Source organism: Dermochelys coriacea, chromosome 22 (assembly GCF_009764565.3).
Source record: "Dermochelys coriacea isolate rDerCor1 chromosome 22, rDerCor1.pri.v4, whole genome shotgun sequence".
NCBI classification, from domain to species: Eukaryota; Metazoa; Chordata; order Testudines; family Dermochelyidae; genus Dermochelys; species Dermochelys coriacea.
Window position 1 is genome coordinate 3430462 of NC_050089.1, and position 1153433 is coordinate 4583894.

Here is a 1153433-nt window from a genome sequence, read left to right on the forward strand (position 1 = left end):
TCGGCTCAAAGAGTTTGAAACCAGGTCAGGGTGCAGGGAGGGGGGGAGCTCCGTGCAGGCAGGAGGGAGCTGAGGGAACAGGGGGGCTAGGGACTGTGTGAAGGCAGGGGGGGAGCTCAAGGTGCAGGTGGGGGGTAGTTAGGGGCTGTGTGCAGGCGGGGGGGTAGCTCAGAGTGCATGGAGGGGGTAGCAAGGGCCTGTGTGCGGGCAGGGGGGTAGCTCAGAGTGCATGGAGGGGGTAGTTAGGGGCTGTGTGCGGGCAGGCGGGGTAGCTCAAGGTGCAGGCAGGGGGTAGCTAGGGGCTGTGTGTGGGCAGGGGGGTAGCTCAGTGCATGGAGGGGGTAGTTAGGGGCTGTGTGCGGGCAGGCAGGGTAGCTCAAGGTGCAAGCGGGGGTAGTTAGGGGCTGTGTGCAGGCAGGGGGGTAGCTCAGAGTGCATGGAGGGGGTAGCTAGGGGCTGTGTGCGGGCAGGGGGGTAGCTCAGAGTGCATGGAGGGGGTAGTTAGGGGCTGTGTGTGGGCAGGCGGGGTAGCTCAAGGTGCAGGCAGGGGGTAGCTAGGGCCTGTGTGCGGGCAGGGGGGTAGCTCAGTGCATGGAGGGGGTAGTTAGGGGCTGTGTGTGGGCAGGGGGGATAGCTCAAGGTGCAGGCAGGGGGTAGCTAGGGGCTGTGTGTGGGCAGGGGGGATAGCTCAAGGTGCATGGAGGGGGTAGTTAGGGGCTGTGTGCAGGCAGGGGAGGTAGCTCAGAGTGCATGGAGGGGGTAGCTAGGGCCTGTGTGCGGGCAGGGGGGTAGCTCAGTGCATGGAGGGGGTAGCTAGGGGCTGTGTGCCAGGAGGGCTCCCCCTGCGATGGCTGCTCCCCAAGGGCTATGCTGGCACTAGAGCTGGGTCTCTCGCTTGGGCGGCTCTTACTGGTTGCATGAGCAAAGGGGGCTGGGGGCTGAGGAGCAGCCGCAACCCTGGGTACCAGCGGCAGATGGAGGAATGCTATGGCTGCCCGCTCCATGGCACCACAAACCAGAGGAGCAGCTGCCCCACGCTGCCTGGCTCTGGCTTCCCACCTACCACCTGGCCAGAGGGCTGAGTCTGGGGGAGAGGAGAAGGCAGGAGTGGAGCTGACCCTGGACTGCCCCACTCTGGGGAAGGCACTGCAGTTTCGGGAGCTACAGCCTCGTGCCCCCCGCAACTCTACCCATGGGTTCACAGCTTCTCCCTGTGGGGAGCGCCGAGGCTGGGGGGTCCAGGTTTCATCCGTGGGGCTCCACAGTCCCCCGGCAAGGGCTCATGGACCCCCCCAGGGGGCTGCAGACCCCTGGTTGAGAATTGCTGCACTGGATGGGGACAGTTGGGAGTGTGGGATAATGTGGGAGATCCGGCTGCGCCCACCCTGACAGACTCAGAGAGGTTGATCTTTGCCCAGGTGCCAATACTTTCCTTCCAAAACTGCTCTTTGGAATCTTCCTCTGGTAAACTGAGTCACCCACCCTTTCTAGCCAGACGGCTGGCCATTGTTGTGCATATAGCATAGCTCCTAGGAGCCCCAGGCTTGGGTCCCTGCTGTGCTTGGCATTGTACAGAAATACAAAGAAAAGACGCACCCTGCCCAGAAGAGTTTGCAATCTAAGCCGAAGGTGGGGGAAGCACAAGGTAATTGAATATGATCTGTGTAAGGAAACCCTCTATTCTCATGACTCCTAGACTGGGGGCAGGGTATAGTTCTGCAGGTGTCTGTGGGACTGTGAAATTCTAGAATAGGCGCCCGTAAGGTCTCTGTGGTATATGGGGAGCAGGGGCTGGTCTACACACAGTTTAGCTGCAGTTGGTTGGGAATCAATCCACTTCACTTTAATTGATGTAACACACGGTCTGTTGCAAATCAACTTTTAGCTACACTTATTTCAGACCAAAAGCCTGATACAAACTGCAAGGAGTGGTGCTGCTTTGAGCAGGGGGTTGGACTAGATGACTTCCTGAGGTCCCTTCCAAACCTGATGTTTTATGGTATGACTTCAACTAAACCAATGTAATCTACTCTTCACCCAGTATGACTGTCCATTTGTGGTTGAACCCAATTAACTAAATCAATGTGTGCCTTTAGTTAAACTGATGCAATGTTATGCAGAGGGGGAAATTTGAACATACAGGAGAGCAGAGACATCTATTCTTTACCAAACTGCACAGAGAAACCCGATTCTTTCTCTTTTTGATGTGTGTATTTCCTGACACCTTGTGATGTGAAAATCCATTCTCTGCTTGGGGAAATTCCAGCTAGGGGCACACTTCTCCGTCTGTGCAGACATCTTTCGGCTGTAACCACAGCATCTATTTCACTGATCTGGATGTAGGCAGCCTGCTGACCAGATTGCAAGGCTTGTCTAGACCTCCTGCAGTGGAAAATATTTGCGGATATAACTATTATCTAGAAAACTACCTTTGGTTCAGAAATTAGGGTCATTTTTTCCGTAGTGCGTTCCTCTGTAAGGGCCTGTTGAACTCAGGAACCAAGTTCCCATTGATCGAAATGTTGGAGCCCTAATGAGGCTTGTCCCTTGGCTTGTAAATTTTATGTGATGAATTGGCCAAGACTAATTAGCCTGCCTTTCTCATGATGAGCAACTTACTCGCTTGTCAAACAAACTCTGGCTCTTTGAGGGAGTAGACTTTTGCAAGGCTGCTTTCGAAGGCCAGCTGTGGGGGACAGGCCCAGAGCTTGCTGTGAAAGGGCATAATAAACAGAAGCCACGTGTTGCCCTGCCGCCTGCAAATCCTTTCTCATTCCCATGTATTTTAAAATTGTTGCCTATTCCAGGAAAGTGCTGCCCTGGAATTATGGCTCTTTAGCTCTTCACAGGGTCTATTCTCTTCCAGCCACTCTAGTCCACTAAAAATACATTCAACCCCAAGGGAAGGGTTGGGGCAGCAGGCCCATTTCCTCCCGCCCCCCCCCCCCGAGTTCAGCTCTCCCATAGAAGCACAGAGCTGCCAATCTGTGATCCCAAAAGGGAAGAGCCCGTGTTCTCACTCCTTCCACCCGGCATTAGATCAGTACACACAGCATGTGCCAGTTTTCCAATGGTTGGGTAGGTTTTTGGTTTTTTACTCTTTCACTTCTCTGCTTTCAAAATAAATCAATGGGAAGTGACAGATCTGTGGCTGCTTTTCTCTAGGAGGGAGCAAAGCTTAGCCCCATTGGCACTGGGATTGGAGTTGCCTGCCTTCTGCTCCAACTCGGCTGTCTGTCTGTGTGTGAGAGAGGGTGCGCCTTTCCCCCTCCCTCAATGCTGCAAAGTACCTCCCCCCAGGGAATAAAAAGTTTAACTAGAGAAAGCCCTGAGACAGCTGGTTGGGATTTTTTTCCACCAAAACTGCCTGCCCCTCGCCAACAGAAAACACAGATTCATCTAAACCAAAACCTTTCAAAGGAAAATGTGTTGGGAATTCGGGGAGGGGAGAGACAGACAGACAGACACACCCTCAAACAGCCCAGTGGTTAGGGCCCAGATTGCAAATGTAGGAGATGTGGCGTTAGTCCAGCCTCTGCTTGATCTCAAGCAGCATCTTGTGTCCCAGTGTGTGGAGTTGTGCAACTTGTTTCTCAGTGTCAGGGCGGCAACTTGAAGAAAAAATTCGTTTTGGGTTGCCCTGAAATGACAACTTTTTCAACTGTAACCCCTCTCCCCTTATTTTGTAAACAAACGAAGGTAAAATTCAAACCAAGGCGGCCTTTCCGATTGACAAAACGTTTTAAAAAAATCAACGTGAACCATTTTGACTTTTATGCAACTTTTTTTCCGACTGAAACGATTCAGCAAAATCAGCACAAATTTGCAGAACGTTTTGGTCGGCCCAAAGCGGCATTCTTTCGATTAAAATAAGGGTTAGTCCAAAAAACATTCGCCCTACTCCACCAGTGAGGGCCCTGAGCAGCAGGCGATTGGCCTCCAAATTGCCCTGTCCCGTTCATTCCCTCTGAAGCATCTGGCACCGGCTGCTGTCAGTAGACAGGATACTGAGCTAGATGGACCCTTGGTCTGACCCAGTGAGGCCGTTCTTATGGCTACTCTGGGCTCACTCTGTGTGTGATGTTTAGTGATGCACGGTCGTAAAGGGCTCAGGTTCATCCTGGTGAGACCAAACCTGACCCTAACATCTGCCCTTTGTGTGATTGAAGCTCCTCCTCCTAGAGCCTTGACTCCTCCCCCCTGTTCTGGGCAGAGCGGCTCCCTTGAGAGCTTCCTCCTCAGCAATCCCAGCCCTAGGAGCTGCTCAGCACCAGCCCTGCCCGCCGGGCTGCCACCATCTGTCTTCCTTTGTCAAATGCACGGCAGGGGGATGACTGGCACAGGGGCAATGGGTCTATGGTGCCCTCCTCTCTAGGTCCCAGGTTCAAAGCCACGAGCTGCTGGTTGTCTAGTAGCTTTGGCCTTTGTCTGGGCACAGGTGTCCACGACTGACCAGGAGCAACATGATCAGAGCGGGGCTGCGAGGAAAGACCTGGGGCCAGCACGGTCGCCTTGAAGCTCTGACAAAGGGCCCAACTCCTTTCCCTCCCCACAGCTCTTCCTCCTGGGTTCTCATGGGCAGCTCTGACGGGGACCCCGTCTGCAGCAGAGGTGGCCCTGACACACAGACCCGAGTGTCTGTGGAGAGCTGGAGCAGAACTGAGCAGTGGGAGGCTATTTCTAACATTCTCCATGACCAGAGACTGATGCCGGGGGGTGGGAGGGGGGAATCTGTCTTGTGGCCTCTGACTCGGGAGACTCTGGGTTCAAGGCTTGGCGCTGTCGCACTTAAATCTCCCTGCCTCAGTTCCCCAGCTGGGTCAGAGGGGTAATGAGTCTCCCTCTGTCTGTTCAGGGCACTGGCTCTTCAGGGTGGGGGCTGTCTCTGTACTGCACCTAGCACACCCCTTCAGTTAGAGCCACTAGGTGCTACCACCCTGCTGTTGTACCAACAGTGTAAGGTATTCATCTGGCCCCCATCACCACAACAGTCTTTAATGCATTTAACCACCAGCACCCTTGGGAAGCAGGGCAGGGCTACTCTCCCCCATAGTACAGTGGGGAAACCGAGGCACAGAGAGGCCAAGTGACTTGCCCATGAACACCTGGGTGAGCTGTGGCAGAGCAGGGTCTCCCAGATTTGAGGCTAGTGCCCTAATCTCTCTAAGCAACAGGGTTAAGGAGAACCCATGAGGGACTGACAGTCTTATTCACAGTACATGAAACAAGAACAAACCCAACACTGCTCCCGTCCGCCGCTGTATACACACTTGTTCTGCTTCCCAGCACAGACGTCCTTGGCTTGGAGGGAGGTGAAATTTTGACTGTCCATGAAGCGTGATGATTGCATTGGATTAAGTGGACACAATCATTTCCTCACTGTTGTTTTGTGCATGGGATGATTTAGTTGGTGTTGGTCCTGCTTTGAGCAGGGGGTGGGACTAGATGACCTCCTGAGGTCCCTTCCAGCCCTGATATTCTATGTGTGCGTGAATTCCAGCCAGTTTGTTTTAAACTGTGTGCTTTTGTGACAAGCACAGGTGTCAAACACCCAGTTCTTTCGGCTGATTCTCCCTGGAGGGACCCATTAGTTGTGTTTTGTCAGGAGTATCACACTGCCCGGTACTCTATCGTTTCCTTGTGCTACGATGTCTCTATCCACTTATAGTCCCTTATCTTACGCTTAGACTGTAAGTTCTTTGGGGACAGGGACTGCTTCATTGTACAACATCTAGAGTAGTGAAGTGGTCATGACAGGGTTAACTGGGTTAGCCAGAGTGTTGTACTGTTTTTTCCGGGTGAGATGCCACCTCTAGCCAGGCTGTGAGCTGCCAGGGCAGGGCCCAGCTTCTGAGTGCCACGCCCGGAGTCACGTTTCTTCGGGGTCCTGAAGAATTTAAGGTTTAATGAAACAAACAAGCACTCAAAAGGCAGCTCCCCAAGCAAATTGGTTAATTTGCAGCCAGTTTAATTGCTCATCACTGTTGCTTGTTGCATATTAATGAACAGATGGTTGGAAAAGCTCCTGCCATAGATGGAGGCCTCTGAAATATCTGGCAGGCAGCTGGGCCTCTGAACAAATCATTAACTGCTCGCGAGGGGCAATCGGCTGCCAAGTATTAGCATATTAATCAAACTTCATGAATTATGTGTGGGGGCTGAGGTGGGTCCTCCCCAGGCAGCAGCTGTGCGGGCGTGAAATGGAAAGGGGTGTAACTGCAGTTACAGAACAGGGCCAGCAGGTGGCAGCAACAGCATTTCCTTGGAAAAGCGAGCGGCATTTAATGGCTTTTTTTTTTTTTTTTTGTTTGCCTCTGTGCCAGTGTGAAAAAGAAAATCTCCTGCTCTGCATGTTAAATCCCTTGGGCTGCTGCAGGAGAATGGCCTAAGCCCCTGCAAAGCTGTGCCAGGGAGGCGCCTGCGTTTCCTGCCGGCGGCTTCTAATTTTGCAAAGGTGGCATTGCAAATGCTCCTGGAAGGTGGGGCCCTATGCAGAGTTTATTGACGCCCACACCCTCCTGATTCTTGGCTGGCCCAGGGACTAGGCTCTTCTGTTTCCCAGAGCTGGATATGAGACTTGGACTCCTGTCAAGTCTATGTAACCCCTCCTGTGCCATCGGGCCAGGGGCCCACCCAGGCTGTCCCCTTTCCCACAAGCCTGGTTAATTTTCACCCAGCCGGTTGGAAAGAGCAGACCGGGGGAGCAGGGGGATGTGACCAGAGCCTGAGAGTGTCTGAGGGAGGGGGAGACAGTGACACGTCGAGGGTGTGAACTTGACGGGAGGGGTGAAATTAAGAAAGCGGGGGGAGGAGGGGCGTGTTATTGTGGATCTCAGGAACAGTATCCTGGGAGGCCAGTGTACTGGGGAGTCCATGGGATGGAAATGGGGAAGCCCCACTGCTGGGGGATCTGATTAGACAAAGCGCTGGCAATGATCTCGTGCTGACCCGGGGGCCGGGCTTGGGTTCCTGCCCCAGCTGCTTGTTCGGGGCAGTAGAGATTTCGAGTGCTAGAGAAACGCTCAGGAGCATTGTTTTTCCCTGGCCTGTGAGTGGGCAGCCCCCGGCCAGCGTTGGAAGGGCTAGTGTCTCTGGTAGGGTATATCTGGGTCAGCTCAATGGCCCAGGTAAATGGGGGCTGGGGGGGATATAGGGGTAAGAGGGGCACAGGTTGTTTCGACCTTCTGGTGGGTCCCTGGGGCTCAGAGGAGGTTGGGTTGGCCCATTGCTCTGTGAGGTCTGATACTGGGCAGTGTCTGAAAACCCGTCCTCTATCCCCGCACACTCCCCGTGTACTGCACCAGGGGAGGGGGCATGATTCCTCCAGCACCTTGGTGATGTTTAGCTTATGCCCCATAGCATGAGAACATAAGCCCGGCCATACTGGGTCAGACCAAAGGTCCATGTAGGCCAGGATCCTGTCTTCCAACAGTGGCCAGTGCCAGGTGCCCCAGAGGGAATGAACAGAACAAGGCGATTATCGAGCGATCCCTCCCCTGTAGTCCAGTCTCCGCATCTGCCAGTCAGAGGCTTAGGGACTGGGGTTGTGTCCTTGCCCATCCTAGCTAATAACCATTGGTGGACCTATCCTCTATGCATTTCTCTAGTTCTTCTTTGAACCCTGTTATAGTCTTGGCCTTCTCAACATCCTCTGGCTAGGAGTTCCACAGATTGGTTGTGTGAAGAAATACTTCCATTTGTTTGTTTTAAACCTGTTGCCTATTAGTTTCTTTGGGTGACCCCTAGTTCTTGTGTTATGGGAAGGAGTAAATAACACTTCCCTCTTTACTTTCTCCACACATCGTGATTTTATAGACCTCAATCTTATCCCCCCCACTTAGTCATCTCTTTTCCAAGATGAGCACTTCCAGACTTTTTAATCTCTCCTCATATGGAAGCTGTTCCCTCTCCCTGATCGCTTTTCTTACCCTTCTCTGTACTTTTCAAATTCTAATATGTCTTTCCTGAGATGGGGCGACCAGAACTGTGCACAGTATTCAAGGTGTGGGCGTACCATGGATTTATATTGTGGCATTATTTTTACTGTCTCATTATCTATTCCTTTCCTAATGGTTCCTAACATTGTTAGCTTGTATTATGACTGTTGCTGTTCATGAGCAGATGTTTTCAGAGAACTAGGAATGCCAAAAATCTTTCTTGAGTGGTAACAGCTAATTTAGACCCCCATCATTTTGTATGTGCAGTTGGGATTATGTTTTCCAATGTGCATTATTTTGCATTTATCAACATTCAATTTCATCTGCCATTTTGTTGTCCAGTCACCCAGTTTTGTGACATCTCTTTGTAACTCTTCCCAGTCAGCTTTGGACTTAAAAAAATCATTCAAGATAGTTATCATTTACAAACTTCAACACCTCACTGTTTACCCCCTTTTCCAGATCATTTATGACTATGTTGAACAGCACTGGTCCCAATACAGACTCTTGGTGGACCCTGCTATTTACCATTCTCCATTGTGAAAACAGACCATTTATTCCTACCCTTTGTCTCCTATCTTTTAACTAGTTATTGATCCATGAAAAAAGCTTTCCCTCTTATCCCATGACAGCTTACTTGGCTTAAGAGCCTTGGGTGAGGGTCCTTGGCAATGGCTTTCTGAAAGTCCAAGTACACTATATCCACTGGATCACCCTTGTCCACATGCTTGTTGATCCCCTCAAAGAATTCCAATAGATTGGGGAGGCATGATTTCCCTTTACAAAAGCCATGTTGACTCTTCCCTAGCACGTTATCATCTATGTGTCTGATAATTCTGTTCTTTACTATAGTTTCAACCAATTTGCCTGGTACTGAAGTTAGGCTTACCAGCCTGTAATTGCCGGGATCACCTTAGGAGCCTTTTTAAAAAAAATCAGCGGTATGTTAGCTACTCTCCAGTCATCTGATACAGAGGCTCATTTAAGTGATAGGTTACATACCACAGTTACTAGTTCTGCAATTTCATATTTGATTTCCTTCAGGAAATTTTGGGTGAATATCATCTGGTCCTGCTGATGTATTACTGTTTAATTTATCAGTTTGTTGCAAAATCTCCGCCATTGACACCTCAGTCTGGGACATTTCCTCAGATTTGTCACCTAAAAAGAATGACTCAGGTGTGGGCATCTCCCTTTCAGCCTCTGCAGTGAAGACTGACACAAATAATTCATTTAGTTTCTCAGCAACAGCCTTGTCTTCCTTGAGTGCTCCTTTAACACCTCGATTGTCCAGGAGCCCCGTTGATTGTTTGGCAGGCTTCCTGCTTCTGATGTACTTTTTTTTTTTTTTTTTTTTTTTTTTTTTTTACTAGTTGCTCTGCAAATTCTTTTTTGGTCTGCTTAATTACACTTTTAGCCTTGACTTGCCAGAGTTTATGCTCCTTTCTATTTTCTCAGTTGGATTTGACTTCCAATTTTTAAAAGATGTCTTTTTGTCTCTCACTATCTATTTTACTCTTGTTTATCCATGGTAGCATTTTTTTTTTGGTCTTCTTACTGTTTGTTGGTTTGGTTTTTTTGGGGTGTGGAGGAATATACATTTAATTTGAAGCTCTATTATGGTGTTTTTAAATAGTTTCCATGCAGTTTGCAGGCATTTCATTCTGGTGACTGTTCCTTTTAATTTCTATTTAACTAGCCTTCTCATATTTGTGGTGTTCCCCTTTTTATTATCCAAGCATTGAATTTCTATCCATGGAGATTCTATGGTACAGTTTGATTCATTTAAGATTTTTACTATATTTGTCTCTATGGGTTCTTTCACATCTAGTGCCATTCCCGCACCAGCATGACCTACTTTGTCATTCTGTATATTTTATACCCTGGTATTACTGTGTTCCTTTGATTATCATCATTCTGCCAAGTTTCTATGATGCCTATTATATCAATATCCTCATTTAATACCAGGCACTCAGGTTTGCCCATATTAATATTTAGACTTCTTGTGTTTGTACACAAACACTTACTGAAGTGTGTCAATATTTAGCTATTTGCATTTGTGTGACGAATGGGACTCTTTTTCACCTTTCTTTTCACTTCCAACCTGTACTTCATCAACTTCTGTCCTCTCCTCTTTATCAGCATATAGAGAATCCCTGGGTAATAGATCCTCCCCTAAGGGAGCAAATGGCTTGATTTTTCCCTTGTCATGTTTGGCTCCACTTCTCCTTTGCAGGGAGGCCTGCAAGGTTGTCACCTGGGCCTTTTCCTCCACAGCTGGCTTCCATCCATCCCCAGAGCTCTGCCCTGGAGCTGCACTGATGGCTTTTGGTCTGTGCGGTGTTGGGTGTGAGTGGAGGTGGTGTGATCTCAGGAGCAGCAGGATGCAGCAGCCGTGGGCTCCTGCCGGTGATGGATTTCACCCCTCCCTTCCAGTGTCTGAGGCAGAGCTGGCAAACACACCAAGGCCCTAGTTCCACAGTCAGGCTCCGAACCTCAGCAGAAATAATGTGGTTTCTGATTCCTAGAGGCAGGGAGGTTTGCAGGGTCCTTGGGCCGTGAGCATCCTCTGGCACCCCTCGAGCGTACGTGTCTGTTACAACATGAGGTACGCGCTAAAGAAACAATATTAATGCTGAGCTCTTGTCAGCTGTAGACCTCAGAGCGCTTTACAGAGGAAGTCACTCAGTCTCATTAGCCCCATTGTACAGACAGGGATACTGAAGCCTGGAGCATGGGAAGTGATTTACCCAACGTCACCCAGCAGCAGGTCGTTGCTCTATCCGCTAGCTCATACTGCCTAGTGGATAGTAAGAGACTGATGGTTATTTCCTTGTCCCAACCACAGAGTTCCCTTGCTGGCCCTGCGGTGTTAGAAGCAGCTGCACATTGATGCCCTCAGCAGCCAGCGCTGACATATCACTGCAAACCCAGGGCCCTCCCCAAGGGCTGGTAGTGTGGAGGGGGGCAGTGCGGCAGGGAAGGGGAGGTCTTCAGCGTTCTGCATCAGTTTTCCCCTGCTAAGGTGTGGGATCCTAGCACAGGAATGTAGGGATGGCCAGGCAGGAGCAGGCCCCTGCTCTGTCTAGCCTGGTATCCTGACAGTGGCCAGCACTGCCCTTCCTGTCGGTGCCTGGCTCGCAAAGCCTCTGGGGAAGGAAGCTGCTGCTGTGGTAGGGTGTGATTATTTTAGTGAGGAGCCTGAAGCAGAGCACCTGCTTTGAACCCCCCAAGTCTGCTGGATTTGGGGCCATTTTGCAAATAGCCTCTCACTCCGTAACCAGTTGATGCAAAGCCCTGGGTCCAAGAAGCCCTCCTGGGCCAGATTTAGGCTTTCAGTGTGAGTTAGGCACCTACATCCTTTAATGACAGGTTTCAGAGTAGCAGCCCTGTTAGTCTGTATCTGTAAAAGAAAAGGAGGACTTGTGGCATCTTAGAGACAGTCTCTTAAGGTGCCACAAGTCCTCCTTTTCTTTTTACATCCTTTAAAAAGATCTTGGGCCCAGAGCCTTTTGGGGTTTGCAGTCTGGATCCTGAGCCCCATGCTGCAACTTGAGCTTATCCCAGGTAATAAATAACAGCCCCCTCAGGCTAATGAATGTGGGGGGCAGGCTGCTGAGAAGTTGATGCACCATGGGTCCTGTCTGTCCCCTTGTGGCCAAATATTAGAGTACAGCTACCTCCTTGGAATCCCCCATCGGTCGGTGTATAGCCCAGCCGAGACCCCTGCAGTTCAGGGCAGGTGGGTCTGGCTGTAGGAGTCCAGCAGGGTTGGGACCTGGAGGTCAGCGGCCAGGAACTTCCAATAGCTGGAGCTGCCCTTCTTTGTCATTCAGACACCTTCTCCATGGGCCTGTGGTGTATGTGTCACCCACACCCACCCATGTGGTGTCCCGTCTCCTCTAGTGGTGGCTGGATCACATACTGCATTTGGGGAGCCTGGCTAACAGAGGCACCCAGGTCCCCTCGCTCAGGTAGCTGGAACACCTATTTTAAGAGCTGGAGGTGCCTGGTTCAGTCCCTGCTGCCTATGACGCATGCCTTTAATGCTGTGAGAGTGCCTGTCCCCTCATCCCGCCATCGGCCCCCCCATGGTCCTGCTTCTGCCCCCTTTCGCTCCCATGCACTTCCTGCAATTTGGGGCCTCTCTGCAGCATGTTTAACCAAGAGGATTTAGGGCCTGACCCTGCAGTCGCTGGAAACACAAGTGCTGTTGATTTCAGAGCAGAACCTGCTTTGCTACGTCCTGGGGAGACAACCCAGAGCAGGCACGGCACAGACATCGGGAGATAGCGTGGCCCAGTGGATAGTGCGCCCGTCGAGGATTCCAGAGAACAGGGCTCTGTTCCTGGAAGTGTCGGTGACCGGCTGTGTGGTCTCTGGGAAGTCATTGCCCCTCTGGGAAGTCATTGAGGCTGGTGTACGTCCATGGCCCAGATCTCAGTTGGGTTCCTGGTGTTGCTGTGATACTAGAACATGGCCCTACCTCAGGCCCCATTTCATGTGCCGCCCCCTGCTCTGGAGGGATCAGCTCCAGGCAGGAGGTCAGTTGCTGTGGCCCATTCGATCTTTGCCTCTCTGCTGAGATGGCCAGGGATAGTGCTGCCCTATGTGATGTGGCCACTGGCCCACTGGGAACGGGCCTGAAACTCCACAGGCTTTGGGCAGTGAAGTCTCTAGGGGGTGGAAGACCCACGATCCATTGCCAAGCCCCTGAGATATCCAGGACCTGGAGTGCGCTGTGCGGTCGGAGCTTGCTGGGTCTGACTCGCAAGGGGTCTCGCTCAGCAGCGCCTGCCTTGGCTGGTGATAAGGAGCTGAGGGATGAAGAGGAAGCAGCAGGATTGATCTGTTTCAGTGGAGATTGGTACATAATCATCTCTCCCACTGAGTCGTGATTGCTGGGGGAAGAGACTCTCCCATCACCTCTCGCTGCGCTGTTTAATTACTCTCCAGCTAATGACCCAGGCGTTGCTGTTGTGGACCGAAGACCCCATCCTGGAGGTAGCTGGAGGGCCTCTGTGCGCCGCAATGCGGACAGCTGCCTCATTCTCCAGTCTCAGTGTCATCGTCGCCTGCTAGCTCTCCTGTCACCCACCCTGGACCTCAGGGCTTGGCTCTGGATCCACACAGGAGCTGCTGGGAGCTAAACCTGGGTCTAAGTGACCCATGCTGGAGGACTGGGGGACTTGGCTACTAGAGAAACCGGTCAAGAGACCCCAAGGGCTAGAGCCAGGGACACCGGACTGCTCTCTCACTCCTAGTGGTGGTTTCCTGAGCGGGGGCGAGACACCTGGTTAGGGTCACTGTGGAGGACATCTGCTCTGCCCAGTGCAGAGTATACAGGGCGCTTTCAGATTCTCCCCTGCCTTCTGGCCGGTGAGCTATTTTTAAACATTTTCCCTTTAGCTTCTGATTAGCTCTCCCTCTGCAGACTGTGTGATCGTGTCTTTGTCTGTCTATAGCATCCATTGTATGCCTGCATGCATTTAAAAGCCTTGCATGAGCAGCAGCTTTACAGAGAGAACGCAGGAGAGAGGACAGATTTTATATTTGGTTTGTTTGTTTTTAACTTTGTCCCCCTCTGCCTGCTCTGGGTGTGGAAGTGGTACCATGCTGCTGAAATTCTCCCATGCACACCGTATTGCCAACATCAGGCATTCGAAAAATCAGGAGATCAGTTTAAATACCATGAGGCTTTTAAAAAAAATATCTTTTGGGCTCATTTTCTGGTTTCTGAGTCTTTTGGGTTGTGTTTTCCAGCGTTTCCCTTTAACCACCAGGGCTTGCAATGTACGTTTTTAACAAAAGGAAAGCTGAGATTTTCAGTCAATCACTCCAGCCGTTGGAGCTTTGGGAGAAATCTCAGACAAAATCATGAGAATTAGCCACCCCATGTACCCAGGAAACCAGCAGGAATGAGCCCAAGGACTCTTATTCAAGGAACCGGGGAACAAGGATATTGCCCATGCGCTTCCCATGAATGAAATATCTGAATAGAAGAATTGCCCAGCTCTCCCATGTGGAAGCCCTCTGAGGATATTCCTTGACACATGGGTTCTCCAGGGAAGTGGGACCGATATGTACGCTCGGGGGTGGGCTGCACCTGTGCATTGCTTTGGGTGGTATCCGTATTGGAGCCATCACTGTCCTCTGGGCAAACTTCCTGCAGCTACTCTTGATGCACGATTCCCATCAGGCCCAAAGCCAGAACCCCCAGGCACCCAGCCTTGCCCCAGGCCCAGTACCGCCTGCTAGCTGTCTCCGTAACAGAACTTTTATCAATGGAGTTTTGGCCTGCAGCTCCCAAATTCACAAGCCAGGCTGGATTCCGGAGCGGTTTCCAGGGCTGCTCAAATGGCTGGGATTGGGCCAGCTCTAGCGGAAGTCGGGACAGAACATGCCTGTTTGAGGGGGGGAAACCGGGACAAACATTTGACCGACCAAGGCCACAAAGACCCAGGTTTTCAAGCAGTTAGCCTCCTATCAGCTTTAAAATTGCCAGCATCCACCAGAGCCCTGACTCTCCTGGGGCCTAGCCAGGTTCTTCCCATCCAGGCTACTGGCATTCTCTTCTCTAGACATGGCCTGTTCTCACCTGCCTTTGCCTCCTGTCACTTGGGATGCGGCCAAGTTTCAGCTGTGGAACCCAGAAAGACTTTTTTAGAACATAGCCATGGGGAGGTCATGGAAGTTCCTTCACTGGAGGTTGTCGAAAGGAGGCTAGATAGCCGTCTGCCTTGGACGGGTTAGACAAAACAAATCCTGCATCTTGGCTGAGGGTTAGATTAGATGACCCTTGTGGTCCCTAACCCTAATGATGCACTGTCTGTGAATTCTTCTCTCGGTGGGCTGACTAACTCTAGAGCTTGACGCCAAGCTGAGCAGGTGGCTGGGGTGACTCTGCGGTGTGGGGTGGTGGAAGGGAGACTTGGAAAAGTGGAGGCCATCTCAGTACTCTTAGAAAGGGCCAGGGGTGTAAGGTCCCTGCCTCTGCATGTGAGAAGAAAGTGAGTTTCCCCAGTGTTCCCAGAGCTTCTCTGCTGGCTGACCGGAGAGATGCTGGGAGCCTGGTGACAAAACTAAGGCTACCAGAAGAGTCTGTCGCGGTGACTGAGTGCTTTTCTGGTCTGGCAGGGGTGTGGAGACACTAGGTCCTCTCCAGCTGCCTTGCCCCAGTGCTGTCCAGGCTTGGTTTGTAGCCTAAGGGTTAGGTCTGGGACTGAACTGTGCATACTTGGGGATAATACTGACTTACCTCCTTAGGGGCCTGGTATAGCTGAACTCACTAGTAGCTGTTTGTAAAGCTGCAAACATACCAGGGCCATGTGAAGTGTTTCAAACTCCACAGTCGATTGGGCCAGCGGTTCCTGGACGCTCCAGCCCAGAGTGTGGTCTACTAGCTGATCACCGCGGGCCCTTCTCCACTGCAGGTGGGAGCTACACTTCCCAGCTCGAGGAGGCGTGCCCGCAGGAGCTGTGATCGAGCGAGCATGCTAGATGCAGAGCGCAGCCATGGCAGCAGGAGGGGTTAGCTGAGCCCATCCAAGGTGCTAGGGACTGTCAGTGCACTAGCTTGATCACAGCTAGCATGGGCATTTCCACCTCCCGCTCGACGTGTAAATGGACCCGTCTGGCAGGCCTCTCCCCACAGCTACAGGGGAAAGTGTGCGTGTGGGGGGGGAGGGGGTTAATCCTTCTAATAGGGTGTAGTAGTGGGATATATGGGATGGTATCTCCACAGACCACCAGCAAATGCTCCACAGGTGGCAGTTTAGGAACCATTACTCTATTCCCTCTGCTTCTCAGGCCTGTATTTTCATGTTAATCCTTTAAATCTTCACCCATTGCATGCCTCAATCCTCACAGCTGTGACTGGGACAGGAGCGAGTCCTGAGCAGAGACTGTCCCAAAGACGTTTACACTTAGTACAAGAAACCGGAGGTGGCCAGACGACTCCTTCGGCCCCACGCTGCCGACCTGGCTCAGCTCTGGGCTGGGGAGCTAGAGGCAACGGACTCAGTCTGATCGCCCAGTGGCCAGCCACCCAAAAGTCACATGTGTCGTGTCTTATAGCAGGGGGCAGCTGTGTAGTGGGGTGCGGTAATCCCTAGCTATTGAGAGCTGGTGTCCACTCCAGAGCCCTGGGAATGCTCCCTGGTTTCTTTATGCCTGAGAGTATTTGCACATAAAGCCAAACTCTCTCCTCGACACTTGAGTAAATCAGGACTAACTCCTCTGAAGCCAAGGGAGTTATTTTGGAGTTACACGCGGGGAATGGAGATCAGAATCTGGCCCTTTTTACAAATAAAGGGAAACTCTCCTGGAATGGTTTAATCCCAAATATAAATTTCCTTGTTTTTTACAAATCCTTTAACACTCCCTAGGGTCAACTGAACTGTTCCTATGACTTGTATTTATTTATTTCCCAATTCCAGCTAACACAGGCTTGTGAGGGTTTGGTTTTTAATGGTGGTTTAGATTTAAAGAGTGGCATTTGCAACCCAGCAATGAGAGGCAGAAAGGACCAAGGGTAAATTTTTTTTTAAAGATGCCTAAGTGACTTAGGTTCTTAAATGGCATTTACAGAAGTAACTTAGGCACTTAGAGGCAGATTTGTGAAGGTAGTAAGGTGCCTAAAGATGCAGATTGGACTTTCAATAACATTGACTTTCAATAACATTTAGGTTCTAAAGTGACTTAGGGGCTTTTGAAAAATTTACCCTTAGACTGTTCAGTTTGACTTGAGTGATGAAGTACAGGAACCAAAAGCAAACAAATGGTGAAAAGTAAAGTTGATTTTTTTCCCACACGCTGCCTCAGTTTTAATAAACGGAGCTATTTTACTGAGAGCAAGGGAGGACTTTTCATCTAGAATTCATTTTTAATTTTGATTGCAAGATTTTAGGGGCAGGGCTGGTCTCCTTCCGTTTGGGCGGTGCCCTGTCCAATGGGGGCCCTAGATCCTACCATAATAAACATGGCTCAATAGGATAAATGGAACAAGTTCTGCCCTGTTACATCTCATGAGAAGCAGGGCAGCGCCCCTAGATGTGTCTGCTGTAGCAATAAACCTCTGACCCTTCTGAAGTGTCCCATGGCCTCTGATGTGTTTAATGGGAGTCCAGAGCTAGGGTAGGCCTGAATTCCCCTCCCTCCCGCTCCCAAATTCTGCCCAGGAGCCTCTGTGTTCATATAGTGCCTAGCACAATGGGCCCAAAGCCCTGTAATATGAAAGTTAAATGAGAACAATGGGCCAGGCCAGATCCCCACAGCTAAATCAACCTCACACTCTGGCCTATTGGCATGAGATTGTCAAACTGATTCCCATCTTTGCCAAGGGAATGACTGGTTTCATAGTAGCAGCCGTGTTAGTCTGTATTCGCAAAAAGAAAAGGAGTACTTGTGGCACCTTAGAGACTAACAAATTTATTAGAGCATAAGCTTTCGTGAGCTACAGCATCCGATGAAGTGAGCTGTAGCTCACGAAAGCTTATGCTCTAATAAATTTGTTAGTCTCTAAGGTGCCACAAGTACTCCTTTTCTTTTTAAGGGAATGACTGTATCAAATCTGATCCAGCTGGGATCAGCAAGGCCTGCCCTAAGGAAACTCCATTTTGAAAGCACAGAAGCAGAGTGAAATTGGGTGTACGTGCCCTCCCGGAATGGACATGTTTATTTCATAGCTTCCAAATAACCTGAAAGGGACCAGGCGCAGAGGAGCTTGTTACATCTCTTGTATTAATCTTCCAGTTGTGCTACTGTGGTAACACACAAGAAGCAGTAAGAGATTGCTCTCTGCTGGCATGCCCCCTGCTTTGGGAGGGTCCTCTCTGTGACTTTCATACCTAACTCAGATAGAGACAGTCCTCCGTTGTGCTGTGTCCAACAACAATTCCTGGCTCGTGGCAGAGTCCCCTGGTGCTTGAGATCCGCTGTGGAGCAGCGGGGCGGTCGCCCTCGCACTATGTCAGTCCCAAGACGCGCTGTAATATGATGGACACTGAACACCAAACGAAATAAGAAAACCCGATTTAGCAGCGTCAGTGCGCCTATGTTACACCACCGCCCGTTACGCTTCTGTTGCACTGTCTTAAATGAAGCCACACCCTCTCGTGATCAGAAAACCCGGCTCAGAGTCATGGGATCGCGAGCGGCGGGATGGGCATGTCGGTGGGTCTGAGATGCAAGCTCCCTGGAGCGTCCCGCTGTGGGAATACAGCGGAAGTCAGAGGAAGGGCGCTGGGAGAAGGCCTCTGAGCCGACTCCCTCATCGGCTTTGCAGAGGAGAGGAAAGGCGAGGTGTTGGAGTGGGGCGGGGACCAATAGGGTGTAGCAGGTGTGGTCCTGTCAGCGAGTGTGGGGAGGCCACTGTGCTGCTAGCCCCTGGGCCAGTGGGAAGCTTCCCCTGTGGCCTGACAGGTGCGGAGACTTCTTGGTAAGTGAAGTAAGTGCTGAAAGGCCGGAAGGCTCATGTGAGGGGGGGCCACGGGCACAGGGTGGTTCTCGGCCCAAACAAAAAACTCTAGAGGGGCGCCCGGAGTGCCGCAGGGCTCCCGGCACTCTTCGGGGCAGGCGTCTCTCTCCCCAAAGGGGGCAACGAGGAAAATGCCCTGGAAGAGGCTTCCGGTTCTGGGGGGCTGGGGACGCTGGGGACGCCCCTTCCCCTCCCCACAGCCCCAGCCTCCAGGTCCAACCTTCCTTTGTGCTTGAATCTGTTTGGTCTCGGCTGTTGTCGTCTCCCTACCCTGCAACGGCCCCAGGTTTGACATTGCCCCACGGGGCTAGGAAGGAGACTGCAAGTCTTCGGGGATGGGGGGGGGAACAGAGCTGCCCAAGACACCCCTTCCTCCCCCAGGCAGCCCACAGGAGCCAAGGGGTGTCATTTTACTGTGGACAAAAGTGCTTTGGAAAATAAACTCATTAGAACCAGAATAAAGCTTGGGCCAAGATCACTTCTGCAGCTCCCAGCTGCTGGGGGCTCCCCAGCACCCAAGGCCTCGGCTCCTGGCCATCCGCCCCCCGCTGCTGGCCACGTCCCAGCCGCTCACACGTGCGTCTGCATTCTCCTCTGCAGGGGCCGGCTGGGGTCCGAGTTCTGGGACGAGGACTGTGAGTGGTGGGAGGAGGAGGCCGAGGCCTTGCTGGCCTTGTCGAACTGGACGTAGCCGTCCTGCTTGCCGCTGCTGCTCACGCTGCTGTCACACTGCGTGTCGAGGAAGGAGCTGCTGTCGCTCATGGAGCCCCGCTGGAACTCCCGCTCGCACAGCTCGATGGAGCTGCTGCCCATGCCCAGCACGAAGCGCTGGCTGTAGTCGTAGAGCCGGTTCTGCCCGCTCAGGGTGGTGTAGATGTTGGTGAAGGACATGCCCGTGGGCACCCGCTGCTTGTTGGCGGGCCTCAGGTCGGGCTGGCAGCCCGAGAGAGAGATGGTGGGGGTGGAGTGGTGGTCCTTGAAGGTGTTCACGCTGTAGTAGCCATTGGTGGGGTCCTTAAGGGAGAGACAAGTTACTGTGACACAGCAGCCCTTTGGGGGTCTGTCAGCAACGCGTGTCAGGCCTGACTTGCTCACCACACCTAACGCCTAAATATAAACCCAGAAGGTGGCATTCAACGTAGCACTGGGAAACTAATAACTCACTGCTCATTAATATTCTTGTGTGCTGTGTGTACAGAGGTATGGATATGTGCTAGAATTATGTCCTTAAAATGTGTTTGGCAAACAAGGCATAAGCCCAGTCTGCCTTAGACAAAGGAGTGGATATTTGCTTCTCTGACCAGGTTGGTTGTTGGGCAGGGACAACGAAGGTACATTTACATAAAAGGTAAACAAAGCCACCACCCCAGTGAGTGGGGCAGATACCCTCTTACCTATAAAGACAGGGGGTTTGCGCCTCAAGTGATAAGCAACTGAATCAGCTGATTGAATGCAATATTACTGTGCCATACAAGTGTATCAAGTAAGGCCTTTTATGAAAACCTGTAACGCAACCGTGATTCAGATCAGTGGCTCTCAACCTTTCCAGACTTCTGTACCCCTTTCAGGAGTCTGATTTGTCTTGTGTACCCCAAGTTTCACCTCACTTAAAATTACTTGCTTAAAACTCAGACATAAAAATACAAAATTGTCACAGCTCACTTCTACTGAAAAATTGCTGACTTTCTCATTTTTACCATATAATTCAGTTGGAATATAAATATTGTACTGACATTTCAGTGTATAGTATACAGAACAGTATAAACACATCATTGTATGACATTTTAGTCTGTACTGACTTCGCTAGTGCTTTTCATGTAGCCTGTTGTAAAACTAGGCAAATATCTAGGTGAGTTGTACCCCGCTGGAAGATCTCTACGTAACCCTGGTTGAGACCCATTGATTCAGATCATTGTGAATTGTCCATATTAACACCATGTGAGGAATTATGGATGATCACTGCTATTCTTTAAAGTCTGTGACTCAACACAAGGAGAAGCAGGTTTTCTCCAGGCAGGAGGGAAGGCAGCTATCTACCTGTCTGCAATGAAATTAAGCAGTGTGGAATCAAAACAATGGAAGCCCCATTTACATAGGAATCAATGAGGGGATGGAAAGTCAACAGGAAGGGAAGAACAGCTGAGTCAATGAACTTTGGGAAGACAGCCTGGTGTCTATACCTGGTGTCTAGGTTTATTTTTCAAAGGTTACTGGACTATAAAGAGAAAGGGGAGTGAACCCCATAGTTGTCCATCACATGGGGGATTAAAGGGACTGGAGCTCTTGAAATCACAGAATGTTGGGTCCTTCAGCCAGGAAGGTTGATATCCCTAGGAAATGAATATAGGTGAGAGTGCTGCTCAGGCATAGATTGTCACTTGCTGAAGTGAAGTTTTAGAAGTGTATTTTTACTTTTGTTTGTGTGTAAGCCTCTCTTTATTCTTTCTACTTGATAGCACTTACGCTGATGGCTTCTTGTTTGTTTTACTTTTACTATATAGCACTTCAGGGCTGTGATTGAAATAAGAGTGTCTGTCAACCCCCTGGGAACTTAATGAGCTGTCGTGTAGTCTCTTTACAGGAGCAATGAACTTAAAAAGGTTCTGTGAGTGCTATAGTCAGGTGGCCTGGATGCTACAGGGCAGATGGTTTGGGGGAAATTTGGGACCAAGTGGATGTTAAGCTGCAAAAAGTAACAGGCTGGTGGAAGCCAGGGTGTGACCTCCATGCTTGTAGGCTGGCTGTTGGTGTCAGCGCTGTGCATAACATTGAAGGCACCCAGAATTGTAGGACAGGCGTGACACAATCCCTTACTGGTCTCGGTTGACTAGTGCCCAAGTTACACATTGGGAACGGAGCACTGGAGAACCTCATGATCACTGACTCCCGCTGTCCTAGGCCCCTTCCATCCAATGACCTTTTGGCTTGAGATTTCCTCTGGAATCAAGTATCCGCTCCATTTCCTCTCCTGCGTATTTCGGTATCTAACTCCTATTGAAACCAAAGGGAGTGAGGCACCTAAATACCTTTGAGGATCTGGCCCTACTTTACTTGATTTATACTGTTTCAAAATGAAGCGTTTCTAGGGCTGCGTCTGATAGGTTTATGGAAAGATCAATCACAGAGGACATGGGCTGTGAGCTGGAATCTTGTGACCAGCTACTGCTCTTGGTGCTTTGGGGGAACATGGCAAAGGTCCTGTCTGCACTACACCATAGCCCCAGATCAGGGACAACTGTTCTGTAACTGGGCCCCCAGGCAGGTTTTGACTTGTGGGCCCTTGACAGACTCATCCTGCTGCCCTAGGACCTGCAGTCTGTTTTCCACCGAGACCTGCCAAACTCACAGCACGCCAGCCAGGGAACGGCTGGCAGACACTGCTGACCTGGATCAGCTGTAGCTGGGGAACTGGAGGCAATAGGGTTCCATGTCCCATTCCCTGTTCCTTGAGCCATCCAGAAGACCCAAAGGAATCCAGTGCTTGTGAGGATGGGGGTGGGAGAGAGCGTTTGGTGGCTCTGCTGCTCATATCCTTCAGAGGATTGTTCCCTGCAAGAAGCTGCAGCTGGCCTGGCCCCAAGCTCATGCAGGTGCAGTTTCTGCTCCCGCTGCCTTGTGACGCAAGAGTCTCTGCTGCAAGTCCCCACTGGCTTTTGACGCTTCCTCTGTCCTTATGGAGCCATGTTCCCCTTCGGCAGCCAGATAGAGAGGGCTCGGGGAACCAACAAGGGCTGAGACAGCTGCGTACTGGAGAGATGAAGACTACTTCTCTGTTGCTATGGAAACAGCTCGGCTAAATATGATACCTTACTTAGTTATTTCCCCACTCCCAGAAGACGAGGGCAATGATCCCCTTCCCTGGGCGGGCCGAGCCGAGAGACTCGGGGGTGCTGTCACGCCAAGAGGGTGGCATGTGGGTATCAGGCCAAGGGCCTGGGAGTTGAAAGGCCCAAGCTGGTTTTCATGCCCCTGTGGCTCTCGCGTGCGGCACCAGGCTGTGGGAGCCTCTTCGTGTCTGGGAGAGACCAGTGCATTGTGACCAGCATGGGCCAGGGAGGCTGGGGAAGGGGCGACTAGGGGACACGTTACCCATTCTCGCCCTCAAATAAACAGTGGGACCAGCATGTGGGAGAGCTTCTCACCCACTTTGCAGACCCCGGGCCTGTTCCTGGGTTACAATGAGTTTTGGAGACATTGGAATACCCACTTCCCGCCCCCCCATCCCCACACCTCCAAAGGTCACTGCAAATAGTGTTTCTAACTAAACTGCCTCTGGTTGCTCCCCTTTCACTGGGCCTCTCTCTCCTTTGCCCTGAGGCTGCATTAGACTGTTCTGACAGTGGGGCCTGATCACCCACTTTAAGTCCGCTTCATGCTGCCAGAGCGGTGCAAAGGGATCTTAGTATAAATGAGACTCAGGCCCTAATTCTCCAGCCTCAACTCCCATGCCTCCTGGCTTGGGTCTCTGACTGTATTTACACCCCCTGCGCTGAAGACATGGGGGACGAGAGGAGGGAGAAGTTTCTTGGAGGCCATGCCACGATCAAGTATGAATCAAGGAGGGGAATGGGACTAACCCATCTTCCCAGCCCGGCGGTAGGGTGGGGTTGGCTGCAGCCTGACGCTGCTGCAGAATCGAGTCATGGCCTCTGCTTTGGGAGACCGAGTCGGCGGGCAGGTGTGCTAAGGCAAAAGCTCTTCCACAGCCGGCCTTCCAAAGAGAACGGCTGGGGCACCTCCCGCAGAACACCCTCTGGGAGGCTGGGGTTTGTCCATGCTGATGTGCAGCAGCCCGATCTGCTGCAGGCTGGCGTGGCTGCATGTGGAGGGGAAGGTGGCAGCACTCTCCTACCTACCTTGTACACATGACCACTGATGTCAGTGTAACTGATGTCACCCAGGGGTGTGGGTAAGCCTCCTCCCTGAGCGCCATCAGTTACACCAACCTAAGCGCCGGTGTGGACAGCACTGTGTCAGCAGGAGAGCTGCTTCTGCCACCGTAGCTACTAGACTGGGTGAAGGCGGTCTTATTATGCCGATGGGAGAACTCTCTCCCGCCGTCGGTACAGAGCGTCTTCACCAGACATGCTACAGCGGTGTCACTTCTAGTGTAGCCTACCCCTGTAGTGCGTCTAGTGGAGATTGCTGCCTCCAGACCATGGGGCCAGATTTGCAAGTGTTCTGCACTCCCAACTGGGGCCAGATTTCCAAAGGAGAGCTCCTCCCAGTGTGCCAAGCTCTTTGGACAATCTGGCGGTGCGTGCATGGGAGGTGTGCAGTGCACAACCCTCTGTGCATGCGGTGAGTGCTGAGAGGTTTGTGCGACGTGTGGGTGAGTCCAGAGGAACGAGCGGATGCTATTACACCTGCCTATTGTATCTCGTATTGCAGCTGCTCCCTGGGAGCTGGGCTCTGAAATGTCGCTTCTCGTGGCTGTTGCCTGAGGCAGTAAGGTCCAGTGGGCAGGGTACTGGGTTGGCAGTCAGCAAACGTCCGTTCTATTTCTCGCTGTGCCTGGGAGGTTGGAGAAGTCCCTGCCTGTCCTTGTTCCCCTTCTGTCTTGTCTGTTCACGCTGTAAGCTCTTCGGGTCAGGGACTGCCTCCGCCTCTGTGTTTGTGCAGCACCTAGCACACCGGGGCCCTGATATCAGTTGGCCTGTCTAGGGGCTACTGCAAGTCACGCATGATACTAAGGGGTTTAGGTGCCTGAGGCTGGAGCCAGGCCGCTGCTCACCTTCAGGTTCTGGAACTCCTTCTCCTCCTCCTTGAGCACCTCCAGCTGCTTGAGGACAGAATCCTGCTGGAACTCACCTCTGTCCATCTGCAAAACAAGACCAAGTCCCAGTGAGTTTGATGGTGAGGCCTCAGTGGATCTAGCCCTGTCAGTGCAGTGACCAGAGGGCTGAGTTACACCACAAACCTTCCCAGCTCTCAGCAACCTGCTCCCTGCACCCTGGGCTGTTCCCTCTCTCACCCCCCAGGAAGTCCTTAATCACCCCACTTCAGTTAGGGAGCTTCCCCAAATGTCCACCAACCTCCTAGACAAGGCATCACTGGCTGCAAGATATAACAGCATACTCACCTGTGCAACACTCCTTCCTGTGCTAGCAGCAGGGGAGGTTTTGCTGCTTATCCCATCCAGGTTCTGCTCCCCTCAGGGGAAGGGCGCAAGTATCTGCTGTGCCACCACCCAGCGTTTCTTCCCACTCTTTGGGCAAGGCCTTAGAATGACCAGATGTCCCAATTTTATAGGGACAGTCCCGATTTTTGGTTCTTTTCCTTATATAGGCTCCTATTACCCCTCACCCCCGTCCTGATTTTTTGCATTTGCTGTCTGGTCACCCTACAAGGTCTCCAAGCAGGCTGCTGGCAGAACCAGGACTAGGACCCAGATCCTCACAGTTCTAATGCAGTGCTCCAGCCAGGAGGCCCCACTGGCTTCCATACATGTGTGCGAGGGAGGGAGGTGTCACCCCCAGTTTGCGAGCAGGGAGCTGAGGCACAGGCTAGATTATGGGACTTGCACAGCGCCACACAGTGTCTGAACCAGGAACTGAATCTAGGTGGCTTGAGCCAATCCAACCTCTCTCCACTAGCGCACCCCTGTTACCCGCTCTGGGCTGCAGCGACACAGACGGGCAGCTGGGGAGTGGCTGAGTGTGTCCACCTTGCAGTGTCAAATGCAGCGGGATCTGGTAACTGAGCTGGGAGAGCAGTTCCAGTTGCTGAGTGAGCTGGTGGGACGCTTATAGGTCTTTAGCAAGACCATCTCAAACACAGGAACAAGTATAATTCCAGCCAGAGGGGGCTGGTGCACATTTATGCATACACAAGTGCGTGCTGATTACTACTGACACCAGCAAGAGCGCCGTTCCCAGTACCATAACTGGTTCATTATCCATCTTGAATGACTCATGAGAGAGGATCTGTTTCGGTCATGGATTCTGTGACTTTAATGGGCCTCTGTGACTTCTTTGGCTTCAGCCCAAGGCAGCGGCAGAGCTGGAGCAGCAGTCAGGCCCTGCTCAGGAGCAGCTCCTGGGGTCGGGTCAGTCCCCAGGGCCGCCGGAGCAGTGGCCACGGGGGCTGGTGGCCAGCCCCCGCTGCAGGAGCCATGGTGGAGCTGGAGCAGTAGCCAGCAGTCAGCCCTTGTCAGGGCTCCAACTGTTAGCCCCATCCCCGGGGTATTTTTAGTAAAAGTCAAGGACAGGTCACGGTCTTCCGTGGATTTTTGTTTGTTGCCCACAACCTGTCCCTGACTTTTACTAAAAATACCTGTGACAAAATGAGTCTTACTCTTACTCATGAGTCTTCATGACTCAGTCTATGCATTGCTCCAGGCACAGAGGAGTGAGGAATTCTCCTGACTTTGAACCTCATTAATAACAGATAGTGGGGTAAGTAGCAAATGCCTTTGGCACAGAGCCTGGTGGGGCTGAGCTCGGGAAGAGAGAGAGGTTGATTTATCTGAATGCACCAAGTTATCAGACAGCTGATAATTTCCCCCCCCCCCGGTGTTTCTGTGCTCTTGAGAAAGGCCACGGAGGAGGCCTCTAAATGGCACAGGCAGGGCAGGAGATTTCTAATGGCCGGACATGGCTCCTTGCATGGCTTAGTCCAAAACAATGATGGTCAGGGATTGCAGGTGGCTGGCGGCACTGTCCCAATCTGACCCAGCAAGGCAGCCCCAAGACTGAGTGGTCTTTGGTTGAGTAGCTAAGGGGACCCTGCCCAGGCTGATGGGCCTGGAATTTGATCTGCTCCTGTTGATCCCATCGCTCAGCTCAAGATCTAACTTCAAAACATAGGCTTCAACACAAATCTTTTAAAAGGAGAGAAAACTCAGGTTGCCCCGGCGCTAACAAAGCGGCATATACAACCTGGCAGTCAAAACAGACCCTACAATAACAAACTGCTGTGTGCAGCCCTGATGAAGGCCCAGAGAGGGGAAGTGATGTCCCCAAAGTCACCCAGCAGGTCAGTGGCTGAGCTGGGGACTCAAACCCAGCTCCTCTGGTCGTAAGTCAGCGCCCCTGCAAGCAGGCCATGCTGCTTGCCCTGAGTGACAGGGAAACGACTCTTTGCTTCCCGGTCTTTTCCCACCCAGAGGCTAAGGGTTAAGCTAATGACAGCGGCCTGTGACTGGCTTGGCTTTTGCAAAGATTGGAAGGCAGTGTACCTCCTCGCTAATCTGAATTTGGCTGCCAACAACATTTCAAAATCCCAGGTCGGTTTTGGTCTTTTCTTAGTGCTGTAATTAACTCCAAAGCCTGTGATTTTTCTGACTCCGGCTCCTCTTGAAGGTTGGAATCCCAGAGGTTTTACTGATCCCGTCTTTGACAGCTTACGTCTGACTTTCCAAAGTACCCCGGGGAGGGAAGGTTGATGGGACTGATTTTTTTTTTTTTTTTTTTAAACATCCCCCTTGCTTGCTCCAAGATCTCCTGACCCTCCCCAACCCCTCCCAAGACAGGCACCCCTGTCTGAGACAGACACAAGGAATCTGAGTCTATTCTCCCAGCCTCAATTGGTTTTCTTTGAAGAATGGCTGGGGCAAGGTACGCATTAATTAGAATATGGCTTTAATTACCCTTCCCTCAGAAAGGTGGGTCTGAATAATTATCCGCCACTTTCCCGGCTGCCTTTTATCTTCCGAGAAATTGATTTAGTCTCTACAGTCTTCATATTTTCTCTGTGTGGCTGTAGCCCAGACCTTCTGTTGGACTTACTGCCACTCAATGCCTAATCTAATCACAATTGGAAATCTACACTAAAGTGCTGATTATTACCTGACTTCTGCTGCTGCTTTTGCTGGTAAGTGGTAGTGGAAATTTACCCTACAGCACTTTCTGATGATCTCTGAAAAGCCTTTGATATGGCCATTTAATGCAATAAATTAAGGTACCTGAGTTTTGCTGGAAAAAAGCCTGTAACCTCCATTGATTTACCAGGGTAAATACATGTGTGTCAAAGGATTAAATTCAGGGCAGATAAAATACCAAAAGGAGGAATGCTCGCTCTATTGGCTGCATGGCGGTTTTAGTGCCATCTTAAATTCTTATGTTAAATTGAAGGGACTCTGTTAGGACCGTTAGATTCCACATTCAGAGCGTGTTTGTGTGTACCGCTTTATAAACCTACTCGAAATGTTTCAAGTTTTTCTGCTACTTCAGAAAGCGCAGGGTTTATTTTTCTTTCATTTGTGAGGCTTAGCCATTCTCCTGCAGTGTTTGTAACCAAAGACTGCTAGTGTAGGAGAGACATAGAAGTGCAACTAACTATACGATGGAACCTCCTAGTCAAGCTATACTGGCCTAGCTGTAAACAAACCGCATAGGTGGTGAATTGTAAACCAGATTTAAAACAGCAACAACAAACTTTTCCATATTAAGAAGCAGAGGCACCATTAGTAACTCGTTTGGGGGTTCTTTTAAATAAATGGCAGTAGTTCTCAAACTGGTTTCTGGACTGTTGCAATGCACTTTGTGTATGATTTTACCCTCTCTTTGAACAGCCACTACAGGGTAAGGGACCTTCTAGTGCTACCAGTTATGAAAGCGTTTCTTTAGCTCATGTGGTAGGGGAACAGAAGGACCAGTGAGCTGCTCTTATGCGTGGGTAAGTAATGTAATAACGGCGCTGCCCGCATGCCTGCAGTGTATTGACTCTTCACCCTCCAAGGAGCCCTTTCATTCTGAGACTCAGTGGCTGCGAGAGGAACAAGGGTGTTGTCTGATGATCTCTCCCCTGTGAAGTGGCTGGCAAAATGAACAGGCTGGAGACCTCCTGATATAGAAGAGCTACCTAGAAGAGAGGACTGGGTGGGACCTCTGGGTCAATGAGTCCCATCCCCTGCTATCACAGGCAGCCCAGTCATGGGATCCTGTTCAGATACTCATTAAGAATCATCTTAAAACTAGTAGGGTGTTTGACCCTCACTGCCCCCATTGGGAGGTTGTTCTAGAACCAAAGTCCTCTGAGGGTTAGTGACGGTCTAATTTCCAGCTTGCATTGGCGTTTGCTTGCACATGATGGTGTTAAGGTGCCATGTGGAATGTGGACTCCAGTATCTTGCCCAGTGGCTTCGAGGCCATTGTGGATGGTGCTGGGCAGGAATTCATGCCTGGCCTGGAGGAGCTTGGTGACAAAGGCATCAGCTCAGGGCAAGGAGGAAGGCGATGGGTGTTGCATTGCTATGTGAGTACTTCCTGCTGGCTGATTGGAGAGGGAATGCAGCCATCGGACACGGCTCTCCCGAGCTGTAGCACTGTTCTGAGCCAGGGAGGAGGTGTCCCAGGGTTGCGAATATAAAGAATACAGTCACTTGGCCGCGGAGTGATGCCGGGGTGGGAATCAGCATTATTTCCCACAGATCCATACGCACAGCTGGCTCGGCCCCAGGTGGAGATGGTGGTCTGCAATGTGCAGGAGTTGTACTAGGTGATCATGACGGTCCCTTCTGGCCTTAACTTCTAGGAGACTCTTGGCTTCACTGACGTGAAACCTGCTTACGCCAATGGTTCGGCTGAGGCAGTGTTTTGTCTGCCCCCTTGCTGCTCCCTGTTGACACGCTGTGGAGGGAATCGTAGCTGAGCTGGCTAACCAGGGAAGGGAAAGTGATGAGACAAACTAATATTCATTGCAGGCTCCTCAGAGAGGACTTCAAGCAACAGACCGTGAAATCCCCAACCCCCGCCCAAATGATGATAACGCTTTGTCATTCCCTGCTGCTTTCCATCTGACCCGCTTCTTCTCATGGATTCCCCGTCCTTCCCTGGGGGCTGTGCCACGGCGGGAGGGCGTGTGAGTTCCACTGACCCTCAGAGCTGTGCTGTGGGGAGCTTGAACTCCTTGTAGGGCTATCTGCGTTGGACGGGCCAAAGGGCAGGGGCCAGACAGAGTACCGTCCATTGGTCTTCCAGGGTGGGGGTTGAGCGCTAGAACAACAACCTATCTTGGTGAAACAGTGACCTTTATTGAAACACAACAAGGGAGCCATTCTGGCAAAGAGCACAATTGTCCGGGAGGGTGGAACCTTGTTCATACGCTGAGTGATGTCTAACCATAAGGGAAGGGTTTAGAAACAGATTTAATACCTGTACCGAGGTAGCATCTCGGAGCCCACATCACGGACTAGGACCCCTTGGGCAAGGCGCTGTACAAAGAGAGCAAAAAGACATGCCCTGCCCCAAGGTTGTGCTTTACTGATTGGGTAAGCCATACCACCCTGGGAGGGAGTGGGTAAATATTATCACCCAGAGGGGTAAACTGAGGTACCGAGTTGAGTGACTTCCTAAGGTCACTGTGATTTCATGACAGGACTGGGGGTACACCTAGGCATCCTAGTGCCCAGTTCCCCTCACTTCCTTCTTATGAAACAGTCCCCTTTACTCTTCTTCCAAGGGTTGATGTGGTCATGGGGCCAGACTCCTAACAGTGAGGCTTAGCCAGCTGACAAAATGCTCAAAGTCCGATTCTGTGCCACGTCCACCACATTAATTACAGAGAGGTGGCTCTTCACTCTAGTCTGGTAATATTATCTGTTAGCTGCTGTGACTTCCTAGTGCTGCTAGGGGGCAGTGCATCCCCATTAGCTGAGAGCTGCTTGGGGGTGGGTGTGTGTGAGACCGAGTGAGAGCCCTCTGACCGAGATGAGGGTTAGCACCATTAAGGAGCAGTTCATAAAGCAAATTCACATCAGCTAATTTATAATTCCTGAATTAAGCCAGTCATTAACATGACCTTTATTAACGTTTACGCTGTGGCTCAGTTCAGTACAATCTCACTTCATCATTAGCTGGCGGGGGAAATTCATTTGCTTTCCTTTCTCTCTCTTTCATCCGACAGCAAATAGGTGGTTCAGCGATTCCTGCCTGGGCCCTGGTGCAAAGTGATGCCCTGCCCTTGCCCCGGACCAGAAGCACAGCCGGGCTAGCTCCGAACTGAGAAAATGCATGTTGCGTGCTGCTGAAAGGTGCTAAATTGACAGCTCTGGAGCAAGGAGTCCTCCATTTAGCCACCGAGCAAACCCGGGGTGGGCAGTGAATGCATGGATGGAATGGGCCAAGGAGACAGAACTCAGGCCCCTACATCCCTCTCCCCTCCCTGGGCAGGGCTGGCATGTGTTGGGGGATGCAGGAAGGAAGCTTGCCAGGCTATGCTTTGATGGCAGAAATCAATGATGCCCGTCCCCATCTTTTAACTGAACTGTTCTGATTTCTTTTCCGTCTGCTACCACACAGACTGGAGAAGGACAGAGCCAGCATGAACAGCCCCCAGACTGCTGCATGCATATCAAACTCCATCCAGAGTGACGGTATATAAATAGCATGTTAATGTGGAGGCGCATAGTTTAAATAGGTGGGTACATGTATCAATACATGGAGTGGGGCTAGACTTTGATTTCATTCCTACGATTCATGAGAATTATTCATGCACGTATGAGGGGTGGGGTGGGGGATGGAGGTGTGGTGAAGGGGAATGAGAGAGAGAGATGGTCTGAGCACAGGCTTGGGAGCCAGGAACTCCTCAATTCCAGTTTTAGCTTCGGCACTGAGTACTGGCTGTTCAGATTTGGGCTTTACCGTCTCTTCCTTGGTTTCCCCACCTGTAAAATGGCAACCACACTGCTCATCTACCTACTTGGCCCAAAGATGCTGGAAGCAGTAAGGCTTGTAAAGCACTTGGAGGGAATGTGGTGTAGTGGTGAAAGCACAGGCCTGGCAGTGAGTCACGTGTCCTCTCTGACAGGTTTCAGAGTAGCAGCTGTGTTAGTCTGTATTCGCAAAAAGAAAAGGAGTACTTGTGGCACCTTAGAGACTAACAAATTTATTTGAGCATAAGCTTTCGTGAGCTACAGCTCACTTCATCGGATGCATCCAAATTCCACCAAATGCATCCGATGAAGTGAGCTGTAGCTCACGAAAGCTTATGCTCAAATAAATTTGTTAGTCTCTAAGGTGCCACAAGTATTCCTTTTCTTTTTACGTGTCCTCTTTGTGTCCCTGTTTGCCCATCTGTCAATGAGGGACTAATATTTCCTATCCCAGGGGTGGAGGGGTGGTGGTTAATGGGCTGATATTTGGAAAGCCCCTGGGATCCTCAGATGAAAGGAGCTATCTGAGTGCAGAGTGGTATGTTAGTCTTATGAGGCTGGAAAGTGCTAGCTTACTTGACGTACTGCGTTGTCAAGGAGAGACGAGACATGGGGCCAAGGACAGAAATATCTGCATTAAGTGCTGGCAAAAACATTGATGTTACATTTATATTGAAGAAATGTCATGAAAAGCATAGAAAGGAATAAAGCTGGAGCCGTGCCCATGGGCAGAGGCTTTCTACTGGCACATTAAGGCGCCAGCCTCATCCCTGGCATGACTCCACTGAGTCTGGTGGCATTACCTCTTGGGGGCACTTGGGCAGAGAGATTTTGTGCTGAACGCCAGGTGCGTCAAATGGAGAGGTGACCTAGGTAGTCCATCGTCCGCATCCATGAGCGGGTGGAACGCAGGCCTGGCTTATGCTCAGAGATAGCCCTGAGATATATTTGGTAGGGTTCACTCCCCCTCCCCCGCAAAGAAATTATTTGACAAATGTGGATTTTAATTATTTGCTCAGCTCTTTTAGAGATCCCACAGTCCTTTTCATTGTGAAGAGATGGGAATCAAGTGTACCAGGTTCTGCACCAACCACCCTGGATTGTGCAGGATGTTGAGGTAGTGGGGACAGGTCGTGGGTATGTGGATTCCTTGGGAATTATAGGAACCCCAAAGGCTGCTCTAGCTTACGCTGGGGTTGAGAATGGTATAGATTAGGCCACAGAATTGGGGAGCCAGAACTGGTTCTCTGACAGCCCTCTGACCTCCTGCACCAAGTGGATCTCAGTGCAGGGCAAAATCTGGGCCAGAATATTATGGCCTCTGAATGCCTCTCTTTCTTCAGTGGGAGACACTAGCCAAGCCAGTGGGACTCCGCAGGGTCCATGCTGTGGTATTGAGGACTATGTCTTTAAGGGCTGAGCTCCCAGACAGAGCGTCTGGGCTGAGTGCTGTGAAGCTCTTGTCATGCACAGCTAGTTGGAAGCAGATACAGATAATACTTAGCCGTGCCTTGAGTGCGGGAGACTGGCCTAGAAGACCTCTTGAGGTCCCTTCCAGTCCTACACTTCTATGATACTCACCCCCAAGCGTAGACTGGGGCAAGCCAGGATTTGCAGTGTCACTACCTCCTACTTCCAGGCATGCATTGTCCCAATGGGCTGACTCAACCAAGGACAGTGTAGGCTGTGGAGACTGAGCCCCCTTCCAAACCCTAATGATGCCCCCTGCAAGTCGAGGGTAGAGGCACAGCTCTGGCTGCAGCGCTAGCACTGGGAGGTGGGTAAATACAGGGCTTCAGCTTGCAGGGCTGGCAGGCTGGAAATCACACTCAGGACAGATCCTTTGTAGCTGTCTCACTCCTGCACTGACCATGTGCTGGGACCCGAGAGAGCTCATGATCTAAGCAAGCCCAGCCCAGCCTAGATAGGTCCATGGGACAGAAGGAGCAAGGAGCTAGGATGTGCTTTTGAATAGCTAATATTTTATTCTTGGTGCTCTCCTTGGTGGCAGCGAGGGAGAGCTTTGACAGAGCAGCGCTGCGGGGCGCTAATGCCCCAGCTGGACTCGCAGCCCTCTGTTGCTCCCATGACCAGGAGAAGGGCTTTCTCTACAAGCCGATGAGGGGGAGTTTTGCTCTGTCAGTTAAATACACACTTTCTGTGTTCCAGCTCTCTGCCAGTGTCTGGCCCTGGGTTCCTGGCCACCATATGGACTAAGACACCAATATGCTTTTGTCCTTTGGTCATGCTGTTGTCACACAGATGGCTGGTGATAAAGCTACCCACAGACCTGTTAAAGCTGAGTGGCTGCCATGAACTTATTGCCTGGACTACTGAATGCAAGGACGTATCCGGATCTTGGGAACACTAAGACAGTCCCTAATTCTGCCTGGCAGCGCTGTCTGCCAGCAGCCATTGTCTGTCGTTCTCGGGCTTAGTCATGGCTGCGCAGGGAGCCATCCAGAGACCCATCCCACGGCCAAGGGAACAGTTGCAGTTTGAGGTGGCTGTTGTTGCTTTTCCCCTTCCAGCTTGGCTGCCTCTGCTGTTGGTTGGCTCTGTTTTGCTAGAGAAATTTACAGCTCTTGGCTGAACCAAGCCTAGTCCTTCAGGGTGCCAGCTCAGAGAGGGAGGACTCGGCCAGGTGCATTGTGGGAGAGGTTTTGGACTGGCTGCTGCTGGAAGCAGAATACCCCATGAAATGGCTGGTGCTCCTCTGAGAGGGAGGCAGGTGTCATTGCTACTAAGGCAACCACTGAGAGGAGCCAGTGTAGGACCCAACTGAGCCGGGGCATGTGCCGGAGTAGGAGGAGAAGGGGCAAAGAGCCATCTTCTCCGATTGGGTCCCTGTGCTGATGCCAGGTGGGTGGCACGGACACTGTTCCGGGGTGGGGAGGGACAAGGTATGGGTGGTGACACTCTCTGGTTGAGTTAGCACCTGATGAGCACTCACTTAAGGAGCTGTACGTCGGAAGCCATTTGCAGAGCACCATCATTCACAGGCTCCTCCTACCAAAGCCAGATACCAGGTTCCATGTTTTCCATGTGTTAACCGTTTACACACATTGCACACAAACTACCTTAAAAGAACGTTTTTAAGGCTGCAAAGCCAAGCGCTCAGAAGTTAGAAAATGCTAGAATTAAGGTGGCCTGGGTGACTTTCATTTGGCCCCCCTGCGCCTATGCACCATCATGATAGGACACTGCCCCATACTATTTCCCACAGTCCCAGTCTCCTTGCCCAGACTCTCCCAGTCTCCCTCTCACTCACAGGCTTCCACTCCCCCTCATTTCCCATGCCTGCTTCCAGTTCCAGTCTCTCCTCAGCCCAACTCTCTGGCTCCCCCTCCAGTCCCATTCTTCCCTCTCCAGGCTCTTTCTCTCAACCTGTTCTTACCCCAGGTCCAGCTCTTGTCTCTCTGCATTCAAATCCGGCAGCTTTCTTGGCTCAGTTGGGGGGATCATTGAGTACACAGGTTCCCCGGTCTCAGTTCTGGTGTCTGGACCCAGCCTGTAGCATCCCAGAGCTACAATTGTATGGAACATCCTGCTCAGCAGCAGGATGGAGCATTTTCAGTGCAAAGGGAAACATCAGCGATTTTAACTCTGAAGCTCGAGCAAGTATCTATAGAGCATGTGTGAACTGCCCTATTTCAAAGGCTTATAATTTGGGTGGATTTTCACAGTGATGGCAAAAGGCCCATCCCTGGCACCAAGACCACCCCCTTCTGCCAAATATCCAGTCCCTGCTCCAAAGCATGAGGGCAATAGCACCGCCCAAAGGAAAGGTTGCCAGAATTTTTTTTTAAACGTGGGCCTAACAACATATGGCTTGAGAAACATCAGGCCAAATGGTAAAGTTTAGCAAAGTTATGCGCCACTGAAAATAGCATCTTATAATGGGAAGTGTCAGTAACTTTAATAAGCACTTGTGCTGGGGGTGTTCACTGCACACCACCCCTGAAGGGGTTAAAGTTGCTCAGAAGGGGCCAATTAACTTTACAGGCTGCACCTGGGGGAGAGCCAGGGCCTGATGAAGATTAATTGATGATGAGCTGGGCAGGAAGCCAGGAAGATGAGAGCAGAAGGGGGCTGCAGGGAGAGACTGTGAAGTTCGTGTCTAGGCACAGAGAAGTGGGAAGCGAAAGCCCTGAGATCCTGTCTTTGATGGAAAAAGGTTTACCCAGAGGAGTTTCAGGAAAGGAAGCCCCAGGAGAGATCAGCGAGGGTTGAGACAGTGTAGACTTTGGCTACTGATTATAGGGTCCTTGGGCTGGAACCCGGAGTGGGCAGAGTGCCCGGGTTCCCCTAGCAGCCACTGGGAAGTGGCTCGGGACTGTTGAAGGCGACATCTGGACAGTTGGTCTGGCAAGATGTTGATGCCCTGGAAGGGGAAAACTGTATAGTGACCTGGCCAGAGGGCTGAGTCATGAAGTCCTGGAGAGCGAGATGGGCCACAACGAGAGTGAGTGATGGAAGGGGGCACTAGAAGGCAGGAGAGCTGATCCCCGAACCTGGCCATAAGGGGGCCCAACAGTGGTAAGTGAGACCCCGTTACAGCCCTGTATGTAATAGAGGCACAGAGCATTCTCATCTCAGGAACTTTTCAAGGGAGGCAGAGCTCCCATTCTAGTGGGGCTGCCCCAGGATAAACTCTTGCTGAGTCAGCTAGAGTCCCTCTGGGGTCTTTGTCTGGAGGCAGGCAGCCCCTGAGACTTGAAAGCCACAGCCCTGCTTCCTGTCTATTAATCTGACATCATTACTATTGTATCAGCTCACCTCGCAATACCTCTGTGGGGCAGGGCCGTGCTGCTATTCCCCCTTTCACAGGTGATGCTGTGTGACTTGCCCAAGGTCACACATGCAGCGTGGGTTGGAACAGGAAGTTGAATCCAGGCTTCCATGGTAGTGCCTTAACCACTGGGCCTTCCTGCCTCTTTTCTAGCCTGCCTGACTTGTGCAATCTAATCCTTTGCATGCTGAAGGATTCACTCATTTAATGCTGCAAAATGAAGCAGCTTTCATCTGGGGTGTTAAATTCAACCGAGCGGATATTAAATTCTTTGGCTTCATTATTGAAGACAATATGTTTTTAAAAGAGTTCTCCCTGCAGATTGCCATGTCAGGTCCCTAGCCGGTAGGAAGTGATGAATTCGTCCACATTCAAAGTTACACACCTGCCGAGACCTGAGATGTATTTTTTCCCCTGGAATTTAATTATAATGTTTCCTGCTTGTAGTATAATTGGATGACACTTCTTGGTGGCTTTAAACTTGTGCAGGTCAAAACCTAACAGAGCGGCTGGATGTTGGTTAATAGATTCCAAAGGCTGCAGCTTTGTCTGATTCCCTGATGAGGGCTCACTTTGGGACTGGCAGCGGTAAAAACAAACCAACAAAAACCCCAGTGGAGATTTTCAAAGCCAGCTAGAGATTTATCTGGACAGTTGGGTGGATGACAAGGATATTCAAAGTTAGAGTAGTAAACAATAAAACCAAGCCTTAGACGGGATATAAAAAACCCTATTTCCGCGTTGAACCAGTCCCTAACTCTTGAGGTTTAGGGGCGGTTATGCCACATTTTTTTACTAGATGGATCGTGGGGCTGATCCTGGCATTTCTGATGTTGAATTCAGGAACACGAGAGCAACATCCAGACATGACAAATTAAATCCTGCAATAAGCTGATTTTTTTTTTTTTTTTTTTTTTTTTTTTAAGGTGAGCACTTTTCTTCCATTGTGGAACCAGGGAACAAAATTCTTGCTATAAGCAATTAAATATGCCTTTGTCCAGAGAGAGAGCGAGCCAGAATGGCACTATAGCCCAGGGGATAGGACACTCAGCTTGGGCCACCCACGTGCCAGGTGAGTTCCCTCTATCAGTGGCTATTTAATTTATACAAGGTGGAATTTCTTCAACAGGGAGGCTAATCTCAGAATTCCCAAGACCTGTGGTTAGGGTGCATTCTTTAGAGACAATAAATGAGAGTTCAAATCCCTCCTCTAGAGGGGCTGTGAAGCTGGGTCTCCTACAGTTTGGGTTAGTGCTCTGATCACTTGGCCAAAGGGGTTTTCCAACTCCTCATTTTTTTGGGAGAAATGGCTTAGGCCCGTAACCCCAGGAGAAAGTCCATGGCTGAAAATCCCAAGTGGAGATAGATGAGGAATATGGCCTAAGCCCCTTTGAGGCTACTGGCAGCTCCTCACTCAGTGTGTTGGCTTTTGTGGATCCCGTTCTTAGATGCTTAAGTGTCCCCAGGCAGTGTACAGGGAGTCTGACTTGTGGCTGAGGATTTGGCTGGGCACCTAACCCTAACTGGGTGCCACTCTGAGCCTAAGTCATCTTGTGGATCTATCCCTATGTATTAGTTTCCACAGAACCATAGGGTTAAAAGGGATCGCCAGGCCATCTAGTCTAAGCCCCTGTCAAGCTGCAAGATTTGTTGTGTCTAAACTTCCAAGGCAGATGGCTATCCAGCCTCCTTTTGAAAACCTCCAGTGAAGGAGTTTCCATGACCTCCCTAGGCGTCTGTTCCAGTGGCCGACTGTTCTTGCAGTTAGCAAGTTTCTCCTGAGATTTAATCTAAATCTGCTCTGCTGTAGTTTGAACCCATTGCCGCTTGTCCTGCCCTATGTGGTAAGAGAGAACACTTTTCCTCCATCTTTTTATGGTAGCCTTTCAAGTATCTGAAGACCACCCTCATATCCCCCCTTAATCTCCACTTTTCCAAACTTTGCTCAGATAGCTTGTATTCCATCCCTTTGTTCATCTTTGTTGCTCACCTCTGGATCCTTTCCAGTTTCTCTACATCCTTTCTATACATTGGTGACCAAAATTGGACATGGTACTTCAGCTGAGGCCTAACCAGTGCCAAACAGAGTGATACTATTGCCTCCTGTGACTTGCACGCTATGCCTCTGTTAATGCAATCTAAAACTGGATTTGCTTTTTTTGCAACAGCATCGCATTGCTGACTCCTGTTGAGGTTGTGATCCACCACAACTCCCAGATCCTTCTCAGTCAGTTATCCCCCATGCTGTATTTCTGCATTTGTTTTTTCTTCCCTAAGTGTAGCACCTTACATTTGTCTTTGCTGAATTTCATTTTGGTGTCTCTAGCCCAGTTCTCCCTTTGAATTTTAGTTCTATCCTCTGAAGTATTGGCAAACCCCTCCCGCTTCCCGCCCCCAGCTTTGTGTCATCTGCAAATCTGATTAGCCTCAGCAGCTTTCTTGGTAACAAAAGAGACAATCTTTAACAGGGCAGAATGGCCAGTATCCTAGGTGTGCCAAAAATTGAGGCCCCTGCGAGACTGAGGCATCAAGTGAACGGCTCTTGCACTGAAAAGCAAAGCTGGTGAGGCTGAGTCACAAAGGCCTGGGGAGGACACCACCTCAGTGCCAGAGGTGGGAACAGAACTAAGGTCTCGTGCCTCTACCCACTAGATTATGCTGCTCCCTGTATTAGAGCTGGAAGAGATCTAGTAGATAACCCAGTCTATGCCCCTAACCCAATGCATGATGACTGACTACAGTACACATTCCAGTGCCTTGTCCAGTCTGGATTTAAAATGTTGATGAGGCTTCACCTCTTCCCTTGGGAGACAGTTCCACAGCCTGATACATTTCACCATCTGGAAATGTTTCCTGATACTTCAGAAAGGGAAAATTGACACTGATTTCATCCCTTTGCCCCTAGTTCTACCCCTGTAGCCACCCTAACAAATCCCTCTGGTCTCGGTGATCTGCCAGCCTCCCTGCTGTGATGTCCCAATGTATGATGACTCTTTTATTCTCTCCTTTTAAGTCTGTGCTCCCCCATGCTGTGTGGCCCTTCTCTAAACACCCTCTGAGTATTCCCACTTCTCACTGCTCTCTGGTCGTGGACATCCTATCCCCCATGAGCTTTCCCCAGAGCCGAGTACGAGGTGACCATCATCTCCGTGACTTATGACCCAAAGCCTCTGGAGTTCTGCTCAGGATGGCACTGACCTTTTCCCCTACGATCTCTCACTGCAAACTCCTTTCCCCAAGGTCTTGCTTGTTCTTCCTGCTTCCAAAATTTCACCCTCCCATGGAGGTCCTAGAGCCCAAATTATTCCCCCAGTTCCCCCAGCTGAATCTGATGGTATTTCCCACCCACATGCCTAACCTCTGTGTGTCCCTTTCTGCCCTCCCTGATGTTCACACCTCACAAGCTAATATCAGCTGTGAATTTCTTCAACCTCGTGAGTACTCTACATAGAGCTCATTAATGCAGATGTTAAATAAAACCACTTTCACTGCATCATCAACAACAGAGCACCCCACATCTCCCCCCCCCATCCCAAACTCGATATAGTGCTGTTTATCATTAGCCTTCTTACTGGCCTTCAATCCACATGCCAGCTAGGGTGCATGTCCACACCTGTCTGAATTACTTCTATGAGACTTCATGAGATTTTGTTTCAAATGCTCTCCTCAAATCCAATGCAAATCGGAATCCTCAAATCGGAAATGCATCCGATGAAGTGAGCTGTAGCTCACGAAAGCTTATGCTCTAATAAATTTGTTAGTCTCTAAGGTGCCACAAGTACTCCTTTTCTTTTTGCGAATACAGACTAACATGGCTGCTACTCTGAAACCTCAAATCCAACGTATTCCAGCCAGCGTAGCCCCTCTATCTGCTCAGTTGTAATTCTGTCTGCAAAGCAATCACGTTTGCCTGGTACGAGCCGCTCCTTATAGTGCCAGGCTAAGGAGTTTGCCCTCTCTGAGTTTCCTCTTGCTATGGATTCCCTGACTGTCTAGCAATTGCCAGGATTATGCTTTTTCCTTTGCCTGAAAGTTGGTATCATTTGTAATTCTCCAGCTGTCTATGACCTCCACATCTCTCCCTTGGTGTTTCACAAACAATTACTCATGTGTCTATAAGTTCATTACCATCTTAGGCTATACATCATGCTGTCTGGCCATCTGAGTTGCATCCGTGCATCTTGTCTAAGCCCTGCCTCTCCTGCATTGTTACATTATCCATTTTCCAGCAGCACCTACGATGGGTCAGGCCCATGTAGGCAGAGAGCCCCCTTAAAGAAGACAGGCACCATATGAAGGATGGGGGAGAAGGACGTCTGAGCCAGAAAAACACTGTTAGTATCAGTAATGTTCCACATGCTCAAGTGATACGGGCGTAGGATGAGTACAATTTGTGTAAACGTGTAATACGTGCACACACACTTTTCCTATCCCTATTGACATACCTGCACTAAGAGGCTGCATTACTTCTCCGTTACCCCCTTACTTTCTTTCATTGTTCTTGTCAAAGACAGATTTATTTTATTTTTCTGGAGTTCAGGACCTCACTGATTTTTAGAGGCATAATTGATTTCATCCTTTGCCTCATTTACCAACGTGCCTCCTCTGATATGCCTTTTGCGTTGATAGACTGTAAAAGCAGTTTTAGTGCCCTTGCCCTGTTTGACTTGCTCTTACTGGTTTGGATGGGGGCACAGTCTCTCTTTTCCCTTCACAGCCTCTCTTTTCCCTTCACAGCGTTATGGGCTGGATTTTTCAAAGGTGCTCTGCACAGTATGTGGGTGCTGACTCAGCCAGTTGCAGGCGCCAAACACCTGAAAAGTCAGACCCCACGTGAGCCCTTTACCACACCTGGGAGGTTCTTTTACCCTTAGATTTTGAGCCAGTGATTCCCTCCCAAAACTGATCTCGGCAACTTTTGTCTAAGCATGCTCTAAATAGAATGGAGGCTTATGGGAAGCATTCCGGGTGAGAAATCAGAGTAGATATCTCCTGTCCTACATTGTCTCTCGGTTTCCCCTTGAGGGCTCCATAGCACATCCACACAACTTTTTTATTTTTTCATGACCGTCCCTTTCTCCCCTCTGCCACCCACAACGACCTCACTAGGTGTGAGCACAGTGGTTGGTTAGTTTCCCGCTTATTTCCCACCTCATTGCAACTTGCATCCCTGCCAGTGGGCTGTCATGGCTGCTCCTTAGCAAGGATGAATTTTATCTGTCATTCCACTGACAAACTTGGAGTCTCTTGCTAGGAACCTCTTTAGCAGCTGGAGACTGGCCATGCAATAGCCTGAGCATGGAGCTGTTGCCTGCTGTTGGAAAGCACAGGGCATCAGGGGAATCCGCGAGGGTGAACCAGGGGCTCTAACTCTGCTGCAGTAGGAGGAGAGCGAGCAAAGGAAACATTTTGCTAACAGCAAGAGGCAGTTAGCTGGGGAATAGTCTCCCCAAGGGCCAAAGCATCAGAAAATGGCCTGCTATAAACAATGCTGACAAACAGTGAGGAACATACAGCAGGGAAGTGACTGTACTTTGCACGGTCCAGAGGTGAAGAGTGTTACCTTAACTCTTTATCTGCTCCCTCTGTCTGAGTCATGGGGCTGCAGCATGATCTAGTGCAGGGAGTGGCAACCTTTGGCCCACGGCCCGCCTGGCAGGCCGGTTTGTTTACCTGCTGCGTCCGCCGGTTCGGCCGATCGCGGCAGGCCAATGAGGTCTGCAGGAAGCGGCGGCCAGCGCGTCTCTCGGCCCGCGCCGCTTCCCGCATCTCCCCCATTGGCCTGGAACGGCGAACCACAGCCAGTGGGAGCCGCGATTGGCCGAACCGGCGGACACGGCAGGTAAATAAACCAGCCTGGCCTGCCCGAGGGCTTACCCTGGTGAGCCATGTGCCAAAGGTTGCTGATCCCTGGTGTAGTGGGCTAGCAACTGGACAGGGACTTGGGAAACCTTGATTCAACTCCTGGCTCTCTCTGACCTGGAGTAAATCACACCTTGTCTAGTTAGCTTGAGGTCTTTGGAGCAGGGACTGTCCCTTACGATATACAGTGCCCAAGGCACCGTGAGCCCGAGCTCAGCTGAGGCCTCCGTAATGCTACTAGCAATAATAGCTACTGAAACAGTTAGCTCTGGGCAGCTGTGGGAGAGTCAGCAAGACTTGTTATGCTTTATGCAGTCTTCACTGATGCCGATGCTGATTTAACAGGCAGGATGTACCCACCTAGGGTTTCAGAGCCCACAATGGATTTGAGACTCCGATAGTTAAGAAAAATGACCAATCTAGCACTGTGTTCCATACACAGGCCTTAACATTTTTTATATAAAGGAGGGTCTCTATCATACAGAGTTCTAGATTTTTATTTATTTATTTATTTAAGGCCAGAAGGGACTTAAATCCTCTAGCCTGGCCTCCTGTGTAGCGTACGCCCTTACATTTCACCCCGTTACTCAAACCCAATAACGTATCTTTGACTAAAGCACCTCCCAGAAAGGCCTCCGGTGTTGATTTGAAAACTTCAAGAGCTGGAGAAACTGCCACTTCTCCTTCTCCTTTGTTCCAAATGGTTAATCAACCTCATGTAAAAGGGTGCCTTCTTTCTCGTTTAAATTTGTCTGACTTTAACTTCGAGCCATTAGTTCTGTTTCTGCCTTTCTCCACTAGATTAAAGAACATTTTCGTACTTGGCACGTTCTCCTAAAGAAGGTGCAGAAACCCAGTAATAAGAACGGCCATATTGGGCCACACGAATGGTCCATCTAGCCCACTATATGTCTTCCGACAGTGGCTGGCGCCAGATACTTTGGAAGAAATGAACAGAACAGGGTAATTTATTGTGATCTGTCCCCTGTCTGCCAGTCAGAGGTTTAGGAACACCCAGAACATGGGGTCCCATCCCTGACCATCTTGGCTAATAGCCATTGATGGATCTATTCTCCCTGAACATATCCTTTTTTTTTAATCCAGGTATAGTTGTGGCCTTCAACATTCACAGGCAGTGAGTTCCACAGTTGGTGTTGGTCTTGCTTTGAGCAGGAAATTGGACTAGATGACGTCCTGAGGTCTCTTCCAACCCTAATATTCTATGACTGCTGTATGAAGATGGCAAACTAACAAATTGAGCTCTTTAACTCTTTCCTGTAAGGCATTTTTTTTCCAGGTCTCAATTTTTGTGGCTCTATTCTGCACCCTCTCCAATTTTTCAACATCATTTTAGAAATGTGGACACCAGACCTGGTCACAGTATTCCAGCATGGGAGCAGGATTTTATAATTGTACTATAAGAATAGATGTACTAATGTATGTCTTAATTTCATTTGAAGAATGATCTTCTGGGACATTGTTAGGAATGCATCTGAGAGACTGCCAGTGTCTGTACTGATGTTAAGGCAGGGACAGACCAGAACAATCCTTATGACTGATTATGGTCACCCTTTTGTTTCAGAGTAGCATCCATGTTAGTCTGTATTTGCAAAAAGAAAAGGAGTACTTGTGGCACCTTAGAGACTAACAAATTTATTTGAGCATAAGCTTTCGTGAGCTACAGCTCACTTCATTGGATTCTCACGAAAGCTTATGCTCAAATAAATTTGTTAGTCTCTAAGGTGCCACAAGTACTCCTTTTTCTTTTGTTTTAGGATAAATTATAATGTCTACTATGGTTTCCTCTCTGGATTACAAATTAGTTAAATATACATCTCTTTGTTTTAAGGTTTAGTGAGTAAAAGACAGGATCTTGTATTGTCTGTTAATTAGATTAAAGGAATGTTAAAGGCCTGAGCTACAGTGTAGACTGTTTTGACCACAAGATTTAGTGAAGTTTAATGTATTCTGCTGAATATAAAATACTGCTGTCTTCTCTTTGGGAGATTGATTGTGTAAATGAGGAATGCATGCATCAGGAAAAGATATGGTGTGAAAGCCATCACAAATGTCCAGATGGTCAAGAAAAAGTGAGAGACTTGGAAACACCAGGAGACCATCAGAAAACATCCTTTGTATCCGATGCTAAACATGTTAGCAGCATTGATGACCTCAGAAGTGAGGCAGGCACCCCCGAAGGCAAGACAACAAATAGGAGATAACTATGGGAAGCCTGACAATAACCATCAAATGATAATAGCGGAAAACCTCAAGATTACCACCACTTAAGGATGATGTTGCAAAATGCATGGACTCAAATGGGAATTTACAAGTATAAAGCTGGGGTGTTTATGAAACTCTGGGTTCAGTCCTGCAAAACCTCGGAGCATCGGATTGTGACCAACAGAACCTAGCTCCTCACTCGCATTCAATCTAACTGGCCATTAGATTGACTCGAGATAGTTATAAAACATCAACTGGCAGGACTGTGTGTGTGTGACTGAAAAGCATATGCTAACTGTTGTATTTTCAATAAATATGGCGTATTTGCCTTCATTCCTATAAAAGATCCCATGTGCTTTGTATAGCATAACATGGGTCTCATCAAAGCCATAACCAGGGCAGGGATTTTCCCTCTCTATACATGCCCAAGGACTGCATGAGCCCTTGGAGCTCATGTTCAGTTAGGTGACCCCTAAAACCTTTTTTTAGAATCACTTTTTCCAGGATATAGTCTCCAATTCCTTGTATTTGGAGGTATGAAAACATTTTGTAGGAATGGGCCTAGCTTACAAAGCAATCTTTGACTGCTCCCCTCATTCTTTACCACACGGCAATTCCCTATGTGATCCGTAATCTTATTAGCAGTGATTTTATATTTACCTCCAGAGAGTGGATAAAAATATTGAAAAGCATTTGAGCCCAGCACCAATTCCTAGAATTCCACTAGAAACACCCTTTGTGATTCCTCAGTAACAGCTACTTTTTGACATCTGTTTAGTTATTTAAAGTGGGCTTTATTGTTCATTAGTTCCACTTCACAGGCAGGGGTAACAGAATCATTCAGCAGGGACATGCCTTTCCCCACATCACATCAAGAGAGCCCAACACAGACCCCTGACCTCCCTGTCCCATGGTTGTGCCCTCAGAGGAAGCTGTTTCTCTTAGAATCCTCCTCTTTTGACTTGTAAAGTCCTTGGGGGTAGTGCATCTGCATCATTCGCTGTTTGCATAGCTCCTGGCATTCCCAGGGCACTGCTAGAATTAAGAATAATCTAATCGGAGATCAGATAGGAGAGCCCTGCAATCACATCTCGCGTTCCTAGGTGCCCCCTTTAAGATCTGGATCAGCTGCTCCGTATCTTCCAAAATAGCTTGTATTTTCTATTTTTGATCTTAGCACTTTGGAGATTTAAGGCCTAAACATAAAATTCCCCATTCAGTTAGTGGCCATTCTAGCACAACAGTGTAGAATAATGAGGAATAGCTGAGCTCTGCACTCTTCCAGCTTTCAGACTGATTTTAAGGCTTCCTAAACGTACACATGTATAGGCTAAAATCAATTCTGCCCATCCCACAAAGCTCTGTCTCAATCTAGTGCTTCCACTGATAATTCAGAGAGAAACCTTCTGCACAGGGAGAGTGAATGCACGGTGACAAGCCCTGGCTGGTAATTTAAAGCAGTAGGAGGGTTTCGGGGGGGGGTGAGTGTGTGTGTGGGGAAATACCCCACCAAACAACTGTGAAAACATGCAACAAACTGTTTGCATTTCCCTTTAACTTCTGCTTTTATGGCTGGATGGCTTGTTATGCTTCAGTTTTCTTTCCCCATACATTTTGCTTGTTAGTCATTTACAACATGATGCTAGCAAGTGACCGCAATGGCAGAGCTGCTCTTGGACATGGAGAATGGAGAGGCATGAGCTCATCCTGCCCTTGCATGGCAAGAGATGGGTTGAGCCCAGAAAGCTCCTCTGGGTTCTTCTATGGACAGTGGGGGGACCCATCCTGCAGGAGAAATCCTGGATCTGGCCCACGAATGCCCAGAGTCTCCTGTGTTCATAAGGTGCCCCCCACATCCTATTCAGCTCCCTGCCTGTGGCTGCCTCTCTTCAACTTTTTCACAGGGTGGATGGGTTCCCCATTGTGAATGATGCACCTGAAGAAAATGTAGCACAGACTCAAGCTAGGGTAACTTCCCCAGCTTGCTTCCTCAATCACATGGATCTCTAACCCTGGACAAATGGAGGGGAGGTGGCTGCAGCCCCAAACCGTACTATCCCCCATTTCTGTACAAGCAGGCGAAGATCTGTGGATGAAGGTTTCTCCTCCACATACTGGCCATTGGCCTCCAGTTATAAAGACCTGTAATAGCAATAATTCTCCCTAAGCAGGTGCCAATTGCTGTGCAGGCACCTTGGCTTATGGAATCTTGATTTGAGGAGGTTGAACTAGCAGACCCAGCAAGTCCATGGGATACAGATTGCACAGACCACGCCAGTCAGTGCAAGTTTATGCCAGTCAATACACTCCAGCCATGAGCCACATGGGGGAGGAAACGGAGAGTCATGTCTCCGTAACCAACCCAACACGGGGCCTGTGCTGAAATGGGCAAGTGGGGGGCAGACCCCTTTTCTTCCTCAGCTGGACTAAGATGCTCACTCCCAACAGCCTTTTGGGGGTAAGGACATTTCATCACAAATGACTCAGGCTAGTTTTGAACCAATGACTACACACAAAAAAAAACCAACCTCCCATGGCAGGGAGACTCAGAGCCCAGGTCTACTGCCTCAGGCTTGTGCTAGGGTGCTTAAAAATAGCCATTCCTCCTTGGAGTGAAGCTCAGGCTCTGAAACCCAACTCCCCTCACCGGCTCTTTGTTGCAGGTTAGACATGAGGTCAGAGCCCGCCCCTCGTTTGAGCCACTCCGTCCACTGGACAAAGATGCAGGCTGTATTAACCCTCATTGGTAACAGGCCAGGGTCTCCTGGAGGTCTTTATTGACCCAGAGGACCCAAATTCTCATGTCCCCAGAAAGACAGCACCTCCAGGTGCCTAGGGCTGCCTAGCATCATGGTGGGGCATTGGCTCACTCCTGTCTGAGAGGAGTGCGCCCCCTCCTGGCTCACCCATGCCACTTCCTGCAGTTCTCCCACCTCCCTCGGGAACTCTGACGGCTCAGCTAATGCCCGGTGAGAGCCAGAGGCTACTGCAGCTGCAAGTCATGACATTGGCATGGTGGGAGGGCAGGACACTAGCAAAATTAACCACCTCTACCTGCAAATGACTACATGCAAATACACTTCTTGTGCACATAGAAATCTCCAAGGCTTTTTTTCAGCCTAGCACAGTTGTTCCCCACTAATGAGTTTATTATTATATATCGTTCAACCTACTGTGCCTCCACAGTTGCAGTTTGCAGCAATTTCCTTATTGCGGTGGCAAACTTTCCTTGCAATTAGCCCTGGGGGCTGCTGAGCTACGCTAATGAACCTCTCCTGGCTCTTCCTCTTCCTCTTCCTCTTCATTAGCAAAGTTGCATAGGAGGAGTTTTTATGGCAGTGAAACTTACAAGTCGGTGTGATGGGTGTGAGATCTTGGCAGAGCAGCCTTTGCCTTCGGCAGGCGTTAGTGCACCGACCTGCACGTGCCTGCCCTCATTATTGTCAAAGGTTACATGGAGTAACACATGAAAGGCAATAAATCCTTACCATGAGCTGCTTGATAGTCGGGTGTTCCTCTGTCTCCCTGCCTGAGGCAGGCTCCTTATGTACAATCTCTACGCGGATATCGTTCTTGGCTGAAACCACGCCTTTCAGATCTGAGCAAAGAGAGCGCGAAGCTGTTACTTGCAGGCAGTCATGACAGCAGAGCAAACCCCCTCCCAACATATGTGACTGCCGATAACGACTGTCAACATAAATAGATCCTACAGTAAAGAAATTGACTCTCTCTCAATGACATGTTTGCCTTTTGCAACTGATGAACCGCAATGTATTTTGCAAACATTAATTGAGCTTTGCAACACTCGACAAGGTACTTAAGTAATATGTATAGGTTGATTAGTACACCACTGAAATGCAGCCACCTCTGAGGTGGAGCATAGCAGCTATTTAACAGCGCACAGCAACACTGCACGGCTTCTTGATCACAGGAAGTGAGTAATTATAGCGTGTCCAGTTGAATATAATCCTTTACATCAGTGTTTCCCAAACTTTTTTGGCCATGGAACACATGGTATATATTTACGGAACACTTCTAATATTATTTTGTAGTTGTTTGGTTTTCAAATAAAAAATTGCACTATTTTTGCTCAAATATATTTTATTTTATAAAAACAAAGCAAAAATACAAATTTAAAATAACTTGAACTAACAATTTCTAACTGGAAAGGGTGTAAAAAGTAGTACAAAAATCAAGTGCAAGACCCTTTTTTTTAATTACGATTCTTTCACGGGACACCTATTCACATTGGGCGGAACATCAGTGTGCCGCGGAACACAGTTTGGGAAATGCTGCTTTAGATCAAGTGTTAGAGGCCGGTAGCCTAGAATTAGTAGTTCAGTCTCTGTTCATGAGCAAGGGGGAGGGGTTATCATGGTACCAGCTTTGAAATGCTGGAAGGTTCGTAATGATGATTCTAAAAAGGTTAGAGCATTTGGGAGCTAGGCAGTCTGTGTGCGCTTCCATGTTGACCTAAAGGATCAAAATGTGACCTCTCTAATACCAGCAGGAAGCAGAATGCAGATAGGCCACTGAAACCTTCCAGTGTGTGAGCACGCTGGAGGAATGTGGGCAGGGAGATAAAGTAATCTCTAGGGGTTGCAAAAGGACAAGCCTCAGTTTTTACTTTCTCTAGTAGCATATTTTCATTTACTGTCTGTCTAATACATCTTCAGTATTATCAACTGGGAGGGCTGCTGTTCTCAATCATTAAGCCCAAGGTTTTGTACAGTACAGTGACTGGGTACAGCAGGCTAAGAAGTTTGGTTCAGTTAAGTACCCAAATGACAGCGGGATTGTCTGGCTATGTAGACTTCCTCCTCAGGCCCTTCATTACCAGCACTCCCAGCTATCTTCGAGACACCACCGATTTCCTGAGGAAACTACAGTCCATTGGTGATCTTCCTAAAAACACCATCCTAGCCACTATGGATGTAGAAGCCTCTACACCAACATTCCACACAAAGATGGACTACAAGCCGTCAGGAACAGTATCCCCGATACTGTCACGGCTAACCTGGTGGCTGAACTTTGTGACTTTGTCCTGACCCATAACTATTTCACATTTAGTGACAATGTATACCTTCAAATCAGCGGCACTGCGATGGGTACCCGCATGGCCCCACAGTATGCCAACATTTTTATGGCTGACTTAGAACAACGCTTCCTCAGCTCTCGTCCTCTAATGCCCCTACTCTACTTGCGCTACATTGATGACATCTTCATCATCTGGACCCATGAAAAAGAAGCTCTTGAGGAATTCCACCATGATTTCAACAATTTCCATCCCACCATCAACCTCAGCCTGGACCAGTCCACACAAGAGATCCACTTCCTGGACACTACGGTGCTAATAAGCGATGGTCACATAAACACCACCCTATATCGGAAACCTACTGACCGCTATTCCTACCTACATGCCTCTAGCTTTCATCCAGATCATACCACTCGATCCATTGTCTACAGCCAAGCGCTACGATATAACCGCATTTGCTCCAACCCCTCAGACAGAAACAAACACCTACAAGATCTCTATCATGCATTCCTACAACTACAATACCTACCTGCTGAAGTGAAGAAACAGATTGACAGAGCCGGAATAGTACCCAGAAGTCACCTACTACAGGACAGGCCCAACAAAGAAAACAACAGAACGCCACTAGCCATCACCTTCAGCCCCCAACTAAAACCTCTCCAACGCATCATCAAGGATCTACAACCTATCCTGAAGGAAGACCCATCACTCTCACAGATCTTGGGAGACAGACCAGTCCTTGCTTACAGACAGCCCCCCAATCTGAAGCAAATACTCACCAGCAACCACACACCACACAACAGAACCACTAACCCAGGAACCTATCCTTGCAACAAAGCCCGTTGCCAACTCTGTCCACATATCTATTCAGGGGATACCATCATAGGGCCTAATCACATCAGCCACACTATCAGAGGCTCGTTCACCTGCGCATCTACCAATGTGATATATGCCATCATGTGCCAGCAATGCCCCTCTGCCATGTACATTGGCCAAACTGGACAGTCTCTACGTAAAAGAATGAATGGACACAAATCAGACGTCAAGAATTATAACATTCAAAAACCAGTTGGAGAACACTTCAATCTCTCTGGTCACTCGATTACAGACCTGAGAGTGGCTATACTTCAACAAAAAAGCTTCAAAAACAGACTCCAACGAGAGACTGCTGAATTGGAATTAATTTGCAAACTGGATACAATTAACTTAGGCTTGAATAGAGACTGGGAATGGATGAGTCATTACACAATGTAAAACTATTTCCCCATGGCATTTCTCCCTCCCACCCCACCCCCCACTGTTCCTCTGATATTCTTAAAAAGAAAAGGAGTACTTGTGGCACCTTAGAGACTAACAAATTTATTAGAGCATAAGCTTTCGTGAGCTACAGCTCACTTCATCGGATGGAGCTGTAGCTCACGAAAGCTTATGCTCTAATAAATTTGTTAGTCTCTAAGGTGCCACAAGTACTCCTTTTCTTTTTGCGAATACAGACTAACATGGCTGCTACTCTGAAACCTCTGATATTCTTGTTAACTGCTGGAATTAGCCTACCTTGCTTGTCACCATGAAAGGTTTTCCTCCTTCCTCCCCCCTGCTGCTGGTGATGGCTTATCTTAAGTGATCACTCTCCTTACAGTGTGTATGATAAACCCATTGTTTCATGTTCTCTGTGTGTGTGTATATAAATCTCTCCTCTGTTTTTTCCACCAAATGCATCCGATGAAGTGAGCTGTAGCTCACGAAAGCTTATGCTCTAATAAATTTGTTAGTCTCTAAGGTGCCACAAGTACTCCTTTTTCTTTTTGCGAATACAGACTAACACGGCTGCTACTCTGAAACATCCAAACCTCTGACATCTATAACACTGGACTGGGAGTATATAACTGGGTAAGAATTTTTCAATGGAAAATGCTCATTTGTCAAAATCAAAACATGTTGATGTGAAGGAATTTCTGGTCAAAGCCAGTGAAAGCAAAGCAATATCTGAATGGTTACACACCCCGCTCCCCCATCCAGCCACACTCCATTCCCCCAATTTCAGAAGATCGTTATGTTCTGATGCAGAACAAAATCAAATTTCAAACCCCCCAGTGTTCCGCAAAACATAATTCTTGCTTCCCAGCCAGCCTGAACTGAGAGTTAAAAGAAACATTTTCATGCTACTTCTGGCACATCCTCCTTTTGCTTGGGTTGAGAAGCCCATGAGAAAAGCCTTTCCAATGTGCTTCAGGGCCTGGATGAAACTAGAGCATACAGAGGCCTTTGCAACAAGGGGCTAAGTAATGAACAAAGCATTAGCCATTGTTTTGGGAACCCCAACTGAGGTTTGTGCAATTGCCTTGCAGCCCCACATGCATTAGTACAGCATGCGGAAGGGAAATGGGATTTAGAGGCAGGGTTGTTTCGGGACCAACTACTTTCTTTTGGTTTCCCAAAGGATGGCAGTAGCTCTTTGAAGAAGCTGTTTTGAAAAATAAAACCAAAGCCCAAACAGCAGGCCTTAAAGGAGAAGAAAGCTGAGGCTGAGATGACAAGCAGAGATAGACGTGAATCTAAACATCCCTAAACTTTGAAGTTTGGCTCCACACTGAGAGCTGGATCTGCATAACAGGACTGGCTCTTGTCTCTTCAGTGGGTTGAACCAAACACCTAGATTCAAACACCACCTAGCCTTTGGCCCCTTCAGATCTGCACCCAAATGGGCTCAGGCCTCCTCTAACAATGATACACTTAAAACCAACTAGATTTTACAGGTGTTCCAAACAGATGGGTTTAGTTAAATGTCTTTTGCCACTGGCTCTCAAACTGTTAGCCAGTGGGCTGTGAAACACTTGCCAGGGGGCTGAATCCCATTTGAAAGCTAAAAATACATCCTCTGCTTTCCCATGAGAGCAGCTACTGTAACTGGCCACAGGCAGGGTGTGCAGCTGGGAGGGCAGGTGTGTGCACATGATCAGAAAGTGGTGGGGAAGTGACCCTAGGGCACACTTGTTCTCCCTTGGAGTGGACCAGATGATAAAGTCTCATGGTCCCATAATACTACACTTCTTGGTTCCTCACTGACCCCCTCAGGAGCTCAGAGAGACAAGTGCTGGGGGGCCTGATGCTGTGCAGCAGTGACAAAGCTGAGCGCCCTCAGTGGCTCACAGGATTGGGCCCTGTTCAGTCAGAAAAGCCAGAAGGAAAACTGCAGCTAATTATCATAATTAGAGCTGGGTGAAATTGTTTGGACAAACCTTTTTTCAGGTGACAAAGGCAGATTCGGGCCAACTGAAACATTTTGCAAATTCGTGTTGAATTTGTTTGGTTTTTTATTTTTTAACAGAAAGAACCTTACCCCCAATTGAAATGCTTCATTTTGACATTTTTAAAATGGAAGTTTTCAGGTTTTCGATTCACACAGACTTTTTGTTTGAATTTTACTTTGATTTGAGCGAGGAGTCCGGTGGCACCTTAAAGACTAACAGATTTATTTGGGCATAAGCTTTCGTGGGTAAAAAACCCACTTCTTCAGATGCATGGAGTGAAAATTACAGATGCAGGCATAAATATACTGACACATGAAGAGAAGGGGAGTTACCTCACAAGTGGAGAACCAGTGTTGGCAAGGCCAATTCAGTCAGGCTGGATGTGGGCCACTCCCAATAACTGATGAGGAGGTGTCAATACCAAGAGAGGTAAAGTTGCTTTTGTAGTGAGCCAGCCACTCCCAGTCCCTATTCAAGCCCAAATTAATGGTGTTAAATTTGCAAATGAATTGTAGCTCTGCAGTTTCTCTTTGAAGTCTGTTTTTGAAGTTATTTTGTTGAAGGATGGCTACTTTTAAATCTGTTATAGAGTGTCCAGGGAGATTGAAGTGTTCTCCTACTGGCTTTTGTATGTTATCATTCCCAATGTCTGATTTGTGTCCATTTATTCTTTTCATAGAGACTATCCAGTTTGGCCAATGTACATGGCAGAGGGGCATTGCTGGCACATATCACATTAGCAGATGTGCAGGTGAATGAGCCCCTGATGATGTGGCTCATGTGGTTGTGTCCTCTGATGGTGTCGCTAGAGTAGATATGGGGACAGAGTAGGCAACAGGGTTTATTACAGGGATTGGTTCCTGGGTTAGTGTTTCTGTGGTGTGGTGTGTAGTTGCTGGTGAGTATTTGCTTCAGGTTGGGGGGCTGTCTGTAAGCGAGGACTGGCCTGCCTCCCAAGGTCTGTGAGAATTGTGCCACACACTCTGAAAGAAACTGAGGAACCACCTGATCAGCATCCTCTACAGCAGACAGGAGAAGATTAAGAAGGAGCTCTCAAAACTGGAGACTCTCATACAAAACCAACCTTCCACACAAACTTCCACATGGCTGGACTTTACAAAAACGAGACAAGCCATTTACAATGCACACTTTACTTCTCTTCAGAGGAAAAAGGACAGTAAACTATCTAAACTCCTACATTCCACAGGGGGCTACAACCGTGGTACCCTTAACTCACCCAACAATATTGTTAATCTATCAAAACACACCCTTAGCCTATCTTGGGGACTCTCGTTCTGCCGCCTCACCCCCATGAACATGATACAATTTTGCAGTGATCTGGAAGCTTACTTTCACCATCTCTGACTCAAGGAATATTTTCAACACACCACTGAACAGCGCACTGACCCACAGGAACCCTCCTACCAACACTACAAGAAGAATTCTGGGTGGACTCCTCCTGATGGTCGAAATGACAGACTGGACTTCTACATAGAGTGCTTCCACAGATGTGCACAGGCTGAAATTGTGAACAAACAGCATCGCTTGCCCCATACCCTCAGCTGTACAGAACGCAACGCCATTCACAGCCTTAGAAACAACTCTGACATTATACTCAAAGGGGCTGACAAAGGAGGTGCTGTCGTCATAATGAACAGGACGAATTATGAACAGGAGGCTGCCAGGCAACTCTCCAACACCACTTTCTACAGGCCACTATCCTCTGACCCCACTGGGGAGAACCAAAAGAATCTACGCCATAGCTCAAGAAACTCCCTGCTATAGCCCAGGAACAAATCTACAGAGACACACCCCTAGAGCCCCGACCGGGGGTATTCTATCTGCTACCCAAAATCCATAAATCTGGAAACCCTGGATGCCCCATCATCTCAGGCATTGGCACTCTTACAACAGGATTATCTGGCTATTTGGACTCTCTCCTCAGACCCTATGCTACCAGCGCTCCTAGCTATCTTCGAGACACCATGACTTCCTGAGGAAACTGCAATGCATTGGTGATCTTCCTGAAAACACAATCCTGGCCACCATGGATGTAAAAGCTCTTTACACCAATACTCCACATGAGGATGGACTACAAGATGTCAGGAACAGTATCCCTGATGAGGCTACAGCACACCTGGTGGAGTGAGTGTGTCCTCACACCCAACCACTTCAGATTTGGGGACAACTTATACCTTCAAGTCAGCAGCACTGCTATGGGTACCCACATGGCCCCACAGTATGCCAACATTTTTATGGCTGACTTAGAACAACACTAACACTTCCAGCTCTATATTTCTAGGATTAATCCCGAAACAGGGCAGGTCCCATCACTGCACAGGCCAGTCCCTCCATGTTTCTTCACTGCTCATTTAATTTCCGCAATGGCAAAATGTGCTGGATTGATAGGTGTGGGGTCAGAAATCTTCAGACCACACAACAAAGGCAGCACAGTGCAGCCATCCTCCATATGGCCCTGGAGGGGTCTTCACTAGGCAACAGAGGGCATTTACACCTGCTTGGCCCATCCCCCCTTTGGCTGTCCTTCTGAGGCTGCCAAAGGGCAGCTTGTTATGGGCACTGACGTGTCCATCAGCAGCCGAGATCCACTTGATGCAGGGCACTCAGCAGTTCTCAAAATTTTTTGGCACCTACTGAACTGGGCTGGATTTGAACCTATTATAGCTGAAAGATTCCTTAGCTCGTTATCTCCTCCTTTGTGTCACTCCATCACTCTAGTTATATACTTTCCTTTAACCCTCTCCTGATAATGTATTCCTCTAAATCCAAACCTCACCCTCTACCCCCCAACCCCAGTCAGGCTGGCACCCAGGTAAACCCCTGAAAGCAGCAGCATGAATGTTCCAAGTCTTGGGATGCCAGAAGAATGATTTTGCTCTGTTTTTTTCTGTTGCTGTTTCGTATAGTTCCTTTTTGCTGTCCTAGAGTAAGAAAAATGTTTGTTAGGCCGAGGCCACAGAACTTAATCACAAGGAAAAGCCAATTATTACCTAGTAGAGCCTCTCAGGGGGTTACCCTTAAATAACTTGTGGCCTGATCTTGTCATAAAAGAAACAATAACAGAGGTGTATTAAACTAGTTCAAAAGAATCGCCTCCCCACCTCTGGTAACTCTGCTTCCTGTATCTGTAATTTGTTTGTGATGTGCTTCTGCGTAAAGCAGTAATAGGCATTGCCTGCCCCAATCCCTGCTGTACAGGCCATAGCTGCATCAGGCTTTTCCTGCTCTCTTGAGAAGAAATGGGGTCCGACTAGGAGATTGCCAGAGCATCTCAGCTCCGCGATGGAGAAACTGTGACTTTATTATTGGGTCACCTAGTGCCTTCTGTAAGGAGCAGTGCAGGATTGTTTGCTGCAGCAATTCTACTGTTGTTTTAAATGATTCAACCACTGATCCCTTCTTTAGCCTCCTGGAGAGGCTAATCAACCATTTTAGTCCTGGTCTACACTAAAAAGTGAGGTTGGTGCAGCTACATCGCTCGGGTCTGAGAAATCAATGGGAGAATTCTTCTGTCAACCACCGCTACCACCTCTTTGGGCGGTGAGGTACCTATGCTAACAGGAGATCTCCTCCTGTCGCTGTAGTGAAGGTCTACACCGAAGTGCTATGGGGTGCCACTGTATCATTTCAACCATAGACAAGCCCTTACTGTTAGGGAACTACTGCTGCTATTCACCCCAGATCAGTCTGTCTAGCCCATGATATCTTTACTAATTTCATCCCGTTATCCAAAGTTATAACTAAGGCTCCATGTTTGTCACAGAGGTCACGGATTCAGTCCTCCAGATGCAAATGCCCTCAACTGGGCATCGGCAAAGTACACGCAAGATTTGTTGAAATGACTATCACTATCTGTAGTGTATCTGCTCTGTAAAAATGACATGCTAAAACGAGGGAGATTCCACGTTTAATATCTCTCATTGACTCCAGTATAACAATATCCAGTTTACAAGATTAATTGTTGCCATTCCTATAAATTACCCCGGGGATCTGAGAGTCAAGCTGGATTGTTGTTTTTTTGTTTCATCACCAGTACTAAAGGTTCTACAGGCCAACTCCTTCCCTCAGTGACACCCATAAAACACCAGAGCCTTCAAATTATGTCACCTGTGGGACCCTACACTGTCTGCAGGTGTAACTGATTGGAACTTGCTAAACCATTCTGTTGCTAATGCCAATTGTGGCTCTAAACCACCCCTCTGTGCCATTTTGTCAATGAGGTAAACCAGCCTAGTCAACCATCAGCCACATCATTGCTACCCCAAGCATGGCCGCAAAGCACAAAGGTTACACACAGCTTTTCTCTGGCATTCTGAGCGGCGCGTTTCATTAGCACAACTGCCTCCCGCACATGTTGTTTATCAAGCACCAGCTCAACTGAGTGGCTGCACAGCTGTGTCCCTGCGACAGCATCTGCTGCCCAAGCAGGCTTAGCCCCACAAAGCTGTTTAAACAAACTGGGGAGCTCCCTTCTGTCTGAGCGGGAAACAGAACTGTTGGAGCAGGTTCCCAGATGGAAGGCAGGCTGTGTGACAGATGGATGCACAGGAACAAATGCCCTGCACTGAGCTTGGGAGTTTGATCTGTTTTTCTCATTTATTTATTGATATTGGACCATGATCTGAACATCTTTTGACTTCGGCCTGTTAAAACTGAAGTTATTCAAAGGAAATCTCGCTTTTTGGCTAAGGTCAATTATATCTCTGATGTGGCCTCCACCAGGGGACTCTCTCCTAGCTTTGTAGGGGGACAGGCTCTGTGATCTAATTGGCATGCACCAATCCTAAAACCAAGGCGTACCAGAGCCCCAGTTAAGCATATGGGAGGTCCAGGTTGGGCGCCAATCCTACCTAGATGTTTGCTTGGAGTTGAGCAAAGTATCTATTGACACATGGCCCCATTCATTGTAGTACCTGCATGCCTCTAACATCAATGGCTTTATCCTCCACACCCCTATGAGATGGAGAAATATTATCACCTTCATTTACAGATCAGGAAACTGAGGCATGGCAAGGTGAAGTGACTTGCCCCAGGTCACACACAGAGTTCAGTGGCAGAGCCAGGAGCTGAACCCAGCTCTCCTGAGTGTAGCGCTTTAATCGCAACGGCCTATTCTTCTTGGTTTCATTGGGCAGTGCATTTGATGGCAGGAATCAGGTCCTGCATACAGACCCTACAACTCAGCACTTGGTCTACTGGGCTAAGAACAAGATCTGCCCTGCTGTGGAGGGCTCCCATCTGTTAATAAGTGAGGTGGATATTTATTCATCTGCTTTTCCCTTGCTGTATATTTCCTAGGCCCTACACCCCTGCATTCACACACTACTGCAGTGCTGTTTGGACAAAATATGTCTTGTGAGGTCTCATTTAAAACTGATAGCACACTGGTCATTAATATCATCGTAAAATGCATTAGCTTTGTATGTGAATTTATGAATTCCCGCCGTATAACGTATCTAGACCAAGTTTAAGAAGACAGCCTAGCCTCGGTAAAGGTGATAAGAAGGGCTGTCCTAGACAAAGGACCATTTACATATTAGCCATAAACAAAGCTAGCAAGCAACTAGTGGGGTTTGCTTTGAGCCGGAACTCAAACGCCAGAAAATTAACATGGCTCCTGCACCCCAGAGAGGCCCAGGAGACTGAGCTCCCAGGAGGCCTCCCTGTCTTTGAGAACAAAGGCAATTCTTTGCGAGTATGTGGGACAGAGAGATGCCAGCTTTAATCTTCTTATGAAGACAAGGGAAACCAGCACCTCATACTTCTGTGGAAGTCCTGACAGAGAGACAGTCAGCCATGCTGGGCCAAAAGTAATTGGTGAGCGAAATCATTTTAAACTAAGACTGTAGCTTTCTCCATTAGCAAAAAGAACAGGAGTACTTGTGGCACCTTAGAGACTAACAAAAGTATTCCTGTTCTTTTTGCGAATACAGACTAACACGGCTGCTACTCTGAAACCTTCCTCCATTAGATATATTTTCACTTCTATTTGCTGATAACCATCTCTGCCGTTATTTATTGTACTTGGCATCACTTAACCTATGTCCTGTTGTGAATAAACTTTAATCTAAACCAACCCAAGACTGTGTTTGAAATGAAGGAATTGTTAAATCCCGTTAAGGTGGCAAACTGCTAGGTATGGTCTCTTAAAGGTGCAAGCAAACCTTATTTCTTCGCACGCTCCAGGAGGGGGGCTGGCCACTTCCACACAGGTGATTTTGGGGACATTCAGAACTGGAGGTGTGTTGAGGTCATCCTGCCAGGTGTGACCAAAGCTGGTGGACTGCAGGGTGCGGCTGTTGTTTGGTAGGCAGGCTGCTGAGGCCCGAAGCACTGCCCCATGGCTGCACAGCACACAGACATGCAGGATTCAGCATGCTTGTCTGCTGGCTGGCTGTGACCAGAGCAGCAGAGCATTTAAGGCACTCAGGGTTACAGGCAGGCAGTGACACAGCCCCTCACTGCTCTGGACTGCACCCCAAAAGGCGACAGCCATATATTTCATGTGTAGCTTGCTTCATGCTCACTCGGTGGGAACAAGATCTGTTCTCGGTTACAGCCATGCAACACCACTGAAATCCTTGGAAGCTCTGTATGTTCAGACTGGGTCATTTCTTGAGGTGCCTACCCTGAAGCACCTAAGTTTAAAATCGCTCATGCACAGCAGCAGTGCAACCCTCCCCACTTTTCCATACCCCACCGGGGTATCTCCATTATACAGACGGGGTGCTGAGGCACAAAGAGACGAAAGCCCAGATCCTCAGAGGTGCCATTGAAACCAATGGGCGGAAGGTGACTAAACACCTTTGAGGATGTGGGAAAAAGTGGAGATGTTCCTTTGCTAAAGGGCATGAGGAATCTTTGAGAGCTAAGGCTGACGAGGCCAAGCAGACCTACCAATGCACAGAGAGCCAGACAGCAGGCACCCACTGAATTCTACTCCAAAGGTTTGAGAGAGCAGGAAGCGGCATGCCAGTTGCTATTCCAACTGTTGTAGTCTTTGAATAACTGACACGTTAAGTCTCTAGCGTTGCTTTCCGCTCTAAGCCTTGGCACCTCCATTGCATATCTGATCTATCATCATCGCATTAATGTAAGAGTGTATGTCCCGTAAAGAACCCAGCACCATCTGGTTCCATCAAAGAAGAAGCCTATAATGAGCCACATGCACTCCCTCCTTGGAATGATACAGTGTGTGGCTATCTAAAAGCGATGGGGAAAAGCATGGCTGATTATGTCTGACCATTGACATGGTAACAGCAATTTGGCCCATTTTCTGTCAGGCTGCTTGAATCACACATTGTCGCTGAATGAGTCCAGCGAAACTGAACTGGCTCGTCTCTGGTCCATCAGAAATACTTACAAAAATGCAAGATGAAGACTGCCCAAGATTTAATTTGCTAATATCTGCAAGAGCTGCTAATGGAGTTTGGGAGAGTTCAAAACCAGATGTCATTATTGCTCTTAAAAGTGCACACGTTTCTGCTGTATGAGGCCAGCCATTTGTTACCCAAGTCCAGGAGGAATTGGGGCTCTTTGATTTCTTTGCAAACAATCAAAAAGGAAAATCAACTGTGTTTCACTGGCAACTAAACAAACAGCTTATGAACAGCTCTGGCGGGGCTGTTTTTATTGCAGAGTCCCTATAGTGGGAAGCACTGTCAAGGATTGCTTGTTCTCTACTGCTGTCTTAGATGCTCAAAACAATCGCACTCCTTTCCCTGATGGTTTGATCCTTTTTCATTTAGCCAACAATCATGCTTTAATTTCTCTTTTTTTTTTAATGAAGCAACATGATCCTGAGCTGTTTACCCCTTCATTCCTTTACCTATGCCTTTCATGTCATTTTAATTTATATTCCCATTGCAGCAAAGCACATAACAACCTAGGCTCAACAAACACTAGAGACTGGAATTTCTTATTATGAACATGCATATTTTATAATGATAAACTGAACTAAAAAAATAGAATCTGGAACACGTTTTGCACTCGCTCCAAGTTCAGAGGCCGAAACTACTTCAGTATTTGTATCCTGCCTATATGACATAAACTTTACATGAGGGAGTATCATCCAGTGGTTAGAGTAGGGTGCTGGGGCTCCTAGATTCCATTCCCAGCTCTGTCACTGATTCTTTGTATGATGTTGAAAGGCACTCAGCTGTCCCATGCCTCAGTTTCCCCTCACTAAAGCAGAGGTGTTTTGTTGCTTAACAAATGACAGCCAGAGTGACTCTATAATTTAAATCAGCACAACGAAGATCAGAATTTGGCCCATCTGGTTTTTAAAGTGCATTCAAATCCTCTCCTGGAAGGTGCCTTGGGAGTGCAAAGTAGTGTTGAATGTTATGTAATCACATGTGATAGACAGATTGCCTCGGTGTCAGGCTGGTGAATTCAATATGGAATTCCTTTGTGAATTACCCTGTTCGCCTCCTACACACCCACTTGCCCAGCATCGCCCTCTCTCCTCTGCCGGTGCTTTAATCCCTTGTGCCGGTAAGGCTACCACAGCACAAGTGGGTATTGCAGTCTGCATTCCCTGCAGAGTAGACAAGCCTCAGGCCCCCAAGATTGCACCAGCCAGTGGCCTGCAGCCCCTCCACTGCATGAAGCCACCCTCAGTGTTGCTCTATGAACAGATTAGCCAGCCGTTAGGCTGCTGATGCATTGTAGGTCAGGTTGCCACCACCTCTGCATGACATCTCTCCGAGAGAAGAGTTTAGCACAGTCTGTTAGCTCAGGGGGCTGGCCCTGGGATAGGTGACCTGTTGCTGCTACAGACTCAATCCAGAGCTGAGGGACCCAAAGAATTTGTTACCATTGATTGATTGTTTGGCTTGGTTGATCTCAGACAAGTTCTTAGCAAGCAGATGTCCCCATCAGCCTACAGAAATTCCCCATGGCAGGGCCATGGATTTGCACTCCCCTTTCATCCTGAGATCAAGTGAGGGATAGCACTTGGGAAGCTGTGTATACACAGGTGAGCTTGGTTTCCAGGACTCTCAGTCCAACCAAATTGTATTTAAAATGAAAGAAAGGGAAGGCACTTACTTCTCTGCGAGCGTGCACAGCAGAAGGCTACGATGGTGGCCATCAGCACCAGGAATGCCACGCCGGCCCCCACAGCGACGCCTATGATCACCGCCATCGGCACTGACTCTGCAAGAGGAACGAGGGAGCCAGTGAAGTTCAGAAGTGTCTGAGTACCACCTTCCCCTGCCCTACTGCCTAACCGCCCGGGCTGCCATAACTCCGCTCCTGGCGAGTGTTGGTCTGTGCACTGGCTTCTTAGCTCTCCTGCCCAATAACTATGTTGGTTTTGAACCAGGTGGATGACGCATAGTGCACACAAATGAGCTTGACCGTCCTCAGGAGGACACAAGGTGTCCGAGAGGAGACATGTACAAGTATGACTCGCTTCGCTGGCCCCTGGATAGCTCCGTTGCTCTGCTCTAAATGGGGAAGGGGGTGGGATTCCAAAGACTCCTCCAAAACGTACAGGTCAGCTGCATTGGCTGAGCTGTGTTGGGAGGCTAAGACTAGTAGAGCAGGGTGCTGTAACCCGAGATGAAGGTGCCTCGGCTGGGCTCCAGATTGGAACAGCGGAGCTGGTGGAGTGATCAGGGAGAGGGTGCTCCATGCTCATGTATTTATGCCCATGATGAATTTGTTTTTTTAGCTTCCTGTTGGGATTTTCAGCCTGCAAAGCTGATTTTTGGAAGTCGTGCCAGACCACATTTTGCAACAGAAAAAAAAAATCATTTTTAGGGAAGTTTGTAAGTCGGTCCCAACAATCTTGTGATCCCCTGACAAACATCACCCAAGCACTTCTACTGACTAGCCCGTGTTAATATTGCCATTATTTAACACAATTATTTCTAGTTGTCTACATTTAATGCTGCCCAGGTCTGACCCAAACCTCACTGAAGGCAGAGGAAAGACTCCCACTGACATCAATGGGTTTTGGGTAAGGGCTCCTCTAAATAGTGGGTAAATGGCAGAGTCCACAGCCTTGCAGTGAGATCCATTTCCTTGGGAGTTGCATCATGCCACACCATCAAAGCTCCTTTCTAAATGATGACTGCTCCATCTCATTCTGGGGACCACACCGCCAGAGATCTCTCTGCCCCATGGCAAAAGATGCTCTGCGTGCTGCTAACTTAATTGGGCTTGTTCCATTTTGGATACTAGCTACCCATTACTGCCAAAGGGCAGTAGAAGGCAAGCAGAGAGGACTAAGACAAGGAAGGCAGCTCAGGAATTATTGCAAGAAAGAAACAACAAAGCCGGAATCAGATTTATGTCACTTTCTTCTTGTTATTTTTAGAGATGGGATCCACCAAACTATGGCTTCGGCACATCCTTCCCTACATTTATTAGGAACTTGGGGAACTTTTGGGAAAGAGGGACCTATACAGGAAGGATGGGCTCCACCTAAACCAAAATTGAACCAGATTGCTGGTACTTAAAATTAAAAAGGTCGTAGAGCAGTTTTTAAACTAAGGGCTGGGGGAAAGCCGACAGGTGCGGAGGAGCACATGGTTCAGACAGAGACATCCCTTAGGCGAGGATCTATTAATGGAGATTCTCTATGTCCTAGTAAGGAGGAGAGGATGGAAGATGATAAAATACAGGTAGGATCTGATGAGAAGCAGTCAAATGAAGAAGAGTCTCTTTCAATTACATCATGTAATGGCAGACAGCTAAAAAGTGACAAGTTTTTAAAGTGCTTATATACAAATGCTAGAAGTCTAAATAATAAGATGGGTGAACTAAAGTGCCTCGTGTTAAATGAGGATATTGATAAAATAGGCATCATGGAAACTTGCTAGAATGAGGAAAATCAATGAGACACAGTAATACCAGAGTACAAAATATATCGGAAGGACAGTAAAGGTCATGCTGGTGGGGGAGTGGCACTATATGTGAAAGAAAGAGTAGAATTACATGAAGTAGAAATCTTAAATGAACCAAATTATACCATAGACTCTCTATGACAGTAATTCCATGCTTGAATAATAAGAATATAGCAGTAGGGATATATTACTGACCACTTGAACAGGATGGATATAGTGATTGTGAAATGCTTAGGGAGATTAGAGAGGTTATAAAAATAAAAAACTCAATAATAATGCGGGATTTCAACTATCCCCATATTGACTGGGTACCTGTCACTTCAGGATGGGATGCAGAGATAAAGTTTCTTGACACCTTAAATGACTGCTTCCTGGATCAGCTAGTCCTGGAACCCACAAGAGGAGAGGCAATTCTTGATTTGAACCTAAGTGGAGCATAGAATCTAGTCCAAGAGGTGAATATAGCTGGACTGCTTGGTAAAAGTGACCGTAATATAATTAAATTTAACATCCCTGTGGTGGTGAAAGCATCACAGCAGCCCAACACTGTAGCATTTAATTTCAGAAAGGGAACTACACAAAAATGAGGATGTTAGCTAAACAGAAATTAAAAGATACAGCACCAAAAGTGAAATCCCTGCAAGCTGCATAGAAACTTTTTAAAGACACCATAATAGAGGCTCAACTTAAATGTATACCCCAAATTAAAAAACAGTAATAGAATCAAAAATGTGCCACCGTGGCTAATCAACAAAATAAAAGAAGCAGTGAGAGGCAAAAAGGCATCTTTTAAAAAGTGGAAGTTAAATCCCAATGAGATAAATAGAAAGGAGCATAAACTCTGGCAAATGAAGTGTAAAAATATAATTAGGAAGGCCAAAAAAGAATGTGAAGAACAGCTAGCCAAAGACTCAAAAAGTAATAGCAAATTTGCTTTTAAGTACATCAGAAATAGGAAGCCTGCTAAAGAACCAGTGGGGCCACTGGACGATCGAGACGCTAATGAAGCACTCAAGGATGATAAGGCCATTGCGGAGAAACTAAATGAATTCTTTGCATTGGTCTTCATGGCTGAGGATGTGAGGGGGATTCCCAAACCTGAGCCATTCTTTTTAGATGATAAATCTGAGGAACTGTCCCAGATTGAGGTGTAATTAGAGGAGGTTTTGGAACAAATTAATAAACTAAACAGTTATAAGTTACCAGTACCAGATGGTATTCACCCAAGAGTTCTGAAGTAATTCAAATGTGAAATTGCAGAACGACTAACTGTAGTCTGTAACCTATCATTTAAATCAGCTTCTGTACCAAATGACTGGAGAATAGCTAATGTGATGCCAATTTTTAAAAAGGGCTCCAGAAGTGATCCCAGCAATTACAGGCCAGTAAGCCTGACTTCAGTACCGGGCAAATTGGTTGAAACTATTGTAAAGAACAGAATTTTCAGACACATAGATGAACATAATTTGTTGGGGAAGAGTCAATATGGTTTTTGTAAAAGTAAATCATGCATCACCAATCTACTAGAATTCTTTGAGAGGGTCAACAAGCATGTGGACAAGGGGGATCCAGTGGATACAGTGTACTTAGATTTTCAGAAAGCCTTTGCCAAGGTCCCTCACCAAAGGCTCTTAAATAAAGTAAGCTGTCCTGGGATAAGAGGGAAGGTCCTCTCAGGGATTGGTAATTGGTTAAAAGATAGGAAACAAAGGGCAGGAATAAATGGTCAGTTTTCAGACTGGAGAGAGGTAAATAGTGGGTCCTGCCAGAGGTATGTATTGGGCCAGTCCTAATCAACATATTCATAAATGATCTGGAAAAAGAGGTAAACAGTGAGGTGGCAAAATTTTCAGATGATACAAAATTACTCAAGATAGTTAAGTCCAAAGCAGACTGCGAAGAGCTACAAAAGGATCTCATAAAACGGCAGATTAAATTCAATGTTGATAAATGAAAAGTAATGCCCATTGGAAAACATAATCCCAACTATACATATAAAATGATGGAGTCTAAATTAGCTGTTACCACTCAAGAAAGAGATCTTGGAGTCACAGTGGATAGTTCCCTGAAAACATCCACTCAATGTGCAACGGCAGTCAAAAAAGCGAACAGAATGTTGGGAATCATTAAGAAAGGGACAGAAAATATCATTGCCTCTCTGTAAATCCATGGTACGTCCACATCTTGAATACTGCGTGTAGATGTGGTCACCCCGTCTCAAAAAAGATGTATTGGATTTGGAAAAGGTTCAGGAAAGGGCAATAAAAATGATTAGGGGTTTGGAACAGCTTCCATATGAGGCAAGATTAATAAGATTGGGACTTTTCAGCTTGGACAAGAGACAACTAAATGGGGAATATGAGAGAGATCTAAAAATTATGACTGGTGAGGAGAAAGTAAAGAAAGAAGTGTTATTTTCTCCTTCTCATAACACAAGAACTAGGGGGCACCAAATGAAATCAATAGGCAGCAGGTTTAAAACAAACAAAAGGAAGTATTTCTTCACACAACGCGCAGTCAGTCTGTGGAACTCTTGGTCTTCACAACATCCTCTGGCAAAGACTATAACAGAGCTCAAAAAAGAACTAGATAATTCAGAGAGGACAGGTCCATCAATGGCTATAAGCCAGGATGGGCAGGGATGGCGTCCCTCGCCTCTGTTTGCTGGAAGCTGGGAATGGGCGACAGGGGATAGATCACTTGATGATGACCTGTTTGTTCATTCCCTCTAGGGCACCTGGCATTGGTCACTGTTGGAAGACAGGATACTAGGCTAGATGGATCTTTAGTCTGACACAGTATGGCCATTCTTATGTATGCCCCTCGCAAACCTAGGGGGGATCTGGGTCCAACATTTGCAAATGAACCCCAGATCCAACCGGTGCCCTCCCCAAATGCTGAGGATTTGAGACAGGCATTCAAAACCCCAGCTGGAGCCCTGAGGGTCTCAATGTTGTGCAATAGCCAACAGCAGGCACCACAGCTTGGTGACAGAGGGCAAAGCAGGGCCACGTTTACAGGGTGTTGTGAATGCCACATATGCATCCACTGTAAGAAGCTTGTGAAAGCCAGAGGGCTGGTTCCCAGGATTCCCTGTTCTACTAGAGACTTACAGAGCCCCCCACTTCTGTGGTAGCTGAGCTACTGTACTTCACCCCATTGTACAGATGGGGTGCTGATGCTGAGAGAAACTTCGGAACTTGCCCAAGGAGATAATAAGCCTGTGGCCGAGCAGGGTCTTAAAGCCAGGTCTACTTGTCCTAGCTTAGCTGCTGGGCCCTCCTTCCTCCCTATTGGCTGGCCTGGGAGAATCGACGGGGCCACTTGGGATCCAGGTGACTTTAAGACTGTCCCTTTCTATTCTGTAGCTGCTCCCAGCATGTGCCCAAGTTGCCTTTACTAGCACAGAGATGGTTACATTTGTTAACTACACAGCAGCCGATTCAGCTACGGGGCAGTGAGCTGGATTCTCTTCTGCCTCAGGCATCACCAGCTCCGCTCCAGCTATGGGATTAGTTTTCCTTGCTGCTGATGTGAGGAGTGGTTAGGGAAACAAGGCCCTCCGACTTGGCAAATGAGCCAATTTGATCTGGAATCACGGAGAGAGAATGAATATATGAAATGCCACAGTGCCCCTGGGAACACTTCCTTCTCGCTGCACCTTGACTCTTTTGTGTGTGCCCTCCTGGGGGCTTTCCCTAGTCACCGCTGTCTGCCGTTATTACAGGAGCACAGTGACGATCACCCACTGGAAATTCTTAGTGCTCCCTGCATAAATCAGCTGCTGCGTCGAGGTTGAGGGTTTGTGACACTCGCAGGTGACGTTTGGGTTTGGAGAACGTGGCCTGGGCTCACAAAACACCTTTTCCTCTAATCTAAACCTAGTGCTTTCATTGCTTCCAGAAGTGAGTCAAGCTGAAGCTAAGGGGAGGGCTGTGCTCTGTGTGAGGACTGGTCAAATCTCCCCTGGCTTATGGTGGCGACATGAGAGAGTTGCATGGGATAAACAGTAACATGGTAAATTTGACCCAGGGTAGCCCCATCTGTAAATGCACCACCACACTGTTCTACTGTCTCAAACACAGGAGATGGGGTGAACCTGGAGAAACTGCAAGCACGAAGCTTAGCAGGGCCAGATTGATAGTCCACTTCCAACCAGGGGTTTATGGGATGGGAGTGGTGGACCATCATGTCTCAATTTTTAGGGCTCGTCATGGTTGCGTCTCCACCGCAATACATGTTATCAGCAACCCTGGGCTCTGCTCTGCAGCTCAGCGCAGCTACATCAGGGGCAATGATAGAGGTGTGGGGCTGTATGAATGGGGAGCATGGCAAGGAGAAAAAACTGTAGTTCAGACCAAGTTGAATTTGCAGTGAAGACAATCTAAACTGTGCACACCTCCTCCCCTCTGAGTTCGGTTTAGGAATAATTTATTCTGGTTTGGATAAAACCGATTTGCAATAGACAATCTAAATCAATACATGCCACTTTTAAACCCAAATCAGTGTCCATCTAGTAGTTTGCATGACATCGGTTTAAATAACTGCAAGTTAAATCGGTTTCAATACACACCTGAAGTCCAGTTAGTGCCACTTTCTCATGCAGACACATTCTATTGGCCTATTTATTCTGTCCTGGGCTATGGTGCCATCACAATGTGTGTGCAATCCATTGATATCATTAGGATTCCCTCTCTACTCCTTTGGTCAGGCCAGATCTACACTACAGTATGATTTTGTTATAATTATGTTGCTCAGGGTTGTGAAAAATCCACACCCCTTAGTGACAGTTATCCTGACCTTAACACCCCAGGTAGACAGCCCCTCTCATGCAGGTGGATTAGCTAAGTCAATGGGAGACACTCTCCCCTCAGCATAGTGCCTTCACTGAAGCACTACAGCTGTGCCAATGCAGCATTTTAAGGGTAGACCTGCCCTCAGTCTCATCCAAATGGATCAATACCCAATACCATGGCCCCAGTGCCACTAACCCAAGTTCAGTCTGAACTTTCAAACCCACGGCATTCGAGTGGGCTCAGAGTTAGGCAAAAAGATCTTTGCCCATCCCTAGTTCATCTTGAACTTCTGGTGCCGGCATAGAGTGGAAGCTAATCCTCACATCCCTCCCTTCTCAAGAAGCGGAGGGATTAGTCAGTGAAAATAAGTTACTTTCTAGATGCAAATTGGTTCTGCTCATGCGGGTCTGCCTTGTAAATGAACACTTTTCTAGGAAGTCTAGAGAAAAAAAAATGTCCCCATGCTTCACTTGTCTGTGCAAATGGAGATTGTTAATACTGATGGACACAGAATGTATAAAACCAGAATGAACCACTGTGATCACCTAGTCTGACCTCCTGCATAACAGAGTTCAGAGACCTTCCCTGAATTAATTCCTGTTTGAACTAGAGCAGATCTTTTAGGAAAACATCCAATCTTGATGTAAAAATCGATATACACAGTGAGGACATGAGATTGAACAACAGTCCTTCCTGGAAACCCAAGGGAAGTGACTTAGGGCAAGAGCAAGCTTCTACTAAGAGTGTCGGAGGGGTTCTCCTCTGACTGATCTGGGTCAAAGATCAAAGCCGAGACCTTATTGCAAGTTTAGCAGGGAAATGATCTTCCAGTGGCCCACGCAGTTACTACTAGTCTAGGAGTGGATCAAGGTCAAGCCTCCATCTGTTCCGAATCCTTAGACACCTTTGTATATTTCACTCTCCTCCCTGTAGAAGTAAAGAGGGCAGAAGGAAATGTCCAGGCGGGGTTGTTCTGTCTCACTGATACTTGTGTTTACTAGCTGCCACAGGCATTTGTTGTAGTTCTCAGACCACATGAGGGCAGTTAGTTCCCTCCAACTTCCAGTCTAGGCAGGGCCATGGGGGTGCATAATACAAGAGGCCATCCAGGGCAGCCAAGCAATTAGGGAAGACACACGCACTATTCACCATGGACACTGCTTTCTATAGATTGCTCTTGCGTGTCTTTGAGTGATAAGATGGTAGGGCAATAACTGTTATAGAAATGCCCATGAGAAAAAACCTAGCAGTTACTGATCCCATCTACACTTTTAAGGTCAACTAGTTGTGGCTACTTCAAGGGTCCTTAGCTCATTCACTGTTTTACAGCATATACCAGCTATCACAGGCGTATTCCCCTGTTTTCTTTTGCCCTCAGTAGGGATGGGCAAGCAATTTATTGGGTGGATTTAGCCTGTTTCTTCTGTTTGTGGATTATCCGCAGACAGATTTAATCTTCGTTATTTAGGTGGTTGTTTGAAATGAGTCAGTGCATGGTTTATGATAATGCATTTCAGCCCCTGGCTTGCTCGCAAGGTGTTTGCTGAGTGTTGATTCGTGTATATGTAATTTGCTATTCATGCCATGTGACTGGCCACTTCATTCACATGGTACTGTTTCTGCTCCCTGCCTGGATGACTGCCAAACCTGCAAAGAGCTTCCCCAATAACTGTGTGAACATTGCCAGCAACACTCCTTGTGCAGATGCATATTCACATGAGCCCCCGGGACACGTCTGGCAAATATTTTTGCCTATAAAACCTTTCTCAAACTCATGGAAAGGATTACAAAGGGTGAGGCCCATCCATAGGTGCATGTTTACAGTCACTATTTGAATGGATGTTTGCAAACATTTTCAGCCAGCTCTACACCACAAAATTGTGTCTGAGATCATCTCTGAGGGCTTTGAATGAAGACAGTGTTAAGGTCAAGGACTAGCAACTTTACTGAATGGTTCCAGCTGGGCTTAATGCTTGCAGCTGAAGTCATTGAATGTAACCATCCTGTTGCATGTGTCAGCGTTACAGGTTGAACCAGGGCCCTTCAGCATCAAAGCACAGTCCTCTACCACTTGAGCTAAAGCAGTAAAGCTTCATTTGTCAGTTGCAGTGGTAGGCTGTCATCCTTTTGTGGATCAGCCACAAGACAAGGCCATGACACTCTTTGCCAGGAGAGAACACTCCCTAATATCGTGTCCCAGCATGCATCAAAATTTGGTGTACATCTTCCCTGCTGGTTGTTCTAACATCCTGTCCAAGAATGCTGAGAGGGACCTGCCCCAGAGAACATTACACCCAGCTTGTCCCCATCTACAGCAGATCCCTACCTTGACTTGGATTAGTCAGATTTACTCCCGGACTCCTAGCCTTCCAAACTGTATTGCAAGCATATTGGAGATGAGCGCTCCTCTTAACCCTAATTTACCTTTGGCATAGCTAACATGCCCCTTGCTGGACAATCACAGTGTCTGCAAATCTCACCACTTTGCTAGACACTGTTCCTTCTGGGTAACTTGCTGTGTCAAGGGCTCCAGATGGCTCCCAACACAGCTGCCGGTGGCGCTCTATACCCTCCGTGCCTCCTGCGTAGAATCTGAGATGGCTACTTTAAGTTGCTGAAGCCAGCTTAATGGGCAGGTAGCACCTGTGAGCCTTCCTCATATGCCCTACGCTCAATTGCCCAAGCCTGCTTCCTTGTTTACAGTGAGTCCCTAAATATGGCTGCTGGAGCCTTCACCTTCTCTTTTGCCACTTCTCTAGCATTCTGCTTCCAGACAACTCTGCCTGCTGGTGGCCAGTGCAGAGATATCTATTAGCCCAGCCTCATCACATCTGATGTGCATGCAGCCTGCATTTCGCTATCCCCAATATCCAACTGACACCCTTGCATTCTGCATGCAGCAGTTTTACCAAATGAGGTTTCTCATTTGAGCAAACTTTTAAGAGTTATTACAAACTTGTCTCCCTAAAGCCAGTCTTTGGAACATTGCACCAAGCCACCTTTGAATGGATCCTGCTAATACCACAGACACATCTCGCCATGTTCTATTGCATACACCGTGTCCTTCTTTGTACCTTCACTAAGAAGGCTCGTGCCTTTGCTTAGATGGACGGCGTCCATTAGAGCTTGTGAGTGGGTTGATATAAACCACAATGCATGGGAAGGTCAACTGATTAGAAACATGAGAGGGTAAGGGGTGAGCCATGGACATCCAGGGAGAATTAGAAGAGAGGTTTGGTCACCCACTTCTTTGAGCAACCTGAATGGGAACATCTTGTGCTAGGCAAAGCTCATGCAGTAGATGAAAACTCATTGTGAAGAGCAGACATCACAGAGCTTCTGCAATTACTTGTTCCTCTTAGAGAAACAAGGAATGCCAGGTGAGTGGAGAGATGGGAGCCTGAAGACACTGTCAATGCCTGCTAGTTCATCATCAAGGGAGCAGGGAGTGAGATCCAGAGGCAAGTGAGGGACTCTTAATGATGGGGTTTGGTCCTGGACGAGTGATGTAGCCAGCAGTGGATGGAGCAGGACACAGGTAATGGGAAAAGCTGGCTCCTGGCAGAGAGAATGCCAAGGGCTCTCCTGGGATGGAAGACACAGTCACTTACAATGGAAAGGCACAATGAGATGGTCAGGTGGCCAGGGATGGTAATGGGTGGGCCAGAGTAACAGGGAACAGAGCTGACAAAGAGCCCAGTGCTGCAATTTGCTGACTCATCAGCTCCAGTACCCTGGGAAGCCTAATCCAGGCTTCATGGAGGCTGCTGCGGCTCAGGGAGATGATAAATACAGCTAACAACAGTTTGTGACAAAGGCAATGCATCCTGCAACTGTCTGTCCCGTTTCAGGTCCATTCCTGTCCCATCTAATGCTGATAGTGGCTAACTCCCTCCCACTAAGATGGGGAAAGATGGCTGGAAGTTCATTGCCCCTCTTGAAATTCACTGGTTTGTCTGTGTGTTTCCCCATAATAATACTTAGCATTTATACAGAGCATCTAGTCTGTAAACTCCACAGCACTTTACAAAAGGGTCTAAGTATTAACAGATGGGGAAACTGAGGCACCAAGAGGTCACATGCAGAGCTGGGATTAGAATCCAGGGCTCCTGTCCACTGGTGCATGCCATCTCTCAACGCCTTTGAGAGATCTCTTCCTGCCCTCCCGCTGTCTGTCTCAGGAAAGGTAAAGCTAGAAGGAGGCTGCTGAATGCTAAGGTGTGAAAATGCAGCTGGGGGCAAGTCACATATTCACCTTCAGCTCATGATTCCATACCTGCTTCCATACCAGCTCCTGATTTCATTTCCGTACCTGTTTGAAAATAAAGCAAGCGTCTACAGCCTTGCCAAGCCCAAGTGCACACGTCAGTATCACTGAGCAGGCAAGCTCTTTGCTGCTGGAGGATGCAATGGTGCATGGAAGTTCCCCTGAAATAGATATTCTCTACCACCCTAGTCTGAGGTTCCACTGCACGGGGACCGGGAGCTACCGTCTGGCACTACGCTGCAGATTGCTGCTGGGATATGACTTCAGAGTAGTGTAGAGACCCCACCTCATAGATTCAGCACCGTTGTACAGCAGGGACAACCACTAGGATTCAGCTCCGCTTTCCTATAGGTTCAACCACTGGGAATCACTCCCCCAGGCAGGGATCTAACTCCACTGCCATGTTACATGCTAGGCCCCTTCTCCATCCCCAGCAGAGTCATCAGTACCCTTGCAGGACCCAACTAAAGCGTCCTGCATGGTCGCCCATACCCACTGGTGTCCAGCTCCACTCCGTGCAGTGGCACGGGCTGGGACCCAGACCCATTGCCCTGCAGAGTTGCCCACTGGGACCCAGTTTGTTGGTTCTGTCCACTGGGAACTCACCTCATTGCCATGCACAGGCTCTGATTGGCAGACGATCGGAAAAAACACGGTCTGTTTGTATTGGAAGAAGTGTGAGGCCAATTTTGAAGGGTTCATTTAGCTCTGATTTAATCTTGATGGCAGCCTTGCCCATATAAATCAGAGTTTAATGAGAACAATCCACCTGCCTGCCTAGGCATTTAATAACATAGACTAAAACTGGAGTCCCTCCAGGATCAAAACATTCTCTACAAAGGCAGAGCCCCCAGCATGGAAGCCCCCAAACTCCCCCAGAATTATTCAGAGAGCTGCTTAACCCTTTCTAGGAGCTGCACTTCCTTCCCACTCTGGCTGCCATGGGTTCCATCTGTCCAGCCCTCCCAAAACTTGCATTTCCAATGGGCACTCTGCTTGAAGCTTCGAACACCAGGCTGGCCCACTTGAGTCTGTGTCCTGCTTCACAGAGCAACGAGTTGCTGTCAGCTTGCATCGCATGGACTCAGTGAGAATTGCTGACCAAGTTTCATTAGCAGGCTCTGCCACGCAACAAATTTGTGCTTTGGGCCCTCTTTTATGTCACTTGAGCATGTAGCCTCCTCCAGTGCTCAGCAACAGCACTGAAGTGTGTGGTGGAACAGGGGCTTCTGAGCAGCGCACATGTCAATTAACTCCCAATGGCCTTTACCTTTCCACTTCTGCTTCACTTGAGAGGGCTCAGCGCTGAGCCAGCACCCCTGCACTTCAATGAGTGGCAAGGGTGTTTACAGACTACTTAGACCCAGAGTGAGCCACACAGAATGCTACCGACACCTCCCAGCCATCACACTGTGCAGCGGGCATCGGCTCTGCAGAGCGTTTCCCGTCTCCCAGAGACATAAAGCTTTGGGAGCTAGGGCCATCCAACAAGCCTTCCCAGTGTCTTCCTAAAAAACATCCCAGTTGCCCTTTGACATGTCTCCTGGATATCATAGCACCTCCCTGGTCTTCTGGAGCAGCCAGCTGCTAATTCCCAATGCCCAGGAGCCGCTGCTGGTTTCTAAGCACCGTGTCTGTGGCTCCCACCTTGTTCTTTCAGCCGGATGATCTCAGTGTCTGAGCCGAAGCTGTTCCAGGCAGTACAGTTGTAAATGGTCTGGAAATCAGCTCGGACAATGTTGCTGATGGTCAGTGTCGAGATGACGCCTTCCTCTGTGCTGACCGTCTCCACTGTGTAGCGCCCTGAGGTCCCAGACTCCAGCACGTTCTCCTTCCAGGACCAGGCCTGCAAATCAACAAGAGGGGTTAGTTTTGTTCATTTAGGGCCTGATTCTTTTAGAAGGGCCTCAACTTGGCCTGGGATGTGCACCCCTACATAACGGTGGGCACAGACTGTAGCCTGAGGATGTCTAACGTGTGAGGGGAGTCAGTTAGGGGTGGGACTTTCAAAAGCATTCATGAAACTTAGGAGCATGAGTCCCACTGAAAGACACAGGAACCTGTGCTCCTAAGTCACTTAGGTGCTTTGGAAAATTCCACTCTGGATGTTGACGTGCCAGTGGCTGAACTGCAGCCACTACATTTCAAATGCAGTTGTTTCTACGTGCAAACTGAGGCACAAATTCAGAAGCCAATCTGCAAGATACCCAGATCGGGCACTTCTTGTCCAGTTCTAAGGGTAAGGGTAAGTGGTGTAGAGTATTACAGCAGGCCCTGTGTTTGCTATACTGGGGAAACTGAACAGACAGCTTGTCTTGAGACTGAAATGATTAAAATGCTGTAAAAATGCATTCGTGTTCAATGGGAGGGACACAGCTGGATTCTATTCTACTCCATGCATCATCAACCCAGCTGCCAGCTCACTCCAGCCTTCAGACTCTTTCCTGGGCCAGGGGCAGAAGGTTCCCCGGGAGCAGGATTTTCTGATCCCAGGTGCAGTTTGTAGCACTGGTCCTGAATATTAGCAAATATTCCTGACTTGTAACTTGTGTCTCTCTGTCTGGGCTCAACGAATGGGGACGAATATGGAGCCCCACAGCCAAGATCTTTACAATTGCTGCAGTGGCAGCTGAATTCTGGTGCTTTAGGAGCTGTGGAGGCATTCTGTGCTGGGGTGGGTGTGCATGCGATCAAAGACCTGGTCAAACTGTTCACTGCAAGTAAGTTAGCTACACTCGGTGCGTCGATGGCCCCCAGAACTACAGCTTCGGAGCATGCATAGCACCCCTGTGCAGCAGGGCTGTACTATTATCCCCACTGTGTGGATGGTGAACTGAGACCCAGAGAGACTAAGAGCTAGATTCACAAAGGGATTTAGGTACCCTGCTGCCCAGTGGAACTCTCAGCTCTGAGTCAGAAGGCCAGGCTCCCCATGCATTGTGAGGTGTGTGTGTCGGGGGGCAAGTTAGGTGTCTAAGAAAAGGATTCTCAGAAGCCAGCACGCTGAGCGGGGAGCTGCCGGAGCCAACCAGGAGTGAAATGCAGAGGAAAAGGGTGGGGCTTAGGGTCCAGATTCACAATGACATTTAGGTGCCTAACTCCATGGTCTGGGCCTTAGGTGCCTGAATGAGAGGCTGGAGGCAAGCACCTGTCTCCGCTTGGCATTCTCAGCCAGGAGCCCTGTCCTGGAGCTGGGCAAAGTCCCTTTGTGACTCTAGCTGTCTCACCACTGCACCAGCCTTTCTTCTCTGGCTAGTTTACACTGTTTGGTCACAAGTAGTATGTGACGCCATCCTGATTTCTGCCAACCAGTTTATGTGAGCAAGTGTCAGCCGCTGGGGGGTTTCAGGAATGAGGTCTGGCACCACCCTCCAGCCTATGAGCGAAGCTGGACCACCTGATTGTCTGAGGAAGTCAGACAGTCTGCTCTTAAACCCAACAGCAACCACTGATCACTGGCTGCTCAATGGACATGCCTGCATCTGCAATCTCTCCTGTGCTTGCCCTTTTTCTAGCCTTGCTCCCGCCCTGATCCTGCCTTGCTCCGAGCCTTGCTCCTCCTATCTTGCCCAGTCCTGCTCCCCTGCTTGTTCCCGCCTTCACCTCTGAGCCTTGGCTCTGACTCCTGGTCCCTGCCTCTGGCTCTGACCCTTGGCTCTGATTGGTCTCTGCCTCCGGCTCTGATCTTCAGCACTCTTCCTGACCTCTGACTCCAACTCCAGCCACTAGGCCTGACTGCCTCTGCTCTGCCCAGAGGCCAGTCTGCCCACATCCCAGTTTGTGACAGGGTGACTGCAAACTTCACTTTGATTATTTGCAATGTGCGATTGCTCACATAAGTCAGGTGGTAGGATTATGGCTCCCTGATTGTTCCCCTGAGTCACATGGTATTGCTCCCTGTTAAATAACTGGAAGTTTTAAAACCAGGAGAATCAGAATGGTGAATAACCAGCATTGACTCGTGAACAATGTTCATGCATCAAGCCCTTTGAGCACATGTGACCATGGGTGTTTATGTGAAGAACAGCCTTCATCCCAACAACCACCCACGGCCACAAATGCCCTGCACAGAAAACTGCAAGGATGTGGTTGAACCGAACAGCCATTTGAGGTTCAAACTGTGTTGCTCGCCTTTGACCAGCTCTGGGGAATAGCCTGAAAGCATGCAGCTAGGTTGTTCCATGCTTGGGTGCAGGTGTGCAAGTTATTCCATGTCTGAAGGCGTGTACATGTGAGGGAGGCTGGGCTGTTCCATGCCCACATGCTGTGATTTAAAGGCTGGAGGAAGGTGTTTTCCTTGGCAACATAACATTGGGTTTAGTATTAGAGAGACAAAATGAGCTGTAGCCCATGAAAGCTTATGCTCTAATAAATTTGCTAGTCTCTAGGGTGCCACAAGTCCTCCTGTTCTTTTTAAGGTGGGGGAGGGAATCTCTTTTACTGGACCAGCTCCTGTTGGGGAGAGAGACAAGCTCTGGAGCTATACGGAGCTCTTCCTCAGGTCTTGAACCTGGGTACTGTATACTCAAAGAAGGAGCAGCCCAGTTTCCCAGTGTATGGGATGCAGGGCTCTGCCAGAACCTTTTTCCATAAGCAGCCAAGGACTTTTTCATCCTCTGGTTACAGAACATGCTCCATTTCTGGCTTTGCAAAACCTTGTGAATTTCCCAGCCAGTCAAATGTGCAGAACCACTGCCTGGGGCTCCGAAGCGGTTTGCTTATTACCAAGGTGATTAAATGCCACCAGGACTTCTCCTTTAATGAATTCACACAGGATTAGAGTGTGGCCCACCAGCCGAACCTCATTATCTAGCACAGGGCTGGCCAGGCGCTACGATGGGAGGGGCAGCAGCCTCTCTCCTGCTGTACGAGCCCATTCAGTATGGAGATAGGGGACGGGCCTACTCACGATTCTGTCTGGCGGAGGGGTGCTGCGGATGAAACACTTGATCTGTCCCTTTTCCCCATGCAAGGCGTGCTGCGTCTGAGTGCTCGAAATTATGGGAGGGCCTGAAAGAGAGAAGAAGGGGTGAAACCTGGCTGACTTCCCCCCACCTTCTTCCACATGCAGGGGGACTCCACAGCAGGAAATACTGTGTGACGCTAATGAAGAGCGAGCAGCACAGTATCCCCTCCAGGGAAGGTTTTTTTGTGGGGGGGAGGACGACTATCAGAGATGCTGTTGCAGATGCACTCTTCTCCAGAGAGAGAGAGATCTCAGATCAAACCTTCAGGGCAGCAGAGATCCGCATCACGGACACAGTGCAGACCAAAGATCCTGTATGGGGATCAAAAGCTCTGCTTTCAGGCCAGACTGTTCCCTTTCAGTGGGGCTTGTAGGGATACGCATCAGGGCTGTGCTGCTTCTGCGGACACAAATTCTGGGGATCTGCATTGTGGACGCAGTGCTCCCCAGCTCTCTACAAGCCCACAGAGGAATCACTGACACAAACGGTAAGAGACCCTCACTTTCCCTCTCTAAGGCAGTTCCCACACGGTGCTAAGCTGTCCTCCCCGTTCCGTTCCGAATTCTCTCCCATCTCGGGTGCCCTGTGGGTGGCCAGCAGAAGGAGCTCTTGCACAATGCAAGAGGCGCCCTGTCTCTTGCTCGCCCTAAACGCGAAAGCCCCACAGGCTGTTCGGAGCCTTCGTTATTTCCCGCTCTCAGACAGGTGTCCCCTTTGCACGTGCCCGCCTGTAATAAGGCCCTGTGATGGGGTCGCTCAGGGAGTGCAGTGGCAGCCTCGCTTGAGCAGCTATTCCCATTCCTCATCGCCTGCATTCATTAGGGGACGATTATACTAATTCTTCCCCATTGGCTTGTGGGGTGGAGACTGAACCAGCCAGATGCAGAGAAAGCTGGCAAGGTCTGCTAGCGCCAATGGCGAGGGGTGTCAGTGTCCCGCAGACCGTACGATCCACCCCAGGCTCGGCGACTGCCCGCACGTGGCTTTCCATGCCTCCCTCACAAGCCTGGATGCATCAGTTCCAGTCACACAGAGCGAATATGCCATGCAGGCAGCCTAGGAGCAGAACATGTCCCCGGGACGTGCCTCCTGCATCACTTGGGAACAGAGGGCCAGATTTACAAAGGGCTTTAGGTGCCTAAAAATGCAGCGAGGCGCCTAGTGGAGCTTTCAAAATGTCTAAAACAGGTTTCGTGCCTAACTCCCATTGTTAGAATGGTCAATGGGAGTTAGGCTTGTACCCTGCTTAGGTGTCTTTGAAAATCCCATGAGGGCTTATAGTGGCGTCACTACGATGTAGTAGGTCTGCCGGCATAACCCCAGAGCCTACAGCCAAGTTTTTTCACTGAGGAAGGAAAACCACCTGCCTTCAGCACTGGTTGTTAGGTCATAAGGACATAAGAATGGCCATACTGGGTCAGACCAAAGATCCATCTCGCCCAGGATCCTGTCTTCCGATGGTGGCCAATGCCAGGTGCCCCAGAGGGAATGAACACAACAGGGAATCATCAAGTGATCCATCCTCTGTCACCCGTTCCCAGCTTCTCATCGATGGAACAATGCTTCTGCCCCTGGGGCTAGATTGGCATAGCTATGTGCCAGAGGGTGTGGATTTTTCACACCCCTGAGCACCATCACTATGCCAACCTAAAGCTTTAAGTGTAGGCCTGTCCCTAGTCTAAGCCTTGGGAGACCAGGGTTCAAGTCGCTAAGGTGCCACAAGCACTCCTTTTCTTTATACTGGCACAGACTTCCTGTGTGACCTGGGGCAAATCACTTTGCCTCTGTGCCTCAGTTCCTCATCTCTACAATGGGGAATAGCACTGCCCTGCCTCTCAGCAGCGTTGAGGATAAATACAGTAATTTTGTGGAGATGCTCATATACTACAGTAACAGGGGCCATGTAAGTACCATAGATGGCTGTTATCACTGCACTCAGTCACTATGATTTCCAGGGTTCTTAAAAGGGCTTATAAACTCATCAGATTGGAAATAAAACTGACACTTTCTGACCCAGTCCTTAGCTGCAGAGTGAGGTCCCCTGTTGCCCCTGAGCCGCATTCTACCATTTGCAAGTAGTGGCTTCAATTTGATTTTAGCCACTTGGAGATAGATGGAAGATCTTGTAACTAAAACACAGGTCTGGGTGTGAGGATCTGGGTTCTGATTCTGACTCTAAACCACTTCCCTTCCGTGCCTCGTTTGCCCATATGGAAAATGGGCATGGTAATACAATAAGAATTGTTGGCACCGTGTTTTGAGATCCTCCAGCAGAAGGGGTTACAGAAGCACAGTGTATTATTTAATGGCGCCACATGATTATTATACAAACAGAGCTGAGGTTATCTAGTCCATCCCCAGCCAGTGCAGGATTGCTCTCCAGAGCACATTTTTCTAGCGCACTCATATGTGTAGCGTATTGTCTCTTGCGTGCAACAGAGCTTGTTGGATACAGCCAGGTTCTTCTCGGCCCATTTGTTCGATAGAGCTCAGAGTCAGCAGCAAAGGGAGCCCAAGGGGCAAACACCAGCCCTGACATCTTTCACAGGAAGCGGGTTGTTTTTGTGCTTTTGATCAGAACAAGGGGAGATTTCAACCTCGGGACTGAAAAACATTTTATTTAATTCTTTGCATTAAAAATATACAGGGCTTGTGGGGTGAGCGAGCCATTCCTTGGGGACGCTGGGGGCCAGGCTGCTTACTCAGTGGCTTGTTTTTCATTTGCTGCCCAATGAGGGGGTGGATCAGGGCCCTTCATGTGTGCAGCCACCTCTGGAAGGGCGTGGGAGGTGGGGATGGAGCTGAGCTACAAAACGGTTGCAGGGCAGGTGGTAGGGGCTGGTGGGCTCAGTATCATCTCGGTGGGGTGTGTCAGAGCGGCGTGCTCCCTGGCTCTCCAAGCACGGAATGGTTAGAACTTCACCCTCTCCCCACTCCACTGCTCCCCGTGTCTGTGCCATGTAAGAACTGCTGCCGTCTGGCAGGCCAAGAACACGGGAATCCAGCAACGTTTGGTCTGCTGGGTGGCATGGGGAGGAGGGGAAGGTTAGGCTTCTTGCCACTCTCACGGTGCTCCCATGCCAGTGCGGGGGAAGCAAATGCAAATGAGGGAATGGCTACCAGCTATGGTCCGGAGCTGCCACCGCATAATTAACTTTCTGTGGTGCGGATTAGAAAGAAAGAGGCTCACACTTTGATGGTGCATGGTTTGCCTTTGGAGCATTTAACTTTCAGGGTGGGAGAGGTCAGGTCCCTAGGTCTTCCAGTGAGGACCTGGGAATGACAGGGATCGAGAGAGAATGATTCCAGGGGAACAGAAAAAGTGCTGGCATCATAATTACTGTTTATTAGCCCCTTAATTAAAATAGATTTACATTTCTGTGAGCTGCTGCTGTGGCTGCTGGCAGACGGGAAAACAGCAACAAGCCAGGATCCAGGCATGGTCTGTGCATCAGGATGAAGGCAATTAGCTCCTCTGACGGGGGCTGCAGTTGGCAGGATGCAGGTTGTCCCTGAACTAAACATTCTGCACGCTCGCTTCTTGCTCAGCGGAGCTGGAACGTGCTCTGAACGCCTATGGCATGGCGGGGCCTCTCTGCCAAGCACAGCAAGCCGGGCAAAGTGGACGGGCAGAGGCAAGAGCGGTGAGTCATACTTTGCTCCTAATGACCAACCGGGCTGCTGAGCCTTGTTTCGAATTCACATCTGTGAATTATGTTGGAAGACTTCTCCTTTCCCCAACACAAACACACCCCCGCGTGCACCCCCCCCCCTTTTCATGTGTAGACACACACAAACAAATATTCATGCACATTCTCACTTTTTTCATAAATAAACACATATGTATGCATATATATACACATATTCTTACACACAAATTCACAGATTTGTGCATACACACACACACACGCTGGCGTAATGCATGCAGAAAACACATCTACACTCTCACTCAAACATATATTGCACACATACACACACACACATACTTATTCTCCATCTGTCTCTCTCACACACTCACAACACAGAAATCCTCACTCCCACAACATGCTTTTGAACAGAGCTAGTTGCAGTCTGTAAAGAAAAGTCGATATGTGCATTTGGATTTTCAGAAGACTGCACTTTGGCTGACTTAGCACCATTTTAGGATTCCCTTTCCTCACACATTCTAAGGAAGGAATGGTTGTTTAAAAGGAGACTTTTAAGCAAAAACTGCAGAATATTTGCAACAAGTACACTTTGAATTTGCAAACATGAACATGTCTCGTATGGAAAAGTCCTGCAGAATTTAATAAAAAAATGCTAAATTCTATAGAACCTGTAAAACCGAAGAGCGAAATTTACCCCTCTATTGAATTCTCAACAAGAGAACAGGAATACATGATGTGACTACACTGTCCAATCAAAACAGCTCGCCTATTCAAGACTCAGGAGAAAATGCATGCAAACAAGCCCCAGCCTAAGAATTATTCACAGAAATTATTTGATGAATAATTCTGAATACAGAATACACTGGAGAAAGTCAAGATTTGTTGATGGCTAATTCCCAAGCAGAGGTGAAAGTCACGGAATGACTCATAAGAGAAAATGGAAAACATTATTTTGCAACACTTTCCAAAGAAGTAATTTTCACTGACATCTTCTGCCCAGGTCTGGTTCCAAATTAGTCTCCCAGCTCTGCTCTTACTTAAGCAGTCCTTTGCATTCACCTATATACCTATGCCGTTGCGCCTCCATACACATTCACACCCACTCTAGCACATATGCTTTCACAGATATATACTGGTTCCTTACAAGCAGGCAAAGGATAGTCTTTTCACAGCACTGACCTGCACCTCTGCCACAGGTTTAGGCCAAGATTTTCAAAAATAATGACTAGTCAGTTGGGATACCTCCATTTTTGGATGCATGACTTGATTTTCAGGCAGCGATGAACATGCAGCTTCTGGGATTCAGGCCCCCGAAAGGTGCCTGGAGTTGGGCACCTGAACATCACTGGTCAATTTTGAAGAACCTTGACCTTAAATCTCTCTGTGCTTCAGTTTCCCTATCAGTAAAAGGGGGACAAAGATAATCCATCTTCGGGGACTGAGAGGATAAATTCCTCAATGTCTGTTAGGTGCTCACACTCTACAGTGCTGGAAGCCCTAGAAAGGCATGTTAATAAATAAGCTTGATGTGATTAGAACACAAGGAAGCATTCCTTTGCTTATTCAGAGACTATGAGCGTGAGGGACTCAATGATGAGAGGGGTTTGTTACTCCTAAACAGAACACAGCTTTATCCAAACGGAGTAGCCATCTCTAACGGAGGCTTTGGCTACAGTAGAAAGGGTTTGGCGGTACATCTCTTTGGAGATTCTGTTGGGAACTCTATAATGTTGTTTTGCTCGTACAGATTATAGTGCTTCTCTAGCTTTTTGAAACCAGGAACCAGCTTGCTGCCTTCCTAAACTGTCTCGGGGAGATCTCCGGGACCGGCGCTGGTCCACGCTGGAACCGGTCATAGAGAAACACCGGCTTATACCAGTCCCATGAACAAAATATACCAGCAAAAGCACTTTCCCCCCAGTACAACAACACCTAAGTCAGGGCTTTTGCCAACATAACTATCTTGGTTGGGTTGGGGAAAAAAAATCACACCCCTGACCGACCGCACGTTTTCAGTTAGGGGTGGGTGAACTCCAGTGGCTCATGCAGCTTCATGAGCTTTGAGAAATAGCCCTATTTGGGATCATTATCCAAACTGTGAGGCCTGGAAGCTGGGCAGGAAAATCTCACCAGAGCAAGTCCCTCTCCTAAGGCTTCCCTTCCTGTCGGAGGTGAAATCAGGATGGATTGAACTCATTGTGACCATCTGTGTTGGTTTTTATCAGAGAGTTCACCCAGCTCAGCCAACATTCACTTATGCTTCATGCCCCCATCTCTCTCTCTCTCCCTCTCCTTTCCCTTCCTGTGTGTGGGCAAACTGCTACATGTTGGTTTTATTTTTTAACCCTCCCAGTTAAAAATTCTGTTATCCTGAGTGTGTTCTACTTTCTATATGCTACCTTTTGGCACCCTGAGGAGAATTAGGACCTGAGGGTGAAGCAGAAGAAGAACAGAGAACCCTGGATTCCCTACACGGGTCTGCATTCTGCTTGACTGCTTTCCTGTGCAACATTCATTTTTAAATTGGCGATGTATGAGTGTGCGTGTGTTTGTGTGAATTTAGTGCTGGAGAAGAAGGCCACTAGATTGAGCCCAACGAAAGGAGGGATGAGCCTACTGGACCTCTGGCAAAAGGTGTGCGGGTCTTCAGAAGGTCTTTCCTACAGAAACGACAATGGCTGCCCTCTCAGAAGAGGAGAGGGCCCAAAAAGAAATCAAGAGTCACCTGTGTGGGAGCAATGGAAAGAGCAGGGATGGGGCCACAAGTGTAATTGAAAAAAGAAAACTCCGGACACCCACTTCTAGGTGCTGGATGGAGAGCCCTAGAGACTGAAGCTTTCTGGTTTGACTTATAACTGGTACAGCTTAGCTTCCGCCTTCCCAGAGACCCATCTAGTGGGGAGCCCAGGAACTCAGTTCTTGACCTCTTTGCTGAGATTACCAACCTGTAGTCATCTAACTGATCGGCATATTTGGGCTCAGGAAGGAATTTCCCTCTGGGTCAGCTTGGCAGAGACCCGAGGTGGGGTGGGGTGGTGGTGTTCACTTTCCTCTGTAGTATGGGGCCTGGCTCACTTGCAGGTTTAAACTAGTGTAAACAGTGGATTCTCTGTAACTTGAAGTCGTTAAACTATGATTTGAGGACTTCAGTGACTCAGCCAGAGGTTACAGGCTTATCCAGCCAGCATCTTTCACCCGGGCTACCATCCACGCATGTGCATTTATAAAAAAAACAAATCCAAGTTTAAAAAGGCAGGAGGGGAAAGAAGGAGGGAGAGATTTTCAGTGGGAGTGAAAAAATGTTAGGTGCTTTTCAAAATGTCTCCTGCCCTAGCTATGGAAACAGCTCCTGAGGCTTCCCTCCGCACACATTGGAGACAGAGAGAACGCAGCACCCCTAAAAATCAGGTCCTAGGCATCTCCGGTTTGGATCCGGACAATGGAGACATCCAACTCAGTGGCCACTTTTGCAAACATTGCTGTAAATGACTTGCCCAGCACAGTGCAATGACTGGAACCGGAGAAAGAAGCTCAACTCCGAGGGACGTAGCTGGGTGTGATTTCCGAAATGCAAGGGCTAGGCTGCTTTGCACATTGTCACGCTGGCCTCCTGGCATGATCGCTTTCCTGCAGCTCCGCTTGCCTGCCTGCATCACTTGTTGCTCATGAAACGCCCAAGGTCAACCAGCAGAATCAAGAACAGAGCTCAGCTTTTCAGGCTGGGCTTCCGTTACAGGACTTAGCCTGCCCATATATGTCAGCAGTTGAATGCTAGTTCCAAGTTCTGGGAACACTGCAAGGCTGGGTGACATCAAAGAAAGAAAAAAGCCTAAGTTGAGAAAAGTGGCTTAAATGATAATAAAATAATAAATAATAATAATAATAATAAAAGGGTCATTTTCCCCATGGATAATGGCTTTTAAATGGCACAAACGCCAGCAGCTTTGGGTCTGATTATTGCTTCAGGAGTTCGGAGTCAGAGCATACGAGCTAACAGCATACGATTAAAGACCATTTTGTGAAATAATAGTGTAAAGTTGAAGCCTGTTTGCATCTGGGACTGGAGTTTGAGTCTCCAACAGGAGGTGACTGCTCATGAAGACTGCCAATCTCCTGGCTTGGATTCAGTGTTAAGTATCAGACAGCCCACAGGCAGTAAAAGGCATTAAACAGGGTTGCTATGGATATAAATGGTGGTGCTCTTGGTTGTGGTTATTTTTAGCATCGCAGTGCCAATTTATTTGTGCAGCCCCAGAGGTTCACACAAAAGAGAAGGCAGATTGCTGACTCTGGAGCCTTTAAGGAATCAAAGGAAGGTCCGAACTTCCCTGGGGCACCTGAGTCAATATCCGCCTTTCCTTTGAGGTCTTTGCAGCATTAAAATCTCTTGGTGGGGGAGGTTTCATTTTAACTCCTTCCGTTCAGCAGAAGTTCTAGACAATGAGCAAATAGCAGGTCCTGTTCCAGTGGGTTGCATTGGTCACTGGTATGCCCAGCAATAAGCACTGGCAATGCAAGGTTCATTTTGATGCAGTAAGGCAGGTAGATAGACCACTTAGTTCATCTGTGCTACTGATATAGCCCCTGTTGCCAGAATACTGAGAGCCTCACAGTTGTTAATGTACTAATCTTCACCACACACCTGCAAGAAGGGGGCAGTGCTATTGATTCCTTGAGGACCTGCTCCATGATTTTTCCAGGGACTGAGGTGAGGCTGACTGGCCTGTTGTTCCCCGGAACCTTCTCCTTCCCTTTTTTAAAGATGGGCCCTACATTAGCCTTTTTCCAGTCATCTGGGACTTCCCCCGATCGCCATGAGTTTTCAAAGATAATGGCCAATGGCTCTGCAATCACATCCGCCAACTCCTTTAGCACTCTTGGATGCAGCGCATCCGGCCCCATGGACTTGTGCTCGTTCAGCTTTTCTAAATAGTCCCGAACCACTTCTTGCGCCACAGAGGGCTGGTCACCTCCTCCCCATGCTGTGCTGCCCAGTGCAGTAGTCTGGGAGCTGACCTTGTTCGTGAAGAGAGAGGCAAAAAAAGCACTGAGTACATTAGCTTTTTCCACAGCCTCTGTCACTAGGTTGCCTCCCTCATTCAGTAGGGGGCCCACACTTTCCTTGACTTTCTTCTTGTTGCCAACATACCTGAAGAAACCCTTCTTGTTACTCTTAACATCTCTTGCTAGCTGCAACTCCAAGTGTGATTTGGCCTTCCTGATTTCACTCCTGCATGCCTGAGCAATATTTTTATACACCTCCCTGGTCATTTGTCCAATCTTCCACTTCTTGTAAGCTTCTTTTTTGTGTTGAAGATCAGCAAGGATTTCACTGTTAAGCTAAGCTGGTTGCCTGCCATATTTGCTATTCTTTCTACACATCGGGATGGTTTGTCCCTGTAACCTCAATAAGGATTCTTTAAAATACAGCCAGCTCTCCTGGACTCCTTTCCCCCTCATGTTATTCTCCCAGGGGATCCTGCCCATCAGTTCCCTGAGGGAGTCAAAGTCTGCTTTTCTGAAGTCCAGGGTCCGTATTCTGCTGCTCTCCTTTCTTTCTTGTGTCAGGATCCTGAACTCAACCATCTCATGGTCACTGCCTCCCAGGTTCCCATCCACTTAGAATCATAGAATCATAGAATCATAGAATATCAGGGTTGGAAGGGACCCCAGAAGGTCATCTAGTCCAACCCCCTGCTCAAAGCAGGACCAAGTCCCAGTTAAATCATCCCAGCCATGGCTTTGTCAAGCCTGACCTTAAAAACCTCTAAGGAAGGAGATTCTACCACCTCCCTAGGTAACGCATTCCAGTGTTTCACCACCCTCTTAGTGAAAAAGTTTTTCCTAATATCCAATCTAAACCTCCCCCATTGCAACTTGAGACCATTACTCCTCGTTCGTTCTGCTTCCCTTACTAATTCTTCCCGGTTTGTGAGCAGCAGGTCAAGAAGAGCTCTACCCCTAGTTGGTTCCTCCAGCACTTGCACCAGGAAATTGTCCCCTACACTTTCCAAAAACTTCCTGGATTGTCTGTGCACCGCCGTATTGCTCTCCCAGCAGATATCTGTCTGCAGTGATTGAAGTCTCCCATGAGAACCAGGGCCTGCGATCTAGTAACTTCCGTGAGTTGCCGGAAGAAAGCCTCGTCCACCTCATCCCCCTGGTCCGGTGGTCTATAGCAGACCCCCACCACGACATCACCCTTGTTGCTCACGCTTCTAAACTTAATCCAGAGACTCTCAGGTTTTTCTGGAGTTTCATCCCGGAGCTCTGAGCAGTCATACCGCTCTCTTACAGACAATGCAATGCCCCCATCTTTTCTGCCCTGCCTGTCCTTCCTGAATAGTTTATATCCATCCATGACAGCACTCCAGTCATGTGAGTTATTCCACCAAGTCTCTGTTATTCCAATCACACCATAATTCCTTGACTGTGCCAGAACTTCCAGTTCTCCCTGCTTGTTTCTCAGCTTCTTGCATTTGTGTATAGGTACTTGAGATAACTCGCTGATCATCCCTCTTTCTCAGTATGAGGCAGGAGCCCTCCCCTCTTGCGCTCTCCTGCTCGACTTCCTCCCAGTATCCCACTTACCTCAGGGCTTTGGTCTCCTTCAAGGAATCAATTCTGAGCACTTAGAGGAGAGGAAAGTGATCAGGAACAGTCAGCATGGATTCACCAAGGGCAAGTCATGCCTGACTAATCTAATTGCCTTCTATCACTAGATAGCTGGCTCTGTGGATGAGGGGAAAGCAGTGGAAGTGTTATTCCTTGACTTTAGCAAAGCTTTTGACACGGTCTCCCACAGTATTCTTGCCAGCAAGTTAAAGAAATATGGGCTGGATGAATGGACTATAAGGTGGATAGAAAGATGGCTAGATTGTCGGGCTCAACGGGTAGTGATCAATGGCTCCATGTCTAGTTGGAAGCCGGTATCAAGTGGAGTGCCCCAAGGGTCAGTCCTCGGGCCGGTTTTGTTCAATATCTTCATTAATGATCTGGAGGATGGCGTGGATTGCACCCTCAGCAAGTTTGCAGATGACAATAAACTGGGAAGAGAGGTAGATATGCTGGAGGGTAGGGAGAGGATACAGAGGGACCTAGAAAAATTAGAGGATTGGGCCAAAAGAAATCTGATGAGGTTCAACAAGGACAAGTGCAGAGTCCTGCATTTAGGATGGAAGAATCCCATGCACCACTACAGACTAGGGACTGAATGGCTTGGCAGCAGTTCTGCAGAAAAGGACCTGGACGAGAAGCTGGATATGAGTTAACAGTGTGCCCTTGTTGCCAAGAAGGCCAATGGCATTTTGGGCTGTATAAGTAGGGGCATTGCCAGCAGGTCGAGGGACGTGATCGTTCCCCTCTATTCGACATTGTGAGGCCTCATCTGGAGTACTATGTCCAGTTTGGGGCCCCACACTACAGGAAGGATGTGGAAAAATTGGAAAGCGTCCAGCGGAGGGCAACAAAAATGATTAGGGGACTGGAACACATGACTTATGAGGAGAGGCTGAGGGAACTGGGATTGTTTAGTCTACAGAAGAGAAGAATGAGGGGGGATTTGATAGCTGCTTTCAACTACCTGAAAGGGGGTTCCAAAGAGGATGGATCTAGACTGTTCTCAGTGGTAGCAGATGACAGAACGAGGAGTAATGGTCTCAAGTTGCAGTGGGGGAGGTTTAGGTTGGATATTAGGAAAAACTTTTTCACTAGGAGGGTGGTAAAGCCCTGGAATGCGTTACTTAGGGAGGTGGTGGAATCTCCTTCCTTAGAAGTTTTCAAGATCGGGCTTGACAAAGCCCTGGCTGGGATGATTTAGTTGGGGATTGGTCCTGCTTTGAGGAGGGGGTTGGACTAGATGATCTCCTGAGGTCCCTTCCAACCCTGATATTCTATGATTCTATTACTATTGCTTTACAGCTGAAAAACTCAGGAGAAAAGGACCTGATTCTACAACCACTGAGGTCAATAGCAACCCACTCCCCCCTTGACTTGAATGGGGCTGGATCACAAGGGGGCTTTGCCACAGTCACATAGGAAGTCTGTGGTGGTGAAGGGAATTGAGCCGGCATTTCCCAAATCCCAAAGCATTGGATCCACCAGCCTTCGTCAGCTGCTCAGTTATCAATAAAGTTGTGTTGACTGAGGTCGAACTGGGCATTACAGCCAACAAAGGGGACCCACCAGGTCCCTCTTCCAAGTACACCATCCCAAATGTACATCTCGGGAAACTGAGGCACAGAGAGGTGACATGACTGCCCCAAGGCAACACAGCAGATCAGTACAGCAGGACCTGGGGCATTTCTGGCTCCTATTCCCACCATCAGTCTCTCACAGCACACTGCCTCACCTTGAACGCAGGCTCTGGGATGAAAAGGCAGCGAGGTTACAAAGTGAGCTATCAAGTTATAATACAGCAGCCTCTTCCATTAACTTGCTCTCTGTTGTCGATCCATCCGCACTAGGCTGATAGGGTTCCTTGGGTCTCTGACCCAGTGAGTCCAGGGTAATGAGAGGGAACCCTCATTGCAGGTGCTGTGGTCTGTCGTTCCCCACGCTGAGCTCAGGTAATACAGGCTCCCAGTTCTGCCGCACTGCCACAAATGGCCGACGTTCGCTCCAGGGGCTCAGCCAGCTTGGACTAGCTAATGAATCAATAGCTGCCCTGCTGCTCCACAAGGAGATTTTGTCTCCTGCTCCTACGCCGTGAAGGTGGAAGGGAGCTCCAGATGCCTGCGCTCATGCCACGGGGGCAGTCACAGAACCTTGTGTTAACGTTACTATCTGGCACCCTCAATGTAACGAAGAGAAGAAGGGATCTAGATAGACGGGGATGCCTGTCATGGTCGCCAGCTGGTCGCCCCTGCTGCAGATTGGTTTGCGTCGTGTCTCGCCGTCCAGCCGATCGCTCATTTATCCTTATTATTGCAAGGGTCCGTTCCCTGATAAGACTGCCCCATCAGAAGGCAGGAGACACGCTCTATCAGGGGCCGGCAGCAGCCGAAGCACAAATTGTTGTCTGAGCTGTGAATTGTTTTTCAGAGAGAGAGGATTTATTGCATGTGCTTCCTCCCTGTGAGGAACGGGTTTGTGCTGAGCAGCTAGGTCAATGCCCCCGTTCCTGGCCTTTAATACCCTCAGCTCCTGCCCTTCCAGGCACAGAATAGTATCATTATTTATTCCCTGTGGTCACGATAGTGCCTAGAAGTCCCAGTCATGGACCAGACCCCACTGCGCTAGGTGCTGTACGAACACGGAGCAAAAAGTCATTCCCTGCCCCAAAGAGCACTTGTCCATCTGTAGCACCTCTCAGAGTCTGTCCTGACTAGGCTGAAAGGTGTGGTGAATATGTCAGTTAGCCCGTTTCAGCTCTCTGGTGTAGATGAGGCAGTGTTGGTTTTACCATGTGTGAACTGGCTGAACTGGAGCTTGGCGGGGCTTCAGGGTCACTTTAGCACATGTTTAAAATGAAACACATGGTTAATTTCTCTCCTGAAGAGCGACGGTTTCCTGGGTCAGGGCCACCATGCTTATAAATAGATGTTATGCTTTGTAACACTGCCGGGAGCTAGGAGGGCTTTCCATTTTACAGATGGGGAAACTGAGGCATGGAGTGGTTCGGAGACGTACCCTAAGCTGCCCAACAAGCCCTGAATTTGGCCCCATGACTAGAGTCTTTCCATGTCACTGTACTGTCTTCCTAGCTTGTTTTTGATACAGAAGGGTCACAGCCCATTGGGCACCTATTTCTTAAATGGTGGGTGCAGGCAAAGGCAACCCAAAAAGAGCTGGGGGAGGAAGAACTAGGAGAGTCTGTTGTGGTGGTGGCACAGCCATTAAGGGTGGTCAGAAAGCTCAAGAGGCGTTTGGCTGGGTCTGGTTGCTGCCGATTCCTGGCACCCTTTTTGTCTCTGCTGAATGCCGCTAATCTGCATAATCCTCCCTTCTGTTAGCAGAGGCTCTGAATCCTACCTGTCTTTGGTCTGAGACTCCAGTTTCTGGAGGATTCCATGCTGGCCTCCAAACTCAGTGAACTGCTGACCAGGCCACGGTCACAGGAAAGTGACATGGAATGGGAGCAAGGGGAGGAAAGGCGAGATGGAACGGCAAGGTGCAAAGCAGGGCTCCATCACTGTTCCTCAAAGGTCTCGTAGACAGGGCACCTGGACTGGGAGTCAGGCCATTGGATTGCTGTGTGATCTTTGACAAGTCACGTCCCCTTCCTAAGCCTTTCCCCATCTGTAAAATGGAGAAAATGAACCTGACGTCCTTTGTAAAGCGCTTTGAGATCTATATGAAAAGTGCTAGATAAGAGTTAGGTGTTTATTAGTAGTAGTATAGCTCCTAGAAGCCCCAACCCCACCGTGAAAGGTGCAGTCCAAACACACAACAAAGAGACAGGGCTAGATCCACAAAGGGATTTATGCATCTAGCTGCCACTTTGGGCAGCTAAGTCCGTAAGTCAGAGCCTCAAAACACCCCCTCCTCAGCTGATAACATTCCATAACATTCCCTGAATGTCTGCTGGTGCACAAAGCTGCCTAGCTCATGCTTAGGCCCCCGCAAGATTCCCTAGAATTCAGGCTGCATTGTCATTCACAAAACCCCTGCTCAGCGGTGAGAGCATGCAGCCCTGCCCAGTGATGAGAGCACTCGGCCAGATCCAGCCTCAACCCTCTGCTCTGCTGGATTTGGAGCAGGGACTTGTACTCCTATCTCCCCAGCGAGTGCCCGGACTGCGCTCTCTGCCCCAGTGCGTACAAAGGGGACAGCTTCAACGTGGTAGCTGCTAGCCTGGGGGTTGGGTGCTGCAGTAGGGGATTTGGGTTCAAGTGCTTGTTTTGAATCAGGCAGAGAAGGGATTTGACCACATGCCGCTCATGTAGCAGGTGAATGCACTAACCACTAGCCACCTCTTCCTTGGCTTGTTGTGAGACAGGGCTGGCCAGGGGTATGTGCCTCTCTCCAGGAGAGCGTTCACGGCTCAGAACCCCAAGCAAAGGGAGGTACTTCCCACCAGTTCGGACTTAGGTGATCTCACTACATTTGAATGGCAGGGCTTAGGCCCCGCCCCTTCCATGGCATTTTCTGTTCCAATAGCCCAGGTAGCTCCTGGCTCAGCACGCTGCCTTCAGTGAATCCCTTTCTCAGGTGCCTAACTCTGCCCTGGCATTATCTAGGGAGCCTGGGTAATTAACTTGGGGCTGTGGATTCTGCTGGGCAGCAGGGCACCTAAAAGTTAGGCATTGCAGTGCTGAGCTGAAGTCCCCATTGTGGATCTAGCCCACAGTCTCTGCCCCAAGGAGTTTACAATCTAAGGATAAAACAACAGGTGGGAAGAGCAGGAGAGCCCAAGGTAACAATGAGACGATTGTATTATAATCCCGATTTGGATCCAATTAAAAATATGAGATGCCAATTTTCTGTCTGAAATAACAGTGGGCCAGATTTTCTGAAGAGCTCAGAAGACTGCGAGATTATATGAATGTAGAGAGACAGAGAAAGAAGGGATGTATGGCGACTGATAGATAGATAGGCAGGCTCAAGCTGCCAAATTCATATCTGGACACAGATTTCAAATAGCCCAACACTCGTGGGTTCTTGGGTCTGGGATTTTGATTTGGGACATCATCTGTTTAGTTTCTTTCGTGGCTCTTACTGTGGCATCTGGGTACCTTGTACAGAGAGGGGCCACTTGCAGATGTCAGAGCCAGGTTCAGGTCTGGAACATCTGTAAAGTTCAGGGGCATTCTGATCAGAAGTTTTACTTCAGGACCATCTTTCCCTGCGATACAACCGCATTTGCTCCAATCCCTCAGACAGAGACAAACACCTACAAGATCTCTATAAAGCATTCTTACAACTACAATACCCATCTGCTGAAGTGAAGAAACAGATTGACAGAGCCAGAAGAGCACCAAGAAGTCACCTACTACAGGACAGGCCCAACAAAGAAAATAACAGAACGCCACTAGCCATCACCTTCAGCCCCCAACTAAAACCTCTCCAACGCATCATCAAGGATCTACAACTTATCCTGAAGGATGACCCATCACTCTCACAGATCTTGGGAGACAGGCCAGTCCTTGCTTACAGATTGCCCTCCAATCTGAAGCAAATACCCACCAGCATCCGCACACCACACAACCAAAACACTAACCCACGAACCTATCCTTGCAACAAAGCCCGTTGCCAACTCTGTCCACATATCTATTCAGGAGACACCATCACAGGGCCTAATCACATCAGCCACGCTATCAGAGGCTTGTTCACCTGCACATCTACCAATGTGATATATGCCATCATGTGCCAGCTATGCCCCTCTGCCATGTACATTGGTCAAACTGGACAGTCTCTATGTAAAAGAATAAATGGACACAAATCAGACGTCAAGAATTATAACATTCAAAAACCAGTTGGAGAACACTTCAATCTCTCTGGTCACTCAATTACAGACCTAAAAGTGGCAATTCTTCAACAAAAAAACTTCAAAAACAGACTCCAACGAGAGACTGCTGAATTGGAATTAATTTGCAAACTGGATACAATTAATTTAGGCTTGAATAAAGACTGGGAGTGTATGGGTCATTACACAAAGTAAAACTATTTCCCCTTGTTTATTTCCCCTCCTACTGTTCTTGTAAAGTGCTGGAAATGGCCCACCTTCATTATCACTACAAAAGGTCCCTCCCCTCCTGCTGGTAATAGCTCACCTTTCCTGATCACTCTTGTTACAGTCTGTATGGTAACACCCGTTGTTTCATGTTCTCTGTGTATATAAAATCTCTCCACTATATTTTCCACTGAATGCATCCGATGAAGTGAGCTATAGCTCATGAAAGCTTATGCTCTAATAAATTTGTTAGTCTCTAAGGTGCCACAAGTACTCCTTATCTTTCCCTGTGACACACATGTGCCTCCAGTGGCATCTTCTCCTTATTCAGTCAAACCCAGTTATTCTCAAAGACCAGCTGTCATAAATATAAAGGGAAGGGTAACCACCTTTCTGTTTTCAGAACTATAAAATCCCTCCTGGCCAGAGGCAAAACCCTTTCACCTGTAAAGGGTTAAGAAGCTAAGATAACCTCGCTGGCACCTGACCAAAATGACCAATGAGTAGACAAGATACTTTCAAAGCTGGGGGGGGGGGTTAGTAAGTAATCTAGCTAGAAATGCATTAGATTTCCTTTTGTTTAATGGCTGGTAAAATAGCTGTGCTGAATGGAATGTATATTCCTGTTTTTGTGCCTTTTTGTAACTTAAGGTTTTGCCTAGAGGGATTCTCTATGTTTTGAATCTGATTACCCTGTAAGGTATTTACCATCCTGATTTTACAGAGGGGATTCTTTTACTTTTTCTTTCATTTAAATTTTTCTTTTAAGAACCTGATTGCTTTTTCATTGTTCTTAAGATCCAAGAGTTTGGGTCTGTGTTCACCTATGCAAATTAGTGAGGATTTTTATCAAGCCTTCCCCAGGAAAGGGGGTGTAGAGCTTGGGGGGATATTTTGGGGGGTAGATGTCTCCAAGTGGGCTTTTTCCCTGTTCTTTGTTTAACACACTTGGTGGTGGCAGCATAGGGTTCAAGGACAAGGCAAAGTTTGTACCTTGGGGAAGTTTTTAACCTAAGCTGGTAAGAATAAGTTTAGGGGGTCTTTCATACAGGTCCCCACATCTATACCCTAGAGTTCAGAGTGGGGAAGGAACCTTGACACCAGCTCACAAAGAGGTACAACACAGCAGATTTGCTGCTACGTACACCCCTAATTTTGTGTGCGTGTACTAAGGAGTGCGTAGGGAATCGAGTCCCAGCAGGTCTGCAAAGTCAAGAAGCTGAGGTGGGATAATTCCTGAGTGGCACCAACTTTATTTGCTCCCCTGACAGCACTGCAATGTAAAAATCAATGCTTGTTTCAGCTCCAGAGGACATAGGGGAAGCATTTCCCATCCTGCTCCCCACACACATGGCTTTGGTACGTTACTCACTTGATCTGAATTCTGGGGGCGTATGTGGCTGGTGGCAGGAGGTGAGCAGGTTCTTTGCCGTTTTTTAATTTGCTGCTTTGTGTCCTTCAAGCGATTTTAATTGTAATTAAAATCCAGCCACCAAATGGGATGGAGCGTGCGAGAGCTTGTGGGCAGGGCGGAAGTCAAGGGAATTGTTGGCTTTCCGCAGCCCTGCAGTTTTCTTCTTAGCATTATCTGCATTGCAAATTAAACTCTGCTGCTACCAGTGCTGCTTCCCCTCTGGCTCTCTTTTCTTCATGAGAGTGAATTGGGCCTGAAGCCTGTTGTTTCGCCAGACAGGTGACAGACTGTGCAAATTTCACACTCTCTTTACGTAGTTCCCAGTTAACCCAGCACTGATCCTCCATGCAGCATAGTTCAGTGGATGGGGCACGAAGCTGGGAGTCAGGAGACCCAGCTTGTCATGGATCTGTGGGATGACCTTGGCCAAGTCACATCCTCTCCATGTGCCTCAGTTTCTCCATCTATGAAATGGTGCTGAGACTTACCTTTCCTTTGTAAAGCACTTTGAGACACATGAGTTACAAAGGGCTGTATAAGAGCTAGGGATTATTACGTTCTCTTCGGGACTGTCGTCAGTTACATCAAGGGCTAGATTCACAAGGGGGGTGTAGGTGCCTAACTGCCATTTTAGGTACCACTGGCATTCACAAAACTCCTGCTCAGCTGACTCCTAACCCTGGAGGCACCCGTGGTGCTGCAGTTTCCACTGGTAAAGTCCCAGAGGTGACTCGGTTTGAGCAGAGCCAGCGAAGTCCTGGCACCGTCCAACAGCTCAGTCCCTATGGCACACCTAAGCCCTGGAGGGATTCACAAAGTAGGCGTTCTTCTGTCTATTTCACTTTCAGGGGCTGATTTGGTAGTAACCCGAGTTCCCCTTGCGACTCTAGCTATCCCCCAAGTACTTCGGAGTGAGGAAAAGTGAAGAAGAGCCAGAGAATGGTCTAGACTGGGATCCAGGTTTGATTCCCTGCTCTGCAGGCCATGACTCCGCCATTTTTTCCTATTTGATCATGGGCAAGCCATTTCGGCCCAGAATCCTCACTGACTACTATGGCACCTAAATACCTTTGAGGATCTGAGTCTCAGTATTTAAGTTTCCCACTTACAATACAGATTACAATAGAGATTGCAATGCCCTACCTCCCAGGATAACAGTTATCCTCACAGAGAGGATAAATACATTAAAGATTGCGAGGGGCTCAGATATCCTGGTGATGGGGACCAAATAAGTAACGTAGATAGAAAAAAAATAACCTCCCACAGCTAATAGATACATAAACCTCTTTTAGCTAAAAGTATATTTTGCAATTCGGAAGAGACTTTTACCCAAGGATCTCCAGTTATTTTACAGAGGCTAAATTAATTCAATCTCACCCCATTATCATCATCAGTATTATTGCCAATGGGATAGGTGCCTTTCACTCCCAGGCCACTGGCTGAAGCCATTCCTAGATGGTAGCGACAGAAAGCTGTTGCCATCTGATAGCAGTTGATGCCTATGGGAAATGCATTTAAAGAATCCAGCTTAGATGCTAGTGTCCACACTGTAAGAACCCTTGCTGGAAGGCTCAGAAAGGCGATGGAGTCTGAGTTCTTCCACTCCTTGAGTGAGGGCAGGTTGAGGTGCCTTGACAGTATAATGGGGTGGGGGAATCCTGTATTCCTTCAGTCTGAAGGATAAATACGGACTGGGATTCTCAAAAAAGCCTAAGTGGGTTAGATGCCCAAATACCATTTGATTTCAGGTCTCCGCATCTCAAGTCAGCACCTTTCATCAGCACTGAATTCCCAGGATAGCTGTTGCTGTGTTTTGAAAGTTCAGTGATTGGCTAAGCATCATTGGCTGATCCCAACTTCTCTGGGCTGGAAACAGAACTAGGTTTCTTGTGTGATATTCTCTACGCTCCTGCACGGATTTGTGCCAGGAACACCCCACAAACAACTAAATTAGCTGTTACCACTCTAGAAAGAGATCTTGGAGTAACCATGGATAGTTCTCTGAAAACTTCAGCTCAATGCACAGCAGCTGTCAAAAAGGCTAGCAGAATGTTTAGGAACTATTACAAAAGGAATAGGAAATAAGACAGAAAATATCACAATGCCACTATATAAATCCATGGTGCACCCACACCTTGAATAGTGTGTCCAGTTCCAGTTGCTCCATCTCAAAAAGGATAGAGTGGAACTGAAGACCATTCAGAGAAGGGTAACAAAGCTGATGAAGAGTATGGAACGATTTCCGCATGAGGAGAGACTGAAAAGATTAGGGCGATTCAGGCTAGAAAAGAGATGATGAAGGTGAAAGATGAGAACAGTCTATAAAATCATGACTGGTGTGGAAATAGTGAATAGGGAAGTGTTATCTACCCTGCCCCACAAAACCAAACGCAGGGGTCACGTGATGAAATTAATAGGCAGCAAACAAGAGGAAGCATTTTTTTCACACAACACACAATTAACTGGTGGAACTCGTTGCCATGGGATGTGATGGCCAAAGTAGAACTCGGTTCAAAAAGAACTAGATACATTCATAGAGGATAGGCCCATCAATGGCTATTCGCCAAGATGGTCAGGGATACAACCCCTCGCTCAGGTAATCCTAAATCTCTGAATGCCAGAAGAGGAAGACAGGGGTGGATCACTCCAACTGGCCTGTTCTGTAAACTCCCCCTGAAGCTCTGGTACTGGCCACTAGTTGAGAAAGAATATTGGGCTAGATGGAGCATTGGTCTGACCCAGTATGGCCGTTTTTATGTGCTTAAACAGGCTGCATTTCCTTGGGTATCCCAAACTAGGTAGCATGAGGGGGTGAAGATTCACAGAAAAAAAGTGAATCATATTGTTTCAATCTTCAGGAAAAATATAGTTTGACCTCGGGGCAAACTTCCAGCCTGGACGTTTATCTTACCTGCACTGGGTCAGCCCATCCCTAGACAAGAACTCAATAATGTTTCCACAATGCCATGAATCGATTTGTCCCACTGAGGTACAACCAACACAGTGTCCATAGGAAGTGGAGCAATTGCAATATGACTGGTTAGGAACCTTGCAGGTCTATCTGAGGGTGGCATTTGCCCTCAGAGTGACTGTCCAAGTGGACAGACCAAACCTGCCCACCATGAGCTATTAATTTAACAGGGACAAAACAGCGAGGCTATCATCACTTTCCAACAGAATAATGATAAAGAGATGACAGGTACCGTTGACAGTCAGAGACACCTCCCGTTCGCCAGCGCCCACCCGCGGAACCACTGCTCGGCAAACGTATTTCCCCGCATCCTCCTGGCGGACACTTTTTAATGTTAAAGTGTTCTCGTTGCTCAGGACCTGAAAGAGAGGAAAGGCATGTTTTAAAGAAGGGCAATGCAAATTTGTCCAGAAACGTTAATGTGTTCTGAAAAACCAGAGAAACATTTACAGTCCCGTGCTCAGGGTTTCAGCCCCAATGCTACAGGTTTGTTATAAATGTAATCCTGTTCATTAGAGCTGGGTGGGAAATGGCTTTCCCATCTTATGTATATTTTTGAGAGTTCAAAATTTGTTCTTATCCCAAATCAGAACAAAAAGTTGAAGTCTCAAAACTTTTCATGAACCAAAGAACTGAATTTTTCTTCAGATCAAGTCAATCAAAATGTTTTGTTTAGATCATTTCAAAATATTTTCTTTCGATTTATACCTTTTCCCCCCAACTTTTTTCAGTCTAATTAGCTTAAATTTTGAAATAAAAAGTCATTTCCAGACTTGAATTTTTTCTTTAGAAAATGTCAAAACAAAATGTTTTGACAATTTTGAAACTCTTTTTCCAGAAATGTTTTGTCAGGAGATTCATTGAAATTGACCCCGTTTCACAAACAGTTTTGGTTTCAAAGTGTGGGTATTTTTCAATGAACAAATGTTTTGTTGAAACATTTTGGATCAGCACTAATGCTAATATAGTGTAACTCTCTGTTCCCCTCTAGCGACTGGACCATATACAGCATATATACATATACAGACTCTGTTACTGCCTCCCAGCAAAGAGGCTAGTCATTGGTTCATTCAAAGAATAATTCTAAAAAGAATGTTATTTTTTAAAAGTTTTCAAGCCCAAAGGCTTGGGTGCTGCACAGAAATGATAACTAGAACCAGTTGCCAGAAAAAGAGAAAAATAATACCAAGCACACACAATTTCTTAATGGTGTGGGAAATGTCTTCCCATTTTTTAAAATTAGATTTTTTTTTTAAGTTTGAACTTTCAAAATTTGAAACTTTCCATTAGCTCTAGAGTTGGTGAAGACACGGGTGCGGGGGGGGGGGGGAGGGAATGTTATGCACATATTTTGTTTAATTTGTTCCCCATTTTATCCTAAAATTTAATAATTCAAAATGGTCATCATTTCAAAATCTGAAACATGTCCACTAATTTTAAGAATGACTAAATCTAGGAAAATTTGCAAAGAGCTAATCACTCAATAATTAGTGCAAGACTCAGAAAGTCTTTGCAACCCACCCACCCACACTATGTGATCCCTACAAAACACAAATTGACAAAGTTTCAGAGTAGTAGCCGTGTTAGTCTGTATTCACAAAAAGAAAAGGAGTACTTGTGGCACCTTAGAGACTAACAAATTTATTTGAGCATAAGCATAAGAGACTCCCCACTGTATTTTCCACTGAATGCATCTGATGAAGTGAGCTGTAGCTCACGAAAGCTTATGCTCAAATAAATTTGTTAGTCTCTGAGGTGCCACAAGTACTCCTTTTCTTTTTGTAAATTAACAAAGCAATCAGGTCTGCAATGTCGACTAGAAAGATGCCACACGTGAACTTTGGGGAGCATTAGAGCGGAGTGCATTCCTGAATGGCAGGCCCTTGGCTGTGAACAGCCAACCTCCCATCCCTTTGAGAGTAAAGTCAGCCCTGATGCCTTGAAGCAGTTGGCCTTACAGGTATTTTGCCACAATACTATTCAAAGCTTGATATAAATGTAACCCAAGATAACAGTGTGTGGCTCCGTGTCCCCCTCTAGTGGCTGGGCCATGGATAGCAGACCACTAGTCTGCTACTGTCTCTCAACTCAGACACTAGTGTTTCAGCTCATGCTTTTAGATCTTGAACTCCTGTGTTCCATCCCACAAATGACCTGAGCATGGGTGTCATCTCATAAGGATGACTTCACTAGTCTAGCAGAGGCTTGTTGTTCATCCATTGCTATCCTAGCGTTTTGTCATTGGCTGACCAACAAGCACAGGTGACAGCTGGCCGGTACAGCCTCAGTGAGCTCCAACAAACCAAGGGCCAGGCCCTCTAACAGTAGGCTCACTGACTGCAATATAGTGCCAACGAGAACCACCAGACATAACAGATGGCTTAGCTGCGTCAAAGGCATGCCAGCCGGAGGACTTCATGCAACCAGTGTGTGCTTGGCTTGTGGCAAGGCACGTGTACAAAGCATGCAGTGCCACACCTCTGTGCCTGCCCAAACTCGGAGCCGGTAGGAGCAGCATGTATGAGCACAGTAGGTATTAGCTGTTCAGACAATCTGCACTCTCAGTACTTGACTAGAAACATTTGCTGCTTGACGTGGAAATGTTACTGCATGAACTGCACTCTTGGGAAGTGGAGGTCCCACATGTGTGGAGAAGCATCTATTCCCCTGATGATGTGAGAGCAAACAAGTAGATGTAATTATGTTTTATATTCTCTGTATGATCTGTAACTCCTATTAGTACTAATGCAAGGTGAGGCCAGTGTGCCGAGGAGAGAGCAGACCCCAGCGTGCGTTGTGCTTGCTTTGCTGGCCAAGCTAATGACCTTAGAATGTGCCCCTTTCCGTCACATCATAGGGACACTTTAATACTCTGGAAGCTAGGAAGGAGGGAAATCAAATGAGGTCATTGATGCATTTGCCGAGATGCAGTCACAGAACTTTTCACCCAAGGATCTCAAAACACTTTCCAAACACTGACTCAGCCTGATGGCATGCTATAGTGAGGGATTATTACCTATATTTTGCAAATCTTGAAACTGGGACACCACGAGATAACGTCAATGGCAGAGCTTGGAAAAGAACCCAGGAGCCTTGATTCCCAGGCCCTGTTCTAATCACTAGCTTGCACTGTCTCCCTAATTAAACAGGGCCACACTCTCAGATCTTGGGGGCAAAGTGGGGCTGCCAATGAGCCCCCTATTCCAAACCCCAGGGTCAGAGGAAGAGCAGCATCGCATGCTATCAGTTACGTGCAAGCTGTTGTTTTGAGATCCTCTTTCCTGGCAACTTGGGGTTTGCATCAGCCTGCTGTCTTTGACTCTTCCCCAGAAACATGCTGAAAGCTGGAACGTTCGACGCACTGCCCTACTGCCCCATCGGTGCAATTAGCAGGTTTATTAAAACTTGAAAAGTGCTGAAGCAAAGCGGGCTGATGCAGGCAGTCAGCAAAATCCCAGCACTTGCAGCATTTAGAAATGTGATGAGTCTAAACCAAATAGTGGCTTTTGGAGTCAAGTATTTCTAATTACCTGTGGAGGCAGCTCATGCCAATGGCTAATTTCCCACCTATACAACCGAATCTGTCATGGTGGGCAGGTTGCCAAAGGGGACTGGAGACAATTTTCCTCAGTAGCTGGGCGGGACCTCCCCAAATGGGCCAGAGAGATGCGGTGCCTGTTCTGTTCTCCCTGCCGACAGTCAGCTCTTACAGTTGCCAACTCTGTCCACATATCTATTCAGGGGACACGATCATAGGGCCTAATCACATCAGCCACACTATCAGAGGCTCGTTCACCTGCGCATCTACCAATGTGATATATGCCATCATGTGCCAGCAATGCCCCTCTGCCATGTACATTGGCCAAACTGGACAGTCTCTACGTAAAAGAATGAATGGACACAAATCAGACGTCAAGAATTATAACATTCAAAAACCAGTCGGAGAACACTTCAATCTCTCTGGTCAGTTGATTACAGACCTAAAAGTGGCAATTCTTCAACAAAAAAACTTCAAAAACAGACTCCAACAAGAGACTGCTGAATTGGAATTAATTTGCAAACTGGACACCATTAATGTAGGCTGGGAATAAAGACTGGGAATGGATGTGTCATTACACAAAGTAAAACTATTTCCCCACCCCCTTACTGTTCCTCACATGTTCTTGTCAACTGCTGGAAATGGCCCACCTTGATCATCACTACAAAAGGTTTTTTTCCTCTCCTGCTGGTAATAGCTCACCTTACCTGATAACTCTCAGTGTGTATGGTAACACCCATTGTTTATGTTCTCTGTGTACATAAAATCTCCCCTCTGTATTTTCCACTGAATGCATCCCATGAAGTGAGCTGTAGCTCACGAAAGCTTATGCTCAAATAAATTTGTTAGTCTCTAAGGTGCCACAAGTACTCCTGTTCTTTTTGCGGATACAGACGAACACGGCTGCTACTTTGAAACCTCTTAGAGTTTGTTTCTTTTTGCCATTTTGGTGCGTTTGCTTTGTGGGCACATCCAGCACATCAGTTATTGCCACTGCTATGGGTCTGATCTTGCAGCCAGTTCCTCCAGTCGTTCTGGGAATTTAGGCAGATGCTTAGCAAAACACTTCACGCCCCTAGCAGCGGTTATACATTCAGTGAAGGGATGCCATTTTAAACTGCCGTGTTTCAGGAACGGCCCAGATCAGACTAGTCTTCTTTAAAATCCCTGTCTGGGTGTGAGGTTTCTATGAGATTCAGCAGCATGTGTGAAAGCTGTGAAAGGTCTCTATCCCTCATCAGCGTGTCCATTGGTTGCACATACCCAGATCGGTCTAGGTGCTTGGGTAGGGCAGAAGTTGACCACTTCACACCTGATTCTGAAAGTCTTACGAATAGCCTACCTTGCTTGTCACCATGAAAGGTTTTCCTCCTTCCCCCCCCCCCCTCCCCCGCTGCTGGTGATGGCTTATCTTAAGTGATCACTCTCCTTACAGTGTGTATGATAAACCCATTGTTTCATGTTCTCTGTGTGTGTGTATATAAATCTCCCCTCTGTTTTTTCCACCAAATGCATCCGATGAAGTGAGCTGTAGCTCACGAAAGCTTATGCTCTAATAAATTTGTTAGTCTCTAAGGTGCCACAAGTACTCCTTTTCTTTTTGAGGCTGAGAGTACTCACTATGACCCCAGTGAGCCGTGGGGAAATTCTGATCCCAAAGTTTGGGTGGGACATGAACACAGAAATTGCTCAGCTGCATCAGGCCAAAGGTTCATCTAGCCCTGTGTCCTGTCTCTGACAGTGACCAGACCCAGCTGCTTCAAAGGAAAGAGTAAAAGCCTTGCAGCAGATGATGTGGGATAACCTGCCCTCTGTAAATGTCACATCCTGGCCCCTAACAGTTAGAGGCCTGAAGCATGAGATTTAGTATCTCTTCCCAAACTCTGCTTTAATTGTTCTAAAGCTGGATGGTCTTCCTCGAATGTGTATGTCCAATCCCGCTTTGAACCTTGCTGAATTCCTGGCTTCAGTGATAACAACTGATTTCTCAGTTTGGGGGAGGAACTGAAACTTTTTTAAAAAAAATCAGTTTGATTTGAACTGAAACTGAATTTTTTTGTTCGACTTGAAATGGTCTTTTTTTTGGCTTTTCGTTGAAAAACACCAGAAAATAACCCAAAATTCAACCTCCCCTTTTTATTAAATAAAGCTCAATTTTGAAATGAAATTTTGAAATGGCTGAATCAAATCATTTAAACTTTTTCCAGTCTTATTTTTTGGCCCAAATGATTTGCCAGTATCGACCCACATTCACTAACCGTTGTGGTGACACAAAAATGCCGTTTTCGGCCAATTTACTGTTCACTGAAAAAAAATTGCCTGGCTCTAACCCTGTGGCAGAGTGTTCCACAGTCCAATCACACATTGTGTGAAAAAGTGTTTCCTTTCATCAGCTGGCTGGCTCCGCATGAGGGCCCTGTCAACACTTCAAATCCCTTCACATGCAGCTCCATACACCAGCCAGCAATCCCCTCTGTCAAACCCATCAATGCTTCACTCCTCTGTCCCCTCCAAATTCCATCAATTCCTCCAGGTCAAATCCCTCAGCTCCCTCTGCTCTCCGTCCCACAAATCCATCCATCCCCTTTGACAAATCCATCAAACCCCCCGTCCCTGCTGCAAATCCCTCAGCTCCCCCCCGAGCTCGCCCTGTACTGGCCTCTTTCTGACTTCCCCCTTTTCCCTTCATCTCTCTGCCAGGCTCCAATCTCCTCTCCTGGATTTCCTGCCCCCTTTCTCCGGTACCTCTCCCCCTGAGCTTCGGGAGAGACTGTGGATCTCCTTCCTTCTGCTCCCAAGGTACCGCAAGCCACGGGGCAGATTCCCTCCTGAAGCTCAGCCTTGCTGGAGGGAAGCATCCATTTCCCTGCTTTGCCTGCTGTTGGCCAGCTGCTAGCTTGTGCTGTGTGGCTGTAGTGCAGGTAGGGTGGGGTGGGGTAGAGGAGATGGCACTGGGAACTGCTGCTCTCCTCGCCTTGCTCTCCTCACCTGCCCCCTACAGGGCTGAGAGTTTGTGTGTGTGGCGGGGGGGGGGGGGACACTGTCGTCCCCCTGACTGCAAGCTGGGGGGGGGGGGGGGAAATGCTCCCCCATCCCAGCTCTCCCATAGTCAGCCCCACGCTCATGAGTCAGGGTTGCAAGGAAAGGTGCTTGACCGGCAGCTCTGGAGTCCGGAGTCCTCCAGCCACACAAGGGATAGAGCACGGGCAGCAGCAGCGAAAGCTTCTCTGCCCCACAGGTGTGCTGGACCGCCCAGCTCCTGATCTCGCTGCTGTTCACCACGCCCCAGCCCCCCACAACCCTGCTAAAATTCACCAGAGGGATCCTGGTCTGGTGGGCCCAGTTAGTGCCATCAGCGTGGGCTCTGCTCTGGTGAACCCTAGGAACTCTGCTGAAATCTCCGCTCCTAAGGCAGCTTGGCCTGCCAGCCTCCTCCTCTATGCCCCTCCATCACCAGCTGACAAAGGGAGGATTCAGGTGTCGCTGCTTGGGAAACAGAGGCACGGCGTCTGGCTGAGAGGCTTCCTAAACTTCACTGGAGCGGAACCCCAGTTTGACGGTCCATTGGACTCACTCTGCTGAATCTTATGGTCCTGGGGAAGCTGGGATCAACAGGGATTTGTGTGTGAACATGAGGGTCTGGCTGGTGGTCGTAGCCAAGGAGGCAGGTGGGTCAGTGTGGCAGGGGATCCAGGGGTGTGGGGAACTGGGCCAACTAGGCACCGGAGGGGCTCGATACAGAGCAAGCCATGAGGCTTTGGTTCCATATTTCAGTGCAGGTGCTGGGAGCCGGCTGCCCGTCCGAAGAAGCATCACATGTCAGCTCCCCTTGCAGTAAAGGGAAGCAGTTCTGACAAATAACGCTAGTGTCTGTATTAGTTTAAACCAGCCTGAGGTGATGTCTAGAGCTGTGTGGGCCTTGGAATGCTCCACACCTGCCATTCGTTATCAAGGGGGAACCAAAGAAAAGGGGAGACTGCACGTATGTGCTGCCGGACCAAGCCGTCTGTAACTCCTCCTGCCTCCTAATACACGGAACAGATTTACTGCTGTCTTCCTCAGCCTGGCAGCTAAGGGTTGCAAATTGATAGCAAAAGGATTTAAACCCCTCTCTAACTGCAAATCTCAGTCCACTCTCAGCTACAGAGTTTCTACCTAGGTGCTGTGTAATCCAGAACAGAAAGACCCCCCGTGCCCTAAACAGGCTCAGACAGACCTGTACAGATCTCGGGCAGAATTACATGCTGATGCATGTTGGATTCTAAGCAGTTTTGAAAATCTGCCCATCATGTAGGTGTCTAGGTGGGAGTGGAGATCTTTTGAAAATCTGGCCTTTTGTTTATAGCAGGAGTGGTGGTGCCTGCTCTAATTAAGGCCGTATAATGGTCTATAACTTTTCCATTGCGTATAACTTCCTGAAACTATTATCTTACAGGGTTATATCCGCCACGCATGGTCATGCACAGATAGATAGTGCATCTACATAGATGCTTCTTCCATAAAGTTTGTTCTCTAAATGACCTGTTTACCCCTTACATTACCCATTTAGAAGATAAAGAAAAAAAATCAAGCATATTAAGGTTTTTTCCTATGTTCTAATAATGATAAATAATAATAATATCCGCTTCAGATAAGAATACTGCCTAGTGATTATTGACTGACTGAGGTTTTTCAGCTGTGACTCAAGCCATCAAGTCTTGCAAGCTTGTCATGGCTTTCCAGAAAATGGCTTTGTTGTGGTCCTTATTGGCTGAATAAACACCCCAATGTATGCTGAGTGTGGACCTCCACCTGGTGACCAAAGCACTGCAGATACACATGCCATTTTCCCTCTGGTGCACTGGTAGCTTGCTGGCAATGGAGTGGAGGAGAAGTGTCCCATGATGGGTCTTTAATAGCCCAGGACAGCCTACCTCGCAGTCTTTATGCACACCTTGGGCTGGTGTAAATCAGTGTTACTCCATTGACATCCATGAAGCTGGTTTACACCCACTCTATACCTGGCCCATGGCTTTTTTGTGTGCTCTCAGAACTGTTTTACCAGCAGATGCAGTGTTCCATCTGCAGTGGTAAGGGGTCATAGGGACACAGGCATTGCCAGCATAGATCAGACCCAAAGCCCATCTAGTCAAGCGTCCTGTCTCTGAAAGTGGCCAAGAGGAGAAGCTTCAGAGGAAGGCGTAAGAACCCCACAGTAGCAGATGTGGGATAATCTTCCCCTGCCCAGAGCCCCATCCTGATCTCTATTAGCCAGAGATCTGCTGACGCCCAGAAGGATGAGGTTTAATATCCCTCTCTGAATTTGCTGTCGTCAATTGCTCTGGATATTCTTGACAGCCGTACCAGAGAGTGGGACTCCGCACTCTTGTTTCTATCCCCACCTGTGCCGATGGCTCTGTTTGACCTTAGCCACATTGCATGCAGCCACATTTCCAGAAGAGGCACTTCTGCTTTTGGGAGTCTCTCTTTCCAGGTGCCCAGATCGAGCCTCTCTGGGACTAATTTTCAGAGACATGAGCACAAATCCACAAAGCCAGCTGAAGTCAACAGAAGATGCAAGTGCTCAGCACCTTGGGGGAGGTGGGGGGGAAACTGTGGCACTAGCATGCGTTTGCTGCCATCTCATTGCTCACTCTGCTGCTGTGTGCTACCCCCTCCTCCACCCTGTCTTGTTTATTTAGATTGTAAGCTCTGTGGGGGCGGGGGCCATCTACTGCTCTCTGTGTGCGCAGCACCCAAAATAATGGGCCCTTGGTTGGCCCTTAGGCACAGCCATAATAAACATGATTAACAGCAATAATAATTTGAGCTGGGCACCCCAAACCAACGATCACCTTTGAAAAAGTAAAAAGAAAAGGAGTACTTGTGGCACCTTAGAGACTAACAAATTTATTAGAGCATAAGCTTTTGTGAGCTACAGCTCACTTCATCGGATGCTGTAGCTCACGAAAGCTTATGCTCTAATAAATTTGTTAGTCTCTAAGGTGCCACAAGTACTCCTTTTCTTTTTGCGAATATAGATTAACACGGCTGCTACTCTGAAACCTTTGAAAAAGTGGCTTTCATATCTTTCTGCTTCTTCTTTAGCTTCACTGCATCAGTCTTCCCAGCTGCGAAGCAAGGATAACAATCCCTACAACCTCCACAGTCTGGATCAGCCGTGATTAGAGTTCATGCAGCATGTTTAACTTTTTACACTTGGACAGATCCTAACTTTCAGACCTCCAGCTGACAAAGCAAGATTTTGGCTGGAGTCAGGACTTCAGTGTTTGACCCTTAATCTGAAAGCTTCTTATCCTTGATTATGAGAAATTCAGAGATCCCAAGGTCAGAAGGGACCATTGTGATCATCTAGTCTGACCTCCTCCACAACACAGGCCAGAGAACGGCACCAGAATATTTCTTGTTTGAACAAGAGCAGATCTTTTAGAAAAAAACATCCAATCCTATTGTGAAAATTGCCAGGCCCTTGGTGAGTTGTTCCCAAGATACAAAGGGGTAAATGAATTCAACTCAAGATTCCCTTGTGCATCTGGTAATCATCTAGAAATCCTCAAATGAGCAGTTTTAAACAACACTCAAGCAGCTGAACATCTTTTCTCCCTTAAATGCCAGGGGTGAAAATCCTGCAGTCAATGGCCAATCCTCCATTGACTTCAATGGGGCCTGGATTTCACTGTAGAACGGGAGGGTCTCTGAGTTGATGGGTCCGGAGAGTCTGTAGCATGATTAGCAGTGGGAGAACCCAGCACTCCTTCACAGACTTGTCCTCCCAGAGGAGAAGCTATCCTTGCTGGCTTCTGCAAACACTCGGGCTGACCACACTGGAGGCTATTCGGGCTGAGCCTGTAGTCCTTCAGTCCTCCAGCATAGAGCGTTGGGCAGTGCTGGGCAAACAGTGGGCGCTCAGGTTTTACTGGCATGCCCACAGAGCAAGAGGAAGCACAGACCTCCGACGACACTGGGGTGTGAATGGTTCCTCTGGAAGCCAAAATGTGGGAAAGCCTGTGTGGAACATAGTTAACTTGCGGGCTGAGCTGCCAATGGAGGTTGGCAAATTCCCAGGCTGCTACCAGGTCTTTTCTGTGTGGAGTTTCCCAGCATTTCTCCAGCCAGGTTGGCAGGTCCCTGCTCGCTGACTGGTGTGTGTGGGGGTGATTCCAGCAACTTGGTTAATGGCTTAGAAAATGGAGTAGGCAAAGCTGGGCTGTGCAGAGCTGGGATGACCTGGGAGCACCTTGTAGCAGGTGTTCAGATGAGTGCTGTGAGGTGAATGAGGTTCATAGGGCTTGAAGCCAGACGGGGCCATTCTGACCATCCAGCCTGATCACCACCGAATTTCACTCAGCTGCTCATGCCTGCAGTCCATAGGCCTGGCTGAGCTAGAGCATCCCATTGAAAGAGCTGTTCCTCAAATGCCACCACACCAGCTTGTGAAATCTCAGCACCGCCCTCAGGGGTCTGTTACCTAGAGCAGACAGAGGGATTTTCTTTGTTCATGTGGTTCACTCCACTTCCCTGTGTCCCTGGCTGGAAGATGCCCCCTGTATGGAACCACACAGCTGGAAGGTGATGGTTACTGCCCATTGACACGCTATATGAGGTTTCAGGGCTTGAAAGCCGGACACAGCAGGGGAGTAATAGAATTATAGGACCGGAAGGGACCTCCAGAGGTCATCTAGCCCAGTCCCCTGCACTCATGGCAGGACTAAGTATTATAGCCAGCAATCACTGGACAAGAGGTGGAGGAGGGAGAAAGGTATTTCTTAGTCTTAAATTACATCTGCTCTGAGGCTCCTTCTGAAATCCAGAGAGAGAGAGAGAGACAGCCACTGTGCTAGCTACCTGAGTGTGGAGGTGGCCATATGGCCAAATGACTCCCCACTATTAAAGGCCTAGAGATTTCACTCTTACCTAGGACAGAACAATCAAGAAAAACAGCCAGGGCTTCAATCCCCTTCCATAAGTTTGGGGAGCTACATCACATCACGATGGGCTCCATCATTGCCTCCATCATCTGGTCTGGATTTACTGCATTGTCCAGAGTCCAGGGTTAAGCATCAGTTCATAGCTTTGAAGCATCAGCCCCCTAGAGGCTTAGCCATGGCTTTCCAGGCGTTGGAAGGAGTGATCGCAATGTTAAATACAAAAAGAAAAGAAGTACTTGTGGCACCTTAGAGACTAACAAATTTATTAGAGCATAAGCTTTCGTGAGCTACAGCTCACTTCACGAAAGCTTATGCTCTAATAAATTTGTTAGTCTCTAAGGTGCCACAAGTACTCCTTTTCTTTTTGTGAATACAGACTAACACGGCTGCTACTCTGAAACCAATGTTAAATACGTAGATGATTTATAAAGTGCTACCTGCCAGCAAGAGGTTAACTGCAGTTTTGGCCTCTGTTTAACCCAGAGGCTGCTCATAATGTGACTCAATTCTGCTTCTATTAGGGCTACTATATGAAGATCTCCTGTGAGCAAGAAAACGTGCAAGTGCTGAGTGCACCATGGAAATCAGTGCTTGCAGCTTCTTGCCCTGGTCACTCAGACTTGATAGGGCCAGTTATATAAACCAACCACCTTGTCTTCTGCTAATGCTGTGGAGTTCTCCCCGTCTTTTCTTTTAAGTGGATTGATTTTCCTGCAGTCTGGTTGCTATGGGATCAGATGGGCACATGAGCCAATGGAGCTATGAGGTCTGGATGCTGGAGTGGTGTGGACTCTCTGGCATGACTTCATAGGCCTATGCTCACAGCTCTTCCTTGTAATCTAGTGACTCCAGTCTGGGAACCATATAATCCCCCAACCAGTTAGACCATCTGGTTAGGGGAGCGCAGAATGCACTGTGTATACAAGCAAGAGAGCAGCATCCCTTGTGGACTCTGCACCTGGGAAAGGTGTCATGGTCCAGCAGCGACCTGAGTTACTGCAAAGGGACATCCCAATCCATCTGCCCTCATCCTAAAATGGCACTAGCTACTCCCCCACAAGAAGGAGGATTCATAGACTTATAGAAGGGTGGGGACAGGAGAATGGAGGGCAGAAGGGAAATGGGGATTTCCCTGAAGGGACTGAGCAGAGGAATCCTCAGGACCACTTGGAGCACAGTGAGGGAGAACCCATGCTTCACAGGTTGCACCATGCTTTGCCTATGTTTTGCCGTGCATGCATCCCACTCTTCAGACTGCTCCAGAAGAACTTGTTGGAAAGCAGCCAGAGGTGACTCTCAGCATGGTGAGATGTCAGTGGCCCAGGGAGCATTGAAGCAGGGCCAAGAGGAGCAGAAGAGCATTGGAGATAGCTGGGAATTTAGCCAGGTGGGCTAGAGGAATACGTATGTACCCCACATACGCACTCTCACATGGAAAGGGCTGGAAGAGCAGCCAGAAGGTTTGGTGAAGCACAAGAGCAGGATCAGGAGGTCCAATATTGAATCAAGTTCAGGGTCTTGGTCCTTAATCTTTAAGGTGCTCAATGGCCTGGGTCCAGTGTGTATTTCAGATTGTCTACAGCTCCAGCATGAAGTCTGTAGTCAACAATTCTAATCGCATATCACAGTGGAACTTTTTACAATAAAGGTAAAACTCGTCTGTGCAGGAGACAGAACTTTTTGAGGGGTGGTCTGAGACTGGCATGATGTCCCATAGGAACTAAGGACCATCACAAACCTCACCACCCTTCATTGCAAGGGCAAGGTGCACTTTTCTGACCTGCCTTATTCTCACAGGTCCAGAGAGCAGCATGAACATTTATTCAAAAAATACGTAAATAAACCAGATAAACAGTCCATCCCCCAGAGAGGTTGTGATGGAAATAGACTCTCAGAAGGCATGTGATTTGCCCAAGATCACACACTAGGTCAGTGGCAGAGACAGGCACAGAACCCAATTCTCCCGAATCCCAGGCCAAGGACATGTCCATTCGCCTAGCATGACCCTCCAGGGCTCACCCCTGATTCAGAACATAGTGCAGCAAGACCTGGGTGACTGAGATTCTTACCACGCCCGAGCCCCGCTTCATCCAGACGATGGTCAGTGATGGGTTCCCAGTCCAAGCGCAGCTGAACACTGCATCTGACCCCAGGTCGACAAGGAGGGACTGCGGTTCTGTTGCCATCCTGGGACCAACTGTGCATAGGAGACAAGCAGAGAAGGTGACTGTGTGGAGAAACAGAGTCAGATCCACTGACCAGGACTATCCCCAGCCTGATGAATGACAGACCAAAGGTTCAACCAATCAGAAGCTCCTGGGCCAAAGGGGCTATCAGGATGATGCAGACCCCTGAGCTTCCACCATCTCCCCACTCCTTGAAGCATGCTCTGTTTTCAGACTCATAGTAATGTAGGGCTTTAAAGAATCTCAAGAGGTCCGCAGGTCCAGCCCCCTGTGCAGAAACAGGACCAAGTAAACCTAGACTGTCCTGTGCAACCTGTTCTTAAACACCTCCAATGATGGGGATTCCACAACCTTCCTTGGAAGCCTGTTCCAAAACTTAACTATAGTTATAATTAGAAAGTTTTCCCTTGTTTCTAACCTAAATCTCCCTTGCTGCACATTACGCCCCTTACTTCTTTTCCTACCTTCAGCAGACCCGAAGAACAATTGATCGCCGTCCTCTTTATAGCAGCCCTTCACATAGTTGAAGACTTATCCAGTCCCCTCCCCCCCAGTCATCTTTTCTTCTGATGAAACATGCCCCGTTTTTTAACCTTTCCGAGGTCAGGTTTTCAAAACCTTTGATCAGTTTTCTTGCTCTCCTCTGAACTCTCCAGTTTATTCACATCTTACTTAAAAGTGTGGGGCCCAGAGCTGGACCCAATACTCCAGCTGAGGCCTCGCCAGTGCCGAGCAGAGGACGACAATTACTTCCTGTGTCTTACATACGACACTCCTGCTAATACACCCTATTAGCCTTTTTTGCAACTGTACCACAGCTTCCCTTCACTAGGCCAATAACCCTGTCAAAGAATGAAGTTAGGTTAGTTTGGCAGGATTTGATCTTGACAAATCCATGCTGGCTATTCCTTACAAACACCTCAAGGTGATTACAAATGGATGGTTAATAGTTTTTCTTAGGCTACATCTACACGAGAGACCTTAAGCGGCACAGCTTTACTGATGCAGCTGCACTGCTGCCAGATCTCTTGTGTAACTGCTCCGTGCCAACGGGAGAAAGCTCTCCCGTCATCATGATTAAACCATCCCCAAAGAGACGCTCTCCCACCGACATAGCAGTGTGTACACTACCACTTATGCCAGCAAAAGCTATGTTGCTCAGGGGTGTGTTTTGTTCAGGGTGTGTTTTTTCACACCTCCTGAGCAACATAAGTTTTGTCAACATGAGTGGTAGTGCAGGCATGGCCTAAGTAGATTTCCAGGTATCAAAGTTAAGCTGATTGGGCTAGAATTCTCTGAGCATGATCAATAAATACATCTCTCTGACAAGCCAAGAGAGCCAGGACTAGAAACCTGGTTCTACAGCCCCAGGAAAGAGGGCTCTGCCTGTAGCCCATGGAACAGGATCCACTGGGTCCATTAATTTAGAGGTAAGAAAATAATCTGCACGGTCAACAATTCAGTGCAGTATTAACAAAACCCTTAATAGCTAAATCACCAAGGAAGCCCTGTTGTCTCTGACTCCAGGCTGCGATTGCCAAGGCTGTCTAGCAGATTGGGATTTCCAATTCCCATTATTTTTAGGCAACTTTGAAAGTCCCAGAACTGGTTGCAAAATTAACCAATGCAGGGGTGCGCTTTGGAGCCAATTTTAAGCTGTTCCTTTGGGGCTGGTCTGTGTTCCTGAGGATGCAGAAGCAGAGAAGAACTTACAGTAGACATCCACCGTCCTGCTGATGTTGGTACTGCCCAAAGCATTGGTCACCTCACAGGATACTGGCTCCAAGAAGAAGGTGTGGTCCACAATGGTCTCATAGGAGTCGCCCGATGCTTCCTTTATAACTTGACCTTTTTTTGCCCATCTGTAGAATAAAAAAATAGCAGGGCTGTCTTATTCTGGCAGATCTCATAGAGAGACAAGGTGGGTGAGGTGAGATCTTTCATTGGACCAACTTCTGTTGGGGAGAGAAAGAGACAAGCATTGGAACTGCACGGAACTCTTCTTCAGGTCTCCTGAGTTATGTGTAGCTAGTAAGCTTGTCTCTTTCACCAACAGAAACTGGTCCAATAAAAGATTTTACCTCATCCACTTGTCTCTCATATTAGAGACCAACATGGCTACAACAACACTGCAAACAACAATGGGAAATCTCATAGAGAAAGTTTCAGTTCCTCTACCCCCAGTCATGGCTTCTGATCAATAAGAAGAGCTGACCTTTATAGGACATTTTTCATGTCACAAGATCCCAAAAGCCGGTACAACAGAATGCTTCTCTCAGCACTTAAATGCAACTGTCCCAAAGACTGTAGCAGCTGTTGCATTATGTAACAATTTAAGAGAGGAAGGTGTGAAGAATTTGGTATCCAGTTTAAATGGCTGAAGGAATTTTAGGTAGCAGAATAGGCCATGCTTTCTGTGGTGAAAGCCAGAGGAACGACACCAGCGATGGAACTGGGATTCTAATTTCCTGAGTCAGGATATCAGGGTTAACACACATAAAGGTCCACAGAATCTTGAATGCTCACAAGTGGTCAGGACATTGGTTGTATTTAGACTTGAAAGATTCAAACTTTTATCAGTAAATGTTGGTGAACATATCGTTCACTGCACGCACCCAGACCGACGGAGAAATATTTCCATTGATAATACTCAAAATGTACAGACAGGCAAAGAAGGAAACATGCTGCATGAAAACCTATTTGAGTTGGATTTAAGGATATTTACTTTGCATGTTTTCATGTGACGTTGCCAGTTGTGTTTTAATAGTCTTAGAGCTTTAACTTTTTGAATCTCAACGTCTACTGTCATTAAATAACTAGCCTTACCCTTCTATCGTCTGACTTCTCATAATTCTCCTCAGCTACGAACATTTAAAATAGACAGAAATGAAGAAAGATGCTTAAAGTTAAACACTGACATTATCCATCGAAATGATAAACATCAATCGAAAATGGAATTCTGCCAAGCCTGATTGTATTTTACATCTGGGAGGAGGCACCCCCGAGATCCCACTGTCCCCTAGCACCAGGCTGGGGTATTGAATCTGGACGGACAGAGAGGGGTAAGGGATCCCAACCTCCGCTCCCTGCTGAGACACCAACTCATGTCCTGGGATTTCCTTAGAAGTGTCTCATGCTGTACCGCTCTGGATAAATCTGTATAGCATGTGAAAGCCAATAGCAATGACAGACACAATCTGCATCTGACTATCCAAAGGGCTGCTCATTCAGGGCATAGGCCAAAACCCACTGAAATGAGTGGAAAGACTCCGACTGATTGCAACGGTCTTGGGATCGCTCTGCTATTGACAAAGCCAGCCTGGATTTTGTACCATACATGTAATACAGGTGGGGCCCACGAGGACGTGCACTAGGTCTTATTGTTTAACCGTCTGGCTACCGTTAAGCCTTCGCGCTCCAGCGACGCCGCTGAGTATCACAGCCCCTACGTTTCTGCTAATGACAATGGGCTGCCAACAGGTGCAATGGAAAACCCGGCAGCAATGGATACGATTGATGGAGAACCCCTCCTCCCAAGCACAGAACTGTCCGAGTCCAACAAAGATGTTAAGGAGTTTGCATCCTCAGCTGAGTCTGTGTCTGTTACCAGGGCTGCAGGTTGCAGCAGGGGACAACAGCCCTGGCTGCTGCCTATTCTCAAAGCAATTCCCGCAGGCAAGAGTGGGCAGCCCACACCTCCCTCCCCTCTCTGGATTCACGGGGCTCCCCTGCATTTTCAGCTATGGAGCTGAGGGCCTGTCTGCAGTAGGGATTTTTGCACCAACATGGTTACAACCCCCCTCACCTCCCCAACATAAATATGCTGTACTGGTACAGAGCAGGACTTGCACTACTGTGATTTGCCCTGGTTTCAAACCAGCGCTGTGCACCGAGTCCTAAGGTGGACATGTCTAAGCAGGATGTAGACTGGTGTGTCGGGAGAAAAATCCAGATCAGTGGCTAGTGACTGAAGACCTTAGCTGTTGGTTGCTTGCTGCTTGTGTCTCACTATTGCAATACAGAACGCCCTTTTGCAGAAGAACATCCTGTGTTCGGACATGATCATACTCAGCATGTAAGACACCCTAAGGGCTGAGTAGTGCAGATGTTAAAATATCAGCCTTGCTTTGGGGACCTGGGCTGAAGCCCTGATGAGGTCATGACTGGGATCATGAATTTGAGGATTTCATCCTAGTCCTTAACAAGACATTTTTCTGTACCACAAAACTGCAACACAAGTGAACACCTCTGCTTAAAGGGATTGACTGTAACAAGGAGGCTGCAGATCAGGCCTGAGGGGGTGCACAACAGGAATGGCAGGGGAGATCCAGGCCAGGATTGAGGTATCTTGGCAGATCTGGGGGACAGGGAGGAAACTTGTTCAGAGCTGCACCTGCTTCCAGGAAGAGCCATTAGTCTCTAGCTTTCAACAGCACCACACTGACCCTTCATTCCTTGCCAAAAGGAATGCATCCCAGTCCATCGTCTGCTGTCCCATACTCACTGTGCAGTTCACTCATTACTGCCTGCCACAGGTGCTGATTTAAACCATTCGTGAGTTGCTCTGCGTCCCAGCAAACATCTCGGCGCTCCTTTATTGGGGCAGACTCCTCTGGGGAAGGTTTGCAGTGAGAAACACCTTTCACTTGGATGCAAACGGCTTCAAATTTGCAAACACTGAAGAGTCAGCTGCTAACCAATCTCTGGGGGATTGGACCATCTGTACTATGGGCTCCTGCAAAGTCAGCCTGTAAGGTTCATGCCTCTGTTAACTGAATCCAGCCTGCGTTAGCTGAACCTTTCTGTCTCCAAAATTAATTTAAGATAGCAAAGGTTTTCAAGGCACCCAGCACTATGGCATAGAAGCACCTATTAGAATTCATAGATTCACAGATACTAAGGTCAGAAGGGACAATTCTGATCACCTAGTCTGACCTCCTGCACAGCGCAGGCCACAGAATCTCACCCACCCACTCCTACGAAAAACCTCACCTATGTCTGAGCTATTGAAGTCCTCAAATCATGGTTTAAAGACTTCAAGGAGCAGAGAAGCCTCCCTCAAGTCACCCATGCCCCATGCTACAGAGGAAGGCGAAAAACCTCCAGGGCCTCTCCAATCTGCCCTGGAGGAAAATTCCTTCCCGACCCCAAATATGGCGATCAGCTAAACCCTGAGCATATGGGCAAGATTCACCAGCCAGATACTACAGAAAATTCTTTCCTGGGTAACTCAGATCCCATCCAATATCCCATCTCAGGGGATTAGGCCTATTTACCCTGAATATTTAAAGATCAATTAATTACCAAAATCACATTATCCCATCATACCATCTCCTCCATAAACTTATCGAGTAGAATCTTAAAGCCAGATAGATCTTTTGCCCCCACTGCTTCCCTTGGAAGGCTATTCCAAAACTTCACTCCTCTGATGGTTAGAAACCTTCATTTAATTTCAAGTCTAAACTTCCTGGTGGCCAGCTTATACCCATTTGTTCTTGTGTCCACATTGATGCTGAGCTTAAATAATTCCTCTCCCTCTCCTGTATTTATCCCTCTGATATATTTATAGAGAGCAATCATATCTCCCCTCAACCTTCTTTTAGTTAGGCTAAACAAGCCAAGCTCCTTAAGTCTCCTTTCATAAGACAAGTTTCAGAGTAGCAGCCGTGTTAGTCTGTATTCGCAAAAAGAAAAGGAGTACTTGTGGCACCTTAGAGACTAACAAATTTATTAGAGCATAAGCTTTCGTGAGCTTTGAAGTGAGCTGTAGCTCACGAAAGCTTATGCTCTAATAAATTTGTTAGTCTCTAAGGTGCCACAAGTACTCCTTTTCTTTTTTCATAAGACAAGTTTTCCATTCCTCGGATCATCCTAGTAGCCCTTCTCTGTTCCTGCTCCAGTTTGAATTCATCCTTTTTAAACATGGGAGACCAGAACTGCACACAGTATTCTAGGTGAAGTCTCACCAGTGCCTTGTATAATGGTACTAAAACCTCCTTATCCCTACTGGAAATGCCTCTCCTGATGCATCCCAAAACCGCATTAGCTTTCTTCACAGCCATATCACATTGGCAGCTCATAGTCATCCTATGATCAACCAATACTCCAAGGTCCTTCTCCTCTTCCGTTACTTCTAATTGATGCATCCCCAACTTATAACTAAAATTCTTGTTATTAATCCCTAAATGCATAACCTTACACTTCTCACTATTAAATGTCATCCTATTACTATTACTCCAGTTTACAAGGTCATCCAGATCCTCCTGTATAATATCCCGATCCTTCTCCGAATTGGCAATACCTCCCAGCTTTGTATCATCTGCAAACTTTATTAGCACACTCCCACTTTTTGTGCCAAGGTCAGTAATAAAAAGATTAAATAAGATTGGTCCCAAAACCGATCCCTGAGGAACTCCACTGGTAACCTCCCTCCAACCTGACAGTTCGCCTTTCAGTAGGACCCGTTGCAGTCTCCCCTTTAACCAATTCCTTATCCACCTTTTGATGTTCATATTGATCCCCATCTTCTCCAATTTAACTAATAATTCCCCATGTGGCACAGTATCAAATGCCTTACTGAAATCTAGGTAAATTAAATCCATTGCGTTTCCTTTATCTAAAAAATCTGTTACTTTTTCAAAAAAGGAGATTAGGTTGGTTTGGCACGATCTACCTTTTGTAAAACCATGTTGTATTTTGTCCCATTTACCATTGACTTCAATGTCCTTAACTAATTTCTCCTTCAAAAATTTTTCCAGGACCTTGCATACTACAGATGTCAAACTAACTTTGTTAGACAAGTGGGTGTGTGTGCAGCAGTATGTGTGCTTTTGGCATACTGTAATGCACAAACCATCAGGGCCACAGGTGAACTGAGTTTGGTGGTCTCAGTTTTGTAATCTCGAGTAAATATTTGCCCATAGTGCATTACCAGAGCAGACCTGGCAGTCTGCAGGCATGAGATGCACCAGCATGTTACAGAGAAGGACTGGGGGGCACTGGAAGAGGTTTTTGCCAGAGCTGGAGCAGCAGAGGTTGGTATGCAAGTCAAGGAATGCAGTGCATTGGCAGAGCTGGACTGGAATAGGGAGGGACGTGACACATCAGGAATGCGGTGCATTGGCAGAGCTCGGGGAGTCGGGGGGATGTTTGTGCAATGCCTGCCAATCAATGCGATCAGTCTTTCAATATCAAAAACACTAACCCTCCCCAGCTCATCCCTCCCTTTTTTTTTTTGATTAAAGGGAACTTTATCCCTTTAAGGCAGCTGAAATAACATTACACTGAAAAGCCAAGCTGGCATTTGCTACACTGCAACATGCAAATTTTCTTTGCGGACAAGCTGTCAACTCAGCACTTGAATTAAGCTGCTGTTTGCCAAACAATGAGCAAGTGTGACCTAATAGGGCACCATCTGGCAACCTGCCATTCTGGGGCTGTTGGGAAAGTGAGTGGAGGAAGGGGGCGGGGGAGCCTGTCAGGGTGTCTGAAACTCCAGCTGCTCTTCAGTGGCAGGGAAAGTAATAAACACTCCAAAACAAAAAGTTAAATCAAAGGCAGTGACAATCCTCTGATGAGTCTCAATTCTCATCATCTCTGGGGGACCCATCTCATCCACTCAGACAGGGGAGGGAGGGTCAGGTCCTGCTGCCCCCTGGATGAAGTAAAGATGCCTTCTCCCTGTGTCCCAACCCAGGTGCCGGTAAATAGCAGTACCATGACCAGCCCCACTCTCCTCGAACAGCTGAGTGTGCGATCACCTGAAATTCTGCAACAGCTTCTGTACTAGGAGCCTGTGCTTGTGGCGGGGCAGTTGATCTTCCCTCCCAAGTCCTCTCCCCTTCCACCTCTCTGCTGTCCCCCCACCACTCCATTCGAGTCCTTCTCTTGGGGGTTGTCGTCTTTGCCTCCTCTCTTTCTTTCTGTCCTCCCAACCAGGCTGGCCAAAGCTTGTCCCTTCTTCCTCGCTGGCATTTCTAGCATCTGCAGCTCCCTGTCCCCACAGCTCAGACCCAGACAGTGACATTATAACAGCAACAATGGATCATACAGCAAGTCGAGGGCAGACATAGAACCGGACTCTGCTCTGAGCACTAGGAGCATCCCCGATATTTCAGACCACATCGCTGCCATGGCCAGGCAGCTCAGAAAGACAGCTGCGCCCTCCCCCACGGTGCTCTCTGGGAGCTGCAGTGGAGTGCCCACAGCTCCAGTGGAAGTCAGTGGGAGCCGCAGGGTCTCAGCACCTTGGAGGGCCCGGCCTGAGTGGGAATGAAACGAGAACCTGAGATGAATTTCTGAGTGTTACAGCCCTGGAGGAGCTCCCCTCCAGGACGCTCACCAGGATGCTGAACTGGACTCAAGTGTTGGGTCCCAGGTGGTCTTGGCTTGTGGGGGCTGGGCAGGCTTTAGGTCCTGTCTGTGAGCCTCCAGGTGCAGACCCTTTGTCTGACACCCCTCCTGGCAGTGGAGACCCCCTAGTGCTGACTCCCCAGCTGCTCTGGCATGCTCCAGAGTTCCAATGAAGTTGGGGACCCTCTGGTTTGCTGTTTCCCTCTTTGGGGGCTTTGTGACAGTGTAAGCGAGTAAGACACACTTTGCAAGAAACACACACACTTTACACACAGATAAAGCACATGAGAGATACAGCTCTCTGGAAAAATAAACACCTGCACGTGAGACTCTGCCTCAGTTTCCTCCCTCCTCCTGAAAGCCCTGTGGAGCTTAGTGTCTTCCAGAGTTCTGGCCTCTTGTGCGCACCACTCTCCTCTTTCCCAGTCTTGTTTCTGGTTCTGCTCAAGCACACACAGATGCCCTCTTGCTTATAAGCAGAGTTTTGGTCATGAGTCCCAGTGGGGGGGCAGACCTCATCCCCCAGCCGTCAGTCATTTACACAACCTGATTAGTTTGGGGGGTAGGGGTGGAGCCAAAAAGAGACATTACCAGTTAATATCCTTCCAGGGGGTCCCCATTGTCCTGAAGAGGCAAGATTCTTCAATTGTTAATGTCTGTCCCATCCAGGGCCACACATCCTGGGGCCTGACCCTGTCCCCTTAACACAAGCTGTATGATGCAAGGAGACAGTGGAAGACAACCACAAGAGCATGAATGTACAGAATTCATACAATCCAGGTAGAATTCACAAGCTCATATGGACGAATCCCGGAACATCAACCTGGGATTGGGTGTATCTTGCACTGGCAGCCCGCTCAGCAGAGAGGGGGTCACATGGCCTTCACTCCTGTGGGGTCTTTTACTGGGTAGGGACGGGAGATGTTTTGGCAGAATTGCTGTAGGAGAGTCCACGGACCACCTGTGCATTGTTAAGTGAACCTCACTGAACCAGGATGGATGACCTAGGAGGTTTCACACACCATCTGATGACACAAGCATTTTGAAAGAGTTATTAGCGGTACAAATGTGAGCCTATTTGTATGCACTTACTTGTTCTTCTACCTCATTTATCTTCGTGCCTCTAACAGATGCTGACTGGACACTTGAGTTTCTCTGCCCTGCTGGGTTAGGGGTTTTTCAAATCAACTTCCCCCCTCCCTCCTTCACTAATTAATCAAGTGACTTTGCTTTTATTTCTGCGGCTGTGTTTAGGGTATTAATGAGCAAAGCCCCTCATCTCTTTAGGATGAAATCAGTTCCTCGCTAGATAAGGAAGAAGAATACCAGCCCTTCACTCTACTAGAGACTCACCATCTTCCTCAACATCTCAACATGCTGGAGAATCATTAATTAATTAACACAAGTCACTATTATCTGCAATGCTCTACCGCGGGGGAAACTGCAGCTGGAGAAGACAAGTGGCTTACCAAAGGTCATACAGCAAGTCACTGCCAGCACTGGGAATAGAGCCCACAAGGCCTGACTCTCATTCCCCTGTGCTAACCATTATACTACACCCCCACTTGATACCACCAAGGGGTTCAGAAGAGTCACAGATCAGGCCTCCCTGCCTCCCACCTCTCCAGTTGTTGCCCACCTCTCTCTTTTTAAAGCTCCTGGAGCACCCCATCCATTCTTGTTGCCCTGACTCCCTTTCCCCTCTCTGGATTCTCTGTAACCACAGCTTCTGCTTTATCCACTCCACTGAGCCTGCTCTTACCAAGGTCACTAAAGTCATCCCCAAGGGTCTCTTTTCCCTTCTCATCCTCCTTGGCCTCTACAACATGTTCAGAACAGCCAGTTACTCCACCCTTCCTGAGTCTCTCCCCCCGGGTATCTACATCTCTATGCTGGACTACCTCTCCAGCTGCTCCTCAGGGGTTGCTGTTCCACGTTCCATTGGACACTGGCTATTTTCTGTGTGTTTAGGGGTGCGGGATGGAGAAGACAGGGGAGGAAGGGGAAGTTGAATGACCTCGTATCCACTGAAGCGCATTTTGATGGCTAAACCTGGGGGCAAGTCCTTGAAACCCACCCAACAGGCTCAGCTCTTTTAGAAAATTTGCCACTTATTTTGGTGCCAGATGGGGGCTGAGCTCCTCTGCAAATCTCCCCTACAGTCTCCTTCTATCCTGCTATTCTCTTATACTTTCATGCCGCTTTCCTTCCATTATATACTCCTTCTCCCCACCTTCCCTTCAACCTGGGGAAGGGGATAACAGGTGAAGAGCTGGAAGCCATACAATGAAAAACCTAGCTTAATTAATTCCTCTCCGTGCAATTAAAAACCTGTGGGGGCCGAATGCCTAATTGTTCAGGAAGTCCCATGTTTGATTATTAAGTTAGATGAAAGCATTTCATGAGGACTAAGTAACTGGCAGGCATCGAATTTCACTGCTAGGCTGCATCCCCCCTACAATGCATCTCTGCAAGCCTAGGAAGAAAGGACCCTTGAATCCACCCAACTATTACATTGTAATTACACTGTAAAGAAAGTGCCAATAGACTGAGAGGAGGTGTACTGAGAGATCTAGCTCTGACCAAGAAGGGATTAATGGTGACTTGAAAGTTCAAGCAGTTTTCACAGACGATATCAGATGACATAAGTTAGTGCACTTGTGGCAAAATCCTGGCCTCACTGAAGTCAATGGAAGGTCTGATATCTAGGTCTCCCCATGAATACTATGAACAGCTCTGCATGGGAAGGGAGAGCTCAAAGTCCATTTTGCACAAGACTGTGCACTCAGCCCCTCACCTGCTTCTGTCCCCAACCACTCCTTCAGATGCCAACCAGTGACACCCCTCCTCCCCACATAGCATTATCCAAGTACCGAGCCTTAAAATCAGATTGCATTGGTAGAGTAGAAAAACAGACATAAAGCCACAAGATGCATGGCATTTAAAGATGGACACACCTTAGACTCCCCTGCTATAAATACAACAAGGAGGGCAAAAAGCTTGAGTTACAGAATGCTGACACTACTGGGGTATGGCTGAAGAAGTCCTTTCAGTGAGCCTCAGCTCAAGGACCACCTAACAGCTCAGGGTCCCAGAAAGAGATGCCACACGGTCCAAACTGGTTTTCCTCTTAGCCAAAGTTCCTCCACCCCCCACTGATCTGTGTGTGGGGACGCTTACCCATGCAGAGCCTCAGCTGTAGCTGAGGAATCGAATCTTTCTATCAGTTTTATACTGCTGCCCACCACTGTAGTGTCTGAGCACCTTTCATGTAAAACCAATCGCAACAGTCCCTAGTGAGCTGCCTATCTGGATTGGCTTGCGGGACTGAGGCGTTAGTCACCACCCATACCCCAGCTCTCACTGACTCACATTCTTTTCCTTCCCCCAAAAGACGTACAACCCTAAGGCTATTGTCTCTTTAAGTGCCCTCTTCCTTGGAATAAATGTTCTTGGACTCCTCTGAGGATGGCCTTTGTCGGCACATCCTCCCCAACTCTGTTACACCAGATCTGTGCATACATTTCACATTGCTTACTCATTTCCTGGTGTGGTCCTGAAGCTACAGGAGAGCTTATTCTGCGAGAGCATTTCTGACCCAGACATAGATTCATAGATTCATAGATACTAAGGTCAGAAGGGACCATTCTGATCATCTAGTCCGACCTCCTGCACAGCGCAGGCCAAAGAATCTCACCCACCCACTCCTATGAAAAACCTCACCCATGTCTGAGCTATTGAAGTCCTTAAATCATGGTTCAAAGACTTCAAGGAGCAGAGAAGCCTCCCTCAAGTCAACCATGCCCCATGCTACAGAGAAAGGCGAAAAACCTCCAGGGCCTCTCCAATCTGCCCTGGAGGAAAATTCCTTCCCGACCCCAAATATGGCAATCAGCTAAACCCTGAGCATATGGGCAAGATTCACCAGCCAGATACCCAGGAAAGAATTTTCTATAGTAACTCAGATCCCATCCATCTAATATCCCATCTCAGGGGATTTGGCCTATTTACCCTGAATATTTAAAGATCAATTACTTACCAAAATCCCATTATCCCATCATACCATCTCCTCCATAAACTTATCGAGTAGAATCTTAAAACCAGATAGATCTTTTGCCCCCACTGCTTCCCTTGGAAGGTTATTCCAAAACTTCACTCCTCTGATGGTTAAAAACCTTCATCTGATTTCAAGTCTAAACTTCCTGGTGGCCAGTTTATACCCATTTGTTCTTGTGTCCACGTTGGTGCTGAGCTTAAATAATTCCTCTCCCTCTCCTGTATTTATCCCTCTGATATATTTATAGAGAGCAATCATATCTCCCCTCAACCTTCTTTTAGTTAGGCTAAACAAGCCAAGCTCCTTAAGTCTCCTTTCATAAGACAAGTTTTCCATTCCTCGGATAATCCTAGTAGCCCTTCTCTGTTCCTGCTCCAGTTTGAATTCATCCTTTTTAAACATGGGAGACCAGAACTGCACACAGTATTCTAGGTGAGGTCTCACCAGTGCCTTGTATAATGGTACTAAAACCTCCTTATCCCTACTGGAAAAGCCTCTCCTGATGCATCCCAAAACTGCATTAGCTTTTTTCACAGCCATATCACATTGGCAGCTCATAGTCATCCTATGATCAACCAATACTCCAAGGTCCTTCTCCTCTTCCGTTACTTCTAATTGATGCGTCCCCAACTTATAACTAAAATTCTTGTTATTAATCCCTAAATGCATAACCTTACACTTCTCACTATTAAATGTCATCCTATTACTATTACTCCAGTTTACAAGGTCATCCAGATCCTCCTGTATAATATCCCGATCCTTCTCCGAATTGGCAATACCTCCCAGCTTTGTATCATCTGCAAACTTTATTAGCATACTCCCACTTTTTGTGCCAAGGTCAGTAATAAAAAGATTAAATAAGATTGGTCCCAAAACCGATCCCTGAGGAACTCCACTGGTAACCTCCCTCCAACCTGACAGTTCGCCTTTCAGTAGGACCCGTTGCAGTCTCCCCTTTAACCAATTCCTTATCCACCTTTTGATGTTCATATTGATCCCCATCTTCTCCAATTTAACTAATAATTCCCCATGTGGCATAGTATCAAATGCCTTACTGAAATCTAGGTAAATTAGATCCACTGCATTTCCTTTATCTAAAAAATCTGTTACTTTTTCAAAAAAGGAGATTAGGTTGGTTTGGCACGATCTACCTTTTGTAAAACCATGTTGTATTTTGTCCCATTTACCATTGACTTCAATGTCCTTAACTAATTTCTCCTTCAAAAATTTTTCCAGGACCTTGCATACTACAGATGTCAAACTAACTGGCCTGTAGTTACCCGGATCACTTTTTTTTCCTTTCTTAAAAATAGGAACTATATTAGCAATTTTCCAATCATTTGGTACTACTCCTGAGTTTACAGATTCATTAAAAATTCTTGCTAATGGGCTTGCAATTTCAGGTGCCAATTCCTTTAATATTCTTGGATGAAGATTATCTGGGCCCCCCGATTTAGTCCCATTAAGCTGTTTCAGTTTTGCTTCTACCTCAGATATGGTTATATCTACCTCTATGTCCTCCTTCCCATTTGTCATGCTACCATTATCCCCAAGATCCTCTTTAGCTTTATTAAAGACTGAGGCAAAGTATTTGTTTAGGTATTGGGCCATGCCTAGATTATCTTTAACCTCCACTCCATCCTCAGTGTTAAGCGGCCCCACTTCTTCTTTCTTAGTTTTCTTCTTATTTATATGGCTATAGAACCTTTTACTATTGGTTTTAATTCCCTTTGCAAGGTCCAACTCTACTCGACTTTTAGCCTGTCTCACTTTATCCCTCCATGTTCTGACCTCAATTAGGTAGCTTTCCTTGCTGATCCCTCCCATCTTCCACTCCCTGTATGCTTTCTGCTTTTTCTTAATCACCTCTCTAAGATGCTTGCTCATCCAGCTTGGTCTACAACTCCTTCCTTTGAATTTTTTCCCCTTTCTTGGGATACAGGCTTCCGATAGCTTCTGCAGTTTTGATTTAAAGTAATCCCAGGCCTCCTCTACCTTTAGATCCATAAGTTCTTCAGTCCAATCCACTTCCCTAACTAATTTCCTTAATTTTTGAAAGTCAGCCCTTTTGAAATCAAAAACCCTAGTTGCAGATTTATTTTTGTTAATCCTTCCATTTAGTTTGAACTGAATTAGCTCATGATCACTTGAGCCAAGATTGTCCCCTACAACCATTTCTTCTATGAGGTCCTCGCTACTCACCAAAATTAAATCTAAAATGGCATCCCCTCTAGTCGGTTCAGCAACTACTTGATGAAGGAATCCATCAGCTATCGCATCTAGAAAAATCTGAGCCCTATTATTATTACTAGCACTGGTCCTCCAGTCTATATCTGGGAAGTTAAAGTCTCCCATGATCATGCAGTTTCCATTAGTATTTACTTTATTAAAGACATTAAAAAGGGCTCTATCCATATCCAAATTAGATCCCGGAGGTCTATAGCACACCCCAAGCACTATCGTAGGAGAGGCTTTACTAGTTTTCTTCCCCAATGTAATTTTTGCCCAGACGGACTCTGTCTTATCCATTGCATCGCTTCTTATTTCTTTACATTCTACCTCATCATTGATATACAATGCTACTCCACCCCCTTTACCTTTGCTTCTGTCTTTCCTAAAAAGCACATACCCTTCAATACCTGTAGTCCAGTCATGACTACTATTCCACCATGTTTCTGTTATCCCTATAATATCTGGTTTCACTTCCTGCACCAGTAGCTCTAGTTCCTCCATTTTGTTACCTAGGCTCCTCGCATTGGTGTACGAACATCTTAATTTTTGCTGTTTGGCCTCGCTCACATTTTGTACCCTATTAGGTTATACTGGCTGTAGAATGACTGTACCTATTAGACTAGTATCCACACCGCCCTCGCTCCTTATATACATTCTCCTACCCACGGCTGTATCCTTTCTTACTTCATCTTCTTCCCTCTCAATGCTAAAATCTGGCGTGGAGATTTTCTGGACATCTCCCATCCATCTCCCCTAATTCCTAGTTTAAAGCTCTCTTTATCAGTTGTGCCAGCCTCGATCCTAGAAATCTATTTCCTTCCCTACTCAGAAGAAGTCCATCCCGAGAGATCTGTCCTCTGTCCGTGAATGCCTCCCAGTGGCCATACATCCCAAAGCCCTCCTTATAGCACCACTGCCTAAACCATCTGTTGACAGTCATAATCTTGTCACACCTTTGTTGCCCTTCTCTAGGAACAGGAAGGATCCCGCTAAAGATCACCTGAGCCTCAATTTCCTTAAGCGTCTTCCCCAGCCTAGCATAGTCTCCCTTAATACTTTCCAGCGAGAATCTAGCCGTATCATTTGTTCCCACATGAAGGATAATTAGGGGATTCTTTCCCGCTCCCGTTAGGATCCTTTTCAACCTCAGGTCTACATCCCGTATCTTAGCACCCGGAAGACAGCACACCCTTCTATTCTCAGGATCAGCTCTAGTTACAGGCCTGTCTATTCTTCTCAATAAAGAGTCCCTGATCACATAGACCTGCCTTTTCCTGGTGACGGTGCTATTCTCCAGTCTCTCCCCTGTACCCTCTGGCTGCAAGTTCTTTCCATTCCTATTTTCCCTTATAATCTTCTTCAACCCATCCTGTATCCTCCTGGGGCTCATATTTGGTGTAGTCTCCCTTGATTCTTCCGCTTTTCCTATAGGACTAGCCTCTCTTCTCTTCTTCCTTACCCTCCCACCTTCAACAAGTACCTGCTGAGCCCCTTCTTCATTCTCCAACTCTGCAAACCTGTTCCTAAGCTCTATTTCTCCTTCACTAGCCCGTCTTTTCCTCTGCCTGGTTCTTTGAGTCAATAAACATAAACAAGAGACATTGGAATTCTCACAAGCATGGTGGTTCTTCAGGCCAAGCAAGTTCAGATAAGAATCTGATCTATAGGACACTTGCCTGAACAAAAGTGAGGTTTTCCCAACTCTGATCTGCTCCCGCATTCATTTTGGGCTCCTCATGTCACCAATACTGCTCTATTCCTTGTAACTCTTCTGTATGCTTAGCAGTGTCCCTTGCAGAGCTGTCAGAATAACTCTTCAGTTGTCTGCTGGATGCTGTCTCTTTCTTGCTATAATTACTGGTTCATCATTGTCCATAAAGGAGAACATCTGCTGGCACTCCCACTGCAGCTGTCTTCTGAAGGCTTTTCTTCCTCCAACGACTGCTCCAGGAGAGGCTGGTATATATTTGTGATGTCCTCTCTGATTGCAATTCACCAAGGTTTGTGTAGCTCTCTGTATTCAGTTGAGATAAGTCCTCATTTCCCCCGCATTTATCCTGTTGTTCAAAAACCCCAAAACCTTACCACAGCAGAAATCACCCACATCCATACACACACAATACCAGTGTTGGCAAACTGGAAATATTTTGTAGTTTTGCCTTAAATATTTCTGTTCTATTCAGGTACCTTTAGTGCCCTCATCATGGGACCATCTCACAACCATTAATGGATTTTTAACCAGATGAAATTCAATGTTGATAAATGCAAACTAATGCCTATTGGAAAACATCCCAACTATACATATAAAATGATTGGATCTAAATTAGCTGTTACCACTCAAGAAATAGATCTTGAATAGATCATTCAATAGATCAAAAGAGATCCTTGTGGATAGTTCTCTGAAAACATCCACTCAATGTGTAGTGGCAGCCAAAAAAGCAAACAGAATGTTGGGAATCATTAGTAAAGGGACAGATAATACGACAAAAAATATCATGTTGCCTCTATATAAATCCATGGCATGCCCACATCTTGAATACTGCATGCAGATGTGGTCGCCCCATTTCAGAAAAGATATATTGGAATTAGAAAAAGTAGAGAAAAGGGCAAAAAATGATGAGGGGTCTGGAACGGCTTCCATATGAGGAGAGATGAATAAGACTGGGACTTTTCAGTTTGGAAAAGAGACAACCAAAGAGGGATATGATAAAGGTCTATAAAATTATGACTGGTGTGGAGAATGTAAATAAAGAAGTGTTATTTACTCCTTCTCATAACACAAGAATTAGGGGTCATCAAATGAAATTAATAGGCAGCAGGTTTAAAGCAAACAAAAGGAAGTATTTCTTCACACAACGTACAGTCAACCTGTGGAACTCTTTGCCAGAGGATATTGTGAAGGCCAAGACTCTAACAGGGTTCAAAAAAGAACTAGAGAAGTTCCTTGAGAATAGGTCCATCAATGGTTATTAGCATGGATGGGAAGGGATGCAAAACCATGGTCTGAAGTATCCCCTAGTCTTTGTTTGCCAGAAGCTGGGAATGGGCAACAGGAGATTGATCACGCAATTACCTGTTCTGTTCATTCTCTCTGAAACATCTGGTGTTGGCCTCTGTCAGAAGACAGGATACCAGACTAGATGGACCATTGGTCTGACCCAGTATGGCCGTTCTTATGTTCTGTGACCTCTGTGAGGGAGTGAAGTATCATCTTGATTTAATAGGTGCAGACTGAGGCCTCACTTCCATACTTGCCAATGAACAGCAACAGAAACACAGGATGAGAGGCATATCTAATAGAACCTGCAGAGATTGGCAGAAAATGATAGTTCAAGATGGAATTTGTCCAGGACACCAGAGTTCATACCCCATCTCCTGGGAAAAATAAAATGGGTCTCTAGTGCACACAGTAGTCTTCATCTTGGTTTGATGAGCAGGAAAAACCACAAGAGATGGCCCCTCCAATAACCCATGCTATCCTGCTAGGGCCCCCAAACACCCACTACTGAATCACCAGTCTGTTACTTTATACTGACTTCCCCCATCCAGCTACTGGAGCCTTTCTGTCCCTGCTAACCTTGGCTGTCTAACTGGCTCACAGCACAAGGGGGTTCAGCAGGAGGCTATGCACACAGTTATTTTACATTTTTTTGAATAATGGCTTATTTATATCTAGTTTTGAGGCTACAAGACAGAGTCAAAACCCCAATCCTGAGAACTCAAGAGACACAAAGACTGTGAACAATCTATTTCCATTATGAAAAGCAAGAAGCTGGGTTGTGATATAATGCAGGTCCTCTCTGTTGAGTGATCTTCCAGGGGTCGTATGGCTGACAGTCTGGACTAGACTCTGGACAGTGCTACAGCAGGGCAGAAATTGTTACAAAAACATGTCCACCATTCCATTCAAGATGGGAAACTTCAGCAGGGTATTCAAGAAGCCCTATCTCCTAGCCTCATCTTGTGTTGGGGTTTCGTGTGGGTGGTAAGGGCCAGAATGCACTGATGGAGGTGAGAGAGATTGCACGAGTCTGATCCACACATAAAACTAGAGAGACAAAAGCGCCTCTGAAGAGCACAGAGCCCTGTTGCTACTGCACATGGAATATTGCTCAGTTTCAGAAGGATGTAGAAAAGTGAGCTGCAGAAATGACACATGGATTAAAGGATAAATCATATGAGGAGAGACTAAGGAGAGGTAAATTTATATAGTTTAGAAAAGACCCTGGGCAACATGATCGCAATCTATAAATACCTTCAACAAAACACTAGAAATGAAAGGAGGGAATGGTCTATAATCTCAGAAGATGGTAGGACGAGTAGTATTGGCCTGAAGCCAACGGAGGAAATAATGAGACTTGCTAGATATTAGGTAGAAGTTCTTAACCGCAAGAGCAATTGTGACAGTGGAATAGACTCCCCAGGGAGATGGCTGAGGTACCATCACTGCAGATTTCACTAGCGGGTTAGAGGAGATGCTGGCATGAATGATGGAAGGAGATAGTCTTGCAGAAAAGCAGGGAGTTGGGTTGGAGGGCTCAGACAACTTTTTCTGACCCAGATTAGGTAGGTAGCTAGGTAGGGGAAAGGAAAAGAAAGACCTGACGTTACAGATTGGTTCTCTCTTCTGCTCTGGAGGATGTAACCAAAAACAGCACTTGAGGGATAAGGGAGAAAGAATTTGCCCTCGGTCAAAATGTTTCTGAAGAGGGAACAAGTGATCAAAAATCAGGTGAGGTGCTTACAGGTATAGTTGCATATAAGGCTTCAAGACTGGAGGCCTTTCTGGAAGATGCTTTAGTCAAACACAAGTTATTGGGCTCGATACAGGCATAAATGGGTGAAATGCTCTGGTCTGTGGTACGCAGGAGGACAGACGAGATGATCTAATGACATTTTTAAATCTAAAAGACAAAAGGAGTACTTGTGGCACCTTAGAGACTAACAAATTTGAGCATAAGCTTTCGTGAGCTACAGAAACCTATTTTTGAATCTGTTGGTAACCACTGATGTGAGGGAGGATAAGGGCTTTGCAAAGAACTAAATCACATCCCAAGAGGTAGCTGATTCACCTGCGAAATATCCTCATCCCAGGAAATCTGTTCATGCAAAGCAGACTGAATAAAGGTGAGGAAGGGAGCAGTCTGGTAACCTCTGAGCAAAACTTGAACTAAACCCAATCATCATCTCAGCCACACTTTGTTACATTTTATCACTTATAATAGTTAATAAAAGGTTAATAAACCACTGATAGGTGTTATAAGCATGTTACCGGCATGATAGTCTGTGTCATAGATGACTATGAGCACATCAGTGGAAGATGTTATAGGTGGTTACGAGCCATGGGTATAAACGACCTGTTGGACCTTTTAATAATCTCTGGCAGCTGACTAACCATTTATTAACATATACTAATCATCTATAAACTATTTATAAATGGAACCTTAATGGAAAGTGTGACTGTAATTTTTCTGGAAGTTCAAAACAATTTGACCAACTTTTTCATGCACTTTTACACACGGGATTCTGGGTTTGTAGACCCAGAAGTTTTGAACAAGCCTCTAAAGTAGATCTTTCATAGATCATCTGTTACTAATAATATGCCATTCAGGAGCAGGACTGGGGCACTGAAAGATTATGGAAAAGCAGGCTGTATCTGAAAGGTGGAAACATGAGCAGAGCTAAATGAACAGAATGTATTTCTGTGTCATGATGCAAAACATGATACCAGCTAATGTTCACACATTTTGGGAACAGTGATTAATTTTGCATTAGTTTTCACATTTCCCCCAAATTCACAGTCATTTCCATGATGTATTCCAAGTTCCCAAGAAATTTAATAAAACCACACACAAATTTTGCCTTTTTGTTAAGAGACAATGAGGCTGATTGAGAATCCAACAAACAGAAATTGATTTCAGTGGGCTTTGGGTTAGGCCCTGTGTAAATGTATGCCAATGAAAACAGCTTTTTGCTGTTGCAGAAAAGGGGGTCATTAGGTAAAATGACAGTATGGTTTTAATCTGAGTGAAAGAAACCCAGCTCTCATCTCTGGTGAAAATGGCCAGAGCAAGGGTGGGAAGAATAGTCTGGGTCAATTAAATCATTTGCTCAGGTCCCGCAGAAAGTCTGCAATTGAACCCAATCCATTAGATGTGCATTTCCCTATCCTCCAGGTTGAATTTCATTTTGTTATTTTCCTGCCCATATTTCTAACCTCTCTCAGTCCCTCCACAGTTATTTTCTCTGTCCGCCCTGGGGCATGCGGCATCTCCCAATTCAGATTATCTTCTGCAAATTTAATTGGCGCGCATGATGGAGGAAAACAAGTTCCAACCAAGAAACAGATTTTCAGATCCAAGCTTCAAAGGGGTTATTACAGACAGCAAGGAGGAAACAATGATTAAAAAAATATGAAAAATACCTTTGCTGGGTCCTTTTAAGTATTAAACACTTATAAATAAGGAGCAAAAAGAACTCCTACACGCAGATATTCTCTGGAGAAGCAGTGTTTTTCTGGGTGAACTGATTACTTTCCAGCTAAAAGTGCAAGCAAACAATGCCCCCACTCCCTCCACTCTGGGAGATGTTTGCTTGTGAATAAAGGGTTTTAAAAACATATCACTTCTGTTTCTGCAGCCTGGCCTGATATTTAAAGGGAATGTAACACGGAGCATGACATCCCAAAGGACTGAACTCCGGGCTCACAGGAAGAGCACATTCCAAATCCAGCATTAGGAGTTTTTGCTTTGTTCCGTGTGTTTTAATGCTAAGATCCTTGGAGACTCAAGAGGTCTGCATGCACAGAACCGGCATAGCCCAGGTAGAAGCAATGCACGGTCACCTGCCAGTATGCCTCAAGCCTAGGGTGACCAGATGCCCCTATTTTATAGAGACACTCCTGATATTTGGGGTTTTGTCTCATTACCCCCTACCCAATTTTTCACATTTGCTTTCTGCTCATCCTACTCAAGCCTGACCTGAAAGGTCTACTGGTAAGGGCAGAAGAGGCATGCGAGCTCCATGACCCAACGAGTCCTCGGCCTCTCTGGCAACAAGGGAGAAATCAACATGATTATGGTGGTGGTTTTCTTTACCGTGGCCCTGGCCCTGGACTGAGAGTCAACAAGCAACTTCACAGTAGCCCCCAAACAGGTTCCAGTGTTTGGCTAGGACTAACCCGGGCAGGAATCAAACTGGTGTGCTAATTGCAAGGGTGTGCCATAAACAATTGCCCTGAGCACAGCCACAAGAAATCCCAGAGCAGTTGCTTAGCACAGACATCTGTGCAGCACAGTTACAAATGCACATGGTGAAAGGGTAGGGTGAAATCCAGGATCTTCTCCTCCCAAAACACATGTGTAATCAGCATGCCAGACCTTGCCCTCTACTAGTAGAGAACAGTGAGACAAACACAAGAGATTTCACTGCGTTGTGTGCTATGTTGTCTGTCTTGCCAGCACTGAGCTCAAGGCTGAATTCTGAGTTACATACGGAAGGCTAAGAAGTACTTGTGGCACCTTAGAGACTAACAAATTTATTTGAGCGTAAGCTTACAGAAGGCTGTCAGACCTTGCATCTGTCACAAGGTGGCAGCACTTTGACCGTCCCTGGTGATTACTACACCACCACATCACGCATTGCCGGGGAACCTGCTAACAGCGGGTAGGGGAGCAATGAGGTTTTTGGACTGGTGAGTCTTGGGGGCAGGGCCAGCTCCGACCCTCTCATTCCTCATTGGAAGGGCCAGGGGAGAGGGTGGAGCTGGGGAATGTCTCCTGAACACGGCCGTCTTTGCCTGCTCCAGTGGCTGGGCTTGGAGCACACTGGCTGCGGGGGTTCTCCTGAGCTGGGGAGTGGACTGGTGCCTTCCCCTCTGACCTCCCCGAACCCAGTGACCTCTTTGCTTCTGGGCACCCACAGCCCTGCCCATCCCAAAGATCAGGAGCCCACCCCCACCATGATGAGGCTTGTTCTAGGACTTCAACGAGTGCTGGCAATGGGGCCATTGCAAGGCAGGGGCCACAGAGTGCTCCACAGATCCAGGCACCCTATGCATGCAGAAAACAGCGGGCTGCTGCCATCTCTTAGCAGGGGGCCAAGAGCTGCTTCGGTGGAGTTTACACCCCATCCAGTGGCTTCTTCCCTTTGCTACCCAAACTTTTTCTCTTTTCCTTTCATACATAGAGAAAAACCTGTAGGGCCGGACCCTCAACAGGGATAAATGGGCACAGATCTACTGATTTCAATGGAACAACATAGATTTACCCCAGCCGGCCCTAACGTTTTTTGGTTTAAGAGACTTTAATTTCAGACTCAGGAAAATAACAAGGAAAAAAGAGCAAATACAATGTCTATCACCCCCACCCCTCACAGCCCCCAATTCATTCTGCCCCTGAGACACAAACTGGTAGCCCTCCCGTGTAGCAGGGAGGGAGACAGCGCACAGAAACAGAACGGTGTCTCTCCTTCCCATTACATAGCTACATACACCACAGATCTTGGGCCAGGCTCTTCTCTCACCTACACCAGTTTGGCACCCATGTAAACCTACTGAGTTAAATGGAGTCACTCTGGATTTACACCAGTGCCAGTGAGAAAAGAATCAGGCCCCTTAAGCTTCACATGAATCAGCATCCTACCAGCAAAAACTGCATCAGTCTTTACTAACCCTGGAGCGGGGCAGGCCCTTAATATTGGAAAAGTCTAAACAAATGTTTCTAGTAAAAAAATGAAGCATTCACTCTGATATGTGGAAGATAGAGTGATTGATCTGCATCATCACAGACAGACAGATAGATAGCACCTCATTCATGCTCCAGATGCCTTTGGCATAAGCTATACATACAATCACATTACAAAAAAGTTAAACAAGACCATTTTGTTCCTCCTAGCTACTGCAGCATTAACATCTACTCCCCCCTGGTGAGCCTTCAGGGCTGGAAGAGCCTAGAACTGCTTCCAAAGAGGGGGTTATGCAGCAATTTGTGTCCACCATTTCAAGTCAGCAATGCAATGTCCATTTAAAGCGCTGCCATTCAGAACCCGTGACCCCAATCCCTCAGGAAAGCTGTTTACAATGACCTAAGTCTGTCCGGCCTAAACTTATTTGTGTGTATCAACAATCTTTAAATTTTTCATTGTTGCATCCATTATTCAGCACCACAGATTTTAGTCAGATGATTGTTTTTAGCTTGGGAAGCCACAATCAATACGCCTGCTAGACTGAGCGGCTGAGATCACACGGCATGGGCATATTACCACGTCAGTAGAACCGGGTGCTTTCCTAACTCGAATCAGGACCAAAAGTCAAAATGTCAAAAATTGGCATGAACTGAAAATCCAAAACCAATTTCAGTTGGGTCAAACAAACATTTCCTTTGGATTACTTCAAAGCATTTCTTTACAATTTTGGCCTTATTTATCTATTTATTTCAGTGCAGGTGGAAGGTGCAGGGCTCCATGGGTGGCTCTTACCATGGCCAGCTCTTACCATGGCCCAGCTCCAGCTTCTGGCCTGGCCAGGGGGTGGGGCTTAGGGGAAAGAGGAGGAGCAGGGGGCGGGCCCCCAGGAAAGACGAAGGGCAGGACCACAGAGGAGGGCGGGGCTCCTGCATGTGTCCTGCCTTCGCCTTTTGAAAAGGTGATCACCCTCATGTGCATCACAGCCATTCCCTGAATATTTCTGAGAACAAAAACCTGCATAAATGTTCACAGGCGAGTGAACAAAAAGGGCCATAACCAGGTTTGCAAGTCAAATTTACTGAACATGTTCGTAAATCTATCTATCTCCTACAGAATACAAAAGCAGGCCAGATACCTGAAGATGCTAAGTATTATTATTATTACTACTATTAGGTTATTCTATATATTACAAGGATACTGTGGGGTTTTTAGTAATTCTCTGTGCCTGGAAACTTCTCACTGATCCAACTCTCATTATTTCCAAGTATCTGAAGTCATGTTAAGCCATTCCCTTTCCCCCTGCTTTAAACCTACAAGCTTCTGCGTCACCTCTTAATTCAGCATTTGGGAGCTCATCCTGGATAACTCGAAACCAGATGCTTTAATACAATGGCTTTATTTTAAAAAAATCTAGGAAAGATTTGTTTTCAAGGACAGTTCTTCAGCAGGCTTGGTTTTTTGTTCCCTATCTGTACCACCAAAGCTCGGCTTCTGCCCAACTTCATCCCAGCTCCCCCCTCCAGTCACCGATCCCTTAACGAAAATGAGTTCTAATTGGTACAGTTTTGTAATTGCTCTTTCCAGAGGCGCCCGCTCCATCAACTACTAGCTGGCAATTGCATCAATTATATTGATTTCAGTTTGTTGTCATCAGTACTGCACCACAGATAAATGCAAAACTAGTCCAGGCCTGTCTCTCTGATCGGCTGACATTACTTAAGCAGGAGCTAAAGTCACTTTAAAGCTGTCTCCTTGTTCAGGCCCCAAAGGTTACTTTTGGAGTTTGAGGCTGGGCAGACTAGACAATAATTGATCAATGTACAATTTCTGAAACCAAAATAAAGAGCACTACGCACTCATGCAAGCATATAAAGACTAAAATTACCTAGGGCCTGACCTGAAGCTCATAGATTTTAAGGCCACAGAACCTCGCCCACCCACTCCTGTAATAGATCCTTAACCTCTGGCTGAGTTACTGAAAGACTCAAATCATGGTTTAAAGACTTCAAGCTACAGAGAATCCATTTACTCTACTTCAAACCAACAAGTGACCCGTGTCCCACACTGAAATGGAAGGTAAAAACGGTCCTGGGTCTCTGCCAGTCGGACCTGGGGGAAAATTCCTTCCTGACCCCAAATATGGTGATCAGTTAGACCCTGAGCACATGGGCAAGACCCACCAGCCGGACACCTGGGAAAGAATTCTGTGTAATAACTCGGAGCCCTCCCCATCTAGTGTCCCATCTCTGGCCATTGGAGATATTGGCTAATATGCCATTGTAGGCAACCTCATCATATCATCCCCTCCATGAATTTATCAAGCTCAGTCTTAAAGCAAATGGAAGTCAGTGGAAAATCTGCTAATCTGGAGACAGTGAGCACTTATCATCCTATGAAGTGACTTGCCTGAGTAAGGAGCACAGCAGGCAACTGGGTGTCAGGATTCTGGGTTCTAGTCCCAGTTCTGTCCTGTCTCACTGTGGGTAAAATTCACCCCTGTGCAAACGTAGGGCTACCTGGGACTCCGCATGGGGGTGAATTCACCCCAATGGCTCAGCTGGGGCAGTTCACTGAATATCTCCCTGCCTGAGTGTAGTCCTCTGTAAAATGGGGCAACAGCATTTCCCAGCTTGAACAACTAATGCGTGTGAGGCACTGAAGTCATTGGGTGAGAGGGAACATTAGTAGAGTTAATTATTTTTGCTGGGGCAGTGCCTGTGGCTTGCATTGTGCAGCAAGCTGTAAACACACACTTGCTGCCCTGCACCACCCAGCCCACGTACTCCATAGGTACAATTGCTATAGGGAAGGGTGGGCATGACAGTCTAACTCCTCACTTTTCTGCTGTGGGACTGATTCCTCCACAAGTTACTGCCAGCCTTTTACCATAGTAGCAGCCATGTTAGTCTGTATTTGCAAAAAGAAAAGGAGTACTTGTGGCACCTTAGAGACTAACAAAATTATTAGAGCAGCTGCATAAGCTTTCGTGATGAAGTGAGCTGTAGCTCACAAAAGCTTATGCAGCTGCTCTAATAATTTTGTTAGTCTCTAAGGTGCCACAAGTACTCCTTTTCCTTTTGCTATGTGGCTGCTAGATTGGACAACCCAGCAAAGATTGAACCAGGGACCTCTCGGGCTAAACGCATACACTGCTACAGCTTGAGCTAGACCTCCGAGGCTAGGGAGATGTAACAACTCACGCTGTCTGTGGATTGGGGGCAGAATGGCACCTACCTATACCACACACACAGTAGTCTGCATACTTCCTCCGGAGAAAGGAAGCTCATCCTGAACCTTTGAAGCCTCTAGACGTTCCCGTCCTGGATGAGCCCCCACATACGTCACAGCTTCTTTTTTGGCCAACACACCCAAGACAGACATCCTACTAGAATGGCCATTCTGATTAATCATTTTCCAGCTAAATGGAATGCGCTGTGATTTGTAATTAACAATACAAAATAAAACAGAGGCTTGCTGTATAAATTGTGTTTGCTCAGAAGGGCAGAAAATGAATAAGTATTTTGTTTGGCCACATTTTAATGGCTTAATGAAAGTACAGAGAACACCCCAAATACTTTAAATAAATGCCTGACTCAGGAAATGAATTAATTAGCATTTAATTCCTAGGAATGGCTGTTGATTGCTACAAATTGAGTGTAGAATGGATTTGTTGATTTATGACCAACAATATGACCAGCACTTCATCTAAATGTAATAACTCCCGGCACCTGCCAACACCAGCAGGACTTGAGCGTGGGACATTCTGTTCCACAGTATAGCCCTCTGCTAGTACAGCTGAAGGACGACTACACCTATAAAGGGATGTCAGCACTGTGCTGTCTAATGCATAGGCACCTTGCCACCTAGTGGAATTCACAGCCCCGAGGTAGGCGTCCTTGCTCCCAGAGCATTGCATGGGGAGAGTTAGGTACCTAAGCAAGGGATCTCCAGACACCAAGTGAGCAGGGAGCTGCCTATGCTAACCAGGAATGAAATGCAAAGGAAAGGGGTGGGACTTAGCATTTAGTTCCACAAGGTTCTTGGGCTCCTAACTCCCACTGGTCTAGGCCTTTGGCCAAAGGGAGAAATACTTTTGTGGATCTAGCCCTAACTCTTTACACTGACAGTAACAGTAAACAATTATCCTCTATGTCGACTAGTTACTAGAGGGAAACACGACATACCCACACACACTCACTTTACAAGCACTGCTTCCAAAACACCTAAGCTTGCTAGAGTGACTGGTTCTAATCCACATGGAAGAGTTCAACCCTGGAGCCTTCCCAGGGTACCGCCAGGATCATGCAGTTTACATCACTGTAGTCTTTCATTTTTGGCCTTAGAAACCTCACAGTGCAAGAAATGGTGACAGGCTGGGTTTGAACCAGCCCCCCAGTCTCACCGCAGCAGTTCAGCTCTTTGAACTAAAGGCATATTATTATTAGTCAGTCACAGCAGAGATGCTGATAACTCTCTAGGGGTAACAACCTGAACCACAGAGTATCAGCAAGGTTTGGAACCCAGCACCAAAAGCATTGACCTCTCTCATATGAGCCAAAGGAGCAACTCCATTAGAAAGGTAGCAGTATTAGGCAGTTATCCTCTGTGTGGACTAGACACTTGAGGGGAACCGAACACACACATTACAAGAGTGTTACACTGGGCACTGCAGGGCAAGGCCTTGGTCTGCTAATGGCTGTCGTGAGAGGTGATCAGTTACTGGGAACTGAGCATTGAATCTATAATAACAATAGTAATCACCCAAATACCCTGAGAGAACCTGCTTCAATACAGAAATAAATACACCTCTGACTGCACAACGCCAGCAGTCACCTACCACCCCACACTGGAACCCATACAGGGTATCCTCAAACAACTACAACCCATACTTATTGGGACCCCATCTTGAAAGAAATTATTCCTGAACCCCCTATTCCAGCCTTCAAACAACCCTCTTCAAGCTCATCATCAGAAGCAGCTCCCCACAGACCAGGACACACCAATTCAAAATGGCACCAGAGCCTTCCAGACCAACAGCTGAAAAACCTGCAGATACAACACCCCCCCCCACAACCCATCTTTCGAGATCTCTGGGTCCTATACATGCCTATCACAACATGTGGTGTACCTTGTCCAGTGCACTAAATGCACCAATAGTAACGATGTGAGTGAAACCAATCAATCACTGCACTCTCAGATGAACTCACGCAGGAAAATGATAAAATACAAAAACACCATGTCACCTCTGGGCGAACACTTTTCACAGAGTGATCGCTTTATATCTGACCTCTCAGTCCTCATCCTCAAAGGAAACCTGCACAACTCTTTCAAAAGACAAGCCTGGGGGCTTAAATTCATTACTCTGCTAGACACTAAAAATCACAGACTGAACAAGACACTGGATTGATGGCTTATTTTGCAACAATCTGTAACCCAGTGGGTCTCAATCAGGGATATATGTACCTCTGGGGGCATGCAGAGGTCTTCCATGGGGTACGCCAACTCAACTAGATATTTGTTTAGTTTTACAACAGGCTACATAATAAGCACTATTGAAGTCAGTACAAATTAAAATGTCATACAGACAAAGACTTGTTTGTACTGCTCTATATACTATACACTGAAAGGTAAGTAAGTAAGGTAAGTAGTTATATTCCAATTGATTTATTTTATAATTATATGGTAAAATGAGAAAAAGCAATTTTTTCAGTACTAGTGTGTTGTGATACTTTTCTATTTTGATGTCTGATTTTGTAAGTGAGTAGTTTATAAGTGAGGTGAAATTTGAGGTATGCAAGACAAATCAGCCTCCTGAAAAGGGTACAGTTGTCTGGGAAAATTGAGAGCCACTGCTGTAACCCATTAACAACCCTCCCCCATCTGCTTTCCCCACCACCCTTCCTTTCCTCCCTATGACTGGAGGGGTAGTAAGGGGCCACTTTGCCTTGAATGGTCTCCTAAAATATGTGTTTGCTACTCGTGTTAAACAACCTGTTCCACCTTGTATTTAGCTGTAACACTCTGAGTTAGGCTACGTTTACGCTAGAGACCTTACATCAGAACACCTGTATTGATGCAGCTGCAAGACCTCTTGTGTAGCCGCTCTCTGCCGACGGGAGAGGACTCTCTCATAGACATAGTTAAACCACCCCCAAGGAGCAGCAGGAGAAACTCTCCTGCCAACATAGCACTGTGCACGCTACCACTTACGCCAGTGAAATTTATGCCGCTCCAGGGTGTGTTTTTTTCACACCGAGAGACAAATTCTGCCGACGTAAGTGGTAGTGTAGACATGACCTTAGTTTCCCAGACCTGAAGAAGAGCTCTGTGTAGCTCAAACGCTTGTCCCACTTACCAACAGAAGCTGGTCCAATAAAAGCTATTACCTCACCCATCTCATCTCTCTAATAGTAATCATTGACATTTCTATTGTATCTTTAGGATCCCAAAGCCTTTCGTAACTATAACATAATAGAGACAGTGCAGCCATTTCTGGGGTGGAGGACAGCAGTCAAATCAGACACGGCAAATTGCCAACAGTGGGGCAGGGGGAATTTCAGTGAAGAGGACCTGTACAAACCCCAATGCTCATAAGATGTGCAACTCAACTGTGTTTAATATCCCCACAGAGCACCAGTGCAGGAATGTCTCCCTAGAAAGGCCTTGCACATCATGTAAACAGCTGATCTCCATCAGGAGGATCAAGGGCTGAGGTGAGCCAGCTATGATTCAAACCCTGCTCCTCATGTGACCCTTACACCATTACTCAGTGCACAGCAGGTGCAAAACGCTTCCTGAGGAGACTTTTTCATTCCCGTACTCCCGTGATAGCATTCACTCTGTCCTTGGGCAAACGGCGACCCCAGGTGCCGGCAGCGGTGGGGATCAGCTCAAGGTTGGAAGAGGGCAGCAGGCTATTCTGGGGGTCAGCATAGATAAGGGATAAAGCTTGCCTACTTGTGGGTCTGCTTCCCTGGCAGAGGACATCACTGACTGCAAACAAAGCGGTGTGCAGCACCAGGACATCAGCCAGGTCTGCGCAGCCACACTACAGTGTCAGCTTTCAGACCATCCACTGCAGCATGCCGAGGGGCTGTCTAGCGTGGAAGTCACAAAACTGCTGTTCCACTGGAGCTAAAATTGTCAATTCATTGTCCCCTTCCTCCTAGAGCCATTTGCCTTGTGACGTTCTTCCTTTCTTCCCTTCACCAGAGACCCCTGTGCTCTGAGCTTCACTGGTACAACCCCCATGTCGGCTGGTGACAGGCCCCGGCATGCTAAGCCAGTTGGATATGTTCTTGTCGAGCACCTCCTGTGAGTGACAGGCTATCGGGAGATGATTGACGAGGCATCTGGGGCCAAGTGTGCGTCACACTTCCCCCTGAATGGATCCGGGGTGATGCATTGCCCAAATTATTTCTTTATTAAGAGTAAATTTCCATAATGGTGATATATTGTGTCACTCCTCTTCTCCTGCCTGCCTCCCTCCCTCCCTCCTAATGAAGACATGTGGTCCCTGCAAAGCCCTCTATTGTTCCTTAGCCATATGTTAGACTCGTTCCCTCAATGCTGGTGCAGCCGGGCTCATTTATCAGCTGGTACAGGCTTTAAGTAATCTCCATGCCATCTAAATTACACAGCTGGGCCTTCTAGATTAGATCATTGGAGCGTTAATCAAGTTCAGGAGGGCGAGGCCCTGAGTAAAGCACTTATGTTCCCAGCCACTGACTTGCTTCCCCAGGGAATGTGGGTATGGAAGTAGGATTCAATGGGGGGAAGAGGGTTTAAGAGCTTAGTTTCCATGCACAGAGCAGACCAGCATTGCTGCTACATACACCCCTGTCCTCAGCTGGCCCGGATGTTATAGCTCAGAAGAGACACTCTTGAGCCTCTAATAGAAGGATCCAGCTGGGTGGCAGCGGCTCTTGTCCTTCCTGTCCTCAGCATGGGCTGGAGATTCAGAAGGTGCTCAGCACTGGCCCACCTCTACTCCCACTGAAGTCAGTGGAGCATTGGCCCAACTCTGCTCCCATTTGAGTCAAGGCTAAAATCTCTGTTGACATCACTGGGAGCAGACAGGCCAATGTTAAGCACTTTTCTGCACAATTCAAGGGTGGAAAAAACAGTTTCATAGATTCATAGATATTAAGGTCAGAAGGGACCATTATGATCATCTAGTCTGACCTGCACAACGCAGGCCACAGAATCTCACCCACCCACTCCTGCGAAAAACCTCACCTATGTCTGAGCTATTGAAGTCCTCAAATCGTGGTTTAAAGACTTCAAGGAGCAGAGAATCCTCCAGCAAGTGACACATGCCCCATGCTACAGAGGAAGGCGAAAAACCTCCAGGACCTCCTCCAATCTGTCCTGGAGGAAAATTCCTTCCTGACCTCAAATATGGTGATCAGCTAAACCCTGAGCATATGGGCAAGATTCACCAGCCAGATACTACAGAAAATTCTTTCCTGGGTAACTCAGATCCCACCCCATCTAACATCCCATCACAGGCCACTGGGCCTATTAACCATGAATATTTACCTTCTCATAACTGCTGTTCTTCAAGATGTGTTGTTCATGTCCATTCCAACCAGGTATGTGTGCGCTGCGTCCACAGTTGTTGGAAAGTTTTCCCTTAGCAGCTCCCATCCGTGGAGCCCCCTGGAGTGGCGCCTTCATGGAGCTCAATATATGACCCTGCCAACCTGGCTCCTCCTCAGTTCCTTCTTGCCGGCTACTTCGACAGAGGGGTCAGGGCGGGGGTATTGGAATGGACATGAACACCACATCTCAAAGAACAACAGTTACGAGAAGGTGAGTAACCGTTTTTTTTTCCATCAAGTGCTTGTTCATGTCAATTCCAATCAGGTGACTCCCAAGCTCCACCCCGAAGGTGGGGTCAGAGTTAAGGAAATGCCGATTGGAGCACCACTCTGCTGAATGCTGCATCATCTCTGGTGCTGGGTAATAGCATGAGCGGTGAATGTGTGCACCGAGGACCACATTGCTGCCCTGCAAATTTCTTGAACTGGGACCTGGGCCAGGAACGCCACTGACAAGGCCTGTGCCCTAGTGGAATGTGCCGTAAGTGCCGGGGCTGGGACCTTGACCAGCTCATAGCACATGCAGATGCAGGACGTGATCCAGGAAGATATTCTTTGAGATGAGACCAGGAATCCTTTCACCTGGTCTGCTACCGCTACAAACATCTGGTTTAACTTACTGAACAGCTTAGTGCGCTCAATGTAGAAGGCTAGCGCCCGCCAAACATCCAATGAGTGTAGCTCTGCTCATGGCTACTGGCATGAGGCTATAGAAGACAGGTAGAAAAAATGTCTTGGCTAGTATGAAAGTGTGACACTACCTTGGGAAGAAAGGCTAGGTGAGGCCTGAGTTGCACCATATCCTTGTGGAAGTCTGTGTAGGATGGATTGGAAATAAGGGCCTTTAGCTCCGACACCCTCCTGGCTGATGTGATGGCGACTAGGAAGGCTACCTTCCATGATACATAGAGATGGGAGCTAGTTGCTAATGGTTCAAAAGGGGGACCCATTAATTTGAAGAGGACCAGATTGAGGTCCCATGATGGGACAGACTGTCTAGTCTGAGGATGTAGGCATTCCAGACCCTTGAGAAAGCAGCCTACCATGGGGTTAGCAAATACGGATCTGCCAGATGCTCCCAGATGGAATGCCGAGATAACAGCAAGATGTACCTTGATGGATGCTGCTGCGAGCCCTTGATCTTTCAAGTACAGAAGTTACTCTAGAATGAGTGGTATAGATGCCTGTAGTGGAGGTGTATGCTGCTGGGCACACTAACATGTGAATCTTTTCCACTTAGCTAGATATGTGGCCCCAGTGGATGATTTCTTACTGCAAAGTAGGACCACGCTTACTGGTTCTGACCACAGAAGCTCCATGGGGTTTAACCATGAAGCTTCCAAGCCATGAGATTATAGAATCATAGAATCTCAGGGTTGGAAGGGACCTCAGGAGGTCATCTAGTCCAACCCCCTGCTCAAAGCAGGACCAATCCTGTTGTGGGTGCTCGGCAGCTCTGAAATTCAGGCCACTAGTCTCCCAGTAGGCTCCTCTTGCACACTGCTGGGGAATCTCACTGTGGTTTTCAAGCCAGCTGAGGTTCTTCTGTGTTTTGCCAAGGTCTAGTGAGCCAGCTGCATCCCAGGGGTGATTAGCAGTTCATCCTTTTGCAACAACAGGGCTGGGGCGAGGGAACGGGGATGTTGCAAATCATGATGCAGGCGCATAGGGATTTTGCATGTCGGGCTTGAGGCCCACTAGCAGAATTGTGACGGGGAGCCCAGAGGTGTTGCATCCCCTGACTGCTTTCACACTGGCAGAGCTGCGTGCGAGGAAGTTTGCCTAGCAACTGGCTGGAGCCAGCCCTGTCAATCTTTCCCTTTCCAAGTTCCCTGCCATGAAAACAAAGAAAAACGGCAATTTCCCCCAAATTTCAGGAGATGCGAGAACTGCAGGCACGTTTGGGGTTTGATGGGCTGCTGCGCAACATGTCGGTTCCCTTCAGTGCTCGATTGTTTTTAAACATGCTCAGGCTTTGATGATGATGATAATAATAACTCCTTGCTGTACAGAAGAGCCCTCCGTCTTGATTTTCCATGCAATCTAAACTTGATCATCCCTCCTCCTATGAGTCCAGGGAGCTCGCATGGCTTGATTGCTCATCAGCCGGCAGGTCTTACAGGGGCAAATGCATTAAATATACAGGCCCTGACTCATTTCCACAACACCCTCTCAGCACTTGAGGGGAGTGGGAGGCAGTGGGGGGACTCCGGATTCTCAAGTAGAACGGGTTGGGAATTTTCTGATGAAATATGGTTTCGTTCGAAGATGCTGACTGGTTGAACCCAAAGCATTTTGTGGAAACGTATCAGGTTGGATGAACTTTCAATGAACCACAGGCTGGTTCTAATGGAAACCTGCCGAGTTTCTTGCCAGCTCACCAGGCCGCTGCTAAGGACCATGGGCTTTGACGGTCCGTGGCACTGGGGCATCCCCACTACTTTCAGGGAAGCGTATTTAATGAGTCAGTGTTCCCAAGTCAAACATTTGACAGAATTTCCAGTTCATGGGAAATTTAGAGAATTCCTGCAAACTGGAAATTCCAAGTTTTGGCAAGCTCTATTCTCCAACTGTCGCAGCGTAATTCGGAGCAGTGTAGGGGCAGCTCTAATTTACTTCTGCTGGCTCAAGTCCCCAAGAGCCTGTATGCTAGTTGAATACTGATGGAGAACAATTGCACTCTGCTCTGCCATCAGCACATGTGCGGGGTAGAAGGCAGCTGGTGTAGGAGTCTTTTACTAGGTGTGGTTGGGAAATTATTTTTCCCCTGTGAAAATTGTCAATGACAATGAAAAAGACCATTGTTGACAAAATTATATCTGATTTTTTTTTAATGAAACTCATTTTTTTTGGTAGAAATGTCATTTATTAAAAAAAAAAGTTTTGATAGGAATTTTCAATCACTTTGCTACTTTGTGCCAGTTGAGAGCCACGAGGCCAGGAGAAGTCTCAGAGGGCCAGCCAGGACCGAATTCTGCCACTTTGCATCAGCCATGTGGCTGGAACAGAGAGAAAGAAGCTGGTCTGTTGGGTGCATATACATTTCTATATACACAACCTCCCATTAGCCCACTACAAAACTGTGCCAGCTGCATCCCTGCCACAGTGAACTGCGGGCTGGACCCATCTCACAAGCTGAGCAAGGTCTTCAGTTAGATGGATAGTTCCCAGGACAACTCCACGACAGCAACTGGTGCTGGTTGCTGCCCCAGATGCCAACACTCCAACATGTTCCAAGGTGGTCAGTGATCCTGGTTTTACCAACAAGGTGTAAGGTCCTAATCACTGCTAGGAATTAGAGATTTCACGCTGTTTTTTCACAGGAGTTGGGGTGTTAGCTCTGGTGTTCTAGGCAGAATCCATTGTGGGTGTTTAATTTCAAAGCATATGTCCTCCATCTGAGGATCTATTAGATAGATATGTGTCACAGCACTCTTGTGAGTTGCACCAGTATTACCCCCATTATACAGATGGGGAAATTGAGGCAGAGAGTGGGGAAGTGACTTGCCCAATGCAGAGCTTTGAATAGAACCGAAAACACCTGGCATTAGACATAAGGACACTCTTCCTCCTTTCCTTACCGAATTGATGAGAAACACAATGGATGAGGTTCATGACCTCTAAGTTTCAGGTTCCATTTGGCCACAAATTCAGTATGAAACAGTCCAACCACCTGTGGTTTGGTTTCACAGCAAAAAGCTAAGTGTAATTCTCACCTGGTTTCAGAGACACACCATGAGCCATGGTGGGTTTGCTCCAAACTGTGCACCTAACACAAAATGCAAAGGGTCCATGAGATCCCTGGTCTGTCTCTGAGCACCGGGCTGCCTTCAGATCATCTCTGTGCTTGACATTCCCCGAGTCCACAGGCTGCACCTCTTACAACCAGCTTTGTGCTGTTACCCTGCCCGGGGTGAATTTCAACCAGACACAACTATGTTGCAGGCCTTTTCACTGCACAGTACACGGAAGTAGGCCCTGAGATGCGATTTCATTCTTCCTGCCTACATCCTATCGCCTTAACACACCATACAATAGACTTCTCTAATAGGTTTATCCAATTTAATCACATGATGCATGTGTTTTAAAATTCATATAACAGGATTACTCCTTAGTTAGGTTCCCCACCCCACCCTTAACTGAATTTGTTTAGTCAACTTTATTGTGACTGGCATGTAAGTCCACTAATTTGTCTTACGTGTTTATTCTTGTGCTTAGGGTGTAGTTAAGTGAACTTCCCTGTGCTGAGTATCTGATCCAAGACTCGTAAGGGGAATGAAAGCAGATGGGATGTTCTCACGTTCCTTCTGATAGCAGAATTAGCCTTAGCAGTTTCAGCTGCTTCTCTCCTCCATTTCCAGGAAGATAAGAATTGACTTAGTGGATCAGTCCCATGATTCAGGTTGCCCAATATCCTGTCTCCAACAGTGTTAATACCAGCTCCACAGATGCATAGATTCCAAGGCCAGAAGGGAACATTGTGATCATCTAGTCTTACCTCCTGTGTAACACAGGCCAGAGACCTGCCCCATAATAATTCCTAGAGCACAGCTTTTAGAAAAACAGCTAATCTTGACTTGAAAATTGTCAGAGATGGAGAATCCACCGTGACTCTCAGTAAATTATGCACGAGCTGAAATTGTGGAAAAGCAGCATCGCTTACCCCATAACCTCAGCCATGCAGAACACAGTGCCATCCACAGCCTCAGAAACAACTCTGACATCATAATCAAAAAGGCTGACAAAGGAGGTGCTGTCGTCATCATGAATAGGTCAGAGTATGAACAAGAGGCTACTAGGCAGCTCTCCAACACCACTTTCTACAAGCCATTACCCTCTGATCCCACTGAGAGTTACCAAAAGAAACTACAGCATTTGCTCAAGAAACTCCCTGAAAAAGCACAAGAACAAATCCGCACAGACACACCCCTGGAGCCAGGACCTGGGGTATTCTATCTGCTACCCAAGATCCATAAACCTGGAAATCCTGGACGCCCCATCATCTCAGGCATTGGCACCCTGACAGCAGGATTGTCTGGCTATGTAGACTCCCTCCTCAGGCCCTTCGTTACCAGCACTCCCAGCTATCTTCGAGACACCACCGATTTCCTGAGGAAACTACAGTCCATTGGTGATCTTCCTAAAAACACCATCCTAGCCACTATGGATGTAGAAGCCCTCTACACCAACATTCCACACAAAGATGGGCTACAAGCCGTCAGGAACAGTATCCCCGATACTGTCACGGCTAACCTGGTGGCAGAACTTTGTGACTTTGTCCTGACCCATAACTATTTCACATTTGGTGACAATGTATACCTTCAAATCAGCGGCACTGCGATGGGTACCCGCATGGCCCCACAGTATGCCAACATTTTTATGGCTGACTTAGAACAACGCTTCCTCAGCTCTCGTTCCCTAATGCCCCTACTCTACTTGCGCTACATTGATGACATCTTCATCATCTGGACCCATGGAAAAGAAGCTCTTGAGGAATTCCACCATGATTTCAACAATTTCCATCCCACCATCAACCTCAGCCTGGACCAGTCCACACAAGAGATCCACTTCCTGGACACTACGGTGCTAATAAGCGATGGTCACATAAACACCACCCTATATCGGAAACCTACTGACCGCTATTCCTACCTACATGCCTCTAGCTTTCATCCAGATCATACCACTCGATCCATTGTCTACAGCCAAGCGCTACGATATAACCACATTTGCTCCAACCCCTCAGACAGAGACAAACACCTACAAGATCTCGATCATGCATTCCTACAACTACAATACCCACCTGCTGAAGTGAAGAAACAGATTGACAGAGCCAGAAGAGTACCCAGAAGTCACCTACTACAGGACAGGCCCAACAAAGAAAACAACAGAACGCCACTAGCCATCACCTTCAGCCCCCAACTAAAACCCCTCCAACGCATCATCAAGGATCTACAACCTATCCTGAAGGACGAGCCATCGCTCTCTCAGATCTTGGGAGACAGACCAGTCCTTGCTTACAGACAGCCCCCCAATCTGAAGCAAATACTCACCAGCAACCACACACCACACAACAGAACCACTAACCCAGGAACCTATCCTTGCAACAAAGCCCGTTGCCAACTCTGTCCACATATCTATTCAGGGGATACCATCATAGGGCCTAATCACATCAGCCACACTATCAGAGGCTCGTTCACCTGCACATCTACCAATGTGATATATGCCATCATGTGCCAGCAATGCCCCTCTGCCATGTACATTGGCCAAACTGGACAGTCTCTACGTAAAAGAATGAATGGACACAAATCAGACGTCAAGAATTATAACATTCAAAAACCAGTTGGAGAACACTTCAATCTCTCTGGTCACTCGATCACAGACCTAAGAGTGGCTATACTTCAACAAAAAAGCTTCAAAAACAGACTCCAACGAGAGACTGCTGAATTGGAATTAATTTGCAAACTGGATACAATTAACTTAGGCTTGAATAGAGACTGGGAATGGATGAGTCATTACACAAAGTAAAACTATTTCCCCATGGTATTTCTCCCTCCCACCCCACCCCCCACTGTTCCTCTGATATTCTTGTTAACTGCTGGAATTAGCCTACCTGCTTGTCACCATGAAAGGTTTTCCTCCTTCCCCCCCCTGCTGTTGGTGATGGCTTATCTTAAGTGATCACTCTCCTTACAGTGTGTATGATAAACCCATTGTTTCATGTTCTCTGTGTGTGTGTATATAAATCTCTCCTCTGTTTTTTCCACCAAATGCATCCGATGAAGTGAGCTGTAGCTCACGAAAGCTTATGCTCTAATAAATTTGTTAGTCTCTAAGGTGCCACAAGTACTCCTTTTCTTTTTGCGAATACAGACTAACACGGCTGCTACTCTGAAACCAATGGTTAATTACTCTCACAGTTAAAAATGTATGTCTTATTTCCAGTCTAAATTTGTCTAGCTTCAACTTCCAGCCATTGAATCATGTTAGACCTTCCTCTGCTACATTGAAGAGCCCATTATTAAATATTTGTTCCCCATGTAGATACTTATAGACTGTAATCAAGTTACCCCTTAGTCTTCTCTTTGTTGAGCTAAATAGACAGAGCTTTTTCAGTCCATCTCTATAAGGCAGATTCTCTAATCCTTAATTATTCTGTGGCTCTTCTCTGAACCCTCTGCAACTGATCAACATCCGTCTTGAATTGTGGACACCAGAACTGGACACAGGATTCCAGCACTGGTCATACCAGTGCCAAATACAGAAGCAAAATAACCTCTCTGTTCATACTCCCCGTTTATGCATCCCATGATCGCATTAGCTCTTTTTGCCACTGTGTCACATTGGGAGCTCATGTTCAGCTGATTATCCACCGTGACCCTCAATTATTTTTCAGAGTCACTGCTTTCCAGGATAGGGTTCCCATTCTGTATGTATGGCCTATGTTTTTTGTTCCCAGATGTATACATTTAGCCGTATTAAAACACATATTGTTTGCTTGCACCCAGTTTACCAAGCGATCTAAATCACTCTGAATCAGTGACCTGTCTCCTTCATTATTTACTACTACACCAATTTCTGTGTTATCTGCAAACTTTATCAGTGATGATTTTATGTTAAATAGCATAAGGCCAAAAACCAATCCCTTTGGGACCCCACTTGAAACACACCCACACAATGACAATTCCCTGCTTACAATTACCTTTTGAGAACTATCAGCTATAAAATTGATTAAAAAATTGGCTGTGCGCCACATTCATTTTACATCGTTCTAGGTTTTTTTTTTTTACTCAGAATGGCATGTAGTGCCAAGAACAATGCCTTACAGACATCTAACTATATTATGTCAACACCATTACCTTTAACCACCAACCTTGTAATCTCATCAAAACTATATCTAGTTAGTTTGACAGGATCTATTTTCCATAAACCATGTCAATTTGCATTAATTACATTACCCTCCTTTAATTCTTAATTAATCAAATCCCGTATCAGCAGCACCATTATCTTGCCCAGGATTGATGTCAGGCTGACAGACTTACAATTATTCAGGTCATCCGGTTTACCTTTTTAAAAATTGGCACAGCATTTGCTTTCTTCCAGTTTTCTGGAACTTCCACAGTACTCCAAGACTTATTGAAAATTAACACTAACAGTCCAGTGGGCTCCTCAGCCAGCTCTTTAAAAACTCTTGGAGGCAAGTTATTTGGACCTGGCCAATTTAAAAAAATGTCTGACTTTATTAGCTTCTGTTTAACATCCTTCAGAGATACTAGTGGAATGGAAAGAGTCTTATCATCACCATATAAGACTATATCATCTGTTTTTTCCCCAAATACAGAACAGAAATATTTATTGAACACTTTCACCTTTTCTGCATTATTATTGATAATTCTACCATTTCCATCTAGTAATGGACCAATACCAATGTCAAGATTATTTTTGTTACTAATATATTTTTAAAACTCTTTATTGCCCTGAACTCTGCTGGCCATAAATTTCTCCTTTTGTCCTTTGCTTTCCATATCAATTTTCTACAATTCCTAGCTTCTGATTTATATTCCTTACTATCAACTTCACTTTTTTCCATCTGTTATATATTAATTTCTATAGCAATTTTTATACAGTTTTCCCATCTAAACAGGTTTTTCAACCAGGACGGTCTTCTTCCTTTATTGTACCATTTTGAGCACCTAATAAGGTGTCCCAATGATCACACACATTTTTCTGTTAAATTCTTCCTCTCAGCTGATTTGGCTCATAATCGTTTTCAGCTTTGTAAAATTGGCCCTACTGAAGCACCAAACATTAGATATAGATATATATTTTACTGGTCTGCACTTTATTCTGCTTGCACAGTGTAATCATGATCACTTGTGAGCTAAGCTACCATAAATGTGATCTTGTTCCCCTGTATCTGTTAAGACAAGGTCAAATAATGTATTTTCCCATGTTGGCTGCAACACTTTTTGAGCTAGGAAATTGACATTTATATGGTAGAGAAGACAGAACTTGGGGGTTACATTTAATATTAATGGTGCATACATAAATTCTTTATAAAGGGTTAATAAATGAGTAATAGGTATTACAACCCATAAACAATCTGTTACAGACAATCATAAGGACATCATTAGAAAGTGTCAGAGATAGTTACAAGCCAAGCAAACTAAATAAGAGACCTGTTGGACTCTCCAACAATCTATAACAACAGATTAACAATTTATTACAGCATCTATTAATCATTTATTGACACTTTATAAAATATTTATCAATTAATCCTTACAGTGAAGTATGAGCAGACTTGGAAATGTAGAATACCAAGGTTTTATTTTACTTATCTTATTGAGGTTGCCTGACTAACACAGACCCTGTGGTTCTCTCTGGCTCTCTAGTTCCCAGCTATAGAAGGGGCTGCTGTCTACACTGAATAGTAGAGTTGCTGGCCCCTTAAACCCCCATTTTGGCTTCTATCTGTTTTGCCTGGACTTTGGCTAGTCCCTACTTAGGTGAGACATAGCTTCATCTTTGGCAGATCATCAGTTAAGCCCTTCAAGAACAGTAATTATTATTTGTATAATCACGCCTACATCAAGTTATTCAAGTTATGAATCTCAGCATATGCAACTGTATTACAGAGCCTTCTGCCCAGTGGTGAATACTGGTCACTACTAATTATTTGGGAATCTTCTTTTAAGATAATGCCAAGAACAGAGATTTATGGGTAATCCAAGAGGTCATCCTGTTTGTTGAGTAGGTAGCAGCTTGTGGGAGGAGGGGTTCACAACTCATGGGCTGTAGTTATGACCTTATATCCACACAATAGCTTCCCCAGCATTCTTCAGGCAAAATAAGGCGAGATAAATATGAGTTCACTGAAGGCTGTCTTCACTGAAAAATTCTCAGGAATTTTTAAACTTAAAATATTGACATCTCCCTTTTTGCAGACACACTTTTGATATTTATCAGGTGTTTACTATTGATCTGTCTTACACTCCAAAGCCAAGGGCTGTTTTCAAACTGGAGTTTGATTACATTAAGAATCCAACTCCCCCAAACACAGCTTGCACAAGCATCAGTGCAGGAGCATCTTCCAGAGCACACCAAACCCTACTGGGACCACAGACTGCTTGCCAGAGCTGTATCCTCTTTCATCTCTTCAGCACAGCTCAAATCTTGAAAGAGATGGGATGCAAGAGAACAACCCTGGCATTCCAGCCTGTACTTAACCATAAAATTCACATTCACATGAAAATGCTCCAGCTTCCACACATATTCACTTCTGAGTTTGACACTGTCACCTATACATAGGCTTCAAGAGAACTGAAAAGGACCAACATTTCCAAAAATAGGAGCCTAAAGAAAGGCTCCTAAATCTTTAGACCCTAAATAAATAACCAGATTTTAAAAGTGTTGAGCACACAACAGCTCCTATCAAAGTCAAGGGGAGCCAAATTAGGCCACTTATTTAGGAGCCTAAATATGGACTTAGGGGCCTAACTTTAATCTTCTAGCTTTGAAAATTTTGGTCAAATTTTCTGCAAAGGATTTTTTGAACTGGCCTATGGAGAATCTCTGTAGAATGCGCTTTAATGTCTACAGAAGCCTGTTGGCTTCTTCCTGTTAAATTCCACAGGACATTGCCATCGGGATCCTGCATAAAGTCGAGGCCCCTTTGCTGATGTGCAAACACCCAGCGTGCATGGGAACGCCTCTGTGGGACATGAGGCAGTGGAGGGGCTGGGGAGAGGCTTCCTGAGGCAAGGTTTCCGGGTAGAATACTAACCACCAAGTAACAGTGTGAACGAAACAGAAACTAACCCATCCCGATTGCACACACGCCTAGCGCATGTGAGCTGTAAGGGACTGACAGCCCTGGACACTGCGGCTCTCTGTCTAGCCACAGAATGGGCACAACACATGTAGTGGCAACATGAGATTTCCCTACGTACCACCCTGTAGATGTGCCTCAATTCCAACCCATTGGGGATCCTCAGGGTGAGGAGCTCCACATCCTTGGACCCATTCATCTCATGTCCTCTCTACTGGAACTGCCAACGAGGGACTATTTGTGCCAGTCACTGAGGTATTTTTTAAATTATGGGGACTCTTTTACACTAGACACAGGACCAGGGCCACCCATCTCATTTCACATAGGCTGCCAAGCAGCCATCCCACAATCACTAATTTCCATCGCTACTGATCCAATCAAGATGTAGCTCCAACAACCACGGAAAGGGCATGGCAAGAGCTTCCTTGCTGTCTTGGCCCAGCTTCTCCAGAGCCTTCTACTACTGACTGAGGCTTAGATCCCCCAGGAGCAGCACGCTGAAAGCATGTACCTTTTAAACGTTCCCCATGGCAGTGGGTTTGGTGACGTTCTTGGCTGTAGATTCCTCATGTCTCCCCTGGCTCCTCAGAACACATGTGGATCTCTCACTTGTCACTTTCATTTGTCGTCTCCTTGGTTTGTGGATCTCCAGGGCTCATCCCATGGAATCTAGTTGAAACTAGTCTCTCTCCGTTGTCACAGGCTCTAAGCAAGTACTTTTCCTAGGAGACTGTTGTGAGCTCTGAGACCTTTCGGCTGGGGCTTTCTATGCTGAACATGCTCAGTCTGACACCACAAGCCTGAAATGCCATAGATTGCTGCAGAACAACCTCCTCCCACCTCCGGGGATGGAGGGCTTTACTTCTGTGTTGTGTCAGGCCCCCACCAGCCTAAGGAGGCCTTACAATCAAACATGGATCTGGTGAATTAATTAATTTGGATCCAGTTGGAGATGCTGCTTCTCAGATGTCATGCTTAGCCTTCGTCCTTAATAGGGACAAGTGAAGCCATTTGGATAAAATAATCAGACCTGGGACGTTTAACTATGACAGTAGGTTCTGCTTCTTAGCAACCCCTCGGGCTGCCAGCAAAAATTTGCCCTTCTCCGGCAGTTGCCAGTAAGCGGAAGGCTGGTTTGTGAGGCTGCTGCTGCGGAAGGAAGTGCTGGGACATGCCTTCCAAGGCTGCAGCCATGCAAACCTGTCTGTGGGCAGGGACGCAGAGGGGATGGGAGCTACAGGCCAGAGCCTGGGGCTTTCTCTAGGGAGTTGGGGGTGCTGGGGGCCCACCATACTTCTCCCTACACTCTTGGGGGTCAGGCCTCAGCATGTCTCAGCACTTCCATCCCTGGGTTCAGCAAGGCACTGCATGAAGGGAGCACAGAGAGGTTCTGTGCAGCTCCAGCATCTGGGCTCCAGCCCTTTCCCTGCTACTGCCTTGCCCAAAGCCTCTCCTCAGAGCCTATAACCCCTTTCCTCCTGTTTGGTCCCTGTGTGCAGGCAGGTTTGCTGGGCTGCAGCTCCACGAGGATGTACTAAGCACCGGCCACTGGCAGAGTTGAGGGGCTGCAGCCAGGGAAGTCACATCACAGTGCTTCCTTCTGGAGCTGCAGCCTTGCAAAACTGCCTGCAGCTGGGGCCTGACTTCCAAAAGACATTGCTAATAAGCCGCATGCCATGGCCCATCTCTGAAACCCATTAAAGTCAATGGGAAGGGATTGGTTCCCGGCTAAATGTTGCTATTATGCAGAAGTTGTCAATATCTGGAGTGCTAGACTGTATTTCTCATTCCTGTAGGGGTGCCTGGTGCTTCCTGGGGTGCGTGAAGACGAATGTGGGGCCCATGTCCAGATGCCCTTGTCATCCAAGGTCAAAATCTTGCGTTTGTGGCTTGTTTTTCTGGTTGCCCAGGAGTTCTCTAGGAGTTTGCCTAACGAGGGTGGAAGGCAATCGAGTTCCTATGAGCTCAGAATCTGGCTCACTGACTTTTCAAGCATCACGCAAGTGGGACCAAAGCCTCATCTGGTATAAAGTGATGTAGTGGAGTTAAGCTGTTTACGCTAGCTGAGCATCTGGCCCAGCACGTTCTTCCTTCTTTGTCAAACATCCCCAAGGGAAGCTACCGCCCTGACCCCACTCCTTCCCCCCTTTAAAGCCCAGCTGGTGCAGCGATGCCCTGGCTGTTTGCAAACTGCGGGGCCCTCTGCTGCTCAAGCCTTTTTCCTGCCCTCCCACCCCTGGATTCATTATTTATAAAGCGTTTCCAGGCTGACCCCAACAGACAAACCAGTTACAGTGTGCCTGTGTGATATTTGCCCAAGCAGAGAGCGACAGACACAAGTCAACAGCGTTCATATGGCAAACTGAACTTGGCCTTCTGCCTCTGGCCAACACAAAGTCACATGCAGAGAGAAAATGGTCAATGCCCATGTGTTCCACCTAGCAACAGGGGCACGCAAACCCAATGGAGTTACTCCAGACTGCCTCTTGTCCCTGAGATCCAAATCCAGCTCAGAGCACTTGCTCACCCCTGCTCTGTGCAGCTTTGCAGCAGTCCACAGGAATTCATTCAGCTTATATTACATCCCACCCGGAGGGTGCATTTTAAAGGGTGGGCTGGGGCAATGGTTCTGCAGAAGGGACAATATTGATGTTTATTTTTAAGCTTTTTTTTTTGCTTTATCAATTTAAATGTTCACAGTTGCAGGAAATTGTGTGTGTGAGAGAGGGCTGGTCTACACTAGAAAATTAGATCGGTCCAGCTACACTGCTCAGGGGTGTGAAAAATCCACCCCCCTGAGCGAGTAGTTGAGCCGTTCTAAGTCCCTGTGTAGGTTAATGGAAGAATTCTTCTGTCGAACTAGCTACCGCCTCTCAGGGAGGTGGATCTACTACAGTGACAGCAGAGCCCCTCCCTACACTCACGTGTAGACACAGCCTCAGACAATGCGGGGTTAAGACAATAATTATTAAACGATGGTAGATGATGAGATTCAAAGTTAAAGCTTTCTAACTGCTAAAACACAAATCGTCAAACACACTTCAATCAGACTCTAAGAAGTTCTCAAGCAGCTATTTCTTACTTTGCTCTCTGTGCATTTCCATCTTCACTGATGGAAATACTTTGCATGTCCGCTAATGCTGACATTTACCAATAAAAACTGAACCCCCCCCCATGCCAACTCACAGCTCTTCTGTACCTTCTCCAGTGCTGGGGAGGGTGTTTTGCAACTAGCTGGGTTCTGGGAGAGCCTCTCCAATAATAACCCCTCCTGGATCACACCCATCCTCAGCCACCTCTATGTCCCCCTCCTTCCTCCAAGCACCCCAGGAAGCACCCCCATCCCTTTTGCACAAAAAAGACTGGCGCTGAAGCCATGCCAAATCAATGTCTAATTTTAACTCAGCAGCTGTAAGGGGATGAATTATTTATATTGCAGTAACAAAAAGCTTAGCATATTTTAAGTTGTCTGAAACAATTTCAATGCAACCTTGTTCGCTCTTCTTTACGAAACATGCTGAGATGTCTCAGAAGTGAGCTAAGGAGGAAACCATTCAGAAATGGCAAACAAAATGGAATGAATGAGTGAGCAAGAATTCTGTTTATTGTAGGATTTTACATAGCTGCCCATCATGGTAGTATCTGGGCACCTTCCATGTAAAATCAGTGGTGACTTGATTTCTTCCCACTTTGCTCGGCATATCAGTCCCTACTTCTTTCCTTCCCTGGTACTTCCTCGCTGACCTAGAGCATCAGAGCACACGGGTCACCGCTATGCCACTACTTTCTAGGTTTCGGAGACTTCACCCTGGCATGTCTACGTTGGCAGTAGATACACCTGGGCTATGCAGTGGAAATACAATGGATGTGGACAGGAGGAGGTATGCAAGTAGCCATGGTGTCAGTGATGGCTGGAGGTCATGGACTTTACCACCTATTTTGAGGATTTACAGCATGGACCTGATTTTGAGAGGCTGTTCCTGCATGTAGGTTTGCTAGGCATGGCTGTGCCTTCCAAATGCCTTCGGGACGCTGCGGGGCAACGTTCCATGGCAACCTCGTGATCTCTGTGTCACAATGTGGTGGCGTTGCATGGCATGATGACCGTGCAGTGTTTGGTCGTCTTGGTGCAAATGTCGTGATGTTATGGCTTTGTCTTACAGTAGGAACTTTCACAGATACCGGAGCAGCTCATGGAGAAGACCCTCCAAGGCAAATGATGTTTGACCGCATTCTGAAACTTACTCAGGCTGAGCAATACCTACTCATGGGAGTAATTCCACTGAGCTTAATGGGACTGATCACCGCTCATCCTGAGCAACAGTTACATGGGCCCCATATGGAGTCTGCTATTTCAAATGGTCTTGGCCTGCACATCTCCACAAATTCATAGCAAGCAGGGTTGGAAAGAATGGGCTATTAAAAATGCAGATATTGTACCCTTCTGTTGAGCACATTCTTGTTCCAGTGGCATAGACAGCCTTGGCCTTATTTTTGAAGGTGCTCTTTATTATTACTATAATGGTAGTGCCTAGAGACCCCAACCATTAAGTTAGGTGCTGGAGAAGCACAAGGGAAGTGACAGACCCTGCCCTGAAGAACAAGAATGTAAATAGATAAGATGGGTGAAGGGTGGATTTGTCCAAAGTGATGCAGCAGGTCAGTGGCCAAGCTAAGAATAGAACCCAGGTGCCTTGGGTGCCCATCTAGAGTGCTAGCCACTGCATCTCACTGCTTATCCTATTGCATCAATGGAAGCGTGTGCAGAACGCTGGAACTCAGACTGCTCTGGAATTCGGGGACAGCTCCTGGCCCTGCATCCCTGGCTTGGATGTTCCAGCAGGAGAGCTGAAGGAGCTAAACGTGATCCTCCACAAGTACAAAGGTACAGGGCTGCGTCATGCAGAGACAGGCAGGCGAGAGGAGCAGAGGGACTCAACGGTGGGTGCTTTTGCTCTCACATTTTCAATTTAGCCGCAGCAGGTCTAATTCTGTAGATCTAAGGACGCCTCGTGAGACTGTGAGGGAACGAGATATAAGAAAGATGAGGAAAAAAACCCCAGTAAGCTTGTAAAAGTCAGTTTTGAAAAATCAATTTTCTTGTGTGACAAGATTTGCTTAAGGCTTTTCCTTCTGTAAAATCAGTCCACCATCCTTCGGGAGCACATGAAGGAAGTGCCAAGTGCAGTCTGGAATACTTTAGATTAAAGGCTGCTAAATTAGGCTTTAGGACCCCAGTTGTCCCCTTCCTACAGAAAGAAAAACCACAAAGACAGTCAAGAACTCTCCCCTTCAACCACCTACTGAGCATAGTTGAGGGTAGCCCTGACCATGTAATGTGTCCCTTGCCCAAAAGAGACGGTGACTGAAGGGCCTGAGAAGAGGAAGGAAAGTGCCACCCCATTACCCTTTATAAAAGTAAAATTGGCCACATCACATCTTTTCAGATCTCTCCTATTTCTAAGGGAGCTTCAAAGGAAAGTTAGAAGTTTTCTGTTCAGTGGTCACAAAGGCATCATTTACAGCCATTGTTTGGATGGAGTACAAAGCATTGATGGACGTGCTCTGGAAAGCTTTGGAAGTGGGGTTCTCTTAAGCCTAGGAAAATTCAGCTACTGAATCTGAACTCCTTTGTTTCAGAAAGGTGGGTGGAAATCTTGTGAGGTTCCTGATTTCAGTCCGTTCGGAGGTCCAACCTGTCAGGATTTGCCACCTGTCATGGAGCAAGCAGCTCTTTAAGGGGAATAGGAGCCTGGCATGCTCATGATAACCTGCTGAACCCCACCTGGGAGCAACTGGGGTGGAGTGCCTGATCCCTGCAAGGAGGCTATCTGAGCAGTCTAAAGGGGGCTTCACCAGCCTGCAAGGAAGGAAGGACCAACCACAAGAGTAGGTAGAGGCCTGTAATGAAAAGGTAGCTCCACAAGCTGGAGCAGGGGATTGAGGACACTCAGAGACAGTATCCTTCCAGGGTGGGAGTAGTCACTTGAGAGACAACTCTAAAGAAGAGATTGGTAACACTCTGCTTGGACAGAGGAGAACAAGTGGGGCTGGCAGGCAAGGGACTTGGGACTGCTTCTGAGGAGAGAAGAGCAAGATGTGCACACTAGGGACTATTTCCAAAAGTAAGATTTACTTGTGTTGATTTCCGTTGCCAATGAAGGAAGTCCTCAGGTTGAGGTGTTTCTTTAAGGAAAGTTTGTTTGGACTAGTTTATAGTGGGTGAAAGGGAAACTGAGGCACAACCCAAGGAGAGGCTCTTGGACAAACCGGGAAATCTATCTGGACATGCCATACAGCACCCGAAACCTGTGTCTTATCAGCCTACCAGTGAAACTCCATTGCCACCAGTGGAGTGACTCCTGGTTTGAAGCCGTGCAACCGAGATGAGTGTCAGGCCAAAGCTGTGTAGCTGCTATAAGTGAATTTGTTTCTTTGGGTTGATCAGCTGTGGCCCAGTTGACCTGATTATGTGGATTCTTTACAGGAAAGGCCCTTGGATTCCTTCATACTCTCCTCAGCACCAGTATCCTTAGCAAAGCCACAGATGGAAGAGCAGGGGTGTGGGAAGGTGTTGTTTAGCACATGGAGTTTCCTGTCGATTCCTACTCGTTCCTTCTTTTGGTGGAAACAAATGGGATTGGATTTCCCCCCAGCTGCGCTGTTGTTTCGTTTGTCTGCCTGTATGCCTGGTGTGTCACAGTCCTGCGTCGTTCCTCTGACCGCTGCATCAAGGACCATCCGCTGCTGGTTTCATTGGCCTGACGGGAGGCAAAGGAAACCCATGCAAGTACTCCACAAGCATGGCTTAGCATGCCGAGCCACCCCAAACAGCCCACATTTCAGTGAGATGGGCACTCAGCTAGTGTTACAATAAGGAAACGCAGGGGGAAGTGGAGTAGGATCCATAGGTTTAAGCCCAGAAGGGACCATTATAATCCTTCAGGCTGATATTCTGCAGAACACAGATCAGAGATCCTCCCCCAGCAATTCCTGCATCCAGCCCGTAACCTGTGATGAGTGAGGGCTGGTCTTTCAGGAAGACAAGAGACCTTAGAGGCCGGAGGCGATGGGATCACTGAGAACTGGTAGAGGGACTGCACCACTTTGTTGCAGGAGCCACATAAGAGGTGGGGGCTGAGGTGCACAGCAGAGGGGCATGTCGCAGACAACGAGGAAGTGGGGATCACAGAGACACAAGTGTTCACAGATGTGATGGGGCATGGCCAGATTGGCATAGTAGCTCCTTGAAAGCCCCCTTTGCACCTGGCACTCTGAACACTCTCCATGCACTGACACATACTGGCTTTAGCAAGGACTCAGGCTGTAGCTTGGCTCTCTGGCTGTGTCCAATGTGCTCTGTTATTTCCCATCTGGGGGAGGGACTCCATGTTGCTGGCTCGTTTGACAGCAGGTTCATTTTGTACCGTTAATCATTTTTGCAGTAGGAAACGGTGATCACAAGAAGAAAGCACTTTCCCTTTTTCAGTCTCTTCCCTGGAACCAGATTCGTTCTCCTGTACACTCTCTCCTAATTAGTTTGAACCACATCTGAATGTCTCCTACATGCTTGTTCCCATTACCCTGACAAGCTGGGTAAGGAGGAGACAAATCCCTAACACCTCTCTCCTGCAAGCACAGAGAGCAGCACTGCTCTTCAAACGCCATCCTCCTGGACTGCAGCTGGAGCCAGCAGTGCCGGCAGATACCCTGCAGCAGCCTGGCCTCATTTCCCAGTGGTGAAGAGACTCGCTTCTTTTGGTTTTTTTTATAGCTCGTCTCAACCTCGCTTCTGCCACCCACTCACCCACGCTCTGCTCCCCGTCCTAGGGAACTGGCAGGCGGGGCTGACGCATCACAAAGGAGATCTGATGAATTCAGTTCCGCTTATTTTTTTATTTCCCTGGCTCTTATTTTCACTTCAGAGCATAGGTCCAGTTGCCTGGGATGAAGCTACAAAGACAAACCTGGGCTGGGAAATAGCAAGACAGCCATGGAAATGTTGCCATGCCTGTAACTGGAGACCTCAGAGTGTTTTGCATTTATTTCAACTCCTACTTTAGCTGCATTGGCCAGTGTCAATAAATTTGATTTCTTCTGTGGCTGCCGTGAAATGCCTGAGGGCCCCTTCTGTGCTAGTTGCTGGCTGTGGCTGGCCAGAGATGTAGCAGGAAAGGTGACACAGCCAGGCAGGCGGAGTGCCAACGTAGCTTTCTGGCACCATACGAAGATACGCTCAGCCTTCAGAGGAGGCAGAACCAGACGGGACCGTTGCTATTCTGTGGGAACTGGGGAGGCAGCAAGGATGCGGTTCATAGGGGCCGGGTCTGAGCTCTGGAAAGCCAGGGGAGCTGTTCCAGGTTTACACTGGGATCTGGGTCTGGGGGCTTGCTGCCTCTCAGGAAGGGCACAACAAGACGGGCTGAATACCACCCTGCTGACTGAGAGTTCCCCTTACAGATTGCTGGGGAGAAGGAGGGACTTGAGCTTTTGTCATGTGTTGTTCCAGGAAAACCTAGTGGACGATGTGCTTCTGGGTGCTGCTGGGCCACAGCACTGGGGGTCCCATTGTGCCGCCATGCACCCGGCACCAATCCCCTCCCTACACAGCCACTTACAGAAATACATTGTTCTACCCACCACCCAGGAAGCGCAAAGCAAATGTCTGCAGCCTCCAGTGCCCAGCGCAGACACTAGCAAACATCTATAAAAGAGGACAAGAGGCAGACATACAGAGCTCATCTGCCAGGATACCCCAAAGCTACTGCTTCCCTGCCCAGGCCTTACTTCTAGATATAATAGGCTTGATTCTCATTTACCCGAGTGCCCCAATCACTGCTCTGGCAATGTAAAGGGCTCTCTAAGTGAGGTAATTCACCAGTGCAATAGGGAGGCAGTGTGGCCTAGTGGATGAAACACTGGCCTGTCACTTGGGAGACCTTGGCTGTATCCTGCTCTGCTGCTGTGTGATCTTGGGCAAGTCTCCGTGCCTCAGTTTCCCCATCTGTCAAATGGGGCTAGTGATGACCTCCCTTTCTAAAGTGCTTTATGAGAGCAGTGGAAAGAGGCTGTAAATAAAATAAACCCCTCCGACAGCTGCTCTGTCCTCTGAGCAATGCCCATACCATGGCATTTCCTAACCCACAATTGGGTTCTGGAGCAGTGGCTAAGGAATTTCTTGTCTGGGCCTCCCTAACCAGCTGGCCGGGGGCGGGGCACACCCTGCTGGCCAAGTTGGGAACAGTAGGGAAAACTCCATGTTTTCATGAGCTGTAGAGGAAGGCAAAACTGCAGCCTCTCTCGAGAAGTCTGTCACTCGCAGGGTGGGTTTTAGGCACCTCCACTGGCCGTGAGCACCCCCTCTGCCTTGCTGGTGCCGGGGTCTCAGTTGGCACACTGTATTTGGGTGTCCCGGCATGATGGCCTCCAGCTCTATGTCTCTGGGCATTTCTACAGTGCAATCGGAGGTATGACCGTAGTGCGGGCAGGGAGACCTGAGCTAGCTTTAAAAACAGCAGCAAAAAGTCAGCTGCACAGAGGCCGACTCGGGCTAGCAATGCACGTATGTACGCAGGGGGCGTGGAGCCGTCAGAGTACAGAGATATCTGTCTCGCCCTCTTCAAAACAGACAAAGAAACCCACACCCAGAGGGTCCAGTTTTCCTCTTACGCTGGCGTGAATCAGGAATAACTCCTGCAAAGCCACTGGCAGAAACACAGGTGTGGAAATGGCATAATCAGGTCCAGCCACTCCCAGAGCTCTTCCTTTAGGACTGCGCAGATCAGGATCAGAAGCCATGTCCATCTAAGGTTTCAGAGTAGCAGCCATGTTAGTCTGTATTCGCAAAAAGAAAAGGAGGACTTGTGGCACCTTAGAGACTAACAAATTTATTTGAGCGTAAGCTTTTGTGAGCTACAGCATCCGATGAAGTGAGCTATAGCTCACGAAAGCTTATGCTCAAATAAATTTGTTAGGTCCATCTAACTAAGAGATGACATCACTTAGACAGGGCAGTCCCCCAGTGGCAGCCCTGGGATTGGAATCTGCAGCACTGGCAGCCACAGCAGGGTGCTGCCTTCCCCTGCATTTCCATGCGGCCTGGGCTAGGTTTGCGTATTTTCTCTTTGTGGTTCATGCAGATGCCTTGATCTGCAAACCAGCTGTTCTGGTGATTACATTTTAACGTCTCAAGCTGGGAGGTTGCATTTCGGCTCCATGCTCAAACGCGTTAGCAGATAAACAGATACAACCGGCTTTGAAGTTAACATACTACTAATGCAAATGGGGGTGCATGTGTAGTTCACACCTCCCCAGTGCTGTTGTCTCAGTCTGCTTTGCTCCATGTTCCAAACCCTGGACAGTCCCTTTTAAACATTAATATAGATGTGATGATTATTTAATAAGAGCCTAATATAGCAGGTCCCTCTTAATTAGCTCAGTTTGCTGGGGAAAACAAAAAAAAATGGTGCCCATTAAGTAATGGTCCCAGCAATTAGGGGATCTGGAGCAACACAAATGTTTGCTTTTATTTTGTGAATTGCTTGAGAGGGAAGGGGAGGGGGAAAGGGTAAGCAACATACAGAAGAGTCAACCCCTTTGGCTGAGGTGTTCTTTCCCACCAGACTCCAAAAAGAACTCTGCAAAAAGTTTCAGAGCGGAAAAAAGGCAAAGCTTTGGAGTTTGAGCTTTTCTGTGGAGCCGCAAAAACAAAATGTAGAAGCAGAACCCAGCAGCAGGAGCATGTTTTATATGGTACACAGTGCAATCACTTGTGTCAAAACCCAACCAATGTTTGTTTTTACTTTATATTTTTGTGCAAAGCTCCTAAATTCTTTGTGCGATTTTTCTCCCAATCTAGTTCCCACCCACCCCAACGCCACAGTTCAGGAATTAGCTATGATTCGACAATAAAGATTCAGTGCTCATGAATGACACTGCAATAACTACAATAACCATAACCTGAAGAAGAGCTCTGTGTAAGCTCAAAAGTGGTCTCTCTCACCAACAGAAGTTGGTTCAATAAAAGATATTGCTTCCCCCACCTTGTCTCTCTAGTACCATAACAAAGCAGTACACCCAGTCCAGAACTCATAAGCAATCCGACAATAAGAAAATAGACACAGTTCCAAAGTTGGCCTCTAATATTGGGTGCCTGACTTGACATCCCTTGGATCTGGCTTTCAGAGGTGCTGAGCACCTGCATTTCCACTGAAGTCAATGGGAGAGCTGAATATTCTGCACTTCTGAAAATCAGGCTCCGGGCATCTTGACATGGGCATCTAAAATTTGAGATACCCCAAATCAGAGTCCACTTTTGAAAACTTGGATCCAAAGGCCAGATTTCCAGAGTGCCCAGAGCTGCCACTGACTTCATCTGAGATTGCTTGGTCTTAGCAATGGTGAAAATCAGGCAAAACTCACCCAGGAATGGAGGTACCCAAAATTAGAGTCAATTTTTTTGAAAATTTGGGTTCTAATGTGTCCAGCCCATCTCACATGAACAACTGTACGACACCAAGACAAATGGACTAATGGATACAGGAAAGGAGAAGAAATTCTGATAAGGAACCATAGTCCAGATCCAAGCAACTTTTTAAAATAAACAACAGTGCAAGGGAAGCATTAAATCAATAATTCTCCAGTGGTTTAGCAATGCCCCGAGCTGGGCAGTCTACAAGGATTGAATCCAGGATCTCTGGCTTCAGATGAAGGAACAGTGACTTAGAGACTCTGATAGACTCATAAACCTCCATACGTATCCTGACCACTAGCCTTGTGGTGCTTCTCCCTAGCAGGTTCTCTAGAGGCTCCCATCCCAACCCACCGTAGTGAGAACTTCCCCGAGACAGAGATGTCGAATGTGCCAGCCCTTTGCTTTTGGGTTGTTTGTCCCAGACATGTTCCTTCAGAGGCAGCTGGGGAATGACGGCCAGTCCTGCATCCTAGCCTGGGTGATGTGCATAGGAAAAAGGTGGAACCACGCCTGTTCCTTTTGCTAACAGCCGCCAATTGTGGGTTTTTTTTCCTCTAAGCAAATTGGAAGAGGAGGGGGGCAGGGAAATCATCTCCTGTCAGAGGCATATTCAAGCCCCACTGACTTTAAAGGAAACCTCTTAAGAAGCAGTTGAGTTTTTATTAATATTCAATGAGCCAACCATTCTGTTGGTTCAGAGATAAAACAGTGTTTTCTAGACAGTGTCTTGGAAGAAGGCCCTGTGCAGAATGTAGCTCCCTAAGCAAACAAACAAATGGAGCCCCTTGCCCCCATCCCCTCCTGCTGCCAGCTGTGAAGTGCAATGAATCATGGACATACAGTGTGTTGGGCATTTTGTGGATGAAAGTGAGGGCTGAGGGGAGCTATCACAGGAGGGCTATGAGCCTTTGGTTCACTCCTCTACAGCTCTAGCATTTAGTCTGGTCAACCAGTCAGGTGCCATCTGGGGTCTGGTGAGACCCATCAGTGAGGTTTTCTTGCCGGAGATGAACCCCAGCTGCTGCATTTTGCGGGAGCAGCCCTAGTGTCTCCCCTGATGCGACTATGCAAAAGGGAAGTCCCTTCTTTGCCAGCTTGGGAAGCTGGATTCCAACCCCGTGAGGATCCCCTCTGACCTCACCCCACCGACGTCCTGTGGAGTTGCATTCTGCAGGAGCTCGAGGCCCTAGTAGTCATGCATGGCCTGTAGCCACATGGCTTGGGCTTTGATAGGACAAACTAAGCCAGGCTGGAGGAGACCATCAAAGTCTCTAGGTGCTGTGGGGAGTGGCTGTCACTGGGAACATCCATCCCTGTGAGTCAATAATGAACCAATACCTCATAGGTTGCTGCAGGTGGAAGAGGGAGAATTTTCGTACTATTACTGGGATCATGTCCTATCCCCATGTGGCCATTAAAGAACCCATCACACTTTCTGGGTGCTTCCAGTTTTGGTTATGTCATTCCGCTGACCTAAACCCCTGCTGCGGTTTCCACTGGAACTGCTTCTCACTTCCTGTCCTAAACTGTTACCTAGCGTTGCGATGTGCTGTTGGGCAACTGCTGTACTCCACTGCAGAGACAGCTGCCTTTCAGCAATAGGTGAAATCTCTCTCCATTCAGTGCCTTATTTTCAGAGATACCATTCACTCAGAACTCCGACTGATGGGAGCAGTGGGTGCTGCTGGTCCCCAATGTATAATGAGCGAATGTTGTTTTTAAAGGTCTCGGGTAGCCTTGGGGATGGGAAGCATTATATCAGTGTGAGAGAGCGAGACATTTATTATTGCCCTGTCAGTACCAACTCCCCATCCCTTCACAAAAATAATAAAAATCCTAACAAGCCAAAAGGCTTTGCCTCTTGCAATATTAAACCTGCTCATTTTATTCTGCCACTTTAAAGCTTCTCCTTCTCACTGTGAGTGATAAATAATAACAGCAAAAAACACCCCACAGACACACAACTGACATCAAAAGCCAAGAGAAGACTGGTAAACAGAAAGATCTGAAGAGAGCAAAGAGGAGGCTCAGTTGAGAGTCAGTTCACGTAGCTCTGACTTCTGTTGTTTCCCATTAATTTTACCCACTATCACAGGTGGTGGAACTATGACCGCAGCTAATTACTCTCTCTCTCTCTCTCGTTTGCTTGGAGCAAAATAAACTAGCTAATTCCAAATCCTCCTCCAGCCCCCAATCCCAGAATTGTCCGTTGAGGGAATGGAGCACGTGGGGGAGTGTATTGGAGGATGATTGGTTTTCTAATTTATGCACTCATATGCTTCCTGCCTGGACTCGCTGGAGTAGCCATTTCCCATTGCTTCTCCACGCCGCTCCTCCCACGGCTTCTCAATATTCGATCCCAAGCCCAGAAGCTGATCTCTCAAAATCCACCCTTCCACACTGCTTCCTCCTGGGACTTTATCCTCAAACACATCAGCTTATAAGGGAGCCAACACTAGAGACAAAGGGAAGGGGATGACGAGACCCTACGCCACCAAAGCAACGCAACCCATATGGGAATAAGGGCCTGATTCAACTTCCTCTGAGGTCAGTGGAAAGACTCCTATGGATTTCAATGGGAGCTGGAGTCTACCCTAAATGGCTAAAGCCAGACGAGAGGTTTTGCATTGGCTGGCACCAGCATGGTATTCACTGGCACCCAAAAGAGTCCTGTCTCGTCCTCAGTCTGAAAGAAGGGTGCTCCACTAGCAATGCAGGACATTGAAGGGTCACCAGAGGGGTGGGGAAGACAGTGAAATGGGGGGCAATGTGTATGTGCGGGGGAGTTGAGAGGTATGTCACAATTTCTTGGGACCACGAGACTCAATTAGAACCCCCTCCCCCCACCTCAATGAGAATTAATTACAATAGAAGAACTATTCAGAACAAAGCATCTGAAGCAGCACCCACAGGCACTGTCCAACTCCCACGGACAAGGAGCTGGGATTCGAACGCTGCTCCAAGAGCACAAGACTCGTTGAGGGGAGCAAAAGGGCAGCCTGCAGAGATCTGACTAGCCATAGTGCCCATGGCCCCTGTGTGAGCCTAGCCCCGGGGAACAAGCCAGACCCACCTCTCTGGAAGGGGGATTGCAGCCAGCTTTGATTTCAACTAGCCTCCTGAGTGCAGCCCACCCAGACCCCTGGCTACCTGCCCGAGCAGCTTTGTGACTCCAGCTAGCTTTGACTTAGCTAGATCAACACTAACTCGGGGGTGTCTACATGTGCAGCAATCACACCTTCCAAATGCAATGGTCGGGTACATCCACATGGCAGCTGGGAGCGTGCAGCCCAGCCCAAGCAGACACACAGTGCTAGCGCTGCTCAAGCTGGCACACTGAAAATAGCGGTATGGCTCTGGTGGCCACCCAGCTATATCCCCGGGGGTCTGGGCAGATTTGTCCTGGGGGGGGCTAGCCCAAGCTGCCATCTCTGAGACTCCCAGCTCCACTGCTATTTTATCTGCTCTCTCCAGGAACCCCACTCCCAGCTGCAGTGTAGACATGCCCTGTGCATGACGGCTAACACCAGGGATGGACCTGGGGACCTCTAGCAGTAAAGAGCAAGCTGGACACCTTCAGTACCAGGCATTGGCTTCCTGTTCTCCCTGCATCTGGCCCAGAGGGGGATACACAACACATGCTGACCAGCAGGTTATCCAGAGACCAGGTAACCTAGGCCACTTCCATTCCCCATTCTCTGTCATCCTGCTCTCATGTGAGTAAAGGAGAAGAGGCCAATGGGGCTGGTGGCTTAACACCTGTGGCTTCCACTCCCACTGGTGCTGACGTGCAGCAGCCTCACCCTGCCTACTGCACCCAGCCAAGCTTTGCAGAATCTGACCCCTTGAGTTAAGAGTTGATCTCATTTCTTCGGGAACCTGGCTTCTCTCCCTGGACTGCAAGGTTGGGGTGCGGGGTGAAGAGCTTTTGTTCCACTTCTCCAGCTTTAGGAACAGAGAGCCAACCTTTCCTGCTTGTCAGCTCCTTCCCCTTTGCAGAGGGCATTTGTCTCTGTTAGCCGAGCAGGGCTTTCCATAATGGCCATTCTGCAAGCCAGGGCAGAGTTAGCACCTTCCAGAGAGTCCCTCCTCATCGGTGCAAGATGACACCAAGTAAGATGCATGAAGCTATTAAACACTCGGGCCCGTTTGCTTTGCTCAAACTAAATGGGTTGAAAGGCCCAGATTGGTTCAATTTGGCCTCGTTTTCTGGGCTCATAACGCTGCACTACATCACTGTGTTGGAGTACAAGCACAGGACGTGCTCTGGGGGCTGCCGGCCGCAGGAGCTCTGGCCCTCGGCAGGCCCCAGGTAATGTTCAGGAACGAGCCCAGCAATCCCACCCACGCAGTATAGTTCCTCTTTAATCTTTCCGGCAGGCTAGCAGTGTCAGGAGAGTGACAGCCTTTACTTGTGCACAGAACAGCTTCCCTATGCAGCCCCGACCTAGGGTCCAGACCTCACCTCCAGAGGTACCAAAGCTCCAGGTTAAGGCGCTGGGCCTTGGTTCAAGGCCCAGCTCTGCTACAAACTTCTCGGGAGACCTTGGCCAAGTCACGTTGTCAATCCCTCTGTAAATGTGGCCAATAAGGCTTCTGGTCCCATTAGCGTACAAGATCTCCAGGCTAGAGACTGCCTTGTGCTACGTAAATTGTGCTGCACCTAGCACAACATGGCCCTGATCTCAAGTCGAACGTATCCAGCATCAGTACTTACCTGCTCCCTGTTACCGTAGTGCCCGAGCACCTACAACCTTTAAACATATTCATCCTCACACACCTGGTGTGCAGTCAGGCAGTGCTGTCAGCCCAGGACGCTGACTTGGGGAACTTAGGCAAATACAGGCTAAGACCCCAAGCCTCGGAGGTATTTAGGCACCTAACGCCCATTGAAATCACTGGGAGGATCTGGGCCTAAGTGTCTGGCTCAAGGTCATACAGGGAATCAGTAGCAGGCCAGGGAACTGAAGCCAAGTCTCAGGGTAGCATCCCAACCACTGAGCCGTCTTTCTGTCACGCGCTATGCTGCCCTCCAGGAACTGCCGCGATACCCAGGAGGGTATAAAGTGGAGAAAACCAGGCCACTGTCAGGGATGCTTTGGCCCCTCCCTCCAGACCAAACCAAAATGACCCCTCAGCCTCCACCCCAATCACAGGAATTGCAATAGTCACTAAAGCCATCATTGCTTTCAGCCCATCTTCCAGCTCCGTGCCTGACCTGGTATAAACTGAGACTGGGGAGAGCAGCATCAGCACGGAGGCGGCCTTCGGCGAACGACTTTCTCTGAAGTGGGTGGATCCTTGGGATTTGAGCTCAGGTAGGACCGTCAGCTGATTGGGATCCCCAAGTGGGAAAACAAGTGGAGTAGTAGCATCTTTGGAGAGAACCAGCCCCACTCTCACCCCACCACCCCAGTAGAGAAAACGCACTCACCGGGAAAGCCAGTTGGAAAGTTTCTGATGGAAAGTTTTTCCTTCGGAAAAGGAGGTTTTTGTCAGAATCGAAACATTTTGTGGCAATGTTGATTGAGATAACGTTTTAGTTGAATAAGAAATCAGAACGTAACGCTCTGATGACCTCTTCAGGATAGCATGTTTTGATTGCCCAATCTGAAACAACTTTTCCTTTCCATTTTTAAAAATTGCATATCGCAGAAAATAATGTAAAAGATTTAAAAATTGAAATAGGAAAAAAGTTCTCTTTTTATCCAAACAAAATATTTCCATCAACCTGAAATGGCTTTTTCCCCTCGAATTTTGTTTCATGGGAAACATCAGAATGTTTCATTTTGGAACATAATTTTTTTGCAATCATGAAGTTTCCGATGAAATGGAAACTCCAGGTCCTGCACAGCTCTACTCACCAGCCTTCAGAATAACTGAATAGTGCTGCTGCCTTGTACAAGGCAGGGGGCAAGTTTACTGGCTTATTATTTACAATATACCCACTTCATGGATGCCTTCCATCTGAGGACCTCAAAGCACTTAACGAAGAAGGCAAGCATGCCAGCTGGGATAGCAGGGCTGAAAATGCAGTAGTGGGCATACAACAGCCTCCCTGTGGCCCAGTGGGAAGAGTCTATCTCACACCAGTCCACATGGGGAGAAAATGACAGAACTTGGCAATGCCCCGTTTCCCATCATCCTCATCACTAAAGGACACTCACTCCAGCTTGTCCGCACTTGAAGCTGAGCTTTGCCCTGCCAATGCATGTGTCTGAGCAGATTTCAGAGCACTTTCTGTAACCCACGGGATGTAGATGTGTGTTAATCCTCCATGTGGATCCAAACCTACACCTCTCAACACTGTGACACAGACCTCCATAACTTGAGCTAAAGCAGCAACTCTGTCAACAGGCAGCATTAGTAGGCTGTTATCTTCTATTAGGACTAGATTCTGGAGAGAGAAACAACACCTTCTTTACAAACATGTTACATGTGTATGTGCCCATGTATCCCCATGAGGGTGCATACAACAGCCAATGCGTGTATGCAGAATAGGGTTGCCAATCCTCCAGGATTGTCCTGGAGTCTCCCAGAATTAAAGGTTAGTCTTTAATTAAAGATTATGTCATGTGTTGAAACTTCCAGGAACACGTCCAACCAAAATTGGCAACTCCAATGCAGAAAGTACTGTAGAATGCCTGTGATTGGAAGGATGTGTGTGTATGCAACAAAAGGAGCATATATGAGGATGCATGTGTGTCCTTTTCTGTACAAGGGTGTGTGTGTGTGCGCGCATGTGTGTGCAAGTAAAGGGGTACATGAGTAGGCATGTGGCAGGGGCTTGCTCACAAAAGCGTGCCGATGCTTGTTAGTGCAGGTATGTGTGCAGGGTGAGGCTCCATGTCACATGCACAGCGCATTGCAAGGCTTGTGCACGTGACGCGGCATGGCATGCACTCAGGTGCAAATGCGTTTTTGTGACCTCGTCATGCTTAGAGAATGCAGACACTGGCTTTGCAATACAGAGTCCCAGTGCAGAGCCAAGAGAGGTGACAGCTTGCACAGGTTATTCATGGCAAAGATGACAGTCCGAGTTTCATGTTCTCTGTGTGTGTGTGTGTGTATATAAATCTCTCCTCTGCTTTTTCCACCAAATGCATCCGATGAAGTGAGCTGTAGCTCACGAAAGCTTATGCTCTAATAAATTTGTTAGTCTCTAAGGTGCCACGGGTACTCCTTTTCTTTTTGCGAATACAGACTAACACGGCTGCTACTCTGAAACGAGTCTGCAGTGGATCCCTGCCCAGAAAAAGGCATTTGTATTGTTTAGACATTTCCCTCTGTGTTCAAAGTTGTTTACCAACAAATATATTGGAAGGTATAAAAAAAGAAATGTTGGCCAGAGACCAAGACCTGATATTTCTATCAGAGGATGAGAGAAGCCCCACAACATAAATCAGAGCAGCTCAGTCCCCTGGAGAAAAAAATAGCTCTTCTTCCTTCTGATCCTAGTTTGATTTTATTAATTTATTTATTTCAAAGATCAGGATGCTCGTTGTCTCTGGTCTCGCATGACACCGAAGGAGTCTTGCACCTCCTCTGCAGGCCAGGTCTATTCTTTCTCAGGGGGATTGAATTACACAGACCACATGGCCCTGGGGACTTTGGGATTTCACCCAAGCTCTGATTTCATATTCATCTGTTTTCTGATGCCTCCGTGGGCTCGGTCTGCATCTAAGACTTTACACATGTTCCACTTCTTAATATGGTTTCCCTTCAAAAGCAGAGGCAAGGTTCAGAAAGTTGGTTTGTTTGTACTTTCCAGGCTCACAGCTCTGAGTGCATGAACTGCTCGGATAAAGTCTGCTGATTTTTGTAATAAGAAAATGTGACTCTCTCTCTCCTCTTATTCAGAGCCCTGGAGAGCCACCACATCTTTTATCCCTGCACTTGGCTGATGGTCATGTGACTCGTCCCCATTTGAATGCCTGCAGTTGACATCTAGAACTGTGCAAAGGAATGTTTTCACCACTGCTGTGAACTGGAGCCAAGGCCAGATGTTACCATGGTGTTGGGGCCGCGGTGTGGGAAGTGCCACGTGACTAGGGATTTTGGTTGTACAACCCGAGGCACCTTAAAGTGACCCAGTGCTAGGCACTTTCTGAAAATTTAGGCCCCTTTAAGGAGTCTCAGGTTGGACACCCAAAATACGCAAGCGCTTTGAAAATCTTGGCTACTGAGGTTTGGATGAGATATAAAGTCAAAGTCCTGACTGCTTACCATCATTAACGATCCCCATAATGCCATCAACTCCAAGGTCCCGGTCATATTCCAGTTTTGGAACGTACTTCTTGCCTGTCCACTTCTCCGTACAGTTTCAAATGGATATATTATTGGGGTTCTTTTTCTTCTTCTTCTTCATCATATCCTCTCCTAAACAGCTGTATCCTGTCCTGACAGCTGCTGTGTTCCACTACCGAGACAGCTGCATTTCAGCGGTGAGAGAACTGACTCTTTTGCATAGTTTGTCAAGTGCTTTGGGATTCTTTGGCATGAAACCGAAACGCCCTAAATCAATTATAGCTGTTAGATGAAAGAAAACCCTAGAATGGTGGCAAAATCGCCTTAGCTTGTAATTGTGGTGAGAAAAAAGCTTCGAGTGTTGTTAATCCATTAAGGGAGCTTAAGAAACCCAAACAAATGAAGTGCTCACATTTTTCAGGCTCCTTTTCTTTGAAAAACAAACCAACAACAAAACAATTTTCTATGCAAAAAATACAACCCATCAAATGACCAATTAATTTGTATAGAAAGTCCATCACACAATGGATCATAAAATGCTTTGGAGTGAGTGAGAGAAAGAGAGCTTTATAGAGCTGCAGACGCTGACACCAAGGCAACTAGGGAGGGTGAGAAGATGAATGGCGCTGAGGTGGGGGGGAAGGGAAAGCAGTGGAGCTAGGAAACCAGTGCTACAGCTGCAAGGAGGATGACTGGAAGGAGGCAGGAATGGGGCAGAGGAGTGTGATGTTTAGACCCAACATGGTGATTAAAGAACAGAGGGACAGCTCTCTGTGCTGTTACAAGGGAGTAAAGCTGTCCCAAAACCTGTTTGAGCCCCTGCCCTGGGAGAGTCCTTCATGGAATGAAGCTCCTATGCCACACACCCCATGCTGTGGCCAGTGCAGTGGGCCTGGCCAGAGGAAAGGGGGCATGGCTGAGCATCCCTTGCACCATGGTGATACCACAGGCTGGGCCATTGGGAGACAATGCAAATTAGAGCAGCCCTCATTCTGCTCTAGCATGCACCAGTGGTGAGTGGAATCTAGCCCAGCACTGAGTGCCCCAGGGCCACTGAGATGCAAAGGTGTCATAAAGCCATTTCAGCAACCCCTCCTTAGATGCACTAAGCTGAAGCTGAGGAAAAGGCTAGTTCAAGCAGTCTTGAGCTCTGGGGTTGTGTGAGGCTGCGGCCAATGTCTTGTCACTCAGCCAAGGTGGGTTGTTCTCCCTTTGACTGTGCGAGTGAATCCATCATGGTGTAATGTCTCCTGGGAAAGTTCACCAAAGCTATTTTCCCAGCTTGGCATGTGCTTCTTCATCTTTTTTTTTTCCCCATACATATGAAAACTGAGCTATTTGTATCTTTGACATTAATTGACTTCTTAAATTAATAATTCTTCTTTGTAACTAGGAATGCAATTATTGCTTTATTGCGCTGATGGCAAGATTTCCAGCCAGCAGGAATAGCTGCTACCAGCACACTCGATTATGCTAATTAAGCTGTAAAAGTCTAAGAGGAGGTAAAAAGAAAAGGCATACTCGTGGCACCTTAGAGACTAAGAAATTTATTTGAGCATAAGCTTTCGTGAGCTACAGCTCACTTCATCGGATGCATTTTTGTTTTGGTTTTTTTTTGTTTTTTTCCCCACCGAATGCATCCGATGAAGTGAGCTGTAGTTCACGAAAGCTTATGCTCAAATAAATTTCTTAGTCTCTAAGGTGCCACAAGTCCTCCTTTTCTTTTTGTGGATACAGACTAAACGACTGCTACTCTGAAACCTAACAGGACGTAGGTCATGATAACCTGTCCCCGGAGGTGCTGCTCAGTTAATATGAACTGGTTTTGTTGTAAAAGTATAAATGATTGTGCGTGTGTGTGCGTAACACCAAGTGAGGAGTGATGAGCAGCTGATTACAGCTGTGAATATGAAAGCCACTGCAATGCTGAAGGAGGGCCAACAAGAGAAGTGATGTTGTCTGGTGCAGTGGTTCTCAACCTTTTTTCATTTGCGGACCCCTTTGGAAATCTATTGTCTGTATATATAGTTGAATTCTGTACAGTCAGTTTTCAATCTAAATCATTCATGGACCCCTTAGGCATAATCCCCAGATTATGTCCATAGAGCACAGGTTGAGACCCACTAATCTATAGGTAGAGCACTGGCGTGGTGGTCAGGAGACCTGGATTTTGTTCCTGGTCCTGCTGTGTGACTTTGTCGCTTCCTCTCTGTGTGCCTGTGCTTCCATTCTCACCCTTTGTCTACTGAGTCTGTTAACTCTTTGTGGCAGAGATGTGTCACTATGTATCTTTCCTTCCAGAGTCTGGTGGTGCCACTGGGCCATACTCAGTAGCCCCTTCCATGACTTGAGGCTGTGTCCAGCAGCCTCAATAAAGAAATCCTTTGGATTCACTACAGCTGAGTCCTAGCTATTCTATACCACTGTCATTCCCTGCATCTGCCAGAGGGGACACTAGGTGTTTCTGGTCCTCTTCCACTGTTAGCCTAGTGTTATCTCAAGAGCAAGAGCTCCAAAGTCTTTCCCAGTGTTGAGAGACATTGCTAGGCTTGGCTGATTACCTTTGGTTCGTTTGGGAAGCCCTGATGTTTGGTTGTTGCAGACTTTGTTGGGGCGGGGTTTGGGGGTTAAAACAGAGGCTCCCCAACTTCCCTCCTCTGAACCCGCACGTGGCCTATCAGAGCACCCCTCAGAACTGACTGCCCTGTATTTTCCGTGGCAAAGCTAGATCCGCCAGCAGCTCAGGATAGCGGGTGTGTATACAACAGCTTTGCACTGAGGGTAAACTGCCTGCGTCAGCGCTGGGGGAAGCAGTTCAAAGCATGTGCAATCAGATTGCACTGTCTTCATTTTCCTCGCCCTTGTCTATCCCGTCACAGTCCCTATTGCCGGAGCACAGAGCACCAAGTGCCAGGGATGGGGCCATCACAGGATTTCCAGGCACGTGTGGTGAGTTCTGGTCACTGTCTAGTCAGCTCTTCCTACTCTCTCCTCACATGTTGGCTTGTGGCAACTAGAACAGACGCATGCAACCCAATAGTGGAGTTCTCAGATTCCAGGACTGTGAGTTTTATTGACCAGGTCTACACTAATGGGTACGCACACCACCCTGACTACACTCCCAAAGTCCTGTCCCAGCCGGCACTGGGCTCAATATAAAACCTGGGAAGGATTTTCTGGGTGGGCAGCCATGCTCTGGTTGTTCCAACGTCTTGCTCAGGAACCTAGAAGAGAGATCCTGCTGGACATTATGTGTCTTGCAAGATACTGGAGTCAAGACTCCAACTGAGAGACCTCTGTTGTCTATAAGCATCAGCTCTTCTAGGGGACCAAAAAGGATTCAAATGCATGACACATGTAATGTCCAGGGGAATCTCTGAGATTAAATTTGACTCAACTGGAAGTTTATCTTTATAGTTCTTATATGTCTGATCAGCTTGAGGATATATAAGAGTCGAACCACAAGGTCCAGCATGTAGACTGATCCAAAATGCAGCATCCCTAGGGAGGAGCCAGTCCAGCCTTGGTATTCTGGGTTGGTTTGGAGAAGCACATAGAATCATAGAATATCAGGGTTGGAAGGGACCTCAGGAGGTCATCTAGTCCTACTCCTGCTCAAAGCAGGACCAATCCCCAACTAGATTATCCATTCTCACATGTAGAGAATGGATGATGAGGTAATTAATAGGCAGGTCTACAGTACCTTTTGATGATCTCAAAATGTTTGACACAGGGACCAGATTGGGGGAAAAAATTGATAGTACTGTTCCAGGCTCCACCCGTAACCCTTGCTTAAGTCACAATGCCAAAATGAGTTACCAATGGGAGCAGATTGTGCAGATCTTGATAATATGATTGGCCCTCTCCTTTTTCATATGCTTTGATCATCAATGAAGTGCTTAATGACACCACTAATACGTAACATTTATATACTAACACCTCAGAGTTATAAACACCAGAATTACAAACTGACCAGTCAACCGCAATTGTCAAAATGTTTTGTTTTGACATCTTTTGGTTGTTTGAGTTGAAATGACTTTCCAATTCTAAATTTTAGTACATTTAAATTTTAAAAAGGTTTTTAAAAGTAAAAATAAAAATGAAACATGTTGAAACTGACTTGATCAAAATGAAAGGTTTTGATTGACCCGATGCAATTTTTTTTTCCAGTTTGTTGGTTTGCAAAAATATTTGAGATTTTTGAATTTTTGGAATGCGAAGAAATGTTGAAATCTCAAAAATTCTTTCAGGAGAGGAAAAACATTGCCTGCCCACCCCCAGTCTTGAGTGAACCCCTGGCCCCATTCTTGACCCCCAGTTTGACCACCCCTACTCTATGCCAGTGGCTCTCAACCTTTCCAGATGACTGTATCGCTTTCAGGAGGCTGATTTGCCTTGCGTTCCCCCAAGTTTCACCAAACTTAAAAACTACTTGCCTACAAAATCAGACATAAAAATACAAAAGTGTCACAGCACACTAGTACTGAAAAATTGCTTTCTTTCACATTTTTACCATATAATTATAAAATAAATCGATTGGAATATAAATATTGTACTTACATTTCAGTGTATAGTACATACAGCAGTATAAACAAGTCATTTTCTGTATGAAATTTTAGTTTGTATGATCTTTGCTAGTGCTTTTTATGTAGCCTGTTGTAAAACTAGGCAAATATCTAGATAAGCTGATGTACCCCCTAGAAGACCTCTCTGTGTACCCTAAGGGGACACTATCCTTGGTTGAGAACCACCGCTCTAACTATGCAGCCGACAATGATCCTGCATTTTGTCTTATACTGTTCTGATTAAACAGTCTCTGCCCATGGGTACCAAGAGAGCAATAGAAGCCCAGAGATGCTAATGAAGTTATATCTTTCGAAAAGACTATGTAAAAACCAAACAAGCCCCAAATTCTCCCATAATAAACTGTTCATTCAGTGTGTGTTTTGATAGTTATGTCCCCAAACATATGGTTATGCCCTGTGCTGCCAGGGCTCTAATCTCCTCTAAAGTGCCAGTGAATCTTTGACCAAGGAGTTTGGTGTGTGCAGCAAAATGCACCCGCAGAGATGGAGTCCATTAACATACAACATCACTATCAATGGGAGAGATTGTGGCTGGAGCACCAGACAGCCTCTCTAGCTGCAGCAGCCCTGCTCAGTCAGGAGAGGGAATGGATATACAGGAGCAGGTCCATTCCATTCCAGGAGGGAGCAGTGGTAGCTCTATACCCCAGCTAATACATGCATGGTCAGTGCAGCTGGGGAAAAGCCCAGCTTATCCAATCCACAAAAGCAGCTGCCAGTGTGTAGCCACCCATGGTAATAAACACAGCAATACATAACAGCTCCAAAACCACTGGCTGCACTCAGGCAAGCTACGGGAAGCAGCTCCATATGGCTAGCCAGTACAGCACACCAACATGAGCTTGACTCTAGTAGGGGACAGTGTTAAACATACTCCATAATGAACAGAGGCCAGCTCCTTGCGGGCAATCTTACCTGTACTGGGTTGCCGCTGGGTTGGCCTTGGCAGAGCAGTGAAACTTCACTGTGTTGTCCTCAAGCACTGGCTGGGGCTCTACGGACAAGTTGACAAGAGGCGGGTCTGCAAGGAGACATCGACAATCCATCAGCTGTCACATGGATAAGTGTATTTCACTGCCACAGAACGTGAATCACTCAGCTCTGACCATGCCTTCTGCTGCAGTGGGTGAACGCTAACTGGCAGGTATGTGACCCAAGTAATTGATTTACCCCTTTCATGCCAGAAGTCCAGAGTCCCAAAGCGCTTAGCGAAGCCATGTGCTCTTTGGGACACAGCAGAAATTGGGGAGCTGGGGCTTATGGGCTCTGTTCCCAACTCTGCCACTTATTTGCTGCATGAGTCTCAGGGTCTCTCTCCCAAATCTGTGCAGGGCCTTTCCACCCCCAGTGCGGCTCATGGGGCGTCTTTCTTTGCTCCAAGAGAGAAGGACTAAGAGGCCTTTACCAGGTTCAGAGCTTGCTGTTCCGGTGATCAGCTCAGCAATGGGCTGAAGAGGATGCTTTGGATGGAGCAAGTGCCAGCAAACACTGGGGCATCTGCTGATTTCAGCAAGGATGTTGTGAAAGGCAGCACAGGGGGCATTTGCAGCATTGGGGTTAGTTCACAAGTACACTCTGCTCTCCTCAGGGCTTCATGTGTTATTTATATTGCAGGATTATTTGTATAGCAGCAGGAGCTCAGGCCCCATTGTGGAAGGGGCTGTACAAATACATTGTTCAAGACAGTTCTTACCCTAAACTGCTTAGTCTAAATAGACGAGGCAGAGAAAGGAAACAGAACAGAGCAGGGACTAACTTATCCAAGGTCACACAGCAGAATGGCAAAGAGAACCCAGGTCTCGGCAGTCCCCAGCTTAGCCACTGGATCACACTGCAGCCCTGGCTTTGGGCACCCATCAGCAGCTGCTTGTCTATGGCTGGACTTCTCCTAATTCTGGCTGCAGAGGATGTACCTCAGAGATCCTAACAAAACAGGTCAGCTCTTAGCATATCACCCCCAAGTGTTTCCTACATTTCTCTCTCCTCTGTAAGAAGGCTATTAGCAAAAGAACCCCAGACAGTTAGGCCTCTTACATACAGGTACTCAGACTACATCACCAATCTATCTATCTGCGGCACTCACGGATCACTCAGTAGCTCATCACCATTTGCACTCTCCCTGGGAGGTGAGGCATGATGCTCACTGGATCCTCCAGCCAGTCAAAGTCCAGTTCAGGCCTGACATTTTTCTCTTTCCCCCGTCTCTTCTCCCAGTCTCCCTTTCTCTTTTCTCCTCGCTGGTTTTTGGCCCTGTCTGTTATCTGGGCAAACACTGAGGCAGAGGCATTGGCTGACCCCTGGCTTCGGAGGCTAATAATTCAGGGATCATCCCAGCTGGAGACAACTCAAGATAAAGAGCTGAAAGACAGAGAAGAAACTAGACCCATCCAGTGCTAAATGACACAGCACAGCAATTATCCTCATGCATACACACATCACGCACAGCCACACACACACAGATATGCACACACTGCACACATCACGGCTCACACAGACACACAAAAATTAGCATACACACCTCTCTCTCATACACAGACGCACAACCTGTGCATGTATACGCAGGGGCCCACACAAAGACATGTGCCGCACCCTAACATACAACCACACAATATTCACTCCTAGGCACACTGTGCATAGACAAACACACCCACCACCCACAAGACAGCAAGCCAGACTTGTGCAATATGTGCTGAGAATGTGTTTCTCTTCTAGAGCCGCTGAGCCCTCTTGCAATAACAGAACCAAGGCAACAAGCAGCCAGGATGCATTCCTGTCGGCCCAGAGTCCACATGCTGATCTGATGCTTACATGTTTGCCCACTACCACACCACACGGACCATCCACTCCTGTTCTACGGCACCCTGCTCTATCCAAGGCCTCGGAGGTGGATGGCTGATTTACAGAGGTGTTGAGCAACTGCTGCCCCCATCAGTTTTACTTGGAGTTCTGCACCTCTGCACACCAGGCCCTGGGGTTTCAGTGGCTTCCATCTAAGCCATGTGGGATGGGGACTTTTCCAAGGGAGATTTTCAGTGGTCTGTTTAATGGCCTGGGGTGAGATCCAATATTGTTCATGTTAATAACTTATGCACTGAACCAAAAATCAGCTAAAGGTCCAGCAGGGGGACTCGCTAGCTTGCTTTCATTTCTAAAGTGAATGGCTCAGGACTTTTATAGCCCATAAACTCGGAGCACTTCAGGATCCTGCTGGGAGGCAGGCGTCATCCCCATTTTACACACAGGGAAACTCGGCCAGAATATTGGAAACGTGACTTGTGCAAGTACCCACAGAGGTGGGCACAGAACCCAGGAGGCCTGGGGCTCACTGGGATCATCCTGCTGCCACCATCGTTCCCAGGATTAGAGCCCTCAAGACTGAAGGCCTCCATTTATCACCCACATGTGCCCTGCACACTTCAGCAGCTGGCCAGTTCTCCCTTCATTCTTTCATTAATGGGTCCCACCCTTGACCTGAGAGAATTCTGTTTTCAAGGCCCATTCAGATCTCAGCCTCTGTGTCAAGGCCAGCAGAAGTACCAGTGATTGCCAGGAGGATGGTGATCTTATAATCTAGACACTTGTTCACCGGCAATGGGATGGAGGCAACCAAACCACCCAACAGCGGACAGAAAGTAACAACAGAAAGTGACCACTACTGACCTGAGCCCCTCCATCTTGAGGGCCTTCACTGTTGGACAAGAGGGAATTTCAAGCCTTTGTTGGCAGAAGAAAAGTAAAGCTCTGAGACAGAGTGTGCTTGGGGGTTGGCCCATGACTTTTGGAATGAACTCACTCAGGAACTAAGGTCCATCACAAATCTTCCCACCTTCCATGCCAAAGGCAAAGCACATTTCTTTGATCTGCAATTCTCTAACATCAGCTTAGAGTAACAGCTATATATCCGTCCCCTCCAAAACAAAGCACTCCCCTGCACACGCTTCTCCCCCTGGGGAGAGGATAAGACGACAAACACGTGACACACATGTGGACATGTCACTTATTTCACTACTGGAAGGCACTCAGGCCCAGATAGGCACCTAAATACTTTTGCCTAACTCCCACTGATTTCTATGGGAGTTGGGAACCTAAATATCTTTGAGGATCTGGGCCTCAGATTCTGCAGAGATGAGCATGGCATAAGAACCTATTTAATTTAGAATAGAAGAACCATCCTATTAGTTAGATGGGGCTCCTCTAACAGTGACATCACTTTGCATTTCTTTAATGCCTTTCCTCCCAAAGGATCCAGAAGCACTTTCCAAGCCAGCCATGCCCATCACATTCCTAAACTGCATGGTACTTGATAATATTCCCATGCTGGCTAGGAGTTCTTAAATCTACCATGATGTAATCCACATACAAGCTCAGACATGACATTTCACATCAAAAAATAAACGGAGGCTTGTGACTCCCATTTAAGGGAATAAACTGTCCTGCTTTGAAATGTTCCTGTCTCACACTGCACTCTGTAATGATGATTTTTTGTGCATCTATTACCTTGAAGATGGCATTTACTTTCTTTTATCAGCCTAATCATCCCTGCCAAGTCCTAACTGGTGTCACAGACCTTTCTTTAGACTGATACTCTCTGTATTTTGCCTTTTATATGGTAAGCATCTAAAATACTTACTGCCCAACAACATTTAGAAGAGAGGTGAAGAAAAGAAAAAGAAAAAGAAAAGAAAAGAAAATAAAGCTTCAACAAAGGGTGGACATGTATATGGCTATGAAGACTATCCAGACTTATCATCATTAATGACAGGGTTATTAAACCCCAAGCTTCAGGGTTTAAGCCAATCTCTAACGAACTGAGACCAGGATTGGGGAAGATGATCCCACATCTACTACTGTGGGGTTCTTACATCTTCTGCTGAAGCATCTGGCCACTGTACAAGACAGGATATTGGACTACAGGGACCTTGGGTCTGATCCACTTTAACATGTCTTATGTTGCTTAGCAAAAGCTCTATAGAGCTTGGCTTTATCAACAAGTCATCTAGGAAGCCAAGGCATTTCCCAATGTGATGTCCTATCTTTCTCTGTGTCTGTGATGTTGCCTGCTAGTGTCTGGACCACAGAGAAGATAAGGGATCTACTTCTAGTTCCAATGAAAGGCTTTTGTTTAGTTCACATGACGCCGCAAGGATCCAGGCCGTGGTCCAAGGTTGGTGTAGTGACTTTGTTTATAGAACATGGATTCCTTACACTGTGATCTAAGTACAAAAGCTTCACCCAGAAATACAAAAGGAGCTCATGACTCAGAGCTCAGTAAAGGTGAGGTTCAATTGGGCCTAGGAGGGTACAGCCTCCTTTGTGAAGAGGCAGGTCCTCAGGGGGGCATCCATCCAGGATAGATCTGGATGCTGGGATAGGCATGGCCAGAAAGTCAGTTCTTGTGTATGCTTTAGAGCCTTCACTGGGGTTAGAAATCAGCCCTCTGCAAGCCAACTTCATGTGTTGCTATCATAGAGGGGAAGTCAGCTGACCACTACCACCACCTGCACAGATTCCTCATCCTCTACTAGCAGCTTGTTTTCCTATAGGACCTACTGCTAAAAGCAGGGGATTCTCCCACTGCCCTATTGGAGACCAGTGCAAGTGCTCTAGTATTGCACCTGTGCTTGTGTGGGAAATATCAGTGATACTGCCCAAGGGGAGGCCACCTTTGGTCTGAAGGCACAGCTGAGAGAGACCTCAGCTGGGATTCTCAAAGCTGCCTATGGGATTTGGATGCCAAGAGCCTATTAAAATGAATGGGAACTGGGTGTTGAAATCCCCTAGGCAGCTTTGAGAATCCCAGCTGCGGTCTCTCTCAGCCATGGCTCAGCCTTCAGACCAATCTCATTCAGTGTGACGGCTGCCCTCCTGGCCGACATACTGGGGGTTGAATAGGGGACTTCCAGAGCTATAAGCATGAGCTGCTGCAGCTTGAGCTAACGAGCCAAGGCTCCACAGCTGGGGCTATAACAGACTGGTATTGGCACAGAGAACGACCTGTAACACACACTCACCAGTGTTTTACACCAGCATTCGTGGCTCCATTATTCACCATGGTGGCACCTAAAAGTGGGATGAGTTTCAGAGCTCCCACAGCTCCTGTTGACTTGAGTGGGGACATGGGATTGCTCAGCACCCTGGGTAATGATTATTTATTTTTTATTTTAGGTGCCTTTTATTTTAGGTGCCTAAATGTGGGGATTTAGGAGCCTAGCTTTAGTCACCCAGAGGGCAAGGTGTATTTGTGTATCACACTGGAACCAGGCAGCAGGGCAAGAAAAATACCAAAGGGAGGAGCACTCAACTAAATTCTTCTGAACCTAGGAAACTGGCTTCCTTTGAATGCTGATTGGAACACATTGCAATGATGCTTCTTCCATCCAAGGAGCTTCTTAACTGTACCCGCCTAGGGGCCCACTGATGTAGGTGAGCATAGCTAGCCTGTTGTATGGAGGGAGGCACTGCTATTAACCTCACATTTCACTCCAGCCATGGAGAGAGTAAAGCCTGGATTGCTCCTTGCCCTGTAGGGATATGCAGGGCATAAGGAGCTTCCCCCTTGTAGAGGGGGATAGACACCATCGCCATCCTTGTGCTCCCACACACAAGGGCCAGGAGTCTAGAGTCCCCAAAGGTCCTCCCATATGGCTCAAGCCATGACCCTGCTGCTTCTTGCATGATCATCAGTGGAAGAGCCAGGAACAGAATGCCAGTCTCCTGGCTGCAGACCCGTTGGCTTAGCCAAACTGGACATTAGGCACAAATCTGTGATGGTGATTTAACCATTTGAACAATCCACCAAGGGAAACGGGGGATTCCCCATCTCTTATTCTTTTCAAATCACGCCTGGAGGCCTTCCTGGAAGAAGCTTTAACCAAACACAAGATATGGGGCTCGGTATAGGAGTAAGTGCATGAAATTCTATTGCCGGTGATAGGAGGATCTAATGGTCCCTTTTGGCTTTAAACTCTACACATCCTTGTATCTATGAACCGAAATGTCCATCCTCCCTCCCAAGGGTGACCAATGGTCCTGACTGTATCACAAAGGTATTATGATCTAGGTGGCTAGCACATCCACTGTGTTTGCTTCCCCTTAGCTCATGTTTCACTAGCTCTCTCTAGCCCCCTTCTGTCATACTTCTTCCAAACAGGGCTCAGAGAACAGTTCAGCACTCCACTGGATATATAAAGACAGAGTCTTTTTGGTGATAACCTTGACAGCTGCCTCTCATTAATGGTAAGCAGCAGAGTGGGCAGAGCTAGTGGTGGTCAGGGGCATCAGTCCCCAAAGAAGTGGCAGGTCTCCAGGAGGTGGGAGCAGAGTCTCATTGCTCGGAGCTCCCCAGCTGGTCATCCAACGGGGTGTCATTTGTTCATGAGATATCTGCCTCGCTTGCAAAGAGGAAAAACCCCTTTAGAGTGTCACAGAATGGGGCTGGTTTGCATGGTGTGTTCTGCATCAGGTGTCCGTGCTGAGATTGGTTTGTGCTGCCATTTGGAATGGTACCTGCTGCACAGATACGGGGCCTCTTGCACCCTTTTCTGAGCAAATCAGAAGATGACAGCAACTCTCACAGGAAATTAATGAGAACACCTGGGACTTTTATCCTGGAAACAAATCAGGCTGAATTTGAGCCACCAAAAAAGGCGGTACCTGAAAAGCACGGGTCGGTGTGAATCAGAACAGTGCCACTGAAATCAAGGATTTACACCAGCTGAGGATCTGTCCACAGGTAATTTTCATGTGTAAGAATACAGTGATGGTGAAAGGACCTGCTAGATAGCACTGGAGGCTACAGCACGTTTTTTATTATTCACAACACACCAGGGTGAAATCCTGGCCCTATTGCAAGCAATAAGAGGAAGTTTAATGAGGCCAAGAGTTCACCTGTAGTCTTCCCCTGCACTGCTCAGATCTGGACAGAGCATGTGAGAGGGCGTGATTAAGCAGAGAGACCTGAATGTGCATGGAACTTCAGCTCACCCTTTCCCTGCTAGATATCTGTGGGACTTCCATAAGGAACATTGGCAGGGGGAACCTGTCATTGACACTGTACCAGCTCTGCATTCCCAAGGATGCCAGTCTGACACCTTTTCCGGGCAGAAGTACATTGGAGGGTGCGCTGGTCCTGTAGGCTGAGTGGAGCAGCCTTAAAGTGGTTTGTTGAAAAACTCCCAGACCAGACAGTTCCCCTCCGCTTTGTGAATGAACAGGCTCCTGCGTCTACAGAGATGCTGGGATATGGGCGTTTCTCACATGTGCAATAACCCAAGTGCTCATCTCATGTGATAGAGACAGGCTAGCTGAACCACACAGCACAGAACAGATGGCGGCGAGATGGATATCCAGGCAAGACAACACAAGAAAGATGCTCCCCAGCTTGGCATTCCCATCAGAAATTTGGAGATGAAGAATGAGACATCTTTAAGATCCAACAAGCTGCCTTCCCTAGCCTCTCTCTTTAAATTTAGCTTTTTCAGTTAACTTCATGGTGGTGGAAATGTTAACAGCCTTGAAGAATGATATCCTCCTGTGATCGACTATTCCCCTGTGTTAACACCCTAAAAGACACTATTGTAATGATGTTTGTCCAAGGTATGCCTTCTGAGGTATCATTTAAAAACTCATAATTTGCTGATCAGTAATGTCATGGCAAAATGCACATAGCAGTGTTGTGTGTGAAATTATAAACATAAACTGAGATCATGACTAAAAGTATGTTTTCCAGAGTAGTCTAAGGAGTGGCTAAACCAGATCCTTGGAGACAGAGGGCAAGCTGATGCCTCAGCCAGGTGTAAACAAGGCTAATAGCTCATTACTTGCTAGTGGCTATTCTTTGGCAGGAAAGGGATTGGGGCAAAACATCTTAGCAAAGAAACATCATGGAGTTCCTGTCCACACAGACTGCTTGTTGCCTTGCTCCCAGCTGGAAATGCTTCTCAGCAGGGGAACTGGCACCCCAAGACACCCCTTTCTCTCTGCCCATCGCATTCACTGCACCTAAAGAGAAAAAGGTACCAAGCATTGGACTATGCGGGAGGGGTTCGGCCAGGAAGACTGCTGAAAGCATGTGGTGAGAAGCTTTGCTTGAATCTGATACAGTTTGTTAAGCTAGGTATTAGTAAATGCCTTATCTTTATTTTTCTTGTAACCATTTCTGACTGTTATGCCTCATTACTTGTATTCATTGAAAATCTCTCTCTTTATAGTTAATAAACTTGTTTTACTGTTTTATCTAATCCAGTGTGTGTAAATTGAAGGGTCTGAATAACTATTTGAATTAATGAGCTGGCTTATTGTTCCCGTAAAGGAATAATGAACTTAAAATATTTTGTACTGTCCAGGAGAGGGCTGGGCAGCACAGGACATACAATTCTGGGGGGAAATCTGGGACTGGGGGCATTGGGGTCACCCTGCAGTATAACCCAGGCTGGTGCCAGCCAGAGCGTAACCCAAGTGTGGCTGATAGGCTGCAGTTATACCCAGACACTCAGGATAGGGCTTGTATGCTGAGAGGCTGTTTGTGAGTGGTCCAGGTGGGAGCTACTTCAGCCAGGCATTGAAAGGCACCCAAGGTTGCAGGGCAGGGGTGATATGTTAGTCTAGATTGTACCTTGGTATGTCACACCTCCATCTACCCACACACAGGTACAGAATGAGTATGTTTCACCCCCACCCCACTGTACTGTCTTGCCTTGGCCCTGAGCTGGGAGGACCCTCCCCCCCCCAGGGGGATTCATAGATTATGAGGCTAGAAGGGACCATTCGGCTCATCTTAATGTGAGCTCCTGTGCGACGCCAGGCTATAGATCATCAAAGATTCCTGGCTAACACACACTCTGCGTGCTGCTCGTGGGGTGGTGCTCTGTCTCCTACTGGTGGCTGGGTCACAGCTAGCAGGCAATGAGCTACTAGTTCAGACAACAGAGGTTTATACTCTTAGAAACATAGATCCCAGGTCCAATTCCTGCTGCTGCTGACCCAGCCAGGAGGGCGGTATTACAAGCACAATCCTTTTCACCTAAGCCACTGAGCCCCCATCCAAAGGCACTTTCCGGTGATAAGAGCTGCAGTGGAGGCTAGTGCACCCACAATGGGCTGAAGGCCAGAGAAGAGGCTGGGGAGGAAGAAAGCTCTCCTGCAAAAACAGGCATTGCTGGTCCTTGGTGCCTTCAGGATTGGGTCCAAAGTAAGCCAGATGCTGCTCCAGGCTCTCCCTGGTGGTTCCTTAGGGCACACCAAGCGAGTCAAGAGCTGTGCAGAGCTCACCTCAGAAGGCAGACATCCTTTCTGCAGGACCTCACTGGGCTGAGCTGGCTGAGAAGCAAAACAAGGGAGCGGCAGAGTTAGCCCCTGTGAGTGAGCTTGGCAGGATTCATAGCAGTGGGGAGGTCACGCAGAGAGGTGGCTGTCTCAGAGGGACAGAAGAGAGTAAGACCGAAGAATAAATATCTGGACAGCAAAGCAGGATGCTGAGCTACCTTCTCCTTCACCGGGCTCCCACCACATTAGGTGGGCAGAATTTACACTGCCAGCTCCCCACTTTGTTGTGAGCACAGCCACCTGCCTCCTTTATGGGAAATTATGGTGAGAAATTACAAGTATTTTCAATTTACCCTAATCTCATTTAAAAATGTGCAATTCAAATGACAATAAAGGCAGTGCAATTGGGAATATAAATGAGATATGCTAACCCAACAGCTCAGAGATATATAGCGCGCTCCTAATTCATTTGCAGGTGTCCTGACACTTCCCCATTGTTATACAACAACAGCTAATCACCTTCCTTTGTTAAGTATGAATCACACTTCTCTTTAGTAGCTTCCCCATTGTTTGATGGTTTAGTAGCTGTGTTTAGGATTTATAGAGGAGCCTTTTTGTATTAAAAGGAGCAAGGCTCCCTTCTGCACTTAAAAATGTAGATAAAAAGAAGGAGGAGAAAATGAATTAAAAAGTTTTTGATCTTTCCTGTCACAAATGGGATTGTGCTTTCTAATGCTCCGGTAATGTTCCAGAGATTCCCCGTAACAAAGGGAGACACCTGCAAATATTTTTTAAAAGACATTTACATAAATGATAACTCACCATAATATAATGCTACTCAGTTACAATTATAATTCTTTCCTGGCTGATTGCAATTAATTTGAATGATTGAATTGATTTGCCCCAGCCGGTAGCCAATTTGGAGGAGTGTATACATGCATGTCCACATATACACATATATTGCATAATCTCATTCACCAAACATTATTTGGTATGAACAGGATCAAGATTACTGGCTTGGGCCCCGATTCAGCAAGGCAAATGCCTATCTTTGAGTCCCTGAGTACCTCATTGGCTTCAGTGACTTGGAGGTATGTTTCACTGCGGAGTTAGCAAGGGCTCTCGGATGTTGTCCCTAATCCCCCTCCTGTCCACAGACAGAACCCTCTCACCCGAGTTCAGTGCTGCTAAACCCAGGCCAGCTGGCCGGGTGAAGAGTAAAGGCTAAAGCCCAGGTGCTGCATCCTCTAGGGCTAGTAGCGAGGACACAGCTACATGCCTTGCATGCCAGTAGTCCTCCAGTTGCCCCTTTGTGCCCAGATGGACAGACACATTCTCTCACAATTCTTTAGGAAAGAAGCTGAGCTGCTCAGCTTCTTAGAAAGTTAGAGACTAACACATTTATTTGAGCATAAGCTTTTGTCAGCTACAGCTCACTTCATTGGATGCATGCAATGGAAAATACAGTGGGGAGATTTTATATACACAGAAAACATGAAACAATGGGTGTTACCATACACAGCGTTACCAGAGTGATCAGGTAAGGTGAGCTATTACCAGCAGGAGAGCAGGGGTTGGGGTGGGGGGGACCTTTTATAGTGATAATCAAGGTGGGCCATTTCCAGCGGTTGACAAGAACCTGTGAGAAACAGGGGGGAGAGGGGAAGGGGAGGGGAAATAATTTTACTTTGTGTAATGACACATCCACTCCCAGTCTTTATTCAAGCCTAAGTTAATTGTATCCAGTTTGCAAATTAATTCCAATTCAGCAGTCTCTCCTTGGAGTCTGTTTTTGAAGTTTTTTTTGTTAAAGAATTGCCACTTTTAGGTCTGTAATTGAGTGACCAAAGAGATTAAAGTGTTCTCCAACTGGTTTTTGAATGTTATAATTCTTGACGTCTGATTTGTGTCCATTTATTCTTTTACGTAGACTGGAAATGGCCCACCTTGATTATCACTACAAAAGGTTTCACCCCCACCCCGCTCTCCTGCTGGTAATAGCTCACCTTACCTGATCACTCTTGTTACAGTCTGTATGGTAACACCCATTGTTTCATGTTCTCTGTGTATATGAAATCTCCCCACTGTATATTCCACTGCATGGGTCCGATGAAGTGAGCTGTAGCTCGCAAAAGCTTATGCTCAAATAAATTTGTTAGTCTCTAAGGTGCCACAAGTCCTCCTGTTCTTTTTGTGGATACAGACTAACACGACTGCTACTCTGAAACCTGTCAGCTTCTTGGGCAGCTTTAAGATCCATGCGATATGCCCGCAGAAGTCCTAGCACCCCAATGGGGGAAGAGCAGCACCAATGAAGATGCAGCCATGCGGGGTAGGGTGGTGCAGTGTGGCTGCTAATATTCGGGCTAGGCTAGTCTAGGTGCTGATCACCTGAGTTAACACTGCAGTGAAGGCAGACCCTTAGATACGTGCTTAAGCAGCTTGCTGGATCTCCATTGACTCCACTACTCTGCTTGTGGGGAGAATCAAAGCTTCCACATGTGTGGAGCTGGAAGCAGGGGAAAAACATATATGCTGCCTCCAGGGACCCAAGGAGCAGGGCAAGTACAAGCAGAGGGGCAGACTCTCATGCCCTTGCTCATATTGACCAGTACCTTGTAAGGTGCTGTGAAACAAAAGGATATCAGAGTCTGACCAAAGCTGGAATCCTCTGCAGTGCCATGCAACTAGCCCACCAGCCACCTGCAGCAGAAGTGCGTGACCTCCTTGCTCTAAACAGCCATGCCAGTGGGTGGGAAGTGTGTGCGCGCACGTGGAAGCTGTTAGTGACGTGTATGTTTGTGGAGCATGGATGGAGGTTCCCTGTTAATCAGGAGGAGGAAGGAATCTGTGCTGTTCCCCGGTGTAGGCTGAGGAGCAAAGGAAGACGTCACGATTCGCTATGGGATGGATGGTTTCACCAGAGAGCATGGTGCAGCTCTTATTGCACCCTACTGCACCATTGACATCTTGAGCTGTCTTGCTGAGGGTGAGGCCCCCTTCAAGAGGGCCCCATGGCTGCAGGATTAGCAACATCATTTGAAAGAGCACCGATTCTAACACTTGCACTGAGTGGAGGGGGGGGGAAGAGCAGCAAGGCAGCACCTTCTGCCCATCTAGGGGAGAAACTGCCATGACGAATGGGAGACGTACAGTGCCTTCAGTACCCGCTTACTGTTACAATGTCCTGCGATGCTATGGCTTTCAGGTGGAAAGCAGCAATCTGGTTAGAGAGGCAGTGAACTAGGAACAGTTACGAGGCAAAGGCGCTGGGAGGGCTCTCGCATGAACATCCATGAAATGCTTACAGATCCCTGCATGAAAGGTGACTCGTAGCTACCTTAATCCCCTTCGCCCTCACTACCACCTTGAGCCTCCGCTCATGCCAGGACCAGTTCTCATCTCCACCCACTCTTGCCTAGAGAGGAAGGATGGTCTGGCAGCCTAGGTGCTAGCGTGGGACTCAGGAGATCCAAGTTAAATTCTTTGCTTTAACGTCTGTGATCTTGGCCAAGTCACAGTCTCTTTGTGTGTCAGTTCCCCCACGGTACGGTGGAGAAAATAGCCCAGCCCTGCCCTGCCTCCCAGGCATGTTGTGAGTATAAATATGATCTGAAGTCCTCAGATACTTTGATACCAGGAACTGTCGTTACATCGGTTAGAATCCCACATCCCTGACCTTGCTGTCACCGACTTCCCCTGAATTCTCATTCCTTTACCTCCATCTCACTTAAAGAAAAGCACAATCCTCTAGGCCCTTTAAAAAAGGCATTGAAATGAGCAACCACATGGTGTGCAGAGGTGCTGAGCATCCACGAACGGGTCTGGTGAAGCAGCGAGCCAGAGCGTCTCCATCCTGGCACACAGGATGTGAATTTCAATACAGCCACTAGGCTCCAGCAGTATAAATAGTTTATTGTATATCAATCTATTCAACATGATTTTAATCCCACTTGTGATGTTCAGCACATAACTCACAGGAGTCTGGCTTTGATGTGGCTGGTGGAACAGAAATCACATTGAACAGATGTTCCAACTGGAGTCACTTAGTGTTTCCATTACAAACCCTGGTGGGGTTTTGGGTTGTTTTTTTTGGAAGTGGGAGGTGGGCTTATGACTCAGCTATTTTATTTGGAAGGCAGATCCTGAATCCAGATGTGTTGTATTTAAAGCAAACTTTTGCTACCATCAGATAGACTAGGGGGTTCCCCCCCCCATCACTGGATGGGGTGAGCAGTCTTGTTATGGTGTAAGAACATTTTTTGATGCTCTTTTAAGTGAAAAATAAAAGAAGAAGTTGATTTGCTATCAGGTGATTTATTAGGCTGTTGGTTCATGGGATAGACTCATTCCTTGGAGTGCTTATTGTTAAAGAAAATGTCTTTCAACCCGGGACAATAACTACTGTGCAGCTATATCAAAGCTAACATTCGGCATAGCATGTACAGTGGAAACTGGACTACTCAGACTCCAGGCCAAATGCTCTGGGAGACATAGGGGCCATGCAAGGGGCCATGCAAGGTCTAGGTTTCAGTGGAATTGGTACGACTGTCTCTGAGGAGGGAGGCCAGGAGTTTCAAAGTGCTGCGTGCTATGGAGATGTACTCTCCCCCAGCCATAGCATGCATTGAGCAGGTAGGAGTAGGGCTGGGCCAGGGGACTGTAGGGCTGGGGCTCTGCAGCTCGGTGGATGTATTGGCCAAATCAGCTGTGCAGGGGCCATACAGCAGGGAAGGGTGCTTGCCAGGCCTGGGCCGTCAGCAAGGAGGCTCTGAGCCCTGACACTGACTTCCGCTATCTCTAGCTCCACCATGAGAGCACAGCTCTTCCTGAAGCTGTGATGCCAGGGAATTGCTCCCTGCACACCAGTAGTGCCATGAAACAAAAAATTTCAGGGGAAAAAAATCATTTCATGGCAATCAAAAGGTGTTCAAATTCTGTCTTTTTAAAAAACAATTTTATATTGTTGTCTGTGTGGATGGTGGTGGCAGGAGGGCTTTGGCTTTCTCATCCATGGGATGCTGTTACGAGAAGGACTGATGAGCAGAGATGGGGACCACCTAACAAGGAACTGGAAGAGTATCTTTGGATACAGACTAGCTAACTTAGGGAGGCCGGCTTTTAACTAGGTTCAACAGGGGCAGGAGACACAAGCTCACAGGTAAGTCCAAAACATGGAGACCTGGGTGAAGGGTCGGAAGCAGGGGGAACATGGACAATCACAGCAGGGACAAAGGAGCAAGGAGGAACTATAGAGGGGAAATCTAATGCACATCGTAGATGTCGATACACAAATGCAAGAAGCTTGGGGAATAAACAGGAAGAACTACAAATTCTAGTGAATACCACAATTATGACATAATTGGCATCATGGAGACTTGGTGGGATAATTCACATGACTGGAATATTGCTATAGAAGGATACACCTTTTTCAGGAAGGACAGGCAGGGGAAAAGGGAGGAGTTGTTTTGGGTAGCAAAGATGTATACACTTTGGTTGAGATAGAAGTGGAAGGCATACCTCGAGAGAATCTTAGGGTAAAGATAAAAGGGGCAAAAAAATAAGGGTGATGTCACGGTAGGGTCTACTTAGACCACCTAACTAGAAAGAAGTCATGGATGAGGCCGTTTTTAAACAACTAACAAAATCATCCAAAGAACAGTATTCGATGGTGATGGAGGATTTCAACTACCCAGACAGCTGTAGGGAAAATAATATAGTGGGGCTCAGATTATCCAACTAGTTTTTGCAATGCATTGGAGATAAATTTTTATTACAGAAGGTGGAGAAAGTGACTAGGGGAGAGGCTGTTCTAGATTTGATTCTGACAAACATGGAGGAACTGGTTGAGAATTTGAAGGTGGAAGGCAGCATGGGTAAAAGTGATCATCAAGTGATGAGTTCATTATTCAAAAGGAATGGCAGGAGGGAAAACAGCTGATTATAGACAATAGACTTCAAGGCAGCAGACTTTAGAAAACTTTAGAAAACTCAGAATTGGTAGGTAAGATCCCGTGGGAAGCTTTTGTTTTTACAGAGACATTATTAAGGGCACAACAGCAAACTATCCCAATGCATAGGAAAGAGATTAAGTGTGGTAAGAGACCATCCTGGCTTAAATCAGGAGATTTTCAATTACCTGAAACTCAAAGAGAGTCATACAAAACGTGGAAACTAGGTCAAATTATGAAGGATGAATATATATTAAAAAAAAATGAACACAAGCAGGTAAGGACAACATTAGAAATGCGAAGGTAAATAACATTAAACTAGCTAGGGACATAAAGAACAACAAGAAAACATTTTAAAAATACATGACAAGCAAGAGGAAGACCAAGGTACAGGGTAGGCCCATTTCTCAATGAGGAGGGAAAGACAATAATAGAAAACACAGCAATGGTCAAAGTGTTAAATGTCTTTTTTGTTTCAGTTTTCACACACAAAAAAGTTAGTGAATGGATGACTAACACAGTGAACATCACTGTAAATGGGGTAGGATCTGAGGCTAAAATAGGAAAAGAACAAGTTACGAATTTCTTAGACAAGTTAGAAGTCTTCAAGGTCAGTAGATCCCGATGAAATAATCCTAGAATACTTAAAGAATGGGCTGAAGAGTTTTGAGAGCCATGCGTGATTATCTTTGAGAACTCATGGAGGACAGGATAGATCCCAGAGAACTGATAAAAGGGCAAATATAGTCCCTATCCATAAAAAAGGGGAATCCAGGGAATTATAGACCAGTCAGCTTAACTTTGGTATCTGGAAAGATAATGGAGCAAATAATCAAACAATTTGTAAGCAAGCACCTAAAAGAAAATAAGGTAACAGTCAATAATGGATCTGTCAAGAACAAACCATGTCAAACCAACCTAATATCCTTCTTTGACAGGGTAACAAGCCTGGTGGATAGAGGGAAGCAGTACATGTGATCTATCTTGACTTGAATAAGGCTTTTGATTCTGTTAACATGACCTTCTCATAAAACAAACTAGAGAAATATAGCCTAATGAACCTACTATAAGGTGGGTGCACAATTGGTTGGAAAAGTGTACTCAGAGTGTAGTTATCAGTGGCTCACAATCAAGCTGGAAGGGCATACTGAGTGTGGCCCTGCAGGGATCTATCCCAGTTTCAGTGCTATTCAATATCTTCATAAATGATTTGGATAATGCCATAGAGCATACTTAGAGAGTAAAGTTTGCAGAGGATACCTAGATGGGATGGGTTGCAAGTGCTTAGGAAGACAGGATTAGAATTTGAAATGATCTTGACAAACTGGAGATATGGTTTGAAGCAAACAGGATGAAATTCAATAAGAACAAATGCAAAGTACTAAACTTAGGAAGGAACAATCAATTACACAAATACAAAATGGGAAATGACTTTGTAGGAAGGAGTACTGTAGAAAGGGATCTGGGGGTCATAGTGGATCACAAACTAAATAGGAGTCAATGTAATACTGTTGCAAAAAAAGCAAATATTCTGGGATATATTAGAAGTGGTGTTGTAAGCAAGACACAAGAATTCATTCTTCTATTCTACTTAGCACTGATAAGGCCTCAACTGGAGTATTATGTCCAGTTCTGGGCACCACACTTTGGGAAATATATGGACCAATTCAAGGAAGTCCTGAGGAGAGCAACAGAAATGATTAAAGGTCTAGAAAACATGACCTACAAGGAAAGAAAATTGGATTTGTTTAGTCTGGTGAAGAGAAGACGGGGGAGGGGAACTTCGTAATTGTCTTCAAGTACCTAAAAGACTGTTATAAAGAGGAGGGTGATAAATTGTTCTCCTTAACCACTGAGAAGTAGTAATGGGCTTAAATTGCACCAAGGCAGATTTAGGTTGGACATTAGGAAAAACTTCCTACATGTCAGGGTAGCTAAGCACTAGAATAAATTGCCTAGGGAGGTTGTGGAATCTCCATCTTTGCTTTTTAAGAGCAGGTTAGACAAACCCCTGTCAGAGATGGTCTGGATAATACTTAGTTCTGCCTCACACTTGTTGAGGTCCCTTCCAGTCCTACATTTCTATGATTAAAAAAAGTTGAAATGAAGAGTCATTTTTAAATGGGAAATCAAAATGCTCCATTCCGCCCCGCCCCCACAAACAAAATGTTGTCAAAATTGACATTACCGCAAAATGTTTCCCTTTTGACAAATCCAAAGGAAAAGCATTGCATCTGGAAATCTCCAGCCAGCTCCACTGCTATTACATGGTACTATCTGAGAAGCCGATGCGGCCATGCAGACAGATAGTAACATAATGGCATACACACAAGGCAGCAGAGTGGAGGGAGGGTGCAAGCAATAGGTGCTTAGCCCTGATATTCTGCAACCGCGATATTCTTTAAATGTAGTTTCTTAACGGAATTGTCTAGGTTAAAACAGTTCTATAAACTGGGTTTATTTCTCAAGACACCCTAGGATAGTGCGCGGAGATCCTCCCCTCTGAGACCCTTTACATCTTGTAAAAAAAGAGCTGGAGTAGCCCATAACTGGCCAGGGGAGGATTCCTCCAGTGTTGGCGCTGTGGAAGACCACCATCAGATTGCCCTTCGACTGGAGGAACCCCTTGAAAGCCTACGTGGAGGGGACATGCTGGGGGTAGGACTAGGGATGGGAGAATGTGTTGTAGGTGGGTCTGCAGCACATGGTGCAGATTCTAGGCAGTACTGCCAGGGCTGTGTGGACAGGTTGTTGCATTGCAGCTAGGCTCCCAGAGCGGTTTTAGGTTATGCCAGGGGGCCCTCCAGCCCTCAGAGCAGCCCAGGATGGGGAGGGTGCGTCAAGCCATCTTAGCCCTCCCTTGCCCCATGGAAAACAGGCACAGCACAGAATCTCACGCAAGATGCACAGTGAACCAAGGACTTCTGCTTGCAAGGATGCTGAAAACTTTCTGCAGCGGGTGCACTACATTTTCAAAGGCACAGGTCAACACCCATTACATTAGACAGCAAAGGCTCAGTTCTTCCAGGGGTAGAGCGCACAGACCCCGAAATCATCAAAATCCCTGGAATTACTCAGGTGCTTCAGGGAAGAGCACTCAGCACCTTGCAGGATGGAGCTCAGAGAGGGCAGGAGATGCTGCCTAGCTCATTGGGCCATGCATGCATGGTCTGGGCTACAAACTACAGACTGCTTCTCAGTCACACCAAGACCCCTTGACACTGCTGTGGCTGTCCAAAGGCTCAGTAAGGAAGGTGTACATTTCACCCACTTTAAGGCTTCTTTACACTGGTGGGGGGGGGGGGGGGTTGTGTGTGTAAAAGAGCCTTGCTGTAATTGAGAATCCACCACCTGTATGTGAAATTGGATTTCCAAACCCTCGTAAACTCACTCAAATCAAACCCAAATTTTCCCAGCAACACTTTTCTTCAATGTGGGCTATTTCCAAGCCAAAATTCAATGCTCAGATCCCTGACATTTTGATGCTGTAGGTGTTCAAATAAAGTGATCCAAGCATTTTATTTTTTTGTTTCTACAATGGGGACTGGGAATGTTTCCCTCTGTCCTCACATTCAAAAAGCGTCATACATTTTTTGCTCAAACTGCTGGGGGAGATGATTCAGGCAGAGAAGGGACCTGGTAAGCTTCAGCCTGGGAGATGAAAGGTTTGGAACATTGTGGATGATTGAAAACAAGGAGTTAAAATGGAACCATTCGTGCTACTTTAGCTATAGCTGTCACTAGCACACACCTCCATGCACATTGGACAAAACTGACCAGGGAACACAAGGCCCATGCACCATCCAAGTCCTAGCTCTGCACAAGGGGATTTGACACCACCTCCCCATTGCAGGAGGTCCCTTCCAGAGCCTTACGCACTATGTATCTGCCCACTTTAACTCCTAGGGCTTGCTTCTGCACTGCCATGCACCATGCAAAGCCATTGACACCAGTGCCGAGCAGCGGTATACAATACTCTCCTTCTAACTGGGCAGCATTTCACATCTGCCTTGCACAGGTATCACAATGATGAGGGCCATATAAAGTACCTGGGTGCACAGCTAGCTAGGTAGACAGAATGAAAAGGAAGAGCTAGTGAGAGTGCACGTGTGCAAGTAGCTTGATAGCTAGATGAACTTAAATGATGGCACAGGCCCCGCTACATCTGAGTGGCCAGTGGTGGCTGCAAGTAGTCAGCTGTGGTTCCTTGGTCCCTGGCCACTTGGTCCTGGCAGACATTATAGCAGCAGGATGACTACTTTAAATTCCACTGCTGATGTTAGCTCCAGAAGGGAGCTAGTCAAGGCCCAAGCATAGTAGAGTTTGGCTCCCTCACATCCCAACCCATCTTGCCCCCACTTTGTCTACTGGCATGTCCCATCCTCCTGCTTACTCCAGTAAAGGAGCTGGTATAGGAGGTAGTTATGCTGCCTCCAGCAGCTTAACACCTACATAGGGACAATTCCCCAGCGGGATCTCCAGCCAATTTAAGTTCAGTGGAAAGTGAATGTAGCCAAGTGGAAAATCCCTCTCTCAGGGTGTAAGGCAGTGGGGAACCAGGCTGTGTATGCTGAAGGGATGCAGAGGCTGGAGTATATTCCGTCTTCAGGGTGAAATTCACCCCAGCGCAGGCTGATAATCCGTCTTGCTGTTATTGTACCCCTCCATCTTCCATCCAGTGCTGTTAAATTGATATCCTCATTAGAGCCCATTAAAAGCAACATTCTTTTAATGGCTGGATGGGATTATTATTATTACTACTTTCACAGCATGGTGTATTTAATGGTTTGGAGTAGAAATTGGTCTTCTTTATTGGGTCTCTCACTCTTGAAATGGATTCCACCATGCTCAGATTCAGATCACGTTGCCTGCCCCGTTCTATACAGTGCAGTCTAATGATGTCTCTGGCTTTCTGTTATTATTTTGTGTGCGCGCGCGTGGGGAACTGTTGTAGCCAATTGCTATCTGTGAAATAACCTATGCCATTATCTCATCTGATCTCACCAATTCTGTCAGGACATACTACAGAGCCACCCAAGAACCTGTTAATCTTCCAGCAGAAAAGCTGGGAGTCTTAAATGGAGACTTTTCTGCTGCACTCAACTTTGCTCAGCTAGTTTTAATTGGACTCTGGAAAGGAGCTGGCAGCCTAATATTTAACATCCTGCAGTTGCAAATTGTTGGCAAATGCAGCTGCAAGAATTGTATGTGCAGATGAAGCGGGGCTGGGGGAAGGGCCAGCCTGAGACTGACAGCAGCAGATATTGAAAGGGAGTTAGAGTGGGTGCATCTCAGATAGAGGCAGTGTCTCAGACCGAAATCTATACAAAGTTTGGCCTGTCTTGTACTCTGCATGTGCCTGACTGCATCAGCTGGAGTTTTAAACTGGCCACATTAGACTGGGACTGAATGAGACAGAGATATTTATGCAAGCCTTTAAAAAGCTGTAGGTGAGGGAAATCACAGACATGGCTCCAGAAATTCTGTGCTGTGGGCTAGGCCACTCCATCATGGGGATGGGTATTAAATGTATTTAAAAAAGCTGTCCCAGCCTTGAAATTTTCTAACAAACTAATGAAATTCCCTCTAAGATTAATAGATTCCAAGGCCAGAAGGTACCACTGTGAGCATCTAATCTGACCACCTATCTAACATAGGCCAGAGAACTGCCCCTAAATAATTCCTAGAGCAGAGCTTTTACAAAACCCTTTAATCTGGATTTAAGATTGGTCAGTGATGAAGAATCTACTGTGACTCTTAGTAAATTGTACCAATGGTTGATCACTCTCACACTTGAATATTTACCTTATTTCCAGTCTGAATTTGTCTAGCTTCAACTTCCAGCCATTGGATCATGTTAGACCTTCCTCTGCTAGATTGAAGAGCCCATTATTAAATATTTGTTCCCCACGTAGGTACTTACAGACTGTGATCAAGTCACCCCTTAACCTTCTCTTTGTTAAGCTAAATAAGCTGAGCTCCTAGAGTCTGTCATTATAAGGCAGGTTTTCTAACCTTTTAAACTATGAACAATGATGTACCTGATGCTTCTTTGAGGCCTCTTTAAATCCAGGTACAGAGCCCGCAGCCTCTAAGTCATGGGTTCAAATCCAGATCATGTTGTATCACTAGTGAATGAACCTGCTCGTATCATCTGTGCCTTATATGGAATAGTTTGGTGGCCTCAGACAGGTGCCCGGTCAACAAAACCACCATCATAATTGCCATGGTTGCTGGTGACACTATGAACATAGACTATGGAGGGCATAAGCATGGAGACCCTAGGTACTCCCACAGCTAAGGACAGGCTGAGCAGTTTGTACAGAATCAGAATCTTTGCTCCCAAGCTGAATCTCAGCAAGTCAAGGTACTCTCCCATCCCCATGTTATTTGGTTCATTTTCTCACGGCTTCTGTGGAAATCCCAGGATACCCTGAGAATGGCCCTTCTGGTGGGATCTGGCCTGGGATCCCTACTCTCAGGGGATAGCCTGTCTACATGGAACATTCAGATCAGTTTTGCAGCTCCAAGAATGTTCAAGAGATTGGAGAAGTTCTGGGGAGATATCCAGACTTCTGAATGCTGTGTCAGATCGGCGCCCTGAACCGATCACCACTGGCTACTCGTAAGACTGCAAATACGGAGATACACTGGAGCCAAACCCCAAACTCAGAGCCTGATCTGGTTCAGAACTTTGCACTTAGGGCCCCACTCTAGCCAAACTCAGTCATTCAGGAACCAGGGAATCCCCAGGGCAGGGCGGCATTACAAACACACATAGCTGGTCTGGCCGGTCACACACTCACGCTGTATGTCGATGGTCACAGACGTCTCCTTCCCGCTGGGAATGGCTTTGTTGGTGGCCCGGCAGACAATGTTCTGCCCGTTCTCGATGTTGGAGGGGCCGATAAAAAGGGTGCTCACGATGCTCTCCCTCTTGCCATCTCGGAGAAGAGTCTGCAGGGGGAGAAGCAGGGATGAAAGTCGGTTACTCTTGAAAGGGGCAATACGTTCTTTACTCTTAGCTGTGTTTATTATGTTACAGCTTAAGAACCAACAAGCATGAAGCCAGGTTATGGTAGTGGTAGGCACCGTACAGACAGAGCGGTAGACAGTCCTTGCACGAAAATCTTACAATCTAAATGACTGCAATTCCTATGGGGTTTGCAAAGGAGTTGATGGGGGTTAGGTGCACAAATTCCGATGAGTTTCAGGGGGCGTTGGGTGCTTAACTCCAATAGGCTCCTTTAAAACCGCGCAGTGCCTTGCACCCGAGGATGACAGTTCTGGTGAAATTCATCCCACTCGCCATCCCAGGCAGGGAGATGTTTGTATTGTCAACTGAACAGACCTTGCAGCCATCAGGGGTTTCACAGCCGGTGGCCTGCTTCTTGCATCACCTCACACACCTGTGCCAAGCAAGTGTGAAACACTGCCATGCCAATCCAGTAGCATTTCACGCCCACTTTGCACAACAGGAAACGAACAAGTATGCTGCCAGGCAGCGCGGGAATCAGACCCTGAAGACTACAAGGAACCATAAGATTCCTAGAGAAGCAGCATAAAGTCACCAATTGCTGCAATGCATTGCACTGTGCAAACTGCAATTTTGCCTCCAGTGAAGTTTGCTTAGAGTGAAGGAAAGAAGCAAGCAGTGTGATCTAGGGCTTGGAGCAGAGAGTGAAGTGCCAGCAGCCAAACCCATCCCAGGCAAAACACATCACTCAAGTCAGAATCAGGCACGAGGACTCCTGGGTTCTATTTTTGGGTCTTCTTGGGGCTCACTCTGTAGTCTTTGGAGAATCAGTCCTTTGTGAATCCACCTCTGAATTTCCACCGGGGGGGAGGGGCGGGAAATCACACCACCTCACTAGCCATCAAGAGAATGAATGCTTGCATTAATTATTATTACTGAGGTTTCTTTCATTCTGAACCTCTAGTGTAGGCTAATCAGACAGGTAATGCATGCCATGAGAGAGAATATTAAAAAGCCATTAACGAGCTACCTTGCAAGCTCTGCAGTGAATGATGTGTTCAGAAAGAGCTGACGCCACCAGCAGCGGTGGCGCTCCTGTGCACGCCCGGGGGTGTAAATTGTAACCACTCTGATTTGCTAGTGTTACACACCCACTTTGCAGCGGTGCAAATGGTGACCCAAGGTGGAGGGCAATGGAGCATCATGCCCTGCATCTAGCTCTACACCCCACCATGGCACAAGGCAAACCTGCAGTTTTCTTTTCTCCTTGCCCTCCTATGGCACAGTATAAAGGAGTGATAATGTATAACCCTCATCTTGATCATCCCCAAGAAACAGGGGAGGCCATCAGAGGCGCTAGCGAGGCAGCTGATGATGCTCCACTCCAATGCTGCAGTTATCCCACATCGCACACAGGCTCAACCTTCGGATCTGCCTGTTCATGGGCAGGGAGGAAGGTCTTTGTGAAAGGAACCTGGCGTAGCGAGTAGAAATCTGCTGGGAGGATCTGATTTGTGGCCCTCCAGCAGCATTGCCAACCAAAACGTTCAAAAAAATCATCCGTCAGACCTCCAGAAAACCATGCGATGGATGTAAAAATCAGGAGGTTTTTAAAACAAAACAAAACAAAACAAAAACATTCAGTTCTTTTATTTGCCTTTAGGATTCTGAATATTTAGGATACACTTACATCACGGTTTCAAGCCTCTGAGACCAGGAATGCTAGAAACCTGACTCCAGGAGCTGGGGCTTTAAGAAAAACACCAAATATTGTGAGACTGGTAATAAAATCATGAGAACTGATGACATTGCCACAGGGCTGTAGGCACCACCCGGCCCCATCTGGCATGGAAAGTCCCTTGCGTGATGCATCCCCAGTATGATAGCCCTCTTCCTCCAAGCCCTTCCATGCCAGCTGCTTAAGATGCACTGGGAGTCTCGGCTTCTCATTTGAGATGGGGCCACACTTCGTATGCAGCGAGTGCTCTTAGGCTTTCGAATTAATGCAAACACAAAACACAGATATATTTGAAAAAGGGCTGATATTCCTTCACTGCCACAGCAATTGACAGGTCTGAAATGAAGAGGGCTTAACTCTCTCTTCCCCAGCACCGGGACTGACCCAGCCCACAGCGGAGAAGAAGATTTGGAGAGATTGCAATTAGTTACAAACGATTACATGTTAATGGCCTAGATTTTAATTAATTTCACCCAAATTGGTGCAGAGAGGGGTCAGTTCTTTCAGGTTTTAATTAGCGCCGGCTGCCACGTGGCATCCCGGGAAGAGGGGGCAGGAAGGGGCAGCTGTGGGTTTGATTTTGTTTTTTGCTCGGTCCCCATGTCAGGTTGCAAGAAGGAGAGTGAGGCAATGCTAATCAGGGGAGTCATATTATCATGGGGGCTGGACGAGCAGGGTTTGTAGAGGGCTATGGGGATTGTTGATTTGTCTTTGTTCAGATGCACATGCTGCAGGCAGGTTACCCTTTCACAGCTGTGGTGCTCAACAACCTGCTTGTTCCTTGCTGGAGGCTGCTGCTGGTAGGGGAAATGAAATGTCTCAGGATTTGGGTGCAATAAAGCAGGAATCCTTCTGTGACACTGCAGGCAAATCAGATAGCAGCTAGGGACAGAAAGGTCATAATCCCTATGCAAATCAAATGCGGCCTTCTCCAGTAGCCGCCAGATGGCCTGTGGGGCCAGGCTGGCTCATCTGGTGGGAGCTACAGGCAGGCATGGAGGCAGCTGGGCATAGGGGAGATGGATCTCCCCAGGGGCTGCAATCGGATGATGGTTTGCGGGTCTCACAAATTTGTTTTCCATCCAGCCAACACTTCCTGGGAGTTGCCCAAGAGCTTCCAAACAGCCCCTGTCTGTCACACAGCTGTAAACCCCGCCCTCCCAGGCAGGTACATCTCTCCCCTCCCACTCCAGGGCTAGTCGGTTTAGGCTGTGGTTGGTTTCTTAAGGAAATACCCCCCCCCCCACTTCTCTTCATCTCTCTCAGGTTCACCTGGGGCACCTCCTTGTGGTATCTAAACTCTGCTTTCACCACCAGCATTAGACACCTCTCCCCACCTCATCTAGATCTCTGTAGCATCCCTGCTACCTCAGCTTGCATGGCAGGCTGTGAACACTGACAGCATCGCCTGACATTGCTGCCTTCCTGCTCGTCTGAGACTCTCTGCTTGTGTCAGGGTGAGGTCCACCGCTACCATCTTGACAGGCCAGGCCCCAGCGCTCACTCCAGAACTGGGTCTCTGGTGCCTGTCCTCACTATCCCTGTTGAGATCTCAAGAGTCATTCCCCTCATCTGGTTTCTCCTGGCCTCTGTTGGTAACTTTGCAGGACAGTTGGGCTCCAGGACCCAAGGGAGTTCATCCCCCCATGGCCCAGGCAATTCCTTGCTATTGACACCACCCTCTGTGATGGAATTTAATGGGTCACGGATCCCTCTGCCTTTGGCTCCTCGTTACCTGTTGCAAGAGCCAGTGTCTTGTATTGGTCTGGGAGCCATCGCTTTAGGCAAGATGGTGATGGAGAGAAGGAAGCAGCAGAGCCAGCCTCTCGGGGGACCCCAGACACTGTGGCATGTGCTACATCCCGGCTGTTTCCCAGGAAGAACAACAGTGACAGCTCTCTTCCCGGGCTCTAAGATCCATTCTGGAACGGCTCCCTGCTCTAGGCCGCCCAGTCAGTTGATGTCGCAGTAGCACTGACTCTGCAGCAGAGCTGGGTGAAATGTTTTCAGCAAATAGTAAATTCACTGAAAAATGCATTTTTTGAGGTACTGAAACAATCTGCAAATTCAGGTTGAATTTGGCAACTCGCTTTGACCAAAAACAAAATTATTTTTTCCCCTGAGGAAAAGTCATAACAGTTCATTTCTACCATTTTGAAACAAAACATTTTGACTTTTCATTTAGAAATGTAGCAATACTTATTTTTTCACCTTGGACTTGCCCCAACCAACCAAAAAGGCGTATGGGTCTACCTACTCCCCTCATCAAGATGGAGGAAGGCTATAGGAGGGGCATCGACAATCAACCTGCAGCTTCTGTATGTCCAAAGCATCAGTGCCATCTACCAAGCTTCCTGCCTTAAAGCTCTGGCCGCTGCAAAAAAACCGACAACTATTCCTCAGGGATTTCATCAACAATTTGTTCCTGGATGGTCATCTGATGCAACCAGACTATACCAGGAATTTAAATCCACCAACAATGAGCAGGTTATTGAAAAAACTAGAGCTCTTCTAGATCAAACCAGGCAAGAGTGATGGAAAGAAACTGTTTCCAAATTGTATTTCACAAAGCCCAGTCTCAAAGCCCAACAAACTATTACGAGATTGAGGGGAGAGTCTCATTGGGACAAGAGTTATACCCAATTATTGCATCCCAGCTGGTGGTCAATGGCAGAGCTCATAATCAAGACAAAGCCTTCAGACATGCAGTTGAAATGGTGGCTGCTGTGAGATGGCAGGTTCTGAGCATGGATGTGAACCTGATGGCTCCTTTTACTGATCAAGAGCATCACAACTTCAGGCCAGATCCCACTGAAATCTATGGACAGAGCCCCAAACCCCAGCCTTGTCCTTCCACACAATCACACCAATTGGATGCAAGAGCCTTCTCCTAGAAAACATGCATGAGAAAATTCAGCTGGAAATCAGCTTTGTACAGTGAGCTAGGATTTAAAAAACAGGCTTATAATGGAAAAATAATGGTTTTGTAGGCTTAACTGTGGAGTCATTCCTGGAGCTCCACAATGAAGTGAAATAGTAAAAATAAATAAATAGTAAACTAATTTGGTCTTGGGAGAAGAGATACCTATACGTATCTGTGATCCCCGAGGTGACTCCTGAATTGCACCAGGAATGAGTTTGGCTCTGTACCTTTCCAATGCAGAGGAAATATAAGAGCCACAGGAGGCCAATGCAGCTGCTCAAGGAGCTTTTTGGCTATCTAAAAACCAAAGGGGATACATACAGGAAATGGGAGGGGCATGTCACCAAGGAAGCGTACGTGGGAACGGCGCAAGAATGTGGGGACAAAAACCAGGAAAGCAAAGGCAAAGAACTGCCAAGGAATGTTAGAGACAACAGGAAGGGGCTGTACAAATATGTCAGACAAAAAGAGAAAGGGCAAGGACGGTGTGGGTCCACTGCTCAATGGAGAAGGTGAACTGGGGACAGAAGGCAGAGCTGCTCAATGCCTACCTTGCTTCAGTTTTCTCTCAAAAAATAATGCGACTGGATGACGAGCAAAGTTACCACACACACCACAGCCTTGGATGGGTCAGACACAACAAATCCTGCATCCTGGCAGGGGGTTAGACTAGATGATCCTTGCAGTCCCTTCTGACCCCATGATTCTATATTAGCGCAGCAAAAGCTGTTCAAACACGAGCCATGTTACAGAACCAAGTTTCACTTCACACTTATAACACTGAGCACTTTCCTACATCTTCAAGTCATTTTAATAAATACAACCCATCTGCCCACGGCACTGTAGGTATTTACGGTCACCCCATTTTAGAGATCAGGAACCTGGGGTTAGGTGCCACAAACTACCCAGTGGCACAAAGATCAGAAGTAAAACTAGAACCCCACACCTCTTGGTCCTAAAACTGCATTCAGCCCCCTGGAACCAGCCTCTCTCTGTTTTACTTCTTAATGAAATCTTGTCACTCCAAGCCTACAATAATTGCAAGCCAGCAGTTCAGCCCCTGGCTCACAGTGTCACCAGCATAATTGGGATGGAAACTGCTAAAACAGGAACCCTTTTTTCCTCTGCTTGCCAAAGGTTGCTGCTGAACTCATTCAATGTGATGTGCTATTCAGGCCACGAGAGAGACAATCCCCGTCCCTCCCGGGAGACTCATTTCCTCCAAATTGCCCAGCCAACCAGCTTCTTAGCATCACAGAGAGCAACCTGTTCTAGCCAGTTTGGACCCAGAGCCTGCCACTGCTGTGGCCAGTTCTGGCCTCAGGGCTGCACCGGAGAGCTGTTGTGTTCTGTTAGGTGGCAACTGTCCACTGGTGCATTTGCACTTCCCTGAGGACAACTCAGGCTGAAATCAATGGGAGTTAGGCACCTGTATACCTTTGAGCATTGGGCCACTGTGCTTTTAGATACGTGGTGAGGAGCACATCAAATAGATGACCTGCTCAGCACTGTTGAGAGGCAGAGCACTGGGCTCTCTGGGCTGGAGGTAGCTAATGAGTCAAATTCACAGCTGAGTCTGCCCTTGACTGCAACTCACTGCTCCTTACACCCTTCTGGCAGCTGCTTTTCTTGACCCACTCCTCCCCTTGGCAGGGCAGTTGTGTTCACTCCAGTAGGCCATGTTCAGAGATGACATGTAAGGTCGCACGTTAACAAATAGGTTAAGTCTAAGTCAGCCTAAGTTGGTGTAAATCATTTACTGTAGGGCTAGGAGAAGCTTTGAGTCCCCTCTGAATATGCCCTTCCGGCTCCCCACTGATCTCTGCTCTCCCAGCAGCCAGGGGTATAGAAGCTGAAGGAGCAGCACCGAGAAACTTGGGGACATATCATCCGCTAGTGTAAGTCAACACAGCACCACTGAGTCAATGGGGTTATGCCAATTGACAGCAGCTGAGGACATGGCTCCTGATGCATAAGAAGAGCCATAGTTTTACTCTGGCCAGTACTGAGTGAAGGACACCTCTGCGAGGCGAGAGAAAGAGCAGTTCCACATCCCCATCCCAAACTCCAGCCCATCTGACCTTGGAATAGGTGGCTCCATTTATCACTTCTCCATTTCGCATCCAGATGATGGAGGCTGCTGGTTTGGCATTGTCAGCATGGCAGGTCAGGTTCAAGGGATCCCCAGCTCTCAGGCTAATGACTGGGCCCCCAGTAATTACTGGGTCGTCTGGAGGAACTGCAAAGAAATCAGACAAGAGAAAGAATGTAGTTTATAAGCTTCAGCCAAGCTACCCTTTGCTTGCAAAGTCTGTGCCTGCAGTGGTACTTAGCAGGGCATACGTGGTGAAAATGGCAACCATGGGCTAAACTATGCTCTGGTACAGTCATGGAACCCCAAGGCAGTCAGCTTCAATCAGGCTGTGGCTGACGGCAGAATATAGTCCAATCTTAGTACCATACAACTTGATTTTCTTTTGTTGCCTGCATATTAGCTGCGTCCCAGAGTCAAAAATATGGCAGCGCTGGCACACTGATATTTAAGAGGCATAGACAAAGGAGACAAGGGATAAGTTTTCAGCGGAGATTTGAAATGAGATGAAGAATTGATTGCATGGTGAGATGTAGGAAAGCGTGAGCCGGTAGAGGAGAAGGCTCTCATACAAAACAGGGGCCAGAAGGAAAGAGGCTGGGATGAAGGCAACACAGGAAGGAGGGAGACAGAGATTAAACAAGAAAGAATGACAAAGGTCTATGAGGTTGGTTGGATAAGTCCATGACCTTATGCTACAAAACAAAAGAGCAGCACATGCACTTTCAGCCTAACAAGAAAGGAGAGAGCACAGTGTGTGCATCCCCTCTGTAACAGTCTGCAACAACTCTGAGAACAAAATGGCTGCATGCAGAAAGAGTTCTTAGAAATTGAAAGGGCAGCACCCAGAAAACAAAGACATACCACTTCCAGAACTAGACATACCACACTCAGGTGACTTCTAAACACATGAAGGGCAGTTTAGAAGCGCGACCTAGAAAGAACAAGATGTGAAACCCGAAGGACTGGCCACTGAAAACCCAGCGCTGTGCTGGCAAATGTAGAGTCTCTTCCCCCTTAACTTATCTTTAAAAGCCTGATTAATGCCCAGCCTGCAGGAAGGTGGGGGGGGGGGGGGAAGGAGGGGTTTGCAGAGCACCTGATGCTGTGAAGATCTGGGGTTTGGTGAGTGTATGCGGTAACAGTGTCTTTTTTATATAAAAAAAATATTTAAACTTCTCAGAGAGAGTTCGATCCTGGAAGCTTGAGGTCTCCATAGCCAGATAGAGAGGGATGCGTGTGCTTGTAAATGGTTAATATGTTAACTGTTAAAGGTTTACAGAAGTTCATCCACTTGAAATTTGGAACAACAGCTGTGTGATCTCAAGGAAGAGATGGCTATTTGCAACTGAGATTGGTATGCTAGATCACAGTGGGTCTGGGGTACTTGCAGGAGTTTAAGCAGTCGCGAGGGGATTTGGCAGAGAAGAGAGGCTCCGTGTTGAAACCTTTATTAACAACTGTGCCTGAAATGGCTTGAAATGCTGGAACCAACACCAACATGTTTCCCCCATTTATAATGTTGCTGACTGCACTCACCTAGTGAAACATACACTGCTCGTTTTATGAGGGCCCCAGGGAGAAAACTGTCATGCAATCTAGTGTACTCCATTCAAGAGCGAAGCAATGCAAGGTGCTCGGTCTATCAGAACAGACAAGAGCAGCGAGCAGACAATTTCAGTCCATTTTACACACCGACAGGGAGAAATGACTTCTTATAAATCAGACTATGGGCCAAATTCATCCCTAGCTGCAAATTCACTGCAGTCAGCGGAGACATCTGGCCCAACATTTCTGTCTGTGACCAGGGACAAGATCCTCAGTTGATATGATAAGATATGAAATGAATCAATGTTACTTTGTTGAAGTCAATGGAACTACACCAATTTACACCCATTGAGGATCAAGTCCACAGGAGTTTATACCAGCTGTCTAAGCCTGCGCCCCCCTACTCCCCAATGCCAGGTACCTAGAATAACTTTTCTCATGGCATAAAACCAAGATCTCTTCACACTTATGGGCGTTTATACTTCACCCAGCACCATGGTATCTAGCAGCCAGGGGTTGATCTAGATTTTAAGCACTGCAAAGTGTGTGGTGAGTGTTCAGAACTGGTGTTTTGGTTCAGCTCATTAGAGTGATGGACAGGTGTCTGGAAAAGTCATCTCTACATACAGATTTCGAACGCCCCAAAGATTGAGAGGGCTGAAATATGGGGGTTTGGATATAGACTGGTTACAGCAAGTATGTTCTATCTAAAGCACCCAAAGGTCTCCATTAACCTAGTACCTAAGTACCTCACAGTCTTCTATGTATGTCTCCTCACATGCCCCTGTCAGACAGGGAAGTGCTGTTATCCCTGTTTTACAGGTGGGAAACTGAGGCACAGAGTGACTAAGAATCATAGAATATCAGGGTTGGAAGGGACCTCAGGAGGTCATCTAGTCCAACCCCCCTGCTCAAAGCAGGACCAATCCCCAACTAAATCATCCCAGCCAGGGCTTTGTCAAGCCTGATCTTAAAAACTTCTAAGGAAGGAGATTCCACCACCTCCCTAGGTAACGCATTCCAGTGCTTCACCACCCTCCTAGTGAAAAAGTTTTTCCTAATATCCAACCTAAACCTCCCCCACTGCAACTTGAGACCATTACTCCTCGTTCTGTCATCTGCTACCACTGAGAACAGTCTAGATCCATCCTCTTTGGAACCCCCTTTCAGGTAGTTGAAAGCAGCTATCAAATCCCCCCTCATTCTTCTCTTCCGTAGACTAAACAATCCCAGTTTCCTCAGCCTCTCCTCATAAGTCATGTGTTCCAGTCCCCTAATCATTTTTGTTGCCCTCCGCTGGACGCTTCCCAATTTTTTAGATGAGGCCTCACCAATGTCGAATAGAGGAGAACGATCACATCCCTCGATCTGCTGGCAATGCCCCTACTTACACACACCAAAATGCCATTGGCCTTCTTGGCAACAAGGGCACATTGTTGACTCATAGCCAGCTTCTCATCCACTGTAACCTCCAGGTCCTTTTTTGCAGAACTGCTGCCGAGCCATTCGATCCCTAGTCTGTAGCGGTGCATGGGATTCTTCCTTCCTAAGTGCAGGACTCTGCACTTGTCCTTGTTGAACCTCATCAGATTTCTTTTGGCCCAATCCTCTAATTTGTCTAGGTCCCTCTGTATCCTATCCCTACCCTCCAGCGTATCTACCTCTCCCAGTTTAGTGTCATCTGCAAACTTGCTGAGGGTGCAATCCACACCATCCTCCAGATCATTTATGAAGATATTGAACAAAACCGGCCCAAGGACCAACCCTTGGGGCACTCCACTTGATACCGGCTGCCAACTAGACATGGAGCCATTGATCACTACCCGTTGAGCCCGACAATCTAGCCAACTTTCTGTCCACCTTACAGTCCATTCATCCAGCCCATACTTCTTTAACTTGCTGGCAAGAATAGTGTGGGAGACAGTGTCAAAAGCTTTGCTAAAGTCAAGGAACAACACGTCCACTGCTTTCCCCTCATGCACAGAGCCAGTTATCTCATCATAGAAGGCAATTAGATTAGTCAGGCATGACTTGCCCTTGGTGAATCCATGCTGACTGTTCCTAATCATTTTCCTCTCCTCTAAGTGCTTCAGAATTGATTCCTTGAGGACCTGCTCCATGATTTTTTCCAGGGACTGAGGCGAGGCTGACTGGCCTATAGTTTCCAGGATCCTCCCCCTCCCCTTTTTTAAAAGATGGGCCCTACATTAGCCTTTTTCCAGTCATCTGGGACTTCCCCCGATCGCCATGAGTTTTCAAAGATAATGGCCAATGGCTCTGCAATCACATCCGCCAACTCCTTTAGCACTCTTGGATGCAGCGCATCCGGCCCCATGGACTTGTGCTCGTTCAGCTTTTCTAAATAGTCCCGAACCACTTCTTGCTCCACAGAGGGCTGGTCACCTCCTCCCCATGCTGTGCTGCCCAGTGCAGTAGTCTGGGAGCTGACCTTGTTCATGAAGAGAGAGGCAAAAAAAAGCATTGAGTACATTAGCTTTTTCCACAGCCTCTGTCACTAGGTTGCCTCCCTCATTCAGTAGGGGGCCCACACTTTCCTTGACTTTCTTCTTGTTGCCAACATACCTGAAGAAACCCTTCTTGTTACTCTTAACATCTCTTGCTAGCTGCAACTCCAAGTGTGATTTGGCCTTCCTGATTTCACTCCTGCATGCCTGAGCAATATTTTTATACACCTCCCTGGATATCTGTCCAATCTTCCACTTCTTGTAAGCTTCTTTTTTGTGTTGAAGATCAGCAAGGATTTCACTGTTAAGCTAAGCTGGTTGCCTGCCATATTTGCTATTCTTTCTACACATCGGGATGGTTTGTCCCTGTAACCTCAATAAGGATTCTTTAAAATACAGCCAGCTCTCCTGGACTCCTTTCCCCCTCATGTAATTCTCCCAGGGGATCCTGCCCATTAGTTCCCTGAGGGAGTCAAAGTCTGCTTTTCTGAAGTCCAGGGTCCGTATTCTGCTGCTCTCCTTTCTTCCTTGTGTCAGGATCCTGAACTCAACCATCTCATGGTCACTGCCTCCCAGGTTCCCATCCACTTTTGCTTCCCCTATTAATTCTTCCTGGTTTGTGAGCAGCAGGTCAAGAAGAGCTCTGCCCCAGTTGGTTCCTCCAGCACTTGCACCAGGAAATTGTCCCCTACACTTTCCAAAAACTTCCTGGATTGTCTGTGCACCGCCGTATTGCTCTCCAGCAGATATCAGGGTGATTGAAGTCTCCTATGACAACTAGGACCTGCGATCTAGTAACTTCCGTGCGTTGCCGGAAGAAAGCCTTGTCCATGTCATCCCCCTGGTCCGGTGGTCTATAGCAGACTCCCACCACGACATCACCCTTGTTGCTCACACTTCTAAACTTAATCCAGAGACTCTCAGGTTTTTCTGCAGTTTCATACTTGAGCTCTGAGCAGTCATACTGCTCCCTTACATACAATGCAACTCCCCCACCTTTTCTGCCCTGCCTGTCCTTCCTGAACAGTTTATATCCACCCATGACAGTACTCCAGTCATGTGAGCTATTCCACCAAGTCTGTTATTCCAATCACATCATAATTCCTTGGACTGTGCCAGGACTTACAGTTCTCCCTGCTTGTTTCTCAGGCTCCTTGCATTTGTGTACAGGCACTTGAGATAACTCGCTGTCGTCCCTCTTTCTCAGTATGAGGCAGGGGCCCTGCCCTCTCGCGCGCTCCTGCTTGTGCTTCCTCCCAGTATCCCACTTCCCCACTTACCTCAGGGCTTTGGTCTCCTTCCTCCGGTGAACCTTGTTTAAAGCCCCCCTCACTAGGTTAGCCAGCCTGCTTGTGAAGATGCTCTTCCCTCTCTTCATTAGGTGGAGCCCGTCTCTGCCTAGCACTCCTCCTTCTTGGAGCACCATCCCATGGTCAAAGAATCCAAAGCCTTCTCTCCGACACCACCTGCGTAGCCATTCATTGACTTCCACGATTTGATGGTCTCTACCCAGGCCTTTTCCTTCCACAGGGAGGATGGACGAGAAGATCATTTGCACCTCAAACTCATTTATCCTTCTTCCCAGAGCCACGTAGTCTGCAGTGATCCGCTCAGGGTCATTCTTGACAGTATCATTGGTGCCCACGTGGAGAAGCAGGAAGGGGTAGCGATCCGAGAGCTTGATGAATCTCTGCAATCTCTCCATCACATCGTGAATCCTAGCTCCTGGCAAGCAGCAGACTTCTCTGTTTTCCCAGTCAGGGCGGCATATAGATGACTCAGTCCCCCTGAGGAGAGAGTCCCCGACCACCACCACCCACCTCCTTCTCTTGGGAGCGGTGGTTGTGGAACCCCCAACCCTAGGACAGTGCATCTCATGCCTTCCAATCGGCGGAGTCTCCTTCTGTTCTCTTCCCTCAGATGTGTCATCTAGTCCACTCTCCACATTAGTACCTGTGGAAAGAACATTAAAACGGTTACTTACCTGTATCTGCGTTGCTGGTACATGGACGCTCCCCTTTCTTCTTCTGTAGGTCACATGCTGCCAAATTTCTTCACCGTCCTCCTGTCCCCGCAGTGCGGCCTGCTCTGAATCTTCAGAACGTCGTGTCTGTAGAAGCATATCCTGAAGTCTGTCCAGGAAATCTTCAGACTAAGGTCAAACAGGAAGTTTGCACCAGAGCAGGAATTTGAATGCAGCTTGCCAAGTTCTAGCCTGCTGCCTTAACTCCTAAAGCATCCTTCCTCTCTGCAAATTAACATGCTGCACTGGGGTGGCAGGGGTGTATAAAGTGATTTGCACTCGCTCCTCCTCAGCCAGAAGCTTGCCAGATAATCTCCATGCAGATTGCCAGACATCATAGTCCCAATCTGACAGCAGTGTGAGAGGGCACAATTCCCATAGACATCAACAAGGGGCACACCCATTTTTGCCAGGGCTGAGGTGGGTCCTGCGCCATCCTAAAGACATTTCCCTACATGCAGAGAGTTGCTAGGAGAGTGGTGTTTAGTGTAAGCAGCTGTAGGTCACACAGCTCGGCTGGACTAGTCAAAACGTTTACATCATGCTGGCAAATGAATTTGAAGTGGGGAATTGGATGCAGGCAGCCCTGAGCAGAGTCCAGTCACGGGGAAGGGGAGTGGCACTGTATTTATGGTTTCTCTGTTGCTTTAACGTGACAAAGTTACTGTCGCCTCTTCTCTGCCTCGTTACGCGTAGGGTTGCCAGGTCCCACGCAGACGGATGGAGACGCCCTCATTTGGCATTCATTTGAAGGGAGGTTTTCAAGCATCTCCCTCTGAAGAAAGATTTTGCTGTGAGTGATGAGGAGATGTTTCAGATCTCAGCCTTCCTTTGAAATTCCCATCAATCAAGCTATCATAGCCTGACAGCCTGCTATGAGGGGTGCCTCTCATTAGGGGCCCCAACCTAGCTCTATCAAATACAGCAGGGATTCATCCATTTCTGGAGCTGTGAATCCTTTCTGAGCAGAGATGCGGAGCGATGGGAACTGGGCAGAGGCAGCCAGAGGTTGTTCCCATCTGCTGGCCACAGTGACACGAGCGTCATGGGGCTCAGCCCAGCTCTGCATCTCCGAACACCAGCACATTGGCACTAATTGGAGATTTCACCCCAGAGGCCAAGAGCTGAATAAGTCATCAACCCTGAACTGCCCTCTCTCTCTCTCTCACACACACACACACACACACACACACACCCATGTGTGTGTGGGGGGGTGGCGGCGTCTCACGGCTCTCAGCTCAGGTATTGGGTGTTCCGTGCCCTAGACCTGCTCTGGAGCGATAACCAGAGGGCTTTGTTCTCCATGACTGCTAATCCAGCACCTTTGTCCAGCTCCAAACCGACATCTAGCAGAGCTTATCGGAAAGGTGGCTTATGCCACAAAGAGCACTGAATGCCCTCTCATTGCAAACAGACCTCAACATATTTCAGATGGTGCTTGGATTGGTCTTGAAGTCCCTTACAACAGGCAGAGCTTGAGCTGAGGATGAGAGCGAGTGCGTGGTGGGGGTGGGAAGGGTTGTGCCCAATAGAAAATTTATTTAGAACAAGACAGAAAGGTGCTCAGATGGCTGATCCGTCAACAGACGGACAGGAAAGGGAGTCATTGCCTCGCCCAGGCAGATGACTGGAGGGAAGGTGGGACATAAGATTCCTTCTCCACTGGACAGGCAGAGTGGACAGCCGCCCACCTCCATGCCTTGGGGAGCAGATGCTGCTGCAGAGAAGCTACTCAGTTACACAGGGAGCTCACTGTGCTGGGATGGGGCCAAGCTTTGCCCACTCTGGGAGCTCGTGGGCACCAGCTGAACAATGTGACCGCGAATGTTTGAAACGGACTGAGCCCTGTCTGGCACCCACATGTGCGTCTCTGTTTCAGCACCTGGGGTTCCTGTATTTTGGGCTGAGAAGAAGGTACTCAGCAGTCTTTGCTGGCTTCTCTACCATTGAGCTATGCTCAGGAGATGGGGGGGAGCATGCTCCCTAACACCTCAGAATTGGTTACTGTGGCCAAGTTGCTCCCCCCGCCCCCAACACGCCCCTCCTGTCTGGCTGTGGCACTGCAGCAACTTTTCCCTCAGTCCCCCCCCCCCCCCACACACACAATGTTCTTCAGCCAATTCCTGGTGTAGGGTTGTCCTGGCCCTCCAGATGGATAACTTTTAGAGAGTCCTGTCCCTTCCGGGACCACAAAGTCCTTTAACAAAGGACAACAGAATACTCAGAACAACTGAACCTTCAGCCCAGCCGAGCTCAGCTAGCCACCCCTTCCTCACTGGCACACCTCAGCTGCTATGGTTTGTCCTCATGCCTAGTTCCAGGCTCCTGTGCCTCCCACAACCCACTGTCTAGGTTGGCACTCTCCTCTCCCCACCCAGGGATTCAGACTGGCTGCTGCTCAGCAGGGTGCCTGCCTCTGGTCAGACTCTCATTCCAGCTCACTCTGGTAGTAGCCTGTCTGCTCCTCTCCCCTTTCTCCTTCTCAGCCTTCTTCCAGGCTGCTTCTCAGACAGGCCTCTCCCCTGCACTCTCCTCCAGGTCTCCCCTTTCCAGCTGGGCTGGAAACCCTAAGCTCTTTATGGAAATACTCAGCTGGGTCTAAAGCTAAGTTAACCCTTAAGGGCTAGCCAGACCCAGATAGTTACTTACACACACACACACACACACAATTCTGCATACAGACAGCGAATACGCACCACATTACACACACGCCTTATGTCTGTAGATTGAACTGGGCCGTCAGAGCCACATACGTGAACTATCTCAAATTTCAACCAGCTCCTCCTGAGGTTCAGGGCAGCTCATTGGCAAAGTTCAAAACTGGCTCCCTATTCAAATGGATGCCAAGTTTAGGGGCTCTGGGGTTTAAGGTTTCAACGAGCTCTCCTTACTATTCGTGCCTCTCATTCTACAGGGATCCACATTCTCCAGCTATTCGTAGGACAGGTTCCAGAAGTGTGCAGAGACATATAGTACCATAGGAACAGGACAGCATGGGAATGAGATTGTACATGAACAAGGTTCATGGAATTTTCAGCGTATGGGTTGTACCAGGACTTTCACCTGGACTGTTTGCTTTTCCATGCTCCTGGTGCATGGTGGGCACCTAATTCACAAGGTTCTGCTCCCAGACTACGTGTAAACAGGAGACTTGTCTGAGGTTCATGGAACACACAAGCAGCCTAAAGACAAATTTTCTTTCAGGGGGAGAAAACAACGACTTAGAAATCACCAGCAATTTAAATTACAGCAACAATCCTCTTCCCTAACTGGAACAATAGTAATAATCATCATCATCATTTAGCTCTTCTGTAGTATCTTTCAGGTGAGGATTTCAAAGGGTCTGACATGCTGTAATGAATTTAAGCTTACAAAAGTTACAAAATGTTTATAAGAGTATTATTCCTCCTTTTACAGATGGGAAAGGAGACGCCTGGCCTAGAGTGGGCAGCAGGGTTCATTGCTTATATTTTAGTCCTCAGCCGTGAGGAAACTTCTGCACTGGAACGGCAGACACCAAGTGAATTTAGGCACCTACAAGGTTGGTGAAGCCAGCCAGGAGTTTTGTGGATCACGGTGGTGCCATGTACAGGGACTTAGATGCTTATATCTGGAGTTTAGGCACCCAAATTGCTTTGTGGATCACATCCTTAATTCCTCACCTGTACAGGTCAGGGGCTGCTTTTACCTAGCTGTCTATCTGAATAGCTTTTCTGTGGCTCCCATCATCCTAAAAAGCTGTGCAGTGAAGGAGACATCTAAGGCATTTTTAGGCAAGGAGGTTTGCTCTAGTCTGTTCTTCTGGAACAGAAAAAAATCCCTCTTTCGTACAGGAAACTTGCAGGGCGAAATGGGGGACCTGTCACATGCAGACACTTAATATTCCCCATTGATGTCTGTACAAGGCCAATCCTGGGAAATGAAATTGAAAACTTTTTAGCAGCTGTGTGTTCTAATCATATTCTCTGTACGTGACCCATCCAATCTCTGAGCTGCCTGACAAAAGGACCTAGGTCACTGGCAGGGAGAAAAACTCACCTAAGCACAGAACTGTTTTTCTCCCACATCCAGTAAGTAACTTGTTTTCTAACCTATTGTTCTACTCCTGTTTCAGTCTATTGGATTAGCAGTGAGTCATAGGGAGCTGATAAGGAGATAAGAAGCACAGTGAAAGAGAGAGAGAGAATGGGTCCTGATTACATCTTCCCAAATAAGTGGTTATCATCCCCCGGTTATTCATGTAGCCATGAATTATTGATTGGCTCCCGGCTCATTAACCAGAAGATCTGGTTGGGGAGGGGCAGACCTGATGAATAAAAATCAGCAGTGGCTCTCAACATCTGTAACTTTTATGAAATGAGGAAGGACTCGTTACTTTGCCATTCAAACTCCGGCACAGAAAAGAGAGTGAGAAGCCTTTAAGACAGAGCTGTGATCCATTATTCATCCATTGAACTGCCAAGGTTTGGTTAGTATTATCAGACACCACTATAGAATTTGGTCTCCTAGTTTTTAATCACGGAGAGGGTGGAAGCAGGAGCCTTTTGTGATGAACTCAAAGATACAAATAGAAAGGGGTTGGTTTTATTGGCAGCAAGGGGAATGGAACTATTAAGGGTCTGAAAAAATTAAAGAACAAAAATGGAATGGACTTATCACAGGATGACTTTGTGACCTACTGCCGGCTGAGCTGGAATACTCTGCGTCTACACAAATGCGAGTGTTTACATTTACACATGCACCTACTGACATACATATACACAAATACATAAGCCTGGATACATATGTGCACATGCAGACATACACCTGCACACACACACACACACACATATATATATATGCTCCTGCATACACAGAAGTACATGCACAACATACACGCAAACCCATATGCACAGGTGCACACATAATACCCTCACAGAAATGCACAATCATGGAGTGAGTGTGGCATTCCATTGAGCTCCTGTAAAGAGACATGCCCTTTGTGCAGGACACATGGCCTTTTAGGGCTTCAGGAGTGTAAAGGGTCCAGCCCTGGGTGGCACTGTACGGTACTCCTGAGCTTAGCCTGCATCACTGCCTCAATGCTGCAGCTACACTATACTGATTCTCAAGCTAGCACTGATCTAGCCGTAGCAATGCTAATTCAAGTATATCTACACATGCTGCAATCACATATCCTGAATAGAATGTCCTAAGAGCACTTAGCTCTTGCTCAGTATCCTCCCCCCTCTTTGGTATATTTGAGGTAACTGTGCAGAGAGACACGGCTATTGTTACTCAAATTAGCTTTGTGGCTAGCTCAGGTATGTCTATCATAGCTGCAATCACACTCCTTGCTTGTAGTGTAGACAGACTGTCAGTGTGAATCACCACCAAGAGGAACAATATGCCCTTGACCGAAAGGGACAGGGGCAACTTGTGAAAACAGCCAAAGATATCCATGGTCTGCAGAGCCAGGGAGAAGAAAGAAAGAGCTTTTGGAAAGGCACATTTTAAGACACATCTGAAGAAATGACTAAAAAAAGAAATGCATATTGTACATGTACCATGCTTTTGGCACCATCATAAATTAACTGATTAGTTAGAGGTCTTCCTGCTTGGACCCCAGCCCTGCAAACTCTTATACATGTGAGTTGGCAATGGGGCTACATGCATGTGTACAGTTACTCAGACCCATAAATGTTTGCCAGATCAGGACTGAATTAGTATCCCATGCGTAACAGGGCTGGCCACTACCCAAGCATCTGCTAGTGGCCAGGGGCATTTCTGCTGGGCCTGTTTTCCCCTTCACCAAATTCCACCATCCCTTTTTCAAACACAGTCCTTCTTTGGGGCTGGCTTTTTATTAAATTAATAAACTTCTCAAGCAAACACAAACATAACCTTCCACCCCAGCTTCAGTTAGACAGAATCCCTCCTACCTGAAAGACTAGTCCTTCCTCAGAGACCAGTGCAGGAGACTCCATTCTCCTACAGCTTCACTGCCCCAGCTTCTGCCTGGGAGCACCTGATTCAACCCAGGTGCAGCTCATCCTGTACTCAGGGCTGACTCAGCTCCCCCTACCCCTCCCTGTTACACCCAGCCCAGTGCTAGGACACAGGGCTGCTAGAAAAGCCATCCTTTGAACAAGACATAAAAAGGATGTCCCTGAACATTCTTGGCCACTAACTAGCAAGTCGCTGCTGCAATCAGAGATGTCCTTAATTATTATCAATATTTCTCTGAATAGCAGAGTTCCCTGGGGAGAAGCCAGCTCCTGAAAGTGGAGAGAGAAAAACAACCACCTCCCTCTAATTAATTCTGATTGCTTTTTTCCCCCCTGCATCGCATTATTTATCAATTTGTGCAACATGCCTTTTCTTTTGAAAAAAGTATTAACAGAATCATCCCAGATGCTCACTAATGGGAAGAGGCCGCATGGCTGCTGGAGTGGAAATGTATAAATATATCAGCCTCTGTGGATTTCAAGGAGTAAATATATATATTTAAACAGATGAAGTGAGACTTTGAACAAGCATCTCTGGAGGCCCTATTGGCATGGAAAGGGCTGAAAATATGCTCCCACGGCACAGATTCATTGGTAGGTGGAGGTGGTTCTGAAGAGGAGTGGGATGTTCAGTGCTCTGAGACTTATGAGGTCAGAGTATTTGAAATTTGTGGGAATTATTATTGTTAGCACAATGACAACGGCATCTAGAGACCTCAACTGAGATCAGAGCCCCCGACACCGAGTAAAAGACAGCTCCTGTCGCATAGAGCTTGCTATCTAAGTAGATGAGACAGGTAAAAAGTAGGAGGGGAAACAGAGGCACAAAGGTCCAGCTAGACAACACACAGTCTCCCTGAGAACACAGTTGGTCTCTGGCTACACATGGAAACATCCACAAATCCTGATGGCTCTCTGGTCTTTAGCACAGACAATTCTCTGGCCAAAAACGTGCCCGGGGAAGCGAGCTGGCTGCAAGTCTCCTGTTTACATGTAGTCTGGGAGCAGAACCTTGTGAATTAGGTGCCCACCGTGCACCAGGAGCATGGAAAAGCAAACAGTCCAGGTCAAAGTCCTGGTACAACCCATACGCTGAAAATTACCCAACTAAACTCTTCCTTATGAGCAACACATGCATCAGGATGGGTTTATGTGCTAACCTAGGGCCAGGTTTGATACCTTGCTTCAATTTTCAGCTCTTTGGGGGCAGGGACCATCTTTGTGTTGTGTGTTTTTACAGCGCCTAGCATCGTGAGGTCCTGGGCCACAACTGGGCTCCTATGTGCTATCACAATACAGATAATCAATAACAACATTGCCCCTGTGGTACAGCTCCTTTCTGATTGATTTCTTGCTTGTGCAGTGGGGTGCTACTGAGCGTAAGTACAAGTATCACCACCTGCTCCTTGGGAACTGCCAGGCTGGATCCGACCCAAGGTCCATCTCATCCAGTATCTTGTCTCCAAAGGGGGGACAGTTCCAGATTCTTCAGAGAAAGTGCAAGAAACCCCATACTGCTAACTAAAAATGGGCTAATTTTGAATAAATCTTGCCAGCTCCACCCTCTCTCCCCGAGTATCTCAAGTATTGCTAGGCAGAATTATGATTTGGGAGCTTTTCTCTGGCCCCGGCAATGTGCTTGTGTATTCATGTAGCACACTGTGGGCTTGTCAACGAGGCATGTTTGTCTTCTGAAGACAAGGCAAGTTTATGAAGGCATCCTACTACACTTGCTCAGGGTGATTGTTTTCACATGCCCCCCTGATCTGCATACAATCGCTTGCTGTGTTAAAGTCTTTGCAATACCGTGTCTCCGCAAGGAGCATTCTCCAGTATGAACCAATCTAATCTACTGCATGTGAATCCCGGTGCATTTTGGGACCAGACTTGCCTGATGTCAAATTACTTTTGTAAAGTTGGGATTTTAAACTGCAGGCTATACTGTTTCCTCCTCCTCTCCCTCGGAAGGTGCTGCATAGCTCAGAAGGAAGCAGCCACTTGTTCTCTGCTTGGGATCAAGTGTAAACATGACTGTTGGGGTGAATTCAACAATAAGCTCAGTGTTAATGACAACTTTAACGGAACAAAGAATTAATTAGCTACTGTACCTTTTTTCTGTGATCCACGCACACATAACACAGCATGGGGCTGGCACATCCTATTCACTGCCTAGCAATTGTACAGGTCTGACTTCGCTTTGAAGCTAACAGCTGTTACTGCCATTAGCATAAAGAGGGGCTAAGCAAGTGCATTAAAAGAGGAGGAGGGGATGCTCATGTTGATCCATCTCTGGAAACTACAACCACAGCAAAAAGAAAAGGAGTACTTGTGGCACCTTAGAGACTAACAAATTTATTAGAGCATAAGCTTTCGTGAGCTACAGCTCACTTCATCGGATGCTGTAGCTCACGAAAGCTTATGCTCTAATAAATTTGTTAGTCTCTAAGGTGCCACAAGTACTCCTTTTCTTTTTGCGAATACAGACTAACACGGCTGCTACTCTGAAACCAATACAACCACAGCATACAGGTTATGGTTATGTGTGACCTAAAGAAATTTTAGCTCCTGAGCTGAAGTCTGAGGTCAGGTGACTCATCCAAATAGCACAAAATAGGGAAAGGGGAATGCAAGCAGGTACCGACCAGGAACAGGATCAACATGTCTGCTGTCAGCTCGGACAGGAGACAGCTCCCTTTTGACTCCATCCTGAAGAGCTGCCCTCTATCGACTATGAGGGTCTGGTTTGAAACTCGCAGCGCTGGTCAACGCCCAGTGTTCAAAACTCAAGAGTCAGGACACCCAAAAAGACAAGAATGCATTGGGAATTCTTTTCGACATCTAGGTTCTTCACCTTTAGGATTTGTGGTTTCCAGCATTTCTCCAGAACCCCGAGGGATAGAAGAAGCTGGCTTTTCTGTGTAACAGAAGCTGAGATTCTGATGTACCCGAACGATGCCAGGATCAAGAGCTTTATGAACAGCACAAAATATTGCAAGACTCACAGTAAAACTGTGAGAGTTGGCAACCCTGAATTCTCAGCTGAGGCTAACAATAGGTTTCACTTCTACAGAACCTTCTATCTGAGTGTCTCAATAAACAGACAGTCCCCCCACAACACCCCCCTAACCCCCCAGCAGCAGGAATCCAGGACAACAATGAGAGTAGGTGGGTCAGGCAGGCCGCACAGGGAGTCAGTTGCCCCAGGAGTCCTTATTTCCAGACCCCTGCTAAAGCCAATAACATTCCCCACGGTCACATGGTAGGTTCAGTGCTGTTTGGGGAATTTTGCTCATTGGTCAGGTCCACTCCAGTGTCCGGCTCTGCGTCCGCACACACAGTAAGAAGCAGCAAATCTTCTGCAGGTGCTTACAAGACAGTTCCTTTAAGGTCAAGTGATCCCATGCATATATTGAAGTTAACCCTTCTGAGCTCAGATTGAAGAGACCCACTGCACTGACATATCAGAATGGCTCACAGAAAACAGAGAGGCAGACCTCTCCCTTTCCAGACCTCCTAACAATCCTGGGTTTCATGGGACTGTCCCCCTTTGACCCACATAACGCCCTGTCCTGCTTGAAGCGGCTCCTGTCCCATGGGGCTGGCTAGGCTCGGATCCCCACTCCAGGCTTTGTAACCTGGCCCTCTGGTTGCAGCATAACTCACTCAAATTTGACCTGACTGCCTGCTCATTAGGGAGCATAGAGTGGAGCCCAGCCAGCCCCGTGGGTCAGTGAGTGAGGGGTGGGCTCGCTCTGCATCATCCCAGGCCTCCTAACCTATGGGTGCAGGACCCAGCCTGCTTAAGCCACTTGAAATGTCGGGAGGTGTGCCCTCCTCACAAGCACAGGCTCCTACTGCTTCAGATAGAGGAGAAAGGCAGTTAGCAGTGTAAGGCCTAAGACCCACAGCTGTGTAGTTTCTATTCCCTCCAGCAGAGGCCAGCAGCACAAAGTACTCACATCATTGCAATACCTGGTTCCAGTAGAACCGAAGGCCAGCAAGAAGCAGTTCATGAACTAACAGGCTGATTTTCATCTGCCTCCCATCTTGGTGAACCATTGCTCTGCAGCAGTCACTGAGCGGAGCTTGTCAGAAATCAAAAGACAAATGTAAATAGCCTCCTGTGCCCCTCCCTCTCACGTAGTACAGATGGTAACAAATGCCAGCCAACCTGGGCACTGAACATCTCCATTGGCCGCTGTGGTTTCAAAGCAAATATTGGCACCACTTAACTCTGTGCAGTCCCCATCTTTGCACTGCTAATCCCTCCCAGCCCTTCCCAAATGGATTTCAGCCTCACTACTGCATGGTGGGAGCTTGCTGTGACAGCTGCCTTGCAGGTCGTTCATTTGGAGGATGATTATAAAACGTAGCACACGAAGACTAAAACAATATATTATTCCTCTCCAAGCTCCCCCATGCAGCAAACCAGTCCTGGTCTTTGTATCAGATCCCATTGCAATGCCACATTATGTAAATGAAACCTGAACTACCCAATGAATTAGACCAGCTGTACCTCCTTTGCCATGTTTCTTAATGCTAAGGACTGGGCGAGTTTGAACTATGCAGTGTTGGTTGTTGGGAGCTCTGAGTTTTACACGCTTAGCAATGTGGTAAAGAACTAAAAGGACAATAGGTTATTTTGTAGGACAAAAGTAGTATGGAAGCACTTCCTATTTACATAGGAAGTGCATGGGGTTCACTTAACTGATGTGTAATTGCACAGGAACTGCATGATCCTTGCAACCTACACAATAACAACAGGTGAACAAGTTGGACTGCCACTCAGGTCTCTTGTTGATAAGTAGCACGGTCCATGGGCCTCGTCAGTCAATGTCAATGTGCGTTTTGATTGAATAAGGGCAGCAGGATTGGACCTACCACCAGCCCTCTGCCATCGCAAGGCATTCCCCTTGCCAGACCCATTTGATTCTCCTCTGCATGAAGACTTGTTGTAGCTGGATACTCCACAGCTGCATCTGCTAAGTTCTGCAACCTCCCCCGAAGGAACAGGGATTGATGCTGGCCACAGCCTGAGAAGTGCAGGGCGGCTGTTGATGCCCTCAGAAAGCCGTGTGGCTGCTGTCGACTGGAGAAGGGAGAAGAAACAGATGCGAGCAAACAGCACAGCCTGGGGGAAACATGCTAAAAAATAAACCAAAAGGAACGAGGAGAGAGCAGAGAAAAATAGTGCTGACAGATTACATAGTGCATCTCTTTCTTGGCCCTATTTCCAGTTTTTCTGCGAGGGCGAGTGTGTGTAGGTGGGTCAGTAAGAAGGATGCCTCACTTCCACCACTAGAGGGAGTAAGGAAACGTCTCTCAGCACTGAGAATGGGGCTTGCGGAGATGGTGTTGGAGAGAGAATTCTTTCCTGCCTGCAAAAAGAACAGGAGGACTTGTGGCACCTTAGAGACTAAAAAATTTATTTGAGCATAAGCTTTCGTGAGCTACAGCTCACTTCATCCGATGCATTTGGTGGAAAAAACAGAGGGGAGATTGATATACACACACAGAGAACATGAAACAATGGGTTTTATCATACACACTGTAAGGAGAGTGATCACTTAAGATAAGCCATCACCAGCAGCGGGGGGGGGGGGGAGGAAACCCTTTCATGGTGACAAGCAAGGTAGGCTATTTCCAGCAGTTAACAAGAATATCTGAGGAACAGTGAAAAAAGAAAAGGAGTACTTGTGGCACCTTAGAGACTAACAAATTTATTAGAGCATAAGCTTTCGTGAGCTACAGCTCACTTCATCGGATGCATTTCCACGAAAGCTTATGCTCTAATAAATTTGTTAGTCTCTAAGGTGCCACAAGTACTCCTTTTCTTTTTGCGAATACAGACTAACACGGCTGCTACTCTGAAACCTGAGGAACAGTGCTGTCGGAAAAGGGACAGCACTGGATCAATTCAGAACCCAATATGAAAATCTCGATAGAGCCTTCTATCTAGCCAGTGAGAGAGATAGAGAGAGGAGCTGGTTGGGAAGTGATTTTTTTCCCCACATAACATTTTTAACAAAAACTACATTTTTCATCTTTCTCAAAAATGTCTTCATGTTTTTTTGTCGGTTTTAACCAAAAAACTGGAATAAAGCCACCAAATTTTTTTTTGACAAGGAGGGAGGGGACTTTTTGTTTTTTTGAACATTTCCATTTCATTGAAAAGCCAGTTATTGTTGAAAAAAGGTTTTGGGGGAAAATGTCTAGTATTCCCAATAGATAGATGGATGGTACATATGCCGATAGCTAGCTAATGATTTCTTATTTGGAATATTATCTCTGCTAACAGAAGAGCAAGAACTTTAACCCAGAAAATTTCTGGAGCTGCCAGATACTAGCTCAGTCAAGCCCTGAGCTGATCTCTGTCAGATGGATCAGAAAAAAGTTACCCCAACCCCTGTCTTAGGTCTTGTGAGAACCTTCTGAAGAAGTCCTTAGCCTGTTAAACCCTCCCTGCAGCATGAGGCTTTGTGCCTGGTCGCATTCTGTTTTGTTTGTGTCTGGGATGCCCTCGGAGTGGGTCTCTTTAAACTTCAGGGTACTGGCAGCTATTAATGAGAGAGGTCAGCATCTGACTCTTGGTGACTGCAACTGATGGCTCCAGTTCTGGCTGTCAAGAAGGTCAGGAGAGAACTAACCAGATCTGGCAGGGATGGGGAGAGAGTAAACAAGAAAAAGCTGTGGGCTCTGTCCATCTATGTACGTATATAGCCCCATCCCCATAGCCACTGAGCACCCCACAAGCGTTAATGAATATAGTCGCATTAATAGCCCCATTTTACAGAGGAGAAACTGAGGCACAGAGCAACTAAGTGATAGCCCAGGGTCACACAGGGAGTATGTGGTAGAGCTGGGAATTGAACAGAAATCCCCCAAAGCCCTGTCCAGTGCCTTGACTGCAAGACCACGTGTGCCCCGAAGCTGCACTGCTCCGATTACTGAGATACTACCTCCAAAAACTGTGCTCCTGAGCCGGGGAAGTGGGACTCCCTTAGAACTGATGGGTAGGGATGACTTATAGCTTGGCTCCATCTAGGTTGCATATGGTTGGACTTGAACCAATGACCAAGTAGGGAAAAAGGCCCCCTGTAGCCACCATCAACACCAGGAGCCACCCACTCTCAGCCTTATCCTTGAGCAGGGGGGAGCAATTTGTGATAACTGTAATATGTATATAAAATAGAGTGACAGCCCCTCCTGGTAAGCAGGGCTCCTGGTTGCAGACTGACAGATCAGAGAATGCAAAAGGAAAGAAAAATGGAATTTGTTATTTTTTCCATATGTCAAACATTTTCAAACTGTTCTAAAAATAAAAAGAAGAAAGAAAAAGGTTTATTATTTTTCACCGGAACAAAAAGAAAGATCTCAAATGAATCCTGCTTTCCAGCCCTCGCACCAACAGGCTGCTGCTCCTGGGAGTCACTTTTAGATCTCCTCTCTTGCTGGTAGGTTGGGAGAGCTTCTGCATATTCTAATGAGACTGGAAGGACAAAGAGCCCCATCAGTGCCACTTAGCCCATCCCTCCCTGCTCACATATTGTTGCTTCAAGGTCTCATTTGCTGCTTGCTGGGATGCAACTAATTAGCTTGCACATCCACGGAACTAAATAAAATTGAAAATACATGCACACATGCAATAATTTTTCAACGCACTTTTGGTGGAGCTGATGTCATCACTGTGGGGCTTGGCATTATAGACCAATGGTCATTCTCCAGTTTGCACTGAAGGGACACCTCAGTCTGTGGTAGGCTGCAGCCTGTCTCAGGCTCTTGTTGCTTTAATGCAAAGCACATCACATATTTCTGTCCACAGGAATGGGGCAGAGGTGGTAGTGTGTTTGAGTGGATAGGGAGGGCTTAGCAGTCAGCTAGAATTAAGTTCCAGTACTGATTCTTGTATTGTTGCGCTGAGTGACCATGTCCAAGTCATTCAAGATGAGAAGGAGGAGAGCCCCGGTGTGCACTGATGGATATTGGGTACTCTGTCACTTTCGGAGATTGAGAAATCACAGGCACACTTTGTCAAGCCTAGACTTCAGTTCAAAGATAAGTTTCTCCTATTCTGAGTCAGGAAGGATTGATTTTTTTTAAAGGTGAAAGGATACTATTCTTTTTCTCTCCTCTCTCTTTCTTAAAGGCCAAACCTTTATCTGAAAAACAAGCATTGGCACTGCATGCTCTCCTCTAATCACCCTCACCCCACTGGAGTGGCTAGTTATTATTGCTCTTCTCCCTCAGCTGGACCCTGGAAAAAAGTCAGAAAGTCTGGCTCTGGCTGTAGAGACATCGGAAGAGGTGGAGGGCCATGGGAACAGGCTAGGCAGTGTTAAAACCAGACCAGTGCTCATTCCAAGAATGTGGGCTCTTGGTCCATAAAGAAAACCTGGTTTTCTCACATTTATTCCTTATAAAAGATTATGTGCTCAATAATCTCTCCTTGACCCATACCCTGAGTTTCTCCTGCCTTCCCCAGTTCCTCCTGCTCAAGGGCAACTAGAGTGAAAGGAAGTGACAAGCTTTGGTGATCAAGTCTTTTCCTACTGTGGTTCCGGCAGTGCCCCACATGGACTCACAGGGGCACAAGCCCGGCAGAGGCTAGATAGATTCCCATCCCTCAAGGAGGTTGTTTTCTGTGTGGTGGTAAAGCATGAAGGTTCTTTATTCAGGGATGGGCCTGAACTGGAACCCTAGCATCCCTTGCTAATTTTTGATCTATACAATGGGCCAACCAAAAGACTCACTGAACTTTGGGAAAGTTCCAATCTGAACTTTACAGCTTGGCCTCTTCTCTATGGCCAGAGCAATCACAATAGTATTGGCCTGAAGTCCCATTGATTTATGCAGCTGCCTTCAGTAGGGTGGTTTGGGGTCACTTAGCAGTAGTTGGGAAAGTTCACCACCTGGCATCAGTGAGCCCCAGATGCCTGCAGAAGAGATGGGTTTGTGCCACAATATTTGGATTCAGTTCAAGACAGCTGTGCAGTTCTGGGGTGTTTGGACCTGGGGGTTTGGTTGAGGTTCACTGTTAGTTTACAGCTGCTGGAAACTGGATATAGACTCTTCAGATCTGTCATCCTACAGCTTCTGTCTACCTAGCCATCTGTTCATCCATCTAGACATGGCCGATGCTCCTGTTTGCAGCTCATTGGTTATAAGCCTTTGGAGAATCTCAGCTAGGGGCATATGGACTGAATGTCAATGGTTATTTTTCCCGTCTTTCTCATGATGCAAGTGACATTTTTACACATCTAACATAGATTTAAATCGCTGATGAACCAACCATAAATCACCTTCCTTCTTCCCATCCCATCTGAAAATTTTCCTTTTCGCTTTAGTGTTTGATTGAGTCGGAAAAACCCTGTATATGAAGGAAGCTTTAAAAAAATCAATTGCATTGTGTTGCACTGGATTCAGGTGCCCATGTGTTGGTTTGGGTAGGGAGATATATGTCTTTATCACTGCTCACGAATCCAAGGCAACAAATGCTATATGGATTGGTTAAATTGAAAATGTTTTTCACAATGGAGTTATAGCTATGTTGTCCCAGGATATGAGAGAGACAAGGTGGGTGAGGTAATATCTTTTGTTGGACCAACTTCTGTTGGTGAAAGAGACAAGCTTTTGAGCTACACAGAGCTGTTCTTCTGGTCTGAGAGTAGCAGCTGTGTTAGTCTGTATTTGCAAAAATAAAAGGAGTACTTGTGGCGCCTTAAATTTGTTAGTCTCTAAGGTGCCACAAGTACTCCTTTTCTTCTGGTCTGGAAAAGGTATTAGGGTATCACAGCTAAATGCAAGGTGGAACAGATTGTTTAACATGAGTAGTTTCAGAGTAGCAGCCGTGTAAATTTGTTAGTCTCTAAGGTGCCACGGGTACTCCTTTTCTTTTTAACATGAGTAGTTACCACATATTCTAAGGGACCATTCAAGATGAAGTGGCCCATTAACAACACTGCAGTCATAGGACAAAAAGGGGGTCAGTGGCTTACAGATTGTTGTAATAAACCATAAGTCCAGTGTCTTTATTAAGACCATAATTTTTAGTGTTTAGCAAAGTTATGAATTTAAGCTCCCAGGCTCATCTTAGGAAGGTGTTGTGCAGGTTTCCTTTGAGGATGAGGACTGAGAGGTCAGATATTGAGTGATCGTTTTGTGAAAAGTGTTAGCCTATGGGTTTTTGTCTTTATGAGTTTTCTGTGTGAGTTCATTTGTGAGTGTAGTGATTGTCTGGTTTCACCCATATAGTTGTTACTGGGCATTTAATGCACTGGATGAGGTACACCACGTGTTGTGATAGGCATGTGTAGGACCAATGGAACTTGAAAGGTGTGTTGTGGGGGGTACTGATCATCATAGCAGTGGATATATGTCTGCAGGCTTTGCGTCAGTTGTATATCTCATACTTTCTCTTTGGAGTATATTCTGTGGTATCTGAGTGCCTGGCTGTTGACAGCAGATTTCTTGGTGTGTTTGGGCTGGCACTGGACAAAGGGTCAGCTTCCTCCAGGACACAAGCAACTTCCTCCAGAAACTCTGCAACTTTAACAGCCTCCCTCAGAACATCATCCTTGCCATCATGTTTGTCACCTTCCTAGACACCAACATGCCTCACAATGACGGCATCGATACTTGAGATACATGGATGATATTTTTATTCTCTGGCCAGATGACTTAAACTTCCCCATAAATTTCCACCACAGCTTCAACAACCACCACCCATCAATCAAAGTTTAGAACACTCTAGAACACTCCCACACTAGCATCAACTTCCTGGACACCACGATCAGCTTCAGCAATGAAACCCTACAAAGAGAAACCCACGGATCATCACACTGACCATCACAGATCTAGTAACCAACCCAAGCACACCAAGAAATCTGTTATCTACAGCCAAGCACTCAGATACCACAAAATATGCTCCAAGAAGAAACTCCAGGCTACACACTTTAACACATTTAAAACTTCCTTTCCCAAACAAGGATACTACACCAGAGAATGAGATCACACCATAGATTGGGCTACCCGAATACCCATGAAAACGTGCTTCAATACAGAAAAATAACCCTCCAGCTGCACACCCCTAATTGTCACCTACCACCCTACACTGGAACCCATATAGGGTATCATTAAACAATTATAACCCATACTTGATGAGACCATATCCTGAAAGAAATCTTTCCCAAACCCCCTCTTCTGGCCTTCAGATAAACCCCCTAACTCACCAAGCTCAGCAGAAGAAGCTCCCCACAGACCAGAACCCCGCATCTCAAAACGGCATCAGCCCTGCCATAACAACAGATGCAAAACCTGCAGACATATCTCCACTGTTACAATGACCAACACCCCCCCACAACAGACGTTTCAATATCCGTGGGTCCTACACATGCCTATCACAACATGCGGTGCAGCTCATGCAATGTGCTAAATGCTGCAAGAACAACTATGTGGGTGAAACCAGACAATCACTAAGCTCACAAACGAACTCAGAAAAATTATAAAAGATAAAATTTCCGTATCACCCCAGGGTGAACACTTTTCACAAAACAGTCACTTGATATCTGGCCTCTCAGGCCGTATCCTCAACGGAAACCTGCACACCTTTCAAAGATGAGCCTGGGAGCTTAAATGCATAACTTTGCTAGATACTAAAAATCATGATTTTAATAAAGACACTGGGGGCATGGCTACACTTGCGAGTTAGAGTGCAATAAAGCAGCCCCGTGCGCTCTAACTCACGACGCGTCCACATTGGCAGAGCGCACTGACTCTGCGGCTGGAGCGCTCCTGGTACTCCACCTCAGCGAAAGGCGTAACGCTTGGTGCGCCCTGGCTGGAGCGCCGCAGCGCCGGTGTGGATGTCCTGGCTTGTTAGTGCGCTCTGATCAGCCTCCAGAAGTGTCCCACAATGCCTGTGCTAGCCACTCTGATCATCTCTTTGAACTCTTCTGCCCTGCCCTCAGGTGACCAACCGTCAGACCCACCCTTTAAATTCTCTGGGAAGTTTGAAAATCCCCTTCCTGTTTGCTCAGCCAGGTGTGGAGTGCTCTCAGCGAATCTTTCCAGGTGACCATGCCTCCACGTGCCAGGCGAGCCCCAGTATGGAGCAATGGCGAGGTGCTGGACCTCATCAGTGTTTGTGGGGAGGAAGCTGTCCAGTCCCAACTGCGCTCCAGCCGTAGGAATTACAATACATTTGGGCAGATATCAAGGGACATGATGGAAGGGGGCCGTGACCGGGACGCACTGCAGTGCAGGATTAAAGTGAAGGAGCTGCAGAATGCCTACCGCAAAGCCCACGAGGCAAACCGCCGCTCCGGTGCTGCCCCCGCAACCTGCCGTTTCTACAAAGAGCTGGATGCAATACTTGGGGGCAACCCCACCTCCACTCCGGGGACCACCATGGATACTTCAGAGATCAGTGCAACAAGGCAGGAGGAGGAGCAAAGCGGGAGCAAGGGTGCTGAGAAGGAGGAAGACACCCCGGCATCCCTAGATGCATGCAGCCAGGAGCTGTTCTCAAGCCAGGAGGAAGGTAGCCAGTTGCAGCGGCTGGTGCTTGGGGAAGGACAAACACCAGAGGAGGTTCCCAGTAAGCAGCTTTTATTTTGGGAAGGAAGTTATTTGGCGTGGGCTCATGGGGAGAGGAGGGTTAGGGCTGCATGCATGCCTAGATGCGGAACAGGGCGATGATGTGCTCTCTCACACTATGGTAATCGGCCTCAGTGATCTCTTCAAAGGTCTCATCCAGAACATGGGCAATGCGCTTGCGCAGGTTTCTCGAGAGAGCCACTGTGGTCCTTGTCCCAGTCAGGCTAACTTGTCCGCACCACTGTGCCGTGTGGGGCGGGGGGACCATTGCTGCACACAGGCAAGCTGCATATGGGCCAGGGCGGAAGCTGCATTGTATTAGAAGACTATCCCTTGCTTCCCAGGTCACCCTTAGCAGTAAGATATCTTCCAGGACGAACTCCTGTGGAAAATGTGGGGACAGTGTTAAGTATAGGGGCCCTCTGCCACTGTTGGCTCTCCCCAAGGCACAGAACCACGGAGGACTATACGGCCATGAAACAATCAGTCCCCCTGACCCTGTGCTTACTCACCATTTTGAGGCTCCTGTGAGTTATGTGTGCTCGCTTTGGGATGGGCAAATTCTGCTATCGTTAGACTGTGCTTGTCTTTAAGTACGGGCGAATCACTGCTCTGTCTGGTATGAACAATGCTGCCTCTGTTAAGTGTTGCATTTTGTCTTTACAGGTGCAACTTTGAGATCTCAGCAGTCCACGTTATCACGGCCGAAAGACTCCAAAGAATTAGGAAGAGGCCACGTAAAAGCAAAGAAGACATGTTGCATGAAGTCATGCAGCAGTCCCTTAATGTAAATCAAAAAGTGCAGGCGTGGAGGGAGAGTGAAAGGAGGATCCGCCAACAGAATGCAGAGCGCTGGCACCAAAGCGCGGAGCGCGGCAACAAAGCACGGAGCGGCTGATAAGCATTATGAAGCACCAAGCGAACTCGATCCAGGAGCTCGTAGCCATGCAGGTGGAGCACTACCACGCCCGTCGCCCCCTACAGCCCTTGTCCCAAAACTCTTTCCCTTGTGCCCCCATGTCACCTCCAACCCACTTTTCCCAACATCCGGGTTCTTATTGCCACCAGCTGCCTCCAACACCTGTAACTTCACCACCCAGCCCTTCAAACTATGACCCTTACCCAGTGCACTCAACCCCCATCACCATGCAGTGTAGCCATCCTGAAGTGCAGCATTCATTGCACAGCACTCCAGACAGGAAGGCTGAGTATGAGAACAGGACATATGCAAATCTGTCATTGAACCGTTCCCCGCCTCCTTGCCCTTTCTGTTTCCGAAGCAGTTGTGTTTCTTTTCAATACGTGAATTTTATTTTAAATAAATGGCTTTTTTGGCTTTGAAAACATTCTTTATTATTGCATTAAGTAAAAGATACCTTAGCCCATGAAAGCAACAGGCACTGCAAGTCAGTGTAGCAAGCACAGATTCCTACTAACACTGGAACCACTGCACTTCACTCCTGTGCAGGACACCAAACATTACTGGTGGCTTTCAGCCTCAGATTGCTCCCTCAAGGCATCCCTAGTCCTTGCATCCCTGCGCTGGGCCCTTCTAATAGCCCTGCTCCCTGGCTGTTCAAATTCATCCTCCAGGTGTTGAAGCTCCGAGTTCTATACCTGAGTGAATCTTTCACCCTTCCTTTCACAAATGTTATGGAGGGTACAGCACGCGGATATAACCGTGGGGATATTGTCATCGGCCAGGTCCAGCTTCCCATATAGAGAGTGCCAGCGGCCCTTTGAACAGCCAAAAGCACACTCCACAGTCATTCTGCACCAACTCAGCCTGTCGTTGAACCGCTCCTTGCTGCTGTCAAGGCTCCTGGTGTATGAGCCACGACATTAAAGGGTAAGCAGGGTCTCCAAGGATCACAATGGGCATTTCGACTTCCCCTATGGTGATCTTCTGGTCTGGGCTTGCAGCTTCCTGAACAGGCCAGTGTTCCGAAAGATGCATGTGTCATGTACCTTTCCGGGCTAGCCTGCCTTAATGTCAATGAAATGTCTACGGTGATCCACAAAGCGTCTGGAGAACCATAGAAAAATACCCCTTCCGATTAATGTACTCGGAGGCTAGGTGGGCTGGTGCCAAAATTGGAATATGCGTCCCATCTATCGCCCCTCCGCAGTTAGGGAAACCCATTTGTGCAAAGCCAGCCACAATGTCATGCACATTACCCAGAGTCACAGTTCTTCTGAGCAGGATGAGATTAATGGCCCCACAAACTTGCATCAACACGATTCCAATGGTCGACTTTCCCACTCCAAACTGGTTAGCGACCGATCAGTAGCTGTCTAGAGTTGCCAGCTTCCAGATTGCAATAGCCACCCGCTTCTCCACTGTCAGGGCAGCTCTCAATCTTGAGTCCTTGAGCTGCAGGATGGGGGCGAGCTCCTCACACAGTCCCATGAAAGTGGCTTTTCTCATCCAAAAGTTCTGCAGCCACTGCTTGTCATCCCAGACTTGCAGGATGATGTGATCCCACCACTCAGTGCTTGTTTCCCGAGCCCAAAAGCAGCATTACTCAGTGGTGAGCATATCCACGAATGCCACAAGCAATCTCGTGTCATATGCGTTACACGAGTTGATATCATCGTCGGACTCCTCACTGTCAGTTTGTATCTCAAGGAGTAGCTCGACTGCCAAACGTGACATGCTGGCGACACCCATCAGCATATTCCTCAGCACTTCGGGATCCATTCCCACAGATCAAAAGGGAAGACAGAGTGCACAGTACAAAAAATGGTGAAAGATGGCGCCAAATGTGGATGGAAGCAGAGGGATTGCTGGGTTGCGAAGCGATGCATCATGGGGCATTGGGACAGGACCCAGAATGCCCCGCCCCCTTCCCACAAGCCACAGCGCCAGAATGGGAAGAGGTGCTTTGTGGGATAGCTGCCCATAATGCACTGCTTCCAATGCCGCTGCAAGTGCCGCAAATGTGGCCACCCCAGTGTGCTTACAGCTGACAGTGTGGACGCACTGCAGCACTTTCCCTACTGCGCTCTCTGAGGGCTGGTTTAACTCACAGCACTCTACATCTGCAAGTGTAGCCATGCCCTGGGTTTATGGTTTATTACAGCAACCTGTAACCCTCTAACCCCCATTTTTTGTCCTATCGCTCCAGAGGTGTTAATGGACCACTTCATCGTGAACGGTCCCTTAGAATATGTGTTAACTACTTATGCTAAATAATCTGTCCCACCGACACTCTGAGTACCTTTCCCAGACCTGAAGAAGAGCTCTATGTAGCTCAAAAGCTTGTCTCTTTCATCAACAGAAGTTGGTCGAACAAACGATATTACCTCACCCACCTTGGCTCTCTAAAATGAAAATGTGTCACTTTGTGCTTATCTGTTGGCTGCACTGAGAAAATGCATACGGCTGGTTGGACGTGAAATTCATTGATCTTGACTCCAGCTGCACCCTCACAGGTTAATATGTCATCACAATAACATGCAGGTTCTCCCTCTGGGGTTAGCTAAGATCTGGGCACAGTGCAAGTACTCAGAAGTACAATAATCCTCCCACACCCATAACTACTAGCCATCCCAGCAAATCTGATGGAACTGTAGATAATTGGCCAAACCGGACAGTCTCTACGCAAAAAGAATAAATAGGCACAAATCCGACATTCAAAAACCAGTAGGAGAACACTTCAATCTCCCTGGACACTCAATAACAGACTCCAACGTGAAACTGCAGAACTGGAATTAATTTGCAAACTGGACACCATCACATTAGGCCTGAATAAAGACTGGGAGTGGTTGGGTCATTACAAAACCTAAACCTAATTTTCCCCATACTCATTTCCCTCTACTGTTACTCACACCTTCTTATCAACTGTTTGAAATGGGCCACACTCATTACCACTACAAAATGTTATTTTTCCTCCCTTGGTATCCTACTGTTAATTGAATTGTCTCGTTAGACCGACCTCACACTTGGTAAGGCAATTCCCATCTTTTCATGAATTTATAGCTGCTCCTGTATTTTCCACTCCATGCATCTGATTAAGTGGGTTCTAGCCCATGAAAGCTTATGCCCAAATAAATGCGTTAGTCTCTAAGGTGCCACAAGGACGCCTCGTTATTATGGCTGAAGTTGATAATTTGATTGACTGTATCCTTAACCAGCATCACTCTTTTACTGTGGCCACGCAAACCATCTGGGCTCAGGTTCCCAGCTGCATCCAATACCCACCGGGCACAGCCAAGGGAAGCAGTGTGTTGCAGAGGAGCTGGTGGCAGCTCCCTGATCCTAGAGCTGGTTCTATGCTGGCTCTGGTGTATTACAGAGTATTTTCAAAGCAACTCTAAATGACGCCCGCTGGCTATTGCCCCCAAAAACTGATACAGCAGCTGGGAATAGTCAGTGGACAGTTGTGCTCCAGCCATGTCTTCTTCCCATACACACCACCAAGATGACTTCTGTACTGGAAGCTAGGGGTAGGGCTCTCCTGGCTGGTTGCCTGTCTAGGGACTCCTTTACATTGGATTCAGAGTAGCAGCCGTGTTAGTCTGTATTCGCAAAAAGAAAAGGAGTACTTGTTGCACCTTAGAGACTAACAAATTTATTAGAGCATAAGCTTTCGTGAGCTACAGCTCACTTCATCGGATGCAGAATCCTTAGCTGGGGAGATCTGCTGAGCTTATGGCAGATTAGATTCTAGCCCTTCGGCTATTCTCATTATAATTTACTTGGCTACTCAGATGTATTGCACCTGAATATCTGCAGCATAGCAGCAATTCTCAAGTCGTCCATGTTAAGATGCTGCTATGTCAACCCAGTTGGGATTTTATTTGGCACAAGGGTGACGGCAACCTGACAAAATGCTACAAAAAAGAAGAAAAAAATGCAACATTTTAAGTGCCATGGATAGATTTCCGTTTTAAGACAAAACAAGAGAAACATGATTTTATTCTAATGATGGGCCCCAACTGGAACCTCAGATTCAAATCCTCCTAGATTTCAGGGACTGGAATCCTGGAGTCACAGACTTCCCAGAGTTACAAACCTTTCCAAAGTCTTACTCAACTCTCCAGAACCAAACCTACCTCTTTGGTTTTGGCCTAGGTTGGATAGAAAAATGGAAAGAACTGTTTTATGGATCTGGTTCATATACTTCCCAAGATGGTGGAAATCCCATGGGACCAGCTGATCTTGTGAAATTTCCACCATGTTCAATCAAAATCTCACAGCATGGGAACAGCTCAGCATTATTTAACAGCAGTTGTACCTGAACCCACCCCTTAGCCATGACTTAGCCTGAAACCCAAACTCATTCCCCAGCCTAAACTTTGAGATCCAACTCAATCTCCAGGCTCCAGCTTCACAGAGTTTAAGGCCAGATGGGACCATTATGATAGGAAGTTAGGCATTGCCAGGGTACAGCAGTGGTACATCCAGTCCAATATCCTGTCTCTGACATGGCCAACACCAGGAATAAGACCCCCTTCCCCCACAGTAATAGTTGTGGAGTAATCTACCTCCAAATTAGAGCTCATCCTAATCCCTAATAGTTAGAGATTGGCTTTAAGACCTTAAGCAAGAGATTTAATATGCCTTCCAAAAATTATTGTCATTAATTATAACTCTCAATGTTCTTGTTATTCACAGCAATGTCCAATGCCTTTTTGAATTTTGCCCTCAATGATTTCCTGTGGCAGTGAGTTCCACAATCTAATCACACGCTGAGTGAAAAAAGTGTTTCCTTTTACTGATTTTGAATTTCCTAAATTTTAATTTCAGTGAATATCCTGTTGCTTTTGTGTTATAAGACAGGGAGAACAGAAGGTCCCGATCTCCCTTCCTTGTACCATTAATTATTTATAGATTTTTATCATGTCCCCTCTTATTCGTTTCCTTTCTAAGGTAAACAATCCCAATCTTTTCAATCTGGTTTCATGGGGAGGTTTTCCCAGCCTTTGCTCACAGTGGTCTCTAAATCCCGCTAGGACACACCTCTGCTGCCAGGCCCACCTCATTCTAAGCTCGTGATGAGTCTTATTACAAAACTGCATGACGTGAAAAGGGTCACAATGGCAGGATTTCTTTCCAAATTCTGAGAGAAGAAGAAAAAGAAAGCTGCGAAGTTGCTGGAAGCAAGGCCTGTTTGTACAGGGCCTAGCACAATGAAGCCATGGTCTATGACAAGGGCTCCCAGGAGCTATGATGATAACATTACATAATAACTAAATAAGAAGAGGAAAGGGCAGGGGAGAAGACAGAGAGAGAGAGAGTGAGAGAGAGATGGGAAGAAGGGCAGAGTGTGAGTGATAAAGCGAACAAGTGAGATAAAGCAACCCAAGGAGAGGGAATGGTTGCGCTAATTGCAGATGCTCAGCAGCACACAATCTCCTCTCAGCAGATCGCTGCCAGACAGACCCTGACACTCACAGGAGAAAATAGCATGTTGTGGTTTCCTATCAACTTCGGATAAATAGATTCTGAAAGGTGCTTTCTTTACAAGTGGTTTACAGCTCAACGACTGTTAACAGTAAAATATCAAGATGCTAAAGGTGCTCCAAGTCTTGCTGCAGCAAGACCTATAATTCATTAACCACGGGAGTCCTCTGCCAGCCTAAGGAGATGACATTTCTATTGGTTGCAATTACACTTTGAGTGGTTAGAATATACATGGATGTTCCACAGGCTTTGCCCATCTGGCCACACACAGAAGGTTAGGTGCCAACCAACTGTGGTTAGCATCTTCTCTCCTAAACTTTTGCTCACCAAAGTACTGCCTAGGGCTGGTCAAAAATTTTCAGTTGAACCTGATTTTTGACAGAAAATTGAGGTTTTGACCAAATTCCATTTTTAGCTAAACTAAACTTGTTTGTTTTCTGTGGAAAATTTGGATTTTTCATCAAAAAACAGACACCCGAGAACCAAAATATTTGGATTTGGAAATAGCAAGGCTAAGGACTCGCATGAAGCAGTACCTCTCCTCTGCAAGAAGGGAGACTATGATGCATCATGAGAGATGTAGTCTGACCAGGAAGCTTGGCCAGTTGAGAAGAACAGACGCTCGAACTAAATTCCCATGAGGCACTGCAAGGCATTTCAGAATTAAAATGATTCTATCACCTGAAATTTTTCAGTATTCAAATTTCTGCTGAAAATTGAAATTTTTTATAAAAAAATCCTTTTTTTTACTGGCTCCAGTACTGTATCTCTGAATCCTTTCTGTGCCCCAAAGCAACACCTCCGAAAATGCCATCACCCTGCTAGAACATAGGGATTGGCTGATCCTGTGATATCACTGCTCATTCTATGGTACCAGCTTTCACAAACATTGCCCCCCAAAACAACTGCAAAACAAAATACCCTCCCTACCACAGCACCTGCAGATTGGGGTATTCCACCAATCTGCAGGTGGAATATTCCGAAGTGCTAGGGATTTGATCTCCAGCTCCTCTCCAGCTCAGGGCCACATAGGAGTGACCCAGCTAGGCCTGGGCATTCAGATCTCACGGGAACCAGAACAAGCTTGAATATGATGCTATTGGTGTTTATGGTTTATTGGCTTTTCGTTCCCTTGGGAAGTCATTTGGAGGGCCAAAATAAGGCTAGAGCTGATCTTTTCACACTATTCCCACCATTCAGAAACAGAAAGTGCCGGAGGAAAGCAGCTCTCAATTAATTTCGCCCATCACTGGCTCCCTGAGGCATTAAAACATGAATGGAGAAATAAAGAAAAATACTCGATCCCCAGCCCTTGCCTGAGTCCTTACAGCCTGGAGGTGACACACCCAGAATGCTGAGATGCTCAGGGAGCTTGTGACGGCAGCATTTGCTTTGAACGCTCCCTCTTCATCTCCAAGCCTATTTGGCACATTTCCCACTATGGCAGAACACGGCAATGAAACGCTGCGAGTGTTGCCTGGGAAATCTCCAGAGGGTCCATTTGTTCTGCTAGGAAAGTGGTGAATGAGGCACAGTTTGTTCTTGGTGACAGATGCCAGCCAGGGCCTCAGGATTCCTTTGAATTTCCCACCAAGGCCTCTGTTTTTGGAAGCCCAATTTGAAGCACCTCAAGCCTGGTGTTCAGAGGTGCCTGCCATCCAGTTGGGCTCGTGGAAGCGGCAGGTGCTGAGTGCCTTTGAAATCCAGGCCCGTGTGCCTCACGATGGGCACCCAAAACTGAAGACACTGACAATCAGGGGCCACTCCTGGAGAGTTTGGCTGATGGCACTTGTGGGACTCTGAGAGGAGTTATGGGAGGGAGGCCTCAGAACAGTACAGGGAGGGAAGAGCATGTTGTGGGTTTGGAACGTGAAACATCAGGGGTGCTTAGCATGGCACATGGCTCCGTGAAAGCCTGCCGGGGGCTCAGAGCACGTGTTTGTTTGAAACTCTATCTCTGAAATCTTTGCCAGGCATTTGCCTCTCCCTTTACTTCCTCCGCACATCTGGGGTCCCTGTGTCCTTTTAACCGCAGTTTTGCTCTGACGAGCCCTGGGAAGACCTGGCAGAAGCCCCCTCAGCATTCCCTTTGCTGTATAAAGAGGCTTCTCACTCAGCAGAGGTGTGGTTCCCCTCCTAGCCCTGCCCCACCTCCCCTTCCACAGACAGAAGCAGAAATTATCCATGTGTCCCAGGAGATACACGGCAGGCGCTATCCTTTTACTGGCTCATGCTGAGGGTGGCCAGGGCCCCAGATTACACTGCAATAGCTCTCGCACGATGAGAAGAGGGATTTCCCAGACAGGATGAGACCGTACAGACAATGCTACTGGCATTACCAACAGTATTGATCAAAGTTTCCATCCTGCCTCCGGAGGTTTTAATCGCTCCACTTGGTCGTGCCCAGCCTGAGTCAAGCCTCAGAAATAAAGGAGAAGCGAAAGGGAGGAAGAACACTGAAGTGAATGAAGTGGGCATTGGCCTGTGGCATCTCAGACTGCAGAGCTGGGGACATGGGGGTTGGGGTAAAGGGTGTGTGTGGGGTGGGGTTGTCTTTGCAAGCCCAGCTGGTCATGGGCTTAATGACTCTCTCTGCAGCCTTGCTGAAAAGTGCCTTGTCTGCTGAAAAACTTCGTTTCTTAATGAGGAGAGAGATGGGGAGAATGGGGAGAGGTAGAGGGGGAGGGGCGTGTCAGCAAGATCCTGCAAGCCAGTGCTGCATCGAACCATGAACAAAGGGCCTAGAGGGCCAGCGTGGCAGAGGGCCCGGAGAAGAAAAGAGCAGACAGGAGAAAGGCCCAGGAGGAGGAGAGGGAGATGCATCAGGACATAATGGGTCTTCTCAGGGAGCAGACCCAAATCCTGCAGACTCTGGTTGACCTTCAGGTATAAAAATCCCAGACTCCCCGCCCATTGCAGTTCTTAAAGAACTCGTGGTAGCAGTTCCCTATGCCACCCTACATGCCACATGGTATCATGGTATCCTTACTCCTACCAGTCCATGCCAGGAGACAGTAAGGAAAACCACAACTTCACATACACTGACCTGTGAGTGCCACAGCCGGCATATGTGTAGTCACAAGCATCTACAGTTGTGCATGGAAATGGGCAGAAATGTTTGCTGCCTTTCCAATTTTAAAGTTCCGTTCCATTAATCGATTTTAAAAGTTTGTATTGTGTTGCCTGATGTTTTTGCACATTGTTTCTCTGCACTGTTTTTCCTACTCTGTAAATTTCTATATTTTGAAAATAAAATGACCTTTATTACCTCACTACACATATTGCAGAATGTACAGCGGCACTCAAAGCGAACAGTACTTATAAATATACAGCACTCCAGAACTCGTAGGGTCAGAAAAACACCTGTTCATCTTTATAAATATACAGCAAGTACCGTACAATTCATATCTTCATCAGAACAGAGTTATATTTATAAATGTACAAAAAGCACCCCATAGAATCATAGAAACGTACAGCAGTACTAACCGCCTAGCCAGCTAGTTGCCCTTTTATTAGTTATAAAAAAGAAAAGGAGTACTTGTGGCACCTTAGAGACTAACAAATTTATTTGAGCTGTAGCTCATGAAAGCTTATGCTCAAATAAATTTGTTAGTCTCTAAGGTGCCACAAGTGCTCCTTTTCTTTTTTGCAAATACTGACTAACACGGCTGCTACTCTGAAACCTTTTATTAGTTATGTATTTGATTTTTTTCCTTCCTAAATAATGTACTTTGGGGTTGGGGTTGCACCCCTGACCAGCGAACAGCCACTGATGGACCTATCCTCCATGAAATTATCTAATTCTTTTTTGAACCTACTTATACTTTTGGCCTTCACAACATCCCCTAGCAAGGAGTTCCCCAGGTTGACTGTGCCTTGTGTGAAGAGATACTTCCTTTTGTTTGTTTTAAACCTATTGCCTATGAATTTCATCTGGTGACCCCTGGTTCTTGCATTATGTGAAGGAGTAAATAACACTTCTCTATTCACTTTCTCCACAACATTCACGGTTTTATAGACGTCTAACAGATCTCTCCTTAGTCGTCTCTTTACTAAGCTCAACAGTCCCAGTCTTTCCTCAGATGCAAGTTGTTCCATACCCATAATCATTTCTGTTGCCTTTCTCTGTACTTTTTCCAATTCTAATATAGCTTTTTTGAAAGGGGACGATCAGAACTGCACGTAGTATTCAAGGGGTGGGTGTACCATGGCTTTATGTAGTGGCATTATGATACTTTCTGTCTCATTATCTATCCTTTCCTAATGGTTACTAACATTCTGTTTGCTTTTTTGACTGCCGCTGCATGTTGAGCAGATGTTTTCAGAAAACTATCCACAATGATTTCAAGATCTCTTTCTTTAGTGGTAACAGCTAATATAGACACCATCATTTTGTATATATTTTTGGGATTATGTTTTCCAAAGTGCATTACTTTGCATTCATCAACATTGAACTTCATCTGCTGTTTTGTTACCCAGTCACCCAGCTTTGTGAGATCCCTTTGTAACTCTTCACAGTCACTTTGGATTTAACTCTCTTGGGTAACTTTTATTATCTGCAAGCTTTGCCACCTCGCTGTTTATCCCTTTTTCCAGATCATTTATGAATATGTTAAACAGCACTGGTACCAGTGCAGATCCCTGGGGGACCCTGCTATTTACTTTTCTCCACTGTGAGAACTGACCATTTATTCCTACTCTTTGTTTCCTATCTTTTAACCAGTTACCAGTCCATGAAAGGACCTGCCTTCTTATCCCTGTCTAATTATACCTTTACACTTGACTTGCCAGAGTTTATGCTCCTTTCTATTTTCCTCAGTAGGATCTGACTTCCAATTTTTAAAGGATGATCTTTTTGCCTCTAACCACTTCTTTTACTCTGTTGATTAGTCATGGGATCATTTTTGGTCCTCTTACTGTTTTTTTTTTATTTTGGCATACATATGATTTGAACCTTAATTATGGTGTTTTTAAAAAGTTTCCATGCAATTGCAGGCATTTCACTTTCATGGCTCTTCCTTTTAATTTCTATTTAACTTGCCTCCTCATTTTTGTGTAGTTCCCCTTTTTGAAGTTAAATGCTACTGTGATAGTTTACTGAGCAGTTCAGCTATATTCACTTTTTGGACTAGACCCTGTGTTCCACTTATTACTCAGTCAAGAATTGCCTCTCCCCTTGTGGGTTCCAGGACCAGCTGCTCCTAGAAGTAGTCATTAGTGGCATCTAGAAATTTTATCTCTGCATCCCATCCTGAAGTGATGTGATCCCAGTCAATATGGGGATAGTTGAATTCCCCCCCCCCCCCCGTTATTACTGAGTTTTCTATTTTTGCAGTCTCTCTCATCTCCCTGAGCATTTCACAACCACTGTCACCATGCTGGTCAGGTGGCAAACAGTATATTCCTACTGCTGTACTCTTATTATTTAAGCATGGGATTTCTATCCATAGAGATTCTATGGCACTGTTTGATTCATTTAAGATTTTTACTATATTTGATTCTATGCTTTTTTCACATCTAGTGCCATTCCCCTACTAGTGCAACCTGCTCCGTCAGCCCTATATGTTTTGTACCCTGGTATTACTGGTTCCCATTGAGTATCACTGTTCCAGAAAGTTTCTGTGATGCCTATTATATCAATATCCTCATTTAATACCAGGCACTAGATTCATCCATCTTAGTATTTAGACTTCTTGTATTTGTACACAAGCACTTATAAAATGTGTTAATATTTAGTTGTCTGCCTTCATGTGATATAACTGAATAGGATTCTTTTTCATTTGACTATTTTTCTTCAGTTCCTACCTGTACTATATCAACTTCTGTCCTCTCCTCTTTACTAGGATATAGAGTATTCCCCTTAATAAATCCTCCCCTAAGGGATGTGTTTTTCTGAACTGTGTGCTCCTCTGAACCTGTTGGCTTTCCCTCACATCTTAGTTTAAAAACTCCTCTACTACTTCTTTAATTTTACATGCAGCAATCTGGTTCTGGTTTGGTGTAGGTGAAGCCCATCCTTCCTGTATATACTCCTCCTTTCCCAAAAGGCTCCCCACTTCCTAATAATCCTAACCCCTCCTCCCTACACCATCATCTCATCCACACATTGAGACCCCACAATTCTGCCTGTCTAGTTCCAAACTGCCCAGAGTGTGGAATTAGAAGCATTTCAGAGAATGCTACCATGGAGGTCCTGGACTTTAATCTTTTACTTAGTAGCCTAAATTTAGCCTCCAGGATCTCTCTTCTACCTTTCCCTATGTCATTTGTTCCTACATGTACCACAACCATTGGCTTCTTCCCAGCACTGCACATACATCTGTCTAGATGTCTCAAGCTATCTGCAACCTTTGCTCCTTCCTGGTAATTCACCATGAGGGTCTCCCGGTCATAACAAACCCAACTATCTATATTTCTAATAGTCGAATCCCCTGTCACTATTGCCTGACTTTTCCTAATAGATAGGGTCCCTTCCCCTGTCAGGGAATCCTCAGTGCGAGAGGAAACCATGACATCATATGGAAGGAGGGTCCCAACGTTAGGACTGTTTCTCTCTGCTCCCGCTATGCACTTATCTTTATTGAATTTCATCTTGTTGAATTCAGACTAATTCTTCAATTTGTCAAGATAATTTTGAATTCTAATCCTGTCCTCCAAAGTGTTAAAACCCATCCCAACTTTGGTTCGTCTGTAAATTTTATAAGTATACTCTCCACTCTATTAGCCAAGCCATTAATGAAAATATTGACCCAGGACTGACCCCGTGGGACCCAACTTAATACACCATCCCACTTTGACAGGAAACCACTGATAATTACTCGCTGAGTATGGTCTTTCAATAAGATGTGCACCCACCTTATAGTAATTTCATCTAGACCACATTTCCCTGGTTTGCTTATAAGAAGGTCACATGGGACTGTGTCAAAAGCCTTACTAAAATCAAGATATACAAGTCTACTGTTCCCCCTCACCCACCAGTCCAGAAACCTTGTCAAAGAAGGAAGTTCGGTTGGTTTAGCATGATTTATTCTTGACCAAATCCATGTGGCTACTCCTTATAACCATATTATCCTCTGGGTGTTTACAAATGATCGTGTAATAATTTGTTCCAGTATCTTTCCAGGTATTGAAGTTGGGCTGACTGGGCTATAATTCCCTGGGTCGTCTTTGTTCCTCTTTTTAAAGATAGGTGCTATGTTTGCCGTTCTCTAGTCTTTTAGCGCCTCCCCTGTTGTCCATGAGTTCTCAAAGGTAATTGCTAACGATTCCGAGATTGCTTCAGCTAGTTCCTTACGTACCTGGGATGAGTTTCATCAGGCCCCACTGACCTGAATGCACCTAACTTATCTAAATATTCTTTAACCTGTTCTTTCCATATTTTGATTGGAGATCCTTCCCCCTTGTTGTTAACATTAATTGTGTTGAGTATCTGGTCACCATTAAGCTTTTTTAGTGAAGACTGAAGCAAAATGGGCATTTAATTCCTCAGCCTTCTTGATGTCATCAGTTATTAGCACTCCTTCCCTGCTCAGTAGAGGAACTACACTTTCCTTCATCTTTCTCTTGTCCTAATGTATTCAAAGAACCCCTTATTGCCTTTTATGTCCCTTGCCGTGAGTAACTCATTTTGTGCCTTAGCCTTTCAGATTTTGTCTCTATAGGCTTGTGCTATTCTTTTGTATTCCTCCTTAGCAATTCATTCATGTTTCCACTTTTTGTAGGATTTCTTTTTGATTTTTAGGTCATTATTCTTCCTATATTTCCTTTGCATCAGGATAGTTTGCAGTTGTGTCTTTAATATTGTCTCCTTGAGAAACTGCCAGCTGTCCTGTACTCCTTTACCCCTTAGATTTTGTTCCCATGGACCGTTACCTACCAGTTCTCTATGTTTATTGAAGTTTGCTTTTTCAAGTCCACTGTCCTTATTCTGCTGCTCTCACTCCTTCCTTTCCTTAGAATTATGAAAACTATCATTTCATGATGACTTTCACCCAACTTGCCATCTACCTTCAGATTCACTTGCGGTTAAAATGAAGTCTAAAATGGCTTCCTCCCTGCTTATTTCCTCCATTTTCTGAAACAAAAAGTTGTCCCTAATACTTTCCAAGAACTTATTGGAAATTTTGTGTTTTGCTGTAATAATTCATAGGTGCACTAAAACACACAGTCATAGTAATACATATACAGTAAGCTCTACACAATTCCTAATGGCACCAAAGCTTCAGGCCCAAAGAACAGTCCAGTAGAGAACACTACTGTGGCTGACCATTAAAATGCTCTTTCAAAACCTCCCTCAAGCGCATAGTTCCACGTTGAGCTCTTGTAATGGCCCTTGTGTCTGACTATTTCAAGTCAGCAGAGAGCCGCTCCACCTCCACCCTGGCAGCAGACTTTGCCTCACCAATATTATTATGCAGACCACAACATGCTGGTATAACCACTGGGATATTTTTCTCATTGAGATCCAATCAAGTGTGTAAACACCATCAGCATCCCTTCAGTATACCAAAAGCACATTCAACTGTCATTTTGCACCTGCTGAGCTGGTAGTTGAATCTTTCCTTGGTGACCAGTGTCCAGCTTCATGAGCCATGGGAACAAGAGGAAGGCTGGGTCCCCTAAATTCACTATTGGCATTTCAATATTGCCAGTGGTAACCCACTTGCAAGGAAAGAAAGTCCCTGCTTGCAGCTTTATGAACATGCCTGTCTTCTTAAAGATGTGAGTGTCATGCACCTTCTCTGACCAGGTCACACTGATATTGGTGAAGCATCCCTAGTAATCCACCAACACTTGCATAGCCATAGAAGAATAGCCCTTTCGGTTGATGGACTCTGTGGCAAGGTGAACTGGTGCCAAAATAGGAATATGCCTGCTGTCTATCGCTCCACCACAGTTCAGGAACCTTATTGCTCTATCTCCATCCATTATGACCTGCACATTAGCAAGAATCACAGTCATGCATAGCATGAGATGATTAATGGCCCTACACACTTACATGGCAATGTCCCCCACTGTGGATTTTCCAAATCCAAAATGATTTCCTATTGACTTGTAGCAATCTGGCTTTGCAAGCTTCCAGAGTGTGATCACCGCTCGCTTCTCCACTGTCAATGCAGCTCTCATTCTGGGGTCCCTGTGCTGGAGGGCTGGGGTGAGCTCGGCACACAGATGCAGGCATGTGGCCTTTTGCATCCAAAAGTTCTGCAGCCACTGCTCATCACCCAAATCTGCATTAGGATGTGATCCCACCGGTTGATGCTCATTTCTTGGGCCCAGAACCAGCATGCTATCATACGCAGCTGCTCCATGAACACCGTCACCAACCTTGAATTGTTTTTTGCTATGTCTTTCAGCAATCTGTCCTTAAAGAAATCATCATGATTCCCATTGGTGTGATACTTCCTGCAGGTCTTCAAATACAGATGAACTAGGCTCCTGTATTTGCAACGTTCATGAGAACAGTGCAGAACTCTGTGGGCTCCATGCTTCTGTTGGAGATGGAGGACAGCAACAAGTGCTGCATGGGTTTGTGAGATTTTTTTTTTTAAAAAAGGTGCAAAAATTATGGGCTATGGATGGCATTTTGGGATGTAGAACATTGCATTCTGGGAACTTGACCCCTAAATCTCTGAGTGAATCCTTTCTATCTCACAACACATCATGAAAAATTTCCCAAAAAGCATTGTGCTGGTTCATGGCACACTGGGATACGTACCCATGGTGCACTGCACTTTGTATGGACCCAAGCACTCCTGGTGAGCATGCATAGCATTGACACAAGCAACCAAGTATGCACATGCCCAAATGACACACTAACTAGGGCAGCTGTATGCTGACATAACTTAGGTCAAAAGTTTGTAGCGCAGATGTGGTCTCAGAGCCACACTAGTTCTCAGCCTGCCTCTCCAGAAAGTTTTTTTCTCTCTCTTTCTCTCTCAAAGACATGGGGGAATAAGATAGCATTTCAACGTGAAGCTCATAGTCTGCCAGTCATTGCTGAGATGATCTGGCTAATTATTTTTATTCTTAGTGAGCCGTACGGCACGCAGGAGACACAGAAAATGGAACATTCTCTCTCTGCCTCCATCTCCAGCGTGGGCTAATGATGCCTGTACATTACAGCAGTGTGTCAGGGGATCAGCATTACTAATGAGGCTGTGATTTCTGATGGGATGTACAACTTTTATGATTCTTCCTGCTACTCCCTACCCCGCTGGGAATTTTGGGATATTTTTCCAGAAAATTATGATTTCCTTCACCACCCCCCTATTATTTTCATGGTAAGGAAGATAAAGTGACAGCTGCAGAATATGAGTGGCAAGTGTGACATGAGAAAGGAACAGTGCTCTTGAATGCATGTTGGAGGCATGGCCTCACTGGAGAAATTGCATTCCTAAGAGCAGTCTCTTTCCATAGTGTATTAATTGCAGCAAAGGTGGGGCAAGAAGATTAGGGGGTGGTCTAGATGGTTTGGAGGAGAAGTTCTCAACCAGTGCAAGAGCCTGACCCTATGTGACAGAACAAAGGTTTTGGACCCCTCTCATATCTATCCATACAAAAGGGACGATGGTCAGAACCCAGTGAGACCTATTTGGGACCTTATACCCCATGTCCCCCCGTTTGAGAATCCGTGGTTCAGAGGTCTGGTGATGGACTATAGAATGTGCCACCTCTGGGCTGCCAACAGAAACCTGACCCAAGCTGGTGGGCAGTCATTTACTTTTGATGACCATTCAGTGGCCTGTGTGAAATGAGATCCTTTCTGATGTAAGGTTTCAGAGTAGCAGCCATGTTAGTTTGTATTGACAAAAAGAAAAGGAGTACTTATGGCACCTTAGAGACTAACCAATTTATCTGAGCATAAGCTTTCGTGAGCTACAGCTCACTTCATCACTTTTTCTGATCTAAGTGTCCATTACGTAACCGAGGCTAAGACAGAGTACATCTTTATCCCGCCTTAGAGGCTAGATCTTATGTAGACGTTGATGACTTGGCTACCTTCTCTGAACTAACAGATGTGCTCCTTTAGCCCAAACAATAGAAATACCAAATCCGTAAACCTCTATGCTCAGTCTAACCACTAGAGGGGGATGAGACACAGTGGTAGTATGGGTGGCACTTGCAATGCTGGGCTCATTTCCTTCAGATCTGAGCACCTTCTCAAACAATATTAATCCAATTGGTACACTTGGGCATTCAAGCCTTTGTGGGAATGGAAGGATTCCTGGCAAAAATGCTGGAGCCAATCCAGTGATACAATGAGAAAAACACCGTTGTCTTGTCTGACTAGTCATAAATGAAACAGCATAGCTCCACTTCTGAATATTTGCAACCCCACTCATAGAATAAAGAATGCCAAAAATGGGTTTTTTTGATCCATTCAAATAAGAAATAAGGTCAAGACTCACCGCTATGCTACAGACAAAACATGAAGCTAAATCTGCCAGATGAATTATTTATTTCTAATTCTTCACTTTTTCAATAATTATTCCTTTCTGCTGAAATTGCAAAATTTTAAAAATTTCAGGCTGCTCTAAAAATTATGTTGTAGAAACAGATCAAGGGCCTTAGAGATGAAACAAACTGCTTCTTCTCCATCACTTTCCCACCTCCCAGACTAGGGCAGGACTGTTTGCAGTAGTATATACTCACCATTACTTGGTCTGATCTAGTTTTAAATGAGTCAAGTAATGGGGCCTCCACTGCTTCCCTTAGGAGACTATCCCACAGCCTGACAGCAATGCTTGCTAGAACAATTTCCACCTGGGAACTTCCAAGTGGTTTATAATGGTGGTCATAGCATTATCCCTATTTTACCAGAGGGGAAAGTGTAATCACAGAGAAGTGGAGTGACTCACCCAAGGTCACCCAGTGAATGTCAGTAGCAGAGCTGAGAACAGAATCTAGGAGTCCTGACTTTCAATCCCACAGCCTTGACGTTGTACCCGTGAAATGTTTCCCAATACTCATCTTCCATTTCCCTTTGCTCAGTCTCCCACTATATTACTCCTAGCCATCTCCCCTACACAATTCCTCTTCCCTCTGACTGTTTACACCCTTCAGATATTTGTAGATGGTGCTCAAATCCCGGATACTTTGATCCTTTTATTTTTAAACAAGGAGGAGCTCAGGATTAGGACAATTAGAATGTACATACGTGAGCCATGCCTAGGACTTCAGAGTAGCAGTAGTCTGATTTCATCTAAACTCAGCTGTTCATTGCTGAAACTTTTTTAGTGTCCTGGAGAAGCTAGAGGGACTTGGGCAATATTCCACCCCAGGGCTGTTTCCTAACCCCTAATGCAGCTGTGCATGTATTCGATAGCATTTGTCTCAGAACAGCTGGATGTAAAATGCCATTTGCATTAGATTAAAGTCTCGAGTAAATTGAAACCAAAGGAACAGCTGCTGCTTTTTCATTAAGCTCCTGCCGACTGGAAGGTGGGTAGGTGGGGAAGGGTGATGGTAGAGAAGTGGCTGGGGAGGGGAGGGCTGGATTACAGCTGCATGAGAGCTCAACACAACAATGCTGGCTCTCAGTCTGTGTGCTAGCACAAGGCATTGTGCTAGCCCTTGTGACTGGTGCCCAGGAACTCACAGAGGTTGGCATTCTGGCTCTATAGCAGCAGCTGAATGCCTGATGTTGGCCTGTTGTCAAACAGCAGCAATCTGTCTGATCAGACCCTCCGAGCTGGGTTCTGCTTTCCAAAGCCACAGGGGTGGGTTAGTGCCAGGGATACTTGTGCCTTTTCCTTAGCTCTTAAGGGCACTGGGGTATCCAGCCTTTTTCTTTCCGAGGAGTGGATTGTATCAGGCCTGGCCAGGAAAGCCCAAGTCTCACTTCTGCTTGTCAGGCTACCAGCCGTCTATCTAGTGTGACAGGGCAAGGCCAGATGGCTATAAAAAAGTAGTGGGAGATAGATATATTAGCTCCAGGCTAAACAAATCCTTGGTACCAGGATAAGTGAAGTGGCAGCTGCTCCAGGTCAATTAAGACACCTGGGGCCAATTAAGAACTTTCCAGAAGGCAGGGAGAAGGCTAGGTTGATTGGGACACCTGAAGCCAATCAGGGGCTGGCAGAAACTAGTTAAAAGCCTCCCAGTCAGTCAGGTGGGGGTGCATGTCAGGAGCTGTGGGAGGAAGTTGCGCTGTTGGAGAGGTTGAGTAGTACACACCATATCAGGCACAAGGAAGGAGGCCCTGAAGTGAGGGTGAAGTGAAGCTTGAGGAAGTGAGGGCTGCTGGGGGAGGGGGGGGGAAGTAGCCCAGGGAATTGTACATGTCATGTTTCTAAAAGGTCAGCTACCATAGCTGATACTATTAGGGTCACTGGGCTGGAGCCTGGAGTAGAGGGTGGGCCTGGGCTCCCCCCCACCTTTGCCCCCTGATTAATCACAGACTGGGAGACAACGGAGACTGTGCAAGGAAGGATAACTTCTCCTCACCTCCCTCACTGGCTTATGATGAAAATGGCTCAGTAGACTGTGACCCTTGTCTCAAGAGAGAGAAGGGTTATGTGGAGGGTCACAGTGAGCTTCTGAGGCTAGCGAAATCCGCCAGGAAACATGGGACCCACGGAGGCAAGGACAGAGCTTTGTCACACTAAGTTATTACATGGCCCTCATCACTCCAGTGTCGGAGCAATTCATTCTAGACACAGCAGGACCACCCTGATCAGCAGCATGAGTCTGCCCCTAGGGCCCAGAGACTACAGCAGACTGGAGCACCTCGGCTCCCATCCAGGGCCCCATCACTCTTCAGTGCACATCCTGCAGCTGGGGGTCTCCTGGTCTTCAGGAAGCAGCATTACTGGGGAAGCCAAAATGCTGCATCTCCCTGCTGGAGCTGTGCTGAAGTTACTTTTCACTGGCTGAGCTAGCAGGAGCTACAATGAGCTTGTCTCGACTCCCGTTGCTGAGCCAGTAGAAGCTGCATTACAGTGGCTTTAGACTGGCTTAGGAAGAGGAAACATCCAGCTCAGACCAAGTTAGCTCAGCTTCCAGTGGGTCATGCAGGTGGACAGGCTGAGATACTACACAGAGGAGTGTGGTATAAATGCTCAGACACGCAGGCGGACAGATCAAATGGAGGCAGCTTTTAGCAATAACTGTTGCTTTTCTTAAAGCCCCAGAGCCTGAATTTAGCGGCTACGTGACCATCTCAGCTTCCATTGAAAATACAAAGGAAGTTTATGGCTCATGGCTGGGGAAAAAAGCTTGAGAAAGTGGCCCCATAAAGCTCCAACACTGGTAGAAAACTTAAAACTGTTATTTGGCCTGTGTTCTACAGGAGGCCAGATTAGATGATCACATGATATTTGATCACTTGGGGTTGTCATTCCACCGTTTATATGCCTCTCCACTGTGCTCATTATTGCTATATATCAGAAGCTGCTGCTCTAAACTGCTCTGTGCTAGAAGTGTGTTTGCAGAAAGGTTCGCACTGGATATGCATAGATGACCATCTTGGAATCCCTTGTATTTCCCTCCTCTTGTTTATACAAGTCTCAATCACACAATCAGGAACCAGGAACAACAACAGGTGACTTGGGTCTGCGTTAGGGTGACCAGACAGCAAGTGTGAAAAATCGGGACAAGGGATGGGGGGTAATAGAAGCCTATATAAGAAAAAGATCCCAAAATCGGGACTGTCCCTATAAAATCAGGACATCTGGTCACCCTAGTCTGCGTTCACCCCGTGAACAGAGCCTATGAGCAATTTAAGTCTTAAGAAACATAAGTGTTGTGTCAGCCTCGCACAGAGGTGAATTTCACTCTAGGCAGATAGTTCGTGAATGAACCCTAGGCTGAAATATGTGCACAGATTGTGTGGGAGAATTCCATAAATGCGCACTTTCGTGTCAAACACCAGAGTCTGTTCCTGGATTGTCTGCACATAGAAAAACACAGGAGAGTTATTCACCACGGAGAGTTGTCCCCTGGAGCTCTCTCACTACTTATATATGGAATGTCCATGCAGTCACACTGCAGAACAGCGGAGGGCTGTACTGTATGCATGCAGCCATGGATTCATTATACTAGCTCACCTTTGTCCCCTCACCAGCGTCTCTGACACTAGATGATTCACAATAAACACGTTATTCTGAGCCTAGTGCCTGAGTCACAGCTCTAGGTCTCATGAGGAGAGAAGCACAACACAGTGAGTCAAATCTAACTGTGAAAAATCATGCCTCCACCAATTTATTCCAGGGATGAAAATTCCTAGAAAAAAAGTCTTCTAGCCTTTTACTTTTTTTCCCCACTGCCTTTCACACACACACTTCCTTTAAAAGACCCCCTCAACCTGCAAAAGCCCCAAACCACGGTGCATGACAAAGAGGCCAAGTTAACAAAATTATTCACACAGGAAACTGAAAAAGGCCTGGGATTCATTCCTTTAGCGTAAATGGCTCTTTCGGTAGCTTCAGTGTCATGATTCGTTGTTGCTAATGCAGCACTCAGGGCCATATCAGCATCTCTCTGTAAGGCCTCAGAGACATCTCTCTGCTCAGAATGGAGCAGAACCCCCTTGAGCCGCCACCTCCATTCAAGTCAATACTTGGCTCGAAACTATTCCTCTTCTCCGTCAGCTCAGCCTTAACCATCAGTTCAGCTCCTGAATGTGCAGACAACCATCGGGTACTCAGCATTTCCTCCATTCTGGCTGCCAAGTCAATCCGTAAGGAAGCAGACAAACGTCAGTGAACTCTGTTGGAGTGATGGGCACTGTGTGTATTGTAAAGAGACCAGGATTAATACACTGATTTCTCTGCCCTTCTGTTCTCTACTCACCCTGCTTTGCTGAATGATACACTTTATACAGCAATGCAGAAAGCAATTAAGACTGACAATGTGCCATGAAGACCTGCTGGGGACCCTAACTGGGAGCAGGATGTTGAGCAATTCTGAGGGGTCAGGGCAGTGGCAGAAGGAACAGGACTGCATGATGAAAACATGTGACTTGTTACAATGGCAAAAGGATCATGCTGCTTCCCACTTGTGCTTATTTACTCTAGCTCAGGTAACTCTTTAATGCCTGCCAATTGCAACGTGCTCATGCAGGAGCTGGCTGAAACATGGGAAACTGGTTTCATGAAAATATTCCACATTGTTTCTGTATCACAGGCTTTGAAACAGCTCCATTTCCCACCAATTTTCTGTTTGTTTTCAAAATGATCAGAATTGTTTTAGCAATTCAGATTGAAAGAGTTTTCATTCACCAAAAATTCACATTTACAGATTGAAAATTGTGTTTTTGATAAACGAAAAATTCGGAGAATGATTTCTATAGAAAACATCAATGAAAAAGGTCGCCAAAACAGAAAATAGTGACAATTTGCCACTGATTTCAATGTGACTACTTGAGGGGTAAGGTACTACTCAAAGTGAGTAAAGATGGCACAACTTGGCTCTATGTAAGTGCAACGTATTTCTGCTATTACTCGATATCAAATTCAACATGTTCCTTTTCCAGATCTGATCCATTCTTCTCCTAGGGCCGGCTCTGCATATGCCAGGAGCTGGTTCTGGAATTACCAACTGCCTTCAACAACTACTACACAGGATAAGCCATTCCTTTGAAAGATGGTTAACTTCCTTTTGGCTTTGGGATTTTGGACCCTGGTCTTTTAAGTTATTTCACATTATTCAGGCAAAACTCCTTGCATAAGGGAGCAGGGATAGATAGATAGATAGATAGATAGATGAGCTCCTAAGGCATCAGACAGAGGGGTATGTGTGGCAACAGACAGACAGGTAGATGCAGCTGGGGAAAAGAGAAGAGGAAAAAAACCCTCTAAAGTTAAAGGGGAAAAAAGCAGAGAAGAACAAATCAGGAAAGAAAATATCTGTGAGGAAAAGTGGGGTATAAAAAATGCAAAAGGCAAGAAGGATTGAAAACAAGACAGACAGCTGGAGGTTTCTCTGCTTCAGACAGCGTGGCTGTCCTGGGGATTTGGCTATTTCTGGCAACAAAAATGGGTAAATTACTACAACTTGAAGGGTAGGGAGACACCTTCCCTCTGGAAGTAATGGGGTACTCTGGTCTGATTATGAAAGGCTGACAGATTTGTTTTTTTGAGAAAGAGAAAGCTGGTAACCATGATTTGCAGTCTTCTTGGAGATCTGCCTCTTTAATTGGTCTCGTCAGGGGTCTGCCAGCTAAGAAAGAAACTGGGATGTGGGGCACAGCAAATGGTACATTGGGATAAATAAGTGACCAGGTCACTTCACTGCTGCATTAACCCTTTTGATGCCACTTTAAATGTAGCAGGGATTCATTTCAAAGGGCATTTCAGTTTGGTGCTTAGTATGTGTCATTATTTAACCACGTAGCTGTTCCTTTGCATAGGCTCCTCTCTGATTCGCCCATATTTAGAATGGATGAAATCCTGGCCCCACTGAAGTCAATATGGAGTTTTGCCATCGACTTCAAAGGAGCCAGGATTTCACCCACTGAGTCCAGATGAGAGATCTGTGGTATTCAGTGATCACTCAGTGCTTAAGTGCTTGCAAGTGATCTGCTTTGTTCTGGGTCCAATTCCAACTCATGTGAAACAACAAGAGCTTCACAGAGCCCTGTCCAGACTCTCCCTCTGGTATGCTCAGCCCTTAAAGGCACAGTCCCCAATACCAATTTTAGCTTGGCGAGAAGATGTGGTACTGGGGTCTGTGCCTTTAAGGATTCTCTAAGGATTCCAGAGAGAGAGAGAGAGAGTGTGAATGAGGTGTGGTGAATCTCTGCCCTTAAAGGCACCGTCCCAATAACTCAAGGTCTGCTAAGATTAGTCTCATTTAAGTTTTACCTGTCTATTGTGGAATCACTTAAAGCACCAGTTCAGAAGAGCTAGTCAAAAGAATGCTACGTGTTTTTCACAGGAAAAATTTAAAGTAAACAAAACAAAATCATTTTGTTCAAACATTTTTATGGAATTTTTCTGTTTTTTGATTAAACAAAAACTTCAAATTTGGAGGGTTTTATTTATTCCTCCTGCCTCATCCATTTCTATACCCCGCTCTTTTTTTCTCCACTGGAAAAGGGGAAGGAAAGGGAAAAAAAAGAAGAGAAAGAAGGTAAAAAAAATCAAAACCTTACAACTGAAAAGTTTTCAAAAGTTTTCAGTTGTTCATCAAAAAGAAAAAAAACACATAAAATTTTGACCAAAACAAACATTTTCTGCAAAAAATTTTAATTTTAGTCAAAAAGCTTTTTCCTCACTGGACCCAAAAATGTCTTGGCAAAAATAATGTGTGAGACAGCCAGATAAATGCCATTATCTGTGCCACAAGTACTCCTTTTCTTTTTGCATTATCTGTTCCGTCTGCCTAAAGCATTGGTGACACCTTGTGGCCAATTAGTCTAATCCTACGGGACTAGTACTACCAACCCTGGACACCATAAGGACTTGATCAGTTATTTGGTAGTGAAATCTGTTTTGTTAGTTTGTTGTCCATGCACTCTAGGTACTAAAATACAGTAGTTCAGAAAGGTTAGGCTGCACATACAGGTTTGTTATTATAGGGTTGCTTATTAATGAACTGCTAGAAAGGGTTGTGTGGGTTTCAGCAAAACAAACCTTAAAAGACTGTACATCAAATTACTGTACATGATTCTCTAGTTGACACATCATACAGTGATCTGCTTGTAGAGCCACCAATAAACCCCAGATCTCACTGCCTACATGCTCTAACCACTAGACAGTGCCTCCTTCCCTTAAATCTCTTTGCAAACCATTGTGTGAGAGTAACTAAACTCCCTTTCTCTCCTTGGGAGTTGATTTTCTTTGGGCACCAAGGAATGGAAGTTGATTTGGGTGTGAAAACTAGTGTAAAACCTCCACATTACACCTCATTATGTTAATTCTAGCTCCAGAGTGGGGAATTTCTTCCTAGCCCTGCACTGGTAATCAGTTTATACCCTGATGCATTAGGATTGATTGCCCTTCTAACTTATCCTAAACTGCTGTGATTGTAGTTGTTATTGGGAGAAATTCACTCCTGTGCAGAGTGCAAACACGAGTCCTATGCACTAAGTATTAAATAGGAATTAAGTGGTGTATAAACCTTGAGCTTGCCCTTTGCACAGGGATGAATTGCAGCCAGAGTCTTTGAGAGGCTAATTAAAGCTGCGGCTCACCAGAAAGGGGGGGTTTATGAAAGCTCCGGACAGAATAAGGGTGTTCATGGTGGATATTGTCTTATAGCTTTGTGGCTCTGGACCTTAACAGCTAGTGAGTTAGCTGAGGAAAGCCAATCAGGGAGCTGACTGGGAGTGAAAGATGAATGTTGATTAGGCTAGCTAAACAGAAGTGAATCAAAGCTGAGAAACCATTTGCCATTGCTTCCGTAGGTCTGGTCCAGTAAACCCAGGCAACCAGCAGAAAGTATTCGGAATAAACCCAGAGGCAAGAAAAGAAGAGAAATAGATGGGGGGGGGGGATGCTATTCTTAATTTACTCTAGTTAATTTTTGCTTAATTTGATCACAACTTTCTTCTGTAAATATCAGCCCTTCTTTAATAAGTCAGAATTTTCCACAGAGGCTGTAACTGCAATCTAATCACCCAGTGTATCATAAAAGACTTTTGCTGTTAATTGTTAGGAGGAACAAGAGCTATTGTGTGTGTCAGGTATGGGATTGCAAAGAGAGATCATTATAATCAGATGTAATTAGTTATTATAACCAATCTCGTCTAGAAATTGTTTTTAGTTAAATATTCCCATAGTTCTTCTAACAGTCTTTTACTGCCATTGTCATGAGGGGGCTAGATTGTGTACTGGGGCTGTGATGTGTCTCATTAAGGGGATTCAGAGTAGCAGCCATGTTAGTCTGTATTCGCAAAAAGAAAAGGAGGACTTGTGGCACCTTAGAGACTAACAAATTTATTAGAGCATAAGCTTTCGTGAGCTACAGCTCACTTCATCGGATGCATTTGGTGGATTGTGTCTGCAGGGTTACAGCTCAGGTCTGCCAATGCCACTCGTGCAAGTCTGAGTTACTATTACTGTGTTTTCACATTTCACTTGTGCTCAAGGCCTGATCCGAAGGACCTGGAGACAATGGAAAGACTCCCCCTGACTTCAGTGGGCTTTGGCTCATAGAATTATAGAATATCAGGGTTGGAAGAGACCTCAGGAGGTCATCTAGTCCAACCCCCTGCTCAAAGCAGGACCAACCCCAACTAAATGATCCCAGCCAGGGCTTTGTCAAGCTGGGCCTTAAAAACCTCTAAGGATGGAGATTCCACCACTTCCCTCGGTAACCCATTCCAGGGCTTCACCACCCTCAGGTTTATACCAAGCCGTAGGCAGCAGGGAACAAGGGAGTCCCTCCCCATGCAAGCAGAATAAGGGCTGTGTGGAGGAGAGTAGGAAGTCAGACCATGCCCAGGGGGCTGGGTGGAGGAGGATATGGTGGGCTTTTTGAGAGAAGCTGGAGAATCACTGAACATCCTCTCTAAGGGACCTTCTGCTGTGCATGAAGCTTCCGGGGATGGCAGTGGGAGCTAAGTCAGGGAACTGAGGCCAGAATATGGCCTGAAGTGTTAAGAAGGACGAAGAGTTTGGACCTACGGGTCAATTTTCACAGCTCACGCAAACCTGACATCTCAGTTGGACAGGGCAGGTCAGCCGGCCTATTGCTCTACACAGATTTTTTTTTTAGCACTGTCTCTGAAACTAACCAGCAAGATATTGACAAACGCAGGAGAGTTCAGACAAGAGCAAGAAAATATTATCAGGGGGCTGGCTGCAGGAATTGACTGATGAGGAAAAATGAAAAAGAGCTAAATACAGCTAGCCTGGCTAAGGGGAGGTTTGGGAGCACAGGAGAACAGCCTGCAGACAGCTGAAGGGTTGCAGCACCAAAGCAAAGGGATTCTTTAGTGTGAAACAGGGGGTCAGACTAGGTGAGGAATGGGTTGAAATTGAAAAAAAGGGAGAATTTAAAATAAGCATCTGGGAAAACTGGCTGACTTTGAGATGGATCAAGCTGAGGAGTTGTCTCTCCAGGGAAGTGGTGGAGTCCCTATCCCTTAGAATATTTAAAACGGGGCAAAAGACCAGGATATGGACATGATGGAATAATCACATACCAGCTGGAGGATGGACTAAATGACCTAAAAGCTCTTTTCCCTCTCTGATTTCTAGGGGTCCCTCTACCAGGTCCACAGAACACCCTACTTTCAGCTGGATACGCCCACATTCTTATTTCATCTAAACTTCCACTGTCTCTTGCTGTGCTCGCATTACTTCCCTGCAGACATTGCCCATGATGTTCACATGAGTGTCACAGACACGTCTTATCTGGTCACTGTCTAGACAGGCAAATCTAGTTAGCGGAGGTTAAGGTCTAGTCCTGCACAGGGAGCATCTGTAGAGGATGGTTCAGGAGAGGCGTGGAGAGGGTACAAAGCAGAGTAAAATGAATGAGTGCAGGGAAAGTGGACATATAAGGGAGCAGGGTTTGAATGCTCTATTAGAGAGAAGGCAAGGAGTCATGCCGCCAGAGCTGCTGCAAACCTTAGCTGTCTTCACTGTGGTCCACTGTGCGGTTTGGTGTGGCCTCGGTTTCGGTGATGGCTAAAGCATGCACAAGTGCAAGGGTGGTCAGGAGTGGAAGTGCCCATGGAGTTCACTGGGGGAAAGGGGCTGTATGGTAAAGCACAGAGGGGTGGGGGGGGGGGTGACCAGCAGCAAAATAATACAATAACTGCTTTGAAAACTGTACAACAGGATCATTTCACCTACCAACGCAGTCATCTCTGGGGAGAAACAAAGCAGCAGTTCATCAGCACAGGGCAATATCAGACAACACTGTAGGAACAGGAAGTGAAGATGCTACGTGGGGCAGTTTTACCTGATGAAGGTAATTACTTGTCCTGTCCCAGGGCATGGGTTTAACACCAGGACTGTTTCGAGAAGTTCCATGTGGTCTTTGGAGACCACAATGGGTCAGGGACTCAACTTTATTACTGATTTGAAAGATAGCAGCATAGCGCCCATTCATACATGGCTACTGCCAACTCAGGGAAGAGCATCCTCTACTGACAGAACCCCATTGCTCTCTGCAGCACCATGGAGGTTTCCTATCCAACTACCGACCTAGCCTTGAGTGACAATGTGTCTGTCCTGTGATGGGGACTAATTCAGTCCTGATTCCCTTTGCAGTGGCTGGGAAGCCCTGCCTTGGATGATCCTGCTGGGAAGGGTCTTCCTAAAGTACACTTGTCTTTCCTCTTGTTGTGGCATAAACGTTTCTCGTGCAATGGAGAGGTTCAGTTACTATGGCGATGAGCTCCAATATAAGAACATATATAGACAGACATATACCACGCTCACAGAATACAACTATTTGTCCCCCCTTGGTGGTGAGACCATGTATAGAGGCTTAGAAGTCTGCTGCTGCCTCCAAGCTAGAGGGCCAGAGTCTTTCAGCTCAAGCACTGAAGACATGGCTTTTTTACTCAGCAGTCCAGGGAGCAGTCTGCACAGAGAAGAGTGTGTCATTGCAATTGGATCGATAGGTTTAACTTCACACTGCTACAGAGCAATCAGTAAGATAGGGTCTGCACACAAACAAGCAAGCTGAGGTCCGCCAAATTCATTTCAGTTGTGGCCTGGGTTTAAATGCACTTTCTCAAGGTGAAGCAACTCCCAGTGCATCATCACTGCAGCTCCCCCTGCTCTGATAAGAGCCTCTATCACTTAGATGGTGCCATCTTTAACACCTTCCAGTTCAAGGCCCCTCCAAGGTAAAGTGATTCAATTAAACCCTGGTTCATACAGAGTGCTAAAAACCAGGGGAGAAAAATAAAATCCTCTTGAGGATAATTTTCTTCTATGGATTTTTACGACCAGCGGCTGGAGAATCACTTTCTCGTTTTTGTGCTGTCTCTCCAGTCAATAAATAAAAGGGAAATAAAGGATTTTAGAGAAAAAAGAATGCAGTCAAAAGGTAAATTGTGGTCTTAAAAGCCCCTAAGAGACTGTCACTGACTTTGAAATGTTTCCTAGTTTGAGACTATTTCTTCCTGACTACATGGTTTCCGTTTCCCAATTTGCATCTCTGGGAGGTAATCTTTAAAACTGATTTCCCCCCGGTTGCATTTCATCGGAAGAGAAACTAAACAGGCTGTTGCATTACAGTAATAACATCAACATTTCAACCATCTTTACCTTAATTATTTCTCTGTCTTGCCAATGGAACCAGTTAAACAAGATTTATTTTGGTGAGATGAAAAGACTCAGGGTTGGGTGCATGTTGAAGATAATCTGGGAAAACTGATTTCCCTCTTGTTATGTGTCACCAGCATTAAAAAAATATACAGAATGTTCAGGACATTTAAGTAATAATAATTTCAGCATTTCACCTGTCTCTTCCTTAATTAATTCTCTCTTACAGCCTTGCCACCTGAACCTGTGTAGATAAGATTTCAGCGTGGATAAGGAGCAGTGGCCTCTATTCTCGTAAGCAGCTTTTTCCAATGTAACAGAAAAGAATTTGGCACTTAAGCTGTTCTCATATCTACTCTGGATTTGCCCACAGCCTCTCAGCAGCGGACTTGGGACTTCAGAACTTGTAAAGTTTTGCAAAATACTAATGAACACGAAAACAAAACAATTTTAAAAATAGGCAGCAAAATTTGTGCCCAAAGCAATTAGAGGAATGCTGAGTGCTGTAGCGCTTGGCCCAAGTATCCTTATTTCAGTGCCAACAAGTATTGCAAGTGGAAAATGGGGACTTTGCCTTATTTTTTCAGATTTATACTAAAGCAGCACCTCCAGGCCCCAAATGAGATCTGGGCTCCGCTGTGCTGGGCAGTCGATTCCTTTGTGACTTATGCTATGTGGATATAAGAGAGACAAAGTGGGTGCTATAATATCTGATTTTGGACCAACTTCTGTTGGGGAGAGAGAAGCTTTAGAGTCACACAAAGTTCTTCTTCAGGTTGGGGAAAGGTCCTCCGAGCATCCCAGCTAAATGCAAGGTAGAACAGATTGTTTAGCATAAAGTAGTTAGCACATTTTCTAAGGGACCATTGTCTCCAATAAGAGCTGTTACCTCCCACTTGCTCTCTCTAACATCCTGGGATTGACACAGCTACAACTACACTGCATACATTGATAAGGCGATTTACTTGTGTCCATACAGGAGGGTTCAACTGATTTAATTAATTGGGTTTCTAAAAGTGATGCAACTTTTCTGTGCAGAAAAGCCTAAGGCAGGGCTGTCCCTGCTAACTTGAGATGTCCAAGCTCTTTCTTGAATTGCTGTTAGAGGGACCTGAGAATGGGAGTCACAAAAGCCAGCATGGTGAGCTGGAAGCCACCTAAGCTAGTGAGTAGGAAATGCCACAGAGAGGATTATGTCCTAAGCCCCCCATTTCCCTTCAAATCTAACCATCTAACCTTCAACACCTAACTCCAGGCTGCTTCCACTCAGGAATCAGAGCTATGAACCTTCTCCTAGACTTAGGTGCCTAAGCCAAGACAGCACTTTCTCAAGACAAAGCAAGCAGTGGTTCCCAATGGTTAAAGCACTCACCCAGGATGTGGGAAGACCAAGTTTAAATCCACATTCTGTCTGCTGTGCAGCATGCATTTGTAGGTGGGTCTCCCGCCTCCCAGGCGAATTCCCCAATTGCTGGGTTATCCCAGAGCCAGCTCCAGAATGCCCCAGCTGTTCCACTCAGTATGAATAATTACCTGCAAGAGTGGGTCTCCACCTCCCAGGTGAGTTTTGTGGCCACTGGGCTATAGAGGCCCTCTCTGTCCCCCGGTTATTTAATTATTTGCACACAGGGGAACAGCTTCAACAGGAGAAATTCAGAGAGTTCTGACCCAGAATACCCTATAGGAAAGTGCCCTAGCTAGGAGGTGGGAGACCCAAAATCAAATTTCTTCACCATATACGTCAAAGAGGATTTGCACCTGTATTTCCCACAGCCTGCATCAGTGCACTAGCCACTGGGCTGGAGGTCACAAGGCGGCAGAATCTTCTTTTCCTCAGGTGCTAGTTTAGGCATGCTCAGAGCACACCTACTAGATCAGGCCCCAAAGGCAAGACAGGCAGGGGAATGCCTAGTAGGGGGAATCCCTCCAGGGCTTAAGTGTAATTCAATGCTAAGCTGCTGGGCAGCCAGTGTCAGGACTTAGGCAGCTGAGTGCATGCCCAGGTGCTAAAATGTAGGTACCTTGGGGGCTTTACCAGTGGAAGGTGTTAAAATGTAGGTGCCTAGGGATTTCAGCCATCCACAGGGTTAGGTGGCAGTGAGCAAGGGCTTTGTGAATGCCTGTGGCACCTAAAGATTGGACTTAAGCCTCTGCAGTGGCAGCTAGATGAGACCCATCTGTTCTGGTTACCAGGTAGAGTCAGCAGAAGAGCTCTGCAGCTCTACATAGTGCCCTTGGGTTTGATGCCTTATCACAGACCATTTACAAAGACAGGGGCTGCATGTTAAATTCAGGTCCAGCTTTCCTCAAAGGTGGAGGTGGGAGTTTGTATTTTGGGGTGTGTTTTGTGGCCTGTTAAAGATAAATGGGGCATTTGTAGCATTGATTACCAGATGCAAATGCCAACAGAGGCCAAGAGCACTTTGATCTGGGGCCCTGGTTGCTGCAACAGTGCCTGCAGAATCCCTGCCAAGCAGCGTGTTCTCAGCTGCCCACTCTCGCCCCACGTGCCCACATATGGGAAGCCTGCTTGTGTACAAACATTTGCAAACACCTTGATCGACTTGTGAATGCACAACAGGTTTTTGGAAGCTGGCTGCGGTGGGGGCTCACTTCCTTATTTGTTCTTTTTTTGCTTCTAAGAGTTTTCCCATTAAAAAATAAAACCATAAACAGATTCAGTCAGAATAATGCACCAACCCCAAAGCGGACGAGAGTAAAACAAAGGGTCAATCCCCAGGATAATGAGACTTCATGTGATGGAAAATGGATCTTTTTGGGCTGGGGATGCTCGTGTGAGGGCAGAAGAGAGGCACAGCTGCTACTGGATTGGCTGGTGCCTTGCAATCCTGCCCTGTGCAATGCAACATAGTCTATGTAAATATTTCAAAAACAAATTAGAAAGCTCTTTGGATTAGATGCTCGGATGTTTCTCTCTCTCTAGATGCATGTGTTGCACAGAGTCTATTTGTATGATAAGATTTCCCTTCTTCTGTAGCTCAGGCAGTTTGCAAGAATAAAAACTATGAAGGTACTTAGGCACCTAAATCCTGGTTTTGGGTACCACTGCGATCCACAAAACTCCCTCTCGGCTGCTGACAAACCCTGTAGAGGCCCCTAAACTTACTCTGTGGCTAAGTTTTTGCAGTAATGGATCCCTAGGTGCCTATGTTTCTGCCTCTGGGCATGCACACTGCTGCCTCCCTCTAGGCACCTGGACACCCATCTCCCGCCTAAGCCCCAGCGTGAGTCACAAGCCAGGAAAGACAGGCATTCAGCTACCTAAGTGGCGTGCGGGGATCGATCCGGCAGGCATGCTCAGAGGCTACCTACTGGATCGGTCCCTCAGGAGAGTCTACACAAAACAGCTGGTGGGGATAAGGCGAACCTCACTCAAAACCTTTAGTGGTTAGGGTGCTCGCCTGGGCTGTGGGAGACCCCAAGTTCAATTCCCCCCTCCTCCTGAGAGGGAAAAGGGGAATTAAACAAGCTTCTGCTGCCTCTCAGCTGAGTGCTCTAACCACTGTGCTATGCAACAGTCTGCCCTTAACCTTCTCCACTGAAGCTGTTCCACTTTAATTAAACAATGGAATACTCAGATATTATTTGACCAGAGCACTAATTAGTGGTTAGGGTGATCCCTTGAGCGGTGGTAGATTTCTGCTCACATCCCTTCTGCTCTCAGGCAGAGAGGGGACTTGAACTGGGATTCCCCTATACCCTAGCTGAATACACTAAGTTGGAAGCTATGAGGGAGGGCCTGCTAGCTGTTTTGCTTCAGCTCTCACACACAATTTGGGTGGCTGAATGCCCATCTTTCCCCCGAGCGAGGTGCCTCCCTGCAGCCCGCACTTGGGTGCCTATCTCTGTGAGACGTTCAGGGGTTAGCACATCTGCCTCTGATTGACATCTGCCATTAGCTAGCTTAGGCAGCTCCCTGCCTAGCTCACTGGCTGGGTGGATCACAGTCTAAGATGTCTGTGTCTCCCCATTTATCGCTTAGGAGCCTGGATGCAACATTTGAGTTGTGCTGGGATGCCAAGGGAGCGGGAACGGCGTCTCATGGTATGTCCAGTTCTGGTATTCTGGCACTTCTTGAGCTCTGCACTCACCCACTGCCATGGGGCTTAGCGCAAGCTTTGTGGATCAGAGTTGTTCTTGGGCTCTTTCTAGGGGCCTACAATTTAGGCACTGTGACACACAGCATTGCAACACCTAAATCCCCCAGTGGATCCCACCCCAAATGTCTCACTGCTAACTCCTAGGCCAGCACTTTGAAAAACATTTCCTCATTTGCTCTTGCTTTTTACAAATTCAGGAAGAATCTTGCCTGCCTTTCTTTCTTTCTGACATGATGGGTGTGTGGACATATAATACTCCATGGACTGCATGATGATAATGGTAATGTGTTTCAGTGCATAGTTCTGGCCCGTGTGTGATGGAGTGAGGGGTACATGCGTGTGTGTGTGTGTAGGAAGATGAGGTTGTGTGTGTTAGAGGAGATAAGTGGATTTGTGTGAAGGGAGACGAGTGTGTGTGTTGGTTTGTGTGTCCATGGCATGAATGCACAGATTCCTCTAAGATCCTCCTACATGTGAGGAGATTTTGGGGGCTGAGCGCACCTGAGAGTATGAAAAGGAGAAACAAAGCCTTCCCAGAGAACGCTTCTCCTCCATATGGTACTGAACTACATCACCCCTTCTGCTGTCTGTGCCCTTCCACCCAGGCCTGTCAGCCTTACAGCTGGAGGGGAGTTAATAGAAGAAATCCAGCTGTGTCTGCAAAAATGGTGTTGGACTCAATCCCTTTGCCTCTTCAGTCAGAGCTGTCCTGCCAAGTGGTTTCACTTACTGTTGCTTCTCCAGCTCTCTCTTTTCAGGGCCTCACCTCCCTGTTTCAGAATGAGTCTGGTTATATTGGGGCTGCATGTGTAAGTACAGCCTCCCGCAAACCTAATAATCTAAAGTGGCTCTTTGAATAACAGTTCTCGGTGACTGTAGTTTCCAGTAATTTCCGAAAGGAAACAAATCCATGCAGACTGCAATTTTGTGCCTATGAATTTTGAATGAATATTGATAAGTGCCTTTTGTGAGGACTCAGTTTCCTTCTCTCTTACTTCCTTGCTTTTCTTCTCCAGCCTAGCAGATCCCGGTGGAAAAAAAGACACCAACCCATTCAGGGCCCAGCAGGAAACATCATTCTGTCAGGCTAGTTAGACACTGGATTTAGAATAAAATCTGGGGCCTTGTGTGAGACCACAGAATTTATCTCATGGCTCCTTCAATGCAGGTGGAGGGACCCTCTGTGAACTGCAGAAGAGTGGACACTTAAAGAGTCCTCAGGACCTTTCCATGGCAAGGCTTTGTAGCAGACAGGGGTGTGGAGGAAGTAGACACATTTTAACCTACTATAGGGAATGATCCTGCATTGCTAGAGGATGGAGGACTTGAGCAGAGGTCCTTTAGCATGTGCAGGGTGCTGGGGCTGCCCTCCTCATATGTACCACATTGTGGTACTTCCTCAAACACCAGTGCTGGCTCCCAATTCAGTCAAGCTGCAGCTCAGACTGGAGCCTCTATGGAGTCCATACAGCTGGACCCCCCTTCCCACCTTCATCACTGGAGTCTCTCCACAGCATCTGCCCACTGAATCACAGGCATGAGAACCTTCTCTTCTGCAGCTTTTGCTATCCTGCACTTCATCCACTCTCCAGCTCAATTCAATTCAATTCTCCCTGGTGAGTGAGGGAAAGAAACCAGTTTCTGACTCCCAGGCTAACTAGCAAGACCTGAAGACCTCCTTCATGGGCTTCATTCCAAGGGGGCACTTGGGCTCTGACCCTACCATTGAGCCCTGAGGTTGGCTTGTTATAGTGGGCCCTAGGCTGCGGAGCTGTCTTCTCTGCTACCAGCTCATTCCCTTCCTATTCCTAAACGACACAAGCTAAAGGACTTCCATCCTCCAATGTTGTTTTTCTGTAATTACAATCCCCCTTATATTTAATACCTTCCCCTTTCAATTCCCTCCCCCAACTCCGCATTGTGTGTCGTTTTTTACCACTGTGCAGTTATCTTTATGACATTGTTGTTTTTAAAGTGTTTTTACCATCTGATTGATGACAAAATTACTGTACAGCACCCAAAGTGCCCCGGCGGTGAGGAGGAAAGGGTACTTTATAAATGCAGTTATGATGTACTCTGGAACATCTTGCTGTCTGGCATGAGAGGTGGCTGCTGTGGGTGTATTTGTACACAAGCACTTTGTGATCCTGGTGGATAAAGGCGCTATATAAATGTAAACATTATCAGTAAATACCTTCTGCATCTTTAAAATCTACCAGTTGGAATAAAATGCAAGCAGGGCAGCTGGTATCCAGTATTTAGTCACTGGAACCAAATTAAGGAGGTGGGATTTGGTCTCTTCTTTTTTTTCTAAGCAATAAATGTGATAGCATAAAATACTTTATTTTCCCTCTGCAATTTCTCCGCTGCTTGCAGATTTGAATGCTACTCTTTGCTTACCTCCAGAACTCCAGGCAGAGATCCCTGAAGGCAAACTGAGCTGATAGGTGCAGGCAATATCAATATACTGTACCAGAGTGTCCTCACAATACTCTGTGAGGTAGGAAGTTCTGTTATTCCACACACAAACCCAATGACTTGTCTAAGGTCACCCAGGAAGCCTGGGGAAGAGCAGGGAATGAAATCCCAGCTCTTCCAAGCCTCAGCTGGAGTGCTAACCACTAGAACCGTCCTTCCTTTCCTGCAATCAAATTGGCAGGGGGATGCTGACAGCTTCAGAGTACATGGCTACATTTCCTGGTTTTCCCCTTTCAGTTGAATCAGTAAGGTCTGATTTTCCTTTTTACCACACCAAACAGTGGCTTTTGCCAGCAAAGGCTTTGCAGGCAGCTGCCTCGACACTGCTGCATCATCTCAGCAGGGAGGCTTTTCTACCATTGCGGCCCAAACTGCAGGCCACAACATGCCAAGCATGAGGGTTTCGCTTGGGGCAACCGCTTCCCCTTACAGCTTACAGTTCAATAGCAGCCTTAGAAATATCGACAGGTTCTCCAGTCACCACTGGGGAGCCAGCTGCATTGACTAGCTGCGAAAAGAATTAACCTCATTGAAGGCTGCACCTTCCCAACCACCAAACCGGAATGTGGGCAGCACAAGCAGCGGAAGGACAAGCACGCAGCAGCAGGTGAGTGGAGGAGTCAGGGGACTGGCACCTTTTACCTGAGTCACTCCACCAAACCCAGGGTTGGCTGGTAGCCATTAGAAGGCGCTGTGCAGTGTGAAATGAGTTAGATGGGTGGAGAGCGTCTCAATCCAATGCCTACTGAACAGGTGACTGCATCACAAAGCGACATCTGAAAATGAAATCAATTGGCATTGCCTCATGGAGGAAGGCTGAGCTTATGGTTGCGGAACAGGCCCTATGCAGCTGGATTCAACTCCCAGCCCCACCACACATTTCTAGGTGATTCCGGGCAAGTCGCCCCAGTTCCCCATCTGTGAAATGGGGATAACAGCTCAGGCTAGATGATCACAATGGTCCCTTCTGACCTTCCAACATCTGAGTCTGTGACACTCTCCCCATTTGGGTCAAAGAATGAATGGGCCCGGAAGCACAAACAACCCCCTCACCCGAAAGCATGAAGGCTGATAAGGCCCAACGGCAAAGCAGCACAAAAAGGCTTGTCAGTGGCACTGTGTTACCTTGCCCTTGCAACTCACGGGCAGTACATGGTCCAGGAGCATATCACACAAGCATATGGGCTATTGCACAAATGCATCTGCTTAAACGTCCTACAGTCATTGCCAGCGGTGATGCTGCACTGAGCTGAAGAGCAGTCAGAGATGAGGGAGATGAGTAGGGTGGGACTCAGGACACCTGGGTTCTGTGTGTGGCTTTTGGTAAGTCACTTCCTGCCTCTGTTCTCCTTCTCCCCCCTTAGACTGCAGGGAGTGCCTCTTATGGGTCTGTACCGTACCTAGCACAATGGGCCCTCAATCTCAACTGGGATCTCTAAGTGCTGCTCTAATACAAATGCCACTGCTGCTAAGTGGTGTGAGGATGGGAAGGGTTTGGAGATCCCACTCCTTATTCCATGGTAGCGGGCAGACTAAACAAGGCCCAAACACCCACTTCAGAACCACCCCCCTGAGCCTAGTAAAACTGGTAGAAAGGTTTGTGAACTAAACCTGATGAATGCCATGCAGCTCCAGGCATGGCCCCACCTATCAGCAAGCCCATACTATGCCAGCTAATGCTTCTGATCCCAGGTAACAACCATGGTGCATTACCACGCGACCTGCATTGAAGGCAAGCCCCAGACAAACAGCTCAGGATACCTCAACCTCAGAGCTCCAGCTGTCGGGGATGGGCAGCCCCTGGTACATGGCCCAGGAAGATCACAGCAGTTCAAAAACATCTAATTAATCATGTTCTATTTCCCTTCGCTCATGTGAGGGGGGCGTTGGCAATCTAAGAGCTCTGGCAGAGCGGTGGGGCTTGCTACAGGCCCCCCGTGGTATGCCCCACCTGATGGCAATGGAACCTGCCCCGTTAATCTGCGTTGCTGTTAAAACGAGCAGCATACCCTGCCTGCGCCTGCTACACTGCGGCAATATTTAGTTAAACAAAAGAACCCTTTTCCGTTTTTTCTCCCCCAGACTCTGGTAAGTTGCAGCCTCCTGTTGCCCAGGGGAGGTCTTACATTCAGCTGCGTTTGCCTTTCTCATTTCATGCTGTAATGGAGATTCATCACAGCTTTTAAATCCATAATTTGCCATGAATCACTTTTCTCTCTCTCTCTCTCTGCGGAGGTCAGAGTTGAGTGTGTTAAGGAAGTCTGATTTTCTAAATGAAACATTCTGGCTTTCCAGTTCAAAACAACTTTTCATTTTGAAATTCAAGCTAATTAGACCGATTTTTTTTTTATTTTAAGCGGAGAAAAAGGTCTATTGCAGGAGTGGGTAGGGGAGGTCCTGTGGCCTGAAAATGTGCAGGAGGTCAGATTGAATGATCCCTTCTGACCTTCCCATCTGGAGGTTGAGATCAAAATGAAACCATTCAAAATAATTGAAACGAAACATTTGGGTTTCTCAGTTCACAAATATTTTTGAGATTTCAACTTTTCGTCCCAAGTCAAGAAGAGAAAATAATTTCAAGCTCTCAAAAATATCCCTGGGATAGGCCAAATGTTTCCTGCTCAGCTCTACCCCCCTCACCTTTTGCAGACTGGAGGGCCAAGTTAGACTCTAAACCTGCTTACAGGGAGGCAGCGTATCCCAGGGGAGACAGCACTGGCTTGGGAGACCGTGATTCTATTCCTTGCTCTGCTGGTGACCTGCTAGGTGAATCACTCCCCCCTTGTTTCCTCTCCCACCCTTGGTTTGTCTTGCCTATGTAGACTGTAAGCTCTTCATGGCAGGGGCCCTGGCTTATTATGTGTCTATACAGCACCTAGCACAAAGTGGTCTTAATCTCACTAGGGTACATCTACACTGCTCACGGTTGTGAGCCTCCCAACCTGGGTCGATAGACTTTGGTTTGTGGGGCTCACACAAGCACTCTGAAAACAGCTGTGCTTTGAAGCTGAGGCTGGAGTTTAGGTTCTGAAGGGGGCCCCCTCTAGGGAGGGTTGGGCTTCAGAGCCCACGCTCCAGCCCAAGCTGCAACTTCAAACCACTACACAGCTATTTTCAGTCGATCAATCCAGGCTGGGAGGCTCAATGCCACAGGCTGTGTACATGGATTTCTAGGTGCTACAGTAATAGAAATCATTATTAATAACTAGGGTCAGGCCTACACTAGAAAAGATTGGTCAGTACAGCTATACCAACAAACTCTTCCAGTGTAGATGCCGCTTGTATGGGCAAGAGTGCTTTTGCTGGTATAGCTTATATTGTTTCCCTAAGTGAAATAATTTCTATCAGTGTAACTGGATCTACAGTAAGGTTTTGACGGGTATAAAAATATTCAAAAAAAAATCACATTCCTAAGTGACATTACTATACGGGTGGAAGTTTCTAATGTAGGCTTGGCTTTAGGCATTAGAAAGCAAGTTTTAACACACACACACACATACACACCCACCCCCTGATCCTGCTCTGCAACTGCAAGATGCTCCCAGATCAGAATGGTCATATTTCACATGCACTCTGCACTCCCTTTGCACATGGGGCAGGGCAGTAGGGAGTTAGGAGCAGTAGATCTTGTCCCTTCAGGCCTATTGTCCAAACCATAAGCTCTTGGAGGCTGGGACTGCCTTGAGATTTGTGCTTTGTATAATGCAGACTTGAGTGAATGGTTTGACACAGATGCTGGCCTCAAACAAGGATGCATTCTCTCGCCTCTCCTGCTTGGCATTACCATTGACTTCATGATGATTAAAAGCACGGATGGATACAACACAGGCATTGCATGGCTCAGCAGCAGCACACTAGAAGATCTAGCTTTTGCTGACTCCAGAGCTCTTCTAAGTGACAACTGAACCATCATGCAAAGACTGGAAGACTGTCCAGCATCACAAAAAAGGCGGGTATAATCAGGTATGAAAAAACAAACTTAATGAGAGCCCCAGCAACTCCCAACTCAGGTATTATGTGAGAAGGCAAAGGAATACAAGAGGTGATTTAATTCACATAACCCTGGCAGCAGTGTGCAAGCCAACGGGGATACCCAGAAGGAAATAATGCCCTAATCTGGCAAGACAGCAACTTCATTCACCAGCTTAAACAAGATTTGGTTGTTGAAACTCTACAACTTAAAGACCAAACTATGAATCTTCATTGCAAATATTATTTCCACCTTAACTTATGGATGTGAAAGCTGGAAACCCACCCTAGATGCAGACAGACAACTGAGTGCCTTCAAAAGCAAACACTCTAAAGTTCTCCAGAAAAGAGGAAGGAAGTATCTGGCATGTGTGTTCAGAATGAAGTCAGGTTGGCATGTCATGGCAGGGGTGCCATGGGGCAGCTGGAGAAACATGCAAAAGGAATGACTGAAAGAACACAGCTCAGAGACGAGAAAGGTAAGGGACTTAACAACATAGAGCATGTATGAAGAATGGTCCATGATACACAGTGGTTGCGAAGCCTTGTTTGTACCCTAAGCAATGTTAGAGGGCAAAGGAAGGATTCAGATAAAATACAGACCCTGCAAAAACACTGGCGTATGTGTCCTTTGCTTCAGGGAGTTAGTCCTAGTGATATCAAGGAGATGGCGGCAATGACCGTAGAATACTGTAGTAGCTTTATTACTGGGTTAGAATAGCAAGGGGGACCAGGGCTGAGGTGCACTGGCAGAGCTGTGGCAGAGGGACCAGATTAGCAGGAGATGACTGAGGTGCATTGGTGGAGCTGTGTGTGTATATCGAGCCCCGGACTAGACCAGCAAGCAGGTTACAGGTCAGGGTAGCACGGAATGGGAGGCCCCAGGCTATGGAGCTTGACTGAGCGGCACTGCCCAAAGCCAGTCCTCACTGCGTCTGACTGAAACGAGTTTGCTGCTAGTTTGTTAGTTTCACAGACACTAGATTCAATCCCACGAAAGGCCAAGAGCTGAGATCAGGAGCAGGAGGCCTCTGCAAAGAGGCTTCCAGGGAGAAAAGCCCGAGCAACGGCCCCTCCTAATCCCCTCCCTTCCCATTTACTTTTCTTTTTTCATGGCTGCTCCTGCCCCTTTTGAGCCTTCGTTTCATTTTTCATTAGGCAGGGTCAATAGGAAAGCGGGGGCTGTCACTCAGGTGATGTCACACTTCAAGGGCTTCATTCTTCTCTGTCACCTGACAAGGGTAGAGGGAGTCAATACTTCTGTCAGGTCACTAACAACCCACCAAGTTCTTAACAGTGACTGATCCCTGACTACGGCCTCCGCAGATCTCAGGGATGCACAGATACGTTATGCTGTAGTCCAGAGCGAAAAGGGGAGGCTCGCCCTGTGTGCGCATGTGTGAGTGCAGGCGGTTATTGAGCGAGCAATACAGAAGGGATTTGGGGATTTCCACAGACAGCTAGAAGCCCCTGCTTCCTTCCTTCTTTGCTTTTCTGTGGAAGATGGTAAATGATTCTCTCTTCTAAAGCTGTATGAATTTGGAAGTGCTGGAGCCCTTATTTATGTTTGCAAATGCTCCCCCATCTGAGCCTTCCATCACCCTCCCCTCGAGCTATGCAGTGTAGCTGGGCCCAGGCTTTCCAAAATGTCAGCATTGGTCATGGGCATTTAAAAAAAAACAACCTCATTAAAGACTTTCCAGCCCCTCCAGAGCAAAGTGGGTAAGAGGTGAGTGGGTCCCCCACCGCCACTTGCAGATAGCTCAGGATCTGTGCACCAGCGGCAGCCACACTGATTGCTCTCCCCTCTCAACCATGCTCAACTCCTCCCAACTTGGTGAAACAGTGCACTTTTTAAGGGCCGACATGGACGTATCTAGATTCACACTTGGCGCACAGGGTGACGTGTTAATTGCAGAGCTACCACATCCATCACCACTAGGAAGAATTGCCCTGCAGCTCCTCTTCAAGTGATGCCAGGGTGTGCGCAGGAGCTAGATGCCTGCCACCTGGGTGGATGGATGAATAGTAGGCACTGAAGAGGTTAATGAGATATGAGCTGCTGCTCCCACTGTGTCCTAAGGTACTATTTAAATAAGAATCAGAAAGGCTTTTTATTTTGCTTATAACTGAGCTGAGAGTCTCATGTCATCACATGACTCCAGGGGCTGGGGCTTAAAGAAAAGCACCAAATATCACAAGACTCGCAATTAAATCACAAGAGTCGGCAATAATGAATCTGAGTTCAAGGACTCCAGCAGCTTGGCATCTATAAACTTTCCAGCATCACTGCTTTCAAGATATCCTCCATCTCTGGTGGTGCAGCCATTTGAACATCCTGCTGAAGGATCAGCTGGCTTGGTGCATGTTAGATACTACCCTGACATCCTTGCAGGGAATTTATTATTTTTTTAATATGCTCAATAAAGATCTTGGGAGCCGTTTTTTAGTTTTGAGTCACAACATGGCAGATTAACTGTGCCTGTTTCACTCTCTGTCAGACTAGGACAATCTTTATCTCTCATCACAGTGCGGTAGGAAGCAACCCGGAGGCTGGTCTGTATCTGCAAAGACTCCAGATGTCCCTATCTCATGCTGGAAAAGCCCCTCTGGGGTTCTCCAAGTAAGTGCTTTTTGGATTCTCATGGCAATTGGACACGCTATGCTAGTCGCTGTCGCCTCAGCTCTGGAACTGCATGTGCAATAAGTAAAATGGTGCACGGAGCAGCCCTGAGAATGAAGGGTGGATTTTTATGTTAAACAAAAAGGGATCTAAGCAGGAGCAGAGCTGGGAAATGGCCCGTCTTTGTCATTTACTCCTTTACATTCCTTCTTTCCAGTTTATTTACTACACACTCGTTGTGTAAAGTGTTATTGCACAGTAATGAATTTGGCAGGGAACAGGGCCGCCAGATAAATGAAATACGGCACTTCATGCTTGTACTGTGTGGCCGGCTAAGATGCACTTAATAGGGATATTAGTAAATCAATTTCATCTCTCTTCTCTGAAAGAAGAAAAGCAGAGCACGTGCATGTACTGGCTTCACTTCTCATCCTCTTCTCAGGGAACAGGCCTTTGAAGCACAGAAATGAAGGCATTGGCTGCGAGATGCCCTTCTTCAGAGTGAACTGTGCAGCACAGAAAGCAAAGCTACCATCCATAGATGTAAGGAATGCAGAACACCCACCGCCACAGGTAATCCCCTGCCAATGGAGAGTTATTCCCTACAGTGTATTTGAACATGCTGACCAGTATTGTCTCACGGCTACTTCACTGTTGACGGGGCATCAAATATTGAAGTTATGTGGGTTTGGTCTTTATGTTGCTTGATATTTTAGTTTCATTCTGAGTAAACCTGCTTGACATTTTTCCACTGAAGAATTGTCCCACTGGAAAATGTGGTTTGTCAAAACTGAATTTTTTTGGTGGGAAAAATGTCAATTTCAATGCAAAGTTTTGATTTTCCAGCTGGAAAATCAAAATGAAAATGTTTGCTTTGAATTACTCTTTCCAAGTACGCTGGCATTTTTCAGTCACAATTTTCATTCAAAATATTTCATTTCAGTCAAAAATGTTCATTTGGACATCTCCAAATAGAAATTTTTCTAACTTTTTCATTCTGTGAAAATATTTGATAGGTTGACTTTTTGTCCTAATTCGGGACAAAAACAAATGTTGAAACTATGCCATGGGACGGGAAATTCCATTTTCCGATCCACTCTAGTTTTACATTCAGTTGAATAGATAGGAAGCGGATGTATTAAAATGTAAAAAGGCAGAAGTCTAACGTCACCATATATGGTTATGATCAATATAATAATGCTTAGTAACAGCATACTTCGTGCATGGTACACTGTTAAGGCTTCAATAAAAAGCTACGTTCAAATGACACAGTTTAACTTGAAACCACTTGACCACCCATGCAGCCCTTGCTTTCTTCGCCTGCTTCTGGTTAGATGTCATATTAAAAGACAGCAGCTCTGTGTTTGAATTGACTTAATCTGTCACATTAAATAATTCATGTTGATTTAGGAAAGCTTTATTTCTAGTGGGACTTGCAAGAACGCAGAGTTAATATTAGAAGAGACCTTGGAGTGGGAGGCAGGGGAATGGATGAGAAAAGGTGAATGTAAAAATTAATTGTATATCAATTATTAAGACTATATTTCTGAAACAGACTCTTTCCCCTCCTTATCAGACCTCTTCAGCCCCTGCAGCATCCCCTGCCTTGGTCTTAGCCAAGTCCCTTAGCAACATCTCACCCAGAGGAAACCTCTCCCTGTTCCAAGCTGCAGAAATAACATTGCAAACAGGGCTGTGTCTTCTGCTGAGCATTAGTTACAAGGCAGAGCTGGAGGCACCACGTCCCAGCACTGGGATCCCTGAAAGTGGTCCTTCCGTCCCTGACAGTGCAGATCCTTTGGTGCTCATGTGGATCTCACATGTGCTATCCGAGTTACTGAGGAGACTGTGATTTTACTCCTTGCCTCCTAGTCGCTGTCGGATCACTGATCAAGGGGAATTGGTAGCTGGGGACCAAGGGGATGTGTGCCTTAGACCTTACTCAATACACATGGCTCTCATTAGTTATAGTACTGCAGCTGAACATGGGCTGATGGGCACCAGATGCTGATATCCTGCACTACTGGCTGGCAAAGGGATCCAGCTCTGGCTTGTCTCCTCCTTAACCCTCTTGCAAAATGTGCATCACACCCACCTAGTTCCAGTGTTCTCCCCTATTGCCTTCTGCAAATACAGACTTCCCATGGCTCCCTAGTCCTCACAACCTGCTGCCCCCCCAGCCCATTGGGACAGGATGTAAACAAGACAGTAATAGAATCTAGGGCAGATATCCCATATTCAGCTACTTCTACAGGCCAACCTGCCACCTTTTTTCTCTAGCTTGGAGTGGGCAGGATTTGGCACAGCTTACATGGTGGCTAGAGCAGAGGGAGAGACAAGGCTGGAGTGTGCTCCTTACAGTCCCACTTCCCAGTGGCCAGAGGTCATTCATGGGGCCCACAAACACACGTCCTTCAGCAGCCAGACTCCAGCTGACCTCTACCTGGGGGTCAGCTAGCTAGCAAAGCTTTTGTTCCTGTGAATGCCTAGACCAAGGCAGCATTCTCCCTGCTTGATGCTCTCCTGAGGTACCCACGCTGGCAATGGAGGGCCAGGGAATGAAGCAGGGATCTAACCAAACAAGGGCTACAACATAGTTAAGATCCCTGCTTGTCCACTAGGCCAGTAGCCAATGGCAGAGGCAGGGCATGGGTCAGTTTGGAATGCAGGGTACCAGCACCGCCTGGCTGTTTCTCCTTCCTCAGGGAACAGCTGAGATGCCTGCCCTTTCCCTTTGGCATCAGGGCTCTTTGTAGGGTGCCACCCACAGGGCAGAGAGGGTTCCTAAGAAATTATTGAGTGATCCATCCAAGAAAGAGGACACTTCCCACCCTGTAGCAGCAGAAAGCCCCGTGAAACACATGGCTTGTTTGCATGCCCCTATATGTACGTGTGTGTGATGGCACCTTCCAGAGGGTAAGGGACCTACTACTATCATTCACTAGGGGAGTTTCCATTCAGCGAAATAGCCAAGGCTGGTGTAATGGGACCTGAAGGGACAGGGTTCATTTCTAGTGTCAGCTCTGTGTGTGGTTTATACACTGGTGTCTATAGTTTGTAGGACATAGATTCATTACAGGGACCAGGTTTAAATTAAGCTGGAGCTGTCCAGAGCAGAGCTACAGTAAATATTTTCAAACATGCAGGGCAGAAGCCCCGAGGTCCGGCACCTCCCGCGGGGCGGAAGCCCCGAGCCCCAGCACCTTCCGCAGGGCAGAAGCCTCGAGCTCTGGCACCTCCCGCAGGGCAGAAGCCCTGAGCCCGGCATCTCCCGCAGGGCAGAAGCCCCAAGCTCCGGGGCTCCAGGAACTGCTCTATGGGAATTTAAGCCATGACAGGGACTCACTGCCATGGGGAAGGGCAGTTGTGTGATGGCTGGCTGGGTGATGGTGGCCTCAATGCAGGCCTTAATTGAACTTTCTGAACTTCAAAAGGGTTGGGCAAAACTTCTTTTTGGGAAGGGGCCAGATCGCTGGCCCACTACTAGTTTTTTGTCAATTAAAAGAGCCCACTGGCTCGCAAAAGAGACCCAGGGAGGGCAGTAGAGTGGCAGAGTACGGGGGCTCCCATGCCCAGGAACAAAGCCAGTAGATCTACTTTCAGGCCTACCAGTGTCAGCAGGAGTCTTTTACGAGAGTTTCTCCTAATGCCCAGGCTGATGCAGTGAAGCTGAGCCATGCTCCCTGCAGCAGTCACACTGGGGCAATGTTCCAGTTCAATGAGATCTGGCTCTCACAGTCTGAGGCTGTCAAATATCATCTGCTGTCAGAAGGGAAAGAAAGCTGTTGTCTGGGGCAGTGTGATTCTCCTCAGACTTTGGTCAGAGTCTGGGTTCTACTCCTGGATTGTCACTGAGTTGTGATATGACCCAGAACAAGTCACTTCGTCTCACTCTATGCCTCAGTTTACCTCTCTGTAAAACAGGGATGATAATACTCATTATGAGGCCTGATTAAGAGACGGGAGCTCCTGAAAGGACTGGGCACTGGGAGATTATTGCTACTACCATCCATTCTGTGCTCCCTTTTCTAATGGCCTCGTCCTTGCTTCTCCCATGCCATAAGGGACTTGGAGGTGATGATTGGATGTATCATGGGTAGAGCCTCAAATTCATGTAAGGCAGGGATAATAAAATCCCCTCCCAGCCTGCCGTGTCCCTTTGATGAGGCCTGCCAAGAAAGTCAGCAGCGCTAACACCAGGGCTTCCCGCAGTCTAGTCACTCGTTTGGAAACATGGCTTGCCTGACTTGGATTCCTCCACCCTCTTGCCACAGGCTCTGGGTACGCCCTTGGCCAGCATGGGCGAACGCTTCACAACTCCTTTGCCAGATCAGTGGAGCAAACTGAGGTTTGCCTCTTCCACCCCCATTCCTCTCCCTCCTGGGGCAGCAACTGCTCTGTTCAAAGTTTCTCCTCACTTGGCTGCATTCGAGATCTGGAAACTCAACACTAATTAATGTGTCTGCAACTCCCAGTTGGGCTGGCAGGAACTGGAATTCATTCATGGTCCCCTGAGTGCAGCAGGATCTACAAGCTAGCCCTCTGGCTCCTTAAATCGCACAGCTGGCAGATGCATATTTTAACAACACACATCTGTTGGCTATATAATCTCTTGTATTTGCCCTCCCTGCTTTGCGCTTTGATGGAAGACCGGAGGGAACTCTCCAGCGGTTACAGCCAAAGTGTTTGCTTTGCAATTTTGCCCGATTGCCGTCTGATTTTATTTTTAAATTTCTCCGAGTCCTAATCAGGCTCTTACTTTATTTAATTAATACCCTATCTTAGTTAAATTAGGAAGATCTTACATTAAAGATGTGCCAGGTAGCAAATAGCCCTCCAGTGGCTTGCAGGAGTCTGCTTTGCTCAGTTCTCTTACCAAATGTACAGATTTGTACATGCAGCCTACAGGGATGTTTTATGAGCAGTAAATCAAGCTGCCTTTTACCCTCATTTTGTGTAACCTGCCCCCTTCCCTCCTCGCCTGTGCCTGTTCCAGTCTGTGTCAGATGTAGGGCACGGGTCACTGAGGCTTAAAGAGAGGTGCGGGGGAAAGGAGAGCACCCCAGCAGTCGTGTGCGTGAGCAGAGGGGCAGGCTAAGATTCTGAGGAAGCACAGGGCAGGAGGAGGGGGAACTAAAATGATTTTATACCACCTATGCACTGCTGCAGGGTGGGGTGTGGCCACGAGCATAAATTACAGCAGCTCTCATATAGGACAGGGTCCAGAAGCCTGCCTATAGGCCATGGTTCAGCTCAGAACTGCCTGTAGTGCCATGCCTATGGGTCCACCCTGTCCCAGCATGCCCCCTAGGTCAGGGCTCACACCATCTACAACTGCCCTGTGTTGTTCCTGCACCACCCCTTATACATGCTTCAGCTGCACACAGGACCCACCACAAGGCCCAGAATCAGCACCACGTGCTCTCAATGCAATCTTCTGGGCTGGATCCGGTTTTTGGCCCATTAGGTCAGCTGGCCTGACCTCTTGAATAGAACAGGCCGTTAAATTGCACCCAGGTACCTCTATCTTGACCCCAAAGACTCTAGGTAGACTGAAGCATTTCAGGCCTCAGAGAACTAAAGGGTAAGCCACAGCCAGCGACCAGGAGAGACCAAGATGCCATGACAGCCTGAGCCCCTGCAATGATCCAGCAGGGTTCTAGGAGGACTGGTCAGGTGGAAGTGGCTACCTTCATATGAGAGCTAGAACCAAATTGATTAGGTGAGATGTGCTGAAATGATACCAGCAGGCTGCAGGGGAAAGTAAAAAAAAATATATATATATCCATGGTGCTTTTGAAATAATGCAAAACAGAGAATTTCCCTCCAACATTCACTCCCCTAAGAACTTATAGGCATTGGCTTCCACCATGCAAGTGTAACCCACATTAACTGAGTGGAGGGCTCTGGCCCTGTCTAATGGGTGGATAACATACTGGCATGAATAAGTTTGCTGCTTCCAAATTTCTGTTAAGAGCTGATCCTTTGGTTCAGCCTGTAACTGGCTTGTGCTTTCAGATCCATGGGTTCCAAATTCAAACCCATAAGATGATCCAAGTGGGGATACTTTCCCTGAATGTCTGCAGGATCACATTTTACTGGCACAAATGTTTAAATCACATGTGCACATATCTGTGGGCTCATCCATTCAGGGAAGAGAAAAATACCATGTGATTTATCTGACCTATTGCAAATTCCTGACACAGCTCAAGCAGCACAGAACTGGCCATGAGCAATCTATAGAATTAATAAAGGAAAGTACCAAAATGTTTGAGTGGCTATGATTTTCAAATCAAGCTGCAGAAATAACAACCCACTCATGGATATTCCAAAAGCAAAAAGAAAATAATAGAGACTGCCGGATCCCTGTTTGAATAAATGTCTCACGTTCTCAAAAGTGCCAGAGCCCTGCGCATGGATTTGTGACTCGGCTGGAGGCACTCTTCTAGGCCATTAATATGGACCTAATAATCCAGCACAAGTCAAGGAAGACTGATCAGCGGGCATTGGCTAGCTTCAGATGAGAGTTAAAATCAAAGTCCTGACCATTAGTACTCAGGAAGGATCTTGAGGCATCTCTTGCTAGATTATTGTCCTGGCCAGGGTCCTATTAGAGTTGTTATGTCCTACTCTCATACATTCCACTATGTGGCTTCTGCTGGATATGAGAGACTTGACTTCCTGTCCTAAACTCTGTGTTGTGTAATGTGCACTGTTAAACAGCGGCTGTGTCCCCGTCCCCACCCCCCGCAGAGGTGGCTGCTTCTCAGCGTGATAGGATGTATAAAGCCCACACTGGAACTGAAGGGGTTAAGAAGCAGTTCTGGGCCCAGGTGACTACACCTGCAGAGTCTGCTTCAGGCAGAGCTTAAAAGGGAGCCAGACCATTCAGAAGGGGGCAGACAGGGGAAGACAGATTTACTCTGAAAACTCCTGAACCAGGATGCTGCAGAAATCTTCGCTGCCAGGAAGGGGCTAGCAGCTAAGCCCAGCCAGGATGGAGGTTCAGTTGTTTTTCTTTTCTATCTTATGTTGGCCTTGGAGATTTTGGGGGAGGTAGATGATAGCAAGTGGCTCAGGCAGGCAGCTTTGAAGAACTCCAAGCTGCTTAACATCGTTGCCTCTCATGGGTTACTGGGATGGAGCCTGGTGGAATGCAAGGGCCCTGGTTCCCCTACCAACCACTGTTGTTACAGAGGGAGCATAAATCTCTATAAGAAGATGGCAGAGATGCTGGAAGCCCCAGAGCTAGGGTGAGCACCTAGAGGGACCAGGAAGTGTACTAAAAGCCCTTCCTGTTGTGAGGACATGAGATCTTATATAAGAACATAAGAATGGCCATACTGGATCAGACTAAAGGTCCACCTAGCCCAGTATCCTGTCTTCTGACAGTGGCCAATGCCAGGTGCCCCAGAGGCAATGAACAGCACAGGTAATCATCAAGTGATCCATCCCCTATCACTCATTCCTAGCTTCTTGCAAATAGATACTAAGGCCACCATCCCTGCCCATCCTGGCTAATAGCCATTGATGGACCTATGCTCCATGAATTTATCTTGTTTGTTTTTAACCCGTTATAGTCTTGACCTTCACAACATCCTCTGGCAAGGAGTTCCACAGGTTGACTGTGCGTTGGGTGAAAAAACACTTCCTTTTGTTGGTTTTAAACCTGCTGCCTGTATTTCCTTGGACTCTGTTACTCTTGAAGGGGACAAACTAAACTGGTGACCCAGCCAGAGGGCCAAGTAACTGCCTATCACGAGCCGGGCCCTCACAGTGCCGGAGTGCTTGCTGGCAAGACCTAACAGAGATGGGGGGGGGGGGGGGGAAGTGGAGGCCCAGAGACCTAACCACAAGGTGATGCCCCCAGTAAGCCCAGCATCCCCCTATCATTATCAGCAACATGACTCCCGTTTGTGTAAAGCAGGGGTGGCCAACCTGGGGCTCCGGAGCCACATGCAGCTCTTCAGAAGTTAATATGTGGCTCCGTGTATAGGCACTGACTCCGGGGCTGGGGCTGCAGGTGCCAACTTTCCAATTTGCCTCACTGCTAACACCTGGCTCTGCCAAAGGCCCTGCTCCACTCCACCCCTTCCTGTCCCCTCCCCTGAGCCTGCCATGCCCTCGGTCCTCACCCCCAGAGCCTCCTGCATGCCACGAAACAGCTGATTGGGAGGTGTGGGGAGGGAGCAGGAGGCACTGATTGGCAGGGCTGCCAGGGGGCGGGAGGTCCTGGGAGCAGGGGATGGGGAGCTGATGGGTGGCTGTTGACATATTACTGTGGCTCTTTGGCAATGTACATTGGTTAATTCTGGCTCCTTCTCAGGCTCATGGTTGGCCACCCCGGTGTAAAGTTTAGAAAAAGCCACTGGGAGCCAATGGGGTGAAATGTGCTATAAAAGTGTTTCCTATTGTTCCAGGTAAGGCTGCAGAAACTCTGTGCTAGGCATCCATCATTAACACATGTACATGGTGCATATGGGGCTGAGAGATATTTGAATGGAGGCATCTGTGGGAATAGTAGGGAAAATTTTCCTTTTCGTTCTCTGGGAGCGAAACTCTTATCCCAGAAGCAAGCGGCGGTAAGTTATACTAACAGGCTCATCTGTTTGAGTGTTTGGACTTCCAAGGTTTATGGAATGATCTGTTCCACTACATTTAACAGTGTAGATTTGAAAACAATGTGACAATCTTAAATATTTAATTAAAATATGGTGTAAGCTCATCAGCAGAGCTGGGAAAGTAGGAGGCACCAGACCCGTAAAGCTGTTGTCAGACATGAGTGACAGGAGATAAAAAATGAGTTAGACAGCATTTGGGAATTTCCTGGTAGCAACTGTGCATAAAGTTAAAGCCTCCAAGTGTGGAATTAGACAACACAGACTCATGCGAGCAGGAAATACAAGGCTGAGCTATGGGAGGGGGGTGAGCAGGAGTACTTTCCGAGGGCAGAATGGCTCAGAAAGCAGAAGATGGAGGGAGACTGGAGTTTAGAAAAGCCAAGCGAAGGTAGAGGCAATAAACAGATGACAATTATTGCAAATCCCATCCCCAACCGACTGGCACGTAGAGGCAAACGTAAGGGTTTGCAAGGAAACCCAGCCCTATGTGATACATGCCCGAGTCAGTACAGACTCAAAGCCCAGATGGGGCTCTGGCAAACAAACATGTTCCCCATCTCCTACACAAGTCTGGGAGGATTTAGGGTTCTGCCTCCTGGCTGTGTCGAACTGAAGTCTCAGCCTAAGATCAGGTGAAACTGGAAGGCTTGGGCGGAGCATCACACTGGGCTTTGGGCTTTGTCGGAACCTCAGAACTCAGCCCAGGGTTAATGGCAGCCAAAGAAAACTTTAGAACAGACCAGCCCCCTGACACGAAGCCAGAGAGATCCTAGGAATGTGGGCACAAACCATCTTGGAAAAATCTATTCCCTTCCAAGGATTTTATTGTTTCCATTGACTTGTGTAGGGTAATCCAGTCTATAAGCAAGGGGCACACAGTACCTCACACACCACAGAACAGGGCCACACAGCTTTAGGAAAAATCCTCACCTTATTTGCACGGGCTAATCAAAGGGGGACTGGGGATACATGGTGGAGTCTGACTGGCTTAAGGGGCCTTCAGTGAAAGAGTAATCTCTATTAGCTGTCACCAGTATAGGGTCTATGACACACAGTTTGAGCAGCTTGCATTCTATCCCATGGAGGGCACTGCTACACACATGCAGTAGCCAGTCGACTACAACTGGTGTATATTACCTTAATGGAGCTATGTTTTGTAGCAGGTGAGGATCTGGCCTGCTACCCTGCATTTGGAACAACTGCAGATCTATCAAGTGCACTTCCAGGTGGGATGCAGCAACACACTCCCAGTTAGGAAGCAACTTGAAGCACCTTTCCTTTCAGTACTGCACGTTGTAAAACATGCTGGCAGTGTGTGGAAATCTACCTCCCCTGGCATAATGGAACAGTTCTCTAGAAGGAGATACAGCTGTATAAAACCCAGGGGTGATGAGGATTCAGAGGCAAGCTCGCTGCAAGGAAGGGTCACCATAGTACAGGGAAATTATTTAGAAGAGTGTTAGAGCCAGTCCTTTGTCTTTGTACAGAGCTGTATATAGTTTGTGGACACAGAGCTGCCAGTTATTTGTACAGCAGTATAGTTTTATAGTGGCTGTGTACACAGTTTTATTAGATTGTAAGCCTAAAAAATAGCTGCAATAGCATTGCCTCCCTCTATAAATGCAGCAAGTGCCCCTGTAAATAAAGAGAAATCACTGCCACTGAAGGGAATGGCTTGGTCTCATTACCAGTCCCCACATGGTGCCTGGGTCCATATCACCACCACCAGCAGAGAGCAAGACAACTAGTTCTCTGGCATTGCCGTCCTCACTCTCAATGCTCCACCTGCGGAGCTCCACCCGGACCCTGTTGCTTTAATATGACTGTGTTAATGGGTCTTTCCTTGGGCAAGCCCAAGCAATAAATCTCTTGGAGTGCATCATGGACTCCGATAAACAGTAATAAAACTTCCAAGACAACCACCTCCTATAAGCCTCAGGGTAACTTTCTTCCAACTTTTAGAGATTGCCTGCTTGCTATTAATACACTTGAAAGGCTACAGCTTCTGTGTTTTATAAACTCATTACACTTGTGTACCTCTTGGATCAATGAGAAAGAAGTCTGGAGGGAAACACAGGCCTGGAAGCTGTTGGAGTGGATCCGCTGGGTCAGCAGTGGGGAAAGAGAGGCTCGGCAGAATTCAAGTTTTGTTTTGTTTTATAATTTTGACAGATATTGATGTTTGTTTTTTTTTTCAGCATTTTTTTCTACTTTTATCAATTTCAACTCTCAAAACTGGGTGAAAATGTGGGGAAGGGTGAAGGTCAGTCAATGGGGAGGGTCAGACAATTTTTGATGACTGTAGTAGATGTCGCAATTAAAAAAATTAAAACTTGACGATTAAAACAAATTGCAACATCACATGCCAAAATAGACAAAGTAAATATCCTTAAATCCAACTCCAATAGGGTCTCAAGTTGCATTTTTCGTACTGTGCTTGTCTGTACATTTCTATGATCATCGATGGAAATAATTTTGTGGTTGGTTTGTGTGTGTACAGTGAAATCAATGTCAGTAAATGTTGATTTCACGGTATACACACAAACCAGCCACAAAAGATTTCCATCGATGATAATAGGAATATAGAGGGAGGTAGGCACAGTAAGAAAAATGCACCTTGCGACCTTATTGGAGTTGGATTTAAGGATATTTACCTTGTCTATTTTGGCATGTGCTGTTGCAATTTGGGAGGTACAAAGGAGGCACAACCAATCCCAAATGCGGATCTACCTGCGCTGAAATATATCAAGGGTTTGGGAATGTAGGAAGGAGCTACTAAAGAAGCAGCACCAAAATTTGCTTCTCTGGTCTCATGTACTGTAGGAACTGTAACCTCTGTATTACAGTATATGGAATCACAGATCTTCTTAAATCAAAGGCATTTATTAAACAAAACAACTGAAAATAATAGACACCAACAAACAGGCTTCCACACAGCTCAAGTCTCAGCTGTGCTTCCTTTGTTTACCAGAGACTATACCCTGTCTGGAATGCTATATAGCACACACGGACATCTAGTGTCTGAATAATATACTGCAAGTAAACATACTGTAACACTAGGATGTCAGTGGTATTCCCATCCCCGCTACATGTCTGGTAGGGTGTTTTGTGTACCATAGGCTGGGAGTCATATGCTGTAGATGCTCCAAGCACTGGGGACTTGTGGCTCTTGTCCTTGGTGGGCCCCCAGCCACACTCCCAGACTTTGAGTATAAGAGAGGATTCCTTTATAAACAACAGCCAGAAACTAAACGGTGCAAATACCACAAGCCACAATCTCTCTCAGTTACAAATAACTAGAGCTCATCAAAAAAATTTTCATCTGAATATTTTTCAACCAAAAAATGGCTTTTCAATTTTCATGGAAAACATTCATTTGGGTAGAAATTTTCCAGTTCTTTGATGGGGGGTGGGTGGGGGGAAAGTGAACAAAAAAGTAAATGTAAAAAAAAAAATGGGGAAGGGGGGGGGAATGGACAAAAATGGTTTCCATTTAACTGAAAAAAAAAACAAAGCAAAAAATTCAACGCTTTTTTCCCCTTTTCACTGGTATTTTTCTGTGGAAAAATAAACATCTTCCAACTAACTCTACCAAAAATGATCAGATCAGCAGTTCCCAACACTTAGGGGCAGCGCAGTACAAGGAATATGGTAACAGCACCCCATGAGTTCCTGCAGCTGCTGACCTTTAAATTCCTGCTGCTGATACTGTTGGTCTCCTGCTAGAAAGCACAATAGACAGCTATAGGACTGAAAACCAGGCAGGGAAGCAGTCAAGGGCCCAGCCTTCTCTCTGCAGCCAGTGCCCAAGTTGCTGCCTCCAGTCTACTGCTCCTGTTCCCATGCAGCCTCTGGCTCTGCCCACAACCCAGTATCCTCCAAGCTCAGGATGCTACTTTCGTTTGGTCTCCTTTGGCCCTTATGGGGCCCTCTACAAGCAGGATGTTAAGCTGGGTAATACAGTGACCAGGAAAGAGCTAGCGGAAGTGATTCACTCTACATCCTGCCTCCACTTAGCCAATCAAATCAGCAGTCTTCACTGCCAGCTGTGATACTTGGCATTTCCATATGTCTGCCACGTAAGGATCCCAAAGCACACACAAACATGGGCAGCTATTATTACACGTATTTTACAGAGGGGTATATTCGGACTCCTCAGATTTTGCCCTGACTTACAGCCATTGTGCAAACCCACTGAATTTGTCTCAGAGAAGTTATGGCCAACATTCTCAAATTAAAATTAGGTGCATTAGTCCATATTCAGACACTTAAGTAAGGGATCTGATTGTCAGAGATGACGCTCGCCTACCTGGTAACGGCACCCAATTTGAAATCTCCATCCTTTGTGACTTAGCCAAGATCATGCTATTTGTCAGAGCAAGACTCGACTCCCTGATCTACACTCAAAGCAGCAATGCCAGTGACTCAGGACAAGTCTCAGAGCGCTCTCCCGTTAGCATAATTACTCCACCTCTGTGAGAGATGGAAACTATGTTGGTGGAAGAGGGTCTCCCGCGGACGTAGTGGCCAGTGTGGACAGCGCTTATGTCGATGTAACTTACATCACTTGGGGGGGGGGTGTCTTTTTCACATCCCTGAACAATTTAAATTACATTGACTTAAGTGGTAACTAGACCAGCCGCTCAATGTGCAGTGGCAGTCAAAAAATCTAACAGAACATTTGGAATCATTAAGAAAAGGATAGATAAGATAGAAAATATCATATTGCTTCTATATAAATCCATGGTACGCCCACATCTTGAATACTGTGTGTAGATTGGTTGCCCCATCTCAAAAAAGATCTGTTGGAATTGGAAAAGGTTCAGAAAAAGGGAACAAAAAAGATTAGAGGTATGGAACAGCTTTCACATGAGGAGAGATGAATAAGACTGGGACTTTTCATCTTGGAAAAGAGACGACTAAGGGGGGATATGATAGAGGTCTATAAAATCATGTCTGGTGAGGAGAAAGTAAAGAAGGAAGTGTTATTTACTCCTTCCCATAACATAAGAACTAGGGGTCACCAAATGAAATTAATAGGCAGCAGGTTTAAAACAAACAAAAGGAAGTATTTCTTCACACAACACACAGTCAGCCTGTGGAACTCTTTGCCAGAAGAAGTTGTGAAGGCCAAGACTATAACAGGGTTCAAAAAAGAACTAGATAATTCATGGAGCGTAGGTCCATCAATGGCTATTAGCCAAGATGGTCAGGGATGATGTCCCTAGCCTCTGTTGGCCAGAAGCTGGGAATGGGCAAGAGCGGATGGATCACATAATGATTACCTGGTCTGTTCATTCCCTCTGGGGCACCTGGCATTGGCCACTGTCAGAAGACAGGATACTGGGCTAGATGGACCTTTGGTCTGACCCAGTATGGCTGTTCTTATGTAGCCTGTCACATTCTCCTCGCCCAGTGCACTGTAACTGAGGGATACTCTACCCATCTCATCATGGAGATGTTTGTGGAGCTCACTTAACTCAGAAATAAAGCAGGCCAGTTGAGTCTGCATGAACAAGATTTGAATTAAACAGAAATATCTGCACAGCTGGTGGCATTATACTCTGGTAACTACCTGAAATTTCTCTCCATTTTCCTGTATAAATATGCCCTTTGCTTCCCTAATGTACAGTAAATTGTACCAGTAGCTCAATGCACCAAATGTTATCAACTGATTGTTAGGCAGCAGACCTCTCTCTCAATACACAGGGCTCCTGCTCATTACATACCCACTGAGTTTCCTATACTGAGGGCTGGCCAGAGTCATTAAATGTAGTCTGTGGCTAGCTTCATCTTCATTCCTGATGACAGATAGATGGACAAGGTGTCCTAATACAAAGGTACTCAAACTTTTGTCAATGGACTGCTAATGATTCATCAGATTTACCACAGACACCTCCCTAGTCAATCTTAAATTTCCACTGACCACCTGCATAAATACATGTAAAGTTAAGAGGAATACATTGCCAGGAGTTTAGAAATCTCATATTCCAATGTGCTATAACTTTAATATACTTAAAAGAAAAAAGATACTACAAATGTGAATGGCTGAACAGCCTAGGTAAATTTACCAATTAGCAAGTACCAGGTATATTCACATGAACATCTATCCAACACATTCCATAACCCCACAGATAATAATGATTTCCCTTTGATCCATAAAAACATCTTACTGCTCAAATCAACATGTTGCAATAGCTCTCAGTTCTGACGTATGCTTATGCACCCTGGGACTAAATTCATTTTGGAATCTTTAGTTCTAATTAAATAACATATTATTTCTTTTGTATGTCTTCTGTAACATTATTACACAACACAAGGAGACACAGCTTAGGGAAGATGCAGAGAAGTAGCTAGCATGGGGTGATTTAAGTGTTGAAGGAGTATAGGGCATGAATAATACGACTGTGTTACTTTCCTGTTCATTTCCAGATTTCTTTCATGCTTTAGAGGCTTTTTGAGTTCAAAGAATTATTCTTTGGAAATTATATCTATAAATTAGAAGTAATTTTCTCTGGTAGATATATTCCATTGATGCACAATTTAAATGTTATTAATGAAGTGGGTTTTTTTGCTCACTAATAATTAGAACTGATCAAAACATTTCCATCAAAGTGGTTTTTTAAAAAAAAAGAAATTATCTTTTTTTCCACAAAAATAAAGGAAAATTTCCACAGGAATTCCACCCAAATCCCAAAAGCATTTGCTTTTTGAAAACTGAAAATTTTAACCAAAAAATTGGGAACGTTTTGGTTTTTCATTGGGAAAAAAAATCAGAAAAATACTGGGTTTTTTTGGTAAAGCAAAACATTTCTTTTGAAATTTCAAGCAAAATACTTACATTTCCTCAGCAGCTTCACTAAGGCCTGGTCTGCACTAGAACGTTTTACTAGCAAACCTCCCCCCCGACACATATCCACACTTAATTTTGTGTCCTTATAATAACACCCTCCACTTTTATCAGCATAGTTATTCCCCTTCTCAGAGCAACACAAGCCCCTCACTGTACAGCATATTGGCACAGTGCCAGTAAACCAGTACAGAAAGTCCTTCCATTACAATCCCACAATGCACATTCCCTTCAGCAGTGGGCTGTGCATTAGGAGAGAGGAGAGATCGATTCTTGTGAATGGCTGAGGGTAAAGAACCTACTACTATCACCAGCCTTGAGAAATCTCTCTCCTGAAATGGTAGAGTCTTATGGCCCAATCCAGCCAAGCAGGTAAGCATGATGTATGTAACTTTAAGCAGGTAATTGATCCCTGTGACAGAGTGCAGGGAACCAGCAGCTGAGCCAGCACTCTGATCACTTAAACAGCAATTAATTCCTCTGGGAGTGGACCTAATTAGCAGATTAGAATGGGCTGCGGAGGACTAAAAAGCTAATTAGCACATTAACGCAGAGGGTAGGAGGTAGTACAAGAAGGATGTGCTGGGGAGAGAGGCAAGCTAGTGAAGCCAGAACCAAGAAGGATCTCTGGGTGGGGAGATCTCTTCCCTTTCCTCTCCTGGACAGCAGACTGAGGAGGGGCAGATGTGGTGTATGGATCAGTAAAGGTGGTGGGAAGAACAATGTAAATAGACAACTGAATAGTCTGTATAGACAGAGCAGAAGATAGGATGGGACCTCGTGCTGTCACAGTCCCACTGAAGTCACGAATTACTTATGTGCTTAACGTTATGTGTGTGCTTAGTGCTTTGTTGAATTGGCACCTATACTTGCAGAGCTGAAGTACCAGGGTTCCAGCTCTGTATGTGTGATTTATCCTAAGATTACTTCTGTTGTGTATGGCTCATGGGCTCCTTATACATTCCCCCTTCAGATCAATATGCTGCATAGATAGCTCGGACCATGAGTTCCTTTCTGAACCAGCTGGTTTACCAAAGACATACATTTTGAAAAAGCCACTCAGCGCAATCCCAAGGAAGAAAACAAAATAACCTCCCCAGTGTGCCCATGCCAGTGGGGAGACAGGACTTACCAAGAACAGTCAGCCGGGCTGGTCTGGATCGGATGGCCGCCTGAATGGCCTGGCACTCGTAAATGGCATCATCTTGGAGATCTGCCCTCAGGATTTTCAGGTGATGTTCTCCCGACAAATGGTCCCCCACAACCAAATAGCGTGGATAGCCTGCAAAATACAAGTAAGGCTGTAGCCAGGCAGTAATAGTTAGATAATTAAGAGTTTGTAATGTAAATCAAGATTCCCAGACTTCCCCCAGCAAAGGGCCTGTGACTAGCTATCAGGTTCTAGGCACCTTAAGAGAGGTGCAGAGCCATTCTGCTGACTCATCATGGTAGCCAGATCGCGTGGGTCTCATTGTAGGAAAGTGAGAATTCCTTTAAGATGAAGGAGAGCTAGATGTGGGGATAGCAGGTGCTGCTGGGACACCCCTAGGAGTTGAAGAAGGGATTCAAGCTAAGGAATAAAAAAGAACACCCCAGAAAGGGGGTGAGATTTAAGCAACAACTGAGCTATGTTGCTAGTGTGACTATTTACAGGGCCACACTGACAGTTTATCAGGAGTTCAAGGGTAACACTTTATGTGTATCTGAGAAGGAAGGTCTCAGCAGAAAAGTGAAGCGAATTTGTGCTTATCAGCTCTTTGAAACCCGAAAGGAAACCAAACATGGGAATGAATCAAACCTGGGGCCTGCCGCGTCTGTAAAGGCAGTCCTTTCCCATGATCTCTGCCTCTTGCTGTCGTTGCCCTGATATTTGCATTGGTTAGAAATATCATGCTGCAAAAGGCTTCCAAGGTGAGCAACTCCATGAATCCCACTATTCTTGGTTCTGCCACTGCCCTGCAGTGTGATCTAGTTCATTAACGTCTCCAGAGCGCTCAGACTGAAGGTGCTAAAAGCAGCAAGTGTGAGGGCCCTGATCCAATACACATGATGCACCTGTTGAACTTGAAGCAGGAATAGTTCCATATGCGCTTAAAGAGCAGCATGTGCTTAACGAGCTTGCTGGAGCAAGGCCTAATAAGGAATTGAGAGTAATAACCATCACCAACTTCATTTTGTTGGTAGCCTGAACTATGTTGGAATGAAGGATTCTATTGCCCAGGTCTTCCCTAGCTGATGATGATTAATGTACCATGTAGTGCAGGCATCTTGGCACTCTCTTGTGTTTTTGTTGTTTTGCAAGCTCTCAAAAGCTGGATTTGCTCTCCTGAACTGTAAGAAATACAAATGATGGGTTTGTTTGTAGTTAGCTAATTAGGTGACTAGCTGAGCTGGTATCATGTGAGCTGGCAATTTCTCTTGCTAAAGCAGACCCAGATCTGCTAATTGTCCAAGTTGTTAGCATGAGCCAGGAGCTTCAGTGGAGTTGTTACCAGTTCATCATGCAATGTCTGGCAGGGAAAGTTCAGATCTCTAATATACATGGAAATGTACTACATCAAGCTTTGAAATGTCTTTAAAGAAGGGATTCCACACGCATGCAAGTCTGAGACAAGAGCAGCTACTAAGGAAAGAAGGGAGCATGCATTAGACCTTAGTCTAAAGTCACCAAAAATGATAATGTGGGTTCGCTTCCCACCTCTTCCACTAACTTGCTCTCTGAAATGATTGTCCACTATCAGAAGCGGCCACTGCTTTTGTGCACTCTGGGGCCCCATTTTCACAGGTGCTGAGCACCCACAGCTTCAATGAAACTCAATGGGAACTGTTGGTGCTCAGCCCTTCTGCTCAGCCCTACGGGTTTCAGATTTGGCATGCAAAAATGGAGATGTGAAATCACTGGCTGCTTTTGTTTATGGTGTTCTCTGGTGTGAAAAAAGAAAAGGAGTACTTGTGGCACCGTAGAGACTAACAAATTTATTTGAGCATAAGCTTTCTTGAGCTACAGCTCACTTCATCGGATGCATTTGGTGGTCCTTTCCACCAAATGCATCCGATGAAGTGAGCTGTAGCTCACGAAAGCTTATGCTCAAATAAATTTGTTAGTCTCTAAGGTGCCACAAGTACTCCTTTTCTTTTTGCGAATACAGACTAACATGGCTGCTACTCTGAAATCTGGTGTGAAAAGTTTTCAGTATTATCACATGGGTCAGTGTTTGCAATACACACAGATGGAAAAACACAAGACATTTAAATAGGCAGCATCTGAAATTGCCATGTGGATATCATGAATGACAGCCAGTTTTGCAACATTTGCATATATATTTCCCAAACACTATGTGCCACAGGCAACACCTGGATAAACATTCATTTTTCTTCCAGAGCAGCTTGTAAAGATGCAGTGGTTCGCACCTGCACTTCAGACATATTGTTTCCTTTCTATACCTCAGCCAGATGAGTTTACTTGGGGGGCAGGAGGGATGGGGAAAAGTTGTCAGCACTATCTACTGTAGTAGATCCATAATTAACAAAGCATTTGAGCACATGCTTAAATTTAAGCTCATGCATAATTTCTATCTGTCACTGGGATTTAAGCCCATGCTTAAAGTTAAGCACTTGGGCTCAGATCTTCAAAGGTACCTAAGTCTTGAGTTTAGGTGCCAAAATCTCAGTTTTGGCTCCACTGCAATCAACAAAATTCTGCTGAACCTGGTAGGCACCTAAATTCAGTGCCTGCGTTTTCAGGGTAAAAGTTATCTTGGCACTTCTAGTAGGAAGAGAACCTGAGACATAAGCCCTTGTATCAGAGGGCTGCTATGAGGCAGGACCTACTCACAGAATCTGGCAAAAACAGGGCTGATAGTGCAGAAATACACATTCCTAAGAAGTGCGAAGTACAGAGAACTCACCCAAACATCCCGATATCAAGGATTGTACAAAAACATTCGCCAGGGATAACAGAAACACATTGACCCCTCCTAAAAGATAAGGTCAGGATAACAATATGTAACTTGTTTATACCAGGGTACAAATATGTCTCTAAGAAGGAGTATCTTTGGCCAATCTAGGGGACTGTGGAAAGTCCCGCCACTGACTGAGCTGCGTCCATTGTCACGGGCATACATGTCTTAGTGTCCTCGTAGAGTCTTCCAGATGCTATTACTGTGCTTCGTCGACAATAAAACTGGCTGGGAGCCTTCATACCTTAATGGAGCTTTGTGTCATTGGACAGTTTGCTCAAGGTCTCCTGTGCCAAATGTCTGCACAGAGCTGGGACAGCACACAGGGAGAGCACACCCATGCAACCCAATATCTAACCATGTTTCTTTCTCTAGGCTTGCACACTGCTGCCTCCTGCTAGGCCTCCAGACACTTATCTCCTTCCTATGCCACAGAGCGATTCACAAAGTGGAGGAAGGCAGGTGTTCGGCAGCCTGAATTCCATGCAGGATCTGGTCCAGTAGGTGTGCTCATAGACTACCTACCAGACTGGGGTCAGACTCAAAATCTGGGCGGGGGGGGGGGGGGAAGAGGGCGTGGTGGCCACTTTACCTTTAGCAGCACCGGCTCCTTCTCTGGAGATTGTGTGTGGGACAAGGCAGTTTCATTCCCTCAAGAAACAGCGTAAGCGCCCTGACTTCAGGCATTTGTGGATCACAAGCAGAGCTAGACGCCTCCCAGCAGCTGGATTTAGGCAAGGAACTCCAACGGGGGGGAGGGGGGGACAGGGCTTAGCACACGCCTCTCTAGTCAGCATCTCCCACTGGCCAGTTTAGGTGGCTCCCTGTTGTCTTTTGTGGATACTGGCACCTATCTCTTCCCATTCATTGTACAGGTGCCTAAGTTGGCTTTGTGGATTGCAGTGTTGTTCCTGTGATATTCTAAGGCACTTAAAAGTTCCTTGGTGGCTCCCACCCTTGGTTCAGTGCTTGAGTCTTATTTACCAGGTGACAGATGGAGTAGAACTCAGGAATAGAACTGGTGGAAAAAATTTGTCCCAAAACTATAAACGATTTTCATCTGAAAAGTAGCATTTGCGTTGAAATTTTGGGTGGGGGTTGTTGACCTTTTTTTTTTTTTTTCAGTTTGAGAATGTTAGATGCACCCCCCCCACCCAAATTCCATGAAATGGTTCACCAGAAATGAATATTGTTCATTTTCAGCAAAATTGTTCATGGGAAATAAAATAGATTTCTTGACCAGCTTTATTTAGGAGTCTTGTCCATCTGCAATAACCTTTCAACTGCCATGTGCCTTGTGTGTGATTAAATAATTCCAGCCTGTGGGTAACCAAGGGGCAAAGTAAAGGTCTTGGGTAACATTTTCAAAGGGACCTAAGTGACTTAGGAGCCAAAGTCCAATTTTCAAAAGGGATTTAGGCACAGAGGAGCCGAAGTTCCATCGATTTTCAATGAGGCTTAGGATATATCTACAATGCAATTAGACACCCGCAGCTGGCCTGTTTAATTGTAGTATAGATGTTCGGGCTCAGGCTGGAGTTCAGGCTCTAGGACCCTGCAAGGTGGGAGGGTCCCAGAGCTCAGGCTGCAGCCCAGGTATCTACACCACAATTAAACATCCCCTTAGCCCAAGTCAGCTGGCATGGGCCTTCTGCGGGTGTCTAACTGCAATGCAGCCATGCCTTAGGCTCTTAGGTCCAGTTCCTCAAAAGGATTCTTAATGGGAGTTAGGTGGCTAATACCTCTGGGCATCGGGGCTTTAAGTGCCTAACTCTCTTTTGAAAATACCACTTAGGAGTCTTTGAAATTTTTACCCCTTCTTTAAATAGTGCACATTTCGCCCTTGCATCAGTCTCAGTCTTTCTGCCTTGCAGATCTGCCCACTGCTGACAGCTCATCTGTTGAGTGGAAGAGGACAGAGGAATCTTGCAAGGCTTACTTGAGAGATCCCGGCCTACTCCTAGGGCGAGTCCATCTTTAATCCACAGCACAATGCCATTGTACTCGGGGATTGCACACAGCAGAGTCACGGGCTGTCCGGCTATCACCACCTGATCTTGAGGCTGCTGCGTAAAGGAAGATGCTTGGCCTGGAGAAAGACAAAAAACAGCAAGAAGGTCACATGCTGCACCCAAAAGCCTGCAAAGATGCATTGTGTTTAAAATGCAGTTCAGAAGCTTGGGGTGCAACATCATGTATCCCCTTCATTAGCAACCCAGGACTAAATTCTGGGACCCTTATTGCTGTGATTATGAACAAACCACTTACAATCCCAGGCAGAGTTCAGCATGGATTGGCTCCAGACTGGGAGAGAAATTCATGACATGGTGTTTTCTCCTGGTCTGTTTTATTCAGTATTTGCACACATTCTGTTCACTTTCAACAGAGCTGGCAAACCCAGCAGCAAAGAGTTCCCCATGTAATTCCATCCACTGAACCCCAGCTATGATGCCCATTCTCTAGCCTCTTCACCAGCTGCTTCCAGCTCACCCTGTTCTCTGCTTGTAGAACCTCTGACCCCTAAATCCCTAGCCCAAAGACACACTACCTCCCACATGGCCTATGCCCACTGAATCTCATTTAGCTTCCATTGAGGATTTAATGGCACCAGGCACAGAGAAGATTTCATCCAGTGCCGAAAACAGTTTGGCCCATGTGGAGTGTGTCTGGATTTGATACCCAGGAAAAAAGATGTTCAGACCTACTGAAGCACTCAGAGCTCCTTCTGAAAGTGCCACTGACTGCCAGCTCAGGGTAGATACTCTGAATGGTGTATTGGGCAGGGGAGAGGGGGTTGACCACAGCTCAATGCATTTAGCTCTATGTTTTAAGAAGTGCCTTTTAATTCTGAGTTTCTACCTTGAGACACCTTGGGTCTGATGTTCTGAGCTGCTGGGCACCTAAGCTTCAATGGGATCTGAGACTGAGTGCTGCCCAAGATGACTCAACTAGGCACCTGAAATGGAGGACCCGAAATTAATGGGCAGTTTAAAAAAAATTAAAAATCTGGGGCCCACTGCTTTTTACTGTGCTCTTCTCCCATTGATTCAGCACCTGGCATTTCATTATTCATACAATCATTTGGGGACAGATCTCCGGCCTGCGCTATGCAGGAGATCAGACTAGATTGTCACAATGGTCCCTTCTGGCTTTGGAATCTATGAATTAGCACCATCGCCATAACAATCCAAGGGCTTTCACAACAGTGAAAACTGTCCTTATTCTGTTGCTACATCCATTAGAATAACCCCTCTTTCCACTTGCTTGAATTCATCGCCAAAACTGCTTCCAATGGGCGTGAACATTTAGGTGCAGCCTCAGCATACAATGGAGGGTATTTTTTAATTGCCCAAAGTTGGAGGAAAATCCCTGTAGCTCTTTTTGCGTTAAAGGAAAGAAAAAAATTGAGTGGGGGGGGGGGGACCAACCAGACGAACACATTTTTTTCAGCTTCAGAAATAAGTCCAACTTTATTTTTGCTCAAATGGCTGAACGAAAATAAGCCACCCGGCACTGCGCACGTCACTAGCCTTCCAGGAGGCACAACCCCATAGGTAAAGTGTGTGTGTGTGGGGGAGAGGCGGGGAAACGGAGAGAGACAGAGAGAATCATTACAAATCCCAACGTTAAAAGCAATTGAAATGTTTCCTCTGAACATGTTCTGTTGGGGTCTGCTAAGATTTCAGCAGCCTAATGAGGCCTCACCCCACTCTATGGCATCACCAGGGGGCAGAGAAAATGGCACACATTCTCCCTGCTCAGCCTGACAGGCACTGGGACTGCCGGGATAACATGCATGAGGGAGATTATAAGTGTCTCATTAACAACTAGACAGCATCCCTTTGTATCCAGAGATAAATGCAAAAACTGCTCAATTATCAGAGGCAGCTACCTTGATACCTAATATTAGAGGACCCTGGTCATCTTTGTTTCGGATATTGGCTCCCACTTCTCTCTTGTTCTCTAATTCAGGATGCATAATTGAGAACCTATTATGGAATAAAGCTATCGAGAGCCCTAATTTACCACCACTGTTTAAGCAATGATCCTCTCTTTTCCACTGGCTTCGGATTGGAACCTATCAGTATCTGCTGGAATCTTTGCATACACCGGAAATCAGACAGAAATAATGGTCCCCATTCAACAAAGCAGTTAAGCAAGTGCTTAAATTTAAATTTGTGAACAATCCTCTTCCTATTTAGCAGAGCACTTTAGCGCATGTGACAGCCACCATGTTGAATGGAGCAGCTCTAGAGCTAACAGCACAAGCTGCTATAGTTTGAGTTAAGAGCTATAACTGGGGCTGTAGCAGACTCGTATCCTCTGTGGAATGGGCACAGAAGAGACAGTAACTGACACACTCACCATTGGGTCACACACGTGTTTAGCTTCAGGTGCTTTGATTGCAATGGAACTTAAGCATGTGCTAATAGCTGAGCACACACTTAAGTGCTTTGCTGAATCAGGGCCATCAATATAACATTGAGCCCTATTAGCAATTAGACATTTAGTATTAGTATTTAGTATTAGACATTTCCAGAAGATTATTATGGTAACAACGTTGCATGGCTTGGTTCTACAGATAGTCCTTTGGTGATAAACTCAGATCCAGATTAGAACACCCACTTGGTGTTTTGGATCAGACCACATCTCGCTTCCAGATAGGAGCTAGAAAAAGCATATATTAGAAAAGTGAAAATAAAAACACATTCTGACAAAGTAGACCTGAATGGAATCTATATTTGGGACCCCATACTGACAGGGTTTGTGGTGTGGTGTTAGTGTGTTTATGTATCGTTCTGCACTGGTGGAGGGAAAGTTTACAAAGAAGATAAAAGCTTTCGGCATGCTTGTCAAACGTTCTGGACACTTGCACCTCACACTGACTTTAACAGGAGATGCAAGTGCATCTCTGGTTTCAGAGTAGCAGCCGTGTTAGTCTGTATTCGCAAAAAGAAAAGGAGTACTTGTGGCACCTTAGAGACTAACAAATTTATTAGAGCATAAGCTTTCGTGAGCTACAGCTCACTTCATCGGATGCATTTGGTGGAAAAAACAGAGGAGAGATTTATATACACACACACAGAGAACATGAAACAATGGGTTTATCATACCCACTGTAAGGAGAGTGATCACTTAAGATAAGCCATCACCAACAGCAGGGGGGGGGAAGGAGGAAAACCTTTCATGGTGACAAGCAGGTAGGCTAATTCCAGCAGTTACAAGAATATCAGAGGAACAGTGGGGGGTGGGGTGGGAGGGAGAAATACCATGGGGAATAGTTTTACTTTGTGTAATGACTCATCCATTCCCAGTCTCTATTCAAGCCTAAGTTAATTGTATCCAGTTTGCAAATTAATTCCAATTCAGCAGTCTCTCGTTGGAGTCTGTTTTTGAAGCTTTTTTGTTGAAGTATAGCCACTCTTAGGTCTGTGATCGAGTGACCAGAGAGATTGAAGTGTTCTCCAACTGGTTTTTGAATGTTATAATTCTTGACGTCTGATTTGTGTCCATTCATTCTTTACGTAGAGACTGTCCAGTTTGGCCAATGTACATGGCAGAGGGGCATTGCTGGCACATGATGGCATATATCACATTGGTAGATGTGCAGGTGAACGAGCCTCTGATAGTGTGGCTGATGTGATTAGGCCCTATGATGGTATCCCCTGAATAGATATGTGGACAGAGTTGGCAACGGGCTTTGTTGCAAGGATAGGTTCCTGGTTAGTGGTTCTGTTGTGTGGTGTGTGGTTGCTGGTGAGTATTTGCTTCAGATTGGGGGGCTGTCTGTAAGCAAGGACTGGCCTGTCTCCCAAGATCTGAGAGAGCGATGGCTCGTCCTTCAGGATAGGTTGTAGATCCTTGATGATGCGTTGGAGGGGTTTTAGTTGGGGGCTGAAGGTGATGGCTAGTGGCGTTCTGTTGTTTTCTTTGTTGGGCCTGTCCTGTAGTAGGTGACTTCTGGGTACTCTTCTGGCTCTGTCAATCTGTTTCTTCACTTCAGCAGGTGGGTACTGTAGTTGTAGGAATGCATGATAGAGATCTTGTAGGTGTTTGTCTCTGTCTGAGGGGTTGGAGCAAATGCGGTTATATCGTAGCGCTTGGCTGTAGACAATGGATCGAGTGGTATGATCTGGATGAAAGCTAGAGGCATGTAGGTAGGAATAGCGGTCAGTAGGTTTCCGATATAGGGTGGTGTTTATGTGACCATCGCTTATTAGCACCGTAGTGTCCAGGAAGTGGATCTCTTGTGTGGACTGGTCTAGGCTGAGGTTGATGGTGGGATGGACGTCTCAGACTCAAGGAATATTTCCAACACACCTCTGACCAACATATTAACCCACAGAGACCTTCCTGCCAACACTACAAAAAGAAGGATTCTAGGTGGACTCCTCCTGAAGGTCGAAACAGCAGCCTGGATTTCTACATAGAGTGCTTCCGCCGACGTGCACGAGCTGAAATTGTGGAAAAGCAGCATCGCTTACCCCATAACCTCAGCCATGCAGAACACAGTGCCATCCACAGCCTCAGAAACAACTCTGACATCATAATCAAAAAGGCTGACAAAGGAGGTGCTGTCGTCATCATGAATAGGTCAGAGTATGAACAAGAGGCTACTAGGCAGCTCTCCACACCACTTTCTACAAGCCATTACCCTCTGATCCCACTGAGAGTTACCAAAAGAAACTACAGCATTTGCTCAAGAAACTCCCTGAAAAAGCACAAGAACAAATCCGCACAGACACACCCCTGGAGCCAGGACCTGGGGTATTCTATCTGCTACCCAAGATCCATAAACCTGGAAATCCTGGACGCCCCATCATCTCAGGCATTGGCACCCTGACAGCAGGATTGTCTGGCTATGTAGACTCCCTCCTCAGGCCCTTCGTTACCAGCACTCCCAGCTATCTTTGAGACACCACCGATTTCCTGAGGAAACTACAGTCCATTGGTGATCTTCCTAAAAACACCATCCTAGCCACTATGGATGTAGAAGCCTCTACACCAACATTCCACACAAAGATGGACTACAAGCCGTCAGGAACAGTATCCCCGATACTGTCACGGCTAACCTGGTGGCTGAACTTTGTGACTTTGTCCTGACCCATAACTATTTCACATTTAGTGACAATGTATACCTTCAAATCAGCGGCACTGCGATGGGTACCCTCATGGCCCCACAGTATGCCAACATTTTTATGGCTGACTTAGAACAACGCTTCCTCAGCTCTCGTTCCCTAATGCCCCTACTCTACTTGCGCTACATTGATGACATCTTCATCATCTGGACCCATGGAAAGAAGCTCTTGAGGAATTCCACCATGATTTCAACAATTTCCATCCCACCATCAACCTCAGCCTGGACCAGTCCACACAAGAGATCCACTTCCTGGACACTACGGTGCTAATAAGCGATGGTCACATAAACACCACCCTATATCGGAAACCTACTGACCGCTATTCCTACCTACATGCCTCTAGCTTTCATCCAGATCATACCACTCGATCCATTGTCTACAGCCAAGCGCTACGATATAACCGCATTGCTCCAACCCCTCAGACAGAGACAAACACCTACAAGATCTCTATCATGCATTCCTACAACTACAGTACCCACCTGCTGAAGTGAAGAAACAGATTGACAGAGCCAGAAGAGTACCCAGAAGTCACCTACTACAGGACAGGCCCAACAAAGAAAACAACAGAACGCCACTAGCCATCACCTTCAGCCCCCAACTAAAACCTCTCCAACGCATCATCAAGGATCTACAACCTATCCTGAAGGACGAGCCATCGCTCTCTCAGATCTTGGGAGACAGACCAGTCCTTGCTTACAGACAGCCCCCCAATCTGAAGCAAATACTCACCAGCAACCACACACCACACAACAGAACCACTAACCCAGGAACCTATCCTTGCAACAAAGCCCGTTGCCAACTCTGTCCACATATCTATTCAGGGGATACCATCATAGGGCCTAATCACATCAGCCACACTATCAGAGGCTCGTTCACCTGCACATCTACCAATGTGATATATGCCATCATGTGCCAGCAATGCCCCTCTGCCATGTACATTGGCCAAACTGGACAGTCTCTACGTAAAAGAATGAATGGACACAAATCAGACGTCAAGAATTATAACATTCAAAAAACCAGTTGGAGAACACTTCAATCTCTCTGGTCACTCGATCACAGACCTAAGAGTGGCTATACTTCAACAAAAAAGCTTCAAAAACAGACTCCAACGAGAGACTGCTAAATTGGAATTAATTTGCAAACTGGATACAATTAACTTAGGCTTGAATAGAGACTGGGAATGGATGAGTCATTACACAAAGTAAAACTATTTCCCCATGGTATTTCTCCCTCCCACCCCACCCCCCACTGTTCCTCTGATATTCTTGTTAACTGCTGGAATTAGCCTACCTGCTTGTCACCATGAAAGGTTTTCCTCCTTCCCCCCCCCCTGCTGTTGGTGATGGCTTATCTTAAGTGATCACTCTCCTTACAGTGTGTATGATAAACCCATTGTTTCATGTTCTCTGTGTGTGTGTATATAAATCTCTCCTCTGTTTTTTCCACCAAATGCATCCGATGAAGTGAGCTGTAGCTCACGAAAGCTTATGCTCTAATAAATTTGTTAGTCTCTAAGGTGCCACAAGTACTCCTTTTCTAAGTGCATCTCTGAAACTCAGGCCAGCAAATTCCAGTGAAATCAATGATGATCGAACAAACCACACGTGACACATGTTGGCTACTGCACTTCTGGAAGGTCTCCAGGTAGTACAATGAAGAGGACAAAATAAAACACAGCTAAAACTCCTATCCAGGCTCTCATCTCACATCTTGATCACTGCAACATCCTGCTCTCTGGCTTTGGTAGATGCAATCTTATCCCACTCAGACTGCTGCTGCAAAGATAATTCACCTGGACTGCCGCTTTGACTGCCTCATCCCTCTCTTTGCATACGTCCACTGTCTCCCTCCTCCCTATCACATTAAACAAACTGCTCGGGTTCACTTTCAAGGCCCTTCATGGGCAATCCCCCCAAACCCATCAGTTCTCGTTTGCTTCAAAGCTATCGATGCTCACCGCGAATTGGCTCATGATGCCAGCCTTCACCACCCATATTACATTTTCAAACAGACCCTCAGAGCTTCCTCCCATGCTACCCTTCACACCTGGGTGGAGCCCCACCACCCCTGTAAACATTTGCAAATTTACCTCATTATCCTCTTCCAAATTCCTCCTCCCAACTCTCCTTTGCTGTGATGCCTCCAAAAAACCTGACACCGGTTAGGCTGCTGCTTTGCCAGTCCACTGCCTGTCATGGTGACCAATATTGTCTCTTTGTTTACTTGTGTTCCTCCATCATCTCTATCCATCTCCAGTCTTCTATTTAGATTGTTAGCTCTTTGGTTTGCGCCAGTGCAAAATGTGTTCAGTATGGGTATAAATTGCTACCAGATCAGAAAACAGCCTGTAAATGACAGTACAAGGTAGAAGACCAGGGAGAATCAGGCCCCTCTATGTATGTAGCAGCACAATTAGGAACTATCATCTGATGGCTGGACCATATTCTTGTGAAATCTATATGCTTGAGGATCAACTTGGCCTACCATTATGATTCTTTCTATAGTGAAGAAGGTTAGCCAGGTGCTTTACAGACATGTAAATGCAAGGTCTGTGCTCTGAGCAGTTTACAACTCTCAGCAGGCAATAGATTAGGGGTGATATACTGAGTCAATGTATTTTAAAATATTTGTCAGAGGTGCCAAGTGGACAGACAAGTGCCACTTGTCATGTCAGAAATCTTAATAGATAGGAAGCAGCAGCGAGTGGTGATGTCCAGCACACAACTCCTTAGTGTCACAGTTTTAGTTTAAAGAAAAGGAGTACTTGTGGCACCTTAGAGACTAACAAATTTATTAGAGCATAAGCTTTCGTGAGCTACAGCTCACTTCATCGGAAAGCTTATGCTCTAATAAATTTGTTAGTCTCTAAGGTGCCACAAGTACTCCTTTTCTTTTTGCGAATACAGTCTAACACGGCTGCTACTCTGAAACCAGTTTTAGTTTAGAGCACTTTCCCCCCTCATTTACTTGTAAATCCCTGCAGCAGACCTAGCTTTGCCACAAAACCTACAAATTGCTACTAGCTGGCATTCACTGATTAGTAACTGCCAGTTTATTCCAATGCACCTGTCTCTGCTGTTACCTTGTCCTGCCATTCCCCACTCCTCTCGGTTGTGTTTATTCACCTGGGACCTGAACCTGCATTATGGGAATCAATGGGAGATTCTGGTCTGTTTCCTCTATTGTGAAATTTGTCTTTTGTGTTATTTGTACAGCAATAAGGGCCCTAGCCCCCATGTGGGGTCCTTCAGCACTACCACATTAAAAACAATCAGGAATAATAATTATACTTATATAATAATAATTTATAATAATGTACTTTTTCAAGTATGTAAAAGGTTGTTACAAGGAGGTAGGAGAAAAATTGTTTTTCTTAACTTCTGAGGATAGGACAAGCAGCAATGGGCTTAAATTGCAGCAAGGGAGGTTTAGATTGGACATTAGGAAAAACTTCCTGTCAGAGCGGTTAAGCGCTTGAATAAATTGCCTAGGGAGGTTGTGGAATCTCCATCACTGGGGATTTTTAAGAGCAGGTTAGACAAACACCTGTCAGGGATGGTCTAGATAATACTTAGTCCTGCCTTGAGTGCAGGGGACTGGACTAGATGACCTCTCGAGGTCCCTTTCAGTCCTATGATTTTTTGCTAATGCTGATGTGCAGGGTGGATTGAAGTTGCCTGGATAACCTGAAGGAAGTTTGATTGGAAGCAAGGGGGACCAGGTTATGGAGTGGATTGCATTCTACTTGGAGGTTATATGGAGCAGGACTAGAGGAAATATACAACACTACCCTCTATGGACTGGAAGCCATAGGGCAAAGCACACACAAATCCTAATTGGAGGCTTTGTGTGCACCAGGGTAACAAAAGATTTTTTTAAAAAATTGATTTAGTTAAACTAAGGTAAACCTCTTTGTGGACACTTATAAATCAGGTTTTAATTGATTTAAATCAATTTAGCTTAATTCAATAAGGATTTAAAGTAAATATATATAAACCGGATTTAAGTGGGATGACACAAGGGTTTTGCATCTAAGCTGGTTTTCAACCTGCTTTTAGGCCTTGTTTACAGGGGAAAGTTGCATCAGTTAATTAAAATCAGTTTTTAAAACAGATATAGTTAAGCCAGTGACAGCCACAGTGTGGCTGCTCATATTTCAATTTAAGAACAGCTTACTTTAATTTAACTTAAACATGTTTTCAATGAGAAAAGGTGTACTTGTGGCACCTTAGAGATTAACAAATTTCCATTGTTTCCAATGGACTCAGGAAAAAATAAAAGCCACCAAGATGAAAATCAGACCATCCACACAGGAGTTTGTCACTCAATTGATTTATTTTCACACCTTAGGTTATAATGGTGCAACTTTTCCATGTAGACAAGGCTTCAGCTACACCAGTGCAACTTTGTGTGTAGACAAGATCCTGGTAACATCTTTTCCAAGGTATTTCTGGGGCATGTAGCACCTTGGTACCTGCATGCCTAATAGAGACTCTTATTCTGCTCATGCTGCAGAAGCCTGAGTTTTTAAAGGCAAAGGTCTTGGGTTCTAATCTTGATGCTGCACTGCATGTGTTTGGGCTGCTGACCATGATGTCTGTACAGGTAGGCAGAGGCACCTTACAGTCTCACTTTCTAATGAGGCTGCTGCAGACCAATCAGCTGAGGTTTTTCCCTAGGAGTTCATGAGGTGGTTAGTCTCCTTTACAAGAAAAAGTCAGAGTCTCTAAGGGACAGAGAGACTTGGCTGATCTGTAGTGCTGGCAGCATGGGGACAAGGGAATTCTTTAATCCAAGCATACCTTAGAGCACAGGGATGAGATTTGGGGCCTTGGAAACAAACCTCTTTGACTACTTCTGAGCCTCCCATCATAGGAAGCAAAAGATTTGTTGCACAACAGTATCACATTTCCCTGTCCTGATGAGATTCCAGTTCAGTCTCCGAGGAGTCTCATTAACAATCAGATTGGCCTTGAATCCTGCTAGTAACACTTTTTATTCTGATTTAAGCTTTACAAATTTGATTTCATAGGAAATTGTAATCAGCTCTGGGTTTTGTTCCCCCCTTATTCCCTGGATTTTTGAGTCAGAATGGAAAAAGCGCTGTTGGCACCAAAGGAAAAAAAAGGGGGAAGGGGGTAAACGAGGAAGCAAGTGATAGTTTTGCAATTTTTTCTTCTTTCTCCACTGCTAACTGAGATTTCATGGCTTGCTCCTTAATCTCAACAATTCTCCAGGCAACTCAGTCAACCGGGGATAGGCTGGAGCATGGCAATAACCAAAAAAGATTGTTTTATCAGCAAGAATGATCAGGTTGTCAGCTGGAAGCTGCCAGAGTTGTAATGAGAAGGCAGATACACAAAGTGGTGTTCATGCCCTCTGAAAATGTCCATTAAGCAGAGACTTCATTTGGTAATTGCTATCAAAAATGAAGCCTTTTTTTCCTCTTTGTTTCTTGATTTGTTTCAGAGGACAGCTGACGTCCATGGAAAATTAGAGAGAAAATTCAGCATATGGCTCCTGTCTTTTCCCTCCTTCTGTTTTGTTTGATGCAGATAACTGTTACATGAAACCAATTTTCACCCAAAGTCCCATCAACACTACAAATATCACCAACTCAGGGATTCAGTTACAACATGGATGAAGGGTGGAGGGTAGATGGGACTTAACTGTATCTCTCTAAGCAGGCTAAAGTGTAGGGGTCAATCCAAGGTTATCTCTGCGTTATGGGGCCAGTCTATAGAACCTCTTTTAACTGTCTTGTGATAAGGTCAAGGTGACAAGTGTGCTGTAAATGAATTTCCTGATTCCGAGTCCTTCAGTGGATGGAGCCTAAGTCAAGGTTGCCTCCAGTAAAGCCACTGAAGGAGTGTGGCCAGCAGAGTCCTCACATGAGATGTGCTTTCCCATTTAGTGCAACTTGGGGATAAAACTGATTATTTTTATTGCTAGTGAACTCAAGAATCACACAAAGACAGGGTGTGATATGTATGCAAGGAAGAGACGTGCTCCTAATGTCCCCAATCTCCAGGACCTCAGTTTAGCAGAATGTTTCTGTTCAAGCCATCAGCAGTGGAAGAAGTTTTAACGGTGTTGCCATCTATACTGCCAACACTAGGCTCCAGAGTTATCGCCCCCGAAACAAATGGGGCAGCTCACATCTCTGGGCTGTTGCTTCAGGCTGGCTGTGTGCAGACTCATAGGCCTCAGCTACACTCTGCACCAGTGGAAGCTACAGTGTAGACAGTGTCCTGGGAGCAAACAGAGAACAGACCGAGGCCAGGGGCTTCTGAAGACAGCTAGAAAGTGGCTCATGTTTGGAAGTCCCTCTTTTTGTTAAGTCCCTCATACAACACACTAATCCTCTCTCGGAAATGGAGGACCAAACACTCTATAGGCCCAGTTCAGTGCAAAGTCCCTGTACTTTGGATTTGGACCATTTACAATGGTGCAAAGTGGATATAAAATGCTATGCCTGTGGTCCTAATGTGATGTAGGGACCTTTAGCATGTGCCAGCAGGATCTACACAGGGCAGTTAGACCACAACATGTAGACAAGCCTTAAAAACCGGACACTTTTTCCAGCTCAGTGCTATAGAGGGAGATTGTCAAAAGGCACAAAGGGCAGTTGGAAAATCAGTGGAATGTTCAACAGTAGTTCAATGTAAAATTCCAATTTCAACTTGAACTAATTCTTTCAAAACTACTTACATTGCCACAGATTCTTAAACGGACAGAGTCCCCTCTGTTTGCGGGCCAGGATCTCAACTGGTGTGAATCAGGGTAGCTCTTCTGCACTCAAGACACTTATGCCCTTTCTATATGGGCTAACTCTATTGTAGACAAGGGAGCTACCCTGATTTACATCTGCCGAGGATCCAGTCCCAGGTCTTTCAGGAATGCCAATCAGTCTTGCAGACCACATTGTCACGGTTAAAGCATTCTGCTTCCTTATGTAGGGGTTCCAAGAGTGTTTCTCCACACCCAGGGAAGCAACCTCGGAAGACATATTGCATTTACCATTATAGCCTGGAAAGGCAGTTTCATAATGTCCTAGAGTTTGTTACAAGAAAGCATTAGATCAGCTAGTTTGACCTCTTGTATATCACTGGCCATTTAAATTTCACTCAGATACCCCTACACTGAGCCCCAAGACTTTAGTTAGACTACAGTATTTCAGTCCCCAAGAGATTAAACAGTTGTGTGTCACAGACAGAGGACAGGAGAGATTAAACTACCAAAGCCCCTGCAATGGTAGGAAACTGATAAGCAGTTCTGCTCCAGTTCCACATTCAGAAGTTTTTCCTTCACAACCCAAAGGGCTGGGAAACTTTTAACTAAACAAACAAAAGCTTAAATTTGGTCGGCACAGTGGGAAGTCAACCTGACCCCAGAGACAATTTGAACCACCATCCATTTCTATTCATCTAGCAGGAACGACGCAAGCAGAAACCAATAGTACGATTTTGTGCATTTGTTTATGATTAAAAATCATGCAAATCAATATGCAAATGCAATGCTAACTATGCTGCTTGGCAAGTTTCCAACATGGTACCCATGTGGAATCTGCACTCAGAAGCTGCCCTTTTGATGAGTGCAGTTGTCAGGAATGGGTCAATTTGCTATTGCAGGAAACGTTTTGGTGACCGAGTTGGAGAGGCTCTTGATCCAAGAGTTTCATCTTATTCAGTTTGTAGGCTTTACACATTACTCAGCAGAGCTATTTATACAGCCATGTCATTCTAAAAACTGCTTCCTCTGTTGGTATTCTTCCACCTTCTTAAAGAAAGTAGTCCTTCTAAAACCAAAATCAGCAGAAATTTCTACTACTGTTGAAATCCCAAATGCCTGTCCTACCCTAAAGCTTTTGACGCCCTGACATTAAAACGGAGCCGCAGAATGGCTGGGAAGCTCCAGCTGCAGAGATCAGCAGCAATGCTGTGAAGGATGGCCCTTCTCCCAAGCCCTGATCAAGAGATGAAAGGAAAAACTGGCCCTCCAGGAGGGCGGGCAGTAAATCAAATCCCTACCTCTGCTGCCAGCTGTACCTCAGCTAGAAGATGGGGATGCCATCAGGGACTGCATGGGTTCCAGAAGGCAGCACGTGCTACTGCAAGGACACAGGCCCTGAAGAGTCTGAGCTCCAGGCTCGGGGACAGGCCTAGGGAGCCGATGGTGTGTGTGGCCCCTGTGAAACCATACAACACTTGAGGATTGGCCTGAGCCCAGAGGGAAGGAGGCATCTGATCAGAGATGGAGGGGCTGATACTGGGAGCACGGTGTTTGCACCACAAGGGGACTGCTGCTGACGAAGCAGATTGTGTGTGATGAGAGCACTGTTGGGGTGATTTCTGGGTGAACGTCTGCCTCCCCAAAGGCTGTCATCCAAATCGAGGGGTTGGAGTTTGGAACTAGCAAGGGGGCCCCCCTCCCCATGTGGGACCTCTTCTTTCTGGAGAGCAGGAAGAGTGGCATTACTGGGGAGCAGTATGAGCTGTTGGCTTCTGCTGTGCGGCTCTTTACATTAGCAGTGCACTACCAGCAAGGACTATTGGCCCTACAAAACCGAGGAACTAAGCTGAGCACCACCTATTGGTAACTTATCAACTCTTTTCAAAGGGTACATCTACACTGCACACTCCTTTGGGGGGCATGGGGAGCACATACACTGCATGCCCCCCAGCACAGGGATAACTAGCAGTGTAGATCGTGAGGCACTGTGATGAATAAGGACATGCCTAAACCCTGTGCCTGCTGCATGGGAGCAGAATCTGGCCCTACATGGGGGAATGAGATGGTAGAAATGCCCCAACTGAAGTAAACGGGTGGGAGCAGCCCAGTGATGCTTTGTCTGTGGGCCACTCTGGCTGGTGCAAGGATGGACTGCACTGTGTGCTCAGAGCAAACTGCATGGCAGGCAAAAGCAGGGCTGATGTCCCCCAGCTGCTATCTGAGTGAGTCGACTGAAAGGTGGGGAGAGGGATCCTAGATGCAAGACCCAGAAGAAACACAAGCAGCTTTCATGAGGCTGTGCATGCTACGCAAACTCTCTCTCCTTTCTCCTCCGGCAGAGGCTAAGCACCCTTGACTCCCACTGAGTTTCAGCTGCTCTACACCTTTCAGGATCAGAACCCATTAGATGGACCAGGGGAGGAAAGAGTTCCCTACTGGACTCATCTCTCCTCCAGCAATAGGACTGGGGAGAGAAGGAACTCATGGCTGGGTTTCCAGGTGTGCCTTTTTTTATGGACCCGATAAACAAATGGGCTCATTCTCTAGAGACAATCAAATCAGCCCTTTCCTTAGAGCCAAGGATAATGAGCTCCCCAAATAAGGTCTGTTGCACTTTAAAACATATGCCTGGATCAATTTTTCAGATGGCTCAAAGACAAGCAGACAAAAATGCTACGTTATTTACAACACTTCATGGAATCGTCAGTCAGAGAAAAGTATGGTGCAAACAGGGAGAAAGCAGAGCAGAGCAGGTAATAGCCGGGTGTATGGCAATAGCACACTCCCTCTCTCATTATCCTCCTGCCTGCCTCTTTGTCTTTCAATTACCTCGCACAGTAACCAGGTACCATCAAATGCAACTTTGATTGTGCATTACATTATAAGCTGCAGCAGCAGCCACCACTATGCATCGTTATCTCAGATACCCAAGGCATGGTGCACCGTAGGAACAGAGGGCTGGGGGAGGTCAGTAGGCTAGGAAAACCTTCTTATAAAAGCAAGGATTAACACTACAAGTACTGGGAAGAAAAGGTTTTTAGCACCTTATGACAAGAGAAGCAAGAATGCTAACTTTCCAGCAAGAGCAGGCGAGTCACACAGGTGAGAGGGGGAGAGCTGGTAGCTGAAGAGCCAGGAGCTTGAATGGGGCTATTGAGTGGCCCAGCTGATGAAGAGAATGAACCGAGTAACAGTTGAGAAGTCAAGCTGGTTGAAAAATTTTGCTTCCTTTTTGCTAAAAATTTAGAATGAAAGGATCTTGTTCACCCCCAGATCCCTTTCTGCAGTACTCCTTCCTTGGCAGTCATTTCTCATTTTGTATGTGTGCAACTGATTGTTCCTTCCTAAGTGGAGTACTTTGCATTGTCATTATTGAATTTCATCCTATATTTTAGACAATTTTTCCAATTTGTCCAGATCATTTTGAACTCTAATCCTGTCCTCCAAAGTGCTTGCAACCCCTCTCTGCTTGGTAGCATCCGCAAACTTTATGAGTGTATTCTCTATGCCATTATCTACATCACTGATGAAGATACTTAATAGCATTGGACCCAGCACAGCTCCAAGCAGGACCACACTGCATCTGCCCTTCTAGCTTGATCGACAACTACTCTAAGTACACTTTTCCAACCAGTTGTGCACCCACCTTACAGTAGGTTCATCTCTCGGCTACATTTCCCTAATTTGTTTGTGAGAAGGTCAAGTTAGACAATATCAAAAGCCTTATTAAATCAAGATATATCATGTCTACTGCTTCCCCCATCTACCAGGCTTGTTACCCTGTCAAAGAAGGATACTAGGTTGGTTTGACATGGTTTGTTCTTGACAGACCCATGCTGACTGTTACTTATCACCTTATTTTCTTCTAGGTGCTTGTTTGCTCCATTATCTTTCTGGGTACAAAAATTAAGATGATATTTAATTCTTCAGACAGCACCCCTTAGCTTTGGTACGGACTCAGAAAAGAGCCCCACTTTACACAACTCCTCGGTCTCTCATCCAAGTATTGACCCAGCCAAGCCTTACTTAGCTTGAAAGAGCTGTTATGATTACACCACAAAGATGGTAGCTATTTGCATAACAGTGCTTACAGAAGAAACATCAGTATCCCACGGTGTCTGTTAAGTTGCTTCAAAGGTTAGAAAGGGAAATTTTGAATAAGGTATTAGACCTTTTAGAAATATTTTTGTCTATTAGTCACAGAGGCAAGAGATCTGAACTATTGAGTCTTCCACTTGCTTTGATACCTGCATGGAATCCCAGCACTGCTTTCAAAGTCACTGTGAGTAGTTGGATCAGCCATGCAGAAAGGGCTGAAATGTCATCATCCACTCTGGTATTAGCTGCCAGTTGGGAAAGGTGTAGGAGTACACTTACCATGGGATATTTATTGCCAGCATCTTTTCAGCACAGGCCTGGGGAATTACCTCTTGTAAAATTAAATGCCTGTTCCCCTTGTTTTCTAGCAGAGCAGATACAAGCTAATGTACTGCAAAGGAAGAGGGAAAATAAAACAGTCCCCCAAAAGCAATGTTAAAGTGACCTTAGGGACTGGACTAACAGAAAAAAACCCATTGGAAATTCATGGGGGTTGGGGGGTGAAAAACCATTGTGCCTTGCTGTCTAAGCCTATACTTCTTTTATATGCATTTGGTGACAGTCTGCTCTCAGAGTCAGCACTGAGCCAATACCCCAGCCCTACAGTTAGGGCCTGCTGGTCATGGTCTTTCCATAGCTTTGCTGTCCTACAGCTATGCTGTCTGTATGATGCCCTGAATGTGCTACAGTTTTAATTGGAGGAAAAGGCTGTCTGTTGTTGTAAAGTCAGGAGTAAGGCCAAAGGACAGGAAGGGTAGTTTTGTGGTGGACTGGGACTCTGAAGAAATGATTCATGGTTCCCTTGTGAAAATTGCTTAACCTCTGTGTGTCTCAGTGTCCGATTTCTAAAATGGGGATGGGGATAATACTTCTTCTTTTGCTCTGTCTTGGCTATTTAGACTTCAAGCTCTTTGGGACACTATCTGTGTATGTGCAATGGGCCTTGCTCTCACCTGGTGGTCCTCTAGGTGCTCCTATAATACAGATGTTGTAGGAGTGGGAGATACACAGTGAGCGGACATGGGGAGCAGGGAAGGGGCTGCATTTGCAGTGAACAGCTTTCATGGCCAGTTTCACTTTGACTCTTCCCTAAGCTAGGGATCATGGCTAATGCGGGCTTTCAAGGATGAAGCACCACCAGGAGGAGCTCACAAACTGTAGCAATCCCATCAAGGCTCCCTGGTCATTGCAAGAAGGCAGTGAGAAGATATTTTTCCAGGGAGAGGCAAGCATCTTTGAGCTCTGCACGCCTAGCAGGCTATGATCCTTCTTCCAAGGTTGCCTGGAGAACCTGGGTCATATCTGTTGTGCCGATAATGAAAAGCAATGGTGCTGTAGGTACCCAGGGTGACTTCAAAGGCACTATAATCCTGTGCATCATGCTTACCTGAAAGAGGAGATGCTTCTGTCTCATTAGCACAAGGAAAGAGATTTTCTCACATCGATTCAGTCAACAGCCCTATCTCCAGTTGGAAATTGACAATGACTGGAAAAAATATTTTGCCATCAGCACTCATAAGGAACCTCTCCCAAACTAATACATTACCATTTGCTATTCTGTTAAAGTGCAGGCATTCTGGCAGGATGCCACAATGCCTAGGATGTAGGGCTCACTTGGGAGCTTGGGGTTAGAACAGAAGCTGTTTCCATAATTTCAGTTAAGTTGGTCTTCTGCATTTCTGCTACAGACACTTTCCTGATCTTAAGGGTTTCTGGCTTATGGGTCAGTATCTGGAAGCTCTGGGTAAGGTCTTCTCAGCTCAAGGACATTCATAGACATCTGGGAGTGGAAATATCCATATGCCAACCCCTATTCTCCCCCACAAGAGAATAGTCAGAGGCTTTTTTTTAAAAAAAAAAACCCTGGTGAAATGGGCATGCTCGACATTCACAAGATAAAAACAGCTGTGATGCAAGCTTCCCAGAGAACAGTATCCTAGGACTTCCCAGCCAATATGCCTCCATCCTGACCCAGAGTGCCCACCTCTTTGGGTGACTTTTCTGAGTACCTCTTTCTTCAGACGCCATTCAATGCCTCTGTTGAGCCTGAAACAAAGGCTCAACTAAGGATCATGTAGATCAGTCTGCTAGAAATTGGGCTGAGACCCCTTCCTAACTCATTGCATGCAGGTGTCCAACAACTGGGACTGCATTTGAAAGGATGCTCTCTGGAATCATTAGCCCATTCCTAGTCCTTTGAGAAGCAGTGCTCATCTAAGAGACGTTAGTCCTATAACTCTCAGAGACCTTGGCTTTAAGCTGGAAGGTTTGTCAGTAGTATAGGCTGCCCCAAATCCATCTGGCTATGTCATATGAACGGCCATACTGGGTCAGATCAATGGTCCATCTAGCCCAATATCCTGTCTCCCAACAGTGGCCAAAGCCAGGTTCTTCAGAGGGAATGAACAGAACAGGCAATCACTGAGTGATCAATCCCCCATCAGCCATTCCCAGCTTCTGGAATTCAGAGACTAGGGACACCCAGAGCATGGGGTTATATCCCTGAACATCTTGGCTAACAGCCAGTTCTGAGGGCCTGCGCCTGGATGAGATGTGGCACTCAAACTGCTAGCAAAGGATGTGGTCCCTGGAAGTCAGGCTAGTGTAGTCATTCTGGCATGGCATCATACCTGAAGGACTCCATCTAGGGAAGAGTAGGAAGTGCTAGGTAAAAGACAAGGCTGAAGATGACAAGTTCCAGATTTGGGACATTTTTATGCCCCCATCACCACCATAGCATCTGAGCCTCCCCTGAATGTATCCTCCCAGTGTTCCTGAGCAGAGGGCAGGGCTCTTATCACCATTGTACAGGGGAGGAACTGAGGCACAGAGAGACTAAGTGGCTTGATGGAAGTCTGTGGCAGAGCTGAAAGAGAACCCAGCTCTCTCTCTTGATTCATGCTCCAGTGTCTTAACTCACTGTAAGGGCACAAGACCGTGATTGCACCAGTGCCCTCTGCAAGATGGAATCAGAAGTTACTGAAATGTAGAGCATAAGTCCTATCCCACTAACAGCTAACGGTGATTCTCTCTTAGCTCAAGAGGTAGGCACCTAGGTGTCTGACACAGGAGGATCCAACATCTAACTTGGCTGATATATTTATATTTTGAGAGGCCATAGTTCGCAAAAGTGTCAGCCATGTTTCTGGTGGAACCTAAAAGGGATTAGTCATATCACAGCATAAAGGCAATGGAATTTTACCATCATAGAAGTCATTGCAGTATGCTGCTGCTTAACCATGCTGAGGAGTAGGGTGAGATTGCTACAAATTCTGTGTGTGTGTGACAGACAGACACAATTATCAGGTTTGAGGGTTTAGCGACATGAAAATCAGGAAATTGCTATTTATTATTTTGCTTTTTCCAAGTGGAAATGATAGTAAATAGGTGTTTTTTGTTTTTTTTAATGTAGGGCTTCATGCTTAGGCTGTTCTTTAGAATAATGCATTTTTAACTCTAAAATTAAGTCACCACTAGGGGTGTGCACGGGGGGGGGGGGGCAAGCAGGGGTAATCAGCAGGGGACGCAGAATTCCTCCAGCCCCTGGGCCCCAGTGAGGGGTGCAGAACTCCTCCTGCCCCAGCGCTGCAGTGGGGAGAGCGAACTTCTTCAGCCCCAGAGCTGCGAGCTCCGCCCTCCCTGCCACAGCCCCAGGGCTGAAGGAGCGCTCTCGCTCTCTCCACCACAGCCCAGGTGCAGGAGAAGTTCTGCACCCTCTACTGGCGCCGCCCCAAAAAAGTGGTAAAATTTAAATTCCTGTGCACACTCCTTGTCATCACAACGCATCAAGCACTTGGAAAAACAGACATGTATAAGAGAAGTTTGGGTGAATAGCGACCTAAGGTGAATCAACAAGATAGCATTATCCAAAGCCCGATTAGTGGTAAAGAATGGGAATGGCCTAAAACATTAGAGTAGGACTCAGAAGATTGGAGGTTAGTTCCCATGTCTCCTGTATCTCCATGGGGAAGTGAGTTCACCTGTTTCTCGTCTGTATTTAGTGATAGCAATGTTTGTTTTGGCCACTTGGCACACAAGTTCTTTGGAGCAGAGATTGTCTCTTACTCACTGCGTATGCAGCACCCAGCATAATGGAGCCCTGATCTCAGTTGGGGCCTCTAGGGGCAACTAAAATACAAATAAGTAGCAGGCAAGCACAGTGCAAAGTCCATCAATAGAGTTACACAGGTGGAGAGTATGGCCCCAAATCCTTGAGAGAAGCAGCACCCCTACCCTTATATCCCAGCTTGTAAGCAAGAAAAGCTCAACTCTGTTTCTTTTCCCCCTTTATGCTGTGGTTCCAAACCCTGTTATCAGCTCTGGGAGACAAGCTCCTGCAATGAGAAACAGACTGAGTCTGCTAGGTCTGAGCGAGATAAGTGGATTTTGCTCCCCCCCCACTTTATACGGTGAACGCTTTGCAGCTACAAATGCCCCTGGAACCTCTCTCCAGAGGCTGAGCCATGTCTCACCTTGGTCTCACTTTCCAGCTTTCCTTCCTGAACCTTTGCAAATGCACAAAACCACTGAAGCCATCCCTGAGTAGTAGACGGGATGGGGATGATGATATGATGTGCGGCTTTTCTTCGGTTGAGCAGATACTCACGGCAACTCTACAGGGAGAGATGTGTGCAGCAGAACTGTCCCTTCTGCCTGCTGGGTCTGTTCCTCCAGGACAGCTGTCTGTGCTCACTTACTGTTCAAGCAAGAGACCAACAATTTCCCTGACAAGAGTTACAGATGGCTGCACTAGAGAAAGATTGCTGAGCATCCACGCTTAATGTACCAATCTTGGGTAATGCTAGAAGTTGCAAGGTGAGGAGGGAGCCTGGCTCTCCTCTTTCTCTACCATACCAGTGTCACTCAAGAGTGAGCTCTCTCAAGTCAGCAGGCCTGATTCTGCCTTCACTTGCACTTAACATCAAAGCAGGTTTTGCCTGGGGAAAAGCAGCAGGGTCTGGCTTGTCTAAGGATGCTAAAATCACAGCACATGTCAACTCCAGCTCTGAATTGCCCAGAGTGAAGTCCAGAGACCCTCTCTGAGGATCACTATAGTTTATGGTTCAAACAAGATGTCCCTATGTTGCTCTCATCCCGCGCACACCTCTCAGTCATTAATGGGTATTACCCTTACACCCGGAATCAGAGATATAGAGATATCAACTCCATTTGGACCCAAAGGACAGGGCACTTTTTCTAAAAGCTCTGCTCTAGGAATTATTATGGGGCAGGTCTCTGGCCTGTGTTTTATGGGAGGTCAGACTAGATGATCACAGTGGTCCCTTCGAACCATGGAACCTACGACACATGAAAGGACTTACTTAAGGTCACACCAGGAGTCTGGCCCAGGTCTCCGGAGTTCCAGTCCAGTGTGCCTCCCTCTTCTCAGAGGAGTAAAATGGGGCATTCGGCCAGTGGCCTGAATAGTAGGAAAGGGATTGCACTTCCAGGAGAGAGGATCCCTTCCTGAGGCTACCTCTACACTGCAGGCACTACTGCAGCTATTCTGCAACAGCGCTGTAGTGCAGAAGTTTCCGAGAGCACATGCCAACTACTCTGTAAAAGAAAAGTCCATCCCAGATTGGGATTTAAATCTGTTTAACCACAGAATTTTTGCTGGTTTCTTTTCAGTGATCTGGTTCTGTGAAACCCCAACTCAGGGGGATATTAGTGGATTCGAGTCTGCTGGGTTAAAGGGCAGGTAAAGAGAGACATGTATAAATAAACCTAATTGCTACTGAACCCCTACTGGGCCTGGATACATGCCTGCACAGGGTGCCAAGCCTTCCTTCCCATGAGGAATGGGGTATTGTTAGGTAGATGGGGTCTCCCCCAGAAACCTGATGGACAGGTTTCCTCTTTGATCCCCAGAGCTTAGGGGGGAAATTCATGACAATTTACAGAACAGAGAAAATTATACAAAATAAATCTATTCATAGGAAACCATTGTACTTCATCTTTTCCCACTTGTTTCCTATTCCAATTCCCCCTGGGAATCTTCTCTTGGGCCGAGGACCCAGGGGTTCCGATCAGAGTTTGGGTTGGAGGCTAGGTCAGGACTAGGTTGCAGAAGCAAATGAATCAAATTCTTGTGAGATTTCAGTCTCAAATGGCAGAAATCCCCCAGGATCATTTCCAGCATCCTGAAACCTTCCCAAGGCCTAATGGTCTCTGACAGCTGGGAACAAAAAATCTCCAAAAAAACACTGGGTGTCTGTGGGACATTTCAGCCATGGCTGAATCTGAATATAGCCCCTTTTTGGGACGAGAACTACTGGGAAAGGCTCAGATGTTAGCAACAAGAAGGTGGTCAGGGAAAGTGTGGGACCCTTACTGAATGGGGGAGGCAATAGAGTGACAGATGATGTGGAAAAAAGCTGAAGTACTCAATGCTTTTTTTGCCCTCGGTCTTCACAGACAAGGTCACCTCCCAGACTGCTACACTGGGCAACACAGTATGGGGAGGAGGTGAGCAGCCCTCAGTGGCAAAAGAACAGGTTAAGGACTATTTAGAAAAGCTGGACATGCACAAGTCCATGGGTCCAGATCTAATGCATCCAAGGGTGCTGAGGGAGTTCGCTGATGTGATTGCAGAGCCATTGGCCATTATCTCTGAAAATCTGTGGCGATTCGGGGAGGTCCCGGATGACTGGAAAAAGGCAAATATAGTGCCCATATTTTAAAAAGAGAAGAAAGAACCTGGGGAACTACAGCCTCACTTCAGTTCCCAGCAAAATCATGGAGCAGGTCCTCAAGGAATCCATTTTGAAGGACTTGGAGGAGAGGAAGGTGATCAGGAACAGTCAACATGGATTTACCAAGGGCAAGTCATGCCTGACCAACCTGATTGCCTTCTATGATGAGATAACTGGCTCTGTCGATATGGAGAAAGCGGTGGATGTGATATATCTTGACTTTAGCAAAGCTTTTGATAAGGTCTCCCACAGTATTCTTGCCAGCAAGTTAAAAAAGTATTGACTGGAAGAATGGACTATAAGGTGAATAGAAAGCTGGCTAGATTGTCAGGCTCAACAGGTAGTGATCAACGGCTCTATGTCCAGCTGGCAGCCGGTATCAAGCAGAGTCCCCCAGGGGTCGGTCCTGGGGCCGGTTTTGTTCAACATCTTCATTAATGATCTGGATGATGGGATGAATTGCACCCTCAGCAAGTTTGCACATGACACTAAGCTGGAGAGAGAGGTAGATACGCTGGAGGATAGGGATAGGGCCCAGACTGACCTAGACAAATTGGAGGATTGGGCCAAAAGAAATCTGATGAGGTTCAACAAGGACAAGTGCAGAGTCCTGCACTTAGGAAGGAAGAATCCCATGCACCGCTACAGGCTGGGGACGGACTGGCTAAGCAGCAGTTCTGCAGAAAAGGATCTGGGGATTACAGTGGACAAGAAGCTGGATACGAGTCAACTGTGTGCCCTTGTTGCCAAGAAGACAAAAGGCATATTGGGCTATATTAGTAGGAGCATTGTTAGCAGATCGAGGGAAGTGATTATTCCTCTCTATTCGGCACTGGTGAAGCCACACCTGGAGTATTGCGTCCAGTTTTGGTCTCCCCACTACAGAAGGGATGTGGACAAAAATTGCAGAGACTCCAGCGGAGGGCAACGAAAATTATTAGGGGGCGGGGCACATGATTTACGAGGAGAGGCTGAGGGAACTGGGATTATTTAGTCTGCAGAAGAGAAGAGTGAGGGGGGATTTGATAGCAGCCTTCAACTGCCTGAAGGGGGAGTTCCAAAGAGGATGGAGCTCGGCTGTTTTCAGTGGTGGCAGATGACAGAACAAGAAGTAATGGTCTCAAGTTGCAGTGGGGGAGTCTAGGTTGGATATTAGGAAACACTATTTCACTAGGAGATGGTGAAGCACTGGAATGGGTTATCTAGGGAGGTTGTGGAAACTCCATCTTTAGAGGTTTTTAAGGCCTGGCTTGACAAAGCCCTGGCTGGGATGATTTAGTTGGTGTTGGTCCTGCTTTGAGCAGGGAATTGGACTAGATACCTCCTGTGGTCTCTTTCAACCCTAATATTCTATGATTCTATGATGCAAGAAACCAAATCCTCCTTGGAAAGCAGAAGAGAGTGGGGCTATGAATTCCCAGTTTTAGCCCCATCACTGGTTATTAGTAATATTTTCAATGGCACTGCCACTGCTTTTGGCTTCAGCAAAGGTTTTCTGCCTTCAGCAAGGTACTAACCTAACCTATTTTGGCCTCAGAGGAAAGACACAATCATCATAATAATTTTTAAAAAGCAATGTGCACTACTTTTGCCTTATGCAATCCTATAAATTACTCGGCACCCAGCTGCCAGCTCAGACTAAGCTCAATATTGCCTGCAGTAATTATTTTGATCAAATGCACTTTATCTGCTTCATATTTGTGTTTCTGGGCTCTTCGGTAACTTATAAATGTCATTGCAGTGTTTATTTGTTATAATGAAACTTAATGGCATTTGAAACCAATGACTATGCTTGGGGGCTGCAGGTTTGAAATGATCTCTTCATCTCAGGAGCAGGATGCCCAAAGATAACATTAAATTACCCGGTAGGAATGGAAGATGTATGCACAGAGATATTCCTGTCTCTGTATTATTCATTGGAGAGAGGACTAGCAATAAGCTCCAGAGCCTAAGGCTATGAGCTCAAAGCATTGTCACCCACTGAAAGCGAATATTTCCATCCAAGGGGAACTAGTTGTCAAACTGTAAGCCCAAATTCCACCTCATCTGTTTTATTAAGCCTTCTGAGGAATTCTAGGTTTGTTTCATATGAAAGGCATGCCGGGACCAGCTGGGAGGGACAGAACCAGACAATGAAATCAAGTCTTGATGCTACCTGTGTGGAGGAAAGAGTGGATTTGGTGTGGTTCAGAGAAGGGGCCAGTTGAAGGGCTTTATTGTAATTTATATTACATTCGCACAAACGAGGACAAGACCCCATTGTGCTAGGGGCTGTATATACACAAATAAGAGACTGTCCCTGCCCCAAAGAATTTACAGTCTAAACAGACCAGGCAGAGGAGTGACACTTACTCAAGGTTACATAGCAAGTCAATAGCACAACCAGGAATTTAACCCAAGTGCAATGCATTATCCACTGGGCCACACTCCTCTCTGTGTATGTACCATACAAACATTATATAAAACAGCTGGACAGGAAAGCGATTTTGCAATCTGTGAAAAATTTCAAGATTCTAAATTTTTGCCCCCATCCTGAATCAGGATGAAAAAAAATCTCAAACGTTTTTCACTAAATGAAAAATCCAGAAAAAAAAAGTTTCAGGCTGATCGAAACATTTTGTTTTGATAAATTCGAGATGTTTCATTTAGATTTTGACCTTTATTTTCATTTTTGTAAATAAATTTCTAAATGAAAAGTCAAAACATTTCATTCCAAAGATGTTGAAATGGGACATTTTTGAAATTCTCTTTTCCCCAGTTGTTTTTTTTTTCTAAACAAAAAATTCATCAAAACTAACACTTCCCACGGTCCATGTGACAAACTCAGTATCACGCTTCACACTAATTGGCATACTCGGAACAGAGGCCAAAATCTGCACAGGCCATAGACTCTAACCTACAGCACTTGCCCCTAGAGGAAATTCCCCCGGTATGGGTGTGAGCAACACTTGCAGGGCAGTGTGCGTGGGAAGGCTGCCCTTCTAGAGAGGCTTGGAAAAAAGGTTTTTTTTCTGCTGAAAATTTTGACAAAAAAAGCAAAACAAATTAAAAAAATTGGGCATGAAAAATTTCCAGTGAAAGTGTTAAGTAAAAACTGAAAACTTCTGGCCAAAAGCTGAAACATTCATTTCAGAAATGCTGCTGCAATATCTTGTGGGCGCTGGCGTTGGGTGTTCATATCCCCATTCTCCTCTCTCTGGATCTGGTGCCATAGCCAGCTTACATCTCCCAGTGTCCATCATGGCCTTCCCTCTAGCTGAGTCAGCATGGTGCATCATAGCAGTCCCTGGCTGAGGTACATTATGGGTGATGTATTCTGGCTGGAGAACACAGCCCATAAAAGAGATTGGGTCCAAAAGACACCCAAACTACAATTCCCATCAGGCATTGTAGTGGCATTTTCAAATTGAAATTTTTAGGTTATGCACTGAAAATCAAAATCATTTCACTTTTTGGGAATCCTGTGTTTTGACAAAGAGTCAAAGTTATACAAGGAAAACAAATACATTTTTTTAAATACACAAAAAAGGCCATTTTTCATTGAAAAACAATGTAGATGGAAAGTTTTGGACCAGCCCTATGCCCTATCAATAATCAGTCAACTTAATTTACCGTAGCTGTGTGGCCTATTGCCTTTCACCACTCAGCCCACACAAGCTGAGGTTTATGATCACATGCAAATTATTCACAAACATGCAAATTATCTCATTAAATAATTTGCATACCCAATCCCACAAAAAGTTGTACAAAATCTGATAGCACTACACTACAAGTTCTCTAGGGCAGGGACTGACTTCTTTAATCACACACTTCCACAGCATTGTGTAGAACAAATTAGTGTTTATTACACACAAAAGCCCCCACAACAGCTGAGCCACCAGATGTATTATGCTTACAGGTGCAATTCACCCTATGTGGAGGTTCAACACTAGGTTTAGGAACCCCTAAGTGCAACATCCACTCTGGCTCTCGGTGCTGGGGTGCATTTCACCCCTGCTGCCAACCTGCCCCATTTAGCCTTGACTGCAGCCAGTCTGACAATGACTGAGAAGCTCCAGCCCTAATTTTTTGTTTCCATCCCTGCCCAGAGGAAAATCTCCTCTGATCGGCTGATTTCCTCACCTCCGGGGAAGAGCAGCCAGTCAGAGCTGCTGTAGGAGGAAGGTAGAGCTCTCACCACTCACCTACCCAAAAGCTTTTTGGAGGGAGTGGGGGTAAGAAAGGGAGCAGTCAACACCATTCTCACTGGAGGAGAGGTGGGCAGAGGGGCAGAAAAAGCCCAGCATCTTAGGGCATCTTCTCTCCTTTCTCATCTGCTTCCCTCTTGTTAGCAACAGGCCAGGCTACATATGGCCTGGGAAGGGGAAGTGAGGTGTGAAAAACTCCTGGAGCTGCAGGAGCAGAGATGGCATAACTGATTCATTGAGGCTTGTGGGGGAGTTAATGTGAGCATTGGGGGTGCATAATGAATTGCTGGGTTGGGGAATGGTCATATGTGGGTGGGTTGGAAGGCAGAATTAATTAGAAATTTGGGGTTTAGGGAGAAGCTGGGCACTCTGGGCCATCAGGAAGCATGTTTACATAAACCTATGTAATCTGTCTTTGTAGCGAGAGCTGCAGCAATGAGGGCTACAATCGGAGAGCTGGCGACACTAACTGCCACACACATGCTGTGCAAGGAAACAGGAGGTAAAAAAAAATAATTAAAGGCTGTCCTATAATTCTTAAGGAAAAAACTCATGGTTTTTGGGCCAATCTCAGGATTTTGGGGGACCGACTTTTGATTTCTGGGGTTGGCAATGCTGTCTCTCTCCAAACGAATTACTGGGTAATTACATTTCTGAAAGCCATGTCCTTCTCGACGGATTTAATAGGATGCCACTGCAGATAGACAGGACCAGTGCAGACCAACTGAGTCACTTAGCCTGACCCACTGCACCCTGCATGGTTGTTCATGAACATCAGATCCGGAGTCTCCGCACCTCCAGCACTATCGTGTCATGGGGCAGGGGGTCTGAGCTCCAGGGCCTCAGTAGCTTTGGCTCTTCCAAACTCTCCCCACCCCACTACACTCCACCTAAACTTCTCCCTCCTTCACTTCAGGCCATGGTTCCTTGCCCTCCCTTCTTCTGAGCCCGTGAATAATTCCCTTCATTTCTATTGCTGCAGGTATTTATAGACTTGGAGAGTGTCTCCCCTTGAACCTTCTCCAGATTGTATGCATTCACCTCCCTCAGCCTCTCCTCGTACGACTTACCCTCTAATCCTCAAAAAGAAAAGGAGTACTTGTGGCACCTTAGAGACTAACAAATTTATTAGAGCATAAGCTTTCGTGAGCTACGATGAAGTGAGCTGTAGCTCATGAAAGCTTATGCTCTAATAAATTTGTTAGTCTCTAAGGTGCCACAAGTACTCCTTTTCTTTTTGCGAATACAGACTAACACGGCTGCTACTCTGAAACCTCTAATCCTCGTGTCACTGCTGTTGCCATTGTTAGTATTCTCTCTGGATTTGCTACATCTTCCCTACACTGTGGGGACCTGCGCTGTGCACACCACTCCAGGAGCGGCTGCACCAGAGCTCATGTAGAGTAGCAAAATTTCTGATGCCTTATTGCCTCAGAATCCGTTGAAGCGAAACGCTCACAGCAACAAAATAGGAACATCTTTCCCTGGGCATCGCCTTTGCCACCAGAAACACTGTGTCACCTGGGATGTTCAGAACCCCAACACAGAAGCTTTAACACATAGGAGCTCATTTGTCTTGACTATCTCAGGCTATTGAGCTACCTCTCACTCTTCAGCCTGCGTACATACATACCTAGCTGCCGTGGCCATACTGCCTGGGCACCTCACAGACATGAGTGACATTATTCTCCTCTCACCCTGAGTGTTAGGGAAGTGTCACTATCCCCATTTTACAGATGGGGAACAGAGGCACAGGCAGACTATGGGCTTGATTTTTAAGAGGTCAGGAAATCTGCAGGCGCTGACATCTCTCTGAAATCTGGACCTTCCTCTCACCATGTTTCTCCTGCCCAAGGTCAGACAGAACCTCTGTGGGAGAACTCAATCTCCTGTACCCCAATCTAACACCAACCACACAATCATCTCCTTTTAGAGCCACATCCTTGCTCCTTCCATACTCCCCACTCCCCTCAGCTCCCTAGCCACACTTAGCACCAGTATGTCTTTGATCCTCCCCACCTTAGCTCAGAGCAGGCACAGAGCCTCACACAATCACCAGTCCTGCGTGCCCATCCTTCTCCCACCCATTGCTTCCATATCCTATTCACCCAGCCTGGCCTTGTGACGTGCCCTGGCTGTGAGGCAGGTTGAGAACCCAAAGGGAGAAGAATTTGGTCACGTCTAGACAGTAGGCAAAGGAGAGGGAGGGGGCTTGAGGCAGGGTGGGGTATGTTTCTCCCACCTAGCCCTGTACTGCCCGGCCTTCTATGGCCACCAACCCTCCCCATCTGGTACAGCACTCCTGCACAGTGGGCCACCTCTATTCCAAGCTATCAGATTGCATTTGGGGATCAGCTAGTTTCCTAGGGTTTAAATTGCTTCACCCAACTTCAGAAGGCAGGTGATATTTCTACAATCCAGTGACAATGTGCAGGGCATCTGCAAGCAACAGACTCTCCTGCATCACAATACAAACTACGGTCCCAACCCTGCCAGAATAGCATCTCTAGGGACATTGTACTGGGAGTTTACACAGGTGGAAGGTGACTGCTAAAGCAGGTCAAAAAATGGAACCAAATGTTTGTCGATAATATATTCACTGACCAAAGGGGGAAAGGAATTGGAGGTAGCTTATTTGATTCATGCTATTGGACTATCTGAACAAAAAGTGGAAACAGTTATTGGCAGATAAATTATCTGCTAACTGACAGGATTTGATTAGTCTTTCATTATTTGGGATTCTTATTTGACCAGCTCTAAGACATGTATCATACTGGGGCATTAGTTCAGTGCTGAATCTGATGGCCAAGCATCTCATGTTAAAATACCAGGATCTGGGCTTGCCTCGGAGATCTCCCAGCCAACAACTGACAGGCTCTAGGCTTGCCTAACCAGCTGTGACACTGATTAACGACATGGAAAGGGGACCAGAGGGGGCCACCTGCATGACCTTGCCTGAAAAGCCACATGGGGATCCAGCAATGTGCATGGCATTTTACAGACCTACAGCTTTTGAATCACCCTTGGTGAAATCACCACAGGAATTAGCACCACACCAATGTGGTTTTCCCTCCTCAGGCCCAGTCTGTCTCAATCAATTCCTCCTCCAGCTGCCCAGCAGCAGCCCTTCATAGGCCCAGGTGTGGCCCTGCCTCTTTAATTGGCTGGACCGGACCCACCTGTATTGGTTCAGGGGCACTAAATATAGTCTAGCCACAGGAACCAGCTACCCTGTGACTGCAAGAAGCTCAACGGGGAATTATGCTATCCCAGTTCTAATCCTGGCTCTGCTGGTGACCTGGGACAAATCACTTTGCCTCTGGTTTGCATTTCCTGTCTTGGCTGTTCAGATGGTAAATTCTTTGGTGGCAGGGGAGCTATGTGTTTGGACAGTGTCCAGCAGTACAATGGGGGTTGGGGAAAGTAGGCACAACTGTAATACAATTATAAACAACAATGGTCTGCCCAACCCCTCCAGCAAAGCAGTCCCAGCTCTCCCACGACACCCTGTCCCTAACTAAAATCCCCTCTCTGCTTCCAGGTAGAATTTCGGACCCTGCTGTGGCTGTTTCAAAGTTCCTCTTCACATTCTGGTCTGAACTGAAGGTGAGGAAGTCCGGGGATGTTTCTTTCCAGTTCACCCTAAATATTTCATTTAGCACTTGCTTCTAAAAATATCAATTTCTTCCTTTTCTTTTTTTTTTAAGCTAGAGGCTCATGCGCCACACAGCTCATCCTTTATGAATATTGATGAGAATTATTAGTCATGGAATATTTCATTTTCCTCCTCCTCCCCCAATCTATATAAAACCCAGGTCTTTGCAAAGGGAAAAAGTCATCAAAAGTTATGAATCTCAATATGCTTCAGGATTAGATTCATTAATATATTTATAGAATTATTATATACCTACATGATCAAATACTGTACACAGAAGCACCCACACATATGGGGCATTAGAGGCAGGATTGCTACACTATAGTTAAATGTTACTGTCTGTGGGTTAAATTCACCTGTATGAACAGGACTTAACTACTGCACAAGCCATGTGTTGATCCTCTGAACAGGGGTGAAGTTCACTCTGTCTAGCCCCATACGTACCAGCTCCCTATCATTTATATTTCTTACACATCTGCCCCCTTGCCAGCTAAGTGCTCATGTGGCCTTCTCCAACCTAATCTTGGAGCACCTCCAGATATATGGATTTTATCCTCATTATCAGAGCTGGGCAGTTTTTGGACAAACATTTTATTTGATGAAAAATGTAGTTTAGGTCAATCCAAAGCTCTTCTTGAATTTGACATGAATAGTTTTGGCCAGAAGAGGAGGAGGAAGAGGTGTGGCTGCTGCTGTTCCTCCAGCTTTGGCTGACCCCTACTCTATTAGTGTATATGTGTGAATTCTGCAGTGAGTTTCTGGCCACAACTGCAAGGTAGATTTGCTTAAGTTGGCCCATGATCCACCTGCTGTTTATCACAAGAAAGGGGGTGTCTCTGAACACAACTCTCAAGCTGGTATTGCTCCAGTGACTTCAATCCCATCTGCTCTGTATGTCTCTACTTGTGAGTGTGAGAGAACATACATATACCCATTGACTTCAATGACACCAATTTACACCAGAGGAGGATATGGGTCATAATGAATATACATAAGATGTAGGCAGACATAAGCTAGAAGTTCGTTTGCTGTGGTGGGAAGGTTAGCAGGTGCTGTTGTACCCTGTGGAAATCTCCATTGCAATGCAATTGCTGGGCCTCACTGGGGCCTGCAAAACTCTGGAGAAATCGGCGTGTCCTTTCCCAGTGTCTCACAGGGTCCATGCACCCACTCGCACATGGATATATAAGCTTTATGAACCAGAGTCCGGAGTTCCCTTCTTGGGAGCAATGTCTTCAAGGTAAATTAAGAAGCTGAAGTGGGAGCTTGAGCAAGGAATGTCCTATCACTGATGCTTGGAGGACTTGCTAGAGGATTTATGGCATCATTTGAAGCTGGCTTAATGGTATAAACAGACCGGCATATCCTGGTTCTGGTCTAGCAGAGACTGTGTCAGTGAAGTGACCTGCATTGCTTATGATATATTAGCCACTGGCAAATATTTTGTCCTGGTACCCATAAAAACACAGGAGGGAAAGTAAAATCCCCCCACTTGTCAAAAGGTTGCTAAGGGCCATCGCAACAGCTCTCTTCAGGGAGAGGAGAAATCCATAAACATGTGCTCTTGGGGATAATTCTGAAGGTAGGTTGGGAGCAGGGTATTGGTGATAAACCTACAGTGCGAGGAGTAGCTATTTTGACAAAGGGCTCACACTTTTCTTTTCCCTTTCCCATACATTTTTTTAAACTAGGAAATTAAATGCCCAAAACTACAAGAATACAATATCAAGGATGGTTAAACACTCGAAAGTCAGGAAGTATTAATGTTAAGGTGAAACACCTAACCTTAACTCTGCCTCCATTTTGTATGCATTATGATACAGGGTAAAGTTTTCAAAATAACCTAAGTGACTCAGGACCCTAACTCCCATTTTCCGAAGTGACTAGGGGCTAGATTTAAAAAGATATTTAGGCACCTCAAGATGCAGATAGGCATGAAGGAAGTTTCATTCTTAAACACTTTGGAAAATCCCACTTTAAAAATCTGGCCCTAAATGACTTAGAAGCCTAAGTCCCATTACAGTACATAGCTTCCTAAATCACTTTTAAAAATTTTACCTGCAACCTTTAACTACATGATCACAGGTTATCTTATACTTGTGGATCTAAGATTATGGGGAAATGATAAAATTCTATTACATTATTTGAGAGATAGTTCCCTATCTTTTTTCTGTATTTTCGGAGGACCCTAAACTCAAATCAGTGTATACAATTCATAAATATTGTAACAATTCTGTAGCCTCCGTACGACTTCACAGGTGTCACTATACTGCACACCATGTCCACTCTTCAGGAGCATCAGGGATAAAATTCAGATGCTTCTGCTCCAAAAAGCACAGGTCCCTACAGCTTTACCTACCTTGCTAATAACATTATGGGCACAATGAAACAAAATGGAGCAGTTCCAATTCTATCCAGTAGATGGCAGTTGTGCCCACATACATTCCCTCCCACATCCCCACATTTATTGCAAGTGCACATGCGTAAGTTGTGTGTGTAATTGGTTTAAGCTCAGCTCAGAAGCAGCATCTGTTTTTCCAGTGAGGTGCCTGCTTTTTACACAGCTTTCCAGCTGGCCTGACAGAGGCAAAATGTCTGCCTGACACGTGACAAAACACAGGCTTGTTTGTGCTCAGATTTAACTTCCATCATTGCCTTGTTTGCCTAACATGCAAGAGACGCATCGGAGATGTTTCAATGAGGCCCCCACTGATGAGGATGCATCTTAAGCAACTTCTCTGGCGCTTACTGCTTCTTCTCCTCTTGCAAATGCCTTTGTTAGATAAACCACAAAAGCCTCAGCACCGTTTATACAGGAGATGCCTTTCCTAATCACTTGCAATTGCGTCTTCTCGGCAAGATGAAAGTGACAATGCTTGGGGTAAAGTGAGCTCTCCCATCACGCTGCTGCCAAGCTGCAGAGAATGCAGACCTTTTATGGCTGATGAGGTTTATAGTCAAAGCTCGCACTGTGCCCTGCTGCTGGCTTTGGAGATCAGCTAATGAAGGGATCATGAACAATATGGCTCCAAGCAGGTTGCGCGCTCGGGTTCCCATTGCTTTTGTGGGGAATCCCATCCCCCAGCAGCAGACGGAGTGCCACGGGTCCTGCTCCTTCACAAATGGATGAAGAATGTTCTGAGTGACTAACCTGCTTAGGTATGAGACCAGACCAACTCCTGTGGGGCCCCTTCTTTGTCAGGCATGGTAGGTTCCATTAGATCTAAAAGCAGGTCAAGCACAGTGGATCCTGGTAGCTCTTAATGCGGAGAATACACAAAAGTTCTGGTTCCTTCAACAGGCAGGTTACTAGTGAAGAATGGCAACTCTTCCCTGTTGTGCCCAAAGGCTGGACTGAACTGAGGTTCCTGCCGCTGTGAGGCACGTGCCTAGGGGCCAGCAGCCCAACCGTTAGAGCTGGGAGGGTTCGCATTGCAGAGGCTGTGGGTTTGATTGTCTGGGGGATGCCCCCCCACAAGGTTTGGGCTGGGACTCCCGCCCAGACTACCTCTCGTCAGGATGGAATTCTGCTCAGAAGGCTCCAGTTCAGGCCAATGCTCCCTATGAAGCCCTGTAATTCCCTGAGGTGAGTAGCTGCCTTCCAGCGCCGGTGCTGGTGGCCTGTATAAATTGTGGCACATTGGGTGGAGGGGAGGGTCTCAGAGCAGTTATCAGAGCAGGATGTTTCCCTGTGAGAGGCTCATCTGCTGAACACTGAAGGGTTTGTGTCCCCCTGCCCAACCCGGGCTGTGGTGAGCTAGTGTAGGCCCCTTCCCCTGGGGTGGATCCAGTTGCTTTGTGACCTAATCAGAGGAGTGTGTGGGTTGGTGTGTAACAGCAGCCAGCTCCTTCTGGATGAACCAGCTACTTTCTCCAATAGTGGAAGTTATTTTCCTGACTCCTCAGAATCCCAGTGTCATGGGGCAGCCGGACAGGACATGGCTGAGACATGTGAGACCAGAGACTGACTGGCCAAGCCACTGAAGGGACCTTCTAGCCCTCACAAAGGAACACTGTGATTGTACCATGCTGAGAATTCCCCAACATCATCCGCCTCCCCCAACTGCTCACTTCCCCTTGGGGTGACTTATGACTTACCTTACAGAACACAACTTGATTGTCCTTCTAGCTGCAGAGCTCCCGGCCGAGAGTCGGGGGTACATGGCAGCATCAAGGGAAGCAGAATGGGATGGAATCAAACACAGGGAAACACTTATTGTAATTATTGTATAGTGCAAGTCCGAGCGGTAACAATCAATCCAGCCACTGATGGGCTGAGCCACATCCTGGATCAGAGTGCCTTCAGAACCCAAACGTAGATCCAAGTTATCCAGGTTCCTTTTTCACAATGGGCCAAACCAAATATCTTTGGAGCCAACTCCCTTTGTACTCTGTTGGATTCTGGATCAGAATCTTGTCACTTGATCTCACTTCTCCTTCCTGTCCTTGACAGTGGAGCATCCCAGCTTCAACTGGCACAAACATCCCTCTCCCTGCACAGAGTGGAGCTGCAAAGTTATCTGCAACCTTCATTCCTGCAAGAGCTGCAGATTTCGTTTGAGAAGCTATTAAGCACCAGTCCAATAGAGCAACCTTTCATTGACAAGCCACTTGGCCCTTTAAATGATCTCTGAATAGCGTTTTCCTTTTATTGCTTTGTGCAGTTGAGGAGCCTTGGCTTCAGGTTATTTTGGCTTATGATAAACTCTGGATTTATAAAGCTCCCATTCACTTTGGTCTCTCTTTTGTTCTCTCTTGTCCATTTGCTTCCTTTACAAGTTTTAAATTTTAAAAAAAAAGCACACAGAGAAAAAGATACCAAATTAACAGGGAAACAAATGAAAATGAGTATGTTATATCTCTGTTTGATGACAGCCACTGTATTAGCTACCCTTACACAGGACAGAAAGTCTGCTCAGCAGCACAAGTGGGCTTTTATATTTATTCTAAATTAGAAACAAAATGATGAAAGCCTCAAATGGAAGCATCAACTAATTGCACTAATATCTCACTAATTCCAGCATCAGGGAGGGGGAATAATGACTTTTTACTATTTTACCAATTGTTCAGTTTAGACCAAGTTGCATTATGAGCTTTCTTTCCATTCCGTGATCTATGGTGCAGGCGGAGATTCCAGTTCAATTATTAATATGCAGGAGTTATAATTATTCTGATGATTGGTATGAGATAATTATAAACCATAAAAACAGCTTTCATCTGCGTGCACAATTCGGGTTTTTTCCTTCTTTTTCTTTGCGCTGTGGATCTGACTCTTATCTGTAAACTGGAGACATGCAGGAGTTCAGAATGATGCACTTAAAAAAAAAGGCAAACCTAAACCCATTGTGTGGATTTGGTGCTCATGAAAGTGTGGAGCAGATAACACCAGCCAGAAACAGGAGCAGCGGGGCAGCTGCACAGTTCTGCCAGGCAATCTCTGTTCTCATCTGTAACAGCTCTGCTATTCCCAGGAGCTTGCACATCTGTGTCTATGCATGTCCATCTTGAACTGAAGCAGTCTTGTTATTCCTATCCTGAGCAGCTTGGCCAATGTTCCTTTCATTCTGAGCAGTACTATCCCCTGCTATTCCAGTCCTGAGAAATGTCAGTGCACCTCAGTCCTGACCTACAATCCCCACTGCTATCTAAGTCCTGGACGCTCACTCAGCTCTGCCCAACGTACCTCATTCCTGATCTGCCATCCCCTCTGCTATTCCAATTTTGAACCAGCATGCAATGGTGCGAATGCATCTCAGTCCTGATCTGCAGCCCCTTTGCTATTCCCGTCCCAGGCCCTCCCTCAGTTCTGCCACTGTACCTCAACCCTGCTCTGTAGTCACATCTGCTATTTGAGCCCTGCACTCACCCTGACTAGAGAAAGCCAAAATTACAATAATCAAATCGTAGGACTGGAAGGGACCTCAGGAGGTCTTCTAGTCCAGTCCCTTGCACTCTTGGCAGGACTAAGTATTATCATAAATTCTATGATGTTTTCCCATTGTAGGTAGATATTTAATGAAGATGAATATGTGAGACCACAAAATGAATTTGTATGTGGGGTCCCGATTTCTAGCTATTCTCCTGGGTTAGCAGGGGTGGAAATATACCTCATGTATAGCACTACAGTGCACCTCCCCAGGAACCCAAATGTCTAAGGATTTGTCTCTTTTTTTTTCTTTCACAGGCCTTCTTTTGCCATGGTTGGGAGCTTCCAGGGGGAAAGTTTGAAACAATAAAGTGTGGTCTTCTCACGGCATATCATCCAGGCACTGAAATGCCACGAAGTGAGGTTATCTCAAGAAAGGGCTCGAGGAGGCATTTAATTTGTCTGTTTCCATGGCACTCCGTATCCTAGTTATCTGAACCCCTTATACAAGCTCCCAGAAAACATCAGAGACAGACTGAAAAGACATGTGCCAACATCAGATTGCTCCCCACCACTCTCTTCATTGTCCTCAGCGAACAGAGGGCAAGAGATTGTTTTTAAAGAAATGTCATTCACCTCTCAAAGCGTTACACTAGAACATCAGTGTACATTCAGCTGGTGGGAGAGCGGGACTCACTGGGGACCCTCCCTCACTGAAGCTTCACCCAAAACTCTAGCTGAGCCTGAAGTTGCCCCTCTTTCCATGTCGAAAATCACATACTCTGCATTCTGCTAACTGCTTTTCCCAATCGGTTTTCATTTTCATTCTGGTAGAAATGCCAGTAGATGCCATTACAAACCTTTAACAGGTTTCTGCCAGTTTCTCATTTGGTTTCTCATGGGGGACCAATAACACCAGAAATCTGTACCCCCGTAAATCAGTTGCTCCATTCCTAAACTTAGGTGGCCAACTGGAACCAACTGCAAATGCTAATGTGGGATTTCCAGCTCTGTGCTTCACGGGACCTGCTGAAAGAACTCCAGATCTCATGAGCCAGGTGATATGGGTTGGGTATGTACCCCATCTTGGCAAACTGAGAATTGTATTGACTTCAGATAATGAGCTAAACCTTTTGGATGCTTGACATCCCACAATCTTTGGAGATTTTCCCATCACTGCTTACCCACTTGTAGATCTGACCGGTAGCCCCATGATATCTGAGTGGTCTTTAGTGATAATCCCTTCTGGTAGGCTATGACACCTCAGTATGAGAGCCTGCTTTACATGTTTGCCTGTGGGTAATATCTGACAGACCTCATTCTCTCAGTAAAACAGGGTGCAGTGTACATTGCTACATGGGAACTATTGGTCAGCACATAGTGGCTGCCTCTGGCTGCAATGCTACCGTTTAACTCAGTGCTCTGTATAGCGCATTCAGATACCTTAAGTCAGTGGTTCTCAAACTTTTATACTAGTGATCCCTTTCACATAGCAAGCCCCTGAGTACCACCCCCCTTATAAATTAAAAACACTTTTAAAGTATATTTAACCCCATTATAAATTCTGGAGGCAAAGTGGGGTTGGGGTGGAGGTTGACAGCTCGCGACCCCCCATGTAATAACCTCGCAACCCCCTGAAGCAGGGCTTTGGAGCCATGCTCCGGCTCTGCTTCAGCTCTAGGCAAAAACCTGCAGCTCCACTGCTCTGGAGCTGTTCCGCACTCCAGCTCCGGGCTCCGCTCCAAAGCCCTGTCCTGAAGGGTCCCAATCCCCAGTTTGAGAACCCCTGCCTTAAGTGTAGAAGATGCTATTTAAACCAAGTTCTATATAGCTATCATGTAGGGGGAAGAAAGCTGCCAGAGACCTGTGCACCAAACATAAATGTCTCTGCTGTGGGATCACCAGTGACGTGCTAGTGGATATTCTAACTAGAAGTCACTGATTCATAGGGAACTGTACAGCAACATGGCAAAGCCTTGGCATGGGGTCCAGAGACCTGGATTCTAGTCTGGTTCTGCCCCTGACTTGCTGTGTGACCCTTGGCAAAACAGTTAGGTTTTGCCTTGACTAGAGATGGGGCTAGCAAGGCATGGAGGAGGAGTTCACGCTTCTCTGAGCAGCAGTATTTCATCCTACTGTGTGCACCTTTGTTTCATGGAAATCAATCTGCACAGGCAGGAGAACATGCTGCACTGACCAGCTCTTCCTTGACTTACCACCAGCCTCTCTCCCCGGCCACATCCCTTTTTACCACCAGGCCTGTCAGCTGCACAGAGTGTTCTGCCGAGTGGGTGCCGGCAGCTTCAAAGCATGGGGAGGGTTCCACACAGCTGCCATTGCCCTCCGCAGGGGCCTGGCCTGCCTTTCTGCAGCTGTGTTCCCCTCCCCACCACGGAAGGGAGCATACAAGCCTCCCTCTGCAGAAGGCTTGAGCAGAGCATGAGAAAGGAAAGCCGGGAGAGCGAGCATGGCATATGCATTCTCCTGCAAATGGGAAGCAGTCACGGGCACTGTCTAGCAGCCGGCGGCTTGCCGGAACAGGTGGTGGAGGAGTAGGCTGACACCTCCTAGCTTAATAGTTCCCGCTAGTCACTTTATGAATGGCAGCCAAAAAATGCCATAATTGCTGCAGCGACGGCCACTAATGACTCGGTACAGATCTGGCAAGCCAACAAAGGCAGGAGAAGAAAGAGTGGGAGTGGAAAAGGCTCCTGAATTTCTGCTTTTGGCTGGTGAGAAGTAAATGGAAGGAAAGTACAGGGAGGGGGCAGGTGGGAGCCAGTTGGGAATAATGCCAGCCTGATGTGGGGATGAGTTGCTGGCATAACCAAGGAGGGGGTTTCATGTACCAGCCATTGGGTTGAAGGGAGCCCTCATTGCTAGAACTGGGGATTTACTGTAGACCTTTGGCTTTGGAGGAGGGTTGGACTGAATAGAGGGAGAGGATTCAGTTTTTCTAATTATAGGGCAGATCTGGAGATTATTACCTAAGCCAAAATTTTGAAAATTGGGGACGTAACATCAGCCATCTATGCCCATATCATGGCTCCTAAGTAAGTGCCCTGAAGTCAATACAAGCTGCAAGAGCACAGAACCTCTGAGCTGCAGGGCATTCAGTTGGACGCCATACAATGGCTTAGGTGCCTGGCTTTATGTGCTCAAGATTGGAAATGCTGCTTCTAGTCCATGCTCGGGCAGAACCTCTGCTGAAGCCAACAGGGAGTTCTGCCGGAGAAAGGATCCGGCCCTTAATGACTAAATGGCACATTCCTCTTGATTATGTATCTGTTTCTGAATGTTAACAAACAGTCTGCAGTGTTTGACTGAGTGGGTTATTAACAGAATGAAGACAGATGGTAGAGGATTAACTCTAACGCTTCTTTATTGCAAGGCTGTCACTACAGAGAGCTCAGCGCTCTCCCTCTGACTACAACCGTCACCAGCTTAATTCCCCACTACAACTCAGAGCCACGCGCCGCCTAGTGATCCAGGCACAAAGAACACCCGATCATTAATCAGAGTGTGGGGACAATCAGAAAGTGACTGCGTCAGAATGGCACCTTCTCGTGCTCCCCACGCACTTTTGAGTTGTATCCAACTCAACCAGGCTTTTACTGCCATAAGCTTTGCAGAGCTGATATAGCCAGAGGCAGAGAGCTGGATTCTCTTCTGCCCTGTGCATCAGAGCCCATATAGCTGGATTTGATTCTTCCTTGTGCATCATCACCAGTCTTAGGAGCACTGAAACTTGATTCTGTAATGCCAGATGATGGGTTGCAGCTCCCAGCTTTTCCTGTGGGACACCAAGACTTTGTCTAGACTTAAGCTTTTGTAACATGTGTTAACTGATTGCCAGTTAACACATGCTAACTAACACAATTGGAAATGCTAATGTAGACACTCCGCAAATATGTGTTCATGGATACTCTAGAGTGTCAGATGGGAACAAATATCTCAGAAGCATCTACATTCATATTTACAATCATGTTAATTAATATGTGTTAACTGACAATCAATTAACATGTGCTATAACACTATTAATACTCTAGTCTAGACAAGTTCATTCTAGAGCTGACGTGGGGGATAAAGAGTAAGACCCGATCTACCTGTAGATTTCATACTGGTATAACTATGTCAGTTAGAGTTGTAATTTTTGACTGATTTAGTTATATCGGTATAACCCCTAGTGTAGACGCAGTTGTTCCAGTATAAAAGTATCTATACCAGTAGCACTTACACTCATCCTGCACAGGACTAGCTACACTAATATAAGCACTTTTATAACTGTGAGCACACTAGGGGGCATTGTATCCCTCTGAGCATAGTTAAAGTAATACAACTCTTGTGTGTAGGCAAGGCTACATTTTTCTGACTACAGCTGCACTTTAAAAGCGTTACCGTTAGGCACCAGCATGCTTCTAGTGATGGATGTAATTACCCATTTCCACGATGATGGAGACCCCATGATGCATAATTAGCAGATTGCTCCATTGTCTGTGTCTGTTTTTAATACCTTTGGACACCCCATAATTATTGATAGGGCTATTCATTAGCGTTCTAATGCAATAAAGAGGAAGATCTTTTATTTGGCAAAATTCAAAAGACAAATCATCTCTCTATGTATGCTTGTGGTGTATTTGGTCCAAAGAGTCTGGCTCAAGTTATCAGAAAGCTGCAAGAGCACAGAACCTCTGAGCCGCAGGGCATTCAGTTGGACCAGTGAAGTAAGTACCAAGGGTTCTTAGCTGCTCTAGTAAGGATGACCAGATCTCAGAAGTCCACACTGGTTCAGATTAGCTGCAAAGTTTGGATCTGGAACTCAACAAAGTTTAGGGGTGTTTGGGTCTGGAATTTTCATCCAGGACCATTTTCAGTACAAATAGATCAATGGTGGAGTATGTAGCTATGGAAAGCCTATGACTTTGTTTTTATTTTACTGCATCTTTAAATCTAAGGAGCCTATTGTCTGCAAACATTGGTAGCTATTTGCTTGTGCAGAATGAGACAAATACACTGTGTTCATTCTCTCCCCCTTACAAAGACTTTATTTTTGTTCTTTCACATTTCTCTTTTCTTAGTCTAACATAAAACCACATTGATGCTGAAATTAGCTAGCTGATTAGGGAGAAACATAACTGGAATTCTCTAGAGGTTGGATGCTTATCCAGAGGAACGTTGATCCTGCAAGATTAGGTACTCCCAGGAGATTCCCGAGTGCTGCCACAATCCCGCTGTACCTCAAATACCTCTCAGAATGTTTCTACACTGCTTATTCTGGTTCCAGACACTAGTAGAAAGGCCAAGTGGCATGAAAATATTGCAGAAATCAGGCAAACTAAGCTCTGGATTCTGCCACCCTTACTCCGATAGAGTATGCCCTTAGTGTGAGTCTTCACTATGGAAAAAGGTGTTAGCTAACACACGTAACTAACACGAGGTAAAATCCTAGTGAAGACAAGGCAATTTGTCTTTTTCACACGAGTTAGCAGGTTGAGGATTTGAGTCAGTTCTTGTTCAACCCAACCCGTTCCATCCCTTCCCTAGCAGTAATCCTACTATGGCCAAACTCTCCTCACTGTGCACTTGACATGAATCTCCTGTTTAGTGCTGTTTTAGGAACCTTAATCCCTCTCTGTTGATTCACTGACCTGGCATAAAACACAGAGGTGCTGCAGTGCAGCTGCCCCTGTCCTGGGGTTTGCTTCACAAACAACTCAAGCGCGGAAGCTGCCAGAAATTGGGATGTTCACTCTTCTGAGTGTAAATACTTTTTACTATTTAATTATTTTGACTCATAATTATTCATCATTTTTGGATGGATTAACCATTGATAGGACAGCACTTTGGAGATGGATGGAATATGTAACAACACTTTACATGTCTCTCTGGGTTCTTGCAGTGTGCAAACACCTCACATGCATTACAGAAGCCATCCTCACTGGGAGGCAATATTAGCCCCAATTTAAGATGGGGAACTGAGGCACAGAGGATCAGATTTTCAAAGGTATTTAGATACCTACATATGTGGATGGATGGGGTTTTCTAAAGCACCAGAGCAGGTTTGGTGCCTAACTCCCCTATGATCTCCATGGGAGTTATGCATTTATATACCTTTGAGGATCTAGGCCTTAGGATCCTAAATTTCATTGACTTTCAATGAAACTTAGCCTGTTGCTTTTGAAAATGGGACTTAGGCACTTTTGAAAATTGCATCCTAACTGATTTGCCCATTTGAACCCAGCTCTTCTGAGTCAGAAGTCTTTATGCTACACCAAAGAGCAACCATCTTATGGACAGGCTTTCACATGTATGAATAAAATAAAAATACTAAGCACATTTACTGTCTTTTCCACAAGGAAAGTACTTTCTACACACACTGATTAATCACTACAGCATCTCTTGGCAAGGAAAAGTGTCCCATTTTATAGATAGGAAACTGAGGCATAGAGAGGTAAAGTGACATGTCCAAGGTTACAGTGAGTAAGTGATCAAGTTGGGACTAGAATTCATATCGCCCCCTCTCACGCTTTTCTAGTCTCACTCCTAGACTGGATTGCCACATCAGAAAACAAATCTTGATCCACTGAAATCAGTAGAAGCTTTGTCATTGTCAGCACTGGATCAGGCCCTTGATGGACTCAAAACACATGTAAGCCTCGGTAAGGGCTAAAGATTGTCACAGTTTGGGTTCCAGGAGACACAATGTAATGAATCCTTATGCCAGTGTGCAGCCAGATCTCTGGGATCTGGCCAAAGCAAGCGTCCATGAGTAATTCCCCACATTTGGCAGTGCAACTAGAACTGGGAAAAAAAAATTTCAATGAAGAATGCAGATTCGGCAACACCAAAACATTTCACGAATTCATGTTGGTTTGCCAAATTGTTTCAATAGGGAAAAACCCTAAAAAAATTCAAATTCCAAAAAAGTCAAAACATTTTGTTTCAACATATTTAAAATAAAACGTTTTAATTCTTCTGTTCCAAGTGACTTTCTTTAATTTTATTTTTAAAAGGAATGAAAAACGGTCAAAATTGAAATGAAATGTTTCATTTGACCTGAAAAAAAAATTTTGTTTGATTTTTATTTTGCTACAAAAAATAAAAAAAAAATTCGGTTCCATCTGAAATGATTTCCCCCTCCCCTGATTATTTGGAATTGCCAGGGAACTGAAAAATCCATTATTCAAAAGCTCTATGTGGAACAGCAGCAAACCATCTGATCATTCCCCTCTATTTGACATTGGTGAGGCCTCATCTGGAGTACTGTGTCCAGTTTGGGGCCCCACACTACAAGAAGGATGTGGAAAAATTGGGAAGAGTCCAGCGAAGGGCAACAAAAATGATTAGGGGACTGGAATACATGACTTATGAGGAGAGGCTGAAGGAACTGGGATTCTTTAGTCTGCAGAAGAGAAGAGTGAGGGGGGATTTGATAGCTGCTTTCAACTACCTGAAAGGGGGTTCCAAAGAGGATGAATCTAGACTGTTCTCAGTGGTGGCAGATGACAGAACAAGGAGTAATGGTGTCAAGTTGCAGTGGGGGAGGTTTAGGTTGGATATTAGGAAAAACTTTTTCACTAGGAGGGTGCTGAAACACTGGAATACGCTACCTAGGGAGGTGGTGGAATCTCCGTCCTTAGAAATTTTTAAGATCAGGCTTGACAAAGCCCTGGCTGGGATGATTTAGTTGGTCCTGCTTTGAGCAGGGGGTGGGACTAGATGACCTCCTGAGGTCCCTTCCAACCCTGATATTCTATGATTCTATGATCTGGTGGCTGCTTCTGCAGTCTCAGAACTCCACCAGCCCATGTGGCACCTGCATGTCCTCTCCATGGGGCGGAGAGCACAACTGGTGGATCTGTGGAGTGCTTCTCTACTGGTCCTCCCTCTGCCCTCCTGTACTGGGTCATGCAAGGGCTCTGGTTCTGCTGCTGTCAGGAATCTTTGCTGTCACTGAGGAGGGGACAAGGATTTTCCCCTTATTCATAGCAACACACATGGTAGAAAGCATTTGTATCCTTCATCTAGAGACTTGCTCTGGGAAGGGTTGATAGAAGAGGTTGCGGGAGAGAAGATGTGTGGAGGAAAGAGGAATAAAGAGAGAGGAGGGGATAATAATGAGGGGCCAGGGGGAAGAGATGGGGAGAAGTAGAAGCTGTCAAAGAAAGTTGGCAGAAGTGGGAGGTACAAGAAGTGAGGGGTTGTGGGGAGAGCCCTGGTGGCATGTGGGGCAGTCGCTTACCTTCAGTCATTCTCCGATACTTCTCCTTGTACATGAACCCCAGCACGAGGCAACATCCTCTTCTCGGGAGACCCAGTTCTAAAAGTGAAAGAGCGACAACCACATTAGTTGGCAGGCCAGCCAGGAGAGAGCCAAAGGTACCCACGGTGGGTGGGATGGGATAAAGGGGGTGTCGCCTGCCGACCCCGCCGTCAGTGCAATACAAAGGAGTTGTCAAGGTGGAGATCTCCTGTGCAAGAAGGGAGTGGCCAGGGAAAGCAGATTGAACAGTTTCTCCAGAAAAGGGTCTGAGGTCCCATCCCCAATGGGAAAGCCATTCCCTCCGCATCCCATCTCTCAGGTGTTTGCTTCTCCTGCTGCTTCTATGCTGGGTGCAATGTACTGTGTGTCTCTGCCCATCCATAACATGCAGCAGTGATAAGGACTTGGCCTCTTAATCCCTTTCGCTCAGCAGACCATGTGATAAAATGTAAAGTAGGGCCGCAAAGGAGAGATAAACCTGACTTGAGGCTTCTTGCCCTTTCAAAACAAACAGCTGGCCCTCACAATGGCACAATGCCAAGGTCCCAGGCAGCCTGTTGCTTTGATCCCTCAATTTCTTACAGGGGGTGACTGACTATCGGTAAAAGGCAGATCTCAGCATGGATTTTCCAGAAGTGTGGGGTGTGTGTGTGTGTGTGCACGCGCATTTCTCCCCACGTGTCTATCTCGTCACACAGGAAAAAGCCCTCGTTCTTCAAGGAAATTCTCCTGCGCCAAGGTGGAGAAAATTAAGGTACCATGTCCCAGCTGCGGCTTGCCTTTGGGGGCCTCCTCCATTCTACAGAACATGCAGATCAAAGCTCCTTTGATGTTTACTTAGTGCCTCTGTGGTCCCTTAATACAGCTCCCATTTGTCACCAGAAGAGCACTTCTGATGTCACAAAGCAGTGTAGGTATGAGAAAGGGGAAGACAGCAAAGCGCAATGGCTTAAGATGCTGGGAGCTTTACAGCAGAGAGCACTATACACAGCAATCTATCGACGGTACTCACAAGACCCCCACTTCTGTAGTATTGGAGCATCTCACAATCTTTAATGCACTATGCTCACATCGCCCCTCTGAGGTTGGGAAGTGATATTATCCCCCTTTTGCAGTGAACCTTTGCTCTTGCTGAGCAGCACTTACTTATGTGCTTAAACCTATTGGACTTGTGCAAGCTGGGTAAGGATCACAGAGTCAGCCGATGAGGGGCACAGTGGGATTGCCCTTCTCATTTATGTGTGGTACATAGTGATACAGAGCACTTATGCAGCACCATCCACCCAAGTATCCAAAGGCCTTCCCAGGCACTAACTGATTGGCCTTCACAGTGCCCTGGGTAGGCAGGTATTAGTGTCCTCAGATGATAATGGGGAACCCAAGTCACAGATTCTTAGAGGTATTGAGATGCCTAATTGCAAGTGATTTGATAGGGAGTTTGCCATCTAAATACGTTGACGATCTGGACCCGAGCACAATGAAACCAATAGAAAGACTCTCATTGACGTCAGTGGACTTCGTTTCAGGCCCAGAAGCAATTTGTCCAATGTCACATAGAACCTCATCCTGAGGCTGAGAATCTTCACTTCTCGCTAACTTCAGCCCCACTTCAGGAAGGTACTTAACCAACTGCCCATCTTTAAGCATGTAAATAGTCCCCTTGAAATCAATGCTTAGAGTTAGGCACACGCTTGGATGGTTCCCTGAATTGGGGTCTTTCCTGGCAGTTGAGAGCAGGATCAGCTCCACAGTAAATCAGCAGCCCAGCGAGGCCTAGACGCTGGCACTGCCAGTCCCAGGCTCAAACCACAAGACCAAGGCCATGCTGGTCATTGCTATCTTCGTATTCAGCAAATATAAACATTTGGGCTATTCCAGTTAAATAAAAAATGGATGGGGTGGTTATTACTGGAATAATAGATGCCTTCTGCTAACTTCTATTGGTCACCACTAGTGCCTGGTGACTTCAAATGGAGGATAGCCCCAGGAGCTGTTAACTCAATAGCTCAGTGCTCCTTTCCAAATACAAGGTGCCAACTAGAATAGGTAGCACCTAGCTGAAAACACACACACACTCTCTCTCTCTCTTTCCCCCCCAAAATAAGACAGAGCTATTTATCTGTTGGAATTATCTAAAAGCTCTACTACTGTTTAAATATATAAAACCCATAGAAGTAAGCAAGATGCATTTAAGCCTTTATTGATAGGAAAGCAAAATACTATTGATCCCTATCGAGCCTGCAATGAACATCATGCTATCAAATTGAAATTAAAGTAACAGAATTAGGTTAATCACAAAAGCAGTCAGTTCCACTGTGGAGTCAAACAAATCAGTGTTTTTCTGTTACTGGGTCTGAAGTGCCTTGCATAATGTCAGGTTTCAGAGTAGCAGCCGTGTTAGTCTGTATTCGCAAAAAGAAAAGGAGTACTTGTGGCACCTTAGAGACTAACAAATTTATTTGAGCATAAGTTTTCGTGAGCTACAGCTCACTTCATCGGATGCATTTGGTGGAAAATGCATTTCCACCAAGTACATCTGATGAAGTGAGCTGTAGCTCACAAAAGCTTATGCTCAAATAAATTTGTTAGTCTCTAAGGTGCCACAAGTACTCCTTTTCTTTTTGAGTCTGAAGTGCAATTGCATATTTCTTTTCTGCAAACACCTCCTCCCCCCCACACACATTTGCTGTTGTTGAATGTGTTTTCACTAGTACAAGGTGAACTTCAGAAGAGGTCAGAAAGGTGGATGCTTCCAACCTGTGAGGTTTAGGTCTGGACCAGAACTTGTCCAGAGTTTGGATCAGCTTGTTCCAGTCTGGGCTCCATCTCCAGCTTGCCTCATAGTGGGGTTGTGATAATGAATGCTTATTAAGCCATTTGAGATCCTAAAATGAAAGGAGCACAGCATTCTAATAATTTATGCTGCAAATTTGTGAAACCTTGATAAAGCTTTTATAGCTAACGGCACCTTTAAATACTTAAGAGCACCTTTAAAGATAAAGTGCTTTGAGGTGGCTCTGTGTGACCTCTAAGCTCTCAGTTGCCTAAAAATTGCTTGCCACTTCATGCCCTTCAGGGTATGTCTACACTGCACACTAAGCCTGGGCTCTGACTCAGGTTTGAGCCCAAGCCCCACTTCTGTCCACACACAAATCTGTCTGACTCAGGTCAGCAAGCATTCAGAACCTGGATCCTGGTACCTTGCTGGGGGTAGGTCAGCGCCGAGTCCCACTGTGACTCGGGTCCAAGCCCTGTCATTTTGCAGTGTGGACACAGGTCAAGCCCCAAACCTGAGTTAGAAGGTCTGTGTAGTGCAGTATGGGAGCATTAGCATGGCTGTGAGACCCGAGTCTGGCAACTGCAGTAGGTGCTCAAGTTCAGGCTTGGAAGCATTGTGTCCACAGCCAGTTTACAATGCAGCATAGACACACTTCTAGAGGCTAAGGGCAACGGATGGCTAAACAGTTAAGTACACATACAACATTTGAAATCCTCTGGCATCAGGGCGCTGCAACAATCCCACCGGAAAAAAGGTTGTAACGCATCTGTGTCCATATCCCATAACTTTGAAACTATCCAACGATCCACATTTTCTTCCCCTGTGGCTTAATTTCTCTCCCTCCATGAGAACTATAAAACAAGTCACATCTGACATTTCCCACCTCGGTCATTTGTGTTGCGTGAAACAAAATAGTTCATCTGGAATATATCATGAGGCATGTCGATTTTTTCCACATTTTGATTAACTCAAAAGCAACTACACCGATTCATCACAGACCTTCTTATAAAAATGGAGACAAAGGACAGAAAAGGTCAGATCAAAGACTGGCATGGAGGGGGTTGCTAGAATGGAAATTAGAATGCGACCACAACTCTAGCACTTACTCCTCACTTATGCAATAATGAAGATCATTTGAATGAGCACCAAAATGCAACTGCCTCTGGGGTGGGGATGGCCATCTTTGTAATGGCCCCAACATTGCCACGCAGCAGCTTTAGGATAGGAAATGAAGAATAAGTTACTAACTGAAAGCCAGAAGGGGAGTTCAGGTGGGAAAAATATATGGTGTTGACTGAAGTTGGAATCTACAGGGAATAACGCGAGAGGCAGGAGATGACACATGTGATTTAGAAGAGGAGCTGTCGCTTTGCTATGCCAAATTACAGAAGCCTCCTGCTTTTCCTCATCAGATTTTTTTCTCACTTTCATTTGCAATTTAATTACCTGCTTTCAAGGCAATTACAATACCCATAAATCATGCAGGGAGCAAGGTTTATGATCAACTAGCATACTAAAGGCCAGAGCAAAGGAGTAGTAAAGGGTTATTAGCACAATCATCCTATGTACTATTGTGTAGCTGTATCCCACCAGGAATGATAATAAATGTTTAATAGCCCAATAATACCTGTTTAATAATTTTTCCAGCTCATCCTGACTAATTGCAAGTTTATTAAAGAACAATAAACTTTATAATCAGTGTAAAGGCATAATTGCAATTCCATTTCTTATTTAATACTGAGTTAATTATATTACAACTAAGTTATTTTTTCCCATACGTATTACATATCAATTAGTTGTTTTAAACTATTGATTTGTATTTAATTAACTATGCTATTATATACCAATTAAGGTCTTATAAGAGAAGCTGCAACAGCTGGTCTCTTAAATTAAATTTTAAAATACATGGTATTAAAATAAATATCACGTTTTCATTTTCTCACGTTTTCGCTCTGCAGAGATGGTAATTTATTCTCTGTCAATGGTTTTACATTACCGTGTTGTATGCATGAGTTTCATTCAAGGGCTTCATCTTCCATTCATTGGGAGAGCGGGACAGCGATCTCTGTGGTAGTGAGGTCCTACTGCCAGTACCTGTGACACTGTAATATGATGGCTGGGTCCAATCACAAGACCAGAGTAGGCCTCCATACAATCTTGCTTTGTGTTCTCAGATGCAAAGCAGGGTTAGACCCAGTCAGTACTTGTTTGGGAGAATGCCAAAGGACATGAAGGTCTTAGAGGAAGTGGTGGTGATGAGTCACTGGATCATGTTCTTCCTTTCTTCTGGGGGCACAACATTACTGAAAAGCCATGCTTTGACTGCAGTTAATGATTTTGTGTTTTTTTCCAGGTAATTGATAAAGATGTTAAATAGCATAGGGCCAAGAAGTCATCCCTGCAGGATGCCACTAGAAATATATCCACTCAATGATAATTCCCCATTTACAATTACATTTAGACTGTCAGTAAGCCAGTCTTTAATACATGTAATATGTGCCACCCTGAATTTGTATCATTCTCATTTTTTAATCAAAAGGGCATGTGGTGCCAAGTCAAACACCTTGCAGAAGTTTAAGTATAGTACAGCAACCCTATTACTTTTATTAACGAAACTTGTAATCTCATAAAGAATATATGAAGCTAGGTTGACAGGATTTATTTTCCATAAAACCATGTTCATTGGCATTAATTATATTGCCCTCATTTAATTCTTTATTAATCCTTATTATTTATTTCCTTATATCAGTATTAAATTGGCTGCATTTCAGTTTCACTGAACTTTGCTTTTTGCTTGTATGGAGTTAAATAAATATCCCACTGCACTTTTTTCTGAGGCATTAGCCCGCCTGGCGGACCTGGCCGAATTCCAAAGTAGTTAATTACATTCTTCCTCACCACGTCCTCCCTGTAATTTCTGTGAACCCGCTACAGAATTCTTCATGTCCTGCCCTTAACACTCGGCAAAGTTGCCATGTAGCTTTTAAACAGTGACTCCATTTGAACAGCAGGTGAATGGATCCTTCCACGTATAATTTGTATGTTGCTTTGCTAAGTCTGCAAAGCGATTGGAGATCTTTGGAGATGAAAAGAAGCTACGTTCATGTTATTATTATTAAATCTGTTCCTGCTTAATTTATAAAAACGTATTAAAAAAAGAAAGCCTCCCACGTGAGAAAATGGGCACGTTACAATTTGAAATAAGAATGAGGCGGCGACAGGCATAAAATGCTTTAGCGATACTGTATTTTACTTTATAGTGCACTGCAGAAAAGTTGCATTTATAAATGTATTTATTGTATTGTGCACTTGCAAACCACCTTGACATCCATTTATTGCACAAATAAAATCTTAAAAGCAGAGGATTAGTTGAGTGTGTCCCTATGGGACCACAATCTGACTTTAAAGAATCCATAGCTGGAGATAAACAGGCAGTGCAAAGGTTCTTGCCAGCTGATTGCCCTTTCCTAAAGTGCTGCTGGGGGGAGGGATTATTCTTCAGCTGTCCATGGATGTGGAAGTCCTGTTCATGTTAATAAGCATTGATGTACACAGCGGATCTTCAGGGGAGAAATCTACCCCTGGGCAGAGGCCTATGTGCCCATTAAAAGTCCTACTAAAGCAAAGTCCTTGGAGTAGCCTTCTGCACAGGGGTGAGTTTTACCCTTGAGTGGCACAGCTGAACTTCATATTCTGAAGGGGCATTTCTAAGGAAGGGACACCTCAGAGCGGCCTTGATCAAGATCCAAACTTCCCTTATCTTCAGGAGTGTGTGGACCTGGCATTTCGATTTGGTCCCATCTCAGATTTTAGTGCCTGTGCAATTCCCTGAATCCCCAGGCTGGTCCAGTCCCAATACTATTGACAATAAAGGATGGAAGCTTTGGGACCAGTCCATGGATAGATTTCTTTAAGGTGTACCCTTTGTGCCTCCCAATCCTGGGCCACTTTGGGGCTGAAGAGGCCTGTAGAAGAATGACTCACTGACCGGCATGCCCCCTCATGGCTGGGTGTGGCAGACGGACTCCTCTGGCACTCCCTGCTGACAACTGCTCCGGTTCTGTGATGGTCAATGTCTTCTCGTGACTTGGCCCTCCAGCCAGGCTACATTCCATCCTGGGGCAACGAGTCCCATGAAACAGTATCCATTGCCCTTACACCTGATCTTCAGCCCCGACTCTGGATTCAGTAGTCCTTACATCCCTGATATCTGGGGGCTTTCACTCCACCTTCCTCAGTGGCTGCTGTTATGGACTGGGATGTAGGCAGTCTGGCCTAACAGACCAGGTGTCAGGTCAGGGAATGAAGCCGAGGGTCAGCATCAGAGTCAACTGCCAGGTACCAGAGCCAGGGGTCAAGCCAGAGTCAGAGCCAGGGATCGAAGCTGCCCCTGCTACCCCTGCTAGCTTTAATTTAGCTAGTGTGGGTAATAGCCATTCCCGTACAAGTCCATGGGAGACTTTTGTATGTGCTCTCGTTTCTGGCCCATGCCAGGATCCGTGCTGCTGCATCTTCACTGCTATTTTAGCCATGCTACCTCAATTAAGCTCATGTGGGCCTGTCCACCCATGCTACACCTTAATTTGAGGTGTAGACATACGCTTTGATGGCCTTGGGGGGTCTGTCTAAACCATGGCAGCCTCCCTGGGCTCTGCAGACTGTGGCTCTGCCCCAGACTTGCCCCTCCCACCTCTGGCATATGAGAGAGTCCTCGAAGGACAGCCTTATGGCTGTCTCTCGGCAATGCCTTCACTGGGGGAATCCTGCCTGGCCAGAACTGGTGCTTTTAGGGCTCCTTTGTGCCATTCAGGCCCTTCTACCCAGTGTAAAGGGAAGAGAGGACCTCTCCCCCACCCTTCTGCAATCTCTCTGCATGTGGCAGTCTCTCCACTTCTCGAATCATTTTCATCACCTCTCCCTGGACCCCTTCTATTTCTGCTGTATCTTTTCCCAGATGCTTTCTTAGAACTGAAAATCAGTACTCAAGTTGATGGCATGCCACTGATTTCCATAATGGCATGATATCACAATGGTATTATTTTCTATCCTATTTATTCATCCTAACATTTTTATTTGTTTGCTTTTAGACTACACTGATTGGAGTTTTTCACTGAATTGTGCCCAGTGATGCTTCTGTCTTTTTCCTGAGTGGTTAAAATTCAGTTACAACCTAGCAATGTGGAGGAATAGTCCAAATTATTCCTCTTGAACGGCATTATTTTCACAGCATTTTTCAATGCTGAATCTCATCTGCCAGTGGAAGATTGGACAAATGACCAGGGAGGAGTATAAAAATATTGCTCAGGCATGCAGGAGTGAAATCAGGAAGGCCAAATCACACTTGGAGTTGCAGCTAGCAAGAGATGTTAAGACAACAAGAAGGGTTTCTTCAGGAATGTTAGCGACAAGAAGAAAGCCAAGGAAGTGTGGGCCCCTTACTGAATGAGGGAGGCAATCTAGTGACAGAGGATGTGGAAAAAGCTAATATACTAAATGCTTTTTTTGCCTCTGTCTTCACGAACAAGGTCACTTCCCAGACTACTGCACTGGCAATCAGGGGAGGTCCCGGATGACTGGAAAAAGGCTAATGTAGTGCCCATCTTTAAAAAAGGGAAGAAAGATGATCCGGGGAACTTCAGGCCAGTCAGCCTCACCTCAGTCCCTGGAAAAATCATGGAGCAAGCCCTCAAGGAATCAATTCTGAAGCACTTAGAGGAGAGGAAAGTGATCAGGAACTGTCAGCATGGATTCATTAAGGGAAGTCATGCCTGACTAATCTAATTGCCTTCTATCAACAGATAACTGGCTCTGTGGATGAGGGGAAAGCAGTGGACGTGTTATTCTTTGACTTTAGCAAAGCTTCTGATACCGTCTCCCATAGTATTCTTGCCAGCAAGTTAAAGAAGTATGGGCTGGATGAATGGACTATAAGGTGGATAGAAAGTTGGCTAGACCATCAGGCTCAATGGGTAGTGATCAATGGCTCCATGTCTAGTTGGCAGCCGGTTATCAAGTGGAGTGCCCCAAGGGTCGGTCCTGGGGCCGGTTTTGTTCAACATCTTCATTAATGATCTGGATGATGGGATGAATTGCACCCTCAGCAAATTTGCACATGACAGTAAACTGGAGAGAGAGGTAGATAAGCTGGAGAGTAGGGATAGGGTCCAGACTGACCTAGACAAAATTAGAGGATTGGGCCAAAAGAAATCTGATGAGGTTCAACAAGGACAAGTGCAGAGTCCTGCACTTAGAATGGAAGACTTCCATGCACCGCTACAGGCTGGGGACTGACTGGCTAAGCGGCAGTTCTACAGAAAAGGACCTGGGGTTACAGTGGATGAGAAGCTGGATATGAGTCAACAGTGTGCCCTTGTTGCCAAGAAGGCTAACAGCATTTTGGGCTGTATAAGTAGGGGCATTGCCAGCAGATCAAGGGATGTGATCGTAACCCCTCTATTCAACATTGGTGAGGCCTCATTTGGAGCACTGTCTCCAGTTTTGGGCCCCACACTACTGGAAGGATGTGGAAAAATTGGAAAATGTCCAGCAGATGGCAACAAAAATGATTAGCAAAAAGAAACAAATCTTCATCTTCATCATCTGGACCCATGGAAAAGAAGCTCTTGAGGAATTCCACCATGATTTCAACAATTTCCATCCCACCATCAACCTCAGCCTGGACCAGTCCACACAAGAGATCCACTTCCTCTGTGTGTGTGTATATAAATCTCTCCTCTGTTTTTTCCACCAAATGCATCCGATGAAGTGAGCTGTAGCTCACGAAAGCTTATGCTCTAATAAATTTGTTAGTCTCTAAGGTGCCACCGGTACTCCTTTTCTTTTTGCGAATACAGACTAACACGGCTGCTACTCTGAAAAAAAAAATGATTAGGGGACTGGAACACATGACTTATGAGGAGAGGCTGAGGGAACTGGGATTGTTTAGTCTGCAGAAGAAAAGAATGAGGGAGGATTTGATAGCTGCTTTCAACTACCTGAAAGGGGGTTCCAAAGAGGATGGATCTAGACTGTTCTCAGTGGTAGCAAATGACAGAACAAGGAGCAATGGTCTCAAGTTGCAGTGGGGGAGGTTTAGGTTGGATATTAGGAAAAACTTTTTCACTAGGAGGGCAGTGAAGCACTGGCATGCATTACCTAGGGAGGTGGTGGAATCTCCTTCCTTTGAGGTTTTTAATGTCAGGCTTGACAAAGCCCTGGCTGGGATGATTTAGTTGGGGACTAGACAGCCTCCTGACGTTCCTTCCAACCCTGGTATTCTATGATTCTATGATTGTGTTGTCCATTCATATAGCTTAGCTAGGGCCCTCTAAAGTTCCTCATGGTCTTCCTGCTTCAAATTCAGGCCCAGATCTTCATCAAGAGCCAAGTGTGGTAGTTCCATTGACTTCTATAAAACTACATGAACAGATGATTTGGCCTGCATTTAAAGAATTTCCTGTGGATTTGTTGCATCTGTTTCTACAATCAGCCCCCAAATCAAGCCTTGTGCTTCAAGGCATTGGCTCACTGCATGGAGGACAGGAGAAGGCCTCTGATTCCCTAGCCCAGGATAAAATGCTGAAGCGTTAAGCACTGGCCACTGTGGTTAGATGGACTGGCGGCCCCTTTCCTTCTTCTCTTGACTCTTCCAGTCCATGACTAAGAGAAATTCAAGGCGATATGAGACCTTTCCTTCCACCCCACCTACCCCTCCCTGGCACTTTGCAGGGACCACCTCAGACACCTTGCAGTCCCCCTCCCTCTAGGTGCCATCCACACCCTGCTGCAGGTTGCTGAGGGTTCACTGTCTCTTTAAAGAGGAGCCTGTGTCAGTGCAGACAGGGTCAGCAGAGGGAGGCCAGGTGATAGTTACATCTGTTTCATTCACACTCCAGTGGCGGTGCTTTGCCAGCCAACAGGGCTGTGTCCACCCCAAGAACCTTTTCGACTCCTCCAAGGCAGAAAGAGCAAGGATAGGACAGGCTGCACAGACAGCTCGCTCAGCATCTGTTTGTTCCATCCATCTGCTCTGCCTCCCGCAGGCATTCTTCTCGCGCGTCCAGAGTCTCACATGCCCCGAGCTGTCTATCTCCTGCCTTCTCATCTGCTTGGCAGCTCAATCCCGAACTCCTGGTTGCTTGGGGAGTAGCCTGACAAGGACTGCAGCAGCACAGATGTCTCCCTAGCTGCTCCCCTCCCTGCCTCAGCTTCTGATATAGAGGACCAAGAGTTTCCACTCAATATGTCACCAAAGAAAGGGGTGTGTGTGTGTGTGCCAGGAAATTGGTGTCATCCTACTGGAGAGGGCTACAAAACAGGGTGTGTGTCAAACACACTGGACCTATTAGAACAGCAGTATGCATTTCTCTAGTGCCCTCCAACCTGAAGGATCCGCAAAGCACTTCATGAACAGTGTTCCTATCGCAGTCAATGGACAAATCCCTATGATCAGGTTCTGTGCACTGGGAAAACCTCAGCTGCCACTTGAAATGCAGCCACCTCTGGCGCGGAACACAGCAGCTGTTTAACAACAGGCAGCAACTCTCTGCATCATCTTAGGATGACGCAACATGAAAAAGCAAACCTGTATCCAACTGGGGCTGCAGGGGGAAAGTTACGGGGGATAAAATGGAATGGCCCAAACTGGGAATTGGCCAGGATGTCAAGGGTAACCTTCCTATTCTTGTGAAAAGTGTGCTGGCTCTTTAATGGCCACAACGGAAGCAGCACGGGCTCCCAACTCTGGGGAGGAATTTCTAGGGGTCTGCTCTGATAATGTTTGAATAGGTCCCTTTTACTCCCAGGGATGGAAGAAAGAAATTTAAAGCCAACCTTCCTCTCTTTTCTTTTGTGGAACAGATGAAAACTGGCTCAGGAAAACCCAGTGCAAAAATCAGAAAGGAAAGAAAACTATTTTGGAAACAAAAAAAGATTTGGTTTGAATCCAGGTGTAAAATCAGGCAGTGGCATGGGGTTCTCATTTCCTCCAAAGTTTCAGGTGCCCTGAATATTGTATTCTCACTGAATTTGTGACATCAGTTATGCAAACAGCACTGTATTATCTAGACCCCCAGTGAGATTGTCTAGTATCCAGGGATTGCAGAGTAATTTATTTATTTATTTCAGTGGATATGAAAATGTGCCCAAATGCAGCTCTAGGCACCTGCACAAAGATAGGAAACATGTTCCCATTACGCTCCTCCCAGAGCACTAGCCTAAAACTCTGCCCACCCAGGCCACCACCTCCCCACTAGGAAAAAGCCTGGGTGACAGAGAGACTTTGCAGCATGCCTGAAAGTCAGCAGATTCAGACCAAAGTGGGAAAAGTCCAGATCCAGAGTCCCCTTACTGAAAACCTGGGAAAGGACTGTGAAATATGCCCTTTACTTGACTGGCTTGGAGAACTGCCCTGGTTACTGGTCTCTTCAAGCCCAGCTGTTCTGAAGCCTTCAAACCCAGCTGTTCTGAGTCCTTAAAACCCATCTGTCCTGAGACCCTCAAACCGAATTGCCACGGGCCCTTTAAGCCCATCCCAAAACAGAGTAAGCATCAAAATGCATTCAGTCTATCATTTGAAGATGACATGGCACAGCAGTCTGAGGCAGGGAACCCTGTGGTCCTTCTATTACAGAGAAATCATGCTCCAGCCTCGCAAATGACATTACTACTCTATATCTTATAATTAAATTGTATTTGCCGGTTACCTCACAGCATGTCTGCAATTCTTGTTCATCCGAGGTCTTTTTTTTCAATCTTCATCTTCTATTTTGTTTTTTTTCTAAGAACTTTTTCCCCCTTCCCAACTCTCAGCAATTTCACAAAACTCCCTAAGTCGGGTTTCTCTCAGAGAGATAAAAGAGACACACAGAGATTGCGTGTGCTATGAAAAATCAGAGGAAGGCACTGGAATATCTCTTGTTTTTCTCTCAGATTTCATGAGATTTGGAGTCTGGAGGTTTTTAGACAGGACTTTGGTTGTTGGATGTCCTGATGAAAGGACAGCTGGGGTGATGGTCTGATGGTGTAAATGAAGTTACTCATGACCCCTTGAAAGTATCACAGAATCATGGCACAGTTTAGCAAGAGTGGATATCTTTGATCGGGAGAGACCAATGACTGGAGTAGCAGTGGGTGGGATGGATCAGGATCTAAGCGAATCTGCCGAGCTGTGTTGTGGGACATTGGACTGAAGAGCAGGTGGTGCTGAAGAACAGAGGTGCACCCAGAGCTGTGTTGGTGGGGCACCGCTTTTGAGAAGCATGGCTGCTTACAGGTCAGGATTGGCAGAGTGGCTCAGCAGTGTTGAGGGCATAGATCTGGGGGTGGGGAGAAGGATGCAGTCCATGTTCCTGTTCTATGGCTTCCAATAAAATTCACTCAAACTGTAGAAATAAATTGGAAAGGGCAGCTGGAAAGCACAGCCTCATCCACTGGGAATGAAAAAGGCACTGATTACACGTAAGGGGCGAAAGCTGCACGAATGAAGGGATTTTCTGCTCATTCCAGCTCCATCCCTTTCCTGCAGAAATGCTGCTTTGATTGGGGTACTGAAGCATTACAGCGTGCCAGCAGGGAGGGTCATTCCGACGTTGGGCAGTGATAGAAAAGGAAAGTGAATGGTCGGTGAACATTTAAGGTCCACACTGCTGGATGCTGATTGTTAAGATGCATAGCATGGATTCCCCAAACACCAAACAGTGGAAGACCCCATCCAGCCAAAGGAAATGACACTATCATTATGGTGATCAGGCCATAGTTATTCTGCTACAGTACAGGAAGAGAGACTCACTGTTGGTGATAGACTTTGCTACTTCAGTTCAGATAAGTGCTCAGAAAACCCCATGCTTGGTTTGCAAAGGTACTGAGCATCCACAATGCCAGATGAAGTTGATGGGAGCTGCTCTGGGAATCAGGTTCAGTGTGCTTAAGTGAACTTCTCTGCAAAATTGGGCCCATAAGTATTCCAGCATTTCCCCTGGGAGCCCTGGATTGTCAGCTTCCAGGTGGACCTAAAATTTCCGAAGAGCAGCCATTCTGCAGGAGCTTTGGCCCAGATTCTCAACAGTATTTAGGTGCCTAACTCCCACTGCTTTCAATTGACGTTCGGTGCCTAAAAACCTTTTAGTATTTGCCTCTTTGTCACTCGTGCTTTCAGACCGCACAAGCATAAAATCTTTTCCAGACATCAGAAGGGTTTAGGGTTCAGTGCAAGGGATGGACGGAGGTTTGGGTTAGTTCACATTCTTTCAAAACTTGTTTGGCCCGCCCTAGCTAAGACATGACCAAGCACAATGTTATCCCAACTGTGCATTGTTCACTCTGTTATGGTCGAATAGCAGGCCTGCTTCTGCTCCCATCAAAGTCAATAGCATAGTGCCAGATCAAAGCTCAGCTGTAGGGTTCTCCAGTGGGAACTAGGGTACAACACTGGGGCTTAGACCTCTGTTCTAGGCCTCGCTTGGCTTGCTGCATAATTTTGGACAAGTTGCTGTGCTTCATTTTCTCCCTCTCTACAATGTTCTTAATGACTCTGGCCACCTTTGGCCTCAAAAGCCTGTCTCATTAGTCAGATCTTATACATCAGCCTCCTGCTGTTCACTAACAGTACGTCTGGCTGGGGAGTGGAGGTGAGCAATGGACAAACTGCTAGTGGTACAGAGGTTCCGTTTCGCAAAGTAACTTAGCAGAGAAACTCTTCCCGCTGGCTGGGGAAGTGAGGCAGGGCAGCTGGACGGGGGCGTCTCACACTCCATTTGAGAATGCTGTGATTTCACAGGTTCATGCTGCCTTAGGTGGAGGGTGTCAGCACTCACATGCTAAGCAGTGGGTGGTTGAGTCCAGACTTGGCGAGGAGACTTCCAAGAAAAATTCACGTGCTGCAGGGAGAGGTGCGGAACTAGGAAGTCTCTCTGGGCTACCAGTCCCAGAGGGGTGCCCAAATGCTTTCCACTGGCTGAGACACAAAACTGGGGTCTTGAGCTGGCTATCAGCCCATGGTGCTTTTCACAAAGACTGGGGTGTTAGTTCCATTGTCTTAAGTAAACTTCTGTTGAGGTAATTACATCAAGCCTTCCTGCAATGTCCCTGCAATTTCAGCTGGAGACTGGACTCCTCTTCACTTCCTCTCCTAAGCAGCAGTGCAGCAACGCTGATAAGTAGCTGTCACATCGCACCCCAGAGGTGGCTGCATTTCAGTAGCAGGGCAAAGAGATTCCCGTAGACACAAAGAGCCCAATCCCATTGGAGCTATGTAGATTTACACCAGCTAAGGGTCTGGCATGATGTTCGCCAAACATTTTGGGCTGAAAGGAAGCTAATACCACAGCATCAGTCTATCACACAGCACTGCAGCAACCAGAGTGGGGGAGACAGGTACAAAAGCAACCAGGGAAACTCAAAATCAGCATAAGGGCTGGGAGCTCAGATGCTGAAGCGTTGATCATCACTCTCCTTGATGGCTGCAGTGCAGACTGAGGCATGCAACACACAGCGGGAGCGGGGAGCAGTGGATGTCTCTTTTATAGACTACACTGTCTCAGCACGTTACGGGCCTTGACTAAGTTAAACTCCTGGCTTGGAGCTGGTGCCTTTATGTACCTTTTACTTGCAGCCACTCCTCACATCTGCTGCCAGCCCATGTAACTTATTGCAGGTACTTTGGCTTCCATTGCCAGGGGGCCATTTTCCCAGTGTTGGCTGTAATGTGAATGATATGTGACAATAGCTCCCCTGCTTCTCCCGGTGTCAGTGTGCTGCTACTGAGCACACACAGTCTCAATCCCATTAAAAGTAATGGAGTGAGATTGTCCAGGCCATTACTTTCAATGGCTCCGTTTCAGACAGACAGCCTAAAGCGCTGGTATCCTCAAAATAGCAAGCTGGGTGGCTCCAACCTTCTCTGCTTCATTATCACAGTCACGCACTCCAAATCACCAGAGCTTAATTGGAAAGACCGCCAGGTTTGTGTCTGATTGACCTAAATGCTCTAGGAAAAGCATAAATATACTTCGCGCCTTTGACAAACATTTCTTTGCTCAGCAATTTTTTTTTTTTTGCACAAAAAGAAATTTCAGGGTAATGGGTTCTTCAAAAACAAGCTTAAGTCCTTTAAAGAGAGAGAGGCAGAAAACACACACATACACTACCTGACGGAAACACATTGTGAGCCCATTGTATGTTCCAGAGGTGATGGCCCTATTTGGAGAGTAAGAACATAAAAACAGCCAGACTGAGTCAGACCAATGGTCCATCTAGCCCAGGATCCTGTCTTCCAACAGTGGCTGTTGCTAGATGCTTCAGAGGGAATGAACAGAACAGGGCAATTATGGAGTGATCCATCTCTTCATCAACTCCCAGCATCTGGCAGTCAGAGATTCAGGGTTAACCAGAGCATGGGGTTGCATACCTGACCATCTTGACTAATAGCCATTGATGGACTTATCCTCTGTGAACTTATCTAATTATTTTTTTAACTCAGTGATACTTTTGGCCTTTACAACATCCCCTGGCAATGAGTTCCACAGGTTGACTGTGCACAGGGGAGGCAAGTTTGTATAATTTTTGGTGGTGCCCAGAACAGGTCCAAGTCCTGCCCCCACCCCCACACACCTGCCTAAGGCTCTGGAAGGGAGTTTGGGTGCGGGAGGGGAGGGGGCTCTGGGAGGGAGTTTCGATGCAGGAGGGGTGAGGGCTCTGGGAGGGAGTTGGGGTGCAGGGTGCAGACTCTCGGTTGAGGCAGGGGTTGCAGGAAAGGGTGCGGGGGCCAGGCTCTGGGAGGGAGTTTGGGTGTGGGAGGGGTACGGGCTCTGGGATGAGGCAGAGGGTTGGAGTGCAGGAGGCGGTGTGGGGGGTGGGCTCTGGCAGGGAGTTTGCATGCAGGGTGCAGGCTCTGGGCTGGGGCAGGGGGTTGGGGTGCGGGAGAGGGTGAGGGGAGTGGCGCTTACCTAGGGTGGCTCCCAAAAGTGACCCACACACTCCTCTGGCAGCAGCTTCTAGGCGGGGGGACCGGGGCTCTCCACGTGCTGCTGCCCACAGGCACTGCCCCTGCATCTCCCATTGGCTGCCGTTCCCAGCCAATGGGAGCTGCGGCGTCGGCACTCAGGGCAGGGGCAGCATGCAGAGACACCCCCCCAGGACGCAGGGATATTGCAGCCACTTCCGGGCGTGGAACAGAGCAAGGGCGGGCAGGAAGCCGCCTTAGCCGCACTGCGCTGCTGGTGGTGGTGGCGGCGGCTTGGGGCACCTTTTAAATCGCCATGGGGTGGCAGGTGGGATCAGGGGACACTCCGGGGGAGGTAAGTGGGGGTGGTAGGTGGGGGACAGACTCGACCCCAAACACTGGGGGAACCGGGCCCCCGGGCCCTGAATATTCCTGGAGCATGGGCACCACAGGCCCATATAACTCACTGCCCCGACTGTGCGTCCTGTGAAGAAGTACTTCCTTATGATTGTTTTAAAATTGCTGCCTATTAATTTCATTGGGCGACCCCTGGTTCTTGTGTGATGGGAAGGGGTAACTAACATGTTCCTATTCAGTTTCGCCACCCGGGTCATGATTTTATAGACCCCTGTCATATCCCCCCTCAGACGCTTGTCTAAGCTGAACGATCCCAGTCTTTTTAATCTCTCCTCAGATGGAAGCTGTTCCGTACCCCTCATCATTTGTGTTGCCCTTCTCTGTACTTTTTCCTAATGTATCTTTTCAGCTGGCCTTGATACTACTTAGCTGCAAATACAGTTCTCGGTAGAGCTGGTCAGGAATTTTTTCATCAAAAATTCATTTAGACGGAAACTGCAATTTCCACAAAATCAAAATTTCTGACCAAGCTGCAGGGTGTGTCTGCTTTGGTGTATCATGGGAAATGTAATCCACAGGCACCCAAACTGCAACTCCCAGCAGGGACCATAGCATCTCAGGCAGATGCAATTTAACTGACTGGAAACAAAACATTTTAACATTTTTCAGAACGTTTCGTTCCACCAAAACTTGATATTTCAATGGTTTTTCTACATTTTTCGAAAACTGTTAACCTGTCGATATTTCCTGCAGGACGCACATTCTGAGTTCTGGTGATTTCCAGCTCTGGAGTCGCCGTTTGCATCAGGGGGTCAGAAATGTACGGCATAGTTAGGTCTTTGCTTGAACCGTGTGTCCACATGCAGTCTCAGTGGCCCTGTGGCATGGTGTGGTGGTTGGTTGCGGGTGGTCTGTGATGTGCCAATAGGGTGGCCAGGTGGCCAGTTTTCAGCCAGAAAGTCCGGTTGAAAAGGGGATCTGATAGTCAGATATACTGACTGGACACCCAAAGTCGTGTAACTGAAGGGGGGGGAGGCGGGGAGGTGCCAGGTTATCACCCACACCAGCCCCTACTTGGTTGGCGCCGCCTCCTACCTGTGTCAGGTAGCTGCAGCTCCCAGCCCCGGCTCTGCAGGTGAGTCCCTCCCAAGCTGGATGGATGGCGGGAGGGGGAGGGAAAAGCAATGAGTGATGGGGGAAGGGAGGAAGAGGAGCGAATGGGGGGTGGGGCACTGGGGGAAAAGGCAGGGCAGGGGCGGGGTCTCAGGGCAAGGGGCGGGGCAGGTGAGCTTCTGGCACTGCTGCTGGAGTGTTCAATTTTTAAATATTACCAAGTTGGCAACCCTCTGCGTTAATGCACTAGCCTTTCGCCTATGGGACCTACATTGAAATCCTGGCTTATGTCACACAGGTGAAAATGAGTCTGGGGGAATCTCATCCCAAACTCATATTTGAATGACAGGCAAATCCCCAGACAATTGGGCAAGAGTGATAGTGTCAGCCAAGGTGGAGGCCAAGAAGTGAAGCAGCAGCAGGGGGTGCTATGGGATAGGATTGAGGGGCATTGGCAAAGCTGTGTGGTGATCCTAAGACTGGACTAGCAGGGGGAGCTGCAGGGCAGAACTGAGGGGCACTGGGAAAATTCAGAGTCAGTAGGAAGCCCCGGAATGGAAGAGCAGAAAATGCTGCAGGCCCTGGTTGTACTGGCAGTGGTGTGGGAACCCCGGACTGGAGTAGCAGTGGTGGGGGAAACCAGCAATGGGGATGATTTAGTAGGGGTGGTTATGAATTCTAGGCTCTGTTCTTGTGGGCACAGTGGGTGGCATGGTTTTTAGGGACTCACATGAAGACCAGGAGATGGGCTGGTTGCCTGGGATGGTGGGTGGAGAGCCTGGAAAAGGGTGTGAAAATAGGCGTGGGAAGGAAGAAGCCAACAGGGGCACTGAGACTGGCATTGCAGGTGGGGCACAGGGGAACTCAGTGATTGTGCTGTGTGGGCAGAGGTCCCCAAGGGCGACCCCAACCAGATGGCCATGGCTCGGAGATAAAAAGCAAAGTGGCCATTTGTAGGAAGTGCCAGTCCCTGCCCTTGCTGCGGAAATGAACATGTCTGTGTGGTTCTGCTAGCTCCTTAGCAAGCAGTGAAATCCCACCTGGCAGGCAGTGCTGCTCAGTGACAGGCTGAATTACATTATATCTGGGCAGTTTCACACATCTGGCTATTGTACTGTGGAGCACTGCTGCGGCTAAGGACACTGATGCAGAAGAAGCAAAGAGGCCTGAGTGGGGTGTTGTTTTCCCCCCCGAGGACTTAACACTTTGCCGGTCAGTGAGTGGGTTGTCAGTGCGTGGCAGCATGTATCCTGGATCCAGATGTTAGCCAGGATACAGGGTCTGATGGATGGATGAGCAGATGCAGAATGGCAGATCTGTATTTCCGTTGCAAAGGGAAGGCGATGCAGGACCCGATCCAGAGGCCACTGAAGCTGGGGATGTCTTTGTGCTGACTTTAATGGGCTCTGGATCAAGCCCCTCGTCAACAGGTATTTGGGGTGAGGGACGAAAGAGGGGAAACCCTGCTAATTTGTTGGGCCTGTTCCCCACCTCTGTGGACTGGCCCCTGTCTTCACTGGAGGGAAAGAGGACAATTCTGCTCAAGCAAACTGTCCTGTTGTATAGGCACTAACTAGAGCAGTCACTGTCTTTATATGAGTGTGAGTGCATGCACGTCTGAGTGAGTGTGCACATGTGTGTGTGAGTATGCACAGAGCAAGTGTGTGTTTGTGTACATCTGCATGTTAGAGGGTCGGTGTGTGCCTGTGTGTGAGGGTGGTCCGCACCTGTATGTGTCTGTGAGTGTGTGTATGTGTGCATGGCTGTGTATCTCTGGGTGTGCACTGAGTGTGGCGCACACACAAGTGTGTGTGTGTGAGAGAGAAAGTTAGTGTATGTGTGTGTGCATGGGATGCATTGGTGCAGCTCAGTGGAGGTCCACGCAGTGACGCTTCCATCCCCTTTCCACTGAGCTCAAAGGCCTGCTGAAGGGAACAGTGGTCCCCAGAGGACACAGCCATTACTCACCCTGATATTCACATATGCACATGGCATCAAAGCAAACAGCCACTACCTCAGCACAGAGCCCCCAACAGGTGTGTGCAGGGACAGTGGGGGTGCCTGCGGCCCCGGCCCACTAAGAGACTCAGGCAGAAAGAGAACAGCTGCCCCCGCCACTCACACACAGGACAAAAGTGAGATGACTCTGCTCCAATTGTAATTCAATATCACGGAAGGTACTTTTCCGAAGCTGAACGGCTGCAGCTGACTTCTCTCAGCCTGAGGCTTAGCTATAAAGCAGCACCTCCCTGCTGTAGCAGACCAGGGAGGCTGCCTGCACAACCCTGGTTGGACCTGTCACGCAGGCAAGTCCCTCCATGGCTTGCCCCCATCACGATGCCCAGTTTACTCCAAGATGCCGAGGTCCTGAAGCTCTCACCTCTGTCCAGTCCAGGACAGGAGGTAATACATTTTTCAGCTGCTGGAGCAGAGTGCAGTAACTGTGGGATTAGCATCTTTTTCTCCACTGCACATTTCGTCTGTAAACTAAGATTAAATACCTAGAGGAGAAAGTCACCGGAAGAGGGAACTTTAATATTTTTCACTGCCGAGTTCACACGAATGAACAAACAGCTCAGATCTGAAGTCGGAGGTCGGAGATGGCTTGTGGAAAGAGCTTTCCGCGTGTGCCAGTTTAAGGGACCTGACTTGGAAAAGCTTCCCTCCTGCTTTGACAGGCAAGACACCTTCAATCTCTTGCACACCAGATGGTTGGTGTCTCTGCCCTGGAAGGAAACACCGACTATCCCTGCCAAAGGGAGACAAGGAGGGAGGGTGCGGAAACACCATATGGTGAAATACAAGGTGAAATAAATCAGGGGAAGAAGCAGAGTTGGACTGATGAATCAGACCATTGGTCTGTCTGCTCTTGAATGCTGCCTCCAGTAGTTGCCAACAACTTCAGAGGAAGTTGGGCTGCTCCATAAAGTGCCTTTAGTACACAATTGTTGGTACTCATGAAAGGGTCAGGGCATTCTGACTGCTGTGGGACAGCCACTTATGCCCTGAAGCCTGTGAGTTGATTGATCTTATCCTGGCATGAAAATCTATTAATATTCATGGAATTATCCAGCCTATTTAAAAATCCAAATACCCCACCTGGACCGCTATGTATCATGCAAGAAAATGCTCAGACATGCACAGAGCCCTTGTTCAGGTCTCCTGGACTCGTGCACATTGTGCCTGAGGTGTGAACTCTACTCCATTTTTCGGGATGTTTGAGACATGGTGGTCACCTTATGGTTCTAGGCGTCTCCCATGAAGTAGCTGAGAGCCATCAGTTGTAGAGCTTGTCTAAAGGACTGCATTGACTAAGCTAGTTATTATGGTGCCTCACAATCCATCCATCCTCCCCTACTATACCACCCACCACAGTCCCTATTTATTTTGATTTCATCATGTAAACATAGATGGTGCTAGAGCTCCTGGAGGCTCAGCCCCCGCCCCTCGCAATCTACCAGCTCACCATCTTTTCTCCCGTTTTGGCTGTGCCACCCCACTTGCATGCCCAGCTTGGCGGGCGAAGTTCCACGTCCGGTGGCACAAGGGCCAGAAAGGGAGCAGGGCGGTCAACACAGGGGGCAGGATCCTGCCTGCACACAAAGGTGTGCATCAAGTGATGCTGTGGCGGGCTCCTCCAAAGTCTGCAAGGAGCAAGAGCTGATGGGCCAGAGTGAGGAGCCGGGCCCAGGCCAGTAGGAAAGCAGCTGCCACAATTGGGTGAGTGTGAGGCGGGTCACTCTCCAAGCACACCCTGCCTGGGGATTAATAGCACAGTAGCTATTCAGTTTCACTCAGCTTCCCCAAGGAACATTGTCACCCACTGCCTACACACATAAATATCAAAGGATGTCAACCCCCAGTCATGGCTCCCGGACACATTATAAAAATACTACTCAGGGGAGGATAAACCAGTGGTAGGAAACCAAATAGTCCTTTCCCTGCACAAAAGCAACTGGTCAGCATGAATGTCCCTTGGCTGACTTCCTGCAAAACCCACCACCACCACCACCAAAAGGTGCCAAGTCGGTCAATGCTGTAGGGCCACCAGCCACTCCTCATTTGTGGAAAGAGTCACCCCGCCCCCACAAGCATAATGGAATTTGCAGATGAGTCACCGCAGCAGAAGTCAGTGCTGAGTAGCTGGTGCCTCAGTGTCTTATTCAGTCATAAGCGTCTCCTGTCTCGTCACTGGTCTTGCACATAGGCTGGACATGCATGTTCTATCTGCATGGAAAATCTGGCGTGTTTTTACCACCATTGCAGGAGGGAGAATAATTTATGCCCCAGCTACACTGGCAATGAAAGGGTGTGAGCTGAAACCACTTCAGAGATCTGGGTCTCCATCTAATTTTTTAAAAAATAACAGTTTCTCAGAATTCACGGGTCTGTGGAAACCCCGAGCACTCTTGTCTGCAAATCTCCTAGCTGCAATAACCTTCAAACAAAAGAAAAGGAGCATATTGTACCAGCAAAAAACACTCTCTTAAAGGTTCGGTTCAAGAGTGTGTTTTAGCGGCCGTCACGCTGACCCAGTGCAGAGTGCTTGGATTAAGAACATAGTCAGGTGGCACTGAAGGGATAATGATGTTATCTATAAGACATCTCTTATCTATGAGACACAGGAAGCCTGATTTAGGACCTTTCCCTGAGCTATCTTCAAAAGAACACCAACAAAAATAAACTCCTGTGTGAGAGCTGTGATTATTCCCAAACAGATTCTGCTGGAACGACCCAACTTTCCAAGCAGGCAAGATGATCTGGGGCAAATCAGGGGTACTTCAGAACTAGCAGAGAGTGTATCTCAGCAGGGTTTGGGGTTCAGCCTTCGGGAGTTCCTCTAGGCCATCTGGAACTCGTGAATCAGCAACAAGCAGCCCGGGATGAGTTTCCCTAGCTGCATTTCAGCATGTCTAGTCCTGCCTGGAGCCCCAGAATAGGCTAAGCAGTGTAAACTCTCCAAAAAGGAACTGATCTGGGCATTTCTGTGTGTCTTCACTTCTAAAAATAAGCAAAACTTGGGACACGGGATGATGTGTATTGTTTAGAACTGTTTTGTCCATTACTCCTCTGCACACAATGGGGAAGCCGGGGGCTGGGGTGGGGTGTGGGGTGGGAGGGAGGCCAAATGAATGCCCTGCATATACATAGGCTTGGCAGAATTTAATTTGATTTTTTTGCCATTTTGATGATTGATATTTATTTTTATTTTAAATTCCCTCCTCATTTTTAACCGTTTTAATTCTTCCAGTTGCAGGAAATTAACAGGGGAGGAGTTAGGGTTGGGGTGAGGGCCGAGCTAACAGTGGGGTTAAAGGGGGCTCCCCCATGTCCGAGGGGCCCAGGACACCTGGGCACAAGATGCAGGGAAGGCTTTGGTTCTGACTGAGCAGAGCAAAGACTCCTGGCCAGGGATGAAAGAAGGAGTATGAGTCCCTGGCTGTGGGGCTGCAAAGGGCTCCACACCCAAACCCTGCAAGCACAAGTTCTAGGGGGGTGGGCGGGGAGGAACGAGGCTGCACTATGCCCCAACTGTTATAGATGGATATTTCTTTTGTCGATTTCAGTAGGTCAGCAGAAATTGACATTTGCCGACATCTATCAATTGAAATCAAATCCTGCCAAGCCTACACATAAATATTTTGCTACCTCCAGCCTCTTCCAAGCACAGGAAAAGCTAGGATTTTTGTCACCATTCAACAACAGGACCCGGACATGGGTGCTTCCAGGAATAAGGATATAGGACCTTCCATGGGAGAGAGGAGAGATCTCCCAGAGAGAGTTCCCTTCCCCGTGCGATCCCAGCGGGCAAGCCCATTGTTAACTCTTCTACACATCATCAGGGGGAGGGGAGGATGTTGTTGCCCATGTAAAGACTGAGAAAGAACTGAATAAGGTGCGAAGGACTGAGACCATAGTTACTGAAAAGTGCTGCTAACTATTCCACTGAAACAAGGCAGTCAATATTACTTAGTTCTGAAGTAGACCACAAAACACACTGTAGAGATGGATCAGTATCATTATCATCATTTTATAGATGGAGGAACTGAGAAGAATTGAGTTGTCTAAGATCACACAGCAGGGAATAGATCCCAAGTTTTGTAGCATTCTATTCTATTCCAAAGTTCTTAAACTGCACTTACTGCTAACCATTGAACTTCACTGCTTCCACTATATAACATTTCAGGAAACTAGCATATACTTTCTATAACTTTATGACTCATTTTAAAATAAATCTCTCCTCCCCGTATCAGTCTGAACCTGAGTGCAGACCTCACCTTTCTGTGTTTTCTCAGACCATCACTCACCTCTCAAATGGCACAATGGACTGAATCTCACATGCTGCATTGGGAGTTGGGGATGCTGAAAGGGAAAACCAGAGTTTCTGAGCTGTGGTCCCAGAGGGTTAATGCAAGCCTCTCTGTACACTTTTAGAATATATTTATTTGTCATTTTTGGGTCGACATTTGTATTGTGCTGAGCTGGTACCTCAAATGCTCTAGTTTAAAATTACCAAGTCAATCCTTGGTTTAAAAATAAACATCAGATCACCTTTAACAAAATAAACACAGGATTTTTCATTCTGGATTATATACTGTATTTACCCATGTACCTGGTATGGCTTTATTTTTTGTGTGCTACACCTTTAAATCACTAAGGACTCTGTCTGCAGAGACAGACAGCTATTTGTGTTCAGTTCAGTGCAGAATGCTGTAGAGGGGACACACACACTGTGCTCTCTCTTACTGACCATTTACTTTTGTTCTTTTTGAGGCATCTGAACTAGAGGTCAGAGAGGCAGGTTGCTGGGTGAGTGTTGAGACAACAAAAAGAGTTAGATATCCAAAAACACAAAGGACTGTTAGGGGCCTGATCCACACTGAAAGTCAATGGGAATTGAGTGCCTCATTCCCATTTGTGGGAAATATTTTCCCCAAAGTCTTTGGTTGCTGAATGGAAAAAAAACGAAACAAACAACACATTGGACCACTGTTCCCTCCATTGGCACGGTAGCTAATAGAGACGCTTTAGGAGATGGAGTAATGCCACCACATAACCCATCCTGCATCAGGTAACTATAGCCCTCCTTTCTTCTTTCTCATGTTGGCCTCTAAATCTCCTATAGAAAGCGAGGGGTTTCCATTGCATTTCCAAGGAGCAAAGGAAGATGCACTGGGAATGCTGATCGACCGGCAGGCACTATCTGCCTTTCATAGGACGTTGCATGTCATTCTTTTAATCAATAATGTATTATTTCCTCCATGTTTTATATCCTCCTGTTTATGATGTGTACATAGGGATTTCCTGTGATCTGACTCTGTTCATTAAATGTAGCTGACTGCCTGGCCTGCAGTCCCTTCGGGAAAAGGAACTGCTGCTTCCATCATAAAGACATTTTCACGAGCAAATGTGGAAAGAGAAAGGAAAGGGGAAGCACACAATGGCGCAGAGGTCAAAGCGGGACTCTATGCACAGAAACCAGGGGGTGCCCTAATGCTAGGATCTCGTGGATATCATTGTGAAGGGAATGTTAAACATTGTTATAACCTTACATGGAGATGCTGCTCACACTGAATAGAGGAAAAAGCTCTCGCCTCTTCTTTGAAAGGCATTCATGGACCTCTCTGAGGCTCTCTCTGCTTTATCCCTGGGACAGGGCAGTGTAATGAGAACTCCCATCCTTTGCAGTAAAAAGACTTTTGTCCCATTCCTGTCTATTTGAGGAGATGGAAATCGAGGTCCTGACCCACTGTGGCCATCAAATATCTCATGGCACTGTTCACAGGAGGAATAATAATGATGCTACTTTGCCCTTCTATGGCAGCCTTTCATCCATAGATCTCAAAACACTTATAAGGACAGGGAAGTATCCTCATCCCCACTCGGGGTTATTGAGGTATAGAGCAGTGACATGCCCTGGTTAAGACAGTGGAAGATCTAAGAACAGAACACAGAGCTCTCAGTCCGTGTAAACTTAGGGTCTGTCTACATTGCTGTCACAGGGTGTGAATGCAGCTTGTGTAGACACACCTGAGCTTGCTTTAATCTAGCTATCTTGGGTCTATGGCAGGGAAGCCCCGGTAGCACAGGCTTCAGTGTGGGCTGTTCAAGCCTGCCCAGAGCCCTCAGTTATTACTTGGGCAGCTAGCCCATGCCGAAGTCTGTGCTGCTGTGACTTCACTACTCTGGTATCTAAGCGAGCTAGATTGAAGCTAGCTGGGATACATCCACACAAACTGCAGTCATGCCTTGTGATTGCAGCACAACCATTCCCTACACTGCCACCTATCACTAGAGTATCTAAGGCTATGTCTACCCTTGGAGCTGGGGGTGTGATTGCCAGCTTGAGGAGACATATCTGTGTTAGTGCTCCTCGAGCTAGCATACTAGAAATAATAGCGTAGCTGCAGTAGCTAGATGTCCTGAGTACAAATCCGCCTAGGTGCCCTGGATGGGTGTGTGGGGTGGCTAGCCCATAATGCCGCTCATTGCTGCTGGTGCTACCCTGGCACTACTATGATTTTTACCATGCTACCTCTGAGACGTGAGCTTTTCTCCTCTATCTGCCATTGACTCTTTCTACATCAGTGGGCAAGTAACCTCACTTCTCCATGCCTCTCTGGAAAATAGGTGCAACACTCTTCATCTCCTCTCAAAGAGGCTTAGACATTCCATTCTAAGTGCTTGTAAAACACTTTGAAATGATATCAACACCCAAGGGATTGTTATTCCTCGCCTCCCCTTAGCTGTTGCATTCCAGCTCGGAGCTGCCTGCTCCTCGGCCATGAATTGAGCCCTCAAACAGAAATGGATAAATATCTCAATAAATAAAGTAGATAGACAGCTGCATCAGCCTAATCAGTCGCATAATGTCTGGGAAATGCGAGGAAGTCCTTCTGTAGTAAAGGCACCATATTAATGTAAATGGTGATGAAAATCAATAAATGCCTTCTGCATCTTTGAAACCTACTGATGGAACATTATGCAAGTTGGGCATCTGGTTTTCAGCCTTTATAGGCTGAAAAAAAAATCAGGAAGATGTATTTTTGGCAAATAAATGTGATCCCATAAAGCCTGGCCTGATTCCAACTTGCCTAATAGCATTTCTCCTCTCTAAACTCTCTCTGTCACTTCAAGTGCACACAGGATTCTTCAATCCCTCTCCTCAGCGCTCTGTGGCACAGTGGGCTTCTCTTTGTTATTGCCCTTATGGGTGCTTGGATAAGTCAGGGAGGCAGCATGGCCTAGAAGGCAGGATGCTGAACTGGGAGTCAGAAGAGCTTGGTTCCATCAGCCACTTTGCACAGAGGAGGAAAAACGAGCCAGGGAGATATGACTTGTTCAGGGTCACCAAGTGCATCAGGCCTGGTCTCCAGATAGGTGAGCATAGCTACGGTGTGAAAAATTCACACCCCTGGGCGCCACACCGTAGCTAGGCTGACCTCACCCCAATGTAGATGCGGGTAGGTAAATGGAAGAATTCTTCTGCCATCAACCGCTACAGCCACTCGGGAAGGTGGATTAACTACGTCACTGGAAAACCCTCCTTCCTCACGGTGGGAAGTGTCTACCCTACGGCCCTATGGCGGCAGAGCTGCAGCACTGTAGCTGTAGTGCCTGGAGCATAGTCATGGCCTCAGTGGCAGAAGACTAGAACCCTGGTGTCCTGATTCCCAGAGCCCTGTTCTAAGCACCAGAGCTTAGGATGTATTGTGCCTCACAGGAATTGCAGCTCATGTTGGGGGAGGGCAGGTTCTGAATTCTGCTCCTTGTCCCTGGAGCAACTTACACCAATCCCTGGGACTGCTCCAGGTTACATGCTCTGTGCATGCCCCTCGGGGACTGCTCTAGGGCCCAGCATAGCTGCAGTGTGCTGTGCTCTGGCCACACCAGAACTGCCCAACAGCCCAGGTCAGCCCTGTGCTAGGGCCTGCACGCATGGGTGGAATGGGCTGCTCCAGCAGCCCTCCATTAATGAGAGAGATCCCTTGATGAAAAGGATATTACCCTGGGTGCAGGGAATGTTCTGCTGCATTTACAGCCCCTTTATGCTGCCTGTAGTGGGGTCAGAATCAGACCTCAATGCTACTCCTTTACAGTCACAAACCTGTTAGTTATTCATCTGTAGCCATCCCTCCATCGCTGACTTCACAGCATGCAGGGCTGGGGAACATAGCACCAACAGGAGCAGCAGGCAAAAGCCACTGAATCAAAAATATTGGTGCTGCTTTATCTATCTGAAGGGAGCATGGTTTAGGAGATGTTAATTTAACATATTTCTGCCTTCTGAATGGCTTTTTCTTTTCACTAAATTGAAAGCACAGTACAATATATGTGACTGATTAGGCTGTGTAATACAGTCCCTGCAAATTTAGATTAGGCATGATTATAACTTAAATAAAATAGTTTGAACGTAGTTCTTATAGCCATCTATCTTTCCTCCCCTTCGTACTGCAAGATGGAAAGAGAATGGGAGGAACAGAGGGCTTTGTCAGCAGAACTAGTCTGGAGGAAGACCATAGGCATGAGGCTCTCACTTGCCCACTGCAGGACACAGACCCATTGAAATTCAGGGTGGGAAGGGACTTGAGAGGTCATCTAATCCAGCCCCCTGCACTGAGGCAAGACCAAGTAAATTTAGACCAGCCATGACAGGTGTTTGCCCAACGTGTTCTTAAAATCTCCAGTGACAGGGATTCCACAACCTCCCTAAAAAGAAAAGGAGTACTTGTGGCACCTTAGAGACTAACAAATTTATTAGAGCATAAGCTTTCGTGAGCTACAGCTCACTTCATCGGCTGTAGCTCACGAAAGCTTATGCTCTAATAAATTTGTTAGTCTCTAAGGTGCCACAAGTACTCCTTTTCTTTTTGCGAATACAGACTAACACGGCTGCTACTCTGAAACCTCCCTAAGTAACCTATTCCAGTGCTTAACTATCCTTATAGTTAGAAAATTCTTCCTAATATCTAATATCTTCCGAAATCTCCCTTGTTGCAGACTAAGCCGGATATGTCTTGTCCTACCTTCAGTGGACATGAAGAACAACTGATCATCGGTCTCTTTCGGACAGCCCTTAACATATTTGAAGTTTGTTAACAGGTTCGCCCCTCAGACTCTCTCCAATTTACCCACATCTTTCCTATCGTGTGGCACCCAGAACTGGACCCAGTGCTCCAGCTGAGGCCTCGCCAGTGCCGAGTAGAGTGGGACAATCATCTCCCGTGTCTTATATACGACACTCATCTCAATACACATCAGAATTACATTTGCCTTTTTTTGCCTCTGCACCACACCTTAGGCTCATATTCAATTTGTGATGCACTGTAGCCCTGAAATACTTTCTCGCAGTATTACCACCTCCCCAGTTATTCCCCAATTTGTAGTTGTACATTTGATTTTTCCTTCCTAAGTGTAGTACTTTGCACTTGTCTGTATTGAATTTCATCTTGTTAATTTCATAACAATTCTCCAATTTTTCAAGGTCATTCTAATCCTGTCCTCTAAAGTTCTTGCAATCCCTCCCAGCTTGGTGTCATCTGAAAATTTTATAAGCATACTCTCTACTCCATTAGCCAAGTCATTAATGAAAATATCGAATGGACTGGGACTCAGGACTGACCCTTGTGGTATCCCACTACATGTGACCACCCAGTTTGACAGTGAGCCATTAGTAATTACTCTTTGAGTATGGGTTTTCAACCATTTTGGGACCCCATCTTACAGTTCATCATGAACAACTTCCATTAGGAGAACAGTGCCCCTGTAATGCTGGGATGGAATTGTATATGGAATAGGAATGCTCCTTCCGCCTCTCCTGCCTTTGGAAATGGATGGTGCCAGCACGGTCACTTGATGCAGCCATGGCTCATGGGGCTAAAATCTTACCAGCTCTTACAAGCTAAGCAAGGTTGATTCTAGTCAGCACCTGGACAGGAGACCTTCAGTAAAAGCCCAAAGTTCTGCAAGAAGTACAGATTTGCAGTAAACTTTTCGCAACCTGGACTGAGCTTTGATTAGATAACAAACAGTGAACCCAGGTGAGCCGGCTAGCAAACAATCCCCAAATCAGCCCCCTGAGCACCACATGTGGGCCACTTTATGTGCCCCAGTGACTGTTCCATCAGCCATAAGCATGCACAAAAACCAGCTGGTGTCTTTGCTAAGCTCGTAAGCCTCGAGATCTTGGAGGAGATTATTTAAAACCCAAGCAATGTTGGGCACCTGAGGAACAATGAGTTTGCCCAACCCAAAGTCCCAGCCATTTATCAGAACTACATGTTGCGTTAATTTTTCCTGTTGCTAGTGATACATTTTACATTTTTGGATGCCTCGGTCATTACCTTCATGGAACCATACAAATTAGAGATAGAGAAGGCCTATGAGGCTATGAATGTCTACCCAGGGGCCCCAGGCCAGTGAAGATGGATGCTTATAGCATATATTTTTGAGTGCCTTTCTCAGTCTCGTTTTAAAAGATTCAAATGATGGGGTGAGGAATCAATTACTCAGTTAGGGGACAAGGTGGGTTGTGTTACAGGAACACTCGATAGCTGTATATAGAGAATATGTAACATAACTCTTGGGTTTTTTAGAACCACTGAAACTTGTTGCTGAGCCCTGCCAAGGGCTTCCTTTGTGCTGTTCTTTACATCATCTCTTAAGAGTTTAGATGTGTTAGTGGCAAGAAGCTGAATAGATCTTCCATCTTTTCCCATGCACAGATTATTCACACCACTGTAGCTCTCATCATTTGGAAATTTCACTCATTAGGGTTTTTTTCCTTTCCACGGTTCCATGTAAGCACACCTCCCTTTAAAGCACAGCCGAGCGCGGCACCTTAGGGAACATCTTACAAAGAGATGTAGAACCACATAGGGCAAAGATAACATTTCAAGGGAAAACGGGCAATGAGAGAGCTTCACTAGGCTGCAAAAAGAGAACACACAAACTTAATGAACTGTAAATGGCTGACCTCCGGGGGACCCCAATAATTTACCACTTACTAAACCATTAACATCTCCTAAGCAGGAGAGCAGATCAAACGGAAAGTGATTACAGCTCTTGCAATCAAGGGGCATTAGACAATGGGCTACAGATGGGCCCACAGTGCGTTAGTTAGAAATGCACTAAGCTGATCAGCAGAAAGGTGCATGGAGCCAGCAGCAGCCCCCTGGAAGGGCTGAAGGGGCTCCCCCATGTGGGCCCTGAATACTGAAGACAAAGGCAAAAGCAAGGTGGGCATGGCTCCAGTGCTGGCTGTCACAGGCTAGTGCAGACGGAGAGGATTTGCATTACTTTTCCAGAGGATCGGGTTAGCCAAATACATCTTGCTGCTTAGAAACCAGCATTGGGTGTTATTACCTCTGATGTGCAACCCTCTCTCTGGGAATGTGCAGAGAGGATCTTTGACTCAGCTTGTGTTACACGCACCATTGTACATCCTATCTGTCATGTTGGCAGCGAGAATTTGTTTCCCCACAATACACCTCCCCACCACATACACACCCAGCACAGACCTCCTCTCCCCCCTCCACAGAGTACCCTTCCATATACACACACACAACCACACAGACTACCCTCTCACACACAAAGTACCACACACATACACAACTTCGTACACAGAGTACTAGTCACATACAAACACACCAGCTACGTCCTGCCCCCAATGCGACTCTCCACAGCCCCAAATACACACATACACATGCACATACACCCAGGACTCTCCACAAACCTAGCGATCAACTCACTCACACACACAGCTCTCCACAAACCTAGTGTACCACTCACACATACACACAGCTTTGTATACACCCACACAAAGTAACACACCCACACATCATACACACACAGGGTACTACACAAACACACACACGACTCTCCACAAAATCAGAGTACCATACACACAGATATGGATATACCCACATCCACACAAAGTACCGCACATATGTGTACATGAACGCATACACACACACACAGAGTACTATAGTCCCTCAGCATACACACACAGTACCATGTGCATACACAATACCAGACACACACTCTTTTTACGGTCTTGCCTTAATTGCCTGTAATTGTCCCTCATTAGATGCACATAATAAACTTTGCAGGACAAGGGAATGATACAATCTTGGGTAAATGTAGGGCTGGATTAAGGCTAAACTGACTGTGACTGTAACCTTTGGAAATGAAGGTCAGCACTGGTGCTTTGGGATGTGATTTGCAGCCATTTCTGCCTTGATGGGAAAGTACTGGAGGGGATAATTACTCACAAGTCACCAGTGTCCTGGCTCCAAGCAGCTGAAGCCTGAGATTTAGGCATGGCAGGGGGAGGCGTCTCCAATGGATGGTCTCTGCCCAGTCCTGCTCTAGTGGTGGTGGGGAGGACAGAGAAAGCAGCTACTTGGCTTCAGTCCTCAGTGCACTTTCAGCAGACATCCGAGGAGTTACATGACAGCCTGAGCATAGCACATCCGGCTGGCTAAAGACACTAGGATATGTGAGTGTGGGACCGATGGACCTGATCATGCAACTCCCCTGACTCTGACAGGAAGAACAGCTGTGTTACTCAGAGCAGAACTCAGACAAGCATTTTATGTTCTGGGATGGACAGCATCACCAAGGAAGGAATATTAGTATTGGCTAGCGTTAGGCATCATGGTAATCCCTGTGCAAGCCCCACAGCTCCACCAAAGCACCTCACAGACCTAACCTGCAACATCCCTGCTAGGACCCGTGCCCCTCAATTCCGACTCGCTGGACCCCTTGCTATTGCAGTCCTGAATTCACTCCACCACAGCTCAGCCAATGCACCTAACTCAGAGCCTGTGACATGCCCTGCTATCCCAGCCCTGGCTTCCTGCACAGAGCTCGGCCAAAGCACCTCACTCCCCGGCCCCCAGTTCAGCCCAGCCAAAGCACCTCAGTTCATGATCAGCAGAGACCTCTGCTATTGCACTTCTGGGTGCCCATGCTAAAGGGAGCAAATGCTGTGACAATTTACCATCACAGAGACTCCTGTGTCCATTCCCAGGGAGACAGCAATGAAAAGGGGCTACTTGGAAAGGAAAGAAGTTTAGTTAGAGAGAGCTCACTCCAGCTTAAGATAGGAATGTGCTCTCACACTCTCCTTCCATTGACAATAGTGCTGCGGTCGTGTATCTGTGGCTGGATAATTGAGACCCCTGGAGCAAGAAAAGCTGAACCTGACCTCATTGAGTGCCCCTGACATCCCAACATGTGGGCTGCACATATGGCTTCCCATTGTGCAGTGTTAGAAATGAACATAAGCATGGCCACACTGGGTCAGATCAACGGTCCATCTAGCCCAGGATCCTGTCTTCTGACATTGGCTGGTGCCAGATACTTCACGGGGAATGAACAGAACAGTGCAATTATTGAATGATCCATCCCCTGTCATCCAGTCCCAGCTACTGGCAGTCAGAGGCTTAAGGACCCCCAGAGAATGACCCAAAAGGCACCTCTCTGCTATTACATGGTGTGTCTAATCCATGTGTAGCAAACAAAGGATACAAATTCCAGGCAAAATCATACACACACAGGTAAAATGAACACATAGACACACCATCTAACAATAGCACTTAGGGATTTACAACATCTTTTCTTTGGTTTCCCATTTGCAAGGATAAATTCTCTGCTGGTGTAAATGGAAAAAATCCATAGAAGTCAATGGAGCTGGGCCCATTTTACCCCCAAAGAGAATTTGGTCCATGATTTCCGGCCACACAATAGTGCCAGGTGAGCTGTGCATGAAGGACTCAAAAATGCAAGGGACTAATTTGAAAAAGATCTTTTTTGCAGGGACAAAGGCTGAGGAGTTTGTGCAGTCCGGGCTTGGAGTCATCATATTTACAGGTTCCCCATTGTGTACAGGGATTCTCATCACAGCGTCTCCCCACCAGTTCACTAGGTAATTTCCTGACTCATCAGTCACCACCTGCCTTATTCAGCCATAGTGAACTAGTGACTCGAAAATTGTCTTTATTTAGTTCTGTTATCAGGAGCTCGCAGAGCCTTTCTGCTTTCCACTCCAGTTGCTTTCAGTCGAGCCGTGGGATGCAGGAACATCACAACAGCCTGCGAGGCTGACAAACCCCTGCATGCCTCCCGAGAAAAACCAGGGATGTCACGAGAATGTGCCAACACTGAAGTGCAGCACACACAGCCAGCCAAGCGTGCAAACACTTACTCCAGGAATGTGCTTCTTTATTATAGTTTTTCACCAACAGCAAGAGCTCTCCTCAGTCTAGTCTGGCAGTAATGTGACCAGGGTTTTCCTGAATATGTTCAGGCCCAGATCCTCAGTGGGTGCAAACAGATGTAGCTCCTTTGACTTCAGAGGAGCTATACAGATTTACACCCACTGAGCATCTGGCTCTTAGATTAGTGGAACTAAACAGATTACATGGCTTGTATGTTGCAGTCTTTGACTGTCCCACTATAGAGACTAATTCTGTTCCCCAAGCACAATTAATGACTAATTCAGCCTCAGGACCTGTAGGATCAGTCACAAGAGTAACGCAGTGCAACTAGCTTACAATGCACCAAATTCACCAGTAACATAATGCAACTAATTTATAATGCACCAAATTACAATGCACCAAATTCACAAGTCACACGGTGTGTTCCCAGTGCAATACGTGTGCAGTGTAATGCAAGTTGATCGCAACACAAATCAAGGTGCTTACTCCCATGGACTCATTGCATCCCATTTTCAACACAACGCAACACAACAGGATTTGCAATGGAAGGCATAATGTACACGGTGCAACATGTTTGCCACTCCTCTATGTCAGAGGAGAATGAGAATGGGCTGAGTCCCTAAATCCTCAGCAGACCCTGCATCAATGCCCAGACACATTCTCACCCCCGTCACAAGCTGGCTGGCACTAAATGGACCCACCTATCAATAAAACACAGTAGTTATTAGCTGGAATTTTAGAGCAGGGCTTTCACAGCAGAGACTGCATTGACTCAGCAGATAGGTGATAGCAAGCTGTACATAGCAGCAAAGATCCCACTGGTGCCTGAGTTTAGATGAGTCATTGGAGTTCAAGGTCCACTCTCCCTCAGCCCAAGAGTGAGTCTGAAACATCCCATCAGGAGGTGTCAGAGCAGAGGACTCCCTTCTCTCCCCAACACATCTGCTAGCTTTCCTGACCCCCATCCAGCATTGGGCCCTCCCTCAGGCACCTTCCTGCAGGCAAGGAAAGCTGGATGGGACTCTGCCTCATGCTAAGCAAACATGGCTTCTCCGGGAAGCAGCACTGTTAAGAGGATGGGGAGGGACTTGGAATGAGGAGACCTGGATTCTCTTTCCATTTCTGCTGCTCACTCTGGATAAGTCACAATCCCTCACTGAAGGTCAGTTTCCTCATCTATGCAATGGAGACAATGACTCCCACCTGCCTACATCAAGTGCTTCTTTGAGATCGATGGATGAGAAGTGCACTTGGAGTGTTAAATATTATTTCTAACCTAACTTAGATTGGTGCCCAGATGCCACAGAGATGGGCACAGTATAAAAACCTACCCACACTTAACACCACGGTATCAGAGCCGCAAAGCAACACAATGCCAATCCCTCCCCAATGCTCTGGAGTCAGGGGCACAGCTTCCCTAGCCCACCCAGTCCTGGGGCCCCCGGTAGGTCTACACTGCCCAGATCAATTGATTCAGGCTCACGGAGCTTGGGCTGCAGGGCTAAAATAGCAGTGTAGACTGTCCCATTTGGGCTGTAGCCAGACTCCAAGACCTTCCCTCCCTCGCTGGGTTTCAGAGCCAGGGCTGCAGCTCGAGTGGGAACATCTACACTGCTATTTTTAGCCCTGCAGCCCAAGCCCTGTGAGCCCAAGTCAGTTGACCACAGCTCTGAGACTCCATGCTGTGGGGTTGATTTTTTCATTTGGTTTTCTTTTTGCAGTGTAGCCCTACCCTGAGAGGCCAGCAAACAACCTTGGGTCTCCTGCATGGCAGAACAGGCAGCACTAGGCTACTCATGCCTGAACAACAGAATTTATGGATGTGCAAATAAACGACTATGTAATGCAATTAATTTACACCCCCTCCTTGTCCATGTAATGTTTCCCAAAGTACAGGGCATGGGCAACTTCCACTAATCTCCCCTGCCTCAGCTAGTAACATTGTGCAAACCCCTGGTAACGTCAGGCTCATGTTAACATTTGCATTAAGAAGCCCGCTGACAGATGAGCTTGGATGTAACTGGCTTTACTGTCTTGATTTACAGCACATGTTTGCAAAGTGCTTACTGATTAAGAAACAAGACACTTGCAAACAAGGGGAAAACCGCTAGATTAAATGCACAGTGCAGAATTTCTAATGTCCACTGAGCCTGTGTATCAATCAGGTTTCCTCCATTATGGTAATACTCGAAAGGGCCCAACAACTTATATAGAAATGAAACTTCCATTAACCCCTCACCCCACAACACAGATACAACTTTCTTAATATTTGTTAGCTCTTATGTTTATGACAAAACCCTTCTGAATGCCAGTTGTCTTTCCGAGTCTGCAGGGCAGGTACATCATGGCTGTGAATTAGTCCACTCCTCCCAGTGTCGTGTTTACTTGGAAGCCTAACCAGGACAAAAAATCAAAATCTTAAAAACTTTCAAAAACAGGAAAGTCTGAAAAAAAATTGGTTCAGGTCAATGAAAACATTTTACTGCCTAATTTTAAAATGTGTACTTTCCATTTCTACCATTTGTAAATTTGCAATTCTTTATTTTTAATATCATATATTAAATTATTTTCAAGTCGAAAAGTATATGACTTTTTCCCATCAAAAGTTTGTGTTTTGATGAACTGGCATTTTCCTACCAAAAAAAAGCATTGTCAAAAATTTTCCAACCAGGTCTAGTTGTGTGAATAAATCAATTGAAGATTGTGAGGTGCTCAGATGCCATGGTGATGCATGTGGGCTGTGTAAGTCCCTTAGATAGTGTTATGCTGCTAAAAGCCTTGGTCATGCAGAAAGGTTTAGCACAGCCTGGGGATTTGGTTAAAACCCAGGTAGTCCTCATCTTCAGTGTGGGTTGTAACTAGGGTGACCAGACAGCAAGTGTGAAAAATCGGGACGGGGGTGGGGGTAATAGGAGCCTATATAAGAAAAAGACCCAAAAATTGGGACTGTCCCTATAAAATCAGGACATCTGGTCACCCTAGTTGTAATAGAGATGGAAGAGAGCTGTCTGGTAACCTGATCCCCTGGCACAGTTGAATATGTATGGCAAACAGGACTGATCTGAGATGGGCATTTCTCTGTAGGCGGCTTTCTGCAGGTCATGAGGTGGTGTGAAGCACTGAAGGGAGAAGGGGGGCATTTTATTCTAAATACATATTTAAAAAGCAGCTTTTGGGATCCAGACATGGCTATCAATCACCCAGCATTTTACAGCCCGGGGCTGAAAACATCAGACTGGAAAAGGGACATAAGGGGATCTAGGGAAAGCAAATTGCTAAGCAGTAGCAGCAGGAAGGCGCCTTGCTCATGCAGGGACTGTGTGAATTGTGAAGACGGCCCACTGGGCTAGGCCACAGAGGCAAAACACATGAATAATGCAGCAGGCAAGTAAAGGCCTTTCCCAGGAGAGGTAGGAATGAGGGGAACTCATAGGGCTCTCGCTCCTTCACACACTTGGCATGTCAGGACCTGCGCATGCCCGTATCCCCTCAGCACCAGGCGGGTAGACAGAGCTCTAGAGAAAAGCAGAAAATGGACCCTGCACTGGTATATGCTACGTGTCCCCCATCCATGGCACATGTAAGTTTGGTACAGTCGCACGCTGTAGAACCGGAGGCTTTGTGCTCTGGAGTACCCTGGTTCAATCCTCAGCCCCCATGACCACCGGATCTGCTCCTCAGGTCTAATAACAGCCATGCAGGGCCTGAGCCAAATCCCACCTAAGTCCATGGGAGTCATTTCAACGGGCTCTGGATCAGACCTGCAGCAAGCTGATCTCAGAGGCGCTCGTAGCTGGGTAGCAGCATTCTCTGTGTCTTCACCCCTTTCTGATTCCCTCAACGCTCTCTGCACTGACATCTGCCCCTCTAAAGCACTCCCTCAGATTTGGCCTGGCTGTCGCCCCATCATGATGACGCAACCACGACTGTGGGTGAGTGCATGGCTGTTATTAGACCTGAGGAGCAGATCTGGTGGTCATGGGGGCTGAGGATTGATCCAGAGTACTCCAGAGCAGAAAGCCTCCAGTTCTACAGCGTGCGACTGTACCAAACTTACATGCGCCATGGATGGGGGACATGTAACGTATGCCAGTGCCAGGGTCCATTTCCTGCTTTTCTCTAGAGCTCTGTCTACCCGCCTGGTGCTGAGGGGATACGGGCATACGCAGGGCCTCCTATCCCTCAGGGACAGGATGGAAGTGGATAAAATGAAATGATGCAAAAATTCCCCCCAAATAAAATGAAAAATTATAGAACTTAAAAAGACATTCACAGGGCTCTACCTATCAGCACCTCTCCATCTGTTGGCTTGAGAGCCTGACAAGGTTGCCCTCTTCCTACAGCTGCCTACCTGTGTCTTCATATCTTGTCCAGCTCTGTGGTACCTGAGAACATATCCCCAGTGCTGAATGTGTGCCCATACTCACTGAGGGGGAATTTAATGCCAGCCATAGAGTGGCAATGAAACTTCCCCCATCCTGGGCCTTGCCACTAGCCTGAACGTGTGCCCTCTAGAGGTCCATCAATTGATGGCCCCTTCCATCCACGGCATCTCTATTGAGACTGTCCACCAGAAAGAAAAGGAGTACTTGTGGCACCTTAGAGACTAACAAATTTATTAGAGCATAAGCTTTCGTGAGCTACAGCTCACTTCATCGGATGCATTTGGTGGAAAAAACAGAGGAGAGATTTATATACACACACACAGAGAACATGAAACAATGGGTTTATCATACACACTGTAAGGAGAGTGATCACTTAAGATAAGCCATCACCAACAGCAGGGGGGGGGGAGGAGGAAAACCTTTCATGGTGACAAGCAGGTAGGCTAATTCCAGCAATTAACAAGAATATCAGAGGAACAGTGGGGGGTGGGGTGGGAGGGAGAAATACCATGGGGAAATAGTTTTACTTTGTGTAATGACTCATCCATTCCCAGTCTCTATTCAAGCCTAAGTTAATTGTATCCAGTTTGCAAATTAATTCCAATTCAGCAGTCTCTCGTTGGAGTCTGTTTTTGAAGCTTTTTTGTTGAAGTATAGCCACTCTTAGGTCTGTGATCGAGTGACCAGAGAGATTGAAGTGTTCTCCAACTGGTTTTTGAATGTTATAATTCTTGACGTCTGATTTGTGTCCATTCATTCTTTTACGTAGAGACTGTCCAGTTTGGCCAATGTACATGGCAGAGGGGCATTGCTGGCACATGATGGCATATATCACATTGGTAGATGCGCAGGTGAACGAGCCTCTGATAGTGTGGCTGATGTGATTAGGCCCTATGATGGTATCCCCTGAATAGATATGTGGACAGAGTTGGCAACGGGCTTTGTTGCAAGGATAGGTTCCTGGGTTAGTGGTTCTGTTGTGTGGTGTGTGGTTGCTGGTGAGTATTTGCTTCAGATTGGGGGGCTGTCTGTAAGCAAGGACTGGTCTGTCTCCCAAGATCTGTGAGAGCGATGGGTCGTCCTTCAGGATAGGTTGTAGATCCTTGATGATGCGTTGGAGAGGTTTTAGTTGGGGGCTGAAGGTGCATGCATTCCTACAACTACAATACCCACCTGCTGAAGTGAAGAAACAGATTGACAGAGCCAGAAGAGTACCCAGAAGTCACCTACTACAGGACAGGCCCAACAAAGAAAACAACAGAACGCCACTAGCCATCACCTTCAGCCCCCAACTAAAACCTCTCCAACGCATCATCAAGGATCTACAACCTATCCTGAAGGACGACCCATCGCTCTCACAGATCTTGGGAGACAGACCAGTCCTTGCTTACAGACAGCCCCCCAATCTGAAGCAAATACTCACCAGCAACCACACACCACACAACAGAACCACTAACCCAGGAACCTATCCTTGCAACAAAGCCCGTTGCCAACTCTGTCCACATATCTATTCAGGGGACACCATCATAGGGCCTAATCACATCAGCCACACTATCAGAGGCTCGTTCACCTGCGCATCTACCAATGTGATATATGCCATCATGTGCCAGCAATGCCCCTCTGCCATGTACATTGGCCAAACTGGACAGTCTCTACGTAAAAGAATGAATGGACACAAATCAAACGTCAAGAATTATAACATTCAAAAACCAGTTGGAGAACACTTCAATCTCTCTGGTCACTCGATCACAGACCTAAGAGTGGCTATACTTCAACAAAAAAGCTTCAGAAACAGACTCCAACGAGAGACTGCTGAATTGGAATTAATTTGCAAACTGGATACAATTAACTTAGGCTTGAATAGAGACTGGGAATGGATGAGTCATTACACAAAGTAAAACTATTTCCCCATCGTATTTCTCCCTCCCACCCCACCCCCCACTGTTCCTCTGATATTCTTGTTAATTGCTGGAATTAGCCTACCTGCTTGTCACCATGAAAGGTTTTCCTCCTCCCCCCCCCCCTGCTGTTGGTGATGGCTTATCTTAAGTGATCACTCTCCTTACAGTGTGTATGATAAACCCATTGTTTCATGTTCTCTGTGTGTATGTATATAAATCTCTCCTCTGTTTTTTCCACCAAATGCATCCGATGAAGTGAGCTGTAGCTCACGAAAGCTTATGCTCTAATAAATTTGTTAGTCTCTAAGGTGCCACAAGTACTCCTTTTCTTTTTGCGAATACAGACTAACACGGCTGCTACTCTGAAACCTGTCCACCAGAGTGATCTGTCTGTTGATGTGGCCAAGAAAAACCTGGGCTGAAGCCTCCATCACTGGCCACCAAACAACCATCAGATGCTTTCCGTTACTTCCCTGGGCCAGATCTGAATGGGTGACCTAGACTCTGAAGGCCCAATCCTCTGAGCCACCATGCTCCCTAGCACACAGTGCTCCCAGACTCAGAGACTTTAAGGCCAGAAAGGACCATCATTATCATCTAGTCTGACCTCCTGCACATTGCAGGCCACAGAACCTGACCCACCCACTCCCGAAATAGACCCCTAACCTGAATGGAAGCTGACAGGCTCTTAACTACTATGATGCCCGTAGGCCCCACTGAAATGAATGCTGGAGTGGCTGCCACTTTACTGCCACTTCAGTTAGCTGGAATATGGCTTTAATGTGGCAGAAGAGAAGTCTGCGATACTTGTGCCAGGGAACAAGGATGCATCTTCCCACCAAAGTTTTTGTTTTGATTTCACTGCTGCGGAGATTGTCAGGAGGTTTCTAGTCATGCTTGTTTCCGGGTGGCTGCTGAATATGAATGAGTTTGCAGACGCTTTGTGCATTGCTATGCTGTAACTGGAAGAGTTGGTGCCAAGTTCTCTGGGATGTGGAGAGAGAGGAGGGGTATCAGGGTTAGCGCACACTTCAAAAACACTTGAAGCGTGATCTCCTCAGATGGTGTGGGAGGCATCCCTTTGGACACGACCAGAAGATCTGGCTTTTGATTTGCAGATGACTTGTCTTCCTGTTCAAAGGGTGAGATTCCTGTGTCCACCCCCAGAGCAGCAGACATTTCTACCTCAACCTGTCCCCCGCTACACAACCGCTCTGGCATTCTACAGCAACATCACAATGAGAGCACAATATTCAGATGGGGTTTGCTACTCAGCTCTGGACTGCCTCTTCCCTTTAGCCAGGCCACCCCACATGTCCCTTGTAACCCAGGCCATCCTCTCCTTGCTCTCCCCTCTGAAACGCTGCTGGTGACTTTGCCCCTTCTCCTTACTTTTCATCCCCATGATCAGCTGCTCCAGCCCCTACCCTCAACCCCCACACCAGTGTCGCTACACTGGGTCCATGGCACAAATGCTCAAAGCATGGAGAAGGCAGCAGAGTTTGCCTTTCTCCATGGGGCTGGCTGACTGGGGTAGGTCTGGTGGTTTCTACAGGCTTGTTGAGGAAATGTTTGGAGGGGATTTGCTTAAGAGACAAAAGTTGTTTTCTGCAGCACGTGAGACCAGACTGTTTAACGTAGCTTGTTCTTGATGCTGGTCTCATTCAGTAGGAGGCTGCTGTTGGCTCTTTAAGAAGGAAGCAGGACCTGTTTGCTTTCAGCAGGGAGCCTGTCAGAGGCACAATGTTATTTCATGATGATCATTTGCAGGACGCTAGCCTCTAGCGGCCCCACTGCACTAGACATTGCATGCACTTAGGGAGAGGCAGTCCCTGCTCCAAAGGACTCACTGCCTAACAGAAAAGAAGTAATTTACTGATGGGGAAATGATACAGAGATGAAGCAGCTTCTCTACGGACAGGCAGGGAGTCTGTGACAAACCCAGAAATTGAATGCGGCTCTCCTGAGACCTTGGCCAGTGCTCACTCAGGCACAACACGACCCTAGTCAACACAATGACACTGGACATCAGGGTTCCTGTCCCCGCATCCTCTAGAGCAATGGGATTTTCCCCATGCCATTTCTGAATGCTGCCAGATACCTCATCAAAGGAGCCTGTTGATGGAGACACAAGTAAAAGGGAAATTGGAAAAAGCCTGCCCCACACCTCCAGTCACAATTACAGCCAAGACGGGAAGCAGGGCTTGGGGTCATTTTTCTAAGTCTCCTTGAACAATGCAGCAGGGCTAACCTGCTGCGTTCAGCAGAGACCAGGCCTCATTTGCTTCCAAGGAGGATTTTCCGTCCATCTCGCTTGTATAAAAAGAAAGGGATGAATAAATTGAGATTTATGGGATGCCAGGACAGCTGACTTTTTTTGCACCAGAACTCAATATTTTTTCACAGCAACTGTTTGAAGGCTGCAGATGGAGTGTTAAGAGCAGCTGGGATCTCTTCAGAGAGAGGAGTAATAAACGGCAGGCTGAAGTGGGGGGCAGAGGTTCATCACTCCAAGACGGCAGCAGACTGTGATGGGACCATGTTCATAGCCTTGGACTCCAGTCAGCTGTTATCACTGTGGTGCTCACATCCTCAAAAGGATCAGATTGGTTTTTCGGCTTGGAGAGACCTACCGGGACATGTCCCTTTGGGGAGAATTCCAGTCTGGATACATCTCCTACAGCTCGAGCAGAAGAATCAGTCTGCTTCTTTTGGTAATCCCTGGAAGTGGGTCAGACCTTTTCTTGCAATTATAAAGCAGGAGGAAGGCAACACATATTTCCTGGCAGGCAGCTTCCAGGGGCTTCCCTAGAGGATGAGCAGCGGATGTGACAAATGTCCTCATATAGGGGTCACCATTAAAGATGCAGGGACAAATCCTCAGCCGGCGTAAATGAGCATAGCCACATTGAGTTCTATAGAGCTAGGCTGATTTTCAGTCACTTAGGATATGGCCTATAACATTTGCCATGGCACGAAGTTGGACTTCACCACTGCATCACACTTTTTGGAACAGGAAATAACTGCTCCCTGAAGTCAAATAATTCCATGCCACAGGGAAGGCTGCAATGAGCTCTGTAGATCTCTCCCACATCTGGTTCCTGAGAGCCAAATGCTCTCACCTAGCCATTCTCAGCCTGTGCTCTGTGCACCACTGCTGGTCCATGGAAAGCTGGCTGTCAGATGATGCTGGCTCCTCCCACTTGTTTCTAGCTAACAAACCACAAAACAAGAAGCTAAGAACACACAAAACACTTCCCCAGTGCTACTTCTTCATGCCAATGGTCGCAGTGATCAATTGCCACAAAAACCATATGTGATGGGAAATGGGGCCGAGTCCCAGCAACTGCAATGGGCGCTGTCCCTGGTACTGATGGCCTGACCAGACCAGTGGGAGAACAGCTCTCACGGCATCTGCTGCCCAACCCGGCAGGCTCCAGATGGGCCATTCAAGAGTGTGTGTCTCTCTATCCTGACCCCCGACTACAAAACTCCTGTGAATTGTCCCTCCCCCCACTGCTTTCCCTGCCCGAGGGAAATGGTATAAGCCTCTCATTGTATGGAGCCGCCATTCCCCCTCTCCCAGCTTTAGCAGGGATTAACACATTGCCTTGCTATTGACAAGGCAATGCTCCCCGAGCTGCTGCTTCGTCAGCACTTCCAGCCCTGATTAATTCTAGATCAAGTTTGCCAACTCTGGGTCCCCTCATGTCTGAGGACATTTCTCACAAGCCCTTCCCAATTTCCTCCCTTCCTGACATCCTTGTCAGCGACAGATGGTTCCAGTCCAGCTGGCTTGTGCCATCAGTTCCCCTCCTCATGGTGCTGCCCGGGTGCCTCAATACAGCAAGGGGCTCTGGGGACCCAGGGCTGCAGTGGCTCTGTGTCACAGGGCACAAACTAATAAAGGAAGGGCCAAATTGGGCTCGGGTTACAGGCTGGCCTCTTCACCCACTGGCTGGGAGAAGACAGAGATTGTCTGTCTCAGAAATGCTGAGAGAGAGAACAAAGAGAGAACAGAGAACAAAGCCAGCTCTGAGCAGGGAGCTTTGCTGCACAAAAGCCTCAGCCTTTTCACAGACAAAATGAAATTGTCTCTCACTCACTTCTTCTCTGCCTTGCTATTCTCTTCCCCTCTCTTCTTGTCTTTCTTGTTCTCACTCTCTTGCATCCTCTGCCTCTAGCCCCCCCTTTCTATCTCTGTCTTGTGCCCAGCTCTCCTACCTCAACCTACTTCTACACTCTCTCTCTCTCTCTAAGGATGAGGATTCTTTCACTAGGATTTTTTTAGCACCCCTCCTCCCCTTCCCTGACAGACTAAATTTAGCTGCTTCTTGGCACTTGGTGCAGTGACTTTTGCTCGCTCCCCTCTAGCTTTGGTGTTTGCAAACAAAAGCCCCACGACACAAGGAGCCCCACCTCCTCTCTAGAGCAAGGATCAGGCTCTGCAAAGCACGGCTCTGGTGCAGGCAGTGCTCAGAGAGGCCAACACCCGTTCCCCACCACCATCGCTGGACAGGGAGCATGGAGACATCTCCCTCTACATGCTCTCAATGTGACCAGCCAATCTGGATAGGAGGAGCGATTTGAATATTGATCTGTCTCTTCTGTACCAGGCTAAAGAGCGAGAGCAATTCCTCGGCCTCTGGCTTGGACTGCAGGCATGACAAATGGACATAAATGCTAGAATTCGATACCAAGGTCAGGGAAGATGAGTCCAAAGTGCTGACAAAGCACTTACCTGCTGGAAGGCTACTGCCATAGCTAGATGGCCCTGGTGCAAACAGGGACTGATCTGTGGCAATGCCTGGGAAGACACTGCTCAGGAACGAGAGCAGAGATCTCTTTCCCTCTAACTCAACAGCCGGCCTGAAGGGAAGCATCACCACTGCAAACTGATGGCTGAATTTAAAAGCTAATGGGCATGATCCACTCCTGTGCAGAAGGTCAGTACAAGGCCTAGAGTGGGACTTAATTGGCACCTAGGCCTTGTTCTGGGTATTTGCACAGGGGTGAATTTCTCCCTTGGGTGCCTGGGATGTGGGAGATAAACAGGGACATTTGCTAGTGGGCTATTCTGCAGCTGAGGTTTGTGGATGGATGGACATCACAGGATCATGGGGCGAGGCTGCTGGGAATGGCTCACCCTCTTTCAGAAGGCAGAAGCATCTCCCTGCTAGTCACAGTGATTCCTCCAGGCTCTAGATGTACAAATGCCCACACCATACAGGTATGCACACATAGGCATAAACACAACCAATAAATGCCAAGTGTTTGCACACACACAATAAACATATGCACATATACAAGCCCAGCATGTAAGCAGTACACACATGTGTACAAACTGTGTGCCTACACACACACAGAGATACTTAAAAATACAATAAAACCTCATGCATGAGCCATAGGTTCATCCTCCCAATGCATGCCCTTCATACACACCATGCAGATACAGATGGATGTGCATCAACATAGAGAACACACAAATGCATAAACACACATCGGCTTGATTTTCAATTCCCAGCTTGCATCTTAGCTGGGACTCACAAGTTATTACTAAGTTAACATCCTGCATTCTCTGTGTCACCTTTGAACAACCCCCTCCCATGTCCCCTTTCAACTCCAGGGTCCTTCAGATTTGCATGATCATCTCCTCTGCCCACCAATTGCAATAGATGCATCCCTGCTGTGTGTGTAGGGGGGGATAGGGGGAGGCAGGAGTCCTTGTTTATATCTCCACTAAATCTCAAGTGGTGGAAGGCAGTGATAACTATTTAATTGTCTGCTTCAGAACTCATGAATGTCCACACTGACTTGGCAGCAGGCGACTTCTGACTAAAGCAGCTTGATTAGCAAATGCAGATTTCTCTCTCCCTGAGGTATTAGCTGTTGAAGTCAGGTCCCTGTCACCTCCATAGACCTGCTCCGTCAAGCAGCTGTCTTCAATGCTTGTTTTAATGAAGTCCCATTGATTGATTGCTCTCTGTCCTTACAGCAGTGTAGCTGTCACCCTATCTGGCTCTCCCCTGCCTGTAACATTATCACACGGGTCTCAGCTTGCACTGGCCCAAGGCCTATGTCTCATCTGCAGATACCTTCACAGCAGCATGGAACTGCAGAAGCACCAGTGAGCTGACAAGCCTGAGCTCCCGTCAATGCAGGGGAGCTGACTGTCTCATCTGAATTAAGTGCCCATGTTTAGTTTTTAATTAAGCCCCCACAGTCTTTTTGAAAGGTCGCAGATGACACAATCCCCTTGAACGCTCATTTGCCGAGTTATTCCAAGTCAAGAGTTCCAAGGTGAGAGGCTTGTCACTCAAACTGTCATGGGAATGGAGCCTTCAAAAGTGATGGAGCCAAAAGAACAGTGAGGATGGACTTTTGAGAGTCCAAATTCAATTGGTGTAGAAGTGAGGGCCCCACTCAACTTTAACAAATGCATTCTTGGCACCAGGGAAGGGCCAGGTGGTGGGTGGAGTTTGCCCTTTGTTTGTTCCCCAGTAAGATGATATAATATTCTTTTCCTCACACTGGGCTATATTATCCCTTCAGGGCTAGCTACCAGAGTGATGGGCATTACGCTTAACTCTGAGACTCGTACTTAGTTGCACATATATTGGTGTGGGGCTATATTCTTATGCACTTACAATTGGCAGTATAGGAGCCCTGCTTAAAGTGGGTGGAATTGTGAGGGGGAGGTCACAGACCCAGCAAAATTTTAAGCTCTGTTTTACCAAGTGCATGAAAATTTATTTCGGCTGGGATTATGATACACCCCCCGCCACCATATGCTTTTTACTGACCACTTTAAGGACTGTATAAGACCCAATCACAGGTAGGTCTCCTGAATAGTAATATCACTGCCATTTAATATTTATATAACTGCTACAACGGGTGAGATACTGACAGAAACACAGCCCCTGCCTCGAAGAATTTACATTTAGAGCTGGGTGGAAAAATTTTCATCAAAACGTTTTTTGCAAAAAAATTGGCCTTTTAAACTAGATTTTCATGGAAAAAATGTCTGTTTTGGTCTAAATGTTCTGATGAGATGATTCACGAGGAAAATTTTTCATTTTAGTTCAAATCAAATGGAATTCTTCATTTTGTTAGAAATTTTTTCTGGAAAAGAATTTCCATTTTTCAACCTGTCCAATTTACATTCTAATGAGACGATCGATCTGTGAGGGATGGCGGGTGGAAAGAAATAAAAGTTGCTGCTTTATTTATCTCAGGCACACCCTGGTACAAAGAGACTTTCCCAAGATCACTGATGGAGCAGTGACAGAACAGGAAATTGAAATTGAGATGTGCACTCCCTAACCAGTAGACCATCCTTCCCTGCCCCAGCTCCTAGCCTGCCTGCCTGCCTGCCTCCCTCCCTCATCCACCCAACCATACCACTACCCACTAGTGAGTTAACAACTCATGGAGAGGAAGAGTAGGATATGAAGGCTTCACAGGAGAGGACTTGGAGGAAGTAGGGTGCAGGGAGAAGAAAGGGGGAGAGCAGTGCTTAATTTGTAAAGAAAGAAGAGCTGGGGCTCAAGCAATAATGATAATATCATTCCTAGAACAAAACAGTGTCCTCTGTGCAGCGTGACCTCTCATGAATCGTACATATGAGATCACGCTTTTCACACCACTGACAGAAGACGTGCCCAAGTTGAGTCATGTTGTGTTAATTCAGATGGAGTATATGGGCTAAAGGTGTTAACATACCTAAGTCACTGTCCAACATTAAACAGTGTTCAACAAGGGTCAGGCTTTGGTATACAGAGATCTCTGCGTGCCTCGTACCCTGCTTAGCAAACCCACCATTACAAATTCTCTTAACCTTTTATAAGAGATACAGAAAAGAAGGAAAACCAGTTAAAACCTTTGAAATGTGAAGTATTAAGTACGGCTTTTATTTTAATGGCACTTTTTGTTCCTTTTCCCTAAAGAGAGATTTAGAGGGAAAACTCCCTTGTTTGACAGTCTTTTAGAGGGCATTGAAGATGGTATTAGCTATCTATTGGGGTAAAAGAGGAGAAGCAAGTTGAGATGAGCTGGAACTGTTGTTGTTAAAGTCTGATCCTGTTTTATCTCAGCTGGAGCTGATGGGATGATGCCATCTGGGTCTCTCTCTCTGGCCCATTCTGGTCAGGACATCTCTCAGGATTAAGATGATGAAGTTCTGGGGTCCCAGGAGACGATGGGGGTGGCAGCCATGAAGGTGAAGCTCCCTCCAGTAGCCTCCATCTGTTCTTCCATATTTTCAATCCAAAGTCTCTTGTTTAAGTTCCCAAAAGGGAGTGGTGAGTGGAATGGCCCTTTCCCTCATTATTTTGTCCACCAACTAGGCCTTATATTTGATATGCCAATTCTGGTTTATTAATTTTCTATTCCACATCTTCCGTTTTTGCCAATCATGATTTTAACACAGTCTGAGTTATATCAGCAGGCCTTTTTGTTTAGACTAATTCTGTTCCTCTGGCTCCTTTTTGTATCTTTTCCCACTAACATTTGCTATTTCATGTTACTGTGACATCTTATGAACCTTCACATCCTTTTTACTGTTGCGCTCATAATTAGACTAAATCTGGAGGCCCTATTTGCACAACAAGGCAAGCCCTGGCACAAATTGAGCTCTGGGGCAGAGGCATGGCAGAGCAGGACTGGGAGGCAATTCCTGGCACAAGGGCACCATTGAGGAAAGCTTGGAGACAGGACATGGAGAGAGAGGTTAGTTATGCAGTTTGCATGTGCAAAGGGTACGGAAGAGGGAGTGAAAGCAGAGGCAGATAGGAGTAGGGAGGAGGGGTAAAGCTGGGGAGGAGGTGCTTACATTGTATTGAGAAGGAGAAGCATTCCCCCCTGGGCAGAGGGCCAGCCTGAGCCCTAGACACTGCTCAAATCCCACTTCAGCCCTTGAGGTAGCCCATAGTCACTTGGGGATTGCTGGGTTTTCAGTTGTAACGGCATTGGGGGGAGGGATAGCTCAATGGTTTGAGCATTGGCCTGTTAAACCCAGGGTTGTAAGTTCAATCCTCAAGGGGGCCATTTAGGGATCTGAGCAAAAATTGGGGATTGGTCCTGCTTTGAGCAGGGGGTTGGACTAGATGATCTCCTGAGGTCCCTTCCAACCCTGATATTCTATGATTCTCTCTCTATGATCCCGTACCCTCTCCAGGGTGACACATTACACCAGTCAGGCTCTACCTTGTCCAGGAGGTGAGACTGCTACTCAGGTAGGCATGCTCGCACTGGCTTTAATCTAGCTAGCTCCGGTACCAACAGCAGTAAAGATGCAGCAGTGCAGGCTCCCATGCAGGCTCTACAAGTCTGCCTGGGATCCTGAGTACTTATGCGCATTCCTGGCAAACGCCGAAGTTCATGCCACCACGTCTCTGCTGCTATTTTTAGCTGCGCTGGCTAGAAAGAAAGTGGGGCTGCCTATGCCAGCTGCAATCACACCTCCAACTGCACCATAGATGTACTCCCAGCGGCTGGCTCACAAAGCTGCTCTGAAAAACCTTGACAATCTGATAGGGCCCCCATGGAGAGGGAATTAACGCTTCACAATATTTCTAGAGCCTCCAAACTGCTTCAGCTGTCTCTCTAGTATCCCTCCACTCTTGTGCTATTTCCTGCCCCTGAAGAGAGCTCTTCTTCTGCTACAAAGATTCAGTTCAAACATTCTCAGTTTGCTTCTATCCCCTTCATTTCTAGGAGAGACCTGGTGCTCATCTTTTTCTCTCAGACTTTCCTTCAGATCCCCGGGCATCCTATTTCAGCCTTGTCTTGGAGTGGCTTTGAGACCATCACAAAAGTCTGGGGGCCTGACTCACCCTGTGCTTTGTACAGTCATTACCAACCCCAAACATTCAAAAATCATGATTCAGGCCCCCTGAAATCATGAGATTGGTTAAAAAGTCCACAAGAACTTTTAAAAAAATCACGTTGTTTGTCTTCCGGTCTTGCAAAATTTAAGGCTTATGTTTTCTGGATTTTCTCCACAACCATGGGGGCTAGAAACCTTTTTTTTAATGAAAGCTGAGATTCTTGCCTGATCACATGATTCCAGGAGCTGGGACTTGGAGAAAAACACCAAATATTGAGAGATTTGTGATAAAATCTCAAGAGGAGACACCAGTAAAGCAAATATTAAAGTATACAAACCTTAATCTCATTTACATTGTGGCCCTTTGATAGAAAGATAAATAGGTAGATTTGCCCTTATATTAAAATAAGAAGCTAGAACCTCATCTGATATAAATTGGCATAGCTTCACTGAAGCGAACAGATCTACGCCAATTTATGGTAGTTGAGGCTACGGCCCAAGATTTTCAGTATTCTACAGTGGAGACTCCAAACACAGAAGTATCACTATGATAATGCTATGGTGTTTGGAACAATTATCGTAGAACCCTGTATTGCTTTTTTATATGGGTCTCCCAATTTTGCATATCCCGGAGAGTTCAGATAAACTCCCAACAGGTGTCCAAAGAGATCACAGACCCCAATGACCATGTCTACAACCACATCGACCTCTTACTAACCACAACGCCATTTTTTTTGTCCACCGTTCTGTCTCCTTTCCATTGCATAAGATCATCAGAATGGCCAGACTGGGTCAGACCAAAGGTCCATCTAGCCCAGTGTCCTGTCTTCTGACAGTGGCCAATGCCAGGTGCCACAGAGGGAATGAACAGAGCAGGTAATCATCAAGTGATCAGTCCCCTGTCGCCCATTCACAGCTTCTGGCAACAGAGGCTAGGGACACCATTCCTTCCCTTCACAAGGGAGAGATTTAGTTTCTGTTCCCTTGTTTAGTAACATCCATTTATGACACTGGATTCACAGGGGAGCATTCAATAAGCACTTCTACGCTGGACCCTCCCTTGTAGCATTGTAGCTGTTAGCACAGAATCTGAGATATACATGGCTGCCTTCACCTAATCTAAAACTGTATCAAATGGCTTTTAACCTTGCCCAAGTGAATTAAATTTGGCCACTGGATGAGGATCCAATTCCCGGGGCTAGAACAGAAAAACCACTTACTAAAGCGATGCTCTCAGGGGACTAGCTTCTGAAAGAAAACTCAGAGAAGATTTCCAGACCACTAATCTTGTGATAGCTCATGCAAGACAAATCTGGAATGATGAGGTCATTTCGTAAAACATAAGCACACCCAAGGAAACACGGGAGTAGCATCACAAGTACTTTTGAAGGGGTTTCATTAGCAAGGCTCAGGAGATAGGTAATTCTGGGGGGAAAATAGTCTCAGGAGGGAGCTGTAAGCTTTGAGGATCTTTGTATATTTCATAAGGTTTGACAAATAAAGTAGGTATATAAAAAGAGAATGATAAGTACTTACAACGGAGATGGACAACATGATCAGAGCCTAAGCGTGCAAGATGACTGGGGAGTTCAGTAATGAGAGACGGAGAATTTTCACTAACTTGCATATTCAAATCAAGCCCAGCTTAGTAGTTCTGATTGTTTATCTATCTATCTATCATCTACCTATCTATTACTCCTAGGGGAATTTTGTGCCACTGCGTGTGCACAGAATTCATGTCCCCTGCAGATTTATTTGCTTTCCCGCAGAAAAATGACTTTCTGACAGGGAAGCAAAAGGAAGCTGCAAGAGCAGTCATGCACCACTCCTTAGCAAAGCAGATACATCATTTCAGGCACCCAGAGCAGCTGGTGGAGAGGTAAATCACTGGAGGGCTGGGGACACCTGAGCCAGGATCAGCTGCTAGTCCCAGCTGAGCAGGATGCAGGAGAGGACAGGACTTCCTCTTCCCCTGCAAGCAGAGTCTGGGGCTGTGTCAGACCCATCCCCAGAATCCTCCCCTGCTTGCCCCCATCACTTCTCAACTGTGGGGGACACCCCCATGCATCTGGACCTCCCATACCCAGACATCCCTGCCAAGCCTCACCGGGTACATCCAGAACCCCTCTAGCCCTTCATACCTGAACCTCACTCCACTGAACCTCAACCCCTGCATCTGGAGACCCCTACCTCTGGACCCTCTGCCTCCAGACCCATCCAGACCCCCAACCCTGCACCAGACCAGCTCCCACTGAGCTCTCTACACTCAAACCCCCACCCTGCACTATCCAGATCCCCACACCACTGACCCCCAAATAACTGCACCCAGACCCCACCCCACCAACTCCCACTTCCCCAACACCCAGACCCCCCCACTGAGACCCCCACACCTCTCCGCTGAGCCCCAACCACCCTCACGTGGAAGTCCCTGCAGAGTCCCATTGCCTCTGCACCTGGAACCCCCAACGAGCCTCTGTGCATCCACACAATCCTCCATGTAGATCCCCCACTGAGCTGCCTGCACTCAGATTGTCCCACACAGAATCATCTCACCCCACACCTGAATCCCCCACACTGAGCCCCTCCACACTTGGATCCTGCCTGCCCCATACCTGGTGCACAGAGGGGCAGAGCTCCAAGGTATTTCTGGGGCAGGCCCAGGCCTTGTTCTGTGTCACTGTTGGATGCAACCTCACCTCTGAGTCCATGTCCCAGGGGTGGGGGGACTGCAGGTTCTTCTCCCTCCCCTCATGGAGCCCTAGTCTCCTGACAGGGCAGGCCTGACTTGCCAGGTTAATCTCCCATCTTCAGCAAGCCAGCAGCCTGTGCTCCCCACTGCCATGCTGGAGCCTCTGCATTTACATATTGACAAATAAAACTTGCAGAATTTTAAAATACTGTGCACAGAATGTTAATTTTTTTGGTGCAGAATGCCCTCAGGAGTAATCTATCCACCCTCCATGATATATTCCTTCCTTCCTATCTATCCACCATGCATACTGTCTCTCTATCTACGTTTTGGGAATGTATGACCGTTCTGAGGTTTAGATCAATAATATCCACAAAGATATTATCATAGCATATAGCATCCCCCTGCCCTGCACAAGCACCACTGACAGGAAGGCCCCGCCTCTCATGAAAACTCTACTCCTCCCCTTCATCTCACCATCCCTACCTTGGCTGGCCTCCTCTTTGCACCTTTAGTCAGACACAAAGGTGTCTCTCTTGTAGGCTACAGGGAAATCGCCAATAGCTGTCACTTGGATTAGGCTTTGACACGCTTTCCAGCCCTCCCACTAACAGAGGTGGAAGTGGTCACTAACTAATTACACAGCTTGGTGTAGTCAGTAGAGTCACAGAGCTGAAGGCCAGAAAGGACCAGCAGATCACCTGCACCACCCAGCATCTGCATGCTCAACCCAACAACCAAAATGAGACCAAAGTATTACAGCCCATAGGAGACTAGACAACAGGCAGAGCCCCTCTTCCATCAGAGGCAGGGGTAACCCAGGTTGCGTGAGTCAGTCTGGCAGATAGAAAGCTGGAGGGAACCACAGCAGACTTAATGAAGAAGCCCCTTTACATTTATTATAGCCATGTCCGGTGTCTTCTCTACCACGAGGGAGACTACAGGGACCAGGGCAATGGAATGGACACACACAGCAGATAAGACCTCTCCGTGTTTTCTTCCTCTGAACTGGGCTTTGACACTGCTCTTGGCAGACAGCCTCGTCTGGGTATGCTGATGGGTTAACAGAACAGAGTCTTCCCTGACAGGCAGGTGCCAGTGCAGTGGCTGGACTCCTCTGGCTCCACCATGGCAGGGAAAGCAGCATGCGGACCCAGCTGCACTACTGACTCCCACCTGCAGTTAATTGAATCGCCCGCTATTAGACTTTGTTTAAGCCGATAAGTGATGGCTGCCATGCAAGTATCTAGTACGGTGACAGCTAACACGCTTCCTGCTGAGCAGTTTTGCCCTGGAGGCTGCGGTGCAGCCCTGCTCCCTGCGCAGTATCACAGACTCCCTCTGGAGCGGTTTTTGGGGCGGGCCCTAGCGGTGTCTAATTTCCCGACTGCTCAGGGCACATCAGTTTGCACACATGGGGTGTGCGGGAAGGGATGCTACTTTCATCTGCCTGCCAACATGTCTCCTTTCCACTATGAGACTAGATGCTACCCTTTGACCCTACAATCCCATCTTCCCTCAGCTCCCATCCACCCCTTCCCGAGTCTGGCTCCCCGCTTTCTCACCACCTCCCGCCCCATCCAACCTCCTGCCCCTCTGTCCCATACAGAGCTCCCCATAGGAGTATTTCCATGCAGCCCCTTCTTTCCCCTAGGCTGGCCACGCTCTCCTCACAGTCATAGCACCCCTTGCCTGTGCGTAAATCATGTGCCCTTGTGGAGCTGCCACTACAGCAGCGTGGGGCAGACCCTCCCTTCATGAGGAGGCTGAGGATGGTTCTACCTTGTGATGGGGGCGGGGAAGGCACTTTTTCACTATAAAGTTGATTGCATTGAAACAAAATGGGCCTTGCCACTGCAGTTCCCCCCACACAGCTCTCTGCCTGCCCCATGCAGAGTCAGGGCTAGAGTGAGCGCAAAGCTTGGGCTCTGCACTGTGCCCGTATAACAGAGCCACATCCACCTCCCAGAGAGAGACATGGCTTCTCTTTGTATGGCAGGATCATTATTAGTGGCAGTTAAGGGACAGATGCTGACAGAAATGTAGGAAAAGGCTGGCTTGCCTCACTCAGGATGGGTTGGTTGTGAGAGGGCCTGATGTCTGGATTGCATTGCAAATGTTACACCGGGATTGTCAGTGTTCATAGAATCATAGAGGATTAGGGTTGGAAGAGACCTCAGGAGGTATCTAGTCCCACCCCCTGCTCAAAGCAGGACCAACCCCAACTAAATCATCCCAGCCAGGGCTTTGTCAAACTGGGCCTTAAAAACCTCAAAGGAAGGAGATTCCACCCCCTCCCTAGGTAACCCATTCCAGGGCTTCACCGCCCTCCTAGTGAAATAGTGTTTCCTAATATCCTACCTAGACCTCCCCCACTGCAACTTGAGACCATTGCTTCTTGTTCTGTCATCTGCCACCACTGAGAACAGCCGAGCTCCATCCTCTTTGGAACCCCCCTTCAGGGAGTTGAAGGCTGCTATCAAATCCCCCCTCACTCTTCTCTTCAGCAGACTAAATAACCCCAGTTCCCTCAGCCTCTCCTCGTAAATCATATGCCCCAGCCCCCTAAAAAGTTTTGTTGTGTGAGCTGGGTGCAGAGAGACAAACAGAGAGGGAAAGAAAGTTAAGTGAGACAGAGGGAAAGAAAATCAGACAGCTAGACAAAGAAAGAAAGAAAGAAAGAAAGAAAGAAAGAAAGAAAGAAAGAAAGAAAGAAAGAAAGACTGGGGCGGGGGGGGGGAGGAGAAAGACAGACAGACTAGAAAGAGTGAGACAGGCCAGCTGACAGAGGAAAATAAAAAGCAAAGCTGACAGAGAGAGACAAAGAAAGCGAGCCTGAGCGCTCAACAACTTCATTTTGCAAATGAGTCTAAACTGGGGCTGCAGGCCGCTCCCCTCCCCTGAGCTGTGTTGTTGCTGTGCGGCAGCGTGGCTAATGAGGCATCTGCTCTGTTTGACAGCCCGCATCTGCTGCCACTTGCCTGCTTCTGCCAACCTCCCAGCAGCCCCCGCTGCACCAGGTCCAGCCGCTTGCACAGAAGCGGCTCTCCCTCCAGCCAGGTGTTTGCCCTGTGCAGCCACCTGCCGCCTCCCAGGGATCCCTCCGGTGGTCTCGTGCCAGGTGAGGGACCAATGCTGATGCCCTGGTGGGGGTGGGGGCAATGAAGGGTTGCGGAGGGGGGAGGCTGGTGGAGAATGTGGCTAAATGAGGGAGCTCCCTCCTGAGACACCCTGAAAATGATGCAGCCCCTTTAAAAAGAGAAAGACACAGAACGTGTTGCAGTGATTCAAGGGCCTTTGCTCCAAAACGAGCCTGAGTCTGTCTCTAATTATCAGTATCAGAGCATAAAATTTTATGTTTTCCCATCTTCTCCCTGCTCTCTTTTTGTATTTAATGTAATCCTCCCTATTTTACAATGAGATGCCAGGCCCAGCATTAAAATATAATATTCAATTAATGCCGAACCACATGAAAGGGCAGGGTGGGGATGAGGGAGGGGAGCCAAACTGCTCTTTCTCAGCAGGGAGATAGGAAATAGACTGATTGGGAGAGGCTTTAAAGGAGGTAAAACTGCACAGTAAAATCAGAGATGGAGCTGAAGCAAAATCCCAGATTGGAGCAACCTGGATGTTAGGGGAAAATCTGGCTCCACGTATGGCCAATCTCTAGCCAAGATGGGAATGAAGAAGGGGATGCTCTGCCTGGTGAGAAGCAGAGGCTTCCTTCTGCTTTGCTTAACAGGCATGTGTTTGGGCTTGGTCAGATTTCAGCAGCCAAGCCGAGTCCAGTGGTGTTCCATTCTGGATTGCTGGAAATGCCATTAGATTCACTAACTGCTGCTCTTTCCTCTGAGGGAGGGATGAGTGCTGTGTTTCTGAAGGGACTCGTTTTCGGAGGAGGCTTTAAAGCAAGGTCCTGACCAATATTGGTCATTGGAGATCTCAGGATACTTTTGTAAAAATAGGCATCTTAACTGTAGTGTCTTTGCAAAACTGTAGTTAATTTAATTCTCTAAAGGTTTTAACTAAATATGTTAATCTGACCTACATGGGTGTGTAGAACTGCAGTACGCCATTATGCAATTGACATGTTCCGTCCCAGAAATGGCTGCATTTCAGCAGTGGAAAAGTATATAAAAAAAGACTGTTGTAAAATCAGTTCATGATGCTTATGAAGCACTGAGCGATTCATCAAAAATGACTAATGAAACGTGCTAAATAAACAGCACAAAATCTGACAGCAATTTGTACATTTCATCCAAACTGAAATGCTCTTGGTTCATTTTTGCCATCTTTAATATTAGACAATGAAAAAAAAAGTGGTATGGGAGATATTGACATGCTATCATTACTGATAAACTGCATAACATTGAAGTAACTGGGTCAGACAAGCAATGGCTACAAATCCAAGAAAAACTGATCCTAGTTTTGTGTCTAACTTCAAGGTAGGGACTCAGGACACCTCAGTTCTATTCCTAGCTCTACTATTGACTCATGTGGCCTTGGGCAAGTCACTTTCTTGCCTGGTGCCTCAGTTTCCCCAGTGGTAAAATGGGAATAATACTGCATCCCTACATCACAGTTTGCTTCATTCATTGTCGTAAAGCATTCTCAGAGGGGAGGAGCTACATAATAATACTTAGGGTTCCCATAGAGTTTTTCATTCACAGATCTCAATAGGTGTTTAAAAAAAGAAAACCTTTATCATTATCCCCATTCTCTAGATGGGGAGAATGAGGTACAGAGAGGGAAGTGACATATCCAAGGTCACCCCAAGCATAAGTGGCAGAAAAAGTCTCATGAAAGACAGTCCTGTCCCCTAGGTCTACTAGCATGGTAGTGTCTCAGGACCAACCAAGATTTGGGCCCGATTGTGCTGGGAACTTTTACAGACAATCCTCTTCTAGCAATGGCTGATGTCACCACACATACCTACTGTGATCATTACCAATGTACAGCTGGATATGGCATGAGCTCTGATTTGTATTTTGTTAGATCCAGTCTTGCTCTTCTGCTTTTCATAGCCCCATACAGCTTTCCCTCTAACCCTGGCCCCATGTGACTCTCTTCAGTTCACTCTCATCCCAGCCATCTCTCCCTGGCCCTAACCCAATACTACTTATATCTATTAGACTAATCCAGTACGGTCTGAAAGAGTCTGAAATCCTCCCTAGATATTTCCATATTTCTGAGGTTTGATGCATCACATTTAATGTGGTCCATTTGGAAGCCAGCAGGAAAAGTCATTTCTAAGTACAGGGAAAGTGAGCAATGAAGCTCCCTCGTCCCCCATATCTCAATCCACCTGAGTCCCTGGAACCATACTGAACATGGAAGAGACAAGCACTGTCCAAATGAAACTCACCAGCTGGGGGATTATGGGCAGGAAAAAATGAGCTTTCACGAGTCCAGGGCTGATGGATGAAATCTGGGAGTCTCAGTCCAAGCTAAGGGAGAATGTACTGTGCTAAACACGCATTCTACACTGGGCACTTCATCTTCGGGAGACAACTCAGGGGCTTTAATAATGTTAACTGCTGTTAATGAAAATGGTCTGTTTCACTTAATAAATACAATGCATTCTCAAGCCATCAATCTCAGTTTTCTTCTTCAGGTAATGCCGGAGGCTTAGTCAAGAGTGTCAGAGACAAGAACACTTGTTAATGTGAAGGTAGCCAAGGTTGCAGGTGGAATGAAGTAACAGCTCCTCCTACCTTTACTGGGGTGTCCTGGGGCTAGCTCATTGGGCATCACTTTGATAAGGAACCCCAGGATCTAAAAAGTATTTATCAAAGTCAGCCTATGCAATTATTGTTATTATTTATGAGTATGCCAATTGCTTTTTTTTCATGTCAGTTGTTCATATATGTACAGAAGACACCCAGAGAGTGAAATAATGGTGCCTGCCTTTTGCAAGTAGATGTCTTGCTCATGGGGGAGAGCAAAGAGGAAGTGAAAGAAAATTTAGAGAGATGGAGGTGTGTACTTGAAAGAAATGGCATGAAAATCAGCAGAAATAAAACAGAGTAGATGGGCTGAAGATTCAATGAGACCTTGCAGAAAGACAATGAGACTGTAAGTCTGCAGGGGCCAGCCACTACCAAAGGTACAGAAGTTCAAGTACCTAGGTTTCGACAGTACAGGATAATAGTAAACTCAGCAATGAACTTATAAGCCAAACAGGAAAGGCCTGGACTAAATGGAGAGAAGTGAGCAGAGTGACCTGCGCCAGGACAATGCCTATCAAATTGAAAAGTCAGATCTACAAGAATTTCCAGTTTCCTTTGCCTCTTCAATCCTTAGCGCGACAAAGGGGCTAGTTTTAGGCAGATATCAAATGGGCCAGGACCGCTAACTCCATTGTAACTCAATGGAACAATTCAGTGCAGTCACCAGCAGGTAACTGAAAGCAACTGTGGCCCATTATCAGGGTAGGAGTCTCAGACACCCCACACCCTGGTCGGAGAAAAAAGGCAAGAGGTCTTGCCTAGCACATGATTGTGCTAAAATGAATTGTAAACAGTCATACTGCAGAGATATGCAGTCTGAGAGGAGGAGATGGGGCATGAGAGAAGTGTGGGAGGACAGAAGTTTGAGACAGGGACCATCTTTTTGTCTGGGTTTAATAAAGCACCTGGCACATGGGGTTCTGTTTTTTTGTCTGGATTTTATACAGCATCTGGCAGACTGGGCCTTCTATACCCCAATAATAATAAGAATATACGTAATAAACAGGGCAATTCACTATTCTAAATGTCTGCTTAGACCAGGACCTTACAGAGCAGGTCCATCCGGAGCAAGATATGGGCTAGCAAAGTAAATTACTTTGTGAGACCTGGGTAGCTTCAATCCTAAACCTGCTCTCCTTTTGTGCCACATCCTCAGCTCCTCCCATGCACCCATGGCTATCAACACGCAAGTGAGCTCATTAAAGCCAGCAATGCCTGATGCATTGGTCTCAGAATAGCCATTTGCACCTCTGTCTGATAACAAGAAGGAGCCAGCACATTCGCTGGATGTGTCATTGCAAGCAGGTGCAAGTACCATTCCACCAGCTCAACAGCTTTGTTAATTACTGCATCCCTTCATGATGCCAGTAATTACAGCACTATGTTGGTGTTATGATGGCACGCAGCTACAGATAAAGGCCTGTTGGTATTTTCTACTATAAAGCCTCTTTCTTCAAGGGATTCATTATAATTCAGCTATTTCAAGATGCTGAGAGACAAACAAACAAGTTCTGTCTGCCCAGATGGGATTTTGTTGCTGTTTTGTTTTAATTTGGAATGGCTACAAATGGGGGATTGGATCACTTAGGAACAGGATACACAGCTTCTCCCCGTAAATCACGGGTTCAAACATGGGGTCAGGAGGCACCGACTGACCGTATCTGCTTAGAGCAAAATGGCTTATGTGAAAGGAGTTTGAGGGCTTTATAGGGGAAAAGTCTAGATTGTATATACTGAAATTCTATCTGCAGTTATGTCTCTGGTCGGCAGACAGGCCGAGGTCTGTCCAGCTCAGGGCTGGTGCACAACGAGGGAGGGGTGTAATGGAGGGAGGAGAGAACTTTAACTTGCCACTGCCCAGATGGTATCGGACCATGTCTGAGATAGAGTGAAGAAGTTCAGACAACATTAAGCATTTCAGGCTGCTGTGAGAATGCCTAGCTATAGAGAGACAGAATGGTCTAGTGGATAGGGCACATGCCAGGGATTTAAGAGACATGGGTTCGATCACCTGCTTTTCAATAGACTCCTATGTGATAGTAGGTCGGTCACTTAGTCTCTCTGTAACACAGATAAAAGCCTTTTCCTACCTCTCAGGAGTGTTGTAAGGATAAACACACCATATGTTTTGAGGCACTAAGATATCACAGTGATGAGCATAGAGGTAGAGGTATGGACTGAATGCTTATCTATCTATTACTGTTTTCTCTAAGGTGCCAATCACTTCAGGGGCATCCAATAATTAAAGACTGTGCCTAAAAGATCTAAAATGATTCAATTCTCAGAGCTAGATCTTTACAGAAGCTCAGACTCTGGCCTTCCGTGTCTAACTCTTTTAGTGTGTACAGTCCTATTCGTTTTAGTACATTCATTTTTCTTTCTTTGGTCACTCCCGAAGAACAAGGTCACAGGAAATGTAAAATTGGCACTTTCAGAACTATTTACGAGTGTTAGGCTCATGTAGGGACCCCAGCTCATCCCCTATTCACACGCCTTTGGAAAACAGATGAAAAGCTATCTGAATAATTAATTTCTTTTTTATTTCTTACCAAAGTTGTTCAGACCATTCATAGCACATAACATTAATTATGAATTTTCAGTTTGCAGCCTGCACCTGATTTTCGATCGTGTTTTTTATCCCTAGTATTTGCCAAATAGTTCAGATGAAGAATTTTCAAACTATAAGCTGTTCATGGCTGTGGTCAGCTAAGTCACATGGTATCATTGTTGCTCCCTGACTGGATAACTGAAACATTTCAAACAGGAGATAACGAAGAGCAAATAACTGAGTTCCTGGGATTTTTTGGCTGGCTCATTGGGAATCATGGGCAATGCAATGGATATCCTTTGGTTATCCAAATACTCCTGAACAAGGAATAAAGTGATGCCATGATTCACGGCGAACCCAGCTTGCTGCTTTTGATCACGACACTACTCATGAATTAGCTTGTTTATTCGTCAGCTCTGTTTCTTACTGTCTGCTTTGGTCATGCTTACTCACCCTGAGTAACACTGATTTTAATGGAGCTTTACCGTATTCAATGAAACTACTCGCAGAGCAGTATACTACTCAGTGCGGTGGCAGAACCCAGCCTTGGATCTCCCGGCTTTCCTAAGGTATGTCTACAGCGTAATTTCTAGCTCCGCTAGACATACCTGCATTAGCTTTGATTGAGCAGCCCTGAATACATACCTAGGGCTTCAGGGACAGCTAGTCCCTCCTGCCGCTGCAGCTACATTGCTATTGTGAGCGGCCTAGTGCGATCAGAGCTAGCGCAGGTATGTCTACTCAAACAAAAAATTACCCCTTCCAGCTCCACTGCCTATTGTCTACACTAGCAGTGCTGAATTGATGGCAGCACTGGTGGGGATTATTTTACATGGACAAAGGCCCTCAAAATCTTTCCTCAGTGCTCATTCCAGGAAGCCCTATTGAGTCCAGTGGGTGTTGTATGACAGAAGGAAGTCTGCTCCATTTGGCTGAGTGCTTTGATCATCCAAACATGAGGACAGAGCACTCATCAGACAATCAGCCCTCTTAAGTTTTTTCTACACACTTCACAATCATCCAATTGATGTGCAATTATCTCCAAAATACTTTGCTGTCCATTACTCCCCTCTTGTTATTTTAGATTTTCTTTTGCTGTTCTGTGCCAGATAATCTCAATTTCCCCCCAATTTATTTCAGCGGATAGTTGTTTGCAATCATCTCTCATTAAATGGAAGAACTCTGCAAAGAAACAAGCAAAACAAACAAACAAACAAACATCTCTCCACCCTCAGAATGTGCTCTTGACAAGTTGCCATACATTATCTGGTCAAATAAGCTCCTCCACAACACAGGAGTTATATTATTCCCTTCAAAAATATGCACTTGTTAAAATGTAAAACAGTCTGATCATATTGAGGAAATACATATTACATATATAGGTTTTCTTTCATTATCCTGGCCTGTAAAATATACCACTTATTTATTTCAGATTACTTTTTAAAGGAATGTGTTCAGGGCTTTAATTTCATTTTAGGAATTGCTTTTCGGCTCTTGATTTACGACAGTGTTCCGTTTTGCAGAATAATTTCCAGGTAGTAAACAGAGCTCATCTTTCCATTGGAGACAGAGCCCTGACACTTGGGGGGGGGGTTGGGGCATTTCCCAGGGGAGAGGCAGAAAATGATGAGTACATCAGCCCTACATGTGACACTTGTAAATGGAGTGTTTCAGATTAATTGGCCTAGGCCGGGAAGTAAATTTTAAGGTGGTTTAGAAGATTTGCAGCACACAATTCTTTTCAGCTATGAGGAGAAAGATGAAGCATTGCCAAGCCCAAGTGTTAAAAAACCATGAGCTTGCCCTGCCCCTAAAAATCATGAGACTGGCTTAAAAATCACGAGGAGGTTTTTAATAGTAAATGCAGGGGCTCTTTTTATTTGGGGGTTCTGAGTTTTGAGCTTTTAGGGATCATGTTTTCAAGCTTTTCTCTTGAATCACAAGGGCTCGAAACTTACTTTTTAAAAGAAATGAAAGCTCAGTTAATCACATAGCTTCAGGACCTGGGGCTTTAAGAAAACCACCAACTATTGCAAAGCTCAAACTAAAATCACATGAGCTGTCAACACTATAGAAGAGAGGTAATAAGTGTGGATAAAGGTCATACTAGCTATCTTAGGTACCTATATGGCTATATATATATTGCTATGGTGTCTGAACACCTTACAACTAGGTCTGGGCAGAAAATGGTTCTCCTGTCCCATGAGAATTTTCGAGATTTCAAAAATTTTTCCCTTCCAGAATAGAGATGAAAAGTTGGAATCTCAAAAATTCAGGAACAGGATAAAGAAAGAACCGACAAACTGAATAAAACTTCGGTTTTGATCAACCATAATTTTAATTTTAGGAACAGGGAGACACTGGGGCTAGGATACTGCTGGGAGGATGTAGGGGTCTCTGCCCAGGTCCCCCTCCAAGACATCACTCTTGGTCCTCTCTGGTACCCGCATGGCAGTGGCCAGGGCCCCAGCATTCTCCAAGGTGCCCCTTGACCTGGAGGCAGTGGTGCAGGGCTGCCAGGCAGTGCTGGAGGGCCAGATGTGGAGCCAGTCCTGGAGGCCCAGCAGATGGAGTGGAACATCTGGCAGCAGCTGGCTGGGCTGGTGAAGTACATGGGGGGCAGGTGACCTCTGCTGGCATCCCACCAGTCCTGGACACCGACCTCTAACAGCTGGCAGCCAGTGCCAGTGCCTGGCTCTGGACTATGTGCAGGGGGAGCTGGTGACTGGGATGCCAGGGACAGCAGCAGCAGCTGCTCTAGCTGCAGTTACAGGTGGGGAGACTGACACGGAGAGCCCAGAGCAGACAGTGAAGAGGAGCTGGAGTATAAGTGCCCCGCACTGGCCTCTGCAGCTTGAATAATGAGGCCTGCATTGAATGACTTGCCAGACATGAAGCAAAACGCGTGAAGCAAAAGGAAGGAGAGGGTGTGACAACTGCAGTGAGGCGAATGCCGCCACCGCTTGAACCGCAAACGGCAGAGCCGAGCTCCACACCTCCTCCGAAACCTACATTACCAACTTCTTTTCTGTCATCTCCCTGCCACTCAAATGTGGAACAATGAGGTTGTAGACACCTCCATTAAACTCTTTTGGTGTCAAACCTACACATTCCTACAACTCGTAACTTCCTTATCGATACCACGTTCAGAGCACGGATCCTGACCACATTTGCTCCCATGGATGGAAAAATAAATGCTCTGAGTTTGTGAGATTTTCCCCTAACTATAGGTTTCAGAGTAGCAGCCGTGTTAGTCTGTCTTCGCAAAAAGAAAAGCAGTACTTGTGGCACCTTAGAGACTAACAAATTTATTAGAGCATAAGCTTTCGTGAGCTACAGCTCACTTCATGTGAGCTGTAGCTCACGAAAGCTTATGCTCTAATAAATTTGTTAGTCTCTAAGGTGCCACAAGTACTGCTTTTCTTTCCCCTAACTATGTGATCCATATTTTGAGTTTTAAGTATAAATTCCCTACCACATGATTATTTTTATACAATTATTTCAGTATCATAACTAACGTAAGTCTTGACTGGGTTCTCTGAGCGTCTAGGGTATATAGGTTAGTTAACATCTTCTTATCTGCTTAATACATTTTTCAGAATCCCCTGGTTTTCCATGGTAAATTAGAACTCCTGATGTTCCAGGTTGCAGCCAGTCTGGAGTCTTCTACCTGATTAATTGTTCTCTTGAAGGCTGAAAATGGCCTGTGCGCAATTACATAGGGAAAATCTTCTAATCCTGACTTCCATTTTCTGAAACACTGGCCCCATAATTTCCCACAACTGAGAAAATTTAAATAGATAAAAATGCTTAAAAATAAACATCGACATTATTCCCTGAAATGATAAACAAAAAAAAATATCAAATTCTGCCAAGACTACCCTCATGCATTTCAAAACTGTCTTTCTCTCTCCCTCCAGTGTCCTCTTCTCCCTTCCTTCAGCAGTGACATTAAATTTTGTTTGCATATTGCAATGAACAGGTTTGTGTGAATGTGATTGCTACTGCCCTCTGTTGGGTGGAATCAAAACTGCTCACTGTGTGTCATCTACCCTATACAGCTATATTGCAGCTAACTGAGGTGAAATGAAAGGGGCCTGGGAGCAGGAGGAGCTGAGCTCTTTCCCCACTGTTGCCAGGGTGCTCTGAGTGACCATAATATGCAGCAGGATCAGAGGGAGTTGGCAGGGATTGGTTACAACACACTGAATACAGGCTATGTCTATGAGCTCGGGGTATGATTTCCCTGTTTGTGTGCGCACAAGTTAGCTCTCACTGAGCTAGTGCAAGTGAATATAAACACCAGTGTAGCCGTGGTAGCATGGGTAGTGGTAGCAGAGGCACGGTTCAGCTGTGCCAGGTACATACCCACCGGTTTCAAGCACGCTCAATGAGAGCTAGCACGAGCGTGTGCACACGAGCAGGGGAACTGCCCCCCTCGCTCATAGCGTAGACAGAGTTATATTTACCATGAGTCAAAGCCAGATCTTTCACTCAGCTCCACCTCCCCTTAGATTCCATGGGTGAGTGTGTCTGGACAGAAATCTCTCATTGGGGGATTCCAGATCAGAACAAAACACAAACAAGGCCTATTTTCCACTTCTGCTTCAGAGGCAGCCCAAACCTCATGCAAACAGTCCGGCTCACAAGATTTCCACCAGGAGGGCTCACAGCCAAGCCTGAATGGCTAGTGAGATTTCTGAGCCATCAAACCTGGAGCCTAGCCCTGAGTCTGCCTCCAAACCAAACTCCAGCCTACATCCAGTGTAAACACAGCCTCTTTCAGCCCTTCTCTGGTACACATACCAATACCTAGCTCTCACATAGTGTTTTTCATCCAGTGATCTTGAAGCACTTTACAGAGAAGGGCAGTATCATTACCCTCATTTTGCAGATGCATAAACTGAAGTATCAGGAGAGTAACAACTTGCTCAAGGTCACACCGTTTGGCAAAGGCAGGAATTTAACCGATATCGCCCGAGAGCAAATTCTGTGCGCAGTCTACTAGACTACACTGTTTCCCCTAGCCCTACGCTCTCAAAGCACTGTGACAGGATACCAGATGGGTACAGGAACAAAATATTCCCTAATCATCAAGAAGAACTATAAAGAAGTCAAACAACCGAAGGGCCCAAGGGAGAGTGAAATATTGGATTTGCAAGACGCGGAAGAGAAGAGGCATAAAAGTGAAGAGTATTGAGAAGAGGAAAAGGATCCCCCCCCCACTTGCCAGCTCTGTCTTGTAATATCTGGGTTCTGAATGAATTGTGTCAGGACCACAGTCTCTGTGGTTATGTATACATCTCCAAAGGCATTCACCCTATTAGTGCAGCACCACTTCACTATTTTGGATCTCACTTGCTCTCCTATAATATTTCTGCAGCCCATTTATATGGCAGTGTAGGGAAAGCATCCTATGCAAAATTTGTACTGTAGCACTTTACTCACCACTAAAACACAACCACCTTTGGGGCAGAACGCAAGAGCTGTTTAACAGCACTCAGGAACGCTACACTGAACATATGGGATGTGAGAAAGCTTCCTGTATCCAAACTGAAAATGCTGAAGGAATTTAGCAAAGCAGCATGTAATTAGGTCAGGATTTCGGGGACTCCACCACTAGTCTTGTGGAAAATTCCATAGGATCCCTAGCGAGCACAAGTACTCAGGTCTGCGGCATCCCAAAGAGACACTTCATCCAAATGGCAGCACCTCCAGCAGCACTGCATCCACACAACTACTACAGCTATTGTAGTGCTCACTCCGGTCCTAGCTCAGCAAAGTATTTAAGCACCTGCTTAATGATAAACACAGTGTTAGTCCCCTCCTTGGGCCTTAAAGTTCGGTGGGGGCTTAAGTACATGGCCTTAGTGGGAACAGTGTCACTGACTGAACCAACCCCACTTCCTACACTACCAGGGCTTTCCTCGGCTGTCTCCCCTCCCAGTGTGAATAATCCTCAACTCGATTTAGCTTCTGAGCTCTTACAAAGTCACGCAGCCTGGGACGACATGGGGGCAGGCAAATGAGTCACTGATTAACACTAAATAATAATTCTTCATACAGTACAAGAGGAATTTGAGGGGGCGGGGGCTGACTTTCTAGTTGATTTATTGACATCTGTTCTCCCTTCCAAGAGCTCTCCTACTGGATTCCCCACGATTGCTAATGGAAGCTGTGTGCAAGAGTTGAAAGGATATTTTCATTGACTGGCGGAGGGAATTAAAAACACAACAAAGGAGCCTACTCACATGAGATGTTAAATGAGTAAGCGGGAGTAAAATGCATGGTTGGTTTTCTGGAGGAACATGGCTTTATGATTTCCTCTCACTATGCTCCATCACATACTTACTGCATTAACAGTGCTGTTTAGCGAACGTAGCACAGGGTGGGGGGAAGGGGTGTGTGATCAGAACTTTCATTCCTGTGACGAAATATTGCAGGGACTATGAAATGGATGATGTCAAGTAATCTAGGCCAAGATGTCGATCTTGGAGGAGGGAAGGGACACCATCCATTGCATAGTCCCCTCTGGAGCTGGAGATCCAAGCAAAAGAGTATAACCCACCCCAGTGCAGGCTGTGGCTGCACGTGCCATGGTGCACCCACCCTCGCCAGATGATAGGGTGCTCTGTGCACCACAAGCTGGGAGATCATGCTCTGTAGCTGCTCCAGGTGCTCGGCTCTGCTGGCTCCAGCCTTGGTGGGCCTCAGAAACATTCCCAGATTTGGGGGATAAATGAGGCTTCATTTACGATGGCTGCCAGAAACTAAAAGGTGCAAATACCCCAGGCAAAATTATTGTCATGGTTATAGATCAACTGAACAGTTCCTAAACCAGCCCCTGGGGGCAGCCCATTCCAAAGCATAAGGGTAACTGTGTCTCATTGTAACCTCTCCACACTATCCTGCTCCCTGCAGCGTGCTTCTCCGCATCTTTCTGCTGCAGCTACTGTCGTCTCCTGTCAATAACCAGATGTGTCTCTGCCCAGTTCTCAACCTTTCCATCCCAGCTGTCTGGCTACACAGCTTCCCCTCTGCAGCCAGCTCCCAGGCTGCTGCCTCCTGCTGGCTGTACTAGCTCAGATGTCTGCGTCCAGCAGTGGGGGGAAGATACCCATGAGCGAGCCAGCTGACTCTTTACAGGAGCATTGGAGGAGTGCACGAGAACCAGGAAGTGAAAGTGATCATGCCTGTTTAACTTGCCCCCCAGAGTGGAAGTGGGAAAGGTCAAGCAGCAGCACCAGGGATGGAACGTAAATTAGAGGCCAGATCAGAGCGAAAAGTCTCTACGTAAAGCAGAGAGGAACTCCCCCTTTCTCCCAGCATCCCTATAGCTCCACCTTCTCCTTGGCTGGTGCAGTGATCCTGTTGCAATCTACTGTAACAACTGACCCAGAACATGTCTTCTGTGGATTGTCCCCACAAAGGTGATAGGAAATCCCACAACTTTGCACTGAAAATAATTATTCAGTAGGGGCGAAGGGAGGAGCTGAACTAGAAGGAGGTTCAGTCTATGAAAGCCAGGACTCTCAGGAGATGTGCCTGAGAACCAACATGCAGATTCCCCATGTCCCTGATTTTCCTCCTGGCCCTGTGACAAGATGGCTCCAGCAGGCCACTGACTCTACAGCTATGCCTCTCCCCATGGGGAAGGGCTTTCAGCGCACAGAGGGTGAGTGTATGTGGTTCAGTATTAATTTGTCTGCTTCCTTGTGGATTATGGAGTCATCACCCCATGACCTACCCATGCCACACCTGCAGCACATGGCCCCCAGGAAGCATCCTGCAGGGTTAGGAGAAGATTGCTGCTACTTACTACATGTTAGCAAAGACTGGTAGAGGGGAACCTTGTGTGAGGATCCATCTGCATAGGTCATCAGCAGTGTTTGAACTCAGGACCTTAGCATAAACCTCTGTCACTGGAGCTTAGCTGGCAGCAGTAGTAGGCTACTATCTTCTACTGACACAGCCACAAGAGCAGGACAGGACACACTCTACATTAGGCTACACCATACTTGGAGTGAGGATAAACATATGAATTCAGTCTCGAGAGTTCTCTATTTGGTCCCTCCCACAAACTCTTACACCACCTCCTTAAAAATTAAATCCAGATCTGTGCTGCATTCAGTTGCACAAGATCAATTCATATTAAATTAAGACACTTTATCTTAACATGAACGTTACTGGACCATCCTCTAGTTTTAAAGACAACAGCCACTCTTTTGATTTGAGCTATTAAATAGGTGATGAGATGGTCACATAAAATGTGTTTTTTTTTCCAAACCATCTTTCTAAACTCTCACTTTAGGATTCAAGCTTATGAAAAATCATTATTAAAATCGAGACCCCCCAGGAGTTTCGCTAAGTGTTTGCTTTTTGATGCAGTGGGGCAAAGATTGCCCAGAATATCATTTTGTGTGTTCAAAGACTCAAGAATGTGCTAAGTGGGAAAAGTGTGTATGGGGGGGAACAGCTAATGGTAAGCGATATCTTAAAAGCACAGGAGAGGTTGAAAATGTGAATCCATGTAGAAAATAATATACTATTATTTAAAAGAGTAAATTGCCAAAATGACACTATTTTGTGATTCTGTCTCTAAAAGACTCATCCCAGCTGAACCCCTGATGTGCAAGGTGGGTTGTTTTTTAAAATTTTTTATAGAGATACTATTAAACCTACAGAAATATTCTAGTTATTTACCAAGTGATTAAACCACAGTCATTTATTATCGTTTTACTAGAACATTGTTTTCTTGGGTCTTCAGGGTTTTATAGCTTCCAGTATAACACTCACCCCTCCTTCAATAATAATCCCCTTTGCTTTGACTATATTGCCTTATATTTTTAGATTTCTTTTAACGTTTTGCATAAAATTCAAACTCTAATGGGCTTTATGAGATGCACTGTCATGGATCCAAACCCTTATGAAGATAATTATCTTGTTCATTTGTGTTTTCATTACACTGAGAAATACTTCCCTTCCACCACCTCCACATTTTCCTCCCAAAACAAATGGCAGGGGTCTAATTTATTTTTTTCCCTTTTCCAATGAAAGAATGATGTACAGACTAGCACTATCCTCCTCTTTTGTTTAATAGAAGACAGTCGATTAATCTCTTGGGGTGGGGGGCAGACGAGCAGAGAAGACAGTACATTTTCAGCATGGTGTGCAATACAGTTGGCATGAAAACATCTGGGCCTGGTGGAGAGTGGGGTAAACCAGGAGTTTCTTTGCCCATGGAGTTACACGGGAGCTGAACTCACTGGGAGAGAGAGAAGAAGAAGCCTCTGTGTCACCGGCAGCAAAACCTGGGCAAATGTTTCAAAACAACATTTTCATAAGTCTGCATAAAAGCAAAACATGGCATGTTCCAAAATGAGTTCAGTGCTGCAAAAAGGGACCGGCCTATCTAAATCCTGGATTGGTAGGTGGAGCTCAGTAGAACAACAAAAGGACCCGCCCCTTCAGAGAATGTTTGGGTGCAGATCAGTGGATTCAAATGAGGGCTTTAGAAGGGGGACACTGAGCAAAGAGCCCCAAAGAACACCCAGTGCCCCAAGGAGTCTAAGGTGCCACAAATGGATCCACCCAGAGGAGCTCTGCCCAGATGTGTGAACGGACGAAGGCCCAGCAAAAGTTCCCACAGCCACAGAGACCTCCCCCCGCCAATCCTGCTTCCTCCTCTTGGCCCAGATTAGAGAATTTGGGGGCTCCTTCACCTTCCATAAACTAGATAGCAAAGCACCTTGCCTCACTCACAGATCCCCAAATGCCCCTCTCACCTCACTCCACACATACCCCAACAGATCCCTGGATGTCCCTCCCACCCCATATATACCCCAAAAGCCCTCCACCCTCCATTTATGCTGACAGCCCCTCTACACCTCCCAGCAGCCCTGACTTCCACCTCATCCCACTCACTGCAGCCCCCAACACCTTAGAGCGAGTGGCGTTGCAACCAGGGCAGTGCAAATTGGTTGGGTTTTTTGTTTGTTGTTTTTCCCAGTCATGGAGGTCCCCAGAGATGGGCGCTCAGTGCAAGTGCACCTAGTGCACATTGGTTAACCTGGGCCTGTGGTGGCCATCTTGACTAGTGCCAAGAGGGGGCTAACAGGGAGGTCTCCAGACTTTTGGGGGGCAAGGACAGGGAGCCCTGGAGACTGTTGATCCATGAAATAATGGCAGGATGAGCAACAGCAGGGCATATATTACCCACACTGCCCCCACAAGGTGCCTCGACCCTGACACAGAGGGATCCCCTCTCAAGGCGAGAGGTGAGTTGAGTCTCAATGAGCTATTCAGTCTTTGGTCTTTCTCCTGTGACTGCCAAGAAAGAAGCCACTGGTTGCAGGGCTGGGGAGGAAGTTGCATTGTGGATATAATGTACTGATTTATGTGCACTGTCACCCTCTAGTGGCTGGTCCAAAGAAAGGCTAAGGGACTTTAGTACGTCCATATATAATGGCCCTTCATTAGCATAAACGGTAGTGACCCCCCAGTTGGAACTGCATGTGCAGGACTCTAGTCCTACCTCCCCATGTGCATGTTATTTATATAACCATGGCAATAGCTGCTCTTTGCACAGATAGATTCATGCCATACACGACTTTCTTCTGGTCCCAGGGCTGATACCAGCAAAACTCTTTGACACCAGAGAGCTGTGAGATGGGAACTGTTCATTCCCAAACTGAGCTGAAACTGAACCAGCTCCCATCACACAGCCATGAGATGATTTTGCCCTCCCTTGAGCTAAATTCACTATTGTCACCACCACAAGGCCATATTGGCTGATGGAAATGGTGATATTTGACTGCATATTGAATTTTTTTGATACTTATGAGAGACGAGCTAGCACTAGCACAGCAGAAATAAGTAGTTTGTGCATGGAGTGGTGTTGCCTGCCTAACTCTGCACATTGCAGTGAAAGTCTAACTGTTAGCAATGAAGGTGCAGACTCAACCTGTCTTTTATTGCTGGGTCTCCAGTGGAAAAGAAGAGAAAGCCAGAGGAGGAACAGCAGGGAAGTCAGATAGACTTGTGCTACAGCCTGAGGGCAGCCATGCATGATTAGGGTGAAGGGAAGTGAGTATAACAAGCAGGGTATGGAATCAGCATCCAAGCTTTTACTTTCCTTTGTTCTTGTTATGGATAGCAGAAAGGAGAAGCCAGTTTGGGCAGCATTAGGGACTGGGTGCTGAATACGTCTGACTAGCCATGGACTTGGACCCAATCCAGGATCTCTAAGGAGGATGCAAACCCAGACCTACTTCTGAATTTCACAGCTGCACCCTCTGATGTCCCTGGCTACTCTTTAAATCAAGTCACTGAGATTTGAAAGCATGTTGCACTAACTATGATCTTCACTGATCATGTCTGCACTACATGGGTATCCACATAGCACTGACTCGATTCCTGAACTCCTATGCTTCCATGTATTGGGTTCAGTGCAAAACCTGGGATGGGTTTTCTAGGGGGAAATCTCTGGTCTGGGATCTGGGGAGATGGGTGCCTGCTCCCTGCGGCAAGGCGCAGGGGGGCCAAGCGACACCGGGTTAATCCGCCCCAGGCGCCTCCTGCAACTTTGGGGGCTGCGGGTCCTCCGTGGAGGAGGCTGCACACCGGACATCCAGTGTGGAATCTGAAGCACATTACAGATCCCAAACATAATTTCCCCCCTCTTAAACCCAGGAAATCCTAACAAAGTCAATGGAGTTGTATGGGGTTAACTGAGAGGAGAATTTGCTTGCTTACACATATAAAGGGCTGAATCCAAAACAGCACGTCTCTGATCACGTGGACTCCAGGTCTGGATCAGGATCTAAATTTTCCACTCTGGACCCAGAGGAAGATTGTTCTTGTGGTTAAGGTATGAGACAAAACTCACAATAGCTGGCTTCATTTCCTGCCTCTACCGCTACCTTCCTGTGCAATCTTGGACAAATCACTTAGGCTCTCTCTGTGCATCAGTTTCCTATCTGTAAGATGGGGCAGTGGCATTGTTTTTTCCTCCCACTGTCTGTCTTGTCTATTTAAATGATTAACTCTTTAGAGCTGGGATTATCTTTTATAATGTGTATGTACAGCTCCTAGCACACTGCAATATTAAACCTCAGCTGGAGCCTCCAGATATTTCTGTAACACAAATAATAAATAGAGCACAGAACCAGTTGCCCAGCCCTGGTATCTCTGGCCAAACTTTTTCCAAGTGACTAGTGGTCTGGAGGGCCTAATTTGAAACACCTTAAAGAGGCCTGATTTTCACCTGGTGAAAACCAGGGCTCTTTAAAGGGTCTCAGGTCAGGCACCCAGAATCAGAGGGCTATCCCCTCCTACGTTTTACTGGCCATAAGAGCGAGTGACATGGGGGAGGGGGCAGAGAGGAATGAATGGGGGCTCAGGGTCTTGGGGGAAAGAGGCAGCGTGGGGGCAGGGCTCGGGGGAAGGGGTGGCACAGGGGATGGGGTCACGGTTCGGGCACTGGTGGCCCTCCCACTTTCTAGGTGCTTCCACCACTCCTGTGCCTCCTGAATATCTTGCCCCTTCCTTCTCGCTTTCTTTCCCTTTCAAGAGAAAAAATCCCCAAAAATCCCTTTCAAGAGAAATGTAAATATGTATCATTTGCTTGGGAAACACACCCTCAGAATATGAAGGAGTAATTGTGTAACCGGTAGATGGAGCAGGCTATTCTTCCATGGGAAAAAAATTCATATGTATACATTTATAAAAGCCATAAAGGAGGGGTATTATTTCCACTTGCTGTACACACAAAACTCCTTGTAGAACAATGGCAGTTACAGGCACAGATCAACAACCTGCATCCTATTACACTCATGTCTCTAGCTGAGCCCCTGTAGTCTAGTATATTGGGTATCGGTAAATAAATCTCCTATTGATTCATAGTAGTATTGCAGCACGAAGTCATGGTGACAAACACTGTGTCTGGATTATAAAATGGGTTGGGGGAAATTATGACCATTAATCATATTTCAGAACTCTACAGACGAAGGGCCAAATTCTTCCCCTGAGTTCCACGACTGCAATTCTGTTCAAGTCAGTGGCGTAGCACTGATGTAGCTGAGATCAGAATTTAGTCAGAAGACTATAAGGGTAATTGAACCTCACGCTTCAGGGTACCAGCTGATTGCCTGAAAAGGTTAGAGGCTCTCTATCACACGCACATACACGGTACTGCACAACAGGGTGTGTGTGAGAGAGAGAGAGAGAGAGAAAGAGAGATGGATAGATTCACTAACCCTCCCACTGTTTGAGATCATCCCACCTTTACCAGAGCAGGTCTCCATACCACAAAAATTGCTTGCAAGATGTCCACAGCTCCCTAAATCTGTTCCGGGCTCTTCCAAATGCCTTACCTTGCAATGCAATATTATATGACACAGCACTGTTTCAATGCAGTGTAATGCTATTGGCATGCAACTTGAAGACATTTTGATACAGCAGTATTGGCCTGCCACAGAGAAGGGTGACCATTTTGATACAAGGCAACAAAGTTGCGTTGAAAGATGATCACACTGTCTCTCATCGCACCAATGCAGGAAAAGAGTTTGCCCTGCTGGACAAACTAACAAAAGGGCTACTCTAATAGAGAGCTTCCACATTGCCTTGAAACATCAGACACTGGCTACACCTGATGGCAGGCTTCCAAGCTATATGGACCAATGGTCTGAGACAGCATGGGTATCATGGATCATTAGGATGAACACTTACTACAGCACATTCCAGCACTAGCTGATGATCAGCTGCTTTACTTGGAAATATACAGTGAAAGGGCTGAAACCAGTCTATGAACTCAAGAAGATCTAACTAAGCCACCAGAGTACCCTGGGAATGATCCTCAGCACCCCGAAATTTGGAAATGCCAGGCAATGTGACAGTGAGCTTCCCTCATTTGCACAGCATAGAGTTTGTCATGTAAAGGGGTGTGGAAGGAAAGGGAGGGATTCTTTCCTCTGAAATCAGGGATCATGCACGGAAAAGGAGGCAGTGCACCTCATCCGTAGATGGGATGGGAGAAAGTCCAAGGCTCTCAGAGCACAGACACAGCCTTAATGTTCAGGTCTGGCCTCAGCCTGTCAGAAGAACAGCTCTGCGTTTTGGAGGTGAACATCTGTCGTCAGCAAACCCCACAGGATTCTGTGCCATGCAAAGTGAGGGCTGTGTTTTAGAATATCTTTGTTCCAGGTACAGGCCATTTCTTATAACATCAATACTGAAAAATATGGGCTTGATAGAACACAGAGGCGTGTCATTGCCTTCCTGTTCCTCATTAATAAGCTGCTAGGCAGCTGGCTCAGGAAATGGGAACAGAGCCCTTGATATCTAGCTTGCTGGGTTAAACCCAGCTCACGCTGGCAGTGGTTGAAAGTCATTGGCAGCAACCTAGTGGTCTGTCTTAAATGAGTTGGTGAGTCTCAGCCCAATTCCCAGGGGACAGGTGCCAATGGCACAAAACCAAGGCCATACAACTGGCAGTCTCAGAGTCGGACAGAGCGGTCACAGCACAAAGTCCCATTTTGCACCTCTGTCTGGGCACAGCTGAGCCATGTGATGGAGGAAGAGGGGGAAGAGATGGGAAGACTGCACTGAGGAGAAAGGGCAGGGTAGCCCAACAGAGAGGAAGGGTGGTCCAGTGGTTAGGGCACAAATCTAGCATTTGGCAAACCCACGTTCAGTTCCCTCCCCTGCCACAGATTTCCTGTGTTACCTTGACACTTAGCGTCTCTATGCTTCCATTCCACATGGGAATGATGGCACTGCCCTAAGTCCTGGGGTGCTCTGAGAATAAAACCCACTTAATGGTGAAAAGTGCTATACTCTTCAGCTCTCAATTCATCAGCATCTGCGATCACTGCATTCATTCCAGAAAGATCTACCTTGCTGGCAGGTTGCTATGAACTTTTCATGCACCGCAAGGGGACATCCTTTAGTTCAAGCCAATGTCTCTTTCCTTCCATAGTGGATGTCTCTTATCCCAGACTAAAATTAATAATAGTGGTCTGTGAATTTCAGATTCTCATTCCAGGCTGCAATGCCTCTCTGCTGTTGCTCTCTGAAACAGCAGCCTGCCTTCTGATCAACTCACTCATAATATGCTCATGCCCCCAGCATACAGCACCACAACTATTCTCACCACTGTGTGCAAGTTGATGCAATGGGACTTTATTGCCAGAGGTGACTAGATCCCCCTGAAGAGGTTCCAGTCCTAGGACCCAATTCTATGATGTGCAGAGCACCTCTTTGCCAAGGTCCCTCAACTCACACTAACTTTGGAGAGAGTCATGGGTGCTTGGCATGTTGTAGGATCAGGTCCATACTTTCTAGAAGACCACACATTTAATGTAGCCTGTGCTACAGCAGACATTAGCTGGCAGAGAACTTAATGCAAGTCTGCCTCAATGAATCATGGGTTTTCCAGATTGCAGGGAGCCCACAGGCAGTGTTAGCAAACAGGAAAACTGCAAAGAATGGAACAAATAAACAAACAGGTGTCACAACTTAAACAGGTTTCAGAGTAGCAGCCGTGTTAGTCTGTATTCACAAAAAGAAAAGGAGTACTTGTGGCACCTTAGAAGTGAAGTGAAGTGAGCTGTAGCTCACGAAAGCTTATGCTCAAATAAATTTGTTAGTCTCTAAGGTGCCACAAGTACTCCTTTTCTTTTTACAACTTAAACAGATTCTCTATACTCATTGAGCAAGCATCCAGATTCCAGCTTGCATTTCAGTGAAGGTGCCCTGTTCTGATGCAGCATCTTTCATCTAGGGATCACAAAGCACCTTACAAACAATAATTGCTTCACTCTGGAGGTGGGTCTGTATCATTATCCCCATTTTATAGATGGGGAAACTGAGGTACAGGGGAGTGGAATGACTTGCCCAAGGTCATAGGGTGCATCAGTGACAGAGCTGATAACAGAACCGAGCAATCCTGATTACAACATCACCTAGTCTACCCACTAGACTGTACTTCCTGTTTCAATGCAGTATTAACATTTGGGCTTGGGCTGGATGTATATGGGGGCTAGATCTTCAGTTGGTGCAAACTGGTGCAGCTCCATTGAAGTCCATGGAGCTATAGTTATTTACACCAGTTGAGGATCTGGCCCCCCCACTGATCTCCATCCCATCCACGCAAGTCAGCCAATCAGTGCATGATTAAGCGTGTCTGGTACGTAATACACTACTCAAGGTCCTTGCGTGCATGGAGTATCCCTAGCCTAGGAGCCATCCCTAACTGTATCAGTAATGAGGAAGGGGATAAAGAAAGAATCCTGACCAGCAGTGAATGACTTTGGGTCAGGCATCCTGAGCCTGCAACGTCTTTCAATGCCAAAGGCACTTGACCTTGACAGTGAAATGCTGAAGGCCAGAAGGTGAAGATAGGTTTCTCCCAGAAGGCAGCGTCCTGTCTTTGTCCTTTCTTCAGGGGAGACAGAAGGCAGAACCTCATGTCTGGATTTTCTCCCAGGCAACAAAAGCCCATTTAGACCAGCTTGGGGACATCAGAAATAGACCTTGAACCATTCAAGAGAGTGTAGCAGAGATGTTGGCACCAACACCTCACTGTCAAAATACGTTTTTCTTTAATTAAAAATGTCATGTGTGCCCCTCTCCCTGCGCTGTGACTGATGTTGCCAATTCTGCTGTGCTTTAGATGTGTCATATCGTGGTACATCACATCCTAATTAACACATCTTGTCAGGTCCAGCAGTTGGCTTCACTAACATGTTTATAGCAGCTGTCACTGGGACCCAGCACAGGAGCTGAGGCCGCCTTGCTCAGCGATGAGGAGCTATGGTGGTGAGTTTATTTAAGGGAACAGGGATGGAGCACTGTCATAATAAGGGAAACTAAGGCAGCAGCTGTGCTCACCCCAGCGGTCATGCTCGCATCTAGAGTGAGGACACAGTGACAGAACAAAGCCGGCTTTGCTCTCTTCTATAATAATGAGCTAAAGGAGGCACACTCCATTCTGTGCTCAGCGGGGTTTCATAATAACACTTTGCACTTTTACAGCACCACCGTCTGCAAAACACTTCACAAGAGAAGAATGAATTTACTTACCCATCATCCCTGAGAGATGGGGATTACAGACAGAGGAAGGGAAGTACAGAGGGTGAGCAGGGTGGGTGCCAGAGCCCGGGCTCCAGCCCGAGCAGGAAAGTCTACAATTCTAGTTGTAGTCCTGTAGTGCGAGCTCCATAAGCCCGAGTCAGTTGACCTGGGCCCTGAGACTCGCTGCTGTGGCGTTTTTTTGCAGTGTGGAAATACCCAGAGAGGTTAAGTAAGTAGCCCAAGGTCACACAAACACTAGGTGTCTTTCAATTTTCACTATTAGGCAGAACTACCTGACAAATTCAGGAATAGAACACGGCTGTCCTGACTCATAGCCCTCTGCTAATTATCAGACAATACAGCCTGCCATATTTAGGAATAGAACCCAGACATCCTCGCTCCTTATCCCCTATTTTAATTATTAAACAACACTGCTTGCCTGGGACTCTGGAATAGAAGTCAGGCATCCTTATTGCTGGCCCTTTGCTCTAACTATTAGATAACACTGCTTCTCCCAGCCAGGCTCACAACTCAGGATTGAGACTTCCAAGTCTCTGTTCTAGTGATCAGACAATGCTTCAGCTAGAGCTGTGTAAAATATTCACAACCACAAGAGATACACATGGCTCACTCCATCAATTGTGGAAATACAGACACCTCTGGGGTGGAACACAGAGGCTTTATAACAGTGCACAGTAACACTGGACAACAGTTTAAGTTTATGTTTAGGTACTACAGTGATGATAATTATAGAATAGATAGGTAGTGGAAGAGTGGTAGTGAAGAGTATCATAAGGGTAGCCATATTAGTCTGTAGCCACAAAAACAACAAGGAGTCTGGTGGCACCTTAAAGACTAACAGATTTATTTGGCATAAGCTTTCATGGGGAGACTCCATGCATCTGAAGAAGTGGGTTTTTTACCACAAAAGCTTATGCCCAAATAAATCTGTTAGTCTTTAAGGTGCCACCAGACTCCACATTGTTTTTAGGTAGAGAAGAATGCCATATCCAACTGAAAATCCATGAGGAATCAATGGAGGCAGAATGTAATAATCAGAGCTGCTCAGAAAATGGCCCACAACAGAAGTCGATTTTTTGGCGAAAAATTGAAATCCAAAATATTTCAACTAAAAATGAAAATATTTTAATTTTGAAATGCTGCCGTAATGCCTCATGGGAGTTGTAGTTCAGGTGCCTCATGCCCTCCTATAGGCCAGGCTGGACTGAATCTCCTGTGATACACCCCGGTCCCCCTCTTGGTGAGAAGATGCCTTACATTATGGCAGATGCATGGCCATAATGCATCATGGGAGATAAAGTCTGGCTCAGGAGCCTGACCCAAAAAAGAGAATGAGAGCATAAGACATTTGACTACAACTCCCAGGAGGCACTGTGGGAGTGTTACCAAGTCAAAATATTTCAGTTTTCAAAATATATAAGCATTTTGCTGAGAAATTGAATTTTTCCACAGAAAGCCAACACTTTTTGTGAAAAAATTGCCAAAATCCCAATTTTCCATCACAAAAACAATACAGATGGAAATTTTTCAACCAGCCCTAGTAATAACCTGGAGTTGTAATTTGCCTAGAATGACTGAGTTTACCCCCTCTCTCCTACAAAGGATGCAGTGGGGTACTTAGTGACCATCTGCCATCAAGATCTTTGTTTTGTGTTTCCTTGGAAAGAGCACACCTCCAGCAGTACGTGACCCTTCTGAGCACCATGTTGGGGGCATAGGTGCAGTAGCAACTCTGAGTACAGCGTGCCTCACCAGACTTTGCACAGTCCAAGTACAGTTTGTAAAGCCCAATGGGATTAGTTATTTGGATGAAAAGCCCCATGTAAATGTAAGGTGAATAAGACAAATTCACCACTGAAGTTAATGGACGGAAGGGTGGACTTGTGGGTGAATTCTTAGCTTGGCACGCTAGCGAGCCGAGTGTGCTTCCTGTGGGACCATGGGCAAATCACTTAGTCTCTCTCGGCATTATCTCCTCATCTGTGAAATCAGAAGGATGAGAACGCTCCAGTTCTTCCACCCTGGGTCTGTCTTGTCTATGTACATTGTAAGCAATTCGGGGTGTAGATTTTCTGTCACTATGCACATAAAGTCGCTAGAACAAGGGGGCCTCAAACTGAAATAGATCTACCAGAAATGGATTTGGTCCATCCTCATACAGCACTATCCACATTGTAAGCTCGGAAACCAATTACTGTTACCACTCCACCACTTTCCCTTTCCATTTCTCTCTTGCTCAAATGGGGGTTGCTTGGCATGCTGGAAAATAATCAAACAAACAGCTGCTGAAGTGGAGACTGTGACGTTGCACACCATATGTTTTATGGAAATATGCTAATGAGTGTGAATATAACGTTACTGGAATATGCTTCATGCAAAAGTTCTCTTGTAAGGTATCATTACAAAGCTTATAATCTACTCAGTGTGTTCATCCTATTTGTATGAATGTATCATTCTTGTATCTAAAACTAGAAATATGAAGTATAACTTTGAGGTCCTATTGTAATTATGCAAAGCGTAGGCCATTAATGGTGGTTTAGAATCTTGATGGCTCCCATTGACTAGGACAATTGCCTGTAAATGGCTCTGTTTACCTGCAAGCCTCCACTGCATATGTGTGGGCTAGTCCTGAAAGAATGGAGGGGGGCTCACAGGACATGTGAACATGTCATATGACACTGAAAACCATCTTTAACCTGGTGCTTTTCCATTTAGAAGGTGGGCTGGAAACCCAAAGAGAGACAAAGGATTTCCGCCTTGTGCCAAAACTATAAAAGGGTGTGGAAGAGAACAAAGGGGGGCCAGTCATGAGAAATACCACCTGAGCTGGAACCAACGAGAACTGTACCAGGGAAAGGATTGGGCCCAGACTAAGAAGGAGTCTAGTCTCTGAAAGAAGCTTACTGGGACATCTCGAAGGGTGAGATTTACCTGTATTCAGTTTACTAATGTATTAGGCTTAGACTTGCATGTTTTGTTTTATTTTGCTTGGTAACTTATTTTGTTCTGTCTGTTATTACTTGAAACCACTTAAATCCTACTTTTTATACTTACTAAAATCACTTGTATTTATTAATTAACCCAGAGTAAATGATTAATACCTCGGGAAGCAAACAGCTGTGCATATCTCTCTATCAGTATTATAGAGGGCAGACAATTTATGAGTTTACCCTGTATAAGCTTTATAGAGAGTAAAACAGATTTATTTGGGGTTTGGATCCCATTGGGAGCTGGAGATAGGTGACCTGCTGAGCACTTTTGGTTTAAGTCTGCAGTTTTGAGGGCATGTGGGTCTGTGTTGCAGCAGGCTTGCATATCTGGCTCAACAAGGCAGGGTTCTGGAGGCCCAAACTGGCAGAGAAAATGGGCTCAGAGGTAAATTCAGTATGTCAAGTGACAGTCCCAAGGGGGTTTCTGTGACCGAACCCATCACAAAGACTTTTCAAGTGATTCCATGTGCCAAATCAGTGGAATTTGTAAATCTCTGATAATAAACATTTAAGGGTGAAGTCTAATGAAGGATTCTAGGAGCTGCAAATGGAGGCAAGATGTGCTTTTTAACTAAAACTCGAATGTATTTTTTTCTCTCTCTGTCTGTCTGTCTCCCCTCACAAAGTGGGGATTTCACACTCTGAGGTCCGCACTGTCCAGCTATAATGTTCCCTTTGATTGAAGTTTTAATTCTTCTTCCTTTGTGTGCTGCCATTGTAACCTTTGTTTAGGATCTAAAGTAGGGGACCCCTGCCCATCGTCCAGCATGTGTGTGAATAGGGAGATGGATGGATTGTGTAGCTTCAAGAGTGATGGCTGGAAAACCAAAAGACCAAGACAATGCCACATGCTACAGAGTCCTGAGCTCCACGTTCCAACACTGGGCTTTCCTTGAATTGGTGCAGATGGGGAGTCAATCAGGAGAGGAGAGGGAAGAGTCAAGTTTTGGTCATGGTAACCATTTCCTTCTCTGTGTGCCTCTCTCATTGCTATCAGGATCCCAAACTCTTAACTCAAAGGGTTACATGGAAGGAACAAGGTGCAGTCAGATTAATTCAAGGGGACAGCGAGAAGATATAATTTGATTGATTTTTAATAAATTAATGGCATTTCCCATTTGCTGTTTCTGTACTCTCAATTAGCCAATGCTTGTAGCAATCATATTGGATTCCTGTTAATTATTTTTTACCTACCACTTTCAGAGCAGAAGAGGGCAAGGAAGGCTTTGGTTTAGGAGACTGGTCAAGGGGAGACTTCCACCTCTCACTTCAAACCTAGAGCTGGTTAGAAAACAGATTTTTCCATTCCTGTGAAAAATATTGAGATTTACAGAAAAAAATCACCCCAAATTGGAATGATAAGCCAAAATTTTGCAAAACAAAGATTGGGTTTTGAGTTTTTTTCATTTCTGGTCAATTGAAACATTTTGTTGTGATAAATTTGAAATATTTCATATACATTTTGACTATTATAATTTTTAAACTTTTTCCATAAAGTACACTTTGAAACGAAAAGTCATCTTGAAATGAAAAAAATCAAAGCTTTCCATTCCAAAAGGCCAAAACCCTACGTTTGGCCAATTTTTTTATGAGTTTTTTTTTTAAAAAAGGGTTTTGTCGAAATTGCATTATGTGATGGAAAACCAGTTAGACATCAATATTTTGACTAACTCTAGTTAAACCTGGGCCAGGTCAGTAGTGACCAAATGTCACTCTCCTCCCACAGCTTCGGGGTAGTTCCTGTGAAACGAGTAGAGCTCACAGCTTCCTCTGCAATAGGCAACAGTCCAAAAGACCCAATCCACCGCTGTTACCTGGCACCCTAGTTGGCATTCTGAGCAGAGAGAGCAAAGACTGAAAGGAAATGGAGACTGAGCTGCCCTTTCACCCACGGTTCCTCATGCTCGGGGAGAGACAAATCCATACACACCAGTGGACAGAACTTGCCCTGCCCAGGTATCTCCCTAACTCTTCTGCTCCCCACTGGCCTTCTGCCACACATGCACATTCCAGCCCAGGCCCCCTCCCACAGTGGGGTACAGAGTTGGGTATCTAGATTCAGGATGGGCTGTGGCTGCATGCAGACTGCTGCATTCTGTTCTCTCTGCCCCTCTTGGAGATTTTTGTCATATTAAGACCTGATCCAAAGCCTACTGAAATCAATGGTAGACTTTCCACTGACTTCATGCCTTGAACTTCATGGGGAAAAAATGACTTTACTGTCACATGGGTCAACAATCAAACCACCCATCCTCACAGGTAGAGACATGCACAGTGATTCCATATTCAGAGGTCTCCAACCATGCTAACTCCTGATCTACAGCAACTCGTGGCTACAACTACAGCAAAAGGATGAGGGTAAAATGTCTTTTTAAATTAAAAAAAAAACAACAACCCAAAACTGTATGAAACAGATTATTAATTCATTGTGCAATTAAATTAAATTCTCTAGAACAATCACAATATTTGGCACGGAGTGACTCGTAACAAGCAAGGCATTAACAATGTGGTGTTATCTTTCCCGTGTAAGGAATTACTGAGACAGATATGCTGGCGATTGTACAAATTGTATTTCTCTCTCTTCCTTTTCCCTGTTGTTGCTGAATGTTCTGTGTGCTTGTCTTTGGTGTGTTTACCCATGTTTTGACCTTTTGCTGAAGTGTTTCTAAAGATCAGCAGAAATGGGCCACCTTTAGTTGGGGGAACCTCAAACATTTCAGAAGTTTGATTCAGAGAAATACAGATTCAAAGCTCCACTGAAGCCATAAGGAAGACCCCCATTGACTTCAATGGTCTTTGACTCAAGCTCCATACACCATCCTAATTTTGTGGGCTGGAAATCAGGAAAGTCACTCCTATTCTCTGCCTGGGACACACAATAGTTCAATCTCCTGAGGACTGAAATGCCTCAGTTTATCCAAAGTCATTAGGCCCAATATAGGGCAATTTGGGTGAAACTGACAGGAGGTCAGAGGATGATTTAAAGGTCCCTTTGCCCTTAAACTCTATGAAACTATGAAAGAGTTTCCCAAGGGGTTTCCCGTGCTTCTTGTTCTGACAGAGCCTGAAACATTGTGAACTCGGCGTTTCCTGTGAATTTCATTGCAAGTGGTCGTCAACTGGTTAATGACACCCCTATTCTAGTCTATTCCAGTTCTTACACTACACCTCTCACAGTATTGGCTGCACCTCAATTACTGACTATTGGATTTAGAGGGAACTGCAAGTGGGAACTCAGCACCTCTAAAGATCAGGCCATACACATTTTGTGTCCTTCCCCTCCCCACAACACCACTGGGAACTGGATTCAGAATGGAATCAGAGGGAAGGGCATTCCCCTTCCTGAATCTCCCCTCCCCAATTCCTGCAGCCTCCTGGGTCTCCCATCCAAATGCTGACCACTCCCCACCCCACTTAGCGAGGAGCGCTGCCAAGATCAGAGCACTCTCCAGGATGAAAGGAGAGCCACTGCTGTTTGCCTGCAGCAAGCAGTGATCTCCTTTGGCGCACCAATGCAGCTTAAACGAGGTGTAAATGCAAGGAGTGCTTGGCGCCCTCATCCACAGACACACAGTAAATATGGAGCAAGCTGCCTCCACATCGTAGGTGCCTTCTGATACATTTCCGCCAGCTGCCTGGCACGTGGGTGGGTAATGCTGACAACCCAAATATGTGCAGCATTCAGGCTCTTGCATGATGTATCAGTAGCTACCAGATAGCTGGCTATCTCTTCTCGAGTATAAAATAGCAGCCATCTCTCTCTCTCTCACCCACGCCAAGAGCAGTCCCCTTGTATTAGACTACTGGAAGGCCATCAGAAGGATCTTGCTTGAAAGTGATGGGAGTTGGAACATCCCGAGACAATGTTATGATTGTTCTATAAGGTCAGGAGGATGCCTAATACTGCAGACTTGGAACGGCAAGTATCTAGCAGATGATTTATCACCTCGGGAGTCCATTTGTTATGGACTGCTGGAATGGGAAACAAGGCAGGGATACTTAGGGTGTGGAAGCACCCCTGGCTTGAAGTGGTTTCCATCATATACAGAGTTTACTGTTTTGATCAATGGCTCTCAGCACCCCCATTATACAAATTGTTCCAATGCCACAGAAACAAGGTGGAAATTGCAAGAGGATGAAAGCCAACAGAACTGGCTTCTAATCCCAGTTCTGCCAAGGACCCACCATGTGACCTCAGGCATGTCAATTAACATTACTGTGCCTCAGTTTACCCTTCTGTATAGTGGGTATAGAGGACAGTAACCTGTCATCCATGTGACAACCCCAACAGGCTTGCTGCTTATTTGTAGCACTACGAAAGGAACAAGCATTTGTAAAGGGGCACCCTCCAGATGCATGATAGGATGAACCAATCAGAGAGTGCATAGATGGGGCTAAGGCACAGGCTAGGCAGTCAGGGCCCAGGGGTTCTACTCTCTGTTGTTGTATTATGCCTACTCTATACCATGGTAGATGAGTGGATATTGGTGGATCAGCAGCTCACTTCCAGTGAAACCTCACCCCTGTGCAGAAAGGCCATGCACCATCCATGTGCCACCTCAGCCCTACTTTGAGTCTTAGGTGGGACTCAAGTGGTGCCAAGACCTTGTGCTAGTGAATTTCCCCTTCCTGAGTGACTTTGTGTGAGTCAATTTATTCCTCTGACTCAGGCTATTCAAGGAAAGTGGCATGGTTTGGTGTTAGAACAGCTGCCTAGGAACCTTGGTTCTCTTCTTGGGTCTGCTACTCATTCACCCTGTGAGTGTGTTGGGGAGTCGCTTCTCGGCTGATTGTCATCTCCTTTTGAAAAACAAGCCAGGAGTGTCTCTAGACTCTCTTGCCCCTCTGGGGAGTTTGTCTTCACTGTGGTGTTAACCTGAACTATTCCTCTTGAGTTAGTCCAGCTTGAGTAAGCACAGCTGTGCTGCACGACACTGGAGTGGTTGTGTCCCCACTGGTGCTGTAGTCGCTTGCGCAGGGCGCTGAGATGCCTGCGGGCACACCCCCAGACTTTAGTGCTACAGGAAGCTGAGCTGCTTTAAAAATTCTTTGCCAGTGAATTGTGGGAGAACTTGCCTGTCTTCCCTGGGCCCATGGGGGTGGGGAATTGTGGGAAGGCACAGGAGGACTAGCAGCCCTCGAGTGCCACTAGCCTGTGTCCACATTACAGAATGAGCATGTTAGCAGCTGATGAATTGTGCACATTCGAGATTTAGTCCATCCCCCTGGATGGGTCAGCTGACTTGAGTTAAAGCACCAGCTTGCTTGAGTGAAGGGGCTGTGTGTGTGGATGGGAATTGAGTTGGGGCAACACTCGTTATAACTGGTGTTCCCCTTGCAGTGAAGAAAGCCCTCTGTTAAATGGGGATCAGAGGGATCTTTGTGATTCTCACTTAATTGTCTGGAAAGCTCTTTCAGATCTGGAGATGAAACAGGCTATGGAGATGCACCGGGTCACTATTATTATGGCTTTCCATTAGAATCACCAAGATTCCCTGTGGGAGCGTAATGTATTCTGTCAATTATAAGAAAGTGGGACCCTGATAATGAGGGCTCCTTTCATTTCCATGTGCCCATGCACAGGCCAGTTCAGAGGCAGATAAATGAAGGTCTCCCACTCCACAGATGACATCTGAGAATTCTTTAAGCAGAATAATTTTATGGTTCTTGACTCAGGAAGTCGGTTTAAACTTTGGTTTCAGAGATAAAAGGGCTGACAAAGCATCCCCACAGGACACCCAGCCTCATTTGCATTCATAAATGTGCAGCAACCCACTTCTTCACACTAGGAATTACCTTCGCTCAAAGGTTTTTCTATTGTCACTTATCATCTAATGAGTAGTGTAAGAAACTTCATTTCAAGGGAAGGGGGAAAAATCCCCTCTCAGTGGCTGCCTCTGAATGGGATTCAATTTCTGTGGCTTTTTCATATCATGGTGCTGAATAGGAAAAGACATAAGAGCAAAGAGCTGAAGGCAGCGCCTGGCCCTTTAGGTGGAGATGGGCGTGGACTGTCTGCAAACTATGTGGCACATCTGAGAGGGCAGAGGGGGTGGCACAGGCAGCACCCACACTGAGCTGAGAGGCGGCAGGAGACTGGAAATGCCATCTGTATCCATAACGGTAATTATCCCCTGGGAAGGTTAGCTTCCATTCTTGCCAACCTGTACAGCCCATTTCAGATGGAAAGGACATGTCTGAGATAGCTGGGCAATCATCATAATAATCGTTTACATTTGGCGCCTCTCATTCCAAAGTACTTTGCAAGACATGTGCAAGGGATTTCTTCCCCTGCTCTCTGCTAAAACATAGGCATCTCTTGAAGGGTGGTACGCAGTGGCTATTTAACAGGGATCAGAAACGCTACGCAGCTGCCTGAATCTGATAGGCGGCGGTGTCCAATCCAAGCTGCATTATTATTATTTATTTGTATTGTAATGGTCAAACAAGTCAGCCAGGCATGGCTCCACGTTGTGCTCAGCACTGAACAAACCTGCCCCAAAAAGCTTAGAATCTCAGACTGAAACAAGAGGCAATAAATAACCAGGAAAAAAAAACAGGCAGGAAGGAAAGGGGCAAGAGAGGGCAAGGCCAGTGGAAGTGAGACCACATGCTTACGGAAGCTAGCGACATGCACAACACTGAGGCTCCAAAGCACCTGGAGGTTTAACAACAAACAAACTGAATCAGCCACCCGGACAGCACTACCACTAAGCTATCCCTCACTTCCTGGATGGGGCGGTCCAGTGACTAGGGCATGGGACCAGGAGTCAGCAGACCTGGGATCCATTCTCCGACTGAGCACTGACCTGCTGGGTGTCCTGGTCTGTCTCTTTTGTGTACTTAGGGCAATAATTTCGAAATGCACCTGCATGCCATTGACTTTCAACGAGACCATGCTCCTGAATGACTAGCCACTTGGGAAAAAAATCTCCCCTTTTGAGGGCAGGGAATGTCTCTCACACTGCCTTTGCTCAGAGCAGGAAAAGTGGTGGGGCTCAGCCAGCCTGTGGTAGCAAAGCCCGACATTAACGCAGCCTCGCTCCTAGCCTAGACTGAGCCCCAGGTGTTTCTATAGCACCTGGGACAACAGGGCCCAGATCTTGGCTGAGCATGCTAGGTGCTACCGTAATACAAACAATAGAGATTTCAGAGTAGCAGCCGTGTTAGTCTGTATTCGCAAAAAGAAAAGGAGTACTTGTGGCACCTTAAAGACTAACAAATTTATTAGAGCATAAGCGATGAAGTGAGCTGTAGCTCACGAAAGCTTATGCTCTAATAAATTTGTTAGTCTTTAAGGTGCCACAAGTACTCCTTTTCTTTAAACAATAGAGAGTAACAATAACTCATGCAGCCGCTGCTGCAGAGGTGGATCTTGAGGAGGGATCTGAAGGAAGAGAGGAGCTCGGCTTTACAGATCAGCTCAGGAAGGAGGCACCAGCCGGGAGGGCCATCATGAAGGAAAGACGCCACCTTCTTTGCTTTAGACCCTGGATACCATTTTCTGCCTGCTGACAGTCTGCTTACTGCCCTCTCTCCTTCCACCCCTCTGCCACTCCATTGCTAGCTTCACAGCTCCTGCCCTCCATGAAGTTCACCCGCCCATCAACACTCTTCTCCCACTTTCTTCTCCTATTACCTTTCCATCTTTCTGCCCCCTCCCTATGTTTCCAGTTTGTTTCCACAACGTTAAGGGAATTAATTCTTGTTTTCTGGCCAAATGCCCACCATTTTCTGGCAATTACACCTAGATCTACAGGTTTCAGAGTAGCAGCCGTGTTAGTCTGTATTCGCAAAAAGAAAAGGAGTACTTGTGGCACCGTAGAGACTAACAAATTTATTAGAGCATAAGCTTTCGTGAGCTACAGCTCACTTCATCGGATGCATTTGGTGGAAAAAAAACACCAAACCACCAAATGCATCCGATGAAGTGAGCTGTAGCTCACGAAAGCTTATGCTCTAATAAATTTGTTAGTCTCTAAGGTGCCACAAGTACTCCTTTTCTTTTTACCTAGATCTACGTAAATTGCACTAGCAATTTCATCTTGAACCCAGATCATGTGTATTCATACTGTACAGCAAGCAACATAAGACTGCAAGTTCAACCCATCTGAAATTTTGTGGGAGTACCCCGTTTTCAACAGGCCACACCTACCCCTTTCACTGAAGTGTCACGAAGAAATATAATGTGCCAATGCAACATCATGGCGCTGGGATATTGCATTTTGATTTGATGGCACTACAGCAAGATGATGGTGTCTCTTTGGAACATTATTGCAACCTAATGATGTTTTGCCACAACCTCATTTGTACTGCCCCATGAGACTTTGGTCACCAAGCTGCAGCTCAACCAAGTTTTGTTCTGTAGGTGAACACCTGTAGGAGACACTCCTAGAAACTCTGCATCTTTTAGCCAGAACTTTAGTGATTTTAGCCACTACAACCAGAACTGGACAGAAACTATATAACTGCATAGTTCACCCTCCCCTCCCCCCCCCATACACACACACATCTCTGAGGACATTATCTGCTAAAGCAATGAATTACAGTGAACTAAAATGGCCTTAATACGTTAAAGCGCACCCAGAGTATATCATTAATCTAATTATTGAGAAAATGTACGGGGAGAAGACTCCTTTGGAGCGCTCCTCAAGGTGAAGAGCCACCAGCACTTAATTTTGGTCTTGCAGCAAAGCAACAAAAACACAATTTTGTCTGAAGTACAATCAAGGTCGTGGAAAGTGCAGGAGCAGTGAGACATGGAGTTTCCCATTTATCCATTCGATGGATCTAAGTCACCTCCCTCCCAGACTCAGAGCAGTTCAAGGAGATGGTTTCATTGACCTAGTTTGATTTATTTTGACACTTTTCAAGCCTGGAGTGGATGCTACAACCCAATAGCGCATCAACAGTGACACTTCACTGATAATTGAATGGGAGGCTTAGGACCTGCAGTTTAGATGCTGCAGAAAGAGCTCCAGGAGGATGTTACTTCAGTACCAATTGGTTACTACTCAGAATCTCATTTTATAAGGTGCATTGACAACCTGTCTTCTGCTGTTGATAATGACTTAGGTGATAATCCTTAGGTTTGTCTCTCCATCATTGAAATGTATAGCTTTAAAAAAGACTTTTGCTTGACAAAACACACTGAAAGCTGTTTACTTTTTAAAATGCATCTAAATATGTTAATAATCTAGGCCCCAATTCAGCAAAGGCCTTAAGCACGTGCTTAACTTTCAGAGCATAAATCCACCACTATTCAGCAAAGCACTTACACACATGCTTAATGTTACACATTTTATTAGTATTAACATCAAAAAAACCACTCATGTGCTTAAAGTTAAACACATATTTAAGTATTTTGGTGAATTAGGGATTTAAAAACAGATCTCAGCTCATCTCTAATGTCCAACTCCGCAACTTCTGATCCTGCAGTGCTACAGAGGGCACTAAGAAGTATAAATCCAGGGCAATATTTTGAATATATCAGGGTCTTAGAAACTGGAGATTTGATCTTCTAATCCAAAGTGTATTTTGGATACACAATAGATGTGTCAACTGAAGTGGTCTGTGTAATTAGTATTCTCGCCAGCATTGATTCTGTTCAAATATATTGCACACATCAATCACCCACTTCCTTGACTCATCTGTCTAGATCAGTCAATTACAAACTTACTTTCCAGTCATGAGTATTCTTGCGAAACAGACACAAGGAAGAAGCTAAACTCATTTTGGGGTTTGACCTCTCTGGCTAGCTATTTAATAGAATAGTTTACTTATTTTTCATAGCCATCCATTCAAATCTGACCCATAGAATTGAAAGACCACTTCTTTAATTGTAAATGGTTTAATACAGATGTCCATTAATTTATGTTAAATTACAGTAAAACATCTATGGCAGGAACATGATGTGACATTCACATGAATACTAAATAAATTAATTGTGATCAGCGCTACAACAATGAATATGAAATGAATTCATAATGATAAGACAATTAATCCTCTACCTTTCTAGGCCTTTAGATGATACACTACATGGTCTTATTTCTTTCACAATGCCATGTAAAATAAATGAAGGAATTTTTCAGTCAGCCAGTTTGTTCAAATGACCTTTTTTTCATGCAGTCAGACTGTTCCAATTCTTCTTTTAAAGAAGTTGATTAATGCAACCAGTGGTGTGGTTTCGGTTCATGTGCTGCTTCCCACCAATCAACCAATCAATCAATAATAGTAAGCACTTATCAAATATTCATGAATTTATCTTATTATAGGAGACGAGTGGAACACTTTTAGATTTGGGTCTTTGATAGAACTTTTTGTTAAAGGGCCATGATAAAAATCTTTTAAAAACATTATTTCTTACCGATGTTACTAATGTTAATGTCATAAATTCAAAGATTTTAAGGTTTGAAAGGAATATTATAATCTTGTCTGACACATAACATAGACTTTTACTCAGTGAAGTTAACTTCATACAACTGAAAAGATTTTTAACATAGAAACTGACTTTGCACAAACTTCCTTTTGCTGTACAATTCATCAAAGGCCTCATCTATACTGAGGAAAAGCATCATGTTAAAAGACATATTAGCCAACATGACATTAATTGTGAGTTTGCCCTTTGTATGGACAAGGAGAAGCTGGGTTTACAATTGTGTTATCTCATCATGGTTAACCCTGGAGAGGACCTTAGGTTCAACGCTCACCAGCTAGCATGTTTGGAAACTCAACTTGTCCTTGTCAACACTAGATGCTAAAGGTGAAATCCTGGCCCCATTGAAGTCAATGAGAGTTTTCTCACTCTTTCATTGAAATTAAGAGAAATACCAAAATGGAAATATTTCTGTTCATACGGCCATGTGTCCCTGAACACTGGGAATGACTGTGAATAGTCAGGTTTCAGAGTAGTAGCTGTGTTAGTCTGTATTCGCAAAAAGAAAAGGAGTACTTGTGGCACCTTAGAGACTAACAAATTTATTGGTCCTCTCCACTCCACTCGTCTCCTATAATAAGATCAATTCATTAATATTTGATAAGTGCTTACTATTATCTCCCCTCTGTTTTTTCCACCAAATGCATCTGATGAAGTGAGCTGTAGCTCACGAAAGCTTATGCTCTAATAAATTTGTTAGTCTCTAAGGTGCCACAAGTACTCCTTTTCTTTTTGTGAATAATCAGAGCACCATGTTTATACTGTTTGAAAGACAACACCAGCCCACATGAACTTCTAATCAACATGGTGTGCAAAACAGGTGCTGTAGCAAGACTTGTCCACACCAGTGCTTCCAATGTTGTCAGCACTGGTGTAGCTGAACCAGAGTTAGCCACAATGAGAAAATGAAAAATAGAGAAGACATCCCAATCAGCCAGCAATAATGACTCTGTTTGGCACAGGGGCCTAGCAGAAAGGGGTCCTGCTCTTAGTTGGGGACTTTAGGCCTCACGTCAGGTCAAATAAAACTAATCGTCACTAAAGCTACTTCTGCCCTTGGAGTTGGGGGTGTGATTCCCAGCTGAAGCAGACATACTTGTGCTAGCGCTCATTAAGCTAGCACAGTAAAAATAGTAGTGTAGCTGGGGTAGCATAAGCAGTGGTGAGCGGTGGCATGGACTAGTCGCCCCAAGTACAAACTCACCTGGACCCTGTGGGTGCTCATTTGGGGCAGCCAGCCTGTGCTGCCACCCATCCCTGCCCATGCTGCCATAGCTACACTACTATTTTAGCAGGCCAACCCAATCACAACTAGCCTGAGTATGTCTATGAGAGCTGGGAATCACACCCTTAGCTCCAAGTGCAAACATATCCTAAAAGCCATCAACCAGCTTGGGAGCTGGGCTTTTGGTGATGTTTTTCAAATTGATGAAGTCTTGACCCTACCTGATCATGAAAGACTATGATCCTTTTTGCAGTAGGAGGGGTGTTGACCTCAGTGTCCTAGCTAGTTGCTAGCTGATGGCCACCATTTGTCAATTTAAAAAAATCCATCAAAATGTTATATTTTTTTTAATTTCAAAAGTTCAGAAAAAACAGTCAAATTAAATTATTACTGTGTGTGTTGGGGAGAGGAATGGAGGAGGAGTTAAACCCGCTCTTGTGAGATTTGGTTGAGATGCTTTAGATTTAGAAGAAAAATTTATGACATTTCAAATTTTCAATTTTTAAAAAAAATCAGGCTTAAAAAAACAAAACAATTTTTTTAAAAATACATTTTCCCCCAACCAGCTTTACTCATTTCTATTCTGCCTTCATGAATTCCACCTACAGATTGAACTGGACACAGGCTCCTTCTCTCCCTCCCCTCAAACTGCTGTGCAGAGTTGCTGGGCAGGGTTAAGCAGCAGCTGGTGGAAGAAGTGATGATCCCTATATGTTGTTTGTAAAGAACTCTGGGATTATTTGAGGTGAAAAGGCCTGTTTGAAATGCAAACTATTGTTATCATTACAGCCCTGGTCCTTTAAAATTCTACCTATCTCTTGCTGAAATAATAGCAACTCAACAGTGCCCACTGTTGACTATAGCGTGGGGTTGTGGCAGGCAACCCATCACAGACTTTGATTCACTGAATAATGGTCAAGTCCTAAACTAGTACACAATATTGGCAACACTGTATTAGGGACCTGATCCAGAACCTACTGAAGTTAATGGAAGGCTTTCCATTGACTGGAATGAGCATTTGATCAAATCCTTGATAACCACTACTACTGAAGGCTCTACTTGCTTGAGTGAAGTGTTTTCTCCAGAAGCCATTATACAAGTTACAAGATGTCCTCTTGAACTGGGCTTACGGAGGTGCTGAGAACCAGCCACTCCCGTCAGCGCCTGGCCTAAAGAGTCAGAGTCCTGTCTCTTGACATTTATCTCCATGATTAAGTTTCTTGGCCAAGCAACTAACCCAACTGTCATTCATATTTAATTACAGAAAAAACTTGAAATTGGGTGTTCAGTAATCAGGGTTTTCTCAATTACAGGTGAACAGCCAAATTCTCCAAGGCTGGTTGGCTGAGCAGGACTCATGTGCATATTAGTAAGTGCTCTTATTAGCCCTGCTGAGTTGTCAGGTGAGACCTCTTTTCCTCCCTACAGCTCTGCTCTGTTGGAGCTACTAAAAGGTTCAGCCTTTCAGAGCACAGGGACTCTACAGAGTTGAGTTCCTGCTCCTGCATGGCTATGGAGCTGAAGCAGCACCAGTGCTACTCAGGGTACATAGCTAATGAGTTTAACAGGGACTTTGGGGTTAATTGATACTTGGTGCATCGAGGCTGTACTGCTGGTGGTCTGTGGAACTCAGAACCACATGATATCACTGAATAAAATAATTTAGGACCCAATGCTGCAAGCTGCTGTGCACCTTTAGCTCCCATTGATTTCAGGGGACTGGCAAACTATTGTTTAAGTAAATTAGACCAGCACTATACTCCCTAAGGGAAAAAAAATGCTGTGGTTGATGAATCCTAATGCATTAGAGGTCAGGTCTAAGGGTTATGCATGGGGATCAAGTTGAAATATCCTTCTCTGTAGTAGTAGTATTGCAGAGTAAAATAGACAATGCAAGGCAGGGAATGGAGTCTGGCCTTTTCTGGTATGGGAGTTCTAATGCATGTGTATGTGTATACAATAATTAGGGCATTCTGAACATATGAAGGGTGAAGTGTGAATTCCTTCTAGTCTAGCAGGAATTGAAGGTCATGCCATATGTTACTGAAGAGGCAATTTGCCCTAGATTTGTAATAAGGTTTCACATTTGCCCTATTAGCTAAGTGTTACATGGCATTAATAATCTCTCTACAGATAATATAGAGACAAACAAAAGTAGAGTATGGAGGCTGATCTTCTAGAAGTGAATTAATTTGCAAGGATCTAGTCTATTGGAAAAGTTCTAATTTTTAAAGTAAAACTGACTATATTTAAACTAAAAGAAAAGGAGTACTTGTGGCACCTTAGAGACTAACAAATTTATTAGAGCATAAGCTTTCGTGAGCTACAGCTCACTTCATCGGATGCATTTGGTGGAAAAAACAGAGGAGAGATTTATATACACACACACAGAGAACATGAAACAATGGGTTTATCATACACACTGTAAGGAGAGGTTTCAGAGTAGCAGCCGTGTTAGTCTGTATTCCCAAAAAGAAAAGGAGTACTTGTGGCACCTTAGAGACTAACAAATTTATTAGAGCATAAGCTTTCGTGAGCTACAGCTCACTTCATCCGATGCATGTTATAATTCTTGACGTCTGATTTGTGTCCATTCATTCTTTTACGTAGAGACTGTCCAGTTTGGCCAATGTACATGGCAGAGGGGCATTGCTGGCACATGACGTCAAGAATTATAACATTCAAAAACCAGTTGGAGAACACTTCAATCTCTCTGGTCACTCGATCACAGACCTAAGAGTGGCTATACTTCAACAAAAAAGCTTCAAAAACAGACTCCAACGAGAGACTGCTGAATTGGAATTAATTTGCAAACTGGATACAATTAGCTTAGGCTTGAATAGAGACTGGGAATGGATGAGTCATTACACAAAGTAAAACTATTTCCCCATGGTATTTCTCCCCCCCACCCCACCCCCCACTGTTCCTCTGATATTCTTGTTAACTGCTGGAATTAGCCTACCTGCTTGTCACCATGGAAGGTTTTCCTCTTTTCCCCCCCCTGCTGTGGGTGATGGCTTATCTTAAGTGATCACTCTCCTTACAGTGTGTATGATAAACCCATTGTTCTCTGTGTGTGTGTATATAAATCTCTCCTCTGTTTTTTCCACCAAATGCATCCGATGAAGTGAGCTGTAGCTCACGAAAGCTTATGCTCTAATAAATTTGTTAGTCTCTAAGGTGCCACAAGTACTCCTTTTCTTTTTGCGAATACAGACTAACACGGCTGCTACTCTGAAACCTATATTTAAACTGAATGCCCATCCCTTGGATGGATGGCTGAAAGTGGGTGGGTATACATAGGGATTCACATGTAACAAGGATTAATTAAATTATTCATTTCACATGTAATTTGTGATTAATTTAGCCCTTTCTTCTATTAAAGAACCAAGCCAAAGTTCCATAAAAGTGTTAACTATTCATAAGTATTCGCTGAGCAGTTTAGATGAATAATTTCTAGTGGTTGGTTTGTTTCCCAATTTGTTTCAGAGGTCATTCACATGCCATATCTGTGGTGTGCAGTTGGTCCTAAGTCTCATGGTATTGTTTATGATTCCTCATTGGATGAGTGGAACTTTTTTAAACAGAAGAACAACCAATACCCAACAATTAATCATGTACTTCCTGGTGTGAATTACGAAACAAATAATTATGTTAGAATTCGTAAAACTTATGGGATTCATGGATATTTTCATGAGAACATAGTGCTGGCCTGTAGACTTACAAATAATGAATTATTTGACTTCAAAGACAGGGGCTCAGCAAAATCAGCCCATTTCTTCACATATATATTAATGGTTATGTGTATTCACTATTTGGCTAGCTGCTGGGGCAAGGTTTTCAAAGGCACAAATGGCAGTGCCTGAGGGTATGTCTACAATTGGAGCGGAAGCTAAATACCAGCTCCAGGAGACATACCTTCATTAGCTCTGATCGACTTAGCATGCTAAAAATAGAAGTGTAGCCAGGAAAGTGAGAACCCCTGTCAGGGCTACGCACTGATTTTAGCACACTAATTCAATCAGAGATAGTGCAGGTATGTCTCCTTGAGCTGGAATTTACACCTGTAGCTCAAAGTGTAGGCATACCCTGACACTCTTTGGCTTTCAATGGAAGCTAGATGCTTAACTTCTATCTGCAACTCTAAAAACTTGAATGTGTAATATAGACGCACATGCCTGTTCCATTGTAATCCTCTCATGTTAAGCATTAGGTCAGGTCTTTTTTTGTTGGCATAGCTATATGGTTAGGAGGGTGATTTTTTTGTGACACAGACATGCTGGCAAAACTCACATAGCGTAGACTCATTATACTGGCAATAAAGTGCTTTTTGCATGTATAGCTTATTTCCCCAGCCAAACCAGAATAAACTGTACCGGCAAAAGCACTGGTATATTGATAAAACTGCATCTAGGAAGGTTTTGCTGATATAACTATACTGTCAGTAATTTTAAGTGTGGACTGGCTTTAGAGAATGGACATTTCAAACACTCTGCCATGCTTTACCACCACATTGTGCTGTAAATTGTGTTGAAAAGTTCTGATACAGCAGCTTTTCTGTCAAAAATGCTGAGTCAGTGAAATCAAAATATTTCACTCAAATGTATCAATTTTGTCAATACTGTCAAAAAGCATTGTCAGAATGTTTGGTTTCGATAAGATCAAAATGCTTCATTTCTATTTTAATAATGCAATATGGGCATTCATTGAAATGAAACATATTGATAAGGTCATTTTAATATTCCCCAAATGAAATTTTTTAGAAGTTTTATTTTGCAGAAAACTTTGACTTTTTGTTCCAGTTTGGGACACCAAGAAATTTCCAGCAGAATGGAAATTCTCAGTTTCGACCAGCTCTAGCTGTAAACCAAGACCCCTGTGCTAAGCTAAACACTGAAGAGGTAAATCTTTGAAGCAATGGGTGGGAGGAATGCACAAGTAAAGAAATCTTCTTAGCATGCAAAGTAACAGCACTTTATGGGAGCTTTGCCTCACCCTGTGCAATGCTCACGCTAACTAACCCAGGGATTATCCATTATCAACTCCCACTACCCCATCACATACTAGGCCCAGAGGTAGACAGGTCAGCAGGGACTCAACTTGTGACTGCTGCTACACCTACAAGATCTCTATCAAGCATTCTTACAACTACAATACCCACCTGCTGAAGTGAAGAAACAGATTGACAGAGCCAGAAGAGTACCCAGAGGTCACTTACTACAGGACAGGCCCAATAAAGAAAATAACAGAACGCCACTAGCCATCACCTTCAGCCCCCAACTAAAACCTCTCCAACGCATCATCAAGGATCTACAACCTATCCTGAAGGACGACCCATCACTCTCACAGATCTTGGGAGACAGGCCAGTCCTTGTTTACAGACAGCTCCACAACCTGAAGCAAATACTCACCAGCAACCACACACCACACAACAGAACCACTAACTCAGGAACCTATCCTTGCAACAAAGCCCGTTGCCAACTCTGTCCACATATCTATTCAGGGGACACCATCATAGGGCCAAATCACATCAGCAACACTATCAGAGGCTCGTTCACCTGCGCATCTACCAATGTGATATATGCCATCATGTGCCAGCAATGCCTCTCTGCCATGTACATTGATTGGTCAAACTGGACAGTCTCTACGTAAAAGAATAAATGAACAAAAATCAGACGTCAAGAATTATAACATTAAAAAACCAGTCGGAGAACACTTCAATCTCTTTGGTCACTTGATTACAGACCTAAAAGTGGCAATACTTCAACAAAAAAACTTCAAAAACAGACTCCAACAAGAGACTGCTGAATTGGAATTAATTTGCAAACTGGATACAATTAACTTAGGCTTGAATAGAGACTGGGAGTGGATGGGTCATTACACAAAGTAAAACTATTTCCCCATATTTATCCCCCCCCCCACTGTTTCTCAGACGTTCTTGTCAACTGCTAGAAATGGCCCACCTTGATTATCACTACAAAAGGTTCCACCCCCCCACACCTTGCTGGTAATAGCTCACCTTAAGTGATCACTCTGGTTACAGTGTGTATGGTAACACCCATTGTTTCATGTTCTCTATGTATATAAATCTCCCCACTGTATTTTCCACTAAATGCATCCAATTAAGTGAGTTGTAGCTCACGAAAGCTTATGCTCTAATAAATCTGTTAGTCTCTAAGGTGCCACAAGTCCTCCTTTTCTTTTTGCGAATACAGACTAACACGGCTGCTACTCTGAAACCTGCTTGAGCTAGGAGTCTGTCTTCCCTTTGACAAGGATATGGCAAGCTCACGAACCTCTATATGTGTGCAATCCACCAGGAGGAGAGTGCCACAGTCCATGAGTGTGGATTACACAGTTCTCACTGGAGCAGACTGGTACACAGTGGTGAAACTCTCTTCTGCATGGTCAGATCTATAGTCTTTATTAATGGTATGTTTTTAACTTGCTTAACTATTGTTCTTGCAGTGGGTGAGGAGTACAAATCTATGGCAGAGGTTGTTCCAATAAGCCTGGGAATTCAGTTTGGAAAGACCGTGCTTTCATGTAATCTGACCCCTTGTCACTAAAGGCTCTGGGGTGTTCAGATCTGGCACAGTCCTACTTGCATCTTCTATTAAGCTATCTCATGTTACTGAAACACAGTCTGATAAGAGAGAACATGTTCCCATCTTCCTAGTGCATTTTATTTCATTCCTCACTGGAAAATGTCACTTTTGCTTTGAAAGGACATTTCCAGTTGAAACATGGAAGAAAAATTCTGACCACAACAAAAAAACACTCTGCACTTTCCTGTGCTATTTTTCCAGGAGTAACAAATCAAAGCAATAATTTGTATGCGATGGATGACAAAGGCCTCTTCTGCTAATGCAGGCTTTCTGTATTAAGGAGAGTGCTTGCTGGCTTGCCTTCATCTTCTATGACAAAGTTGAAGATTGGATGGCAACAGGCTATGCCTCTTCTAAGGCATTTGCTTAGGAGGAGCGATGGCCTTGATGGTGACTGCATAGGAGTTGTATTAGTGGGGAGACTATTCTTGGCCTTGCATGGGATTTATGGGTGAACTTGGGCAATTCACTTCACCTCCCCAGGCCAAATTCATCCTTGGCATGAAGTCACTAGAGTTACATCAGGGACAACTCCGTTTAGGGGCTATGAGCACCTCCCAATTGTCTGTCATTTTACTCTCACAACCGTCTGTCAGCTAGGGAAGTCCTTACCCCCATTTTACAGATGGGAGCAGAAGCAGAGAGATTAGCAACCCGGCCAAGGTCCCCAGTTAGTGTGTAAGTTCTTTAGGGAAGTGACTAGCCTTGTTACAGGTGTGTACGTTGTTCAGCACAGTGGGGGCCTGAGTCTGGACTAGAGCCTCAAGGGGTTACCACAATACACATAACAAGTCCCTGAGCCTGTCTGTGGAAATGCCAGGAACTGGACTTGACTATCCTAAGTCATGAGACAATCCTGAGCATGTGGCTCATTTCATCACGTAAGCAACTACCCCCTTCTATAGCTGGGATAACAACTCCTACCAGCTCCATAGGAGCGCTGGGTGGTGGCTCAATTCCTCACACTTTGAGATCCTCAGAAGAAAAAGTGTGACAATGACTCTGAGCCGTTCACTGAATAAAGAATTCCGTGCTAGTATTACACAGAATAACACTGCTTAGAAAACAAACCAACCTTTTTGAACGCAAGCTCAAAGGAGGAGGAGGATCTTGCTATCACCCCTGCTGGAAAATTATGGCCCCTAAGGGGCACAATCAGCTAGCTGGGGTTCCAGCCATGCTAATGCCTATGTGGCAATCAGAAGTGAGTTCTAGTCGGAATGTACTTTACTCTTTAGCAATAAGTGCTCCCGATCACCGCTAGCCATCATGCCATGTATTGTCATGAATGTTTCTCATGCCCTACCATGGCTGACAGTGTCTGTGCCCATCCCCAGCTCAGAGACAGGATTTTGCTCTTCTAGAGAGCAGTCAGCCCCAAATCCCAAAACAAAAGTCATCTTCTTCTCTCTACGCACTTTGCCTAGATCTAGTTAATTGTGCTTGAAGAAAACCTAACGGACTATAAAGTGGATAATGTTTTCAGTTCAGTATAATAAAGCTAAGCAGGCAAGATGGGGTCAGGCCAGGGGCCTTTCTTTCTATTTGTAACTATGCTCTGTGTTCTCAGCCGGTGCAGAATAACCATTGAGCTCCCAAGAAAGCACCTCTGACATGCCTGTGAATACAAATGCAATTCATCCCTATCATTCCCATTTTAGTTCACAGCAGATTTAATTCACAGTGATAGGACATGTCATTGTCACCGAGACAGGTCTCACTCCAGATCAGCAATAATGGAAGCGGAAAATGCTAGGGAGGTAAGTAAATCTTGACATTCGTGGCTCGGGCTAGGGATTCAGTGGGTTTTAGCCTCTTGGGGCCCACCCACCTTTTCCCTTTTCAAATAACCCCTTGGCTCCCCAACACTAGCTACCCCTACATTCACCATGAGAGGGAAGCGAATAGATAGTCCAAGGAACATTCAACCCCCAAGTCAAAGGCAATCTACCATGACTAACCAGGAATGCTCAGGGGAACAGCAGGTGGTTTCTGCCCATACGTACCTGGGATGGTTGGCAGAACTGGAGGCACCTGGCATGTGTCATGCAGCAATAAAGTGGTGAATGCATCATGGATCACTGCGCAATCAATGTTTTCGATGTCTATACGTTCCCTGATCATTCTAACAGGAGACACAACAAAAGGGCAGGCATTTGGTGCTAAAGAGCAGAAGTAATTTTCTTTAAAATGAGATTTGAAAACCTAGAATTGCTTAGAGCAATTCTTCCACAACCATCCCCTCTCGGTCACTACCACATCTAGGAGCGCAATAAACTCACCAGTTGTGACTCATCATAAGAAAGGAAGCCACGAATTAGAAAGAAACAAACCCTGATTCCATCCTTTAAGAATACAACAGAACCACAAGAAACATGTGCCCTCTTTCTCTGAGCTCTGCCAAGGGCAGGAGAGCTTGTTTCCAAAGCAAAGAGAGCTCAGAGAGAATCTGCTGAAAATCCACAGGGCAGCCCCAGAAAAGTGCATCAGATGGTTGGGGCTGTGAGGACTTCCAAAGAGCTTCTATGAGTCACCTAGCAAAGGATATTTACATGAAAATGAGAACTTTAATAAAATAAGGACATTGCTAATTGTTCCCCAGCTCAAATCATAATCGTCTCCCTGGGACGCCATTAAAATTGTTTCACAGAAATTAGAGATGGGAAAATCCTATCTCAGTCATCTGCTTCTGCCCAAGGTCGCTGCAGGATTCTTCCAGACAGTAGGCCTCATTCTCCTCTGGCACTGGTGTAAGTCAGGGGCAACTCCGCTGAAGCCTTGGAGCATAGCTAGTAAAACGAGAGGAAAACCAGGCTCAATATACTGCCTAGCACTTCATTCTGTTTGGGTTTAGATGCCTTGTCTCCCTGACATTGAGACTTCCATTCCCTTTGGAGACCATCCCATAACTTAACAGATCTCACCCGAGGGAAGCATTTCCACCCAGCCACCAGCTTTTAACTTTATCCCATCAGTCCTTATTAACGACCCTAGGAAATGTACAAGGACAGTCCTGCATTGGCTGGGAGGTGGCTGGGATAATCTGTGACTCCTATGATCCCTGCTGCACCACGCTTGTGGGCGTTTAGCCTATGGCCTTGAATGCAGGAACTCTGGGAGCAGCCATAGTATAAACTGCCACAGCCTGTGCCTTCTCACAAGGTGCTGACAGTAGGGACTCTACACACACTGACTCATTAGCAGTGAGTGATGCAGCAGACAGGCAGAGTTGTAGGAATGAGATATTTATTAAGCATGCTGAGATGCCAGTGTTGCATGCAGAGGCGTTAGAGGTAGAGGAGCCAGCAGCCTGAGCTCCGCTTGCATTTCAGAGTCCCCAGTGACACAGCGAACTAGGTCCTTCCTGAACCCTGACTCTTTTTCCTCCAGTTCCACTCATCATACTACATGCCTGATTCTCCAATGCATGCTGTGGCATCAAGATGCTCTGCTGGCACTGAATAGCCTTAACGCCAGCAGCTCCAGCCACAGAGGGACTCCTCCTTTGTAGCAGAATCCTCAGGTAGCTTAGAGTTGGGGTGGCAGCTGCTCTGCTGTTTCTGGGGAAAGAGGGCTGGGCTCCCTTACTGCCAGGCTGATCCCCAGCTCCAGGAGTGACAGACCAGCACTCAGACAGCCCATAGCCATAGCAGTGAAAACCAGCCTTTACAACCCACCTTCAGCTGGGCTGAGCGCTCCTTGGCTGTATCCCAGGGTCTGGTCCCCTGCCTTCTAGAAGAGGGGATCTCCCCAAGTCCCATAGAACTTGGGGGTTTATATGAAAAAAAAATTAAAAATATAAAAATCTACCCCCAGACGCACAGTCACCTGGACACATGTACACAAAGAATCTGAGTACTTGTGGCACCTTAGAGACTAACAAATTTATTAGAGCATAAACTTTCGTGAGCTACAGCTCACTTCATCGGATGCATTTCGTGGAAAAAACAGAGGGGAGATTGATATACACACACAGAGAACATGAAACAATGGGTTTATCATACACACTGTAAGGAGAGTGATCACTTAAGATAAGCCATCACCAGCAGCGGGGGGGGGGGGAAAGGAGGAAAACCTTTCATGGTGACAAGCAAGGTAGGCTAATTCCAGCAGTTAACAAGAATATCTGAGGAACAGTGGGGGGTGGGGTGGGGGGGAGAAATAACATGGGGAAATAGTTTTACTTTGTGTAATGACTCATCCATTCCCAGTCTTTATTCAAGCCTAAGTTAATTGTATCCAGTTTGCAAATTAATTCCAATTCAGCAGTCTCTCGTTGGAGTCTGTTTTTGAAGCTTTTTTGTTGAAGGATAGCCACTCTTAGGTCTGTAATCGAGTGACAGAGAGATTGAAGTGTTCTCCAACTGGTTTTTGAATGTTATAATTCTTGACGTCTGATTTGTGTCCATTCATTCTTTTACGTAGAGACTGTCCAGTTTGGCCAATGTACATGGCAGAGGGGCATTGCTGGCACATGATGGCATATATCACATTGGTAGATGCGCAGGTGAACGAGCCTCTGATAGTGTGGCTGATGTGATTAGGCCCTATGATGGTGTCCCCTGAATAGATATTTGGACAGAGTTGGCAACGGGCTTTGTTGCAAGGATAGGTTCCTGGGTTGGTGGTTCTGTTGTGTGGTGTGTGGTTGCTGGTGAGTATTTGCTTCAGATTGGGGGGCTGTCTGTAAGCAAGGACTGGTCTGTCTCCCAAGATCTGTGAGAGTGATGGGTCGTCCTTCAGGATAGGTTGTAGATCCTTGATGATGCGTTGGAGAGGTTTTAGTTGGGGGCTGAAGGTGATGGCTAGTGGCGTTCTGTTATTTTCTTTGTTGGGCCTGTCCTGTAGTAGGTGACTTCTGGGTACGCTTCTGGCTCTGTCAATCTGTTTCTTCACTTCAGCAGGTGGGTATTGTAGTTGTAGGAATGCATGATAGAGATCTTGTAGGTGTTTGTCTCTGTCTGAGGGGTTGGAGCAAATGCGGTTATATCATAGAGCTTGGCTGTAGACAATGGATCGTGTGGTATTATCTGGATGAAAGCTAGAGGCATGTAGGTAGGAATAGCGGTCAGTAGGTTTCCGATATAGGGTGGTGTTTATGTGACCATCGCTTATTAGCACCGTAGTGTCCAGGAAGTGGATCTCTTGTGTGGACTGGTCCAGGCTGAGGTTGATGGTGGGATGGAAATTGTTGAAATCATGGTGGAATTCCTCAAGAGCTTCTTTTCCATGGGTCCAGATGATGAAGATGTCATCAATGTAGCGCAAGTAGAGTAGGGGCATTAGGAGACGAGAGCTGAGGAAGCGTTGTTCTAAGTCAGCCATAAAAATGTTGGCATACTGTGGGGCCATGCGGGTACCCATCGCAGTGCCGCTGACTTGAAGGTATACATTGTCCCCAAATGTGAAATAGTTATGGGTGAGGACAAAGTCACAAAGTTCAGCCACCAGGTTAGCCGTGACAGTATCGGGGATACTGTTCCTGACGGCTTGTAGTCCATCTTTGTGTGGAATGTTGGTGTAGAGGCTTCTACATCCATAGTGGCCAGGATGGTGTTTTTAGGAAGATCACCAATGGACTGTAGTTTCCTCCGGAAGTCAGTGGTGTCTTGAAGATAGCTGGGAGGGCTGGTAACGTAGTGCCTGAGGAGGGAGTCTACATAGCCAGACAATCCTGCTGTCAGGTTGCCAATGCCTGAGATGATGGGGCGTCCAGGATTTCCAGGTTTATGGATCTTGGGTAGCAGATAGAATACCCCAGGTCGGGGTTCTAGGGGTGTGTCTGTGCGGATTTGTTCTTGTGCTTTTTCAGGGAGTTTCTTGAGCAAATGCTGTAGTTTCTTTTGGTAACTCTCAGTGGGATCAGAGGGTAATGGCTTGTAGAAAGTGGTGTTGGAGAGCTGCCTAGTAGCCTCTTGGTCATACTCCGACCTATTCATGATGACGACAGCACCTCCTTTGTCAGCCTTTTTGATTATGATGTCAGAGTTGTTTCTGAGGCTGTGGATGGCATTGTGTTCTGCATGGCTGAGGTTATGGGGCAAGCGATGCTGCTTTTCCACAATTTCAGCTCGTGCACGTCGGCAGAAGCACTCTATGTAGAAGTCCAGGCTGCTGTTTCGACCTTCTGGAGGAGTCCACCCAGAATCCTTCTTTTTGTAGTGTTGGTAGGAAGGTCTCTGTGGGTTAATATATTGGTCAGAGGTGTGTTGGAAATATTCCTTGAGTCGGAGATGTCAAAAATAGGATTCTAGGTCACCACAGAACTGTATCATGTTCGTAGGGGTGGAGGGGCAAAAGGAGAGGCCCCGAGATAGGACTTCTTCTGCTGGGCTAAGAGTATAGTTGGATAGATTAACAATATTGCTGGGTGGGTTACGGGAACCACTGTTGTGGCCCCTTGTGGCATGTAGTAGTTTAGATAGCTTAGTGTCCTTTTTCTTTAGTAGAGAAGCAAAGTGTGTGTTGTAAATGGCTTGTCTAGTTTTTGTAAAGTCCAGCCACGAGGAAGTTTGTGTGGAAGGTTGGTTGTTTTTTCCACCAAATGCATCTGATGAAGTGAGCTGTAGCTCACGAAAGCTTATGCTCTAATAAATTTGTTAGTCTCTAAGGTGCCACAAGTACTCCTTTTCTTTTTAATACAGACTAACACGGCTGCTACTCTGAAACAAAGAATCTGCTTTCCCCGAAAACTAGATTTTGATTTCTTTTCAAATGACAAATACATGTCTTAATAACATTAAAGAAAACATAGCTCTTCCTTCAATGTGAACAGATAATGCGATTTGACATACCGAATGGAATTACATCAGCGGACTACACTGGTGTGCAAAGAAGATCTGTTTTCCCTTAGAAGATTGGCATTGGTGTAGAACCAAAAGAGGGCATTTCCTACTGGGACACAGCAGCTTATCACTTGTCACAAATCTCAGTTAGCTATGCAGGGCCAGATCCTCAAGTGATATAACTTGATGTAGACTTGAAATCAACAGAGCTATGCCGATTTCCACCAGCTGAGGATCTGGTCTATGCAGTGCTGGCTGAGCAAGAACTTCCAAAAGAGATGAGATACCATCTTACAGATGGAAGAAGCCATTCTGATGTAAAACAGAGTTCACTGGAGCCGTGACACCTTACTCTGGCAGAGAATGTGGCCCTACATTTTTAAGCATGTAAAATGCTTAAATGCTTAAATCCTCCCAGGAAGCAGCTAAGTATTTTCCTAAGGATTCGGGGGTTGAAATTTTGGGGTCCTGTGGGCAAGGGAGCAGGTGGCGATATGATATTGAAAAATGTGGATTCCCCTGTCATAAATATAAAGGGAAGGGTAAACACCATTAAATCCCTCCTGGCCAGAGGAAAAACCCTTTCACCTGTAAAGGGTTAAGAAGCTAAGACAACCTTGCTGGCACCCGACCAAAATGACCAAGGAGGAGACAAGATACTTTCAAAGCTGGAGGGAGTGGGGAAAACAAAGGGCTCTCTCTGTCTGTGTGATGCTTTTGCCGGGACCAGAGCAGAAATGCAGGTCAGAACTCCTGTAAAGGGTTAATAAGCAATCTAGTTAGAGATGCGTTAGATTCTGTTTTGTTTAAATGGCTGGTAAAATAAGTTGTGCTGAATGGAATGTATATTCCTGTTTTTGTATCATTTTGTAATTTAAGATTTTGCCTAGAGTGATTCTCTATGTTTTGAATCTGATTACCCTGTAAGGTATTTACCATCCTGATTTTACAGAGGGGATTCTTTTACTTTTTCTTTCATTTAATTTTTTCTTTTAAGAACCTGATTGCTTTTTCATTGTTCTTAAGATCCAAGGGTTTGGGTCTGTGTTCACCTATGCAAATTGGTGAGAATTTTTATCAAACCTTCCCCAGAAAAGGGGGTGTAGGGTTTTGGGGGGAGACATTTCCAAATGGGCTCTTTCCCTGTTATTTTTGTTAGACGCTTGGTGGTGGCAGCAATAAGGTCCAGGGACAAAAGGTAAAATAGTTTGTACCTTGGGGAAGTTTTAACCTAAGCTGGTAAAAATAATCTTAGGGTTTTTTCATGCAGGTCCCCACATCTGTACCCTAGAGTTCAGAGTGGGGAAGGAACCTTGACATCCCCCATCTGTCTTTGGAAAATACCAGGGGCGGTAAGGCCTGTCAACAAAAAGAGAACAGCAAATAGAAGGCTATTTGGTTGTCAGCATAGAAGACCACATGGGAATGGAATGGAACTCCAGAGCTTCAGATAATCTGGAAAAGCTCCTGAAATTTTGAAAGTTTTTCTGAACCAACGTGTTTGGAGATCCCCCCCACACTAGTTTTTATACACATTTTTGCTAGTTTGGGGCGGGTTTGCTGCGTGCTCTCATGTTGTTTTGCTCTGCTGGGTTGGGTATGAATTGCTGCAGGCACATTTCCAATACTGAATGCATCCGATGAAGTGAGCTCACGAAAGCTTATGCTCAAATAAATTTGTTAGTCTCTAAGGAGCCACAAGTACTCCTTTCCTTTTGCGAATACAGACTAACATGGCTGCTACTCTGAAACATTTCCAATACAGAGTCTGTCTGGCTGTATGTTTTTATATGGATATTGGTAAGTGGCAGCTTCCTCCGTGATGTTATTTCCATTTGCACTACTAAGGCAGGGGTTTACCAATTTGCCTTATTTTATTCCTCTCGTATCAGCACAATTTAAAGGGCAAAATCAAAGAGTGATTTCAGTTTGAAAGTCAAAAATGAGCAAAGGAAAGTAAAATGTAAAAAGTTCCCTGTTCTTACAGGCCTTGAATTCAAAGCCACTGAGGCTTGACTCATCTCTACTGCAATAAATACAATTTAACTGTTAATAATACCCTTCCAGAGAGATCTGCCTAAATGTCCTACTCAGCAACTCACTTTGTTTGCTTAAACTACTTGTTTCCCCACAACCTTACAGATGTGTTGCATTGTTGTATTTTGTAACAGTATATCGATTAGGCAGTTATTCCAAATTTTAGAACCGTGCCTACAAGATAATTTAATTGTCTGCCTTTCTTTAAACTGTAATTTCATTTACCTTGCATTCTGCTACATAAAATTCTACAGGCATGCAGCATGCTGTATTTCCTATTAGTGCTTTAACTCATGTGCTAATTTTCAATACTCCATCACCCCCAAGTATTAAGTAATTGCTACTGTTTTGTCTTTGTTGGTGAGTGGACTGCAGAGGCAGTACTGTCTGTTAGATACACACAGTACTTTAGATGTATACACAGCATTTCAAGAGCCTAGAGATGTGTACCCTGATCCTGCAGCTGAATGAATCCATGCAGGCAAAGGTGTCAGGTTGAGGCCTAAGATTGAAGAGCACGTACTTTGCACTTTTGTTCTATTTCCTATCCCATCATTTGCCCTGACATAAGGGAGGATCAGATTGGTACACACACCATACAGACTCTTGTGTTCCTCAGGCCTCAAATTTATCTGTGTATTAACATGACACCTAATTGTCTGGCTAATCCCACTGACTTCAACAGGAGCTGTGAATTATCAGCAGCCCTGAAAATCAGACCCTTGAGCCCTCTCCATTCCATAATCCATTTACAGGGGCAAAAATCTGTCCCTCCTGCTTCGTGGGCCCTGATGCAAAGTCAGGTGAAGCTGATGGAGAGACTCGCAATGGGCTTTGGATCAGACTTTATGGGAACTCCATCCACAGCATGTGGCACAAAGGAGGGAGCATAGATGGGCTGGACGCTTTGCTACCACACATATCCTCATGTCCTTTCCCTGCTGTGTATGCATGGTGAGGGTGGTGGGAGAGCACATAAAAGCTCTACCCCTTCAGCTGTTCTCCACTGACTTGTACATCTTCCCAGTGCCCAGCAATTTGAGACCTGTTCCTGGGTTTAGATTTGGCTCATAGTGAAGCAGAATGAAAGCCCCAAATGGAATCATTGCCTGGCAACACCAGAATCGCAATCATGTCTAGAATGAGCTTCTACTGCGACCTGTGTTAGTCATTGAAATCCAGTAATGTCTCTATAAGAGGATTTCTATGCGCATACAATGTCGGGCATGGAAATAAATCCAAAATATTGCATCCTCTGGGGCCCAGTTGTGCAACCTTGATTCACAGAGGTGAGCACTTGCATGATTCCAGTGAGTTACATGCACTTATTACTATTTAACTATGGGTGAAATATATCCATGGGACTTAATTGGTGCATAGGCTGTGTACTGGCTCCCTGCACTAGGGGGGACATAAGAACTGGACAACTGAACCCTGAATGTTTGAATTTTGTGACTTTTCTTCTTTAAATCTTTGTTACATTAAGTTTATTGTAATTAATAAGGCTATCAATGCCAGAGGGACATTTAATTCCTGACTGTCAAAAGGGTAGAGACCAGAAAAGCAGTCCACTAACTGCTCAGGCTGAGGGTTCAGCAATAGGCCAATAACCTATCCTCATAAAGCAGTGAAATGACAGAAACACAACAGGAGAGCCATTCTGGCAAACAGCACAATATTCAGGGATGGCAAAGCCATGTTTGTGCCCGAAGTGACGTCTGACAGAGCAGGAAGGATTCAGTTTCAGATCGATTTTGCATGGAAGGCATTCAGATATTACAGTGATGAGCAGCCGTATCAAACCCAAAGATAATTGTAATGCTATTGATTGATCTATGTCTATTCAAAAAGGGATGACTAAGCTAAAGGAACACTTACGAGGGTGAGCACTTATGTGAGTATCTCCACAGGAGCCTCACATGAGCAGTTCATGGGTGTGAGTAGGTATCCACAACCAACCGTTCTATTATGCCATCGCCCAACATAGCAATGGTCAGCCATGCTGGAGCATGTTTGGAGACTGGAAATGGAATTCATTTCTGATCTAATAAAAGTCACAAATCACAGGGGCTCTTATTAAAGTCATCCAGAGCTTGGTTTCACAGTGGCCAATTTCACAAGACATACAATAGTGCTTCCTAGAGCCTTGGAGACCATAATTGAGTCTTCAGGATAAATCCTACTGCTTTGGTCACACTTTAAAAATGAGTGTCGGTAGTTCATGCCTAATTACTCCTGAATTAGCTAGGTAATTCATCAGGTCTGATTGTGGGTGCATAATGAATTTACCAAATCCATGTGTATTAGAGAGATATTAATTCCATACAAAATCCCACAATTCATTCACGTGCCATTTGTTTTCATTCCCCCTTTCCTTTTTTAAAAAATAAGCTAATTAGTTCAAATTATTTGTACTTGACTAAGGGCTTGAAACACACATACAGAATGATTAGCTTATAACTCAGTAGACGGGAAAGCGCGGAGCCGACATTAATTGTGACGGAAGGTTCATAAAGAATTAATATCTCTCAACCATCTCTGTTTTCAGTAATAATAATAAGTCTAATCGTGATGAGTGGATAGAACAATGTGAAGCCCCTAACTAATGCAGCTGTATGTGAATTACTAAAACGAATATCTTAAAGGCTCAGGACTTGGCTTTGAAGTTGAATGCAGCAGAAAGTTCTGTCTCCTTCCTATGGGACATCAGGCCCCTTCCTTCAGGAGATTTCACCAACTTTTATTTCTTACATGGTCTTCCCTCCATCACCAGAAAGGGAGGTAATGGAGAGAAGTGGATTTTATAGGAAACAGTAGTAGAAAAATAAATGTGTGCTTTATTCTTGAAGACAGGACTATAAGGTGGTCCACTGTAGACCTGTTGTCTATAACATTTGATTGGGATACATCTGGCCACAGGACGTACTAGACCAATGGTCCATCAAGACCTCTATCATTCCCCAGTGCCTGATGCTTCAGAGAGAGATGAACCCTTTCCCTTTATAGTGCCCCCAGCCAACTGGGCAATACTGCAACTTGGGGATAAAATCCTTCCCACAATAAGCTGATGACCTAAATCACAAGCTCTGCCTCCCCTGATCATAGATTATTATTCACTGGGGGTGAAAGTCACCCTTGCCCAGAGGCACAACACAAGGACTAGGCACTACTTTAAATTTGAGTGCCAGCACGCTGCATAGGAAGGAATTTCACGCTGAGGTGTAATTGAGTAGGAAAAGTTTCAGAGTAGCAGCCGTGTTAGTCTGTATTCGCCAAACTGGACATGGCAGAGGGGCATTGCTGGCACATGATGGCATATATCACAGTGGTAGATGCGCAGGTGAACGAGCCTCTGATAGTGTGGCTGATGTGATTAGGCTCTATGATGGTGTCCCCTGAATAGATATGTGGACAGAGTTAGCAACGGGCTTTGTTGCAAGGATAGGTTCCTGGGTTAGTGATTCTGTTGTGTGGTGTGTGGTTGCTGGTGAGTATTTGCTTCAGGTTGTGGGGCTGTCTGTAAGCAAGGACTGGCCTGTCTCCCAAGATCTGTGAGAGTGATGGGTCGTCCTTCAAGATAGGTTGTAGATCCTTGATGATGCGTTGGAGAGGTTTTAGTTGGGGGCTGAAGGTGATGGCTAGTGAGCCCGTTGCCAACTCTGTCCACATATCTATTCAGGGGACACCATCATAGGGCCTAATCACATCAGCCACACTATCAGAGGCTCGTTCACCTGCACATCTACCAATGTGATATATGCCATCATGTGCCAGCAATGCCCCTCTGCCATGTACATTGGCCAAACTGGACAGTCTCTACATAAAAGAATAAATGGACACAAATCAGACGTCAAGAATTATAACATTCAAAAACCAGTCGGAGAACACTTCAGTCTCTCCGGTCACTCAATTACAGACCTGAGAGTGACTATCCTTCAACAAAAAAACTTCAAAAACAGACTCCAACAAGAGACTGCTGAATTGGAATTCATTTGCAAACTGGATACAATTAACTTAGGCTTGAATAGAGACTGGAAGTGGATGGGTCATTACACAAAGTAAAACTATTTCCCCATGTTATTTCTCCCCCCCACTCCACCCCCCACTGTTCCTCAGACGTTCTTGTTAACTGCTGGAAATGGCCCACCTTGATTATCACCATAAAAGGTTTTCCTCCTTCCCCCCACTTCCTGCTGGTGATGGCTCATCTTAAGTGATCACTCTCCTTACAGTGTGTATGATAAAACCCATTGTTTCATGTTCTCTGTGTGTGTATATAAATCTCCCCACTGTATTTTCCACCGAATGCATCCGATGAAGTGAGCTGTAGCTCACGAAAGCTTATGCTCAAATAAATTTGTTAGTCTCTAAGGTGCCACAAGTCCTCCTTTTCTTTTTGAGTAGGAAAAGGTTTGTTTATTTGTTTTCTCATTACCCATCCCCTGAACTCAGCTAGCAATTACTTTCTTCCAACACTCCCACCTTCAACATGTATTTTCACATCCTTAGGCTTTGTCACAACCGGACATGGGCATGACTCAGGCTGGGTCAGGAGACCAGAGTCTGAGACAGGCCAGAGGACAACCAAGAGTCTGGGGGTCAGGAGCCAGGCACGGTCAGATTATCAGGAGATCAGTCAGGCAGTAGGAACAGGTAACACAGAGAAAGCAGTCCTAAGCAGAGGAAACCCAGCTATATGGATATCTTCCTGTTTCTGTGCTTGATTTAAGTACAAGCAGGGAACCAATCAGGACCCACAGAGTGTTGCCAATCAGATCCCAGGACTGGCGTCCTCTGTTGTACTTCAGTTTCTAGTTCTGGCGTTACATATGTATGTAAGTGTGTGAGGGAACACATAACTTGTGCAACACAAAACTGGTTTCAGGTTCAAATCAAGCTATGGCCAACATCCTTTTGTGTGGGAACATGAGTGACCCATGTAGTGTCATCTACCCAAAGATATATCTGCTGTTCCAAGCTGTCACTTATCACTCTGGCTGCCCTAGCAGACACGTTCTCCCTTCTGTTTGTATGGGCACACTGCGTCCCCTATAGTTGTCTCAGTAAGACCACATTTTGGGCTGGTACTTGCTGTCAGCCTTGGTGGTGTTCCCAGGTCAGGGTTTTTCACCTTCCTCTGCAGCGGGGGCACGGGTCACTTGCTGGAGGATTCTCTGCACCTTGAAGTCTTTAAACCACGATTTGAGGACTTCAGTAGCTCAGATATAAGTTAGGGGTTTGTTATAGGAATTGGTGGGTGAGATTCCGTGGCCTGCGTTGTGCAGGAGGTCAGACTAGATGATCATAATGGTCCCTTCTGACCTTAGTCTATGATTCTATGATCCTCTATGGAGAGAAGGCCAGATTTTTCCCCAGTGGTTCATGCCTTCCATGTGCTGGTCTGGTGTATCCTACCTTACCCACAGAGAATGCACGTCCATTGGGGAGAAAGTGGTGTTTCCTTGCAGGGCACACAACCCCAGCCTAGTCCCTTGCTCAGTATGTATTCCATACTCAATCATCACACTTTATTAAACAAACCCTTGGCATAATTTGATGACTGAGTTGCATAATTTAGCAAGCATGGGGTACAACTAACTGGTCAATCGGCCTGTATATTTCAGGGCATGGGTCTCCCAGTGCTTGTCTAATTGGAGCCAGAGTTAACCATGTCCTTCCTTGTTCCCCCAGTCTGGCACCCCAACCTGGCAACCTACCTCCCTTCCTCCGCCTCTTCTTTCACTCACACATACACACACACCCTACCTCTTCCTGGCAGATTTGCCTTCTTCTCTGATCAGGGTGGATGTGGAACACTTGATTTTGTGCTTTTTAGCCACAAAAGCTTATGCCCAAATAAATCTGTTGGTCTTTAAGGTGCCACCGGACTCCTTGTTGTTTTTGTGGATATAGACTAACACAGCTACCCCCTGATACTTGATTCTGTGCTGAGTATCTGATTGAGTGATGTCCAGTACTTAACCTATTGATCACTCACACTTTACCAGGCTCTTTCTCCCCCTCCTCCCAGTTGACTTTAATTACCACACAGTGCACCTTCCTAACAGGCATTTACATTTTGTTTGGTTTGCTGATCCTTGAGGCTTTCACATTGACAGAAAATGGAGCTCACTTCACAGCCTCTCCCATCCTCTGCTCAGGGTGTGGGTGTGGGTGCGAATGAGAGAGAGAGAGAGAGAATTTTGCACTAATACACACTGCGTTAAGCATAGCAATCTGAATAGTGTGTCCTTACACTGGATACTAGTGTCTGCTCCAAAGCCCATTGAAGCCAATGGAAAAACTCTGATTGACCTCAGTGGGGTCTGGATCAGACCCATATTGTCTGCCTGTGTAGATATATAAAGGCATATACAGTGTACTTCTCTGCTCAATTCTTCAACTTACTCCACGAGTGTAGGTGGAATTTGGCATGATGCTCTTTTTTAAACAAAACAGCACCCCCAGCCATGTAATTCCATCCCTCAAAAGGCCAAACCTCCATTTCCGCTCAGCTATCTGTAGCTGGTGCCTTTTGTTATCAAACACACCCCAGAACTCTTGACATCAGCTGCATCAGTGCTTCCAAAGAGGTGCTGCTGCAGCAGCTGGTGCAAAAAGATGACAGGGTGCACCAAAGATCCAAAAGGGCCAGCTGAACAGGAAAATGGGGTGGGGGTGGGACACTGTTTTGCAGGTTTCAGAGTAGCAGCCGTGTTAGTCTGTATTCGCAAAAAGAAAAGGAGTACTTGTGGCACCTTAGAGACTAACAAATTTATTAGAGCATAAACTTTCGTGAGCTACAGCTCACTTCATCGGATGCATTTGGTGGAAAAAACAGAAGAGAGATTTATACACACACAGAGAACATGAAACAATGGGTTTATCATACACACTGTAAGGAGAGTGATCACTTAAGATAAGCCATCACCAGCAGCAGGGGGGGGGAAGGAGGAAAACCTTTCATGGTGACAAGCAAGGTAGGCTAATTCCAGCAGTTAACAAGAATATCAGAGGAACAGTGGGGGGTGGGGTGGGGGGGAGTCTCTATTCAAGCCTAAGTTAATTGTATCCAGTTTGCAAATTAATTCCAATTCAGCAGTCTCTCGTTGGAGTCTGTTTTTGAAGCTTTTTTGTTGAAGGATAGCCACTCTTAGGTCTGTAATCGAGTGACCAGAGAGATTGAAGTGTTCTCCAACTGGTTTTAGAACTGTTTTGCAGGAAAGGCAGAATTTCTGCCTCCAGAGAAGAGGCATGTTGAAAGCAGTGTGTTGTCTGAGTGACCCCAATGGTCTATCCTGTTAAGGACCCCTTAGGTGGAGAGCCCTAGGCAACGTAGATGTAAAGCGTTAGATGTGTGGATGATTTAGTTGGGGATTGGTCCTGCTTTGAGCAGGGGGTGGGACTAGATGACCTCCTGAGGTCCCTTCCATCCCTGATATTCTATGATTCTATGAATTCTATGATTCTACCTGCTTTGCCTAAGGCTGCCCCCCATAGACAGGATGTTGCGAATACGTCTGGCTCCGCCCAAAGAGAAGGGAAGTGTTTGGCTGTGCTGGTATATGGAAGACAACTAAATCCAAAGCTCCATGTTGCCAGTTCTGTAACTCTGCAAAGGGTAAGTGACAAAATGAGATTTTTAACCCAGTTCCGAGAGGAAAGGTGCCTCTCTCTGTCACGTCTCTGTGGCATTCAGTAATATACTCTATGTGGCACAGACATCTATACAGGTGGGCCTGCAGAATGTGTAAAATCCCAGCAACCTACTCACACAGCCCAAGGGGGGAGCTGATGTGCCATGAATTGTTAAGGGCATAAAAGGCTCGGAGCATGAAATTGCTTACCTATGCTATGCATATAAATAAAGAATACCAGGTGTGATGAAAGATGTACATCATAAAATGATCAAAAAGAACATGTCTGTTTATGACAGAGAAAAAACATTAACTCAATGGAGAGGGGTAAGTGATGAGTGTTTCACAGGGGAAATCTCACTATTCAGCATGAAAGAGACATTAAACAAGGATAGAACCCCATCCCAAAAAGAGACGGCTGGAGACACGTGTGTGTCTGCATGATAAGAAGGAAAACAAAGATGGGATCTGAGAGATCATTCAAGACTGGACTAACCAGTTCTGACAAGAAGAAGAATAGACCCCAAACTCAGACCAAATCCTGAAATAAACTTTTGCACTTTTGTGGAACTAGAATTTGCAAAATATCATTTCAAGCTCTGCTGGAAGAAGGAACCCTCATCTCTTCCCAACCCAGTTTTGCGGGCTCAAGAAGTTGGAATTAGCATCTGAACATTTAGGTGCTTATACAAACAAATGCTTGTTGAACTTTGAAGGTCATGTATCATGGGCCATAATGGGATCCTTACACCCAAGAATTGGTGGATAACGCCACAGGTAAATCCTAACATGAGATACAATATACAGTGTACCAGTATATAGCATGTAAATATAGATGAAAAGCATTAGAAATTTAGGATTAAAAAAAGCTATTCATTTCTGGAATAGGTTGCAAGGCATACCTAGGGCTTAATAAATAATCATCGTAATAAACACTTTCCAGTTACATAGCGGCATTCACTTTCACCTCAGATCTTAACTAAGCACAGAGAGATGTGAGGAACAATTTTCAGGAGTTTAGTACCCACAGTTGGGACCTAGTTTTCAAGATAATTCAGCCTCTGGATTTTTGACAGTGCTCAGCACCCACTTGCTCCCATTACAGTGCTTATAGCCAGATTCTTCTGAAGAATTCAGCACCCAATGTGCCTTGTAAGCAGTCAGTGGCAGAATTGAGACTAGAGTTCAGATCTTCTGCCCCTCAAACTTGCTCAAAACTTCTCAAACACAAGAAGGACTGTCCTGCAACACGACGTTTTACAATGACTAACCTGTGACTATAATGTCTAAGTATTTAAGAGAGACAAGGTAGGGGAAGTAATATCTTTTATTGGACCAACTTCTGTGGGTGAGAGAGACAAGTTTTCGAGCTACACAGAGCTCTTCTTCAGGGCTGGGAAAGGTACACCCAGCATCCCAGTAAAATACAAGGTGGAACTGATTGTTTAGCATAAGTAGTTAGCACGTTATATTTGGCTCAAAAGCTTGTCTCTCTCACAAACAGAAGTGGGTCCAATAAAAGACATTACCTTACCCACCTAGTCTCTCTAATATCCTGTGACCAGCATGGCCACAACTACACTGCATACATAAGTATCAAAGAGACACTACTGTGGAAGGGGTCAGGATTAAATGGAAGACCATGTGTGGTAATGGGTAACACAAAGGGATGGAACGCATATGTCTTTAACAACTCCTCTCGGCACTGAGCCCTACACGAAAAGTGCCTTGTGATGACAAGTGGGGCAGGGAATCAGGGATTTCGGCTCATAGCCTCTATGCAAATGCCATTTTATATATATGTGTGCACGAGAAGGTGACTGGGGAATACCCTGGGAATTCCAAAGCCAGCCTGCAGTGAAATCAAATCACAGCTTAGTTTCTTTGTTACATTTCCCATTAATATCCAAGTTGTTAGCTCAGCACATCACACAATCTTTGCTGGAGAGCCACCATTTCGCTGCTCTTCTTTCAGAACTGGCTATAATTTCAGTTTTCAGAGTAGCAGCCGTGTTAGTCTGTATTCACAAAAAGAAAAGGAGTATTTGTGGCATCTTAGAGACTAACAAATTTATTTGAGCGTAAGCTTTCGTGAGCTACAGCTCACTTCATCAGATGATGAAGTGAACTGTAGCTCACGAAAGCTTATTGTCAAATAAATTTGTTAGTCTCTAAGGTGCCACAAGTACTCCTTTTCTTTTTGTAATTTCACTGTTGATTTGCACCCCAGCAATGGCTGACACAACTTTGTCCTAATTAATTCCTTTGGAACCCGTTCTTAGGCCTTTCAATGGCAGCGATAAAGAGACTGAGTGCCTGTGTGAGACTAAAGTGTCTCTCAGTGCTCAATGAGACAAGCTTTAGAGCCACAAAGCTTTGCCAATATCACTGTGTGACGCACAAACAACGGTGTGACATGCTCCATTCACTGTGCACCTATCAACCATGGAAATCCGTCCATATTGGCTGGGAGCCACATCCATGATGTCATGCAGGTCTGGCTCACAGGCAACACAAGGCCTGGTGTTTGATTCACCACCCTGATTCACTCAGGTGCAGAGGGAACATTAGATATGAGGTGATGGGGGACATACAGGTATAGAGGTGAACATGGGACACCACAGATTTCACCCCCATGTTATGGACTACTTAGGCCCAGATTCATAGCATGGAGTTGCCTCATCCTCCTTCATCCTGTATTCCAAGGCCAGCTCTGTGGACTGGGGGGCCCTGACTCCTTTGGGGCTATAAGAGGAAGCAGTCCTTCTACATAGCTCTTCTGTGGGAGGCACAAATGGGGAAGGTTATTGGTACCCCCAACAGTCGTAGCTACTTATATGGTCTCCATCACCTATTATCTGAGCCCGTCACAGTATTCACAGCTATCTCCATGAGGTAGAGACGGGTTGGTGTCCCCATTTTATAGATGGAGAACTAGGGCACAGACTAATTAAGTGACTTACCCAAGATCACACAAGGGGTCTGCAGTACAGCTGTGACTTGAACCTATATTTCCTGAGTTCTAGACTAGCCCCTTAGCCATTGGACCATCCTTCCTTACACCCAGCCATTCCACAGCTGGGCATGTTATTACCCTACAGAGAAGAACAACTGCACACAGCCTGGAGGATACACTTTGGCCATCCCGAAAAATAACTTTTCAAAGTCCAAATTTTCTGGCAACTAAGGAGTGAAGTACATACTTCATGCTGCCTAGTGTTACACCCTCCACTGGCTTTGTTATGCCTCAATGGACAGCATTAACACTCGAGGTAGGCAACAGTCTGCACCAGTATCACATTTCATTGTATTTTACAGCACAGACTTTCAATGGGTGAATAAAGGGGGGATAGATGGCATTTCATGTGAGAGACATGCCAAGAAAAGCTGTTTTCAGGGAGGTTTTTTTCTGCATCTGTTAAATAGCAGCCGAGTGACTCCTTGAAGGTCTGGTTCTCTCAACAAAAGGCATGATTGACAGCCCTTGGGTACCACGTTTCAAAGCAAACATGACTCACAACCTTTAGGTGGATACCGGGAGTGCATAGACAAGCAGAGGATAATGGTTTTTCTATGAACATTTGGAGCAGACTCAGAGGAGATAAACAAGATAATTTAATTTGTCAATATCGTCTCCTTTTACCTCCCCTCCTCCCCCCCGCATTCCAATTCAAACAAAAACAGTACATGGGGTATAAAAAGGCAGCAACAGGGCTGGGTTCTTGATTTCATGCACACTGATGTAATTCTGCTTGCTTCCAATGGAACAGTGCCTGATTTACACAAATGTAACTGAGAGCAGAATCAACCCAACACATGACACCGGCAGCCAAGCAAATGAAACAGAAAACAGAAAGTTGAAGGGAATAAAAGCAATCAGGTAGTTTGCTGCTAATGAATTCAATGGCAGTAAAGCCCATTTCCTTCTGCTGGTTTTTCTATAAACAATTTACAGTGTAAATGTGTTGTCAGGGTATACAAATTGTCCTGTATTAAGATACTTGACAAACAGTTTCTAGATAAAGATGGGCTTTGAAGCCTTCACATAGTCTCGTTGTTTGTGTTTTATTTCAAGGAAATGAACTGTGTGTGTTGTGAGTGGGTCAAAATCCTAAGTGAGGTTTGCAGGAGGGAATTATTATGTAGTTAGAACAAATATGAAAAGACTGTACATAATTAAAGGCACACCTGTCAACAGAAAGTACTACCTGGTTGAATGGTACCTTATACTTGCCGCATATAAATATACAGTATTGTTGAGCAATAAGGTATTCATACAAAGAGTGAGATCTTTGGGTGAGATGTTCAACTGATGTAAACTGGCTATGCTCCACCAGTTTCACTGGAGCTACGCCAATTTTCATCAGTTGAGTATCTGATGCAGCATTTTAAAAATGCTTTGTACTACATGCTCAATCATGGACTTGATGTATGCTTATGAGGGGTGATCGTGGAGTGGAAGGAGCACCCACCTCCTTACTCCCCTACGTAGGTTACTCACATCACTGGAACTTGTGTGGGGAGGATGATTGCTCCCACACCAGGTAGATGGGGAGTGGGCAGCCTGGACTTTATCCCTTCCCCACAGCCCAGAGCCAATGCAAAGAGGGAAGCAATTTGGGACTGCAAAAGGGCTGGGGTGGAACCCACCCCATGGAACAGGAACTGAGTGTGATTTTCAGCCACCCTCTGGTTTCTGTCCCATTACTGGGACAGCACAGCTACATGCTACCCCTTATTCAGGTGGGACTCTAGGGCTGAGCTGGTAGTGAACTTTTCAAAAACACATTTTATTGCTGTAAAAAAAAAGCAATTTGTCACAACTGACACTAGTGGCAAAACAGGGTCAGTTTCGATGAATCACTCAAAAAATGTACCAACGATGACATTTTTGAACTGGCACGTTTCAGTTTTTTGAGTCAAAATGAATTTTTATTTTGAAATTTAAGTAAATTTAGACTAAAAAAAGGTTAAAAAATAAAAAAATGGTTGAAAACTAAATAAAACATTTAGAAATGATCGAAACAAAACTTTTCCATTGACCTGATACGAATATTTTTTCAAACTTTTGGATCAGAAAAATTTCAGAGATTTTGACTTTTCCACCTAATTTGGGTTGGGACATTGTTTTAATATGTCAAAAAATTTTATGGGCTGGGAAAACTCTTTTGGGCTGTTTCCCCATGCAATGCCATTGTGGGATTACAATCCAGCCCATAACATAAAAGATACTCCTAGCTGAAATAAAATGTATTTTTTATGGCAATCTTATGATTATTAAACACAGAGGCTGCCAATACTGGATCTGGCTCGCGTCCGATCAGCTAAAGGCGGATCTGGGGCATGAGGGTTTATATGAAGGTTTTGTTCACACGAAGAGCAGCCATATACTCATGAGAGTTTTTTTAATCTTATCTTAAGGGAAAGCAAGCAAACAAGAAAGAAGGAAATTGAAGTCTCCATGACTTTAAGGCAGAGAGGCCCTGGCAATGGTGAGAATGGCTGGTTTGACAAAGCATAATTCACTTGTAGGGGTAATTAAAATTTTTCCAAGGAAACGATTTTTCAGCAGAAAACGGCCATTTCATCAAAATCAGCAGAAAATGTTCATTTCCAGGTTCGGGGGGGGGGGGGGGGTTTGTCATTGAAAATAAATGAAAAATTTCAGCTGATTCAGCAAAACATTTTGATGCCAAAATGATCAGCTGACTGGCCAGACATTTTTCTGGTTTTGGATACTAAAAACTCAATTGTGTGTCTGTGTTTTCAATGAAAAGTCCAACCATTATGTAGAAAAACTTCAAGGGAAAAAGACAATTTTCTACTTTCTTCAAAAGTTTCCATGGGGAAGCCCCTCTTCCCCACATCCCAACCAGCCACACTCACATGTATAGTCAGCAAAGGGGAATCAGGAGGGCAGGGGGAAAGTGTGATGTTCCATGGTGTGGGAACTCTCAAAGAAAGATTACAGGACGGGCCTTTTGTTCAGGCCTTGATTCAGGAAAGCACTGAAGTTAAGCATTTGCTTAAGTGCTATCCTGAATTGGGCCCTTAAACAGCACTGGCTAGAAGAGATGACTGGGGACGCTGGACTGTTAGTGCACCTTGTGCATGTAGCACAGGGGTTATGATCACCCTGCCCCTGGCCTGGCCTAATGACTATTCCCCTGTGGATAAATACTTAAACAGACATTGGAACTGAGCAAGAGAGTCGGAATGACTCTGCAGCCCAGCAGTTAGGACACCCTCTCCCTCCAGGAGGTGGGAGACCCTGGGTCCAGTCACCCTGCTCCAACCACTCTTCCATTATGGGTCTAAAGTGAAACAGCTTCAACAGGAGAGATGAGGGAGCAGAGAAGGGGGAAACTGAACCTGAGTCTCCCATATCCCATGTGAGTGCTCTACCCACTGGGCTAAATGTTATAAGGTGGGTGGCACAACCACTACCATCTCCTCTAGCTAGATGTTGAATGGAACCTGATCCGCTAGGTGGCCTCTGAACACTCCTATTGGATCGAGCCCCATATGCAACGAAGGCAGCTGAAGAGCTGTCTTTCCTTGGTTTGTGAATTGCCCTGGGGCTTTGGCAGGAGACAGGCATTTGGATGCTTCGTGAGGGGCAGCAGTGCACACACTCAAAAGCAGAAATATAGATGCCTGGGGAACTTGGGCATTTAAACCCAAGCCTGGGGTTTAGGCACCGAAGTACCCTCATAGATCCCCCCAAAATGATCCACTGGGTCTTTTCCAACTTGAATTCATATGATCCCTTCATGGTGGTGGTGATGCTATCAGAAACCACTACACATATGTTAACACATGCAGAGCCTATAAGGAAGCCTACTTGTCAGGCTAAGTTTACAATTACACAGATATGCTCTGTGCCAATCTCTCTCACACACTAACAGAATATTGTGGCTACTATCTCCTGTGTTACTAATCTAAGGAAAAAACAAACATCTGGCCAAACCCTAATGACATGTGCCCAGCAGCTGGCTCCTACAGAAACCAATCATAATTGAACAAGTAGGGGCAGGGAGAGATATCAGACATTAAGGGCCAAATTCAGTGTTCAGTCATATTCTTTTTCTTGACTTCAGTAGACACTGTAACAGGCTCTAAGGCAAAGAAAAATTCAGAATCACATACGAAATTGCTCTTTCTCTCTCTCCGAGTTCTCTTCCTTTCCACTAAGAAGTTTATAGCAGTCTATAAACCAGAATATGATAATTAAAATAGTCCACACACATAATCAAATTCTAATAAAGCATATGCAGTGGGAAGAGCAAAGGAAGTGGCTCAATGAAAGAAACCCATGCTGCATCAGTATCTTTTGGGCTGCCACCATCGATTGCGTGGCTTATGACAGAGTGATTTTAGTTGAAAAGCATAATTGACGATACAGACAAGTTGCATGGAAGGTGGGGGGAAAAGTCACAAGGACCTTTGGCATTTTGTAACTTACAAATTTGTCAGCTCTGAAAGTTAGATACAGACTGATCATGTTTTGATAACTCCCCAAGAGCCTGTAGATATTATGCTAATTCGGAAGGTGAGCTGTGAAGAATGAGGCTAGGACAATAAAGGCAAGGAGTTTACAATTGCTTTTTAATATATTTCCAGAATTCATTCTGAATGTGCTGTCTATCCCATAGGCTGAGCTGGCAGAGGGGACAATGCTGGATGGAATAAATAGGACCTCATAACTTTAGCCCTCCTGTATTAAATTGTATTGAGCAGCACAATAAACACCAAGCAGGAGAAGCACATGCAATAAGGTAATAATTCAGGCTCTTGCCTGCAAATCTTCCTCTCTCCAAGCATGCTCATTAATCACCGCCGTGCTTATTTATACACTTAAAGAAGCTATAAACAAAGGGAGAAATGATTTCTCTCGTTACTATGTTTTTTTATTGAGTTAACTTCCAGAATACTTTATAATAATAGTCTTGGCTGGTGATGGAGCCTCCTGCTCTAACTTGATCATAAGATCAAGATTTTTTCTTTTCTTGTCCTTCTGGAAAAAGGAAGTCATTACGATGAGGATGTGAAACTTGTTGGGTAGAACAGGGAGGAGGAGGATGACAGGCCTACAGCTGTGTAAAAACTGAGTGAGTGGGGAGTAACTTTGTAATGAGATTCAGGCAAACATTTAGTGTGCTTTCAATCTGTGTCCTTTGCACCTTTCAACATATGGGGGATTAGTTTTGCATTAGCGACAAACCGTGAAAGCAAACAAGTTTTCATATGGGTCTCTTCGGAATTCCTGGGTCCTATTCCTGTCTTAGCCACTGTCTTGATCTATGAACTTGGCTAAGTCACTTCACTTGTCTTTGTTTCTGATTGAGCCTCTGGAAAATGTTATGGTCCAAATTTTCCATTAAATAACCAAGAAGGGAAGAAATGGTCCTTGAAGAAAGAACATTTTCCAGTCTTCAGAAAAAGTTGGTTTCCTTTTTGTCAGGAACTTGACAAATGTGGAGAGAAAAAAATGACAACTTTTTTGTTTTGATTTTTTTTCTGAAAATGTGCAGCATTTTTCCAACAACTGTACCCTGATCTGAGTGCTTGGGCCAGGTGAGATGCTGGCAGACCAGATACCAGCTCATGCCAAATTCCCCATGCCTCAACTGAACTCTGACAAAATATATAACTAAAGTCAGTCTGGCTCGCCTGTGTGTTAGTATTATTAAAATAGGTTTAAGAATGTGCATAGACTTTATTGAATGCTTGTGAACTGTTCCATGCCTTAATCTCACTTATAACATCTGTATCCAATATTGTAAGACAAACATTACCTAGTGTAAAGTATGGCCAACAAGGAAGGTCCACTGACACCAGATGGATTATTGTGGAACATTAAACAGGACAAAAGATATTGGTGCTCTGCTCTTTCTCCCTCCCCATGAAGATGAGCCATGCAAGTGGATTCCTCCCATCAGTTGAGTTTGCAGCTCAGAGCACATGCAGGAGAAGGGAATAAAAATCTCTACAAGAAGGAACTGGATCTTTGTGCTGCTTGGACTCTGAGGCAATGTTTCTAAGCATAAGAAAGGGATTCCCAGCTGCTTAGTCTGGGATAACTCTAAAGGACATACAGAGTTTCTTATCATAGAAGCTTCTATTACTTTGGAAATTTAAAATTGAAACTTACATGTATGTACTATTTACCTGCTTTAACCTTTAACCTAAAAACTCTCTTATTTCCTTTTCCTAATAATAAATCTGTAGATAGTTTATTATAGGACTGACTGTAAGTATTGTCTTTGGTATCAGATTTAAGATGCAATTGTCCTGGGCTAAGTGACTAGTCCTTTGGGACAGCAATGTTGCTCTGATTCTTGGTATAAGGGACCATCTATCACAAAGGTAGGCTAACCTGGGTACCAAGACAGATTGGTGTACCCAAGGGGACTGTCTGTGACTCCATGTTTAGGCTGTCATAGTGCCTGAGGAGTTTACACTTGATAACTGGTGGGTGCAATCTAAGTATAGATCTTACAACCAATTTAGGGTTTGTGCTCTGGTTCTTAATCTGCCCTGAGGTTGGTACTCATGCTCTTGAGTCACTGCAGGCCAGCTTGACACCAGGACAGAACATGCCACATTTGATGGCCACAATTCAGACTAGCTTCAGCGGGGAGATAATGTTAGGATGGTTGTGTGATCTATCAGGCTCTGGGTCTTGGAGTTCATCAGAGGAAAGTATTTCTTGCCTTCCGTGACATTCTGCCTGTGTTGAATAATGTTCTGGGTTCTCCTCTCGCTCTGAAGAGGTCATGGTTGTTTTTTTAATTATTAATTGCTGCTGTTATCTGTATTAAGCAAGGCAATCCCAGACTGTAGCTGTAGTAAAAACACATTCATCAGTGAGAACACCCAGACTGCACTCCTGTCAACAGAGTTAGGAAGAACCAGTTCTCTCTCTTCTGTCACTCGTTTCCTCTTCTCTCTCTCATAGCAGAATCTTGTCCCGCTCAATGGCTTGCATATGTTTGCTCTACAAATACCACTTCAACACTCAATGCTACCCACCTGAGCAATTTGGTCCCTTTGATCTAGGAGAATTTCTCTTTCTTTCCCATCTCTAATTTCTCTGATCCTGTGCTGGGTTTAGGAACCCATGGTAAAGAGTGATGATGATATGGGAGATAGGGACAGAGTCGGGAGGGGCTAGAGAACCTCCAGACAAAATTCTGGACCCTTGTGAAGTTAGTAGTAGTAGTGAGACAATGTGGCCTGGTAGGCAGAGCACAGGACAGTGGCCTAAGAGACCTGAATTCTCTACCCAACTGTACCATGGAATCTTAGGCAAACTGTTACATCCCTCTTGGTTTGTTTCCCCTCAGACCCTTTGCCTGTCTTGTCTATTTAGACTGGGGTATGGAATATTTCCTTCTATGCATCTGTTCCCAGTTCCCAGCATAACAGAGCCCTGATCTCGGTTGCTGCTGCAATGCCAATAACAACAGCACACAATCACTCATCAGACTGTACCTCTGGAAGCAAGATCCCACCTAAGCACCGTGGCATGGCTCACTCTCCTTATAGTTCCTAAATTCAGGACATACATACCCCTGCCAAGTAAGATGATCAAATGATGTTAACTTAGCCTAATATGAAGCTCTGCAATAAATTTCATCAGAAGCTACTGGAGAGTGGAGCTGCTCAGCCGCTGAGGAGTGTCAGGCGCCTGGCAGTGCTAACATATATCTTAGAGAACTTATCATCTAATTATAAAGGATAAAGCATATTTTTTCCAGTATGGTTACATGTGGTAATGAAGCATGCAGAAAGCCACACAAGATAGATGGGCGCTTTCACAGCTGATGCTGAAAACTAGCTTAACTTAATAGTCTATTTATTACATTTATTCCCTGAGCATCCAGGGCCCGATTAATATCTTCTAGCTCATTTCATGCTGTACAATTAAAACTAGGGAATGTACTTGTGTAAGCAGGCCTAGGCATGAAAGGGAGCAGGACTTAATATGAGGAAAGGAGGTAGAGGCTACATGGCCTGGTTCAAGACAGAAGAGAAGCTGCAAATGATGTAGATAATCAATGGCCCAACCATGTTCTTGGATCCCACTTAGCACAGCAAATCAGAGGAGGGAGTGGGGAGAATTTAGGTCCTATAGAGAGAATTCAGTGAGACTTCAGGCCCTGCAGAAATAGAGGTGTTAGTAAAACAGATAGACAAAGCACTGGAATCAGATACCGGAGGCCTAGTTCTAGTCAGTGCTCTGACTCTAAACTGCTGTGCATTCTCCTCTCTGTAGCTCAGTTTCCCCATCTGTGAAATGGGGGTCACAATATTTATTCTTCTTGGTAAAGTGCTTTATGATTTATGGATGAAAGGTTTCAGGTAATAGCTGAGTATTGTCATCATTTTCCATTGTGCTACCTGCTACAGAGAGGATGGATGATCCAGGGGTTACAGTGCTACCTGAAGACCAACATTCAATTTTCTGCCTGCCCAAGACTTCCCTCTGTGATCTTGAGCTTCTGTGTGCTAGTTCCCTCTCTGTACAATGGGGATACCAGGACTCAAAGGCTGTCAAGGTGTTGTGAGGCCAAATACCTTAGAGATGGAGGTGCTCAGATACTATGGTAACCAGGACCATATGGGTACCACAGATAGTGATCTATCAAGGTGGTAGTAAATTGCTGTAATTGATGGGACTTTGCTGTATGATATAAGGACTGAGAGATTTTCCACTATTAATGGAAGAAATTATAGATAAGGGAAGGAGGTTACAGTATTGTGAGTAGTTTGGCAGCTGATGTGAACTTGAAAAAGCAGAAGGGTTTTGCTGCAAAAATCAAGTTTTAGAGCCAGAGATGCACCTCTAAAGAGAGAGTTTGTGCCTTCCACTTGCGGGAACAGGCTGCAGCAGTGACTCAGTAACTGAGCCATATCAGACTCATTCTGTATTTGGTATTGCAAAAGACTCTCGCCCCAGACACAGGGAAAGCCAGGCTAGCTTGGGCGAGAGCCTACAGACCCTGACGGGTGCCCAGCTTTGTCACTGACATGCACAGCAGAACACAACACATTATTAGGCTTGCACCAGGGGAGGTGTTGTGGTCCAGTGGACATAGCAATTGCACGTGAGCCAGCTGCCCTAGGATCCAGTCCTGACTGGCTGTGTGACCTTGGGGAAGCACAGCACCAAGATCAGAGTCAATGACACTTGGTGCTGTATAAACGCACAGTAAGATGGCTGTCCCTGCCCCAAAGAGCTTGCAGTTAAATAGACAAATAGTGAGAGAATGGAAGGGCTATTCTGCCTATTTTACAGATGGGGAGCTGAGGCACAGTGACCTGGCTGAAGGCACACAGGAAATATGAAGTAAACAGGTATGCTGAATGGGTTAGATCCTCCCAAGTAAACACTGGAACTGAACTAAGATCTCTTGAGGGCTAGATCAAGGCCTTTATCACAGAACCAGTCATCCTACCATTTCTCTGACTGTGCTCCTTCTGCTGTAAACTGGGAATACTGGTACTCACCCATATTTACAATGGGTTTTGGGATCCATGAATGAAAGGCACCAGCTGAGTGCTAAATATTAAGCTTATAATATGAAGATAATAATAAATTACAGTATGCTTGTATGATCACATCATTCACCTTTCCCCATTAGTGCTAGCTGGAATTTTTTTTTCCCCTACAGAAAATTCAGTTTTCATTAAAAAGCAAAAAGTAAAGTATTTTGATTTTCAAAGGCTGTCAAGGTAGCTCCTGGGAATTGCAATACAGGTGTCTAGAGGCCAGGTTCCGTAGTCAGACTACATCTTCCAAGATGCATAATGACCTCCCTTCTCGGGGATGGAAGGCCAAGCATCATAGTGGCTGCTGGGGCATTGACATGATGGGAGATGTAGTCCAGCTGGGGACTCCAGCCGGTACAGGAGAATGGGTCCATGAGGCACTCAAACTATGATTCCCATGAGGCACCGTGGCCGCATTTCAGAATTGAAACATTTTGATTTTCTCAGGCATTCAATTTTTTGACCCCCCCCCCAAAGAAATTCCAATAGAAAGCAGACCTTGTTCTATGAAAAAAAATTGCTTTAGTCAACCCCCCAATTTTCCATTGAAAAACAATTCTGATGGAAAATTTTCAACCTGGCACACTTCCCATCTATTCTTTACCCTTCTGCATAATGAATTCCAGGAGAAGTTGTCTCTCCTGCCCATCTGGAGCTGAAGCCAGTTTGACAATTTGAGAGAGAGAGAGAGAGAGAGGAGAAAAATGTAAACATACGCAAGGATAGGGGTTTAAACATCCAATTAAGATTAATGTATCTCAGTAATTGACTTAAACTAGGGGATTTTTAATGTTTTTCAAAGTTTCCCGGAAGAAGGTTTTGCAGTAGCTAGCATTAAAGATTTTCTCCAAAAAATACGTATTTAGCAAGAACAGCCCATAGCTAAGACTTTTTAAGGCACTGATTCCAGAGGATTTAATAAGAATGTAATTTGTATAATTAAACATTCATCAATGTCATTTTTATTAAATGAATGCCAGAAATATTACCTCCACCAGTACCACCTAACAGGATTGGAATACATTATATGAAAAATGAACACTTGGTAGTTTCTCTCTCTCTCTCTGGCTTTGTCTATCATAAGGAGATTTGCAATGCTGCAAAATAATTTAGAAGAGTAGTAAATGAAAATGACTAAGGAAAATGTGTGGATTTTGGTAACTAACTCATATTATGTATGAAAGTTCATGTCAAAATGTTTTCACTTGGAAAAAAGTGACTAAAGGAGTTTTCTGTCTCCCAGATGCTGATGTTGGTGAGCCATCTGCCAGGATCTGTAAGAAATCTCCTGTAACAGGGAGAAACCTGACAAAATTCTGTGAGCAGCCAGGAAAGGGGATGGAGGTCTGGTTGGGGGAGGAGGGGGGCAATGATGATATGATATAGGGAAAAATAAGAGGGGAATTAGATACACAGTGTGTGATAGTCATGTACTACAGATACAACAGATAAGTCACTCACACCTATATGGAACAAGGGCTGGGAACCTAATTCTTTAGCTCCCAAACCCCAGGCCTCTGCCACATGTAGTAAGAGAGGATTCCCTTACCAATAATGGTAGCTATGTTTCATATATATTCTGTGGGTCAGCCACTACAGAACATCATCACATATCCATTCAAAACAATGATCAAAGTCAGACAAGCAGAGCTGGTCATTTTTTAGAAAAAGTGAAAATGTTATTTCCATGTGTTTTTTGGGGGTGGGAGATGGGGAAGCTGAAATTTTGAAATTTGAAAAAAAATTAATAATCTCTAAATTTTGTTTTAAAATGGTCCAGGTTCCTAGCAGGACTACATCTTCCATCATGCACCACAACCTCCCCCCAACTTCAGCCTCCATATGCATCATGGGACTCCCACATGCAATGAACAATTTTTATTTCATTGCAGTTCAAAATGATATTTTGTTGCTGTTTTCCAGTTTAAAAAAAACACCCAAACAAAATTTTTGAGGTCAAAATGTCAATTTGAAACAAAATTTTGTTTCATTTCTACTTACAATGTTGTTGAGGCTTTTTGAGACTGAAAAACTGAAGAGGAACATTTTAAATTGAGCCAAAATGAAAAAAGAAATGCTTAATTTTGAAAGAAAGAATCTATTTCAATGCAAAATGTTCAGTCTGGATCAGTTCAAAACTTCCAAACTTTTACTAAAAAATCTGAACCAAGATTTTTCATTAGAAATTTTGAGAGAAAATTTTTGTTTTTTCAGCCAGTTCTAATTCAGTCCATTAAGCATCAGGAAGCAGCTATAGAGTGTGACTCTGGGTTCCCCCAAAGTTTGGGGGAGTTCCAAAGGGACATTTCAGTTCAGGGCCCCTCTATAGTCACTTCATGCATCTTTCATCTCAGCTGCTGTCAGAGCTCAGAGCACAGCACTTCTGAATTCCACATGGAAATGTTTTGAATGGCAGCACAGTCAATGTCTGGGATCAGCTGGGGGAGGCACTGTGCTCCAGACCGGTGGGGCTGGGTTTTACATCTACAAGGAATGATATTATTAGCCTTAATTAGCTAGGCCTCCTCAGACTATTGGGGCCAAACAGGGAAGGATCTAAACTCTGGCGGCACTTCAACCTGTTTACACACAGCAAAGAGTTTGCCATTTATTCCATTCCTTATGCATAAAAACACACACAATCTTAATGACTCTAGAAAGGTTTTGCCCAGGAGAGATCAATAAAGCAGACACAGTTCGAGACCTAGGGGTTGTGGATAGCTCTGGGTGAATAACTAATATTTTGGTTTGCTGGCAGTTCTGGAGGGGAAATGGTTCTGGTTGGAATAAAAAGTTTTTTTTTTTATTTTAGACAAAATGGAAAAAATTTGTTTTGTTTCAGTTTGTTTGTTTTTTTAAATAAAAGCAAAGGAAATGAAGGGCTGGATTCGCAAAACCATGGGGTAGGAGGGGAAAGATGCAGTCCAGTGGTTAGAGCACTTACATGGGATGTGGGAGACTGAAACTGTTCCACTTCGCATAAAAGTGGGGTCCCTGCAAGGGGAATGAGTGGGGAGAGGGAGGACCATGCACCAGAATTTGGACCCCTAAGACATATATTAATTGGCACCTCTGAAATCTGCCCCCCTCCCATCAAAACTTTTTAATTTTTTTACTTTTGAATGTTTTAAATTTTTTTTTCATGTTGACCAAAATAATTTGCTGAAATTGATACAAATTCACTACGTTTCAGTAAACCGGAATTGGTGATTTTTGGAAGAGAAGAGTTTCGCCTGAAAAATTTCACCCAGCCCCTGCTGAGGCACTTAAAAGTCATAGAGAGAGGGAGAAGCAAAACTGCCTAACAAAGAGGCCTATGCACATACTGTAAACAACACAGCATCCAGCGATGTGGTCACTCTGAGCCTGCTGCCCGCTGAGGCCAAAGGCAAAACTCCAGTTGGCTCTTCCTGGGAACAAGGCAGCAGCCACAATTCTGTGATAAGGCCCCGACGCACCTAGTCTATTAAGCACATAAGCAGTCCAGTGGGATTGCACCAATGCTTGAAATTAAGAGTCTGTTTATGTAATTTGCTGAATCAGAGCCCCTAAGTGATTGTTATGGTGATGATCACAGTAATAATAATGCAGTTTTTAAGAAAAGACCCTCCAGTGAACACAGAACATTTGTGGGTGAGATTTTCAAAGTGGATTAAGGGAATTAGACACCCAACTCCCATTGACTTCCAATGGGGCCCAAATCCCCTTGGCACTGTGGTACTTTTCTGGCTCCCATTACCATCTCATCTGTTCACCTCTCACTCTTTAAAGGACTTGCTCTCACTCACAGCCTGTCAGGTACAGCAGTGCCATTATTCCTGTTTCACCGATGGGGAACTGAGGCACAGAGAGACTTGTCCAAGGTCACACAAGGAGACTGTGGCAGATCAGAGAACTGAAAATGTTGCCTGAGTAGCAGGCTGGCACTCTAACCTCTAGACCATGCTCCCCTATTATGTGCCTGCACAGCATCTTGCACACTGATGGCTTCTAGACCCTGCTCTGCTCACACAGTAGGAATTCGGTTTCACAGAATTTTTTTGAACCTGTGTTTCCCCAAGTCCCAACCTAGTGACTAGATCAGCTACCCTCTTGCAACAGAAAGGATGTTAATAATAGTCACACTAATTCACAGTCCTACACTAAAGAGGGGGTGATTGCAACCCCTCCTAGGCAATGGTCACCATTAAAATCCTTATGATTGTGCCTAGGCAGGGAAATAAATTGACTGGGAGGATTTTTTTAAATCCAGGAGAGAACTGAAAGGGGGAAAGCTGATAATATCTGAAAACCAAGAATCGCCAAGGAGAGAGAAAGGCAGATTGGTTGCAATGTTTGTGAGGCCTTTTTTTGGTCCCTGTGTTCTATTCCTGTCCTCTGTCAGCCCAAGTGATACAACGATCCTTTTGATTGCAGACATCAAGGAAGAGAAAAGTGCTGACGGCAGACCAGACCCATCCATTGCCGGCACATCAACATGAGGGCTTCCCCGATCGGGCAGCACGCGCCATCAGCTGCCATCTCGAGCAGCAATTAATACACAAATGATAAAATGTCACGGATCATCTGGAGCATTGGGAAGTCACCAATCCTGTCACTCCACATTTCAGAGAGACTGGGACACCACAAGAGGGAGTGAGCGGTTGAACTAGGCCTCTCCTTTTGGAAAGTGGGAGAGAAAGGAAAGAGATGTGTTGTTTGGGGTCAAGGATCTTTGACAATGCAATTCTACGACTGATCAGTCTGGCAAAGGGTGGGAGACGCGAATGTTGTCAAAAAGCCATTGCTGGCCTGTAACATCTTTCATCCCAGGATTGCAAAGCACTTTGAAACCGTTAATTAGGCCCTGCAATACCCTAGTGAAATAGTGGCATTAGAAAGCGCAGATTCACCGGCTATTACTGCACAGTTTACCAGATACCAAGATGACAGGCTCCATTGAAATGCCTTAGGTCTTAAATGGACAGAAGAATAATCCCCAGTGTAGGGATAGGGGAAAATAGTGATCATCTCTGATGCCAATGTGTAGTAATTGTTGGAATATGCCAACCTTTTACTGGTGGCCATTGTATGTATTATTTTGGCCTCAATTTTATAGTGTGGTTTGTTTGGGAGTCACGTGTTGATCCTAGCAGCCTGCTAGGCAAAGCTGAGAGCTTCCTAATGAGGCTCCAGCCTGTCATTCTTTGATTCCTAACCCCTTTAGCATCCCTTGACAAGGGGCCAGGTCTAACTCAGGTAGAACAGGGGGTTAAAAAGCCTGCTCATATGTGACCAGAGGAGCTATTGAACAGGAGCAGCAAACAGGGGAGTTTAGAGATGAAGCATGAGAGCCAGATACACCTAACAAACATTCTCTAAACTTGCCCCATTAGGGAAACACCACACTTGAGACAGGGAGAGAGAGAGGTGAAGTCACTTGTGCATGGTCATACAGAGAGGAGACAAAAAATGGTCCAGGCCCAATTCAAGTTCCAGGCAAAGATCTGGTTATTACTTCATCCAAACTGGAAATTGTGCCCTAATGATTTGCGTCAAATGTTCATCCTCTTAAGCCCAGACAGGAAATCACTGGTGTCTTTGCGTGTCTATGGTTGTGTTAAACAGAGTTCCAGATGCATTGTAATTACATGGTCAAATCAAGGGATGTTCACAGGAGACCCACTGGGCAAGTGGCCAGTCCCACTCCAAAGAAAGTACTTTAGTTTGGAATCATGTCAAACCAGAGAGGAAACCGTGATGGAGAACGGAGGATAAAACCTTCCCCCTTCAAAGCTGCTTAGATAATATTTTTCAGACAAACATTTGGACAGCTAAGCCACGATCACATCAAGGTGTGCTGGAGTCTGTGTGCACTATAGGACACTTCACTTCGATGTGTGCTGCTAGCCCTTGAAATACTCCATTCAGCAAGCAAAGATTTTGCTCTCATTCTTCGCTATCTATCCCTAACCGCCTAGGCTGGGAGCAGAGCAAGTCCAGCAAATACTGTTTATTTTAGAACACACCTAGAGACCCCCAACTGAGATCAAGATCCCATTGCACTGGGTGCTGCATGTATTCATTGTAAGAGACGGCCCCTGTCCCAAAGAGCTTACAAACAAGACAGACAAATCAAGGCAAAGCATGGGATGAGAAACATATTTGCTCAAGGTCACACAGCAGATCAGTAGGTGAGCCAGGATGAGAACCCAGCTTCCCGACACCCAGTACACTACCCCACTCTGTCTCTCAAGCGGGTTGCTCAGCAACAGAAATTTGCTAACAGCAGAAGAAAGGCATACAGGAGCAGACACCCTGCCAATGCCCAAATCCCAGCCTTTGAAAAAGCCTTTACTGGAGAGTGTAATGGGGGGGCACTCACCTCTTGAGCACCTCCTAGCAGCTGGACGCAGTACCGCAGTCCCATTCTCACCCTTGGAGCCCCCTGTAGGTTGCCAACTTCACTTGGTGGGTCTTCAGTGGCTCTGCCATCCAGCCGGGTCACAGAGTCACAATAAACCACTTTGGGGGTGGCAGAGTCCAACAAAACTGTCTGTCCTCCCTCACCAGGGTTTTCTGCCCAGCTCTGGGCTCTTTAAATGTAGCTCTTTGCTCAGGCCTCCAAACGAGCCTTGTCCCTTTCTCAGTGGCTTGTGGCAGAACCTGGGCCTGCCTCCTACTCCGGTTCCAATGCAGGAAGCCCATAAACAGCAGCCACATACTGCTCACTATGATTCTTTCCTGCTGCTTCCCTGGGCCTCTTCCCACCTGGCCCTTTTGTCTTCACCCCTTAGCTCAGGATTAAAGTTCTCAGATCCCCTCTCTCCTAGTTTAAGCAAATGCAGACAGAACCAAACTCTCGTTATCCCTCCAGTTCCTGTAGCCAGAGAAAAACACCGCATTGCATTGGACTGGACTGGACTGGACTGGACTGGGCTGCACCCCTCTGGTCACAGCCAGGAACTGAGCTGCTAAGGCCCTGCAGCTCTTTTTATCTGAACCTACTGGGCTCTGATTGACTGCTTTTGGGATGCCCAGACCTGGAGGAACCACCTTCACAGCTCTTTTCCTGGGGCGGGGTGTAGTAGGACCGCAGGGCCTCCAGCAGGTAGCCACAAAGGCTAGGTACAACCCCTCAGATAGAGCATTGTGGTCCTTTATGAAACGTGCGTTTTCTTTGCTTCACATATAGCCTATGGATTGGACAGGCCTATCCTGTTTATTAGAGGCAGGTTCCCAGATGTTTTCCTACAAGAAACAGTTTGTTTATCTTTAAGCAGAGTCTTTGTAACTAGCGCCCAATTTGGTGCAATGAGAAGTCAGACCCAAATCAAAGAATCCCAAATACTTTGGGAAACATTTGTATCCAAACCTGAAATTCTATAGTTGAGCTCCCTGAATTCTAAACTTGGTAAAGAACCAGCTACCTTTTGCAGTTCAGCCCTCTTGTCCCAACATGACTTTAGTTGAAATTAACAAACTCATCCTATTCAAGCTGATCACAGCAGTGCTTTTGGGCCTTATAATCTATCAATCCTACTGCTTCTGAGTTTTGTGCATGGGGAGAGGGGAAGGGGAAGGGGCTGGATTTTGTCACTTTTATACAGACCAAGCTATTCATTTTCGGCCACGCACACAACAGTATATAAATAAATACAGGAAAGGAAGAGAAGGATTTACTGTGTACTAAAGGTACAGTGCATTTAAATTGGAGAGATAAATAATTGTATTTATGGTGATGCCAAGGTAAAGAAGATACATTACTTTCTTAAGAATAACTCTTGTCTCCCCGGGCTGGTCAATGCTGAAAGGCTCATAATGATTTTTTTAAAAACTTTAAGATGGATGTGCCCTAAAGGCATCATATTGTCAGTGTTGTAAATTAGGTGTGCAAGAAGGGATAATTTTATATCTTTCTCTGCCCCCCATTCCCGTGCCCTGAGGCTGTCTTGTCAAACTTCTCCCACACTCATGTTGCAATCACACACTGTTTGTCCCCCTTTCCTTTTCACTTGGCCTCTTTCATTAAATCCTCCCTTTTCCCATTTCTAACATGATCATGCATACATCATAACATAAAGGGTATTGATTGCTAATATGTATCTGACTGGCCGACAAGCCTCTGTGGTAATGTAAGGAAAAGCTTGGTGGGGGAAAGAGAAAATATAAATAAAGAAATACAGCCTCATGGATTGAACTAACTGGCACTAGAAATGTTGTGGGGATTTTCTTACCCCTTGGGGTGCTAAATGTCAATATCACATTTACTGCCAAGCAAAGGAAAATAACAACAAACAAAATAGAAACAGGAAATAAAATTCTGACTTTCCTAGCAGGAGTGATTGGTGCTGGGAGCATGCCCTTGACTGGTTATAAACTGTCATGCAGTAGCCAGTAGCACTTCTCTTGCATTTGACCCTAATTAAATTGCAGCGATATAGTGTTCTCTGCCCCTGAAATAAACAAACAAAAACTAAAAAAGAGGTGGGATGGGGTGAGCGGGGAGGGGGGAGAAGAAGACCGTCTCCCACAATGGGGACATAAATAACAGGATCATTTATTGGAGCTGCAGTTGGCTTTTCCATCTGGAGCAAACGTCTTGGAAATGTCATAGATGATAGCAGGAGGAAATTTCTGTTGAAGAAATTGAATACAGTACTACCTAAAATGCCCCTAGCCCCAAGAAAGAAAGAACGAACGAACAAACGAAAGAAAGCAAAAGCATGAAACAAAGAACGGAAGAGTAAGGGCTAGCAAAGTTATTTGTTTCCATTTGTCAGCTTCTGTGTCAAGGAGTACCGGGGGAGTTGGGGGGGGTGTCTGAGAGTGAGAGAGAGAAAGAGACGTGCATGCAAGACATTCTTTCTTTCTTGGAAAATGGCAGTGGTCTCCAGACATCCATTTATAACATAATGTATAAATAAATAAATAATGCCGCCTACATTCCCTCTATACATCTTGGATTTGAAAGAAAACTGAATGTTGCCAGACCAAATCATACCAAAATGAGCCTGTCCTGAAATAACATTCAGGTCTCAGCTCTCCTTCTATTTAAGCTCCCTCTCTTTCAGGAAAGGGGGACATGTATTTCTTGGCAGGCTCTGAAAGCCGGCGGAGCCCATGCTAGCACTGCGATTCCAGAAATGTCATCCCCACTGTCAGATCTATCAGTGTATGTTTGTCACGGGCTCAAAGCGATGTAAATACGTCTAATCATCCTATCAAGACTCAGCATCAAGACTGGAAGAAATGGCTTGCGAGGCAGTGACTCTGTTGGAAGCGTCCATTGCTTCTAGCTAGCTGAGCTATGAATCAGTGCAACTATCTACCTATCTGTCTGTCATTTTTGCAATCACCCAGGCCTGTGCACAGGATATCTTGGGACTGACAGTTAAGCACCAAAGGCATAATCTGGTAGTCAGATTTCACACCACTGCGCTTGGAATACATCCCCCCATGACAGGTAAAATGAATAAATACAGAAAGACATCTGCTGTTAACTGAAAATGGCAAGTAGCACCTCAGAAAGCTAGTTAGAGAGACAGAAGAGACGGGGAGGCAGGAGATGGGCTTGCTAAATCCTTCTCTGCATTTTTCTGGCTTCTGTCCACCTGTAAGGAAGGGAAGGCCATGACCCAGTCACCGTGCCACATTCAGGGTATCTCCCAGCTGCGGTGGATAGAGCCAGAACAGTTTTGCATTGGCAGGGTGACTTGGAACGCAAGGGGAATGTCCTGTACATCAGAGGTGCTCCCAGGACTCCGTGAGGGGCTGCCCAGGCTGGCCTTGTGCAAAAGCAACCCAAGCAGCTGCCCATCTCTGCAGTTTATAACCAGCATCCCATGCAGGTTCAGTAGCTCCCAGGCCAGCTTCTGACGCAGAGAGTGGGGAAAGAAAGGATTGGCATACAGACCCCCAGCAGAGGCGCCCACAGGTGGCTGAGTCCCAGGGCCATGCAGTCAGGCCCAGTGTCAAAGCGTTGAGTCACAAGAGCAAAGTTCCGAGCTGATGAGACTTAAGTCAGGGCTAACTAGCCATGTTTGCTGACACAGCAACATTGGTTAGGGGTGTGCTTTTACTGGTGTCATTTCTATACCAGCAAAAGCCCTAGTGCAGATGTAGTTAAATCAGTATAAAAATGTTTTTGCCGACGTAGCTCATTTTGCTTGGGTTACCAGTATAATCTGTACTAGGAGGGGACGCTGGTATAGCTACCCCAGCAAAACTTATCTAGTGTAGACAAGGCCTTACTGGTCCCATCTGCCCTGTCTGTGCATCCACAGGGCAGTGACTAAACTCTTCAAGGCCTGTCTCAGCAGCAGTGTACACTGGGCTCAGTGCAACTCCTGGGATGGACCCAGCAGTCTCTTCTCTGGCTACTCCAAAGCCCTGGTTAGGAATCAGAATGGGGGGGAGGTTATCCTCTCAGGGTATTATAGACGTCTGTGCCCCCCACAGCTACACAACTGGACAGAACTACTGGAGTCTTCTGGCAGTTCAGGGCCCTGTAAATTGTACGGGCTGCCCCCAGGGCTGCCTTTTTGTTCTCTGTCATTCCTGGAACAGCATAAATGAGGAAAGGCACATATAGGAACAGCCTGGCGATGTAAAAAAAGCAAAGGGGCATGCAATTATCAGTGCATGTTCATTCTCGTATGGAGAGAGAGGAAAGCTCCCCGCTCCTGATACAGGATGTGGGTTGGAGCCCTTAATCCCAGCTCAAATCTTAAAAGTTTAGCTAATGTGTGAGTAAATTTCATTGCCAGGGTAAAACCTGCCCTAAGCAACATGCCTGAAACCACACTGTCTTCAGTGGGGTCACCTAATAGTGTCACAAGGGCAGGAGCTGAGGGCAATAGGGAGGCTCAGGTGCCATCTAGGGAAGATTCTAGCCTGCAGTATCTTTATAAGTGATGATGGCACACAAACCAGGGAGGACCCAGCTTCACTGTTAGATCCCATGCTGAGTTGGCAGAGCCAGTGGTTAGAAAGAAAACAACAGTGTTTCTTAAACTGATACTATTATCTGTGGAGATGCTGAGACGCTCATAGGAAGCCCTAGGATGTCATTTTTATAGTGCCACTTTTCAGAGTAGAGCCGCAATTTAAACATCCTATTTGGGGCTTTTTTCCCCATGAAATATTCAGGAGAGTTGCTGGCTCTGACTTTCAGACGAGGAATCTGCTGATAAACAGATCATCGGAGCTGATAAAAACATACATGCTCCGCGAAGCCTGTGGTGAAAGGTAAAAGGTCACCCTTACCCTGTAAACAGACTGTACCTAAAGGCGACTTCATCAAAAGATCTTCATAAATTCCCCCCCACCCACTTCCTAGATTTTTTATTGCTCCTGCATTCCAGAACTTTGCTGCCAGCATATTTTGATGTCAACTTAAACCATGCAATTTACTGAATTTATATTTTATACATCCCCCCATGTATATATTTGTATGGACAGAAACGAGCCCTTGGAGTTTGGATTGCCTCTTAGGCTTGGGTGGCTGTGAGGCAAAGGAACTTGACAGAGTTGTGAAGAAGAAGAAGAAGAAGAAGAAGAAGAAGAAGAAGAATGGGTTCATATATCAAAAGACCTTTTTATGTAGGGTATGAATGAGTGTGAGAGTTTTCCTGAAAGCCAGAGACAGATACAAGAGAAAGGGGCAAAGGATGTCTTAGATTAACAGATTCAGAGATTATCAAATCAGAAGAGACCACTGATCATTTTAAAAGATGACTAAGCAGTCTTTCATTGGTCAGTGGTTCCAATTCAGCAGCCCATACTTATCTAAGTGCATATAATATGTGACATATATGAATGTATCAATCATTGTAATACTGCTGTGCGGTAGGAATGTATTACTACCTCTGTTTTACGGATGGTGAAACTGAGGCTTAAAGAAATCAAGTGACTTGCCCAAAGTAATAGAAGAATTTTCTGTGGCTAAGACAAAAATCCTTATAGATTCCAAGGCCAGATGGGACCATGGTGATCATCTGGTCTGACCTCCTGCATAGCATAGGCTATAGAATTAACTTCCCTGTTAATTCTTCTGAATCACAAGGCAGTGCCTTCACCATAGGGCTGCCCTTCCTCCTCCTAAATGCCCCTCAACTCATGGCTGGTCAGCAGCATATGTGAAATGCACCAGGTGGGATCTCTGACCAGTTCCTAGTGGAGTGTCGTCCATGCCACAGAAACTGCCCTCACAACTGGTAAAAGTCAGAGTCATCCCTCATCAGATGTACATGAGAGACTAATGATCAACAGGGGGATGGGAGATGACTTCTGCTCTCCACCTAAAGATGGCGTTTGTAGGGCAAGCCGAAAGCCTGTGCGGGAGCCTTGCACCACCCCTGACCATGCTTCATTGGCTACACAGAAGACTTCCTGGATGTCACTCCTGCACTGGGGATTACCCGAGACTCTCTGCTTGGTGTTCCCTTCTCTCTCCTTGTGTTTGGACCTGATCACCCCCCACTCCTAACTGTTCATTTTTTCTCCCCTCTTCTCAGCTGCAGTCTGGTTTCTCAAAAAGAAAAGGAGTACTTGTGGCACCTTAGAGACTAACAAATTTATTAGAGCATAAGCTTTCGTGAGCTACAGCTCACTTCATCCGATGAAGTGAGCTGTAGCTCACGAAAGCTTATGCTCTAATAAATTTGTTAGTCTCTAAGGTGCCACAAGTACTCCTTTTCTTTTTGCGAATACAGACTAACACGGCTGCTACTCTGAAGTCTGGTTTCTGTGACCCTGCCCTCACCTGAAGAGGCAGGCCTTTCCTTCGTGGTAAGCTCCGCTCTCCATTTCCAGATAGGCTGTCACTTACATACATTTCTGAAGCACCCTCAGGATACCAGACAGTCCTAGCAATCTCCAGGCCAAAGCCAGGATCAGTCCAGGGAGGGTACATTTCCCCAGACAGGTGCTGACAGCGTCCACCTACTCCTTTATTTTTAGCCCACGTGTGGTAGCCAGGCAGGTTTCTGTAACAAACATGGAACAAAGCAGTCAGGGATGGTGTCAGCTGTGGTGGAAAGCAGGGGCACAGAAATCCATATCAGATGGCGGAGGCTTGTCTAAGGTGAAAAAAAGTCTCAGCTGCACAGCGATCTTTCCTGGGTTCATGTCAGGCAAACAAAGTCTTCAAAACAGAACCTGTGCGGCCTCCCTCGGCTGCTTAACTGTTTATACGGGAGGGTTTTCCGAGAGGATTGCTCCTTTCCAGTGTGCCTATCCTGTTCAGGTCATCTGGCTGGGGGACTGGGCATTGTGTTAATATGAAAATATATGATGCGGGGGAACGGAAAAGGCTGTGCTGCCGAGGGGAAAAAAGCAGAAGGTTTAAGAGAACCCAGGAATTACTTCAATTTGTGAATGCATGCTCAGTGTTAATAGAAATACCTAGTGTTTTACAAAGGAGGTCAGTATCATTGCCCATTCTACAGATGGGGAAACTGAGGCACGGAGCAGGGAAGTGACTTTCCATGGTTGCCCAGCGGAATAGTGGCACCTCAGGCCCATGCAAGGCTCTCCCCACTAGGCAACACTGCTGCCCACTTGGCTCTATAAGCATTTGTGTATGTGCCTAATGTGCATGTAAATGTGCATCTAAGCCTTTGTGTGAGAGCATTCATGGCTGTATGTGAGAGGCTGCTCTGTGGGTGTGCAAGCGGATGAAACTCTGCCTGTGAGAGACCGTGCATAACATCAGTGTGTGCGACTGGGTGTGCATGAAGATGTGACGAGCTGCATGAGTGAGCAAGCATCCCTGCGTGGGAGCACACATCATGTAAAGGTGCATCTATGTGACCACAAGAAGGCAAGCGTGGCTGTTTGTGACAGGCTGGCAACTCCGTGGGTATGCTGGGGGAGCACTGTGCCCAATGCAGCTGTCTTTCCAAAGGTGTGACTGCAGCCCTACTACCGTTGAGACTTGTATGTGCGCCAGTGTGGGTGTGACAGTCTGTCCGAGGGATTGATGGTGAGGAGAGGACACCATTCCACTCAGCATGAGTGCGGGACAGACTGTGCTTGCAAACACGCATGCCTTTGGCTCGCCGAGGCACTGGTGGACCCTGGAGCTGAAGAACAGCCCCCTCCATCCCCATCAAACCCTTCACCAAGGGCTCCAGTCCAGAAGAGTAAATAACAGCTCCTCTCTTGCCAGGAGAAAATCACTCGTTATTCCAAACACAGGCTCAGTATAGGCAGGTCCCTTCCTCTAGCCTTTCCAGCCCTGGGTAACTGGCAGAGCTTCTGCTCTCACATTGTCTGGATTCAGGTAAAGTCTGCAACCTCATTTGTCTCACTCTCTCTGGTGTGAAAAATGAAACCCAGAAAAAGCTTGGCCAAGCTGGCTTCCCTGAGAACATTGCCTCAGACTCCGTCTTCCCTGCCGCTCCCACAGGCAGAGAGCAGAGCTACCAATTAAATTTATCTCCTTCCACTTGCTTCGTATTAGATTATGTCCAGCCCAGGCAGAGAAAGGACAGGGATGGGGGCAGGGGCAAGGGGTGTAAAAAAACCCACCAGGCAGATGTAAAACCTGACAGACATGTTAGAGGGTTTGTTGGAAAGAAAGGGGTGGGGGACACATGGGGGTGGGGATGCAGGTGAAGTTTGAACAAACGCAGAGTCAAACACAATAATAATTTGGGCAAAATGGCAAATGGCCCAGCTGAGAAAGGAAATAGCATCGCGAGCGTAAAAACTCCTAAATGGAGCGCAGATGGGAGGGAGAAGGGTAATCTTCTGGAAAAGCCTCTAATTGTCTGCCCACAGTAATAATTTCAGAGAATGCTCCCCTCTCCCCCTCCTGCGTATAATTATACCATTCCATCTGTCTATCAGCAGGTTTTTTACAGTTCCTTACGGCTGCCGCACTCTCCTTCTCGCAGCAAGATGAGGTTTTTTGAAGATTTAAGAATCCTTCTGACACTATCCCAAAGACAAGGCTCTCAGGAGAGGCAAATCCCTCTTCTCGGCCTGCTAAGACTCTATTAAAAAAAGTCATATAATCTCTCTGAGCTCCATTATGGTGTCAAAACAGGAGATAGGTGGAAGAGGAAGGGGCTATTTTTTCCCACCCTTTCTTTTCTCCCCGTTCTTTTCCTTTCTTACCATTACTGTGGCTCTTCCTCCCCAGCCTGGCAAAACTGGCTGATCAATAGTAGCTTGAAGTGCCATGTGCCTTTTGCTGTCTCCCATGCAGATATATATATATATATATATACATACACACATACACAATGGAAGCCACTGGCAGGACAAGTGTTTTCAAACAGCCCAGGAGCTGGGAGCGTTCTTTCTTTAGATACAAGTTCAGTTCACCGAACAGGCACACGTCTTGCAAATGATGTCTCACCGATATGCAAACCAGGTCACATATGATTGGCTGAATAGAGCAGAGGTGGGCATGTCAACAGTTGGCATAGCAGTGCTATGAGTTGTGTGTGCAAGAAGTGGTCCTGGTCTAGAGGGTGCCTTTCACTGATGGCAGCCTGCTCCTTTTCCTAGGCCAGGCTGAAATTGCTCCAGTTTGTGCTTCTCTTGCCCTGACTACTCTGGGTCACAGCCAGGCTGCCTTGGAGAAAGCACAATCCGCTAACAGTACCTAGGCTTGGCTGGTGTTTACCCCATACAACAGGGAAGAGAAGGGATAATGGTGAGGGCAGGATTCAGAAGAGTGGTGGGGCAATCCTGCATTGGGTGTTTCCATGCACAGGGGGGCTGGAGCTGTTCAGGGGAAGGAGTGAGACCTGAATATGAGAAATCAAGGAAAAGAGGAACAGAAAGAGAATGAACGTACAGTCAGTGTACTTCACTTGCCTGCCCTTCTGACTAGATGTGGGAGAAATGTTTCAGCCAGAACTTTTTTCCCCCCTTGAAACATGCAGATTCAGCGACACCAAAACTTTTGGTGAATTTGTGTTGGTTTTGCCACATTGTTCATTTTGGGGGAAAAAAACTGCAAGTTTTCAAAACATTTCATTCCGACATTGTTTCAAAATTTCCTTTATCTTTAAAAACATTCAAAACTGTTTTCAAATGCTCAGAACTGAAACTAAACATTTTGATTTTGCAGAAACAAACCATTTCCTTTGACCCACAATCATTTTTCCCAACATTTCAATTGGCTGAAAATTTCCAATATTTTCATTTTGGGTCCGACCTAAAACAAGCTTTCCTCCCAACTTTTTAAAATTTCCAATGAACTGAAAAATCCACTTTTCTCGCAGCTCTGCTTGTGCCAAAACCCTGGGGTCTTACAGGGTTAAAGTGCAGTGTAGAGAGGGTGAGTGGAATTTATTAGCCCTTCCTAAAATACAAGTAAACAAATAAAAGGCTGGTGAGCATGAATTTGGGGGATAACTGCCCAGCAGGAGAACTAATTGATTGGCTGGAGTCCTGAAATCAGAAGATTTAGGCTAGGATTTGCAAAGCAGCCTAAGGGAGTAAGCTTCCCAAATCCTACCATCCCACCATCAACCTCAGCCTGGACCAGTCCACAAAAGAGATCCACTTCCTGGACACTACCATGCTAATAAGCGATGGTCACATAAACACCACCCTATACTGGAAACCTACTGACCACTATTCCTACCTACATGCCTCCAGCTTTCATCCAGACCACACCACAAGATCCATTGTCTACAGCCAAGCTCTACAATACAACCACATTTGCTCCAAACCTTCAGACAGACACAAACACCTACAAGATCTCTATCAAGCGTTCTTACAACTACAATACCCACCTGATGAAGTGAAGAAACAGACTGACAGAGCCAGAAGAGTACCCAGAAGTTACCTACTACAGGACAGGCCCAACAAAGAAAACAACAGAACGCCACTAGCCATCACCTTCAGTCCCCAACTAAAACCTCTCCAACCGCATCATCAAGGATCTACAACCTATCCTGAAGGACGACCCATCACTCTCACAGATCTTGGGAGACAGGCCAGTCCTTGCTTAAGACAGCCCCCCAATCTGAAGCAAATACTCACCAGCAACCACACACCACACTACAGAATCACTAACCCAGGAACCTATCCTTGCAACAAAGCCCGTTGCCAACTCTGTCCACATATCTATTCAGGGGACACCATCATAGGGCCTAATCACATCAGCCACACCATCAGAGGCTCGTTCACCTGCACATCTACCAATGTGATATATGCCATCATGTGCCAGCAATGCCTCTCTGCCATGTACATTGGCCAAACTGGACAGTCTCTACGTAAAAGAATAAATGGACACAAATCAGACGTCAAGAATTATAACATTCAAAAACCAGTTGGAGAACACTTCAATCTCATTGGTCACTCGATTACAGACCTAAAAGTGGCAATTCTTCAACAAAAAAACATCAAAAACAGACTCCAACGAGAGACTGCTGAATTGGAATTAATTTGCAAACTGGATACAATTAACTTAGGCTTGAATAAAGACTGGGAGTGGATGGGTCATTACACAAAGTAAAACTTTGTTTATTCCCCCCCCACCCCCGCTGTTCCTCAGACGTTCTTGTCAACTGCTGGAAATGGCCCACCTTGATTATCACTACAAAAGGTTTTTCCCCCTCCCCTGCTATCCTGCTGGTAATAGCTCTCCTTTCCTGATCACTCTCATTACAGTGTGTATGGTAACAACCATTGTTTCATGTTCCCTGTGTATATAAATCTCCCCACTGTATTTTCCACTGAATGCATCCAATGAAGTGAGCTATAACTCATGAAAGCTTATGCTCAAATAAATTTGTTAGTCTCTAAGGTGCCACAAGTCCTCCTTTTCTTTTTGCGGATACAGACTAACACGGCTGCTACTCTGAAACCAAATCCTACTGGAATTCACGGAAGTTCAGTGCCTAATTTGATGAGGGTGCTTTGAAAATCTATGCCTTAATTAGCATACTCCACATTTAAATTTGTAATGTTTGGCATTTCCAAAGGTCTTTACCAATAATAACTTATCCTTCTGCCCTGCGCGGCATGGGGAAACAGAAGTATGGCAAGGTGGCACGATTGCCAAGGACCATGGCAAGTATATTGGCAGAGCGGAGAATTCATGATTCCCAACTCCCAGGTCCCTGGGCTAACCAGCTGTGAGTCTCCCCTCACATCTCTTTTGTCCAGTGGAAGCCAGTTTGGGCCAGACCCTCAGCTGGTGTAAATCAAAGTAACTCCACTGACTTTGCTGGAACTGTATGGGTTTACACCAAGGATCTGTCCCAGCTACTCTGTGACACTTACACATGAGTTATATGGGGGTGAGTGGGAAATGAATCATGCCTTTTCCCATCCCTACAAAGTGCCAGGCCACAACTGAGCAAGGAGTGCAAGAGCCTGTCAGTATCTCCTCTACCGCTGTGAAACGTGAGGACTTCTCTGTTTGGTCCCTTTAAGCTTTGCTCTACAACCCTCATCACAAACTTCAGATGAAACACAGAGGAGAGGACTCCAGGTTCACTTCATTTTAAAGATAACCCACAAAAGCCACATTCATCCCGAAATAGCCTTTGAAAATGTCGCCATGTGTGACAGTGTCTCTTTGCAAAAAAAAAAAAAAAAAAAAAAAGTCACATTGCATTGGGCATAAAAGAACTGTTTGAACAAGGTAGCTATAGTTAAATTATCTCAATGCATTTCAATCATTTCTCAACATCAAGGCTAATTTTTCAATATCATGGTCCTTTTGACAATAAATGAATTGCATGATTTGGTTTTTTAAAAAACTCCCTTTCATGATGAATTTCTTGGTGAGGCATGTCAAAAGCGATCCATCCATCTATCTGCATAAACTAAAAATATCAAGATGTCATGTCAAAAAACACTGATCTCCTGATTTTCTTGCGTACTGCAGGAGAAGCCACGTGGGGAGGAGACGAGGGACTTTTTTCATGCTGGGAAGGACACATATTGATGGAAGTCAATATCTGCCTGAAGGCTGCCATCATTCTTAGACAATGTGCCAAACTCAGACGTGGCGTGTTAGACGAGGTTAGACTCCCTAGTAGGCTTAGATCTATTTTAACCCGGGGCTACTGATGTGTACAGGAATTTAGAGCTTTGTCTATACTGCAGTCATGGGGTGTGATTGCAGCTCCAGTAGATATACTCAAGCTAGCTTTAATCTAGCTAGCTCGGGCCCCAGAGCAATGAAGCTATGGCAACATGTGCTTCAGAGCAGACTGCACAAGGCCACAAAACTATATCAATATAACTGGCAAAACTTTCCCATATACACAAGGCCCTAGATGCATTTTTTACTAAAGCCTTTCCTTCTGGCCCATTGGTGTGTGACTTCTACTGTCTTGGATCCTGTTACATGTCAATTCCTTGGGCCAAATTCAAAAGTCATGTGTAAGCAAGGAGTGTAAGGATTTGTCTACACACAGCAAGAATACCATGGCACACTAAACCTATATTAACACTTTGAAATCAACACAGGTGTCACACCTGTCGGGGTGGGGGAGAAGAGATTGCCTGATGGAATTAAGTCAGTGTTTAGACTGATTTAGTTAAAAGGATGGAAAAACTGGGGGTCAACAAGTCCCCATTTACACAGTAGTGCGTGTGAGTGCCAGTCCATCAAAGGGAGTCCAGATGGTGTCAAGTTGGGGCAAATTTGGGGACACATTGTGGGGAACTGGAAGAAAGTGTAATTTTCTTCAACTTCTGGTCCCTAGAGCCTATCCTAGACTCCTAGGCTGTGGTCCATTGGCTTTTCAGCATAAGAATTGTTTTATGCAGGCCACGCTTAACAGCCCGACACAACCACAGTCTCTCTCTCTGAGTTTTTGTTTGTTCAAGTCAATGTGTTCAAGCCTTTTCCTAGTATAACAGAAACTGGAACTGACTGTCCTCCTTATACCACTTATAGGTCAGTGTGACGCCCGTTGGGCCTGAATCTCCTCACCTCCCAGCTCATGTTTTCATTTACACAGGCCCAGAGAGGTGTACACAACTGGGCAGGGCACTGTTCACTCCCTCCTGACTGACAGCAGTGGGGGAGCAGAATCAGGACCAAGGAAAAACCAGAAACATGGATAGTGCTAGATTCATTGCACATCCTACTAGATTTGTCACCTTGCCTCCCCTGCTCCCCACCCCAGCCTGCTTTATTTGTCTCATCCACCTGTTGTCTTGTCTTTCAGGGCCCAATCCAAAGTTTGATGAAGTCAATGGAAGTTCTTCCATGGATTTCAATGCCCTTTGGATCAAGTCCATAGACTATAAGCTCTCTGGGGCAAGGAGGGTCATTTATCATGTATCTGTACAGCATCTAGCACAGTGGGGCCCAACCGAGTTTTGATGTTTAGATATGACGTCAATCTGTATGTAATAAAAACAATACTATGAGGAGAAGCGGAAGAACAAACCACATGTGATTAGATGTTAATGCCATTAATTACATCACTTAACGCATTACTGGGAGGTGCTCAGACTCCCTGGTGATGAGGTTACCATAGGAACCGATACAGAACTCAATAGAAATATGATGAAGAAGATGATGATGCTAAAGATAGGGCACATTCAGCAGTGACCTAAAGGGTGGAGCAAGTTGGTCAGAATTTAAATACCAATTGGTGCTAAGGCAACTGGATGTTCTCATTGTCCATATAGATGGCTGTCACAGGGGTCACTCACCGCTAGGGCACCTCCTCTTGATTGCTCTGGAGATTAGCTCCTTCCAGGTGCTATGCTCTCCTCTGGCGGTCTCTCCGCCTCTCATCCTCTCTCACCCTCTCTCACTCTAGAAGCAGCAGCTTCCTCTTTGTGATTCTTCCCGGCCAGGTCACTATGCATGTTACCCCCTTTTGGGCTATCGAAGTCTCTCTCCACACCAGCTGTCTCATGCAGTCTCCCCATTCACTGCCCCAAGGTGCCACTTCCTTAGTGGCTGGCAAGGGAACCCAGGCCTGCCTTTTACTTCAGGTTCTGGCTCAAGGACTCTCTAAGCCAGCAGCCAAGGTCTGCTCCCTCCTGGTCATTACTGCCTTTCCCTGAGCCCTCTCCTATCTTTCTGGCTCCCCACAACTCTCTGGGTTTGCCAGACTAAACTCCCTCCTTCCAGGGAGTAACTGTAGACCACTTGCCTTCAGACACATCTCCCCTCTCCCAGGAATGACGGCAGCCTACTTCCCTGCATCCCCACAGCTGCTCTCAGCTACATGCCTTTATAACCCTGTCCAGCTTGTTCCTCCTCACCTGGCTTCCCTCATTCCATCAGGGGTTTACTTAAGCCACCCTATACCCCTCAGCTGTGGCCTGCCTGGTTAATTGGCCCCCTTGAGGGCCTACGTTAACCCCTTTGGAGTGAGTGTGGGGTGAACGCCCCATCAGAATGTCTCATCACTTTTAAGATCCTGACTGCCGGTGAATTTCATGCGCCGTCAGGCCAGACAACTCTGCTCCCAGAGACTAGCGCGGAGACTCTATAGAGTTCACCTCAGTCCTTTTGTTCTCACACTCTCAGAGTAGAATTCAGCAGCTAGTGGCTGCAAAGCTTCAGGGAAGGCACCTTGCTGTGTGTGGACATTGCAAAGCATCCTGTCATCAGATTACAGGTGTTTCATAAAGCGACAAGGTTCCCATGACATGCCACAAAAAGCGTCACGCTAGCTGTGTGGAGACACGGGACCTGAGCTTGCACTGAGGAGGGCTTGGGACACAAGCCATCTCTCTGTTTCTCATTTGGCAGCTTTTCACTTTGTGTTTCAGAAGGTTAAGAAAGGCAAAGAAATCTCACTATTCACATTTGTATAGAAAGAGGCAAGGGAAGGGGGCTGATGGCAAGAAAGCAGCAGAACTGCATGCAAGCATTGGAAAGCAGGAATGGATCAATAGGATGAATTTCCTCCCACCTCACCCAGCAAGTCCAGCACACTTAAATCCCATTTACAGCCTATTCTGAGACCAGAAGTGGTGTGTACGTAACTCATGCTAACACAGTGAGGCTCTCTGTCTCCCTCTCGTGGCTAGACCATGTACAGAGGTGGATGAGCCTGCTATTGCTGCTGAGGGATTAGCGACTGTGTCTTTAGCTCAAGCAATAGCAGCTTGTGCTTTTTTTAGATCCAGAGACCCAGGGTTCAAGCCCCACTGATGACAACCCCTGCTCGGATGTGGTTTCACACAGACCTTGTGATGGCCCTCTGCAGAGGGGAAAGTTTCACCCTTGCAGAAAATCTAGGCTCTCATCATCATCTCTTGCCTTGACTATTGCATCACCCTTATCTCCAACCTTCCTGCCACCCACCTCACTCCTGTGGGTCCATTAAAAGGTTGCTCCCTGGTCTGTTGTCCTCATTGTATCATCCACTTTTTGAGCCACTCACCCCCATCACAGCAAAGGAGGATATTTCTCACCTATGCTATGGTACCCTGACACTACTGTGGCCTCTAAGTGGGTGTGAATTATATTGGGTACAGTTAAGGCTCCGTTTCATCACCAGAGTGGTCTCCAGTAGCCTTGCTGAACAAAAGAATCAGACCCCACTAGTTTTTCCTCTCTGTGCTGATTCCCCACTGTCTTGCACCTTGCATAGTCATTTACAGCAGTGCAACCTGAAAATTAAATGCCACCATTCTTTGTACAGTTTCACACCCACTTTGCACAGGTGTAAATGACCTCACAGAGTACGAAGCCAAGGGATTCAGGCACTCTCGCTGCATACCCACGCACTGAAAAACAGTCAGTCGGAAGATAGAAAAGTCTGACTCACTCTCTGAAATCCAAACACACATTCCAGATTTGAATTTTGCAGCATCTCTGTTACACCCCATCTTTTCCGAAATAATTCCTGTGTGAACTACAGCATAATTTCTATAAAATACACACATTATGGTCTGAGGCCTGATCTACACTAAAAAGTTAGATTGAAGGAAGCCACCTTAAATCGACCTGTTAATGTACATGTCTACATTACCAGGTCATTTACACCAACCTAAGTCGCCTCTAATGTCAATTTCTGTAATCCAACTCTGCGAGAGGCATAGCACTTAATTCAATTTTCAAGGGTCAACTGTGAGATAGTGTAGATGCAGCATTGTGTAATTAGACTTAATTGGCCTCCAGGTGGTGTGGATGCTCATCTGTGACCCCTCTGGAGATCATTCTCAACTCTGCTGCACTGCAACGAGGTACACAGGAAACAGCCCCTCCCCTGCTAAAGCCCCAGGATAATTTGATTTCTCATTTCCTGATTGATCAGCATTGGGAGCATGCCAGCTTGAGCACAGCTAATCATGGAGACTACACACCCCAAACGTGCTCCAGCCTGATCTGCACAGGAGGTGGTGGATCTCAATGGTGTTTGGGGAGAAGAGTCTGTGCAGGCAGAACTCCAATCCAGAAGAAGAAATGCTGACATCTGTGCAAAGATATCTTGTGGAATGGGGGAGAAGGGCTACACAAGGGACATACAGCAGAAAAGAAATTCGCCAAGTGTACCAGAAGGCAAGGGAGGCGAACAGTCATTCTGGTGCTGAACCCCACACTTGCCTGTTCTACAATGGGCTGCATGCGATTCTGGGGGGTGACCCTACCAGCACCCTCACAAGCAATGTGGACACCTCACAATTATGTGAGTCTAGGGACAACAAGGAGGACAATACGGTGGATGAGGAAAAGGAGGAGGAGGAGGAGAATGGGAGACAGGCAGGCAGTGGATCCATTCTCCCTGAGAGCTAGGAAATATTCTTAATCTTGGAGTCTTGTGGGTTGCAGGACATCACAGTGTCAAACCATGATGCCAGGGAAGGCACCTCTGGTGAGTATACAGTTACAATCAAAGTCCAGTTAAACTTTAGCGGGCACACACATTCGGTGGTATTGCATGTTTCCTGTGAAGAAAAAGTGAGGTGCTGTGGTTCTCTGCTTACAAGGGGTCGCTCCAGCTACACAGAGGGTGGCCCCCGGAAAAGACTGTTTATGTGGACTGGGATAGCCTGGGAGTCCTCCATGGATATCTCTAGGAAACCTTCATGGAGCTACTCTGCAATCCTTTGCAGAAAGTTTCTGGGCATGGCAGTCTTATTTCTTCCACCATGGAAGGACACTTTCCCATGCAACTCCTGAATTAATTCTGCTGGCATCTTTGCAGTACACAGCATAGCAGCATAAGGACTGGGTCTATACCCAGATGCTTGCAGCATCTCCTTCCTTTCTGCCTCTGTTACCCTCAGAAGACTGATATCACGTAGGGTTGCCAAGGAGAAACAGGGGAAGTTCTCATTAAAAGTGCTCTTACAAGAAAAAACAAGGGCACCCCACTCTCCCACATTCAAGATCACCAAACCATGTGGCCGTTAATGTGCCTTTACTGTGCTCGGCATGGGTCGGCAAGTAGTTTAAAGTGGCTGATAGGGGACTGGGGCCCCACATGAGAGATTCCACAGTTTGGGAGTGAAAACGTTACCCCCCACCGCCCTGTGCATAAACAGCTTCCCATGGTGCTATGGTGAAGGGCCATTGTTCGAATAGCTACCTCTGCTCCCGACAGGAGCCTGCCATAAAGTTCATTAAAAACGCGGTCACCCATGACTCGGGAGGGCCTACTCACCATGGCTGGAGTAGCAAAACGGCACAGTGAACAGTTATGGATTCTGATTATGTTATGGCTTGCACCTAGTGTAATAGGGTTTTTTTTTTAATGAAAATGGCCTTGCTATGGAAACATTTTATTCATGTACAACGGCTCCTTTATTGTTTCCCATGACTGACAGCTGGAAATGTGTCCTTCAGCATGTCATCAACACCTGAAAGCAGACTTTCACTGATTAGAAGGAGGAGAAAGAGAACACAGGAGGACATGTTCACCAAGATAATGAACGCCTCCAGGACAGCTGACACAGAGCTGAGAGCGCGGAGGATTTCACTGTCCAAGAAGTTAGACATGGACATGGAGAGCAGGAAAGCTTTCAATAAGCAAGAGCATGCAGTGCAGGATGAGATGCTTCGGATTATAAGGGACCAAGTAGACATGTTGAGGTGTCTTGTTGAACTGCAGGAACAGAAGCAGTAGGGTAGAGTCCCTCTGCAGACCCTGGTGAACAGCCAGACAGCATCGTCTGGTGCAGAATCACCCTCCCACAAGTGTTCCCTGAGGCGTGGGCAAAAAGTCCATTATCCCTTTCACTTAACTCAGTGGGAGGGTACAAGGAACAGAAGGGGCCCATTCACAGACCTTTCATGGTCTGGAATGCGGCATCATGTTACACATCTGAAAATGTTTCTCCTGTTCAAACTTTACAACCCCTTTTCTGCAAGGCTTCCTTTTTCCCCCACCCCCGTTCTCCCTCTTACTTATGTTTGTTAAATAAAGTAAATGGATTTGAGAAATAAATGTTCTTTATTGAGAAGAAGCAGTGGGCTTGAGTGGGAGGTTGGCTTTACAGGGATAGTGATACAAGGCAGGTGAAGATTTGGGAAAGCACAATGAAGACAAGCAACTCACATTACTATGACTCATTATTGAAACATCTTTTCAAAGCCTTGCAGATACGCAGGGCCCCTTGCTGTGCTCTTCTTTTTGCCCTGGTGTCTGACTGCTCAAAAATGGCTGCCATGCAATCTGCCTCAACTGCCCAACCCTTCGAAAAATTTTCCCCCTTTTTTTCCACACATATTATAGAGCACACAGCAGGCAGCTATAACCATGGGGATGGTCTCTTCACTCAGGTCCAACCTTGTTAGTAAACTTCTCCAGCGCCCTTTCAAACAACCAAAGGCACATTCAACCACCATTCTGCACTTACTGAGCCTATAGTTGAACCATTCCTTACTGCAGTCCAGACAGCCAGTGTATGGCTTCATGAGCCATGGGAGCAAAGGGTAGGCTGGGTCCCCCAGGATAAATGAAGGCACTCAAAGTCTTCAATGTTCATGTTGTGGTCTGGAAAGTCCAGGATTGCAGCTTTTTGAACAGACCCGAGTTCCTAAAGATGCGCGCATCGTGAAACTTTCCTGGCCATCCTACGTTGATATCAGTGAAACTTCCCCTGTGATCCACTGGCACCTGCAACACCTCTTTTGGTTTATGTATTCTTTGGCAAGGTGGTCTGGTGCCAAGATGAGGATATGCGTGCCACCTATCACCCCACCGCAATTAGGAAACCCCATCGCGGTAAAACCATCCACCATGTCCTGCACATTTCCCAGACTCATTACCCTTCATAGCAGAAGTCGACTAATGGCCCTGCACACTTGGAGCACAGCAGCTCCCATGGTTAATATACCTACTCCAAATTGATTCCCGACTGACCAGTAACTGTCTGGCATTGCAAGCTTCCAAATAGCGATCACCACGCGCTTCTCCACTGTCAGAGCAGATCTCATTTTTGTGCTGCTGAACTGCAGGGCAGGGAAAAGCTCTGCACAAAGTTCCCGGAAGGTGGCCTTCTGCATTTGAAAGTTCTGCAGGCACTGCTCGTCATCCTATACCTGCAAAACGATGCGGTCCCACCAGTCAGTGCTTGTTTCACGGGACCAGAAACGGCACTCAGAGTGCAGCTGTTCTGTGACTGCCAGCAGCAATTGACAATTGTTTTTTCAATGGCTTGCAGCAGGGCTGCTTGCAGGACATCGCTATGTTCCGCGCGGCAGACCCTACTTCGGCTCTGGAAACACTGCAGAAGGTGCGAGGTGTTTGAGATGCTCACAGAAAGAGTGACAACTGAGCAGGCTCCAGGCTTCTGGGGTTATGGCATACGTGTGGTGGTTTTAAGGCACAAAACCCACTGGATTGTTTGCCTTTGAGCACAGTGCATCATGGGATGCCAACACAATGTTCCCATTCTCCCCTGCTACAATGTTTTGGTCCCATGAGGCATTGCACAAACTTCCCAAAATACGCTGCGGCAAGCAGCACTTTGGGATAGCTACTCACAATGCACTGCTTTATGCATTGATGCAGACACTGCTAGTGAGGACACACTCCATCGAGACAATGAGCATAGTGTGGCCACACACAATCGACTTAATTAATTCTGCGGCTCGAGGTCGAATTAAATAAAGTCAACTTAATTTTGTAGTGTAGACAAGCCCTCATTCTTTCCTCCAATCATACACCAGTGTACCTCCCTGAGGATTCCCTGCACTGTGTGTTGGCATTTACAACCCTGCACAGTGAATGTAAAATGCTACCAAATCAGACCTGTCCACTCGCTTATCTGGTGGTACCAGTTTACATTTCCTTTGCACCAGGGTTTGGAGTAACGGGGAGCGAGAGAGAGTGTGGAGAGTTCCCCTTTCCTCAGGGGCTGGTGCAGAGACAACTCTCCCATTCTTCAATCTACTTTTCTCCCTGCTTGGTACAAGTATGAACAATGACAGAAGAAGCAGGATGGAGGAGAATCAAGCTCAATGACTCCAGTGGAGTCACTCAAGATTCACATCGGTGCAGGAGAGAATTGGGACCACAGCTTGCTCCCTGGGAATGATGTTTGGTTGCACTAAGCGATCCAAGATGCAGTTTGAAGACTAACTACAACATGTTTGACAAGCTTTCCTGAAATGAGAGACCTGGGGACCTCTGTGTCTCCGGAGTCCCCAGACAAGTGATGCTAAAGGATATAATTGGGCATGTGGTTTAAGAGCTTTCATCTCAGGATTCTTGTCATCAATCCAGGCTGATAATGGGTTGTTTTGTTTGTAAAAAATAGCTACTAATGTTTTTGGCCTTTGTCTCCAGAATTGTCACTTTAACCTCCTGATCCATTGCCCCAGATTGCATGGCAGTAGCCTGCAGCTATGAAACCATAAAACAGACGCTAGACACTCAGCCAGAAAAAAAAAAAAATATATATATATATATATATTTTTCTCCTCAGTAATGTTTATCACATTTTCTCCCTGGCAAATTGCAGTGCTGCGTCGCGTCTGAAAGGAACTAAATGAGCATGTGAAGTCAAGCATTGGAGAATATCGCAAAGTCTGAAATAAATAATATCAGAATAATGATTTGCTAATAGTGGAGATCATTTGTTGTCGTTGATTTTGTGTGTGTGCACGCACTAAAAAGAGTGCCCTGTGGGATTCTTATTTCCCTTTTTAAAAAATGTATAAACAGGGAAGTGATTAAATCTATCACTCTGCAATATATTTTAAAAAATCAGCATTTTAAAGGACAAAGATGACCCTGGAGGAATTGAACAGCCCGGAGGCCTTGGTAACAGGATATGGAGCCCTTTATCTCTCGGTTTCTGGAATAAACCCAGCCCATATCAGTCACTATGGCAATTTAGAAAAGGAGTACTTGTGGCACCTTAGAGACTAACAAATTTATTTGAGCATAAGTTTTCGTGAGCTACAGCTCACTTCGTCGGATGCGAATACAGACTAACACGGCTGCTACTCTGAAACCTATGGCAATTTAATTACTCATCTGAACGGAAGTAGTAGACTTGAATCCAGGTGTGAGCATCTCCACAGTACATCCTCATCATCACAGACACTAATCGGCCCCCAGACCGGCAGGGACAGCAGAGCAGACACTGATCGCAAGGGCCATCGATACTGAAGAGGCCTTGGTTCTTTACAGACATTCCTGTCAGGTGAAAGGGGACAGCCACATTGGCACTGGTAGCACAGTTGTTTAGTGCATATCTGCTCCATGAATCTTGGGGACTGCAGAGCAACTAAATCTGGGTTTTAAAAGTTTCTAAGGAATACTTCCAACAGAGGGAAAGCTGGTGATTCTTCCCCTAACTCAGAGAAGCAGACACCTAAGTGACAGTACCTGCTTCTGAACAAAAAGGACTGAGATGGAGGTCTCAGGGATAGTTCACTATCAATAAAGTTACTCGCCATAGAATGCCAACTCTCTCAATGAAATGAGAATGAGTCCTTAAAGCTCCAGTAAACATGAGTGCATATGAGAGCTTGGGGAAATAGCTCTGTAAGTGGCACTCCCCATGAATAACCATCACCTTGCAGATGTATTAAGGAGGAGATCCCCCTTCTGTGTCCTGGGCCATGAAATGCTTCACTCCTGGCATGAGCCCTGAACTCCCAATGCACCAAGAGAGGGAGGGGGGAAACTAACCCTCTTATAATTAAGTGTCTCGAGTAAAGATTTGATTCAGATTTAATAAGAAATTTATTCTAAGTCAAACAAATACCAGTTGATTATTAAGAACCTAATTACTGATGTTCAACCCCTGTCATGGCCAGGTTTTTCTTCAATAGCAGAGTTGTTAAAGCTCAATAAATACCTTTTTAATAATTGATTAGCATGGAATTAATAGTGAATAACTGCTGCACCTTGATGTATCTCCACACACTGAAGATGACTGACACTATGTGACTGCTACATGGAACAGAGCGCAGCTCACATGCTGCCTCTGAGTCAGAGACGTTCCATTAAGGGGCCTGAGCCTGCCAACTACTGAGCACCCTCCACTTCCATTGAAGGCAACAGGGAATGATGATGCTCAGCACCTGTTGGATCAGACCCCCGTAGCAACAAATCAGGATGCCTCAGTACTATTCCTGGCTCTGCTACAGAGCAACCAGGTGCCCTTGGGTGAGTCACTTAACCATCCCGTGTCTCAGTTTCCCAAAGTCAAATTCCTTTTTGGTGCAACTCCACACAAGTCACTGCGGTTACATCAGGAATATGCCCCCCACCCCTATCTGTAACATTAGCATATTACTACTCACCTCCCTAAGAGGTGCTAGAGCTGATGAAGTTTTCTGAGATAGCAGATGAAAGGGCTCATTATTAAATAGCATTTCTGTATTATTTGTATTGTAACTAGAGGCCTCAGTGACAGGTGCTCAGTATCTCTGGGAATCAGACCCTAGGTCACACGGGGAGTTTCTGGAAAAGGCATAAAGAAAACTCACATCAGCTGAGCCCCAATCTAGTACCTTAATCAAAACGCCTTCCACTGGCTGCTTCTGCAGCAACATATCTCAAAATATTGTAGGTCCTACCTAAAGAGACTACATTAAAAAAACAGTGGAGACAATTGGTGGGTTTTCAGTTTGGAACCTGGGTGGTGTTCCCCAGCAGATGCCAACGAGCTTAGGGCAGGCAAGGTTTGGAGCTTAGTCTATTTGAGACAGAATCCCTGTGGCTCCATCCCAGCTTTGAAGCTAGCCCAGGGACTGAGCGCCATTGCTGTCTCAGGGCTGGCCCATGTTCTCTGGGAGTTGATTCAGTCAATCCGTTTACAGTTCCTAGTGGTCAGGTGTCTGGATCGCATCCCATATGCCAATCTTGTATCTCCACAGAAGCCCAGGATTGACTGGCACAGGTTCCACCCTTCTGGGTTAGGTGTTGGTTTGCCAGCTCTTATCCCAGAGTGAAGCTTTGGGGTCCTCAGCTGGAAAACTCAGATACAGATTTTGAACCTGCTGCAGAATTCAGAGTTCCTGGGTTTTGGTTCCAACTATTCTGAGCTATATTCTGCCTGCCGTACGCCCAAGGAGGGGCACCTTCCTCTGAAAGCAGCCCCCATTAATTCTTGGCAGAGTAAGACACTGCCCAATGGAAGAGCTGTTCAGGAATTTTTTTATGAAACATTTTTTCATCAGAAGATGCCGATTCATCAAAACCAAACCTGTTTGCGGGCAAGGCTTGGTTTGCGCAAAACTCTTGTTTCAAAATGTTTTTGGAAAAGAACAGTTAACCACATCTTGAAATGCCCTGTTTCACGATTTTTGAAATGGCAAGTTTTGGATTTTTTTTTTTAGTTTGAAACAGCTTTGCCTTTCAAAACGTAATTTATAATAAAAAAATTAAAAAACACTGCTCTTAAAAGGTTGAAATAAAAAGAAAATATTTTGAAATGATCAAAACAAAACCCTTTGATTGACCCAACCTGAAACATTCTCCAGGTTTTTGGTTCATGGACATTTCTGAGATTTTCACTTTTTGTTCTACTTTGGAACGGGACTTTTTGTTTTTTAAATCTCGAAAATTCTTGCGGGATGGAAAATCCATTTTCTACCCTGCTCTCTTCGATGGGTGCATGCACAACAGAAACCTGGCGCTGCAGCCCTGAAAACTGGATCCACACCAGAGGCAAATTCCGAACCACACTGAGTTTGGAGGGAGAGGAGGGTCAGCTCTGGGCTGAGGAAGGCTCGAGGCAGATCGCTAAACTGCTGATCACAGGAGCCTGACCATGTGTACACTTTAGATCCCAGTGTGAAGGGAAGACAAGAAAAAAAAAGAAAATCCCAACCTGAATGTGTCAGATACTGGTGCTACCACGCCGCCAGGCATCCTGGAGATGAGTGTGCTAATGGCATGGGAAATGCTGTGCTTTCCTCATCCCAGTCCCTTAATGTGGCCACATCACAAACCTTCAACTGCAATTGGGGCCGCCTAATCTGATTAGCCACTGAGCTTCCTCCTATACCGAACGGATAGTAGAGAAGGGCCGTGGTTGGTGGGAATGCAGCGTACGCATAAAGAGTGCCAAGGAAGCCATGTCCAGGATGGAAGCAATCTATCACTTTCCATGTGACGACATCGGGGGGAGCAGGAGGTGGGACAAGGGACAGCACTTGGGCTGATCAACCTTGTCTGTCATCAGCATGAGACTGAGCTTCCCACAACAGTTCCTAGGTAGAGAGAGAGAGAGAGAGTGCTACGCTTTGCTGGGACACGTAAGATAGATCAAGAGTGACGGTGGCACTTGGAGAGTTGAAATGGCTGACAATATTCAGGGAGAAGAAGCTTCTACCCTGTCATTCTCTGCTGTGTGCATGCCTCACGCTCCCACTGAGAGGGGAGGGGGCCACTGTCAGCCGTCACTCGGGCAGTTTTTGATGTTGGGAGCTGGTGCCTGGATCTGGCAGATGGTAATGCAAGTGGAACTCCTGAATCAAGGAACAAATTGCAAGGCATTTGTTTTAAGTGGAGAGCTGTAACGAGTCTGTTAATTAGTAATTAAGCCAAGCTGAAGGCGCAGTGCGGATGTGGGTGCAAGGACTGGAAGCTGGGTGAAGGCGGGAGCATGGGTGTGAACTGGCTAGCAATTTTGGCTGCGGGTTCAGGATAGGCTATGGGGTCTCACTGCAGCAGGGTGGCACTGGGGTGCTGGCACATATTTGGTGTGAAAGGTGATGTGAGTGCAAGTGTATGTGGCTGGCTGCACATGGTGCAGAAGGAGAGTCAGAGCCCCATGCAGCACAAGGTGGGGGATCATGCAATGCAGGTGCAGTTCCATGTGCAGGTGCTTGGCAGCTGCATGTTCAGTGAGGGTGTAGCTACAGGTGGGGGGAGCAGTGGCGTGTGCAGTACATAATGTGGATGCAGTTATAGGTGTGGGTGCAGCACTAGGGCAGAGAAACATGGGCAGCCCAAGTAGCAGAGTAGCTGTGCATGCAGTACAGCTGTGGAGGCTGGTGCATGTGCAGTGTGGGCGCTGTGTTGGGTGCAGTGCAGGTGTTGGCCTGGGGTGGATGCAGTGTAGTGTGTGGTGGGAGAGATGAGGTGCATTGAGGGGGCAGGTTCGGGGTTGGGGTGGGCGCAGTGCAGTGTGGGTTCGGAGCTGAGGTGGTTGCAGAACAGTGTAGATGTAGGGCTGGGATAGGAGCAGTGCAGTGTGGGCATAGGACTGGGATAGGAGCAGTGCAGTGTAGATCCAGAGCGGGGATAGGAGCAGTGCAGAGTGGATTCGGAGCCAGGGTGGGTGCAGAACAGTGTAGGTATAGGGCTGGGCTATGAGCAGTGCAGTGTGGGTGTAGGGCTGGGACAGGAGCAGTGCAGTGTGGGTGTAGGGCAGGGATGGGTGCAGTGCAGTGTGGGTATAAGGCTAAGATGGGCACAGCACAGGGTAGGTGTAGGGCTGGGAGGCGGTCAGTACCATGTGCGGCTAGGACAGGCACCGTGTGGGTGTAGGGCTGTAGTAGGCGCAACGCAGTGTGGGCTCAGAGCTGGGGTGCATGCAGAGCCATGTGGATGTGGGTGCAGGTGTAGGGTTGGGAAGGGCACAGTGCAGGGGATGCAGTGCAGATTTGAGGTGTGTTGTGAGTGTGTTTATTGCTGCAGCTATTCAGTTGTTTCCTCTCCATTCAGACCACAGAAGCTCATAGCCATTTGAACTTTGGCCCCTCTCAACTTCTTTCCATCTCTGGTGAAGGGCCAACCAGAGACAATTCACTGCAGCTCCATGGTTTTGTCTGGGGCCTAGGGCTGCTAACCTCTCACCCAGTTGCTGGATGGCTGGGAGAAGCACAAGGTGAGTTTCTGGAGCAAACCTTGGTCCTGTTGGAGCTACTGAGCCAGATCCTGAAGCTGCTGTTCAAACCTCCAGTGATGGCAAAGGACCAGCACTGGACTCTGGATGTGACTAATAGTCTTTGTCTCTAACCTAGGCACATGAAGGCCGAAGAAATAGCTACAAATCTATTTAGTGCCGAACAAGCCAGCCCTTTCACCAACTTGCGAGGAGATGACAGAGGGGAGAAGGCCATCTGTGGGTTCCCAGTGGAATCAGAACATAAGAATGGCGATATGGTGTCAGACCAATGGTCCATCTAGCCCAGTGTCTTGTCTTCTGACAGTGGCCAATGCCATGTGCCCCAGAGGGAATGAACAGACCAGGTCATCATCAAGTGATCCATCCCCTGTCGCCCATTCCCAGCTTCTGGGTATGGGTGACAGGTTCCAATATGGCAGCACTTGGAGGCCCCTGGGGCTCAGCCAGGCCTGTGCAGCTGGCCTCTGGCCCATGGCTGACATTTCCAGCAGCAAAGTGGATTCCTGCCAGTGGCTCAGGGGGGCCGGCTGACAGAGAACGACCAGACAGAGTCACCTGGAAGGGACAAATGGCTCTGAACGGAGATGGAAAGGCTCTTAATGGTGACAGGGAAGAGGAATTGCAGCTGCACAGGAAGGAAATGCAGGGAAAGGCCAGCTGCTCTGCCAGTCAGTAAGGGGGAGAGAGAGACACCGTCAATCAAGGAGACAGACAGGGATCTCACAGCTGGCACAGAGAGAGGGCAGAGAAAGAGCTTTCCAGCCCATCAGGATCAATCCCATAGGACAACACTGAGCTCCTGTTCCTCCCTGCACGAGGCAGGATTTCCAGCCCCCTGCCCCATGCCAGTCAGAGACTGATGACAGATACCGTGTGAAGGAGAGAGAGACACTGCACATGCCAGACAGAGAGAGCCATCTCCTGCGGCTGTCCCAGAGGAGACCCGGCAAGGGCTCACTGCTCAGAGTGGGCAGGGAAAGTCCCTTCCTATAACTGTATTTTGCAATGAGGAGTAAAACCTGCAGTCCTTCCACTCCCTGCTCTTTTAAGAGGGTGCAGCATCCTTAATACCCAGCATCACAGAGCCCTTCCCCAAGAGAGCCAGCTGGAAGGCGAAGGGCAATGGAGCAGTTTAAAGGAGACGTGGCGAGTGACTCAGTGGGACAGTTCCTGGGAGCTGTGGGAGCTCCTGTGGCAATGATTCTCTAGCCACATCTCAAGTGGAGGGCGCAGGGAAATCATGGCATGCTGTTCACACACCAGGCTTCAGAGCAGGCTCTGGTGGAGCCAAGGCCTCAAAGCTTTGGGGGTGTGGCGATCAGACAGAGGAAGGATGATCAGAGTGCTCCTGAGGCCTGGGTTCAATTCCTACCTCTACCACTGATTCCCTATCTGACTTTGGCCAAGTCACTTGGTTTCTCTGTGTCTCAGGACCCAGTCGGGGGGAGGGGGGGTAATAACCAAGGGTCTTTGGAGCTGCTCAGATACTATGATAATGGCATGTGTACTTTCGGTGTCATCACAGACCTCATTGGTCAGGCTTTGCAAAACCAAAGCCAGGGCTGCTTTGGAGCAAAGTCCCAGTTTATCCAAACCCTGGACCAAAGGCCCCTCTCCTAACCCATCTCTGCATCCCAAGGCTTCGAGGGTGTGCTGGGACCTCCGCTTGAACCCTTGCTCATCACCACGCGACACTCATCCATTGTCAGAGACACCAAGGGAAGCCGGCGAGCCAAGGGTTACGTTCTGATTTCCTTTCTGATTTATGTAAACTCCTGAACGGCATCCCAATAAGAAATCAGTTCCTGTCATCAGCTTTATTTCTTATTCTGAGCCACAACACTAAAACACTTCACGGTGATTACAAATAGCAAAGTTATTTTTTGCCAAGCCTCCGCATCAGAACATAATAGCATGGTGTAATGCCACCCCACGCTGATGTGTGGCATATTTAATATCCATCTTTCTTAGAAATAACAGTGTTCTGAAATTAGAAGGGACTTTAGCAGCGGAATAATTAATGTGGATAACCATCATAAATGGAACAAATACAGATGGCAGTGAACCATGATTGCTAATATTCTAACCTGTTGTGACAGAACTTTAAAAATTGAAACCCTTTTCCCGAGAGGCTAGTGAGTGGAAATAAATAAATAAAGAAATCCCAGAACTCTTCTCTAATTGCATCATCCCCTCTCATTACCAGTCTCCCAGTTGGTTACGCACATGTTCTACCGGAGCTTCCAAACTTGTTCTCCTTATCAGTATTGTGTTCTCATTATAGCAAGGCTTACCAGAGGGAGAACGTGTTTGTGCTAAAGGCACAGGCATGGATACAGCAGATGTGGGTTCAAATTACAGCATTTACTGTGGGATATTGGATAAATCACCCAATCTCTCTGTGCTTCACTTCACCACCAACTAAACAGGTAAAACAGGCTTTTCTTTGTCTGTCTTGTCCATTTAAGGTATGTCTACACTGGAGCTGGAGGTGTAATGTCCAGCTCAGTTAGACATACATGTGCTAACTTTGACCAAGCCAGTGCATTAAAAATCCAAGTGTAACTGTGGGTGTGCTGGCAGTGGGAGGAGTAAGTGCCAGAGTAAGTACTTTGGGTGCAAGGCAGGACTGTACTCAGGACAGCTAGCCCCTCCCTCCACCTGCGCTGCCAGGGTTCGCATGCACATGTCTCCTCAAGCTGAAAATTACACCCCCACAGCTTCAATGTAGATGTCCCCTTGGAGTGTGAGCTCTCTGGGGCAGGGACAGTTTCTCATGATGTGTTTGTACAGCTCCTTGCACAACAGGGCCTGCTCTCACTTCAGCACCACTGACATACCAATGATATGAACACAGCACACAGCCTTGCTGGCAGCTGTTCGCAATGTGGTAGGCTCTGTCAGGAGCGGGAGCTGGCGCAACTGATTTGTCAGTGGAAAGGTCCAGGTCTGGCAGGTGGGTGGCATGCGCTGAATCCTTGCCCTAGTTACAACAGCTCAGCCCCATCCGACTTCACCAGGGGCTGCCCTGGTGTAGCTAAGAAGAGAATTTGGCTTACTGTGGGCACATCTCTCTCTCCTATGAAGTGATGATGTCCTAGGAGGAAAAGGAGGAGGATGTGCACTCTCCCAGAAGGGGTGCCTGGAAACACTAGGTCTAGTAAGACCTAAAGACTTCTGGGATCTAAGCCCTGGTCTACATGGGGGGGGGAGGAATGATCTAAGATACGCAACTTCAGCTACGGGAATAGTGTAGCTGAAGTTGACGCATCTTAGATCGAAATAGAATCACTTACTTCACGTCCTCGCAGCGCGGGATCGACGGCCGCCGCTCCCCTGTCGACTCCGCTTCCACCTCTCGTCCTGGTGGAGTTCCGGAGTCGACAGCGGAGTGATCGGGGATCGATTTATCGCGTCTACACTTGACACGATAAATCGATTCCTGATAGATCAATCACTACCCGCCGATCCGGCGGGTAATGTAGACGTGGCCTACGAGAGCAACAAATGGGCTGTGAAGCATCTCAGAAGAGAAGCCAGTGCTTCTCTCAGTTGCATATACAGACCTGCCAAAAAAAATTTGAAGCCCTGGTACATCATGTTCACTGGGACCCCATCCCCTCCCATGTCACCCCCCTTTTCACCCAGTTACAGACCTCTCATCTGCAGGGCCATGGTCCCATAGCCTAGATGTTCCTCCTATCCCAGCTGACAGCACTACTACCTGCTCCCCCAACACAACAATCCCCTGAACAACCAGCTGAAAGTCCACCTGCCAAAGCAGGCTTGTTCTCCACAGAACAATGCCTAGACACTAGCCTAGGTTAATTTGAAAAGGCCCAAGTACTGGGATTTTCATTCCTTCCTCTTTCAATTATCACAGTGAAATAAGTAGCGAAAGAGTTCGGGGATTCTCTCCCCAGTTCCTCCATGTCCGGCAGAAATGATAAACTTTCCACTCCCAGGATGAATATCTGTCTAAACCCATCAGGCTGGAAAACAAGGACATTCCGCAGTTCAGTCCCTCCATGCGTTGTGTTATGCAGGGTGACACATTGGATGTGGTGTAATGCTGCATCACACAAGCTACACTCCAAGGCAAATCCATTAACATAATACTGTGATAGGGTCATTTCCCCCTCACCAGACACACTGGGCACTTGTGTGGGTGTGAGTTAATGGGGGAGATTTCTCCCACAGTGCTATTCCCTTTGCATTTGTAGAGCACCTTACATCTAGAAGAACCAGACCCTACGATGCTTTGCAGACTATGCATGGGTCACTTCCCCACCATTGAAACAGTCACCTCTCGAGTGACACATAGCATTTTTTTTTTTGTTGTGGCACCAATACCACCACATCAGAGTTTAGGCCAGGGATTCACCCAAATTAGAGTTGAAAAAGAATAATGAACCTGAATGCCATCACCTCCACCCTGACACAGACCATACTGGAATGTTTCCTGTGCTATATTTTCTAGAGCTTAGTTTCAAATATCTCAAATAGAAGGCCTTCCACTGCTCCTCCTGGGAAACTCTCCCCCATTCTAAAAGATGTTGCCATTGATAAGTTTCTCTGTTGTTCTGTCTAAACAATCACTTAAATTCCATCATGTTTGACTATGTCTCTTCTCCCCTCTGTAACTAATCCTTCTTGGCACATACATTTACAGCTGGGCATTGTTTTTCAGATGAATTGTTTATTCGCTAAATAATGCAGTTTAGGGTTGACCAAAACTATTGGCAAATTCAGTTAATAGTTTCAGCTTCCAAAGATGGGAACTTTTTTCAAAGTTGAAACATTTTGTTTCGACATTTTGTTTTGAAACAACCTTTTGTTTCGATATTCAAAGTGACCTTTTGTTTCCATATTCAAAATGACCTTTTGTTTCGACATTTTGCTTCAAAACTGTCGTTGGTTTCTAACATTAGCTGGATTTAATGTGTTTTAAAGGGTAAAAAACAGTCAACAATTAAATAATGTTTGACCCAACACAATTTTTTTTGTTGATTTCATTTTGACGCAAAATGATTTGTTTGGTTTGGCCACTGGACCGAAAAATCGGTTATTCACCCAATTCTATTTACATCCTTCAAATATCTGAAATTAAAAGAGGAAAATCAGGCAGCACTGAATTTATGTGATTTGGAATTTGCCTAGGATTTCAACGGCACCATCCAATACTACACTGGGTTAATATAAACACAGAAGGCTCCAAAGCAGCACTGATCTTGGGCTGGATCTGAAGTTTATTGAAATCCACGGAGAGGCTCCCACTGATTCCAATGGGACTTTGGCTCAAGCCTTCAGTTTCCATTTCACTTCCTGCAACACTCTGTCTTGTTTTTTTTCTTTTCTTGGAGGTCCCCCATCCAAGTCACAAACCTCATTAGTTTAGGAAATCCAACTAGATCACTCTGTGAGTTTGGCATGGTTGGAGATACAACTGCAGGAAGTTAAAGAGATCTGGCACTGCACCTTTAATTTTTCCAGAGACTGAATTGAAGGTTTACCTCTATTTTATCCCAGTGTTCTATCCTCCAGCCAGATAGCTGGGAGGGAAGAGAGAGATGTGCATCTGTGCACCATGGCAGCCAGAATTCCTTTTAAGGAGATGCTCACTGTGCGGTTATTTACTCTTTTTACATGGATGCAGCACAGTGGTTTGACAGAGACTCCAACCTGCCGAAACAAGGTCTGCCTAACCCACCCTTCTAAATAACAAGGAAGATGTTTCTAAGCCCAGCCAATCTTGCAAAGGAAACAGCTGATTGGCAGCCCTTTGGAAAATAAACAAAGAAAGGCGAGCCAAACTAAAAGCCAAAGTGGAAAGTGATTTTCATAACTCATTCACCTAATGGATGAGATATGAAATGAGTTAGTTGGCAGATGGGCACCCTAGAGGTACATCGGTTTGTCACTCCCTATAAGGCATCTCGGATAAACCACTGCATGACTTCACCTCTCCTGCCTGAGAAGGGGAAAAAAATAAAGCTTTGCAAATTTCCGTTAGCAGTTAAATATTCTCTGTGCTTAAAGACAGAAGCAAGCCTGGGAATGCAAGATGGTTCTAACCGTCGCTTTCCACATCAGTCTGTTCATTGTTGCACCACTGAAGAAACTTCCCTTTCTCTTTTCTTATGGGGAGTTTCTGTGTTCCTTGTTAAACTATTTGTACACAACAAACAAGGAAGAAGGGAGCCGGCCGAGGGTTATTTATTGCGCCAGCATGAAGTCATTGAGGCAGGAGGCTAGCGCTAGACATGGCATCTTGTGATGTATGGCTTAGGACAGCTTGGTGCTGAGAATGCCATGAAGTATTAATCTCAAGGAGATGCTATTGAACTCAAGAGAGACTTAACATCAGTGCTGAGAGATCAAAGATATGATATCTCTGGCAGAGTGCGCTATCAGAAATGATCATAAGAAAAACAAAGGGGTCATTTTAGTGCCTTGTGCATTAATGGAGTGACTCGTTGCCTCAGGGCAGAAGCAAACAGCAATTTTTCCTGAACCGTACCAACATACACATGGGATTTTTTGACATTTCTTTACATCTTATTGTGGGCTGCCAATAAATGAAGGCATAATAATGTCAAATCAGTTTTCCTGTCTAAGTTATGAGCTGCCATCTATTGTTTTTTCCCCTTTCAGTGCTTTTCAGTCAGCCAAAGATAGAAACTCTTTGAGTTCTAAATGCAAAACTGCAGCAGTAAATGAACACTTAAGTGGCTGGCTCAAACCAACACACATGCTGGGAATGCCAATGGAAGATTTTCTGATCAACATGGTGCAAGGAAGAAATAGGATAATCCTGTCCTTCCTTAACATGTGATCATTTCTAGAACACATGCTTTGCATGGTGTTGCATTTATTCTAGCCACAGAAGGGCTGGCTAGGGCTACAGTTTTTGTTTTCCACCATTTTTTTTGATTTTTCATCAAAAAACAAAACCTGAACATTTTGGGGTTCACACAGAAATTTTTTTGGTTTTTGCTCAAAATAAAACCTAGAATTATTTTTTTTAAATGAAAAGTAGAAATTGTCCACAGAAAGCAGACACTTAACACAAAAAAATGGTGGTTTTGTCAAAAATCCAACTTTCCATTGAAAAATAGTTTTGATGGAAAATTTTCAACCAACCCTAGATAGTTGTCATGGAACATGATTGTTCTAAACTGCAGTTCATGTGAACTCCTATGGTCTATATGCAAGAGATGCCTGGAGTCATTAGAAGAGGAAAGTTGTTTGGTTACTGTGCACCTGGGGAACGTAGTCTAAGCTAGAGTTGTATCATCCTATACCAAAGTGTAACAAACTCATGGCCAATTAACATTTATATCATTATTCTGCATACCACAGACACTCAAAATTTCACAGTAGCAGTGGGGATAGAACCCAAGTCCTCCAGCTTCTGCCAATTGAGTAAAAGACAAAGAGCAGCAGACGGAATAAGAGTGAACAGCGGTGTGGCTTCCCAACCATGTGATGTATCTTTCAGGGCATATATAAAAAAATACTTCAAAATATCATGCAAACTGGCCCCAGCCAATTACTGTCAAACACAGTGATATTTGGAGTCATGGCACGGACAGAAATAAAATAATACCATGCACTATTTTACTGCATAGCTTGCTGGGAAATATTTGATCTTCCTATGCTAATTGTAATTTTAACACTTGTACTTTGGTAAAAGGACTAACATCCCCAGAAGGCCACGCATCCTACCACGTTCCTGATGAATGGCTAATTGTATGCTTGCAAGTGATGGTCTGGAGGGACTCAATCAATCAATGACTTAATCAATCAATTATCCACCTTTGCATGGGGGAGTAATTAATGCTCATTTGCAGAAGGGACTGTTTATGTAAATAACAAATTCATGGCTGTCGCATTTGACAGATAGTTGAGGGTGCAGGCAGGTGGAATGTGTGACAGTCCGTGGTGCCTGCATGGGAAGGACAAAGAGATGTGGAGAATGGAGAGTGCCTGTGCGACTCTGTTTGCCACCCGTAAAGCTGTGTTGTTTGTGCTGCTTGGTGATGCAACCGATCTGAAGGAGCAGCCCGGGCCCTGCCTTGCTGGCTCTGGATTTGAGTGCTGGCATTAAACCTCTGACAGAGACAAACCCCTGTTCTGCTGCCCGGTCTGCAACTTGTCCAGAAGTGACAAGAATATTTTGTACTTGGAAATGGTGAGGATGTCCATCCAGTGTGAGAGAGTGGCTTGGGACTGCAGGAGGCTGCGTTACTGCTCCAGCCTATGAACATGCTCCTTTGGAAGGAGGAGCTGATAAGGATAGTCATTCAGTGCAGCCTTAATAAGAACAGCCCTTTCTCTCAGGGCTGCAGATAAAGGTCTTCTTCATTACCCCCAAAAGAACCTGACCAGCTCTCTGGTGAATCTAACATGGGGCCTAGTGGGTCCTGAGCTGGCGAGGGAGTGAGCATGTGTGGCTCAAAGGTGCAACCACCTGAAGATGGCATGGCATGAAAATGCATGAGCTAAAGGGTACCGCAGATGAACAGCACAGAGTCAGGGAAGGTGGGTACCTTCCTTCCTGGAGCTTGTGTATGTGGTTGCTGGGAAATGGAGCTGAGATGGGACTTCTGCCATTCCTAGAGGAATCCCAGCCTTAGTTTCAAAAGAGAGGAGAGCCAGAGACTCCATGTAGTCCACTAGGGACTTTGCTATTGCTATTGAGTTTACATGGAAAGCACTCAGATACTGTGGTGATGGGCAGCCTTATAAACCCAAAGGATATGTCTACACTGCAATAAAAAACCCCATGGCATGGCTGTGGCTAACCCAGGTCAGCTGTTTGGGCTCATGGGGCTTGGGATGCAGGGCTATAAAATTGCAGTGTGGATGTTCAGTTTCAGGCTGGAGCCTGGGCTCTGAAGCCCCATAAGAGGGGAGGGTCCCAGAGTCTGGGCTCCATCCCAAGCCAGAGTGTTTACACTGCTATTTTTAGCCCTATAAGCCCCAGTCAGTTGACCCATGCTCTGAGACTCAGTGCCACAGGTTTTTATTGCAGTGTAGACATACAATCAGAGTTCTGGTGTCTCACTTTGTAGATGCCTAACTCAAGGTAGTATGTCCTATGGGACTGGCCTGGATGCAGTTGGGTTCCATTCCTGGCTCTGCCATGAGCCTGCTGGGTGACCTTGGGCAAGTTTTTGCCTCAGTTTCCCCATACATAAAATAATGAAAACACTACTGCAGAATAGACCTCCTTTATAAAGAGCTTTGAGATCTCTAGATAAAATGTGCTATGCAAGAGCTAGATCTTGTTATTAATAATAATAGAAGGGGCCTGCTGTACAGAAAGTGCACACCTTTTGAAAATCAGGCCCTATTTAAGAAAGCCCAAGAGGAACACACCAAAAACAAGGTACTCTGAATCATTAGTCCTGTTTGAAAATATACATCCCAGGAGGGGCAGTGGGTGCTTGTATTTCATTTAGATATTCCCATTCTCAGTCCCTCACACTATACCCTATCCCCACTGCCCCACAGCAAGCACTCCCAGACTGATGATATGTGTGTGTGTATATATATATGATGCTATGTTATATCTTGCATACATATCAGAGTGCAAAAGGGGATTAGTAACATGCACAGAGCTCTTTCAGTCTTTCATTTCTAATCCCTTATTTCCCTTCTATGCATCTACATGTTGAGGGTTGTTTTTAAGTGTTTTTATTAGGTTGTGCTTGCTTGGGGAAGTCCAATATAAATTAGAGTACTATTAGGATCAAGGATAATTTGTCCTCCTCCCTGTGAGGAAAATATTGTTACTCCCAATATTTAGGGGAAACTGAGGCAGATAGTGGCTAAGAGATTTGTTCCACATTCCAAAGGGATCAGTGTCAGACTCAAGATAAACCTTGAGCGTTGCTGGAGCCTGGTGCTTTGCTCAGACCATGCTGTTCTCCTAGCAGCATGCAGCAGAAGGTGATACAGAGATGTAAAGGATGCTGTGTTGCTCCCTGAGCTGGAAAAGGTGCAGGACAAAAGGGAGGCCACCAGTCTGACACACACATTAGCATCCCATGACTCTAGTTCCCAGAATAACTTCCAGTTTCCACTACATTTCCTGCCTACATCCTGCCTGGATGAACCAGTCCTGGAAAGGACTGCCCACTACACTCCAGGTACTAGTGAGCAGATAAACATGTGTCACATGGGAGATATTCAGGGACAAGTGGGTATAAATACCAGCAACAGGATAATATAAAATAATACGCTAACAGAAAAGCCATCCTGGTGGTGAAATGCCTTCGACTGTTGAACCAGTTGAAACTCCAACACTTGAATCATTTGAAATTCAGTTGGGCAAAACCCTTGAAAATGGCCTGCAGAAGACAATCTGGTACTGGTTGTGGAAAATAGACTAAATCACCTGTTTCATCTCTGATTTGTATGACTAATTCTCAAACAACAGGCACATGTTATCGGGAAGACTTTTCAAATAACTAAAGCTATCTAAGAGTTGAGACACTATTGTAGGAAGGTCAAAAGCAGCTGTGTATGAACCTGAGATGAAGTCTGGGTTCGGTGATGAGAAGCACTCACAATTTCAGATGCTTCCCAGGAACTGGGAAGAGCTTCTCATGCAGTCGCGTCCATCTCCAACCCTAGCTGGGACCACAGTCATGCAGAACTGAGACATGACACAGGGCAGAAAAGCTAAGAGGGAATTTCAGAGCCACTGGGAAAGTTTGCTGTGAGGTTTGGTCCATAGTTTCTGGGATGAAAACCTAGTGTTCCTAAAGTCCCTTGTTCAAAACCCAACGAGAGCCCACCCAAATGGTGAAGAGAACTACACAGGGCCAGAACCTGCAATGAGTTCTATGTGCCCAGAGTCCTACTGATCAATTCTCATATGGGCTAACCTGAACCCATGCAGACCCCTGGCAGGAGAACAGACTTGTTCATCTATCCTTGCTCACTCCAAGATCCCAGCCTCTTTAATTCTCCTCCAAAGAAGGCTTTATCCTCTGGCAAGATCCATTCTACCTGTCAGCTTCTGCATGCCAACAGCCGAGTGAGGGTTCAGTCCCCTCCCAAACTGTCACACTCCATAAAGACTAAATCATTACTATTCAGCCATTTTGCTTCCATCATCATTAATATTCTTAAAAGGATCTTGGAAATACTTTTATACAAGGCTACATGAGCAGCTTCTACATTTACTTTCAATTTAAATAATGGTTTTAGCCAAGCTTTTGATGTGCTGTTTACTTTAATTACTGTTTTACCCCTATCTGTGTCTTGACACGGTGTCACTGAATATTTTATGATTTTCCCTGACTCCTCTTTCTCTTCCCAATGTGCATGAGTCCACATCTCCCCCCACCTGCCCTCCATCCTGCAAATTGCATTTCTAACTTTTTCCAGGGCTTGCTGTAAATGAGATGTGGCATGTCACTGAGATTATCCTCCCCAGTGATTGCAAAGGGGATAAATAAACTAGTAAACAGCTGTTTACCAAGCTGGCATGGAGAGCTGGTACTGACTAATGCAGGGGCTCACTGGCATGTAGGCAACACCTTACACTGAGGCTCTCTGGGCCACCTGCCTACCCATGATGGCCAAATGAATTGCAGACTAAGCCTAAAAAGAGGACAACTGAAAAATGGGCAGCTTCAAAGTATCCTCAAAGAAAGTGCTATGGGAAAACTTACTCTTATATCTTTATTACTTGTACGACACTAGAGCCTAAGTATTACAGGAGGGCTCTTTAGTTAAATAGTTCATAGATAAAGTGCCAGTGGATGATGCTCAAAAATATATAGTGTAATTCCTGGATTCATTCATTTCATTCAGAAAGCAATATCCAGGAGATCTCATGCGCTCTTCGCATGTCTAGGTGTTCCCTGACACAGGCAGTGCTTCACTGAAACCATGAAACGCTGCACGGCAGAGAGAACAATAATTAGTTTATGGTGTTTTTATTCCCCTGCTCCCAAACCCCTTGAAAACAATCTATGCGCCAGATCCTCAGCTGGTATAGCTCTACGGAAGTCACAGGACCTACACTGGTATTGCGCCACCTGAAAATCTGGCCCTTATTCTCCTGGATTTCTATTTCTGGGCTGGGTAGGAAGCTTTTTATTCTCAACATTTCACTAAGATGTTACACTCCATGTCTCACCTTTCTGAGTGGTGTACCATCCTATCTTGGCTATATCTAGAGCTAACATGGGGTTATGGGTTGTTAAATGCTCCAAAGGCCCTTGAGAACTTTTCACGAGTGCTCAAGGGAGAAGAGAAATTGTTCCCAGGAAAACCCTGGGTTTTGATGGGTCTATAACTAGATAACAACAGTTTTTTTTCTTTTAAAGTAGCCTGTTTATTTTCTATGATGTTTAACTACATAGAAACTTGTGGCAAAAGCCATTAGCTATAGCTAGAAGAAGCCACAGAAAAAAGGGAGCTAGTTTGGTCAAAATTTCAAATCAAAGTGCATTTTCCAAACTTTCCTCTAACTTTAATTTCAGTAATTTCCTCTCTAACATGGCAGACACTATTCTCTGGACAAAGGAAAAAAGATACCCTCTTTTACATGATGTTTTGGACAATATTTCAGGGCATCTTACAACACCCGGCTTATATCGGAACTGAGATTGCCATCTGAACTATGGAATGGCTCCTAATATGGACAGCAAAACAGTTTTAGTACCAGAGCCTCAGTTGGTTTCACTAGGTCGCTCAAAACCTTGGTCCGGGTTTTGTATATGTCTAGTATTAAGCTCATTTTTATTGTTCTTCTTTGGTTCTTTAATGGTCAATCTAGAGGTCTATTGTTCTTGGACCAATGCAGATTATTATTATTCAAATCCCAGGAGCACCTAGAAGTCCCAACCAAGTTCAGGGGCCTATTGTTCTATGCAAACACATGGGAAGAGACAGACCCTACCTCAAAGAGGCTATATCTAATTAGACAAGACAGACAAAGGAGGGATGGAAACAAAAAGAGAGAGAGATGGAGTGAGTTGAACACCATCAGATGTCAGGGGCAGCACCAGCAACAGATTACAGGTCTCCTCACTCCCTGCCCAGGGCTCTATCCACTGGCTGAACTGGTACTGGGGTAAAACACTGGTAAGTATGCCCTTTGTAACAGGGGCACAGCATCTGACTGCCAGCATGGTTCCTGACCACTTCTCTGCGTTGGATGACTTAGCAATGTAAATTCACCAGACCCAAGCACAAAGAACATTTGATCTTGTGGGGAAAATGCCAAGCCAACGTGCAGCAAAGAATGGCCAAAACAATACCGTAAAAGTAAATTTCACTAGCACAATAAAGGCCAGAGGAGGCAGAAAAATGACAGTGCAGAGAAGAGATAAAGAGAAAGATGACAAGAGCACTTCAATGAGTCACTAAATGTACCTGCCCTAATATCTCAGGCCTGTCATGGTTGACTCTTTGTTTACACTTAATATAGGCACTGGTCCCATAGCTTGGTAAGAGATCAATAATTCTGCAAAGAAACTGAAGGCTAAAAAGTCTCATGGGACTGACAAAATCAAGCTGAACTCCAGGTAATACGTACTAAAGGGAATTGCAGAGACTCCACTCAGGGAGATTAAAAGTGCTGTCAGATGCCAGAAGAGAGGGGATGTGTAACTCTAAAGTTATTCAGAGAAACTGAACCCTTAGAACTAAGAGCTGTGGGCAGATAACCCTTCCCCGCCTCTGCTTCCTGGGGAAATTGCTTCCAAGGCAGAATGAAAGCTGACACAGAGGAGGTGGTCCATTTGCTGACAGAACCCACTTCCATGCAAATGGAAAAGCTTGAGAACTGCAACAGCATCCACATCAATTGAGAGACAGCATCTGCTCCTTCATATGAAGGCGTTTTTTATGATACCAAGGCAATCCCCTGCTGCAATTCCTAGGGGGCTTCCAATCACAGTAGCTCCATTCTGGGAGATTTCACTCCCAGATTTCCAAACCAGACCCACCCCACCATCCCAAGCTCACAGCCCTTTAGATTCATTTATTTAAATGTCTTTGTTACTGGTGAAAGGTGCTGGGCAATTTAAATCCTGAGGCAGTGGGTGAACCAACAAGAACAACAGACCCTGACTGCTGAGAAGGGAAGGGCTATTGAAACCAGAATTTAGGTGATTATGGGAGACAAAGAATGAAAAACAAGGCGAGCTGTGCAAGGAAACTGAGAGGCATTTGGACCTGTGCCTTCATATGGAGACCAGCACATGTAGGATAGCAGGAGAGAACGCCATGGATCTGAGATGACTTGGCCATCCTGACACTGGTGTAAGACTGACAGCTTGGGAGAATGGAACCTCCTTTCTTCCTGCACAACAGAGACATCATGGGCAGTGGATTCTCCCATGGGCAACCTTCCCCCACCCTGCTGCCTCCTCTCTGTTCTTTAAGGCTCCCGCCCGGAAGGCTGTGAGAAGATTTCAGTCTCCAGGCCCCCTGACTCTCTGTGCCGAGATGATCAACAAGGGGGCTGCCATTCCAGTAAGAGCCACTGGCACTCAGGAAATCTGCTGTGGATCCCTGTCCCCATCTGTCACATGGCAGGGGGTGGGTGAGATTTCCTTTTCAAAGGCCAGTAAGACTTACAGATGCAAAGTGCTACGGGGGCCTGAATCCAAAACCCACTGAAGTCAATGGAAAGCCTCCTGTAGACTTCAGTAGGCTTTGGATCAGGCCCTGGAAGAGCTAAGGGCTCTTGTTATAAAGGTAGTAGGTACCTAAGAATTGGCAGATCACATCAGAGGTCCATCTAGACTAGTATGCTGTCTATCACAATGGCCAAGCACCACACGCTTCAGGGGAAGGTGTCAGAACCTCTCAGTAGCACATGGGGGATAATCTGCCCCCCACATATTTTCATAGCGGTTAAGGTCAGAAGAGATGATCAGACCATCTAGTCGGACCTTGATAGCACAAGCCAATACGTCTCACCCAGTTAACCCGGTACTGAGCTTTTGTTAGACTAAAGCACTTCAGTCCTCAGCAGACTGAACTCTTGTGTGTGCCCCCAATGCCTGAGGCCTCTGCAATGGCAGGGAACGGGTTAGCTGACGTGCCGAGAAGATCCCAGCAGGTGATTTGTGCCCCATGCTGCAGGGGAAGATGAACAAGCCTCACATCTCTGTAACCTTCCAGCTCAGGCAGAGAAGCTTCTAGCATCTTTCCTCCTATACTTTACAGGCTCCTCTGAAATAAACCCAACTGCTTTATTTTATTATTTTTAAAAAATAAAGATCTGCTCCCTCCTCACCCATCCTCCTGGGCGCATTGTTCACACAACATCTGGCGCCCATGTGGCCCGCCCAGCAAAGTGGCTTTCTGTCGTCGAGACATTTGCCCAACATTCCATTCAGTAATTCTTTGCACGTCAGGCAAATTAATTTATCACTCAATGGAATTGCACCGAGCATTAATGAAGCCATTTAGTATTCAGGCAGAAGTCCTCTCTATTTTCCACAAGTGCTCCATTGTAGTTCAGCATTTGTTGGGCAGTAATTAATGGTACTTAATCCTTAAATCCTTAAATTGTTTCTAATTTGGTAAGCAGTAAAGTTGTAGTAATCCGTTTCTTTGCTGATTTCCTTCCCTCTGTCCTCAGTACAGCCTATTTTTGATATACTTTTGTAGACCTTCCTCCAGTTTAACCACAGAGGGGCCAAATGGGCTATTGGGTAAGGCACAAGCCAGGGAACCAGAATTCCTGGGTTCTCTTGGTGATTCTGTCATTGACTTGCTGAGAAGTCACTCATCTCTCTCCACCTGCTTCCCCATTCTGTAATTAAGAGAATGTTTACCTCTCTCACACAGGTCTTGTGAGTGTTAGTTAATTAATGTAAATCATTTAGAGCTCTTAAGAAAGGATCGTCCACAGACAAAATCTCTACAATGGCAGATTTTACAAAAGGGAAAACTGAGGCATGAAATGATTCAGTAAGAGAATACGGGTTTCTCAACTCTTAACCCTGTGCCTACAAAGCACTGTGTTCAGGAGAGAAATGAGACCAAACTAACCTTCCTCCTTAAACTTTGGGAAAGTTCAGATCCCGAGCTGAACTCTGCAGCTAGTATATTTTTATTGTTAATTTGCTCTAGCACTTCGTTATTAATAATAAACAATTAATAAACACTACATACATAGAGTCATGCAAATGCAGGGCTGGATGGGGCCTCGAGAAATCAAGTCCAGCTCCCTGCACTGAGGCAGAACAAGTAAACTTAGACCACCCTGACAGGAGTTTGTTTAACCTGTTCTTAAAAACTTCCAATGACGGGGATTCCACAACCTCCCTTGGAAGTCTATTCTATAGCTTAAATACTGTATAATTAGAAAGTTTTCCCTAATATCTAACCTAAATTTCCCTTGCAGCAGACTAAACCCATTATTTCTTGTCCTACCTTCAGTGCACATGGAGAACAATTGATCTCAGTCTTCTTTGTAACAGCACTTAACGTATTTGTCGACTGTTATCAAGTCCCTCCTCAGTCTTCTTTTTTCAAGACTAAACATGCCCAATTTTTTACCCTTTCCTCATAGGTCAGCTTTTCTAAATCTTTTATCAGTTTTGTTGCTCTCTTCTGGACTCTCTCCAATTTAGTCACATCTTTCCAAAAGTGTGGCTCCCAGAACTGGGCACAGTACTGCAGGTAAGGCCTCACCAGTGCTAAGCAGAGCAAAACAATTACCTCCTGTATCTTACATATGACACTCCTGTTAATACACCTCAGAATTATGTTGGCCTTTTTAAAAACTCCATCACATTGTTGACTCATAGACTTTAAGGTCAACCATTATGATCATCTAGTCTGACCTCCTGCACATTGCAGGCCACAGAACCGCACCACCCATGTAATAGACCCATAACCTCTAGCTGAGTTACTGAAGTCCTCAAATCTTGATGTAAAGTCTTCAAGGTACAGAGAATCCACCATTTACACTAGTTCCAATCAGCAAGTGACCAGTGTCCCACTCAGGATCTCTGCTGATATGACCTGGAGGAAAATTCCTTCCAGATCTCAAATATTTAATTTGTGATCTGCTATAGCCCCCAGCTCCTTTTCAGCAATACTATCACCTAGCCAGTTATTCCTCATTTTGCAGTTGTGCATCTGATTTTTCCTTCCTAAGTATAGTATTTTGCACTTCTCTTTATTCAATTTCAACTTGCTGATTTCAGACCCATTCTCCAATTTGACAAGGTAGCTTTGAATTCTAATCCTGTCCCCGAAAGTGCTTGCAATCCCTCCCAACTTGGTGTCACTTGCAAATGTTATAAGCATACGCTGCACTCCATTATCCAAGTCATTAAAAAAATAATACCACCAGACCCAGGACTGACCCCTGCAGGACTCCACTAGATACACCTTCCCAGTTGGACAGCGAATCATTGATAACTGCTTTTTAATACAGTCTTTCAAACAGTTGTGCACCCACCTTATAATAATTTTAGCTAGACCACATTTTCCTAGTTTGCTTATGAGGATACCATGTGGGACTGTGTCAAAAGCCTTACTAAAATCAAGATATATTATGTCTACAGCTTCCCCCTATCCCGTACGCCTGTAACCCTGTCAAGAAGGAAATCACGTTGATCTGACATTATTTGTTTTTGACAAATCCATGCTGGATATTTCTAATTATTCTATTAATTTCTAGCTGCTTACAGATAGATAGTTTATTAATTTGTTCTAGTATCTTTCCAGGCATTGAAGTTAGGCTGAGTGGTCTGTTATTCCCTGGGCCCTCTTTTTAAATATAGCTACTATTGTTGCCCTTCTCCAGTCCTTTGGGATCTCAACCATACTCCATGAGTTCTTGAAGATAATTGCTAACAGTTCTGAGATTGCTTCAGGTAGTTCCTTAAGTACTCTAAGGTGAATTTCATGTGGTCCTGCTGGCTTAATTACATCTAACTTATTTAAATATTCTTTAACCTGTTATTTCCTTATTTTGGCTTGCATTCCTTCTGCCTTGTTTTTAATTTTATTGTGTTTAGTGTCTGGTTACGATTAACCTTTTTAGTAAGACTAAAGCAAAACAGGCATTAAACACTTCAGCCTTCTTGATGTCACTAGTTTTTAGATCTCCTTCCTCACTAAGTAGAGGACCTACACTTTCCTTCATCTTTCTCTTGCTCCTAATATATTTAAAGAACTGCTTCTTATTGCCTTTCATGTCCATTGCTAGGTGTAATTCATTTTGTGTCTTAGCTTTTCTGATTCTGTCCCTCCATGCTTGCACTATTCTTTTGCACTCCTCCTTAGCAATTTGTCCATGTTTCCTCTTTTTGTAGGAGTCCTTTTTGATTTTCAGATCATTAGAGATCTCCTGATGGAGCCATATTGGCTTCTTACTATTCTTCCTATCTTTCCTTTGCATCATGATAGTTTGCAGTTGTACCTTTAGTATTGTCTCCTTGAGAACAAGCCAGCTTTCCTGAATTCCTTTATCCCTTAGATTTTCTTCCCACGGGACCTCACCAGTTCTCTGAGTTGGTTGAAATCTGCTCTTTTTGAAGTCATATTGTCCTTAATTTGTTGGGTTTCAGAGTAGCAGCCGTGTTAGTCTGTATTCGCAAAAAGAAAAGGAGTACCCGTGGCACCTTAGAGACTAACAAATTTATTAGAGCATAAGCTTTCGTGAGCTACAGCTCACTTCATCGGATGCATTTGGTGGAAAAAGCAGAGGAGAGATTTATATACACACACACAGAGAACATGAAACAATGGGTTTATCATACACACTGTAAGGAGAGTGATCACTTAAGATAAGCCATCACCAGCAGCAGGGGGGGGGGAAAGGAGGAAAACCTTTCATGGTGACAAGCAAGGTAGGCTAATTCCAGCAGTTAACAAGAAACCAGTTGGAGAACACTTCAATCTCTCTGGTCACTCGATCACAGACCTAAGAGTGGCTATACTTCAACAAAAAAGCTTCAAAAACAGACTCCAAGGAGAGACTGCTGAATTGGAATTAATTTGCAAACTGGATACAATTAACTTAGGCTTGAATAGAGACTGGGAATGGATGAGTCATTACACAAAGTAAAACTATTTCCCCATGGTATTTCTCCCCCCCCCCCACTGTTCTTCTTGTTAACTGCTGGAATTAGCCTACCTTGCTTGTCACCATGAAAGGTTTTCCTCCTTTTCCCCCCCTGCTGCTGGTGATGGCTTATCTTAAGTGATCACTCTCCTTACAGTGTGTATGATAAACCCATTGTTTCATGTTCTCTGTGTGTGTGTATATAAATCTCTCGTCTGCTTTTTCCACCAAATGCATCCGATGAAGTGAGCTGTAGCTCACGAAAGCTTATGCTCTAATAAATTTGTTAGTCTCTAAGGTGCCACGGGTACTCCTTTTCTTTTCTTAATTTGTTGCATATCCATACCCAAATAGACACAAGCTTAAAGCACATATGTCCTTTCAGACAGAAGACTCTCCTCTCAAAGGGTGTGTCTACACTGCATCCTTCTTTCGGTGATGTATAGTGTACCTACACATGTAGTCCCCCCCGCCATGGGTATAAAAAGCAGTGGAGATAGTGAGGCAAGGCTTAGACAAGTAAAGACATACCTGAAGATTGTATGTATTCACGTTGATAACCTACATGGCTCTCTGCTTGCCCAAGCCATGCCGCCCTATCTACATCACTATTTCTAGCAATATAGTGTCCCACTGCTGCAGCCTTTCCCCACCTCCTCCCCCCTGCCAGGACACATGTACACATGGAGCTACACACTGCAGAAGTATAGCTTTTCACTGCATTATGTAGCAACACATACATTACACGCTGCCCCTAGTGGTTTGTAGTGTAGATGTAGCCAAAAAGTGTGCTTCCTTAAACCTATTCCTTTGAATACTTTTGCCCTCATTTGAAGGCAAAAGGAGTTCGATGCATGTAGAAAGAGCAGAAGTTGAGAGTTATGATCCAGATCTGAGAGGAGAATTTGTCCCAAAATATGGTGGCCATTTAGGGATATATAATACCTTTTTATAAAAAAAAAGTTGGTTTTGTAAGAAATCTGAATGATGAAACAGGCTTTGTGGGATTAATTTAGAACATATGAAAGAATGGCCAATGCACAGTGAGTAGGACAAACCTGCTGCTGACTCTCAGCCCCATATGGAATTTTCCCCTTATCAAGCCATTCTTGTACAGAAGTTTCAAATGTAACCGATGAGCATGGTCATGTTATTTGCTTGAATAAAACCTGGGACTGTTGATTCTGAAGTTCTGTGAGTCTCCTGCCTGAGCTATAGCAGCAAACCCAGGAGTGCACATGCAGTAGCAGGCTCATCAATCTCTATATTTGAGCTAGTTGGTTTTTTTCCCCATCCAAACATTTTTTTTAAAAGAAAAATGGCTTTTTGACCAAAATGAATATTTTTGTGGCAAATTTACATTTTAGGAGAATTTTCTGGTTTTTCAGGAAAAAACATACAAGCCAAAGAAGTGTTGGGTTTTTTATTTTTTTGTGGCTTTCCCCACCTTTTTTTATCTCCTCTCTCCACTTCTAGTGAAAGAAAATCAGGTCAGGGTTAGGAAGGAAAGTGAGAAGGACAAAAAAAGGAGAGGAAAAAATGAAAGCCAAAACCGATTTTATTTCAGTTTTCATTTAGTACAAATCCCACAACATATACCAAATAAATTTCAAGCTAAATGTACATTTTTCGTTTCATGAATTTTTTTCCATGGAAAATGTATAGATTTTTTTTGACCAAATCTACTCTATATATGATATAGTCACTGGGGGAGACGAAGAGATGCTCTGTGCTAGTGTTGGTTACACAAACATATTCAGACCCACATTTCTAACACTAAGTTCCATCTTTCTCCTAAGCAAAGGTTACCTATTCAACCAGATTGCAACACGCTTTGGGACACTAGTTGGGGAATTAGGCTGAGAATGTGAGACTCATTTCACATGCAGCTTCACTTAGCAGACAAAATCTCCAGCCATTTCTGGAGAGGGGCATAGAGAGGTCTCCGATTTGCAAGCACCAAGGGGATTGGATGAGAAGAAGCACTTACAATGTTTTTTGACACTGCACTTTGATCAATTTGACGGATTTAATGTTATAGAAATATTTCATTTTTCAGTGTGGATGGAAAAGAATCTAATCATCCATCCAGCTGAACTCTAGATTTCTCATGATTCACTGGAAAGGGGATGGGGGGGGGAGCAACAACAACAAAAAAAAGAACCAACAACAACCCATACTCTTGATTTAAAATCCAACTTGACCTGAGGTAATTTGTTCATTAGTTCAAACTGTGCGGTTTTCGTTCTCCCCCTATATTTTAAGTCATTGCTCTGTTTTTCAAGGTATTATTTAACCAAAGTGGAATCTAATTATGTTTTCTCTCCACATTCACTTTTAAGCTGGGAATGAAGGCGACAGAGGGAAGTTGTACAATTGATTAATGCAGGGCAATGCAGATGGGGCGGAATCGGAGCAACAGTGTAAAATATGGTTTTATAAATATGAATGAAAAAGAAGCAGCAGCCACCTAGTGAGCTCCATGCTGAGCGCCTCAGCTGCCATCTAGCCAGGGGTGACCTTGAGCCATTCCTGAAGGAGGCACCTTCTCAATAACGCCAGACAATTAAGAAATTAATGGGATGATACTCGATTCTTCAGGAAGTGAACTAGGTCATGTAGACTCGAACACAGTTGGCACTAATGAACTCAACGCATTCTCCAAGCAGTGGGAGTTATACTGTGATAGACTGACTGAGCTTTATATCATTAATAGCACAAGTCACCTTCTCTTTTTGAAGGGGAATTGGCAACAACAGGTTTCTTTCAGTATCCAAACTTTGATACAGCAAAACGTCTTCAGGATGGTAGGCTTCATAATGTATTCTGGGACAGATCCCCTACTGGTGCCAATGAGTTTAACTGCACTGAAGTCAACTGAGTTACACCAATTTACAGATCAAGGCCTATGTCTGCACAGAGCAGACAGAAGAAGGCGAGTCATAAAACCAAGGTTTTGTCCATTTCTGGTTATTAAAGACCCTAAGGCGGTTTTTCTATGGATTAGAATGCTAACACTGGTCTCCTAGCTACATGGCAACTTTTCTACCCTTTTTAAGTTCCTCGCTGCTGTTTTAACTGGATGTATTCACTTCCCATCCTGAGATACAGTAGAGGTTGTGTCTGCTGTCTCGTCCCATCCCAGGGGTGGCTGCATTTCATCTGTGCATGGAGTGGTCTCCACGAACTACACCATTCATTGTAATGTAGCCATGGCGGCCTGATGGCTATTTGGTGGGAGGAGCTCGTGGCCGCCAGCTTGTTTTAGTAGAATAGAGACACCACATCACAAAGAAGAGCCACTGCCATTGTCCTGCTTGTTGGCAGCCTCAGAAAAAGAAGGGAGGACTGACCATAGCATGGCCTCAGCTCTCAATCCTAGAGTTGATCACATATTTCCAGGGCAGCGTTGAGTGGTGCTGGGTTCTGATCCCACCAGTGCTGTACTTGCCCTGTGACCAAAACAGGGGCTGCATTCTGTAGTGCTGTCAATCCAGTGCCTCTTAAAAAACACTACCCTCAGTCCCTGACATTGCTCTTCCCATCTGCAAGTGATTATTGCCCTGATGACACACCTGTACCATGCCACACCCAGGATTAAAACATTTCACAACTTGCTTAAAGTCCACCAGGCCATCCCCATCAGACTCCACAGGAGCCTTACTAAATGCTTCATCCAAGCAGACTATTACTGTACATAATTTATTGCAACAGAGCCTAGCCACTGCTGGGGTGTGAGTGTTCTTCTCTGCGGGTTTGTCCCCAACACATCCTGCCCTCATCATTCTATATCTCCTCTTTCACCCTTTTCCATCCCTCAATTTTTCTCTCCCTCTGCAATTGTCCTCGTGAACCAGGCATTATCATCACATACTTCCATTTAGTCAGTTACAACATTTTCTGTAACTAAACTGATTACTATCTTGCATTATTAAGCCCCCTACAATATGCATGACAATTGCTATAATTGTACCAAAGGGGCTATAATAAATCCAGGGTTGGGTTGCACCAAACTTGATCACCAAGATATTTGACCCTGCAATCCCTACTAAAACTCCAAAGGTATCAAAGTTTTACCCAGTGCCAGGGTTACATTCCTGACCATTACGGGTATGAATCTAATTCTGCAAAAGTTTTGAGAATCTCTTGAAAAGGGCTGGAAACTGTCAATGGCTACTGACTTCTGAACAAGTTGAGAACATTCAGGGCCTTGCAAGAGTCAGTCTTAAATGCACATATTGTTTTGCATCTTAGATTTGTTTTTTCAATTGGTTATTACAACAACACCGGAGGGCCCAAACTGAGATTAGGGGCCCACTTTGCAAGGCCCTGGACATATATACATGAGAGGAATCAGTGCCTACCCTTAGAACAAACAGTCTGAACATTTGCAGATGGGAACCTGCGGCAGAGAAAGAGTAAGTGATTTGCCCAATGTCACACAGGACTTTGTGGCAGAGCTAAGAATCAAACCACAGTCTAATGGAGCCCAGGCAAGGGCCTTAACCATAAAACCAGTCTTAATCCCTTAACAAGCAGCTTCTTGGTGGGTCTTATTCTGGCTATTAATGGCACCTCCTGGTGAAGATCAGCAGGATCAGCCTGTGAAATGAGATCAGCTGTTGGAACAGAAGTATGAGTGGTGTCCTACGCCTTGGTGCCAGGTGCCAGCTGGAGTTTCAGCAATGTCTGCTGTGACTGCGCTTTAAAGACAGAAGAAGAGTTGAAAATAACGGCACCTTGCACTCAGCTAGCATTTTACATTTTCACGGTGCTGCATGAAACTTAATTAATTAGTGAATCAAAGCACTGCAGGCAGGAGTCGATATTCACGCAACATGATTGGTGCCAAGGGCTGAACCACGAGCAAATCTTGGTTCTTACAAGTTTATAAAACTGGATGCCTCCGATTTCACAAAACCGCAGAGCAGAACTCAGCCTTCTGGTTACATACTCAGGGCTGTATTCATCACCTCCATTGCCTCATCTCACTGGGCTGACAGGCAGCATGGCTCCCTTTTGCAGAGGAGATTTGGAAAAAGAAGAAACTTGCATTAAGCAGAACTAGATAACCTGCCACTTTCGGGTCAAACACTCAGTGGAAAACTTCTGGCACAGAGACAGATCTGCTGTAAAAGCTTTCGAATGGCCAGTCTTCAATTCAGCTCAGTGGCTAAACCCCTAGTTAGCTTTGCTAGCTTGAGATCAGGTCACAGAACAGGGCCTGAAAGGTCCACCCACTGGGGGGAGAGTAAAAACAAACACATAGGGCTTTATTAATGCCCTCAATGGGGATAAATCTGAGTGGGAATTCTCTCCGTTGCCCAGAGAATATCGATGCTCAGATTGCAGCTAGAATTACACCCTTTGAGCTCCCGCCATGTCAGCCTGACTGCTCAGACGTATAGCAACATGTCAGGAATGGTGTTTCACGGCAACGTTTAAGCATGACCTCGAATCTGTATGAGGCCTGTGAAGAAAAGAAAAGAACTGCCACAAAACAAAAAGTGAGAGGTCCAGTGCTGTTTACTGCGGGCCAGAGTAAGACGCTGTCTAAGGTCCAGGCTGCTAAAACCCTGGGTACATTAAAATTTTGCCATTATGTGCTTATTTGCTTGCTTCTCCAATAACTGCCCAGCTTTTCTTTACAGGAGACAGGTTTAGCCTCAGGAAGTTATGAAAAGCAATAAAAAATAAACGGTTTCTGGGTCACCAGCAGAGCCAGTCCCCATGGGTTCTTTAAACAATAATTGCTCCCTCACCTTGGAGACAGGCAGAACTCAGTCCCGAAAGGTTAGTCCATCAACAATTCCTAAACTGTATGAAGGGCAGTAGCCTCACTCTTAAAGGGCTATTGAGGCAATTTTTAAACAGCTTCCATAGCTCACAGGGCTTTTGTTCCAGTGACATAACTAAGCAAGAATAGCTACTGCTGTCAGGGTCAGGGGACTCAGCTCCTTTCAATTCTATTTAGGTTCTTATACTGCCCTCATCACCGTATATCTGAGTGTCTTCACCATTGGCTTTACTCTCACTTAAAAATATTCAAGGGCAAATGCTCTCTCTGAATCTTCAGGGGTCATTAACCTCAGAGGCAAACAGCTTATTCTGAAGCAAGGCAGGTAGTCTTGTAAAACTTGTGGGAGGGGGGGTAAGAGGAGGGATGGAACTGGACCACCTCACAATGAGCAAAAGGAGTTCACAGCTGCTTTGGCCATGACAGAAATGCTCGCTAATATTCAATGGACGGCAGGGCTGGGGGAATTGGGTTGGAGAAAACAGAAAGCAGCTTGAATCGTGACCCAAACTTGAACTTCTTACGAAATTAGGAAAAGTTGGTCTGTTGTTCCTTGGTTTAGTGAAATTGGCCTTGAAAGATTTCGGCAGCCAGGTAGGCTAGAAACAATGATTGGGGCTTCCAAAGCAGGGGAATCACTTAAATGGAGGATGTGCAGCTGAATCTCCTATCCTGCTTCAAATATGTCAACCGACATGTCCCAAGGTGTCTGTCACAGGGTCAGCTGGCCCTTCAGAGGGCTGGGGCTCAGCAGACTCTTCTCACCAGACTCTTCCCACCTCCGCAGGTGGAGATGAGTGCTGAAGTCAGCTTACAAGGATCATCTGACTAAAGTAGGTCTGCTTGGGGAGGGGATAAGAGCAGCCTGGAAGGAGCCGTATAGGGGAGGAATTCTGGAGTATGGACAGTCTAACAGAGGAGGACTCCAGGGGAGCAGTCCTAGGAGTCAATGCTCTATAGAAGAGTGGGAGGACATCCCAGAGGGCTGGAGTAGGAGAGATGGGAACTTGACTACAGTTGTTTAGCACAGCCCTGGGAACTCAAAGAAGAGGAAGATGTGGGTTCCACCTATATTGCCTCCTGGTGAGGTGATGCAATGACCCCTGTGAATGAGGGGAGAATGCAGAGACTGAGCTGAATCCAGAGGACAGATTGAAGAGCCCTGAAAGAGAAGACAGAGCCTTGTCAAAGAAGGGCCAAGCCCATTTAAGGCTGAGGTGGAAGACTCTTCCTTTTGTCTGAACTCTGATACCCTCAAAGGGATGGACTTTTGCAACTTTGTCGGAGGGTCAAGTTGCCTTAGTAACCAAACCATGCTGGAAGGTTGAGAAAACCAACCTGCATGAGGGGAAACTGAGGAAGAGGATGGGCCTGGAGGCAGACTGAGCAGGTCCCTGTTAGTATGCCCTTCTGAGCAGGAATAAGGGGATTAAAAGTGTGTGCTGGGAGAATGGACAGTGATTGGGCGCAAAGATTCATCTGGGTGGCTTTGCCTCTCCCTAGCATGATAGAAATCTGTGTTTTTGGGTTCTGCAGTAACAACTCTAAATTCAAGGGGCACTAAGAGAATGAAAGACTGGGTTTTGGGGTTTTTTTGCACTTCAAAGGTAACTGTGGAACATGGCAGTTGTCATATGTCATTGGGGAGTTCGAACATAAGCATCATTTCCACACAGAGCAAATATAGCACACACTTATCTCTGCCCTCTGGACCACATGGCAGGATACATGGCATTTACTTGGGGATTTACTAGGAGTATTTACCAAGACCTGCGCAAAGAAGCAATAATTACTGCTGATCCCAGAATGAGTAGGCCGTAACCTGCAGGACTCGTGTCCCAAAGAACTTCTAGTGTGTGACTACTGCACCCTAAAGGAGTAACCACTCCCCCATGTCTCACTGACATCTCCTCTAACCCCAGTTTCAGCAATGCTGCTTCCTCTTGGGAGCCCATGTCACTCTCCCATTTCCACTGGCTCCAAGAAGCCACTCTCCCCACCTCCTGCACTCTGCCCCCGTCCCCCCGCAGTGCCTAATCTAACTCTTTCCTTTCTTCATGTCAGACCATTGCTCCTTGTCTCCCTATTGTCTTAGATCAGGAATAATTGGGGCCAGTTGAAAAAACATGATAGTTTGGTTTTCTGCCAGAAAATGCTGCTTTGTGGAAATTGAAATGTTTTGTGGGAACAAGTCAGTCTGGATGGAAAAGTTTTGAAACCATTTGAAATTGAAATGGAATATTTTGTTTTTAATCCATTGTTGCATTTTCTCTTTCATTTGAGGTGTCATAACTTAATATTATGTAAATAGAAAATATTGAATGTGTTTAATATTATAATGTTGCAACATTATTGAAACGTTCAATGTTTATGAACTGAAATAATTTCGAATACTTTGTTCTATGAAATATTTTCACTTTTTGTCCCAATTTGGGACAAGCTTTTTCCCAAAATGTTGGACTTTCCAGAAGGATGGAAATTCCATTTTCTGACCAGCTCTAGTAGTTACTAACGAGTGCAAGGACGGTCCTGTGTTTCACACCTGAAGTGAGTCTCAAGGACAACTGGGTTTAAATCCTGGCTCTGCCACAGATTCCCTGTGTGACTTTGGGAAAGTCACTGAATCTCTCTGTGTTTTGGCTCCCTCTCTGTGAAATGGGGATAACAGTATTTCTCCCATTGGAAAGGGCTGTCTATGCTGCAGCTGGAGGTGTGACTGCTAGTGAAGCCAAAAATATCAGTGATGCTGCAGCACCATGGACATTAGCCGAGGCCGCACAAGCCTGCCTGGGACCCTGGGCACGTACTTGGATTCCTGTCCGACACTGAACCCATGCCACCATGGCTATTTTTCAGCTGTGCTAGGTAAATTAAAGCTAGCACAGGTATTACGAGTCCCCAAGCTGCAACCATACCTCTGATTCCAGTATAAACAGACTCCTTTCTCTTGTCCATTTCGAATGACAGCTCTTTAGAGCAAGATCTGTCTCATGCTAAGTGTAAGTACAGCACCTACCACAACAGGGCTACAATTTCAGCTGGAGCTCCTAGATGCTACTGGAATGCAGACAATTAAATAAAGAAAACAGTCAAGTTCAGTCAATCTCTGTTTGAGAGATTTTTTTTGCTAATAGGCAAAAAGCTCCTTTAGCAAATGTGCGCCATAGAGCATTAAATGCTATAAAGGACCAGGGCCACTACTGTAGAAGAGGCTATAGGGGACAGTGTGAACAAATCGGTACCAGGAACAAAGCTAGCTCAGAGAGGCCCATCACTATGGGCTTGTGAATTTTTTTTAAATTTCAAGTGAATTTTTCTGGTGGCTGGCAGGAGATGGACACATCTGTTCACAGAGTCAGTGGGACATTACAGGGACCCCTTAAAGCAATTACTTTTCAGAGGCCTGACCCTGAAAATGCTGCCAGTGCTGAGTTGGTGAGGAGCCTCAGCGTGGCCTAACTGCATGAGAAAGGGTTTGCAGGAAAAAACCACTAAGCGAGAGCTCTTTCCCAAAATGCCTCCCCCTTTCTCTCAGCACATGCCAGTGTGCTGGCGGGGCTGTGCCTTGACTTCTAGCCATGCTGTCATGCCCATCACTAGCAAGGGAGAAGCTTCAATGGGAAAGAGGGTGTAATTCCCGGTAAATCACTACGGACAATTAAAGAGAAAGTGACTGCGTTGGAAGGCAGTTTTGGTAGCTGGGTCTGAAACATCAGTGATGAGAGGTGTCAAAGCATCAGAAGCTTGGGGAGATTCCAGACTCCATTAAATTGACACTAATTCACAGGCCCAAGCTGGTTTCCTTGATAATGTCCAGAGAGCCACTTTAGCCTTACCAAGGTTTCTGCATTGGAACCACTGGGAGTACACAATCAAAACCACAGCACTGAAGCTTAAGATTAAGATTTTCTGGCTGCTTTCTTTGCATCTTGTGAAGGGCTGAAGGGGAAATTGCTATCACGAAAAAGCAGACAAACAAACCAAACCCCACCTCCTGACCGCCTAAGGCTTGGCACCCACGGTCAGACATGACAGTGGCCAAGGAAACAAGGAACCTGAGACTCAACCCTGTTTCCAGGAGCTTGGACAGAATTTGGAGAGATTTCCCTACTATCTAGTGAGTGAGATTCTGGATGGCTAGAAGCGAAGTCTGCCTGGGCAGAACGAAATGCAGTGGAAAATAATCAGAGGACCCTTTGGTCCTGCTTAGTGTGTGAGGTGTATGCACTGATTGAATTGCATTGAGAGGCATCATCATCTAGTGGATAGAGCCCTGGCCTGGGAGCATGGCCGCTGACTAGGTGGATGACTTTTGGGCAAGTTATTTCGGGCGGGATTCACAATGGGAACGTAGGCACATAAGTCAGCACTGGCATTCACAGAACCCCCACTCAGCTGCCACAAAACCCTCTAGGCAGTTGCCTAAAGTCACCAGGCACCTACATTTCAGTGTCTGGGTGTTGTGCACAGCCACCTTGGTTCTGATATTGCCCAGCACCTAAAGAACGCCTAAGCTCCTATGTGCTTCACAAACTAGGTGCTCGCCCACCTTTCTTGGCTTTGGGGATCTGATAAGCCTGCTTAGAGAACACCTTGACAGGATGATTCTATTGCGTGGCTGGGGCAGTCACCATGGAGGTGGAAGACCCAGGCAGAAGTCCCTGCTCCAAATCAGATAGAGCAGGGATTTGAACCTCGGTCTCGCATATCCTAAGTGAGTCACCTACCCACAGGGTTATTGACTATTCCAGCCAAGGGGAGGATTTTTGGTTTTGACCAGAAATTCCATCCTGCCTCTGAGAAACTTTCCCAACACCATTTTCATTGAAACAGACACATTTTGGGTTTGATGAACAGGCTTTTTCCAATGAAAAAGTGTTTCTTTGAATGATCTTCAGCCAACTATAGACACACATCTGTACAACGCCTGGCATGCTGGGGCCCTGATCCCTGACGAGCTTTGTAGGTGCTCCAGCTACACAAATAATAAATAATACCAGTAGCTGGCAAGATGATGACACTTTCTTTGTACCAGGATTGAGCCTGCTTGTCCATCATATTCATCCCTGTCTGAATCTGTATGCCTTAGTGAAGCCCCAACTCCATTCTCTTTAGATTCTATTTATATTTCTCTCATCTATTGTCTGAGAGGTATGTGAGGGAGAATTCATCCCCCAAAGTCCTTCACAATTGAAAGAAAACAGAAGTCAAATATCAATGTATTTATTTATTTTGCTTCATACAAATATCTAAACCTCTTGCCTAGCAAATAATCGATCTCAGCGGACTGGAAAATGAAACCAGTTTTATGTACTCTTCCAAAGCCTCTGTGATATTACTAATATATCTTTTCCCTGTCCAGAGTAATGACTTTTCTACAGGCCAGCAGATAAGGAAGTGCTTACATATATTTTCGGATACAAACACTCCCCTGAATTATCCTGTCTTAATGTACTTCAGAGTTTGGTGTAAGTTACCTGATGACTATGGATAGCAAGAGCTGGTGGAGAAGAACCATGTTAACAGATAGCGAACTTCACTCGGAATTCAAAAGGGTTTTTAGAAGCATTTGTTTTATGACCTTCTATGCTTGGTCTGTTAGAAAACCACTGGCTCACTAAAGGTGAGGCATGCTACAATAGGCAGTCCCGAAAAGGGGAAGGAAGAGAGGAAGAATAGGCTAATGGCTAGAGATGTGGCCTAGGACTCAAAAGACCTGGGAACTTGTCAATTCCATGGGTGTGACTTTAGGCAAGTTGCTTGCTCTGTGCCTCAGTTCTGTTGAATGGCAGTTCCCTATGCCGTAGCACTATCATGAACTTTTTCACACCTAAGAGAATTGTCAAAATCCTGAGGGTTTGCTTTAAAAAAAGTGATTCTTTTTTGTTCTCTCTTTTCACCCTTAATTTTTCAATTTTCCAAAATGAAAGGGCTGTTTTCCCAGATGGGGGAGTACTCTTTTAATTTGGGAATATTGGGTTTTGTCAGGGAAGGCTATGACATGCCATGAAACTTCCAGCTGGCCCAAATTCATAATGATTCAGTAACTGTCTGGAGGCAGGCAGGGGCCTGAATTCAACCATCTTTGCTGTACATATATAGGGTGAAATCCTGGCTCTGCTGAAATCAACCGTTAAGCTCCCAGTGTCCTCAATAAAACCAGGATTTAACCCATCACCGCCATCAGAAATGGTCACCAGCCTGAACATTCATGAGGATGTGTCTTTCCAGAGGTGAGTTCAACAGCACTGGCCCCATACACATAGGAAACAAAGGGGAGTCACTCTAAATCTAGGACAGCCATCTAAATTCCAGATGTGCACAGACTTAGAGCTGGATGGCGAATGTGTCTGCCACCAGGGAAAATTTTGAGTTTTTCTTGAAAAACAGAAAACTCCAAAATTGAAAATTTTCACTATTCCAACCTATCAAAATCTGAAAATCCCTCCTGCCAAAACCTCCACATTTTTCATTCATAAACTGAATTTTTTGTTTTTTAGGAAAAAAATTAAAATATTTCAAGGAAAGCAGACACTTTCCACAAATAATTTTGTTTTGTCATATACCCAATTTTCCACTGGAAAAAAGTTTTAATGGAATATTTTTGACCAGCCCTACACAGAAGTCTCAGCACAAGGAATTTTACGTGTCCTATGTAGGGCAGAAGCTGTAAAACAAGAGACATAAACAGCCCTACTCTGTCACTATTAATCATTCCTGCTTAACAATATAAGATATATGATAGGAGCAAAACAATTTGGTGGCAGAACATCATAAATTAAGTCTGTTTTCCCTGGAAACTGCATAACCATTTGAATTAATTTAATTCGAAATATCAAATTAAATTAAACTGTAGAATAATCCCCAAGGGAAAGCATATTTCATTTGCAATGTCTTCTCATAGAGTATTCTCTGCCAAAAGTTTTGCTATTCATCTGGCTTTGGATCTAAATTTATTGCATTAGCTCTGGGAAGACTTTTAATAGAAAGTGAAATTAAAAGAAGGAAAAAACTTATGTTGGGAAAAAAAAATCTATACAGACAGAATACAGTTTTGAAATGGGTGAAGCTGTACCCTTACCTCTCTCTGCCAGTAGTGAATCCAATCTCAGATCAAATGAGAATGAGAGCCGTCATTACAGAAGGCCAGCACATATACTAGGTAAGTGTGTGCACCACAGACAAAAGAGCATGCTACCTACCTGGCTAACTAGGACATCTTCAGGTGGCCTAATAGCAATTAGTGATGGAAAAAAGAGATCAGCAGGTGATGAATGGAGAATGATGATGTGCTTTCTAAATCAGCTTTGGAGGAAAGAGATACCAGGGAAGATTCTTTCTTGTTCAGGTGGAGCTAGAGGCTATGGTTTCATTTCCAAAGAAGGAGGGGAGAAAGTACTGCCTTCTTATTACTAATATCAACCATGTCTTTTAAATAATCTCCCAAATAAATACAAGTCAATGCAGATCTCAGATGCTCTACGGTTCAATAGGTTGGGAACAGGGAGGTGCTGACCCCATCCGTTTTCAAAATATAGGTCACACACAAAAGCACCACTTACAAAATGAACAGGCTTGCTCTTCACGGCAAGAAATTGAAGAAAATTGAAGCCAGCGGCAGCCTGTAGGTTGATGCAGTGGGAATAATCTATTTCTTCCCCACCCCGTGAGCAAATACAGAATAGCAGATGTTGACATGGGAGACGGGATTTCTCTAAACAATCTGCTCCCTTTAAGAGAACTTTTGCACTGAAATAAAAATCTCTTTCCCACCCCCCAGAATCCAACAAAAAAACACCTAAACCAAAAGGTAAGAAGTATCTTAATCAAATCAAAATGCATTAGGACTTTAATCTCCAGCACTTTAGTAACCTCCCAGTTTGTTTTAAATCTTGATTGGAAGAATTATCCTGACAAGAAAATTAGTGGTAAATCAATAAACCTGTAGCCTGCGGATAGAGCCATGAGTAATCAGTGAGAGAATTCATTTGATCACTCACACAAACAAGCTCAAGATGATGGACTGACTTGGCTGGCAAAGTTCATTATGATTTTAACCATGAAACCATGAAGAGCAGGTAATCATATTTAAAGAGATAAGAAATACAACTAGCACAGGCCTTGGCTTCGACAGAGAAATTCTCATTTACAGCAGTCACGGGTGGAAAATCAATACCCACTTTTGGATGCAAAGGGAGTCTGAGTCTTGATGAAGCTGCTAGGTTTGGGAGGGGTTTTTTTTGCTTCCAACTGAAAAACCCAGGAGAATTTGCATTCTAGCTGCATTCAGGGCTCCCCTCAACCTGGCACAACAACGTCATTCCATCTATCCTTGTCAAAGTGCATCTTTCTCCTGATTTCAAACAACCTGTCTTTATGTCACTTACTTGCAATTCTTCTCTGAGTCCCTTCCTCTCTCTCTCGCTCTACACACACACACACACACACACACACACACACACACACATGCACACACACATGCATCCCAAGAAGAGAGCTCATATCTGCCCTGGAAATGGGGAAGTCTGCTCCTGAAATGTATCTCGCAAAGAGAACAATAGATTATTTTCAGGTTTTTCAGAATTGATTGGGAAGGTAATAGGAAAGTTCTTCCACATTCTCCTTGAACTCTGGGAATTTTCACTGTTTAAAAGAAGTAATTCATAAAAGGAAACAACTACAACAACAGACACAAACAAACAAGCTTTCGCACAGCTTGAGTTCCGGTTTTGTCTGCTATGTTTACCAAGGCCAGTACTCTGCCTGGAACTCTGTATAGCAAACAGAGACACCTAATGTCTGACTAATATACTGCAGGTGAACATATCCTTACAAGTCTCAAGAACTGTTTCTGCTCCCCAAGTGGATGACTTCCCATCCCAAGAAAGATCCTTCCAAATAGCCAGGCAAACACTGCTGATGTGCAATATGTAAATGTGAACACTGAGAGGAAGCAAATGAAAGGGGGCTCCAATCAATTCAAAACCGACCCACGGATTCTGTTCACAGTTAGCGAATGCTGTCATGTGATATTTGCCCTTACATATCCTTGTCCTTCCAATCTTCCTGACAGAGGTGGTTCAGGAGGTTAAAATAAATGGGCATGAAGGAGATACTTGCTTTCCTGGTTTCTGGATTGACTCCAGCCAAGATTAGTCTTGACCAAAATGTGTGATGTCTTTTCAGTGGCCTCCATTTAGTCCCTCGAGGGAAGGAAGTCACATTGCACTTGCTCCATCACCTGCAGGCAGTTCTGCTCCTGAGAGGTCCATAGCAGGGCTGGCCAGAAAACAAGAATTACATTTCATGAACTTTCAAAATTTTCACAGAAAAACGAACAGCAAGACCTATTCCAGAGTAGGCCAGTGGTTAAGGCACTCACCCAGGATGCGGAAAACCCAGGTTTGTGTCCCTCGGCAGACTGAACCAAAGCAGAGAGAACTTGTGTGCTCAGTGGATTAGGGGACTTTAATTTCGAGGCCTCTCTGTTGAGTGCCTTACGTGAACACTACATGCACTGAAAATTGAGAAAAATGTAAACTGTAGGAAGCCTCTGGCAGCCCAACAGGACAGCTCGGAACCCGAGTTATTCCCAGGTGCCCCTCACCCAGAGGACGCACACAGCGCTTCATTAATGCTCCCAGCCCAAGGAAATGGCTACGTATAAAATTGACAAGGATTTAGTGGTGATGAATGTGGATTAGGTATTTAAGTAAAGCATAGCTGTAATGCAAGGCCTACAGGCTGAGGCCTGTAAGAGTTTAGCTCAGCCAAGCTAGATCGCAGGCTTTAGAACATGTGATATGGGTGGGTGACCTAGGAATAACCCCATGCCAGTAAGATTACAAAAGAGAGATCCAATCAAGGCCAAGCAATACTCACAAGCCATTCAGGGCCCGATTCCCCACCACCTTGCCTGCCTTCTACAATGGTACAAAGGGCACGAAAAAGGCTACCAGGCTGGTTTGGTAATACTCTGCCATGGTGTGAATGATAACTCTGGAGAAAAAACTACGGAGAGGGGAAGTAACTTATCAATGGACACATGGGAAAGCAAAGACAAGAACCCACATTGCCTGACTCCTCATCCTTTGCCTTCCCCACAGAAGCAGCCTGCAGCATGTGCCAGGTTTCATGTTTTTTTTTTTTAATTGATTAAATGGGTTTCACTGCTACTGCTCCTCTCTGGCACCTACTGTATCTTGACAAAACATCCAATCTGGTTAAAACCATCCGTGCTGCTCATCCTCTTCCCAATCATTTGCTACTGCCATTCATCCAAGCTCATGATGGCTCCAGCTTGGCGAAGGTCACTGAGTCAGAGGCATGTGATGTCACTTGATTGGATTCAGCCAGGAGCTGAAGGTGCTTTGGCTTATTCCAGTTCAGGACGAAGTAGCAGGGTAGAAACAGAATCTCGAAGTGCAGCGGAAGGGGCAGAATTAAATCAAGACCTGTAGCCCAGAATAAAGGCCAACAAACTCATTCACCCCTTGACTTTCCTGCTAATGGAAAAATGAGCCAGGCAAGCTCAGGTGATGACCTGGAGCTGAACTACAGGTTCCCAAAGGTGAGCAAGTTGCCAAAGCACAAAACATAAGCTATTTCCAATGCTTGGCAGAGAACATCTAACCAAGACACAGGGGTCCATCTTCTAACTGGTTCAGCTAGGAATCTCGCATTTTTATATGCCAAGTTACACAGATCATTTCTGAACCTTTCAGAGCCCCTTGCATTTCTGAGCATCAGCAATCAAGCAGAAAATTCTGGGGCAAGCTGTGAAATGAAAATCAATTCCATCTCCATTTCACGGCGACTAATGTGGCATTTACAACATAAACAATCGCTTCTGTTAGGGAGGAAAATTAAAAGCTGCATTACATAAAAAGGAACAACGTTTAAAGTTCTGATGGAAATGAGCACTTGGACTGGAGATGATTGCAAAAGGCGGATGGGTGGGGGGAACTTGCTGCTCAGAAGGGCAGAGATTTCAGAACAGCATGGCTTTGCTGCCATTTGAGTGGTTGATTGTGAGTTCAAAGGAAACCTTCTCTTGACAACAAAAGAAGGGATGAGGGAAATCAGGAGGCAGAGGGATGGGAAGGAATTTCATGGCTTGGCAAAGTTGCAAAAATAGTAGGTCCTTTAAGAGATTGTCCAAATCCTTCATTTTGTAATAATGAGACCAGGCCATTCACTGCTGGAGTTAATCTAACTCAAAATCTGGGCATGTTTGGATCCAGCCCAACGATGGGGCCACATCCCTGCAGTTGGGAGCATATTCAGTTGCAAGTTCAGGATCATAGTCATTCCTGTGCTCCAGTCAGCACTGAGGCACCAAATGTCTGTTTTTACATTCCTGTGTCTGACGGTGATCATCCAGCTAAGGGATCCAAATGTCCTAATACAAAGCACCCATATTTAACAATCGGACCCACCACTTTTTCCCAAACATTGCAGAATCCAGTAACTGTAGTTATAATCCTACCCTCAGAAGCCCTAAGCTGTTGTATGACTCAGTTTTCTATGTACTGCACCTTTAAATGCCTGCTGGGAAGGGAATTCAGGATAGAGGATGATTGATTTCTCATTGATTTCAATGAGAGTTAGGTGCCTAAATACCTTTAAGCATCTGGGCTGGCATTACAATGCGAGAGACACTCTACGCTCTCTTGCTCATGGTGACTTTATATTTGTTCTTTCTGCATTTGTTCCTTTCCTTAATATGAAGTAAGAGCCACCTAGAGGGGATGTGCATGAATTACTCTGTGTGTAGAAAACTCAACATGAGCCAACGCGCTGTAGTTAGGCAATATGGTCTAGAGATTAAAGCAAAGGCCTATGCACCAGGACTCCTAAATGCTATGCCCCCGCTCTGCCACTGATTTTATTGTGCAAAGCTGGGGAAAGTCACTTCTCTTCTGTACCTTCATTTGATCAATGCACAGCATGGGTATAATTATGCTTCTGTGCCAGGAGTGTTGCGGGGCTTAATTAACCTAACATGATTTGAGATCTCCTGATGAAAGGACCTAAGCATTGTTTTTCTTGGGTTAGGATGGTACACGTTGGGGAAGAGAGGCATTTCCATGGAAGAAGAAAAAGAAAACACCATTTTCCTATGAACACAGAATAGCTCCAGGCATGACTGGCTCGCAGATGACACCAGATCATTATACCTGATGGCTTGATTTACCTTGATCAGAACGGCAATTTGCTAGACACTTTTTTCCCCAAAGAGCGCTAATCACTTTTTTCCCCCTCTGTGTGCATAAAATAAGATTGAAATGCACCGTACAAATCACTTGCCACAGTCCAAAAAAACAATAATCAGCTGCAAACATCTAAATCTGGCTCGATACTTAGCATGATAAGGTAAAAAAACAGTGTTGGTGCATACAGAACTATTATTTACCAATGTCAGAAATAACTATCACATTTACATAACTGGGAGGCTGCGTGACACCTTTTTTTCCAGAAAACTGCTTTAGCTGCAAAAAAATCTGTGACTTGAATGAACTGGATATTTTTTAAACTGTGTATGTGCGTATACATATATATATGAACCGGGATGCAAGCTTTTAACCTTTCAAGGTTAAAATCCATGTGCAAGATGGTTATTAATCCATGTGAAAGTGGTGAAAAATGGGATATTTAAAAAACAAACAAAAGTACATTGCAATGCCCTGCCTGCTGCCTGTACTAATTTCCACTATATTATTAACTCAAAATACATACAGTGTCACTAGCTAATTGAGCTGGTCTTGCCCATTGTAGCTTTTATGATAGCAGCAAGGCACTGGATATACCAACCATGGACAGGTCAGGGTCCTTTCCCTCTCCTAGTTTAGAGAAAGAACTTTTTGGCTTCATTTATGGCACAGCACTTACCTTTGGAGGAAAGTTACATTACACAGCAAAGATTGATTTTGTTTGTTATGTAGACCTCAGGAGGTGAGATTCACCCCTGCACAAAGGGGGCTGGCCCAAGGTCTATGCAGCACAGACACTGCAAGGACTGTGTAAGATTTACACGCTCTACTGCACAGAATTAAATCCCCAAGCCCTGTCTTCCTTTTTTACAATGGATTTGGTGACTGGGGAAAGGCATCGTGGAGACTGGAGGACTCCACAGAACAGCCAGTGTAGAGAGAGAGAGAGAGCAGGACTGCAGGCTTCCCTTGTGTTTCAACCCCCTTCGACAAGGGACAACCTGCCCCTGTGACCCACTGGGGAACGTGTGTGTTACAGGTCCCTGCTCCACAAAGAATGTGACTCTATTACAGCCCCAGCAAAGAAAGGCAGGTTCTTTAGCTCAAGCTGTAGCAGCTCATGACTTTTAGCTCTGGAGGTCCCCACTTCAAGCCCTGGTGGGCTGGCCAAGATGGTGGCCACTGCACCAGCATGAGGCCTAGCTACCATTAAAGCCCTTTTTAAAAAATTAAGCAGGATAATACGAGTGCCTTGGCCTTGTGCTATCTGTGCACATGGGACGGTATTTTATCTGGAGGGGATAGCAAATTTAACACATTGTTCAGTTTGTGTTATGCATACCCCCTCTGGAGTATTAATCTGTTACAGCTCCCTAGCTACATAACTCTTGAACTCATAGGTTCCAAGGCCAAAAGGGATCATTGAGATCATCTCGTCTGGCCTCCTGTATAACACAGGCCAGACAGTGTTTCCCAAGTAATTCCTAGAGCAGAGCTTTTCTAAAAACATCCAATCTGGATTTGAAAATGGTCAGTGAGGGAGAATCCACCATGACCGTTGGTAAATTGTTCCAACGGTTATTTACTCTCGCCATTAAAAATGTGTGCCCTATTTCGAGTCTGAATTTATCTAGCTTCAACTTCCAGCCATTGGATCATGTTAGCCCTTCCTCTGCTAAATCACAGAGCCCATTATTAAGTATTCGTGCCCAATGTAGATACTATGGACTGTGATCAAGTCAGCCCTTCACCTTCTCTTTGTTAAGCCAAACAGAGTGAGCTCCCTGAGTCTATCACCATAAGACATGTTTTCCAGTCCTTTAATTGTTCTTAAACCCTTGCTAATTTATCAACTTCCTTCTGGAATCGTGGGCACCAGAACTGGACACAGGATTCTAGCAGCAGTCGCACCAGTGCCAAAACAGGTAAAATAACCTCTCTACTTCTTTTGAAGATCCCGTTGTTTACACCTCCCAGCATCATGTTAGCTCTTTTGGCCACAGTGTCCCTCTGGGAGCTCACGTTCAGTGTATTATCCACCACAACCCCCAAATCTTTTACCGAGTCACTGCTTCCCAGGATAGAGTCCCCCAGCCTGTATGCATGGACTATGTGCTTTGTTCCTAGATGTAGATGCTTATATTTTTTCTAGTTCTTGAGGTCCCAAAGGCATCAGCCAAGATGGCGCCTGTCTCTCACACACTGCATGTCTCTTTTGATGGCCTGGCTGGGCATCTCAGTGGGCCAGGCTGGGGATGGCTGCCTCTCCTCCCTACCCCACTGTGGGGAGACATGCAATCCCTGCGGGTACTAAGAAGGAATAGAGGGACTCTGTTGTGTCTTTCCTGTGTGGGCTGCTCCTGGAAACCCCTTCTCCTTGTGCTCCCATACTAGGAATAGAAACACACTGGCTCTCGCTCTCTCTCTCCCGTCTCTGAACCCACATAGCCTGAGCAATGCTCCAATGCCCTTTGCTGGTTCTTCTGTCTCCAAACCAGCACAGATGGGGTTGTCCCTCCCTCTGCCTCCAGTAAGTAGGGGCTGTAAATCTCCCTGATAATAAATAGCATCCTAGTGATGTTCACCCGACAGCATGAGACCAGTGAGTTCTAGGACACAGTGTCCTCTTAGCTCCAATGATACCAATGAGGGGTTAGGGGGAAAGCAGGAATTTCCCAATGCCCTATGGCACATCTGGCTTTATGTTGCCCCCACGAGAATCTGTGATGACCCTCCCCATGCCCCAGCCAGCTGGATGGCTGAGAAGCTGGAATCCATACACAGCCAGTGTAAATCATTGCAGAGACTTAAAAGTAACAAAAGCCTGGTGGGCTCCCCACAGTGCCCAGCATTCAGGCCACATCACTCAGCCTCTCTCCCCACTGGCCCAGAGTTTAGCAGCTTTTTGTTTGGAGAGGCTCCTGAAGGCAGAGTGGATTGCAGCTTGCCATGGTAACCGCTCTCGGCTGGAGGCGAGGAAGAGTAAGAGGTGCCAGAAGGTGTCAGCATCACCAGCCTCCCAGGTGTACCTGCTTTTAGCAGCGTGAGATAGGCGGGAAGGCTGTTTGGGGACTGAGTTGCAAAGAGGGATTGGCTATGTCAACAGAGGAATGGTCTGGAGGGGCAGTGTGGCCTGGATAGGCTCTGGAAAGTTACATGCTCACTTTAGCCGAGGCTTTCAAGTAGAGCGTGGGCATGATGTAGCAGCTTGGGGCCAAAGGAGCTTGTCAGGACCTTTATGATGTTATTGTGTATAAGTTATGCATTATTATTATTGTGTATTATGGGAGTGTCTAGAGGCTTTGGCCGAGATCACGATCCTATTGTGCTAGGTGCTCTACAAACATATAGTGCCTATCATCTAAACAGACAAGACAGAGGGTTGGAGGGGAAACTGAGGCATAGAGAAGGGAAGTAATGTGCCCAAGGTCACACAGCAAGTCAATAGCAGGCAGCTACTGATGAACTTTGAATTTAAATAGAGGTGGACCCAAAGGAAGTCCCTAAGTTGTACAACCCTAAGGAGCAGGTCTGGACTCATCACCAGATCTCAACTTGGTAGAAGGGTTAAATCAAGCACCATCCCCAATCTTCTGGGAACTAACGTCTGGATCCAAACATTGCAGCTTGGATCCATCTCTAATTTTGGGTTCAAACTGATCTAAGTCTCCGAATTTACCAGGGCTGGTGTCCTGGTGAAATTCCAGCACTTGCTTTCCCCTTAAGGGCATCATGCACATGTGCTGGGTGCAGCAGAGAATAACACCAGCAGGTACTTCAGGAGTTTGTCCCTGGCACTCCAGGCTCCCCATGCTTTCCTCAACCATAAGCCTGTGTCCTGGACTCCCAGGCTCCCTGCTGAGACGCAGCCTGCCTATCTCAGGCACTTATCCCATCGCTATAGCATCTGTGCGCCTCACAATCTGGAATGTATTTAAATTCCTGATCCCCATGCATGGGGCAGGGCAGGGGTGTTACCCACACTGGACAGGCAGGGAACTTGAGCACAGAAGCTATGTCTGCACCATCTGTAGTGGTGAGCCTCCCAGCCCAGGGCCACAGACTCAGACTTGCAAGGCTCACGCTAGCACTCTAAAAATAAACGTGCAAACAGCACTTTGAACTGTATTGAGGGGGGAAAAAGAACGCCATATTGATTTACATTCTTCTGCAGGAATGCTGGTCAAGTTCCTTTATAAATTGATGAGGCTAGGAGTATATTAACTTAGGGACTCTGAAGGACTAGGCTAAGAGGTGAGGGATGGGACAGGAGAGGGATTTTCATTTCAGTTACACCCATATAGAACTCCACTGAAGTCAATGGCGGATTTATGCCCATAGCTATCAGTGAGATTAAAATCTGGCCCTAACTCCAGTGAGATCAAATCTACCCCCTATAAATGACAGAGGAATTCAGGCCCTAATTCAAGTGAAGCCAGTAGTGTTACCCATGTTCCTACCAGTGTGACCGAGGGCACAATCCCAGTACGGACCGTGAAAAACATTTTATTTCAATTTAAAAAGGAAAAGAGCTTTGGAGAAGAAAGTAAAAAACATAATCACTGGCTTCTTTTATCCCCATTGAGACTCACAATTCTCAGGGCCTGTTTTCATTTATCACCACACCCAGATAGTTTCCAAGGCGAGCAGCAGGTGATCTGAACATCTCTTTTGCTCTCTCCTCAGGATGAAACAGCCTTGATCAGATTAGAACATACCGAGCTGCCAAAAGGAAAGTGCCGGGGATGAGTGAGCATCAGGTGATAAAGCAGGAGATGCAGGGAAGAGCATAAATAAAGCCCACAGAAAGGACCGAAGAGATCCTTTGTGTCACAAAAATAACATCATGTTGGCTATGCAAAGATTAGGTGAGAACAAGCCCCCAACTAAATGTCCATAAAGGAGGAGTGCCAGTCTATGTGCTGGAGACGTCAGGACAAATGTCTCTCAAGATTTTTGCTCTTGTGTATTGGCAATACTTCTAGCACCATTCAACCTGAAGCCAGCAAGACAGTCATGCAGGCAGCTACAGTCTCCTCAAACATCAAAGGGAGACTGGATCAGGGGATTATATCTGATAAAATATAGTTGTGGGACACAAACCATGTGTATGAAAACTATTGAGTGCAGTCCAGTACTCAGACCTGGGGAGTAGGAGTCAGGACTGCTGGCTTCTGTTCCCAAGTCTGGAAGGGGAGGGTGGTATACTGCTTAGAGCTGGGATTTGTGGAATCAAGATACTTGGTTTTAAACATGGCTCTGCAATTCTACAGATCCCAGCACAGATTTGTAGTGTGAGCTTGGGCAAGTCACATGAACTCTACCTCTATCCCCAACACATAAAACAGAGCTGGTAGAATGAAACCTGTCTCAAATGGCCATTCAAGGGCCTGGCAAAAATCAGTTGCTTAAGGGTGGTGAGCTTTTGAAAGAGATAGAGCACAATCATACTCAGTTTGGAGTCACTGGGAAGCAGTCTCTTAAGATAAGAGTTTGCCTAATTACAGTGACTTCCTGTACAGGTTTCACTATATTTTCAAGGGTATTGTGAAGACTGACTAACTGTTAGTGCAGTACAACGAATATATAAAGCACGGAAAGTGCTCAGCCTCTGTCACCATCCCTACTGTCACAGAGAGACTATTAAGGGATGGCATCATGGCAACACGAAGCATGCCTATCCCAGAGCAACCAACTATATTATGGTTAACTTTTTAAAACTGCCTAAAGACCCTAAACCTCATTTTCAAAAGTGATTTGGGGAAAATTTTCAAAAATCCCTAATTGACTTAGGCACCTCAGGCCCTTTCTGAGGTATCTAGGCACCTAACTCCCAGTAAAATCAACAGGACTTAGATGCCTAAATACCATTTGAGGATCTGGGTCTAAATCCTTTTGAGAATCTGGTCCTAAGTGCCTGAGTTACTTTTGAAACTGGGACTTAGGTGCTTTTGAAAATGTATGTTTGTGTGTGGGCATGTGCCTTTATGTTTAGCCTAACCAAAAGAAGGCTGAGGGGACATATGATTGCTCTCTATAAATATATCAGAGGGATAAATACCAGGGAGGGAGAGGAATTATTTAAGCTCAGTACCAATGTGGACACAAGAACAAATGGATATAAACTGGCCATCAGGAAGTTTAGAATTGAAATTAGATGAAGGTTTCTAACCATCAGAGGAGTTCTGGAACATCCTTCCAAGGGGAGCAGTGGGGGCAAAAGACATGTCTGGCTTCAAGACTAAGCTTAATAAGTTTATGGAGGGGATGGTATGATGGGATAGCCTAATTTTGGCAATTAATTGATCTTTGACTATTAGCGGTAAATATGCCCAGTGGCCTGTGATGGGATGTTAGATGGGGTGGGATCTGAGTTACTACAGAGAATTCTTTCCTGGGTGTCTGGTTGGTGAGTCTTGCCCTCATGCTCAGGGTTTAGTTGATCGCCATATTTGGGGTCAGGAAGGAATTTTCCTCTAGGCAGATTGGCAGAGGCCCTGGGGTTTTTTCACTTTCCTCTGCAGCTTGGGGTACAGGTCACTGGAGGATTTTCTGCACCTTTAAGTCTTTAAACCACAATTTGAGGACTTCAATAGCTCAGACATAGGTTATGGGTTTGTTACAAGAGTGGGCGGGTGAGATTCTGTAGCCTGCATTGTGCAGGAGGTCAGACTAGACTATCATAATGGTCCCTTCTGACCTTAAAGTCTATGACTCTATGACTCTGTGATTCATGCACAGGGGAGAGACAGAAAAAAAGGATCATGTTTGTAAAGGGCTTGGGGATCCCTGAGGTGCCACATAAATTCAGTAACACAAATCTTCCTGTTTCAGGAGCATAAATCGTTCTCTAACTAATAGGGGTTAGGAAGAAATGCCTGTCCATGGTTTTGTGCACCTCCTGCTCCCTGGAGAGGCTGGTAGTGGACACTGACAGAGAAAAGCTACGAGTTACTGGTCCTCTGGCCTGATGCCGTTTGTGTCCTTATTTTAGTGTAATTTTGCTCTAAGGCTTTGGGTATGTTCTGCTCAAACGCATTCTCATGTTAAAGCAGCCCCATGGTGTTCACTGTTCAGCCATGTGCTTTTATATCAACTAATCCTATTAACAACCATGGCACGATACTATGATTCTTCTGCAACCTTTGAGCCTTTGCTGCAGCCGTTCTGGAGGTCAGACAGGGCTAGCCAAGAGGTGTTTGGCTGACTCAGAGGCACAGCATGTGACCCCAAGAAGCATCGGCAGGCTCGCCCAATGCATCACAGCTGCCTATTTAGACATTTGTCTAAGAGAGATTTTATTCTCTTCCAGACAGTGCATGGCCTCAGCTCTACACCTTAGGCCTTGAGATCAGAAATTGCCATTAAGCAACAATGCTCCATTTCCAGTTGACATTCTGAGCATCGGGAGGAGAACTGGGCCTGTTTGTCTCTGTTCCCAGTTCCGTCATCTCATCTGAAATGCCTCTTGCCTTTACCCTTTTCTCGGGACAAAGAGAGGTGGGGCTGTGCATGTGCTCACTGATATTTCAGAGACTCTAATTAATGGTGAGATTATTCATGCATTTAATCATTAAAAAGGTATTCAAGTCAGAGTAAATACAATTTCCACTTAGTTATTTTCCAATAACCACCCCCTTCCCCCATGGCAAAACATAAAAAATAAATGCAACCTACAAAGTCCTTATCCTTAGTCAATCTTCACTGTGCCTCATTCTCAGGTCACCAGAAGCCAACTGTCCAACAGCCCCACTGGGAATTAGTCCAGCATCAGTGTCACCGTGAATTTGTCTATGTAACTGGTTGCTTTGTAATGCTGGCTGAAGAGTAAACTTATTTTCACCTCGGTTTTGGCCTGTTGTGACCATATGTTACAATAATCAACCCAGGTCTTGAGAGTAGGGCTGGCCAGAAAGCAAGAATTCTGTCTCATGACAAATTTGGAGGTTTCGACTTTTGTTTCCATTCTGCATCAGAACAAAACTGAAGCCTTTAAAAATATACTCAAACAGAAGACAGAAAGACCACCCCAGACTATCTAAGAGCCTAGAACACTATCTTGGGATGTGGGAAAACCAGGTTCAACTCCTTGCTCCAAATTAGTCAGTGCAGTGACTTGAACCTGTCTCTCCCACATTGCAGGCGAGTGACCTAAGCACTGGGATATTGTCTAATCTGGAGTCTCTCTTGCACTCTACCAGAAAACAGTTTAATCGAAAAATTCCCAACCAGCTGTAGTCTTGTGTGCAGCTGGGTCTCCACCCTTGATGGGTGAAGGGAACGTGTAGGATAATAATACTGCTCATTACTTACACAGTACTTTACAGACATTAACTCATCCATCCTATCAACTCTCAGTACCAAATTCACCACTGTCTTACTCCAGTTTTACAGTGATGCCATTTCAATGCAATCAGTTGAGTTACCTAGGTATCAAACTGGAATATTGCACTAGAGAATCAAGCCCCTGATCCATGTTCACATCTAGGGAAACAGACACAGAAAGGACAAGGCCAAACATTTCTTGGCCTCTTTTTTTTATTAGCCCCACTTGAGACATCATGGGCCTGATTTTCAGAGCTGGCGATCACCCAAAGCTCCAGATCACTGGGATATACAGGAGCTCAGTCTCTCTGACGATCAGGCCATTATTGTGTCCTATATTGGGCTCTATAAAATTGAGGCACCCAAAATTGGTGGCTTTTGAAAATCAGGCTGTTGAAAATGTTGGCCCTAGTGCCCTGGGTCTGATTCAGATTTCAGAGGCATGGGTGCAAAACGGGAGCAACTCCCTCCGTGTCAATGTTTGAATAGTGCTTTGAGATCACTGGATGAAAGAAGCCACAAAAACTCAAAATACATATCCTTATCTGGCTAAATGACTTATTTGCATAAGGTCCTGCAGCAATCAGTTTCACAGGTCAGCCTCACCTTTCAGTCCAAATTATTGCAGTCTGTTTCAACTAAATACAAAACACAATGGAGTAGAGAGCAAGGTGAACTTTAGAAAGGTAGAACAGACAATCTTGTGTGTCAGCTTAAAGAAAAAAAGTCTTATGTTGGCTAGTTGCTATTAATCTTCCTTATAATAGGGTTCCATATTACTACAGCTTAACAGGTTTGTGGCTTCAGCATTTAGCATTGGTATAAACAATGCTCGGATAATTGCTGGGTCACTGTTATTTACTTCTGCTTTTTAACAAAGCTTTCCATATAACTGCCTTGAGAGGGTAATACTGTAATTTTCGTTACTGCCTCACGCTATTGAAGGCAAAAGGGCAGGAATGCTGAGTTAGGCAGAGGAAAGAAGCAGAACAACATGGTGGATTTTGGACACAGTGTTAAAAATAACTCCCACCTAACAGGGTTTAATTGCCTTGTGCTTCTGCAGACCAACGAGAGGGTAAAGAGAGACACGAGGAAAGCCTTGGGCTATCGGTTGGTTGTGTCATCACCTCAATTAAAGCTGTTCTTCTCAGTTTGCCTGTGGAAAGGAGTATTGTCCCACCTGTCCAGATCCTGTGCAATTTCTAGCTAGCCTGATTAAAAGGACGGTAATGGTACCAGTGCAAAGGGGCGAGAAGTTTGAAGAACTACTGTTGGACTAATGGCGACTCCTTTCTCTGCATCTGCCTTCCCAGAATCCATTGCTTCATCAGGCCCCTTAGGTAATTAGAGCAGAAGCAGCCAAAGCAGGGACCTCCGAACATTCAGAACTTTCTACAGTTTTGATTGGATTTTCTCTGTCCTGTGATGATGCCCTGTTTGCTCCAGTGCTCCCCCTCCCACAGCCTCTTCACCTCGGCTTCACTCCACACCTGCCCCCTTGCCCTTTTCTACCTGCCCGGCCCCCTCACTCCATTTCCTTTACTTTCCATTATAGTTTATCCCTACCTAAGTATCACGCCCCCCTAGTGCCACCCCCCTGAGTCACTCTAGACTTCTTTCCCCACCCTATGTCTATTTAGACTGTAAGCTCTTGAAGGCAGGGACCATCTACTGCTCTGTTTGGGCCTAGCACAATGGGGCCCCACCCTTGGCAGGCCCCCAGGCACTATCTTACCAAACATGATTCATAATAATAGGCACCTGATGTGCTGAGCTTCTCATGCTGACCAGCATGGTCTCCTTTGCTCCCTCTGTTTGTTGGCTGTATCGCACTGGTGTCTAAACTCTTATACTCTTTGGAAGAGGGACTGGCTCTATGTTGTGTTTGTACAGCACCTAGCGCAATGAGGCCCTCGCCTCTAAGCACTACTGCAATATTATTATTTCATCTCTGTTATTATGAAAAATGTGGCACTGAAGTAGCAGAAATATGTCCATAGTTGGCCTTTCTCACGGTCTATACTAATCTCATTCCCTCTTCTTACATCTTTCTCTCCTCTCTATGCTCTGCAGGGGTCAGATTTTTCTTAATTATATTAAAGCCCCACCCGCAATCCCTGACGCTGTCCATGATTCCATAGTATATTCTAAAATGATCAGTCATGAAACAACAACACGCAATTGAGATGAAAGGGGGAAGCTTCCAGCGGATCAAATGCTGAACTCCAGCACAAAGCTTCAATACCAAGGCTCTGTGCAGAGAATGTAGGCAAGGTTGACGGAAGGGAAACTTTCTGCGCAACCCAATATACTCATTCCATTGCAATAACTAAATCCTGTGGACTTTGCTAACAGCTGAGGTCCCTTTGCAGCCAGGTCAATCCTATGAATCCAGATAGCGGCAGATGTCCTGCTCACTTCATTGCACTGCTCCCACGACCCCTCCAGCCTCTTCCACACCATAGAACCAGAAGGCAACCACCTTGCCCTGAGGTTTTCCTTTCCCACAGAGACAGTGGGAGTGAGTGGAAGAGAATCAAGGCTTGTCTACGCTTAAAATGCTGTGGCAGCGCAGCTGTAGCACTTCAATGAAGGCACTACCTTTGGCAATGGGAGAGGTTCTCCCATTGGCATAGATAATCCTCTTCCCCGGGAGACAGTAGGTAGGTCAGCGGAAGAATTCTCCTGTCGACCTAGCGCTGTCTATACCAGGGGTTAGGTTGGTTTAACTGCATCGCTCAGGGCTGTGGATTTTTCACTCCCCTAAGCAACATAGTTATGCCGACCTCATTTCCATGTTTAGCCCTCCTGTGGCTCTTAACTCCTTTTGTCTGTCTGCAGATTCAGCCTGACATCATCAGCTCACATGCAGAATAAGAACAGGCTCCCCAACTTTGAGGGCTGTTACAAGATGGCAGGATCTACCACCCCACACAGGGATATTGGAGATCTTCAGCTGACCCACTTTGTTAACAGGAGTCAGAAGCTGGCACAAAGGTGTTGTGTAAATACTGCTGACTCACTTTCCCAGGTGTAGCTTGATATATCCACCAGGCTGGCAGGGACGTGGGTGATATCCTCTGGTCACTGGGAACTAAAGGGATGGGAGAGGAAGATCCTGCAGGGAACCCTAGGAAAAGCCAGGCTTGGGGAGAAAGCTGAGGAGCCTGAGATTTATGTCCTATTATTATGTGAGATACCAACAAAACCAAACCCCAGGATGGACTGAACCTCACACAGGGAGAGGAGCCTTTATATGGAGGAGGGTGGGGATGCCAGATGCTCAGAAGCTGCAAAGAAATGCTGACACACACATCACCATAAACTGGATCAGACCTTCCTCTGCCCGTTCACTCCCTCTCTCCCTCCACTCCCCCCACTTGTATCTTTCACTCTCCCTCTCCTCACGCTTTCTTCCACTCTCTCACTCACATTCTCCATCTTGCAGTCTCCCTGGATAGCTGCAAACAGTGGGAGACCACAATAGACAGCGCATCAGCGGCTCCTGATGGCTCTGGTACTATAAAATGGACCTGCCAAAGCTGCTGCAGTGATGATAACTTTGCAGAATTAGTGAACTCACTCCTACGTAAAAGGAACGTGAGCAGGAGAGAAGAAAAACCCACATGAGATTTTTTTTTCAACGGGGAAGTCATGCATATTAATCTCAATTTCCTTTTTCAAAAAACCCCCAAAACCAAACAAATAACTTCACCCACGTTCTCAGCCAGTGCATGTGACATCACTCAAGTGCTCAGAATTTTCCGACTAATCATTAAAATCAGATTATGAGATTTCGTGGTGCAGCAAATAGCTCTCGCTCCATACCAACATTAGGGAAACGGGACATTTTCAAACATACCCCTTCCAACTGGGCTCATTACACCCAATAGGCTGCTGGAGGGATTGAGCGATAAGAGGGATTTCTGCAGCGGCTGGGAGAGGTGGCGGGCTTGTGTTTTTGAAGTGAGATGAGTGACATGTTTGCTGAGAGAACGGAGAGATAGGTGAAAAGCTGTGTGTCCCACTCCCCAGTCCTGCAAGAGTGATCCAATAGCCCTGGCATGGGCTGGACTGAAGCAATGCCCTCGAAAGAAAGACTCCATACTAGAGCTGTGCAAATAACTGACTTTCTAGTTTGCTGGCAATTCCCCTCCTCCCACCCTCCCCAAAAGCCCAGCCTTTTTTTGGTCAACCCAAATTCATCATTTTTTTGAAATTTTTGGTGAATCAAAAAGCAAAAACCAAAACCTGGATCAAACAAAATATTTTGATTTTTTGGGATTTTTTTTTTTTTACTGAAACAAATTGGCAGGAATTAGTGAAATGTTTCAGGCAACCCCCAAATCTTCATTTTTCACCAGCAAAAAGTTTTGATCAAACACTTCATCCAGCTTTACTCTGGATCCCATTTCCTGAACCATCTAGTCACCTGTGTCTAGAGCCAGATTGGAATTAACTCCCTAGAAGCGAAAGGTTCTGTATTCTTTTGCCTAGTTGTCTTCTCACTAGTGAACAAGAACATTTGCATGTGTGTATAAGTATTCACTATTTGCTCTTCAGATGTTTGCATCATTTGTCATCCATGAAATGAGCAGAAGCAATACTGTGTGCTCTAGGTGACCAATCAGACACCGTGAATGAAGATGAGTCAAGAGTCGAAGCCACAGGCAAAGCGAATCAGACTAAAGCTCTTTGCTGGAGTTTTGGATTGTAAAATCTTTGAGACAGTGGCTATCTCTTTGATTAGGTTTATGAAGTGCCTAAATTGATGGTGCCTAGAACCTGATCAGGACCATAGGGCACCACCACAGTGCATCATAATAACAGTGGATAATATGTGAACAGAGGAAGGAGCTAGGATTGAGAGCTGGTCAGGACATCTTTTTTGTTTCCATTAAAACGTTCATCAAAGACAAAAAAAAGTTATGTCGGCATTTTTCTTCAAACATTTTTGGGGTTTTGTCAAAAAAACAGAAACCTGAATACCAAAGAACGTTTGGTTTTTGGCAACTGAAACCTACATAATTTCGGCCAAAACTCAGAGTTTTCTTTTTCTTTTCAACAACACTCCCTCCCCCCAAGTTTCATAAAAAATAGACATTTGCAGGGACATTTCTATTTTGACAAAAAAGCCATTTTCTTAGGTCAGGGGAAGGTGAAGGAAGGGAGGTAATGCTCGGGACAAGGGACTTTGATGGAAAATTTTCTTCCGGCTCTACTAACTTTATCAATAAACTATATCCATGCATGCACGCGTGCACGCACACACACACACACACACACACACACACGCACACAGAATGACTGTAGAGAATAGAGATCTGGACTTGTTACCAACACCTTTGCTTTCGATAATGGAAATCTTTTGAAGCGAGTAGAACACATGGGTGCTTGGAGAATAAGAGGTGTTTAACAGACTGTTAATAGCACTCAGCAATGGTGCCATGCTGTCATGTGAAAGGGAGACTAGGAAAATACATTCTAAAGTGCTGTTGCCTATTTAGTCATATACATGTGATTGCGTTGACCCATTATCCTCCAACAACTCCACTGGCTCCCCATTCATTTCAAAATCCAGCTCAGAATTACCCTCTCTGAGACCCCAAGGTTCGCCTCACAGACTTAATCTCTTTTTACTCCCATTCTCAGCCTCTGTTCTTAGCCTCCTTTTTTGTCTCTTGACAGTCTGGCTGCAAAGAGCTTTGAGGTCCTTGGGGAAAGGTACCTATGGAAGAGCGTAACATTATTGTTCTAAATCTCCAAGGCTTTTAAGGCTAGTACCTACTGTTTCCTTCAAATCATGATGTGACAACTTGGTGTCATGGAGTAGAACTAGCTCAGAGAGCCATATGCACAACTCATCATTATGGGGGAATCTGACTAGTTGTACTTTTCTGAAAGCTGCAATTAAAGAAGCCTTTAAGAAACATGCTCAGTGATAATTAAAAAACATTGTGCATCATGTTCCTTGCAGGTAACTGCTTAGCTGGTTCATTACAGACAGCTCTGCACAACCTGACATCTTAAATTTCTGCTAACAGTGGTGAACATGAAGGTACCTGCAATTTGCCACCTGTGACCAATTTGTTATCTGCAAAAAAGGTGCCATTTTTTAAAGGCAGATTTTAAAATATGCATACATTTAGAATGTGCTTCTGGATGTTAATAATCAGCCATGGGACCTCAGGCTGAAATCATCTTGGAACTTGCATGCTACATGATCAATGTTAGAATTGCAGACCTGCACAGAATGACTAGGTGCTGTAGGTTTCAGAGTAGCAGCAGTGTTAGTCTGTATTCGCAAAAAGAAAAGGAGTACTTGTGGCACCTTAGAGACTAACAAATTTATTTGAGCATAAGCTCAAATAAATGCATCCGATGCATGCATGCATCCGATGAAGTGAGCTGTAGCTCACGAAAGCTTATGCTCAAATAAATTTGTTAGTCTCTAAGGTGCCACAAGAACTCCTTTTCTTAGGTGCTGTAGGAAATAGTGCTTCATTAGGGATCTGTTCTGACTCCAAGGTCCCAATGCATTGATAGGGGTGCTGTACTGGCAGATGTGCCATGTTTCAGATGAAAGGCAAAACCTCTAGGGTTATTCAAGATCTGTAATACAGTACCCTATTTGAAAGAGTTGAGGTATTAAGTCTGAAAGCTGAATCTAACTCCAAATTGGTTAATTACATTCTACCTCCCAACATTCTTTTTTCATTATCAGTTGGCCATTGAATTCTTTTTCACTTTCTGCCTGTGCCATTGGGTATTGTTGCTGTGCCCCAGAGGTGGCTGCATTTGGTGGTGGGCAACCCATTCACCATACCTCCAGTTTGTTCCAGTTTTACATAGTAAAATTTGCAAAGCAATTTGGGATCCTTTCACACAAAAAGCAACAATGGAAACGTCAAATTGTCTTGAAACCATGGCAACATGGGAAGCCATCCATCAGGAATATAAACTAAGGCTGAGATGTATAAACGTGACTAGGGGACTTAGCTACACAGTTACCATTAATTTCAATCAGAATCGCAGTGACACAAACTGTCATGATTTTATTGCAATTCATGTGATATTTGTTGTTTTTCTTAAAGCCCCAGTTGCGGGAGTCAGGCGATGATAAGATACTCTCAGCTTTCACTGGAAAAAAAAAAGAGTAAATCTAGTCCTCATTGATGCAAAGAAAAACTTAGAAATGTGACCTGAGTGCACCTAAACCAGCAGACAAAACAGAACTTCAGTCAAGGTTGGGTCATGGGTGGCTTATGGGCATGAAGTGACCCGAAGATCAGAGATCAATCTGGGGCCAGGCTAGGTCAAAACTGCAAAGTCAGAGTCTGTTACCAAATTGGGAGTGTAAGGCGAGATTCAGGGTTGTGCCAGGCCAGAGTCTTGCACTGGGGTGAGCAATGATCTTAAGCCAGAGACAGTAAATAAACCAGGATTGGGGTCAGGAGCTGAGCCTAGGTCGAGAGCCAGGAATCTGGGATCACAGCATGGCAAGCAGGGTCTAAGGCAGAAGCACACCAGGAGTCTGCATTGCTCAGACAACTCCCAAAACTGCCCTCCGGGTTTATATGGGGAGAGCCAGCCAATCAGGGAATCATGGACAGCTGTCACTCATGCCTCTTAGGGCAGAACTTCCTGCAGGGCTTAGCCTCTCAGTTCTTCTTCACGGCAACTCTGCTAGGGCCCCTGGTGGCGATGGGGGAGCGATGGCTCCCTCAAATCCCATAGACCCCCAGCTCTACACCCATCCGTTCATACAACTTCACATATATTATTTTAAAAGACAAATCTCATTATTTTTAAGCCATTCTCGTGATTTTGGGGGGGGCCTGACTCCTACATATGAACACGTGCGGTTGGTAACACAGGAGCTGTGTGGCTAAATCCCACTGGGCAGCTTGGAAAATCCTAACCACGAATTGCTCAATGCATCCTCTCTCTGCTGGGAGAACTGTGCAAATGGGAAGTTCCATCACCAATATGTCTAGAGTGGGGGTACGCATCCTATGGCATGTGTGCCAAAGGCAGCATATAAGCTGATTTTCAGTCGCACTCAAACTGCCCGGGTCCTGGCCACCAGTCTGGGGGGCTCTGCATTTTAATTTAATTTTAAATGAAGCTTCTTAAACATTTTTAAAACCTTATTTACTTTACATACAACAGTTTAGTTATATATTATAGACTTATAGAAAGAGACCTTCTAAAAACGTTAAAATGTATTACTGGCACGCGAAACCTTAAATTAGAGTGAATAAATGAAGACTCGGCGCACCACTTCTGAAAGGTTGCTGACCCCAGGTCTAGAGAGAGGGAGGGCACAGAGACTCAGTCCTTGTTTGCTCAGATTAAAAAAGAGCCAAGGCCAGATATATATTTTTACAACTGAGTTCTCTTCCTAGCAGATTTTCTCTTGATAAGAATGGCAAGTTTTCATTAAAGTGGGATAGATAGATAGAGTATTCTGCTATAAAGGCATAACCTGATTCTAGGCTGTGCTGTCATTCAAGAGAGATTGGAGAGGAGGAAAGAAGGTTTTCAAGAACTTGCTTTTCAAATAATTTTGACAATTAAGCTGAGCATCTGGTGGAAGCTTTTCAATAGCAGTGAGTATCTATCTATTGGGTATTTCTAAGGAACTTTTCATCTTGGTATCTAAATGCCAAGATAACTGCTTGCATTTATACAGCTTCTTTTCATCCAAAAGCGTCCCACAGTGCATTGTAAACTATCTACAGGAATCATTTTACCCCAACTGCAATGCATTGGCCTCTGGCGTAGAGCACAGCAGCTCTTTAACAGCACATAGCAACAACGCTCAAGAATTTAGGGCCAGAACTGAAGAATAGCACAACCATCTGAAATTGCAAGAGGAATTTAGGGAAAGACACTGCAGTTATAAGCAGAACATTATGGCTACTGCCTCTAATCTCGTGCAATGGGATCTTTAAATAATCACAAGCAGGTAGGCCATTGTTTTTACATGCCACCACTACCTGCAGGTATTGTGAATGAAGGGCGCTTTCTGCTGAATCACCAGCACTATTCTACTGCACCTTAGGTTTTCACTGATCTCCCAGTCAAGCGCTGACCTTGCATGAACCTATTTAGCTAGTAAAATATGACAGAAATGCAAACTAGCTTCCAGGTAGGCAGCATCTTGCCTGCATGAAAAGGATGGGGGGAGCAGGATGCAGAAAGTGCTTTGGATGGCCCTTCATATCCATATTAGAAAATACCAATAGCAAGCAAGCAACCTGTCTGATCAGTTCCTGGTGACTTGCATTAAGCTAATTTACACATTAACCCATTCATTTACTTTACCGAGCACCTAGACACTAAAGTGCCCCGGGCAATATTAGGGCAGGATCAAAAGTCCAGCGAAGTCAATGAGAGACACCTTCGGGCCTGAATAAACCTGGGGCACCCTGAACTTATCATATGGTTGCTTGATCAAACTAGGAGACCTTTAAAATAAGAAGTCCTATTTGCTGTGTCTGAGCAGTAATGATCCTAGGACTCTTTTCATAGCTCTAGAGGTTTAACCCAGCAGTCATGATTAAAATCTCCCTTCTCCCTACTGTTGGAAAGGGTATTCTGTGTACCAGATGGCTATTGACATCCATCCCAGAGGTGGCTTCACCTCATTTTGTAGATAAACATACAGATTCGCATAAATATGGTTTTTGAAGTGTTTTAGCGTCCTTTGAAATAGAGGATACCCTTACTGAAGTAATCCCACGCTGTTTGGACCATTAGTGCAACCTTTGCTGATCTAAAAAGATTAAAGTGAAATTAAGCTTCCAGCAAGGTCAGACTTTTCTCAGCCTCGTGGTTTAAGTACCTACGGCTAGAATCTACGCACGCATCATAATTATATTGGAAATAAGATTGATACTTTTGCTTCTGCTGCTTTTCACTCCTTTTTAAAAACATTAGTAGAGTTCTGATGCTGATCTGATTTTAAAGCAGTTACTGCCTCCTTTCTGCATCAATTGCAGATCTCAGTATAGATCTGTAGGTTTCTCAGTTCGTTCCTATCATGTCATATTTATGCTCAGGACGTGCTCGCTGACTCACTACTACAGAGAGGGTAGCAGGGCCTCACTATTACTAGCTCTCATTTCCTCCTAATTTATCAAACTTTGTGAGTTTCCTAAACAGCTGAAGAAAGAGGTGCCTTCCACTGTCAGTTATTCTATTAAGGAACATCCAAATCTTTGGAGGAGAGGTTCCCTAGCAGATATTGTCATGTACCCCTTACACAGAAGGCCAATTTCAAAAATGCATGTAAAATGAAATTCTCTCTGCTCCCAAAGACTTAAGCACCATGCTAGATAGCAGATCTTTCCTAGAAATATGTAAGCTGTCTTTAAAGAGAATTTAGTGTTGATGCAAGATTGATGGCCCTAGAGACAAAGGGCCTGATTCTCAAGGCATCTGTTGTCCTCTGTTTATGCACATGACATGTTGGATAGCAGCAAGTTTCCTATGATCCTCAGCCCTGCGCTCAAAAGATTGTCTCTAGACCAGTGAAAAGAGCTCGATACTCTGTGATCTATTCAGTCTTCAGATTCCTTTGTGAGGCTGCCAGCAAGGGGACCAACCACTGCCAATCCCAATGTGCAGACAGACCCAATGGGCTGAGATAATCAACCCACATGTAGGCTACCAACAAGCTCAGTGGCTCTGAGTGATTTGCTCAGATTTGAACCAGGCACCTAGCATTGAAAGGCTCTATACAATGACTAGTTAGCAATCAGCTAATATAGGTAGCAAGATTTCAATGCAATAAAGAGAAGAGCAGGCCATGCTAATGCATGAAACTCAAAAAGGATTTGGAGGTGCAGTTCAATTGAATGCTCCAAAAGTTGGACACTCGCTTGCAATTCTATAGTCTGGAAAATGAGGCTGAAAATTCTCCTGAGTACAGGCTGTCTCAGGAGGGCTACGAACTCCTGTAACAAACCCCTAATGTATGTCTGAGCTATTGAAGTCCTCAAATTGTGGTTTAAAGACTTAAAGGTGCAGAGAATCTTCCAGCAAGTGACCCGTGCCCCACGCTGCAGAGGAAGGCGAAAACCCCCCAGGGCCTCTGCCAATCTGCCCTGGAGGAAAATTCCTTTCTGACCCCAAATATGGCAATCAGCTAAACCCTGAGCATGTGGGCAAGACTCACCAGCCAGACACCCAGGAAAGAATTCTCTGTAGTAACTCAGATCCCATCCCATTTGACATCCCATCACAGGCCACTGGGCATATTTACTGCAATACAGCAGAACAGAATGTCTGCCCTCCACTCCCACCAGTTCCATGCAAGCTCATTTCGAGATCTGGACTAAGGTTTGTGGAGGTTGCAGGAAGTTCTTACTTTAGTCAGACTGATCTGTCCATCCTTACTCAGGATTGAAGGTTGCAGACACATTACTGTTGGTAAGTGGAAGCACAGAAGTATATTGTACTATGGCCTGTGTTGTGCAGGGCGTCAGCCTAGAAGATCGTAATGGTGAGTGAAAGCTCATGTAGGAACATGTGAGGACAATAGATAGGAAAGATCACTAATAAGTGTGAGAGACATAGTGCGGGAAAGAAGCTCAGTTTTTTTAACTCGGTGCAATTAATTACTTTTGTTGCTCAAAATAAAAAGCTGCTCTTGGTGGGGAAACCTGACAGGGTTCCTTTATGCTTAATGTTCTCTGAGCCATCTTTTCTATCTCACTTACCTGATGTGGAACATATACCGGAATCGGAGTGACAGTGAATAAATCACCAGCTTTGCTTGGCTTCTTTGAAAAATTAATTTAGGTACCCAAAATTTCTCATAGTGTATATTTTCTCATTGCTGCCTTCTCGCCAGCCTGAGAGGGCTGTAGGCTATTCTAAATGGAAAGCTGTAACAAACCCATGGTTGCATTCATACATGCAGCATGGGAGAGAACTCGTGGCTTCTGATGTCAAAGCAAATGGCCCCATCGCTTGAGCTAAAGCAAAAGTATCTGACTTAGGAGCCCAAGTCACGTAGGTGCTTTGAAAAAAGTACCCATTCTCCCTGAGTTATCAAGTCTATCAGACCTGATTATTTCTGTTGTCCTCCAGCCACTAGATGGCAGCACTGTCACAAACACTTGAGCTGGTACGATATTTCATTCAACAGAGGTAACCATCATTATCAGTCAATGGATGAGAATTTCACATTGTCTAGATCTGTTTATTTGAATGCACATGGGTTAGACCACAGAGGAATGCTCATTATTAGCAGTGGTGCAATTCCTTTTAAAAGCTGAGCCTATCTTTCTGACTAAGAACCATTCTTAGGTATAGAACTGCTGCTTACACATCACTCCCACGTAAGCAAGCCAAACACCTATGAAAGCTTATAGCCACATATATGCAGACTCTTCAGTCATCAGCTGGAATTAAATTTAGCACCAAACGCACATGCCTTTACCACTTGAGCTAAAGGGTAGCTTGTTTTAGGTATAAAAGTCACAGGCTGTTATAGCCACTAGAGCCACCAGCTACCTGGTGATATGATCACATGCACTATACCAATACATTACGCCTTCCAACATATACACAGGCACTAGCCAGCACATCCCACACTAGACAAACCTAATTGTGGGGTTTCCTAAGAGCTATCTCTAAATGATACTCCTGAGGGCATTCTGCACCAAAAAATTAAAAATTCTGCGCACAATATTTTAAAATTCTGCAAAATTCTGCCAATTTAATTGTCAAATAAATGTGAGGCTCCAGCATGCATTGGAGATCACAGGCCACTGGCTGCACACGGGTGGGAGATCACTGTGCAGCTACCCCTGGGACACAGACTCAATGGTGAGGCTGCACTCAACCCTGACAAAGTGCAAGGACCAGGCCTGCCCCAGAAACACCCCAGAGCCCTGCCCCTCTATGCCAGGTGCACCAGTTGTGGGCAGGAAGGTTCAGCAAGGCAGGATCCAAGTGTGAAGGGGCTTAGTGTGGGGGGATCCAGGTGTGGGTTGAAAGTGTTCTGTGTGGGGCAATCTGGGTGCGGGCGGCTCAGTAGGGATCTGGGTGCGGGGGGGATCTGGATGCACAGGGGCTTTTGGGGGGTTCTGGGTGCAATGGTAATGGAACTCTGCAGGTGGTTGGGACTCAGTGATGGGGTCTGGGTGTGGGGGGAATAGAGCTCGACAGGGGCGTCTGGGTGTGTGGGGGATCAGTGGGGGGTCCAGATGCTGGGGTAGTGGGGCTCGGTGGGGTGGGGATCTATGTGCAGCTGGTTCAGAGTCACTAGGGTGGGGATTCGGGTGTGGGTGGCTCGTCGAGGTGGTCCAGTTGCAAGGGTAGTGGGGTTCGTGTGTGGGGGGGTGAGGCTCGGTGGGAGGGTCTGGATATGAGGGGGGTCTGGATGCATGGGGGTTGGGTGGATGGGGAAGCAGCTTCCTATACAGTGATCTCCCCCGCCTGCAGCTGAGGAGTGATGGGTGCAGGAAGCATGTGTGTGGTGGGGGAGTTTGCAGAGCTTCCTACAGCCAGGGAAGAAATCTGGGGGTGGGTCTGGCACAGCCCTGGATGCCATGCAGGTGTAACGGGACTGTTGCCCCCTTACTAACTTTCAGTGGGAGTGTTTTGGTTGGCTAGCTCCCAGTACTAAAAGGGGAAGGGTCTATGGGAAACCAGGACCCGGAGACTGATAGTCCCCAGGAACAATGGGGAGAGGCCAATGCTCCAGGTCAGCTTGAATGACACGGTGGGCAGGCTAATCAGAGAGTCAGGAGGCCAGGGAGGTCCCTCCTCCGTGAGACCTGGATTTGCCTGGGTCAGACAGAGTGGGGCAGAGCTAAGGAGAAAGCAGGGGCCCAAGCTAAGCTGGGGGGCAGAGCTGGGTCAGAAAAGCAGCCCAGAGAGAACAGAATTGCCCTGGGAGCAGAGCTGCAGTCCCAAAGCCAGAGACACAGCCCAGAGAGAGCAGACCTGTCCTGGGAGCAGAGCTGCAGTCCCAAAGCCAGAGTCACAGCCCAGAGAGAGCAGACTTGCCCTGGGAGCAGAGCTGCAGTCCCAAAGCCAGAGTCACAGCCCAGAGAGAGCAGACCTGTCCTGGGAGCAGAGCTGCAGTCCCAAAGCCAGAGTCACAGCCCAGAGAGAGCAGACTTGCCCTGGGAGCAGAGCTGCAGTCCCAAAGCCAGAGTCACAGCCCAGAGAGAGCAGACTTGCCCTGGGAGCAGAGCTGCAGTCCCAAAGCCAGAGTCACAGCCCAGAGAGAGCAGACTTGCCCTGGGAGCAGAGCTGCAGCCCCAAAGCCAGAGGCACAGCCCAGGGAGAGCAGACTTGCCCCGGGAGCAGAGCTGCAGCAACCAGAGCCAGAGGGGCCAGAAAAGCAGCCCAGGAAGCAGGTCAGTGCTGGGAGCAGAGTCACAGAAGCAGCCTGCAGAGCAGACCTGTCCTGGGAGCAGAGCTGCAGCAACCAGAGGCAGAGGGGCCAAAGAAACAGCCCAGGGAGCTGGAGGCAGAGCAGCAGCAGTGGAGATGCCTCAGCCAAGAGGCTCTGCAGGCCAGGCTTGGATTGTAACCCCGACAGGGTGGGGGCGACACTGGGAAGAAGGGTCCTAACACTTAGAGCCTGAGAGCGTGTGGCCACCACCAGAGCAAGTGTCCAACCCACAGCATCCCTGCAGCACAGCCAGGGCCTGAGAAGGAGCCTGGGGCTTACAAGGAACAGACTGTGAACGGCCCGGACATTCCAGAGACTGTCTGTGATGTTCCCTGCCACAGAGCGGGGTGACGTGTTTCCTTTAACCTTTCCTATTTTTCCTTATTCTTTTTAAAATTAATTGTTGATTAAATAACTTGCATTTGTTTTAACTTGTATGTAATGGTCAGTGGGTCAGAGAAGTGCCCAGCGCAGAGAGAGTACCCTGGAGTGGGGACCCTAGCCCCTGTCCTAGGTGACCACTGCAGGGTTGGGGGTCGAGCCCCCCAAGAATCCTGGGCCCATCCTTGTTGGGATTACGAGGACTCTGCCAGACAGGAGAGTGGAAAGGGAGTCCTCAAGGGCAGGGAAGCCACTGGGTAAAGGAAGTGGGAGCGAGGACTCAGATCCTTTCGCTAGCCCACTTCACCGGGGTAGTGCAGAAGCCAGGAAAGTTCCCCACAATAGCGGGACTATTCCCCCACTTACACAGGGGAAGAAGAAGTCCCGTCCTCCCCAACCCAGCCGGGACTAGCAGCTGAGCCCAGAGCAGGTCAGGAGCCACCAGACTGGTCTTCCCCAGTCCCGCCTCCTGCTCCATAGTGATTTACCTCTGTGCCGGCTGTCCTGGGCACCCAAAACATACTGCTGGGGATGGTCACAAGACCACTCTTGTGGCTTCCCTTTGCTTCTCCATCAGAGTGTCATTTTTCTGCAGGGAAGCAAAGATATCTGTGGGAGATATAAATTTTGCACATGTGCAGTAGCGCAGAATTCCCCCAGGACTAAAGTGAATAGTCCCAGTCTAGATCTTCAAAGATATTTAGATGCCTATATCCCTTAGCTGTAATAGTTGTACTGGGGTTCACAGTCTTCTTTTGGGTCTCTCTTCACTAGAAAGAGATACAATCCTATATTTCAGCAGGCTTGATCCCATCCAAACAGAGGTAACAGCCTCACACCAGCTCATACCGTTACAAGATTTGTCTGACAATCTGCGTCTCTTGAGCTGCAATTTGATTATGAATCTGCTCCCACCCCAAGTCAAACTAGCTGCAATAAATGGGCTGGATCTGTTGGCTATGCTACAGCCAGGTGTTTGAAACAGAGTCTAGAGAGAACAAAATTAGGTCAAATTTGCTGATGAGAGATGAGTAAACAACAACTGCTATTCCAGGGAGCTTTTGTTCTCTGTAAAAGACAAGCTGGTACCTTTGCAGAATTGTCGCCTCTCATTCCGGATGAAGCTTTGCCTGTATTGCATTTTTCAATGTTTCAGAGATTAATACAAAAGGAGACAGGGCAGGGAAGTGGAGTTTAAAAGAACAGCAGCAGCAGCACAAGCTCATGGAAATATGCAGCTGAGGGAATGAATGCCTGATTAATGGAATCAATCAACAAACAATGGAGTGTGTTTTATTGAAAAGGCTCTCCTTGCTAGTGTCGGCACTGGATGGATTGACAATGTGGTACTGCTTTATATTGGGCCTTTTTTTTTTTTTTGCAAGTACAATATGAAAGTGGCTAATAATAGGATAGAGAATATTTTCAAGGTGTGTTTTATTACCCACTTAGATCTGATGCTTGCCAAAAAAGAAAATCTGACTCTTTGGAAGCCCATTTTACGCTAGTGGCAGGGAATAGGAATGATGCCTGCTAATATGCTATACAGTGGGGAAATCCTGTAAGTTACTGTATTTAAATACAATACAAGGGTTTGACAGAATGTTTGCCCACAAAGCAGCAATGTTTATTTCAGTAGGTAAGTTACTTAACGTCTCTGTGCCCCTATTTGTGAAACAAGCATAATGCTTATTTATGGGTTTTATTTAACTATGTAATTGCTATGTGTTTGTTTTCTGTGTCGTGCCTTTAAATAATATCACCCAGCTCTTTTATAGCACTTTTCAACGGTAGATCTCAAAGCACTTTTACAAAGCATCATTATCCCCATTTTACATGTGGGGAAACTGAGGCACAGGACAGTGAAGTGCCTTGCCGCAAGTCCCGAGTCAGGCTAGTGGCAGACCTAGGAATATAACCCTGGGTCTCCCAAGTCCCAGTCTAGGGTGCTAAGGTACTGGGTCACAGTATCTCCAATAAATGAATGGAAAATTAGCAGAAACTGTCCATTGCTAGTGCTAATGTGATGACCTCTAACCACAGCAACTGTGTGGTGTGTGTTTGTGAGAAAGAGAGAGAGACAGACAGAGGATAGTGAGACTCACATAGTCTGGGTTTGCTCTCAGCCCCAACCAGCGCCCCTTGTGTTGGTATAGGCTTTTCCATAGAATGCAAGGCAGCCTTTTATTGCCTCATTTGAATGTAAGGGTTATCTCTATATCATGCTGAGCTACAGCTTACCACCTCTTCTCAAAGATTGCCAATCTCCTAAGAAATATTAAAATGCAAACATGAGAATTACAAGAAGGATAACCCCAAAATTGGAACCTGCCCCGATAATGGAAAATCCAACCTGTCTTCACTGCACCTGGAGTGATGCAAGGTACAGAGAGAATGGGCATTGCCTGACAGTGGCTCTGCCAAATGCAGTCATGTTGTAGGCAGGAAACTGAGCACATAAAATGTGGGGAACATGAAAAAGAACAATAGCAGGTAGCATACTGAGACATGTTATGGCCCAGATTCTGATCTTGCTTACTCCAGTGCAAGTCAGGGGGAGTGCCACTGAAGTCAATAGCGTTAGCTGGTATGAAAAAAGAATCAGGGGTGTGGAGTGCACAGGAGCTTTCCCAGCCACCCAAGCATCATTCTGGTAATGTGCACGATAGGCAGTGTGGCCCAGTGGATAGAGCACTGCACTGGGGCTCTATTCCTGGCTTTACCACTGGCCTGCTGCATGACCATGAGCAAGTCACATTGCTGCTCTGTGCCTCAATTTCCCAATCTGCAAAATGTGGACAGTGACACTGACCTCCTTGGTAAAGTGCTTTGAGATTTACTTATAAAAAGCGCTTTATAAAAGCGGTGTGTTATTAATGCAGTCCTTGAGCTACCACAATCCCCTAGCCCAGTCAGTGACCTTCCCACCCAACTCCACCAATGGTCCTCAGTACTTACCTATAACATCCCCTGCTATTCCAGTCCTGTCCCCTCCCCTCTCAAACTCCACCAATGCCCCTCAATCCTGCCCTACAGCACCACCTGCTATTCCAGTCCCGGACCCCGACACTGCAATGCCATTAAACCCTCTTCTAACTTGCATCACCTGCTGTGCCGGATCTCCCATTAACAGAGATTGCCATCCATGCTGAGTTGTACACATGCAGGTAACAATCCAGCCCTCTCATATACTATGCCTCCTAGACACATGCAAGCCCATTAAGACTAATGAAACTGGGGAAGCCTAATTCCCCATATAGATGAATTTGGGGGAGAGGGAAATAAATTTCTCAACACACAGAAAGTTGCGACTCTTGCATCAACAATTCTGCTGGAAAAGCCAACCTCATTCCTGCCCTGTAAACAAACTTGAAAGTATACATAATAATAATAAAAAAGCCACCTCGTTTTTCTTGCAGAACCATTATATTGTTTTATTATTTTTCTATTCACACTGCCAATAATAAATTACATTAGCCAAGATGTTGCCATTTATTATACTATTTAGACAGATGTGTCGCTGTGCTGGTTTTGCATTAGGGCTGCATAACCCGAGGCTGGCTTTTGCTGATCATTTTGGAATCATGAACATATATCTTACATATGGTGAAAAATAAATGCCAGCCCTGAAACATTATGGCCATCCAAACTCATGGGGCGCTCGAAGGGTGGACTCACTGTCTAGCATCTGTCCGCCAGGCTACACAGTGGCATTATTAGAGGAACAGGAATAAATGATCATTGGGGCACAGTTTTGAGGTTCCAGACCGCATATTTCACTTTCAACAGCCAACTCAGTCAGGAAATAGTCCAGGGACTTGCATTCTTTCTGCTGATCTATCCACATAGATATATGGCCCCCAACTTCTCTAGTATCTGAACATTTTATAACCATTCATGAGTTTATCATCCCAACACCCTTGTGAGGTAGGGAAGGGGTATCCTCCCCATTTTACTGAGGGAGAACAGAGATAAAACCAGCTGCAGAAGGTCACACAGGCAGCAAACTCAGAGCTCCGGAGTCAGTGCCTTGCCTTAATTACAAAGTCAACCTTCAGACCAGAAAGAGCCTTAGCAACAAAGCCCAAAGCCCAACACAGATTTGCCTGCTTGACTGGAACTCAGACTGGGTCCCCTGCAAGGCTGACAGTACTCGAGCCTGGATAACAAGCCTGCCATGCAGCATCAAACTGGGGAGATGTATCTAGTGGGGTCTGGCAGAGGTCAGTCCTGCCTCTTACGATTCAATCTTTTCATTAATGACTTGGATAATGGAGGGAAAGTACAGTGGTAAAATCTGCAGATGACTTCAAACTGGGAGGTGCTACAAGCACTTTGGAGGACAGGATTTGAATTCAAAACAACTTTGACAAATTGAAGAACTGGTCTGAATTCAACAAGATGAAATTCAATAAAGACAAGTGCAAGCTGGGGACCGACTGGCTATGCAGCATTTCTGCAGAGAAGGACCTGGGGATTACAGTGGACGAGAAGCTGGATATGAGTCAACAGTGTGCCCTGGCTGCCAAGAAGGCTAACAGCATATTGGGCTGGATTAATAGGAGCATTGCCAGCAGATCGAGGGAAGTGATTATTCCCCTCTATTCGGCACTGGTGAGGCCACGTCTGGAGTATTGTGTCCAGTGTTAGGCCCCCCACTACAGAAGGGGTGTGTACAAATTGGAGAGAGTCCAGCGGAGGGCAATGAAAATGATTGGGGGCTGGGGCACATGACTTACCAGGAGAGGCTGAGGGAACTGGGCTTATTTAGTCTACTGAAGAGAAGAGTGAGGAGGGATTTGACAGCAGCCTTCAAGTACCTGAAAGTGGGTTCCAAAGAAGATGGAGCTTGGCTGTTCTCAGTGGTGGCAGATGACAGAACAAGGAGTAATCTCGAGTTGCAGTGGGGGAGGTTTAGGTTGGATATTAGGAAAAACTGTTTCACTAGGAGGGTGGTGAACCACTGCAATGGGTTACCTAGGGAGGTGGTGGAATCTCCATCGTTAGAGGTTCTTAAGGTCCGGCTTGACAAAGCCCTGGCTGGGATGATTTAGCTGGGGTTCGTCCTGCTTTGAGCAGGGGGGTGGACTAGATACCTCCTAAGGTCTCTTCCAACCCTAATCATCTATGATTTTATGAAAGTACTTCACTTAGGAAGGAAAAATCAAATGTACAACTGTAAAATGGGGAATAACTGGCGAGGTGGTCGTGGTGGTACTGCTGAAAATGATCTGTGGGTTATAGTGGATCACAAATTGAATATGAGTCAACAACATGATATAGTTTCAAAAAAGGCTAGTATCATTCTGCAGTGTGTTAATGGGAGTGTCATATGTAAGACACAGAGAGGAAGTTGTCCCTCTCTACTTTGCACAGGTGAGGCCTCAGCTGGGGTACTGTGTCTATTCTGGACACCATATTTTAGGAAAGTTTAGGGTTAGGGTTAAGTTAAGGGTGGTTAAACTCTGGAACAGGCTTCCAAGGGAGGTTGTGGAATTCTCATCACTGGAGGTTTTTAAGAGAAGGTTGAACAAACACCTCTCTGGGCTGGTCTAGGTTGACTTGGTGCTGCCTCAGTGCAGGGGGCTGGACTCTATGACCTTGGTCCCTTCCAGCCCGATGTGGCTATAATTCTATGAGGTAGGTAGGTATTATCCACATTTTACAGATGGGCAAAGTGAGGATCAAAAGGGGAAGAGGCTTGCCCAAGGGCCCATACCCTGCAGCAAAACTGAGTAGAAATCGGGGCGGGGGGGGGAACATGCTCCTGCTCTAACCACTAGGCCACAGAGCACTGGTCTCATTGGGGATCCTTCTTTTAATGTGCTGCAATTTTATTAACCACTTAGAGTTCACTTTTTCTCTATGTCCAGGCTGTACTGCAAGAGGAAGGTGCTGATGCAGAGACAGATGCAATAATAAATTGCAGGTAGCAAGAGTGCACCCAGGGCCTGCTTGATGCATCTGAGGGAAAGAGAATCATATGGTTGAAGAGAAGAGTAATTGTAGTGGAAATTCAAAAATCACTTCACTGAGCCTGTTTCATTCAGTGTCTCATGCTCTTGTAAATCAGTAGCAGTGGCAGCAATTTATTCTGAAACAACAACAGTTTGGAACAGGGAGGAAAATGAAATAATTGTGTTTTGATCAGCTTGAGACAATTCGTCTGTATGTAGATACACATTTATAAACACAGGTGTTGAGTGTAAAGTCATTTAATCAAATTCATTATCTCCCTTCACATACCCATCAGAATCAATAGCTAGTGGAGGCTAAGAGGAGTTTTTCCTTTAAAACTTTGGCAGAAATTTGACATTCCCATATATTACTCAGAGAACCGAAAATGATATGCCAGTGTTGCAGAGAAGTGGCTAGGTAAAATCCCTCTGCAACTCTCCACCAGTGCACCCCAGTGCAGAACCCTGCTATTCCAGTCACAGTCCTTTGAATGTACCCCTCAATCCTGGCCTATAAGAATCCCTGCTATTGCAGTCTGTCCACTCCACTTCATCACCGCTGCCAAGGCCCCTGCTCATCCAGTCTGGCCCCATGCAGCCATGCACCCTTCCTGCTGCTACCATTGCTACTGCACATACACTGCTAATTGTATTCATGCTAGGTCAATGAGAGCAAGCGTGCATATGTGTACGTGAGCAGGGGAACCATACCGCTAGCTCATAGTGAGATGTAATCTGTGAGTGCACCTTTCGAAACCTCACTCTATGAATCTATGTAGTGGAGGTTTGATTTGTTGGGTTTTCCCAATCCATGCTTCAACCGGCCTTGTGTACCATCTTGCCTCATCAAGAGAAGAGACCATGGTGAATTGTAGGAGATGCAGTCTGACCACATACCAAGGGTATGTTCTGTGCTTTAGCTACATAACATGCTCTGCTCAGTCACTTCATTCTTTATTTGCAATAACCCTCCTACCTCTACCCAGCCCCGCCCCCCGGCTTTGTGAATATTACTCAATCCTGATCTACAGCACTTCTTCCTATTAAGTAATAGCTCTGGTCTTAACCTAGAATTTCCTAGTGAATTAACTAAATGAAGACCTTTAACATTAGCCTAACAGTTTGTCTGTATTTATTAAGTAATCAGAGCAATGAAAATCATTCCGTATGGGAACTGAGGATGGAGAATGCTTTCCTGGAGATCTCCCCTCTTGATTCCTGAGCAAGGCTGTGGAACAGCCAAAGAAGAGACTGCCCATAGAGACTAATGCATAGAGCCCAGTGCATGCTGGGAGAGGCCTTTGGAGTTCAGTTCTGTTGTACAGATGTGACCAGTAAAGCTCACAGGTTGCATATCTCACTGTACAGTCTGAGACTTCATTTTCACATTAGAAACTGCCAGAGTGAAAGCAATGACTGTGTAATGGAAGTGTGCTGTGGTGGGAGATAAATACCCTGCACTGTACAAAGTACAGGCAACACCACTTAAGCCCCTCTTCTGCAGGCTTAAGCGGTGCACTGGCCCTGTACTGCCCATCTGCAAAGGGGTGAATTCCCTCCGTGGAGTAGTGATGGGGCTGGAAGGGAGTGTCGGTGGGGATAGCGAGTGGAGCGTTGCTGTGGGTGTCCTTGTGAGGTTCACTGGCAAGAGAGGAAGACCAAGAAAAGCCAGGAGTCACTGGCTGACATTCTCTGCCTGTGTTCTGCAGAAAGTCAGACCAAATGACCATAACAGTCAGGGATTTGAATCTATGCTATGGGCCTGTTTGCTGTAAATCTGGCTGGAAGGGAATTCCTCCAGCACAAGGACTGCATAAACCTGGCACAGGCTGCCTTCCACAGGCCCTAATGTAGGTGTGACAGGCTGCATGGCTGCCACCACATGCAGTATCTCCTGGGCTGCCTTTGTTACCCCCAGGGCCATTTCAGCCCTTGACCACACCATAACTGAGAGGGTACAACGCTGGCTTAAAGCCAGTTCATTTAGTCCAGTTCCCTGCACTCAGAGCAGGACTAAGGAATAACTAGATGAGAGGCTTTCAAACTTCATTGCACCATGACCCTCTTCTGACAACAAAGTTACTAGACGACCCTCGGGGAGGCGGCCGAGCCCAAGCTCTACCACCCTGGGTTGGGGGAGAGGGAGCCTCACCCTGAGCCCTGCTCCAGCCCCGGGTCCCAGCAAGTTTAATGCTGGCCCTGGTGACCCCATTAAAATGGGGTCGCAACCCACTTTGGGGTCCTGACCCACCATTTGAGAACCACTGAAATAGACTATTCCTGACAGGTGTTTTTCTAACCTGTTTTTAAAAACATTCAGTGATGGAAATTCCACATCCTCCCTATGTCAGCACCATGGCAACATTTTAGAAATTAATTATTTGGGGTTAAGGCTGAAATGTTTTGTATTTAGATTTTTCGCCAAAAACTCAAAATTTTCCATGGAAAGCTTAAAGGAAAATATCTTCTTTAAAAATGCTGTTGAAAATGCCCATTTTCCAACCAGCTCTGCACAGAATGCCCCACCTGCCCTTTCTAGACCCCCATGAATAACCATCCCCTACAGTCCCTAGGCCCAGCAGCCTCCGCTCTAGGAGCTGGAAAGCCCTCCATCACCATTTGTTCTCAACCACTTATTCTCTTTATTTTTTCCTCTTGTTCCACATTAACTTGTGTTTCTTATTTCAGCCCCAGGGGAGTGGGGGGAGGAGAACTGTTTTCATAGAGAAAACACGCAGTCACAACAGGGCTCCTCAGGTGAAAAGGAATCCATAACTGAAACAAAACCAAACCAAATCTCATTAGGATATTTTTGCGAGAAGTACAGTGCAGCTATGGAAGGTCTGCCAGGGAAACAGCTCAGCCTTGATTAAGATTCAACTGCAGTGGAATATCAGAAATGTTACTCCTTTTGGAGGTCCTGAAAGGTTTGGCCTCCAATCTGCTGTGCCAGGAATCTCAAAATATTCAGGGCTTTTTAATTGTATTTTATTCCCTCTTCTCTAAACCTGAAAACATCATTTTGTGATATTTTGACCTTCCAGTTTTAACTCCAGAATAATGAGCCCCATGCATCTTTTTCAGACAGGTCCATTTGAAATCTTCAGTGTGACACTGGCTGTCTCTGGCCCACCAACAAGGGCATCCTTGGGGGCTTTTCAGGGAGCATCCACAGAGTGCTTGAGTTTATTCAGCTCTCGGCCATGGGCTGAACTATTCAGACTATGTCTAGGTTTAGTGATGTGGTGGGTGGCAGCCAATGAAGATTCCTTCAGCACACTGAGGATGACAGAGCTGCTGGCAACTGCAGTTTGGGGTTAATGTAATTAACAAAGGGTTTGCCAGCTCCTGTGTTAGGTTGGAGTGGCCAAGAAGATAACAACTAGAGACCCAATCGTGGATTGAGGCCCCGTTGTGCTATGTGTTGCAGACAGATATATGCCAAAGAAAGCCCCTGCCTCAAAGAGCGCACAGTTTAAGTATATGAGGAGGGACAGCAAGTGCATACAGAAATAGCTGGGATGAGAGCAAGAGGCAATGGCAAGATGATGATGGAAGTGTAATCCATAGAAGTGTAATACATAGAAGTCACAGCACTTGTCACTTGTTACACAGCTGGGTGTAAATCTACAATGCTCTAGCCCAGTGCATGCAACCGGTCCCTTGGACTGAGCTACTGTGCACTAAAATGTCCGTCATGTGCTTCGATGGACTGTTGTATGAAACAGCACCAGCTGCCTAGCCGTTGCCATTTGTTTTGCTTCACAAACTCCATGACAGTGGTGAGTTTTGAGGATGCTGGCCCTCTAAACAGAAACAAATGTAATGCTTTGCACATATTTTGAAAATAGTATGTGGTGCAAGAGATGGATCCCAACATTTGGGGCTGTTTAGATCAGGGAGTCTAGTTCAGGCTGATCTCTCCTTTGCACCTTAGTTAGCACTTTTCATGCAGGAATCTCAAAGAACTTTGGTGTGATGTGGGTATTATCTCTATCTAATAGGTGGGGAAATTGAGCAATATGACTTGCCCAACATCACAAAATGAGTCGGAGGCAGGAACAGAATTTCGTATGGAGTCCCAGAACATCATCCTAGCTACAGAGCCACATTACCAAATATGCCAGTGTTTTAACACTTGATCACCACACACTGACACAAAGGCTTTGAAATATTTTTTCTATCAAGTTCGTAGCATGTGTAACTTATGATTTCAGTTTCCATGGGACTTTTAAATGCCAGACTCTGTTGTTTGCCATTTTCTGTTCAGATGCGGCATGTTGCAGAGACACACCCACTGTACTCTCTCTTTCTCTCTCTCTCTCTCTCATGGAGAATCCAGGCCTCTGGCCTAGACTACCCTGGTTCACCCATATCAATAAATGGTTATATTATTAATTATTATTTTATTAAGATATTAACACAGTTATTTCTCCAGCTTCCCCACAACAGCAGTTTGCACCAACTGATGCTGCAGGATGTTACATGGTACATATAAGTGGGTGACATTCATCTAGGAGAAACCACTAATGTAATTACCCAACTGGGCTGGTAATTTGCCACCAGCTGCACTTTTGCAGCCTGGATGGAGGAAGACAGCCCATTGCCTCTTTTCTAACCTGCTTGTTTTATGTTCACTTTGTTTTGGCTATCAACTGAATACACTCAAGGGTAAGGACCCCTCAGGGACCTGTGATAGTTACTGCTGCAAACATAACATCTATATTTGTTGCCACAGCGATGGCTAATAACATTATAATGGAACACAGGGTCCTTTGCAGCAGCACATGGCAGCCTGATGCAAAGGTACAAGCTGGAGGGAGAAAAATAAGCCCACCTTTCCTAGCTGATACAGAGGTTATGGGGTTTTCATGTGTGTGTCCAGAGACAAGTAAGGAGACCCAATGAGCAAATTTTATATTCCAGCCCGACTGCTGGCAGCAATAATGGCAAATAAACCCAGTAAGACTGAAACGTGGGATTTCTGAGGTTTTAATATATGGAGAAAATTACAGTTCAGGACAATATGATTTCTCTCCTTGCTGTCAAGATCATCTAAGTTCTGTGAAGTGCAAAAGTCTTCAAGATGACCTTTCCCAAACAGAAGCGAGAGTTGCGAAGCCTATTACTGAGCATAAGCCAATTTGCTTTGTAAGTGTAAGTGGCAATTTTCCTCCTAAATACATTACAGTGGAAGGTAAATGGCTATAAACAGAAAGTAGCGCTCTCTCTCCCTTATAAGAGCTCTCAGAATGCTGTTTGTGAGATATGATCTTAAAAAACACCCTCATGGGACATCAGTAGCACAGAATATTGATTTGTTGTCATGTGGTGATTTTCATGCACACTTTTTATAGAAAAAAGAATAAGGTGGGATACAAGGGGAAGACACTTTTAAAACACCTTTAACAACGACTTTAATAGGCACTGAAAAATGAGGATCAGTATATTTTGTTATTAGGTGCATTGGTAGAACCAAGGTAACTTATAAAGCATCTGGCAAAAGTTCCAATGCCCAGATCCTGTGTCTTGCTAGAGACACTGATACTCAGCTCAGTTGCTACACTTGACAATGAAACATGATTTGTGCTCCATGCTGGATAGCAGGCAGGGTGAAGACAGCACTTTGGCCCCCTCACTCCATGCCATCCAACAGAGCTGGGCCAATGCAAGGTGGAGTGGGAAGGGAGCGACCCAGACCTGCATCCCTCCAGCTGATCATAGAATCACAGAAATGTCAAGCTGGAAGGGCCCTTGAGAAGTCATCCAGTCCAGCCCCTGCACAGAGGCAGGACCAAGTGAACCAAGACCATCCCTGGCAGATGTTTGTCTAGGGCACAATGTGGGCCGTAACAACAACTGAGATGCTCGTGGCCCACCCTACCACCTCACCAAACCTTGCAGGAAATGGTTCAAAATCACATGCTTGCTCTAGGAGAGGTTATTCAACTGTCACAGGCTGGGAATGATGGCAGCAATGAAGGATTCTCTCATTACAACCCACACCTAATATTCCCATGCATTGTCTAATGAGCAGAAACTGGAAGACAATGTGGAATCTCCCCGTTCTGATTAAAATCCCTTAATTACACTCATCTTTATAATAAGCATAAGATTTTCTGTGCTGATCTTCCCAATGATCCATCTAGTCCAGCATACTGCCTCCAGCAATGGCACATTATCTCCAGATAACCCAACAAAAGGCACAATGATATAATACACCTCAGAGGATCTAATCCTGTTTATCTACAGTTTTGGATTGGCATTTCTGTTCATTAGGAACATGCTGTGTATAAGGACCGTCCATCTTTATTTGGAACCCACGCTTTCTATTATATGTAATTATTTCTCACTGTGGCTTGCATGCTAGAAGTGGTTACTAAAAAGCAAGTGCGTCTACAGGAAGATATATCAGATCTCTTGCTTATTATTATTTGCATTACTGTACAAGACACTCAGCTCAGGACTATTGTGCTAGTCGTTGTCCAAACACAGAGCCAGGAATAGAAGCTAGGTCTTTGGGGGAGTGAAAAGGACCTTCTGGGTCACTGAGTCAAGTCCTCCAGTATTCCAGGCAACCCAGTCATATAATCTTGAGCTGGTCAAAAATAATTCACTGAAAGTTTTCTGTCAGAAAATACAGTTCATTAAACCAAAATATTCATTGTCATATACATTTTGACAAAATTTAATTGAAAAACATTTTGAAAAAACGTCAATATTTCCTTTTCTGACATTTTCAGAATGAAAAGTTTTGATTTTTCATTTTGAAATTACTTTTCATTTCAGAATTTACTTTTGATACATATAAAGTGTTTTGAAATGGAAACTAAATGTTTCTTTCAACTGACCTTAAATGAATTTTTTTCAGAATTTTGCTTTCAAATTTTTTTTCAAAATTGTGGCTTTTCATTGCGATTTGAGAGGACTTTTTCACAAATTCGTGAAATGTTTGACAAGACGGAAAATCTGTTTTCAACTCTACCTAAGTCTTCTGTCCTGCATCCCACTCCAACGCCTCACCCCCTCACCCACACTGCCTTGCTACAGAGAGGAATATCTGCAGACCCAGATTCTCAGCTGGAGTAGCTCCACTGAAGTCAACAGAGCTGCACTGATATACACCAGCTGAGGATCTGTCCCATAGTGAACCACCAAGGTACACCTAGATATTAGAGTTGGTCAGATACTGGTCAGTTCAGTTCTCCCTTGTCAGACCCCTTAAAAATCCCGAACTTCCCACGGCTTCAAAATTGTTCTGTCTTGATTTGGTTTAATAGGCTTGTTCAATAGCAAGTGTATGTAATCAGCATCAAACAGATGTAATAGTGACTTGGGGACTAGTTGGAACTGGAGACTTCATGGATATTCCATAGTCTGGCATTTTCTAGTACTGATTAAAGTTGCAAACCACGAAGCGAGCTCATGAATTCTTTGCAGAGTCAGGATTCCGTAGATGTCGTACATGGGGAATGCTCCCTTCTAGGACACAGATATTTCCATGGAAGTGGTTATTGGCCCTTTCCAATTTTCAACAGCAGGGCCTGTTGTAATAATTGGGACTACAAATCTACTCTAATTGTGAGCTCAACTGTACAGAGTATGCAAAAGTTCATAATATGTCACAATAACCTATAACAACAAATGTTGATGGGAAAAGGTATGAAAGGGAGACAGAAAAATGGAATTAGTCGGAACAAAAGGGCCTCCTGATATAAATCAAAGACTGCGTTAAATCATGTTTGGAAAAAAGAGAAGATATGGAACCAGAAATTAATGAACTAAAACTGATCTGTCAGATATTAGGCAGTATTGACAGACAAAATAAGAAGGGAATGGGCTATTCCACCTACTATTCCCTTTGTGGGTCCTTAAAGAAACAGACTTCAGGGGTGGGGGAGAAATATGAAAGAACAGATGAGAGAAAAAAGAACAGAGAGACAGTGAACTTCACCATCAAGGCTGCCGCTCCCACCATTGCCTGGGACCCCAGACCTTCTTCATCGTAATCTTGAGGGCTGTCATGACGAGACCGGGTCAGTGAGGGGAGCCAGTTCACATCAGTACCCCCATCAGCTCCAGCTAAATCCCAACCCCCCAAGATGAAACAGGACTGGATGTTAGCAGCTGCAGCAGCAGCAACTCCAGCCCATCTCAAGGTTAGAGGGTTTTTAATGGTGTGTTCACCATGGGACTAAGCAGGCTGAGGTCTCTTGTATGCCAAACCTCAGACCTTGTTTAAACCTGTTTAATGCTGGACGTACTTATTTCATCTAAATTAATATAACAGGCCTCCCTGAATCGCTTCCCCCATTCAACTTGGACCCTCTTCCATTTAGCAACATGTCAAGAGCAAGGTGGCCATGATACGCTGATAATTATTCATTACGTCCTGGGGAGTCACAACCCCAACGCTGAGAACCCCGGATCTACTATATGAATGGTCATTAAGAAGCCACTCTTTTGTTTTTAGTATTCAGATCCTCAGCTGGTCTAAATGGGATCACTCCACTGAAGTCAATTCACATAAGTTAAGTATCTGGCCCACAATTTTTAACGGAGTCAAGGAATAAAATATATTGTTAACCTGTGTCATCATTAGCTCCATCATTAATTAACCCCTTCTCCCACTCAAACAAAAATATCCAACCAGAACAAAAACATGTCATGAAGGAAAAAGCAAACAAACCCCTGCAAACACACTTGTTAATTAGCTCAGCATCTCACAGGGCTAAGAGCCAAGGTACCTATGGAGAAGGGGCTGGATTCTGTGGTCCACTTTGGTCATTTTGTGTAATTTAGGTGGTGCAAAGTAGCCAGATTCTCACTGTGGCTACCAGAGAACTCCGCTGTGGAGTGGAGCTATCCTTATTAATTACTATTATTACAAATTATTATTATAATTTGTGGTGCCATAGTACCTAAGAGCCCCAGTTATGGACAAGGACCCCACTGTACAAGGTGCTGTACAAGCAAACTTGCACTAGCCCCCCGCCCCCAAACCTTTGCATATGGTGTGTGAGGGTAGCAGGAACGGGCGGTGGGCCAATTTTCCAAGTCACTTACAGACCTTATACCAGTGAGTTAAGTTAAAGCAGTCCCGCAGCTGCTCTAACATACACTAGGGCTTGGCATTGTAGGGACAGGGTGCCTGATAGCCCTTGTTCTCCTGTGCTGAGCCAAGCTGTGGCATGGAACAGAGTTCAGCACAAGGTTTGTTAGGTGAGATCTGGTGTTCATGTTACAATAACGGTCTGTCTACACTGCAATCAGAGGCATGACGGCTGCATGTGGAGATGCATCCAAGCTAACTTGGATTAGTTAGATCAAAATAATAATAGCAGGGAAGCTGCAGCAGCCCAGGTTGTACAACCCTGCCTTGGACCCTGGGTATGTACACACAAACAGCTGGCCGGAGCTGTGACATTCACGCTATCTAGATCAAAGCTCAGACAGGCATGTTTACACTTGCTGCAGTCACACCTCTGACTGCAATGTAGACAGACATCAGCAGTGACACATTCAGAACTTGCATAATGACAGGTTTCAGAGTAGCAGCCATGTTAGTCTGTATCCACAAAAAGAACAGGAGGACTCGTGGCACCTTAGAGACTAACAAATTTGTTTGAGCATAAGCTTTCATGAGCTACAGCATCCAATGAAGTGAGCTGTAGCTCACGAAAGCTTATGCTCAAATAAATTTGTTAGTCTCTAAGGTGCCACAAGTCCTCCTTTTCTTTATTCAGAAACTGTGGCTTCTGTGTGACAGAAATAAGTTTTGTGAACTGGCCTCAAAAATATTTTGCTTTGTGCATTTTCTCCTTTATCTTTGTTGTGATAAACATCACCTGAAAAAACAATATTTTTTAATCCATAGCAACAGCTGTATTTAAACACAGGAGGGAAAAGATAATCACTTATCAGGGAACCATATTCACACTTGAGGGAGAAGATAATTCACACTTCCTCCAGCTTGTCTTCAATGACACAGGTTTGCTAGAGACTTAAGCTCCATATGTTTTCCAACCTTGGCCCATGTTTGTGGAGCAAAATTGATTTTCACTGTTAAATGTTTTCCTTCGACCTTTTAATCTTTCTGGCCTTTTACTCCTTTATTCAGTCTGATGATTGCAAGCTACTGTTAATATTTCCTTGTGCTAAAGGAAAAGTGCATGGATTAGTCATAAAATCTTTGTTAATAGATTAATATTTTAAAAATTAAGGGTGGAATATTCAAAAGCATTTTCCATTGGCCTATCTCTGCACCCATTGAAGTCAATGGGTGCCTCTGAAAATGAATGAAACTGTTGTTTGAAACACTTGTCATGGTCTCACCAGCTCCATAACTGTGACTTTATATCTCAATGGAAGCTGCCATTTTCTTATCATTAGTTTCCAGCAAAAAAACCCTACTCTAGTGATGTAGAATAGGGTGCAGGAAATTCAGCTCCGATTGAAATGCACAAAAAAACCGAGAAGAGTGTCAAAGTTGTTTGAAGGATAAAAAATATTTAAACCACTAGTTAATTACACTGCTAAATTAAGCAAAGCATTAACAAATAAATATAGAATTTACCTTACAACAGACTTGACCTCCATGTTTTCCCATGCACTAAGGGCCATTCCAATAAAGCATTTATTAAACATGCGCTTGAATTTAAGCATGTGCTTAAGTGCTTTGCTGGATGGGACAACAAACTGGAGCTGACTTCCCCAAGTCCTATTCTGTACCATGAAACAATCAAGAAAGTAGTTTCCTATCTGATTGCAATTCTTTTTTTCCATTGTATCGTACACAATACTTTTATAGAGATTTGCTCCCTTTGTACTTGGTTGAAATTATTAGCATCCCTTTTACAGTATTTTACAGTCGGTCTTTAATAAAGAGAAATACAGACACAGGGTATGATCTCTATTATGGAAAGTACCTTGCTTTCCCTAATGTTCAGGAGCATGGCACTCATCATATGACCTGAGTAGTCTGCTGACAACAATAGCCAGCGTTAAACCCTCTAATGTCCTTGGTCAATTATAAAATGCAACAGTATGGGAATAAATTTCCCTCCATCCATCCACACAGATTCCTTGTGCAGCCTGAAGCATGATTGGTTTGCGTTAGAACACTATCTTACCCTGCACAATCGCAGATATCACTTAGCAATTATACAGCAATTGCATCTGCAACACTTAATCCTCACAACATTCCTGCAAAGTATGTCACTTAGCATGACCCCTATCTGAGAGATGGGGGACACTGAGGCACAGCGGTTACAAGTCACCGAGTATCGTCAATTCCCATTGATAATATCGTTGCCAACATCAGAACTGTCCATACCTTTGTCGTGCTAGAACCAGCACTCAGCACCCTGCAGGGGACACTGGCACACTGCAGGATCAGGACATTAGTGACCTTAGCAGTGTCATCCACTGAGCTACTGGTGGAGTTAAGAGCTTGCCTTTACTCAAAAGCTGTACTACTTCAACTAGACTGGCAAAGTTACATCTGTAGAACCCTTCCAAACCCCCATGCCTGGTGTGGGCACAGTTACATCAGTATAAAGGTGCTTTATACCAGTAGAACGTATTCCCCAAGCTATACTAGTATAAAGCACCTCCATAGCAGTATAACTGCATCCATATTTGGAGTTGTATTAATATAACTATTTTGGTTGCCGCAAATCACACCAGCGGAGTGTCTGGTGCTATCATACTGAAGATCCTGACTCCTAGTCTTATGGTTAATCTACTAGGCCAGCTGCTGCTCTGAGATGTTAGGATTGTTAAAGCCTCAGTCGCGTAGTTCTTACTCAGCAAACTCCCCCTGGACTCTTCACTAGATTTGTCTGCACTCTGTGACCTTGGGCAGCTTATTCCACAGGCTGACAATCTGCTGAGCACACAGGTATTTTAGGTTTCTTTGCCTTTATTTATAAATCAATTTTAACTATAACAACGACATCAGTAACAAAACTGAGCCAAACTGCATGGCCCATTCTTCTCACCCACTAACTACCGCAAATTAAACAGTGAATTATATTGCAGTAGAGGTATTGTCATGCAAACGAAGAAAAACAACTTGCTTTCCAATTTCCTCATGCAAATATAAACTGAATTGTTGAGACAGAGAACATATTTTGCCATCTCAGTGGTTCGGCAGAAGATAAGAGGCATTGCAAAAGTTCTGCATTTTGTAAGCTGGCAGGTTATTGAATAAACAAGTAAATAAATAAATAAATACATACATAAATAAATAAAACACCCAGCAAAACCAAATGTTTAAATAACATTCAAAGGAAACCGCCAAGATCAGCAGGTCCAGAATTTAATCAGTCCTGATGCCTTTTTGCATATGCCATATACTTTGTGGTTTACTTCCCTTCAAAACAAATGCTTCAACACTAATATTATTCTAAGGAAGGAAAAAAACTGTAAACAACTCAGCTTTCATGAGCAATCCTACCATAATAAGCCTTTGTGCTTATATGAAACAAATAGGAACCAAGAATCTTTCCCCCACATAACTACTCTAAGAGCTTATCTGTGCATAAATATTGTACTGCTTTAACCATACCAGCATAATTAAAGAGGTACCCCACCCCTTCTAGTTATTCTGGTATAAAGGTGACTTATATTGGTATTGCTGCTATTCCCATATTAGAAGGCAAGGCACCTTTATAACTGGGTCAATATTGGGGGTTGAACCAGTCGAGCTATTTCTGTTAAAAATATAAATAAAAATATCACACCTCTAACCTTATACGGGTACAAGGAGTGTGTGTAGACCAGGCCTAACTGTGCTTTAGAAAAACTTATGGAGAGATTCACACAGGCCAGAAGAAGTGTCATCCAGTAACACTTTGCTGATCCTATACATTCACTGTTTTCTGCCTTCAGGACTAAATCAAAGCTCAGGGCACAAAAGGTTGGACTCTCCTCCCAATCTTCCTAAGTGCTTCATCTCCACATCTTTATTTCTCAATCTTTCTCTTTTAGTCCAGATCCAAGTATGACTCTGATCTTAGCTGAGTCACCTCTATGACCACATGGCTAAAGTATGAAGGCTGCACTATCTGGCCCACTATAGAATATCTTCACTTTGTACCTTTCAGCATTGTGCTGCTGAAAACTGCAAGCTGCTTCCAAGGAGGACAGCTGAAAAGCACTAAGAGTCTATAGCTTCTGTCTGTTTTTGGTCTTGCACAGGCTCTGCTTGTACTAGGTGCTCTTCACCCAGAAGCTAGCATTGTGACCTCCTTGTAACGGCATCTGTGGAGTAGGAGATATGCATCTAGGTGTCATCATCAGCCTGTTGTTGACAGCATAGCTATGTCATCACCCCATCTCTCCAAGCAACCTCATGTACAAACTGAAGAGCACAGAGGATGGGATAGAGTCCAGTAGATTTCCACGGGTGACAGTGATTAGAAAAAAATAAGCAGGTACTTTCTGGGTCCATCTGAAGAGGAATGATTGGAGTCATTACAGAGCTGCATTGTTTACTCCAGCTATGATGTGGCAGTGGATCAACAAAACTCCACAGCTGACTGTGTCAAAGACTGCAGAGGAGTTGGGTAGTATGAGCACTGAGATTTGATCTACATCCATTGCCACATCTCTTTGTGCTACTAGGTCTGTCTCTGGACCGTGCCCTGGGCTGGAGCCTGATTGTGAAGAATACAATATGTTGGCAGGTGTCACATGTTTGAGTGTGGCTGTCATTATGACTTTTCTCAATGATTTAGCCTAGGAATTAGGTGGTTGGAGATGAGCTGCTAGCTGGAGACAGGTTCTGCAGAGTAAAGGAATGAAATGGAACAAAGGAAAAAAGTTAAGACTAAATACTAGGAAAAAATTCCTAAAACTGAGATGTATTAACCTAGAAAGGTAAGCCCCATCACTGGACCCACTATCAACTAAATTGGTCAAAGCCCGATAGAGTATAGCGTGTGATTAATCCATTCTGGTAGTAGGATGTTGGAAACTCCAGCTGTGGTCCCCAATAGGTGGACCGGACGGGAGCTAATAGGGCTGTGTGCCCCAGTTTCAAAGTTCAGCCCTGGCTCTCAAGTTTCTCAAAGATTGAGGATGTCCAGATCCAGGGGTTTAAGGCCCTGATCTCTAAATTCCCATCTCTGACTTCTTGGCATCTCTCAGTAGTATAGAAATGGATTCAGAGCTATTAGAAAGGGTCTCTTTTCCTACCAGGTTGCCATCAAATTTGCTCCTTCCTTTCTACTGCTGTTCTCATTCCAGCACCTCATGAATGAATTCAATCAACTCCAATTTACCCAGCGTGGCTGGCAGGAGACATAATGCTCATCTCCTGTCTCTTGTCAGGGGCTAGGTGCATGAGTGTCTCCCTTCCTTCACTGTATGCTCAGATGCTTTGATGTGTTCCATCCCTAGAAATAGAGTCCTGTCACTCTTAATAATAGTTCACTCCCGACAAATCTAATAGGGCTAACACTGAGTCACTGACCATACCAGGCTGGCAGAGAAATGGAGTGGAAGGAAGATTTCTGCAGAGCAGCTGTCAGCGCCATTCATTTGCCAGGGACTAGAGGCATGTAATTCACAACTTCAGTAAGCTGGTGAAGTTATCATTTGAAAGTTGTTGCTCTGCAATGGCTTGACAGTCTAACAATACAAAATAAATCTCCTATTCACGCCACTCTGGCAAGACTGAATCCTTGGAATGTGCAGCAGCAGCCGAAAGCAGTGATAAGTTCTTGTTACAATGCTGTAACTTACAGCAGCTGAGCGCTGCTCTCATTACCATACATTATCTTACTGCACACACAGGAAACCTTTCCATTGGACTTTGCTGCCACTGAGCCTTTATTCCCCTTCAGTGTTAAAGCTGAACATACTTTGTGTAAGCCCAAAGCCCGAGCAGCCCCTCTGATATCTCTGGTTTTGAAGTGTCTGGGAGCTGCAGCCTTTTTGCCAGCTATTTGGCCGGTGGATTGCAGTCCGAAGCATTTGTAAAAGCTTTGTAAATGGTATTTGGAGTTAAGAATGAACAATGCCTTCCTGTCTCGTAACAGACAGGACAGAGCGCTACGGCATCTGGCCAGCCAACATGGCTTCATAACAGAAAGGCAGCTCCTGGGAAAGGAGGAGTCTTAGCAGTTGAGAAAATGAACAGCTGCGTCAGGGGAAGAACAGCAATAATAAGACAATTCACAGGCTCTGGATGATAAACACCAAATTAATCAAAGGGGATGGGTGGGGGAACAGCACTCCATGTATCACTGTGATCTTGGATGTGCCACCGCAAATGAGAGAGGACAGCAAGACATCTTCATTTTGGCTGCTCATCCGCCATGGGAGATATGTAGTGTGTATGTGTGCGCACACGTGCATGTGCATTTACACACAAATAAACAAGGACACAAATAATCATCCTGTTAGACAAGCCTTATCTACTGCCTTTTACTGGCTGCCCCACGCTCCTCAAGAGTTGGGACAGGCCTGAGTAACCAACGATCAAGGCACTGTGGCCGAGGAGATGGGGGGCAATGGACTTGGACCCCCCTAAATCTGAGGTCAAGCGTTTGTTGAGTGACCTCAGATGAGCCACTTAGCCTCCCTGTGCCTCAGTCTCCCCATCTATAAGATGGGGGTGATACTGACCCTCCTTTGTAAAGTGCTTTGAGATCTTAGGAAGAAAGGCACTTGGTTAAGAATTAAGTATTACCATAACTGATTCCTTGATGGAGGCATTCTTAGCCTACTGTTCATTTTGGGAAGGTACTATAGACTTTGGAAGGAGTGAGGGAATCCTCAGCACTGCTCTACTGATGTCAGTGGAGCTAATCCTGCTTTACATCAGCCGAGGATCTGACCTGGGGTCTAATATAGACATTTTCAACAGTCTGTTTTAGATACATAAGTTTAGCCAGAGGGACTTTACAGAAAAAAAAGATGTTGCCTTCGAAAAACTGGCTATGGCTTCCTGAGCTGAGTAAGTCGCTCTTGCCAAGGATGTTATCCATAAGCCCCCAAGTGAAAACATCCACTTTTGCCAAACAAATGAGCTCCATTTGTTATGGGAGCTGTGTTCATCTTCTCTCGGTGGAGACAGCAACCAGCGTGAAGGGTACAGGAGTGATTTCCATGCAAACCAGAGGATTTGATTGTAAAAGACTGAAAGCATTAGATTCAGCAGCCTGATAAAGCAACTCTGCATCTTCCACTGTGCAGCATATTTTAGCATTATTTTCCCCTAGGTGAAATTCATTGCAGGTAAAAGGTCTGACATTCACAGACACCCCTGGATACCAAAGTCCTCTATTTATCACCATGCAAGTACAACTTGGGCAGTGCACTGCCAGTTTCCCCCACAGTGGCCTACTGATGTGCCCCAATTCCCATGCACGGGAATCAATCATAGAAATTAGATGGAAAAGATCTACTCAGTCCCCAAGTCCATTCCCAGCCCAGCCCCAGCCAGTGCAGGATTGCTCCCTACCATACTTTGCCCGGGCTAATTTTGAATGCCCCAAACAGTGGAGCTAGTGGGTGCATGTCAAAGATTAATGAAGCAGTTTTAAGGCTGCCGAAGCACAAGGGGTGTTGTGAAGGGTGAAAGTGCAAGTTAGTAAATCACCAGGAAAAAGGATGGTTTGTGTGTGCGCAAAATCCACTATCAACCTTGGGAGTCTTTTGAGCAACCCCAGCTGGTCTTCATGTCCAGCTCAGAGCTTGACTTCTCTGCTAAACAAACCTGGCCACCAGTGGTTATTGTGGCTTTGTGATGCTGACACTTACATGACCTGTAAAGAAACTTTCAGCTTATTCCCACAAGCCATCAACCAACTATCTGACAGTGGCTACTTTCAGTTAAGCCAGTGGGACCTGTTGTATTAATTAGGTGGAATGAATGGGCCAAAGGTGTTAACATAACCCAATCACTATCTAATAGTAAACAGTGTTATACCAGGTTGGGGGTTTGGTATACAGAGACCTCAGCCTGCTTAGTACCATGGCAAACACACCATTAAAAATCCTTTTAACATTTTATTAAAGGGACCAGAAAAAAGGAAAAACAGTTAAAGCCTTTGAAATGTAAAGTATTAAGTAAGGCTTTCGTGGTAACAACATTTTGACTTATTAGGAGAGACTGAGGGAACTGGGCTTATTTAGTCTGCAGAAGAGAAGAGTGAGGGGGGATTTGATAGCAGCCTTCAACTACCTGAAAGGGGTTCCAAAGAGGATGGAGCTAGGCAGTTCTCAGTGGTGGTAGATGACAGAAAAAGGAGTAATGGTCTCAAGTTGCAGTGGAGGTGGTCTAGGTTGGATATTTAGAAAAACTATTTCACTAGGAGGGTGGTGAAGCACTGGAATGGGTTACCTAGGGAGGTGGTAGAATCTCCATTCTTAGAGATTTTTAAGGCCGACCTTGAAAAAGCCCTGGCTGGGATTATTTAGTTGGGGTTGGTCCTGTTTGAGCAGGTGGTTGGACTAGATGGCCTCCTCAGGTCTCTTCAAACCCTAATCTTCTATGATTCTTGTTCCCTTTCCCTTTAGCTGGAGAGAATTTCAAAAGGAAATAAAACCTTTTGTTTGACAGTCCCTTAGGCCTGGTCTACATTACGAATTTATGTAGGATTTAGCAGCGTTAAATTGAATTAACCCTGCACCCATCCACACAACTAAGCCATTTTTTTTGATGTAAAGGGCTCTTAAAACCGATTTCTGTACTCCTCCCCAATGAGGGAATTAGCGCTGAAATCGACATCACCATTTTGAATTAGGGTTACTGTGGATGCAATTTGAAGGTATTGGTCTCCAGGAGCTATCCCACAGTGCACCATTGTGACCGCTCTGGACAGCACTCTGAACTCGGATGCACTGGCCAGGTGTACAGGAAAAGCCCTGGGAAGTTTTGAATCTCATTTCCTGTTTGGCCAGGCGAGCTCATCAGCACAGGTGACCATGCAGAGCTCATCAGCACAGATGACCATGCAGTCCCAGAATAGAAAAAGAGCTCCAGCATGGACCAAACGGGAGGTACTGGATTTGATGGCCATATGGGGAAAGGAATCCATGCTATCAGAACTACGTTCCAAAAGACAAAATGCCAAAACATTTCAAAAAATCTCAGAGGCCATGAGGGACAGAGGCTACAGCAGGGATGCAACACAGTGCCACACGAAACTTAAGGAGCTCAGACAAGCGTACCAGAAAACCAAAGAATCAAACGGACTCTCCGGGTCAGAGCCCCAGATATGCCGCTTCTACGCTGAGCTGCATGCAATTCTAGGGGGGGGGACCGCCACCATTACCTCACCCCTGTTTGTGGGCTCCAATGATGGGGTACTCTCTGCCATGCCTGAGGATTTTGCAGACGGGGAAGATGAGGAGGAGGATGATGAGCTTGAGGAGAGCACACAGAACACCCTTCTCCCCAACAGCCAGGATCTTTTTATCACCCTGACTGATATTTTTATCACCCTCCCAACCCAACGAAGTTGGAGAAGGGACCTCTGGTGAGTGTACCTTTTAAAATATAATACATGTTATAAAATCATGTGTTTTTTAATGATTAAGTAACCCTGAGGACTTAAGATGCATTAGTGGCCGGTACAGCTACTGGAAAAGTCTGTTAATGTGTCTCGGGATGGAGCGGAAATCCTCCAGGGACATCTCCATGAAGCTCTCCTGGAAGTACTCTAAAAGCCTTTGAAGAAGGTTTCTGGGGAGAACAGCTCTATTCCATCCTCCATGGTAGGACACTTTACCACGCCATGCTAGTAGCAAGTAATCTGGTATCATTGCATGACAAAGCCTGGCAGCGTATGGTCCCAGTGTTTGCCGGCATTCAAGCAACATCCGTTCTTTATCTCTCTGTGTTATCCTCAGGAGACTGATATCGGTCATGGTAAACTGGTTGAAATAGGGGAATTTAATTAAGGGAACATTTAGAGGTGGCTGTTCCTTCTGGGCTGTTTGCCGGTGGCTGAAAAGAAATCCTCCCCGCAGTTAGCATTGGTGCTGAGCTGTTCACGTTTAGCTAGCAGGGATCTTCCCTGATACCAGCCATGCGGTGGGGTGAGGGGTAAAGCAATCATCCCAGAGAATTGGATGTGGGGTGGGGTTAGTTTGGTTTCTGCTGCTGTACGTTAACAGGAAAACCACAGCACTAAATGGCCAACTCAACGTGCTTTGCTTGGTATGGGAGAGGAGGGTGCTGCTGTTATGAAGGTTGCAGAAGCCAAAAGACTATGGCTTACCATGGCCGCCTGCAAGCCAAATTCTGTTGCCCGGCACTGCGTGTGTGATCTTGAACACCGAAGCCGCAGGCACTCAATATAAGATGCAAAATGCGTCCTTGTACCAAAATCACATGTGCTATGTAATGTGAATAGTGTTGTTCGCCATAAAAGAGTACAGACATTGTTCTATAAAATGTATCATTTTAAATACTTCACTCCCTTTTTTTCCTCCAGCAGCTGCAAATGTTTCAAGCCTCCCTCCTCCGTCCCAAAGGCTATCTCGGATAAGGCGGTGAAAAAACGCATGCACAATGAAATGTTCTCTGAGCTCATGCAGTCGCCTAGCACTGACAGAGCTCAGCAGAATGTGTGGAGGGACACAATAGCAGAGTACAGGAAAGTGGCCAATGAACGTGAGGAGAGGTGGCGGCAGGAAGATCAGAGGAGGCATGAGGCAACGCTGGGGCTACTGCGGGATCAAAGGGACATGCTCCAGTATCTGGTGGAGGTTCATGAATGGCAGCAGGAGCACAGACTGCCGCTGCAGCCCCTGTTTAACCACCATCCCTCCTCCCCAAGTTCCATAGCCGCCTCACCCAGACGCCCAAGAACACGGGGGGGGGACCTCCGGGCACCCAACCACTCCATCCCAGTGGACAGCCCAAGCCACAGAAGACTGTCATTCAAGAAGTTTTAAAGTGGCCTTTTCCTTCCCTCCTCCCCTCCTCCTACACCCCATCCAGGCTACCTTATGAGTTATCTCCCTATTTTTATAATCAATTAATAAAGAATACATGTTTTTTAAACAATAGTGACTTTATTTCCTTTGCAAGCAAGCTGTGATCGAAGGGGGGAGGGCGGGTGGCTTACAGGGAATTTAGAGGCAACCAAGGGGGTGAGTTTTCATCAAGGAGAAACAAACAGAAGTGTCACACAGTACCCTGGCCAGTCATGAAATAGGTTTTCAAGGCTTCTCTGATGTGCAGTGCTTCCTGCTGTGCTCTTCTAACCGCCCTGGTGTCTGACTGCGTGTATTCAGAGGCCAGGCGATTTGCCTCAACCTCCCATCCCGCCATAAACGTCTCCCCTTTACTCTCACAGAGATTGTGGAGTACACAGCAAGCAGCAATAACAATGGGAATATTGGTTTCGCTGAAGTCTGAGCAAGTCAGTAAACTGCACCAGCGACCCTTTAAATGTCCAAATGCACACTCTACCACCATTGTGCACTTGCTCAGCCTATAGTTGAACAGCTCCTTACTACTGTCCAGGATGCCTGTGTACAGCTTCATGAGCCAGGGCATTAAGGAGTAGGCTGGGTCCCCAAGGATAACTACAGGCATTTCAGTAACCCCAACAGTTATTTTCTGGTCTGGGAAGTAAATCGCTTCCTGCAGCCATTTAAACAGACCAGAGTTCCTGAAGACGCGAGCATCATGAACCTTTCCCGGCCATCCCACATCGATGTTGGTGAAAAGTCCCTTGTGATCCACCAGTGCTTGCAGCACCATTGAAAAGTACCCCTTGCGATTTATGTACTGACTGCCATGGTGGTCCGGTCCCAAGACAGGGATATGCGTTCCATCTATAGCCCCATCACAGTTAGGGAATCCCATTGCAGCAAAGCCATCTAGTATGACCTGCACATTTCCCAGAGTTACTACCTTTGATAGCAGCAATTCAATGATTGCATTGGCTACTTGCATCACAGCAATCCCCACAGTGGATTTGCCCACTCCAAATTGATTACCGACTGACTGGTAGCTGTCTGGCATTGCAAGCTTCCACAGGGCTATTGCCACTCGCTTGTGAACTGTGAGGGCTGCTCTCATCTTGGTATTCTTGCGCTTTAGGGCAGAGGAAAGCAAGTCACAAAGTTCCATGAAAGTGCCCTTACGCATGCGAAAGTTTTGGAGCCACTGGGAATCATCCCAAACCTCAACACTATGCTGTCCCACCACTCTGTGCTTGTTTCCTGGGCCCAGAATTGGCGTTCCATGGCATGAGCCTGCCCCAGTAACACCATGATCTCCAAATTGCCAGGGACCATGGTTTTAGAGAAATTTGTGTTCATGTCCTTATCACCGCACTGTCGTCGCCTCCTCGCCTGGTTTTTCAGGTGCTGGTTCTGCATAAACTGCACAATAATGCGTGAGGTGTTTACAATGGTCATAACTGCTGCAGTGAGCTGAACGGGCTCCAGGCTTGCCATGCTATGGTGTATGCTCGGGCAATCCAGGGAAAAGGGTGCAAAAATGATTGTCTTCTGTTGCTTTCATGGAGGGAGGAAGGGTTGACTTATGACATTTACTCATAACCACCCGTGACAAATTTTTGGCCCCATCAGGCATTGGGAGCTCAGCCCAGAATTCCAGTGGGCAGCGGGAACTGTGGGATAGCTACCTACAGTGCACCGCTTGGAATGTCGACGCTTGCCACGGTACTGTGGACGCACACCGCCGAATTAATGTACTTAGTGTGGATGCATGCACTCGACTTTATACAATCTGTTCCCAAAAATCGACTTCTGTAAAATCGGAGTACTTTCGTAGTGTAGACATGGCCTTAGAGGATATCAAAGATACTAATATCTGTCCTTTTGGGGGGGAAAAGAGAAGTGAGCTGAGATGATTTTGGTAATTAAATATTCATGGTAAATAGGCCTCATGGCCTGTGATGGGATGTTAGATGGGTTGGGATCTGAGTTATCCAGGAAAGAATTTTCTGTAGTATCTGGCAGGTGAGTCTTGCTCATATGCTCAGGGTTTAGCTGATCGCCATATTTGGGGTTGGGAAGGAATTTTCCTCCAGGGCAGATTGGAAGAGGCCCTGGAGGTTTTTTGCCTTCCTCTGTAACATGGGACATGTGTCATTTGCTGGAGGATTCTCTGCTCCTTGAAGTCTTTAAACCACGATTTGAGAACTTCAATAGCTCAGACATAGGTGAGAGGTTTTTCGCAGGAGTGGGTGGGTGAAATTCTGTGGCCTGCATTGTGCAGGAGGTCAGACTAGATGAGCATAATGGTCCGTTCTGACCTTAGTATCTATGAATCTATATCCAGATATAAGCATGTGCTTAAATTTAAACGTGTGCTTAACAGACTTTTCCTGAGCCATAGTGGCAGAGTCTTGGGCAGGATTGGAAACACCATGAGATAATATCATCAAACTCTTGTGTGATTCCAACCCTGCCTAAAACCCAGGTGTGGTTGAGTGAGGAAGCTGTAGACGGGAATGTGCACACAACAACTTCACCAACTTTTACAGATCAAAACAAAAGAACAAAGTTTCCCGTTATAATTTGGTGCAAGTGTTGGAGGAAAAGACTCAGGTTGGCTGTTATTTCACTTGAACTGAGTTTCTCATCCATTAGTTAGGGGAGCAGCACATGGATTGTAAATCTAAATATATTCCTACAGTTGGATGCATTTAAGCAGGTGTCATCCTTAAGCATTTCTTGACAGGAGCTTGGAAACATAATGGGATGTGGGTTCTATTTCCTTTCTCTTACTGAAAGGCAAAGCTCTGTTTTCAAAAGAATATGCTAGTTTTTAAAGTTGTTTTGTTCATATGAATGATAATGTAGTCAACACAAGGGCCTCATCTCCCCTTGAAGTATGCATGTGTTTAATTCCCATTCACCTTAACTCATATGTGTCAATCTGGCAAATAAACCTTACACATGCCTTGCTTGAATGTGTCTTTCTGGAGATTTTGGTCCCAGAGAGAAGCCAGGGAAGAAGTGAATGATATTCCCCTCTACTGGTTAACCACACGGTGGACATGAGACCTACCACTAGACTAGAGTTAACTAATTGAACTCCTATTTAACTCAAGTGCTAGAGGCTTTGGGAGCTGAAATACCAGCTTTCTAGTTCAATCCCTGAAATGGGTTCTGTTCACGAAATCTGTGCTCAGTTCCTTGGTCTGCCAGAGGCTTCCTGTATTACTGTAAAGCTTCAGAGGGGTAGCCGTGTTAGTCTGGATCTGTAAAAGCGGCAAAGAATCCTGTGGCACCTTATAGACTAACAAACATATTGGAGCATGAGCTTTTGTGGGTGAATACGTATTCACCCACGAAAGCTCATGCTCCAATATGTCTGTTAGTCTATAAGATGCCACAGGACTCTTTGCCACTTGTATGACTGTAGTAAGTCACAGTCTCTCCTTGCCTCAGTTTTCCATCTGTAAAATGGTAAGATAAATGGATTAAGAATGTGTAAGATGCTCAGGGGCCACAGAAGTACCTTAGATAGATTCTTCTCTCTGTGGGATTGGGACTGAATGGATCCCTGTATTCACACCCTACACACTGTTGTAATAATCTTTGTACAAAATATGCCCTGTGAGGTATCATTTGAACACTAATAACTCACTAGTCAATAATATTATGGTGAAATGTATGTACCAATATTAAATGTAAAGTTATGAACATACACTGAAATCATGACTGAAGTGTGTTTACTAGACAAGTCTGGGGAGTTGGTAAACCTATTTTTCAAAGACAAGGGAAGCTGACACCTGGCCAGGTGTCATCAAAGCTGATGACCATTGCTTTTCAAGTGGCCATTCTTTGGCAAGGAAAGGGGCAGGAACAAACACATCTGAATCTTAGCAAATAACTTAGCAAACCTCCCTCCTCCCAGGCTCCCTATCTCCTTGCTCTCAGCTGGAAATAACTTTATCAAGGGATCATTCTCAGGAAGAGGCATTTCAAAGTGTGTCTGAACTAAAAAGTGTGAGGAAAAAACCACACCAAATTAGGTCTCCCTATCCATCTCTCCTGAATTTAACAAAACAAAAGAATCCAGCTTATTGACTATACGACTGGATTCTGACCTGAAGATTGGCCAATAACACTGTGGAAAACATGTAGTAAGAATTTCACCTTGAGCCAAGCCTAGTTTGTATAGTTTTAGTACAAGGAAGCATTTTATCTTTATTTTTCTTGTAACCATTTCTGACTTTAATGCCCCCTAATCATTTTCGTTGGCCTCTGCTGGACTCTCTCTAATTTGTCCACATCCTTCCTGTAGTGGGGGGCCCAAAGCTGGATGCAATACTTCAGATGTGGCCTCGGCAATGCCAAATAGAGGGGAATAATCACTTTCCTCGATCTGCTGGCAATGCTCCTACTAATACAGCCCAATATGCCATTAGCTTTCTTGGCAACAAGGACACACTGTTGATTCATATCCAGCTTGTCGCTCACTGTAATCCCCAGGTCCTTTACTGCAGAACTTCCGCTTAGCCAGTTGGTCCCCAGGCTGTAGCGGTGCATGGGATTCTTCCGTCCTAAGTGTAGGAATCTGCACTTGTCCTTGTTGAACCTCATCTTATTTCTTTTGGCCCAATCCTCCAATTTGTCTAGGTCACTCTGGACCCTTTCCCTACCCTCCAGCATATCTACCTCTCCCCCCAGATTAGTGTCATCTGCGAACTTATTGAGGGTGCAATCGATCCCATCATCCAGATAATTAATGAAGATGTTGAACATAACCGGCCCCAGGACCGACCCCTGGGGCACTTTGCTTGATACCAGCTGTCAGCTAGACATCGAGCCATTGATCACTACCAGTTGAGCCCGATGATCTAACCAGTTTCTATCCACTGGTCTGGAATGCACCCCGAAATGTCATAGAGATGTGTATAATAATTGTGCCTCTTGCACATGGATTCCTTATAGCATCTGGGCCATACCTAACATACAACCCACTGACAGATTGAGAAACAAGTATATCTCATGGTTAAGAGATTATAACGGGATCGATTCCGTTGTTTCAGTTTCTCCATTTCATTAGCTACGGATCAGGATGTGTCAAGCCCCATTTTCCAAGAGCCAGACTTGTAAACAACTTGTCATTACTGAAGCAGAACTGCAAGCGGTCAGAAATAGCTGTGGGATTGGAACATGATTAATACATTTCAAAATAATTCAGCTACTCATGTTAGCTGGACAAAGGCTTTTGAAAAGCCCTGTGGAGGAGACATGGATCTTCCAAATTCCTAGGGCTCTGCAGTCCTGTCTGACAAGCCACAGGTAGGACATTATTATGGGTCTGTGCCTAATTTTAACATACATACATACACACATATATATAACTATTTAACATATTTTATATACAGAGAGAGATTCACCAAATGCTCAACAGTTTTTCAAATTTTTTAAAATTTCAATGGAAAATGACAATTTTTAACAAAATGTTCAAAAAAATTTCCATTTAACCCTGACCCACCAGTAAGTCAGTGGCAGAGTCAGGAAAAGAAGCCAGAAGTCCTGGCTCCAACATCTGAGCTCTGACCTCTAGATACACTTCCTAAGAAAATCAATGATGACATGTGGACCCTTCCATGTCTAGGTCACCAGTTTACATCCAGCCAGGTCAGAAAGGACTTAAAATCATTGCCAGCTGATGGTTCTTTCATTGCTTATGTCAGCTATTCAAGTTGCTCAATGTGGCCTCAGTGAATGAATGTCCACATCACAAAACATATAACTGACAGACAATACAGAACATGGGATCTTGACTCTGGGGTTATGATCCCAATGCAGGTCAAGAAGTCAGCATAACCCTTCCTTTCTTTATGGCAGTGGTTTATAATCTATTTCTCATTGTTGGTCACATATGCAGCTCTCTATGTGTTAGGAGGCCCACATCCATACAATATATATACTACCTGTATGGCCCTGAGGATGTTACATGGGCCATAGATGCATGCTGATTGGGTCGCAAGATGCCCTTGGGCCACAAGTTGAGATACGCTGCTTTATGGCTAGATAGGAAGAGGGGACCCTGAAATTTTGTCTTGTAACAGGGAGACATGATATGGCAAAGATTGAGAATGACTGATCTACATGTAAACACATCTTTGCCTCCACAGAGCAGCAGAGAAGCAAAGGGTTGAATGAGTCAGTGGAGCAAACAGCCAAAACTGAAATATGATCCAAATACTAGACCAGCACCTCAAACTCCACTGGACAATTCACTGGGAAGAACAAACCACTGCCAGCTAGAGCTGGCCTGTTACAGTTCTGCACACAGAACATCTGCCCCAGTAGGTACCGCATCACTCTGACATGTGCAAAACCACGGCAGAAAGACCCTCTCCGAATACAGCATCTGTAACCCCAAACTAGAGCTGGAAATTGACATTAAGCCATCTGAACCCTGAGAGGAGTGACTGTGCCCTTAGTGTGACAGAGGAGACAGGGAGATCTTTCTGCTCCATTATCCCAAGTAGGAGGGAGTCTGAGGAAGATGTGTTCTCATATTATCAGGAACCATAAAGACATCTCATCAGAAAATGACAAGGAAAAACTGAGTGAGAGGAGAAAGGAGAGAGATGACGTCGCTCTGGAGAGCAACCTGTCAAGGAGTTAAGAACAGTCACTAATGGCAAATGGACAGCGAGGATCAAACTCCAAATGCATCCTGTAATGGTATCCTGGTGGGTCATGCCTCATCCTGATAATTACCCGAGGGTTCATCTGACAACATCGGTACAGCTTTCTATGCCAAGGAAGTCTCATTGGCTGAAATGGAATTAAAGTCTCATTGAGCCATGGAGATTGACCTGCCCTCTGACCATTTGAAATGGCCTCTCAAGGACCATTGGCTGGATGACTTAGGAGGAGCTAATATTTACACATACTGTTTTGAATATCAAGGACATCAGCCCTGTGGGTGCCAATCCAGCTTCTTTCATGGGCACTAAAATTAATCTGGAAAAGGGGGGGAAAAGAGGTATTTTAATTGGCAACTGCAACATTCCTTGTAAAACAGAGAGACAGATTCATGTGACGGGGAATGGAGATAGCTGTTTTGATATCTGAATGCTAATGACTCCATGGCATCCCCATTTGTTATGTATCTGCTTTCGAAATGTCATGGTTGACTCTAGTGGTAATTATTGAATTTCAACATTTATAGAAAACAGCACATACAGTACAGCGATAATTGCCCAGTTGGATATTTATGAAGGATCCTGGTTTTTTCCTGTCGATAAATACAAAAAAAATGGTAATTATCACTAGAGCTACTTGTTAAAAATCAGAACACAGGTAAACAACAAATACCAATGTAGATTTTTCATTATAATTCAAAAACACATTATCACGTTGATCTTAAAATGACAAACTACTGCCTCTTGTGGAAAAGCACAGTCACAAAGCAGTGGCAACATTTAGCATTGCTGCACACCACAATACAATAGGTTTCCACAGGGTGATTGCTGTGCAATGAACACTGCTGCACGGCATATACAGGTAAATCAATACATAACCCAGGTTTTTCCAGTTGTGATGATGAGACCACAAAGATTCATGAGATTTGGTCTGGTTCAGATACTAACTCCAAAGTGGGGACAGCTATTCATACTATCTGAATCTACTAAGTCTGTGGATTTTGAGGAACAAGCTGTCTTGGAAGACTTTGGATATTTCCTGCTTGTTTCCCTCTCAGAAATATTATAGGAACAGCCTCTCTCACAGCTTTTCTGCACACTTTCAGAACAAAGGGTCTAGATGAATGGAATAGGGTTAAAAACTGGAGGTCTCTGGAGCTCTGCTTCCATCTCTGTCTATGATTGAACTCAGTAATACTTTACATCTATATAGCCCTTTATAAACATTTTCAATTCACCCCTTCTGTAAGGAGATGGAGAAACTGAGGCACAGACAGGTGATGGGACTCGCCCAAGGTCACCCAGCAGGCCAGTATCATGGCAGGGACGCATTAATACTATTTTTTTTGCTTGGCATATATATCTCCTGCAGTCAGAGGCTGGCATCCAAAGCAGATATGTAGACCAACACCACAAAATTAATATCCATCTTTCAAACAGCCCAAGGTTCAGAGGGTTTCAGATCTGGGATTTTGGTTCTTCTCCATCTTCAATCAAAAGCACATATAAAGAAAACATATTTGCTTAATGGGAGAGCGGGTTGTATTAGAAGAGGGGGAGAAGGTAAATACGGTGGTATATAATTAAAGGAGTAAAGAAAGAAGGCCAGCAAGGAAGAATCACCCAGCATTTAAATGAACAGTAAAGAAAAAGTCCATTATATATGCACAGCAAATAAGTGGATACAGTGAGTTAGCCTACATAAGAACGACAGATGGAAATTGGAGGCAGAGGAGAATAAGGAGCTGAAACTGACACTACTAACAACATTTACTTTTTCATCTGTCTTTGCAAATGAGGAGGATGAGAATTTGCCCTAAGTCAGGGATCTGATCTCCAGGGAGAACAAATGAGGAATTAAGGAGTGTGCAGATAAATGAGAATGGTCAATAAAAGCTTAGAGGAATTTAAAAGTGACACAAAGCATTAGGATCCAGGCAACAACCTGCACACATGGGACTTAAAGTACCAGGGGTAGTAGTGACAAGGCAGGAAACTCTGTTCAGTCTCAGATATGCCCCTCAAAATGGTCTGGGGAGAGAACACTGAGGGATGAGGATGGGTGGACTGGGAGAAACATACAGGAGGCACCAGACATCTCACAAGGAAGCTGGCTGGTGTGGACTGCCCATCCTAGTTTCACAGGCTAAAAAGATCTGGGTAGTTTGGCAAAGTCACCAAAGACTAAGTTTTCATAAATGTCCACTAATTTGGTGTGCCCTGTTATTTGGGTGCTCCTGCTGAAATTCCTTGTGCGTGATTTTCAGGAGAGCTGAGCACCTACTGCTCCCATTGACTTCATCTCTGAAAAATCAGGCACTAGGTGGGGCTAGGGTTGCCAATTTTGGTTGGACTTATTCATGGGTGTTTCATCACATGACATAATCTTTAATTAAAGATTAACCTTTAATTCCTGGGAAATCCAGGACAATCCTGGAGGGTTGGCAACCCTAGCTGGGGCCCCAAACACAGAAGCACTCAAAATTAGAGGATGCTTTGAGAAACAGGGGCCCAAACCTGCTTTTTGAAACTTAAGCCCTGGTTCAGGGTCCATATCAATTCAGGATTGAACTTAGTTTAAGTCTCAAGTCTCATTGGAGTTATAGGGATGCCTTACCGAATCGAGGTCTTGATGCATATCTGGGATGACGTAGCAGGTGAGTCAGCTGCCTGTCCGCTGTGAGAAGAGTATTTATTTGGAAGCCTATTTTTAAGGGGAAGAAAAGACTTGAAAGCGTCTAGGTTGATTAAGGACAGTCCACATGATCTCAGGGAAGGGAGATCAATCCTTATTAACTTGTTAGAATTCTTTGGAGAGATTACTAGCTTGGTAGACAAGTGAGATGCAATTGGCATGAGTATCTCAGATGGGCAGGGAGCATTTGACAAAGTTCAGTATGTGTGGATAATATTAACAGCGAGGACTGGAAGTCACTGACAAAGAAGAAAATGAGCCAGTTAGTTACAAGGTGTGTGTGGGGTGAGGGAAAGGATAGTGGAAATATGTTGCATGGAAAAGGGATCTGTCCAGGAATGGCATATAAGGATCCAAAGCAGAGCGACAGGCCAGGCTAGTGGACTGGGTAATCGAAGGAAAAAGATTATATTTTATTCCCAGTTCTGCTACTGATTTGGGTAAATCCTCTTTGCCTCAGATTTAATCTCTCTGTGCCTTGTTTTCTCCCATCTATTCAACTGGGATCGTACTGGGCTTAAATTTTCAAAAGGGACCAGTGATTTAGGGGGCTTTAATTTTGGGGTTCCCAACTTGGGACATTTTTAAGTGTCCTGAAAGTGCTGAACAATCAAATGCTGTGAAAATCAGGCACCTGTAATTTGTCTCATGTTGGGCACCCAAAAATCACTGGTCACTTTTCAAAGAGTCCACCATGGTACTAAAGTCCCTTTTAAAAAGTGTTTTGAAATCTATAGCTGGAGATGGAGCACAGCAGAAATGCAAAGTAGAGGCTTATTGATATAAATAGATGAAAATGCAATGTAATTTACTGCATTTTCTTTTCTATACGAGTAATACCACACTAACATTACTATAGTGTTTGTGGCTTGCATTGTAGGATATAGTAGCAATTTTTAATGAGCCTATGCTAACAAACAATAAATAAGGTAAGCTCTGGTAAAGCTATGACTAGACAGGCTCAGAAAGCCTTCGAGAGTTTTAAGAAAGAGCAGGAGAATCAATCACAGAAGCACATGGTCAAATCTCAATGTCCTTATTTGAATGTGACTCTTGTTAAAACTCTCTCTGAAGTCACTGGACCTGAGGAAAGGCAGATGGATTTGGCCCATAGGTAATATTTGTGGTGAAGAGCAATTCTCCGTCCCCATTAAGGTCTGCGTTTAGGTGGTTGGGCTGCCTCAGACCAGATTGCAAATGGCCATCACTTATCAGCCCCATGAACTACAACCAAAACTGTTGCTGGCCTTTTTGCTGCCCAGCATGGCCACCCTGTTCTGTTTGTACAGTAGAACTAGCCCTCCTCCAGCTAATGCAGTATTGTTCCCTTTACTACATTTTCCAGGTGTTTGTCTTACCCAGATCTTAGGCAATGGGATACCCTCATAAGACTGGTCAATCTTCTTCTTCTTCCCCTTATCCCCACATCATCAGGGGTTGAGCTGTCATGCAAGCACCTGACATCTTTGTCTGTACAAGGTGACGGTAAGGTCTACCTGCTAACCATCCACTGCTTCCTTGGCTTTCCTCAGGATCTCTTTCCCACCACCTTCTCCTGACATGTTATCTTTACCAGGACCTCTTCATTTATCCTGGTCAGCCTGAGCACCAAGTCCTGTTCCCACTGAAGTCAATGGTAAAATGCCCAGTGGATTAATGGGATCCACTGGCCCTAACACAATCTAGCTCACTGTTGGGAAGAGAGTAGCTAGGGTACTATGTGAGGAGGAGAAGATTCTTGTTGCCGATGCCTCCTGTCTTGGTATCACCAGTTTGTCTCAGTGACCTCATGGCGGAGAATGGAAATGTGTTCTGTTGCTACTACAGGAGAGGGAGGCAAAGAGAATATTTGGAAAGATGATAATCAAATAACATTGCAGAAAGTTAATATCACTTAGCTGTCATTAAGAATAAACACTATCCATAGTCAGCAGTGTAACAGGATAATGAGGTGTGCAGAGATCGTCTGGGAGCCTGCCAGCCTGTGGGAGGATGCCATTTCCTCTAATTTTTCATTGGCTGAATTGATAGATGGTGTTTCCAGGCTCTCTCCCAATTAAACAGGGTTGTATCAATCCCGGTTAAAAGAAATGTCACTAATCTCCTCAAGTAACCCAAGCGGCACATGCTCTGATTGCGATAGAATAGCTTGGACTCAAAGCCCTACCCACCCATAGCTAATACACAACACTATCAGACTTGGTGGCATTGCCCAGATGCACCGAGATCCATGTATGTAACTCTCCATACCATGAGAAAAGAGCCTGTCCCCTCAGAGTCACATCCCTGCATAGACAACAGCAGAGAGTGTGCACGTCTTGCCTCCTTTGGAGAACTGTGTTACCACAGACCTTTCCTCAGTCAAAGGGGTGATATTCCAGCCAGGGCCCCTCATCAGATATCTCCCAAATGAAAGAGGCACTTTACAGACAACCCCACTAAGGACAGAATATATGTTCCTACCAGGACTATGCTGAAGGTTACATTTCTTGTACGTTGGTGTTTAGATACCACAATGATAGCCTCTAGATTAGCCAAAGCTGTGGCACAGACTCACCATCCCAGAAGCATCTCCTCATGACAAGACCCACCACTGCAGCCCCTCTGCCTCACCCTTATCCTCGGGTGGTCTAGGCGGTGATGTGGCTTTCTGGCTGGATCATACTAAGAGCCCCACCCCTTCCAGAGCAACAACATGCAACTCAAAAGAACAAACTCTCCCAACCCTGCCCAGCTCAATCCTCTGCAAGTCTTTCACCCCTTTCGCAGAGTTCTTCCTCACTCCATTACAGAGTGCAGCCTCCCAGGGCTTTCTCCCTGGAGACCTGGTGCCTCCTGAGCAGCTGACCCTCAGGACTTCTTCCCTGGATTCTCTTCTCCCAGGCCTGCTTTAGGATCCTGCAGTCCTTCCTTTATAGGAACCACACCGTCTGGCTTGCCCCAGCTGGATCTAATCCTTAATTATCTGCCTGCTTGCCAGGTGCCACAGAATGGGCTCTCTGTACACCCCATCACAAGCTCTCGTACTCTAATGTCCGTTGGGATAAATGATGCCAATACATTGGAACAACCTGGAACATTATTTTTAGTCCCTTATGCATTTCACCAGTCAGTCCATCCCGTCCGGGATTATGAAGTCCAACAGGACCCCGTCCAAATGCCATCTCCAGACAGTTTCAGCCCCAACTCAGGCCTCTGTGCCACTAAAACAGCGGTTGGCAGAGGAACCTGGGCCTGCCCAATACACTGGGTTCCAGGCCAGGGACCCTACAACCAGCAACCCAGGTCTGCTCAGTCCCCGTCCTTGTTTCCCTGGGCTCCTTCCTGCTGAGCCTCTCTTTTGTCTGTTTATGGGTTAACCACTGGAACTTTTTCTATTCCCCGTGGCTACTTCACCCCTTTCTCCAAGGCAGGATCCCATAGCTTATTCTCCCCCAGGACTTATTCCTTGTCCCTGATGGCTTCCCTCCCCCCAGAGACTGACTGCAGCCTCCTTCCCCTGCATCCCTCTCCTACTCTCAGCTTCTTGGCTATATAGCTCTGGCCAGGCTTCACTCTCAATGAACCCTGGCCTTCCTCTCAGATGAGGCCAGGTGACCTAATTGGCCTCTCAGGCCCTTGTTAACCCTGTCCAGGCTGGTGTGGCTGCACACCTCATTGCATGCCACCTTTCACTCAGAAGCACAGGAAAGTGGTGGAAAATGTTAGAAAGACTCTTGTTTTCATATTTTCTTGTGTAAGGCAGAAAAACAAATAATTTTTACCAGACTTTTTGGCTGGAATGATTCTGATTATAAAAATGTTCTGGGTATTAACAGGAAAGAACTTGGCTCTAGTGTGGGGGGAACAGGACTAGGCAACATTTTCCTGAGAAAGGAGTTACTTGGCACTCACAGGACCTATCTCCTGCACGGAGGCGCAGAAAACTTGTTTGAAGGCCAATGGGACATTCATTTGGTGGTGTCTCAGTCCAGTTCCTACAGGAACAAGTGTCTACTTCCTCAAAATATCATGAAATCTAGTGCCATCACATGTCTCTACGGCCAAGAGTTTAGGAAGATTCCAAGAGGAACTGGACATTTGCATGGACTATAAGAAAATCTGGAGTCAGAACAGTTGATGCTAAGAATAAAATAGTTTGGAAGGAAGATAAAACCTCAGATTTGGGGCCTTAAATTGATTTCTATTAAGGATCAAGAAGAGACCTTCACGGGTGGGGTGGGGGTGGTCATATTATCTCACCTCTGCTAAAGATGTGTGTGGGGGGGAGTTTCTTGCACCTTTCTTTGAAGCATCTGATGCTGGCCACTATCAGTACTGGACTACATGGACCTTAAGTCTGAGCCAGTCTGGCACTGCCTATGTAGCATCACAGCTGATACCATGGGCATTGTTGTTGGTAATCTCAGCAGAGAGGGTTAAGGATTGAACAGACCATGGAGTCTGAACACCAGGCTGCTCCCCTGCTAGGGCTCCCAGCCTGGACAAGGAGTATGTGGGCAGTATCCCAGGATATATTTACACTGGACACAAGGCCAGTCTCAGCATGAAATTATTCTTTTTTAAAGGAAGAAATATGCATTGAAATTAAAAGAAAATATCTTCTTGCCTTGCTTGTTAATACATGAAGGTAAAGTGTTTGTCCCATGTTATATGACTCCACGTCATCCACGCTTTGTGCAATTAGCTTTGGGAAAGATTGGCCAGAATGCACAGCAGTGAATAGCTGGTGGGGGCCTCCTCTAGGAATACCTGCAGGTAATGTTTTTTTGTTTAATATCTGCACTTCTCTAAAAATAAAATCAACTTGACATTGATTAAAGCTGAAAAACCCCACCAGCCCAGCTTTCCGTGTGCCTAGCTCCAGGGCCCCTTGATCAAATTGTTTTCCTTTTCCATGCTGATCCTCATGAACTCCTCTGCTCAGCTTGCTTCACCCGTGGGCGACAGGGCTGGAAATGGAAGCACAGGTTTCCCCTCAGCACCAAACTGTCAGAACCTACTCCACGAGCATTGTTTCTGCTCCTGCCCCTCATGTGTCGAGACAGAGCTCTGGAGAGGGAAACACAAAAGACATATTTCCCCTTTGTGAGCCAAATTTCTTGTGCTTCATTTAAATGGGAAGAAGGGAGAAAACCCTGAATACAATAAGAATGGGATGACTGTCTGACTGGATCAGACCCGTGATCCAGCTAGACCAGTATCCATTCTCTGGGACACCCATGCATCTGATGAAGTGAGCTGTAGCTCACGAAAGCTTATGCTCTAATAAATTTGTTAGTCTCTAAGGTGCCACAAGTACTCCTTTTCTTTTTGTGAATACAGACTAACACGGCTGCTACTCTGAAACCTGGGACACCCAGTACCAGATGTTTCAAAGGAAGATGCAAGGAACCCTGAACTGAACAATCATGGAATAACCTGCCCATCAGGGATAATGCTACCGGACCCTCCATCAGTTAGCAGGTGGTTGAAGCATGAAGATTTATTTCCACCTGAAATGCATTGTTTGGCCTGTCTAGTGTAACTGCCAGTATTCTCTTTAACCATAAAAGGCTTTGTTTAATCCTAGGACTTCTACCCCCTAAACAACTTTCCAACCATTGTTAGCACTGGTGGGAGCACTAGAAAGGGCACTAGGGTATAAACATGCCCAACGCAGGCTCACAGAACACTTAATTACTATGACAAAAGCACAACCCCCACAATCCCCCCTTGCAGTTATACTGGGCATTATGCAAACATGAAAGCCACCCTCTTGGCTGACACTGCAGGAACTGAACCAGGGAGGTCTAGAGCTAGAAAACTGAACTCCTACAGAGTGAACTAAAGAGTCTAGGTCTGTAGCATAGGGCAGAAAGGGACCTGTCACATGCTCACTTGTGGGCTAGACAACCACATAGAAACAGTTTCTTCCCCAGACAGCTTACAGTTTAAACTGGAACAGAAAATAGGAAGGATCATCTAGTGGTTAGGATACTGCCCTGCCATAGATTCCATGTGGGGGCAAGTCACTTCACCGCTCTGTATCTGTTCCCCACCTGTCGTATGGGGCTATGAGCACCACACAATTTCACAGGGTATTAGGAGGATAAATACGCTAAAATACTGGTAGGTGCCCAGATACCAAAGTAATAGGTCTCAGTTGAGTACCATAGAAAGGAAGATTTATTAGCCAACTTTGCACATAGCGGAACTGATACACAAGAGTTTAAGTGATTTGCCCAAGGTCTCACAGGGAGTCAGTAGCAGAGCAATGAACTGAGTCCCAAATCCAGTGCCTTCCTCACTTCTTCTCAGTCACTGTGGGGTAGTAAAGCTTTTTATTTTATATTTTTATTATTAATGCTGCATAAAGTCTATTACCCTCCAAAATTCCCATATCCCCACACTCTCCCAATAAAAATCCAGGAGGGATGCATCAGCTTTCACAGTGTCCTTCATAAACTGGAAAAACTCCATCAAGTACTTCATTAAGTTCTTTTTCCTTCTAGGCTGAACAGCCTTTGGTTGTAAAAGAGGTGAGTAGCTGCAACATTTGCTGTTTTATTAGCTCAGGCTTCCAGTTTTCCTTTCAGGGGAGAGAGGAGAAGAAATAATGCATTTTTCAGCCCCTGGAAATCAAATTACTCTGTGGCTTGTGTGCAAATCCCGTTCATGAATTAACAACCTCTTGCTAATCACTCCTAGTTGATATTTATCACAGGTACATTTTACAAGATGAAGCCTGTCACGGTGCTGGCAGACGGTCACCAAGTCCCACCAGCAGCTGCAAATATTCATTAATAATCTTTTGTTGTTGTTTTGTTTTGGCTCTGGACTGCCACGTCCCATCCTCCTGCGTGGTAAGTCTGGAACAGGATCATTATTGAGTGGTGTGCGCAAAAGGCAGCTAAGAAATTTTAAATGAAACCAGATGTTGAGAAGTGCCATTATCCAGTGAGTGCTACAATAAAGAGCATTAACATTTCTAAGTGACAGGCCCTGGAAAATTGGACGACGAGAGCAACGCATTTACAATTAAGCTGAGGGACTTCTCTGCGGGCAGCCTGGGATTCTACAAGTCGCTGGGTGATGGTCTAGGGCAGTTTCGACCCAAGGTACCAGTAGGGGTGAGTAACCAGACACACTGCTGCCAGCCGCATTCATGGTTCACCAGCTGCCTGGATGCCAAGCTAACTAAGTGCAGAAGCTGAAGTTTGAGAGCCCTTGGAATTATTATTTCCTACAACGCCTGCAATGCTTTGTGCCAACACACAGCCACCATGGAGCTCCCTCCAGGCAGACTAAGCCCTCCAAACTAGATCCTCAACTCCAACCCCTGAAGTGAAGGGTTGGGATTGAATTCCTCAGATCTGATCTCAGCCCCTTATGTACCAGGACCGATCTATGGAGGAGGAGAGAACCCATGGGGAAAAGCTATTAAAGGGTTAACCCAGAAGGGGATCCCATTTATATCAAACATCTCCCCTGAAATATTACAGGAAGCCTCAAGGCAGAAGGGGGAAAAATGACTGTAGAGTGCACATTCCTTCTGCCTCCATATTCGAATCTGCAATACAACATTAGAAGGCACACAGCACATATTCATGCTTTAGCCGGATGGATGATCTGAGCACACAGGAGCTGAGAAGAATGGGGTGCCAACAGCAGATGTGACAGCCATCCTCATGGGTGAACCCAGGGATTGAAACAGGGACCCCCATAGCTAAAAGGATGAGTTACTAGATCTAGAGGAGGCAGCTCTGGTGTGAAGGGCTGTAACAGAGCATAGCCTCAGTGGATGAGGCAAGTCTAACGTACTGACCAGTGGGTGACCCAATGAGCTGTGTGATCCAAGGCTATGCACACCCAGCCAAGCTTTCTGACTAATGAATATCAAACATTTATGATTTGGGCTGGCATCTATTAAGGAGCCACGATTTCAGATGCTTCTCTAGGCTACCTGTCTAGGCACTTATCTAGCCATAAGCACCATTGTATACGAGTGCCACACAATAGCTAATGGATTTTCTCCTCTGTAAGACCATAAACTAGGATCCCCATTCTACAGATCAGAATCTGAGGAACAGGGTAGATTAAGTGACTTGCCCAAGAAAAATCCATGACTGAGCTGAGAACTGAACCAGCTCTACTGAATTACAAGCCACTGCTCTAGCCACCAGCCCATCCTCCCTCCCAGCTCCTTGAAAGCTGCAAAATTTGTCTTAAAACTAGACTCTCCTGTTGGATTTCTGATAGATCCATTAATTCTGTGGGCCCAGATTATCACCTGGTATAAACTGGCATTGGTCCACTGTGAAGTGATATTGATTTTCCTCACTTAAGGAACTGGTGCAACCAGAATGGTTCTCAGTGTGTTTTGGCATCTCTGGGTTTTATTCCTGGCTGGAATATGCATGAAAATAATAAATAAAAATACTGTAGGGAAAGGGAAGCTAAGGCCCCCCCATGTCCATTCACAACGGTTTGGCAGATTTTGGTGGATATTGGATCTGTATACAAAGGCTTTTCTCTAGTAAAGGGCTGAATCAAATGGACTTTGGGGAAGTGTGGATCTGAGCTTGGTGGCTCAGACTCCTCCTAACCCTGTCAGCAGGTCTCCATTGCTGAAGGCTTTTCCTGTTTGCTATAAGACAGAGCCTTCATGCAATGGATCAATTCTTTTATCAGGTCAACTCTCTATTCTCCCCTCAGTGCTCTGGAAGTTCGTGCTTTCAATAGGCTGCGTTCCTTTACTGTGTGTTTTATTATTAAGGCCTTCAGTGTATTTCTTTGTGTGTGTTTTGTAGCCAGTGGATGGAGCAGCATCACTTTTAACAGGGATTTGTTCGAGTGGCCTCAACTGCAATACCCTGAACAAGCTCTGTTAAGAGTCTAAATTAAACCAAGCAAAGCCTGGAAATTCAGAGTTTAAAGTCACCACACCACCTTTAAATCAAATTAATGTTTCTGTGTGCAGCCAGGTACAGTCTCTTCCCACTGCTGTTATTCCGATAATAGGATCATTCAAAAGGGCTCTTATCAAGTCTCCTGGATGCTCTGTTCTGATGATTTCAAACACGAACAATTTGTCACACCGCACCCTTCCCTTCAAAACAGCGGCAAGAAAGTACTTGTGAGACTCAGTACTTTCCCTTTCCCCTCCATGAGCACTTGTTCTGGGGACCTGTGTTTTTGCAATCGGCGTGATGAGTGCACATCAGAGGGGGCAGCTGTATTCTATAGAAATAAATGCATCTCTGAAAGTGCTGCCTGGGCCCTTGGGAGGTGTATTCCCCAAGACACATAACAGTTAACTGAGTTTAGAGCTCCCCACCGTGCAATGCTGGAGTAACCTCGACTGATGTAGGAAGGAATGGAAACTTCCCCACAACTGACGGGTAAGGTGCAGCCCAACAGTGCAGATGCTCCGCAGCCCAGCTTTGGGCTTTTAGCTAGTGAACCCAGGATTTTGTGGGCCTACCTCCCATGCCCTGCTCCTCACCCTTGTCACTTTTCATCCCTCTCTGCCATGATGGCTTCCAACATTCCACACCTCTCCGGAGTGCCCCATTTGATCAGTTTTGCAGTAGCACCTTACAGGCCCTAATTGAAATCAGGGGCCCCTGTGCTAGGCACTGGACAAACACATAGTGAGAGAGAGTCCCTGCCCAGGGAGAGCTTGCAATGTAAACAGACAAGAGATGCTATAGCTCAAACAGAAGTTATGTGATGCAGAAACTATTTGGTGAGGCTCTCTTCCCCGTAGGTCAGACTAGATTATCAGAATGGCCCCGTCTTACCTTAAAATCGATGAATCTATGAAAAGAAGTGACGGGTGAGAGGGAAAAAAGAGTCACAGAAAGAGGAAATGACTTGCCAAGGACACACAGCAAAGCATCAAATAGAGTCCAGGCATTCTGGGTCTTAGTCTGGTGCCCTACCCTCTAAACCAAGGTACTCCCCCCGCCTTTTTTCATATCAGCCAGCCACCAAACCATTTCCTCTCCACTCACATTTTAAAGATGGTGAAACTGTGGCAGAGACAGAGGTGACAAACCCTAGGTCACACCAGGTAATCAGTGGTAGAGATGGGACCAGAACTTAGGTCTCCTGAGTCCCATGGTTGTGCCTTCACCACTCTATTCTAAGCTAGCTCGTGCACTTGTGCTCATTGTTAGAAGGGCTGGTTGGAGGGGGTTTGGTTGACATTTCAATCACATTTCAAATTCTGCAATTCAACAAAATAATCCGGAACTTTTTGTGTGTGTGAGAAATGATCCCCACCCCCACCCAGTTTTTCAGTCAGGTAAAGAGCTGGCTGAAATTCTTTGTTTTCTGAATGTCTACAGGCAGGGGGAGAAGAAGTTTGTGTGTGTGTATGGGGGGGGGGAGTCGCAATGTATTTTCCCTTTGGCTTCTAATAGCCCTAGCAAGTGCTTTGTGCTGCTCAGATGGCGGGTGCTGCAGAAGTGTTATGAAACAGGCTTTCCAAGGAGCTCTCCATGGTGCTAAACCAGAATTTGTGTTTCCTACTATCCTACTATAAGAATACCCTACTCAGCTCATACAGGGCTAGGACCCTGCTGAGGCATGGACCACCCTGGATTCCAGGTGAACTCTTTGCTGAATCAGTGCTGTAGTTCTCCTCATGCTAATTCATCTTCAGGCCCCAGTTCTATAGAGTAAATGTTAACAACCCCATTTTACAGATGGGGAATCAGGCAGGAAGGTTAATTACTTTCCCCAAGGCCACACATGGACTTAAGTGTCAACTTAGGAGGACCCAACTCCTAGTCTTGGGCACACACCTCAGGAAGGGCAGAGCACTTGAAAGAGATAGTGAGTTTCCTTCTCTTTAAAGTCTTGATTTCTGGAAGACTAGAAGCAGACATGTAACACTTACATGGACACACACAGATTATATAAAAACTTAGACTGGAAGATCTTTGGAATCATCTTTTGCTCTATGTGTGTGCAGCAACTAGCACAGTGGGATGGTGGTTCATGACTGGAGCTCTCAGGTGCTACAGCAATACAAATAACCAATAATTATAATAGCCATGTTTTAGAGAGAGAGAGGAAAGCTCAGTCTTTTGGTCTTTGGTCCTGTTTGATGATTTTTCTAACAAGGGGACCAGTTGGTTACAAGTGCAATGGTGAGTTTTGCAAGGTGCATATGTGTCACCTGGGGATAAGTCTGAGACTTTGCAAATTCATGTCACCCATCATCCGTCACTAAAAGTGAAATACACCTCTGTGCAGAGAACCAGCATAAGGCCTTTACGCCACTTCACTCTCATGGATGAATTTTATCCTACGTCACTACTAACCACGTAGCTGGGGCAACCATTTTGTTGTTGCAAAGCATGCACGGATATGCACACATGCGTGCGCGCACACACACACACTCCACAACCAACGATTGACATAAACACCCAATACTAAAGCTGATCACTCTAAATTGTTTTGTGACATGCAGAATTCAAATTGTTTATGTTGATATCCCCGTACACCCTCTCACACTACATCCTTCCCCAAATTGCCTCCTACTATTTCTCTATACAGATGGTAATAATAAAAATAACCATATGGACAATCATGAGGGTGAAAATCAATAAGAGACAATGACTCCAATGACTAGAATGAAGGAGAAAGATGGTTAATGAAATAGAAGTCCCCACCAACATGTTTCAAATTAATCCACAGAAGCAATTTAAAGAGCCGATCCTGTCATCATTTTAAAAGTACATCTATTTCGTCTTCATTTTTTGTTTTTAGTTTCTAGGTTTAAAACACACACAGGCGCGCGAAACACCCATCTTAGATTCATAGATAGATTCATAGATACTAAGGTCAGAAGGGACCATTCTGATCATCTAGTCCGACCTCCTGCACAGCGCAAGCCACAGAATCTCACCCAACCACGCCTATGAAAAACCTCACCCATGTCTGAGCTATTGAAGTCCTTAAATCATGGTTCAAAGACTTCAAGGAGCAGAGAAGCCTCCCTCAAGTCAACCATGCCCCATGCTACAGAGGAAGGCGAAAAACCTCCAGGGCCTCTCCAATCTGCCCTGGAGGAAAATTCCTTCCCGACCCCAAATATGGCAATCAGCTAAACCCTGAGCATATGGGCAAGATTCACCAGCCAGATACCCAGGAAAGAAGTTTCTATAGTAACTCAGATCCCATCCATCTAATATCCCATCTCAGGGGATTTGGCCTATTTACCCTGAATATTTAAAGATCAATACCTTACCAAAATCCCATTATCCCATCATACCATCTCCTCCATAAACTTATCGAGTAGAATCTTAAAACCAGATAGATCTTTTGCCCCCACTGCTTCCCTTGGAAGGCTATTCCAAAACTTCACTCCTCTGATGGTTAAAAACCTTCGTCTGATTTCAAGTCTAAACTTCCTGGTGGCCAGTTTATATCCATTTGTTCTTGTGTCCACATTGGTGCTGAGCTTAAATAATTCCTCTCCCTCTCCTGTATTTATCCCTCTGATATATTTATAGAGAGCAATCATATCTCCCCTCAACCTTCTTTCAGTTAGGCTAAACAAGCCAAGCTCCTTAAGTCTCCTTTCATAAGACAAGTTTTCCATTCCTCGGATCATCCTAGTAGCCCTTCTCTGTACCTGCTCCAGTTTGAATTCATCCTTTTTAAACATGGGAGACCAGAACTGCACACAGTATTCTAGGTGAGGTCTCACCAGTGCCTTGTATAATGGTACTAAAACCTCCTTATCCCTACTGGAAATGCCTCTCCTGATGCATCCCAAAACCGCATTAGCTTTTTTCACAGCCATATCACATTGGCAGCTCATAGTCATCTTATGATCAACCAGTACTCCAAGGTCCTTCTCCTCTTCCGTTACTTCTAATTGATGCGTCCCCAACTTATAGCTAAAATTCTTGTTATTAATCTCTAAATGCATAACCTTACACTGCTCACTATTAAATTTCATCCTATTACTATGACTCCAGTTTACAAGGTCATCCAGATCCTCCTGTATAATATCCCGATCCTTCTCCGAATTGGCAATACCTCCCAGCTTTGTATCATCTGCAAACTTTATTAGCACATTCCCACTTTTTGTGCCAAGGTCAGTAATAAAAAGATTAAATAAGATTGGTCCCAAAACCGATCCCTGAGGAACTCCACTGGTAACCTCCCTCCAACCTGACAGTTCGCCTTTCAGTAGGACCCGTTGCAGTCTCCCCTTTAACCAATTCCTTATCCACCTTTTGATGTTCATATTGATCCCCATCTTCTCCAATTTAACTAATAATTCCCCATGTGGCACGGTATCAAATGCCTTACTGAAATCTAGGTAAATTAGATCCACTGCATTTCCTTTATCTAAAAAATCTGTTACTTTTTCAAAAAAGGAGATTAGGTTGGTTTGGCACAATCTACCTTTTGTAAAACCATGTTGTATTTTGTCCCATTTACCATTGACTTCAATGTCCTTAACTAATTTCTCCTTCAAAATTTTTTCCAGGACCTTGCATACTACAGATGTCAAACTAACTGGCCTGTAGTTACCTGGATAACTTTTTTTCCCTTTCTTAAAAATAGGAACTATATTAGCAATTCTCCAATCATTCGGTACTATTCCTGAGTTTACAGATTCATTAAAAATTCTTGCTAATGGGCTTGCAATTTCAGGTGCCAATTCCTTTAATATTCGTGGATGAAGATTATCTGGGCCCCCCGATTTAGTCCCATTAAGCTCTTTCAGTTTCGCTTCTACCTCTGATATGGTAATATCTACCTCTATATCCTCCTTCCCATTTGTCATGCTACCATTATCCCCAAGATCCTCTTTAGCCTTATTAAAGACTGAGGCAAAGTATTTGTTTAGATATTGGGCCATGCCTAGATTATCTTTAACCTCCACTCCATCCTCAGTGTTAAGCAGCCCCACTTCTTCCTTCTTAGTTTTCTTCTTATTTATATGGCTATAGAACCTTTTACTATTGGTTTTAATTCCCTTTGCAAGGTCCAACTCTACTCGACTTTTAGCCTGTCTCACTTGATCCCTACATGTTCTGACCTCAATTAGGTAGCTTTCCTTGCTGATCCCTCCCATCTTCCACTCCCTGTATGCTTTCTGCTTCTTCTTAATCACCTCTCTAAGATGCTTGCTCATCCAGCTTGGTCTACAACTCCTTCCTATGAATTTTTTCCCCTTTCTTGGGATACAGGCTTCCGATAGCTTCTGCAGTTTTGATTTAAAGTAATCCCAGGCCTCCTCTACCTTTAGATCCATAAGTTTTTCAGTCCAATCCACTTCCCTAACTAATTTCCTTAATTTTTGAAAGTCAGCCCTTTTGAAATCAAAAACCCTAGTTGCAGATTTATTTTTGTTAATCCTTCCATTTAGTTTGAACTGAATTAGCTCATGATCACTTGAGCCAAGATTGTCCCCTACAACCATTTCTTCTATGAGGTCCTCGCTACTCACCAAAATTAAATCTAAAATGGCATCCCCTCTAGTCGGTTCGGCAACTAGTTGATGAAGGAATCCATCAGCTATCGCATCTAGGAAAATCTGAGCCCTATTATTATTACTAGCACTGGTCCTCCAGTCTATATCTGGGAAGTTAAAGTTTCCCATGATCATGCAGTTTCCATTAGTATTTACTTTATTAAAGACATTAAAAAGGGCTTTATCCATATCCAAATTAGATCCCGGAGGTCTATAGCACACCCCAAGCACTATCGTAGGAGAGGCTTTACTAGTTTTCTTCCCCAATGTAATTTTTGCCCAGACAGACTCTGTCTTATCCATTGCATCGCTTCTTATTTCTTTACATTCTAACTCATCGTTGATAGACAATGCTACTCCACCCCCTTTACCTTTGTTTCTGTCTTTCCTAAAGAGCACATACCCTTTAATACCTGTATTCCAGTCATGACTACTATTCCACCATGTTTCTGTTATCCCTATAATATCTGGTTTCACTTCCTGCACCAGTAGCTCTAGTTCCTCCATTTTGTTACCTAGACTCCTCGCATTGGTGTACAAACATCTTAATTTTTGCTGTTTGGCCTCGCTCACATTTTGTACCCTATTAGGCACAGTCATTCTACATCCAGTATAACCTATTAGACTAGTATCCACACCGCCCTCACTCCTTATATACATTCTCCTACCCACGGCTGTATCCATTCTTACTTCATCTTCTTCCCTCTCAATGCTAAAATCTGGCGTGGAGATTTTCTGGACATCTCCCATCCATCTCCCCCCAATTCCTAGTTTAAAGCTCTCTTTATCAGTTGTGCCAGTCTCGATCCTAGAAGTCTATTTCCTTCCCTACTCAGATGAAGTCCATCCCGAGAGAACTGACCTCTGTCCGTGAATGCTTCCCAGTGGCCATACATCCCAAAGCCCTCCTTATAGCACCACTGCCTAAGCCATCTGTTGACAGTCATAATCTTGTCAGACCTTTGTTGCCCTTCTCTAGGAACAGGAAGGATCCCGCTAAAGATCACCTGAGCCTCAATTTCCTTAAGCGTCTTCCCCAGCCTAGCATAGTCTCCCTTAATACTTTCCAGCGAGAATCTAGCCGTATCATTTGTTCCCACATGAAGGATAATTAGGGGATTCTTTCCCGCTCCCTTTAGGATCCTTTTCAACCTCAGGTCCACATCCCGTATCTTAGCACCTGGAAGACAGCACACCCTTCTATTCTCTGGATCAGCTCTAGTTACAGGCCTGTCTATTCTTCTCAATAAAGAGTCCCCGATCACATAGACCTGCCTTTTCCTGGTGACTATTCTCCAGTCTCTCCCCTGTTCCCTCTGGCTGCAAGTTCTTTCCATTCCTATTTTCCCTTACAATCTTCTTGGATTCAGAGCAGGAACTTGTAGAAAGAAAAATCTGTTGAGACACAGAACTGAAGTAACTCCAATGACAGAGTGCCCCATTTAGAAAATTCCTAATAAATCATCAAAAACAACTGCTGCCCCAATATCGCATCTGACAAATGGAAAATAAATTTTGCCAACTCCATGGGAGCCAGAATGGCCCAGTTCAATATTTTCTCCCTAATACATTCATAGGTGGGGAGGAAATCTTAAAAACAAACAACCAGCAAACACACACATCTGATTAATTGTCTGTACCTTCCAAATATATCTATAAATAAAGCAAAGACTGAATTCAGTGATCCTATATAAGCACATAAAGAAAAGGAGTACTTGTGGCACCTTAGAGACTAACAAATTTATTTGAGCATAAGCTTTCATGAGCTACAGCTCACTTCATCGGATGATTTTCTTTTTGCGGATACAGACTAACACAGCTGCTACTCTGAAACTTATATAAGCACATGCATCTTTATATTTTATATATTTGTGTGTATATGATCCCTGTTGGCATCTGTGCCTCTCCTATTGTTCAAAAATACAATTAGAAATTCTATTTTTAAGTAAAACACTTTGAGACAATCATTTAGAAACTCTCCCATTTTATATATTAAATTTGGAGGATAGATAGATAGATAGATAGATAGATAGATAGATAGATAGATAGATAGATAGATAGATTCGGACTTCAATTAAAGATGAAGCTAACTTGTTATTACAAGCACATGTATTATTGTTTCAGAGTAGCAGCCGTGTTAGTCTGTATTCGCAAAAAGAAAAGGAGTACTTGTGGCACCTTAGAGACTAACAAATTTATTAGAGCATAAGCTTTCGTGAGCTACAGCTGTGTAACATTATTGGTATTATAGTTCTATAGTCATCTGTCATTACTATTTATCATTTGTGGGACTGTAGCATTTAGAGGCCCCATTTTAGATTACAGCCCAACTGTGCTAAGCACTGTTCACATGTATAACAAGAATAAAGTCCTCCAGTCAACGCTTCCACCCACAGTCCCTATTCCCACTGGCTTCCAGTCCCAGTCTCCCTGCCTGGGCTCCTTGTCCAACTCAGTGTCATCCCCTTTGCTCCAGCTCCCTGTCTCTTTGCCCAGCCAGTCCCAGTCTCCCAATCCCCAGCTCCTCATCCAATCTCAGTCTCTCCCATACCTATTGGCTTCCAATCCCCACTTCCATTTCCCTCCTGAGTCCTAGTATTATCTTCCAGCCAGTTGAACTTCTCCCTCCAGTTCCCAGACTCAGTTTCCTTGTCCACCCGGGGCTCCACTTCCAACTCCCCATCTGTTTGCCTAACCAGCTTCAACCTTCACCCCACCCCAATTCCCAGTCTAATCTATCCCTGCTCTCAGTTCTTCTGACCAGACCCAGACCCGACACAGCTCCACAGCATTCCCAAGTTGCAATGCTGGGAACATCCTGCTTCAACCCCATATTGAAGCATGCCCAGTGCAGAGAAAACTTTTGGAAAATTTGGCTGCTACAACCTAAGACGTCTCAACTGAGCATGTGTGAAATGTCATTTGTAGAAGCTTACAACCTGGCCAAATTTGAGCAGATTTTCACAAGAATGGCAAAAGGCCCATTCCTGGCACAAAAACTACCCCCTGCCAAATTTCAAGCCCCTGCACCAAACCAAGGGGCACTAGAACTTTTCAAAGAAAAGGTCTCCAGAATTTTGAGAGAGACAAGGTGAGTGAGATAACATCTTTCATTTTATTTAATATTTTTGCATCTGTTGATTTTTAATGTGGACAAAACAACATATAGTTCCCTAACCTTGTTCTCAGAAAGAGACAAGCCATTTTGACTGAAATGTTCCAAAATAATTGAGCCTGGCATTGAAAATTCCAGCCCTGACAGTTAAAATTTGGCAAAGGTATAAGCAGCTGAAAACAGGGTTTATGGTGGGAAGTATCAGAAAACCTTAATAATAAGGGGTGCTACCAACCCTACCTATAAAACAGGCCTGGATACAAAGAGATGCACACTATTTTATGCATGCAGGAACAGTCTAGGTTTGCATATCTACTACATGCTTTATATGCATGCTATAATACAGACAAATTCTAACTTGAACCAGACAACAGGCAAGCAATCTCCTACTGCCCAACAGTGCAAACGTTACTGCATTCTGGCCAAGACTAGTCGTATTGCATATTTCATCCCTTAGGAATAACTGCTGCAAGGAGCTGTGCATAAGGTCATTTGCCTGCACAACGCACCATGAGGGAGACTGTGTTTTGCAAGCCATGCCTCCCTTAGCCTTTGTCCATACCACACTATGCCCCTCATGGAGGGCCAGTGGAGTGGTTTATCCGAGGAGGTAGAATCTGGGCTGCCAGCTCCTTCCTTGTGCCCAGAGCCCCTTGGAGAATCCATCCCCTTAGCTCTATTTAATTCTGAGAATTATTATCTGGGAGCAAGTGGTAAATGGGATTTTTGCAGGCAGTGAATTTTCTGTCTTATCAGCTGTCAAGGTGGGGGGAAGAATATACAGCTGCAATAAGGGGAGAGAGGGGGGCTATGCCATCCATAAATAAAGAGAAACTGAGCCGGTTTGACATTATAAAGTTTGAAGGCCCTCAGGCAACCCAGGTTCGACAAATTCCCCTCCTCTGATCCATCCCCATTCTGATCCCTGCCTCTCTCCTGCTCTCCTCTGCCACTAAGTGCATCCAATCAGCACTGCTGCTGTGCACGAGCAGAGGGTTTCCTTCCCTTTCCTGCTTTATTTCTTTGTCATCCTGGCATGGTGGAGAGCAGGGCTAACAGCGGGAGGTGACAGCAACTTGGGGACTGTTATATTTTTTGGTTGTCATTGCTCTGAACAGTGCCAAGCTAGCCAAAACTGCAGGAGGAGAGATCGTGCAAAGTTGCAAGATGGTGTCTATAAATACCATCTGGTTGTTTATCTATGGCTCTGTGAACAGAGCTACGACATCAATGCCACTGACAAACCCAGGAGAGGGCTGCAAGGCAAACACTTGAGAGGGGGAAGGAAAACTTGGGAAGCCTGATTCTCCTCTCCCCTATGCTGCGAGGACTCCACTTATTTCAGCAGAGTGACTCCCAATATACAGCAGCATAAGTGAAGGCTGTGTCAGGTCCTGGGAGTCCTCAGCTACTTGTGAAGTATGACAGCAATGCCAACCCTTCTGGAAGGGCTAAGAAATCAGAAGATAAGGCCTGATTCTGAAATCCCCTGTGCGGGTGTAAAGGCTCAGTCCTACAAGGTGATGAGCACTTGGGCCCAATTCAACAACAGCACTTATGCACATGCTTAACTTAAAGCATGCGTACCCGCTGACTTCCATGGGGGTATATCAGGGCTAGGGTGCTCAGCCAGGATGGAGCACGACATACAAAGTAACTTTATTCAAGTCAATGGAATTACACTGGTATAAGGGAGATCAGAATCCAGTCTGAGGGGAGTTGACATTCAAGATCAGACCCTCTGCTTCATCTAGTCCTTTGCCAACCAATGGCCAACACCAGAGGCTTCAGAGAAAGATTTAAAAGCCCATAATGCAGCTGGCCAGATGTGCAATGCTGTGGATATGAGGGTCTGGGCCAGGAAAGTCTTTTCTAATGTACTAAGTATGAGATTTGATTACCCCTCGCAAACACTATTACTTCCGGGGTTTGAAATTCGGGAGCCCTTTCTATACCTAGATACAATATACACCATTAGATCTCTCGCAGGTCCTTATCAGTGGAAGGAACAGAACCCAGGAGCCCTGACTCTGTCCCTGCTCTGTTTTTTAGATCACATCTCTTCCATAAATGCCAAGATTAAGCAGCTGTGAAAGATTCTGTGATGCATCGGAATGGATGTTGCTATGCCATGAGATGTGAATATGCATTGTCTAATTGAGCACATAGAGGAGAGAGGTCTGTTCCAGGAGCTCCAATATGGAACCAGTCCAGATCCAAGCAAAACCAGTGATAAAACTCCCACTGACTTCAGTAAAACAAGATCAAGTCCTTAGAAGAGGATTGTGAGTCAGCTTGCAAATATTGCCAGCCAAGGACTTCGAATAATGATGGCTCGCACACTAAGAAACTGGGCTCCATGGTGACCTTGTTAAAATGATGTGCCACTTCCATTACGGGAACCATAATTCTGAATCAGCGCATCCCAAGCAACAATCCTTTGCAATTGTACTTGTCTCTCTACTCAGGGTAAGAAATTATTATCTCCCTAAAACAAGCAGGCAGTTTCAAATGCAGTATTTGTGTAATTTGCATGCCTCAATAATGTTTTATGTATTATGCTGCTTATAAGCTAAAATGTACATGCACGCTCCTGCAAATGTAGGTAAATTATGAATAAATTAAATCTTATCTAAATAAACAAGTGTCTTTTTGAACAGAAATGCAAGCTATCATGAATATTTAAGTGGACATGGATAAATCCTCTTCACACAGTGTTACTTCAAAGAGGATTTTCTAGCTTCCTGATTTTTAGTTATAGGAAAAGACTGAGGGGGGAAAATTTAGGCCCCACTATTCTCTGGGGAAAACTATGATTGAGAAATCTGGCACTGCAGAACTGGGAGGCAAGAACACTTTTCTGAGTATCTGTCAAAGTAATTTTCTGCAAATTTGGAGGAATCTGTGCAAGCTCCCAGGTGAGTTTTATGGGAAGGGAGTTTGGTTAAAAGATCAGGAGAGTTGGGACAGACACCGTGTGTGGTCGGGTGAGGTGGAAGCCAGGAGAGTCAGAGATAGAAATTTTCAGGGTAGGGTTGCAATGAATGTAATATTTATTTGTGTATTTTTGTGACAAGTGCATTCAGTGGCTAGACGGAGGCACTGATAGGCTCTGTTCATGGCTCTCTACTGGGTTGACTTGTAACAACTGGGCAAGTTGCTGAACTTCTGAGCCTCGCTTTCCACATCTGAGAAGTGGAGATAACAATGAAAATTAGAGTTTGGAGAAGCCCTGTTAGATCATCTAGCCCATCACCTTGCCAGAGCACCACTGTTCCTTACAATACATCTATAAGTGGTTAGTCTACCACTTACCTCTAACACCAAGGCATGGTAAGGGTTAATTAACTGACTGTTAGTAAAGGGCTCTGAGATCCTTGGAGAAAAGGAGCTATAGAAGGGCAAAGTATTGTTATCAGCAGGAAATAATCCCTAGATTATCTCTCATCTGGAATTGGACGTTTCTTAAGAATATCCCTTCAGTACTGCAGTAGGCCTGATTAAACCCTGTCTGGTGCGTCAATGAAGCAACATTAGTTGTCCGAAGAAAAGGAGACATGACGCATAGCAGTAGCTTTGGTTTAATAATTTCTAGCCCATCTCTCAGCACTCACTGTCTTTGGTGTGAGAAATCCAGCTCCTCCCACCACAACCTCCAAAATCTCCATGCGGAAAAGGGGGGAATGTTGAGATGGGAAAAATGATTTCCAAAATTCAGACAGTGAGCAAAACGACATTAAGTAATTGTGATTATCAGCCTATAAATCAATGGATATAGTGAAATGAAGTCATCACTCACCCCTGCTACAGGGGCATATTCTGTTAGCAGCGCTCAGGGGTTGGCTGGGTGACCCCAATTACTTTGTTTAGGAGAACAAGCTAGCTAATTACCACATAAGTTAATTGGACTGTATAGACCCCTTTAATCAGAAGGAGGACTTGATCACATAGGTGACTGTCATAGGATGAAGAGCCTTTTACCCCTAGGGTCAAATCCATTCTGGATCAGTAATGACCAGAAGCAGTTAGCCTTCTGATGGCTGTGCATTGGCCCCTATGAAAAATTTTTGGTGGTCTCAGACCAATTCCCAGCCAAAATGGTTTCCACATAAAACAAGTGCCTCAGCGGATGCCACGTTCACAGGCACCTGTGAAGGACCTAAGGTGGGTAAAATGGAGTGAACTGGCATCCTGCTTGCCATTCTCAACAAAGGCAACTAGGACTGAAAGGAAACCTTCTTCCATTCACAGATGCCCACTTAGGTCAAGGTTGAGGACTGGTGGGGGCAGGAGGGGAGCCACCGGCATTGCTACTGTGCACAGAATGTTGTTTTGTTTTGAAACATTTCAAAATTTTGGCTTTTTGTTCCAATTTGGGAGGGGTTTCTTTAAATCTCAAATGTTTTCATTGGATGGAAAATCCATTTTCTGACCAGATCTCCTTAAATCTTTTATCCTGAGTCCCATTCCAATGCCCTACTCACCCCCCCCCCCGCCCCCCAACACCTTGCTATATGATAGATAAACCAGATCCATCACAGGTATAAGTCAGAGGAACTGCACTGATGTTAATGGAGCTCTGCTGATTCACACAGATCTGACCTTGCAGCTCCTTTGAAGTCAATGGAGAAAGGCCAATCTGCACAAGATGAGTAGTCGCAACCAGGCTCCAGTCCTCGAAATCCAGTACTTCCTTTAATTCACATCTACCAATGACGTGCTTCTGGGCACTTGTCAGTTTCTCCCATTAGTGTTATGAGTATCTCATTTTTACGTGTCTACAAGTGTCCTTGTGTTTGTGTCATGGAAGTCTACAGGGGTTAACCAAATGGGCCCCAGTGAGTCACGGGTGTCACTCAGGAGTTCTGTGTACTGAGCGACTGTGTATTGCAGACGTATCATTTAAACGTGTAGAACATGCACTGTTATAATTAATGCATGTGTTATTTGGAGATAATGTCTGCATTGTATGAGTATACGGCATAGCAACAAGTGCCATTTGGGGATGGTGAAACGCCCATGCAACACTGAGCCACTTAATGAATCGCAAAAGCCATTTGCTGGAAGTGTACCCTGGTGCCAAAGACATTAGTGCTGTGCACTGCTGACAGAACAACTCCCACCAAGGACAACCAATGCGGGAAAGCTTCCTGTCTGGGAAGCTTTGGAACTGTCATCACCCTCCCAGCAGTGGCGATGGCGGGTAGACATTCAGGGTTGCAGTCTATGCTGTGGCTAAACATCAGGGCTGTCAGTCTGGGGCTTTTCTCCATTACCAAATTCACTAAACATACATAAATATTTATAAAGTGTGATTTTTGGTATCTGTAAAGCAGTGATACTCAGACCTCAGTGGTTCAGGAGCCAAATTAGCGATCAACGTTACCCAAAAGAGCCACAGTAGTGTAAATTCATTGTTTCATTTACTATAGTACTATATAGTCATATTTACACAGTCTAATGGGCAATATTTAGTTTTTATATATTTATATATTATTCTCACAACAAATAAGTTAATAACTTAGTGGCTTAATTGGTTAATAACATAGTAAAAGCATCCTGATTGGTTAATAACATAGACTGGTTAATAATTAAATCACACAGTGCTTTAATATCACATGCTGCAAAGAGCCACAGGAGACAACGGAGTCATGTTCTGGAGCCAGGCCTCTGACTTAAATGGTGCCACTCCAGATTTACAAGCCAGACCTGACTCAGAACTATAAAGTCAATGTGCTCGATGTTCTTATGAGATGGTATCTGAAAAAGTGTAAAGCAAAAACCCATTCACCTGTTACTTACATTTCAGAACTGACCTAGCCCTATTTGCTAATTGCCAGAGTGAGCCCAATCCAGAAAGTTTGGATCCAAACTTTCTCAAAGTTTGGGAGAGTTTGGCTCTAGGGGCTTGGTCTGGGCTTGTCTCTGCTGTTTATCAGAGACATTCTATTTGTATGAGGGAATAGCTTGCTTTTTCTTTCTCTTTATTTAAATAATTCCACAATGCCCAGTGGTGAGTGCTTCGGAAACAGTAAAGAATTTATCCTTCCAACAGCACTAGGAGGCCGGGAATTATCCACATTTTACAGATGGGAAACCAAGACACAGTGGGACAGATTGTCAAAGGGATTCATGCACCTAAAGATACAAATAGGCACCTAGCAGGATTTGCAAAAAACACCTAAGAGGGTTGTGAACTCTGCACCACCTAACTCCCATTAAAATCAATGTGATTTGAATGCCTAACCTGTTGAAAATTCCACCAGTTGTCTGAATGCTTTTGAAAAGCATTTAGTGTGGGAGTTGGATACTGCGAGGAAACACAAGGAGGAGGGTACAAGAACGGGAAGCCTCCTGATTCATACTGAGAAAAGAAGGCAATCAGCTAGTTATCTTAGGTGCATGTACATGAATGCAAGAACCCTGGGAAACAAGCAGGAAGAACTAGAAGTCCTGGCACAATCAAGGAACTATGATGTGATTGAAATAACAGAAACTTGGCGGGGCAGCTCACAAGACTGGAGCACAGTCATGGATGGGTATAAACTGTTCAGGAAGGACAGGTATGGGAAGAAAGGTGGAGGAGTTGCATTGTATGTAAGACAGCAGTATGATTGCTCAGAGCTCCCGTTTGAAACTGGAGAAAAGCCTGTTGAGAGTCTTTGGGTTAAGTTTAGAGGTGAGAGCAACAAGGGTGACATTGTGGTGGGTGTGTGCTATAGACCACCAGATTAGAAATATGAGGTAGACGAGGCTTTCTTCGGACAACTAACTGAAGTTTCCAGATCACAGGCCCTGGCACTAATGGGGGACTTCAATCATCCTGAAATCTGCTGGGAGAACAATACAGCGGTGCCCAGACAATCCAGGAAGTTTTCGGAGAGTGTTGGGGACAACTTTCTGGTACGAGTGCTGGAGCAACCAACTAGGGGCCGTGCTCCTCTTGACCTGTTGCTTACAAACAGGGAAGAATTTGTAGGGGAAGTAGAAGTAGGCGGCAATTTAGGCAGCAGTGACGATGAGATGGTTGAGTTCAGGATCCTCACAAAAAGAAGAAAGAAGCATAGCAAAATACAGACCCTGGACTTCAGAAAAGTAGACTTAGACGCCCATAGGGAACTGATGGGCAGGATCCCCTAGGAAGCTAATATGAGGGGGCAAGGACTCCAGGAGAGCTGGCTGTATTTAAAAGAAGCCTTATTGAGGATGCAGGAACAAACCATCCCAGTGTGCAGAAAGAATAGCAAATATGGCAGGCAACCAGCTTGGGTTAACCATGAAATCTTCGGTGAGCTTAAACTCAAAAAGAAAGCTTACAAGAAGTGGAAATTTGGACAGATGACTAGGGAGGAGTATAAAAATATTACTCGAACATGCAAGGGTGTAATCAGGAAGGTCAAGGCACAATTGGAGTTGCAGCTAGAAAGGGATGTGAAGGGTAACAAGAAGGGTTTCTACAGGTATGTTAGCAACAAGAAAAATGTCAGGGACCCTTACTGAATGGGGGAGGCAACATAGTGACACATGATGTGGAAAAAGCTGAAGTAGTCGATGCTTTTTTTGCCTTAGTCTTCACAGACAAGGTCAGCTCCTAGACTGCTGCAGTGGGCAACACTCTATGGGGAGTAGGTGAGCAGCCCTCAATGGCGAAAGAACAGGTTAAGGGCTATTTAGAAAAGCTGGACGTGCACAAATCCATGGGTCCAGATCTAATGCATCCAAGGGTGCTGAGGGAGTTGGCTGATGTGATTGCAGAGCCATTGGCCATTATCTTTGAAGATTTGTGGCGATCAGCGGAGGTCCCGGACGATTGGAAAAAGGCCCATATTTTAAAAAGGGAAGAAAGAGAAGCCAGGGAACTACAGACGAGTCAGCCTCTTTTCAGTCTCCTGCAAAATCATGGAGCAGATCCTCAAGGAATCCATTTTGAAGCACTTGGAGGAGAGGAAGGTGATCAGGAACAGGCAACATGGATTCACCAAGGGCAAGTCATGCCTGACCAACCTGATTGCCTTCTATGATGAGATAACTGGCTCTGTGGATATGGGGAAAGCAGTGGACATGATATATATTGACTTTAGCAAAGCTTTTGATACCGTCTCCCACCGTATTCTTGCCAGCAAGTTTAAAAAGTATGGATTGGAGGAATGGACTATAAGGTGGATAGAAAGCTGGCTAGATTGTCGGGCTCAATGGCATGATCAAAGCTTTGATGTCTAGTTGGCAGCCAGTATCAAGCGGAGTGCCACAGGGGTCGGTCCTTGGGCTGGTTTTGTTCAATATCTTTATCAATGATCTGGATGATAGGATTAATTGCACCCTCGGCAAATTTGCACATGACACTAAACTGGGGGAAGAGGTAGATACGCTGGAGGGTAGGGATAGGGTCCAGACTGACCTAGACAAATTGGAGGATTGGGCCAAAAGAAATCTGATGAGGTTCAACAAGGACAAGTGCAGAGTCCTGCACTTAGGAAGGAAGAATCCCATGCATCGCTACAGGCTGGGGACCGTTTGCCTAAGCAGAAGTTCTGCAGAAAAGGACCTGGGGATTACAGTGGACAAGAAGCTGAATATGAGTCAGCAGTGTGCCCTTTTTGCAAAGAAGGATAACGGGCATATTGGGCTGTATTAATAGGAGCATTGCCAGCATATTGAGGGAAGTAATTATTCCCCTCTATTTGGCACTGGTGAAGCCACACCTGGAGTACTGCATCCAGTTTTGGTCCCCCCACTACAGAAGGGATGTGTACAAATTGGAGAGAGTCCAGCGGAGGGCAATGAAAATGATTGGGGGCTGGGGCACATGACTTACGAGGAGTGGCTGAGGGAAATGGGATTATTTAGTCTGCAGAAGAGAAGAGCGAGAAGAGTGATAGCAGCTTTCCACTACCTGAAGGGGGGTTCCAAAGAGGATGGAGCTAGGCAGATCTCAGTGGTGGCAGATAACAGAACAAGAAGTAATGGTCTCAAGTTGCAGTGGGGGAGGTGTAGGTTGGATATTAGGAAAGACTATTTCACTAGGAGGGTGGTGAAGCACTGGAATAGGTTACCTAGGGAGGTGGTGGAATCTCCATTCTTAGAAGTTTTTAAGGTCCAGCTTGATAAAGCCCTCGCTGGGATGATTTAGTTGGTGCTGGGTCCTGCTTTGAGCAGGGGATTGGAGTAGATAACCCCCTGAGGTCTCTTCCAACCCCAATTTTCTATGAGTCTCTGAAAATCTGGCCCAGAAAGAAAAAGCTCTAGATTGCATATCCCTTAATCATGCTGATGAGTGACTAATCCCATAAATAGCCCCCCTGAAGCCAAGAGGTCTGATCAGAATAGAAATATGCCCATCAATGCTTTGCCTGACATCACACAGAAAACCAGTTGTAGAGCTGATAACTGAAGCCAGATCTCCTCAGCTACTTGTCCAGGACTTAGGCCACTAACCAACCCTCCCTTCCACTTCTCCAGCCTATCCCAGCTACTCTTCCTACTAGGCCCTGTAATAAGACAGTATATTCGTTCCCTTGTTAACATGCTTTCTTATTACACACCCAGGCAGCTGACTTTGCTGCAGGATGGAGCAGGAGAAGGCAACAGGTGACAGGAGTTGAAAAAGCAAAACAAAAACAAAAACAAAAACCTCCTATTCAAACAACAGTTTCTGAAACAACAGCCAAGGGGTGGCAGAAAGCACCTGGCTGAATGAATTGCTGTTTTTATGCTTGCTTTTTTATTTTTTTAAATGTTCTCTTCTTTCAAGTTTGTTCCAATGTGAAAGTAAAAGAGGAGGGAGGGGAGAAAAAAGAGAAATCCTTCTTTAAGGTCTATTGGCTTGTCAGATTTTAGCCTTTAAATCAAAGTGATTTTTGGAGACGTGCTAGAGCAAAGAGGCTTATGAAATTGGTGCAGTTGGAATTTTTTTCCTCTTTTGGTGTATTTATGTAACTTACAAAATGTGGAATCCACTTTTTCTCAGGTTGAGACATGGGGTACCAAGACCAGAGCCACTCAGTCTGACTCCACTGAAGTTAATAGAGCTTTACTCTGAGAAGGAACTCAGTTGAAACTATTCACACAAGGGATTCTATAGCCTCTATTTCCAAAGAATCTGGGCACCTGGCATACACTAATGAATGTCTCTCCAAAGAGCCCTTGGGTGGTTGGGAAGCATCATTATCTCCATTTTTCAGATTAAGAAACTGAGGTGGTCTCTGTAGGAACACTCAGGGCAAGTCTATACTTAAAATGCTGCAGTGATGCAGCTGCGCCGCTGTAGCTCTTTAATGAAGTTGCTCTAAGCTGATGGGAGAGCACTGGGGTTAGGGCAGTATAACTGTATTGCTCAAGGGTGTGGATTTTTCACACCCCTGAGGGATAGAGTTATTCCAATATATGTCTGTAGCATAGACCAGACTTGAGGAATGTTAATCTAAATTAAAGATGTAATTTGAAGTGCATTAGTTAAACTGCATTAAACTCCTGTGCGAACATGCTTATTGAGGTACACCTACACTACAAGTGCTGCAGCTACACTGCTGTAGCTCTGCAGTGTAGACACTTACTACAGTGACAGAAGGGCTTTTTCCTTCACTCTAATAAATTCCCCCCTTCCTCCACAAGGAGCAGTAGCTAGGCCAACAGGAAAATTCTTCTATTGACCTAGCCGCATGTCCAATGGGACCTTTTTGAGAGCCCAGGCCTAAGTGATTAATCCCTAGGCCACATAAACATCAAGGGGGTGAACCCACATTCCCAGACCCGAAGCACAAGAACACCCTGCCACAGAAGCACCCCAGAGGCTGAGCTGATAATAGGTGTCTAAACTGAGAATGCCACATGTGCCTATGGGAGGGCACAAAAAGGGCAAGGCACCGGGCTGTGTTTGCAGGGAGTGTGACTGTATGCAAAAGTGTCTGTACATGCACAATTGGTCATCTCGCACACACAGTCACAAATGGTGCAGGTGTGTGATTCATGAACATAGTTAACTCTTTGCAACCTTCTGAATGCATATTCTGCAGTCACACAATGTAAGTTGCCAACATTGGAAGAAGTAGCCCCTTCTACCCTGGAGGAGCCTGGAGGAGATTTCTTTTTTTTTTTTTATCAGTTGGCAATTTCCATCCATAAACCCCAAGGAAATGAAGTCTGATAATGAAAGTGCTGACACAACCATCGCAATAGAGTGGTACCATGAGGAGCAGTGGAATGGGTCTCTCAGGAAAGCAGTTTAGATCGTTCCTTCTTATCTGTTTTTGTCCCCCGTGACATTTAATCAATCAAGCTAAGTTGGGAGCGGGCTCTGAGAAAATTCTTAAAGATGCCTTCCATTTACTCACTGCTGCCACGAAAAACAAATTTAAACAGTGGGGAGGGAGGGCAAGGGAAAATGAATGAAATAGGTTAAGGGGGGGAATGAGCAACCCAAATAAGAGTAGCCTTTATTTAAAAATATCTAGTTGAGAAGTCTAATCACAGAGCACTCAGCTGTGAGGTCTATCCATTATCAAGAGACTGACACCACATACTAGTAGCCAGTCTGAGAACTTTACTTAATAAATCAAAGCTGACAAGCTCTTCCAAACTGATATAAAAAGGCTCTTTAATGTCTGTGACCTGCATAAGTTTTATTCATTTTACTTTCTGAAATAATAGATGAATAGCAATCAAAAACAATCTACTCTCCTCAAGTGGGAGCCATATGTCTTTATTTTTCAAGAGGGGTAGAAAGGTTGGGGCTGAAGGAGCAATTCCCTGAGTGTGGGTGCACATGGAAGACAGGGGTATATGAAGATTACAGATGTGAGGAGGGCTAGGGCTGTAAATCCTCCTGGGTGGGCAGGTGCAAATTGATGCGTTTATCAGCAAGTGGGGCTATACCAAGTGCATCCGTGAGAAAGAATGGCTTGGTGGTAAAGGAACTGGGCTCAGGAGACTCAGGTTCAATTCTTGGCTCTTCCAGACTCCATCTGGCTAAATTAGCTAGTCTCTCTACTTTCCCAGGGATGGTTAGACTACCCTGCCACAGAGGGACATTGTGATGTGCTCCCATGGAGGGATGAGACCCATGTAGCTTGTCTTTTTCATCAACAGAAGTTGGTTCAATAAAAGATATTACCTCACCCACCTTTTCTCTCTCTCTCTCTCTCTCATGCAGATACCTAGGTAGATTGATAGAAAGCCACCACCTTTGAGTAGTTCATTGCCTTGGGAAATCTCTCTCTCCCCAATCATCTATTGGATGAACAGCACCTGGCAGCCATCATATTTTACATCTCTATATAACCTAAACTGCACTAAAGATGTCATTCCTCCCCAAAGAGAAGAATCCTTGGGGTTTTTCCTCACTCAGTTCAGGGTGTGTGTGTGTGAAAAATAGGCTAGGAATGTTAATTTTAGTTTCCTAAATATCATCAAATGTGCACCCTTAACTTCTACATGTGCACCCTTAACTTTCCCAATCTGGTCTACTGAGTCCCTACACCATGTAGTCTCCAAACTCACCCCTTCTGATGGTTTGGCTCTGTTAACAAACAAAAATAAGATCACAAAGTTTCATTAAACCCATCTCCCTTGATGCGGCTGCTCCTAGGGCTCCTCCCTCAACCCTGCTTAGCACACACCCTAGATCCTCTTCCCAGAGACCCACTTACCCTACCTTATATCCCGGTGAGGTAATGAACTACCTGCCTCAGTGAATCACTTAATCCTTGCTTAGCATGATAAGCAGATACTAACAGGGTAGGTTGTTCCCTGTTCCAGGGTCTAAATTACACCCCTAGATCTGCAGATTGTAGAGCTTATAGATGTTTGGTTTCAGATTTGAACTTCACTGATGCTCTTCTGTGTGTTCAGCTCAGAATCAAAACCCTGGATTCCAACATGCTCATAGTTTTTGGATGTGGTTCAAATCTGCAATTCTACCTGCTCTTTGGTAACCAGCCTTTGCTGATTTCACATGGAAATTCATTACCTGCACTAACACAGTATGTTAAGGTGACAGAATGTACCCATGTCTACATCCTATGCACTATTGTAATAGTTTTTGAACAAATTATGCCTGTGAGGTATTATTTGAAAACTCATAATTTGCTGGTCATTATTGTCCTGGTTAAATGTGTGTGGCAACATTGTATGTGAAGTTATAAAATACCCCTGTATAGTGTTATTAACATATTCTAAAACCTACAGCCTTGACCAAACAGAAGAGGGGAAACAGGTCTGTCCTAAACAAAGGAATGTGTGCTCTGCTTAATTTGCATTGAAGCAATAAACAGAGTCATTGAGTGGTAAGAGAAACTAAGAAAGCTCAAACAGGTGAGGAAAAAACAGCAGGGAATATTCTTCCACACAGATTGTGCGTCTCCTGGTGCCCAGCTAGATATGTTTTTCAAGAAGGGGACTGAAACTATAAAAAGGAGGGACAAACACTCCAACGCACCCTCTCCCTCTTCCTGCCGATCGCCTTCCCTGCACCTAATGCAACAAAGGAAGCCTTCATTTGATTTTGGGGGAGGAGTCCTGACATACAGAGTTTGGCCAGGAAGATTGCTGAAAGCATGTGGTGAGAAACTTTGCTTGAATCTGACACAGTTTGTTTGTTAAGCTAGATATTAGTAAATGTCTTAAATTTATTTTTCTTATAATCATTTCTGATTTTATGCCTCATTACTTGTACTCACTTAAAATCTCTCTCTTTATAGTTAATAATCTTGTTTTATTGTTTTATCTAATCCAGTGTGTATAAATTGAAGAGTCTGGGAAACTTCACTTGGGGTGACAAGTTGTATGCATATTATTAATTTAAAGACATAATGGACTTAATATAATGTGTATTGTCCAGGAGAGGGCTGGGAAGTACAGGACATACATTTCTAAGGAAAAATCTAAGACTGGGAGTGTGTTGGGGTCACTCTGCAGTGTAACCAAGGCTAGTGACAGCCAGAGTGTAACCCAAGTGTGGCTGGCAGGCTAAGGTTAGGGCTTGCATGCTGGGAGGCTGTTTGTAAGTGGTCCAGATAAAAGCTACTTCAGCAAGGCATTGTAAGACACCCAAGGTTACAGGACAGGGATGACACAGCTGCTCATTAGTCTGAATTGTACTTTGGTATGTCACTGTTAACCACTCATTTTGTGAAAAGAAAGCTCTCTCCCACTTGAATTTGGCAATGACTCCAAGTGGCCTTGGGGAATTGTCAGACTCTGCTCAGGAATCCCTGCCAATGGATCTCTCACTCTCTTTGGAAAGGGGCTTTTACATTCAGCCTTTTCATGGGGGATTCTACAAAGTTTCTATGAAAGGGGAACTGAACTTTAGCTAAATTGATGAGCGTTTCCGGGGCACAGATAATTCCAAGTTCACCCCAAAAGGCCTGCATTGTAAATGAAGACACTCCATCTAATTAGGGGCATTATTCTTAGGAGAGATTTAGCAAGCACTGCTTTAGAGTGCAACACAACAAAACACAAACTAATAGCATCCCTGGCGTTGTTAGTTTAAAAAAAAAACGTTTTCAACTGCTATCATTTCCGATCAAATTATGTATATTGCACAATGGCAAAATGGAGGCTTAAACTGCTCCATATGCGTCTCTGCTCCTACCTCAGCTCTCGGCTTTCAGGAAAAATAAGGTTTGATCTTTTCAAATGTAAATTCAGCAATTTGCAAAATATGTATTTTGGCCCATAGGCAAGTTGGCGTTAAAAACAAATGGGGGGGGGTTATTGGATTCCATGAACCACCATCTAACAGAGTTATCCGAAGCCCATAATTTTCAGCTTTCATGAGAAGGGACGCTTTTCACTTACGATAATAATGGCCACTCTCCTATGGTTTGAGCCAGGCACCCTTCTCCCATCGCTTCCTGGCAGGCTGGGATCAGCAGGAACAGACAGGCAGAGGCTTGATTCCAAAGGCTTGACCCACCAAATCCCATTGAAATGAACGGAAGCTTTTCAGTTGATTTCAGTTCATCTTGGATCAGTTCATGGATGCAGGAGGTTGGGGTGGCCGTTTTGCACTAAATAGAAATTGTCACCTAAAACTCTAATCAAGTCAAAACTGAACCTTCTTTTGAAGTTCAAAAAGAAAATAGTGGATAATTTTATATTCCACATTATTTTTCTATGGCCTTCTGCAGGCTTTAGCTCTGGGAGCAACAGTGCTAAAATGCTGACTGCAGCACTTTTCATCTGAATAGCACCTATAAGCATTAATTAATCCCCCTCCTCTACACCTCTGAGAGATAGGGGAATGCTGCCATACCTGTTTAACAGTCAGGAAAGCAGAGGCAGACAGGTTAAGTAATTTGCCCAGGGCTAGGGTACATCTACACTGCAATAAAACACTCGCAGTGTCAGCTGACTCAGGCTAGCAGGGTTGGGGACTATAAAATTGCAAGTGTAGACATCCATCATGGGGTCCCACAGCCCTGATATCTCCCCTGCAATTTTATAGCCCCACAGCCCAAGTCCAAGTCAGATGATACAGGACAACCACGGATGTTTGACTGCAGTGTAGACATACCTCCACTGAACATCTGACGATCTCAATACCTAATGAAGTGACTCTCACAGAACCTCTCCTAGGTAGGTGTCATTCCCTTCATGTTACAGATGGCACAGAGAAGTCCCAAGACTTGCTCAAGGCAGTAGCAGGGCCAGGAAAAGACACTAGGAGTCCTGACTTTCGGTCCCTTGTTGGAACCAGTGGATGTAATGGTCACATAGAGAGCAATGTTCAAAAGACTCCTCATTGCTCTTGACAATGAGTTTTGATGTCCCCTATTCCAACCCGGCCGCCTCACCCTGATTTGCCAAGGGCAGAATCCTTGCCTCATCACTAGAGAGTCACTGCACTTAATTCTTTACAGAAACTCCTACTGGAAGTTTAAGGAGATTGTCATAGGCTCAAAAGGGAATCCTGCCTAGTCTTTGGATGCAAATATGGCAGCTGTGCAACACAAGATGCTCTGAGGGAAAGAGTCTCAGTGTCAGAGCCTTGTGATTAAGGCACTGGGCTGGGAGACAGCAGATGTTGGTTCAATTGCTGAGTCTTCCACATACTCTGTCTGATCTTGGCCAAGCCACCTTCAATCTTTCGATGCTTCATGTAAAATGGAGACCGCGCTGCTGCCTTCCCTCAAAAGGGTGCTGCAGATGAATTCATTAATGACTGTGGGACGCTCACATGCTACAGTGATGGGACAATCATAGCAGGCAGACAGCTTAGTGCTTGGAAGTGGATTGAGCCTCAGGGCAAGGCACCGGAAACCATATAGTTTTAAAAGAAGCCGATCTAGACTAAATGTGCAGAGCCTTATCCCAATGGGAGTCTTTCCATTGATTTCTGTGGGCATTGAATCCAGCCCATGGGCAAATGCTGCTATGCAGGCAAAGCGCTACTTACCAGCAATAGACACTGCAAACACACCTGCCCTAGATACAGGATCCAAAGCAGATTAGACAGCATCCTTAGCTCCTCCACCCCCCGAGAAGTGGTACATGGTCATTTCTGCTACAGCAGCGATGTATACAATGTATACAACTCAGAGGAATCCAAAGGTGTTTCCCCACTGCTAGCCCTTGTGGAGGGAGGGGAGTTATACTTTTCCCCTCCACCAGTGCTACAAGGACAGGTGGTAGGGGATGACGAGTCAGGCGTGACAGGGTGGCTTGGTTTAAACAGTTGTATGCTGTTACCGATGAGACACAGGTGAGGTAAAATCTTGTGTTGGACCAAGCTCCGCAGATAAGCTTTTGAGCTTTCACAGAGCTCTTCTTCAGGTCTGGGAAAGGGCTGAGAGCTAGACTGTGGAGCTCGAAAACTTGTCTCTTTCACCTACAGAAGTTGGTCTAATAAAAGACATTCCATCCCCTACCTTGTCTCTCTCTAATATCCTGGGCCTGACATGGCTACAACAACACTGCAAATTGCTAACAGAGGCACTTTCCATCTCATCATAAGAGGGATGCATTTAGCAGCTGCAATTGTGGTTCTAGGGTTCTGCTGTTCAGCGACTCTACCAGCTCTGTCCTGCTTCCTGGGTCATTTGATCTCTTGGCTCTGACCTCAAATGAGATCAGCGTAATAAGGGGAAAAAAATCAAAGGCAGGGGCATTATGCACGGATGGGCCTGCTAGATGGATATGGCGCACTGCCTGCATTTCAGGGATAGACTGCCTCCCCACTGAACTGCAGACAGGAAATTGAGCTGCCTGATGACAGCTGAGATGCAGAGCTTTATTAAACACGATACCAGGAGGCATTGTATCTCCTAAACCATCTCAATTACTGAGTTATTTATAGGAGCGGATTGCAGCCTTCCTCCGGCGACACACTGCTAAGATGCAAGGCACTGGCTTTCCCTCTGGTGACTGCTCCAGGCACTCGCAGCTGTACAGCACACAGTAATGCTGCTGACTGGAAAATCAGCTGCAGCTGCAGACTTTAATGGGCTGTCTGGGAGTCTCTGAATAGCTTACGCATCCCATGGGGACCTAGGGTGAAAGATAAAAACCAGGAACCCTCCACCCCACACTGCATTTAGCAGGGACCATCAACACTGCCAGCACCAGACTCTCCATAGGGGGACGGAGAGAAGCCATGCCACTGTTTCTCCAGCGCCAGCCAGCAGAGGGCATCACACCTCCTCTGGGGCAGAGTGGCAACTCCCAATGTCGGCACTCACAACGTCTGCAGGAGGCACCAGCTTTCCCGGGAGCTTCATCCAGATGGTGCAGCTCTGCCCGTTCCCATCTCAGAGTTGCAGCTGTAGGCCCCAGTTCTTCCTCAGCAATTGGCTTACAAGGAAACAGAGCCATGCAATGGGCTTGCTAACCAGCTTGAGGCACCAGGTTGCTTCACACTGTCTGCTCACACCTGGTGGAATTGCCTTCTTCTCTGCACCCCACACTACCTGGCACAGCCTCTGTAATCTCTCCATGTCATGGATGCCACAACAGCCCTTTCACAATCAGATCTGTAAACCCATCCTCTTTTCCCTTCCGCCCTTTGCTGCCTGTATAAGAGCTAAGGAGCAAGAAGCATTTGAACACGCACTGCAAAGCTCAGCTGCAACCTGGTGCTTCTATTGCACCTTCTGTCCAAAGATCCCAAGGCACCCCCAAGAAAGGCACCATTGTCCCCATTAAATACATGGGGAACCCAAGGCACAGAGAGGCTGAGTGCTAAGTCCAGGGTCACACAGGAACTCAGATACAGCTGGTATAAAAGAAGTTCTGCTAAAACGTGCATTTGGTGCTTTTGTAGCTCATCGGTGACACGTAGCTTTGTAAAACATGCCGTGGAGAGAATCAGGCAGACGTTGCCAGGGAGGGAAGGAGATTAGCAAGTAAGGTTTTGAGAGATGGAGTTTCAGTGGCTCAGCAGAGGGGAGGATTTCTAGATAAGGAAGCCAAGCAAAAATGGAAGAGCTCCTGACACCATCATCCCTTGCAAGGCAGAATCTCGGAGAGGGGTAGGGATGATCTAATTTGGATATGGATAGAGCCCTTTTTAATGTCTTTAATAAAGTAAATACTAATGGAAACTGCATGATCATGGGAGACTTTAACTTCCCAGATATAGACTGGAGGACCAGTGCTAGTAATAATAATAGGGCTCAGATTTTCCTAGATGCGATAGCTGATGGATTCCTTCATCAACTAGTTGCCGAACCGACTAGAGGGGATGCCATTTTAGATTTAATTTTGGTGAGTAGCGAGGACCTCATAGAAGAAATGGTTGTAGGGGACAATCTTGGCTCAAGTGATCATGAGCTAATTCAGTTCAAACTAAATGGAAGGATTAACAAAAATAAATCTGCAACTAGGGTTTTTGATTTCAAAAGGGCTGACTTTCAAAAATTAAGGAAATTAGTTAGGGAAGTGGATTGGACTGAAGAACTTATGGATCTAAAGGTAGAGGAGGCCTGGGATTACTTTAAATCAAAACTGCAGAAGCTATCGGAAGCCTGTATCCCAAGAAAGGGGAAAAAATTCATAGGAAGGAGTTGTAGACCAAGCTGGATGAGCAAGCATCTTAGAAAAGTGATTAAGAAGAAGCAGAAAGCATACAGGGAGTGGAAGATGGGAGGGATCAGCAAGGAAAGCTACCTAATTGAGGTCAGAACATGTAGGGATCAAGTGAGAAAGGCTAAAAGTCGAGTAGAGTTGGACCTTGCAAAGGGAATTAAAACCAATAGTAAAAGGTTCTATAGCCATATAAATAAGAAGAAAACTAAGAAGGAGAAGTGGGGCTGCTTAACACTGAGGATGGAGTGGAGGTTAAAGATAATCTAGGCATGGCCCAATATCTAAACAAACACTTTGCCTCAGTCTTTAATAAGGCTAAAGAGGATCTTGGGGATAATGGTAGCATGACAAATGGGAAGGAGGATATAGAGGTAGATATTACCATATCAGAGGTAGAAGCGAAACTGAAAGTGCTTAATGGGACTAAATCGGGGGGCCCAGGTAATCTTCATCCAAGAATATTAAAGGAATTGGCACCTGAAATTGGAAGCCCATTAGCAAGAATTTTTAATGAATTTGTAAACTCAGGAATAGTACCGAATGATTGGAGAATTGCTAATATAGTTCCTATTTTTAAGAAAGGAAAAAAAAGTGATCCGGGTAACTACAGGCCAGTTAGTTTGACATCTGTAGTATGCAAGGTCCTGGAAAAAATTTTGAAGAAGAAATTAGTTAAGGACATTGAAGTCAATGGTAAATGGGACAAAATACAACATGGTTTTACAAAAGGTAGATCATGCCAAACCAACCTAATCTCCTTTTTTGAAAAAGTAACAGATTTTTTAGATTAAGGAAATGCAGTGGATCTAATTTACCTAGATTTCAGTAAGGCATTTGATACCGTGCCATATGGGGAATTATTAGTTAAATTGGAGAAGATGGGGATCAATATGAACATCAAAAGGTGGATAAGGAATTGGTTAAAGGGGAGACTGCAACGGGTCTACTGAAAGGCGAACTGTCAGGTTGGAGGGAGGTTACCAGTGGAGTTCCTCAGGGATTGGTTTTGGGACCAATCTTATTTAATCTTTTTATTACTGACCTTGGCACAAAAAGTGGGAGTGTGCTAATAAAGTTTGCAGATGATACAAAGCTGGGAGGTATTGCCAATTCGGAGAAGGATCGGGATATTATACAGGAGGATCTGGATTACCTTGTAAACTGGAGTCATAGTAATAGGATGAAATTTAATAGTGAGAAGTGTAAGGTTATGCATTTAGGGATTAATAACAAGAATTTTAGTTATAAGTTGGGGACGCATCAATTAGAAGTAATGGAAGAGGAGAAGGACCTTGGAGTATTGGTTGATCATAGGATGACTATGAGCTGCCAATGTGATATGGCTGTGAAAAAAGCTAATGCGGTTTTAGGATGCATCAGAAGAGGCATTTCCAATAGGGATAAGGAGGTTTTAGTACCGTTATACAAGGCACTAGTGAGACCTCACCTGGAATACTGTGTGCAGTTCTGGTCTCCCATGTTTAAAAAGGATGAATTCAAACTGGAGCAGGTACAGAGAAGGGCTACTAGGATGATCCGAGGAATGGAAAACTTGTCTTATGAAAGGAGACTTAAGGAGCTTGGCTTGTTTAGCCTAACTAAAAGAAGGTTGAGGAGAGATATGATTGCTCTCTATAAATATATCAGAGGGATAAATATAGGAGAGGGAGAGGAATTATTTAAGCTCAGCACCAATGTGGACACAAGAACAAATGGTTATAAACTGGCCACCAGGAAGTTTAGACTTGAAATCAGACGAAGGTTTTTAACCATCAGAGGAGTGAAGTTTTGGAATAACCTTCCAAGGGAAGCAGTGGGGGCAAAAGATCTATCTGGTTTTAAGATTCTACTCGATAAGTTTATGGAGGAGATGGTATGATGGGATAATGGGATTTTGGTAAGTAATTGATCTTTAAATATTCAGGGTAAATAGGTCAAATCCCCTGAGATGGGATATTAGATGGATGGGATCTGAGTTACTATAGAAAATTCTTTCCTGGGTATCTGGCTGGTGAATCTTGCCCATATGCTCAGGGTTTAGCTGATTGCCATATTTGGGGTCGGGAAGGAATTTTCCTCCAGGGCAGATTGGAGAGGCCCTGGAGGTTTTTTGCCTTCCTCTGTAGCATGGGGCATGGTTGACTTGAGAGAGGCTTCTCTGCTCCTTGAAGTCTTTGAACCATGATTTAAGGACTTCAATAGCTCAGACATGGGTGAGGTTTTTCATAGGAGTGGTTGGGTGAGATTCTGTGGCCTGCGCTGTGCAGGAGGTCGGACTAGATGATCAGAATGGTCCCTTCTGACCTTAGTATCTATGAATCTATGATGCCAAGATTAGAGGAGAAAAGCAGAAGAGCTGAGGGGCTGGGGGTATGGAGACATGAAAGGAGAAGACCCAAACATCTAAGTAATGCCATAACTTTGTTCCAAGGAGCTTAGAGCTAAATCATGTATAGAAGGAATGGGAAGGGGAGAGGCCCAAGAGCTAAACTCTGGGGTGACGTGAGGGGATATAAGAGACCCTCAGACTCCCTTAGGCTTACGTACACCCACCAACTCACATGAAAAGGGGAATAAGACAAGGGAACGTTGGCTATGTCCATTCTACGAACACTACAGCAGCACAGTTTCAGTGCTGTCAGCCTCTGTAAGCCCTGTAGCGTAGAGGTTTCCTAAGGTGATGGAAGGGGTTTTTTGGTCAGGGTAGGTAACCCACCTCCCTGAGCAACGGTAGCTAGGTTGACAGAAGAATTCTTCCATCGATCCAGCTATGTCTAGACAGGAGTTAGGTTGGCTTAACTATGGTGCTTAGGGATGTGAATTTTTTCACATAACTGAATGGTATGGCTATGATGACATACATTTTAAGAGTAGACCAGGCTTTATGCCCTGAGGAGCCAGAAAGGGGCGCAAGGAGCTGCAGGTTGTGAAAGAGAGGGGAGGCTAATTTATTGGAAATAGTCTTATGTCTGTCAGATGCTTTCCTTGATGCCCTCCTTCCACCTACTCCAACCTGGGTTCCATTAGACTCATTGGATGACATTGAGAAGGGATGTGTGAGGGGTGTGTCTGTACAGTTACATGTTCCCAACAGGGTGTGACTGATGAGACATACTAGGAAGGGAGGGAAAAAGGAATGAGCGACACAGACCCAGACACATGGATTTTGGCTCTGTGTCTATGGTACAATTGAGAGAGGCTGTGGAAAGTCCAGACCCCAGGAGAGCAGGTTTAGATGGGTAGAGAGCCAGTCAGAGATAGGTAGAGAACGAGGCTTAACTCCATACCACGAAGATCCTTAAGGTCAGATGTGGACTATGGAGAGCTGCTGGCACGGTGAACCTACACACACAGGAAGCTATTTTAAGCCAGGCCCCATTAGCATGGTCATAGATGCTCCCAGATCTCTTCAATGTAAAATGAATATCAATAAAGCATTAATGAGTGATTTTCCCAGCTCCATGGTGTCTTACTGGAAATAAAACCTGACATCTCTTATGGCATTGACGACCTCTCATTTACTGGCTCATGCATGCTGACAGATAACCAATAGTGTCTGCCTTCCACTCGCCTCCCAAAATAGATGGATTTCTTCAGGGTTGTTAAGCCATATCTGGGTTTCAGCTCACATTTTAGACAGTCTCCAAAGGCTTTCAAGCCCTTTCCATTTTTGCTATCTAGAAAGATGGCTAATGCTTGTTGATTGAAGTCCTGGAACGCAAGAGCAGAAGTCAGTCCAAGGCAGTGCTGTCACGGGTGGAAAGAGGACTATAGATAAACAAGTATTGTGGCCTACTGAACTCCACCACCTTGGAGGTCTAATATTGCTCACTGCATGTTGTTACACTCTGTGCTGTCTATGGCTTCTGCACTGGCAGTGAACAATGGTTACTTCAGCTCACAGTGCTGGGGGGCAAAAGCCATCTGCATAGCCAGAGAGTAGCCTGCTATGATCTCCCAAACCTGTGTAGAACTCTACATCTCAATATATGCAAGTCACAGCACACTTAGTCTGAGTCTGCTCCCCAAATTCTCCCCCACCCACCTCACTCTCTTCCTTTAACCCTCCCCATGTTGCTCTCCGATAATAGAAAAGAGTGGCTCCAGTGGTCCCCTGGTGTACAATATACTGGCATTAGAAAAGGTTCAGAAAAGGGCAACTAAAATGATTAGGGGTTTGGAATGGGTCCCATATGAGGAGAGATGAAAAAGGCTAGGACTTTTCAGCTTGGAAAAGAGGAGACTAAGGGGGGATATGATAGAGGTATATAAAATCATGAGTGATGTGGAGAAAGTGAATAAGGAAAAGTTATTTACTTGTTCCCATCATATAAGAACTAGGGGCCACCAAATGAAATTAATAGGTAGCAGGTTTAAAACAAATAAAAGGAAGTTCTTCTTCACTCAGCGCACAGTCAACCTGTGGAATCATAGAATATCAGGGTTGGAAGGGACCTCAGGAGGTCATTTAGTCCAACCCCCTGCTCAAAGCAGGGCTAATCCCCAATTTTTGCCCCAGATCCCTAAATGGCCACCTCAAGGATTGAACTTACAACCCTGGGTGTAGCAGGCCAATGCTCAAACCACTGAGCTATCCCTCCTTGCCTGAGGAAGTTGTGAAGGCTAAGACTATAACAGGGTTTAAAACAGAACTGGATAAATTCATGGAGGTTAAATCCATTAATGGCTATTAGCCAGGATGGGTAAGGAATGGCGTCCCTAGCCTCTGTATGTCAGAGGATGGACATGGATGGCAGAAGAGAGATCACTAGATGATTCTCTGTTAGGTTCACTCCCTCTGGGGCACCTGGCATTGGCCACTGTCGGTAGACAGGATACTGGGCTGGATGGACCTTTGGTCTGACCCAGTATGGCCATTCTTATATTATTATGTTAATAAAGCACAGGAAAAACAACAGGTGAAACCCTTGTCTATCAAAGTCAATGGGAGTTTTGCTGTTGGCTTCAACGGGACCTGGATTTCACCCCATGCACCAAAGCTGAGCCAACACCAAGTAGAGGTTGTTTCCCCAAGCACGCATGTAGAATGGAAGAGCTGGGAGCAAGCTCCCAAGCATCATGCTGAATATAGAACAAGTGAGGCAACAGACAAAAAGTGATGGAACTTTGAGGGCAGACTACAAGTCCTGAGAGCTTGGATAATTATCTCATTGGCCAAGATCAAAGACCCATCTGCTAAAATGCATTTGAAGACTAAGCACGCGCTCAGGGTATGGACGACCCAAACCCATAATATTCAGGGCTTCACCAAGAAGTGTGGAACATGCAGGTTGTTTTCTCTCTGCACATTGCTAAACCCCAGGCATTTCCAGTTACTGATACTTCTAGTGAAAACTTTAGCTTTCCTCTAGCCCACAGCACCACCATTTAGTTGTGTGGGGTGATGTTGTGAAGGGAAAAAAGTCCTTCTCCAACACATCAGGGTAGTAACTTCTGGTGGTTATGGAAGGAAGGCTGATCTCGTGGTATGGTACAGTTGGCAGTCAAGGCATAACCCAGGCTGGCTGTGCAGGTCAAGCTTTCCTGACTGGGGGTGGGGAAGGCATGTGTAACCCATACCAACTCACAGTGCCTGTTTTACCGCTCTAGTGGTTCGATCACAGACAGAAGTTTCTGATGCTGGTAGCAGATTTAGCTCTGCAGGTCACAGGTTCAATCCCTCTTCTAGGGGTGTCATAACAAAGAGATCTGGGCTTTGCTCCTGCCTCTGTCACATGCTTCCTCTGTGACCTGGGGCAAGTCACCTTAGCCCCTCTGTACATTAGTCTCTCCTTCTGTAAAGTGGGGACAATGACAGATCTCAGGCCTCAGCATTTTACAGGAGAGTCATTTACTCAGCATTTGTGTGTTGTCAGCTGAAAGAATGTACAGAGTGCATTTTATTATGATGATCTTGCAAGCTCAGAACTGATATTCAGAATAAGGCATTTGTACTTAGGAGATTCCTTTCATCTTTCCAATTTTCACTCCCCTAGCTCCTTCTACCCAGCAATCTCAAAACTCTGATACATAAGAGACATGTAAAAATCATTTCACCAGCCACTGACATGGAGTCAGCTCTGGGGAAAAACTCAGCAGCAGTTTAAAAATGTACAGAAATACCACAACAGCTGAAGACAAGAAGCGAGGAAGATTATTTTTTTCCCATTGAAAATGCATGGAGATAGAATGTATTTGCATTCTGAATTGGAATTAGGCCAAAACATTGCTTCATTCCAAACTTAGGAACAAGTACCTCAACCACCCTTCCTGCTGCAGAGGAATTCATGAAGGTCTCCAATCCAAACATAAATTCTTAGCTTGGGAGTTAGGAAACGATCACACAGCAAGGTGTTATAAGCACAAAAGTGACATGGGCGTCCTAAAAACAACAGGAAAAAGACCTTAGGCTTTGATGGAATGCTTGATTATAGGGTTTTTATTTAGAACCATTGACCATGTATGAAATGTTTCTCTGACCCAAATGTGTCAGCTTAAGTTGAGGAGGGATGGGGAGCAGGTTAAAGGGGAACCCTAGGGAAGTCAGAAAGGAAAAAATGAGATGATGGTGATTTTCATCTTTGGGAGTCAAAGGTTTCTGACCTCTGGGCTTTCCAGTCTGTATCGTTAGAGTCCAGGAGAGAGACTTCCCAGTGCACTGTAGAGCCTCTCCCTGCACCAAGGGATTTTTCATTTCATACATCATTTACAACCTGCTAGATTCATAGATACTAAGGTCAGAAGGGACCACTCTGATCATCTAGTCCGACCTCCTGCACAGCGCAGGCCACAGAATGTCACACACCGCCTGCTGCATCAATTTGCCAGTGTCAGTTCATCTCCTCCTTAACAAAGCAAAGGAAACAACTACATCTGCATGTGTTGTTGTTTCCTGAAGAGTCAGGCATCTTGCGCCTGGATTTCCCAGCCACATCTCAACCTGAAGTGACAGTACAGAAGTTGCAGATCTTCAGCACTAAACAGGGAAGGAAAACCATGGACTGGATCCTTAACTAGAGTAATGTGGAGCAGTTCTACCAGGGTCAGTAGAATTGCACCCACTTATACCAGATGAAGATCTGGCCCGATATCTTTTGTTGTTCTTAGAAGGCTCTATCTACCATTCCTAAACTTTCCTGATGACCCCACTTGAATTATTAACACATAGGCCTGGCCTACACAGAGAGGTATGCCAGTTTAGCCAGTGCAACTTTGCGCTTGGATCCTCTTATATTATCATAAACCTGCCTTGCACTGGTGAATGTAAACTAAATGAGAGTCAGGTTTAAACTGATGTTGAGTGGCCACACCCAAAGTGGCACCAATTTAACCAACTTGGTGCAACCTGACACCTGTAGTGAAAATGGGGCAACAGTGATTAGACCAGCCCTTTGTCCAAATATTGTTCTTCATTAAAGGTGGGTCAGTACCATTATCACCATTTTATAGATGGGGAAACTAAGGCACAGAGAGAGGAAGAGGTGCATTTTCAAAAGTGGCCTCTAATTTTCAAAAGTGCCTCCATTTCTTGTTGTCCAGGTGTAGGCCTGGAGAGGCAGGTTCCCAGAGGTGCTGAGAACCGACAACTTCAAAGGAAGTCAACCTCTGCAGATAAAGTCCAAGGTTTCTCAGACTGGGCGCCCAAAGTTGAGGGTCACTTCTGAAAATGCGGCCTAACACAATTTGCTCATTATCCCACACTGAGTCAACAGCAGAGCCAGGAGTAGGAACCTCATCTCCAATGTCCCAGTGCACTGCACCACCCTGTGCCCCAAAACTATTCCACTAACCAAGCAATCAGAGTTAAACTACTCCAATGGCTCACACACCATGTCCCTTCTACTAATATCCTACACCTAAATCAGAGCAGCAAACAAGGTGCTGGGGAAAATTTTCAAAAGCACCTAAATGAGGAATCAAAGTCCCATTTTCAAAAAAGACTATGGCCTGACTTTCAGAAGAGTTCACAACCCAACATGCTTAGCTTTTTTGAAAATTGGGCCCCTTATTGTGATGCCTAACTGAGTGATAAGCCCTCTTGAAGATCTTGCTCTTAGAAGCCTCAGTGAGTTTCAATGAGACATAGGCTCCTAAGTGCCTAAATCACTTTGGAAAGGTACTTAAGCTCTTAAACCACTGATGGCTTGTCTAAACAGGGGTACTCAGGAAAATTAATCTGAATTAACCGACAATGTGTGAATTCAAAGTGGATCAATTGAACTGCATTAAACCCCTGTGTGGGCAAGTTCATTCAGAATTAAATTAGCTTAGTTCACTGTGGGTTTGTCTACAAGAGCTAGTGGACTAGATCAAAGCAGTCTAACAAACAGCTAACACATGTCAGCAGGGTTCACAGGGAGAGTTAGATTGCAGCAGGCTAGTGTGGGACAGATTCACACCCAGATTGTGGTCTAATTGTGTAGACCAATGGTTCCCAAACTTGTTCCGACGCTTGTGCAGGGAAAACCCCTGGCGGGCCGGGCCAGTTTGTTTACCTGCCGCGTCCACAGGTTCGGCCGATCGCCATGCCGCTTCCAGCAGCTTCCATTGGCCTGGAGCAGCGAACCGCAGCCATTGGGAGCCACGATCGGCCGAACCTGCGGACGCAGCAGGTAAACAAATCGGCCCGGCCCGCCAGGGGCTTTCCCTGCACAAATGGCGGAACAAGTTTGGGAACCACTGGTGTAGACCATCCCAAACTAAATTAAACTAAACTGAATTAAGGACACTTAAATTCTGAATGAGAGAGTCCCAACAGGGTTTTAATGCAGATTAACTAATCCACTTCTAAATTCACCATTTTTGTTAATTCAGATTCATTTTCCTGAGTGTCCCTGTGTTAATCTTAGGCACTTTTGAAAGTGTCACCCACTGCAACTATACTTTGAGAACTTCCTTCAGTCACTGCCAACCCAGAAGCGAAAATTTCCTCCTCCCGGTCTCAATTCCCCATCAAGTCCCCCATCTGTAGGCTTCCTTCATCCTAGGAGAGCCATAACATTGTTGACTCTTTTACAGGAAGAAAACAACTTGCTGGAAATGCTAGCTGTGGTGGGAGGTTCATATGAAACAGCTCCAGCTCATTGCAACTCTGGGTCCTATATGCTGGACCTCTTCTGGAACCCCAAAGAACCACACATGCCAGCACGGGCAAGCCAACAATAGAACAAACAAACGTTTGCTTCACCTTACTGCCAATTTATCTAACAGCCTCCCATCTATTGGAACCCATCATCCAGGAAGCTGCCGGCAATTTAATGAGCATATAAGCTGTTGCTTATCCATACATCTCTTGCTGTTAAACAGGAGGAAAAGGGCTGGGAAAATCCTAGGAGACACTGCTGTAGCCAACACGGACACAAAACCTTGGCTTCAGAACTGCCTTCCATTTCCAGAATCCATGGAAAGTTCGAAAGGGAAGAACAGATAAGACTTTTACTTCCAGGTCATTGGTTCAAACCCAGCACTGCTAGTAGGGACTAAGTGTCATTTACATCCAATGGCTATTTAAGAGCAAAACATTATGGGAAATGGGTCTTCACTCTTCTTCTTAGGGTCTGTATGCTGAGGTGTTCACCCCACACTGTCCTGGGAAGGATTAATGAGGCTGAGAAGAGGTCAATTAAGAACACTGAACAAAAGAACAGAACACGTAAGAATAACCATACCGGGTCAGACCAATGGTCCATCTAACCCAGTATCCTGTCTTCCAGTGGTGGCCAATGCCAGGTGCTTCAGAGGTAATGAACAGAACAGGTCATCATCAAGTGAACCAACAGGTCATCATCAAGGTAGGTCACACTTAAGTGGAATTAGGCAGCCAAAATAACCCCACATTGATGATGGAGCCCAGCAAAGAAGGAACAGGCAGGGCTAGTATAAGAAAAGGGCTGCAGCGAGGGAGTCTGTAGCCACTCTCTGTATGTTAGAGAGAGAGAGAAGGAAGGAAGGAAGGAGGGAAACCCCGGGAGACAGTAGAAGCCCCAGGGGATCCAAGCCCTGAAGGAAGGGCTTGTCCTGAAGGCCTGAGAGTGGTGGAGTAGGAAGAGGCTCAGGGAAACAGAAGCAAAATGGGACATTGTAGCCCTTGGCTGCTGAGCTGAGGGCCCCTAAGCTGGAAACTGGAGGAGATGGCAGGCCCAGGTTTCCCTATCAGCCACTGGGAAAGTGGCACAGTCTGAGGAGTGAATGGGAAGACTGTTGGAAACAGTTTGTATGGAGAGCCTTTGATACTCCCAGAAGGGGAAAACACATTGTGACCTGGTCAGAGGCCTAAGCCACGAAGAGAGAGCACCTGAGTTGCAGAGAGAGAGGTAGCAGGGTCCACGAATGAGCGACAGAAGGGGGTGCTGGACCTGGAATTGCTGATCCACAGAGCAGACAGAAGAAGATGACCTAGCACTGAGTGGTACCCCATTACAGTCTGGCTTCAATGCAGAGTTAACTTGGGCTCTTACATAACAACCTGTGAGGCAGGGCAGTGTTATTATCCCCATTGTGCAGATGGGGAAGTGAGGCACAGAGAGGCTAAGTGACATGCCCCAGGTCCCAAATTAACTTCAGCAACTAAACAAGCTTTGTGCTTAAAAGTAAGCATGTGCTTAAGTGCTGTTCTAATTGACACCTCCCTGATTGTAGGATAAAGCTCCATTGGGTGATCTTAAGTGGGCTACACAGAGGATGTGTTAGTAGAAATGAGATGAATGCTGCAAAATATAAAAAATAAAAGGTAAACTTCCTGCATATCAGCATAACAGTCTTCATTACCCTGCATATAAAAGTAGTCACCCCTCTTCAGCTGTTCTCAACTGCAACTCAAATCAGACCAGGAATGCCTGCTTTCAGTGCATGTAAGCATCCTACCTAATAATTACCTGGTTAGAAAATTAAAGCTAGAAAGCTTTGTCAATGAATATGCATTCCAAAACAGTAAATTAATACATTTCCCCTGAATCCACAATAGATACATCTTTGTTAAGTCACACAACTTTGAGATAAATTGTAGCTTTTTAGAACTGCACTGTCAAAAGGAGAATATATCACTAACGAGCGGATACAGAGTTCAAAAGTACATATAATAATATAATTAAGATAGCTTGACAAGAATGTATTTTAAAAGAGTAAAATACCTACAGGTATAATGGCTTCATAAAGTCTGTCAGATTTACTTCTGCTGTGAAGAAATTTAAAATGTTTTACTTTAATGCAATGCAAATTAAGCCAAGGATATTCATATAACACAGCCCTTAAATAAAAAAGGTGGAAAGAGAGAAAAGAATGCGAAGTCAAGAGCAGCCAAACAAGACATTTAACTTTCCAGGTGACTTGGCTGATAGATCAAACAAACAGATTTTGGAGGGATGTTTACTGAACAAGCCAATTTCAGATAGGTTTCTTTCCCGAAGGCTGCAAGAAAGTAAGCTAAATTAATGTCACTCGCTATATATTTTTCTTCTTATTCAAAAGCTCCTGATACAATATTTAAGTGAGAGCAATTTTTATGTAATTATGTGTGTGTGGAAAACGGTTTTCTCTTTCCCAGTGTGCAAAAATGTTAGAAAGAGAGGGATGGGGGAAAAATGGTGAATTAGAACTTGCAGAAGTTTAATCAGTTCCTTCTCCTCCCAACCTCTGTTCAAACAGTACCATCACAGGCCCTAATCTGAGCCTGCTATAGGTCATTAGCAGCGTTTCAACCCAGAACCTTCAGCATCACAGCACAGGATGCTACCACTTAAATGTCTAAGGAGTCCCTGTAAGAGTAAAGCTACAACATTGAAAGTCAGAACTAATGGAGCATGTTACAGAAGAGGCACATGCACTGTGCTCTCTTGCTCACACGTACAGATGAAGACATGGATTTTGTTCTTTCCCTTAACTGAAAATTTCTCATTCTTGGAATAGAGGATGGTTCTTTGAGGACAGAAAATACATCATTACCTGATTGCCACATTCAAGTCAATGTTTTTATTTTTCAAGTCTGAAAAAAGTGTAATAAAACCTTTCTCCAGTTTATTTATTATTATTATTTTATTCTCTGTATTGTGGAAATGCCTAGGAGCCCTAGTCTTGGACCAGGACTTCATTGTATTAAGCATTGTACAAACAAAACAAAAAGACAGGTCCCTGCACCCATTTAAATCAATGTTTTCCTAGTCTCCGGAAGGGACAGGAGTCAAAGTATTAATAATAAATAATGAAATACTTTTCAATTTTTAAAATCCCTTCCTTCCAATGGCTGCCTCAATAATTTAAGCTCTTCAGCACTCCTGTGAGGTAGGGAAGTATTATCCCCATTTAATAGAAAGGGAAACAGAGGCACAGAGCGACAAGATGAGTTGCCCAAAATCACACAGTGAATCTGTAGCAAAGCCAAGGATAGAAGCAGTTCTCCTGCCTCTTTTGGTTTAACCTTAGGTCCAAAGTTAGTATCCGAATCAGGAACCATCCTTCCTTTCTTTCATGGCTCACCCTGATTACATGCATCAGAACTTAGTGGCTGACTTGTGATTCTTGCCTCTATCTTGCTTCCCACCATCCAACACAGTATGGGATGTGAAGCTGTTTGCAACAGATAGGGAGGGAATGAATGTGTCCCTGCACCAGGTGTTAGCAGCTATAGCAAGGAGGCATTCTAAGTCACAAGAAACAAAGATGTCAACAGTCTATGGGGAAAAGTGGGATAGAAATCAAGACACATTTCCCAGAGTCTATGCCAGGTGGAAAACAAAACTGAGCTGATGAAATCTGCTCTCACATCAGGTGTGGAGAGGGCTCCCTCCATCTGTTAGCTCACCAAAGAATCCCTTGGTTGGTATTCCAACCTGGTTTAGCTTTGCCAGTTACAGGTTAACACTGATTGTCCCGGAGATATGTGTGTGTGTCTGTGTGTGCGTGCATGTCTTCTCTGTCTTCAGAAACAACTCCCTTAACTAGGAATCTTGGCAAATCCAGTGGTTGAAGAATGAGAGAGTGTTGAGCGAACCACTGGGTGTTAACATCCTGGGGTCCTATTCCCAGGATCAAGTGGGTGAGGTCTCTGGTCTGTGTTAAGCAGCAGACAGACCAGATGACCATAGTGGTCCCTTTTGGCCTTAAAATCTAGAGATTTATGTTGCCTCGCTTGAATCCCTTCTGTGCTTCAATTTTTCATGTGCAAAGTGAGTGGAATAATAGTTGCCTTCCTCCCAGGGCTGAAGAGGATACATTAATGGCTTGCGGGGTGCTCTAAAGTTCTTTGGAGAGATACTTTTCTGCAAGCAGACTGTGATGAACTTCATCTACAGAAAGCAGGTAGCTGTCTAAACTCTGGCATCTATGAAGCGAGCACAGTCCTGGAAAGGTAAAATCCCACCAGGTGACAGAGGGGGAGCACCATCAAATAGGATAACACTAAGTTCCATCACAAGAACATTCCTGCTAAACACACCAGCAGGAATGTTAAGGGCTATACTATCCAATGAATGCTATACTCCTCCTCTGTTTTTGTCTTTTTCTTATGACTGGCGTGCAATTCACAGTAAGATATTAGATGTGACTCTTTCTCTTTTATCAGATGATTAAGATGCAACCAAAAGCTTTATCAACAACAGACCAGAAATATACTATTTATGTCCCAGGGTCTTTTCTGCTGAGCGCTCAGTCTGACAGCACTTTCTATGAGGGTTAACGCTAAGAAATGCTTTCCTGTATTTCAGCCTTTATTGGCAATCCATTCTCATTAAACCTAATGCATTTGTCTTCATAATATGTACTTCACAATTACAATATCAGAGGGTTTGTATCTACATAATAAAAATGATCTATAGAATGATACAAGGGGAAAACATCATAACGTAATGTGGTTATTAATGAAGCACCTGGGATGTGGTGGAATGCAATTTTCATGGGGCATTCTGCACCCTACACTGCAGGCCATTGTAAAGACGGGGAGGGCTAGGAGGCCATGGTACACAGGGAAGGGATAGGAGATGATACTGAAATTAAATCAACAGTTGCCCCAGTGACAGGTGGAAGGAGATTCACATGACAATGGTAATGATGTCTCTGCTGGGGCTGTCTGCAGGCATTGAACCTGTGTCATCTGGGTCTAACACAGTGAGTTGCTAGTTGTCATAAATATAAAGGGAAGGGTAAACACCTTCAAAATCCCTCCTGGCCAGAGGAAAAATCCTTTCACCTGTAAAGGGTTAAGAAGCTAGGATAACCTCACTGGCACCTGACCACAGTGACCAATGTGGAGACAAGATACTTTCAAAGCTGGAGGGAGGGAGAAACAAAATGTCTGTGTGTGTGATGCTTTTGCCGGGGACAGAACAGGAATGGAGTCTTAGAACTTAGTAAGTAATCTAGCTAGATATGCGTTAGATTATGATTTCTTTAAATGGCTGAGAAATTAGACTGTGTTGAATAGAATGAATATTCTTGTTTTTGTGTCTTTCTTGTAACTTAAGGTTTTGCCTAGAGGGATTCTGTATATTTTGAATCTAATTACCCTGTAAGGTATTTACCATCCTGATTTTACAGAGGTGATTCTTCTTACCTTTTCTTATATTAAAATTCTTCTTGTAAGAAATTGAATGCTTTTTTCATTGTTCTTAAGATCCAAGGGTTTGGGTCTGTGATCACCTATGCAAATTGGTGAGGATTTTTATCAAGCCTTCCCCAGGCAGGGGGGTGCAAGGCTTTGGTGAGGATTTTTGGGGGGGAAAACGTTCCCAAACAACGTTTTCCCAGTAAACCCAGTCGAACTTTTGGTGGTGGCAGTGGAAGTCCAAGGGCAAAGGGTAAAATAGTTTGTACCTTGGGGAAGTTTTAACCTAAACTGGTAAAAGTAAGCTTAGGAGGTTTTCATGCAGGTCCCCACATCTGTACCCTAGAGTTCAGAGTGGGGAAGGAACCTTGACACTAGGGCTTTAGTGAAAGGACCAGGTATGGTAGCTTAGCTGCCGTATAACACTACAAACAGATGAACAGCTGTACTGTAGGCTGCATGCTCCCTCTGGACTGGAAAGCTGATCTGGATCTTCAGGCATTCCAATCCTATACAGACCACGACTTGCAACAAACACCCTTAGCTGGGTTACCTGTGGGGATTGAACCCTAGAACCTCTACAGCTCATGCGTTTCTACTACTGGTGTTAGAAGACCAGGTCCATTAGCTCACAGCCAGTAGCAAACTCATAAATCTCCATCCATGGTGCAGCTACTAGAAGGTGACAAGAGCCACTCTGTCAGTGTGGGTAACGCTGGTTGAATTTAGGGGAGGGACTTTGCAAGCATGATGTTCTGGGTCTGAGCCTGCATAATGGATGTTAAAGTGGAATAAGCCATGTCTTCTGTTCAACAGCTCAGCTCTTCAGATAAAATTTACCTGTCACCCAGTACCTCTGGGAGAGACGCACCTCCCATCCCATCCAACAGAGCAAGTAAAACAAGCAGATGGGCTCCTCCAGCCTCCCTTTGTCCCAGGTTTGGTGTGCATAGTAGACGGGTGCCTGCCCTGCCACGTGATGTGTGAGGTGTATCCTTGAAGGGTCACACTGTCTGGTTTACTAGGTATATCTGGAATACAGACGTCTTCTGCAATACCGGAGGGCCCTGGAAAGTTCCAATTGTTCCCTTGGGGATGCACGGGAGTCTCTGCTCTGCCATACCAATGTTTGAAATACAACAAACAAGTTGAATTAAAAATATCAGGTAGATCCGCATGGCAGAAGAGGCAACGCAGAGAGATGATGTGGTATGCCCAAGGTCACACAGAACATCAGTGGCAGGTAAGGAGCAGAAACCAGGAGGACAATGTGTCCCCTGCAGGATGCATGCAACATGAAATGGCTTAACAAGAACATAGGCTATCTGAGCTCTTTTGCTATGGACCGCCAGGGAACCTATTTCCAACTCAAGCTAGAAGAGACTGCTCTGTCCATTAAACATTGACTCCTTTCTGCAACAGGAACTGCTCACCATGCACCAACTGCAGAGGCAGGGTAAAGCCTTTAAACATCTGTCTGCTTTAATTCTTTTGTGTCTCACATAGGCAGAATTCAGAGGATCACCAAGGGGTTGATTAAGCTGGTACTGGGAAAGATTACAAGGTGTGAGGATAAATAAAAGGGAGAGGTTACCATGACCAATAAGGACATTTTGGTCCACAAAGGGGGAGGGAAAAAAACATTAGCAAAAAACTAAAAAGAGTAGAACTAGTGCACTAAATAGGAAGCTGCTGCAGATGTTCAGAACAAGATACAGTCCAGAGGTACACCAAGCAAGCATAGGAATGTGCACCATAAAAAAAAAAAGACCTTAACAAAACTGATGTGAAAAGACTGAAGTTAAACCTGAGTGAGCAAGCTAGGGTGCAATGAAACTCTGTTCTTGAGTCTTCACCCCAAACTCAGACCAAATCAGGGGCCTTTTGGGGAGTTGTGTGTACTCATGAGTCTCTATGATTCGGAATCCCTCGCTCAGGACCGGATGTGAAAGAGGCATCGATACCATGACAATCACTCTGACCTGATGAGGAATCTCATGAAAGAGCCTGCACTTGAGAGCACTTCAGCACAACTTTGCAAACCAAAAAGGACGGGCTGAACCTTTGGGGGATGTGTGAAACAAAGCAGAACCACCTGCCTTCACCCGACACACTCACCTGAAATGACTGCTTTTTGCAGCCTTCACAGATAGAATATATACCGGATTCCTGTTGGCATCTGACCCACACCCTCTAAGAGCTTTACCAAGGCAGGTGAGTATCAATAAACTTCTTTAACAGATGGAGAAACAGACATAGAGCAGGGTAGTGAACTGTCCAGTTAGTGGCAGAGTCAGGAACAGAATCCAGGAGGCCTAAACCCACCATAAGGGCTTCTTTATTCTACCAGGTTTCAGAGTAGCAGCCGTGTTAGTCTGTATCCACAAAAAGAACAGGAGTACTTGTGGCACCTTAAAGACTCACAAATTTATTTGAGCATAAGATTTCTTGGGCCACATCCCACTTCATTGGATGCATAGAATGGAACATACAGTAAGAAAAAATATGATATATATATATACACACACACACACACACAGAGAAGGTGGAAATTGCCATACAAACTGTAAGAGGCTAATTAATTAAGATGAGCTATTATCAGCAGGAGAAAAAAAACTTTTGTCGTGATAATCAAGATGGCCCATTTAGACAGTTGACAAGAAGGTGTGAGGATACTTAACATAGGGAAATAGGTTCAATATGTGTAATGACCCAGCCACTCCCAGTCTCTATTCAAACCCAAGTTAATGGTATCTAGTTTGCATATTAATTCAAGGGCCATACTGATCATCAATACAAAAGTTTTTTTCTCCTGCTGATAATAGCTCATCTTAATTAATTAGCCTCTTACAGTTTGTATGGCAACTTCCACCTTCTGTGTGTGTGTGTGTGTATATATATATATATATATCATATTTTTTCTTACTGTATGTTCCATTCTATGCATCCGATGAAGTGGGCTGTAGCCCACGAAATCTTATGCTCTAATAAATTTGTTAGTCTCTAAGGTGCCACAAGTACTCCTGTTCTTTTATTCTACCAGGTAGCTACTTCTCCACCACTCACTTCCCTGCAAAAAACGAAATCTCCCTTATAAATTCTGTTGCTAATCTAGGTGAGTTACTATTTCTCCAGGAGGGGAGAACTGCTCACTCTTTTATTACTGAAAAATGTGCTAAAAAAGCCAAAAAAATTTCTTTTGTAAGAAAATGAAAAAAAAATCGAAAGAGGATGAAAGAGCATGACAAATGCATTTTAAACCATTTATTTCTGACCAGTGTTGTGACTCTATAAAGCTTTCACAGAAACCCATATTTAAATGTAAATTCCCTGCAAAAGAAGGAAGAGATGCTGAAAAGACAAAGGGGAAGCTTGACCCAGTAATGGCTGGGGTGGGATAAATGATGTCAGGGGCTGTGCAGGTATGTGCAATCCTGCAAGTAGCTATATGCCATTTGAAGTTTGCACCCAGGTGCAGAGGTATGCTGCATTGAGCCAGTTACAGGACTGGGGCCTTGCTAAAATGCAGCCTAAAACTCTATGTTCCCAGGTAGGACACATCACATCATTTCTAGGAGGAGGCACGGAAGCTTTGCTGCAAAGCACCCTGGCATGGAGATGTTTTCACTCACTGCACTTAAACCAAGGCAGATGGAGTTTGTTCTCTCTTTCTCAGATGGACATAAAGAGCTAAAGTCCAGAAAGTTGTCCTCCGTGAAAGAAGAGAAAGCAGAAGGTTAAATGAGACATTGGAAAAATCTATGTGTCATAATTACTGAGCCTTTATTTCCCCACCCAGCACTAATGACTTTTTTCAGTGACAGAGCCAGATCAGCTTTGTCCCAAATGGCAATCATAAGAGAGGGTCCAACATAGGGCACTACTTGGCATCCCTGGACATTGCTCTCCCCTTCATCAACTCTCTTCAGCTCAGCCTCATGCAAGATTGGCCCTGGAGTCCTTCTCTTTGTCATTGGTGCATGTCTGGGGGAATTAACCTATCCCAGCTGCTCTAAAGATAGAATACCAGATCTAATTTCTGTATATAGGGCACAAGCCTATAATCATAATAATACAGATGTTGGATACAGATGTTCTGTGTACGAGCCAGAGTACATCCTGTTAATATATTTGTTCAGTCTAGTGTTAAAGCTGAGCTAATACCAATCTCTTTAGAGGATTAATATACACTAACATCACATTATCAAACCATTAAACACACTTGGATATACATGCCACCCTGTTCATCTTTAATGCTTCTTATTATTGAAGTCACCATCTGAACAAGGTCAGCAGCATTCATCTCCCCCCACTCATAATAGTATCACACATAGGGCTGCTTAATCCAGCCAGTGCTGATCCTGTGATAAACCTGTGGAATGACCCCAGCATGGCAAGCAAGCGCAGGGCTTTGTACAAAGGGGGCTGGCCAGCTGGGACAGGGAAAGTGAATGGATATGCTTAGACTGGGACAATTGAAAGGCACTGGAACTGGTGTGATTCTCCAATGCAGGAGCGGGAGTCTCCTGCAGACAGCCCATAATCCCAGCTCTGTGGGGGCTGCCAGCATCTCTCTACAGCTAGGCTTGTGGGGCTGGACAGAGGAATGAATGGGGACAGTGGATTCACCAGCTATTTCACCTCGTGGAGCATGGCAGGCTAGCATGTTAGCACCTCTACTACCACGGACCAACACTGGGCTGGTGGTAGGGGCTGGGAAGATTTCCCATCATTCCCCATTCAACTCTTTTGCACCAAGCCATTCTGTAAGGAGGGGGAAAGGATATATCCTGGGGAATTTGTCAGAAGCTTGCCTCTTTGAAGAACAAAATCCTGTTGAAAGGCAGGACATGGAAGATGGGAAGTGATGGCCGTTAACACTGGCCTGGTCCATCTGTACTGTAAGCTCTATCCTGAAAGAGGACATCCACCTCATGGCAATGGAGGGTGCACGCTTTATGCTCCAAGTCCCTAATGAGAAGCCCTGGGAAACAGAGCTGTTGTAAGTCATGTGAAAACTAGCCCTAAACATTTTCCCATTCACAAGGATACATTAAATAGTCTGGTGGCACCTTAAAGACTAACAGATTTACTTGACCATAAGTTTCCGTGGGTAAAAACACCACTTCAGATTGCATGAAGAAGTGGGGTTTTTACCCATGAAAGCTTATGCTCAAATAAATCCATTAGTCTTTAAGGTGCCACTGGACTCCTTGTTGTTTTTGTGGATACAGACTAACATGGCTACCCCCGATACTTGTCATTAATTAATCTGGATAATTGGGTGAGCACTATGCTGCAAAAGTGACAGAGCGCAAGTACCGGAAGTGCCACAGGATGCTGTTCCAGCTCCCCAGAAAAGTGCCAGCACAGCATCCTGGAGTGTTCTGGCAGGACTCGAGCTATGGTTTGGATGGAACAATTTTCAGCCTATAAGCGTGTAGACAAACCCTTCCTTTCAGCTTTTTGTGGCATGCAACTGGTCATCTAAAGTCATATAGTATGGCTGTCTGATCCCAGATTGGATGTCTGACATTTTCAAAGAGGACATTTATGGCTACTGAATTATACGCTTTGGGGTCTGAATTTACAGATGATGAATGATCCCTCACACCCCATGCTGGGATGCTTCACATGATTCGTGCACATTTCCACCACCTATTCCCTGACCAGGCAGACGACAGATGAACTCTAAATATCACAGCCATGCAGATACTACATTTACTGGTGAAAAATGTTCACAAGTTGTTTTTTGCAACATTCAGCCAGTTCTAATGGGATAAAAACTTTTCTACTCTGGATTTGGTGTCCCATTCAATTCTATGCATGCTAGCAAAAACCACCACCATTAAACACCTCCTCTCATCAGTGCCCACTAGTGGGGACAGAATCTGTACCCCACAATTCCAAAGCGTGGGCACATACCACATAAGCTAAAATGATAATTCCATTAGTTGGTAGCAGTAGCAGGTTCTTACTCTCTAGTTGAGTCAGCCAGGGATGTGGCATACTTGGCTGGCATCTTTAATAACCTGAGAGACCAGCATTGATAATATTAAAGCAATTGTTTAATTGACTACTTGAATCCATCCTTACCATTATATATATATATATATATATATATATATATATATATATATATATATATATATTCTACCTCTCATTCAAGTCTTTCAAGACCTGTCTTGCAAGGCCTATTGACTGATGATCAGTGAGATTTTCCCCCTCTATACTTGGTTCTGAAGGAAAAAAAAAACCACTTGGAATTATTTGTATTCTGCTGTATAATACCTCTTTCAATGTCACATCTGAAGAGTCCTTTACAGGCGAGGAAATAGCCAATATACTGCAGTGAGGCGCTTCAGCTCAGCTCTCTTTATTGTAAATTTAGATGTCATTATGAAAAGCATTGATATCAATATAAGTGCAAAAGGGCCCTTCTGTTAAAGCAGAAACCCGACTTAACAATATCCTATTTTTTCTAGTCATCAGAAACATTGCTTGATAGCTTAGCCAATATAATGCACAGCATATTTACACTTAGCATTAAATAACGATTATGCAAAACGTACTTCACTCCAATATCCAAGCATATTTATGGAAAGCTAAATTACATTGCCAAGTTTATTTCAGCCCGAGAAAGCCCCATGGGGAAAGGATCTTGTGCATCTTTAAGAGCAAGTGTAAACTTTTCAAGAGAGAAAGAAACCATTGGGCTAGAGACTTGCATTGTACCTGGATAAATGATGGTGCAATTACACAGTAAAGTTTTCCTTGATGAGGCAGCGATGTGATGACATGTCATTACTTTTTCAATGCTGCACTGTGTGTTTATTAAAATGTTAATGCAAGCATAATAACAGGCTGTATGTTTGTGCCGAGAATGTCAGAGCCTTCCAGATGTCAATCACAGTTGAAAATAAAATAGCAAATAAGCAGCCAGGCTTGATGGCGCAACTGACAGCCAATACGCAGGCAACTGACAAGCAGGTGGCTTCCCTTTCCCCAGGAGCTTTATTGCTGTAATGTACCTAACAGAAGGGATATTTCTTTCATTAACCCAAATGGAATTGGCTGGCCACCAGCAGAATAAACCAGACATATCAGTTTACAGAGGGATTCTGTTAACGGGCAGGTTAGTAGGCAAAGTTGGATGGGCTATTAATTTCTCCTTGGCCCACTCGCTCTCTGCAGATCATGTGGGATACCTCACCAATCTGCTGCCATTAGGGAGCCCAGTTGTGCCCTGAACTTTTCAGGCAATTGCAGCCAGGGCCTGATTTTGATCTTGCTACTGTTGGTGTAAAACTGAAGTAACTGCACCGAGGTCAATGGAATGACACTGGTTTAAATATGGATCTCAGGAGCAGAATCAGGTTACACTCCCAGGATTGTGCTAGCTTGCACCTCCCAAGCAATAGGTGAGCTCTAACCCACCAGTGACCTTGCATGGCTCTGACCCCCCGAGGCTGGTATGCAGCTGTGAGACTAGGGTTTGGAACAGCCTGGTCTCTGACATGTTTGAGAGAATACTATTGAATGGCAGGTCAACAGGACTTGAGCACCAGTGCCTGTTATAGAGGCTCCTTGTTTGGCCTAGTGGTTAGTACACTACAGTGGGACTATGGACAGCTGGGGTCTATCCATAATTCTTCCACTAGGTGAACTTGGTAAATCAATGCCCTGCCCCAAGCCTCAGTTTCCCCATCCATATAATCCATCCTGACCTTCTTAGTAAAGAGCTTTGAGAACTACTGGGGACATGTACTATTTAAGAGCATTGGATTATTATTAATGGCAAAAGGGAGTGCTTGGAATAGCAGACAGCATTGGTATGGATACCAGTGGTTGGGACACACTGCTCTAACTCACACTTGTAGGCACACAAAGGCACAGGCACACATGAACCAATAACTACGCAGTGAGTCACTGAGAACCCACAAAAAGGCAAAGGCTACCTGGTCCTGGCCCTTCAAAATTCTTCATGCTCTTCCAGGGGATTTCTATGAAAGGGCATCAGGGATACGTTCAATAGTTTGGATCAGTGGGTGAGTGCTATGCTGGAGAAGAACTGGTAAAATGATTCCACGTTTATGTGACAGCAAGAAATTCAAAGAGCCAGGTCTCACCAATAGTGTACAGAAGCAAGAAGATGCTAATATATAGCCTCAATGTTACTGTGTTACCCGGAGTGTAGGGTATAGCATGTGCCTTTCTGTTGCCACTGCCCTGTCCATCACTTTGCCATTAAAGAATGAGTGCTAAAAGTCAGGTTACTAGGGCTGGCCAAACATTGTCTATGAAAACTGTTTTTGGATAGAAAATTGGGTTTCTGGCTAAACTAATTTAAAAAAAAAAGTCTCCTTTCTGCAGAAAATTAATTTTTCATCAAAAAACCAAAGCACCAAACTCTAAAATAGTTTGATTACAGAACTATGTCTTCTTCACGGAAACTGTAGTTCACTTCTTTTTTGTCCCCATCCTCTTGTAGGGACTGGGCTCCCTGACTGGACTATGTCTCCTATGATGCACCATCTCTCCTCTCCAAGAGTGGAGACAGTGGTGCATCAAGAGAAATACAGACTGACCAGGGAGCCCAGCTGATAGAAGATAAAGACCAACTACATCTCCCATGAGGCACGAAAGCAATATTCCCAAATTGAAATCTTTCAGGCAAAATTTTTGGCAGTTGAATTTTTGCTGAAAAAAAATCAACATCATCTGTGAAAAACAAAACATTTTTGACCAGCTTGTCTGACTACAAAATGGAGGGAGTGGCATGGCTGTGTGGATGTAAAGTACACAGATGTTCATAAGCAAAAAATAATCATTTCCATTCAATATATTGGTTCAGGAACTGGGTGGACTAATAAAGAAATCCATAAAGCCTCCAGAAGCCTAAACCAGTGAGCTAATTAACTGGGCAAGTGGACAGTGGATTTTGAGGAGACATAGTAGCAAAGGTAGAGATAGTGACAAAATAGAAAGAGAGTTGTCTGGGCTTAGCAAAGCTCTCTGCAGTGTGAGAAGGTAATCTATAAAAATGTAACAATTGCATTGGGCACCAACATATCGGAGACAGTAAGAATCTTAGAAAAAACAGCTGATGGTTGCTTGGCAACTGGCGTTCCAAAAGGTTTTCAAAGTAAGCAATAGGCTCAGGCTGGCATATGGAAAGTTTAACATTACAAGGTGTTTATAATCCTAGCCTTGTCTCCAATGTAAGAGAAAGAGAGAGATTTAAAAAAATATAATTAAATGCCGTGGCCCAAAGCTGCCCTCAGATCCATGTGTGCAGCTTTGACCAAAGGCACCAGGAGTGGAACATGCATATCAGAGGTGGGAATGGGTTTCGTGTGAGTATATCATGCACAGTCTTCAAGATTCAGACTAAAAATATTCTGCACAAAGTAGGCAGCATGGCCCAGTGGGTAATGCACTGGCCTCAGAGCTACAAAATTGGAGTTCTAAGCCCAGCTCCGCCGTTGGACCTCGGGCAAACTACTGTGTCTCTACTTCCCAATTGATAAAACAGGGACAAGAATACTCTTTTGTAAAGTGCTTTAAGATATACAAATGAATGGCTCATGGTAAGTATTATTATTATTATTATTATTGTAAATACATGAGTCTGCCAGGAAGAGAGGCTTGTACTGTGTAAAATTCAAAACCACATCTATAATTTCATGACAAAATATGTTTTATAGAAAATGAGTGAGCTACACAGTGCTCAATACAACATCTCCTGAAATAATCCATTTTGTTACCTCCCTTGAGGTGTAATGCTGGGGATAACCTGGAACCCTTAGCATGAGCCAGAATACTATGGCCCTAATTGTGGGAAGTCAGCATGGGGGGATGGGGGAATGAGGTAGGAAAAGCCACCTAAATCGCAGTGTTTGCTAAGGCAGAGTCCCACTAAGCCAAAATGAAGACACACTGGCTCAGACCCTCAAAGGTATTTAGGGAGTTAGGTATCTAAATGCCTTTTTGGATCTGGGCCACCATCTAAACACGGGTTCTATCAGGGTTTGGACAGGTTGTGTGGATGGGGCGAAAGCATAGCAGAATCTAACACACCTAGGCTTTTCTCATCCCACTGGGGCCAGCGTCAACAATGTTCTTTAGCTCTGTCCCCAGGGTGGATGTAGAGACTTGAACCTCCGTGAGCTGCGCTCCCAGGGGACATCATAGCAGTTGCAAACAGCAGTGGTGCTAGAGACCAAAGCATTCCGGATTAGGAAAAGGTGTCCAGTGCTGTCAGAACCAAAGCCACTTCTTTAGGAGCTGGGCCTTCTAGTTAGGGTACATGGTTCTGATGTGTGGCTGATCTGGGAAAGGTTCATAACAAAACCACAAATGCATCTGGGCTTGGCATTTGCTCCCTGCATTCTATAAACCTACTGGAGAAATAGGTTCTGGGCAGTGCTCATTTATTATTTTTGGGTGTAACCTGGAGATTGGGTGTGTACTTTTCCCCTCAATGGAGATAAAAAGTTGTTTGGGCTGACTTGTGCTGTTGGGTCTCATTCAGTTTCCAAGAGAATTCAGGGAGTGCAAGCCCTGTGAGAGGAGGGGATATTTTTTCTGAGGTTTTTCTGCAAATCAGGGAATCAGAGTGCGGGTCGGGTTGCCCCATTTATGTTTGCAAACTGGAATATTTATATTAAGCTAATCAAAAAAGTTTAGGTCCCTAGAGGAGGAAGACTGAAGATGAGCAGGATCAAACGTACACACACAGGAGACAAAAAGGAGGCACAGCATGGGCTGCAAAGAAAAACGAAGCATGAAGTTTTGGAAACCTGGCAGAAAGGAGAGAGCAGACACAAAGGTTTGTTTAATCAGATCCATTCAGGAGCTTTGAAGACATCTAAGATAACAGTAACACTCTGCACTTTGGCAATGCTTTTCATCCAAGCATTTCAAAGGGCTTAGCAAAAATGGGGATTGCGATCCCCAGTTTGCAATTAGGGAAACTAAGTCACAAAGAGGGGAAAGGATTTCCCCAAGGTCTCCTAGATGCTGATCCAGCAATAGGCTTAAGCACATTGCTGAATCAGTCCCACATGGACTTAGTGGCAGAGCCTAAACTAGACCCCAGGACTCTCACTACCTTGTGAAAAGTAGTTACTGCCTTAGCTTATTCATAGACTTTACGGTCGGAAGGGACCATTATGATCATCTAGTCTGACCTCCTGCACAACGCAGGCCACAGAATCTCACCGCCCACTCCTGTAACAAACCCCTAACCTATGTCTGAGCTATTGAAGTCCTCAAACTGTGGTTTAAAGACTTAAAAGTGCAGAGAATCCTCCAGGAAGTGACCCATGCCCCACACTGCAGAGGAAAGCGAAAAAACCCCAGGGCCTCTGCCAATCTGCCCTGGACAAAAATTCCTTCCCGACCCCAAATATGGCAATCATCTAAACCTTGAGCATGTGGGCAAAACTCACCTACCAGACTCCCAGAAAAGAATTCTCTGTAGTAACTCAGATCCCACCCTATCTAGTGTCCCATCACATGCCATTTGGCATACTTACCGCTAATAGTCAAAGATCTATTAATTGCTCAAATTAGGCTATCCCATCATACCATCCCCTCCATAAATTTATCAAGCTTAGTTTTGAAGCCAGATACATCTTTTGCTTCCATTGCTCCAGTTGGAAGGTTATTCCAGAACTTCACTCCTCTGATGGTTAGAAACCTTCGTCTAATTTCAAGTCTAAACTTGCTGATGGCCAGTTTATATCCATGTGTTCTTGTGTCCACATTGGAACTGAGCTTAAATTATTCCTCTCCCTCCCTGGTATTTATCCCTCTGATATATTTATAGAGAGCAATCATATGTCCCCTCAGCCTTCTTTTGGTTTGGCTAAACAAGCCAAGCTCTTTGAGTCTCCTTTCATAAGTCAGGTTTTCCATTCCTCGGATCATCCTAGTTGCCCCTCTCTGTACCTGTTCTAGTTTGAATTCATCCTTCTTAAACATGGGAGACCAGAACTGCACACAGTATTCCAGATGAGATCTCACCAGTGCCTTGTATAACGGTACTAACACCTCCCCTGATGCATCCCAAGACCGCATTAGATTTTTTCCTGGCCATATCACATGGGTAGCTCATAGTCATTCTGTGATCAACCAATACTCTGAGGTCCTTCTCCTCCTCTGTTACTTTCAAGTGATGTGTCCCCAGTTTATAACAAAAATTCTTGTTATTAATCCCGAAATGCAGGACCTTGCACTTTTCACTCTTAAATTTCATCCTATTACTATTACTCCAGTTTACAAGGTCATCCAGATCTTCCTGTATGATATCCCTCTCTGTATTGGCAATTCCTCTCAGCTTCGTGTCATCCGCAAACTTTATTAGCACATTCCCACTTTTTGTGCCAAGGTCAGTAATAAAAAGATTAAATAAGATTGGTCCCAAAACCGATCCCTGAGGAACTCCACTGGTAACCTCCTTCCAGCCTGACAGTTCACCTTTCAGTATGACCCCTTGCAGTCTCCCCTTTAACCTATTCCTTATCCACCTTTCAATTTTCATATTGATCCCCATCTTTTCCAATTTAGCTAATAATTCCCCATGTGGAACCATATCAAATGCCTTACTGAAATCAAGGTAAATTAGATCCACTGTATTTCCTTTGTCCAAAAAATATGTTACCTTCTCAAAGAAGGAGATCAGGTTGGTTTGGCATGATCTGCCTTTTGTAAAACCATGTTGTATTTTGTCCCAATTACCATTGACCTCAATGTCCTTAACTACTTTCTCCTTCAAATTTTTTTTCCAAGACCTTGCATACTACAGATGTCAAACTAACAGGCCTGTAGTTACCCAGATCACTTTTTTCCCCTTCTTAAAAATATGAACTATGTTAGCAATTCTCCAGTCACACGGTACAACCCCTGAGTTGTAGGTGGGAAGTCAGCTAGATAAGGATGGGGGTAAGGGGAGACAAGAGCTCAGACAAGGAGAAGATACAAAGAAAGCATGTTAGAGTTCAACGGGAAAATCAGCAATGGAGGACACTCACTGATGTATTATTATTGATTCTCTGTATTGTGGTAGCACCTAGGAGCTCCAGCCATGGACCAGGACTCCTTACTGCTTGATGCTTTACAAACAGAGAGCAAACAGGTGGTCCAAGCCCCAAAGAGCTGACAAGAGATGAAGACAACAGACTGACAGGGAGTCCAGTGAGAAAATATTGCTCAGAATGACAGGCAGGGCCCTCAGCATACCAGCGGCCTCATCACTATCAACTTCGCTGCAGACATAACAGCAAAGGAGAGTGGAGATGGATGAGGAAGTAGGTTTGCAGACCTTTCCAGGGAGCTCCACCCAAACGCAACAGATAGCATTGGAGAAAGCACCCAGGGACTTGTCTGAAAACATCGCTAGTGAGCGACAGAGGCTGGCATCACGAGCTTCTAGGAGGAGGGAGTCTCCATTTCAACAGTGAGTCAGAGTGGGTAGTTCAGGTGGGGACAGGCCCTGAAGGGAAATTAGATCAGTTCAGCAACTGGTAGCTATGAGAGTAAAGGGATGCTGGGAGAATGAACATTGGTTTAACCCTCCCCCTCAAAAAGCTACTGACAGAAAGGGTGCGACAAGCATATAAATAAGGGCCTCACAATGGAAAGACCAGTGATAATGTGTTCAGAAATTTCCACCCTCAAAACACTGGAGTTAAACTTGACTCCCTTACCCCAAAGCTGCTGTGAGGCAGGTAGATTGGGAAGTATCATTATCCCCAGTTAATGTCATTGGGCGGGGAAACCGAGGCTGAAAGGTTAAAGGCCACAATGTGAAGCCTTTACTCCTATCAGCATGCAATTAGTCATGCATGTACACCCCTTGGTTGCTTGGAGACTGGTAAGGGTGAGTAAAGACTCCACAATCTGGGCACAGATGTCTTGAGATGGACTAGCCAGTAGGTCAGTGGCAGCGCTGCAATCAGTTCACTAAGCTCCCTCCAATAGTCTGGGTGGGGAGAGGGCAAGGAAATAGCTTTAGATGCTGTTTAAAACCATAATTTCAAAAGGAAGAGCCCTCCAATTCCTGCACATCACAAGGAAGAGAAAATTTCCCAACAGTCAAAGGTCACATCCCAATTAGGTGCTGTTAAACAGAATAATCTCCCTAAAAACATAACCCACTTGAGATCCTCAAAACAGCTATCAATTTCTGTGGCACTTAGGCAAGTACAGTACTTAATAAGAAAAATGGCAGCGCTTAAGTACCTTCCATGGTATGTGGCTTAATCTGTAGGAAGGAGAACAAAGAAATGGCCACTGACAGGTCTGGCTTGGGTTGAACGCCGCCACACTACACTTTCTACTTCCAGCTTGGGGAAAGTTTTGAAAAGCTGGTTTTATTTTTCTTAGTCCAATGAGAAAACTGCTTCACAAAAAAGTGGTTGACCTCCAAGGGCTGATGATGATGGCTGATTTCACTGATGATGGGTAACTGCAACTCAAATCAGTGTAAAGGAGACAGATTGAAAATACAAAAAGCTCACCCTTTCCCCCTCTGCCTACCACAAATTATTTGACTACGGGCCTAGATAATCTTTTGCCCTGATTTCTCCTACATTTAGCACCCATGCTCGTCCCTGTAGGAGCTGCAAAATGAATCCTAATATTTTTCTTGAAAGGCTTCAGAGCGGGCAGCAAATTGAGTGTCATTTGGACATTGACATGGAACTTACAAGACTGGAAGAATACACTGTAAGCTGCCAAAGTACGCCATTGTCATCACTACCATGGGAGCATCCGATTTAATGTGTGGAATGCTTCTTAATTGGTTTCTTGCAGGCTCAGCCTGGTTGCCATGGGTCAAAATAAAGGATACAAATTCATCAGAGGAGTCCTTTCATCAACTTCTGAAAGGTTACAGGAGCTAAAAAGGGAGCAAACATCTTGGTCTTACCACTTGCTCCCCCTCCAAAAGGATCTCGCTTGTACAAGACTGACTTGGGTTCCTTATGGTGCAAAACGTATTTATTTTTCGGTGCGGCTCTCAAGAGCAGGTGTTAGATAATTCAATAATTAGTATGCACATCTAACTCCACTGCAGCCTCTGTTGATCTCTCAATTACAGTTAGCTGGGTCCTCTGAAGTTTGCAATAGTTAATTAGAGCATTATTGAACAGCCAGGCTCTGAAGCCAAGCTTCATAATCAGATGACACCTCGGTCCCATGTATTTAGAATCGGGTTAGTCCTTGGCTTGTGCATATCAGGCTTGAATTGGTGATGCCAGGATCCAATCCTGATGCCTCTTACACCACTGCAAATCACGAACATCTCCCATCAAGGTCACTAGCGTAAAACCCGTGTGTGAAACAATAAGCAGGACAGCGCCATTTACTGTTCTGCTGAGTATGGTCTGTAACAGGAATATATTTGGAGCATTAAAGGCACTGCTGGAGAAGTTCCTCAGGTTAGTACGAGGCCTGTGAAATGCATGCCAAATACAGTTCAGCACTGTGTACATCACTGCAAGTTCCTCCCGAATGCAAACTTCTATCCACCTGCGTCAAGATTAGGGTGATGTCTTTGTAATAACCAGAAGTCCTCTCCCACCCTTCAGCCCTGTGGCTGTCATGTTTTGTGTTCTACACTCAGTCTGTGTTCAACTATCCCATTGACAGCTGTGGGAGAACGAGAACTGAATATACAGTAGGCTCTGCCCTGCGACTACAGAATCCGGTGTGTGGATCAGAGAGAAGGATTTCGCCCCTGGTATAGCCAAAACTGATGAGGACACTGAATGGAAACAATCAAATCCTTTGTACTGATTCACTTGGTTTAAGTGGCGTCTGACTCACCTGGCCAACAGCACTCACCATTGTAGCTCTGCTCTTGCTAGAGAAGTTACAGGATTCTGTTATGATGCATCTAAAGGGGATTCTTTTTTGAGGCTTCTGGACACAGACCCTGTAGTTGGTTGCACCTTTCCAGTTCCCAGATTAGCTAGCTACGACCTGTGCTGGCTAGAGTCTTGGGACATGTCAAGAACAGTATGGAATTGCAGCTGATTAACTGGAGAAGACTTAAACCCCTTTACTGTGTGTGGAGAGCAACAGGCCCTGAGTCAGGAAGGTTTCACGCAGGAGGTGAATGCACCTCACAACATGCAGGGTCTGGTTATTGACACAAAGTTTGGCCACCATGAACCTCAACTGTGTCTCACACAAGTGTTATGCTGCAGTATTCTCTGCAGCATTGGGCTCCTGACCGTGGGTTCAACCGGGCTGATGTGAACAGTGTCAGGTCAGGAGGCAGCCTAAGTTCTCCTCCAAGCTTTCATGTTAAGTGTAAACATGGAGAGAAACACACAAAACTAAGGAAGACAGTTACAGAGGAGTGAGAGGAAAATGAAGATGCCCTGGGCCAGGGAGTCCAGGGACTGTCTTTTTGTTAGGTGTTTGTATAGCACCTACCACAGTGGGATTCCAGTCTACGGGTTAGATCCATAGGCACTTCTTTAACAATAGATAACAGAGAGCACACAGATGGGAACAAGAACAGAGGCTTCTTTTCTACCTAGCCACTGATCTTCTTTGGGATGGGAAATCCCCAGGTCTTTCAGAGGCAAGTGTAGGCTCTTTGGCCCAGAGGCAAAACCATGATGACAGAGTGAATTTAACATGGTGGAAGGAGGGTGGGGTGATGCTAACCGTACTTCCCTATCCACTGGTTAGGAATACACGGATGGACACTATGGAGACAAGTGGATAGGGCATCACACTGGGAGCCAGAAGATGTGGGCACTAGTCCCAGCTCTACCACTGACTTACTGAGTGGCCTCAGGCAAGTTGCTTCATGTCTCTAAGCCTCTAGTCTGCATAATAAGATGTCAGGACTGTCACTTGGAGCCTAGGATGTCTGCTGAGTCAGTGAGTCACAATGGAAACAGCTACAAGCATGGTTGCGAGCTCTTTTTGTTCAGTGTCACCAGGCTGAATCGTCACTGGGATTTGCCATCTGTTACCATCCAGTTTTTAACTTCTCTGCCATTTTGACTTTACAAATTACACCCATGTAATGCACAGCTATAGTAAGGCATTCGTCGGCTGTACTACTTTGGCCTAACTTACAGTTGCTCGGTTAGTGCTCGGGTGCTGTTGTGGCCTGTGGATATACAGGAGGTCACACTTATTGATCCGGTGGTCCCCTCTGGCCTTGCACTCTATGATACTATTTATGCCATATCAAGAGTCCTAGAACACTATGATATCAAAGGTCACTCAACCAATCACCACGCTTACTCTACAGATAATTTGCATACACCAATTTCATTGTAGGAGGAAGATGGTGAATTACTTAGTCCAAGTGCCACTCGCACAAATAAACACAACCTACACACACAATAACCACACATACACGCAGTCCCCCATTACAGCACCCTTCCCTCATTTACCACCTGGGCAAACCACCACAAATTTTCCAGGACTGTCACTCTGTGTCTCACTTGGAAGCCTAGAATGTCTGGTGAGTCAGCGTGACATGACAGAAACAGCTAAAAGCAGGGCAGAGAGTTTTTTGTTCAGAATATTACCAGGTTCACTCATCACTGGGATTGGCCATCTGTTACCCTCCAATTTTTAAATTCTCAGCCATTTGTTTGGTTTTTTACATTTTACAGATTACACCACATGGCAGCATGGGCTTTCACCAAGTTAGATCGTAAGCAAGGGACCCTGTCTTTGTTTGGGCGCTAGGCACTGTGCAAACACAACTCAGACTAAACACAGCCAAGGTAGAGAAGACCACCAGCAACAAGAGTCCTCATTGCTTTCTGCACAAAGCCCATTTGCTAGTTACACCCCCAGGTAGGGTGGAGCAAAGGGTGGGTGTGCACTCAGAGCTAAGACAGGACGCAATGCTGGGGATGCTAAATATAGAAGAGGACACACCAGGGAAAACAAAAGTATGGACAACAATGCTGGGCTAGTTAGGATTCCTTTGCATGTCTCACACTGACAAATTGCACCCGGCAGCTCGAAAACAGTTACCACTAAATAACTGAGGGTGCCATGTCATCTCCAACATTTGAAATCTGATTTTCAGAAACTCATGATAATTGCTGAAGTACAGCTTAGCATTTATTCTAAGAGAGAGTGCGTGCATACATCATTTGAAGTCTGGAAGACACGTCTGTCTTGTTAGCTGAATTTTGGAGAAGCGCATTTAAGAATGTGTGGGGCAGGGAAGGAGGCACAATGGAATATGCTCAAAACCAGAAGACACAGGCATGTGTCCTTGCTGCAGCTTTGGCTGCTAGCTTTCTCCAAAACCTTATGCAGGTCTATTTGGTTTAGCCCCAGTGGTGGGAGAACAAATTTGGGTGTAATGCGAATACTCCAGAAACTTTGCCCAAAGGCAGATTCCTTTTGCGACTCTATGCATCTTAGTGGCATGGCTACAATGGTGCAAATGCTGAAGTCGCGCCAGGGCTTCTGAGGTTACAGAGCCCAACCAGACGGCGTAGTGCTCCAGCACTTCATATGGTGCCCTGGCTCGCAACGCCACTCTTTCCAATTTGGCCCCTCTGTCAGAAACATAGGCCAAATATGAGTGATGAGTAGCATTGCAACGGGGCATGTGGGGGTTGCTTTGCCAGTCAGGTTTGGCCTAACTACCCCTCTGGCAAGATGGGGGCATGGCCAGGCCAAACTTGAGTGAGTAGCACTGCAACTTGGCATATGGATTCACAGCACCAATGATCACTTTGATTTCGCCTGTGCTGTGTGAGTTCAGGGTGGGCGATGGGATCGGGCAAAGGCACTAGGCAGCCAGGATTGGGAGAAACTGACCTAGTTTGGGCCAGGAACAGAGCGCTGAGTGGGGGGTGGGGGTTCAGTGAGTGGCTAGGAATGTCCCCGGCTGGGGGGCAAGTAGTTGGGGGACCATCGGGTGAGCAGGGAGTGTTGGGGTTGGCAGGGTGAGGGGCTGGGGTGAGTAGGAAATGCTGGAGGAGGGTGGAGTGCGTTGTGGGTGCTGTGGAGGGAATGGGGGATGTTAGGGCATGGTGAGGTAGATGCGGAATCGGGATGTTGGGACTAAGCAAAATTTTAGATTTGGGAATTGGGACCCTAACCTATTTTTGCACCACAGTCCTATGGGGCCTTGTTATGCCACTGAATCTCTCTTTGGGATTCTGAGGGTCTGTTGACACAGCAGTTAGGAGGTGTGATTGCAGCATGTGTAGACTTTAATCTACCTAGTTTGCTAAAAGTAGTAGTGAAGCCACTGCTGCTGGAGTGTGTACCGAGGGTCCTGGCTGTGCTAGTGTCCAGGAGCGCTACTCAGTGCTGCCTCGGCTTCGTTGCTGTTTTTAGCGATCTAGGTAGATCCAGGCTAACTTGGGAATGTCTACACATGCTGCAATTGCACCTCTCTGAACTACTATGTAGACAGACCCTACACCGGTTCCTTTATGGAGGCTTAGTGTTCTTTGTCAGTTTCAGGACCTATCTTGAAAAGAGCCAATTTATCCTGAATGGAGCCTAAATATGCACCAAAGGAGGAAAAATAAAGTAGGAGGTAAACAAACTCATCCAAACCTCGTCAAACATTCTGTGTGAGTATGATTTGAGTTCAGGGTTGCATCTTCATGTATCAACATGGCTCTGCCTTCCCTGCGATCAAGTGGACAGCGTACTCAGCCCACGGTTACACTCTCAGCCGCGCTTGGCTAGGGAGTGCCTTTAGAATGGAGAAAAGAGCCACGCAGCAAATTAGGGGCTTTGACACCAGATATCAGAAAGGAGCATGTTCCTAAGTGGCTTCATTGCTGACCTGTGTATGGAGGTGGATTCCATTGCAGCCTGCAAGCGGGGCTCAGGAAAAGGAATAAACAAACAGGCACTTTTGAGAAATTAAGAAAGCAATTTAAAAGTGGGTAATTAGATCTCCCTTTTGCGCTGCACTGGGAAAATTAAATTACTTTTTTATGAAGGTGTGTGCATCAGCTCAGAGAAGTATTGTAGCGACAGATTATTTTTCAAATAATTCTTTTTTTTCTCTTCATCTCCCCCTCTCTATTCCCCTGCTCTCTGTTCCCTGTGCATCCAAGGAAGTGGCACTTTTAGCCTTCAGCTGTGGCAGGCGTTCATCTCCAATAATTGCATTTGCTGCATAAATTGCAGCGACGTGAGGAATAAAATTAGTTTAAAATGAACCTAAATGGCAATATCAAGCAAATATCAGATGGATTAACCAATTTGTCCTTGTTTTAGGAACAGGCCAGGAGCAGGGACAAGCCAGCTCGGCATTTAAAACGATAGTGTTAAAAAAGAGAGGTAATTAAAAAGAGGGATGGGGGTTCATTTGGGAGGATGGAGTGGTCTAGAGATGCTCTGAACTGGGGTCTTCATTGCTATGTCTTAAAGCCGGGGCAGACGGGAACACTACAGAGGCACTGCATTCAGCGCACAGGGCAGCCAGACAAGGCCAGGGCATGAATAGGTTTGAAAGGTTTGTGCTGGTTGGCTGGAAGGGTGAGAGGTAGCACCACAGTTACACCAGGACAGCTGTTTAGGAAGACATTGATGGGTTCCAAAAAGAATCCCACCTAGTGGGCCTTTGCTGGTGGAGCTACTAATGTACCATTGGACAAAGGAGTGCCGGACACCAGAGCATCTAGACACCAGCACCATATTGGGCACTGGATGTGATCTGTAGGGCTTTGGGGGTAGGTTTATACAGCATTTTGGAGCGAGCAGGAGTAAGCCTCTCAGCTGGAGTCAACCGACTTGGGCTAACAGTGCTTGCACCAGCGCTCTAAGAATACCTGTACGGAAGCACTCTGAAGTTGTGGCTCGAACTGGAGTTCAGACGCTGAAGTCTAGAGAGAGGGGTGTACTGGGAGGCTCCCTCCCGCTCACTTCAAAATGCTGCATAGACATACACTGAGGGACTGAGCTAGAGGGTAGGGTCCTCAGAGTTCACTTGGCAATGTAGAGGGCAAACCTACAACGTGGCTTTGCTGGTGGGTTGGGCACGCATGCTCAGCATCAAACAGATCACTATTTGGGATTGGGAAGGAATTTTCCCTCAGGCCAGTTTGGTGGGTTCCTTGGGTTTTTTCACCTTCCTCTGCAATGTGGGCTGTGGGTCACTTGCTAGGATCAGTTGGGAATATCTCACCTAACCATTTCCTGGCCATTTGCATTGTTCTCTTCCTGTGGCATGTCCTGAGGACTTTAATACTTGAGTCTAACGCTGGTTATTGGGCTCAATACAGGGGTAAGAGGGTGCAGTTAGTGGCCTGTGATATGCAGGAGATCAGCCTGGAAGATCTGGTAGTCTCTTCTGGCCTCGCTATGACTCTGTGGGCATGGGGAAGCATCATAGTGGACATCCGCACAGGACATGGGGTGCTCAGACAGGTCCCTAAGGGAGAGGGAGTGCACTCATAGCCTTGTGGTTGGAAATCATGAGAACTAGATTCTACTCCCAGCGCCTCATGTGGTCCACACACATTTCCTCACTCTGCCTTCCTTGGAAATTGTTAAAAATCCCACAGCTGGCAAGCCTATATGTCCATTTCTGCCTTTATCATCATCTTTTACCTCTAGCTCCTCCTTATTGGATTTTCGAGTTGCTTTTGCTGACTTTATTTAATGAGGTTTATTGTTTGCTCTGCATAATTTTCAAAAGCATGTCACCCACTTGGAGATTGCCGTCAGATCTCCGGCTTAAGGAAAGGGTGAGGGTCCTTTGAAGCTACCTTCATTAATTCAGCATCTAGTTTCCGCATTTAAGAGTGCACGTGTTTGAAGCGCACAGAAGCCACTGTGGAAACATCTACGATGATTCCCACGATACTGCATATTAGAACGAACCATTATAAAATCACTGTGCTTGCCGTCCTTCCTTGCTTTGTAACTTCTCCCCAGATATCAAAAAAATGTAATCTGGAATATCAAAATATCAACACCCAGCTCTGATAATGACTTCCTAGGGCTTGAGACAGCATAAAACAAAGATTTAATTTTAATTATCAGCAGTTCAATTTTTCCAATCCCTGGTTATTGCAATAGACAAAACAGTTGGGAAGGGGAGGGTGCAACAAGAAGAAGAAGAAAAGCATTTATATATCACTGCTTGCCATATTTATAGCCTGTTTGTTGCTTCTGATAGGGAGCTATTGTCTTGGATTGTATTCATTCTTACTTTTGTTTTTACTTGTTTGTAATTGCCTTACCTTTACTTGAATATTCAGTACAGGGAGGCATGGTGCCCAGTATATTACATACACCTTTCCAGTAGCCCTGTCATGCATCTAGCTCCCTTCCCATCATGCCTGTTCTCTCACTTTTTCTCCATCTCAAGCCCCTGCCTGGTGTTATATTTAGAACATTGTTCACTTGTGAGGTGAGGTGAAGACAAAATTGTTCTTTGTGTAAAACCAGTTATCAATTATCCACACACACAAAAGAGTGGCTCCGTTACCTCCTGTCAGCATAGCTGCCAACAAAACAAATACCTGGCACCCCATCAAACTTGTTCTCTGCTAGTTCATACAGGAAGTTTATCAGGATCCTTAGCTCTGAATGCCCCTTTGGCATCAGAGACAGGATACTGGGCATCTTGAGGGATTCCATGGCCAATGCCCAAATATTCCCAGATCTTGATGTTTTGCTCTCATTTACATTTTTGTGAGACAATTGATCATTGGTGATAAGAGCAAGTGGACAATTTGATGCTAAATCAGTAACTAGAGCCTCATTCCAAGCTATACTTGTGTGTGAATTAGTCCTTTGGAAATTCTGCTAATTGCCATTATTTTGGTGTTTTGCTCCATCCTATCACAGCTGTTTTTAGCCAGTCAATGGACTTTAATACTCTGCTAGTTTCCCTTCATTGTCTAATATACATGAAGGACACTGGGGAACCTTACGGACACAGAAAATATCTTTAAGAGTCAGGTGCACACAAACAGATGCATTAAAATAAAATCCCGCCAAGGTAAGTAAATTCCCACCACCCATTATCCTAATAAATTTCAATTCTTTTTAAAAATGGAGGCAAGGGTTAGTCTTGATGGTACCTGGTATCAATCATGCATTTATTTTATACACCTCAGCAATACATAGCAATTAGCAGAGGTAACTCTATTTAGGTTTTCCATTGGAATGAGAGTCCCTCTCAACTTAAGTCACAACATTTCAAGCTTCTAATGATTGCAAGGTCATTTTGGTATTCTGCGTAACAGCCTTGATGCTAATGAATACATTTGATATGCCTGGGAACATCACGTTTTCCCTTCGTGGTTATTAGCTCTTATTGGTGGACACTTTGCTTCAATTGCTGCTGAATGCAGCGTGGCCTAAGAGAAGCAACCTAAACACCCAGATTAATTGTAGCGAGGAGCAGTCTCCAGTGAAGTGAGGCCAGGTGATAAGCCACGGGTGGACAGTGTGCTTGTCTAAAAGGTTTAGTTTTAGATTAGTACAGCATGAGCCTCAAGAAGGCTGAAAACTTAAATTTCCTTTGTGTTCTAGATGGGAAAAGTGGGAAAACAACTTATCACCAGCTTAGTGCAGCTCCTGTGTCTATACATCGCATGTGACATAATTTCTTTGCAAGATAGTGCAGCATCATACTAGACATCGAACTTTTTACACCACGTCAGAAACAGACATTTCGTTTCCCTCCAGTTTCCCTGCCTATAAATGAGAAGCTGGATAAATGGGGATGATGGGATTCAGTGAAGACAACTGATTTTAAAAGTCAAACCAATATACATGGAATTCTCATATTTTATTTTTGCTATTCAGTCATATTAATTTCTAAGGACCCTGATTCTGCCAGCCTTGCTTACATTCAAATCCTAAAAGCAGTCCCATTGGCATGAGTGGCCCTGCTTACAGAGGAAGCTATGGCTTGTGTGTAAATGCTGCTTTTTTTTTTTTAAGGAGGTAGCCTGGCCTAGTTGATATGGACACTGGACTGAGACTCAGGTGGCCCAAGTTCTGACCCTGTTGTTGGGTGATCTTCAGCTCTTTCTCAGCTCCTTTAAAGTGCTTTAAGATCTCCAGATGAAAAGAGCTAGCTTTTATTATTACCCAACATGAGTAGTGCTGGCAGCACTGAACCCTATGTGAATAAATTTTCTCATTGTTCCCTAGAACTCTAATCCTCCTTGGTAATTTAACCAGGAAAACTCAATCTTTGGGGAGAGGGCATTACAGAGGATTTGCCATATTGCCTCAGCCATTGGTCAACCAAGCCCAGTATCCTCCCTCCAGTAGCCAATGAAGCAGCCAACTGTGCAATGTTCTACATGGGAGCTGGGAGATGTTGGAAGTTCCCTCATTTATGTCTCCAGAAATGCGAGATCTGTACCCTTCCATTGACATTACATGGAGAGAGGAGTGGAAGCAGACGAATTAAAACTGGAAGAGCTGGCTGAAGGTATGAGCAGCAGCTGGTAATATTTATGTTTCAGCATCCCACAATATGATATTGAAAATCAGGTTTGCTGCTCAAGAGCAAGAGGAATCCATCCTACAAGTCCTATATATCAATATTTGCAATAAATAGGGAGCTTTGCATTTGCTGGCAGTAACCACTATTTCCCTTCTCACACTGGGCAATGCTTAATCTCCAACTCCTAAATGGTACACAGAATGACCCCTAGCCCTTCTTTTTCCATAAACTGGCTTAGTGCATATGATCATTTCTAGCTCCAACAACTGTAACAGCCTGCCACTTACATAGCCCCAGTGGCAGAGGCCTGTGGTTTTGGTGCTAAATGCCCTGGCTTTGATCTCTGTGCTTCTACGGTGGGTTACACGGCAAAAACAGCAGGTCAGAGGCTTTGTGAATCATAGGTGGCAGCTGGTCACATGCCTCATGGAGAGGTCCACGAACTGCAAAATTTGAGCGTGTGTATCTGGAGCTCTAACATGGGTTTCCTTTGATAGATCATTGGTCTGTCCCTACACAGTTTACCAACAACAGAAACCCAAAAGAGCTAAATGTGAGGGATAAAATGGTCCACTACCAACTAGTTTGCCCAGTTCTGACCGTAAGCTTCTTGGGGCAGGGACTGTGGAGGTGATTTTCAAAGCAGTTTAGGGGATTTACCCACACTTCTTTCCATAAAAATCAATAGAAGATTGGTGTCTTAATTCCCTAGACTGCTTTGAACAACCTCAACTTGAGCATTTCCATCAGGTCTCACACCACACAGCATGCACTGGAATAATAATACCAGTGGGATTTTGATAATCAAAGAGTGCCCTTTGTAAGCCACTGACCAATGGGGAGTTCAGAGGCTGTAGCACTGCCTGCCACTCGGGCTGAATGCTTTGAGGAGAGGATACTGCGCTGGATTTGTTGGCTGAGCGAACAGTGCATTCTCATGCTCAGATAATGCAGAAATAAAGTGCATTTGTAACAGACAACAAAAGGATTATCCCCCATCCATTTCAAAGCACCCTTCATTCCACTCAAGGATTACATTTTCCTTTACTTATCTTGCAAATGGTTTTTCATAAAAGCGCATGGCTTATGACATATTCCAAAATGTGACTGGGACAACGAAAGCATGTATCCCCAGAGAGAGATTCCATTCATTGGTATACACTCACTGCTATAATCTAATCTGACTCGGAGGCGGTGCAGACTTCTGAATATCAGAGACCCTGAACAGATCAACTTTAAAATCACAGCTGAATAAAAAAAAAAAATTGGCGGTGGGAGGGACAATAGCAGTGGCAGACCTTCAGCATTCACATTTACTCATCAGCTGATGACAATATCTGTTTTTCTACAGCATCTGTCTGCCGAGAACCTCTAAGCGCTTCAGAAACATCAGTTCCATCTGGCTTCACAATGCCATATGAATCCTGGAAAAAAACAGCTCCACCATCTACACATAGGGAAAATGACACACAACTGGTTCCTATGCACTATGATAATACAAATAATAAAATAACACTGCTACCAACAGAGAAGGTCAAGAGCCGCATTCAAAGCTAAACACTGAAAGCTGATGGCAAAGGGCAAAGCTGGGAATGAAATCCAGGAAGCTTGGCTCCAGCTCTAACCACTACACCATGCTCCTCCCTACCACGCAGAAGGGATGGCAAGTATTGCCATGTGAACACACTGCAGCAGGGCTGGGAAGTGTGGTGACACTGGAACTGGCTCAGTTATGCATGAGTGCTTTGCAGATGTCTATATAGAGCTCCACTTGGTCTCAGAACACAAGGTGTTCAATGGACAATGGGATGGAATTGAAGAAGGAGATTTCAGCTGAACAGCAGGAGCGATCTCGGAGGCCTTGTCTACATGGAAAAGGGGTGGGTTCTTTCCTTGGTACAACCAAAGGTGTGAATTTCACCCAGTATTGTTACACTGGGATGACCCCCATATACCCCACTCATTCCAGTATAAAAGGTGGCTTTCTTCAGCTTAGTTTATGTCACTTAAGAAGGGAGCTAAGAAACTGAAAAAAGCCATTCTTACACCAGAATAAGTGTCAATCCCAGGGCTCACACTGGTATGAGTGTGACCACAGTGCTATAACTGGTCAAACTTTCCAGCACAGAGAAGGCCTGAGGCAGTGGGATAGTCGCCCAGGGGACGTGATGAGTCATGCTCGCATTATTTAACACTAGACTGGATGTCACCGGATAACCGCCCAGGCCAGCCCCTCTGAGTCAGTAGTTTCAATCTGAGAATGATTATCTTCTGACAGGCCCATGTGAAATGACTTTGATGGGTCTCGGTTCGGTTCCCGGTGGTGAAATGTTTGCATTTGGGGGCATGATTGGCATGAACTGGCTCCTGCTGGAATACCCTCAGCAGTCACCCAGGACTGCATATGCCATGGAGCTGAATTCTCACCCCCCAGGGTGGACCCTCCAGGCTACAGTGTGTATTGGGACAGCGTGGGGGAAGTTTGTTCTACTGCTACCCACTACTGTCCCTGTTCTGGGGGGGAACAGAGGGGTGCAGTCAGAATCCTGTGCTCTCAAGCTGGCATCTTGCATCCATCCCACATCCACACACAGAGAATTTAAAATAAACAGAAAATAAGGTGGACTTGGGGAGGTAGGGAGCAGCCTACCAGTGGCAGGAGGGAGTGTAGCAGATGATAGGCATCCTGTGGGCGTCTGCCATCTGCAATGCCTGTGATTCTCAGAGGGCTGCGAGTAATTCAGAGGTCTCTGGAAAAGCAGCTCACAGGCCCAGGAGAAAGAACCCCTTGTGTGGCTTTGAAGGGGCTAGAAAGCAAACAGAAAACACTTCCCCATGAACCCATATTGCTGCTCGGGGGTGTTTTACAGGCAGTGACCATAATATTCAGCCCAGATGTCATTTTGCAGTAATGGCCCTCAGCATTTATTTTACTTGCGGGAGGGCAGGGGAGGGATAAACCAGCGCAACAGTGAAGGAAAATAATACTGTCTAGTTGGGTGATAGAAGGAAGAAAGGGTGAGTACATCTTCTTGGACTCTGAATAGAAAGGGTCTTTATACTGCAGCAATGCATCTCCCTAAATATAATGGATGGGCTTATGTTCCAGAATTCATAGTTGGGCCCCAGAAATTTGGTAGCCTGCAGCCAAACTGCTGGAACCTTTCTGATTCTGCTGAAGAGCCAGTTTTCAGAGGGGGTGTGGGGAGGGGAGAGAACAGGGCCTATCAAATTGCTGGGTTCTTACTGCTCCCTCCTTCCCGACCCTTCTTGTAAAAATGGGATTGGCTGCTCTCACTCCCCATTGCCCTATCCAAAAACTTCTCAAGGTGGCTCAGGGGAGAGAGCACACTGCCCACCTCCTGCAGCAGCTTTGATTTGCTGCCTTCTCCAGAAGGCAGGGAAGAGGGGAAGGCAGCCAATGAGAGGGGGATTTCCCCTAGGCAGTCTGAAAATTGTATGAAGGCTGGGTCTTCTCCTGTCATCGAAATCCTGGCTCCAACAGGGCCCAAATCAAATTTTATCATGAGAGATGAAAACATTGTTGCTTTTCCTAACTGAATCATCAATGTGTAACCCCCTATTGCCTACACAGCTTAGTAGAGAAGGTCCCTGTACCCCAACCATAACAGTGGGCTGTAATTTGGTGGTGTTGCTATAAGTAGTAGTGTGAACACAGGTTTCAGAGTAGCAGCCGTGTTAGTCTGTATTCGCAAAAAGAAAAGGAGTACTTGTGGCACCTTAGAGACTAACAAATTTATTAGAGCATAAGCTTTCGTGAGCTACAGTAATGCATCCGATGAAGTGAGCTATCACGAAAGCTTATGCTCTAATAAATTTGTTAGTCTCTAAGGTGCCACAAGTACTCCTTTTCTTTTAGTGTGAACACATGATCATTGCTAGCTGCAGAACGGCACTCTTTTCTATGGAAAATGTGGACAAATTAAAATAATTTCGTTTCCTTTGAAATTTTCAGTTGAAAATATTTTGACTTTTCATCTAATACCCAACATATTTCAGGAAAAATTGGAAATTTTTGTTTTCAGGTCTCCAATGAAAATTTTAAATGTTTTGTGGAAAGCAGCTACTTTTTATTAAAAAAAAATAAATAAAAATAAAAGGAGTACTTGTGGCACCTTGGAGACTAACAAATGTATTTGAGCATAAGCTTTTGTGAGCTACAGCTCACTTCATCGGATGCATACAGTGGAAAATACAGTGGGGAGATTTATATACATAGAGAACATGAAACAATGGATGTTACCATACACACTGTAATGAGAGTGATCACTTAAGGTGAGATATTACCAGCAGGAGAGCAGGGTGGGGTGGGGCGGGGGAAGTTTTGTAGTGATAATCAAGGTGGGACATTTCCAGCAGTTGACAAGAACGTCTGAGGAATGGTGGGGAGAGGAATAAACATGGGGAAATAGTTTTACTTTGTGTAATGACCCATCCACTCCCAGTCTCTATTCAAGTCTAAGTTAATTGTATCCAGTTTGCAAATTAATTCCAATTCAGCAGTCTCTCTTTGGAGTCTGTTTTTGAAGATTTTTGTTGAAGAATTGCAACTTTTAGGTCTGTAATCAAGTGACCAAAGAGATTGAAGTGCTCTCCAACTGGTTCTTGAATGTTATAATTCTTGACATCTGATTTGTGTCCATTTATTCTTTTACGTAGAGACTGTCCAGTTTGACCAATGTACATGGCAGAGGGGCATTGCTGGCACATGATGGCATATATCACATTGGTAGATGTGCAGGTGAACGAGCCTCTGATAATGTGGCTGATGTGATTAGGCCCTACGATGATGTCCCCTGAATAGATATGTGGACAGTGTTGGCAACGGGCTTTGTTGCAAGGATAGGTTCCTGAGTTAGTGATTCTGTTGTGTGGTGTGTGGTTGCTGGTGAGTATTTGCTTCAGGTTGGGGGGCTGTCTGTAAGCAAGGACTGGCCTGTCTCCCAAGATCTGTGAGAGTGATGGGTCGTCCTTCAGGACAGGTTGTAGATCCTTGATGATGCGTTGGAGAGGTTTTAGTTGGGGGCTGAAGGTGATGGCTAGTGGCGTTCTGTTATTTTCTTTGTTGGGCCTGTCCTGTAGTAAGTGACCTCTGGGTACTCTTCTGGCTCTGTCAATCTGTTTCTTCACTTCAGCAGGTGGGTATTGTAGTTGTAAGAATGCTTGATAGAGATCTTGTAGGTGTTTGTCTCTGTCTGAGGGGTTGGAGCAAATGCGGTTATATCGTAGAGCTTGGCTATAGACAATGGATCGTGTGGTGTGGTCTGTATGAAAGCTGGAGGCATGTAGATAGGAATAACGGTCAGTAGGTTTCCGGTATAGGGTGGTGTTTATGTGACCATCGCTTATTAGCACCGTAGTGTCCAGGAAGTGGATCTCTTGTGTGGACTGGTCCAGGCTGAGGTTGATGGTGGGATGGTAGGATTTGGGAAGCTTACTCCCTTAGGCTGCTTTGCAAATCCTAGCCTAAATCTTCTGACTTCAGGACTCCAGCCAATCAATTAGTTCTCCTGCTGGGCAGTTATCTCCCAAATCCATGCTCACCAGCCTTTTATTTGTTTACTTGTATTTTAGGAAGGGTTAATAAATTTCACTCACCCTCTCTATCCTGCATTTCAACCCTGTAAGCCCTCAAGGTTTTGGCACAAGCAGAGCTGGGAGAAAAGTGGATTTTTCAGTTCATTGGAAATTTGGTCCAGGCTTTTAATTAAAATTTTTTAAATGTTTATTAAAATTTCCATTTAGTCAAAAACCCAATGTTCCTTCAAAAAAAAGTTTTGATAGAAAATATTCGACCAGCCCTACTCTCTACTGCTTTTCATAATAGGGAAAATTACAACTTCACCAAGAACTGTCCTGACAATTAACACCAATTCCTAATTGTTTATTCACCTATGCTGCCAATTTTGATTTCAGTGGGGAGCTACTTACCTATTTAACTATGCTTCATATTGCAACATGCTGGGTTGTATACATGTGCAACTCTACTCTTTGGCTGAAGGAAGGTACAGTTTATTTAACTTGTCCAGATGTTTATTAGCTCCCTTTAATGCCACGCAGCTAGAGCAAAAGGCCAAAGCCTTTATACAACAGCTGAATTTTGAGAGTTCAATTCCCCATGCCGCATGCATCCAGTTAGCTATTATGCATTTCTGAGTCCAAAAATCATCATAAAAGTTAGTCACTGCATTGACACTCAGCATTGTCATTGTTTATAATAAGTCTGAATCTTTAGTGGATCACATGAGAATCATAAATGCAGCCCTCAGCTGGCATGCAATTGGCCCAATTTGATTTGGCATTGATTATTCATGTTGATCTGGGTTCTTCTGTTTTGTTTATGCAACTACTTGGATTGGTATAAACAGCAACACATTTTTTAATGGATTGAAAAATTTGGAGAAAAAAATCAAGGCAATATGACCAGAATCTGCCAAATCGATGCATCTTGAGGAAACAATACTGGACATCTATATATCGCTTTAATTAACACTTGTAGAGTGCTTTGGAAGCATAATTAGCATTCAGAACTCCAAAGAGGTAGGTATATATCATTAACTGTGTTTTACAGAAGGGGAAGGAAACTGAGGCAGAGAGATTATGTGACAGAGCCCTAGACCTGACTGTCATGTGGACTAGTAGAACAGTGAAATCATAACAGCCATACACAGGTTCCAAGGACTGCTCTGGGGCTATTGTCCTGTGTCACTTAAGGAGACCATGGTTTGAATCAATCTTGGGATTAAAACTGTAAAATAAGTCTAAAGAAACCTGAAACCAGGCAAAACTCACCTTGATTCTGGTACAAGCCCAAAGTCAGGTCACATTTATGAGCCTTTTAACAAACTTGGTCTGATTTTCACTCAGTTCTAGGGCAAGTGACAATTTGGGTCAAAACCACGCAGAACTCAGTGATTTATGTTTCTAACCTAAACTGAGCTTTGCTTTGGATTGAGGAAGTCTCTGGGAGGAGTTGGGTGCAAACCTATAGGCAGCTTCGGAAACCAGTGAAAAGGATCATTCAAGTCCCCTGAGAAGATCGATCCAGAGCTACAGTTGAGAGGCACAGGTAACGAGAGCAGGACACTTAGCCCTGTTCCAAGTAGATGCTGCTCCCCACCATCAGAAAGCTCTTGAAGAACTGGGAATGAGTGGCCGGCTCTGGGAATAGGGTAACCAGACGGCAAGTGTGAAAAATTGGGAAGGGGGTGGGAGAGTAATAGGCACCTATATAAGACAAAGCCCCGACTATCGGGACTGTCCCTATAAAATCAGAACATCTTGTCACCCTCTCTGGGGAGTCCCAGCACTGGCACGGCAGGAGCATTTGAGAAAGCAGCAGTAGCAACCTGCTCAGCACCAGCGGCAACCTGCTCAGCACCAGCATCTTGCCCAGCTCCATTCCATAACAAGCCTCTTTGCTTTCATGAACGTTGGACATTCATGGGGAACAACTGCCCTCCCCCTGCAGGATGTAAGCATTGGCCACCCACTTCAGTGGAAGCTACCAGGACCCTGGGGCTCTAAAGGGAGAATAGGACCTTAATAGGATCATTAAGTTTATAGATTCATAGATACTAAGGTCAGAAGGGACCATTCTGATCATCTAGTCCGACCTCCTGCACAGCGCAGGCCACAGAATCTCACCCACCCACTCCTATGAAAAACCTCACCCATGTCTGAGCTATTGAAGTCCTTAAATCATGGTTCAAAGACTTCAAGGAGCAGAGAAGCCTCCCTCAAGTCAACCATGCCCCATGCTACAGAGGAAGGCGAAAAACCTCCAGGGCCTCTCCAATCTGCCCTGGAGGAAAATTCCTTCCCAACCCCAAATATGGCAATCAGCTAAACCCTGAGCATATGGGCAAGATTCACCAGCCCGATACCCAGGAAAGAATTTTCTATAGTAACTCAGATCCCATCCATCTAATATCCCATCTCAGGGGATTTGGCCTATTTACCCTGAATATTTAAAGATCAATTACTTACCAAAATCCCATTATCCCATCATACCATCTCCTCCATAAACTTATCGAGTAGAATCTTAAGACCAGATAGATCTTTTGCCCCCACTGCTTCCCTTGGAAGGCTATTCCAAAACTTCACTCCTCTGATGGTTAAAAACCTTCATCTGATTTCAAGTCTAAACTTCCTGGTGGCCAGTTTATACCCATTTGTTCTTGTGTCTACTTTATGGTCCGCTAGGCCACTGGGGCCAGGCCTAGGTACCAATAAACCCTGCCACCACAGTGGATCTCAGTATTCACTAGAAGGGAGGTTTTTGAGTGCATGCAGTTTTCATAACGAGGAGGACGTTGCAAGCACCCCTTTCTCACCTGGAAATCTGGGGTTTACCCTGGTTTTGTTGTTAGGTCAATTTGGATGGATTAGCACAGCTCTGACTGTAATTAAATTAGACTCATTTAAGGAATGATGGGGTGGTAATCATGGAACCCTCCTGCTTATAAACAATAGAAATGGGTCCAAAAGGCAGCCTGCGTGTCTCACACCATGCTCCTGATTTCTCGAAGCCACATCAAAAAGACATTTGCAGTGCATGCTCTTTTCGGAAAGTGGATAATTTGTGCAGATCTCGGTGTTCTTTGGAGCCACTACAAGTTCCAGCTGCAGCACAACATGTGCCAGCAAAAACCTGTTTAATCCCCATCAAGAGACACTTATTGGACCTCTACTGAAAATTGATCCTGTGCTCAGATGATAGTTCTGGCTCTGGCAGCTCTGCTTACAGGGCATGGGGGGAGGTTGCCCCAACTCACAAGGGGAAATGCAATTCAAGTAAAATGGGAGGACCCTAGACTAAAATGCAGGAGATTTTGGTTCAGTTAATCTACTGTTGCCTCCCAGTGTTATCTTGGGCAAGCCATATAGTCTCTGTGCCTCAGTTTCTCATCAATTTGTTGTTAAATCCGTTAATGTTTGTGAGGAATGCAGAGGCTCTGGGGGCGGGGACTTATATCTTAAGATTGTATATGGCCACCCAGTGCTGTAGCATCTGAGCCCCTTCCATAGGCATGTAAAGTGTCAACGTAATTAAAAAAAAGTTTACCTTAATCCTGATTTTAGGCTTAACCCACTAGGGAGCTCTGCAAAGCAGGATTCACCCAAGGATGGACTGCATTGTATATTGAGCTGTCTAACAGGAAGTTCTGTTGAAAGCCTGTGGCAAACTTCCCCGGAATTCAATGGAGCAGGATCACCCCTAATTGAGGGAAGCATTAAAGAACCCCTGGGCATGTAGGAAAGATGATGGTGCCCCGTCAAACATCTTAGCCTGCAGCTACCACTGCATAGCAGGATATCTAGATAGGAAAGCTCATTTTTATGTGCATATAAGGAATTTAGTAGGAGTAGCCAGAGTGACATCATCAAAGCCCTTGGAAATTATTGACTACCAGTCATGCATTTTACTCATAACGCTATTGGCCAGCAGGGGAAGTCACAGGGCCCAGGAGTCAAAGGACTGGAAGGGTGCATGGAAACCAGATTCTAACTGCAGAAATGCCATGGACTCAATGCGTGACCTTGATTGAATCCCTTAAAGGGGGGCTTCTATCAGCCCAGCTGAAGTTTTGGGTGGGAACAAAAATCCGCACTTCACTGACAATCACCCAGTATTGTAATGCTCAGAGGTCCAGCCAGCCCGTACAGTCTGAGTGCATCAGAAAGTTAAGCAGCCAGGCAACCAGTTGCTCGGGAGCAGCAGTACAGTAATTCTGCCAGCAGGGCTGAGGCAGACTGGGGCAGACAGGGGCACAAGAGCCATGTATTTTTAGAAAATACATTGCAGACTCCCATGTTTCTTGCAATCCCACCCCACCGTGAGCTGAATGTTATGTGAACCCACAACCCCAAAGAATATCAATTTGCGGGTAGCCGGGACAAAATTTAATCTCAGGGCACTGCAGATTTGGAGCAGTGGGCCTCGGGAATGGCTGCTGTTGACACAGCCTCTCTAGAAAACAAGGGATACCAGCTCAAAGGGAATGCTCTGGTTCTTATGCACAGTGTTTAAGGCCATAATGGATCATATGGTCTGACCCAATTTGGGTGCATGTGCAGTGCTGCCATCCACTAGTGGCAAGAGGCCTGTAGGAAATTAATAGTTTCATATCAAAATGAGCTGGAAGGAAACACATGAAGGCAGGTCCTGACCCCACAGCTCTGGTCCCCGCACTCAGCTCTGCACTGTATAGGCATCATTAACAGTGCCATACAGAGCCAGGGCAGAATCCGCCTAGAGCAGGCACAGCATAGGGTAACAGGCAACAGCCCTGTGCTGCCCCCCCACAAGACTTTTTGTAGGAGGCACACTGTGGCTGGCATGTGGGCTCCCAGCACAAAGCAGAGTCTGAAGTCTGTATTTTAGCAGGTCCCCACCTCTGTCACAGTTGCCATGAGTGTGCGTGTGTAGTTAGGCAGGCAACAGTGAGCTGGCCTGCACAAAGCCCACCAATTCATCACACCTTAGCCACTCTCGTTACTGTGAGAAGTCATTCGTGGAGATCATAGAATATTAGGGTTGGAAGAGACCTCAGGAGGTCATCTAGTCCAACCCTCTGCTCAAAGCAGGACCAACCCCAACTAAATCATCCCAGCCAGGGCTTTGTCAAGCCGGGCCTTGAAAACCTCTAAGGAAGGAGATTCCACCATCTTCCTGGGTAACCCTTTCCAGTGGGTGAATGGGGAGATGAAGGGGGTGGGGGGTGTGGAGGGAAGAACGGCACGCGCCAGCAATAGCAGCGTTGCCAACATTTTAGCAGGGGACATGAATACAAAGCCAGCTTTCAACTCCAAACTACCCCTCCCTTCTCCAAAGGGTTAAAAAAAGTAATTAAATGATGATTTCTTTATAAGTGCTGGACTTCTGAGGCCTGTTTTGTTTTTCCTCCCCCTCTCCTCGTGGGGGGGAGATTTAAGATAATGGCCCTATTCTCTTCAGAATATATTAAACTCAGAGATAGAGAATCCCATTACTAATGCCTTTCAGCAAAGCCCAGGCAGTCTTTTAAAGTCAAACTTTAAAGCATAATGTGCACTGATCTTGCTGAAATCTTTCCTGTAAGGATATTTAAGTGATGGGCAAGTGTATCAATGGGTTCAGGTGAAGTATTGATTGTGTATCTTCAGGGGGATGGAGCCACTGCAGAGTGCTTTGGCAGACGGAACGCATGACACTTATTTAAAGGATACTTTGGTTGCAGGGGGGAGCAAAATCCCAACCATATATGCAAATAACTAATTATTCTAGAAAGTCATGGGACAAAGAAAAAAGAAAGAAAGAAAAGAAAAGAGGAAGGAGAAGGGAGAGAAACAACGCAAAGGATGTGCCTCAAGGAGCAGAATATGGGACACACATTCTGCACATGCTTCCCAAATGCAATTTAATATTCTTTTCAAATTCCCTTTTTTCTCTTTTATTGCAAGAGGAAAGCTGACAAAGGAGCTATCTTCACATTCCCTTGAAAAAAAGGGATGTCTTGCCTGCACTGATGGCGAAGGGGGGCTACTTTTGAAAGCCGCCACGGCTCGTTTGTCTGTTTCAAAAAAAGCTTTTTTCATTCACTTGTCGACAAGAGGAACAGCTGCTAGGGGCTAAGCAGTACAGCATACATCTACCCTGTTATGGGCTATATACCCGCTTCCCTTCCCATGCACTATCTATGCTGGGAACATACAAGTATATGGCTTGTTAGCTTATCCAGCTCTCTCGAAGATCTGACCTGAATCCAAGATGCCTAGAGCCTTGAGCTGTCAAGCCAGTTCAGGAACAGTCCCTCTGTCAACACAGGATGTGCAGAGAACACCTGGGGATGCTAGCGGGACAAATAGTGATGGAGCAATATCAGATGCAGTCTGCATTAGCACGGCTGAGGATCTAAATGCCACACACAGGGCTCAGTGAATCTTCTGAGTAAAGTTGTGCATTGTGTTAGCATCTAAGAGCACAGGGAATTTATGGAAAAGGCCCTAGCTATTGGGGTAGCCCATCAATCTGCTATATCGTCAGGGTAGCAGTCAAATCAGAGTCCTTGGGGAATGGAGAGGGAAGGAAGATCCCCTCTGTCTTCCAGAATGGAACTCCTGCCTCTGAGTTTAGACCAGGTCTCTTAAAAGTCCACCCACCAATCCTGAAATTGTAACACCCCCCGCCACCCCACAACTAAACACAAGGTGAGGATGGGGTAGGAGAGGAGAACAGAGTCTTGTTCTGGGGAATTCGGCACCGCTGCTTCTGCTCCAGGCTAGAGCATGCCAATGAAAATTAATGGAGGGGCAGGGAAATGGGTGGGTAATTATTTCAGAGCTACTAGAAGGCAGAACTATAGAGCAAAGGGTTTGGGACTTGTGGTGAAGGGGCAGCACCACTTTTTAAAAAAGCTCTCTCATCTTTACTGCAAACTAGACGCAAGCCTGGGATGTGGATTTTAAACCAGGCATAAGGTCCAGCCTTCAAACCTCTTGCCCTCTCAAATTTCACAGGGGCTGGGATTTGGAGTTCTAGATTAGCCTATTATAGACATAGCCACTAATTTAGAAATTCTGATTTAGTTTGGCATCCAGATTCTGGGGGGCAGTATTCAGACCTGGGACTTCCAGTTCTGGATGATCATTACTGAACACAAGGGTCCAAATGTGCAAAAGGGCATGCACTCTTCTGTGCAAACTTGAGTTATTAGGGTGTGCAACACCAGTGCACACATTTGGGGTGTTTCCATGCACTCACTGCTTTGTATCTATGCAACTTTAACTTGTGCATATGACCAATGCACATGCATGTATCACTTATTTCCCCCCATATATATTAGTCAGGCTCACAAGTGCAAACACTTAAGGCAAAGAGTAAAGTGGTCGGGGAATTTTCAATGAAACCTTTTTCATCGGAAAATGCCAGTTTGTCACAACAAGGACTTTTTGTGGAAATGTCCCAACAAAAAAATCAATGGGAAGGCTTCTTGGGATGTAACTTCTGGTCAAAAGCAGAAACAAAAAGAGACCCTAGAACAGACCAAAAGCCCAGTGGTTAGGGTACCTTTCTGGGACCCAAATCACAGCAGGGACTTCAATCTGATTCTGCCCTTGTGACAAGTTCCCAATGCAAGGTAGAGTAAAATAAACCCTACCCCAGGACTATTTCCACAGGAATGCAAAATAGTTAGCCATCAGGCTGTAAAGTCTCATCTTGATTAGAGACTTTGGTTTTATTATTACCCTTGTTAATTGATTGTCAATTAACACAGGTTTTAGCGTTTACAACTGTTTTAGTTACGACAAGACCATGGAAAAGATCTAGTCCGATTTCAATGAGACCAAAAAATGAAATAAACTCCACCAAAATATTTGCGTATCACATGGTCTCCAGGAAAACACTACAAATTGATTCAGTTTGATTTCAAACTGGTAATTGCCTTGCTCAGAAAACTTCCAACTTGCACAGTAGCAAATCCTGTGGAGGAAGTCGGGCTATGCTGTGAATTGGGAATGAAAGCCTGGCACGTGGTTTCATGTTTGGTAATGAAAGTTCCACAGAGCTCCATTCTCTAGCCAGAGTAATTATCCCCAAGCAGACTAAAATGTCCCATACAGTCCCCGCTCCCCTTCTATAAATATGCTTTTGATTTAAGGAATTATTATAAAAAAATTTGGAAGCCTTACAGTCATCTACTGTGCATTTAAAGGGAAAACAAAGTCCCTTTTGCAATTACCATTCCCTAAGAACTTTAGATTCCACATTTTTTTTGGTTAACAATGTGGGGATCATAGTTACACATTTATTAAGAAGAGGCCACTTACATTCATCTCGGCACAGATACAGTGTCTGTGGCTTCGTTTAATTAGAGATTAAAGCAGAGGAATTGAATAACCGGGGCTGCTAATGAATTAGGAAACTCAAAGCAAAGAGAGCTAAAGATTTCTCAGCTTTGTTTGGCTCTTCCCCCATCACTTATCCATTGCTGCATCCCACCTCTTTGCTCAACAATTGGTTAGTTGACTTGCTAAAGCAGAATTGCACCAGCAGTTTATTACCCCATGCGGTCTAAGTGAAAACAGAAAGCTTTAAAAAAAAGACTTCATTCGTGGCAGGCAGATTCTTTGGAGTCCTCCTGCATCTGAAGACGACTTGTCAATGGGATTTACAGGGTGCTTAGTACTTCAGAGTCTTTTGAAGTTATAAATGGCAAGACTGAGATTGGTCAAGCCACCAAAAGCCTCTTCGCTTGCTTCAGTGGTGAAAACCTAGCTCATGGATATCACTTATCCACAGCAATAAGCAAACTAAGTTTGGGTGATGTGACATGCCCCCTAACTCTTGAACTCAACAAGCTCTGAAGGTTTTGACAAGTTCATTCAGCTTTCACACACCCAACTGTTATTCACACCTTGGACTGTCCATTCTTCTGGCTGGGATTGGAAGCTTGAGGGTCAGGATGCCACAGCAAAGGTTGCCTTTGGAGCTTTTATAGATGGGTACAGTGATTTGGGCCCTAGCCTGGGACCTAGGTTCAATTCCCTGCTCTGCCACAGACTCCCTGTATGGCCTTTCATGAGTCAGTTAGGCCTTGTCACCACTAGGAAACAAGGTATGTTCTGACCTCTGCTTAGTTAACAAGATGAAACCCTCATGAAAACAAAGTGGTTGTAGTTTTAATAAGAGTTAGCAGGTCAAAGTGAATCTTAAGCTCTTGCATAGTCCTTTCCTCACCTACTTTCACGTGTAAGAACTACAAACTGCATTGTCTTCAATAGGATTTTACCACAAGTTACTTAGCATGAGATAAGAACACACCTTTTCGCATAGGGAAGAAGACATGCTTAGCTGCTCTGTGCCTCAGTTTCCCCATCTGTATAATGGGTATAAAAGCACTACCCTACCTCGCAGCAGTATTGAGAAGATAATTACATTGAAGATTGAGAGGTGCTCAGACATGACATAATAATGGAAGTCGCCTAACTACCTAAAAAGATACAGAAGCAAGCAGTGCTGGAAATCTCACGAGGAAACTCCTTCCCCAAGGACAAGGCAGGGAATTAACAAACATAGCCTCTATCTGCCAGGATTCTTGGCTATTCGTCTAAATCTGTCACTGCTACATCACAGATAAGTGCTATTTCTCTGTACTCATCTCAGTGGGCTAGCTTCCTACCCAAAGTCAACCTGGGCCTCTTCAAAACGACTCGACAAGCTAACCCTGGAGAATATTAGAAAAGTGGCCACCGATACATGCATTTTGTGATAGCTGGTATGGTGCAACTGCCACAAAAGAATTTAATCTCTTAATAAAACTCCATTAGTGTTATTGTTATGTTTCTGGACACTTGCTGTTCTCCTGAAGAGCCACTCATAACAAGCTCTGCTTGAACTTAGGGCTTCCGTGGGGCCAGAATTCTCCTCTCGAATACATGCATGATTAGTTCTATGGGAGCCATGCACAAGCATCTGTTGGAATTATTTTGCCCTTGGGCTACAGAAAAATAATTAGGGACTTATTACCATGATGATGTGCAGATCTATGCCCTAGGCTGAGGTTGATGGTGGGATGGAAATTGTTGAAACTTTGTGACTTTGTCCTGACCCATAACTATTTCACATTTGGTGACAATGTATACCTTCAAATCAGCGGCACTGCGATGGGTACCCGCATGGCCCCACAGTATGCCAACATTTTTATGGCTGACTTAGAACAACGCTTCCTCAGCTCTCGTCCCCTAATGCCCCTACTCTACTTGCGCTACATTGATGACATCTTCATCATCTGGACCCATGGAAAAGAAGCTCTTGAGGAATTCCACCATGATTTCAACAATTTCCATCCCACCATCAACCTCAGCCTGGACCAGTCCACCCAAGAGATCCACTTCCTGGACACTACGGTGCTAATAAGCGATGGTCACATAAACACCACCCTATATCGGAAACCTACTGACCGCTATTCCTACCTACATGCCTCTAGCTTTCATCCAGATCATACCACTCGATCCATTGTCTACAGCCAAGCGCTACGATATAACCGCATTTGCTCCAACCCCTCAGACAGAGACAAACACCTACAAGATCTCTATCATGCATTCCTACAACTACAATACCCACCTGCTGAAGTGAAGAAACAGATTGACAGAGCCAGAAGAGTACCCAGAAGTCACCTACTACAGGACAGGCCCAACAAAGAAAACAACAGAACGCCACTAGCCATCTCCTTCAGCCCCCAACTAAAACCTCTCCAACGCATCATCAAGGATCTACAACCTATCCTGAAGGACGAGCCATCACTCTCACAGATCTTGGGAGACAGGCCAGTCCTTGCTTACAGACAGCCCCCCAATCTGAAGCAAATACTCACCAGCAACCACACACCACACAACAGAACCACTAACCCAGGAACCTATCCTTGCAACAAAGCCCGTTGCCAACTCTGTCCACATATCTATTCAGGGGATACCATCATAGGGCCTAATCACATCAGCCACACTATCAGAGGCTCGTTCACCTGCGCATCTACCAATGTGATATATGCCATCATGTGCCAGCAATGCCCCTCTGCCATGTACATTGGCCAAACTGGACAGTCTCTACGTAAAAGAATGAATGGACACAAATCAGACGTCAAGAATTATAACATTCAAAAACCAGTTGGAGAACACTTCAATCTCTCTGGTCACTCGATCACAGACCTAAGAGTGGCTATACTTCAACAAAAAAGCTTCAAAAACAGACTCCAACGAGAGACTGCTGAATTGGAATTTATTTGCAAACTGGATACAATTAACTTAGGCTTGAATAGAGACTGGGAATGGATGAGTCATTACACAAAGTAAAACTATTTCCCCATGGTATTTCTCCCTCCCACCCCACCCCCACTGTTCCTCTGATATTCTTGTTAACTGCTGGAATTAGCCTACCTTGCTTGTCACCATGAAAGGTTTTCCTCCTTTCCCCCCCCCTGCTGCTGGTGATGGCTTATCTTAAGTGATCACTCTCCTTTACAGTGTGTATGATAAACCCATTGTTTCATGTTCTCTGTGTGTGTGTATATAAATCTCTCCTCTGCTTTTTCCACCAAATGCATCCGATGAAGTGAGCTGTAGCTCACGAAAGCTTATGCTCTAATAAATTTGTTAGTCTCTAAGGTGCCACGGGTACTCCTTTTCTTTTTGATAAATTATAATAATATAATTTGAAAAGTTTCCTCCATCTTGTAGTTCTGATAATAAATGTGGACGGTCCACAATGGCTATATGACAGAAATCAATCTTCGATCCATCCTACTGTGTCTCTTCTGATTAGCATGTGAGACTACAAACCAGGAAGCCTGGATTCTAATCCCTACATACTTCCTGTATGACACTGGACGGATGACCCCACCTCTTTGTGCTTGAGTTTCATCAGGTGTACTGTGGGTTTAATACATAACCTCACAGCGGTGCCATGAGGCTTAATCCAAAAGTGTTATGAAACACTTTCTAATCCTTGAATACCAAGCGCTATATGAAATTATTTATAAGCAAGGGCAGGAATACTTGTAAAAAGAACCAGTCTCCTTTCTTTTCACTGTAACTCCCATTGCTAGCAATGGGTAAAAACTATTGTAGTGGGATTTAATGGGAGGAAACATTATCTAATTGTTAAAGTAGGGCCTTGTCTCAGGACTCCTGGGTTCCACTTGCTTTTGCTGGCTTACTGCTCTTCTGCTAGCTTGTCGCATTACCTTGGGCAGGTTGTAATGTCCCTGTGTACCTGCCTGTAAAATGGCTGTCTGCACAAGCTAATCTTGTGGAACAAATAAGTTTAGGTCCTCAGTGCTCAGCATAGTGAACGTTCATAGAGTACTTTGAGATCTTGGGATAGACAGTGCTATGTTAGGGCACTGCACTATTTATGCCGCTCCCTGATAGCAGAGGAGAGCTTTACCTTTTTCAGAATGCTACTAGGAGAAAGATAAAATATTTAACGCGATTTTTATTGGTTGGCCACTGTTCGTTGGCTGATACATTTCAAGCCTCATTTGGTACAAAATTGAAATTTCAAAATTGAAATTGAAGTCAACATTCAAGGTAAACATCTGCATTTTTATATCCAAAGGCTCCAACTTGTTATTATTTGCTTCTGTGCAGTTGGTTAAATTGAGCTTTCGTATATTTACTGCACCATCCTAATGTCTAATCAGACTGATTGCTGGTGGGGATAACATGGCTGGAAAAATAGGTCTTTTGCTGACACAATAACAGGGTAATAGACTTTTGGTATCAAAGTCTTTCATAAATAAGAGGTCATATCTAATAACGTTTGCTTAAAACTTCTTAGCGGAGCTGCTGTTCTCAGATGCTGCTGGCTGTTTAGTCTCAGCTTTAAATAAAAATGTGTGTGTGTGTTTGCTGTGGGGGAAGGAAAATAATCCCTCCTTTTAAACCATCATCTGCTCCATCACAGAACACATCACACTCTCTCCACGCACGCGGAGAAATTGGTGGATACTGAAAGGATAATGAGTTCTGAACATCTGGGTGGGAGGGAGAGGAAGATGGAATTTATTCCAGAAAGCGACAAGGAAAATCTCATCATGCTGAGGCTTGTACTGCTGGAACTGCCCTACCAGACTGCAATCCCAGGAGAGGGGAAAAACAGGTTTATTTTAGGGGGTTTGCTGGAAAACAACTATCAGCTGTAATGAGTCAGAGATAACTTTGGTAACACAGGCCGGAGGCTGATGTTCCATTGCGTGGCCGGGAGCTCAGTGGTGTTATGGATGAACTGTAAACAACAGGATCTTAGATTTCGAGCCCCGTCTTTCTCGGAAATGCAGAGTAACATGGAAAAAAACCACTATAAAGCAAAGCTTTTCCCATCAGACTTGGGAGATTCAGTAGCCAACGGCGCACACGGGACCACTTGTGCCGTACGGAGCACACCAATCAATGGCAGGTGCTATGTGGGTCATGTGCACACATGACATATGCAGAGTGGGCATGCTGGAGTGGGGTGGGGCTGGGCAGGCGTCGGCGGGAGGGTTTGGCAGATGTCCTGATTTTATAGGGACGGTCCCCGATTTTGGGGTCTTTTTCTTCTATAGGCTCCTATTACCCTCCAACCCCGTTCCGATTTTTCACATTTGCTGTCTGGTAACCCTAGTTTGGCAGCAACACAGAGTGCGGGACAGATGCATGCAACACAAGCCGAGGCCTGACGAGGGGCCTATGGGAGTGAGGGGGCTGGAGGGTGGGACACTTGGCCTCCCTGAACTCGCCCAGCAGGAGGGCCCCAGCACTGCCTTTCTCCCACCTCCCATGGAAGGGATGGTACTGAGGATGCCTGGGCTAGTCCCCACAGGAGAAGAGCGAGGGTGAGCATTGGATATTAAGGTGGGGTGCTGGCCCTCGGGCAGAGGTGGGGTATGTCTAGGGCTCTGAGGGCCAAGGCTTGCTGGGGGAGGAGGGAGAGACACAGGGGCTGAGGAGACAGTGTGGATAAAAAAAAACAAACACAAAATTCCTGAAAAACAAAAAAAATATTAAAAATAAAAAGAACATCACAAGGCCCTAGTTACGTTTCTATAGCATCTCCCCCATCTACTTTCAGCTCAGTGTTTCTATGGTGGGATTATGACAGCCTTGCAACAGAGGCAGCATAATTCTATCCAAATGGGAAGTGCTTCTTCCACCCCATCTCTGTCTCCCACCTTCCAGCCTTTCCCCCTCATCGTCCTTCTTCCTGGGCAGAGCTGCTGGGGCAGGGGGGTGGCATGGATGGGTCACACCAGCCTGTTGGTGGATTTGTCTAGTGCACAATCCCTGCGGACCATAGCTATCTTGGTGGTTGCAGATGGATAAGCAGTCTCCGCAATAACCTGTTCCTAAAGCATTGAAGGGCTCTGTGCAATGCCCAAAGAAGTCAATGTGAGTAGGAGTTAGATCAGGACCCTATAGACTTTGTAGACTAACACTAGGATTTGGAATTCAACACAGGAAGCCACTGGAGATCATGGAGCACTGCTGTGATGTCTTCATTGCTCAGTAAACAGGCTCCTGCATGCTCCATGGGATAATTGCCTTCAGTCCCAGGCAGGGGGAATTGTAGTAACCTGGTCAGATGCTGACTAAAGTATGGATCCCAGTAGCAAGGCCCTTCCCTGAGAGAAAGAGGATTGGGTTCCTAGCCAGCCAAAGCCCAGAGCCATCACTTGTTCCAGAGTGTGCCAAGGCTCAGCAGGGAGTCTAAGGTGATGCCAAGGCCCACAGCTGAGAGTGAGACCATGCCCAAAATTCAATGAAGAGGAATCAGCACCCAGCACTGGCATGAAGCCACCTCTAGGGCGGGAGGTACATTAAAACATATTTAAAGAGCACAGAGCAACAGTTTAGGTTGAGAAGTGACTAGGACTATGGCCTGCAGTTTGAAACTGGACAGGGTGGGAAATTTTAAGGAAACAAAATGTGATGACTTGACATAGAATTAGAGCAGACATCCAGTGTTAATTGCCCTAGCACTTGTCATAAAAATAAAATATCCCTGGTTAGAAGATTGCCTCTAGGAGACATGACTTGCTTGGCCCCTTAGACAAAGATCAAGCTTTTTAATATCACATGAGAAGCATGAACCCACATACTGGCCTCTAGAGGGAGTGGAGGATGCTTTCTGCAGGCACTAACAGAGCTCCCAGTCAATGGCTATTAACAAGAGAGAAGGTAGTGGAAGTAGTGAAGTGTTAACAATCTTAACACCTAGCTCATATACAAAATTTATCAAAGTGCATTATTCTCATTTCACAGATTGGGAAACTGAGGCACAGAGAGAAGCAACTTATGTGAGGTCACCCAGAAGGCCAGCAGCAGACCTGGGAACAGGATCTCCTCAGTCCCAGTGCAGTGCTCGATCACCTAGGAAACACTGCCTCCTTTACAAATAGAGAGCCCTAGCCAGCCATCAAACCACAACAGGCTGGATGCAATGGCTCACAGTGGTATGGGGGGAGGCAAGAGCGCCGAGTCAATCTCCCAATGCAAGCGTGTAAATGTCAGTAAGCAGCATGAAGATGAAATGGGCCTGACAGACGGAGCCATCCTGGTTTTTGTTTGTCTTCAGCGTTGTCAGTTCAGGTCTCCAGGTCAAGAATCATTTTATCTGCTAAACCATATGCTTTGTAGAACAAAACGCCTGGCAGACTTCAAGACACATGTATTTTAAGGTGCACAATAACATGATGAACATCTCTAGACACTTGCTTCCTATTTATTATTGCCACATAGTGGGAAAGGTTTCACTTTTCTATGCCTGGCCTGTAGTTTGTGAATCACCTTCAAAAAGAATCCCAGAGGTTTCCTCTAATTTTACCATTTTTTACATATTTTGCTAAAAATCCAATACATAAAAAAGGAAGTAATCTTCCCTTCCACAATAAAAGGTATTTATTACATGCATAAACAGCCATCGAGAAGTAACCATGCTGGACTTTCAGTTACAACTCTGGTACACAGGCTTCTGTAAGTACCATCCTGGCTGATGATAGTTATAAAGCTTTACAATTGCTAGCTAGTTAACCCTCACCACACACAAAGAAGGTGGATGAGGAATAGAATGAATAATGCTTTGCCAGAGAAATGTGGCTGAACACAGCACGTGTTTAACAGCTCAACAGCAACATGACATAACAGTGTAGAACGAGGAGTCAGAAATTGCCCAGCTAAAATGCAGAAGGAATTTATGTTAGAGCTGGAATTTGGCCCAAATATCTGGATTTAACATCCCTATGCTTACTCAGCTGCCATTGAGTCTTCAACACATACAAGGGGTCAGGTACCAAAGACAGTACACCGTGCTAAGGCATTGGTTCCCGACTGATTTAAGAAAGAGAGTCTCCACCTTTTCCTGCAGCACTAATGTGGCCCTTGGTGCTGTCCCACTTGTGTTGTATCATTTTCTTCCTTCCGGTCTTTGGCAGGATGAACCGCAGCAGCCTCATACGGCCCTAGTTGGACCAGATTTTCTGAAGAGTTTAGCCCGCTGGGTGCTGATCTCCCTTGAAAATCTGGCCCCAGTTGTGGGTGCTGAGCACTTGACAAGCTGACCCTTGCAGTGAAAATAAAATGTTGTGCAAGGAAGGAGAGAGAGGACAGAAGGGAGCCAAAAGCATGGCCAAGAGGGGTATGTAGGCTCCTCTTTGCACCTCAGGGGATGATTCGTCCATTTCTGAACTAGGTGATCTTTTGTGCTCACTAGAGGATATTAACACAGACACACACACACACACACACACACACACACCCCCTCAGCTGCACAGATCGAGCATGGATCACCGGCAAGGTACAAGGGAGCATATCTGGTACAGGCTCCCTAAAACCAGGAAGCGGGGCATCCAAAGCTGGGCTGTTTGCTTTGCAAATATTTCAGGGATCACAGGAAGGAGAGTCACATTTCTGGCGGGAGGAAGGGAGCAAGGGGAGTTCTCAGCCTAGGTTATGCAACAAATTTAAGCATTACACCAAAGCCAAATGCTGACCTTTCTTCACACCAAGTTATCACTGGGTTCAACTGGTTTTTATACAAAGCAGGCCAGGGAGAGAATCATGTTAACTGAGGAAGACTCCACATGAATATGCCCAGGGAAATTTAGGGCAGGCTTCATTTATATATGCTCCTGTGTGGAACACACAGAGATAGGTAGCAGCAAGGGTGGGGGGATGTGTATTCTAAGCTGCCCACGCAGCCCTTTGGTATCTTTTATTTTGTTCCAAGCCTACAAGGCCTAAGAGCCCAGAGCCTGATGTTGCTTCGTGCCCCTGCGGGCAGCTGATAGTCATTATCAGTGTCTCATAATTTTGTCCCTCCGAAGTAAAAAACATGAAAAGCAATCCATCACTCTCAATAGCCCGACATGCAAATAGCAGCTTCCAGGAGTCACGTTAACAGTCATTTATTATAGTGCTCAAAATAATGCCAGGGTAGATCAGCCTATGTAACTCATTGCCAAGTTTCATGGTCATGGGCTTAAAGCACAGCAGGTATGGGCAAGCATAAGCAGGTGCTGTTGAGAGGAGGTCACCTGAGAAAATGTGATGTTGTGCAGTATGTGCCACTCTGATTTACAGAGATCCCTAATCCCAGAGAAAGCCACTATGCACAAACCCATTTGATGTCATTTTCCCCTCTCCCTGCCAGAGTCTAGGCTCAGGCACAGAGCCCCGACTGGATCATGTTCAATAAAACACCTCTTCTTCTGAAGTGAGAGCACTGGACACATCTGGAAGCTGAGACTCTGAATCACATATTCAGCAGCCTGAGATATTCAGTTGACTGCTGCAAAATGTCCTGTAGACTTTCAAAATGCACTCGGTGCGTGCGTATGTCATCCTGACCGAGAGCACCCCAGGCTACAACTGCTGCTGCCTCTCCTAGGGCTCGATGCAGGATGCCAGCACAGCAGTGAATGAGACACTACCACGACCTGCTGCTTATTAGCGACTGTTGAATGCACAAATCTTTGAAGCAAGTTTTACCTTGACCTCGCAGAGAAGCAAAGGAATTTCTGCACACACACACACACACACACACACACACACACCCTGCTGTGCTGACACATCTCCCACTCTCTTGGTGCCCCTACACCCAGTTTTAATGGATAGCTACCCATAAACACTTCTTGCCTGTGACAAGGACAATGTGACCAGAAGAGTGGCTACATGCTCCCAAGTCCGTTGGTGAGCAGAGATATCCTCAGAACTCTGACAGCAGAAGGCCACTCAAAGCAATACCTGCAGTTATTATGGGCAGAGCCGTTTTTATTCTTCTTAGCTGGAAGGACACAGGCATGGTGGTCGGCTATCGATTTCTCTCCACTTAAAGTATGCAAGGTCTCCCTCTCTCTGAAGAGGGCTCTGGGAAGAGGGGACAACTAACGCTTGCCTCAGATTGGAGGATGGGTAGCTGATTGAGGAGTCAAGGCAGGTCCTCAGTAGGACGGATTGAAAATTTTCCATTGAAATTGGTTTTGATAGAAAATTGGGGTTTTGACTAAGTTTTTGGTGTTGTTGCAAACAGTATCTGTTTTCTGGAAAAAAAAAAAATCAATTGTGTGTCAAAAAAGCAATCGCTTGAAAACCAAAAAGATTTTGGTCAAAAATGTGAAATGGTTTGGATATGCCACCTCAATGCCTCATGGGAGTTGCAGTCAGGGTGGATTTGATTTAAATCATGATTTAAATCACTAGTCAGGAAGACTCGACTTAATCATGGATTTCTATACGAAAGTGCATTCTTGTCAGTTGTTATAACCTTAATATATATTCTTCACAACTCAGAAATAGATGTAGGTTTCATTTGTAGAAGGCACACACTATACATTTTTAGAGTGATTTATTTTGAAAACTTTTCAGATTAGTTTTACGGCTATATCAGAAAATGAAAGATTGTTTGGTTATTTCATTTACGAAAGGTAATTGAAGAAGATATTTATGAAGTCATTGGGAGGTGAACTATCTCCAATTCAACAGGTTAATCATCAATATTTTGAGGATTTTTTTGCCATGCTGTATTAGGAAGAGAACATCACCAGACAGACATTTAAATTGCTTTATTTAACTATTTTTCACCTCTCTATATTATTTATTTTAAAACATTTTTGCTGTTAACAAGCATGTTATCTCTGGAGACACAAATCCACAGTTTGAGAACTGCAAAACTAAGCATCTCTGATGGTATCTTCTAGACTGAGCACTGAGTCCCATTGAGTAGATAGAAAGATTAACCTAAATAATCTACAGAGAAGCCCCTGGAACCCCATAAAATTGGGTCCCTAAACCATGAACTATTGGAACTCATTTATAAAACTTTTCTTAAACATTACATGAATATATTGGTCTCTTTCTATAGAATTAGAATTTGTAATCCCTGTTCCATGATGAGATATCTTTGAGCTATAATATATCTATCTTTAGATAAAATGCTTTTTGATCAAAAAAATCCGATTTAAATAAAAAAAATCTGATTAAAAAAAATCATTGATTTTTATCCACCCTGGTTTCAGTGTGGTTGCTTCATGTCCCAGTTCTTCTCTATGGGCTGGACTCATAGCTGGACCATATCTCCTATGACACTCCACAGTCATGGACTCCCAGCAGTTACCACCTCCCCTGACAAAGACTGGAGACTGGTGCATCATGAAAGATGTAGTCTGACTAGGGAGCCCAGCCTGTAAAGGAGAATGGGAGCACAAGGCGTCCAAACTACAACTCCCATGAAGCACCTCAGAACCATATCAGAATTGAAATATTTTGATTTTGGGGTGATTTAGTTTTTTTGCTTAGAACTCAATGTTTTCTGTGGGAAAAAAAACTTGATTAAAACTTTTCCCATTTTCATCTAAATTTCCAGAGGAAGAAAGTTCATTTTCTGGCCATCTCTACTCCTCACAGTGAGGCATTTAAGACTGCATAACTTTTTCCAGTCTAAGCCTGTTTTAAGTGCTTTCAGATTTGGGGCTGAAATTTTCCAAACGTGGTTTTTGCTCAGAGATGCCTTTTTTCTCCCAGGGGGAAGAGTCTGTACATAAATGGATCAGCCAATTTTGAGTTAGGGGGGAGAGGTACATTTCCTCCTCCTTATAAAACAATCCTTGCAACCATTTTATTTTTATTTTTTTGCAAGAGGCTTTGACAGTTGAAATGGAACATAGAGCAAGCCCTGAGGATGAGCAACGCATGGAGCCGATTTCCTCCAGAAGCAGGCTAACTGGACTAAGCTCACTTTAAAGTTACACACAGAACCTGCCCAATGTTAAGTGCGTGCTAAACTCATTAAGGGTCATTACAGTTGAAACCTGTTCACACCGGTCATTTCAAATGTGGTTAATTTTAAACAATGTTCATGCTTTTGTGACTCCCTGGAGCTTTCTGACCTACTTGTTCCAAGTCTGCCCTGGAGTGCACAGGAATTGGGCTCCTTCCAACAGACCCCCTAAGGTGTACTGGAAGGAACCTTTAACTCCTAGATTAACTGTGACTAGCCTGAACGTTACCACAGCTGAAACTCCAACAGGGATTCATAGGCAGCAGCTAGGTCTCAGTTGGGAGCTTCTCCTTGTAGATGTGAGAGTCCATCTGAGCTAATGATAAGAGGAGAATTAGTCAAGATGGCAAATGGCCATTGGCATACAGGCATCACGCTGCATTTCCATGCAGGAGAAGCAATTCTGGGCAACAGCTTATGGATCCACTGCTCCTGAAGCCACCAGTTTGTTCTTGGGTCGCCATAGATTCAGGGTAGTTTTAAGGATGCTATATTTTTGCCTCTTTACAGCCCCTATGTGCTGACATCACTTTAACTAATTACCAGCTTCCCTTCCCTCTACTGTTGTCATACCCTCCTAATGGATGACCCTTTAGGACCTGGGATACTTATTAGTGTAATAAAACAATGCAACCCGTCCATTTCACCGGCTGTATATCTGGATCTTGTAGCATATCTACAGTGGCATGAAGCTGCATTTAATTTGGCATTTTATCTTGGGGGCATCTGAATCTAGTGGCTGCAGAATTTCACTTTCAGATCCTACAGCAGACAAAGAGCAGAACAATTTTGCAGATGTCAGGATGCTGCTCCCTGGCCAGAGTTCTTGCAGTGCATAGAGCAAGCGCATGAGGCAGGGAGCTGGCTAATAGCAGATGCCAAAGAGAGGAGCGTGTCCTAAGCCCAGCCATACTCATGGAGTTAGGTGCCTACCTGAGAACCCTTTCCTGGAGTCGGGTGCCTGAGCCGATTTCTACCAGAACTGCAGGGGCTTTGATAGGAGAGGTGCAGAGCCATCTCCTCTTACTTTCCACAGAACAAAAGAAAGAGAAACAAAATAATCCACCAACTCCAGGCAGAGTCCACGTGAAAACAGGAATGGAAGGATGCAGTGACATGGTCTAATTAAAAAGACCTAATGGAGATTTTTAATTCCATCCTGAGAGAAATAGCCCATTCATCTGCAGTTGAAAGCTCCATATGGCCTTCTCTGGTTTTATGCCATTTAGATGGAACAAGCACCTTGGTATTAAAGTTCCCCACGCATTAAATTGCCTCAGGGGCCTCTCCAGCCATCAATGTAAATGGCAAGGATGATGCGTCAAAATTGCCATTTCTCCAGAAGAGGAACTGTTCCAACTTGGACACAGGGGAAGGAGCAGAGTCACCAAGGGGAAGGAGGGGAACATCCCCTAGAGACACACACTTCAGAAATATATTACTCCCCCTCCTCTGAGGGGAAGAGACTGAAAGCATTTGGCTGGCTTTGTTTACCAAAACAAAGGCTGAGGGGGGGGGTCTGATGGTTTTCTAACTACATCGGGGGTAAGTACTAAGAACAGAGAAGAGCTATTGAATCTCAAGGACAATACTCAAGAACAAATGGGTATGAACTGGCCCTGAATAAATTTAGGTTGGAAATCAGAAGATTTCCACCCATCAGTGGAGCGAGGTTCTGAAACAGCCTCCCAAAAAGTTTCTTGCCCTATTCTAAGTAGTTTTAAGATGGAGCTTGACAAGTTTATGAATGGGATTCCATAATGGGGTTGCCTATGATAACAAGGGACAGGGGGTCCCTTCCAGTGCTATGATTTATGTCCATATGTTGATCTGAAAGGCAACTGTGAGAAAGCTAAAGCCAGACCATCCTGAGGAGAATCGAGGAAATGGAAACAATGGCCAAATGGAAACCAAGGATCTGGAGCTGCCCAAACCCAGATAAGAAGCTCAATGAATTCAAAACCCAGCTTGCCCAGTTGTCTACACTAGCATTTGTTGTCTTGTTGTAACTTCAGTTAATAGTCTGTGTCTATTAACTAAAGCTAATTGGCATTGTCTGTGCTATTCTGAAAAAAAGAACAGGAGTACTTGCTTACAGACAGCCCCCCAATCTGAAGCAAATACTCACCAGCAACCACACACCACACAACAGAACCACTAACCCAGGAACCTATCCTTGCAACAAAGCCCGTTGCCAACTCTGTCCACATATCTATTCAGGGGATACCATCATAGGGCCTAATCACATCAGCCACACTATCAGAGGCTCGTTCACCTGCGCATCTACCAATGTGATATATGCCATCATGTGCCAGCAATGCCCCTCTGCCATGTACATTGGCCAAACTGGACAGTCTCTACGTAAAAGAATGAATGGACACAAATCAGGCGTCAAGAATTATAACATTCAAAAACCAGTTGGAGAACACTTCAATCTCTCTGGTCACTCGATCACAGACCTAAGAGTGGCTATACTTCAACAAAAAAGCTTCAAAAACAGACTCCAACGAGAGACTGCTGAATTGGAATTAATTTGCAAACTGGATACAATTAACTTAGGCTTGAATAGAGACTGGGAATGGATGAGTCATTACACAAAGTAAAACTATTTCCCCATGGTATTTCTCCCCCCCACCCCACCCCCCACTGTTCCTCTGATATTCTTGTTAACTGCTGGAATTAGCCTACCTGCTTGTCACCATGGAAGGTTTTCCTCCTTTCCCCCCCCTGCTGTTGGTGATGGCTTATCTTAAGTGATCACTCTCCTTACAGTGTGTATGATAAACCCATTGTTTCATGTTCTCTGTGTGTGTGTGTGTATATGTATATATAAATCTCTCCTCTGTTTTTTCCACCAAATGCATCCGATGAAGTGAGCTGTAGCTCACGAAAGCTTATGCTCTAATAAATTTGTTAGTCTCTAAGGTGCCACAAGTACTCCTTTTCTTTTTGCGAATACAGCCTAACAGGGCTGCTACTCTGAAACCTGTCGTTATGTAAGAGGAGCTATTATCAGCAGGAGAAAAAAAAACTTTTGTAGTGATAATCAAGATGGCCCATTTAGATAGTTTTCAAGAAGGTGTGAGGATACTTAACTTAGGGAAATAGATTCAATACGTGTAATGACCCAGCCACTTCCAGTCTCTATTCAAACCCAAGTTAACGATATCTAGTTCGCACATTAATTCAAGTCAGCAGTTTCTTATTGGAGTCTGTTTTTGAAGCTTTTCTGTTGCAAAATTGCCACCTTTAAATCTGTTACTGAGTAACCAGAGAGGTTGAAGTGTTCTCCTACTGGTTTTTGAATGTTATGATTCCTGATGTCAGATTTGTGTCCATTTATTCTTTTGCATAGAGACTGTCCGGTTTGGCCAATGTACATGGCAGAGGGGCATTGCTGGCACATAATGGCATATATGACATTGGTAGATGTGCAGGTGAACGAGCCTCTGATGGTGTGGCTAATGTGATTAGGTCCTATGATTGTGTCACTTGAATAAATATGTGGACAGAGTTGGCATCTGGCTTTGTTGCAAGGATAGGTTCCTGGGTTAGTGTTTTTGTTGTGTGGTGTGTGGTTGCTGGAGAGTACTTGCTTCAGGTTGAGGGGGTTATCTGTAAGCGAGGACTGGTCTGTCTCCCAAGATCTGAGAGTGAGGGATCATTTTTCAGGATAGGTTGTAGATCTTTGATGATGCTGAGTTGGGGGCTGAAGGTGACAGACAGTGGCTTTCTGTTATTTTCTTTGTTGGGCCTGTCCTGTAGTAGGTGACTTCTGGGTACTCTTCTGGCTCTGTCAATCTGTTTTTAGTCTCTAAGGTGCCACAAGTACTCCTGTTCTTTTTGCGGATACAGACGAACAAGGCTGCTATTCTGAAACCTGTGCTATTCTGGATGCTCTTCCACAGTGGGCCAAGCCCTTTGGTATGTTACCAGATTAGGCACCACTGGTGCACTAATGCAATGGGCCTACATTAGGTGGCAGAGAAATGTTTTTGATACAACAGATTTCCCATCAGAAAATGCAAAAATTGTGAAATCGAAACATTTCTCAGGAATGAAATTTCTACCTGGAGAAGTCAAAATAATTTATTTTAGCTTTCTCATTTCATTTTGATAAGGTTAAAACATTTCTTTACAACTTGCATATTATAATATTAAATTCATTATGTGTAATATTAAAATATTTTATATTATAATGTTTGGTCATTATCAAAACAAAAACACATCAATGTTTCTGAATTGATTTTTTTCAGAAAATTTCTGTGGTGAATTTTGAATTTTTGACTTTTTGTTCTGATTCTGAACAAAAGCAAATTTCAAAATGAAAGGATTTCCCAAACAGAAATTCCATTTCCTAACTGGCTCTGTTTGGAGGTTTGCACTGCTGTAGCTACACTGATGTCATTACACCAATTTTCCTAATCAAGACAAGGCCAGAGATACCAGGGTGAGGGATGCCCTCATTAAAACCTAGATAGCCAGAGAGGTGCCATGTTTGACAGAAGTTAGTCTAGTCAGTGCGTCCCACACAGTGGATCCCACACCACCAGTGGATTGAGGGAAGCTTCTACGTGGATTAGAGGGCTTTAGGCAAACTCTTCCTGTCTGGTGCAGAGGCAAGGACCGAGCCCAGCTCCCCAATCTCCCCATAGAGCTAGCCCTGGCTGCCTTCTCTGGGCATTGAGACTTGGCGCATAGGGTCACAGCATCACTGTGGTTTGTCCCACACACATTGCTGTCATGGAGGAGTGGCTAGGCCAAACCTGAGAGGCACTGCAACCCCACACACTAGGTCACAGTACAACTTCCATCAATTCAGCCTGGCTGCCCCCCAGTATGACAGAGGTGTGGCTGGGCCAAACCTGGGTGGCAGTGAGACACTGTGCACTAGGTTGCAATGCCCAGAATGGGAAGCTGGGCCCAGCCCCATGGGACAGGAGCCACCTCTGTGGGGCATATGGGGAGGCTCGCTCCCCAACCCCGCTTTCACCCCCAAACTGGGCCTTCCATCCATACCAGACCAGATTAGGGTTGCGGTGCCAGGGCAAAGGATGCATCTATGTAATGGTGGGTAGCAGAAAAAAAAAATAGTGGGTTGCCACCATTTAGGAACCACTGGTCTAAGTCCATCCTCACATGCCTCAGTCCCAGGTAGTCCTTAGCACCCTGCACACAAAAGGCTCCTGTAAAATGGTTCAGTGGTTAGTGCAGCACCCTAGTACTTGGGAGACCTGGGCTCAAGGCCATGCTCTGCCACAGACTTCCGGTGTGACCCTGTGTGAGACACATAGCCGCTCTGTGTCTTAGCTCCACACCTGTACAGTGGGTCTAATGAAACAGCCTTGTATGGCTGGATGGCAGGACAGTGCTGAAGACAAATACATTACAGACTGGGAGATGCTCAGATATTATAGTCATTGGGGACCGTAGACAGACAGAGGAGAGAAAAAAATGACCACTTTATTAATTTGTTTATAACAGAAAAAGACTTGGAACAATAAACTAAAAGCTGATAAAATTTCAGTTTCTATTCCCTGCCAAATTGCTCGGATCAAGGGTTCCCTTCCGCACCACTCATCTATTTTTCACCATCCCTGTTTAAAAACGATATGTAAAGCATCCACTCCTCCCCCGCCCCCCACTCGCATCCTAATTATCACCCTCTTCTTTCGCTCCACTTGTCAATGCGGCATGAGGAAGAGTCCGTGGGGACTTGTGCAATAACAGAACCCAGCGATAACAACTGCCACAGGCTGTTAGTTACAATTGCACATGCTGTTCTATCATAACTAACCAGAGCCAGTCGCTGAGTATAGGGCACCAGGGGGTCAATTCACAGAAGATGGGGAGAGAAGAGTTTTACACCCTTTCCACCTTCTGGGCATTTCAGAAAGAGATTCAGGTTTAGCCTGGGCTGTGTGCACCTTGGTCACTTGGTGGGGGACCAGAGGCAATTTTGCCTGACATGAGTAATATGTATGGGTGTATGCACCATTGCTGACTTCTGGATGGAATCAGACCTGCTCTGGGGTTAGCAATTGTCAACCGCAAGCAAGCAAGCAAGCAAGAAAGAAAGCCTAGCTCTCAATTAGCGCTTTTCATCAGTAGATCTCAAAGTGCCTTACCAGGCAGGTCATTATCATTATCCCCACTGGACAGATGGGGAAATTGAGGCACAAAGAGGGGAAATGACTTGCTCAAGGTCATGCAACACCAGAGATGGGAATCAAAACTCCTGTCTTCCAGTCCAGTGCTCTAGTCACTAGACCATACTGTCTCTGGAAGCTAAAGGACTAGCAAACACTATGAGGCTGCTGGTAACAGGTAGAGATTCTTCTTTGCCTTATCTATTAGAAGCCAGTGTTTCTGAGCCAAAAAATGCTGAGTTATAGTCCCAAATGCCACATCACTGCTGTCTGGCTACCGACCGTGTTGTCTCAATGCAAGCAGCAGCATCCCCTCCACATCCTCCACATCCCTAACAAAGCCCTGGAAAAAAGGCCAGAGAACTCTGTCCTGGGATAGGAACTGGGCCCAGTGCAGGCTGGGACAGTAGTGTGGGAGTTGAGTCAGGGGTGCGTGCAGACCCATATAGTGGCACCTGATCAGCAAAGCTCAGAGTTTATGCAAGCGACTTCAGAGGATCAGCTCTTTGGACTGAAGGAGCTCCTGGGAACAGATTTCTTACAATAGCCCCCCCTTTTGGTTTCATTTCTCCAGCCTGGAAGAGGTACCCTCTCCAGCTATGGAAGCTGGACAGCTTAGCCAGACAGAGGCTTCCCTTTATCGCACCTTGCGGAGATGCTGCCTGCACTGGCACTCAGTAGGAGCCAGGGTACCCCGAGGGAGTGTGTCAGGAGAGCCTGCAAACCGGGCGTTGCACTCCAGCTGCACGGGCATAGAATCCGGCCTATAAATTTGGCTGAGGCTGGACTTAGATTCTGCCCAACAGACAGGCCTACTGCAAGCCTTTTCCATCCCTCTCCTGCCTGAGGCTGTTACGACTCAGAGTCTCGCACTTTCATGTTGGAATGAAAATATCATAATGTACAAATTATCACTTTATAATTAATTATGCAGAATAACTAAAGTGAACATGACTTAGATTTCAAAGCTGTCATAACACCAACCACTTTTTAAGTTAATAAGTAATGAGTCCCACCTCGCTGGGTGCCTGTTTAAAACGGTCTAAGGTTACCGAAACAAAAAAGAAGATTTAAACAAATTCATCTATTTTAGAGCTGTAGGGATCTCTGTAATTTGGGCTTTTGGGCAGTGGGAGGAAGAAGGGGAAAGAGGGACTGACTAGAATGAATTAAAAATAAAAGAACAAGAAAGATTGCTAAAACCATCTTCTTTAGAACCAGCACCTCCCAAATCCACCCAATTTAACCCAGCCAAGATCAGCCTGAGCCCCACAGCTCAGCCCATGGCACCCAAAGGTATGTCTACACTGCAATTAAAAACCCACGGTTGGCCTGTGCCACCTCTCCCACCTCACAGGGTCCTAGAGCCTGGGCTCCAGCCTGAGCCCAAACATAGAATCATAGAATCATAGAATCATAGAATATCAGGGTTGGAAGGGACCCCAGAAGGTCATCTAGTCCAACCCCCTGCTCAAAGCAGGACCAAGTCCCAGTTAAATCATCCCAGCCAGGGCTTTGTCAAGCCTGACCTTAAAAACCTCTAAGGAAGGAGATTCTACCACCTCCCTAGGTAACGCATTCCAGTGTTTCACCACCCTCTTAGTGAAAAAGTTTTTCCTAATATCCAATCTAAACCTCCCCCATTGCAACTTGAGACCATTACTCCTCGTTCTGTCATCTGCTACCATTGAGAACAGTCTAGAGCCATCCTCTTTGAAACCCCCTTTCAGGTAGTTGAAAGCAGCTATCAAATCCCCCCTCATTCTTCTCTTCTGCAGACTAAACAATCCCAGCTCCCTCAGCCTCTCCTCATAAGTCATGTGCTCTAGACCCCTAATCATTTTTGTTGCCCTTCGCTGTACTCTTTCCAATTTATCCACATCCTTCCTGTAGTGTGGGGCCCAAAACTGGACACAGTACTCCAGATGAGGCCTCACCAGTGTCGAATAGAGGGGAACGATCACGTCCCTCGATCTGCTCGCTATGCCCCTACTTATACATCCCAAAATGCCATTGGCCTTCTTGGCAACAAGGGCACACTGCTGACTCATATCCAGCTTCTCGTCCACTGTCACCCCTAGGTCCTTTTCCGCAGAACTGCTGCCGAGCCATTCGGTCCCTAGTCTGTAGCGGTGCATTGGATTCTTCCATCCTAAGTGCAGGACCCTGCATTTATCCTTATTGAACCTCATTAGATTTCTTTTGGCCCAATCCTCCAATTTGTCTAGGTCCTTCTGTATCCTATCCCTCCCCTCCAGCGTATCTACCACTCCTCCCAGTTTAGTATCATCCGCAAATTTGCTGAGAGTGCAATCCACACCATCCTCCAGATCATATTGAACAAAACGGGCCCCAGGACCGACCCCTGGGGCACTCCACTTGACACCGGCTGCCAACTAGACATGGAGCCATTGATCACTACCCGTTGAGCCCGACAATCTAGCCAGCTTTCTACCCACCTTATAGTGCATTCATCCAGCCCATACTTCCTTAACTTGCTGACAAGAATGCTGTGGGAGACCGTGTCAAAAGCTTTGCTAAAGTCAAGGAACAATACATCCACTGCTTTCCCTTCATCCACAGAACCAGTAATCTCATCATAAAAGGCGATTAGATTAGTCAGACATGACCTTCCCTTGGTGAATCCATGCTGACTGTTCCTGATCACTTTCCTCTCCTCTAAGTGCTTCAGGATTGATTCTTTGAGGACCTGCTCCATGATTTTTCCAGGGACTGAGGTGAGGCTGACCGGCCTGTAGTTCCCAGGATCCTCCTTCTTCCCTTTTTTAAAGATGGGCACTACATTAGCCTTTTTCCAGTCATCCGGGACTTCCCCCGTTCGCCACGAGTTTTCAAAGATAATGGCCAAGGGCTCTGCAATCACAGCCGCCAATTCCTTCAGCACTCTCGGATGCAATTCGTCCGGCCCCATGGACTTGTGCACGTCCAGCTTTTCTAAATAGTCCCTAACCACCTCTATCTCTACAGAGGGCTGGCCATCTCTTCCCCGTTTTGTGTTGCCCAGCACAGCAGTCTGGGAGCTGACCTTGTTAGTGAAAACAGAGGCAAAAAAAGCATTGAGTACATTAGCTTTTTCCACATCCTCTGTCACTAGCTTGCCTCCCTCATTCAGTAAGGGGCCCACACTTTCCTTGGCTTTCTTCTTGTTGCCAACATACCTGAAGAAACCCTTCTTGTTACTCTTGACATCTCTTGCTAGCTGCAGCTCCAGGTGCGATTTGGCCCTCCTGATATCTTTCCTACATGCCCGAGCAATATTTTTATACTCTTCCCTGGTCATATGTCCAACCTTCCACTTCTTGTAAGCTTCTTTTTTATGTTTAAGATCCGCTAGGATTTCACCATTAAGCCAAGCTGGTCGCCTGCCATATTTACTATTCTTTCGACTCATCGGGATGGTTTGTCCCTGTAACCTCAACAGGGATTCCTTGAAATACAGCCAGCTCTCCTGGACTCCCTTCCCTTTCATGTTAGTCCCCCAGGGGATCCTGGCCATCTGTTCCCTGGGGGAGTCAAAGTCTGCTTTCCTGAAGTCCAGGTTCCGTATCCTGCTGCTTACCTTTCTTCCCTGCGTCAGGATCCTGAACTCAACCAACTCATGGTCACTGCCTCCCAGATTCCCATCCACTTTTGCTTCCCCCACTAATTCTACCCGGTTTGTGAGCAGCAGGTCAAGAAAAGCGCTCCCCCTAGTTGGCTCCCCTAGCACTTGCACCAGGAAATTGTCCCCTACGCTTTCCAAAAACTTCCTGGATTGTCTATGCACCGCTGTATTGCTCTCCCAGCAGATATCAGGAAAATTAAAGTCACCCATGAGAATCAGGGCATGCGATCTAGTAGCTTCCGTGAGTTGCCGGAAGAAAGCCTCATCCACCTCATCCCCCTGGTCCGGTGGTCTATAGCAGACTCCCACCATGACATCACTCTTGTTGCACACTACATCTACACTGCAATTAAACAGCCCCCCTTAGCCTGAGCCCTGCGAGCCCGAGTCAGCTGCATGGGTATCTAATTGCAATGTAGACATATCCTAAGGCGTTCTAGTGCAGGATTTTGGAGCAGGCAGTTTCCAACATGCATCTCCATGCAATGTAAACGCTGGCCAAACGTAACTATGTACCATTCTGCAGCCAAATCGACAGAGGACATCCACCTGTTTCCACTCCACCTACTGGGCTGAGAGTCCTCTGTAGCTCAAGTGGTAGAGGCCAGTAGGCTAGAACTAGGGGCCCTGGGTTCAGCCCCTGGCGATGACCCACCCGGAGGGTTATCATAGTACCACCTTTGACAGGAGTGAAGGTTGATGAAGGTAACAGCTAATGTACTTATATGGCCCCGTTACAGATTTTGAGGGGTTCAGATATTACAGTAATGTACTGTGACAAAGGTCCTCCTCTGCCTTGGCGGGTCCTGCGCTTATTGGCGGATTTTCTCGCCTCAGAGGTTCACAGCAGCCCTCAGTTTGGCCACTTTCATGGCTCAAATCTGCCATTCACTCAGTTAGCCTCATCACTGGCCAGCATGGGGAAAAGGAGGAAGAAGAACAATCCCCGCAGTCTCTGCTGATCCACCTAGTGGATCGGGGAACAGGCCAGAGACCTTCCCCTCTGGTGGAACCCATAGTCCAGTTCAACTCCTCCAGTATCAAGTAGGGAGTTGAGGGGATGGGGGGAACCCGGGCTCACCCTCTAGTCCAGGTTCCAGCCCAGGGCCCTGTGGACTGCAGTTGTCTACAGTGGCTCCTGTAACAGCTGCATGACAGTTACAACTCCCTGGGCTACTTCCCCATGGCCTCCTCCCAAAACTTCCTTTATTCTCACCACAGGACCTTCCTCCTGATGTCTGATAATGCTTGTACTTCTCACTCTTCCAGTAGTACACCTTCTCACTCTCAGCTTCTTGCACCTCTTGCTCCCAGCTCCTCGCACACACACCACAAACTGAAGTAAGCTCCTTTTTAAACCCAGGAGCCCTGATTAGCCTGCCTGTCTTAATTGATTCTGGCAGCTTCTTGAATGGCTGCAGGTGTTCTAATCAGCCTGTCGGCTTTAATTGTTTCTGGAAAGTTCCTGATTGTTCTGGAACCTTCCCTGTTACCTTACCCAGGGAAAAGGAACCTACTTAACCTGGGGCTAATATATCTGGCTTCAATCACTCTCCTGTAGCCATCTGGCCTGACCCTGTCACAGTACTTATCCTCACAACTTCCCTGTGAGATAGGCATCATCCCTATTTGGCAGATGGGAAAATGAGACGAGGAGATGGAGTCACCCAAGGTCACAGCACACATCTGAGGTTGGGGTGGGGCGTCAAACCCAGGTACCAAGTCAGATCACTGGACCATCCTTCCTCTCTAATGCTAAAAGGGTTATGGTGTTTGCATGGACGCCCCCTGAAGGTCGAAACAACAGACTAGACTTCTACATAGACTGCTTCTGTCGACATGCATGTGCTGAAATTGTGGAAAAGCAGCATCTCTTGCCCCATCAGGGGCTCATTCACCTGCACATCTACTAATGTGATATATGCCATCACATACAAGCAGTGCCCCTCTGCCACGTACATTGGCCAAACCGGACAGTCTCTACACAAAAGAATAAATGGACACAAATCTGACATCATAACATTCGAAAACCGGTAGGAGAACACTTCAACCACTCTGGCCACTCAGTAAAAGATTTAAGGGTGGCAATTTTGCAACAGAAAAGCTTCAAAAACAGACTCCAAGGATTTCAGAGTAGCAGCCGTGTTAGTCTGTATTCGCAAAAAGAAAAGGAGTACTTGTGGCACCTTAGAGACTCCAAGGAGAAACTGCTGACTTGAATTAATATGCAAACTAGATACCATTAACTTGGGTTTGAATAGAGACTGGGAGTGGCTGGGTCATTACACATATTGAATATTTCCCTAGGTTAAGTATCCTCACACCTTCTTGTCAACTGTCTAAATGGGCCATCTTGATTATCACTAAAATTTTTTTTTCTCCTGCTGATAATAGCTCATCCTAACTAATTAGCCTCTCACAGTTTGTATGGCAACTTCCAACTTATCTGTATGTACTGTGATACAGGAGGGCCAGGGAGCAGTGGGAGAGTGCTAGAGGGGAAGTATATAAGCTCAAGGCTAATTAAGGCGTGGTTCCCTGTAGACTAGGGAACTGGAATTGGAGCACCTGCAGTTAATTAAGGCCCTGTTAGGAACCTAATAAAACCCCTTGCTTCGTGGCAGACAGAGGAAGAGGAGAGGACTGGAGTTTGGAGGTGTGCTGTGAGACTTAGAAAGTCACAGAACTAAAGTAAGGGGGACCTTGCCCAGTAGGGGAGGGAGACTCTCTTCCCCAGCTTCTAAGGACTGCAGGTACCCCACCCAAGGGGGAAGAGGGTAAGAATCTGCAGGGATTGAGAGGGGCTAGGGCTCAGAGTGAGGAGCAAACCCAGACCCCTCTCCCGTTTCCCTCCTTTACCATCTTCCTGGGCCACTAGCGGGGCCATAGATGCCCCAAGAACATGGGCAAGGGGTGGCATCTTAGCTCCCCGCCAAGAAAAGCGCAGGACCCACCAGACTAACATTGGCCATCTTGTCACATTATATATATTCTTACTATATGTTTCATTCTGTGCATCCGATGAAGTGGGCTGTAGCCCATGAAAGCATATGCTCTAATAAATTTGTTAGTCTCTAAGGTACCACAAGTACTCCTGTTCTTTTTGCAAATACAGACTAACACAGTTGCTACTCTGAAACCTGGGAGTCAAGTGATATACAGCAACCTATGGTAGCTTCCATATCACCTTATGTATTAATACCACGGTGTCGGGATGGTTATTCTCAGTTCCTCTTGGCTCCTGGTGGCCATGAGCCAGGTGGGATCGACTGTCGCCACCACTCTCATGCACACTGAGCTGGAAGGAAAGGCTGTCAGAGAACATAGCCAGACAGTCAAAGCCAGGGTCCAGGAGGCATTCACTTCTCAGTATGAAACAATCTCCCAGGGCCTCATTTTCCAGGGAGGAAAGAGGGAAGACTTGCTCTGCCTCCCAGGGAAGTGCTTTGAGATCCTCAGATGAACATCTTTCTAGATGTGCCAAGCTTTATTACTATATCATTGGTCCAAGGACATACCACCAAATGTAGCTACCTCCCAGTTTGTCACCTGGATCAATCATTTAAATCACTCCTGCTAAGCTGGCATGACTGACCCTGAAAGCAAAAGCCTAGTTTACAAATCTGCAGTTGAGGGTCTACTTTGGCAGCCCGAGCTATGATGGGGAACAAGAATTAGAGAAATTAGCAACAAGTTCCTCAATGTTAATCTGCCAGTGAAGGCAGGCAGGAGAGCTGCAGAACACCTGTGCCACAGGCTGCCCTGAGTTAGTGACTGTCAGCTCCAGGTCTGTGTTTTCCTCAGCTGTTCTCACTGCAATATGCCACCCACTGTAATAAGTCTGACAAGCATTCCTGTTGGCCTTGTTCTCAAATAGAAGGCAGATCTCTCTCCTAGTGAATGATACATAGAGCCAAGAGCATTTTCCTGCTCCATCTGATGGGTTGGTCTAAAGGACCAATTCAGAATGCTCTGCATGTTGCAACGTGCGGTCCTGATACAAAGCCCAGCTAAGTCAATTGGCTTTGGATCAGACCCTACAAGGAAGGAAGCCATGGTGCCTCAGTGAGTTTCTTGTCTAATACAGGACCACAGCCCACCTCAAACACCAGGGAAATGTCCACGGACAATATTTCAACCATGTGGTAAATAAGTCACTCTCATTCCTATAGACGGCTAGTGACACATTCCTATCCGCCCAGAAGTTATTCAGATCTAGGCGAAATATCTGAACGGAGACACTGAACCTACCAAGATTCGCCTATCACTGGTTCTGGTGCCTAGCTGTGTAAAGCTAATTTTAGGTCATTCACCCCTGGGGAAAAAATTCCCCTTGGAAAACACACAACATGCCTGGACAGTTTATGCTACCAAATAACAGTCAGACTGGTGATGTAGTGCCTCAGGTATCCACAAGGTGCTGATGTGTGGAATTTTAGCACCCTTTACAAAGGGACAGGATCCAACAGAGACTGTTAATTGAGCTCTTCCTCTTGCAAACATCTCTTGCCTTCTTTACAGGAAGGGGAAAAAATCCAATCATTTTCCAGAAGCTGTCTGGGCCAGGCTCTGGTGTGTTAGACGGGCTTCTGCCAAGGCCACCTGGCACAAACCAATCTCCAACTACCGCAATCCACAAAGCCAGTGAATGTCCTGAATTTCCGAGAGCAAAAGATGCTGGACTTTCAATGGGACTGAGGATGCCAAGTCACTTTAGCATTTAAACACCTTTGAGGCTTTAGGGGCCATAGGCACTCAAACTTTTTGCCCATTCACTCACACACACAGACACACACATATTACAGGAGCACCAAGAGGACCCAATCAAGGATCAGAGGTCCAGATCAGGGCCTCATTGCACTTGGTCCTGTACAGATATTTAAGTTCCAAAGAGTCTGCAGTCACACATCAGAGCGCATGTTCACAGCATGAGCTCTTGGGCGCAGCTGGCATCTCTATGACACGTTTCTGCAGCACCTAGAGTAGTGGGGCTTAGGACTCTAGTGCTACCACTATGAAAATAGATGTATTATTAGTTACAAGATACAACAGGAGGGCCAGACAGACAAAACTGAGAGGGAAGGGTATGGATGACATAGTAACGGTGAAATAAGCAAGTGCTGTGCAGTAAGCATTGGCCAATAGGGCAATCTCAGCCATGACTCCTATGGTGAAGTAGCACTAAAATCATCCCAAGCATAGCTAGCTTTTTACAGTGCAATTTAGCATCTTGAAACAAGGCAAGGAGACAGCACCATGTGAGCTGTCAGTACTCCATGGTCCAGAAGCCAGCACTCCACAGGCCATGATCTGAGAACCATTGCTCTGATGGGAGTAGCTGGCTATCATATAGATATATCATGTAGATACGGCCCTACCAAATTCATGGCCACGAAAAACACATCACGGACTGTGAAATCTGTCCCCACCTCCCGCCGGTGAAATCTGGTTTCTTGTGTGCTTTCACCCCATATTATACAGATTGCACAGGAGGAGACCAATGTTTCTCAAATTGGGGGTCCTGACCCAAAAGGGAGTTGTAGGAGGGGTCACAAGGTTATTTCAGGGGGGTCACGGTATTGCCACCCTTACTTCTGCACTGCCTTCAGAGCTGGGCAGCTGGAGAACAGCGGCTGCTGACTGAGGGCCCAGCTCTGCAGGCAGCAGCGTAGAAGTAAGGGTGGCAATACCATACCATGCCATCCTTATTTCTGCGCTGCTGTTGCTGGTGGCAGCTCTGTCTTCAGAGCTGGGATCCCGGCCAGCAGCCACCGCTCTCCAGATACCCAGCTCTGAAAACAGCGCTGCCGTCAGCAGTACCGCAACCCCCCCCTACAATAACCTTGCGACACCCGATTCCTTTTTTTGGGTCAGGACCCCTACAATTACAACACTGTGAAATGTCAGATTTAAATATCTGAAATCATGAAATGTATGATTTTAAAAATCCTATGACTGAAATTGACCAAAATGGACTATGAATTTGGTAAGGCCTTTCATTTAGACATAGCTTTCCAGCCATAGGTTTCAGCATCACTCACTATTATTTTAGGGATAAGAAAACTGAAGTGCAGGGAGATGAAGTGATTTGACCCCCAGTCACCCAGAAATCCAGCAGCAGAGCTGGGAGTAGAACCCAGCTCTCCTGAGCCCCATCCAGTGCTCTACCTACTAGGCCACCATGCCCTCAGCCAAGTCTTTACTACATCAAGACTTCTTTCTCCTTCTTCTGCCCATGTGCCTGCTTTGCAGCAGTAAACATCCTTGCTGGGGGCTATGGATGCTCCTTCGGAAGGCCCGTCTCACAAATGTATTAGCTACCACCCTGCAACCCAGTTAAACAGATCACAATTCAGGCAAGTAATTGAAAGTTCCTCCCTACTGGTCCTTTCTTGCACGGTTTGATGCTCATGTGATTAATGTGCACGTGTGTCTGTATCAGATGGGTGAGGAAAGGCATCTGCATTGGCGTGCAAGGCCGCAGTCTCTCATTCGGGCTGTATCATGCTGGGCATCTGCTAGTCTCTGTCCTGCCTGGAGTGAGATGGCCCATTAGCTGAGGCTAGGGGGAAGCTTTGGCGGTAGGCAGATTATATGGATATGAAGTTTTAGAGTGCCTGACTACAGCAGATTGGTGGGATTTAGGGATTAAGAGGAGAGGATTGTCAGATTCAAGCAGGGATCAGTGTGAAGATTGAAGTTGAGAGCAGATGTCGCTGATTTCCTGGCTCCCCCATCTCCCCCCCAAATGTTATCCACTCGCAAAGTCAATGATCTCCCATCGTCCTTTTTTTCCATCTGCTGGCTTGGATGCACAGGTGCCAGCCACATCCCAAATCCACAGCCAGAAACTCAGTTCATGTGAAAGATTAAAGGCATCTATCTGGCTGCCTTTGCCCATTGCTTTCCCTTTTGCTCTCTGTCACAGACACTGTCCATCTCTGCCCACCTGCTCCAACCCTTTGCTTTCAACTGCACTTTGGTTTCCCTTGGCAGTGTCATCTTCCCCTTCCACTGCCTCTCCTTTCTCCCTCTGAGTCCGTGTCCTAAATGACACCCTATGACTCTGCATGCATCTACGCTGTAATCCGAGGTGTGACTGTAGCTCAGGTAGGCAGCCCCATGCTAGCTTTAATCTAGCAAGCATGTCTAAAAACAGCTGTGAAGACACTGCGGTGTAGACTCTAGCCTGGGCTTGGAATGGGCTGCCTGCCCTAGGTGCAATCATACGATGGCAGGGTGGAGAGACCCTCTGCTGGTCCCCACTGGGCTCTCCTGCCATCAGAGGATAGCTCTGGATGGGATCTGGACAGACTTTTAGCTAGGGGAAGAGGTCTTTATCCAGGCCAATAACATCTTTAGATCAATAGGTATAATAATGCTTTGTTCATGTTATCACTTAAGTCTAAGTATGTCAGAGCACTCTTTACATGCATCAGTTAAGCCTCTGTCTGCTCAGGGCAGGAGTAATCATCAGCATTTTTCAGATGGGGAAACTGGGGTACCTGTCAAGTGACTTATGCAGAGTCACATAAAGCCAGGAACAGAACAGGACTCCTGGCCCCCTGCACTAACTGACTTACTGACTCTCAGCTAGGAAGTATTACGCATTAAACTGAGAGACCATGCAGCCCAGTCGACAGGACATAGCTGGAACTCATGAGACCTGGGCTCAATGCTTTTAGTTCTGTGGCATGACCTTTTAGACACTGTCCTCCTCCCCTCCTTGCTTCCCCTTCCTCTCCCACCCTCTCTTTGTCTTGTCTGTTGAGATGGTGAGCTCTTTGGTGCAATGGCTCACTACATATTTGCACCATCTAGTGCAATGTGGCCCTGGTCATGGTAGAGGCTTCTGGGGGCTACAGTAACAGAATCAGTATCTAGAATAACAGCTTCTTAATGCAAACCGCCCTAGTGACTTTCATAACCTGGCATGGCTAGTGCAGCCTGCAGAGTTGGGCCTAATTAGCGGTGAACTGAAAAACAGGGGCTGCCACTTTCAAGGCAGGACTGAGCTAGCCGGCACACACGGGGTTAAGGTACTAGCCTTTACCATCTGGGTTCAAAGCCCAAAAGCAGATGCAGAACATTTCAACTAGCTACTCACACTACACTATAAAGTGCTGAGCACCTTAGGTCGGACTGTCAAAGGAGCTTAAGGGAAGCTGGCACCTAACTCCCCTAGCTTCTTTTGAAACTCCTAGCTCCTGACTCCATGGGAGAGAGGAATGCTGAGCACTCTACCAGAACAGCCCCTAATATTTGACTGCATCACATAACAATTGACATGCAAGATGACAATGTCACATGAAGAGTTAAAAATCCCTGACAGCCAATTATTCCCTACCACCACCCTGCTTTAAAAAGACAATTCAAGGGAGAAAAGGGGAAAAAAAAATCTGTGCGTGTGTTGCTTATACAGTAGACAAGATTTAATAGACAGAAGATACAGAGTCTTATCAGCACAACTCATGCTTGATAGTGCAATGGAGGGCATCATACATTAGCTTGCTTTGACCTGCAGGGCCCTCAGCTGGAATTTTCTCTACCACACTGACATTATGCTGTTTAGATGCTATGCACATCGTGCCTGCATGGAAACATGCTGACACTTTGGAGGCTTCTGAATACAGACAGGAGAATGAGTGGAGAAAAAGATGTTGGGGTCGAAATGTTTCTCTAATTGCTATAGATGTAATTCTGTGGGTTGGGGGGGGGGTGTTTCCCTTCCTCTTTTTAAAAGGAAAAAAATTAATCAAGAAGCAGTTTACCACACTGGGCTTCTTTCCTTTTCCATTCTGTATTGCTGTTTCCCTTGCCCTCCCACCCCTTTCTCCACATAAAGGGCTAAAAGGATCTAGCTAAAACCTTAGACAATTTAGCCTACATTGGGTTCCAAGGTTCTTGCAAGAAGGAATCAATTAAAATAGGAGCTTTCAAGGCACCGTGTGAATTATCTTCCCATCCTCTCAAGCGTCCAAAACATTCTAAATGCTGCAGGGATGGGACTGAAATATCTGTTGTTTATAGCCAAAAGATAGGGGAGTTTACATTTTATGATTCCTTGGCTTATTGTGGGTTCCCTAAATTTCATACTTTCCAGTTGTATTTGGGGTTAGGAAGACATTTCCCTCCTCCATTCCCCCCCCCCATGAGCATGTGGATTGCCATTCCTCGGAAGTTGGAGGGTTCTTGCACCTTCTCGCGCTTCTGGTTTTTGTTGGAGATAGGCCATCGAACTGATCCAAAGATCTCAAAGGACTTTCAAATACAGTTAAGTGAAAATCAGGATTCCCAGCTCCTAAGAAATTCCAATATTTCAAACACTTGTTTCAGCTGTAATCGGGACAAAAAAAAAATCAAAACATTAACATCTGAACTTCTTGTCCCACCAAAAAATTTAGTTTGGAAACGTCAAAATGATTCATTTAGAGTCAGTTCAACATTTAACTGCATCTGCTTAAGATGTTTCCTGGGAGTTGCAATTCAAGTGCCTCAAGCTTCCTTTCTCCCTGATGAGCTGATCTCCTCAGCCACACTACATCTCCCATGATGCAGCACACTTATGAACTTTTGGTATAAACCTTGCGGCTCTTTCAGAGGGACAACATGGGAGATGCAGTCCAGACAAGGAGCTTGGCCCATAGGAGAAAACGGGTTTGAAGCACCCGAACTACGGTTCCCATGAAGCCCTAGAGAGATGCACTTTAATGTCAAACCAAGGAAATATTTATTAAAAATTGACAAATTCCTGACCAGCTCTACTTTCAAATGGTAACTAAATCTCGTATCACCCCATTGAGGTAGATAGAGTGTCACCTATGAAACAGAGGTCAATGCTCACAGCGACCTTGCAGTAGTACAAGGGTTCTCAAACTGAGGGTCGGGACCGTTCAGGGGTTGCAAAGTTATTATATGGAGGGTCGTGAGCTATCAGCCTGCACCCCAAACCCTGCTTTGCACCCAGCATTTATAATGGTGTTAAATATATAAAAAAGTGTTTTTAATTTATAAGGGGTAAAATTACACTCAGAGGCTTGCTATGTGAAAGGTGTCACCATTACAAAAGTTTGAGAACCACTGCAGTAGTAGGTGATTTTGTAAGGCCCTCCCATGCTACTGCAATGAGATAAATGGAGCTGACGTGGCCAGCCCAAGCGATAGGAGCAATAGTAGAACCCAAGAGTCCAGAGACTCAGTGTTTCTGTGTTTATCAGGCAACATTTCTTCTCCTTAATCCCCACACTTTATGTACTGCCAATGCCAAGCACTCTCAAACCATGAGTCAGGTCCCAAACAATCATGAAATTGGCCAAAAAAACCCCTATGTGATTTTATGAAATAAAGTTACAGTTCTTTTTGCTTTAGGGGTTACATTTTCAAGCTTTTCCCTGCAAATACGAGTGCTGGACATGGTTATTTAATAAAAGCTGAGGTTTACACAGTCACATGACTCCAGGAGCTGGGGCTTTATTGAAAACACCAAATATCACAAGCGTTGGCAATGCTGCATCTCTCATCCTTCTCTAGCTCTTCTCTGGGCTTATCATGGGGAAAGAGGCCTTTCTGTCCATATTCCACACTGCCACGTGCTCACATAAACTGAATCAAGACTCTAGATCACTGGTTCTTAACATTTACTGCTGCCGGAACCCCTTTGGTTCTCAAAATATGTTCTCGCACCCCTTATCAAAAAAACATTGAAGTAGGTCGGTTCTTTAAACCTAGATACATATTTTGTTTGTATGTTACAATAATTGTTAAAAAATGTATAATGTTTATAAATACATAGGTTTGATGAAAAAAGGTAGTTGTACTTACATACCCTTACTTAATTTGTGTTTTCGATGATTTACCTTCTAAAAAAAATCTGGCATGTCTCGCACCCGCAGAAAGGGCATCTCACACCCCCGGGGGGTGTGTGCACCCCAGGTTAAGAACCATTATTCTAGATACTGCCCTTTTCTTGTGTGCATGGAACAACCTCTAATCTGTGCTGTGAAGCAAAGGTGCAGAGAGCCCAATGCACTGCGGAACTCTGTGGCAACTTCCCTAAACATCTCCAAACTGCACTGTACTGCCCTTGGAGAGGCGATGGAGTGTTTGCACAGCTAGCTGGATTCCTTAAATCCCCTTGGCAAACCCATCTGTAATAAAGCTGACCCACACCCAAGTTAGTCTCAGACTTGCGAGATCCAGGGTCAAGTCCCTGATCCGCCCAAGCCTTCCTTTGTATCCCATCTCCACAATGCGGATAATGCCACTGCCCTACCTTCATGGGGTGTGTGAGGATAAATACATCAAAGACTGTGAGGCACTCAGATACTGTGAGTTGGGCCACAGATAGCTAGATCTTGCAAACAGACCCCACGGTTATCAGCAGGGATTGAGACTTGCACCTTCATCACCAAAAAACAGCAGCCTTCACCCTTTGAGCTAGTGGGGAATTCTGCACATGATGGATAATTACTAGGCTCTATGGGCCACTGGGTTCAACCACTAGAGGCAGATAGTGAGTTGTTGTATAGGTTCCTGGATTTTAAGGCCAGTAGGGACTAGACTACTGGATCATAATGCAGAACATTAAATAGTTATTTTGCCTTTGGGCAAACAGCTATGGTGTAGGTGGAAAATCTGGTCTTTTGGATGTTCAACTAGAGGAAGATGAGTTTGAGGGAGTAGTGTTATGCTGAGAGTGGTTCCACTTTTAATTGTTTTAATAGAAAATGTTGACATTTCAATGCGCTTCTTAAACAATGATTTTTCAGCCATTTAGTGTTTGCAGAAAGAAGTTAGAAAGCAGTTGCTAACTGTTCTCTCTTTAAAACTTTATTCGTTACAAGTCCCACCTTTTGTAATCATAAAGAAAGAAAAGGAACAAATCATGTTTCCTATTAATTTCTGATTGATTGCTGGGCAGAATTAACAGCTTGTGCATATACCAGTCTCCTACAGTTGCAACATAAATTAAGCTTCCGCATCTACAATTTTTGTTAATGATGAAATGAGATTAGCTTTCCCTACCCCACAACCAACAGTTTGCAAGTGAAAGGAAAAGACATCAGTGACTGAGGTTAGCAGAGGACAAGCTTGATCCTGTGAGGTGCTGAGCAGAACTGTCCCATGAGAATTTTAGAGATTTTGAAAGCTTTTCCTATCCTGAATTGGGACAAAAAGTCAAAATCTTGAAAATGTTCACAAACTGAAATTTTAAAAAAATCAATTCATTTGGTAACTGCAGAGTGTTCTGTTTTTATTTCAACCTTTTATGCTTTTAATTAGTCTAAATTTAGAAACAAAAAGCTATTTCAACTTAAAAAAACCCCAAAAAATTGGACATTTCAACTATTTTGAAACTTTTATTTTCAAATATTTGTCCAGTCAGGAGATTTGTAGAAACGTACCACCTTGTGAAGTTTCGGTTTCAATGAAGCAGCACTTTTGGTGATTCGCAACCAGTTCTAGTGCTTGGTGCCCCGGAGTCTCACCAATTTCATCAAGTATTATGGGTGCTCAGTCACCTACAGGACTAGACCCTAGACATGGAATCCTTCCAAAACCTTCTGAGACCCTGAACTGTTGGAGCATGGGCAGTACTACCATACTACGCAAGCAGAGATCAGGCAGTATGGTCTAGTTTCCAGTGGACATGGCAATGGACTGGGAGTCCGGTCACCTGGGCTCCATTCTTAGCTCTGTCATTTGCTCTCTATTTCCTCTCCCACCTCTTGGGGCAGGGACTATATATTATAGAAGTGTGTATATGGCATTTAGCACCATGAGCCTCTGATTTTGTTTGGGGCCTCTTGTTGCTATTGTAACACAAAGAGCAGCAGCAAAGCCTTCTTTAAGATAAAGACATGCTGTGCATTCCCTCTCTATCTGAAGAAAAAAAAAATCTATTGCTTTTTTTCTTCCCCACAAATCATTCCTTACATTTATCTAAAAGCAGTTCCATGCTGTAAAACTGCTGCCTCTGAAACTTGGGTTGTTTTTTCTTTCCTTTTCTCTTCACACACCTCAGTCTTTTTATTTATTTATTTATTTATTTACACCACCTCTGGGGGGAAAAAAATAGATTTCCCCATTAAGAATTTTTTTTTTTTGGAATTTCAGCATCACTTTAAGTAACGCCATCTGACATTTACACAAGCTGCAAAACAAGGGTTTGTAATTGCATTGCAAGGCATGTAGATCATTGGCTGCTCCTCCTCCATCACCCTCTCTACCTTATCATACCCCAGGGGGCAGCAAGTGGGGAGGAATTAATTTGTCAATTTCTTCCACTTTCTTTCAGCATCAGTTATTGTATTCTCACCATTTCCCGGTTTATTTAAGGCATCCCTCTTCTGTCCACCCATCCCAGCTCCTGCAGGCCAATTAATCATTTGGAACCTCCACCCAATTTGCTCTCTGGATAGATTTTGAGTTTGGTTTTTATTCCAGATCTTACAAAACTCTGGATGTGTTACTGTGGCAACTGGGAAAAGCTTAGCAAGCTCATGAATGAAACTCATTGTGACTCTTCCAGAGATGTTAGCCCACCCACTACTGCAAACTCTAACTGTTCAGCTGTTTGCCAGCCACTTGATTGCTGTACTTACACACACCCCTATCCTGTTCCTTTGCTATATTATCCCTAATTCCAGTGTAAGAGGCCATTAGGAAGACCCCATCTAGCAATCTAATCTAATTTATTATCTATACTGAAGTAATGCCTAGGAGTTCTAGAGTCATGGACCAGAATCCCATTGCATTAAACAATGTACAAACCCACAACAAAAATAATAACGTCAAGCTCGTATAGAGCACTTTTCATCAGTGGATCCAAAGCTACTTACAAAGACAGAATCACTGACCCCATCTTATGCATGGGGAAACTGAGGCACAAAGTGGGGAAGGGACTTGTCCAATGTCACCCAACGGCCAAGCTAGAACCCATGTCTCCTGAGTGGCAGTCCACTGCTCTATCTACCAGACCACACGCTAGGGCACAGCCCCAAAGAGCTTACCATAAGTGTAAGACAAGACCCAACAGGTGGTTACAGACAAAGGAACACAAGGAATCAGTGAGACAGTCTTGGTCAGCATGACAGTCTGAGCACACCAGCTGTCTCACCAGTGTCAAGCTTTATAATTATAACATTATGTTTCTCTCTCACACAGATAAAAAAGTCAACCCTGCACTTTCCTTCTGAAGGGACTTATTTCAAGTTCAGGAAAACAAAGAGAAGCAATGTCCCCAGGGGTGAGCACAGGGTGCGTGACTCCTTTAAGAGTCTTTACCAACCAAGAACAAAATGGCTGCCACATGCCCCATGCCAGGATAGTTCTTAGGAAGTTGGTGTGATACACACCCTTGAACTACACCAGCCACCTGGCAATAGCTCACAGCACTGCCCTCTGCCACCAGATAGGCAAGGAGGTACCTTCCATTTAAAGGAGCAATACACCAAACTACAGAGAACCATATCATGTCCCTTCCCAGTGCATTTCACCAATACTTCTCAGTACTTTGGACAGTGGTAGTTAGGGTGACCAGATGTTCCGATTTTATAGGGACAGTGCCGATATTTGGGGCTTTGTCTTATATAGGTACCTATTACCCCCCACTCCGTCCTGATTGTTCACCCTTGCTATCTGGTCACCCTAGTCGTAGTCAGAACTACAGAGATGTAGAAATTAAGAGTGGGCGTTAACTAAGAAAGAGATGATTTTCCAAAGCTCACAAAGGTTGGGTGTGAGGCAGATGCACTTCTTGTTATCCAACGCCCTTCCCCCAGCCCTAAACTTGACAAGTGATATATTAGTCAATATTAGGCCAGCTGCACTGTAATCACACCCTCTTAACAAGCATGAGTGAACTTGGGTCTTATAGTCAACACATAATCAAAGCGACCCCATTGAGGAGAGCTGGCTGGAAAACTTAAGATGAAAACAAAATCTGGATGTGAAATGGAAACTGAAATTTTCATGAATTTTTCTCTAGTTTCAACAATTTAAAATCTTATTTCAATTGGAATAATAGCTAAAAAGATGCCTATCTGAGGCTCTAGGCATCCTAGCAGACCATTAACAATACAAGTAAATCTAAGCAGCATTACAATAAGTTCAATAAGATGAATGATCAACTCAGCTCAGCCAGACGTCTTCAAAAAGTCCTTTCTACCTCTTCATAATTTAGGAAGCATACCTCTAAGGATTCTCCAAAAGCCCTATCAAACAGATGCCTATTGAAGATTCTGTTTGAGCTAGGACTAGATTCATTGACTAGATGTCGAGGATTAATGGCACACGCCCTCAGGGCTAGTAAATGAAGCTTCTGAGAAGATCTCTTGTGGTTACTGGAAGTTGTTGCAGATCTAGGACACGTGGCTTTGGCAGGCATGAAATCAGTAGACCTGTGCAAAGGACGGAATTTCTCTTTTGTGAAGGGTTTTGACATCTGGCTTCATCCCAAATCAGAACAAAAACTGAATGTTTCAAAATTCTTCACAAAAGAATATTCCCGAAAGCATTAGTTTTAGGTCAATCAAAACGTTCTGATGCCAGACTTCTTTAAAATTGTGCTCAATTTTTTAAAATTTCTAAACAAAAAAAGTCATTACAAATTGAAAATTCAAAATGGTTAATTCTGAAAGTGTTGCAATTGGATGTTTTGACATTGTCAGAACTCCCCCCCTGGATTTTCTTCCAAAATAATCCTGCAAAATCAGCATTACGATTTTGCCAAAACCACATATCCTGACAGATTAGGTGTCTACTGAAATTTCTCCGACCAGCACTGTGTACAACCCATATTAACCCAGGGTAGAGTCTCTCTTTAGAGTAGCGGGATCATGTAAGGGATGTACGAGTCTATTTCTGCCTCCCACTTTTTTTAGTTCAGGCAGTAGAGACTCCCTCTTTTAAATCCAGAGATCTAAAAGTTCAATTATCGGAAGCAACCAATGGTGGGGTGTCAATACACAGTTGGCCTGGAGACAATGCATGTTGGAATTATTGGTGCTGTTTGTTGTAAGGAAATCATCCTGAATAAGGAAACTGTCCAGTTTAAGAAGGTATTTGTGCCTATTTTCTCAATGGCTTACTTCACAACATCACAATGGTTGCTGACTGGCAGATGAAGCAGAGACTCCACGGACTAAGTGGGCCATGGTGGGCCAAGGGTCCTTCCAGGTCAGGATTAAGGCACATTCAATGGGAAAGCTTGCACCACTACTCACTTTGCTGTATTATGCACCAGATAAACTAGGGAATTCATCCTCCAGGGTTGCTAACGAACCATCTTTTTGCCATCACTAAACGTTTCCTTTTTAATTGGGTCAGTGATCTCTATAACTTTTCCCTGAATGAGTGGCCACTGATCTTGCATGAAGTGCTGTACATCCCTGGAATGCAGAGGAAACTCTGTATATCAGCTATATGGGGAAAGCCCAACATTTAACAGTCTATTAGCAGCCAATAAAGAGAGGCCTGCTCATGTGACAGTCTATGAAAAGTTTTATGAATTGCAACCATTGTGTGTCCCTCCTGCAGGTGGAACAGGCCTTCCTGGCCATCATGCTGTAGATGCGTGCCTCAGGGAGGATTTATGAGGATGCCATGGGGACTGCAGCTCAGGCTACAGCATTAATCAGCCAGGTGGGCACCAGACTTGTCACATCCAATCCTGACCCACAGTTTTGTGAAAAGAGGCAGCAGGAGGGAGGATGTCTGGCATTCTCAGGGCTTGGAGTGAGCCATTAATTGAAAACTGTACAAAAGAATAAAGCCATGCGCTCAAAACCAAAAAGGTAGCATCGTTCATCTCCATCAGGCACAAATGGGCTATTCAACCTTTAAGAGCTTAATTAATTTCTTTGTTTTTGGAAAGAACTATTGGGTGATGCCCTCACTTAGGGAAGGGGGAGCCGGAGCGTGATGGATGGGCTGTTTCTATGGGCCTAGGATTCCAATCCTTCAGTCTCATCCTCTTGGCATCTCCTCATGCACAGCTGTATTAGTGCAGGCCTGCTGGCACAGTCTGTTTCCAACCTCTTTCGGTTTTATCGCTTCTGTAAGCACTGCCAGCCTCTGACTTCACAGTTCTGCTGATGAAATCATCATCTGAACGGCTGTGATAAGGACTACTGGCCAACACATTGCTATGGACCATAATCAACCCTCCCTCTTGCCACAGAACTCGTGGTGATGTTAGCAAGAGCGCGATGTGCAGAATGAGGGCCTAATGCTGCCCCCATTGAGTAGTGGTATGAAGAGAACAGCTAGCGAGGTACTTGTGGGTAAGGGTTGTGATAAGAAGAGAGCTTGTGGGTATACACAAAGGCACAATGCAGGAGGCACACAGAAGGTAAGTCAACATTTGTTCCCACAGTTATCACAGAGGAATCCTGTTCTACATAGTGGGAATAACCTAGCATAACTCTAGGCAAACATTAACCATCTCAGGAATTTCTAAGATGTTTATCATCCCAGTATACACGCCCTGATACTGACTTTTTGCACTCAAATTTGCCCTCCTAGAGCAAAGACATGCCCTCCTAGAGCAAAGACAGTTTTCAAAACTAGATCATCTAAATCAGGGCCTTTCTAAAGTACTTAGATCTATTGATGAAAAGAGCTAAATAAGAGCTAGGTGTTTATTACAGAAGAGCAGATATTACCCATATACTCAATGAAAGACTAAGGAAAGAAACACACTTATGGGAATACTATTACTTCGTATTCCATGGTTCTTTACACCTAAGATCTCATAGAATTTTACAAGCACTGATACAGAAATGGAAGTACTGAGTGGTTAAAAGGATTTGCTCCCAGTCAAACAAGAAGTCTGGCAGAAGCAGGAACAGACGTTAGGAAATCTGGCTCCCAGTCCCTTCCTCTCTTCACTAGTGCACACATCTAAAAAAAGGAATCTGTCATCATGAGATTCATTGCACTTCTTGGGCCAGATCCTCAGCAGGTCTAGATGGGCACAGCCCTACTGAAGTGAACGGAGCTGCCCCAATTTACATCAGCTAAGAATATGCCCTTTTACCCTTGTATCCTTCATTCTCACCTCTTTGTTCCTCACTGGCATGCTATGAGAGATGTATGTAGCATGGTGCATTTGGTCACAATTTTTCTCCTTGCCATCTATGCCTCTAATGAGTTTTCTGATATTAATGGCAAAGTTTTCATAGATTACAAAGCCTGAAGGGATCAGTTTGCTCCTTACAAACCATCTAGTCTGACCTCCTGTATAACACAAGCAAGAGAACTTCCCCAAAATAATTCCTAGAGCACTTCTTTTTGAAAAGCATCCAATCTTGATTGAAAAATGGTCAATGGATAGAGAATCCACCACAGAGCCTTGGAGGTACCCAAATGGCTGAACAAAGCATTTGCAACAAAAGCTCCCTCTCCCTACACACACGCATACACGTTTCCTTACAAACTCAAACCTCAGATAAGCCTTAACTTAGATTGCAAACCTGTCCAACAGTCTTGGGCCACACTAGGACAAAATCATGCAAAATTCCTGGTTTTGAGAGGATGCTGAGTTAGTTTCATTTTGGTCTTCTGCCTTAGTTCAAACACACACAAAAAAACTCAGGAAAGGTACAGGGATCAAAATGGACAGATGTGCTCATGAAATCCTGACAGCCAAGTTCCTATTTCTCAAGACCTGAGTTCCTTAAATTGTTTTTTCTCTTGTCTAATTCCTCATAACTTGTTTAACACCAAGACCCCCTTTTCCTCTTAAATAAAAATAATATGGAGCTCTTTTTATTCCAGCAGGGCTCCAGATAATAAAAAGATTCATAATTAAGCCAATAGATTTCCTTTTGCTACGCTGTCCTGGATTATGAGAGAGTATATTTATATGCAATTATGAAATGAACAGTATTTCTTACCCGAGTGAAGCTTTAAAAGTCATTATGAACCCATTAACTCAGCAGACCTTACAAAAGGCCTTCTCTGCTCTGGATTTATTTTAATTTAAAGCAGATAGGAAACTTTTCCCCTCCCTATTTTTTACCCCTCCTTTGCGGCAGTAAGATGAGGGGAGGAAAAAAAAGTATACATCAAAGTTGGCTCTGCAGTGTAGACCAAACTCTTTGCTAGTGTACATGGGCAAACTGAAGTCAATGGAGCTTTGACCATTTACACCAGTAGAGAATTTGGCTCATATCATCTGCATGCCTACACTGCGGTTGCAAATCCAGTACTGCATACTTGGAACTGGGAAATTCATGAAATTTGGAATCTTCCTTGAACTCCACTATAGGGAGACTCTTGACTTGCTCAAATCTTGCCTAGGAACAAGTCCTCAGTGCTTTAACCTTCCACTCATGCTGTGGGAAGGGAGTATTACCTGCATAGGAACTCAATGTTATACAATGGAATCCACAGTTGAAGGCTTCAGGACTGTAAAGAGAGGTGACCCAGTTTACACAGGATAAAATATTCATCCCAAAATCAAAGCATCTTTAAGAAGTCTCAAAAAGTTCCATTAACTTAGCTGGAGCCCCATAGATAAGGAATATTGAGGAAGATGAAGCGCAGTTTATAAGTGGAAAACTGCAGGAAGGTAGAAACTAGAGGCATGCAGGAGCCAAGAGTATTTGGAGGTTATGCCTCACTTTAGTGAATTGCAGAACTTGAGGAAAATAACCTCTTGGGTATTAAATAGGGCACCCACTTCTGTAGTATGAGTGGCTAGATCCATCCTTCCCTTTTTACATACACCAATGATGTCACCTATCAAGGAAATGCACTCACTTCTGAGGTGGATCTTGGCAGCTGTTTAATGGCTCACAGCAACACTGCATCTCTCTATTTTTATTGTGGTAATACCTAAAAGCCCCAGCCACAGATTAGGCCACCACTGTGCTAGACACTGCACATACATAGTGACAATACCAGCACTGGAAGTGAAGAATAGCATTGAAACTGCAGGGGAATTTTAGGGAGCTAGAATGCAATAAGGTACATTTGGCCAGGATGCCACACTGCCACCTCTAATCAGGTGAGATTTTTAATCAGTGCATGTGATCATGACTGTCACTTGTGAAAGACAACACCTCCAGAAACCTGGTATCCACTAACACCAGACCAGGACAATCACTCAGTGCCCAAAGTCTCCCTGCTCTATTCACTGCTTGTTGAAATGCATTTAGAAGTGAGCACTAGGGACATGGAGGGGGTGGGGTCTCCTAGTCAAGTGCTAGCCAGGCCCAACCTTGCTTAGCTTACAAGTTCTCACACAGCTACACTGTGAGCAGATATAGATGCACAGGCCGCCACTGAGATTGTGGTGGCAAGAACAAACTCCAAGAGCCATGTACATCGATCACACAAATGGCTTATTTTGAAGTGCCAGGCCTGTGTAAAAGGGAATCTTCCTCCCCACTCACTTCTTTAGAGTGGTAAAATCACAAAGGACTTACTGGGCTGACATTCCAGCCTTGCTCCATCTGTATTACAGCTCGACAAGAAGGGACTCTCTCAGTGGCCTTAACGGCGAGTCATAAGGCAGAAGGAATGACAGTCGCCCAACAAAGTCTGCTGCGGTGCTGGCAATCCTTCATAGTTCTTCGCTCTGCGCTGAGTGAGAATGGTTCATTCTGCTCATCTTAAGAGGAAAATCCATCTTCAAATCACAAAAGGCTCTTCAGAGAGAAGAGCCTGGCTTTCATTAACATGTCAGCAGTGAAGTGCAGCAGCATCCCATTGGTCACGTTAAAAGGAGTCGGGAGGAACAGGAAATTACTTCTCCCCTGTTGCTTGCTAGCTAAAAGAATTCCACTGGCCAGGATCCCTCTTTCCTTCTCCCAGCTTGGATCAACTCCAGAGAAAGACGTGAATCGGCCTCTCACAGGCTGCATCTCACTCCCCTCCTTTCTGATCCTGTTCCATCCAACTCCCGCTAAAGTCAATGGAAAGGCTACAGCCGGAGCTGGACTGGGCCCCCAGAGAGAGAGTCCTTTGAATTTCACCCCTCCATCAGTTCCCCACAGCGTTCTTGGTCTCGGGTTTGCTGTCAAGAAAGAGAAAATTCTAAGCAGTCCCTTTGCTTGTTCTCCGTTCATACAGAGGCAAGGTAGCAGCTGCTCAAATAGGGATGACGCAAAGCAGTCCTTCAAACAACAGCCACTCCATTGCTTGCTTCTAGATTGCAACCTACATTGAACCTTGCTGAAGCCAAGATAATTCCAGCACAGACCAACCCAGAGATGACCAAATGGGGCTGCTCTCATGTTAGGCTTCTGGTACATTCAGACCTCTCCTGAGGAATCATGTTCTAATACAGTATTATACCCAGTTTTGTAGACTCCAGAGGGTTGGACAAAACCTGATGGTTTAGAGAAGCAGCCAGATTTTTGGGTGCCCACCCATATGGGAAGCTCAACTCCAAACCCACTTGAGAATCACCCCCATCACAACCTTCAATGGTCCATTTAAAGTCAACTTGGGGTCTTCTTCTTACTCCAAACACACCATGCAACTGACAGAGAGCTCTGTGAATCAATCACAGATGCCAACCACACTCAGCCAACACGACTGCCTCCAGAAGACACAGATTCATCCTACACAAGATTCATTCTTTGTATTACAGTAGTGACCAGAGGCCCCAACAGAGATCAAGGCCCTTTTGCACCGAATAGCATATAGACACATGGTAAGGGTATGTCTACACTGGAGCTAGCTTTGATCCAGCGAGTGCACTAAAAATAGTGGCGTAGCCACAGCAGCCCAGGTGGCAAGAAAAAGTATAATCTTGTCTGAAACCCTAGGTACAACCTCAGGTGGCTAGCCCCTCCCCCCAGCCAGGTTACACCGCTATTTTTAACACTCTACCTCAATCAAAACTGGCACATGCATGTCTACCTGAGCTGAAAATTGCAGCTGCTGGCTCCAGTGCATCCTAAGAGATGCCCCCTACCACAAACCTCAATACACAAGAGAAAGGGTGGGGAAGAAAGGGGTATTTTCCCCATTTTTGCACATCTAATTAAGTGACTTGCTTCAGCTCATAGGTAACACCTATATTGGAGGCAAGAATTGAGCTCAGATGTCCCAAGATGCAGTCCACACCCTTAACCCAAGAGCCATCGCTCTCTTGAGGGAGAGGGGCAAAAATCCACCTGGCTGCCGTCTCCCAAACACCTCCCCCAAGTGGCCAGGACTCCACACAGCTTCCTTACTTGACATACATAACTGTGCACTTATAGGAAGCAGTTCCTTCCCTCACAGGCTCTCAGAGCACTTTGCCAACACAAAGGAATTAAGCCACCTCATCCCTGTGAGGTGGGATATCACTACCCACTATTTGCCGGAAGGGATGAGACGTATCCAAGGCCAGATAGAGAGTCACTGGCAAAGCTGTGAACAGAACCCAGGTTTCCCGATTTCCAGTCACACCCTTTAATCACTAGGCAACACTCCCTTGGCCAGGGTCTGGATGTGGGAACGAGGCCTTGGCTCATAGGCATCATTACACGGTTAGTGTTTCCACTAACAATGACAAATTAGTATGGTGCCTGCTGGTGCAGAGCTGGGTAGGGAGCCAACCTTTGGACATTCACCTCCCTAGTGTTTAAAAAGACACCTGCTGATGAAACAGCTCATCCTCTTGCACCAGCCTGCATGAATCAGACTCCTTTCAACTGTGCCAGTATTTCCCCTTCAGCACATGCCTCCACAGCTTTTAATCCATAACTACCATTCATTTAGCAGCACGAAGCTTGCATGCAGGAGAGGGATGTCAGATAGGGTGACCAGACAAAGTGTGAAAAAATCAGGACAGGGTGTGGGGTAATAGGCACCTTTATTTAAAAAAAAAAAAAAAAAAAAAAAGGCAGCAAGCCCTGAATATCAGGACTGTCCCTATAAAATTAGGACATCTGTTCACCCTAATGTCAGATACTAGCTCAGAGGCTGTTTAAACTGCCCCAGTTCTCCCCAGCCCTCTTACTGCTCTTCCCCAGTGATTCATACCCTCTCTCACTCTCCCCCGGTATCCTACCGGGGGGCGTCACTCTGGCATTCTCAGGCACCCATCTCCCCGCTGTCTACTCCAATCAGAGGCCTTTGAGTGCTTTCAATTCTCAGACAAATTAAATCTCCCTGACAGACTCTATCTGCCTTGAGTTCTCCATTATGCTTTTGCTTTCCGTTGGGCCTGCTAGTGACAAACTTGCTTTGACACCTTCACTGTTTGTCAGTCTCATTTTCTGTACGATCTCTCGCTCTTTGTCATGCCATGTGATTTTTGCTCTGACAAACACATTTTGATCCCCTCCTTGCTTCCCGGTCTCTCTGCAATTCGCGAGCCTTTTGGGACTAGACAACTGGTTGATTAACTAAGAGGAAAATAAGAATTGGGGCAAGGTAGCTGTTTGAAAACTCATCTCTCTGGATTTAATTTGGGAGATGCAGTTGCAGTCAGATTCATTATACTTGCCCCTTTGCCCCAACACATTCTGGCTCATTGTCTTCACCAGAAGAGAATTTGTCCTGTTTTGCAAGATCAGGTATTGAGCCTTGGGCTTTTGCTATCATTTTAATCTCCGCTTGCAATTTACAAAAGCTTTGGCTAAGGGTGAAAGGTTCTGCATTTCATTAAGGTGCCTCACAGGGACCCCAGCTAACCTGCGTCACTAGGCACTACCTTGACACAGTACAATGGTTGCACTTTAGAAAAGTTCACTCCATCCTTAAAATATTACCAGTTCCAACAGGTTCCTCCCCCCGTCCCCCCTCCCACTAGCTACAGGGAGCAGCATTCAAACCTGTACTATCCCTATGTCTGCAACAAACTTTAAATGCAGCCACAGGAATTCATTCAATGGTCATCACCACAAATGGACAAACAGCAGGTGGGGGGGGGGGAAGGCGTCAATTTTTTTTATTAAGGCAAAGTTACAATAAAATGTTAACATACATTAACATGTGTTACTTATTCAGGGTCAGGTTAATATCCAAGAACCAGACTATAAATTTTGAAAAAAAAAATGGTTTGGGTTTGAACAAAACTTTATTTTGACCACACACACACACACACACACACAAATATTTTGTTTCAATTCCATCATTTTAAAATGTTTTTGATTTTTGAATGATAAAATTAAAGATAACTTTTAAACAAAAATTTGTTTTGAATTGAAATGTTTCAGTTCAAAAAATGTGGAGACAAAGTTCAGATTTTTTAAAGTTTTTTCCCCCTTGACCAAAACAGTTTGGTGAAACAGACATGAATTCATCTTCTGCCCATCCCAGTTGTTTTAACATCCTGTCTACATCCTTTAATCATTTCAGTTTTAGAAGTAATGATTAGATATAGATATAGGATACCGATTAGAAATGGATAAGTACTGCATTTAGCTCTTTCATAGCACTTTTCACCCATTAATCTCTCAGCACTTTGCAAGGAAAAGCAAGCAATGCTCTCCCCATTTCACAGAAGGGGAAAAGTGATGCAGAGATGGGAAGTCACAGTAGGTCAGTGGTAAGGCTGGGAATAAAACCCAGATCCCCTGATTCCCAGCCCTGTGCACTATCCACTAGACCACCCTGCCTCGCAAATAGCATTGAATAACTGTTTGCACGAATACCCAACGATTGGCTATTTTCACACATGGCTGCATTGGTATGTCAATAAAGGTCTTTGTGTGCAAACTATAACGTCTCTTATTCATGGCTCTCTCATTTTAAACAAGTTTCACTCATCCAATCAGGGTGCAGAATCAATTCTATGTTACTTACAATCACACACTATGAACAGTCAATGTTAAAAAAAGTGATCTGTTTGCCAACAACCCACAGAGCCATGATAAATCACGTTGCAGCTCCCCGCACCTTCCCCCATGCCAAAGAAAAACTGATTCCCTACTGGCTTTCTTCTTAAGTTGCATTCCATGTATGCAATGGTTGGGACTTTGGGAAGGCAAATTATTGGGGTCAGTCACTAAAGTCCAGAACAATTGATCCCCACCTCCAATCACTCAACTCAACCAATTTGATCATCACCCTATCAAAAGCAGTACAGAGTCCTACAGGTTAAAACTAATTAAAGATCACTGTGCAATTGATTTTATGTCTATTACATTATACTTAAAACTCAGTACCATCACAGATGTTTTACTAGTCAATTTAGACAAAACACAATAACCACTGCAAATAGATCTACAAAGCAACAAATCTATTAATGAAACAGCATTTGGTTGTCAAGAGCATATGCAAGTTTTCACAGTGATACAGTACAATCTGCAAAAAGAAAAAGGAGTACTTGTGGCACCTTAGAGACTAACAAATTTATTTGAGCATAAGCTTTCGTGAACTACAGCTCACTTCATTGGATGCATTCAGTGGAAAATACAGTGGGGAGATTTATATACATAGAGAACATGAAACAATGGGTGTTACCATACACACTGTAACGAGAGTGATTAGGTAAGATGAGCTATTACCAGCAGGAGAGCCGGGGGGGGGGGACATTTTGTAGTGATAAACAAGGTGGGCCATTTCCAGCAGTTGACAAGAACATCTGAGGAACAGCCTTGATAATTAGAACGTCTCTTATTGAGTAGAAATACTACCCTGTAGATACAATATTTTATATAATTAATATAATTAAATTAAATATTTTCATTTCACCCAAGAATATCCAAGCCTTTACAAAGATTTAATTCCACATTACCACTGTGAGAAAAATACTATCCACTTTTATATAGAGATACAGGAAGGCACAAAGATTAGGTGACATGCCCAACATAACCTAGAAAATCAGTGGCAGAACCAGGAACAGAGCCTAGGTCCTGGGATCTAGCCTCATGATAAACAGTGGCTTTGGGGCTACCTATGTTATGTAGGACCTACCGTATCTTAACGTCTGCCAAGCTAGCCAGACATGGAACCACTAATTCATGTTTACAAAGCAGTATTTTTTTTTGTAAATTGGAGGAAAAGAAATGTGGTTTCTAGGCTCTTAAGAGGGTTTTAAAAAGAAGGGAGAATACAACTAAAAGAAACCTAAACTATTTTAAAAAGCATCTTATCTAGTATTTATCTACTGCTTGACAGTCTTCCTAAATCTAAATGCAATGGGATGGTAATGTGTATTTTAGACACATAATTTAAAGTGTTACTGAAATTTCTTTACATACAGAAGATCAGCCTTCGAGATCAAAGGCTGATGTATCTGGCAACTGTCTGTGACAAAAGAGGGAGATTTCTAACAGTGAATTACAGTGTTAGACAAATTGAGCTCATCTTCCCACAAGAACACTCTCCTTAGCACTTTGAGTGGAAAGTTTGTTCTATATAGACCACTTTCCAACCAAAATGCTATCTATGAAGTGACTTGTGGTAAGAAATATCACTTTCAGGAGAGAGTGTTGCTTTAAAGAACTAAAGGAGAAGGAGGAGGAGGGTTATATATGCAAGGAGAAGGCACAATGGAACAACTCCACCCTCTTTTGCAGTCAGCAGTCCGTTCCATGGCTGAAGAGTTCAGGCCACCATTTAGGGAGACCCTGTGCAGAGACATTAGGCAGACCAAGTTGCACTACTCAGGGCTTGTCTACACTTGAAATGCCATAGTGGCAAAGCTGTGCCGCTGTAACACTTCAGTGTAGATACCACTTTGCCAACAGGAGGGGATTTCCCTCCCATCGGTGGAGTAAATCCACCTCCTCAAGAGGCAGCAGCAGCTAGGGTGATAGAAGAATTCTTCTGTTGATCTAAAGCTAAGACAGGGTCTTAGGTCAGTTTAACCACACTACTCAGAGGTGAGAAATATTTACATCCCTGACCAATGTAGTTCAACCAACCTAATTTTCTAGCGTTGACCAGACCTCAATCTGGGTGCTAGACAGAACCACACGGTCTGTCCTTGCCCAATGGTCTCAACAAACAATCAAATCTCCTTGATATTCATTACAGCCAAGTACTGTCTCTTCTCTCCCACAAGAGACCCTTACCCACCGTGTTGTATGTGTCTCTGACTAGCCCTTACTTTCATCTTATTAGCATCTTCCCCAGACAAGTTCAGTCTGCCTCAGGGTAACTCCCCATTAGGGTTCCCAATTTTGCTTGGACATATTTCTGGAGGTTTCATCACATCACAATCTTCCATTAAAGATTAATCTAATTCCCGGAGACTCCAGGACAATCCTGGAGGGTTGGGAACCCTACTCCCCATCAGCGAGAAGGAATTCTGCAGAGGGTCATTTGCAGTAAGAGACTTGCAATCCCCAGGGCAGGCAGTGGCACATTCAGACCTCTGTTACTGGTTTGAAATATGCCAAACACCACCACCATGCATCCTTTATGAGATGACATGACATGTTGGAGGCATCCCTTCTCATGGAGGAAAACAGGTTGCTTTGGAAGCTCAGCAGCTTTGCAGCAGCATCCACTTTGGGTGAGGTTCACTCTGTCCTGGAGGGAAAGTCCCTCCAAGGCCCCACAATGGACAATGGAGCCACACAGGACACAGGAACCTTTGGTGGCACAGAGATTCTCCCCCACCACCACCCGATCTATTGCTGGGCGATTGCAAGATTGCTGTCCCTGTCCCACCAGGCCGCAGGGCGCCATGGAGCAACCAGACCACAAGGATATCAGCTTGGAACACTGACGCCAATGTGGTCAACATTCACTCACTCACTATTGAGCGGCAAACTTCACCAAGGGGCGACAACACAGGGAACTGCAAACCCCTGGCCATCCAAGTCGCCCGCATTATGCGGGGAGCTCCAGCCACACATAGCGCTGCCAGACCATCTTTGATGGCCTCCAGGAGAGGCAGTTCATCCTACCTCCCTATAAATGTCTCAGTCACTTTGGCTGCTTGCCAATTAAGTGCCAGTGAGTGCAATTCTCATCCCTACAGTGCTGGGGAGAGACATCTGGGGCCTGACATGGGTCACAATGGGACTGTGTGTAAGGAGAGAGACGCACTGAATTCAGTGGCAGTATTTCAGCAGCTGCCTCTGATACAGCCAAGGGAAAGCTGCTTGCCCCCCCGCCCCCTTCCTGGAGATCTTACAGCTGTCCAGTGGTTTGTAATTAAACCATCAGAATGGGGGGTAAGGGGGCAAGATAACATTAACAGATTTATTTCACACTGGGAGAGGGAGCTAAAGAGGGAAAGAGCTCAGGTTTCCTAAGAAACTCCTCACTCACTAATACAGATGCCAGGTTGCCTGAGAAATATTGTTTGCTAGTTTCAGAGCAAAATCATCCAAAGTTTCAAGAGATGCCAAGGCCATGGAGAGGCCCCCACCCGGCCCAGAGCATCAAGGCATCAGCCGCGTCCCGCCCTCTCACTCTGCTGCCTTTCACTTTAATTTGCCTTTGGAAATGACTTCGTGCCCCCCTTCACTGACACCCTTCACTCGCGATGCCCGCCTTCATTCCTCTGTCAGTTCGTGTCTACCTATCCATTCATCCCCTTCCCATCGTTGTATCTTTCTCTTTGGGTTGGCGTTCCTAACATCAGAATCATTCCATCCGACAAAGTCTCCGCTCGTCCGTGTCTTTCTGTCTCCTTGCATGTCTGTCAGGCCCTTTTCTACATGTCTAAGCATTTTAATGACATGGTTCTGGGGGGAGCGAAAGGAGATCTTCACACAAACAAGGAAGGTGACAAAAAAAATCACTAGCGACAGGGCTAAATTAAGTGCACAAAGGGAAGGCGCCATGAAGAAGATTGGCCATGAAGGAGCATCCCATTGTTACACTAATGATGACTTTTAGTGGCGGCAGAGATAACATATTCCCTTTGTGAGAGCCAGCCTCCTCCTCCAGTCCCACCCTTCGCAGCATCATTACTTTGTCTAATTTCATTTTCAGCACTTCCCCACTTCCCCCCGCTGGCTCAATCGGCTGCCTGTCTGTCCAGCAGAGCAAGTTGAACCTTCAGAGCATATTCGACTGTTTCAAGCCTCCGCTGAATGGGGAACCTTTTTCTTTTATAGAGTCATTGATTCCAAGGCCAGAAGGGACCATTGTGATCATCTAGTCTGGCCTCCTGAACACAGATCAGAGAACGTCCCCACAATGAATTTAGCTACCGTTTGCATTTGTGAAAATCTTATTCATAGTAGCTACACACATGTTTGTGTGTGTGTGTTGACTTGGGCATCCAATTTAAAAAGAACTTGGTCCTAAGCGTCTCAGATTTTATGGGCTGAAATCAACCCTTTGGAATGTTTCAAGTCATACAGCTACCAGTGATGTTAACTGGCATCTCAAACCTAACATCCTGCATTCTCCTTCGTTTTCTTCTTCCGGCCCAAATCAATCAGTTGCTACATTTCAGAGCCTTGGCCTAGGAACATGGTAATTGATTATAACATTTCATTTGCAGGATGTTATTTTATTGGCATGGATTGGAGCAAGTGGCAATACATACGGCGTGTGTGTATCGCCCAGGCTGGAGATTAATTGACAATTCTTTTATGATTCAAGCCCATAGGAAGTGCATTTCGTGCATGTATCAAGCTCGCTGGGCAGTCTGTTTTCTGTAGCCAAGCCCTGGCTGCTGAGTAGTTACTCATGTGGCATCATCTTCTCTCCAGTCTACAAAGCCATGCAATGCCAGGCTATAATCATGTCAGATCTTGCTAGATAAGGAAGCGGTACTCAGCTCATTACTTGGGTGGAAAATACAGTGGTGTTCTCAGAGTCATTTTATTAATCGCTTATATGGCACGTTTCATCAGCAGATCTCAGAGCACTTACAAAGGAGCCTTGTGCTGTATTGAACCCCAGCTGACCTTCAAATGCAAGTGCTCCCTCAAAAGCCTGTTTGTCCCTAGTGCTCAGACTGCAGCGATCCATTTAAGTCACAGAGGGGTAGTGCCTGATCCCCTCACAGCCACGAATGAAATGTCTGCTCTCATGGGGCAGAAGAGCATTATCGTGTCCATTTTACAAATGTACAGAGAGATCTGGAGGCCTGATTTTCCAAGAGGTCTATGGGATCTGTAGATACTGAGCATCAGTTGGGGTTGTGGCTGCTCATCCCTTCAGAGAAAAAAAAATCATGATTTTAAGTGACTTGCACAAGGTCACACAGGGAGTCTGTGGCAGAGCTGGCAACTGAGCCCTCAACTCCTGAATCCCAGTCCAGTGCCTTAATCACAAGACCAGTTTTTCCTTCTTGTAAGATCATTCTGGGTATTGATCTGCAAAACAGCACACCTCAAACATCACATTCCTAGAGTACTGTTGACCCACAGGGTGCTTTGGAAATGGAATTCAGATGGACAACTATAGATATGAGGTCAGGGGTTAGCTTCTGATGCTTTATCAGGCCTGATGAAGTGAGAGCAGATGAGTATATAGATACCCCCTATCATCACCCAAACACAGTCAGGAGACCAGAGGTTCGGTGCAAAGAGTTGACAGCTAAGGAATGCATTAAGACGAATCCTACAGATTTGGCCTTCTACCACTAGTCTGCAATCATACAACAATCTCTCCATCAAAACTAGCCCCGGCTCAGCAAAGAACCCCAGACCGAATGGAGATGGAATTATCCTCTCACGGCTAGAAGGAAGACAGGATGGAGTGGGAGCATGGGTGGAGGAGGGAGATCTTTGCACTGCCACTTCCCAGCCTGTAACTGTTAGGTGCATGGACAGGAAAATGTTGGTCCATTCAGGACCTCTCACAAATATCAAAGTCATTAAATAAGAGACAGTGATGGGAAAAAAGGACAAAAGGTACAAACATAAAAATCAACCACAAACAAGATGCCCTTGCAGTCTGAGTTCTCCACCTCTTGGAACACAGTAATCGTGAAAACAAATAAATCAATAAGAAATGCCTTAAAATAAAAGAAGCCTCATTTGTCAGATGAAAAGAGAGAAACTGTCAAGAGAGTGTTATGCGAATTTATCAGGGAAATCTGTTGAGTTGTGCAACATTTTTTTTGAGCAGGATGCTTCAGATGGAATGGTCTCCCATCTGGACCTGTACACTGATCAAAGAAACACAAAACAAAAATAACCCCTCCCTTTAAACCCAAAACATACTGTCTATGGGCTGATTTATTGCACAGAGCCAAGGCCAGGAGATTGAAAGATGGCCAACACTCTCTGCCCTCGGCTCCTCCAGCAGCAACACAGCACACACTCCTTCCAGTCCTCTGAGTATTAAAGCAATACAGCAATTGCCGAGCTCTCTGAGCAGTCAGAGCTACCCACTTTTCCCCCTTTCCGGAGGGGATTTTCCAAAGGGTCCAATGTTGGGCTAACTCTGATTGTACTAATGTACAATCAACGTCAGAGGGAGCAGAGTTAAGACAGTGCTGAGCAATTCTGCAAATCCCACCCTTACTTGTGTGTATTTTTCAAACTTTAATGCCGAGTGAAAGTCCAAAAAGCTTCTGCATGTCACCAGGAAGGAGCACCCAACAGCTCATTGCCTGATCTAAATTATAAACTGCTTTGAGCTTGCCAAGTCGAGCTGGAGGTCTTGCAAGGACTCTCACAGTCCAAAAATTTCAGCACTAGTGTTGGCTTGGATGCAAGCCCCAGGCTTCTAGGCATAAGCCTTTTACAGACATGGTCTGGAAGCTTTTCCTATTGGCGAGTTATTTCCTAATTGTCCACTCTGGGGTTTCTTGCCTCTTCCTCTAAAGCACCTGGGCAGCCACGGTCAGAGACAGGTCATAAGCACAGAGGGACCTCTGGGCCGAAGCGGGCAAGCATTTTGTGTGTTCCATGCTCAGAGACGTCACAAAACCATCGGACTCACACAAGTGATGACCATGAATGACTGACAGTTCAATGCAGTATATAAATATGGCTCACATGAAGGTGTATTTACTCACTAGGACTGAATGATTGCTTCTTCAAGGCTGCAGGTCAAGGTCTGCTATGAAAATAATAATAGTAAACACTGTGCATTTCCAGAGCAACTCCAACCTTCACCTGAGTGACTCAAAGTGCACTGCAGATATAAACTACAGCCTCACAAAAGGAAAGGAGAGCACAATGTTCACTCCATCCAATGCAGAAGGGCGGGTAGAATGTGACAGGTGTTTCAGAGCACAGAGTTAACAATGACAGGATAAGGAGGAAAACAGTAGGTCCAGGTGAAATTTGATTAACGCCTTTGCTCTACCAGATAGTGCCATTCAATTTCAATTTCACCTAGGTCAGAGCTCCCTAAATGGTTCAGTATTGATTCAGAGGAAAGCACACCAGCTACTGAGTTCCCACCCACGTACAACCAGACCAAAATGTGCTTAGCTTGGGAGATCATCATCTATTACAGGAGTGAGCTTATTAGCCTAGAGCAGCGGTTCTCAAACTGTGAATAAGGACCCCAAAGTGGGTAGCAACCCCATTTTAATGGGGTCGCCAGGGCTGGCTTAGACTTGTGGGGGTCCAGGGTCGACGCCTGAGCCCCCACCACCCAGGGCCAAAGCCCAAGCCTCAGGGCTTTAGCCCTGGACGGTAGGGCTCAGGTTATAGGCCTCCTGCCTGGGGCTGAAGCCCTTGGTCTTCAGCTTTGGGACCCCCAAGGCAGCAGAGCTCAAATGGTCTTAGGCTTCAGTCCCCTCCTGGGGTCATGCAGTAATTTTTGTTGCACATGTAGCAAATTTTGTTGCTTACGAGGCCACGAGCAAAGTATGGCGTGGCAGCCAGGCTCAGAAAACCAAGAGGCCAAAGATCACCCTTCACCAGCACTGGATGGCAGATGGAACAGTGAAGAAGTCTTAGTACAGCACTACGAATGGGGAGGGGAAGCTAGCAATAGTGCCCCAGAGGCTGAGGGCAGGGGAAGGCAAGATCACAGAAGGGGGAACTTAGGAGGATGCCTCACAGGTCTCATACTCCCACCCTCTAGAGTCCTTAGCCTGTTTGGTTAGGTGCAGATTTCACAGGGCACGTTGCAGAACACACAACACTCCCATCCCAAAGAGCTTGCACTCTGCCAGCTGCGTGGTTTGAACTGCAGGCAGAGGCTCTGGGGTTGGGATGTACCTCAGGTAGCAGTGGCTATAGGGGGACATTACAGTTGCTGTTCCTTAGTGAGTGTTTCTATATGGCTACAGTGTGAGAGTGCAGGAGAGGGAGGCAACACAGATGGTGTACTGCTGCAGGCGGTGGCACTGGGGGTTGTATGCAAAGAAGAGTTCTCACATGGCATCAGCGTGAGGCAGCATAGATGGGTCTAGCGCCAGCTATGTGTGGCTTTTCACTTAGCAAACAGACTCCAATTCCCCCTTTGGATGGAGTGATTGAGTTTCAGATAAGGCATGAAATCCCTCAGGCTTTCCTTGGAAGAGGCCCGTTAACAGTCACAGATAAACCGCAGGAAACAGGCATTTCTAACGAAAATAGCGATGGATCTCTAACCAAGACGTCACAGTCTGATTATGTGCTTCTAAAGAGCTATTGACTTGTATTGAGGTGATCAGCATGATTTATTGAGCAGAGAAGGGAATATTGACTGATGTGAAGGCATGGTCAATACTGAACCCAAGGGATAATAAATCTAAATAGCGACCAGAAACAAACAAACAGTCTCTCTCTATCTGGATTTTATTCAATGTGCCAAGCATGTATGGGTATACAATTTACGTATGTTCCCACAATCCAGTGGTTAGGTAGGGACTGCATAGCAATCATAAAATCAGAGCATCATAGAAATGTGAGGCTGGAAGAGACCTCGAGAGGTCATCAAGTCCAGTCCTCTGCACTGAGGCAGGACCAAGTAAACCTAGACCATCCCTGACAGGTGTTGTCCTACCTGTCCTTAAAAGCCTCTAAGGATGGGTATTCCACAACCTCCCTTGGACACCTATTCCAGAGCTTAATTACCCTTATAGTGAGACAGGTTTTTCTTACTATCTAACCTAAATCTCCCTTGCTGCAGATTAAACCCATTGCTTCTTGTTCTAGCTTCAGTGGCCTTGAAGAGCAATTGATTAAGTCCTCTTTCTAACAGCCCTTAACACAGAGGTGGGCAAACTACAGCCTACGGGACCATTCTGCCCGGCCCCTGAGCTCCTGGCCCAGGAGGCTAGCACCCAGCGCCTCCTCCACAGCCTCAGCTCACTGCGCCACCGGCACAATGCTCTAGGCAGCAGGGCTACAGAGCCTGTCTGATCTGGTGCTCTGTGCTATGCGGTGCGTATCTGGCTCCAGACAGGTGGTGCGGCTGCTGTCCTGGTGCAGTCGCGCGGCCAGCCAGCAGTGCTCCAGACAGCGCAGTAAGGGGACGGGGGGGGTTGGATAGAGGGCAGGGGAGGTCAGGGGCTGGGGGTGTGGATGGGGGTCAGGGTTCCAGGGGCAGTCAAGGAGAAGGGGTGGTTGGATGGGGCAGGGATTCTGGGGGGGCAGTCAGGAAGGAGCGGGGGTTGGATGGGGTGGCGGGGGGCAGTGAGCAGGGGGACTGGATGGGACAGGAGTCCCAGGGTGGCCATCAAGGGGCAAGAAGCGGGGGGGGGGGGGGTTCAGATAGGGGGCACTGGCCGGGCCATGCCTGGCTGTTTGGGGAGGCAATACCTCCCCTAACTGGCCCTCCATTCAATTTCTGAAACCCGATGTGGCCCTCAGGCCTAAAAGTTTGCCCGCCCCTGCCTTAACATATTTCAAGACTATTATCAGGTCCCCTCTCAGTCTTCTTATCTCCAGACTCAACATGCCAGATTTTTTAACCTTTACTCATAGGTCAGATTTGCTAAACTATCATTTTTCTTGCTCTCCTCTGGACTGTCTCCAATTTATTCACATCTTTCCTAAAGTGTGGCATCCAGAACTGGACACAGTACTTCAGCTGAGGCCTCACCAGTGCCGAGCAGAGGATGACAGTTACCTCCTATATCTTACATGCAACACACCTGTTAATGCACCTCAGGATATTTAATCCCCAGATCCTTTTCAGCAGTACTACCACACATAGCCAGTTAGTACCCAATTTGTAGTTGTGCATTTGATTTTTCCTTCCCAAGTATGATACTTTGCACATCTTTACTGAATTTCATCTTGTTGATTTCAGGCCAATTCTCTAATTTGTCAGTTTTGAATTCTAATCCGGTCCTCCAAAGTGCTTGCCGCTGCTCACAGCTTGTTGGCATCCACAAATTTTATAAGCATACCCTCCACTCCATTATCCAAGTAATTAATGAAAATATTGAATAGTACTGGACCCAGGATTGAGCCCTGAGGGACCCCACCGTATACACCGTCCAGGTTTGACAGCGAACCGCTGATTACTACTTTTTAAGCAGTGTTTCAACCAGCCGTGCATCCTTCTAACAGTAATTTCACCCAGACCGTATTTCCCTAGTTTGCTTATGAGAATGTCATGTGAGACTGTCAAAAGCCTTACTAAAAATCAAGATGTATCGTGTCTACCGATTTCCCCCAAAATTGCTATGCAGCACACCATGGCTACTCAGAAATTCATAGTGATAGATTTCAGATCCTGCTGTTCCACAAGCACAAGTCCCCCCTACGTGAGAATCACTATTAGCTACTAACAGCATAGAGCATATAACACATATAACACAGTTTCCTCTGGTGGAGGACAGGCCACTAATACATTGTAGCAAGTTGATTACAGCAAAAAATTCAGCTGACCCAATGATCATCATAATAATCACCATTCCATCCCATCGTCTTTGGAAGAGGGCTTGGGGAATATAATGGCATTGCAGCATGACCTGAAGGCCAAACTGAGGCTATGTTGGGTCAGGACATGCATGGGTTAGGTTTATTTTAATGGAGTGCCCCCTCTCCTTTAGCTTGAGAACACTCTGCACACAGCCCCACCAGAGAAACACACCTAAGGAGTAAGTTCTGCTGTCCCCAGTGGGATCTCAAATGTCAAATTAAGCCTAATGAAAGATTCAGGATAATATTTTCAAAAGCTAGTAAATCCCAAGACATTTCTGAAAATAGGGCTGGAATGCTTCTGAAAATTCTGCCCTCAATCTCCAGACACATTCCATGTGGCATGCCTTAGGTGTTTTGCATTGAAAACAGGAGGCCTCTCCAAGTCTGGGAGGGCCCTGCAACGGACTGGACCAGATCATCCTTTCCTGCTTACTTTATCAACCACTGGCTGCACAATGCAGCACGTTCCACATGACTTGCAAGCTGATGTGTGACTGCTCTAACTCAGTCAGCACAGGAGGTCACAGATCAATTGGGCCAGCCCAGGATTGTGGGATCAAAGTAAGCAAACTGTATAGCAGAGGCCAGCACCTGGCCATGCAATTGCTTTCAGCCAACAAGGAACAGTTTATGAAGACAGCACTGCAAATAATAGGGCTGATCTTACACTTGGCAGGCACATGTAGTGCCAATCCAATTCCCACCATACTCCCTTCGGATTACCCATGAGATGCAACTGAGGAAAAGAGCTACCTGCCTGCAACCCCTTCCCCTGTTCATGAAGTTCCAGAGATTCTGTTGCCCACAGGGTATATGATCACTGAGCAGGATGCAGGGGATGGAAATTAAAGCATTTATTACCTGCCATGTCCCCCTTGTGCTGGTGGCACAGCCAGGTGGGACCATGAGCAGGATGCACAGTATGGGGCTCACATGGAGCTGTGTTGGGGGCATAGGCCAAAGGCTGCCATGTTGTGGGAAGCAAGTGGCACAATTTTACAGGATTGCAGAAGGGTAATTTGACTGATAATATAGAAGAGACAAATGAAAGTGTTCAGGCTTTAATATTTAATCATGCAAAATGAAAAGTGAGTGAGCGAGTGAGACTGAGGATCTAGGATGCAGATGAAAAGATCTGTCTCGCATCAGATGCTCCGCAGAAAGGGCCGGCTCTAGGTTTTTTGCTGCCCCAAGCAAAAAACTTGCTTCTCCAAGCTCTGAGAACACAACTGTCCAAGCAAAAAGGATGGCCTGAGTGCCACCCCTGGAATTGTGCCACCCCAAGCACGTGCTTGCTTTGTTGGTGCCTGGAGCCAGTCTTGTCTGCAGATCATCACAGGCTCCTGGCCTCCAGGGACCTTGACAAGCCAGGCACTCCTCTGCAGCAAGCCATCATCTTTGGGTACATCGACTGTGCGTTGTGCATTGTGCACCCAGGCTCCCTTTGCCCCTGCACCCCACTTTCCCTCTGTAAAAAATGTGCTGTAGACACCTTACACTTATCTTGGTCTTGGAAGAAGAAATGGTGAAGCAAGGAGCTCCCCGATATGTAGCATGGGACAGAAGGAGAGGGGATCATGAGCCCACATGCCCTTGCTAGAGCCACTCTGAATCATGCATATTGTTTTGAGGGGGAAGTGTGGTCTACTGGGTATAGTGAGGACTACAAGTCAAGGCTCACAGTTCTGCACTGAGCCCATGTGGTTGTGCGTGAGCTAATGAATCTGTTTCTGCTTCTCCCCACCATCTCTCTAAGGCAGGGCTAATAACCACCCCAGGGTAAAAATGCACGCAAGTGTAAAACACTTGTGAAATGTGTGCCTCGTGTCCCCATGGGGTAATCCACATGGAAGAAAGCCTACTACAGCTGGCCGTTGGTGGGACTGCTTCTCTAGATGTTTTGGGTTGGACAGTAGTAGGTTGAAACCCAGCTGAGAACCTCTGGTGCGAGGGATTACATATAGAGGAGAGGTTTCAGAGTAGCAGCCGTGTTAGTCTGTATTCGCAAAAAGAAAAGGAGTACTTGTGGCACCTTAGAGACTAACAAATGTATTAGAGCATAAGCTTTCATGAGCTACAGCTCACTTCATCGGATGCATTTGGTGGTAAAAACAGAGGGGAGATAGAGAAGAGAGACACCCTCTAAGAAACAGTGGTTTGAATTTGGGCTCCTCTTTATTCTGTCCAAGCTAGTTTGTCCATTGTGACAGGAACACACCTGTTTGGAGACAGCCTGGGAGAACACAATTACCACCACCAGTTACACTCCAACCCTTTTTGTCCACTTCTGAAAGATTATGCAATTGCAGACTAAGCCTATAAAGGGGCCACTGTTCCAGCTAGGGAATAGCCTGAACTATTGTGCATAAATGCTGCAATTTGTATTACATCCTTGCATATGATCCACTGTCATATGGAAAATTAAAGGGAGGCCAGCTCCATCAGTATCACACTGTGAACAATGACAATGTCTCTGCTGGATTATCACAACTAGCAAGAATGGTTAAACATCCAGCTAGAACAAAGGAAAGGTGTTAATGGAATAGCATACCAGACAGGACTGTTGCATATTAAAAGGATTCTGTTTTACAAGAATAGGGAAACTGATCCATAGAAATAAAGATTCACAAAGACCCAAAGATAGGGTTCCCCCATATGATGCATGTGTAATGACAAGATTCAATTAGACTAAGCGAGGCTTTAGACCAGCACATCTGTTTAGGAAAGCTACAAATCAGCAATACCCTTTAAATATCAATGAGGTCTAAAGAGGATTTTCTCCCATTCCCTTAATTAAGTCATTAGTCTTTCCCCCTTACCTACACAGAAAAAAAAAGGGGAAAAAAAAAGAGAAATACAGTTGCAAGGATGAGAAGAGACCCATCTGCACAGGAGCAGATATGGTGACCTTACTGCTGTGGTTTCCCTAGAGAATGAGAACACACAGAAGTCATCCATTTCCACATTAGGGCGCGTAGCACTTGTTTCCCACTGCAGGTTTATATGACCAGGACACCCCCTCATGGCAGCCTGTTCAGGAACCCGGACTGGGAGCAGAACTAGATCTCTGCAGTAGGTAAGGAAAAGGCATACTAACTCATCTTACCACCTTCCCTGCAGTGGGTTTCCCAGTGCTTTGAGCATTCCAGTTTTAAAGGAGTGCAGCAATGGGGATTATCTTGGGAAACGAGGCTACAGTGTGCATGCTTTTATGGTAGTAGCCCAGGATCTGGGAATTTTGTCATGTGACGCAGGGTGTTTTAAACACTGTAGTGGGGTTATACTGGAGAACTTCACTGTTCAGGCTTGGGTAACCCCACTTAATGAGTACACGGCCCCCTTCCCTGGGTGGAGGATGAGTCTGTTACAACTGCAAGCTGATGGTTTGGCTTTTAGCCCAAGTGGTAGCAACGCATGCTTTTAGCTCTGGGAGGTCCCTGGTTCAGTTCCCAGTGATGACAGAGAATGGCACTCATTTGACTTATTCCAGCACTGAGTGCTATGTCTTTGCTCGCATGCAGCCATGTTTTCTTTATTTCACACTCCGGGCATAGGTAACTTTATGAGTTTTCCTTCTTGTAGCAAGTCCTCAAACTCTTTGGCTATCGGTAAAATGTGACTCACCTACATCTTTCTCAGCTGTCCAGTCAAGGTAACTCAACTCGCATGCTCCCAGAATGATTAAAAATAAAATTTCTTAGGCCATCTAGCTAGGTCCCTATTATTCTTTTATTTATTTCCACCATTCCTCCTCTACACTGCTACCCATTAATGAGATAACTCCTTAAATCTCTTCCCAGCTTCCTTTGCGGGATGCAATCAAATGGGAAACCCTCTCCATCTATGGTCTCAGTTAGGGAGAGACACGCCCATATTAGAAAAGGAAGATGTGAACACATAACACAACCCCTCTCAGCGGATCATCAACAACAGGAACCAAATGTGGGACCTCAATCTTAGCACACAAGCTGCTATTGCCTGAGCCATCAACTCATCAGCCTGTGAATAACCCAGCCACCTCTACAGGGGGACAGAGCACCACACTGACTAGGTGTGGGTTACAGATACCTACAATGCATTGTATTGTAGTTGTTCACTTGTGCTAATATTCACTACTGATCTAGCAATTTACAAATATGAGCTAGCAGCTGAAGGCAAAAAAACTGACACAAAGGTGAGGCAAGTTACCCAAAATACCTTTGATCATCTCTCTCTTTTATTTAAATAATTTTGAAGTTGGTAAAGATTTGAACTAAAATAATGAATAAGGAAAAAGGAAGATGTATAGTTATATAAAGTTATGGTTGTTTCCATTGGAAGTTTTGCCATGTCTCAGTATAAAAAGGTATAGGTATCCTTTCTACTATTTCACTTTTTCCATAAAATAAATCCTGGGCTGTTAACAAGCTGTTTGTTAAACAGGATTATTGTGTAAAGATTTCTACTCTGGGAAGAGGTACCACTCCAGCTAAAAGTAATCTCTGTTTTTGTTTTATTTATTTTATTTTTTAAAGAAGGATTGACATTACCTTTGTTGTATTCTGGACTGCATAGGGCTGTAGTAGAGGAGTACTGCAGACTTGTCTGAAGAGCACTTTTATATAACCTTTTTCCATCCAGAATACAAACTGAGAGAACGGTGCTTACAGAAGTTCTGTGCGCTGGAGACACAACCTGTTATATCCCGACTGGTCCAATGGGTTGGGTGCTAAGTAGAGACCTGGGCTGAAGTCCCTACTCTGACAGAGACTCCGTGTGAGAGCATGGGCAAATCTCAGTCTCTGTGCCTCAGTTTCCCCATTTGTAAAAGGGAATAATAGCAGTGCCCTATCCTCCATAGGAGTTGAGGATAAATACATTACAGACCAAGGTGCTCAGATACTATGGCAATAGGGGCTATTTAAGATCCTAAGATAGATACTGACTTGCACCCAACTAGACCCAGTTGTTTGCAGATGTACAAGAATTACCCAAGACAACAACGTTGGGAGTAGGTGTCGCACCACAGTCTCAACTTCTGCAAATAGTTAGTGTCAGTGCTGTGTATGGCTCATGCTTCAGTTAGATGCAAACTAGCCATCTCGGCTTTCACATATGACAATTGCCGTGTGATTTCTGTCTCATTAAGCTATAAAATGTAAAGCAAATGGGGCTTATGCAGCTGCTGCTCGATGTTCACTTGCACAGTGTCAAGACTTGTGACTTTTTAATGGCCTGCACTCTCATCAGTGTCTAAAGAGGCCTGTCTTCATTTGGTTTTTGAGGGTGAGCACAGAACACTTGACTATTTGCATTCCCAACATCAAACACGGCACAGGGAAGAGACAATGTTGTCTAGAGTAGTGGTTTTCAACCTTTTTTCAATTTGTAGACCCTTACAAAATTTCAACTGGAGGTATTAACCCCTTTGGAAATCTTAGACATAGTCTGTGGACCCCAAGGGTCCACGGACACAGGTTGTAAGTCACTGGTCTAGAGCTCAGAGACGGAGATAAATGCAGTGCTCCTGGATCCCTCTTCTCCAGGTTCTGCCATTGACTGCTGTAGCATCTTGCATAAGGCATTTCTGTGCCTCAGTTTAGCCAGCTGTCAGGAGTGGCTAATACTTACAATTTTGTATAAACACATGCAGTTTCCCTCTCTTTGAACTAGCACAGTGGTTCTCAAACTTTAGCAATCAAAGGCTCCCCCATTTTGATTTTAAAATATTTGCGGACCTCCCCAAGCACACTGCTCGGCACCAGGCCGTGCCCCCGCTCCACCCCTTCCCCCAAGGCCCAGCTCCACCCCTGCCCCTCCTCTTCCATGTCTCTTTCTGCCCCCTCCCCACTCTTCCCCCTCCCTCCCAGCGCCTCCTTCACACCAGGGAACAGCTGTTCTGCAAGTGCAGGAGGCGCTGGGAGGAGTTGATGGAGCGATAGGGAGGAGTTGATCAGTGGGAGCCCATGGACCCCTAGACACCAGTTTGAGAAATGCTTATCTAGCACGTCTGCACATTCACAATACAGTGTATTTGCATTGCCAAGTGTAGAAAGCTACATGCAGAGAAATTTAGGGTGGACAAAACTGTGGCCAGATGTTTGGGGGGCATTTTTGAGAGCATGGCCATTAGCACTGAAGTTCTGGAATTTTTGTCCAATACATGACACAGGGATGTAAAGGAAAAAAGTGATTACAATACATGTGATTTAATAATATTTTAACGTAGTACAGACAGTATCTCAAATACAGCACACTGTGAAGTAAATGCACAACTTCTGGTAAAGGAAGCTGGTAAGGAGCACAGGTATTTAGGCTGGCTAACATGAGAACATTAGCTGCACAAAGGTCAAGTTTGGTGAAGCTTGGATTCAAATCTGGTTCCAATGTTGTGCGGATCCAAGGTTTGGACCCATCACTCATAATAGAGACAAAATACCCTCTGATCTTCTAATTTACTTCAGGGATTCTTCCAAGAGCAAGCAGTACAGAGAAGGTTGCCATTAGACCAACAACAGCTAAAGCCATGCCACTGCTCACTGAGCTTCTTAAAGCTGAATAAAAGGAAGGAAGGCACTTAAAGATCAGTGTTTGCATTTCAAGTTATGCTGGGTGTGGTTTTGCCATCTACTGGGCTCTCAAGTTTTTCTCTGATACTAAAAAGAGAAACACCCATTTGTTGGCCTAGGAGAACATCTCCCTTTACTACACTGCAAAGACAATGTAGCCTCACCTCAAGCAAACACCCCTGTAGAGTGCAGCAAAGATGAACAGTTTAAGCCCCAAAGGAATGGGGGCACAGAAGCATTTACAGAGCTCTGGTGCTGCACAAACAAGCACAGCTATCCCCATGCTGCCCCTGCAGTCATGGTTGGTGTGTTCACCTCAACAGTCCAGACATAATTACAGTAATTAAGCCTCACTCTGCAGCTGCATGAGCCAGGAAGTTTGCTGAGCTGAAGCCACTCACCTGCGTAAGCCCCGGACATTTGCTTGCTGTTCAAGAGCAAGGCACAGTGATGCTCAGCAACTTTGCCATGCTGGTCAGGTGCAGACAATATGCTGGTTGTGTGGCGTACAGAAATCTCATTAAAACTGAGTAGAGCACAATGACAACACAGCATTCACTGCCCGGTGTCCCCTCCCCCTCCCCCATTCACACACACCTGTGATGGTCGTTCTTTATCTTGAATCTCCATTTGCGACTGGGAACCCATTCTGCTGGGTGCTGTACAAACACTGAGTGACAGCCTGTGCTCCTTATTAACAATCGGTATCAACTGGATAGACTAGAGGTGGGAGAAAAGTATCCTCCTCATTGTACAGATAAAACAACAAGGCCTAAAAATTACAATCTCAGTCCAAAGTGACTAGTGATTTCAAGTGCCCCACTTGGGTCACCATAAAGGGGCCTAATTTACCAAGAGTGATAAACAGCCACCATCTGAAAAACTGGCTTATTTAAGATGCCTTGAAGTGGGCACCCAAAATCTGAGTCACCCCAAATCACTAGCCACTTTTGAAAACTCAAGCCTAACTGCCTTGCCCAAGGTTGTGCAAGAGATCAGGGGCAGCACTGTGGCTAGACCTCAGATCTTCCAGTGCCTAGTCCAGTGCCTTAACCATGAGATCCTCCTTCCCGGAAAAGAACATAAGAAAGTGTAGGTTGATGAGTGGTGCAAAATGGGCAGCGAGCATGTGCAGCCTAACAATTTTGTACTGCAAGCAGTTGTTAATGCAAGAGCATGTTGGGTGTCGTGAGACTGGCGAGTGTTATGAAAAGCTTCTGACACTAACAGCAGAGGGAAAAGCAGAAGTAGAAAACGCAATTTCTCTGGGAAGGATAAAGCAGGACATTATTCAACAAAGCCCAGCTCCGGGAGCAGAGGCAGAGAATCTCACACAAAGTAAACTCCCACTGATGCCATTGTTAAGCCTGCAGAGTAGAAATTTCTCTGGAATAAAAGCAGCATCTGCAACAGTTATTTATCACCATGCAAACATTTTTCCTTCTCCTTTCATTGTTAGTGCAATACAGACCACATGCGTCTCTGACAAGGAGAGGAAAAAAGACACAGACGGGATCAAGAAAGGCCAAGATTAATTTGGTTTCATATAGATAAAAACCAAGTAATCATTTTTTAAATTTAATATTAAAGTTATAAGTCACTTTTGACAACACTGAAATGTAAACTAGTGCATATAATAGCCCTAACAACATTACATTAGCTGTTAACGCAAAACAGTTCCCTTATCAACTAGCTCTTAAAGAACTAATAACTGCATTCAGGACTGATTCGATGTAACTCGTTCTCCTGGGGCAATGAGGTCTGCCCCACCTCCAGCTGCCACTTTGGAAGTCCCCATTTCTGGGCTGTTCTTCAACTATGCCAGTGACAAACTCAGACACAGCAAAAGGGGGGACAGCAGGGGAAACTGGCATGGAAAGACTGAAAGCTAGCCACATCTCAAGTGCGTGCAATGCACTGGTGCATGTGTGCACACAGACTCCTGCATTGGGCAGCTGGGATTTGATGCATTATTCTCTCTCTCAATAACAAAAAAGAGATGACTTCCAGGAACCAGCACTCAACAGGACCTGGACTCCAGCCACTCTTCTCAACCTAGGGTTTAAATACATACAATTTTCAGGATATCGGCTATGGAAGTTTAACTTCTTTCCAGGCCAACAGTAGAGGGAAAAACAAGACACCTATCTAGAGGTGTTAACAGGAGATGTACCACATTGGCATAAATACAGAGCCCTACCCTGCCATGGCAGCACTCACAGAACTCCCACTGAAGCAAATGGAAGTCAAGGTGTATGCAATATCAAGGCCCAGGTTCAAGACCCCTCCCAGTGGGTCACTGGAAAGTAGCCACTGGGAATAATGGCCACGTAGCCCCAGCTGGTACATGGCATACAATACATCTGTAGAAAGAGGAACAAGGTAATAGCGGCTGAGCAGGTACCATATGGACCAGTAACAAACTGACTTCAGCTACATTACCCCTTGCACAGTGAATTAAGCATGTCTGAACATTTCCTTGCACCAAGAAACGTGTTTTTCAGAATCGAAACATGGATCCGGATCAGAATTTTACTGCCAACCCCATCACTATCATGGGCTAGATTGAAAACCTTAATCCGTAGGCCCACACTTGGATCTAGTTTTCTTCTGCAGCCCAGGCTCATCTCAATATTCTTTGTGAAATACTTTTTCTTCTATCAAGGGAGTGGGAAGGAAGGGAACTTCCCAGATCTGTCCACAGTCCAACCTGACCCCAGCATACTCCTCCCACACTGAAGTTTCCAACGTGCAGCAGGAGGAGAAAGCATGCAAGGTCACCATCTTGGTCAGCACACTGGGGATTGAACCAGTAACCTCCAGAGCTAATAGCATGAGCTGCTACAGTCTGACGTAAAGAGCCCAGGCTCCCAAACTAGGGCTCTAACAGACTCACATCCACAGTGTATTAGACACCTGGGTGACCAATAACCCACATTCACCAGTGGGATATACTTGCTCCTTTCCAGAGCATCACCACCAGCCTAGGAAAGCTTGAAATAAATAACTAAAAGGCATACCTCGTAAATATTCAAATCTACTCAAGCCCCCAATTTCAATTTGACTTCTATGCATATGATCAGACAGTAAAATGCAAATGTATACAAATGCCCCCATAGGAAGAAACAAATGGGAGCTCTGCATAATGGGATTAGGATCAGATTGCTTCCAGTCGAGGACGGTACCAAGGGTTTTTGTTTGAGTGCATTGGACAATGTAACCTTTATTCGATGCCAGTCACACAGCAGTGAGCTTTTGCTACAAACCGCCTTGAAGGGGCTGTTATCTCCTGCAGGATGCTGCTGGGAGTGGGGAGAGGGGATCTGACAACCTGGTACTGACAACTCCCAGGGAAAGACAGCTTGATATAGTCAGGATGGGTACAAGATGACTCTGCATAGGCCACGTAAGCTGCTATTGGTGGCTGGGGAGGGTGGGTAAGTGGTGAGAGATGGGGCAGAGGTCACAGCAATAGCCTTATGGGGTTGGGATCCTCTGGGACACATGAGCCAGTGAGGTTCATTTAGCCAGCCTCTGCACGTTTGGGGTTGGATCTGGACTTCAAGAGATGCCCTTGCCCCACAACCTGTCTCCCAACAGCCTCCCTCCCACTCACATTTGTAAGATCTTCACAATGCCTCCACATTCACTGCTGTTTGGGCCCCCTGCACCCTCCTCTTCATCCTCAGAGGCTGGCAAGGGTTACTACCCCCCTCAATCCAGAAGAGGGTGTCAGAGCGGAATAAGGAAGCACCTGATCCTAATACAGACCCACAGCACAGCAGGATCTAGGAAGGAGACAATAGTATGCATTAGAGCTAGGACCCTCCCGACAGCCCATGGGGCGGGCAGCCACCAAGCGATGCCCCACTTCTCCCTCCAAACCGCAAGCGGTGTGGGGAGACGCACCTGGCCCCATAAAGCGCTGAAATGGAAGAGGCAACTTCACACACATCCCCACACACACACTCCTAATTTCTGCAGACAGGCCAGGGACCCCAAGGCCTGGAGAAGAGAGGATGGAAGCAGTGCAAGGGAACAGTGTCAACTCCAGTTGGAGGAGACTCCACAGTACGCACGCCTAGGCTCAAGTCACCAGCACCCAGATTCATGGTCTGGGGTCTGAGCTCTAGTTCTGTGTCAGCCTGACAGCTCTTGTCAGGACCCCAGGGTTCTCTTCTCAACTTTGCGACTAACTCCCCACCAGTCCTCGAGGCACCCCTGCCTCAGCTTCCCCACTTCTATGGTGGAGATAAGACTTGCCTCCCTCTTGGATCAAGAGATCTGTGGCCAAATCTCTGCAAGACCTCAGCAGCCACAATCGGGCACTTCCCAGTTAGGTCCAAAAGCAAGAGGCCAACTCCTCTGAAGGGCTCCGTCTGCTGAATGCTGGGCTGTATCAACAACCTGATGAGAACCATGGGCACAGAGCACTTGAATGGCTGGGCCCGCACATCTGTGAAGCGTTCAGAGCGCATCCGAGAAGCACTGTGTCCTACTGCTGCATGTGTGAAATTCTCTACCCATCGTTTATTGTATTCGTTTTTATTTTAAGTGAATATCTGTTTTAATGACTGCTTCCTGCAAGGGGCGTGCCTCGCTCAGAGTGCTTGTTTCGCTTCCCTTCATTATTAGATTAGGAGCCACTGAAGTTTAACTAACAGTATTTAAGAGATACTGGTACAGAACTGTTCTGCAACTGCTAATCCACCTCAGCCCCTGACAAGTTCTTAAGTCTGAGGATCTCTTAGACATTGTGACTCACCATCATTTGTCTCCTATCCCACCACTGACCTACTCCAAGCGAAGGAATGTTTGGAGACCCCTTATATGCCCAGCAGATGTAGTCTCCTTACACATCTTCCCTGCGTAGCATCTCTTTTAGGTACTGATAAGATCCTCTTCATTGCAAAATCTGAGCACCTCACAATGTTTAATACATGCCTCCTCATGCACCTCTGAGGAAGGACCCATTGTACTGACAGGGAAATGAGACACCAAGAGGCTAAGGCGGGGTGGGCAAACTACATCTGGCCCACCAGCCATTTTAAGCCAGCCCTCGAGCTCCCGCTGGGGCGTGGCGTCTCGGACTTGCCTCGCTCTGGCACTCCAGCCAGGGTGCATAGTTGGGAGCTGTTCCATGCGTCTCCAAGAAGCAGCGGCATGGCCCCACTCTGGCGCTCCAGCAGGGAAGCAGGGTCGGGGGCCGCTCCACACGGCTCCCAGAAGCAGCGGCATGGCCTCCCTCGAGCTCCTATGCACTCCAATGGCCCCACTCCAATGGGAGCTGCAGGAATGGTGCCTATGGACAGGGCAGCATGCACAGCCGCCTGGACATGCCTCCGCGTAGGAGGGACATGCCACTGCTTCCGGGAGCCACTTGAGGTAAGTGCCGCCCGGAGCCTGCACCCCTGAGTCTCTGCCCACGCCCCAACCCCCCTCCCACCTTCTGAACCCCTTGATCCCAACCCAGAGCACCCTCCTGCACCCCAAACCCCTCATCCCCAGCCCCACTCCAGAGCCTGCACCCCTTCTCACACCCCACTCCCCTGCCCCCACCCAGAGCCACCCCCCACCCCCACCCCCACACCCTGAACTCTTCATTTCTGGCTCCATCCCAGAGCCCTCACCCCTTTTCACACCCAACCCCAATTTTATGAGCATTCATGGCCCACCATACAATTTCTATTCCCAGATGTGGCCCTCGGGCCAAAAAGTTTGCCTATCCCTGGGCTAAGGAACTTGCCCAAGATCATACAGGAAATCTGTAGCAAAGCACAGAATTCAACCCAGGCCTCCAGAGCATCAGACAAGTGCCCTAACTGCTGGGGCATCTTTCCCGGGCCATTCAATGGTAAAGTGTACTTGTAGATTTGCTTCGCCAGGGAATCTCCCCAGCTGTGTCCTAAAAGAAATCCCCCTCGGGCACCAACGTCACTCCTCCTGGTGAGCTCTCTCCCCAGCATGCTCACTTGCTGCCTGCTCAGCCTTCCGCCAACGCAGTGAAGTCATAACTATAATGATACTATTATATTTTGCTCATTACGCCTCATTTTTATTGCACAGCCTCATTAAGTTAAGAAGCCGCCGTGTTTAACTGCATCTCTTGGCCTCTACATGGAGACTCCGGCCCACATCCATCATCAATCACTTTATTAAAAACAGGACAAAAATTACTATTAAGCACATTACTGTCCATCAATCTAGTCAACTGCCTCTCAGGACTTTTCTCTACCTGCTCAACGCACTGGGGCCAGATGAAGGTCACTGGCACCTTTTTAATCTTTTGAATTTTCTAATATTTAGGAGTGGATTAAGCATTGTTTTAGAGAAGAGCAAACGAGAGAGACAGATGCCTGATTTCTCTCTCTTACGATGCATGCAAGAAAGAAAATCATATACAAACAGAAAGAGATAAACTGTCAAAGAATAAAGCCTTATGGTATTGGATCAATGGCAAGATAATTTATAGAACTCTAGAACAGATACAGAATTCAACTGATACAGCTGCAGAATTATTATATTGTAACAAATCTGATCATCAAACATTATGATCATCTCTACGCTGCAGACCATGGCTATTTAAAAGTTCATGGCAGCAGCAGGGATAGAGCTCATCTTATCTCTTGAACTAAGGAGAATCTACTTTAGTTAGCAGAGTAGAGTGTATGACATACAGTTTATCAGCTCCAATTCTATCCACTAGACTAGAGGGCAACAATGCACATCAGAATTATATTGGAATTAATTGAGTATATTCCACATATGACAATCTCTACAATAGAGAAACGTGAAGATTGCGAAGTCAGAATGAAACAGGGTTCCAATAGGGTTTCCACATCAAAATATTTCTTAATTTCTGATCCATTTCAAACTGTTGAAATTTCCCCTGGAAGGAAATTCATTTTCCCCACCAGATGTGGTCACAAGTAACTTGTCCAAGGTCACAGTACAATGGGATTTGGCCTTATTTCCATTTTGGGAAGTTTCCAGTGAGTTTGGAAAAAACTCACGCCATAGGGATGAATAAGCTGCCTTGGAAATCCATTTCCCAGCTGAAAGGCTGCTGTGATCTCCATTGCAAAGGCAAGAACAAAGGCGTCCAGCTATTTGGTAGATGTATGCAGACTCTCATTTTTCCTATCCATAGTATAAGTTTATCTTGCTTTCTCCCCCCTTTTCCAAATCCATTTTGTTTGGGTGAGATTTTCCCTCTGGTTTGATTCTATTATGGAGTGGGGGAACCCAAAGCACGAGCATTCAGGAGGTCAAAAATGGTACGGAGATACGGCAAAGAGAGAGAGCAAACATAGCAAGTGCCTCCCACCTTGTTATGGTCCAAGCCTCCTGCTGAAATAGGAGAAGATGGTGAATTAAAAAGGAAAGGTGTTTAGGAAGAACTGTATGTCTTAAATGCCGAGATCTGAATGCCTAGCTATTTTTCTTTCTAGCTGACCGATCTGATCGAACAGGGCTTTGAAGATTTCAAAGGACCCCAAGTTTCCTAGTTTATCATAAGTGTATATCTTAAACCAATGTTATCATTTAAGCATGACCAGAAAAAGATAGGAATCTGCAGACACGATTTCTGGCATGGAAGATAGATGCTCAAAGAAGAGGAAAAAGCATGCAAGTTAACACAACCTATCCCCACCTCGCATCCAGCCTAGAGTTAATCATCACAGAACTGTGGCATCTCATGACATTTTTACTATCAAAGCAGTGACAGAAAGGATGTTTCTGATCTCCGGGAAAGCTTCCTCCCAGGAACGCAGAATATCTACATCCCTGACACAGATCTGCCAATAACAGCTCAACCTCTCTCTAAGGGGAGAGGAACGTACATCCTTCGAGGGATCTACTGCCGCAGCCCCAGCCATTGATGTATCCTTGTTAGAGATTCACATTCGGTATTTGCAGCGCAAGGAATGATAGATCAACCACTGATGACCAGCTGGGTTGAAATTTGTCCCTGTGCATTGGGACAGGAGCACCAGGCCTCCGCACTACTCGAGCCTATAAGGGAGCGCACGTGTGTATCTACCATCTTGATTAGCCCCCTTTGGGGGTCATTTCTTCAAAGAGGCTAAGGCCCCAATCCTGCAAAGACTTATGCTCATGTTTAACTGTATGCACCATCAGCATTTGAAGTCACTGGATCGGCAACATGAATGTCTACAGAAAAAGGGCCCGAGGACAGAGTGAGCCATAGAGACTGTTTCCTTTCCATTGTAGAGAGCATTTCCCCATAGGTCCCTGCTGAGGCACACTGGCAGGGGAAGCCAATTCCCCGGTTGTGGATCAAGGAATTCCACCTTTAAGGCTGTCTGGCGCTTTTCACTATTAAAAAAATATTAAATATAAAAGGAAGGGTGCTCCCTCTGCCCCTACAAGAAAGTCACCAAAAGCACCTGATCTACCAAAAGGAAAAGACTGTTACTCACCTTTGTAACGGTTGTTCTTCGAGATGCGTTGCTCATATCCATTCCAATTAGGTGTGCATGCGCTGCATGCATGATTGTCGGAGAATTTTTACCCTAGCAACACCCAGTGGGTCAGCTGAGGAGCCCCCTGGAGTGGCGCCTTCATGGCGCTAGATATATACCCCAGCCGACGCAGCGCCCCCTTGGTTCCTTCTTGCTGGCTACTCCGACAGAGGGGAAGGAGGGCAGGTTTGGAATGGATACAAGCAGCACATATCAAAGAACAACAGTTACAGGGATGAGTAACGGTCTTTTCTTCGAGTGCTTGCTCATATCGATTCCAATTAGGTGACTCTCAAGCCTTACCTAGGCGGTGGGGTCAGAGTGAAATATTGCTGAGTGCAGCACCGCTGAACCAAATGCCGCATCGTTTCTGGATTGCTGGACTATTGCATAGTGAGAGGCAAAAGCATGCACTGAAGACCAAGTTTCAGAGTAGCAGCTGTGTTAGTCTGTATTCGCAAAAAGAAAAGGAGTACTTGTGGCACCTTAGAGACTAACAAATTTATTAGAGCATAAGCTTTCGTGAGCTATTGCATTTCGTGCAATGCATCCGATGAAGTGAGCTGTAGCTCACGAAAGCTTATGCTCTAATAAATTTGTTAGTCTCTAAGGTGCCACAAGTACTCCTTTTCTTTTTGAAGACCAAGTGGCAGCTCTATAAATCTCCTGTATTGGAACCTGTGCCAGGAAAGCTACCAACAAGGCTTGAGCCCTTGTGGAATGTGCAATGAGGGGCTTGGCTAGGATGCTGGCCAGGTCATAGCAAACGCGGATACAAGACATGATCCAAGAAGAGATGCGCTGTGAAGAGACCGGGAGGCCTTTCATCCGGTTGGCCACAGCAACGAAGAGCTGGGTCGTTTTCCTGAACGGCTTTGTACGCTCAATATAGAAGGCAAGGGCCCTACGAATGTCAAGAGAGTGCAGCCGTTGCTCTCGTCAAGTAGCATGTGGCTTCGGATAAAAGACCGGGAGGAAAATGTCCTGGTTGACATGAAAAGTTGATATCACCTTGGGAAGGAAAGCTGGGTAAGGGCATAGCTGGACCTTGTCCTTATGGAAGGCCGTGTACGGTGGTTCCGAAGTGAGGGCTCTGATTTCGGATATGCACCTTGCTGAAGTGATAGCCACGAGGAAGGCTGTCTTCCAGAAAGGTACAGAAGTGAGCAGGTGGCCATCGGCTCAAATGGGGCCCCCGTAAGTCTGAAGAGGACCAGGTTTAGGTCCCACGTGGGGAACAGTTGCTGCACCTGCAGATTGAGATGGACCAGGCCATTAAGAAACCTACCAACCATAGGGTTGGAGAAGACAGAGTGTCCATTTTCTCCTGGGTGAAAAGCCGAGATGGCTGCCAGGTGCACTCTAACAGATGATATTGCCAGACCTTGCCATTTTAGGGATAGGAGATAGTCCAAGATGAGAGGCACGGACGCTTGCAGAGGGGGCGTGCCGCATTGAGTATACCAGCAGGAGAAATGCTTTCATTTGTCCAGGTACATGGCTCGAGTGGAGGGCTTCCTGCTACCTAGCAGGACCTGCTGCACCTAATGGGAGCAAAGAAGCTCCGAGTGAGTTAGCCATGCAGCATCCATGCCGTGAGGTGGAGGGATTGCAGGTCAGGGTGACAGAGGCGGCCGTGGTCTTGTGAGATCAGGTCCGGCCAAAGCAGGAGTGGAATCAGGGCATCTACCAATATCTCCAATAGCGTGGTGTACCAATGCTGCCTGGGCCACGCTGGGGCGACTAGGATCAGACATGTTCTGTCCCTGCACACCTTGAGTAGGACTTTGTGAACCAGCAGGAATGGAGGGAAGGCGTAGAACAACTGGCCCTTGTAGGAAGGGATCTGTGAGAGAACCCGGGGAGCGTCCCTGGAGAGACCAAAATATCTGGCACTTCTGATTGCTGCGTGAGGCAAACAGATCAACCTGGGGAAACTCCCACCTCTGGAAAATGGAGTGGAGGACATCGGGATGGATCGACCACTCGTGGGACTGGAAGGACCTGCTGAGGTGGTCTGCCAGTGTGTTCTGGACCCCTGGGAGAAAGGACGCCACCAGGTGGATGAAGTGGGTAATACAAAACTCCCACAGGCGAATGGCTTCCCGACAAAGTGGGGACAAGTGAGCTCCCACTTGCTTGTTGATGTAGAACATGGCAGTGGTGTTGTCTGTGAGGACCGCCACGCAACGGCCATGTAGATTCTCCCGGAATGCTTGACACGCCAGGTGCACCGCCATCAGCTCCCATATGTTGATGTGTAGAGAGAGTTAGGGTGTGGTCCATAGACCCTGCGTCTGGATGCCCCAAAATAGGCATCCCATCCTAGGGATGATGCGTCTGTGACTAGAGACAATGAAGGTTGAGGAGTATGGAATGGGACTCCTTCGCATACTGCCCTGGGGTCTAACCACCAGCGGAGAGAGGCTAAGACCGTTTCTGGGATGGTGACCACCACGTTTAGGCTGTCTCAACTTGGGCGATAGACTGTTGTCAGCCAGGCCTGAAGTGGGTGGAGCCACAGTCTGGCATGCCTGGTCACGTATGTGCAGGAGGTCATGTGCCCCAGAAGGCTTAAGTACATCCTTGCCGTTGAGGTAGGAAAACTTTGGAGGCTCCAGATGAGACTCGTCAAAGACTGGAAGCAGGTGTCCGGTAGAAGAACTCAGGCAAGTCTGGAATCTAAGACTGCCCCAATGAACTCTATTCTCTGGGTTGGATCCAGAGTCGACTTTTCCACGTTGAGGAGGAGACCTAATCGATGAAACATGGCCTTGGTCGCTTGGGGCTGCACCTGTTCCCTGTTGTGACTTCAGATAAGCCAATCATTGAGATACGGGAATACTTCAATTAGCTGCCGACAGAGGAAGGCTGCCACGACAGCCATACATTTGGTAAATACCCGGGGGGCCGTAAAAAGACCGAATGGAATGACCGTGAACCGATAGTGTTCACAGTTGACCACAAAGCGAAGGAAACATCTGTGCGCCGGATGAATCGTTATGTGGAAATACACATCCTTCATGTTGAGGGCAGTGTACCAGTCTCCAGGATAGGTATGATGGTTCCCAAGGACACCATGTGGAACTTCAACTTTACCATGAATTTGTTGAGTCCACCCTTTGCTTTGGGGATTAGGAAGTAACGGGAGTAAAAACCCCTGCCCCTTAATTCCCTTGGAACCTCCTTGATCGCTTTCATGGTTAGGAGCATCTGCACTTTCTTCATAAGGAGTTGCTCATGAGAAGGATCCCTGAAGAGGGACAGGGAGGGAGGGTGGGGAGAAAGAAAATTGGAGAGAATATCCCTTTTCCACCGTGCGAAGAACCCAACGGTCCATAGTTATGAGTGACCATGCACGGTGGAAACGGGATAAACGATTCCGGAATGGTGGGGAAGGATCCTGACTGATGTCCGGTATGCCGTCCTCGGGCGCACCTTCAGAAGTTTTGTTTGCGCCTCGCCGGAGGTTTAGCTGGGTCTTGGTTCTGCCCTGGCTGGTGGACTTCTTCCTGCCACCTCACTCATGTCTCCTATAAAAGTCCTGCCTCGGCCGAGGAGGGGAAAAAGATTGTTGAGGCTGGGGTTTGAAGGGCCTAAATTGTGTGACCAGTGGAGCAAATTATGGCCCTAGAATCTTTAAGGCTTTGAAGCCTGGAATCAGTCTTATCCGAAAACAGGACTTGTCCTTCAAAGGGAACGTCCTGTAGGGTTTGCTGCAGTTCTGATGGCAGGCTGGACACCTGCAGCCAAGATATGTGCCTCACAGCGATTCCCAACGCAAGGGTCTGGGCAGCGGAGTCCGCAGCATCTAATGAGGCTGTAAGGAGGCCCTGGCCACCTTGTTTTCCTCCTCTACCAAGGCCCCACACTCATCTCTGGACTCAGGAGGGACTAGTTCCTTGAATTTTAACATGGAGTTCCATGAGTTGTAGTCATAGCGGCTCAGGAGCTCCTGCTGATTCACGACCCTGAGCTGCAGCCCCACTGAGGAATAGATCTTGTGCCTGAACAAATCGAGACGCCTGGCATCTTTCAACTTGGACGCCGGAGCCTGTTGCCCATGCCGCTCCCTCTAGTTCACCGAGGCCACCACTAGTGAACATGGCTGAGGGCGAGTATAGAGGTACTCAATCTTTGGAGGGGACAATACATTTCCTCTTCACCCCTTTAGCAGTTGGAGGGATGGATGCAGGTGTTTGCCAGATTGTTCTGACCGTGGTCTGTATGGTGCGAATGAGTGGTAAAGCCACTTGAGACGGAGCCTCTGCTGACAAGATGTCCACCACCTTCTCCACTTGGAGGTTCATGTTCTGTGCCACCCTACGCAGGAGGTCCTGGTGGGCATGGAGGTCTATTGGAGGGGGACCCGAGATCATTGTCCCAGCCACTGCCTCCTCTGTGGAGGATGAGGATGATGACATGGGTCCAGTTGTATTTCCTGCTGGGTCGGGTCTGCCGTGACTGGCCCCAAGAGTCGGAACGGTGCCACAAGTCAGATCGGTGCCATGAGTACAACTGGCGCCGTGAGTACGACTGGCACCAGGACTGCGAATGGCATTGGGAGCGGGAACAGATCCGAGAATGGGACTGGTGCCGTGGTTCCAGCTCAGGAGCCGACGGCCGGATCAGGGATGGTTTGCCCCAGAACGGTACCACACGAACAGGAGCCAGTGCCGCAGTTTGCGGTAGTGTCGATTCTATCATCGCAATAAGGTCCCTTGCCACCACAAAGCTATCCAGCATTGATGGGAGCCGGGGCTGGACCATGCTACAAGTCCGGGAGCCAATGCATGCTGGACTCAACCGTTCTTCCCTCGGTGCCAGAGTCAGCAGCGCCGATGTCGGCGCTTGAACCCCCGGTTGCTCTGCTACCGGACACAACTCCAAGGGTGGTCCTAGGGACGCTGGTGACTGTGAGGCGGAGCAGCTATCTCTGGCCCGCGGTGCCGCTTTTGGCCAGGCGAATGAGAATGATGCCGGACTGGCTGCACTGGCTGCAGTGCCGGGGAACTTCAGTGCCGTGGGTCTCTGCCAGAGTCCCACCGCGGTGCAGTACCTACTGCTGCTGCACAGGGCACTGTGCACCCAGGCGCTCGGCGCCGGGTCTTGGCGTGCCGCTGGGGGAATCCAGGCTAAGAGCCGACTCCATCAGGAGCTGTTTTAATCTAAAGTCCCGCTCCTTCTTGGTCCGGGGCCAAAATCCCTTGCAAATTTTGCACTTGTCCGCCTGGTGGGTTTCCCCCAAACACTTCAGGCAGGAGTTGTGGGGGTCGCCCATTGGCATGGGCTTAGCACAAGACAAACAAGGTTTAAAGCCCGGAGCCTTGGGCATGAGCCCAAGCGGCAGGCGTGGAGGAGACCCCTCTAACCCACTACTATAACTATATACACTACTACAACAACAACAACTATAACAATTAACAAAAGACAGTATCGCTAAGGAGAGGGGAGAGCAGCAAAGCCGAGCTCCATAGTTCCAATGACCATTACGGGTGGTAAGAAGGAACTGAGGGGGCACTGGGTCGGCTAGGGTATATATCTAGCGCATGAAAGCACCACTCCAGGGGGCTCCTCAGACCCACCTGGTATTGCTAGGGTATAAATTCTCCAATGATCGTGCACACGGCACGTGCACACCTAATTGGAATCGGTATGAGCAAGCACTCAAAGAAGCAGCGGGCATCTCAGTTCAAAATGTAATGTGCTAATTTCAGACACACCCACAGCTTTACAATTCCCCAAACTCTCCCTGCACACAGACCGAAGTATGCCCAGGCAGCAACAGACTTTGCGATCAGGAGGACAAAGTGCTGTGAACAACAGAGCCTAATTTTAGCATCTGTTTGTTCTGCTTCTTCAACATGTAAAGGCTGGTGGGGCGGGGTGGGGGGAGAAAGGACTGGACTGGCTGCTCCAAGCTTATTAAAGACACAGCCAGGAGCAGGGCAGAAAAGCGTTAAATCACACTCTGGGATTAGCACATGAAGGAGGAAGAAAAATAACAACCCAGCAGGCACCGCTGGCCAGCGATGCCAGCTTGTTTTGTGAGCTGCTGAAGGTTACTGTGCTCCCCTCAGACACATGCTGCTCGCTCTCTACCTCCCTCCCCTTCACCAGGAGACTCAGGCATATTCATCATTAGTCACCAGGAATTGGTAGTCTAGGAACAGCATGGACTGTGTTCCCCCACCTTCCCCAGCTTCTTATTCAGCAAGGCCACGACTCATCTGCTGCACAGCAACCCCCTGACCCAGCCAGGTCTTGCTTCCCCTTTGCTCCGCCAACAAGGGTCACACTGGAGTCTGCCCCTCCCCACCCCTCCATTGGGAACAGCACGGGACCTTGCTGACCTTGACTCAGGGAGGGAAATCTAGCCATAAATATCCTGCATACTACTCACAAATGAATTGCCAGCATGCAGCAGCTCCCTTATAAACATGGGGGAGCTCAGATTCCTCCCTCCCCAATATCCTGTCTAAGCTCACCTCTCTCTACAGCACAGAGCTGCACATGGGGTTAAGCACCAACATCTCCCCCCCCCCCCGCCTCCCCCAGCTCCCCACAAGACTCCAGCTATGTTCTCAGCCTTCAGGAGAGTCAGAACTCTAGCAAGCCAGCTGTGAGCCCAAAGGGACCACAGTGAGTCTGCTCCTGCCTCTCCCAAGGAGCTCTGTACCAGCAGGATGGCTCTCCTCCATGCAAGCGCTGCTGCTGCCATCACCAGGCTGAATTTAAAAGTGAGGAGGAGCTGCAGCTCTCAGCCTCTGCCAGATGACCTGGTTTAATATTCAAAATACATGGGTATTTTTACCCCCACACACGCCTCTGTCTGTGGTTTTAATTTTTAAACCCTCCTCCCAAAGTCTACAGGCTCTTTTCTTAGCATTGCAAATGCATTAGCTCAGCCAGGTGAGATAATAAGTCCGATAGAATCTTTCACTGTTTGAATTGGCGGCAAATGCCCTGACAGTGACTAGACTGGCACTGCAGGGGAACAACCCCAGAGGTAGGAGGAGAGGTGAGTTAGCTATCCTGACAGGGCTCTCCCATCTGACTTCTGTGGATTTTGTCTGTAGCAATTTCTGTGCCGCTGGGAGGATGCAGGCGAAGCCAAGACTGCAGGCAGCTCCTTTCCAGTTAGGGAGAGAGAGAGAGAAGTGGTTTTGCAACTTTGGGAGTGCAAAGATGTCAAGACCAATCCCACACCTTGTTCTGTGATTTTTTCCCCAGCTCACGGCTGAGACGCGGCCTGCCACACACTGACCAAGATGCAGCAGCTGGTGACATTGCTGGGTGACTGACGGAGATGCAAAGTGAGGGGCAGCAAGGAGCTGTGATGGGTTCTTCCTGCACAGGCGGCCTAGGAGTGGGGATTGGGCTCTGGGTCTCTGTCAAATGTCATCTTAATTTATTGGCCTGGTTTTAGAACCACCCCCTCAAAGGAGACACATATGGGATCTCTTAGCCCCACACTTGCTTGGTACAGAGAAGCTTCTATTCAAGCAGCTGAAGCCAGCTCAGGGATACAGTCTCCCCTCCAGCATCTATCTGTATGTACACTTTACCACTGCAGGCCCATCTCGTTCATGTCGCACAACAGCAGAGATAAACCAGGGGAAAGCCCTACATCTCAGCTGCTTTTGGGGAGCCTGGATCCAGAGCCAGATTTTTGGATCTTTCGACTGGACTCTGCCCACCAAATACACGTTCAATACAAAGCAGCCAACAACTTGATTCGGATCTCTGTGAATCACTTTCATGTCACAACTGGATTTGGTGGTGCGACTCCTGATTTACAGCCCTGAAAGATAGAGATTCCCCCATAAGTTCTAGTGTCCTAGGCAAAGCTTCAGGAGGATTTACGTTCATTAACGAACGGTTGTAACTACTAAAGCTAATACAGGATTATCAGATTTTGTACTATGGGGTATAAGTCTGGAGGGCCAAGGGGGCAGGCCCCACATGCGTCACCTTCCTCTGAAGGATCAGTATGCTAGATTTCAAGGACCTCTGAGCTGCTCTGGACTTGCTTCAGTTCCTCTGCTCCTCCACTGACCCAGCCTGGCACTATCAGCAGCAGCTGCCAAATCACCACATAAGAGGACAGCAGCCAATGGGCTTTCAATGCAAACAGGAAGCCTCCGGGATGTATGCCACCTGGCCACTCTAAGAGAAGCAGGGGTGGCTGGCTTCTGCCCCAAAGCAATCAATGGTTCGTAACCTTCTCAGCCATCCCTTTCAGCTGCATCTAAGGACATCGGCTCTCTGACCTCTTCACTCCCGCTCTCCTTGTACCAGATAACTCCACACCAGGTAGGCCACCTGCTCCCCCACCCTCAATACAGCTCTGTTCTCAATTTGCACTATAGTTTCCTAGCTGCTATTAAGCTGCATCTTTAGAGTTATCCTTAGAGGAACCTGGAATCTCCTGAACACCAGTCCTTCCTTTGGTGCTTCACTCCATGCCTTTCCTTCCCTTATTGCCTCCCCTTAGAGGTATCTGCTCAAATGCTCTCGCCAATGCATTTTTATCCCCTACGCCTGTTTCTCCGCAGTCCAAAAGCAGGACAGCCATGTGCCTAAAAGAATCAGACTCTCACGAGACAGCCTAGCTCTTTGTACCTCACCTTCCCCCCCGCAGCCATCCTCCCATGCAGTGAATGTAATTCAACCCCTAAGGTAAGGAAATAGCTCCTTACAACAGCGGGCTGCAAAGGCAACCCCCGAGGAGCCCAAAGGCCGCTCCTGTCTTACACACTGTTATCCAGAAGTAAGTGCTGCCCAAGCCTCGTTGATTTGGACCTGGTAAAGAACAGGAATTGGTCACTTGAGTTCACCAGCAGATCCTGGTGCAGGCTAGCACCCTGCGAGCCTTGTACATCAGTGTTCACAGTGCAATGTGCTTTTCACCTGGTCTCCTATCCAAACTATAATAGCTTGGTCCGGTGACATCTGCTGTGTTAGTGACCAAGAAGGATGGGCTGAGGCCTATAGCGTGGAAGACTAGATTTATAATCCACCAGCCAGCCTATGGTGAAATCAGTAGCCACAGCCTAGCCAGCAATATAAGGCTGGAGTGGATCAGCTTGTAGCACCACCAACAAAGAGATGGCACCAACTGGCCATATTTTAGGCCAGTGCAGGTCACACCAACTCTTAGTCCCTCTCAACTAAGTGGGGGACAGGAACGTCCCAATGGGCAGCATTTTGGCAGCATATTTATGACCAGAGTGAAAGCTTTGTCCTTGCTGGTGGAGAACTGAATGTGTATGTCAGGAATACTTCCACAGGGGAAAGAGCAAATCCTTGAGTTTCATCCACTTGGCAATTTGAGGAGGAGGAGGGGAGAAGAAAAGTGCTGTTTTCACAGCAAAATCTAGCTGCTTTTCTTTGGCCACCTCCTGAAATGACTTACAGCCTGCCAGACTGGTGAGTGATCAGCCTCCCAGCGCAATTTTGAGTCCCCATCACCTTTTGTTGCACCCTTCTGAAAAGCCGGATGGCTCCCCCCACTCCCCAAAAATGGCTACTTCCAGCTGCCCTCTTGCTGCAGGAAACCAGGAGTAGTAGCAAAGTAATCCCATCACTGCAATACCCAGGCTGGCCATTATGCGAGTTCAGCTGTCTTAACTTGTTACTGAGTATACAAGCGGTGCTGACATTTATTTAATCCTCATAGTACTGTTGACTGTGTACTTACGGAAACATCGCATGCTTATGGGAGACATTTGTTTCCAAGCAGCTTATGCTAAATTGCAGTGATATAAAGGAAACACTTATCCAATATTGACATTTACTGACTCCGGGCAGTATACCGCCTGAATACTCATTTATACCACTGGAGAGGAAAAAAGAAATGGAAAGAATCCAGGCCCTTCACTTCTGATCTCTTTTCAGGAGTTAAGCAATGTTGAGTTAATGATGAAAATGGAACGGTATGTGCCCAGAACAGCAGGGGTGGATGGAAGAGCCTCGCAACTTTTCACCAGTTCATGCTCACTTCCTTCTTCAGGGAAGGATCATCATCTTGGTTCCATGGCACAAAAGCTTTGATCCCCTCCCACCCGAGAGTATCCAGGAGAAAGGCCACCAGTTAGGACAGAATTTTTTAGTCTGTATTTTTAGACTGTAGTTATTAAGATCCCTCATGCCATGCTATATGAATTCCAGACCCTGAACACTCCATTCCTGCAGGATATTTGTATAACCTCAAACAGGACCACAGCGTTATTTAATGGAATTCACCCTGCACAATAGGTGGAATTTTCAGCCACTAAGGCATCAGGCCAAATCAATCCCTAGTGTAGTTCCATTAACTTCAATGCAGTGATGCAAGGGATGAATCTTCCCTTTACTGTATAGAAAAATACTGCAATAAACTCAGCCCACCAAAGTTTTCCTTGCATGCAGAGGTTAATTATCCATTGTGTGAGCATATTCCACTGAACACAGTTCCCAGTTACTCCATACACTGAGGCATCTATTATTCTCAGCTGAAGACCTGATTGGGTCACATTAGTATTAATGAATGGCAATTACGTGAATGCCCTTTTAAAAGCAAGTACTACAATATTCTACAGCTACAGCAGGCTTTGGGGTTACTGCTGTAGTTTTCTTCTTATGTGGGGGTGCTGAATGAGCAAATTAAGATGAGATCTTATCATAGAGCTGGTGGCTGAATCTAACTATACGAATCTTCTACCTCCCACTAATACCGTGACATTTAAAGAGAGCCAGCAAGTGCACAATCAACTGCTAAACGGTGTATACAAAGCATGTTTTAAATTTTGACTAATGCTGTACAGTAAGAGGCAGATCCATTCCTCATATAACTATGGAACCAGGAGCTCTTTAGACAGCTCTCCCTGCTCTGCTTTTGGGGTTGGTAATGTCACTTGGCTGATCATCTTTAAATGGACCCTGTTGGATCAAACTGGAAACAGCGTAGGTCTGGTAAAGCCTACATCCAACAGAGATGATCTCATAGCCGTTCCCCTGCAGACTTTGAAACTCAAACACTGCAGCATCAGGCAAGTGCATAATAAGCCAAATGTAAGAGACAATAAAACAAAAAGTGAAACTGACTAACCTGTTTTCTATTTGCACAAGTAGAGACAAACAAGGAAACCTGCACCATCAATGATGAAAAGTGTATTGGATATTAAAAAAATATTTTTGATTTAATAATGTACAACACGGGTTCTCCACCTGGGGGTTGTGGGCAGGTTTCAAGGTCCCAACCAAACTCCTCCCAACTTTATAGGAGAGAGAAAAAACCCAGAACATATTTTATTCTGCAATATGGGAAAAGATTGGGAGCTACTAATCTAAGGTGTTAGTACCACAGGTCAGGATTTTCTATCTATATTAATTTTACCTGACTGATGTCCCTAAAGTAACAGTGAGGCATCCAGGAAACACAAGACAAAAGTAATGACACCTGCCTGAGATGTACTGCACCATGTAAGATGTACTGTGCCATGTACAGTGCCCTGAGACCTCTGCATAACCTTAACACAGGGAGACCAGTTACAGATGGAGCATTTGCCTCAAGACACGAGCCATTACTTAGAATTCCCTTGCTCTGTGAAAGTAATGAGGGTCTCAATGAAAGGCCAGTGACCCTTTTTTATGACTGAATGCAGCTGGTGGTAGAGATCTAGCTTAAAAAAAGGCATCTTTGGTCCTCTAGTGAATCTCACTGCAGGCCCGACTGATGGATTTCTACCACCTACCCGTTTGTTTGTGCAAACCCAGTCATCAGAATCACGTAGAAGCAGTCTGGACAAAGCACAGGAGAGCAATGGTGCTGCATTAGCCCCTTGGATGACTCAGCAGCCCTTTTCCATTTCTAATACGGAGTTGATTCTGGTTTCTCCCCAATGTAGTCTTGCCTTGTGCTCCCAGGGCAAGTACCTTATCAGCAGGATTTCCCATCCTCTGTCATTGTAAGCAGTTATTTCTTGTTTCACTGTTAATGACTGAAAAATAATCCCCTCCTCATTTGGTGTTGGTTACAGCCTATGAGGTCACCCCTTTCTCCAAGACCTGATGCATTAATTTCTCTTTACTTCTCCATAAACATCTCTGGAGCATGGAAATTCTCTTCCCTGCATGGGGAATACCACCGAAATACCAGCAAGCCCCCTAGAAAGGCTCTCCCAACTCCCTGCAGGGCAAGACAACTATGAATAGAGTCCAGAACTTGTGTTATCGGAACTTTTGAGCAAAGGATCCTTCTCTGGATCCTCTCCCATTTGTGGCATCAAGGTTCATGCTGCATGCACCACCCCAGATGTCCTGTCCCCCACCAGATAATGTACAGAGAGGAATGGTTAAGTCACCAGCCCTACATGTAAATCTATTTATACAACCCTGTCAAAAGTTCACCTTTCTTTTGTATCAGCACCATTCTGCAAGCTTCTGGTCCATTCACCCATCAATGTTGTTCTCGTCTATCATAGAGTTACAGGTAGAGGATTGGATAAGTGCCTCAGCTGAGTATTCCCAGCCCTTTGCTGTACCTGGATTTGGCTTGATTTCCCTTCTCAGCTTAACCTCACGATTGCATTGCCTTTGTCACCTATGGTCAGACGACTAGTCATGCTAATGTTCACACACTGCAAATAATAAAGTGACCTGTGGCAAAGGGTCCTGGTTTGATTTTAAAGAGTCATTTGCAAGGACTGCAATCTCTTCAAAGCGGAGCAGAGGGGGAAAAGCTATGTACAGCTCCTACAGAGCCTGGACTTTACCATCCCAAGAGCAGATAGCCAGAGATCCATAGGCAAATAGGGCACTTCAGATCCTTGAGGGCAAGGGCTATTTTCTGATCTGAAAACACACAGATAGACACTTCATTGGCAGCTGTCTAGTTACTCTAGATTTACACCAGGGTAACTGTGATCAGAATCTGGCCAAAAGACATGCCCCACAGAGCTTACAGTAAAACAGACGCAAGACGCTGGCACAACAGTTCCAACCAAGTGGCACCTATGCCAGATCACTTCTGCAGAGGAAAGTTTCCTGACAGGGGCATGGGTTAAGGAGGCACTCGAGAGATGGCAGAGAAACAGACATCTGTTCCACGTGGACTGGGATGACATCAAAGGAGGCACTAAGCCAAGAGTGGGGAAAACCAAGGCAATAATGGGAAAGGTGGCTAAGGAGCACTCCCGTACCAGCGCCTAGACTGGTCTCCAGGGAGAAGGGGTGATTTGCCATAGCCCGTCCTTGAAAGTTGGTTAGATCATAATGAGATTGTAGGGTTCACACTGCCAGTTCCCATGCATTTATAAATGCTCCTCTACAATGACTGAGCCACTTCATGGTGTCTGGCTCTGAGAGCCTACGCAACCCAACCCAAGCCTTGTTTTAAAGCCAAGTTGCAGACCTCCACCTGTTTGTTGATGTTTTGTTGCACCAGGCCACGATTCCTGGCACCCACCCTGGATGGATTTAACACAGAAGATTCATGGGGCTCTCATTGTGAAATTCCACTTGAGTGCAGAGCATGTTTGGGATTTGGCTATGAAAGCACCTTCACTGGACCTTCCCCATGGCTCTGGATCTGACAGATGGCAAGGGGCTTCCATGTTGCTATTTATTTCTTCCAAACTCAGCTCCTTTGGGTGAAGGGGAAAATAATTGGACATGATAAAAAGAAAAAAGGTAGTGAGTTTCATGTTTTAGGATGAGAGCATCAATTTTCTTCTCACCAAAGGGCATAACACATCTCCGCCCCCAGCAGAAGGTAAATTTCACAGTGACTTTATCCTGACTTGCACCAGGCATTATGGTATTGACGACTTAGAAAAAGCAGCAATACCAGGAAAAATAAACCAACCAACCAACCACCACACCAAAAAACAATCCAAAGAGACTCTACACACAAAACATTGGCAGTTGTCAACTTTCAGAGCGAGAGGACAGGGGTTTGGGGCCATTTGATGGGGAATCAGAGAATAAAAAAAAAACACGGGAAGGAGATTTGTTCTCCCCATACCTTAAGAGAAGTTCTCTCTGACACTTTAAAGGCATAGGAATGAGTTACAGGAGAGATGCTCCTCCTTCATTATTCTGTAATACCTCTCAATGCAGAAAGGGGATGGGTGGGGTGGGGACCCAGTGGATTAGATACTGGACATTTACATGAGGAGCTCTACTTGAGATCTGGCTTTGTAGAGCTAGTCTCAAAATTATTCCGTTAAGAGGCTTTAAAAGGGTCTACAGGGAAGCAGAAGTGGATTAGTGGGCTTACCTCCTAAAGGAGAGAGACACTTTGCCCTGTGAAATCCTAGCACAGGCAGGGAATGGGGAGGTCAAATTGATCTCTGTTTAGTGAAGCTATAATGGGAATCCATATCAGCGCAAGGCAATGCGCTCAACCCATGGGATGTGAAACCCATGGGAAGTATGGTCACTGGTTAAAGCACATTGTATGGTCATCCCAGAAGCCCAGTGTTGTTCGGCATCATTTCCCGGGACAGCATCAAACCAGCCTGCCACAAATATGCACGGGGTCAACTGAGGACAAATCCTTGGGCTGAAATCCAATGACCTTAACTGATTCTTGTCCAGGTATCTGAGATTCTCATGTAAGGCCCATGCCTAAGTTAAATGTTCCATGCATGATTCTTACATATACATCATACATATGTGATCCTTGACAATATGCTGTTACTGACTCGAGGAAGTAGGAGTCCCGTGTGTGCTATTCACACTGATCCATTGGGGCCAAATTCACTCTTAGTGAAGTGAATGCAACTCCACTGACTTCCCTGGAGTGGCAGCTGTATATACCATGGGTAGTTCTGGCTCACTGGGTCTACTTGTGTGAGTAAGGCAAGTGTGATTTGCCTATGAGCTCCCTCCAGCACAAGGGGTTACTGCCCTATGGGTGCACAACACCTGCATCAGTCAACATGCTTACTGTATGGCCCAACAGCCCGAGTGGCATTCTTAAGACCATGGGTGCATGTGCTATTGAAATCAATGGCACCACAATGGGAACTGTGCCCAGGCGTGCATAAGTACTACCAGCCCAGCCGTGCAGTCAGAATGGGGAATTCCAAGTGGGGGAAGCACCAATGTGTTCGGCTCCTGGATCTGTGCTACCCCTTCCTCAGCAGCCACGCAGATTGGAGAGGGGATAGAACAAGACACACACCGGTGGGCTAGCAGCCCGGCTGCTGACTGTCACATTTCTCAAGCACTGAAAGCAACAGCTACATGGCAATGAATTTATCCTTCTTACAGTAGGAACCAGCCCATGTGTGACATTAGCTGTGCTGCCATGTAACCCAACAGGAATATGCAAGGTACCAGAGGCATATTCCCAACAGGTTGCGACAGAGAGGCAGATCAACTAGACCACACAGCAAAGAGACAAGATGAGGATCTACACAGCAGCTTTCAAACAGCAAGGCTCATTAAAAAGTCCTAATTAAAAACAATGCCTGGGAAGTGGGGGGGGGGAAGAGAGGGGGGAGCAAGGCCCTTCTGGACCTGAAAGGCAAACTTCTGCAGCTCTGCTAACAAAGTGCCATTTGATCTGCAGGGACTGGAGAGGCTCAGAGGGCCGGGGAAGAGAGACTACAAGGAAAAGCCAGGCTGCCAAATTGCTGATATACCTGAACCTGCCACTGCCCCAATGTACCCGGAGAGCTCAGATTTGTTCTGTGTGAAATTGGCACAGCAGACACAGTGGGTTTCTTTTGTGCAGAATGAAGCACCTTCGATTGCAAACATGGCTCTCCCCTTTAAGCACTGTCAGGGGTAACAGGGTGTTGGGGGGCACCCAGCGACATGTCTGGCCCACAGCTCAGAAAAGAAAGCAACAAGTGGGCAGCGGTAGAGTGTCATGCCTCCAACCAGGGGCTGACCACCACTAGCCTGTGTTTGGCCGGGGAGGGGGAAGAAACAGCCACCTGTTACAAGCCACACTCTCCCCCCCACCCCCCAAAAGTTTCACCCTTCATGTAATCAACAGATGGACCCATGGGTGGTTTCTTTTAACCACCTCACGCCCTGTCCTGCATGAACGCCTTCATGGGGACACAGCTAACTCTCGGCGTTGGCATCCCGAGAGGGCACAAGCAGCTCCAATTCTTTGAGCAAAACCCTCCGTAGTCCACAGGGGACTGGCAACAGCTTTGCCCCCGCAACACAGCCCTGAAATACCACCCCTCCCCGACGCCTGCTCAATACCAAAGTTGTGTGGGAAAGCCCTCGGCTGCCCGGCTCTCTCCGGCGTTGGAGACATGCGGCCAAAAGGGAGCGCCGCATCCCCCCTACCCGTGCCAGGGGGACCCACACGCTCTCATCGGGGACGCCTCTTTCCATCGCAAAACACGCTTGCAACTGTAGCCCCCCTCTCCCCCCCCCCCCCAGGAGCTCTGCCCCAACCGAAACAAGGCAAACCCACCAATCAAGGCTAAAGAGCCTTGCAAAACAAACCAAGCCCTCACTGGGGTCTAATGGGGAAGCGGGGGGGGGGGGGGGGGAAGAGGAGTTCAGAGCAGCGTTTACACACAAACAGGAGCGCATCAACTTAGCTGGAGCAGAAAGAACTCATTTGCACGGCAAACATTTTTTGAAGGCGAGCTGCCTTGCGAGCGAGCAGAACTCCACGGTGCGCTTGCCAGCGAAGGACCCTTTCCCCAAATACGATCGCACCCTCCTGGCCAAGCCCAGGGGGCTCACCTGGCCTGATCTCCCCAACAGGAGAGCCGGCACCCCCTTGCCTTGCCACCATCCCCGACCCGCCCGCCCACCCGACTTTGAAACTCACGAACCGGCGGCTCCTACCTTGGCTGAGCAGCAAGAAGCAGACGAGCAGCAGGTCTGCCTGGAAAGCTTTCATTCCTTGCGTTCGCCAGCGGGGAGCGAGCAGCAATCGGGGGGGGGGGGGGGGGGCTGCAGCTTCTCCGGCGCCTGCAATCCTTTCTCTCCCTCGCTTCAGTTTCAGCAGCCGGTTGCGATGGGGTTGCTCTGAGCCGCCTCTGCTTGTCTGGCTCCTTGCAGCTCCATCCTCGGTCTCAGCATCCCCAGCCTCCTCCACAGGAGCTCCTCCCACAGCAGCCAGGGACCTGACGGACAGAGCAAATCTCTTCTCCACGGGCTGGGGGGGGGGGGGAACAATTAAAGAGGGAACACTTGTTAAAAAGGGAAAAGGCGGGTTATTCTTTCTTCTCCCCCTTCCCAAGGATGGGCTGCTTTCATCCGACGCAAAGCCAGGCAACCGGGCTCCGTGTCTTTTCACGGGAGAACATTTTTGATTTCACAGGAGCAAACTTGATTAATAATTTTCGTTCCTGCTACATGGGAAGCAGGGAAACTCTGCAAAGCAGCTGGGGGAGGAATTTTGTGCAGGGAGGGAGCACCATAGGTAGAACTTGGGCTGCGAGAAGCATGTGCAACTCTCCATGTGCCAATTGCCAAGAGAGCAGATGATTTTTTTTTCCCCTTTGCTCTAGAAAGGTTTCCCACCCCACCTCTGGGTTACAGCCCATGGCTGCTACTTTCTGCTAAGAGACAGAGCAGGTGGCAAACAGCAATGCAACTAAGTGACTTTCCTATTTTGCAGCCCCAATGCATCCGATGAAGTGAGCTATAGCTCATGAAAGCTTATGCTCTAATAAATTTGTTAGTCTCTAAGGTGCCACAAGTACTCCTGTTCTTTTTGCGAATACAGACTAACACGGCTGCTACTATGAAACCTTTAACTTTTTTGTGCATGGGGAGAGCTTGCACCAGTGGCTTTTGGAAAGACTGGCAGGTGAACATCCCACTGTTTGCTTAGGCAAATGAGCTCATCTGCATTTTCCCCTTCTATAGTCCTGTTGGTCCCACTAAAGTATTCCATCCTTTAGCTTCCAGCCTCTGGGCAGCTGTCAATCATGGGGAAATGGATGGCTCTGTCCAGGCAGCGGATCAAACAGTACGACTCAAGAACAGTTATCTTCATGGTCCATGCAACCTGGCTGAAGGATTTTTCTTAGATTCTGGGCTCCAATGAATGGCTATAGCATAGCTGGTTTGGAAACAATGTCTCACCTGCACTCAGAGCTCCACCTAATTCTCATAGAAGCCAGCAGGTGTCTTTCCCCATTGGCTTCCTTGGGAGCTAAGTTGAGCTGTATAGTGCCTAACCATGCTGGCTTGCCCCAGGTTTGAACGTAGTTCCAACCAGCATAGCGGGTGTGAAGAATATAAACCTTCACGCATCAGGGCATGACAGCCAGTAATTAGGAAAGAATAGGTTAGGAAAGAACTTCCCCTACAAATTGGTTATTTCAGAAGTGTCCACTTCAGGCTTTTTGCAGCTGGCCAGGCAGAGGCAGGATTCCAGTATAGATGGGCCTCTGACCTGCTACAGCAATTGCTGGCACAGAAGTAGACAGGATTCTATCTGTGTGGAATTTAGCTCACCAGAAGGTAATCTAAATTCCATCCAGATAGAATACTATCCTAAACTGTTGCTTTGCACAATTAAACTACCTGCTGTGTTCCACCCCAGAGGTGTGGCTGTCTCTCAGAGGCAGGCTGAGTGATTTCTGTGCATTGGAATCCTTCCGCACAAGAGGTAATGTAACGTTCTCTGCTTCAGACTCATTCCACATAAAGATTTGATCCACTGGTAACAATTGCCCTGTTTCCCCTTGCTATATTTACTAGCAGGGTACAAGATAGTCAATCCATACCTGAACTGAATTGTGTAGTTCTAGAGAGCTGTGTGACAGTTTGTATAAAAGATGCTGCACAAAGTATAATTGTTTGGTTGACTCTAGTGAATCACCACCACTGTTTGCTAACAGAATACAATAGCATATCTATAGCTATTGGCTACCTTTCGTAACGGATGTGCACCATGACACTCAGATCAAAGAGAATAGAGCTTACAACCTCCTACTCCTGAAGCACAGGCCTCTCATGCTTGACAGATTCTCCCCTACCTCAGCACTACAGGGCTTATGACATACAGTTAAGCTGCTCTTTAATTTTATCAAATAGAGGGCATTGGTGTATCCAGTGGCCAAGTCACTAAGGATGGCAGATGACACTTGCTTTGAGCAACCAGAAGCTTTTGCACAATTGCACCTGCCCAATGGCATCTAGCCCCCTCTGCAATATTCTACATATTTATACACTTGTGGGGCCAAGGATGTTGGGCTTTTCTGTAGAGCAAACATTGTTCCAAGGGGTTTATTCAGAATTTGCAGATTTTTTTGGTGCCATTTTCCTTAGATTTCATTACACTGCAGGTGGTGGCCACTGCTTTGCCGTTCAAAGCAGAGAAACATGATTTGCCCCAGCTGCATTTGTGATGGTCACAGTTGGGCAGATTTAAGTTCCCCGGAGTTAGGGGTAAGGGCTCTGAGCAAAGTTTTCCATACACACCCACCTCTACGTCACACAGGAATCATACATGAGGCAGGAGGAGTTTTATTTTCCCCAGGTCGGTTCCCTCCACCCCGGGAGGTACTGCAAAGCAGAAATGCAGCAGCAGTTTTGTTTTCAGGGTGAAACATGTTGCTCATCTCTGCATTTTAAATGGTGGTGCTGATGGAGGAGATGCTGGACAGCTAAAGAGGGACAACACACACCTGTCTAATCCAGGGGCAGGGGCTTTCAGGGCTGACCACTCAAAACTGCTAGAGAAGCTTCACAGAGGTGACAGCACAGCTAAAATGCTTAGTCCCACAGCCTCACTCCGTCCCCATACACTCAGGACCCCCATCCCCACAGAGAAGCCAGGGGAGAGCTGTATTGTATATATCACACTCTCCCTCCCTCAGAAAAAAAATCCCTTCCATCCACAGAAGCAATTTGGGCCACCCACAGGGACAAGCATCAAAGAGCATATGGACTAGGGGAAAGAACCATTCTAGCTTTCTTAAGAGGTAAACAGCCTCTAGGCCAAATGAAGCCCAATAAAGATACCTATGCTCAGCACCCACACCAGGCATTTGCTTTTAGCCAAGGGGAGACAAAGCAAACAAAGAAACAAGCCATACTGGAGTATCAGCCTTCATGCTACTAGACAAACAAATAATGCCTTGCTCCAGCATTCCCCTAGATAGACTAGGTTAGGGAGAAAACAAAAAAAACACTCCTCTCCTTTCCCAGGGACACAGCAGCACTTCACTCCCAGCCTTGTAGGCACTCTGCTTCCTTTTCATGACTTCCCCCAATTAGATGACATGGCTCCGAACCCTAGCAGCCCAACAAGCCAAAGCTGCCAGCCCTTCTGTTCAGCCAGGCAGTCTTTGATGGCTAGTTCCCTACTTTCTGCCCACTGAATGAGCTGAACCCCTTTCCTGGTTCACACGGGGACTGCACCCCTCACAGACCCCTGTCATTCATAATAAGCCTGAAAATATTATCTAACATTTCTATAGCATGTATTGTCTGGAAAGGGGGTGGCATCTTAATCACCTTTGCAATAGTAACTAAAAGGAAACACAAACCCTGCCCAGGGATCTCATCCCCTACTACTGACCATTGGCCACCTCTGGGGTGGAATGCAGCAGCTTTTAGGCAGAACACAGCTACACTGTACAATGATTAAAGACAGGAAGTGAGGAAGAATTCTGTATCCATTTGAAACTGCAAGGGGGCACTTGGGGGCACTGAATGTAATTATAAAATTAGCATTATACAGTAATTATGGCTTTGCAATCTAATTACTTACAGCTGTGCCTTTGTGCTTAAAGGTGAACTTCAAAAGGAAATGGCAGAGTTCTCCTAGGGTTTATACTTATATCTGCAGCAAGTCACTAACAGCCAGGCAACAGGGTCTGTCTATGTGCAAATATGCACCAGTTTCATTAAACTGGTGCAACTCTCTCTGGGGATGCACTGACATTGATTTAGCTGGCATCTCTCTGTTTACAAGCTAAGCTGACAGAAGCCAGTTTAAATTGATTTATGAACTATTGATTTATCCACACACTAAGTGGCACCAATTTAACTAAATCAGTTTAGAATCATACTTATAGTTAAATTGGCATAGAGCTGTATTTGTGTATGGGCCTGGCCTAAAACAGGCATCAGTATGTTATCATCTAAGAAGGTCAACTCACTGTTTTCTTCTTAAGCCCTGTGACTACCAGACCTGCTGAGACTGGGCCAATGCCATGCACATATACATATCCCTGATGGCATCACAGTAACCATGGTTCCTTGTGACACACAGTCACCCTGTAGAAGGCTGCAATTTTCTTTTCACTTGAGTTCATGATTTGCAACATTCTCCATCTTCCTCCTCCCAAAAGCATGACATCATTTTCTAGCAGAACTGTTACTTTTGTGCCTGTTGTCAAGTGCAGCAGGGGTCACAAAGCACTGGGCTAGGAATCGGGAGATGTGGGACCTAATTATCCATTGTATGAATACACCCCTGATTAGAGTCTGTGTGAGACCAGCTAATGGGATAATCAGGTCTTGGGGTTCTGTTCCTGTTTCTGCCATTGGCCTGCTTGGAGATCACAGGCACGTCACTTAACTTCCCTGCGTCTCTGTCTCTTCTGTACAGTTCACCACCTGTAAAACAGGAATAAGTACACTGACTGGAACTGCCTGGAAAATAGCATTTTCTGTGACAAATTTGAAAATAAAATTAAAAAGGTTTCATTTTTCAATTTTTGTGTGTGAAAATTTTCTTTTTTTGACAAACTGAAAACTTTTTTTTCCTTCATTTTTTCATCTGCAAACCAGGAAAACATCAAATTCCAGAAAAAGGCCATGCACTGGGTTGTTTTTTGTAAAATTTCACATCTTGAGACCATCAGTTCACCACTTCCACTGGTGTGAGAGGTGGGAGCCCTAGTGAAGACAGAACACAAACTTTGGTGTTATCTAGCCCTGCAAAGTGCAAAGCAGATGTAGAGATTAATTAAACTTGCACAGGTTTGAAATGTCAAACAAAACCTGAGCAGCATTGAACCACGTGGGGTAAAATGTCTGAATGACTTGGACACAATTTACTTGCAAGTGGAAGTCAGGAGGTTCTAAATGGTGCTAGTTACTGGAAGAAGGCAGAAAGCCAAAAGATGAGTGACTTTAACCAGCTGAGAGGAGCCATAATAACCTGGAAATGAGCTGCCAGGAGTCATATTGCTCTTACTAAATGGAACAAAACCACATAAAAACAAGGAATCCGAGGAGCCCATTAGAGCTGTAGAGACAAATTTTGCTTTCAGTTATGATGGTGTGAAGCAGTACAACTTGGTGGAGTTCCCCCAGATTTACATGGGCAAATGAGAGTGAAATTATCTAGAGTCAATCAGAAAACTCCAGTGGGTCCAGAATTCTAAAGCTGCTTTTGGCCCAATTCTTTGCTCACAAAAGATTGGGCTAGCAGAGCTGGTGCAGAATGGAGGGCCATTGGCAAAACAATGTGGGAAGGGCATCAGGATTACATGGCCCCAGGACACCATGGAATGCAAGACTCTCTTTACTTCTTTATCAGACTCTTATGTCCTTGCTGGTTTCAGAGTAGCAGCCGTATTAGTCTGTATTCACAAAAAAGAAAAGGAGGACTTGTGGCACCTTAGAGACTAACAAATTTATCTGAGCATAAGCTTTCATGAGCTACAGCTCACTTCATCGGATGCATTCCTTCGATGAAGTGAGCTGTAGCCCATGAAAGCTTATGCTCAAATAAATTTTTTAGTCTCTAAGATGCCACAAGTACTCCTTTTCTTTTTTATGTCCTTGCTGTGCACCTGCTAGGGGCCATTCTGAGCAGTGGCTCTAAACGTTTGCAGCTAGCACTGCATTCCCCCCAAAGATGAGTGGACAGTCAGGTCTTTGGAGGCTCAGGATTGGAACAGCACAAAGTGTGGCGGCCCCAAGGCCAATCGGGGGGAGGGGGGAGGGCAGGAGGGCCATTTGACCTGGGCCTCAAGCTCAAAGGAGGCCTCAAATGTAGACACTTGTTAATTTTTTGGCATTTGATAAGTTTCGCAACTTGTTTTTATGCGCATCCCTATCGGACCAAAATATGACACATTCTCTCAGCTTATAGCTGCAAATTTAAGCAAATAAGAGATGTGATTTGGTAAAAGACATATTTTTTTTCTTAACTGATATAAATTTTGTCATATTAAAAAGTTAAAAATGTTCATAATTATTAATAAAAATATATTGGTTCCGATGGCACAAGATGAGACAGTGATGAACATGTCCTCTCAGATCAGCTGATTATATAAACAAACCACTACAAGTGGCTGGTGGTGGATCAAATGCGTGTTGAAAGATAGAGAATTGTTACATTTTAGTGTCTTTATAGTTTTATGTCTAGTTGACCCAGGAATTATTTATGTGTGAGAAGTCCTCATTATTATCTTCATATGGTAACTAAAAGAGGTAATTGGTTGGTTGGTTGGTTGGTTGGTTGAGCACTAGCCTGATTGCTTGGCCATCATCATAGGCTTTCATAGTCTATAGGCCCAGATTCAAGGTGAAAATTTGCTAGGACAATCTTGTACAGTGAGTTTCATGAGGACACACATTTGAAATGTCATCCCTTTGTCTTCAGCTCATCCCGTTATATTATAAATTGCATGCTTGAGTTTTGATTCAGTGATAAGGATATTAACCTGACTGTTTCATTTTGTATTCTTAATTAGTATTCCTTCATTTTAAGTCTTTTCAGCATTTGTGTACATGTTTACAGTAGAAGATTTCAAGTGTAGATAAGCTACTTATTTACAACAGAATATTTCAAGTCCGGATAGGCTACATATTGACCAGATAGATCACTATGAAGAGGAGATTTGAAAGTGGTGCAAGCAAGAGACGGTGAAAACAACTGAGTGAAGCAGCAGCTAAGAGCTCAAAGCCAATAACTTCATTTCTCAAACCACTGGAAAGCACACCTTACCCAACAAACAATGCTACAGATAATGAAAACTTTGCAACTGCAACAGGTAATATTTCAATGCCAATACCTGAACATGAGGACACAAGTCAAGAAGGAGATGTGCCAACAGTAACAGATGCAGCAGAAGATCCTGTGTAGGATCAAGAAACTCAACAGCAAGAGGAAGATGTAGATCTTATGCACAAGAGCAATTCATGAGTACTACAGGTTTGATTGTGACTGACATTGGAATTATTGACAAGAGCAATGCTGCCCAAATGCAATCTTTTCTTCAAATTAGTTGTTTTGAAATTCCAAGTAACAATCTACGAGATACTGATAATCAAGCTTTCCCTACTTGTCTCCTGACAAAAACTCTTCCAAATGGTGAGACCTGCACAAAAGACTGGTTATGCTGGAGTACGGAAAAACAATCTCTGTATGGTGAACTCTGCTCCATTTTGAACAAAAGTGCTGCAAATGCACCAGTTCTCTCTGATCAATCAGGATGGAGCATGAACAGAGTTTGGAGGAAGTTGAAAGACCGAATACCATCACATGAGAGTTCAACTTCACACGAAGAAAACTATGTTGCATGGAAATCAGTCAGTAGGGCAGCATCAGCTGAAAGTTCAGTTGAGAATTTACTCTTGACTGAACTCTCTACAGAAACTAATAACTGGAAAACTTCTTGAGTGCATCCTGAATGTCATCCTTTTCCATTCTGAGTGGGGATTGGCTTTCTTTGGTTCAAGTCAACGTACTGGTGATCATGCAAATAGAAACTTTCTAGGCATAGTTGAGCTTCTCAGCAAATATGACCCACTTTTATCAGAGCACGTTAAATGTGTTCGAGAATCACAAGAGAGTCTAAAGCGCTCGCCAGGCTTAATATCAACTTAATATCGACTGTGACATTGCACGAAAGATAGCTTTTTCCTCAATAATTAGTGCATTTGCACAAAAAAAGGCTAGAAAAGCATTTGTTAAATAAAAAATATTCAAATTATGTCTCACTCTTTTTTTGTTGCCTTATTTTGTTTTTATGTATCATCATTTTTTATTTTTATTATGGCTAGGGGCCTCAAAATCTGGAAGTGGCCCGGGCCTCTCTGGACCAGGATGAAGTGAATTGGAGTTTTGCCATTGACTTCAGTGAGACCAAGATGTCATCCTATATCGTCTCCTGGGCAAGCAATGGACACATTATTATGTCCATCTCCACCTCCATGTGCTCTCAAACAGCTGGAATGGTCACACAGGGGCGCCAGATGGCAAAGCCCTCCTTTCAGCAAATAGTTCTTTATAGCCCTTTTTGGTCATGTGTCTAATCTGTCTCCTTGGCTGCTGATGGCCAGAGGGGAGAATTCTGCCATCTTTTTTTTTTTTTGATCCTACAATGACAAGTGCGATAGATGCAAAACATCAGAAGATGGCAAAAGCAGGCACTTTTCTGATGCAGCTGACTAATGTTAGCCTGTTTACTGGAGAGGGCAGGAAACGGAATGCTGTAAAATGCTGTGGCTAAAAAAATAAAGAAGCATGACAAAATTAAATATATATATATATAGGAGTGAGATTGACAGGAAATGGGTCCTAAACAGCCGGAGAACTTGAGCCTAGGTAGATTTTATTGTTGTCTCTTTTTAAGCACATGGAAGGGGTAAATCACACATTTCCCTACTATGGTTTGTAAAATGTTTTTCTCACCATTTAAAAATGTGTTGGCCAAGTGATGGTGTTCAAAGGAGGAAGGGTAGTCTAGTGGTTAAGGCACTAAACTGGGGCTCATGAGATCTGGCCTCAATTCTCTGCAACAGGCTTCCTGCGTGCCCATGGACAAATCAGTTAGGCCCAGATCTGCTGGAAGTGAGGAGCCTAAATACCTTTCAGAATCTGTGCCTCAGTCTCCTCATCTGTCAAATGGGGATATGATGCTTGTCAAGTTAGAATAAAGTTCTCCAGAGCAGCAGCTGTCTCTTCCTATGCATGTGAGCAGCACCAAAAGAGACACCCCCTGACACTGTGGGGCCCAGCCAATGCTGTAATGTTCAGAAGAGGAATGCAGCTGGGACACTTTGCAGTCTCCTGAAAGTTGACAAACTTTCATGGTAGGAAAAAAAATGTATCTGTGTTTCCTTGAGAGTTTGTGGGAAATAATAACAAATTCCATTCAAATAAACACCCATTGCTGTGATCAAAGGTTACAACAGTGAGGTTTTAAAATCAATCAATCAATGACATGAAATTCATAGAGAATAGAAGTACTAAATGTGATTGGTGCTTTGGGTGCGCTGAGGTGAAACTTAACAATCTATGAGGTGAATTCTGGCAGGAACGTATCACAAGACCCTCAGCCAGCATGGGGGTGGTGATAGGGTATGGACAGTGTAATGGGCTGGGTGGAGTACTGAATAATAAATTAATGCTTGTCATCCAAAGGTCTCAAAGCACTTCATGAAGGTGGGTCAGTGGCATTACCTTAATTGTATAGATGGGGAAACTGAGTAACAAAGAAGGGAAATGACTTGTGCAAGGCCATCCAGCAGATCAGTGGTAGAGGCAGGAATAAGAATCCAAGTCACCTAGCTCCTCGTCTGGGACCCCATCCACCAGGCCATTCTACTGGCCATAGTAACTAAATTCAGCTCTCAGGGAATATAGGGAACAGCCCAAGAAGAGCTAAGTCTCAGCAGAAGGGAGATCTGCACAGAGCTGGGCTGGGCTTGTTTCTGTTTATTGTCTAGTGAGGATGTAACCACTGCACCCTAAATCCTCATGCAGGAAAAGCTGAGAGGAAAATCCCATTAAGTAAAAGACATGTGTTCCTCGCCAAGAATCCACCAGCTCCAAAGCCAGGGTCTGACCTATTCCATTGCTAGGGCAGCCCACCTTCCTAAAATCCATGGAGAAGCTGCTCCAGTGGAACCTTAGAGACCCATTCCAAGGCAGGGGCAAGCAGCTAAAGGCTAGGGGGGGTGTCAGATTTTCAAAGGTATTTAGACACCTGGAAATACAGATAGGCACCTTGTGGGATTTTCAGAAGTGCCAAAGGCACCTTTCTGTACATACAACCATCTAAATACCTTTGCAAATCTGCCCCTTTGTCCTCATAAATATGTGCAGATATTGTTACCCCAGTGATAGCCCTGCCTTCATCCTTCTGGTCCGAGCAGGAACCATCTGCAGATGGAGTGCTGCCAAGACTGTCTGCATTACAGCCACTTTGGCAGCATATGCTACAGCCCATTTGTAGGGCACATGTGGACCAATCCTACACTTGGCCCTATATGAAAGGCTGTCCTTTCTAACACACTTGGGGCAAATCCTGACCTGATCACAGGGCAGAAGTCAGTTTGCATTTGACTTTCAAATGCTGCCGGCCTCCCGTTGCCTGATTGAGTTGTGAAGATGCATAGAGTCAGGATGATGCTGGCTCTGTGTGTTGACCATATTCCCTTGCTTGTAACATAGGAGTTGTATTTCACCTGGAGGGACTTTCCCTTAATGTGCACCATTTGTTCCTGAATCCTGTGCAGTCTGGGCTTGGGAAGTGTTTTGGTTTTGTAGCTGGTACCCTCTGTAGGTCCTGCACCTATGGGTGCTATGGGCTGGTACTGGATCTCTTTCCTCTGCATTGCAATGATCTTGTCAACTTTGTCCAGCCTTCCTCTTTCTCGCCAGTAGATGGACACAATCTATTTTGATTGCTGATATTTCCAGGAGGCTGAGTCATGCCCTAGCCCAGTAAATTGGATATCAGGGCTTTCCAAGAACTAGAAGCAGCCCCAGAAGCATGCAGGGAGGCAGACAGGGAGAGAGCAGAAGAGAGCAGCTCACACAATGGAGCCTCTGGTTCAGCAGCAGTGCGGGGATATTTCTTGCTTGACAGGATGCTTGAATGCTCTGCCTGGCTCATTTGCATGGCAGCGCTCAGCTTGCTTTTCCCAGCTAATAGCTGTTTCAGAGCAGTGATGGGCATGCTCTGGGAGGACCCAGATATGTGGGGAGAGCTCTGGGCACACCCTAAATGTTTCCAGGTTCTGGAGGGTGCTTTGAGTTCTGAGGACCTGTTAAAAGGATCCCTAGGTGCTAGGGGTGTATGAACAGCCCTGGGACGGAGGGATAGAGATGCATTGGCTCTCAGGACCCACTGAAAGGGGTGGCCTAGGCCAATGGGCACACTGAGTTCTGAGGATATCATATGCTAGGACGTCTGAGCCTGCTAGCGAGTGCAAGGAGGTTTGGCTGGCGCAGTGGCTAGTCTGGGCTGTGCATATGCGTACACAGAACTTGGGGATTTGGGGCAGGCACTCAACTTTCAATGGTGCAATGTGCCAGGAGGCCCAGGCAGGGTGGGAGCACACCGAGAGTTATCTGTGTCCCCTGGGTGACTATGTCCGGATGCTGCTGACAATGCCTATTTTTGATGTATCCATTTCGGTTCAACAATGTTGCCTAATCTGGTGTAGGCACCTTTCCCAACACGTTGTTCCAGCCGCTCTTCCAAACAGGCAGGAGATAACTAATGTGATAAAGTGGCCACACTCATCTGAGCAAAAAATGCCTTGTATATTCCTGGAGTCTTCATATTGCCCAGCGGTCACCAAAGGGACCCTGCTGGCCTTCCCTGCTGCATATGCGAGTCCAAGAGCAAGGCAGGGACACTTGCACGTTTGCCAACAGGTAGGCACAGCAGTCACTGGTACCATACGCAAAACCATACCATAACTGCCTTTTGAAAAGCCTGGAGGCTAAACAGAGCTCCCAGCAGCCTGGGTACCCACAGCATGAGATGCATTTTCAGAACTTCTGCCCCACTTGATGTCTTCTTTGAAAATGTTCCTGATCTGAAGAGCATCCTGCACAGAATGCTCCAATTCCCTGCTACATGTCCTAGTAGATCCCCCCTTTGAAAATCACCCTGACAAAGGCCAATAAACCAGATATCAGGGTGCAACTGAGCTCTCTCTACTGCATGGACAACTGCCAAAAAATCTCTGCTTGTGGCACCTGATAAGCTCTCCTACAGGAGGTCTAGGAACAATACAGGAAGAGATATGCAGGCCCTAGAAACACAGTCACCATGAGAGAAATGCTTTGAGACTTACAGGGTTAAATACAATAAAAGAGCTTTGATGACATTTTGTTTCAGGCAAGCAAGGCAAGAACGCTTAGCATCCCACTCCTGGCTGTGAGCTCATCCTGTCTCAGAAACGAAACAACATTGGGCCAGGTCATTTCTTGGATGGATGGCCTCCAGGGACAGTTCAAGGTGCTGGTGATGCGCATGTTATAAAAATGGAGGTAGGCAAGAAGTGCAATTCAGCATGTGCCACTCTTCCCTATGCATCACTATCAGAATCAATGCTCCAGGATGGTATTGGAGGATAGCCCCATTGTTGTCATTTAACTCCTTGCAGCAGTTTCTCTTTGCAAAATAAAAGTATTAAACATGCTGTCTTGCTCACATTTCTAGTGTAAATGTAAGATGGTTCTAGGTGAGGAGTTCCCTACAGTTTCACATACATGAGCATCTCAAGAGATATAACACTACATCAGTAGCACCTGTGAATCCCATGATATGCTACTCGATGAGTCTAGCTCTCTTCAACCCCTTCACTATCTGGCCTTTGTGATAAAGATCCAGTCTGTGACTAGGGCTCCTAGCTGCTATGGCTATGCAAATAATAAATAATAAGAATGCTTACAGACCGCGACTGAAACCAGGGCTCCATTGTGTGGGGGCACTGTAAAACCACATATTTAAAGAGAATCCCTGCCCCAATGAGCTTCCAATCTAAATAGATAAGATAGATAAAGAGTGGGTGAAAGGAATTATCATTACCCCCCCGCCCCGCTGAGGCATGGGAATTAAGTGACTTGCCCAAGATCACATGAAAACCTGTGGCAGAGCTCAGAAATAAACATAGATCTCATAGATTTTCAAGTTGCAATGGGGGAGGTTTAGATTGGATATTAGGAAATCAAGTTGCAATGGGGGAGGTTTAGATTGGATATTAGGAAAAACTTTTCCACTATGAGGGTGGTGAAACACTGGAATGCGTTACCTAGGGAGGTGGTAGAATCTCCTTCCTTAGAGGTTTTTAAGGTCAGGCTTGACAAAGCCCTGGCTAGGATGATTTAACTGGGACTTGGTCCTGCTTTGAGCAGGGGGTTGGACTAGATGACCTTCTGGGGTCCCTTCCAACCCTGATATTCTATGATTCTATGATTCTATGATCTCTCTTCTCTCAGTCCAGTGCCTCTCCCCACAAAACCAGCCCCTCTGACATAAAAAGAAGCAAAGTTCTATGATCTCAGCCATTGCCAGGATGTCCTGAGTTGTTGAGTAACCAGGGCAGAGGTTCTCGGGATAGGGGTATAGGGCCCATAAGAGATCCATGAATATAAGTGCACATATGTGAGGGAATCAGGGAGGTTCACTCAATATGTTTAGATAGGCCCTGTAAAACTCATGCATGATGGCACTAGATTATGAGCCAGTGCAGGGAGTGGGGAATGAACAATCTCCTGCATAGTTGGTCTGTGTGCACACTTGCACTGGTTATACTTAGGCCTTGTCCACAAGCTGCATTGGTTTAACTTGAACTGGTTTTATACCATTTTAGTTAAACAGGCGCAACATGCACTTATTGCGGTTTTAAGGGTGGCTTACTTCAGGTTAGTTTAAATCTGTTCCTAACTGACATTAGCTAAACCAAAATACACCTGGCTTAAACCAAAATAAGTATCTCCATGAAGCCTTTTGCTCCAGTTTAACTAAATCATCTTAAATATCACACCTTTAGTTCAAGTGGTGCAACATCCATGTGTCAACAAACCCTTAAAGTATAATGTTAAGCCACTGCAGCTTTGTTCACAGACACTCCTGTGTTTAAACCTGTCTTGCATCAGATCACACCTGTAAATTGCTGTCTGTGCTCATCAAGCAGAATTTGGCCACTGTTTTTGTAATAAATCTGTATTTTCCTAGGGAATGTACCGTTAGCATTATGCTCTGCACTCAGACACTCACGGCAATTGCAGGGATAGGATTTACAAGACTCTTGTTTCCCTGCCACTTGAATTGCCAGGTAATCTCTATTAACTATAGCAATGTGGGGCCTATGACATGCAAATGAGAAGTTTTAGTTCTATCCAAAGGGCAGTGCCTCCCAGTCCATACTCCCTGGTACACGTACACACACACACACACAAGCTCAACGTATTGCATGTCCTGCATCTGCCTTTGACTTAAGTATAAGTGGCAAAATATTAAGAGAACAGCTTTTCTCAGGGTTATCCCCGATCTATCTGGGAGCAGAAAGTACAAGCAATGCTGTAAGAGAGCCTCTTCTTATAAGAGAGCCTGTTCTTTCCAGCTTCAGTTCTGCGGACCCAGGAGGTCCTGGTAGATCTGGCTATGTTATGGATAAGCATCTGAACTTCCAGTGGTGACTCAAGGGTCCAGGAATTGTGTTTACCGACGTGTCTGTCCTGCACCTAACACAGTAGAGGCCTGATCCTGTTTTTGGGCTTTTGGGCACCACCACAATATACATAATTAGTAATAATTGTATTTGCCTCTTGTAAAAATTCAGATGTAGATTTTAAATGTCCCAGTGGTTGGATCTGCAATTCTTTTAATTTCAACAGAATTAGATCTCTGAACCTTTACAGATTCACCCATCACTGAAAAACAACAACAAAAGCATAATCCTTACTGTCCCTCATGGTAGAGAAGAGTCAGGACTCACCTGGGCAGAATATAAAGAAGAATTCTCATTAAGGATACTGAATGCAGACAGACCCTGTGGTTCTCTCTAGTTCAGTAGCCCTTAACTAAAGCTGGGCCAAGAATGGACTTTTTTGGTTTGTTGGCAATTTTGAAAAGACAGAAAAGAATTTGTTTGACTGAAAATGAAAAATTTTGAAATTTTCAGTGAATTCAAAAGTAAAAAAAAGATCATTTCAGGTTGAATGAAACATTTTGTTTTGACAAAATCGAAGCATTTTATTGTGATTTTGACCCTTTTAAAATGTTTCCGAATGTTTTAAATGAACACTAAAGGAATCTGGAAATAAAGTTGTTTCAAACAAAAAACAAAATCAAAATGTTTTGTTTCAAAAATGTCAGAATGAAATATTTAGATTTTTGGGGAATGTTTTTTTTACTTTTTGTTATGAAACAATTAGACAAAATCAACATAAATTCCCCAAATTTTCAGTGTTGCCGAATCTGCAATTTTCAACAAAAACATTTTTGGCTGATAAATTACTCCCAGCTCTACATTGAATCCAGTGTCATCAGGTGGGTCTCCGTAAATCCTGGTCTGGATTTGGCAGTCAAGGAAGGGACTGCTGGTTGTATTGCTGCTGGAAGATGAATGAGTCTGGAATGATTAAAAAAGAGCATTTGTATAAAAACAACTAATCTCAATTCTACTTGATTGGCACTTTAATTAGGCCCACGTCCTTTGGCTACCACTGCAATCAGATTGGAGAAGAATGGAAAGATTATACACCGTTATATTTATCTCAAGATTACAAGATTTTTTAAAATCCTTGTAAACATGGTGAAGGGAGCAATAATGTCTAGGCTTGGAGAAAGCACTGCTTTTTGATTAAAAAAATCCGAGCAATCCTTGTGGCACCTTAGAGACTAACACATTTATTTGGGCATAAGCTTTCGTGGGTAGAACCCACTTTATCAGATGTATGATAGCGGGTTCTAGCCCACGAAAGCTTATGCCCAAATAAATGTGTTAGTCTCTAAGGTGCCACAAGGACTCAGGTTTTTTTTGCTGATACAGACTAACATGGCTACCACTGAAACCTGCTTTTTGATTGCGGCACAAGACTTAATCTTATTATGTCAACAAGGAATTGCTATGTAAAAAAAATAGAGAAAAATCCTCTCTCCCAAAAGTCTTGTCAATACTATGGCAAGGGTTCTGCAGCACGCAAGTTAGCCTTGAATGTAAGAGTTCCCGTGAAAAAGAAAGCAAATGTTCATGCTATTTTTAAAAGGCGATTACCCTCTTTTCTTTCTTTTACTACATTAATTTGTATGGAGGCCGTAACTCTGGCTAACAGTTACCAGCCATGGGTGAATTGCAAGGGATGTAAATAGACTCACATTTAAAATGCTGAATGGAGGATTCTGATCAGGCAGAAATTTATCCTCAGGTGGACATGACGATAAAAGGCCCACTGTGAACATGACTAAGACCATGTCTGTACTACAGACTTCTGTCAGCTATGTCAGTCAGTGATCATACAGCTGCCTAATACACCCATTCTCCTTTTTGGCCAGACTACATCTCCCATGATGCACCAAACCCAGGGAGTCCTATGATGTGCCGCTTTATCAAGAAGGGTGAAAGTGTTGCACCATGGGAGAAGTAGTCTAGCCAGAGAGCCTGGCCCATGGTGGAGAATGAGCACACAAAAACCTCTTTTCTGACCACTTCTAATCATGGCTTTTTGAAGGGGAAGAAGCTGGCTCTCTTTTCTCCACACATTATGTGGGTCCTGGAGAACTGGGCATAAAAGTAAGACTTGGATAAATTGATAAGAACCATACTGGAGCAGTCACTCAGCATCAACAAAACCCAGAACCCAGTTTCTATAAAGCTGAGTTAATTGATTCCCCCTCTATTCATTTTCAATTTGCAGCTGCCTCTGGCCTGACCCCAGAAATGCAATAAGACAGTCTGTTCTGGCAAGATTTCTAGCTCAGGGTTGGCAGTCCCAAGAGGTTGGGAGGAGCTTCCAAGCTCTTAGATACTTAGCTGAACTCCCAGTCCCCCTGTTACTCACCACGCAGTTGTTCAGAAGTTTACTAGAGCATTTACTCTGAACGTTAGTGGTTGGGACATTTCACCTTGCCAACAGGATTTCATGGAAGAATTCTGGCACTTCCTAGCTTGGACCTAGTTGGAAACATGGTGAAAGCAGCTTCCTAGTAGTATGTCAGTACTTCTGTTCCAGGCTAGAACCAGGAAGAGTTTTGGTGTGCACAGATATTCCCACAGCACATATGTACATACATGTGTGCGCATGCGCCCATGTATGACTGAGACCAATAATGATTCTTTACTATATGTATGTAACAGTGACTAGGGGCACCAGTCAAAGATCAGGGCCACATTATGCTAGGTGCTGTACACGTATTTAGTAAAGAGACTGTCCCTTACAATCCCCATTGGTAGGTCATAAGGACGAAGAGTCGCATATGGAAGGAAAAAGAGGTGCCTGGAATCAGTACCTAATATAGGGTGACCAGAAAGCAAGTGTAAAAAATTGGGACTGGAATGGGGGGATTATTGGATCCTATGTAAGACAAAATCCCTAATATTGGGATGTCTGGTCACCCTACCCTAGTCCCACCCCCCAATCTTGAAGGCTCTGAAGAGTTCTGGAAGGTTGGAGCATCTGAGGAAATAAAGAGGAACCTTCTTGTGAGTAGTGAGTGAATTTCCAGCTCGTAACTAAGAGTTGTTTAATCAAGGCCCAGGGAGAAGCGGTTTCTAAAATCATCCAATCAGGGAACAGAGGCAACACCTTGTAACCGTGGTGGAGAATCATACAGTTCAAGTGGTGAATTCCAAGTATGGACTAATCGAATGAACATTCGCTTTCAACTGGATTGTGGCTTGTCCAGATTCAGAGGCTGAAGTCTGCTCTGTGAACTATTCGTTCCAGATAGTGAACAAACTAAAGACAATTCGTGAGCAGAACTTGGGGACGTAGAATTGCCAGACTGGGTCAGGTCACTGGGCCATCTAGTTCAGTAACTTGTCTTCAGCAGTGGCCAATACCAGCTGCTTCAGAGCAAGTTGCTTCTTTCAGAAGTATGTGTGGGATTTGCCTGTTTGTGGCATGGCCTCCATGGCAAGTGGTAACCAGTTTCTGGGTGGTTGGATCAAAGGTTTGGCTTTTATAAAGGAACCATTTTCCCAGTTTGGATCCTTATCCAGGTTTGGCTTGGAAGTGCCTGCAGAGTATGAGACTGGATCTGGGCACGGATCCAACACTGTGATTTTATCATGAGTCACACAATGTCTAGTGTTCATTTCAAAGCCTCAGCTCCTGGAGTCATGGGAATGTGTTACTAAACACAAGGTAAGATTCTAAGAAAATATCTAGCCCTGGTGTTGGTGGTGAAAAGTTTGAAAACCTGACCCAGCTGCCCCCTCAAGGCTCAGAAACTAGAAGGCAGATAAAAATAAGACAAAATATATTATTTAAAAATCTTATGATTTCGTGTCAGTCTTGTGATTTTGGGGGGCCCTCCCGATACCTGATTTGTGAATGCTCAGGGTAAGCAATGTGGGGATCTCCTTTCTTGTTTATAAAGCAAACCGAACTCTGCTCATAGTGGAGTCCTTCACCGTTCTTATTGCAATTCATTATGTGTGATCATGGAGGATTATTGGCTCCGAGGGGAATGCACAGTTGATACATTGCTCTGCCTCCCTAAGGGTCACAGACTGCTACCTTCAGCTCAGGGATTGTTTTAATGCCTGCAAAGGCAAACTGTAACTACTGTCATCTGGGGCTGATCAGTCAATGTCCCTCTCCCTCCCCAAAAGCCAACAGTGCTGACTCAGCATTGCTGGTGTTGACAATGAGTTCCAAGGGGACAAATCAATGCAAAAGAGGTAGGCAGAGGGATATGGAGTTTGGAAATATAGACAAAGCAGAGTCTTGCCCCTGCACCTACCCGCATGATTGCTTTTCATGGGGAAGCAGTGTAGACTAGTGGTTAGAGTGAAGATATGGAGTCAGAACTCCTGGGTTCTATCCTCTGCCACAGACTCAATATTTAACCACAAGTAACTCCCTTCATTTCTTGGTGCATCAGTTTACCCATCTGCACAACAGCGCAATCTAACTTGCCTCCCCGGCATGGTTTGACATCTGATTGGTTAGTGTTTCTGAAGTGTTATGAAGCTCTCCAGAGGGTGAGAATCTGTAACAATTATACTGTATTTGGACACTTAGGAGCCTCTGTGCATTGCGTTCAGTCTTTTTTTGTGTGATGAAAGGCAAGCATTTGAGTGTCTGAAAATTGCTGTGGCCTGTGAGAAAAAGCTCCATCCCCTGCCGACGCACCCTCTCCTCTGCCCCTCAGAACAGAAGCCAAGGCACAGGGAAGTCCTGCTCCTTGCATGTATAATTGTCAGCAATGGAGTCTTCCCCATGGCAAGAGAGCAGCATTACCCAGCACTCCTTGGGTAGGCTTGGCATCTCTTAATTTACTACAAAACACCTCTCGTCTCAGGAGAGTCAAGGCGGCGTTTTATTATGTGCAATTAGACCATGCCCGTGATCTACCTGGCCTTGTTATCTTTCCCCAGGACAATTACAGGCCATCCTCCAGGAGGCAAAGTACTGGTGGTGCAGATGGGGCAGGGGATAAGAACGCTCAGGGGCATGTTTCTCTGCAAAGCTCCCACAGCACAGAGGAACCTGGTCACTTGGGTAAGTTCTCGGGCTACAGCTACAAAGATGAATGTGATGCGAGGGAGGTTAACAGGTCTGGCTGCATGGGCAAAACAGGTTCAGTGAGGTTGATCAGGGGCCAGAGCCAGGACTTTTCCAAGCATGGCTCTTTCGAGTTAGGCTTCTAACTCACTGGACCAGTTTTCAGGGAGTCAGCCGCTCCCATTGAAATCACCACCTTCATAAATCAGGCTATTTTGGCTTAGGCTCCAAATTCTGGAATTAGGGGCTGTGAGCAAGCACCTGTCCCAGCCTGCTCTACAAATGCACCCCAACTCTGCAAGGAGGCCCTTACAGCTTCAGACAAGGGAGCTAGGCTCTGGGACCATACAAAAATCAGGACCTCCCCCACCCCCGGCAGAGTCAGGCCCACTATGCTTTTAAGATGACAACACACTCCAACTCAACACCAAGTATGCCCAGTGTACGAAACCATTGGGCTAAACTGGCAGAGCATACTCAGCTGGTTGTGCCACCTTCATCTTGCCTAATCTGTCCCACAAGGTGTAAATTTTTCCCTGTGCATGATAGATTTTGTCCTAGCCTGGGTCATGTTAAGCAGAGCACCGATGGGTTTTAGCTAGTTTCAGTTACAGTCATTAAAACTTTTGCTCACACCAGCCGAGCCTTTCCAAAAGCCACACCTGACAGCCCATTAGAGCTCAGTTATTTATAGGAGGGCATGTTAATTTTATGGGATCACAGACCAAAGGATTCAATGCTTGGCTTTACTGAAAGGAGTCATTCAGGGGACTGAGTGCTCACTGACACAACAAGCACCTACTCTGTAACTTCCAGAAGAAAAGGCTCTTGAGTCACTCATGAGTATATATAGGTACAAAGATAGCAATAGAGAGACAGAGAATCCTGAGATGACTGGCTGGTCCATAGCCCATGACCCTTTGCATGACCAATGATCCTTTTTTCCTGGACAGTGCTATAAAAGGAGGTCAGACTAGATGATCAAATGGTCCCTTAAACTCTATGAAACTCTAAGGCAAGGTATACTCTCTGCCACTGAAGAGCTGACTGGAAAGGACATTTCTGGCCTCTGAAATAGCTTAAGTCTCATAGTGAGAGCTGAGAAGCAGTGGCTGGGGCTCCAGAGTGCTGGTGCTCTGTGGCCTCCTGAGAGATGGCGACAGTAGTAGCTAAAGGAGTGTCTAAGAGTCTCAGGGTCCACTGAAGCACACTGCAGCGGGGAGGGGGTTGTGCTTCTGAGTGCCCTGCCCATACCAGGCAACCAGGCAGCTGTATTCCTCTGAAAGTGGTTGGGGCCTTGGTTCTCAATACATCAGGAAGATGGCACCTTGGGCAGTATAGCCCCTCCTCCCACTTAACTCAGAGAGGAAGGATGGGCTAGTGGTTAGGACACTAACATAGGACCTGGAAGACATGGGTCAGATATTGATTTCAATGGAAGTTAGGAGCCTAAATACCTCTGTGGATCTGGGCCTTAGTTCCCATCTGTAAAATGGGGATAACACCACTACCCTGCCTCACTGGGTTTCTGGGAGGATTAATACATTAATAGATGGTGAGGTGCTCAGATACATAAGAACATAAGAATGGCCATACTGGGTCAGACCAAAGGTCCATCTAGCCCAGTATCCTGTCTTCAAGCAGTGGCAAATGCCAGGTGCCCCAGAGGGAATGAACAGAACAGGTAATCATCAAGTGATCCATCCCCTGTTGTACATTCCCAGCTTCTGTCAAACAGAGGCTAGGGACACCATCCCTGTCCACCTTGGCTAATAGCCACTGATGTACCTATCCTTCAGGAACTTATCTTGTTTTTTTTCAAACCCGGTTATAGTCTTGGCCTTCACAACATCTTCTGGCAAGGAGTTCCACAGGTTGACTGTGTGTTGTGTGAAAAAATACTTCCTTTTGTTTGTTTTAAACTGCTGCCTATTAATTTCATTTGGTATCCCGTAGTTCTTGTGTTATGAGAAGGAGTAAATAACACTTCCTTCTTTACTTTCTCCATACCAGTCATGATTTTATAGACCTCTATCATATCCCCCCTTAGTCGTCTCTTTTCCAAGCTGAAAAGTACCAGTCTTATTAATCTCTCCTCATACAGCAGCTGTTCCATGCCCCTAATCATTTTTGTTGCCCTTATCTGAACCTTTTCCAACTCATATCTTTTTTGAGATGTGGCGACCACATCTGCATTCAGTATTCAAGATGTGGGCATACCATGGATTTATATAGAGGCAATAAGCTATTTTCTGTCTTATTATCTATCCCTTTCTTAATGATTCCCAACATTCTGTTCGCTTTTTTGACTTCTGCTGCATATTGAGTGGATGTTTTCAGAGAACTATCCACAATGACTCCAAGATCTCTTCCTTGAGTGGTAACAGCAAATTTAGACCCCATCATTTTATACGTATTGTTGGGATTATGTTTTCCAATGTGCATTACTTTGCATTTATCAACATTGAATTTCATCTGCCATTTTGTTGTCCAGTCACCCAGTTTTGTGAGATCCTTTTGTAGCTCTTCACGGTCTGCCTAAGACTTAACTATCTTGAGAAATTTTGTATCATCTGCAAATTTTACCACCTTACTATTTACCCCCTTTCCCAGATCATTTATGAATATATTGAAAAGGATTGGTCCCAGTACAGACCCTTGGGGGACACCACTATTTACCTCTCTCCATTCTGAAAACTGACCATTTATTCCTACCCTTTGTTTCCTATTTTTTAACCAGTTACCAATCCATGAGGGGACCTTCCTGCTTATCCCAGGACAGCTTACTTTGCTTAAGAGCCTTTGATGAGGGACCTTGTCAATGGCTTTCTGAAAATCTAAGTACACTATATCCACTGGATCCCCCTTGTCCACATGCTTGTTGACCCCCCTCAAAGAATTCTAGTAGATTGGTGAGGCATGATTTCCCTATACAAAAACCATGTTGACTCTTCCCCAACAAATTATGTTCATCTATGTGTCTGACAATTTTGTTCTTTACTATAGTTTCAACCAGTTTGCCCCGTACTGAAGTCAGGCTTACTGGCCTGTAATTGCCAGGATCACCTCTGGAGCCCTTTTAAAAATTTGGTGTCACATTAGCTATTCTCCAGTCATTTGATACAGAAGCTGATTTAAATGATAGGTTATAGACTACAGTTAGCAATTCTGCAATTTCACATTTGAATTCCTTCAGAACTCTTTGGTGAATACCATCTGGTCCTTGTGATTTATTACTGTTTAGTTTATCAATTTGTTACAAAACCTCTTCTAATGACACCTCAATCTGGGACAGTTCCTCAGATCTGTCACCTAGAAAGAATGGCTCAGGTTTGGGAATCTCCCTCATATCCTCAGCTGTGAAGACCGATGCAAAGAATTCATTTAGTTTCTCCACAATGGCCTTATCGTCCTTGAGTGCTCCTTTAGCATCTCGATCATCCAGTGGCCCCACTGATTTTTTAGCAAGCTTCCTGCTTCTGATGTACTTAACATATTTTTTTATTACTTTTTGAGTCGTTGGCTAGCTGTTCTTCAAATTCTTTTTTGGCCTTCCTAATTAAATTTTTACACTTCCCTTGCCAGAGTTTATGCTCCTCTCTATTTTCCTCACTAGGATTTAACTTCCACTTTTAAAGGATGCCTTTTGGCTTCTCACTGGATCTTTTACTTTGTTGTTTAGCCACGGTGGTGGCTTTTTTGGTTCTCTTACTATGTTTTTTAATTTGGGGTATACATTTTGCTCACATTGCACAGGTACAAATGAGGGCACACAGTGCAAGGCAGTTAACATTCAGGCCCAGTCGTGCCAATTCTTAGTTCCCCCATCCCTTTCCTTGGGGCAGTGTTAGGGAATGGAACGTAGGTAGTGAGGTCTAGTGGTCAGAGCAGGAGTCAGTAGCCACCTGCCAGAGCCAAAGGTCACAGCTGGAGTCAGAGGCAGATCAGAGCCAAGGGTCAAAACCAGATTACCTGCAGTGAGGCAAGGAAGGAGCCGGGGTCAGTCCAGAGCTGGGACTGAGGACAAGCTAGCAAAGACGCTATCACAGCCATGGGCAAATGCTTTGAGCACTTACTGAATGGCTGCTGCTGCTGATCTTAAGAGCAGGTCTGCTAATCCCCTCAGCCAATTGGACAGCTTGGTCTATCAGTTAGATTGCCTGGGGTTAGGTTAGCTGCTGGGCCCTTACTCCTGACAGGCAGCCCTGGACCTGCTTGGCATAAATTAAAGCAGCCTAAGGATGACCCTAACATATGCTTTGTAGAGCATTCCAGCTGCACTCCTCCCTCCCACCCCCACCTCATGACATGTCCCCCACATCAGAGGATGGGGGCATGGCCAGTTTAGAATGATAATGCCAGATCTACCCCAGCCAGCAGGGTCTCCTGCACAGGGGGTGATCTCTGGACCTCCTTTCACTATCTCCAAGACTCCTTTGTACTCCCAGAGCTGTGAGAAGGGGCTTCAGCATAACTGAGGATCAGGGCCCAGATCATCAAAGCATTTTCCAAACTGGAACTAAGTTTTGCATTCTACAGTCCTTCTCCCTGGATCACTGCCCTCCCATCCTTTCTCCTGGAATCAATGCAGCATTGTGGGATTTTTCTAAGACCTGATTTCCTGGCAAGTGTGACCCATCCATACTGAAGTCATCAGCGTGATACAAAAGGGATAAGACTTAAAGAAAGCTCAGAGATGGGCGCAACTCTTTTTGCAGCAGCAGCAAAACCCAGAAGTGGTTTGCGTGTAGCGTATTGGTTCCTTCTCCGAGATCACTGGTGCGTCCTCGGGGAAGGGGAGTTTGTCATTTGGTGCCATCCCTCTGTCTTTGCTTCTGGCCTTCCCTTCATCTTTTTCTCTGTCCCCTTCTCTGCACCCATCTCCCTTTCCCATCACTTAGCTAAACCAGACAGCAACACCGGACAGCAACAGTGCTGCACAGATCTGTCCTCAGCCTGGGAATGCTGCTGGCTCTGCGTTCTCTTGAAACTGAAGATGGTAAAGGACAAGACAAATGCAAAAGGGCATTCTATTAATAACTCATGGGGACGAGAGCTCATTTAACATAAAGGTGAGCTACAATACATTGCAGATTGATTCTGGCCTTGCGTCACCATATAATGAAACTCACTTCGATGGCCTCCTGCCTCCACCAAATGGCAGGTGCAGCAGGGAGAGAGCTGAGCTCAGGATAACCCAGGGGGAAATGATTCCAGGAGTTTTCAAAAGGATGAGTTGGCATTTGGCCAGGACTGGAGTGGGGTCTAAAGTAAAACCAAATGCTTCCCAGCTGTCATGGATGATGGGGGGGTAACATCTCCACTCTGGTAAAACCAACTAAGCCCTCTGATCAATGTCATCCAACAGAGAGCACCACCTAGCATCAAGTTGAGGCTTTACTTTGATACTGACACTTACTGAATGGCCAGTGGCTCTTTTCCTGCAGTACCTGGGTTTCCTGTGGGCTCTTCCAGGCTTAGACAAGATGCTTGGCTCGTGAGACAGCCTGAGGTCCCAGCCCAAGGTGGTGTTGCTGTGGGCATTTAAATAACTGTTTCCTGTGCTTTCCCTCCGGTTCAAGTTGCTTTTCTGAGCTGTCTGGGTGCCTGGTTGTGTGCAGGGTTTGCTCATTATTTATTTCCCTGTAAAGTACTTTGAGACCCTTTGTATGAAAGATGCTATAGAAAAAAGGAATTGAATTGGAATTGTGAAGTTCTGAGTGTGAAGCCCTCTTGGCAAAGAATATGAAGGAGAGACAGAATGAGAGAGGGTAAAGCGAATGTCACATATGCAAAGCAAGGATCACACACCAGCTTCTCTATCTCAATTTAGGGCCTGATCCAAAGACGCATTGAAATCAAAAGGACTCTTTGTGTTGACTTTCGTGTCCTTAATGGTTTTCAAATTCCCAGTGGCACTGCTGTCAGGGTGGGTATGTTTGCTGGGGGTAATCACAAACTCTCCAATCTGTTTTCTGTTGCCAGAGAACAGCATGTTCTCTGCCTGGTCCCTAGTCCTCTCTGTCATGCCACTGGCTAGGGGAAGTCCAATACTGGCATAGTAGATGTAGGTTGCAGGTTAGGATGTAGGTTTATCGGTGGAGACCCAGGACTGGAATAGCGGGGGTATGGCAAGTTTGGATCAAGGTGCATTAGCAGAGCTGGGGGTGGAGGGGCAGGATTGGTCAGTGGGGGGAGCCCCACCGGGAAACAGAGGGATGACCTGCCTTAGCTGCATTCTTGGGGCTTTGGGAGACATAGCCTGCCCACTTGATCGCTGTGACAGCAGGGTCCAGTACCCAGGGCTGCCCGTTTTTTGGCATCAGGAATGAGAGACACTTCAGGTTTGTTTTGAATGAACCCAGGTTCCCTGGGGGGGTTCAGCAGCTCTTCAGCCTTTTGATGGCTCCCTGGAAGTGGAGTTTCTATGTGCCTCCGAGGTGTGGGCCTGAACACTTTCCCTTTCCTTCCCCAGCTAATTCCGGGTAGCTGCAGGCGGCTCTCTCCAATGCAGTGACTCTCCTCTCTCACCCGCTAGCAGCCTGATCTGACAGTCGGTGGTGGGGTAGGAAAAGCAGCATAGTGGGGCAGGGGGGAAGCAGGAGCCATTTAATACACTTGGGAAAACAGCCCATGGAAATTAGCCCACCAGCTGATGCTTGGCTGGTGTCTGATGGTCCTGTTACAGCTGTGATTCTGGTGGGCAATTTGCATGGCCACAGAGGAGAACTCTGCAAATTCAGCTCTGAACTGATGGCCAGTCCTCTTTCTTTCCATCAGAATCCAGGCAACAGGGGCACACACCTATACAGCCCTGGTACACAGCTAGGAAATCAGGTGCAATTCCTTCCACCCTGCTCCCCGTGGGCTCACATGGAAAGGCAATTACCAGCCCTTTATCACTCATTTCATTTCTTCCCCACCCCCTTGGCAAGGCTCTTTCTGGGCTATTTTCTCCACTGCAGGCTATAGCTGAGTGCTGCCAGGAGCAGCATTTAGCGGAACCAGGCAGCAGGCCCAGTGTTAACTCCAAAGACGGCTCTGAAATAGACTTATTATGCCAGGAGAATGTGTGTGCTCAGGGTTAATTATAACCGAGGCCAGGAACAGCCATTCCTTTTCATACACAATCAGGCCTCAGAGAGGGGATGAGGAGCTGCTGGGCTATTGCATGTCATTATCCTAGGGCTGGGGGAGGAAGGAGCCAGACTCTAGGAAGCTGCTGTTTGTTATTTTCTGTTTTTAGAAAGATTCCATGGCTGAAATCAGCAAAAACTAGGGCAGCAGCTGGGAGGCATTGGGCTGCTGTCCTTCCTGCCCCCCGATGCTTTCTCAGCCAATCTCCCACTGACCCCAGCCTCCCACTGTCCTGTTGAGCAAAGGTGGAAGATGGTAGAGCGGTCCAGACAGGCACCAGAGATTCTGGATGCCTCTCTGAGCATCTGGGGCTGGCAACCAGGCTCCCTCATCAGATGTAGGGCTGGATTGTGCCCATTAACAATAGTAATACCTAGCTGCTATTTAGTGCTTTTCATCCCGTCTTCAACATGCTTTACAAAGGAGATCAGTGTCATTATCCCTGTTTTACAGATAGGGAAACTGAGGCACAGAGAAAGTGGTTTGTCAAAAGTCACCCAGCAAAATAAATAGCACAGGTGGGAATTGAACCCATGTATTCTGAGTTCCAGGCCAATGCCCTAGTCCATACTGACTCAATTATGCACTTGCCCCTCTGGGAGGACCAGTCCTATCCCTAGGGAGAACAGCCCTCTCCCCAATTCCATACATAAGAGCAGCATGTCCTCACCTCTGTTGTTAGGCAGCTCTGTTGGTCAGTGTGTGTGAGGGGGCAGGATTGTAGGTTCCCCATTTCCCTTGGGAGTGGCTCATACACTAAGGAACCCTAACCAGGAGTAATCTGAGTGCTCAGGACCGCTGCATGTCTAGCTCCTGCGCAGGAGTGCAAATAGGTAGGGTGGAATGCACTGCTGTACCTCTCCCAAGTCACTGTCAGTCTGCCCAGTGCAGTGCCTGATCCACACGCACAAACACCATTGACGGAGGATGTGTGCAAGTCCATTGGTCCTATTAACATTTTCCCACTGGCTTCTCTAAGGCCTCAGGGAATCACCTGACCATGAGATGCATGGATGATAGAGGTGTGAAGGTCTGATTGCCCCATAAATGAGTCTCTGAGACAAAACCAAGGATCTCACAGGAAATGGAAATGCAAATCACCCTATCAGTGGGTTTATCCAGGCTGTCCCAGATTCTGAGACACTTGGCTTTATCTAGGACTCCGTGCAATCCATGTACAATGTTATCACCTGCTAAAAGCCAGCAATATGTTCAGCACAGCATAGATGGGTGGGAGCTGGACTCACGGATCCAGCACAGCAGATGTCCAGTGGTGTTTAGCAGCTATACAGAGGCATATTCATCATGTTTTCAGGTGTCAGCTGTTCCTTGCCACCTACTGCTTCTTGCACTGGTGACAAGTGAACTGTCTAGCGGGGGTCAGATTCAATTTTGCTTCTGTTGATAACTGTCTTGTAAGCATTTTACATTATCCATCCATCTGTCCATACAAGCTGGCTGAATAGCAAAATAAACTTTAATTCACAAATATTTTTGTGAATAAACATACAAATATGGGTTTGCTCTGATTTGGAGGTCAGTCTAAATGATCTAATGAACAATCTGATCTTAAAATCTGTGAATCTATGAATGATGAGGTTTTATTATTCCTTATTGGGAATATTTGGACAGTCATTGGGCTTTAAAGTGATTGCAACCTCTGCACGTTTAATGAATTTTTTAGCACAAAATCAAGACCAGAAAGTGCATTATTCTCTATTTGTTATTCTCCTGTTTACAACATTTCCTCAGCCAATTAGGAAGCAGAAATAACACCATGTGAATGTAGGTGACCAATCACATAATCCCAATAGTGAATAGCAAATAGTCATAGTGAACAGCAACAATGTAGGGGCTGTAATTGTTGGTTGAGTGCAACCCCATAATGGCCCCAGCCACTGAAACCAAATACTGGCTCATAAGCAAAATTCACACTGAGTATTATTTTAAAAGAATAGTTTGACTGTCTCCATTTACTACCAACTGAAATAATAGTATATAGGCCTGATTCCCTCCTAGTGCCTTGCACATGTGCAAAGCAAGCATGAAACTACTTTTGTGATTTGGCAATTCACTTCAGAGAATAGCCATGAGAATGATCAAAGGAATGGAAAACATGGCATAGCGAATGACTCCAGGAGCTCCATCAATTTAGCTTAACAAACAGAAGGTTAGGGGTTATGTTGTCACAGTGCATAAGTACATACATGGGGAACAGAAATTTGACAAAGGGCTCTTCAGTCTATGCTATGCATAGAAAAGCATAGCAAAGATCCAATGGCTAGAAAACTGAGACTAATTAAGACACAATTTTTAACAATGAGGGTAATTAACAAGTAAAACAATTTACCAAGGGACTCTCCATCACTTCCAGTTTTTATATCAAGACTGGATGTGCTCTCATTCAAACAAGAATTAACTCAAGGATGTTCTCTTGCTTGTGTTATACAGGTGGTCAGATTAGACAATCACAATGGTCCCTTCCAGATTTATAATGTATGAATTTGCCTCCATGGGCCTCAGTTTGCCCATCTGTAAAGCAGGGATAATGCTATTTAGTTAATCTCATTTATAAAGCACTTTGAGATTTATGGATGAAATTTGCTTTTTATTATTACTATTATTATTATTGGACTCTAAGGTTCTTTGGCTTTAGCAGGAGATTTGCAGGAGTACAGATGGAAGAAACTAAAAAAAGGACCTGGGGACAGATTTTCAAAGGTATTTAGGTGTCTAAAGGTGCAGATAGGCACCTACTTGGATTTTTGAAAGCACCTAACTCCTATTTGTTTCCATGGGAGTTAGGCACATTTGAAAAACCCAGTAAGTTGCCTGTCTGAATCTTTAGGTGCCTAAATACCTTTGAAAAATCTTGCCCTTGACCCATTAATATTGAACAATGAGGTTTTCCCTTATAATAGAAAAGGGAATACAATGAAAAAGAAGGATCAGGTTAGAAGTGCAAATTCCCAACCAGTCCTACCCGCTTGCTGGTTTTCCCTGTTGTTCTTTTAAAGGCTTTGTCCACATTAAACTGGCAGCATAATTCCATTGGCATAAGCCACTTCATCTCTTCCACTGTACCTGCTACTATACCCCTTTCCTGCTATTCCCTTTGATGACTTCTCTTCAGCTGTTGCAGAGAAGAAATGCTCATATCAGCAAACAGATGGTGGCTGAGGCATGTAGCATAAAATATATTTATCAAGGCAAACAGCTGTAGCCCATTTCATTCTGAAGATTTCTATTAAAAGTTCTCTGGAGCTACAAGCTGCTCCGACTTTGCAGTTGGAATAAAGCTGAGGGGACAAATGGCTTTTTTCAGACCATTTCTTTCCTCTCCCGTAGCTCCTTTTTTGAAGGCACAAGGAAGGAACAGCCTGGTTCTGTTCACAATGCTGAGGCTGGCTCTGATGCAATTGAGGAAGGGGGAGCATGGCATTTGAAATGCTGGTGGTAACACAGTATCCGCCAGTGGCCCACTAGTATGCATGATGGTATTCTGACTGGCTGATTTTCAATGGGCATGGATAACCTTGCTCTTATGGTGGGATCATTCCCACCTAATCCTACTACATCCCTTATCACAATGCTGTCCGACCACATTCAGTCTGAGGTTAAAGATGGCTTCCACCCAGTGCTTAATTTGTGCCAGGGCTTGCCAAGGCTGAGCCCTTGCACCTCTAGGCTTGGCAATTCATAGTCCTAGCACCTCTGGGCTTGCTGCATCAGTTATCAATGTAAAAAACTGCTTGAGCCTCTAATTGCTTGAGCCCTGACATCTCTTTCATTACAAATTAAGCACTGCTTCCACCCAGGAAATCTTCCACGATGGAGGTTGCAGAGGTAGAGAGCAGCCCAATATCTCATCTGATGTGGTAGACCCACAGGCGGCCAGGGCTAGCTGGTGGGAAAAACTTTCAACAGAACCATTTGCTATCAGAGATTCTAAGAAATGACATTTTTGGAATTAAATGTTTTGATTTTTCCTTTCAAAATGACTGTTTCAATTTGGTTTTGCATTTTATATAATAGCATATATCAAAATGTTTCAGTTTTGTCAAAACAAAATGTTTCAATTGACCTAAAACTTTTTTTTCAGAATTTTTTTTTAATCTCAAATTTGTTGGTCCCCCCGCCCCGTGAGAACTGTAACAAAAAGAAATTTCAAAATCCTCTGCAAAACAGACTATCTATTCTCTGTCCCGCTAAAATCAGGACGATCGAAAAAGTGGGTGCTGCTGGCTGAAAAGGAGCAGTGGCCAGGGAAGCCAAAGAACTCATCCACAGCCTCAGCCAGAGGCAGCTGCTATGGATACTCCTGGTCACAAACTAAAGCTGCCCTGCGGGCCGGGGGCAACACGAGCTGCACTCTCTCAGGATGAGCCCTCCCCCACCAAGACACAGGGGTAGGTGTAATTTACATCTGTGTGAATGTGGCCCAGGAACGATAAGAGTCTGCTGGAGCTGGAATAGTCATGATTCTTAGCACTCACATAGTGACTTTCATCCATAGATTTCAAAGCACTTTACAGTGCAAGGTAAGTCTCATTATCCCCATGTCACATGTGGGGAAACTGAGGCAGAAAGGAAGGACATGACTCATTCATGGTCCCATAATGAGTATGTGGATGAGTTAGGAATGGAATGAAACCCAAGAGTCCTACTTCCTACCTTGTGCTTTAACCACTGAACAGTGGAATTGTCAGCTATCAAGGACTGTGGTGGTAAAGTCACAAACTCATAATTTGACAGTGGAACTCATTGCCACAGGATTTCATTGAGGCCAAAAATTTAGCAAGATTCAAAGAGGGATTGGACATCTATATGGATAAGATGATCCAAAGTTATCATAGTCAACGCTAATATACAATTTGGAAGAGAGATTAAACCTTATGATTCAGGGCTTAAACTGTTCTCTAACTGCTAGAGGTTTCTTGCACCTCTCTCTGAAGCATCTGGTGCTGGCCGCTGTCAGAAAGAGGATACTGGACTGGATAGACCTTGGCTCTGATTGAGTCTGGCAGTTCCTGTGTTGCTGGGATAAGGTTTAAATGCTCAGCCTTGGAAAATGACATTTATCTTCAATGCAGAGAACATCAGAGATCTCAGATTTTGTCTGAATCCAGTCAAAGTGCCTCTGCCTGAAATAGTCAGCTCAAAGACCCCAAGCTAGTAATGGTTTTGTTCTCTGGGATGAGTGAGTTCTTCAAAACAGGATCATATGGGGAATATTTTGTGCACCCAAAGGGGAAGATCTGAGTCAGTGACTCCTTAGATACCACATCTAATCATGCACTAGGATCATAGTGGAGGTTCTGTCCTGAGCCTCCATGACTATAGAATATATGCTAACCCAGTCCCCTGGAAAAAAAGGATCTCTGTTTCTGTCTTTTCATGCGTTGATGGTGCTTAGCTCAACAGCTGGTATCAAGTGGAGTGCCCCAAGGGTCGGTCCTCGCCCGGTTTTGTTCAATATCTTCATAAATGATCTGGAGGAGGTGTGGATTGCACCCTCAGCAAGTTTGCAGATGACACTAAACTGGGAGGAGAGGTAGATACGCTGGAGGGTAGGTTTCAGAGTAGCAGAGTAGAGGGTAGGGAGAGGATACAGAGGGACCTAGACAAATTAGAGGATTGGGCCAAAAGAAATCTGATGAGGTTCAACAAGGACAAGTGCAGAGTCCTGCACTTAGGATGGAAGAATCCCATGCACCGCTACAGACTAGGGACCGAATTGCTTGGCAGCATTTCTGCAGAAAAGGTCCTAAGGGTTACAGTGGACGAGAAGCTGGATATGAGTCAACAGTGTGCCCTTGTTGCCAAGAAGGCCAATGGCATTTTGGGATGTATAAGTAGGGGCATTGCCAGCAGATCGAGGGACGTGATCATTTCCCTCTGTTTGACATTGGTGAGGCCTCATCTGGAGTACTATCTCCAGTTTTGGGCCCCACACTACAAGAAGGATGTGGAAAAATTGGAAAGCATCCAGCAGAGGGCAACAAAAATGAATAGGGGACTGGAACACATGACTTAGGAGGAGAGACTGAGGGAACTGGGATTGTTTAGGCTGCGGAAGAGAAGAATCAGGGCGGATTTGATACCTGCTTTCAACTACTTGAAAGGGGGTTCCAAAGAGGATGGATCTAGACTGTTCTCAGTGGTAGCAGATGACAGAACGAGGAGTAATGGTCTCAAGTTGCAGTGTGGGAGGTTTAGGTTGGATATTAGGAAAAACTTTTTCACTAGGAGGGTGGTGAAGCACTAGAATGCATTACCTAGGGAGGTGGTGGAATCTCCTTCCTTAAAAGTTTTTAAGATCAGGCTTGACAAAGCCCTGGCTGGGATGATTTAGTTGGGGAGTGGTCCTGCTTTGAGCAGGGGGTTGGACTAGATGGCCTCCTGAGGTCCCTTCCAACCCTGATATTCTATGAACTACTGTCTGCCAAGACACCTCCCAGAAGCACCCTGCTGTCAGTGAAAGGGGTTGTGGGGCATGTCTGGGAACAGCATGGGAGCAATCAGTAACAGAAACACCCCTGACACAGAGCAAAATTCTATGATTCAGAGGGGGAGGAAAGGTATAGGACAAGTTGGCTGTTTGCATCGCCATGCACCCCAAACTTTCCCCTCCATCCAGATCCACTAGCTTTCCTCCACAAGGCAGTATGCCCTGGTTTTTCCACACAGGCTATGGCTACCATCCAAAGCCCGAGAGGCCAAATCCACCGCTGGCTCCTTCAGGCAGGAAGCTGTGGAATTTCAGTCTGGGTTTTCTGAAATGGCCATTAAAAATGTACAGTGTGTGCAACTTTTTCCTCTCTCTAAAAAAAAAAAAAAAAATATATAATCCTCTTATTACACAGGATCACAGGCAGCATATGCAGCGAATAAAATATTCCTGGCAGCTTCTCCTTTTTAATTGAATGCAGTTTCCCTAGCAAACTCCTGTACCTTGCCTCCTAAATTCAGGCTTCTATTTTGAGCCCAGTGAGGATGAGACGTTTGCCCTAAAAATGTGCTCAGTAGACTGGGGACACCATATGTTCGCCATGCTATGAGGAGCTTGACAAGGAACTGACAAGGAAGCTGCTGGTGAGCTTTAACTTTGGGGTTGGGGGTTTGCATTAATGAGGAGCCAGAGAGCTGAGCCTTGGAGTCACTGGTGGCATGAATCCTAGCGGTGGGTCTGCACAGTGAGCTAGCTCACTAGGCAGGCAGGGTGGCCTACTGGATGGAACGCAAGGCTAGCGCTCAGGAGCTCTGGGTGTCATGCCGAGCCCTGCTGCAGCATGACTTTGGGCAAGTCATTTCTCTTTCTGAACAATGAGGGCACAGCTACTGCCCTCCTTTGTAAAGTGAGTTAAAAGCACTACAGCAGAGCTCAGTTCTATTGGGAGGGCTAGATCATCACTAGCCCTCGGCTTCTGTGCAAGTAAATATGGGGGGTGCCAGGTGTTCCCCTCATGCCATAGATTGCAGCATCAAAGGAGAAACAGGGTCGGCACAACTGCTGTGTCAGCCCACCCTACGCAGCTGGGTGGGATGGGAACTCGCTAGGGCTGTGGCTTCTCCCACCAGCCAGCAGAGCTGCACCCGCGTGCTGGGTTATGTAGAGGGCATTAGCTGTAGCAGTTTTCTTCCTCCTCACACATGGAGCAGGGGGGAGATAGGGAGGCAGATCTGGACTTTCCCTATCACACTCTGCTGCTCCTGGGAGGCAGCTACCCCTTGCCCAGGGAAGAGGACAAAGCTTGGGCCTAGGCATATGTACACCCTACCCCAGCACCTCCCAGGCATCCATTGATGTATGGTCACAACCTCCCGGGAAGCATCTTGTATCTTCCCCACCCTATTAGGTGGGGGAGCCGGCACAGAGACTGTGAGGGATTTGCCGAAGGGCACCCATGGGAGGGTTGCACCAATGGCTAAAAAAATCAAGCATAGATAAGACCTGAGTCCCTGCTGCCTAGCACCCAGGTGGTGTAAAATGGTCTCACACCAGTTTGGCAGCATTTGATAATAGCTTTGCCCTCTCTTTGAGCTGGTGTAACTGATGACATGTGGGGCAAGGCAGGGGACAATTAGAACTGGAGTGTTCATGAACCCCCTGCCCGCATTCTTGTAGCTGGAGACTCTCACTGTGATTTACCCGTTTTCACTGGTTGCTTGATGCAGGAGGTGCAGCTTGTGTACAACCTTCCCCCCAGGCCTTAGGGTACATCTGCACTGCAATTATGGAGTGCGACTGCCACTGGAATGGGCATACCCAGGCCAGCTTTAATCTAGCTAGCATGGGTACCAGACCAGTGAAGCTGTGGCACTGAGACCTGTAGAGCTGGCTGTACAAGCCTGCCTGGAACTCCAAGGCAAACCCGTGCTGAAAGTCATGGTGCCACAGCACCGTTGCTCTTGAGCTGGCTAGATTAAAGCTAGGTCAGGTATATGTTTGCTGGATTCAGAGTAGCAGCCGTGTTAGTTTGTAGCATCGGATGCCGAGCTGTAGCTCACGAAAGCTTATGCTCAAATAAATTTGTCAGTCTCTAAGGTGCCACAAGTACTCCTTTTCTGTTTGCTGGAATCACACTTGTGACTGAAGTGCAGACATATCCTGCATGTGATACTTAGACCCTCCCTTGACCTGGGATATGACATGCTAACACAGCAGCCAGAAAAAGTTTACTACAGGTATTAATCCTTCTCCATAGGAGTCTAAATAGCTCTCTGGCTCCCTATTATTTCATTACTTCTCCTGTAAACAGCTCCGTTCCTTGAAAGATGCACCCCAGTGCGCTGCTGCGGTGTGTGCCTGCCGGAGCCCAGGAGGCATTAGGTTGCCCTAGACGCTTGAGGAAAACAAGGCTGCTACTCCCTTTGGAGCATGGTCTCTTAGCAGCAGCCACTGGGCTTTTTCATTCCCTTCCTGCAGAGGACAACAGCTCTGCTCTGCAAGTGTCCTCCCAGTGCTTGGATGATGATAGTGTAATTAGGTTGATGAGTTTCAATTTGCCACCTCCACACAGCATGGGTCTGGAGAGAGAGAGAGAGACCCTCCATTCCCTGGGAATCCAACCAGTGTATTCCCAGCCAAACTCACTTTACCAGTTACCAGCCCTGATTCATCATATATATTACACACACACACACACACACACACACACACACACAATTTAAAAAAAAACAAAAACAAAACCACAGCTGAGATCATGGTGGGAAGCAATACCTCACCTTCATTCCATCTTTCTCACTACAGGATCATTTACCTCTAACTCAAGGAATGAGTGTTATTCGCTGCACTTGGGTTGGGGCATGGCCAGAGTTTCCAGTTATGCAGTGTGCAATAGGGCCCCTGTGTGCTCCTTGTTTGCCCTGGAAATGGTGGTCTGTGAAAAGGAGGCAACTGGCAAACATGGTGCAGATGGAAAAGGAGCAGTGATCAGCAAGTGGCTGCCCTCAGGGCCTGCCATCCACAGCACCTCACAGGTGCTTACAACAGCACATCTGACTGCGGAGTTGGGGAAGCCAAAGGGCCCTGCACCCCAGGAGCCCCGCCAGGGCAGACTTGCCGTGGGAAGCACATGGTGTGGAAGGGGATGCTGAATGCTCTGAAGTCAGATCCAGGAAAGTCAAAGCTGTGTAAGCTTCTTGACCTGAGGACAGTATGCTCAGAGACAGGAGGCATGCTCCCCCAGAGTCCTGACTGGCTTTCATACGGAGTAGTTCTAGAGCATCTGTGACAGGTTCTCAGGGCACAAGAGATACTGAGTGGTTTGTAGGGTGGCTAATGTATTGCTAGAAAGAGCTGCATGGGCTACAGAGATTCATGCTACCCTGGTTTTTTCGTGTTTAGTCGTATATGTTAGAACTAGGGCGCTATCTACACAGAAGGAATTCTCATGAGTACAGCTATCTCCACCCATGCTGTTACCCTGATGTAAATTCCAAATGCAGATAGGTTACCTCAGTGCAGAATAGGAGTGGCTCTGATCTGAGCACATTGAAAATCTTATGTGCAAAATATTTTTCTATGGAAAATTTGGGTTTTCAACAAAGCAAAATTTTCTACATAAAGTATCTGCTCTCTGCAGGAAATTTTAATTGTTTTCACAGAAAAATCAACACCCTCCTCTCCTAACTGAATTTTTTCTTAGTTGGTTTTTGGTGGGGTTTGTTTTTGGCTAAATGTTTTCAGGTTTTTGGCCACAAACACTTTTTGGTTGTTGAGTTTGGGGAAAAAAGTAAAAATTTTCCATAGGAGAAAACAAAATCTCTAATACCAATGCACGCTGACCCAGTAACATGTTGAAGTAAACAGCACTGATAGAAAACCTGCCCTGCCCCGTGCAGTGCAACTCCATTGAAGGTTTGCACCAAGATAACTACAATGATGTAGGTTTCAGAGTAGCAGCCGTGTTAGTCTGTATTCGGAAAAAGAAAAGGAGTACTTGTGGCACCTTAGAGACTAACAAATTTATTAGAGCATAAGCTTTCGAAGTGAGCTATAGCTCACCTCTCTAAGGTGCCACAAGTACTCCTTTTCTTTTTACAATGATGTAGTCACACTGCTGAGAATTTCCTTGGGGTATGTCAGGCCCGCGGTTCTGTCTTGAAGAAAGAGATCAGATCTGGAGCCGAGATCTCCAGATTTGCAGTGGGGATTTGGTTCTGTTCCATCTGTCCAAAAAGCCCAAACCGGCTTAGGAGAATGGTTCTCAAAAAAGGGTACGTGTATCCCTGGGGGGTACACAGGTCTTCCAGGGGTTACATCAACTCATCTAGATATTTGTGTAGTTTTACAAAAGCACTACTACTTTACAGGCTACATAAAAAGCACTAGTGAAGTCAGTACAAACTAAAATTTCATATAGCCAATGACTTGTTTCTACTGCTCTATATACTATACCCTGAAATGTAAGTACAATATTTATATTTGTTGATTTTATTTTATAATTACATGGTAAAAATGAGAAAGTAAGCAATTTTTCAGTAACAGTGCACTGTGACACTTTTGTATTGTTATGTCTGATTTTGTAAACAAAAGTGAGGTGAAACTTGGGGTATGCAAGACAAATCAGACTCCTGAAAGGGGTACAGTCTTCTGGGAAGGTTGAGAACCACTTAGGACCTTCCTCCCCTGAGGTTCTCGAACTGGACCCCCTCAGTATAAAAGATGGGGGGGAGGGGTTGGCAGAGTATCCCCTGTGAGCACCCCTTTCCTTTGAAACACACTCAGCCTGAATCTGTAGCCCTTCAGGGCATGCAGCAGAGCTCCCTAGCATCTGAAAAAGCAAATGCCATCGGGGTGATGACAGGGGGGCAGGGAGGGGAATTGGAGTTGGCCTCTCTGCTGCCTGGCTATTTCATGGTATGACATGGTGGGGGGGGGTGCTGGTTCTGAACCGCTGTCTCTAAGGCACCTAGAGTGCTCAGGCGGAGGCTTCTTAGTGTTTTAGAAATCACTATACATAAATAAAACTCAGCTGAAAGCACCAGGTTGTGCTTCATTTGAGGGCAAAAGCCACTTAGCTGCAGGGACTCACACCAAATCCCCAGCTGGGATCATGATCGAGGTCTCACAGGCTCACCACTCCAAAGAAACCCTCCTGGACCTTAAGACCTCACTGCATTGCCTTGCAAACAAGTCCTATCCCTAATATGTGACCAGGGCTCCTGAGCTTGGCTCCTTAGGTTGCTCCTTAAGGGCTAGAGTCATCTTGATTATGAACATGTTAGTTCACAACTGACCAGGAAAAAACCTTCACATGTTTGAAGGGGCTTTTATGCATAGCATCTGCTCCAAGGAGCTGGGAGTCTGTAAGCTGCCAGCTCAGGAGGCCAGGTGCTGAGAGCTGCTGTTAGCACCTGTGAGGTGCTGTGGGTGGCAGGCCCTGAGGGCAGTCGCTTGCTGATCACTGCTCCTTTTCCATCTGCTTCTCCCACAGGGTGAGCAATACATCCCGGGTTGGCTCATCTGAAATGTTGCTTGAGGCAAATGCTGAAATGGGGGGCCTAGGGCAAGGCTGCAGGGGCACTCCTCTCATTCCCAGAAATCATTATTCAAAACCCAGCAACTCCTCTGAGGTGCCATCTCTGAACCATCCGCAGGCCCTCCTCAGCCCAATGCAAGCATCACTCCTTACCAGGATCTGTACTGCTATTCAGGAGTGAGCAGTTGCTCTGTGGGTAGGGTCCCTTAGATCCATTTGTTTGCCCCAGTTGAGAGCCCACTTGGCTGTTTCTACTCAAAGCCGGATGGCTACATGGATTTCTTGATCACTTTATTTCCCGATAGGAGCACAGGAATTTGGTGTCAGGGTGTGACTTGTACTTGGTCATTTTGCTGCTTGAAGGGCTCATTTTACAGCGAGGTTGTGGCCAGCATCGGGTTCAGGGGCACCGGGGCCATGCTGTAGAAGGAGCACCAAAGGAATTTCAGCTCCATTCTCTGTACGGGTTGCTCCACGGTCTAGGGTGGAGGGCTGGCAGGGCCATGGCCTTGCCCTTCTCTGCCCCATTTGGGGAAGCTAGCCTGATAGCTGCAACAGCCCCCAGCACAGCTGCCATTTCCTAGGTGGATTGTGTCCAGCCCGCTGCAGGGAAAGACTCCAGCAACGAGGAAACTGCCAGAGCCTTTCACTGCCCTGTAGCTACACACTGCAGTATGGATGTTGCCGACTTTTCACCATGGCATGTAGCTACATATACCCTATATGCCACCACCAGTGGTGTGCAATGTAGACATACCTTCAGCCTGGGACCCAGAGAGACCCACAGGCTCTGTCTGTGTCCAGTATGCTCTGTAAAGAATCCCTGTTTGTATTGAGTACAGCTGAAATCCTTTCTTCTCTGTCAGTAGAGATCTGCTCTGGGTGCGAGGAAGGCATCTTGGGCCCTCTACCTCACATCCATGTGCAGGTGATGGGCCCAGACCAGTCCTTCCTAGGATCAGATCAGCACAACATAAGGAGAACCTTTAGGAGGGATCATGGCTTAAAAGCATAGCTCCTCTACTCTGCTCCGGATGTATTTAGGGCTGTATATGAGCCACAAGACAATGGAAGAATCTCAAGAACAGCATGGGGGCAACACAAGCAGGCACATATTGCTTGTCCTTGTTAGTGTCAGAGTTGGGGGAGTGCTGGGGCTGGAACCAGGACAGGAGGGGGAGTAATTGTAGCACTTGGTGATAGAAATTTCACACATAGGCAGCCCAAGGAAGATTGCTGTCAGTTAGAGCAGCCCAGAGCCTGCTCTGATTTGCACCTGGGGCCAGTATCTCAGGAGGCACCACCCAGAATCTCTCAGTGTGGCCGCGGGGAGTAGGACTCCCAGATTTCATCAGATTTAAAGGCCATATTTAAACCAAAACTCAGAGCTCTTTTTCCTGGCAAACAGCCTTCAAAGCGTCCACTTAGACGCTGCTGCTCTCTTCTGTGATTAAGTTCTTTTTGAAGCACAGAAGACACAGCACAAGAGGATGAAGGACCATCCCAATGTTGAGCTTCAGTGGGGGCTGTAATGACTCCCAGCATAATTTAGAACAGCCTGATGGCTTTCTAAGTTACGGCAACCTCCCTGGCATCATCTATGACTGTGGCACTGGGCAGAATTGCTACAGCTCCAACCCCTCCCACCTCCATCATGCCTCCAACTAGAGCAGCGCATTGAGGTGGGAACAGGGGCAGCCCTCCTCTTAATTCTTTTGGGGGTAATTCCATGGTTCAGCAAAACAAACCAGCAATAAAATACTATAGCATTTGTGAAAGTCTCCAGCGTTTGTCATTCAAAAGGGAGATGCAACTTAGAGCTGTGTGGAGGACAACAATTTCATTTCCCAACCATTTTTGAGGTTTCACAATTTGTTTTAGTTTTTGTTTGTATAAAAAAAATTGCATATTGGAATGAAAACCAAAGCTTCTGAATCTTTTTGTGAAACAGAATTTAGCCAAAACTGATGTTTCTGGATTAAAAACTTGAACTTTTTAATTCAGAGGTGTGTGTGTGTGTGTGTGTCTCTCTCTCTCTCTCTCTCTCTCGTTAGAAGTGGCCAGAGAATGAAGGACCTCAAAAAAAAAAATCAGATGGGGTGGGAAATTTTTTTTTCCCCTCCTGGGAATATTTTTGAGAGTTTGAAAATTTTTCCCCATCCCAAACCAGGACAAAAAGTTGAATTCTCTAAAATTTTTGCACACCACAAAAAACTCAAAATATTTTTGGTTTGGGTCAATCCAAGTGTTTGGTTTCATTTATGTTCAAAGGTTTCATTTTTATTTTGATCTTTAATTTCATTTTTAATCTAATGACCTTTCCTTTCTTAGTGAAAAATCCTCTTGAATCAGAAAAGTGGAATTTTTTGTTTTGAAAAATGTTCAAATTAAATGTTTCAATAATTTCAAAACCTCCTTCCTCCTCCCCAGTTTAAGTCGAGAGATTCATCAAAACTGATCCTGTTTCATGAACAGTTTTGGTTTCAATGTTGAAAAATTCCCGACCAACTCTACTCAAAATTCTTCAAGATGAAATCTTCCTTGAAACAAACAGATATATCTCCACAACGCCACAGACTAAATGAAAATTCAGACTAAATTAGACTAAATGAAATTTTGTCTAAAATGTTCTGACCAGGCCTTCTGGGAGAAGTGCTCTGGGCATATATTGGTTTTAAAAAAAGTGATTCATAAAGATATTTGGAAAACTGCAAAAATCTATCTATACTCACATTTTTTGCCTAGCTCTGACAAAAGTGGGGGGGGGGGGAGATTCGCATTTACTGTGAAAACGCTTGTGAAACTTTACTAGGTGAAATGAAAGCTATCAAAACCCCTCTAATGGAGTGCATCCTTGACTAGGGAACTAGATGGGAACTTGGGAGTCATGGATCCTGTTCTTGGCTCTGTGCTGACTGGCTCAGTAACCTAGCACAAACACTTCTCCTTGGTTTCCCCTTCCATTTTGTCTATTTTGATTGTAAGGTCTTTGAGGAAGAAACTGTCTTAGGGTTTGTACAGCACCTAGTGCAACAGGGCCTGATCTCAATGGAGCTTTTGCCATACAAAACAAGAATACATCTGGTGACTGTGTGCTTTCACTTTGAGTTTCATGCACAGGAAACAAACCCAGATGACAGTGAAGCTGCTTCTCCTTCAGTTACACCTGGCCGTTTCTTACCCAAATGACCCTTAAAGAATGAAGATCGACATGTATAAACAGTTTAACCTGAGCCTCCATCACTGGACTACAAATTGCTCCCAGCTGAACTAAAACTACAATTAAATGGTGCCCTTTGCTCAGAGAAGACCTGCCCTGCTCCATCATCTCATGCCACAGCTCTGCCATGGCATGCACCTCCATGGCAGGCAGACATTAGGGCAAAGGTTGCCAGTCATCAGCATCTCCCATGCAGTCTTTGTGGAGTGTGTGTCCAGCATGGGCTACAGAGCAAGGTTGTCGAAGCCTTCCCAAAAGTGGGAGGGTGTGGGGGCCCCTGCTCCTGAGGCTCCGGCCCAGCCCCTCCTCTTCCTCTGGAGATCCTACCCCCAGCCAAGTCAGAGCAGGGCAGGGGAACATGCCCTCTTCCCCCACCCGAAATAGGTTGTGTCCTAACCCCTCAACCCCTCGCCCAGGGCAGGTAGAATGGCCCAGGCTCCCCACCGCTGCCCCACATGGCTCTCCCCGACCCAGGTCCAGCTTGGGGTAGGGTCTCAGAGCTGCAGCCCAGCCGTGGTAAGAGCCATGCAGGCAGCTGTGGCGGATCCTCCACCTGCCTGTGGTGCGGGTGGCCTGCCAAGAGAAGCCCCCAGCCCAGGTTCCCACCCTCTGGGCCCCCTGCCCAGTGCAGGTGGAGTAGCCATGGCTCCCCATGTGACTCTTACCATGGCTGGCTGTGATTCTGAGCCCCCAGTCCCCTCTCCCCAGTCCAGGTCCAGTCAGCCGTGTGGGCAGCTGTGGTGATCCAGCATGAAGACACTGACCCTCCACCTGTTCTGGGCTAGGAGCCTGCGGGGAGACACAGGCCAGGGGTTGCTCTCAGTCTCCCAACACTGCAGGCAGGTGGAGGGTCCGCATGGCTCCCCAGCCAGGCTCCACACTGGCCTGGCCAGGATGTGGGACCCTGAGAGGGTGTGGGAGGAAGAAGGCAGGGTCTGTCCCGGCCAAAAAAAAAAAAAAGGAGGGCGGCTATGGCCCCCCTGGTTACAGCACCTCTGTTATGGAGGGGAAGGATGGTCCACTGTTCTGCGCCCTCACCTAAGACTTGGCAGAACTGGGGTCGAGCCGCTTCTTTTCCACAGCCTGTGTGGGAGATCCTGGCTAAGCCATGTAGTCTTTCTGCATCTAGGGCAGTTGTTCCCAAACTTTAACAACCTGTGAACCCCTTTCACTAAAGTGTCAAGTCTTGCGAACCCCCTCCTAAAAATGAATATTTCCAGGGATTTTCTCCTTTACCCGATTATAAATTATAAAAGCAGTGATCTTGGAAATATAAAATTTGTTTTTATGACATGCTTATTACACACTTTATTACATTATGAAAACGGCAACACTCTTACAAGCTATGAACGTGAGATCTTGGATCACTTTGAATAAGCCTGTTATAAAGCAAGGCTCCTGTGTTTCATCAAGGAGTATCAGAGGTGAAACAGCAGGAAGATATTTAAGAAGCCAACTCACAGAGTTCCTCCTACACAAGCATTCAGGTCTTGAGCAGTCCAGGCAAACACCACACGTTACAACAAAGCTTAAACTTGTTCTTCATAATCATTTTAAAAATACTAGCTGCCTATTTAATTTTAAAAACAGCAAAAAAATATCCACCTCCCTTTCCATTTCTTATAGGGAGTCTTGAAGTTTAAATCTCCTCAGCGTGATAGATCTGCTTAGCTCGTGGAAGTCCAGGGGCTCCAGGCTGCTGGCCCGTGCTGCCCGGGGTCCCTAGGGACACCTCTGCCTGCCATTAGGGAATTTTTCCTGAGAACCCCCGGTAACATTTCACAAACCCCAGTTTGGGAACCACTGATCTAGGGGGACCAGATGTCCCGATGTTATAAGAACAATCCCGATTATAGGGTCTTTTTCTTATATAGGCGCCTATTACCCCCCACCCGCTGTCCCGATTTTTCACATTTGCTGTCTGGTCACCCTATTGCATCTCAGTTTCCCTAGTAGTAATAGCAGGTCCCTGCCATAAAGGGGAGTTATAAGAGTAAGTGCATTGAAAATTACGAGGTGCTCCAGTACTATGGTAGTGTAAGATTAATAGACTGTCTCCTACCGTAACCCATCCTGGGCCTGGGTCCCGTAGGCAGCAGTCCTGGCAGGGAACCCCAAAAGGGGCATTCCCCTGGCCTAGCTGTCGGAGCCAGGCCTTAGCTGGCAGGTGGCGGCAGCAGTGCCGGGCTCCTGCGAGCGTCTCTCCGGGCTGGCCGGGCGCGCGCTAATGTCAGCGCGCGGGAGCCCGCCCTGGAGACGCGCGCGTCTGCTCTCGGTGCTGGCCTCTCAGCCGTTACGGGGGAAGCAGACTTCGTGTGGGCAGCGGGAGCCCGCCCTGGAGACGCGCGGGTCTGCTCTCGGTGCCCGCCTCTCAGCCGTTACGGGGGAGCAGACTTCGTGTGGGCAGCGGGAGCCCGCCGAGGAGGCGCTTTCCCCGCGCGCCTCCGGCACATTCTGCTTCACAACGCTGGAGAGGCCTCAAGGTCCCTCAGGCAGGCACAGTGCCAGGACCCTCGGCCACATGGCCTCTCCTAGACGGGACCCTTCCGTCTCTCTCACCCGCGCTGCAACACCAAGCCCCTCAAGCTCACAGCTCGGCTGACAATCTGTCACAATAAGGTGGCCGTTGGGTCAATAAAAGATATTGCCTCACCCCCGTTGTCTCTGCACTAAGCCTGGTTCATGGGAGGCAGACTTATCAGGACAATGACCTGGGATACCACTCGGTTAATGTAGTTTTTCTGAATGGCGATTAAATATTTCTGTCTAAGATGCTTAGGAGCTGTTCTGTGAGCAAAAAGAAAGACTCATTTCTGCTGCTGCCCGAGGGAGCTCTTCTTTAGACGGGAGCTGTGATTTCGGAGCTAAGGTCCAGGGTTCTAATCCCTGCTCCCCAGGGGCTTGTGCTGCAAAATGGTGGCTGTAGAACAGGGGGAGTTTACAGACTATGCACTCAAGCTCGTTATAGATGGCGGTGTAGATTCCGACAACAGCACCAACGAGTCACTGCTGCTTTTTAGTCTCATAAGAGTGAGACACTCCGAAGTTTAACAGGGGAAATCCGAGTCACTGAGCTAAGAGGATCTCTTTGAATGGGTAATTCTCCTCCCAGAAATGTACTCCCATCACCCTGCTTCCTGTCCACCTTGCCAGATGTGACAAAGAGGTTAATGAAACAGTGGCAGAGACACTCACTGTTAACCCAGGGAAAGTGGCAATTCATCAAGGGCTGAGATGTGCCCTTGGCCCTAATCCTGCAGTCCTTTTACACACATGAGCAGTCTTGCTGACTTTGTTGGGTACAAGAGGCAGGATAAGCCTTGAAATGTCCTATTGTTCTCCACTGGTGTCTAACACATGAGCCCCTCTCTCATGGACTTGGTTTCTCTGTCCCAGACCCATACAATTGCTCAGAAACCTAACTCCTGCTTTAGTTACTTAAATCCAAAATTTAGGCATTACTGAAATTCTTAAAATCCCCCACTCTGCCGCCACCTAGCTCTGGAGGTGCCTAAAATCTCTTGGCACCTACATTTCTGCTGTTTGCATCTCTGGGCATGCACACTGCTGCCTTGATCCTGGTGGCCCAGGTCTGTGTCAACGCTGCACCTGAGTGGGATCCTCAAACCACATGAAACTAGGTGTTCCCTGGCCTAGCTCACCTGCTATGTCTGATCAAACCTCACTCCCCACAGACCCCCCCTCTGCCTGAAGTCAAGAAGGGAGGCTGAACATGGGCTTTCCACCTATTGAGTACCCTAACACTAGGCACGGGGGCGGGGGTGTGTGTGTCTCTCAACCTCTCCTGTTAGAGCCATTCCACTGTGCATAAATAATTAAAACATGCATTGGGGTCCAGCAAGCACGTGAATAACTCTACCGTCTTGTGGTCAGGGCACTCACCTGGAAAGCAGGAAACCCCTGTTCAAATGCCTTTTCTTCATCACATGGGGGGAGGGGAATTGAACAAGGGTCTGTCATATGCAGGGTGAGTGTGCTAACTACTGAGCTAAAGATTATAAAGGAAGTACCACCTAGCCCCTGCCGTTTGTGTGGAATTAGAAGTGTGCTGGCATTATTCTTGGCGCCTCCTCTCCAGGAGATGGTTCCTGGCTGTGAATCCTAAGTAGAGATAGGCACCTCACTCCATGAGAGGGGCAGGACTTGGACACTCTTCAGCATCTGCTTTTGGCTAGTTTATGTGGGTCCTCCCCTAGTGTGCTGGCATTTGTGGATCCCGTTCTTAGGTACCACTCTCTCCTCAGTGCATTATATAGGTGAGCGTGGGTGCCTACCTCTAGGTTTGTGGATTCCACTGGGTGGTTAGGCACCTTAAGTGTTCCAGCAACTAACTTTTGAGTGGCAATCCCTTTATGGATTCGGGCCTCTGCTTCTCTTTGCCTCCAGCCCTCCTCTCCTCGAGCTCTGCCTTTTCCCTTTCCCTTCATGCAGTCACACCACTGGTAGTGAGAACCTTCTCTCCAACCACTGCCACCAGGAACCTCTTGCATTCCTTCTCCTCCCCCTTGACTCTCCATCCTATTTCAGGCCACAGTTGAAAATGCTATTTATTCTCCTTCACCAAAATGCTTTCTTTGCTCATCTTAGCTTTCTTCCTAGTGTTGTGTCATTTACTTTTTAATTGCATTCTCAACTGATATGAGGATGCTTTACATCAAATACACTTATAAAAAAAAAAATACAGACTCTTTCACTGGTTTGACCAGCAGACAATTAATTTCCATGTTCTCACTGAGCTAGACTCTTGAAATTTGACACTCTAAGTCATTAAGAGTTATTGTGCTCAAAGATTTTCCTCATTCCCCAAATTTGACCTTTTCACCAGAATTCACCAGTACAAAGTCATGATTCTTTCCTACCAGTTCTGGATTTCAAATCTTGACATTTGGGTCACTCATTCACAATGGGCCAGAAAAAAAAATCCCCAAAGTTGTGATAAGACATTCCAATCAAAGTTTAGAAAAAAAAAAAAAAAAGACATGAATTTCTTTGGCATGGTAGCACTCACTGAGGTCTCTAACCTGAAGAGATTAAAGCCATCTAGAACAGAACAGCCATCAGTTCTGTTCAGTCCATTTTAGCCAAACAAATTGTCAAATGCAAGCAAGAGCTACAATCACAGATAACAATAGCCATGTACATCTGCTTGATAAGCATGCGAATGTCAGCTAGTGCCAAACAACATTGTATAGTATCTTATAACTAGGCATGGCAGAATTCTTCTCTTCTAGAATTTCAATGGATAATAATGTTTATTTTAAGCTTTTTTACCCCCCCCCCATTTCTATTGTTTGTATTTTTCACAGTTGTGCAAAATTATGGAGCAGGGCAGACGATTATGTCTTGACAGTAGATATTGTGATTAAAGGTTAAGACTTTATAACCTTAAAACATGGATTGTCAACATCAGACGTCAAAATATACAAAGCAAATATCCTTAAATCAAACTGAGTTCTCACACAGCATTTTTCTTACTTTGTCTGTCTGTACATTTCAGTTATTACCACTGAAAATGTTTTTTCGTTGGTATGCGTTTGTCCGGTGGAATTGGCATTTCATGACATTCATCAATACAAATCTAAACCTTCCAAGCCTATGTATAACAGCTCTGTCTCTGGGTGAACTGCAAGGCCTGCTTCCTTAACTTACTGGATAGAAAGTGCTTCTTGTAGCCAACTAAGACCCTGCATTTGAATGAAGCAGAGAAGGCTGATGCCTCTACTAAAGGTTCAGAGTGTGTGTATAAGCACACGGATCATTACGGGGTCATGTCTGGAGAGACTCAGTGTATGTGCAGCGTGCCCCAGCTGGCTTGTGACCAGGATTCATCACTGAATCTGGTCCGCTGGTTGAATCATTAGCTTCCCTGGCCCAGGCTGGGTACTGACGGGGAGCGAGCCAGGAATGCTGGTATGAAGTGAAAGGCTTTCACTTACCCTAAAACGTGAGAACGTACGTGTGCGCGCATGCGGCAAACAAGCCTTTTGGAGTGCGCAGGGTAACACGGTTTTCTTTCTATGTCTAATTAGGTCAATTGGAAGCTTAGCTGGTTCCTTCAGCACAGCTGAGTTAGGAGCGCCCTCCTACCTGAACTGTAGGCACTTCTATGCTAATCACCTGGACAGGATTTGGGACAGAAAAGCTCACCCAATCCATGCACAACTTCTCAGAGCTACAGATGGCTTCTCAGGCCTTGCCTCATGCTCCTTTTCCAGATCCGGGACTGATTTAAACCTGGTGTTTAATAAAAGTTATCCAAAACCAAATACACCCATCTTAAATAAGCCCCACTGAGGCTGAGTCGGGACACACCAAACAGCTGCTGCAACCACCCCGTTCTCCAGAGCAGTCCTTTGACATCCTTGCCAGACAAGGTGCAGGAAAATAACCCGGATTTTCTCTTAAAGAAGTGCTACGTATACTTTGTATTGGCCCAGATCAGCCTCTGTGTTCAGCAACCAGCATCGCAGCACCAGGGCAAACCCCAAGGCGAGCCATAATTCAGGCACCAAGCAGAAATGAGCTAAACCGGTGTAAACTGCAGCTTTCCTTATTTCCCTGTGGGGAAACATCTGAGCTGCTATACCAGTGGCTGGCTGCTGATGGCTGAATCCCAAGAATAGACAAAACCCTACATAACCACCAGTATCCTGAACATACCCCTTCTTGTTTATGGGGCAGCTGGGTAACTTCCGCACTCCCGGCTGAGAAATAGGGACGTTTCTAGATGGAGAGGACAGCCTCATGGAATACCCACCCCCCAGGTTTGCAGCCCCCATTGCTGTGCTATACAAGTGTTGTTATAATTATTCTGTGTTGTGTAGCGGTTTCCTATTCCTTTCCTCAACACTGCCCTTGGCACTTGCTATTCTGAATTTCTTTCTCCAGCTCACTGACGTTCCAGCATAACCGAAGTCAGCGAACCTGCCGCTGTAACTTAGCACACCCCTTGTTTTCCCCAGGAAGGCGAAAACAGCACCTGTGTAATTATGACATTTTGCAGATAATTTTAACCGCAAGTCATAATTCGGAAACAACCACCCCCCACGCACCCCACCTCGGCATAGAGAACTGATTCTCAGCACCTTGAACTCGCTGTCAAACATGCTAGCGGAAATAAAGAGGTGTTAATACAATAGAACCTAGGAAGAGAAAATAAGATTAAAGGCGACATTTGAGATATTTTTTTCAGGCTTCTGGGGAGGAGAAAAAAAAGTAGAACAAGGTTTAGTTGCCAGCAAAAGCTGACAGACAGGAGCTCAGAGGTTGTTAAAATAAGAGCCCTCGTTATTTCATGCTGGTATAATGAAAGCAAGCATGGTGGGATCTTTCATTTGGCCTTGAAATTGAATTTTATTTTTTGCTGTTGGAGGAAAAATATTGGCAGGCACTGGCCACGTATTTGGTGCCTTACAGTCATTACTCTCTGGGAGGAGTGAGTGGGTGGGTCATGAATTTCCTGAAGCAGGAAAAGCAACATTTTTATATGGACTAGTAGGTGTTGTATGGACTTGGATAGATTTTAGCACCAGAAGTGACAATCAGGTCATCTTGTCTGACCTCCTGAATAACACGGGTCACAGAACTTCACCCAATGACCTCTCTGTTGAAGCCACTAACGTGTGTTTGATTCAAGCATATCTTGCAGAAAAGGCCTCCAGTCTGGATCTGAAGACTTTAAGCAGGGAAATGGTGGGTTCTCCATATCTTGGTTTGGTCTGGTGGTCAGTCACTCTCCCTATTAAAAACCTGAGCCCAATTTCTAACTTGAATTAATCTGACTAACTTCCAGCCATCAGTTCTTGGCACGTCTTTCTCTGCTAGATTAAAGAGCCCCATAGCACCCAATATTTCCTCCTCATGAAGATACGTAGCCAAGTCACTTCTGCTTCTTCCTTTTGGTACGCTACACACATTGAGCTCATTAAGTATCTTACCGTACAGCATTTTTTCTAGCCTTGAATCTTGTGACTCTTCTCTGCACCTTCTCCAATTGTTCAACAACCAGCAGATTGGAGCCACCTGTGATGTATCGCACAGTAAACCAGAAAGTAAAAGTTCTCATCTGAATGACCACGGATTGCACAGTGAAGCTCTGGCTCAGTGGTTAAGCACAAAGCACTCCGAGTAGGCGTGTTGAGAGTCAAACATGGAGCTCCAGGAGGACATTTTCACTGGTGCTTTTCAGAGTGGCAGCAGGCTCTTCTGCCTTGGAAACCCTTGATCACACTAGTTGTAAAAGGCAGGATCTTGAATCAGGGGTTGCCTGTGATGGCGGGGGGGGGGTGGGGAGACTCCATGATCCAGGAACTCTCTTCCATTCCTAAGTTCCTAGATCTGGGGATGGATTCAGAGTTTGGGCCCAGCCACATCAAGGGAGGGGTGTGCACTGCACTGGCCACGAATATCTTGGATGCCTGTAACTCAGATATACCCCTCCGGGACACAATCCCTCCCCTGCTTCCGCCTCACTCCTGGGAGTTAGCCATGTCACTGCTGGCCTACACCAGGAGTAAATAAATGCCTGCTTCACCTGCATCATACCCATACTGGCTGCTCTAGGGTGCTGGCTCTGCTGCACTGGCCAGAGTGCTATGGGGAGGTCAGGGTCAAGGCCCACCTATGCCCTGCTTCTACCCACTCACCCCATTCCCCGTGGAATTTTACACTCCCTGCCTTCTTTTCGTGGGCACAGAAAAGGTGCTGAGCACTGGCAGCTGATTTCCAGAGGTGCTGAGCACTGGCAGCTCCTGTTGTCTTCGAATGGAGCTGTGGGCCATCAGCACTTTGGAGGCATGGGGTCGTGGCATTCGCAGAGCAGTCAGAAGACCCTCAGATGAAGGCTAATGCAGTGCTGCATTAGCCACAAGTGAACACAAGTAGGTAGAAGGGCCTTTGGACTGAGAAACTGCAGAGGCAGAAGGGAGAGTGAGATGCCCCGCCTGCCCCCACCTGGGCTACCTAGCTGCTGAACCTGGCCACACAGGAATATGGAGCCATTGGATGTCTGCTGCAGCAGGAAGGTGAGGAGTGGGTGGCATTTGGCTCCACCTCCCTTGATAGGCAGGTCAGCTCAGCTGAGCCACAGGGTGCTGTAATTTACTGGAACAAGGGGGAAGCAGAGCAGGAGCTATGGCTCGAAGGGTCACCTATGAGGCATAGAAGCTCTGGGGCTGCTCCTGGAGTCATGGATCTTGCATACCACCCTTTGCTGTGGGCTGGGCCTAAGGGAACAAACTAGCCCATGCTGCATGCTTTAATTACTCCAGGGATCCAGCCAAGAACCCATCTTCCCTTGCACAGGACCAAAGGAGTTAACATTCCCCACCCCAGGAGCCTCCTGGCAGGACCAGCCCTTTGCTTCATCTCATCTCTACCCCCTGCTGCAAAGTGTTGCTTGCTAAAGCAGACACTTCATAGTGGTTAGGAAGCATTTCTTTCCCGTGCTGGCTGGGGCGGTTTTTCACTCTAGCTGCTAAGAGTATTTACAGTCCCATCATTGCTGCCGGTAAGGCGTCCCCCCCCCCCCCCGGTCTGTCTCTCTCTTTTTCTTTCCCTGACACTTTTGTCGTGGTGATGGGCCCCGGTCCATGCAGAGATTAACAGTGTTCAGCCAATGTCCATGCCTCGGAGGAGAAGAGCTAACTGTTTATCTCTTGAAAGCAGACGCTTTGGATTTGATCCCTAGGGGGATTTATTGGGGTGTCCTGAATCTGCCTCTCTCTCTTTTGGCCTCTCTCTTTTCATACACATTCACTCCTCTGTGCAGTGTGCTATGGACGCAGGGACAGATGCCAGGGACTGGGGATTTTGTATTTCTCCTCCAAACCAGAACAATCCAGAAAAGCCTGCGAGTGTGGCAGCATGGTTAAGGCTCAGTGCCCAGTAATCCCACAACTTGTAATCATTTCTCTTGGTCAGAGCAACTGGGCTCACTTCACCAGGCCTCATGAGAGCATCCCCATGGTTCTGACCTGCACCCCTGTGATTTGTCACAATTGAATCCAAATGCTCAGAACTATACTGAGCCAAAGTGGCCAGTCCCCCACCAATTTTCACCATAAATCAAGCTCCTAGATGGCAAGATATTTGGGGCAGGGATTGTCTTTGTGCACGTAGCACAATGGGGTCCTGGGCCGTGCCTGGAGCTTCTAGCCACTATAACAACACAGATTTGCACAAAGAGCTCAGCTTTGTATCTGCTTGGGGGAGGATCAGGAACCTCAAGCACTCGCATGTGAGATACCCACACCTCAGGGCACTACACATGGGGTAAATCAGCCTTGCCCACCTGTTTACATTCTCCTGCGGCACCTGAGTGGGCAGGTGGACAGCGAGGAGTGTGGGCACAGGACCTGCTCCACCCATCATGTGCCAGTCAGCCCCGTTGAGCCACCACTGGGAGTGCAATACAAACAGACAACAACAACTTTGCAGTCAGACATCTTAGGAAGTGCATCTAATAAAGTCATCCCCTCCAGTTCTCTCCCCCACACCCTATGGATTGTTTTGAAATGAGGACACCAATTATCTCTCTTTTTCCAAAAGAAAAAGAAATTACGCGAATAATCATGTCAATGCGCACCAGTGTTTTCACAGTACCTTTAATGCCCTTGCAATGCCAGGCCCTTTACAGCTCTAGTGAGTTACAAAATGAAATAAAGTCAGCCAAAGCTGCAAGAGGGAATGTTCCTGCTCTGAAAGATGGTTGGACGGGAGAAAGAGGGAAATTCAGAGCCATAAGGCCTGGACATCACTTAAGCTCTTTGCACAGGCAAATTTCACCATAACTTTGTATTACAGTATAAAACAGCACCCTGAACAAAAGCCCTGCCTCATGGCTCTTAATATTTACACTGATCTTTTAGTTCTTCCTCTTACTTCTATGGCTCCTGTCCAGAGCCCTTGACTGATAGGAGTGATAACAAGAGACTAACTGCTCATTAAAATGTGAGCCTGCAGTCAAGCAGGTTGTCCAAGTTATAATCTTGGGTCAATGGGATGGCTGAGCTTTTTGTAACAATGCCCCTCAATTTCCACATCTTTTTGCTGCTCACAGGGCCCAGCATTTGCAGCTGATCTGACCTGCTCCTCCTTAGTCGAGGAGAGAGTCACTCTATAAAAGGTTTGGATACCAAGGCCAGGGAAGTGGCTGGCTCTGGGGATGTGCAATTGGACTTTACCCTCCTTGCTACTTCAAGTGAAGGCTACTGTGGTGGTGACTGACAGTTGTTACTAGTGACATCTGCTGGGCAATAGTTTTTAGGGGATAATATTGTCAGTCTCATTAGCAGATTCAGCCGGAAAACACCTCTGTGTGTAAGCACTGGTGAGGTCCCCAGTTGCTTCATTATCTGAGGCACAGATAGCCAAAAGGTATTTAGGTGCCTAAATCCCACTGAAATCAGTGGAAGTTGGGCACCTCAATATCTTTGAGGATGTGGGTATCAGTGCCTCCCATGTGTTTATGGATTTCTCCAGTAAGGTGGGGAAGCTTCATTATCCCCATCTGTAAAATGGGGATAAAGTCACAAAAGTGATCAAGATTTTCAAAAAGTGACTAGTATTTTAGGGAGCTTTAATTTCTTAGTGTCTGTGATGGGGTATGCAGACCCTGCGCTGGTAACAAAGGGGTTTAGCAGCTGCTCCAGACCTAGACAGTCCAACCCTGCCATGCCTGCATGCTTGGGAGGAGGAGCTCCAAAAGGCCAGCAGAAATGACTGACCTACACTGTGAGCTTCAGCTGCCTGAGGCCTGGCTGTAGCAAAGTTGCCCAACCCAAAAGGGAAGAGACTTGGGATTATCAGAAGATATGAGACACTGATCCCAGTTATTTAAGGTCTTTACTGATTGTGAAAAAGAGGGGACTGGCAGGAAGTGGCCCAGGGAGGTAGCAGTATAACAACACTTTGGGGTTCAAGGCTTAGCTCCCCACCACTGGGCTCTGCATTGGAGCCCGGTGGAGAGGATGGGCCCAAGTCCCACACCGACCCCTGGGGCACCAAAAAGGCAGAAGTCCAATCTAGATGAAAGATGTCTCTGAAGAGAGAAGGGTGAAGATCCCAAAACCCCAGCCTGGGGTGGGGAGCCATTTGCTTTATCTAGAGGGCTAGTCCAACAATGGGGTATCTCTATACCCCAGAAAGGGTGGACCTCAAATGTGTGACCCCACTGGGACGTGGTCACAGAAGGACAGACCACTGCAGGACCAGAGCGGCTGGCAACAGGGGTGCCAGGAAAGAAAAGAAAAGAACCTGCCCTGCTCTGCCTGACCAATGAGTGGCATCTGAGCTCCTTAGCAGTGCCTGACTGGAACATCCTAAAGAAGGGGTTTTCAGCAGATAGTGGGTGCTCAGCACTTTCTGTAAATCAACCTTTTCTGGGGTCTCCCGCCAGTTACTCAAACACAGTAGTCACTTCTGGAAAAAAAAAAAAATCTTGGTATAACGGCGCTTGCCCAAGGCCCCATAGGAACATTACAACACAGCTAGATCAGCAGCCGTACTGACCAGAAGTCAGATTCTGGCCCAGAGATGATGATAATTTCTAGCTCGTATTCCTTTATTAGATCTCAAAGTGCATAACAAAGGAGGTCGCTATCATGATCCCCATTTTATAGATGGGGAAACCGAGGCAGAGCACAGAAGAGAAGCTGATTTACTTCTAGACATAGAACATTGCAGTCTAACAGTTGCTGCTGTTTGATTGTATTTCCCTGTGCTACAAATACTTCCTTGGTTCAGGCCCGACGCTCCTCTCACCACCATTGGGACGGTTTCATCTTGGCTGCGATCTATTCTATATATCATGTCATTCTTACATTGCGGCTGTAGAGTTTTAGCTGGGGTTTTCCCGGCTGAGTCACAAGGTGATGCTGCTCTGGGTAACTTCCAGAAGGCACATGTATTTCTGTGCTGCTTTGTGGATTCGTGGCAACGTTTCCTAGAAGATAATGGGTGGCTGATGTTCTTTAATCGCCATGGGAGAGTTCTGAGTTTATGTACGAGTGACCACACTCTTTGGATCCATGGACATGCCCCACAAATGGGCGTGTAGTGACGTCCTGGCCCACATCCTTCCCAGCCGAGGTGCAGGCTGGTGGAGCTCATTTGGTTTCTGCTTACCAAGCTCTGAAAGAAGCATGGCCTTGATTCCCATTGGGAGGGGATGGTGGCATGTGCATTCTGGAGGTGTCCACCTCGGTGGCACTATCAAACCCTGCTTCTCATTTTCCCTTAATTGGGTATGACTTATCTATTCCGATACTCTTCAGAGATACGGAGGGAATGGCAATTAGGGCTACCTTTTTCTGCTGAGTTGTATTCTGCTTTCACAGCCCAGTGTCAGCAACCTTCTTTGTCCCATCCCAGCTGCTGGCAAGCCCCAGCACTCCACTCATGCGTGCATGTGCCTCCAGGAGAGATCAGGGTTACGAAGACAGTTGGTAAGTTTCACTTTAGGCTGCAGTTCTCATAGGTGCCATGAAAGGGGCCGAGTGCAAAGATGCAAACTCTGGTGACTGCAATGTGCTATGCTGGCAGGCAACTCCGCTGCCCCTTCAGGGGCATAAATTTGGTTTATTGGCGGAGTCTGCCCCAACTCCCACGGCACAAAGATCTATAGCCTCTTTTGCAAGGTGGCTGAGCATTTGCAGCGTGCAGCATAGGTACCGTATTTCACAGCTGGCTAACTTGTAATAGGATTCTTTTATCCAAAGTTACTTTCCTGGATCCAGCTCTGATTAGCAGATGCAAATCCTGCCCTGCATGCTGATGTATCAGTGCTGTACAGGTCATCCCTCTCTCCATCTGCCAGCCCAGAACAGCTGAGATGCTCCTGCTTTACAGCCCCAAAAGACTAGGGGTTGGGAGTGGGATATTCTCAGAGAGAGCTCTCAGCTCTGGCATTTGCTTCCTTCACTGCCCTGAGTCAGCCTGAAGCTGTTGGCCTTCCAGACATGATGTATGGATCTTTGGATCTCTAAGGGTATGTCTACACTGCAATTAGACATGTGAGGCACAGGGCTTGGGCTGTTTAATTGCTGTGTAAACATTCCAGCATGGACTGCAGCCAGAGCTCTGGGACCTTCCCACCTCATAGGGTCCTAGAGCTCGAGCTCCAGCCTGAGCCTGAACATCTACACCACATTTAAACAGCCCCTTAGTCCAAGTCTTTGAGCCAAGTCAGCTGGCACAGGCCAGCTGCAGGTGTCTAATTGCAGTGTAGACAGACACTAAGGCAGGAGTTCTCAAAGGTTTTTGTAGAGTGAGCCAGTAATAGAAAGTTTTGCTGGTACCTTCCTGCCCATTCCCCCTCTCCCAGCCCCACCTCCCCTCTCATTCCTCATTGCCCCGGCTCTGGATTTGCCCCAGTACCATTGACCAAAGTGTCCCTCCCTACCCTTTGTGCAGCATGATCTGCACCCACTGCTTGTCTGGTCACACCACGCCAGATGCAACTGCTTGATTCCTGAGCTGTATCCTCTCCTCCCCCCCGATGTTCTGGGGGGGTCCTTAGGGATGATAAGGACAATGGAAATGTAAATCCTATATCATGCTAAATTTTAACTGGTGCACTGATGTCCGATCCTGCCTCTCCAGCTGGGCCAGCGTGGAGTTATCAAGTTTGACTGTCTATGCAGCAGTTTCTGTAAGATCAGTGCCTTTGGGTTTTCTCAGCAGCCACTGATCTGAACAGCGCAACTATGGCTCCCAGGAGCAAAGAATCAGGCCCTCATTGCCATATCCCCTTTGCTGCTAAGACAGGACTTGGCAGCATGGCTGTCTGGATTGGGGAACTCTGCACCAAACTTCCATGTAAATCTGCATCCAGTTGACCTAGGGTCACCGGAGAACATCAGCGCAGGGGCCTGCCAGACACTCAGCATCTCCCTACAGCTTGGATCAGGGCAATTGATGTCTCAGATCTTACAGCTGCTCTACAGGAAATCAGAACAGCCTAGTTATTTGGCACAATGGGCTAATGGGCTTTGAAGGGAATGCCTGTTCTTGGACAACAGTGAGCCTGGGACTAGATCCTCAGCTGGTGGGAATTGGTGTAGCTCTATTGAAGTCAATGCACCTAGACCGATTTCATTCATCCAGTGATAGATTCTAGCTCTAAGGGGACCACTGTGATCATCTAGTCGGACCTCCTGTACAACATGGGCCATAGAATCATAGCCAGTGATTCCTGGATCTAGCCAAATCACCTGTGAAATCTGACCCCTGAGTTCTTCTGGATCACCAGAGCTTTTCACCAGTGTGACTTCACTGGCGTTCCTCCTAATTTGCACTGGTGTAGTATCAGCAGAACTAGGTCCCTTCAGTAAATCTCCATGGATCTTTCCTCTGACTGGAATCCTGGAAGCCTCCTGGACTAGCCACTGTGGTGTTGTCAGCCATAGTAAGCAGACTTAGGCCATCCGAGACCCAGAATTGTGCTGAGTATTTCTGGGCTCATCTGGAGTCCACCACACTAATCCTTTGCCCCGTGAAACGTGGTGGGCTGATAGTCACAACACATGATATTCCCATGCATGTTTTCACATCCCGTGATGGGAGACACTGGCTTGCAGTGCAGTGACACACTGATGCCAAGTCATTATGGATTTTACTGATTTCATAGCAGTGCCTGGGGGCCGCAACCAAGGTCAAGGGCCCATTCTAGGCAATATACCAACACAGTGAGACAGTCCCTACCCAAGCTAAATGGGTAAGACAGACATCAGGGGAAGGACAGTGCTGTTAACCCCATTTTACAGATCAGAAACTGAGGCACAGAGATGGCAGGCCAGATTTTTAAAGGTCTTCAGGCACCTACCTCCCATTGAAGTTAGTAAGTCACCTCAGCTGATGACCCAGTATCACTTATGACATCACAAAGGCTAAATTTGTCCATCTGGAAAATGCAACAAGCTGGGTGGAGTTTGGATGCCGTCTGTGCTGCCTGTACCCCAGGAATTTAGAGTGATTGATTAGGGAGGGGCACAGATAGGTTCAGAGCACAGTGAGTGAGTCTATCGAAGGTTAAACCCCTTCATTTCACAGCAACACTCAGGATTCAGGTTAGCACTCATTTTTAATCCTTGTAATCCACTCTGCTTGGTGCTCTTCTTTCCCCCTCGAGCGGTGTGTGTACCACATACAGGGGCTGGTAAGTCAGCTACAATTCGTGCTGACAGAGCTGGATGGTTTAGCTCAGACAGCGGACGCTCATGTTTTTAGATCTAAAAGTCCCAGGTCTGATGTCCGCTGCCGATAGCCCGGTCAGGCTCAGGAGATCAGGGGTATTCTCCGAAACTGTTCTAGGGTTGCAGTGGAGGCAAGGCAGTGCAAAGAGCTGAGTTCAAACCAAAACCTGGAGCTGGACCCCAATGAAGTTCAGATTTGGGTCAAGTTTTGCTGCTCAGACCCATCTCACTTCAAGGTTGGTCTAATTCCGATTCAACATCACAGTAACTCCACTTAGCACAATTCTCCTTTCAGTCATACAGCAATAACCTCACTGATGTCAATGGGTGCAATTCTCCACTCGGGGCAATTAGTTAAGCTCCACTGAAGTCAGGGGGATAGAGCAGTATCCAAGTCAGTCATGGGGATTATGCCTATGGTATTGCTCACTCTGCAGATTTTATTGCATGTCTAGTGATATTTTATGTTTTTCTTCAATCTCTATCTACTGGAGTCATGTGATTATGCAAGATTTCAGTGCTCATTTGGAAATAAAAAAAGACCACAACCAAAAAGTTTCTAGTCCTCCTAATTGAGAGGAAAAGCCAAGAAAGCTGAACCAGGGCACCCGCAGGGTTCAGAAAGATGGCAAATTTACACCGCTCCTTCCAATGCATCACTTTAAAGAAATATCATTATTTTTATGTGGCTCTCATAATTTTGGGAGCCTTGAGTAATGCTTTTTGAATACTTGGAGGTTGGTGAGACTACACTGATTTACACCAGCTGAGGATCTGGACCAATGGAGTCATGCCTCTGTACCCTGGTGTCTATCAGAGGCTGATCAGGCTTCAGTGGCATTATTTCCACACTGACACCAGTTTCCGGGAGATCAGAATCCAGCCCAATGTGTTTACACAGAGGTCTGAGTAGGTGGTGGGGTGAATTAGCACAGGCAGAGCAGATTCACACTTAAACAAACCATCCGCTTGCTAAAAGACAACAATGACTTAGTACTTCCTAATTACCAAACCAAAGTAAAGCAATTACTCCTTATTTGCACGTGATTATTAAGAATGGCTTAAAATGAGTAAACATTTAAAAAAAAACTACTTAGCAAATTTTCATTATCCAAATGAGGAATAAAGATATTTATAAGGAAAGGCAGCCCCTATATATAATGGAAAGACATTACTCAGGAAATGAACAAATTAGTACTGTTCTAAATTGCAAGAAATTATTATCAGGTTACTACAAATTACTGGCAGGATGAACAGTTTTTGTTTGTTTGTTTTTTTAAGTAAAAAACCCACTGGCACATTTTATGCAACTGTAAATAATTAATCTTTTCCTTCGTTCCTTAGCAGAGTTAAGAATCAAAAGAAAAATACCAACTGATCCTGTCGGCCAGAGCCATTATTTTCTAAAATTACTTCTTAATATCAGAATGCCTCCATGCAGCCATTTGTTGCAATCAGCAGCATGCATTCAGACAGTCATTCATACACTGAGACAAGCTCAGAAGTCATGAGATTTTGAACAAATATACCTATTGGGTTCTTTTTATTTGCCTCTGGGGTGTGAGCCTTTAGGGTGCACTTGATTCACATTTTCAAGATCTTCTTCCCATCCTCAAGGGTTAGATATTTAATTTAAGACAAAAAAAAGGGTGGGGGGAGGGCACTAAGATTCTCAGGCATGCACCTGACTCCAACAGCTGGGATTTTAAGAAAAGACACCACGTATTCTGAGGCTCTTGATGAAATCACAAGACTTGGCAACACTGTCAGTATATGACACTCAGACAGCCCCTTCCCTGTAAAGCTGATCAAAGCACATAAAGAACATGTGTGTGATTGTCATAGGGTGTTCCCCTCTTATGGCATGAGGTCACTTTACAGGGCCTCTGCCATCATCTCCCCCCTCTTCAGGACTCCCCACGGGGCTTTACTTATTTCCCCACAGTTTCACAGGGCTTTACTTATTTCCCCACAGTTTCACAGGGCTTTACTTATTTCCCCAAAACAACCAAAATGCAACTAAGAACATTAGATAATTACTATGCTGGCATTAGTCTCAGCTCTTACCTTAAAGTATTTCCTTCACAACCCTCCTGTCTAGCAATCAGTGCAGTGCTTTCCTTTTTCTGCACTTCCTACAACTCTTTCTCAACCTCACTATTCCACTTCCTACTAGTCATTATAGGGAATCAGCTGATCCCTGCTCAGGTGTAACTAAGGTTGGTTAGGTCCAAGCCTCTGGTCCTTAAAGGAGCAAGTCACTCAGTTACAGTGATCAAATGTACATCAGCTTGAAAGAATTCAATTTGTTTAACAGTTTTGACAGACAATGTCCAGGTTTATTTTAAAGCTTTTTTTCAGTTTTTATCAATTTACATGTTCACAGTTATGCCACATTAGGGGGGAGGGTGTCAGACAGTAATTCTTTAATGACAGTGGAGACTGAGATTCAAAAAGTTAAAGCTCTATAACCATTAAAACACACACTCTCAACATCACCTGTCATAATGCACAAAGTAAATATCCTTCAGTCAAACTGAATAGGTTCTCAAGCAGCATTTGTTTTCATTTGTCACTTGTAAATGTTGATTATCATCAATGGAGATTTTTGGTCAGTTTGTGTGCATGTGCAGTGAAATCAACCTTTGCCGCCATACACAATAACAATCTAATGCTCCCAAGCTGAAATATACACAACATGGGAAATTTCACCAGTTTTGCTACATGAGCATGTGCAACCCCTGCTCACTGTCTCTTGCTTCTTGCCAGATTTGATTTTCAGCATCTCAGGTAAAATGAAAAAGGTGGACAGCCCAAATAAGGAGGGTGGACAGCTGACAGACTCCACAAATAAATCAGATTCCCCAGTGGTGTGCCTCACCCTGGCTTTGGGCTCATTAGCACCATAATCCCTAGATATAAGGACAGTAATAATTGCTGTTACTTTTTTTTTTTTGCACTGCACCTGCATTTTATCACTTTTGGATGCTTAACTCTAAATCAGATAGCATGTTTCCTAAATCAGGAATGCAGGGATCTTGGAGCAGCGTTCTTAAATCTTGAAATTTCATGCGATCAAGATTATTTTCTACTGATTCCCAATAATTCCTGATTTCAACCATGCTGAGAAAACCCTTTCTCAGTATGTGCTCGTATTTTTGTTTCTAAGTGGGGTGGGAAGAAGCATGTGGGGCGCTGGGCAAATCCAAAAGAGCTGGCCAACCTAGTTCAGCCCTAATAAGAACTGACCAAACAGGGAACAACGTTGAATACAATGAATTATTGTTTTCATTTCTGTCATTCAAATTAGGGGAGACGCTAGCCAGAACGGTCAATCTATCTAATCTAATACACTGCTTACCCATCCAATGAATATACTAATACTGTAATTACTTTGCAGCTATTTGGCTTTGCCCTTCAACCCCTCAAACCCTCTCTTATGCCCACAATGTCCAGGATAAAACACAGATGGAGATCAGCAAATTCCAGAGTCAAGGGCCCCTCGCAGAGGACGGCCTGCTGGCAGCCCCATCCCATTTAAACCAAATTCTTCCCCAGTCGCATCTGCAACACTATGGCACAGAGAGAGAGGCAGCGTGCAGGTAGCAATGTGCCAGCAACTTGCACTGCAGCCTCAGGGCACCCCCTATCTGCCTGGCACTTGCACTGAAGGCATGAGGGAGGCCCTTACCTGCCTGGCATTAGTGCAGACTTTGCTAGCGTCATAAATATAAAGGGAAGGGTAACCACCTTTCTGTATACAGAACTATAAAATGCCTCCTGGCCAGAGGCAAAACCCTCTCACCTGTAAAGGCTTAAGAAGCTAAGATAACCTCGCTGGCACCCACCAAAATGACCAATGTGGAGACAAGATACTTTCAATGCTGGATGGGGGGGGACAAAGGGTCTGTCTGTCTGTGTGATGCTTTTGCCGGGAACAGAACAGGAATGGAGTATTAGAACTTGTTAGTAAGTAATCTAGCTAGAAATGCATTAGATTTCCTTTTGTTTAAATGTCTGGTAAATAAGCTGTGCTGAATGGAATGTATATTCCTGTTTTTGTGTCTTTTTGTAACTTAAGGTTTTGCCTAGAGGGATTCTCTATGTTTTGAATCTGATTACCCTGTAAGGTATTTACCATCCTGATTTTACAGAGGTGATTCTTTTACTTTTTCTTTCATTAAAATTCTTCTTTTAAGAACCTGATTTGTTTTTCATTGTTCTTAAGATCCAAGGGTTTGGGTCTGTGTTCACCTATGCAAAGTGGTGAGGATTTTTATCAAGCCTTCCCCAGGAAAGGGGATGTAGAGCTTGGGGGGATATTTTGGGGGGAAGATGTCTCCAGGTAGGCTCTTTCCCTGTTCTTTGTTTAACACGCTTGGTGATGGCAGCATAGGATCCAAGGACAAGGCAAAGTTTATACCTTGGGGAAGTTTTTAACCTAAGCTGGTAAGAAAAAGCTTAGGCGGTCTTTCATGCAGGTCCCCACATCTGTACCCTAGAGTTCAGAGTGGGGAAGGAACCTTGACAGCTAGCTTGCTATTTTTCATCTTTAAATGGGACTCCCTCAAGCTGAGTTTACTCAGTTTTCTCCCAAAACAACTTGTTACATCTGCCCTGGGTTGTGGAACCTTCTTTAGTGTCTCTGACCATGTCAGGCAAAAGACAGAAACGCTTCCCTCTGTGATGGACATAGACAAGCAGCGGACTCCAGTCAGACTGAGACACATTATTACTCTTAGAGGGGTGGGTAGTTACCAGCATGGATGAAAGTTAGTTTGATCTGTCCCTCTGGAGACGACATGGTTTTGTTGACTTAGCACAAGGCTAGGAGCTGAGAGGGTTTTGGACCTGGGGCTGACAATGTGGCCTTAGCAAACGCCTCTGGAGCTGCAGGTTCTTTTGTCAGGTTTCAGAGTAGCAGCCGTGTTAGTCTGTATTCGCAAAAAGAAAAGGAGTACTTGTGGCACCTTAGAGACTAACAAATTTATCTGAGCATAAGCTTTCTTGAGCTACAGCTCACTTCATCGGATGCATGCAGTGGAAAATACAGTGGGTAAATTTATATACACACAGAGAGAACATGAAACAATGGGTTTTATCATACTCACTGTAAGGAGAGTGATCACTTAAGATGAACCATCACCAGCAGCAGGGGGGGGAGGGAGGAAAACCTTTCATGGTGACAAGCAAGGTGGGCCATTTCCAGCAGTTAACAAGAACATCTGAGGAACAGTGGGGGGTGGGGTAGGGGGAAGAAATAACATGGGGAAATAGTTTTACTTTGTGTAATGACCCATCCACTCCCAGTCTCTATTCAAGCCTAAGTTAATTGTATCCAGTTTGCAAATTAATTCCAATTCAGCAGTCTCTCCTTGAGATCTGTTTTTGAAGGTTTTTTGTTGAAGGATAGCCACCCTCAGGTTCTTTTGTGTTATCTAGGACTGGGAGCATAAGTCAGCATGTAGGTGACTTGATGAGATATTTAGCTGCCTGTGTGCAGAGCTAGGCATCTCATCTTGGGCAGCTGTGTCTGCAAAACTGATCCCTAAATCTTGCCAGTTGCTTCCTGTGTAAAACAGGAATCATAAAGCAAGGTTGTTGAGAGGCTCCACCAGCTATTGGGTGTAGAGTCTATTGGGACTCAGGTGGAAAAGGGCTACAAAAGCACACAGTAATTATTATTATTTGTATAATTTATTATAGACATTTAATAGAAACAATTTAAATTTCCATGACGCTCCTGGAGTTAGAACTCTCTGTAAATTGTGGTAGTTGCACATGGTTATTTATTACTTTTTGTCATTTAAAATATACATTGTAAGAACCACATAATGTACAGGGTGTGCTAACCCTGGGTCAGGGTAGGAATCTGGATTGCTCTCTTGACTGCATGAATCCAGCTTCTGGGGTCCCTCCTCTGGGAGAAGAGTGTGAGCTGTGCCCACGGTGTGGGTGCTAGAGTCAGTCAGATTTGCTCAAGCATCCTGTCACCCATCCATCACTCATGAGCAGACACTCTCCTGTCCTGTATGAAGCATGCCCTGCGGGCATTTCTTAATTCATGCTCCTAAGTATTGAGAGCTTTTGTAAAGGTTAAGAGAGTCTAACACCCACCCACACACTAGCACGGAGTCTATCTCGCTCTCTCAGACCCACTAATTCTCTCCAGCTCTCTGGGCCTGCTGCTCAGGTGGTGTGCAAGGGAATATCAATTAGATCCTATCATGCTCAGTTACGGCTACACATCAGGTGGGAGGATGCTTCCCAGTGTGGACAGACAGACACATGCTAGCTCTGCTCTGCTCTGCTCAGGCTAGCACGCTAGCCGCCTGAGTACAAATCCACCACCTCTTGGGTAGGTACTGGAGCGGCTAGCCTGAGCTGCTGTCACTGCTGCTATGGACACACTGCTATTTTTAGCAGGCTAGCACATCTGTCTACCCATGCTGGGAATAACCCTTCCAGCTGCTGTGCAGACATACCCTTAGATACCCCTTAGACCTATTTACTCCTGAATGATGTAGAAGGGACCCTATACTGACATAACTTACATAGTAAGGTAGCATTGCTAATCCTGAGCATTTAAAAGTCATGAATCAAGCCCCATAAAATTGTGAGGTTTTTTTGTTTTGTTTTTTGTTTTTGTTTTTTTTTTTAAAACAGAATATATCTTCTGTTCTTTTCATTTGCCCTCTGGCTGCTGAGCCTTTTGGTTGCATGTGGGTCACAGTTTCAAGCTTTCCTTTAAAACCATGAGGGTGAGAAACTTACTTTTTCTTCCCACTGGCAACTGGGATTCGCACCTGATCACTTGACTCCAGAATCTGGAGCTTTAAGAACTATCATGAGACTCACGATAAAATCTCAAGAGTTTGCAACACTGCTAAGATGCCAGAACAAAGTATAAATTACACCATTGTAAAGACTCCTTGTAGATTTGCTTACACTCAGCTCTGAATTTGCTCACTAACCCTCTAGCAAGTTGAACAGAAGTAGAGAATGGTTTCAGAGTAGCAGCCGTGTTAGTCTGTATTCGCAAAAAGAAAAGGAGGACTTGTGGCACCTTAGAGACGAACAAATTTATTTGAGCATAAGCTTTCATGAGCTATAGATCACTTCATCGGATGCACTCAGTGGAAAATACAGTGGGGAGATTTATATACACAGAGAACATGAAACAATGGGTATTACCATACCCACTGTAACCAGAGTGATCACTTAAGGTGAGCTATTACTAGCAGGAGAGCGGGGGGGGCACGTTTTGTAGTGATAATCAAGGTGGGCCATTTCCAGCAGTTGACAAGAACATCTGAGGAACAGTGGGGGGGCAGGAGGGGGAGGATAAACATGGGGAAATAGTTTTACTTTGTGTAATGACCCATCCACTCCCAGTTTCTATTCAAGCCTAAGTTAATTGTATCCAGTTTGCAAATTAATTCCAGTTCAGCAGTCTCTCCTTGGAGTCTGTTTTTGAAGTTTTTTTGTTGAAGTAGTGCCACTTTTAGGTCTATAATCGATTGACCAGAGAGATTGAAGTGTTCTCCAACTGGTTTTTGAATGTTATAATTCTTGACGTCTGATTTGTGTCCATTTATTCTTTTAAGTAGAGACTGTCCAGTTTGACCAATGTACATGGCAGAGGGGCATTGCTGGCACATGATGGCATATATCACATTGGTAGATGTGCAGGTGAACGAGCCTCTGATGGTGTGGCTGATGTGATTAGGCCTCATGATGATGTCCCCTGAATAGATATGTGGACAGAATTGGCAACGTGCTTTGTTGCAAGGATAGGTTCCTGGGTTAGTGATTCTGTTGTGTGGTGTGTGGTTGCTGGTGAGTATTTGCTTCAGGTTGGGGGGCTGTCTGTAAGCAAGGACTGGCCTGTCTACCAAGATCTGTGAGAGTGATGGGTCGTCCTTCAGGATAGGTTGTAGATCCTTGATGATGCGTTGGAGAGGTTTTAGTTGGGGGCTGAAGGTGATGGCTAGTGGCGTTCTGTTGTTTTCTTTGTTGGGCCTGTCCTGTAGTAGGTGACTTCTGGGTACTCTTCTGGCTCTGTCAATCTGTTTCTTCACTTCAGCAGGTGGGTTTTGTAGTTTTAAAAAGTAGAGAATGACATTCAGGTTTGGGGAAGGATCTAGTTAGGTGTGACACCAACAGCTCAAGAATACAAGTACTGGCCAGGCTGCTCCAAGACCAACTCCAGAGGAATATTTCAGTGGAATAAAATATACTCTCTGTGTCCTTTAAGAAAGGAGATCTGCTTCCTGAACACATACCATTTAAGTGCAGATTGGGAACCTTGGTTCCATTAAGTGGCCTTGGAGAAGGGACAGCAAAGTTGAAGAGAGAATTTTCTGCAGAAGGAAGGAGTTTTCTTCGCTAATTTTGAGGTGTGGGGTGTCATTCCTCTCCCTGTACAACAACCCATTTCTACCCTCTCACACTTTCTCTGTCTCTCCCTGTTTGTTTGTTTGTTTGTTTGTTTTTGGTGTAGAACACAGGCAAATATCCTACTCTTTTAATTATTCAAATCTATGCAGCAGGCCAGGTCATGATCATCTTTTAAATGGAAATAGCACAAGCCCCTGAAGCTATCTGCTTCCTTGTATCTTCTGGCCAGATTCAGGCTTGATCATAATGAACCCAAGCCAGGATGAAAGGCCAAGGAGCCGGGAAATTAACAGGAGGAGCTGAAAACATTACCAATAAATAAATAAATAAATACATAAAGGCAGGGAAAGAGATTTAAAGGGCCAGTGTCAAAACTCACAGCTGGAAAATCCACCCTGTTTCTCAATCTGCTCAAGGTTTGAATCTGGACCAGCCTGTTGCCCAACCCTCAGGATCAGCAGCACTGCACTGAATTCTGCCATGCAGTCAGGATTTGTTTCAGACAGCTCTGGTCTTGGAAAGAAGCCAATGACTTGCAGGGTCATCCCCACTACCTGCTTTACAGTGAAGGTCTGATCCTGTAAAACCCTTGCTCGCAAGAGTGACCCCACTGTCTTCAATGGGGTTAAATTACAAGTGCAAGGATAATCCCTGGGGTAAAGGTTTACAGAATCGGATTCTGCTGTAGTAGTAAATTAATGAGACAATTCCTAGGGAGGCTGAGATTTTTACTGATTACAAAGTGCTCTTCTCTCCTAGTTCAGCAATTCCACAGGGATCAGTCATTCCACTGGCGGATACAGTCCTGTGAGTCAGGCTTAGCTTACCCCATCTATGCAACGTGCACCTTGATGCCAAGGGTCAGAGGGAACATCGGCTGAGTAAAATCTGCAAGCATCAAGCCCCTTGGTAGGATTGTTTGTACCTCGCCAAGAGAATAAGTGCTCCTTTGGGGCAGCGGCTGCTCTGAGATGCAACCCCCCCCCCGTGCTCATCCTACAGTCAAATGGGCAAGAGCCTGCTTTCCAGAAGCTATCCCCATTTGTCCTACATCATAAAAAACAAGGCCCTGCTGTGCTTCTCATCGCATGACAACAAACCTTCGGTGTTATGAGCTGTGAAGACAGCAGATTTCTGAGAGAGCTTAGCTCCTGTCGGGGAAGCTGGCTGGAAGTGAAGTGGCTAGATTTTAGGACACAGCATCTGCCACTGTCTTAATACAGAAGGCTTTTCCATTGTTCCCACTAGGAGCTGCTGGGTGCTGAGGCCTTTTGAAAATCTGGCCCACTGTCATTCCATGTCTTCCTCTTTCGGTAGATCCATGTGAAATCGCTTCACGGGGCTTGTCTGGACATTTCCTTAGCTTTCGCCTTAAAGCAAAACTCAGCTGAAACTGACAAGTTTCACTTGTTGTTTTTGTCCTGAACCACCTGGATACATTAATTTAGTGTGGTTTTGATGCAAAACCATAATGTGGTCTCTGGTTTACATGAAACTTCTCAACCATCCATATACCTGTTGATGAACGGGATCTGCAGTACAAATCTGCAACAAAACCTCAAAGCTGGTGAGTTTGGGAACACAGGAAGATAGGGACTATCAAACAGAATCAGACCCAAAGTCCATCAAGCCCAATATCCTGTGTCTGATAGTTGCCAGCATGAGTCAAGAGGCTGTGTGGTCCAAAGGATAGGGTAAGGGAGTTGGAATCAGGCAACTCTGTCACTAACGTGCTGTGTGTGACTTTAGGCATATTGCCTCCTCTCCCATCCTTTGTCAGTCTTATCTAATTAGATGGTGAGCGCTTTGTGGCAGGAAGTGTTTTTGTTATGGATGTATACAGCACCTTGCACAGCGACTCCCTGAGTTTGGTTGGGGCCTCTAAGCCTTCCATAATAATAATAATAATAAAGCAGGTGTTTTAAAGGAAGGTACAGGAGCTTCCTGCAGTAGGCAGCTATGGCATAGCCTGCCCATGTGGAAAATATCTTCTTAATTCCCATTGATTTTTTTGGGAGGGGGGTGTCACATTTTTCAAACTTTTCTCTGCTAGGGCTAGAAACTTGTTTTTACATGAAAGCTGAGAGTCTCACATCATCACATGACTCCTGGAGCCGGGGCCTTAAGAATGTCACCGAATAGCCTAAGGCATGTGATAAAATTGTGACACTTGGCAGTACTGCTTATACACCTACCCTGCATGGGTGGAAGTGGCTACATAAAAAAACCCTAATAATACACAGCACTTTGTATCAGTAGATTGAAAGTGTCATTGTCTCCATTGTACAGAAGGAGAAACTGAGGCACAGAGTGGTGAAATGACTTGCCCAAGGTCACCCAGCCGGTCAAAAGCAAAGCTGGGAATAGAATCTAGGTCTCCTGTCCGGAATCCCATTTTAGTGCTCAATCCACTAGACCACACTGTCTCCCCAGTGTGGATCGGGTTTAGTGTACATGGACCCTTTGGGGACTTTGATCCATAAAAGGCACTATAGTAACACAAGGTATCATGGGACTCAGGCGGCAGAGGTTGGCATGAGGTCAGTATCCTGCAGGTCCTAAACTTACCTAGCTGTTAGCGCAGCTGGGATTCAAAGACAGGCCAGAAAAGGGGCGTCCCATGGAGCCATACGTTGAGCTTGTGGTGCTTTGTAGGTTCTCCAGGCACATCCCTGGCTCGATTGCACCAGCCAGGAGAGATACGGAAATACTAGACAGGAGAGCAGGGCGCAATAGCAGCCTCTCTCTTCCCTTCCTATGCATGAGTCAGTAGCATCCTTGTTTTGGAAGCAGGATCCTCTCAAAGAGCCATTTGCATTTCAGAGAGCTCCTGCTCTGTTCTGCCACTGATAGTGCCGAGCTTTTGATTGCAAGGAGGGCTTTAGCATTAGATCGCAAAGGGGGGCGAGTGGAGAAAAGAGGCGAGCACCTGGCTGGTTTGATCCTTCCTTCCCTTTGCTGTCAGCAGAATTCTTTGCCAGGAGAAGGCTCTTCAAAATCTGGCTCCCAGAAAACAGGGCTAAGGAAAAAGGATGGGGCTAGCTGTATGAGGATATGTGCGTGGCCTCATGTAGGTTACAGCACGGTCCTGGGAGCAGGAATTCTGGCTTCTATTCCCAGCCAGGGCACTATTTCATCAACTGTGGTGATGGGGGTCATTTAGTCTAGCTAGATAGCTTCATTCTATGTCTGTGAGATTGTTACTTCACCTCTAAGGGACTCCGTCTCCCCATTTGTGAAAAGGTTCTAAATTCCAGCGAGGGTTTGTAGTTCAGTCTATTTTAGGCACTTCTGCAACAGCACACGAGCACCTCACAGTCTTTAATATACTCCCACAAGCACTGCTATCCACATTTTACAGAGGGGGGCACTGAGGTATAGAGAGAGTCAGTGGAAGACCAGGGACTTGAACTCTGAACTCTCAAGCTAGTGCCCTAACCAACGGGCCACCCTTTCTCTTCTATGGGAGTAGGGGGATCCAAACAGGGCCCTGTTATGTGTAGGGTGCTACACATGCTAACCCTTGCCTGCACTACAGAAAGCTTGTGTATGGTGCAACCCTCTGGGTCTTGCTCGCTACCAGAGGGTGCAGCATAAGCATCCAGTATAAACCAGCTACCCAGTTGAGGAGCAAAGAGTCAAATTCCAAGGAGGCTGAGTCAGCTTTGCATCTTTTTGATGTTGATAAATTGCATGCGGATCTCGCAGATGAAACCTTAAAAACAGAGCTGGATGTTACAGATCCACAGCACTGGTTATAAGAGTAGGGGAGGTTTGCTCCAGTGCCCTGCGCTAAAATACACTCTACCTATGCTATGCAATGGTTTCATCACACACTCCACCCCAGAGCTGATTGCATGTCAGTGATGCGATATGTTGTCAAACCAGCAAGGCTCTAGCCTCTTTTATTCTCCACTCATCCCCCTTTGCAATCTCAAAAGAGAGCCCTCATTTAAAAAAAAAGCTGGACAGTTAATGTTGGGCACCTTTAGGATAAAAGATGCTATTTAAAGGTAAATGATTATAATTCATTCACATTTATAAAATGCTTGTAGACCTCTCGGGACAATGATATGATATGCTAAACAGCAAGAGCATAGGATGCCTCATGGTTATGGCCCTGAGGAGATTACAATTCTACCCCCAGCTTGCTTTAGATTCACTGGGTGATCACGTGCCAGTCACTCAATTTCTCTGTGCTATTTCGCCATCTGTAACGTACTTCTTTATTCCCACCATTTGACCATCGTGTCTGTTTAGATTGTAGGATCTTCAGGAGAGGGTCATTTTCTGACTATATGTCTGTACACTGCTCAGCACAGCAGGGTCCTGACCTCCGCTGGGGCCTTTTTGTGCAATTGTGGCACAAACTAGAAATAATAATGCAAGTTGCATTGGGCTGAATCTTGAGGTCCTTACTCAAGTTTTGGCTCAGTGAGAGCTCAGAATCTGGCCAGTTGGCCCAGTGCCTTCAGAAAGAATTAGCCTGAGGAAGAAACTCAGAAAATGGTCTTTGATTTCAATGGAATTCAATGGCACTTGCTGGAGATGCAATCCTCTAGCCCTCGGAGCTGCATCAAAACCCTAAACTTATTGGGGTAACATTTACTCCCATGTAGAAGCTCTGTCCAGAGGACTAGAGCCAATCAAGGATTTTTTGAGGAATGATAATTTTGCCCCCCAAAATGGCTGCTTCATAGACACTGAAACTGCTTGTGAAGCAGGGTCAGTTTCAATTAATCTCTTGACTTGAACATTTTTAGAAACAAACCTTCTGAAATTGTCCCACTTTGACATTTTTCGCTCAGAAGTTTAATTTTCCCAAGTCAAAACCACTTTTTGTTTCAACATTTTAGTAAATTTGTACTAAAAAAGAGGGTTAAAAATGAAATAAAGAAAAAGTCAAAATCCAAACAAAATGTTTCAAAGTTATCCAAAAGAATCATATCAATCAACTTGAACTGAATTTTATTTTGGTTTGTTGGTTGGTGAGAATTTTGGAGATTTCAACTTTTTGCTCCGATTCAAGACAAGGAAATTTTTCAAAATCTCAAACATTTTCACAGAATGGGGAAACCATTTCCCACCCAGCCCTCCACAGTATCCGCTTAACTGACGCAGAGGCCTGGTAGAGAGTGAATAGTACCCACAATGGTGGAGTGAGGGTAGTGTTTTCACAAAGCATAGCAAGAGCCACATGGACTCTGGGCTTCTTTATTGACCACAGTGTGCAACCCCATGCTCTGGATGTCCCTAAGCCTCAGTCTGCCAGGTGCTGGGACTGGATGATCGGGGATGGATCACTTGATAGTTGCCCTGTTCTGTTCATTCCTTCTGAAGCATCAGGCATGGGCCACTGTCAGGAGACAGGATCCTGGGCTAGATGGACCATTGGTCTGATTCACTATGGCCATTCTTGTATTCTTAAAACTTTTCTAATATCAGCTGCACTGAATAAATTACACTGCAAGGGTAAAAGAAAAAAAAAAAGACATGTTTGCCTTGCAGTGAAAACACCCACAAGACTCCTCTTCAAGATTTCTGATTCCATTAAGACAGCCCCCAAAACTCGCTTTTATGTGTTGTTTATAGATATATTATTTTTAAATGTCTCTTGATTAGGTCTGATCTGCTTAAAGGCTTTGATTAAATAGCCTTTGCTCTGCAGCTAGTGCAAGTTCATCATTTTCTATCACAAAATGTCTCGATGCCTGAAATAAACTCTAATGAAAATGTTATTTTAGCCTTAAGGACATAATGGCTCTTATTACTGGTATTTTTATTTTATGTTTTGACACACTCCGAGAGACAGAGAATGCCACTTTTCTGCCCTCACCAAGTCTGCTATGCTCCCCAGCCCGTCCTCCCTCCTCCCCCACCCCGCAAGGTGGAAAGTGGAGGGCAGCTTGGAGAAATGATTCTCCTTTTAATTACTCATAAGTAGATTTTTAAATACAAGGAAGGTCCTGAGAATTGTTGCTCCCAAGAAAATGGCACAAAATTCTTGATAGTGAAGATTTCAGAGGTGCCGTTTTCATTGTTGCTAGTCCAGGAATGGCTCAGAAATAATCATGGTTAGAGATGCTCAAATTATCTTTTTGTTCTCTGTACATTGCCTAGCACAACTGGGTCCTGGTCTGTGACTTGTGTTCCTAGACACCACTGCAATACAATAAATAATTATAACAGTAGGGCAGATTTTCTCCTGATGTACACTGGTGTAGCTTCATTGACTTCAGTTTGTTCCAGCAGAGAATTTGGGCCAAATTATTCATTTAATGTAGAATTATCTTTCTTTCTTTCCAAGTTCATGAGGATTTGGTCCATTGAAAGTATCCATTGCATGGTTGATGCCACCAAATTTCAGCCTATGGGGAGTTTCCAAATTGCTTACCTTGTCTAATTGTGATTTTGTGTTTACATTGTGTGACAGATCAACTAACTCACATGGTATTGTTTCTGTTCCGGCACTGGTTAGTTACATGGTATTGATTCTGCTTCCTGATTGGTCACCTAAGTGACATGGTAATTTTTTTGGCTGCTAACTGGATGATTGATTTTTTTTTAAAATAGGAGAATAAAGAATAGATGAACAATCCAAGGGAGAGTAAAGTCTGAACTCTGAATTACAAATATTTTGGAAGAATAATAATTTCTTTATACTAAAATTTATGCAAGCTTTGGGAGTCTTGAACATTTTCATGAATGAACGGGCAGTGGTTCAAATATTCCTGGGCAGCAAATAATATGACTTCAAGATTAATAGCAGAGTGAATATGCTATGTTCATTCACAAAGCTCTTCTTGTTTTATTCAACCAGCACTAGTCATGTCCATGTTCTCCAATTTCCTTTCCCACCCCCGCAGCTCACACCAGGAATGAATCATTCTTAAGTTAATGTGCCTGCAAGGAAGAATTTTAATTTATCAGAGAATTTTCCTATGGCAGCAATGTCAATGGTGGTGGTGGATGAACCTCACAAATGGACCTGGACCTGAACAAAAAGGTCCAGATCAGGATCTGAATCTTCCATCAGTTTTAGCAATATTTGGAGTTAAAATGTATAGCAGAATCCCAAGCACAAAAAAAAAAATCACTGTTCTGAATTGGTATCATTTTCACTCTCACTTTGCACTGGTGTAAATCAAGCACACGGGTTTTAAGGCAGTGGAATCAGGCCCTTTGTTCAAAGGGAGGCAGTGTCGCTCAGCGGATAGAGCACTGTAGTGAGACTCTGGAGACGTGTTCTGCCTCTTCCCTGCTTGGTGATCTTTGGCAAGTTGCATCCCCGCTCTGTGCCTCAATTTCCCAATCTGCAAAATAGTAATAACCAGCCTCCTTTGTAAAGTGCTCTGAGATCTAATGATAAACAGGCGGCTTCTTTTGAACCTTTCAAAGGAGTTTGTTTCAAATTTAGGTTCAGTTTGAGATCTACCTGTTTTTCTGCCCAGGTATCCATCCATCTGTTGGTCAGCATAAGGCATTTATATAGCATCAAACACTGTAGCTTTGAGGCATGGAATTCTGGATGGTGGTTCATTGATCTTATCTTGGTCCATTTCCCTCATTGCTATTCCCTCAGTTCTGAACTGAGGGTTTTCTGGACTCCAGCTGCTTAGGCCGTTCAGTGAAACATGCTGTGACTCATTCTTGTTTGGAAGGAAGGAAGGTGATCGCTAGAGCAGTCTTGCTTGACAAGGGCTCATGGGAGCATCTGTATTCCAGACAGGTGTGTTCAAAGCCCTGTGAAACTCCCCTTTACATTTCCAGTTGATACTAATATCACAAAGCTCAAAGCGAAGCTCAGAAAAGACATAGTTTCACCTGCATGGGGCATATGCTGGTTCTCCATGGATTTGGGCCAAAACCACAAAGTGATCCCTGGTTCCTTTGGGTCTGAGCCCAGATTCGCAGTGATCCCCTCCATGTATCTGGTCCGAGTTGCATCTCTGTAACAACACTTGAAAGGTGGGGGTGATAATTTCAGCTTTCTCTATGCTCCAGTGACAATATCACCCTCAATGGTCCCCCTCCAGGCTTGCACAGAGTCTGCATGTGCCTGTCCCCAAGGTGCCTGGCAGGAACGATGGTGCCCAGGGGTGTTAGCAGCAGCTGTGCCAAGCAAGGTGGAAGATTAGATGTTCCGAGAGGGAAGACAGCTTGGAATGAAGAGGTGGCAGGTAATAAAGAGACAAAAATACTGACATTAGAGGCCTAATGGCTGAGTAATAATAATAATAATACATTATGTCAACAGCAGTGACACAAGCAACACCTGAAGTATTTATAGAGCTAACTAAACGACAGAGCCAGGTGCCCCATTTTGACTCTGCACCACCTTCTCTGCTGGATTTTGTTTCTGCCTGAGGATTATTTTGGAAAGAGCTATTATTATCCGTGATTTATCACTCTGCACTAGGGGGAACTCTCACTTTCCACAGAGACAATCACTGAACCCTCACCGAGAGCCACTTAAAGGAACAGCAGCCTGTTTTCAGGCTGAGATTCAAGGGAGGCAATTTAACACTGGCTAATGAACTGGCACTGTTGGATGGGAATGTGACTTAATTCCCACTTTGCTTGTAGTCAGTAGTTTCATCACTACTAAATGTGCAATTTAATCCTCTCTAATTACTGAAAAATGAGCTTGCAATGGTGAGTTGTTTTTGTGAAGAACTTTTCATGGAGGAAGCTTCTGAAATTTTTCTTTCTTTCTTATCCAGTTTATTCTATTCCACTCTTATACCGTATTGCCGTGGCATCACTACCCCACCAAGCCTGGTGCATAATATGAAGAGTATTATAATAAAGTACAGCAAGGACAAGAAGGTAGGCAAGAGGGAGGGGAGGTTAGCAAAGCCTGGGACAATGAGAAACTCAGTCAGGGGCCTGGGAGATGGAGGCAGAATTGTTTTGTCCTCTTCCCTGCATTGCCCTGCCCTATTTCCTGAAGCCTCCAGGGAACAGAGTTAACAGAGTAAACGCATGACAGCGTTTAACCACAAGGATTGTGATTTCAACCTGTGGAGCAAAACCCTAGCGGAAAACACAGACAAGGGATAATCCGGGTTCAGCAGCCGTTCTGCCAAGGACAGTCCAAGCTCCTGCTATTTGATCGGCTTTAATTGCTTGGGAAATGCTGTTCTCTGGGTTACAGGTTTTAATCTTCAATAATTAAGGAGGTGAAACATCTGCCACCCAATGCATAGGGTGGAAAGGCCCGTCTGTGACAGATGAAGCTAGCAGGGCTGTTGTGTCCTCTACAGAAGTCAGGTCAGGAGGCCTGAGGAATTCTGCTTCCCCAGAAGCTATGCACACCCAGTGTCCTGTACCTGGCTCAGTAAGCCTGTAGAAAGAACAAGGCCAGTATTTTGTGTCAAGGGTCTGTCCGTGAACAGCCAGGGGACAGCTTCAAAGTTATTAAAGCCGGTGGGTTGCTGGGGGAAGGGACCACCAGCCTGCCTACTCCGGAAAGGGAAACGTTATTTTGCCCCTGAGGGAAGCAGCAGTGCGTGATTTCCTGCTTCTCCAGAGCAGTTCAGCAATGACCCCTTGTGATGTTTTGGGGATCACCCTGACCAGTAAGGGGTTCTGTCACCACCTGCCATGTGACCGTGGGGTCCTTTGTGCTGTACAGCTTTGGGTCAGATCCCTGACACTAGTAGCCTGCCCACAAGTACAAAGTTTGACTGTGGCTTCCACCAGCCTTGTAGGGTGACACCGATCACTCATCCAGTCCTGAGTCTCCGCAAATCCATCCTCCTTGAATTCTTAACCACCAGACACTTGGACTTTTCCTGTGGTTTGTTGCCCCCACAGGTGTGAAACCAGCTCCCCAGACACCAGCTCGCTTTAGCACACACACTCCCCACAGTTTGCACAGGAGAGACCTGCTTGGGGGTAGAAATAAAGAAAAGGTTTATTTAATAGAAAAACCACAGATCCAGAGACTCACTAGCTGTATCTCAGCATGAGGAGAGCTGAGCAAACCGTTCCTAGCAAACAGTTTATCAGAGGATTTAGGCTCTTTCTTTCCCCAGTCAGTATCCAAGAGCAGACTTTGGTTTTACTCATTTAGGCCCTAATTCAGCATTTAGGCACATGCCTATACTCAAGCGTATGGTTAAGTACTTTGATGAACCAGGCCCTTGGTCTGCATTCCTGGTCATCTGATGAACGCCTCCAGTGAACAACTGTCAGCTCACGTGTTGTTCATCAGCTATTCATTTTGATGAGTGTTCATTATTCAGGATGTATTGCCTAAGTCATCTGGTGCTATTTCCTCTCCCTGATTGGATGATTGAAGTGCTATAAAGAGTGGTGAATGTGTACAGGGCAAATAATGGGAGTATCATTCTTCACAAGTGAATGTGAACATTTGAACAAGTAATAACCCTTCCCTAAAGTCTGCATGAACAAAAACTTATTTGCATGGATGTTTTTATCTCACTTCTCTCTTTGAATGCCATGAAATATAACAAAAGGCAACGGAGTTAGGCACCTACCTCACATAGGCATGTTTGTAAATCCTGCTAGGAACCTGTCTGCATCTATATGTAGCTACGTAAATACCTTTGTAAAACTGTCCCTAAGAGCCAAGAGGTTCCAATCCCCATTGTACAAACATATAACTGAAAGATAGACGCTGTCCCACAGAGTTTACAATCCAAGTGCAAGATTAGAGACAACAGCTGGATACAGCAAGGACAGAAGAGTGCAAATTAACAGTGCAATAGTCATGATCAGTGTGATGAGCAGCAGTCGCAGCACATTGGCTGCTTAACCATTGTTGGGTTTTGTATATGCATCATGGCAAGAGGAGAGTTAATTTCAGAGAGAGAACAGAGATAGCAGGAAGATCACAGGGGAGAACATGCATAGCTCCATGGCCTTCATGAACCTAGCACCCTAAGTGTGTGTCTTGCTAGTGGCTTGCTCACAGGTGCAATCTCTTTCTGTCTGATCAGCCTATCAATCATTTTAATGTATTTTCCCCTGTCAGTTTCTGAAGCCAAGGCTGAAACAGTGGTTTCTAGGGAGCTGAGTGTTTTACTTCCCCCCCCCCCCAGCATGCAGTGCCATTTTTAGCTTTTCAACTTTAACCATGTTCCTTTTCTTTTCAAATCCAGTTCCCAACTCATTCCTGTTGCTAACTGCCTCTTATCTGCTGTCCTTTCAGACTGTGGGGCTGAGCGAATTGGCAAGCTTCATTTCAACTAAATCAGTGCATGTGGCCCCTATTCCCCCCCCCCTTCGCATTTGTGTGTGTGTGTGTGTGTGTTCGTTCTTGGGATTCTGCTATACATTTCAAATCAGATTCTAGCTGTAATACCCATAAGGCTTTTCCTTCTGCCTATGCTTTCAGGCATTTTGTTACCCTTTGGAGGCTTCAGATAAAATGAGGTGACCTTTCCTCATCTCTGATACGGATCAGAAATGGGGGTTGGAAACATAATGCTTATAACTGTACTAAACATTTTGGAGCAAACAAGTTGGTTTCTCTTTGCAGCTCTTTGTTTAATGCTTTAAACCTTGTATCCACAGCCGATAAACTTTTGTTTGATCCTTGATCCTTTAATACTTAATCCTCAATGGGTGTGCTTGCTGGGACAGTTTCTGATCTTACAATTTCTTGGCATGAGGAAATTGTTCTGGAATCAGGTAGGGTAAATTTAAAGCACTGTAACTATTCTACAATAGCTGTTCCAGTCAATTTTCCTGTTAGTTCCGATGGGGTAAATCTAGAATAGCTTTATTAGTGAACCCTGCTCCCTTTGAAGTCAGTGGAATTACTCCAGATTTACACTATTGTTAGCAATGACTGACCTGTGTTACTTTATTATGGCTGCAGTTTGATTGGGTGGGCCTGAAATCCCATAGGTAGCACTTGTAGAATTTCAACCATATGGGAGGAAATCTCTCAAGATCGGATGTTCTCCCAAGATTTTAACTGTGCCCAAAAGGGAAAGTTGGTCCTTCCCAAGTGTGACCCAGTGTCAGGAGGTTGGGTCGCAGGTGCTCTGGCCTAGCTGGCGGTGCTGGAGGTCAGAACCCGAGTCAGAGTCTAAATGCCAGAGTCAAGGGAGGAGACAGGAAATGGACCAGAGGATCAGAACCGGACCCAGAGAAAGTAGGAGCAGGGCTGGTTCAGAGACAGGAGAGAGGCTGGACCAGGACTGCTGTGCCTCTCACAGTAGGGAAGAGACTAGACTTGGCTGTCAAGAATATGAAGAGGATTTTTCACTAAGGCTGCTGGATGCAGATAGAACCCGTGGTACATTCTGGCTTCTCCTGCTCCCAGGCTGCCTAATGTCAATGCTCACGATTGACTTGTCTGAACTAAGCAGCCCTGAGAAGGACTGCTGCCTACATTGTAGGGAAGCTGACTGGTGAGTAACTCAAGTTTGGCAACTAGGGATGTTTGGACTTTGACGGACATCCAGTGTACAACATTAATGGGCCTTTTGCGCAGGTTCTACTACAAATAATGAACTGACACAGCTAATAAAGTTACAGAAGTCTCTCATTTGAAACCAAACTCGTCACAGACCTGTGCCTTCTCTCAAAGATGGTATTTAGCTGCATGACAAGTTTGAACTTTTGGAACCCATCAGACTTTGAGTTGAGGGAGAAGACAAAAAAAAGAACAGGATGTCCAAATGTAACGGGGAAAATACCAACAACATGGAAACATGTTACTTATTCTCAGCCCTGTAATTTGAAAATGATTCATTTGATTCTTCTGAAAGTTTCCAGAATAAATCACCTTTGTGTGAAGACTGACTGTGAGAAAATTCAGCTTGGAAGGAATTCATTTGAGAAAATTGTATGGGTATGAACATTTCCAGGGCTTGGAAAGAAAATGGTTCTGCAACTTTGTCTAGAGAATCATTTGCTATCATGACTCTACGGACCCTTGTTGAAAAGGTTATAAATGGTCTGATCCTCAAAGGTGCTGAGCTCATGAATTTCTCATTGACTCCAACAGGATTTTAAGAGGCTCATGCTTCTGAAAATCAGGCCACAGGCTGTACGCTGCATGGATCTTCAGTTTGTTACAGTGTTCTTACTAGACGTGGTTGAAATTTCTGGAATGAAAAACAGCTCTTTTCACAAATGAATATTTTCCTAAAAAACATTTTGACTTTCTTGAAATTTTAAAACCCAATGAAAAATCTTATTGATCACTTTTTCAATTTGGTTTGTCCTTTTGCCTTTGAACTTTCTAGAGTTTGGAGATGTTTTCTGTTTTTCTATTGCTGGGTTTGATTGGTTGGTTTAGTCACAGGATGGTTTTTTTTTTTCCAAAATCAAATATTTTTCACTTCATAATTGAAAATTTTCATTTCCAAAAAGTCATCTATGCTTTAATTGACAAAGTAACATGCTAGGGCTTCTCTGCACCCCACTTGTTAGCTGATTAAACTTTAGAAACCAATCAGTGAACCCTTCCCCCACAGTGTGGACAGTTTTAATTCAATTTAGCTTATGTAAGGCTGCAAAGAGCCATTTATCTGTCTGTGCATTTAATCTCTCTCCTCCTCCTCTTTAGAATCCTGCACTGCTCACAGCAGAATGGTACCTGACAAATTATAAACTGTACATATAATAATAATAATACCTACTTCTTATATAGTGCTTTGCATCAGTAGATCTCAAAGTGCCTTACAAAAAGAGTATCATTATCCCCATTTTATAGATGGGGAAACCGAGGCACAGAGTGAGGAAAAGACTTGCCTAGGATCACCTAGCAGGCCAGTGGCAGAGCCAGGAAGAGAACACAGGTACATGGTGATCAGTGGAGATTTGTTAGTTTGGCAGCTAAATTCCCTGAATATTCCATACTCCAGCCCCTCACAGCTCCTGCCTGCCAGCTGGTCTGTATGTGTCATCCCTGCAGAGTGGCCGTGCATGCTCCAGCCCAAGTCTGTGGGGCTGAGTACCACTTTCCCTGCAATTGCCCCCGCCAGCAGCCCACCAAGCACTGTGAGCAGGGAACCTGTCTCTCCTGTGCTCTCAATTCTCCCATTCCCGATGCCCAAGGGATGGAGGAAGCAGCCTGGCTGGATTGCAGAGGGGGGTGAGAAGTGGGGGTGGGGACCGGGCAGAGGAGAAGACACAGGCTGTGGGAGGGGATATGGGTAGGCAGGCTGTGCATGGGATGGGTAGGATGAGGGAGGTGAAGGGAGGAGCAGAAACAGGCTGGGTGGTGGAGGATAGAGACAGGCTTGAAGGTGGGGAATGGGGCCAGAGGCACAGGGGGCAGGCAGGTTTGACAGGGAAAGAAGGGGCTGTCTGCATTAGGCTCCGGAATACAGTCCCTACCGGAACCTGAGTCTCAGGAAACTCTAGAACTGCATCTGATGAAGTGGGTTTTAGCCCATGAAAGCTTATGCCCAAATAAATTTGTTCATCTCTAAGGTGCCACAAGGACTCCTTGTTTTTGCTGATACAGACTAACGGTTACCACTGAAATCTAGTACTGGCTTTTGAGCATTTGGCTTTGCAACTTGAACGATCCTTCAATGTATCCTTTTGTATGTCATATACATTTTTAATTAAGCAAAGACATTGGCTAAAATATCCAATCAGGAAGCTGAGCGGGAGCTGGCCCTCTCCCCATTGGGCAAATGCAATCAGGCATAGGCAGGATGCTCTGTAATCCTCAGAGAAGCTGAACTTCAAAATCACACTCAAGTATCCAGGGCGGGAAGAAGAGTGTTGGGAAGCACGGGGCTTACAGGCTCAGTTTGCTCCAGCAGCCTGTGCAGTAGAACAGCACATGGTAATTGATTTCTATCCTCTATCTAGGCTGTGCGGATAGATGATAGAAATCAATTAGAGGAATCAAATCAAACAGAGGAGGAGAACAAAACCTTCAGCACTCACTTCAGAACTTCTCGAAGTCTCAATTAATGTGTCCCTACTTCCTTACAAGGCAACAGTCTATTTCTCTGTCAGCCAAACCTGGTTAACCTCTGGGGACGGGAGGAGAGGGGGAAGGATTCACCCTCTCCCAGACCTTTTGTGAGACATGGCACAGTTATCCAATTTCCTTCTAATTGCGCTAACAAGGATGAATTAGGACTTCCATCAGCGGGGCAAGTGATCGGTTTGGAGTCAGCCATGGGCGACGGAGCCAGAGATTAAACAAAACTACCATGTTAACGTCTAATAGTACAACAGAGAGTGGAAATTAACCACAAGACAAATATGCCGGGCCGGCGACATTGGAGAATTTGTTCTTGAAACACGATGTTATTTAAAAGCGATGCTATTATTAGGGCCATCTAACTTAATTTCAAAGGCATAATAGAAAAGTAAATGTGCTGCCATTGTGCTTTTTAGGCAATTTAAAAATACTGGACGAGATCATTGTATGCTATTGAAATAACCTCGCTGGCTAAATTCCTCTCTGATATACATTAATTAATCCAGAGCTTAGCTGGGCAATTCATTCCCAGACTGAGCTGTGCTGTGCTCCTTCACAGATTGTAATACACTTTGGGCGATGGAAGTTAACACTCAGCCCACCCCTGCCATGTACAATGGATTTGTTGTGTGGGCTGGGGGGCCTCCAGATGCAGTGTGGAACCCAGCCTTGGTGCACTGTACCTGCCCAAAGAGATATTCCCTCAGCTTCCCAAGCCAATAAAATGTCACTGAATTGAAGTGACGCTTCTTATGGACCTTGGTACAAACCTGGATCCTCAGCTGGTGTAAATCAGAGCTGTGCATTGGAGATCTGGCCCTGATATCCCTGTCCCTTGGGGACCTGCCACTGTGCAGTCTCTGGGTCTGGAATTCCAGCTTGCAGAGAGAGTGAGGCTTCCGGGAAATGGTGCATGTGTTATAGCAGAGCTGGTTCAGGCAAAGCTGCCGGGGTGAAAGTTTCAGGACCCTTGAGGTGATCGGAACCCCCAACCCACCAGGGACAGGTGGTAGGGACAGCATTCTGCTTGCTGCTTGTGCTCCCATGACACTGGCTGTGCTGCAGCGCAAGCTGCTTGGTGCCCTGTGAGAATGCCTCTTCCCCCACGGATGGAGTAAGAGCCTGATCCAAGCGTACTTAAGTCCACCCGTTAGGCCTTGGCTCAGGTCCTAAACCAGAATCAATCCTGGCCCTGGGTTAGGAAGGGGGCTCGTGGTGAGATGAGGAGGGAGTGCATCAAGCAACAGATATCCCAGTCTGCACGATCCTGAGCTGGGTCTGTCATCAGCCCCAACATAAGCTGGGTGTTGGCCTATGCTTGCTGGTTCCGGATTTGTCTAGCCCTGTGGCACCTCAGCCAGCCATCTAGCCACACGACACAGAAGCTACCACCAGCTGAAATGTTGGGGACACAGAACGAGGAGGCAGGGCCCTTGGTGCAGAGAAGTGGGGCGAGGCTGTCTTTATATATGCAAGTTGGCAGGGGCTAGATAGACTGTGCCTTGAAGGCCATATAAGCTCACTCAGTAGGTAGTATTACAGACATGCCAACAGTCCTGGGTTTTGCAGGACTATCCTGCTTTGACCCACAAAACCCCTTTCCTGGTTGAAGCAAGTCCAGTCTTGGGGGTGGGAGAATGGGGGGGAGCGATTGGGCTCGGCTCTCCACTCTGGGCATTGAGATCTCATCCCTGGAGCATGGGATCGCAGCAGGGGCGCTGGAACAATTTTTACAATGGGGGTGCTGAGAGCCATCGAACCAAACCGTAAACCCTGTTTATAATGGAAACCACGTCAAGCCAGGGGGTGCAGCAACACGCCCAGATCCCCTAGTTTTAGCACCTATCCATAGCAGCACTGCTGGAGTTTGCCCTGGCCCCCCTGACAGTGAGTGGTGTTGCAACCCTGCATGCTAAGGGCCAGGTTACAACTCCTGGAATGGGGAGCTGAGCAGCTGCCACAGGGTGAGAGTGGGGTGGGCTCTCTCTACAACTGCCCCCCTCCTGGGTCTCTGAACCTCTGGGGATAGCACCCAATCCTTCTGGTCAGCATCTGACCTGAACCCTCTCCCCCAGCCCTCCTCCCCATCCTGCTTTAGTCACCTGAAATGTTGGGAGGCGTGGAACTGTGCTCCCTGTGCATACCCAACCAGGGTCTGGTTGGTACAAAGAGGTGTGTGTTTGCTTGCTGAGGAAGTATCCGAGCGTGTGTTTGCTGGGAGGGCAGGGAGCGAGCCTGAGTGAGTGTCTGATTGGCTGCTAGCCTGCAGGGGGCGGGCATTAGGGTGTCTGTGTGTTTGCGTCAGGGAAGCCTGGCTGTTTGAAAATAGCCAGAGCCTCGCGAACCAGCGGAGCAGCGGGGACAGCAGAGCAGCTCACAGCAGGAGTTTGCCTGGGAGTTCGCCTGGACTGAGCCCAGTGAGGCTTACATCTTGCCAACGTCTCTGAGGAAGCTCATAGTAGGTAGGTGATATGGAAGGGGGGGTTCAGCTGTTGTGACCTGCACTGGATGTGCCATGTTTGTCTTTCTTCCACAGGACAGAAGCGACTTTGTCTGTACAAAGTGCAAGCTGGTCTCCATATTGGAAGAGAAGATTGAAGGTCTGGAGCAACAGGTAACGACCCTGCGTTGTATACGAGAGACTGAGGATTTTCTGGACCAAACTCAGGATAGCCTTCTAGGGGCACAAAGCTCTAAAGATATAGAGCAGGTTGCACAGAGGAGCCAAGAGGCCAGTGAAGAAGCTTGGCAACATGTGACCTCCAGAAGAGGTAAGCGGAATGTCCGGGTTCCAGTAACACAGACACAGGTAACTAACCGCTTTCATGTTCTCTCCACAGGTACCAATGCGGAGAGTGGACCAGATGATATGTCTGGGGGGAGAAAGCAGAAGGAGACTCCGCTGGTTGGGAGGCATGAGATGCGATGTCCTGAGGTTGGGGGTTCCACGACCACCACTCCCAAGAGGAGAAGGCGGGTGGTGGTGGTCGGGGACTCTCTCCTCCGGGGGACTGAGTCATCTATCTGCCGCCCTGACCGGGAAAACCGAGAAGTCTGCTGCTTGCCAGGGGCTAAGATTCGTGATGTGACGGAGAGACTGCCGAGACTCATCAAGCCCTCGGATCGCTACCCCTTCCTGCTTCTCCACGTGGGGACCAATGATACTGCCAAGAATGACCTTGAGCGGATCACTGCGGACTACGTGGCTCTGGGAAGAAGGATAAAGGAGTTGGAGGCGCAAGTGGTGTTCTCGTCCATCCTCCCCGTGGAAGGAAAAGGCCTGGGTAGGGACCGTCGAATCGTGGAGGTCAACGAATGGCTACGCAGGTGGTGTCGGAGAGAAGGCTTTGGATTCTTTGACCATGGGATGGTGTTCCATGAAGGAGGAGTGCTGGGCAGAGACGGGCTCCATCTTACGAAGAGAGGGAAGAACATCTTTGCCAGCAGGCTGGCTAACCTAGTGAGGAGGGCTTTAAACTAGGTTCACCGGGGGAAGGAGACCAAAGCCCTGAGGTAAGTGGGAAAGCGGGATACCGGGAGGAAGCACAGGCAGGAATGTCTGTGAGAGGAGGGCTCCTGCCTCATACTGGGAATGAGGGGCGATCAACAGGTTATCTCAAGTGCTTATATACAAATGCACAAAGCCTTGGAAACAAGCAGGGAGAACTGGAGGTCCTGGTGATGTCAAGGAATTATGACGTGATTGGAATAACAGAGACTTGGTGGGATAACTCACATGACTGGAGTACAGTCATGGATGGTTATAAACTGTTCAGGAAGGACAGGCAGGGCAGAAAAGGTGGGGGAGTAGCACTGTATGTAAGGGAGCAGTATGACTGCTCAGAGCTCCGGTACGAAACTGTGGAAAAACCTGAGTGTCTCTGGATTAAGTTTAGAAGTGTGTGCAACAAGAGTGATGTCATGGTGGGAGTCTGCTATAGACCACCGGACCAGGGGGATGAGGTGGATGAGGCTTTCTTCCGGCAACTCACGGAAGCTACTAGATCGCATGCCCTGATTCTCATGGGTGACTTTAATTTTCCTGATATCTGCTGGGAGAGCAATACAGCGGTGCATAGACAATCCAGGAAGTTTTTGGAAAGCGTAGGGGACAATTTCCTGGTGCAAGTGCTAGGGGAGCCAACTAGGGGGAGCGCTTTTCTTGACCTGCTGCTCACAAACCGGGTAGAATTAGTGGGGGAAGCAAAAGTGGATGGGAATCTGGGAGGCAGTGACCATGAGTTGGTTGAGTTCAGGATCCTGACGCAGGGAAGAAAGGTAAGCAGCAGGATACGGACCCTGGACTTCAGGAAAGCAGACTTTGACTCCCTCAGGGAACAGATGGCCAGGATCCCCTGGGGGACTAACATGAAAGGGAAGGGAGTCCAGGAGAGCTGGCTGTATTTCAAGGAATCCCTGTTGAGGTTACAGGGACAAACCATCCCGATGAGTCGAAAGAATAGTAAATATGGCAGGCGACCAGCTTGGCTTAATGGTGAAATCCTAGCGGATCTTAAACATAAAAAAGAAGCTTACAAGAAGTGGAAGGTTGGACATATGACCAGGGAAGAGTATAAAAATATTGCTCGGGCATGTAGGAAAGATATCAGGAGGGCCAAATTGCACCTGGAGCTGCAGCTAGCAAGAGATGTCAAGAGTAACAAGAAGGGTTTCTTCAGGTATGTTGGCAACAAGAAGAAAGCCAAGGAAAGTGTGGGCCCCTTACTGAATGAGGGAGGCAAGCTAGTGACAGAGGATGTGGAAAAAGCTAATGTACTCAATGCTTTTTTTGCCTCTGTTTTCACTAACAAGGTCAGCTCCCAGACTGCTGTGCTGGGCATCACAAAATGGGGAAGAGATGGCCAGCCCTCTGTAGAGATAGAGGTGGTTAGGGACTATTTAGAAAAGCTGGACGTGCACAAGTCCATGGGGCCGGACGAATTGCATCCGAGAGTGCTGAGGGAATTGGCGGCTGTGATTGCAGAGCCCTTGGCCATTATCTTTGAAAACTCGTGGCGAACGGGGGAAGTCCCGGATGACTGGAAAAAGGCTAATGTAGTGCCCATCTTTAAAAAAGGGAAGAAGGAGGATCCTGGGAACTACAGGCCGGTCAGCCTCACCTCAGTCCCTGGAAAAATCATGGAGCAGGTCCTCAAAGAATCAATCCTGAAGCACTTGGAGGAGAGGAAAGTGATCAGGAACAGTCAGCATGGATTCACCAAGGGAAGGTCATGCCTGACTAATCTAATCGCCTTTTATGATGAGATTACTGGTTCTGTGGATGAAGGGAAAGCAGTGGATGTATTGTTTCTTGACTTTAGCAAAGCTTTTGACACGGTCTCCCACAGCATTCTTGTCAGCAAGTTAAGGAAGTATGGGCTGGATGAATGCACTATAAGGTGGGTAGAAAGCTGGCTAGATTGTCGGGCTCAACGGGTAGTGATCAATGGCTCCATGTCTAGTTGGCAGCCGGTGTCAAGTGGAGTGCCCCAGGGGTCGGTCCTGGGGCCCGTTTTGTTCAATATCTTCATAAATGATCTGGAGGATGGTGTGGATTGCACTCTCAGCAAATTTGCGGATGATACTAAACTGGGAGGAGTGGTAGATACGCTGGAGGGGAGGGATAGGATACAGAAGGACCTAGACAAATTGGAAGATTGGGCCAAAAGAAATCTAATGAGGTTCAATAAGGATAAGTGCAGGGTCCTGCACTTAGGATGGAAGAATCCAATGCACCGCTACAGACTAGGGACCGAATGGCTCGGCAGCAGTTCTGCGGAAAAGGACCTAGGGGTGACAGTGGACGAGAAGCTGGATATGAGTCAGCAGTGTGCCTTTGTTGCCAAGAAGGCCAATGGCATTTTGGGATGTATAAGTAGGGGCATAGCGAGCAGATCGAGGGACGTGATCGTTCCCCTCTATTCGACACTGGTGAGGCCTCATCTGGAGTACTGTGTCCAGTTTTGGGCCCCACACTACAAGAAGGATGTGGATAAATTGGAAAGAGTACAGCGAAGGGCAACAAAAATGATTAGGGGTCTAGAGCACATGACTTATGAGGAGAGGCTGAGGGAGCTGGGATTGTTTAGTCTGCAGAAGAGAAGAATGAGGGGGGATTTGATAGCTGCTTTCAACTACCTGAAAGGGGGTTTCAAAGAGGATGGCTCTAGACTGTTCTCAATGGTAGCAGATGACAGAACGAGGAGTAATGGTCTCAAGTTGCAATGGGGGAGGTTTAGATTGGATATTAGGAAAAACTTTTTCACTAAGAAGGTGGTGAAACACTGGAATGCGTTACCTAGGGAGGTGGTAGAATCTCCTTCCTTAGAGGTTTTTAAGGTCAGGCTTGACAAAGCCCTGGCTGGGATGATTTAACTGGGACTTGGTCCTGCTTTGAGCAGGGGGTTGGACTAGATGACCTTCTGGGGTCCCTTCCAACCCTGATATTCTATGATTCTATGATTACAAGGCCAGGGTCCCTCCTCTTGGCCCCCTGAGGGCCCTATGGAGAGCAGGAGGCCTGCATGGGAGTCCATTGCCCTGCATCTCACGCCATCAGTGCAAAGTAGACACAGGACGCAGAAAAGAATTGTTCCCAGCATGTGCAAATTAACAGGGAGGAAATCAAGGATCTACCCTCTGCATGGTGGGAAGAGGTTACATGTTCCCAGTGTGAGGTTGTTTTCAAGTTGGCACAAACAATGGGATTTTTAGCTGAAAACCTCTGTTTTGCTCATGAAATGCAATCCAATGATCGATATAAGCACTGAGCAGCAAAATCAAATTCCCCTTTATAGGGTGATGGGGTGTTTTTCTTTTGCAATAGTGATATCCTTTTACCTTTTATTAAATTGCATCTCTAGTGCTGTAACCTCTCTTCCTGCACTTAAGGGAGCATTTTAGACGAGCAACCATATTGAAAACTCTTTCTAGCGCTTTTCATCCGATGTTAGGCCTCAGAGTAATGCCCTCCCTGTTTTGAAGGGGAAAGAAGGATCAGGGAGGTGAAGTGACTTGCAGGTCACATAGGGATTCAATTCACTCTATATGGCAGGGACCTTCTCTTTGTTATGTGTCTGGAAAGCACCTAGAACGACAGAGCTGGAACTTCTGTGGGCTACTGCAGCACAAAGGACAATAGTTAAGAATAGCAGCCGGGCTGGGATTAGAACCCCTGGGAAGTTAGGCTTGAGATTGAGTTAGGCTTGGCAGAATTTATTTTTTTTTAAAACTAATATTAGCAATAATAGGATAATAGCAATGGCTGTTTTTAGGCCATATTTTAGATTTTGATTTATTTAAATTTTCAAAGTTGCATGAAATTAGGGGGGAGTCAACATCACATGCCCAAATATACACAAAGGAAATATACTTAAACACTCATTAGTTCTCAGTGTCTTACTTTGCCTAGCTGTAAATTGAGACAATTATTGATGGAAATATTTTTTTGTCAGTTGCATGTGTACAATGAAATTAATGTTTACTGACAAAAATCAAAACTTTCCAAAGTACTTATGCTACACCAAGATCTGCCCCAGCTGGCACCAGGAGTTGCCTCTAAATAGGGAAGGAGCAAGGTTTGGCCCTGCACCAGCGCTGGTTCTATCATAGGAATGAGGAGAGACAAGATTTCCTGACTGTGCTCTAAGCTGGGAATGGGCAACAGGGTGACCTGTTCTGTTCATTCCCTCTGAAGCACCTGGCATTGGCCACTGTCAGAAGACAGGATACTAGGCTAGATGGACCTTTGGTCTGACCCAGTATGGCTGTTCTTACGTTCTTATCTCCATAGCCATCACTTCGGACTACATCTCCTTTATCCACTTTAGTTCCGCTAGTAGGTGTTTGCCCAGCTCTGCGAGTGTGTTAAGTGTACAACATTCACTGCAGAGAGCTAGGACCTGTGGGTCTCCACAAGTGGCAGTTTTTCAGAGCAATGCCAGGTATGGTACAGTTACAGATCTTACACAGGGTCTGCTGCTCCAGCTTGTGGTGAGCTCCTTGCAATCTGCCACTCCAGCCTCGCTACACACCAGGGTCAGCAGTAATAAACAGGGAAAGAACTCGTCTCTGCCTAAAACAGCACCTAGGGGCCAAATCCAGCCCTTGTGTCACTCAAGCACCCTAATGGAATCCTTGCGGGTGGCATGTGCCCCTGATGCTGGAGGTTTTCAATGGGCTTAAGGTAACTAATCCCTGCCTCCTCACTTCAAGAGGAAGAGCCAAAAGCCACTAGATGGAGCCTTTGAAGGTTTGATTCAGACCTTGCTCTGCTTCCCTTGCTCCTTTTGGCTATTGCAGGTGGAAACTGTTGTAACCCACATGTCTCCAGACACCAGAGTGCTCCTTCCTTTTCAGAAGAGTGGCTACTTGTCAATAGGCCCTGGAGGAAGCTTGGGGAGAAGATGACCGTGAACGCAGGAGACCTGGGTTCTATTCTTAATTTGGCCATAAGCTTCCTGGATGCCCCAGGGAATCTTGCTTCTCTCCCTCAGTTTCCTGTGCTTTCAGAGCCTGCGCCCCTGGGGGCGACACGCACCCTCAGTGCCTATTGAAACCCATGGAAGAAGCAGGTGCTCAGCATCTTTACAGATTTGAAAAATTTGGATTTTATTCCATATTCTGAGGCCAAATGCCTCTCCCCCACGGGTGTAAATCTGGAGTAAGTCCATGGACATGGGTGGGAGTCTTGCTACGTGTGGCCAGCTTTGTGAATGTGAGACTTAGGCTTCGGGGACTGGCCCAGCATGTGCTTGTGGCTGGCTTGCATGACAGATGCAGGCTGTTTCTGATATGATGGTGGAGCATAAGTCATTTCATGCTTTCTAACCAATCAAGGAAAAATGTAGAACCATCTCCCACCCACCATCACCTTCCTGGATCCAGCCCATGAGGTTCTTGGAGGATGTCTGACAGAAAAACAGGATGCTTTCAGAGCACTTCCTGTGTCCCATCCTTTATATCTCCTCAGCAATTAAACACATTCTTCCCTTGATGCTCCATTCAGTGCATATTAAATGGGATATGAAATTCCGCCTCAGAAAACTCCAGAGATGGTTCTATTCACTGTCCTTTAAATAGAATTAAAATCGATCCAAGACTTATCTTCAAATCTATTGAATTACATAGTCCACAAGCGAGGTAAGACTGGCCTTACAGGAGGAAATAAAGCAGCTGAGAGCAGGAATGAGTTGGGTAGGATGGTATACAGAGTGGCATGAATGCCTTGGGTCATGCTCTGTATCATGTCAAAGATTCAACCTATTGACTGAAGAATACATTCAGTTCATTTTTGATTAACCCTGTGTGTGTGTGTGAGAGATGGTTGCATACTGTCCATATGGATGACAGTATGAGAAAAGGTGTGGTGTGTTGTGTGTGATTCTGTAGATTTGTGTATGGGGTGCGTGAGCGACAATGTCTGTGTGTGTATTTTAGGCCTGTGTGAGGACCTAACGAGGGTGAGTATCATTACACACCTGTACCTGTGTGTGACCATGTTTGTGTGAGAGCATGTACAACACGAGATAGCATGATGAAAGTGTGCACAGGCTGTGAAGGTATCTGTTGTGAATGTATACGTGTGTGTGCGCGTGCGTGCGCCCATGTGTATATGGGACATAGATGTGTGAGAGCGTTGAGCATATGAAGTATAGAGTATGTGTATTACTGTGGTATGTGTGAGTTTGTCTGCATGCATGCCAGAGGAAGTTTGTGTGTGTATCAGATAGGTGTATACCTGTGAGTGTCTGACAGCATGGTGTATATCAATATGTTTGTGAGACAAATGTGTGTGTCTGTATGTGCACATGTGAGTGTGTTGTCTCTGAATTCAGGTGCTGTGTGTGTGTGTCATCTGTACAAGATCAGGTGAAATTGAAAACTGCAATCATTCCCCCACAAGCTTAGTGCAAAAGAGTTTAGCTCTTTTTTGTGCCATGGTAATCTACTATGCTGGGCTGCAAATGCCCCCCCCCCATTAGTCTTGATCTTGGAATGGAAAATGTATGCAATTGCTTAGTAATGCTTTTAAACTTTGAATGGCATATATGCCTATTGTATATGTGCATCCAGCTATCTATCTATAGACCATCTAATGGGTTCCAGTGGGATATCGTGTTGTATCCACAAATCGGGAAGCCTGAAAACTCTTCAGTGCTTCAGGCATGACTGGCATTTTAAAAGACCTTCATGAGTGGAATTAACATGATACATCCCAGTGGAACCTGTTAGCTATTCTATTCAGACCCCTATGGACAAAAAATAATATTCATCTATTTTGTTTGAAAAAAAAAGTGTCTTTAGGGCATTTGTATTATTCAAGGCTTCGTGATGCCATGGGACAAAGAGAGACAGTTTATCAGCTTCCCTTGCTGGCTAAAGGCCAAAAATATATAGGTCACTTGCCGGTGTAAAAATGAACTGTAATAACCTCTGCTAGCCTTTCTTTGTTGGCGAAGACGTGCCTGCCATGTCACTGGGTTATGTTGTGATATTAACACTGCAAGCTGAGGCAACCCTTCCTTCAAGGGTGCGAAGTGGTCCAAGGGATCTCCCTCCAAGGGAGAGATCGAAGTCTACCCAACCCAGATAAGAGGGGCAGTTGGGTCTGTGGATCAGAGTGGAGTCTGATAGAGAGGAAGAGCATTCCACTGAGATCCTGAGAAGGGGGCCTATTATGGGGCGGAGGTGGGCTGGAGCTGAATTCTAGTCAGGGTGATATTCCCATTTGGGATCCAGTGGCTGTCAGAGATGGGGCTGAACAAGACTGGCAACTCTGACCACCACCAATATCAGGAACATTCACAATCAGCCATGCCAAGGGAGACAGTGTGGTCCAGTATGAAAGGCACCAGCATGACTGTAAGGAGACCTGGGGTGTAGTCCCATGGCTACCCCAAACCAAGGGCAAAATCCTTTCCCTCCCTAGGAACCTATTATAACCCCTTTGGAGCAAGGCCCTTGTGTATATACAGCACCTGGCACAGTGGGGCCCTGACTGCTAATGGAATATAAATAATAATCTAGCAGCTGGCCTCATTATGAAAATGGACTGGACCAAACACCCCTGAAACGTGGGCCAGACAGATGTGGAGCCAAACATGGACATCTCCAGTATCACTCTAGACAGTGGACCTGGTTCTGTTCCTCAGTGTGCTTGTGGAAGATGACAGACAAGTCCATTGAAGTCAGTGGAACTGCACCCTTGTGAATTAGGCTCCACTGCATCTCAGACCACGGATACACTATAAATGTTCATTGGTATAAATATGTCGCCCAGGGGTATGAAAAATCCATCAGTGTAGACAGCATTAGGTCAATGGGAAAGCTTCTCCCATCAACATAGCTACTGCCTCTTGGCAAGGTGGGTTAACTATGCCAATGGGAGACGCTCTCCTGACAGCGTAGGAGAATCTTCACTGAAGCGCTATAGTGGCATTTTAAGGGTAGACCTGCCCTCAGTCAGCCACTGGGCTCAGGGGATTTTTATCCGTCTCTTTAGCACCAATATTTGTATGAAATTTCCCTCAGCAGTTTCCAAATGGGAAGAAACAGATACACATCTAAAGCCCCATCCCCGATTTATATCCAAACACAGACCAGCATAGTTGGAGCATGAATGAATCAGCCAGGGCTATTAGCTGATAGAATTTAAGAAAAACTGTATAAGTCTCCCTTTGTGCCATAAATACATTTCTACCCTGGGAGACTAGAAAGAAACTCATTATGCCACATCCTGAGAGGCCTATTATGAAAGGTGGCGCATCCTCCAGCTACATAAGATTGTGGGACAACTTAGTGTAGCTCTTATTTAAGTTAATGTAAGATGGACTAGTCAGTGCATGGGAGGCAGGGTAGTCTGTAGTGAGAGGAGGGGATGGGGTTCTTTTCCTCGTTCTGATAGGCCAGCGTAAGCTAGAGGTTAGAGCCAGGAAGACTGGGAGGCAGGATTTGCCGTTCGACTCCTGGCTCTCCCACTGATTTTCTGTGTGCCCCACCTCTGTTTGCTCTTAGCATGATGTTGTGGCAAAAAGGGCTAATGAAATCCCTGGATGTATAAAGAGAGAAACAGGGAGGCGATTTTACCTCTGGATGTAGTACTAGCAGGACCAAATCTGGAACACTGCATACTGTCCTGAGATCCTCATTTTTAAAGGATGCTGAATGCTTCAAGGGCTGGAAAAAATGTTTTACCAAGAGACAGAAGGAGCTCAGTCTGTCTAGCTTACCAACAAGGAGACTGAGGGGTGATTCAGCGATGGTGTATCAGTACATTGTGAGAAAATACCAGACACTCAGGGGCTCTTTAATCTAGTGGAGAAAGGCATGACAAGAACCCATGGCTGGAAGTTAAATCCAGGCAAATTCCAGTTAGAGATAAGGCCCATACTTTTATGAGTAAGGTGATCAGCTATTGGGACAAACTTCCAAGGGAAGAGGTGGATTCTTCCACTTTTGAAGTCTTCAGATCAAGACTGGATGCCTTTGTGGAAGATGCTTTAGTCAAGCAGAAGTTGCTGGGCTCAATACGGGAGTAACTGGAGGAAATTCTGTGACCTATGTTATACAAGAGACCAGGATAGATGATCTAGAGGAGTCATGTTTAAAATGGGGACAATGATGCTTTTACTGCAAAGATGCTGAGCACCTGCTTCTTCCATGGGTTTCAATAGGCACTGAGGGTGCTTGTCACCCCAGGGGTGCAGGCTCTGAAAGCATGGGAAACTGAGGGATAGAAGCAAGATGCCCTGGGGCATCCAGGAAGCTTATGGCCGAATTAAGAATAGAACCCAGGTCTCCTGCGTTCACAGTCATCTTCTCCCCAAGCTTCCTCCAGGGCCTATTGACAAGTAGCCACTCTTCTGAAAAGGAAGGAGCACTCTGGTGTCTGGAGACATGTGGGTTACAACAGTTTCCACCTGCAATAGCCAAAAGGAGCAAGGGAAGCAGAGCAAGGTCTGAATCATTTTTGTAAATTGCTTTTTAAGATTTACAGATGAAAAGCTCTAAATAAATGCCTGGTAAAACCAGCTGCTCTTTGTTTTCTTGAGTTCATAGGGGCAAAGGGCTGACTCAGTACATGAGGTTACAGGCCAAAGCACAGGGTGAGATGGACAAGGGCTCAACAGGCGAGTAGCATAGAGTGTTAGAAGTCATGCATGATTATTCCATGAATGTATGTAAAGAGTAACATAGTGCTGTTTGTTTTTAAGTGTATATAATAAAATACATGGGATATGCAACACAACTGAGTGAGGAATACTGCTGCGAACTTCTTGCTTTAAAAAGAATATAAAATATGCCAGAATAACCCCTGGCCACTGTGTGTTATGCATCCTGGTCTATGTCCAACTCATGGAGGATTAAGGGCTGTTACAGCTCTTAGCTGGAGAACCTGCTGGTTAGCTTAAGCTGTAGAGACTCACAGGTTTAGCTCCAGAGGGGCCCCAATTCAATTCCTTCTGTGAGCCATGCGATGGCTGTTGCACTAGCCTATGAACTCTTGGTTCTCTGTCTACATTTACAGTTAATTAAAATACCACCCAGCAGCCCAATGCAATAAAAACATTAATACACCAGCCGATAAACCCAGATGCAAACTCTAGCCCGTGCCCTCGATTCTCCCCAGAAGTCCTATCATACAGATGGGCTTTTTGCAGCATGACCTGAAGGGCAAAAAACATGAGCTATTTTGGACCAACAGGGATTCTGTGTTTCTTGATAGAATCATGGATCAAATTTGTGTTTCTTTAATTTCAGTGTGTTAATACTGCAGTCACTGAAGCCTAGATTCTGCAGAAGTTAGGAAGTTGGGAACTCAGGCACTGCCTGCCTGGATCATAGCGATGGCCCGGCTACTCCAGCAGATCGTCTGACACTGGGCAGTACCAGATGCAAGACCCCCTGCAGTCAGCAATTCCAAAACACCTGCCCCCTGGACAAAATATACTTCCCAGCCAAACTATTCAGAAGTTGGTTATGCCCTAGACACAGAGGGCTCATTATCCTTTCAAAATGCTTGATCAATTAATGTAATTATTTAATCCTTGCTATTGTAGCTAGTTATCCACAGAATGGTCTGATCCATTTTTGAATCCTTATGAAATCTTGAGAGGAAGGATGACCCAGGGGGTAGGGTGCACTAGCCCAGGACTTGCAAAACTTGGGCTCTGCTACAGATGTCATGTGTGACCATCGGCAAGTAATTATTCCTCCCTGTGCCTCAGTTCCCCATCTGTAAATGGGGTCATAGCACTGCCCTACCCCACAGGGGCAGTGTGAGGACAAATGCATTAAGGACTGTGAGGTGCTCAGATACTGTAGGTGATGGGGGCTGGATAAGTACGATAGATAGAGCTTGTGCAATGAGATTCCATAGGCCAACTACAGAGTAACACTCCAGCAACTTTAGATTTGTACTGGCACAATTGAGACCAGAATCTGTCCCTAAGGGATGTTTAAATGTAGATGTGTTTCGGCCTAACCCTTTATTTGATTCCTTCTAGCACATGCAGAAATGATTTGAGAAAAGAAGCTGCTCAGATCAATAATTACAGCTAGGGCAAATTGCAATATATGGGCTCTTTAAAAAGGATTTGTACCATGATTTTTTAACATTACCAGATTCTTAATTTTTTTTTTTTACATTTTCATGTATAATTCAGTGTAGAGCACTGATCTTTGTAGTACAAAACAGATCTCCTTAACATTCAGAACTTGCCAACTGTTGGATAAGCTGTAATAAAGTTGATTGTTGCAACAGTACCCCACTGACAGACCGATCTAAAAGAAATGGGAGTGGAATTAAATTCTCTGCACATTAGGCTGCAAGAGCCGGGAAAGCTACACGGGAAGCAAGTTCTAGGGTATCATTTTTGGCAAAAGGGGAGTGAGAGCAAAGTACACAGGTTCCACTTATACAGGTTAAACATCTGATCTGTTCCCCAGCTGCTGCTGCTGTCTGGTGCAAATGGGTATTTAAGTGGATTGAGAGGTAGGGGATGCTCGTGCTGCGCCAGCCAAGGAGGAGGGAGAGTGTTGGGGCTCCGTCTACCCAAACCAAGGAGAGGGGGAAGCTTTTAGCAAAGGACAGGGGGCTGAACTCTCACTGCACCCTCTTGGTTTAACCCCTGGGTGCTCAAGTCTCACTTGAGACACAGGACCTGGTTGTGATCTCAGCCACACTGAATAAATCTGGAGTCACATCAATGGAGTGGCCCCGATTCCTGTGGGGCCTCTCAGTTTATGCCTTCTGTGGTGCCTCTGCATGCCTTCTAAACTGAGGGCATGGCTGGGAGCCTGTCCGGCCCTGGATGTACATCAGAGCAGTCCACCAAGGGCTACCATAACCCACAGGAGCGCCCCAGTCACCTAGGGGCTGCTCCATGGCCCAGAATAGATACAGCATGGTTGCTCCAGCCACAGCCCTCTCCCCCAATATGTTCTTGGCTCACCCCTATGTTGGGCTGCAACATGGGCAGCCCAGGGCCATTATGCCAGCCATAGTGCATAAATGGGACTGAACTGTGCCTAGGCCTTGAGTGAGGTCCTCTGCACAGGGGTGAGTATCATCCTGTTTCAGCAAAATAGGATTATTATGTTTTAAAGTCAGGGACCACTTCTTGGCAGACATCACAGGGACTTTGCAGGGCCAAACCAAAAAGTTAAACACCCACCCAGCCCAGGCTGATAGGTTCACAAGGCTCCTAGTATACTGGCTTTAAACAGGGGAAGCTAATGAGGAAAAACTAAATATGTGGAATCTTCTCAGATTCTCAAAGTTTTTGTTTTCACTTTTCCAGTTTTGTTTTCACCCTCCAGAGAAAAGTGGCTGTTCATCTCCTCTCTGAGAAGGTTGAAATTTATGACTGGCTTGGGATCTAACAGCCAGGACAGGGTAGGGTAGGATACCAGGGTGCAAATTACCCATCCATCAAGCTGTCAGACCTGAGAGGTAGCTTCTGAGCTTCCTCAGACTAGCTGGCATCAAATGCATTTTAAGGAGAGGCAATTGGGTGCCCTTCTGCCCTTGACTGAATCCTCTGGTGGGCAGAGCTGACCAAGATTCAGAAAGGCCATTGCGAGAGTGAAGGGACATCCGTAATGGAAGCTGTTGGAGCAGACACCCAATCTCCCAAATAAATCTTTCTGCAGCTCTCAGTACCCAGGTCCCACTCCAGTTTCCAGCTTTGCTAACCTTCACCTCTCCTGCCATCAATACTTTGCTCTACTTCATGCATGTGACAATTATGCCAATTCCCTGGACAAATCTTCCTGAATTAAGTATTTTAGGTGCTCACTGTATTAATGCAAATGTTTATGTATTATTGTGGGATTATATGGAACTTTAGGAGAAAGACAGAATGAATGCAATCTGTGGGGTGTACTACGAGTTTTAAAAAGACTATGCTGAACAATGTAGCAGACTAATGATCTTTGGGTCAATACATGTGAAGTGGAATGCCTAGCATGTATGTGGGAGGAAGAGATTGAAAACTCCCACCCATGGACTCAGCCTTTGAAACTTCACCCTGATCACCTGCTGATCCTCTGTTACATGATGACAGTTCAAAGACAAAACTATATAAAGGAGTAAATATCTTACTCATTAGTGTTCTTGTTCTAAGATGAAGCTGCAATTAATCTTATGACCACAGAAAAACCCCTGGGTAGGTTTTGAAGGACTGGTCACAGGCCAGAGGCTTTGTTGAATCACTGGGTTATCTGGTAAGCAAGTTTTATTGTTTTTAACATGTTTTCTCAGCAATGCTTTTGCCTTAAGAATAAACATACTTGCTTAGAAACAGCTGTGTAGTAGCTTAACTGGCAATTACACAGTTTACCATCTCTGAGGAGAAAAGTAAAGCAGGCTGGCTTAGGCAGCCAGACTGCTTTGGAAGTCACAGTATACATGGGGAACTGTGGAGTTTGGAAATTCCTAAGTCAGGAGGTAGAGGGAGAGAGAGAGAGAGAGACAGACACACACTGGTCTCTGCCTTTGTGGGCACACTGCCCAAGAAAGGTAATGACCGAGGAGCTTAGAGTGGCTGCCCTTGCTGGGGAATACAGCTGCAGCAGCCCTGAACTGTGAGAGTGCATAACACTCCTTTCATCCAAGCATCATAACCAATTAAGCCTCCCATGTAGAACTGGGTGAAGATTTTTTTCCCCACATAAGTTGGTGTCTCCTGTGGAAAAAATACAGAATTGGCAACATTGATATGTTTAGTGAATTTGTGCCATTGTTTCAGCTGACATGGTACAAATGCACTAAACATTTCAGTGTTGCCCAATCTGAATTTTTCCAATCTAAAAATAGATATTAAAAAAATCAAAACTTAATTTTTCCAGTTCAAACAACTTTGTTTCAAAATTTCCATTATGATTTTAATGCTCTAAAAATGAAACATTTTGATTTTGTTGAAACTTGTTTGACAAAACATTTTAAAAAGTTTTTCAAGTTGCCAAAAACTTAAAAAATTCGCTTTTGGTTTGAGTAAAAATGAATTTGTTTTTGATTTTTCAGAATTTCCAGCAAACAAAAAAGTCTGTTATTGCCCAGCTCTTAGGTGAATTATGGCAGAGTTGTAGCTAAAACAGAATGATATAGTCTTAGTCCTTCCTCATGTCTCATTATAATGGCCCCTCTTACTGAGCCATTCCCAGTGGCTATTATCTGCTCAGGGGAAGAGGGGCAGAGTTAAGGTTGCTTTGTGTTTTCTGGTTTTCAGAGGTTTAAATTGAGCCACCTCCACATTCTGGAGGAGCACCAGGGAGCGCTGGTCAAATTTAACTGTGCGTTAATGGAGTTTTGGGGTAGTTCATAAATATCACATAGGAACCCACGTCCCAGGCTGGTTTAATGTTTTGCATCAAAACTTTTTTGGTGGAATATTTTTGACTTTGTTGAAAAACTGAAAAATTTGTCCAAGCATCTCAGTTTTTGGTTGAATATTTTTCTGTTTTCAGCACTGTTTGCACAGTTTTCATTTTGGGGCAATTTTTGACCAAAACTTTTCAGATTCTGGTTTTGATAAAAATTGAAACTTCCCATGGAAAAAACAAATTTCAGTCAGCTGTACCTGCACCTCTTTTATTAGGTAGATAAATGTCACCACAGATGAGCCCATTTTCAAATCCCTGAATTTCAGGATAATGAAGATTTGGATCTGAACTTTGATCCTCTCTCTATTCACCCTGTGATGGGTTTGGGCCCTTGGGGCGTCACCTGATGTTCTGAGACACCACTGAGCCCGTCTATTATGCCAGTCTGGGTTCCCTTTACCTGGCCTTGCTGGGCTAGGCTCATCAGCCTCTTCCAGTCAAGCACACAGGCAGGGCCCCACCCAGCTTCACACAGAGACAAAGATCCGCTCTGGAAAGATTCAGCCTTAGGGGCTTGCTCCAACACTCTGGTGCCCACTCTGTTCAAGGGGTACAAAACCAAAGGTTTTATGAAATTCACCCCCTCCTCAATGTGGAGGGAGATGCACAACTCCTTGTCCGCCCAGTTAGAATTTACATAAATGGGTTACATTATAAACAAGCAATACGTTTATTACAAAAGGTGAATTTTAAGTGAATACAAGAGATAACAGACAGAACAAAGCAGATTACTAACCAAATAAAGCAAAATATGCAAGCTAAGCTCAATATACTTAACAGGTTACAAAATGTAAATTCTCACCCTAAATGTTATTTTAGGCAGGTTGCAAAGTTTCTGTGGTTCAGAGTTTGTTATATTTCCTTTCAGACTGGACCCCATCTCATAAGCATATTTTCATAAGGAATATGAAATATAATGTCACAAACCCTAGCTAAAACCCTGGATCGGGGCAGTCCCAAGATTTGGAAGAGTTTTGATTGAGATTCATCTATTATAAAGCAGAAGGGATCACTATGATCATCTAGTTTGACCTCCTGTATAACACGGGCCATAGGATTGAATTAATCCTCTAGAGCAGGGCTTTTAGAAAAGCATCCAATATCAATGTCACAATTTCCAGTGATGGAGAATCCACCAAACTGTTGGTAAACTGTTCCAGTGGTTACTCACTCTGTTAAACTTTTTCACCTTATTTGTAGCCCAAACGTCTACTTCCAGCCATTGATTCTTGGTATCCCTTTGTCTGCTAGATTGAAGAGCCTTCTGTTATGAAATTTCTGTTCCCCCTGTAGGTACTTACAGACTGATCAAGTCACCCCTTAACCTTCTCTTTGTTTAGGCATACATGCTAAGCTCCTTGGGTCCATCACTCTAAAGCACAATTTACAATCCTCTAATCCTTTTTGTGGCCTCTCTCTGAACCTGCTCCAATATATCATTTTTTGATGTGAGGACACCTGAATTGGATGCAGGATTCCAGTAGTGGTCACACCAATGCTAATATAAAGGTCATTTTACACTCTGTACTCCTACCTGATTTTCCTCCGTTTATGCATCTGTCAAGGCTGATTCCCCACTCTGGCACTTTGAGTGCAGAAGGTGGGGGCCTGCAAGGATTCTAAAAATGAATACTTGCCACTCCAGACTTCTATTAACTCCCAAGGTTACAGCTTTTCTCTGACCTTGGCTTGGTAAATGCTGCCACCACCCAAATGCAAAAAAACCCCTTGGACCCAGGAAAGAGCACTTGGGAATTCCTCACTGTGGGGTACCCTCAAGCCCTTTCAAACCCTCCCCCCGGAAAGAGCTGAGAAAGAAAACAAAGGAAATTAGCTGTCACCACCAGCTAATTAAACATATGCACAAACCTGTTAGGACACCTAAAATCTAATCCTGTTCTTAGAAGAGGTAAATTTTATTAAAAACAAAAAAAAAAAGAAAATACATCTGGAACTTAGGCTTTTGCTAGATTTATAGTGCAATTCCAAAAATTAAGTACTAATAGCAGCTTTTTGGGGCCAGCTTAAAAGTTACAAGCAAACAAAAGCACCTGGGGGTTAGCATAGAGGAGACCCACAAGCCAAAATAAAGAAATAAACCTGATCGCGTCTATTTAAACATTCCCTGTCCCAATGATTCTTTCTAGGTATGGAAGATGAATTTTCATACCTGGTTAAACCTTACATAGCATTCCTGCTTATAGCATTGCTGCACCACGTCTCCTTCTCTGGAGAACACCAGACAAAGGGAAAGTTTCTTTCAATTTTAAGGAGTTCTAGCTTGTTCATGCATCCGATGAAGTGAGCTGTAGCTCACGAAAGCTTATGCTCAAATAAATTTGTTAATCTAAGGTGCCACAAGTACTCCTTTATTTTTGCAAATACAGACTAACACAGCTGCTACTCTGAAACCTAGCTTTCCCATCAACTCTTTTGCTCAGGTGCCCACTTTCTTTTCTTTACTTGGGGGACTTTTTAACCCTTTACAGGTAAAGCAAGCAGAGAACAGCTACCAAAAGGGATTTTACAGCTAACTGTCTAGCTGGGTGTCGATAAAGGGGAGCTCCCCCCCCCAACTTCATTTGTCACAGCATCCAAGAGCTCAACATGAGCTCCCATTGCTACTGATTATCTACCATAATCCCGCAAGTACTTTTCAGTCACCACAGTAAGTATGGCCTCCATTCATAATTCCCAGATATAGAACTTTACACTGGCCATATTAAAATGCCTATTATTTGCTTGCATCTAGCTTACAAGCGATCCAGATCTGTATCAGACTTGTCTTCATTATTTACCACTTCTCCAATCTTCTACAGACTGATTTTGTTTTGAATTCCATGTCATTGATAAAAATGTCTAATAGAATAGGTCCAAGAACCAGTCCCTGTGTGATCCTACTAGAAACACACCTTCTCAATAATTTTCCATTTATGATTACGTTATGAGACCTGTCAGTTAGCCAGTTTTTAATCCATTTAATGGATGCCATGTTATTCTTCTAGGGTTTTTTTAATCTAAAATGTTGTGCTGTCCCAAGTCAAATGTCTCATATACACATCTATTACACCATGATTACTTTTATCAACCAAACTTGTAATCTCATCATCAACTATACATCAATTATTTTGACAAGATCTATTTTCCATAAACCCATGTTAATTAGCATTAATTATATTAGCCTCCTTTAATTCTTTATTAAAAGAAACCTGTATCAACCATTCTATTATTTTGCCAAGGATCGATGTCAGACTGACAGGCCAATAATTACCCAGCTCTTCCTATTTACTCTTTTAAAATATTGGCACAATATTAGCTTTCTTCCCGTACTCTGTAACTTCCCCTGTGCCCCAAGCCTTATTGAAAATCAACATCTAGATTTGACCTGTATTGAACTGTGTGTCTCAGGTCCATGTCTCAGTACTATACCCTATGTTATGGCTCTGTGTGTGTGTGTGTGTGTGTGTGTGTGTGTGTGTTTAAAAGACAAAAGGCTGTCGATTGGCTTCCCAATTCCACACAGCAAGGCAGTGAAGGAGGCATCTGTAGAAGCCAGGAGCCTTGCCGCCCCCCCACCCCGCTCTATTGGTCTACTTATCTTTTCCAACCGATAGGAAAAAGACAAGCCCAGAAAGCAAGTCTTTGAATCCAAAGGGTCCAACAATAAGGGTTCTGAACTCATTCACAGCATTGTGATTTCACTGATTTCAATGGAGTTGAGTGCTGGTTTACACCCTGCAAGTCAGAGGAGAATCAGGCACCATGGGTTTAAAGAGAAGATCAGAAAGTGGCAGGTCCATAGGGCCTCGTGTGCTCTCCTGTTAACCTGGCTGTGACACCCACCAAAGCCCAAAGTCAGGACTAGCTCCACTGAAATCAATGGAGTTACACCCGTGGCAAACCTGCATGACTGGGAGCAGCTTCGAGTACATGACCCCTTACAGAGAGATGACTAATGGGGTGAGGCAGGTGGGGGGCCTGGGAGAGTGGACTCACCAGTAGGGTACCCTCTCATGGCTTGATGGGGTAGAGCAGCTCTTTCTGTTCTCCAGCCGACAGTCACCCTGGCCCAGCGACGGTATCTCCTCATGACTCAGCAGGTCACGGTTTACTCCTACCCTGGCTGGGGTGACCAAGGCACAACAGATAGGCCAAAAACACCCCAACAAAAGGGATCCTTTTGCCCCCTCTTAGGCTATTCCACAGCCCTGCCCTAGTCTCATTAGCACTTATGTCAGGCTTGTACACCCCTTTCCTCAGGGCTTGAGAGGGGTGAACCCAGGCCCACCCTCAGCTCTGGGTTCCAGTCCAGGGACCCTGGATTGGGCAGCTAGGTCTGCTCCTTTGATCACACTGCTGTTTGCTTGGGTTTCTTCCCACCTCTGAGCTGCTTGTGCTGAACATAGCCCTTCCTCTGGTCCCCAGGGCTCTGGCTTCTCCCTAAGCCCTGCCAACTCCTTGCTCCCCCTGGAATGCCAATTCCTCAGGTCTGCCCCTCCTAGTGCCCTGGCCCATCCCAGAAGGGCAGGAATACCCAACCTCCTCTCTCCTACATCCCTCTCCTAAGCCTTCTCTGTAGCTTTCCCTTCCTTCTTTTATGAAGAAGACCCAGCTCCCGCTCAGCAGGATCTAATAACAAATCAAGCCTGATACAGCCTCCAGCTGCAGCTTGGTGGTCTAATTGAGCAGACTTCTGGTAACCTTCTGTTCATCTGCATAGGGCAGACACCCCATCACAGAAGCACAGATGCCTTTGCCCCTAAAGTATTGCAAACAGCCTGGGCAGTGCAGCAGTGGCAAGAGGGCCCTGTTAGGTCTACACGAGCCATGTGAGTGGATAGCTTCCCTGGTTAAGAAGAGACAATTTATAAACACAATCCTGGTGCTGCTGTGACCCAGCCTGGCTGCAGTCTCTGTCCCATGCCCTGGCACTAGCTTTTGAGTGAGGAAACCTTGGTTCTATCCCTACCTCTGCCATTGAGCAGCCATGTGACCTTGGGCAAGTCACTTCCCCTCCCTGTGCCTTTGTTTCTCCTCCCACCCTTTGACTGCATTGGCTGTTTAGACTGTAAGCTTTCTGGGGCAGGGAGTGTCTCCTATTTGTACATCACAAAGGAGTTGTGAGCTTTCATAGATTGTAAGTTCTGACCTCCTGTATATCACGGGCCATAGCATTTCACTCAGTTAACCCTGAATTGGACCCAGCAAATTGTGTCTGGCTAAAACGTATCTGCTAGAAAGCCATCCAGTCTGGATCTAAAGACATCAGGAGATGGAAGGTCTGCCACTTCCATTGATAGTTTGCTGCAATGGTTAATCACCCTCCCTGTTAAAAATGTGTGTTTTATTTCTGACTTTGTGTCTTCCTGAAACAAACCCTTGAGGGGTCTCACCCTTGCATCACTAAAGGGAGGATTTGATAGCTGCTTTCAACTACCTGAAAGGGGGTTCCAAAGAGGATGGATCTAGACTGTTCTCAGTGGTACCAGATGACAGAACGAGGAGTAATGGTCTCAAGTTGCAGTGGGGGAGGTTTAGTTTGGATATTAGGAAAAGCTTTTTCACTAGGAGGGTGGTGAAACACTGGAATGCATTACCTAGGAAGGTGGTAGAATCTCCTTCCTTAGAGGTTTTTAAGGTCAGGCTTGACAAAGCCCTGGCTGGGATGATTTAGTTGGTCCTGCTTTGAGCAGGGGGTTGGACCAGACAACCTTCTGAGGTCCCTTCCAACCCTGATAGTCTATGATTCTATGATTCTAAGGTAATGTGGTGTCTTCAGATACGAGCTGTTAAAAGAGGCCTTGTACCGTGTTTATCTCCAAAGATGTGTTCAGGGTCAGACTAAGTCATAGCCACAGCCATAGTCCATGCCCAGGGCCCAAGCTTCTGAAGTCACATCATTAGGACATAATCTGATCTTAGCTTTCATTTCATAAACAAACCAACACTTTACAGGCCACATGGTTGTAAAGAAAAGCTTGAAAATACTGCCTGATGCAGCAATGTCTGCACAAAAGCCTGTGACAATAGCTCTCAGAAAGAGGAGCACCTTCATGCATCTCAATGGGGTGCTGCCTGTGTGCCCCACTACTCTGGCGGGCCCTGCCAACGCCACCCAGCAGGGCTCTGTGTGGGGCAGGAGAGGGGTGCGGTGAGCTACCTCACCCATTACAGCGGATTCCCCCCAGATGCTGGGAAAGGGGGGAGGGCTCCTTGCTGAAAATCCTGCATCTTCAGGAATGAGAGGGTTCCACGGGGAGCTCCAGGAGCACTGTGTCCTAGCGTACCTAGGAGTTCAGACATATAATTTCAGGGATGGCTCCTCCTTGCAATAATGTTTTGCCTTTTTCCAGCACTATCCATCCAAGGATCACAGAAGGCTTTGTGAACATTGCTGAACTAGTCCTCACTGCCCCCTGTAAAGTATCTATCTTGCCAGGACATAGATGGGGAAACTGAGGCAGTCCCTCCTCCAAGATCACACAGGAAGCATTCAGCAGAGCCAGGACCAGAACTCAGGATCTTTCACACCCAGGCCACCCTCTTGGCCACGTGACCATCTTTCTCCCTACACAAGCAGATAGTGCTGTGCCAGCCGGGTTCCTGAGCCTCGTCTTTACCCTGAAGATCTCATTTCATGTCAGCTTTGCCTTATCCCCTTTCCGGCATCAATGGCGTCTGCTGGAAAAGCAGTCATCTCCCCACCACCCCGGAGGCCAAACTGGCAAAGGTCTAGCTTATCAGCCTTCCCTTTGTGAGTATTTTCCTTCCTCATCCATGGCGGGTGCTTTGGGATTTTTGATTCTCCCGGAGGGCAGAGAGAGGTGGGCCTTGGATATAGAAGGGCCTTGGAGCCTCATTTTCATAGGATTGCACTCTAACCAGGAGAGCTTGGCTCTGCCTCTGTGTTTGAAGGGGTCTTTACACACTAAGCAGATGGGATGGCAAAGAATGGTTACATATCTTTTATCAGAATTGGAAGCGAGGAGGAAGTGAACCGAGTGACTGAAATCCCTTTTTGGAGCTCTTTTTTTCTCCCCCCACCCCTGCTGTATCAGAGGGTGAAGCCAGGGGTTTGCGTGCAAAGGATCCACCCCAAGCCTCAGCTGCATTTCTGGATACAACATAAAGGCTTGGCTGGGTTTTTTTTAAGCAATGGGAATTGGCTTCCTGGTCTGCACAGACAGTTCTGTGGCCAGAAGTGGGACTTCAGTGGCACATAAGCCTTCACTGGCCCTTTGCTGCAGGGTGGATTTCATCCCACGGTACACAGCAGAGTCAAGTATTGCTTTTAGTTACTATTCCCTGCAACTTTTTTTGGTCTATATGATGATTTTTTTAAGGTGGCAACACTCCCACATGAAGGGCCAGTTCAGGGGTTGTTTCTGCTCCATAGGTCAGATCTGCATGCATCCGATGAAGTGAGCTATAGCTCACAAAAGGTTATGCTCAAATAAATTTGCTAGTCTCTAAGGTGCCACAAGTCCTCCTTTTCTTCTTGCCCTCACTAGGGTGATCCCAAAGTGAAAATGGGACACTGCACTGGGCCGGCCTGAGGCTCCCCTTCCTCCACGAGTGGCCCCCCAGTCCTCCCTGCCGCCTGGGTGAGGCCGGCCTGAACCCTCCAGCTGCTCCCGGGGCTGACCCAGCCTGAGCTGCTGTCCCGAGCCCTCCCTCCTGCACAGGGCTGGCATTGCTGCTTGTCCCCTCTTCCCTCCCACACGTTCCACTGTGCCCCACTAGGGGCCACGCCCCACTTTTTTGGCAAAACTGCATTTGTCCATCAGTTGGCAAGAGCAAATGGGACAAATGCCCAGTTTTGCCAAAAAAGTCAAGACGGCCGGGATAGGGCTTAAAAAAGGGACTGTCCTGGCCAAAATAGGAAGTATGGCCACCCTAGCCCTCGATTACACTGTCTTTACACACTTGTCCCCCTAAACTTAAGTGGATTTTTCTCCTGACTAATGCTGCTGTAAACAAAAGGTCCATCTAGCCCAGGATCCTGTCTTCTGATAGTGGCCAATGCCAGGTGCCCCAGAGGGAATGAACAGAGCAGGTAATCCTCACGTGATCTATCCCCTGTCACCTATTCCCAGCTTATGGGAAACAGAGGCTAGGGGCACATTTGTGAGACACATCCATATATGTTTCTGGGGCTATATACAGGATTTATCTAGCTATCTAAGGTCCTTAAATAGCCCCATCACTAGAGTATCGGAGTACCTCACACTCTTTACCATATTTATCCTCACAACACCCCTGTGGGGTATGGCAGTGGTGTTAGCCCCACTGTACAGATGAGGAGCTGAGACACAGAGAGGCTAAGTGATGTGCCCAAGGACACATGGGCAGTCTGTGACAGAGCAGGTCTCCCACGTCCCGAGCTAGTGCCCTGACCACGGAACCATTCTTTGTCTTAATAGCGGTCACTAGTAACAGCAGAACCTCTTGGCCAGTCAGTCAGGTTCCAGGCACAATCTGGGAGCTGCAGCAAGGGAGGCTCTTAGCAAGGTAAGATGTCATCAGGCTATTGGGGAAAGCTGGACAGTGAAGATGCTGTGTGTTCGATTCTGAAGTTATAAGGGTCATAGCTGGCAGGGATGATTCTGCCATTGGGGAGCCACGGAACCCTGCCCTTTGTCCTAATTCTTGGCCTGTTCCTGCAGGACACTGGGCACCTGCTTCCCCCATTGACCTCATGGGATCTTTGGCCTTAAATCTGCTGCTTAGCCCTGTGAATTGAAGTGTGGTGCTTTCCTCTTCCAAAGCTTTTCAAAGATTTCTGGGCAAGCCAGCTGACTTCTGGCTGCCTGCTGGGGAGCTGGGGAGCCCAGCCACACACCAAGTGGACAGCTCAGGGAGCTGGCCAGCTAGGGGGATGGGGAACCTAGGGAGATGGAGTGCCTGGGCTTACAGGCGGGCAGGAAACCAGGTAGGCAAGCTGGCTGGCTGGTTTCCACTGAAAGTTTCGAGGAATCAATATGTTCCTGCATGATCATGTGGAATCAGCACTTTCTGCTGCAAAGCAGTGTCGTCCAAAAATTTTCAACCAGCTCCACACTGTCCTTTTGTTCCTTGCTTCCCTGACCTGTGCAATGGAGATAATATCACCGACCCACCTCGCAGGGAGGCTGTGGCGGCAAAGAGCCAAGATGCTCAGATACAGCAGTGAGGGATGCTCAGGTCAGACAGCCTTCCTTCGCAACACGTTGTGAGATGCACACATGAAAGTGCAGTGTGAGAGCTCGCTATGTACTGTGGTGCAATTCTTGTTTAAATGGGTGTCTTTGATGATTATGACAGCGTTTAGAGATAGATCATACAACGCCCAGGGGCCTGTGCACCTGTAACATCAAAGGTACAGGTAGACTATTATTGTGGTCTATTTTAGCTAAGCACAGACTACGCTGCAAAGTGTTTCCTGCCACTGCCTGAAGTGGGAGCTGGGCTATCTGCTAAACAGCTAATGATGTTTGGACTCTAGCATTAGAGGCAGAGGAGCAAACTCCCATCAAAGCCTTTAGATTTCTGTCTGTTTGAAAAAGCCCACGGCTAGGCCAAAACAGCCTGCTTTGTCTGTCTTCTTTGGCCCGGAGATTGTCAAAGGAACCTTCGCTCAGATCTACATGCAATGCATCTCCCGGCCTTTCAGACGAGCTTCTTCAGCTGCTCTTGATAACATAAAACTGCTCAGCGGACATAGCAGAGAGTGAAACAGTGCAAGTGGGAGGTATGAAAGGATTAAAAAAAGAATTGCTGGGGAGAGAAGATCTGATCAGAGCCAGCGCTGCACACACAGGAATGAGAATGACTTTAGGAAGGAGGGTTTTCTTTTCCCAATGAAATCTCTGCTCTGCCTTTAAAGGGCAGATTCTCAAGGGCTGGCCTCCATTTCTGTACCAACAGAGAATATGTAAAACGGAGCTTGGAAAGCATAATGTGTGTGGGGGGGAACCAATTGGTACCTATGGTTATTTGCAGACAAAGCCAGTATCCCCAGGGTATCTAAGAGCCAGACATTAACTGCACCTTCAAAACTGTACCTACAAAATTGGGAGGGGGGGCAAGGTGGGGAGAAAGGGGGCCAGCTGAGGAGAGCCCCATAAAAACCTTCAAAACCACCATATTGTCCTGCATATTTCTTAAAACTCACCTCCTAAGCACTCAACAGTTATAGGCGGCAAGTTTTAAGCCACCAATCAGCTTTCTCGTGGTCACCTTGTGCTCCCCGGGTCAGTTTGCCATATGCACCTGTTGTCACTCACCTTATACATAGATTATAAATTCTCTGTGGCAGGGACCATCTTTCTGTTCTGTGCTGCACAGCACCTGGCACACTGGGGTCCTGGTTCATGACTGGGCCATCTAGTAAGTCAGAAAATACCATTTTGACTAAACCAAATTTTTGTGAAATTGGATCAATTTTGTCAACATTTTATTTGGGAAACAAATAGAAAAAAGTTTTGTTTTTTGTTTCGCAATGACTTTTCATTTTGAAATGTACTATATAGGAAAAAATGGTCCAAATATAAATGACATTTGCAAATAGAGGCTAAATTCATTGGACAAATTATCCTTAGTGAATTATTCCCTCTGCTCCATTTGTGAGGACAGACTTCAGTCCACGTTCATGGCTCATTGTCTGGTCTGTGTTTGATGCTGAGCTCTTTGAGAAAGGACGGTCTCTTGACTAAGATACAGGGCAGGGCATGGGTGCATAATTCCTGGCTCTGCCTCAACCTTCTTTACCTGTGACTTTTGGGGCAAGTCACTGGAGCTTACACTTTGAAATGTGGTATCTGAATTTGGGTTTGTTAATTTTCAGGTGTCAAACTTCAGACCCCTTGGTCTTGATCTTCAAAAGTGCTAAGCAACCATGACTCCAGGTGAGGTCCCCGGGAGCTGTGGTGCTCAGCAGGTTTGAAAAATCAGGCCTGTGTATCTCAAGTCAAGAGCACTAATGGAGGCATGCAGAATCAGATGCCACTTTTGAAAAATTTGGGCCTTAACCTTTCTGTGTCTCAGTTTCCCCATTGATAAAGTGGGGATGATCATACTTACCTACCTATCAAGGTATTGTGAGGATGAATTCTTTAGTGTTTGTAAATCACACAGAAGCCACTGGATAGAAGGTACTAAAAGAAACTATTATATTAATAATATTTATAACATCACTGCCTTGCACAGCATCTGCCTACCCAGCTTTCCCAGCACAGAAGTATCCTCTGCCACACAATCTCCTCACTTACACTACTTCTCAGTCCGGCAGCCAGCCTGTTCTTTTTCTCTCTTCCTTCTCTGATTGCCGGAGGTTTTGCAGAGCTGTCTTGTGTGTTGACCGCACAGCGCTTGGATACATCAGGAAAACACTTTGCAAATCGATAGGAACAACAAAGCCTTGTTCTGATGCCGATGCTCTGCTCTCTTTGATCTTCCTGGTGCTAGTGTGAGGAGAAAGAGGATGGTAACAATAACAGTCTGAATCCTTTGTTCTTACACAGCACCCTTCATCTGAGCTGCTCAAAGCACTTGAGTAATTTACTACCCTCCACAGCGCTCCTAGGAGTATTAGCCCCATTCTAGAAGTTGGGAAAGCTGAGGCACAAAGGTGCTAAGGTTACACAGCAAGTGAGCATTGCATTCAGGAATGGAATCCAGGAATCCTAAATCCTCTTTCCCTGCTTTAACTGCTGGGCGATGTTTCTGCCCAGAGGTTCCATCTTGCAAAGCTCTTGCGCATGTGAGCAGTCCGGTTTATGTCAGTGGGGCTATTCACTTGATTAAAGTCTGGTGTGTCCCTGGCTGTCACCTTGTGACCCCCCTGCTCCCAATGCCACTCTCCTTCCTGGGATCTGCTTGGATGTGGTTTCCCTGGGTTTCACTGTCATCTGTCTGTGAGGCTCACAGGCATTTGGTTTATCTGCCCCAGTGACTTCCTCTCCAGCATCCTTTCCAACACACTCTCTAATATGAGCCCCTGGGAATGCCTCCCCACTCAGAACAAACAGGGGACACTCCCAGTCTTTCATCTGAAGCCATTTCCTCCTTTGCTTATGCCCCTAAGCCTGAGCTCTCCTCATCAATGACAGTAGGAGAAAGAGAGATCTCACAGTGCTCTTGGAACATAAGTGATTCAGGGCCCTGCATATCGGTGCAACTCATAGGCCAGCCCTGTCTCCCTCTCCCACAGCAGAATCAGAAGGCACAGCAATTCTAAACCCGTTGCCCCCCTGCTGGCAATGGGGGGCCACTCACAACCTGATCCCCAACCCCTTCCTGCACAGAACCCTGAATTTGGATTCTCACCTCCACAGCGGGGTGTCACTTTTACATCTCTCGCCCTCATTCTGGGAGCGTCAAGTCTGCAAGCGGCATGCAGGGTGCTTCTCTCATTGGCCTCAGGCCTCCTTGGGGATATGACAAGCCAGAACATATTACAGAGGGAATTCAGCATTATCTATCCCCAGCATCCACCTAATCCATCATGAGGGGAAAGGAAAAAGCTCTCCAGACCCGCAGCAGCTCCGAATGCCAACATTTCTTATTCTGAGCATGTGTTCCCGCTTGTCAGTTTGATTTCTCGATGCTTTAAAATCCTTGGTATTCTCAATTAGGCTACAGTGTCACGTCTATCACCAGTTATCACCAGGTCCCTGCGCTTCCTTTCCTTCTTCCTCGGCCTCTGAAATCTTCAAAAAAGTAAAAAAGTAAAATTAAAATAACAATAATAAGAAGAAGCTTTACAGATTCTTATCTGCTGTAACCTGGATTACATCCAAACCCTTTGTTACCTCTCAGTTCCTACTGCACACACTCAGTATTGTTAAATCTACATTTCTGGGTGGCCGTTAGTATTTCTAGGGACAAGGAAGCTGGTCTGTCTGGAGAGAATGGGATTGTAACAGGTTATAATGTTTGAGGAGGCTGCATGAAGAGACAGAGCTGCTTTGCTGACTCACCCTGATGCCGATTTCTGGCACCCTAAAGAAAGATGCAGAGCTATTCTGCTGGCTCACCCTTGCAGCCAGAACAAGTGTGACCTATTTGCTCCAACCTGGGTTTAAGTATCTCAGAGGCACAGGGAGCTGGGGCAGGGATAGAGGACGACCTGAAGTAAGTAACTCTTGCAACAGCCAAGCTTGGGAGAAAACACAAGCTGAGATTATGTTTGTTGTTGTTCAGGTTAAGAATAAAGGAACTCCCAACCCAGGAAGGGAGTAAGTTTGGACTTTGCCCATTGTGTGTATCTTTTGTAACGTGTAGGGTGGGTACACTACCTGCTTAGAGGCAGGTGTGCACTCCTCCAATCCTGGACCAGCTGTGCTCCATGCCAGTTTTTAGAATAAGTCTCTTATCTCACTAGTCCAAACTGCCTACTACTACCCCACACGACTAGCTTGGAAGCCTAGGGAAGTTGTGGGTACGTAAAAGAGGCTGAAATTTGGCTCCACATCTTTCAGTTGTTCCAGAAGCAGAAGCAAAGTGAAAATGGGATCATGAACACTAATCTCTGCTTCCCAGTGCCTTCTCCACCTCGGTCCCACATGTTTGATAAACACGGACAGAAATAGGAGAGGCCCTGTCAAACCGCAGATACTCTACAATATGTGACCTGAATGTGTTTTTGGTGTAAATGAGGCTCTCAGACTGTACAAGCCTAATATAGTGTGAGATAAAGTATCTAAGAAGCTATAATTTGATTTTTCAATCCTGTTACTAAAATATTAGGGAAGGTGATTAATAATCCAGCATCCTATCACAGCACAGCAAGGTTCCGTAGGAGAAGATTGTTAATGCAATAAAACAAACCCCTAAACAGATACAAGAAGGAAAGATTTTTTTCTACCCTGTGCGAGGATTCATTCAATATAAGGGACCAGATCCTCAGCAGGTGTAAATCAGTAAAGCCCAATTGAGTTCAATAGAACTACACTAATTTGCATTAGCTGGGCATCTGGCCCATTGATTTCAGTGGTAATATATTGATTTGCACCAGCTGGGGTGCTGGCCCAGTAGCTCCAATGGAATAATGTTGATTTACACCCTCTGGGGATTTGGCTCAATGTTTTTTAAGATCATTTGACATATCACCATAAAAACTGGGGGATCTTGCTCAGTTCCCCTCTGGAGGATTCTCACTGTAAAGAAATCCTTAAGTGGTATAGCAATATTGTGAGACACAGTCTAGGCCTGGGATTGCTGGAGGGGTGTGGAATAACATCTCAAGGGTTGTGGATGACAAGTGGATGCCACTGAAACTAAAATCCCAACTTTATAGAACAATGGTGTTCCTACAATGGTAGGGAAACATGGGTGATAGAGCTGGCAGGTTCGGTGCCTACAGGTGTTTGAGATGAGATGTCTTTGCATCATAAGAAGAGTCACATGAAGAAACATACAATCGTAGGACTGGAAGGGATCTTGAGAGGCCTTCTAGTCCAGTCCCTGCACCAAAGCAGGACTAAGTATTATCTAGACCATTATCTAGATAATACCTAGTTGTCTAGAGGGACAGATTTCAAAATGAAAGGATTAGGACGGAAGTCAAAGTCTGTGATGTGGTTGACAAAATCCAGGAAGAAGAAGATTAATGGAGGCGACCTAGTGAAGATAATGTGGCAGGAACGGGTGGTAGGAAAGGGACCCTGAGGACATGAGGAAGCAATGGATGGATCACATCAAAGAGGATGCTAAGCAGGTGGACTTTAACGCTGCCTTGGACAGAGGAAGATGTTAGATGCGTGCATGACAACCTGACCCTAGTTGATGGGACGAGGGGAAAAAGAAGTTTAGCAATGTTGTAGGTGCCCCTACCGCCCACTTGTGGCCAGCGAAGGACCACAGACAGGGGCAAGAGGTGTCACTGTAGCTCGGTGAGCCCTGGCTGCCCAAAAGACCCTTTGAGATCACTGGGATTGGGGCTGGTTCTTCTCTCACTCACTTATACTGCAGTAAATTGGGAGCCGTTCTCCAGTAACACCAGAGCAATCGTGCGACATCTGCCATCTGGGCCATCAAACTGCAGTGGAAGCATAAGTCTTGACAATGAGAGAGCCTGGCCCTGCAGCTGAGAGCAGTGACAGACCCTGTCCCCTATGTGTCAAACACGGAGAGGACATGTGGCACACATGGCTTTGTCTTTTGCTCTTTGCATGGTAAATGTACTCTGAAGGAACCACATGGGCACAGAAGCTGCATTTGCTAACTAGATGTAAAATGCAATGCCTCGCTACATATTCCCACTCAGGGATCTGAAACACAGAATGCAGAAGGCCCCCCCTAGAGCAGCAGTTCTCAAACCGGGGTCCGGGGACCCCAGGGGGTCCGTGAGGGTACTCCAGGGGGTCTGGCGAGTCAAGTCCGGGGCCACCGGCCTTGCTGATCAACTCCTCCCCCTCCCTCCCAGTGCCTCCTGCATGCTGCGGAACAGCTGTTCAGCGGTGTGCAGAAGGTGCTGAGAGGGTGGGGGAGGAGCGGGGATGGGGTGCTCTCGGGGGAGGGGTGAAAAGAGGTGGGGAAGAGGGGGGAGTGGGGCGGTAAGAGGTGGAGTGGTGGCAGGGTCTAGGACTGAGTGGGGGTTGAGCATCCCTGGGGAAAATCAGAAACTGGCTTGAGGGTCTGTGAAAAAAATTAAACAAAATGAGGGGCCTCAGGTTGCTAAAGTTTGAGAACTGCTGCACTAGCGGACTCACCAGCTATGGGAAGGGATCCCACCCAATCCCTATACGCTATGTCCATTGACCGGGGGGGTGCGTACTTCCAGAGAAAGTTCAGCCCATGTGACTGAGGCCCACTGTTCTTGGCATTCCTGCTAGGATGGTGGCGTGATTGGAGGAATAACTGAGCCCTTCAATTCCAGATGCCTGCCCTTGTCAGATTAGAGCAATTTGGAGGTGAATATCTGGCTCTCTGACCTTTAAAAGAAAACATATTCCAACTGTTGGCCTAATGCTCAGAGGTCAGATCATTAGCGGGTAGAAATGGGAGCAGTCCAATGAAGCCATTGCAAACCAGGTTTGGATCTGGTCCTAGGAGTTTTTAAAAGGGAGCAGGATACCCCATGGGGAGGACCAAATTTAACATCACAATGACCTGCACTCCCCCAGCTAGTGGAGAGCGTTGCCCACCAGTGATCTCCCTCCACATGCTCCAAAAATATTGACACAGCCCATCTGTCTCAAGCCTATAATTTCTCCCAAATATCTCAGCTGGTCTATGATTCTGCACAAGGCTCTGGAGAGGTGCTGGATAGAAGTTTAATGAAGAGAGAGACACACACACACACTCCAGGCTTGATTTGGAATCATGTATTAATAGAGTTAACAATGATGTCCAATTAAGAGCTATCCATTGCAAATCTGCAGCAGTAACTTAAAGCAGCAAAAATAAGTGTTGAGTCATCTTGGACATTTTCCAAAAAATTAACAGGAGTGATTTTTTTATGTTTTAATTGCACATTGTTTTTTAATGAGGGAAAGACTTGAATGCATATCAGACCCTCAAAGAGCTGGATTCTGTGAGCAATGCTGTCTACCATCTATGGTCGGCTAGAAGACGTTTTCCCATCCCAGCCAATGATGACCTGGTCTCAGTTATTTATGGCTTTATCACCTCTTGGCTGGACTGCAGCAATGCAATAGACCTGGGCATGAAGCTGTCACAGATCCACAGGACTGGTGCTAAGCTCCCAGCTTTGGAAAAGTCTCTTGGAGAAACCCCTTCACTGTGCCAGACCCCCAAGAAGTCTCATCCTTCAGGGCTACACCGCCTCTTTAGACTGAACCTCTGTGAGCTTTGCACTGTGAGCTCTGTACAGTGAGTCCAACTGAGTTAGACCCCTGCCAGAGACTTGTGCATTCTTTGGGGATTAATGCACCTCACCAAGCATTTGCAGTGCCATTCAAACAGTACTGTCAAAACTGTCGGGTTTGTTAGTCACCTGGAACACAGCATAGGAAGTCCTTACGTTAGCACAGAGAACTGAAGGTTAAAGCATAGACCTTCTGGTTAGCCCAGAGCCCTGCCAAGCTGCAGTGAATCCATGTTCAAGCTCTGTGTCTCTTTCCTTCTGACCTTGTTGGTCAGATCACCAGGGAGAGCCCAGACTCCTTCCAGCAGCAGACCTTTATCCCTCCAACCTCACACCTTCCCAGTCCTTTGTTCTTGAGCTTGGGGATTTTGCTCAGCTTCCCTGCTGAGAGGTGGGGAAATCTTCCTCCTTCTGGGTCATTTGTTTTGAGGTGTTAATGTCCTAGTGATTGATTTTCCCATTGTCTTAGATTTTCCATTGATATGGGGTCAGCCTTGGCCAGTCCTTTTTAATGACCCATTGAGACTCAGACAACTAGGTGACATCCATACCAATCTCTCCCAACCTGCCATGAGAGCATACGGTCCTTTTAGTCCTATTGGGTAACCATGCAAAATATAGGGGAAACTGAGGCACACACAGGATTCATAAAAATATTATAGAAAATTCCCACTTTGTCACAGAAGCCGTTGCTGCTTAGGAAACTCTTACTGGGACAGAACACTGCAGAGAATTTCTTCCGCAACACTGGCTATCGCGAGTGCATCACACCCACCCTTGGCTCCCTACACTGGCTTCCCATAGAAGACTGTATCAAGTTCATGGTCATGGTCCATATCTTCAATGTGCTCTAGTGCCTGGGCCCAGGGGTCTAATAGATCAACTAAAGCTCCAGGATGAAGACTGTGTTCAACAGCTCTATTAGAATGGGACTTTCTATAATAAGGATGACATTCGTTTGTGCAGGGGATGGAGACTTCTTAGGGGCTAAGTTTGAGACTGTGGCCAACAACTGAAGGAATTATGGACCATCACAAACATGTCCACCTTCCGTTTCAAGTACCAAGTGCATTTCTTTGGCTTGCCTTTTCTAACAAAACTGTAGACTCATGTGGGTTTATAAATCTAAAACAAAGCACTTCCCTGCATTCATTTCTTCCCCTGGGGAGAGGATGAGAGAACAAACACAAGATACGTATTAGTCACATTGCTTAATGCAACTGGAAGGTGCACAGATACTGTGGTGGCATGAGAACAGGAACAGAACAGAAAGCTAAATATGGCTGTAACAGGCATAGCAAGGAAAGCTCAGGGCACTTCAGGACTGTGGCTTTGCTGCTCTGAGAAGTTCAGCAGGAGATGACGTGGTCCATATGTGAATGGGAGACCCAACGTGCTATGTAAATGGTACTTAGGAAAAAGTGGTCTTCTTTCAGATTTCATGGTAGAGGGGGCTGTCCTGTTGGAAGCTTAGACTCCTGAAAGAGTATGCTGTGTAGCTGGGTGAATGTGAGAAGAGGTGGCTTGGGGACAGTTGAAGGCTATTTCAGCCCTAATAAAGCCCCACTGTTTTAGGAGCTGGCCAGAAAAGTGAGCAGATGAGTGATCAGTCAAGACTGTGGGATGTAGCGCAAGCAGGAGTGTACATGTTCTTTGACTCAGAGAGGGGTAGTTGGACAGACCAATGCATACATAGAATAATCAGCCTTGCATCCAAATAACCTTAACTGTGCCCTGCGGTAACACCATGCAATAACCATATGGTTGGCATTAAGGCATTTTAGGGTCTGAAGTCCCAGATTTGATTAACCTGATTTTTCTTCTTCTTCTTCTTCTTCTTCTTCTTCTTTTTTAGCATTTGGCACCACTGCAGGGCAGAGTTAAGGTTGTTTGGGTGCCTTAACTGCATTCAAAGACCTCAACGTATTTGTATTTCTCCTCAGTTCCACCTTAACTCTGAATTTCCTGGGTCTGTAGTTCTTGTTTTGGGGATGATTACAGCCCCCCCCCCCAATGTTGTTTACCCTTACATTGCTGATCTGCCCTCTCAATCTTAACTCCATTTCCACGTAGGCTTTTGCCTGGGAATGTATGCTGTATTTATTTTTCCCTTCATTTATTTTCACTCCCCCCCTTCCCTCTCCTCCTTTTTTCATATTCCTCTGTATTTATTTTTCTTGCCGTGTGCTATTTTTCAACTTCTTATTTCACTGGATTTCCCTTCCCCTTCTCACCTCTGCATCGCCTTATAGATCTTTTTTTTTAAAATTCTGCTACACATAACAAGAACCCAACAACACTTGAGTTTGAGCTGAATCTTCAGTCCCACTTGTGTCACATTACTGGGTTCCAAATGAGGCAAAGCAGGAAGCCCTAGTCTTCTTTTGTTAGCAAAAATTCCTCCAGACCAAGGCACCACCTGCCCCAAAGGTCCTTGGAGCCGTTTCTATTACAGACTAGGAAATAAAAACATGGTGTGGTTGTCACCGCTCATCTATCCACTGTGTCGTGGTGAATAATGCAAGGAAACATATACGTATTTATACAGCAAATGGGAAAATACATTTCTTAAGATGAATGAGGCTGTTTTCAAGCTTGATGCACCCAATAAAATAACTGAGTATCAAGAGAGAGGTTTATTTTGAAGCCTGGATGTGTCATAACATCAGCTCCCAAGCAGGACTTCAAAATACATAACTCAGAAAGCAGAACAGAGGGGAATGGACAGGACTGCAATAAACACTGGGCAAAGGTAGACACGGTACATTTATATAAAGCAAAGACAGAATGTGCATCGGCTGTTTGGTGGGCACTAATGAACCAGATATAATTCAAAGACCATGCTTGTCCTATTAAAGCGCTTTGGTAAGGCAAGTTTTTGATCATGGGTTTCAAGGCTAGAGCTGGGCAATTAACCGATTTTTTTCATCACTGACAATTTTGAAAATAAAATAAAATAAAATAAAATAAAAAAAACCCGAACATTTTTGGTAAATTGAAAAGGCAAAAAAAAAAAAAAAATTTTGTGTTGAATAAAACATTTTGTTTCATTTTTCAAGCACTTTTTAACATTTTGGATTTTTGAAATAAATAAAATTAAAGAAAATCTTTAAACAAAAAGTTTCTTTGAATTGAAACATTTAAACTTTTTTTGATAATTTTTTTCAAAGTGAACAGTTTGGCAAAAATGACAAAAGTCACACACTGTTTTGGTGTTGCAGAATCTGCATCCCCCCCCAAAAAAAGTTTTGGGTGAAAAATTTCACCATGCTGTATTGAAATATCATTTTTTTTGTCAAATTACTGTTTTGTTTTTGGGTTTCCAGTTTTACAGTGAAAATGAGAACATTTCTGAGAATAAAAACACTTTCTGAGAAAATTGTCATTATGCTGAAAACTTAATACTCCATCCAAAAAACGTTGTGATGGAAAATAGTCAACAAGCCCTAGTTTTCAAACCTACATCTCGCCCAACTCTAAGAGATGTGCACTGCTTTAATATTGCCTGGTGATAGATTTCTTTGCATGTAGTATAGTATATAAGAGTGTGTCTACACTAAAGTGGCTGCCATGCTACATCTATGCTGTTGTAGTGTGTAGAGCAAGTGTAGATGTTTCCTACACTGATGGAAGGGGTTTTTCTGTTGATAAAGTTAACTCACCTCTCCATGAGTTGGCAGCTCCGTTGACCTAGCTGTGCTTACACAAGGGGTTAGGGTCATCTATGTTGCACAGGGTGTGAAATTTTTCACCACCCTGAGCAATGTAGCTAGCTTGACCTAAGTTTCAGGGGTAGACCACGCCTGTGTTTTTATGGCACTCTGAGATCGTAGTGCAGGATTGTTGCTATTATTTATCTGTGTTATCATCCAATTAAGAAGCTAGGATGAAGCTCAAAGTAAAAGGGCAGAAGGGATAGCTAGCTTCTAGGAATTTGAGAACTGGAAAGACCTGCTAGCTCCTGGTCAGTGCAGGATTGCTCTCCCCACTGTTCATTTACTAGTGCTTTGCCCAGTTTAACAATGGGGCTTCTACCACTTCCCTTGGTTCGGGGAAGCAGGTATAGAGATCAAGCTGAAGGAAGCAGCTGAGCAAGAGTTTGAGAGAAACATAGGCAGGGAAGCACAAAGAGATTGTTCCGGGAGCGGACCTGGCAGCTTAAACCATACAAAGTACGGAATATGGTTTTATAAATCACACATGCCACAGAATCTCTGAGGCGTTGGGATTTATCTCCAGTTGATGGGGATGCTGGGGGAATGATTCCTCATTCATTCCTTGCATCGCGAGTGAGCGATGGAACCCAATGGATCATCCCTATCTTCCGTGAAGCTAACATCCACATCTTCCATATTGCCAAGGCATGTTGGCCAAGCACTGTACTAGAGGTGCCTGGTGCAGTAACTGCCACAGACAATAAGGCAGAAACTGAAGTTCATGGGTGTGCTTCCGCTGTACACTGCACCTTATGTTGTTTGTTACACCTGTTCAAAGTGGATACATAATGCTACTGCTGGTAACATTTCACATGTACTTTGCATGGGTGTGAATGATGACACGAGTGTGAGGCAGATTGGGCCCAAGAGGAGGGGAGGGAAAAAGATCAAGGGAATAAAATGAAGAGATGTGAGAAAATAAGAAAAGGAGCAAGAAAGGGGGACTTGGGTAGGAAGGGAAGAGGTGATCAAGGGAGACCAGGAAAGAAAAACAAAAAGGAGGGGAAAAAGGAGGAGAAAGCTCAATAAACCTGCTAGGAATGTTTTCATTGAAATATTTCATTGCCAAAAAATTGCTTGTTGGCCCAAATGATTTTTTTCGGAAGAAAAAAAATTCATTTGGGTAGAAATGCTCTGTTTTTATCATGAAAAACAGGGAAATTGAAAAAAAAATGTTTGGTATCTGTTGTTTCAGGAAGAGAATTGAACCATTTTCATGGGAAAATTTGAAAAAAAATATTAAAAATATCAATGAAAAATCATCTGCATATTTTAGGCCAGCTCTACTAATGAGGGAGAAAGAAAGGGCTGGGGAGACAGTGTGAGAGTCTTTCATCACCCAATCCGGGTCAGTAGTGTGGGAAATTCTTGCTGTTTGATGGCCTGTGTGAAGCGCGTGATCTCGGTCTATGTACAGCAAATGCATGTCTGCCTCAGCAGAGACACTCAGACTTGACTAAACCCAGGATGCTGGACTCCCCTCGCACCCTTAGAATGGAGCCACCAGGTTGGAGCTGATTAGCACTGGTTGGATGGTGCAGGGGGGAGGGAAGTTTGCCCTGCCTCTGACAGCGGTGTGCTTGCTCTGGGGATAGAGAGAGCAAGCCAGGGCTGAGACTCCAGAACCTTTGCATGGGAGGTTATCTTGGTTGTGGGGCTGTTTCCTCTGCCCTTGTCCAGTCATGCACCTGGGCAGAGTTCCACGGGGCAGCGACTCTGGCTCCCTTGACATCTTCCAGAACAGGGTGCCGCTTGGTTTCCTCCGTTTGGGGCCATCCCACCGGCATTCATCTGCTAGGCCTTTGAACTTGCCCCCTGCCCTGCATTTTTGCTTTGCCATTTTGTAGTTGACCTTGTCTCCCTTTTGGCCCCGTCCTTCTCTCTAGAGGGTGGCCATTGTGGTTGCAGTGGGTGGACCTTGCGAGGGGTTTCCCTCCAGCTGAGGGCAGGTTGACACAACACCTTCCATCAGCAGAGAGGGGGAAAGAGGCAGGGAAAAGTGGAAAAACAGAAGCAGATGATCACCAGGTCTAATCCTGCCAGGTGCCAGTCTTGCATGCTCTCAGTCCCCTCTGAAATCAGCAGGAGTTGAGGGTTTTCTGGGCGTTCATTTGTCTTGATGGCTTTGGCTATGAGTGGCACCTCCTGATGAGCAGCCACGTGCCACTCAGGAAACATGGGGCAAGCAAAGAGAGAAATCAGTCATCGCTGGATCCAGGGGTGAGAGCGTGGTGACGTGCACCCAAGTAGCTAACCAGCTGGCAGGGCGTCGCAGAGTGTGAGAGAACAAAACAAGGCAAAGGAGACTGGGGAGCTGGGAGGGATAGAGCCTGGTGGAATTCCTCATGCCCATCAGCATCTAGCCGGCCCTCTCCCCGCCAGCCAGCCCTGGCGAACAGAGAGAGTACAGAGACCTCACTGTGACCTCAGGACCCCAGTACAGTTGCGCCCCCCCACCATTTCCCCATTCCTCTCATCAGTCCTGAGGGGATGGGGCCGCGACCTGTTGGGGAGTGCAAGTGGGGGAGTGGCTGTTGCCTGTTTGGAGGTGGGGGCAGGAGAGGAGCCTTGACCTGTTGGGGGTGGGACGGCGGCACTAGGGTGACCAGACAGCAACTGTGAAAAATCGGGGCAGGGGGTAATAGGCACCTATATAAGACAAAGCCCCAAATATTGGGGCTATCCCTATAAAATCAGGACATCTCATCACCCTAGGCGGCACTTACCTGTTGACCGGACATCTCAGGCACCAGAGAGATGAAAAGGCAGGAGAGGATCCTAAAGCAAAGAGGTCAGGAGTGTTTAGGGAAATTAATGGAAATGTGCCCCCCGCGGGCGAGCCGGAGCGGTCAATGTAATTCAGTGCATTCATCTTCTGTGCACTGGCTTTTATCTTTGTCACGGTATCTGGATTTGCTAGTCACAACAGATTTGTCTTCCTCCAGATGTCTCACTTACAGGGAAGGTTTTATTCCCAATAATTTTCGGATGTTCTTTCCTTATGATTTATCTCTCTTAGGTAGTTATCTCCTTTCTCCCAATTGTACATTTGCCTCAAAGAAACCTCCTATATCTTAGAGCTCCCCCATCTCTCCCTAGCCCAAATTCATCTTCTTTTCATCTTGATTTCTGTATTTGTCTTCTTCTCCCCATGTAGATTTTACTCTCAGGATTTATCTCCCTTATTCCTGAGACCTGCCTCAGAAACCAGCGCTTTTGTTTTCCCATGCTTGGTCTTTTTGTTTGTTTAATAGTTAACAGCATCTGTGTTTCTAGAATTTCTCTCCAAGATAGGCTTTGAGAGCTGTGGGGTGCAGAGTTAGAGCTGGCAAACCAGGATGCCTGGGTTCTTTTTGTGGCTCTGCCACTAACTCATCGTGACACCCTGAGTAAGTCACATGGGGATAGATTTCCTGAAGGTCACCCCCTTCCCCATTTAGGGACCTCAATCAGGGGCCAGAGTCCCTTGCAAGCAAGCATTTTGGACTCCAGTTTCTTCTGAAAATCCAGCCCTAAGGGCCTGTGGATGCCCAGCTCTTCTGAAAATTGAGGCCTCTCTGTGCCTTCATTTCTGCCTTTTGGCCAATGGAGATAACAACACACCAGGGTGAGGAGGTGTGGGGTAGGCACTGCAGCGAGGGTACTCACCATAGCACAGGGGTATCTCAAGGTTTAATTCACTAACATTAGGGAGTGCTTTGACATCTTTGGATAAAAGGCCTTATAGAAAGGCAGAGTATGGGTCATATTTAGGCAGTGAAAGGGCCCTGCTAAGATGGGATGTTCTGTCATGCCAGAGGACCCCACAAATGCTCACTTGCTGTTGTGGCTTGTCTACCCATCAGTTCAGACTCAGAAGGTGATTCTCTCCTAGGACTGCAATAAATGCGACCTGCCAAAACACTGGCTGGTGATATTTGGTGAGGATGAAGGCTGTGGCTAGGTCTGAAGGTAAATGTATTTTGTTCTGATTTAATATTCTCATTCTTCAGAGCGGGACAGGTTGCCATGTTCCTCAATGGAAGGAGCATGCTGAATTTCATGCTGGATTGACAGTCCTGGGATTAAACTCCTCTCATTATCCCCAGAACAGGGACAGCAGCAGTGCCAACAGGGAAGACAACAATGTTCCAGCCAAATGTTTTTCTGAAGGAAAATTGGGGTTTTCAACTAAACGAGCATTTTCATAGAAAGTTGCTGCTTTCCTCAAAAATCTTTGATGGGGGGGGTAGGAGTGGGAGGGGGAGGTTGGAAAACTGAAAAATGTTGGTTGAAAACTGAAAATATTTCAATTCTCAGCAGTTTTAAGTCAAAACTTCTGGTTTCCAGCAGTTTGTGGCCAAAAATTGTTCTGAGTTTTGGTAGAAAATTTTCAGTTTGGGGGAAACCTCCACAAAAAATAAACAAATTTAATTGTTGGTGAAATTTTCCATGGATCCCTCCCGCATACACAGACATTTTCCAGCCAGCTCTGAATGCAAGTTTCCCTACTTCTAACCCATTAAGGTGTCCCAACACGGTCCTTGAAGGGCCATCTACGGCTGCTAAGAGCTGGACAGTCACCACACCCCATTCAGCAGCTACTCGGAGACAGCCAATCATGGTGATGGCCTGCATGATGCGCACGCTTGTCTGACGCAATCTGCACTCCTTTATTTTTCTTCATTGATGATGGTGGAGCCTTGGAAGCAAAATCTACCTGGAAGCTGTGGAGCAGCTGCTCCTTGTACATGCAGCAGCTGGAGCAGCCCATCTGGCTGTGTCAGCCCCATCACTTACGTGCTGTGACAGTGTCTTGGCCACAGCGACATGACATATTGTGCAATTTAAAGTGTGGTGTTTTTTCACGAAAGTGCATGGGGGCAGAAGGGGAGGGAGGGAGGAAATGTGTTTCAGGGAGAAAACAAAATCATCACCACATTTAATACACCCCAACCTGACCTGCCACAGACTCTCAAGCCTTGTTTTTATCTTTTTAAGAGATTGCTTTGCTCTCTCGCTCCGGGAAATGATGCCACATCACTCCTCCTCCATCCTCCGTCACCTTCACTCGTTTCCTCTCCATCTCGCAATGTAATTCAAAATTGCCCTCTGGGTAACTCTCCATAGACTCTGTCTGCTACATTTATCTGATCTTAAATCCTCCCCTCCTCTCTACCTCCCACTTGAAATGTTCCTTGAAGTGTATGCCACCCCTGCTGAGTTTTACTTGGTCAATCTTGGCTTGGAGGGGACAGTTCTGGCACCCCACGAGTGGAACTTGCAAGACCACTGAAATGTCCCCCACATTATTCTGGGACTAGTTAAGTGCTTCAGCATTAGATCATTCCCAGAGGTGCCATGGGATGATACTGTACTGTGTTGTGGGATGGGATGAAATTAAGCAGCTAAACGATGATGTATTAAGCAGCTAAAAATGGATGTTTTCCATTTGCAAAGAGCAAGTACCTGGCTCTCTACTTTAACTTGAGCTCTTTCCTCCCCTGTCATTCGCCTTTACCCAAGCTACTGCAGCGCTTCTAGACCTGAGAGGGTACCAGACTTTCCATTTTGTGGGAAATTCTGTGATTTTGAAAAAAAAAATCCACTTTGAAACAGAATGAGAACAAAACATTTTGAAACTTCCTGTGAAACAAAATTCCTAAAGAAAAAAGCATCTGGGGTCATAGAATCATAGAATCATAGAAGATTAGGGCGGGAAGAGACCTCAGGAGGTCATCTAGTCCAACCCCCTGCTCAAAGCAGGACCAACTCCAACTAAATCATCAAAGTATTTAATTGCCATAAGAGCAAAACATGTCATTCCGATTTCAACCTTTAAAAAGTTTAACAATTTTTTTAAAATAAAAGACAATGGATTTCATTTTGAAAAGTCGTTTTGAAATGAAAAATCAAAAATGCAAATTAACTCCACTGGGTACAGCTAAACCCCATGCAACCCCATGCTCTTAGTGTCCCTAGCCTCTGTTGCCAAAAGCTTGGAGTGGATGACAGGGGATGGATCACTTGGTGATTACCTGTTCTCTTCATTTCTTCTGGGACACCTGGTGTTGGCCACTGTCAGAAGACAGGATCCTGGGCTAGGTGGACCTTTGGTCTGACCCAGTATGACCATTCTTATGTTCTTATCAAAATAGTCCATTCCCAAAATGAAAAAATGGGGACGTTAATATTATCAAAAAACATCACTTCATTATTTTCTAACAAAATATTGTCAAATCAACACTTTTTCTAAATATTCTGATTGAACCAAAAATGGCATTTTTCATTGAAAACCCCCATTTTGACAAAACATTTCGAACCAGCTATTGCTTGATCCTGCAAGGTGCTTAGCATCCTGTCCCTCATCCAGCAAAGCACCTTACGTTCATGCTTAACTTTAAATCATTGGGGGCTATTCATATGCTTAGAGTTAGGCAGGTACGTAAGTGCCCTGCTGGACCAAATCCAGAATGCTCAGCAGCAGCTTCCAGGATCAAGCCCTCATTTTAAACCCACAAGGGTGTCCTCAGAGTAGCCATGTGCATTGTCTATCACTACCTGCTGCTGAAAATTGTAACCTTCACAGCTCAGTTTTGTCTCCCTATGTTCCCGGGATAGCAGCCTCCACTAGTAACAGCTGAACCCCAAACGATGCAACATTCCTCAAGAGGCGGAGATGAAATTAGCTGTGTTTTACTAGAGGCTTTGTGGGTCCGGAGACCCTTGTGTTGAAATAAGAACAGTTTGCACTCTACTGAAGGTCTCAAAGGGCTTTACAGGTGCTAACTCTACCAAACCCCTGGGAGATAACTGTTGTTATCCCCATTTTACAGGTAGGGGAAACTGAGTACTACAGCATTGAAGTGACTTGTCCAGGTTCATACAGCAAGGGTATTACTGAGCTAGGAACCTTGATCTCTTGACCACTCCATTTTGGAGCTTTAACTCCGCTTCCCTATTTTAAAGCAAGCAGATTTTTTTCTGGCTTTGGTTACTCATGGGCTTTCAGAGGCTGAGTTGTTTTCCTTTCATCAGAAGGCAGGTCTTCTGGGCTGGCGGAGACTTCACAGATCCATATTATATGCACACAGCTTAGTGACTTTGGGCAGTTTCATGATGAGTTTTGCCTTTTTCCTCCTGGATTCAAACTTAAAATGAAATATAAGGGGCCCTATTCCCTGTTCTGCCCCGTTCCTTTTGGTGCAGGAAAAAGCTGAATGGGTGTGTGTGTGTGGGGAGGTGGGGGTGAATGTGGCTTTAAGGCACCCTTTCACTCTCCTCAATGTGGGCCCAGATAAGGACCGCCCTGTCTGGAGTGTAAATAAGAGCTTTCCTAATTAATGCAAACCTGACTATGGTTCCAGCCACACCTCTTTCTCCATAGCCCCTGTGCTGGGTTGCTAGGTTTGATGCTGAAGACCTGTTTGGGAATTCCACCTTTGACAGGTTATTCCCCAGGATCCTCTGGCTTTATGGTCTTTAAGCTGCATGGGAGGGGCTCAAAGGGGCCTTTATATAATGGTCAATCATGGACAAGTGGCTCCCAGCCCTTGTTTTGTTCCTCTGCACAGGGCAGAGTTCATAAGAATATAAGAACAGCCATACTAGGTCAGAACAAAGGTCCATAAAGCCCAGTATTCTGTCTTTGACAGTGGCAAATGGCAGGTGCCCAAAGGGAATGAATAGACAGGTTATCATCAAGAGATCAATGCCCTGTCACCCAATCCCAGCTTCTGGCAAACAGACGCTAGGGACACCATTCCTGTCAATCCTGGCTAATAGCCATTGATGGACCTATCTTCCATGAATTTATCTAGCCCCCTTTTGAACCCCGTTCTAATATTGGCCTTCACAACACCCTCCAGCAAGGAGTTCCAGAGGTTAACAGTGCATTACATGAAAAAATACTTTCTTGTGTTTGTTTTAAACCTGCTACCTATTAATTTCATTTGGTGGCCCCTTGTTCTTGTATTATGAGAAGGAGTAAATAACACTTCCTTATTTACTTTCTCTATACCACTCATGATTTTATAGACCTCTATCATATCCCCGCTCCATCCAAGTTCCATCCAAGTGAACACCAAAGACAAAACAAAATCTGTTTTTATCTTCATGGAGTCTCTTTATGTGCTGTAATTTTTGACCAGTCCTAAAGACAAGGATGAGGAGAGGCTCAGCACCTCACAGTACAACGTCTATTCTGATAGCTGCCTTGGGGGGATGTTGCCAGCTAGCTAGACACAGATTCCTGTTCCTCACTGAGATCTCGAAGGCTAGTGGGCTAGTTCTAGGTCTATCCTTTTATTTTCATCCTTAATTCTTTCACCCTCATTAAATTAAACTCTGGCTTGATTTTTTCTTTTTATCTTTTTTTTTTCTTTTTTGGCAAAACTCAGCTTCCTGGGAAACCTTTCAAAAGTTCCATAGACTTGAGATGAGAGATGAAATAAAATAAATGTCCTGGCTGCTGAATGACCCCTCTGCATTATGGGAGATGGTCAATGGAAATTAATGTGTACTGCAGATGCTGTGGTTCATGTCCTCTTTATCTAAACCCCGAGGGAGGCTGAGATTAGGAAAGGGGTGTTAATAGCTTTTATTCGCCCACCTGTGTTTTTTATTTTCAGGAAATGAGGCCATCTCCCTAGTTTGATGGTTGGATCTTTCTGAACTCCTTGATAATAAATTCACTCCTTTTCCAAGACAGATATATTTTAAAAAAAAACCCAAACTCTTCTGATATGTTAAGAAGCCATCCCTCTCATCATCTGAAACTCATCTCCAGTTGAAGTTTAGGCCTGTTTCACTGTTAATTTCACGGCAGCCACCTTAAAGGAATTCCTACTAAAGGAATCGACCTCCTGGAATAACAGCCATCACCTCCTGCACGTACACCAGAACAAAAAGAGGGCAGAAAGAGAGGCGGTCTGATGAAAAAAGGATCCCTGATGAGCTGACAGGCCTGTTAAAAGGATAAAGCAGTGGAGGCACCCAGGAACATGCTTTCTACATTCAGCCGGGGGAACGGGTGTCCAGAATCCTGGGTTTTTACCTTGCTGTGTCATTGTTACTATACATTTTAATACTGTACCACCTGGTGGCCCAAACCACAATTATTCCCCTTGTCTGCTGAGTACCGTACAGACTTTATAAGAGACAGTCCCTGCTGCAAAGAGCTTAGAGTTCCAATACACAACATGTAGGGGGGATAGGGGGAGCAGAAACGGATGCACAGACAGATGGAGTGACTCAGCCAAGGCCACATGGTCCATCAGTGGCAGAGCCAGAAATAGACTCTAGGCTCCTGAGTACTATCACCAGCCTGAATTAATTCCTGTGTGCAAAAGGCCTTGGGATCCTCTGATAGTGCTGCACGAAAACTGAATTGTGCCTGAACTTGGCTCAGAGCATGTGCTTCTGCTCCAACAGCCCTTTCTTGTAGGCATCAAGGCTGCTTATTGGAGACGTGGGGTCTGTGATGGGATGTCCACCCCACACAGGACTGGAAGGTGTTAAGGTGGCCAGGTAGGCCCGTTAACTCCACAGGCTGTACCTGGAGGAAGAGGCAGGGAGCAGGGCTTGATTGCAAGCAGGCTCAGCGGGGAGCAATCCCTCCCTTGGAGCAGGGAGATGTGTTTGGAGGCTATACAGAGAAGTAGCCCACAGTTGCTCCATGGGAGGAGGGAGCAGAGAGGCTGGCAAACCCCAGAGAGGGGGGAGTAAGCAGCAAGGTTGGGGACTGAGCACAGCTGGGCTGTGTGTTGTAGGGTCCCTGGGCTGGAACCTGGAGTAGAGGGCAGGGCTGGGCTGAGTTCCCCTCTCTGCCACTGGGAAGTGGCACCGGTGGGGCAGTGAACAGGAGGACTGCCTGCATCGCTGTGGTAGTGACAGAGAATTGAAGAGCTGTACCCTGGAAAGAGGGAATGCTGAGTGACCTGAGTGGAGGGCTGTCTCAAAGAGGACATTGCAGTTCCTGGAGCAAGACAAGGGCTGCTGACCAGAGAGAGGGAGAGAGACAGAGCAATGACATGCAACTGTGGGAAGGGGCTTCGATGTGATGAACTAACGTCCAGAATGGGCAGGAGGAGGTGCCAGATTAGCCGTGAGTGGAGCACCCTGTCACAGGGTCACATTTCCAAAAGTGTCTGAGTAACTGTGACCCTAGGCACTTCTGTCTTCACACCCTGCACACCACGGCAATGATATTGGTGCCAAATGGGCCATGGGAAGTATCAGTTGAAAGTGTATAACACCCTGATCATTAATATCATTGGGAAATGCTGATGTAAATGTTCTATGTGATGTTATGAATTCCCTCTGTGTGATGTCACTAGAATGTGTTTCAGAGCAGATAGCCTAGTGTAGGTAAAGGTGATAAACTGGTCTGCGGGTTTGCCTCCATTTACATATTAGGAGCAAACAAAGCCCTGGAGCTAAACCAGCGGGAGTTCTCCTGATCCTGAACTCCAAAGCCAGCGAATTATCATGGCTCCTAGACCCCAGAGAGACACAGGAGTCTGAAACCCCAGGAAGCCTTCCTGCCTTGTGAGACAAAGACATCCCTTTGAGGATATAAGGAACAGAGAGAGACTCCATCTTTCTCCTTCACCTTAGCAGACAAAAGAATTGAGCGATTTGATCTCTGTGATGCATCCTGGAGAGGCTGGTTGGTAAAAGCTGGAAAGTGGGTGAGAAAAATTGACTTGAACAAAGGCTTTGTCTTGCTGGATTAAGTTTTAGTCCATGCCTACATTTACAAGCTTACAGCGGCACAGCTGTACTGATACAACTGTGGCTGACCCTTCCATAGCCCTTAGCCTTCAGAGCAGGAATCTGGTAACCTCTTCCTTAGAAGAACAGACAAAAGAAAAGGCATCCGAGCACTTGAAAGAACCTGACTTGCAGACACCGTGCTTCCTACTTATTACTACCGCAGAACCGGCAGCGATACTAATGAAATGGCAATCGGAGGGAGCACAATGGGCTATTTATGGAAATGCTGCTGGCTGCGCTGTGGGGTGCACAGGAGAAACTGAAGCGTAAGGGAAGGGCCATTATATTGCTAACCGTGCTATTGTCCCATCGTAATTATTAGCTCTGGGGGTGGTGGAGGAGAATACTTCTCGTTTGCCAGGCTGGGAGATAAAGGGGCTGGGAGCAGCTTTCATGGACAAGGAGAGGTGAGGGCAGGGAGCTATTAGGCGGGCCACAAGCATTGGGGCCTGGGGAGTTTTCCAAGAACTCCCAGGGAATGGGGAATGAGAAGAGCTTTAGAACTCCACCCGCTAAGAGAACTGAGTGTTGGAAAGTCCTGAGAGGTGGATGCTAGAACAGGGGCTCCTAGGTGCATTCTCTGATCCAGCCCCTCAGGTTCCCTCTGGACCAGGAAACCCAAGTCTCACTGCCATCCTCAGCAAACCTTTTGTCCAGTCTCTGCTTAGTTTCTGGCTTGTAACCAAACTGGGATGCAGATGAATTTAATCAGGGCAGCTCTGTGCAGCCCCTGCCAAAGCCTTGCTCCCTGTGCTGTGGGGCCTCTGTATCTGGGCAGCCACATGGGATTACATTTTCAGTGCTAAGATGGGCACAGGGTCTGTCGTAGTGGTGAGGCCTGGAAATGGAGCAGCAAAGACATGCGGAAACCAAACCGATTCAAGCCAGATCAGGGCTAATGAAAGCAAAGTGATGGGACAAAAGACTTCTCAAAGATGACTGGGACAAATGGTGAAGCTGATGACCTGAGAAGATCTACCAATCCACTTTGTTAAATATTTTTGTTTATATGAGGGGGGTGGGGGGGAGGTTAGGAGATGGGATTTGGGCACTGTGTCTTTAAATCTGTAACAGACAGCTGGGCACGAGAGCTGGGCAGGGGAAGCTCGACCATGAAGCACACGGTTGGCTGGAGCAGCTGTTTTCCTCATTCTAGTAAGGTGCCGTGTTGAGTGTTCAAAGAAAGCAGCTCTTTCAGCACCGTCTGCCCCCTTGCCACATGACACCCCCGCCTTCCCCTTCACAGAGCAAAGTGCTGAAATCTTCAAACCAGACCCCCGGACACCACAAACGCTGACCTTGTGCTGCCTGCCTGCCTCACCTTTCAATAGTCCTGTGAGCAGAGGCCCTTCCTAAAGGAAAGTTAAAGGAGCTTAAGACACTGGTAGCATGGTGTGTATCAAAGGCTTTTCTGTGCTCTGCAGGGATCACAAGTCCAATCCCACTCCGGTCAGAATTAGCCACAGAAACCACTTTTCATTAAATGCTTGTTAAAGTCTGAAATTTTTAAAAAGAAAAGACAGAGGAGGGCTCAGGTAGGGTATTGCTTCAGCCAAAATTAGAATCGCTCCACTGCTGTGTGCCTGCCATGGAACCTATGCTGGAAGGCAGCCGCGGGTCCAGCAAGAGGCATGGAGCATCCCAGCTGCTCTTCATTTGGACCTGTCTTCCCCACCCATCTCTTTAGAGGGCTACATAATGCACTTCAATGGCCTCCATCACCTCAGACTTTAATGTGTTTAGCTCAGTGAGGCAGGGCACTGCTCTTAGCCCCATTGCACAGATGGGGCTCTGTGGCCCAGGTAGATAAAGGTCCAGATCCTCAAAAGATATTTAAACTGGGCCTAAAGGTGAGTTGCCCAAGGAGTCAGTGGCAGAGAAAGGAATTGAAGTGCAGTCTTCTGAGTCCCAAGTGAGCCCCTTAACCACTGGACCACCCTTCGTCTCAAGAGCATGGGATGGGGAGGGATGGGGATTTCTATGAGAACCCAAGACCCAGTGATGGCTATTCTAGTTTGGGTCTATTATAGGGGTAGAGAGATGGCACCCCTCTGCTAGCGCTTTCACACAACCACAGCCCTGCAGCCGGTGTTCCCCGATCAGGTGAGCACACCCCAAAGGGGAGTTTCAGACAGGACAGCGGTGAGCCCCATCATCCCAAGGCACTGGAAACCAGCAAGACAAAGATGCATTGTTTATTACACAGAGGTTTAGCCAATCTGCCTACGAATGCTGTCCCATGGGCATCCCCAGGAGGATATATCTAGTCCTGCCCTGTGTGGGGGAAAAAAGGCTTTTGTGCCACATTGGGATGGGAATGAAAAACAGTAATTTTTGCAGGTGGCTGGAACATTACACAGTACACCTGCTATTGGCCAGAAGCGAATGATGACCCAATGATGAAGCAGGACAGGAACGTTGAGATAATAATTAATAATACTACTACTTTATTAATAATTGGAGTGGAACAAATTTTGCACAACCAAGTTTTAAAGTGAATTTGCAATGGGCAGATCATTAACTATAGCAGTCCCATTCAGATATGACTGCAGGGCTTGCTGTTGCATCCTAGATCAACGCCATAATGTTCTGTTAACACAGACAAGACTTTTTCAGGCTTTCATCCCAGCAGTGCAGCTACTGTATTTTTTAGTGTATTCCTATCACAAGCCACCTCTTTCTGTCCTGTTTTTTTTATTTTTATTTTCCAAATGGATTTGAATTTTGGAAGATCTTCTAGGTTTATTTGATTAAATCCAGCTTTGGAGCTAAACCCAAAGCACTGACCCTTTGGTATAATTAACCAACGCTTAACATGGCTTTATGTCTTACTCCAGTTTCAATCCATTTTGACCTAGTTAAAGCATGATGCCTCAATTTCATCCCTCCAAAAGTGAAATGGCCCAGTCCATGCCAAGCAATGCAAAATATAAGCAATAGCCATCCCACCAGAATGCTTAGCTAAAAATCATGTAAAATCTGTCCTGAAGCAGGGATCATTTTTCTAGCTTCCCAGAACCATGGGGTTCCAATAGTAATGGGAAGTAGATCCAAATCTTTCCTGATTCTCCTCTCACAAACCAGATGGAAATCAGCAGCAAATCCATGACATTAATGTCATGACACTGCTGTAGAGAAGAATCAGGCCCCCTGTATTGAGCTTCCCAGAAACAAAATACCAAGCAACAAGTTGTTGCAAAACCAAAACCATCTTCTTGGTTTTGCCCATCTCTTGATGGGCCAAGGTCTGAAATCATTATCTGAACACCTTTCTAACCCCTGCCAGACACTGGAAAACTTCAACATTCCAGTTGGAGCTGGGGAAATTTATTTGGGTAAAACCTTCTTCCGAGTCCCTTAACCACTGGGACCACCCTTCATCTCAAGAGCTTGGGAAGTGGGAGGGATGTAGGTTTCCATGAGTACCCAGGACCCAATGATGGTTCGGTGACCCAACAACCCAACCACTCTTCTTCTGTGAAAAAATGGAGATTCAACAACACCAATAATTATCATGAATTTGTGTTGATTTCACTGAGTTGCTTGTTTTAAAAAAAATCTGAATTTCAAATGTTTTGTTTTAACATTTTCAGAATGAAGCGGTTTGTTTTTTTTCAATTCGAAATGACTTTTCATTTCAAAGTTTCTTTCCATTTTATTTTTAAAAAAGTTTAAAATGCTTGACATCAAAACAAAACTTTGGTTGGAGTCAAACAAAACATTTCCTTCAACCCAAAATGGCTGGGGTTTTTTGTCCCAGTATCTGGTGGGGAATGGTTTTAGTTTTGATTTTGCAAAACTCAAACCTACATGATAAGGGTTTGCTACAATCCAAACCCACTGCACCCCTTTTTTAGCCCTGTCTCTACATCAGAAGACCCTATCTGTCTTGCACATCTCCTGAAGTTCTCCTCCATACAACTTTGTTCAACCTTTACTTAAATGGCCACCTCTGCTATTAAGCAATTATTTTTATCTGCTCCCAAGGGGGGTGACTCTAGACAGCTTCTACCATCATTTAAAAAAAAACCCGATTCTGTACTTGGCTCGTGATTTGAATACAGCAGAGTACTAAAAATGAAAAAGCTCTGATAAGAGAAGTAGGTTTTTTCCCTTCCCTACCTCACCTTGAGGAAACCATCTTCTCCCATTGCATTTGACCTTCGATGTGTTTAGTGGGCTGAATAAGGAAAAGTCCCATTCTCTCGCAATGTCATCCATTACTCAGCTAAACACAGGCCATGAGAGAAGACGGGAGAAGGTGCTGTCTCTCAAAGAGAACACAAATTAAAATGACGGAGAAAAAACGAGGAGGAAATACAGTGAAGTCATCCCCCTGAGGCCCCATGGGGAAATCCATCTAATTACACATTCTGCACCACTCATTTTTGCCCCCAGTCTGGGGATGGAATATGGAGCCAGGACTGGGAAGCAGCGAGAAACCTTTTTCCTCCTCGTTTCTCTTTCCCCTATTTTTTCCCTGACCTCTGCAGTTATCTCCAGATTTATCAGCAATACTAAATGACTTTTTTCACATCAGTAAGCACCATCCAAAATACAACAATCAAAAAGAATCAGAGAAAAATAAATCAATGTCCACAAACACAAAGCGGCCAATTTTAGCAAGCACAATTTATTCATAAAAAATCCCAACCCCTACAGTGCACAGGGGAATCTTGCCCCTTTCACATCCACAGTGCCCTTGACTGGAATGCCAATGCGTGCCAACCAAAGGGTACATTGTTTGCCAGACCTGCTATTGTTCCAACAATGCCTCTGCTCTCTCTCTTTTTCTCGCTCTTGGGAAGAGCTCCTTGTTTATTAATGAATTCCATGTGATTGCTATCCTAATTAATTTAAGGTAGCAATTAGAATAGAGCTTGCCTGGTAGAAAAGGTGGGGTGGGGGTGGGTAGGTAGATAGAAGGTGCCTCCAAGTTATGTCTGCACAAGCCAGGCCACGGCAAACGCCTGATGCATCCTTCTGATTGTTCATATCATCGCTCCTCTGAGGTTGTAATCATACTTCTGCAGAAGCCGTATTAGCAAAAAGACCTCAACACCACTGCTCTGAAGTCTTTCTAGTATTAATTGCTTATTTTCCCCTTGGGGAGATTAGGTTTCCTATCTTGAACCAAAGACATTTTGTTTTGGTCTCTCTCTCTTTCTCTTTTTTTCATTTTAAATGAGCTTTAATTTTAATAAGTGAGATCTTTCTTTCTTTTCTTTCATATCCAGTCACTTGCATTAGGAAAATAAATGGAATGGAGCCCAGCTCCACACCAGTGTATGTTGCAGAGGTTGTTTTAAGCCACTTTTTTGGTTTGTTTTTGTTTTCACAATCCTGTTCCCTACTGGCTAAGTGAGAGCATCCGGAAGGCTGTTGTGCCAGCCAGGACCTGACAGGCCTCAAGGAAGCCTGGCCATGCCCTCTCTGCTGGCTGCAAGGAAAGGGATGGCGTATGAGTAGCTACTCTGGCTCGATGCCACTGGGATTGCCTGCACCAAGGCTGGCTGCTCTAGCTTTAGGGTCTCTTTAGTGATGTAGTGGAAAGTGGCCAGAACACAACCAGGGGTAATATTGGGCTGGTTACTCCATTCTTTCCTCTAGGTTGCTTCAGGATGGAACAAAAAGAAAGACATTGAGAATCAGGAAGGGAGAATGAGAAGGATGGACCAGAGAGGGGCAGGCAGGAGGAGAGAGACTCACGGATGCTGGTCCCAGCAGTCAGTGGGAGTTTTGCCATTGATTGCACGGGGGCTGATGTGCTGGGATACACCCTCCCAAACATGAGAAGGCTAATGGGCTCCTCTGGGCTCAGCCACTACTCAGTGGGCATACCTGCTGAGAACTTGTCACAGGAAAGGGCAGCAACCTGGGGGAGGCCAGTGTTTCCCAGGGTTAGCTGACTCTCACAACAGAGCCAGTGGGAGGAAGACAGATTGCAGACTGCTGCTGCCCACAAAGTCCCACCAGACCAGGGACAAGCTGATTGCAGCAGAGAGGGGATAAGGATAAGCCCTGACCTTGGGTCTAGCCATCTTCAACTTTCATAAACTAACCGGACCCCTACAGACTTTCTTGAAAAACTTGCAGACCGAGCACCGCCATCAGTGGACGGATTTTTGAGCGGAAAAGGTCTCTGATATCACCCAAATGCAACTGCAAAAGAGCTCAGCCTATCGCACCAAGGTTTGGTCCCATCCAAGGAGTTTCTGTCTCCCACCTGTCACATCTAGGGCATCAGCCTGGATTAAGCAAGGGGAAAATTCCCGTGCAGATGTTCACAGAGGAAACCACATTCCTAGGCCCTGAGATTTCTGGTGAGATGATGGAACATACCCCAAACATACCCCTTCTGTACCCCAAACCTCTCATCCCTGGCCCCACCCCAGAACCTGTACCCCCAGCCAGATACCTCACCCCCTCCCATGCCCCAACCCCCTGAGCCAGCCTGGTGAAAATGAGTGAGTGAGGGTAGGGAGAGCAAGTGACGAGGTAGGGGGGAAATGGAGTGAGCGGGGGCGGGGCCTCAGAGCAGGGGGTGGAGCAGGGGGCGGAGCACAGGTGTTTGGTTTTGTGCGAGTAGAAAGTTGGCAGCCCTACACCGTAAACATCCACAAAGCTCCCTCACAATCCTTCTTCACATCCTGCCTTAAAACTTTGCCACAATGCCTATGGAAAACTTGACAACAGCTAGGCTGCTGGTGTGCTGAGACCAATGTCCTTGCTTCCTTGTAGTTTCCTGTTGACCTATATCCATGATATCCTATATCATAACCTTTCCCCTGATACCTTACAAGGCATACTTTCTATGTAAGATCACGATTATATAAAAAATGAGGAATATGGGGGTTACAGGACACTCCCCCAAGGTATAGAATGTCACACCTATATATCAGGGGTGGGGTGGCCAAACCTCGGCTCGTGAGCCCCATGCGGCTACTTTACAGTTAAAGTGTGGCTCAGGGAGCCCCCAACACCCTCCCATTCTCCACCCATCAGACTGAGGGGTGGGAGAGCTTGAGACTTCTGTTCTGCAGTGGGATGTTATGTCTAGGGGCTTCTGCCCACTGTGTGTGTGTGTGAGTGTATGTATATAGATTGATTTGTAACTGTGCAACCAGGAAGCCTTGGAAATGTCATGGCAGAGCCTGTTCTGGGGAGATATCCAGTCAAATTCCTTGCCTGAAGTAATGTGAGTACATTGGGATAAGTGTTGAATACAACCACTGAGCCTGCGGACATTTATCTGCTCCTGCCATAACATACAAATCCTTTTGAGCTTTGCTCACTGCCTTCTAAGACTGACTCTCTGTATTTACCAGGAAAAAAACGAAACAAACCCCAGTGCTTCACACATGTCGGATTGCTGCTAGCAACGTGGGAATGAAATGAAAGAATCATTCCAGGCTTCGTCCAGAGCCCAAGGAAGCTGAGGGGAAGCCATTTCAGTGGACACTGGCTCAGATCCTATTACCCTGGGATGTGGCGGGCTAGAAATGCCATTGATTAGGTTTAAAAAAAAATCTCTCCATCGTCTCTCTGATGAAACTGGCCTTTAGCTGTTCTGTAAGGTCAAGTCTCTGCTTGTACATTCAGGGCAGCAGCACATGGAGAAGAATGAAAAAGAAGTTTCTCCAACACCATGGTGATGAGGGCCAGATGTGTATCTAGATGGACTGATAGATATAGCAGTAACACCTGGTTCTTTTCATACAACAGTCTCCAGGTGCTTTACCAAGTCAGCAAGTACCATTAGCTCCATTTCAAAAGATGGGGAAATTGAAGCACTCTGTGATCTCTCCAAGGCTAGTGGCAAAGCCCAGAATAAAATGCAGGTGTTCTGCGTTCTAGTCTCCACTGCTTTATCCACTAGACCACACTGCCTCCCAATGGTCCTAGGAAGAAGATGCTGATGATTGATGATGGGTGGGTGGGTGTGTATGTGGGGGCGGGGGCATGATTCACCAGTGCCCGGGTGAGGTCTGGATTATGGGTAAACAGCAGAAAAGGTCCCCACAGTGATGGGGTGAAGGGCATACAGCAGGTGGGATTAGATCACGTGGAAATGGGCTTTGACATCTCAATGGAGATTACATGCTGAAATGGGACACAGTAATGGAGCAGAAGCAGGCCAGAGACAAGATTAGGGAGCAGGACCAGGGAGCGATGCCCATGTGAAAATGCAGGAAGGCTGGCTGGCTGGGGCAAAGTCTGATTTATCACCCAAGCTGCTCAGACACACTGAATCACCTTCAACCCAGTGGGAGGGATATCAGGAAGACTATGAACCAGGGGCAAATTCCAGGACCCACAGCTTCAAAGGTATTTGAGGATCTCGCCATGGGGGCCCAGCTCTGAATATAGGGGATAAATAACAAGAGAACTCCAGGGGAAAGGAAGAGAGCATGAACACTCACTTGAGGGGGCCAGTGTGATGGGCTGTGAGCCGTAGGCTGGCTGGCACCAGTGCTGACCATAGGTAACTTGGAGTGGGCTCAGCATTCTGATCTGTGTCTCATCCCTGAGGCCTCTCTCCTGGTCCTGTCTTGAGCCCGAAGAGCATCCCCAGTCCCAGCCCCAAGTATGGTCCCTTTCCAGGCGCTCGCTGACCTTCTTGGTTAGTTCCTCACTCCTATCCCCAAATGAATGATGGAGGATTTGGAAAAGGGGCAGGCAACTGGTTTTTGTTCCTTTGTGCCTTATTTTTGTTCCCCTTTGCTGCTCCTCTTTCCCCCTGGCCACGTCGCTCCACCTTTGGCTGAGCAGGTGAAGAGATTAGCCCTCCTAACAGGGAGGGGCTGTGTCCTGGGCTGTGCCGGGACTGTGCCCTGGTTTAGCATTGTGCCTCTCCCAAGGTTGCTTGTTGAATCCAAGTGCTGCAGCATCTTTCCTTGGATCTTACTGAAGAAGGAAAAAATTCTTAGTAAGAGAAACTGGGGGGGGCAGATTTCCCTTTCATGTCTCCCGAAGCAGCCTGAAAAGTGCAGATATGGACCAAGGAGGGCTGTATAACTAGCCCAGGTCTTTAGGCAAAGCCTACTATTGCAAGCATGGGACTGGGAGACTCATGATTGCTAGGTGCTCTTCTATCATGCATTAGCTGAGAGGTGTTAGCTGAGTTATTAAACTTCTCTGGGCCTCAGTTTACCTGTTTGTTAAGTGAGGATTAATATAATAATTAATAGCACTTCCCTAGCATGTTCCACTGGAAGATCTCAGGGTGTAACTAAGATCCAAATCAATCCCTGCACCTTAGGCCTGGTTTTGCAAAACTCTCATTGACTTCAGAGGCAGAATTAGACTTTTTCTTGATCTAAGAAGTCAGACTGTGAGAAATACTCCCCTCCAATCTTGAAGTCAATCTGTGCTATGGTAATATGACATGCTGGTTTAGTGGGAGGCTGTTACAATAGCTAAGGAACTAACCTGAGTTTCAAGAGATAAAGGTTCAATTCCCAGCTCTGCTAGAGATATCCGAGGTTGGTCACTTCATCTCTCTGTGCCTCAGTTCCCCATCTGTACAATGGGGGAAATAGTGCTGCCCTACCTACCTCACAGGGGTGCTGTGAGGTTAAGTACATTAAAGACTGAGGTGCTCAGATGCAGTGGTAACCGCATGGATAGTGCCTTCTGACATGTCTCCCTCTAGTAACTGACCCCAGTGACTACAACTACCTGTCAGTGACTCTTTCAAGTGGTAGCAGCTTGTATTTTGGGGCCTGATCCCAAGTCTCTCAATGGGACTCTGGCTTTAAAGGGCTTTGCGACAGGCCTGTGGTCTTGGGTTCTAACCCCTCTCAACATGGCTCTTGCAGGTGTTTGGCAATGGGCCATTACACGGGCGCTGCTAATAATTCCCCATCATTCTCCTGTCCAACGATGAAACACAGAGTAGGCGCTGGCTGGGACAGGGTGCTGAAGGGATGAGCAGCAGTAGCGGAGAGACTGCAGGCCAGTGGTCGTGATGGTGGGAAACAGTTCCAAAGGGATGCCTGGCTGCTTTAAGTAATACACAGAGTTCACAGATAAATCGAGGAGCAGCGTGTCTGGGACTATATGGCCAGGAAAGGAAAGGGCTTGTTTCTGGAGTTCACTCACAGGGCCTAGCTGTTTGGAGACAATCTATGCCCCAGTCACTTGATACAATTATTTCTGTGCTGTGTGAGTGTATATGGAAGGAGGACAGTCGGGGAAAGAAGCTGATAGGACATAAAATTGTAGAGACTTCAGGACTGAGTGCACATAATAGAAATCTCAAAAGATCTCATCAGGGTAGGGGTTAGAGTGCATGAACAAGGGAAGAAGTATCTGATTGTTACAGGTCCCATAAATTGCCTGACCTTAATGTTCAGTGCAGACTGCAGGCCACACAAACTCCCCCCCCCCTTCTCCCTCCCCCAGACAAATAATCTGGAGAGAAATTGGACTCCCAGACCTGACAGTTAACCCTTTTCAGGCCACCCCTGTATAGATGCCCAGGGCAAGGCCATTACTGAGTAAAACAACTGGGCGAGAAGGTCTCTTCCCATACATAGTTCTGCAAATATACATCAATTCTGACCTACAGCACCCCTTACTGCTCCATTGGCATCCCCCCTCCTTCCAGCTCTGCTAATGTCCTTCAGACCTGACCGAAACAGCAGCTTGTTCACACTTGGTGTTGATGCCATTAAGAGAATCATCCCAGGCAGAAAGTCAGCCTTTTATTATCCATCAAGGTGGGTTGCAGGGACTGCAAGTTTCTCACCCTGCTGAGACCCACATGCCGGGACAGAGACTCTGAATGAGGGACTTAAGTAGAATAACGATACAAGCAGCTTAAAAGGAACTGGACCAGAGCATGAGCCACAATCAGGATGACTGGATTCTGTTCCCAGTTCAGTCACCAACTCTGTGCCTCAGTTTCTCCATTTGAAAACAAGAATATTAATATTCACCTACCTTCATAAAACTTTTTGGGATCACTGAGTGGAAAGTGCTCTAGAATTGCTAAGCAACAGTATCTCCTCAGATTGGTGCCCCCACCAGACCCCCTGAACACTCAGGCCTGGTCTACACTGGGGGTGGGGGGGGCGAGCTAAGTCGGTCTAAGTTACGCAACTTCAGCTACAAAAAGAGCGTAGCTGAAGTCGAAGTACGTAGAGCTACTTACCGTGGTGTCTTCACTGGGGTAGGTCGACTGCTGCTGCTCCCCCGTCGACTCTGCCTACGCTCCTCGCCCGGTGGGGTACCGGAGTCGGCGAGAGAGCGTTCAGCAGTCGATTTATCGCGTCTTCACTAGACACGATAAATCGACCCTTTCTGGATCGATCTGTAGACAGGCCCTTAAAATCAGTCAATTTCCAAAGGGTCGAGTGGGGGGAGGAGCTTCCAGCCAAAGTCCAGGGAGCAGCAGGATGAGCCTATATAGTCCTGATAGCAGGAGCTCATTTTGGCAGCATCTCTGGTTTTGCAAGAGAGAAGTGCTTGGCGGACATGAAAATGTGAGCAGCATGTATATGTAAAACAGGGAGCTATGTACATTAGGCCCCCCTCTACAAACCCAACCCAGCCTGGCTCTGATGAGTATCTGACATATCAATTGTATCCCCAAATGCCTTAGAGACTTAACGATGCAGCTACAGGGAACTTTAAGTATTGCGCCTGACATTCCCCCAAGCTCTCATCATCTCATGTCTCAATTAGTGCAACCACCTGCTCTCCAGCTTTCACAAATGCAACCTTGCCCTGCTCGTATCCCTTCTGAATGCTGCTGCAGAGATCTTTTCCCTAGCCCGGCGCTTTGACCGTGTCACCCCTCTCTTTGCATCCCTCCACTGGTGCCCTCTTCTCTGTCGCTCCAAACGTGAGCTGCTTGTCCTCATTTTCAAGGCCCTTCATGGTTAATTCCACCAATCTCTCATTCCCTACCAAGCTGTTGACTCTCGCCTCTCGTCAGACCATGTTGCCAGCTTTCATTAGCCACCAGTTTCATGGCCCTTGTGTTTGGGAGGAGCTCACTGGATACATCCACAAAGCTACCTCATTATCCTCCTTCACATCCCTCCTCAAAGCTTTCCTTAGCCAGGATGCCTATAAAACACCTGACAATGGCTAGCCTGCTGGTGTGGTGAGATTGCTGCCCATTGGGCTGGCCAATACTGTCTCACTATTCACTTGGGCTCCCCCATCTGTTGTCTCTTGTCTTACACATAGGTTGTGAGCTCTGTGGGTCAGGGAGTGTTTTTTTGTTCTGTGTTTGTACAGCACCTAGCACAGTGGGGTCCTGGTCCATGATTAGAACTCCTAGGTGCTGTGACAATACAAACACTAAGTAGTAAAGGCCAGACCAGGAAGTGAGGAAAATGAAGAGGCACATGCCAAGAAAGAAAATATCCATCTCCAGCGGTGGTTTGAAATGAGGCGGCGAATGAAGAGGTGGAGAGAGAACAGGGAGGCTGTAGAAGGTGGCAAAAGCTGCAGAGCAGAGGGCTCTTACACTGACAGTGGGGAGGGACAAAGAAGTGGCTAATGCAGATAATAGGGCACAGAGGAAGATCAGGCTGGGCTGTGCACCAATGCAAGTGCTTGTCTTATGACTAGAGCTGAGCGAAAACTGGAGTTCCTTCCTGCAGGAAATTTCGGTTTGTCATGAAATGGGACGAAAAGTTGAAATTTCCAAATTTGCTGCAGAATTGAATTTCCCCAAAATTTCAATTTGGAAATGTCAAAGCATTTTTTTGATCAAAAACATTTTCAATCAAAGCCGAAATATTCTGTTCTAGTTTGTTAAAACGTTGTTTCAAGTTATTTCAGCCTTAAACTGCATTTCCTTATATTGACCCATTGCCCTATAGGAGTTGTAGTTTGAAAGCCTTCTGCCCCCTATTCTCCTCAATGGGTCAGTTACCCAGGCCAGACTACATTTCCCATAATGCACACTAAATAATGGCACTAAGGTGCCACGTGTACTCCTTGTTTTTTTACTAAATCATGTGACTCTCATGGTATACCACACATCTGTTGGCATGAAATCGAGTATATTGGCTTAAGGGAGATGTAGTCCACCTGGGTGCTTGGCCCATAGAAGAGAATGGGGACTAGAACTACAACTCCCACAAGGCAATGTACCATGACAGGAAAAAGCAATTTAATGTTGTGTTGAATTGATTAGAAACAAAATATTTCAGGTCAGTTCAAAACCCAAAATATTCCAATTCTGGTCAAACTGGGCCAAAATGAATATTTCATTTCAATTTTCCCAATAGAAATTAAGAAATTCTCATCAAAATAAGACAATTTCAATTTTGTGGGAAAGTATATTTTCCACTGGAAAATCGTTCTGATGGAATATTCCTGACCAGCTCTAGTTACAGTCCTCCCTGGCCCAGCATAGGGTGCCAGTACTGTCCAAAACCAGGGATTTCAGTGCAGACGCACAAACCACTAGCACTTGAGCTAAAGGGATAACTCCATTAGATAACAGCAGTAGAAGGCTTTTATCCTCCATGTGGGCCAGCCACTAGAGAGAAATGGGAACACGCTGCAGAAGTTCCAGACGGAGAGTCTGACTCTCAGTTACTCCATACCTGCATTTGGGGAGGGATCAAGGAGTCTTTAGCCCTTGTTCTCCCTAGAGCCTCAGGGCTTCTCTATGTGTTTAGCTTCCCATCATCCTCTGGGAACCACAGACTAGTCAGAGGGCAGTGCATTCCAGCCAGGACCCCTCCCTCCCAGTCTCTGTCCCCAACATGCCCCTTCCTGTGGGCCTGGATCCAGGGCAGGCATAGAGTCCTTATACCAACACTATGACAGGTTTCAGAGTAGCAGCCGTGTTAGTCTGTATTCGCAAAAAGAAAAGGAGTACTTGTGGCACCTTAGAGACTAACAAATTTATTAGACCATAAGCTTTCGTGAGCTACAGCTCACTTCATCGGATGCATTTGGTGGGAAAAAAATACATTTTTCCACCAAATGCATCTGATGAAGTGAGCTGTAGCTCACGAAAGCTTATGCTCTAATAAATTTGTTAGTCTCTAAGGTGCCACAAGTACTCCTTTATACCAACACTGTGCCTGGTTGGGAGGCCCCTGGCACAGGGATTATTCCCTGTGGGGTCAACTCCTTAGGCTGCCTCAGAGGTGTAAAAGGCCCTGAGCGTAACTGAGACTCAGACCTGGAGTGTGCTAGAAACCAGAGCAAATGTGCCAGCCTTTCCCCTCCAGTGTCCGTTACTCCACTCATCCAGTTTTTCTTTCCCCTACTCCCCCTTCTCTTCTCTCCTCCTTTTGAAGATGCATAAGGTCTGGAGTTCAGCTTAGTCCAGCTGGTAGATGTATTATTCATTTCTATGCTTTAATGATGTGATAAGGTTTCTGGAAATAGGAAAAAGCTCATTAAACTGTCATTTGAATATAGATCATAACTAAATTCTAAGGGAGAAGAAGCCTTTGCCAGCAGAGCTACCTGGCCTTCCCTGCATACACAGGCCACGCGAGCCTCACCAGAGGATAGAAATCGGAGAGAAGAAGTGCTTACACCCTATCTATTCTTTAATTCATTCATTATTGCTTGTAAGTGGAATGGTCACAGCGCGTGTGAGGGGGAATGGAAAGAAAAATAATGCATGAAGAAGGCTGTAGATAAACAGATGCTGTTCCCAGCAATCTGACTTCAGGACCTTTTGCAGAGATACCAACGGGACTTCTCTGTCTGGAGGGGCAGCTCATTGCTGGGGTATGGGAGCACCTCACGCTCACTAATGGCATTCGATGAAGTGAGCTGTAGCTCACGAAAGCTAATGCTCTAATAAATTTGTTAGTCTCCAAGGTGCCACAAGTACTCCTTTTCTTTTTGCGAATACAGACTAACACGGCTGCTACTCTGAAATCACTAATGGCATTGATTCTCTCCCTCACCCCCTGTTAAGTATTAGCCTCATTTTACAAACATGGAGCTGAATTACCAGATAGATTAAGGCTATGTCTACACTGCATTGTAAACCCGGGGCTGTGGGACCTGGGTTAGTGGACTCAGGCTATGCCAACAGAGTGAAAAAACCCAAACAAAAAACCTTGCAGCAGCGAAAGACTGAGTCAACTGACTCAGGCTTGCAGGGCTCGGGTTACAGGGCTAAAAATAGCCGCATAGCTGTTTGAGCTCTGGCTGGAGTCTAGGCTCTGGAACCCAGCGATGGGGGGAGGATTTCGGAGCTCGGGTTCCAGCCTACGCTCAGTGTCTGCACTCTGATTTTTAGCCCCACAAGCCCAAGCCACGTGACCTGGGCTCTGACACTCGGTGCCGTGGGATTAATTTTTTTTTTTTTTTTTTTTTTGCTATGGAGACGTACCCTTAGTGTTTCCAGGCCTGCGCTTGAGCCTCCACACTGTAGTGTAAACATGGGTTTACAGTTGCTGTACAGTCTTACGGCCACACTGTGCTACAAGGAACCACCAGCAGCCAATATGCCACATGGGCTGCAATGATCTTCCACTACGGGGAGCTATTAGGTATCTCATTGCCCAGCAGATATGGAAGCAGGAGATCTGGCTGCACAGGTGATGGAAAGGAAGTGATTATAGGTGATGTATAGTTGAAGGGGAATCAGCCCAGGACTCCCCCCTTAATGGGGAGCTTTCTCCAGCTTAAAGCCCTCACTTGATTTTATTTTATTTTTGATCTCCCTTTATTTCCCTGCACCGTAAAAGAAGCTTTGCTCCGCTTTCCTGATCAGAGGTGAGCACAGATGGCTTTGATCTCCCCGAGCACAGCTCGCTCTATGGAGAAGCATGGCAGCTGTGTGAGAATAATTGCACCTCTGCTCAGAGGACAAAAGAGAGGCCTTTGTTTCCTTTCCCATGGCTAGAGGTGGTGTGTTTAATACAGTGGTCCTGGCTGCTAGTGTGGTGCCCCCAGAGTCCCCGCTCACTTCCTTTCTGAAGTGTCAAGATGTATTATTCACGAGAAACTGCCTGGACTCTGCCATGAAACATCCATCTTCTTGCTTATTTGTATTGTGATAGCACCTAGGAACTCCACCAACAGGACCCCATCGGAGGCTGCTCAAGACAATCTGCTGCCCTAGGCAAAACTTCAGTGCTGCCCCCCCCCCCAGCCTCTGTCATGACAGGAGGGTGGCCAGGACAAACTCTGAGCGAGTGGTGTTGCAACCAGATGCACAAAGTTTCAATGCCACTCAAATTTGGCTTGGCCACCCCCCTGTCAAGATGGAGGGATATTCAGGTCAAATCTGCCACCCCAGACAGCTGCCTATTTCGCATATAGCTAGAGTAGCCTCTTGACACCATTATGTTAGGTGCTGTACAAGTACATCTTAATGAAGTGCCGGGGACAGAGCATCTGATGATGGTGAAGAAGGCCCTATGATAGATTGAGAAGACCCCTGCAGCATCAGAGATCTCAGAGTGCCTTATGAAAATAGGGCAGTGCTATTAACCCAATTCACATAGGGGAAATGGAGGCAGAAAACAGTGCAGTGATTCATCCATGGTCACCGAGAGTGTCAGTAACAGACCTAGGAACAGAACCTGTAATTGTGAATCCCAGATGCAATGTCCTGGTAAATGACTATGTCAAGCATTTGTAAAAGAGCTTGGAACCTACAATTGGGGCCACACTTTCATAAGAGCTCCGCCCCCAGTTAGGCACCAAAATAAGCGGCTGCATCTTCAAAAGAGCTCGGCATGTTGGGTGCATATATATATATTTTTTTGCAAAACCCAGCCCTACATGCAAATGACTGTCAAAACGAGTCAAATTTCAGCAACGGGCAAGCTTGGTCAGATTTTCTCCTTGTAGTCATGCAACACAGCTGGCTCTGGTGTACAACGGAGTAACACCACCGATGTCACAGAATTACATTGGTGTAAGAGAGAGTCAGTCTCAAGTGCTCTTGCCAGGTGTAATGCATTTGTTGTCTGCTCTTGGTGCTGTATTGGACCTGGAATAAAGTGACTCATAGCTCACGGAGTCGGTTGTATACTGGTTATTATTAGGAGAGCTGTAGGATCTGGAGAGCTGGACCTTTCATGGAGACATAGATTTAACAGCATTGCTACCACTTTAATCAGCGTGCTGTTCTATTCCAGTAGCTCTGGCTTCATTAAGGCACAAAGCCAGGTTGTTCCTTATCAGAGCATTTGGAGTTTTTTTCATTTTGTGTTTGATTAACAGATTGATTCTGTTCTCACTTTGAGTTCTAGTGTCTGTATTTTAAGTGCCACAGAAATTAAGAGTAACAATAATGTGCAGAGTCTAACTGCAGCAGAACTGCCAGCCGCCCACACTGCAGTGTGCCCGTTCCACTCACACTGCCGCCCACACTGCAGTGTGCCTGTTCCACTGGGCGGGGCACACCTGCACTGCAGTGAGCCTGTTCTGCCGGGCATTGGACTCACCTGTGATGCAGTGTCCCCAGTCCAGTGGTCAGGGGATTCACCCGTGCTGCAGTGTGCTCATTGCACTGGGTAGAGGGCTTACCTGCACTGCAGTATGCCCATTCTGCTGGGCATTGGGCTCACCCATGCTGCAGTGTGCCCTTTCCACTGGGCAGGGGCTCACCTGCACTGCAGTGTGCCTGTTCCATCAGCTCACTCATGTGGATTTGGTAAAAGTTCCAGAGGGTGCCAGCGAGGTGAGGATATTTAAGGGGGGCAGTCCAGCCCCTGTATCCACACTGGCACATGTACCCTGGCTCTGCAGCGGACTATGATTCTGTTGTGTGAGAAGGGGCTAGAACTGGGGAAGCTCATAGCACTGCGGAGTCCAGTTTTGCAGGGAGTTTCTCTGATGATGAACGAGGCAGTGCTGGGGAGGGTGATGACAGGGGAAAGGCAAGGGATCCTCACTGTGTGTGCTCCAGCACTCCCCCATATGGGGCCAGCCCCTGTGGAGTAGCTCTGCAGCTCCTGGGGATGTATTCACTCACCCCAGCACCCAGGGGAGGTGTCCAGCATGTACCACGCTGCTCAGGCAAGTGCTAGATCACCTCACCAGCAATAGCGATGCCCCTGCAACTGGAGCTGGTCCAACTGTAGTCGCCAGGAGCAACCGATGCAGCCCTTTTTCCTGTTTGGGCACTGCATAAGAGCAGATCCCAAATTTTACAAATGTCTGTGTATTTTGATGAAAGGTTTATGGCAACAAACTTGGGTTGCTGGATGCATGGTAAATATCTCATCTGTTATTAATTAATTAATTAATGGCAATATCACCTAGGAGCCCCAGCCATGGACCAGATCCACACTGTGTTAGATGCTCCACAAACCCAGACCAAAAAAAGATGGTCCCTGCTCCAAAGAGCTGGCAAATTATTTGGAATTCCCCAGCTGATGTCTACTAGTGATCACATGGTTTTGCTTTTGTTCTCTGACTGGATGCTACTTCCACCCAGACCATCTTTCATTTTGTCTCTCCCCCCACCCATAAAAAAACCCCAACAACAGACAAAAACAGAAAAGAGTTTTGCTTCTTGATTACAAAAAATTCAGCAAAGCAAAGCTCAAAAATGGATCCAGGAAAGGGGGTGGACATGACTGAATAGAGACGTGACTTAGTATTCACAAAATTGCTTGCAAATCTTTCCCTTGACTGTCCTTGGCATCAGTGGGAGCTGGATCAAGTCCTATTTGCACTTTTTCTCTTCAGCCCCCTTTGGCTGAAATGAGACCACGTGATGGTTATTGTTTCTGAGTCAATAGCTAGAAAATCCAGCAGGGGGGTCACTGCACATGCTCAGTTGCTCTTGTGCTTTGCAAAAACAAACAACCAAATAAATAAAATGGCCGTTTCAGCATGTGATTTATTATTGGAAGTTCCTTCTAATCAGAGAGTGGCATCTCTCCGTCCATTGTGATTATTGCAGTTAATTAATATAATACCTAGCTCTTATACAACCATTTTCATCAGTTGATCTCAAGGCACTTTGCAAAGGTCAGTATCATTAGCGCCATTTTACACATGGGGAAACTGAGGCACAAAGCAGCAAAGGCACTTGCCCAAGATCACTCAGCTGGCCAGTAGCACAACTGAGACTACAACACAGGTCTCCCCAGTCCCAGTGTGGTGCTCCATTCACTGACAACATGCTAGCTGCTGTACAGACAGTCCCAGCTCCAAAGAACTTATAAAGAACCTAGCTGTAGAAGAAAGGCTGCTCTGGGAGAGCATGGCTAGGGTATCGTTCTTGATGTTATTGTTGATTCCCATCTCATGGGCATCTTGGGAGACATGAGTCTTAAATGGACAAAGGGAAGAGACTAGCTATGTATTACATATTTACTTTATTTTCCTAGCCATTTACACCCTCCCATGGTATCTGACTGCTTTGAGGTCTAACCCAAGGTCTTGTTGCCAGTGTTCCATCATGCCTTCAGATACGCTTTCATAGATTCAGAAAGACCAAAAGGGATCATTAGGATATGACTAGTCTGACTTCCTCTGGAGCACAGAACCTCACCCAGTACTTTCTGGATGGAGACCATACCATCGGTCTGAGTTACAGCATCTCTTCTAGACAGACACCTAGCTTTGTTTTAAAGAGTGCAAGGGATGGAGAACCCACCATGACCCTCGGTAGGTTGTCCCAGTGGTTAATTATTTATGGTTCGGTTTTATGTTATTTATTTTATTCGTTCTTTTTAGTTTAGTTGAACTGGTTTTCAGAAAACCCTCCCTGAGGACTAAACAACCAACCAAGGAACATACCAGGGACACACCATTTGCTCAATCAAAAATACAATCCTCAAGAGAAAAACTTGATAAGAATTGGGTTGCTGGCCTTCCTCTCCTGACCCCACGCCATCACAGCTAGTTACATTCCACCTCCCTAAATTCCCTCTGCTGATTCACCTAGATACAGGTCCCGAAAACTGCTGTAGTGTGGCTGTTAGTCAATTGCTTCATTTCAGTTCTAATACCTAAATAGGCTGCAGTTTGAACATCAGCTTAAGCTTTTAAAGTGCTTTGGGACCCTTAGGAATGAAAGGAAGCATAGAAATATGCTTAAATTAATCGCTATTAATTAATATAAGCATATTATTATTAAGACATTGAGAAAACATGAGGAAAAGTTGAAAGAAGTGAGCCTGGTTAGTCTAGAGAAGAGAAGACTGAGGGGGGACCTGATAGTCTTCAAATACGTTAAGAGTTGTAATCAAGAAGACAGTGATCAATTGTTCTCCATGCCCACTAGGGGTAGGACAAGAAGTAATCGGCTTAGTTTACAGCAAAGGAGATTTAGGTTAGCTATTCGGAAAAGCTTTCCAGTTAAGCAGGGAACAGATTACCTAGGGAGGCTGTGGAATCCCTATCGTTGGAGGTTTATAAGAACATGTTGGACAAATACCTGTCAGGGATGGTCTATGTTTACTTGGTCCTGCCTCAGCACAGTGGGCTGGACTCAATGACCTCTTGCGGTCCCTTCAAGTCCTACATTTCTATGATTATATTTATTATTATTATTTGTTTTTTGTAATATAATGCCGCTGCACATTCCATGTGATATCTGACTATTTCAGGACCACTGCTGGCTCTCTCAGGTTGCATTTCATCGCCACAAACCCAGACACTTATGATAATATGTATATATAAAAAGCTCTGTGTATGTGTGTGTACACATATATCATGTGGGTGTGATGGGGAAGCAAAATTCTATAAATAAATCCCATTATCTTATTATACTGTAATTTTCTATCATTATCTCCAGTGCAGATCAGATCCATCTACAGGCTGCAATGAGAGAAAGAGAGAAAGTAGGAAATGGGAAACTCCTTAGCCTTACAGAGGTTTACAGAGAATATGGTAGAGGTTGGGTCAGATCTGCAATATCTACACTAGTTTGTAAATTAGTGCAAGTCTCCAGCAGTGGCAGTGTACACACAGCAGCACTGTTGCTTCTGGTGATCTATTTTCTGTCTTAGGGCCGGATCCTGCTTTGGCTTCTTCCTTCTCATATTCCCACTGACTGCAGTTGAAGGCACTGAGCAAACTCTCAGGAAGTGCTCAGCACCTTGCAGAACCATGCCCAGAATGGTCAGCCTATGTGCTAAGCCTGTGTCTTCTGCCACTGCCTATTTGCCATTTGCTTGTGCTCAATAATCCACAGTATGATACAAGCGCTCCTGAGAAGGTCATTCTGAGGCTTGGAGCAGATCAGATTCTGTGGCGAGTTAGAACTAAGGCTGGACCTGAAGCAAGAAGCCCAGCCCAAACTGCCTGGATCTATTACGTGTGTCTCTGGGGGTGTGTGTGTGTGTATTCAAAACCTAAAGCCAGATCTGGAGGTGAGCTTTGCAAATGGCTTCTCTTTTTTCCAAGGGATGGAACTAAAAACCCAGATCAAAACTTCTCCCCAAGCTTTGGGGTGTTGGGATCCACATCAACAAGTGATGTGGCTTGAGCCCACCTCTGGTCAGGAGTGTATTCAACTCAACAGGAGATGGTGGGCATTGACAAGTGGGTACCTAGGAAAGATGGCCTTATGGTTAAGGCACTGGACTGGGAGTCAGGTAATCCTTACGCTCACAGAAGTTAAGGCCAGAAGGCCTTCATCTCGTCTGATCTGCTGTATAACACAAACCGTGACAATTCACTCATGACCAGGGCTTCTAGGTGCTCGAAAAATAACAATAACAATTACCTCTGCATTGGACCCACTGACTGGTGATTGGCTAAAGCATCTCTTCTAGAAAGGCATCCAGGCTCCATGTGATGACATCAAGAGATTAAGAATCCACCACTTTCTATGGTAGTTGGTTCCAGTGGTTAATCACCTGCTCTATTAGAAAATTGTGCCTAATTTCTCATTTGAATTTGTCTGCCTTCATCTCCCAGTCACTGGTTCCTGCTACACCTCTCTTTGCTACAGCCCTTTGGTACCTGGCATTTCCTCCCCGTGATGGTACTTACACACTGTAATCAAGTCCCCTCTCAATCTTCTTTTTGATAAGATAGACAGACTAAGCTCTTTAACTCTCTTGCTGAACAGCATTTTCTCCAGCCCTTGAATACATTTTTTGTGGGTTTTCTGCACTGTCTCCAATTTTTCAACATCCCTGCAAAATGTGGACACCAGAACTGGATGCAGCATTCCAGTATCAGTTACACCCATGCCATATAAAGAAGTAGGGTCGCCTCCTTTTTCCCCTCATAGAATCATAGAATCATAGAATCATAGAATATCAGGGTTGGAAGGGACCCCAGAAGGTCATCTAGTCCAACCCCCTGCTCAAAGCAGGACCAAGTCCCAGTTAAATCATCCTAGCCAGGGCTTTGTCAAGCCTGACCTTAAAAACCTCTAAGGAAGGAGATTCTACCACCTCCCTAGGTAACGCATTCCAGTGTTTCACCACCCTCTTAGTGAAAAAGTTTTTCCTAATATCCAATCTAAACCTCCCCCATTGCAACTTGAGACCATTACTCCTCATTCTGTCATCTGCTACCATTGAGAACAGTCTAGAGCCATCCTCTTTGAAACCCCCTTTCAGGTAGTTGAAAGCAGCTATCAAATCCCCCCTCATTCTTCTCTTCTGCAGACTAAACAATCCCAGCTCCCTCAGCCTCTCCTCATAAGTCATGTGCTCTAGACCCCTAATCATTTTTGTTGCCCTTCGCTGTACTCTTTCCAATTTATCCACATCCTTCTTGTAGTGTGGGGCCCAAAACTGGACACAGTACTCCAGATGAGGCCTCACCAGTGTCGAATAGAGGGGAACGATCACGTCCCTCGATCTGCTCGCTATGCCCCTACTTATACATCCCAAAATGCCATTGGCCTTCTTGGCAACAAGGGCACACTGCTGACTCATATCCAGCTTCTCGTCCACTGTCACCCCTAGGTCCTTTTCCGCAGAACTGCTGCCGAGCCATTCGGTCCCTAGTCTGTAGCGGTGCATTGGATTCTTCCATCCTAAGTGCAGGACCCTGCACTTATCCTTATTGAACCTCATTAGATTTCTTTTGGCCCAATCTTCCAATTTGTCTAGGTCCTTCTGTATCCTATCCCTCCCCTCCAGCGTATCTACCACTCCTCCCAGTTTAGTATCATCCGCAAATTTGCTGAGAGTGCAATCCACACCATCCTCCAGATCATTTATGAAGATATTGAACAAAACGGGCCCCAGGACCGACCCCTGGGGCACTCCACTTGACACCGGCTGCCAACTAGACATGGAGCCATTGATCACTACCCGTTGAGCCCGACAATCTAGCCAGCTTTCTACCCACCTTATAGTGCATTCATCCAGCCCATACTTCCTTAACTTGCTGACAAGAATGCTGTGGGAGACCGTGTCAAAAGCTTTGCTAAAGTCAAGAAACAATACATCCACTGCTTTCCCTTCATCCACAGAACCAGTAATCTCATCATAAAAGGCGATTAGATTAGTCAGGCATGACCTTCCCTTGGTGAATCCATGCTGACTGTTCCTGATCACTTTCCTCTCCTCTAAGTGCTTCAGGATTGATTCTTTGAGGACCTGCTCCATGATTTTTCCAGGGACTGAGGTGAGGCTGACCGGCCTGTAGTTCCCAGGATCCTCCTTCTTCCTTTTTTTAAAGATGGGCACTACATTAGCCTTTTTCCAGTCATCCGGGACTTCCCCCGTTCGCCACGAGTTTTCAAAGATAATGGCCAAGGGCTCTGCAATCACAGCCGCCAATTCCCTCAGCACTCTCGGATGCAATTCGTCCGGCCCCATGGACTTGTGCACGTCCAGCTTTTCTAAATAGTCCCTAACCACCTCTATCTCTACAGAGGGCTGGCCATCTCTTCCCCATTTTGTGATGCCCAGCACAGCAGTCTGGGAGCTGACCTTGTTAGTGAAAACAGAGGCAAAAAAAGCATTGAGTACATTAGCTTTTTCCACATCCTCTGTCACTAGCTTGCCTCCCTCATTCAGTAAGGGGCCCACACTTTCCTTGGCTTTCTTCTTGTTGCCAACATACCTGAAGAAACCCTTCTTGTTACTCTTGACATCTCTTGCTAGCTGCAGCTCCAGGTGCGATTTGGCCCTCCTGATATCTTTCCTACATGCCCGAGCAATATTTTTATACTCTTCCCTGGTCATATGTCCAACCTTCCACTTCTTGTAAGCTTCTTTTTTATGTTTAAGATCCGCTAGGATTTCACCATTAAGCCAAGCTGGTCGCCTGCCATATTTACTATTCTTTCGACTCATCGGGATGGTTTGTCCCTGTAACCTCAACAGGGATTCCTTGAAATACAGCCAGCTCTCCTGGACTCCCTTCCCTTTCATGTTAGTCCCCCAGGGGATCCTGGCCATCTGTTCCCTGAGGGAGTCAAAGTCTGCTTTCCTGAAGTCCAGGGTCCGTATCCTGCTGCTTACCTTTCTTCCCTGCGTCAGGATCCTGAACTCAACCAACTCATGGTCACTGCCTCCCAGATTCCCATCCACTTTTGCTTCCCCCACTAATTCTACCCGGTTTGTGAGCAGCAGGTCAAGAAAAGCGCTCCCCCTAGTTGGCTCCCCTAGCACTTGCACCAGGAAATTGTCCCCTACGCTTTCCAAAAACTTCCTGGATTGTCTATGCGCCGCTGTATTGCTCTCCCAGCAGATATCAGGAAAATTAAAGTCACCCATGAGAATCAGGGCATGCGATCTAGTAGCTTCCGTGAGTTGCCGGAAGAAAGCCTCATCCACCTCATCCCCCTGGTCCGGTGGTCTATAGCAGACTCCCACCATGACATCACTCTTGTTGCACACACTTCTAAACTTAATCCAGAGACACTCAGGTTTTTCCACAGTTTCGTACCGGAGCTCTGAGCAGTCATACTGCTCCCTTACATACAGTGCTACTCCCCCACCTTTTCTGCCCTGCCTGTCCTTCCTGAACAGTTTATAACCATCCATGACTGTACTCCAGTCATGTGAGTTATCCCACCAAGTCTCTGTTATTCCAATCCCCTAGCACTTGCGGGGACTCCCTGTCCCTCAGGAGTCTCATCCTAGCTTTCCCACATGCTTCTTAGGTGACCTTGGATAAATTAGGTGACCTTGGTGCCTCAATTCCCTGTCTGAATAATGGGCATAATGCCGCTTCCCTGTTTCACTTGGGTGCTGTGAAGGTAAATTAATTTGCCTTTGTGAAGTGCTTAGGTCGTATGGTGATGAGTGCAATAGTAAAGCCTGTGTGGGTTTTTATACTAGGTGCCTCCTCACCATGGGATTTGTGTGCCTAAGGGAACGCTTGTGAACATTGGCTTGAACTCTGGGGTCTGCAAGTGACAAAATGATGCTTTTCTACCTGAGCTGTCCAGTAGAAAGCTGCCAGGCTGTGGAGCTGGTATCTGATGTTGGGCCCTATATAACTCAGAAAGAGGGTTTTAATTGTTTGCTTGACTCAATGTCCTGTGCAAAGATTAAGAAACAAAATAAAACAAAACAGACAAGAAAGACTCGGTCTCATTTGAAAACCAATAACCGGCTTTGGGATTTTGATGTAAAACATTTTTGGATAAACCTATTAGCTGGGAAGGGAAACAGGCCTGTTTTAATGACACAATATTTTTTTCTCTCTTTCCTTAACACTGGGTCTGAAACAGATTAAACGCACCAGCTGAAGTAGATCCTCTTTATTAAGATTGTCTATAATGCAAGTTTTTACAGCCTGTGTGTGGCGGGGGAGGGGGGGCTTATTATCAGTTTATCCTGCGCTAAAGTGCCTAGCCCAAACTGGTCATCCCCAGCTGGGGGTATATTAGATTCCCTCCCATTACACTTAATTCTTAGAGACAGGTTTAGAAAAGTGGTTTTACTTGGCCACAAGACCAAAGGAACAATTTATATAGTATTTGTATTAAAGTAGCATCTGTAGGACACAACTGAGGTCAGGGTCTCATTGTGCTAGGTGCTGTATCTATACCTAGTGAAGAGCTTACGCTATACATAGAGAAGGCTTTGAAACAGAAAGCAGAGAGTGGCTTGTGATTAGCAGCTCAGATCTAAGACTAGAACCCAGTTTCTACAGTCCAAAACTAGCAGCTTATTTAATTAATCACATTGCTACTGGTTTAGTGAACCCTTTGAGAGAAATCTATCTATCTATCGAGAGAATGCTGTAATTAGACTTGTGTGGGAACTGGGATTCCATGATTTCAAACATTTTTTGTTCTACTAAAATTTAGAAATTTCCCACAAAATGACATTAAAAAAAAAAGATGAGTTTCAAGTCAATTAAAATGTTTCATTCTGCAAATGTTGGTATTGAACTTTTCCACTATCAAAACACTTCAGTTGGATTTCTTTTTCCCAAACCAAATTTTGTCAAAATCAATACATTTCCATAGAAAGTTTCGATTTCAATGAAGTGGCATTTTGCAATGGTAAAATGTTCCACTGGAAAATGTTTGACCAGCTGTAATGCAATGGCCCAGTCTCTGCCACTCCATGGGCATTATACCAGCATCTACATAAAGATCATGTGAAATCTGCTCCCCTGAACAGCTTCAAACACCTTCTGTCTGAAAACAAATCAACCTCTCTGAGAAATATTTTTCTGCTCCAGAATGTGGCATTTCCAACCCTCCTGCCTCAGAATTATCTGGGGCTCAGGATGGGTGAGATACAGTCCTGGATTAGTAATACATTTCCTGTACATACAAATGTAATTACTTTAAGATATGACTTCTCAGCCCCACACAATGAACTCAGGACAATTAGACCCACAGAAATGAAAGTGTCTGGCTGTATAAGTGGAAGGATACAAACAATAGTCTCAACAGATCTTTTTAAGCACTCTTAAATGTTCCTAAACTAGTTTTCTGTAGCATTTGTTTTTTTGCCATGTTGTTGTAGCCATGTTGGTCCCAGGATATGATAGAGACAAGGTGGAGGAAGGAATATCTTTTATTGGACCAATTTCTTTTGGTGAAAGAGGCAAGTTTTCGAACTGCATGGAGCTGAAGAAGAGCTCTGTGGAGCTGAAAGCTTGTCTCTTTCACCAAGAGAAGTTGGCCCAATAAAAGATATTACTTCATCCACTTTGCCTGCAACGTTTGTGGCATTTAGGACTGAACTAAGCCAACTGACATTGATGGGAGTTCTTTCATTGACTTCAATGGGCTGTAGGTCAGGCCTGTACAGAATACATGATGGGGTGGTGGAGTCTAAGGGTTTCACTGGAACTCATTTGGGATGACCTGCATGATTCATGAATGGCAAAGCCACTGGTGGGGAATATGAGCACCCCATAACAATGCAGCGATAACCTTCATACCACTCCCCTTGCCACGTATTCCATACACAGACACAAACCATCTGAGATCTAGTTACCAAAAGTGCTATACAACAACTAAGTATTTATTAATTATTATTATTATTTATTATATACATTGTATCTATGGCTCTGTGTGGTCTTGGCCCTTCCAATGTATTATGAAGCAATAGAGTTCTCTAACCAAGGAACAGGTCTATTCTATATATAATTTATTCTGCTAATTCAATTTATTATTCTAAAATCATGCAATTCTAGAAAATCTACCCTAAAAATGTTATCTTTCTGGAGCTTGTTACTATGCAAAATGGAGGTCACCAGTCAAGTCTGGAACCTTATGCCAAAACCTTGGCAAAGATAACTTTTGAATGACAAAATGCCAAACCTTCATTTCTGAATAACCTTCAGAGCAGAGAGATTCAGGGGACAAGATTCTCAGCTGGAGGATCTGGCCCAGAATGAGTGCATTATATGTAAGAGCTGCTGATGACGTATCATTTCATCCACAAGTGGCATGTGTGTACCCCTGAGGTGGAACATTTCACATTTTAACCACCCGTGCCACCTCTTCTGAAGAGTTTAGGACAGGAAGTGAATGCTGTATCCAGCTGCAAGGGAGGGCGGTGAGGGGGATTTAAGTCAGCAAAACGGAGTCACTTTGTCAGAAATCTGGCCAGGGCTAACCCCATTACTCTTAAGAAAAGTGACAATGAATCTTTCATAACCACGCAGCAGCAGAGAGACCGTCACTGGACTGGGAATCAAGCATCTGGCTTCTACCCCGGCTCTGCTGGTGACCTGATATGGAGCAAGTCACCTCCTCTCCTGCCATTTATCTGTCCTGTTTATTTAGATTGCAAGCTCTTGGGGACAGGTACTCTCTATGCAGAACTTAGCACAATGGCAGGTCTGATCTTGGCTGGGGCCTCCAGGTGCTGCAGGACTGTACGTAATAAATGAAAGTCTCATTTTTTGTTTAATTCTGCCCTGAAAATGCCCCCCCCCCCCAATTGCTGGTGCATCAATTTAATACCAGCTGAAACGGAAGAGGGCCAAGGGAGTAGAGTTGTCTAGTGACTAGGGCACCTGATGGGGAGTCAAATAACTCGACCTGCTGCATGACCTTGGGTAAGTCACTTTCCTTTTTTGTGCCTCAGTTTCCCCATTTTAAAATAGGGACAATGATGCCCATGGTTGTAATGGGCCGTTCGGTATCATTACATAGTTTATATAGAAAAGGACCTAGCTTCTGCAGAAAAGGACCTGGGGTTACAGTGGACGAGAAGCTGGATATGAGTCAACAGTGTGCCCTTGTTGCCAAGAAGGCTAATGGCATTTTGGGCTGTATAAGTAGAGGCATTGCCAGCAGATCGAGGGACATGATCTTTCCCCTCTATTCGACATTGGTGAGGCCTCATCTGGAGTACTGTGTCCAGTTTTGGGCCCCACACTACAAGAAGGATGTGGAAAAATTGGAAAGCATCCAGCGGAGGACAACAAAAATGATTAGGGGACTGGAACACATGACTTATGAGGAAAGGCTGAGGGAACTGGGATCGTTTAGTCTGCGGAAAGAGAAGAATGAGGGGGATTTGATAGCTGCTTTCAACTACCTGAAAGGGGGTTCCAAAGAGGATGGATCTAGATGTTCTCAGTGGTAGCAGATGACAGATCGAGGAGTAATGGTCTCAAGTTGCAGTGGGAGAGGTCTAGGTTGGATATTAGGAAAAACCTTTTCACTAGGAGGGTGGTGAAGCACTGGAATGGGTTACCTAGGGAGGTGGTGGAATCTCCTTCCTTAGAGGTTTTAAGGCCCGGCTTGAGAAAGCCCTGGCTGGGTGGTTTAGTTGGAGATTGGTCCTGCTTTGAGCAGGGATTTGGACTAGATGACCTCCTGAGGTCCCTTCCAAGCCTGATATTCGCCACTCTGTAATATAGTGGCGAATATCAGGCTTGGAAGGCTTGCAATATGATTACGCCACTCTGTTTTTCCTCTGTGTGTGTGTGTGTGTGTGTGTGTGTTTGGTGTGTGCTGGGACGGGGGGAGGGGTAGGCTCCATACAACTGCTGACCCAGTCAAATTCTGCTTAGCAACATATCTGATGGCATTACAGCCTAATTAAAAGACTGTAAACTGTAATATTTTTACAATAGAGGTGAACTTCTCCGTACTCCCCTCCCCTACACTGCCATCACTGATCAGTCTTCAGCATTCAGGAGTCGGCTTGCTGTGGTTAGGTTAAAAGAAAAAAAAATAAATTAAAAGGAATATCTGTTATTTCCATCTCAAGCACAAAACAGACACAGCAGCAAAAGATGCAGTGTCAAAAGATCCTGTGTTACCTAGACGTATTGATTTGAAGCACTTGTCTTTCTTGATTTTCAGGAGTGTGTTTGATGTGCTGGCAGGTTTATAGAATTATGGTTTAATTGGATGTCTGTTTTTTACTGGATGTAAGTGAAATATACGGCTGGGCTGTGTGTGGTGTGAAGGGCAATTCTCTGCCATCCATCTGCCTTCTTGGTCGGGAGATCAGAGAGGGTGGAAGCCAACAGGAGTCGGCAAACCCTGGTTAGAGTTATTTGGTTTTGGAGGTGTGCAAACCATGCTAGGCATTTTCCAAGTCTGTGCAATGAATTCCCGCAGGAGCTAAAGAGGCCATCACAGACCTCCCCCTCCAAGGTCAAGGTGAATGTCTCTGACCTGTCTTCTCAAACATAAAACCAGAGTAGTGTGCATATTAAAACAACCCAAAGCAAACCCTACCGAAACAAACCCTCCACTGCACACACATACACTCTCCCTTCTAGGTGGGGAATGAGAGAAAGAGAAAACCCATACGTGACAGGTATTAGTCACATTGATTAACTCATGACTGGTAGGTGCTCAGAGACTCCAGTAATGTAATCAAAGACTGTATCATAATACAGCTGTACTGACAGCTGATTTTTTGGTTTGATTGCCAAAACAAAAAATAAATCCAATGCTGGGGTTGACCCAAAACAAAAACATTTCAATATTTTTGGCAAACTGCAAACTCAAAAATATTTTGTTTCAGGGCCAATGAATGTTTGTTCAACCCAAAATGTTTTGCTTCATGTTCAAGCTGATGAAATTATTTTGAAATGGTTCTGAAAATAAAAGGGAGTGAAATGCCAAAAACGAAACATCTCTCAGGAGTGAAAAAGCAAAATGCTTCCTCTTAGCGATGTTGAAAAGAGCTGTTCTGACGTTTCTGAATTTGTTTTTTTTCCCCCAACCAAAAACAGTGGTCACAACAGACTCAAATATGCCAATGTTTTGGTCAAACTCCACTCTGCTTTTTCAACAAAAAATGTGTACAAATAATTTTGCCCATCTCTAATTATAATGCATATGCGTGAGGGAAGTCGAGTTAAGATTGCACAGACATTCTATTCCTGACATTTACTAGCTTTGCCGTGATTGACTTTGCAACTTAATAATGGTCTTGTAACTTAGCTTTTCTGAGCATAAGGTACATAACGATGGCGCTGACAGTGACACCTCACAGTTGCTGTCGAATTACAAGACTCTTTGTTAGGTGCTTGTAATTTGTTAACACTTCAACTATTTGGGCCTGAAATTTCCCATGCAGGGTACCTGCCCCAGCTCTTATGAGAGCAAGGTTAGGGGAGAAATACATCTTTTGCCCATGTTAAAAACATTCTTACAACCATGTAGTTGAGAGGCTCTAGTGCCTCTGTGGTTTGTAGCCGGGACTTTAGATTTGGCAGGGGTTGGGGGCTGCTCTGATGTCAGGGATATGCCATTTACCATCCCTGTGAAAATCCTTTCAAATCTGACCAAGTGATAAGCCTCTAAAAACCCCTGCATTTTGCTATAGCTGAGTGATGTTTCACTTTCAGGGACTGAACCAGAATGAGAACCCAACACTCAGTTAGGTCTGAACCAAAATCAATGTAATGTTTTGTGTGTGTTAAATCCAAAAGAATTGGCAAATATCATCTGGACTCAACCAGCTTGAGAGAACCTGGAGTGGAGGGAATTCAAAGAGGCTCAGAGCTACCAAGTCCAATAGCAATTTGCTGTTTTCAGCTTGTTTGAATTTCACTCTTCCTGTTGGATTTTCTTCTGCCATATGTGGTCATAGACTTGCCCGTAGGTCCATCCACTGCCCTCCCCTCCGCGCTCCATCTGTCAGCTTTGTGGAGATAAAAGATGACTCTATTATAGTGGGACAGGGACATTCTCAAATGTGGCTGGAAGATGCAGAAGCTCAGCAGAACGCTAGCAGACTTTGCCAGTTCCCCAACCCACCCAGCAGGACACCCCCAACCAAACTCCATGGGATCCAGAAATCCTCTGCACCAATCCCTCCTGACAAACTCCTTGACCCACTTAAAGCCCTCCTCCTCTCTGATGTGTTCTCTGCCTGCCAAACTCCCTCAGATCTCAAAGCCCCACTTCCTCCTTAAACCAGAGCAGGACACAACACTTGTCCACTTCCTTTATAAGCCTTTATTGTTTTCTGGCCTCCAGATGAAATTCAAAGAAAATTCCCAGCCCTACCAAAATCTCAGGATCATGGAGCTTGCAGATCTGGTCACATGGATTTCTCTAGGTTCCTCCTATGTTTCCTGTAAAATCTCTTCTTTAGAGTGTTTCATTTCCCTTTTCTCTCTCTCCCTGCTTTGCCCCTGGGTGTCTCTTTGGCCAAGGGGCCTCTGCACCCAACCACTATGCTGAACCGCGAGTCGGTTCTGGAAAGCCCGGCCAGACCCAGGTACTGTGCTGACCTCACATTGCTGGGATTGTGCTGGCAGGATGACATCACAGTGCAGAAATGAGATATTCCCCTGGCTGTCTCTTTCCTTTCTCCCTGAGTTATAGGCTGCATTTTACTTGCTCCATTTGCATGGAAAGTTTGAGTGACAGACAGCATGAAATCAATCCCACCATCCCCACTGATTTCAACAGGGGAGCAGAAACTGGTCTCTAGTTTTCTTGCTCTCTCCTTGCCATCTTAGCTGAACAATCAATCATTCATCTCTGTGTTTCCACTGGGTTTTATGTCTCCATTTTCCTTTTTCCAGATTGTGATCACTGATGTTCTGTGTTGTACAGCTCCACTCTGCTTACCATATCTTGCTCAGCGAGAGTCTGTGAGCGGGAAGGCTCTGGCTAGGACTCGTAGCGAGGGGCTTCCTTAGTTTTCTGATCTTTGTTTATTTCCTTTTAGAGATTCGATCAGCATTTTGTCATACCCGGCCGTTCCCCTTTAGGGATTCCCATCAGTCTAGTCCTTTCCATGCACAGACACACACCGTTGTCCTCTTGAGAATCCCATGTCGTTGCACCACACAGAAAAGGACCCTTCCTATATCTCATCCCATTTGCCACCTGGGTTCCTGCCCCCCACACATCTATTCCCACTCCTCTGACCCCCACTGTCTGCCTCCTTCTCCAACCCATCTACTCCCCAGGGTTTTCCCCCTTCCCTATAGACCTCTCTACCTCCCAAGGTCCTGCCCCATTATGTCCTTGCCCCTCCATCTGCCCACGGTTATGCTCCCCTATGACTGCTCCCTGTCCCGTTTTCTGTAGACCCCCATCTGCCCTCCTGTGTCCTTGTCCTCACCCACCACATTGTCTCCACCACTGATCTGAACCTCACCCCATCTGTCCTCCCTGTCCTGCTCTCCCCCACAGGTCCTGGAACCCATCCTTACCCCATGTCCAGACTCCAGTTCTCCCCTGTATTATCTCCCCATTTGTTCCACCCATGTATTGCATTGAATCTCCTTTCCCCCAGCCTCATGTTGGGACCTCCCCACACACACTTGCACCCTAGGGTGCCTTTCAGATTGACACCCAGAGGGGTTTCCTTGGGAGGATGGCCAGAGCCCAGCTTGGGGGTGGGGGAGTGGAGACTGATGGAACCACATTTCGTGATCCCAGCACACTGGTGTTCTTGGAGAGAGAATACACATACAGGGCTGGGCAGGGCTGCTGGCTCCTCAGGGTGGGGCACCCCAGGGGTTACCTCCCAGGGAAGAGCTACACTGCTGTACTGCCTGCTCAGTCACCCCAAACGGGGAACTGATCCGGGAATGGTGGCGGGGCTAGGAGGGAGGTAGGAAGGCAATAGGAGGTCACTCCTGTTTGCACGGGGCACCCCTTGGAGACGTGGGTGGGCAAGTGTGGTGCTGTTTTAAAGGAGTCAGGCTCCATACACTTTACCACCAGAACCTGGGAGGAAAGGGGTTGCTTACCCACCCATCCATTCCAGGGCTGGAGTCAATTCTATCCAGTCTGCGTGGAACCAGACTTTTCCTTGTGCCCTTATTTTCAATTTTGCCTCCTACCTGGGGGAGTCACCTTCCCTGGCCCCCAAATATAAAAGGCTCTGCCCCTTACATCCCCAGTGGGGGCTTCAACCCCCTGATTCTGGGGCCCCACCTTGTACAAACCTGTCCCTATCTTTAGGAACTGTAAAAGCGGCAAAGAGTCCGTGGCACCTTATAGACTAGCAGACATATTGGAAGCATAAGCTTTCATGGGTGTTAGTCTATCAGGTGCCACAGGACTCTTTGCAGAATATAATATAATATCAGAACCTTGACACTAATCTTATGAATAACAAGTGATAGAAACCATTTTCTCCAGATGGAAAAAAAATTCCCATAAGGACAGTAATGTTGATGGAACCATCCCTCGACATTCTGATACCTCAGTGCAGTAGAAAATCGCTTTAGCGTGGTCTGAAGAAGAAGAAGAAACAAAGTGATGCAGTGCACCATGCTGCAATGTATGCACCAGGCTTACCATCATTTTGAGATGTTCAATTGTAGGAATGCCTCAATCCCCAATTAGTTTGTAATCGAAGGGTTGACTGTGTATTATAATATTCGACATCATAAAAGCAAATAGCCAAATCTCGCTTTTCTGGCTAACAGGGGAAATTCAGTCCATGTGCTGTGGTATAATTGACACGGCTGGGCCAAAGCATTTTGTGCTGCTAAAGTCAGCTTTAATCTTTATCAAACCTCAGTGTGCCTGCCCAGGATACCCCGAAGCCTGGGACATGGAGCCTTTTCACCCATTAGCTGAACCAGGATGCAGGTTGGTAGCAACTGAAGTTTGTTCCTGTCAGATGGCTTCTCGGGGTGGGTGTGAAATGAATTACTGGTCCTTGATCGTCTTCCTCATGGACAAGCATTTGCTTCACTTCAGCTGCCAGCATGTTCAGCCGTTTCGAGGACAGCCATGGCAGAGGCTGATGATAAAATGAAGACCTTGATCTCTCGGGTCAGTGCTGCAGCAGGTTTTCTGGAAAGCATGAGAGCAGTTTGTGTCACTGCCAGCTGTGATCTTGTTCTGTGGGTAAACTTGCTGGGGCATCAATATGCCATAGGCATGGAAATTCCATTGAAATGTCATCCCTCCTTGCTCTGGTTTGTCCAGCCAGACATGAGGGGGAAGGGTCTGGCTTCAGCACTGCCCAGCAGAAGCAGAAGGGAAGTCAGGAAGAGAACCCAGGTGTCCTGAATCCAGCCAGCACTGGAAGCTGGAAAAGCAGGGACAATGGTGGGACAGTCCCTTATCCCAAAGTCAAGCTGGCCATATGCTAGGGATAAAGGGAAAACTCCAGACCGCGTGTCTGTTGATTTCACACTTTAACTGCATGCTCTGCGGGGCAAGGATGGGATCTTTGTTTGTATGTAGAATGCCTAGAAGTCTGGGCCCCCCATCCTCTTTGTGGTCTCTGGGTGCTGCAGTAATATCAATATGAAATGATAATAAATCTTCAAAAACATTAAATCTGGCTAATAGGAGTTTTAAACATTTTAAAAACCCAAATGGCCAGTCTACCCTCCAGGGAGTGTAGCCGTCCAGTGTCTATCTATTTTAGACATTAAGGGAGTGTCTCACAATCTGTAATGCATTTATCCTCATAACACCCATGCCACACAGAGAGGTGCTGTCAGACCCATTTTACAGATGGTGAGATGAGGCCCAGATTCAAAAAGATATTAAGTGCTGAACTCCCACTAGGAGGAAGAGGGCATTGAAGCCAGATCTACATAATCACTGGATCATCCTTCCTCCTTGCCTGTTCCTAAGTGGGGCTAGAATTAAGCCACACAGACCAAATACTCAGGGAAGATGTGGCTGTTTTAATCTGGCTCAGAGATTTCAGGGCGGGAGGAGGTTTTGTACACCCATTTCAAACGTGCCAGCCAAGGAACCAAACTCCTGGCTCTGCTACAGCGACATGGCTGGCGATGCCTCTTACTATGCGGGGTGAGAAAGCTCTTTGTTTAAAGGTCCCCATCAAGCTCTGAATCTGTGAAGTTGGGCTGCTGATGATCTCTCACAGCTGCTTCTCTGCATGGTTCAGCCAGGGCACCCTAGGAAAGCAATAAGCCCAGTCTCATTTGCATGAGTCTCTGCAGTGGTTTTTCTGACTCTGGGGCTCTTTGAAGCATTCATTAGATCTCTTTAATTAAATATGTAACACACACATACACAACGCCATCTAGCATATATACAAATCTTCCCAATGGCCACCTCTGCCCCAATTAAAAGCAGCCGTCTCCTGCATCCGCGAATGATTCGAGAAAGATGCTTTTGTCTCCAGGAGACGGCATCACCCAGTAACGTGGAGCTTCCAACCAGTGAGCCCCCATGTGTAAAACTGTCCTGCTCCAACATGTCTGGAGGCTGCCTGCAAAGGCCAGTAAGTGCTGGAGATGTCTACACGACATGGTGGTAAATCTCCAGCATGCTTGCTGTCTGACGCTCAAGGGGATGAAAAGGGGTGGGGCCTGGGTGGAAAATGGGCGTGTCCTCCCTTGCAGCTGAGCTAAGCTGGTGTCAAATCAGAATCCTTCAGTTGCTTACCCCAGTGGCAGCATTTTACACCCATTTTGCCGTGGTGTAAATGACAATACAAGGTGCAAAGCGGTGACAGGCCAGCACCCATGCAATAGCAGAAGCAGCACATGGGCCAGCTGCTGAGGTGATGTAAATTGGCATCACTCCATTGAGTTCAGTGTCCCATTGACTCCAAAGGAGCTGTGTTGATTTACCCAGGGAGGGTATGACCCCTTGTTTTCAGATGAAATCCCTCATTGCTCATAGCAAGAAAAGTAAAAGGGCTGGTGACAGCAGCCAGCTAGCCACTTGTCGGACAAAACGCCTTAAAGATGGGTTGTGGACTTTAGCTCAGTCTTAAAACATTCAGGTTTGGCAAATAATTTGTGGTGGTGTTGGTGATTTTTTTTTACCTCCCCTCATCTGGGTTTTATCTATATTTTCTTTTCTCTTAAAGAATGGATCTAAAACAATCCGTAACTACCATCCAAAACCAGTACGAAATGAAATCAGTAACATTCAACTCAGTTTTATACCTCTTATCTAAATGCCTTTTCCTTAGAATAATTATTGTAAAATTCTATGGTTGAAGATTCTCCAATTCAATTTTGGCCAGGGCTGGAGTGGTATAAATTGATAGCTTCAGAATGGAACTAAACTGATTTACACTAGCTGAGGATCTGGCCTGACATCTTTCTCAGCACATGTGATGCCAGGAATAATAATAATACTAATAATTAATAATACTGAACTCTTATATAGTTCTTTGTTCATTAGTAGATCTCAAAGCAAAAAAAGTCAAGCAGAAAGACATAAGAGGCAGACATGAAGATAAGGGGCTTGATTCTCTTCTCTCACTAATGTAGATCAGGAATAACCAGTCAAAAGACTTACTGGCATAAGTGGGCCAAATCTACAATTGTCCTGCACCTTATGCAGTCATGTACACCAGAACTAAGTGACTACCAACTGGGTGCAAAAAGTTACCATTTGGATCCTATAGCATTTTACAGTCATTTTGTTCTGCTGTAGACAATGACAAAGTCCAGAGCTGCAGCGACCTGGGCCCAATGAGAAGAGAATCAGGCCCAGAAATGCAGGACGAGATGTAGAAACAAACAAACACGTTTTGCCCTCAGTTAAACTGGCATTAATCCAGTGTAACTCCACCGAAGTCAGTGGAGTCACTCTGGTTTGACTCCACTATAACTGAGAAGGGGATCAAGCCCATAGTATTTGTCTAAGGCTAAATCAATGCTGCCTCCACCTGGGGTATAGAGGCAATTATAAACTCACACACATTCATTAGGCAGTGTAAAATTCAGAATTAGAGTGCACTAATTATGGCATTCTTCCACCATGGAGGGCTACAACTTAGAATTAGGCTGTAGTTATAAAACTGTAGCTCCCTGATGTTTTGTTACCTGGCCAATATTTTGGTAGCCTTAGGGCTTCAGCATCTGGACTATATTGCTAAATTTGATTCATGCTATTGATCACTTCGCAGAGACAGCGCCGACATCCCCAGAAGGTGTAAACTCACATGCCTCCCTTGGCTTCAGTGGGATACCCTGATTTATACCAGCTGAGGATCTGGCCTGAAGCTCCACATTGTAGCTGCTAGGCTCAGTGGACATAGAATGGCTTCCTAAGATGTTTATTGGATTCTACAGTACTTCTATTTTCCACTCTTGCCTGGTTTAATTGAATGGAAATGGACATGTACTTGAGTGACCGAATAGTTGCTGTAAAAGGGTCCATCTATTATACCCAGTTTGCGGGGAGACACTTCACTTTGAAAATCAAAGTTTCCCTCCCTAGCTGCTCAACATTTCCAGAGTTAAAGGGCTTGATTCACCTCTCATTCATACTTGTGTGTAAATCAGGGCACACATGAATGAACTCAATGCAGTTACATGGTGCGGAGGAGAATCAGCCCAATGTCAATGTCAGTAGTATACCGTAATCAAACGGTGCTTAAGGTGCTCACAAGAGCTCTGCTTTATTGTATTTAGTTCCAGCTGACTGTGCATAACAACAACAAAAATGCCACAGTGCCCCACCCAGATTTGTTGCCTGGAAAGTTCAGCCCTTAAAGGTATAGCCCCTGATACCACAGGTGGTACCTATATACTTTGAGATCAAGGTGGAAGTGACATCTTTTTGACAAAAAAATATCCACTCTATCTTGGGATTCCTCCATTTGAGAAGCACCCAAGTATTTGTGGATTGTTATGGCAGGTGTCACCAGTGTCACTGTACACATGGTTTTCCGAGTTCTTGCTTCTTGGTGTGCAAGTGAGTTTTCTTATCTTGGGAAGACATGCTACCCTGGCTGTTCATGTGGGTGATGCAAGGCTGTATGTAGAGGCTGCTTGGGGAGAGAGAGAGTGAAGAGCTGTTCGAGCAGCAGAGGGCCTTGCTCTCTGCCTGGGGCTGCAATTAGAATCAATCCTGCTGCTCCCTGGGACAGAGCTGCTCCATGGGAACTGGCCATTGGTGTTGGGTACAGATTCCTGGCAGATGAAATTGCCCTGCATGCTGTTTGACCACCTCATTCCAGGACTGCTGTCGGCATGTAAATAAAGCAAGTTACGTATATGAAGACTCCACATTACTGATTTCTCCTCCATGAGGAAACTGACAGACAAGGCCCTGGATACCTGCTCACTCTCTGCAAAGGGGAGATACTGATGTCAAAGAAGAGGCACCAGGAGTACTGAGGAAACATGGACAGAAACTGCTTAATTCTCTGTAATTTGATAGCTCCTTCCATTTACAGATTTCAATATGCTATACAGACACTGAAGAATTTAGCCTAGTTGCTCCCCTGAGGACCGTATACCATCCCCATCGGACAGATGGGGAAACCGAGGCAAAGAGACATTAAAGTGACTTGCTCATGGGCACCCAGTGAGTCAGGCATAGAATCCGGATCTCTCCATTCCCATTCCTGTGCCTTGACCACAAGACCACATTCTTTTTCCTCTGTGCCATTTACTGCATCCCAGTGAAACTTGACAGGATGACAACCAGACAGAGACAAACACCTACAAGATCTCTATCATGCATTCCTACAACTACAATACCCACCTGCTGAAGTGAAGAAACAGATTGACAGAGCCAGAAGAGTACCCAGAAGTCACCTACTACAGGACAGGCCCAACAAAGAAAATAACAGAACGCCACTAGCCATCACCTTCAGCCCCCAACTAAAACCTCTCCAACGCATCATCAAGGATCTACAACATATCCTGAAGGACGACCCATCACTCTCACAGATCTTGGTAGACAGGCCAGTCCTTGCTTACAGACAGCCCCCCAATCTGAAGCAAATACTCACCAGCAACCACACACCACACAACAGAACCACTAACCCAGGAACCTATCCTTGCAACAAAGCCCGTTGCCAACTCTGTCCACATATCTATTCAGGGGATACCATCATAGGGCCTAATCACATCAGCCACACTATCAGAGGCTCGTTCACCTGCGCATCTACCAATGTGATATATGCCATCATGTGCCAGCAATGCCCCTCTGCCATGTACATTGGCCAAACTGGACAGTCTCTACGTAAAAGAATGAATGGACACAAATCAGACGTCAAGAATTATAACATTCAAAAACCAGTTGGAGAACACTTCAATCTCTCCGGTCACTCGATCACAGACCTAAGATGGCTATCCTTCAACAAAAAAACTTCAAAAACAGACTCCAACGAGAGACTGCTGAATTGGAATTAATTTGCAAACTGGATACAATTAACTTAGGCTTGAATAGAGACTGGGAATGGATGAGTCATTACACAAAGTAAAACTATTTCCCCATGGTATTTCTCCCCCCCACCCCACCCCCCACTGTTCCTCTGATATTCTTGTTAGCTGCTGGAATTAGCCTACCTTGCTTGTCACCATGAAAGGTTTTCCTCTTTCCCCCCCCCCCCCCCGCTGCTGGTGATGGCTTATCTTAAGTGATCACTCTCCTTACAGTGTGTATGATAAACCCATTGTTTCATGTTCTCTGTGTGTGTGTATATAAATCTCTCCTCTGTTTTTTCCACCAAATGCATCCGATGAAGTGAGCTGTAGCTCACGAAAGCTTATGCTCTAATAAATTTGTTAGTCTCTAAGGTGCCACAAGTACTCCTTTTCTTTTGCGAATACAGACTAACACGGCTGCTACTCTGAAACTTGACAGGATGGTGGTTCTTCTCAGTATTGCCCTTCAGCCCTAGCCTTGTCTAGACACAAAGTGTAGTTAGTTTGTTCAGCCCCTCCTTGGCACGAAACGGAACATAACCTACAGGCAAAATGAGCAGCTCTCAGCTACCAAACACACTGGGAACGCGAACATCACTGCATGCAAAATGAAGCAGAAACATGGCCACAGTTTATTGTTTTGTGAAAGCCAAGTGACCATAGTTGACACCTGAAGTGTGATTGTGGTGGTGGGTGCTCCCTACATTGGCCCTGCCAGAGCTGAATTAGGTCAAGTGGGCCCAATCAGCCAATTAGGCTGCAAAAGGAGGTGGTGAAATGAATTAGAAGGATGCTCCCTTGTGAAGGAACAGGTGGGGAATCTATAAAGCTAGGAGGCTGGAAATAGTGTAGGGAGGAGGCCTGCAGTCCCACTCCCTGAGATGAGGGAGAAGGAGAACAGTAGGAAGGAGTCCGGGGTGAGAAGAGCTAACCTCATGGTGCTCACCCCTGGACTCTTTCTTACAGAAGCCCCACCTATTCCCTCACAGGTGAGTTTCCTTCTAATCAGCTTTCTACATCTCCCCCTTTTGCAGCCTAATTGGTTGAGTGGGCCCACCTGGCCTACATCAGCTCTTGCAGGGCCAGTGTGAAGCGCACACCCCACCACAGTGATGTAGGCGTCCTTAAACTGATCAGCTGGGCTGAGGGTGTCCTTCAGATTCTAAATACCGATCTATACATATATAGTGCCAGACCGTCAGCACAAAGGTAGCCCTCGAAAAGAATGTGTGAGGTGTCTGCTGCTGTAAGTTGATGTTGCTCCATTGATTCAGAAGAGCTGCAGTGGGCTGGTCTGAGGCGCTGGCTGAGAATGTTCTGTGCTCGTCTGTTTCTGTTCTAACCGATGCTATGAGCTGAATCTACCCCTCTCCCCGCCCAGCAGCCCAGTGTACCAAGGGAACATATAGGGGCATGTGACCTACCTCTTGGGTGGTGTATTGAGCAAGCTGAAGAACCAGGTCCTTGGCCTCAGTTACATCGTGGGGGGGGGGTGTTCCACAGGTGAACATAGCAGTATTCAAAATGAGCCCACCTCACTGATCCCTACAGCTGAACTATGTATTTTCTGTTAGATCCTTTGTCCACATTTTAATGCTTTCCAGATCACTGGTTCTTTTCTTAATTGCTGCTACGCATGGAGCAAATGCTTCCATCAAGTTGTCCAGAATGATGCCTGGATGTTTCCTGAGAGGCGACAATTAATTCAAAAACCATCAGGGTGCGTTAGTCGTTTAATTGTTCCTCCCATTGCGAATTACTTGCACTTGTCTATGCTGAATAACATCTTCCATCTCGTTGCCCAATTGTTATACCTAACTTTGTTAGATCCTCCTGGATTTCTCTCAAGCCTCCTGTGATTTGACTAACCTAAATACTTTGCCTCATCCAAAAAATGTACTGCTTCAGTTCTTTCTTTCTTTCTTTCTTTCTTGCACCATGGCATCTGCTCAAGCTAGATATTTCTACGACATCACTAACTTTGAGGTCAAGGCACTGTGGTATCTATCCATTACCTCCTCCAGGTTACTGTAAATATATGAATATGTTGCTAATTATCCTAGTTGGATAAGCCAGTTCCAAGAGCGTAGAAGTTGGAACCTTCACTTAGGTTGAAACAGTCACAAAGCAAACCTTTACTGGGAGCAATAACGGAAACATCAAGGATCTGCCCTGAAGCCATTTAAAGTCAATGGGCAATCCTTCCATTGACTTCAGTTGGTTAGGATCAGGATCTAAAATATTGTGATAACGGCTGTTCTCATGTGTCTCCAGTCCTCCTAGGAACAGGAGGTGGCAGGAATCTCAAGGAAATTTTCCAGGTTGTTTAGTATAGAGGTTTGATCCTTTGGAGACACATTCAGGCTTTTGGGTGCTCACATGAGTTGAACCTTTGAACATTTTGTCTATAGCAAGGCCCAAGCCACATAATTCAGAGCAGGATTTCAAACCCTCCTCCTCCTCCAGAGTTATGGGGAGCTAAGCCCAGGGCATATTTCAATGCATTTCAATGCATTGCAGAGCAAGAGCTCAGCCATGAAATGTGGATCCCTATCTGTATTTGCATTCTAAAGCTCCCCTCAAAAATGTGGGGCCATCTGGAGGTTTTGTTTCATCTTGTCTTTAAGGGTTTGCCCACTGATGCCCAGAGCTCTATTATTAGCCACGTTCCTGATGGAGACCTGGCCATTTATTCCTCTTATCTCTGCTCCCTGGCTTTGTCTTGTCTCTAGCTGTTATCCTACACAGGCCAAAGCAAAACTGGCATACCAAAAAATCTCCTATGTGTTTAGATGAAAGCACCAAGATCCTTCCGCTCAGTCTGAATGCTTGGCACCTGTTTTCAAATGCTGCCTTCCCTGCTGGGTAATGAGCTAGTGACTCTGGGCAGGCCAAGTGTTCCCTTTCCCGGGGAGAGAAGAGAAATGAAGCCATGATACAGTGAGATGGAGTCATCACAGATCAGCCACTTTCTCTTGTGCAAGGCACAAGCAATGATGCGATGCTTAGAGCTGCTCTTCAAATGAACATCAGTAGCTCAAAGTAAACAGGGAGGACAAGCAGCAGGGGCCTCCTGGGATATGGAGCTTCCCCAGCCCCTGCTCTGCCTGAGGAGAAAACTGAAGATCAGCAAGTGCAGGGGGGAGGACAAGGCACATGAAACACGACTGAACAGTGAGGCTTGGGCCACCTACAGACCATGTACCGATTTAACTGTTGAGGTTGGGAGTGTGATTTTCTACCCAGTGCGCACAACCCTTAGCATGGAGGCAGTTAAACTGTTTTAAAGGGAGAAAGCCATGCTGTTATTACATCCAACAGAACTACGTTAAAAGAATGCTAAGGTTACAAAGTTAAGCACTTAGATGTTAGGAAATGCCACAATTAAGTAGCCTTAATTCAGTTCTTTTCTGTGTATGCATTTTGATACAGTTTATAATTACTTGATTACTACAATTAATTAATTTAATAATGTAATAGAGTTGATAATGATGCTAGGTCTTACATAGAATTTTTCATCAGTAGATCTCAAAGGGATTTAAAAGGGAGATAAGTATCTGTCACGGAGCGCAGACTTCCCTGCTGTTCGTCTCAGGGAATTAGTGTTCCAGCCTCCGGAGCGCCCTCTTCAGGCCGGTGTCTTGCCTTGCTGCTGGCTCCCATGTCCCTCACAGGACCCCGGTGCCCCTTTCACTTGGTGCTGCCTCCTGGCAGTACCCCACAGTTCTGGGTCTCCCCCTCCCAGGGCAACCCCCAACCCACTATCCCCACCTTGCCTCAGTCTGGGCTACTGCCAGTCATCACCAAGCCCCCGCTCCCTGGGGCAGACTGCAGTGTAAAGGCCACTCATCATAGGCAAGGGGGTTCGGACCTGTTGCCATCCTCTGCCTCCCAGTATCTCTATGGGCCTTGGACCAGGTCCTACAGCTTGGGGAGTTGCCAGCCTGGAGCACCCCCGCTCAGCCTGCTCCTTCCCCAGCACTGCATCACCCTCAGTACCCTGTCAGGCAGGCAGCAAGGCCCTGCTCTTGCCCATCCTGGAGAAAGACTCTTGGGCCTCTGGCTCACAGCCTTTTTATATAGGCTAGCTGGGGCCTGATTGGGGCGTGGCCCAGCTATGGCTGCTTCCCCAATCAGCCATCCCCAGCCACAGCCCTCTCCAGGGCTGCTTTTAACCCTTTCTATTTTAGGAGTGGGGTGGCCACCCCACTACAGTATCATTACCCCCATTTTACAGATGGGGGAAACTGAGGCATGGAACAGTGAAGTGACTTGCCCATGTCACCCAGCAAACAGAATCTAGGTCTCCTGAATCCTGGTTCAGTTCCATCCAGGAGGCCAGAAAGCCAATACAGCCACACCCAACTGTGAATGCAATTATAATGGTATAAAGACGTTTATTACGGGCAGTTTAGTTCATGGATAAGGTTGCCCAATAGTTTCCATTGAAGACCCTATTTTCAGTTACTTATAACTTTGCCAAACTGCAGCTGGTTGGGATTAAATTTTCCATGAGGGTTATCTGCCTCAGGCTGAACTTTTTTGGAAAAGTTTCAGCTAAAATGTTGCCACCATTTCCAAGAACGATTTTAGGGGAAAATACACATTAAAAATTGTTGCTCATTTATTGTTTTTATTACAGTAACAATGAAAGTAGATGCTGTGCCATGAAAATGCAGCCTCTGCCCCAAAGAGCTTGCACTCTAAACTGGCTGGTAGAACATACCCTGTATCTTCAAAGGGATTGGGAGAAACGTAGCAACACTCTGAGTGGAACTTGGAAGGAGAAGCGCTGGCTGCGGGATGGAAGAGTTTGGAGGATGCATCGGGAAGTCAGTCTGTGTGCACATGCCTAGGTTGTTAAGCTGTGGTTGTAGCAGCTCTGTAGATTGTTGCTTTAATAATGAGCTAGTTTTGTGTAATATGAATGGAGTCATAGAGGCCTGACGGGACTATCAAACCATCTAGTCTGACTTCCTGTATATCACAGGCCACCAACACGCCCACACCACCACACACTAAACCCAAGAACCCAAATTAGACAAAGAGACTAGACTACCACACACAGAGAATAAAGGACCAATGCACCAATGCCAGAGACCCCCACAATAGCAAGGAAATAAATGAGATATACCCAGATAATCCTGACAACTGTCACTTTCTGTTACAAACACATGGTATGTGAAACAGGCAATTCTGGATGTTGGCTTTGCATTAGCAGTATTGACAGCCCCAAGCAGTCAAACATCAGCCACCCCTGCTCCCAAAAAACTCTTGAGATTGGTTTAAAAATCATGAGAGTTTTCAAAAATAAAATAGAAGCTGGGTTATTTTTATTTGCCTTCTGAGCCCTTAGTCACTCAAGTCACATTTTCAAACTTTCCTCTGCAGTCCTGAGATCTAGATATCTTAGGTTCTTCTCTATCCACCATCACTGTAGTATCTGAGCACCTCACAGTCTTTACTGTGTTCATCCTCACACAATCTGGGAGGTAAAACGGTGCCACTATGCTCATTTTACAGATGTGGAACTGAGACACAGAGAGGCTAAGTCAATTGCCCACACAGGAAGATTGTGATGCACCAGGGGCTTGAATACAAGTCTCCCGTACTCTAGATTAGTGCTCTGACCACTGGATTGTAATGAAATGAAAGTTGATTTCTTGCATAATTACAAGACTCCAGGAGTTGGAGCTTCAAGAAAACCAGCAACTCCCACAACACTCATGGTAAAATCTGAGAGCTAGCAACAGTGCATTGAGGCCCCATCTACATGGATCTCAGTCATCATGCTTGAGCACAGTCTAAATCCATGTTAATTAAGTTTTGACAAAGTAGAGGGTGGTCAAACTATACAACCAAAACTGGGCTTTAGCTATCTGGGGACCTATGATTCCCATGCCAAGATTTATACTCAGTTCATTCCCATCCTATCAAAGTGCTTTAGATAATTTGCTGATAGGACAAATGTTGGGTTTAAGTTCACTTGTGCCTAGTGCTGAATTTGTACCAGGGCTTACCGGGGCTGAGCCCCGGCACCTCTAGGCTTGGCAGTTCATAGGCCCGGCACCTCGGGGCTTGCTGCATGAGTTATGAAAGTAAAAAACTTGCTCGAGCCCCGGAACTGAATTGCTTGATGCCAGGCACCGCTTTCATTACAAATTAAGTACTACTTGTGCCATTTTAGAGCTCTTTAAAAATACTTAATTGCACGTCTAACAGGGACACATGGCAGGTGAATTGTGAGCTGTCTGCCTGAATGACTGACAACTCTTGCCAATTAAAGCTGTGTTGATTATGCACTGTTCTGTGAAGGCCTCTTTGCAGGAATGCTGCAGAGAGTCTCTCAAAGAAGCAAACTGTTAGTCATTGGGTGGGAATATTATATTAAGGCCAGAGACCCTGCATATTGTTCCAGATTAGAGATTAACTTGTTTCTTATTAATTTCTGTGATGTGTAATAAAATAACATTGTGGCTTTTTTTTTTGTGGTGATGGGGTAACTCATAATCCAATCTTTAATTATTATCTCTCACTTAAAAAATAGAAAAGGAGTACTTGTGGCACCTTAAGGACTAACAAATTTATTTGAGCATAAGCTTTCGTGAGCTACAGCTCACTTCATCGGATGCATGCATCCGATGAAGTGAGCTGTAGCTCACGAAAGCTTATGCTCAAATAAATTTGTTAGTCTCTAAGGTGCCACAAGTACTCCTTTTCTTTTTGCGAATAGACTAACACGGCTACTACTCTGAAACCTTAAAAAAAATAAAGTGTCTATGATGTTATAACGCCAGTTCGACAGAGGCTTTCGGAAAGGCAAGAGGGTTGTAAATATAGAGGCAGTAAATGTAGAAGGTTTCTTTTTCTTAATGAGCTGCAATGTCTAAAGCATTAGAACAGTTGGGAGCTTGAAAGTAAAAACTCCTCTGAGCTAGTCGCAAAGCCTCACAGCACTCCTGCGCCGAGGTCCTATTTGGCTTAAAGGGACATTTGAAAGAAACTGGGATGAGTAGGGGAATGGAGGGAAAAAGTCCTTTGGAGTGGAAAATGAAATAGATTGTGAAGTAGTTGGCAAAGTTTTCATCCCCTGGTTTCAGAGTAGCAGCCGTGTTAGTCTGTATCGCAAAAAGAAAAGGAGGACTTGTGGCACCTTAGAGACTAACAAATGTATTTGAGCATAAGCTTTCATGAGTTATAACTCACTTCATCAGATGCATTCAGTGGAAAATACAGTGGGGAGATTTTATATACACAGAGAACATGAAACAATGGGTGTTACCATAGCACAGTGTATGAAGAGTGATCAGGTAAGCTGAGCTATTTCCAGCAGGAGAGAAAAAAAACCTTTTGGTAGTGATAATCAAGGTGGGCCATTTCCAGCAGTTGACAAGAACGTCCTGAGGAACAGTTGGGGGGTGGGGGAATAAAAACCAGCCGGGAAAACACTTCAATCTCTCTGGTCACTCGATTAGAGACCTAGAAGTGGCAATTCTTCAACAAAAAAACCTCAAAAACAGACTCCAATGAGAGACTGCTGAATTGGAATTAATTTGCAAACTGGACACCATTACATTAGGCTTGAATAAAGATTGGGAATGGATGTGTCATTACACAAAGTAAAACTATTTCCTCATATTTATTTCTTCCCCCTACTGTTCCTCAGATGTTCTTGTCAGCTGCTGGAAATGGCCCACCTTGATTATCACTACAAAAGGTTTTTTTTCTCTCCTGCTGGAAATAGCTCAGCTTACCTGATCACTCTCATTACGCTGTGTATGGTAACACCCATTGTTTCATGTTCTCTGTGTATATAAAATCTCCCCACTGAGTTTTTCACTGAATGCATCCGATGAAGTGAGCTGTAGCTCACGAGAGCTTATGCTCAAATAAATTTGTTAGTCTCTAAGGTGCCACAAGTATCCTCTGGTGTGTTTCACTGTCAAGAGAGCTCTTAGAAACCACAGATGAAAAGAGGGTGCAGAAAGAACTACAAAATTACTCAAAGGCTGGAGAAAATGCTTTAGTGAGGGTTTTAAAGAGCTTAAACTGTTTAGTTTATTAAAAAGTTTGAGTGGTGCAGTACCTTCACAGGGAAAAAAATACTGGATACTAAAGGGCTCTCTAATTTAGTGGAGAAAGGCAGAACAAAAGCCCTTGGCTGTGGCTGGTAGTTAAGCCTGAGAAATTCAAATGAGAAATAAAGCACACATTTTTAACAGGAGGGTGATTAACATTGGAACAAACTACCAAGGAAAGTGATGGGTTCTCCACCTCTGGAGGTCTTCAGATCCAGACGGGAGCCTTTCTGGCAGAGATGATTTAGCCAATCACAAGTTATTGGGCTCAATACAGAGATATCTGGGTGAAAGTTTATGTCTTCTGATATACCAGGGTGTTTTATACCAGCTGAGAATTGGGCCCCACTTGACTTTAATGAAGTTATTGTTGATTACACACGAATGAAATCAGAATCAAGCCTAGTGTGCAGTTCTCTTGCAGAGCCTCCACAGGTCAAAGGCTCTCACGGCTTGTCTTCCTTGCATTGTAGCTCTAGCTAGCTGGCCCCTCAGGGGGGTGGGCTGACACTCCAGTTCTGCTGATGCTGGAGCTGGTAAGTCAGTGGAAATGCAGCAACTCAAGTGACAACAATTCATCAGCTTATAAATCCAACCGCTCTGCTGATCCCATTACTCTGTGTAGTTCTGGTGTTGCTTTGCAGTATGGTTATTTTCACTCCAGCTTGCCTAGCTTGAGTGGTGTGACTCACGTGTACTAACTTGTGCAAACCGTTGCAGTGAAGACTAGCCCTCAGTGCTACAGGACGTCTTATAGAGGGACTATAACAACGAGGGTTGTCATGGAGTTACTTAGGACACTGCAGGGTGCATTGTAGCACCTGCAAGATATTTAGGGTTGAGAAACTTGTGAGGCGGAGACAAAAGTTCAGCTATCCGGTCCTAGCTCAGATACCACAAAATGTGCTCCGAGGAGAAAGTCCGAGATATATACCTCAACAACGCTTAAAATGACCTTCCCAAACACACACTTCCAGACAAGTAAATTGCATCATGGAACAGGTCACCCAAATACCTCATGGGAACCTGCTCCAGTATAGGAGAAGAAAAAAGCCACTCTGACCTCACACCCCAAGTTGTTCCCTACCATTCCATACCAGGGTAACATAAACAACTACAACTGATACTTGATGGGGGACCACATCCTGAAGAAATCATTCCTGAACTCCCTCTTTGGATCTTCAAACAATGCCCCAACCTTGGCAAGCTCATCATCAGAAGCAAGCTCCCCACATGTGAGGATTCATCAACTTAAAGCAGCATCAGACACTGTCCTAACAACCGATGCAAAACCTGTGGATGTATCTCCACTGTTAAGATAATCCACAACAGACCTTTGAGGATCTGTGGGTCCTAGACATGTATATTACAACATGTGGCGTACCTCATCCAGTGCACTAAATGTCCCAGTAACAGCTGTCTTGGTGAAATGAGACAATCATCACACTCTTAATGACCTCACACAGACAAAGGATAAAAGACCTACATCCCTGGGTGAAGACTTTTCACAGATTGATCACTCCATAAGTGACCTCTCCAACCTCATTCTCAAAGGAAACCCGCACAACACCTTCAGAAGATGAGCCTGGGAGCTTAAAATCACAACTTTGTTAACACTAAACTCATTGTCTTAATAATAACACTGGATTTACAGCTCATTACAACAATCTATAACCCAGCAACTCTCCTCTATTCTGTGACTGCAGAGGTGTTAGCTGCCCACTCCACCTTAAATAGTCTCTTACAACATATTAACACCTTATGCTAAACAATCTGTTCAACCTTTCTTTTTGGGAATACAGACTAACACGGCTGCTACTCTGAAACTTGTATTTAGCTGTGACACTTTGAGGACCTTTCCCAGACCTGAAGAAAACTGTGTAAGCACAGAAGCTTGTTTCTTTCACCAGAAGAAGTTGGTCTAATGAAAGATATTACCTTGCTCACCTTGTTTCCCTTCCTTCCGAGGCAGCTGAGGGATGGCTTAGCAGCATGCAGCTGAGTGAGGTATGAACTGTATTAGCTTATTCTATATTTGTCCAAGATTTTGCATCTCCCTTGGAGCATCTGTCTCTGTTAGAGACAGGCTGCCAGGAGAGATGGGCCCTTGTCTGAGCTACTGCAGCACATTCCTGCCTGAGGGCTTGTCTACATTACCCACAGGATTGACAGGCAGCGGTCGATCCAACGAGAGGCGCAGGTGGAGTCGATGGGGGAGTCAATGTGGGAGTCAATGGTGGAGTCAATGGGAGAGTAGATCTAAGTATGTCGACTTCAGCTACGTTGTTCACGGAGCTGAAGTTGCATAACTTAGATCGATCGTCCTCCCACCCAGTGTAGATCAGACCTGAGAATCAGGCACTATACTAATAAATATGTACCCAGTGGGCCAGATCTTCAGCCTAGCTCCACTGACATCATTATCCCTGAGCCCTAACACCTCTGAAATTTGGAAGAAGTCCAACTCCAAGTCTTTGGACCTTCCTTTAGTGATGCTTGACTATTAAAGATATCCTGGTACTTTCTTAAGGGGAGGGATTTGCCTGGTGCCTTTGGTTAGAACGTTCCCTCCTTGGTATGTGCTGAGCTTTTCTCTCGACCCCAGAGATAGCTGCATTTCAGCAATAATGTACTATATTATATTGGAACAATAGCACCACTAGAGTTCAAGGTTGAGACTAGTTTGCTGTTTAATATCTATACACGGTTTGAAAAACACTGTGGAATTGAAATCAATGGAGCTGTGTCAACTTACACCAACCAAGGATCTGGTCTAACAGTGACTGCTTACTGCTCAGCTCTTGGTAGATGACCCCATCTCCTCTCATGCTGGTGTAAATCAGGAGTTGTTCCATTGAAATCAGCAGAATTGGAGTGTGAGAGGATAATCAGGCCCATAGGCTGAAATGTAAGGTGGGAGGAGGTCTATTCTCATTAGAAACCTTTCAGGTAAATGACTTAACAAAATCAAAGATAATGTACTTTTTAATTTTACTTTTAACCTCGTTCTTTAATGTGGCATAAAACTCTAAAAGTAGTTCATGTTGTTCATCAAAATTACAAAAGCTACTATAACTGTCAGTTTATGCACCTTAAAAAAATCCCCCAGTAATATATGCCTACTCACTACTCTATTACTCCAGTTTTAAACTGAACAAACTCCAGTGAATTACCCCCGTGTTAACCAGGAGTAAAGCAATGGTGAATCATTCTCATTTTCCCACTTAGCCTGTGTGGGTTTGTCAGACTCACAAATATTCTTTAAATATTCTTTGATGTGTGTGCTTTCACAATGAACTCATTTTTTTCCACCCTGACAATCTTGCAAATATTTTTAATGAACTGAAATGGTTTGAAACAGGGAACTCATAATTATCATTATTAATAAGAACAGGCCGCTGCATTGCTATAATGAGACATTTGGTGCCATGTAGGACAAAACAACATATTGTAATATTCTATTTATTCAGGATGTACATGAGAGATTTGACACTGAATTACATCCAAATTCTTACCAACTATAATGATTCTGTACATATACCCACATACTTAAAAATGCCACACCAAGTACTTCTGGCCATGTCGCTGTATACATTGCAGCTTCAAGTTCCTGCTTATTTATTGTGTAGAGAACAATATTATATGTGTTCTCATGTGTCCTTGCCTGTATATAAAAATACTACATTTAAAATCTAACCTATGGACCTTACCTGTATATAACTCTTGTCTGTAAATATTTGTGTACTTTCAATACCAGTAATTGTCCCTTACCTATAAATACAAAACTGTATAATCACAAGTAAATATCTCTCGTCAATATTTCCCTGTGTATTCACTTGTCAATATTTCCTTGTGTACTTATCTGTAAATATCCCTTATGTATAAATATCAATCTGTTTAATCACTTGTACATATCACTTAGCTATAAATATTTCCACGTGTACTTACCTGTAGATCTACCTTACCTGTAAAGAACACAACTGAAACAGTTTAAATCAGAGAAATAATGAGGCCAATGTGAGTGCAAAGACACTTGGTGCAAATACAGGATCAAGACAGAGTAGAGCTATGAACCTCAGGAATGCATGCAGTGCAGAAAGGCTATACAGTGCAGGTACAATGTTAGACCTTGCTCTGCGGTCCCCATCAATCCCCTTGGGAGGCCGGAGCCAATGCTAACTTTGTCAGTGGTTGACCTTAGACTTCAGTCCTATTCAATTTATCTTGTCCTCAGGCATAATTAGCAAGTGCAGCAATATTTGAGAGCTATTGAAAATGGTATTAATGAATAGCAGCTTTCATTTTGGAGGAGCTGCAGATGCTTTGCAAACCAGGCAAATATATGGTACTGCATCCCTGAAATGCAGTCCCCTCTGGGGTTGAGAGAGTAACCCAGCACAAGCAGTGGAGGGGAATTTCTGGCCAAGGTCACTAGGCAACCCTGTGCACTTACAAAAAGTATCCGGGTATCTTTAATGTCCATATATAACTAGAGAAAGCACAAGACATGGATCTGGACTTTCCCACAAGGTCTGGGGTGTTTAGATGCAGTGATAAGGACTTCATTGGGGTGGCTCCAATTTATATCAGCTTAGGATCTGCACCACTGGGTACATATTTGCCAGCACAGGACCTGATTCTCATCACCACATGGGAATCTGCTGCAATGGGAGTCCACAGATCTTCCTAGGCTGGTATCCCATCTCTAGCAGTGACTAGTACCAGATGCTTCATGGAAGAGGCAAGAGCTCAGGCAACAAACCGAGAGAGCTATCCTGGTGTTAAAACACGCCTGTTTTTGCAATGAAGATAACTAGCAGTGACTGGTTTCTGACATGGCCATTCTGATCTGGCTGCTATAAAAGACAGGATTCCTTTCTCAGGAAGAGAGGGCCACAGACATTTGTGATGACGCAAACATTGCTGATCTAGGGGCATCGTGTGGTAACACAGCCAGGAGCTATGATATAAAGCTGGCAATGAGAAAGGTCCTTAGTCTGCTGGTTAGGCCGGAATTTCACAAGAGTCAGCAAGGAGGTGTCGTCTTCTCCACAGTGCACCTTGTGGCTCATACCGTCCTCTCTTCAGACCCTGTAGCTTCATTGATTAGTTTTTGATGCTCCTGATTGCCGCAGCTTTAGGGAAGAGCAGTAGCAGAGGAGCAGGAGGTGAGAGGAGTGTTAGCACTTTATTTAGAGAGCCAGGCTAATGACCTGTGTGGTGCAATTAGAATTAATTTAAGGGACAAAATCCTGTTTTGACTAAAGTGAGACCCTGAATCTGCTAATGACTTGTGAAAACTGGGCTCCGGGAGGCCACCACCCAGGGTTTAACTGGTTTCATGCTTTAAAGACTAGAGTACAGTGCGTTCGGCTTGTGTGCGTGGGTTTGGTGTCAACCCTTGAATCATAGATTCATAGATACTAAGGTCAGAAGGGACCATTCTGATCATCTAGTCCGACCTCCTGCACAGCGCAGGCCACAGAATCTCAACCACCCACTCCTACGAAAAACCTCACCTATGTCTGAGATATTGCAGTCCTTAAATCATGGTTTAAAGACTTCAAGGAGCAGAGAAGCCTCCCTCAAGTCAACCATGCCCCATGCTACAGAGGAAGGCGAAAAACCTCCAGGACCTCTCCAATCTGCCCTGGAGGAAAATTTCTTCCCGATCCCAAATATGGCGATCAGCTAAACCTTGAGCATATGGGCAAGATTCACCAGCCAGATACTACAGAAAATTCTTTCCTGGGTAACTCAGATCCCATCCATCTAATATCCCATCTCAGGGGATTAGTCCTATTTACTCTGAATATTTAAAGATCAATTACTTACCAAAATCCCATTATCCCATCATACCATCTCCTCCATAAACTTATCAAGTAGAATCTTAAAACCAGATAGATCTTTTGCCCCCACTGCTTCCCTTGGAAGGCTATTCCAAAACTTCACTCCTCTGATGGTTAAAAACCTTCGTCTGATTTCAAGTCTAAACAACCTGGTGGCCAGTTTATACCCATTTGTTCTTGTGTCCACATTGGTGCTGAGCTTAAATAATTCCTCTCCCTCTCCTGTATTTATCCCTCTGATATATTTATAGAGAGCAATCATATCTCCCCTCAACCTTCTTTTAGTTAGGCTAAATAAGCTAAGCTCCTTAAGTCTCTTTTCATAAGACAAGTTTTCCATTCCTCGGATCATCCTAGTAACCCTTCTCTGTACCTGCTCCAGTTTGAATTCATTGAATGAATCCGGCTGCTTGCAAACAAATAACCTTCAAGGTGACTTTGCACTACCCGTGGGTCAGATGCAGACATGTGCAAGGCTCCACGCAGGAAGGGTGGAAGATCCAGACATTTTTAGGTCCATGGTGGGGTTTATGCCCTGCAAATATTCGCAGGCTATTATTCTCTCTCTCTAATTGTCCCATTGGGAAGCACATCACATTTCTCCCTCTCTCTCTCTCTCTCTCTCTCTCTCTCTCTCTCTCTCTCTCCTTTCCATATCTGTACGCATCTGTGGGCATAGCTAAAGATTTAGTCATATTGCTTAGCCTCTTCCCACTTGTTGCCCTTGGATTTCACTGTCCCAGTGCGGAAGGGAAGAAGTGGTTTGAATCAGCAGTATCGCTACACTGAATGTCCAACACCTCTAAGATTTAAGGCTAACCCAATAACTCTGCTGTAAAAACATTTCATGTTGTAGTGTTACTAAATCTCCTCTTTGCCAGGTCTCTCTAGAACCCTATGTCCGAATTTCCCAGATTAGCAACTGAGTGTTGCAAAATGTTTTTTTTTTCCCTCTGGCAGCTTTATTTCTCACTATTGGAATTCCAGCCAGGTTATTTTACTCAGCTGTCCTTTGAGAGGAGAGAAAATGTTCCTGTAAAAGGCAGCTTTGAAATCCATTTGTATCTGAGATATCTCTTTTGCATCCCCTCAATCCTTTCATAGGGAAAAAAATGTAATATGCTCCTAACGGACGCCACTTACAGTAACACTCCAGAGCTCAGAACCAGTGACCTTCCGCTGAGAATAACTGGCTCCTCTAGACTACTAATACACTAGTAATAGGAATGATTTGTTTCAATACTATTTAACTACTATAGGCCCCCAACCTGGTGTGATTAAATATTAATATTCTTCTAGCCTGAGATCTTGCTCTGTTTTTCTCTCCTGATCGCTGTATTCATACATTTCCTAGGAGTCTCCAACATAGTATTTTCTAAATGAAACTAACCGCTCTTGGCCTTCCTTGAAGTACCTTGGGAACTGGAGTTTTGTTCATCCTGGGGAATGGTGAACAATTGTTATCAGAAGCAATCATTTCACGGCAATGCACCAGGGAAAAGTGCTGCTGGGATTCATTCTGGGGGACGGGCGATGGAGATATGACTTCAGTCTTGGAGGAGAGATGTGGAAGGGGGAAGAAGATGGAAGAGGATGATCATGGAGGCAGAAGGGTGGTTGGTAAAGGGGAAAGTGAAGGTAGGGAGTGATCACTGTGGGAACAGGTGTAGCAAAGGGGAGGTGAAAGCAGAAGATAGGGTGACCACTATACTAGGGGGAGATATGGCGGAGGGAATGATCAGTGCTGGGGAGAATGGGGGTGTGACTGTGACGAATGATGGACAACTCTTCAAAGTTCGGGGTCAGTTAAAGTACCCCAAAGTTTTGATCTTTCTCGGCACTGGTGAAACCTCTTGGCTTTGCAGAACGGATGGGCTTCTGGATATTTTCCAGGCCAGCACTGAATGACTGAATAGAGATGAAAGATGCGGCTTGGAGAGTCAGGTGTTGAAAATGTCCCTGACCCTCTGAAAACCTTGTCCTGCTGCCCCATTGCTCTGAAAATGTCACCCTCTGACTCTGTCATTTCAAAAGCTTTGTCTGATTCAGTGAGGAAAAAAAGGTCAAAAAAATAATTTTGGGTCAAACAAAATGTTTAGTGCAACCCAATGCGATTTGTTTGTTCTTTTTTTTCTCTTCAGGTGTTTTTCAGCCTTCCCCCTATTTTAAAAAAATTAACTACATTTAATGTAGCGTAATGCTATTTTGAAATGAAAGATCAGAATTATTCATTTTGAAATGGCTGGAACGAAACAGTTCAATTTTGTGGATTTTTTGCCCCCATTCTTTTCAGCCAAAACTGTTTGTCAAATCCTACCCAAATTTGGGAATAATTTCGGTGCCCCCCAAAAATGCATTTTTGAGATAATTTATTATTTTCCAGAAAAAAAAAATCACCTAGTTCTAATGTTGCCACTCTGAGTGAGTAGTACTTTGCTCTTCGCATACTCCTCTTGAAATCAATATAGTAAAGTGCCACTCAGACAGAGCTAGGTGATCAGAATCAACATCTTAAGGATAGTGGGATTTTGTGATCTGAACTCCTCTTTGTTAGATCTAGGGGTGTGAGCACCAACTGATTTCACATAGGGTGCATCTACACAGCACAAAACAAAAATACTTCACAGCAGCAATTCCCAGAGCCTGGATCACCTGACTTAGGTTTGTGGAGCTAAAAATACCAGTGTGGATCTCAGGCTGGAGCCCAGGCTCTGAAACTCAGCAACGGGGAAGGGTCTCAGACCCCAGGCTCCAGTCTAAGCCTGAATGTCTACACTGCTATGACCCACGCTCTGAGACTTCCTGCCACAGGTCTTTTTTTGCTGTTTTGACATTCCCATAGACAACCCAAGAGTTTTGACTTGCTATTGACCTGGATTGGATTCACATTGGTGGCAAAATTCCCTAAATCCCACTGCTGACCCCCTGAGTCACCCAAGCCTCCTAGTACCTAAGTACCTTGCTGCTAGTATTGCAGGAGAATAGCTGGGTATGAAGTTGCTGAGCTCAGGGGAATTTCATACAGACAATCCCCAGCTAAGCGATTAAATGCCGTCCCTAATTCCATAAATGCCTAGCTGACAGTTTAGCTGGGCTCCTCACAACACAATATAACTAATCTGCCATATAGCTGCAATGTTAATGGGCCAAGTGTGTTATCACACATTTGCCTGTTAGAAACAGTAAAGCCTAAATGAATCGCTATGATTTTTAATACAGATATAAGTGCCGGGGTAACATGGCCACAGGTTGCAGCTGGCTGGCTGGGTGCAACAGTGGAGTATATCCCCATGGTTATCTTCCTCCTCACAGCTGCTGCAGACTGTCAGCCTTGGATCGGATAATGAATGAGAGGAGGAGAGATGGCGCTGGAAGGGAAATGCTCATCGTGGAAGAAGGGGGTTATCTCTGGATTGTATTTTGGACACAGACTTCAAGACAATATCACAAGGACAGTTGGATATGAGGAAGCAGGAGTTTGGAGTGCAGGACTCCTGGGGTCAGTTTCTAGCTCTGGAAGGGGAGTGTGTGCCAATGATTAGAGAAGGCAGAGTGGAAGGCAGAACTCCTGTGTTTTATTGCTGGATGTGTGGAGGGGCTGTAGCTTAGTGGTTAGAGCAGGCAGGGCGAGGCAGTAGGACTTTCTGGTTCTCCGCCTAGCTCTGTCACCGCAGCATGTCAGGTGAGTCACTTAACCTTGCTGTGCCTCAGCTTCCCAATCTGTGGAGCAGTTGTGATCATTTGTGTCTTTCCCACAAGAGACTTGTGTGTGGAGCTGAGCAAGGAATTGACTTGCTGGTCACACCAAAAAATCTGAGGCGGGGTGGGGAGAAGTCAGTTTGTTTGGCTTTTCCTGTTGAAATGAAAAAGTGGAGAGAAAAAAAGTTTCAGGTGAAGTGAAATGCCCAAGACAATATGTTTTTGTTTCACTTTGGGCCATTTTCAGGTGTTTTCCCCCCATCCCCTTTTTAATTAGCTAAATTTCTGAAAGACCGCCATTTCAACCCGGAAACCCAAAGTGTTTCGTTTGGAAATGGCCCCGATGAACCAGTAGGGCTTTTCGGAAACATTTTCCCCATTTTTTTTTCCAGATGAAACTATTCACCGAAGTTGAGCCACATTTGCCAATCATTTTGGTGCCCTGAAAAAATGCATTTATCAGCAAATATTCTGTTCACTCCAAAACCGTCAACCTTTGAGCAACCTTTGTGAGGGTGTGTCTTTGTAAAGTGCTTTGGGATCCTTGGAGGCTGAGGCTGCACCTTTCACCAGCACTAATTCAGAGATTTCAAAGCACCCTAAGGGAGTTGGCTCCTCTGAGAATCCCAGCCTAAATGCAGACAAGTATACTCTATGCTTTAACTAACTGGGGGACTTAGCTGGCAGCATGTGTATATGCGGATAAAGAATAGCTTTAGCCAGAAAGGTCAGCAACTTCACACGCACAGAGTATGTAGCTGTCACAGAGGCTGTGAATTATGGGCCATTTTCAGATTGGGCCAGCCAGTCTGACCCACTCGGATGAAGATAAACGCCAGCGCTCATCATGAGTATCATCATCAGAATTCTCCCACCTCCAGAGAGTGAATTTTACAGTGAAAGTGCTGAGCTGGGCTGGAGCTCTCTGGTCAAGGGCTATCACATGACTATTGTCCATCATTTTAAGGTGCTTATCACCATGGTACCTACATGCATATTTAATCCCAGAAGTGCCCCTGGCTAGTGTGCTCCGGCAGGACAGGTTTTGCGCATGATCTACCAAGTCACAAGCCTGATCATATGGACATGCAGAACCAGAGAGTCTGGTGGAACAGACGCCACTTTGAAGATGATCTTCATACAGCCAAGAAGCACTCCTTTGGATCTCTGCGATTGCCAGCTTTGCATTTGTCTACTCTCACCACCTAAGGAGCGAGTGAGCTGTTCAACCTTTGGATGGATGACCTCCAAAAGCATCTGGGCTGATACAGGGTTTAAGAAGTCATGCTCCTCCATTGGAGTCACTCTTGCATAGTGCTAATGGCTGCTGTGTTAATGGAAGAGCTGCCTTTCAACTGAGCTGAGCACTAAAGATATAGTGAGATAATTGTGTTAAGACATTGTGATGTGTTATCCTTGGTATCTTGCACCAATATCTGTTTGGGTCATTAACATTCTGCTAACCTAATATTGCCCTGGTGGTTTCAGTTGGTTATCAGATCCTTCTTCACTTCCTGTCCTAAACATTTTGTGGCATTTGTGTACTTGGTTAAAAAGCTGTTGCATTCCACCCCAGAGGTGGTTGCATCTGGGTGATGGATAAAATGATTCCTGCTTTGGTATCCTTAGGTAATAATAATAATACCTTGCATCCCCATAGTCTCTTCCATCCAAAGGCCTCAAAGTGATCTACACTCACCAATTAATTAAGCCCTGTAACACTAGGGGAGGATAATAGCTTCAGATAGGGAAATTGAGGCACAGAACCATTAAGTGACTTTTCCAAAGCTACACAGCAAATCAGAGGCAGATAGAACACAACGCTTAAATACTGTGCTGTGAACAAATTGAGCTCAGCAGGGGCTGGAGGGGCAAAGCTCTCCCTCAGCCTCCTTTCCACTGGGCCCACTCCTGCAGCTGGCTGCAGGGCAAACCAGTTCCCCAGCACAAATCAGAACTGCCCTTAGGCTGCTCTAATTTCTTCTCAGTTATTACAACCCTCTGAGAGGGTTTTCCAATGGCAAGGATAACAGGAACACAGCCCTACCCTCTTTACATCCCCTGTGCCAGTGGGGAGAGCAGGGGGTGTTGAGTCAGGTTTACACCACCTGGGCAGTTCCCTTATGTTAAGAGACTCCCCACTAGTTGCTGTAGGGCAGCTTTGCATCCTATGGCTCTCAGAATTTCTAGGTCTAACCACTAGGACCTAGCTCTTATCTAGCACCGTTCATCAATAGATTTCAAAGTGTTGTACCAAGGACAGTGTCATTACCCCATTTTACAGCTGAGGAAACTCGGGCAGAAAGAGGTGAAATGACTTACCCAAGGCCATTTGGCAGGCTAGTAACAGAGAAAGGACTAGAACCCAGGACATTGGTGTCCCAGTATGGTGTTCTATCCACTAGGCAACCCTGCCTACAATCCCTGGCTCTCACTAGATAACAACCTTGCAGAAAGGAATTATTTAATAACCACTACTGCTTGTATGCTGATTCACTGGGACTTTAATAAAAAGAACAGGTAAGGCAGTGTGAGACCTGGGGTCTCTTTTGAACAACTGGCGTGTGTGTGTGTGTGTGTGTGTGTGCGAGATGAGAATATTGACAAACTCCCCAAACAACAGCAACAAACGAGTGTAATTGAATGTAATCAGTCATAATAAGGAAATTGAAGCCAACTGTAGAACTGCATATTTCTGTCTGGATTTGTTTCTTGCAGTGCTGACTGGTGAAAAACAATGCATCCAACCAAATGCTTGGCAGGTAAACGGGCCCACCACCAGCCACGTCAATGTCACTGGGTTAGTTTACACCAGCGGCTCCTTTGGCTCTAGTGTTTCTAATAGAGGGCTAGGTTTGGGATTTGTTTTTTCCCTATACACATAGCACAATTTAGGGGGATGCACTTGAGGGTAAAGCTCTGGCTCTCGGCACTAGAGTCACAACAAAAGGCGGTGATTTATAATTCGCTACCATTATGCCTTTCATCAACCATCTATCATCAGGCAGCAGCTCTGGCATTACAGAGTTTGGATGTGGGGGAACGAATTGCCTTTTCTTATGTTCAGCTGATAAATAATAATAACCATCATTGTTATAATGACAATCATAATAAAATCCATCTGTTCTGTCCTCTCCCCCCATCCCCATGCCAGAGAAAGAGTGAGTTTCTGGGTCTATTTATTAATCGGTTGGATTTGGGAATGTGGCATAGTTAAGTTAAACTCAATCTGTTGCTGAACAAATAAACCCACAGCATATTACGTATTAAAACCATTTTTCATGGATTAAAATCTTCCCAATGGGGCCCTGTGTGCACTAATCACTCAGGATCGGAGCAGCAAAGCGCAGAACTCTCGGTCAAACTGGAAATTTTCCTTTCTCTCCCAGATCCACTGGGACCTGATTCTGCCACAATGTGTAGCTCGTGTCATCAATTGCACCAACGCAAAATGGGTGTGGAAATGCTAGCAGATCTAAATGGCATATTGTTTCCCTGGTCTCCCTCCAGCTATCTGTCTGTACCCGCCTGCTGCCTCTAGACTTTTATTTAGGTCATGGACAGGGTATGTCTATACGGCAGGCGAAGGTGTGATTGCACTGCAGTTTGGTGTACCCAAGGCAGCTTTCTTCTACCTAGCGTGGGCAAAGATCATAGTGTAGATGTGGCTGCGTGGGCTACAAGTGTACAAGCCTCTGGGTTCACACTTGGGATGCTAGTCCATGCTGACGTCCATGCCACTGTCTACACTGCAATTGTTACCTGGGCTAGCTAGAGCAAAGCTAGCATGGGTATGTCTACCCAAGCTACGTTCACACCTTCACTGGCAGTGAAGACATGCTGAGATTGTCAGCTCTTTGGGGCAGTGTGATGGGGTGTTCACCCCACACAGGGCTTCACAGCGGATAATGTGGCTAGGGAGGCCAATTAACTCCACAGGCTGCACCTGGAGGTGGAGCCAGGGAGCAGGGAACTAATTGAGAGCAGGCTCAACTGGGCAGGAACAGGCAGGGCCTGCATAAAGCCAGGTAGCTGGTAACAAACAGGAGCTTCTGGGAAAGGCTGCAGGAAGGCAGGTAGCAGCCACTCCTGGGGAAGAGGGAGGAGGATTTGGAGCTGGTACACCTAGAGAGAGAAGGGGAACCAGAGCGTAGGAAGCAGTCCAGAGAAGGAGCAGTGAGGGCTGGGAGAGGAAAGCCCAGATCTGCTGAGCTGAGGGTCCCTGGACTGTAACCGGAATACAGGGTACGCCCGAGTTCCCCTACCAGCCATTGAGGGAGTGGCACTGAGGCAGTGAATGGGACGACTGCCTAGGGCTGCTGATGGACTGTACCCCAGAAGTGAGTGACCTGGCCGGAGGGCTGAGTCACGAATCGGGTGCTGTGGTTCCTGGAGCGAGAGAGTGGGCTGCAGACCAGAGGGAGAGACAGAGCGACGGCATGCAAGCACAGAAGGGGGTGCCAGCCTCAAGAACTAATCCCCAGAGTGACCAGAAGGAGGGGCCAGACCAGTGGTGAGTGGTGCACCCTGTGACAGGCAGGGAGCATCTTTTTGTTCTGTTTGTGCAGTGCCTGGCACAATGGGGACCTGGTCCATGATTACAGCTCCTAGGTGCTACAATAATACAAATAATAGAAACAATAAACTCCCATAAATAACATAATGGAAGTGTTTTCTACCCACTGCGTAAGCTGCAAGGTGAGGATAAATATTAGTTATACTACAGTAGCTACTAGAGGCTGTACAAACATGGAATAAGAGGAAGTCCTTGCCCAGAAGAGCTGAAAATGCCTGTCAGTGCTGCCAATTTCAAGCATTCAGAAATCATGAGACCCCCTGAAATTGTGAGATTGGCTTAAAAATCATGAGTTTAATTAGAAAATGATCCATTTACAGAGTCACCGGAGGGGCAGGGGTGTCGGGCAAGTGGGGCAATTTGCCCCAGGCCCTGGGACGATATACTATACTATAGTATTGCAACTTTTTTTTTATGGAAGGGGCCCCCGAAATTGCTTTGCCCCAGGCCCTCTGAATCCTCTGGGTGGCACTGTCCATTTGGGGTTCTTTTTATTTCTCTTCTCTTCTCTTCTTTGATCCTTTGGGATGCACTCAGGTCATGTTTTCAAAATTTTCTTTGAAACCACAAGGGCTAGAAACTTCCTTTATGCAACTACAACCAACTCCCCCCCCCGCCCCCAAAAAGCAGAGATTCTCCCATTTTCACCTGACTCCAGGAGCTAGGGCAAGGAGGAAGAGGGTGCAGAGACATTTGTGCGAAGAGGTGATGAATGGGTGGATGGGGCTGGCATGGTTGTCAGAGCTGGGGAGGTTGGGGCTAGGCTGGGGGATGTAATGAGAAGCGATGGTAGACAAGCAGGGAGGGGGACAGATTGAAAGGGGAGTGCAAGAAGCTAGAACTTGATGTGATGAAACTGTGGGAGCTGGTGGGGAGATCCTAAGCAATGGGCAAGGGAGATGGTCTTAGCAGCTGTATTTGGTATGGACGGAGTAGAGTTTCTGAGAGCTGGGGAGGAGGCGGGTACATAGTTAAGACCTGGCTCTGCATGAGAATTAGATGGCAAAAGATTCCTATTCTCCAAGGTCAGGGAGCTATTCTACAATCTCTGTGACTTCCTAGCTGCACCAACCTCCTCTGCTTGGGGAATATGCTTGTGTATAGACCCACCGGCTCTGTTCTTTGTCTTTCCCCCATGCTGAGCCCAAACTCCGCACGTATAAGAGGATTCAAGCAGCTCCGCCAGATTACAGCTCCACGGTGTGCAGGGTGCAACAATCCCAATCCTGGGATCTTTCCAAGACATCAGTCCTATTGTGGCTAGATCCCTGGTGGGGGAAGTGGATTCGCCCCTACTACAGGAATAATATGCAACAGGCATCAGCCATGGCACTTGGTCCTAAGTGGACACTGATGGATTCCAGGACACAGGGCCAGGGGGCAGGGGAAAAGGGGGAGAAATGCGGCAATGGCTACTTCAGCCATCTGAAGAGCAAAAGAACGTATCTTCATTAACGCTGCTCCTTGGAGCGCCACAGAAAGTATCGGGGCCGTTCAGTTATCAGACGTGCTGAGTCTGTTACAATACTCCATGTAATAGTGATCATGTCTGCACTGGACAATGGAGCCTGGCTGGGAAGCAAAGGAATAGTCAGACACCTGGAGGTTGGCGGCTGGGCTGCAGAGGTAACTCAAGGGATTTGCTTCTTCCTCTGCCAGGCCCTGAGGCAAAACACCCTGGAGTCAGCCAGGGATTTGCAATGACCTCAGGGGACCTGGGGTCAGGTCTCTTAAACTCCGGCAGGGATAGGGAGAAGCAGGGAGATCTCTGACTTGGGATAGAAGGATGACTTGCTCAATTTCAAACCCACCGCAAGCGAGGGCTTGCCTTAACCACAAGTGTTTTTGTGTTTCATGCTGCTCAGGAGAGCTGTGCAATAAGGGAGGGGCGAGGGGAATATCATGGCAGAGCAGAGTGAGAGATGGAGAGAGAACCAAATTCATGGCAGGTCTTAGCTTAGAAAGACCCTGTCCGGCGACTCCGGGCTGTGAGTGTCAATCTGGAAGCTGGAGAAGCAAAGGCAGCCATGCAGCAGTGCGGTCTGGGGGCTAGAACAGCATCTAGGCCATGGGCTATTCCAGGCTCAGTCACTGGGTGACCTTGAATCGGTCACCTCACTTCTCTGTACTTGGGTTTCCTCTCCTGCACTGGGTGGCTATCGTAAGCTCTCTGGGTCTGTCTGATTGTAGGTCATGCCTCTAGAAGAAACCATGTGTTCAGCAGCCTCAATTAAGAATCCCTGTTCAGAGTCGTTATTGCCCAGGCCTGCCTTAACCGGAGAGGCTGCCCCACCCCACTGAGGAACCTTTGCATGAAGGGAATAGCTGAGCTTTGCTGTTAAGATTCCCCTCCGCTCCAAAGGCGAGGGATGAGCAGAACAAGAGAGAACCTGCTTTTTCCAATAAAAAAAAATAGCACTCCCGGCTTCCAAGATGTGCTTTATTTCTCTTCCTCCAAAACAATAACCTTAAAAGCACAGAAGTGATGTCAGGAGATGGTGCCGTCTGGGCTGCTGCTCCCCTGCTTCTACAAACTCCCAGCCAGACATCACACTGTTCCTTTAATGGCTGATGCACACATCCAGTGGATAAACCTAATGGGGAGAGGCAATATTGACTTCCTAGATGGATGCTGAGGTAGGGACAGAAGGCCATCTGGCACAAGCAGGCAGGTTCTGCTGTGTGGATCCAGCTGCCTAAGGAATCCCAGCACACCCATGGGAATGATAAACACAATTGTTTTAAAGATGGCCGACACCCCCATATTGTCCCGAATGGTGCCACTTTAAGTGACCGGGTTTTGTGTCAGCTGCTGTAAGGAGCTGTGTGTTTCTTTTCATCTGAAGCAGGAAGCAAAGCAGGAACGCGGGGCTAGGGAAAGGACAAGGCAGACCTTATACGGTGGAGCAAAGAGGGAGAGTGACGTTTGCCCTAGAACCAGCTTTTCAAAGGCATTTAGGTGCCTAACTCCCATTGATTTCAAAATTTGAAATCCCACTAGTTTCCCATCTGCATCCTTTGGAGATATGTTGAAAAACGTGGCCCTTACTCTAATCAGGTTCCTTGTTCAGTGTTAGAAGAAAGCGATTCCTTCTGCGTTTATTATTCTTGTTGCATGGCAGCTGTGAAGCCTTCCTCTGTTTGCTAGAAGCTGGGAATTAGCAACAGGGGATGGATCACTTGCTGATTACCTGGTCTGTTCATTCCCTCTGGGGCACCTGGCATTGGCCACTGTCAGAACACAGGATACTGGGCTAGATGGGCCTTTGGTCTGACCCAGTATGGCCGTGCTTATGTGATGTCACAGCATGGAGCATCCTGGGGTGTCTCCCAGAACAGGAGATGGTGCGAAGTAAGTCAAGACCACCGGGGAATTAAAACCAAAATAAAATAGTAATATGTAGCTCGAATACAGTGGTTTTTCATTGTAGACTTCAAAAAGGAGGATCAGTATCACAGCCACCATTTTCAAATGGGGAAACTGAGGCACAAAGTGGGGCCCTGACTTGCCCAAGATCATGCAGCACAGTACTGATCCTTAGCCACTGGGTTCTGCTTCCTGCAGCGTGTTTATGCCAAATGCCCCTCTTACCGGCCGCTATTTAGCACCATGAAGCATGAAACCCCACACTGAGGGCAAGATGAGTCATATGAGTACGGAGAGCAAATTTCTGAGACACTTGGACAATCCCGCAGAGGACATGGTGGAAGAATCTTCACTGGCATTATTTAAAAGTGGACTGGGCAAAGTGCAATCATCTATTGTAGGCAATAATCCTGTATTATCAGGGGGTTGAACTGGATAACGGTATCTTACAGAGCAGCTTTCCTCCCAAAGGGCTTTACAGACTAATCACGCACGGTGCTGCTGAAATGCAGCCACCTCTAGGGTGCGCAGCAGATTAACAAAGAGGATAAATTTTTGCCAAGGACATTGATGTAAAGCCCTACTGTTACCTTTGGACTTTTCCTTCAGTATCTTTACAGTGCAGAAAGAAAAGGAGTACTTGTGGCACCTTAGAGACTAACACATTTATTAGAGCATAAGCTTTCGTGAGCTACAGCTCACTTCATCGGATGCAGCTGTAGCTCACGAAAGCTTATGCTCAAATAAATTTGTTAGTCTCTAAGGTGCCACAAGTACTCCTTTTTTTTTTTTTTTTTTTTTTTTTTGCGAATACAGGCTAACAGGGCTGCTACTCTGAAACTTTACAGTGCAGGCAGAGCAGATGGGGTTGGGTTTACAGGTCTCCATTTAAACTGCAGGGAGCTTTGTTTGCCTGCAGAACAAAGAGCCCGTCCCAGTCGAGCAGCCTGGTGTTTCAGACTGGTTTTAGAGAGGTGATAGGATTAGGAAGGCAGCTCTAATGATGACAATCAACAGCTCCCCAGCTACCTTGTGCATTGGAAGCAGTGCTGCCTGTGCTCTGAGCTGCACCGGCCCCCTGGAACAGTCCTCCAGGGCAAAGGGTGGAGGCTGCATCACAAGAGGTATTTAAAGCTGACCTGGACAAGACATAATAGTAGGGAATACGTGACCACAACCACCCCAGACTCTGTTCTACCAAGAGCCCTGCTTGCTGGTTTATGCCAGCAGAAGCCAGAGTTCCCTGTGTTCACTTAGAAATTCACTATTGTCACTGTGCTTCACCCCACAGCCACTCGGCACATCACAGCAGCCACAGGGATAGAAGCCAGATCCTCCTGCTCAGGCTCCTGCCATGTGAGCTAAAGGAGAACCTCCCTTTGCAGTACAGGGCATATAACTCACAGTTGATGAGTTCTCATTTCATGCACTAGAAGGCAGTGATGCTCATCCATCACAGCTAGCCCATTTTTTTCCATTTTAGCCCGTGGTGCATGTGTTCAGATAAATGTCTGCTCCCCATTTCTGCCCTTTCACACAATTACAGTAACTATTGATTTTTTTTAAATATTTAGAAAATGGCAATATTAGAAAACTTTTTCTGCCCATAAAACGATAAACCAATATTCACTACAAGGTATGGATTCTGATGTGTCATTTATCATGAAGAATTGTTTTCTGTGTGAGAACATGGACTGCTACACATTTGTATTTAATAGATACAAGAACTGCTGTTTATACTCGCAAATATCAGACATGAAGCAGTGTGCTCTAGTGACCTGCCCTGAGGGATGGGAGCTTGGGGATTTTCAGCTCTAATACCAGTATTAATATGGGTAAGTCACTGCACCCCTCTGTGCCTCAGTTTCCCAGGGAGGAGCGGAATATTGTATTCCCTACTGCCCAAGGATGCTGCAAGGATTAATTAATGTTTCTCAAGTGTTGTGCCTTCGTGGATGAGAGGCAGAAGATGGAACTGGTAAGAAAAATTACAAAAAATGAGCATCCTTTAGACATTTAAAAAACGCTTTTGAATTTCTGGGTCAGAGCCACAGCTAGTATGCATCAAGTTACTTGGATTTATACCAGCTGACAGTCTTGACCCAGTTATGTTTACACTGAGGAACTACAATTTCATAGACCTCTCTACCATATGTATTTGTATGGCCAAAGTATCTGAGCACCTCACAATCTTTAATGTATTGATCACAATACCCCTGTGGGGTAGGGCAGTGCTGTTTCCCCACTGTACAGATGGGAAGTTGAGGCACAGAGACCTGCTCAAGGTCACACAGGAAGAAATGAATGAGGGCAGGAGTCTCTCAAGTCACAGCCCAGCATCATTTCTCCTTTTGGTTTTGGGATTAATGTTAACACTAACTCTTCCTAACGCACGGCACATCGTCCCTTGTTTGCCAGGTCTAATATCCAGGGCTTCCCTAGTTTGGAGTGATTTTGCTCTGGGGTAGCTGGTGCAAACCCCTAAGGCAGGCACACTGCACTGTTATAACTTCCTGGGGTAAAGTGTACAAACACAAGCACTCTATTCCACTAGTGCAGCACATCTACCTTGGGCATTGGCCCCAGCATAGCTAGGCTGGTGAAGAAGAGCCCAGTAGAGACAGGGCCTCAGACCGTCAAGCTAGGATTTTCCAAAAGTAGCCACTGGTTTGGCACATCCCAGATTTTGGGGCCCCAACTTGATGGGCTCCCAAAATTCAGGAATCCCCTTTCAAAACACAACTACATATTCTCCAGAGCAGGGACTCCTCTTATAAAGGATGGTTGTTGCCTCAGACTTGTACCTATGAGCTGGCAGCAGGCCTGGACTCTGACCGAGCTCCTTCTCCATGGACCTGTGCTAAGATAGCCCAGTTACGGTGGTGGTTTTCGTGCCCTTCACCTGGGAACTGATTGAGACCCGCCAAACTCATTTCACCCAACAATCATCAGCTAGGTAATAACTTCCAATTACCTGGCTGCATTCCAGGCAGTGAGCTAGTGCAGAAAAGTTTACCATTACCAACCCTCACGTCATTCCTCAGCCCTCCATTAGATAGGTACAGAATGCCATCCTGTACTGCTCAGCATCATGAATGCTGGCGCTGGCACCGGCCCGGCTCTGTTTTTCTTGCCTTTTTCCTCTCTAGCCTTGGGCTCCTCTCCTAAAGTACAAATTGACCTCTCACAATTTTCTCCTTTTATGTCCTTGTTCTAAAATGTTAATAACTGGTCAGTGACAGGCTGATTAAGCCTTCCCTTCTCCCTTATTTAAATTGGTGTCGCTGCACCGGCTTTAACGGAGTCGTAAAGAACATTAACACCCAGTGTGCAGTGACAGGACAAACCATTCCCTGGAAATTGATAAGGGCTTTTTCTGGAAATGAATTTGGCACTGGCAAAACTAAGGGAGGCCTGCAGCTTCATCCATCTCCCTCCCTTTAATAACTTTCATTTGTTTGGCGCTATCTCCTACACCGATTAATGTAACAAATGCTTTTGTCTCTGAAGGATGTTGCTGCTGAAGTTTTGAGCTGCCCCTCCCCCCCCATCTTTTCTTTAAAATTACATGAGCATCATTTGTTTCCCATAAGACTGAGACCAGGGTCCCATGGAGTTAGTGACCATAAAAACACACACAGCAAAAACGAGCACTTCCAACAAAGGGCAGGAGGGGAAACTGAGGCACTGAACCAGGGGAAATGACTTAATCACGGTCATAGAGCTAGTCAGTAGCAAAGCCAAGCCTAGAACAATGGTGTCCTGCTGCCCATCTCGGCATCTCAGTCTCAATATCCCAACCTCGCTCTGCAACATACTTGGGAAAATTCGCTGGCTGCTGATGGTTGCCGTGGCAGAAATGCCCGCAATCTTAATGCTGCTCCTCTGGCAAGTGACTATGATAAAATGGGTGCTCTTGCTCAACCCTTGTGCCTTGTGTTATGTATCCAGAGCATAACCAGAGCTCTAGTCAATGTGGCCTAGTGGATGGCACATCACAATTAGACTCAGCATTCCTGGGCTCTAGTTCTAACCCTGGCCTGATGAATGACCTTGGGGCAAGTTGCTTCTCCTCTCTGTGCCTTAGTTTCCCCATCTCAATAATGATGCTGACCTTAGTAAAGTGCTTTGCTATCTACTGATATAAAAATGCTATATAAGACCTAAGTATTATTAGAGCTGCTAACTTTCCTTACCAAATATATCGTGTCTTACAGTTATTCAGCTGTCACAGCTCTGGGAGAGCGTTTTGGAGTCTAGTCCATTGTGTGCCTCATCAACTGAATTCTTCTCCATCCATCAGTCAGTTACACCTGTGCATCCCCATGAAGACAACGGGGCTAGCATAGGTGTTACTGAGATCAGAGTTAGGTGCCTAAGAGTATGTGGGTTTTGGTGCTAGTGATAATGTGTGAAAAATAAAACCTCTGCTTGACTGAACTTCTGAGCTGAGTTCATGGGGCTGGTAGTTAGAATCCCCTCTGCCCCCATCTTTTTATTTTTACACTGAATAGATTTGCTCAGGAATGACTGAGACAAAATAAACATAGAGCCATTACGATGCCGTTCTGCCCACCACTTTTCCGAGCTGAACAGCACTTTATAACAACCCTGTCAAATTCAAGTTTTCTTTATTCAACAAAGGCTTTTCCAGGCGCTCATCTGAACACAAACAGCACGAAACACCATTTTAAATTGCAATGCAAACAGGCTTCGTTTAATTCCATACCTCCCCTGCAGTGTATTCTGAACTCAAACACAACAGCATTGGACAAGTCCAGGAGACGCGGAAAGTGAAGCTGATTCTGTGCTGGGGGCATGATCCTGCCTGCAGCAGGAATGGAGCATGGTGTGAACAATAGCAAGGGAAAAGATGCTTTGCAGAATGGGGCAGGCAGGGAGCCAGATCCTGCACTAACGAGATCCCTGCCCCCCCCCCACATTATCCCTACCGCATAGCAGGAGGGGGGTACAAAAGGTAACTGTCTAGGAATGGAATGTATATGGCCCCATTACCATAGTAACTAAGCCCCTCAGTCTTTAATGTATTTATCCTCACAACAGCCGGGTCAGGTAGGGCACTGCTATTATCCCCAGTTCACAGATGCCGAAATAAGGCCGAGACTGAAATTAATAGGAATTGGGCACCTAAATATCTTTGAGGATCTGGGCCTAAATGGCTTATCCAAGGTGACTCTGTAGCAGAGCAGATAAAAGAATGCAGATCTCCTAAGGCCAGGCTACAGCCCTAACCACTGGGCTCTCCTTCCTTTTAGCAAACCCCTTTGTGTGTGGGAATTTTGCCATGGGAAGAGATGAGGAGTGAGGCAGTGCCACCGGGCGCTGCGATGTAAGGTGTGTGAGTGGGTTGGGGTAGACACATGGGTGCTAGATGGGGCAGGGAAGGGATACTTCAGTCTTGTGAGTGCAGAGGAATATTTTTGAGGCCCCGTCTTCGCTGGCCCCTTGCACAGCCTGGGCTGAGAAACTTTTTCCTAGGACAGTGCATGTACTTGGCAAAAGCGTGGCGGAAGTTGTAATGACCTCCATGTGAAAGAAAGCAGGGGAATTTTTGCACTTGGGCAAGTTACTGCATGGGGCAGTCAGAAGCTTTTCTTTTTATAGACTTTATCCTGCTGTTTGAAAATGATCTCTTATTGAGCACGAAATAAAGGTCACCCTAAGATACCAACTTTGAACTTTTATTTTATGGCAGTCAATCATTTGCTTTGAGAGCTTTTTCTTTGCCTAATTCTCCACTTCACCTAACCTAAAGCAATAAATATAGTCTCAGATCTTCCTGTTCACCTGAACTCTCCATCGTAACCCTTTCAGGCATCTAGACTACTGAAAACCTTCCATTGCTAAGGCCTGGTCTAAACAGAGATTTTAAACCAGTACAACTATTTCAGTTAGGGGGGTGATTTTTATTGTTATATGTATTTAACCAAGATAAAGTGGACATAGCTATACTGGCATAAACATGCTTTATACCTGTACAGCATATGTCCCTTACTATATGAGACGAAAGTATTTGAGTATAAGCCCTTTTATAGCAGTATAACTGCACTCACACAAGAAGGATTGTACAGCTTTAATGATACCAGTATAAATAAAACACCTCAACCTACAAGACAGAAGTGATGCTGATCAGGATGGGGAAGTGTTTGGCTGGGATGTTTGTCTCCCCCGTGCCACACACACTTAGGGAATCGATCTTCCTACATTCACCAACAGGTGCAAAGCCCTGGAGTCCTGCCGAACTTGTCGTGTGTGATTTGTTTGCCAACAATTATTTTTTTGGCATAAAGAAAAAGAGGCAAATGTTGTCAAACAAGTGATTTAATTCTGGCTGAAAGTGATCATTCATTATTTGTAAGACAGTTAGCTAATTTACTTACAGAGAGGCTAAGTGGCTTGCCCAAAGTAACAGTGAATTGGTAGAAGCACTGTGAATAAGACCCAGCTGGCCTGCCTCCTTGTGCCTTGCTCTAGCCAATAGATCGCTCAGCCCCCGCAATAATGGCATGATTTAGTGCTTTGAACCCCAAAGGGTGAACGCTCCGCCAATAGAGATTGATATTGTGGGAAATTTGGCAGCACCAAGCAGTCAAGTATGGCTTCCGGGCTGGTAGACACAAGATGGCTTCATGGATCAGGCATTGGATGAGGACTCATAATATCTGGGCTTTATTTCTGGCTCAGGCCATAGACTTACTGTCCAATCTCGAGCAGGTCACGGTCTCTCCCTTTCTCTGTCTCGCAGAGTTGTTTGGAGGGTAAAACCTGTTCTGGATTGTGAGGTGCTCAGATGACTATGGTGATGAAGTCCAGATACATTACCTCATTAGACAGCAGGGCTTGACAGGGAGTTGGCAGCTCCATAATGTGGTTTCTAAATGAGCAAGCATAATCATGTGTCCAAATAATACTGGAATATCTTCCAGCCTGTGAGACATTCTCATCAGCTTGATAGTTGCATAGAATTTAAGGCCAAAAGAAACCACTAGATCATGCAGTCTGACCTCCTGTATATTGCAGTCCATTACATTTCACCCAGTTACCCCTGTATTGCCTATAACTTTGGTTAGACTGAAGCATTTCAGTCACTTGAAGACTAAACTGTTATTTGCCAGAGGCCAAGGTGACAGTGTCTGAGGCTAGAAAGATAGGGAAGGGATTAGGTGGGATATGCCCAGATGATCCCAGCTGGTGAACTCTGCCCTGTGCTGCAGAGAAAGGCAAATACCCTCCAACATCCCTGGGGGAGAATTCCTTCCTGACCCCCAATGTGGTGATCAGTTTGCCCCTGAGCATGTGAGCAAGACGCCAGTCAAGCCACTAAGAAAGAGGAAGCTGAAGGAATTTCTCCCTTTAAATGTTACCCAGACTAAGCAGTTGTCTTAGAGCCATCTCTATCACCAATGGGAGGCTTTCTGTTGTCACTACTGCATGCTGGTTGTAAAATGAAGAGTTCACTCTTGGGCTATTTTCCATGCAAGTCATTGTGGGGATGAAACTGTATTTGGAGGAGAGTCATGATGGTGATGGATTGTGGGCCATGAAGGAGCAATGGGAAGCTAGTTCTCTCTTGATGCCAAGCCAATTCAATGAGATGGCAACTTGTGCCATGTCTCAGAGTGAAGCCTTTGTCTGGGATGAGCCAACAGAGGTGGGGATTGAACTGATTTAGAGAATAACATTATGCAAGGCCAGAGTAAATCCTTGGCCTGCTGGCAAAGTGCGTCCCAAGCCAGGGAAGTGTCTGTAGAGGTCTAGGCCCAGATCCTCAAAGGTAGGAATTTAGATTTCAATGGGAGTTAGGTGCCTAAATAACATTGAGGATTTGGACCATAGTCACTAGCCTTCTAGGGGTGAAATTCATCCCCATGCAGCGAGCCAGTACAGGGTCTATGTACCACTCAAGCCCTATTTAGAGGACAGAGGCTTGCTCTTGTAAGCTGTTCTTTGAGCCAGAGAGAGGAACGAAGGATTTGATCTGTTGGTTCAGATCAATCCTACTGTGATATTCATCCTCATTTTAAGGGGAGAAGAGACCTGATCAATGCAATTATAAGACAGCAGCTGGTGCCCCGAACACTGGATTATTCCACTGTGCCCATTGTTAGTGGTTGAGAACCATAACTGCCTACTACTGCTACAGGCTAGTGGAGGTACTCCTTTAGCTCTAGCAGCAGAGATGCGTGCTTTGGTGCTGAAGGCCTTGTGGTCAACCCTGCTGAAGGACTAAGGTGGTTAAAGACACTTTCTCAGCAGAAGGGTCCTTCCAAGCATCCATACGCTGGGACATAGATTCATGACTGATACATTGTAGAGGGGTCACTGACCCATTTAACCCAGTACCCTGCTTCCAGCAGCAGCCAGTATCTGACCTGATACCCCACAAAAAGGCATAGTATCACAAGCCAGATATACCGAGTTTGTTCCTTCTGACGGAGGGGTGAATGAGGAGAGAGAAGAATTTGCCAAGGATAAAGCTGAAGTTGCAGCAGCAGAGAAAGGATTTAAAAAACCAGAGAAAATAAGACAGAGCCTTGGGCTTCAGTCAGCTGTTACTAGTCTGCAATAAGGATGGAGGAGTTGCAAGCTCCTCTTTGCAGAGAGAAATCCTATTTAAACACAATCCCCGAGGAAGTGCTGAAGTGGGGAAAGCGGCTGGTGCCACGGTGAACTGCCAGAATGAAAGCCTTTAAGGCAGGAGGATCCTGCAGATAGAAATCTCTCATCCTGAACTGAGATAAAACCCTGTGACTTGTGCTGCTGATACACCAGTGAAAAAGAACTGGCTACTTGATCTCACTCTGTTGCTTTAAAGCAACCTGATTTTCTTTTTGTGGTTAAGGGCTTTTTCTCATGCCCCCCCCCCCCCCCCCCGCCACTTTTCTCTTTGCAGCTCAGTCATGTAATGAACCAGATGCTGAATCTGGGCCGTGACGGGGGGACAGCTTTGAGCTTGTTCGGTTTTTGCTACATGTTGCAAAGCATTTCGCTCTTTCCCCTCCCCTGCCCTTAATAAAACAATCCCCATTTGCTTCTCTCTTCCTTGATTGCATTGCAGAGCAGCACTAGCAGGTGGGCTTCCAGCCCAGTCAGCACCATCTCTGCTGCCAGCAAAATGGAACGATGGCTCCAAAGCCTGCACCTCTGGCAACACACGGAGGAATGCCATTTATCAATGCAATTGAATGATCGATGCTCTGTTTAAAATAGAGTCAGGAAGGGCTCCCCGGTGCAGTGCAGGGGCTAATGCATCTCCCCACTTCTTGATCTATCCATAGATTCATAGATTCATAGATACTAAGGTCAGAAGGGACCATTCTGATCGTCTAGTCCGACCTCATGCACAGCACAGACCACAGAATCTCACCCACCCACTCCTATGAAAAACCTCACCTATGTCTGAGCTATTGAAGTCCTCAAATCGTGGTTTAAAGACTTCAAGGAGCAGAGAAGCCTCCCTCAAGTGACCCTTGCCCCATGCTACAGAGGAAGGCGAAAAACCTCCAGGGCCTCTCCAATTTGCCCTGGAGGAAAATTCCATGTCATGTCTATTAGAGTTGAGTGGGAAAAGTTTCCCTGTCCTGAATGGAAACAAAAAGTTGAAATCTCAGTGTGATGGGATGTCCACACACCACAGAACTGGAAGGCCAGATGGCCATGCCAGGCCAATCAATTGCACAGGCTGCACCTGGAGGAGGAGCCAGGGAGCAGGATCAGCAGGAGGGACCCAGGAAGCTGGGACCAGAAGAGGCGGCAGGGAATCATAGAATCGTAGGAACAGAAGGGACCTTGAGAGGTCATCTAGTCCAGTCCCCTGCACTCAAAGCAGGACTACATATTATCTAGACCATCCTTGAGTGGTGTTCCCTGACAGCAAGTAGGCAGCAGTCCCTCCCTGGGTTGAGGGAGGTTGGAAGACTGGCGAACCTGTGGCAGGGGAGAAGCTGGAAAGGTAGGATAAGGCTCAGGGGCAACCAGCAAGGTAGGATGGTGCAGGCCTTGGCTGTTCACTGGAGAGCCCCTGAGCTGGAACCCAGAGTAGAGAGCTGGCCCGGGTTCCCCTACCAGCTACTGGGGATGTGGCATAGACCAGGCAGAGGACAATGGACTGCCTGGGACAGTTTGTTCTGGAATGACTTTGTTACATCACCTGGAAGGGGACCCATCCAGAGAGTCAAGTCACGAAGAAGAGGCTGCATTTCCTGGAGTGAGAAGGGTCCGCAGGGCGAGAGGATGACTGGAGAGACACCACTCGAGGAGGATGCAGTGCCTGGTCCAAGGTAACCCCTACAGCGACCAGGAGGAGGCACCATAGCGGTGAGTGCATGCCATGACACTCGAGTGTTTTAAAACAAGAAATCCCTCAAAACTCAGATGGGGTTAATCAAAATGTTCCGTTTTGATGAAATGTGATTTTGACATTTAAAAAATAAATGTTATTATATAAAATAAATTTCAAAATGAAAAATCGAAACCTTCCGTTGCAACGTGTGTTTGGGTGTTATGGAAACGCTTCATGTTGTGCATTTTTTAGATGAAGTTTCTTTTAAATTGATACGTTTCTGCCAAGCCTCTTGCTTTTGATAAATGGGTATTTTCCAGTAGAGAAAAGTTCCAGCTCAAAACTTCCCCTAAAACAAATGCAGACTCATTGGAGGAGTGCTGAATTGGAGATAGGCCTGAACCAAAATCCCGCTTTGGTTCCAAATTCACAGCTGGAACCTGTCTTGATGAAGAATCTGATTGCTGTTGATTGGGCCCCATTGTTGGCCCATGATCAGAGGTGCTCCCAAAACACACTGGTCTCAGGAGATGTAGAAATCAATTTGCTTTGCCTGCATTCACACACCTTGAGCTTCCTGTAAATATCGTAGGAAATGAGCCCACTAGCAGGGATGTTCACAGAGGCAGCAAACGGCAAGTGATTATTAGAGGCTCTGGGTAACATTTTCTAAAACATCTAAATCACATGGAAAATCAACAGGACTCCTAAATCATGTATACACCTTTAAAATTTGACCTTCATAACTGAAAGTGAATTGTAAGCTCCTCCCTGCAAGTATTTGTACCTGAAACACAATCCCAATCAAGGAACAGAGACAATACCATACGATCTGGGCACCCAGTCAAAACTTCTGACCACAACTCAGGTTTTGAATATCCACTATAGACAACAATCTGCTTAGAAACAAGCTACAAACCAAAACATTTTCTGTAGAAATTGTTGGGTGAACAAGCTTGATGAGCAAACAAATCTGGGAGCGTCTCTAGATCCTATCTCACAGAAGGAGAATGAGGGGGATGTGCAGAGACGCCAAACAGTGGCAAATTCAAAACTGATCAGAAGAAATAATTTTTTTTAAAGCAAGACACAATTAGCCAGCGGAACTCACTCCCACAATATGTCAATGAAGGATATAGCAGGATTCAAAAAGTGATCAGACATTTGTAGAGAGAGAATAGTAAAGACTAAAAATTAAAGAAGAGGTTTGGAAGGTTTACCAACCCTTCTACTTCGGGCTTCTGCCCCTCTCTCTCACTAAAGAAGATTGGGAAGAAACTCTCCCTGGGGAAAGGTTAGCCCATCACTGTCTAATGCAGATACTCTAGAACCTGCCTCCAAAGCAGCTGGTGCTAGTAATTAATAGCAGGCATCTGGAGATTGAATCTGGATGAGACAGACCAGAGGTCTGAGTCAGCCTGACAATCCTTATATTCTTTTGAGAGGAATGAGAGTGTTTCGCAGGTAATTTGGAAAGACAGAAAGAAAAGCAATTTTCAAGGAATAAATTGTTTATTAAGCAATAGTAATAATTAATAATGACTGTGTTTATGCAGCACCTAGCACCAATGTGTCCTGATTCTGACTTGGGTCTCTAAGGTCCAGATCATCAAAAGTATTTAGACACCTAATTCCCTTTGAGGATCTGGGCGTTAGAGCTGTTATAATACAAATACAAATAATACAGATAATAGCACTAGAAGGAATATAAGATTGAGGACTCTGGAGTTGAGTTGTAGGCCATCCACTTCTCTATTTCTTAATCTCTGTGTAGGATGTGTGTACCAGGGGATGGAGGTCAGAATTCCTGATTAATGCCGGATGGGGAGGCCGGACGGGGAGAGAAAGGATGACTCAGTGGTTAGGGCATTACTAGTCTGGGCTCAATTCCTTACTCTGCCACAGACTTCCTGCATTACCGTGAGAAAAGCTTCGTGCCTCAGTTTCCCATCTGTTCAATGGGGATAATAGCACTGCTCTGTCTCCCAGGGATGTGTGAGGATCAACTTGTTAAAGATTGCAAGCTGTTCAGATACAGTGATGCTGGGAGCTGCCTTAGGTAGATACCTGCTTTGGTGCCGAGGTTATTCCTTTGTATCCATCAACCCAGGGAGCACGCTGTGAACAAATATTAAAAGCTCCACCATGCTTGCATGCCAGAAACTAGTGTTTTGCTGAGGTGTCTCTCCCCAGCTATTCCTTAGCTGATCCTCTTATGCTGGGAAGGATGTCTCTCACCTGAGAACTCCTTAAGATGCCACATGCAAGCTCTTCTCTGATTAAGGGCCAAGGGAACCTCCTGAGAGAGTTGCTTTATTGCCCTGTCACAGCGGATTGACAGGAGCGGGGACGTCAGAGGCAGAGAGAGGACTCGGTGGGCTGTTTGGGTTGCAGCGTTCCATGCATCACAACCCCCGGAGCATGTGGTTCGGTTAGCGGAATAGAGATGCCAGGCTCTTGCCCTGCAGCAAAGGAAGAGATGGGCTGATGGGACCCTCCACATGAGCATGTTCATGGATTCATACATTGCAAGGATGGAAGGAACCATTAGATCCTCTAGTCTGACTTTCTGCATAGCACAGGGCAGATACCCTTGCACTGGGCCCAGTAACTTGTGCATGACTAAAGCATCTTGCAGAATGGCAGCTGTAGGCCGCTGGCCTGGCCCTCAGCCCAGGAAGGCAAGACATCACACCCGGTGTTTCATTCAGGCCCTTTCCTCAGGGTTCCAGCTTCATTTTTCCCACATGAAACTAGTACAGCACATCAATCATCTCTTCCCCCCTAACCCAGGGTCTTCTGCAGGGGCCTGTCTATTGCCTTTAGGTTTCCATTCCACAGTCCAAGGCCCCAACTCAGCAAGGATCTTAAACAGGCGCCTAGTTTTAAGCACACCGGACTGGAACTACACACATGCTCAGTGATAGTCACATGCCTAGCTGAACGGAATCCCAAGTGACCAGTTCATGAGCTGCAAATTGTTGGTTCAACAACAAAAATCCAATTGATTCGCTCACCAAAATGGAGGTTAAAGATCTAACAAGTATTATTTGTAACGGACAGTTTGACCTGGTGTAGCTATAGCAGTAAACAAGAATGGTATTCCCTGAGACCCTGTGGTCCTTGCCATAATAATAAGTAGGCTTGGCAGAATTTGTTGGTTTTTTAAATAATTTTGAGGGATAATATCAATGCTTTATTTTTAAGCATTTTTGTCTATTTTTATCAGTTCAACTTTTCGCAGTGATGGGAAATCATGGGGGGGAGGTATTCAAAAAGTTAAAGCTTTATAACCATTAAAATGCAAACTGTCAACATCACATGTCAAAATGTACAAAATAAATATGCTTAAATGCAATTCTAATAAATCTCAAGCAGCATTTTTCTTCATTATGCCTTGCTGTAAATTGCAGTGATTAGAGATGGAAATATTTTTTCATCCATTTGCATCTGTACGGAGAATTGCTGTTTACCGACATTTATTGATAAAAATCTAATCCTTCCAAATCTAAAAATACCACACCACACAGCTTCTTTCCTACATACCAACCAATCTGGGAGCGCTGCACAGAGACCGATAACATGGCCCCCATTGCAATTAGTCAGGCAAAAATGTACATCAGCATAATTCTGATCATGTCATTTTCAAACGACCCCTCAGGGGTGCTCCATAGACCATAAAGGCTCCCTCCCAGAAATCTCTGTTCCATTGGCATCCATTTTGCATTAGCCCTTTTCCATGTTAAGACTCTGAAACACACCTGGAGGGTTTCTTAAACACATTTCTGACAATATTAAGGGAATTATTCCGACAGCTGAGTGACTTCAACCAACTGCAGAGTGGAAAAAATCCTTTGGAGATTCTCTGCCTGCAGCATTCTCATTCCTATTATTAAACTATTATATCTGTGTGTGCATGTATGTGAATGTATACATATATTATACATATGTCTATATATTTATAGGGATGCAAATTTATATTTCTATAGAATCACAAAAACGTATTGGGACATAAACACACATACTTGTAGAAATACACGTATTTATGGAGACATGCAGATTTATATAGCCATACAAAAATACACATAGTATAGGGATGCATAATCATACATTGGTATTTATATGAAAACACACATTTTTATGGGATCACACACATACATTTATATGGCCAAAATCCATTCACACATATTTATATTTAATAGGTGCACAGACACCACACATTTATATTTATAGGGGCCCAGAGACATTTATCCCCACTTATATGGATACTCTCAGTGCTCTTCAGGTCTGGTTAGAGCTGCATGAATAAGGGCTTTTTTAGTTCAGTGTCAATCCCCCCAAAATAAAAAATATTGTTTTGGGTTGAGTGGAAATATGAAACTTTTAGAAATCTTTGGTGAACCAAAAAGTCGGAAAAAAATCCTTTTGGGGTGAATGAAATTTTGTCATTTGGATTTCAACCATTTTTAAAATGTTTTGGATTTTTTAGAAACAAAATTAAAGGAAATTTTGAAATAAAAAGTCTTTCTGAACTGAAAAATTGAAATGTTTTGTTTAGAAATTGTCAAAATGAAATGTTTTGATTTTTCCCTTTTTTTCTAGTTCTTTTTTGACCGAAACAATTGGGCAAAACTGATGTGAATCTGTGAAACTTTTCAGCATTGGGGAATCTACATTTTCATCAAAAAAATCTTTTGGCTGAAAAATTTGGCCCTGCTCTAGACCCAATCCTATGAGGTGCCAAGTGTCTCCTACAAATATCCCTTAATTCCTACTTAAGCCAACAAAAGCACTGGACTATAATGGGGTTTCTCTTGAATTACTTGGGCATCAAATCTGAAGGAGCACCCTTAAGCCATGTCTATGCAACAAATTTATGCTGCCTCAAGTTACATCAGCATACAGCCCCCACAGTTAGTACATAGCTTGGGTGCATGTATGCTTGGCTTCTGTGTCGGCGATGCATGTGCTCACCAGAAGTGCTTCTATTAATGCAGACAGCAGTGCACAATGGGTAGGTATCCCATTGTGCAACTCACCACCATCCAGCACCCTGTCTTTTGGGAAGTGTTGGCAATGCATGATAGAATGAAAATGAGTTGCATTGAGATAACTGGGAGCAAGTGTCCACTTCCCAGTTTGCAACTGTCTTCATCCCATAACATTATCTGTATCCCATAATTTTCGCATCTCTTTATCAAAATCTCACAAACCCATGCAGCCATCCTTGCTGTCCTCTGTCCCTGTCAGAAGCATGGAGCCTGCACAACTCTGCACTATTGTCATAAGCATTGTAAGCACAGGGTGCACGATCCTAGAGTATCTGCAGAGCCTCAAGAAGAACCGAACATGGGGAACATGACAATTCCTTGGAGAACAGATTGCTCTGGGACATAACGAGAACCAATTCAGTGTTGTCAGTGGTGTTCATGGAGCAGCTGCAGATGGCGGAGCGCTGCTTCTGGACCTGAGAAACAAGCACTGACTGGTGGGATTGCATTGAAATGCAAGTTTGGGATGATGAGCAGGGACTGCAGAACTTTCAGATGCCCAAGGCCACATTCCTGGATTTGTGTGCTGAGCTTGACCCAGTCCTCCAGCACAGAGACACCTAAATGAGAGCTGCTAGTCAGATGGAATCAAATTGGAGTCAGGAAATCCACTGCAGGGGCCATTGTGATGCAAGTGTGCAGGACCATCAATTGCCTCCTGCTCCAGAGGAGCATGACTATTGGACATAGTGGATGGATTTGCAGCAAAAGGGTACCCTAACTGTGGTGGAACGATAGACATCCCTATTTTGGCACCAGTCCACCTTGCCACAAAGTACACCAACAGAAAGTGCTACTTTTCTATGGTTACTCAAGCCTTGGTGGATCACCAGGGACACTTCACTGACATCAATGTGAGCTGGTCTGGGAAGGTGCATGACACTTACATCTTTAAGAACACAGGATCGTGCAGAAAGCTGCAAGCAGGGACTTTCTTTCCCAACCAGTGAATTACCATAAGTAATGTTGAAACTCCAGTAGTGAACCTGGGTGACCCAGACAACCCCTTGCTCCCCTGGCTCATGAAACTATACACCGGCCACTTCCACAGCATCAAGGAATGATTTGATTACTGGCTCAGCATGTGCCGAATGACAGTTGAATGTGCTTTTTGTTGCCTGAAGGATTGCTGGCATTGTTTACTCACAAGATTGAACAAGAGTGTGAAAATGATCCCAATGGTTATAGCTGTCTGCTGTGTTCCACATAATATTTGTGAAGCAAAGGGGGAAAGTTTCCACTGGGATGGAGATGGAGCAGCTGTCTGGTGAATATGAGTAGCCAGACACAAGAGCTATTAGAAGAGCTCAATGCAGAGCTATATGAATCAGGGAGGCTTTGAAAGACTGCTTTAATAGAGAGCCAGAGTAATGTGTGTTGGTGTAGTGTGCTCTGCCTGGCCCTGCTCTTTTGTGGCCTAGTAGGAATTGTGTGGCAATTGCTGAACATGTAGGAATATATACATTGTCAATGCACCTATTAATTTTGTTTGTGACTAATCCTATCAGTTGTGTGACATTGTGCAGTAACAAGTATTTGGTCGCTTTCAGAACTGCTGCCTTCTCAGCAGCATATGTTGTGAACTAATAGAGATGAATTATGCTCCAAATAATAGAATTTTATTCTGTAACAAAATCAGTCCAAAAAATCCCCATGCATTTTAAAAACAAATGTATAAAAAAACATAATGAAGAGAATGTCACTTTTGAAAGGGAAAGAACATGCATGTCCATTTCAGCTACAAATACACCAGCCATGGCTTTCCCAGATCAGTGTATGCAAAGCTATGATTGCCTTTAGTGTCCCCTGGGGTGGAGTCATAGGGGTAATGCCCTGAGCCCTGCTGCCACGTGAAATGTTGGGGGGGGGGGGTAGAAGGAGGTCCCAATATGGAGTTCTCAATGGGCTGTAGAGGGAGGTGAGTCCAGGATTGTTGAACCTGCAGGTCCACCAGAGTTTGCAGCATGTGCATTTGTTTCCCTTATGTCCCTCTCCTTTTCCTGCTGGGCCTTTCTCCTCTCCACTCTTTCCTTCTCCAGGCTGTCTGCAATGTTCATCCTCAAGGCTCTGTGCTCGTGGTCTGATGCAGCACTGGCTTGCAGGATCTCACTGAACATGTCAGCCTGAGTCCTCTTCTTTCTCTTCCTTATCTGGTTCAGGCATTTTGTGGCTGTGGAGGGGGAGACCCTGAAGGCTGCAATGGCAGCAGCTGCAGATAAAACACAGAGGTACCATTGTTGGCGTATTTACAACAGAAAGTGAAACTCTCCCCACTGGCCCAGGAGATCCAATATCTTCTGAAGTGTGTATGAGCCAGTAGCCGGCATGGTCAGCTGGGCAGTCGCACTCAATAATGGAGAGCTGCTAGGTGCCTGCCAAGCCGGGCAATCAGGAAAAGGAATTTCAAAAATTCACGGGGCTTTAAAGGGGAGGGAGGATTATGGTCTCCATGACCTCTGGGCAGTGGAGTTCACAATGGTGACCAAAGTGGTCAGTGTGGGGCATTGTGGGTCAGCAGCTGGAGGACAGTGATTACAGTGTTTACACAGTGTTTACACTCACACGGCATTGACCTAAATACAGCAGCTCTGCGCCACTCAGGGAGGTGGGATTGCTGTGTTGGCCTAACGGTGCTAATGTCAGTGGGAGACCAATGTAAGTGTAGACACATGCACATGCCTTATGTTGACCTAACTTCGTAGTGTGTAGACCAGGCCTCAGTGGTGCAAGATCTACAGCTGTTTCTAATATTAAGGCTCATGGGCTGCCCCTGGCTGGGTGTTACTGACTAGTTTAGCTGCTGTCAGTTAGCCATCCGAGAGGTCACTTGTGTCTGTTGCTTGCCACCTCCCAGCCATATTCCAAAACTGAATGAGTGGCTAATTGGAAGATGAGAAGTCTAGAGTGTCATCCCATCCTCTGGGACAGGCTGAGTCATTGCACCACGTTGGGTGCACAGAACTGGCTGTTTCCTTGCATTCATAGGCTTTCTGCTTTATGAGAGAGTGACCATCAGGCCTGAATTTCCCTGCCTTTGCACTGATTTCCCCATTTCCTGGGTTGTCCCCTCCTCTAGCAGCCCTGGCAAATTCCTGGTGATTCGGCTCTCTAACTGACATCCTGGTCCTGCAGTTTAAACAAGCCTGCATGCTCCTTTGGTTCTTTGTGCTAGGAATTTGAACGTGATGCTGCATGAGAGTGGATGGAAATTGTTTAAAAGCTGAAGGTTGAAGAAGTCAAATCAGGGCCATAAGCCAATGCAGACTTTTCCCGCCGCTCCCCATGCTGTCTCTCCTTTTGTTCTTTTGCTTTTTGGAATTTATTACAAGCCAAACTGGACGATGCAGCAATCCGGCTGCGGAGAGGTGAGCTGGGTGCGTTTGAAAGGTGACCAAAGAAGAAATAATAACAAAAATGACAGGATCCCTGCAGATCAAAGTCCAAATCCTGCTCTTTCCTGTGCAGATAAAAAGAGGCATGTTGCAGCACAGTCTCTGTGGCTCAGTTACACAGGGAGAGGGTGGGATGATAGGGACTCGTGCATAGATTAGGAACCTCCAGCATGCTGCAGGGTCTAGCTCCAAGAGCGGGTTTTCGGAGAGCTGGCTGTATGGATTAACTCCAAGGGCTGGAGGATCGGCTGCATTCCATCCCGTAGAGTGGCACAGCAGTGTCTGTAGTGTAGGGGAAGGATCTCTCCACCCTTGTAACCATCTTGTTCCCTAGCACCCAGGCAGATTCCTCGGACTGATGGCAGGAATGCATATGCAGACTCACAATTTACCCGGAAAGCTGTTTGTTCTGCACCTTGCAACAGCGCTGCGCAGGGCACTTAACAAGCAGCCGATGGAAAGGCAAGGCCCTGGCAGGGCGGATCTTCGACTCTAAAGCAGGACTGAACAAACTGCTCTTCCTCACACAGAGGGGCTTGGGTGGGATGGTAGCTAAGGAGAGGAAGGGGCTGAAATTAACTGTGAGAGCTGCCTGCAGCATGGGTTGCATGCTCGTTCATTACCAGCGAGTAATGTGCCAGGCAGGTGGAGTTTTTGAAAGAGATCTTTCTGAAGCAGGCTGAGAGGTCAGGGTTCCACACGAAAGCTATTGAGTTTGAGTGCAAGTAGCCTAGGGCCTGGCTTATTCCTGAGCCCAGGGTGCCACACCGAGCGGGGTCCCTTCTGAAGCTTCTTTCTCTAGCTCCACTCATCATGCCGCATATGCCTTCTCTTTCAAGTTGCATTGCAGCAACTCAGAGCTGACAGGGCGGGTGGAAGATACACTTCAACACTGTTTGTGGAGCATCTCTGATACCAGGGCCCAGACCCAGTGCAAAGCTGCCAGAAAGACAAGGGATCTGGGCTTCTCCTGCATTTGGATATCTTCAGGTGGAATATCACTGCTCCTACAGTCTGGGGGCAATGGCAGGGAGAAAGGGGGCACTGCTGGGGCTTCTTGTAGTTCTGACTCTAAAATGGCCCCAGGGAGTGCCAATCAGCTATTTGGCGGTATCCTGATGAGCTGATCGGTGGCACCATCAAACAGCTCATTGGCAGCGCTGCTGAGTAGCTGTGGCTGGTGAGTGCTGAGCACCCAACTATTTTTTCCATGGGTGTTCCAGGGCTATGGAGTCAGTGCCTCTGGGGAATAGTCCCATTGGGTCAGGTCCACAGTTGGTGTACACAAGTCTAGATTGTCTCCAGTAGAACTGCATTGCTTTTAATAGGAATTAAATAGGAACTCACTAACTCACTGTTACTAGGAACTCACTGATGATCTGGCCTATTAACTAATCACAGCAGATAAAATTAAAAACATGGTGTAAACCTTTGCGGGATCAGAGCCCTCTATATTGACTTAGGAACTAAAGCATGAACCGGCTTTTGAAAATATTGGCCCTATCTCCTTGTGCTGTAACCACACAGCTTATTGTCCTTACAATTATGTCTCTTCCATCTGTTCTCTATATCCCAGGATGAATAATATATTATTCCTGCTTGGTTGAATAAAAAATGTAAGTGTGAGATTTCCTTGGAAAACGCTTGCACATTATCTTTTGTCTCACACTGAATAGTGATCATTATGTTAACAAAGGACATTTAAATACTCCATTGTACATAGCAAGTACCATCTTATTTTCTGTCTAATTGTCCCACCTGTATTTAATGCCAACAATAGTTCTGTTATTTGTATGACGGTGGCTATGCCATTGTGTGATTGCTGCAAATAACAAATCCATCATAAAAGCAAAAAAGAAAGGGGTGCGGGGGGAAGTATATACAGGGAGAAATGGAATGGACTCTTTTACTCTAGGTCTGCTGAATTAAGTCTACCTCAGGTAGGTTAGTGAAACAAGGTTGGATGGCCATTTGGTAGACTGTGGGAAATGAGTTAATGGATCTCACTGTTGCCAGAACTATGGTTTGTGTATTAATTATACTGATTACTCAAGAATTCCCAGTGAACAATCTGAGGTCTGGTAGGTTTTTGTCCTAAGACCAGGCCTCGTATTATTATCATTACAGTTCAGTTGGGAACCCAACATGCATGGTTACAACACTCGTACTTAAGAAAAAACTTCTGTAGTGGTCAGAGTTTTATGAGCACAGAGCCAGAAGGGTACCCAGAAGTCACCTACTACAAGACAGGCCCAACAAAGAAAGTAACAGAACACCACTAGCCGTCACCTTCAGCCCCCAACTAAAACCTCTCCAGCGCATCATCAAGGATCTACAACTTATCCTGAAGAATGATCCCTCACTCTCACAGACCTTGGGAGATAGGCCAGTCCTCGCTTACAGACAGTCCCCCAACCTAAAACAAATACTCACCAGCAACTACACACCACACAACAAAAACACCAACCCAGGAACCAAACCCTGCAACAAACCCCGGTGCCAATTCTGTCCACATCTCTATTCAAGGGACACCATCATAGGACCTAACCACATCAGCCACACCATCAGGGGCTCATTCACCTGCTCATCTACCGATGTGATATATGCCATCATGTGCCAGCAATGCCCCCCTGCCATGTACATTGGCCAAACTGGACAGTATCTACGCAAAAGAATAAATGGACACAAATCTGACATCAGGAATTATAACATTCAAAAACCAGTAGGAGAACACTTCAATCTCCCTAGTCACTCAATAACAGACTTAAAAGTGGCAATTCTTCAACAAAAAAACTTCAAAAACAGACTCCAATGTGAAATTGCAGAACTGGAATTAATTTGCAAACTGGACACCATCACATTAGGCCTGAATAAAAACTGGGAGTGGTTGGGTCATTGCAAAACTTAAACCTAATTTTCCCCATACTAATTTTCCCCTACTGTTACTCACACCTTCTTGCCAACTGTTTGAAATGGGCCACTCTCATTACCACTACAAAAGTTATTTTTCCTCCCTTGGTATCCTACTATTATACTTGAATTGTCTCGTTAGACGGACCTTACACTTAGTAAGGCAACTCCCATCTTTTCATGTATTTATACCTGCTCCTGTATTTTCCACTCCATGCATCTGATGAAGTGGGTTCTAGCCCACAAAAGCTTATGCCCAAATAAATTTGTTAGTCTCTAAGGTGCCAGAAGGACTCCTCATTGTTTTTACAGTGAGCAAAGTTACAAACTCTCCAACCCAGCGAGTTAATACAGAATGTGCATCTGAGCATCCATATACTCATGCAGTCTCTTGCAGAACAACCCAAAGGATTAGTCATTATCTTCCTCCTCCTCATTATCTTCCTCCTCCTCCTCACCTTCCTCAGCACCATCACCAGTGGGTATCATCCTGGCATCGCAGAAGAGCTGTGTCTTTCCCCCACACTGAGCCCACAGGCTGGGATACAACTTTTATAACGTGCTCCACTGATGCCATTGTGCCAAATGCATATTCGTCAGGGGGTTCTTCCCTTTTCCTTATTTGTATTTCCTTACCCTACTATATGCTGGGGTACCTTTCTCCCATAGGTTGCTAGGCTTTTTACCTCAAGCTTATTAGAACATACATCAGCTAGTGGCCATGGCACTCTTGTGGTTGGACATTTGCGGATGTTCCTAACTTAAAATAGGCCAAGCTGGTATAAACTAACTTCTTGTGGTTACCTGCCAGCAATTTAGTCATGACAGCATTCAATCTTATGATCTAGGCTTACTTCTGGTTAACTACAGACCTCATTGTTTTACTGCCGTAATTTATGCTTTACCCTCGCAAACACCTATAGGCTACGTCAGACCAGTGGCCAGAGGAGAAAAACCAGCTCACCTAAGGGTAACTGATTCCCTGCATGGAAAACTCATCAGAGAGCCAAGGACTGAATATTTCATGGAAAGCAAATTCCCCTCTCGTATTTAGAGGTAGCCCCTTCTGATTAGTACTGGAGCATGTTGGCAGGGAGTTTGTATTCTACCTTTTTTATCCTTTGCATGTTGGCAGTGTTGAGGGTCCTCTTTTTGCTAGGTGGTGTATAGGCATGTAGATACAGCACCTGCCCTAAAGCTCTACAATCTACAAGAGAGGAAGCCGTGACTTGTCTCAGCCTCCCAGCAGGTCAGTGGCAGACTGAGGGATAGCACTCAGATCTCCTGATCTCTAGTGCAGTACCTTAGCTGTGCAGCCAATTCTATTCTGTGGACAAATAGCCTTCCCTGCATGCACATTCCCAGATGCACATTTACATAAGAATCAAATGCATTTGCATTCTCAGTTAACTTTAATTAGGCGTGGCAGAATTCAATTTTTTTTTATAATTGCGACAGATAATATCAATGTTCATTTTTAAGCATTTTTTTTTCAATTTTTATCAATGTAAATGTTCACGGTTGTAGGGACTTATGGGGCGATCAGATAATGAGGGAGTCAGACAATAATTGACAGTAGATGTTGAGATTCAAACATTTAAAGCTTTGTAACTGTTAAAACACAAATGGTCAACATCACATGTCAAAAAATACGAAGTAAATATCCTGAAATCAAACTTTAATAAGTTCTCAAGCCGTATCTTTCTTACTTTGCCTCTCTGTACATTTTGATTATTATGAAATCAATATTTTATTTGTTGGTTTGTGTATGCCCGGTGAAATTGACAGTTATCGAGATTTACCGATAAAAATCTAATGCTTCCAAACCTAACTTGAATTATCTGGTTTAATGATTTTCTGTCTATGCTGTTTCTAATGTGCCCATCGCCATAGTATCTAGGTGTCCAATTAATTTCCCTTTATTACCTTGCCGTGTAAATTTCTGTACTAGTCCAATTTTCATTGTAAGCTCTTTGGGGGCAGGGACTGGCAGTTTTAGTTCTGTAAACTGGCATGAAAACCTGAAGTCATTTCTATGGTGCTGGTGTCTGTGATATCTGAGCACTTTCACGCCCCCTCTCCCTCCCCCAGTCAGGTAGGTAAGTATTATTACTTAGATGACTCTTTGGGGTAGAGGCCATCTTTTTGTCCTGTGTTTGTAAATGCACCCCTAGCAAAAAGGGGCCCTGGTCCATGACTGGGTCATCTAGGCACTGTCACAAAACAAACAATACATAATAATATCTTCATTTTACAGATGTGGAAACTGAGGCATGGCATGGGTAAGTGACTACACAATCAGTGACAGTACCAGCCAAAGTTCACGATTCCCTGGATTGTACTTTAACCCTAAGCCATGTATGAGAAATATTAATGCCTGCAGAACATACAGTGCTAATTGTAATACTACACACACATTACATTGATTTGTAGTGAGCAACTATCTTCTTGTGCCATTGGAAATGCTGATCTCAGTTACTCTAGGCTAGGGTAAATTTGCCATAACACCACTGAAGTGGATGGAGTCACTTCAGATTTACACTAGTGCAAAGATATCAGAATCCATCCTGTTTTCCCGGTCATGGATGTCAGAACCTCTTAGGCTTTCTCCTCCCTATCATTCACAAGATGGCACTTTTGATACTGCCACACACTGACAGCTGTAGTTGTTTATAAAAGGATTGTTGTGCACACTGCTCGGGATTGTTCACCAAATTGCTATCGGGTGGCTCACACATATCTGGAATCGTGTACTTTAGTGACACCAGCCTTCCCCTTCTCTAATATTTGTGAGATAGAATTTCAGGCTTTAACCCACCTCTCTAAGCCACCAGGTGTGCCCATGATTGAGAAAATCCATTTGAATCCAAATAAAAACATGACACTTCACAAACGACTTCCCAGCTAATTCCGCTCTGCAAAAATAAATTGGAAAAAAAAGGGATAGGACTGTTCCATAGTTGTGAAAGGTAATTATTCTGACATGCTACCTTAATTACATCAGCAAAAAATGCAAAGTATGCTGTAATCCTCATCTGAAAGTGGAAACAGCCCTTATGTCCGGATCTGTATAAATTGACTTTGCATTGCACTCTGGGAGATGTTAACTGATTCTTTTCTTTTTCTCCTGTTTGTGTTTGCAAGGCTGGCGTACTGGAGTATGTCTAAACCCTGGTCTACACCGCAAGCTTATGTTGATATAATAATGTTGTTCAGGGGTATGGAAAATCCACACCCCTGAGTGATGCAGTTATACTGACCTAATTCTCGGTGTAAGACAGCACTATGTCGACAGGAGGGCTTCTCCCATTGACAAACTACTGCCTTGTGGAGAGGTGGAGTACCAATGCCAATGGGAGAGCTTTTCGAAGCCCTACAGTAGCGCAGCTGCACCAGAACAGCTGCGGTGTTGTACGTGTAGACAAGCCCTTAGATACACAATCTTCTTTGCTCCTCTTTCTTTGGAGTGCTCTGATTGAGAAGTGCTCTACAAGACCCCGTTGAAATAAGTAGGCACTCATACTTAGGCCTGGCGTAAGATCTTAGCCAGTCAGTAAGATCTATCTGTTTATCTAGGTTATTTCACTACACCCATCTACATATTATTTGAGGGCCTAATTGCTCCAGTCAAAATGCAGCAGGATGTCCAAGGGTATGTCTACACTTAAATTAAATGCCTGTGGCTCACCCATGTAAGCTGAGTTGGGCTCACGGGGCTTTAATGTTGCAGTGTAGATGTTTGGACTCCAGCAGGAGCCCGGGGTCTGAGAGCTCAAGCTCTAGCCTGAGCCCAGATATCTACAATGCAGTTTTATAGCCCCGCAGCGAGCCCTGTGAGCCTGAGTCAGCTGACATGGGCCAGCCCTGGAAGTTTAATTGCAGTGTAGACATAATCAGATAGTGCCTGCCCGTCATAGACAGCAAGATAGACAAATAAAGAAGGAGAGATGGTAGATGGTGACTGAGTGATAGATGGTGCACATATTGATAGATAGAGATGGTGAGCTATTATGTGATAGACAGGTAGACACATAGATGATATATAGATAGACCCCATTAACAGCTTATTTAGAAACATAGATAAAGTTGGCAGTCAGTAGAATCTGCCTGTCTATCACCTGATAGTTTACTGTATCTGTCTGTATCTTTTTCATGGTGGTAGAAAAGCAGGTTATAAAAATGCATAAATCTACGCTGTTGCTCTACACAAACACCAGAGGTTTCTCTTCTCCATACAAGAGCCGGAAGGGTTGCCTAGAATTCTAATCTCCTTGTTTTACACCTGTCTCCGCTACCCTGGGGACAGGCTGAGCAATGTGAGAATTCTGTTGCTATTGTTTGTTTGAGAACCCAGGATTAAAACACAATTGATCACTTAAAGAAATGTGCAAATTTAAACAGCCCCTAATTCCTTTGTTGCTTGCCTCCTTCCCTGAGTTTTCCCCTCGAGCTAACAGGTAGGTATTCATTTACAGGGTCATACTGTGTCGGGCCCAGATACAAACTTATGCACATGCTTAATGTTCAGCTCACAAGTAGACTCATTGACTCAATGGGGCTACCCACATGTGCAAAGTTAAGTGTGGGTGTATAAGTGTTTGCGGGTTCAGAGCTTCATAGACAACAGACAACACAATACTTAGTTGCTCCACTTAGGAATGCACAGAGCCAGCTATTCATGAACAGCTATTCATAGTCATATTTCATATTCAGCACAAATTCTTCTGAAATATTTGTTGGGATTCAGTTACTGGATAGCAGCACTAGTGGATAACACATGAGGAAAAACAAGGGAAAAACCCCAGGTACAATCAGCTTCTGCACTTTTAAATTTAATTAGATTAACTGTATTGAAGGTCTCTTTATTTGTTTTGTTTTTTAGATATGCCCATCCCACACATTAAAATACCTATTACAAAGTATAATATAAAGCACTTCTTGTCCTGACTTGGTGCATAAATCCTAGTGGATAAAAGAAGCTAAAAATTCACTTGATAGCTTCATAATGTTACGTGTCTGTGTAAGCAATTGCTGTAATTGTCATACAGCTGCTATTTGAGGAAGGTTGGTTGGGTCAGAATCTGATGCGTCAAATCCCCAGCTGGTGTAATTGGTGTAAATCTATTGATGTCATTGACCAGATCCCCGGCTCATGTAAATCAGTGTAGATAAATTTAGATCAAAGGGCAAGATTGCCAGCTGGTATAAATCAGTATCAATCCATTGAAGTCAATGGAGCAATGCCCATTTATACCACCTGAGGATCTGGTCTGATATGTCTAATGCTATAACCAAGCAGAGGAAACTTTTTTCTTTTGAAAGAAATAAAACCACTTTCTGTGTCTTTATATATCATAAAGGTGCAGGAAAGGGCATAAACACCATTTTTATTTTGTAGTTTTGCAGTTCACATTTAACCTGGATACATCCATTTTGCCAGTAGCTTGGCAGTTAAAGGGGCCTGAGATGTTCACCTGCAGATGTGTTTCTGTGTCGAACTCAAGTCAATTTTCAAAATGCTCAAAGGCAGGTGGCCCTTGCCATTTTCTGGAGTATCTCTGGACGTATCATTAAACCTGGCCCATTAATAATGATGGGAATATGAATCCTGCAGAAATCTAGGGCAACTCAGTGTGGTGTACTGAAAACTGTGTTAAAATGACAAACTATCACTTCAAGAGTAAGGGGTTTCTAGGACTTGTCTGCAGGCTAGGGAACTTTATAGGGAAATGTGCAAGCTAGGTTTTCAGAAGTTAGTCTGCAAAGAGCCATCTTAAAGCAGGATAGGGTGAGTTGTACCTCTCTGCCCTTAGGGAGCAGCCTGCTTTCTCTCTCTCTGGAACTCGGTTCTTGTGGGTGATTGTTCTGAATTCTAAGAAATAAAGTCGTGTGACTCTGCAACCTTCCTGCCAGGGTATTTTATGGTTTTATCTAACTCCTCTGTGTGAACATAACACTCAGGCCCCTGGACTAGGGCAGGGCATAGCAGCAGTCCTGGGAGCAAGATTGTATTGTGCATTCTTCAGGAAAATGTCTTTGGACTGAGGAAACAGGGGACCTCAATGTCAGGCCTTCTCCACCTCCTCCTACAAAATCCTCTCCTTAGGGAAGTGGTCCATCTGGCCACACCCACTAGATTCTGAGATGGGCAACTGAGCCAATCAGCAGCACCTAGTGTCTGTAATGAGGGGAGGGAATGGTTAAAAACCATTACCATTCCCTGCTGGAAAACAACCACAGGAGAGTGACAGACAATGGACAGGGCATTTAGGGGGATGTTGTCTGGAGGGTCCTGAAGATTTCCCAGGGGAAGGAAGAACCCATGTGTGTGGGGGGGGGAGAGAATTTCTGGGGCTTATTGGAAGGGAAGGGATGTTGTACAAAGGGGAATCCTGACGCCTGTATAGGGGCTAGTGGTGGAGCACTTGCTAGTTTCATGAGAAACCAGTGAGCTTCATAAAGCGTTGCATTGGGCAAACTCCAATTGCCAAGTGATGCTGATGACCTTGGAGACCCAAGTGAAATGGTGCTGGAATGTGTTGCAGAGCCCTCGAGCTAGACTCACAAAGGGGACAAAGCCATTGCAATGCTTCGCTCCCCACCACCTAGGGAACCCACAGGCCTGGCACCTTATGTGATGCATGGGGAGAGTTCGAGAACGGGATTCACGAAAGCCAGCATGCTGAGTGGGGATCTGTCTAAACTAGCCAATAGGAAATGCCAAAGAGATGGGTTTGTCCTAAGCCCCGCCTCTCAAAAGGCCATAGGCTGTGCGGTGTTAGCATGTAGGTGACTGTGCACATGCCTAGCTGTTGACATTTAGGTGCCTCTGGGACTTTACCAGGGAAAATTTCAGTGCTTAAGGACTTTATGTGCCTTCAGGGCTATGCAGCAGGTCAGCAATGGCTTGTGAACACCAAGGGTTCCTAAATATTAGACTTCAGCACCTAAAGTGGGAATTAGGCACCTAAGTCCCTTTGTGAATATGGGCTCTAGTGTAATGCACTGGCAGAGTGTGTCACAGCCCCCTCTAGTGGCTGGTCCACTGTAGGATAACAATCTACTACTAACAGCTAATCTAATTGCTCCTTTAGCTTGGTGGTAGAGTCTAGAGCTACAGTGCTGCAGGTGGTAGAATCAAACCCTGCTGGTAACACATACGGATGGTCATGATGACGCTAGCACAGTCCCTCTTGCTGTAGCTCTGGCAGCTGGATTTTAGGGCTATACCCATTACATGATCAGTTGTTCCTATTTCCCACTGGAAACCGGAGGTGCCTTTCTCACAGCATGAGACCACCAAGCTGGTTCTGTCTGGAGGATGACGGGAGGGAGCAAGGGGGCTCTCTTAATTAACTCACTGCCTCCCTTCTTGTTGTAATTGCTCCCACAGGTGCTGTATAATTGGTGCAGCACTGTGACCGTGAACCTGTCTCACTGCTTTCCCTACATCCCAGCTGTATGGCAGCGTTCGAGGCAGTTTGAGGTTGTTTGTAAGATGATTATTATAATCACTGCAGGGACATTTCCAAGCACTGGCATTAAGGAGGATGTTGAGTGACTCATTTCCAAGGGAGCTGGTAATGGACATCAGGCATGAACCCTGAGGTGCATCAGATCCCTGTCCACATGCTACATCAGCCTGGCTCACTCTCACTTCTGCATATTCTCCACAATTCAGTGTGTGGAGCGGGGCAAGTCACATCCCCTGTTTTCGTCCCCCAATTTCCTCATTTTCATAATTGGGATAGTAATATTTATCCAGCTTCCAGTGCTTATAGATGCTCCATAGAAGGTGGCATCAGCCTTGGCCACAGTACACAGCGAGTCAGGAATCTTCCAAATAAATATTTTTTTCATCAGAAAATGCTGATTTGTTGACACCAGACCAGTTTTCAGGAAAGGATCGATTTTGAAGAATCTCCCGATTCGAAGAAAAAATTGCAAAAAGAGTTTCAAAGTTGTCCAAACTTCCCATTCCGTTCTAACAAACCTTTTTTCTTTTTTGGTTCAAACCACATTTTCACTGACAAATTTTAGTATTGAAAGGCCCCCAGAATATTGAAAGATTGAACAATTAAACATTTTGAAATGAGGGAAACACTTTTTGACTGACCCAGTCAGAAATGTTTTTCAGATATTTGACGAGCAAAAATGATTGTGATTTTGACGTTTCATCCAGATTTGGGATGGGAAAAACTTTCAACATCTTGAAAATTCTCTCAGCACAGGAAAACCATTTCCTGTTCTAACCACCTCGAACTTCACAGCTGTCCCTGTGCATGATTGCAGCAGCAGTGGGAGAATATACAGTAGAACCTTTCACTTCAAACAATGAACTGTTTCTACTCCTTAAATGAAAGGAGAATCACTGGCAACCCTATAGGTTGTGTTTCAGCACCAATGTGGACACAAGAACAAATGGGTATAAACTGGCCACCAGGAAGTTTAGACTTGAAATCAGACAAAGGTTTTTAACCATCAGAGGAGTGAAGTTTTGGAATAGCCTTCCAAGGGAAGCAGTGGGGGCAAAAGATCTATCTGGTTTTAAGATTCTACTTGATAAGTTTATGGAGGAGATGGTATGATGGGATAATGGGATTTTGGTAAGTAATTGATCTTTAAATATTCAGGGTAAATAGGTCAAATCCCCTGAGATGGGATATTAGATGGATGGGATCTGAGTTACCCAGGAAAGAATTTTCTGCAGTATGTGGCTGGTGAATCTTGCCCATATGCTCAGGGTTTAGCTGATCGCCATATTTGGGGTCGGGAAGGAATTTTCCTCCAGGGCAGATTGGAGAGGTCCTGGAGGTTTTTCGCCTTCCTCTGTAGCCTGGGGCATGGTTGACTTGAGGGAGGCTTCTCTGCTCCTTGAAGTCTTTAAACCATGATTTAAGGAATTCAATAGCTCAGACATGGGTGAGGTTTTTCATAGGAGTGGGTGGGTGAGATTCTGTGGCCTGCACTGTGCAGGAGGTCGGACTAGATGATCAGAATGGTCCCTTCTGACCTTAGTATCTATGAATCTATCTATGAATCTATGCAGTGAAGAAGTTCTGATTCCACCCCCTAGAGGGCAAGGGCGTGAACACACATGCACACACACAGGCCAGTTCATTATAGTATTATTTATTCATTGAGTGCCTGCAATATTCTTGGCACAGCAAAAGCTGAGGTCCCCACTGTTAATTATTATTGCTTATTATTAACTAATAATGAATGGATTAGTCAGCATCTGGGAAGATTCTGAGCTCCCAGACAAAGGGAAATGTTTTAAACTGACCCCAGAGATTGGGCTGCTTCCCTTGTTGCCAGGCCCACACTGTCTGCAGTGCATGTAATGATGTTTTATTTATCAAAGGATAGGCCATCACAGATGGAGATGGAGATGGTGAAGGGGTGTGTGTGTGTGTGTAGTTTTTTAATAGCTGGTTTAAATGCAGCTGCAGTAATTGCCCTCCTGGCTTTCCCCAGGTTAACCAACTCATGCCAGCATCTGCTGCTGTTGAGATGAATGCATCTAATGGACAAGGCTGTGCTGTGAAAATAGAATCCCACTCCCTATTTAAAGCTCACCTTTAATGATCTCTGTATTGAAGTGGGATCCTTTCCAGCTGTACAAGGCTGGCTCAGAACCCACCAGTCCTAATAGCCAGTCCTGTTCTCTAATCCACCAGACAAAACTCCCCTCCCAGAGCTTGGAATATAGGCCTAGAGTCCTGATTCCCAGTCCCACCTCCCACTCTAACTACTAGGCAAAACGTCTCTCTGAGAGCTGGGAATTGGAACCCGGGAGTCCTGCCGCCCAGGTTCATACTCTGACCTAATAAACAACACTCCCGTCACAGCTTTGGGAATAGAACCGAAGAACCCTGGCTCTCAACTCCTTTGCTCTAACCACTAGATAACACTCCACTTGAAGAGCTGGAAGCAGAACTGAGGAGTGCTGCCCTTTTGCCTTGCCAATCCTTTGGCTTCCGTTGGTGGACATGGCTTTACCAGCTGGAAATTGGTAGTGGGGGTGGATAGTCATTTCATGCTGAGATTTCTTCTTCCCTGTACGTGGTCACAGCTCTCGCCCGGCCTCTACAGACTGAGTTTTTGACGTAGGGGCCTAGTTGCTAAATAAATAGAAGGCATTGTGAGCGCTGATAGATTTTCTGTTTTCTGTTGGCATTGTGCTCAGCAGAGGATTACTGCTGTGTGTGTTTAAATGTGACAGCTGTTTCATTCATTCCCTGGCGTAGCGCAGGAGCCCCGATAAGGCCTGTAATATGCTGCTGAAATGCTTAAAACAATCTCCTCCAGAACAATTGACCCCGGTCTCCCCTTACCCTGCATTGATTTGGAGCCGATGGGGCAAAGCGCAGAAGCTGAACCCACAGGAGTCCCTTACAACAGCTGGATGGTGAGACTGGCCTCACAATATGCTTTATTTGGCACCAAAATTGTTTAGATGCAGCTAAAGTGTTTAGCAACCTTAATTAAAGGGCATTTAGGGAGATAGAGTGAGGCAGGGTGAGATTAACAGTGGATTATTCCACTGCCTGGATGTGACCTTATTATATTATTACTTTGGAAGGAGATTGTTCAAATTGTGATTAACTCCTCTGAATGGTTCTTCTAATCTTCTGGATTCAGTTTAACTGAGGTGATGGGTAAACCGACAAAAGCTATGTTTAGGTGAGGAGTTTAGTCTGCTGCTGATTAGCGGTGGGGACTGGGGTTCCTGGGTTCCTTTCCCAGCTTTGGGAAATGAATATTGTCTAATGGTTAGAGCAAGGGAGTGGGAATCAGGATTAGAACCCTAGAGCCAGAGGGCTAGAAGGGTCCACAAGGGTCATCAAGGCTAATCCCCGGCCAAGATGCAGGGTTTGTTGTGTCTAAACCATTCCTAGATTCTTTTTCATGTAGAGTTGGTCAAAGCTTTTCAGATGAAAAGGTTTTTCAGTTGAAGAATGCCATTCTGTTGAAATTGAAATGTTTCGCAAAAACAAACACTGAGAGGTAATAATTTTATGACCACCTATGCAACTGCTCAGTGTGGGGAAGTTATAGCATATTGGGTTAGCAGATGTTCCTGTATGAATGTGTTGCTCTAGCTCAGGGGTGGCCAACCTGAACCTGAGAAGGAGCCAGAATGTACCAATGTACATTGCCAAAGAGCCACAGTAATATGTCAGCAGCCCCGGATCAGCTCCTCCCGGCTCCCACCGCCTCCCACCCATCGGCAACCCTGCTGATCAGTGCCTCCCCCTCCCTCCTCACACCTCTCAATCAGCTGTTTTGTGGTGTGCAGGAGGCTCGGGGGGGGGGAAGGTGTAGAAGCGAGGGCACTGGGAAGGGGGCAGGAAGGGGTGGAGTGAGGGCAGGGACTGTGGCAAAGCCAGGGGTTGAGCAGTGAGCACCCCCCGGCACATTGGAAAGTTGGCACCTGTAGCTCCAGCCCTGGAGTCGGTGCCTATAGAAGGAGCTGCATATTAACTTCTGAAGAGCTGCATGTGGCCCCGGAGCCCCAGGTTGGCCACCCCTGCTCTAGCTCATTGGTTCTCAGACTTTTGTATTGGTGACCCCTTTCATGTGCGACCCACCTTAAATATAGAAAAAAGGGTTTTTAATTTATAACACCATTGTAAATGCTGGAGGCAAAGCAGGCTTTGGGGGGAGGCTGACAGTTTGCGACCCCCCTCATGTAATAATCTCACGACCCCCTCAGGGGTCCCAATCCCCAGTTTGAGATCCCCTGCTCTAGCTTAGTGGGGGGAAAACAAGCTGGGACTTGACACACTGCATCTAGATAAGCAACCGCTGAACAAATGCTTGGGGGACAATTACAAGATAATGGGGGAAACTATTCACTTCAGGGATGCTGTATTGTGTCTCTAGTGCAGACTCAAGCCTCATTTTGCCAGGCTGGGAACTCAGATCAGAAAAACACTCCGATTCGGGGTATGGAGAGGCTGCATCTGTATAGACCAGTATATAGTTTTTAAGATCTGTTTTCTTGACAATGTTTTTGTTTTAAATAAATAATCAGAGATGAGTAACTAATTGATTTTTTGGCTCAGGGACTGAACTTAAAGAGCCGGAAAAAAATTTGGTTCAGTTCAACACGAAACAATTTTTTTTTGGCTTTCTGTTGTGTTTCAGGTCATTTGGGGGAGGTTTTTTAACCCTTGCCTGCTTGTTTGGTTTTTTTTTTTAAGCAAATTTTCAAAACAAAACATTGTTTTGAAATGAAAAGTTGAAATGTTTCATTTCGAAATAGCCCAAATGAACTGTTGAGACTTTTGCAAAAATAAAAAATTCAATTTTGTTTTGGCCAAAATGATTTGCTGAATTCATCCTGAATTTGCGAATAGTTTCAGTGACCAGAAAAATGCATTTTTGGGGAACTTGCAATTCACCCAAACAAACAAACAAACATAAACAATTGCCCAGTTCTATAAATAATACCTTTAAGAGGGTCGTCTGGTCACTGGATACCACTGGCAGTGCTCCTGGAGGGAACAGAAATGCAGGTACTGTACCCAAGGCAAGCCTACTGAGATAATTACGGCTGATCACAGGGGACTGCAGCCCAGGGCTCCAGGCCCAGTCTGACAGTGGGAGAATCGCATGATTCCATTCAAGTGAGGCGACAGCCTGTGGGTGAGACTCTGGACGGATGCACTCAATGAGATCAGCAGGGGTCAGAGATGCAGTTAGCCACTAAATGTGACATAAGCACCTAAAGATACAGAGAGGAGCCTAGTGGGATTTTCAAAATCCTGATAGATGGCTATCTGCCCCTTTAGGCAGTTAAATACCATTAAAGTCTGGCCCCAAATGCTCTCTCTCTGACTTGTCACCTGTCGGGCCCTGTCCTGAGCATCACGCTGGAGATAAGGATAGTCCTTCGCTCCCACTAATGTCACAAGGAGGGGAGGAGGTGTGTGGTTCTCCTAGGAATGGCTCAGCACTGTGCAGAGCAGAGTATACAGGACATTACATAGGCTAGGAGTTTCTAAGGGCCCAAGGTGTAGTTATCCTACTCCTCCACCTTCTTCAAATGGCCCTGAGGGATCAGTGAGGCCGGCCTCACATTGGCAAGCACCTTCTCATGCTGTGGATTCTGCCACTCCTACACTGAGTAGTACCCTACATGCTTCTCTCTAAGGCCTTGAGATGGAACCTTTCCTCATCAAAACTGGGGTTATGCAAGAATGCATTATTGGCCCAACCCTGTTCTCCATCTATTTAGCAGTCATTTTGGTCCTCGTTGAAGATCACCTCCCCAATGGAGTTGACATTCAGTACAGAATGGATGGCAAGCTCTTTAATCTTTGACGTCTCCACTCAAAGTCTAAAATCTTCAGGGTGTCCATTGCTGATCTTCAGTACAATGATGACTGTGTCATCCTTGTACACACTGAGAATAACCTCAGTCCATACTGGATTTTCTTGCACAAGCTTACCAAAGCCTAGGACTCTCACACAATGTTGAGAAGACTAAAGTTCTCTATCAACCTTCTTCAGACCTTGCACATGATTAAACTGGGAGGAGTGGTAGATACGCTGGAGGGGAGGGATAGGATACAGAAGGACCTAGACAAATTGGAGGATTGGGCCAAAAGAAATCTAATGAGGTTCAATAAGGATAAGTGCAGGGTCCTGCACTTAGGATGGAAGAATCCAATGCACCGCTACAGACTAGGGACCGAATGGCTCGGCAGCAGTTCTGCGGAAAAGGACCTAGGGGTGACAGTGGACGAGAAGCTGGATATGAGTCAGCAGTGTGCCCTTGTTGCCAAGAAGGCCAATGGCATTTTGGGATGTATAAGTAGGGGCATAGCGAGCAGATCGAGGGACGTGATCGTTCCCCTCTATTCGACACTGGTGAGGCCTCATCTGGAGTACTGTGTCCAGTTTTGGGCCCCACACTACAGGAAGGATGTGGATAAATTGGAAAGAGTACAACGAAGGGCAACAAAAATGATTAGGGGTCTAGAGCACATGACTTATGAGGAGAGGCTGAGGGAGCTGGGATTGTTTAGTCTGCAGAAGAGAAGAATGAGGGGGGATTTGATAGCTGCTTTCAACTACCTGAAAGGGGGTTTCAAAGAGGATGGCTCTAGACTGTTCTCAATGGTAGCAGATGACAGAACGAGGAGTAATGGTCTCAAGTTGCAATGGGGGAGGTTTAGATTGGATATTAGGAAAAACTTTTTCACTAAGAGGGTGGTGAAACACTGGAATGCGTTACCTAGGGAGGTGGTAGAATCTCCTTCCTTAGAGGTTTTTAAGGTCAGGCTTGACAAAGCCCTGGCTGGGATGATTTAACTGGGACTTGGTCCTGCTTTGAGCAGGGGGTTGGACTAGATGACCTTCTGGGGTCCCTTCCAACCCTGATATTCTATGATTCTATGATTCTATGACCAACCCCAAATAACCATAGAGGGTCAGACTTTGGAGACAGTTGAGCACTTTCGCCACCTCGGTAGCTAACTTTCTCAAAACGCAAAAATTGACAGTGAAATACAGCACAGGATCCAGTGCGCAAGTGCTTCCTTTGGGAAATTGCTCGGACGTGTTTTCACGGACTGTGATCTACACAGGACACCAAGATCCAGGTCTATAAGACAATTGTTGTTCCAACACTCCTCTATGGATGTGAAACCTGGGTGACCTATCGACAGAACCTCAAGAGTCTGGAGAGGTATCATGAAAGATGCCTCCGGAAGATCCTTCGTGTCAAGTAGCAAAATCGCCGCACTAACATCAGCATCCTCACTAAAGCCAATGTCGCCAGCATTGAAGCAATGATCCTCATTCACCAACTTCGCTGGGCTGGACACTGTGTGCTGATGCCAGATTCTCGCTTCCCAAAACAAGTCCTCTACTCTTAGCTCACCCATGGTCAGAGATCCTGTGATGGTCAGAGGAAACGCTACAGAGACACACTGACAGCGTCTCTTAAGAAAACTAATATGAACATCACAAGCTGGGAGAAGCAAGCCACCTCCTGACCCCAATGGCACCATATCCTCCATCAGGGAGTGGCTTGCTTTGGGGAGAAGTGCCTTGTCCTCGAAGCTGAAAAGAGAGAAAGAAGGAAGGAAAAAGAAAGAACTTTCTCCCAGCAGGCAGCTAGCCTGCCACAAAATGTCTGTACTTACTGTAGGTGGATTTGCGGTTCCAGAATCGGACTCCTGAGTCATCTCAGGACCCATATGTAAATCCATGGTAGAGATCGTCCTTGACTTGAGGGATCGCTAATCAATCAGTACCCTACATAGTATGGTCCCACTGATTTCAGTGGGCTACTCACACAGTAAGAGAGGGAAGGCTGGCAGGACCTAGCTTGGTGGGACAACTCATGTGATCCAGTGCTCTGAGTAAATTGTCTACCATCAGCCTCTAAACCAATCCAGACAGTTTGAAAGGGCAATAGGAAAAGAATGAAGTGAGATGACTTACCTGGCTTCTGAGTGATGGCTTTTTGGTGCACGTCCACAATTTTAAAAGGGCTTTTGTTTTATTAAAATGAGCCCAGCCCCTAGGAGAGAATGGGAACACCAGGTGCCTGAACTACAACTCCCATGACAGGTTTCAGAATAGCAGCCGTGTTAGTCTGTATTCGCAAAAAGAAAAGGAGTACTTGTGGCACCTTAGAGACTAACAAATTTATTGTTGCCTCCCATGAGGCAATGCAGCACTATCAGTTTAATGTTGAAGTGACTCAAAATGAAACATTTCAGGTCCATTCGGCAAAGCAAAATATCTTGATTCAAGTTGACCTGACTCCAAATGAAACATTTTGTTTCAGTTTTCCTGATGGGAAATTAAAAAGTTTTGACAAAATCAACATTTTCCTGAGGAAAAAATGGAATTTTGTGGAAAGTGCATTTTCTATTCAAAAATAATGTGATAGAAAATTCCTGACCAGCTGTAGTGTACAGTTGGTCAAAAATATCTGTTGAAACAGTTTTTTGTCAGTGTTAAACCACTTCATTACAACACCAGCAAAATACACTTTGATCTAGAAAAGAAGATAAAATATTTCAATTGGTTCTAAGTAGCCACTGCCCTTAAAGTTTTTAAAAATAAAATAAAATAAAATCTTCTGTTCTTTTTATTTTAACTAAAAGAAAAGGAGTACTTGTGGCACCTTAGAGACTAACAAATTTATTAGAGCATAAGCTTTCGTGAGCTACAGCTCACTTCATGTGAGCTGTAGCTCACGAAAGCTTATGCTCTAATAAATTTGTTAGTCTCTAAGGTGCCACAAGTACTCCTTTTCTTTTTGCAAATACAGACTAACACGGCTGCTACTCTGAAACCTTTATTTTAACTATTACACTAGGTCTTATTCATTCTACATTATGCACTACTACTATTAGCATGTCACAAAATAACAGAAAAATAATATAAAAATGAAAATAATCCATCAAATAAAATTCTAAACAAAATGTTGATATTTTAAAACAGAAATTTTCTGAAACAAAAATTTCTGGACATTTCATTTCATGGACATTTTGAAAATGATTTTTGTTCTGATTTGGCATGAAAACAAATGTAGAAATTTCCCATGAAATAGAATTTCTGAGTTTCAGCTAGCTCTGTTCTAGGTACATCCTGAGATTTAATAAACCAGAAGAGGACACAGGCCAGCTGCAACTGTAGTGAGCTTGCCTGACAATGGAAAACTACAAAGGAAAATGACTGACATTCTTTATGAGCTCACAGAGAACATGGGTGTTGTATCAGTCGCGTGACTCAGGAACTATGCACCTTTTGACCAGTGGGAGGCAGTGGGGGCTGCATCGGTGTCGAGAGCAGCTTAATGGTAATTAAGTTGGGAGAAGATGAGTGGAAATTAGGTCAGGTTAGATGACCCAAATGACCCAGATGCCAGGGTGATGGGTGTGGTGTAAAAATGTAAATAGAAGAGAGCAGGATTTCTTGCCCTGCTTTGATTCTCCTAGCTCAGCATTGCCGAATGTCTCTAAAACAGCCCTGCCTTTGCAATTCACTCCATTCGCTAGAGAACAAGCACAAGGCACAATGTGGGATGTTTTTATTTGCTCCAGCTTAATCGTCTGATTTCAATGAGTATTTTCTGTCTTTTGATTCCTGATGGGAGCACTCTGGGTTTTGATGCACCCCACTGTGGATGGTTTTATGGAATAAAACAGAATAACTCCTTTGTTCTATTTCTCTCCAATGTCTGTTTGGGAAAATGCATGGGACCTTACCTATAATGTACATGCTGAGAGCAGTTTCCGTTCAAAGGCTCTCAAGGCGCTGTACAAACATTAATAAATTTAACCTTGCAGCAGCCCTGCAACATCAGTAGTATTCCCGAAGGCCACAGAGGGGGAAACCCAGGCATGGACAGGGTACAGTATTGTGCTCAAAGTCCTATAGCAAATTTTATGGCAGAGCTGGGAAACAAAACCCAGAGCTCCTGCGTCACAGACCTGTGCTTCCATCAATAGACAATATGCCTCTTTGAAAACTTGGACCACCATCTGAATTTTTAGCAGTGAAAAACATATTTTCCCAATGGCTGGATTAGCCTTCAGCATCACTTCATCTGTCTGACTGCCACCCTACCGGCTGGGAGCAACCCAGCCCAGAAGATCAGGCCAAGACAATAGAGTGACTTGCTGCCAACTCCCTGAATGAATCTTTCCTGGGACAGAATGTCAAACCGGCACCCTGGAAGCCACACTGCAATGGAAACTTCCATTTGTTCATTAGTAGGGTCTGGACATGCAGCTCATCTGGGAAAGGGACGGAGGTAAGAGCAGATGCCTGACAAAATCCCAAGTCTTGGGCCCAATTAGACACTCATGGCCAGATTTTCAAAGGTTTTATGACACCTAAAAATGCACCTAGACACCTAAATCGATTGGTGTTCGGTGCCTAGGTGCTTATCAAAAACCCATTAGGTGTCTACATACTTAAAAAACTGGCCCTGTCAGATGTTACAAGGAAAGATGAGAAGGATAGATAGATAAATTAGATTAGATAGAGGGGGTGTATAAGAATACATAAATAGATGTGTATGAGGATTGCTAGATAAACAGGCAGATGGACATAGATAAAGGATAGCTAGCTAGCTAGATTCTGTTTTCTGTTATGGTGCTGTAAATTTGGTATCACTCTATTGACTTCACTGGAAGAACCCTAGTGTTAAACCAGTGCAATTGAGATCCCAGTCTAGCCCCTTATCCCTGTGGAGACTCTCCATCAGCTATCTGGACCAGTTGCACATGGCTCCTTCCAGTAGTTCAGCCCAGCTGAGCAACTTTGAGTTAATTAATTCCACACGCTCTATTGGGTTTCCAGAAACGGCCTTCTCCACTCCCTCCCCTGACTGCGGGATGGTCTGCTTGTGACAGGAGAAGATGGTGACATAATGAAGCCAGCACCAGGTGTTATTAAAACAAATGATACTGCAGTGGAGCAAAGGGGTTGGGAAGGCGCTGGAAGCCATTGGCTCCTCTTAAACACAACACAATTTTGAATAATATAGCTGCTTACCCTGACGGTTGCCTGAAAGCAAACCTCTGGCAGGCAGTCACCCTCCAGCGAGCCTGGGATGGGGTCACGAGGGCTGGAACACACTTTCTGAATTGAAGCAGTGGACTGTGAAATAGGAATTACTGACAGCTCTTAAGTATATCAAGAGAACAGCCCTATTCCTTAATACAGAGCCACTAATAGACATCTAGAAACCTATAAAAGAGACAATTCCTCTATATCATCCTAGTTAAATCAATGTACTTATATTACCCTCATCATTTTCCCTTTAACGTTTATTACATTTTGCCACTGTAATTTATTTTTTCATATCCATCAGCCGATTAAAGACTTTATTCTGAAGATACACAAATCCTTGTGACCGAGCTGAAACTGACCTAAACTGTTAAGAAAAAGCAGTCTGGGGAAGGAGGTTGGGATATTTTCTCAGCACTTTCTTTCCTTTTTCTTTAAACTCATTCATTCTCCTGCTTGAAACAGCACATAGCTGTCCAGGATCGTAACTTACGCATTGAGCCTGGGTCTCTTTTCCCTCTACCTATCCGGGTACATTCATGGAAGACTTCATTCTAGTTTCTGGCCACCTGATAATTCACTCATGAATGCATCCTTACTGCACATCTGGGAGATGGAAGAGTAGCAACATCCCTGTTTTACACAAGGGATACTGAGGCACAGAGAGCATCAGGGCTAAATTGTCTTGTTATCTCTAGTGCTGTGGAACGGGTGGAGCAGTTGTGCAGCACCATAATTCCTACCATGCCACCAGGATGAAGTAAATTGCTACTGGCCCTACCAATGACAGATCACAAACTCTGCTTCCCTGCCAGCTCACTTGTGCTGGCCAGTGCCCTTGGGGTAGAGCAATCCCCAGTCTTCTTTGCTCACTTGCCTGTAGGTGGGTAGGAAATTCCAGGCATAGACCTCTCGCTTTCCCATCCTGACTCAGTGTTGTGGGTGTATTCCAGTGCTGCCACCAGTTTAAGAGCTGCACATGTTCTTGTTCTTGAGCACCATCTACTGCTGCCTTATCTATTAACTGTTTACATATATGCTGGCATCTCTCTTTTATAGGGTTCAGAGTTGTAACTGTGTGAGTCTGTATCAGCGAAAACAACAAGTAGTACTTGTGGCACCTTAGAGACTAACAAATTTATTCGGGCATAAGCTTTCATGGGCTAGAACCCACTTCATCAGATGCATGGAGTGGAAAATTCAGTAGAAAAATATATATACATGGAAAGATGGGAGTTGCCTTACCAATTCTAACAAGACAATTCAATTAAAGTGGGCGATTATCAGTGGGAGGAATAATCACTCTTGTAGTGGTAATCAGGGTGGCCCATTTCAGCTGCTTAGTGGGAGGTCTGACTCTCCAGTACGTCCCTTCTTGGCCACAGTCTGTCTCTGAGTGACTTGCCCTGCTGCATAGCCAAGAACTGAACCCAGTTCTCATGAATGACTTAACCTTGAGATCATTCTTCCTCTCACTCCTGGACTTCAGAGGAGTGATTCTTCATCTACATTTGTGGGAAAGGAGAATTGGGACTCACCCAGCTCTGCTTTGTAAACCCTGCTTTCCTTTGCAAATGTTGAGTGGATCCAGAAAAGATGGGTGAGGGAAACTGCAAGTTAAACAAACTAGAAATGCAGCTGTAGGATTGAAGGTCAAGAAATCCAAGCCATGTGATTTCATCCCAAATTATAAACAATGCATTGTTTCCTTGTAAATCAAACATACCTCAATTTTAATCCCGAATTAGAATTGGCACATTTATTTGCTTTGTGAGTTAGATCTACATTTTTCTATATGTGAAAAATGTCTCTGGTTTTATTGCAAATCCTAAATAATGTGAAATGGTTAGTATGATCAAAGAATGTATGGCATAGGTCCCCCAAATTTAGAAGGTAATAAAGATTTTGTTGTCATTTTGAATAATTGTTGCACTCTAGAAGTAATAGGAATTGTTTAGCACAAGAAAGGAGAAATGTTGAAAGATGTAAACTAGGGTATAACTATGGGATACTAAGAGAAATTACTTTAAAAGGGTGATCTCAACTGATAGCAGGGACAAATAATGAAATAAAATCTTTGAAATGAATCACACTTAAGAAAGCCTCTGACAAGAAAAGCATAAAGCAAATTTGTTACACACCGACTTGATCTACTGGATATCGATGGAAGCAGCAGAGAAACTAAGAGAACTGAAATCTGAGGGCTCACGTGGCACATGTCCAGTAGGCATCAGAGGGTGACTTCCCTCCATTGATCTCTGAAACGAGGGTATATAAAATCAAGTCACCATGTGCGCAGAGGAATTGACTGAACCCAGCACAGAAAGCTGCAGAATCCCAAGTGTGACCAATGCTTGGACCAGCCATGTGGAAGATCTCTTCTCCCATACCAGGGTTAAGCGGATAAGAAGTAGTGAGATTTTATCTCAAAGATAGTATTTTTCCTTCTGTTCTTTAATACACATAGCTGTAGGTTATCTTGCTGAGTCTGCACTCTCTAGTGAGACCTCAAGTAACCACATGTTAGATTCTAACTTCTCTATAAGGCCAATCAAATTGGCCTAGGAGAGGTTGAAAACAATAACTTTAAGCAATTGCTCTTAATATACTAAACTTGTCCCTTTTGGACCGGTATCTTCAAAGAGAAGTAACCGCACTCTTCAAAGTGCTGTAAAGACAAGTGCACCTTGGAAGCATGATCGAGAATTGAGAAGTGTTGGTAATAAGACATCTTGGTAATTTGCATTGTTCTTTGATGCAAGTGCCGAGCCTCTACTCTAGTCTATGATAATTGCTTGCATGTCTGTTCTGTGTGTCGTACAAACAACCAATTGCATATACACTGGCATGGTGAACTACTGATTCCATATTTATGTGGTTCTGGGTGAATTAATAAATTGTTGACTAGTTAGGAATAAGCAAGCATCCTGATTTTTGAGAAACACTGTTCGAGTTAGCAGTTGACCTGAAAAGAACCCAGCATTAACCTAGTAAGCTAATGCTCCAGGGCCTCAATTCAAAGGGGTCATCCCAGTGAATTCTATTATATATTGGAAAACCTAGTTTGTTAGGTGTTTAACAAACTGGCACCCTGGCAAATTCATAAATTGGCCCCCTGTCATGTTTACTATTGCAAAGGAGGCATGTCCAGCCCCGACCTGCCCTTAAGATGACTTGGAGCTGTGCACCTAATTTACTGAGCTTCAGAGCCAGGAAGTACCCCAAAGTTTGCAGGAACAGAAAGAAATTTTAAGTTCATGGGGCAGCTGCAGGGAATAAACAACTCATTTCTCTACTACAGGGCTAACTTTAAAACACTCAGCCATGCCGCTTGCTGTTAGTTTGCCTTAATGCTCCGCCATGCTGAGCTTCCCTATTGCAGTTCTTTTTCTGTCCATCACCCGAGACAGCCCAAGGAAACAAAAACTCAGGCAAAAAATATACAGGATCACAAACATAGGTTCCTTCTGCAGCAGCAGGAGGCCTGATTGAATGAGGGATGTTGCCCTTCTCCATACCTGTAGATTTTTTTTTCTTTTCAGTAGCTGTAGCTCTCTGCTGCTTTCCCTGTTCCTGTCCATGCACATGTTTGAAGGACTTTCTGCTTCGAAGAGAAGCCAAGAAATTCAATCATTCTTTGTCTTGATTTCTTTCTTTGCTTGTTGGTTGCATTTCAGCAAAGTATGTGCAGAGCGGGGTCTCATGCCCCCATGAGGTTTATCAAATGAGCGTGTTCGGTGTCCAGGCAAGAGTTGGGGAAATGCTGCTGAAAATAATGTTTTGTGGGCATACATCTGAATTTTGTAAACATGTTCCCTGGGGGTGGGTCTGTGCCCCTATGCTGTTTGCTTCCCTCATTGAGGTCATGTGCAGCAAGGTTTGTGGAAACCACCAATTTCCAGTGGCTCTTACAAAATATTAATGTAAAGCAAAGTGCAGATTCAGGAATGTGTCCTCTGGCACCATGTTCCTGACTCTAGTTCATCCAATCAAGAAGCAGAAATAATACCATGTGACCTCTGGGGCCACTCTTGAATTTGGGAATAACCTTTACCACCTACATGGCCTATCGTTACCCAGACTGGGAGTCATGTGGAATCACTTAAAATATAAGGGGCTAGACTGGGATCTCAGTTGCATTGGTCTTTGGGGACCATTGCATTAAATTCATGAATGGTTTATGCATGAGTGTGTTCTGCTTCTTGGGGGAGGATTACTACAGGTCCTCCAGGAATGAAAAACAGTGGGTAGAGATTAAGGGGTGTCACTAAAACTACACAACTCCAGAGACATTCCACCCCCTATTTAGAGTGGATTTAAATCTGGCTATTGTCTTTATATGTTTTCTCTGTAATGCTTTTGCCCTGTGGATTGCTTGGAAGAGCTGTATGGTCATGGTATAAACACTGTTATTGTCCTGGGAGAGAAAGCAATGCACAATGCTGGCAGTTACATAGACTGGCTTGATGGGGCTATCACAGTGTAAGGCAGGGAATTATGCAGCTGTAAAGTCCCACTTCCTTCTGATCGTGGGCAAGGGTCCCTGCACAGACACAAGTGACTGCTGGAGCCCTGACTGGGCACTCCTGGAATGGACCATGTAGGGAATACAGGTAACTGAAACTGTGTGACACACACCCATAGTATCTCAGTCCAGATGGGCCCATCGCCTCTGCTGAGCACTCACCCATGATCCGTTTTGCCCACCATGAGCTATTCACTTTCCCTGGCTATCGCTCAGCTTCCCACTCCTGGGCTTGCTGGGAGGTCAAGGGGACACTGCCTCCCCTGAGGCGACTGCCTGGTCTCCTGTTGGGCATGTCTGTGCCTGCTTGTGGGGAGAAGTGCCAGCCTCCACACCGGGGGGCAGTGGAGGGATTGGGTAGCCCCTGGGTATTTAATCCTTTCAGCACCTGATTGCTCACACCTGGAGTCACTGGCAGCCTTGGTGCATTTTTTTTATTCACAACTCATTTTTTTCAGGAGTAAAACCCGGGGCATGAATTATGCCCCTACAAGGAGTAGCTAGCCCACAGCCCTTTTAAATACGTGCCCTTTACGGTATGAGACAGAGGATGCGCTTGTGCTTAAAGCTCTGGACTATGAGCTCTGGAGTCCCAGTTCAGTGCCCGGTTCTTCCCCAGGCTTCCTCTGTGACCTCGAGTTACACTGGCACTGAGGGGTCGTAAAATAGCCTAGTCCGTCCCCTGGAATCTTTGTCAGACGCATCAGTGGCTGTATGTACTGTAGCCTGTGGTACAGGGGATAAAATCATAGAGCTGGGCTGGATGAGACCTTGTCCAGCCCCCTGTGCTAAGGCAGTACCAGCTATCTAACCTAAATCTCCCTTTACTGCTTGTCCTACCCTCAGTGGACATGGAACACTTGTTCATTATCCTCTTAATGACAACTTTTGACAGATGTGAAGGCTGTTCTCATGTTCCCCCTCAGCCTTCCCTTCTCTGCACTAAACATGGCTCCATGTCTAGTTGGCAGCTGGTATCAAGAGGAGTCCCAAGGGTCGGTCCTGGGGCCGGTTTTGTTCAATATCTTCATTAATGATCTGGAGGATGGCGTGGATTGCACCCTCAGCAAGTTTGCAGATGACACTAAACTGGGAGGAGAGGTAGATACGCTGGAGGGTAGGGATAGGATACAGAGGAACCTAGGCAAATTAGAGGATTGGGCCCAAAGAAATCTGATGAGGTTCAACAAGGACAAGTGCAGAGTCCTGCATTTAGGATGGAAGAATCCCATGCACCACTACAGACTAGGGACCGAATGGCTAGGCAGCAGTTCTGCAGAAAAGGACCTAGGGGTTACAGTGGACGCTGGATATGAGTCAACAGTGTGCCCTTGTTGCCAAGAGGCCAATAGCATTTTGGACTGTATAAATAGGGGCGTTGCCAGCAGATTGAGGGATGTAATCATTCCCCTCTATTCGACATCGGTGAGGCCTCATCTGGAGTACTGTGTCCAGTTTTGGGCCCCACACTACAAGAAGGATGTGGAAAAATTGGAAAGCATCCAGCGGAGGACAACAAAAATGATTAGGGGACTGGAACACATGACTTATGAGGAAAGGCTGAGGGAACTGGGATTGTTTAGTCTGTGGAAGAGAAGAATGAGGGGGGATTTGATAGCTGCTTTCAACTACCTGAAAGGGGGTTCCAAAGAGGATGGATCTAGACTGTTTTCAGTGGTAGCAGATGACAGAACGAGGAGCAATGGTCTCAAGTTGCAGTGGGAGAGTTCTAGGTTAGATATTAGGAAAAACTTTTTCACTAGGAAGGTGGTGAAGCACTGGACTGGGTTACCTAGGGAGGTGGTGGAATCTCCTTCCTTAGAGATTTTTAAGGTCAGGCTTGACAAAGCCCTGGCTGGGATGATTTAGTTGGGGATTGGTCCTGCTTTGAGCAGGAGGTTGGACTAGATGACCTCCTGAGGTCCCTTCCAACCCTGATATTCTATGATTCTATGATTAATTCTTTCAACCTTTCCTCACAGGCCATGTAGAAAGGGATGCGGGGATCATACCTTTACTCTGGCTACTCCTAGCTGCCACAGGCTGGGGTGCAAGATAACATAGCCCTCAGGTTGCCCTAGCCTATCCCTCAGGCAAATCCCTTCTTATCTGTAAAATGAGCATAATGATACAGACCTTCTGGGCCCTGCATGGCATCAAATTTGCTGGTCTCTCCCATGCACTGTTGGAGAGAGGGGGAAAAGGCATTTACTATAATGCATTTTTAATTGAAGAAAGAAATTTAAGGATAGGGGAATTAACTGGTGCTTAATTCTCACTACCCCTAATTACCTGCTGCCACTGACTTTGGGGCGGGTAGCGGAAATTGAAACAGGCAAAAAATCATCATCATGGCCAGATGAAAGGCTCCTCGAAACCTGTCGCGTTCTTTGTATTGCCTTCAGTTTGGCTTTGGATCAGGCCCAGTGCCATAAAAAGGATTCAGACTTTGCAGGGCTTGGACCCTCAGCTCCACCGTAGGCTTGTCCCCTCCCTGGAGAATCCATTCCACCGTGCCATTGACATAATCTGAGCTCTCAGGATCCTGTCCGCTATTTCACTGAATTATAGAAACCAGCAGGCCTCTCCCCGTGGAAATCACACACAAAGAGGAAAAAAGAACCTTATTAGCGGGGAAGGGCAAATGTGGCAGGAATAATCCAGCCTCCTTCCTCTCTCTCCATGTTTCTCTAAGGACTTTTATTTTAGCTTGGTGTCTTTGAACACGCAAGGCCGCAACTGTAGCTCCCGCTGTCTTTCCCCTCCTGTTCCAGCTCCTGCTTTGCTGGATCAGCTCAGTGCCTCTGCAAAATGACAGCCAATCATGAGCACCTAATGTGCCATCAGGCTGGGAGCAAGTGGCAGTGGGGATGTATTTGTACTTTGCCCTGCTGTCACATCTCCTGCTGGGGTTCTCTCAGTGCTTTCCCCACATTGTTGAAATGGTCCCAATGGTCCTGTGATGAGTGCAACCTGTTAGACCCCTGGGCAAACTGAGGTGCAGATTGTGAGCTCTGTAGGAGACGGACCATCTTTTTTTTTTTCTTTTTTTTTTCTTCTGGGTTTGTACAGCGCCTAGCACAGTAGAGTTCTGGTCCATGACTATGGCTGCAAGTGCTACTGCAATACAGATAATAAAGGAGCCTGAAGAATTTGTCAGAAGTCATGCAATAAACCTTTGACAGCACATAATCGAATGCTGTCTCCAGTTCTTCTCCCTCTGCTAGTCCATGGCAGCTGGTAACTACCCTATCTGCCATGTTACCTCAAGCATGGTGCATCATAGTCCTTAATATTATCCCCATTTTACAGCTAGGGAAGTCTAGAGACCAGGTGACTTGCCCAAGGCTGTCCAGGGATTCTGTGTCACAACCAGTAACAGAACCAGATCTCCTTTTGGGGACCTATGCATAGAATCTTTCCTCTCTCTCCTTATGAGACCCCTGGCTTGCCCCACTGCATCCCTCAGAGCCACAGAGAATGAGATGGACGTGCCGGGCCCTGAACCCCCTCCCCCCCCATGCATGGTGCAGACATGGGCTCTGTGAAGGATTATCACATGATAAGCATCCACTTTGGGGATGTAAGGAAAGGGAATAGGCTTTGGAACCTACCTCCAAACATAGGGACGCTGCATTGAAACCCCACACATTTAGGGCTAGCAGGACTTCCGCTGTGAGATCCTCTGAGCGGAGAAAGCAGGTAGGAGAAGCTTTGCCCTCTGTCTGTAATTTGGAGTTAGTTACCTTGGGAACTAGATTTATCTCTTCCCTCTTACATACTTAATACAGTATGTCGCAAGGAGAGCACTTTTAATAACCAATTGATACAGAAATGCTTGTATAAATTATGTATCCCTTGTCCAGCTGTAACACATGCCGTGAGTTATGGAGTGTCCTTCCTGCTTCATCTCATGAGGAGCAGGCACCGGAATACACCACTTGGCCTTTAAAGGAATATATATCAATTTAGGACTGGCAATTTCTTTCCATAATAATCATCCCTAGCTATTATACAGCACATTTCAGCTAGAGATCCCAAAGAACTTTACGAAGGATAGTAAGTGTCACTCTCTCCAGTGTAAATGGCTTAAGTGACTAGGCCAAGGTCATGTGTTGAATCGGTAGCAGAACTGGGAGTAGAAGCCAGGAAATCTGGAGGCTAATCTTATGTCCTGGAACCCATCACTTTACACAACTTCACTGTGCATCTATGGCAGACATGCTAAGAAGAGGAGCATTATATTGTCACAATCGGTAGATTTTTGGGGTTTAAAGAAAGATAAGAAATAGTTCAGTGAAATAAGGAAACAAAACACAACTGCAATGACAACAGGATTATTGGGAGTTTACCCACAGTGCGTTAATGGCAGAGAAAGTAGGAGAAGAAGCATGTCTACCAGTTTGAGCAATGAATTTGACTCCAATGAGGATTTGATTCCTGGTTCTGTTGCTGACCTGCTGTGTGGCCTTGGGCTAGTCACCTCCTCGCTCCCTGACTCAGTTTCTCCTCCCAGCTTTTGTCTGTCTTGTCTATATAATTTGTCAGCTCGTCAGGGCAAAGGGTGTCTCTCTCACCATGTTTGTACAGCACTTAGCACAATGGATCTCATTTGACACTTCTAGGTGCTGCCATCGTTCAAATGAAGAATTCCAATATCCATTTATTGGGCCAGTTCATGAGAACAGGAAAAGGGAACTGGTCAGAAAATAAAAGCAATTGGGTCAGTGGCATTGTCCAAACTTAGTGAAATGCAAAAAGTAAACTAAGCACAAAATGGTGGATATTATTATTGTTTATTATTCATTTTATTTAACATTTATAAAGTACATATAACAGAGGACTCAGTAAAGCAATGGTCCCTGCTCAAAGATGTTCCAAACTAAGTGAAGAGCTTTCAATCTAGGCTGTGAATTACATTTTTAAAATTCATTCACTTTAAAATATTAATCTAGCATGGCATTAATAACATGGGTGAGGGATATATATTTAAAGGGCTGATTTTTATCATCCTGGTATCCTTTTAATTTGCAGTTTGTCCTTCCTAAGCAGGAATCTAGTCTCTAAACATAGTCATTATGATCTTGCTAAGCTCAAAACTTTAATTGCCACTTGCTGTTAAAATGTTTCATCTGAGCCTGTTTCTATTTTAAGATCCTGTTTTCATATATTAATAATCTGATTTTTAACTCAAGTATATTGAAAGCCACTATGATGTAGGTTTAAAATATAATAATGTGAATCATATTTTCCACCAACTTCTGTCCATAAATTCTGACCTGATTATAAAGTACCTTGATAGTGTATCTATTTAGCACCATCTCTACATGACTTAATCTGAACCTTGCAGTCATTGGTGGATCTTAGCACCTGGCAATACAGAGTTAATGATCAATGTGAAATACACTGATCACAAAGTACTTGGAAAGTTTGGAATCCCATGCAATGACACTGATTTTACAACAGTATAAAAAGGGCAGCATTTGATCCTAAAAGTAAGGCTGACGGGTGAGTAATTTAGGGTAAAATAAGAGCTGACCTGACTGCTGACAAAACTCAGACTGAGTCTGGACATTTTTCTGAGTTTCAAAAAGTTTTGCTAACGATTTAACTATTTCCCCGCTATCTTTGCCCTTCCTGTTTTGAGCCGTAACTGAAAACGCCACAGGCCACCAACATCATCCATCTACCCTGGCACCAAGCCCATCAGCCAGCATCAGACCTAAGCCCTCGGAGGACTTGGCTATTGTGTGCCACAGGCAGAGAACAAGGAGGACTGAGGTGCACCAATGCCCAAGGCTCCTGTAGAGGCAGGGAATTGATTTGGGGAGATCTATCAAGCTCTATATTAAAACAAATTTTCTTATTTTCCCCCACAACTCCTCTCTGATGAAGGCAAATACAAAGAACCTAAAATGTTTGATTTCACAAAATCTTGTGATTTTTTTGGGGGGTGGAGGGGCCTTGAGGTTGGTAATAGGGAGTTTTCATGAGCTGTTACTATATTGGTGTAGGTTTCAGAGTAGGCAAATTGGGCAGCCGTCAGTGTAAATGGCCTACAATGCTCATTTTGGCTTGCAGAAGTAAGTCTGCATGCATAACACCAGTAGTGCTGCACAGGTGTGCTACGCAATACCACATGTGGATGTTGGGACATAGGCATTGGACAACGGGTCTGATCCAGGCTGGCATCTTGTCCAGTGTCTTCTCTGTGACTGTCTCTAGCACCCAATGCATCAGAGGAAGATGCAGTAACGATAATCCCTAACTCTCATGTGTCACTTTTGATCAGCAGATCTCCTCCTTTACAAAGGAGGTCAGTATTATTATCACCATTTTAAAGATGGAGAAACTGAGGTACAGAGAAGGAAGTGATTTGCCCAAGGTCACCCAGCAGTAGACTCAGGAATAGAACCCAGGTCTCATGAGTCCCCATGCACTATCCACTAGACAACACAGCTCTAAGAGCCCCACAGTACACAGCTGTGGATAATAGACAGCAGCTCGATATTGGCTGAACATTATATGGACAATGAGAACTTCTAGAGTCACAGCAGTAAGAATTAAGAAACAGTCACCCATGGCTTGGAAGGGGTATAGACTTCTTCCTTCAGGGCATGAGCCAATCACTAATTGATGGGGGTTAAGAAGGAACTTCCCTTATGGGCTGATTTTTCTATCATTGTCCTTTTGGGCTGGTGATTCTCACACTTCTATCTGAAGCAACTGATTCTGGCCAATGTCGGAGACAGATGCTTAACTAGATGAACCCTGGGTCTGATTCGATCTGGTAATGTCAATGTTCTGAACATTCAGTGATCCAAACACTGCTCTCATTTACACCATAATAAATGCAGAGTAACTCCAGGCTTACTCTGTATTTACACCGGTGTAGCCAAGAGCAGGAATTGCCTCTAATCACAGAGGTTGACAGCTGTACCTCCATTTATGTCAGAAAAATCTGTCTTAAACGGGAAGAAAGTAGCACGGAGACTAACTACAGCTAATGTCAAGGGGGGTTATCAAATGTGTCAGTTCTTCTGTTTGGGATGTTGTGGGATTTGATTTGATTTTTTTTTTTTGGTCTACAGTCAATTTTCTAGCTCATGCCACTTCTCCATTTGCCGCAGCAAGTGCCCGCATGCCAGATGTCCCAGGGTTTCTTGTGTTTACTCAGCAACTGCTCACAGTTGGGAGAGGAGGCCATGTGCACCAGTGATTAGCTGCTGCTAACTGTACAGATGCACACCATATATGCGGGGATAAATGGGGCCCGTTTCAGACTTTGTTTGCTGCCAGGTTGCTCAAAGCCAAGGCAATCCCGATTCCAGATGAAGAGCTCTGTTATCCTGGTGCAAATCTGGAGTAACTTCTCTGTCTGCAATCTGTCCATATGCTGTGGCAAATAGCAATAGAGAATTGAGCCTATATACATTTCATGTACCTAGGGCACCAGGACTAGAACCCTCATCTCCAAAATGCCTAGACCTCTAGCACTCAAACTAAAGGAGCAGTCACAGAGGGGCTGTTACTGTTTGATTTCTTAGCCTGTTTAACTGAGAGCAGCATCCGGACTGCAGTCTTTTTAAGGGCCCCAAATCCCTCCTCCAATTATTTCTTCGCTAGAGCCAAATTCTGGCCTCACTTACACTGAGGTAAATTGGGGTGACTCCCCCTGCCTTGTACTGGCTCTGAATGTATGAATGAGGGTAAAATGTTGCCTCTAGTAGCTGGGGCTGCAAAGAGGCCTACTACTGGTGTTAGCTAAAGGAATTTTCCTCTAAATCACGCATTAGAGGGACACAGAGGCACTGGATTTATGCCAGTGGGGCTGAGAGCACCATCTGTCCCTTGGGGTGCAACGTGCATTAGTGCATGTTTTCTCCCCTTATAGGCCAAACATGTAGTATTTTCCTGAATACGTTCAGTAACGATCAGAAGAGAACCCTATATGCTGTGCCGATGGCGACTGTCATACAGATTTGCAGCTATGACTAGCAAGAGAGGAATGCTAAGCCTTCTGAGACCTAAGCCTAGCTCTAAGGCAAGGCAAATGGGACAGAAGGTGCTTGCTGAGTTCTACCAGTCCCTTCCTATATTCCCCTATTTAGAGCATTGTGCTACAATCGCTCTTCCCCGCCCTCTTTCTGCATCTCAGCATATGTGGACTCACAGGTTTTCTTAAGCAGGAGACACTTATTAAAGCGACAACTGTAGACCCAAACAACCAGTCTTCCACACAGCTTCTGCTCTGACTTTGCGTCCTTTCTTTAGCAGGGATCACACCCTGTCTGCAACTCTGTACAGCACATGGTGACACCTACTGGCTGAATAATATACTGCAAGAAAGGTATGCGTACACCCCATTCACTGCGCCATGCACCCTCTGTCACAGAAAGGGTGTTACATCACTGAATCCAGCAGCCCCTCCCCAGCAGCATGCAGGATCTACAGAGTCCCTCTGCACAATTGCCCCATTTGCATTCCACTCCCCTTCACAGCCCTACCACATGGGTTAAATGCTCCTAAGGTTCCTCCCCATTAGGATGAATCTGCATCACTTAGATTTGAATGACTGTGGGTTTTGTTTCTTTGTTTTTAACCAAATCTACAGTCTTTTGGCCTAAAACTCCTTGGCAATGTCCCTTTCAAATCGATTGGTTAAAGGGAAAAGGTCGGGACTACTGGAATGACGTTCTCTCTACTGCTGTCTTGGACTATTAATAATGGCTTTAGTTGGCACTAATTTTGCAGTGAGCCCTTTCCTTATAGTTGCCCTTTGATTGTCTAGCAGCGAGCTACGGGTTGACTCAGTTTCCTCACTTGCTCTGCTGTGTAAGATGCAGCCTGGAAAGTATTAATCATCTTGCTTTTCTCTGAGAGCCCAGAGCACATGAAACCAGCCACCTCTGGAATTTCAGCTAAATTAGGAATAGGTGGGGAACAAATGGTAAGCCATGAAACTTCTTTTCCTCCTGACTTATCTTCCTTGGCAGAAATTCTGTCCTGATGTTCTGGAAGCATCTTCCATTTCTCTGGGTCTCCTGGAGTATATCACCAGTCACTGCTAGCATTATTCCACCCCCCCCCCCCGAGCTGCCTTTCCCTTTGTATTAATTGCCATTTCAAATAATACACACGTCCCTGAATTTATTCCCGTGGATCCATCCGAAATCTATTTCTCTTGATGAAGGGTGGGCTCCCTACATGCGAATGTAACAACAATTTTTAATTAAACTCTCAGCAATGGAGCTTTTATCACCGACATCAGGCAATCAGCGCATGGCTCTTACCGACTGTCTCTTTTTCTTTCACTCCCTCTCCTGAAAAGCTGCCTCTCCACAATGTCTCTTTGCCAATAAAATCTTTCAGGTCGGGGATGCTCCTGCAGAGGGGGTGACTGCAAACCTGTGTATCACGCAAGGTGTTGTGTCCCAGAGTGCTCTGCTGTGACTGCGGGGCTGTTCACCAGGACTCAAGGTGCTTTGGACCCCTTAGTGGAAAGTGTGCTACTGCTGGGTCATTTCTTTCTAGACAGACCCTTCATCTTGGAGAGCTACTGTGGATCAGCGGGACACACCCACAGTGTTGTAGGCAACCCACAACCCTAGGGCTGCCCAACCAGTGATGCAGCTCACCCTCTCTCATATTCTGCTGTTGCTCACCCTCTGTTATATAGCACCACTTAGCACAGTATCTGAGCACCTCACTGTCTTTTTATGTGTTTATCCTTATGCCAGCGTTTCTACAGGTATGTTAGCAACAAGAAGAAGGTCAGGGCAAGTGTGGGATGCCTACTGAATGGGGGAGGCAACCTAGTGACAGATGTGGAAAAAGCTGAAGTACTTAATGCCTCCCCCCCCCCAGTCTTCACAGACAAGGTCAGCTCCCAGACTGCTACACTGCTCAGCACAGTATTGGGAAGAGGTGAGCAGTCTTCAGTGGTGAAAGAACAGGTTAAGGACTATTTAGAAAAGCTGGACATGCACAAGTCCATGGGTCCAGATCTAATGCATCAGAGGGTGCTGAGGGAGTTGGCTGATGTGATTGCAGAGCCACTGGCCATTATCTTTGAAAACTCTTGGTGATGCGGGGAGGTCCTAGCTGATTGGAAAAAGGCTAATATAGTGCACATCTTCAAAAAAAGGAAGAATGAGAATCCAGGGAACTACAGCCTCACCTCAGTCCCTGGAAAAATCATGGAGCAGGTCCTCAAGGAATCCATTTTGAAGCACTTGGAGGAGAGGAAGGTGATCAGGAACACCTGGGGATTCACCTGGGGCAAGTCATGCCTGACCAACCTGATTGCCTTCTTTGAGATAACTAGCTTTGTGGATATGGGGAAAGTGGTGGATGTGATATACCTTGACTTTAGCAAAGCTTTTGATATGGTTTCCAACAGTATTCTTGCCAGCAAGTTAAAAAAGTATGGATTGGATGAATGGACTATAAGGTGGATAGAAAGCTGGCTAGATCATTGTAGTAATCAATGGCTTGATGTCTAGTTGGCAGCCGGTATCAAGCAGAGTGCCCCAGGGATCAGTCCTGGGGCCAGTTTTGTTCAACATTTTCAGAATGATCTGGATGATGAGATGAATTGCACTCTCAGCAAGTTTGCAGATGACACTAAGCTGGGGGGAAAGGTAGATAAACTGGAGGATAGGGATAGGGTCCAGAGTGACCTAGACAAATTGGAGGATTGGGCCAAAAGAAACCTCATGAGGTTTAACAAGGACAAGTGAAGAATCCCATGCACCGCTACAGGATGGGGACCGAATGGCTAAGCAGCAGTTCTGCAGAAAAGGACCTAAGGATTAAAGTGGACGAGAAGCTGGATATGAGTCAGTGTGCCCTTGTTGCCAAGAAGGCTAATGGCATATTGGGCTGCATTAATAGGAGCATTGCCAGCAGATGGAGGGAAGTGATTATTCCCCTCTATTCGGCACTGTTGAGGCCTCATCTGGAGTATTGCATCAAGTTTTGGGTCCCCTGCTACAGAAATGATGTGGACAAATTGGAGAGAGTCCAGTGGAGGACAACAACGATTAGGGGACTGGGGCACATGACTTTAAGCCCAGTTTCCTCAGCCTTTCCTCATATTTAGTCTACAGAAGAGAAGAGTGGGGGGGGGGGGGATTTGATAGCAGCCTTCAACTACCTGAAGGGAGGTTCCAAAGAGGATGGAGCTCGGCTGTTCTCAGTGGTGGCAGATGACAGAACAAGGAGCAATGGTCTCAAGTTGCAGTAGGGGAGGTCTAGGTTGAATATTAGGAAAAACTATTTCACTAGAACCACTGGAATGGATTACCTAAGGGGGTGGTGGAATCTCCATCCTTAGGTTTTTAAGGCCCAGCTTGACAAAGCCCTGGCTGGGATGATTTAGTTGGGGATTCATCCTGCTTTGAGCAGGAAGTTGGAGTAGATGACCTCCTGAGGTCTCTTCCAACTTTAATCTTCTATGATTGTATGATTAGCTACGCTGGCCTGACACTACAATCGATGGGTGGCCAGAAATTGGATCTTACAACTGGACTCAACTTTGTCTAGGGAAAAGAACCATAAGGGCCCAGATCTAGAAGGGTAGCTGATGGTAATAATAATTCTTAAGGTGTAACATGATGTCTGGGGCCAGGTTGCCAGCAGCAGAGATTGAACCAGGAACCTACACATCTAAAATCTAAAGTCTCATTGGCTGAGTCAAAAGAGCCAATGTTGGTGGTGTAAAGGTTGTAGCTGACTCAGAATGTAGCCCACCTGCTACAAGAGACTAGACAGTGACATTGTGTGAGTGGACCCTGCTGATGAGTATGTGTTACAGTCCCCTTGTCTCAAACACCTGTCCTTCATGGATTAGGCACATTTTTATAGCACTCCCTCCCGTGTTGTCCTTTGGCTCTGCAGGTCACTGGTTCAATCCCCAGGCTGTCAGCCAAGATGGTGGCCATCACACAAGCACGGGTTTCAGTTGCATTCCCATTTAGGCTATGTCTTCACAGCAGAGTTAACGTGGGCTCTTACTCAGGTGTTGTGTTGCCTCTAATTCCTCCCCATGCACACACCAAACAATCTCACCTGAATTTGGGGGGGGGGGGGCAGGTTTAAGCCCAAGCTAGCTGGCCTGGCTGTGGGGTAGTGGAGGAGTTACTGCTTAAGGTATGGCTCTCCGTGTTTGTCCTCACACTGCAGGTGTAGGCCATAGCCTCGGTGCTGGTTTCACTTGGGTTGGTAACCCATCCACTTTGCAGGGAGGATGCAGGCTAAATCACTTGAGTACTGATAGGCTGCTCATGCCTTCCCACAAAGATGAATAACTTCTCTCACAATTCACTGGGAAAGAATCATAGAGCGGCTCAGTTCAGGGCAGCACAAAGCACCATGGGATGTTCCCCCATGATCCCTAGTGACACACACACAAAGAACAGCACCAATGAGGACACAGGGACATGGGCAGCTTCACCGTGTGGGAGCAAAGACATATCCCTGAAGACGTTCCACTGCTGATGGAAGCTGCCCTGGGTAGGAGGAATGATGGAGGAATATTCTTCCTAGTGCAGAACTCTGGGAGCTGGGGCAGAATTGAATCTCTTCTTCTGGTGATTGAAGGGGATTGAAGAACTCTGATAGCATCAAACCCATCTCCTAATGCCATGCGAGCTGCAGCTAATGCATGAGAGAACATAGTGTGATCAACACCATCCAGCCAATGGGTGGGCTGATTTCCTTGCTCAGAGCAACAGTCAAATCCTAATTTACAGCCTGCTGGCAAGGGAGACTTTTCTTCCTTTGTTTTTTAACTTTTATTTTCTGTGTTTACATAATACACTTTGAGAGAAATGTCCAGTTCTCTGATCAGGCTTAAAATCAACATGGGAGCTCCCAGCGTGAGGAGTGTGGGAGCGTGACCCAATGATCAGAGCCACAGGCGTGGAAGCCAGGACTCCATTTTGTTTCTAAGGGCAAACTTTATTAAGAGGCTGCATTGTGGTTAACTGGCCAGGAATGGAGGTGGGTGTTTGTTTAAAGATCAGGGAATGATCTGTAGGATCCACTGCGTTTTTCATGCTTGGAAATGAGGCCTGAGTGATCCACTTCCACCAAGCTCTGGTCCTTGTTCTGTTTGGTGTTAAAGATGGCAGTGTATGTGAGAGAGCAGGATTCTTGTCAATGAAACTCCAGACACAGGTTCACCTTCCGCTGCCGTGGGAGTGAGATGAGGAATCTCTACACTGGCCTCCAGTGGTGGAGGGACAGCCCTACTCAGCCTGTCCAGGCCCTGCAAAGGCAGTGGAGAAGACTTTTTGAAGTGGGACAGCTTTAAATCTGGACACTGGTGTCGCTGATGGGCCAGCAGCTCTTCCCACTGATTCTGGCCTAAACACGTGGCCTTTGGAGATCCTGCAGGACTTTTTTTGCAAGAGGTATTTGCTCTATTTGCACCTCCCCACCCATCTGCGAGCATGTGCATGAACTCCTCTCCCATTCTCCATCGCCCGGCCTCCTGGCATGTTCACCATCTCATCCTATTCCTGGGGCACCTCCAGCAATTGCTAGCATGGCAAAGCAACACTAGGAAAGCCATTCAGGCTGGTTTTGCTGCCTTTAGTGCAATAAGCATCAATGATTACTCTTTTGGAAAGGAGGGAGTCCCATTTCCTGCTCCTTCATTCTCTCCCCTCATCCTACCCGCTCTCTATGTCTCAGCTGGAAATGAGGGGGAGGAGCCCGCACCATGTGACCAGCGAGCTGTCTACGGAACATAGCAAGGATTTTGTGGATGAACAGAAGAATCCATGGACCGCTACTTGGAAACATCTCACTTTAACATTTCACCTTTTTCTTTCTTCTGCCCATCTTGAATTTCTTTTGAGTCCAGCAATGGCTTGGAAACAGAGAGATTCTCCTCAACTTTATGCATTATATTGATCTGGTTGGGGCTTTTTTCTTCCTTTTTGTTGTTGTTCGTTTGTTTGACAAAGTAACGTAGGAAATTGATTAGAAAAAAGGGAGGGACTTAATTAATTAATGGATGGTTCTTTGTGCTAGTACTTATCAAAAGTGGACAGGGAGGGGTGAACAGGGCTGGAGCAGGGGGTAGCTTGTGCCAGAGGGAATGGCTTTGTGTTCTCTTAGCAGGGTGTGATCCAGATGGTATGAATTCCAAAGGTTTTGAATCATGCCTTCATCATCAGATAAATAAATTATATGCAGTAAATGGCACAGTCTTTTGAACATAAGAGCTGCCACACTGGGTCAGACCATGGTGCATCTTGCCCAGTATCTTGTCTGACAGTGGCCAGTACCAGAGCTTCAGGGGGAGTGTACAAAACAGGGCAATTATGGAGTATTTCTTGGACATGAGATCAAAAGATGCAAAGAGCCTCCTATCATCTCAATTTTGAGCTACATCCCAAAGAGCTTGGGAGTGTTTGGATTGGGAGCTGTGGTTTGGTCCATTTTGGAGACAGGTGCGAATTGTGAAATTCCAGTCTAGACTTGTCCAAGATTCAGGTCTCTTGTTTAGTCCTATCTCTGTTAAGCCAAAAAAACCCAGACATGTCTTGTTCTGATTTCACGTATGCTGGTATAAATCAAGAGTAACTCCACTGAAGTCAATGGAGGCACATCATGCTATGGCAGGTGAAAGGGAGATCAGAATTGTGTCCAGCATACTTGTGGTCCCATGCAAGATCCTGGGGCATTTTCCATTAGAGAAAAATGTTTTGCTTGGCAGAAATATTTCCCTTCCCTGCTTGCTGTCATGAGAGATGTGGGGCTGCCCCCACCCAGAGGAGAATGCATTTTGGTGAAGATGATGATCTGTGTCTAGAGTGTTTTGGGGTTTTTTTTGGTTCTGTGGGATGAAGGAACTGTATCAGATATTGTATTGCATCGGCAGCATTTCAGAAACCCACAATCACCTGACTCATTCCAGGTGCATGGTTCTTAGTCCTGCTGGCATATCTGGCTAGGTAATGTGTGTTCTGGTGCCACCAGGATGTCAGGTCATGTCAGTGATGTGAACTTAAGGCTGGTATTCTGAGGAAATGAGACAAAGGTCTTACCTTCTCAGGCCATTTATGAAGATCCTCATCAATGATAAATCCTTCCCTTTCCCTCGGGGAAGCCTAAGGCACGCCACTACTATGTGTGGTGGAATCTGGGGAAAGGGCTCTCTCATTGCAACTGGCTTGGAGAGATGCAAATGGTGTGAATTCCCCTACCAGTTATGGGAAGGGCATTCTCATCCATTGGAAGAGGAGCAAGGACCCCTTGCATAGTCAGTGAGGCTTAGTTTCCCACAGAAAAGCAGGGCATGTGGGCTACCTGGACATCCATGGATGCCACTGTGATTTTGGGCCAGCCAGAGGATTTCAGGGAAGGCCCACAAAGGTAAGGTTGGTTGGTGACCTCATAACCACACCTCTGGGTGGCATCGCTTGTTTCTGGGGGCACGATGCTGCTGCCTCCTGACATATGGATGCAACATCATCTCATATTGATGTGTAGGCCAGACCATGGTGATAGTGGGAGTTCAAAGGGAGGGTGGATAGCCATTTGTCTTTGATGGTTTAGACACAACAAATCCTGCATCTTGGCAGGGGGTTAGACTAAATGACCTTTGTGGTGCTTTCTAATCCTATGTGTCTATGATTCTCGGTCCAGGACATAAGGAGGCCTTGGGTGAGGACACTGAGCAGCAGAACATAAGAACAGCCATACTGGCTCAGACCAAAGGTCCACGTAGCCCAGTATCCTGTCTTCCGACAGTGGCCAATGCCAGGTGCCCCAGAGGGAACGAACAGAACAAGTAATTAAGTGATCCATCCTCTGCCCTTTCCCAGCTTCTGGCAAACAAAGGCTAGAGACACTGTCCTCAGCCCATCCTGGATAATAGCCATTGATGGACCTATCCTCCATGAACTTATCTAGTTCTTTTTTGAACCCTGCTATAGTCTTGGCCTTCACAACATCCTCTGGCAAAGAATTCCACAGGTTGCCTGTGCATTGTGTGAAGAAACACTTCCTTTTGTTTGGCTAGAGAGAACCATAGGGTCTGTCTGTGTGCAGCAGCCTCAGTAAAGAATCACTTTTTGTGTTCATTGTTGCTGAGACCCGTCTCCACATGCTTCCTCCATCCTCCAGGAGGGGGAGGGGAGTTCTTTTTTTATGGTCCATTCTATGCTGCGGCCTATCTGCTCACATAGGGCCTCAGCCCACTGAGGTCAATGGGAGATTTCCTTTATGTCACTGGACTTTAGATTAAGCTGGTTTTGTCTGTGAATCACCATCATGGGAACAGAATTCCTACAGTCTTTAGCCCCTTCCTTGGGTTTCTGCCTGAGAGGCTCCCTATGTTAGCAGCAGTGGCTGGAAGAGCCCATTGCAATACATGACTCCATCTCTCTGGGTATGCTTGTAATGCAGTCAGAGGTGTGACCGCAGCAGGTGTAGCTTGGACCTTGGTACCTTGAGTAACAATGGCAGTGAATCCGCTGCAGTGACTTGAGTTCATACCCGGGGTAGGGGTGGGGGCCTTGGGTAGCCTATGCTGCCAGGGCTTCCCTGTTGTTGGTACTTGAGCTAGGTAGATCAAAGCTAGCTCTAGTATGTCTACACATGCTGCAGTCACACCTCGGAGTGCATTTGTAGACAAGCCCTTAGGATGTGGTTATGAAAAGCACCAGAGGAGGTTTGGTGAGGGGGGAAAAGTGACAGCCAAGCAAGCAACACCTTGTAGTCAAGAGAGTCTTTCTTTTAATTAAAAAGAAAAGGAGTACTTGTGGCACCTTAGAGACTAACAAATTTATCTGAGCATAAGCTTTCGTGAGCTACAGCTCACTTCATTCCACTGAATGCATCCGATGAAGTGAGCTGTAGCTCACGAAAGCTTATGCTCTAATAAATTTGTTAGTTTCTAAGGTGCCACAAGTACTCCTTTTCTTTTTGCGAATACAGACTAACACGGCTGCTACTCTGAAACCTGTCTTTTAATTAAGTAATTTATGAGTGAAGTTCACACGGGCTTATCTCTTCAGTGCACTTTTCTTCCTCTGACATATTCTATATGACATAAATGGTGCATATTTGATTACAGGTGCAGCTAGAGGCCCAGCTGAGAACTCCCTTCCCCCCGTGCTAGGAGCTGTACATAGAGAGATCCTGATGTTGCAAGGTGCATGCCTAATCTGAAGCGCGTGTGGCTGGGTAATGTGGTAAATCAGGGCTTTTGTGGGTCACATTTGCTGCTTTGGAATGCAACGTGGCATCACCTGGGCCCGTGAGAATTCCCCAGCGGAGGGGGAAGCTCAGCTGCAATAAAACAGTACAGCTGGGACTTTTGCCAACCATCCCCAACCCTGTTGTAGGGCATGTGTCTAAGGTCTATCAATTCTCCGCTGGTGTGGGCTCTCACATGAGAGCCTTTATGTAGCTTTAAATTTATACCGAGGAAGCCAACAATAATGAAAAAAGGATCAATAGCCTTAATGTACAGATATGAGGATTCCCAGCTGCACTGTACATGGGTATGACGCTTCGATGCTCTTTGGTTTTAGTTCACCATGTCTTTGCATTTCCCTTCCTCTGTGCATAGACCTCAGCTGCCATTTTGCCCCCAGTGGTCAGGGCAGACTGTTAGAGGTGATGCCCGCTCACTGTGCCCTTTTTGTGGGGAGCTCTACTTCTGCTGTTCCTTGATTTTAAAAATGACAAGGTGGCTCAGACTGATAACCTGCAGTTGCTCTCTGTGAATGGAAAGATAAGAAATAAAAATTGTCCAAAAGCCTGTAAAATCTTTGGGGGCAGGGTCTGTGTCTTCATATGCATTTCTGCAGCACCTAGCAGGGTGGGTCCCTGACTGGGACCAAGGGGTGGTAGTGGAATCTATAATTAATAATCCTACAATTGACAGTGCAGCTCAGATATAACCTCCCTATAAAAGCTGCTAGTGAATTACCCAGTAACCGTGACATCTCTCTCTGACAAACCCAGGGAAAATAGATGCCTTGCAAGTTACCCTGAAGGCCATTAAATCTGGCCTCTTCTGGAGCAAGGTGGTGAGAGCTTGTTGACGGAGCCAGTTGAGAGGTTTTTTTTATTTTTTGGACAAAACATTTGTTTTTCTGTTCAAAGAGAAACTTTTCACATATCTGTTTCTATGAAAGCTTCAGAATTTGGGGTCAAACCTAGAAAGCAGAATAGCTCATAGCCCAGTGGTCAACTCAGCTTGAATGTGAGAGACCCACATTGAAATCTCTCCTCCCAGCAGGTGGAGTGGAGACTTGCAGTTTGGTCTTCTACATCATATGCCCTGACTATGGACTGTGCTGGGGTGGGGTCTTTTGTGGGCAAAACTTTCACAATCTCGAAAATTTTCACAGAATCATCCAGCCCTACTCCTGGAGAAAGTCCTGCCTGAAGCCTCCTCCCAAGGAACTAGGAAGCATCTGGCTGCTTCTACCTCATGCCTCACCACGGGCAACACTTCAGATAACTATGACTCAAACCATCAAGGGCCTTGCAGGGCAAAGCCAGCCCCCTTACATTGGTTTATTGTTGAGCTGGATGCTGAGTGTAGATTACGTAGTACCTGTGTGAACCCTGCACATAGGTCTTCTGAGAGGGGCAGTGTAGCCTAATGGATAAAGCAATGGGTGGGATATCAGGAGATCTGGGTTCTATTCCCAGCTTACCTGTGACCAAAAAAAGTCACTTCCTGACTCTTTTTCCCCTCCTCTCCATTGTCTATTTAGATTAGAAGCTCTTGGTGTAGGGACTGTCTCTTTACTACATTAAGGTACAGCACCTGGCACATTGGGCTCTGGTTTCATTTGGGTGCTGCTGTACTATTATCAGCTACTTTGTGGTCCTGACCCTTTTAAAAACCCACCTCTGCTGTGGGACGTACAGATCTCTTTATAGAGGAACTCAGTTTTATTCATTGGGATACACCTAGCAGGGCCTGAAAAAAAATCACTGTTTTTTCTCCTTGCGCTAATCACCATGGTAAAGTGGGGTGAGGATTAATTAGTTAATGTCTGTAAAGCACTATATAACCTGCCAAGTATTATTAATGTTTTCCAGTTCAAAAGCAGGAGCTTTACTTATGATTAATTATTATTATTACAACCACTTTGGCAACAACAGGGAAATTCAAGGGTTTAGTAGAAGGCGAATGCTCAGCCTCCCCTCTGGAGCATTCGGGGAAAACATATTGGGTTGTTTGCATAGCCAGAGGATGTCACTAGAGTGAGATAAGAGCTTCCTGGGACATTGGGGAATGGAAGGCCCCGGCTGGCGTGTAAAGAGAGAGATGCACTGATGCTAAAATGGGAAATAGTTTGGCTGTCTGAGTTGATAAGTACATTGATTACAAATGCCTCTGATGTGATCTGAGTGTTGCTGACATGCTCCTGCTCAGAGATTCAGCCCGAAAACTCTCCACCTTGCTAGTCACTCACCCAGATTCCTGCCCTGGCAGGTTGCTCGTATCAGGCACTAGCAAAACAAACAGAGGAAGCTTTTTCTACATGGCAGAGATTCCCCAGATATGGGAGTGAGCCGTATCATGGTAGGGGCAGCCTGACAACCTTCCAGCAAAGGGAGATTATGTCCATGTCACCTGGCTCTTTGGGAGCTATGGTTTGCTTTGCTGTCACACCCTGGTAAAGTGTGTCATCACCTCTATTGGCTGGAGCGCATAGGATTAAAAACCTACTACTGCTAGCAGCTAATGGAGTCGCTGCTTTAGTGCTAGTGGTGGAAGCCTCTGCTTTGGTGCCGCAGGTCCCCTGTTCAAACCCTACTGGCAAGGTGTGACTGGTGGCATCCTGCTGCAATCTTTCATTGCCAGTAGGGAATGGGTACTGGCAAGATCAGCTATGCACAAGCCAGGTCCAGCTCCCTGCCTGAATAGCCTGGCTGGGGTCTAGGGAAACCTGTTCAGTCCATGGCTTTGGGCCATCATCACACCCATATGTGTGAGAACAAAGACTGGAGGTCTTTGCAGGGGGAAAACCTCTAACTACACTGGCAGCTGCCCCTCCGTCTGGTTCAGTGCGGAGGATATGATGTCGCAGTTTGACACCTCATATTGTGCCCGACTGCTACTGTGATGTCATGAAACAAACCGAACCATAAGAAAACACATTTCAAAGCAAAGGGGTTTCAAAATGAAATTTCATCCCCCCCCCCCCCCCCAATGAAATCTTCAAAACAATTTTCTGGTTGGGGTGGAGGAAGAGGAGTTTACATTTCATGGGCAGTTCCGAGTTTCAACCAGTTCCGGTGCAGCTATCCTGTACGGGAGCCTGGAATCCTACCCATCCAAACACCAGGACCACAGCACTTCTGCTGTGTCAGGGCAGGATCGTGGCCACAAGATGGCACTATCCATGGTACCATCCAGACTCCTGTTGGGGCATGTGCAGCCTACAAGGTATATTTGGCATGACCTGTGCATGGTACAGTTAATCCAGCATGTCATGCTGTGTCAACATGCCACTTTAATACCCATTGTGGGTTCACTGTTTGCCTCAGGGGTACAATGTGACTCCCTGTTGGATCATAAAAGATGGATCAGACAAACAGCAGTGATGTATGCAATAGTCAAATCAAAGCTATTCGTGCAGAGGTGTCATTCCAACAAGACACAAAGCCCAGGTCCTGAAAACAGTCACTGTTGACCACAGGAGACTTTCCCTGAGAACAGGGGAGTGTTTTTAAGCCCAAATGTCCTGGCTAAATTCCAGTTCAGGCAGGTACATTCTGCCAAACTTACCAAAAAAGTCCCCCTTGCAGTTCCAATAATTGTAGGGTTTTTTCACTCCCACTCCTAGAAACTTGCCACCCATGCAGAATGTCAGCTGTGCTCTACCCCAGAGGTGGCTGCATTTCAATGGTGGGTGAGTAATCCCTGTAGCACATCAGATAAAGCATTTGGGGTATTGCATGTTATGAAACCATAAGTGATTCCTGTTTGCTTGTTGCCTGCTTCCGCTATCAATAATGTCCTCTGTCATGTTCTGGAAACCCTAACATATTTTCTTCCCTGTGCTCTTGTTTCTATACTTGAGAACCTCTTAACTACTGAAAGAACAGGAGTACTTGTGTCACCTTAGAGACTAACAAATTTATTTGAGCATAAGCTTTCGTGGGCTACAACCCACTTCACTGGATGCATAGAATGGAACATATAGTAAGAAAATACTTATACATACAGAGAACATGAAAAGGTGGAAGTACCCATACCAACTGTAAGAGGCTAATTAATTAAGAGGAGCTATTATCAGCAGGGGAAAAAAACCTTTCGAAGTGATGATCAGGATGGCCCATTTCGGAGAGGTTTCAGAGTAGCAGCTGTGTTAGTCTGTATTCACAAAAAGAAAATGAGTACTTGTGGCACCTTAGAGACTAACAAATTTATTAGAGCATAAGCTTTCATGAACTACAGCATGCATCCGATGAAGTGAGCTGTAGCTCACGAAAGCTTATGCTCAAATAAATTTGTTAGTCTCTAAGGTGCCACAAGTGCTCCTTTTCTCATTTCGGACAGTTGACATGAAGGTATGAGGATACTTAACACAGGGAAATAGATTCAATTAGTGCAATGACCGAGCCATTCCCAGTCTCTGTTCAAACCTAAGTTAATGGTATCTAGTTCAGCATATTAATTCAAGTTCTCCTTGGACTCTGTTTTTGAAGCTTTTCTGTTGCCACCTTTAAATTGTCTACTCTGAAACCTTTGAGTCTGTCACTGAGTGATTAGAGAGGTTGAAGTGTTCTCCTACTGGTTTTTGAATGTTATGATTCCTGATGTGTCCATTTATTCTTTTGCATAGAGACTGTCCAGTTTGGCCAATGTACATGGCAGAGGGGCATTGCTGGCACATGATGGCATATATCCCATTGGTAGATGTGCAGGTGAATGAGCCCCTGATGGCATGGCTGATGTGATTAGGTCCTCTGATGGTGTCACTTGAACAGATAAGTGGACAGAGTTGGCATCAGGCTTTGTTGCAAGGATAGGTTCCTGGATTAGTGTTTTTGTTGTATGGTGTGTGGTTGCTGGTGAGTATTTGCTTCAGGTTCAGGCTGTCTGTAAGCGAGGACTGGCCTGTCTCCCAAGATCTATGAATGAGGGATCTCTCTCTCTTCTTGCTCCCCACCTCTGCCTTTCACACAGCTAGTAGAGTCCGTTACCTTTACTCTTGTAATCTCTCCACTTTACCAGATGTTTGTATATTTCATCTTTTGTCCCTTTCCTTTTGATTTTTGCAGGTTCTTTCTTGCCTGGTATTGGCCTTGTACTATTTTTGCTCCTGGTTTACTGTCTGCAATTGTGCTTCCTTTAAATAAGACTAAGATTTGGTGGTGGTTGCTGCTGCTAATGTATTTATTTACTTAAAGTCCAAGGAAGGTTTTTGGCATGGCTTTGGCTGGCAGGGGGATAATGACAGCAATTTGAACAGAAGGTGGGGAGAGAGACTGAGTCTAGGTAAAAAGAAAAGGAGTACTTGTGGCACCTTAGAGACTAACAAATTTATTAGAGCATAAGCTTTCGTGAGCTACAGCTCACTTCATCGGATGCATTTGGTGGAAAAAAACAGAGGAGAGATTTATATACACACACACAGAGAACATGAAACAATGGGTTTATCATACACACTGTAAGGAGAGTGATCACTTAAGATAAGCCATCACCAACAGCAGGGGGGGGAAAGGAGGAAAACCTTTCATAGTGACAAGCAAGGTAGGCTAATTCCAGCAGTTTACAAGAATATCAGAGGAACAGTGGGGGGTGGGGTGGGGGGGAGAAATACCATGGGGAAATAGTTTTACTTTGTGTAATGACTCATCCATTCCCAGTCTCTATTCAAGCCTAAGTTAATTGTATCCAGTTTGCAAATTAATTCCAATTCAGCAGTCTCTCCTTGGAGTCTGTTTTTGAAGCTTTTTTGTTGAAGTATAGCCACTCTTGGCAACGGGCTTTGTTGCAAGGATAGGTTCCTGGGTTAGTGGTTCTGTTGTGTGGTGTGTGGTTGCTGGTGAGTATTTGCTTCAGATTGGGGGGCTGTCTGTAAGCAAGGACTGGTCTATCTCCCAAGATCTCAGAGAGCGATGGCTCGTCCTTCAGGATAGGTTGTAGATCCTTGATGATGCGTTGGAGAGGTTTTAGTTGGGGGCTGAAGGTGATGGCTAGTGGCGTTCTGTTGTTTTCTTTGTTGGGCCTGTCCTGTAGTAGGTGACTTCTGGGTACTCTTCTGGCTCTGTCAATCTGTTTCTTCACTTCAGCAGGTGGGTATTGTAGTTGTAGGAATGCATGATAGAGATCTTGTAGGTGTTTGTCTCTGTCTGAGGGGTTGGAGCAAATGCGGTTATATCGTAGCGCTTGGCTGTAGACAATGGATCGAGTGGTATGATCTGGATGAAAGCTAGAGGCATGTAGGTAGGAATAGCGGTCAGTAGGTTTCCGATATAGGGTGGTGTTTATGTGACCATCGCTTATTAGCACCGTAGTGTCCAGGAAGTGGATCTCTTGTGTGGACTGGTCCAGGCTGAGGTTGATGGTGGGATGGAAATTGTTGAAATCATGGTGGAATTCCTCAAGAGCTTCTTTTCCATGGGTCCAGATGATGAAGATGTCATCAATGTAGCGCAAGTAGAGTAGGGGCATTAGGGGACGAGAGCTGAGGAAGCATTGTTCTAAGTCAGCCATAAAAATGTTGGCATACTGTGGGGCCATGCGGGTACCCATCGCAGTGCCGCTGATTTGAAGGTATACATTGTCACCAAATGTGAAATAGTTATGGGTCAGGACAAAGTCACAAAGTTCTGCCACCAGGTTAGTACCACACAACAGAACCACTAACCCAGGAACCTATCCTTGCAACAAAGCCCGTTGCCAACTCTGTCCACATATCTATTCAGGGGATACCATCATAGGGCCTAATCACATCAGCCACACTATCAGAGGCTCGTTCACCTGCGCATCTACCAATGTGATATATGCCATCATGTGCCAGCAATGCCCCTCTGCCATGTACATTGGCCAAACTGGACAGTCTCTACGTAAAAAATGAATGGACACAAATCAGACGTCAAGAATTATAACATTGAAAAACCAGTTGGAGAACACTTCAATCTCTCTGGTCACTCGATCACAGACCTAAGAGTGGCTATACTTCAACAAAAAAGCTTCAAAAACAGACTCCAAGGAGAGACTGCTGAATTGGAATTAATTTGCAAACTGGATACAATTAACTTAGGCTTGAATAGAGACTGGGAATGGATGAGTCATTAAACAAAGTAAAACTATTTCCCCATGGTATTTCTCCCCCCCCACCCCACCCCCCACTGTTCCTCTGATATTCTTGTTAACTGCTGGAATTAGCCTACCTGCTTGTCACCATGGAAGGTTTTCCTCCTTTCCCCCCCCTGCTGTTGGTGATGGCTTATCTTAAGTGATCACTCTCCTTACAGTGTGTATGATAAACCCATTGTTTCATGTTCTCTGTGTGTGTGTATATAAATCTCTCCTCTGTTTTTTCCACCAAATGCATCCGATGAAGTGAGCTGTAGCTCACGAAAGCTTATGCTCTAATAAATTTGTTAGTCTCTAAGGTGCCACAAGTACTCCTTTTCTTTTTGCGAATACAGACTAACACGGCTGCTACTCTGAAACCTGAGTCTAGGTAGATGCTGAACTACAGATTTGCCTTGATTTGCTTGAGGTTGAGGAGAGATTTTTGGGGCAAAAGAATGGTTTTATTCTGGATTGGGACGATTTATGGCTCTTTATCTGGCTGCCAAGACCACAGTATCTGAGCACCTCACAATCTTTCATGTATTTATCCTTACCACATCCCTCTGTGGTAGGACAGTTCTATTAGCCTCATTGTACAGATGGGGAAACCAAGGCACAGAGAACCTACATGACATACCCAAGGTCACACATGCAGTCTGTGGCAGAGCTGGGGCTGGAACTGAAGGCTCCCAAGTCAACTGGTCCAGCCATTCTTGCTATACGTAGACACGTTGCTTATGCTGAGCTTTTCAAGGCAATCTAAAGGATCTGGACACCCTTTCCCACTCCGTTTGGTTAATTTTAATGGGACTCAGGCATCTAAATCCCTTAAGCAGCATTTCAAATCTCTGTCTTAATCTCCCTATGCCTCAGTTTCCCATTTGCTAAATTATAATAATACTTCTGTTGTCCCACGTCTTTGGATGGCTGGTCTGCTCAGCCAGTAGTGTCTTCAGGGGCAGGGACTGCCTCTTGTGCGTCTGTTCAACACCTAGTACAATGGGACACACATAATGACAACAATCGCTGGGTTTCCCATGCCTCATTGTAAACATGGAGTGGTCAGCCCAAAGGACATGCCAAAAGCCACCACCCAACTCCCCTCCCCTCACCCCCCATTTAGGTTAGCCATAGGCCTTACATTTTATTTCTCTCGGATAAGGGATGTTGGTGGGTGAATAAGTTGCAGGCAGAATATTTTTCCAAATACATTAACATAGCAAAGAAATCAATCCAGCCTTGCTCAGTGCTGGAGGTCAGGGTGGCTAGATGCTCTTGTGGATCCCTATCCAAACCCTTGATGTTCATATTTAACTTTGCCAGCCCACGATCTGTTGCCCCTGCGTCTTGGGCTTCCTGCCTCAAATCACCTCCTACAAACTGAAGCAGCATAGCCTGGGTCCCACAAGCTCATCCCACAGGTCTTCCGTTCTCCATCCTGACTGCCCCTAGGCTAGAGTGTCAAGTTCAAGATCTTGGTCCTTGGCTCCAGGACACCAAATGGCTCAGGCCCAGCATAGGTAAAAGAACCTAAAGTTCCAGGAGACCCTGTACGTCCACCCATCAGGCACAAGGGAACTTTCTACCATCTCTTTCTACTTCTGTGTCTGTGCAAAAGACAGAGCTTTCTGGGGGCTGGTCCCGAACAGTGGGATCAACTCCCGCAGGAACGAAGGACCTTCACAAACCTCTCCACCTTCTGTTCCAAGTGCCAGGCATATTTCTCCAACCTGCCTTCTCTAACACAAACACAGAGCAGCCAGGACATGTAAAAGAAAACCCTACCCAAACACACCACTCCACTGCATGCACAATTCTCCCCCTGGAAGAAGAGAGGAAGAACAAACACCCAGATATTAGACATGTCGCTTCATGCATGACTGGAAGGTGCTCAGATACTGCAGTGCTGAGAATGGTGTAAGAAACTGTATAGCACAGAACAGATGTATGGCTCACCAGAATATTAGTATTGCCAGAGCTAGCCACGTGGCCCCTGAAACTGACCTGTAGGGAAACAAACAGAAAAACTATTTCACATCAAAGTTTCCAATTTTAAAGTTGTTTCCATTTTGCCAGGATGAAAGTGGAAACTTTAATTCCCTTTTTTTCCAATTTTTTTTTAAATATGAAGTTTGTTTTACTTCCCCTCCCCCTGCCCCACTCCACTTTTCGCCAGTGTGAGTGCAATAACACATATTGGCCATTATCTTTGAAAACTCATGGTGATCAGGGGAGGTCCTGGACGACTGTAAAAAGGCTAATGTAGTGCCCATTTTTAAAAAAGGGAAGAAGGAGGATCTGGGGAACTATAGGCCAGTCAGCTTCACCTCAGTCCCTGGAAAAATCATGGAACAGATCCTTAAGGAATCAATTCTGAAGCACTTAGAGGAGAGGAAAGTGATCAGGAACAGTCAGCATGGATTCACCAAGGGCAAGTCAGGCCTGACTAATCTAATTACTTTCTATCACCAGATAACTGGCTCTGCTGATGAGGGGAAAGCAGTGGACGTGTTATTCCTTGACTTTAGTAAAGCTTTTGACACAGTTTCCCACATTATTTTTGCCAGCAAGTTAAAGAAGTATGGGCTGGATGAATGGACTATAAGGTGGATAGAAAGATGGCTAGATCGTTGGGCTCAATGGGTAGTGATCAATGGCACCATGTCTAGTTGGCAGCCGGTATCAAGCGGAGTGCCCCAAGGGTCGGTCCTGGGGCTGGTTTTGTTCAATATCTTCATTAATGATCTGGATGATGGGATGTATTGCACCCTCAGCAAGTTTGCAGATGACACTAAGCTGGGGGGAAAGGTAGATCCACTGGAGGGTAGGGATAGGGTCCAGAGTGACCTAGACAAATTGGAGGATTGGGCCAAAAGAAATCTGATGAGGTTCAACAAGGACAAGTGCAGAGTCCTGCACTTAAAACGGAAGAATCCCATGCACCGCTACAGACTAGGGACTGACTAGTTATGGCTTGGCAGCAGTTCTGCAGAAAAGGACCTGGGGGTTACAGTGGACGAGAAGCTGGCTATGAGTCACGAGTGTGCCCTTGTTGCCAAGACCAATGGCATTTTGGGATGTATAAGGAGGGGCATTGCCAGCAGATCGAGGGACGTGATCGTTCCCCTCTATTCAACATTTGTGAGGCCTCATCTGGAGTACTGTGTCCAGTTTTGGGCCCCGCACTACAAGAAGGATGTGGAAAAATTGAAAAACGTCCAGCGGAGGGAAACAAAAATGATCAGGGGGCTGGAACACATGACTTATGAGGAGAGGCTGAGGGAACTGGGATTGTTTAGTCTGCGGAAGAGAAGAATGAGGAGGGATTTGATAGCTGCTTTCAACTACCTGAAAGGGGGTTCCAAAGAGGATGGATCTAGACTGTTCTCAGTGGTAGCAGATGGCCGAACGAGGGGTAATGGTCTCAAGTTGCAGTGGGGGAGGTTTAGGTTGAATATTAAGAAACACTATTTCACTAGGAGGGCGGTGAAGCACTGGAATGGGTTCCCTAGGGAGGTGGTGGAATCTCCTTCCTTTGAAGTTTTTAAGTTCAGGCTTGACAAAGCCCTGGCTGGGATGATTTAGTTGGGGATTGGGACTAGATGACCTCCTGAGGTCCCTTCCAACCCTGATATTCTATGAACGTGAATGAGTCAGGATATTTCCAGAGTGTCCACAGCTTTGGAAACGGGACTGAAAGAGCAAGTGAACCTTCTGCTCTGCATTCTGGGCCCTTGCATGGTCTCCTCTCACTTTAAATAGTGGCGATGGAAGTGCATTGAAACAGGATACACAAACAAGCCAGTTATTCAGTTGTCTTCCCCTGCCTGAATAAGTCAAAGCCCAGTGAAGTTTAAACTCAGCATTCCCATGGGCTGCGAAGAGAATATTCACAGCTTACCTCGACAAATCCTCTTCTCAAAACACACAGCGCTCTTGCTCTCTCTCTCGCTCTCTCTCTCTCACACACACAGACCCTTTTAAATGATTCAAATGGCTTAAAGAGCTGAAAGGGATGTTAAGGGAGACAGTCAGTTAGCATGCAGCCACGCTTGCCAAACAAACCCAGAAAATGAGGGGGAGCCACAATTATACACAACTTCCTAGGCTCAGTATAAAACTGTAGCTGGCACCAGCTGTGGGCTTATGGTGTACAAATAAAAGCATGCTCGGGTTTGCTCAGGAAGGACAATTCTGTTCAGTGCTCTGTGGTCAGGTGCCAGCACTGGTTTAACACCTTGCCAAACTACTCCCTCCTTGAACTTACTGGGCTCTTCTGAGCTGGACCCTCAAACTTTTAAACTCCTGTCACTGGGTTTCATAGGCACCTTCAAATGTGAGTTTATTTTGGGTGTTCTCCTGGTGGGGTGATACGGTTTTTCCTTCCCACGGGAAATGGCTTAAAGGCAGCATGGTCTAGTGGGTAGGGTATTGACCTAGGCATCCATGTTCTAAGCTTGGCACTGACCTGCTTTGAGATCTTGGACAAGTGACATAAACCCTCTGTGCCTCAGTTTCCCCATCTAAAATGGAGATGATGAAATCCATCTTTCTAAAATACATTGAGATCTATCCCTGAAAAGCACTGTGCATTGTTACTGAACTGGAGTTATCCTCTGGACACTGGTATTGTGATGCCATCGGTTTATCTTCTAGAGCCTGAACCAAAACCCACTGAAATCACCATGAGAGTCTTTCCACTTATTTCCAAGGGCTTTGGATGAGGCCCATAATGACTTCAAATCAAAGTTGCTTAGTTTGCGTGGACATAGATGCTTTCTTCTGGTTACTAGTGCCACAAACTACACCTGAAATCTCAGGCATTTCTGCTTCTTTTGTTTGTACCACTGTTCATTGCAAACAATTTGCCCGTACTGGCAATCAATCTGATCATTTGTGTCTATTTGCACTCGTCAGTTAACTGATCATTGACCCATCCAACAATTTGAGGATGTATTTGTTGTTCAGAATTATTCATGCAAGTGTTCTGTGACTAGCATTTTGTCTGTGGATTATTCATAAATAGATTTCAGTGTCAGTTAGTTACAGAAGTCTAACATTAGTGTTTTGATCCCTGATTGGATGATTTATGTCACTAAGCAACATGGCACAAATTGCAGTTTGTGCCATCAAATAAACAATTTGCACTTCATTTTTGGGTGAACATATTCAGAGCTTAAAATCTGCTTTTCGTCAGTAGTCATGGCACCATGGCTCAAGGGTTCAAAACTTCATGGAAAGCAAGCAAAAAAAGTTTGTGAAAATGGTTGAATTGGACAAACATTTGCAGCCAGTTTTTCCACAATCTGCTCAGTTCCAATCTCCAATAATCGCAACCCAACTGAAGTGTGTATGGCCTCTTTCCCAACCTGCAGAACCATGCAATTCACATGCTATGCAGAATCTAAACTCCTCCTCTTTCCTGGCATTTGGCAAATAAGTTAAATCATAATACCAACATTCAGCTCAAACCTTAGCCCCAACTAAGCTCCTCCTGGGGCTCCTCTGAAGACTGCTCAGCCCACACCCTAGATTCTCCCTCCTCCTCCATCCACACAACCACAAGTGGGATAACGAACCCCTTGCCCCTGAACCCACACAACTCTTTCTCCTCAGGATCAACACCTGCTAACAGGGTGGGTATTTCAGGCTAACACTGAAGGCCTCTTACAAAGTGTTAAATTATAACTGGGTTGTACAACAATAATACACCTCAGTGAGGGGTCAGAGTACTGGTAGCAAGAAGGAAAGAAGCCAGCTTGGCTTTCAGATTCCAGGTACTTGGAAATAGCCCGTCTTCCTACCTGCAAGATGAGAAAATCAGAGCTAGATTCACTGAAAGGCTATGAACACAGAACCCCTGGGAGATATTTGCACAGAGGCATTTTTCAGAGCAGAGTGGCCCTTTCAACTTTGATGAACTGAACTCTGCACTAATCTAAAGACCGTTACAAGAGGCTCCGAGCCCTCTTTTTGATGCTGCAGCACTGAATAGCAGCTCAAGTGGATTTTGACTCCCACTGCTTTCCATATGTCATTTGTAGAGACCGATCATTAGCTTTCATGCCAGCTGCATGGCAAAGGTTGCCTCATATGGAGTGCAGCACAGCGTCATTTAAATCAGGATCTGTTCCCAGACAATCCCTGAGCACAATAAAGGGCCTAACCACACAAGTAAGTTGTTTGGGGGAAGGGATTGACCAGTTCTAGTTCAGATATTTAATTCCACATCTGGCTACTCAAACTGGTCTATTGGCAGACAGTTACATTAGTCTAAATATCCATTTTGGCACTTGTAACACTGTTGCTGCAACAGAGACCAAGGGTATGTCTACACTGCAATTGCAATGTAGTGATTTCACATACCTGGGCTTGCTTTGATCTTGCCAGGGTGAGGATCAGTAGCTGTGATGCCCTGGAAGCACAGGCATCAGTGCTGCCTGTACAAAGCTGCCCGGGACCCTGGCCATGGACTTGGGCTAGCCTTTGGTGCTGCCCATGCTGTTATAGCATCACTGCTGTCATTATTGGAGGTAGCTGGATCAGAACTAGCATGGGTATGTCTAGACCTGCTGCAGTCCCACCTCTGACTGCAGTGTAGACAGACCCTGAGTCTGTTAATGTTCAGGGCACACTGCAAGATTGGGCTTTTCTGAGTGGAGTGAGGAGCTTTGCAATGGGGGGAGTGACATTGCTTCTGGAGTTCTTACCCCTTGGCAGTCTTTATGGGCACCGTGGGCCTGAGCCTTCTCCCACTGATGCCAATGGAGCCGTTCTATTCATATCTCTGGGAGGTGGGTGTGGCTTATTACGCCTGAGGAATGTGGGTGATCATTGGATTGTACACCCCAAAACTCCAAGGGAACTCCAATCCCCATTCTGGCCACACACTGGTGATGAAAACCTTTATGGAGCATCATTGTTGAGGTTGGCACCCAAAAGCACAAGCCTTTCCCATGTGAGCTAAAGGTGTTGTGACTGTGTATCTGGATGTTGGTATTCCATTGTCTGTTGTGGCTGATCATTTTTTCCACTGTATTGAGGGACAGAGGAGGTCTGGCAACACCAGCGCCACAACTGTCATGTTTGTTAAACCTTTTTTATTACCTTTTCTGTACCCTATCAGTTCTGAATTTTAATCTCCTTCACAGCAACAACCCACAAGAGTTAGCAGAGGGGGTTCTATCCCCTCTGGCCTTGGGAAAGTCACATCATGGTCTATGCCTCGGTTTCCCCATTACATTCATTAATGGGCAAAATTTACCCCTGTCCAGAGGGCCAGCACAAAGTCCAGGCAATACATAGGTCTCACCTTAGCTCTGAAAAGCAGGACGAAAGAGGTGCCAAATCTGTATGCTGGCCCTCTGCATATGGATGAAATTACAAACTAAATACGTTGATTGACTCTAATCGAGGGGTGCTATATGATTGCAAAGCACTCTTGTTTCATCCAGTAATGCTATTGACAATGTTTCATGGTGTTTCCCTTCCCACTCAGAAAGGATTTTCTCTTACAGTACATGGCAGATGTAACTCAAGTCAACACTTGCTGGAATTGCACAGCTATGAATTTTTCATACAAACAAGGAAATTTGAGAGCTGATATGGTTGTTTTATTAAACATACAAGCAGGGCTCCTTCAGGGAAGACATCCCGTGCAATTATAGAGCTGTGACTGGCATTGTGGATGACATGGCTGTACAGATGTTAATACCTAATTTGCTACAGCACTTTGCTCCGGGGAGATCTTGCCAGGAAAGGAGGCAATTGCTTCAGTTCAGGACCTCAGTGGGAGACCACCCCAATGGAAAGGGGAGAAAAACCTTGGCTAACTGGATCAGCTGCCATGGGCTTTCTCCAAATGGGGTAGTGATGTCTTCCGGACACAGAGTAATAGGGGGCTTATGAAAGAGTTTATATAAATAAAGCAACTCAGTCTTTGACTGTGATTAGTGCTCCGTCCTAGTTATCATTTCAAAAGATCCTGTCAAGTGTTTCGGATGCAAAATTTAGGGGGGTTATTCTATGTAAAATAGTAATAATATGTAATACCAAATCTTTTTCATTCATTAAAATAGAATCAGTTGCATTGAACCACTGTTTTTTTTATTTTAGTTAATGATAGTCTCCTTTGAATCCACTGGGCAATTGCTCTCTGTGTTACATATCATCATCCAGTGGCTGATTCACCAGAGATGAGTCTACTACTGCCACTAGCTAATGAAGCTTCTCCTTTAGCTCAAGTGGTGGAGGCTCATCTATTAGTACTGAATGCCCTGTCCCCAGTGGTGACCCCTGAGGGTCTTAGCATCCGATGAAGTGAGCTGTAGCTCACGAAAGCTTATGCTCTAATAAATTTGTTAGTCTCTAAGGTGCCACAAGTCCTCTTTTTCTTTTTGTTTTGCTTGGAATTCAGAAGGAGTATCAGGGTTCAGTGTCTTCTGCGGAGTTTGAGGACTAGCCAGCTCAGCCTCCAGGCAGATTAATGAGCTCAGCTGGGTTGCTGTAGAACCATTTGATTGGCTGGCCCGCCTGAGTGGCTGAAGGGAATCAGCAGGCCTGCTTTTAAGCTCAGCAGCAGGTCACTAGCTGTTCACTGTTTGTGTGCTCCCCAAAAACCTGTGGTTGCACCTGTGCCTTGTTCCTGTCCTGCTTGCCCAGGAACTTGACTCCTGGTTCCTTATTCTGGTGCCTGACTACCAACATCCCAGTGGTGACAAATGGGAAGTGAAACAGGCCAGGCTAGCTTTGCTGCGCAGGTGGAGTGAAGGCCAAACAGCATCAGTGTTGAGATGTGCATGATTTGAGAACAACCCTTTCAGTTTTTGCTTTTCACTTTTATAGTTCAGTCACTCTTTGAAATGCCTTTTCCTGAAGGTTACCCCTAGATAAAGTTCATTCCCACTGTGGGGATGGAGATGAGGAGTCTGAGGGTAAGAAGTGCCATGTAGTTGTTTGCTAAGATGCAGATCTGTTTCTACCCCCACTCCTTGCTAAAGAATGACCACTTGATAGGTGATTTGGCATGTGGCTAGAGGTGTCAACTTGTCCTTTCAGAGTAGCAGCCGTGTTAGTCAGTATTCGCAAAAAGAAAAGGAGTACTTGTGGCACCTTAGAGACTAACAAATTTATTAGCGCATAAGCTTTCGTGAGCTACAGCTCACTTCATCGGATGCATTTATGAAGTGAGCTGTAGCTCACGAAAGCTTATGCACTAATAAATTTGTTAGTCTCTAAGGTGCCACAAGTACTCCTTTTCAACTTGTCCTTTGTCTCTGAGAAACCGGTTTACTCCCTTCTCAGACTTGTCTGGGAACATACTTAAGTCATGATTTCAGCTTGTGATCATAAGTTTATATTTAACGTTGGTACATGTTTCACCATGATATTATTGACCAGTGAGTTATTAGTTTTCAGATGATACGTCAAGGCAGATTTGTACAAAGATTATTACAATAGTGTGTAGGGTGTGAATACAAGGTGCATTTGGTCACACTTATCCTGTGGTAGCTGGCTAGTGAAGCATCAGAGGGTGGGCAGATGAGTGAGGACAGGCTAAGTGCTTGTCTGCGCCACGCAGCTTTTAGCGATAAGGCTGCATCGACACAGCCTTGTCGCTAAAAGTCAGCATGTGTAAACGCTTTTTTTTTGGTACTTTGTCAGCACTTTTGCTGACAAAATACTTCCAGCCCCTGGAGAGCGGACAAAGCTGCATTCACACTGTTACTTGCATTGGCAAAACTTTTGTTTTTCTTGGGGGGGGGGGGCTTTTTTAAAGTACCCATGAAAGACAAGTTTTGTTGACCACTTTGCAGTGTAGACAAGCTCCAAGTGATGCAGTGAGAGGAATTAGGGTGACTTAAATCTCCCCCGTCCTTTACAGTTCTAGCAGTCATCTTAAAGCAGAGTGCAGGGCATTGGCTGCACTGAAGAAGCAGCGGCTTGAGTGCATTGTTGGTGTTTTCTCCTGGTATAAATGTCCAGGAAAGGAGCAGTGAAAATGGGAAGCTGGAATACTTCATGCTAATCCTGGCTTTTTGCTGAGTGATATTACCTGTTGTAACGCTCTCCAGATCCCACGGTGAATTGCAATTTTAAACGCTGCAGAAGTAAACCGGGTGTGTTTGTGTGTGTGTGTGGGGGGGGGGGCTGGAAATGGAAACTGAAGCCAAAAAGGTTTCAGAGTAGCAGCCGTGTTAATCTGTATTCGCAAAAAGAAAAGCAGTACTTGTGGCACCTTAGAGACTAACAAATTTATTAGAGCATAAGCTTTCGTGAGCTACAGCTCACTTCATCGGATGCATTTGGTGGAAAAAACAGAGGGGAGATTGATATACACACACAGAGAACATGAAACAATGGGTTTATCATACACACTGTAAGGAGAGGTTTCAGAGTAGCAGCCGTGTTAGTCTGTATTCGCAAAAAGAAAAGCAGTACTTGTGGCACCTTAGAGACTAACAAATTTATTAGAGCATAAGCTTTCGTGAAGTGAGCTGTAGCTCACGAAAGCTTATGCTCTAATAAATTTGTTAGTCTCTAAGGTGCCACAAGTACTGCTTTTCTTTTTACTGTAAGGAGAGTGATCACTTAAGATAAGCCATCACCAGCAGCAGGGGGGGAAAGGAGGAAAACCTTTCATGGTGACAAGCAAAGTAGGCTATTTCCAGCAGTTAACAAGAATATCTGAGGAACAGTGGGGGGTGGGGGGAGGGAGAAATAACATGGGGAAATAGTTTTACTTTGTGTAATGACTCATCCATTCCCAGTCTCTATTCAAGCCTAAGTTAATTGTATCCAGTTTGCAAATTAATTCCAATTCAGCAGTCTCTCATTGGAGTCTGTTTTTGAAGCTTTTTTGTTGAAGGATAGCCACTCTTAGGACTGTAATCGAGTGACCAGAGAGATTGAAGTGTTCTCCAACTGGTTTTTGAATGTTATAATTCTTGACGTCTGATTTGTGTCCATTCATTTTTTACGTAGAGACTGTCCAGTTTGACCAATGTACATGGCAGAGGGGCATTGCTGGCACATGATGGCATATATCACATTGGTAGATGCGCAGGTGAACGAGCCTCTGATAGTGTGGCTGATGTGATTAGGTCCTATGATGGTGTCCCCTGAATAGATATGTGGACGGAGTTGGCAACGGGCTTTGTTGCAAGCCAAAAACTACCCCCTGAGAGAGCAATGATACCTGAGAGGGTTGGAGCCAAATAAATTGGACTGGGTGCCATGGATATTTTCTAACCTGACTTGGCAAGTGGCCCTGCTATGGCTACAAGTTTTCTTTTCTTTTTTTAAATGTACTGCAATGCTAGCATTATTACGCCAGGACTAGTGCTCTCAATTACAATATCACGACAGCCTTGGGAGGGTTCATGTGACCAAAAAACTATTAATGATCTACACGTGCAATATTATCCTAAGAAGCAATCAAGCGGTTAAAAAAGAGAGAGAAAAGGAGAAGTGGGGGGGGGAAAAGAATTTTTGGAACAATGTGCTAAATTTGCTCACTTGAATTGGGAGCCCTCTCTGGAGAGCTTTTGTGTCAGAGTTAGCAGCAATTAAGCTGGGCAAAAAACCACTTTTCTCATCCTGTTAAAATTTTCCCTTCCCAAACCGGACCAAAAAGTTGAAAACTTGCACAAATCAAAAATGTTGCAGATTGGGTCAATCAAACCATTTTGTTTCAATTATTTTGGAAAGTTTAATTTTGACTTCGAACATTTTAATTTTTTACTATAAATTAGCTTAAAGTTTGAACCGAAAAGTTGTGTCTAACTGAAAAAATTGAACTGTCTTGTTTTGACAACTGCAACATTTTTTCTTTCCTCAAAATGTTTTGAAAACAAGTAATTGGTCAAAACTGACCCATTCCCACACAAATTTCAATTTTGACTGATTGGTGTTTTCTGACCAAAAAAAAAAGTGTCAAAAAATTCCTGACCAAGTCTAGCAGCAACCTCATGTGGTATGGCTCTGTACACCTGCCCTTTGCATATTGTATCAGTCAGCCCCCTGCTACTGTGCATGGCTCTTACACTTCCAGTATTCCCCACAACCATTGCTGTGTCATAGTCCTGCCACTGAGATTATCAGCAGAGGGAGAAAGATGAGGGAAGGAGGAAACCAGCACCAGGAAATCATTCCTCTGGGATGGGCTACTCGCTGGTAGTATTAAGATTAAGCACCTTTGTTGTCCCCTAGTCTGTTCTTTTTTACTGTTTGCTGCCGTATGTAATAACCGGAGTACAGCAACATTTCCAGTTGGGAACTGTTAGTCATTTTGCTGTCAGGAAAGCATATAAAATCCACATAGAATTGTTAAACTAATGAAGCAGGTTGGGGTGCGTGTGTGTGTGTGTGTGTGGAGAAATGAGACTTCCCGACATGTGATTTCCCACTGTCAAGGTGCTTTTTCTGTATACTAGATGATGCATCCTAACAGATGTCAGCATGCATGGGAAGCAGACACTGCCCTATACTGGATGGAGTATGAACTCCTCAGCTGTGTGTCATAGGTCCTTTACTGCTAATGGTGATTCTTTTTTAGCTCAAGTGGCTCAGGCCCATGCTTTTGGCACATGAGGAGCTGGGGTCTGTTCCCCATGCTACTGTAACTTTTTGAACGGGAGTGGTGCGTGACATAGCAATGCTTGTGAAGGCTTTGCTGGTCATGGGTTTGTGGCACTGGTTAGCAGAGATTCCATCTCATGCAAACTCCTGAGGCTTGTCTAACTAGGGCAGGGTATGAAATGAGCCGAGTAGCATGTATGTGCAACACTGCCCTCTGTGGGATGTAATCAGAATTGCTGCATTGTGTAGCATAGGCCCTATACTGCCAAGAGCTAAGGGAGATTCTACTTTAACTAAAGAGCATTCAGGGGCTCAGACACACTTTCAATGAGCATTGTGTCAAGTGAACCCTTAGACAGGGTGGAAAGTTCTGAGTTCTCTCTGGGTTGCAAGCAGCCACGGTGAATGACAGCCATGAAGTCCAAGTTAACAGGGGCTTGTTATTTCAAGTTACTATTTTCATTTCCTAACCAACTACTAGTAAAACTAGCCCTCCTGCATCCAGCGTGTACAAGCCCAAACTCTGGGCAGCCACGGGCTATAGCTAGACAGGTCCCATGAGTCCAGAGAGGTGTAAAACTTCAGAGTGAGGCTTCCCAGATCAGTGCAATGCCATAGAGACACTAGACAGCAGAGGACTCGGAACTGGGACTGGATTCGTTTACCAATATGTAATGGATTTTGACTCTGCCTTAACGAAGTTCCCTTGTAAAAAGAGTCTCCGCTTATTTGGAAGGAAGTTTTGTTGAAACTGATTTCCATAGGAAAGGCTACGTCAACTACACTAATTTTTCTCCCTCGCAAAATCTTATTAATTGCAAGGAACTTTCATTTGGGGGTGGGGGGCAGGAGGGGAATGGGGTGTGAAAGATTTCAGCATTTTTGGAATGAAAAGTTTCCATCTCTTTCCAAATTAACATTTTGTTTTGAAATGCACTTCATTGGATCTTAAAAACAAATAAATAAAAAGGATGAAATTGAAACAAAACATTATGAATGACCCAAAACACCCTTTTTTTCCCCCCTTCCAGAATTTCATTGTGCAAAACCATGTGAAATTTTGGCTTTTCACCACGATTTGGAATGATCTCCCCCCCCCCCCCAAAAAAAGTCTAGACTTTTTTTGTGGGATGGAAAATCCATTTTTCTGAGCAACTCTAATCAAAACCCTCCGCCTGTTCCCTTTAAATAAAGGGTTCCTTGGTCCTTCCCAGCAAACTGTAGGTCCAGCTGCGCCTCTGATGAGGGAATTCTACCCTGGCTGCTCCTGGGGCAGAATCTCTTCTGCTGTGTCTAATGAGTTTACAAAAGGCCTTGCTGCGCTTTCCCCAGCACTTAGATTTGGGGGTAAATCAGAGATTTCCACCCAGAGAGCAACAGAAGATAGGAGCTATAACCCTGTCAAGGAAATGACCCTCCCACAACCCCTGACACCACTCTATCTCAGCCCCTTGTGTTCATCTCTCTGTTGGAGAAGTGTATCAACTCTCTGCCCCCTTGGTAGCCGTGTGCTATCTAGGCAGATGTGCAAAGGCCATGCATGGACCACCCCCCACACTCCCTGATAAACCCAACCACAGGCCCAGTTACAGAGGAGGAGAGAGTTGCTGGGGGCTCTGTATATCTTCTTATGCACTCTTCCTATGCCCAGCCCTGGCTATGGGATGCTAATGCCGAGAGGTTCTCTGCACCATCAGTCTCTTTCCTGCTTCAGAGACAATATCCATTTGTCCCTGTTATTTTGTGCCTCCCCCTCCAGCCATGTGTGATTTTCATTTCAGACTTTATTAGAAGCTCCCCGAGGAACCTGGCAGCTGGAGTTCTCCCCCTTATTCAAAGATCTCACGTTCGGTCTGTAAATCACTTAGATGCTGGCTGCCTTCGCTCATTATACATTGCAACATCAGGGCTGTTCCTGAAGAGCGCACTCTTTCCATTCACTCCTTCACTCAGCCAATTACGTTGACTGCTTCACCTAGGCTTCCCCAGCCCTGAGGCCTAATGGGTGATGCTGAAAAATTTGCCATCAAAAGCACTCGTGGTAGGATGGAATTTGGTGCATAGGATCAGGCACTGGGCTGGGAGCAGGGCACCTGGGTCCTAGCCTCAGCTGTGACTGTCTTTAAGGCCTGCCTCACTTTCCTCCTCTGTAATAATAGGACAGGTACTTTCCCTGCTTTGTCAAGAGTTGCATACGACTGAGGTATCATTCTCCGTGACCTACACCACTAGCAGCTGGGCTATTTATCTGATCTTCTCTCCTGCCCAGATCTTTTGGGATCCACTTTGTATCTCCTGTAGAGTAGCTGCTGCAAAGTTACAAAGATAATAAAAGTCCACATGCAGCCCAACTGAGGATGTCAGAGTGCTTGACTGACAGGAATTTATTAACTCTTCTAAGGCCTTTGTGAATGCAGTAATGATTCTTATCCCCATTTTACAAATGGGGAAACTGAGGCGCGGGGGTGATGCAGGTGCTCAAAGGCACAATAGCAAGTGGGTGAGAGCAGTAAAACCAGCAGGTGACCTGAGGTAGTTGCTAATTGAGATCACTGCACCATGCACTGTTGGATTCGTGGCACAGGGGTGCCCTAAGGACTAAATCCTACAAAGCGCTGAGCATCTCTGGCTCCCTTTTACTTTGATGGAAACTGAGTGGTGCTCAGAGCTACATGGGATCCAGCCCTAAGGCACAAGTAGGAACATTCTATCAACCTGCTTCTGCTTGCTGTCACTGAACTAATGCTCACTGAAATCAATGGGAACCTTTCCATTAACATCAGTGGACTCTGCATCAGGCTTAATAGAGCCTGTCACAGAATAAGATCAACTGGGCTTGATCCCAAGTCCACTGAAGTCCCTGGAAAGACTTCCATAGTTTTCAATGAATGCTGGATCAGGCCCAGGGTAAGCAAGGGTGGCAGAACCAGCCTATGTGAGTTGCAAGTCAACAGGGCTTATATATGGTTGATACGGTAGCAGTGGGACTAGGAGTAGCAGCAGGTCAAGCACACAGCTGGCCCGCTGAGGATGAGCTACCTGGGAAAGGAAGGACATGGAAGTTCTGCTGGCAAAGCATCCAGCTGTAGCCATATTTACAAACTCCATAGGAGACTTTACCCTTGCGACTCCCTCTGCTCATTGGGGATGTATAAGCAGCAGTCTCCCTAGGTCTGTTGGTTTGTTTTTTTTCCCTCCTGCGAAGTTGATAAGGTCTGCAGGGCTGTGACCCTAGAATTGAATATAAACTCCGTCGGATGCTGACAGCTCTCTTTATTCCTGAAGAGTTTATAAACGCTGGAGGATTCTAGTCCCCAGCAGCATTCTCTGTTCACAGACTGTATAGGAGCAATGCTTTTTCCCAGCCCTTGCTGGATCCCCCTTCTTCACCTAATCTGGGAACTTGGCTGAGGAAAGTCTAAGGACTTTAGGATCTGTCCTGAAAAAAATTGGGGATGGGAGAGCCCTGTTCAGTCCTTCCTAGGCTACTGCCTTCAGTAGATCATTCTCTCTCTTCATTTTCCCTCCGTGCAAGAGGCTAAGCTTAACACACATGCAAACTGATCAAGTTAATTACCCTCCTGGAAATATGCCTAGAACAAAACTGCTTCCTATGCCTTTTACCTCCAGCATGTCATGTTTGCTCCGAAAGGCAGCAGGAAATTGTCAGTTTCCTTGACAGCTGTCAATCCTGCCTGCCACCAAAAAGACCTGCAACACTTGAAGGATTAATCTGTCAGTATTTACCAAACTTCAGGCTGGAACCCAGCTCGCATGAGAGCGCAAATGCCGATTGAGATCACTCCATCGCCTTATGGTCTTGCACAATTTATTTCCCATTATGGCTCTGCTGAAGTTTAAAGACATCAGAGTGGACTATTTTTACTCCTGGATGCTGATGCAGCATACTGAGAAATAATGCGGCTGGTTCGGAAGGTAGTTCCGGTGCATGCTTCTAAAGCTATTCCTCACACAGTGGCATATTTTTCCCCTGTCTTTCCCCTCATGAGTGTCCTCACCTGGTGACTAGAGAATGGGAAGGAACTGGGGGCTGGAGCTGCGGCTGAGAAAGAGAAAATAGATTGAATTCTTCTCAAGAGGACTTTAATAAAAATTAAATCATAAAAATACCATTTATTTTGTTTTTATTGCCATGAGTTGTTTCTGATGTGTCCAGCTCCATAAGATCTAGGCACCAAATACACAGTCAAGGCTAGACGTCAAACATGCAGTACTGAGGCTTTCATTTTCAAAGCTACTTAAAGGATGAGGTGGTCGTACGAGCAAAATTAGACCTCTGGATCCCTAGGTGGCTTTCATCCCCTTTGCCTCCATATCTTTATCAAGGATGTGGCTTTATGCCACCCCTTGATTCTGGAGGTTGTGGCCAGATTCTGATCTCATCTTACACCAGTGTAAACCCAGAATAATCCTTCCCGAGGTAGCTGGTGTCAGTGAGCTAGACTAAGAGCTGGGTTCATACCTGTGCAAGGGAGCCCTTCGGCCCTGAGGCCAGCCACCCCCTGGAACTTGTCTGGAGGTGCAGCAGTAAGCAGGACTACTTGCCCACTTACTACTTCCCCAGCATAGGCAGAAGGGTGGCTAAGGAGATCCGCTTTGGCTCCACCCGCTTCTCCCTGGCCAGCAGGAAGGCAGGAGGTGTTGTCAAATGCTCTGCTATAGGTCCAAAGTAAATTGCTACCTCTTGGAAGAAGGAGAGGAAGAGCTGTGACTCCAAGGGGTAACTCCTGGAGCTACTGCAGGGATCATAAAAAGAAAAGGAGTACTTGTGGCACCTTAGAGACTAACAAATTTATTAGAGCATTGTGTGTGTATATAAATCTCTCCTCTGTTTTTTCCACCAAATGCGTCCGATGAAGTGAGCTGTAGCTCACGAAAGCTTATGCTCTAATAAATTTGTTAGTCTCTAAGGTGCCACAAGTACTCCTTTTCTTTTTGCGAATACAGATTAACACGGCTGCTACTCTGAAACCTGCAGGGATCATGCAGTTTATACTCCACCCCGTGCTAAGGGCTGGTCCTAAAGCCAGAGGCTAGCCTAGAATTTGGCTCTCCCCTTTGTTCGTTGCTGTATTTCCACTGCAAATTATACTTGATTGTTCTTGTTTGCAAACAGGTGGGATTCGCTGTAGCTCATGTGCATTTCAGGGAAGTGTTTTGCAGCTAGGCTGTTCGTGCTGCAGTTACGAAACAGAAAACTTTTGCCTCTACAAATTAAAACCCTAAGGAAGAGATTTATGAACACATGAACCCAAGCTTTTATTTATTTTACATTGCTATCATTACCAAGCTGATAATCTCTCCTTTATCTGCAAATCTGCTACTGTAAGGACAACACAACTGCCAATGGGGGTGGCTTGAAAGTGTAGTTCTGTGGTGAAAAGGGACAGAGTAAAAATGACAGTCTTACTCACAAATTTGTATTCAGAAGCCTAGTGACTCATTCTAGCATCTACAATAGGATTTTCCAACTTTTAGTTCGGCTCACCCCAGAGGAGCCAGTGCAGCTCTGGGAGAGGAATTCCATTCTGGCTCAGGAGGCCATCCTCATGAGAATTGTTGCACAGATTGCACTTATAGGAACTCTGTTGTGGGTGATGGGTGAACCAACTCCACCTGTCTGGTGTTAGGGGAATTTGCAGGGCATTTCACGCCCCCTACCTCACCGCCCCCATCTTGCGCTTGTGGACAGAGAAGATTGGATTTCAAAGTCATTGAGAGACTCCAGAGCTGCCCGGCTTGCAGTTCTGTGTGATGTTTTATATAAAACTTTAATGGCCCTGTTTGCTGATCATCTGCCTGTTCCTGTACCTTTCAGTTCAAAAATGTTTGGGTGGGGTGAGTGCCAGAGGTTACCCCTTTGGTTAAATCAAGACCCAGAGAACTTTGACCATGAAGAGAACTCAAACCCACAGCAGGCTGACCTAAAGTCAGATGCTATATGGTTTAGCTAGGCCACTCAATGTAGCCTGTTTCAAATCAAGTTTCCCTTGGCATCTTCATTGTAGTCCCTCAGCCACTTACGCTACAGGAATAGCTGAGACAGGAAGCAGGTTGTGCTCAGTTTCTTACAGATATCCGTAGTGGGTTAGTGTATTGTGTTAAGAAGTGAAAAGTGGGCAGTCTGAGTCCAGCAATGGATGCTTGCTGTTTTGTTCCTCATGCTGCTTATATGATCCTGATTGGAGCTTTGGGTGCTATTGTAATAAAACACACACTCACACTCGGCACCAATGTTCTATACAAGCTCCCAACTAAATTATAACTTGATTAAAGAATAAAATGTTTGACTTTGAGGTTACAGCTGCGTCGTCTTGCTCTTACATGTTGACTAAGTGTAAGGACACACAATGAAACTTCAAACATCAAAAGGAGAATAAAAAATTGTGGTATTCTGAAGAGCTAGCAAAGAGGGGTTTTATACCTTCCAATCCCTAAAGTACCTGCTTCTTGATAGAGCAGATTTATCTTAGTCATCTAGAAAGAGTCATTCTCATTCTGAGAGGATAAAAGCCCTAGGAATTGTCACATTCACATACAAAAGGCATGGTTCTCTGTCAATTAAGAGAAGTATATTTGTGTAAACAATACACACAACCAAGGAAATGCTTTAACTTTCTATGGCCTTGCTTTGGAGGAGGAAAGGACAGTATATGCAGCCTAACCCTAACAGACACACAATGTATTATGTTGGTAAATGAATTTCCCAGGGCATGTGTGTATTTTTTTTTTCCTTTTAGGTTGAAAATTCCTGGCACAATACGAGCTGCTTTTGAGGAGCAATATCTTTGTGAAAGTCACCGCCCTGTTCAAGAACTTTCCCCAAGGGTGAACTTCTCCATGAAAGTAGCTGCTGCTTTGCCAAAGATGTTTCACTGTGGTGTATGGAAATGCACTCATTTCATTCCACCATTTAAGGGGCCAGTTTAAGACTGGGGTGACGAGGGGGAAATAACTTGGGCTATGTGCCAACAGGCAATGTTGCACTGCTTTGATAAAATGAACAACAGTAAGCTCTTTGGGGCAATGCTATCTTTTTCTTCTGTGTTGGCACAGTCCTTAGCACGATGGGGGTCCTGGTCCAGGACTGCAACTCTTAGGTTCAAACTTAAGGCACTTAATATTTTAAATGAAGTCTGGTTTAAAAACCAAAATGCCCATGAGAATATTGATTTTTCTCAAAATATTCCATTTTTGATTTAAATTCCCCTTTTTTCTACTCCCAATTTTGATTGATGGGTTTACTGATGTGGTTAAGTCTTCCACAAGCAGATTAAAAAACAAATAAACAAAATAATCCTATTCTCAATTTTGAAAACCTTCCAGATACTGCATCAGCAAACAGAAGAAGCACACAGTTCACATGTTATCTGCCAACTGCTCATTGCCTGTAAGTGCTTAGTTACCTTAGGCAATGTCAACTATTTTATTTATTCACACAATTATTAGATATGAGCAGTGTCCATTGTTTAACTGTGTACTCTGAATTTGTACAGTCATTAGAATATAAACTAGGAAGGGCCCAAAGTCATAAGCCTGATTTGCATATGTGCAAATAATTTGCATATGTGCAAATAACTTGCATATACCGAATAATGATGGAGTGGATTTAGGTTTGGTTAATGTGATGACTTGACGGCTTTTGAGACTTGGAGAGTGAAGGTCTTGCTTTTTTTTCAGAGCAAGCTTCTCACATGTAGAGCTGGGGAAAACCCCTGAAAAGCAAAATGTAATTTAATTTCAAACTGGAAATTTTCATTGCATTTTTTTAATCCCTTTTGAATTTTTTCCATAAATGTTTGATTTGCTAGAGCAATTTTTCCTTAAAACATTTTGATCAGTTTTACACTGAAGATAATTAGCAATGGCATGAGAGCTTCAGCCTCCAAATAAGTGTAATTTGTTATGCTTTTTTCACAATAACAGGTTTCAGAGTAGCAGCCGTGTTAGTCTGTATTTGCAAAAAAGAGAAGGAGTACTTGTGGCACCTTAGAGACTAACAAATTTATTTGAGCATAAGCTTTCGTGAGCTAAAGCTCACTTCATCGGATGCATACCGATGTTAGTCTCTAAGGTGTCACAAGTACTCCTTTTCTTTTTTTCACAATGACTCTTATTAAATAGTTCTGACTTTTTGGTGCTTACATAGTCAAGGTCTTCAGTTCTCTGACTTCATAGGCAAAACTGCACACACTATTTTGTGCATACCTGGAAACTGTCTTGCCCTACTCATAAAGAGACAACTCCCATAAGCAAAAATAGACCCCAAAAATACAGGAATAAAACAAATATTAACATAGCAGCCAAATATACTGATTTTTTTTTTTTGGCCATATAAAATCACCTCAAGAACTGACCTACGGTTCTTGCACTAATTTACACATTTTTCTCCATATGCCTCTTCAACAAGTTTTGAACCTACAACACTGACCTCTTCCACTTCAGCTTAGGAGCAGCTGGTAAAACAAGCATGCAGCAATTCTGTGTGTGGTCCACTCCACACAACCAGACCTCATACATGCTCTCCTGTGCTTTAAGTAGTTATGTGATTTCCCCTGGCAATGTTGTATATCAGAATGCCTGGGTTCTAGTCCTGGCTCAGAAACACAGTGTGATCCTGTTGTTTGAGACAGCATAGCCAAATGTAGTAACACACTGGTTTGCTGTAACTGAACCTAGGCCTCTGAGAGCTTCTGCCACTTCAACTAAAGGACCAGATCCGTTAGGCTGGAGAAAGTGGCAGACTGATAACCCTTATATGCAATGTAGCTACAAGAGGAGGAGGAAGAGCCATGTTCTATTAGCATAGGTTACACAAGCACATACTTTGGCATACTCCTTCAGAAAGTGGATGCGGGTTGTCTGTTGTCTTAGTGAATTGGCTCCAATTCTCAGCTCCACCTGAAGTGACAACGTGGGACATTCTCCCAAGTTAAGACAATAGTTACCTCCTCTAAAGAATAGTAGGAGGCCTTAGGTAATAAGGGTTGTGAAGGGCACAACAATCTGAGGATGAAATGGGGCCAGAGCTCATAGTCTCTAGGCATGTGTCATGGTGATCTTCTGTTGGGCTGGAAGATGATGTTAGGATTTATTTTAGTCATGTGACACTTCACTTGCTCGGCAAGAATGCATTAAAGAGCTGCCAAATGTGCACATGTCACAGGAGATGGGGATGTTTTGGGGGCTGTGATCCTAAACTGCCTTGCATGTTCCTTCCCATTTGTGGAAAGCAAGTGTACATAGCTACCTTATCTGAATGGAAGGACTCTATACTCACTTGCCACTCATTTAGTCTGTTACAAAACTGAGATGGGCGCTGGTCTCCAGGGACCCAACAACTGTCATGAGGCTCTTCCTTGTGCAGGGAAGATTGGGAGAAGACACTTCCATCAGTCTGGGTTTCTAATGCCCAGTCAGGTCACCCACTCTTATCCCATGTTGTAATGACTGAATGCTGAGGGCCAAATCCTTCCTCCCGAGTGTTCTCACAAAAGAGGCCCTGCTCTAGAAGAAAGAGATGAGCTGCCAGTAAAACGTACACCAGAGAGAATGTGGAACTGATTCCTGTCATCCTCTTTCCTGGACTATGGCACTGGGTGGAAAGAAACCAGTCAATGCTCAGGCGATTTACTGGCTTAATGTGCATGATCGTGTCTCCCACTAGTGGCTGGTCCAACAGCTGACTACTGGTGACAAAGAGGGGAGTTTTCCTAGATATCTGCCATGGACAAAGGGTTGTGTTCTTGGTGCCAGAGTTCCTGGATTGATCCTCTCCCTCCACAACTACTGTGCTATCACTGTGTGGATGGCTGCGTTTAATGATACTCACACACTGGATGGTATTCAAGAGTCCGATTCTAGAGCCCAAGAAAATTCAGTATATAATGAGAAAACTTTGGAGTCTAAAGCTACTTTAGCACTCAGATTAAAAGAAATTATATATTCTGTCCACTGCTGACATGGTTTACAAGAGCACTGAATAGGAGGGAAAGAGGGGGGCCAGAATAGCTCATACTAAGTGCTTGGCTAATGAGGCAGACTCTACGCTAACAGGGGTGGACCCTAACTCAATTATGATTAGAGTATCTTGCACTACACATGCTGGCACAGTGGCCCATTAGCTGCCTTGTAAAAAGAAATCTGTCCAATAAATAGCGCTGTTAATGTTCTGTAAATGGTTCTCTTATTAATAAAAGGGCAATATATACTGACCTGGTACAACATTTTCTGAGTAACTAGACTGCTCTCGTTAGCAATGTGTGAATAAAATCACAAGAGTGTGTACGTGTGAGATCTATGGAACTTATGCTTGCAGGTAAAGGTTAAAATAGCAGTTGGTTGTAAAAGGAATACACAGAACACTGCAGTCGTTGAGTCGATCAGTTTCAGAATGGTCACTAGTGTAATACTCAGATTATTTAGACTACAAAATCTACCTAAATCCATCATTTCTTAGGTAATTACTGCTCCATTATGCTGAGTCTACGATGGTCTATTTGCCATCATGAAATGAATGATACCTTATTTTAAAAAAAAGGGGGGGAGGGGAAGGAATAAAGACCAAAAATACAAATCAATGCATATTTCCAGTAACCCACAACAACAGAACTCTACACCACAGTCCATTTGCCATGCTGGCCACATGAGTTAACAGCTTATGGACAGAAGAGGCAGAAACAAAAGAACAATTATAGAATGGAATTAAAATAACCTTCTGAAATGAAGGGTCCTGAATGCACATCCTGTTTAGATTTAATAAAACAAGTACAGAAAGTCAATGTAATAATTGATTATTAAATCTCTATAAATGTGTGTGTACAAAGATGTGCTCCAATTCCCCAGCTGTAATAAATATGTTTTTTTTGGCATTTGTGTAATATACATCTGCCTACATGCATTTAAATGATGCATATGTGGGATCCTTGATATAAAGCAGAACCTCAACCATCCATCAGACACTAAGTTGCTGTTAATAACCTTGCCTTGGGCAAATTGCAGGAAATGGTTATGACTCTGGTGATAGGGGGCCTTCAGTCAGTCATGCTGGAGAACTCAATCTTCCTTTTTCCAGGAAAATAATTGTGGGTTAGTGAGAGGAGAGTGACAGCAGGGCTACAAAGCAGGATGCATCGCTCCCGGAAGCACAGGACAAATGGACGGGTGGCAAGAGGGGGATCTCCCCCCCACCCCACTGCATGGAGATGGAAAATGTATCCTTCCTTCCAAATTCAACATGCGCTATTCTCCAAGGTTAAGGCTTGGGGTTCCCGGGAAAGGGATGCAGCATTGCAATGAAGCCACAGTTATGAGAAAAAACCTCCAGCTCTCAATTTATAAAAAGCCCTACATTTAGGGTGGCTGTTTCTTGCATCCTTTTTTCCCCCCTTAGGGTAATCAATCACAAACTCATTGCAATCAGTTCCTCTCTGCTTACCTGTCTCCACAGACAGAGGGGGAGTTATTGGTGAGGTTGGAGATGGGGACAGACTGGCTGGGGCAAGGCAGGGTGGCGGGGGCGGGAGGGAGGGAGAGTTGGGGTTGACAGTGGGACTGGAAGCCTGTATAAAAATGTGCTGGCTGGTGGCTTGTGGAAAGCTGATTAGTTACATGGTGCTGGCACTTTCTTCCTGTTTCTATCTGCACATTGCATCACAGACAGCTGAAGTTACAGCAGTGCATTCCTTGCCTGCCAAAGCAAAGGCTCAGGATGCTGTGTGATCACAGATGGGAGGAGCAGCTGCCACCAGACAAACGAGCTGTTAAGATTTGACCCGCCTTGTGAAATAGGCCGGGAATCCCTCTGCTCTTCTATGTGCTGTAGGAATGGTCCGTTATAATGGCAACACCCTAGTGACGTTTGGTGGCATTCGCAAATCTTGAGTTCGTGCATTGGACAGGGACTCAGGAAATCTAGGTTCAAAGCTGGTTCTGCTGCAGGCTTCCTGGGTGATTGGGGGCAAATCACTTCATTTCTCCATGACTCAGCTGCTCCCCCCGCCCCCGGGCAAAATGGCATTGTTAGATCTTCCCTACCTCCCAGGGATGCCATGTGGATCCATCCATTAACATCCTTGAGGCACTCGGGTACTGTAGTAATAGGGTCCTGCTAGCTGAATGATGTATGTCGTTCGTGGGACAATGCAGGAGAAGCCTGTTTGCCTATACTGGTGCTGTACCTTTTCTGTAGATAAACTAATAAGTTATAATAATACTTGGATCTTACATGCAGCTTTTCATTTGTAGATCTCAGAGTGATTTACAAAGGAGATCAGTACCATTATCCCCATTATACAGATGGGGAAACGGAGGCACAGAGTGGGGAAGGCTTGCCCAAGGTCACTGAGCAGGCTAGTGGAAAAGCCAGGAATATAGCCTAGGTCTTCTGAGTCATCCTCCAGCTCTCTATCCACTAGGCAACACTGCTTACTTCAGGCTCCAGTGATGGCATCCCATGACTCAGGGGACTCTTTATGGAATAGTGGGCATCATCTGGGGTTCTCTTCTCAGTGTCAGCTTCTGGTTCCCTTGTTTTGACTATATGACCCACATCACTGTCCCTGGTTTTTTTCCTTCTTTGTCCCCATACTCAAGTCATGGGTTCTTTGGCCCATTGTCTTCTGAGGGGGCAGGCCTTCTGTTGCTTTGCTGGCCTCCTTCCACCAGTCCTAGGATTTAAATAGGCAGGTGGTGAAGGGGGGCAAAGGAGGGGAAGATTGTTGCATGTGCCAAAGGTGGCCAGACAGTAGGGTGAACTTGTCCAGTGACAGGAGTGGATCATATCCAAGTGGTTTCACTTGGCCCAAAGATCATGTGCCACCATGATGGAGGTTAGAATTGGGTGCTGAACAGGTGAGCTAAAAGTAGGCTTGGAAAGATTAGATTTTATTGGTAAATATCGGTACACATTGGTTTCACATTCACACAAACCGAGGAAAAAATGTTTCCATCAACAATCATTGAAATTTACAGGCAGGCAAAGTACGAAAAATGCTTCTTGAGAATTTATTTGACTTTGATTTAAGGATATTTACTTTGTATACTTTGACATGTGATGTCGACAACTTGTATTTTAACGGGTATAAAGCTTTTACTTCTTGAATTTCAACATCTGCTGCCACTAAATAATTAATTTCTGTCCCCCTATTGTCTGACCCCCAATCATTTCCCAGAACTCCTGAAAATTTGAATTGATACAAATGTTAAAAAATAAATATTGATCTCATCTTTTGAAATTATTTAAAAAAATAAAATCAAATTTGGCCAATCCTAGCTAAAAGTAGGGTGTTCCTCACCAGGTTATGCTAAATTGGCCAACGGCCTCTAGCTATAAGGCTGAATGGAGATTGAAAGGGGTGGAAATTGAAAACAAACAACAGCCAAAACAAAACATAAAAAACCCTCAAAGAGTAAAACACAAAACAACAACAAAACTTTCCTTGTGCAAATCTTTCTCGCCAAACTTTCCTAAAGAGCCTCTGAACAGAGGTGCTTGAGATGTGATTTTAAAATAGTGTGTTGTCCCATTACAACACGAAACATAGGTGTTGGCTTTCAAAACTGGTTAAAATGCATCTATAATGAGAGAGACTTGGCCACAAAAGCTGGTCCCAGTTTTGTCTTTTTTTTGTCTCTTTCAGGAGGCTCTTCTTATTTGCACTCCTGTGAAAGTCTTTAATCCCAGGAAAGTGAGAAGGGAACGAAAGAAGCCTGGGGAATGTCAAAGGGCTAGTGGGTAGTGGGGAGGAAGGATCATCTGCCAATGGAAGTTTTTAAATGAAGCCGGTGGCACATCAGCAGAAAGGCAACTGGGGCAGCCAGTAGTTAGCACAGTGGCACCTGAGGAGTCAAAGTCTCTAATGCGTCTAGTTTGTTGTGGACAAATGGGCAGCATTTGCCAATAATGTTAATCATGATCGGGCTACCTTGAGGGATGGATAAGTGGACTCCTGCATTCTGTTTATCATTCTCTCATTCTAACTCTATTTGTGTGACAAGGCAATACTTTGTAACCACTAGATGGAGTGGAGACCTAGTGGTTAGAGCAGGGGACAGAGAATCAGGACTCCTGGGTTCTGTTTTGGCTAGGAGAGAATCCTAGTAAGGACTCCGCTGAAGGGGCCTACATACCATTGAATGCCTGTCGCAGGGTCAGCTAAGGCTTCCCCTCTCTCGCAGCTGCACCCTGCGCTTAGGCTGGTCAAATAAAGAGTCTTGACGCCCTCCTGTGCTGATTCACCTTCCTGTCTTTATTTACAGTGCTCTCATTAGCCCCCCAATTCCCCCCACTGCTATCCCCCTACAGACTCTTCCCAGGGTCTTCTGGCCCTTGAGCCTTCCTTCAGTTGGTACAGAAGCAGAAATGCAGCCCTCCTGTCCCCTACCAGGCTAGCCCTGACTGAGCTTTTCTCAGGGCTTATATAATTGTCCCAGTACTTAGCACAGCTGTCTCCACTTGGCTCAGCCTATTCCTCCGGACCAGCCATCTTTAGAGCCTGCAGCTGGGCCCCCTGCTCAGTGCCTGGGCCCCCAAACCTGGCCACCCTGCCAGGAAGCAGGGAGCGGCCAGCCCCTTTTAGCAGGGCATTCATGGGGTTTACCGCTGCCCTGCAACAATGCCCTTCCCAATTTTTTTGGGGGGGGGCAGTGCATCCTATTGGGTAGAGCACTGGATGGGCTCTCAGGAAAGCTGGGTTCTTGCATTTGCTTGGCCACTGACTAGCTGAGTGACCGTGGGCAAGTCACGTCTTTCTGTGCCTCAGTTTCTCCACCTGTACAATGGGGATAATAATATGGGGGGGGCCCTAATGTGTTTTATCAGACTTTGGCCCAAATCCAGCCAGCACAGAGTGCCCCTGGCACCGGACCCGTAGGTGGGGCACTGCAGAGAGTGTTGTGGAGCATATTCCAGTCATTGGGCTGAAACAGCCTCCATGAAGTGGCTCCGTAGACAAAGCGAGAATCCTTCTTCCTCTCATCCCTCACAGCCAAGTGCCTGGCCCAGCTACTGACTTTAGGCCTTAATGAATTAGGGTCTGATCCTGAAGCCAGTAGGCAGTTGGGCTGATTAAGAATGGCAGGCTCAGGCCTTTACTGCATGTAAAACTCTGGGTTAGACTGTGTCCTTGACGGTCTTGGCCAAGCAGGGGAGTGAAACCCTTTCCTCACCTCCTTTCTTGGCCCAGGTACTGGTACTCACATGATGGGCTGGCAGTCTAGAGGACCAAAGAATGGGTGGAGTCTTGGTTCGTCTTCCCTATTTGCAGGCCAAGCAAGGAAGGAAGTTACTTCCTGACCTAAAAAAAGAAAAGGAGGACTTGTGGCACCTTAGAGACTAACAAATTTATTTGAGCATAAGCTTTCATGAGCTACAGCTCACTTCCTCCGATGAAGTGAGTTGTAGCTCATGAAAGTTTATGGTCAAATAAATTTGTTAGTCTCTAAGGTGCCACAAGTACTCCTGTTCTTTTTGCGAATACAGACTAACACGGCTGCTACTCGGAAACTTCCTGACCTGGAGTAAGAAAGGAGTAGGGGGTGAACTGTCAGTCTTGGAATCACAATTCCTTCCCAACATGGAGCAGGTAGCAGCAACACCACTCCCAGGGCCAAGCCTACAGCCTCATTTCAGTCCTCTGAGATCCTCCTGTGAAAGATCCTAGCCCTCTGAGATCTTCCTTGCACGAAGACAGTCTCCCCAAGGAACTGGTGAAAGCCTTGTCACTAGCACAACTGAAACCCGGACTGGATGAAGACAAGGCACCTGCAAATACCCAGAAGGGAAGAATCCTGCTCTGGATGGTGAGCAAGGATGACTTAAGAGGTCTTTGCCATCTCTCCTTTATGCATTTCTGCATTGGATTTAATGCCATTATTTTCCTCCTTGATCTGGGATAAACATTTAACAAGGGCAGAATAGGCCCCAAATGAGGATAATTTCATGGCTGTTTAAAGGTCCGTAATGAGACTAGGAAACGATACGTGGTTGAACGCAGAGTGAATACAAGGGCAAGTCAACAGGGCAGCAAGCTCCAGCGCACCAGAGCCAATTTAGTTTGTGTGACGGGAGACTCGTCGCATTGAACGGGGAGTTAGGTGCCTAAATACCTTTGAGGATCTGGGCTTGAATCTTTCTGGGCCTCTGACCCCGACCCCATCTGGCTAATAAATCTATCAGCCAAAGATTTTCACAAGTGACTTGTGACTTTAGCTATGTTCCTTTTCGGGTGCCCAACTTGAAATTCCTTCCAAGGCACGTGATTTTCAGAAGGGGCCGAGCACTTGCCTGCTGAAATCTTGCTGCCTTCTTCTCGGTGTCGCAAAGTGGACACCCAAAATCAGGAGTCACTTTTGAAAATCTTGGCCATTACGTAAGTTCTTCAGGGAGTGGCCTGTCTTTCACTCCATGTTTCTATGTTACATGGCAATGTGAGGCCTTGATTTCAGTAGGGGCCTGTGTGGGCTATAGTAATACAAATAATTAATAATTATAACCCCAAAAAGGATCCATGTATTCTGTGGCAGGCTGAACTGAAATAGATATTACAGCCCCGAAAACAGTGTTAAAAGAACGTTAAGATTGCAAAGTCAAACGCTTAAAATTTTGGAAACATGAGTATTAAATGTGCCTATGCACCCTAAATTCAGCCCCATTGCATGTATGCATGATGATAGTCTTTAATGACTTAAGCACATACTATTTCCCCCCCATCATAAACATTTTGTATCTCCATTTTACAAGAGGGGAAACTGAAACCGGCCGGCTCCTCCGCTGGTCTAAATCTGCATCTCTCTGTTGAATTCAGCAGGTGGTGGAACTGGATGGAGATGAGCCAAGCAAGATCATCTTCCTTTATATCTGTTTTTATGTATGTCTCCTGCCAGGGAACAACAAATCTTATTTGTGAAAGATTGCCGGCGTCCTGTTATTTGGGAGTGATATTGCCAAAGTACTGATGGCACTTTTAAAGGTCAGGTTATATAGTTTTTTAAAAGGTATTTTTCAGGATTATCTTTCTTTTGCAATCTACCTTGCTGCCTTCCCAGCCTTGGCGACTCAACCCCCACGTGGCTGAGGGTTAGTAAATCACAGCCCTGGTGTCACTTTCTGAAAGGATAATAGTTTTCATTTTCAGGATATTTATTTTCCCTTACTATGATTTGACAGACAAATCACATCATCCCAGGATTTCCCCAGAGTCCTTCTGAGCTGATAACATGCCCCGTGGATTTATTCTGCAATCAGAGAGTTTTGGGTTTTTTGTGCACAGAGGTTTCCCCCTGGTTTTTCTGAGGTTAGCGCTGAGGTATTTACATTCCCTCGATGAATCTCATTTCATATTAGGTTTAAGTTTCATGAAATTACAAGGTTGTTGGTAAATGTTTTCAGATTGGCATGGGTTGCACATTAACGAGAAGGAAGGATGGATTTGTGGTTTAAATTTGAGGCACAGGACTCATAGTCGGGGTACAGGACTACATGGCCTATTGAGATCCCGTCCAATCCTACACTTATATGATGCTATGAAACCAGAGATTCTCTTTCTTGCTTTACTGCAATTTGTTTATGTAAATGACTCATGGCCCAGTCTTGTAGGCTCATGTTCAGGAGCTGTAGAACTCCTCAATGCTTTTAAGTAACTAAAGACTGCTGGCTAGGGACCTTAAAAAAAAATCACCCTGTGCCTCAGTTTCCCTAGCTATTAAATGAAGCTAATGATGACAGAGAGAGGAGTTATTATTTATTTATGGTTTGTATTGTGATTGCCCCTGGGTGCCCTAATCATGGACCAGGACTCCATTGTGCTAGGTGCTGTACAAACCCAGAACAAAAAGATGCTCCCTGCCCAAAAGAGCTTCCCATCTAAGCTACGCATGAGGCTCAGTCTGGTACTGTTTGTAAAGTGCTTTGAGATTCCCTGATGAACAGAGCAAAGTCACTGTGTGAAAACATTTGAAGCCAGCTGGTGTAAATGGGCATGCTTCCACTCATGGAGCCACCTGCGGATCTGGCCCTCCACCAAGTTCCTCTACTGCTGGATTTCGTATGGTGACTACCCACTTTCATTTAGACACCCTGGAGATAACACCTCCCCTGCTCTGTCCCCCCCCCCCCCGCCCCGTTGTACAAGACTGGATGGATTTCTCCAATTACAAAAGCAAAACACTATCAGGTGGTGTCTTTCATCAGAGGATCTCAACTTCTTTAAAGACATTGATGTCTTGAGCCTTGCAACACCTCTGACAGAGATAATAGCTATAATTAATTATCCCCATTTTAGAGGAGAACAAAGAAGGATACAAGGATATTAAATGACTAGCTCAAGGTTACACAATGTCTTACCAAGAGTTATGGTAGATTTGCCATCAGTCAAAGTCTTTCCTTCAAGACCATAGGCTAGCTCAGGCAGCAGCATAGGTGGGTGAAAAAAAAATAGGACATTTTTTCATGACAATGTTTTGTGAAAGTTATGTCCTTTTTTCATCAAACACTTTCAAAATTCATAATGTTTCAATTGGCTCTAACCAGACGTTATTGGGATTAATGACGTAATCCTTGGCTGAAGTTCTATGGCTTGTGTTATGCAGGAGGTCAGACCAGATCATTGTAATGACCCTTTCCGCATCTCTACATAAAACCTATGAAGCTAATGGCAGATGCGAGAATGAAGCCAGGAGTCCTGATCTCTTGCCTCAACTCTGAAAGCTAAACCAGAGTTTCTGCTATGTTAGAAGCTGTGATATTCAAAGTCACTGGCACAGTATTAATTAATGCATATTTGGCCAATGTTATTTCCAAATAAGGGCATGAGCCAAACCCCCCAGGTCCAGTGACCTTTGAGGAAGCTCAGATCTGGATTGGAATTTCATTACAGCAGAACTATAGCTGTATTATATTTTAGGCTGAGACTCGCAGTTTAGCAGCTGGTTTCTGTAAGTGCTCCAAAATCCACATGCTTGCTCACATTCTTCTGTGTCTCATGGGGATTAAGGATTGAATTAGTTGTCCAAATTTAGGTTCCTGCGAGCCAGGGAATTCCAAGATACAGCCTGCCTAAATAGTCACATTATATATGTGTGTAATATAGGGGGCCAGCCCGGCAGTTTAAGGCCACCCTGGACACTAACTCGCTGAGGATCTGAATATGGAGAGAACATTCTGACTTCCTGGGAGAGAAGGTGCCTCCATATGACACCCTCCAGCTGACCAGAAGAATGCAGAGGTGCTGCTAATCTTATTGGCTATGTGGATAGGTCAAAAAAGAAAAGCTTAGTGCAAAGGTGGCTATATAACATAACCACTCCCTGTGTGAGAGCTAGAGAAATGGAAACATGCTAGATTCCTTTGGAACTGTGACAGTGATGTTTTAGATTGTTCATGGAGCACTGGGGCTTTGATTCTGTACTGACCCAAAGGGAAGAGTGAGTGTGTGATCCCTTTTGAATTACCACTACTACTAACAGCATCTCAGCTTAGCCCAGCACTATGCACCGGGGGCATCGGCTCAGTGCTCATGCATAGGGAAGAGGGCCATCTGCATGAAATGCTCATAAAGATCACCTCCAAGCCAGCAACCTCATCCACTGGAACATTAAGAGTCACCACTGTGATAAGAGGGCCCCTTAAAAATCCAATCCCTGTGTTATGCACAAGCTTTCTGACCCCCAGATTGGTTATTGTGGCTGGGAAGGCAATGAGCAATGTCACCAATGTGAGACTAATGCACTGAAAGGCAAATATATTGGCACAATCCGTAATGCTGACATCTTGATAAAGTACCTCTGGGCCCAAATGTGAGGTTGCATTGATTGCCTTTGAGTTTTTCCTCTGTAGCACTCTTGCACATGGTTCTTAAACACCCCAGGGCAGCCGGCCAGCTTTCTACTTGCATGCCTGCGAGTGAAGAATAAAGCAGGAGAAATCCCGAAGGCAGAGGGATAGAATCACGGACATTGGGGATGAAAAAAACCAACAGTAAGTAGATCACTCTTAAATCATTCCCTGGTTGCCTGGACGCTCTGGTTGCCCTCATCAGAATCTCAGAGAAACACTTTATTTAGAGCAGTGTGGGGCACATTTGGCAGGATGTTGTTAAGTGAAGAAAGTTGACATTTCACTGATTAGGATGGGGCTCAAATGTACGAAAGAGAGAAGAAATGACAGGCCCCTGATAGTCCAACTCCAGCTGGACTGAATTACTGATGCATGTGCTTTGCTCTGTAAGGTGGTCAGGCTAACAATACGGGGAACTGGAAGGGGCAGGATTGTTTCTGAGGAGTTAAGTTAAACTCAGAACATTCTTGGTCCTCCAGTTCCTATAGAGTTGAATGGGTAACTCAATAAATAATGGATGCCTAACGCTTATCATCTGTAGATCTCATAACACTTTACAAATGAAATTATATCATGAGCCCCATCTTACACATGGGGAAACTGAGGTACATGGCAGGGAAGTGACTTGCCCCAGCTCAGCAGGCAGGAATTGAATATGGGTCTGCTGAATCTTAATGCAGCAGTCTTAGCCACTAGGCTACTCTTTCTCCTGTTAAAGTGAGGGACTTCTGGGTAGGAGGCCATTCCCAGCGCTCTGCTACATTCTCTTGACTGTGCTAGGGAGAGGTGCCTGATCACACATAGTCTGCATCTAGATCAGCTGCATCTTCCTTTAGGAACTCATAATCATACCTCCTAAAGTTTCTGTGCATGGTTTATCTTCTGGCAGAGTGGAGAGGAGACACTGAGCCCAGACCATAGTTCCGATGAAGAGATTCTTTTCCCTGTTTCCTTCAGCTAAATGCAACCACTGCAGAAACTTCTTACAGAATAAACAGTAGCTAATGGGGCCATGCACTTAGGATAGCTCAACTTCTGGGCCTAGAGGAGGTGCAGCAACTGGGCTACAGGAATCCCAGCTCAGATATGAAATGCAAACTCTCCAGTGGTCTCTCATCTCCCTTTATAGACAGAATAATCTCAGGAGTCTGTAGGCAGCATTAGATTGACAGGAAATCAATAGCGAAGTTCTGTCAAATCTTTGTATACACAGTTTGTTCTTTAAAAACAGCTTGGGAAAAAAGGCAGGAGAGCACCTGCTGCACAAATGGTGCCCTTCAGAAAGGCAGGCAAGGCTCTCAAAGGATCCCCTTCAGGACTTGGAACAGGAATAGTCAAGGGAATTTATGAATCCAGTGATCAGAATGCACCCCAAATCCCCAGGGCATCAACAGATTCTAGAGTAAAAAGGAGACATTAGCCAAGACGTCCATCCACAGAGCGAGTCCTGTTCTCTGCTTGGACTTCTGTTAGTCCCGCCTGGTTCGGAGATGTTACGTTCATCAGGTCAACTTGACTTATGGATATGTCCACTGAAATTGATTTGCAATTTCTGCCATTCAAGTTATTGATCTAGTTTATATACCGGCTGTGGTAGGGAAAAGGGGTAGTTGTGAGGAAAAGATAGTGAAAGATCCATCAGGAGAACTTGATGTCTTCTCCCTTGCAGAGGAATCTGAGGCTACCATGGTTAAGTGAGTGGCACCAGAAGAATGGAGAACGGGTAAAAAAGACAACCCTACAGAATTGTCTTTCAGCCATCTAGCTCCATGGTTCATATTATAGCTGGTCACATCATGCACAGCAAATCACGTATTCAATGTTGCCAAGCTTTCTGTTTGCAAATTAGCTGCCAACAGATGGGAGAAAATCTCAAACAGATTCATCATTATTTGCAAATTTCTTCATGGTACAATGGCGAACTGAAGTTGAATATACTATTATCGAATTTACAGGTCACATTTGTACACACCACACTGACCTGGCTGTGGCCTTCAGGCACTATTGCAATATTAATATAAACAAAAAGGTCATAGATTTTAACACCAGAAGGAAACATGATCGTCTCATGGGACCTCTGCATAACACGAGCCATAACATTTCACCTAGTGAGTCCAGCATGAAGCCCAATAGCTTCTGCTTAAAAAAACAGCACATATTTTAGAAAGAAACTCAGTCTTGATTTAAAGACTCCAAGTGATTAAGAATTTACCACATCCTTGGGAAGCTTTTCCGATGGTTAATTGCCCTCACTGTTAAAATGAAAACAAGGCACATACTTACTTCCATCTTCAGATTTTTTTATGCCTGTGCTAGATTAAAGGACTCTCTACTCTGAAAAAGCTTCTCCCCATGTAGCTACTTTTAGATCATCAGTGGGATTGTTTATATCAACCGGGCTACTCGCATACCAAGCACTATACTCAGGGCTTGTCTAGACAAACAGTGTGTGGCAAGCTGAGCTGTAAATCTACTGCATACTAGTGTGTGTGTTATGCACTAACTGCCCATGTGCACCCCTCAACTATGCACTAAAAGTTCCATAGTGCCCACTGATCTACCATCATTTCAAAGCCGAGCAGATCAAATCTCACTAGGAAACTTTTTGTGCACATTAGCAGGGTCCAGACAGACAGTTTGTACGTGGCAGGCTAGTGTGCTGTAGATTTACACCCCAGCGTGCAGTACACTAACTCTAGATAAGTCCTCAATGCTTGCAAGGCTGAGTCCTTAATTTGCATTAGTTATAAAACATCCAATGAGCAAATAGAAACAATAGAGTGTTTCTTACGTAACTAACCAGCACAGCTCAAACTGAATTTTTCAAGCAAACATATGTTTTGAAATGCAACTGAGGCAAATATTTGAATGAAAAGTTTGCTTTCTAGGAGCATTCATGCTCGTAAAGTTTGAACACTTGAATGTTCATGGCCAGTGAACGCAAATGGGTCAAACTGCAATTCTCTTTTCAATTAGAATGAATGATCCTCCTTTATGGCTTCTGTAAAGGGAGATCATGTCTTACTAATCTATTAGAGGTCTTTGAAGGGGTCAAAAAAACATGGACAAGGGGGATCCAGTGGAAATAGTGTACTTAGATTTCCAGAAAGCTTTTGACAAGGTCCCTCACCAAAGGCTCTTACACAAATTAAGTTGTCATGGGATAAGAGGGAAGATCCTTTCATGGATTGAGAACTGGTTAAAAGACAGGGAACAAAGGGTTGGAATAAATGGTAAATTTTCAGAATGGGGCACGGAAAGGGGCAACTAGTGATGTTCCCCAAGGGTCAGTCCTAGCACCAATCCCATTCAATTTATTCATAAATGATCTGGAGAAAGGGGTAAACAGTGAGGTGGCAAAGTTTGCAGATGATACTAAACTGCTCAAGATAGTTAAGACCAAAGCAGACTGTGAAGAACTTCAAAAAGATCTCACAAAACAAAGTGAGTGAGCAACAAAATGGCAAATGAAATTTAATGTGGATAAATGTAAAGTAATGCACATTAGAAAAAATAACCCCAACTATACATACAATATGATGGGGGCTAATTTAGCTACAACTAATCAGGAGAAAGATCTTGGAGTCATCGTGGATAGTTCTCTGAAGACGTTCACGCAGTGTGCAGCGACAGTCAAAAAAACAAACGGGCTGTTAGGAATCATTTTAAAAGGGATAGAGAATAAGACGGAGAATATCTTATTGCCCTTATATAAATCCATGGTACGCCCCCATCTTGAATATTGCGTACAGATATAGTCCTCTCATCTCAAAAAAGATATACTGGCATTGGAAAAGATTCAGAAAAGGGCAACTAAAATGATTAGGACTGATTAGGGGTTGGGAATGATTAGGGGTTTGGAATGGGTCCCATTTGAGGAGAGATTAGAGAGGCTAGGACTTTTCAGCTTGGAAAAGAGGAGACTAAGGGGGGATATGATCGAATTATATAAAATCATGAGTGGTGTGGAGAAAGTGAATAAGGAAAAGTTATTTACTTGTTCCCAAAATATAAGAACTAGGGGCCACCCAATGAAATTAATGGGCAGCAGGTTTAAAACAAATAAAAGGAAGTTCTTCTTCACACAGCGTACAGTCAACCTGTGGAACTCCTTACTTGAGGAGGTTGTTAAGACTAGGACTATAACAGGGTTTAAAAGAGAACTGGAAAAATTCATGGAGGTTAAGTCCATTAATGGCTATTAGCCAGGATGGGTAAGGAATGGTGTCCCTAGCCTCTGTTTTCAGAGGGTGGAGATGGATGGCAGGAGAGAGATCACTTGATCATTACCTGTTAGGTTCACTCCCTCTGGGGCACCTGGCATTGGTCACTGTCGGTAGACAGGATACTGGGGCTGGATGGACTATCAGTACCATTGATCTGACCCAGTATGGCCATTCTCATGTTCATATTCCTCCTTACGGGTCACCTCTGCTGTGATACATACAGAACACTGCTATCTTATAATGCCTAGGTAGGAAGTGGGCTGAGACATCTCTTAATGATCAGCTTATTAATCTATGAATTGTGCACAAGACTAGTCTGTTCAAAACGTGCCCATTATTATTATTAAAATCGTGAGGACAATTCGGCGGTTGGTGTGCTAAGACCACTGCCTACCATGCTGACCAATATTGTCTCATTGCTTCTTGCTGGTCCCCCATCTGACTGTCCCCACCTGTTTTCTCTTGTCTTGTACTTCGTAAGCTGTTTAGGTCAGGGATCGTCTTTTTGTTCTGGTTTTATACAACGCTTAGCACAATGGGTTCCTGGTCCACACCTGGGGCTCTTAGGTGCTACTGTGAAACTAATAATAAAACACTAATATTTATTTATTTATTCATATTACAATAGCACCTAGAGGCCACGCGTGAGATCAGGGCCACATTGTACAGGCGCGTACAGATCCACAATAAGAGACAATCCCTGTCCCCAAAAGCATACAAACTAACTGAGAAATTGCTCTTATCCAGTGCTTGCACATTCCCATTGGTTTGTCTCATTCACCTGTTACATCTTGTGTTTCGAGACTGTCAGTTCTTCATCACAGGAACTGCATCTTATTTTATGTCCACTCCGCACCTAGCACAATGGGGTCCAGACCTGGTTGGGGCTTTTAGTTGCTAGTGTAGTCTAAATATTACTACATCATAATAATTGTGGGAATTAGTTGTCACGATTTGCTCAGTTCTTGATAATATCCACTTACACTTTTCAAGTCTTATTTAAGTGCTGAGACAGAGAGAGAAATGGGAAGGGAGGGATACAAACCGTCTGATTCTACAGAAAGCAATTTTGTTTGGAGCTTTGATCTCCCTCCTTTCAAGTTCCCGCTTGGTGCGATGCAGATGCGCCATCAAGTAACCAATGGATGGATTGTACGCAGGGGGTCTTTCACACTCTGGTAACCATGTGTTTCATTTATCTGTCACCTTTGTTTACTCTCATTTATATACTTAACTAATTTGACTTGACACAATAAGGGCATGACCATGAGAAGCAAAAGATAGTTTAAATATTTTATATAATGCTTAAGAGAGAAAGAGAGGTAGCGAATCCTATGTCTTGCTCATTTTTATTAGGAAGAAAGGAGTTGGGGGGGAAGGGCATCATTATATCTAGTCTATGCATGAATTCATAATAAACTCCCCAAAGATATATGAAATATCAATGCATTCACTAATGGGAATTGATTCTGAATTTTATTCATTTTTAACAAGGTTTAATGAAGTTTCCTTGTACGTTGCTCCCACTTGCTCATTAGTCCATTAAGTGCCATTTAATCCGGGAGATGCATGTAGAAGATAACAGCTTGCGATGGGTTTTGTTCAATTCCTCCTCCTTGGCTTTCAGATGGGCTGAGAGGAACTGACAGATCCCAGTTCCACATGGCGGCCGTCAGTGCCATGTCCTCTGAAATGGCATGAAAGATAAATGGGATCGGTTGGGAGTCAACTGGTTTCATCTGAAGCACTTGTGGCTGATTTGTTTGGAGGGGGATTACAAATTTATAAGGGATGTGTGCTGTGTTTACAAGCTTGTGGTTCTCATAAACTGTGTATCCCCTTCTCTAAATGGCTGCTAAGAATTTAGTTCAAAAACCAGAATCTGGATAAAAGGTTGTCCCATAATTCAGCGTGTTTTCCCTGTAAATGTCCTTGTTTTGCTATTCTGGTTACACTGCAGCTTGTTGTACTCTAATGGAGCATCAGGTGTTGTTCCCTCATCAATATTGAATGTGACATGGTTCCACTCTCTCCGGCCTTATGTTTAGATCAAGCCAGTCACTTCTAGCATCCACCGCGAGAGGAAGGTGAAGGCTGAAGGGTTCATGTGAGCTGGCAGGTTCTGCTGATGGCCACCTCTCAAGTGACATTCGCCTGTATCTCTACAGTTGTCCTTGATCGAGCTATACCCTGAGCTGCTGTTGGTATGTTGCACAGTCAGGTTCCCTCTTCCACTCAGCTCCATTAGCACCTGGGTTACCCGGGACACCTTTCCTAGACATGGCAATGCCGCTTCCTCCTTTGAGGAGCTGCATGTTACATTTCCAGGACAGCTTCACAGACAGCTGGCTGTGACTTGCTCCTGCTTCTCCAAACCTGACGGTAGTTGAGCCCAGTCTGTCTGTCAACTGGACGATTGTGTCCATTGTAAGTGGTGCATGGACAACTGTGTGCAGGGTGAATTTCACCATTGAGGTAATCTCTCCCATCAGGATGTAGATACTTTTCCATGCAGAATGTGTGTGATTATCCTTAGCCCATGCGACCAAGGGCCCAACCTGCCAGTCAAAATGCATGCATATTTAGTAGCAACAGTCTCAGTGGCGTCACTGCCCAGATCTTAAATGTAGGGTGAAGGGGGGCAGTCACAGGTGAGTAGGAACTGGAGGTGGCACTGCCGTTTCATACTTCTCACATAGCCTCAGGAAACTTTGTGGTGCTTAATCTAAGGAGCTGAGTCAGCCCTTCATACAGGGCATTGCTTGTTGGGCAGGGCCGTGATCGGGGAGCAGAGGTTCATGCTGACAAGGGAGCAGAGGTTCATGCTGGTTAACCATGCCCCTTTTCTGAATCTTCCTCCAATCTCTCTGACCTGCAAACTCTATAAGAACATGGTCACACAGCAAACCTGGTACAATGAATCCTGATTTAATCAGGCCAAAAAACTCCTGGGAACAGTTTATCTGGTGTTGCCAGTAGCTTAGGACCATGACAATGACGACAAAATTGACCAGCTTTTCCCTAAATCAAGTGCATGCAAATGGCCTGACGATGAATTCATTGCTTCGAGGTACCTCCATTGACTTCGGATTTATATGGCAAGCGAGATCGGAATCCAGCCACAGCTGTCTAGCTGGCAATTTCTATGCTCACTCTCAGTACCTGTGTGGTGCAAGTTAAGTAATAATCATACATACATTTGTGCATGCAGCTCTGGGCTTCTGCCCTTAAGGAAAATTAGCTGACCAAATCCCACCACCCTTTGGTGGCAGGTGTAGCCATGATGGCCTTTGTTGGTATTTGTAATTTGTTTGGCCAGACTTCTTCAACAGAAAAATAGCTGCATGTTGCAAAGTGAGACAAAAACCACAATGCAACTTCAGGACATTGCTTGGGGGTTATTGTGTGGCTCTGAGGCTGTTTTCTGGCCAAGGCTTCAAGGCTGAGTTCATTGATCTAAGGCTTTTAGCAAAGCTTAGCACATCAGAACTGGACTACATCTGCCCTAGTGCACGCTATCCTTCTTGGAATTGCTGTCAATGCTATTTGGATTATAGGCTTGAGAGGGGAAGGGAGAATATTGATGCAGCTGCTGACCCGCAACTCCAATTGTCTGGCATGATTTGTGAACTCACGAACTGTGACACTGTGCCATTGTGCACACAGGTAGTCACTATAGTTGTGCAAAACATGGAAATGTCAGTTCTCAGGGGCTCCAGGAGAACCTTTAAAGGGTTTGCTTGCAAAGGGGCTTGAGCTTCAAACTCAGGTGAAACAGCCACATTTTATCTGGTTTTGGTTCATAAACCAAAGAGAATTGGAGTTTCACATGGTTTTGACTCACAATCATAAAATAGATTCTTGCTTTACCTAACCTTTCGTGTGTATCTAATGCTAATCCAATAGAGCGGGGGCATTTAAATGTAAAGTCTCCCTGAGGACACTTAGATGCTATAGGGATAAGTGCAATAGGAAACCTGGGAGGAAAGGCCAAAAAATGTTATGACCCAAAAATCCGACATAATTCTTTGTTTGGTTTGGGACAATCAATGGTTTTATTTTCTATTTTGACCTTTTGTCTTTAACCCGCCCCCCCTCCTTTTTATGGTGTAAATTAAAGTTTGAAACAAAAAATCCCATCACAATGAACAATTTTCATCTGGAATATGTTGAAATGGGACATTTTGACAATTTCAGAACTTTTATCTTGGCATTTTTCCATGTTGGGAAATTTGTCCAAATTAAGTGGTGGTGTTTTTTTTTTTTTTTTTGGCAAAAATAAGTTAGGTCCAAAAATTCCCAGCCAGCTGTCGTCCTGACCCTTACGACGGTGCGTTTACCACAATGCCACCCTTCCTCTCTAGCAAAGCTCAAAATCAGGTTAGAAGATATGTACTACTCCCTGAGGGGACATGTGCCAACTCGAAAGCCTGCTTGCATCCAGGGGCAGAATCCCACTCTTAGAGACCGGAAGTGACACACAGCTGATCTCCCGACAGTCCTTTGCTATGGCACCTCATGCACCCTTGGATAAGAGCATTGCTGGCTTTGTAGCATGCCTGGACGATCTGCGCCACCAGGGAGCTGAAAACTACATCCTTAGGGAGTAGAAGCATCAGTGGCAAAGAGAGTCTAACATGGTCAGTACATTCAGAAGTTCATCACTGCACCTGCCTCCTTGTCCACTTGACTGTAGGTCCTGGACTAGGCTCCAGAGGCTACTCTGCTCATCCAGAGTTGCTGCAGCTCTACGCCGGCTTGGTCTGATTTGCTCCCCATGCTGTGACTGTGGGGGCACAGTTGCAGGCAATAACTCACGTGGTGCAAGAGTGCCTGAGCCAACATCTGGAGGATAGTTTACAATGCTTAGCCTCCCTGAATACAGAAGTTCTCCACAGGTTATGGAACCTGGACATCGAGCTCAGGCGTCTGTCTGCGAGAGAGAGAGAGAGAGAGAGAGAGAGAGGGAACGGTCTGGAACTTACAGCTGGGAAAACTTGGGGTGTAATCAAAGCACTGCCCACAGGAGGGCTGGGCGAAATAAAGAGGAAGCTGAGCAAGGGCGAAGGAAGTAGAAGTTGTTTCCTCTCAGGCTCTAAGAGATTGACCGAATGAGAGACTTTGTTTGTCAGCTTTAAGTCTGAGAGCTGACCCAGGGCCCTGAGGTGAGGTCCTGATGAACTGTGAATTGTAATTGCTCCTGTCCTGAAAAGCTATTCAAAGGAGACACGCTAGTGGTTAGGGTGTGTGTTGGTTTCTCCTTGCCCTGGGCTGCCCCAGTCAGGACAGTGGAAGGGGTAGGGGTGGGGGATTAAGGTGGGTCAAAATCACAGTACCACATCATGCCCCAAGGGGGCACAAGGACTGGCCACACCTTTACGGAAGGTTACACACCTGTCTAGCAATCCTGCCCCAGATTTCACACTGTTCCCGGCAATACACAGCCATGCGAAATGCCTGCATCTTTCACATACAACAAATTAAGTGCCACGACCCGTGAAATGACACCTCCCTGCCCCCAGCAGGTGGCTGTTTTATATCCCGGTGACCTGCTGGAATAAAGAGAAATGAATATAATAGGAAATAAGGCTCTTCATAAAGGAAACAATGATTCATTTTATTCTAAAAGCTTTTTCTCACACCTCCTTCTCTCTAACCCGCTGGCATCGGAGAGTTGTGCTGGCACCAGTCCAGTAATTACAGTAATCAGGCGATTTGAAATGTTTTGCAAAGCTTGTGTAGCTTTTATAGGTGAGCTTCATAATAGAGCAAGTTGGAAGGCCCCTTGCTTTTAACTGAGCTGCCATTTCATTATTAAAATAAGCAGGTACCAAAATGCAGCTAGTGTCTGGTTCTGTATGAGTTACTATAGAAAATTCTTTCCTGGGTATCAGGCTGGTGAATCTTGCCCATATGCTCAGGGTTTAGCTGATCGCCATATTTGGGGTTGGGAAGGAATTTTCCTCCAGGGCAGATTGGAGAGGTCCTGGAGGTTTTTCGCCTTCCTCTGTAGCATGGGGCATGGTTGACTTGAGGGAGGCTTCTCTGCTCCTTGAAGTCTTTGAACCATGATTTAAGGACTTCAATAGCTCAGACATGGGTGAGGTTTTTCATAGGAGTGGGTGGGTGAGATTCTGTGGCCTGCGCTGTGCAGGAGGTCGGACTAGATGATCATAATTGTCCCTTCTGACCTTAGTATCTATGAATCTATGAATCTATGAACCTATGTATGCTACCCGTTCGCCCCGGAGGGAGATCACAGGTCAGAGACCTGTTTGCCCAAGGGAAAGACAAATAGCATGCCAGGTGCCTGATTCTCAGATACACAATGGCCTACAGTCTGTTCCAGCAGAGTAAAAGGGATGGAAATGGCTCCTCGAGAACACCTCTACACATGAGACTTCCCTAACTGGGGTGGAGCTGGAGTAAGGGCAGTAGCCTAGCCTTGCTCATAGTCCTCGATGCAGAGGGCGGTTTGGGTGTAGGTGTGACTAGAATGCCCTGTAAAGTCTCCACTTCTGCTGGGAGCTGCGCAGGTCTCTGGCTGCACCAGAATACGGGGAGCTCTAAGGTGGCTTGAAGCTATCTAAAACCCTCTCCCCACTCCGGCCCAGGAGAGTCCAGTCCTGCTGGGGGGAAAGTTACAGGTGGAGACACCAGACAGCACTGTGCAGTTGGGGAGCTGGGCCTGATGCCTCATCCTTCAACACAGGAACCGCAGGCTTCTACCACTGGAGCTAAAGGAACTCTGCTCTTGGCGATGGTAGCAGCAGTAGTAGGTGTTTTATCTTGCAGGCCTAGCCACCAGAGGGGAAACCCTGGTGCAGAACCAGCCACAGAATCAGAGAATCAACCCACTCCCTTTTGCTCCTGTCTGTGCCTCGCAAAGGATGGGTACCGCTGAAGACTTGACCCTCGAGTCTAGTCTAATGAAGCAGGGATCAGTTTGAGATCAGGCTAGAGGGATTTCTAAGCTCTGCTTTCCCTGTTTCTTACACTGGTGTAGAGCTGGAACAACCCCACTGAAGTCAATGGAGTCACCCTGGGTGTAAAACAGCTGCAAGTGAGAGAAGAATCAGACCAGGAGAGTCTGGTCTAGGATCTGCTAATTAAGAGGGATCTGAATGTGCATGGAAGGGGGAAGGGCAGTCCCTACGGGTTGGGGGTCTGGGAAAGGAGTCCAATACGGGAAGTGGGAGTTAGGGAGATGACAGAATGGGAAGTGGGAAAGGGATCTAACGGGCCGGGGGAGTTAGAGAGGGAATGGAATGGGACATTTGAGGAGAGAGCAGCTGTAGACACTGGCCTTCTCCTTATTTTTGAGTGTAAGTAGGAGCAGCTGATGTTTAAACATTATTGCCATTTATCATGTCTAGTGTGATAGTACCTACAGGCCACAACCCTGTCAGACTGGCTTGTTCTGGAATGATGCTGTATGAACCAATAATATAACTAAATCTTATCTAGTGCTTTTTAGCCCTAGGTCACTTTACCCAGCTGGTTGGTATCATTATCCCCATTTTGCAGATGGGGAAATGGAGGCACTGAGTGATGCTGTGACTTGCACAAGCTCACCCAGCAGGCCAGTGGCAGAGAACCCAGCCTCCTGGATGATGGCTCTTTAGAAGCACGTTATCAATATAGATCGACATATTACTGCTCTCCAAAATCTATCCAGGAGAGGTTATTAATCCACAACCTATAATTAGCTGCTCACATCGTTAAAGATGGTCTGTAATACCATACGCTGTGCCACGCTAACTGACAAAGGAAAGTCCCTGCTCCAAGGAGCTCCTGGGAAGAGTTTGCATGCCTCCGACTGACTCACATGGGAGTGGATCAACAGGTGTGAGTGATTTTTATCTCCTTATTGATAGAGCCACTTAAAAAAAAGTTATTTGGGGGAAAAGCATTAAAAAGAATCGCTTTTGATTCTTAAGTAACGGAGCCGGACCCTGAATCCCACTCATCATTTTAAACTGCTGACTCATTTAGCACTTGAAATGAATTGAGGGCTGGTAAACGGTTTATAGAAGATTTCATTAAATATGTGTTGAGCTGGCTTAAGATGGAAATTGTTATAAAAACTGGCGCTGGTTCAAACAGCCAAGTGTTTCGGTTTATTACCAAGATATTTTACTCCTGCCTGTGATCATTAGCCCATTGAAACGCGCAAGGCCAAAATAATCCGTATTGTGGCCTATAATTGCTGTCACTCCATGTGTGTCTGCCTTGAGAGCTGAGCAGTGCAGTGCTGGCCTGTTCTCCAGAATGGCATTGGGCTCGGCAGGTTTGATATATTCAGCCTGAAACCTGGCAGTGCTTTTCCTTGCATTATAACTCAGTGCAGAGGTTTATGCCTAGAATAATGCATGGGCCAAAAGCGATCGCAGGGTTGTAATTCCACTGAGGGAACTAGAGTGATGCAATGTGCTGCCACTGAAATGGAGATGTGGCCAGTGAGAGGAGCAGAGAGGGAAAGAATACAGTACAAGGCACTGGAAACCAGAGGGGAGATTATGGTTTCAAAGCAGTGCCCTTTAACTGCATAAAGCATTGCTCCCAGTGTCCAGTGCAGATATTACAGTACGGGGAAGTGAGAGGCAGGGGCGGGAGACAGGGTGCTGGCTGACAGATCCCTGGGGACAGGCAGCATGAAGAAGCAGGGCTTGAGCTGCCCTGTTAAGAAGATGGGGGATCACTGAGGGAGGGGAAGGGAGCTAGGCCATTCGTGGGGTGCAGCTGAAGTCAAAGAGTGACTCCTTAGAGCAGAGAGGAGGGAGCAGAGGTCAGAGGGAGTGAGTGGGATTATTGGGAGAGATGAGGACATGGAGACTGGCAATGGCCTTGAAGATGAGGAGAGCAATTATTTTAGTGCAAACAGGAGGTGGGGAGTCAGTGGAGGGGGAGGGGTTCTGGATGGGGGTGATATGAGTGTGTTTGAATTGATGGGTCAGAAAGTGTGATGAATCTCAATACGACTGACATGTCCTGAGTGCTGACACATCACACGCATGCTACGAGCAGGCCGGTTGTCTCTAATTCATGCTGCAAGCCAGCCCATTGCATCTGCTGCACGCTGCAGGCCAGTTCGTTCCATCTCACACGTGCTACGAGCCAGCCCGTTGCATGTCCTGCAAACTGACCCATTAGTCTCTTCTGCGTGATGCAAACCGAACTGTTGCTTCTCATGTACTTTGTGTGCCGTAAGGTGGTAAGCCAAGTGTGAGATATCATAGGATGTGTTTAATTATGTGTCCATTTAGTTATCAGTTAATTACAGGCTGCAGATTTATCAGCTATCCTGGCTTGATATTATGGATCAGTGGTACGGAGATTCACCTTGATCATCATCCAGTTGGTGCCATCCTCCAGGAGACTGGAAGCTCTGGTTCTGCATCCCTTCTCTCCCTCACCTGTGATACACACCCAGAACTACAGGGAATTCCCCATAAACCTGGGACAGAGTGAAGACCATTTCCTCCTGTCTCCATCCTATTAACCACAGAGATTTGCCACCACAGGAGCATGAGCTCCTGGCCCATTCATAAATCACTGGCTGTGCTCCAGGACATCAGCAGAGCTCCGTGGCTGAGGTACAGCCTCAGCCTCTCATGGCTTTCCTCTATTTTTGTCTCGTACAATGGGCAATCTTCTCTCAAGGACAACAGCATTGTTCACAAACTATACATAGGTCAGGCTAGCACTTAATGGAGAAATAACCATTTGTTAACAGAATATTAAATGTTTAACAGTCCATTAGTGTAAATTCTTTGTGGGGATTTTATTTTGTAGTGGGGAATATTTTCCTGTGTGCTGTGCTGCTACCCAGATAAATACTTAGTACCTACATTCAAAATTACCCAGGATCTTTTGATCTCACTAAAGAACCAGTTAGGATCCCTTTTAAGTTAATGCAATTACTGCTGAAATGTCCTGGCTAATTACAGAGGGACTGGTCCTGCTGAGTTCTGAGCAGACTCAGTTTCCACTGGACCTGATTTTGTAGATCACCTTGACTTCAAATGGAGCCTGTGGGTGCTCAGCTTGTTCACTTTAATGTGCACTGAGAACGCTCAGTGCCTCTTGGAAGATGCTTAGTGCTTGGTATCAAGCACTAGATAATTATAGGTAAAATGAATATGTACCTTCCTACCCGCCAGTGGAAGGAAAGATTAGATCAGTTACGGTCTGAATAACTTATATTCCTATTATGGACAAAGAGACCTTGTTTGCTTGGCCTTATTTTGGTTCACACACTAGACTTGTATTCAGGACACTCAGTTTCAATTCCCAACCATGTCACAGTTATTCTGTGTGATCTTAAGCAAGTCACCTATAGCTGAGCTAGCTACACTGATTTATACCTGCTGAAGCTCTGGTCTTTAAATCCAGGTTCCAGAAGAGCCCTCGGTAGGAAACCTAACAACTGAGGTCCTATATGGGTATCATGACATATACCCTGACCATTGCTTTCAAAGTAGTACCCAAACTGCTTTTTCTTTCCCTTGGCTGGCACCCTCTCTATCCCTGGTACATTGCTGTCTGCTGAGTTGCACTTGGCTGCTATAAGGAGAAAGTAAAAAAAAAAAGGTGTTTCAGGAGAAAAAGTTATAATGTACATGAATAAAAATTTCAATTTGGATGGCATCGCAGACATGCAAAAAAAGGCCTCCTGCTGTCACTTCCCGGTCAACTAGAAATTAAGCCCTAGCAGTCAATGCTGACTTGCAGAGTGCTGTCCAAATGAATTGCTGGGAGGGAATGGCAACATATGTTTGCAGTCTCCAAGGGTCATTTCGCAGTGGATTTGCCATTACAGTGGGTAAACTGGGGATACCAAGGTGTTTCGACACCTCCATGAGCAGGACAGAAAAGGGGTAAAATTACTTCCCCCAAAACTTCTTCTACTTCTGCCCCGCCTGAAAGAAGTAAATATACAACAATTTAAGATTGATAACTAGGCTGGAATAAGGACTGCAGCATTCCTAGAAGCACTGGGCCTGATTCCCAGCGGTGTAAATCATTATTGACTGCAGTAGAGCTAAGCTGATTTACACCAGCTGTGGATCTGGCCCATTGCCTTCAATGGAGCTGTGTAAATTTGCACCACCTGGGGATTTGGCCCATTGTTGTTACCTCTTTCTTTATTAATTCAGCCGTTTTTCCTGTTCTTTCACTAGGAGGGGAAAAACCATGAGACACCAGAGTCATATCATGCAGGTAAAGCAACAGGAATGGTGTGCAAATGAACTGGTTTGTCAAGATCAGAACAACGTGCCCATTCCCTCAGGCTAAGCGCAGATGTGGTTCCATTATAACATGATCACTACAATTAAAACAACTGTACCCGCATTTATCATACTGATGGAGTGAAACATGCTCTATTGCCCTGGGAGGCAGTCTGTGAGTGCATTATTTATGTGCCTTACTACATCGCAACTATTTTCGACTTGCTTTGTAAATGCTTCTGTGTATGCAGGAAGAGGTCCATCTGCGGGAGAAGAGAACTGTTTGTCTAGGCATTTCTGGCTTGCTCATCAACATGATATTTAGGTACCAATAATGCATGATCTAAGTGTTTATCCGGTTTCACAATTTCATAGAGTTTAAGGCTATGATCACCTAGTCTGACCTCCTGTATAGCACAAGTCATTACATTTCACCCAATTACCCCTGTATTGAGCCCAATATCTTGAATTAAATTAAAGCATTTCAGGCTTTAGAAGACTAAACTGTTGCATGCTGCAGTTTGGCCAGATGCTGGCCAATGCCGGAGGTCCCCGCAATAGTGCAGAATTGATTAGCTGAGGTAAACCCAGCTGATCCCAGCAGGTGATCCATGCCCCATGCTGCAGAGGAAGGCAAAATATCCCCCGGGTCCCTGTCAATCTGACCTGGGTGAAAATTCCTTCTCAACTGCAGATCTGGTGATCAATTTGATCTTGAGCATGTGAGCAAGATGGCAGCCAGGCATATCTACAAAAGAGGATTCTCTGTACCACTTCAAAGCACTCCCACTGGTGTCCTGTCTCCAGCTGTGGCCAATCCCGGGGGTTGCAGAGGAAAGTGTGTGGGGGGAAAGCACAGAATACATCTAGCCAGTTATGCATTGGAGAACAATAAAATTCTTTCCTGACTCCTTCAAGAGACTGGCTAAAGCTGTGAAGCATGAGATTTGATCATAGTCATTGTCCTCATGCAGGACTGCAAGCATTTGAAGAACGTTGAGGGCAATGCAGAGCTTTCTTCTCTCCTACGGCCCAGGAAGGAAGGGAATGAGCAGGTAAATTCACAGATTCTCAGGTGCAAAGGCACCACTACAACCATTGAGCAGATGCAAGCTGTAGAATTTTTCCCAGATGCTGAATTGAAGCATATTTTTCAGACAGGTCTAATTTTGTTTTAAAGACTCCAGGCACTGGTGAGTCCAACCCTATTCCCCACCATCCCTGGTCAACTGTTCCAATGTTTAATTACCCTCACTTTGAGGAAATTGGGTCTTTATTCCAAGGTTGAACTTGTCTAACTTCAACTTCCAGCTGCTGGATCTTGTTCTGCCTTTGTCAGCATGATTAAAAAGACCCCACTATGAGATCTCTTTTCCAAGTGTAAGTACCTAGATCCAGTGCTCAAGTCACCTCTTAACTTCTCTTTGATAAGATGAATAAATTGAGCTGCTTAAGCCTCACAATGTAAGACCTATCCTCCAGCCCCCAAATCTTTTTTCAGAGTAGCAGCCGTGATAGTCTGTATTCGCAAAAAAGAAAAGGAGTACTTCTGGCACCTTAGAGACTAACAAATTTATTTGAGCATCAGCTTTTAAGCTCAAATAAATTTGTTAGTCTCTAAGGTGCCACAAGTACTCCTTTTCTTTTTTGCAAATCTTTTTTGAGACCCTTCCTTTCAACTCCCTCAAGTTTTTCCACATCCTTCTTGAAGAGTGGACACAGTGGTCTAGTTAGAGCTCATCAGGAATTTTCCAACAAAATGTTTGTTTGTTTGTTATGACTGAAAATGCCAAGCCACCAAAACGTTTCATGTAAATGGATTGGTTTTGAGGAAACCTACATCAGGAAGGTGTCCTAGATCCAGCATGGATTTCTGGTAGAGGAAGAGAGCCCCTAAGACAGCCAATAGCCCAGAGATTAGGGCCCGCACCTAGGAGGTGGACGGTGCAGATTCCAGTCCCTGATTTCCCTGTTCAATATAAGAATGATGGGTCTAAAAGCCAGGAATGGGTTTCTGTCCTACAGAGAAAAGGTGCTTCAAGGAAGAAAATTCAATGAATAGTGGAGCAGAGAGTGGGCAAAAGCTGGGGTTTGCAAGAGACATAGGCACGCAACTTTCAATAGGATTTGGGTACCAAATTTCCTTAGGCTCCTGTGAAAAAAGAAAGACTGAGACTAGAAAAGGAGCAGATTCTGTTTGGAAAAGTACAGCTGTTGTTGTGAAATGTTAACTGCACATGGAGACTGGGTTCAAACTGCTGAGCCTGTCTGATGTCAAAATACAGTGGATATCTCTGACCTAATTCAACCTGATATGCTTTGTATAAAGGGAAAGGCATCTGGCAGGATTTGCCTGTTTTAAGTGTTAATGGAGGACTGACCCAAGGAGGTTAAAACCTTTCCTCAAAAACAGTGTCCTGATATCTTTATTGCTCATGGACAGTAGACAGGACATGTCACATATGGCAAAAAGTACCGTGGTCAATTTACCTCAGGAGTAGAAAGAGGTGAACTGTCACAATGAGTCTGACTGTCAGAACTGGTTGAAAAATGGGGGGTTGTGAAGAAAGTATGGAAAATTGTCTCGATTTTTCACTGAAAATTGGAACATTCCTGTCCATCTTGAGTCACTAAGACACTGAGAGAGACCATTGGTTTCCTGTGCATTGTATCTTGCACAGCGTACCTCTGGAGAAAGCATCCATTTTGTTCTCTGAGCTGCCCTGAAATGTTACAGAGAAGAGTTTTATGCACACACTCACAATGCCCTTTCCTGGAGACCTTACCCATTTGTTCTTTCTTTTGGCTGATTTTACCCTAATCATAAAATAAAAGTCATTCTGCCTAAGAGCAACTGGTGCCTGGGAAAACACAGCCCTATTCCTCTAAGGTGCTGGCAATATCCTAAGGCATAATAACAAAGCCAAACAGAAGGTCCAGGGTGGAATTTATGGTGAAAGAAATCCCAGTAGAGCCACTAATTAGGACACTCATCTGGTGTGTGGGAGACCTAGGTTTAACACCCCACACACACACACATAGTGAGCAAAGCACAAGCAAGGATTTGAACCTTGGTCTCCCACAGCCCAGGTGCCCAAAAGAGCAGTCTTACCACTGGCTAGTCTATGGGAAAAAATATCCAAGATCTTGGGGTCATTCCACTGTAGAACAGGAAATGTTTGAAACTTGGAGCGCAACAGGAAAATCGTTCTTCATTCAACTCTACGTGGGACTCAGGAGACTGGAGTGGCGCACTGGTGGCTTCACGCAGGGTCTTTGCCGTGTCACCTTATGGGTGAGCTTTCATGTTTCTTGTAAGCATCAAGCACTGACCACTGCCAGAGGTGCAAATGCTGAAGATCTCACTTGGGCCCTATCCACATTGGCTTCCATGGGAGTTTGGCTGGACCAAAGGGCCTTCAGGGTCTTAGCCTGAGAGGCAAGATACCAGATTTCATAGATGAACTATTGAAAATACTGGCTCAGATCACCAGCACCTGTAAATCAGCACAGGTCCTCTGTAGCAACACAGCTATGCTGAGTTACACCAGCTGAGGATCTATTTCCTTAAGTTCCTCTTCTCCCTGCTGGCAATGACCTGTGCTCTAGCAACCTGTTGCTTACTGACAGCATTCACAGCGGGGCCAAGGGCTCTTTCTCCCAAGCCGGGAGTGATCAGAAATTCTCCCAGCTGCTTTGATTAGATGGCAGTCAATTGTTTTTAAGAAGGAACCAAATGCCTTGCTTCACCTGTCCTGAACTTTACAGTCTGAAAAGACAAGTGGGACTGGTTGAGTTTTCATTTATTGAAACCTTTTGATTCTTTCTGGACACCTACCTCGAACAGTAAATATATCTACTCATGTCCCTGTAGTCCAGTTAATGCAACAAAACATGACAAGCTTCCAGCCTCTGTTATAGAAAAGCCTTGGCTTGTAATAACTCTGCCTCACCCGCTCCTCTGACTGAAGTATAAGAATTTATAAGCAACACATTAGAAGATCCCACAAAACAGTGTGGCTGCACTGAATGGAGAATGTAGGATCGGTGAGTGTCAATTCTTTTAACCTAAGCCATGACAGCTCAGCATTGTTGGAATGCACAGTCTAAGGAACAGACGGGTTAGCAGCAGAATTTCAGCTGCTTCTATTGCTTTCCTGGTCCAACAGAGAGGAGCTAAAGCAGAAGGGGCAGACTTCTCATTAAGGCAGGGGCTGGTCTCCTACATCATCTTCGTTATGAAAGGTCCTGAAAATATTGCCCTTGGCAACAGAGCATCCAGTGTGGTTGGCTCAACGCTTTTGTCCCCTGTGGAGTGCATTTTTTGTTGCTGGGAGATGTTGAGTCCTGGCTTGATGAAGCCACTAAAGCAGCAGAAGCCCTTCTCCCACTCCATCAGAGCCCAGAACTCTACTGATTACAGGAGACAAAGAATTGGTGGGTGCTGGCGTGGCTGTCTGAGCCTCTCTGTTTAACTAGTGGAGGTTCAATGCAAGCAGGATCATAAGCTTGCATGTATCTCAAAATTGACCTGAAGTGATGTACCTGTCAAAATGATGGTAATGGGGTACACTGCTCTGTGACACTCCTCCCCCCCCACAATGCAACACCTTTCACATGTGACTACATAGAAATCCTTTTCCCTTCCCAGTGTCCCCTTGTGCCTTCAGGGCTGCTGGATGTATTTCTGGGATCATCCTCTGATTTGGCCCTTCTCAATATCATACCCACCCACTGTCCCTCTACAGCTACACCGAGGGCTTTTCTCACCAGTATCCCTGTTAACAAATGATACGCGCTTTCCAAGACTGGTGAAGGTTGCTTTGAGCCTGCTGAAGGCTTTCTTGGTTCCATAACAGCACTTGTAATATCAAAATGCAGGGTCTAAAGAGGGCAGAGCACTTTATGCCTCCATCCCTGGACCAGCAGGTTAGCATGGGAACCGACAAGCAAATGTCAGAAGCATCTGTGGGATGCAAGTAGAAAGTGGTTCTCTATTAGAGTGACCATCTATTTCAAGGAACTATGGGGCAACTATGATCAGGAAAAGGACAAATCTGATATTGAGAAGGCACCGCTCCCCAGGGTGCAAAGTCCAGGGTTGCTATCACAGCACACGGTCATTTGTGTGACTATTGTTTCAAACCATACTTCTTATCTGATCAGCTGGACCTTTTCCAAAGCCCAACTCCATAGCTGGGAGTCCTCCCATGAATATGGAACTGGGGCAAAACCTCTGTGTATTTGCTGTAGGCCTAGGAGATGCAGGTTGAAATCCCTGCTCTGTCTCATTCAGGGGAGAGGCTTTTGTTAACCACAGATCCCCTCTGAACCAAGCAGAGAAGGGACTTGAACCTGGATCTTTCACCTAGAAGGCCAGTTGACTAACCACCAGGTTACAGAGCTTAAATAAATAAAATGCTCAGTTTCTCATTCTCTTTCTAAACCAATACGTCTCCCTGAAACTTTTTGCCATCAGTGAAATGAAATGTTGCTGAAAATGTCCCAACAAACTCTATATACGGGTCTCAGCAGACAGCAATTAAGAGACATCTCTTAAAACACAGGGCATGTGGGTCACCCTGGCACCTATGTGGATGCAAAGAGTTCCGTAACACTTTGCTTTTGATGTCTCCTTCCAAACCATGGCACTCTGCAAAGCAGAGATTGTGCTTGTGATCCGTCTTGTAACAGGGTTTTATCACAAAACCCATTAGCCCTCTTTAATACCATTTCAGGGGTGGACAGGACTGTGGCACCAGTCAACTCCTGGAGACTAACAAACTGTGGCACTAAAAAGCGCTTGCTTTAATATCTTCCCGTTTCATCTGATTAATGCCTGAATAGCAGTAGGTTGCTCTGCTTTATGACCTAGCAATGGCTCATTAAAGATACATCGGCCTGATGAGAACTGAGCTGGCATCTTATGCAAAGGTTGCCATTGGAGGTTGAGAGATCCATCCTATACTGACACCATGTGTGGAGGGGGCCTACGTGCTGCCAGTGCTGTGGGAAACCTGGAGAAATCCCAAAAGAGTCTCATGAGATTTCAGCTGCATGGTGCTCCAAGAGGCACTTACTGAGGTCTGGGCCCTGTTGTGTTAGGTGCTGGACAAACAGAATAAGAGACAGTCCCCCAAAGAGCTTATACTCTAAATAGACAAGACATACAGGGTAGAAGTGAAGTTGTGAAACGGCCTTCCAATACGAGTAGTGGGGGCAAAAATCAAACTGGTTTGAAGATGGCACTTGATATATTTATGAATCGGATTATATGACAGGGTTGATTGTGATATCATGGTCCTGGACTTGATGACCCAGGAGGTCCCTTCCAGTCCTGTGTTCATATGCTATTATCCCCATTTTACAGAGGGGTAACTGAGGCACAGAGAGATTGAATTGCTTGCCCAAAGGTCACAGAGGAAGGGTGCAGTAAAACGAGGTGTTGAGTCTTAGGGTTTGTCTACATTGGAGCTGGAGGTGCAATTCCCAGCTTGAGCCGACATACCCACGCTAGCTCTGATTGAGCTAGCATGCTAAAAATAGAAGTGTAGCCCTGACAGTGTGGGTAGTGGGAGGGGCTAGTCATCTGAGTATGTACCTATGGTCTCAGATAGGATTGTTGAGCTAACCCACCACTATAGCTACACTTCTATTTATAACACGCTAGCTTGAATGGCGCTAGCATGGGCATATCTGCACCTTCCAGCTCTCGTGTAGATATGCCCATAGTTTAAGGGCTTCAGCCACAAAGCTGCCTTCCTCTGAAAATTGGGTTTGGGTTTGGGTTTTGAATATGACCTGAACCTTAAACTTTCCAGATGAGTTTGGCCCTCCTTGAGATAACCCAACTCAATCGAGCTGGAATTGGAGGTTCTGGGTTGGCTCCTCTGTAACAATGACGGCTGCCTCTCAAGGGCTAGGTGAGGCTCACTGGTCCATGTTTGTGCAATGCTTGGAAAATGTTTTGTGCTGCTCATTATTTTACATGATGCTGCAATTTCCCTTTAAGGGCATTGTATCCCGTTTGACTCTCATTGACTAAAGAGACTGGACCAAGCCACCCGTCCCTTCTTGTTACATCTTTGTGTTTATTTATAGGCACTTCTCATGTTTCCCCTCAGCCAGTTTCTCCTCCAGGCTGCCCCTGTTTGCTTCCCTTAACCTCTCCTTACATGGGTCATAGTCTCCAAAGCTTGTGTCATGTGTGGAACCCTTCTCTGGATTCCTTCCAGTTTCTCAGTAGACATTTAAAAATAAAAACTGGCAAATAAGCTGGACTCCTTCAATGTGTATTAAAAAAAACATAACAAGCTAGAGGCAGATTATGCCCTTTTTGCATCATTCCATTCACTCCAGGGCATGGACCTCTCTCGCATCTCATTGAACGCTTTTGGAACACTTGAATATTCAGAGGGATTAAAAAAAAAGGTTTCAAGTTAATAGGATTTCCTTTTAAATTACAAACTGATGCACGCTCAGGACCATAATTTGTTTTTGTGGTTGCTGGAGGCCAAGTGTTATAGCTCAGGTATTCAGGATGCAGATGTTGAGATGAAATGTAGCCTGCAAATGATACGCATATTAGTGGGTGGCTTATGGGACAGACCTGTGGTTCATGGTGCATTCACTAGATCTGGTTGTCTGTGAGGCCCTTGCATTCCTCTCATTCTCCAAATAGCCAGGTTGTCATTATAAAGAGACTGGGGGTCAGTAAAAGTAACACTAAAGACAACTAAACACATATGCTTTCCTTATATTACTGTCATATAACCAAGGGCTGTAGTTGCCATGGGTTTGCTTTGTAATTGCCAGGGGACAGGGAGGTGGTCTGAGAGATAACAATATTGCCAGCCCCAAGTTCTTAGAAACCATACACAGGCCTCAAAGTCATGAGATTGGTTTATATATCATGAGGTAAAAACAGTAATCAATTTTGGGCTCCTTTTCTTTTCCTTTTGCTCTCTGAGCCTTTAAGGGTCACTCTAGTCATGTTTTCAAGACTTTCTCAGCAACCAGGAGGGCTAGAAATGGCCTTTTTAAAATGAAAACTGAGATTTTCACCGAATCACATGCCTCTAGGAGCTGGGCCTTTATGAACACACTAAATATTGTGAGCCTCATGAAAAAAATCCCAAGAGTTGGCCATGCTGCGATTGTGAGTGGAGTGTCAGGAAGATGAAAGTGGATCTCCTATTGCCTAGGACTTTGAGACTCCATTATTCTGAAGATCAAATGCCCACAACACTTTAATGATGTCTTGTAATTTCCTCCAGGACACATGATCTAGACAGGACTAGCCTAACTCTGCCATTGCCTCCTGCCTGCTGCTGCTCAAGATGAGGAGAAGGGGAGTATGTGGTTTAAGTAAAAGACATTGCCCTGTAATTCTGCTGGGAGGGGCCTGGTCCAAAGACAACTGAAATCAGTGGGAGTTTTTCCGCTGACTTTAATGGGCTTTGGATCATAGAATCATAGAATCATAGAATCATAGAATCATAGAATATCAGGGTTGGAAGGGACCCCAGAAGGTCATCTAGTCCAACCCCCTGCTCAAAGCAGGACCAAGTCCCAGTTAAATCATCCCAGCTAGGGCTTTGTCAAGCCTGACCTTAAAAACCTCTAAGGAAGGAGATTCTACCACCTCCCTAGGTAACGCATTCCAGTGTTTCACCACCCTCTTAGTGAAAAAGTTTTTCCTAATATCCAATCTAAACCTCCCCCATTGCAACTTGAGACCATTACTCCTCGTTCTGTCATCTGCTACCATTGAGAACAGTCTAGAGCCATCCCCTTTGAAACCCCCTTTCAGGTAGTTGAAAGCAGCTATCAAATCCCCCCTCATTCTTCTCTTCTGCAGACTAAACAATCCCAGCTCCCTCAGCCTCTCCTCATAAGTCATGTGCTCTAGACCCCTAATCATTTTCGTTGCCCTTCGTTGTACTCTTTCCAATTTATCCACATCCTTCCTGTAGTGTGGGGCCCAAAACTGGACACAGTACTCCAGATGAGGCCTCACCAGTGTCGAATAGAGGGGAACGATCACGTCCCTCGATCTGCTCGCTATGCCCCTACTTATACAACCCAAAATGCCATTGGCCTTCTTGGCAACAAGGGCACACTGCTGACTCATATCCAGCTTCTCGTCCACTGTCACCCCTAGGTCCTTTTCCGCAGAACTGCTGCCGAGCCATTCGGTCCCTAGTCTGTAGCGGTGCATTGGATTCTTCCATCCTAAGTGCAGGACCCTGCATTTATCCTTATTGAACCTCATTAGATTTCTTTTGGCCCAATCCTCCAATTTGTCTAGGTCCTTCTGTATCCTATCCCTCCCCTCCAGCGTATCTACCACTCCTCCCAGTTTAGTATCATCCGCAAATTTGCTGAGAGTGCAATCCACACCATCCTCCAGATCATTTATGAAGATATTGAACAAAACGGGCCCCAGGACCGACCCCTGGGGCACTCCACTTGACACCGGCTGCCAACTAGACATGGAGCCATTGATCACTACCCGTTGAGCCCGACAATCTAGCCAGCTTTCTACCCACCTTATAGTGCATTCATCCAGCCCATACTTCCTTAACTTGCTGACAAGAATGCTGTGGGAGACCGTGTCAAAAGCTTTGCTAAAGTCAAGAAACAATACATCCACTGCTTTCCCTTCATCCACAGAACCAGTAATCTCATCATAAAAGGCGATTAGATTAGTCAGGCATGACCTTCCCTTGGTGAATCCATGCTGACTGTTCCTGATCACTTTCCTCTCCTCTAAGTGCTTCAGGATTGATTCTTTGAGGACCTGCTCCATGATTTTTCCAGGGACTGAGGTGAGGCTGACCGGCCTGTAGTTCCCAGGATCCTCCTTCTTCCCTTTTTTAAAGATGGGCACTACATTAGCCTTTTTCCAGTCATCCGGGACTTCCCCCGTTCGCCACGAGTTTTCAAAGATAATGGCCAAGGGCTCTGCAATCACAGCCGCCAATTCCCTCAGCACTCTCGGATGCAATTCGTCCGGCCCCATGGACTTGTGCACGTCCAGCTTTTCTAAATAGTCCCTAACCACCTCTATCTCTACAGAGGGCTGGCCATCTCTTCCCCATTTTGTGTTGCCCAGCACAGCAGTCTGGGAGCTGACCTTGTTAGTGAAAACAGAGGCAAAAAAAGCATTGAGTACATTAGCTTTTTCCACATCCTCTGTCACTAGCTTGCCTCCCTCATTCAGTAAGGGGCCCACACTTTCCTTGGCTTTCTTCTTGTTGCCAACATACCTGAAGAAACCCTTCTTGTTACTCTTGACATCTCTTGCTAGCTGCAGCTCCAGGTGCGATTTGGCCCTCCTGATATCTTTCCTACATGCCCGAGCAATATTTTTATACTCTTCCCTGGTCATATGTCCAAGCTTCCACTTCTTGTAAGCTTCTTTTTATGTTTAAGATCCGCTAGGATTTCACCATTAAGCCAAGCTGGTCGCCTGCCATATTTACTATTCTTTCGACTCATCGGGATGGTTTGTCCCTGTAACCTCAACAGGGATTCCTTGAAATACAGCCAGCTCTCCTGGACTCCCTTCCCTTTCATGTTAGTCCCCCAGGGGATCCTGGCCATCTGTTCCCTGAGGGAGTCAAAGTCTGCTTTCCTGAAGTCCAGGGTCCGTATCCTGCTGCTTACCTTTCTTCCCTGCGTCAGGATCCTGAACTCAACCAACTCATGGTCACTGCCTCCCAGATTCCCATCCACTTTTGCTTCCCCCACTAATTCTACCCGGTTTGTGAGCAGCAGGTCAAGAAAAGCGCTCCCCCTAGTTGGCTCCCCTAGCACTTGCACCAGGAAATTGTCCCCTACGCTTTCCAAAAACTTCCTGGATTGTCTATGCACCGCTGTATTGCTCTCCCAGCAGATATCAGGAAAATTAAAGTCACCCATGAGAATCAGGGCATGCGATCTAGTAGCTTCCGTGAGTTGCCGGAAGAAAGCCTCATCCACCTCATCCCCCTGGTCCGGTGGTCTATAGCAGACTCCCACCATGACATCACTCTTGTTGCACACACTTCTAAACTTAATCCAGAGACACTCAGGTTTTTCCACAGTTTCGTACCGGAGCTCTGAGCAGTCATACTGCTCCCTTACATACAGTGCTACTCCCCCTGGATCAAGCCCTGAATCTGGAAACTAGCCAAGTTTTATAATCCATGGTGGGTTTTTATTTTCCTTCACTGGCATATGGGTTTCTCCTTCACCTCCTGTCCTAAAATGCTACCAAAATGTAAAACATAGACTCAGAGCATGTGACCAAGGCTCTCCTTAGCGGCTGGCCCTGGGCTCTACAATAGACTGCAGCTTATTCACAGCTAAGGTCTTAAGGGCCTGGATCCTGTGTTTGCCCTGCGTTTGTACAGCACCTAGCACAAAAGGGGTCCTGATATATGAATGGGGCTCCTAGGTGCTATAGAAATGCAAATAGTAGTAGTAGTAATAATAATAAAGCAGATGTTCCTTTGACATGAGTCACTGAGGCCTGCGCATTTTGTGCTGAAGAACCTGGGTTCAGTGTCTACTCACAATGAGGAGTCTGTGTGTGTCTATGGTTTGTTACAAAAAAATGTTGCGTGATATTAAACAGCTGCCTTGTTCCACCCCAGAAGTGGCTGAGTTTGAGAAACTAGTAAAGACATTCCCATGTGTACACACAGTCTGTAAATGGCTTTGGGATGAAAGGTGCCAGGTTAAAAGTTATCTACATTAAGTCTATTAGAATTAACATGTGAAAGTTCTGATTTTTCAGTGTATTTTAGAGAAAATTCCAAGGTGAACATATGTTTTTAAATCACACTTAGTGTTGATGCGGGGCAGGGGTCTGATTGATATCCTTGGAGAGCAGAGAAACTGAAGAAGAAGAAGAGCACATGCAACTGCTCCAGGGTTGAGGGGCCCAGGGCTTCCAACCTCCCTGCCATAGAGCTGGGGGATTTGGGACCCATAGCTTTAACTGGGGCTCAGCTCCCCACTCTGCAGCAGTGAGCCCGGAAGCCCTGAGAACCCTGGCTCGGTCCAGTGATTTGCCCAAAAACATGCATGAAGCCTGTAGCAGGGCTGGGAATTGACATTCCTGGAGTATCGTACCCCACATGACCATCCTACTTTCATGGGTATCGTTACAAAGGAAGCCGCTGACACCCACCACCATGTCCCAAGATCTGCAGAATTTCACTGCTGATTGCCATGTGGCTGGGAATGCTTGCCCTAGCCTGGGAATATTTTGTTTCACAGCCACTTCATCCTCCCTCCATCTAGACAACACGTCACGTCTCCATGTCCCTGTGTAGAATATCAGGAAGCAGGCCAGGCTGCAAACTCCTTTCGCTTTCAAGAGCGCTTGGATACTGCTGCAGTTCTGAAAAGAAAGCTCATTTGGCAGGTGTAGCCAAATGGCAAAACAACTGCTGTCCATCTGCTCCTTTGCTCAGGCTTGTATTTTTAATTGTATCTTCAGGACACATACTCCGTTCCTAGCCCCACTAGAAGTGAATCATTTAAATAAGAAGTTGATTTCTTTACAGCCTCTTTCCTCAGTCTGATGTCACCCACAGATCTTGCATTTTTCTACGCATAGGGCCACAATCAAAAAAAGAAAAAGGCCACCAAATTGTTGAGTCGCAGGTATTCAATGGAATACCATTGAAAAGCACAGCTGCTTGATTTTGCTGCACCCTGGGGTAGCCAGTTCAAATCCCAGGATTTCTGATTTCACAAAAGGAAAATAAAAGAACATATGCAAATAAATACATGCTGGAGGTTTGGATTTCCTGGCTTTGTCAGGCAGTGGCTACAGATGGAGCTGCTTCTCATGGGCGTTCAGAAGAACCAGAGAAATCTGTCTAATTTATTCTGAGATACGAAGCTGACGAAATATGTGTGAACAGCAGGGGGTAATTGTCTAGCACGATCTGTTCTGTTGATCCCATCTGAGTGGTGGGTGACGCAGCAGAGGGTTAACTGCGTTGCTGGTTTTGGAAAGAACATGGTGCAATCTAGTGGCTGGAGCAAGGGAACAGCGGTCACGGCTCTGGGGTTCGCTTTCTGATCCTTGGGCAAATCACTGCCCTTCTGTAAAATGGGGATACCCTTTCTGCCATACAGGGGTGTTGTGGGCACTGTTCCCTCTAAGCTGTGCATGTGTGTGTGCGCACACAGATCTTAAACCCTGCGCACATGGCGAAACACTGCGCATACAAAAAATGAAATACTACATCGGAGTCAGGCCGAAATATCATTTACGGGTGACTTTTGATATTGTTCGCCCGCCATCTATCAAGACAGCCAGATTCTACTAGCTGGCAAGGGGGGGAAGGGATAATTAATAATGTATAAGCATTTTACTTGCTTGGGTGCATTTGCCTCATGGTGCACAGATTTGAACTCTGCTTCAAAAATTTGCATGGAAGAAATTTTTTGCACACACGGCCTGTCAAAAATTAGAGGGGACATTGGCTGTGGGTAGGGTTGGCTGGAATACAATAATTCCATTTCAGGCAAAAAACTAGGGGTTCAGAATTTGTTTTCATTCCAAAGTGGAATGAGACCTTTCCAATTTTTTTGTGAAAGCCAGAGAGACAGCTGCCAGCCCACCAATAGCTTGAGAGGTGAAGCCAGGACCTGAGCCTGGCTCTCCCATAGCAGCCCCACTACCATAACAACCAAGCTGTATAGTCAGTCTAGTGGTTGCTGACCCAATGTAAAGGGCACTGGGCTAAGATATGGGTGGTGCAGGTTCAAGTACCTATTCTGCAGCAGTGTCTTGATCTGGGTCTCCTATCCCCAAACCTGGGACCTCTGGAGCTTAGTGCATGAGCCTCTACAGCATGAACTAAAAGGCAACTGGTTTTTAGCTAAGGCTGTCGAGCAAACTCATTATCTCTCTCTCTCTCTCTCATTCGTGTATCTTGGTGCCACTAGATGGGACAGAACACCACACCCAGGAGGTGTGCGGGTTACATAAGCTTGGGGCTCATTGGATATTTCTGAGCACTTTGAGATGCTTGGATGAAAGGTGCTTCACTTGTTGGTAGCTCCATGCAGCAGCCACCATCCCATTTCTGGTACCATACAATGGTGGTTAGCTCTGAGTAGAAGAAGTAGCTGATGTTTATGACAGAAACCCAATGACAAAGGAACAGATCTAGCTCAAATGCACCAAGCTCCATATGGTCTTAACCATTTAACAGCCATGATTATAATTTGCAATATTTTACCTTTTAAGGCTACAGTTTCTGCCCTGGCCTTACAGATTTTGTTCCATGTTTCTTCCCCTCTGTATATTTTTAAATTCATATGGACCTCTTTTGCTAGCAACCCAGCATGTCCATACCTTATTAAACTCTGTGGGGATTCATAGGGAGGGGTTAAGGGAGTTCCCTAACTCATGGCTTTCTGTCATGTTAGATCACAATTCCCACAGAAGACAGCTTGCTTACTTACCAGATCAGCGTTTGTGGTACCAGTGTGGTTAGATGTTGATAGTACTCTGTAGAATTGATAGTACTGCAGAAGAGAAGAGTGAGGGGATATTTGATAGCAGCCTTCAATTACCTGAAGGGGGTTCCAAAGAGGTTGGAGCTCGGCTATTCTCAGTGGTGGTAGATGACAGAACAAGGAGCAATGGTCTCAAGTTGCAGTGGGAGAGGTCTAGGTGGGATATTAGGAAACACTATTTCACTAGGAGGGTGGTGAAGCACTGGACTGGGTTACCTAGGGAGGTGGTGGAATCTCCATCCTTAAAGGTTTTTAAGGTCAGGCTTGACAAAGCCCTGACTGGGATGATTTAGTTGGGGTTGGTCTTGCTTTGAGCAGGGGGTTGGACTAGATAGCTCCTCAGGTCTCTTCCAACCCTAATCTTCTATGATTCTATGATACTCTAGTAGATTATAGAGACTGTTTGAAAAAGCTGCCAACAGAATTTATTTTCCACCAAAATAAAGATCTTCATGAAAATCATTGCGGTCGAAATTTTTAATTTTTGATGAACATTTTCCATTTAATAACCTTGTTCTGTTTTGGTGGGAAAAAACAACTTTTATTTGTTTACTCTTCCCTCCAGTGGAAAAAAGTAAAAATGTGAGAGAAAGTGGTTTTGTTTCAAATTCCTTGGTGAAAAAAAATTTGAACGAATGGGAAAAAATAATTTCTTTCCAAAGTTTTCAGAAAATACTCCTCCTTTATTTTCAACCCACTCTAGTGGTCTATAGTAGTGCCATTTTGTCTCCTTCCAAACAGGAAAGTTAGCCTTGTAACCTGTTCTCTCTGCTGCTTCCAAAGTACCTGGTTGTTGAGAGGAAGTGGTGTCGCTTGTCATTTGACTGCTATTGTGCCTCAAGATTTTCAGAAGTGGCTTACCACCCATTGACTTCAGAGGAACAAAGTTAAGCCAACACTGAGTGCCTTTGAAAATCCTACCCTCAGAGTCTGGAGCTGAGGTGGAAAAATAACAACTGAGTTATATAAAAAAATTAACTCAACTCGGTTTAATTGAAAGTGCATGAGCACGGCAGAAGAGTTTCTAACTCTGGTTCCACATACATGCTACAGCCAGTTACAGCCCGTTACAGCATTGGCAGGTCATGCGCACTGGACTAGACACTGTTTTTCAAATGAACCCCTTTAACACATCATACGGCAACCCATGGCTTCCAGGAGAAACATACAGTGAGCTGTGAAAGGAGTGTTTTTGTTTCTTCCTGTACTTCCTTCTCCTTCCTGGATGCTGGTAGCCTTGCCCTTTGACTGAGATGGTGTCCAAGGCACAAAGACACGATTTAAACTATGCCACGCTCTGGGGATGTTCAGATCCAGTGTTTGAGTTCATAGCCACCTCTGCCTCTCAGGTACGGAGAAGCAGATGGAGAAAGCATGAGGGTGAGGAGAACTGAAGGGGAAGTGGATGGATCGAAACAAAAAATTGAGGAAGAAAAATAAGAATGACTCCTGAGGTCAAACACAGCGTTGTTCCTGTGACAATGAGGTTCCTGGACTGTGTTTGTCCAGCACCTAGAACAATGAGTATCAGTCCTGATGGGGTCCTTTGGGTGCAATAATAAATTAAATATTAAATAATAACTAGAGCTAACTGAAATAATTCCTTTGGAAATGTTTTTGAGCAGATTATTTTTTTACCAAAATGAAAAGTCACACAACAGATGTTCATTTTCTTAGAATTTTGTTTTGGTTGAACTATTACAACATGAATATTTCAGTTTATTTTGGGAGTCAGAGAATTAAAAAAAATGTTTTGGTTGAAGAAAAGTATGAGGAATGTGGGAACTTTTTATCCTCACCAAAATGAATTATTTGTAAGTTTCAAAAATGAAACATTTTCACAGAAACTGAAAAATATTAATTTATTTCTAATTTTTTTCACAAAATGGGCGTATCTTTTTATCAGCTCTAATAATAACAAAGTTTTTGAAAACAATAACAACAAAACCCTTAACAACATTTAAACAATTGTCAAAGAGCTGCCCTGTAGTTACAGTCAGAATAAGCTTCTTTTATGTCAATAGAACAAAAAACAAACAAAAAACAAAAAAAACCCAAGAAAGCACAAAAGTAATGTCTCCATGAGAGGCAGCATAGTGTATATACACCACTTCTGCATGGAATGCATCATCTCTGGATATGAGCGGCAGCTATCTTTGTTGCACTTGTGGGATTGGTCACAACTATCCATTTAAAGTTGCATGTTCACACAAAATTCATCATCATGGATGAAAGCTACATGCACTCTTCAAACCAATTTGAATGAATGAAATTTGCAGCATAGAGCTTTGTAACTGTGAACCAGTCTGCATTCGTTTGATAATACTCATCTAAGCATCCTGAGCTGAGGTTCTCTATGGAGGTAGATATTACCATATCTGAGGTAGAAGCGAAACTCAAACAGCTAAATGGGACTAAATTGGGGGGCCCAGATAATCTTCATCCAAGAATATTAAAGGAATTGGCACTTGAAAATGCAAGCCCATTAGCAAGAATTTTTAATGAATCTGTAAACTCAGGAGTTGTACCATATGATTGGAGAATTGCTAACATAGTTCCTATTTTTAAGAAAGGGAAAAAAAGTGATCCGGTAACTACAGGCCTGTTAGTTTGACATCTGTAGTATGCAAGGTCTTGGAAAAAAAATTTTAAGGAGAAAGTAGTTAAGGACATAGAAGTCAATGGTAAATGGGACAAAATACAACCTGGTTTTACAAAAGGTAGATCATGCCAACCCAACCTGATCTCCTTCTTTGAGAAAGTAACAGATTTTTTAGACAAAGGAAATGCAGTGGATCTAATTTACCTAGATTTCAGTAAGGCATTTGATACCGTGCCACATGGGGAATTATTAGTTAAATTGGAAAAGATGGGGATCAATATGAACATTGAAAGGTGGATAAGGAATTGGCTAAAGGGGAGACTACAACGGGTCCTACTGAAAGGTGAACTGTCAGGCTGGAAGGAGGTTACTAGTGGAGTTCCTCAAGGATCAGTTTTGGGATCAATCTTATTTAATCTTTTTATTACTGACCTCGGCACAAAAAGAGAGAGTGTGTTAATAAAGTTTGCGGATGATACAAAGCTGGGAGGTATTGCCAATTCAGAGAAGGATCGGGATATCATACAGGAGGATCTGGATGACCTTGTAAACTGGAGTAATAGTAATAGGATGAAATTTAATAGTGAGAAGTGTAAGGTTATGCATTTCGGGATTAATAACAAGAATTTTAGTTATAAGCTGGGGACACATCAATTAGAAGTAACGGAGGAGGAGAAGGACCTTGGAGAATTGGTTGATCATAGGATGACTATGAACTGCCAATGTGATATTGCTGTGAAAAAAGCTAATGCGGCGTGGGATGCATCAGGAGAGGTATTTCCAGTAGGGATAGGGAGGTTTTAGTACCATTATACAAGGCACTGGTGAGACCTCACCTAGAATACCGTGTGCAGTTCTGGTCTCCCATGTTTAAGAAGGATGAATTCAAACTGGAACAGGTACAGAGAAGGGCTACTAGGATGATCTGAGAAATGGAAAACTTGTCTTATGAAAGGAGATTCAAGGAGCTTGGCTTGTTTAGCCTAACTAAAAGAAGGTTTAGGGGAGATATGATTACTCTCTATAAATATATCGGAGGGATAAATACCGGAGAGGGAGAGGAATTATTTAAGCTCAGTTCCAATGTGGACACAAGAACAAATGGATAATGGAAGTTTAGACTTGAAATCAGACGAAGGTTTCTAACCATCAGAGGAGTGAAGTTTTGGAATAGCCTTCCAAGGGAAGCAGTGGGGGCAAAAGATCTATCTGGCTTTAAGATTAAACTCGATGTATGGAGGAGATGGTATGATGGGATAAAGTGATTTTGGTAATTAATTGATCTTTAAATATCCATGGTAAATAGGCCTAATGGCCTGTGATGGGATATTAGATGGGTGGGATCTGAGTTACCCAGGAAAGAATTTTCTGTAGTATCTGGCTGGTGAATCTTGCTCTTATGCTCAGGGTTTAGCTGATCGCCATATTTGGGGTTGGGAAGGAATTTTCTTCCAGGGCAGATTGGAAGAGGCCCTGGAGGTTTTTCGCCCTCCTCTATAGCATGGGGCACGTGTCACTTGCTGGAGGCTTCTCTGCTCCTTGAAGTCTTTGAACCATGATTTAAGGACTTCAATAGCTCAGACATAGGTGAGGTTTTTCACAGGAGTGGGTGGGTGAGATTCTGTGGCCTGTGTTGTGCAGGAGGTCAGACTAGATGATCATAATTGTCCCTTCTGACCTTAGTATCTATGAATCTATGATCTCTTGATAAGGGATGGGTCTTCCACACTGAAGATGGATCCTTGACGCAAACTGGCAGCTGGACCCCAAACTCCATTCTGTGCCCATCACTGTTGCATTCTTTAATTAGCCAACAGAGGGACTGAGAGAAATGTCATATAATGGAGCCTCCTCCTTCCCAACGTGTGAGGTGTGCCTTTGTTCTGACTTCTTCAAATCAGCTGCACAGAAATGTGAAAGGAACCAGAAAATGGACATTTCAGATAAGCCAGGTTCAAAGGAGAAGCATGGAATTTGCCTGAATGTGGCTTCAAGCATGTCCAGTTCCAGCTCACAATGGAAAATAAATTTAATATAGATTTAATTTAGATTTAAAGAGTCATTTATTTTGTTATAGAAATGCTCATCATTAATTCTTTCCCTTTTTTGTGTATATATAGATACACACAGAGCTCTGCACACACACACACACACACACACACACACACACACACACACAATTATTTTGTTAAAGGCAACCTAGTGATGGTGGAAGGTGTTGGATTGACAGTGTTGGAGATTATATCTATATCTATATATGTGTGTGGGGTGTGTGTATCTGTATACACACCGACCTGGAGACTGAAGTCTTTTTTTATCACTTGGTAGCACAGGCTTTAATATGGAAAATTTTCCCTCACTACCCCCACCAGTGTTCCTTAGCTGAGATATGAAAGGGATCATCTCTGTTAAATCTCTGGGGTTACTGCTGAGAATTCCAATCCTGGTGACAGGTGGTGTCAACTTTCATGGTTTTTTTTATTGAAGCCTCAGCTCCTGGAGTCATGTGGGAAGGTGAGAAAAAGAGTAAGTGTCTAGCTGCCATTGTTGTGAAGAAAAGTTTGAGAATCTGACTGAGGTGCACCCTAAAGATCAGAAAACAATCCTCCCCCCACCACAAATTTATTATTAAAAAAAACCTTCACAATTTGTGTGGGCTGACTCTTGATGTGTGAACACTCAGAGTTGGCAATGCTGGTTATATTTTTGATGTGGCAACTTGCCTACTAGGAACAGAGACCAACACATCTCATTTCATGTGTGTGCCCAGCAACCTCTGTGTGAAACCCCTTTATGTAATTTACAGCTGAGTCCCGCCTCTCTGTCTCTTATATGTATAAATAGACATATGGACTTGTTCTAGTCACCTTGGGGGACACTCTCAAAGGCATATGTAGCAGCTGAGTGCCTAACTCTCACTGACTTTCAATGGCAGCTAGGTGCTTCATTGCCAGTGGTCCTTTGCAAATGCCCCTTTCCCACTTAAAAAAAAAACTCTGTGTGCCTCAGTTTCCCAATCTGTAAAATGGGGATAACAATACTTCCTTTCTCCCTTGTCAGATCTTGGGGGAACGGCTGTCTCTTACTGCTGGTTTGCACAGTGCCGATGGAACTCTGATCTTGGCTGGAGCCTCTTGATGCTACTGTCATACAAATAATAAACGCACTTGGCTCAGGGTGTTGGCAACCAACCTGAATACAGATGGAGCGCTTCTTCTGTCCCGAGAACTATTGCCCCTTCTAAGTTAGGGAACTTTGACAAGACAGTGTTGGGAAATCATCCTTGCTTTCTGCCATGTTCTACTTATCCTGCATGGGCAAAATTTTCCCCTGGGATGCCTGTACACCAGTTGAGCCCTATTTTGAGGCCTTCAGTGGAATTTATGTGGGATAAGCCCTTGTGCTCCCCCATCCTTCACCCTGACAGAACAGAGGGCATTATCCTTCTTCGTTGTCCTTTTAAAGACGAAGGAAACTGAGCTTTGCTTCTCTCCAATCTAGTCTCCTTAGCCTTAGCCCATTAGGCTGGAAGGACTGTGTGGGATATAAATACATACAAATCTCCTGGATGCACATCTCCAACAGTTTTAGTGCAGCAAAGCTCCTGAAGTTCAAAGTTTAATGCAAACGTATGAAGTGAACACAATTTATTCTAAATTGCTTCACTTGATCCCGTGACCCAAAAGAATTATCACTTGAGAAGACCCTGGATCGGTAGCACTGAAAGGCAAACTGGCAAAAGTTAGTATTGAAAGGAGTAGGCATTGCTTTCGCTTGCAGATCCCTCCCTAGAGGAATTTCACTGGAGCCACACAAGCCCTGCTCCATCTGCTGGCTAACAATGTGTGCGGGACTCCACTGAGGCATCTGACAAGGCTGCCATAGAGAGATGAGCCACCTTCCTGCCAAAGGTCACCCCTACTTTGCTCATGCAAGGAACTGGTGCCTGGATGTCAAAGCCAGTAAGAGGACTATCCATAATTTTGGTACTTAAAAGAGCCTCAATTGTTGCTGCTGTAGCATGTGATAATGCTACAGATCCCAAGCTCTCCCAGGGCTGCTACAGGCGAATATGACCCCAACATAAGTTGGTGGGGCTTGTCTTGGGGGAGGGGGGGCGTTAACAGGTGTGCAGCAATCCCAGTGAGCAGCCAGCTTCAAGTCCCCAGGCACACAGGCCTCCCTAGATCTGTAGCAGGCTCTCCTTGAATCAGGTTCAAATTCTCACTTTATTTGTCCACATCACAGTCTCTTCTCATCAGCCAGCAAGCACCAAGAGGCATGTCTGACTTTGCACTGGATTCTTATCTCCCTGGGGAATGAGTGAACCATGAGCCCTGGCCTCTCCACGGGAGGCCACTTCACAGTTGAACTCCTATGACATAGGTCTCTCTACTGCAGGGCACTAGCATTTTAGAAGCAGCTGCATTTTGGCACCAGGGAAGTCTGCAAGTGTCTGACTAATTCACAGCTAGATTCTTGTCCCGAAGGAGATTCTGTGAGTGTTAACTGGAGGGAAAAAAAAGACATAATGTCTAGATAATGGACCAGATGCTCAGCAGATGTAAACTGGCACAATTGTGTTGAGTTGACTGGACCAATGCAGAATCACACCTGCCTGGTATATTTTTTTTAAATAGACTTTAGGAGCAACACTGAATTAATGAAGATTTTCTTCCTCTTGTCTTTTGCTAGCTCAGCTCTAGAGGAAGGCAGGCTGACCTTGGTTATAGCACTGGACTGAGACTCAGGAAATCAGAGTGTGAGTGCTGTTTCTAACATAGATTCCCTATGTGACATCTGTCCAGTCAATTGCTCTCTGCCTCAGTTCCCATCTGCAAAACAGATACTTAAAGCTCATCTGAACTTTTTAACCATTTTTTGGGTTTCAATAATACTGTTGAAACCAAAACATTTTCTGCAAACATCTTGATTTTAACAGTCTGAGCTCCAGGGTGAATTTTCCAGTCACTTCCAGAGGGTAAGACCTGAATCCAAATCTGAATTTTCAAGCTGAAAATGGCCTTTCAGACACAATTCCATTTCATTTCGAAGGTTTTCTCTTGAGCCCAACATGGAACAAAAAATTTTGCAGCCTCGATAGTTGCCACAAAATGGCATTGTCATTTTCCATCTGCTCTAGTGATCATACTTCCTTTGTCTGTCATCTCTGGGTAGATTGTAAACTTTTGGGGGGCAGGGACAATCCCTGACTATGGGCACATAAACTGTCTGGCAGAATGAGGTCCCAGTCTCAAATGGGAGTTGTATGTGCTATTCTGTAACTATAAAATTGACTGAGGAGTTACTCCCAATCAGGATTAAGGCCCTGATTCTGCAGACAGACCTGTATGGACTGGCCCCTCTGCCCAGGCAGAGCCCCACTGAACTTGAAAGGATTGTGTGTGGGCATATGAGCCCATCCAAGCAGATCAGATTGAAGGAACAGAAACAGTACTTGGAATTGCTTCTCAACTCCCAGATTTCCCCAGAGCCCAGCTATTTGCCTGTGCATGAGAAGCAGCGTTTTCTTCTCCTAGAGGAGACTGCTCTGCTGGAAGTGGAGCTGTCTAGATCTTGGTGCTTTGGCTCTGCTGGTTCTATCTAATACGCTAGCTATAATATCCCCTGCTCACCACCGTGGCACATCCCTGACAGTGGGTTCATAATAAAGTAGTTTCAATCCACATGGATTTCCATCCAGCTGAAGTTTGCTTTAAGTCCTGGTTTCAATGGAGCTCTAAATCTTCAAGAGAAAATCAGCTGAGACTGGCGAGCTTTGCCAGGCTTCACCAAATTGTGCATGTCATCTCCACCTTGACATTGGTTGGCCCCCAGGTTTTCAAAGAAAATTTGCAAACTAGGTGACTTACATGAACTTTGCATTTGCAACAAAACTAAGCAAGTTTTGCATGATTCCTGGATTCATCATGAACATGCTGGACAGTTCTGTTTCATGAAATTTCATGAGAGATATTGTGGTGTCTTCCATATTGGCTGAAGTGAGGATGTATTACAAATGGAAAAAGGGGTGAACAGTGAGGTGGCAAAGTTTGCAGATGATACTAAACTGCTCAAGATAGTTAAGACCAAAGCAGACTGTGAAGAACTTCAAAAAGATCTCACAAAACAAAGTGAGTGGGCAACAAAATGGCAAATGAAATTTAATGTGGACAAATGTAAAGTAATGCACATTGGAAAAAATAACCCCAACTATACATACAATATGATGGGGGCTAATTTAGCTACAACTAATCAGGAGAAAGATCTTGGTGTCATCTTGGATAGTTCTCTGAAGACGTCTATGCAGTGTGCAGTGACAGTCAAAAAAGCAAACAGGATGTTAGGAATCATTTTAAAAGGGATAGAGAATAAGACGGAGAATATCTTATTGCCCTTATATAAATCCATGGTACGCCCACATCTTGAATACTGTGTACAGATGTGATCTCCTCATCTCAAAAAAGATATACTGGCATTGGAAAAGGTTCAGAAAAGGGCAACTAAAATGATTAGGGGTTTGGAACGGGTTACATATGAGGAGAGATTAAAGAGGCTAGGACTTCTCATCTTGGAAAAGAGGAGACTAAGGGGGGATATGATCGAGGTATATAAAATCATGAGTGGTGTGGAGAAAGTGAATAAGGAAAAGTTATTTATTTGTTCCCATAATATGAGAACTAGGGGCCACCCAATGAAATTGGGCAGCAGGTTTAAAACAAATAAAAGGAAGTTCTTCTTCACACAGCGTACAGTCAACCTGTGGAACTCCTTGCCTGAGGAGGTTGTTAAGACTAGGACTATAACAGGGTTTAAAAGAGAACTAGATAAATTATGGAGGTTAAGTTCATTAATGGCTATTAGCCAGAATGGGTAAGAAGTGGTGTCCCTAGCCTCTGTTTATCAGAGGGTGGAGATGGATGGCAGGAGAGAGATCTCTTATGTAAATCTCTCAGAAAAACCTGATGCCTTGAGATTTGTAGGCCAAATAGGATAAATTTGATGCCTGGACCTTTGTCTGTACATCCACATAGAATAATTGGATTGTATCAGGGAACGAAAGGCTAGACTTTCACCACATTCTCTGAAGAGATGTGGAATGGAAGCATGTTTTATGGGTTCTGTTTGATAGGCATATCCTGTGGCAACCTATGTTGTGATGACTTCTTGCATCTGAAAACCAGGAAATGTTGGAACCCAGAATTGATATGTTGTAGCATTGTACATGATGGACCCACTGGGTAACATCACTGCAACTTATAGCACCTCTGTAGATAGTGTTCATAGAGTCCTTACATGGTATTTGGCTTTGGTCAGTTAAAACATGACCTTTGCACATGGTAAAAATCTGGGTGGGTATGTGGTATTTTGTGATGTTTCTTTCTTCCTCAAGTGCACAAGGGACAACTCCCTGCAATCCCAAGCTTTGATGAATCTTCACTGTTCCAATCTGTTTCATTACTGGCTTTAAGAACAACACTAGAGATAGACCCAAGTGCAAAATTTGGCTTCAAAGCCAAACTTCCCACATTTTGGGTGTATCTGGATCAACAGCTTTGGTTTGGCTTGGCCTGTAATGGAGCTTTGGGTCAGTGACAAACTTTGGTTCTGAACTTCCCAAAAAACTCGGGGATATGGGGTTGGTTCTTGATTTCCAGCTTGGTCATTTGTCTACTGCAGAATCGCTTGGATCAGTTTTCCAGCAGGGATCCGCAAGATTTGTTCCCACTGATTACACCATATTCTATATAAAACTCATTCAGAATTCTGTTCCAGAGCAGAAAAGAATGCAAATGAGGTAATTATGAGCTCCACTTACCTTTCTAACCCCTGTGCATTACGTCTGCATTAACACCTCGCATGTTCTCTGAAGTGGCAAAATCGGAGAGATGAGGAGGAAACTCTGTATGTAAAGATGATCTTGTCTTATGCAAGTTGGCGGGAAGGTTATTTGAAGTTGATAAATGGGGTAAGCATTAATCTGGATTGCTATGTCTTAAAGACAGACAAACTCTCATTTCTGGCACAGGCAAAACACACATCAGAGTCACTAAGTTTTGCGTCTGATAGAGCACTGGAGGATTTGGGCTAATACTTTATATTTGAGTAGCATGATTCATCCGAAAGTGCTTAATGCATCCACAGAGGAATCACTTCACTATTGAAATGCAGCCACCTCTGGGGTGGAGGACAGCATACTGCCTGGCCATGTGAGGACATTTTGGCCAAGGACAACATCTCTGCTCTTAAACCAGATGTCACAGAAACTTTGGCCTGAGATTTTCAAACTTTCCTAAAGGAGTTGGATGCACAAATCCCAACAACTGGGGTGTCCAGATCCCATTAAACATCTTGAAAATCTCAGCTTGAATGGGTATGTGAAGAAGATACAGGACACTGTTTGAATCACTGTTATAAATATTAGCAATATAGGGTACCACCAGACATTAACTTAACCAAAAATTCCTTTCTTAAATCCAAAGCCCAAATAGTATTTATGCAATTGCTCTAAACATGTCTAAAATCTTACATAATACGCAATTACTGCATGCAAACAGTAACAAACATTCCTACATGTTTGATCAAGATACTCACAACAGGGCTAAACCCAGAGGTTCTTAGATCCAGGTTGGTGGGCTCCAACTTGGTTAGGCAGATATTAGCAATGAACCCTTGCTAAAAAGAGTTTATCTTTTTGTACCCTTTAACAAGCAAATGATGGAATTGCCAATTGTGGCATTAGCTAAAAAGCAGGTTTTCATTGGTTTGGGGTTACTACTATTTCAATGTGCACAAGCCTTCCTTATTATTAACTATTCCTGATAACTGGGCTTCTTCCCTCTATTTTATCAGTTACCTTTTAGGTCCAGTTTTTCCAATTAAATCACGTTCTTTTAAGGCTTCCCACAAACCTCCTAACAAACCTACATTTTATGTGACCTACAGAAACGCATATATTTTTCTTTTTAAACGAATTTAATCCTTTATTTTACTTCCACTACAAAACATATATTTTTCTTCACTCCTACAGTCACCTACCGGGCACAGAGATAATTCCAGGAGCCTAATTCCCCTCTTATTTTGCACTAGGAAACTCCTGAATCATGGAATTACTCCTGATTTACACCACAGGAAAATCAGGCAGATATATTTCCCTATCTTAGAAAGTAAGGCTTTGCTGGATGCAAACCAGCTGTTGCAGAGAACCAAGGTATGGCATCTTTAGGCCATTGTACTATCCAAAGGCGTGTCAAGGGAAGGACACCAGAAATGAGCTAAATTCTCATGAGAAATGCTAAGTCAAGACCAGAAGGAGGACACAAGAGTGTTCCATGGGATGGAAGTGTCATCACCTCATGGAACTAAAACAAAGAACAGAAAACAATAATTACATTTTAGCTTAGATCCATCTAGAGCACCGAGACAGTACTAAGTATGAAACAGCTTCAGTCTTGATCCCTGTTTTCAGAAGTATATAGCAAGGTCTCAGAAGTAGGGACAGACTTGAACTAAAACCCTGCATCAAGGACAGCTCTAACATTTCCAGGGGGTTGAAATCTAGCTCTGAATTGTTCATCTTGTTCCTACCTTCTTACTGGGTCAAACCTGCTGATTGAGGCCACCTTATGGGCCAGGCTGTGATATTGTTACACTGAGCAGTACCTTACTCAACAAGTAGTCCCACTGACTTCAGTAGGACTACTCATGGCTTAAGGTAGTAGTTACCATAAGTGCGGGGATCACAGTTTAGCTTGACACTTAAGTAAATAGAAGGACACATCGGCTGAAGATTAACATCAAAGTCCTCCTTTATTAGGTTATTTTTCTTTGGCAGAAAGACAGATTTAAGAAAGCAGCTGCTATCCTACAATGTTTAAGGTAGAGCCGATGGAGGGAAAGATATTACATTGAAGCTCTTGTGGGCCTTTATCTAATTAGATTTCCACAAGACTATCTGATAAGGACACATATTTCCCATGCTGTAGAAATAAGGGCTATGGGTAATTACAGAAGATGGAACAACACACACCATTACAGATTGATAGAGATTAGTGTTATAGCTAAATTATATCCTGGCCCAATAGCAAGGTTGTTTCTGTTTCTGATACCGTATTTAAATGACTTAAATGATGAAATCAACAGCAGGAAGGCCCTCTTAATTTGGTAATAACACGAAAGCAAATGGAGGATAAACCAGTCTTAGTGACATTGGTGGGATCCAGCAGGATTTTGGAAGATTAAAACTCAGAGCCCCTGTGTAGCAGATGGCACTTCCATGGACTGCATCAAAATGCAAAGTTAGTTAATGAATTTCTGATAGGGAAAGGCTCAGAACCACAATTCCATGCAAGGCTAGGGCTGAAACAGAGCAGAAAGACCTCAATAAAAGGATACCGGAAGGATTGAGATATGGTAATCCCTGCAGCCTCCCTTGCAAATATATTTCTGAAGAGGAGGAGTATGAGCTAGGTACTCTAAGGCACTGGTACTGGTGGCTGTTCATGTCAGGTGAAATTCACCCCTGTGCAGAGGATTTGGTTTGGCATTAACTTTAAAACTGGCTTTTAGGGGTACTGGACATCTCATCTCTACCTAGCTCCTTTGAGTCTAGCTCTCAAAAAGCTAATCCACAGCTCCCTAGTAAAAAGAAAAGGAGTACTTGTAAATTTGTTAGTCTCTAAGGTGCCACAAGTACTCCTTTTCTTTTTGCGAATACAGACTAACACGGCTGCTACTCTGAAACTTGTGGCACTTTAGCGACTAACAAATTTATTTGAGCATAAGCTTTCGTGAGCTACAGCTCACTTCATCCGATGCATTCAGTGGAAAATACAGTGGGGAAATTTATATACACACAGAGAGAACATGAAACAATGGGTTTTATCATACACACTGTAAGGAGAGTGATCACTTAAGATGAGCCATCACCAGCAGCAGGGTGGGGAAAGGTGCCACAAGTACTCCTTTTCTTTTTGCGAATACAGACTAACATGGCTGCTACTCTGAAACAGCTCCCTAGTAAAATCCAAGCACCTGTATCCGCCAGTCAGTGTGGAGTAAGGGAAATAACTGACACGCTATTCAGTTTGCATAACTGTCTGAACAGTGCATGAGGCATTACAATTACTGTGCTATGTCTTCTGGAGTATCTTTATCATGAAAACGCCCACACAAAGGCTGGAACATAGCACACACATACTCTGTACTTGGTCTTTGGCACAAGCTGTCATTATAAGGATTATTAATTAACATGAACTTTTCCCTCTTTTTTAATGATCCCTTCTACTTTATATTATATTCCTCTTATAAAGAAATGAAATGAAACCCCCAATATAATAGTCAATGGAGCCGAGAAAGAAAACAGAGGTGTTGTTTTTTTGTCACTCTTCTGAAGTCTAAAGTTAAGTGTGAAAGGAAAAATCTATGGTAAATAGAACCTCACAGAAGTAAACAAGTGGGGAAGAAGAAACATGCTCCAGAATCGAGCTGCATATGCTTTTTAATCACATGGTCTCCACCAGTACAAACCTTTTGGGAGATCTTCAGGAGATGTGATCCCACTTTTAATGAAGGGCTGGAGAAGAGAGGTTAAGAACGGGCTGATCGATAACGCATCCAGAAGTCGGCAACATGTACATTCAAAGGGAAAACAAACGGGTAAACAAAGCACTGGAAGTGGAGGATATTGTAGCACTTTCAACTTTGCAACATGCAAACATATATCTTGGTTGGGCCAAAGATTCAGCAAAGATGCTCTGAGCTGAAGCAAGCGCATAAAGGGCAGAGAAGAGGAAAAGTGAACTTTTTCAGGTCTAGATGACGCAAGCAATGTCTCTATATCTCCTTGTGCTGAGAAAAGTCTTTAATGAGGAAAAGCATAAGACTGTTTTTTGAATAGTAACACTCCGGAAAGGGACAGAGAGAAAGCTGGTGATACATGACCGGAGAATGGAAAAAAGAAAAGTTAAAATTAATGTAGTTCCCTGGGCCTGGATACTTTTCTTGGTGTGTCTATAACTGAAGGAAGTGGCCTGTATACAGGCTATTACTGTGTAGCTCTTAGTACAGATTGTATGCTCATCTCTGTCTAATCGTTTTAGATTTAAAGGGCTGGATTGTTGCTTGAAATATGGATGTTGCACATGCATATCCCATTCAGTGGCTGCACTGTAGTGAGTTTCCTGCTTGTGTCATTCCCATGTAGCACTAGTAGCGTCTTTGGCAAGATCAGTGGCAGGATCTTCAAGGAGGATCTCTGACAAGATTACTTGTATAGACCATCTTCATTTCTCTTTCCTGATGCTCTGAAGTCATCCTTGATTCGTTTGTATCCCCTTCATTCTTCATAGCTCTCATGTGACGTATAGGAAGGAAGGCTGACTTGTGCTCAAGGCAGAGTGGGAGTCAGAATACCTGGCTTCTACTCATGCTCCAGGTTTAATCTTGGTAAATCCCTTTAGGTCCTGATCCAGTAAAGCACGCACTTCATTTTCGGGTCCAGAGTAATCTCATTGGTTTAAATGAATGCTTTCACATCAGCTAGGGTGTTCATGTGTTTAAAGCAAAGCAGATGCTTAAGTGCTTTACTGAATCAGGACCTTACATGCTATGAACCTCAGTGTTCTCATTTGGAAAAGCAGGGTAGTATTGTCCTACCTGATGGGGTTCATAACAAGGATAAATTCAGTAGAGTATATAACAGGAGTGGCCAAACTTACTGACCCTCTGAGCTGCATACAATGATCTTCAGAAGTTTGAGAGCTGCAAGACATGACCAACCTGCCCCGTGGGGCACCACTTGCTGGGGCATGGAGCTTCTGCCCCGATGGCGCCCCATGGGGCTAAAGCCCTTAGACCCTTCTCCCTGCATGGCAGAAGCCCCTAGTCCCACCACCCCACTGCAGAGCAGAAACCCTTAGTCCCACCACCCTGCTGCAGGGCAGAAGCCCTGATCTCCCCCCGCCCAGTCTGGTAGGCGGAGAATGGGGGGATGCTTGGGGGGCTCTGTGAACCACACTTTAACTGTAAAAGAGCCACATGCAGCTCATGAGCACAGTTTGGCCACACCTGGTATATGAGGTACTCAGATGCCAGGCTTCTGAGCACCAGCGAAACTGGGAGCTCTATCCTTCTTTTGTACATTTACCCTCTATGTTGGCTTCTGCAGCTGGAATAGTGCTGTACATATGTGTATGTCAATAACATGCCCTCCAGAGGTGGGCACAACAGAAGTGATTTTGGTTTTGCTAAATTTCATCAATTAGATTTGAGTTTTGCAAGCCCAAAACTGGAGACTGGTTTCAACTGAGCTCCCATTTCATCTGAACAAACTTGCCCTTCATTGCCAACCACAAGGCATGTCAGTGGCAGAGTGTAAGACCAGACCAAGGAATTCAAGAAGAGAATTAAACAGGGCACCAGGTCTGGGGCTGGCAATTAACATAACAATTGCTATTTCCACAAATATCCTTAGCTTGGCAACCGGCATTCAGTGTCTTGGATGACACCAATGCCTCAGTGATTAGTTACAGCTAATTGTTTACATTTTACACTCATCTCCATGTAGTGGGTTTGTTTTGTGCAGCACAGACTCTGTGGCTTATGGAAGAAGTTGGCTACCTTGAAATAGCTTGTGTAATTTTATCAAAGTGGGCCAGGACTCAAACCATTTATCCAAATCCTGGTGGCAAAATGCCCTGTTTACATCTCTAATATCTCTGCCTGGACTGGCCTTAACCTGCCACTTAGTTGCTGTGCAGCTTTAGGAAAGTTATTTAACATATCCTTGCTTCAGGCGATCTCTCTTAGTCGGGACAGAGCTAGCAGAGTGGAAACCAGTGCCCTCCACTCCTACATGTGCCCATGAAATTGATGGCATTGGAACCCCTGTCCACTGAGGAACAGGAGGAAAATTCCCCATGAAGAAGGGTGTAAGAATTTCTGGTGAGCTCTCCCCGGTCTCTGTTTGGGAGAACAGGAAAGCTCTGACAGCCCCATGGAGGCAAGGCAAAGGATTACAACAGCTCAGCCTAATAAACCTGATCACTAACTCCTCTATCATACGGGATAAGGAAGGGAAACTCTTCTGCATTCTTGCAGGGGATTAGCAGACCAAGAAGACCGAAGCATTGGCACTGTTGGTAAGAAGCAGTGTGCAGTGTGTAGTGGAATGGGCACTGGACTGGTAATTGGGGGTATATCTACTCAGCATTTTGAAGCAAGCCTCCCAGCCCAGGATGTCAGACCTGTGTTAGTGGGTCTCACAGACACACTCTAAAACTAGCTGTGCAGACAGCGTTGGGATGTTATGGCTCAGGCTGGCACTCCAACTCTGGAGCTTAGGGAAGCGGGGTGAGCTTCAGGTCTCAACCCCTCAGCCTGAGCTGCAAAGTCTACATTGCTAGCGCGAGTCCTGCTAACCCAAGCTGGGAAACTCACTCCAAAATGCTGTGTAGACAGAACCTGGGAGACCTGGGTAGTAGCCCTAGCTCCACCACTGATCTGAAGTGGGACTTCTGATGGATCATGTCATCTCTCTTTCCCCTTCTCTGTCCTCTTTATTTAGACTGTAATCTTTCTTATTTTGTGTTACTGGTCCATGAAGTGTGCCGCGCCCACAGAGGATGTGATTCTGTTATGATTCTTGGCTGGGAACGTGGCTCTTTAGCTCCAGAGGTGCCTGGTACAATCACTGGTGTTGGCAACGATGATGGCTGTTGCAGTTGTACAGGCCCTAGCACGCTGGGGCTGCTAGAGGCAAATGTAGGCACTGAGCTGCATCTACCCTGTTCTGAGGTTCACGCTAGTTGTCATCACTGGATAGCATTAGTTCGAGATGGTGCTGAATCCAATCCCGACTGTGAACGAACACCCCAGACTTTGGAGAATTTAGACTGAGATGCCACATCTGGCTCTTAAGTCTGCATCAGGGCCCCATCACTAGTATTACTGCTTGCCCTGGCCATAAGGAGAAGAGGATCCTCTTAAGCAGTGTCAGGAATCTGCTGACCACTTCATAGAGTCTCGGGTGCAGGGAGTAGATACGATAGGACAGGGGGACATCCAGTGAGGACCAACATGAGTGAAAATGCCTGTTAGATTTTGATGCCTGTTAGAAATGGATCCAGCACAAAAGAGGGCAATGAAGACAACAGAGGGGCCTGCTGCCAGCAACATGCCTTGGGGGGGTTTCATTTCCTTTGCATCCTGGGGCACAGGTCACTTGCAGGTTTAAACTGGTGTAAATGGTGGAGTCCCTGTAATTTAAAGTTTTTAAACCAGGGGTGGGCAAACTTTTGGCCTGAAACATCAGGTTTCCGAAATTGTATGGAGGGCCAGTTAGGGGAGGCTGTTATGGAGTCTATTACAGGAGTGGGTGGGTGTGGTTCTGTGGCCTGCAATGTGCAGGAGGTGAAATTAAATGACCATGATGGTCCCTTCTGGGTTTAAAGTCTTAAAGGTCTTCAGACCTCCCTTTATTTAGACTTTCCTACCTTAGTAGGAATCCGTTTATTTATTTTTATTTTCTCTCCATCAGATTGAAGGATCATCCAGTTGTTGCCTCAGATGTACATTAAACAGCAGCATGTAGACAGACCTCATATGCTCTGGTGAATTCTCTCACCCCATTGGACTTTTGCAACTGGACCTGTGCTTTCAAGTTGCTTCAAAATAGATAAGCAGAAATTAGTCTTAATTTAGCCTCTGTAATTGTCTTTGCATCAGTTAGTGGGGTGGGGACAGGGGAGGTGTGTGTGGCTAGAAATGCAAAAGAGTTTCCTTATTTTTCATTATTCATTTTGTGTGGCATGGAGCAGGTTTTTTATTCCAGGGAAGCAGTTTGCTTGAACTTATTGCAATAAATAAATAAAACAAAAGATTTGAGGGAACGTCCTGATTTGATTAATTTTGCTGCGAGGAACTTCTGTTAAAAAAAAGCAAACAAACCCCCACTGCAACAAAATAACGCTTATTTTTAGTGCTGTCCTTCATTGCATTTATTACTGACCTCCTGCTGGCTCTCAGCCCTTGGAAATTATTACAGTTTTACACTGAGGCTCTCTGCTAGCGCCTGCTATTGGCCCCAATTCAACAAAGAACTTAAATATGTTCTTGTCCCTCTCTATTCAGTACTTAAGCACATGTGGAAGTGCTTTTCTGAATATGGATGGACTGAAGAATCTGCTGAAGATATGCACCTTCTTAAGTTCATTGTTAGATATGGATGGATTTAAGCGCATGCTTAGAGATACGCACGTGCTTAAGTGCTGTGCTGAATCAGGGCCATTGAGAGGAACTATGTGCTAGCAGTTAATGCAAGGGATTGGCGCTGCACTGGAGAAGGTGGCAAATGGGAGTTGAGACTCCTCAGTTTGTTCATGAGCCCTGCTGCTGTTATATTTCATTGAACGTGCTGGGGGGGGGCGGAGGGGGGAGGGGCGTGGATCAATGTTCACGTTGCACTTCCCATCAGTTCCCAGCTCACGCCGGGGAAGTTAATGATCCAGCCAGCTGACCAAATTCCGTGATGAAGCCTAGTCATGTGGTGCCTGAGGCACGTTACACATAATCTGCACATAATCGGCATAATCTGCACATAATCTGTGTCTCGGTTTCCCAACCTGTAGGGTGGGGACATCACTGTGGTGACATGAGGCTCAATGTATATAAGCTGTTCCTCATACTGGGATGCAAGAAGCTAGAGAAGGGAATGCTTCTACCTGCATTTCTAAATTGATGTTGGACTTCTTCTGAATGTGGCTCTGTGGGGTCACTTTGGGGCTTCAACCCATTTGCTCATTTTACTTTGCAACCACCCCCTCCTGGGCTACTCATGCTTCAGATGTCCAGCTGGTGTATGTGTGATGTGCTGTTTCCTCGGAGTCCATTGTGAATCTACTTCTTGGATCAGTGTGGCACCAAGCAGGGCTGCTTATGGGCCATCCTTAGAGTGCATCCCAATTGCTTGACTGGCTAGTGTTGCTTGCCACCCACTGACATTTGGAATGCTCTGCCATCCACTCATACACTCTAGATGCTCTCTCTAGCCTCTGATTGTCTAGTCTGAAGAACATAGGAATTGCCATATCACCACAACTCAGTGGTCTGGGTAGTCTACAGGGAGGGGTCTAGGTAGTTCTTCTGCTATCCTGCTTTCCCACCACACCAGAACAGAACTATAGACCCATCTAGTCCAGAAACCTGCCTCCTGCCATCCCAGGATAGACCAGTCATCTATTTAGTTTGGCATCTTTTCGGACAATGGGCAAAGCTGGAGCCTTCAGTGAAAGGTGTAAAACAGCTAGTAATGCCCAGAACAGTGGAATGTTCTACTGAAATGGAGCAAGACCAGTCTGGGCATGATTATCCTAATTGGCTCCCAAATGGGTGTTAATTTCATTCACTTTACGGTCTGCAAATCCTTTGCACCTCAGTTCCTTGCTTCATCCAGATGAAGAAATGTATTTACTCTCCAGATAACACAGTAAAATAAGACAAGCAGAACGTTACGTAAGATGGCAGCACAGCCCATTCCTGACCCCAGCTTCTCAACTTAAGCTTGGGGGGGAGGGATAGCTCAGTGGTTTGAGTATTGGCCTGCTAAACCCAGGGTTGTGAGTTCAATCCTTGAGGGGGCCATTTAGGGATCTGGGGCAAAAATTGGGGATTGGTCCTGCTTTGAACAGGGGGTTGGATTAGATGACATCCTAAGGTCTCTTCCAACCCTGATATTCTATGATGCTCTGCAACTTTATCCAAGATGGTGAACCTTCAAACTCTGATGTAACACCACTGATTGCAGCACAGCTGTGCTGATTTATACCAGCTGAAGATCTAGCTTGCTCTTCGTATTCATATAGGCTCTAGGTCAGCAAAGCACTCATGGCCATACTTATCTTTAAGTTCCATTGATCTTGTCGTCACTGAGAAGCTAACTCAAGGTGTAACTCAACTGTTACCCCAAAATCAAGGCCTGTCCACACACAAAACCCCTTCACTGGAGTGTGGTGGTGCTTTTAACTCAAGTTGGCTGGCCTGAAAGGGGATATAGGGTGAAACTCAAGTGAGCACAACTTGCCAGCTGCTAATGCAATCTAACTCCATTCAAGTTCCACTAGTCCTCCAGTGCCTTCACACAGTTCCTCTCATGGATCAAGAAAGGATAGACAAGTTTCCCACGATTCACTGGAAAAGGATTCATAGAGTGGCTCAGCTTACTGCAGTTCTAAGAACAAGGGGATATGCTCCCAAAATTCTCAGCACTGCACATGGATGAGCACCGTGCCAATGTGGACACAGCAGCTGTAGCATTATTTCAGTGTGGCTGCTCTCACTCAAGTGAGGCTAGCTTGAGAGAAGTAACTCATGTGGGTAACTCGAGTTAACTCTCCAGTGAAGACTGACACATTGACTTCGAAGGTCAGGTTAAAGCTAAGCACATATATAGGGGCTTTGCTGGATTGAGGCTTTCGGGAGAGATCTATCTCCCACAGGCAGCTCCCACATGTACTGCTGAATATAAAGCAGTAGAAGTGATGGCAATGTAACAAAAACCCAAGAAACATTTCCCCTGCTTTGTCATCTAGATTTAAAAGCATTTCACCCGAGCTCAAATAACATTATTTAGTATCAATTATCCTTCCACTGAGTGCTGCGAGGGGTTGTGAGGCTGGCATTTTTATCTCATGAGAATGTCTTCCTGGTTAACCATTTGCAATATTAGCTCCCTTTGATCTCGTCTTTGATTGTGTCATGCGACAAAAGCCCATGTAATCAGCTGTTATTTCCATTAATGGCAATGCTGCTCTCCTCTTTGACAAGCTAATTTGTTATCGTTGCCTCCTCTTTGTGTAGATCAGCCAGGATGACCCCCTCTCACCCGCCCAGCCCGTGTAGAAATGACAGGTGCTCATCCATCCAGGACGTCACCGTCCATTCCAAAGAGGTCTCATGAATGTGATTAAACAAAGACCAGATATTAATGCTTTAGCACAAGGGCAGGAGGACTAGATGACTCAGAGGACTGGTGATGGAATTCAAGCTTTTTAACCTTCTAGCTTGCCAGGTCAATAGAAATTCTGTGCCCTGTGAGGTTGCTATGCTCAAAAGAGGTAAGAGCAAATCTCCAGCAAGTGGAATTTGGCATAGCTCCAAGATCTAGCCCATCATCAGCTGCTTAGCATTTGGTGGCCTGTGCAAAATTAACTGGTAGTCTCACTCCAGCTTTTAGTGTACTGTGTAAACTACTGAAGAGAGAGTGGTTCAGCAGGTACATAGTGGACTACATAGTATGGAGGGGGTCAAATCCAGTTATGACCATCTTGTCATCTTTGTGAAATGAGTTTGGTGGGCTTGGCCTATCTCACAAGAAACAGCACAGTGGTTGTCTTTAACCAACTATCTACCTTGCTGCCTCTCTCGTTAAGCAGACTGTGGCTGGGATGTGCTATGGAGAATGAATGAACTTTGCAAGCTAAGGATTGAGAAATGCAGGGGTGGGGAGGTAAGCTTACACTGTCCTAGCCCATGATTCACCTAACTCAGGTGTAAGCAGAGGGTGCCAATCTCTAGAGTGTCAGTCTGGCATTTTTGATGTATTCATTAAGGATAAAATTCCCTGGGCAAAGGACCAGAACAATGTCTATGCACCACGTAAGCCTAATTTCATAGAATCTTAGAAATGTAGGCCTACAAGGGACCTTAGGAAACCATCATGACCAGTTCCTTGTTCTGAGGCAGGACCAAGTAAACCTAGACTATCTCTGACAGGTGTTTGTCCAACCTGTTCTTAAAAAAACCTCCAGTGATGGGGATTCGACAACATAACATAAGAACGGCCATAATGGGTTAGACCAAAGATTCATCTAGGCCAGTATCCTGTCTTCTGACAGTGGCCAATGCCAGGTGCCCCAGAGGGAATGAACAGGTAATCATCAAGAGATCCATCTTATGTGCTTATGTTCTTATACCCCGTCTGTCATTCCTAGCTTCTGGAAAACAGAGGCTAGGGACACCATCCCAGCCCATCGTGGCTAATAGCCATTGATGGACCTATCTTCCATGAACTTATCTAGTTCTTTTTTGAACCCTGTTATAGTCTTGGCCTTCACAACATCCTCTGCCAAAGAGTTCCACAGGTTGCCTGTGCGTTGTGTGAAGAAACACTTCCGTTTGTTTGTTTTAAACATGATGCCTACTGATTTCATTTGGTGACCCCTAGTTCTTTTGTTATGAGAAGGAGTAAATAACGCTTCCTTCTTTACTTTCTCCACTCCAGTCATGCCAGTCATATCATCCTCTTTATAACAGCCATTAACATATTTGAAGACTCTTATCAGGTTCCCCCTCAGTCTTCTTTTCTTTGGACTAAACATGCCCCGTTTTTTTTTTTTCACCTTTACTCACAGGTCAGGTTTTCTAAACACTTTATCATTTGTGTTGCTTTCCTCTGGACTCCCTCCAATGTATCCACATCCAAGTGTGGTGCCCAGAATTGGACACACTGTTCCAGCTGAGGCCTTGGCAGTGCGAGTAGGACGATTTCTTCCCGTATCTTAGATACTACACTTCTTTTAATACACTCCAGAATGATATTAGCTTTTTCACAACTACATCACATAGTTGACTCATATTCCATTTGTGATTCACTGTAACCCCCAGATCCTTTTCGGCAATAACTTAAATGGAACTTAAATGGCACCTTGGCTTATGTTAGCCCTGTGCACAGGGGTAAATTTCATATCTACAATAAAATTTGTTCCCAATACCATTGAACAACCCAAATAATAGACTTTTATTTTCTTGAAGCATGAACACAAGTGTTTCCAGTGAAACAGGGATGATTAAAACAAACCATGAGCAATGAAAATACCAATGCTTGGAAGACACAAAAGGATAATAATCATCCTTAACTTGAACACATGGTGTGTAGTGCCCAGGGATTCCATTATTAGTTTTTCATGCTTCTCTGATGCTAAAAAGCAATCGGGGGCTATAAAACTTGGAGGCCTCTTTGAAGCATAAAATGGTTTCTCGTGCGAATCAGTTATCTGCTCCATTCCATGTGGCAGCTGCATGGAGCAAAATATATCTAACCCATTAAGGAGAGTGTAAATTAGCGGTGGCTCGCCCATGCTGCATAATGGATGATTCTCTTTTGCGGCATAGAAGATGCAGGACTAGATTGACAGAGGCATTTAGGTACTAAACTGCCACTTTAAGCACCTTAAAAGTCCAACGTTTAGATCCACTCAGCTGCCACCCAGCCCTGGAGATGTCTGAAGTCCCCAGACTCCTACATTTCTGCCGGCAACATCCCCTACTTTTTTGCTGCTGGGTATGTGCACAGCCACAGTGGTCCTGATGCCCAGTGTCTCGCTTACATCTAAACTCCAGTGGGATCCTCAAACTAGATACGGTTCCGCCTATTTCACCTGGAAGGGCCCAATCCAGTAGGCATGTTCAGAGGACACCAACTAGTAGAATGAGTCTCACACAATACAATACTGATTATGCCCCCTTGCCCCAAACCTTCAGCCCAGTGGATAGAGGATTCACCCAGGAAACAGGAGGCCCCCCCATCAATTCCCCTGATGACAGAACAAGAAGCTATGGTCACAAGTTGCAGTGGGAGAGGTCTAGGTTGGATATTAGCAAAAACTATTTTATTAGGAGGGTGGTGAAGCACTGGAATGGGTAACCTAGGGAGATGGTGGAATCTCCATCCTTAGAGGTTCTTAAGGCCCATCTTAACAAAGCCCTGGCTGGGATGATTTAGTTGGGATTGGTCCTGCTTTGAGCAGGGGGTTAGACTAGATGACCTCCTCAGATCTCTTCCTAATCTTCTATGATTCTATGTGGAGCATAGACTTTAGCTGAGCTATCCCATCTCCAAGGCAACTGCCCAGGCAATGAGCTATTCTGGAGTGGGTGTCTCTCCATCACTCCTGTTGAGGATGTCCCACTGCATATAACTAATGAATATTCATTGGGTGACAGAAAGAGTGAGAATGACTCTCTAGTCCAGTGGTTAGGGATCTCACCTGGGATGTGGGAGACCCATGTTTAAGTCCCTGTTCCAATGGATATTTGATTGGTTATAATGGAACAGCTTCATTAGGCTGGTGCTAAGGTACTCACCTATGAGGGAGGAGATCCGTGTTCAAGTTCCTTCTCCACATTGCTATGCAACCTGGATGAGTGCTCTAAGTGCTGGTCTAAAGGGCCATACCATCTCTTCAGTTTTTTTTAAAAAAACGCTTCCTCTTGAACCCAAAACACACCAAGAGCCCAAGAGTGTGAGATGCTGAGAAAATTCTGCTAGTAAATCTGTCTCACCCTCAACTCACATTGACTTCACAGCTATGCCATCAGGCCTTACTATGTTGAAAGCTGATTCTGGAAGGTGCTGAGAAGTTGTATGTAATGAGACTTGAGAACATGAAACGTTCTGGTTTTCATGAACTGGCATTTTCTGACAAAAAATATTACATCAAAAAATTCCCGAGCAGCTCTAATAATTTCCTTTTCCCCTTCCCATGTGTGCTTCTGCTACTAGTCTCCTGTTAATAGAGAGCAGGACTTAAGTCATTACCCTAATCCAAACACCTGCACACTTCATCTTGCTTGAGAGCTGGATCTGAATTTGTTGCACTTAAGCCCTTTCTACTTGGAGAGTAACATGGGTATTTTCCAAGGGTGGTGTTAACCTGGGTGGACCCATATGTGCTGGGTACATAAGGATGGTCCTGTAATATTGGGGTGTCCTTCTCCTTTTAGGACATCTGTCTTCGCTCCATGCTGGTTGCAGAACATATGGTCTCACTACCATCCCTGGCAGAGAGCTGATGCAGCACGGCACGTTATTGCTTGGCCTAAAGCTTCTCGGGGAGGGATGGGGAGTTGAGCGGTGATCTGTGTCCACTCATTGTGTGTGAGGGGATGAGAGATGGGAACGTACAGAGGGAGAGTTCTTGAGCTCTCCCATTACTCGGTCAATGGCCAAGAACACTGGACGTTTCTAGGGAAGCAGGGCTGAACTCACCCCCGTCCCCATCTCTAGCACAAGGTGCAATGGTCCCATATTGACCATGAGTGGCTAGGATCAAAACTTTCTATCTCACCCACATTCAGGCATTGATTTAATCTCACTTGAACAGGAAACAGGAATTAATATAGGGAAGTTTGATGGCCTGTGTTATTCAGGATGACAGAATAGATGATCACAATGGGGCTTTCTGGCTTTAAAAATCTATGACTCTCAAGACCATACAAATAATTTACAGCTAATTTTTCTAAAGTTATCCCAAGTTTTTAGGTACCCAGTTTGAGACCCTTGGTCCTGATCTGCAGATGTGTTAAGCCCCCGTTGAAGTCCTTGGGAGTACCTTGTGGGTACTCAGCACCTTTGGAAATCAGGCATGCGGTTTCTCACATTGAGTACCCGAACGTAGAGGTCACTTCTGAAATCCTTTCTTTTCAGTTTTCCTTTAAATAGGGTTGAAAGCTACGAGAATCAACATGGACCAGGAGGAGCTTCTAGAGGTTAAAAAGAAAGCTAACAAGCCATCTTTACTGCATGAGACAGCCTGCTATTCTGAAATAAGGTCTAGTGGTGATTTTAGCTCCAGTCTATTCTGGACGAAGAAGCCCAGAGCTCTGAAGTGCATCCATTATTACCCAGGCCTGTCAGGAGCTAATCACCTGCATTCCAGGTTTGTAAGGTTACTTTTAAGGCTTATTTTAACCTTACCTAGAAGAGGAATGTTTCGTGGCTACTGCCTGATAATGAAACCATTAGCATTCATTAAGTGTGGTCATAAATCTTTCTCTCCTGAAATAGCAATAACGGAACCTTCCAGCCATTCTAACAAATGCCATGTCTAATCTTTCCCCTGCGATGCCTTGGGTGGAACTCACTTGCTGGGAAAAGCCTGCCGATTCTAGGCATGCTGGAAGGAGAATAGGCCTTTGTCATCATTCCTGAGAAAGCTGGAGACTTAGGAAAACAAAACCTCTGACTTTCCCCAGAAAAGTGGTTTCTAAATAAACTTCCATAGTTACACAGGGGCATAGGAACTGCCAGGCTGGATTGGAGCAGTGGTATCCTGTCTCTGATCAGCATGAACAGATGCTTCAGAAGTGGGTGTAAGAAACTCCATAACAGGCAATTATGTAATAACCTTTTCACTGGAAAAATGGCTTCCTAACCTGACAATTAGCAGATGACTTATGCCCTGGAGAATGTGGGTTTGTGTCCCTTATAATGTTTATCCTCTCTTTCATATGAGTGTTTTGAATTCCCCACCTCACAGTTATCCTGTGGCAATGAATTCCACGGATCATTTATTCACTTTGAAAGAAAGAAAGTTTTATATTTACTTATTTCAAATGTTGCCTACTACATTTTATGGAGTATCCCTTGCCATACAGTAGCACTCTGAGAAAGGGGAAAAATGTCCTATGCTTTATATACATTTTGCACATATCCCTTCTATTGTAACCTCTCTATAGTATATAATGAATGAGCAAGAAAATAAAGAGAAAGGTCACTGAAGGAGGAGGAGATGGTGTCCAGCCTCAGAGAGAACTATTAAAGGGGCATTTAATGGATATTCATATAGTTTTAAAAAATCCACAGCTATGGTACAAATAACCCTGGAGATTATCAGAACTGTGAATGCATTAAAAACACCTCATCTACTTTTCACCATATAAAGGGCATAATCCTGCATTCAGAATGCCTGCTGATAATGGGATGTATCTCTTGGAGCAGAGGTGCTGTCTTCTCCATCACTCGGGGAGGTGGTGCTTAAATCAGGATTGGGTATCTTTTTACAGATAGATCTGTTCTACTTCAGCTGCCTCAATGCAGGAATCACTGGGGAAGGTTCTGGCTTGTATTGTGAAGGAGGTCAGACTGGGTGAGCACAATCGTACTTTGTGGCGTTACACATTGATGCATTCTGACTGTGTATTTTGTTTTTGTTAATTCATGAATAAATGAATGGAGCTGGTTGAAAAATTTCAATATTTGGAATTCTTTGATGAAAAAAGAGTTGGTGGAAAAAAATTGCCCTTTTCCCAACATCCCTATAGCTCTGTTTAAATGTTATTAATCCTATTCCTATTAGAATAAAGATTTCATTACAATTGCTAGAATAATTCTTTTCTGTATACCATACCAGTAGCCCTGGAATGCAGTAAGAACACAGAGATATTTTCCCAGCGGGTTACAAGCAGTTAGAATTCATCAAGCAAAAAAAAAAGAAAGAAAGAAATACCAGCAGTCATACCGTTGTAAGCCCTAGTGGCTTGGAACATACTTTTCTTTCAAAGGGATGGAGAAAAGAGATGTTGCTAACTGTGATTTGAAATGAGAGGGAGAGTTTGGTGCCTCATCCACAAACTCATAGAAGTCAAAGATTTGCTGCAGAGGAGAAGGCTCTCAGAGCAAGGTTAGTGATGTTTTGTGAAGGGGCAATGCTCGATCAGAGAGCTGAAAGGATGGTGGAGGCCAGAAGAAAAGACCTGAGAGGTGCCACTGGGCTACTACTCTGCAGATGGTTACTCTCGCCCTGAATCACCAACCCTCCCTTATTCTTTAAATACGTGCTTCACCTTAAAGCCACCAGAAAGGACGTGCTTAAAGGCAAGCTGTTCTTAAGCAGTTTGCTGAATGAGTTTCTATGACAATAGTAATGGAAAGACTCTGAGCATGGCTAGGCTGGGTGAAGAGTGAATGAGCAGCGTGGCTAACATGTCATGGCCCAAATATTCAAGGGGGCTAATGATTTTGAGTGCCCAAGGGGCCTGATTTTCAGAGTGCGGGTGCTTAGCACTTCCTGAAAACCAGATCCTTTAGTTATCTCAAGTTGGCCCCCAAATCAGTATGCAAATTCTGGCCCAATTATGTATAGCTACCAATTATCGTCTATGGGAGGCAATGGACAAATATTTGGCTGGAAATTCCAGGTTAAAAAATTGCTTTGCACTGGGTTTGATGTTACATTTCAGCTTGGTGTAAGGCTTGGCCATAAAATTCTGAATGAGATAAGAAAAGCAAACAGGGAAAATCCCATTTTGTGTTCATGAAGGAGGTACTTCATAATTATTTTATTATCTATGCTTTTTTTTTATCACCAACTTCTAAGTCTTGTTCTATTATCTAGGAGTGAATATAATAGTGTCTTCACCAACAGGAAGAGAGACTTAAAGACTCCTTCAGAATAAATTAAAAATGAAACCCCAGTGAACTTATAAAGCTTTATTATCTTCAGAAGTGAGTTTTGCGTCTCCCTAGAAAATTAATCCCTCGAATATTGTACACTATAGTATTTCATGGGAAAGTTTGCTCGTATTTTCTAAACTGAGCAAGTAATTTAACTCTTTTGACTCACTTAATTGATGAATTGAGCCATTTTCCTGGATGCAAATTGTCTGACACCAACTTTTTATTTCCTGATCTATTTGTTGCTAGAAATTATTTCTAAATATTTCCATATTTACACTGTTCACTAGCAGCTGGTTTAGAATATCAGAGAGACAGATTGATAGATCGGTTGATAGCCAGATAGATGGTTCGATCAATAGATAGATTGCCTACACTTACTTAGTGTGCTGCTGTGTCCCCTTCTAGTGGCTGAGACACACATAGCAGCTAATGAGCATGCTACAGCTTTTGTGCTAACAGAGATGAGTCTTTTAGATGAGACAATAGAGGGTTGTGGGTCTAGATCTAGAACTCTTCGATTCTACCCCTGCTGCTAATGACCCACCTGGAAGCATCATCATTAGGCTTTTTCACGACCCATTTTTGATGGGATCAGGCTATTTGCTAACCTCAGGGCCTGTCGTTCCTCTCTCTCTCTCACTGTGAAAAATTTCAAAACATCTCAGTTTCGTTCCACATCAGAAGGGGAAAAAATGTCAAAACGGCAATATTTTGGCAAAATGGACTTTGTGTTTTCCAGACAGCCCTCAAAGTCAACATTCCAATGGGAACGTTTATTTCATTTTGCATTACTCATCATGTTTATTACAGTAGTGCCTACCAACCAGCCAAGGTCACAGCCGCATGGTGCTGGGCAGTGTACACTAGCCACTGAGACTTCACGGTGAGCACTTACGTGAAATCAGGAGAGAACGTGGCACTTTCACATGTATCTGTGTGATAACTGTCTTCACATACTGACTTGTTAATGACAACCACTGTGTTCCTTCTTCCTTGTTCTGATCCTTAAGTTACACATTTCCCTTGAGGCTCCTGTTTGTCTGCTTACAGAGTGAAATTCCCCCCTGTACTCAGGACCTGCACGAGGTTGAGGGACTGTTTAAGCTCAGAGGGGTTTTCCCAGCAGTCTATCATTATTATTATCTGCATAATAATAGAGGCCCCAGCTGAAATCAGGTTCCATAGTGCAAGTTGCTGTGCAAGCACATACTAAGAGACAGTAAACAAAGGGGTGGAAAAAAAGAATGCAGTATGTCCAGGGGAGAACTGGGACAAACACGCTGCTCTCTCGGTTGCCAGCCGAAGTCCCTGTCCACCGAACCACATGAGCACTCAAAGCACTCGCTATTATTTTCGCTTGTGAAAGTCCACCCAACTTTTGTTGATCTCAAGAAGGAAAACACTTGTGGTTGAATTTGAGCCTTGGGAGAAAGTTCAGGTCAGCTCTTCCTTTATTCAGCCCTGTTTGTTCATCCCTGACATGTAGTGTACCGAACCAGTGCTGCATCATGCATCACCCTTGCAACAGGGGAAAAATCACTTTCATTACCCAGAAGTCTTCAGACCCATTCATCTTTCATGACTAGCTCTTATGCAGCTCAAGGGAACTGAGCCCTCTGCTGTCTGCAGGGGGAGGGAGAAAAAGGGAAAGAGAAAGAGAGGAGCTATTTGTATGAAATACAAAAGAAGTCCATTTCCAAAGAGGTGCTTAAGACACGGTACATAGAGATCCCATTGACAGGTAATGAGATTCGTGCCCATGTCTCCTGCCCGTTGTTCTGCAAACATTTGTCAAGGCACCACATTTGCAGTGATCTCAATGAGCAGTGTGAACGGTTTTAGAACACCCCGGTCCCCCATTTGCCACTGGTCTGAAAGCTTTATGACTCCCCAGCCCCTCGCTGATGGCCTGACGCAGTGGCGTGTGAATCACTGATAAAGAACACCTGCTCTTTGGAAACAGGCAGCATGGATTAGTTCCAGAGCCCCTGGGGGATTATGGGACCAGTTGGGAAGGCCTTCCTATGCTTGTGGGGTCCCAGAGCTTGGTCCCAGCCAGAACATCAACATTGCCATTTTACAGCCCCTTTGCCCAACCATGCGAGCCTGAGCCAGCTGACACGGGGGTCAGCCATGGGTGTTTAACTGCACCCTCACTGCAAAGTATGCCAAGTGCCCTGCCATCTTCTCCTGCACTGAAAATCTGCACAGGCACCAATGGAGCTTTTACTGCTGACAAAGACCTTCAGGGCTCCTTTCCAGACTCGCCTCCAGCGCCGGAAAGCTTTGCACTGCTTACCGCACCCAACACCGTGGGCTGCCTCTGCCCTGCCCGGGATGCCAGCTTTCATCACACACCTGTCACATTTTCCAAGTAGCCTCTTCAGATTGTCCCCCATCAGATTCCCCCTTAAAACTCTCCTTTACCATGATGCCCACAACAACCTTGATAACATGTAGCCTACACCTACACTGCACACTTCTTGTGGTGGCATGTAGAGTCCATATGCTACACGCTCCCCCCTTATATAGGTATAAATAGTCCTGTAGACAGGGAGGTGCTGCTGAAGTGAGTCTAGAGATATCTGACCCTGGGGTAATGTACCCTACACAGCTCTCTGCCCATCCAAACTGTGCCTCCCCCATCTACACTGCTATCTTGTCTGCTGCCTCCCCTTTGCTGGCGTCTTTCCCCAGGGCAGAGAAAGGCTCTGGCAGTGGGTAAAGGCTCTGCACTTTCATGGCAGTGAAAGGCTCTGGCAGCGGGGAGACAGCAAGGAAAGGCCAACACCCTGGATTTTTGAGCTATCGACTGTAAAGTCAGAAAGGACCATTGTGATCATCTGGTCTGACCTCTTGCTTTAACAGAGGCCACAGGACATCCCTGAATCAAATCCCATTTGAACCAGAGCAGATCTTTTTGAAAAACTTCCAATTTGAATTTAAAATGTCCGGTGATCGAGAATCCACCACGACCCTTGGTAGGTTGTTCCAACCGTTACCCTCATGATTAAAAATCAACACCGTATTTCTAGGCTAATCATACCTTCTATTCCCAGAGCTCATGGCAGATACACAGATCATCTGTATAAATGCAACCATGTAATAGTCCCTCCCCTCTAAATAATTAATACTTAAAACAGCTGCAGGTCCTGTGCCCACCTGTGTTGCATATATAAAACCATTTATTATTACTCTGACTCTTTCACTGATTCTCCTTGTGTGTCTTGAGAGACAGGTGGCCCCCAGCCCCAATCTCCAACCACTTACTTCCTCTCTTTCTCTCTGTGCCTCTCCTGTCCTTCATTCGCCAGGGAATACTGGCTGTTGCTAGGGTTTTTCCGCATTTTTCCCAACTCAGCTGTAGAACAAGGTAAGATGTCTTCCTACTCTAAGAGCCTGGCCACCCAAAAAGGATGGTCCTTCAATTAAGACACTGGATGGGGAACCCAAAGATCTGGATTCACATCTCTGCCACAGACCCTCCATGGAACGTGGGCCATGTCACTTAACCTCTCTATGCTTCAGGTCCCTCAGCTGTTAAAGAGGAGTGATGATACAGGGTGTGGAGAAGCTAAATGAATTAATGTTCATATTGTGCTTGATGCAGTAGTGGTGGAGGTTCGGGAGGCATCTAATCCAGGTTTTCACCATAGCAATGTGAGAGCAAAGTCTACTCTCACTTGGATGCTTAAAATTCCTCCTACCTGCAGGAGTGGACATTTTCTTTTTAACAGACAATGAGTGTTATGCCTTGGAATTCAGGGCTGGGGATTCATAGCTGAACAGGATAAAATGTAAGACTGCAGGGCTGTGTCCCTTGAATATGGTTTGCAAGCTGAACCAATAGGCAGGTTGGTTGCTTTTCACCTGCTCTTGAAGGTGAGTTGATTTACTGTCAGTTTGCCGCTCTTCGGTCGAGTTTCTCTGAGTGCACTTCTACCATATCAATGCCTTTTTCACCCTGCGAACCACATTGTCTCCAGAACTGATCACTAGCCACGGGGCAAAATAGCAGAGCCTCAAAAATGTGCATTGAAATATCCCTGAGTCATGATATTAGGAGTCACTAGAATGTATTGCTGGCAAACAAACAAACAAAAAAAATTAATCACGGTGTCCTACTTTAGTGTGGCTGGCAGCGGCAGAGCTGCAGCTGCTCTGCAGAATTGATTAATTACCTATTAAACAAGAGCAGTAGTGACAGAGCTTTAAAACATATATCGAATTAAGGGTAGTGAATCTTCCAGGGGGAAGAGAGAGAGGAGAATAAATGTAAGTGAATGTGAGCTTCAGTCGCACCCTTGCACAATCCACAGGAGGCTGTTTTAGTGGCCATGGGCTGTTTTTATTACTTGTGTCACAGAAGAAGGTAGATGAGTCTACCCAGAATTGGCACCCTGTTGTGCCCCAGTGCACGGTGAAAGACAGCCCCGGCCCTGAAGAAGTTCTGATTTATGTAGACAAAGGGTGTGAGGAGAAGCAGTGACACAGAGAAGTGGAGGGTCTTGCCCACCATCACACAGCAGGTCAGTGGCAGACCAGGGAGAAGAACCCAGAACTCCTGAGCCAGTGCCCTAGCTACTAGACCATACTTCTTCTGGAGTTCTTGCTGAGTTCTGTTGTGGTTTGGATGGGGGTGCTCTTGGGCTTAATTAGATCCTCTGTCTCAGAGGAAGCAGTTGTCTTCAGCTCTGTGTCTTGCCAAAACTGGATAAACACAACCCTGAACGCTTTTTCAGTTGTGCTGTTTGTCACCATGGTCTATTGCACATCCTCTAAGTGAATCCTCCAACACAGCTGATTTTGCAATGTGCTCCTTTGGCATGTCCCTAGTCCTATGATCAAGGATGGGACTGAACTAATACTTGTGAAGTACTATGCTGGCAGGTCTTTGGCAGCTCCATCCATTTCAGCAGGCTTTAAACTTGTATTAAAAAGGTGACAACCTTGTAAAGGATGAATCATGTTGCCTTCTAGTGGCTGATCCATCGAGATGGCGTCAAGTTCAAGTTAGAGATAAGGCAAAGTGAAGGAAATTAACCATTACATCAAACTCCCAAGGGAAGTGGTGGATTCTCCCTCTTGTGAAGGCTTCAGAGGAAGACTGGATGTCTTTGTGGAAGATGCTTTCGTCAAGCATAAATTACTGGGCTCAATGCAGGAGTAACTGGATGAAATCCTCTACTTGTGTTCTACAGGAGGTCAGACTAGACCATCTAATGGTGGTGCCTTTTGGATTTAAAATTTATGAGAAAAGCTTTTTTAGGGAGGCCCCTTTTAGATCCTGTTGCGTTTTGAGTCCCTGTGCCCTCTCTTGTGTCTTTAAACCCAAAGCACTTGCGTCTAACTGACTCTAGTCTATTTTGGGTTTTTCCTAATTCATGCTTCATTATGAGTCGGGGAGAGCAAATAAATCCTGCTTCTTCAGGTTACATTTTGAAGCGGGTTTAGAACCAGTTGTTAAAGGGGTGGGCAAACTCTGTCCTGTCTGGCCCACCTGAACTCTCGGCTGGGGAGGCTCTCCTGAGAATCTCTTTTGAATTTTTACTCACCGGGCGGCGCTCCGGGTCTTTGGCGGCACTTTGGCGGCACGCTCTTCACTCACTCTGGGTCTTTCGTGGCACTTCAGCGGCATGCTCTTCACTCGCTCCGGGTCTTTGGTGGCATTTCGGCGGCACGCCCTTCACTCGCTCCGGGTCTTTGGTGGCACTTCAGCGGCACACCCTTCACTCACTCCGGGTCTTCAGCAGCGGGTCATTCAGTGCTGCCGAAGATCCGGAGCGAGTGAAGGACCTGCCGCCGAAGTGCCGCTGAAGACCCGGAGTGACTGAAGGAACCGGTTCTTCAGCTTTTCGCAGCTCATCACTGGGTAGAACCATAACTTTCTCACATGCCTGCGAGAAGAAGAGTCTGTCTTACAGGAACTCAGTGTTAGCCAATGGCATTCAAATTACCTAGACCTAAAATCTCCCAGAGGATAGGTGAAATCCTATGGCTTCAGGGTTGTATGTATAGTTCAGCTGTTTACAGCTAAAATTATCCTGTATCACAGCTCTCCTCTGCTACTAATTGGCACGACCTTGGGTGTAGCTGTTCTTTACTATCCTTTGACGTCCATGTGCTATGAAGATGAATTAGTTATTTAGGTAGCAATCAGATTCCTTAGTTTAGCCAAAGTGCATCCATTCCTCTTCAGACCTATTAAGGGCTGGATAAACTTTCAAGCTAATGCACATTGCAAATCCACTGCTACTCTGGAGATGTAAGCACCTAAATATTTTCTTATTCATTAATGAAAAAAATCTTTAGGGGAAAAAAATTCCCCCCCCCAAAAAAAAGGAGTCAGGGAGAGCAAAGTGACTAGATTGTCTGAGTCCCAATTAACAGGGTTTGGTTTGCTGTCTGCCTTTATCAATCTCCAGCTCCAACTTAGCTTGCTGAGGTCAACAAATGGCAGGCTAGGTGTTGCAAATTGCAGTTCAGACTCAGGGGCAGTGTTGGCCTCTCTCCAAGGAACGGGGAAAGTTTCTAAAGGATGCTATAGACATGGGAGATAACAAGCCATTAGTTTTGGGAGAAGGTCGGCTTTCTGGCCCTGCATGCCTGTGTCCTAGAGATGCCGGAATAGGAGTGCAATGAACCTCAGGCTTCCCCCCCCCAGCCCCTTCTAGCTCTGCTGTTTAATAAATCGGTGTCCTGACTTAATGGTGACCTGAAAAGCTTTAAACAAGGGTAACAGCGGCTGCTGTCAGGGGAAGTGCCCGTGTATGTCAGGGAAGAACTGGGTGCAAGTTTTCCCTGAAAAGACCTAATCAGGTGGCTACCTGGCTAAGGTAGTGGACTAGCATTTAGAAGATCTGGCTTCAATTTCCTAGCTCACTCTCAGGCTTGATATACACTTAAAACTTACACCAGACGAGCTGTGTTGGGCAGGCAGGTGAAGAAGCGCTCCCCGTCCCCACTTCCAAGATATAGCTGTGCCAACAAAACCCCAGGGTAGATGCAGCTATGCTAACAGAAGGGTGCTTCTGTTGATGCAGCTAATGTTCAGGGAAGTGGAGTATGCCAGCACAGGCTGTGTAGTGCAGGCCTAACCTTAGGGTCTGTCTGTACTGCAATCAGAGGTGTTCAGCTAGCTAGATTGAACATGAGATGCAGTCACACGTTGGGGTTACAGCACAGACATACCCCCCAGATACTATGGTGTGACCTGGGTTTCGATGTTACGGTAATGGGTGCACGAGATAACCTGAGCTATACAGACATCCCTTGGGCAAAACAATTGTGCCCTACTGTGCCTCGTTTTTCCCATCTGTGCAATCAGGCCTAATTTGCAAGGGCATTTGTGCAGATGGATCAGTAATAATGCCTAGTAATTAGTTGGTGCACCGTAGCTTCAAATTACTGCACCTATATTTACCCATACTTACTATACCTGTACCATGTGTAGTTGTAGTTGTGTCCGTCCCAGGATATGAGATAGACAAGGTAGATGAGGTGATAGCTTTTATTGGAGCAACTTTTGTTGCTGAGAGAGACAAGCTCTTCTTCAGGGCTGGGAAAGGTACTCCCAGCATCACTGCCTGCAAAATGCAAGGAGGAACAGATTGTTTAGCATAAGTATATAACCACTTATCTCTTCCACCTTGCATTTAGCTGTGACACTGAGTACCTTTCCCCGACCTGAAGATGAGCTTGTGTGGCTCAAAAGCTTGTCTCTCTCACCCACAGAATTTGGTCCAATAAAAGATATTACCTCACCCACTTTGTCTCTCTAATATACTTGTATCAGGCACATAAGTATTATTATCTCCACAAGGAGAGAATTCATATTTGCAAAGTGATTTGTGATTCTTAGATGCAAGGTTTGATACACATGCAAAGTAGTTATTAATTATTAGTAGTATTAATGAATATTTATTTTACTCATTCAACTTCACAGGCTGATTTACACTAAGCCGAGTAACATCTCCATGTAGACAAAGGATGAAGATCTTCAATTAACAAGTGATCTACTACTGTTATAAAAAATGTTGGGGCATTTAACATGGATGAAGTGCAAGCACTGCAGATATGTTTGCTTGTTTTGTGCATCAGATGAGAAGCATTGGTTCCAGTAGTGGAAATCACTGTCGTAAAATCCAGTAATAGCAGAGAAGAGAGTTTGGTTTTGTATTGTGAGAAACATTGTGGGACCTAATTCTGATCTCACACCGTTTTTATGCTGGATTAATACCACTGGCATTGGGTTAGCTGGATTAACACTATTCCTGCATTGCTGAGAGCAGAATTGGGCCCCATATCTGCGCCCACTCATGATTCGCAAAGAGACCAGAGCACTGTGACCCGGAGGCTGGGCAAGAATGAGGAGCCTGGACTTGACACATGGCCTCCAGGCAGGAGAATCCAGCCAAGCCAAATAAGCTGTGTCTCCTGCTAGCCATTCAGTGGAGTGACAAGCCTCCAGATGGCTGGCCTGGCTTTCCAGCTGAAACTGGTCTTGCACAGCAGCTGATTAAAGGAGAGGAAAGTTCAGAGTTAAGGTGCAGAGAGGAACTCTGTGCAGAATTAAGAGTGCAGGTGAAATCCTGACACATGCCAATTTGGGCCTTACAGTCCATTCCTCCCCAGCTCCCTGCTCTGAGAAGAGTGGCATGGGCAGTTCAATTCTGTAGTCCGTGCAAATCTGACATTTGTTTTCTGTCTACTGCATCTTTAAATCTCTAAGCACTCCCCTCTTGTGCAGAGTTCCACAGCTATCTTGCCGTCAGAGCTGCTGCAAAACGTTGCAGAAGAGGGACCTGCTCCCACCTATACACACACACTGTGCTCTTGTAGAAAGACTTAACTTCTGTTCTTTCTTTCTTAATCCACTCAAGACCCAAAGTTTGCCCCTCTGCCCATGGAGAGACACACCATAATCACTCCAGGACAATTAAGATTGCATGGCTGAAAATAAAATGGCCTAAAAACCTTCCATCAATGATAGAATAATGTACAATTTACCTCTGTAACACTGTACTTAATGTTTGTTTTAATCTCTTCTTTCTGGCAAAATTCCAAGGTGGATGATTTCACTCACTCTTCCTGAGTTTCCTCTGCAGTTTCTAATGCAGAAGTTATTCTTTATTTCCACTCCTGAAAACATTGCACATGGTTGCTTGGCATAGAATAATTGCCATGTTCCACCCTAGAAGTGGCTGCCTTTCTGTGGTGGTAGAATGAGCCATGTAGTGTCTAATTTTCAAGTTGGGGGGATTTGAACAGGACTTCCTGATCCATAATTTGGAAGCTAAAAATGGTACTTAGGAACATGAAAGGGGCTTTTTTTGTACCTAAGTGCTGGCTAGGCTCTCAGACTAAGGAGCTGGATGTTACACCTAGTATCTAAAACTTCCCTTTGATATACCTCAAGACTAGAGGGAAGCAAAACCCTGGAAGATAACATGGTGAGGTTGCTGATGTACTGACTGCTGCTGGTTATGCTGAATAATATTGCCTCATTGTTTCTTGTTCTCCACAGTCTGTATCCATCTGTTGATTCTTGTCTTACACCTTGCTTGTAAGCTCTTTGGGAGCATGGAATGTCTTTTTGCACTGTTCGCACGGTGCTTAGCACAATGGGATCCTGGCCATACTGGAGTCCCTAGGTACTGCAGTAATACAAAATAAAATAAATACAAGACACTGAACCTTGGGGGTGGCTGGAATCCAGATCAGGGCCTAGAGTTTGCCAAGGGCCCTTACATCTAACCTATGGGCTGAACCTAACTTTTCTTCTGACACTTCCTGCTATTTGAAATCCAGATTCTGACTTCTTATCCAGAGCCCATCTCTGCTCTAGGTGAAAGGAGTTCTAGAAATAGAAAGTGCAGTGGGATTCTCCACCTGAGGATTGGGGTGTGTTTAGTGTAAATAAGTTACATTATAGAGATCGTTGAGCTTCTATACCCGAGTCCCAGAAGAAAACTGCTTAATTCTTAGTATGAATGGAGATGATCATTTTAACTTATCAAAATGAGGTCACAGGTCCAGTGCTGATTATTATAAAGCTGGAACCTTTTAGTAAATCTAGGGAAAATTTTCCATCCCAATGACACATGTTGCGCGACTTTCATCCTCATAGAAAGACCCTCACCCTCTGGCAATTTGCATCTCGATTTAGAATGGCAAATGAGGCATGTAATTATCCAGCCATCAGTTTGTTCATGGCTTGCTAGATTTAGGCAGCTCTGGGTTTGTTCTTGTGCTTCTCTGTGTTTAGTGCTACCCTGAGCTACCTACCAGAGTGACTGGCCCCATAAAATGCTGGAGACAGATAGCACAAGGATTCATTTGAGCTTGCTTGCACTCAGTAACTGATCTATGCCAGTGTTTTGGAGGGGACGTCATTGTCAGCCTCAGCTGCGCGTGCACAAGTCACTGTGAGAGCTTTTGCAAATGTCCCTCAGTGCTAGGCGGTGGCTGCTGGATCTCAACACAAATTTCCCGTTTTGATGTGTGACAAAAAGTCAAAACCTTGATGAAATACTCGCAAAGCAAAACCCAGCCAGAAATTGGTTTTGGTCAGTCAAAATGTTTTGTTTTGATTATTTTGAAATGTTGTGTTGGGATTTTGATTACTTCTTTTTACTCTAATTAGCTCACATTTCAAAATGAAGTCATTTAGAAGCAGAGCAGCAGAACTGTTCATTTTGAAAATGTCTGTGGCAATTTCCTGGACAAACCTTGCTGAATGAAATTAAACCTTAATGAATTAACTTTAAGTATCTTAGGAGTTAATTGTATTAAAATGCAAATGTTTATGTATTATTGTGGGATTGTACAGAACATCTCTTGGGGGAGAGATGGCTAATGTAAATCATGGGAAATGTTACAAGCTTCAAATGACTGTTTGAAACAATGGGATAGACAACAATAAACTTTTAAAGGTAAGTGGGTGTGACTGGTTGCCCCCCTTTTGTGACGGGTTGCCCCCCTTTAAGGTGCCACCTGATGTACTAGGATACCACTGAGCCTGTCTGTTCTGCCAGCCTGGGTCCTCTTAAACCAGGTTCTTAAACCTCCTCTAGCACACACAGGCAGGGCCACACCCATCTGAAGAAAGACACAAACACAGATCAGCTATGGGAAGACTCAGCTTAAGGGAATTGTCCCAGGACTCAGGGGCCCACCTCCCTTGGAATGCAGACCCAAAGGTATATTATCTGTGCTGTATGGAAAAGTCTGCACAGTGCAAGCTCATAAAAATTTACCCTCTCCCTCTATGTGAAGAGAAATATGCACAGTTTCTTGCCCCCCCCGCCCCCCCCCCGGCTATGGATTGCACAAGATAAGATATGGACTGCACAAACTGGGTTATGTTATAAACAAGAAATAAGTTTATTAACTACAAAAGACCGATTTTAACTTTAAGTGATAAGGGATAGCAAACAGAACAAAACAGATTACTAAGCAAATAAAAAACACACAACTAAGCTTGATTAACTAAAGAAACAAGTTACAAAATGACAGGTTTCATAGTAGCAGCCGTGTTAGTCTGTATTCGCAAAAAGAAAAGGAGTACTTGTGGCACCTTAGAGACTAACAAATTTATTAGAGCGTAAGCTTTCGTGAGCTACAGCATCACAAGAAATGCATCTGATGAAGTGAGCTATAGCTCACGAAAGCTTATGCTCTAATAAATTTGTTAGTCTCTAAGGTGCCACAAGTACTCCTTTTCAAGTTACAAAATGTAATTTCTCACCCTAAATGTTGAATTAGGCAGGATGCAGAGTTTCTGTAGCTTAGAGTTCCAGTTATCTCTTTTTACAGACTGGACCCCTGTCTCAGTCTGGACTCACCCCTGCATTTCCCCTCAGGTGTTTTCAGCAGACTTTCTTCTTGTGTAGGCAATGGAGGAGAGATGAGATTAGCCTCCTCCTCAGCCTTAAAAAGGATTTACCTAAGGTGGGAAACCTTTGTTTGATCCCCATGCCCCTACAGAGAAAAAGTACCAGCAGTGTTCAAGGTGGTATTTTATATCAAGTGACAGGACCACCTGACCTGGTAGTGTGTCAGCTACGACCTAGGATGCCTCTCAGGAAGGAGAGAGATTAGTATCTTCACAGTCTTATTGTTTCCTCCTAATGGCCCATCAAGGCTGTGGTGGCCAGTTGTCTGGTGGGTGTCTCCCAAATACGCACACAGTTGCAATTGTTACATAGTCAATTTTCCTAACTTTAGATACAGAAATGATATGTGCATACAAATTGGATAATTGCATTCATTAAATCATAACCTTTCCAATGATATCTTACATGAGCCATCTTGCATGAAGTATATCTTAGTTATGCCATATTCATATCATAACCATATTTCGATGAAGAATATGGGGTTTAAAGTCACAATGGGTTTCCCAGGAAATCTCTAGTGGGAGCTGTATTCAAATGTACCCCTTCTAGTTATGCAAGAACACTGCCTTTCGAAGCTTCACCATGAGGAGGGAAACTTTGTTGGCTGCCCCCACTGTGAGGACAAGAGCAGAGACCCAAGCTATCTACAGGAGTGACTCACACATTCATGGGGTTCCAGTTCTGAGGATAAAAGGTGTTATGGACTTGTAACCATAGAAACCCCCCTTGGTGAAGTTTGAAGGCCTGACACCTACCAGAGTGCTTGTTGGAGTTGGGGTGATCTATGGGTAAGCTTATTAGCAGGCATGTAGGTTCTTTTAAAATGTTTTCACCTTAAGAATAAATGTGCTTGCTAAAAAAAGGGCTATGTAGTAACATATCCCTGTGGGCAATTATGCTATTTGGAGAAAGCCAAGCAGGCCTGCTTAGGCAGTCTGACTTGCTCTGGAATTCACAGAGTAGGCAGAGAACTGTACAGCCTGGAAAAAATGCAGCGAGGAGGGAGAGAGACACGGGTCTTGGCCCAAGAGATGTGATGGCTGAGGAGAAAGTGGGTGCCCCTGCTGAACCACAGAGGGGGAACACAGGGCAGTCTCCCTGAACTGTGACAGTCGAAACAGGACATTTGGATGATGTCAGAAAAAACCCTTTTTAGAACATTTTTTTCAACTACTACAATTTATCAAAGCCCCCCCCCCCTTTCCCCATGAACAGTTTTATTTCAAGGAGTTTGTATTTTTCGATGAAAAAAATATTTAGTCAAAAAATTCCCAACAAGCTCTAACTGAAGCTGCTTCCCTTTTCTGAATGTGTCCCGTTAAATCAACAACTGGCACACAGAATTGGAATGAAGGTACATTTATTTTACAAGGACTGTATTTTCTCATATCTTTGAGCTGGGCAGGGCTCATGGCAGCCCCAGAGTCACAGCTGCCTCCAGGTCAATGTCCCTCGCTTCATTTTACTGAGGAGCTGTACTTTCATGTTACTGGTTCCACATGTGCCAAGGCCCCTGACCTGGAAGGCATCACAGCACCATGGCCTTTAAAACTAAGGCTCTAGCTGAGTATGATATGATTTGGCTTCTTTCTGGACCAAAATAGATCCATGGGCCAGATTTAGATCTCAGTCATATGGTGCTAATCCAGAATAATTCCTTTGATTTGAACAGAGTTACTTTGGATTTGCAGCCTGGTAGTTGAGGTCATAATCTAGCCCGGAGGCTGCAGCAGAACCATTCCTGGTTCCATTTCTCAATGGATATATACATAGACACGCACTCTGCATAAACAGCTGAAATAAAACCTCCAGCAATGACATAACGGGGGAAATAGTGTAGCCTGTAGGACCCATTATCAAATTAGTCGTGGCCTTTAAATGGGCAGGAACAAACATAGCTTTTATCAAAGAAATCAAAGCGGTGGCTCAAAAGCAATGCAAAAAATGGTCAATTTCTGTTAAGAACAGAAGAAGACATGGAAAAAATATTAAGGAGCCAGCCAATCTAAACCAGTTCTACAAACTACTCGCTCTTCTTCCTCTTTGTTTTTGGGGGGGTTATATATCACAATTTAATTGGATTAAGCCCATTCTACAGCTGTTTCACTATCTCCACCCCCATCCGCCCTGATTAATTTTAAAGCTAGGAGATGAAGCCATGTCAGTGGCAAGAGTTATTCGATGTGATATTCCACATACAGATGAATCAGAAAGGGATGATACACAGATGGGGAGAAATTGTACTCATCAGCTCCCCCGGCAATGTGGATAGCACACAGAGAGGTGAAAGAGGTTCCTTGTTCCCCTGAAATGGGCATGCAGCAGGGGTCTCGTCTGAGATCCTTCACTGTACATTCTTCAGAGCCAGGACTGTCTGTTACTTTGTGTCCAGACAGCATAGCACAGTGGGGCTGTGATTTTGGTTGAAGACTTGTAGGTGCTACTGAAGTTAGAGCTGGGCAGGTAACTGATTGTTTGGTTTGCTGGTATTTGCAAAACATAAACAAAAAAAAAAAGAATCCCAACCAGTTGAACTGAATCTGAAAATTCCCCCCAAAAATTGCAAATAAAATTAATCCATTTGGGTTGAACAAACAGAAATATTTTGGTTTTGGGGCATATTTAAAGGGCCAGACTCAGCAGAGAGGGAGCCCCCCCTTCTAGCTTGCCTGGATGAAGAAGGCACAGGTTCGACTCCTCACCGGACAGCAGGGATTTGATCCCAGTTTTCCCAGGTGAGTGCCCGAATTGCTAGATTCAAGGGTTTGGCTTGCTCCAATTTTCCTGTTAAAACAGTTGAATAATCGTTGGGCTGGATCAGAGGAGTGTGAGTGACTTTATCACCTGGTGGGATGGGCACTCATCCAGGAGGCAGCAGATCGAAGTTCAAGGGCCCGCTCCAAAAACTGTTTAATTATGTATACAAAGTGGAACAGCATCAACAGGGAGATTGAGAAGCCCACCCCCGAATAGCCTGTGGCCTGATGTTTAGGGCACTCATCTCATCTCCATTCAAATGTCTGCTCTAGAACAGGAAATCCAAACTGGGTCTCCCACATCCCAGCCCTAACCACCACCCTCCTCCAGCTTTTTTGCTAATCGAGCCTGAAAATTAGTTTCCTGGCTGCAGCTATTCAGCAAATTCATGTCAAATTTGTGAATAGTTTCGGGTCAACAGAAACAGCATTTTTCATTAAATAAATGATTCGGCCAAAACATGTCACACAGGTGGAACTGAAATACAAACTATCACAATAAAAGGTGACGTGTTTCGAGAGGGTGGGGTGTTGTTCAGAGACAGCCTGTTGCCAAGGCCAGAGGCAAGTCGCTGCTGTAACCAAGACATTATCATATGGAGCCGCGATCTGTGCAAATCGAGCAACTGGCAAGGGCGGCAGGAAGGGAGCTAGATAATAGTCATTTAGGAAGGAACACAAAAGCTGCCAATATGAGCAAACCGACCAGTTCCCTTTCTCTCCAGAGAGCTGTGCTTGCCAGCTAGATCTGTGCACATTGCCTGGGGCGTTGTCCACCGGGAGTCTTGCATTCTCTCTGCAGCCTGTTGTCGCCTGACACTTTTGCTCCACTCACACGGTTTCCATGGCACATGGCAATTTAGTGATGATGTTTCAGGATGATTTAGGGAAAGCAAACTCCAGTGCACCCACTTCCATCATTTTTAATGTCGAAGGGAGGGGATGTTACTTTTATAACAGGCGGTTAACATGACAGGAGATTGCTTCCTTTCCTATTCAGCAGCAGATTCAACTGCTCTGATATGCTGTAACTTTCCCTTCCATTTGGAAGCGATGAGACATAATCTGTTTAATTCTAGTCTTTCAGCTCATTTAGCTTCCCCTTTTTATTCCTCTCTTTCGATGTATATATATTTTTTCTTTCTCGAGGAAAACTCTATCATGCTGCAAAAGATTCTCTAATCACTGGCTCTAATTACAAAGCAAAGTAAATTGCTATATACTTTCTTTCTCCCAAATTACTTTAAATATAATGAAGAATAATTAAAAATCAAACAGCAGCTGTGGATTTGACTGTGCAATGTAGGTTAGGTCATAGAATTCTGCCTAGCTCAAGAGACTAGCAGATCTGCGAGACCTTTTTGTATCTCAGAGCACAGGTTGAACTCCAACCCAGAGTAGCAGTGACGGAAAGTTCACCAGGGCGGCCTATGTGAAATGAGCCTGCTGTTCTCAGTCTACTGGAGATTCGGTCAGGTCACAAAAATCACTGACCAGCCCTGTTGTGATTCTGAAGGAAGGGAAGAGGAAGAGATGGGGGCTTAGATCCAATGCTAATTGCCGACCTCCTTAAAGCCAACGGGCGTGCCCAGTAGAACTGGTTGGAAAAAAGCCTGACAAAAAGTTTCTTGTTGGAGTTTGCTGATCCCTCAGCATCAAAATGATCCATGGAGACGGTTTGACTTCGATGGCGTCCCTCCAGCAACCAGGTAACATTTGAAACCAGCCTGGCAGGAAGGCTTCCAATGGGAACCTACCCGGTTTCCTGCCAGCTCACCAAGCTCCTTGGCAGCCCACCTGGTGGGCTGCTGGGTGGCTCAGAGCATGTTGGAGGCCATGGCCTGGGGCTGCCAACCAGGCTGGCTTTCACAGAGAATTTCTAAATGTTTGGTTTTCGTTCTGAATTGGAGGCCCAGAAGGAGCAACCACGTCCTTTTGTGTAGTACTAATAGTTGTGGATAATGGAGGGAGCCCTGAGTTATGTGGAACCAGGGGGTTTCTTGATTGCAAGGTGGGGGTCTCAATTGCAGGGTGGGTGTGTTGAGGGCAGGAAGGCAGCAGGAGGAGCTCTGAGGTGACCCTGGAAGGAAACAGAGAATCAGAGCTTTTGGGACCCAGAACTGGGGCACAGCAAGCCTCAGAGGGCCCTGATGCAAGAATAGGGTAGGGGCCCCCTTCCTGATCCTAAAATCTAAAAATATGTTGATGTTTACCATATCCCTATCCACCCCCATAATCCATCCCCCAGGATTGATTTGGGACCCCCCACAATCCTTCTCATAGAGCTGTTAATCTCAGCCACAACAAGCCATGCCCCCCACAATCCACACCCTCAACCTGCACATTCCACCTGGCCCTCAGCATTCTGCACCAGCCCATCCCAGCCTGTAGTCCCACCTAGCCTACTGCACTCTGCACCCCCAGCCCGGGTCCCAACCATGCACTCTCAGTCCACTGTAGCCTGGTCTATAGATTCTGAATAAAAATCCCCAGTTATCACTTTGAGGGTTGACAGGTTCTTGTCCCTAGAGTAAGCCCAGTATTATTAAAATTTTTATATAATTGGGAACCCCGATGTGCACAGGTGCAACACTCACACTATAGGAACGCTTTTATATTTACAACTAAATAATTTATTAATACATTTAGCAAAGTCACACGCACTCTAACTCAGTGGAAGAGATAGAGATGATAAAGTACCTCTGAACATCCATACTCCCATCATTCCTTGCAGAACAACTTGAAATGTCAACTTCCTCATCTTCATCAGTGGCCATCTTTCTGGCCCCTTTCAAGGGCTACATCTCTTGCTCTCTGCTACTGCCCTGGGATGCCATTTACGCTGACATTACCATGTCTAATGATATTCAGTAGGGGTTTCTCCCCTCTTCCTTATTTGTATTGCGTCCCCTTACCAATGTTAAGGTGTCCTTCTATAGGTTAATGTATTTATGATTTCACCCCATTATCATAAACATCAATTCATTGCCATGGTACTCTTGCAGTTGGATGTTCCGTGCAAAACCTTCCAGAAGCTGGTGTCAGTCCATGTTTTGTGGTTGGTTGACCTCATTATGGACCAAATTCCCTTCAGTACTCTACTTCCAGTTCCCAAACCTTATGAGTTACCTAAGTTTATCTGTGCCAAAGTTCGTAGGCCTCAAGCCTCATGCTAACTGCTGAAGCCAATGTCTTACAGGATACAAGCCTGCAGGTGCCTTGCATTCCTGCTAAATATAATAAAGCCGAATATTATGCAAAGAAGTGACTATAATAGAGGTAAGTTGACCCACTGGGCTACTCCCTGCACCTTTCCTGATGAGCTCCTCACTGTTGAAGTGGTGGCCACACCGTGAGTCGAGGGCAGTGGCCAGAGTCGGGACCAGGGATGCCCAGGCAGACAGGTGTCCAGTGGCAGGTGACTGCTGGGCACCGGCATGGAACCAGGCTGGTCACTGTGCTTGTGGCCGAAGTCCTGCCGGTTCTGGCAGTGATACCAGGAGCAATTCTGAGCTGCTCAGCACCTGAGCTGCAGCTGTCATCATACCCACACCAGGGGCAGGGAGCATCTGGGGAGGGGGCAGATGCACTTCCTCAGCAGCCCTGGAAGGGGCAGTTTCCTGCTTCTTGCCCCCCCACCCCCATCAACTGGCAGCTACTCCCTTCTTCTTGGCAGCCCCATCAGCCTCATCCCCTTCAGCCCATGGGGCACTGGGGAAAATATTAAAATCTGCTGCCCAGACCCTCAGAAATCTGCTGCCCTCTGGGCAGCTGTCCAGTCTGCCTATAGGTAGATGGTGGCATATCTACAATGGTGTGTCTGCTGGTTGGCACCCCCTTAACCTCCTGGGTCCTGGTGTCACTGCCCCACTTGCACCATTATAGCTGTGCCACTGGCACAGAGCTTGCTGGACAGGCAGGCTTAGAGCATGGAAACTGCCTGCTGTTTGTTTCTGCCATGTCCAGGGAGCCAGGAATTTGTGCATGATTTGTAAATAAACGAGATTATGCCAAGAACATACCTGAGTCATCTCACCAAATTCTCATCGTAGCAGGAACTGAATTTAGGCTGTATCTTAGAGGCGTTATGCAGAAATAATTGTCAAAATTGAGACAGAAATAATTGGCAAGGATGTGATGATCTGGCAAGAGGTCCGAGTTGAAGATGATGCCCCAGTGATGGGCCTGAGTGGCAGGCACGATGGTGGTGCTGTCCACAGTGATAGAGAAGGGAGGTAGAGGTAAGGGAAGATCAAGAACTCTCTTTTAGCCATATTGAACTTGAGCTGATAGCTAGACATCCATAAGCAGCTGTCAGAGAGACAGGCTGAGATTTTAGTTTGGGCAGAAAGAGACAGGTCTGGGATAGAGAGCTACATCTGGTGAGTCATCAG

The 1153433-nt window shown here is 45.7% G+C and overlaps 1 protein-coding gene and 1 long non-coding RNA gene across 3 annotated transcripts; both read right to left on the reverse strand.

The window, feature by feature from the left end:
• Window positions 1-17584: 17584 nt before the first annotated feature.
• Window positions 17585-778371, reverse strand: KIRREL3 (kirre like nephrin family adhesion molecule 3). Of its 2 annotated transcripts, XM_038380570.2 has the most exons (17): window positions 778056-778364; window positions 341815-341892; window positions 297140-297289; window positions 292374-292523; window positions 208369-208526; window positions 201457-201607; window positions 179352-179457; window positions 113090-113238; window positions 111260-111387; window positions 97957-98083; window positions 77022-77122; window positions 73760-73958; window positions 72122-72157; window positions 61245-61352; window positions 47375-47484; window positions 24149-24235; window positions 17585-19428 (listed from the first exon to the last, which is right to left on the reverse strand). In XM_038380570.2, the coding sequence occupies exons 1-17, from the start codon at window positions 778108-778110 to the stop codon at window positions 18985-18987; spliced, it is 2337 nt and encodes a 778-aa protein (XP_038236498.1). In that variant the 5' UTR covers window positions 778111-778364; the 3' UTR covers window positions 17585-18984. The 2 variants fall into 2 exon arrangements, with proteins under 2 accessions (XP_038236498.1, XP_038236500.1); XM_038380572.2 differs by lacking the exon at window positions 72122-72157 and having other exon boundaries at window positions 778056-778371.
• Window positions 492855-507350, reverse strand: LOC122457187. The gene is made up of 3 exons (XR_006276588.1): window positions 507194-507350; window positions 498235-498242; window positions 492855-492866 (listed from the first exon to the last, which is right to left on the reverse strand). It is a non-coding gene; the product is annotated as an uncharacterized LOC122457187 (long non-coding RNA).
• Window positions 778372-1153433: the final 375062 nt, after the last annotated feature.

Bases quoted from the DNA above. Each gene is read 5' to 3' on its own strand.
- KIRREL3 (XM_038380570.2), bottom strand. From the start codon at position 778,110: ATGAAAGCTTTCCAGGCAGACCTGCTGCTCGTCTGCTTCTTGCTGCTC. The intron at 113,239-179,351 runs GTAAGATTGCCC...TTTATTCTACAG, and splicing joins CCAGCGGCAACCCAGTACAG to ATGGGCAAAAAAAGGTCAAG. The intron at 73,959-77,021 runs GTGAGTAGGCCC...GTTGATTTGCAG, and splicing joins CCCCTCCGCCAGACAGAATC to GCCTGGTCCTGGAAGGAGAA.